Raw genomic sequence first — 1,153,433 nt, forward strand, 5'->3', positions numbered from 1 at the left:
CCAGAACTGTGAGAAATAAATTTGTGTTGTTTTTAAGCCCCTTAGTCTATGGTATCCAATTATGGCAGCTCCAATGGACTAAGACAATGCCCTATGAACACCTCAACTTCATCTTCCACCAAAGCAAATAAATATCTCCTCCCCCTCTGAAACTAAGCAAACATAGAAAGCTAAGATCTTGTCCTACTGATGTCATTATCTATCTGTCATCAAATTCTTACAGTCATTCAGGTTCAAGAATCTTGAAGACACATTTCACTCCTCTCTCTGCCTTGTCCTATTGCACATCTACCCTCACCTTTACAGCTTTACTCCTTTGGAATAACCAATATGCTCCTGACCAAGCTGGCTCCTCTAGACCATCACAGCATTCCTAGATTAACCTGGCTAAAGCACAGCTGTGATCACGTCATTCTCTGCTTGCAGGACATTTGGTCCTGTCCAAAACATCCATAATAGGTTTGGTCCACACCAAAAAGTCCCTGATATTTGGTCATATTTGTTCCTATTCAAAATGTCCATGGAGACATTTGGTCCATTCCAAAAATTCTTTGATAGTCAGTCCTTGATACCAAGTGTACCAAGTATGTTCGTGGACATTTTAGACAAGACCAAATATCAAGAACTTTTGGCATGGACCAAATGTCTTATGGACATTTTGGACAGCATCAAATGTCCGCTAACCCAATTTCCTACTTGAAAATTTCCTAGAACTCTCTATTGTGTCTCAAATTAAGTACAAATTACTTAGCCAGAAATGAAACGCTCCAAACAACTATACACAACCTACTTTTTCAAACCCATCTCCTACTACTCTCCTTAATATGGACCATACTCCAGCCACATTTGATTATTCACTTTTCTAGAATGTGTCTTTCCCTTCCCCTCAATGTCTTTCCCTCCCTTAAGCTATCCTATCCACCTCTTATGATCTTTACTCCAACATGGTTTAAATCTACCTGTACTTTAAATTTTTGATTAAGTGCCATCACTTCAGTGAAATTTCCCTGATTATTTGGAGCCACAAGTAAATCTTTCCTTCCTCTGAAGTCCCATCGTAATGATTGAATCCTCTCATGGCATTTATTATCTTCTTTCTTGGGATATAACCCTGTGTCTGCATGTTTTATGTATAGACGAGGGCAATATATTACAGTAAGTCAGAGTGACTTCAGTCTCATTCCTGCCACTCCACAGTAGTAAGACCCTAGGCAAATTATTTAACATCTCTCGCCTCAGTTTCCCTACCTGTGAAATGGGGATAGTTACACCTAGCACATAAGACATTGAGGGGATTAAATAAGGTAATACATATTAGGCACTTGGCACACAATCTGCTCGGTGGCTATTTTTATAGTCTACCTTTTAAATTCGATTTTTATTCCATCTTTCTTAAAAGATAATGTGTCTTTACTTCACTGACTGGAGATTCAAGCAACTGAGGGCAGGCCTATGTTTTATTCATGGTGAAATCTTCCCTGAAAATGGCCTTAAAGTAGATACTCAAAAAACTGAAAAAATTTGTTCTAAGGAAATGATGTAACAGTGAGATTATAATCAAATACAAAATGGTGATTACATGAACTCTGAAGTATAAGTTGAAAATAAAATTGAATAGCTGTGGATATGGGACATGGAAAATCAGTCAGGAGTACTGTGTGACTAAAGGTAAGGTATTAATTCTTTCTGATTTCATGAGCTCCCTAATTAATAAAGGAAGATACTAGACAGTAAATTAATGAGATACAACATGACCTTGGCAAAAAAAATTGATGATTAAATTGATCAAAACAGTTCTTCCTTGGTAGGACTCAAGTAAATGGTTGAGTTTCAAATGATCGTGTGGCACTTTAAAGATCAATGTGTTTCTCGGGTCCAATGGGGATCTTGACGGATACTGCCGGGTGCAAAGAATTGTATACCTCAGCCCAAAGGGCCTCCTCATACAATGCTGGGGTCACAGCTGGCATGTTTTCTTGGGCTTACTCTCCTCCTTGTCAGAAGACCGTGAGACTGATTGGAGAACTTGACACAGACTTATTAAGAAACATTGTTTTTTAATTAAAAAGACAGAGAATTATTTATTTACTCAGGATTACATAAGAGCCTCACACCCAACATTAGCCTGAGGGGTTGTCTAAATACTGACGCATTGGGTACTCAAAGAGCAAAACATATAATCCAGAGTCCTAAATATACATTCAGTTGTGTGACTGTACCTTTCTCGTGGTTGACCTTGTAAATTAAAATTTCACAGATCCAAGTTAGAATTTTCTGATATTTATATTTACATTGAATATTCCTTTGTCCAAGTTTTTAACTAGTCACCTGCTAATATCCTGCCATTAGCTTACTGTTGATCAGGAAACACAAGGAACCGGAAGAGAATACATCAGTACCCTTAGAAAATCTGAAATGGACAGGAACTCCCAAGGGAATCTGGAATTGCTTAAACTTTTAAGATCTTAGCCTTAAGTGCTCTTTTAATGTCTAACTGGGAAAAGTTAATGTCTCTCAGTTTAGAAAAGAAGCAATGCTGTGTTTTGGACATAATAAGAGCAGGAGTCAGGACAGCTGGGTGAACAGTCAACTCTGAGACTGCAAGGAAGGTCCTGTTATGTCCCTTGGAGACTGCTTAGATTGTGTGGGAGAAAATGTCATTGTTTTCAGGAGGATTTTTTTTTTAATTTTTATTGAAATACAGTTGTTTTACAATGTTGTGTTAGTTTCAGGTGTACAGCAAAGTGATTCAGTTAAATATATATAACTATCCTTTTTAAGATTCTTTTCCATTATAGGTTATTACAAGATATTGAGTAGCGTTCCCTGTGCTATACAGTATGTCCTTGTTGTTTAACTATTTTATAGATAGTAGTGTGTATATGTTAATCCCTAACTCCTAATTTATGCCTCCCCCTCACTTTCCCCTTTGGTAACCGTAAATTTGGTTTCTATGTCTGTGAGTCTATTTCTGTTTTGTAAGTTCATTTCTATCATTTTTTAAGATTCCACATACAAGCAATATCATATGATATATGTTTTTCTCTTTCTGGCTTACCTCACTTAGTATGATAATTTCTAGGTCCAGCCACGTTGCTGCAAATGGCATTTTTTCATTTTCTTTTATGGCTGAGTAATATTCCTTTGTGTATATATGTACCACATTTTCTTTATCCATTCATCTTTCGATGGACACTTAAGTTGCTTCCATGTCTTGGCTATTGTAAATAGTGCTGCAGTGAACATTGGTTTCCATGTATCTTTTCGAATTACAGTTTTCTCCGGATATATACCCAGGAGTGGGATCACTGGATTGTATGGTAACTCTATTTTTAGTTTTTTGGGGTTTTTTTTTTTTTTTTTTTGCGGTACGAGGGCCTCTCACCACTGCGGCCTCTCCCATTGTGGAGCACAGGCTCCGGACGCACAGGCTCAGCGGCCATGGCTCACGGGCCCAGCCGCTCCACGGCATGTGGGATCTTCCCAGACCGGGGCATGAACCCGTATCCCCTGCATCGGCAGGCAGACTCTCAACCACTGTGCCACCTGGGAAGCCCCTATTTTTAGTTTTTAAAGGAACTTCCATATGGTTCTCCATAGTGGCTGCACCAATTTAAGTTCCCACCAACAGTGTAGGAGGGGGTCAGGAGGATTTAAAATCCAAAGTGCACCTGATTAAAAAAAACAACACAAGAATCACTGATTTTTTATATTTTCTAGGAAGTTTCAGTGGTTCATTGTCCCAAGAAGTATGCCAAAAGCTAAGAAATGTACTATAACAATGAAAAGTGAGGTTATTAAGCACTCACTAAGCCTGGCTCCAGGCTAAGTATTTTATATATAATGATCATTTAATCCTCATAGCCTATAATGTAGCTCCATTTTACAGGTGATGCAACAGAGGCTCAGAGGAATTGTTTGCCTAAGGTTGCAGAGCTTCTAAATGGCAAAGCATAGATTCACATCTAGATGTAATGGTCATACAATATCACCTTTCTTGTAAGTGAATACATAACATTTAGTAAACACAAGTTTATATTTGATTATGAAATAGAAAGGAAGCACTCTTTTCTAATTACCAAAGCTGTCCATGACCTAAGATTTTACAGGATGAAAGGTGACTGTGATAAAGGAGAAAATTGTTCATACCTGAAGCTATATTTTCCTGAGAAATAAAATGCCAAAAGTGGGGAATTTTTACCAATTTTAAGCACAAAACAAATTTTGGAGATTCAGCTTGTTTTTTGTATAACAGGATATACGACAACTTATTCAGTTTATAGAAACATAAAATAACAATACTCTTAAAATCACTCTCAACCCAAAGGAGAAAAGAGAAGGCAAGTGAAAGAGTAGTTTAAGTTGGATTTAACCCCAGTATCGTGGTGCTTAACAAACTCTGAAAGTCATCATGTACCGACTTTCATCTTAATCATGCATCCTTGTGTCTAAAAATACTTGAGGATGATTCTTAGGACTGTTAAAGATTCCTCTTGAAAGAATACTAAGGATGCTTATTAAGAATTCACATGTCTTAATCAATGCTTACTCCATTAATAAATGAGACTCCTGTTTATCAGAAATGGCCTTATGAGGATATAGATTCTATCCTTTTTCTTGTTAGAGTCTCTGAAAATATGAACACTTTCTTCTCCAGTATGTAAAAAGCAGACAAGCAAACGTTTTAAAAGCAGCTAAAATGATCTCCCTTTCCACATTCTATGCAGATAACAATACCTTCATAATTAAAGTACTATTATTACTATTTAATTGTCTGTTTCATTGTTTAATGAATAGGAGCTAGTTAATTATGGTGATGGGGAAAGACAAAGGACAGTTTTCTAGTGGGGGGATGCAAAGCTCTAGTTTTTACAATGTGGGCTGCAAATTGCTTTATTTATACTTCTGAACATCAGAACCTACTTTCACACATCCTTGTCAAAATTATGAATATCTTTCAACATGATTCGAAAATGTGTTTAACAATTTTTTCTAATTTTGCGTATTTAAATGATAATCACATTTATCTCTTGATAGATTAAAGTGGTTATTCTGGATTCATTCATCAAACAATGCTGAGAGTCAAAGGGCCACATCTTTTTAACCACTCCTGGTAAGGACAGTTCTTAGGTACATGAGATCAAGGACTCAAAAAATACACTGAAAGAACAGAACAGATCTAGCACTGATAAAACTCACCTTGGCCGGCTGTCTACACTGGGGCGTAAACCTCACTGTTGCTTTGTAACCCCTGAATAAGATCTGGATCTTGATGCAAAATTTGCCTTGTTGACTCCACCCCAAACACTACAGTTGTACTCATGGAATTTCACATTCCAGGTTGAATGACACCTCACATTTGTATAGTGCTTAGCAGTTTTCAAAAGCACTTTTATACCTATCATTTTATTTGATTGTTACAGCCTGTGAAGCACGCAGTTCAGATATTATATACATCTCACAAATTAGGAAACAGAGTCAATGAGATTGAGTGACCTGCCTTGATCTTGTGGCTAATACGTGGTAGAAGTGCCTCTCCAACACCTCTAGAAAGATGGATAATTCCATAAAGGAGTTGTCAGCATGACTTTGTTGACATTAACATTTTGCCAAAGCAACAAAGCCAAGAAAGCGAGTTCTCTGATCTGATGGAGTGCCTACTTCGGGAGCCTAATCTTCATGCAAAGAGGTGTTGAAAATTCTCTGTGTAGTGACAGACAAAACCTTCCTGAAATTTGCAAACATATCTCAATGCAAAATTGTTCTCTGATGGAGGCACAACCCCAAATAAATGGACCTAAACTGAACTTTTTGTTATCTAACTTAATGTTCAGTTACACAAGGCTACTTCTGGATAGGAGATGGGGAGACTAGGTGACATTTCTGAAAGACACTGAAGAAAAAAGTATTAATTCTATTATTCAGGGGAGAAGTAAATCCTGTAGGATAAATAAAATTATGTTTCTTAACTTTTGTTTCCCTCAGTGACACATTAGAAATGTCACCCATAAATATATGCACCCAAGCCTGTCACCCTCCGTACTCTGTCTCTTAAGGCTGCCACCACTGCCAGCTCACGCCTTGTACTGTTCCTACACCCAGGCTGGAAGTAACACAAGTCATTCTCACCAGGTGCGTCTGAACATCCTCCATGAGCAAATGCCAAAAATGGGTGGAGAGAGTTTGGAACAAGCCCAGAATTATAATAGGCACATAAAGCTGGATGTTATTTAATGAAAGAATCTTGCACATTGTCAATGTCACAAATATGAATTTCTTCATTTAGCAACAACCTCACAAAGAAAATATGTGAAATTTTTTGTCCCTATATTGATCTCCACAGGGTTTTCATCTGGCATTTTCTTTGGACCCGTATGTACTTGTGCTTAATATTGATTTTAATATGTTTCTTTACTGCTAAAAAAGTTTGATATTGTGTTTTTCTCTGTAATAGTAGGAAACTGGAGGTTTCATATTGATTGTGCTCCACTCCTGTCAAATACTATCTGTAGAAAGTATATTTCTATCAATTTTTGCTCCCTCTCCACTGACCCTATCCTATTAAACAGTAAGAATTCAGTGATGGTGTTTCCAGAAATCCCTCAAGTCTGAGAAGAGGTAAAAACTAGGTCGTATGGATTTTTTTTAGAGATTTGAGTATTAAAATATGATTTTGATGACTTACTGTACAATCGTGACAACATGAAAATCAATTTTAATGGCATTATTATAACTTTTCTTACATGGTACAGTTTGTTGTATCCTACAAACAACGTAGGCAAATAAAATGAGTTAACATAGTGCAGATATATTAGGCTTAGGGAGATGGTAGGCATTATTTGATTTTTTTGTTTAATGACACTATTATGTGTCTAAAATATATGTTCCCTAAAAATTGATGTTTCTAATTATAACCATACCTTTAACACACCCATTACCAGATGCATTCATATCTAATGCCCAAAGCACTGGAATATTGACTCTGTCAACTCAAGATTTAGAAGCAGAGATAAGAGTTATCTGTTTCCAATTATTGTAACTGCTGCATCTTTATTTCCTTTCCTGACTATTCTAAAAGTTTTAGTAAACAGCTTGGTGATAAGTGGTCTTCGATAAGCAACAGCTCATATGAATACCCTGCAAACCAAAGAAACAAGTAAACTCAGACAACAGATGAATATTGAGATGTGAAATAAGCTTTTGGGAGGTGCAAAGTCTTAGCAAAAGGAAAGGAACGCAGGCAGCATCAGGGGGCAGCAACAACAGGACTCCACGTGGACAAGACCCAACCTAAGGTAAATGAGGGGTAGCAGGCCATCTAGGTATTGAGACAGAGCCAGAGGTATGAGAAGAAATGAAAGAAAGAAAATACTTCAGTTGTTCAAATTAGGATGCAAAGCCACACAGTTAAAGAGACTGAGATAGAGGGTGTTATTGATGGTATGCCGGCGGAACACTGTTTCGAACTCCATGTATGCTGACATTGAAGTTCAGGATTGATCCTTGGGTTTGGCAAAGTGGAACACATGCAGTTGGGAGTGAGGTGATCCTAAAGGCTGCAGGAATAGAAAGGCAGACAAGTCGTTAGTATAGCAGATGGGTACCTGGTATTATGAAGGCTCTTCTTCCTCTTTTCCTTTAACGATTTAGTGTTAGAAGAAAAGCACTGGTTCACCTGTCCGATCCAAGGAACAAAGTCAAGACTAATGAAAGCCAGACATTTGGAATAAAAGACATTTAGTCTGCTTTTAGGTTAAATTTCATGGATATTTATGACTGAGATAATTGCTGCCCCAAATCCCTTGTTGTTCTAAAAGGGGTGAAATTGAAAGCAGAGTAGACGAGGGTTAGAAAAATAGGAATTAGGAAAGGGAAGAAGCAGAGGCAGACTCCAAGAAGAAAGATCAAGTTAGCAAGCCAAACATGAGAACCATGCAGTGTAAGGCACACTCACAGCGTGATCCAAAGTTTGGCAGAGACAAACCAGCAATCAGTTAGCAATTTTTCTCTAAATACTTACTTTATCCAGTATATTGTATAGACGATGAAGGATACACAACTAAAAAGACATTGTCCCTGACTATAGAACCTTACAGTTTAGTTGTAAAGAAAGAATATGTGTATTCAATCCAATAGAGCTGGAGGAAGGGCGTCATAGTGGTAAGAGCAATAAGTAATATTGGCATTGGAAGAGGAGAGAGTGTCCCACAGTCTGGGATGATGAAGGAGATTTCCCATGTATGTATAAGGAAGGTGGCCCTAAATATCTTGCAAGATGCTTTTCTACAATATCCTGATGTGACATTATCTTAGGGTACAGGTTAATGTTGGGAGTGGAAAGAAAGAAAAATAGAAGAAGATAATGATGGAAGATTTTGGAATAAAATTATAACTGTTGCGGTGAAAAAAGAATATTTTAAATCCCAATGCTTTCTGTAAACTATTTAGATAAAACATAACTAGGGTTTTGATAAACACCCAGCAGTCCTCTCTCCCAAATCTCTTCATCTCCAAGTTGGTCCATTGCTCCAGAAGGTATTAACCAACTTGAACTGGTTAATGAGATAAAAACCTGGAGCTTAAAAGTAGCTTAAGATGCCCAGGGCTGATGGCCCAGACACCTTACAAAAACAAACACAAAGCCTGTTGGAAGGAATGCTCCCTCCATCCAAGCCTCAAATAATTCCCACGAATACAGTTCTAATGAAAACAGCATATTATTTTTAAAATTACAACACACATGAAAGACAAAGGCATATAACCAAGAGCCAGGAGAAACAACTCAACAGCAGATTAAAACCTGAAGAGACATCAGATATTGGAATTATCAGACACGGAACATAAAACACATATATAATATGTTTTAAGAAATATAAGACAGAATTTAAAATGTGACAAAAAAAGAAACTATAAACTTAACTAATGAGATCTGAAAAATAACGAAATAACATTTTTAGAAATAAAATATAAATTAAAATAATATAATAAAGTAGAAATATAAATGAAAATACAACATTAAAATAACATAATAAAAAGTACAATTTATGTACACTTTTCAATTTTATAGATATAAAAATTGAAATTAAAACATCCACTAATTTTTAAACTGTTCTAGATCCTGCTGAAAAGATAAATAGTGAGCTGGAAGATAGATCTGAAGGCATTATTCAACATATTGCAGCATAGACAATCCAGATGGAAAATAGGAAAGAAAGAATAAGAGTCATACAGAATGAGGGAGTCTAAAATGTATACTCATATTTATGGATAAAGAAGATGTGGCACATATATACAGTGGAATATTACTCAGCCATAAAAAGAAACAAAATTGAGCTATTTGTAATGAGGTGGATGGACCTAGAGTCTGTCATACAGAGTGAAGTAAGTCAGAAAGAGAAAGATGAATATCGTATGCTAACACATATATATGGAATTTAAGAAAAAAAATGTCATGAAGAACCTAGGGGTAAGACAGGAATAAAGACACAGACTTACTAGAGAATGGACTTGAGGATATGGGGAAGGGGAAGGGGAAGCTGTGACAAAGTGAGAGAGTGGCATGGACATATATACACTACCGAATGTAAAATAGATAGCTAGTGGGAAGCAGCCGCATAGCACAGGGAGATCAGCTCGGTGCTTTGTGACCACCTAGAGGGGTGGGATAGAGAGGGTGGGAGGGAGGGAGACACAAGAGGGAAGAGATATGGGAACATATGTGTATGTATAACTGATTCACTTTGTTATAAAGCAGAAACTAACACACCATTGTAAAGCAGTTATACTCCAATAAAGATGTAAAATAAATAAATAAATAAAATAAATTAAAAAATAATAAAATGTATACTCATATTTAGAGACAAAGGACAGAGAGATAAAGAAAGGCAATATTCAAAGAAAAATAGCTGAGAATTTTCTATAATTGATAAAAGACTAAAATGTATTATTCATTAAGCTCAATAAATATCAAGCAGGATAAATAAAAATAAATCTAGCTATACTAAAATAAAGTGGAAGAAGACAAAAGGCAGAAGTTCTGAAGAGTAGTCAGAAGATTAGATTGCGTATAAAATAATGACAAATGTCCTGTTTCTAAGTAGAAACAATGGAAACCATAAGGCAAAAGAATAATATCATCAAAGTATAACAGAAAAATGACTGTCAACTTAGATGGCAAAACTTCCCTTAAAGATCAAGGTTAAAATAAAAACAAGTTTAGACAACAAAATAAAAGCATTCTCTATAGAAACTTCTAAAGGAAGTAGGAAAAAGATTCCAGAAGGAAGGTGTGATATACAAAAGAATCTACAAGTTCTCATTAGAACTTGGTGAAGTACATTATTACCCCCATTTTGCAGATGAGGAAACTGGGACACAAAAAATGTTCAAAAAAAGTTCAATTTATTGAAGAAATATAATAATTTTGGACTCGCAGAAACCTAATAGAAGAGTTTAAAATTACAGAAAGCAAAAATTAACAAAATTAGGAGAAATTGAAAAGGTCACCATTATTGTGAGATTTTAATATACCTCTCTCATTGTTATTAAACTGAAACAAATATAAAAGATTTGAATGATATAAAAGCCAAACTTGATATAAAGAATACACGTCAAATATCATATTTAAACAAGTTAAGAATAGACATTCTTTTCAAGGATACTTTAGCCATTTATCTAAATTAATCATAGAGCAAATTTACACAAATTCCAAAGAAGTGATATTTTTCAAATTATATTTTCTGTCCACAATACAATTAGTTTTCAAATGAATGACAAAACAGGTAATTAAAAACAAGTGTTTGAAAACGATGTATATATATTCTAATAGACATTTTAAGACACTGATAGCTAAATTTTAATGAAAATGCTACACAGCATGTATAGCAAAACTTGTGGGATGCATAGGTCCGTCAGATGACATGTCTCAGAAGTTCTTACTAGTTTTATTCATGATTGACAAATTCTAGAAAAAAAACAAATGCCCACTAACATTAGAATGTTAAATTAGAATGTTAAATGAAGTATGATACATTCATACCAGTCAAAAATGATGAATCTCTGATACTACAGCAAGGATAAAAGTCACGAGCATTGTTTGGGGCCAAAGAAGCCAGACACAAAAGAGAACACATTGTATCATTCCATAAGACAGTGAAGAAAAAGCAAAACTAATCCATGGGGTTAGATGTCAACATAAGTGGTTATCTCAGTGTGGGATGTTATTGACTGGGTTGAGATATGAGGGGACTTCTGAGTACTTGAAATGTTTCATACCTTGATCTTGGTGTAGTCACAGCTATATAAACATATAAATTCTTCTAAATGTATGCATAAGATCAGTGCATTTTATTCATTTCACTATATGTGTTTTTGTTCTCAATAAAAAGAAAAAATAAAACTTGTTAGCTGTAACTAATGGAGGTCTTAGAAGAATGTATAAATCCTCAGAAACATTACATTTAGAAAAGACAAAAGCTAAAATTTAATGAGCTAAGCATACTACATAAGAGGATGGAAAAAAGCGGGGAACAAAAGGCAAAGTAGAAAGAGGAGCTTTTAAAAAAATCAAAGCAGAAATTAATGAACCAGAAAAAGAATACATAGCGAGAAAATCAAGTTAAAAAAAAAAGATGGTTCTTTTAAAAGACCGATGAAATTAACAAAGCTCTGGAAAGTTTGAACAAGTAAAAGAAAGATGGGACAAGTATTAGAAACAAAGAATGGGATATAACTACAAATAGAGCAGATATATAAAAGATAATAATAACAGTAACGACAAGTAGCTAACATTTATTGAATATCTGTTATGTATTAGGCTTGCTGTAAGTGCTGTGCATATTTATTACTTCATTTAATCCTTGTGGCAATTCCTTGAAGTGGGTATTTTATTACAGCCATCTTTTGAAAGTAGATTTATGCCAATGAATTTTAAAACCAAGAAAAAATTAGTAAATCCCCAGAAAAAGATAATTTAGCAACACTGTCTCAAGAGGAAATGAAAAAAAATCTTAAAATATTATATAACAAGTTGAATAATTAGTTAAAATTCATCTATCATATAATCAAAGAAGCAAGTCATTCCAGTTTTCAATAAACTCTTCTATATAATAAACAAAAATAGAAACTCCCCAATACTTTGTATTAAATAGCAAAATAAAACAATATGAGAAAGAGAAACTAAAAGCTAACTTAATTTATAAATAGAACTGTAAAGATTCTAAACAAAATATAAGCAAAACAAATCTACCAATGTATAAAAAGGTAATTCAGCATACCCAAACTGAATTTATACTAGGAATGAAGGTTTGAGTTACTATGAGCAAATCGATTGATTAGTGTAATCCACCACATTAATAGATGAAAGGTGAAAAAACATAGCATTTAAATAAGTGCAGGAAAAAACATATCACTAATACCACTAATCCTACTAAAACCCATGAAAGATAGATATTATCCTCATATTTTGTCAATAGGTAAATCAATAATAAGTAATCATAAAAACAGGCAACTTTATCAAGTGCTTGTTTTACACTAAGTAATTTGCAACTATTATTTTATTTCTCATAACGATCCTAAAAGCTATGCACTATTATCTGTATTTTATAACCCTGTTATTTTTGCACTCAATTTTCACCAGCTTGAGTTTGAAACAATATTGTTCTTGTACTTTCCCTGCCCAGTTAGAATCACTTAATTAAAATAGTTTGCTTCAGTTATATCTAATACAGAGCGATGAACACCAAGATTTTTTTCATTAGCCATGGGTCTAATTTAAAACTGTTTCTAATTATGAAGAAAGGCTGAACATGTATATTTGTCGTATGTGTGTATACTGTCTTACATTTAAAAGATGGAGGGTTTTTGTTATTCTTTTTATCTTTTAAGTATTTCTGCATAGCAGGTTATTGATTTCCTTTTATTAAAAAAAAAGGAGACACTTTGAATTATGCAAAAACATAAGTATGAATTTCATCTCCCTACACTTGTATCCTATTATAATCTTTCAGTCCATAAAGTGAAGGCTTTCAAATGCAGAATATAAAAGTATTTTACATAGATTATTCCTTCAACAATGATATCTTAATATGAATTACAAAAGATAAGAAATAAAACTAATATCCATAACATTTAGAGAATACAAGACCTTGAGGAATTTATCAGTGTTTGAAATCAAAGATTTTATTTTAAAGCTACACTATAAGGATGTTCCATATTCATAAAAAGTAATGTGAACCAAGAAACAATGACCACACTGTATTTTTAGAAATAAAACTTAAATAGGTATTTCCATATTTGATCATGTGTCCAGGTTACAGAGAAACCTTGGAATTTAAAAAATTTCTTTCAAGTGTTCTAGAGCTCACATTTTTTTTTAATAAAAGCAAACCTGAAACCTTTCTGAAATTGTTTCCTTTGTGTGTGCATGTGTGTGTGCACGCACATATATTTTCCAAAGTGGTGACTAATCTTAATGCATCTACTCTGCCTTCTGTGTTTGGTGAATGCTTTTATGCTTTTCTTGCTCCTGGGATGTTACCAAGCTTTCAAAATCTTAGGTGATGTGAAGAATTAAAAAAAAAAAGTTATATATATATCCTTTCATGGCTGCCCTCGTAATGTGCAACACAGAACATCACTTAGGATTTAAGGGCCCATAAAATAGAAAGCTTGCTTAACCCCTTGACTGCTCGGTGCACATAAGTTGCTGTACCCTGTGAGACTAGAATTTTATGAGTGTTCAAGGCTGAGGTGTTTCAAGCTTCAGTAGCATATATTCATTCTGTTATGGTAACCCAGGTCAAAAGCAGCAGCAGATTTTCTTCCCTCTATTTTCTTTGTCTTTGAAACTGTTCATGGAAATTCCAATTTTGAAAATCAGAATGCCTGCAAACAGATAATAATCCACTAAATCGGTCACAAGAAATAGAAAGTATACATTTTGTTTCATGGATCAAAATAAGAGTGAATTCATTTCCAAAGAAGTCAGAAGTATCAGAAATAGTGGCATATTTTTTTCTTAAAAATGGCATGAACAGAGTGTAACGTTTGGAACTTAAAAAGGAACAGAAATCAATCCTATTGTGTGCTTAGTACTGTACAGTTCTAGCAAGGCAGCATTGGCTAGAATAGGACCCAGATATGGATACGGCAGGAATGTGAGCACATTCAGACAGTGTGAGCTATTCTAAGAGAGAAGGAGAAGCTGAAATTGGCTGACTGTGGAGATGGGAATTGTGAGGGAGGGTGAAGCTGGGAATGAGAGCCGCTTCCGTAGCTGGGGCTCCTGAACTGCCCCTTGGAATGCACTGGCTTCCTCTCTGAAGATACAATTTGATTATACAAAGGCCTACATGACCTGAATTTGTTTTGTTATTTTTAAATATAGTTATTTCCATTTAAAAAATCATTGCTCTGCACAAACCCATAGTGCTAAGTGGTGTGTGTGTGTGTGTGTGTGTGTGTGTGTGTGTGTGTGTGTGTGTGATGAATAAGGAACAGTGATTACCCCCAAGAAATCTGAGCATTCTGACAGTAGGGGTATGAAAAGTATGGAAGCAGTTATAATACAAGACAAAACTCAGACACAAAATGTAACAATAGTTGCATTTGGACAATGCTCATTTATGGTGTATGAAACACTCCAACCTGTATCATTTTATTTGTGCTTCACAACAATCTTGGATAGTAGATTTAACATCAGGGAGAACTGAAGTTCAGAGAGGTTGAGTGACTTTTACGAGATCACACAGTTTGTAAGCTGCAGAGCTGGAACTAAATACCATTCCTCTTATTTCAACTCCAATTTTCATTTAATTACACCTAGTGGCCGACATGTACTTATTACATATTTGACACTTCACTTTCCTCACAACAAAGGCATGCCAGGCTGTGGAATGGCGGGAGAGGGGGAAAGAGAGAGAGAGAAAAGGCAGGGAGGGGATAAAAGAGAAGGGCATGGGGGTGAGAAAGATGAATAAAGAAATCTGCACATAGGACAGGAAATGAGTTTCTCCCCACCCACAAAATTTCCTAGGGCACCTCCAATTCTAAAAGATTTCTTACTCCTTTTAATTTCATGCATATTTCATCCTTGAAAAATTCTCCCCTGCCTAAGATTTCAAAATTTCTAGATGAAGCACTCTTTGTCTAAAGTTGTTGTTTGTCTTGGACTACCTGAGGGCTGGATGAGTCTTCCATCTTGTGTAACTCTGTTCCACACGGAATGCATTTTATCCCCTAGAGTCATGCCTTGCCCTGGAATTCAGTTGCTGATGGAGGCATATAAACCCTTGCAGACTTTCAAGAGTCCATATCCCTGTTTTGAAATTAGAAAGCCTCATATGCTAAGTTCCAGTGTTTTCAAAACAGAAAAAGTTATGGTAGTCATGGCTTGTTTATAAGTTCAGAAGCTTTGATCACATAAAGAAATTGATGGTTATGAGAACTGAGTAATTTACTTTTATAAGCCTTTTATTTAATAAACCCATGACAAAATTAGAAACTGTACAATATTAATGCTTGCAACTTTTAAAGATAATAATAAGTAAAACACTGAAACCTCATTTTAATTCTTAAATCATTTAATGAAGACAATACACATGCCCCAGTTTTATTAAATAGATAACGTGCTGTGAAAATTGGAATCCATATTATAGAAAGTGAATTAAATTCTGAGTGATGAATTCTCTTTATGGAAAGTCTTTGACTTTAGCAGATCACATGGCTCATGGAAGAGGTTGTTTCAGAAGAAGGACTTTGGATTAGGAATGTTCTGCCCTGACCTCAAGTTTAAGAGTCATCTTTATGAATGATGTGTCACTGCTTGGAAGATTTTTACAGCTTCTTTATCTTGGGAAAATTCTTTGGTTCCTGGATTACCTTTTAATAAGAAGTAGCTAACTTCTGATTGGAATCAATATCTCAACCAGAGAGCTCAACAAGAGTTTAATTAGCCTTCATGGTTCCACTTCATGATTTCACAGAACAGGTCTCTGGAAGTCAAGTCAGTGGCTATCAGTTTACTGCTGGGTCAGCATTTTGTGACTTCCAGATCACATTTATCAACAACATTTCGTGTGTCACTCAGCAGTCACTACTCTTGAGAAGGCAACACTGTTGGAATAGCTGTGCAGGACCGTGGTGGAAAGGCACATTCACACAGGAAAAAAAGATATGAAACCAGAAGCCTCTTACAATGGTGGACACTTGAAGATGGTGTTGCTTTGGCTAAGCTTTTCTGTTGCAAATAGTTAGTCAAGGCACATGCTCTGAACTTGGCAGCTGAGCTAGAACACAGGGAAACAAAGCCTTCATTTGTCCTCATGAGCAGAAGAGCAGGAGAATTCTCCCCCTGATATTTTCATGTTGCTTTTGTTCATCTAGTATGCACAGCAAGCCACCACTGAAACACAATGGAACATTGTTCCACTGGATTGAAAATTGAACTTAAATTTATTTGAAATGATAATTTGTTGTCCCTCATGTCCAAGATACGGGAAGCTTTACAACTAAATTTGCATTTTTCAATTTTTTCAGGAAATATGTCTGGACCCAATACAAAATCTAGAGCAAGTCTGAACAATGATGTTACTAGACCAAGAATAGATGTGTCCCTAAACAAGCAAATAAATTACTTAGAGCAAATCAATCAATATTAAGAAAAAAACAAAAAAGGATGATTTAGAAATAAGTTCCCTAACATGATTGTATAAACTGACCTGAAAGTAAAACCCTATAAATTAGAGTTACATTATAAGAGAAAGTTGTTGTAATTATTATTATTTTTAACTTGCGTGTCAAATAAAAAGGGATCAATCACTATTTCTTAAGATTCTGCCAACATAACTAACACCCTAAACCTTTTGGCAACACACCGAAAACAAACACAAAAGAAAACAGTCAAAGCATCTGAGGGTTTATCAGGCAGATTTATTTTAAAAATCTGAACAAATGACTGCACTTTTGAATCTTATGAAATGTTTGACACCCTGTATTTGAAATCTTTGTTTCAGGCTTATTGCACGTGCTTGCAGTACGTTCCTCTTCAACTTGTACCTGTTATTTTCTGAATGGATGACTTGCAGAAGAGAATATACATGTACTTTTACCTTTTAATGTTTGACTTGATTACTAATGTTCTTGGGCTGAGACAATGTTATAAGCCAGAGAAGTTTAAGTGCATCGGGTACTAATGTAGGCTTGTCGAGGTTGTGGCAGAGTAATACAGAACAAAGATCACTGCATCAGTCACATCCTGCATTCTAAGTGATTGTATTATGATGTATCAGAATACGTTTCTGTGTTCTTAGGCTGTTAATAGTCAGCTACCGTTTCAGCGACAAAGAAAAGCATGAAAGAAAAAGAGAGCAGCTAATTAAAATGTCAATACCATTAGGTTATGAATTTGTTACATATAACATAGTAGAATAAAGTAGACATACCAGACTCGACATCCAGATATTTTGTCAATACTTTTTGGAAAGTACATTAAAGAGTAGGGTACTGTTTGGGTGATTCATTTTTCTCTTGATTTATCCAATATGTTCATTGGCTTGACAGTACTCCCAAATCAAAACTGTCCAGAGAGAATAGCAATATATCCATTGCCTCTACAGTCTTAAAATTTGGATTGTCAGATATCAAAAGGGTATAGGCAGTCCCTGCTGTTCTATATGGCTCGTTTTCCCACTTGGCTCATTCAAAGTGTCTAATTAGCAGCCACTCTTATTTCTCATTGCCTTTAGCGCCTCAATCAAGGATTTCTGCTGAAGGAACCCTGCTGCTGGTGCTAGAATTAAAAAAAAAATCATGAAACTCTTATTCATGTAATCAGCCTATAAACACCACCCCTTCATCACCAAGGGAAAGAGTATGATTATCCTTTTTCTTTTCCACATGCACTACTAAGACTAACCTTATATTACTTTCCCCTTTTATGTCTGATCTTGGTAATTCTTGTGTCAGGATGGACATAGGGAAGAAGATAGAAGGAAGAAAAAATGGAAATCTTTAGGGTTAAGTGAAGTTTCTATTAAGTCTGGAAATATATGCAAATATCCATCTGTTCTCAAGGACATTTTCAGTCTGTAATAGTGCAAAATATGTCCAAAACAAATTACCCTAAAGACTTAAAACTTTGAATGAAACAAGCAAAATTATACCTGTTGGATATTTAATTGGTTATTTAAGCTTACACATTAAAAAAAATAGGTCGGATATATTCATTTATTCAACAGTAGTTAGTGGGGGCCATGTACCAGGCACTTTTATAGGCGGTGGTGATAAAGAAGTGAGCAGGACATGATCTTTGAATTTAGAAGCTTATGAAAGAGACAGATGGGAAACAGGCAATTGAGAAATGTTTGCGAAAAGCACAGGTATTCTGGGAGATCTGGGAGAGACACCAATCTTAAGAGCACATAGATATCCTAATAGAATTGACAACTAACTTGTGTCCTAAATGATGAGTAAAGTTTAGTAAGGCAGAAAGAGAAGCACTTCTGGAATTGTAGAGTAACAACATCTGAAAACCCACTCCTCTATTAAAGCAACAGGAACATTTGCAAAAATAGTCAAAACTTACATTTTTAGAACTCTGGAAATTAACTACAGGCTTGCAACCATCTAAGGAGCATTATTCAAGAAAAGTAGCTGAATCTTGGCAAGAACTACAGGTGTCGTGGTGTTTCAACTTGGCCTATCCCCATCCCCATCTCTGCAACTCTGGAGCAGCCTTGAAAACCAACAGACTCAAAATCACTATAGCCGTGAATGCCAGCAGCCTAGCAGCCATTAGGTGGGGCTGAGTGGGTCTGCAGCTTACAGCACACTCCGTGCAAGTACTTGTAGAAAACAATCAGCAACAATTGTTTAACACCAGAGCTGCCCAAGGCAGTGATTCCAGTTGGAGCTAATAAGAAGCTGACCAAAACATTTAAAAGAAACAAACAGGGGAGTAAGATGTTCATAGAGGACATTTAAAACTTCCAACATATTCCTGGAAATCTAGAAGGCCAGGCATACATATAGGACTGTGCATATGCTCAGGAAAGACGTGGGAGCATCCTGATCTCTCACCCCTGACTGACCATGACGCACTGTACAAGCTGAGGTGGAGTTGTCAACTGCCTGCATGAGCACTGAAGGTGTGCCTCAACACACACAAAGGACCAATCTGCAAAGCCTGAGAGACATACTAGATCTCTTCATTAGCTGACCACTAGGCTAACCAAGCAGAGACATCAGTGGCCACAAAAGACAAAGAATACAGATTATATGGAATTAGTCCAGTAAGGTCACAGAACAAAGAAACAGTCACCAAACAATAAACAAACAAAAACACCTTATGGAATTGGGAATAGATACTGGATTTCCAGACTTAACATATTATATTATTAAAAATATTCAGTTTTCAACAAAAAATTACAGGATGTGCAAAGAAACAGGAAAATATGACACATAAACAGAAAAAAAAAGCAGTTAATAAAAAAATGTCCCTGAGGAAGTCCAGATGTTGAACATAGTAAAAAAAGATTTTTAAATCAGCTATATAAAATATGGTTAAAGAATTAAAGGAATCCATGTGCAAAAATTAAAAGAAAATGGGAGAATTCTGTCTTGCCAAATAGAGGATATCATTAAACAGATAGAAATTATAGAAGTAACCAAGTAAAATTCTGTAGTTGAAAATTACAATAGCCGAAAAAAAATCATTAAATGTGTTAACAGCAGATTTGAAATGTCACAAGAAAGAATTAGCCAATTTGACTATATTTCAATTAAGATTATATAATCTGAGAAACATAAAGAAAAATATTAAGAAAAATGAACACAGTCTCAGAGACCTATGAGACAATATCAAACATACCAATACATGAGTAACGAGAGCCCCATAAGGAGAGAGAAAAAAAGACAGAAAAAATATTTGAAGTAATAAAGACCAATAACTTCCTAAATTTTTTTTTCTATTTAAAGTATTTTGTTTTTTTATTTTTTAGCATATTTATTGGAGTATAAATGCTTTACAATGGTGTATTAGTTTTTGCTTTATAACAAAGTGAATCAGCTATACATATACATATATCCCCGCATCTCCTCCCTCTTGCATCTCCCTCCCACCCTCCCTATCCCACTCCTCTAGGTGGTCACATAAGACCTAGCTGATCTCCCTGTGCCAGGCAGCTGCTTCCCACTAGCTATCGATTTTACATTTGGTAGTATATATAAGTCCATGCCACTCTCTCACTTTCTCCCAGCTTACCCTTCCCCCTCCCTGTGTCCTCAAGTCCATTCTCTACGTCTGCGTCTTTATTCCTGTCCTGCTCCTAGTTTCTTCATAACCTTTTTTTTTTTTTAGATTCCATATATATGTGTTAGCATACGGTGTTTGTTTTTCTCTTTCTGACTTACTTCACTCTGTATGGCAAACTCTAGGTCCATCTACCTAACTACAAATAACTCAACGTCATTTCTTTTTATGGCTGAATAATATGCCATTGTATATATGTGCCACATCTTCTTTATCCATTCATCTCTCGATGGACACTTAGGTTGTTTTCATGTCCTTGTTATTGTAAATAGAGCTGCAATGAACATTGTGGTACATGACTCTTTTTGAATTATGGTTTTCTCAGGGTATATGCCCAGTAGTGGGATTGCTGGATCGTGTGGTAGTTCTATTTTTAGTTTTTTAAGGAACCTCTCCATACTGATCTCCATAATGGCTGTACCAATTTACATTCCCACCAACAGTGCAAGAGGGTTCCCTTTCCCCCACACCCTCTCCAGCATTTATTGTTTGTAGATTTTTTGATGATGGCCATTCTGACCAGTGTGAGGTGACACCTCACTGCAGTTTTGATTTGCCTTTCTCTAATGATTAGTGATGTTGAGTATCCTTTCATGTGTTTGTTGGCAATCTGTATATCTTATTTGGAGAAATGTCTATTTAGGTCTTCTGCCCATTTTTGGATTGGATTGTCTTTTTGATATTGAGCTGCTTGTATATTTTGGAGATTATTCCTTTGTCAGTTGCTTCATTTGCAAATATTTTCTCTCATTCTGAGGCTTGTTTTTTCTTCTTATTTATGGTTTCCTTGCTGTGCAAAAGCTTTAAAGTTTCATTAGGTCCCATTTGTTTATTTTTATTTTTACTTCCATTTCTCTAGGAGGTGGGTCAAAAAGGACCTTGCTGTGATTTATGTCATAGAGTGTTCTGCCTATGTTTTCCTCTAAGTGTTTTATAGTGTCTGGCCTTACATTTAGGTCTTTAATCCATTTTGAGTTTATTTTTGTGTATGGTGTTAGGGAGTGTTCTAATTTCATTCTTTTACATGTAGCTGTCCAGTTTTCCCAGCAGCACTTATTGAAGAGGCTGCCTTTTCTCCACTGTATATTCTTGCCTCCTTTATCAAAGATAAGGTGACCATATGTGCGTGGGTTTATCTCTGGGCTTTCTGTCCTGTTCCATTGATCTATATTTCTGTTTTTGTGCCAGTACCATACTGTCTTGATTACTGTAGCTTTGTAGTATAGTCTGAAGTCAGGGAGACTGATTCCTCCAGCTCCGTTTTTCGTTCTCAAGACTGCTTTGGCTATTCGGGGTCTTTTGTGTTTCCATACAAATTGTGAAATTTTTTGTTCTAGTTGTGTGAAAAATGCCATTGGTAGTTTGATAAGGATTACACTGAATCTGTAGATTGCTTTGGTCATTTTCACAATGTTGATTCTTCCAATCCAAGAACATGGAATATCTCTCCATCTGTTTGTATCATCTTTAATTTCTTTCATCAGTGTCTTATAGTTTTCTGCATACAGGTCTTTTGTCTCCTTAGGTAGATTTATTCCTAGGTATTTTATTCTTTTTGTTGCAATGGTAAATGGGAGTGTTTCCTTAATTTCTCCTTCAAATTTTTCATTATTTGTCTATAGTAATGCAAGAGATTTCTGTGCATTAATTTTGTATCCTGCTACTTTACCAAATTCATTCATTATCTCTAGTAGTTTTCTGGTAGCATCTTTAGTATTCTCTATGTATGGTATCATGTCATCTGCAAACAGTGCCAGCTTTACCTCTCCTTATCTGATTTGGATTCCTTTTATTTCATTTTCTTCTCTGATTGCTGTGGCTAAAACTTCCAAAACTATGTTGAACAATAGTGGTGAGAGTGGACAACCTTGTCCTGTTCCTGATCTTAGAAGAAATGGTTTCAGTTTTTCACGATTGAGAACGATGTTGGCTGTGTGTTTGTCATATATATCCTTTATTATGTTGAGGTAAGTTTCCTCTATGTCTACTTTTCTGGAGGGTTTTTATCATACATGGGTGTTGAATTTTGCTGAAAGCTTTTTCTGCATCTATTGAGATGATCATATGGTTTTTCTCCTTCAATTTGTTAATATAGTTTATCACATTGATTGATTTGCATATATTGAAGAATCCTTGCATTCCTGTGATAAACCCCACTTGATCATGGTGTATGATCCTTTTAGCGTGCTTTTGGATTCTGTTTGCTAGTATTTTGTTGAGGATTTTTGCATCTATATTCATCAGTGATATTGGTCTGTAGTTTTCTTTCTTTGTGACATCTTTGTCTGGTTTTGGTATCAGTGTGATGGTGGCCTCATAGAATGAGTTTTGAAGTGTAATTTGAGAAGGGTAGGTCTTAGCTCTTCTCTAAATGTTTGATAGAATTCACCTGTGAAGCCATCTGGTCCAGGGCTTTTGTTTGTTGGAAGATTTTGAACCACAGTCTCAGTTTCAGTGCTTGTGATTGGTCTGTTTGTATTTTCTATTTCTTCCTGATTCAGTCTCAGAATGTTGTGCTTCTCTAAGAATTTGTCCATTTCTTCCAGGTTGTCAATTTTATTGGCACATAGTTGCCCATAGTAATTTCTCATGATCCTTTGTATTTCTGCAGTGTCAGTTGTTACTTCTCCTTTTTCATTTCTAATTCTGTTGGTTTGAGTCTTCTCCCTTTTTTTCTTGATGAGGCTGGCTAATGGTTTATCAATTTTGTTTATGTTCTCAAAGAACGAGCTTTTAGTTTTATTGATCTTTGTAATTGTTTCCTTCATTTCTTTTTCATTTATTTCTGATCTGATCTTTATGATTTCTTTCCTTCTGCTAACTTTGGTGGTTTTTTGTTCTTCTTTCTCTAATTGCTTTAGGTGTAAGGTTAGGTTGTTTATTTGAGATTTTTCTTGTTTCTTGAAGTAAGATTATATTGCTATAAACTTCCCTCTTAGAACTGCTTTTGCTGCATCCCATAGGTTTCGTGTCATCATGTTCAAAAAGTTATTGTTGTATTTGAGTATATCTTTCCACTTTTAATGAATATATCTTCCCTAGAAACATGGGTAATTAGAAAATGATTACTATTTCCCCAATGTATCAGTTTCCTGTGGCTGCTATAACAAATTACCACAAATCTTTTGGCTTAAATCAACAGAAATTTATTCTTATTGTTCTCATTTTTTGGAGATAAAAGTTCCAAATCAGTTTCATTGGGTTGAAATCAAGTTATTGGCAAGACTGCACTCTCTCTGGAGTCTCTAATGAAGAATTCATTCTTACTCCTTCCAACTTTTTTGTGGCTGCTAGCATTCCTTGGATTGTGGCCACATCACCAGACCAGGTCTGTCATCAGTGGGGCTTCACAGAATCCTCCCTGATATTTCAGTTTAAAAGAACCTTCAATTTCTTATTCTATACATGCTTAGTGGTTACCAAGTTTGAATCAGGAAATTACATAACCACACATACCTGGACAATGGAGTTGTCAATGAAATACACAGGATGATTTTTAGCAGTGGATTCCAATAATTAATTAATAATCAAATAAATGATAAGTAATCATTTTTGCATGTAGTATCTTTTGATGTAATATAAAAATTTTAATGATATGATTCCACCTGAAAAGTTCTTTATCTTGTGAATAAAGAACATCACAAAGCTCTCAACATCACAAAAATATCTAATCAGAAAGATATTTTTACACAAGACTACATATCAACATCAGTAGGAACAGTCCATGCAGTGGTTCTCAAATTTTCATGACCATAAAAATCACCTAGGCAACAGAGCTTGTTAAAATACAGATTCCTAGGCTTCCCAACAGATATTCTGGTCCAGTAGGTTATGGACAAGAACCATGAATCTGTATCTTAAAAGGTACCCTGATGCAGGTGGTCTGACCGTGATTTGAAAATCACCAGTTAAGTGAGTACTGATCCTAAGTGAGATTTCTCATTCACTAGAGAGCATCATCAGGGTGTAGGTACTGGGCCACAGTAGTACTGGGATTGCTCACATTAGCATGACTTACAGAACAAGCTCTTTCTTACAGTGCTATAAGACCCTGGCTACAACTCTTCTATATTCCACGTATAGTAGAAGCACAGGAAAATCATTGAGAACCCATTCTTGTATTCATCAACCCTTCATTATCATTTTATATCATCAGTAGTTTGGGCTCTTGAAGCTGTGAAGCAAGGTTAGCTACCCAGAGAACTGTAGCAAAGCTACACTCTGATGGTGAAGCTGGTTAGGTCAGAGTTTTATGCAACTCTGCTTAAGGACACAGCAAGAGACACTACAGCTGGTGAGAGAGCTCTCTTGGACTCCTTTGAGAAAATTCCAACTTCACAGGCTATGAACATCACTAAAAGCCACTCAAGCTACTGACAAGGGCCAGCCACAAGTGAAACAGTGAAGTGTCAGAAGAGAGGTCAGTGTTTCCCTCTCTACGACTATACCATCCTTATCCTGTGTTCTCACAGGACCAGGAATGGGCACAGCTTTAGGGTTGCTTTGAAGTCTCCTTCAAATGACACTAGGGATACAATGCCTTACCACTCCACCTCTGTGCCACATCAGTAACAGGTTTCTCCCCTGCTGAATATCTGTCACTTATTTTTCTACAGCAATGAAGTCTAAATGCCTTTGGCCTTGCTGACAAGACCCCATAGAGTCTGGTTCCTACACTTTACTAATCTTTTTTTTTCCTACTACCACTCCAACACCCCATGTACAGCTCACAGACACAATCTTCCTGGCTCCATATTGGCCCCTCTGGGGGCATGGCAAATACCAACTTCTCCCGCAAACCCAGTTTCCCTTATCCCTCAGCAGACTGAGTAGACTGTGCACTGAACATCCTTGGGAAGTGTCATTCACTCACCCTGCCACTTGACTGGTGCCCCCTGGTGGTGGGCAATGTGGCTCTACACTGTTTTTGCACTGACATAAGAGTTTCTCCTCAGGGGTCTCCAGCTCCCTGTTAGCTATTTTCTGTCTCCATCTGTTACACTGAATGGTAGTCCTCATCTTACTGGTCTGTCTTCCTCCTTCAACTGTGAGCCTCTTGAGTACAAGTACGATGCATGGTTCTATCATACAGTAAGCATTCAATAATCATTTTGGTAGATGGATGGATGAAAAAATGGGTCCATGGATGGATGAAGCAATCACCAGGTTTCTAAATAGGCACTTCCATATGCTAAGAATTGAGCCCCCAAGGCATTTGAAATCAATCAAAATATAGTACAAGAAACTAATAACAATCTCAAAGAAGACATATCATTGCATAACATCATGCCCCAGGGACACTTTATCCTGAGCCAACTATCTTCATTGGCAATGAGAATTGGAAAGCTGTCACAGGACTCTGTTCCTGCTGATAATGAACAGAATTGACTTTCCAGCAACTGGCAAGGTTGAGAATTGGATGAACAAGCCCATCATGTCCTTCAGGAGCCTGGCAGAGAGAGCACAGCTAAAGAGGCCTAGCTCAAGAAAGAGCTGCTATCTGGTGGTGATGTCTTGTCTTCATTGTGGCCTTGACCACATGGCATAGCACGTCACACTTGACTCCGTCATCAGTGTCTTTAAGCTGCTTGACATGAAGCTCTCAGCAGGGTCAGAGCCCTTTGTGCTTGGACTCGCACCATCTAGAAATGTGGGACCAGGTTTCTTTTTTGGGGGGTGGGGAGCAAGTACTTGATTAGATGGCTGTCGAGATGGCAGACAGCAATCCTAAGAACTGCTCTGAGGTTTGTGCTTTTCACAAGAACTGCGCTTTGCTAAAGGCAGGCTGAAAACTTCACCTACAAGAATTCCCTGGTGGCAGCACCACTAGAAAGTGCCCCCTTTTCCAAACAAAGGCTTGTGGGTTGTTCCACATGACTCCACCCTCTGTGCAGTCTTCGAAAATGTAGTAACTTAGACACACGCTCTTCTTCACCTCCAGGAAACTGTTACTGAAAATTTTGTAAGAGAATTTAATTTTTAAAAAATTGTTTCATCTTTCCAACTCTCTCTTTCCTCCATTTGAGTTTAAAGCATGCCAGAATATGCTCTGAAGTATTATATGTGAAAATAGATGGCTTGAAAACAGCATAGAAATGTGCTGTTCAAGGCAAAAGGAGCTAATTAATAAGTTGCCTTCTTTTCTCCTTTTCTGCCTTGTCTTCCCACTGAGCAGCTCTAAATACTTGATGTGGAGTTGGGATTTTATTTTTATTTTTTAAATTATAGCCTATGCATCCTACAGACCTCTCCCTGAGACATACTGGCCTGGTACATAAACATCTGTGTGCTCCAGGGACCGTATATATTTTATTCTGGTTGGAACCCATGATAATAAACTGAATTTAGAAAGTATTTTGTAGGCAACTAAAGTCAGCTGCTGAATAAAATACAAAGAAAGGCCTTTAAAATGTGTTCTTATTCATTAGAATTTAATGCATCAAAAGTTATTTTATGTCTAAAGTGAGAAGGACAAGAGTAAAAGAATAGCCTTCACAAAACTAAAGCCCCTAAAGACATTTATATTTTTCTTCCGGAATAAAGTAAATACTAAGAGAAATAATTTCACATGAAGTCAATGTACTGCGTGTTCAAAGAATAAACACAACGTGTTTCATTCTTGCTCTGTCCAACCCACAGCAGTGTATGTTCAGCCTCCTCTTGGAAATAGAGTCTTACAAAGTTTTAGGTTGTGGGGGAAACTTTAACTTTAACTGATTGGAATTGCTGCTTTATTACACACTTTACCTTGTGTTCCCCTAACAAAGAATACATAGCCACGTAAATGTCTAAGTAAATGTTACCTTTCCCAGACTTTAACTCCAGAGATCACAGCTTTCCACCCTGCCCAGCATCCTGGGTCTAAGCTGAATTAATACGTGAAGGTTAAGAGGAGGTTAATCAATAGAGTATAATCCATTATGAAAATATCTGCATGCTGCTTGTTTGTAAGGGAAAGGTGAGTGAGAAAAGGGGACATTTTCCACCAAGTCTAACACCTTGCTGCTGAAACGAAACCCATGGGACAGCAGTGCCAGCATCACCTAGGAGTTTGTTCAAAATGCAGAATCCCAGATCCCACCAGCTACCAACTCAGAATCTGGATTTAACAAGAGCCCCAGGAGGAGCTTATACACGTTAAATTTAAGAAGCACTGATTGAGGACCCAGTGTCTTCGCTAGAGGAGCTCAGAGACTCATTGGGATTGAGAGGTATACAAGGTTAAAGTCAGAGGATGACACAAGATCTCAAATGAGTGGTGAAGACCTTAAATATTTTTGAGATTCAGAGGAAAGGGAGATCACAGTCAAGGACAAGACATTGCAAATGTCTACAGAGGTGAGGCTTAATGTGGAAGGGAAGGAGATATGACAAACTAGAGGTAAAGGGGAGAGGACATTAAAAGAGAAAATTGAGCTGGCTTTATACATGAAGCAAAGGCACAGGGGGGAACAGGTAAGACCTGACCACGGAGCTGCACATCTTACAGAAGGGAGCGTTCACTCTCTCATTCACATTTTGGAGTCCCTCTAATGTCTTCAATGTGTTGGGATTGTGCAGAGCTTATCTCAATACACTTAGAATCATGTAAATAAAGAGTGGATGTTATGGGCTGAATTGTATCTCCCCAAAACTCATATGTTGGCACCCTAACTCCCAATATGACTGTATTTAGACACCAGGCCTTTAAAGAGGTAATTAAGGTCAAATGAAGACATAAGGGTGGGGCCCTAATCCAATATGACTGGTGTCCTTATAGGACCAGGGAGAGACACCAGGGATGTGTGAATACAGAAAAAAGGCCATGTGAGGACAGGGTGAGAAGGTGGCCATCTGGAAACCATCCCTACTGACACCTTGATCTTGACCTTGGACTTGTAGCCTCTACAGCTGTGACAACATACGTATCTGTGGTTTAAGCCACCCAGTCTGTGTATTTTTTTATGGCAGCCCTAGGAAATTAATACAGTTAAAGTATTAATTAATATGCTTAACAAATATGCTTTGTTGGAAAGCAAAGTTGATGCCTAAGTCAAGTTTGAACTTGAGGCTTTAATTTATGAATAAGTTTTGGAGCTAATAATCTAGGTACGATGGACTGAAGTAGATAAGAAAAAAGTTACCATCAAGTATTTGGGGATTGCTGTACCATCAATGTGAGAAAGGAAGAAAGGCAGGGATCCAGGAGCTATTGCAGACAAAGGCAGCTTAGAATTACTGAATTTTAAAGCAAAATGGGATGTCACCTTCGAGATCATGTAAGTCAACCTCTTCAATTTAGCTGATAGGGATTCTTCCACCCAGGCAGATAAATAACAAGGCTGGCATCATGGGCTTGTGATTTGTGAAGCCACACAGGGCCCCATGCTTAGATGGACCCCACATTTGGTTTAATGTTCTGCTGTTGCCACCTTAAAATTCTTAATGATTTTTGAAAAAGGAGCCCTGCGTCTTCATTTCACACTGGATCCCAGCAATCAAATAGCTGTTCCTGATCAATAGTGTGGTGGCCGTCATACCCAAAGCATTCATTATGAGATCTCTACCCAGCTAGCCTGACCTCTAGACCATGATTGTCTTGCATTCCCATGTGACCTCAGAGGCTGCTTGACCAGAGCCAGGAAAGGGGAAGTGGAGCCAAAAATCACTACCCCCATTAAGCTAAAGGGCCTGAAGGAATTATTGACAACAATATCAAAAATATGTTGGCCCAAAGTGGAGAGGTTCATTTTGAAGGAAGGGTAATAAGTTCTGTAGAGTTTGGGGGGGTTGTTTTGTTTGTTTTTATTTTGCTCTGCCTTGGGTTTTTGTTTGCTTGTTTATTCTGTTTCCTGTTTTTGTTTTTGATTAGTTTTGGGAATAAAGATTGGCCCCTCAGGTAAAACAGTTCAAGAAGAAGAAGCAAATTTGGATTGGGAATCACAAGATATTGTAAATACATAATTGTATTGATACCCAGAATGGTGAGTGAGTCGTAAAACAACGAAGCCCTGGAAAGGGGTGAAACCTCTCAGGAAAGAACTTAAAGATGAGAAAAAGGCAGAGATATTAGTGTTAAGAAATTAGTTGTATAAGGGGCCACATATAGGGGGCCAGAAAAGGAAAAGGGAAAAGAAAATAAGAGACTAAGAATTGAGAAGGAAATCAATGTAAAGTATTATGAAATTCAAGGGTAGAGAGTTTTAGAAGGAATGGTCGATAGGTGCCAATAGTGAAGAAAAAGAGGAATGAGAAAAATATCATAGTTGGCAATTAGGAGGTTATTGGCAAATTCGACTGTGTATTCAATATTATCAGAAAAGTTAGACTAAATTGTGTGGGATTAAGGTCAGAATGTGATGGTTCAAAAAAAGCTAAAATAGCTTGTTTGGATCAACTAGAGTAAAACAGAAGAGTCAAGTAAAAAAAATTCCTAAAGGGAGGTCAGTGTATATTTGAAAGAAGAGAAGAAACAAGCAGTGAAGAAAGAGAGATTAAAATATTAAAAGGAAAATGAAAAAGAAAGAGAGTGAGGGCTCAGAAGAGATAGTGGATGCTGGGACCTGAGTCACAGGTAAGAGTGGTTGGCGTCGGAAAGGAGAAATATTTGTTCTTTCTGACTGAAAAAAGTAGAAAAGCAAAAAAATGTAGATATATAAAAAGAGTCAGTTTAAAGGATAGTGGGGCAGCTCTGAGTAAAAGTCATCATCTGAGTAAAATGGAAATGAAAGTCACCTGCTGAGGTGTTTTGTTATAATCTACAATTTAATAGTTTTCTACAAATATTGGGGGCTGGAGGAGCAGTCTATCAGAGACAGGTTATGAAAATGGAATTTTTAATCATCTCACATAAACTCCTTTCCTAGAAACAATGTTATGCAGCATACTTGCCAAGGGAGAATTAAAAAACTGCTTATTCAGCAGTATGAAATATAGCATCTTTTGAATATTTCATAGCAAGGCTTCAGGTATAAAATTTCAGGAGTTGAAATCTGTAGAGTAATAAGAAACTGAAAAAAAAATTATCAGCAAAAATATTGTAGAGGGAGGCCAAAGCGACTAAACCGACCAAATTATGGAAGGAGAATAGAATCATTTATTATGAGCCTTGGAGTTAGAGGCTCCAAGAACAATCACAACCACAACCACACACACACACACACACACACTCACAACTTGACATTTCTACTTCTACATAAAGTACCTTAAAAAGTGTGTTTATTTTGAGAAACACAGATAATCTAATGTGACTTAAAATCAGTCAATTGCTATTCTTATTGGATACTAATGAATTCAATATATCCTATTAGAGATGGGCTTTAGGTAAAGAAGTTAGAAGTGTTTTCCTAACAATTTCTCATTCATTTATTTATTCATCCATAATGCTTACTCTTTGAAGTGAAAAAAAGTCATCTACCTAGGAACTTTCTCTAACCTGTGTGCTGAAATTTCATGGACTCATAGAGCATCAAGCCCAAAGAAAAACCTATTGCCAGAATCTGGAGGAATTTCCAATGACAGTAAGACCAATGGGGCTGGATCAAGAAAATTGATCAGTGACTTACGTTTCACCACATGAAGAAAGAAAAAATATATTTGCTCCTCTGTGCTGTTGACTCTGATACCCAGGTCCCTGTTTTTGCATTAACCACATGTTGTCCTCTAAGGAGAGCTCTATGCCGCCTCAATTCTCCACCATGCTCCACCCCATCCTTTACAAGTCAGCTCTTCACCTCCAAGAAACGGTAGGTCTGATGTGTGTCACTAGTACTTCAGGAAAACAAAGTGTGAGGACTTAGGACTTTTAATCGAAGAAGTGTAGAGCTTGAAACTGGTTTCCTAAGCAGATCTTCTTTGGGCTCTTTCTCCTCCTGTTAAATTGCTTCAATGTGTTTCCTTCCTTTCTCTCATGCCTCTACCATGTCAAGAAACTTCCTAAAAGATCAATGACACCCTGGGTGGAGCTCAAGAGCGAGAAGACATTTAGTAAGCACAGAAATCTGCTTTTATCTGTAGCCCTTTACACTTCAGCCGTGCACTTTTTATTTCTGAGAAAGCTTGTGGAAGCCTCTCCTCACTTGCCACACAGCCTCTCCAGAATTCCTCTTAACTCCTGTTAGGTTTAATTACTTACATTTAACATATTAGAGATTTGATGATTACTTTCAAAAGCAAATAAACTAGTAGCCTTTAAATGAATAATAATATATGTTCGTAAGATTACAGAAAAACATTTAAGCTAATTTTTAGGAGATATGTAAGTTTTGTCATTTAAAAAGAATGTCACACAAAACTCTACACCTTAACTGCCTTGTTCTCTCCTTTCTGATATCAAAGTCCAACAAATATATTTGGAGTTAGTCAGAAAGGATGGGTAGATACTTTCAGAGTGTAGATGCCTCTATAACACCAAACCAGGGAAAATGTGAGCGGCGGTAGTATGGTTGAGCTGCCAGTTAGCAAGATAGTATAACATATCAATAACACTCTATCAAATTCTTTATGTTCCTCTCTCTTATAGTCTGTCCAATTAAAGAAAAATTAGTTGAGTCGAGTCTAGAGAAGTGAGAATTTGTAAGATAGCTGTCTATAGAAAATATGATGATTTATTATACAAGCAGATATGACATGTTCATAAATATTTTATTTTATTTGACCATGGAAGTTTATCAGTATATATTTGACTATGTCCTCAACCAATATAACTACAAATGAGGTCCAGCAATGCCATTCCAACTGCATGATTTTAATAAATTTATTCTGACATGGTGCCTAGACATTTTCTCCCACAAATTAGCCCCACTCCTAAGGATCAAGCAAGGTTGGAGATGGTCTTTGGGAGAATATGGTCTTGACCATGGGCTCAAATCTCAGGTAGAGTTGGTTTTGAAGCTTACTAGTGCCATTTACTAGTTGTGTCATCTTGGAGAAGTGAACTGTCTGACCTAATCCTTGAATGTGTCAAATGAGGCTAAGATTCATGCCTTTCTCATCATGTGGGTATAAGAATAAGATAGAATAATGAGTGCTTAGCCAGGACCTGTCACAGAGCCACTTCTTGGTAAGTGTTGACCATGACCTGTTGGCTCCTCTTTAGAAGTATTTATGATGCAGACTCATTCACAAACCTCAGGTCAAAGAGTTGCCACACTTGTCATGACATCCACAAATACTAGAGCCCTGGTGAATAAAAGAGAAACTAGACTTCTCAGAGATGACAGGCAAATTCTGGAGGTTACAGAGAAATGGCATGGATTTGAGCTGGCTGAGAATCCATGCCAAGAGAGAAATTTCGATGTCCTTCAAATTGCAAAAGCAATTTTGAGGTCAAATTTCTATAAGAAAAATACCATTGTCCTGCACTGCTGACTACTGAGGTGCTGTGGACAAAGCTACAACCAGGATTTAAAATATTAATTATTGGTGCAACTTATCTTCAAGAAACTATTATTATTCCTATCCAAATACTTTAATTGTAATCAACAAGTATCAGTAAAAGAGTAGCTGTATATCAACTGTATAGTGTGATCTTATAGGCTTTTGTACTTTTGAGGCTTCCTTCCCACTCAGCTACAACCATCTTTCTACACCTTTCAGCTACTCCCAAAAACAACAGAGTAAGAGGGGATGGTGGAGGGGAGTAAATTATGAGTTATTGCAGGTTAGGTTATTTAGGCCCTAAAAGTATATGAATTGGGTAAATGGCAAAAGAATAAAGAGCTATGAGGAACTCTGTGAGAAGAACATGCAGTATGCTGTGGGTTTGCCTAGGTTTCTTCAGTTCGGCTCATAGAGAAATATAGACATGTGAAAGGACATGGCTTTGAGGCACAGGAAGCAGAACACCTAAAGAGAGGGGAGATCATGATGAAAATAAAGAAGGGTGAGCTGAGGAGGGATTCCTTGAAACTAAACGATGAGTAGGAATATAGTAAGATCCCTAAAATTCAATTGCATAAAATGTAGAGTTACATTATGCCAAGGAGATCAAACGGCACAATCCAAATCGATGCTGCTCCTGGCCACTGATTGGCGCCACCTGGTAAAGGCTATCTACTCCACTTGGACAACAATAGGGCCAGTCTGGGTCCTGTAGTTGGCTGTTTTCCAATACAGTGCCAGCAATTCCAGGAGTTTCCTAGGTGGATGATACTTTTTTATCTGCCCAATTCAGCAAAATTGAACTGAAATAATCCTGAGAACAGGATACCATCTCTTCTTCCAAGCTTCCCAAGAAGCCCACTGTGTTTTTGTTCGCCTTGCCTTCCTGTTGTCCCAAGAAGATAAGAACTTTAACTGTTTCTGATTGAGAATTTGGCTATACCGAGGAGGTCAATTGTTATATGAAAATTAGCATTATTATGGAGTAAATTATTGTAGGATTTACAGTGTTTATATTCAAATTAGAGGCATTAAATAAAAAGATCAATCTACAAAAAACTGGATTAATGATGTTGAATAAGTTCCAAACTCTCTCAGATTTGAAACAGAGGAAAGAGACAAAGAAACAAGACCAGGGAGAGAAAAGATGACTGAAAAATTAATGGACAAAATTAGATAGGATCAAAATTAAATTTTAGAATTAGAGCTGTTGCTGAGGAATACAGAATAATCAGAATAGAAGAGAAATTCAAGAAATTCAAAGATATAATTAAAATATTTTTTTCATTAGCCCAGTAAACACATTTGCACATAGATTTTTAAAAATTCACTGTATTAAAGACAGAATCAATGAATCCCAATCCTGAAGGCAAACTGGAAAAAAATTTTTAATTTTTTAAATTAAGTTTTAAAAAATTTTTAATTAAGCAAAATATCCTACTGAATATCCTATTCAGCCATTAGATAAAATTCAGAAAGGTTATACATTATGCACAGATTATCTAAAGTTAAGCATGTTTCAATCACATCTGCAATACTACATTTTAGAAAAAATAGAAGAATAATTACAGAACTTTGAAAGAAAAATATGAAGACTCAAGAATGCTACGGCCAGTCAAGGTTTTGATTTTGTGTGTGTGTTTGTATGTGAAAGCAATAGAAATACATCTCAGGTATGTATGGCTCATAAATATATCATTCACTTATCCCTCTAGGAAAAAAAGGTACTTAAAAATGTTTTCCATCTGACCAAGATTCAACATAGAAAAAGGGGAAATTTGTTGTATACAAAGATTGTCAGAAAGAGGTTGATAACCAGTTAAATACAGATTTATGTTTAGGAAATTGTAGCAAATTAGTTGTAAAACTGAATTACATGACAAGAATTATATTTGAGGAGAAATAATTTAGTAAAAAAATGTAAAACTAGGTTTATAAATAAAGTAAAAAAGTGCAAAAATTTGGGAAGGACCTTATAGGAGCTTTTACACATATATGCAAAATTCCTATACAGAAAAGCAAGTCCAAAGATTCCAATTTATTCTTGAGTTACATACAAAAAAATAGTATGAGGAAAAGTAAGAAGGAAACTCCTAGTAGAATTAAAAGCTGAAAAAGATAACAGCTTAAAAATAAAAGTTTGTACATCAAAACATAGAAAACAAAACTAACATTAAGGGAGTATAAAAAACAGAAAGTAGGAAACAAAATGACAGATGACTTAAGTTTTGAGAAAGTAAATTTTTTAAGCTAAGCTCCCTGTTAAACAGCAAAGACTCAAATTAGACTAAAACAGAATACAACAATATTATCCAAATTTTCCAAAATATTCTAAATTCTAAAATTTTAGAAAATTCTAAAGGCAGGAGAGTAAATTATTAATAATATGATTGTATGACTATTTATAAGCAAAATGTAAACATGAGGTAAGAAGAGTTGACGATATTATTTTCAGACTAGATGAAACTCAAGTTTAAAATATAAGTGTGTAAAAGATAATAAATTCATATTGATAAAGTATAAAATATACAATGAGGATATAATAGTGAACATTATGTACCAAATAGCATTTTATTACTCTATTTGAAAATTCTTTGAAGTATAAGGAGAAACTAACAGAAGCAAAACAGAAAACAAATTTAATAAGACTCTAAAGAAGTTAGTTTTATTAATAAACTTGAATTAAGAGATGGATATTAAAATATACACCTTACAGAGCATATATCTTTTAAAATGTCTAAATATAGATACAGATATATCAATAGATATAGGTATAGGTATAGTATAGATTGTATAATGCACATCAGAGAAAAAAAGGAGAAACCACATTAGCCTCTGACACAATACAATGAATCAAAAGATTATAAATAAACATTAGTGGTTTTTTTTTTTACATTTCCAAAAATGACTTTGTAAATGAAGGGGGGAAAAAACTGTAATTACAGACTATTTAGAAAGTATCTAAAGGATGTATACACATCTCCTTTCCACATATACCTACAGACATACATCTCTTTTATAGATAGATAAATAGAGAGATATGTATATAATCTGTATTTATAGATATATACATAGATACTCATGGCTTATTCATTCATGGCTTACTTCATAGTTGGAACATAGTGTAATTAATTATACCCAATGAATGAAATGACTTTAAAAAAGATCTTAAAAAAAGATCATCTTAAAATGTGTTTAGATTAAATTAGCATCCATTCCTAATTTAAGTCAAAAAAAAGAAGGAAAACAAACTTCTCAGAAAGTCCTTCTTAACATGGTCAAAAACAATTTTAACCAACAGCCAGCATTGCACCTAATGGTAGGAACACTAGATACATTCTCTTAAAACAAGAGGAAAAACAAAGACATCTACTAGCATTGTGATTATTTTTTATCTGTCTCACCAATGCAATTGGACATAAGATAAAAATAGGAGATACCCCATCAGAAAAAGATTAAAGGGAGGAATCATTATTTATACATTATATATATATATATATATGTACATATATATTTACTTAGAAAACACAAAAGAAGCAAATGAAGACTATTAGAACTAACATAGGGACTTCCCTGGTGGTCCAATGGTTAAGACTCCATGCTTCCACTTTCAGCTGCGCAGTGAGAACAAAACAAATATACTTTGTTCAATAATTGTCAGTAACAAGTCAGTAATTGTCCTATATGTTAACATGTTAGAAAATATAATGTTAAAATAGAGCTCATCTACAACAGTAAATACACAGAAAACACACACTATAATGAGGTGTGTCAACATTAATGATGGACATAAGAGAATAATACTTAAATAAATGGAAAAATGATCCATATTCTTTTATTGGATAGCTGAATATTTAAAATCTATTCAAATATATTTATAGAATTTTTGCTTTTCTGATTAGTATCCTAGTGGAATATTGAGGGAGGGGTGATAGTTCTAATGTTCACCTAAAAAACTTGAATGTTAAGAATAACTGAAGAAATGTTTGAAAGAAAAACAGAAAATACGGTAGACTGTGCCTTAAGATATATTATTGGGCTGGCCAAAGGTTTGTTTTTTTCCATAAGATGACTCTAGTAGCACTTAGTTGTCTTTAACTTCATTTGAAACAATTTTGTTAGACTGTGACAGCTGTCATATCAGCGTGCATTTAAAAAAAGGACATCAAAATTGGTGAATTTTTGTGTAGTCATTTTAATGTTGAAGATGGAAGAAAAAGAAAAATTTTTGGCATATTATGCTTTATTATCTCAAGAAAGGTAAAAATGCAACTTAAATGCAAAAGAATGATTTGTGCAGTGTATGGAGAAGGTGTTGTGACAACCGAACATGTCAAAAGTGGTTTGCAATGTTTCGTGCTGGAGATTTTTCGCTGGATTTTTCGATCCACAGTCAGGTAAACCAGTTGAAGTTGATAGCGACCAAATTGAGACATTAATTGAGAACAATCAGCGTTATACTACCCAGGAGATAGTCGACATACTCAAAATATCCAAATTAAGCATTGAAAGTCATTTGCTCAAGCTTGGTTATGTTCAGTGCTTTGATGTCTGGGTTCCACAGAAGTTAAGTGAAAGAAACCTTCTTGACTATATTTACGCATGCAATTCTCTACTTAAACATAATGAAAATGTTCCATTTTTAAAACAAATTCTGACTGCCAATGAAAAGTGGATACTACACAATAATGTGGAACAAAAGAGTTCTGTTGAAATAAACCACCACCAACCACACCAAAGGCTGGTCTTCATCCAAATAAGGTGATGTTGTGTATATGGTGGGATTGGAAGGGAGTCCTCTATTATGAGCTCCTTCCTGAAATCCAAACGATTAATTCCAATAAGTACTGCTCCCAATTAGACCATCTGAAAGCAGCACTCGACAAAAAGCATCCAGAATGAGTCTACAGAAAGTGCATAATCTTCCATCAGGATAATGCAAGACTGCATGTTTCTTTGATGACCATGCAAAAACTGTTACACCTTGGCTGTGAAGTTCTGATTCATCTACTGTATTCACCAGAGACTGCACCTTCAGATTTCCATTTTTTTATGTTTTTACAAAATTCTCTTAGGGGAAAAAAATTCAGTTCCCTGGAAGACTGTAAAAGGCACTTGGAACAGTTCTTTGCTCAAAAAGATAAAAAGTTTAGGGAAGATGGAATTATGAAGTTACCTAAAAAATAGGAGAAGGTAGTGGAACAAAAAGATGAATATGTTGTTCAGTAAGTATCTTGGTGAAAATAAAAGAATTTATTTTATTTTTTTATTTTTACTTAAAAACCAAAGGCAATTTTTGGTCAACCCATTAAAAACTACATAATATAAAGCTGTGATAATCAAAATAGGACAGGAATAGACAGAGTAATATATTGATGCTTGAACAAATAATAAAATGGAAATGATAATACAACCTAGAAATATCATATGAATACACTATTCTGGAACAATCAATTAACTGAAAATCACAAGACATGAACTAAAGCAAAATAAACCTAAGAAAGTTTATTTACAATAAAAAACCTGGACTCTTAGACTCTTATCTAAGCCTCTTAGATAGCCTTATCCACCAGTGGGCAGACAGTGGAAGCAAGAAGAACTACAATCCTGCAGCCTGTGGAACAAAAACCACAGGAACAGAAAGATAGATGAAAAGGCAGTGGGCTATGTACCAGATGAAGAAACAAGATAAAACCCCAGAAAAACAACTAAATGAAGTGGAGATAGTCAACCTTCCATAAGAAGAATTCAAAATAATGATAATGAAGATGATCCAGGACCTCGGAAAAAGAATGGAGGCAAAGATCAAGAAGATAAAAGAAATGTTTAACAAAGAACTAGAAGAATTAATCAACAAACAAACAGAGATGAACAATAAAATAACTGAAATGAAAACTACACTAGAAGGAATAAATAGTAGAATAACTGAGGTAGAAGAACAGATAAGTGACCTGGAAGACAGAATGGTGGAATTCACTGCTGTGGAACTGAATAAAGAAAAAAAAAAGAAAAGAAATAAAGGCAGCCTACAAGACCTCTGGGACAACATTAAATGCAACAACATTCGCATTATAGGGGTCCCATAAGGAGAAGAGAGAGAGAAAGGACCCGAGAAAATATTTGAAGAGATTATAGTCGAAAACTTCCCTAACATGGGAAAGGAAATAGCCACCCAAGTCCAGGAAGCGCAGAGAGTCCTATACAGGATAAACCCAAGGAGAAACACTCCAAGACACATAGTAATCAAACTGGCAAAAGTTAAAGACAAAGAAAAATTATTGAAAGCAGCAAGGGAAAAACAACAAATAACATAAAAGGGAACTCCCATAAGGTTAACAGCTGATTTCTCAGCAGAAACCCTACAACCGGAAGGGAGTGGCATGATATACTTAAAGTGATGTAAGGGAAGAACCTACAACCAAGATTACTCTACCCGGAAAGGATCTCATTCAGATTCGATGGAGAAATTAAAATCTTTACAGGCAAGCAAAAGCTAAGAGAATTCAGCACCACCAAACCAGCTTTACAACAAATGCTAAAGGAACTTCTCTAAGTGGGAAACACAAGACAAGACAAGGAACTACAAAGACAAACCCAAAACAATTAAGAAAATGGTCATAGGAACATACATATCGATAATTACCTTAAACGTGAATGGATTAAATGCTCCAACCAAAAGACACAGGCTTGCTGAATGGATACAAAAACAAGACCCATATATATGCTGTCTACAAAAGACCCACTTCAGACCTAGGGACACATACAAATTGAAAGTGGATGGAAAAAGATATTCCATGCAAATGTAAATCAAAAGAAAGCTCGAGTAGCAATACTCATAGCAGATAAAACAGACTTTAAAATAAAGAATGTTACAAGAGACAAGGAAGGACACTACATAATGATCAAGGGATCAATCCAAGTAGAAGATATAACAATTATAAATATATATGCACTTAACATAGGAGCATCTCAATATACCCAGAGAAAACCATATACCCAGAGAAAACCATAATTCAAAAAGACACATGCACCCCAATGTTCATTGCAGCACTATTTACAATAGCCAGGTCATGGAAGCAACCTAAATATCCATCGACAGATGAATGGATAAAGAAGATGTGGTATATATGTACAATGGAATATTACTCAGCCATATAAAGGAATGAAATTGGGTCATTTGTAGAGACGTGGATGGATCTAGAGATTGTCATACAGAGTGAAGTAAGTCAGAAAGAGAAAAACAAATATCATATATTAATGCATATATGTGGAACCTAGAAAAATGGTACAGATGAATTGGTTCATCCCAGTGTTTGGCAGAAATTGAGACACAGATGTAGAGAACAAACATATGGACATCAAGGGGGGAAAGCGGTGGGGGGTGGGGGTGGGGGTGTGATCAGTTGGGAGATTGGGACTGACATGGATACACTGATGTGTATAAAATGGATAACTAATAAGAACATGCTGTGTAAAAAAATAAATTAAATAAAATGCAGAAATTCAAAAACAAAAACAAAAACCCCAAAACCTAGAAGACCTTATAGAGAAACTGCTATCTGATCTTGCTCAAAAGAAAATAGGATAAATAACATAAGGAGAGAAATTACTAGACTTTGCTATTAAAAATTTAAAGCTTTTGTGTCTCAAATTGTAACACCAGGAGTCGACTTACAGAAGTAACTCTTTTGGCTCATTCTGGTTTTGAGCTTTGCATAAATGAAATGATGCAGTGCACATCTCCTACCTGGGGCCTCTTTTGCACAGCATTATATCTGTGAGATCATCTGTGTGGTTGTGGACCATTGTAGTCACTTCTGCTGTGTCACATCGCAGGGTGACTTGAAGGAGGTAGAAGGGGAGCCTCTGGAGACCAGGGAATGGTCTGTACTGACAATAATATGTTTGCATTGTAAAACTGCATCATGATGTACACTTATAACGTGTACTTTTTTGTATAAATGTTACAATAGCAAGATAAAAAAGTAAACTTCAAAAAGAACTCTTTGAAAGCAAGGTTAAGCTATAATAAAGTAAAATAGATAACCAGAAGCTAGAAATGATGAGTAAGAAAAATTTCTCCAGGATCTGGAGATGCCCTAAGAAATCTGCCAATCCTTGGTGGCCTAGAGGCTGGATTTGAAAAGGTCACATTAGCACAGGGGAAAAGAGACAAAGCCCGGGGCCCGAGTTGAGTGTGAGGTCTGGGTCAGAAACTATAAATCTAGCACCTCTGCAAAGTGACACCTTCAATGGATGAACCAGGGAAAAAAACCAACCCTGGAAGTAGGCTTGCCAATTTCACACTTAGCTCAGGATAAAGGGAAATAAAAGGATGCATGTCCCCAAGAATTCCTGACTATAAGCTGTGTTTGGGGCTAGAATTCACACTACCTTTGTGGCCTGAAAAGTCCAAATCAAAATTTATTTTCAAGCGGTCTCCAGGCACTGGACAGAGCAAATGTCAATCATTTCTAAGGCACCACAAATGACCATGATTTAAAATCAAGAGAAAAAACATCCTACAGAATCAGATCCACACAGAGATGAAACTGGAATTATACGAAACAGAGTATGAGTATATTAACACATTCAAAGAAATAAAAGAGGGGCTTGACAGTACAGTTAAGGAAGAAGAGATCAACAAACTTGACTAGGAAATATAAAGAAAGAAAGAGAATGTCCAGGAATAAAAAATATGATTACTGAAATTAGAAACTCAATGAATGAATTAAATGGCACATTAGATTCAGATGATGAGAGAACTGATGAACTACAAGAAGAATAAATATCTAGAATGCAGCACAGAGTCACAGTGCTAGAAAATAGCTTATGCAATGTGGGTAGAATAAAAGAGTCAAAAACACTTTATTCTTTCCAATAGGAAAAAATAAATAAAATAATGGCAACACAAAATTCAAGGAGATAAAGGTGGTCAAGTATATTCCAGAATTTGGTAAAAGACTACAACTCTCAAATTCAGAAATCTCAATGAAACACAAACAAAATAAATTTTTAAAAATAGTCACACCTAAAAATATTTTCATGAAACAACAAAACTCCAGAGACAAAGAGAAAAATATTAAACTATTACTCAATGCAAATGAACTACAATTACCGTGAGATACCATTTCTCATGTATCAGATTAGCAAAACCCAAATGTTTGACAACCTTCTCTGTTGAAGAGTCTGGCCTCATATTGCTGGTAAGATGCAAAATAAAATAAACCTTGTAGAAGGGATTTGGCCATATCAAACAAAATTATATATGCACATGTTCCTTGATCTAGCAACCCTACTCTAAGGGACAGCTCTCAAAGATACACTTGTAGAAATGTTAGAAGGTTTTACACAGGCTATTCATTTAAAAATCAATTAATAGAAAAAAAGAGACAATTCAAATACCTACTAATAGAAAACTAATTATATAAACTACGGTACATACACACAATGGACTGTGGTAGAGCTGTTTAACAGAATGAGGAATATCTCTATGTGTGACCATAAAGTGTTTCCAGGATATTTTATTAAAAAAAAAAAAAGCAAAGTGTCAAAAATGAGTATAGTTTGTTATCATTTATCTAAGAATGTAAGAAGCATTCTTAAAACTAAAGATAAATTGAAAGCCTTATATATGAACAGAAGAAGGATATTGATTTCTCTAAATATTTCTTGTTTTAGAGATTTGACCTTGGGCCCAGGTATATGTTTTAAACAATTATAAAACAAAAATTAAATTTAAAAGCAGTTCTGAAAAATTGAAAGCATTATTTGTAGATAGTATGATTACCTATGAAAAAGCTCCAAAATAACCCACATAATATAATTAATAAGAAAGTTTGATAAGTTTGCTAGAAGATCAATAGACAGAAGCAACAAACTGTAAAGGACATCTAAAGGTGGTAAAATTTATAGTAGCAACAAAGTAATATAAGCCACCTAGGTATAAATCTAACAAGACCCTTATGCAGAAAATAGGAAATTTCAAGAAAACATAAATAAATGGAGAGAAATACATTGTTCGTGTATAGGAAGAGTTATTATTGTTAAGAGTCAATTTTTCCTAAATTGAGCTAAAGACTCAAGCAATTCTTATTAAAGTTCCTATGGGTTTGGGGCTTTTTTGTTTTTGTTTTTTTGCTTAGTTTTCAAAACTTGACAAGGTGATTTATAAATTTATATGGAATAGTAAAAAAGGCCAAGCCAAGAAAATGCAATTTGTCCTATGACATAGTAGTAAACCATATTGTTTTGGAAGGAAGGACAAATAGACAACAGGAACAGAACACAGCACCTGGAAGTAGAGACATATATATATAGAAACACAAAATGGGGCAGAGGTGGAAACATAGATCAGTGGAGAGGCTATTTAATAATTTGTGTTGGAGAAAATGTTCATCACATAGAAAATTTTTAAATAGATCCCTTCTTCAAACCATACACAAAACTAGTTCTAGGTGGATTAAAGACTTAAATGTGAAGATCAAAACTATAATATTTTTATAAGATGATATGGAAGATATATTTATAAATTTCGTGTAAAGAAAGAATCCTTAAGACAATCACAACCAATACAAACCATAGTAACTATAAGAGCAAAGATGGAAAGTCCCAACTATATTAAAATTAAGATTTTTTCTGGTCAGAGAAGGCACATAAAGACAAAAAAAGACATATAAAATAAAAAGACTAGCCATAAAGTGGAAGATTTTTGCCAAACCTTATCAAAGAAATAATGATCATTCAGAATATATAAAGATCTTATATGAATTAATTCCTACATAGTAGGAAACTATTCAAAGGACATGAACACAGAAGAGGAAACATGAATGACCAAAATACACAAATTGAAATCACAAGAAAATACCAAACACACTACACTGGCAAAAGTTAAACAGTTGGATAATAACTATATAGCAAAGATGTGGAACAGCTGAAATTCTTATGCATTGTTGAAGGGAATATAAATCAGTACAATTAGTTTGAAAAGCAATTTGATATAACCAAATAAAACTGTACCTGAGCACATAAGGAAGCCCCAGCAATTCCATTTTTAGTTATATCCCTAGAAAAATCACTGATTTTTTCATCAGATGAAAAACACTGGGATGGCATGTGTGGACAGCATTGTTTATAAGAACATAACAATGTTAAGTATTCCAAATATGTGTCAATGAAATAATATAAAATAATGGAAGTGAATGAACCATGGCTTCATGCATTAGCATGGATGAATCTCAGAAAAAGAAAAAGGGTTGTGCAAAAATAAATAAATAACAAGCCACAATACAATACATACAGTATTATCTCATGTGTATAAAGCACAAATGCAAAATTAAACAATCAATGGTTAGTATGCAGATATTTCTAAGCTATGAAACAGCAAGGGAACAATTTATACAAATTTCAAGTTAATGGTTACCTTTGCAGTAGGGAGAGGGGCAAGTCATGACAAAGGGACATAAACAGGGCTCTAACGTACTGGTAACTTTCTATTTCTTTAGGCTGAGTTTGGGAATCATGGGTATTCACTGTATTACTTTAAACTGCATATATATATGTATATATTATATATATAATATATACATACATATGCATTTTTAAGTATAATATACATAATAAAAAACATTTGTAATGTATATAACAAATTTTTAATATCTTCACTATATTGAACCATACAAATTACTAAGAAAATCTCTAAATTGCCCCAGAAAAAGGTGAAAATAATTCATCTTTACTACTCTTCTAAAATGAAAATTAAAACAAATAATAAGGTAGCATTTTTCATCTATGAAATTAAAGTTTTATTTTTTTAATGAAACTGACTATGGCTGTTGAGGGAGATTGTGCAATAGTTTTTTGCACTATTCATGGGAAAATAAATTGGTACAAACTTTCCAAAAATAATATATTTCTATGGTTCTATTCATTTACTTCAAAGACTATATTTATATGTACAAGAATGTTTATTACAGCATTATGTATAACACTTATAAGAGTAAAATATTGGAAGCGATGTAAAAGTCCAAAAATATGGGGAGGATTAAAAAAATTATGATATAGCAATGCGATGGAACAATGGGTAACATATAAAAGTCATAAATTTGTAGAATAAAGCAATGGCAAATTCTGATATATTACATCAGAAAAGTCAGGTACCAAACTATTTTGCAACAACATATAATTTAAAAATAATTCTTCAATACTTAAATGTGCTTGTATATATTAGATATACATAGAAAAATGGTGAAAGGAAATATCTATCTTAAATACTAGCAATAATTACCTCTAGGGGATTAGAGCTTAGATAATTTTATTATTGTTCTCCCAAAATTTCTATAATTTTCCTTTTTTTACAAAAGTAGGTATTATTTTTGTAATCAGGAAAAAATTAATTTACTGAGTTTTAAAGTTTTATGAGTGATTCCAATGTTCAAAGGTTTTTTAAAATGTGGTGATGGCTATGAATATGTAGCAGACTATCTCAAGAAGCCCACAAGCTAGATTTAAGGATAAAACTAGTTGAGAACATTCACAGTTTCAGGATAAACATACCACATGCCACAAGAGAGGCACATGTGGAAATCTTGGGAAAAGAGAAAACTCTCATCTGGTTGAGGAGGCTGAAGATGGGGTGGGAAGACTGCGTTGTAGACATTTAAGCATATAGCATATATAGTTGGAAAAACATATGCTTTAACACAGTCTGTGCTGTGTATGTGCACGTCTGTGTTTGTGCATGAGTGTGTCTTTTTACTCAAATAGGGAATGAGATTTCTTGGAAAAACTAAATAATGATACCAAAGAGTGTCCTTTCCATTATTTGTGGGCCTCATTCCATACATCTAGATTACTTCATTTTAAATTAATCCTTCCATCAGAACTCTGCATTTTTAAAAACTTATAGCCAAAACAAAACGTTTTACCTTGAAAACAACTGCCTTCTACTTCGACAGCAATAGAGATTGCTAAATTTAAAAATATAATATGCAATATTTTTGCACGTTAACTATAAAAATCATATAATAATTAAATGTCCTAATCAGTCTTGGTGGCTCTGAGAAATCTAACATATTTTTACTATTTATACTATAAGGGGAAAAAAACCAACACTGAGGTAACAAATACTCTTAGGTTAAGAGTAGACTCACCCTCTTGTAACTGATAAAAGAGGAGTCATGCTTATTTTTATGAATGTGATAGAATGATAGATAAATGGAAGGCAGGCCCATAGTAATGTTTGTTACACAAACGGTAATGTACATCAGTATATTGCTTATCCTCTGTAAGATTGGTCCATGGCCAACACGGTCTACTGTGTTGAACGCGTTATGCTAGACCCTGAGGGTGGGGAAGGAGTTTGGGTCAGATGTTTCAGGTCTGGAGGTGGGGAAGATCAGTTTCTCAGAAGAGGATTCATGTGCAAATGATTTATTAATAAAATACTCCCAGAAAAATAAAACTACAATAGTGAGAGGCTGGGGGAACATGGATCTGAAGGCACAAGCAAACGCACATCTCCAGCAGTCTCAGAGCAGTGGGTGCAGCCTGACTCTTCAAAAGACTCTGGAAGGTAAAAAATCCTTCCAATCTGAGGCAAGAGTGTTGGCAAGTACCCCCAGGAAACTTAAACTCCCCGGCACCTCTTCTCACCTTCTCTCTTTGGAGCAAAGCTGCTGCAGTAGCTTAAGGCTATTGGAAAGAAGAAAGATGAGCATTTCATAGGGGGTTGTTAGAGGCAAATAGGAACTAGTCCAGGGATCTGGGTGGAGGTCCAGGAGGGTCCGGTCCAGGAGGGTCCAGTCCAGAAGGCTCAGAGAAGAGGGTGGAGACAGAGATTCAGACACACCTTCATCCTCAGATTAATTATAGTCAGAGATGGCAGTGAGCGCAAGAAGGCAGCAGCTTAGACTGGAGATGATCCCAACTTGGGCAGAAGACCAAGGTGCTGCTTCTGGGGCCTCAGTTCCAATTGTGAGCCTCCCTGAAATGTTTTTCCTCTTCTGCCCAACAAGGATCACAAGGATATCTCCCTTACTGGTTAGTTTTGACCATCAATGAATATAATGTACCTGTAAGTACTTTATAAGCTGTAAAATTCTATAGAAACAAGTAATTTTAATTATGATACAAGATGGAATAGGAGAATTCCCTGATGGTCCAGTGTTAGGACTCAGCACTTTCACTGCCAGGGACCCTGGGTTCGATCCTTGGTCTGGGAATTAGGATCCTGCAGAAAAAAAAAGAAAGAAAAAAAAAAAAAAGATGGAATAGGAATGTCGCACAATATATGTCATGAAATCCCAGAGGAGGGACAGTGAAGGCAGAATTTGAGTTGATTCTTAAAGGATGAATAAAGTTTTGAGAACAAATTCAGGGCATAAGAGAGAATTCCACAAAGACCTGGGATACAGAAGCCCATTGCTCTGACTTTCCTTCAGATGTCCTCATCTGCTTCATCAGCCCTCTGTCTGTGATGTGACTATTTCTCTGGTCCAACAATTTGTGGTTTTGATGGATACAGTAACGACATCTTCTGTTATGTTCCACCCACATTTCCCTTCTGGCTAAAAGCTGAGAATAGAGACCAGTTTCCAGGTCAATTAAGAGATTACATCTGTCATGCTAACTTTTCTTTGTCCCTTTGTTTACAGTGAACTCTTATTCCTTGTGATTTTGTATCTAATATCATCTAAACACATTAAATGCAAAACTGTGAAACTTGTGTAAAAATATTTGTACCTTTAAATATGAAATGTGATGATGCCTTTCAAATTAAGGTAACTTGCATTTAGTGTAACCAGGTATATTTTAAAATCAATTTTTAAAATATATTGTATACATAACACATATATTATTCAGGCTCAACAGGAATTTATGATCCCAAATGACAGGTATTACAGAAATGTAACAAATATGGTACATAAAATTTTTCAATTACAAAGTTATTTAATTATGGTAATAACTGATACTTGAACATCTGAATGATGAACATTTGAATAGCATCTTACAAAAGGCCTTTCTTATTACGTCTCAATACAGCCCTAAAGGGAGTTATTAACATGAAGAAATTGAACTTTAGGGCATTCAAGTAAGTACATTAAGTACTTGCCTAAATCAGAACATAAACCAAATCATCAGACCCCCAACCTGGGCTTCTTAGATCATGTCATATTGTGCCATTTATAGAAATTACTTTAAAATATATATTCATCTTCCAGCAACTTTATTAATAGTTCATAACCTAAAATGTGGAAGGCAAAGATCAGAGAAAAGTATGGGAAGCAGTAATTCTCCTTGTCCCCTACTATGTTAGAAGAGCGAATACTTTATGACATCCTTCATCTTCGACCATCTGCTTCAACATCCTTCACTAGATCAGTCATCTATTTTAGACCTAGGCCTGCTCAGCTTTTATCATCAACTGCTCAGATATACCTTATCTCAGAGTATGACTTGAGATTGTCATTTATTTGTTCATAGCCTATTTGTCTAGAATTTACAAGAACTGAGGGGGAGGTCTCATAAGTCTTCTTATCAAGCACGATGGCTCCAGCACTGCCAAATATTAGGAACCTGACTCTAGATAAAAGATAAATATCTCCCCTCATTCTGCACCTGCAAATATGTACAAATTCCAGGGCAGGGAAGGGGATGAATGTGCAAATTCAGACAATTTCTGACAATTATTGGTTATTAATCACCTCCTCTATGCCAGTAAGTATTTGTTGTTTTACCTACATTATCTCATTTTAATCTTCAAAATAATTCCATGAAGTTTATTACTTTCATTTTACAGAGGAGGGCACTTGTAACAGGGTTCTGAGACAAGACCTGTCCAACACCCATGTTAATTATCTACCTTCTAGATTCTAGACTTGACTTTAAGTTTAGAGTTGAAATGTTGTTCATCCATCCCTTCCTCTATTCTTTGGTAAATATTAATTATCATTGGTAAATGATGCCAGCACTGAAATCATAAGAGAGAACAATATTCACTCCTGAAGATTAAAAAATACATCAGAAAAAAATAGGTAGAGTCATCTTAAAGAAATAGAATGAATACCAGACCTGTAAAACTTAACATGATTGAATATATTAACATAAAGAAGGTATCAATCAAAAAAGGAGGTGTCTGTAACGTAAGTCTAGAAAAGTGCTCTCAGCATATCTGAGTCCCATTCAAGAAAGGGGGTGCTTGGCCAATATATGCATAATTCCAACCTCTCTGGTGATAATATTCCTATTGTGCAGATAAATATGTCAACCTGTCCTAACCTTGTGCTATTAAACATTCGAATTGTCTAATTCTTTGTCCTGATTCCTTGTTCACTAAGCTAACTTTTGATTACAATTTGGCCTCTTAAGTATATGTGCCTACACAAAGGGAATGTGCTGGTCATTCCAATGCAAGTATTCAATTCCCATGACAGGTGTACGTCAAGTTCACAAACTGGCTTTCCCATTTAACTATCAGTCTTATGAGCTTTTTTACTATGGGTCTTATCTTGAAAGGCAGATACCTCTCAAGGTGTTGACAAAATCAGTTTTCTAAGTCTACTATGTTGAAGATGAGACCATAGCCTGGAGTTGAATTCACCAAGATTGTCTATTGTCTACTGAAATAGTCTTCTGGCAAAACTCTAGAAGCCTACTATGATGGCTAATTTTATCTGTCAATATAGCTAAGCTGTGGTGCCCAGATATTCGGTCAAACACTAGTCTAGATGTTGCTAAGAAGGTAATTTTTTTTTAGATGTGATTAACATTTAAAGCAGTAGACTGAGTAAAGCAGATTACCCTTGATAATGTGAGTGGGCCTCATCCAATCAGCTGAAGGCCTTAAGAGCGAAGATCAGAGTTTTCTGAAGAAGGAGGAATTTGGCTTCTAGACTGCAACATCAATTCTTACCTGAATTTCCAGTCTGCCAGCTGCCCTACATATTTCAGACTTGCCAGCCCTTATAACCATGTGAGCCAATTCCTTAAAATCTCTCTTTCTCCTATTGATCAATTGATATAAAGATATAGATGTAGATATAAAAATTGATTTTGTTTCTCTGGGGAACCCTGACTAATATACTACCACTCTCAGTCTCCCAAGGTGGCCATCTACCTTTGCCATTGAAGATGTCTAAACAAGCTTATTTTTGTTAGCCACTTCATTGAATCATAGAATTTAGGGCAAGAGCACACTTTCCACCCAAGCAGAGTGGCTTTCTTTCAGTCAAACATGAATATAATTCATGTTTCTGGATTCTCAGTCTGGTGCTCTTGTGTTGATTTTCTTATTAATCAGTTATCTTCAGCCATATAATTTTTGTTGTTCTTCAAACTGCTAATTCTTAGTCCTACATTTACAGTGGTTTTAATATTAACTTGCAGCTTGGGGTCTTGCTGTTGGTGGTCTTTGACTTTTGGTTTGAACATGAAATCTTCTAATCTCAGCCTTAGGCAGAAATGTCCTGCTGGGGTATTTTTATTGAATAGTGCATCTTACCTTTAAAAGAAATGTAGGTGGCATTTCAAATTTTTTCTTAGATGCCTTCAGGGATGCTTCAGGAACAAAGGTGCTGCTAAGCCACTCTAATGTTCTTCAATAATTCTACATTACATGTGGAATCTATATAAAAGTCCATTAATTTTTGCATTTTCAGGCAGTGGAGATTGTAGCTAATCTGCTAATTGGATTGAATGAAAAAAAGAAAAATGTTTGAAAGCCTTCTTTGAGTATTAAAGTAGTATTCTGTTAGCTTTTCTTTCTACATTAAACCAAATCAAATAGCTTCATCTTCCTGCACATTTACTGCCTTGGTTATGAAGTTGCCACATCCATGTGGAGTCCAGACTTATAGACCTTTGATTGCAGCTCATGAGTCAAAACTGGACTTTGAAAATTTTAATTGATCAGTGATACCTTTCTTTGAAAAGGAATAGAAAAGAGAAATAATGACTCTTACCTGGAACCATGATCTCACACTTATTTGCCAAGTCCATATCTGAATCTCAAATGTTCATTTCAGAAACTAAAGCATCCTGCAAGCCAAATAAGCCCACTGTGCCCTGAGAAGCACACTGTTTATTTTCAATGGCATTTTGGGGAACTTTTTGGCCTTTCCTTCAACTATCATCAAATGTTCATCTACCAGCAAAAGTAGATTTAGTCTGAAACCTGATAATATTTATAAGAAATTTGAGCATTGGCAATTTATTCATTCATTTACTCATCAGGCCTTTGTCAGTCTACATGCTTCAGATAAAACTAACTTCATGGAGCTAACAGTCTATCTGATGATGTTGCTGACATCCTGTCTGAGAGACATAAAGGATGTCTTGTCAGTCACTAATAGACATTTTCATGTGAATGAAGATAAAATTTCTAAAGCAGCAGAGGAAATTCAGAATAAGTTTGTTGTCAAACATTCATTAATAGTTCGAGATTATAGTCTCCTGGCTATGTTCAGTGATGTCTGGCCTAAACTCAATTCTTAATGAAGAACAGACACTCTCTTGAAAACTACCACTCTGTGCTCAGTGGATTTTTATGAGCTATTAATCATGTATTTGATTATTTTGGTATAAAACTTAAGCATGTATTGATGCATACAAATTATAACATGACTGTATTGTCCCCTCAAGAAAGCTAGCCACCAGAATCTTAGCATAGAACGCATTCATATAAGAAAGGACACAAGACTGATTAAATGCATTCTCAGAAGCTATCTCTGAGTTATCATCTGATACAAGACAGTACAACCACAGAATTACCTAGTCACTTTCCCAGATTTAGCAGCTGGGGCTGCTCTTATAGTTTACAGGAATATTAACCTGAATTCACAATTTCCTGTATGTCTCCTCCACCATGGCAAACTTGAGAGTTTTGGAGCTCAAGGCTTACCAATACAATCGGGGCTCATTAGAGCTGTATGAAAAATGTTGACTTGCACAAGAATCTTCACTCAGGTCTAATTCTAATCTATATGTTTAACAGCTGGTGAATCCAGACCGCTTGAGCCTCTTTTTCCCAATACAGGGAAAATCATCTTCTTGCCATGCAAATATAAGTTGTTGGTAGTGTTACAAGGAAGGCATAGACAGGGGCCTTCACCAGGAAGATTGGAAGTTTCACTCAAAAAAAGAGAAAGAAAAAGAAAAAATCTTCCTGGAGATGTTGCCGTAAGTGAATCTTCTTATCCCTGTAAGGTGTAGAGATCTGGAAGACAGACCTCATCCCCTTAGGTGATCCCAGCTGAATTTTAAGACATGGTAGCCAGCACGGAAGGGTAGGAAATCCCATTCTATATACTAATAAGCCAAATTAAAACGTTATTTGGAAAATAAAAATAATGAATCTCTTCAAAAAATGTCTAGGGAGCACTTAGTAGAAGAATACCACATCTCAATGTCAAATAGCGATGCTGTTGAAATTATTTAATATGTATTGACCCAGCCAGAGTGTTTTCAGTACTACACGGGTAAAAGAGCAGCATCTTACCAAACTTCTGGTAAAAAGTCAATTGCTGCATTAATTGTTATAAGAAGTTCCACTCACACTCCACTTTATTGTGTCTTGGTGTTAGAAGGGGATGAAATACTAATATATATACCTTTTCAAGTCATGTAAAGTTCTCATTTTATCTGGAACAAAGAGGATAAGTACCAACGAGGCATCTTTCTTTTTCATTTGTACCTGATACGGTGTGTAAGAGCCTTATTCTGAGTATAAATGGACAGAATTTTCCCCTATACCTTGCAAAGTCTTTTAATTCTATTTCTAGGAAGATCATATTCTCCTGGATGAAAAGGGAGTTTGTCAATCTTTTATATTATTTATCTGGAAATAATTTAACTGTGGAATTTCTGATGAGACCATCACAATATTTTTGCTTATGACTGTGCAGTGTTATATAAAAAGATAATGACACGATGCAAGTTTTCAATCCAATATCATTGCAAAAACCCTCTCCAAAGGTTCTTGGAAATAACCCTTTTCCAGGATATTCTTTCGTGATATGAGAGTTAATCAAAAAGATAGAGAATTTTAACTCACTAATATTTATCTCAGTGGTACAAATCTTTGTGACAAGTTGAAAACAATGATTCCAACGAAGCAGGGTGCAGAGTTTCTGCACTGCAGGCATATAAATTGCTGTCACTGGGACAATAGGAAAGGTCTCTGGGGCAGGACAATCTTACTATGCCCTTGGAGATCACTAGAATGTTAACAAGATCACTATTGTCCTCTTTTCAATGAATGTTCTGGTCTTTTGTGTGTAAGGGCCAGAAAATCCCATGACATTCTGTGAAGGTTGCAGGGTGTGTGTGTGTGTTTGTGTTCATTCACTGCTGATTTTATTTAGACAGGTGACTAGAGTGATCTGTAGATGCTATTGACATATATTGAAATTGAGCAGAGTCATACTACAAAGAATGAATTTTACTGTGTGTAAATTTAAAAATAAATTAAATTTTAAAATCGGGAGAACCAGTTTGACATTTGAATAACATTTGTCATTCCCTTTCAAAGCATTTTCTGAATCTGATTGCCATTGCTTGTATACACCCAGCTTCTCTCCATTAGTGTCTGTTTATTGAGTTTTTATTAGGTGATAACACTTTTCCCTCCATTCTTTCTTTGGTTCCTTGCTCTCCATAACTGCTTATGCATTTTTTTCTTTCTTTTTTTTTTTTTTTTTTTTGCTTAAAATATCTTCTTCATTCCATTGTCTGCTCTAGACTTTGATGTTCACCTTCTGACTCATTGGGTCTTACTTGCATTATAGAGTTTCCCAGACACTTCTTTGGAGGAAAAAAAAAAATCTATATCACAAACATGACAGTGACATTTGTTAAAGGTACGGAAATTAAAATTATGTAAACATTTCAATGATGGAGGAAACTGCAGTTCTTTGGAATTTTGCTTTTGATTTAACATCTGTGTTTGAATTTTCACAAGCTCAGCAATGAGTTCATTCCAATCCTGTATTTCAGTCTGTCTGTTGCCTAATGCAGAATAAGTAGGAGGCAAGAATGCAATATAAAACTATTGCTATGGGAAGCTTTTATAAAGAGTAGAATTTTTCTACTGATTATGGACTTTGAGCTGCAAGTGGCATTAAGAACCTATTTCATACATTACACTACATTAGGTATGATGTGGATTTCCATACCATAGGAAAGGTAGATTTTTGGCCCTCTGGGAATTGGTAATCTAAAGAAAATACTAGATAAACTGGAAAATATTCCCCATATATATTCATAAAAATGGCTCTCTAAAGGACTCTGTAATGGAATATTAAAATTTCTATATGAGTATTTTTAAAAAAGAAAGACCGATATGAATGGTTTGGGAGGAGGGGTGTGAGTGTGTGTGTGTGTGTGTGTGTGTGTGTGTGTGTGAGTGTGTGTGTGTGTGTGTGAGTGAGCTTGGATTATTCGGTATCAGAATTTCCTTCATTTCATAGTCAATTGTGCTGCAGTTACTTGAACACACTTTCAGTTTTCTAATTTTGTAGGTATGCTACAGTGGAATAATGTTGCGTCAAGAAAAATATTAATAAAGCCTGAGCCAACACTGTAAACTATAGGGATTTTACTTTAAATTGGAAGAAAGGAGTGTGAAAGCAAATTTGTGAAACTCCTTTGAACTACAGAAGTTCAGGTACTTCCTATGCATCTGAGAAGCAATGAAATATGTAATATCAAGACTGTCAAAATTCTGTCTCCTCTTCCCCAAATCTTCCCACTAAGCCTCCTTACTTTCTGTAGGAGCTTAGTACTTTAGTATGGAGATTGGCTTTGAGATTTGATGCCCAAGGCCATATGTATGGTCCACACAAAAGTCAATCTCTAGCCATCTTAGAAAATGAAAGCCATTGCTACTGTATTATACGTGTCAGTGTTACTCCCCTGTCATAGGTTGGCCACTGTATTCCTCATTTTAGTTATTGCTATTGCTCTAAACACTCAGGCCAGCAAGATTCAGATGAGATGATAAATACTGACTGCTCTTCTGGATACTTGCAAGGCATTCCACCTCTCTAATTAGGTACTGGTTGTCTGGAGTCAAATATATGCTGGCAAGTATGTCTCGTCATCCCTCCCCTGATTTACACACAGCAATAGCTCTGTAGTCATCTTACTTGAAAAGGTTTCATCTCGTTTCACTCTGCATTTCCTCCTGTACTGGCTTGCTTTGCTCTCCTCTTTCCCACAGTGGATATTTAAACCCTGTAATTTTCTAACAGATAACATATACAGCAACAATAACATATTTAGGGATAAATGTAACAAAAGACAAACAAGACCTTCATGGTGAAAGTTATGAAACTTTCTAGAAAGTCACAGTAGAAAATATAAATAAAAAGAAAAATGTGGGAAGCATCAAGATTGTAAAATTCTCCCAAGATTAACCTATAAATTAAATTAATTCCAATCAAACCACTAATATTTGTCATAAAAATTGATAAACTGATCTTAAAATTTATATGAAAAAATAAAAGGTGAAGAATATCCAGGACAATTTTCAAGAACAAAAATGGAGGATTTTCTATACTATATGTCAAGACCTACTATAAAGCTACAGTAATTAAAACTGGGAGAAATTAGTACAAAGATAAACAAATATTCAATTGGTAAAAAAAAAACAGCGTAGAAACCAATCTACATATAACTGATATTTTTTATATGTGGCAGAGATGGCATTATAAATCAGTGGAGAAAGCCACATTCAATAAATGTCAATGAGGCAATTAATTGTTCATACAGAAAAGGACAAAATTTGATCTCCACCTCATACCATATACTGAATTCTATCTCAGAAGGATTAAGACCGAAGGATGCATTGTGGTTTTAATAAGTACACACTTTAATAATAAATACTTTTATTAAAAAGTAAAACTATGAACCATTCATCATAGTTTGATGGCATTACAATAGGAAATGATTTCTTAAGAAAGACACAAAAGCATATCCAATGAAGAAAAAATCATTAAATAGGACTTCATTGAAATTAAAACCTTGATTTTGGTAAAAGACACCAGTGGAAGGGAAAGTCATTTATGAGAAAAGATATTTGTAACCAATATAACTAGTAAAGCATCTGAATATAGAGGATAAAAGAATACCTACAAATCAATAAGAAAAATGCAAAGAACCTACAGGAAAATTAACAAAGGATATTAACAAGCAACCCCCAGAGCTAAAAACCTGGATGGAAATTAAAAATACATTAGCAAAGTTTAAAGTGACAACACTAAATGCTGGTGAGAGTATAAGACAGTGGGAGTTGCTGGTGGAAGTGTAAACGGATAAAACTTTTTCGAAGAAAATTTAGCAATATTGAGTATAGCTTAATTTAGAAATATCCTATTATCAAGCAATTTTATTTCTAAATAACTATCTTAGAGAATGTTTATCTGCAAAAGAAAACATACAAAAGGATGGTTATTGTCACACTATTTGTAAAAACAAATTTAGAAACAAATTGTCTTGTAGTAAAACATTCAATGGTTTACTCATACAATTAGGTACCATTTGGAAGTTTAAATGAAAAAACTAGATACATGAATATCAACACATATAATAAACCTAAAATGGTAATATTAGGTGAAAAAACTATGCATAATGAGGTTCACTATATGAGAAAATTTTGGAAATTTAAGACACAAAACAACAGTGCATATTGATTTTTGATACAAAAAATTATTAAAAATACATAGAATGATGCACATCTATCCTATTAGCAAGAGAAAGGTGAGAATAACTGGTAAGCTTTGGCTTTATCTACTGTTTCACTTCTTTAAAAAATTAAAAATGAAATAAAAATATGACAGAATTCTGAGTTCTACTAGTACTTAATCTTTATTGTGAGCATCAGATAATAATACCATTTTCACTATTTCTCCATACACGTAAACATTTCAAAACTTTAAAAATTTACATTATAAAGAGAAGAAAACAAGATTTTTTTATTTAGAAATAAATGACAATGAAAATTTTACCTATCAGAATCCGTGGGATATGGACTAAGCACTATTCAGAGAAAAATGAAGTCTTAATGCATACTAAATTGACAAAATTAAATTTATTGATAATAAATGAAATAAACATTCAACTCAAGATGATAGAAAATGAACAATACTTTAAATTCAAAGGAATTAAATAACCATAAAAGCAGAAAATTATGTGGAAAGGCAAGAATAAACAGCAGACTTACTAACAAAATGAATTATTTTTAAACTTCAAGATAACAATACAAAAGCCAAACTGTGGCAAATTTAATCAGGAAAAAAAGAATAAATATCCGAACTTAAAAAAAGAAAAAGAAACAATGGAAGTGAGAAAGGAGATATAACGAAGGATTTGGGGGAGATTTTTTTAAATTTAAGTTTCATTAAACAACTTTATACAAATCAGTTATACAATAATAAAATTGCATCAAGAGAAAGTTAATTCCCATATTTCCAGAGCATAAAAATGTACAATATCATCTTATGTTCTATAAGGCCTATAGATCATAGATTATAACCCTATTATCACAACTCACACATACACACACAAGCATAAAGCCAATCTCATTTGGCTTTATAAAATACAGAAATCAAAATCCTAAATAAAATGTACACAAAATATATTCAGCAATGTATTAAAAGCAGGACAGTTTATCTCCAGATATGAAGGTACAGATCATCTGCCATTTTACTCTCAGATACATTCCTACCCTTTCCTGTTCTGCTGTTTGAAAGGGTTCTAATCCATGCAAACTCCATTTCCTTGATTTCATGTTGTACTGGTTTCTGATTAGGTTTGGCCCATGGAAGTTATTGGAAGAAAATTGGGGGGGGGCAGAAGTTGCAGAAAACCTATGGTTAGTTCTCCAAACCCACCACTTCTGATGGCATCTCGAGCAGTTGCTGTCCTTCTTCTGCTGGCCTGAGCTCCTGAGGCCTTGGAACAGGACCCCCTCTGCTTGGCTCTCCAGTCCCAGGGATGGGATGGCAGTGCAGCCTCTGCGCACTTTACCAGCCCTAGTTATCCCTTTCAGCTCTCCCAATACCTCTGTAAATAACTAGTTCCCCAAGTTCAATTTGTACTTTTGAACTACCCAGAGTAATATCCATTTTCCTGACTCCATCCTGACTGATAGAAAAAAGAATGGTTTAATCAGGTCATCTCTATTAATTTATTTGCTAACTGAGTATAGAAGTAAATCATCATGATCTTAACAGAGGCTGAAGAAGGATGTGACAAAATTTAATATTTGATAGTGATGAAATAAGAATAAAACCCATACTCAGAAATAAAGTCTAAAGAAGAAAAAAGGATAAAATTGTAAATATTTTAAGGTGGTATGAATGCCCTCTGCAGTATTATGAATCAGTACTTTCATCAGCAATGAATGTCAGATTCCTTAGTCTCAGTAGTAGGTTATCAAACTTAGATATTTTTTCCAATGGGGAAAAAAAGAACATTTTAATGTAGTTTGATTTGCATTTCCTTACTAGGGTTGAGACTGACTTTTTGTCATATGTTGATAAGGTTTTTTTGTAAACTGTCTTCTATATATTTTCCTTTTTTCTGTTGACTAATGAGACGTTTTTATATATGCTCTTTGTCTATTATATAAGTTGAAAAAATATTTTTCCTGTTGGTCATTGGTCTTTTGGCTCTCTTTATATTCCTTTTTAACCATGCACAACATCTTTTATTTTTATGCAACTTTATCAATCTTTTCTGTTATAGCTTCTGAATTATGGTTAGAAAGACTTTTTCACTTGATTTTCAAGGACTTATTCCATGTTTTCTTCTACAACTTTTATGGTTTTATTTCTCACATTTTTTAGTTTATTTAAAATTTATCCTAGTGAAAAATATAAAGTATAGATTCAATTTTATTTTTTTCAGGTGACCACTCAGAGGTCACAACATCTTATGTTGAAGAAACTATTTGTGCCCATTGGTTTGTGATGCCATTTTGTCTTATTTCCTACATTCACTATGTATTTGGTGTCTATTTCTAGACATTCTATTTTATTCCTCTTTCTACTTTTTACTAATTACTGAGACAATATATTTTTATGATTTTGTACTTTTTCTCATGTCTAGCATCAAATGTTACTGTAGACAAATTTGAAACCAGGGTAATACCTTCCCCTATAATCTGGTTGTACAGAGGTTTCTTTCCTCTCTTTTAAAGATCAAAACTTTGTTAGGCTACATCTCAGTATTGATTAGTCTGGTGTTCTTTCCTTTGGCATGCAGTGTGTCTTTAAATATCTATAGAGGGAGACTTGTATTTTTTTAAATCTGTTTTAATTATATCTTTAAATATTTGTTCCACTCCATTGTTCTTGTTTTTCTTTTTCAGACTCCAGTTGTGTATATGTTGTACCTCCTTTGACTTAAACTACATTTTGAGTATTATCCCTAATCTTTTTTTATAATTTTCCGTTTTATTTTGACCACTATTCTTGGGCGAGCCTTTAGGTCTCTGTCTGTACCTACTACCCTGTATGTGCTCTTTTGGGTTTCTCACTATTTCTTGTCTGTATTTCTACCAGTAATTTTTATTCTATTGCATTTTTCCTAAGTTCTGCCAGGTCATGTTTCAACTCTCCCTATTTTCTCACCGTCTTTTCTTTGAGTTATTGTGTTTCTGCTTTACAGTGTTTCTTCATTTTTTAGCCCCCTTTTAAAGGTTTTTTGTTAAATGGCAAAATCTTAGTCCTTTAATCTGACCACAGCAACCTTTTGTAGTGGGTGTTCCTTAGGGGGAAGTTGTGCTGTCCTTTCCCACCTACTTCCCTCAGGTATCTGTGAATCAACGCTATGACATCTTTTTATAAATCTAGACCCAGTTTAATGCAATTTTCTTAGACCTGCCACCTCATTATTCTCTGAGCTTTCTCCCCCATGTACCTTCTGCTCCATTTCCTTGTGATTCTCTGCAGGTTGTGCAGATTTTGTTGTATGCAAGTGATATTGGCTTATCACTTGAGAGTGATGCTTCCTCTCACTTATAGGAAATATATTTTTCCTGATTTTTCTTGAAGTCTGCCATCATTGGATCATCTCAATTTTACTTCTTCGAACATGATTTCAGAAGCACTTCGCTCCTGTAATTTCTGTACTAATTTTGATTACTTTTGGTAAACTTGTTTTGGTAAATTTTAATATTGTCTATTACAGCATAATATAGTAAAATATAACATAATATGATATTCCATCTCCTAGTTATGGTGAAGATGGAGAAGTTTTATTATCTTTATTACTATCTTTTGTTTTTGTGTAATACTCATGACAGAAACTGTTGTGTCACGGTGCCACATCCATACAGGAGGTTATTCAGGACTCTGTATCCGGACTACACGGTTTGAATTCTAGCTCTGTCATTTATTAGCCATGTGACCTTAGGCGAGTTACTGATTCTCTCTCTACCACAGCACATTCCTGTATAAAATAATGGTAATAATACTGTGTACCTCACTGAGGTTGCGATATTACTACTTGTAGATAACAAAATCCACTATAGCTGGTTTAAGCAGAAATAGATCAAGTGCCCACAACTGTCACTCCCTTGTACTAGTATGATATATCCACACATTTGCAATGTTCTCATGAAAGGCAGTATATACTTTTCTACCCCATGACTTTGGGCTTAGCCATTTGACTTGTTTTGGTAAATGAAAAGTTAATGACATGACAGAAACAGAGGCCTGGAATGCGATTATACATATGGGTTTCTCTATTGGGCTTCTGCCATTTCTATGAGAACATACATCAGGTAGCCAACATTCTTTCTGCCTGAGCTTCAAGGTAAAGAATATCCAAATCAGACTTATAGCATGACACTTCCCTAGCCAACTTGTAGACTTGCAAGCCTAAAGCAGAGTCCCCCAGCCAACTGAGGGAAAAAGATAAAATGTAAATTTCTACTATTTTAGATCCTCACCCACAAAAGTCCATACTTGAGATATAGAATATAGCATACCTTCCCCATCGCTAAAATTTATGTATTTTATGATAAAATTTTAAGATCTGTAATCCATGAAAAGAATGTTCATGTTTCAAGAGTCAGGTTCATGATGGATTTGGAGTAATTTAGAAACTACTGTCAATTAGTTCTCATTTATATTTAGAGATAAAATTCATCCACTTTCACTAAAGGCTAAAAAATGAATTATAATGATAAATCAAAGGAAACCCTATAAGATAAATTATGACAGTTGATAAATTCATCCCAAAAGTATCTATTTTTTCATTCACCTATCAGAAAGGGGTGGGGGGAGTAATATTTGTGAAGGAATTGATAATATGAAGCAATGAAAACTTACTTAAACTGCTTGCTGATCCCTGCTTGATTTGCCAACTATTTCCTCATCTCATCCTTTGGGAGATTAGAAAAGTACAGACAGAAAATATTTGTATCCTACAGTGACTTAGTAGAACCAGTCAGCTGAATAAAAATGTGATAGAAAACTATAGATTAAAAAAAAAACTATAGATTTTATTTAATAAATTTTGTGGGCTGCATTGTTTAGAAAACGGCAGCTTTTTCCTAAAGAAACCATAAAGTAGGTCATGTATCTGAAATTTTAGAATGTAACTACACTGATCTTCAATGTACTGTACTATTGTGTCTAAAAAAGGCAAATTTTTATACATATACAGTACAGGAAAGCTCCTTGACACCCACATGGGCATTGTTAATTATTAGTATCATTCGCTTGGAATAAAAAAGCGCAACAATTTGTTTGACAAAGAATCAAAATAGAAATGCATGCTTAAGTATTAGAAAGATTGCTCTAGTATGAACGTAAAATACCTATACTGTATCTTGTTTTAAAAGAACAGTGAGTGACCAGCCATAATTCTTAGTCCCTAAAAAGTAGACCTGCCTTATAGTACTTTTATGTTATGTAGCCAAATGCTTGCAAGTTCGGAGTTAGGATCACATCCCGCCATCACACAGCAGCACAAAACTCATTGGCATCTGATGGAAGTTTCACATGTGGAACAACGGTGGGTTTAAGACAATGCAGAGAGCGTAATGCGCTTCCTATAAAAAGAACACAACCTCTTCCTCCCTGTCAGCATTTAGGGCTACACTAAAGGTTATGTTTGCTGCTGCTCTCTGTTGTCCTTAACAACTGACATTTTAAAACGTCTAAATGCACTGTGTCTTGGGACTCCTTTGTAAAGGGGGCTTTATAAGTGTAAATGGTTGTTGGTACAACCTCTATTTGACTTTTGACTGTCACCTCCAGTTCCAAGTAGAACAAGTTTTGCTGCCTTTGCAGAGTCCTCAGCAGTCCTCACATTTCCTTGGGGAGTCCATATTCCATCTGGCAAAACCATCACTGTAATTTATCAAAGTAAGAATTGTGCCCACAGAAGCACGTGTTCTAAAGAAATAGAGAGTATTGTCTGCCTGCCTTCTCTTGCATAAGCACATTCAAAAGGCTTCAGTAAATGAATGATCAGCTGGACACAGACAATGGCTTGGGGTAAATATGAGCTTATGCTGTTATATTGTAGGAGGATCCATTAGAATGGAAACTGGATGGGGCTTTTGCTAGGCAAGAGGCATGTTCCACGAATTAACATTAGTGCAGGTGCTAGAGGATTGTCTTAACTCGGGATGGAAATCTATGCTGATAAAGAAAGGGTCAAGGAACATGATCTGCATCATTAATTTGAACCTTTTCTTTGTAATAATAACTTAAAAGGAACAGCCAAATAACTAACTCAGTGTGTGGGAGTAAAACACTGCTCTGCGCATTTCCATGCAGCTGATAGAATCCAGCAAGTTGACCTCTTTCCAAAGAGATAGGTTGTTTATCTCTTTTTGAAGTTGAGTATTTTCAATGGATACTTCAGGAGATAATATCTGAGGAAGTTCCAGGTAGCAATCCTCTGCCACTAACAGCACTGCCAACTTCGGTGACAGATGAACCCGGATGTTAGTCCTGGCTCAGCCACTTACAGAAACTCTGACCCTTGGGCAAGCCATGTATCCGTTCTAAGTCTACATCCCCCCAACTGTGAACTATTATCTTCCTCACAGAACTGTAACACACATCAACATTTAACACGTAAACACTTAGTATAATTTTAATAAATGTTAGTGAGTGTTAGATTTATTGACACCCCTTGAAAGAATTGGAGATCATTTGTAATGAAAAACAAATATATAATAAAAGCAAAAGAATACAAAAAAAACTTATAAGACAGAAGAGGAAATAATTATACTAGAAATGTAGTAAAAAGATAGTTCCTGACAGCCAAGGGCAAAGCCAAGTGGGATAAATAATTTGGGACTCCTTACCTTATGATAGGACAGGAGTGTTGTTCAGCCACAGGGCTGCCCAGACATCCCCACCACTCCTCCGTTTTTAGCTGTTGCCCATCCCATTCCAGCAGTATTGCAGCTTCACAGTGTTTTGCCATTAATACTTCTCTAGACATCAAAAGATAAATGAATCAGCAAGACCAAGAAGTTAGCACCAAAATATCATTTTGTTTTTCTTAGAAAGTTTGCAATAAAAACAATTCACCTTGTGTAAATAAAAAGATGTCAATGATTTCCCTTGTACATACAGCCTAAAAAAAAAAGGAAATCAGGAATTCTACCAGGAAAATTTCAATATAATTTTTATAGTTGGGCTGACATTCTGACTATAGAGAATTCTCAGTCTTTTTTTAATATGACTTCTCGAAACTCAAGCTTTAGAGTCTACAGCCTTCATGTAATAATAGCTGATTCTGGCTTGTTCTTGCCTTTTAGCCATTGAATGAAGACCTACAACTCCTGAGCTTAAGATTATGTAACTCTCTACCGGATGACAAATAAGCCTATTATATCTGTGTGGAAAAGTCTTCCCTCCGTATGTGCTGAATAGGTGGGAGGGTTTATAGATATCTGATAGATTCTAGAAGTAATCTTACTGCCAAAATTCTACTCAATGATTACTTTTATATTGCACATACCTCTACCCACAGTGAACAGACTTTTCTGTCATTGAATATTCATTTATATAATTTCATACAAAGATGATAGATTAATTAAATTGTCACAGAAGATAATACATCGAAAGTTTATTTCATAAGATCAGTCATGTTAGACCATGCTCAGGAAGCATAAGATAAATCACAACAAATGATTAAGTTCCAAGTCTAGAAATAATATATTTCTTATCTCTTCTCCCTGTACTGTTAGTCTGCTTTTATAACAAAATGTCATAGGCTGAATGGCTTAAACAACAGATACTTATTTTCTTACAGTTCTGGAGGCTGGGAAGTCTAAGATCAAGGTACCAGCTCTGATTTGCTTCCTAGTGAGAGCCCTCTTCCTGGCTTGCAGACAGCCACCTTCTGGCTATGCCCTCATTTGGTGGGGCTGGGGAAGAAGGAGGTGGGGTGGGGGGGAGGAAGAGGGAGGGGGAGGGAGGGAAAGACAGAGAAAGAAAGGAAAGAGAACTAAGAGTGCAAGTGCTCTGGTGTCTCTTCTTGTAAGTATACTAATCCTTTTGGACCAGGGCCCCATCCTTATGACCTCATTTAAACTTAATTACCTCCTTATAGGCCCTATCTCCAAATATACTCACATAGAAGCTTAAAGGTTCAACACAGGAATTTGTGGGGGGACACAATTCCATCCATCCATAGCACTCCCTAACTCAAAACAGACAATGACCACCTTGGGTTTGATCCCCTTTCATGGTAGGTAAGTAGGCCAGCTAAACTATGAGTTGACCCAGCCAGTCAATCAGTTATAGCAAGCAAAGTCTGGAGAATCCAGAGCTAGGAGTCTCTCACTTGATGTTAAAGTGCTAGCCAGTCAATATTAGATGGTACCCAAAATGAAATGCCTGGCTTAGGTGTCCATTATGCTTGGAGAAATCCAGGGACACTGGATTTCTGAAAATACACATTTTCAGTCAAGTCAGAATGTAGAACAGAAGTCCAAGGATCCTGAAAGAGGTATTGGGGTGGGGGTGACAGCAGGGAATTGTACAAGCCTAATAGATAAAATAGAAAGTGATCTGAATGGATTCCAAAGACCAGGCAATGCCCTCAGGTAGACCTGCACATGTTTTTCTATGTTAGAGCAGCTTAACGGCACCAGGTGCAAGCAGGCAGATAGACAGCCACGTTTCCGTCATTAAACTCTGGTACCAATCATCCTTGAAACACCTTAGGTAAATAAGAAGTTCCTATGCATTTAAAGCCAAAGAGACCTCCTGATGTCTCTGTTTGAGTGGACAGTATATTTATGGGGTAACACACGTTACCTTCCACATAGTTGGTGCAAAATATTTCTGCACTGCATTAAATGTAAATAAAATGATAACTGTTGAAAGCAACAACAAAGCATATTTATTTTGGCAAGATAAAATTTCCACAGCACTAATTACATTCTGATAAGATGGCCCATAACTTTCACCAAATTACAAGAATCCCAAGAGAGGGACTCACTTCTAAGAAAAATAAAAATTAAAAAGAATATCCCATCCTTTCAACTCCCCCTTTGTCATCTTAATGGTTTAATGAATGCATATTTATGGATGCAATAAAATCCATTTCAAAAATTTTGGATAGTACATTTCTTCCCCATTCATTTCTTCCCTCCAGTTTTCTGGATTCATTTTTAATGTTGCTCTCTTTTATACAAATATCAGGGTTAATACTTTTATACTAAGACTCTGACTAAAACTTGTCAGTGCCCTCTCTGAAAGGTAAAACTGCCACCTTTGATGATTAATCAAATTTTCTCTAAATGGGATTAATTCGGGTGGATGTAAGAAAAAGATTGTCAGGGTGCATGTCCCACTTCCTGTCTGTCCTCGGGTCTTCTTTTTTTCCTTGTTGAATTGAAAATGAAGCTGAGCTATAATCTTGTGTGGCAGATACTGGATCCTTCCTTTGATAAACATCTAAAATGCTAATGAACGTGGGCTGCAGCTCTGAAGGAGCAAGCAAACGATTTGACAAGAATCTGGAGGGTAAAAAAACGAAGAAGAACTTTCTGACTTAAAAGAACTCTTTTTGTTCACACTCGGTATTGTTTCCTGGAGAAAAAATTTTGCTCCGCGGAAAAAGAGAACAAGATTCTGCTACATCAAAATGCGGAAGCATGAAAAACTGACGAGCTTTCAGATCGTCCTCTTTTGCATGCAAATCATATCAAAAGTTCTCATTAGCATAAATGCATGAGCAACTCTAAATGCTTTTAATTTCCAATCTCAGCCAGCAGAGGAGTAATTTGTCACTGTCAGGGTGAAAATCTAAAACGAAAAAAGGAGAGAGAGAAGGACTCCATGCTAAATTGGAATCATATAAATTTTTGATTTGCTAATTGACTGATGCTACAGTTCAATCAGCTGCCTTGAAGGTGTAAATAATTCAAAGTACAGTCAGAAATAAAAGCATAATGTGCCTCTACCGAAAGTATATTAGTATTCAGTGCAGCGGGACATACCTGACCACACCTTTTTCACAGATACCCCCTTTAGTCAAATTATAAGTCTTCTGAAAGCAGCTGCACTCATACAAAACAATAAAAACACCTCTCCTATACCCCAAGCTTTACAAGAAGAGACATTAGGACCAAGGAAACAGAACTCAGCAATCTTTTACCTGTAAGCACCCCAGCAGGTTACAACCAAGGCTCCATGAGCCACCGTCAATCAGTAGCTCACTAATGCAATCATAAAGAGAAAAGAGAGAAGATACCAAATACAAATCTTATCTCTGCTCCTGATCACTTTCAATCTTTCTTTTCCTTTAATCAACTGCTTTAAATGTCATATGCAAAATGTATTTATTGCAAAAATCTCTCATTAGTGCTGGCGAGATAGGGATATTTGAAAATCTATTCCCTGTGGTTTATTTTTATCATGTAGTTCTATAATATTGACATCCTTACCTTCAAATGTCATCATTTGCACCATCCAAAAGTTAGCTTATAGGGACTTCCCTGGCGGTCCAATGGTTAAGACTCTGCACTTCCACTGCAGGGGGTGCGGGTTCCATGCCTGGTCAGGGAACTAAGATCCTGCGTGCCGCACGGCGCGGCCAAAAAATAATAATTAAAAACAATTTTTTTAATTGTTTTTATATATAATTTTTATATATAATTGTTTTTGTATATAATTTTTTAAATAACTTTAAGCAAAAGTTAGCTTACAAATATTTTAAGAAATATTGCTTAATTTAAAATCAAATGGGATAAACATGAGTAAAGTTTCAACTTATTGGGACTATCATTTACCTGGTAATCTGTATTTTATTCAGTAATAATCTTAGAACAATCGAGGAAATATGCTATAACCATGCTCTGGCACTTGCATGACAGAAAGTGAACCTGATGATAAAATGAAAATGCCAGTGACCTGTGAGAATTGCAAGTAGAAATTAACTTTAGACTAATCACCCCGATGAGAAATTACAGAGGGCGCATGTGCCAACATTCAAGGGACTCGCTTGACCTGCCTTTCAAGTTTAGGATACAGGCAGTAGCCTTCATCAATGTATGCACTCAAAGATCTATAACAAATACGACAGGCTATAAGAAAACGGACCTCTACATACCAACAAGTATGCCTAGAAAGAAGGTAGAAAACTAAGTTCAATAAACTAAGTCAGCAATTAATGTATAGCATTTTTTGAAAAGTCAGTCTTCTCTAACCCCTCTTACCACCATATTTCATTCTAGACTCTTACCCAATATCCTGGCTCTAAAAGTTTGTTCTTCAACAATCCTTTCAATCATTCTAGGTTTGTTTGGAAGTTCTATGGAGAACAACTTGCTATTACATAATGCAGATATAGTAAGTCTTATGTCATATGTGTTTATTATGGGCTTTTAGTTTTTTAATATCCTTTCACAGGTTTGCCCTTTCCCGATTCCTTGTCATTGTCTCTGGGAAGACAGAATAAGAATCCAAAAGATGCAATTCTTAGCTTTTGAATGTTAAGAGTCAAGTCTCAAGAATCTGAGCATCAAACTCTTTAGCCCTTTATATCATAAAATTTATGTTAGAAACAATAAACCTGAATGAATACATGATCAATTAAAGACAGTTTTGTTTTGTTTTGTTTTTGTTTTTCCTGTCCCCAGACCAGCAAAAACAACTCGAACTTAGAAAGGAAAAGATAATGAGAGGAAAGCAAAGTAAGAGGCTGAATCTGAAGATACAAATGGATGAAGTCTGGACCCTATATAAAAACAGAACTCTGACCCACAACCTGCAGCTACCTGCCCAGGAAACCAACCCCTTATCTACAATACATCACCCAAGAAGCCAGTCGGCTATAAGGCAGACTTGCAGGAAACCATGTAACCATCTTTAGTAACAATCCAGGAAGCCAAACAAAAACACCTGTAACTATTGGCTCCAAATAGCCAGGACTTGACTGATAACTGAGAGCTTCCCTAATTTCTGTCTCCATTTCCAACTTAGGACCAACTACCGAAAGCCACGTGCCCACCACTAACCCATCCCATGGACCTCCTGCCCCTAGCCAGCCGCCTCCAGCATCCTGGTGCCCACAGCCTCCATCAGGGCACATGCCAACCTTCCCACCCCTCTGTCTGTCATTGGGTCTCCGCCAAAATTCAAGTAACGGTGGCTGACTCCCTTGCATAGCAAGCTCTGAATTGATAGCCTTTGCTTTTCTTGTTTAGGTGGTCTTTGTTTATTTCCAGGGATCCAGGGTGCCCAAGGGGAGCCACTTCCTCCTTGGAGGGTTGCAGTCCAACCTCTAGGTCCGTTGTGAATCCCAAGAGCAGGGAGAACTTCTGCCTTGTTTCCCAATGGCTCCCAGAGGTGAGACGCTTTACAGAGAGTCTGCCCAGGATGAGGGGAGATCAGAATAACATGTACAACAGTTTTGAGCACGTTCTACCTGCCAATATAAGAGACCCTAAAGGACTAACTAACTTCCATCCTGCCCTCTGGTGACCTTAGCTCCACAGCTCTCCCTCCCTCTTCCTCTTGATAAAACCCGAATTGCCCAGCCAACAGTGGCTAGTCCAAAAAAGCAACTCCTCTCCACCTGAGGACCCATTTTCAGCACCTAGTCCCCAAACTAGCTGAACTTCTTCTACTGACCTCTCTTTGCTCAGCTCTATAAAAATTCCACCCTTCTCTCCCAAGGCAGAACATTCCTTCAGCGCCTTCTCTGGCCATGGCAATTTGAATAAAGGCTTTTCCCAGTGCTCTGCTAGATTTTCTTCCACACTAGTCTAAATGCTTTACATGTTTTATTTAATCTAATTTTCATAACAACTCTCGAGGTGGGTGCTATTACTATCCCCATTTTATAGAAGGAGAAACTCTGGCAGGAAAAATTTACTTGGTGGTAATTTCCAGGACTCATGGTGTGCAGAGAAATATGCTGAATATGTTAGTATGATGCAGGGATTTCTTAACCTCATCACTGTTGACATTTTGGGTGGATAATCTTTTGTTGCAAGGGCCAAGAACTAGAAAGAAGGAGAGAATTAGCATTTCCTTTTTACAGCCTTTTAGAATTTTATTTTGATTTCACTTTTTAAAACAAGCATTTCTTAGTTTTGTAATTTGCAAAGCATCAAGGAAGGAAACTTTCAAGAGAAAAGAGAGATCACCTTTGTTTTCTCAGCAGCCACATTGCATTCCTGGTTTATATTGAGCTCATGATTAATTAAATTTTACAAGCCTTCTTTTACATAAATCGTTTCGTCTCCTCAAACCTCTACTCATAAAATTGATTTTTCAAACAAAATTCAGAGCCTTATATTTAATCTGTGATAGTTTCACATTCCATGCTCTGGTCTTTCATTGCAAAACCGGCAGTCGTTTAATTTTGACTCTTTGATTCAACTTACAATCTATCTCTCCTGGTTATTTATCATCCGTAATTTTGGTCACCGCATTTCAATGCTAAAATAGTGCTGCTGAGACAGAACCAAAGAGTCCTGCATTCCTTCACTAGAGATTTCCTGCTCGGAAGTGGAAATACATTTATACACATCAATTTAAATTGTTCTACCAGCAGATTGTCTCTGCACCTAATCATTCCACCTGTGGGGCCCCCTGACTGGTACCCTGTGGGGTTGTGCACACCCTGCATGACCATAGATGGTGGCCCTGATTGCCCAGATCACAATCCTCCAAGCATTTCCCACCAGAATCAGTAAGTGCCATAAGGCGATTCTAGCCAGAGAGACAAACTATCTGAACCTAGAAATATCCCACCTAGAGCCAGACGTGGGAGGAGGAAGAGAGGCATCACCGGGACCTCTTCCGTCTTCATGAACAAAACCACGTGTGAAATAGGCCTCTCTTACTTTGTAAGTGTCTTGTACAAAGAGAATTAAATGTATGAGTCAAACCGTTAAGATTTGAACAAGAGGACCAGTTCTTCTATGTGACTCTATTTTTGAAAATCAAGTTTTTAATCATCTCCAGTCTTCCAGAACCACTTACTGTCACCATGGTTTCTTTTCTTAATTTTTTAATTTTTATTTTTTTAACATCTTTTTTGAAGTATAATTGCTTTACAATGGTGTGTTAGTTTCTGCTCTATAACAAAGTGAATCAGCTATATATATATACATATATATATATATATATATATATATATATATGTTCCCCTATCTCCTCCCTTTTGCATCTCCCTCCCTCCCACCCTCCCTATCCCACCCCCCTAGGTGGTCACAAAGCACGGAGCTGATCTCCCTGTGCTGCTGCTTCCCACTAGCTATCTATTTTACGTTTGGTAGTGTATATATGTCCATGCAGCTCTCTCGCTTTGTCACAGCTTACCCTTCCCCCTCCCCATATCCTCAAGTCCATTCTCCAGTAGGTCTGTGTCTTTATTCCCGTCTTGCCCCTAGGTTCTTCATGACCATTTTTTTTTATTCCATATATATGTGTTAGCATACAGTATTTGTTTTTCTCTTTCTGACTTACTTCACTCTGTATGGCAAACTCTAGGTCCATCCACCTCACTACAAATAACTCAACTTCATTTCTTTTTACGGCTGAGTAATATTCCATTCACCATGGTTTCTTAAAACTTGCTGGGAGTGGTTGTGTGGTCACATGGGCAGGTTCCCTCAGGAGCCCATAATATAATTTTTGGCCCATGAGCATACATTATCCATATCAGCAGCATCCTTTTCCATCCCTACCTGTCACTTTTCCACCTTGTTAAATCCTCCTCATTTGCTGGGGCAGGGGGTGGGGGGAAGGACTCTGAGAAGACCATGACCTAACATCCTCCCTTCTTCACACCAGGTTTGGCCCCCATGAATTCTATACGTGCCCTAACATGGTACACGGAACACCAGATGTACAAGGTATCCCAGTGAATTTCATTTGCTTACTTCCACTAAAATTCAGGAACTGAGAATGACCATTTCTCCCTTGCTCAGCCCAGTGTATGAATGTTAGTTAACATTTGATGAATGAATGAACAAAGATGAAACTGAATTTTAATACATTTAAAACAGGTGTTTTATGACTTCTTCAATTTCTCAGGCTTTGATTTCTTTCAAAATATTTGTTCTCAAATATCTTCCCCGTCGGAACACGATTTTCCTTGAACAGGCTGAGCAGAAATAAAGCTGAAGGGCTGTGCTGTCCCTCTGTCATCTGTTAGCATCATACCATTTGCTCCAGGCAGAGGGCCTCCCTGTTTCTCTCTTACTCCAAACATAGCTTTAAAGAGTCTTTTTGTTGTCTTTGGCATTTTTTTTTTGCAAGCCTCAGTTTATTCCCTGGCGGTCCAGTGTGTCAACTAAAAATTGGCACTTGTCACTGGCGCATGCCATCTACCTCTACAAGGATTAAATCATGTGCTGCTGCAGCTGCTGATTTTCAACACCCTCTGAAAGGAGTTCAGGGTGGAGAGAAGAAATGAGACACTCTGTGCTCTGGGAAAAACTGGCAGAACAGGTCTTCAGATAGTTAGATATTTTCAGGAGCCGATTTTATGAGCCAAATGCTTGTATCTCCTCATATCTAGAAAAGCACTAAAATCCTTCATGGTGACGACTGCTCCTCGTGACTAGCAGAAACCTTCTGCAAGAAAATATGTGCTCGATTGCATGTACTCCCCCTTCACCAAAATCACCTATATACTGACCTTCCCCCCTACCTCTTTCGAACAGTTCCTCAGAGCTATCTGAAATGCTGTCTCCTGGGCTGCAGTCCTCATTTTGCCCCAAATAAAACTTAACTCGCAACCCTCACATTGTGCATTTTTTTTAAGTCGACTAGCGGTTAGGACTCCATACTTCCACTGCAGGGGGCACAGGTTCTATCCCTGGTCGGGGAATTAAGATCCGCAAGCCATGTGGCGCGGCCGAAAACAAAATTTTTTTTAATTAAAACAATGTTTAATTTTAATTCTAATACTTAGAAAGTTCTATGACAAAAGGTAACATGTTCTTTTTAAAATGTGTACAAAACACTAATACAAAATTTATTTTAGCATGAGATAAAAGCAAAACAGTATTCTGTGGAATACGCCAATTACTGAGCATCACCTCCAGAAATCCTTTTTATAACTGCGTGTCATTCATCACAATTCAGGATCAACTCCCGTCGTGCCTTGGACATGTCCTCATCCAACGTGAGCTCATCTGGAAGGCCCTAAGGAGTCACATGGGGTTTCAACAATTCCCCCTCACTTTTCAATTTCACCTGTGCAATTACATTTTTAGAATTTTAGTTCTAGAAAAACTGCGCTTTATTTACTCACATATGGTCTCTGACCATAATGTGAATAGTCATATTTTTAATAAATATTTAAAATTCCTTTCCTAAAAGCTATGACCAATGTTGCTATTCTTGGCCATGAACGATTTTTTCTAAGTCTGCATCATTTCTAGCTACCTGGCCAGTTTTTTCCTGTTTGTCCAATTTCAGAATTATTTGTAAAATCAAGAAGACAAGAGTTATAATCCTACTTTGACTACCTAAAAAGGTGTTTTACCCAAGTGACTTCTTACTCTGAGCGCCTCAGTTTGTCCACCTGTAAACCAGAGATGACAGCTGTAAATATCTATTCAAGTGCCAGCTTCTCTCAGAACTAGCTTCTCTTGCATTACAGTTGTTCATCATAGGGGCTCTCAACCAGGGGAATTTTGTGCCACAGGGGACATTTGGCAACATGGAGACATTTTTGATTTTCACAGCTGGGGGGAGTTGCTACTGACATCTAGTGGATAGAGGCCAGGACGCTGCTTAACATCCCACAACGGAGAATCATCCAGTCTAAAATGTCAAGAGTGGCAAGGCTGAGAACCTCTGGAGACGTAAACCCTATGAAGACAAGAGCCATGTCGGTCATCACTATGGTATCCCTGGCACCAAGCACTGCACCTGGCACATGGTGGGTGTGCAGTAAATATGGAATGAATAGTAGTGCAAAACAAAGGTCTGCAGACTGCCTGAATTCAAATCTCAGGATGAGAGTTACAAACAGTTAAATAAAATCATAGACCAAAGCACACATTCATCAACTACCATTCAGTACCCTGTGCATAGAAAGGTCTGTCCAAAACATGAAAGAAGAACAGCAACTAGGTGACTTCATACTTACCCAGTCATGTGCTGGTAAAAGTTTAACAATCAGCTCTCAGGCTGGTAGGGGCGAAAGGTGGAGGAAGCCCTGGTTTGCAGGGTCTTCCAAATTCTATAGTACAGATACTTTCACCGTGGATGTTTCCAAGTTACCAATGTGGTATCACTAAACTGAGATTTGGGAAAAGTTGCCCACGATCAGCTCGTATAAGCAAGTTCAAGCCGGTTCCAATATACCACTAGTTTTATCCTGAGCTTTCCCTCTGTCCTCTGTCAGCACTGTATCATCACCTCTACACTGTGATTTACATCTTACCTTCAGCTGCTTTCGTTACTCCCCCAGGTCCTCTGTAAATCTAATATTAAAGAATCCAAAATAACTATGCCTCATCTATAGATTTCTTGTGGGCACAAGAATCCCACAGTGTTTTTCCAGCCTGAGTTAGAAGAAAACCATGCATTTGCTCTGGGTCCATTGACATCCTGATGGTAAATTCCAAAAAAAAGGTTTTTAAATCAAGAACATCTTTAGACCATCACTTAAAGTCATGTTAAACCTATAAAAATAATTAGAAGTACAGTTATAGTAAAGAATTAGAAAATAAACAAGTACCTACCCTTAAAGGTCCAACATGGTTCATGAAACGCTTCCAGTTACTTTCTGTGGTGACTAGTTCAAGCTCACACAATGAGAGCACCTGATTTTTTGAGGGTGTGTTGAGGGGGGGAATTCGAAGGAAATGTGAAGTTCATGCCTTGACGAACCACACAAATAGACATCCCCTTTCCCTTCACACACACTACACCTAATCAAATAAAACCTCAATTATCCAACACCATGAGAAATTAAATAACTTTCTTTGTTAAAATAAAGATTAATTCAGAGGATTACTTTAAGTCAAGTATCTCTAAACTTCTAAAAGCTTTTAAATTTTAGAGGTAAGAAAAAATCAGGAACTGTCAAATTTCTTCGTCCCCTAGATTTTATGAATGTATGTGTACACTTCCCTTGGCCTTCCCAGAAAATAGAATTTAACTAACAGAACATGGATGTGACGGCTTTGCAGCCTGTGAACTTGGTGGAATGCTAAGAAATCTCTTCTCTTTATTGTTTGGGGTAAGAAGAGAGATTTTTGTGGGATTTGGAAGTCAGAAGACAAGCAGTAGTCACTTTCTTCTGAAGGTTGATACAGGGCACTGGGCATGGTTGCACTGTGTGCACATGGTTGCTGAACTTCTGGCCACATCGTTGGTGGGATCCAGCAGTTGTGCCCACGGCAACCTGTACTGCCGCTTCCTCTCCTCCTTTAGCTTCTCTAGTCTGGAGCCAGACTTGGGTGCTGCTCTTAGGCAAAGAGCACCAGCTTCTTCTGTGAGTCACCTTTGCTGTAGAGATTGCAAGTGGTGACAGGTTCCTGTTTGTCCTCACCCCAACAGTGCCATGTTCCGTATAATGCACAGTGGTTCTGTCTTCCTGATTGAGCCCTAATCTATACAATGGATGTATAGGATTATGACTTCATAGGTATTCTCTCTCCTTGATAGATAGCAATACACACCTGTTGGTGCCCTACCCACATCCCTTCACTCCAAGCCAGCGCTAACCTGCACACAGCTCTTTTATACACCATGGCCCCATGCATCTACTTCCCAGAATGATTTTGCTGGTGACAGGGCACTTGGCTCACACCTGGGGGAGGCCAGAAATAAGATGTTAGCACCACAGAAGTAACCCTCAAACGAAGAGAGGCAGGAATTGGTGGACAAGCCTTCCAGGTTCCTCACCCTGACACAGGGGAGTTCTGAGGTGTGTTCCACAGTTTTTATGAGGGTCCCCATTGCACTTAAGCCCCCATTGCCCATGGCCATGATGTGCTCTTTAAAATATATTTGATTGGCCCCATTCCATCCCTACCTTACTTCTCTACCACAAAACAGCACCTTTGGGATCACCTTCCAAAGTATTTACTCCCGAAGCTTTCTTTCAGGATCTGCGTTTGATGAAACTCAAACTAATACAACCTCTGAAAGTCTTTATATTCTACTTTGAAAAAGGACATTCCCTTGTGAAATGCAAAAATGTAATAGCCATCTTAGAGTATCTCAAGGTCGTCATTTTATTATAGCTCCATGTAGAAAATTTAAGACAAGTTTCCCAACATTTTCCAAAGAAAAGCAAATTTTATTTCTCTCAAGGCTCATAGTGCACGTATTCCCCTCTTAGGCTGACTCTGGAGTTACAGGCAGTGAAAGTACAGACACCTTACCTTCTTCCAGTTGTGACATCACATTCCAACTATCAGCCGTATGCCGGGACCTGCTGACGAGGTAGGCATGGAAGTCACCTGGAAAATGAAACAATAGATGTCCAGATCTGCTACATCATAACCAAATTTGTGAAAAAGTTAAGTAGATAAGATCAGCCTGAATATTTACTTTCCCCATAATAAACCCTATACAATGATTTTACAAATACTTTTATTTGCTTTTCTTACCTTTTTTTCTATTAAAAAAAAAAGTCACCATGGGTCACAGAAATTTATGGTGGGTTTCCAAGTAACTAAGTCCTCATTGTTCCAAATATAGAACAAAAATTGGAATTATTTTAACTAGTTCTTTTGAATATAAACTAGAACCAGGCAAATTATCCACCATGCAGAAGTCTATGGCGAAGGCTAGGTTTGAGAGGAATATTTAGCAAAAAATAAAGATCCATGCTGAAACTAGTCTTTATTCTTTATTTTCTTCCTGATTTCTCTTTTTGAGTCAATGACAATCCTAACAATTTTATTAAGCCAATAAAGGGTGACTGAAAGGGAAGCAGCCACAATGGAAGCTGGGGATCCAGAAATATGTGTGTGACAGTGCTACTGGCCCAGTACCACATAATCATCTGTTTTAAAGATTGCATAACAATGCTGGCCCAGATGAGTCAACACTCCAACTTATAGATGAAAAACTGAAGTCATCATTTAATTGCCCATCACACACGCCAAATAATTTCTTTGTAAATAGAAGTGAAATATTTTTTTGCATTCACATTCCAACAGAGTCAATAGAAAATTTAGATTGGAAAGCAGAAATTGATAATATGAAATGTCAATATGCTTATTTACTCTTTTTTTTAACTGATTGTAAAAGTTTGGTTCTGTTCCCCAAGAGAGAGTTTCTAACACTCCTTAAGCAAATTCCCCTGTGGATGAATAATTCAGCAGAGAACTTCAGAAAAGGTCAGTTTTCATCATTGGAAGAAGGTGTGCCATATTAGTCATCCATGAAAATTAGAATAAATCACCATGGGTTAAAAGTATCGGCCAAGAGGCATCCAAATGTATTTAGATTAAATGAACTTATACTTTCTTCTTTGGAGAGCTAAAACAGCTGTTTCACACCCCTCTGACTTCTTTTTAACAATGGCTATTACATCCTTCCCTTTCATGAAGTACAACCATGCTTTCTAACCACAATAATAGGAATAATATAAATGTTATAATGAGTCTGGGTTTAAGTGCATCTCTGGGAAATCATTTGAATGTAGAGAAAGAGAGCTTTATATGATAAGAGAAATTCAGCTTTATTGTATTAGATTGTGTCGTATTAGGAATATTCAGATTCTCTATTTTGCAGAAGACTTAGAATCTTAATTCAACAGCCCATTATAATCATGTACATCAAAAATATTTTCTTTAATCTGGAGAGTAAAATTTGTTTTGCAAAACAAAAAAGATCTTTTAATACAATTGGAACACACTGTACAAAGAAGAATTATTTGTGGGATGCCTCCTTGTAATTGCACCAGTTTTAATTTATAGTATCCATTTATTATTTCCACTGTTTTGTTTTCTGATGAAAGTGTTATGTCCTGCAGAAATTCAGTGCAATGAGGCAGGTCTAGTATTTTTTGTGGTGCTGTGTTACATCCAATCTTTTTTATTTATGCTAAGCTATTGTTTTAGATGATTCTTAGTTTTTCTTTAATACTATGACTGACTCTTGCAAAAATGTATGCAAATGTTTTTATTTTGTGAAAAATGAAAGGCAAAGTCATGCATTATGCTGGTCTTGCAAAAAGGAATCATTAGCTCTTGCCAAAAGCAAAGCAGTTGATCTCTTGCCATGCTATTGTATATGATTACTAATTTTCTATCAAGCATTGTCCTATGATAAACAAAATGGCCCATCAATGATGCCAAAAGGCAGATGATTCTTTGATAACTCAGCAACACTACCTCTAACTACTTCCCAAAAGGGTCTTTTCAAGAAAACCACATCTATGGCTTTTTCAGGAATGCCAGGGATATAAGTGTTCCTAGCGCAGATTTAACTGTAACACTAATTAAATGATCTTCTCATTCAATAATTAATTATAGAATTATAGAATGGTGGGTTGAAAGGGATCTTGAGAGATTGAGTCAGCACCTACATCCTCTGTAAGGACCACATATAAACTATTCTAAACCCGAGGAAAACTACCTTATTTTTCAAATCTTAGTAAAAAAAATTTTTGTTGTTGTTTACAAGGTCTTTTCATGATCTAATCCAGAGATGAATGTACGTAGCATGAAAAAAATCCTTCCAATACACCATTTAGTTGCCATCTTCAGAGTAGCCTGAGAACACACCTGGAGCCCATCCTCTAGGTCAGCCAGTATTGTTTCATTTCCCTCAGGAACTATTCCCTGTCCAGGCTAAATAGCCCACTGCTTCTAACTTATAAGTAGCACCTTCTTTTTCTTCCTTTTTCAGTTGTCACTTGTTATCCTAAATTCTCTTAAAATTTTCCTTTATTTCCAGAACTTGTACATGGAAAATGTAAAGATCTGACCAATGCGGAATGAAATAATACCCTCTGACAAAACCCACCCTAGGCCAAATTATGCAACAAAAGAAATTTGCTTCATTTGTCTCTTCCATCCACCCCAAACAGCAGAGGAGGGTAGCTCTACGTACCAGTTCCATTTCAGGAGAAAAGAAGAAAGAGAAAACAGGGCAGGAAAAAGTGTTTAAATTTAATATGGCCAAACACTTCCCAGGTTATGTGAATGTTTTAAATTTATATATTCAAGAAGGTCAGAAAATTCCCCGAAAAGGAAAATTCAAAGAAAAACTGCCTATTCATATTAAAATTCAAACTGCAAAACACCAAAGGTAAGGAGAAAAACTTGAAAGTAGTCAGAAGAAGAAAAGATGCAGTACATACAGTGGAATCATAGTGCAAATAATCAGAAATTTCTCAGTAGAAACCAGGGAAAGTAGAGACAGTGGAATAATATATTTAAAGTACTGAAATTTAAAAAAAAAGTTGTCAATGCAAAATTCTATGCCAAGTGAAAAATATCTTTAGAAAGGAAGGTGAAACAAAGAAAATTTTTTTTTTTGGCGGTATGTGGGCCTCTCACTGTTGTGACCTCTCCCGTTGCGGAGCACAGGCTCCAGACGCACAGGCTCAGCGGCCATGGCTCACGGGCCTAGTCGCTCCGCGGCATGTGGGATCTTCCCAGACTGGGGCACGAACCCGTGTCCCCTGCATCGGCAGGCGGACTCTCAACCACGGCGCCACCAGGGAAGCCCAAGAAATTTTAAGATAAAGAAAAGCCAACAAAATATGTCACCAGCAAACCTTCACTATAAGAAATACTTAATACATTTCTTTAGGCTAAAAGAAATGTTTCCAGAGAAAAATTTGGATCTCCAGGAAAAACTGAAAAGCACTGGAAATGGTAAATATCTATTTTTTCTCAATTTCCATAAAATACCTATGACTGTTTAAAATAAAAACTAAAACATTGTTTAGTGATGTTTTCAATGTTTGCAGTTGTAATATTTTATATTTATATACATTGTCATTGTATAAGTATTAAAGAGATCGATATGATTGCAAGTTTTCTAATGTTACATTAAATGATACAAACTAATTTTAAGTAATCTGAGAAAGATTAAGGATATACATTGTTGTCTGCCAAACAACCATTTAAAAAACTGCAATAAGATATAGATAGAATGGCAATGAGATACAGCAATATATAAATTAAAATAGAATGCTAAAAAATATTCTAATAACTTAAAAAACTTAGGAAAGGAAAGGGAGAACATAAAAACAATAAAAGCAAAGGAAACAAGAAGAAAAAAGTTAAATGGATGACAAAATCCAAGCATATAAAAAATTACATTAAGTGGTAATGATATAAACACTTTAATTACAAGTCAGAGGTTGTCACAGTGGATTAAAAAGCAAAACCACCATAAAACACTTCCAATAAGAGACACATTTTAGATATGAAAACACAGTTCAAAAGGAGAGACTCTAATTACTAATATCAGAAATAAAAAAAGGGGTTATCAATTCAGATCTTACAAATACTAAAAAGGGAAATTTTTAATGTCAATAAATTTCACAATTTAGGTAAAAAGGACAAATACCTTGAAAAATACCATTCTAAGAATGACAAAAAACAAAACAGAGAAATTGAATATACCTATATCAATTAAGAAATTGAATTTGTTATTAAAAAAAGTCAACAATGACAAAATACCTAAAATAGTTTTATTGGCGAACTCTATTAAACTTCAGGAAAAAAATAATACCCACCTTATACATTTTAAAAAACAAAAGGAAGAAATACTGACAAACTCACTTTCTGGGGCTATAAACCCAAAATTTTATAGAACATAGGTGTAAAAATCCTTTGCAAAATATTAGCAAATAGAATCTAACAATATATTAAAAAATATATAATACATTATTACTAAATACACCTTATCACAGAGATTCAAGGCTGGTTGAACATTTAAAAAAATGTAATTTACTCTATTCAAATAACAAAAGGGAAACTTCATATAATTCCAGTAGATACAGAAAAAGCAGCTGATAGAATTCAACACATATTCACATTAAAATTTTAAGGAAACTGGAAATAGGAAGGTATTCATCAATCTGACATTAAAAAAAGCATACATAGTTAATATCATAATTAAGGGCCAAAAAAATCTCCCTAAAATCATTAAGGCAAGAATGCTCATATCCACCACTTCTAGTTAACATTATAATTGAAGTCTTAGCCATTGCGGTAAGGCAAGAAACAGAAATACAAGGCATACCAATCAGAAAGGGAAAACTAAAACTGTTCCTATTTACAAAAATCCCAATGAATCTACAAATCACTTGTAGACCTAAGTGAATAAACAGAACATGTTCATGGATTAGAAAACCCAACATCACTAAGATGTTGGTTATAACAAAACTGATTTATGAGTTGAACACAATTTCAATTAATGCTTTATTTTTGTAGAAACTGTCAAGCTAATTTTAAAAATATATATGAAAATAAAAGAACTTAGAATAGCCCAGGAAATTATTTAAAGGAAGAACAATGTTGGAGGACTTACTATGATAAAAAAGCTTTTTACAAAGCTACAATAACCAAGACAGCTTAGAATTAGTAAACATATAAACAGATAATAAAATGCAATAAAGAATGCAAAAGTATATCCACACATAGAGTCAATTAATTTTTGGTAAAGGTGCCAAGGTAATTCAATGGAGAAAGGAGAGTCTTTTCATTAAATGGTACTTGAACAATTGGATAATCCATATCTTGAAAATTAACATTGAACTTTACTTCCCACAATGCATAAAAATCAATTCAACATAGATCACAGACCTAAATGTAAAACCTAATAGTATGAAACTTCTACAATAAACATGGGAGAAGATCTTTGTGACCTTGGGATAGGTAAAAATTTCTTACGTCACAAAATCCACAGTACATAAAAGATTTTTGAAAAATTTGACCTCATCAAGATTGAAAGCTTCTGATCTTTGAATAAATGACACTATTGAACAAACAGTTAAGCCACAGTCTTGGAGAAAATATTTAGAAAACATGTAGAACAAAGGACTTGTATTTAGAACAGTATATATAAAGAACACTTACATTCAATAATAAATTAAACAACCCGGGCTTCCCTGGTGGCGCAGTGGTTGAGAGTCCGCCTGCCGATGCAGGGGACACGGGTTCGTGCCCCGGTCTGGGAAGATCCCACATGCCGCGGAGCGGCTGGGCCCGTGAGCCATGGCCGCTGAGCCTGCGCGTCCGGAGCCTGTGCTCCGCAACGGGAGAGGCCACAACAGTGAGCGGCCCGCGTACCACAAAAAGAAAAAATATATATATATATAATAATAAATTAAACAACCCAGTTTAAAAAAAAGAGCAAAAGATTTGAAAAAGAAGACACGTCCCCAAAGGCAATATAGAAATAGCCAAGAAACACATGAAAAGATATTCAACATTATTAGTCAGCTGGGAAATATAGATTCAAATCAAAATATGATACCACTAAAACTAAAAGGCTGACAACGCAGAGAGAAGGCAGGCAGAGGGAGCAACTAGAACTCACACATTTAAAACATACGTAGTTCATTGCATGTAAATTATCCTTCACTCAAGTTGGAAAACACCTGTACTCTACCTTGTCCTTAACGAAAAAGAATCAAGTATAACCTAGATAACAAAAATATCTATTAAAGAGTCTGATTAAAATAACCAAAACAAATCATCATAAAAGGGAAATATCCTAATTTTGCTCAGTTATGCAAACAAAATAAATCCACATGGCTAAAACGTTCCCATCAGTGGTTTACTGTCTTGGCTCAGCTCTTACTCAGAAGGTCCATTCAGTTTATATCTCCAACAGGATCACTGCAACCATGACTCATTTTGCAATTAGAATCTTCAATGTGAGTGTAGCAAAGCTAAAAACTTGGCATCATTTTCCTGCAGGAAAAAAAGAATCCCTGATAGAAACTGCACTTCTATTTAGTGTCCAGATGTTAACTTTATTAAACTGAAAACATTCTCCTCCCTCTTCACATTTTGTGGGCAGTACTTCGGCTCTAATAAATGACCTATTTTATACTCACACCCACACAATTAAATGTATCAAAACCCTATAATAAAGTAAAATTTTCAATGTTGAATTCCGGCTCGTTTTGGGTTCTTTTAAAGAATTAAAAAATTTTTTTTTCTTTTTGCTTCACAAATATACAGAATTGTTTGTATAAACAAAATACATTTATGCAAATGTTATAACTCGTATTAATAAAGATAATGGGTCTCCCGAGAAAACAGTGGCCAAGGATCAGGCAACTTCAAATTTATTTTAATTTGTATTCTTCTGGAAAAGGCAGAAAAAACATTTTCTCATTTCCATATCAGTTAAGATTTAGTATTCACTGGTCAGACAAACAAATTACCTTATATTGATATGCTAATTAAGTCCTTAGTGCATATTACTCACACTTAGGGTGATATATAAATCTTGTTAATGAAGAGAACAGAAAAAAGCGTAAAGATATTGTGACGGCAAGCATGACGTAGAATGTATCATTGTGGATCTAAGGCTGTGAGCTGCTTTCCTACCTCTAAAAGCCACCGTGGACCTCCCATGTATGGCTTAGATGTTTTAATCTGACTTTGTAATTTGAGTAAACACTGCATTACAGGAATGGAGGAAATGAAGTCCAAGCACCAGACATCCCAGGCAGTGAGGGGAGGTGCGTTTATGCAAGCCTGAGGTGGTGGCACAGGCACGGAGAAGCCAAATAGGAAAGGCCCTTACATCCTCCAAACATGAGAATCTTTGCACTGATGTAAAAATATGTGAAAGTAAAGAGAAAGAAAGAAAAACAATTGGTCCTATTAACTGAACCTAAACCCCAGCCCTAAACAGCCTGAGAAGATGAATCCTAAGGTCCAGCTTTAAGTGTAGCAATGATTCAGAACCAAGAATAAGGCAACTTACAGAAAATGCATTCTTCCAAAGTGATGCCTGGATTTCTTTAGCAGAACAATACGTTTTTATTCCACAGTTAGAATTTTAAGGCATGTGGCAGAGACAGTTATTTATCCCCCAATATCTACTTGATTTTCATTAGTCTGCCATAATGGAATCCCTGGTTTTTAGCTGGGAGCCTCTCTTTAGGTGTGGCCATTTGACGCAGTTCTGGACAATGGGACACACGTGAAGCGGGTAACTACAAGAAGCTCCTAACACAGAGTTTTGTACTTCTCCTTCCCTTTCCTCTTTCCTGCTGGCTGGAATGCATATGTAACAGCTGGACATGGACCAGCTGTCTTGCACAGAACACAGGACATGCCCTTGGAAATGGCCACACACAGCAGAAGAAGGAGAGAAAAGGAACCGGGGTGCCTGAGGCTTTCATGGAGTAGAGGCTTCGAAGCAGACCTACGTGCCTACATCTAGTCTTTATAGCAAAAGAGAAATCAAAGAAACTTAAATAAGACAGGAGCTTATTGGGGGGATTACTCTTATTTGCAGCCAAATCTAATTCTAAATAGCAAAAATCCTAGAAGCACAATTACTCAAAGGGGTTAATAGACTGGTAGGTATGAGTTTCACAAAACAGCACAGTCGATATTTTTACTCTTTCAGGTGGTAGAGGGCAGGAGAAGAAAAGCTTTGGATACTTTAATAAAAAATTGGAAATGACAAGGAGAGAAAAGGAGTGTAAAAGAAAAGGTAAAAACTCTAAAGACCAATTTCTTTAACGTATTTTGAGACAAAGAGTGGCTATGAACAAAGGTCCTTTCTTGTGCCCCTTCCTTCTCTCCTGAGGGTCTTTAAGTGTCGCCTTCCCCATGAAGCTGTATTCAGGCTGTTACTGCCAAGGTTGAATTCATTCAATTTAGTTTGAATGATGACCACAGGCAGGAATGACTGTGGGCCCTTTAAATACTCATAAGGGTATTTGTGTATGTTGTGGAGCCACCATGGTGTAGGAGTTAAAAACAGATTCTGCAGTCAGACTGACAGGGTCTGAATCACGGCTCCGCCATGTACACCTGGGTGAGCTCTCTGATCCCTGGTTTTCACTGTAAATGAGGTTAATAACAGTACCAACTATTTAGAACTAAATGAGACAAATACGCTGTTACATGTAAAGCACTTTAGAAGTATCTGGTATAAAGTGCTTTAAAATATGTCAACATTATTTGATGATAATAATATTGAATTACCAATACATTTCTGAGCTCCTAGGGAAACTCATAGGATCCTATTCTTCTGCCCTTGATCAAATATAACTTTCCTCCTTTCTAGACCCCTCCATCTCCACCACAGCTGTGTGGATAGAGAGGACCCAGCAAAAGACACAAGGCTCTGGGACTGGTGAGGCCATAACATAGGAAGAACCGGGGCCTCTGAATGTCTGTGTGGAAGGCTGCCCTTCAGTCAAAGTCATTAGCATCTGCATGAGCAAAAAACAACTTTTCACTGTGTCTGTGCACTGAGATTTGGAGGCTTGTCTATTATACCATCTGGCATTACCCACCCTAATTGTATGAGATAGCTAGGACTGCTGCAACCAAGTCCCACAACTGAGTGGCTTAACGACAAGTCTATTTTCTTACAGTTCTGGAGGCTAGAAGTCTGAGATCAAGGTGCCGGCAGGGCCACGCTCCCTCTGAAAAACCTATGGAAGGGTCTACTCCAGGCATGTCTCCAAACTTCTAGAAGTTCCTTGGCTTTGGCTTCTGGTCTTCACATGAACTCCTAGCTTCATAATGCCACATGAAGATTGTGTGTTTGTATCCAAAGTTTCTCCTTTTATAAGGACACTAATCATATTGGATTAGGGCCCATCCTCATGATCTCATTTTAACTTGATTACCTCTGTAAAGACTATGTCCAAATAAGGTTCCATTCTGAGGTCCTGGGGCTTAGGACTCTAACCTTTCTTTTCTGGGAGACACAATTCCCCCCATAGCACTAACATAAATTGCTAACTTCACATTCTCACTTACACCTAATTCTTCAAATCTGCAGGATGTGAGATGCCAGAAATTAAACCTATCATATTTTACCCTGGTTATTGTTAAACTAGAGAAAGTTGCATTACGTTAAATTAGCTGCTTTCCTAGCAAAGTCACTATGCGGCTATATTTTGTTCTGCATGTTAATACATAACCATAGATTCCTCTTCACTATCTATATATACATAATCCTATAAGCCTTTAGGTGTGATATAGGCCTGGCATTTACCGGTCGCACCAATATCAAAGAATTATGAATAAGGCTTTGAGAAGTAGTTCAGGAAATATTTTTATAACAATAATTAGGATTGCCTTCTATATCTGTTACAGAAGAAGTCAGACAACTAGCAATTTCTATATACAAATAATAACAAAGGAATACAGTTTTAATAAAATCACTTCAAGTCATAAGTATTAGAATGGATAAAATATGACCAACATAATCGCTCAAAATCAAGGAGACCACAGTTGTAAATGGCACTGAACACACTTGTATCCATGCCGTGTGTCATATCCTACACACATTGTAAGATGAAAAAGAAAGTTTCTGGAGCATAAGGCCCATATGTTTGTTCACTTCATCTCTCTTGCTCCCACCAATAACTTTAGAGCCAACTTTTTTCTCCAGGAGACTGATTTCCTTGCAATCTATTTAGTTTTGAGGTAGTTCATTGTTTAAATGTTCATATTTGAAACATTTAATACTCCCCAAAAAGCTTTATTTTGTCTTTATCTTAACATATAACAAAACTCAGAAGAGCTCAGATAACTGCTGTACCTAGCGGCACACCAAAGAAGAGGCTAACACACAACTTATTCTGAAAATTCACTTTAGAAAAGACCAAGTGAAGAAAATTCAGGCCTTAGGCGGGCTATTGCATGGATCCATTGCATTTTAAGTCTAATAACTTTTTCAGAAGCACAGTAAAAGAACAGCAAACCATTTTTATTTGAATAAAATCGACTCCCACAAAACTCAGAATTACCAAGCTACTTCAAAGGCCATTCACTGAATACCCCAAGGATGGTTTCAAGTTTAAATTTTGCGAAGGACTGGAATCAATGGTTCGGGAAGAAAGGCAAAAAGAGTTTTATTTACAATAAGAAACATGGTGAAGAAAGAAAAGGAAAAAAAACAACCACCTTACTTATTTCTAGAAAGGAGGTCAGAGAACCCAGTGGGTCAGAGAACCCACACAGGTTAGAACTTGCTAAATTTAGACCTTGAGGTTATAAAGGCACAAGTTCCAAAATTATCTCTTTGTTCCACAAATTTCTTAAGAGTAAATTAACTATTAATACATCTCTTGATCAAAGATCTAGGTTGGTTAACACCATGGTCACTCTGAATTGGGTTAGAAGAGTGGAAAGAACAACGTGATGGAGGGACACCACCAGCCTTAGAGCTGGACCCCAGTGGAATGAGAGGGAACATGGGAAGTGGCGAGAGCTCTGAGAAATTCTCCCTTTCTGAGCACAGTAACTTATTTTGCCATCCTTTCTATGATACTTCTTAGTTCCTAGAATTTGCGGAACAAGAAATTAGTTTGAGAATGAACCCAGGATAATCCTACTACAAAAAAACAACATGAGGCGAAAGGAAATATCAACTGAAATTTTATCTCAAGGTCATCAATTCCGGGCAAGAGACACCATTTTACAAGCTGAACCGACAGGGGTTGACTCGTTACAACGAAGGCAGCTGAGATAAAAGTGAGACTTGTTCAGGTATTCTCATTTTCCATAAGGCACAAATAGGGACTGAAAAAGCAAAATTCTGAATACATCAAACTGATTTTATTTATAAGAACTATCGGGGCTTCCCTGGTGGAGCAGTGGTTGAGAGTCCGCCTGCCGATGCAGGGGACGCGGGTTCGTGCCCCGGTCTGGGAGGATCCCACATGCCGCAGAGCGGCTGGGCCCGTGAGCCATCGCCGCGGAGCCTGCGCGTCCGGAGCCTGTGCTCCGCAACGGGAGAGGCCACAATAGTGAGAGGCCTGCGTACCGCAAAAAAAAAAAAAAAAGAACTATCTTTAGTTTCTATGTCCTGCCCCCTCCTGTTCTGTGGACTATGTTCATCTTTTCTATTCTAAAAATTTCTTCCAGAGAATTCCCTGGCGGTCCAGTGGTTAGGACTCCATGCTTTCACTGCCAAGGGCATGCGTTCAATCCCTGGTTGGGAAACTAAGATCCTGCAGGCTGTGTAGCATAGCCAAAAACTACATACATACATATTTCTTCCCTCTTCAAGGAGATTCCCTTGGTTTTCAGTCTCTCACTTCCTGTTTATTACCTTCATTTGCAAATGAAATGGTCACACTTGCAATTTTCACTTGCACCTCACCTAACTCCTCCTTAACCCTTTGCAATCCAACCTTTACTACCACTCTGCTCTCAGGGGCCACAAAGACAGTTGCCATCCCAACAGCCTTTTCTCAAGACACCCTCTCCTTGACTTTTTTTCCAGCATTTTACGCTGTAGCTCTACTCCACTTCATTTGTACCTTCTTCCTCTTTCCTTTCCTGGTTTTAAAATTCCTGGTTCTCTCAATAGGTCTCTGATTATACTTTCTCACCCTCTTCCACTGCTATCGCTTCATCTCCTCATTCTCTGAATATAGACATTTCTTCCTAGGTCCTATACAGATCATCTTCTAGTCTCTTCTAGATGACCACAAGCTTCCCCAAATCCATTCTGTGCCTTCATTACTCAAATTCTTCATTACCGACTGCTGGCTACACACCCATCTCCACCTAAACATTCTACCAACCCTCAAATTTGATACGAAAGCAACATACCTCACTTAACTTCTGCCTTGCTAATACTTCTATTTAATCTAGTAGTTCCCATGGATGACTTTTTTCTCCAACCAGTAGATGCTGGCTTTGCTCACCACTGTTTTCCCAAATAGGCATGACCTTTTCAAGCTCAGCTACTTCAGAAAACTCCTTGCTTTATTCATTTATTTATTTAGTAGATACCTATGCAGTGTTTACCATGCACCAGATATTCCAAGCATTGAGGTTACAATGTTAAACATACCGGGCGCAATCCTTTTCATCATTTCTTTGTGATTATTTGATTAAAAATAGATAAAAGCCTATAACTGTGAGGTATATAATAAAGGATATGTACGTGATGCTGTTAGAATAATTAGGAGATTGACTTAATCCAGAAACTCAAGGAAGGCATTCCTGGAAGACAAAAACTGAAGGAAAAGTAGAGTCTGGTAGGCTGGCTTCCCATACCCCCAGAAACCGCAACCATGACTCAAGGAATAACTGCTCCTCAGACAGTAACATTCAAGGTAAGAAGATTAGAGTATTCCTTCACTTTTTCTTTCAGTTCTCTGAATTCTTACAACCAATAGGTTATTGGGATGGCTATTATTATATGTCAACTTGACTGGGCCATGGAGTACACAGACATCTGATCAAACATTATTATGTGAGAGTAACATTTAAATCAGTAGGACTTCGCTGGCAGTCCAGTGATTAAGCCTCTGCGCTTCCAATGCAGGGGGCGTGGGTTTGATCCCTGGTTGGGGAACTAATATCCCACATGCCGTGGCCAAAAAAATAAAATAATATTCCACTTTAAATCAGTAGACAGAGTAAAGCACATTGCCCACCCTAATGTGGGTCAGCCTTATTTAACTAGTTGAAGAGCTGAATTCAACAAAAACGTTGACAACCCCGCCCCCCCCCCCCAGAAAAGAATTCTTCCTGACATTCCTGACAGCCTTCAAACTGGGACATCAGATTTTTCTTGCCTTCAGACTGGAACTGAAACACGAGCTCTTCCTGTGTCTCAAGGCTGCTGGCCTTGGGACCAGAGCTACATCATCAGCTCTCCTGGTTCTCAGGCCTTTAGACTCAGACTGGACCTTACATCATCAGCTCCCCTGGGCTCCCAACGGGCCAACTCACCCTGTAGATCTTGGAACTTGCCAGCCTCCATAATCATGTGAGCCAATTCCTTATACATGCAGTATATGGTTCTATGTCTATGGAGAATGCTGAATAATACAATTATAAAGATTTCTAATAAATTTTTCTAATGCAGTTTCTCATTCTGTTTTTATGTTAACCCACTGTGAAAAGAATGAGAATAAAATTTTTTCTATTTCTTTAATTTTGTATCTATATGAGATGACGGATGCTCACTGAACTTGTGTAATCATTTCATGATGTATGTGAGTCAAATCATTATGCTGTACACCTTAAACTTATACAGTTTTGTATGTCAATTACATCTTAATAAAGCTGGAAGGAAAAATAGAATTTAAAAAAAAGAATGAGAAAAGTGAATTACTATACCAGCTCATACTGAGTACACTTTTAGGAAACATTCTGTTTTTGTTTGGGAGAACATCTTGATGAATTTCTAAAAGGAGAAAGTGAGAACCTATTGGAAAATACCAAGGCAACAAGGCATTATGGGTAAACTGCTTTACATGAAAACAGAGATTATTTATGCTTCTGGGAGGAGATGGTGGAGAAGGAGCGGAGAGAGGAGGAGGAAGAGAGAGAAGTCCAAGATATGAGGGAAGGGAGTCTGGGCACCTTAAGAAATAGAGGGACTAGGAACTGGAACCAATTTAAGAACCAGACACGCAAGTTCACTACTAAGTATTTATATGCTTCTATGGCAGAATCCCAAGGTATTCCCTTCTCTTTCCAACAGAGCCCCATTCTGTTCATGCATCTGGTAGCCCTGCATTTCATGGGCCACTCCCAAGACTGACACAGGAGATGATGAGTCTCAGCCCATCACTGTAATTGTACTTTTTGTCCCTGACTAGTTTAGACATAGGCATGAGCATGTGCCAGAACCATGGCTCCTGAACAAACGGTTAATAAAGAAACGCTTAACACAGGACTCACCCCCTTCTTGCCTAAACATCGCTTGGACGTTGACAGATCTAAGGAAAAATTCACTGACCCTGGAACCACCCTACCATCAGGATTTCTTATGTGAGAAAAGAATTTCTTTCTGTTTTTCATTTTTACTCAGGTTTCCTGTTATTTGCAGCCAAAGGCAACATAACTGAAAGAGAGTGACTTGTCAGTAACTTGATGAAAGAAGTGCATAAGAACGAGTCAAAATAAACTTACTTAATATATTCTAGACCGAAAATTGTATTACTCATAAAACAATTTTTTTCTAGCAATCCCCCCATGTTATCTATCACACAATTTGTTAATCTATTTAAATATCCATTAGATAATAAAGCTGCAAGATACTTACGTATCATTTTTAATGTTCCTGAAAAGTAAATAATGAATGGTATAAAAATCATTTTACATTGGCAACTTTATAATATCCCGTATATTGGTAGCTAATAAAATCTGTATAACGACATGAAAGTTGTCTTAACCCAAAGTATTCTGATTTAATCATTCTATACCTCTAAGTACTATTTCTCATTTTCTTTATTAGGAGCAGAGTGTTGTTCCCATTCTATAAGCAATGTATATTTCCAAGTTTTATTAGGTCTTAGAAAGTTATAATAATTAGAAAAATAATAACATCACTGGGTTCTAAATTCTGAGCTAAATAATCTACTTACAGTATTTCATTTCAACCTCATACCTTCCAATTTTTCAGATGAGAACCCAAGGTTTAGATTTAGAGTAACTAATTCCAGGTTCTAAAAATATAACCCAGGTCTATCTATGTGAAAAGTTATGAGTTATTAAAACAGCTGATCAATCCATTTTTTAAAAGCCTCATAAACCCAGTGTAACTAGAGTTTTCTCCCAAATTGTTTTATAAGAGAATTATAAATTTTTTATCTTAGGAAAAAAAGGAATTAAAAAAGACACATATAACCTAGTCTCTTTGAAACATTTTACTAACATTGATTCGGTCGTGAAATAAATGTTGGACAAAGATAATTCTAAAGTTTATTTAACATCAGTTAAAACAGAAAAGCACTACAGAACTAAAAGGGAAGTGTGTTATAGTTATAAAACACTATCCAGCTCCTCTGCACATCAGGAAATTCCATGATGTTCAAATTTGATATGGTCTGCAGAAGTTCACTTAGGTATTTGGTCCACTACTCATGCAGAATAGTTTTTCAACATTTTCTTTGAAATCTCTGGGGACTCAACTGTAATTATTGAACAATAAGAGGATACTTATGTGGAAAGAATACAAAAAGAAAACCTCTCAGCCTTTGTGTGAATTCTTACGAAGACATATTACTATGAGCTGTTTTAATGAATGCCAACCCTACTGTCTTACACTGAGATTTTTCTCTAATTATCAAATTGATTATGACAAAACTCAACTTTGTAGGAATATATTTATTGCAAAATCTCTTACATAAATGGGTCCTGAACTATTTGTGTTGATGAGGTATAAATGTCCCATATTCAAGAATGCTCTCTTCTTTCCACAATAGTAAGAACTATTCTGTTCATCTGATTCGAAATAATTTTTGTGCTAAATGCATAGAATTCAAAGTTAAAACTGAGTTCCCAATTTTTATTTTCAACATTTTTAATAAAAGGAGCAGTACAGTTTTATCAGAAAACGAAAATTTTGACATAGGTATAAACCTGTCAAAAGAATAAAGTTAACTTGGTTAGATAGAATTTGTATTTGGTAAGTGCATGCTGGTTGTTAGAGATCATTATTTCCTTGTCCAGATTCTCACAATTAATCCCTTTACTCTGAATGTAAAATCTTGCTCATATATAACCACCAGCCAAAAAGATTACAAGAAACCACAAAATAATACAACGTATAATTCACAAAAATAAATCTGAAAATAGAACACCTGATGCTATCAAAGCAATTGATCATAGGCTAGAGAAACACATACATATTTTGAAATATGTCTGGGACCACATACTTTCATCTCTTCTCCCTCATAGAAACTCAATAAAATGACAGTTAAAGGCATAAAACCCTGTAAAACTATAAGAACCAAGAGAAGAAATGACACAACAGTAAATAAAACTATCATTTGGAAGATAAAAAGTAGATGACTTAGTAAAATCTAGGAATCTATAACCTAAGAGCTTACAGAATAGAATATCAATGAGAAGTGTGCCGATATACCCAACAGGAACCTGAAAAGCTCAGGGTATGGAAGAACCAGGAAATGTGCAGGGTAAAGATGATGCCTCTCTGTTAAAACTGGGGTACTAGTTAAAAGTATGTATATGGTTAGTTAGTTAGACCCCTAAGTATCCCTTCATCCTGCACATTCAGGGACAGCCTTTTTCCCCCAATATGCACAAGGGAACAGAGGAAACTAAAATTCAATTAAACAAAATCAGAGGGAAACAGACTCCTGTATACCAGGCAAGAACAGTATTGAGGAATGGAGAGTAAAATAGAAGGACGAAGTGAAATTCTAAATATGAGACAGTAGAACTTAACCCTTGTCTCCCACACTGCTCTAAGAAATGGAATAAGGCATAAAGAAAGAGCACTTGGAGATTGAAAATATACTGAAAATAAATTTTCAATAGTAGGGAAAAGTCTTGGAAATCTGCCATAAAGGAAAAGAAAAAGACATATGTAGACAATAAGATAGAAAAAGTGAAAATTCGATGATCACACCAAGGAGTCCACAATATGATTGGTAGAAATTCTAGAAATAAATAGAGAAAAATGCAGGGGAAGAAATTGTTAAAGAAAATACAAGAAATTTTCCTGTACAATTGAAATAACTTCCCAATATAAAGAAAAAGGAAGCCCACACTAAAGGTACATAATAAAATTTTATAACACTTTTAGAATATTTGCTTTTTCTTTCAGTTTCTAGAGAGAAACAAAAGATACACAAAGAACCAAGAACTTTAAAAGTCTGCACAATAATCTTCATAGCATCTTTATTCATAAAAGTAAAAAACTGGAAATAATCCAGATTTCCATGATGTCCACCAACAATAGCACTAAATTCAGCAAATAAAAAATTGAGCTACTGCTACATGTCGCAACATAGATGGATATCAGAAACATAATGTTGTGCACAATAAACCAAACACAGAAGATTATGTGCTATATGATTCCATTTATGTGACGTTTAAGAACAGGCAAAGTCAGAACAGCATTTAGGTTCAGGAGTCAAGAATGATTTACTGTGAAGGACACAGGGAGCCTTCTGGGGGGGCTGGAAATGTTCTCTGTAACCTTGATCTCAATAGATGGCTCTTTCCATATTAAAACTCCATCAAGTTCTATATTTAAGATGAGTGTACTTCATATACTACATACCTCCATAAACTTGTTTTTAAAAAAAGAACAAACTTGTTTTTTTTAATTGAACAAAAAATAAGAATGGCATTAAATTTTAACATATCACTGAAAACTAGAAGGTAGACTAGTGTATTCAAAATCCTGAGAGAAAGAAATTTTCCATTTAGAATTCTATACCCATCAAAACTATCGATTAATACAAAACATGGAAATCTTCAAATATTATTGATACTTCCCATGTACTTTCACTTAGGAAAATTCTGGAGGACATGCTTCACAAAAATTTAGTAATTAATCAAAAAAGAGAAAGACTCAAGATCCAAGAAACAATATCAACACAGGACAAAGTTAAGGAGTTTCCCCAAATAATAGAAAAATGAAGTACCAGAATGACAGCTGTGTCACAGGTCTGGGATATGCTGTTGTCCTGATTGGAATGGGAGGCTAGGAGAAGTAGCCAGAGAAAGGATATGGAAGGCAGAATTTTCCTGATTTGTTGATCATGGAGTATTGGAGAATAATTGGCACTAGGTAACTAAGCAAAAAAAAAAAAAAAAAAAGTTTTAATGAGGCAATAATATTCCTCTTTCCTCCTTACAAAAAGAACTTGGAAAGAAAGGAAAAATATAGTATGCAACCTGGATCAAGAGTGAAAAACATTAAATAGTCATAATATAAATATTAAACATTGATTTAAATGAAAAAAGGTAACTATCAATATACTGATAAAGTAAGCAATGAGAAAATGAGGGTAAGTGTAATTAAATCCGCATCTACTCATTGATTATGGACAATCAGTTGGTAGTTATTAAATAAATGAGAAAAAGTGGCAGTTTAAACACACCATTTTGAAATATTAAGATAAAAACAGAAAAATTGAAAGTAGTTGCCTTGGGGAACATGGTTAAAGAAATGTGGAAAAGTATTGTTGTTTTTGCTTATTGGCCTTTAAGCATTATTTGACTCTTAAAATGTTAATATAATACTTAGTTATGTGGACTTCCCCGGTGGTGCAGTGGTTAAGAATCCGCCTGCCAATGCGGTTCAAGCCCTGGTCCAGGAAGATCCCACATGCCACAGAGCAACTAAGCCTGTGTGCCACAACTACTGAGCCTGTGTTCTAGAGCCCACGAGCCACAACTACTGAGCCCATGTGCCACAACTACTGAAGTCTACATGCCTAGAGTCTGTGCTCCGCAACAAGAGAAGCCACCACAATGAGAAGCCCGCGCACCACAACCAAGAGTAGTCCCCACTCGCTGCAACCAGAGAAAGCCTGCACGCAACGGAGACCCAACACAGCCAAAAATAAATAACTAAATTTATTAAAAATAATAATAATAGTTATCAGAAGATAAAAATACAAATGAAAAAGTGAAAACTAATTTTTGAAAGGGGTAAAGAGGGCTTTACCAAATGGTTTTATGGGTGAGTTATATAAATTCAGTTGGAACAAAGCCTTTTGTTATTTGAACTATTTCAGCTACATTATTTGAACTATTTCAAATATGGTAGAAAATTCAGTAAGCTTTCTAATTCATCCTTATAGCAAACCTCCGAAAGAAAATTATAGAAAATTTCACTTATGAATATAGATACAAATTTAAAATAAAGTATTAAAAAACTAAGTCCAGAATTACATAGTAATAATATACTATAACTAAAAAGGATTTATTCCAGATGATTCAACATCAGCATTTGATGTTGTTTATTGCATTTAAAACTTAAAAAGAAAAACTCATGTGATTATAACCCCATGAAGAATATGTGTTAGATAAAACTCAACAGCCCCTTCTTAATAAAAAAAAAAAGTAAAATAAAAGTCAAAGAATAGTTTCTAAACATAATAAGGAATATTTTCCAGAAACTAATAGCAAATGTATTAAAAGAAATACATTGCTGTGATATCAGAAATCAGAACAGGGATACCCATTAAGCGGTATTATTATTTAACACTGTTTAAGGGTCCAGCTAATAAGATGAGAGAAAAAAGTCCTATAAATAGAGTAAAGCTAGAGGAAAGAAATAATCACTATTTGCAGCTAGGACTATATCTAGAAAATCTAACACTCAAAATCTATTACTATTAATGATATGGTTAATAAGGTGACATTGGGAGACAGGCCTTCATGGGTCTCATGTTTTTGCATGTCTTGCAAATAGAGGCTCTGACAGCTCTTGTTCCAGACTATCTTTTCAAGGATGGGTGTATAGCAACCAGCCTTGGAAGATAGAGATGGTATTTCTCTGGCGCAGAGAGCAGGTTTGCTTACTGTCCAATAAAATAAAAATAATATCTCTCTCCAGAGCAAAGGTCAAGTAGGTTTGCTTGCTGTTCATCATAAAAATTTGAGTTCCCTAAGCTCAGCCTTGCTCAGCTGTGATGCGAACCCACTGTGTACAGCATCCACCTGGGCCATTCCAGGTCTCCCCTGTGGGACGTGAGGAGAATGGAGGACTGCTGTGCACAGAAAACCCATGCTGCTTACTGTGCTGTGAATAATAAGTCCTTTGCCTGTGATCCAGGACCTAAAGTTGGAGAGACAGTGTCTGCAATGGTGGCGACATCTGGAAGAAACAGACCACTTATATCCAGGAGACTAGCCATCAAGACACCCAGCAAGGCATATTTTCTCCCTCTTCCTGAAGGTGTTTCAGCAAGCCTCAGTCAAACGGACTGCCCTGCCTACCCAGCAGTGTGTGAAACAGATAAAGCAAGCGTCTGACAGGGAATCTCCAACTAAAAGATGAGCAAGTGGCAAGAATCACCGAACAGTTTATAAAAACCAGCTCCGTTACAGAAGATATCGATTTCAAGAAAATGAAGAAGTACATCTAAGAAAACATTTTGTAAGGCAAACAGTTCTTTAGAACAAGTATACTAAAGAGCCTAGTATCTGTGAGAATATTTATTTAAAAATCAAGTAAAGTGAGTTAAATTTAAAATTTATCATGAAAAGAAAATTCAATTAGGCTAAATAGTTAAATGATCAGTTAAAGAGAAAAATAACTGAGTTGGAAGATGGGGCCAATGAGTTATTTCAGAATGCCAAATAAAAGGATTAAAAGATTAAAATTATAAAGTATGAGGCAAGGGACATGGAATATAGGGTCCAGAAGTTCTGCAACCTATTTCATAGGATTTCTGAAAGGGAGGAATAGACAGATGGAGGATTAAAATTCTAAGAAATAATGGAAAACATTTTCCCAGAACTGAAGAAAAAAATCCTCAGATTAAAGTAGTTCCTCTAGTCTTGAGTAGAATTTAAGAACACACACACATGCACATACCCTAGACATATCATTACTGAATTTCAGGTTATTACAAATGAACAGAAAACCTTAAATACTTTAAGAAAGATAAAAAATTTTTAAATCAGATTAGCAATGTCTTCTCACCAGCAATGTAAGAAAACAGGGAACGATATCTTCAAACTCTTAGGAAAAATAACTTAGAACCCAGGAATCTACACCAGACAAGTCATTAATCGTGTGAATGAATCATTAAAAATAAAACTTTGTGATATAGACAAAAATTGATCAATAAAGCCCAGATCTGGATGGGAGATATGATAGTGGGAGCTGGTTTGGTTTTTTTTGGGTTTTTTTGATCTCCCAAAACCACCATGAAAACAGAGCAAAACCAAAGATGCATAAAGCTGGGTGATAAGTTATCCTATGAATCCCCCAAATTCAAGTGATAGGGACAAAATACTGCCAGCTGAGAGACTACAAATGCATCTGTGCAGGAGGAAGCAGTGGAAACATGACCAGGCTTCCCACAGACCCCCAAAGCCAGGAAACACTCACTGTAAAGGTACACAGGTGGCAACCTGAGAACAGCAGCAGAAACCAGAAGGTGATCTGCAGGGTCCAATTCACAGGTGTGTGCAAAGGACTGGACCATGTCCCAGGTCGCCAAAGGTCTGATGGTGTTGGGACCATTTCGACCTTAAAACTAGTAAATCAAAGCTCCATTCCAAGATGAAGCCTTACACTGAAGAGAAATAGCTGGAAGTAAAATCCAAACTGAGCCGGGCAAGGACATTCAAAACAAAAGAAGGTGAAGGTCTATAAAAAGCTGGGAAGGAAAGCAGTGAAAGCAGATCTTGGAAAACACGAGGCAATTTTTCTCACCATTTTTTAAGAAGACAGAAGACTTCCAGAGCTGTGAATCTTAAAATAATTTATATAATAAATGAGGAACAAAAAAGAATCATTCAAATGCCATAGAAAGTTACCGTAAGCAAAAGGAAGAAAAGGACAGGATAATACCTTAATAAGCAATGCCAACATGTCAGAAGGACAAGCCCTACAGATAAAACTGTAACCTCATATTTTAGCACAAGCTATGTCAGACACTATGAAAGAACAATATAAATCCAAATTAGAAAAAAAAACTCAGCAATGAAGATATTAAGGAAAATACTGTTGTGAAGGGGTGACATAATTCACAAAAGAATTTTTAAAATTTCTTTAAATCATATCCAAAATGAAGAATAAACTAGAAAGAACATAAGAGCTAGTGAACATAACAGATAATGTCTTAAGAGAAATAGATGGAAAAGAAGAAATTCTTTAAACCTAAGAGAATGAAAAAGCTATCTGGGCTTATATAAAAAGACATCAGACTTTTGACAATATCTATTTACCTGTAAAATTAAAGTTAAATAATGATTATAAGGAATACAGTTATATACTGGCTTTATTTCCTTTAATATATATATTTTTTTAGTTTTGATTTTGAAACCAGGTACGTATTTAAATTTTAACTTCAAAGTGTCATTATAAACTCATGATGAATTTATTATAAAAAACATTTTCTAGCTCTTGCCATTAACAAGGCCTGGAAATAACCACCAACTCAGAAGCAAAGAACATCCGTACCACCAAGACTATGATCTCTATGTGTATTTCCCACTAAAAAGAATCAGGGTTCCCTGGACAAGTGGCTGATTCCAGGTAAAGGGCAGAAAGTGTACAAGATGAGGATCCTTGTCATACTAGAAAGTAGAAAGTTATCAAAGGCCACAAAGGTCATGTCAAGAGGATCTAGCATCCAACCTGGATAAGCTCCCTTTGGCTAAAGGTGGGTCAGTTAGAACATCAATAATGATAAAACTACAATCAACTGAAACACAAATATGTGTAAATCTGTAAACTTATAATGATATTTTTAAAAGCTCATTGTTCACAATCATAAATTCATTATTTTGAGAACTGGTAAATAAAGAGAAAGCATCAAATATTTATCCTGCTTTTCCTCTAGGATCTAACCTCAGATCCTATGGGAATTAGATTACATGGGATCACCAATCATGATCACAGCTGATAACATCACATTAAGAGAAGAGCCAGTACTGATGGAAGAGCACATCACTCTGAAGTAGGCTTGCCAAAACTTAATAAATAAATAAAACTGAGTCTGATCAAGCTCTTAGATCTTACTAAAATTTACAGGATTTAAAGGGACAGAGAAATGTGAAATGAGAATGTAGTCAGCAAAATTCAAAGTGTGAGAAACTCTATCGGACAAATTGTGTAGGTTGTTTAATGAACAAACTGCAGAGAAAGAAAAGGTGGAGGGAGAGAATCTGTAGATTAAAGATTTAAGATACAGTCAAACAATTGCAATGATAGATTTATTTGGATCCTAATTCAAACAGTATGTGTGTACACGTGCATTCGAGATCATATAAAAACATGAACATTATTAATATTTGATAGTAATAAATTCTTATTATCAATATTTAGGTGTGATAGTATTGTTGCTATGTATTTTTTAATGTAACTATTGTTTAGAGATATAAACTGAAATATTTACATTAAATATTCATATTTGAAATGATATGATGTTTAGAATTTGCTTAAAATAATCTGGGGAATATGGTGAGGGGACATGGGTAGGTAGAGGTATGAATAAAATAAGACAGCCCATGTTGATAACTGTTGAAGCTGGATGATGGATATGTTGGGTTATTAAACATTTTCTCTGCATTTGTATACGTTTGACATTTTTGTCCAATAAAAATGTATGAAAGGGCTTCCCTGGTTGCACAGTGGTTGAGGGTCCACCTGCCGATGCAGGGAACACGGGTTTGTGCCCCGGTCCGGGAAGATCCCACATGCTGCAGAGCGGCTAGGCCCGTAAGCCATGGCCGCTGAGCCTGCGCGTCCGGAGCCTGTGCTCCACAGCGGGAGAGGCCACAACGGTGAGAGGCCTGCGTACCACCAAAAAAAAAAAAAAAAAAAAGTATGAAAAATGCCTTTAGGGCCTCTCTGGTGGCACAGTGGTTAAGAATCTGCCTGCCAATGCAGGGGACACAGGTTCAAGCCCTGGTCCAGGAAGATCTCACATGCCACGGGGCAACTAAGCCCGTGCGCCACAACTACTGAGCCTGCACTCTAGAGCCTGTGAGCCACAACTACTGAGCCCACGTGCCACAACTGCTAAAGCCCGCACGCCTAGAACCCGTGCTCTGCAACAAAGAGAAGCCACTGCAATGAGAAGCCTGCACACTGCAATAAAAAGTAGCCCCTGCTCGCCGCAACTAGAGAAAGCCCGCACGCAACGAAGACCCAACTCAGCCAAAAATAAATAAATAAAATAAATAAATTTATTTTTTTAAATGCCTTTAAAAAAACTAGTGAGCACAATAAAGACTTTTTTTTTCAAAAGCACAAAGAAAGTAAATTAAGAATGAAAAGGGAAACTGTATGAGGGAGATTTTTTTAAAAGAACAAATGTCCATTAATAAATTTGTAAACAACTTAAAGTAAGAAATTTCTCAAAAATGGCCCAAGAATAAAATCTTGAGTAGACCACCTCTACTGAAGGAATTAAAACCGTAAGTAAAGTTACAACCCCTGGAACTACTAGGCATGGATAGCTTTATGATAGAATTGTGACAAATTTTCAAGCAACAGAAATTTCCCATCTTAAACAATCTTTCCTGAATCAAGGAAAAAATATGGACAACTTCCCAAATTAGTAAATTTCCTATAAATATGCTATATCATAAAACATTAGGACTCCAATTAAATCAAAGAAAAGACTGAAGTGCCCAGTCATTATTACTATTCAGCAGTACATTGAAGTTTCTACAAGTAAAAAAAAAACCAAAAAGCCCTAAAGTCATAAATAGAAGAAACAAAGAACAAATGTCATGATTTGACAATGATATAAAAATCTTATAGGGCTTCCCTGGTGGCGCAGTGGTTGCGAGTCCGCCTGCCGATGCAGGTGACACAGGTTCGTGCCCCGGTCCGGGAAGATCCCACATGCCGTGGAGCGGCTGGGCCCGTGAGCCATGGCCGCTGAGCCTGTGTGTCCGGAGCCTGTGCTCCGCAACGGGAGAGGCCACAACAGTGAGAGGCCTGCGTACCGCAAAAAAAAAAAAAAAAAAAATCCTATAAAGTCAACTGTCAAACAATTAGAATAAAGATTTCAGAAATACAGACAACTGGAAATCTACATAGCCAAATAACCGTCTTCTCACGGAGGGGAAAAGTGGGGGAGAAATAACTACTTTCAACAATTCATACTGATTGAATTGTTTCCTGAGTATGTATTTCTTACTAATACCAAAAACTGAATTTTTTATTCGAAAACAAAGCATTCAGTGATTCAAAAATGAAAACTAAGAAGTCCAACGCAGCAGAAAAGAACACTTCGATGACACTGATGCTAAGATCACTGGCATATATTTATGGCATGTACTTCTACCCCTTTCTGAAAATCGAAACTGTATTTAACCATTTCTTCTTTTCTTCTACTCTTACCCATTCTCCTTCCTTCTTAAACTGGGCAAATAGCCAACTTTGTCTAAGCTGTGCCCACATACATTTGATAATTAACTTTCTCCTTTGTTCTCCATAAAGAGTAATTTTCGAACTCTCCCACCAAGGCGTCCAGTAACAGCCAACAGACTGACGGTAGTGTTCTAAGATTTTGCCACAATAATAAAATATCTTTGAATCTTATATTTTATCTTCAAATACATTCAAAGTTTGTATTATGAAACTTGCATCTATTGTAATATAAAATACTCCAACTACATAGAAACTGTCTCCCCCAAAACTGTTATAAAGGACCCCTGAGGGAACTTGCCACGTTAATCTTGTAGCTTCCTGCACCCATTTTGCAAACCCCAGAGTCAGAAGCCCTGCTTTTGTTTCCAGAGCTGAACCTCTTATCAAACAGCATATCCTGTTTTCTTCCAAAGTCTTTCTCCGTTCCTATCTCCTCTTTCTATATGTTTTTTTAAATGGTATTAAAAAAATGTTTGTTGGGTTTAATTTAGCAGAATCTCTTTGCTTTTAGTGCTCCCAACAGCCTAATTATCCCAGCCTGTAAGAAACTGAGAAGGTATTTTAGTCTAATTTTTAACATTTTGGGTAGTTCTGGGTGTTTTTTTCCCTCTCCAGAAACAGACTCATCTGTAGCTAATTAAACAGTATGTCAGAGCTAGAGTCCGGATCTCCTAACTTCCAGTCTAGCGCTCTTTATAAAACACTGAATGGCTTTCAAAATCATCTTAAAAGGTAGGGGGAAGCATGACATAGAAGAAAAGGGCGGTTTGACCTGCTCTGGGTAAGTTGAGCAAAAGGGAATTATTGAAAGGATATTAAGAGTTCACAGAATTGTAAAAGTCTGAGGACCCAAGCTTGAAAACCAGAAGGGTGAAGGAAGGCCCTGGGGGCTGGAGGTGAGAACCCCAGGGCAGCTCCATCTCTGGGCACCAAGTGGCGGGTCTTTTCCTGGATGAACACCTGTGTCAGCTGCTTTCGGTGAGCACACTCCGGAGAGGGAGCACGGTCACGTGGGGACGGGGAGGCGCGGCACTTCTACTTGGCTAGCAGAGGACCGCGCACCTGATTCAGGGTCCTAACCGATAGCATCCAACAGAGGAGAGGGCAATTCCCCATAAGGAAACAAAAGTGCTGGAAACAAGATGGAGATTAAAAAGTGTTGTGAGGAAAAAAAAAAAAAAAACACCCGAATGGCTCACCCCTTTCGTCTCACAGAATCACAGTGATGAGGGAATTAGGTAATGTATGTAAAAATGCTTTGTAAACTATGACAAGCTCTACAAAGGCATTTTGATTAAGTGTTACCTCTTCTTCAAGGTAACATTTTAACAACTCCATTTAATACCACATCTCCAAAGGTGAAATTTTCAGGCAGGCTAACGAAAGAAATGTTTTTCTCTGGAGAGGAAAATTCCATTTGACTCTTTTCAGATCATACATATTTTAACCCATGGTCGTCTTACTGCTGAGGTAGAATCTGAATGCCACCACCTGAAGGGCAGTTCCACAAATAGTGCCTTACAAATAATGTTCTACGGGTGCAACTTCCATCAAAGCAAGGTCTTGTCAGTTTTAATTTACACAAATCTTTCTAAATGGCATCGAAAATTGACTTGAATTACAAGCCACATTTTGCTCTATAACAAAGCGTATTAAAGCAAAGCTTGAATTAGCTCCCCGTAGAGCACTGTAAGTTTCAGGATGGTGCCTGGAAAGGCCCAGCCAAAAATGAGTTAAAATTTCCCCTACAAAAAGGAAAGAGTACAATAACCCTCGTTTGTCTCTGATATGTGTATTAGTATTCTACTGTTGCTTTAACAAGTTACCACAAATTTAGCAGCTTAAAATAACACCTATTTTCTCACAGTTCTGTAGTCAGACGTCTAGGTTGGCGTGACCGGTTTCTTTACCCCCAGGTTTCACAAGGTCAAAATCAAAGTGTCGCTGGCCAGGATCTTATTGGGAAACTCTGGGAAAAAAACATGCTTCCACAGTGATTCAGAAGGTGGGCAGAATCCAGTTCCTTGTGGTTGTAGGACTGAAGCTCCTGCTTTCTTGCTGGCTGTCAGCTGGGAGTCACTCTGAGCTCCTAGAGGCCCCCCTCCAGCCTTTGCACTTAGCCCCCTTCATTTCAGAAGCAAAAACAGAAGGTAGAATCCTCCGAATGCTTGGAATCTCTCCGCTTTCCTTGTCTGCCTTATCCCTCTAGCTCACTCTCTCTTCTACCTTCCTTTTCTACTTTTAAAGTTTCACGTGATTACATTGGTCCCCCCTTGAGAATACAGGTTCCATTCTCTTAAGGTCAGCCTAATAATAACCTTAATTCCATCAGAAAGTGCCTTCACAATAGCACCTATTTAGTGTTTGATTGAATAGCCAGAGGTTGGAATCTTGAGTGGACATTTTCAGAATTCCACCCACCACTATATGTCTTTAGGGAGTAACCAAAAATTTTTTTAAAACTGGAGTGATAAAAGCCATTAAATTGCTACAAAGCATCACAAGTGAGTATCTCTGGGTGATTGTTTCCTGAATCATTATCAGAACTGGCCCAAAATTGTTTACAGTTTTCAAAGGCTGTCGTGTCACCAATATCATAATTTAAAGTCCCTAGCTGTATCAAAAATTGGTGTGATCAGTGATGAAAAATTTCCAAATATTTCTTTATATTTCTACTACATAAGATACTCCTCAAATTTTTCAAACGGACATATTCAGTCATAACTCACACACTTATTATTTTAGATACTAGTTTATCTCTAAATTCCCTTTCCATCGGATTTTATGAGATGTAGTTTCCAAGGATTTGAATATAGTCAAAAGTTTTGTAACACAAATTCAGTTATATTTTTATTCCAGTCCTAAACAGCAATTAGCACATGGAGAAGAACCTAGGTGCCTCATTTTTCCCACATGGAATCCTTAATACAGTTACAAACACATAGATTAATCACTAAGTCAGCAAATATTTATTGAAGACCCATGGAGCCAACACTACCATCTCTAAGCACTTAGGATTACACAGTATATAGAAATAGAGAAATTGTTCCTGTTGTAAAGGATTTTCTAAGGCAGGAAAACATATGACCAACATGAATAGTGTGTTCAAATAAGTATTTTAAAACGAGTTAAGAAGGGTATTGGGGTATTGGGGAATACTACTGTAGACTGCAAAAGAAAAATGCTTAATAGCAAGAAGTTTCCTTGAGTAGCTAAGTCCACAAATGATAGAATAACCTAGTAACAATTTACCAGTGTTCAGGAGATTCTGCTTGGTGATGGTGGCAAATGATTTGATGGTTCTAAGTAGAAACAGTGAAAGTAGACAGACTTAGAGCGGTAGAGATGGAATTAGACTGCAAGGCTAAAAAGATAGCCTGATTACCTTGTGGTTTCAGGAATGTTTATTTTGTTAGATGTTTAATAACTTTTACTAACTCTAAGTTCCATTTGTTTATTCAACAGATCTGACATATAAATAGGGCTTTAACACATTCTTTTTTATGTAGGATCTATACTTTAATGTCCTAAAAAACTGCTTTCCATGAATAAGTCATATTTTTCATATCTAGTCCACAGGAAATCAGACAAGTCTTTTCAAAGTAAGTGACTTCTATACAGAGACTGAAGGATGGATAGGAGTTACCAGATCTGGGTTTTAGAATAATCCTCCGGTCTGAATAGTGGACAGGAACGAGGAAGCCTGGATTTGTAGTTTGACAACCTATTAAGCATAATCAAGGTAAAGAGTGATGGCAACGTGAACTATGGTAGCAGTAGTGAGAATGGAGAGAGGAGACTGAATTGAGAGGTATTCATGGGAGAGAATAAAATAAATAAAACTTGATGACTGGCTGGAAATGGGGGACAGGTGAGGAACAGGGAACTATTATGAATAAGCCCCAAGATTCTGGATGTTACTACTGAGGCCAGTTTTGTTGGAGAGGAAGTTTGGGGGATAAAATAATGAGCTTGAGAAATGTTGAATTTGAGATGCCTGTGAGACATGCAAAGCGAACTGCCTTAGTTGGATATATGGTGGGCAGTTGGCTGTAGGGAGTGGGAATTCCAGATGGAGGCCCTGAGTCTTGAGCACAGAGGCTGTGATTGACACCGAAGGAGTTGCTGTAACCACACAGGGGAGACCAAGGGGAGAAAGAAGAGATGAGACCCCAGACAGAATCCCAAGGGAATAGTACTTAAAGATGCCATCTCTGTGTTGGACAAGAAAAGCAGCAGGATATGTAATGGGTATCTCAACGTGGGAGTCACTGGCTTCCTCAGATGACGTTTCCTGGGGTTCTCAGTAAATGAAGACAGAATTAGTGCATTCATCCAATGCCTACTTTTGTTCCAGACACCATGCAAAGCCCTAAGATCAGTCTCAGAATCCCCGAACTGAAGATAAACTTCTAGAGTGTTGCCCTCAAGACCCGTTTTATGAAGCTGTAGGTTAATCACACAGACAACCCAAATCAAAAGTTCTGTTTGGGACACGTATTCTCAAAGTACACTCTGAATAATAGGGGACCTCTACTGGGGGCATAACTTCGCAATGTGCTTCAAGGTGTATTTTGTAGTTAATTGATCAGGAGGCAGAATTATTTCAAATTAACCATTCTGTGGAGGGCTCTTTGTGGCTGAGGGAAATGATTGGTAATATTTTTTTCCTAAAAATATCTAGACCACTTTGGCTTTTTCATATTTTGTGGCACTCAGCTCTGGAGTCTCCACCTAGAATTTTCCTTTTGAGAACATTTGACCCCTGAGAATAGGCACCCCTATGGTCTACCTGGGAGCAACTAAATTACCATTATTGTTGAAGGAAAATATGAGTTAATCTCTTTCTAATTCATGCCAATTTTATTACCCACGTATTTAATATGACAAGCATGTGGGTATTGTTTCCCTCATAGTAACATCTCAGGTGTGTAAGTGTCTTTACAAAACATGTACACATACAAAAGCTCTTTTAATCATCATAGTAACATGTCAATACTACCTGTTTTACAGATGAGAAAATTGAGACTCTAGAAAAGCAATTGCCAAGGCCACTGAGCTAGCATATGGCAAAGTGAGAGACTGATTCCGGAGACTTAGATCTCAAATCAATTATTTTTCTAACTAAACAAATATTTCAGGCACCCAACACATGGCACCCTGCAATTTCATTCTCCACGGTAACCGTATTACTCTAATTTTGGTTATAGATTTTTTCCCTTCTTTTATGTGTTTCTAATCCTTCTTCCTGGCCTTTTAATTAATCTTTTATGTGGTTTAATTACGTTTGCTTTAAATCACTTTTTGAAAAAGGTGAGGTATCATAAATAAATTAGTAGACCCTTAGATTAGAGGCTTGCTGATTCCCTTGGCAATAACAAAAGTTAAATCACATTTAGGTGACAAGGAAAAAAAGCAAAAACTATCAATATGAACCAGATTTTTCACACATCTTCAATAAAGCACTTGTTCGTTTCTGCTAATGATGACAATTCCCCAATTAAAATTAATCCTAATCAAGAGAATAATCCCGACTGCTTATAACCCCAAGTGCAGAGGATCCATCCATCTCCTCTCTCTATTTAGAAACACTCAATAAAACTATTTAGAGGGTCTAGTGAAGCTGTAATTTCAAAACAGAAGAAGGGAGGAAGCTATGAAAGCAGAAGCTAGGTAGGGAGTTGATCCAATGCCCACCCTCCAGCTATGAATGAAACAAATTATTTACATACGTGTCCAAAATCACTCTTCTTACCGATGCTGTATGCCCTGCTCTATGTCCTGCTCTATGTCCTTTCTCATTTCACTCATTTTCACTATCTACATGTCTACAACTTACAGATGATCAGTATTCATTAATACCTCTTTTTTTATACATGTAAATCTTTCTAGGATTCATTCATTCAACAAATATTGATTGAAACCTACCAAATGCCAGGTGCTGTGCTAATAACAGGCAACGAAGCAGCAAAAGTAAAACAAAAAAAGAAGACACATTTGGGGATGATGATACATGATCAGTCATTTACAATCAGTAAAAATTATTTATTTGCTTTTCTTAACTGGCATACATGTGAAATTATTTTCACTGAGGAAAAAAACTACTGTGTATATGGGTAAGGAGGAAAATAGATGGTTTGAGAATAAGAATGTCCTCCTCTGATTAGAAATGGGCTCCTTATCCATTTACTGCCTCCTAGGTCCAAATTCACCCTTCACTACCTGAGCTGTGATAATGGGCTAGACTCTAAGGGTTTCTCCTCCATAGTGGGCATGATGTGATGCTTATCAGTAGAGGCACTGAAGGGATATTGAAAGAAGAAGGGGCTCACTGCTGCTGTTTACTATCGTTATTATTGGTGTTGCTTCTACAGTGTTGTGGATCTGTGTGACACATCTGCTGCTGTTCTGCCTCAGAGCTCACAGTCCCTTGGTGACCTCACAGTCCTGTCCTGGGTCCAGTGGCCACCTCCCTCCAGTTGTCCCAATGCAAACGCCACACGCTCTTGGCCGGTGCCCACAACAGCACTCTGACCCCCTACGTGTACCCACCACCGACCGTGGCTCACTGACATCCCAGAGTCACAGAGCCCTTGAATGGCCTATACCCCTGTGAGGTTGCTTCCTCGTTTCCCAGGGACTGGACCAGCTCTGGCTTGGGCAATCCAGTGAACTTCTGCACCACCCAGTGGTGGCTACAGTCACACCTTCCCCAACAAGGTTGGAAATCCAGCCTGGTGTAGGAGACACCCTCTTCCAAGTTTGTCCTTTCTTAGGTATTCTCCTTCTGTCAGTACCAGGGTACTTTATTTTTAGATTCTGTTTACGCCTTTATAATTACTTTCCTATCATAGCTTATTCATACTTTATATTAAACTTCCAGTCTTTAAATTACTGTGTGGTTTCTGTTTCCTAACTCTACCCAGACTGGTACAAAGGGCTTTTGAGACAAGATACCAAAAGAGTAGCCAATGGTGAAAGAAAGAAAAACTGAAAAGATGCCAACAAAAACTTTGCCAATTCCAATAGTCTACACAGAGCTAAGCCCAGTCCCAGGAGATGAAAAGGGAACTCAACTCTTCTCTTCCTTTTCCCCATCTACATTGTCCTATCCCAACTGGCTCCTTGATTTCAGGACCCTAACCTAGAGATCAGGAGGGGTTAGGTCTTGGAATCTAATCCCATTTTTGTATCCCATTTACTTTGCAAAACCTGCTTCAAATTCCATACAATCGACTTATAAATAAACTTTTTAAGGGGGGGAGGCATTAAAATGTGAACATTCCCCATAACCACATATTGAAAATTGGTTTTACATATTCAATTCTAAAAAGTCAAAGCACAATAAAATTGACAACACAGTATGGGCCAGTAGAAGGAACATGGGCTTCTGCATCATGTCAAATGTTTTAAACCCTGATTCTACTGCTTACCAATAACATCCACCTCATAGGTTTGCTACGGGAATTACATGTTACCTTGTATGTGAAGTGTATCACACACAGTAGGTGCTACTCAATAAACATTGTTTGTCTTTCCCTTGTATCTTTTTTTAATGAAATTTATTGTTTTCCATCTGAAAGAGAATAGTTCTTTTCCTGGGATCTACTGAAACACAGGGGCTGCTTGAGGCAGTGTTTCCACCTTTGTAAGTCTGCCCTGTGGCCTTCATTCTTGAAGAGCAGCAGGTTAAAGGGTGTGAGCTCCTCTCTCACGGCCTGAGCCAGCCACCGCTGCCATGCTGGTTCTCTAAGCCTCGAAAAAGCTATACAAGGAGGTCCTCTTCACACACAGGGTTTTAGGTCTGACATTATTTTATTTCAGTGCTCTAATCACAGCATTATACATGTTTCCTTTAAGCATTTTGAGTTTAATAAAATCTCTGTTGCATATAGGATTATGTAATTTATGTGCTAAAGAAGTTCCAGTCTTTCCTGATTGAAACCTGTTTAAGGCAGAACCCATTATTCTTTTAGGGTAGAAAGGAAGTCTGGCAGAAGTTACAATGGAGTGTCAATAAAAAAATATGTCAGAAATATTAGTCAAGAAGTGCTAAGAGACCTGGCTCAGAGCCCAATTAGGATTGAACGAAGATATATATATATATATAACCTAGTTAAGCTAAAGAATCCTTGATTAAGCTACTGGAAAGCCAAGGATTTTAAAGTTCAAAGTATATGCAGACTTCTGTCAAATTCCTTTCAGAGAAGGCGACAAGAGAACTTACTAGGAGCCACAGAGAGTGACAGATATAAATAAAATCCTGAAGGAAACTTTAACATAACTGAAGCAAAAAAGAAAAAAAAGAACAAGGTTTTATATACTGTTCTTTGTCTTTGTACGTTGATTTATCTTTTGTGCTGAAGGAGGTTGCATTGAGTTTTTCTTTTTAAAAGCATACACAGATATCATTTATTAATAATTACCTTTGGGCTTAAGAAGCTATAAATAACTACATTTCTCAATGACAATAGTCCATCATTGATTTGAATTCTTTTAGGAAATCTGCGTCCCTCGGAACAGTCAAGTGCCCAAGCTGCACTGATACGGCTACAGCTGCTCCTGTAGCTGAGTTCCAATTCATATACTCAAATTTGACTTGGCAGGGCTTTGTAGCATTCTTAGGAGTTTTTACCTTTTTACAATCAATATGCAAATAGTCATAACAGTAATAAAAGAACCACCTTCTGCATCTGTTTGGTCACCAAGTTTATAGCTGCTGCCCTCTCTCTATCCTTGAGTCTAATCCCTTTTCATCCACAACCACTGAATTATTTCAGATGCTCATCTTCCAGCTCCTGGATGGACTCAAAGTCTTCCTATAGTATTTCCTTGCCCCCAGTCCCCTCGTAACAAGAGCCATCTTACTAAAATTTGAATCTATTTACATCATCCCCAGCTTATATTCCATCAATGGCTATCCATTGCTGAGGTTAAGTCCAGACTCTTTAGCATGTGTCTGAGGCCCTTCATCCCATGGTCCCATCTGTTTTTCCCATCATCACCTCCTGCCCCACACTGAAGTATTCTACCACACTTGCTTATGCATCCCTGCCATAGGAGAACCATATAATGCTAATTCAAGGCAAGCTAGCAAGAGGCACAGTGTCAAATTAATAGTAATCTAGAGAAAAGACTGAAAGCATTGTGGGGTAAGAGCTCATCCAAATAACCATCTAGCAATTAAGCAGACCCATCTCCCAGGAAGCCACTTAGTGACCATCTGCTGTTACATAAGCATAGTCCTTGGGAGTCCCTCTCCTCTACCCCAACCAGCTTTTCATCACATTCCTTACAACTACAATCAGTGCTCTCCCTGGGAGGAGCTCTAATAAATACAATTGTGCCATCTTTTAATTGTCAAGTGATGTTTTAGCACCCCATATAGAGTGGTACCCCCAAAAGCTGCCCATCTGATCACCCCCTTATCTACAATGACAAATCCCCACCCGTCCTTCGAGATTCAATTAATACATCACCTCTGTGAAGATTTCTCTACCTAACTTCCAACTCTCTAGCAGAATTAATTAAACAGACACTTTCAGAGCACATACTATTATCAGTGCTTTATGATTTCTATTCTAAGTGTTTTTCAAATATTATCTGACCTTTTTCCTTACAATACCACTACATGTTATGTGCTATTATTTGTGCCTCATTTATAGGTAGGAGATCTGTCATGTAGCTAGTAAATGGTAGAATTAAGATTCAGATCCCAGCAGACTGGTTCCAGAGTCCTCGCCCCTAGGCAGTCTTCTTAGCTGTATGCTTACTTTTCCACTCCACTGCCAGTACCTCTTATGATTAACTCTATTACGGCTGGCATATAATCATATATGTTTACATGTTGGTTTTTCCTCTAGATTTTGAGGTCCCTAAAAGTAGGGCTTTTTCCCATATGCATATCTCCAAGAACTTGCTTAGACTTAGTACATAATAGGCATTCTCTAAATATTTGTTGGATCATTAATTAATCAAACAGTTTTCATGAAAGTGAAGGCTGTGTTTGGATCTCTATGTTAAGAATCCGAGAACTAAACGTATGGTGATCATTTTGAAATGTATAGAAATATCAAATCATTGTGGGTACCAGGAACTAACAAAGCATTGTAGGTCAATTATACTTCGAAAGCAAACAGACAAACTCGTAAAAAAAAGAGATCAGATTTGTGGTTACCAAGGGTGGGGACTTCGTGGAGGGGGAATTGGATGAAGGTAGTGAAAGGGTACAAACTTTCAGTTATAAGATAAGTACTAGGGATGTAATGTACAACATAATGAATATAATTAACACCACTGTACACTATATATGAAAGTTGTTAAGACAGTAAATCCTAAGAGTCCTCATCACAAGGAAAAAATGTATTTTTTTCTATTTCTTTAATTTTGTATTTACATAAGTTGATGAATGTTCACTAAATTTTTGCGGTAAGCATTTCATAATGTAAGTCAAATCATTATGCTGTACACCTTAAACATATAGAGTCCTGTATGCCAATTATATCTCAGTAAAACTGGAAGGAAAAAAGGGGAAAAAATGATGTGTCTAACATAGGAAGGAGTGGCACACTCATTGTCTGAAACCCATGCTTCTATGTCCAGGTCATGCTATAGACTACCCGTCATCTTCATATTCTCTGTTGCCCTGAAGTTGACATGTGTGACTAAACTAAATGGTATAATAAAGTGCTAATCTTGACATTCAAAAAAAAAAAAGAATCCAATAAGAGATACCCTACGTATTCCAAAGGAGCTGCATTTCACATGGGAAATACAGAGGAACGGAGTATCTGGTCATTTATGTCTTCAAAATTGAAGCAAATGGCCAAATTATCCTTGCTAAAGTTAAATTCAACTACCAAGTTGTATGTGCAATAATAGGATATTTTCAAAAGCAACTTTAATAATGTAACCTATAAAAGCATAGTAGTGGGCTTCCCTGGTGGCGCAGTGGCTGAGAGTCCGCCTGCCGATGCAGGGGACGCGGGTTCATGCCTGGGTCCGGGAAGATCCCACATGCCGCGGAGCGGCTGGGCCCGTGAGCCATGGCCGCTGAGCCTGCAAGTCTGGAGCCTGTGCTCTGCAACGGGAGAGGCCACAACAGTGAGAGGCCCGCGTACCACAAAAAAAAAAAAAAAGAGCATAGTAGTAAAAAATATTTTCAGAGTCATCAATGTGATGAAAAAAATTAAGATGATTTTCTGATAATCACTTCTAAAAGAATTACTACAACACTAGGATAATTAAGGCCAACCAGGGAGATAAAAACCTTCAGATTCAAGATGTGAAGAAATGTCAGAGGGTATGAAACAATTGTTTTAATTTTTTCTCATTTGTAAATTCATTTTATGCCTCCAAGTGCAATATAAATTATTTACCAAAATTAGCTGTAATCATTTACAGGGACAAGCACAAGCGGTTCACACATAAACCTGTATCGTTGCTTTATTTGCATGTAAACTGTGCATATGTCTAATTAGAGAGGCAACTGTAAAAGTAAACAATGCTTAATGTTGTAAAAAATCCCTGCACCCTTCCTTCTCCTGATTTAAGGAAGAGGTAAGGAGAAAAGAGCCAGTGGCACAAGGGAAAAAAAATTCTTATTTGAAACATCTTCAGAAACCATATTTCAAGATAGAATTCTGTATGACTTTTATCCAGTTTCTAATTCTCTGCCTCAATTATCATTCAGGTTTCTGAAATGTATTGGAAATATTATTTTTGACTTGAAATATACACTCTATGAGAAGTCTGACCACAGGCGTGTGAACTTTATCTTATGAGGTTGAGATCTTGCCTTTGCCTCTGCCTAAGCTATGGTCCCATGTCTCTCTTTGGACATTAGTCATGTTCTCAGTCCTTATGTGATTCTCTTGGACAAGGACAACTTGCTTGCTATCCAGTAAGATACCATGAAAAGTCTCTTAAATTAACCAGCTGAGCACTACAGTTCATTATTTACTAATTTATCTTTCATATTCTGCTTTCAGTGGAACTTTCCCCCTTTTTTCAACCTAGGACCTGAGCCTGCATATCCCCAGCCATTCCTTATTTAATTGTTAGTGCATCTTTTATATAAATGAATATAAATGCAAGGGACTTGGAATGATGGAGAGTTGTCCATACAGTGTTGGGAGGCAGATCTATGATGAGATGATCCTTTCTGAAATCAAACGCATCTAATCACATTGCTTCATGGCCACATCTATAAATGACACTGGACAACCGTGATCAAACCTTGGAAACCAATAACAGCTACTACTTTGCCTGTTTCTCGGGGAGATGCCCTGCCACAAGGGAGTCAGTAAAGATGGCGTTGGAGAGATTGCTAGTGTATCCGGTGCACTTTTGCAGATGAGAAACTGAAGGTGTTCAGTGTGTTCCTGGCAAACCCTAATTTCCATTCTCAGATGTAAATACGAAATTTAACCCTTATTCTGCATTACATGTGCCTCCCACACACTGGAACTTGAAGATTCTGTGTTTAATGAGTCAATAAAAAGAATTATTATTTTTTTGCCTTTGGACATCCATTTTCCATAGCCATTACATCTTTTGTGTATGCATCTGAACACACACAAAAACGCGTACTCAGAATGTGTATAAATGCGTAGTTTAGATCGGTGATTTGGGGGAAGTCTTTCTGGCTGTTAAGCTCTTCTGGGTGAATATCATTCTCAGTATAACCTCAAGTTCAAAAAGACACATACAAGGATGGTGGAAACTCCATGGAACCAGTGGTAATAGCTAACTCAATTTGTAAGCATCGCCATGCCCACGTCTTTAACTTTGCCTGTAGCTGTAGGCTAGACTGCATTTCAATCGGTTCGAGTTCAGCTGTCTGTTTTATTACACCCAGGCCAGTAACACTTTGGGGATTTTTAGTCCCTTCAGTGCCAAATGTATATTCAACCACTGCTGTGAGCAGAAGCCCACATTGCAGGTCACCAAAGGACAACAAACTAAGTAGGGATGTCAGAGAAATGTTCAGAAAAATATCTATATGTGACTGCAATCGACTCTACCTTCAATATTTTCGATCTTTGAGAAGCATATAAAGTTGTTTTTTCAAGTCATATATATATATGTTTTTTAATCTGTGTCTCTTAAAAGAAATAGCTAGATTGCCTAAGACACTTCTAACAAAATTTTATACAAAGTTAACTCATTCAGATGACAATGACAAGATTTTTACACTACCTCATGTGGAGGTTGGTTGGGTGTAATGTTTTTTAATAGAGATCATGTAGTCTATTCACAGATGCCACTCTGAGATTCTTATTGCACAAAGCTGAAATAACTGTCCTTAAAAGGTATGATGCGCCAGCTATGCTTACTGAGACCCTGGGAGAAATTCACCTTCATTGTGTTGTCACTTAGCCAACACAATTGAGAGAAAAAGAAAAATGCCTTCCTACGGGAAAAGTGTCAGCTGTGCTGATTCAGAACAGACACTGAAGTGGCCCTAATATATTTTCACCTTGATGCCTGTGCTCAGGCTACACTGATGGACTCGAATTATCACTGTAAAGTTGTTTTATTCTATAAAGGAGGTAAGAAATTTTCATCCAGTCTCATCAGTCAACTGAAAACTTTCTTTCTGCTGACCCTAGATCTGCCTCCATCTGTTATAAATGTCCAATTCATTTGTGCAACATGCAAATTTTATTTAACTGAAAGAAAGTCTGTGAAATTTTAATTGTTGGCTTTTACTTGTGGCCCTCCTACCACCGAATTCCACAAACAAAAATCTTATGAGAGAGCTGAGAACAATAGTGACCTTATTTGATTTTCTCAGTTCTTAGGCCTACAACACCAGGAGCTAATCACTTGACAATTAATATCAAAACATCAAGAGAAGAAATGTTTTTAATGACTGAAGTCTTTTTTTATTATTATTTTTTGAAGTCTTCTTTTTTTTTTTTTACTAGTTTGTGACATGCATACTTTTTCCTGTCCTATACTATCTCCTGAACCTAAGAAATAAAGCAGGGTATTTTCCACATTGAGGTACACCTATCAGACTACTTGGCAAAAGTATATAACCAGATTTGACTTAACCAAACCCAGGTAAGGATCAGTCTCCTCAGAGAACAATCAAATACACTTTGATTCTCTTATGTAAAAATTGCAAGGAACAGTAAGATCATATTCAAATCAATACTCATTTAATATCACATTTGTTCCCAGAAATAAACATTAAAAGGAGGCATTAAGTATTAATATGTCAGAGTCCAAAATGAGTATATATATTTGGAACTGTTATAAATATGTATACAGTGTGTGTTATTCAGTGTTTCCCTTTCATGTTCTTTTTGCCAGAATCTGGCAACACTTCAAATAATCAGGGAAAGAAAAAACTATCTTCAGGGAATATCCTTCAATAATACTTTGTTTGAAGGTTGCTTGTATTCAGTGGCATGGTTTCCCTTCTTAAAACCTTTGCTGGACACGGTTCACCAAGCACCTATTCCTGCGAAGGAGTCTAACTCCGTGTTCATGTAGAGCTGTATCATTTTAAATGTCTTTCTTTGTTGTGAATCTAGTCAATTAAAAATTAAACTGTGGATCTACTGTCTTAAAAGCATGATTAAACCTCTGAAAACTCCTTAACATTCCATTTTAGGGTGGGATCCCCCCAAAGCCTGGGAATTCTCATGAACCAGGCATGCAGAGGTTGAGTCACATTAAACTTTCAACATCGTTGCCCTATATCCCCCCTTACTCCTATCCTAAGTCTCCCCCAAACCACCACCTTGTTCCTTAGCAAATTTCACTCTCCCCCAGCTGTCCCTTGTCATGAAAAAAAAACAATCTAATAAATTTATTTGTCCATAAATTAGTGGTTAAGATTCACAACTGTCAAGGACATTTGCTTGGTCCATGTAGTTGCTCAACAAATATTATTGCAGTACCCACTCTGCAGGGATTTTTTTCCTAATGGAAAACACAGCCTGGAGCAAGATACACGTGTCTTATCTTCTGAAGCTATGGTTACATGCCCTTCATCATTCCTAATAGTTTTGGGGGTTTTTTGGTTTTGTTTCTTTATTTTCTCTTGATCTTCCTTACCAGGGGGGTTCTTTTTCTTAATTGAAGTATAGTTGATTTACAATGTTATGTTAGTTTCAGGTATACAGCAAAGTGATTCAGTTATATATATGCACATTCTTTTCCATATCCTTTTCCATTATAGGTTATTGCAAGATATTGAATATAGTTCCCTGTGCTATACAATAGGTCCTTGTCATTTATCTATTTTATATATAGTAGTGTGTATCCATCAATCCCAAACACCTAATTTATACCCCCCCTTTTCCCATTTGGTAACCATAAGTTTGCCTTCTTTGTCTGTGACTCAATTTCTGTTTTATAAATAAGTTCATTTATATCATTTTTTTAGATTCTACAAGTAAGTGATATACGATATTTGTCTTTCTCTGTCTGACTTAACTTCACTTAGCATGATAATCTCTAGGTCCAGCCATGTTGTTACAAATGGCATTATTTCATTCTTTTTAATGACTGAATACTATTCCATTATATACATATACCACATCTTCTTTATCCATTTGTCTGTCTATAGGCATTTAGGTTGCTTCCATGTCTTGGCTATTGTAAATAGTGTTGCTATGAACATAGGGGTGCATGTATCTTCTCAAATTAGAGATTTTGCCTTTTCTGGATATATGCCCAGGAGTGGGATTGCTGGATCATATGGTAACTCTATTTTTAGTTTTTAAAGGAATATTCATACTGTTCTCCATAGTGGCTGTACCAATTTACATTCCTACCAACATAGGAGGGTTCCCTTTTCTCCACACCCTCTCCAGCATTTATTATTTGTAGACTTTATGATGATGGCCATTTTGACTGGTGTGAGGTGATACCTCATGGTAGTTTTGATTTGCATTTCTCTAACAATTAGTGATGTTGGGCATCTTTTTATGTGCCTGTTGGCCATTTGTATGTCTTCTTTGGAGAAATGTCTATTTAGGTCTTCTGCCCATTTTTTGTTTGGTTGTTTGGTTTTTTGATATTAAGCTGTGTGAGCTGTTTATATATTTTGGAAATTAATCCCTTGTCAGTTGCATCATTTGCAAATATTTTCTCCCATTCTGTAGGTTGTCTTTTTATGTTTATGGTTTGTTATGTTTATGCTGTGCAAAAGCTTTTAAGTTTAATTAGGTCCCATTTGTTTATTTTTGCTTTTGTTTCCATTACTCAAGGAGATGGATCTAAAAATTATTGCTGTAATTTATGTCAAAGAGTGTTGTACCTATGTTTTCCTCGAGGAGTTTTATATCATCTGGTCTTACATTTAGGTCTTTAATACCAGGGGGTTTTCTATGTTGTTCGTCTTTTAAAAGGAACAGTTTTTACCTCCATCAATGCTATTCATTAAATTTTGTTTTCTATTTACTTAATTTTTTCACTTTATTATTTTTTCCTCTGCTTTCTTTGCACATACCCTGCTGTTTCTTTTCCTAACTTCTTGAGTTGCCTGCTTGGTTCTTTAATTTTCAGTCTTTCTAAGAGACATATTTGGAGGTTGTAACTGTCCTTCTGAGAGCTGATTGGCTTGTATTCCACAGTTCTGATATGTAACATTTTCATTAATTTTTTGGTTTTTTGAATTATTTAGAAAGGCATGTTTTATAATCTTGTCATTTTAATTCTGAGTCCCAACTTTATTGGTCAGAGAATGTGGTCCCTATGATACTGACTCTTTGGTTTTGATGACACTGTCTTGTAGCCCAGTGAGTGATGTTTTCATACATGTTCCATGTATGTTTGGAAGTACATTCTGTAACTGTGGGCTACAAGTTTCCATATATGTCCATTAGATGAAACTTGCCCATTGTTTTTGTTTCAACTTCTATGGCTATATTAAGTTTTTGCCTTAAATGTTAAAACATCCCAGATACTTGCATGCCAGTATGATTGTAGATGTGTAAGTTTGCCCTGGAAATTCTAACAATTTTATATTATGAAATTTGAGGCTATGTAGCTAGATATGTACAATTGCTGAATTGTTATATTTTGTACAAGATTTATTCCTCTTACCATTATGTAACAGTCCTCATTATCCCTAATAAAATTTTTGCCTTAAAGTCTGTGTTGTTATATTAATGCAGCCACTCTGCCTTTTTTTCTGGTTAGTGTTTTCCCTGCATGTATTTTCTGATCTCCTTTACTCTCATCCTTTGTAATGAGTATCATCCTTTGTAATGAGATGAGTATATCTCATCCTTAGATATATTGCTTGTAAACAGCGTACCTGTGACTTTTTGAGACAATCTCTGTATTCTAACTGTCAATTTTTGTCTGTTTACATTTACTGTGATCATTGATATAGTAAAGGATATTGGTGGCTAAAGAATATAACTTTATGTAACAGTGTAGAAATAGCACAACAAAGGAGGGAAAAAAGAGAAAAAGGGGAAAGAAGGTGAGAAGGTAAAATAAGTTTGCTGACTGCCTCATATTGTCCACTCCAATGGCCTAGAAGGATGGTCACCACAGCAGTAATGAATTTTCTTATTGCTTGGATTCTCATCTTTTATATAATGCATGACTAAAAGAAACAAGGGCCCTTGAGGATAGGGCTGAGTACAGGTCTGAGTAAAGAAGGTACAGTGTAAGCCTGGAATATCTTGTCCTGCCAAAAAGCAAGAACATTTTCAAGATTAATGAAGCGTGTCAAAAGGACACAGGAGCCAAACTAATGGAGCTCTTCTACGGCCAGAATTATGTCAATTAGAGTATAAAAAAATAATGATTGTAATTGATTGAACCACATTTATGGAAATCCATCTGTTTATAATGATACTAAAAAAAGAGAAAGCCAAAAAAATCTTTTGTGGTCAATTGAGGCCACTCTTAAAGTAACTCCTTACTTTGAAAAATGTTAAATAAAGGGAAGAAACTCAGTATTTACTCTGCCTTTCAAGCAAGAACTTTATTTTAGGATAACCAAATAGTCTCAATTGATAAAACAAATCAAACTGATGAAAAAAAAGTACTACTTTACAGAAAATGTCAGGTTATATATTTAGGAGAAATGATGGAATTAGAAAATCATCACCTTACAACCTTAATTGATTCAGAAAAAGATTATCCATTGTTGTTAACCTTAAGTAAATGGTTAGTGGAGAGCTGAATGTCTCTTTGATACCAAAGGAGCACTACACCCTCATAAGGAAAAACAACATTGGATTCTACTTAGGAAAAAATACCAGTTCTTAAGGATTTTTTATATAAGTAAGGAAAATAAATATCATGAGATATTAAGAAATTATTACCATATGTGATAATGTTATTTTGGATACATAAGGAAATGTTTCTAGTTTTAAGAAGCAATCTAAAGTAGAAAAAATAAAATAAAATAATAAAATAATGGCTGTATAAACAAATGAAGTATATCCCTCATGTCTCTATTTTTCTGTTATATCAATCTTCTCTATTACAGAAGTAGATCTCAATTTAGGTTAAAAAATTGTTATTTTATGCAAATATATAAATATATAATACATACATATACATTTCTTTTCTCTATCATTAGCCCTTTATATTTTAATATAGACAATAATATGTGTTAAATAAACATAATAAAGTCTGAGGTTGATCAGTTTCCCCACATTCTTCATAAACAATACAAGACCCTGGAGAAATGTTTAACACTAATCCTACTCCTTTTATCTTACATGCTGTCACTCTGCATTTTAAACTTTGTGTTTATATCCAATCACTTGTCATCATTGTGTCATCATTGTAATCATCATCATCATCATCTTTAGATTTCCCACATGTTTGCATTTTGCTGGTTAATCATTGCTTCTTGTATCCTATACAAGTTCACAATTCTTCTTCCTGTAATTCATTCTTTGATAGTTCTTTCAGTGTTATTCCGTGATTGGTAAACTCTTCCAATATTTTTTGTCTGAAAGTCTTTAACTCCCATGTTTAAATCATAGTTGATCTGGGTATAGGAATCTAGCTGGAGATTATTTCTCAAAGCTCTTACAAATCTTATTTGTTCACTGCTTGCTTTTGTTGTAGTTGGGAAGTATAGAGACAATCTAATTGTTATTAATTTGTGGTTATTATTTTTTGGTGTTCTGCTTTTTTCACTAGATATTTTTAGCTCTGAAATTTTCTTTATCCTGCCATGAATTCATTGTGCTCATTGAATCTAAAAATGCATATCTTACAAAAATTCTGGAAAATCTATTACCTGGTACCTTTGAATATCACTTCTCCACCATCCTCACTAGTTTCTCTTTCTACATCTGCTATTTACTCTGTTGAAACTTGTCATTCTGTTCTTCATGTCTCTTAACTTCTTTTCATACTTTCCATCTATTTATGTCTCCATGATGAAAGTTGCACAATTCCTTCAAATACATCTTATAGTTCACTAATTCTATGTTCAGTTGCTTAACCTATCTAATAGATTTTTTATTTTGAAGACTGTATTTTTAATTTCATGAAAATACATTAGTTCCCTTTTCTAACAGGACCAGTCTTTGTACCCATTAAACCTATTTACTTTATATGTCATATTGCAATCCTGTCAAATTTTTTAAGTTTAATATTCTTGTTTATTTTATATGCTGACTTTTACCCATAGTAGACTGTTTGATCTTGGAGTTTTTTGAAATATTGTATTGTGAGCTCGTTACTTGGAAGATGGGGTCTTTATTAGTGAAACCTCTTATGATCTGGATTATAAAAGTATTCCCAGTGATTTTTCTTCTGCTAGGAGCCCCAGGGCTATCACTAGCCTAGGATAACTTGATGTTACTCTCAGTTTAAGGATTTCCAGACAATTCAGAAAACATAAATTTAGTCCTCAAATTATGGTGAGGCTATGCCTGTGTTTCTCAATTCTCAGAGCCCAGGCTGAGACATCCAATTATTTTTGACATCTTCGCCAGCTGATATGCAGAAATTTTCTAAGATTCCTTTTCACTTAGTATGTAGCCCTTTGAGGGTCTTGGCTTTATGAAGCTGTAAGCCACATCAGTTCCTCCTTCCTTGCTAAGCCCCAATTTCTCTTATCTCTATATGAGTGTTTCTATGATAATCAGACACTCCAGAGTTGTAGAGTTTCAGCTCACAAACTCACAACAGTGGCTTTCATTTCCCTCTTCCTTTTTGGCTCCTATATCATGCTCCCTTTGTAGTTCACCTCTATATTTCAGAGAATTTTTGTTATATTTTATCCTGCATTTCTAGATGTTAGTTGCAGGTAAATTTTCAGATTACCTGGTCTGCCATATTGCCAGAAATGGGCATATTAATTTTGTTTTTTTTCTTTTAAACTTATGTGACATAAATTTTTCTCATTGACTTTAACATTTCTACTTAAATTCCAGAAGAAGAAAAAATGAACGTATGCATCCTAATATCTGAGTCTTCTTTCATGAACATCTCCCAGGATAAGGTATGTTCCTCTGAAGTTCCTGGTGTATAAACCTTAAAAATCTGCTACTGTTACTTCGTTGACCTACATTTGGCCAATAAATTTCTTGCTGCAAATGGAAATTAGGTAAGGGAAGTACTGTCTTCTTTCATTTAAAATGCTCCTGGTTTTCATTTGTTCGTCTTTATTATTGTCAGCTTTAATAGCTCTGATAGTGCCGTCTTTTCTATTCCTTGGGAATTATACTTGATTTGTCTCTGATTTCTCAGACAGCTTCTTCTGTACCTGTATGTTCTCCTATTTTTACCTATCCCACTGAAAGACAAGCCTTCTATTCCCTTTTTAAGTCAATGATCTGGGAAGTTCTTTTCCTGTCCTGATTGCACTAGTTCACCTAAATGACCAGGTCTCTTACTACAGCTTTAGCTATTCTTCCTAATCCAGCTGTGCTGGACATGCTGCCTCAGACTCAGTATTTGTGTCTTTTACAGCACACATTGTACTTTTTGTTCATCATGATATATTCAAAATCCGGCTATTTCCTTCTACAGAATAGTATGTTGTCTCCCTATCCCACTTTCTGGCATCAAAAAATTATTTGTTTGGAGACAAAAGATCTTCTGATGCTTGAGGTCCTGATGTCCCCATGCTCCCTACTCTCTTCTCTTCAGTCTCTGCCCTGTGTATGTACCAAGGTGCATGATTACTATTTCCTCGATTAAATTTCCAGAATTCTGAATTCAAGATTTTTTCCATCCATTTTGACTTTTTTCTTTCCCTCCTTTTTCCCTTGCCTTCGAATTCAGGCTTATAAAATACCTTAATGTAATGGTCAGTTTGATATTGCCAAATAAAAAAATGTTTAAGCTAGTTTTTGGTACTTTATTTTAAAAACTGTCTCCAATACCAATCATCAGCACCATTTCAGAGGCAAATGGGAAGGAATAAAATATGTGCAGTCACCTCGTCTTTCCCACATCCTATCGTGATTATATATGCAGGATTATTCCTGCTCATCCCCTTCATGTGTGCAAAATCATTTTTATCTTTTTACTCTATCAGATAAGCACTGTCTAGAATAAAAGCAATATCCATATCTTTAGTTGTACCAAGGGAGTATATGTGAGAGTCTTAAGAGAAGAGGATCCAGAAGATAAATCAGTTATTAAATGTAAATTATAATTAATATTTGACCAGCACCATGTTACCAAGGGCAGAATTCCTGCCTTAAAGGGTCCTACAATTCTTTTAATGAGAGGAATATGGAATGCAAAAAAGGAAAATGAATTACTACAGGGGTGTGTGTGCACGTGTGTGTGTTTGAATAAGCAAATGGACCATGGAGACAATCAAAAACATTCTTAGAACTGTAAAATAGAAACGTACATAGGAAGATACTTTTATTGCGATTCAAAAATCCTGAAAACTTCCAAATACGTGATTGTATCTCCCTTTCTGTAATATTTAAAGAAGTAAAGGAGGACACTGGTTAAATTGTAGATATGAAGCAAAATAAGAGCCAATAATTTTTTTTTCCGAAAGCTCAGTTACCGAATTCATAGTCGCCCGAACTCTATCAGTCATTCAAGACTAAACGATAGTTTTTCTAAAATCGATTTGCGTCATGGGGGTGTTCTTTGAGGCCCTGTGACTATAATTCACACTACGACATTCAAAAGATGCAACTGAAAGGCTCCTGTGAGCACCGTCTCAACCTCATAACTCAGCTCCTCCGTGAGCACACATTCTGACTCTGAACGTGTCCCAGCATCCAGAATCCACAAGATGGCGTTAGTGTTCACTTTTTTTTTTTTCTTTTTAAGCACGTTAATTTTACAAGTCATTTAATTGTCTTTTTTTTTAAGAAAAAGATAAAAAATTTTCCTCTTCTGGGATATATTTAATATGATTAACAGTGATTAGCTTTATAATTTCTGGAAATACTGAAATAAAAGAAAATCACTTGCCTACATCTTCTACTTTGCATTTGTGTTTTGAAAGTTGATCCCCTCATTCCTCGGGCTTCTATGTCTCTTTTCTGTGATAAAATTCTGAGACTGTGCAGTCCAGTCATCAGTAGCCACGTATGCAATTTAAATGTTAATTAATCAAAGTTAAATAAAACTCAAAATTCAGTCCTTCAATAACCACCTGAGGCTAATGGCTGCCATACTGCACCAAGCCATAGAGAGCATTCTTACCAGCACAGGAAGTTCTATTGGACAGCACTGCCTAAACGATAGTGGCTCAAAGACCTGGATGTATTTCCCAGAACTGATATGTAGAAATCGTATCCCCCATCAGTGTCTTTCACTGTGACACATACATTCTGAAGTGGAAATAGAGGTGATAGAAAGTTGAAATGAAAATGTAAACTTTCTCACACTTTTGTGTACAGCGTGTACACAGGAACATTGCTGCATCCTGTAAAATAATCCACAAGTGGACCATGTGTTTAGAGTGTATAATTTTGGACATCTTCAGAGCAGCCACTGTCATAATTATTTTTTTAACTTTACTTACATTATTGAAGCCCAGCATGGTCATGGTTTCAGAAACAGAAAAACAAAATAGTAGAGCTGAGAAGAAACCTGGAGATCATCTGATCCAGCCTCCTGTGTGATGCATTAGGAGACAGGACCAAAAAATGAGGCAAGTCATGTAACACGACAGTCCCCTAGTACAGGAGACCAGAAAAAATTCTATCTTGGGTGATCTTGGTTGAACTTTTCTGTACCTAACTTTTGTTACATAGAAAAGAAAGGATTAAGAAAGGTTATATGGAAGTTTACTTTTAGTTCTAAATTTATCTCTTGTATCACATTTAGTGTTCGGAATTCAAGCGGTTTCAAAGTCACAGGATAAAAGATAGTACATCCACCCTGAGTAGTAATTTTATTCAAAGATGTGAGGAGGGAAGGTTAAGTACTTTGACTAGTAAGTGATTTTAAAATTATTCTTTTATCTTTAAAAAATGCAGACGTGTTATGGAGGAGATAAAACATGAAGCTACAAAGGAATATTATGCCTGTTGTAGGCTATTTGAGATACACTCCCAAATCCCTCCAGGAGTTCTCATTCATTCTTTCTGCCTTTAAGGACAGTTTTTACACACTTGAGAAATGCCTCAATGGGCAGCTGCACAGGAGTGAAAGCCTTCCAATGACAAGTTTGGAGACTTGACCATGGTTTGAATAAGGTCCGCAAGTCCAGAAATTTCATTTGGTTAAATACATGGTAAGGTTATGGTTAGTTCACAATAAAATACAAAATAAAAATGTAATGGTTAATAGTGATGATGGTGCTAATTACACCGGAAATCTGGGCTAAATAATTACTAAATTGTATAAAAGCAGATACTCTGAGCTTACTGGAAGCTAAGTAAAAAGAAAATAGAATAAGTGATGGCATTCTCATTTCATACTAAATGAAGAATAATATTGTAAAGGAGAGTAGACAAATATATCCAAATTCAGAAAAATCAGAGAGGCCAAATGCAGGTGCATTTTTATAAGGAACATTAGGATTATATAATGAACATTGTATATAATAGTAATTTTATAAATTATGGGGAAGTACCCTTTATAAAGTCATTTCTTAACTTGACCTTGGAAAAGGTGAAAAACATGTCGCTGTATTGGAAACTTGTCAAATCACTTCTGCAGAAAGTTGAACACTAATGTGTTCCAGCCTTGTAGCATTTCAGCGACCTAACTTGATACAAGGGTAGATCTTAGAGAACATGGAGAAATGAATGACCACTGCTTTTTAAATGGTAAGTACTTAATTTTTATAATTTTGCACATTAAAATGTCACCAATTCCACAAGAAATCCATGTTTTACTAAAAAGAGTAAGTTCCGTTGTATCCTTAAATATTAGTTGTTTAAAACAGAGACCATACAAGAGACGTTTTGTATCCCTGAAAAGAAACAACCCACAAATGTTTATCCAAGAGCGCATGGTAAATTGGGACTGAGAATACATTGTTAATTCTTGTCTTAGATTTTCAAACTGTAATGGTGATTAAATACTGATCAGTAGATGACTTTTTCCTTGATATTTTTTTATTGTGGTTTAAAAAAACCACACAATGTTAAATTTACCTTCTTAACTATTTAAGTGTACAGTTCAGTGGTGTTAAGTATATTCACATTTTTGTGCAACAGATCTCTAGAATTTTTTAAACTTACAAAACTGAAAAACTCCACTGATTAAACGCTAATCCCCTTTCCTTCCTGCTCTTAACCTTTGGAAACCACCTTTCAACTTTCTGTTTTGACTAGTTTAGATTCTTCATATGAGTGGAATCTTACAGTATTTGTCCTTTTGTGACTGGCTTGTTTAATTTAGCATAACATCCTCAAGGTTCATCCATGTTGTAGCATATGACAAGACTTCCTTCTTTTTCAAAACTGAATAATATTCCGTTACATGTATATACCACATTTTCTTAATGCATTTACCCATCAAAGGACATTTGGGTTGCTTCCACCTCTTGGCTATTATGAATAATGCTGCAATGACCATGAGCATGCAAATCTCTCTCTAAAATCCTCCTCTGAATTCTTTTGAATATATACCCAGAAGTGGGATTGCTGGGTCATTTGGTAATTCTACATTTAATTTTTTAAGAAGCCTCCATATCGTTTTCCATAATGGCTGCAACACTTTACATTCCCACCAATGGTGCACAAGGGTTTCAATTTCTCCATATCCTTGTCAACACCTGCCATTTTCTTTTGTTAGTGGTGGTCCTAACCTGTGTGTTGCCCTATCAAATATCAACTGTGCCAGCCAGTCTCTTGATAGGAATATTGTATAGCAAGCAATTCAGGGTGGAGGTTGTTTGGATGCCCTGAATTGTAAGGGTTGCAACAATCTTAAATGTATACATTTAATTAATCTGAAATGGTTTAATAATGGTGGGCAGTCAAACAGTGGTGCCCATGCTATACAGTAGTGGTCTTTGTTGAGGCAGTAGTCTTCGGTAACGTGGTATAGCGCTGTCAGAGAAGACGGCTTGAGTTTCCCAACCCTGATCCTGCCACTATCAAGTTATAGGATGTGGGAAAATACTTAACCACTCTGAGCTCACTGCCCACATTTGTGAATTGGGAATAATGGTATCTAGTGCACAGCACATTGTTGGCATGAGGATTAAAGGAAAGGATGTACGTAAAGTGTCTGGCACATAATATGCTATCAACAAACGTTAGCTTCTTTTTGCTTAATCCCCAAATCCATTTCTCATGCAAGTTAATATATTGAGAGATCAAGCCTGAATTTTTAATAAAAGTATGATAGGAAGTTTCAGGAGACATTCAACAGTCACTGTAATTTTAAGGAAGATTTTTTTATAGTAGTCTACACCAGACATTCAACCTGAAGCTACCCTACATGAAGAGGAATCTGCCACCCCAGATAAGATTTAAGCAATGCCTTCTGCAGAAGAGTTGCCTTATCTTTATCTTTAATATAAGATGTTAAATCAAAAGGGCTTTCATGAGTGAGTTGTCCTAGCATCTCCAGCAACTGGGGTCTGAGAATCTATACTCATAGGCCCGGAGGAACATGGAGAAGGCCTTAACACTGATGTCTTTGGTAGTTCACCAGTCCATTCTATTTAATAAATGCATTATTAATCTATTTTCAACAGATCAGCCAGAGGGATGTTCTCTAGCTATTATACCTCTTAATCCTGTCACACCTCCAACAGCTTTCTACTAGAAAGTTATTAAGCCACAGATGGCAGGAATCTTTGTCCGTTTTGATCACTGCTTTAAACTTAGTACATAGAATAGTGCCTAAAAGATAAGAGGCCCTTAATAACTACTTATGAATAAATACATATATGAGTAAAGGAATAAACAAAACAGTCAAACTGAAAGGATTTCCATACAGTATCCCAGGTTCTGATTAAATGTCCTACTTCTTCTCAAGGCCTTCCTTGACTTCTAACCAAGGTCTCTGAAATAGAGTCAGGAAACCAGTCAACCCCTGGTGAGGCAAGTGTGTCACTTCCTCTCTGATGTTTGAATCTACAGTCAGTACAGACATCTCTCCCTAAAGATTTCCAGGCTTGAACACTGTAAATTGTTTTCAACTCCTCCCCGCCCCCCACCGCCGGAGGAGAGACCTCACTCCAGTTCAGGCTCCAAGTCGGCATAAAAACTCGGGGCATTATTGTGGAGGGAGAAGCAAGTCTAGGGCACCATTATACTTTGAATTCCAACTAAGATGCTCTTCTCACGGACAAACAAGGATATGCTAAATAGTCAATTATCAATAAATTTTTGCTCCTTCGATGCAAACGAGGTTACCGCAAGATTTATCTTTGAGTTTCACTTAAATATATTGAGTTGTAGTTGTGAGTTTGATCCAAAATTTCTCTTGCTGGATAGGATATCATTGTAAGAACAATGGCCTATTGGGAAACAATATCCTAACATTATCCTAAGCTAGGTAATCTAGCAATAGAATTTTTTTTTTTTTTGCAGTACGTGGGCCTCTCACTGCTGTGGCCTCTACCGTTGCGGAGCACAGGCTCCGGACGCGCAGGCTCAGCGGCCATGGCTCACGGGCCCAGCTGCTCTGCGGCACGTGGGATCTTCCCGGACCGGGGCATGAACCCGTGTCCCCTGCATCGGCAGGCAGACTCTCAACCACTGTGCCACCAGGGAAGCCCTAGCAATAGAATTTTATTAGAACCATTTCTATTCTTGACATTCCGACTCCCAAAATTACTGTGTCAAATAAAGGTGCCTCAGACATATAATGTTTAACCAGCTCTCTACTTGGGACCATAAATCTGTACTTTCATATGCCTACTGGTAGTGTGTGTGTGTGTGTGTGTGTGTGTGTGTGTGCGTGTGTGTGTGTGTGTGTGCGTGTGTGTGTGTGTGTGGTGGAGAAACAGAGATAGGGACAGAGAGAGAGTGAGAAAAAGAGAGAACATACTCAGAGCTGGCTTGCCAATTAGTCAATCAGGAATTAGACATAGATTCTCATTGGTTTACATTCAGATAGTTTAAACATGACCTGATTGATACTGACTTCACTCAGTGTGATCAAGAAGTCCTGAACTCCACTAGACACGTGTGGTTGGGCGATATTCTCTCAAAAACACAGAAAGGAAAAAAACATAAGTAGAGAAGAAAGGTTACTATATTGAAGTATCAATAAGTTAAATTTAGAAAACTGGACTGAAGGCCTTAGAATATTGTTTTCAGAATTGAAAGTGCACACATATCACCCAAGGATCTTGTTAAAAATGCAAGTTTTTGCTCAGTGGACCTGGATTGGGACTGAGATTCTGCATTTCCAACAACTCCCAGGTGATACAGATGCCTACTGGTCCACAGATCACACTTTGACTAACAATGTTTGCAGACATGCTGACAAAGGCCTGGTCCCCCCAAATGAGAAAGAAGCCACCCAAACAAGGCAGGTCAAAGCCCAAAGTGATTTTAGAAAGCCCCTGAATCATTGTCAACTCATTGGAAGACCATGATTACATTATGGGAAGAAATCAGTATTTTATCGTGTGTTATAGTTCAAGCTCCCTTCCTGTCACAAGCACGAATCATTGACGCTTAGTCTGCGGTTGTTGCCATGAGTTTTTATTGCTTGAATTCAAGAGCTACACAATAAGTCTCGCCTTTAGCACATTCCACGTTTATAGGAAAAAGAAATAGAATCCTATGCAGCAGCACTGTATAAAACCAGTGATCAGGGCTTCCCTGGTGGCGCAGTGGTTGAGAGTCCGCCTGCCAATGCAGGGGACACGGGTTCGTGCCCCGGTCCGGGAGGCTCCCACATGCCGCGGAGCGGCTGGGCCCGTGAGCCATGGCCGCTGAGCCTGCACGTCTGGAGCCTTTGCTCCACAACAGGAGAGGCCATGGCGGTGAGAGGCCCGCATACCGCAAAAAAAAAAAAAAGAGTCACATCTATCCAGACAAAATTTTGTAAAGAACGGAAGAGTCAGGATTGAGTTTGGTGAATGGCTACAGTTAGGAAGAATAAAGGCTGTTAGAAGTTCATCTGTAGACATGATTTGTCCACTTAGCCTTGAACTTTAGGAAAAGTCTTTAAAGTGTGACCAGGCGCGTTGGGCAAGAAGGCCTAGAGAAGCTCTGCACCACCTGGATGCCTGCAGCTTGCCGCTGCCTTGCCTCCTGGGGGCGCTCTGGTCCCCTGCCTCCTCCAAGCACCACGCTGGGCCACGGCGAGCATCCCTGCCCCTCCCCAGGACACATTCAGCATCAGAGGCTACACCTGACCAGCACAGAACAAAAGAAAGGAGACAATTATGTGAAAAAGCCTAGGGGGAAATACCAAATAAAAGCACTCAGAAAAGCTCTTCAACTTGCTGAAAATTCATAACTTGAGTAAAAGTCATTTACTTTTGAGCTTTTCCTACAGAATTCTCTGGCGTGTCCTGTTGTGCTGCATTGAGAAACAAAGCAAAGTCAGACAGTTATTTTCCTAACTGACTGAGCAGAAATATACGTTGGAGTAGATGTGAGTATACCGGAAACAGCAAACTCATCCACCTACGGCAAAGAGAAGATGCAGAGACCTTTGAATTTGGAAGTTTCAAGGTTTGACTTCCTTGTTCAAATAACAAAACATAATTTATGGGCCTTATATTACCATAGTTCCAGACAAAATGGTTTTGGCTACGACACATCCAATTGAATACTGAGGAGAAAAAACAACTTATTCTTTAACAGTTGTCAGGGTCAGTGTGACTTGCCTGAATATTGAAGCACATGTTCTGTGGGCGGGTAGGACATTGTTATAGGTTGAACCCTATGAGTATTGGAGTGAAATGGGTAGGAGACATTGAGGGCCTAAGGAATGTGTTATTGAAGAAAATATAACGAAAGACAGAGCCAAGGACTTAACTTCAGGGAAATTTTATACTTAGGGATGGGAAGAGAGAGAAGAGCCATGAAAAGTCACTAAAAGGACTGGTCAGAGTCAAATGTATTAGCACAGAAGCCAAAGACAAGAAATGACTTGGGAAAGGGATAGAGGTGCCCAATTGCATTAAATATTCAAGAAAACTCAAGAGGTATGAGCACTGACGAAAAGTCACTGGATTTCACAAGCAGCATTTTACCTTGAGTTTGTAGCTTAATTAGAGTTAATATAAATGACATTAGGAAGGGTTAAATTTAAAAGATAATGTGTTCGCAGGGAAATGGAGAAGTTTAACCTTGTATGGAAGAAGGTTAAGAGGGAATAACAAAATTAAGAGTTTTGAGAACAGGATGGAGAAAACACATTTATGTCAACCTAACATGGAGAGGATCCATGCCAGACGGGTCAGTTTTCTAGTCATGGTAGGTGATGCCACATCATTTCTGAGAGGGACACACGGAGCAGAGCTAAAGGAATATAATGGGCTTTGCTCTGAAACAGTTGGGAAATTAATATGAGAAGGATACAAAGACTGCTCTGTATTTATATACAAATATAAATACACTTAAAGTGGGTATAATTTAGCACTAAAATGACCTTAAAACTCACTTTATAAAAAAACATCACCCATTTCTTTGATTTCTTGGAGTTATTAGTTTTATCCCTTGGTAATAATACTATCCTTTGATAATAATTTTATAGAAAAATCTTTCTAAACAAATGTATTATATTTAGTTTTTCTGTGCACATCTCTGCTCAGCCAAAGTCAGAGTAGCAAACATGGAAATAAACGTGGCAGAAAGAGGCCTTGGGAATCTTCTGGTCCAGACTGAGCCCATTTTTTGCCTCACTGAATATGCAATACTGTAATTATCACTCATGGTTGTTACCCACTGCCTTCCCTACTCTCCATTCTTCAGAGGAAGAAAAAAACATAAAGATCCTGTCATCCTCTTGACATTACATACCCAACTGGCGATAGATAAAAAATGCCAAACCTCTGTTTAAGACCCAGTCCTCTGTCTGTACCTCAGGCATAGCCCCCTATTTAGCCAGAACTCTTAACCTCTTAACAGAGACCTGAGCTCACTCAACATTTGATCTATTTGGTAATCAGTCATCTTAATAGTAAAATCTAAGAGGGTTCACCAAAGGAATGTGTTGTCATTTAAAAATATTTAGTATATTCAATAATAGTCCTATATAAAATAACTCAAGACATTATTCTATTATTTTATTTATTTTTTTTATAAATTTATTTTATTTATGTTTATTTTTGGCTGCATTGGGTCTTTGTTGCTGCATGCAGAGTGGGGGCTACTCTTCATTGCAGGGCGCGGGCTTCTCATTGTGGTGGCTTCTCTTGTTGCAGAGCACGGGCTCTAGGTGCGCGGGCTTCAGTAGTTGTGGTGCACGGGCTTAGTTGCCATGGATGGCACATGGGATCTTCCCAGACCAGGGCTTGAACCTGTGTCCCCTGCATTGGTAGGAGGATTCTTAACCACTGTGCCACCAGGGAAGCCCTACTGATTATTTTATGATACATAGTTATGCCAAACAGACTCTCCCTGATTGCCAATTCTGCACACACAAATTCTTGGTTTTTCTTCAAAAGTAACTTGCATGTGTTTATATTATCTTCATATAAAGATTCGTCCCTGCCCCCTAGTCACCAAAATGTGTATCTGTATGTGAAACTCAACACTGGTATCATTGGCCCTGGGCTACCCATACTCCTTTGCTTAGAATCCTTTGTGATGGAGTGTATATTCATGCAACTTTTGACCTGCTTAAGTGTATCATCCAAATAAAACAGTCATTCTTTCTTTTGTATAAATATGTGGTCTATATGGAAACTAAGCCTAAGAATTTGGACTCATTAGCATGATGTTCCAACTGGCTTTGTTAACTCCCAGGAGGCATTATTACCCTGAAATATTTTTATTTATAAATCAGAATACAATCTCATGCTAATATATCAGTATTGTTGGAAAGGGCGGTGCTCTAGGAAGATTTCAAAAATAAAGCAAGGAAACAGGATCAGGTACCACAATACAGGGAGAGACACTGGTACACACCAAACGTGTACAGAGGTAAACAACGAGAATCCTGGTCAAAAAAAGAGCTGAGGGTCAGAAGCCAGCAGTTCATGGTGATCTGTGCTGGTTGATCACTCAGAGCGAGGGAATGAGGAAATACACAGGCACGAAGGAAAGACAGTATGAGTTCAGAGAAGCAGACGTGCTCCACAGGAAGCGAGGGGAACACATTGTGAGGTCAAGTTCTACCAGAGCCAGGAATTTCCTCCCACATGGAGTATCATTTTTGTTGCAAACAAACCACCTTAGAAATGAGTGGTTTAAAACAATATCCACGCTTATGTAACACAGGTATAGGGACCCACTGGACGGTTATTTCTGATGATGTGGGCCAGGCTCAGCTGATCTTGGCTGAGCTCCTCATGTGTCTGCGGACAGCTGGGGTGTTGGCTGGGGCTGGCTGGCCTCGGAGGGCCTCGCCTCAGAAGACTCAGCTCTTCTATTTGTAATGAGGTGGATGGACCTAGAGTCTGTCATACAGAGTGAAGTCAGAAAGAGAAAGACAAATACCGTATGCTAACACATATATATGGAATTTAAGAAGAAAAATGTCATGAAGAACCTAGGGGTAAGACGGGAATAAAGACACAGACCTACTGGAGAACGGACTTGAGGATATGGGGAGGGGGAAGGGTAAGCTGTGACAAAGCGAGAGAGTGGCATGGACATATATACACTACCAAACGTAAGGTTGATAGCTGGTGGGAAGCAGCCGCATAGCACAGGGAGATCAGCTCCGTGCTTTGTGACCGCCTGGAGGGGTGGGATAGGGAGGGTGGGAGGGAGGGAGACGCAAGAGGGAAGAGATATGGGAACATATGTATATGTATAACTGATTCACTTTGTTATAAAGCAGAAACTAACACACCACTGTAAAGCAATTATACCCCAATAAAGATGTTAAAAAAAAAAAAAGAAGACTCAGCTCTTTTCCAGGTTAGCCTGGGTATGTTCTCACAGTGAAGTACAAGAAAAGAGATTATACAAGTGCCTTTTCAAGCCTTTGCTCACATCTGGTCTGCTATCGCCCCATTGCCCAAAGAAAGTCATGCAGTTAATCCTGGAACTAATATGGAAGGACACAACCAAAGAAGACGGTGTTAAGTTGGAACCATTCATCCAATCCATATACCATACCAAGGAGCCAGTATCAGGGCATTGGTAGTTTGGAGCTAAATGATAAGGACAGGTAAGTGCACATACCTTCTGATGAAGAAGAGTCTGGGAACTGATGCAGGGAAGGCAAATATTTCACTTGTAAATACTTGCTGAAAAGTAATTAAAGGAAGACAGGCCACTCAAAACCTGGCTGCACATTTCTACCTGCTAAGGTTTCAGGATGCAGCATGGGAGACTTAGGCTAGATGTAAAGAAAATCTCGCTGACAATGAAAGTTTTTAAACACTGCAATGGATTACTAAAGGAAACTGTAATTTTCTTTTAAAGTACTTAAAATCAAACTAGCTACCTTGTTATCTGGTATGTGCCCTTGGACAGAAGCAGAAAGACGAACTAGTTGACCTTTCAGAGTCCCTCCAGACCTATTATTGTCACGCTGAACCTATTCGCACCGTGGAAGAAAGACTCTAACAGCCTGCCTTTGATTCCTACACTAAACGCACATTTATTACAGACCCTCTCTGTGCTTGGCACGCTGCTTGGTGCTAGAGATATAATCTCAGCCTTTAAGGAGATCACAGGCTTTGGTCAAAAGGTGAAGCAAAAATGCTCCATCTACATAAGTGTTAACACATGGGTGATAGAAGATGCTATTTAAAACAGTGAATGTCTTCAAAGGACAAAGGCTACTGTGAAGGGGAAGACCCCTTGCCCTGGGTCTCTGCCTATCTTTTGAGCCGCCCAAGAGACCAGAAGGCTCTTTTGTTCAACTGGGCCCATTGATGGGTTTGAGATAGACAAAGGGACTTAGAGCAGAGTTACAGGTATGGGACTGGAGAGAGCAGAGTTCTCTGCATAATTAAGTGAGAATTTGTGATTTGCTGGAAAACGTAGGTAAGAATGGGAGCAGAATAGGGATGGAATAGGGAAGGCAAGAGTCCAGGCATTACATGGGGTAACATGGCCAGGGAGAAAGCCCTTGGTCTGTGGTGGCTAAAGCATATCTATGAACCTAACAATCTCACTTTTAAAAAGCTAACAAGAGAGGCTTCTGTCCAAACAAGATAACTAGTATAGACTCGTCTCTCCCTACTTTTTCCTACTTAGGATAACGATAAACACTGGAAATAATGCAGGATAAAATCAAAGGAGAACTCTGAGAGGTGGTTGGTGAAAGGCAAACTGCTTTAAGGAGCCCAGGACCGAAGAAACAGCATTATGTCTGGGCATCTTACAACCTCATGCCCAACAGAAGGGCACATGGTTGGCATTTCCCAACCCCCAAAACTAACGACAGAAGGTGTTAACGTAGTCCACAGGGGTTTGACCGAAGCCCCAGTGAAAACAGGTTACCCAGGGAAATATTCTCCTTCCCTGACAGTCCTGGGACTCCCCTCTCCTACTCAGAGACACCCACGAAGCAGATCCCACCACAAGCACCTTCCCAGGAAGCCCTCTCTGTCCCCACAGGTCACAGACTTCATTTTCTCACCTCGAGATTCAGGACATGTGACACACCTGATGCCATTCCTTCCACCCCTTCAAGAAGCACCAGCGAAGATCTGTTGGAGTCCCGTGGCTGACCTTAAAGAATGGCCAGAAGAAGTTCTTCAAACAAAAATGAAATGAAAAAGAAGGTTTCCAAGCCACAAAGAAGGAAGAAAGAAACAGCGAGAAAAGCAATACAATAGACTGTCATTCTTCTCTTGAGTTTTCTAAAATATGTGTTATGATTGAAATTAAAATTATAACACCATCTAATACTTAAGACAATGATATTTAAAGTAGAGAGGGTAAAAGATAAATTGAAGTGGGGTTTCCACATTTAACCGGAAGTGGCCAAATGCTGATACCAGTAGTCAGTGGTAAAGCATGTATATATATTGTAATGCCCAGAGCAGACACCAAGAAAACTATACTAAGCAAAATTCTCAAAAATACAAAAATTACATCAAGGTGGAATCTTTAAAACATGTTCAAGTAACCCGCAGGAAGGCAAGGGGGAAAAAAACAAAGAACAAGAAACAGAGGAAATAAACAGAAAACAAATAACAAAATGTTAGATTTAAGCTCTAACACATCAGTAATTACTTTAAGGGTAAATGGTTTAAATATGCCAACTGGAAGGCAGAAATTGGCAGACTGGATTTTTAAAAAAATGATCCAATTACATGCCCTTAACAAGAAATTTACTTCAAATTCAATGGCATAGGTAGGTTGAAAGAAAAAGGATGAAAAAAGGCATATCATTTTGTTTATGAAAAGGGATTGAGATACATGCATAAGCTTGTATATGTATAAAAATGTTACAGAAGGGCTTCCCTGGTGGCGCAGTGGTTGAGAGTCCGCCTGCCGATGCAGGGGACACGGGTTCGTGCCCCGGTCTGGGAAGATCCCACATGCCGCGGAGCAGCTGGGCCCGTGAGCCATGGCCGCTGAGCCTGCGCGTCTGGAGCCTGTGCTCCGCAACGGGAGAGGCCACAACAGTGAGAGGCCCGCGTACCGCAAAAAAAAAAAAAAAGCACTGAAAAAAATGTTCCAGAAGGCTACAAAAAACCATTAACAGTATTTAGTTCCAATAAGGGTAATTGGGGATCTGGTATGAGAATACTTTTCACTGTCTACCCTTCCATGCACTTTAAAAAATTTAACCCATGCACTGGTAAAGTTTATGCAAGTTTATGTAAAAATAAACTGAAGAAAATAACTTTGGTTAATAAAACGTAAGGACTATCTACTAAACAATGTTATGCTACTATAGTAGTGGAATAATAGACCCCACAAGGCCAACCACAAACCATTAGTAAAAGTCCCACATTATGTGATTTATCTGAATTAATATTGCTCTAGAGTTAAAGGAGAATCATGGAAAAGGACCCATGTTCCCTCTTTGTGTCAACACTGGGACTGAGATATAGGAATAGCCACAAGCTAAAGAATGAAGAATAATAGCTCAGCAGAGGCAAGAGAGAGCCAAAGTTGCTCATAAAAATATAAGTCCCCCTTGCCCTCCCATCCCCACCCACCAGAGAGTCACAGAAATCTTGATGAAGCCATTGAATTTTACAGTCATGTGTGGTTGTTCAAGCTCATCTCCTTTTCAGCTCAAAGAAGAGAGACTTTTAGCTGACCATTAGGTGACAGCAGCATGACCCGTACCTTGGTCTAGGCCACTTGTGTCCACTTGTGGAAAGACAGCCTTAAATGGTTTGACCAGGGCTTCCCTGGTGGCGCAGTGGTTGGGGGTCCGCCTACCGATGCAGGGGACACGGGTTCGTGCCCCGGTCCGGGAGGATCCCACATGCCGCGGAGCGGCTGGGCCCGTGAGCCATGGCTGCTGTGCCTGCGCGTCCGGAGCCTGTGCTCCGCAGCGGGAGAGGCCACAACGATGAGAGGCCCGCGTACCGGAAAAAAAAATGGTTTGACCAAAAACAATTCATCCAGAGTTCTCAAAATTTTTCAGTGGTAATGCCCATTGACAAGATTTATTATTTTAATTACTTAAGTATTATTTCTAAATTATAACAAAAGAATCATGTTCCTTAGATACAAGCTACTTAAAGCATCTATACCATGTTTGCAATATACCTACATCCATTTTCAAATTCAGGAAGAAAATGACCCATGATCAGAACCCTGATGACAAATTCTGTTTCCTCTTTCATGACAGTAGCAGTGGGTGAGATAGATGACTCAGTGCTTTCATACATTATGGTTTCCCCATTAGCTATTTATACGGAAATCTTTTAAAAATGTATATGCTTAAAAGTTTAAAGTGTGTTTCTCAGGACATTACACTGACAAATAGATATTCTGTAGGTTCTTTCACTCCAGACAATTTTATTGCCAAAGGAAACAGAAAATGTAAAACGGTTCAAGTTCCTGATCAAAACCCTTAAGTAGGGACTTCCATGGTGGCACAGTGGTTAAGAATCCACCTGCCAATGCAGGGGACATGGTTTCGAGCCCTGGTCCGGGAAGATCCCACATGCTGCAGAGCAACTAAGCTCGTGCACCACAACTACTGAGCCTGCCCTCTAGAGCCCACGAGCCACAACTACTAAGCCTGCATGCCACAACTACTGAAGCCCATGCGCCTAGAGCCCGTGCTCCGCAACAAAGAGAAGCCCCGCTCACCGCAACTAGACAAAGCCCACGCGTAGCAACGAAGACCCAATGCAGCCAAAAATTAATTAATTAATTAATTTGTTAAAACCTCAAGTAAAAAGAGAATTTCTTCCTAGATAAAAAATAATATTATCCAAAAATCCTTAAATTAAAAGAAAACAGAACAGGATTTTTTTCCCTAGAAAAAATACAACAGTACAAGACAATACACTTGTAAGCGTGATTCAAACCTAGGAAAGAAGTGGTATTTGGAGGTACAGGAAGAATATTTAGATCAAATGGAAGAAATGACAAGAAAAACCACCAAAGAGGAGTTGGTCTTAAGGACCCCATTGCCTATCCTTGTCACCCGTCTCTTCTGTCTAGTGGCCTTAGAAGTGGCACATTTCTAAGTGAGGAGATGAAGAAATTACTGTAGTGGTTGCCATATTAGAATTCTCTCTACCTCACTGTCAAGTGAAGTGCATTTGATTCCTGTGCATAACTAAGGTGCATTAGTCAGCACATTGAGATGGAGCGGTTTTTTATATAATCAAATGACCTATTTAATTGAAAATCATGATTTCATCTTGGACAAACTAGTTTTGGCCTATGCTTGCCTAACAGTAAAAAAAAAAAAAAAAAAAAACAGACCAGATCTTGCACTAGCATTCACCAGTAGGCTTAAGCTTCTTGGATACACTCAGTTTCCTTAAAGCCAAGAACACAATCTTCCACTTGGCTCCCAACCAGAGACGCCAAAACTCATTGCCTAATGCTGCAATTTATTTTGTGACAGCCCTCTTCTTAGCCCATATTTAAATTCCAGTACAAAATAGATACAGAAGGCACTTAGGATTTCAACTCTTATGGATTATATTGTTTAAACCTAGAAGAACAAAATGCCCTAAAATAGTGTATGCAAAACATGTATAAGTATTTTGAAGATCCAAATTTCTTTAAATCAACATAGTATTCCCTTTCTGCTTTCACTATAGTACTAAGTGGCATGTGTGAAGGACATAGGCAAACCTGTGGAACCTGAGTCTGAAAGATTTTAAGACAGCAGCCCATAGAATAATAAAATCACTTTTAATTCAACAGAGTTACTAGGATAACCTAAAGTTATATACCAGCTTTTTAAAAAAACATATACAAAGCTTAATTCAGCTGACTCCCCTAAGTTTTTTCCTTGTATTCAAGGAATTTGTAACTGAATAGTATAACCAGCATACCAAATTGTTCAGTGATGCAAAAGATTATAAGGAGAAGAAGAGCGGTAAAGAAGGAAACAAGAGTCACCATTGGAGAAAGGAAGCAATGATTTACATGGAATATTTGGCATGGAATGCTTTACCTTGTCAAGACTTGCTGTGCACTGTAAAATCCTGTTTAGAAACTATGGCAGCATATTAAGGAGATTTAGTGTTATGAAAACAAATGGGGAACTAAAAGTAATAAAATGAAGTTTCTAATGTCAACTGACACTAAATGTGTGACCTCGAGCAAGTCACTTAACTTCGTAAGTTTTAATTTCTATGAAGGCCTTAAACTAGAATTATTTCTAAGCTCTACACAATAGGAAATATGTTTTTTAAGTATTAGGAGTCAAAATTTTAAAACATATATTTTGGAAGAAGTAATACATTGACTATTGTTTCTTTTAGAAAAAAATTTTTACATTTGATATTTTGCAAAAATAATTTCTATTAAAAAAGACATCTATGATGTTTTTCTCAAGAATTTTGCATTATTAAAGGTTGGAAAGTCAGGTGAGACTTGAAATGTTTCTGAATAACAACTATGTCTAAAATTTTTTAAAATTATTCAGTCTTCAAACAAGTTGATAATTATTTATTTTAAAAATACCTTGCAATATGATATCAGAACACGTGATACCTGTAAAAATCTTTTGTCAACTGAAAGGCAATAAAAAATATAAATATCACTGTTATTATTGTTAGTGCTAGAAAATTCTACATACGCTGCTGAGTTCTTAGGTTTATGGATTATTCCTTTACATTTTTAGTGACGATAAAATCTAGATGTTAAGTTCTAAGCAAGATCCTATAATGAACAGCTCATATGAATGTTCTTTCCCCTTAGCTTTTAGAATATTTGGTAAACCCAGATCCTATCTATGATTCTTCAACAGTTTTATTCAAATACAGTACTAGTACTGATTTTAACTTAAGAAGATATCCATTGTCACTCATGTAGCTCTGGATGAATGAATTTTAATTTGACCCTCAAGAGTCAGTCTAGCCAAATAATAACAATGAAAATGCATGAGAACAGTAATTTCAACCTGGCTATTTCACAGACAAGCTTATTTTATGCATCAATAGCAAATAAATCAAGAAATTGGATGGACTTGCTGAATGTCTTTCACTGCTCTAAGTAAATCCATCTAGCTAGCGTAACAAGCAGTTCTGAAGATTGGAATGTAAGCAGAGAAGAAATATTGATTGATTGCTTTATTTAGAGTAGAACTGTAACACCACCTATGCAAGGCATTTAGCATATCAAGCTAGGCAGTACCATCTTGTTGCTATAAACTTAACTGCAAGATAGATTAGACACTGGTGTGTGGAGTCTGGTCCCATAACTAAGAGCCATCTCTAATAGCAAAGCAGCTCCTACAAAAGGCATTAACTTTAGGGAGATGCAAGTGACTGCTGGCTGGCACATTGGATTTCCATACTGCAACACTACAGGGCAGCTGAGCATCTGTGGGAATGTCAAAATATGCGTGTGGGAGTGAGTTGTTTCCAATCGACCTTGTAGGCACTTTAAAGAGGAAGAACGCCAAATTCGTGCACCATTTTGGATGTTTGGACATTGTTATGGACACGTAACAGCAAAGCACCCTCTAGAACAGTGGTCCCCAACGTTTTTGGCACCAGGGACTGGTCTCGTGGAAGACAATTTTTCAACGGATGGTGGCGGGGAGGGGGATGGGTCAGGCGATGGGGAGCGGCAGATGAAGCTTCGCTCGCTCACCCACCACTCACATCCTGCTGTGTGGCTAGGTTCCTAACAGGCCACAGACTGGTACCCGTCCACGGTCCAGGGGTTGGAGACTCCAGCTCTAGAAAAACCTCTCCTTCCCTCTCAGCAATCTTATCGTTGTTGTAATTATTATTTCACAAATAGAAATAATACAAATAAGCCCTGGCCCATCATCTGAGACCTAGTAGATGCCCTACTGAGCCTGAAAGAACATAAAAGAATTTAAAGAATGGGAAATACCTGCATTAGCAATATAACTGCCTGGTAGAGATACGTTTAAGTGCTTATTCCATGATGAGCAACATTTTAATAACAATGCCAGCCCTGAGAAAAACTGGGAAAAATAGTTACCAATCTCATAAATTTCTAGACTAATCCACAAGATTATCCAGATCACTCAAGTTTTCCAGTTGATGTTTCTCTGGGATTGATACATCTATTTTGATGCCTTGCTTGAACAGCCTCCAGCCGGGGCTACATTCATGGGCATTTGAAATGCTTGCCTATGCCTGGTGCCTGAGATTTCAGGGCACCCCTCATGCTCCACGCTCCATCTCCCACTTGTACAGTGTTGATGCAGACACTCCTTGGGGACCTTAAAATATGGGGGAAACTAACTTTGAAAGGAGACAACTAGAAATTCAAACAATTGGTTACCTTATGCCAAGAAACCAAATTGTCCGAAGTAATATAGTGACTCGACATTCAGGGAGACCTAAATCCCAAGAGCTTTGCGTACTACAAATGAACACCCAACAACATAGCTTATAAATCCTTCTATAAAACAAAGCAAGTTATATCTGAAAAACAGACTCAAATGATGTCTGCAATTGCTCCAAAGAGTTACTTTGACTATCATAACCAGTAGAGGAATCCCAGTGCATGGAATTCCAACTGCTTTTTCAGAAAAATGACAAATTGCTATAGACCCCAAGCCTTGAGGAGGGTCACTTGTAAATGTAACTGCTCAACCTTAATTTATTACCGTGTAAAACCTTATAGGCATTTTTATCAGAAGAAGAATGTTTGTTCTCACAAATAACTTGATATAATCAGTTGTAATGTGATTCAGAAGTAAAATCATTGGTTATATTTGATACAAACGTCAAGGGAAAGTGTTTAAATATATTTTTAGTACAATCAAATGAACATCAGTAGTTTGTTAACTTTAAAAGAAGAACACGATTATAATTCTTTTTAAAGGCTTGGTTTACAAAGATCTCCTCCAATAGCCTTCAGAGACTCTCCTGTGAAACTGACGTTTGTCTAGCTTTTACTCTGCAGTTATAGTACTCCAGCGAATCCACCACGACAAGCCTTCTCTAAACACCACAGTTCCTACACTGGAGGATTACAGAAAGAGGTGATATGTTCTACTGAATGTTACAGCTTTCACTCTGTTGCAGTGATGCCACACAATGTGAGCATCACTTGTGTGAAGGTTCTGGAGCGACCTGACCTGGGTCGCTCTCCTTTTCCCGTGAGACCTCACCTCTCCTTGGTGCTCCTGCAGTTCTCTTTACCTCGATCCTGGCACAGAACCCACCGTGTTGATATTAATCCAAACATCATGTGAATGAATAGACAATAAGCTCTGCGAGAGTAGGAGCTTTCTGTTACTCAGCTTTGTGTCTGCAGCCTCAAGCAATAACTGCACGTCACTCAAAAGTTCATAGAACATGTTCTTACCGGTTGAACTGAACAGTGACCAGGCATTTGACTATGTCAGCTTATTTTTTCTTCTTTTGTTTTTGCGAAATCTAAAAAATAAAAGATACAAATGAAGTTATTTACAAAACAGACACAGATTCACAAACATAGAGAACGAATTTATGGTTATGGGGGTGGGGGGAATAGATTGGGAGTTTGGGATTGACATGTACACACTGCTATATTTAAAATAAAATGCCCTTCCATATGTCAGCTTTCTATGTCTAAAGACCAATACTTTCATCTGAGGCCCCAAGAGGCATAACCAACCAACTTCCTGGCAGCAGCTCACAGGACTTTTTGGTCCTCAGGTTTTAGAAAGGAAGCTACTGTACCTTTACACAGCAATGCTGAAGGGAGATCTAAGTGCCTCTCTGTGAGATGCAGAAATGGGAATAGTTTATCACCTACTATAAATAGAAAAAAATGAGCATGTTTACTCTCTTTTCTTGTAGTACAGTATGAAAAAAAATTGAATAAATATCCTTGATGCCAAACTCATTAGGTTTCATTCTAGAAATGATTGTGTGAAAAGGGAGAGTTTCAGAAAAGCTTTTTCAAAATGAGGACTGTTTAAGTACGTTTTTTTCCTGAATCCAAACTACAAATTTTGATTTATAAACCACAAGCAGTTTCAGAAGCATCTCTGAGAAGGCTACTTATACTCTTCCAGGCAGGAATCTGATAGTGCTGGGTGGTTATTTTTCTAGAGAAAATGCTGTCTTCCAACAGGTTGGGCTTGCATTGTTCCATAGGAAACCACATTTCTCCCATCAGTGAGATCTCCCCGCTGAAAAGAGAATTCCATTTTCTTGAACCTTCCTTCTGCCACATCAGAGAAGAAATACCTAGAAGTTTGCACAAAGCTTGCCGAGGATTGAGCTGCAACAGCATGAGAAGACTGGTAAACTCCCCACCCCTCCCTATGGGCATGGTGGCATCACGCCACATGACTCCTGTGGCAGGTATCACATGCTCTGTCATAGAAGAGGACAGAGCGTCTGTGTCTATTCTAGATTTCTCTAGCAGTGATTTTCCTGTTCCTGTTCCTATTTGAATTGCCCCTTCTCTTTCTTCACAAAACATATCCCAGCTTCATTTTCAAGGCCAAGGAGGAGAGTAAGCTGTTTCCATCCAAGGGTGATTTTCATAATTAGTCAGTTCATCCCATTTCACATTCCCAATTTATTTCATGTATCTTCCAGTCCCAATAAAGGACCATATGAGCATTTTTATTTTTTAAAAGATATTTTGCAAATGGAAAAAAAAGAACAGTTTTAAAGTGTCCTCTAAAGTTGTCAGGAACATAAAATTAAAATCCCTTTAAGATACCAAAATCAACCTAATGAAGAACAGATTAATAAGATTTCAGGAAACCTTTTTTATTTCCTTAAGCAGCTCCAGCTAAGAAAAATATAAATTCAACTCAATAGAAAATTCTTTCATGAGAAATGATTAAGGTTTGGAGAATGAAGTTTAGGAAGGGAAGAGGGAGGCCATTCTTCCACAGTGAGGACTAATTTCTAAGGTTAACATCATTCACTCACATACAAAATGGTTCTGAAAATTTATGTGGACAACTTACTATATCTACAGAGTAAGGAAACCATCATGAACGATTTCACCCATGAAGGATTAACTGCTATGAAAATTTCCACCTGCAATAAACAACTAGAAAACGAGACAATATATATGAAACAAATATTTTCAAACAGTGGACACCAGGCAATGTGTAGGTCAGTGGTTCCTAAGAGAAGGAGAAAATGAAGTAAGTCCTACAATTGCCCTTGTTTACTGCCTGGGGTCAGTTTCTAGGTCCAAAACAGTGAAGCAGGAAATAAAGAGAGGCTGAAGTTCTCACTGAGTTGAAGAGATCAGGTTTGGAGTTTGAGTGTCTAAGCCAGATTGTCTAAAATTTACAGAACAGAATAGGGGAGAGGAGGGAGCTACACAGAGGTAGCTCCAGAGATCTGCAGAAGTGTCCACTGAAATCGTTGCCTAAATACTAAACTATGCATGTGTATGGTAGAACTCCAGAATGCTGGGGGAAGAACCAGAAAGCAGTAGGATGAAAAATTAATCTAAGAGAAGGCAGGAAAAACAGGAGAAAACAACGACCAAAAAACCCCAGATGGGACAAATAGGTAACAACTAGCAATACGGTAGATTTAACCCAAAACTTGTCAATAATTACATTTAATATAAATGGTCTAAAAACTAATTAAGAGACAGAAATTGTTAGATTTAATAAAAAACCAAAACCAGCTATACGCTAGCTTCAAGAAACCAATTTTAAATATAAATACTCAGATAAATTAAATATAAAGGAATGGAAAAAGATATACCAAGAAAAATAATCTAAAGAAAGCCAGAGTGGCTATATTAACATCAGACAAACTAGACTTCAGAACAATAATATTATCAGTAATTAAGAGGGATACTTCATCACAATAAAACAGTCAGTCCAACACAATCTTAAAGGTGTACATACCTAATAACAGAGCCCCAAAATATATGAAGTGAATATTGATGGAACGAAAGGGAGATATAGATGAATCCAAAATTATTGTTAGATATGTCAATAATGTTTTTTTCAGTACCTGAAGTGACAAGTAGAGAGAAAAATCATTAAAATATTGAAGACTTGAGGAATAACACTATCAATCAACTTTGACCTAACTGATATTTATAGAAAACTCCACTCAAAAACAGAAGAATAGGGCTTCCCTGGTGGCACAGTGGTTGAGAGTCCATCTGCTGATGCAGGGGACATGGGTTCGTGCCCCAGTCCAGGAAGATCCCACATGCTGCGGAGCGGCTAGGCCTGTGAGCCATGGCTGCTGAGCCTGCACCTCCGGAGCCTGTGCTCTGCAGAGGGAGAGGCCACAACAGTGAGAGGCCCGCGTACCGCAAAAAAAAAAAACAGAAGAATAAATATTCTTTTCAACTGTAGATGAAACACATTTACCAAGATAGACCATGTTCTGAGTTATAAGACAATAAATTTATTTATCTCAATAAATTTAGACAGACCAAAATCATATAAAGTATATTCTTTGATCACAGCAGGATTAAACTAAAAATTTAAAAAGATATCTGGAAAAATCACCAACTATTTGGAAATTAAATAACACACTTCTAAATAATCCAGGGGTCAAGAAAAATTATAAGGAAAATGAGAAAATATTTTCAACAAATGATAATGAAAATACAACATTTGATATCTGTGGAATGTAGCAAAAGCAGTGCTTAGAGGGAAACTCAAAGCTTTAAATACTTATATTAAGAAAGAAAAATAGTCTAAAAATTATTATCTAAGAAATTAAACCCAAAGTAAGCAGAAGAAAGGCAATAATAAGAAAAGGGACTATGAAATAGAAACAGGACACACAATAGAGAAAAAATCAGTGTAACCAAAAGCTGGTTATCTTAAAAAAAGAGAAAGAATATAAATTACCAATATCAAGACTAAATGAAGTGACATCACTTCTGAGTCTATAAAAATTAAAAGAATAATAAGAAAATACTATAAACATATTTATACTAATAAATTTGACAGCTTAGATAAAACAGAAAAATTCCTTGAAAGACAAAAAAAATTCACTCAAGAAGAAATAATGTTAAAGACCTATATCCTATTCAAGAAGTTGAATTTATAGTTTAAACACCATCCCACAAAGAAAATTCCAGGCTTAAGTGACCTTATTGGTAAATTGAACCAAACATGAAAGGAAAGAATAACACCAAAGCTTCCAGAAAACAGAAGAGAAAGGAATATTTCCCTAAGACCAACACTATCCCGATTCCAAAACAAGACAATAAAATATTACAAGAAAAGAAAACTACAGTTGAAGATCTTTCATAAACATAGAGGTAAAAATTTTTAATGAAATATTAGGAAATCAAATCCAGCCATATATAAAGACAATGCACCATGACCAAGTGGGATCTATTTCAGGAATGCAACATTCAAAAATCAATGTAATTCACCATGTTAAGATGTTAAAAAAAAAAAAGCAAAACTACATGATCATTTCAATAGATACAGAAAGAACATGTGAAAAAATTCAACACATACTCATATCAAAAACTGTCAATAAACTACAAAAAGAAAAAAACTTCCTCAACTTGATAAAGAACATCTACAAAAAAAAATCTTCAAATCACACTGTAAAGAAGTAAGTCACTCTTGGAGGAGATATTTTCAAAACATATAGCTGATAAAGGACTTTTACCCAGAATATCAAAATAAGTCATAATTTGTTAAGAGGAGAATCCAATGAAGACTGGGCAAAACATGTGAACATTTCTTAAAAGAAGATATACAAGCGGCAAATAAGCACATCAATAGGTGCTCAATATCATCAGTCATTAAAGAAATTCAATTGCTACTAATGCCCACTAAATTGGCTAAAATTAAAGACTAACGCTACCAAACGTTATTGAAGATATGGAGTAACTGAACTTTCTTACATTGCTTCAATGTATAAATAAAATGAAACTTGCTATAGCTACTACGCGAAATAGTTTGGCAGCTTCTTAGAAATGCTGCAAGTACATTTACCATACTACACAGAAATCCCACTCTTATATATTTACTTAAGAAAAATGAAAATATATGCCATGCAAAGATATACCTGAAGGTTCATAGCAGTTTTATTCATAATAGCTCCAAACTGGAAACAAGCCAGATATGCCTCAAGTAATGAGTGAATAAACAAATGGTATAATTATACAGGTGACTACTACTCAGTCACAAAAAGAAATACTGAAAGACTTGAAGCATAGATGATTCTCAAATGAACAACGCAAGTGAAAGAAGCCAGACACAGAGAACCTACAGGCCAAATGACAAAGACAAAACTAATGTCATGCAAAGATCAAGAGTTTCCAGCGTCCAGAGCAAAGGAGAGACTGAATGCAAAGGGTCATAAGAGGATTTTAGGGATGATAAAAATACTCTATATTTTTATTGTGGTGATGCTTACTTAGCAGTATACATTTGTCAAAATTATACATTTAAGTTGATTAATTTTATCGTTTAATTGTTCATCAATAAAGCTTATTCTTTAAAAATATCAGAAGGAAACATAATAAAAAGCCATCATCATTTATTTAAAATTCTATGCAAAAAGATATTGCTCTTTTTTCCCTATTATTGTGTGTCCTGAGGTGTGTTTTATCTTTTATCGAATAGGGGAAAAATCAAGTTATTTTAAACTGAGATTATGTGGAAAGAGCTTCAAGTGGTATAAATACATTTATATTAAAATTAGAGTACTTTACAATAACTAATTGATGGGGTTTTTTAAACATATATTTTAGAAGTGCAGAGAATACACATGGATGCTTATCTTTTTAAAATTAATTTTTATTGGAGTGTAGTTGATTTACAATGTGTTAGTTTCTGCTGCACAACAAAGTGAATCATCCATACATATACATATCAGATGCTTATCTTTATTGTGATTTATTAAGTAGTTGGATGGCTCTACTCAAATCTCAATATTTACTACTTTCAGTACTTCATTTGAATTACAGTTTCATTTAGAGAATTCTAATTTTTATAATCAATAAGTCATTACTTTTCACATACAATTATAATGAACATAACGTTGGGATAACATTATGTTTACTGTTTTGCAGTTTCACTTCTAGACTATTTCGTAAAAAGTTGAAAAACAAATTCACTGATGGGAATAGATTTCCTCTGCTTGGCTTTCAAATTCATTGTAATCAATCCTGTAACATTAAGCACATTTCCTCATCAATACAAAAATTAAACTTCAGGGACTGACCTTATAAATAGATCAGAGAAAGCAGAAGGACACTGAGAATAAGTTAACATTTCCAGATAATCAAGCCCAATAAAAATGTAGTGTTTGAATGTGAATTTGCAAAATAAATCAAATTGAAAGGTATGTTCCCAGACTTTAAATAGCCTATGCTGGGGCTTCCCTGGTGGCGCAGCGGTTGAGAGTCCGTCTACAGATGCAGGGGACGCGGGTTCGTGCCACTGTCCGGGAAGATCCCACATGCCGTGGAGCAGCTGGGCCCGTGAGCCATGGCCGCTGAGCCTGTGCGTCCGGAGCCTGTGCTCCGCAACGGGAGAGGCCACAACAGTGAGAGACCCGCGTACCGAAAAAAAAAAAAAATAGCCTATGCTGAAAGAGAATAAGAGTAACCTAGTAAATCTTGATCACTTTAAATTGGCAACACCGGAGGCTTCCGGGAAGATGGCGGAAGAGTAAGACGCGGTGATCACCTTCCTCCCCACAGATACACCAGAAATACATCTACACGTGGAACAACTCCTACAGAACACCTACTGAACGCTGGCAGAAGACCTCAGACCTCCCAAAAGGCAAGAAACCCCCCACGTACCTGCACCAGCGGGAGGGAGCTGTGAAGGAGGAAAGGTCTCCACACACTAGGAAGCCCCTTCGCGGGCGGAGGCTGCGGGTGGCGGAGGGGAAAAGCTTTGGAGCCGCGGAGGAGACCACAGCAACAGGGGTGCGGAGGGCAAAGCGGGGAGATTCCCGCACAGAGGATCAGGGCCGACCGGCACTCACCAGGCTGAGAGGCTTGTCTGCTCACCCGCCGGGCGGGCGGGGCCTGGAGTTGAGGCTCGGGCTTCGGTCGCAGCGCCGGGAGAGGACTGGGGTTGGCGGCGTGAACACAGCCTGCAGAGGGTTGGTGCACCACGGCCAGCCGGGAGGGAGTCCGGGGAAAAGTCTGAACCTGCCGAAGAGGCAAGAGACTTTTTCTTCCCTCTTTGTTTCCTGGTGCGTGAGGAGAAGGGATTAACAGCTCTGCTTAAAGGAGCTCCAGAGACGGGCGCGAGCCGCGGCTAAAAGCACGAACCCCAGAGACGGGCGGGAGACGCTAAGGCTGCTGCTGCGGCCACCCAGAAGCCTGTGTGCGAGCACAGGTCACTCTCCACACCCCCCTTCCAGGGAGCCTGTGCAGCCCGCCACTGCCAGGGTCCCGGGATTCAGGGACAACTTCCCCGGGAGAACGCACGACGCGCCTCAGGCTGGTGCAACGTCACGCAGGCCTCTGCCGCCGCAGGCCCGCCCCGCACGCCGTGCCCCTCCCTCCCCCCCCCCCCGCACGCCGTGCCCCTCCCTCCCCCCCCCCCCCCCCCGCCTGAGTGAGCCAGAGCCCCGGAATCAGCGGCTCCTTTAACCCCATCCTGTCTGAGCGAAGAACAGACGGCCACCGGCGACCTACACGGAGAGGCGGGGCCAAATCCAAAGCTGAGCTCTGGGAGCTGTGAGAACAAAGAAGAGAAAGGGAAATCTCTCCCAGCAGCCTCAGAAGCAGCGAATTAAAGCTCCACAATCAACTTGATGTACCTGCATCTGTGGAATACATGAATAGACAACGAATCATCCCAAATTGAGGAGGTGGACTTTGACAGCAAGATTTATGATTTTTTCCCCTTTTCCTCTTTTTGTGAGTATGTGTATGCTTCTGTGTGAGATTTTGTCTGTATAGCTTTGCTTCCACCATTTGTCCTAGGGTTCTATCTGTCCGTTTTTTTTGTTTGTTTTGTTTTCTTAATAATTATTTTTTTATTTTAATAATTTTATTATATTTTATCTTTATTTTATTTCACTTTATCTTCATTCTTTCTCTTTTTTCCTTCCTTCCTTCCTTCCTTCCTTCCTTCCTTCCTGCCTCCCTCCCTCCCTTCTTTCTTTCTTTCTTTCTTTCTTTCTACTTCTACTAATTCTTTTTTTCTCCCTTTTATTCTAAGCCGTGTGGATGAAAGGCTCTTGGTGCTGCAGCCAGGAGTCAGTGCTGTGCCTCTGAGGTGGGAGAGCCAACTTCAGGACACTAGTCCACAAGAGCCCTCCCAGCTCCACATAATATCAAATGGCAAAAATCTCCCAGAGATTTCCATCTCAACACCAGCCCCCAGCTTCACTCAACGACCAGCAAGCTACAGTGCTGGACATCCTATGCCACACAACTAGCAAGACAGGAACACAACCCCACCCATTAGCAGAGAGGCTGCCTAAAATCATAATAAGTCCACAGACACCCCAAAACACACCACCAGAAGTGGACCTGCCCACCAGAAAGACAAGATCCAGCCTCATCCACCAGAACATAGGCACTAGTCCCCTCCACCAGGAAGCCTACACAACCAACTGAACCAACCTTAGCCACTGGGGACAGACACCAAACACAACGGGAACTACGAACCTGCAGCCTGCAGAAAGGAGACCCCAAACACAGTAAGATAAGCAAAATGAGAAGACAGAAAAACACACAGCAGATGAAGGAGCAAGATAAAAACCCACCAGACCTAACAAATGAAGAGGAAATAGGCAGTCTACCTGAAAAAGAATTCAGAATAATGAGAGTAAAGATGATCCAAAATCTTGGAAATAGAATAGACAAAATGCAAGAACATTTAACAAGGACCTAGAAGAACTAAAGATGAAACAAACAACGATAAACAACACAATAAATGAAATTAAAAATACTCTAGATGGGATCAATAGCAGAATAACTGAGGCAGAAGAACGGATAAGTGACCTGGAAGATAAAATAGTGGAAATAACTACTGCAGAGCAGAATAAAGAGAAAAGAATGAAAAGAACTGAGGACAGTCTCAGAGACCTCTGGGACAACATTGAACGCACCAACATTCAAATTATAGGGGTTCCAGAAGAAGAGAAAAAGAAAGGGACTGAGAAAATATTTGAAGAGATTATAGTTGAAAACTTCCCTAATATGGGGAAGGAAATAGTTAATCAAGTCCAGGAAGCACAGAGAGTCCCATACAGGATAGATCCAAGGAGAAATATACCAAGACACATATTAATCAAACTCTCAAAAGTTATATACAAAGAAAACATATTAAAAGCAGCAAGGGAAAAACAACAAATAACACACAAGGGAATCCCCATAAGGTTAACAGCTGATCTTTCAGCAGAATCTCTGCAAGCCAGAAGGGAGTGGCAGGACATATTTAAAGTGATGAAGGAGAAAAACCTGCAACCAAGATTACTCTACCCAGCAAGGATCTCATTCAGATTTGATGGAGAAATTGAAACTTTACAGACAAGCAAAAGCTGAGAGAGTTCAGCACCACCAAAACAGCTTTACAACAACTTGTAAAGGAACCTCTCTAGGCAAGAAACACAAGAGAAGGAAAAGACCTACAATAACAAACCCAAAACAATTAAGAAAATGGGAATAGGAACATACATATTGATAATTACCTTAAATGTAAATGGATTAATGCTCACACCAAAAGACACAGATTGGCTGAATGGATACAAAAACAAGACCCATATATTTTCTGTCTACAAGAGACCCACTTCAGACCTAGAGACACATACAGACTGAAAGGGGATTGAAAAAGATATTTCATGCAAATGGAAATCAAAAGAAAGCTGGAGTAGCAATTCTCATATCAGACAAAATAGACTTTAAAATAAAGACTATTAGAAAAGACAAAGAAGGACACTACATAATGATCAAGGGATCGATCCAAGAAGAAGATATAACAATTGTAAATATTTATGCACCCAATATAGGAGCACCTCAATACGTAAGGCAAATGCTAACAGCCATAAAAGGGGAAATCAACAGTAACACATTCATAGTAGGGGACTTTAACACCCCACTTTCACCAATGGACAGATCATCCAAAATGAAAATAAATAAGGAAACACAAGCTTTAAATGATACATTAAACAAGATGGACTTAATTGATATTTATAGGACATTCCATCCCAAAGCAACAGAATACACATTTTTCTCAAGTGCTCATGGAACATTCTTCAGGATAGATCACATCTTGGGTAACAAGTCAAGCCTCGATAAATTTAAGAAAATTGAAATTGTTTCAAGTATCTTTTCCGACCACAACATAGTTTTGGAAGTTTTAGCCACAGCAATCAGAGAAGAAAAGGAAATAAAAGGAACCCAAATCAGAAAAGAAGAAGTAAAGCTGTTACTGTTTGCAGATGACATGATACTATACATAGAGAATCCTAAAGATGCTACCAGAAAACTACTAGAGCTAATCAATGAATCTGGTAAAGTAGCAGGATACAAAATTAAGGCACAGAAATCTCTGGCATTCCTATACACTAATGATGAAAAATCTGAAAGTGAAATCAAGAAAACACTCCCATTTACCATTGCAACAAAAAGAATAAAATATCTAGGAATAAACCTACCTAAGGAGACAAAAGACCTGTATGCAGAAAATTATAAGACACTGATGAAAGAAATTAAAATGATACAAATAGATGGAGAGATATACCATGTTCTTGGATTGGAAAAATCAACATTGTGAAAATGACTCTACTACCCAAAGCAATCTACAGATTCAATGCAATCCCTATCAAACTACCACTGGTATTTTTCACAGAACTAGAATAAAAAATTTCACAATTTGTATGGAAACACAAAAGACCCCGAATAGCCAAAGCAGTCTTGAGAACGAAAAACGGAGCTGGAGGAATCAGTCTCCCTGACTTCAGACTATACTACAAAGCTACAGTAATCAAGACAGTATGGTACTGGCACAAAAACAGAAATATAAATCAATGGAACAGTATAAAAAGCCCAGAGATCAACCCACGCACATATGGTCACCTTATCTGTGATAAGGGAGGCAGGAATGTACAGTGGAGAAAGGACAGCCTCTTCAATAAGTGGTGCTGGGAAAACTGGACAGGTACATGTAAAAGTATGAGATTAGATCACTCCCTAACACCATACACAAAAATAAGCTCAAAATGGATTAAAGTTCTAAATGTAAGGCCAGAAACTATCAAACTCTTAGAGGAAAACATAGGCAGAACACTCTATGACATAAATCACAGCAAGATCCTTTTTGACCCACCTCCTAGAGAAATGGAAAGAAAAACAAAAATAAACAAATGGGACCTAATGAAACTTCAAAGCTTTTGCACAGCAAAGGAAACCATAAACAAGACCAAAAGACAACCCTCAGAATGGGAGAAAATATTTGCAAATGAAGCAACTGACAAAGGATTAATCTCCCAAGTTTATAAGCAGATCATGCATCTCAGTAACAAAAAAACAAACAACCCAATCCAAAAATGGGCAGAAGACCTAAATAGACATTTCTCCAAAGAAGATATACAGACTGCCAACAAACACATGAAAAAATGCTCAACTTCATTAATCATTAGAGAAATGCAAATCAAAACTACAATGAGATATCATCTCACACCAGTCAGAATGGCCATCATCAAAAAATGTAGAAACAATAAATGCTGGAGAGGATGTGGAGAAAAAGGAACACTCATGCACTGCTGGTGGGAATGTGAATTGGTACAGCCACTATGGAGAACAGTATGGAGGTTCCTTAAAATCTACAAATAGAACTACCATATGACCCAGCAATCCCACTACTGGGCATATACCCTGAGAAAACCATAATTCAAAAAGAGTCATGTACCAAAATGTTCATTGCAGCTCTATTTACAATAGCCCGGAGATGGAAACAACCTAAGTGCCCATCATCGGATGAATGGATAAAGAAGATGTGGCACATATATATAATGGAATATTACTCAGCCATAAAAAGAAACGAAATTGAGCTATTTGTAATTAGGTGGATAGACCTAGAGTCTGTCATACAGAGTGAAGTAAGTCAGAAAGAGAAAGACAAATACCGTATGCTAACACATATATATGGAATTTAAGGAAAAAAAAGTCATGAAGAACCTAGGGGTAAGACAGGAATAAAGACACAGACCTACTGGAGAACGGACTTGAGGATATGGGGGGGAAGGGTAAGCTGTGACAGGGCGAGAGAGAGGCATGGACATATATACACTACCAAACGTAAGGTAGATAGCTAGTGGGAAGCAGCCGCATAGCACAGGGAGATCAGCTCGGTGCTTTGTGACCGCCTGGAGGGGTGGGATAGGGAGGGTGGGAGGGAGGGAGACGCAAGAGGGAAGAGATGTGGGAACATATGTATATGTATAACTGATTCACTGTGTTACAAAACAGAAACTAACACACCAATGTAAAGCAATTATACTCCAATAAAGATGTTAAATAAATAAATAAATAAATAAAATTGGCAACGCCTGGAGTGTGCTCTGCAGAAGGTTTGTGTCAGATACACACACACACACACACACACACACCATGGGTTCATTATCAAACCAATCACAATAATGTAGATGTAAACAAAATAAAACCAATTTTCTCATATCAGGACGTCTCAGAACCTTTAATATGCTAATCTACATTGGGATTCTTACTGGAGAAAGTTGCATGTACCACAAATTATTTAACTATGAAATCTTTTATCCAGGATCAGCTACTGGAGTTTGTATTTTAAAAACGAACTTTGGGAAAGCTGGCCTAAATTGGTGTTTATTTTCCCAGAGAAACTCTTACATATATGAGCACAGTTCTCTAAACCACATCTTACTTAATCTTTTAACATAATAGTATGTTGTTTTATTTGTTCTGTTTGGTAAATGCCCGAAATAATTATTTTGTTGCTTGTTTTTTAATAATCTCTTGGAAAGTGTTTATTTGTACACATTTTCAATAAGTAAATAATTATAAAATGTATGTATATAATTTAGCTAATGATGAATGGCTCTATAACATTTTCTAAACCTAGGCAAAGCTAGTCTGCTTTATAGTAGATAGACATACCCTCTTATCTACAAAGGGACACTTTTTAAACAAGAGCAGTTGTTAGAAGACAATTCTCCATGGGTCTCATGCATTTCTGCATGTCGTATGACCAGAGGCATTGAGAGTTTTTTCAGTACTATCTTTTGAAAGACATTTGTCTAGCAAACAGCCTTGGAAGATATAGAGTCTTCCTCTGGGGCACAGTACTCCAGACAAAGGTTGGGCAGGTTTGCTAGCAGTCCCCTTCAAAAGAATAATTCCTTTAAAGTTTGGTCCCTGAACTCCCTTTAAACACTCAGGGCTTCTCAGCCATGAGACAGATGCACTGCATTGGAGTGTCCACCTGGGCTACTCCGTATCACACCCACGGGCCTCACGGTGCAAGAGGAACATTGTGAACATGAAGTTCAAGCTTCCTGCTGTGCCATGAGTAATAAGATCCTTTGTCTCTGACCCAGGAGTCTCGTATCTGCAAGCATCCATGAAACTGTGACAGGCTATCATTAGCTTGCAAATAGGATAAAAGCTCAGACTTTTCATAGTTCTTGGCAGCTGTAACATTTACACTGAGGTGACACTTTCAGGTGAATAACTTCCTGTATAACAGCAAGAAAAGTTTGAAGATGTCAGTGGAGGATTGAACAGCACAAGACAGGGAAGGAGTAAGGAGGCTTAGTCTTTTATTTTATTTTATTTTTATTTTTATTTTTTGGCTGTGTTGGGTCTTCGTTGCTGCGCACAGGATTTCTCTAGTTGCAGTGCACGGGCTTCTTACTGCGGTGGCTTCTCTTGTTGCGGAGCATGGGCTCTAGGTGCACGGGCTTCAGTAGTTGTGGCATGCAGGCTCAGTAGTTGTGCCACATGGGCATAGCTGCTCCGTGGCATGTGGGATCTTCCCGGACCATGGATCGAACCTATGTCCCCTTCATTGGGGGACAGATTCTTAACAGCTGTGCCACTAGGGAAGTCTCAAAGGAGGCTTAGTCTTATTGAAAGAACCAAATACATACCATTGGTTCCCAGGAATGGCCAATGTAAGACACAATGACAAAGTCAGAAAGAAATAACAGAGGCAGAATTTCAGAACACAGTGATTTTGTTTTCATGGTCCAGCTGTACCTTCTACACAGTTTATGGGACTTACAAGCAGAAAAGAGTGACAGGAAGCTAGAATCTGGGAGAGTCAGGACAAGTCTATTCTATAGGTCTGCAAGAAAAAATCTAAAAAGCTAAAATAGTTCTGTGTAAACTGTAGTACGTCTTATTTTGGTTGCTCAGGCATGATCAGAATACGTACTTCATGCTTGCAATTCTAGAATGGAAGAAAGGACTTGAAAGGTAACTTGGAATAAGGACAAACTGCAAAGGAGAACATTCCAGAAAAATAAATGCTCTAGAATTAGAGAAATAAGATCCTACTGTCTACACTCATGGTTAGCACCTAACAAGTTATTCCTATACCATTTTGTTCATTTTATTCTTTTAGGACCCAAAAACCAAAAATCCCAAAGTTTTGGATGATGAAACTCTGGGTCTTATTATTTAATACTGTGGTAAGCAGAATAACAACCCCATAAATATTCATGCCTTAATCCTCTGAACCTGTAAGTAAGTTGCAGTACATGGCAAAAGAGACCTTTCAGATATAATCAAGGTTACAAAGTTGCAAATGCGGAGATTATTCTGCCTTGTTTGGGTGGACCAATCTAGTCAGGCAAATTCCTGAAAGCAGAGAACTTTTTTCCAGCTAGAGCCAGTAAAGATGCAGCAGTGGGAAAGTCGGGGAGATTTGAAACATGAGAGGGACTCGACTAGTTGTTGCTGGAGGGGCACCACATGGAATACATGAGAAGGAATGTGGGCAGCCTCTAGGAGCAAAGACCAGCTAGGGGCAAGACCTTTGCTGACCATCAGCAAGGAAAGGGAGACCTCAGTCCTACAACTTCATGGAACTGAATTCAGCCAATGACCAGAATGAACTTAGAAGTGGATTCATCCCAGAGCTTCAGAAAGGAGTGTAACGCTGCCGTCACATTGAATTCTGCCTTACAATCCTTTAAGCAGAAGACCCAGCTAAGCTAAGCTATACCCGGAAATTCTGACCTATAGAACTGTGTGATAATAAATGGGTGTTGTTTTAAGTGCTAAATTTGTGGTAATTTGTTATGGCAGAAATAGAAACTAATACAACACTAAACTCCCTCTGTAACCGCTGATGGACAATTTGTCTGAAGATTTTATATTTGAGGATTCAAGAAGTGATGTCCCGATAAGCAAACCTATGGAGATGGTACCAGTTTTTAATTCCAGTGTCATTTATTTGCCTACAGACATTTGTCTAGTAAATGAAATAACTTGGTGAATAATTGAAACTTTGCTATTTGATACCTTTTCAATTATTCAGTAACAAAAGAGGATAACAGTATCATTCCCAGAGAGTTTAAATAAATATTTCTCTCCTGAATTTATTTAAGTCTTACACTGTGACCACAATGTCAAGGCTACCATGCTGACAGTGAAGATTGGAAAACTTCTTTTGAATTATTCTTTTAGGCATTGCATGTGAGGTCGCTGTAGGTTAGTGAAGCACATATGTTAGTATTTGCATCAAGATGCAGTCCTTCTAAAAGGATCTTTCTCGTTCCTTTGGACTAAGGAAGCTAACTTTGAGAATAAAATTCCTTGACAATCTAAACAGTAGAATTGGAGTGTTGTAACTTTGGGGAGATGGTTATATAGCTGATCATTAGTTAACTCACAGCAAGATTATTTTTATTAACAGCACAAGAATAGTAGTAAAGAACAGAAAAGAGAGGAGTGGTCTCTTTAGGATACAGTGAGTAGTTTGGAAAGATCACGATTATTTATGTGGTAACTCTGAGTCAGTACTCCAAAGGAGGGAATGCTTTTCATTATCACTAACGAGGTCTTAACTCTTCACGTGGTTTCTCCCCATCCTTTCATTTAATATTAAGATACGTTAGCTAATAATACCAGATTACCAATTACCTCCTTCCAAACATAAATCTCAGAAGCAGAAGATTCTATTTTCTGTCTTCTGACATCAACAACAAAACTAGAATAGAAAAAGATGCTGGTACCTCCCTAGAAAATGTTCTGCATTGCAGAACGTGGTAGAGAGCATTAAACCCCTGCCAGGAGAACTTCCACTTTGATAATAAGAATACACCATATCTCACTTACAATGTATGGTCTCCAGTAAAGGAGTATAAGAAAAATTGAGCGGAAATTCTCCTTATTGAGTCAACATTTATTTTTTAAATTGTACCCGGACATCTGTAAAGGGCAAACTCAAAGTGGAGCTTACTATGTAATATGTCCTCTTCTTAAGAAGGACAATACCATCTCAATGGATAAAATTTCCTGGTTTGAAAAAGTCCTCTAGAAAGGGGAATTTCCCAGTGTCCTATGGCAACTCATATTGATATAGCATTTTTGGAACATTTATTGTCATATATAACTCAGCTGTTGAAGTCTGCTTCTTCTTGAAAAATCTTTCAGTCAATATTTATTAAGTACCTACCATGGTCTGATTCTTCCTATCTCCTATTTAACAAAGTTATTGAGCTATAATTCACATACCAAAAATTCACCCATTTAAAGAGTTTTTAAAGTGGTTTTAGTGTATTTAGAGTTGTACAGCCATCATCCCAGTCTGGTTAGAACATTTCCATCACTCCAGAAGGAATCCCATTAAAAGTCTTCCCAGCATTCTTTCTTCCCCCAGCCACTGGCAACCACTAATCTGCTTTGTGTATCTGTAGATGTGCTTGTTTTGGATATTCAATAAATATATGGAATCATATCTTTAAGACTGTTTTTTTTCACTTAGCCCAATGTTTCAAGGTTTATCCACACTGTGGTATGTATCCGTTCATCATTCCTTTTTATGGCTAGATAATATTCCACTCTATGAATATATAGCATTTTATTTACCCATTTATCAGTTGATGGACATTTGGGTTATTTCCACTTTTTGGTTATTATGAATAATACTGCTTTAATCATTCATTTGTCACACAAGTTTTTGTGCAGATGTATGTTTTCATTTCTCTTAGATACGTACTAAGAGTGGAATGATGGATCATATGATGTGGTTAACATTTTGAGGGACCACCAAATTTTTTCGCAAAGTGGCTGCACAGTGTTACATTCCTACCAGCAATGTCCTACACATCCTCTCCACACTTGTGATTTGTCTTGTGTCTTTTTTCTTACTGCCGTTCTAGTTGATCCACAATCAACTTTTCATGTGCTAATTAACCACTTATATATCTTATTTGGATAACTGTCTATTCAAATAGTTTGCCCATATGTTAGTTGGGTTATTTAACTTTTCTATTATTGAGTTGTAACAGTTCTTAATATATTCTGGATACAAATATTTTATCAGATACATGATTTTCAAATATTTTCTCCCATTCTGTGGGTTGTCTTTTCATTTTCTTGATGGTATTTGCTGAAAAAACTATTTGTTTCTCTATTGAATTGTCTTGACACCCTTGTCAAAAACCATAAATGTATGGGTTTATTTCTTAACCGTGAATTCTATTTCATTGATCTACATATTTATTTTTTTGCAAGTACCACACTACCTTGATTACTGTAGCTTTGCAGTAAGTTTCAAAATTGGGAAACATGAGTCCTTTAGCTTTTTCTTTTTCAAGATAGTTTTTGCTATTCTGGGCCCCTTCAGATTCCATATGGATTTTAGAATCACTTTATCAATTCCTACCACAACCAAAGAAAAAGCAGCTAGGATTTTGACAGAGATTGTGTTGAATCAGAAGATCAGTTGGGGAAGTATTGTGTTTTAACAATACTAAGTCTTCTGTTTTGTGGTTTGCACTCCTTTTGTTAATTTGTTTCTTTTGTTAATGTGTTTTACAATCAGTCCCATGAATTAACTGTCACTGTGCCTACTGACCAGGCAGTTTGACTTGTTATGTATAAAAGTTCTTTAAAGCTGCAAATTCTCTTTTCTGTTGACTTTGAATCTCCCACAGCACCCGGTTAGAGTATAAGATACTCCACAGAAAGTTAATTTGTAAGCATTGAATAAATAACTTTTACTGAAAGTTAATTTATTACCTATTGTGGGAGCTGAATGATCCAATGATCACGAACGAGGAAATGAAGATAATATGCCAAAAGATATTGGAGAAAGTCACCCCAGGAGTGGTTGCTGAAGACAAAAGATGCAGTCCTTGACTTACAAATGATCTTTGGCTGTATAGCAAATGCTGTGGCTTTTACATTTTTTTTCCACCTCCAGAAACCCAGACATCCATAAAGGCGGGGTGGGGGGGGGGGCATAGGCACAAGAAGCCTCTTCAGTCAATAGCAGTGTCAACATTTTTATTCTAAAAAGGATCAGATAGTAAATACGTTTCGGGCTATCTGTCCTCTGTTACAGCTACTCAGTTCCACCATTGTAGCACAAAAGCAGACACAGACAAAACGTAAACAAATGAGTGTGCCTGTGTTCCAATAAAACTTTGTTTATAAAAATAGGTAACAGATCAGATTTGGGCAGCAAGCAGTACGTAGTCAACTCCTGGTCTATCATGATGTACCTAGAACACAGTGCTGTCATTACAGACCTGTTTAACTAAACAGCATGGGCAGAGGGTGCTAGTTCAAAGAGAAATCTTTTTCATTATTACAACCTAAAGTATCAGAATCACATCTGCATCAGGCATTCAGCTGACCAAGAGGAAGATAGACTGCCGATTCTATACCTTCAGTGATGACTGACTCCTGAGGAGGGAGCTGGGTTCATGCAGCCAGAGAATGGGGAGCTACAACTGCCCAAGCCTTCTGGATTAGTTTGCTAGGGCTGTTGCCACAGACTGGGAGGCTTAAACAACAGAAATTTATTTTCTCACAATCCTGGAGGCTGGATGTCCAAGATCAAGCACGTCAACAGGCACCAGTCATATTACATTAGAGCCCATCTTAATGACCTCAGTCTAATTTAATCATTTAAAGACCCTGTCTACAAATAGTCACATTCTGAGGCACTGGGGGTTAGGACTTCAATGTATGAATTTGAATACAATTCAGCCTGTAATACCTTCTCTCAGAGAAAACCCAGAAACACTTAAGTGTAAAACCAGCCCCTATATTTTCCTTTTCTTTGTTTCACCTGTCTCTGTACCTGTACTTCCCACTTCCCTTTCCATGGCCACCACCAGCTGTGTAGGATCTGGATTTCTTCCCATCCTAGTCTACCAAAGAACAGATAAAATCTCCCAGCTTCTTCCGTATTTCTCCAGCCTATAGAGCATGCTCATAGTCATCTGAAGATTTCCATATGTTTAAAGTAGTGTGTAATAAATATTCTTTCCCTCTTTCAGAACTTAAACCTTGTTAGGACAGACATAGTTATACTAGAAGAGACCGTTGTATATACAATGGACAGAAGGAAGATTTGTCTAGTTTACTGTTAATAACACTAACTCACATTAACATTGAACTTTGCCGGCCACCATAATATACATATACATATATCATCACTTTTCATCCTTATGGTAGCCTGTGAGGAAAATAGGTCACCCCCAATTTACAAATGAAGGATCTGAGCTTTAAAGAGTTTCAGTGATTTTGCCTAAGATTATACAACTAGGTTATACAACCAGAAAAATCCCATGGCTCTGACAAAGACTTGGGGCTATTTGTACCTGATATTATTCAGATATTCAAAGCTAGAACCTTCCTATTTTAAATGTAAATGAAAGTGTGTCATTTCTGTCCATCAGCAGATGAATGGATAAAGATGTGGCACATATATGCAATGGAATATTACTCAGCCATAAAAAAAATGAAACTGAGTTATTTGTAGTGAGGTGGGTAGACCTAGAGTCTGTCATACAGAGTGAAGTAAGTCAGAAAGAGAAAAACAAATACCATATGCTAACGCATACATGTGGAATCTTAAAAAAAAAAAAAGGTACTGATGAACCTAGTTGCAAGGCAGGAATAAAGAGGTAGACATAGAGAATGAACTTGATGACATGGGGTGGGAGGGCAAAGCTGGGGCAAAGTGAGAGTGGTATCGACATATATACACTACTGAATATAACATAGTTGGCTGGTGGGAAGAAGCAGCATAGCACAGGGAGATCAGTTTGGTGCTTTGCAATGCCCTAGAGGGGTAAGATAGGGAGGGTGGGAGGGAGGCTCAAGAGGGAGGGGATATGGGGACATGTGTATGCATATGGCTGATTCACCTTGCTGTACAACAGAACTAACACAGTATTGTGAAGCAAGTATACTCCAATAAAGATCTATTTTTTTAAAAATGTGTGTTATTTCTGATTGAGAAAAAGGAGGTAAGGATGGAGGGTAGATTTGTCCAAGGAGTAATGAGCAGATTCAGTCCTAGGAGAAACGGAAGAAAATAAGTAAGGTAAGTAGGCTGCAATATTCAGAAAGTACAATACAAACCCCAACCAGGAGGGGAAATAGTGTGCTTCCCCTCCCCACACCTCTGCTAGGCTGAGGGTCCCCAGACAAAAGTCTGAAGTGCTAGCTTAGGGGAAACACGAGGGAAGAGCTAGGCAGAGCTGCCTGGGCTTCCCAAAACCATTTTCTAAAAGGAAAGATGGCAGAAGGCTATCCCAAGAGGTAGCTGCTCCCACGACCACAGGGGAACAGGTTTGCAGACCAGTATCAGGTGTTCCAGGCCAACGTTCCTTAATATGCAGCCTATGTATGTCAGACACAAGTAAGCCTGGATCTGCCTGCAGCCTGTTGACAGAAGAAATGGTCTGTCTTAGGTTTATCTTAGGGATAGTTTATCTTAGGGATAAACCTAAGAAGAAATCCTCACGTTGGAATACTCGGTGTTGAAAAGAAATTGTACAATCCTTCCCTCCCTGTCCTCCAGAAAAGGCTTTTTATTTTCTAAAGGGCATGATGCTTAAATTGTTCCAACCAAGGCTGTGCAGAGCTCTTCAAAGGGGCTTCTGTGGCTGCCCTTGGGAGACAGCGCCAAAATACATTAGATTTTGAAGCTCTAATTTGAAAAAATGATTCTAATTCAGATCCTCCAGTTTCCTTTAGTAAATTTCACAGTATTATTTCTTGTTATACTTCCTCTTGGCACTGTATATAATCCTACCCTTCTTCTTACCCTTTAGCTAGCAGTCAAGAGTTATTGCATCTCTCCAATTCATCACTTAGTTAAGACGTATAAAGCATAGTGAGTTATTTTAGCCACCTTTCTCAGGCTTAAATCCTTGACATGGTCTCTTTATCGTCCCTAGCACTTTTCTGGCAGAAGATCTCAAAGCTGGGAGAAATTTTAAAGATCACCTTAGTCCAGCCACCTAATTGATATCTAAATCCCATTCACCCAGAAGACCAATAAAAAGAACCCCAAATGGCTACTCAGCCCTCAGGTAACTTGGTACCTTGTGAAGCAACTCTTTCTTTGGACAGTGGATATGGTTTTTCTGTGTGTTTTTTTGTTCTAGTGGGGAAAAAAAAAATCTGTGGCTTCCAACTATTGTTCCATGCTCTTAGCACTAAACAAGAGTCTATTCTTTACACATGCAGCTGATCAAGTATTGAAAACAAGTTTCGAGCTCATTGACTATCCCCAAGACTCTAGCTAAGGTCAGATAGTAAGGGCGTACATTAAATTTAACTATAAAGTAAGCAAATTGTCTACCTACTTACTCATTAGCTTGACTGGAAAAAACACAAAGAAAGCATCCAAGTGCTGTTTACGGAATTTCCACCCTCCCCATGTCTTTTTTTGGTCAGTGTCCTGCTTGTTCTCCCTGGAGAGCCTTTACTTTTACCTTTTCCCCCATCATTTACCTATATTTTCCTTAAGTCCCTACTACGTAATTGGTTAAAAATCTAACATGTGAATTTGAACGACTAAGTGAGCAGGACAGAATGACTTAGCCTTCTCTGACAACATCATTTTATGAGAGACTGTGGGACTCGAGAGACATTGTTCCAGCTAATGATTAAGAACTCTCCAGACAATAGGGGCTTCTTAGACAATGGGTGAATTTCCAGGATGTCCGGCCCCCTTCCGAGAAGGAGGGAGATAACAAAATGTAAAAAAGGTGTCTGTCAAAGACCAATCAGGCAGCTGGGGAGAAGGAGGGAGATAACAAAATGTAAAAAAGGTGTCTGTCAAAGACCAATCAGGCAGCTGGGGACAAGTTCCCTCTCTGGTCCGAGCCTAAGCCGGGACCAATCAGCAGGAGAACACAACCAAATCTATAATTTACATACGGGGAAGTGGGAAAACCTATAAAACTGACATATTCGCGCCCAAAAGGGTTCCTTCTTCGACCTCCTGCGTGAGGACCAAGGAACCCCGGTGCACCGGCCTTCAATAAACCTCTTGCGTTTTGCATCGACTTCCGACTCTTGTTGTTTCCTGGGCGAGTCGAAACTCCTAGGAGACCGCGCAGGTCTAACATTTGGGGGCTCGTCCGGGATTCCACTCGCCCCGGACCACAAGAACATCGGGAGTTGGAGGTACCAGGTAAGCTCGAGCTTGATTGTCTGTTTGTCCCTTGTTCTTTGTGGGCCATTATCGGAGGAAAGCCGTAAGAATCGGCTTATTATGGAATCTGTATCGGACCTCTGGCTAGGCAGACGTGCTAATAGCCGGCGTCCATGAGCCCTAGGGGACGCCCTGGTGGCTAATCTGGAAGGAGAGGCAAACTCTGTCTCCCCTTCACTCGGTTTCGGCAGTTCCCTTGGTGATAACTGCCATCTGAAGAAGTTTCGGTTTTGAAGCGAGCTCGCGGTGGCCCATGCGTATATGTGTTTCATGGAGTTTTAACTGTTTCTGTATTGTGGTCTATTCTTTTTCTCTGACGGACGACAATGGGACAAACTGTGACGACTCCTCTTTCCCTTACCCTAAGCCATTGGACCGAAGTTCGGGCCAGAGCCCATAATTTTTCGGTAGAGGTGAAGAAAGGAAAGTGGCAGACTTTGTGTGCCTCTGAATGGCCAACATTTCAGATAGGATGGCCCCCCGAAGGATCCTTTTTATTAGACAAGATTAAGCTGCTGAAGTCTAAGATATTTAATATAGATCCCCACGGACATCCAGACCAAGTACCATATGTCTTGGTCTGGGAAGATTTAATTCTCTCCCCACCTCCGTGGGTCCGGCCCTTTGTTTCCTCAACAGGTACGTCCGCGCACACATCAGCAGCGTCGGAGATATTAGCCTTAAAGAAAAACCCCAACACGGAAAAGCTACCTGACGCCCCGGATCCACCGAAGGCGATTTATCCTGACCCGCAGTCCGATTTGCTCCTTTTGGATTCCCCACCCCCTTATCCTCCGGCCCCAAATCCCCTACCACCTAGAGGACCCCCAGCTCCACTGCCCTCGGCACCAAGGGAACCATCCATGATGGAAGAAGAAAGGGGTCCCTCAGCGGGCACTAGGAGCCGGAGGGCTATCTCCCCGGACTCCACTGCCCTACCTCTTAGAGAGTATGGCCCCCCCGACGGCCAAGGGAGTAGACCTCTCCAATACTGGCCCTTTTCCTCTGCAGATCTTTATAATTGGAAAATGCATAACCCAACTTTTTCCGAAAATCCACAGGCCCTTACCGCTTTAATAGAATCTCTTGTTTTCTCCCACCAGCCCACATGGGATGATTGTCAGCAGCTGCTTCAGACTCTCCTAACGACTGAGGAGAGGCAACGGGTTCTTTTAGAAGCCAGAAAAAATGTATTAGGCGCCAATGGGCAACCTACCCAGCTGCCTAACGAGATTGATGTTGGTTTCCCACTCGTCAGGCCAAACTGGGATTTCAATGCCCCGGAAGGTAGGGAGCGCCTGAAAATGTATCGCCAGGCTCTGGTGGCGGGTCTCCATGGAGCGGCCAGACGGCCCACTAATTTGGCTAAGGTAAGGGAAGTAACTCAGGGGCCCCAGGAATCGCCAACTGTGTTCCTGGAACGTTTAATGGAAGCCTTTAGACGCTTTACCCCTTATGATCCAACTTCGGAGGAACATAGGGCTACTATAGCAATGGCTTTCATTGATCAAGCGGCCCCTGATATTAGGAAGAAATTACAGAGGCTAGATGGCTTGCAGGGATTTTCGCTTCAGGAGTTAGTAAAAGAGGCAGATAAAGTATATAACAAAAGAGAAACAGAGGAAGAGAAGGAAGAAAGAAAGCAGAAAGAGCAGGCAGCCCGTGAAAGAAGACGAGATAAGAGACAAGAGAGGAATTTAAGTAAGATACTGGCCACTGTGGTTGGAGAAAGAAATATAGGGGATAGAAATGGGCAGGAAGGGCGAACGGCAGACAGAAGGCGACCATTAGACAAGGACCAATGTGCCTACTGTAAAGAAAAAGGACATTGGGCGAGAGAATGCCCTAAGAAAAAGAATGGAGGAAGGCCAACCAGAAACAAAATCTTAACATTGGAAGAAGAAGACTAGGAAAGTCAGGGCTCGAACCCTCTCCCCGAGCCCCGGGTAACTCTTAAAGTGGAGGGGGAACCTGTTCAATTTTTGGTAGATACCGGAGTCCAGCACTCCGTCCTTCTCCACTCAAAAGGTCCTATCTCAGCTAAAAGGTCATGGGTACAAGGAGCCACTGGGAATAAACAATATTCATGGACCACACGAAGGACAGTAGATCTTGGGATTGGACGAGTAACCCATTCATTTTTGATTATTCCGGAATGCCCCTATCCTTTGCTGGGAAGAGATTTACTCTCCAAAGTAGGGGCTTAAATCCACTTTCAGCCAGAAGGTCCCACCATAACTGATAATAAAGGAAGGTTACTTCAAATATTGACTATGAAATTAGAAGATGAATATAAATTATACGAGCAGCCTTCATCCTCACGAGTTAATGTTACAGATTGGGTAACTCGGTTCCCTCAAGCCTGGGCAGAAACTGCCGGAATGGGGATGGCCAAAAATCGGCCCCCGGTGCTAGTGGAACTCAAGGCAACTGCCACCCCAATAACGGTCCGTCAATACCCCATGAGTAGAGAAGCCAAAGACGGTATCCGTCCCCATATACAGAGGCTACTAGACTTGGGCATCTTAATAAGATGTCAATCAGCATGGAACACCCCTCTCCTGCCGGTAAAGAAACCAGGAACAAATGATTATCGGCCGGTGCAGGATCTACGAGAGGTAAACAAACGGGTGGCAGACCTCCACCCCACAGTTCCAAACCCTTACAACCTCCTGAGCACTCTTCCACCTCAACATACGTGGTATACTGTTTTGGACCTTAAAGATGCTTTTTTCTGTTTAAGACTCTCTCCCCTGAGCCAACCCTACTTTGCCTTCGAATGGAAAGATCCAACATCGGGAATGTCTGGTCAGCTGACATGGACACGGCTACCTCAGGGATTTAAGAACTCCCCGACCATCTTTGATGAAGCCCTCCATCAGGATTTGGCATTATATAGAGAATCAAATCCCCAGGTAACATTACTCCAATACGTTGATGATATTTTATTAGCTGCTGAGACCCAAGAAGATTGTATCAAGGGTACTGAAAAACTGTTAACGGAACTTGGAACCCTGGGATATAGAGCCTCAGCCAAGAAAGCACAAATATGCCAACAACAGGTCAGTTACCTGGGGTATCTATTAAAAGGGGGGCAAAGATGGCTCACGGAGAGCAGAAAGGATACGGTGGCCCAAATTCCGGCTCCCAAAAACGCCAGGCAGGTTAGAGAATTTTTGGGGACGGCCGGATTCTGTAGACTATGGATTCCAGGGTTTGCTGAGCTGGCAGCCCCATTGTACCCCCTAACCAAAAACAGCACTCCTTTCGTTTGGGGCGATAAGGAACAACGGGCTTTTGACCAAATCAAACGAGCTTTACTTTCAGCTCCAGCCCTAGGACTGCCAGATGTAACCAAACCTTTTCATTTATATGTGGCCGAAAATAAGGGCATTGCAAAAGGAGTATTGACTCAGAAATTGGGTCCCTGGAATCGCCCAGTTGCTTATTTGTCAAAAAAATTGGACCCTGTGGCATCAGGATGGCCCACCTGTTTAAAGATAATCGCTGCAGTGGCCCTTCTAGTCAAAGATGCTGACAAACTAACTTTAGGACAAAATCTAACGATAACAGCTCCTCATGCCCTGGAAAATGTAGTCCGTCAACCACCGGATAGGTGGCTAACTAATGCCAGGATGACCCATTACCAAACCCTGTTGCTAAACTCAGATCGCATCAAGTTTGCTCCAGCCACAGGACTCAATCCAGCCACCTTGCTACCTGATCCTGACTTGGAAGGCTCCACCATCATACATGATTGTCAGGAAGTACTGGCCGCAGCACACGGCAGTAGGCCAGATCCGATGGACCTGCCCCTCCCTGATGCTGATTTCACCTGGTTCACGGATGGGAACAGTTTCCTGGAGGAAGGTAAGCGTCAAACTGGGGCAGCCGTGGTAGACGGAAAACAAGTCATATGGGCAGCGGCGCTACCACAAGGGACCTCAGCCCAACGAGCTGAATTAATTGCCCTGACGAGGGCATTAGAGATGGCAGAGAATAAAAAAGTAAACATCTACACAGACAGTAGATATGCGTTTGCTACCGCTCATATCCACGGTGCCATTTACCAACAGAGAGGGCTACTAACTTCAGGTGGCAAAGAAATTAAAAACAAAGACGAAATCATGGCTTTGTTGACTGCACTCATGCTTCCTACTAAAGTCAGTATCATCCACTGCCCTGGACATCAAAAAGGAAATACCCCAATAATTAGGGGAAATAATATGGCTGACCAAGTGGCCCGAGAAATAGCATCGGGAGAAGTCATTCTAGGACTGTCAGATAAAGTTCCTGAAAAACCAGGCCGCGACGAAGAAATCATCCCGGCCACAACAAAAGGAACTTTGTCACCTCAGCAAGCAGAATCCATGTTACAACAGATGCACAGATGGACACATTTGGGGACTAAAAAGATGGTAGCCTTGTTACAAAAAGCCGGGTACGAAACCCCTGGAATGACAAAATTAGCTGAACAAATTGTGCAGGAATGCGTCCCATGTCAACAGGTAAATGCTCAAAAAGGGAAACTTGAAACTGGAAAGAGACTCAGGGGGGACCGCCCAGGAACTTACTGGGAGGTGGACTTTACTGAAGTGCGTCCTGGAAGGTACGGTAATAAATACCTTTTAGTTTTTGTAGACACTTTTTCAGGATGGATAGAGGCTTTCCCAACAAAGAAAGAAACAGCTGCTGTAGTAGCCAAGAAGATTTTAGAAGAAATTTTTCCTCGATTTGGAGCACCAAAGGTAATAGGGTCTGATAATGGTCCAGCCTTCGTCGCCCAGGTAAGTCAGGATGTGGCCAGATATTTGGGAACTGATTGGAAATTACATTGTGCATATAGACCCCAGAGTTCAGGTCAGGTAGAAAGAATGAATAGAACTCTAAAAGAGACCCTAACCAAATTGTCCTTGGAGACTGGCGGTACAGATTGGACGGTGCTCCTTCCTTTAGCCCTGTTCCGGGTTAGGAATACACCTTCCCGGTACCATCTTACTCCTTTTGAGGTGCTATACGGGGCCCCACCTCCCCTTCTCACCTTAGGAGAAGAAATAAAACCAGACTGTCAAAATAACACTGACTTGTATGCTAGGCTATTGGGACTCCAACTGGTCCAAAAGGAGATATGGTCCCAACTCGCCGAGGCCTACCAACCGGGAACACCGGGAGAAACTCATCCTTTCCAAGTCGGGGACTCCGTATACGTCCGTCGGCATCGAACCCAGACGTTGGAACCTCGATGGAAAGGACCATACACCGTCCTCCTAACCACCCCAATGGCCATAAAAGTGGACGGCATCGCTGCCTGGATCCATGCTTCACACGTGAAAGCTGCACCAGCGGCGGCATCATCAGGATGGCAGGCCCAAAGAACGGACAACCCGCTCAAACTCAAGCTTCTACGAACCTAAGACTTATAATTTTGGTTTTACTGCCTTTACTGACTGTAAGTGATTTTAGCCCTCACCTGCCCCAACGTCTAACTTGGCAGGTAATTTCTCAAACTGGAGATATAACCTGGTCCATTAGCCATACTGCCCCTCCCTGGACCTGGTGGCCAGACCTTTTTCCTGATGTCTGTAAACTGGCCATAGGAGCTCCCTATTGGGATCTAGAGAGTTATTATGATCAGCATAATGCTCCGTCCCAACTTCTAACTAAAGCTGATTACTCCGGAGAGGGTTGTAAAAACCAGGTCCGAAGAAGTTGGCTCAGAACCCTCTCCTTCTATGTATGCCCCGGGTTCCATCGCCCCCGATCCCTGAATTATAAATGTGGGGGAACTGAAAATTTATATTGCCAAAACTGGGGATGTGAAACCACAGGAGATACTTATTGGAGACCCACCTCAACTTGGGATTTTATTACAGTAACAGCCAACTACACTCATACTTCTTATAGGGGTCCCTGACCCATTGCCCCCGAATGTTCAGGATGGTGCCACCCCCTCAAAATTTCCTTTAGTAATCCTGGAAAAAGAGATAAAAAATGGGTAAATGGCCACTCATGGGGCATTAGATTTTATAAGAATGGATATGATTTGGGAATATTAATGACCCTTAAGCTAAAGATTGAGACTCCTGCTCCTATATCAATAGGCCCAAATCCCGTACTTGGCCCCCCTTTGCTTCCCCCGGCCCCTTCAGCTACGTCAACAAAGAATGAGACTAATGAAACCTCTGGATCCAAAGAACCCACAGTTAAGCCTGGGACTCCACAGGATAGGATGCTTTCTTTGGTGCAGGCAGCCTTTACGGTCCTTAATGCTACAAACCCGGAGGCTACAAAATCATGTTGGCTCTGTTATGCTGCCCCTCCCCCTTATTATGATGCTATAGGATATAGTTCTAATTATACTAATGTCAGCTCCCCGGACCATTGTCGATGGAAACAGAAAGGGAACAGTAAATTAACTCTGTCTTCGGTTTCTGGAAATGGTACTTGTATAGGAACACCTCCCCAGTCCCATCGACACCTTTGTCATGATTTCAGCCTCCCTTCAGGCTCGGGATATCTTGTACCTCCCCAAGATGGATGGTGGGCATGTAACACGGGGCTCACCCCTTGTGTCTCTCTAGAGGTTCTCAACAATTCAGCTGATTTTTGTGTGCTAGTGCAATTAGTTCCTAGACTTATCTATCATTCAGATTCGTCCTTCTTAGATGAATACGAGGGAAAAACAAGAAGGAAGAGAGAACCTGTAACCCTCACATTGGCTGTCCTTCTAGGACTAGGAATATCTGCCGGGATAGGAACAGGAACCACAGCCCTCATACAACAACCCCAGTATTATGCAAGTTTAAGACAGGCTGTAGACATCGACCATCGAGCATTAGAAAGTTCCATAACTCAACTAAAGGAATCACTCACCTCACTTTCAGAAATGGTGTTGCAGAATAGAAGAGGCCTAGATTTGCTGTTTCTTAAAGAAGGGGGATTATGCGCCGCTCTAAAAGAAGAATGTTGCTTTTATATTGATCATTCAGGAACCATTACCAAAACCATGGATAAACTAAGGGAACGCTTAGATAAAAGGCAAAGGGAGAGAGAAAACGAAAAAGGATGGTTTCAATCATGGTTTGATAAGTCCCCCTGGTTTACCACCTTAATCTCTACTCTGTTGGGACCTCTTATTGTTTTATTGTTGATTTTAACTTTTGGACCATGTGTTCTAAATCGCTTGATAGCATTTATTAGAGAACGTATCAGTACTGTACAAGTTCTAATGTTAAGACAACAGTACCAAAGTTTACGAACAGAAGGTTGAGATTCCATGATTGGAATCAATAGTCACAAGAAAAAGGGGGGAATGTGGGACTCGAGAGACATTGTTCCAGCTAATGATTAAGAACTCTCCAGACAATAGGGGCTTCTTAGACAATGGGTGAATTTCCAGGATGTCCGGCCCCCTTCCGAGAAGGAGGGAGATAACAAAATGTAAAAAAGGTGTCTGTCAAAGACCAATCAGGCAGCTGGGGAGAAGGAGGGAGATAACAAAATGTAAAAAAGGTGTCTGTCAAAGACCAATCAGGCAGCTGGGGACAAGTTCCCTCTCTGGTCCGAGCCTAAGCCGGGACCAATCAGCAGGAGAACACAACCAAATCTATAATTTACATACGGGGAAGTGGGAAAACCTATAAAACTGACATATTCGCGCCCAAAAGGGTTCCTTCTTCGACCTCCTGCGTGAGGACCAAGGAACCCCGGTGCACCGGCCTTCAATAAACCTCTTGCGTTTTGCATCGACTTCCGACTCTTGTTGTTTCCTGGGCGAGTCGAAACTCCTAGGAGACCGCGCAGGTCTAACAAGACCATCAATATTTAACACTAATAAATACAGGATAGTGCAAACACCAGATGACCTAATAGTTTGAAAGGGGTGAGACCCTAGCTCTGGAAAGTAATTTTGACCCTTTTAAAAGTACATTGTTTGTCTAGCCTAGGGCTCAGTGCTGGAGAATAACGGTAATGTGTTTCAGATTCTTGAATAAACCTCCATGTCAACGTTAAAGAATTGCTTATGTTTTTTTGTTTGGGGAGATGACTCAACACTTCCAGCATAAGCTGCAAATCAGCTCAGCTGAATTGCATTTGCATCTGGGAAGTAAGAAGCTTACCATAAGCATTCTCCCTTGATTAGTCATATATTCAAGGGAAGAAAGGTCTTGACTATATCTTTACCCTCATTTCTAGAAATCCCTTCATTCTATGGACAGAGAGACCCATTAGCTTAGCTGTTTCTCTACCAAGGCAGCACTCCTGCACCTTCTCTGACTGATGAGAAGTTAAAGGTTTCCCAGGAAGCAAATGCCACTGACTCCTGTGGTTACCTTTGTCAGTGTGGCACGTAAATATGCCTGTATGTCGCCCTGCCCCCCCCACCCTGATTCCAAACCCTCTGAGCCTCCCTGCCTTTTTCTACTCTCCCCATGAAGGCATTTTTCACCCTTCTGGTCCTGACAGATTAATCTTTGCTGGGCCAGCTCTGACCTCAAAGAACTCCATACGTTCCATTTGCTTCCAGAGTAAAAGCCAAAGTCTGACCAGGCATTCCAGATTCTTCATGAGTGAGCCTCTTCCCACTGACCTGACCTTCAGTGGGGCTGTGACTGACCTTCCCACTGGGGCTGACCTCCCATATTCCCTTCACAAATCCTCTTAGGCAGAGCTAACCATTGGGCTCACCTCCTATAAACACAGACCCTTTCACACCAGCCCTTGATGTCCTTTCTGCCTGGAACTTCCTTTGCTACTTGTTCCCAAAGGGATACGTTCTGCTGCCCTTCAGAATCTAACACTAATGCTTCCATCAAGGGTTCTTTGATATTGCTCATAACATTTCCTTCTAAACTCTCAGGAGATTGACTTTATTACTTTTTTGTGGTACTTACAAATAGCCTAACCTGCACTGTTTTATCATCTTCCTACCTGTCTATAATAATGTCTTACACCAGCACCTAGCACTGTGTTTGAATCCATTGGCGCTCAGTAAGTGCTTACCAGATGGCATCAAGCTAAAGCGATTAACCTGAGTTTATTCATAAACTCAAATTCCAATGAAAAAGATATAAGAAAGAAGAGATATATAAATGACACATACACATGTTCATTTTAGGCCCAAGACCAGCTTTTTAGAATATTGACCTTGGGCACTTGATCCAAGGCGTTTTTGTGGTTGTATCACTGAGTCCTATGTTATTTATATAGTTTGCTATTAGAAGACAATGAAAAAAGCTCATCACTCACTCCCACCAAGTTTTAGTACTGATAAACCACCCTGGAAACTCTTTTGTGTTTCATTCATTGCTGGCTCCGTCACAATGTTGCATTCCATTGGTGCTCTTGCTTTCCTTTTAGCATTTCTGCGTTGCTCTCTTAAAGTCCTTGGAATTGTTGCAGAATAACATTGTGTCTTGTAATCACTGAGAAAAATGGAACAATTCAATTTCCCACTAACATAACTCTGGGTAATCCTCCTTTGCTGCTAATTCTGGAAAGGACCAGAAAACACAAAGAAAACATCAAAGTGCTATTTCCTGAAGTAATTCCATTCTCCTCGATGCCTTCTCAAAAGTGACAGCAGAAGCAGAAGAAACAAGGTGCAGCTTGCAGAAGCTAATGACAGTGCCGCAATCCAGGACTGCAGTAACTGAGTTTTAATGTCCTGAGCTGTTGCTTGTCATAAATCCTCTATATGTAAAACTCTAGCCTCCGCTAAGCGAGATGAATGGTTAGCAGTGTATATATTATTTATTAAACCTCTTTTTATGTTGCTTGGCAATCTGTGCTACCTTCAAACAAGTTGAAATAATTGACATTTAGCACATCAACCTGCTTTTGACTGAGAAGCATGACATTCATGTAGATAGTAAACATTTAGCAATTGCTGTAAATGTCTCCAAATTTAACGTCATGACCTTTTCTCAGGTAAATGTTTTTGGATAAAATGTAAATAATGATTCACTGTATGTCAAATACCACAGTATGTCAAATACTGTGCAGTGTCAAGTTTACTGTCTTGTTACCCTCCAGAGGTTCATAGATTGGTTGACCTGTTGCATCTTTCAGTGAGTTTTATATTAAAACTCACCATTATTTATTATAATTTATTGGCTTTCCAAACTTTTTTCCCCACAATACTTCTGATTAAGAAGAAGTGTGGTTTGGTTTCATTGTTTAATTAAATGAAACTTGGCATTTTAAAAATCCATACTGCGGCATGGAAAAATTAATTCTATTTCAGAGGCTTCTAAGCACAGGGATACACACATGCCTCGGAGTCTCTGGAAGTAGTAACGCAGATCATCAAATAGAAAGTAAGACTAACGGATTCAAGGGGCCCACTTTTTACCCTCCAACATCTTTGGGCTCTTCTCCAATCACATAACAAATGCTAATGTTATGAAAGTATAATGTAACTGCATCTAATCGTGCTGCTTTATAAAAATTCATCCTCATTCATCACCATGAAAAGGGGCACTCTAATTAATAATCCATAGAGCCTTTGTTACTGCATTTAAATCCTTTCCCTAAGAAGAGTTCTACTTTTCAGATGGCATTCTCTTTGTACATGCTAAGTGCACGTGGCATTTTTTTCATGCGTCTTCCATTCCTTTAGTTTAACAAAGTATTCTAGACAGAGTATTTTGCAACTGTTGAAGTGGTTCAATTAGACTATTTTAATGTAGCAATAGAAATAGATATGCATTGACATGCTAAGAATAAAATGAAATCTATTTAAATTTTTTTTCTGATGTTGAAAAATAAGATAAGCGATTTGGTCAAATTTCTAGAGAGGTTCCTACAGAGGAACTCAGATAATCAGTTAAAGAAGAAATAGGTATGAATTCTGTTTTTAAATTGAAGTTTAGTTGATTTACAGTGTTTCAGGTATATAGCAAAGTGATTCAGTTTTATACATATATATAATACATATATATGTAAGTATGTATGTATATATATATATATATATATATACATTCTCAAATATATATACATATTCCAAAACAAGAATTTTAAAAAAAGAAAAGGCTATGAAGACCCATTGTGTGCCTGACATTCATTTTGCATTTTGATCACCCTTTAGTAAACAGTTTTTTCAACAGAATTTTATTAAGCGCCTACTCTGGGCAAAAAGTCACTCTAGACCTTGTGACTTTCACACTGGATGAGGCATTGGGGTGCCTTCCTCACAGAGCTTACACTCTGGGGGAAACTTTACATTACGCAGACTCACCCTCTCTTTGTTTTCACAACACCAAGGCACAGTTAAAACTGTTGAAACCTAAGAGATCACTTCTTCCAACACCTTCATTTTCTACATGGAAAACTTTAGTCCCAGGATTTCTCTCTGACTTGTCCGAGGTCACACGCTCTCAGCAGCAGAAGGAAACGAGAATGGAGTTCTCCCACCTCCTGCAGGGTTTGTGATCCTCCCACTGTCCACCTAATTCATCTTCTAGTCCATTTAAAATTCAATTCAAAATGCACCTCATACAAAAGTTTGGGGAAAATTATCCTATCCTTATGCAATTGCCATTATGGGAAAACACAACAAACTGCATAGATATTTAAATATCTCTTGGGAATACTGTCTGTCAAATTGTGGTTAAAAATAATAGTGATGATGATAATAATATTAAACTCCTTTATCGTGCCTCTTAGTTTCCAAATATACTTCTAAGCCCTTTACGTATATTAGCGCATTTAATCCTCAAAACACTATGGGGCAGGTCCTATTATCCCCACTTTACACAAAGACACAAAAAAGGCACAAAGAAGCAAAGAAACTAGCTCTTAAAATATTCTTCAATTTAATGAGACAGTGCAGCCATTAAAAATAATAAGCTGACAATGTGTACATACTGTACACATTATTGATACTGTAAGATTTCCATAGTTTATTGTTAAGTGAGAAAAATATGCATTTATGTATGTGTGTAAATACATATATGTATATATATGTACATATGTACCTATATATGTGTGTGTGTTGCTATTGTTTGTTTTCTTTTAATCACCAGGGAACTTTGTCAAAAATATACTTTCCACGCTAGTCAGGCATAAAAAAGAATGAAATAGTGCCATTTGCAGCAATATGGATGAACCTAGAGATTATCATACCAAGTGAAGTAAATCAGAAAAAGAAAGCAAGTATCATATGATATCACTTATATGTGGAATCTAAAATATGACACAAATGAACTTATCTACAAAACAGAAACAGACTCACAGATAGAGAGAACAGACTTGTAACTGCCAATGAGAGTGAGGGGATGATTTGAGAGTTTGGGATTGGCAGATGCAAATTGTTATACGTCGGATGTAGAAACAACAAGGTCCTACTGTCTAGCACAGGGAACGATATCCAATATCCTGTGATAAATCATAATGGAAAAGAATATGAAAAGAATGTATATACATGTATAACTGAATTACTTTGCTGTACAGCAGAAATTAACACAACACTGTAAATCAGCTATACTTCAATAAAATAAAGTTAAAATAAAAAAATATATACATACATGTGTACATACATATACTTTCCAGTGTCTTAACTCTAACCTATCAAATTAGAGTATCTCTGGATGGGGTCTCCACCAACTGATTCATAAATAGATGATGCATCTAAGCGCTCTTGGTTAAGATTGCCTGCCCTAGTGGAGTCGAACTCAGCAGGGAAACAGCATTCTAATTAACTGATTACTATAAGTTATATTAAGTTATGAAATCCAATAACCGTAAAATTCTCAAGACTTATTTACATATATATAAATATATCCCACATCGTGTACAAGGAAAGGACACATGAACAGGAGCAAGAGCTTTCAGCCCATTGCTAACAACGGGCATCCAAGAAATCTTTCCTGTCGCTAATACACCAGAAAAGCAGGCTTCAGAATTTTAATTGTTAATCCCTGATTTAGACCATTGAACTGCAATGCCCTTTAAGGCTAAACTAAATTTTCAATTCAATTCACTTGAAGGAGTTCATTGGTGACCTTTGAGAAATCAATTGTGTAGTATTCCAGGCAAAAAGATGATCTAACTTCCCTGTAAATTGATGACCTTAAAAGTCATGTACCATCCTTACCAAATATATTGGGAGCCCACTTTCACGGTTCAAGTTCGATGACAGACTCTTATGTTCTAATGGGAAACTTTGAGTCTCCACAAAACGAGGGATGAACACTGAGAGCCAGCTCTGAGTTTGGTTCTCTGGAGAAACATTTAGCAATTTTTATAAACACTATTTTGGTCTCACCCACTCGTTGTTTTGATTACTTACATAAAAATTAAAGTCAGTCCTTGATTAAAATCTTTATTTTAAAAGTAATAAATGTTCTGTTTTGGAAAAATAAAAGGTGAAGTGGTTTGTCTCTAGACAAACTTTAGAGGTAGTCATGGAGACACAATTTTCAGTATATAGATGCAGGAAACAGTAGCCGTCACCATGAATTGTCATAACGCTCGAATGAGTCCACCTCCCACAAGTGGCCATGGCCTCACCACGTGCTTTCTGTCTGTCAGGGGCTCAGGATCCCTGAACATCCAGATTCAGGAGTTCCTTTCCTATGGCTGAACCTTGTTTCTATTAAATTTCATATCAAGATCAGTGAACCTCCCCACATGACGTACGACCTGTTGCAGAGAAGCTCCCTCTCCGGAGACCCCTGACATCGAAGCAGCCCTTGTTCCATGGAAGTGCAAACCAAGCTCCAGTATGTTAGCCGGGGTGGTGGCCATCCCTTGAGATAACTCCGTGATTGACTACAACCACCAGTTCCTAATTTTACTGGCACTTATTAGTTTAATAAATCCACTAATGAGGTAAACAACCGAGTGCAACGTTTAGACAAAACAAGGAGATGACCCCTGTTTTGTGAGATCAGCAGAAGCTTAGAGGAAAACAGAACTGGTCCAGAATAACGAAAGAAGTGTTAAGATGCCCCACGTTTCATTTGTTTTCAAGGAGTGTTTGTCAGCTCCCCTCTGACTCTCAGTTAATAGCGGTCCAGGTCCCCGTTCTATCGGCCCAGCCAGCAGAGTTAAACACTGCTTCTCAGGACAGCCTTATATAAATAAGTTATGGACAATATATTGCCAGCTTCCACCACCTAATAACATCATGTATTTTTCATGTATTGTTGGGATTCGTAAGTTGGAGGCATATCCATTGAGATGGATAATGGCTGTGCTCTTTTATTTTATGCACTTAACCTTCTTATTGAGAACTGCATTAATCTTGTGTTTTATAATGGTGAATGCCAAAGATGTGTCTCTCCTTCTCCGATTACAAAAAGAAAATCCTGTTTTGACTTCTAATATACTTGCTACTTCCGTTCATCCCCTGCTTAGACATTTTTTATTAGTATAATTGTTTTTAGAGTCATAAACCAAAAGCTGAAATCTAAGGAGATCAAATTCCTATGGAGTAGATTTATGATCCAATATGAAAAACTTTTGTACTTTCAGACGCAGTCCCCAAAGTCAAGAAGGATTTGATGTCAGAATGTTTTTAAATCATTTCCTAGAGGAGATCTAATACAAGTGCCTGGAAACACTAGGGCTCCAACAAATGGAGTTAAATTTCAGATTAATTTGCATTGATATCAAGGAATATTAGGTGATTTAACCATCATTAGTTTCAAATTGTTATACAGATTAAGCAGCTATTTTATCCTAAATGCAAACACAATGGCAAAACACAGAACTACTATTTAATTGTTTTAAATAGGCTGTAATTTTGAATATTTCTAGTGTGACAGATTTTCTCAACCCCTCTGAAATAAGCAATGCTGCAAATACGTGAACAAAAACCAGTTAGTGCAAACACACCATTACACCGTAGAAAAGAAAGCTTCCGCAGATACAGGCTTTCTGCAACTACAGATCTACGTGGACTTTCTAACAAATTTCTTAGCTTACAAGACATCAGAGACCAAAGGAACTGTGAAAGATAATCTAGTCTTGCACCTTTATTTTACACCAGACATATCTGAGTGGATAAGTGGATTTTCACACAGCTGTTTGAAGGAAGAGATTATGTAAGAATATAGGACTCTGTCTTCTATGACAATATTGTTTCCACCAGACCATCTCATGTCTACATGACCGTAGAAAAGCAAAGTGGTAGAGTGTATGTGAAATTTTTTGCCATCCTTGAATGACAATTTGAAGGACTCCATGATTACTATAATATTTTAAAAAATAAAACTAGGTAAAAACCAAATTGTTCTTGGGTGTTACATACAATATCAGCCACTTTTTTTTTCTATTTTTGTTGTTTTATTTTTACTGATGGTTCATGGAACTTATTTTTACTGTTTCTCTAACCTTGAAATTATCTTTTAGAAAGCGTTGTTTTCTGATCTTTGTTGTTTTCACTTAGGGTTCAGTAATTGTGAATACTTTGTTAAGATTTGAAAAGGAATATCTGAGGCATTGTGACAAAGCTATTAAGAGCTATTACATCTATACCATCAAATTACTCTATTAGACATACACATTTTCATACTAAGCCTAAAAATGTGATTAAGACCACCAGAATGAGAACCAAGAGGACAAATCTAATTGTTGTACTTATATCAGTATTTAAGATTGCACTGTTACACTGTTGACATGTTGCACGTTAGTAGAAATGTAAATTGGTGCAGCCACTATGAAAAAGAGTATGGAGGTTCCTCCAAATTTTAAAAATAGAACTACCATATGATCCAGTAATTCTACTTCTGGATATTTATCTGAAGGAAATAAAATCATTATCTCAAAGAGACATCTGCACTCCCATGTTAAATGCTGCATTATGTACAATAGCCAAGACATGGAAACAAACTAAGAGGCCACTGACAGATAAATGGACAAAGAAAATGCATATATATATATATTCAGCCATAAAAAGAAGGAAATTCTGCCATTTGTGACAATATGGATGGAACTTGAAACATTATGCTATGTGAAATAAGTGAGTCAGAGAAAGACAAATCCTTGTATGACTTCACTGATATGTGGAATCTTAAGAAAACTGAATTCAGAGATACAGAGAACAGATTAGTGATTGCCAGAGGCAGTAGTTCAGGGTTGGACAAAATGGGTGAAGGCGGTCAAAGGTACAAACTCCCAGTTACATGACAAGTCCTGAGGACGTAGGATACAGCATGGTAAGTATAGTTAACAATACTGTATTGCATATTTGAAAGTTGCTAAGAGAGATCTTAAAAGTTCTTATCACAAGAAAGAAAAAATTTGTAACTATGTCTCATGATGAATGTTAACTAAAAATTATTGTGGTAATCATTTCCCGATATATACATATATAAAATCGTTAGGTTGTACACCTAAAACTAATCCAATATTATATGTCAATTATATCTCAATTTTTAAAAATTAAAATATATATGTGTAGCAATGGTTAAAATTTATTGAGTACATATTGTGTGCCAAGCCCTTGTGAAGGGCCATACATATATGTATATATATGTATATATATATATGTATATATATATGTATATATATATATGTATATATTTTTTTTTTTCATTTAATTCTCAGCACAAAACTACAAGGTGGATAGCACTACTGCTCCAGTATGCAGTTGAACAAAGAGAAGGTCAAAGAGAACTTGATCGATCATATTACTCGGGAGTTCGGGGTTTTTGAGTATGAGCCACCAATTCCTTTTTTTGTTTGTTTGTTTTTTGCGGTACGCGGGCCTCTCACTGTTGTGGCCTCTCCCATTGTGGAGCACAGGCTCCGGACGCACAGGCTCAGTGGCCATGGCTCACGGGCCCAGCCGCTCCGCGGCATGTGGGATCTTCCCGGACCGGGGCACGAACCCGTGTCCCCTGCATCGGCAGGCGGATCCTCAACCACTGCGCCACCAGGGAAGCCCCCGAACCACCACTTCTTGCTTGGCCCTGCAATAAATCTTTCTCTGCTAAAAAAAAAAAAAAAAAAATTAAAGAAAAGAAAGATCATATTGCTAACCAAAGATACGTCAACGTTCAGATCCTGGCAATCTGGTTCCAGAGCCTTTGCACTGAAGGAATCCAATGGAAACTTATTAAGAACTTCACTTGGAGCAGATTTAGGACCAGTCTATCTTCTACTACGCAGATAACAACTTCATGAGATTTGAAAGCTCTTTTTCCAATAGCCTCATCAATTGCTTTCAATTTCTTATGCAATGAATTTACAGATATGTAAATGCAAGCTCAAAGCAGAAATGCAAACCTAATAAATCTGTAATGAATGCAACCTTTATTAACAGTTTATGGTTCCAATGAGAACTCTTCCTATAATTTACAGCAGTGGTGTAATTATTCTATTTCCCATAAATGGCTACCATAGTGATACCAAGTTTGTAGCTTGTCACATGGATGACAGCACAAGTCATATATAGCTGTTCATTTTTAACAAGTCAGATACATTGTGGGTATTCCCTAGCAATAACATTATGAAATATATTTATGAATGTATGGGGACATTTACTTAATGGCACAAATTAAAACATTAAATAAGAAGTAAATATGATAAACAATGAACTGCAGCATACAAATAAAATGTTGTTATACATTTTATCATTTTTGCCTTGCTACCTCTATACTTATCCATTTGTGCCCTGTTTTTAGTTAATGTCTGAGTGACAAATGTCACCACAATTAATCCTCCTGTGAAGAGAACTATTTCTATCAATGTAGTTATGAAGGGAAAAATGATATCTGGAAATACTTTGGAGTCCTATTTCTGAAATATTGGTATTAAATACCAAAGAATGGCTTAATTATCTTATGTCATTATTTTACTTCAAAGTCTAAAATATTGATAATGAAGTGATTCACAGGGAGTGATGACAGTAACCTTTTACCTTTGTTATGTCTTGAAAGGTCACTTGGTTTTATGGACTTCTATGGGCACTTGTTTCGAGTAATTGTGTACTATATATCAGTGAAATCAGATGTATAATGCCAGAAGAGAAAAAATGCTCCAGCCTAATTTTACCCTATGTCTTCTAGACTGAAGGTCACAATGATGTGTTTCACATTCACTTAGTTTGCTCAAACAATTACATCTTGGATACCTTCAAGATGACAGAAAATGGTGTAATGAATCTTAAGTTTGTGATCCTCATGTTTGCCCCATAACTCTGTGTTTTCTTCTGTCTCATTGCTCTGTAATTGTCTATTTACTAATTTACGGGGCCTATCTCCCCCTAAATTATAAGTTCCTTGAGATGATGACCGTGTCTTCTTCCTCTTTGAATCTGCATGTTCCTCTTTGGATTTTCAATACAGGCACATTACCTTGAACACAGTAGGCATGTGACATCCATTTGTGGAGTGAAGAAAGGAAAAAAAGAGGGAGAGAGGGAAAGAGTGATGGAAGGGAGGGAGAGAGGGAGGGGAGGAAGGAAAGAAGGAAGGGAGGAAGGAAGGAAGGAGGAATAAATTCTGCTGCAACCTCTTCTTAAACTAACAGACTCCATCCTTGTAGTCCTAGCAATGACATACATATGAAGGAAATGTGAATTCTAGATGAAGATATCACACAGATACAATTGATACCAACAAAAGACAGCACAATGTTCTGCTGCTATGAAACTTAGAGAAAATTCCTCTGGTTACAGTGTGCTTGGAGTTCTATTTAATTAGGTTAATCAAGCATGAGATCATACTGATCATTGTTTTTTTTTTCTTTTTATACATCTTTATTGGAGTATAATTGCTTCACAATGCTGTGTTAGTTACTGTCGTACAGCAAAGTGAATCGGCCATATGAATACATATATCCCCACATCCCCTCCCTCTTGAGCCTCCCTCCCACCCTCCCTACCCCACCCCTCTAGGTGGTCACAAAGCACCAAGCTGATCTCCCTGTGCTATGCTGCTGCTTCCCACTAGCCGTCTATTTTTCATTTGGTAGTGTATATACGTTGATGCTTCTCTCACTTCCCCCTCCCCCACCCCGCATCCTCAAGTCCATTCTCTATGTCTGCATAATTTTAAAATACTCAAGTAGTGTTTATTAAGTGTCTAGCACAAGTCTGATATTATGCTATCCACTGAAAGAAAAGCAAAAGAAGTTGTGCAATCATCCATTCATTCAGCATTTATTATTTAGTAATTTGCCAGATGTGTTGAACACTTTCCCTGCCCTTGAGATAATTACATTGTTCCTGGGAAACCAAGGCCTGCAAGTGTAAAATAGGACACTGAGAACACTGGCATAAATATAAGCACTTAATGATAAAGGTAGTATTAGCCAACATTTAGAAAGTGCTTACTATGTGTCAGTCAAGGTGTCAAGCATTATACATGCATTACTTTATTTAATGTTCACAGTACTTTATACTCATGTCATTGAAATACCCATTTTATAGCTGAGAAGTCTCAGCCCAAAGCATTTAAATAATTTGCCAATTAATTTGAACCAATGGTCTTTCTGGCTCTGAAATTCATGCACTTAACCATTATGCTCTACCATCTCTGGTCACCTGCCTAAATTTTTGGAAGTAGACAATATACTCTAAGGAATAGAGATTCTGTTTTGGCTAAAATTAATTTTTTTTAAGTTTCATGGAATAGACAAAACTTGATACAGGTCCTGAAGTGTGGGCATGATTTATATTATTTGAATAAATAGAAGAAAGAACTGGTAATATCAAAGTGAAAGTGTGGAATAGTAAATCCAAAAATGTCAATGCAAATTTATGTGAAATGATGAGATCTGTCTAGGAGCAGATAATTTAATGGGATGGATGCTTTTTGACCATGAGTCTACCAAGACCAATGGATATGCTCAAGATGGCAACCTAAAACTAATGAACCACCAACCTCCCCTCCTCCATCAGCCCTTTCTTAATGATACCAAGACTGTTCACTTAGCTTTTGAATCAGATTTCTCCTTTCCACGTCCACCAACAAAACCTTAGTTCCCAACTACACAATTTCTTCCTCAGATTTGTGCTCCAACATAACTTACTTTCATGCAAAGTATTAAATCTCTCTCTAATCCTAAGTTTTCCTATTAGAGAAGTGAATAGGAGAATAAAACCTGTTTCAAGGCTAGTATGTGCATTGAATAAAACAATACATGTAAAGTACATAGCTCAGTACTATTTACCTGGCACATATTATGAATTCAATAAATATTAGTTTTGCCATCTTCTTATCTCATCTTTTTATAATGTCTCCTCTGTTACCTATCTCCTAAAATACTGCTAGAGTTAATGTTTCCCTAAATGCACATCTCATCATTTCAGTTTGCTGCTTTAAAATTTTCCAGTGAGAAGACCTTCAAAATGGTGGAGAAGTAAGACATGGAGATCACCTTCCTCCCCACAAATATATCAAAAATACCTCTACATGTGGAACAACTCCTACAGAACACCTACTGAACACTGGCAGAAGACCTCAGACTTCCCAAAAGGCAAGGCACTACCCACGTATTTGCCATGTGGCTGACAGTGTCTTGGTGCTCTGGCCAGGTGTCAAGCCTATGTCTCTGAGGTGGGAGAGCCAAGCTTAGGACATTGGACCACCAGAGACCTAATGGCCCCATGTAATATCACTCGACGAGAGCTCTCCCAGAGATCTCCGTCTCAACACTAAGACCCAGCTCCAATCAATGACCAGCAAGCTCCAGTGCTGGACCCCACATGCCAAACAACTAGCAAGGAACACAACCCCAGCCATTAGCAGAGAGGCTGCCTAAAATCATACTAAGTTCACAGACACCCCAAAACACACCACCAGACGTGGTCCTGCCTACCAGAAAGACAAGATCCAGCCTCATCCACCAGAACACAGGCACCAGTCCCCTCCACCAGGAAGCCTACACAACCCACTGAACCAACCTTAGCCACTGGGGGCAGACACTGAAAAGAAAGGAAACTACAAACCTGTAGCCTGAGAAAAGGAGACCCCAAACACAGTAAGTTAAGCAAACTGGAAGACAGAGAAATACACAGCAGATGAAGAAGCAAGGTAAAAACCTACCAGACCAAACAAATGAAGAAGAAATAGGCAGTCTACCTGAAAAAGAATTCAGAGTAATGATAGTAAAGATATCCAAAAAATTGGAAATAGAATGGAGAAAATACAAGAAACGTTTAACAAGGACCTAGAAGAACTAAAGAGCAAACAAACAATGATGAACAACACAATAAATGAAATTAAAAATACTCTAGATGGGATCAATAGCAGAATAACTGAGGCAGAAGAATGGATAAGTGACCTGGAAGATAAAATAGTGGGAATAACTATCACAGAGCAGAATAAAGAAAAAAGAATGGAAAGGAATCGAGGACAGCCTCAGAGACCTCTGGGACAACATTCGAATTGTACCAACATTGTACATGTTGGTACAACATGGTAAATGTACCAACATTCGAATTATAGGGTTCCCAGAAGAAGAAGAGAAAAAGAAAGGAACTGAGAAAATATTTGAAGAGATTATAGTTGAGAACTTCCCTAATATGGGGAAGGAAATAGTTAATCAGGTCCAGGAAGCGGAGAGAGCCCCATAGAAGATAAATCCAAGGAGAAACATGCCAAGACACATATTAATCAAGCTATCAAAAATTAAATACAAAGAAAAAATATTAAAAGCAGCAAGGGAAAAACAACAAATAACATACAACAGAATCCCCATAAGGTTAACAGCTGACCTTTCAGCAGAAACTCTGCAAGCCAGAAGGGAGTGGCAGAAAATATTTGAAGTGATGAAAGGGAAAAACCTACAACCAAGATTACTCTACCCAGCAAGGATCTCATCCAGATTCGATGGAGAAATTAAAAACTTTACAGACAAGCAAAAGCTAAGAGAATTCAGCACCACCAAACCAGCTTTACAACAAATGCTAAAGGAACTTAGCAAGAGAAGGAAAAGACTGACAATAACAAACACCCCAAAATTAAGAAAATGGTAATAAGAACATACATATCGATACTTACCTTAAATGTAAATGGATTAAATGCTCCAACCAAAAGACATAGACTGGCTGAAGGGATACAAAAACAAGACCCTTATATATGCTGTCTACAAGAGACCCGCTTCAGACCTAAGGACATATACAGACTGAAAGTGAGGGAATGGAAAAAGATATTCCATGCAAATGGAAATCAAAAGAAAGCTGGAGTAGCAATTCTCATATCAGACAAAATAGACTTTAAAATACAGACAGTTAGAAGAGACAAAGAAGGACACTATATAATGATCAAGGGATCGATCCAAGAAGAAGATATAACAATTGTAAATATTTATGCATCCAACATAGGAGCACCTCAATATGTAAGGCAAATGCTAACAGCCATAAAAGGGGAAATCGACAGTAACACAATCATAGCAGGGGACTTTAACACCCCACTTTCACCAATGGACAGATCATTCAAAATGAAAATAAATAAGAAAACACAAGCTTTAAATGATACATTAAACAAGATGGACTTAACTGAAATCTATAGGACATTCCATCCAAAAACAAAAGAAAACATTTTCTTCTCAGGTGCTCATGGAACATTCTCTAGGATAGATCATATCTTGGGTCACAAATCAAGCCTTGGTAAATTTAAGAAAACTGAAATCATATCAAGTATCTTTTCTGACCACAACACTATGAGACTAGATATCAATTACAGGAAAAAAACTGTAAAGAATACAAACACATGGAGGCTAAACAATACACTACTTAATAATGAAGTGATCACTGAAAAAATCAAAGAGGAAATCAAAAAATACCTAGAAACAAATGACAATGAAAACACGACGTCCCAAAACCTATGGGATGCAACAAAAACAGTCCTAAGAGGAAAGTTTATAGCAATACAATCCTACCTCAAGAAAAAAGAAAAATCTCAAATAAACAACCTAACCTTACACCTAAAGCAATTAGAGAAAGAAGAACAAAAGAACCCCAAAGTTAGCAGAAGGAAAGAAATCATAAAGCTCAGATCAGAAATAAATGAAAAAGAAATGAAGGAAACAATAGCAAAGATCCATAAAACTAAAAGCTGGTTTTCTGAGAAGATAAACAAAATTGATAAACTATTAGCCAGACTCATCAGAAAAAAAGGGAGAAGACTCAAGTCAACAGTATTAGAAATGAAAAAGGAGAAGTAACAACTGACACTGCAGAAATACAAAGGATCATGAGGGATTACTTCAAGCAACTATTTGCCAATAAAATTGACAACCTGGAAAAATGGACAAATTCTTAGAAAAGCACAACCTTCTGAGACTGAACCAGGAAGAAATAGAAAATATAAACAGACCAATCACAAGCACTGAAATTTAAACTGTGACTAAAAATCTTCCAACAAACAAAAGCCCAGGACCAGATGGCTTCACAGGCAAATTCTATCAAACATTTAGAGAAGAGCTAACACTTATCCTTCTCAAACCCTTCCAAAAGATAGCAGAGGGAGGAACAATCCCAAACTCATTCTACGAGGCCACCATCACCCTGATACCAAAACCAGACAAAAATGTCACAAAAAAAGAAAACTACAGGCCAATATCACTGATGAACATAGATGCAAAAATCCTCAACAAAACACTAGCAAACAGAATCCAACAGCACATTAAAAGGATCATACACCATGATCAAGTGGGGTTTATAACAGGAATGCAAGGATTTTTCAATATACGCAAATCAATCAATGTGATACACCATATTAACAAATTGAAGGAGAAAAACCATATGATCATCTCAATAGATGCAGAAAAAGCTTTCGACAAAATTCAGCACCCATTTATCATAAAAACTCTCCAGAAAAGCAGGCATAGAGGAAACTTACCTCAACATAATGAAGGACACATATGACAAACCCGCAGCCAACATCGTTCTCAATGGTGAAAAACTGAAACCGTTTCCACTAAGATCAGAAACAAGTCAAGGTTGCCTACTCTCACCACTATTAGTCAACATAGTTTTGGAAGTTTTAGCCACAGCAATCAGAGATGTAAAAGAAACAAGAGGAATCCAAATTGGAAAAAAAGAAGTAAAACTGTCACTGTTTGCAGATGACATGATACTATACATAGAGAATCCTAAAGATGTTACCAGAAAACTACTAGAGCTAATCAATGAACTTGGTAAGGTAGCAGGATACAAAATGTGTACACAGAAATCTCTTGCATTCCTATACACTAATGATGAAAAATCTGAAAGAGAAATTAAGGAAACACTCCCATTTACCACTGCAACAAAAAGAAAAATATACCTAGGAATAAACCTACCTAAGGAAACAAAAGACCTGTATGCAGAAAACTATAAGACACTGATGAAAGAAATTAAAGATGACACAAACCAATGGAGATATACCATGTTCTTGGATTGGAAGAATCAACGTTGTGAAAATGACTATACTACCCAAAGCAATCTACAAATTCAATGCAATCCCTATCAAAGTACCACTAGCATTTTTCACAGAACTAGAACAAAAAATTTCACAATTTGTATGGAAACACAAAAGACCCCAAATAGACAAAGCAATCCTGAGAAACAAAAATGGAGCTGGAGGAATCAGCCTCCCTCATTTCAGACTATACTACAAAGCTACAGTAATCAAGACAGTATGGTACTGGCACAAAAACAGAAAGATAGATCAATGGAACAGGACAGAAAGCCCAGAGATAAATCCACGCACATATGGTCACCTTATCTTTGATAAAGGAGGCAAGAATATACAATGGAGAAAAGACAGCCTCTTCAATAAGTGGTGCTGGGAAAACTGGACAGCCACATGTAGAAGAATGAAATCAGAACACTCCCTAACACCATACACAAAAATAAACTCAAAATGGATTAAAGACCTAACTTTAAGGCCAGACACTATAAAACTCTTAGAGGAAAGCATAGAAAGAACACACTCTGACATAAATCACAGCAATATCCTTTGTGACCCACCTCCTAGAGAAATGGAAATAAAAACAAAAATAAACAAATGGGACCTAATGAAACTGAAAAGCTTTTGTACAGCAAAGGAAACCACAAACAAGACAAAAAGACAACCCTCAGAATGGGAGAAAATATTTGCAAATGAAGCAACTGACAAACGATTACTCTCCAAAATATACAAGCAGCTCATGCAGCTCAGTATCAAAAAAACAAACAACCCAATCCAAAAATGGGCAGAAGACCTAAATAGACATTTCTCCAAGAAAGGTATACAGATTGCCAACAAACACATGAAGGGATGATCAACATCACTAATCATTAGAGAAATGCAAATCAAAACTACAGTGAGCTATCACCTCACACCAGTCAGAATGGCCATCAACAAAAATCTACAAACAATAAATGCTGGAGAGGGTGTGGAGAAAAGGGAGCCCTCTTGCACTGTTGGTGGGAGTGTAAATTGACACAGCCACTATGGAGAACAGTATGGAGGTTCCTTAAAAACTAAAAATAGAACTACCGTATGACCCAGCAATCCCACTCCTGGGCATATATCCAGAGAAAACCATAATTCAAAAAGAGTTATGTACCACAATATTCATTGCAGCACTATTTACAATAGCCAGGACATGGAAGCAACCTAAGTGTCCATCGACAGATGAATGGATAAAGAAGACGTGGCACATATATACAATGAAATATCACTCAGTCATAAAAAGAAATGAAACTGAGTTATTTGTAGTGAAGTGGATGGACCTAGAGTCTGTCATACAGAGTGAAGTAAGTGAGAAAGAGAAAAACAAATACCGTATGCTAACACATATATATGGAATCTAAAAAAAAAAAAAAAGGTTCTGAAGAACCTATGGGCAGGACAGTAATAAAGACCCAGACATAGAGAATGGACTTGAGGACACAGGGAAGGGGAAGGGGAAGCTGGGACAAAGTGAGAGATTGGCATTGACATATATACCCGACCAAATTAAAATAGATAGGTAGTGGGAAGCAGCCCCATAGCACAGGGAGATCAGTTCGGTGCTTTGTGACCTCCTGGAGGGGTGGGATAGGGAGGGTGGGAGGGAGGGAGACGCAAGAGGGAGGTGATATGGGGGACATATGTATACGTATAGCTGATTCACTTTGTTATACAGCAACAACTAATACAACAAAGTAAAGCAATTATGCTCCAATAAAGATGTTAAAAACATAAATCAATAAGAATAAAAAAATGTTTTAATTAAAAAAGAAATAAAAACTTCCAGTGATTTCTCTTTGCATCCAGGATGAAATTCAAACCGCTTAGTCTGGTACTAGCCTTGTAAGCCATTCATTCATTGGTAGATTAGTTTCATTTTAAAAATAAGTAAGCACCTCTTATGTGCCAGGAACTATTCTAGATGTGCAAACAAAAACAGCTACAAACCTGGTAATTCAAAGTCTAGAGCTCAAGATGAAGTTCTGGACTAGAAATAGTTTGGGGTTCATCATCATTAGGGTGAAACTATGGGGCTGGTTGAAATTGCTGATGGAGAACATGAAGCTTGAGAAGAAAAAAGGGTCAAGAATAAAACCTTTGAGATAACCAACATTTGTTGTGATGTTGATCAGGATAGACAAAGAAGAGTTCATGAAGGAAATTAGAAGGAACAATTGGGAGAAATACAATGGGGACATATGAGGCTGACAAGAGTCAAGGAGGAGGAAGAAAGGAAGGAGAGAGGAGTCAACGACATAGGTAAGTAGACCCTGCAATGAGAAAGCCATCAGTAACGTGTGCCCTGGCAAGGGTAGAAACCTACCTGCAACAGCTAGAAAAGAGAATGGCAGGTGAAACAATGAAAGCAAGGTTATGGGCTATATTCTTAGGTGCTTCTTGATGAAATGAAAGAGATACATCCCTCTATGCCCAGCCCTGCATCTCCACACAGCCAAGAGCAGAATATTCTTTAAAGAAAGATTTCATTTGCCAGGAGCTTTCAACCCTGCCTGCTAATTAGAATCACTTCAAGATAGTTTAAGAAATAATGACACTGTGCCTAAATTCTTATCCAGTTGATTTTGAAATAGATCTGACATTAATATTGTTTTAAAGCTTCAAAAGTGATTCGAATTTGCAGCCAGGTTTAAGGACCATTGTCATAGACAACAAGGAAGAAACGAATCACAAGCCTTCTGGCTATCTCATGAAAGAAATGGGTAGAATCCTGTTGCGTGGCAGGGACTTTGAGTAATAATAACTAATATGTTTTATGTGTTTATGCTGCACTGTGCCCAGGAGTTGATGTACACCATCTTAATGTATCCTTACCATCACCATGTGAGTATGAGTATGATAATCATCCCCATTATATGGCTGTGGAAACTGAGGCTCAGGAAGGTTAGGACTTTAGCCAACGTTAGCCAGCTGGTAAGAGCAGAGCCAGGTTTCACAGGAACCCAGTCTGTTGATTCCAGTTTCCTGTATGCCTAACCTGCTCAATCCCACCACAAAAGCACTGTGGTTGACAACACAGAATAACTGTGACTATACAGACAAAAGCAAAAAACCAGAAGTGAAAATTTAAGACTAACAACACAAACCAACTCTATTGTAGGTTCTACTAGAACATTCAGAAGTACTATGTTGTTAATTTCCAAAGTTATCCCTACATCATTGACTTGGCTAACTCTAGACTGCAGAAATTTAATTAGCAGGTCCAACACAATCCAGATAAACCACTAGACAGATAATTAATTTTGCTTAAACTAACACTGAACCTGAACGGCACTTCTATTCTACCTTCCTAAGTGACCCCAAACCGAATGGATGTGATGACATAAACTTAAATAATGATTTAGTAGAGCAATTACCAGAAGTTAAAAATGTTCTCCTAAATGATCTGCATGATAGAGAGTCCTAAATTTGCACGTAAGTGAAAGTTTATAAATTATTCAAGACAGGTGAGTGGAAGGGTGTCACCAGCCGCCCTAAATTGTAACTCATTGTAACTAAAATTCATTTCGTGGCACACACACATACAAATCACGCCTGTCCTCAAGGAGTAGACATAAATATGTTAGCACGTGTGTGCAGTATTCACATGTTCCCTAACATGGAAGAGCTTAGGTCAATCACAGCATCTACGGTCGCACTGACAGCCACAGCATTTTAGGGGCTAAGTAAACAATGGATACTTTTTTAATTTGCAAGTGACAGGATGAAGAATATTGTGGATTTTCCCCACCAGACTATAACAATGTTAAGGTAAATCAAATTTTGCACCTCATTTATTTAACAATGTCATTTTTCAGTTGCTATAGGGTTTTTTAGCCTCTCAGAACACAAGGCTGCACAAATTGCCCAGAACTTATTTTTGCAAAGAAAAAAAAATTGTCACCTCTTGAACACTTAATTATAATTGGTTATGCTTCTTTTCTTTTATTAAAAGATAATTTATGAAAGACTATTTCAAGATTGTCTAAAATGCTGCCTTTGGAAAGACTGAAGCAAGGGAATGTAATCACTATGTAATGTAATCAGAATATGTAATTAACATATAATCATAAAAGAAGAAAATAGTCTCATAGCATCTGTGCCCGAAAGTCAACAACAGGACTGTATTTAAAAGGCTATATATGTTTTTTAAAAATATTTTTAATGAAGATAATACGGTATTTTATAAAATATTTTCTCAATCTTTTTTTTAAATTTAAAAATTTGACCTGGAACTTAGTACCGGAAGGATGCTGCCTCTGGTTTTCAAATCAGTTCACACATCCCTCCATATTCCCCAGCTCCCACTGAGCTCCCAATCATTCTCCATCCCAAACGTTTCTCCAGTCAAATCCTCCTCCATCCACCCCATACATTTCTTCTTTCTCTTGAGTCTTTGTTTGCTACTGAGGGCCATCCTCCAAAACCAATACTTTGTTATTTTTAATTTCTGGTCAATTTTTTTTCCTAGTTAAGGATCCATAAGAACATAGAGAAATGCAATCACGGAAAATCACTGAGGATGGGGAGGTCACATAATTTTGTACCCCAAATCCACGACAAAACACAGGGCAAGGGACAAATTTGATTGAGTGATAAAGGTAATACTAAGAATCATAATAGCAAACAAAATTCAGAATCGAGTGCCTTTTATACGTTCTCCTAGTTGTAGACATGAGGTGGTTTCAAATTTATTTCTTTATAAAAATGCAACAAGGGCTCCCCTAGTGGCGCAGTGGTTGAGAGTCCGCCTGCCGATGCAGGGCACACGGGTTCATGCCCCGGTCCGGGAAGATCCCACATGCCGCGGAGCGGCTGGGCCCGTGAGCCATGGCCGCTGAGCCTGCGCGTCCGGAGCCTGTGCTCCGCAACGGGAGAGGGCACAACAGTGAGAGGCCCACGTACCGCAAAAAACAAACAAAAACAAACAAACAAACAAAAAAGCAACAAACTTCTTGTACATATCTCCCTGGATACATGTGTGAAGCTTCTTTAAGGCAGGTACCTAGCAGAGTTGCTAGGTGGTAGGGTGTACAAATATTCCAGACAGCTACGTACTACTCAAAGCCTTTCCAGAGTGGTTTTAACAGTTAAATGGTTGGGGGAATTCCTTTTCCTTAATCCTTGCCAACTCAGTATACTCTGGCATTTTAATTTTTGCCAATCGAATGTGTCAGAAAGGGTTCTTTGTTTCTTCAGTTTGTATTTCTCAAATTATTAATAAAGTTAAATTTCCTTTTATAGGTGTGTTGACCAATTTGATTTCCTCTTCTCATTGCTGTCCAGATTCATGTGTTTAGTTTTCTAGAGAGTTTTCTGTCTCTTTCTTATGGATTTCTAGGATTTCCTTCTATCTTTATATTAAAGGTATTAATTATATAGCATTAATATATGTTAACATTTTCTCTCAGTTTTCACACTCCTTTAACTACATATTATGTTTGTTATTGTATAAATTAAAGCTTTAATTTTGGTTTGGTCAAATTTATAAATCTCGTTTTTTGTACCTTGTTTAAGATATCCTTTTTTATTCCCAGGTGATAAATCTATCTCCTGTATTTTCTTCTAATAGTTTCAAATTTTTGGTTTTCATCTTTATGCATTTAATCCACACAGAATTCATTTGTATAGATAGAGTGAGAAAGGGAACCAATTCTATTTTTTCCATATTGAAAGCCATTTATCTCCTTATCACGTATTAAGCAGTCCATCTTCTGCCCACTGAGTTGTAACAGCACCTCTCATATAAGTTCCCACATAAGATAAATCCTCTACTAGACGTTATATTCTGTTCCATTCAGTAATTTGTTCTTATTCCAAAACCACATCATTTTATATTGTATCATATTTTTAATTAAGCTTTATATTATCTTGGTACTTAGAATAATTGTCCTTTCTTTGTGCCTATTACCTTTGCTTAATTTTGCTTTTAGAATTATCTTATTTTTCAAGTTTTTATTTTTCCATTTTAATTTTTGAATCTCTTTCTCAAATTCCAAAAACTTAGTTATGAGATTTTAATGTAATTGCATTGAATTTAAAAATTGATTTGGTGGGGAAATGGCATCTTCATTATTGTGAGTCTTCTCATTCATGATAATGATACATTGTTTATTACTTTAAGCTGATTTCAATGTTTACATTTCAAAGTTTTATAATTTTTTCCATAAAAATATATGTTTTGCTAAATTTGTTCCTGGCTACCACATAAATTTTATTGCCATTGTGAATAGAATTTTATCGATTGTATTTTAGAAATAGAAAATCTATTAACTGTGTATGTTAATCTTTTATATACCAACTTTCCTAAAGTCTTTTAGTTACTATAATTTCTGATTCTCTTGGACCACATATGTGGATAATCATTTGCAGTCTGCCTTTTTCTTTATAATTGCATAAATTGTAGTTCTATTTCTTGTATTATCCTCTTGGTTAGGTCCTCGAGAACAAGGTTGGATGACTATAACGAGCATCTTTGTTTTATAAAGTACACTAATGGAAAATGCTTTTAAGTTTTATCATTAAGTCTGAGGTTCATTATAACTTTTTGTTAGATGCCCTTCTTTAGTTTAAGAACTCTATCTCATATTCATAGTCTAATAAGAGCTTTCATCATAAATGAATATTGACTTTTATAGAATAATTTTTCTCCAACCGTTGAGACAGTTCTATTGATTTTGATCTGAATTTGTTAATACAGTGAATAATATTTAGAGATGTCTAATTTTTTTAAGAAACATTCTTGAATTCCTTAAATAAACAGTAGTTTGTCCTAACAATTTTTTCTCTATACACTTATAGTCAATTTGCTAATATCTTACTTAGGAATTTTACATCAAAATTTGTCTATAATTTTCTTTTCTTGTACTTTATCTAGTTTGGCTATCAAGATTATACTAGCATAGAATTGTTTTTACAAGAGAGACATCTCTTGTAAAGGTTCCATAAAACTTTCTTCTAAAACTTCCCGGGCCCTTTGTCCTGTCACTGCTTTGGGAAAGGACAGGGTAGGATTTTGACTATTAATTAATTTCTTTAATAATTACTTTTCTACTCAGGTCTTCTATTTCTCCTTGAGTACATTGCACTAATGTATATTTTTCTTGAAAGTCATATGTTTTATCTATTTTTTCAAAATTTTAGAGAGTTATTCATAGTATACTCTGATGCTTTAAAAAAAATCTGTGTTGTTGGGTTCATTGTTTCAGTTTTGTCTTTACTATTTTGTTTTACTTATCTTTCATTATTTCATGCTATTATTTAATGATCATCTTCCTCTCTTAACTCTCTATTTTAAACATTTATTTTAAAGCCTCTTTCACATTTTTCTATTATTTCTTCTTCTAGAACTCTTTATTTTGTTAAATATTAGAGGGGGTAATATTATGAACCCACATGTACTTGTCCTAGATTCAAAAATAATAAACTCTCGGCCAGTCTTTATTCATTTGTTACCCCCCATCCACTTTCTCCTACCCCTTGATTATTTTTAAACAAATCTCAGACATTATATCTTTGCATCCACACATGTTTTAATATATATCTCTAAATGATAAAGACTCTTTTTTAAATGTAATCACCATAACATTGTCATACCTAAAGATTAAATATATATATATATATATATTTGATATCACCAGATCCACTCAGTGTTCAATTTTCTTTACAGTCTCATAATTTTTTATAGTTTTATTTTCAGTTGTTTATTAAGGTCCATGCACTGTAACTGGCTAATGTGTCTTAAATCTATTTTGATATATAGATTTCCTCTAACTTTCATGTTGTTGTCTGAAGAAACTGAATAGGTTGTCCTACAGAGCACCTCTTAGTCTGGAATTCGCTAAATGCCTCCAGGTATTATTTTAAATAATAGAGTATTTTATACTCTTCTATACCCACTATTCCCTGAAAACTGGTGGTTAGATCTAGAAACTTGATCATATTCAATGTTTTGCTTGGCAAAAATACTTTATAATGTTATGGACCATGAAGAGATTCATAATGCCTGGTTGAATTTCTTTTTTTGATGTTATCGACTAGTGATAAAAGTTGCCTAAGTCCATTCAAGTTGCATTTCCAAATGGTAATTCTAAAATTTTATTATTCCTTTTGCAGTCATAAGCTTGAAATCTAGAAAGAGAATTTTTAGATTCTAGAAAGAGAATTTTTCTTCATCAATTATTTGGTTACCCTAGGGACAGTTCAAGCAGAAAGGATAAAAATGTAAAAATGGTTGACTCTTTCCTTTTAACAGGTTTCAAATGAGCTGGTGTCCCAACAGCTTTGAAAGGTGATGAAGGAGGTGCTTCCTTTTAATATCTTTATGAACTCATGCCTTTAACTATATTTGATATGTGCTGTCTTTCTTGGTCCTCAAATTGTTCCACCTCTGGCCTGTGGGAACTTTCTCAGTTTGGCTCTGAAGTCTCATTGACATGTTACTTGGAGTCTTTGATAGTTCCCTTGTTTTCTGGCATGACAAGGTAGTCCAGGCTCTTGTAAATTTCCTGCCCCAGAACTCAGACACTTCTCCATGGATTTGTGGTTGCTTTTATTGGCAAATGGTATTTAGAAACCACAACCTGAGCCAAGAGATGTTCATTGCCCCTTTGCCATTTGGTCCCCTCCCTGTTCCCACCACTGGCCTTTTTTATTAGCATAACTAGAAAATAATCTTTTAGATAAATATATCATGATGTTATACTGATATTTCTAGTTCAAATCCGTAATTATAGAGTTTCCATTTATCCTCATTAAGCTCACATATGTATCATTTTTCCCCACATTGAAAACCTTGGTTCTCAATGACACAAAAATAAATATTCATTTTCTTTATCCTTCAATACACACAACAGTCTTACAGTAATATTACCAATAAAAGTATACTTTAGTTCTTTTAGTCCTTACAGTTTATACCTCAAATGTAGTTCAATTACTTTTAAAAATCAGTTGGAATAATTATTTTTTATGTAGTTATTGCTCCTTTATTCCTAATAATTTAGATGATAATTATCTAATTTACTGTCTATGGACTGTCTTGCTGTGTACTGAACCTTAAATGTACTAAAAATTTCCCTATGTAAGGTTATCTCTCAATCTTAAAGGAAACCCAGTAGGTGAGTGCTACCTTCCATGGGACATTTTCCAGTGTCTCTGCCAAGACCTTAAAAGTTTTGCTGGTTATGAACCATTTTTACATTAATTCATGGCTCTATGTTTATTGCCTTTTAGCACAAATTCAGAGTTCCAACTCTCAAGGCAATTGTCTCCTCCCACAGTATGGTATGAACTCCTGTCTTCCAGGATTATAAGCAAAGATCTTTCAGTTCTTATTGACAGACGGGACAGTGATGTCACAGCTTCTTCCATTGGGTAGGTATCCTGTATCACCTCTTGGGTATGCGTGGGGCATCTTTCCTGACCTGTAAGTCCTGAGGTGAGTTTCCACACTGGAACCCACCTCTCACCACTGCTTCTCTGCATACTGTGCCCTCTTCATTTTGCTACCTGGAGTTTTCTCATAAACTTGGTTTCTTAATATTTAAAAATAATTTAGGTGGCAATTTCTGTGTACTTTAAGTGGTAGTGGAGTTCCCTGCATCTATGAACACCACAGCCTTGATCAGAAGTGTCAGAAATTAAACTTGTACAGATATGTGCACACAGTCCAGAAAATCCAGGTGAAATCTGGAAGCTTTCTTCATCCAGATATTTTGATATTTGTAAACATCTGAATAATTGAATTTTTCACCTGGACACTTGAGTTCATGTAGATATATATCCAGTTTAATTTCTGGTACTCATTTTAGACAGTTTTTAACCTTTTAATCTACGTCCTGCAATAACTTGACCTTGAACTTGATACTTACACTCTCAGTGATTCAATGGGGACTCTGCCTTCTAGATCGTGTGACTATAACTGATACACTGATGCACTACAGGCTAATAGATCCTACAAGTTTGAAAGCTTTATCTCTGCGTGTGCACCCGGCACAGTTTAGGGGTATTATCTTTTCCAGTTCCTTATTTAGTCAGTTGTTGTTCTGAAGGAGACTTCAGGGCTCCCCAAGTGTCTCATTTGCCTTTATTATTAGGTTCCTCAAACTTAGCCCCCATCTCTTCTTAAAAGTTTAATTTTTCAGAAGAGAAAGAACCACATGTTTTCAGCACTTTCTTCTTTTATGTCTTAAACCTATCTTAACACGATTTTTTAAAGATATTTTAAAATTAAATTTATCCCTCGGCAATTTGATTTGTAGGGTAAGGAGAGCAAAGTTTTACAAATGGAATACTTTTAAATAAATCATAATTAATTAACTATGCAAATATATCAAATAAGTGTGGATACATAGTTAGATGACTAATTACCATTCAGAAAGGTTAGAAATTGTAATACTATTTTTTAGCTTGCTTAATATAATATTATAATTGGGGTTGCTTTGATCATAGGGAATGTCACAGACAATAATTTTTCAAGCTTGGCTGATTTTGAAATCATATGGTTATGAGTATTAGCAGCTTAATATAAAATGTGGTGCTGTCCACAAAGTTAAAAGAAAATTATTTTTGTCATAATAAGCTATATTAATTTAATTAGTTGTGCATATGGTTACATTTTTCATTTGAAAATGAAAGCAGAATGTTCGTTGATCCAGTTTTTTAAAAAGAGAAAAAAGAATTCTTTGATATTTTAATTCTACAGGAAAAAATGTTTGTCTCCTTAGGTTTTATTATTTCATATGTCCTAGTTTTTTAAATGCCTGTTAATTCCTGTATCATTCAGTAAGTGTTCACAGGGGCTCGGTGATGCGTTAGGGCTGCCACTCCTTGAATTAACTGAATGTGCTCTCTCCCAGCCTAATGCAATGACCTTCTACTTTGCCTTCTGGCTTCTAGGCTCACTCCCTCCGATCCATCCTCCACCCTGACACCAAGATCATCTTCTGATGCTGCAATCTGGGGCTGGTACCCTGTGTTTCACATTTTTACAGGGCTGATCACCCCTTGGTTCTCAACCAAGGGTCCATGAGCCATTCCCAATCAACAGATTCATTTCTTGGGCTCATACTGTAATATGAGCCTTGGTTTAATTTTCATTTAAATTTGTTCCCAAATTTTAAAATAAGGAGATTTTATGTAAAATTCTAGAAATCTGACTTTTCTTCAAAACTTGAAAAGATGTAATAATGCTGGCCCACGTTCCTTCAGGAGCTGAGTAAGGCTGCTCCTCTCAGATGACGTCGGTCACAGCAGGCGACTTGGGCCCCAGCTCACAGACATTAACCACCTGGAATCTGAATCTGTGGTCCCTGAAAGCAGGCTCAGATCCAAATCTGTTATTTTTTTCCTACAAGGCTGTAGTGGATTAAATTGTTGCCCCCAAAAGATAGGTCCACCTGGAATGTCAGAATATGACTTCATATAGAATAAGGGTCTTTGCAGATATAATAAAGGTAAGGATTATCTTGGATCAGGACAGGCCTTAAATATGATGATGGGCTGTCGTCATAGGAGACAGAAAAGGAGAAGACAGAGACACACAGAGAGCAGAAGGCCAAGTGAAGACGGAGGCAGAGATTGAAATTACACAGTCCCAAGCCAAGGAGAGCCAAGGGTGTTGGCAGCCACCAGCAGTGTAGGACAACAACTTTCTGTTGTTTTAAGCTTCCAGCTGGTGGTAATTTGTTACCGCAGCCCTAGGAAACTAACAAAGTCCCTCCGTGATCTGGCCCTGGTCTACCTCTCCAGTCTCTGCCCCTGTACCTGCTTGCCGTTCCCTCACAGCCATGTGGTTTTGTGATTCTGTTTTTGCACCTGCTGCTCCCCCTGCCTGGAAAACTCTTACATCTCTTTCTTCCTGGTTGAATTTCACTTCACTTTAAGGCTCTTATCAGAGGGCAAACTCCTTGGAGAACCCCTCTTCCTTAGCTGGGAAAATGAGCAGACTGCTGCCCCCTAGTGGTAACAATGTTCCTTGACCTACAACACCTTTTCGTCCTCACCACACTAGGCTGAAAGCATGCCAGGGTAAGAAAGCTTCCAGAGGTGTTCATGTTTGAACTAATCCTTGATGGCGGTGAAGATTATGAGGCATGTGATGGTTAATTTTATGTGTCAACTTGACTAAGCTATGACTAAGCTGTGACAATGTTGTTTGGTCAAACACCAATCTACATGCTACTGTGAAGGTATTTTTTTAGATGTATTTAACATTTAAATCAGTAGACTTTGGGACTTCGCTGGTGTCACAGTGGTTAAGAATCCGCCTGCCAATGCAGGGGACACAGGTTCGAGCCCTGGTCCAGGAAGATCCCACATGCCACAGAGCAACTAAGCCCATGCGCCACAACTACTGAGCCTGCGCTCTAGAGCCTGCGAGCCACAACTACTGAGCCCATGCGCTGCAACTACTGAGGCCTGCATGCTCTAGGGCCTGTGTTCTGCAATAAGAGAAGCCATCACAATGAGGAGCCCATGCACCACAACAAAAAGTAGCCCCGCTCACTGCAACTAGAGAAAGCCTACACGCAGCAACAAAGACCCAATGCAGAAAAAAAAAAGAAAAAAGAAAAAAATCCATCTATTAAAAAAATATATAAATAAACCTCAAAAAAAAATCAGTAGACTGTGAGTAAAGCAGATTATCCTCCACAATACAGGTGGGCCTCATCCAATCAGCTGATTTGTTCTGTGCTTTAGAAAGGTAGCTACTTTGATTGCAATATCAAGCTGGAAGCAGAATAACTACAGAGAGATATCAATTATGGACTGTTGCAAAAATGCAAGTAAAATGTAATAAAGGCATGTAGTGAGGGACCTGGAATGAATGGGATGGCTGGCGTGCTGCACTGTAACTTCTTGAAGTCAGGCTCATGTCTTATTCCTCTTGGCCCCCCAGGGCCCACCCAGCACTCATGGGACACAGCATGCAATAACTTGTTATATGAGGGATAAATGGAAGAATATACAGGAGAAGAATGAAGAAAGGTTTAAAGACAGCCTTGATGCTTCTATTGATACCTCAGCATATCCATTCTTTTCCCTTTCAGTGCCTTTTTAAAGTTCTACTTCTTGCCCATCCTCAAAATCTATATCATCTAAAAATAATCAGGAACAGCGTGGATTTAACTTTGCACAAAACTTCTTCCCCCTTGAGCCTTACCTCTAATCTCTTCCCTTTTTCCATCTTCCAGTTTTCCTTTGTATCATTTGGGGCCATGAATGTATGAGATGTGACTGATGAGTATGAGGATATGGTGATCAGCGAGGAGATCTAGTTTAGGGAAGTGGAGTCAAGGTTTGTTAGAAAAAATATTGTGTTAGCAAACTTACGGGAAAATGTATAGGTAGTCAAGGCCTACCTGTACAATGTGGACAGGAAGAAAATTAGGACGATGTCAAGATACCATTGGGTATTTTGCAGTCATCTGACAAAATCACCTGAACAGAGTCAGAGTGTGACCAATCAGTTTTGAGAAAACCCAAATTGTACTTTGTACCATATTGGTCACCTTGACAACAAATCCTCTTTCTTAGGACAATAATATCATACCAAGAAAAGTGCTTGCAAATTAAGAAAGTATTAATTATAGGTGGAATATATATGGCTAAGCTAGCTCCACCTGGAGAAATAAGTGGGAAGGTATCTGAAGAGATTGTACCACTAACACAAGATGGGGTAAGGAGGGAATATTGAAGTTATATTACAAAAAGGATAAAGTACAAAGAACAGATGGGTTTATTCACAACCAGCGTCAATCAGTCAAATGATGTGCAGCCAGGATTTTGGATCCATTGGTCTCACCTCCTGGAAGTGACTTTAAACTGAAAAAGGAACAGTTAATAGTAGGAGACTGTAGCATTGTAGCACCTGCAGCTTCAGTTGACACAAATCAGCTGGGATGATTGAGGCCACACAGAGAGGAGGAGAACCAGATATCAAAAGTGACAATAGACCAAAATACTGATTTTCAACATACTTATAGGAGCTCATTGTTCTTAATGAATATCCATCTTCTAAAAAGCACTCTAACATGGATTCTGAGCAATTTTGTTTTCCCCCCCACGCTCGGCCAAAAGAACTGCTAAAAATATGGCAATGGGAAAAGTAAATTTTATTTTTAAATTATCTACAAGTAACAAAGCACTTCTTCAGGACTATTGTCCTATTAAGCTGTACTTTTCCCAGGAAAATTTAGGTTTTAAGTATCAACTTTTAAACTTTGACATAAAATCCGCAAGAGCTATGTTGTCGGTGAGGCCAGAGGAGTGCTAGATGACTGATCCCATCTTTACATGCGCCAAAAACACAGCTTGATGGCTCTAGTCATTCTGAATAATACTTTTTCTTTATTGGTTCAAGTTAATTAGCCAGACCATTGTAAAATGCATCTAGCTCTGGACACCAGTCAAACAGAAGCCTCCATGCGCATAGGGGAAGTTGTCATTGGTAGTTTGGGAAGTGCATAAGTGCATCTGTGCATCTGTCTTTAGAGTAACAGGCAGACCACAGGACCAGGGGTCAGGCACGTGCAGCTCAGCTATATTTACTAACTAGGAGATCTTAGGATGACTTCTGAGCCTCTTTGCATCGCTATATCCTCTTCATCTGTAAAAAATGCCTTATACCACCCTCATAGATCTGCAGGATTAAGTTTCATAATATATGAAATGCCTGGCACCTGGGAGGCTCTCTGGAAATGTCCACACTCCAGGCTTCTGGAGAGTAAATACATTCTCCCTATTAGCACTTTCAGGCCCCATTGTGTAGGACCCAGGCTCCTGGAATGAGCCCTTTGATGCTTTTTGCTAATTATTTCACCTCTGTATACTGTAGACTGCAAAGATATGAAAACAGAGGTGTAGTGAGTGATACAATGGAATAACCGGTAGACTTGAACAGCTGGACTCTTGTCCTTTTTTACTATTAACCTGCAATATTACTTTAAACTAGTCCCTTAAGCTCCCTGTCTCTGTTTTCTCCTTTGTAAAGTGAGAATGTTGATCTACATGATCCCTAGGTTTCCCTCAGTTCTTGAGTATTATGATTCTAGGCAATTTTTTTATTGTATAAGTTTTGGGTGTACAGCATTATAATATGACACCTGTATGCACTACAAAGTTATCATCACCACAAGTCTAGTAACCACCCATCACCACACAGCTGACTCCCATCACCCATTACCCTGCCCCCAACACACTTCCACTCTGGTAACCACTAGTCAGTTCTCTGTATATATGAGTTGGTTTATGTTTTATCTTGTTTGCTCATTCATTTTTTTTTTTAGATTCCATGTATGAATGAAATCACAGTATTTGTCTTTATCTCTCACTTACTTGACTTAGTCAAATACCTTTAAGGTCCATCTGTGTTGTCACAAATGGCAGGATTTCATTCTTTTTTATAGCTGAGTAGTATTCCATTATATATATGTGCCATATCTTCCTTATCTATTCACCTATCAGTGAACACTTAGGTTGTTTCCACATTGTAGCTATTGTAAATAATGCTTCTATGAACATAGGGGTGCATATATTTTTTCTAATTAGTGTTCTCCTGTTCTTCAGATAAATACCCAGAAGTGGTATTACTGGGTCATATGGTAGTTCTATTCTTAATTTTTTGAGGAATCTGCATACTGTTTTCCAGTTTACAGTTCTACCAACAGTAGAGGATTTCCTTTTCTCTACATCCTCTCCAACATCTGTTATTTTTGTCTTTTCAATAAGACTCACTCCTGTCAGCATGAGGTGGTATCTCACTGTGGTTTTGATCTAGTTTCCCTAATAATTAGAAATGTTGAACATCTTTTCATGTACCCGTAAGCCATCTGTATGTCTTCTTTGGAAAAATGTCTATTCAGATCCTCTGCCCATTTTTTAATCTGGTTGTTTTTTTTATTTTTGTTCACTTGTATGCCTTCTTTATATATTTGTATATTAACCCTTTATTGGTTATATGATTTGTAAATATTTCTTCAATTCCATAAGTAGCCTCTTCATTTTGATATGTTGCAGAGATTTTAGTTTGATATAGTTCCATTCGTTTACTTTTGCTTTTGTTTCCTTGCCTTTGGATTCAGATCCATAATAATACCTCTAAGACAGACATCAATGAGGTTACTGCCTATGTTTTCTTCTAGGAATTTTATGGTTTCAGGTCTTACATACAAGTTTTAAATCCATGTTAAGTTAATTTTTGTGTAAAGTGTAAGATAGGGGTCTAGTTTCATTCTTTTGCATGTGTGGCTATCCAGTTTTCTCAACACCATTTATTGATGAGACTATCCTCTTTCCTTTGTATGTTCTTTGCTACTTAGTTGTAAATTAACTGTTCATATATATGGGGATTTACTTCTGGGCTCTCAATTCTGTTCCATTGATCTGTGTCTGTTTTTATGCCAGTAAAATATGGTTTTGATTACTATAGCTTTGTAACATATTTTGAAATCAGGGAGCATGATATCTCCATCTGTTCTTTAGAATCTCTGCAGATTCTTTTGACTATTTGGGATCTTTCATGTCTCCATACAAATTTTAGAATTATTGTTCTTGTTCTGTGAAATATGCCATTGACATTTTGATAACAACTGCATTGACTCTAGATTAGTTTGGGCATTATGGACATTTTAATATCAATTCTTCCAATCCATGAACATGGAATATCTTTCCCTTTATTTGTGTCTTCTTCAATTTCTTTCATGAGTGTCATAGTTTTCCATATACAGGTCTTTCCCATCCTTGGTTAAATTTATTCCTAGGTATTTTATTCCTTTTTGATACAATTGTAAATGGAAATATTTTCTTAATTTCTCTTTCTGATATTTCCTTATTAGTGCATAGAAATGCCACAGATTTCTGTATATTGATTTTGTATTCTGCAACATTACTGAATTTGTTTATTAGTTCTAAGTTTTTCGATGGAGTCTTTAGGTTTTCTATATATAGTATCCTGCCATCTGCAAATAGTGACAGTTTTACTTCTTCCTATCTGATTTGGATGCTTTTCATTTTTTTCTTGCCTAATTGCTGTGGCTAGGAGTTCCAATACTATGTTGAATAAAAGTGGTAAGAATTGGCCTCCTTTTCTTTTTTCTGATCTTAGAGGAAAAGCTTTGAGCTTTTCACCCTTGAGTAGCTGTGGGTTTGTCATATATGACTTTTATTATGAGTTTTCTCTCTTTTCATTTAAGTCCTCTTTCTTTTTCATTGAGAAGCTTTATCAAAATTGATGTTGGATTTTGTCAAATGCTTTTTCTGCATCTATTGAGATGTTCATATAATTTTTATTCTTCATTTTGTAATATGAGTATCACACTGATTGATTTGCAGATGTTGAACCACGCTTGTAAACCTGGAATACATCCCACCTGATCATGGTATATGATCCCTTTATTGTTGGATCTGGTTTGCTAACATTTTGTTGAAGATTTTTGCATCTATGTTTATCAAGGATATTGGACTGTAATTTCTTCTTTTGTGGTATCCTTGTCTGGTTTTGGTATCAGAGTAATGCTAGTTTTGTAAAATGTGTTTGGAAGGTTTCTTTCCTCTGCTATATTTTGGAAGAGTTTGATAAGGATGGGTATTAAATCTTCTTTGATTATTTTGTAGAATTTGCCAATGAAGCTGTCTGGTCCTGGGCTTTTCTTTCTTGGGAGATCTTTGATTACTGTTTCAATCTCCATAGTAATAATTTGTCTATCCAAATTTTGTTTCTTCATCATACAGTCTTGGAAGATTGTATGTCTCTAGGAACTTATCCATTTCTTTTCTTATTGTTGTCCAACTTGTTGGTATATAATAGTTCTTATAGTCTCTTATGATCCTTTGTATTTCTGTGTTATCTGTCATAACGTCTCTTCTTTCATCTCTGGTTTTATTTATTTGAGTCCTCTCTCTCTCTTTTTTTGTTAATTAGTCTAGCTAAAGGCTTATCAATTTCATTTATCTTTTCAAAGAACCAGCTCTTAGTTTCACCGATCTTTCTATTGTTTTATCTGTCTCTATTTCAGTTATTTCTGCTCTGATCTATATTATTTCCTCCCTTCTCCTAATTTTGGGCTTCATTTGTTCTTCCTTTTCTACTTCCTTCTGGTATAAAGTTAAACTGCTTATTTGAGATTTTTCTTGTTTCTTGAGGTAGGCTGATATTGTTATGAGCTGCCTTCTTAGAATCATTTTTGCTGCATCCCATAGTTTTTGGTATGCTATATTTCTCTTTTCATTTGTCTCTAGGTATTTTTTAAATTCTTTGATTTCTTTGATTACCCATTGATTTTACAGTAGCATGTTGTTTAATCTCCATATTTTTTGTGGCATTTCCCTTTTTTGTGATTGATTTCTAGTTTCATGCCTTTGTGATCAGAGAAGATGTTTGATATGATTTCAATCTTCTCGATTTATTGAGACTTGTTTTGTGACCTAACATGTTATCTGTCCTGGAGAATATTCCATGTCAATTTGAGAAGAATGTATATTCTGCTCCTTTCGGATGAATGTTCTATGTATATCTATTAAGTTCATCTGCTTTAATGTGGTGTTTAAGTACAATGTTTTCTTATTGATTTTCTGTCTGGATGATCCATTGATGTAAGTGAGGTGTTAAAGGCCCCTACTATTGTTGTATTGCTTTCAATTTTCCCCTTTAAGTCTATTAATATTTGCTTACATATCTTGGTGCTCATCTGTTGGATACATATACTTTTATAAATGTTATATCTTCTTGCTGGATTGACCCCTTTGTCATTACGTAATGCCCTTCTATGTCTTTTATTACAGTCTTTGTTTCAAAGTCTATTTTGTCTGATATGAATAGCTACTCCATGTCTCTTTTCATTACCATTTGCTTGAAATAGCTCTTTCCATCCCCTCACTTTCAGTCTGTGTATGTCCTTTCTACTGAAGTGAGTCTCTTGTAGAAAGAATATAGATAGCTTTTTTTTTTAAATCCATTCAGCCATTCTGTTTTTTGATTGGCAAATTTAGTTCATTTACTTTCAAAGTAATTATTGATATGTATGTATTTATTGCCATTTTTATAAACTTTAAAAAAATTAAATGCCAAAGCTTCATCTTTTAATTCCCCCTCCCTCACATTTTATATTTTCGATGATGCATAGGCAAGGTTGCCCCTAGACCAGCTGCAGAGCCTGGCCATGGCTGCTATGGCATGCTGGTGGGCAAGGATGGCCCCTGGAATGGCTACAGAACCTGACCACAGCTGCTGTGAGGTGCTGGTAGTAGGGCTAGCCCCCAGATGAGTCTAGGCAATTTTGATTCTAAGTATGAAGTTCTGAAGACCATCTTTTAAAAACTTTTACTTGGGGGCTTCCCTGGTGGTGCAGTGGTTGACAGTCCGCCTGCCGATGCAGGGGACGCGGGTTCGTGCCCCGGTCCAGGAAGATCCCGCATGCCGCAGAGCGGCTGGGCCCATGAGCCATGGCTGCTGAGCCTGCGCGTCCGGAGCCTGTGCTCCACAACGGGAGAGGCCACAACACTGAGAGGCTCACGTACCTCAAAAAAAAAAAAAAAAAAAATTTTACTTGGGACTTCTCTGGCAGTCCAATGGTTAAGACTCTTCACTTCCACTGTAGGGGGCATGGGTTCGATCCCTGGTGGGGATCTTGCATGCTGCACAGCATGGCCAAAAAAAAAAATTTATTACTGAGTCTTTTGTGTGTGCATGTCCTGTGTTGTTGGATGGTTGTTGTGGTGATGACTGTGGACAGGTTTGTCCCTTTTTGCCAGTTTCTAGTTTAGTGTTTATTGAATATTCATAGAAATTTTGTTAAGCTACCAAGCAAACATACCTCTTTTCTGTGCTTACAATTCTTTCTTCTATTTTCCATTTTTTTAATTTTTGTATTATTATGGTTCAGCTTCCTAACTGAGTCCTTTGTCAACAAAATGAATCTTTAATGTTGTAATAATACAAATATTGATAGCTGAGCAGAATAATAACAAATTGCACATGAGATGACGAATGAGCAGCAAATCATTTCATCCTAGAAGAGAGATACCGTTGAGCTTGTTGAGTGACATTGGCATCCTTCAGAACAAACGTACAATGCTTTCTCCAGCTAATACTTTCTTATCTGATGGCTTTATTTAAAAAAAAAATACAAAACCTTTGTTTCATCTTTCTGTTCTTTTCTGAACTCTGATCAAACAGTCCCACAGTTTGGCTTAAAAGTAAACTCTCTAGCTTGTCTAAATGGATCATGAAAACAGAATATTTCAATAGGTGTTCATTTGCTTTTTTATTTGCTACCAGAAAATTCATGGCTGTTACAAAAAAATATTTATTTTTAGGAAGCTTGTTTTATGTTGCTTCACCTCTCCCTTGTCTATTAAATCAAATGGATGTAATCCACTGCTTGATGCCTCAGAAACTTTCCCTGCAGCACACAGGGGATTAGGAAGCATGCAATGTGAAAGAGCAGCAGGAGAGATGGTTTGGAAGTGCTCTCCTCATCACAAATATGTGTCTTCAATATTTAGTTGTTGTGGCAGGAAAACAGCAACAAATACATGAACTGTAAACCATCTGGCTTGAAATATGTTCAAATATGAATGTTCATCTTGAAAAATGAAATCTATGGAATTCTGGCATCCACTTTGACTTTTGAGAGATGAACAGCTTGGATATGCAAAGAAGGGATTTCTAGACTAGCCTTCTTAAACTTTAAATTTTCCTGAACTAGAAGTTAAATAATTCACTACCTAGACAGGAGAACTTTCCTCTCACTTTTAAACTTTAAGGAAAAACGTTGCTCGAAAATCCTGCAATTGTATCTGTGTAGGGATTTGTACAGAATTGTCTTACGTTTTAGGAAGAAGAGAAATGAATGTGATTCTGTGTTTATTATTTAACATTTATTAAGTTGCAGTGTATGCTAGGTACTATATAAAACACATAAAAAGCATGATAATTCTGACGTTCACCGGATTCCTAAACCAAAAAGTTAAAACTGGCAAAACAGGAGGCTTTGAACTGTTCCACTTAGTTTGGGGGTAAGAAATGATGAGTTAGTCACTCTGCTTGCTTTTGAACTATGATCCTGAGGCTACCCAGCATCCGTGCCCTATAAGAAGTAGCTCTCCAAATGACTCTCAGAAATATTTTAGGTGACTCAGTAAATGTAAAGATGAAACGTGCTGCAAACATATGTGAGCGATAGGGAAGATGAAGGCAAACAAAGCACAAAGCCCTCTGGGCTTAGCAACCGGATCAGAGGTAACCACAGAAAGGACTAGAAGCAGGAGTAATTTTTGCTTTTGCTGTTTGATGTTTTGGGAGCTTTTCAAATTGACCCTTTGAGAGACATAGAAATTCAAACTTATTTGCCTCCTTCTCTTCTTCACGTTATATAATTTTTTTTTTTTTTCTTTTTGCGGTACGCGGGCCTCTCACTGTTGTGGCCTCTCCCGTTGCGGAGCACAGGCTCCGGACGCGCAGGCCCAGCGGCCATGGCTCACGGGCCCAGCTGCTCCGCGGCATGTGGGATCCTCCCGGACCAGGGCACGAACCCGCGTCCCCTGCATCAGCAGGCGGACTCCCAACCACTGCGCCACCAGGGAAGCCCCTATAATTTTTGGCAAAACCCGGATTGATCCCCACCTAGAGAGAATTCTCCCTACAGTAAATCCTTCAGCTAGATCTCTTTGTGCTTCAGTGACCCTCAGGTGGACAATCTCTACCACTCCAGGATGTACTCACTTTTAAATGATTCTTTAGTTGCTGCACATGTTCCCTGCTACACTAAGCTTCTAAATAGGGGACTATTCACTATTCACCAGACTCTAAGACCCTCTGTGCCTAGCATCATGAGATGCGCGCAGCGGTCTCAGTAAGTATTCATTTGAAATTATGAAACTTGGATAAATGAAAGAATTATGCCTAGGTGGGAAAAAAAAGGCTTGAACTGGATAATGTTAACAAAGTTTGTGAAACAAGCCATTTTTACATGACATTAAGAGAGCACAATGTTTCCTAAAACAAAAATACAAGAAAAGGTAGGGTATTGGTGATATATTTAATTAAATTTTGTTTTAAAATCAGATATATTTCAATGCATGGCCTTTCTTTTTTCTTTTATTCTACTTTCTCTTTAAAAAGTTGAATTTATTCAACATATGATTTATCTAACAGAACTTCATAATTTTCACAACAAATGTTCTTCAAAATAACTATGTAAAGACCTGAGATATATGTGTTTGTATTTTTAAATTTTTTTTCACCTCTTTTCACTTTAATACTTAGTTGTTTATAAATGCTTTTAGGAAAAGGGGCAAAAACATGTTCAACACTTAGAAGAGGAAATTTGGCAATGCTATTTTTATGCTCTGTGAACTCTGCTATATCTACAGGAAACTTAGATTTTAGTATGCAGCAGCAAAAGCTACTAGATGATCAATCTTGCCCTTGAGGATCAAAGTTTTTCTTTGGTCAACTGTTCAACTAAGAAACTAAAAAGAACTAAAAATATAATGCAGCAAATCCAGTCCAGGAATGTATTGTGGGCAGCATGGAGTTTGTGTCATACATACAAGCAATTAACCTGCCTTTGTAAACGTATTTGTTTGGTTTCCCTCCTACTTGTTCCATTATAGAAAGTTTGTTGTTGGTGATCTTTACAAGGGAAAAAACCCACATCTTTTGTGTAGTGAGCTGGAAGAACCAAAGAGTATATCCATTTAATTAGAAAGACTGTATCTGCCTTAGAAACACACAATGCAGATTTCACTTCATTTGTTCTGAGAAAAGTCTGAAAATGAAATGGACACAATGTATTAGCAACGAAAAACAATTAGATGAGACTAGATCAAATTCTGAGCATTTATATCATTTTAGTAGATTTCGTACAATTTCCTCTGCTTAGGTGCAACTCCATTCACTTGGCCCCAATTCTTGGGAGATGATTCAGATAGTTCTGATTTAAATTCTGATCTGTACAGATTTCTTCACTGAAGTAAAAACTGCGGCAGACATTTTGGGGCATGATAGGCATCCTCGAACTTCACCAGGTAAATTAAAAATAAAGAGCGCAGCCACAATATCTTAGTTATCAAAACTGAGAGCTTCTGAGGAGCCCAGAGGCTGAACTGAGTTGTATGTGGGTGTGTGATATAAGGTATGATATCTTGTGTTTTATAAAATCTGATTCCAACATTGTAAACCAACCAGTGATGTCAACAGATTATTCTTATGTGTGAATATAGAGAAGATGAGAAGAAAAGGTATGTCCATCAATTGAACAAGTGTTGAGTTCTGAGTGAATTGAATATAATTTGAAAGTCACATATGTTTTAACATGAGTAAACTAAATATCATGCAAGTTCTACAAAAATAAAATCTATAAAGTGCTGAAGTTAAATCATGATTTATACTTTCATAATACAACTATGAGCCATTTTTTTATGCTATAAATGAATAATAGCTTCACTTTAACACAAAGTATCTTTACATATTCAAAATGAGGAACAAACACATCACATTTTAGAAATAAGAATGGAGCATGCAAAGATGTGTTTTTAAACCTAAACCTTTATATTTTTATTGTAGCACTAGAAATAGTCTAAGCAATTAACAACAAAAATGTGACCACAATTATTATTCAGCAATATATGCCTCTCATTTGTAACACTGTGTGAAGAATACAGAAGGCTAGAAAAGCCCAACTCTTCCTGACACTCACTGAATCTAAAATAGACAAGATAGTATAAAATTCTGGAGGTAGTCTCTCTGAATTAATTTTTATAACCCAACTGAATAATGCCTCTAAGACATGTAAATCCTAAACACTTCAGAAATAACAAATCATCTCATCATGGAAGATTATTGGCTTAAAGAAATGAATATGAAGACTTTACACCTTTGTTATTTCTCACTGTTAAAAAAGCTACTGAGGATATTTCACTAGCTGCACGCTTACCTCAGGTTAATGCTGCCAAAATACATGTATTTTTATCTGTTTCTAGAGGGGAAGGTTCCTTACAAAAATGATATCTTTTTCTAAAGAGAAGCAAATTTGCTAATTTTTGTGGCTACTCTAAAACTTCTCCCAAAGAAGCATTATCTCACATAAGTGTGAGTGTTTTATAACTGTGTGGGTGTATGTGCCTTGGTTAGGGGGACTGGAAGTGGAGGAGGAATGAGGTTGAATTCACGAGGTAGATATTACAATTAGCCTCTCTAAGCAAATGTATAAACGGAGGCTCAAAAGAGGTAACACAGCCAGGTCTGGGTGACAAGGAGAAAGCTCACCCATCCATCAAAATGCTTAACTTCTGATACCGAAGTTCAAAATGGTTAGAAATATGGGTGTTTTAAAAGGTACCTGGGATTTGTTCCAGCCAAGTATGGTAAGATGACAGACATGGAGACGTCTGCCTTGAAAGAAGAGTTTCTTACCTAGAGTTCCCAAGAGGAGGGGACACACACACCACACAGGGCCACATAGGGAAGCACCAGGGTCAGTCAGGAGGCAGGAGAAAGGGGATGAGCATGAGCCAGAGCCTTTATTGAGGTTTTTGTGGGAATGAATGGGTGAGACAGGGAGGGCAAACTGAGCAAGTTTAGGATTGGGTAGATTGAATAATTCCAATAGGCTCTGGGATGGAAAAGTGGTGCCTAGTTGTCCAGTATCTGGCCCTCAGGTGACTTAGGGAAAAAAGAACATTAGATTGGTGTGTGAGAGTTTGATCCAGGAGACGTTTGGGGAATGGGCTCTAGATTGATTGGTTTGCATATCAAAGGTTGTTCTCTGCAGGTTGCTTTCTATCGCTAGGAATTAGCCAACCCTGGAAGGTACAGTTCCTCCCCTGAGTCTGCAAGTCTCCAACATGTCAAAGACATCTTCCTATATAGAAAATTAAAAAGAAAATGGTTAATAAAATAGGATAACATATATTCGTTTCTCTATAACCTATCGGCATTATGTAGAAATAGATGGCATACTTAATCACATATAACAGCATACAGTTAGTGCTCTGTACCTGCAGGCTCCACATGCACGGATTCAACAACCACGGACTGAAAAAAAAAATTTTTTTTTCCATTTCAGAAAGTTCCAAAAGGCAAACTTGAAGTTGATGCACTCTGGCAACTATTTACTAGCATTTTCATTGTATTAGGTATTATAAGTACTCTAGAGATGATTTAAAGTATACAGGGTGATGAGTATAGGTTATATGCAAATACTACACCATTTTATATAAGGGACTTGAGCATTCGCAGATTTTGGTATGCGAGGGCGTCTTCGAACCAATCCCCTGCATTTACTGAGGGAGGACTGTGTTTATTCACAATTAATTATTAACTAAATTAAATTAATTCCTATGACATAAATGTGTCCGATTACAATAATGCAATTTATACTGTATGTTAAGTGTGTTTGATGCACAAATCCATTTATTAGTACTTCATAAAAGGAGATGTTTAGGGACATGTGCTGGGGTTTGCCGCCATCTTGGAGGAGAATCGCTGCGAGCTCCTGGGGTTGGGGGTTGGCCTCGGGGCGGGGTTGGGGGTTGGCCTCGGGGCGGGGTTGGGGGTTGGCCTCGGGGCGGGGTTGGGGGCGGGCAGGGGCGGGGCTGGGGTGGCCTCGGGGAGGGGCTCTGCGCCTCAGCGCGGCACCGACGCGGAGCGTGTCCTGCTCAACGGCCGAGGCGCCGCTCCTGAGGCCTTGTGACGGGGATCCGAAATCCTTCCTGCGCCGTCTGTGCAAGGCCCACCTGGACCCGGAATCGGACAAGCATGAAACAGGTGTCTCTTTCATGGTCAGAGACCGCACCTAGTTCGGCCCGTGGTGCACTCCCCGAGACACTGGTCATTCACAAAGACCTTGCAGAGGGAGCGGAATTTTACAATATCACCTCACTAGTAAAACTTGCAAAGGACAGAATTAGAGAAGGAGACAGCAAAACATCACAGCTGCGGGTGACGCATGTGCACCGAGGGCTCCAGGTTCCAGGGGCGGAGCTCCCGCAGACCGGGCCCACCAGGCCGATGGCGGGAGGTCCGAGCAGCAGCATCGGCTCTTCCTGCAACGACAGGGGTGCAGAACAGGTGGGTTCCTCTGCGGGGTTTCCCAGGAGCTGCACGACTCCCCCGACGGCCCAAGCAGGGAGCCCTGCGAGAAGGCCACCATTTTGTAAGCACGGGGTTCAAGGAAGGATGTGAGGAAGACAGTATCCACAGCTTTAGAAATGTTTTACCTTTTCCCAAGATGCAATGATCCGCCATGTCGAGGAAGACTGGCTGTGAGAAGAAACCTGCTTTGTACAATTTCTCGAGAGAGGTCTGAGTGTGACTCCTGGGCCCTCGAGGTGGGCGGTGAGGGACGGGGCCAGCTGTCCGAGGCCGGGCGTCCCCACCCAGGAGGCCCGGGTGGGCGTCCCCATAGGGACTTCCGCTTGGTTTCGCCAAGGACCGCTCAGGCCTGAGGCAGGGCGCTCCTGACTGGCCCTTTTAATCACCGAAGATGGCTGAAAGGACAGCGTTCTTGGTGCTACATAAACAGACTGTAACGGAGCCTGGGCCTCACTGGTGGGCAGTGCCCGCTGCTCACCCTGGCAGCACCAGGCCCTGGTCCTCGGGGCAGGGGGTCTGCGCTGCCTCCTCGATGAGATGGGTTGGTGGTTTCTCCTGGCCTCCGCGTGTTCCGTGCTTCCCGGGCCTCCTTACTGACCCGGCCCGGAACAATCGAGGCTTCTCCATTTGTCATTTCCAGGCGAGAGCCCTGCGCATCCTTTCTTTCCCTGTGTGGACGCTTTTACTTCTTTTACTTCTTAGAAATGCCTGAAAGTGCTGCTGCCTTTGGGGCTGATCTGTTAAGTCAGTTAAAAGGAGGTACAAGTTTTGCCTCGTCGGACCCACCCGGGGCCTCGGGGGACCTGGCGCCCATTCCTGCCTTGGTCTGGCCTGGGATGGAGGTCAGGGCGGGGTGTCTGTGCAGTTTCTGGAGCCGAAACTCCGGGTCACGTTGCAAAGCGGAGTTTACAGCACATCGCAAACATCTCTTTCCCACAGGCCCTCTAGTCCTCTTGTGTAACTATGCACGTCTCCCTGATATATCTGGGGCGTTGGTGACACAGCCTGCACGGGCCCTGCTCCCCGACATGACGTTGGCGCTGCTAGGATTCCTTTGAAACCTTCCTCGGCTGGTCGTGCGGCCTGTCAGTCTGGGGGGGCCTGGGTCGGAGGGCAGCTCTGCTCCCTGACCTTGGGCTTCTAGGCAGGTCTGGCTCCAAACGCTTCCAGAGGCTTCTCGCCTGTGCCCTCTTCTCATTTGCCAATATTACCTGATGAACCAACTTCTGCAGCACCTAGGACTTGCCTCCTCGTTTTTGTAAGGTCTGTTGTATGTTGCTAAATGTTTGGCTTCATTGGTTTATAGCAACCTTTCTATAGGGCACACTTAACCCTGCTGACGCGCCCTCCCCGGAGCCCGCAGGCGTGGGCGGCCCCTTCTTGGCCCGTGGGGCGCTGCTGTGATCTTGACATAATACATAGGCTTGTGGCTTTTTTTTTTTAATTTAAAGATATCAAGACTTAATTCACTAAAATTTATTCTAAGTTGATATTTTTACTTTTGTACTTCTTTAAGTATCCATATTTTATCGGCTTACAGTTCATGCCTAAGTTTCCCCTGAAAATAGCAAATAAAATTGTGTATTTGTGGGGAAAAAAGAAATGTTTAGGGTAATGGTTAAAAATGAAGATGCTAAAATCAGAGAGAACTGGATTGAGGTCCCAGCTGCCCCTACTGCAAGTTACTTCATTGGGCCTGTTTCCACTTTTGTGTAAGGGGGCTTATCATAACCTACCTCATAGAGTGAGTCAGTGTATGATTTAATTGGACAATACTGGAAAAGTCCTTAACCTGGTGCCTGGATATTGATTTAGGATTTAGAATTACTCTTATTGTTTAGGTCAATGAATACTCATCATTATAATTCTCGACAGGTTTTTTCAAAGTTTTAATTTTTTTAGGATAACTAAATAGATTCACCGTATGAAGATGCAGGAAGCTTAAGCAATTATTCAAATGATTCAAATCTCCTCCTGTTTTCATCTTAATTGTCTGAAAATTTTAAATGAAATATTTGAGTCAAAACTAGCCAAAAATTTGCTTCAGGTGGGCCAAGTTTGCCTACCAGAGCAACCATAGTCACTGTTTAATAACTATAACTTAAACAAAATCAGAGAATGGACCAGGCCTACGCAGAGCCACTCCTGGGATCACTAAGGTATGAAAGAATATTCTCACTGACCTCATGGGTGCACCAAGTGGGATTAGGAAGAAAATAGGGTTTATTCCATCAATCCCACAAAAATGTCTCCTTTATTCTTCATAGCCACATGTTAAATTTATGAAAATTCTTCCATCTGTGTTTTTTTAAGATCCTTTTCTTTTTTCTTCACCATCTTCTGAAAGATTGTTTAACTTATATTTATTTACCCGCTCTTCTATGTCTTCTATAAAAAGCTTTTTTTCAAAGAGGGAGAAAGGAAGTAAAGAAGCTAAATAGAGAAAACTCTATAAAAATGTTTTGCTGTATCCAGCCATCAGCAGCTAGGTTATTCTTCAAATTTACATAAGGATTTATTATCATCTTGACTGCAATCATGTAGAAAACGAATGGGGTACAAAGTACATGAGGCTAATTTAATAAAACGAGCTTTCTTTGCTTGTGAAATCTTTGAAGAAAGGAATCATTAGACAGACTTGCCTTGTTTTCACCAAGGTCACAGGAGGCATGTCAACTTGGAGATGTGCCCTTGGCGAGAAGTCCTTAATTAGAAATTCCTCGGAAGCTGCTCCCAGTAGGTGCTTCCTAAGACAAAAAGACAAAATAACTTAGCAGGGAAGCCCTTACTAAGGGTAAGGTTACAACGTCCAGGTTCAGGTGAATGAAAGAAACAATTTGCGGACAGCAAAAGAGCAAAGCTGTCATGATGGGTTGCTGGATTTTGAATGAAAGTCTCTCCATCATATTAGTAGTAAGTATCATTTTTGTTATTTAACTTTAAATATATACGTTGAATGTCTTGATTCTTAGGATAACTTGTAGAGCGATATGAAATAACTTCAAGTATTGCTCTGGTTAAAGGACTAAAACTTGTTAGAAAACATTCAATAGATATATTTAATTTACCCTTGCAGAATCATGTAAGTCATGACTTTTAAAGTCAAGTAGTTTGCTTTTGCATCATGTATGAATGTTTCTCTAAATCGAATGAAGTCTTTGAATTAGACTATGAAATTGGAATTTTTCCAGAGTACTTTCTGAGTTGTTTTTAAAGATTTCCTCCTTCTTGACATTATTGACTTAAAATGTTATAGCAATGTTGATTAGGATGGTTTTGTACTTTTCATTAATTTCCTTAAAATACACCCATATATGTTTAAAGTCTTTTTTTATAAAGTTAACAATTTCTTACCAGTACGATCACTGTTAAAAAACTGATCTATGAGAAATAAGTACTGTATATTGTGGTTGATATTGAGAAGCTCTTCATTTCACTTTAAAAGAAGAACCCCAAGAACCCCAAGTGATTTTGAATAGAAGAAAAGGTTGAAGACAGTATTGATTGGTTCTTTTTTCATTCTACTCTAGCTCTCATGGCTGGGAGTAAATTTATATCTGTTTATTGACACATTCTGTTGGTACGAAGAGGAAGAGTCTTTCCTTTATACACGAGTTATTCTGGGTGTAAGTAGATTTGGGGACTACACATTAATTATCATTTCAGAAAGAAAATGCATTGTATTTTCCCCGGCTTCCTTGTTTTCACTGTATCTCTTTCTTGTGTGTTTATGTGTGGACAGTCAACACTGGCTTGGGCTCGAGCATCTGCAGTGTGCCTGAATTTTAACTGCATGCTAATTCTGTTACCAATCAGTCGAAACCTCCTTTCACTCATGAGAGGGACAAGTAGTGTAAGTACTAAATTATCTGAAATAATTTCAGTTGTTATGATCTAATGTGTGTCATTGAAAACAAAGATGTACTTCACTATGAAATTCCCAATAATCCTGGTTAGATTGAGGTTTGTTTCTCTGTAGTGAGAACACAAGGACTAAAACTGAACGTCTGAAATTGGAACATCTGATTTGTCTTTTGCTTTTGCCATTGACTCCCTACATGACATTGGACTCATTGCTCAACCTTCCCCTGATGCATTTGCTTCATTGGAAAAGAAGAGCTAATAAGATTGACCTGACTCGTGAAGATGGAAGTATTATAACAGCTTGAATTACTACAATTTCTGATTAAAAGGAGCTAAATAAGTAGATGAGCCAAATGCACTCAAGAAGCATCTCTCTGAGTTTTCAGCCCAGGAAAACACAGTCACTGTACATAGATTTTAGTATGTAAATTTTAGCCCCTACCAGACATATTGGGGTATTTCCTAATTATGTAGATTTCACCGTGTTGGGTGCTTACCTGTGTTTCCTGCCAAACAGAATAATGCACTGTACAGAAAAATAAGACCTTCAATAACCCTTCTAGACTACATAATTTATTATATAATCATTTTCATAATTTTATGAATATCTAGTTGTAGATGCATATAGAGCCTTTCTTGGTGTAGTAAGGAGTAATTTATAGACTACTTAAACCATGTCACTGAGGATGATGGTTATAATCTTCATTTCCTAAATTAGCTGAGGCATGATTATTAGCAGGTTTATTCTAGAGTTTTGGCTTATAGCCAGGCAACTACTAACTCAGTCACTTTCATTGAATTGAAATTTCAGCAAAGCCAGTAATAACCATTTGATTTTGCTTGTTTAATTAATGGCCACTAATTTTTGTGTCATGTCGCCTCACCTTCAGTAATTTAGAGACAGGGCCTGAGTCTTGCTTTCTTAACTCTTATGACACTGTTATTGCTATGATTTTCCCTGAATAAGACTTTTAATTTTTGTTATTCTAGTGCTTCAGAGGACCATGGAGGAGGCAATTAGACAAAAATCTCAAATTCCACAAACTGGTTGCCTATGGGATAGCCATGAATGCAAGTAAGTGCTAGTTATTAATTGCCTGATTAATTTTATAATACCTCCCATTCACTTTATAGTTTTATTTCCTCCCTGCCAAAGACTCACCCTTAGGTAAAAGAAATCTTTGCCTTCCATCTGACCATACAAACCTTATATAAATGGATTTTTTAATTTCTGATTTATACTCATGCAGTCTTCCCTACCAAGCTTTCAATTTGTCAAGGAAAAGTTTATGAAACTTCATTTTCATTTGTGAATAACTAAGCTTGTTGATAATACCATGGTAAAAACCCACTTGAAAAATGAACACTTTGTTAGTCAATATAATTCACATCAGAAATAAAATTGACCTATACTCAAAATCCCATTCAGTCATAGGAAAACGACTATCAAATGGTATCATGGGCAATAAAAAGAAAAAAGAAAAGCAAGATCATGTGAACAAGGTTCTGAACAGTATTGAGCTAGTGGATATAAAAGGATCTTGAAAAGATATGAAGCTTTATAGGTATATAAAGTGTTATCACTATTTCTTGAATAGAAAACAAGAGAATTCAAGATACAGGCACTAGAAATTAGCATCAAAGGTTAAGGTTAAACTCTGGTGAGGAAGAAAGGAACAGGGGCAATAACCAACTGGCTTGTGGTTTTGTTGGGCAACAAAGACATTGAAATAAAAGGCTATCTGAACAATAAAGAGTTATGATTCAGGACTGTTTCCCTAAAACTAATTTAACAATAAACTGTTTTTCTCATTTGTTTTTATCCTCTCATGCATAAAAAATAGCAGAGTAAAAAGAACACTCAAAACAAATGCGGGTTTAATTAAGCAACAAGACATGACAGACGGTGCCCCAGTGCCAATTAGCACAACTTCGGGTGTGCGCTGAGATGTGTGGGGAGAGTTCCCTACCGGCTGTCTTCAATACCAGATTAAACCAACCCCGGAAACGTTTGCAAAAGGTCTTTGGAGTTTGTTAAGACTTAAGCGTAAAAATACATCATGTCTTAGAGAACACTAGCGAAGGGATGGAGGACAAGGAACAGGGCTAATTCATGTTTGTGTTCCAAGGCCTGCAATAGCGCTGAGTATATGTAGGTGCCAATAATCTTTGTGAATGCGGGAAGGGATGAAGACTCAGGGAAGCAGATTTCAGCTCAGAAATGCAAGTCTTTGCCAGACCTTGAAAATTATCTAAAATTAGAACGAGGGTCCCCTGAGAGTGCTGAGTTCCCTGTTGGGGGAGGTGCCTAGTGGAATCCAAATTGCTCCTTGAAAAGCACTTCAGAGAAGGAATTCAAGGAATCTCTAGGCTTCCTTTAAAATCTTAAGAATCTTTAATTCTGTATTAAAAGAGGAGATAAAACACAGTACAATGGCAGGAAGAATATGATCACTCTGCAATAGCTTTAAGGCAGAATTGGACTCTAAGAGAAAGTTACAAAGATATTACAGAGAGAAGGAACAAAAAAACCCACAGCATCAAAACAATCAAAAAAGAAATCAAAGAATAAAGGAAAATATGTATTATACAATAGGTTTCTCCTTAAACCTTTGCGTATGTATAGTTCTTCATCTGGAATCATATATCAATAGTATACCTGCATCAGTGATGTGTACTGAATATCTCCCTCCCATGTGCAAGATACCCTGATAGGAGCTGTAACCATCTGAAACTGGTACAGTCAGTAATGTTTTCAGGATGGAGTATAATTCATAGGGACAGCAGTTGACTAGAATCAGATAACCAAGTTATTTTATACCCCTGCTAGTGATGGGTTGTGTGATCTCGGATAAGTTCCTTATGTCCTCCTCTGTGGAATTAAAAGAACAATAATCCAATCTATCCATCCTTATAAGATGCGCAGACCAGTTGTCAGGAGTGGACCTCTAGGAAACCGACAGACTTCAAGGTCATTCACTGTGGCTATTGCAAAGAGAATCAGGTCCAGGTTTAACAGGGCCAGCAGGCTCCGCTCGTCAAGCCCCGCCACTGGTGCTTCCCCTCACCTCTCACCGCACCCCTTTGCTTTTCCCTAGCTCCCGGTGGTCCCTGAGCAGTCTGTGCCTTTGCTCTTGGTATTCCCTTTGACCAAAATGCTTATCCTCTCCTTCTTCGTTGGGTAAGTGGTTGCTGTACCCAGGACTCGTTGCCTGGCCAGCTTTCCTCTGAGCCTCCAGGCCTGGGCTGTTGGCCCTCCTCACCTGCGGGTCCAGCCGCACCTCCTGCCCTACAGTACTATTTCTCAGACTCTCATCGCCTTAAAATTTGCGACTGTGCCTTATACCTCTTGGCTTTCCTGGTCCTGGCACACAATAGGTCCTGAACAAATTCGGTCAAACCTGAGGATGAGTAGAGAAGTCAGCTAGCAGGCAAAAGAGATCAAGAGAATTCCTGGAAAAAGAGACAAGATATGAGAGTGCAGGAGTTCCCAGGGAACCGGGAGCAGTTTGGGGTGGACGAAAGATAGAGTGGGCAGTGAAGAGGTTCAGAATGACGTCAGTCATCCAAGGTCATCAGTTCGCATTCTGCTATGACAAGACGAAGCAGGCCGCTCTTTCTCCTCCGTCTTTCCCTCACAGATCCCTGGAGAGAGTCAGGTATTCCCTCTGGCCCTCTTCTGCTTGAGTCCCCACTGCTTGCCAAGCTCCCAAACGTCTCCCGGGGCTGTGCCGGCAGGGTCTGACTGCGTTTGAGAGCAGAACGCCCCTCTTCTCCCACCTCCATGGCAACCAGCGGCGCTGCGGGTGTTTCCATTCCAGGCAAAGGCGGGAAGGTGGGGAGATCGCTCTCTGCTTCTCCCAGACCCTGACAAAGCAATTACTACATTTCACATTAACTACAAAACGTGGCTGGCAACGGTGCTTTTAGAAGGAAAAAAAAAACAATGCTAAGCCCTGGTTTCATAGATATACCTTTGCTTTTCACATTTTGTCCTTCCGGTGTATTCACTTGGGAGCAGCTGAAAATGTCCCCGTGCTTATTTTATTAGCATCGCCCATGATGCTGCTTTTCAAATAGCCGACTGGCTTAATAGAGGTGTGTAACCTTGGAGGAAGTGCGCCCACATGGAGGTTTGCGTACCAGCCTCTAATTTCTCATCCATTCCCCTGTAAGTTGAACTGCAGGCTTTAATTGGTCAAATCATTAAAGGATGTAATTAGAGCCTTGTGAAAGTAGGCTGGGGTGGAGGAGGGAAGAGGCAGACAATGGTATCCATAATCAAGGGCATCACCGAAAATGCAGTGACAGGAACTCTTCTTCCTTTGGCTTCCTGCCTTCCTGCATGCCTGCCTATGATAAGAGCTGCTGGACCCTTCTTCAGCCACTAATAAATCATTTTCAGAGCCCTCTAACCTCACTGGTATAAAAATCATAGTTTCGCAGCTTCTCCGTTCTTATTAATGCAGGTCTTTCTGGGCTCTCTGGTCCACAGTAGACCTTGAAGACGCTTCCAATGGAATAGTAGTACTTTGAGCCCGAGCTTCCTTCAAGAGGTCTGTGAATAGAGACCAAGGCAGCTCTCTCTGGCAAATTCTGCAGCTTGCATCCGCTAGGTTCCAGGGCGGACAGTGACCCACGTGTAGCTCCTGATGAGTTGCTGATTAAACCTCAAGAAACACAACACAGACAGGTTGAGAGAAACGACCTCAGAATCGGGGTGCTAAGAAAAAGTGATTTGGAGGACTCACCACAGAGAACAGTCCCAGAGGCCCAAACTCTTCAGGACTTGATCCCAAAGGAATGGCTACTAGTTCTGCTTGAGGCACGGGGAGGTCCAAGGAGGCTCTCTACCCTGTCCTGCCTATGACATGATTTAATGGGATTTACAAACGAGTGGCATGCACAGGATGCCAGAGAATATGTGTGTTCTTGCAGAAATCAGACCACACACTTGAAAGTTTGGGGCCAGATTCTGAAATGCAGAATCAGGAAACGCAGCCAGGATTTGTCCCAGCATCCTTCTTTCTAAAAGCTGCTTAATTAGGAGGTGACTAACTTCAGAATGACTGTTATCACTGACAGGCAGGCAGAAAGATAGCAAGAACTGACCACACTTCCAAGATTCTCCCTCAATCACACTCCCTTTGATCTCCTGCAAAAGAAAAAGAAGGAAAGAAAGAAGGGAGAGGAACTTTCTCAGGGCAACTGGCTCTAATTGTAGCCTTTATGGTTTTTTTGTTCACTCTTCAATAAAATCTCCTTATGTGAGCTCAGAAGTTCACACACCAATTAAATGTGCGTTTGTAGTGTGTCTAAGATTGTGGCTCTCTTTTAACTGTAAAAGTACTTTGGTAAGAAAATAAAATTGTGGGAAGACCCAGTCACAGCATCTTTTCGTCTGGCATTAAGGTGGGATCTGGAAATGCGTACCTAGGGCTCTTCCAAGGGCTTTGGCAGAAAGTCCCCAGAGGCACCAGGAAGAAGGAACCTGTGTAGTTGGTGACACTGGATTTGCCGTAACACTTAAGAAACCCTTTGAGACAGTGTTGACTTTGAAAACGTATTGAAACGTAAGTTTCATGTTTGCATTGCTCTCCTATTGGACTCCAGCTCCCTTTTAGATTGACAGATACTCCCAATTAGCTTCAGACGGAGACACAGGAGCCAGACAGCTGGAAGGGAGCCTAGACATCAAGGTTTAGTCCAGTCCACACATTTTACAGATGAGAAAACAGGGACTGAAAGAAGTTAGGTAACTGAGAAGTATCCTCTTCAGTATTGTTTCTCCTACATGCTCATATCAAATCTAGTAACATGATATGATTTTGATGACTAAGAAAGAGGAAAATAAAACCATATCTCTATTTTATCACATACTTGAAGCAACCGTCACTGTAAATATAGCATGGCTATTCATATTAAAATAACTAAAATGTATAAAGGGAAGAATAGGAAATATAATGTCTGAAAAAGAACAAAATCAGTATCTCTCCTGGTATCTATCAAGTCCCAACAGTCCTGGATTTGGTAGCTGGGATACCTTTGGTTCCAAGCCAAGATCACAGTAAAATTAGGGTCTGATCTAAGAGGAAAGAAAACATTTAGACAAACAACATGGGCACAAGCAGTATCCTCTCTGAGAATTCCTGAGATAAGTAAAATAAGATATTCTACTTTTTATTTTCTACCTGTGAAAAGAAAACAAAATAGAGGTAGCTGGAGCAAAGGAACATTTAAGACATGAATTTTAAAGTACATAAAAAAACTGGAAAGAATAATTTTCAATATATTCCCTCAGGAGCTACCTTTCGCAAAGCATCTTGGGTTTTCTTATACTACTTCATTAGTTTCTTCAGCTCTGTTATGGGAAACCTGGCAAGAAGAATAAATAAAGAGTTCAATATCTTTGCTCATTCAATAAATGTACTTAAATTTAGTTTATCAGTGTCAAATTCTCATGTGGAAATCAACCTAACAGAAAATAGATTGTGATCAACAACTCATTACATGGGAGAAAGGTGTTACAGAACGTAGACTCTAAAAGACCTAGAATTTATCCTGTGTTCCGTTTCTGACCATCACATGTGGATTATGTAATGGTAAATACATCACTTAATTTTTTGCTTGAAGCTCAGTATCTATTTCTGTAAAATGGGAACAGCTCCTCTCTGTCTGGTGTGCTTTAGTCCACAAAGGGAGAATTGAAGAAAGCTAGGAGCAGAGGAGTGAGGGTAAAGAGATATATGTAAAAGGAGTATTTACACCCACCTACAAAGAGGACTCCAAAGGTCATAAGTCTTAGGAGCTATTTGACTCTAGATTAAAGACACCAACTGAGCCATTTAAGCCCTTAGGAGAAATTCATTTTCAGTAAACTGTAAGGGTATAACAATTATTGATTAGTGAAAAGAAGCAGTATAACTTAAAGGTCAAAAGATGGGGCCCTGGAACCAAGCAAACAGGGTTTTATCCTACCTTTGCCATTAATGGACTACAGGTCTCTTAACTTGTTATATACTGGTCTGCAAAGTGGGAATAAGATTAATACTTGAGGATTACATGAGATCATATGCCTAAAGAATTTATAACAGTGTTTGCGGTATAATAAGTATTCAATATCTGTTAGCTATGAAAAATATTACCTGTTTTTTTCAAAACTTTAAGATACTTACCAGAAAACAGCAATTAAAAATACTGGACAGGGGCTTCCCTGGTGGCGCAGTGGTTGAGAGTCCGCCTGCCGATGCAGGGGACACGGGTTCGTGCCCCGGTCTGGGAAAATCCCACATGCCGCGGCGCGGCTGGACCCGTGAGCCACGGCCGCTGAGCCTGCGCGTCCGGAGCCTGTGCTCCGCAACGGGAGAGGCACAGCAGCGAGAGGCTCGTGTAATGCAAAAAAAAAAAACAAAACAAAAAAACTGGACAATGTTTATGTTCAATTTAGCAAATAGTTCCTATTTTATATACAGCATATTGCAAGAGACTGCTGCCGGGTAAGCTTTTCTAGCTCTGTGGACACTAAGACCAAACAAGGCAGTCCCTTCGTAGACATGGCCGCATATAGTAACAAATGGAACTTAACGAGGAAAGACACCGCCCCTTTGGTGCTAACCTCACCAAACCCGTAAGGAGACAGTCAACAGCACAGACTCAGAAACACTATAATGTGCTTTGCCTTCTTAAGTGAGCTTCAACCAAAAGTATATTTGAACTGATTTCTAACTAAAAGGCTGTAGAAAAATGTGTTAAAACACGTATGAGCAGGGAAAACACTACTCCAACAATGTTGCACACAGATTGACTCCCTGGACCTTTCTCCCTTTCTGTAATCTTATGGTCACTCTGCAGATCATTACTAAGGACAGGCTGGTGCTAAGCATGTGCCAGGTGTTGAAGTTCAAGATGAACGAGTCTTGAGGCGTCAAAGTCCATCAAGAAACGCAGGTATAAAAAAAAAAGAAAAGAAAAGAAACGCAGGTATAAATAAATACTCAGAACCATAGTATCTGGGAAATGTCATCAAGGTATGACATCCGTGCTTGTGGAATCGAAGAATGCTTGAGAAGACAGCTTTTGAATTGGGTCTTAAAGCGTGAGGACTGCTTTGCAGCGCAGAAGAGGGAATGGCTCTGTTAAAAGAAACTCAGGTAGCAGAGAGAAGAGGCTAAATAGAAGATGTCATTTCTAGATGTATCTGATACTGGGACCACAGGAATCAAATGCCACTGATACTCACAGAACTTTCTGCTGTTCCTTTTTCCCTCATTCCCCATACCTCCAGCCAGAACTTAGAGCCGTAGAGGACCCCAGAATTCACCCACAACTGTAGAGATTTATAATAGTAGTAGCCTCTGCTGCTTTTCACTGTGGGTGCAGGAAAAAAAGAAAAACATATCAACTGGGAAATTATCTGTACTCTGGGTAATAAATTCTCATTTCACACTTGAATCTGATCCCAATGGCAAGTATCAACTGGCCACCCAGCAGGGCTTCCATTGGTAGGAAAAGACTCAGGATGTCTTTGTCTGGACGTTGTGACTGCTGGCTTCCCCACAGATTTCAGAAGGCCGGGAAGAGTAGCATCGGGCACAGACTTCGTAGGCTGGATGATGCTGTGTTCTGAGCTTATTCTCTTCATTTGGAATTTAGACATCACCAATTCCCAGAATTAGAAAGCTGAATTTTCTTCTTAAGAATATACAAAGAGGCTTAGTTCCATAAATACTGGCTTATTTCAGTCCACTAGGAATAACACATGCAAGTATATGTGTGTATGTGTACATGTAGGTATATATATACATGTACACTAAAATGTATAAAGTAAGAATAAAAAATATAAAGTCTGAAAGAGAACAAAAACACTGTCTCCTCTGGTATCCATAACGTATGTCGTGTGCATATATATTAGTGTGCTTGATGTACAGTATTCTAGACAATGCTTTCTTATTTCTCGGGAAAGAAGGTGTGTGTGTGTGTGTGTGTGTGTGTGTGTGTGTGTGTGTGTGTGTGTATCTTCTTATATATATGTATAGGATGGAATACATATATATATATATATATATATATATATATATAATTAGCTTGTATATCATAATATCTATTCCAGGTCCAGAATGATTATATGTTTATAATTAAATTACGGTGAATTGAAATTTAATTTATGTGAATATAATTAAAATGAATGCTGTGAATCATACAATATCTTCAAAAGTATTTGATTCATTCCATTCAAGACACTTGGGAGAGATGCACAAATTACTCCTCCTTAGATATTACAAAAACCAGAACAGAGAAACTTGACCAGATAGGCACTGAGTTTCTGAGTAACTACCAAGGAAGAAATCCACATGGTACATGTCCCATATCATCCCTGGCCCGTAGCCATCCACATCTTGGCGCATTTGTGTAACCTGGAGTACTACCACTGGAGCCAGTCGCCGGAAGCAGAGGGACTTGTAGCTGCACTTTCCAAACTTGGCAACGCCCCAGATGAGACCTACCTCAACCCCATCCGGACCTTCCACACAGTGAGTTCTCCTCGCATGCCACCTGGCTGCTCATCCCCCAGATTCTTCCTTTTCTGATCCCTTTATCAGGAATACTGTATTTCAAAAGCTTTTACTGAAACAAAAAGCTAGAGAGGTTTTTATGCCAAATGCTAACATCAATTTCACCTTTTAAAAAAGTTATTTTCTTCTGCCATCAATGTTGCTGAGAAGTTATGAACAAGAAGAAAAACCGATGCCACTTAATTAGTTTATAGCAAAAAATAGTAAATACACCTAAACAAGAAATGCAATAACCTGTTAAAACCCTAACATTTAAATTTTTTTAAGTAGCTCATGATTAGATATTTTTTTGCCTATGTTAGAATCATAAAGAATGTGGAGTACCATCTAAATTCAGGGAGGAGGAATTGGATGTCTTCATTTTCAGTTTGCAGATGGTTTTCTGGATCCCTTCTCCTGTGTCATTTTTGGCACACAGGTGACTAGCTAGTTTGGCAAATCTGATGCTGGGCAAAGCAGCTAATTCCAGAATAAGACCCGCATGGCCAGTGACATCATTAATGCTAATTAGCTGTGTGCCCATGTGGGAAACAAAAAAGAATACCCAAAGTGTAGCCACAGAAAGCCATCTGTAAAGACTACGACATTTCTCTCCTTTAATCCACCCTCTACCTCTCTTTTCCTGATGGATTTAAACTTTTGCCATGTACTACCTACTATATTGGAACATGTATCCAGCAAGTTGACGAAGCTCAAAAATCTGTACTGCCCAAGAAGAGCCCTAAGACAATACTCTCCAGAATGGAAATTTCTCCACTACCATCTGGGCCATCCCTTTAAGTGACCCTTTTGCCCACGCAGCCCGAATTGAAGAAGCAAAATTCAAAGTCTCTTTTTGGGGAAATTCTTCCATGTCATGTCCTCTAATTATCCTAAGATGATTTTGAAAAGCAGGCCACTGATCAAGTAGAGCTACATTTTCTTAGCTGACAACAATTAGAAGCTACAGATGCCCTAAGCTTGTGGGAATGGAATGCCTTTGGTGTACTCATCTGAGCTGCAGGATTTGTCTGGGCACCTACTGGGGTTAACTCTTTTCCCCACTAAGGCTCTGGAAAACTCATTGCAATACACACCCGAGAATAAATCTCAACATTTTGAAGAGACTATGTAATAAATAGCACTTATTATAAATATTTTTAAAGCAATTTAACAAGATGATTAAGCTACTCCCTATATGGTTATTTTGTAATTTTAGAAGCAATATACTATTTAAGTACTAATTAAGTTCAGGAAACCCTCTAATTTGGGATATTTAGAGAAAGATGGGTATCAGTAACACAGTGTGTACATTACAGAGTATTTCTAAAGAGACAGGGTGGAATTGTTTAAGACAAATCATTGCAACTGAAACCAGTCTATAAATATGTGGTGACAAAAGGGAAGTGGGGATTTGCTTTAATAAGCAAAGAAGAATGATTTGTAATTAGCACATCATATGATGTAAATGGATTTCTAAAATGCCTGGGTACACTTGAAAAAAGTCTTTTAAATGTTTTACACATACCCTTTTCCATTTTATTTCCACTGTTTGCTCTATGAAGAAGAAATAAACAACAGAGAAGTCCCTGTCCAAATTACCTTAAGATCTCAAAGCAGCCCAAATTAATGAGATTTTACTGACAAAAGATATAGTGCGAGTTCACTGAGCTCATTGTTGTCTCAAAGATACTAACACAATGTGTGAATACTAATGACTTGGCCAGAATATGGGAAACTCACAATAAAAACAAAATGCTTTGTGATTCACATTCTAAAAAGCTATTTAATCAACCTCTACATTCACAGGGCAGAATTCTGGCCTTTTGGCAGGGTCTATCTGATAAGGAGAGCTGTATCTTTATTGATCACCTGGGATTTACAAAGCCTTATTCCAAGCCTCCTGAGGTAACATGAAAGAAATGCAAGTCATGGTCCTTCCAATTAAAAAGCGAGAGCAAGGAATAACCGCCAGGGGAACAGAGTGTGCAGCTGCTTTGTTAGGAATGCCCCTGAGGGACCTCTCCAAAACAGTGTTTATTAATGTTAAGATGCAATTAAGCATGGACATTCATATTTTAAAAATTAAAAACTTGAAACTCGGCTTTATTTTGCAGTATTGTAGCTTAAAATGCATTTTCATATATTGTCCTAATTTCAATTCAACATAATAACTTTGACATGACAATTGATTTATACAGATGGAAAAATAAATGTAGTTAACAGAATGGCATTGGGCAAAATTTGAGCAGAGTGAATTTCTACCCTCAGGTGGAGTAGAGGAGAGGGCAAGGAAGTTCCCTCTTGAAGTGTATGGGGATGCTTTTCGAGGCTAATATGCTTCTGATGAGAACATTGTGAATTGCTACCTGCTTGGACTCTCAAATATTGATCCTAAAATGGAAAAACAGGACTGAGACATTAATGTCATGGTGCTTGTTTCTTTTAGAACACAATCACTGAGTTGCTAAGGACAATCGCGGGTATTACTGGCCTGTTGATCTCTCTGGCTTTGATCTTGATCATGACCTCTTCCACCGAGTTCATCCGGCAGGCGTCCTATGAGTTGTTCTGGTACACACACCACGTTTTTATCATCTTCTTTATCGGTCTGGCTATCCACGGGGCAGGGTGAGTCCTTACGGCGTCTTAGAAAGTCTTTTAGATGGAAAAACATGACATTCAAGACTAATGGACACATAGAATGTATGAAAAAAGCACATTCTCTGTGCCAAACACCTTTTTAATAATACTGAAAATAAGCAACGTAGATGGTGAAGGATTATACTTTTCCTAGCTAACTCTGTTGGAGAGTCTTGACATGTATATAAGAATTTTAATGAATGCTGAGTAACAATAGATCTCTGTTTCATTCAGAACATATTTTCACGATCCAATTTATATGGGATTCGTTGGGATATATATTTTTGACACCCAGAGTTTACTTCTGCTTGACCAAAATCATCCCAGTGTCGGGGAGGGGACAGTGTGTGAGATGGCCAATCTGACCTAGGCTCTGCCACTGGTCTTCAGAGTGACCATGTGCAAGGCTTTCAATTCCCTGAACCTCAGTTTCCCCGTCTGACCTCTAGTAATCCTTTTTCCTCAAACATCCAATAAAATGCTGTGCTGGCATTCAACACCCACCTGATAACTCTTAATTCCTTCATCAGGAAGCTAGAGCAGCAGCATCTGAAGTATAGCACCTTCAAAGGTAATGTTTTCAATGCTTTAAATATTACCAAAATGGCTCTAGACCAATTAACCAATTGATGTCTGTAAACTAGGTTGTCCCATATTAATTATTTCATAAATTGATGCCCTTTATTCCCATGTTAAATTTTCGAGTACATTTATGTATATGCATGATCAATTTGACCTTGAAAACCGTCCTGCCCAATAGAGACGGTGCTGTTATTCCCCATTTCATAAGGAGGAAACAGATGTTCAAAGGGTTAAGTGATTCGCTCAAGATCCCAGGACAAATAAATGGCAGAGTCAGACCCAAGACACCTGTCTTCAGGCAACCAAACCTTTACTCGTAACAAGCCCTGAAGATTGGGTCTCTACTTTCGTGAATAAACCATTCGTCGACACTTGCAAGACCGTGCCTGGTGATATTGCAAAGCCCTGTATGGCTTGCCAGAAGTTCTTCATCTGCTACCCACACTCACATGATACCATGTCCTGCACCTTGTTCTCCCACCACGGCAGCTGCTGAGTGCAGGGGGGCCGAGTCTCAGAGGTGGGCTCTGTTTCTGCCCAGACCTGGAAGGGCAAACACACGGCCCAAGAGGCTGGATGGCCAAGCAAGTCACACACCACGCGGTGACTGTGGATCCCATGCGGGGCCCTCTGGGAGCTCTTCTCAATCAGCACCTCCCAGCAAGTCAACTGCGTCCTCCAGTCTCCCTCCCACACTAGAAGCACCCCTCATCTCAGCCCTCCACTTCTTGAAGGGGCTCCGAGCGGCTGCCACTGCCTCTGCCCAGTTAAGAGCTCCCCCATCATCTGTCAACTTGTCTGACACAGACATTGTAGGAGGAAGAATTGCCCCAGGGGTGTATTTTACCCTAAAAAATTGGCCATCCCTCTGCTAATCTTTAGAAACCTAGTCAGTCAATGTTCATATTGATGCTGCTGCCTGGCTAAGGGCTTTCTAGCCTCTTTTAACTTTAAAATACCTGCAGTTGACTCTTCTGAATGTGCCATCCCTCACCCTGACTTTTTGTATTTGGAGGGTGGGGTGGATGGTCCCTAAGCCTTCCACCCCAAAGACTGTCAGGCCTTCCTTTCTCTGTGGCCTCTTCTGCCAGTGCCAGGGTGTTAACCCCTGTAGTTCACTTGAGAGGCTCTTCGTAATTCACATGTGTCTAGAGGAACTCTTCACAAAAATGACACGTGTATCGCCCTGATCCTTCCTCCCCGGCATTCACACCCTGGTCCATTGTAGAAGCGCAAGAGGATTTCAATGGGCAGTGTTTCATTGGAGGTATTTTTTAATATCCAAATACCATTTCATAAGATGAAATTTTTTTTAGTCATTTTAACTTAGTTGGAAGGCTTATTTTGGGATAAGGGCCTCATTTAATCTTCTCAGCGTGAAGTATTCTACAGCTACTGTTTACAGCAAAAAGTAATTTGCAAATTCTGTACAAAAATGCCAAGTAGGATTATTGGAATGTGTTAAAGCCCACTAATCTTCTTATTTTGGGATGGCATAGATGAAGACATAAAAAGTTTAAAAATTTTTAAAAAGATACCTACTGCATTTGAGAAGTGTTCTGAGGTTCCTTTAGGTAAAATAAGAAATGTTGTCCAAGGCCTGAGAACGAAGGTGTTAAAATTGACAGATTCTTTTCCTCTGGCTCCTATTTTTTATTCACCCTTCCTCTGTCTGGGCATCATTTGCTCATGGGAGATTCACAGATAGTTTTGCTCATCTAACTCAGTGGGATGTTATCAAGTTGGATGACTTCCATAAAACAGACTGGGACAAAGGCCAGGATGGCAGTTCTCCAGGCTGTTTCCAAGGGCATTGCCGTGCCCTCCTCCCAGGCCCTACGATGCAAAAGGAGACATGTTACTCCACAGGCTACCCAGGACCTGAGCTGTGTCATGCTAAATTTTCTCTGTGAGGATCATGTTCCTCAAAAGTTAATCCATGTATTTTACTCATAAACTGCTAGGAATTGAGCAACACCTGGATTACATGACCTCAGCATCACATGCTTCACAGCCTGTGCACCAGTGGGTAAAGGGAGGAATTTGTACCTAAGCAAATTGTCCAGGGTCAATGGGTACTGCATCTGTAGCAAATATAATATAGCAGGATCAGAACTTCCCCGGCAGTCCAGTGGTTAAGACTCCATGCTTCCACTATAGGGGGCATGGGTTCGATCCCTGGTCACGGAACTAAGATCCCACATGCTGCATGGCACGGCCAAAAAATGAAAAAAAAAAAAAAAAAAAATATATATATATATATATATATATATAGCAGTACCACAGGACTCTTGAGCCAGTGCTCCATTCACGAAGGCCAGCTTCCTTTTTCACTCTCCAATTCAACAATATCGTCTCGAAGGCACATTTCACACTGACCTGTTTTTACCCTGTCAAATACTAAGCCTGCTATCGGTCACTGGCGGGAAAAATACCACTATTCAGGGCACTTCTTTTGACTTCTTCACTTGGTAACTTCTAGGTGCTTCAGAAACTTCAGAAACAAACCAGGAAGGGTAGAAGTTTAATAAATTTGCAAAATTTCCAAATAGTACAAAGGTAGCCAATTAGCCCAAATCAGCACTCAGGACAAGACGTAACCTAATTAAAGTCAACAGTCTACAAAAGGATGTGTTCCCACAGTTTCCCTTCATTATGAATTCTCTAATACAGACGCTTTTAGTTTAACACAGGATACCACCGAGGGGTACTTCTTTTCTGGTATCTTCAGAGTTACTCGAAGCTTCTTAAATTCCTATTTTTAAAGATGCTCAGGGAAATACACCCCAGCCCAGATTTCAAGACAGTGGAAATGTTATTGCAGAGTCCATCGTAGACTATGTATCTGTGGCATCCCAACACTGCACAAAATCAGTTTCAAATTTGGCGGTTTTGTTTTGTTTTGTTTTTAATGGCAAGTCGGATTGTTCGAGGGCAAACCGCTGAGAGTCTTCTGCTACACAACGTCACCTTCTGTAGAGAACACCTCGCTGAGTGGCAGACAGCTGCCCGGTGCCCCGTGCCTCAATTTTCTGGCAAGGAACCTTCGGTAAGAATGAGCCCAGGAGCTTTTAAAAATAGCTGTCGCCACAGTCGAAATAGCTAGAGCTTTTATATGCTTGAAAAAAGAACAGCGCATGTCACCATGAGACAAAGCCAACTCTTTATTAAGTGTGCTAATGGGGAACTCGAGTTATGGATCATTTTACGAGAGGTTGCCTGCCAAAAGCACTTTGTTCATTTTGAAATGTGTTCTTGCACTTACATTTAAATATGGATGGCTGAGAGGGTGGGAATTCAGAGCCCCCCCACCCCCGAAAGCACAGTCCTGTCTCCAGAGGAGTCAGAAAGCTGTTTGGCTCACCTCCCTCTGCACTCAGCTCCCTACCCCCTGAACAACTGCCCTCTCCACTCTGAGAATTAATAGCATCCCTTCCCAAATGAACATTAGGCGACGACCAAATGAGAATCATGCCCTCTTTATAAGCTTGCCTTCTTTCTTTCCACAACTTTCGAGATGGAAAAAATTGAGTTTACGCGCATTTACTTCCTGTTCTAATTAAGCTTTTACTACTGAAATAATGAGACTATTAGCCCCAAATAGACTTAACTAGAGTAGACGATAATGTCCACAAGATCTCAAAAGTAAGATTTCCAGGGTATGCTGTAAGCATGACACTTGGTGGCATAGATAAATAGAAATAGTTATTCTCTTTGGTATCCTCACAGGTCTTAGAACAATGCAAACCTTGGGGCAGCTGGGTAATTGCATGAAGGAAAGTAAATAAAGCCAGCAGATTAAAACAAGGAGGAAACAAGTACCAAAAAATATGTATCATTAAACAATGGGAAGATAGTTTTCAGTATATAAATGGTGAGGATTCGGGAAATTATGTCATCAGCATATGAAGAATATAATGATTGACTTTTTCGAAAATCCCTAACTCTATTAAATTAAGCGCTGGATTTTAAGAGTGGAAACAGCTAGGAAGAATGTTTAAAACCGAGAGAAGTGGAATGGATGTTTCCATTAGACTGTGGTTCTTTTAATGGCCGGTATAGATTGTCTCTGTCTTAAACCCAACCATCGGGAGCCACTACCCAGCCTGCATATTAATGAGGAACATGAATGCCTCACTAAAATGTTCAGCTACAGTGTCTCCATAAAGAAATCAATACTCTCCCACACCTCATGAATACAGACTAGAGCCTGCTCCCAGAAGCGTGTGCTGACGTTAACTATCATGAAAAGGGGGGAACGTACCCACCTCTCTGTTCCCTCTCCCCTGCTATACTTCCTTGCACACCCAAACTCAGGTTGTCACTCTTTCCCATTATTTTTAATGGATCCTGATTCAAAGCGTGTGTGGGCTCTGCAGTTACCGCTTGGCTGAGCTGTACGATATTCTCTCTGATGTCTTAGAGACACTGAATCCAAAAGGCATCCCAAGGACAAGTGCCCTCGCTTCACTGCACCGCACCTACCCCGTCTTTGCAGGAATCCATCTCTTCCTCTTTGCCTCTCTTAACTCGGTGCATTTTCACGGTGCTTTTCTCAATAGAATATTTATCAGTTCACCTTTAGGGGTGTACTACTCCCACGGTAGAGCTAAGGATGCTTTGTACATCACTTCATATAAACTGAACTGATCAAAGGAAACAGTTATACTTTGCAATCCCCTTTTCCCCCACTTGTCTCACTCCCCCTCTCTACCCAAACTCACAGACACATGCAAGACTCCAGACTCTATAGAATTCCTCATGCAAAATCCATCCCAAAAGATGCCTCGGTCTTCCTTAGCCAAAGAAGCACCTTAGTTCATTTAACTGCAACATTAACAAATAATAATAGTAATAAGACGGGCACTTTTTAAATTACTAGGGAATGATGTCAGTGGTATAGGAAAAAGCTTTAACTGAGGTAGAGTCAATTCAGCAAACTTTTGCCGAGTGGTTATTATATTCTTGGCATCGCAGTAGACGCAGGATTCAGGGATGTGGTTTCCGCTCCTGGAAATCTTATTGTCTAGAAAAAGAGGCCATTCATAAACACATACATAAAATAAAATCAAAGCCAGCATGTTCTTATTTCTGGTAGGAATGAAAAACCAGGAGTGAAAGTGGAGGAAACAAGTTTCATTACTGCAGCTTTTAAATCAACATGGTTTTATTTCTATCATAAAATACTCACTGTACCATGACTTTTTGAGTATTTTTAGAGAAGAAAAAATAAAGCTAAAAATCCACAGTTCTTTTAACATTAAAGAAACTTAGATACTAAATAGACCTGACCCTTTATTTAATAGATGGAGAAATCGAGGTCCAAGGAGCTTTTATTTCTTACCTATGGTCACAAAGGGCATTCCTAGCAAAATCACATCAAGGAGCCAGAGCTCCTAACTCTGTGGCCATGAACTTTCACCTCTCTACTCTTCGACATTCATTCTGAATCTCTGGCCTCCTTCCACTCCTCATTTTGTCATCTCTCTGCTGCTATCTACAGCTCTATGACCCCGACATTGTGTTTATCTCTGTGAGTAGAACTAAAACATATAAGAGCTTGGAGGGAACCCAAATAATAATTTCCTTCAATTCTCCCATTTTATAAAGCAGAAAATTTGAACATAAAAATACCCAAGATTTTCCTAAAGGCATAGGGTGAGGGATGGTTACCCCAAGACCAGAAGCCAGGTCTTCTGGGACCCAGTCCAAGTTCTACCTTGCCCCTCCCGCTCTGGGCCGTGTCTCCTTGTTTTTACTTGCTCTTGCCTATCCTGGTCATCACTGCCGGGATATTTATCTTTGAACATTCATCTCTGGTCATCCTCTCCCCCCATTCCTACCTTCCAGGGGCCCCAGGAGTATCACAGTGTAACTAAACTGGGCTTTCTCCTCCTGGAGCAATTTATATACTAGATAGAGATAGAGCCAAGGATTAATAGCTTACATTCTCCTCCCTGACTAACCGTACAAAGAAAAATAATCCGTTCCATTTTGTCAACATGGAAAAAGCAGAGAGCATGACTGACTTGACACCAACAAAATGAAGTGTATGATGTCGCAAACTTCCTAAAATGGGTGTGGAAGATTACTTGTAAAATTACATAGAAACCATGGGAGTGTTTTTGCAAATCTCTCTCTAAGCTCATATAGAAAGAATTGCATCCTTGTTATCATTTCTGTAAATATCCAAGCCAACTCTCAAAATATTTTTTGGTTCATTCGAGCATAAGAGACCTAAGGATTCACTGCTTTGGTCCAACCGCATCCTTCATGTCTACCCCTTCCTGCCTCATCCCTTACTCTGATCATCATCCTTACCTCACCCACAGCACAGGTGGACAGAAGGTTTTATTCTCTCTGCTATTCTGCACACATTGCTGAACCCCACTGAGGCAGAAAAGAATAAGTGGGTCAAATTGCTTTGTGTTGCCTACATAAATCGAGCCTTTGTCAGGCAAACAAGAGACTCCCAGGGAAAAAGCACAGAAGGTTGATGTAGGTGAGAAAAAGTGCAGTGCAAACAGACCTAGAAATAAACAAAAGAGATTTAGAAGAAACAGGAAAGACAACAAAAGCAAAAATGATGCTGAAGGGCTTGTGTCGTCATGTCAACAGAAAAGACAGAGAAGGATAATAGATAGGGGAGTAGTGAACAAGGAAGGTGATGAGTCAGTCGGTGAGGTTTTTAGTGAATATCTGAGTTCAAGAGAAGGGGACACCCTTTCTGTTCCTGAGATAGGATTCTAAGAGTAAGGTCGGTGGATTTAGAATTCCAAGGAGGGAATTCGGGGAAGTTAGGAGAAGGCTTGGGTTCTAGTCCTGGCTCTCTTGGGACCGCCTCTGTGTCCCTAGGCAACTCATACTCATTCCCAGAACGTTATGTTATTTCTTCTTTAAAAGAAGGACTAGACTAGATATCCAAGAACGCTTATCCTCCTAAAATTCAATGAATTAATGAGTCTCTAATAGTTTGTAAAATACGTACCCTTTCTAATGTCAGCATTGGACAGAAAGAAGCATGATGACATGGGAAGAGCACAGGCTGGGTGGTCAAGACCAGTTCATGTCTTCACTGTGCACCTTGTTTATCACCTTTGTGACCCTGGACAATTTGTTTCATCTTGCTGAGCCTTAGTTTCCTTTTCTGAAAAATAAAGAGAATATCATATGCCTCAGAAGGTTGTTTGATATCAAACCTAGATATCAAATCTTCAAAATTTTTAAGTTGCCATTCCTTGCCTTTTAGGGGAAGCACACACCTAATGCTGTAACCCAACCCATGGTACAAGAGTGGCCTGCTGGTAAACTGACCCTCAGTAAGGCAGATTATACTCATAAAAGGTTAACACAGAATGGGGAAGTTCCCTGTCAAAATTCTCCAGACAAGTGTTGAGGCTTTTGCTCTGATTCTGTAAACCTAGATTTAAAGTGTTGAAAACTGGGGACTTCCCTGGCATTCCAGTGGTTAAGACTTCACTTTCCAATGCAGGGGGTGTGGGTTCGATCCTTGGTCGGGGAGCTGTGATCCCACATGCCCCGTGGCCAAAAAAACCAAAACATAAAACAGAAGCAATATTGTAACAAATTCAATAAAGAAAGACTTTTAAAAAAATAAAGTGCTGAGAAACTAAGTTTGTTTTATTCCATATAACATTGGCTGCATGCATGTGTGTGAGTGGGAGTGGGAGGGTGGGTGTGTGAGTTGCTCTAGGCAGATCCCCCAAGTTGTGATGCATTGTTGGCCCCCAAAATTACTGTTCGAAACATTTTTTATTGAATTTTCATGTCCTATTAACTCAGTAATGTAGTTTGTAAGCCTTTGACTTTGGCTGAGTTTGGGAGCATTTATGACCCTATCATATATGACATAAACATCAATCTGCTTTCTATTTCTTTGCAAATGCAATTATTTCTAATTACATAAAAGCATCATTGATCAAGTAAGCCTAAAAACCAATACAGAAGAGTTTAGTCTCTTAAATAAGCTTGTAGACTTCAAGGAATAATTGAATGTTATAGCATTTAATACAAGGAGATATCTTTGTTGTTGATAACTGGCCCAAACGTAAAGGAAAATGTCTGAACTCCGTCATGTTACATATTGATTGGTTCAAACTGGAAATATTTGGATTCTATTTTCATTTCCTTTTCCTCTCTCTCTGCAGGCTTGGAAATGGGTTTTAGGCCCTGTGGTCCTGTATGCGTGTGAAAGAATACTTAGGTTCTGGCGATTTCAACAAGAAGTTGTCATTACCAAGGTATGCGTGCAGGTTTATGTCTGGATAAAAACCTGAGTGTAGATGAAAATTTTTTATTAGCCCAAGTTTTTAATTTGCCATTTTTATTGCAGAACCATCTGTAATTTAGAGGCTCATCTTCTGTTCTAATAATTTCTTGTATCCTGTGCATCTTTTAGTGAGACTAATTTTACTGAAGACAGGGAGCAGGGCTCTGACTGGTACACAGAATTCTGATAAGGGTTATGGTACAGCCCTGGAGTCATCTGTATTTCTCTTTATTTCGGTGTCTCTCTAGGGGGAAAACGCAGGAGGGCTGAGTATGTTTACATGGGTCATAGTGACTTAGAGTATAATCACTTCCTCCACAGCATAAAAATACGAACGTTGCAAACATGCAAATAATGTTCACATCTTTTCAAATACACACACTCTCACTTGGAACCCCTCAACAGAAGATGCGGGAACAGTCACCCTCAGGTTCAAAGGGAGAAAGGGCACTGGGGGGCTTCAAAATGGAGAGGAAGGGCCCTGCCCTAAGGAATGAAGGCACGGTGGTAATATTTTCCAATCTTGCCCTCCCTCCTCACCGCTCTCCAATTTTTACCTCGTGCTGGAGGAAGACCTCAGCAGATAGATCAAGAATACGTGCCTAGGAGGACTTCCCTGGCGGTCCAGTGGTTAAGACTCCATGCTTCCACTGCAGGGGTTCAATCCCTGGTTGGGGACCAGGATCAGGCATGCTGCACAGTGCAGCCAAAAAATTTTTTTACAAAGAATAAATGCCAAGGAGACCGAAAGCCTACCCCAGACTCTCCCCCTAGTTGTTTCAATCTCTTAAAAGAAACTCTCTGCTAACCAAACCCATGCAGCTTTGCGAATACAATATTAACGAATACTCTGTCTCTTTAACTGTCTTCATGAAAGCAGATGCACAGAAATTGCTTCATATTTCTGTTTTAAACTGCTTCCCTGTTGCTGTTTTTAAGTTAAGCACCAAAGGATATCAAGCTGTATCAAGAGCCAGACAGTAAAACTTCTGGAAATCTACTCGAGCTGTTACTAGGGAGACCATTTAACAGCAGAATCAGACGAGTATCAGTAGGGAGAGGAGAAACTAATGATTAAAATGCTGTGAAATTCTCTTCTGAATGGAAAAATACTGTCACAGTATCTAGACACTAGATTCTGCCCCCTTATACCTCCTGCCACAAAAGAAGACCTGGGGGCCTGGAAACAAGAGGGAAGTCTAAGAAGGGAAATTAGTTCATTGTCTCTGATAAGTAGCAAGTTATAGAGCTCTTTAAAAAGCAATAGCCTTTGCATCACGCTTTCTTACATCTAAGACTCAGAGCCTAGGTAGGAGATTGGACGGGACTTGACTAAAACCAAACCAAATGAATAAAACATTTCAGAGTATGAAGGCTGTTTTTTACTCAGAATGGAGAAATACCAGGGTTAGTTCACAAAGAAGCAGGAAAAGATGCACATCATTGAAAATAGTAACAAACTGGACCTATATTTTAAAACACGGAGTTGATTCTGTGGCTATTTTGATAACTTTAAGCATGATTAAGTGCTGTGGATGATATGCTAGTTTATATTCTCTTGGGCCTGCAATTAACTGTGCTATCGAAATAGTGGCCACTTGGGACAAACAGTCACGTGCTGGACACCACTTTGCGCCTGGATGCAGCTACCCAAATTTCCTACCTAGCACGCTGAAGGAGGTCAATGCCGTTCGTGCTGGAGTCGCCATCACTTTCATGTCCGGGCTGGAACGATTCTTGAAAACTCATAATGAATGGTCTATGTCAATCCTACCTCAGAAAAGTTGATATAAAAATTTTAAAACCTTTGATGGAATGAAGGCCATTGTCTTCGTATTTAACCTGAGTGAAAGAACCAGCACCTCTCTTGCTGTGATTTAGGTGGTAAGCCATCCATCTGGAGTGCTGGAACTTCACATGAAAAAGCGTGACTTTAAAATGGCACCGGGGCAGTACATCTTGATCCAGTGCCCGTCCATATCCTCGCTAGAGTGGCACCCCTTCACACTCACCTCCGCTCCCCAGGAGGACTTCTTCAGTGTGCACATCCGGGCAGCAGGAGACTGGACAGAAGCTTTATGCAAGGCCTTTGGGGCAGACGGACAGGCCCTGAAGGAGCCCTGGAGCCTGCCAAGGTGGGAGCCCATTTCTTTTTTATGTGTAAGTTAGAATATTATAAAAAATAAGGTCCTTTAGTGCATCAACATGCTAACAACTTCTGCAATATCTTATTCTGTATGGTAAATTCGAATCCATTTATAAAATTTGAGACTCTCTATTAAAAAAATATAACTCAGCAGATTTCCATTTGGAGCAAGTACATTTCTTTAAAAAACAAATGTTCAAGACAGGTGATGATCCAGGGAGAGGAAACATTTTGCTTTCCCAGGTCCAAAACATCACTTTGGCAAATTATAAGCAGCTTGTGATGAGTAAGGCAGCCCGGTGAACTTTTTGCTGTCATGGTCCGAGGTTTTTCAATTGTATTTGTAAAGTTTGGTCTTCGTAAAAAGGATGCTTTACAGTCCGAATTAACCTGGCAGCCTCCATACACTGGAGAAAGAGCTAAACGATTAGACTAAAGCTCAGAAAATGACAAAATAATCTGAGAATCAAGAAAGTTAGCGGTGGTGTGCATTGTCAGTCCCACACGTGTGATTGCAAAAAGTATTAATTAACCTCCACTGTGTGCCAGGAATACAAAGATGGCAAAACATTGCCTCCATTCTCTAGGACTTCTGAAATCAACACTGGTGTGCAAACAAATGATTTAATTTTGCTACAAGGACGATGGGTAGACCTGAGAAAGTGGAATAACACTGATACCATATGTAGTTTCCTGGAGTTGTCGTAACAAAGTACCATGAACCAAGGGCCTTAAAACAACAGAAGTGTCTTCTCTCACAGTTCTGGAGACTGCAGGTCTGAAATCTCGGTGTCAGCAGGGCCGTGCTCCCTCTGAAAGCTGTAGGAAGGATTCTTCCTTAGCTCCTCCCAGCTCCTGGTGGTTTGCCAGCCATCCTCGGCGTTCCGAGGCTGCGGCTGTGACAGTCCAGTCTGTGCATCTGTCATTACATGTTGTCCTCCCCTTTTGTGTCTGTGTCTCTGTGTTTCTGTGGTCCCTTCTTGCAAAGACACCAGTCACACTGGATTAAGGGCCCATCTTCCCGGATGACCTCATCTTAACTTGATTACATCTGCAACAATCCTATTTCCAAATAAGGTCACATCGGAAGATAGGATTTCAGCATATCAACTGGACTAAACAATTGAATCCAAAACAACATCCTATTCAGAAAAGCCTGGGCATGCGACAGAAGTCCCAGTGTCCTTGGCTCCTTTTAGTAAACAATGGCTTAGAATTGATTCCCACTCTTGCTGCAGGATCACACAATAAGCACTCAAAGCCCATGTTTCGGGACCCAGAAAAACAGGGACACACACACAAAAATGTTGAGAAAAACTTTGTGAAGGAATTGGATATTTCAAAAGAAGCCTCAGGACATCCCCTCTTCTGCCATCCTTGGAGGGTATCAGGAACTGCCAAGCAGGTGACCACAGCTACAAGACTTCAGGTGGTGAACCCAGTAAGGACACACTTAGAATGGAACTTCCTAAGGGCAAGAGGTTGTCCTCCTCTATACGTCCCATGCCTAGAACAGTGTCTGACACGTAGTGGATACAGAGTAAATATTTGATGAGGAATGAATACCTGGACCCAAGATGGACGCTTCAACTCATTTAATTTAACAAATATTTACCGGTGGTAAACTAGGCACCAGAATAAATTTAAGGCACAGGATCTACTCAGCTTATTGTCCCTCCTCTGTCTTCCCATGGGACACTGAACTGTGACTACGTAGCACTGGGCTTGCTTGTGTTGAGTGGGTGGGAAGAGCCACAGTCTTCATTTCAAACACTGGTACTAAAGAGCAGTGTGATGATAAACCAAGTACAAACATCATCTATTCAGACTAGAGCCCCAAGTCACAAGACAACATCTGACTATTCCATGAAGACCTTATCCTTTTTATCATGGAAAGGAAGCCATGTAACCGAATTCTGAGGTTCAGAGTGTAGTGTGAATGCTTAAAATCAGGAATGAAAGTAAACACACATACGCACACGCACATGCGTGCACACACACAGGTCCCAGCCCTCCCTTGGCATTGCCAAGGTGGATACCTTCATCCTATTTGCTAGCCTGGTTTCTGCTCTGAGTGTATACAGTTGTCCGGCCTATCGACCAACCTTCCTCTTCACAAACCAGCTCTCATTTCAGCCAGTCCCCCAACAAGAGCTCGGGAAGTGTTTCTCCGTAGTCGGTATGCTTTCTTTCTTTTTGTTTTATTGAAGTAGAGTTGATTTACAACGTTGTGTTAGTTTCAGGTGTACAGCAAAGTGATTCCATTTTACTTATATACATATATCTATTTCTTTTAGATTCTTTCCCCTTAGAGATTATTACAAAATACTGTGTATAGTTCCCTGTGCTATACAGTAGGTCCTTGTTGGTTATCTATTTTATATACAGTAGTGTGTACATGTCAATCCCAACCTCCTAATTTATCCCTCCCCCACTTTCCCCTTTGGTAACCATATGTATGTTTTCTATGCCTGTGGGTCTATTTGTGTTTTGTATATAAGTTCATTTGTATCTTTTTCTTAGGGTTCCACATAATATCGTATGATACTTAGCATGCTTTTATCTCCAGAGTGCATCTTCAGCGCAAGGCCTGACATGATCTGGCCCCCAGACCTCCCTGGGCACCCCTGCTGCACCACCTGCTCCCTCGCTCACTCAGCCACTCTTCCAGCCTCTTGCTTCCCTCCCACACCAAGCACACTCGCCTCAGGGCCTTTGCCGCTGCAGCTCCCTCTCCCTGGCACACTCTTCCCCCGGTCTCTGCTTGGCCGCCCCCTCACTGCCCCCAGGTCTCTGCTCTAATGTCTCCTAATGAGGCCTTCCCTTCCCGTTTCCTGTGATCCAGCAACCCCGACAGACACTCCACACTCGTCGTGGTCACTGTGCCCCGCGCCTTACTTTCTTCCTCTCCGCCTGACACAGTAAATACCTGGTTGTTTATTTGTTTACCATTTATCTCCCCACACGAGAATGGGGACTTTATCTCTTTGATTCACTTTGTCCCCAGTGACCAGAACGGGCCCTAACTCTCAGCTGGCACTCAATAAATATTTACCAAGTGAATAAAAATGAGTCGTTGTACACAGTGCAGCGTCCCTTCATTTGTTAACTTCGTTCGACCTCTGCCTCTATATATGTGTAGGCACAAGAAACCCCCCAAAACCTAGAATTTGTTTAAATCTTCAACACATGACAAATCAGAATCTTATTGAACTTCCTTCGATGATTTTACCTCTCAACATTGTTTTAATTTTGGATTAAACGGAACAGTTTAGGGAGAGTACCATAATTTTTCACTGCTTTGCACCCAGAAAGGATTTAATCCAGTCCCAGGAACCTGTGAGACAAGCAGTGACTGAGGACCCCAAGAGGACATGCAAAGCTTAGTGAAGAGCAGGGAAGCTCTTCCTCTGAACTCAGGAAAAAGGACAATGAAGCTCTTTTAAAAGACTTCGCATTAACAGATACATACTACTGTATATAAAAGAGACAAACAACAAGGACCCGCTGTATAGCACAGGGAACTGTATTCAATACCTTACAATAACCTATAACGGAAAAGAATCTGAAAAAGAATAGATATATATGTATGTATCACTGAATCACTTTGCTGTACACCTGAAACAATGTAAATCAACTATACTTCAATAAAAATAAATAAATAAAATAAAAGACCTCACCTTCTGAAGTAAAATGGAGGAATTTCTCAGAGTCTGTGTTAGAGTTTTTAGCCATTTAATCTACTGCCCAGAGCCAAGGGTTCCAGCGTCCGACAGCCTGGGTTCAAAGCCCAATTTTGCATGGGATCTTGGAGGATGTATGTAACACCTGTCTCAGTTTCCTCGTCTGTAAAATGAAGATGACAATAATAGTACATAGGTTCTGTTTAGGATTAAATATGACAGTCCATATGAAGCCCTTAGCATAATGCATAGTAAAAAAAAAAAAGTTAGCTACTATTGTCATTGGCAAAATAAGAAAGGTCATCTACCACAGAGTCGACAGTGAAAGTGCTGATGACACAGGAGGGACAACGTGGATGAATAAAGTTCATGGGTTCAGAGAGACAAGACGGGAGGTTGATGATGTGGTGGGTGGTGCTGCTGACAGGAGCAGCAAGGGCCAGGTGATGTGGCTGCTGGAAAGGGGACTCACTTCTAAGCTGCTTTATTAGAAACTGTACCCACATCAGACAGGAAGTAACTGAGTGAACTTGACAAATGAGAATTTGTGCAAAGGAAGCCAATTCAACATTGTGAGAGATGGAGATATTTTGGTCCAAAAAAGAACAATTGGGGTGTCATGATAGCTAGATCAACTAGTTTAAGGGTTGAGAGGCAGGAAAGGGAAAACACCTGGTTTGTTTCTCAGGCAGGCAAAAGGCATGAGTTGTCAGAAGACAGATCCCAGTGAGACATGAGGAAAACCTGTCTAATACTTAGCCCTCCCTGCCCCTCTATGGAACAAGGGGCCCTACAATTTCCCGTGGGAAAGTGATTAGTGATCAGGGATGTGAAAGGAGGGAATCTCTGTATGAACTAGGAGGTAGGACTCAATATTTCCTCCTGCTGCTTCCAGCTTAGGTTCTCAATTTTAATTATGTAGAAATTTGTTTATTATGCACTTCTATGAATTATATGACACAATTCTTCTTTGGGTTTAATTGTTACCGTTTAAAATCAGTGTCAAATAAATCCCAAATACAACTAATTATAAAAACAATTAACAATAAGACACTTTAATCGTGGACCGTTTCATATTTATTCTCTTTCTCTCAATTCCCCTTATCTAATTATTTATAAAAGAATCTACCGTGGGCTGAGATACTAACCCTTTCTGATTAATGACCTTTTATTTCTATTCTTCTATTTCCATATATCAATATGTAATAAAGCCTTATTAATTAAGATAACTTGAGGAGAGTTAATTTGAATTGTTAGGAGGTCTGGCATATGGAATATTTTAAAATAAACCCAATTGAACTTTCATGAACACATAGTAAGCCCAAAAGGGGCAACCTCGGGTGCCTTCAACAGACACTCCTTAGGGAATGGTTATGAATAACTTAGAAGCTTCTTAATTAGCATATCTTTGTTCATATGTAAATGTGTGCTTTTGGAATAGTTGAGGTTATTTAATACATTCCATTGACTGAAATATTTTAAACATTCCCTTTACAATTTATTCAATAAATTGTTATTGAACAGCTCCATGTAAGGTTCTGGGATACAGTGGTGGGCAAAGACAGATATGGTCCCTACCTCTGCAGACCTGAGAGTCTAGTGACCAAACAGACACAAATTAAGTCATGCACACACACACACACACACACACACCACCCAAAACAACTATAAAATTACAACTGTGATAAGGACTACAGAGGAGAGATGCATGGTGTTATAAATTATCTAAGAGGGGATTTAACCTAGTCTAAGAAATCCATGAAGACTTCCCCAGAGAAATGATAATTGGGATGAGACCTAATGGAAGGGTAACTATGAACCAAATAAGAAGATAGGAGAGAACTTGGGGCAGAGCATTCCAAGTGACTAGTTGGATTATCATGTGCAAAGGCCCCTTAGCCAAAGAGGGTCCTGTGTACGTTAAGAAACAAAAGAAAAGCCAGTGTGGAGAACTGGCCATGAGAGATGGAGCAGAATCCGGGGTCAGTCCATTTAGGACCAAGTTAAAGACAGTTGCACTTATTCAATGAATATGCATTATCCTTATAAAGAAAAATTTGCTAAGCAAAGACGAAACATCAGTGCAACCCCTGGCCTAATTATCACAGATTTTTGAGTTCGCATAATCTAAAATAATGAGTTTTAGAAATTCCACACAACTGACAAATTATTCCAAAATTATGTTTATTCCAAATGAATGGCTTCCATTAGACTAAAATTATATAAACATACGAAGAGGTGGGAACGGGGAGAATCATATTAGCAAAAGGACACGTAAGCCTTCTAAGCCACCTTGATGATTCTGTTTTTTCCCTCTGAGGGCAGATGGGGAAAAAAAGGAAAAGAAAAGGCATCTTCTACCAATCTTCATGATGCTTGAAGGCAAAACAAACTCTTAAGAACTGTAAAAAAGAGCTGTGCCATAAGGCCGGCCACCACAGCCCTACACTATGTGTGTCCAAATAGGGCATTCTCAAGCACAGAGCCAACTTCCCTGCACACATTTGCTAACACATCCTATACAAAGCACTCGTTTAGGATGGCTTTGTTTTCAAGAGCGGAGTGTTCTGAATGTCAAACGGCACACTTTGTGATTGCAGGCTGGCGGTGGACGGGCCGTTCGGAGCTGCACTGACAGATGTGTTTCACTATCCAGTGAGCATGTGCATTGCCACGGGAATAGGGGTCACTCCCTTTGCCGCTCTTCTGAAATCTATCTGGTACCAATGCTGTGAGTCACAAACCCAGTGGAAGCTGAGCAAGGTATGGAAAATATCATCAGCTTACCCTTCCATGAATTCAAAGGTTCAACATCCTTCTATCTATCATCTGCCGATTCCTGGGGAGGGTTTTAATTAACTATGAGGGATAAACTCAAGGATCCTTAACTATACTTATGTTCTTAAAAATCTCCATTCAGTATTACATTTATGAGAAGGGTTATGTCTAATCTTGTTAAAGATGACAAGACATAAATTTTATTGCTTCATTGCCATTACAGGACATGTAATTGCTCATGTCAGTAAAATATGGACAGGCTGCAAATGGCTATGTGACTGCGCTGCAGTGAGTACTATTAACAGGCAGCCTTAGACTCGAGCTTGATACTGTGGTTGCAAGTGTACTATTCAATATCTTCATCTCATGGACTCGGGGTCTTAACTGAGAAGCAAAAATGCCACAGTTGGGATTCATTTGTCTGCTTGCCTGGTGTTGCCATCCAGCTCCAAATCTCCTTTTTGTCATTTCTTGTATGTTCTCTGACTAGCTGCCTCCATGGTTCCCTTGCTCCCTTTGTGTATCCCATGTTTTAACCCTCTTAGGATCAGCAACAGACACTAGAGCAGCAGGAGAAAGGGAGCCATGCTAACACTAAATGGTGTCAACTCAGGAGGGCCAAGGACATCGGGCAAACTTGGTTCTGGTCCTGGTTCTGCCGCTTCTCTGACTGACACTTTGGCTGCAGTTTCCTCGTCTATCCCAGGAAGATGCTTGATTAAGTCAGCATGTCTATGGGACGTTAGTCATATGAGAAGGTCCACTAAAGAGAATTGTGTAGTGAAATGATTTCAGAAATGCTGTCACAGATCCCCCTTTAGAAGATTCACATCTTCTATTGGCCTATTAAATAAATTCTGCAGAAAAGAAACTCATTCAGTTTCATTTCACCCACCCTTCCCAAGCATATTTAGCCATGGAAACGTTCTTCATCTATCATTCTTTAAGAAATGGCACTTTGCGAAGCACTGGGGCAGGGCCAGAAGGGAAGATCTCTACAGGTGGGGCTTTCTCAACCAAGAAATTAGAGTAAAATTAGCTATCATTTCATGAGTTTCCAAGTGACAGGCGCTATGTTTTTTCATTTTATTTTTATCATCTTCCCAACAACCTTAGAAAGTAGATAGCACAAGCTCTGTTCTCCAAATAAGGACTCTGAAGCTTTAGAGACACTAAAGTCACTTTCTTGGAAATACACTGTTAATGAAGGGCAAAATCAGGGTTCGAACTCAGGTGCATTTGGCTCTCTGGTTTGACATAACCAACACATGGTAGACGTGGCTTCCACCTACTGTATTGTAGGAAGATTGTGGGATTCCTGGTCAGAGAATCTACCTCAGCCTGATTCCACCCTCACTAGAAGCATCACCATGAGTGCATCAGTTCACCTCTCGGAGCTAGGTTTCCTGATATACACGATGGAGAAATAAGAGTCCATATCCATCAGGGAGTTTTAATACCAAATAAGACAAATAAATAATGTAGAAACATTACTGTATAAATGTGTATAAGATTATATTAAATGTGTATAAGATTATAATTAAATTAATTATATCTGCCAAAGATATAAATTACTAGTACTAATACTAATAGCCTAGATTAATCAATCATTGACTACCTAGAAGGCAGGGAGTTAGGCATTTTACACATACTATCTCACATCCTCTTACACGTACTATCTCACATCATCTTTACTTACCACTTTCCCATTTTACAGATGAGAAAACTGAAGCTGGACCACAAAGCTAATAGGAATGATAGAATCATATCATTGAATTGGTATAATACCTCTTTCAGATAAGTAGTATCCTCAGATTACCAGTGAGGAAACAGAAGCACAGAGAGCTAATAAATATCAGAATGAGAGTTTGAACCCGGGTTCTTCTTAAGCTAAATCCCATCTTCTTTCCTTTATACCACAATAAGATTAACCAAGTGTTTTAGTCTGTTCGGGCTGCTATAGCAAAATACCATAGATGGGGTGGTATACCATACATACAACAGAAATGTATTTCTCCTACAGTTCTGGAGGCTGGGAAGTCCAAGATCAATGCACCAGCATCAGGCTTGGTGTCTGATGAGAGCCCACTTCCTGGTTTATGGATGGTCATCTTCTAGCTCTAACTTTCCACTGAAAAAGAGGGCAAGTTTTTTGGACACTGATGGGCACTAATCCAATTCAAGAGGGCTCCACCCTTATGACCTAATCACCTCCCAAACTCCCCACCTCCAAATACCATCACACTGGGGATTAGATTTCAACATATGAATTTGGGGCGGGGGCACAAAGCAAGCAAAACAGACACTGTTTCATACATTTGGACTCCACTGCAAAGCTTTGTTATGGTTTATGTTGATTTCCCCATCTCTGTAAGCTCTTTCCTCTTGCTGTCTACCAAGTGAGACCCACTTATAGCAGCAGCTCATTGCTTCATGGTTCTCACTGTACAAAAGGTCACATTATGCTTCACATGGAGATGGTGATGGAATTGTGTGTCTCACTTTCATTCACTTATTCACTCAATGAGTATTTATGCAGCACCTACTATGTGCCAAGCCCCACTCGTACTGGCTGAAAAGCCTATCACTCTCCTCTCACCAGACTCACACTACCTGACCCTTCTCTCAACATCCATTACCCCTGTGCTGTTCTCCTTTTATATCATTTATCCTTCTTTTTTATTTTAACGTTCACAAAGTACTTTATTTCCCTTAACAGATTCTGAGCTCCTTAAGCGTGGCTTTTCTCGATATCTCCATTATTGGAGAGATGTATATTTATATATGCACACACACTATAAATTTTGAATAAATCAATGAGTGAATAAATGTCCACTTGGCCAAAAGAATTAACAAATGGCTTCTGCACAATTTTCTGTAAAATTCTAGGTTACTAAGATTAATTTTTTTTAATTTAAACAAAAGGCTATTAGTTCAGCAACTTTATAATTAAAATAATACATTCCAATTATTTTATCACAAATAGGAAAATTCTTCTAAGAATCCACAAAATCTTAAAGTCCATATTGGAACCCACAGAATATTAATATCACCTTCTCTCTCACCATTTCAGTGTTATTCCCGGGCTGTTTATGGGCTTTCTCAAAGCTGTTTCAGTGGGAGGGCTAAGGATTTACCACAAAAGTATAAAACAGGGGCTTTGATCTCTAGTCCAAAAAACAGAGATCATAGAATTGGAAATAAAACACACTGTTTTAATGACTTATAAAAATTGGGGGTAATATTGAGACAACCCTCAACTGAAAATAAAGGCAGGAGTTATAGTATATGGGAGAAAAGAAGCTAAAAGCATGAAATCACAAAATTGAAGGGGCTTGACCTTCCAGTTTTGCATAGGACAATACTTACAGTGGGAAGTGATTGGTCCAAAGTCCCTATCTGGCTAGCCACTGATTCAGGACAGGAGCCTGTGTTTCTGGTTTCAAAGCTCTTTTATGAAAGAAGTGAGGTTTCACGCTACAGAAAGTTCAGGCTGAAAATCACACTTGACATCCACTTCCTCAGAATCTGCATGCTTGAGAAAAAGCTTAGGAAATTTCTGTTTTAAAGCAATTCTGTGTTTATTTGAGTACAGCTAACATTAGGCTTATGTAACTAATATTTGTCAGGGCCGCCCACATGCTTTTGAGATATAAATACTACTCCTTCCACTAAACTGTCAGCATCTTTATAATTTTTTAAGTGCGGGAGAGCAAAGCAGTACATTCTTATCTAACAGCATCTTCACAATTATAGATCTGGGCTATAGTTTTCAGAGTGTTCTTTTCTGCAACAAGGAAAGGGGAAAAAACAGCATAGAGGTTCAGAGCTGGAATTTTAAGTTTAAATAGTTAACTGCAATTGGTTCAGATTTTCTCCCTCCTGTGTAAAAGTTGACGTAAAGGCAGTCGTTTTTACGAACAAGGCTTACACTGCAAGTCTAGAGTAAAAAATTTGCACCAAAGTTTTCTTAGTTGTGACCATTGCAAACTACATCTCTTCCTCCTTCTCCTCTGCCACATTATTCTAGAACACTTCTAAGTAAAATGCAAAAGGATATCCAATAGGACTCCTGCATCTTCTTTGGGGTCATATGTAGCACTTTCTGTTTGACGCTAGCGTTTTTCAAATTTTTTCTAGCTATGTGTTATTACTAAAGATAGTGGTGAGGAGCGGCAGAGGAAGAGAGAGAAGTGGTTAGGAGGACACTTCCCAAGAAGGCAAAATAACAATAAAGATAATGATGCCCTGCTGTGAAGAAAATGGGAAAAAGTTGTAATATATTAGAGGGATATTTCCAACCCAAGAGTAAGAGCCACACTTCACTTAGTTGGAGGCAAATGAGAACACAGTGCTCTTTTGGGATGAAGGAAGGGGGTGTGAGCGGCTGGGACATCCCTGTGATACAGTATGGAGGAAGCCGAGGGTTAAAATGCCCCTTGGGGATGAATGTCCCCCCAGCTCCTGCCTAACGGAGATGATTAATTCTACATCACACTCAATTTGTGAAAAGAGCTCTTGAAAAAAGTTAGGACAGTTTGCTTGTGCAAACTGTCAAAATGATGAATGGAAATAGGTGTGTACAAACCAGGGGTGGGGAGGGGGCAGATTGCTGACATAAATGCATTGGCCTCCACATTTTAGTTCCCTAATATCACAGCCGTGCAGTCAGAACCGAGAGGACGGCCAACTGGATGATTTGGTTCATTTTCTTAACTGCATATGTAATCTTCAGATGATAATAAAATAGATTCTAGAAAAACTGAGCTAACCTAATTTCTTCATAAATGGTCTTCCTTCATCAGCTCAATAATACATAACCGTGATAATGAGTATTTATAGTGTGTCCCGCGCAAAATGGCCTTTGGGTTCTTAACCTAATATAATAAACAGATAATTCAAATAAAAAGACAGCATGGGCCAGTGGGAACAAGGCAAAGAGGCCAAGAAAGGCAAAAATCCATACTCTCCTTAAATATATTAATAAAACAAAGGAGGGCCTGCTCTCTTTTCTAATGAATGAAAAATGCATTTAATTTAATCTGTTTTGAGGAATTATTTACTTTCACTTTCCCTCACCCTGCTGCTCTGGCTACTCCTGGAACTGATCATCTCTGGTAGCCGCTGAGAGTGTCCTGATAAATTGAACCAGGGAACATGAGGCCAGCTTGCATCTCCAGGAGACACACGTGCTTCTCACCTTTCACTAGGAAGCCTCAAAAGACTCCAGTCCCCCAGGAGGTCTCCCCATTGCCCTGTGGGGAAGTGACCAGTATTAATATTTTTAATATCTTGGTTTATTAACCACACAAGCCGTACATGACTACAGGGTCCTTGTAAAAGAGTCAAATAAAATACTCAGTCAAAAATCTCAATCAGAACAGACTTGTGGTTGCTGGGGGTGGGGTGGGGTGCGGTGACGAGGGATGGACTGGGAGTTTGGGGTTGGTAGATGCAAACTATTACATTTGGAATGGATAAACAAGGTCCTACTGTAGAGCACAGGGAACTATATTCAATATCCTGAGATAAACCATAATGGAAAAGAATCTGAAAAAGAATGTATATATATGTATGTACAACTGAGTGACTTTGCTGTACAGCAGAAATGAGCACAACTTTGTAAATCAACTATACTTCAATTAAAAAAAGAAAAAAGAATGTGTAAGCATGGCATTACAGAGAGCAAAGTGCACTGTTCTGGGGACCCTTGCAATGAAAGACATCAAGACTTCATTTAGCTGTGTTTTTTTTTAAACCTCATTTCTGTTTAGAAATAAATTGATTTAGCAGCTTGAAAAAAAAACTCCCTTTATTCACCTCCCTTCCCAAATTAACCACTGCCACCACTTGGCCCTCCAGGGTTCTCACCTGAAACGGTTGAGCACATCTTATTCCATTCCTTTCCTGCACTTTTGTGTACACATACGCACCTACACACATATGCAAGGTGTTATTTTATTTTTACATAAATAGGGATGTGGGGATGGGGAAGGAGGGAGAGAAAGAAAGGTGTGCAATTTATGTTTTTGTTTTTCATTCTAACATGGCCTGGCGCTCCTTCAAGTGTCACTGCCTATTTATTGACTTTATTTTATTTAGCGCCTTCAGTGAGTTCTGTAGTATGACTATCTCACAATTGATTTTATCATTCTATTATTAATGAACATTCCAGTTGTCCAACAACTATAATTTGAGCAAACTGAGGCACAATAAACTTTAGGCCCCAGTCAAAGGGCAAAGCAGCAGCATAGCCATGAAATAGTTAACATTAAGGATAATGGCTTTAAACAATAGTCTTAAGGACTCAAAGTGATTGACAAAGGCTGGTCTTAGTATTACAATGGATAATGGGAAAAATAGTTTTATAATTTTATTTCTTTAAAACCAGATGTGGAAGCCATGTTAGGGAAGCTTCTCAAAACTAGTTGCTTCAAAAACTGTTTGCTATTGTCTTCACCCACGATGACCTTGGTAACAGCAACCACAAAATAAAAACCAGGACAATAATAGTTACCATTTATTGAGGAGGTATTATGTTTTCTAAATATCAGTCTCTATCTTTTCAAAGAGAAAAGTTCTCTTTTTAGAAAATATTCATGATTCCCTCCATGGAAAGTCACCATCACCCTCCCTGATTGAAGCTTCTATCAGTTCTGTTACATTGTATAGGGAGCGTGGAATCTTAGCTCAGGCTACTATAACAAAATACCAAGCCTGAGTGGCTTAAAACAACAAACATTTCTCATAGGTCTGGAGGCTGGAAGTCTGAAATCAGGGTGCCAGGATGATTGTGTTCTGGAGAGGACTCTTCCTGACTTGCAGATGGCTACCTTCTTGCTGTGTCTTCACATGACGAGAGAGGGAGCTCTGGTCTCTTCCTCTTCCTATAAGGGCACTAATCCCATCATGGGGGCCCACCCTCATGACCTCATCTAAATCTAACCATCTCTTAAAGGCCCCATTTCCAAATCATCACATTGGCGGTTAAGATTTCAACACACAAATTTAGGGGGGATGCATTCATACCATAACAGTGGGGAACATAGGATGCTGCCCAGGAGGAGGCAAGGTCACAGTGCAATCCCACCGGCCTCCTAGAGGGAGCTGTTGTTCAAGGTCAAGGTCAACCCTGGCACCCAACATGGATCTTAGGGTACCTTTCACTAGTGAATGGGTTCCTCTTTCAGAACTACATCTTTATGACCAATGCTGAGGTTTCGAGACTGGTGCTAGAGATTTTGGTTTCACCTCCTGTCAATAACCACCATCTCTATAGTTCAGGAGTGACGGTGGACACAGACCCCCAAGTAAGGCAAGTGTCCCTCTTTGCTCTCTAATATAAACATGTGGCATTCATTCTGTAAGCTCCTCCAGATGACAGTGAGGTAGTAGCAATATCTCAGCTAACATCTCAGAGCACTTACTGCATCTTTAGACTTTGAGCTAAATGCTTCCATGAAACCTATCCTTTCATCTTCAAAATAATCTCATGGATTATTGTTCTGTGTTTTTGTTTTTGTTCTGGGTTTTTTTTGCCATTTCAATGTGTGATAATCTAGACTCAAATTACATAACTTGCTCCCAGTTACACAGCTTGAAGGTGATGAAGCCAGGAGACTAGGACAGGTTGCAGGACTCCATGCTCACAATGGTTAACTACTATGTTATATTACACCTTCAACCTGCACCCTCATGTGCAATTTCCTTCCTTAGAAAGGAAAAATCCCCTTGGGTGCTCTCAGCGATAGATAGATAGATAGATAGGTAATTTTTGTCCCCATTCCACCCTCAGGAAATTGATTTTGGGTCTAAAGAAATGCAGGTTGTATTTGAGGATGTGTCCCCTGCTGTGTTTGTGGGTACCTATCCAGGCCATGGCACGGGAATGTCTGATGGAAGAGTCTGGTGCTCTGGTAGTAAAATAGATAAGTAGCTTTTCTTATTTCATTTCCTGGAATTGTTTATCCAAAAATAGCATGGGGACATTTCCTACTGGGCCCAGATGACCTGGTCCACACTCTCTTAAAGAGAAGCCCAGGCTGTGGGAAAGGTGGGGATGAGCTGGAGCTGAGACCCAGGCCCCCCCCGAGATTGGCTCTGGCTGAGTTTATCTCGTGGTTCGTGCTAGGAACGATGTGGCAGCGAAGGCCTGTGATAGGCCACATGCATACAGAACTCCCTAACCCCATAACAACGTCCTGGAGCGGTGCCCTGCAACATCTGGGGATCCATCAGATCTACAAAAATGTGTGGGCTGAGTCCTGTAAAAGAAAACTTCATTACTACAGAAGTTCAGAACTTTCATCATTTTACTGAGGATGACTTTCTGTGTAACAAAACCTTTTAAAGTTACCTGAGGTATTTTAGGCCTCTGTTATCTACTATAGATTTCTGAAGGCCATGCTTTATACAGGTAACCGATTTTAGGTTGGTTTTATTTTTGGAGACTGAGGCGGGGCAAGAGTTGGGAAGCACAGATCACAGACGTGTAGCCTATTGTTTGGGACGTTTGTTCTACCATTGACCAGACCCTTCCTACTGGAGGAAACACAGAGGTGGGGAGCCTCTGTCCCTTCACAGTGAGCGTCCCTCACTATTAGAAAGATGAAAGGGAGTCAAAGTAAATGTGCTTTTTCCTCTCTTCAAAGTCCATTTTCTTTTCTTTCTGCCCGAGGCACTTCACCGGAGCCCATTCAGTGCCCCTCCATTGCCTCTTGCACCAAAGCTGCCCAGTGTCACCTGTGAGTCAGTTACAGAGGGAAAAACACACAAAGCCATTACAAGGAAGCAGAACGTATAAAAGGCTTGGCGAACCCTCAGAACACTGACACACAGCTAAGCCACAGGAAAGTAAGGACAGGAATGATTTCTGTTTGAAAGAATAAGGGTCAGTAAGTGGAGGAAAGCTAAGATGTGACTGTTTTTCAAGTAAGGGTGATTGGGACTGGATTTGAAATTGACAGGTTTAAAAAAAACAACGATTTTTTGGTTTGTTGTTTCAGATGAATGTATTTTTAGCATGTTTCTTAAAGAGTGAAAATAATAGAAAATAAGTCAGTGTTGTTTGTTCTATACCAAATGCACCGTTAATATTCTTAGATCAAACAAGCTACTAGGGGCAGGAACGAGGGGAGGAGCATAGGTGAGAAGGGCATTAAATTCAGTTAGTTGGTTTTGATTTCCACAGGGAGCAAAGCGAGTTAAAGGCAGGGCTGAGGTTTTGAAAGAGTAATTTAAATGAGGCACTATACAAGGTGGAAAGAAAGAGGATAGCAGTACTCATCACCTACATAGCATATAAAATCAGCCTCTGGCCTCCATTCTTCCTTCCTTCCCCTACCCCTCCCCGAGTCACCGCCCAGTCTATAAAAATGCTGCCAGAATGGTCGGGCCCAGGATCCTTCCTCAGATGACGTCATTCCCCTGCTGGGCACCCTGCAGTGTCTCCCCACCTCACTCAGAGTAAAAGTCAGGACGGCCTCACAGCCCCCGTCTGCACCTCTCCGCCTTCCCCTCAGACCTCACCTCTCGCTGCCCACCCCCCACCCCACACTCCACTCCACCAGCTCCTGGCTCCCCTCTGACAGCTCCCACCCCGGGCCTCTCCCCTAACCATTCAATTCTCTCCATGTCTTGGCTTCAATGTCCTCTTTCCTTGTCCATTTGACTTAATATTGCAGGACTTTCCAGCCTGCCTTTTTTTTTTTTTCAGAGTACCAATCACCCTCTGACATAGTCTATATTTTAGTTGTTAATTTATCATCTTTCTTCTCCCTCTAAAATGCAGACGCCATGAAGACAGGGAATTTTTGTCTCCTTTGTTTGCTCTTCGAGCTCCAGAGCTGAAAACAGTCTTGACATGGAGTGAGGATTCAGAATGTTCAGTACATTCAATTCAATTCTTTGAATCAACAAGGATGAACACGATTGTCAGGAGGGCCCCACTGACTCAGTTTTACAGCTGAGAAGAAGCTCCTTTTGGGGTAGGGGAGCTAAAATACCTGGGGATTATTAGTAGTCCTGAGATTAATATTCCAAGAACCCTTCCACGCAGCAACTGTCCAACAAATATGTAGGCTCTAAGCTTTTGTTCTTCTTGAGTATTAATTTCATAAATTCCTGCACAAACCTGGAGAGAATAGGCAAGATACTTAGCCTGGAAACACGTTCTGTGATTTCTTTTTCCTCATGAATATGATCTGTTAATTAAATCTCGCCTGTAAATTTCATTATATGATGATGGTGAGCTTGCAGCCTCGCGGGGGAGGGGAGGGTGAGAACACTGGCTATTGGAGACGATATTTCCTGGTGGAGATCAAGGCCAGCCCCCTCCTCTATCCTGTTAATCAGCATCTCTTTTGGGAGGGGGTGCAGGAAAGAGCAGTGGGCAGTAGGGGGTAGGAGTGTGAGAAAAAGAGGAGAATTAATAGACCTATCTCCCGTGGTTTCTTCTAGATACAATTATCTGAAACTCAAAGCACAAAATCTAAGCCTTTATTTTAGCAAAGCCAAACTACTTCTCATCACATGCCATTTGCTAAACACAGAGAGTTTAAAAAAAAAAAAAAAAGAAAAGAAAAAAAGAAATGTTCCTCAGTGTAATTTCATTATAGCAGTTGACACACAACCTCTGCCACCACCCACCAGCTTCCTTGGACACTGATATGTCTGGCTGATGGGAAACTTCTGGCCTGTGTGGCTTGATTCTGCAATTACCATAATCTCCACCCTCCGGAGGGCATGGCTGGTGAAGTGGATTAGTGAACAAGCCTTTGGGTCTCTGGAGACGGTTCAAATCCAGAGCTTAGGTCATAAGTGAAGATGAAGGGCGTTGGTCTAACAGTTTATCCCCCTTTGGGAAGAGTGAAAGGCACAGCTAGTTATGATTATTAACCTCATTCAGAAGAAGCACAGCCAGGAATGGGGTAAATTGATCCTCATCCAGTGAAACTGGCAACAGCCCACAGGCTCCTGACTCTGAATTCATTCTGGGCCTTTTCAAACACAATGTGAATTTTTTCAAAAGAAATCACAGTGTGACTATTTGTTCGCTGGCAGAGGGAAGCGTGTTATTTTGCAGAAGTGCCCATTTGGGCTCAAATAATTTAGTGGAGATAAAGTAGTCTGCGATTATCAGCACATTATGAAAAGAGGGACAGATCTGTTTTCTTGCCTTCTCTCTTAACAGGTGTACTTCTACTGGATCTGCCGAGATCCAGGAGCCTTTGAGTGGTTTGCTGATCTCTTACTCTCGCTGGAAACAAGGATGAGTGAGCAAGGGAAAACTCACTTCCTGAGTTATCATATATTTCTTACTGGCTGGGATGAAAATCAGGTATAGATAAGACTTTGAGAATGAGCAATACTATCTAACTTGTGTCATGATAGAGCAAAGAGAAGAGGAATAATTTCAATAATGAGCTACACGGTTATCTAGCAGCATGAAAGTATTGTTTTTATGTTCTTTAAAAGAAAAAGAATAAAATAAAACCAGATTAGAAAGAGCTATTCAATTGTAGCAATAAAAGCTACAGTTGGGCTTCCCTGGTGGCGCAGTGGTTGAGAGTCCGCCTGCCGATGCAGGGGACACGGGGTCGTGCCCCGGTCCGGGAAGATCCCACATGCCGCGGAGCGGCTGGGCCCGTGAGCCATGGCCGCTGAGCCTGCGCGTCTGGAGCCTGTGCTCCGCAACGGGACAGGCCACAGCAGTGAGAGGCCTGCGTACCGCAAAAAAAAAAAAAAAAAAAAAAAAAAGCTACAGTTAATTTGCTGAGGAATAGAAAAGAAGATTGGAAAAAGAGGTTGGTTAAAGGGAGAAAACCCCAAGTTTGGAAATCCAAGAGAAATTATGTCATTAAAAGTTGCATTTGGGGCTTCCCTGGTGGCGCAGTGGTTGAGAATCCGCCTGCCAATGCAGCGGACACGTGTTTGAGCCCTGGTCCAGGAAGATCCCACATGCCACGGAGCAATTAAGCCCGTGTGCCACAGCTACTGAGCCTGTGCTCTAGAGCCTGTGAGCCACAACTACTGAGCTTGTGTGCCACAGCTACTGAGTCCGCATGCCTAGAGCCCGTGCTCTGCAACAAGAGAAGCCACCACAATGAGAAGCCCGCACACTGCAATGAAGAGTAGCCCCCGCTCACTGCAACTGAGAAAGCCCACACCCTGCAACGAAAACCCAATGCAGCCAAAAATAAAAAATAAATAAAATAAATAAATTTTTTTTAAAAGCTGCATTTGAAATTTAGTAACATCAAGCAAACATTATGGATTGGCTATATTGTCTCGTTGAGCTCCGAATTGGTTCTAATTCTATGTTTTGAGCTGTTCAGAGTTAAACAGAAAAAGCTGACAGGTGTTGACGTTCAGCATTTTGTATTGTAAACCATGTGAGTTCCTACAGAAAATAATTATTATGAATACATGATTTATCTAGAGATTTATTTTTCTTAAGGCATTCTTAGAAAGTGTGTGCACGTATGTTTATTCACCTAAGATCAAAATGATCTGTTGGGACAGGTGTTCTGCTGTGTCCATTAATATGTATTAATGACATATTAAGGTTGAGTTTACCAAAAATAATGCATATCAAAATATTGCACTATGGTACTATTTCAGTGTTGATAGTATTGAATGATAACTATTACATTTCCAATCTTTTTTAACTCCTCAAATATGGAAGTTAACAATGAAGTGATTACTAGGTTATGACATTTATGTCCTAATCAGCACTTCTGTGACAGCTACTATAGATATTTAAGGAAAGTGTGTTTGAACCAGAGATTTGCATTAGTTACTAAATTTACAAATGAATGCACTCCTGAGAGCCTCTCTCTCTCTCTCTCTCTCTCACACACACACACACACACACACACACACACACACACAAATTGGCCCTATAGAACATCACTGTAATTTGACTCTGTGCTTCTGCAAATGAATAAGACTTGCTTGAAATTCAGTAGCTAAACAATTTTTTAGGGTCTTATTTGCAGTCAGCCTTACATATTTATTCCTCTGGGATACTCTGAAATAGAGGTTTCCTGGGAATTAGGCTTGAAACATCTTCATGAATTAAATAGTATTAATTATATTTTCCAAACAAATACTTTTCTCATATTCAATGGGATTTTTGACTAATGATCCACTTGGTGAAGTACAAACAAGCCTTTGTCTTCTGCTTTCTGGTCCTGTGCTGGCTCTTCTGCTTCTAAAGTGAATCGATCCTGAGTGTTCACTTAAGCAACCCCAGTCACTTGGAAGTTGCAAGACCGAGGCTCTGTTTGATTTTGTGACAACACAGCTCTACCCCATCCCATCCCTGCCACTTCCAAAAGTACGCTGTTAAGAGATAGTTTTCTTCTGAATACGAGCAAATTAAAATAGACATGTTCTTAAATTTTTGCCATGACATGTTGGAAATTCTTGAGATGCTTAAATTTCAGGACAAAATAATTGGTACATGCTGTCAGTCAGGAATCAAGAGGCTGTTTTAGAAACAGCCAATTGCTAAACTGAATTCAACAACCTCAAAGTGGCAGAATGACAAGAACAGAAGGGACAGATGGAAAAGGGCAAATTATTATTATTATGAAGGGCAAATCAACAGGGTTTGGAGAATTAATTGAACACTGGACTGAGAAATATGGAGCAAACATAATTCCAAATGTTTGAACATCAGTGATTGGTAGCTGGAAGGTACCATGGGCGGAAGTGGGAAAAACTCTTTTTTCTACTGAATAATGCCCAAACTTCTTAGCAGATATTTCCAGGCCCCTCCTGACCTGACGGCAAAACCCACTTGTTCTATAGAATTCCCATCATTTTCCCCTGGCACCAGAGCCACCAAACAATACATGTTCTCCAATCACACCAAGGACTTTCTTAATTCCATCTCCCCTCATCCTGTTTCCTTTCCCTGACATGTCACTCAGTGCCCTCTGTCCCACCTGCTGCACTACTGCATGGAATCATCCTTTCAAGACCAGTCCCCACTAAGGCCTTGCCCAGTTCTCTTAGTCAAAATTACTTGGGGCTTCACCAGAGTAACATGCTTCCTTCTCCAGAGCACTTCGCTTCTGTCTCTGGTAAAGAAGGGTGGTGGTCTGAATCAGGGCATAGAAATTGTGCACATGGTCTGCCTCTCCCTCCAATGACCAGTGCCTCACAGAGCAGAGACCTTCTGTCTGTCTTCTTTGTACCATTCGATTCATAGCACTCTGCCTGCCTATGGAAATCACTTAACAGTTGTACGTGGAAGTAACTTGAAGTCACAAATTATTTGGAAAGTGAGATGATTCATTTTTAGCTATGATGGTCAATTTGAAGGAACAGAAAGAATTCTACATAAAAATATGTTTGGGGAGTTTGAGATGCAGAATTCTACTCAAGCAGGAAGAGGAAGGCTTGGGAGAGAAAGTTTGAATTCATCTTTGTAGATTATGCTAATTGGATCGTGAAAATGGAAGCTCTTTGGGGAGTAGTGGTCCGAAAGAGATGCAGAGAGCTGAGCTAGAGACTGAGAAGGCAGCTACATATCAAGACAGGAGAATATGATAAGAAAATAACAACTACTGTTTCTTTCTTGAATCAGAGAGAAATAGAAGAACTAGGATTTTGTAATGCAAATAGAATCAAGAAGAAGCAATGTTCAACCACATGGTGGAGAAGCCAAGGAAAATAAGGCCTGAGTTGGTCATTAGATTTGGCACTTAGTCAAAAGGGAGTCAACTGTCTCTGCCTTCTTATTCTGCCCACTGCTGGAACCAGCTTCCTCTAGAGCACCAATCCATCCTACTGTTAAGCAAAAGCCTGTGGAGATGCAACACTGCCATTCTAATCCGGAGGCCGATACAACTCTGACCCTGAGTTCCAGTTCTGATAATGCGGCTTCCGCCAGTTTTCAAGGCTCTGTCCTCAACTACCACCTCCGTTCTTATCCCTGAACTCTTGTCTCATATTTCGTGCTTTGAAAAACTTGCCTAAGAAGGGGGTCCTGCCCCACTCTTGCCAGTTTTCCCTCTCTTGCCTGGGGTCCTCTTCCCAAATTCAGTTCCTGTAGTTGCCCTGCTACCTAGGCTCAGACTTGCCTGGTGCCAACTTCCTGCAGCCTGGATATCTGAGACTCCACCAAAGTCTGCCACCGTCTACTGCCTGTTAGGGTGCAGCCTCCCTACCCCTGGCTGCTTTCCTAGACTGATGTGAAGGCCAGCCGGGGAAGCCAGTCTTGCAGCAGGATCGTGGGGTAAGAGTTGGGCCAGCAGGGTTGTTACCCATACTGCTCAGAGGATGTAAGCAAATGAAGCACCAAAGGGTAAAAACCCATGAGCTCAAGAGCTGTGGCGGGATCTGAGCAGAGCAGACACATATCCCAGGAGGTAAGAAGCAAGAATCCTTCTTACCTACCAGAGTTCAGCGTGGGCTGAACCAAATCATAGCAACTTAAAAAATCATCACTAGGCATGGCTATTCCCCAGACTCTTATTTATCGACCACTTGATGCCTGGGTGCTTTCGTGTAATTTGAAGGCAAGCCGTTGGCCACAGAGCTCCAGCCATGCCCCTTGCTAGTTCTGGCCACCTCTCTGCCTGCCAGACTCAGCATCCTCCCAGCACTTGAACCTGGACACAGACCGTTTCACTCCAGTAGGCAGATCTCACCGTAAAATCCAGCTTCACCCTGGGCTTTTTCTATCACTTTAATCTGTCAGGGCCCTTCTCACATCCCCAGGATTTACTGTGAAGTGAATGGGGACAGAGCTAGAGATTACTTTTTGAGAAATTTGGCAGAAAAAAAAAAAAAGGAAGTAGCTTAGTGCTTGCTTTCCTTTACCCCTTTTTACCGTATTACTCTCATCCTTTCAAGAAAAATCTTCTTTCCAGGCTCACGTTTCTGCACATCAACCACATAGAAAGCACTTTGTTTCAATAGTGCCCAAGGTAGACTACAAAGAATTTCCTATAAAAAGTTGTGTATTAAATCTACAAATGAGCACAATTACTTCATCCTTCATTTATTAGAGGTTCCTTTTCTTTTCCCTCTAAATGTCATCTGATACCACAATTTTTACTTTAGGCCTTTCACATAGCTTTACACTGGGATGAAAATACTGACGTGATTACGGGATTAAGGCAGAAAACCTTCTATGGAAGACCGAACTGGAATCATGAGTTCCGGCAGGTAGCCTACAGTCACCCCAGGTAAGGCAGCTCTCTCTCCTCTGCCTGTTGCGAGCCTCCGTGGAGAGACAATGCCTCCATTGCTGCTGGAATGGAAAGCTCTCGGGCACAAACTGGTTAATCTGCAGCAGTGGGCATCTTGTTTAGAGATAAAACATCCACCTTAGAAAAGGTGGTCATGGGATGTTTCAGGAACTACAAACCTCTGCTTAAGCAGATTACAACATCTGACAATTATCAATTCCATTGAAATTTTTCACACTTAAACCCAATCGAAGATGGTATTTCTTTTTTCTTAAATTTTATTGAAGTAGAGTTGATTTACAATGTTGTGTTAATTTCTGCTGTACAGCAAAGTGTCTCAGTTATACGTATATATATTCTTTTTTATATTCTTTTCCATTATGGTTTATTACAGGATATTGAACATAGTTCCCTGTGCTGTACAGTAGGACCTTGTTGTTTATCCATCCTACGTATAGGAGTTTGCATCTGCTCATCCCAAACTCCCAGTCCTTCCGTTCCCCACCCTCCCTCCCCCTTGACAACCACACATCTGTTCTCTATGTCTGTGAGTCTGTTTCTGTTTCATAGATACGTTCATCTGTGTTGTATTTTAGATTCCACGTATAAGTGATATCATATGGTATTTGTCTTTCTCTTTCTGACTTACTTCGCTTAGTATGATCAGGTCCAGAAGATGGTATTTCTTTTTCTTTTTGTTTTTTTTAATTAATTTATTTATTTTTGGCTGTGTTGGGTCTTCATTGTTGCACACGGGCTTTCTCTAGTTGCGGGTACTCGGGGCTACTGTTCGTTGCAGTGCGCGGCCTTCTTATTGCAGTGGCTTCTCTTGTTGTGGAGCACAGGCTCTAGGCACGCGGGCTCAGTAGTTGTGGCTTGTGGGCTCTAGAGCACAGGCTCAGTAGTTGTGGCACACAGGCTTAGTTGCTCCATAGCATGTGAGATCTTCCCGGACCAGCAATCAAACCCATGTCCCCTGCACTGGCAGGTGGATTCTTAACCACTCTGCCACCAGGGAAGCCCAAGATGTTATTTCTTAAACTCCCTATGCCTTCAAGAAATCTTGGGTGAGCACAGTTGACCTCTAATTACTCAACTGGAGAACTCACTTATGCCAGACTGTAAACTGTATCTAGCATATCTAGCAAAGCAGACAAAACTACTCTACAACCAAGCAGGGATTTGGGGTGGTAGTAGGGACCCAGGAACTGGAGTCCTAGTGCCTGTATAAATCCTACCTCTGCCGTTACCACCAATTTACCATGAACAGGTTATTTAACCTGGCACTGACTTAGTCCCCGTCTCCGTAAACTGCAAATAATAAAACTGTTTACCTCCTAGGCTTCTGTGAGGATTAAATGTGAGAATACTTATAAAGTGCCTAAAACAGTGCTTTGAGTTCAGTAAATGTTAGCTGCTATCATTAATATTATTATTTTAATTATTACTATTATTATCATTATATGTAGAGGAAGAAGAGCATTTGCTCTGGGACTATAAGGCAGGAGTGAAGGCTGATTCTAGAAGATTCTAGAAGATACTGGCTATGTGACCTTAGACAAGGCCTCATTATAAAACATGAATGATTCTATGCATCCACAGTGTTATTTTCATATTTTAAAGGTGCATAGTATGTTGAAGAGCTTCGTAAAGGGCCAAGCACTAATATAAATAGTTGTTGTTATTATATATCGCCTAAATCAGTCTTTGTTTTGAACCCAATCATCTAAAAATCTTGAAAGTACCCTGTCCTAATATGGTCTTTGTTTAAAGAATAGTTTCCACATTTGAGGAAAGTCCTGGAGGGAGCAAGGGAGTGTGCCACATGAACAACTGGGAAAGAGCAAAAGGGCAGCACGTGCCAAGGCCCTGAGGCAGGATACACTGTTCCTGGCATGATCCAAGAGACCAGTGAGGTTGCGGAACACAGCGGTTGAATGAAAGAGTAGCAGGAGAAGGCATTTAGGAGAGACAACTAGGGTCATTTTATTTGGATTTTACTCTGAGAGGGGAAGCTACTTGAAGGATTGAGCAGAAGAGTGAAATAATCCATCCATTTTATGTTTAATTGGATCCCTCTGGCTGCTATAAGAGACGAGATTGTAAGGGGCCTTGGATGGAAATGGAGAGGCCAGTGAGGAGGTGGCCTGGATGGGGGGGCCACAGTGGAGGTACTGAGAAGCCTTTGGATTCTGGATATTTCTTGAAGGTAGAGCCAGCATGACTTGCTAATGGGTTGGATAGGAAACATGGCCCAAGCTAGAATGGAGTTCCCAACAGCCGAGATGAGGACAGCTGTAAGGAGCGGTTGGCAGGCATGGGATGTCAGGAGTCCAGTTTCTCAACATGTTTAGCTTTAAGTTGCCTGTTATACATCCAGGCAGGGATGTTGAGTAGGCAGATGAATATGAGTCAGGAGTTCACGGGAGAAGTTCAGATTGGAGATACATGCTTGGAAGGTGTGAGCATATAAATTGTGTTTGGGGCCATGAAACTAGATGAGATGGAGAAAGAAGCAAATATAGATTGATGAGAGTTCCAAAAACCACAGTATTTGGAGGATAGGGAATTATATTGTCTATTTGCAGGTTATGGAGTTCAATATATATTATTCATCACTATTTTATTTAATCATGTTGTTTAGGTCTTCTGTAGAACCTATTTTCTATCCATTTAATCGGTATTGAACCAGTAACAGTAAAACAAAAATCTAAGGTATTTCTGACTAATTTCTCATTCCCTGTGATTTCCCTGTTGTCTTCACATCTTTCCCCCCAGTTCTGGCATTGATGCTTTGTGGCCTTCCTTCACAGAGGTTATTGCTTCATTAAACTTTTTGTAGTTCCCTAGCATTTTTCTGCTCTCTGGAATACTTTTCTGGTGAATATTATTCCTCTTTTGGTCAATTTGGATGCTGTTTTATACTTTTTCTTATATTCTCTTTGTGCGAGAACTATTCTACTTTTTAAAAAAAAAATTAATTGTCACTGAATCTGTTAGACTTCCCTGGACCAGCTATTTGAAGGAGGTTTGGTGAGGAGGGAGGTGTGCAGGAGGGACCAGATGGCTGCCCAAGGTTCATAACCTATCCAATTCCAATGGCTTCCTTTGTGTGAATTCACTCTGACCTAAACTGTCGTGCGCTGTGAGGCCCCCAGCCAACCCTTCTGCACCCTGTGCCCAGGCAGCCATTGGGAGAAACCCTGGACCCCACACAGTGTTCACTGCGGACACTCTGAACCCCTGACCACACCATGCCAGTGTCAGCCCGGGGAAGAGACAGAAGGAGTGCTTGTGGGGACTTACTCCTGGTCTTGAATTGTCCTGAGAATAAAAGACTTCCAAAGGGAAAAGCCAAGAAAAGCTTAATCTTTGGCTTCAGGATTAAGGGAAGGAACGAGTGGACCAGCTGCACTACCTCTTCCTCACCTCGGGCTCAGCTTCAGATGCCCTGTAAGGCTGGCCAAGCCCCGTGAAGGTGGCCTTGGGACTCTGCAGGCACCACTCCTGAAACCCAGCTGCTTCATTTCACCTCTTGCCTTGACTCTTGCTGACATTTGGTCTAGAATCCAATTCTCGCCCTCCATCCGTCCAGATGTGGTGCTTTGAACCCATCCCGGCTTCTGGAGCCTCAGAATCCAGTTCCTCTGTGCTCCTTACTCAACACCCAGTCCTGGCTCCTAGACTCCCAGCCTCCTCTGAGCCCTGAAAGTCACCCTTCATCTCACACCCATCCAGTACTTCTCGTCCAGAGGCAGAGACTGGATTATTATATCTGCAGTTTCCTTTAAAAATTATAGGTCGAAAACTAACAAAATGTTACAAGCTTCTATGTTACAATCACATTGGTATTTTCTCCTTTTGGAAAAAAAAATCTATTCATCTGATAAATGTTTTACACTCAGTTTTCAATTATCATGGGGTGAATGTTCCCACGTTGCAGGCTTTTGACACGGACACATAGATCTTGGTTTTTAAGTTTTTATAGATGAGACTGCTCTTTGCGATGATTGTCCCTCATTGACTCCTCACATTTGTATTTGTGTTACACATGAAGTTTGCAGCCCAGTGGGAAGGCCTTTCAGATCAAACCATTTAACTACCTCCCTCCCCTCAGAAAGGTGTGAACCAGAAACACAGCATCAAGAGACCAAGAGTGGAACTGAGTTTGCACACACACTGTCTCCAAAATTATATTGCATCATGCTGAAAAGTGAGTCTGCCTGATTTTGCAGGGAGTGATGAGTACAGAAGAGTTTGAAGGTGGGAAAACTATATAGCTCTCACTTTTCTCGTTGCCCTTGTGGGGAGTGTGTTCATTCCTTTTCAAAAGCCATAATCAAAGTGTAGTACATACGTGTACCTAAAGCCCAGCTGAATCTTTCAGCACAGCTGAAAACTTGTGGAATCTCTCTCTTCCTAATGGATGACTTCATCTCTTCCAGAGTAGAAGGAGGCCCCAGGATTTGGATGTCACTGAATTAAGCCTCTATATCATACCCCCTAGCCCCAAATTCTAAAAATAGTGTATTTGTAATAGATTTAGACTCTAGAACACTGCAACTTGTTATATAGCTTCAACTTTCAATGTAACTAATATCAGACATGTGTAGGCAAAGATCAATTATCATTTTATCCATGGAATGCCAGATCCCTGGGAAGAGACAAGTCACCAGTAAAACACGTAGCACTACTCTTCCAAAAGACCTTTTAAATGTCCTCCTTAAAATTTTGTTTTCTGCTGTGTAAAGAAGATTTATGTTTAATGAAGCTTTTAATGAAGAAATCTCAGAAAGAGAATGCCAATAGAATCTAATTTTTTAAAAAGAAAATCTAATATTGAGAAGTATTTCAATATCCTGGCCTTTGTCCAGATATAAATAAAACACACAATTCAATTATTGTTCTGCACAAAGGACAAGGTCACATTAATTTTCCTCAAGATGGTTATTAAAGAGATAAACGGTATGTTTTCCCCTGATTATGTCAAGGAGATGTTTGTTCCCTCCCAAGCCTTCTTGGCTACTCTTATAAGACAGGTCTGTCCTGTCATTAGCTCAGATCTTTTGGCAAAGATGGGCCATAAAGAATTGGTGTATTTGTTCGTGGCCTCAGAAAAGGTTCTTTGTTCTTGAGGGTCTTTGAAATAGGCTCTCAACCATTTCTACTCATCAGCATGAAGCCAAGGATTCTTAGGGCTTACTCTTTTAAAAACATTTACCTGTTCACTTAAAGCTGGACTCTGTTCTTGTTATAAGAAGAAGGAGTTGAATCAAAAGAATAAAGGGAAGAGGGGCAAAAATGTTTTTTTTACAGAACATGAAAAACAGTACCAAAAATAAAGCTTGAAGGGAAGCAGATCAAAGAGAACAGTGCACGCTATAAAGGAAGCAGAAAATTGCAATAATAACAGTAATAGAGAAACAAATTGATGGGCATCAAAATGAAAACAAATAAGGAAAGGGAAAGAAAAAATTAAAAAGAGATCAAAGACCAAGAGTAAAAAATAGGAAAGTATATTCTGTTGTTTTTATGTGCAATTAATTTTCGTAATTGTATCAGCTGTATTACAAAAACACAAGTATATTTTTAAAAGAAGATCAATAAATAGCAAGTGGCTATGTAAAAAGTAAGTCTTTTACTGATACGGCCAAACTCACACACATGTGACAATCGTTGTATATTGCTTAAGTTAGACAAGCACAGAAAATTACTCTAAACACAAAAACAATGGAAATTATTGTCTTAATTAAAATAAATAGGTTAATTAAATACATACAATACATACCCTGATACCTATGTCTTATTAGTCTTTAGAAATGTGCATCTTATACAAAAATAGAAGTTATATTTCATTTTTTGTAGATGTTCTCAATGTGTTCCCAAGCTTTTGGCAAATGTTCAGAAAATCAGGAAATCGTTTCCAAGAAGGTAGACAGAATGCAAATAAATACATCTTGATCACATCTAGCTACTTTTTTGATAAACACACATTATGCGTGTACCCAACCTTCTGGATTTGTAGATCAGTTGTTTTTAATTAATTGAATAAAATGATTCCATAAGACTTCAATCTTCGACCTTACATTTCACATAATATTTATAGTTTGCCGCTTTTGACTTATCTACTAATAACTTCACCATGCCTTTTAGGCATAAAACTTTATGCAACTAATTACCATAAAAACTTTGAAGGTTTGGCCATTTTTCTTCATAACTTCAGTAGAAGCGTTTCTTTTCTCTTGAAGGAAAAAATAAAGAAGAATACTACCATTTGTTAGAACAGCACAACCCAGCCCAACTGTGAAGGAAGGTGCCAATTTACCATAAGATTGGGAGCTTCTAATCCATGCTGCATGAATGTATTTTAGACCACCCATTGTTTTCAGAAATGTAAAAATACCTTTATACTAAATCGAGTAAATGTGTCCATCTGGAACCACATTTGCTTGTGTGCACACCCTCCAATTCTCATTTGTACGTGCATATGTGCAAAATGTTTTCAAATGATATTTTTAAGAAATTAACATTCTGATTATAGCACACAAGTCTGCCTATCTAAAAGGATATCCTAAACATTCCTTACATGACTAAATTGTTCAGAATATTCAAAGAAATAGACTTAAGTGGAAATCCCACACAAAATAAATTATAGCTTCATAAGAAAAAGAAAGCCACCATAAACTTATGACTGGATATTATTAGCATACGTAAATATACCTTTGCACCAGAGGGCATCCAGCCCTCCAGTTATAATCAAGTGAAGATTCAACGAAAATTACTGGCACTATTCCATTTGTGGCAGGTGGGATTAGGGAGATGGGTGAGCACAGGGTGGATTTATCACTATTCTGCCAATTTTCTTTGGTGATATTATCTGTCAAATCATTAGATATGGCAAAAATATTTGGATATTTCTGGGTGAAGTATATCAGTGTGAAGGTGTATATTTTTTAGTGTTTTATCAGAAGGGGAGGGGACAAGATTGTCAGAAACATGGCTCTACCATTCCCAGGGATCCAATACTACGAGTCAACTGCTTTCATTTCTCTCCCCTCTTTAACTGTGACATCCTCAAGGGCAGCAACTTTATCTGTGCTCCTCAGAGCCAAGCACAGTAACCAGCTTCAGCAAGTGAAGGGACCCCAAGAGGGATGAGGAAGCTAGGACAAGAGTGCTGACTCGCCAAAGAAGATGGAGTTGGTGGGAAGAGCTAGAGAAGTGCCTCAGCCGTGAACAAAGCACCATTAGGGACGCCCGTAGCCCCTAATCAACAACTGAATAATTAGGATGCAGAGAAAAGTAGTAGAGCAGGCTGCTGCAAATCAGTTGGGAGACGGGTTTAAAAAAAAAAAAAAAGGCCAACACAATTATCATCTGTGGTTATGAAAAAGAAGGTGTTGTACAAAATATAATTATGTGTTGAATCTTCTGGAGGCATTTCTAATGAAAAACATTCTCTAGGAAAGATTAACCAGAAGTTGTGTCCATTGTCTGATACCGAGCTTGTAGCTCTTGTTGTCTCCTTTCTAAGCCTCCATAAATCCATGGGAAGCTTCTGTTTATCGATTTTATTTGCAGAATGCACTCAGGGCATAAAGTAATTTGATTTTTTTTAAATGGGGTTTAGGGTCTGCCCCTACAGGGTTATAACTTACCAAGCATAAAAGCCAACACAGAAAAACAAACATACAATTTAAAGAGAGCAGGGCTCAAGGCAGCAGAACCTGGGAAGCCAGCAAGATGGTGGGATTATTCCCAAGCACACCCCCCCTCCCGTATATCTGCTGGGCGGAAATCTCCTGGGAGGTGACATTTTGGCTGCCTTTCAGGCATGGCATAGCTGAACTGTTTTGAAAAATGCATCAAGCCCACAAAAAAAGAGCACAATAGTTATTTAGCAAATAAGAGGGGGACAGGAGGATTTTCCTTACTGTTTATCAGAGCTAAAAATAATGCTGTTAATGTTAACCAGCTTTGCAGCTTGTGTAAAATTTGTCTTTTTCCCATGAAAGTCAGCAGCCCAGACTGATCGATGCCGCTAATGTTGTCCCTAATCCAGTGCCTCCCGGGTGTGCAAACTCTGCAGCTTGCAGGCTGTAAACTGAAGAATAATGCCTTGTGTTTTTATACTTCTTTTAGAGAGAATCTTTTTTTTTTCATTCTGAGCAATCGTGGATAATTAAAGTTTATAGAAGAATTTTTTCTTTACCAACCCCATTAGGGTTCTGTTGCAGTTGTCCGTTGCCTCATAAAAGAAAAAAATGCTGCCGCATCTGTGCCTTAACCACTTTGTGGGGCTTCTCAGCTCCATGCTTCACAGTAAGCCTTCGTGATGAGAAAGCTCCGTACTTGAAACCACAAACGCCGAGGAGGGGAAGCAAGACAAGCAAAAGAATGCCATGTGTGGGGACAGTGATGCAGGGGAGCTAGTGAACCACTGGCCTTTCTGCCTTAGTGGAAGGTAGATAATGAATGGCCTTTGTGAGACTTTTTGGTCATTGCGTAACCATGACAGTTACATAAATACAGAAACGTGTGTACTCAGCTGTGTAATGTCGTAGCCACAACTTCACAAGAGGCAGGGTGACTGTGAACTGCTGCAGACGCCAGTGGTACACCTGGCAGCCAGCAATCAGAATCCTTTGAAATGGAGTCTTAAAGGCAGAGCATCAAAGAGCATCTTCACGATCTGCAAACAGTCACCATGGCTGCAAACGAAAGGGCAATCTTAGCCTGTTGGGAATGGGCCAGTGGGCAATCTCTTTGGTAACACCTACACTAATGGAAAAATATCACCACCCATAACAATGTCTTTGAATATAGATGCAAGGATGCCTCGGGGCAGCAGACTGCCCACTGGGAAGCGTTTTGCCTGACCCATGTATCATTCAAAAGTCCAGAGCTCAAAAAACCTAGTGCAAGAGTGCTGATTCCAGGAAATCTGTAACCACTGCGGGGTTAACAGCCCACATCGCACCTTGTGATCAGCCTCGCGGAGCAGGCAGACATCGTGTGGGTCATAACGTAAGACAGCGGTTCCCAAGAGCTCACCGTGTGCTAAGTCTGGTCTAACCCTCACGGAGGCACTAGGAGTTTGGCATAGAACTGTCCCCATGGAGAGATAAAGAAAGGGGGGCTTTTAAGAGATGAATTAATATGCCCTAAGTTTCCCAGCAGCGAAGTGGTGGAACCAGTAGCACTCTTAACTGTTGGGTGATATTTCCATAAACACCTTGAAAGTGCTTCACTAAGTCATAAACATAATTTTTCCAGTGGGCAATACTTTCTGAAAAAGTATTTTCTCGAATTTAGCCATGGGAATGATGTCTTTAAAAATAATACTTATACATTTTAAACATACTGTCATTTACAAATGAATCCACTTGATAAGTTCCTTTGAAGCTAGAGTTTGAAATGTAATTGAACCATCAATTTCTACCGTGGATATTATGGTCCTGGAACACATAATTAAATGTGGATTCAATACATGGCACGGAACGATATTAATATACAAGCTAAGAAGAATGAGCCTATAGAGGCATTTCCCAACCAAAACGGTCTGAGGAGGTAAAGGTGGTGCAGTGAGCTGGTCCCGGAGTCCGAGGAATTTCTCTAAGACAGTGTTTCTCAAAGTGTAGCTCATAGTGCCATGTGCTTTAATGTCACCTGGGGGCCTTGCTAAAAATGCATTCCTTGGATTCAAGCCCGGGACTCTATGTTTTAATAATCTGCCTAGATAACTTTTTGCACAGCAAAGTATGAGAACTTTTGATCCAGACTAGAGCAACTAATTAAGCTTGTGCCAGAGATTGCAAAAATACTACAAGGAATAGTTCAATGCAAGATAAGGGGAAAACATGGTCTCTACAAGTCCCTCTAGAGACCGGCCCCTCCCGATTCCCAGAGACAACTTGAATCCTGGTGCTGACTCATTGTTTATATATAACGAGAGCTGTCAGTTGTGTTTACAAGGGAGTTGAGCAGCCCTGGGATAGTCACTATATGCAGAAACACCTCTTCAACACTGTTTTCTGAAATGCCATAATTAGAGATGACAACTTTGGGGTGACTCCATTTTCAGGAATGTGATTTTTCCTTTCCACCTCTTCTTTTTGACCTTCCTTGAAAAGTAAAGTCATTCCAAAGGGAGAAATAAACTAAGTTGCTAGAACTTTTGTGTAAATGTTATCAACTATGAAAAGGCAGGGTTGAACAATAGTAATAACTAACACTTTTAAAACCTTTTGGAATGCATCATCTCATTTTGCTTTGGATAAAACATACCACGTAGTCGTTATTATCTTGGCTTTAATCATGCGGAGATTGAGGTTTCGAGTCTTACTCAAGACCACGCAGATAATAATGAGCAGAGCCCTTCATTCATACCTTCAACAAACATGTATTGAGTGTCTACTGTATGCTGGATACTATTCTGAGTGCTAGGATTACAGTGATGAGTAAAACAGACCAGATGCCTGCTCTCAGGGAGCTTACATTCTAATCACCAATCCAAGAGTTGGACCAGAACTCCAGGCGTTATCACCTCTATATTGAAACGCGCTCACCTGCCCTCATGGCCCCTGCCAGCCTCAGTCTTCTTGGTCTCACCTACCTGTGTGATGCAGGGCATAACAGGACTCTGGGAACCTGTGGGAGAACGTAGTACTGAAAGTAGGAGAAAAAAGTCTAAGAAAAAAGGAAGTGGGTGGAGAAAAACAAATATATAAAGTCACAACCGCAGCTACTCACTGACTGTATCATTCTGTCTTGGCTCCTGGCTGGCCGTGCCCTGTGTAACACGTTCTACCCTTGTCTTACCTCTATTGCAGCAGTAACATTGGAGTGTTCTTCTGTGGACCCAAAGCTCTCTCAAAGATAATTCAAAGAATGTGCCGCTTATATTCATCAGCTGACCCCAGGGGCATTCATTTTCATTATAACAGAGAAAGCTTCTAGACTTTGGAGGAAAAAAATCCACCTGTTGTGTAAGTGGCTGCAATCATATAGGTCAAGAGTCGGGAAACTTTCCCCATAAAGGGCCAAGTAATAATTATTTCAGATTCCGTGGACTACATGGTCTCAGTGGCAACTACTCAACTCTGCCATTACAAGCACCAAAGTAGCCCCAGGACCTCAACAAATGAGCATGGCTGTGTTCCAGCAAAATTTTATTTATGGACACCGAAATCAAATTTCACAGTAGTTTCTTCTGTCATGAAATATTCTTCTTTTGATTCGTTTTCAACAATTTAAAAATGTGAAAGTCATTCTTGGTTCATGGGCTGTCCAAAAAACGGTGGGCCAGATTTGGCCTGTAGGAGGTAGTTTGCTGAGCCCTGATATAGGTCATCTTTCCCAAGCTTGTTTTCATGCTTAACAATATGTCCAAGTGGAGACCAGCATGGCTGCTTGGCTCGAAGCCTCCTTTAGAAGTCATTTCAAATTTCATCTCCCTGATGGCAGAGACATCTGTCTTGTATCCAAACCTGATCTTTTCTGCTTTAAACTTAAGCTCCTTTGTGCTTTTTTTCATCCTCTATAGATCTGAGAAATCACCAATGGAGGTTATCTTTCACAAAAATCCTTTCTATACTTGAAAATGATAATAAAATCATCCCTTACCTATCCCTTTTCTAGTCCAAACAATACTGAACTCTTAACTTTTCAGCCTAAGATATATACCCTAGCACTTCAATCATTCTTGTTGCCCTTCTTCAAATCCATTTTCATTTCTTCACATCCTTTGAAAATGTGTTGACTAAAATGAGACAACGTTCTAATCTAAGCATGACTAGTAGTGGCTAGAAGTGTGATTCTTTTTAGAGCTTGTGTGACGTATGCTTTTCAATATGACTAAATTCTGTTTGCCTCTCCTTTTTTCCTTCCTTCTTTCCTTGATTCCACATTCTTTCTCACTCTCTTTTAACAAATACTTTTCATTACTATCACATTTTGATCTATGATCATCTTGACACTTACACCCCAACTCAACTTCTGCCCCACAAACATACTGGGATTTTTTTTTTTTTTATATACTCACACTGAGCCAGTCTTTCCATGCCATGCAGCTCTTTTACCCCCAAAGTGTTCACAAAATAATCCTCATATCGTATAGTTTTCTCTACTATTATCAATTATTTTTTTAGAACTTTTCTTTCTAATATTTCGAGATTGTTTTCAAGTCTAGCACCAGTGACTAATACTGGTATTTAGCTCAGTAATAGCTATAGATTTAATTAGTGATATCTCAAACCTTTTGTGTAGATGTTCAAGTTTAGATTCAAGTGATCAAATCCAAAGAACTCCATCATGAATTCTTGTAACTGCCTGTTAATGTGAGCACCCACTTGGGAATATGTTAGTAATAACTAGCCATTGAGAATGGCACGTCACCCTATACTTTCTTAGCTTAACAATAACATGTCATATACAATGAAACAAAAGCATTTACTGAAATGAAAATAGACTGTTTTACAAATGCTTCTTATCTTTGTAGACTGCCATTTTTCCATAGAACAGAATTAAATTGGTAAGACATGATTTGTTTTTACAAAGTTAGGCAACCACGTAAGCTCTTTCAGGTATTTCTAAATTATAAATTGATCATTTCTTTTACTTTATCCTCAGATATTAATGTTGATTCTATAATTTCTAAGGTATATACTTAACTATATTCTAGGAAAAAAGTTGGGTATATTCCCTGATGTCTCAAAAATTATTTCTACTAATTTTGCACTGGAATTTATTAGTCTCTTTAAGTATTCCTTGGTGAATATTATTCAAACTCCACTGATTTTAATATACCTAATCTTTCTATTTATTTCTCCATTTAAACTTGATTCAGGCTTTATAACTAGGAATTTCTGCAGTCAAATGTATATATCTAAAATCTTTAGCAGGAAAATTAAATATATTAAAAGATTTTCTCTTGATCATATTCAGTTATTACTTTTCTTTCCCTGTCTATTTGTAAATAAAATGCTCTCTCTGGTCAACTAATTTTGTCTAATAAGTATACTTGTCATTAAAAATAGATTTCAATCTCTGTACATGTCTCTTAATTTTGTTATAAACCTAAAACTGTTCAAAAAATAAACTTTAAAAAAACAAGATTTTTCTGCATTTTTTAAAATCTTTGCTGTTTGCATCGCTTTTTAGTTTTGAGCTTTAGGTTACTTCTCTACATATTATGTAGAATCTGACCTATCTAGATAGAAAAATTACCAAAAAAGTCAGTAGATTTCTTTAATGCAGCAATAATCAAATAGGAAATGTGGATTTTTTTTTTTTGCTTTACAATGGTGTGTTAGTTTCTGCTTTATAACAAAGTGAATCAGTTATACATATACATATGTTCCCATATCTCTTCCCTCTTGCGTCTCCCTCCCTCCCACCCTCCCTATCCCACCCCTCCAGGCAGTCACAAAGCACCGAGCTGATCTCCCTGTGCTATGCGGCTGCTTCCCACTAGCTATCAACCTTACGTTTGGTAGTGGATATATGTCCCTACCACTCTCTCGCTTTGTCACAGCTTACCCTTCCCCCTCCCCATATCCTCAAGTCCATTCTCTAGTAGGTCTGTGTCTTTATTCCTGTCTTACCCCTAGGTTCTTCATGACATTTTTTTTCTTAGATTCCATATATATGTGTTAGCATACAGTATTTGTCTTTCTCTTTCTGACTTACTTCACTCTGTATGACATTCGAAGTAGAAACAAAAATGTAGCAAACATAAATTTATTTAACAAGAATTATGCAAGATGACTTGATAATGAGCAAATATTTACAGAGAGAGATTTTTAAATGGGTAGAAATAGCATGTTCCTAAATAGGAATATTAAACATACCAAAAATATTGATTTGTTCCAAATTAATTAATAGGTTAAATAAAATTACAATCGAAATTTAAATTCTCTTTAAAACTTTTTGAAATGGTAGATATGCTAAAGTTTACCTAGGAAAATATATAAGCAACAAAGAAGCAAAACCATGTGAGAAAGAAAAGAGCAAGCAAAGGGAAGAAAAGAAAAGAGTAGAGGAGAGAAAAAAAAGAACAGAACAGAAAGGAAGGGAAGAGAAGGAAGAGAAAGGAAAAGAAAATTCAACATCCAGAGCATCACTGTAAAACAGAAGACTGTAAAGTAACCAGAGAGAAAACGCTGTTACTTACAAATAAACAACAATAAATTGGACAGCTGCCTTTCAGAAGCATCAGTAGAGACCAGATGATACTGAAGTAATATCTTCAAAGTGCTGAAGAAAACAATTGAGAATTTTGTGTTCAGTGAAATTATTGGTCAAAAGTGAAGGCAAGGGCTTCCCTGGTGGCACAGTGGTTAAGAATCCGCCTGCCAATGCAGGGGACACGGGTTTGAGCCCTGGTCCGGGAAGATCCCACATGTTGTGGAGCAACTGAGCCCATACACCACAACTACTGAGCCTGCCCTCTAGAGCCCGCGAGCCACAACTACCGAAGCCTGCATGCCACAACTACTGAAACCTGTGCGCCTAGAGCCCGTGCTCCGCGACAAGGGAAGCCACCGCAATGAGAAGCCCGTGCACTGCAACGAAGAGCAGCCCCCACTCGCCGCAACTAGAGAAAGCCCACATGCAGCAACAAAGACCCAACGCAGCCAAAAATTAATTAATTAATTTTTTAAAAAAGTGAAGTCAAAATACAGATATTTTCAAACAAAAGAAAATCCTGTAATTTATCTCCCTCACTGAAACAACTACAAAAGGATAGATTTAAGGAAGGAGGAAATTCAGTTAATGAGATACAAAAAGCAGTGATGAGCAAAGACAGTGAGAAATATTTTGTCAAAAATCTCTAAGCATTGGCTGTAAAAGAAATAAATGATTATTTCAGAAGGAATGCTTTTAAAAAGCAAAACTAAAATACTGGATGACGATAATATGGAAAATGGGAAGATGACACTAGAATTGAGGGATTCTAAGGTCCATATAGAATTGTTCAGGAGTATCCAAGAAATATTGACTAAATGTAGCCTTTTATTAAGTTCTATAAATAACTTTAAAAGGGATAACCTAATGGATTCCCTGCTCACCACCATTCCTTGTAATATAATTTCTCTATTCTTGAGTTTTTATTCAGCGTAAATGACTAATTTGTTGAATTAATTGTCAAGCAATATGTTTTAAGAAGGACTCATGAGTGTTATATTCCCTTAGTTCATATTTGAGAATGTCAGTCTGTTGCTTTTTCACTCAGCTGACAGTTGGTTGCATCTAGTGCTCTTAGACCATATTCTTTTCCCCTCAGAAGTTTGCAGTATTACTCTGGTGTTTTCTGTCATCTAATATTGCTGTGGTGAAGTATGAGGCCAATTACATTCTTTTCCCTTTGAAAATAAATTCCCTTTTTTGCCTAGATGTCTAAATAATTCTTCTTTATCTTTGAAGTTCATAACTTTTTGGTATTGAATACTTCATACTGATTTTTCCTGTATTACAGTGTGCTTTTCTGAATATTTTTTCTTCATTTTAGGAGAATTTTCTTGCATTAGGTCTTTGGATACACTTCTATTTCCTTTGTCTTCTTATTTCAGAGGCTTCAGTTATCCCTGTACTGGATCTTTTTTCTTGTACGTGAATTTTTCTAATTAATCTCATTGTCTCTTTAATTTACTTGTGGCTTCTCCTATCTTCTTACTGGTCCACAATCTCTTTCTGAAATGCTTAGAGCCATATATGTTTTGGAATTCAAAATTATTTTGTATTGTAGAAAATAAATGTATATTTCATATATTGCATAAACTCCCAGTAGAATCAGGGGCAGCACCCAGCACTCAAAAGCTTTAATGTTTTTCAATGAAAAGTATAAATATGAATATTCAAATTAAGTGGGATAAATAAAGATCATAAGTAACTTCATATCTGTTCAGGATAGGTTATGCTGCCAAGTAGGTGACCGAGAAAAACCCTCTAAAATTCTTCATTTTTAAAATTTTGAAAGTTCAGCTTAGGGAGAGATTATGGGCTTGGAATATGCTTTCAGCAATAAATCTTACTGTTGACAATTTTTTAATTAGTTCTGTAAAGAAGCTGTTTGGAGCCCTTTGTTACTTTAGACCTGCAGTATCTCTGTTGATTTCATTTTGTTGTTTTATAATTCTGTCTTTTTTCTCTTCTCATTAAATTAATGTGCTCATTAAGTTCTCCATTACATGAAGGAATATTGAGGAATTACCTGAGTTATCATTTCTACTAGATTTGGTTAATTCATTCTTATGGTTGTTTTCTCTTTTTTCCTGTAGTATGTCTGCAAAGTTGCTATGCTCCTTGTATTTTTTTTTTACCTTGTTCATGTTAGTTGACTCTGTCCAGTTATTTTATTGATTCTTCCATATTATGAATACTTTCTTGGGTTTTCTTTTTCCATGCCATCTCTAAAACCACCTTTCTCTCCCTCTCTCTCTCTCTCTCTCTCTCTACTGTAACACCTTTATTGAGGTGTAATTCACAACCATAAAATTAACCCACTTAAAGTGTACTATTCAGTTGTTTTGTATATTAACAGAGTTGGGCAAGCATCACCACAATCAATTTTACAGCAGTTTTACCATTACAAAAGAAAACCCATATCAATTAGCAGTCACTGTTCAGAATGTACACTATATTCACGTACAGATTTTTGTGTGAATCATGTTTTCTCCTCCAGAGTTTGGTTTAGCCTGAGTATTTCATGTTTTATCCACTTTTCTGTCATCTGAGAGAACAGCAGCTGGATTGGAGCACAGTGTAAGAGAGGAGGGAAGCTCAGCTTGAGTGATGTACAGACTATCTTAGATTTCCTGGGCTCCATTTTATCTTCTAAGCGTATACTGTCTGTCTTGTATCTTGGTTTACTCCAACTAACTGGGCGAGGGAGGGTGTAGTGTATTTCCATGGGGAGATACTCCCAGGCTTCAGACCATTTTGGGGGAGTTAAGTGTGAAGCTTGGATCTGTCTCTTCCAACAGGGAAAGTCAGCTCTATTGATTTCTTTCCCTCTCCATTCATAGCTTCCTAGTGAAAGAGGAAAAAGATAAGAATACCCTTTCTCTTCACTTCTTTCCAGAAATAAGAGTATTAGTGACTCAGGAGTGAAGCTTCAGAGGAGTAGAGTGAGGTAGAAGCCAAGTCATACTGTTGGTCTCCTTTCTGCTCCGGAATCCTCTGTGTCTTGTCTTGTGCACAAGTTTTTAAAATTTATTAGATTAGATTTGCCCTTTATTTTGTCTATGGGTGAATGTGTGTGTGACTGTGGCAATATCAATCTACTCTCTGTGGTTGAACGTCTACAATGGTCTCTCTTAACGCACTCCAATTGGATTGTTTATCTCCACAGCTATAACTATTTTCAAGAGACATACCTGCAGAATGTGAAATTCATCTCTTTTTTGTTGTTAGCAGCAACTGAAACAGTTGACTACTTCTCCCTTCTTCTGACTCTGGTGATATAGTAGCCCCTTAGTTTTCTTCTCAGGGTCCTCTGTCCAACTTTAAAATGTTGGAGTCTCCTAGGTCTTGATCATAGTTCTTGCCTTCTTCTGTCTCCCCTCTACCGCTGACTGATCGCATGCATTGCCATGGCTTTGAACACTGTTTGCTGATGAGTTCCCAATTTAAAACTCCATTATAGACTTCTCCTTTGGATTCCAGTCTGATATATCCAACTGCCTGTTCCACCATTGGAAGTATAACAAGCCTCTCAAATTTTACATATCCAAAACCAAACTCTTTATTTTTCTCCTCATAATCCTGCTCTTCCATGTTTTTAAGTTTCAGTTAATGCCACCGTCCTCTACCAGAATGCCTATGCTAAAAATGCTAAATACATCTGAGTCATCTTTAATTCTTCTCTTTTTATCATCATGCTCTCAAATCCCTATCCCAAACCACTGTTTCATCATCTTATTTCTCCATCTTTTCCTAAAAACATTTCAGGAAAGCATATGTAGTGCTTTCGTGACCTCAAATATGTACAATAGAAACTTCCAGGTTAATGCTTATGGATAGTCCAACTTCAGGCAATCTGTCCATACTTATAGGCAAAGCTGATCCACATATAGGCACAAAGAAAGGCCTGATCATCAGGTTAACTAGTCTTTCCCTTCACTAAGAGGTGGATAACATCCTAGCTGTGCATTTCATCTACACAGGTCACCTTATTACCAAATAATCTAAAGTGTTTTCTTGTACATCTATCAGCAATTATCATGCTGGATTTTTTTTCTCTCCTCTTTTTCTTTTTTCTTTTCTTGAATTCTTAAATTGTTCTCCCTATCAATTTTCATACGAATTCTGAATCTGTCTAAGTTGCTTTTTCTCAGTTCTCTCCCTCAGACTGAACAGAAGAAAAGCTGCTTTAACAATTCTTTATCAATTCCAAACACCTTCAGTTTATTACAAAACTTCCTGATTGATCTTAAAGAAAACAGCTCAATAACGATCCAGTCTTGACTTACTGTTCAATTAAATAATCCACTAACTAAGGAAAGGACAATCACCATTACATTTTTTATGTGACAACCACATCCTCCAAATCTCTAGCCAACTTAACTCAAAATTCAATTTTATTTTTTTAATGTTTGGAGTGTATAGAAACAGCATCAACAATATATGGTGCCAATAAATAATTCTGGCAAAATACATGAAAACTTTACAAAGAAAATGATAAAACTCTATCAACCATATCCTCATCACACTAACATGAACAGAGGTGTTACCCCTTTGCTGCCTCACCTCCACCTTGAGACTGTGTGGTGGGGACCTGTCAAGTGTTCTTGCCCTACACTAAACAAATATCTAGAAAATGTTGAGAAGAAGGGCCTGGGGAGAGGGCGGAGAGGGGGGTATCCCAGAACTAAGATTGCTGAAGGAAAGGATTCTTAAATCTACATCTAAAGTCCTGGGCAAATTCCCAAAAGGCCAGTGTGTAAAACCAACCAGAATCAACAGCAAATGACTTGAGACTTGTACTCTGGTGAGGAATATTATCCAGTTTTCAGATTGGCCTCTGGGCTGCACACAAGTGAAGCATACCAGAATAGCATTGCAAAGGCTTTAAAAACTAAATTGATATTGGAACCACAAACCACAAAAGTGGGCCAGGATGTGTGTTCTGAACCCAAACCTGTTAACTGCCAGCTAAAATAGAAGATCTAAATAAGAACCAGAGTGTCATAACATTATACTCAAAATGTGCAGGACACAATCCAAAATTTTTGTCATACGAAGAACTAGGAAAATCTCAACTCAAATGAGAAAAGAAAATCAACAGATGCCAACACCAAGATGACACAAATGTTGGAATTATCTAACAAGAATTTTAAAGCAGCTATCATCAAGAGGTTCCAACAGGCAACTGCAATCACTGTGAAACAAATGCAAAAATAAATAGTCTCGGCAAAGACATAGAAGATACAAAAAGAACTCAATGCAAGTTTTAGAACTTAAAAATATAATAACCAAAAAAAAAACCTCACTAGATGGCTTGTGGTAGGTAGGATAAGGCCCTGAAGATGCATACATCCTAATCCCTAGAACTTGTGAGGTTCTTTGGCAAAGGGGAATTAAAATTCTAGATGAAATGATGGTTGCTTTGAGATGATCCCCTTGAGATGGGAAGGTCATCCTAGATTACCTGGGTGGGCCCAATGTTATCAAAAGGGACTTTAGAAATGGAAGAGGGAGGTAGAAAAGTCAGAGTCAAGAAACAGAAGTTGGAATGATGTGATGGATGACTTTGAAGGTGAAAGGGGCTGCAAGCCAAAGGATGTAGGCAGCCGCTGGAAGCTGAGAGAGGCAAGGATGCAGATTCTCCCCATGACCCTTCAGAAGGAAGCACAGCCCTACCAACATCCTGATTTTAATCCAGTGAGATTCATGTTGGAGTTTGACCTAAAAAAATTTAAGATAGCAAGATAGGGTTATGGAATTAAGAGATACAAACTGCTATGTATTGATATAAAATAGATAAGCAACAAGGATATATTGTATAGAACAGGGAAATATATCCATTATTTTGTAATAACTTTAAATGGAGTATAATCTATAAAAATAATGAATCACTGGGACTTCCCCACCGGTCCAGTGGTTAAGACTCTGTGCTTCCACCACAGGGGGCGTGGGTTCGATACCTAGTTGGGGAATTAAAATCCCACATGCCTTGCAGCACAGCCAAAAACAAACAAACAAACAAATTGAATCACTATGTTGTACACCTGAAACTAATATAATATTGTAAATCAACTATACTTCAATTTTTTAAACTAATTAATTTAAATATATATATATGTAAGATAATAAATTTGCATTATGTTGTTGCAAGGTGCTAAATTTGGGGTAATTTGTTACAGCAGCAATGGATAACGGATACAGATAGAAAGGTGCAATGTTATCAATGTGTCAATTCTCCTCAAAACAATCCACAGATTCTAAGTAACTTCAATCAGAATTCTGAAAAGGTTTTTTATGAATCTTGATAAGCTTATTGAAAAAAAAATATTTAGAAGAATACAGGAATAAGAATAACCCAGATGAAATTAAAGAACAAGAATCGTCAAACATTTTCCCACAAAGGGCAAGAAAATAAATATTTTAGGCTTTGTCCACCTCTGTCATGTCTACTGTTTTGATTTATTATTCAATCCTTTACAGATGTAAAAACCATTCTGAGCTCAAGGGGTGTATAAAAACAAACCACCAGCTAGATTTGGCCCATGGGCCGTAGTTTGCCGATGCCAGAATTAGAAGGACATGAATAAGCCTCAAGATCGTATTGAGAAAAGAAAAGGTGTAGAAGAATAGATATTGTGTGGAACTACTCAAATAAGATTATAAAACATGCGAAACAATATTATTTACTCATACACACACATAATCACATGCACGTAAGTGTACAGAAATTAAATTATGCACCCCAAATTCAGAACGCTGTTTGTTTCTAATAAGAGGAAAAAGATGAAGGACCTCAATAGTTTCTGTAATATTTACTTCTTAAGTTGGATTTTTTAATAGGTATTACTTAAGCTGTAATTTTGTATGCACCTGATATATTTCATAATATTAAGACATTCTTGGTAGATTCTTTGCTCTGCTAGGCAAGGGATGACTCCTCAAGTTATCAAGGGACATGTGGATTGTCCTCAGTAGATGGAGGTTCCCAAGTTCCTCCTTCTTGAGGGTCTATGCACTTATCCCATATATTAAAGATAAGGGTTTGAAAACACTTGGTTTTCTGGAACCCAGGAAGGCATGTTCAATTCATTATTGTGTCTGTGTCAAGGAAGCCTGGCTTGTCTCTCAACAACAGATGTCTAGAAATTTTCCAGAAGTCTGTGGTGAAAGAGACCCAGGCTGTCTTAGCCTCTCCCACCACTGCCATCTCCCAACCCACATGATCACTTGCCCAGTCACTGTGGGATTTGGATTTTTAGGACAACACACCAAGATCCTCCAGTCCACAAAGATGTCCTTTTCTAACACTCCCTGTCTTGGCCACCATCACACAGTATTGAGTTCGAGGGCCCTCCACTCTGCTTCTATTCATTTACTTTCTTCAAACCCTGGAGTAAGTGTCAGAATATGGTAAAAACACAATATGGAAAGAAAATATGAGAAGGGATCTGGCACAAACCCCCCCCCACTACAGCAGTTTGGGGGCCGGGAGACAGACCCAACCTATGTGCAAGAGCAGCTGGGCAGGAAGACAAAGTGTAGTGCCCAAAGAAGGGCTGTGGATTGGGCAACGGTGGACATTAAGACTTCCAAGAGACAGGCATGTCCCAGGAAGGAAAGTAGACCAGGATAGTAGAAATCCCAGATGGGTAGCACATTGGATTGAGGATGGCAAGTGTCATCAACAGGAAGCTTCACACCCAGGAATCAGAGTACTGGCTGCAGGACTGGGTATCAGAGGCAGAGGTGCCTGGACTTGACTGAGGATGGCAGGGTAGCGAGAACTGAAACAGAGCTCAGTTCTCAGCAGTGGAGCACACAGGAGCCCAGGAACATCACAGGGCTCTCTGGGGTCTGGGAAGCTGGAATATTCAGTTCCATGGGATGCAGCGATGGAGCTGTTTAAATTCTGCCCATCTGTTGTTTGAATTGGTCCTGGAACCAGGGCAGAGCTCAGCCTTGCGGTGAATGGCAAGACCCAGCCTAGCTCCTGTGACCTGGGGAAAGTCACAGGAAGAGAAAGGGGAGGGCAGCTGCCTGTTCCTCTTCTTCGTACGCTTGTCAGTTTCCTCCCACCTCTCCCTCCTGTCCCCACCCAGGTATTAATTATTTGTACTAACATCTGCAGCACATTGTTCAGATTCACTGCTGGTACAAAGAAAGCGTTACAAAATAAAGTCGTGTTATTGTATTGTTTGAAATGGTGCATCTTGGTTTGAAAATTGCTTACGTTTTGGAAATGTCGCTCCATCCAGCATGATTAATGTGATACATACAGGAGAGCAGCAGAGTGACTGGAGAATTAGAGTTGGCGCCAGCTCACCTCGAAGCATTTATCTTTGCTTTTTTCCCCCTGGCGCCTGCACTGAGCCTGAGGGTAAGCTGACACTTTTTTTTTCTTTTTTAACAAATTAAGCTTCATTTTCCTTTTCACGCGTGCGTTAAGAACCTTGAAAGGAATGAGCAATGTCTGCAGCCTCCAATACCAGCTGCTGTGGCAGGGAAGAAAGAGGTGACAATGTCCCACAGATTCGGAAAGATTGTTTAATGGGGCTGTGGCAGAGGTAACAAGCACAAAGATACTGTGCTGCCAGGACAAAGCAGGTTCTCTCTTCCCCCAGCCTCGCGCTACATGATGTAACATTTAGCTTCTGGCCTAACGTGGCATCTCTTCCTGGCTTTGATTTATTCCCACTTTGGCAAATCACGGAGGTATGTTATAGGAGATGCATTTAGAGCCGTTGTTATAGTTCATTGAGGAGCCAGGTTTTATCCCTACCAGAGGAGAATCTCCTGCATAGCAGGGTGAGTGACCTAGAATAAAAGGAAAAAAGGGGGGGGGAAAAGAGAGACAGAGAGAGCAGGAATGTAGATGTTATGCTGGGAGGAAATTGTATTTACCTTGATTGAAAACTCTTTTATTATGAACATAATTTAGATCAGAATGGAAAATAGAACAACTGGGCTCCTTGCCTGGACGGGAGTGTTGCTGAGTACACAGCCGCTACAATAATGTAAGTGCATATGTGATGACTGTGTTATTGTGTTTATATACGAAAGCACTATGCTCCATCAGAGGAAATGAAAAATATCTCCATGGGTTTGCTCAGTCAGCTTCTGTAGCAGAAAATGCTTGGAGGTGTGGAATAGTAACAGTGGCCAAAATGCAGAGTCTCAAAGAACTATGCAGGTTTACATGAAAGTCACATGTCCACTGGAAACAGTGCAATGCTGACCAGACCCTGGCATCCTCAGAATAGTTGATCCTGTATTGTGACTTGGGCGTAAGTGCTCCTTGAGCACGAATTATACCCACAGCTGATGAGTTGGGCAAAATAATGTGCAAGGCAGCAGTACTGTCTGCAAGGAGCTTACAGTCCAGTTGAGCAGGCAAAACAAATACAGACAGAGAGAGAATTAGAATTGCGGGGTGGGGGGTGGATTTCAAATGAATTGCTGAAATGATCCAAATTCTAAGGGGAATATTCTAGGAATTTAGCCGCTCTCTCCAGAATGTCTGTGAGTATGTGTATATATCTATACATATACACCTATATATTAACATTTTCTTTACATAGATGATACATGTTTTTACCTTTTTATCCTAACACACTCAATTAGGAAGTCTCTGTTTCCTTATTTCTAAGACTTTCTCCATGTCAGAGGTACACTCCGGACCACAGAACTGAGAGTGGAAGACTTTGTCTTCACATCCCACTCTCAGCAGCATAAAGGAGTCTCTAGATGTTTTCCCTGTCAATTCAAGTTGTAATTGATGCCCCCACCACCGGCTGTGCCCACCCCCACCCCCACCCACACCCACACCCACACCCCGCATGGTGTGGACTACTGCTAGTGCTGGAGGCGAAGTAAGGCTAAGAGGAGGGCAAAGAAAACAATCAGCTCCGAGCTTCACTCGGTGCTAGAACCATGGAATGATGCTAAAGGTTTCACCTGTTATCACATCTGATTCATGGAATTTCAGCAAGAGCAGGGGCCTTGTCTTATAATCAACACTGTATCCCCTCTACCTAGAGCTGGTCTTGGCAGATAGAACATGCTCAGTAAATACCTGTTGAATGAATGAATCTTTATAGCAAACTCTGTGACGTGTATCATTACCTCATCTTACTGATGATGAAACTTCAACTCAAAGATTGAACCATCTGCACCTGGTCACACAACCCGTGGATACAATTACCCATATTTAAGACTAATTAGGTCTGACTCCAAAGGCCAGCTTCTTTCCACATAAGCATTGTTGCTGAAAAACAGAAGGTCTAATAAGCCTGACCTCAAAGGGCTTACCATCAAATAGGGAAACAACACTTAGCATGTACAAGCTGAGAACAAATGGCCCAAGGTAGGATGTGATTAAGAGAACAGAATGCTTGTGCAAATGATTTCCCTGAGCACGCCTCATGCTCACACAGCCCCAGCACCCTTTCTCTGGCAGCAGCTACTAACCCACTCACTCCCACATCTGTACCATGAGGGGGAAGGAAACTGATTACTAACACACTTGGTTTTGTCTACCCATGTTTTTTCAGGCCAAAATAACTTACGAGTAAGAAAGTAAACAAAAATTTTAAACTTATGATACCAGTTTACACAAACTTTTTTTCTGATTTTGCTCTCATAAATTTCTATCAGATGGTCTGGAATACTCAGAAGAGTTCCCTGCCATTTTCCTCTCTTGCATCAGCTCACTGTGGTGACATGTATTACTCACAAAAGGTCGGCCAGGCCTCGGACCTGAGTTAAAGACACCGTTGACAGGAGACAGGAGAGGGGTTAAGCACATAGAATCTGGGGTCAGATGCCAGTCACATGTGTAAAATAACCACAGTTGTGAGACTCAGATGATAAATGCCACCATAGGAAGATCAGACGGTTACCACTTTAACCCGGTGATAAATTTTAGTGTCACTAATGGTGCGACAGCCAGAAATTAGGTACCTCCCAATGTAACGTAAAATGAAATACACAGCAACGCCTGTGAAGCATTCTTGCCGGAATGTTCAACCTAAATCTAATTGGGCTTTTCAATACAGGGGACAGAGGAATGGGTTAGATGACACCACAGAAAACAATCAGACAAATACAGAAGGAGGGACATTTTAAAGATAAAATACCTGCTCTCTTCAAGCCTAAGTCATGATTTTTTAAAAAAAGAGACAGCAATGTTGTACTGTAAAAAAAAATGAAAGGGAGGATTTTCTAGATCAAGAGATATTTAAAGAGACATAATAGATGTGACAATTTAATTCTGGTTCAAACAAAAGAGCTATAAAGACATATGTGGAGAAGAATTGGGGAAATTTGAATATACACTGAGTTTTAGATATTGGAGAATTGTCAAGGATGATAATAATGTTATGGTTATGTAGAAAATGTCCTTACATTTTGGAGGTGCATACTGAAATACTTAAGAGTGTAACGTCGTGATATCTGTAACTTAAAGTACTTCCACCAAAATAAAAAAAGACACCAGTGCAGAAAAGTATGAATAACTATTAAATATAGGTGATGAGGACTTCCCTGGTGGCACAGTGGTTAAGACCCCGTGCTCCCAATGCAGGGGGCCGGGGTTCAATCCCTGGTCAGAGAACTGGATCCCACATGCCACAACTAAGGAGCTTGCGTGCCACAACTAAGGAGCCGCAATTAAGACCTAGCGCAACCAAATAAATAAATTTTAAAAATAAATGTAGATGATGGGTTTATGGATAATTTTAATTTTGACTTTCTACTTTTTAGCATGTAAGTTTTTGTAAAAAAGAAAATTTTAAAGGATGATATGATGCATGTGAATTGTTCAGCAGAATTCCTGGCACTCCGTAAATGCTTACTAATATTGGCTTTTACTACGATTATTGTTTTTATTATTTCCAGTTGTCAGTGCTGCTACCAATGCCTGCCAACATTACCATGAAGGCCGCTGCCCCCCAAAGCCCAGAGCACTGGTGTCAGTGTGGACTGCTGTCTCCAGTCCCTGCCTAAGCATGAAAGCCAGTGTTGCTGAGGCCTGTGCTCTCAATAACACGCATGTTGTTGTTGTTTTTTAGATTTCGGTCATTCTTAATGCATCCTGTTCCCTGGAAACTGGACCAGAGAAGAGTCTGTGTGGTGGGTCCTGGGCTCCATTCAGACAATAGCTATGAAGATACTGATGAGCCAGCTGTGTTGGAGGTGGTGCGGGTTGGAGGAAGGAAGGGTCCCGGCCCAGGCTTCATCTTCACCATGAAGGGACACCAGTGAATTTTGATATACTCCTCTTACTCGCTCACTCTTCTCCAACAAGGAGGATTGTTTGATCTTACTGGCAAATTCAGGAGCAAGCACTTAGGCATGGACAGCTCAGCCTCTGCCTGTGCAGGACACATTATGTGTTAGGCTTTCCACATGCCAAGGCTTGCTGGCAAAGGCTCTGTGCCTCCAGGAGGAGCCTGCAGTGTCACCTGTGATTGGGAGGGTATTTGTCCAATCCTGAGATTCAAGATGGAAGTCCACGTCGCCACTCTAAAGCCATGTTCTTCAGTATTATAAAAAAACAAGCAAAAACAAAACACCCAAAAAACTGCTATTTCCTCCTCCAGCTCCTTATTCCACTTTATTGTTTAGTTTCAAAGCACATGGAAGAGAAAAGGAGCATTATATGTCCATTTTCTCAAACCCAACATCCTGCGCTGAACACTTGAGCTCCTAATTTTCCTACTGAGGTAAGTTCTTTCCCAGATCCTAGATGCACATTCTACACTCTAAGGCATGCAGATATGCCCGGTAATGCCTGCATATTAAGAAAACACGGTTGATCTGGGATTTCTGTTCTATGCGTTTTAACTAAGCTCAATATACTAGGGATTACTAGTTATCAAACTTAAAGGGCTGGGCAAATGGGTTTTATATGAATTATAAGAAATTTTCAAGGTGGAGAACATTCTGAGTGAAGCTGAGTGAAATATGAGATTGCTATTAGTTCTCCTAGATATTCTAATGTTTCAAATTAGAAAGAGGAAGAGAACAAAGATCCATATGCTACAAGTATAGAATTAGTAAGTCCTTTAGTGATTACTTTTTCTATGGTCTGAGGAAAATGCTAAAGTTAATCTTTTTTTTATTTATTAATTTTTTGGCTGCATTGGGTCTTCATTGCTGCACGCGGGTTTTCTCCAGTTGTGGTGAGCAGGGGCTGCTCTTCGTTGCGTTGCGTGGGCTTCTCATTGTGGTGGCTTCTCATTGCGGAGCACAGGCTCTAGGCGCGTGGGCTTCAGTAGTTGTGGCTTGCGGGTTCTAGAGCGCAGGCTCAGTAGTTGTGGCGCATGGGCTTAGTTGCTCCGCGGCATGTGGAATCTTCCCTGACCAGGGCTCAAACCCGTGTCCCCTGCATTGGCAGGTGGATTCTTAACCACTGCGCCACCCGGGAAGTCCAACTAAAGTTAATCTTGAAGTTGAAATACTGGATGCCCTTCCAGGAACCATCTCAACTTGCTCTTCCTTGCCTAATAATTTCAACTATCAGGAGATATATTTCCTAGGAGGATACATCACCAAATTCTTAAGGTAAAACAACTGATACAATGGATTTTGATACGAGCAGAACACACCTACACGTAAGCCAAATAAACTAAAGACAATGATTTTTAATACAATTTTAAATGTGGTAAAATATACATAAGACGTATCAACTTAGCTATTTTTTAAGGGTAGATCAGGGTTATTAAGTACATTCACATTATTGTGCAACCGTCACCACCATCCGTCTCCAGAGCTCTTTCATCCTGCAAAACTGAAACTCTGTACCAAGTAAATGACTTCTCGTTCCCTCCCATCCCCCCAACCCCTGGCAACCACCATTCTACTTTCTGTCTTTATGAATTTGACCATTCTCGGCACCTCCTATAGGTGGAATCATACAGTATTTGTCTTTTTGTGACTAAAGACAATTATTTTTACGTGGCTTCCTTCCTGTGTTCTGCCCATCACTTATGTACACTTGGCCATGGGTATTTGCCCAGTAACCCACCCAGCAATTGTACCAACACATAAGCCAGGCAATTTTACATTCAGAAGACCACCTCTTTCCACTTGACTTTTGCATTTAGCCATCACCGTGTCAAATAAGGCCTCTGTGCCATAGCCTGTTTTCTTTGTTCATAGTTAAATTTGTAAGATCAAAACACTCTCCAATTTGTCTGTACCAATCTCTGGAAGCCTCCTCAACGTGGTATCAGCCTGGGTCATGCGCAGCAGACACCAAAAAGAGGGGCGACCAAAGCCAGACTCAGAGAGTAAAAATAAGCAGTCAGGAGTCTGGAGACAAAGCCGTCAACAAAAGATGTCAACAGGCAACATCACAGACAAAGAAGTCTCAACTGAAGGAAGATCCACTGTGCATTTTCAGTAGCTCCGCTGGAGCACAGCAAGGCATCACGTGCGTCAGAGGGTGCCCTTTACCAGCAAAATGTGTCCAGTGGATAAGACATATTAAGAAAATATTCTATATTCTCTACTTTTATTGTTTAATATTAAATTAAACTAAATCATATTTCTTAATCATCTCATTTCTACCAACAGAAGATACCAAATCCAAAAGCTGAATGGAATCTCACTTAATTCAAGTGTTATTTCTTCTATTTAAACACCTTGCTTTATATTAAGAAACAAAAACCCAGGTCTTAGGACCGAGAGGAAAGAGGGATCTTTTGTCTTGGATAGTTGTTTCTCTTATGGAAAGTGATTCTGGGAATAAGAAGTCAAAACCAATTTGACCTTTGGCCCTGAAATAGCACACACTGAATATCATGAAGCCATAATTAGAAACAGTGTTCAGGAACTAATAATAATGTATTTTTCAAACTGATATTACTGTATATAAAACTTTGTAATTAATTCTGGGTCCCAGAAGAATTAATTGTTTCTCATTTTGGGAAGAGTCTGCCTTTCTGTGCCTCAGATTCTTCATATTCTCAGTCAAGGCAGTAATTTTCAAGTTTCAGAGTTCAGAGTTGAAGTCCTGACAGACATAATCATTTTCATAATCACTGAAAAAAATCTTCCATTAAAGAATTAAGCAGTTAAATCTTGACTTTACTTCATATGAAAGTGTCATGGTCCTGAAAATCGCATCTCTAGATGTCAATTCTTATATACCACTTGGGCACATCATTATTCTTAATACACAGTTTGTTACAGAACCTCAGAATGTTGGAGACAGAATTGGAAGCCAACTACAACAAATTCTTCATTTTTCAGTTGAGGAAACTTTGGTCCAGACTAGTTTAACTCAGTTAAGTTCATGTAACTAGAATAAAAATTCCCATCTCTTGAATCTTATTTCAAGCTATTTCCCTCACACCAAATAAAAATACCTAAATAGTGAGGAAAGAAATTGGTCTTTAGTTAGAATCCAACTCCTAAGACATTTCCAGAGTCCTCTTGCCTGACCAAACTTCTCCAAGATGAAGGATGCTAGTTTTGGATAGGAGCTAGTTTCATTAGTTGATTGGACAACTGGCTCGAAAATAGACTGTGTTGGCCATGATCCATGTACTGAAATGCCCATCATAACACCTATGGTGCCCTTCGTAAAACAAGCTGCAATCCCTGGGGACAATAAACAATGAACAATTATAGGGACTTAATTTGAATCATGCCTGGGTCAAATTTAAGTTACAAGGCAAACAGCTTCAGTCCAACCTCCTGAAGTAAGGTAGATTCTATGATAAATTTTTAAGAGAGCAGATTCCCAGTGTCTGAATATATAGAGAAGATCATGGTAAAAGGAAGAGATTTATAGATTTCACCAAGAACCAGGATATCTTTTGGAAAATTAGAGTCCATACAGAAAAGAAAAAAAAAAGTAGGCTATCATCTGAGATAAAAGCACCAGACTGTTAAGGTTACTTTTCAAACTTCAGAAAGTTTAAGATTAAGAAATGGGGAGAAAAATGGCTGGAAACATAATATCTGAATTACCCAAGATTCAAATAAAGCAATCAAGGAGGAAGTGCAGAACATATCTGAGCAAAATAAGGATAATAAAATAAGGATGCTGCAACCTAAGAACTAATAGATGGGAGAAGTGGTGAAAGACCAATGTAGTGTGCATAACTGCTTCAAATAAACATTAAAGACTTATCAGACCAAATGGCCAGATGGAAATACATGGTAACAAATGAGGGCTGTGATATACTTAGCAAGTAAGGAACCAGATAACCTCTTGCTGCCAAACAAAAACTCCGTATAGGAAGAATATGGTGTAAGCACACGGGAGGGGATATGGCTTTGTATTTTAGGGCCTCTTAAACAAAAACAAGTTGCAGAACTTTATGAGCAAAGAAAATATGATAGAATCACTGGGGATAGAAAGTGCCATACTTAAATATCTAGATCAGAGCTTGGCAGATAACAGCCTGCAGGCCAAATCCAGCCTACAGCTTATTTCCGCATAACCTGCAATCTAAGTGAAGTTTAAAAAGGAAATGTAGGGCTTCCCTGGCGGCGCAGTGGTTGAGAGTCCGCCTGCCTATGCAGGGGACACGGGTTCGTGCCCCGGTCCGGGAAGATCCCACATGCCGCGGAGCGGCTGGGCCCGTGAGCCATGGCCGCTGAGCCTGCGCGTCCGGAGCCTGTGCTCCGCAACAGGAGAGGCCACAACAGTGAGAGGCCCGCGTACCGCAAAAATAAATAAATAAATAAATAAAAATAAATAAATAAAAAGGAAATGCCTTGTTTTAAAGGCATCATGTTAAAAATAAATGTGCCTGAGTAGAAAAATATCAGTGATGTCATACATAGCAGAAAAGATGCAAATAAAAAAAATTTTAAGCTAAAAAAAGAATCAGGACACATGTCTGAGGAACCAACCCCAGTATTAAAATACTTGTTAGAAACAGGGGAGCCAGAAAGATAGCAAGAGAATCAATGAGACCAACTGAGTGATGATCACAAAATTAGAAGTCCATGCAGGTCTGAAAAGGAGATAGCAGAATGAATCATCTTATAAAGGAAAGCATTAGTGACAGTCTCACTCCTAAATTAACTTTTTTTTTTTTTTCGGTACGCAGGCCTCTCACTGCCGTGGCCTCTCCCGTTGCGGAGCACAGGCTCCGGACGTGCAGGCCCAGCGGCCATGGCTCACGGGCCCAGCCGCTCCGCGGCATGTGGGATCTTCCCGGACCGGGGCATGAACCCGCGTCCCCTGCATGGGCAGGCGGACTCCCAACCACTGCGCCACCAGGGAAGCCCCTAAATTAACTTTTGAAGCAGATCAGTGACAGATACAAAATCAAATAGCAATAAATAAACTAGATGTCTTGGCTGAATCAATAATGCATTTTGTCACAATTTTCTTTCCCAAACCTGAGTAATCACTGGAAATAAATGGGCTCTACCCAAGAGTTTAGAAGACATTTCAAGGGTGAAATTTGGGATCCACCGAAACTTGTGTAGACAGATCAATTTAATGGAGCTGCTAATGTGACAAGCATTCACGAGTAAGGACCAAAGGGTATGATTCCCTGTGCATTTAAGAATAAGATAGTCTGCAGAGTAAGGCAAGATAGCTTCTGAAAGGGATATTACACCTCCCTAATATTCTGACGGAAGCATGCAATAAATGTCCTCCATTTAAATACTCAGTAGGCCTGGGTGGGATACGAGTCCATGAGAAATTATGCATATTTGATAGTTTTAATTACAAAAGCAATATTTATTCTTTGTAGAAAATGTGGAAAACACAGAGAAGCAAAATGAGTTCAATTAAAATCATCCATAATCTAGCTAACCAGAGATATCCACTGTTGATATTTTGCCATATATTATTTGGGACCAAACACAGAATTTAATTAACTGTTTTATCTTAGAAGAGAACTGACACTGGCTCCCAAAAAGGAGAGAAGGGAAAGGAAAAATATTTTTTAACTTGTGCCAACTCACAAATGGATGCTAAGATCTTAACAAGAGACTGTTTACAATAAAATCCTCAGGTCTGCACATGACACTAAGTTCTTTTTAATAATGAAATATTATGCCACTTATGCAGAGGAAGCTGTGAAATTTTCACAAGACTGCATATGGGAGCAGAAAACTGGCAGATGAAATTCCTTATAGGCAAGTATAAGAGAATACATTTAGGGAAGTGTAAGACCAATTATCCTAGAAAAGTGATGGATTCCAAGGTTTTAATCACCGTCTAGAACATGGAGCATGCCATCATTACAGACTGTACCTTAAAGACAATGTACTGATTCAACTAAAAGATTAAAAATTATGCAGAAACCAATATTATACTCTCAGAAAGAACTGTATATCCACAGCTAGAGTGCTCTGTGCATTTTCAGTCCCGCCTTAAGAAGGGCCAAAATAATTCAAAGAAATGATCAAAGCAAGATAGGGGTAGGGAATTAAGAGGTATATTTTATGAAGAATAAAAAAAATAAGCTAAAATGATGTACAGCACAGGAATATAGCCACTATTTTATAATAACTATAAATGAAGTATAATCTATAAAATTTTTGAATCACTATGTTGTACACCTGAAACTAGTATAGTACTATAAATCAACTATACCTCAATTTTTTAAAACGCTCAAAAAGGTCAAAGAAGTGAAGACACTTGCCTATGAGAGTCGGTGATTTTAACTGGTATTCTCCAGTCTCCAAAGTCTAATTGTGATAGCTGAAATCTAAATGAAATGAAGTCTTTAAAATAGTGATATTTCTAGATTAGGTGATGCTTCTTAACCTGGGGTGCATGGCCCTTAGAATGGCATGCACATTTTTCTATACATATGTATTTACATATATCTGTATATAAATATATATAAATAAAAATTGTATATATTTATGATACGTATATATTTCTTCTGTTGATTAGATGCCTAGTTATCATCAGATTCTTAACAGTGGTCAAAACCCCAAAATCTCAAGAACTAGTGGTCTAGATGGTAAGGGTATGGATTCAGTCACTAATTCCTGGGAGCAGACCTTGAGGCTTGCAAGAGAAAGTTTTAGAATAAATCAAGTTGTGTTTATCCCATGAAAAATAAATGTGAGGAGCTCATTTCCCTGAAAAAGGCTGTAGAAGAGGGAGACGTAAACTTATGAGACTGTTTAAGGGAGATGTTTTAGGTAGATCTCTGAGTTTCTGATGTTGGGGCTCCATGAGGGCAAAGACTGAGGTCTCTTTTCTTTGCTGCTCTATGCCTAGTGCTTAGAACAGGGGCCTGGCACGTAGTAAGCACTCACTAAATACTTGCTGATCACTCAGGAGCTAGTGGGATCTTGTTGGCGCCATCAGAGGTAGCGCTGTCTGAATGCGGAGTCTTTCGCTGGGTGGCATTTCTGACATTCACAAGGGTGAGGCTCTTTCCCTCCTTCTCTCTTCCCCATATCCTCATCTCATTTTCTCACTTGATCATCTACCACCAGGAGGGCATCTAGATTGTGGAAGAGAACAGGCACCACATCAGCAAAGAACCTCATTATTTTGGCCTTCGAAGAAGACAGGAAAAAAGACCTAGAAATGAAATATCAAAGAATTTATGAACATAAAACAGGTAGGTACCACTGTTAAATAGAACACTATCAAGCAGATTAATTAGTTAACATTTGGAAAGTGCATTGAAGATGAAAATTGCCAAATAAGGGCTTTGCATGTTGAATCAGTTTCTCATTTGTTATAACTGGGTGGCATAAGAAACAATTCCACTAATAGTTGAGACAACTATTATGCCCAAAATGGGCTATAGAAGGTCTTTGGCCCTCAGAAGACTGAGCCCAGCGTAGCCCCGCTTTAGGATTTAGGGAGAGCATCTTCCCCCAGTATCTGCGAGGTTACAGCTATGGAGCTACCATCCCTGCTGTTCTCTGCTTTTGTTTGCCAATCCCTCTGCTACAGGCCTCTTGCAGGAGACCTCTTAAGGCCAGGTGAAGGCTTTATAAATAGCTTTGTTAGACGCTTCCAACCCAACTTTCGATTCTGTTAAAATGGGATTTCAGCCAACCTCCACTGGATGGATGGAATTCCATTCTTCTACAATATTGTGATATTGAGCTATCCAGGTATTCTTGAAACCCAATAGGACAAGAGCCAGAGCTCAGTACCAAGAGCTAGCTCGGCCTGTGCAGTCAGAACAGATACTCTCCCTGGAAGCAGGTGTCATTGAAGAGAGAATCCCGGATCAGAAATCATCTGGACTGGGTGGCTGATAGCACGTGAAACCAAATTCTTACAGTATAATTTGTCTCTGAAAAAAAAAGGGTTCTACATGTTTGATGTAGTTTTGTCTATTTATACAGGATTTTTATTTTGACCAACATTTGTTTTGATTTACTTAAGTTTTAGGATCCCTCCTACTTCCAAAAAGAACTGAGACAGCTTATAGATTAAAACAAAGTACAAACACACTAAAGCAGCCGGGGAGAAACTAGGACAGATAATGCATTCCTATGCTGGAATTCTTAGGACACAGTGAATATATGTTAGTTAAAAAAAAAAAAAAGTATCGGAACTGAGGTTAAAAAATCCTGGGCTCTAGTCATAACTGTCCCTAATGAACTGTGTGGTCTTATGCAATCATTATTCCACTGGCAAAATAAAGTCTCTCGAAGTCTTTTAACGTGATCTTTTTAAGTGTTTAAAGAATAACGTTCTGGCATTAGTAAGTCAGGCAAAATGGAGTGGGTGAGGTTGTAGGGGGAACCGTTAAGAGATTGAAGTGTGATCCAGGTCCAGCAGGGATTAACAGTAGAGATGGACACAAAAGGAAGCAAAAAAGCTGTTTAAGGAAAACTTGACAAAACTTGGAAATTGACTGGAACAAGATGATTCAAAGATACTGTGAGTGTTTGTGGCTGGGAGCGTGATAGCGCTGTGAGTAGAAAGAGGAAAATGTTTCTAGAAAAGGAAGTGCAGCCAGGACAGAGCAGTGAGCTTGTCACGTGGAGTTTGTGATGACCGGAAACCATCCAAGGGAAAGATCTATCATGGAGTCATGTCTGGTACCAGCTGCACCCAAGGCAGGAGACACTCTCTCTGAAGTCACTAGTGCTTCAGTGAAGGAGCAGATGAGCACAAACGGGAAGTGTGCAGGGGAGTGGAGTGCTGAGCGCTGAGTCCTGCGTTAACCTGGTTACTCAGTACCAACCGAGCCTTTGTTTCTGTCATTAAAGGGTTTTAATCTTTGCTCTTCTCAGGTATGTTCAATCCCATTCAAAGAGAGTGCCTGCTGGAGAAGACAAGCAGAGAGGTGAGAAACTGAGTTTCTGGTGGGTGTTCACCTGGCCTGATTGGCTGAGTTGTACTTTTCTCGCTTTCTTGCGCCTTTTATTGGATGGTGCCACTTAGGCGAAGGTCCTCTTCTGGATGCACGTTGACACCGGGCAACCTGGGATTTCCTGAACTATGTAGGTAGACTCAGTGTGTTTCATCCAACTGTGTTTTATTTTCATTTTTCCAAGTCTGCCCCTGTCCATTCCAAGCTCCCGGGCTTCTAAGAGTCATCTTTTGTGCTGTGCTCACTGCCAAGCTTCTCCAGAAACCTTGGGCAAGTTAAGTCAGGAGTTTGTTAAGGTCTCTTTCCTCCCATTTATCAAGAGCAATTGCACAGATCCTGTATTCAACCCCATGATCTCTTCCCCTAGAATAGTACCCAACTTTGTTAATCCTCAGAGGCAGGTAGATAGTACTGGGATTTTCCATTGCAGGATATATACTACCACCCACATAATAAATTATAGAACAATGTACTAAACTACCAAAATACTCATCATCAAAAAAGAAAAGCATTTTTTATTTTCCTTTTAGTCTTTCCCCTTCTAATCTCAGCATCAAACATACCATAGTAAAAAAGAGGTAAATGTGTTTTATGTTAGAATAATAAGCTTCTCTGAATATAAACTGGATATCTTTTTGGTATGACACACATTTATATAACATATATACTAATATATAATTATCAATATATAATAATGGAGTATTTTCCTGCGGGGTAGGCTGTAATGTATATGTCTTAGTAATTGTAAAACTTGATGGCATGCAAATCTAAAACATTTTTTCAATAACAGAGTATAAATGATATTTTTGAAAATTTATTTATTTATTTACTTTTGGCTACAGTGGGTTTTTGTTGCTGTGCGCGGGCTTTCTCTAGCTGCGGCGACAGGGGGCTACTCTTCGTTGTGGTGCACGGGCTTCTCATTGCTGTGGCTTCTCTTGTTGCGGAGCTCGGGCTCTAGGTGCGTGGGCTCAGTAGTTGTGGCTTGCGGACTTAGTTGCTCCACGGCATGTGGGATCTTCCCAGACCAGGGCCCGTACACGTGTCCCCTGCAATGGCAGGCGGATTCTTAACCACCGCGCCACCAGGGAAGCCCCTATAAATGATATTATCAATGTAGTTGATGCTAACATTTGCTAAACCAGCTTTTCTAATGATATTCATTTATGACACAAATACAACAATAAGACCAGACGTGGGAAGAAATAATGTGTGTAATAGAAAAGAAAGGAACACCTAAGGATATAAATTCGACATGATTTGGGCTTTCTTGGAGAGTTGTCAGTGGTAGAACATCATTCCTGGTAGCTCTGGTGATCCAGGAAGAAGATTCTCCCGTCCGTGGTTCTCAGCTACTCGTGAACTGAATTCAGTCAGAAACAAGTGAATGCTCGGGGCGGTTGGAGAGCAGAGCAGCCACAGAAAAATGGTTCTTCTCTCTGCACACTCAGAGGGCAAACTCAGATGAAACAGTCTAAGGGCAGAAGACGGTGGAACTCCACCCACGAGGTAAAAGTAAAAGAGAGCACGTGTGTGTTTGAGACAAAAAAAGAACAGAGCTGTAGGAGCCTCCAGCAGAGAAGCATTAGCCTTCGGAAGAACGAGATCCCTGTATTTCTCACTTCTAAGAATTATTTGCACCATCTCTGCCCTGACATATCATCAAATATTTATTTTGAATGTAAGTGGAAAGTTCTGAAAGTATAAGAGGAAAATTGCTAGAATTAGAACCAGTCGGTTACGTTGTCTCTATGCTACTTCCTAGCCCTGTGGCATGAAGTAAGTTATTTAACCTCTCTGCCTGTTTTTTTATTTGTTTTTTTTTCTTTTTCATTTTTTTTGTCTTTCTGAGCCTGTTTTTTTTTAATCAGTAAAATGGGAATAGTAATTATAATGTGTCCCTTACAACGTTGTCATCGAGATTCATGAGATAGTGTAGCTGGAAAGAATTTTGTAAATTTTGAGTGCTAGGCCAATGGCAGTTCTTAGCAATTCTCTAAGACCAGTGGCATGTATTTATCTATTTATGATTGATATTGAGCTCAGTTCACTTGGGGATGAGCAAGGTCACTCAGGCAGTTGTGGGGGTGATTTGTGAAGAGTTCCACCAGCGTTTGGGGAGACAGGGTCTGTGGAAGGTGGCAATGAGACTACAGGAGGCTGCACGAAGGGGATCGGCTCTGTAGAGGCTGTCTCTGTCTGACCCTGGATTCCAATGGCCTTCCAGAAGTTACAGTGGTAGGGGTTTGGTGCCTATAACAAACGTACCTCTGGGTGGCTTCCTTGCTGGAGAAAAGGGGGTGAGAACCTCACTGATCGAGCGCTAATTCCCACCTCAGCCTGACCCCAGCTGCCACTGGGTGTCATTGTGAAGAATGACTGCTGGAGTCGTCCCACCCAGACCCTCTGGTGTCCCTGAAGGTCTGTGCACAGGGGTCCTTGGTCATCGCTAGTTCAAAGGGATGTAGACAAGAAAAATGGGAACAGTGACCAACAGGGTCTTATGTTTAGTTAGCTTATTTCATTCTGCTGACTCAGCCCACCTCTTTTTTTTTTTAATCTTTCTTTCCTTGCTCCAGGCCTTTCTTCTCCATGTTTCTCCTTTTTGCAAACTCTCTTCCTTCCTTTGGACTTCCCTCCTTTTCTCATGCTTTTAAATCATTCTTCTCCCTTTCCCTTTAAATGGTCATTGTATTAAATCAAAACATTTCAATATCTCTTATGCAAAATAAATAGGGTTTTAGACTCTCTGCTCTTAAAATATATAAACAAAAATAATTTACAAAAAAAATGAAATTAGGTTCATTTATTTAATGTAATGATCTTTTTTTTTTATGTCAGAGGCCCTTGATAGGAATTTGAACTTTAAGCAGTTTTAAGTGTTAAAAAGTCCACAACTGTCACCATAAAAAATTCCTGAAAAACTCCATCATGAAACATATCACTGTAAAGCAGATTGTATCGTCCCATAGAAACCAGTTTGTAATTAGGGGTTGTGTTCTTGATCAAGGACTTAAATTCAATAAATCATAGATATGACCAACAATAAGTCATAAAGGAAAAGACACAACAATAAAATTTTATAGGCATTTGAAATAGTAAAATTAGGCCCCAGGTCTTATAAAATGAGCAAAAATAGAGCATGCACCATGACTACGACCGGACCCTAACCTGCTATTAACTACACTGATCACATAAAAATACAACTCTACCTTGTCATAAATTTGACTAAAAATTAATATATATAATGGATATTAAACATTTAATTAGCAATAACTTTGTGTGCTGTCCTTGACTTTAGAAAAACTTTCTAGGGAGCCTTTGGGTGAGTTGAGCCTCCTTACAACGCCAGCTGGTGAGCAGGGACTAGGTCAGAGCGTGGTGTTGGCCTTGGATGGGGTTCTGTTTTACACTCAGTCACTGAGACAAGTGAACATTCTAATTAAATTTGTAGGGGAGGGACTTCCCTGGTGGTGCAGTGGTTAAGAATCCACCTGCCAGGGCTTCCCTGGTGGCACAGTGGTTGGGAGTCCGCCTGCCCATGCAGGGGACACGGGTTCGTGCCCCGGTCCGGGAAGATCCCACATGCCGTGGAGCGGCTGGGCCCATGAGCCATGGCCGCTAAGCCTGCGCGTCCGGTGCCTGTGCTCCGCAACGGGAGAGGCCGCAACAGTGAGAGGCCCGCGTACCGCAAAAAAAAAAAAAAAAAAAAGAATCCACCTGCCAATGCAGAGGACATGGATTCGACCTCTGGTCTGGGAAGATCCCACATGCCACGGAGCAACTAATCCTGTGCGTCACAACTATTGAGGCTGTGTTCTAGAGCCCGTGAGCCACAACTACGGAGCCCGCGTGCCACAATTACTGAAGCCTGCGTGCCTTGAGCCCGTGCTCCGCAACAAGAGAAGCCACCGCAATGAGAAGCCCGTGCACCACAATGAAGAGTAGGCCCCTCTCGCTGCAACTAGAGAACGCCCACGTGCAGCAACAAAGACCCAACACAGCCAAAAATTAATTAATTTATTTATTTATTAAAAGAAAAATTTGTAGGGGATGTTCCACAACTTTAAGATCTTGTTTAAAGTTAATAAGGATCAGAAGCTGGAAAAGTGGACGGACCTCAAAAGAATGAGATTCAATAGGGATTTATGATGAGATTGTCATCTCAGTAGAAGAACAAACCATGTATCATTATTATCAAAGAAACATTTCCTGAGGTCTCATCAAGCTAGGGGAAATACAACTGTTGTGTAAGAGGTTTAAAAGTAGTAAAAGGGCTGATCATAGATAAAGTTAATACCCTAAGTTAAAAGACATAAGTAAACATAAAATAGGCACATTTTGTAAGTATAACACATAGACATTAAATAGTCAATAAAAGCAGTAACTTAAGATTTGGGGGTTCCCCTAGCCCCTCTGCCTACTGTAGCAGAGCACACAGCACCTGTGATGTCACCCAGTGTGACAATAGAGAGTGACATGGCTGTCTTCCTGCTCAGCTGTGTGTTCCCTGTGTCTTCCCGTCTTCTACCAAGCTGACCAATAACAAGCCCTCAGTCAATGTTTGTTGAATGAAAGGACAAATTAACACTCTTTTTCAGTGAGAAGCACTTGTGTAGGAGTCAAAAGCCCTGAGTTCTAAACCCCCCTCAACCACTCACTGCAACTGGATCTGGAATAAGTTCCAGTGAGGGGGTCCCTCACCTTTTGAATGCAAAGGACCACATTTATTACTCCTTCCGATGTTGGGCTCATGCCACAAAAATATTGGACTGCCAAATCCCTTTTATTAGGCGATCCTTTATAGCTTTCCCTTGAGACAACCAGCGTTAGCACACTAGGTCTATATGATTATGGCCAAGGGCTGAAAAATTACATTTTTATAGTCTATACAGTTTATCATTGGTAAATATTCCCCCTTTTAAAGGTGAAAACAGATGATTGCTACCCTTACATAACCATATTCAGAGTCTCCAAGGTGAAAGCAGTCTTGATGGTATCTGTGGGGCCTTCTCATCCTAACTTTGAAATCTGAATAATTTGGGGTTAGGGGCTAGAGAGGAAAAGCTAGGATGTGATAACAGTCTACATCCAAACATATGTAATCATGGATAAGTATTCGTGAAATATAGGAAAAGTGAAAACAGGGAAAGAAAATATGAAAGGAATTATCTATTTAAATAGAAGAAATAGGGATGTACATTTTTAAAAAACTCTCAACAGCAAGCATTTCCACGCACAACACAGAATTACCCAAAGAGACATCAGTGAATCCCGTGGTCCTCTAGACGGGACTTGAAAAACACATGGTCCTCCCTCAGCAGCCAAAGGGCCAGGAATCCATTCCATGGCGTTTCTGACTGGACGATGCCAGCCTGGGATTTGATGAGTGAGACCCCAGGGCAATGCCTCCCAATCCAAGTGTAGATGGAAAACTACCTTAATCATTAGCTATATTCTCAGAGGATGAAGAGTAGAGGGGAAGAGGAGCATAAGAGAAGGGGGAGAAGCCAAGCCACAGACACTGCCTTGCTGGGAGACGCAGGAGGAAGTATTGAAAATGCCCCCCTGGAATCCAGAGGGAAAGGCCTAGGACCACAGCATGCTCTAGGTCGTCCCCAGGTGCGACGCAGCTGCTTCAGGACTGGGAGAGCTCAGGAAACACGCTCTTCCTTGCTCTGCCCGAGCTGCCCCATCCATCCAATGGAGACAGCCATTTTGCCTCATTCAACTGGGGTAAAAGGAGGCATAGGTACTTTGAAAAGTTGAAAAAGTTGCTGAACTATGGCTTTTAAGAAAGGCATAAACAGCTCTGTATATCTGGGGTGAAAGAGCACTTTTGCATAAAGGCTGAGGTGTGGGCTGCTGGCTGCCTCTTCAGCCCTACGATGCTCTGATCCTGGGGCCGGGGACACCGGGTTCGCAAACCCATCACCTCCGGTGTTGTTGCTGTGCTTAGGAAAGCAGGCCCAGAAAGGGTAGCCTTTTCTGACAAGAGCTTTAAAAAAAAGAAAAAGAAGAAGAAAAAAAAAAGTTTCCAAATTGTTCTTCCCTTTAAAGTACTAAGAAAGAATAAAAGAACTGAAAAAAAAGGAAGACAGAAATCACAGAAGAAAATAAAAAGATGAGGGTAGATTGGAAAATTTGAAAAATGAGGGAAGAGAATAAGAAGGGGAGAGAGGAAAAGATCAGAGAGATAAAAGAGATTTGTGGAGAAGAAAAAAAAAAGAGAAACTGAGAGCAGATACAGGCCAACTTGAAAAGAAATAGAAGAATGTGTAAAAAAACCCGACTTCACTGAGCACAGGGATAAAAAGCAATGCCAAATAAAAGGCAAAAGAAAAAAGCACTAAAATGAAAGAGCTATCAGAAAGGGAAAATGTCACATAGAGATAAAAGAGATTTTTTAAAATGGGGGTAAAAAAATCCTCCAAACATTTTTATTTAGTTAGCCAAGGAAGAATATGAATTCAAGAGGATAGGGAGATAAGAAAAGGAATGACAGTCATACAAGAAATTAAATAATATTAAAGAAAAGAACAAGGAAGAAAGGAGACAAATGATTTTGGCAAAAGAGAAACTCTTATATAAGAAATTTCAGCAGCTAAATTAGGTTAAAAGCCCTTTGTAAACATCATCCTCAATCAAAAGCATGTATTGAACTCACTTTGAACCTGGCAAACACAGGTAGGGAGAACACAGAGGCCCTTTAAGGAGGAGAGAAGACAAATCAGAAAACAAAAGTAGTTAACCTGGCATAAAAGCTCCAGGGCACACAAATCAGTCTTTTATCCTGTCACCTGACACAGAGAAGGCATCCTAAAAGTATCTGTGGAATGAATAAATGAATGAGTGGATGGATGGGTGGATGGGTGGATGGATGGATGGATGATGGATGAATGGACTGGTAACTCTATGGAGTTTCAGGAGCCTCCTGTGTGTCTATAACTCCTGATGACACAGAAACATTCTCTGCTCCCCAATGTGGAAACTCCTCTTCCTCCTTTGTTCTGCCAGCAAAAGCAACAAAATCTCTGTGATCCATGGGCTACTCACCAGGGAGTCATCCCAGCCCCATTTCCCATTAGCAGGGGAGAAGGGAAATGTAAAAGTTTTTAACTTTTCAAAGCATTTCTAGACTACCTCATTTTATCCCTGGCAAGTTGAGTGAGGCAACATAATTATCTTTCATTAAAATCAACTTTGAGGGCTTCCCTGGTGGCGCAGTGGGTGAGAGTCCGCCTGCCGATGCAGGGGACACAGGTTCGTGCCCCGGTCCGGGAAGATCCCACATGCCACGGAGTGGCTGGGCCTGTGAGCCATGGCCACTGAGCCTGCGCGTCCGGAGCCTGTGGCCCGCAATGAGAGAGGCCACAACAGTGAGAGAAAGGCCCGCATACCAAAAAAAAAAAAAAAAAAAAAAATCAACTTTGAGAAGTCTAGTGGTCATTTTAATGACCCCAGAAAAAGAAAACAATACCAGTCATGGGATAAGACGGGCTAAATTGTAAGATTCCCCCAACACCTGAATAAGAGAGATTTCAGCACTACTGTGATTGAAGACAATTTAGCTTCACTCAGGATTCTTTGAAAAAGTGAGAGGTTAGCTGGGTTTTAAAATTTGAAAAAAAACAGGGCTTGAGGATATTAGACTAGGAAATGGAAAACACACACGCGTGAGCACCCACCATTATCATACACGTAAAGCAGTCAAAATCAACACTGAGAATTCTAGTGCCATTTAAGTGGCCTTGAAGGAGGACCCAAAAACTCTCTCCACTCACTTCAACTGTTTTCGTAATAGAATCTACTTCCTACCTACCAAAGCCTAACGCTAAATTTAGAACATTTTTTTTTCCTTTAAGGGATACCCTTTATAAGGCAAATACTGTGATAAACCTAGGGAGACACTAAGCAATAATTAAAAATGATTAAATGTGTATCAATCTCAAACTTGAAGTTATACAACTGCAAAGGTTAGTTACAAAATAGAGTTTGTATTGCAGGGAGTGGTCCTAAGACCTGCAAGGGAATTTTTCATCATTTCCTTGAGAGCCAGAAAAGCAATACCAACAACTATGGCCAAGCTTCAGAAGAGCAACTCAGAGCTAGACAAATATGTTTTTATGTCATCCCAGAAACTTTCAAGTTGCGTATTAAGTATGGCATATTTAAATAAATGCATTTAAATTTATGGCATGGTAAGCCATGTTCATTTCAAATTGTCAAGAAATCCATTAGATAAATAGCATAGACTTGTCCTTCTAAAAAATATAATATTAAATTGGGAAATATTTTAAATAGGATTTTAAAGAATTGCTCATATTAATGGAAATAATTACTGAAGGTTGTCATGTATACTATCAAGTTTCTTCTCTGTTTGAGAATAAATGGATTTCCTTTCATGTCTGCTTTCTTCAGATCAGAAATAATCCAGGTGTTGAGAGAGCCAGTGGTATGTTGTTACTACCCTAACTTAAAAAAAATCAAAATATTAATATCAGTTTCTAAAGTGAGTACAATTATTTAATTTATGTAATATGACTCATTTTCTAAGCTTGTGCTACTGGAAATGGATATTATTATTCTCTTCAATTGAGCAGAGTTTAAACTCAGACTCACATATAAATGAGCATCACAGAATCGAAATTAAGATGGGTTATACAAGAAGAGAATAATAGAATGTTCTTGGAATTGGAAGGAACCTTGGCAATCATCATAGGTGCTTAATAAACATGTCAATTGGAAAATGTTACCAATAATGAAAAAAAAACTGGATTTTGGAAAACAGTGCCAGTTATATGTGAATCCATCCTAATCACCGGCTATTTTCAGCAATTCCGGTTTAAGTGGTCAAACTTTTTTTTGCAGTGTAAGGCAAAGAGGAACTGCACAGTAACATACCCATGAGTCTGAATGAGTTTTTGCTGTTGAATTTGTTGCTGGAAATCACTTTTAGTGGCCACAGTCTCCTTCAGGAGCCTCTTAATGAGACCTAGGAGGAAAAAAAGATCGGAAGATGATGATAAAAAATGATACTGCAGGGCTTCCCTGGTGGCACAGTGGTTTAGAATCTGCCTGCCAATGCAGGGAACACAGGTTCGAGCCCTGGTCTGGGAAGATTCCACATGCCGTGGAGCAACTGGGCCCGTGAGCCACAACTACTGAGCCTGCGCGTCTGGAGCCTGTGCTCCACAACAGAGAGGCCGCGATAGTGAGAGGCCCGCGCACCACGATGAAGAGTGGTCCCCGCTCGCCACAACTAGAGAAAGCCCTCGCACAGAAACGAGGACCCAACACAGCCAAAAATAAATAAATAAATTTATTTTAAAAAAAAATGATACTGCAAAAGGTATGCAGTTAGGCTGAAATGGACCAGAAACATTGATCCACTGACCTACCTGAAAGGTAAAACATTCCCTGCTACAAAGTGGACCTTTTCTCATCAACTTTTTAAGAGCTCCTTAGGGCACTCTTTAACGCCACATAAAAAGTGTTTGCCAAAGGAACCCTGGGGTACTAGAAGGTTGTAAGTGACGAGCTAATTCTCAGAAGAGCTTTGGCTATATTGGATCACCATAGTATCAAGTGAAGAGTGCCACAGGACCTCAGAGCCCTTTTCCTGCTGAAATTTACTCAGTCATGATCATCCTATCATTTTTTTTAAAATGAAACAGAAATAAGTAAGTTGGAACATTCATCCCATACTGGGAAGCCAAACTATATTCATGTATATTATTTTATTATTTTTTGCCTAGTTGGCCATGTCTGGTTCCTGTTTGGGTAGTGATTGGAACATACTGACAGATGTGGAAGCATGATTCAAAACTCAACCAGGGGGCATCCCTGGTGGTGTGGTGGTTGAGAGTCTGCCTGCCGATGCAGGGGATGTGGGTTCGTTCCCTGATCTGGGAGGATCCCGCATGCCGCGGAGAGGCTGGGCCCGTGAGCCGTGGCTGCTGAGCCTGCACGTCCGGAGCCTGTGCTCCGCAACGGGAGAGGCCACAACAGTGAGAGGCCCGCGTACCGAAAAAAAAAAAAAACTCAACCAGGGCAATTTTTCCAAAAAATAATTGAAGACTGCATTCAAGCCTGGCATATACATAGACACCTGCTGTATTTGCATAGCCCAAGCTTACAGGAAGTTTTCATCAATCATTTTCTGTGTGTAGAATTATCCAACCAGAAAACCATTACTTATTTTGCTAGAAAAAATAGTTTTGTTTTTCTTTGCTGCTGGATTAGTTGCATCCCATCTCCCACTCACCTCCCTCGCTCCACCAGCAAAAAAAAAAAAAAAAAGTTCATATCAAGATATAAGGATCAATGTCCCAGTTTATAAACAATCTTGGCTTATTTTTAAATCTCCAAAAAATGTAGATTCTGTCACTTCTTTTCCCAATGTGCATAAAAATTCTATCTTCTGTCACGTACCTCTTCATTTATATTTATTGAGTGTTCCTCACTATGCCAGGTGCTAGGAAACTAGTAAACAAAAGAGAGAGACAAGTGTTGATTAAATAATCATAAAAAGTATGAATTACAAAAGTATGACTGAAGAAGGTGCTATATAAAAGGATAAACCAGGGGAACCTGATATAACTGTAGGTCTGGAGTGGTGATGGGTCAAGAAAGAAGCAATATTTGAGCAGAGATTTTAATAAATAGACATTAATCCAACAGAATTTGGGAGGGAGAGACAAGAGAGGGAGAAGAAAGTTGCAGGCAAGACAAAAACAACACGTGCAAAGGCCCTGGGGCAAGAGGGAGAATGCACATTGAAGAACAGAAAGGCTTAAGAGAATGTAATACAGAAAAAGAGTGAGAGGGTTGAATTAGCTGAGGCTGGAGTATGTGAGTTTTTGTAGGCTTCCTAAGGAGTTTGATCTTCAAAAGCAACTGGAAGTTATTCAAAGGTTTCCAGATTTACTTTTTTTGTTTTGTTTTTGTTTCGTTTGTTTCGTTTTTGTTTTGCAGTACGCGGGCCTCTCACTGTTGTGGCCTCTCCCGTTGCGGGGCACAGGCTCTGGATACGCAGGCTCAGCGGCCATGGCTCACGGGCCCAGCCGCTCCGCGGCATGTGGGATCTTCCCGGACCGGGGCACGAACCTGTGTCCCCTGCATCGGCAGGGGTACTCTCAACCACTGCGCCACCAGGGAAGCCCCAGATTCACATTTTTAATAGCTCATTCTGGGTACAGTATATTAGAGTGAGGAGGTCTTTCAATTGACTTGAAACAGGTGACAGTAGTACCTGCTGTAAGGATACCAGTGAGTTAGAGGGGAGTGTATGCATTCCGGAGATATTTAGGCAGTAAAACCCACAGGACTTGGCCTTGTTAAATGAATACATGAATGTATTAGTGAATCAGTCCTCAAAACGGTTCACATTCATTTACTCTTCCCACTTCCCACACTGACTGAATTTTAGAAAAATTCTCTATACAAATGGTAATTTTTAAAAAGAGAAAGTATAAAGTACATCCAGTGTTTTATGAAAAAAAAGGCATGAGTCCTTATATCTTATGGACCTTATTTCAGGTTATAGACAAACCATCTTTAATTCAGTTATTTTTCCCCTTTGAATATTTTTGCAAGAAACTTTCCCAGGTTTCTAATTCATTCCCTACATTTATTAACATGTAAATGTTAACAGCCTTCAATTTAGAGCCAAGCTACAGATCACTCTTAAAGTGTGTTCACCAGAGCCAGCCTTTGTGGAAGTAATAGCTATTACTTTAAAAATATATTTTTTAGAAAGGAAACAATGGTTAAGCAATATTCAACAAGTTTCCTTACTGAAAGGCTTTTCAGAGCCTTTAATGTGCTAATATGCATTATGAATTTCCAAGAGAGAAACAGGTAGCACATCCCAACTCATGTGTCCATGGAATGCCTTCCACTGAGTATCTCAGGGATTCCATAAGAGCCTTTGGGTAAAGAGCTATATACATATTGACTCAGTTCCTTGAACAGAGTTTTGCATGAAACAGGTCTTTATAATTTGTTAAATGAATGAAGATATAGATTACGACTTGCAAACTCTTAAGTCTCAGACGAGAGGGGGTTGGCAAATGTCCCAGGTCTCCACTGGGGGCAGCATTAGAAGGACAGCCTCTTATTACTCAGTTTCCAGCCAACTTGTTGACATGAAATGTTCCTTTTTTTTTTTTTTTTGAGAAGCCAGAATTCTATATTTCTGTATGAAATTTCATATTTAAAAAAAGTTTTAATGCTATAGGTCAAACAGAACATATAGGTGACCAGTTTTCAACTTCAGAGGGCGATATTTCTCCACTTTAAAACAAAATTACAATGAAGAGTCAGGACAAGCAACTCTAATGGAGCCACCAAGAATCCGTCTGTGAAATCCACAAATGCTTTCCACCCTTTTAAGGAACCCACAGTGTCCATTTGAGGAACATTAACTCCTTCATTGCCTGGAGGTATCATCAGAAGCCCGAAAATAGATAACTCACCAAATGACACTGTCAGACCCTGAAAGAAAGAATTATTTCATTTAAGTAAGTACATTTTCTCCCTATTGAGGAAAGATCAGGTCATTCAGGAATAAAGAGCAATGGAAGAGCAATCCCATTTGAGAAAGAGCATTATTATACCCGAGACCACACTTAGAGCAGCATAATCAGACCAGAGTTTAATTACAGGTGGGATTGTCAGATTGTTTGTCTGTTTTGCCTAAAAGAAGTAATGTCACTGTTTAAAAGACAGTCAGTCAACTCTCAGGTATTTAGGATCTGATTCATCATTTTATTGGTGACCTAACCCCAAATTTTGTCCTTTCTTGCTTAGAATACTTGTCCATTTCAGTGTTAATAGGTGCAGACAAATGCAGACTTATCAAGTTTATACGCCTTAAATTGAACCAAAGATACACACACATACACCATACACCCAGCATTAAGTATTCTGTCGGGGTTTTTTTCCTTACTTGTGTTATTGCAGTAATGGTGCTTTATGGCTTATCCTTTGCTTGAAATTCTATTTGTATACCTTTTTTATCAGTTAGAAGTCCAACATGAATAGTGGGGGGAAAAAATTATAGCACTGGCATGTTTCTATTTTGTAAAAATCAATTGTATTTTTAAATGAAGTGTAAACTTGAAAAAGTGAGGGTTTTTTTTTTTTACTGCTAATGGAACCATATATATAACAAAACCTCTCTAACTAGAGATAACTTGTTTCATGACCTCAACAATCTAAAACATATCCAAGAAAATGAAATTGAACTAATAAGTCTGTGAGAGCCAAAACAGATGATAACAAAAAATAATACCACGACCTCACGTTGCCACAGCAGGTTTTCTTTAAATCATTTTGAAACACCTTCATAAATATAATCTCATTTGGTTATTCTTAACAACATTGTAAGAAGGAAAGGGTTGTCAATATTGTCCCCATTTTTCAGATGAGAAATAGAGGGTTACCATACAAGATTTCATCCAAATCAGGACATTGATTGAGGCCCTATTAATAATGACACCAGAACAACAAACATAAACTGGGACGATCCCAGGCAAACTGGAACATACAGTCACCCTAGAAATATGGTGGCTCAAAGCCATGTCCTTTTCTCAGAGCTTATTTGCTCCTGTAGTAGCTGACATGCCTCCCCTGTGAGGCAAGATGCTACCTGTAGCTGACAGGTGAGGGGTACAGAGTCAGCCTAGAAGGGCAGGTTTGGACCGGGAGTCTAACACAGACGAATTAGGCCAATGGTCCAAATCAGGTCACCAGCACTTAATGAACTTGTGGCTAATGTCCGATTCAAATGTCAGATCAGTCCCCAGATCAAACACAGTGCCCAGACTCTGAGTCAGGCAATGGAAGAGTCTTCATGTCAGGGCTTTGTTCCCCAGTATTTCCAGTGAGTAACTACTCTGTGTTTGGGCTATGGAGATTGGTCAGGAGAGATAAGAAATGATGGAGAAAAAGACAGCAAAAGTCAAGAAGGTAAGTCTGAGACAATAGAGGTAAAATTCAAAAGCAGTCCCCAATCCCAACACAGGGGAACAGAGCTTAACATTTAGGGACATGGACCGGGCGTGTAAGCCGGAGCTTATCGGGAAGCAGCAGCTCCTGGGGCATTCACCAGGGCTAGGGACCTGAGGACCAAATATCAGATTTAGAGCACTAATACTAAACCCAGGAATGAGGCTTCTAATTTCTGCTAGGCTGGCAGTTAGGGGAAATCTTCAGAAAAAAGAAAGGAAGAACAGAGAGTCTCATAGGAGCCCCAGTTCTGACCAGTTCATCATCTGATCATCTTGGTTATCGACAGCAAGTGGCGAACGGGATGCTGCTGGACCCAGGCATTCTCATAGTCAGAGACCTGTTGACCAACTGACATCTGGGAAGAGGCAGATGCCCTTGAATGAGTGAACAGAGACCTGCATGGGTTAAGCAGGATTCTGAGTCCCAGTAGTTCCTGAGGGCCCTTGGTTAGATGGTACCTAATGGGCTTCTTGGCTCTAAAATTGGTTTTAAATGGTGAACCTTAACCTTCTTTTTCACAAAGGTTAAATTATATGCTGTTTAAAAAGGTGTGGCCATATGTAATAGATCTTAGAAAGATGATCTGTCCAAAATAATTAACATGGAAAGACTTTTTGCTTTAAGAGTAAGCCCCCTGGGCTACTCAGAAGCTTCAGTTATCCAGACTGAAGCATTCAAACATGTCTGAGAGCCTGAATTCCAGTGCAACCACGTACTGTTTTGCTTAAAAAGATTAGGAGCCCTCCAAAATTAGCATATATCTAAACACTTCTTAGTCTCCATTTGAACTTCCCACTACTGAGTTGTGACGCTTGGGGTAGCTTCCTGAAATGCTCTGGGTCTCCTATTTTCATCTGGAAATGAGGGGATTAGACTCCTGAGATCAGGGCTCAACACACTATAACCCACCAGCTAAATCCAGTCTGATATCTGTTTTTGTTAATAAAGTTTTATTGGAACAGAGACACCCTCAGCCATTGACATATTGTCCTTGGCTGCTTTAAATCTACAATGGCGGAGTTGAATAGTTAAAACGCACACTGTATGGCTCACAAAGCCTAAAATATTTATTACATGACAGAATATTTACTACTTTGCAGGAAAATGTTTGCCCTTACCTGACCTAATTATTCTTGATTTTATAAATATAGACAGACAGATATACAAGTATGGAAATCCATATATATATAATTTTTAAAATGTTCCTATTATTGGTGATTTCACTTCCTCAGAGGTTAGGCTTCTCATTTATTCCCCATCTCTCTCTGCTTCTCTCTAGCATTTTCTTACTTATCACAGCAATCACCTCTCACCTTGCTAGAAAGATTCTTCCTATCGCTTCATTTTGTGTCTGCTGTTCTCTCCCTCTCTCTCTCTCCCCTTCTCATTAAAGACAGGGATAACCCCATATAACTAACAATTAACCCCATATAACTAACAATGCTTAAAATTATTTTAAAAAGACAAAGTGGGGGCTTCCCTGGTGGCGCAGTGGTTGAGAATCCGCCTGCCGATGCAGGGGACGCGGGTTCGTGCCGCGGTCCGGGAAGATCCCACATGCCGCGGAGCGGCTGGGCCCGTGAACCATGGCCGCTGAGCCTGCGCATCCGGAGCCTGTGCTCCGCAACTGGAGAGGCCACAACAGTGAGAGGCCCTCGTACCGCAAAAAAAAAAAAGAAAGAAAGAAAGACAAAGCCCTTTGAAAATACTGTGACATGGTCATTAAAACAAAGTAACTTTCTAAAAATAAAGCAAACAATACCAAAGTGGAGGAACTCTCTCCCTTCAACTAGCTCTCTTTCCTTTCAACGTCTTGCAGAAGGTCCCGAATGCACGCCCACCCGCCGCGGCGTGTGGAAATGTCATGCTTGGTTTCGGCCACTTGTTTCTCTGCTTTCACCTCATTCTTAACACCTTCAACTTTAAATTTCAGCTTTCCGTTTTCACGTTTATCTGCTGCACTGCTTCCCAAACCAGTGTGCCTGACCTTTCCCACATCACTTCCTGCTGGTTATTTTTCATGTTTTCATAGTCTCCTGATCATAATGGAAGTATTTTGGCTAAATCTTCTCTATCTGAAAATGTCTCCTATACCTTTGACTCCTTTTTTCTCCTAAATCATTTTAAATCACATCACAAAGTTCTATTTTTACCTTTTCTTTAAATATAGTTACCTCTGAGCATTAAAGGACTCCCACTTCTTTCCCTTGACTATCCCTGTATAGCATACCCACTTGGGCTACTAGTTATTTATACTTTAGCAGTCAGCACTGGGGCTCCTTTCCCAGTCTGCTGCCATTAGGAGAACTAAAGCAGAACATTGAAACAAACCACAATGTGAATTTTTCTCTGTAGTGAATCTGAGAATGAGCAATCAACTTCCACTGATAACAAAGCACCATACATCCCATAATTATAGTCATGCCTGCTGTAATGCGGTGCTGGTGAGGGGAGGAGATGGAGTCAGCTGAGAAAGTCTTTGTGCAGTTTAGTTGAGCATCACTCTTTAAACTGCATTATCCACACCGACGATGTATATTCAGTACTAATCAAAAAGGGAGCTAAGATTTGGGCAAGAGCATTTTAATCCTGCAGCACCTCAAATCCTATGTAGGTTAAATAACTAAAGATAAAAAACTAACCTTGACCACTCAGTGTATGATAGTTCCCATGAATGCTAAGTACTTTCTAGAATTATCTCTTGTAATCCTGCCCCAAACCACTGCCTATGTGCTTTAGGTTGTACACTGCACAAAAGTAGCAAATCTAAGGAGACTGTCACATCATAGCCATCTTATGATTCTGTAATTTTTTTGTATTTTTATCATAACTTTGTTAACTTCAGAGATGAGTGAGCTATATATTTATTAAGGCAGTTTTGTGGCAGATGACTATAAAATGTCTTTTTTCAATAGGATTGGAATATTATCACTGTCTGATTGGACTTACGAAAGAAGAATATGTTTGATTATTAAAATATCTTGATGATCTAACAAAATTCAAAGTAACCTATGTTTCTAAATAAGAAATTGCTTTTCTCACTGAATTACTGCTTAGTATCTTAACATTTTATAAAAATCTCTATCAGTGTCAATACACTGCAGTTCACATACTCTGCCATGCGTTTTTTGTGCCAAGTGGGATTGTAGAGTTCCTATTTTAAACATATAGGCACTTTCATTATGATACAAATAACTAGGTAGTAACTAATATTAATTTAGCATTAATAATATACAAAGTGAGTATTAAATTGATATAAATTAGAGATTACTATGTAATGATCTGCTAATTACATTAGAGCACTTGTTTATTTGTTGCTATGGAAATTTCATAATTAACTGCTATTAAACTTTTGGGATTGTTACATATCTTGTATTTTTAAATTTAATTTTTTAATTATTGTGATTAAAAATTCAAATCATGTATTATATTGTTGAATAATTTGATTTCTATTATTTATTCAGAATTATTTTATGTTTGTATCATTGTAATTAATGAGAAATATATACTATACTAACTTCAAAAAGATGTTTTACTTGAGAGTGGGAACCTTTCTCTAATTTAGGCCAAGATGTCCTGTGAGCTAGCAGCAGCCCTGATTCCTCCACCAACCCTATGATGGAGAAGATATTATTATTTTTCTCTCCTTACACATGAGGAAAGAGGCTTAGAAATGTTAAATAATTTGCTCAGTGTCAGAGATAGCAAGTTATGAGCACAAGAATAAGCTAAAATAGGGAGTGACCATGTCTGTTTTGCTCACCACTTGGATCTCTATGCTTAGCACAAAGCATAGGTCATTAAATTCCTTTCAAATGGCTGAAAGAACCATGTGGCTTTGAGCAAATTACTTAAGCTTTCTTAGTCTCTCTTTCCTCAACTGTTAACAAAAAAAAAGGGTAATAACAATACCTGCCTCAAAGGTCATGGTGAGGCTTACCTAACAGCAGCATTGTAGAGAACTAAGCACTCAATACACAGTAGCTATTCGTGCCATTATATCCTGCAATGGCTACAGGCTACAAGAATTAGTCTCTATTTTCAAATTGGTTGGAGTCCTATTAAGAAAAAGAAGACATTCACACAAATAATTAAAACGCTGCAGAATTTGAGTTTATCAGATTAGCCAATAGAAGGCCAAGCCTAAGGCAAAAAGTGTGAAATAACCAACATTCACGACACCTTATCTACATTCTCTCTCCCCTGGGGTCCCTCAGGAGCCCTACTGCTTGAATAGCTGGCAACGTGGAGTTGGTTGCCTACTACTACTGAGGAGAATCACCTGAGTGTTGCCCTTCCTCCCTCCACAAGGGGGACTCTACTCCCTCCTCCAGTGTCCTCCAGGATGGGGATGTGTGTGTGTGTCCCTGCAGGACATTTGGTCCTGTGCAAGATGTCTGTAAGACATTTGGTCCATAAGACATTTAGTCCATACCAAAGGTCCTTGAAATTTTTTCCTATCCAAAACATCCTTGAACATGTTCGGTCCATGCCCAAAGGTTTTAGACAGGATCAAATTTCAAGGACCTTTTGTCTCCATGGCCATTTGAGGCAGAACCAAATGTCTGCTAACTGTGTGTGCAGGAAGGTAGGGACCGTTTGAAGAGTCAGATGTTCATTTCCATTCTTCCTGCCCATCTCAACTACATTAAGTACCCAATTAAGGTTCATAAATGAATGAAAGAAAGGGGAATGAAACTACATACAAAACAGCAGAGATGTAGAAAAGACAAGTACGCAAGAGGAACCATGGGGAGGCAGTCCACAAGTCCAGAACATAAATCTGTTCAGAGGGTTTTCAGAAGATAGATCAAAGGAAGTGAAACCTGCACCAGGGGCAGCTCTGGTCTGTTTAGCCTTCAGCCACTTCATAACTTACTTGCAGCCCCTACCCTTGGATCTGCTTTGACAGGAGATCTTTAAATGTTGGGGGGAAATCACTTAACTGCTATCTGATTCTTCGTCTGTAAAATAGAGCTAATGACACTGACCTTCCTCCTAGAGCTATTGTGTGGGATAATTAATTAATAATTGCAGACTCCTTTGAGAGTATAAAGTGCGACATAAATGCTAAGCATTATTTCCATACAGTCTCTGCTGGCTCTTCGAAAGTGCATTCTGGTCCCGTGCCTTTGATCTGCTGTTATCACCTGAAACAGAGCAAACAAAGCCTTTGTATCATTAAGCAAATGCATAATGAATGCTATTCATTGTTAAAGGTTACTTAGCGCTCTAACTTTCTTTTTCTTTTGAATAGGGACATCCTCCTGTGAGAGGATTATGTAAGCTAATAGCTAATGTATCAAAGGAAAGGGGAGAAAAGAAGCAGCCATGGCAACCAGAGCCACAAGGCCCACGCTTCGGCCTTCAGAGGAAACCTGTGTCCACCTCAGAGGGAGGATAAGAAAGAAAACCAGAGGGGAAGATGAGCAGAGGAGTCAGTGGTGGCAAAGGGCAGGCCAGGGCCTGTGTCTCCTCCCACCGTCTCTCAGCTTATCGCGTTGAATACGAGATGCCATGTGCAATATTTGGGAGGGTGAAGGATTCATGCAAGAGTCAAGTTTCTCCATCGTTGCCCTTTTCCACAAGCCCCTCCATCTTCACTGGTGCTTTACTGGGGAGATTGTTTTTCTTTTGAATATAACCTTTTCTAGAGATAGAGGTGGGCAGTGCTGCAATCAGAAAGCCTTTATCCACCCCTGCGTTCCTACTGATGCTCGTTTATCTCCACAGAAACGGACCTCGACTCGAAGCCCTGCAGACACCAGTGCAGTTCATTTACTCCAGAAGCAATCGTCCCAAGGTTTTAAAGGTAAGTTAGGTGGCCTGATAGAGACACACTCTCCTATAAAATGGGGAAAAGCTCAAAACTTGTAGATTGGTTCCTTTTATTTAATATTAAAATATTGGCACAAAATTACAATTCCCTTATGTGTTTCCTTTAGATTCAGACCGAAGAAATATCGCGTTCATTGATTTGGTTTAGATTTTGTGGTTTAGACTTTTATGCTGCAACGCAGTTTTAAGGTATTCGGTTATTTTACAAGTTAAATCTTGAAATGTTAGAGTTAATTTTTAAACCATGTTTTTCAAAAACTATATAAATGTACAGTGTACTCCTCTCCCTCTATTCCTTTAAATAATACCCAAAACACAACTCTCACGTCCCCCTCTATGTTTTACTGCCTTGACTATAGAGATTTTATGTCTCTTATTTGGCATTGCTGTTTATTGTCATTCCTCCATAATTCTGGGAGGTTTTGCCGACCTGATTTTATTTCAGTATCCTTTGGAAAATCTATCTTCACTATGCTTAGTTAACTCAAACTTCAGCACTATTGGAAAAAGCTAGAAAATCTTTCTTACTGTAGAACAAGATCACCACCAAGTGGCCAGGCTGGGCTTCCCTCTGTGCATCCTTCCAGATTTCCCCACACACACGCACATTTTTATTTCATTGGATTATATAGAACAGAAATGTCCCTAAAGATAGCTAACCCAGCCCCTTCATTCTTCAGATGAGAAAATTGAAGGTCAGAAAGGTGAATTTCTTTGATCAAGCCCACGATGCCTCATGACATGCTACACTCTTCATTTTTTCAACAACAGTGCCTCACACCTGGGATTGAACTTCAGGGTCAACCAATCCAACCCTCTATCCTACAGATGGGGAAACTGAGGCACAGAGTAGGGAAATGGCTTCTCAAGGATCACAGAGCTGCTCAAATTTGGACAAGAACCCAGCTTTATTAACTTAGCCTGGCATTCATTCTCCTACAAGACCAGCCCCATGTAAAAATGTTTTCTTTTGATGCCTTGATTTATCATAACTCTAGTCTTAATAGGTGACAACAGTATCTGAGAATGAAGTGGTCAATTTTTCCCTTCTTCAAAACAAGTCCACATCAGAGGAGCCCTTTGAAAGGCAAACTTCATTCTCATGAACGAACTGTTCCTTGTGGACAGGTATAAAAATATTTCACCACTTTTGTTTATATGATATTTAGGAGGGGATAAATTTCAGTGAAGGGAATTAGAAATTCCAAGTGTATTCTTTTTTTTTTTTTCCAGTACGCGGGCCTCTCACTGTTGTGGCCTCTCCCGTTGCGGAGCACAGGCTCCGGACGCGCAGGCTCAGCGGCCACGGCCCACGGGCCCAGCCGCTCCGCGGCATGTGGGATCCTCCCGGACCGGGGCACGAACCCGTGTCCCCTGCATCGGCAGGCGGACTCTCAACCACTGCGCCACCAGGGAAGCCCTCCAAGTGTATTCTTTTGGCTTAAGGAAAATAAATACTTATCTCTAGCTCAGAACGTCTTGATTCTACGGTTTGATTGCAGGCATTAGAGAACTTTCTTTGGCAAGTTGGGATGAGTCCTCATTGTCTTTGGACTCCCTTCCCTCTAACTTCAAAGTCGTTGTAATAAAATAAGAAAGGTCCACAACACTGAAGATTCCTTATCACTCTGAAAAACTCTGAGTTCCTAAGTTCTCAGGGGGAATAGGGTTTGCACAGGGCAGCAGGTGCTGTGAGTTCCTGCCCCACCCCGTGTCCCTGTATCCTCCTAAGTTTACCTGCAGCTGTGATTCCAGGCGGACTGACAGCTTCCCGCCTCCACTGCTGTCCTCCATTTTGAGGGTTTGGGGCAGCTTCCCCAGCTTCTAGTGGGAAAACTATGAGCTAGGCTTCACAAAGTTTTTCAACGTGTCCTCAGCGAGATTGAGGCTTAGTTGTCCTAGAGCCCTAGCATTAAACTACTCTTTAACCACATTTAATTAACTTTTCTCCCTTTCCCATCACAGGTTTCCCATTTCCTCCTCTGTCCTTCCTGGAATTACCTCCCATATAAACTGCCTGCATCCACATCTTTGCCTCAGGATCTGATTTTGAGGTGCTACAAGCTACGATGTTCATACTGTAAAGAAGCCCTGGTTCTGCCTTGGTGGCAGGACTGGTCCTCCAATAACAGTGTCTCCCAGAGGTCCTTCAGCCTGGCCCTTGTTCCTGCACATGGCAGATGAGCCGTGAAGCTCGGGGAAGTTGAAGCGACAGGTCTCGACTTGAAAAACTTCTTGCAAGGCCCTGGGAGGGTCCCTGGAAATATACTCACATGGTTGTGCGTTTTTGTAACATTTGCAAACGTAAGGCATTTTAACCACAGTTAAGACCATTGTCTCTGTCCAGGTGATATTCTGGTGGCCAAGACCACTTTGGGAGTCTGGCGAAAGTGGAAGGTGAGTTAGGAATACATATTTTAATTGAACTTTGGAAAGATGTTTTAGAACATTTCAGTAAAACAAATGCAAAATTATAGACTCCTGATTTGTGTGAATATGGAGTATGCTTTCTGTTATCTTTAAATTTGTGTATTTAAAGAGCTGAAAGAAAATTTAGATTAAAAAATAGTGAGTAAGAAACAAAAGCAATAGAGTGATAAATAGAGCAATAACGTCAATAGAAATTATTCTTATATCAAGAAGTGAATTGCAACCAAAAAATTCATATCAAATGCAGTAATTTATTAAGAGGAATAAATAAATTGAGTAGAAGTAAGGAATAGGTTTATGGACTATTTGATAACCCAATTAATAAAGAGAAGTGAATCATATGAATACATTGGAAAAAATTAAATATCTTGATTATTTGACACCAAATACGGACATCAGTGACTCTAATACAAACTCATAATGCGTCATTACAATGAGGATGCCTATGACAAATTTGTTAACGAGTGTCATCAATTCAAAGTATTTAAAATTAGACACAGCACAAAAAAACTTGAAATGCCCTATATACAGATCATATACGCAAAAAGCTTAAAAGAGATTTTCCAAATTTGACAACAATCCTATTTACATGACATTGCCAATAATGAGTTTGAAGCTGCAATAAATGTCTCTAAACTATCAAAAATAAAAACCAAGTTTTAATCAATCAGAGTGGAGGAAACACTAAATTATCTTTCTATTCTCTCTATGGAAGATATTCTCAAAACCTCCTCATATGAAAAAACCACCAAAGAATTTGCTTCCAAAAATGTCAGGGAAAAATTAGGAAAGCAATTTGAAAGGAGTTAATTCGTAAAAACATTACATTACTTTTCAGATGTTGTGATGTTTGTGCTATTTGTCATGCTTGTAATTTCTTTCATTATTCCAAATAAATAATGACTCTCATATCTAATTTTATATTCATCATTTTTTATTCTTTTTCTTAAAGAAAGCCTCCCAAGTTGTATAAGCTTCCATGTCTTCCCAAGGCTCCTTCTAACAGTGAACATGATATACGAGACCTTAATCCTGCAACAGAAAAGAAGCAAAATGCTCTGTCTTCCACTTAATATACAAGAATGGAAATGTATCATGAGACGTCCCAAAATCAATTCGTTTAAGAGAGTGAGAAAACAGTATATGATCTTTCTGTTATGACATGAATCATTATATTTTACAATAAATTAAGTTGGGACTATATACATTTATTCAAGAAAAGAATTACCCACCTACTGTATGTGATAGTGACCTACGCTGCTGGCATTTCCAAAACTTAGAAAGAAAGAAAAATGTCACATGAGTTAGTCATCACAGGGGAATGAAGGAAAACTGACAGAGACCTTGGAAGAGTAGACCCTGATACACTTCTTAGGCTTAGGGGACAATAAGAAAATAAGACAGTGTGTTACAAACTGCAGGTCAGAATCCATCATTGAGCAGTAGAAACTAATATATTGTAACAATCATTTTTTTAGAAAAAAAAGATAAATGATTAAAAAAGAATAGACTAGGAAATAGATTGGATCACACATAGGTAAAATGTTCTATGAAACGTCTGCGTGTGACAGTATGTGTGTACAGGGTTACAATGTAAAAGGCATTTTTTTACTGTGGGTCACAGTCTAAAAAGTTTGAAAAGTATATAAAAGGGATATGGAGTGGCTGCAGATTTCAGCATAAGAGAATAAGAATGACAGAAACGGTTACCAGAGTTCAGGTTGATTATTTGTGGCAGATTATGTGTAAATTCACTGGAATTTGGGAGGCATTTTTAATAGAAATAATAGTTTAAGTCATGATTGGATTCCTGAGTGAAACCACAAAAGCTTATTAACTCAAAATATAATATATAAATTATAGTATGATATGGTGCAATGTGATAAAATATGATATGGTTAATATAATGACACTGTGTAATATAATGAACACAATACAATATAAATTAATGATTACATTTATTACAGCCCTAAGCCAGCACTCTCATTTCCCTCCCCACTGTCTCTCCCATGTGCAAGTCTCATGAGCAAACTGTTTTTTATATAGTCTACAATTACAGGATTTCAGTCACAATACTATGTGTATACATTTCAAAACATGATTTAACATTTTGTACTGATAATTTAATACTTTGTTTTGCACTGCCACTTGATTTGGTTTAATATAACTGTTACCTAAACCTCTCTGCCTAATTAGAACCACTCACCCTTCCTTGCCCTCACAAAAGAACAACAGAAGTATTGAATAGGCTAAATTAAAGGCCCTTGGGGTTACATCCACGATTGGTCAGTTTAGGAGAGGGGAAGTATAGTATGACAGAGGAATATGGTAAATTCAACGGCAGTCTGAAGGCACTGGGCTCCAGGTGGGCCACAAGGGAAAGGACAGGGTTCCAACAGAGCTGCTCTGGCCCTCCTCCTCTGCCCAAGCCCCTCCATCCTTCTTCCTTCTGTTTTCACCAATCCCTTCTCAGCTGGAGGAATAGGCAGCCCGCTGCTGTGAATTACAACTCACTAACTTGTACCGACAAGAATGAGGATCCCAGGCCAGGTATGTGCCCGCCGGCACTGCCATGCTCCTATGGCCTCGGCCTACACTCTTTGGTCTTTGGGGCTTGAGCTAGAGATGGGCAAGGAGAGGGAACCTAGAACAGAGAAAGAAGGAACAGATGTGGCCTGACTGAGGGTCTAGTCCACCCCGTAGTCCCTTTGCTGGGCAGGGACAGGGAGTTGTCACCAAGATGCCCAGGGAGACCCATTTACTGGCTGTTCACAGGGTCTCCTCATTCACAGAGCAGTTTGTTCCCACGTAAATTTTTTAATGCATGGAAAAGCCTTAAATGCAAATGTATTCATATTCACAGTTTTATTTATTCTTAACCTTTTTTTCTCCCAATTAAATGTTGAGGCTTAAACTAATAAACAATTGATATAATACAAGCTAATTATTTTTGCAATGCCTTTAGCATATGTTGACTTCTTCTTCATTCACAAAAAGATCTGCTTTATTCCGTAGGAAAAATCCCTACCCCCAGCTCTGAGTCATCCTGAGTGGTAAGGGTTGCCTGCTCTCACCACCTCATTAGGATACTTGACAACAGTTCACAGATCTTTGGGGATAATCAGCGGGCTTTCAAATACTGCCTGTAACAGTGATAAACACTATATTTTTTAAAAATAGTGTAACTCTTACATGGTTCCCTCAGGCAATTAGCCTGTGTTGCTTGCCATCATTGCCCTGCTTCCATCTGCAAAGAATAAGCATTTGGTCTGTCTGCTCAGAATTACCATGTATTCCCTTCTTCCCTCTAGGTAGGTCACTAGATTCCTTTGTGAACAGTGGGCATCAAACAGTCAATGTTTAATGACTGTTAAATGACAAACAGTCATTAAAAAAAAAAACTAAATAGTGCAACATGTATCTCAACATTTCTCTAGAGCATGGAGTCATATTACATGGAATTATAAAATACTATCAGAAAAGGGCACTCTACATACCATAATAGTCATTTTAAAAAATTCAGTTTGGCAATTCCTGGCCACATTTAATTTTCTCTGAAAATTCCCACATGGCAGAAACATACTGCTTTTTGTGGCTTTCAAGTCTCTTTCAGGGAACTGTAAAATGACAACCTTTTAGAATTAGCACTTTTTCTGTGAATAGACACTAAGTTACTTATACCAAACAAAGTCACCGATGCATTTTCATTAAAATAATACTAAAATGATAAGTAATTTTCCCATATAACCATTCTGGGATTTATGAGGATTAGAATTCTGTACTATGGTTTAGTAGAAATCACTTGCAGTTCTTCATCTGCACTGATAGGTGGGGCTAGGAATTTCTGTATTAATTATAATATCTTAGAATATTAAAATTTGTGATGAAGCAGATACTTCAAAGCTTCAAAACTCATGAAACTGCATACGTCTCTTTTAAGGGATAAAACTGTTTGCAATAATATGTGAAATACACTACTAAAACACCCCCTGCTGATTTCATAGGCTTTGCAGGGAGTTATGCAAAATTTTCTGAAAACTAAAAGACTGAGGATGAGATATTTATGATGATAAAAATTAGATCTCAAGAACTATTAGAAACTTGGAAGATTCTCGTAAGGTGGAATTTTAAAATTCAGTTCAGCAACTATTTAATACACACCAACTATTTAATAAAAGAGCCTAGCCGAGTCAGAAGATTGTAGTTTGAGCTGTGCCCTTGCTGGCAGCATAGCAGGGCACACTGAATATCTTTATAAACCTCCCCCACGGAATTGAAATGAGAATTAACTGAAGTAACTGTTTTGGGAATAAAAGGTCATCACCTCTCAAATATTGATTATTAAGACAGCATGGCATAAGACAATAATTCTCATATTTAGATGTGGAAACGAATTCTTCGGAATCCACCAATTCTCCATGTAAATTTGTTTTTGCCGTTTAAATTTTTGTTTTGTTTTTATGCTAATGTTAATCTTTTAAAAAGTTCACGTGGGCACATTCTGGATCATCTGAATACCCTCCTTCTAACTGCCATGCAACATGTGTACTCATGATAGCATTAGTGCCAAGTAATTGGACATCATTCGTTTCGAAGCTAATGAAAACAGACACAAGCTGACTTAACATGTAGCTTTCATATTCCTCCAAGATAAAGGCAAGCGACAATGGCAAAACTTCTGAACGAAGATTTGGTGGTAGTTTGGATCCAGAAAACTGATGAGAAAATTCCATCATTACATGGTACACTATAGCATTTGGCAAAGCTGAACTTAAAAAAACAGAATCCTGCCAGTCTGCATCAAGAGCAGTGATTTAACATCATGCATCATCTGTACCGCTTTTGTAGCTTTAAATATGTATTCACTGTAATTGTGTTTTAGTTAGTCATATGAAAACTATAAACTTAAGTTTATATTCATATTCAGATTCTATATATTTAAAATAAGATTATTTTAAAATTAACATACATTAATTAAATAATTAACTTTAAAATAATTTAATACTTGAGGGGTGTGGACAAGATCAGAACTCAGAAAAGAAAGAACTCAGGTTAAGTCTTCTAAGTCAAATGACCTCATCTCCCTCTATTTCTTCACAGAAATAAGGATAATAATCTCATCCACATAGGACTGTTGTGAGGAATAAATGAAACTGAATATAACTGTGAATGAATACCTTCCCAGCCCTTACTGTGGAAAGTAAGGGCTCTGAATCAAGGGTCTAGACTTTCAGCCTACATTTCTATGCCACCTTGGGCAAATCACCTCACCTTTATGGGAGTCACTTCCCAATTTTCTAAAGCTAGGAGGTAGATCAGATCAGATTATCTTACAGTTCCTTTTAATATAGCTATAACAGCAGGTGGCTGGGTTTTCCGTTGGGATTTCAATGGACTCCTCATTTCCAAATCATACCCACAGTTACTTGGCTTTCCATTAGATTTATTTTAAATTTACTATTCTGAGAAATATAAAATTTTATCATTCACTTGTGACCAATGAGCAATTCACAAAAAAACAGGGTTAGAAAAGCTAAATTCTCCCATCTATCAGAGAGATTTTTAATATCTTTCTTGGCTTTGTTGTTTTCCATCCTAGGCAAGTCATATGACCTCTCCACTGCACTGCTTAAAAAGCAGGCTCTGGACACAGAATTGTGAATTTAAATCCTGACTCTACCACTTTTTATCTGGGCAGCCTAGGGCAAATTGCTGAACCTCTCTAAGACTTAATCTTTTGTAACAATTAAGGAGATGATGGTCCTAAAGCACTCGGCTGTGAAGCCTGATACTTTGGAAAAGCTCAGTGAATGTTAGCTATTATCAGTATTATCATGTTTAATTTTCCTTCCCTTTCATCCTTCGTTTTCCAGTTGCTACAAAGAGAGGCTTGCAGGATGAAGGGGCAATAAGAAAAGTCTGGGGAGCTATGCAAGAGGCGACAAACAATACTCAATTCGTAGGCAGATTAGCAGAAAGAGCAGCCACCACACGCGTCAGGAAACTTAGATTGGATCTGGGTGCTACAGTTTTCTAGCTTTGTGAGTTTCATTAGGCTATCTCACCTCTCTAAAGTTTTTGTTTCCTCCGCTCTAAACGGAGGCTAGTAATATTTACCCTATTTATTTCACAACACTGTTAGTGAAAGGTTCAAAAACAAGTATTTTATATATACACGAAAACACTTCCTAAAGCCTAAAGTACTAAACAAAGCGGTTTTTCTAATTGATGACATTTTGAAGGGACAGGAGTTGGGTTCTACTCTGGCTTTCTCACGAACAAGCTGTGCTGACGTTGTTTAACTCCTCTGGGCCGCATTCACCTGCCAGATAATTATAGCAGTAACTGCCATCTTTGACTGCGGCTTTACCACACAGCATGCACTGCTCTACGTTCTGGATCTACACGCCAGGTGACCTCTCTCAGCGCCACAATTTTAAAGCTGATATTATGTTCACTTAACAGATTAAAAGAAAAATAGTAACAATAAGGCCAAGAGAAGTTAGAAACCTGCTACCCCGCACCTGCAGTGCTGAGGTTCTAAAAACACCTAACCATAAGAGACTTATTAGCAATCAACAGTCTTGCCTCTAATCACCCGCGACCCCCCGCCCCGAGAGGCTGTAGGTACGCCCATCCACCTGGAGAACTTCATCCACCAATCCCTGGATCCGACCCTCCCCGTTCCTGCCCAGGCCCCGCCTCGCCCCGCCCCCGCCCCGGGCCGCTCCGGCCACCGCCCAACCACTAGAGGCCCGGCGCCGTAGACGCCTCCCCCGCCCTCACGTGCGGAAACCAGCGTGTACCCAGACCTCACCGCGCTTAACCGGACGGGGAGCATGCGCCATGTGTGCGCCTGGACTTCCTGTTCGCGTCCCATCGCTTCCGGCGGGGTACGTCTGACCAATAAGGCAGGCTCGGAGGCGGGCCATAGTTCTACCCGGCTCTTCGCCCACCTTCACTTAAGGAACCACGGGGAAGGACCTGCGTGAGAGCTGTGCGGCGGGGTCGGGGCTCATGGCCGCGTCCAGGACGCTCGGCACTTTCCGTCTCCCGCCGTTACCCACGATTCGAGAAATCATTAAGTTGTTTAGACTGCAAGCCGTGAAGCAGCTATCCCAGAATTTTCTCTTGGACTTGAGGCTGACAGGTGGATGGCTTATCGGTGCTCCCCGGATGTCTTCCCCCCGCGTCCCTGGGGCGTGGGTCGGGGGCGGGTCGCGCGGACCCTGCGGGCGGGTGACGGGGGTGAGGCACAGGCGTGTAATGGACTTAAGTCAGGCCCTTCTGCCGCTTTGAACTGAAAGAACTCCGGAGTCCCGCCGCCCAGGGGAGGTGGAACGCGTTGTTTGCTCAGGGGTGTTTGCCGTGGGCTCTTGAAGGCAGGTTGTGCGGACGCCGAGCAAACACTAGGCGTAGAAGGGTTCGCGTTTCCTGAAAGGCGATTTTGGAATTCGAGTCTCGGTGTGTTAACAATACGAAATACACTGCACGTGTTGACTAGGTTGGCTTTTTATGCAGTTAAATTAGAGCAGAGATTTTATCAGTAACAGTGTCGGAAGAGTGTCAGTTTCATGGGATTCGTTAAACTTTTACCTGTTGAGTCTAATCCTCGAGGATTTAAATTAAACCAGCCCCTATGTGCTAGAGCTGAAGATGGGATATGGGAGTGAGCAAGGCGAAGCCTGTCCCCAAGGAGCTTACATTTTAGTCAGTTTACATTCCCACTCCTGAAGTAACATTTAAGGTACAATAAAATTCACCTGTTTGAAGCGCACAGTGTGATACATTTTGACAAACGTGTATATTCGTTTAACCTCTACCACCGTTTCTGAGTGTGGGTCGTTCTAAAAGCTGAGACTTCAATAATACGATGTATATCAAATGTGTCCACTAGTTCACGGTTGGAGTACTTAACGTTTCTGAGGTTTTGATATTTCATTCTGTTTGGCCCCTCTTCAGAAACTGAAAGGATCAGTAGATCACACCCCGAAAGTTCATCTTCTGTTAAATGTACAGTCCACAAAGCATGGATAGGATGTTTTATCTTTTGGACATAGAATAGCAGTGTGGACAGGCCAGTAGCAGTATAACTGGGTAAAAATAGCTTAACGTGGTTTCAGTTTTCTCGTCTTAATTCGAGGAGAGCTCTACTACGAGCTTTAAAAGGTTACCCACCTCTCAGATTCTTTGCTTCTGGTAGTAAACCAGGACCAACCTTTTCTACTCGTCATTAGCCACATTCTAGGTATAGAGCACCGTTTTCAGGACTGAAAATACAGGTCTTTAAATTTCCAAAAGAATCCTTCATGTACATTTTTTCATGTGAGTCTTTATTCACCTTTAGGAATGAATTCTGGAATCTAGGTTCTATTATTCCCTCTTCTATAGGAACCAAAGTGAAGGGAAATTAAGGTACTTGTGTGAGGTGAGAAGCTCAGGTGTGAGCAGAGCAAGATGGAAACCCAAGTGTAGTGAATTGACAGTGCCTCTTTGATAGTCATTTGTATTTGAATGTTTCTGAAAAGTTGAAGGTGGAACGACTGTCCTACCTACTGTGATAGCTCTCCATTAAAAAAGAATGAGAATATTAAATTCACGATACCTGTGCTTAATGCAGACTCTGTTCCCTCCGAGAGGCGTTGGTCTTTAGTGGAGGAAGGATTGGCTTTAGGATTTACACCTGAGCTGGAGTCCCTTCTCTTGCATTTGCTTTCTAGGTGACCTCACCCAAATAAAATAATAAACAAGGAAACCAGGAAGTGTAGAGAAGTTAAACTGGGATAGTAGTTCTTAGTTAATGTGCTGTAAGGATTTGCTGTGAGAAAGCATGTAAAGCACCTGTAATAAATAGGTGGTCAGTGGGTGCAAGTTTTCTCCTGGCACCCATTAAAGAGAAAACTATTTTTGGATGGTTGAGAGCCTGTTTTTGCCTCTAAGCCTACAAGGGTTGGTTATCAATAATAGAAGCAAAAATGAGACTGTGCGGTATCAGTGAACAATGCAATGGAGTGCTGGTATGTTTTCAGTGGCTAAATTTCCACTATCCCAGGAAGCCCAATTGCTTGGATTTTAATATCTCAGTCAATAAAACCAGTCTGTTGTTTGTTTTCCCAGAAGTGATGGTTGATGGCAGTGAATCCTCAGTAATCTGCTTTTCCATGATTTCTTAAGGCCTGCTTACTTAGATCGATTAATTAAAAAATGAATTTTCTCATATCAACTTGCACGTTTGCAAAGCTTAAAAAACCTCCACTGCTAAATGTCACTTTTTCCTGAAAATAACCGAGAACCCAAGTTTCTGCAAGTCCTCTCAGCTAGGAACTTGCTGCCATTGCCATACTGACCACCAGCTAGATGCCTGCTAGTAAAAGTAGAGACTGCCAGCACTTTCCGCTTCTGGAGTTTTAACTTGCAGCACTGGAAATTCTGAGTGTGAAACTCATCTTGCTTATTCAGATATTCAGCGTTCAACAACTGTAGAGAAGTGGTGCGTGCTTTTCCAGGCAGTTCTTCTTAGGAATTGATGGGTTTGGCAGAGGAATGGGTAGAAAAGACCATGTCGGCTAAATTTACGTTAAGGAAATTTGTTATGGTAATCTTATTTTTATTAAGGGTTTGGTACAATTCACCAGTTATATGGTAGAATATTGAATGGCCACTATATGTTGGTTTAGGTTGAGCGTTAAATAATGGGATAAATATTCTATATATTATATATAAAAGATTAGTTGATTGAGTAATTGCTGATAAGAATTTGTGTAGATTATTTTTCTTTTTAAATTCCATATGTTGAAATTTGCCAAGCTAATCGACTGAAACTTTCTTTTCTCTAGATAAAATTGTAAGGAAAGCTGGCAGTCTGACAAATGCTTATGTTTATGAAGTGGGCCCTGGGCCTGGGGGAATCACAAGATCCATTCTCAATGCCGGTGTTGCTGAACTTCTGGTGGTTGAAAAGGATGGTCGATTTATTCCTGGATTACAGGTGAGATACTTGGTGTCTTTTTTAGGAGGCAAAAACTCAACATAAATCTTCAAACAACGCTTCTTAAACCCCAGGGTATCCAAGGATTCTGTAGTTTGCTCCTCAAAGTGCAGCTCTCCAGGCTTCGTTCCAGAGATTGATTCCATAGTCTGCAGTGCTATAGGAATCTGCATTTCTAGCCAGCATGCCCACATGAACTGTTGGCCACAGCTTGAATAAACCTGCTTTATGCATTGATACTAAACAAACTAATTGCCTTGTGTGACCTTTTTTTAATCTACGAATAGCTGTGCATGTCATGGCCCATTCTTTCAAAAATAAGTAAAACTAAGTAATGCCAATACTGACTTCTGAGAACCTCATTTAAATTCAGAAAATCATGTCTACAAGCAAAAGCTGAAGACATATGCCTCATTGAGAGAGACTAATTGTTAAGCTTAGGCATTTGTGTAAGGATTTTTTTTTTTTTTTTTGCGGTACGCGGGCCTCTCACCGTTGTGGCCTCTCCCATTGTGGAGCACAGGCTCCGGATGCGCAGGCTCAGCGGCCATGGCTCGCCTGCCCAGCCGCTCCACGGCATGTGCGATCTTCCCGGACCGGGGCACGAACCCGTGTCCCCTGCATCGGCAGGCGGACTCTCAACCACTGCACCACCAGGGAAGCCCTGTGTAAGGATTTTTTAAGTGAAGAAATTAAGTTGTACCATTGTACATGTAGAGTTACGATGAGGTTTAAATGAAATGATACATGCATCTAAAACAGTAGGTGATGTCATATGGGAAATATTTGAAGGAATTGGGTGTGTTTCAACAGGAGAAGAGAAGCTTTGAGTGAGGGGATTGACAGCTGCCTATGAGAGGTTGTGGTGGGGGAGGATCAGCTTGTTTTTGTTTTCTCTAGAAGGGAACTAAAACAGGTAACTGAGGAAGGCAGATGTGAACTTAAAATGAGGAGGGACTTATATTTTTGAAACAGTGGCAAACAGTGAAACAGATTATATCAGGGATCTTGTAAAGGGAATTCTTCATGGGGAGCACTTAATGCATTTAAAAGAGTCTTTGTTTGATTCCTCTGCAATTCTGAAACTTTAAAAGAGCCCTTAGCCTTTAGTTCATATGAGTAGCAATTTATTAGGCGAGTCCAGCAGAATAATAAAATTATCTACATTGTTACTTTCGTACAAGAGGACATACTGGTTTAAAATTAGGACGTTCTGATACTTTTGTATGTATTGATGGATAAATGTTTAATTTCCACCGGAACAGTTAGAAAAGATTTGTTTGAAAATCTAGGGCTTTGTGTTCATGCCTCTGAATTTTTTTAAAAACCTAGTGATTTTTTTCTCATTATTTTGCTATTTCTAGTTTTTATGCTTTAAACAATTATGTATTTAGTTTCATCTAATTTTGCCAGCCTTTATTGATAGAGTTGGTTTCAGATTTATAACTTTATTTGAGGAAAGAGCAGTGTATCAGTGGGAGGTGGAAGTGATGATATTGTTATTTTTGGTGAGAGCATAAGGTGATAAAAAGCAACTGAATAACACTATGTAATTCCCTTTATTTATCGAACCCTTTCGTGGGCATAGAGAAGAAGACTCATGTGACCTTTTTCCCCTTAAAGGGACATCTTAACCCTAAATCTCACCCTCTCTTATGTGTAATTCTTTCTCCTTAGGCAGGGAGGTGAATCACATTTCTCATCGCCAGCTTAATTTATATATTCTCCTCTCTGATCTCAACTAAATATCTTTGAAGACAGACTAAAACACGACTGTACTCTTCTCCCCTGCCCACCCCCACCACTTACGCAAGTCCCTGCATTCCTAACCTCTGCCTTGTCTTGTTTGTCTCATGAGATTTATTTTCGTCTGACACACTATGTTCTTCTTTGTTGTCAGTCTCACCCCGTGGAATGTAAGCGCCATGAGGGTAGAGATTTTTGTTTGGTTTGTTCCCTGACATGTAAGAGTGCCTGGCACATAGCAGGTGTTCAGTGGTGTCTCACGTGGGAGAGAAATAAATGTCTCTCTGTCTTTGTAGGGCTCTATCTAATTAGCTGATTAAATGTGTGTTTTAATGGTGAAAGTGAATAATTGTGTAGCATTGATTATCAAAAGCGTTTTGTGCTTTTTTTCCTAACCATGAAGGTTGATTTCAAGGTAAATTACTGTGCAAGAAATGTGTATTTGACTTCTTTTTTGTTTCTGTAGAAGAGGCAAAATTAATTTTTAGTGTCTTATGTGCAGGAAAGGAATTTACGTTAAAAAGAAATGTTGGGTACTAAAATATCAAATAGACTTCTTTTTCCTGTAAAGAATGTTTCAATATGTAAAACCACTTTCTTTTAGAGGTACTAAATTAATCATAAAACTCAGTGAAGGCAGAAGGAGAGTGATCTATTTTAAGGATTCCATTTTAGTGATATCTAAGCTAATAGAATTACTTTTTAAAGAAATTGTAATAATTTATAAGATGTCTGCTAGCTGAAAGTATGTCATTTGTAGCTTAATTCAATTCTTAAAATATTATCACGAGGCAGCCTAAGGGAAAGAACATAGTGATAACATAGGTTTCACCATCAGCATGTTGTAATGTAAGAAAACATGTCTAATACGTGGAAGCATTATAGTCTGAGTTTGTAGCAAAGAACAGACTGTTAGCATCAAATGGCTTGTGTTCACTTCAGGCTCTACCGTTTACTATTTATATGACTTTGGGCAGGTAACTATCTCTCTGTGCCTTGGTTTGCTCATAGGATTGCTATGGATTAAATGAATGCCTTATCTTAGTGGGCACTCAATACAATTTTTTTTTTTAAAGAAGATGTTGGGGGTATGAGTTTATTAATTTATTTTTGCTGTGTTGGGTCTTCGTTTCTGTGCGAGGGCTTTCTCTAGTTGTGGCAAGCGGGGGCCACTCTTCATCGCGGTGCGCGGGCCTCTCACTATCATGGCCTCTCTTGTTGCGGAGCACAGGCTCCAGACGCGCAGGCTCAGTAGTTGTGGCTCACGGGCCTACTTGCTCTGCGGCATGTGGCATCCTCCCACACCAAGGCTCGAACCCGTGTCCCCTGCATTAGCAGGCAGATTCTCAACCACTGCGCCACCAGGGAAGCCCTCAATACAATTTTTGATATAAGTAATCAATTAAATTATCATCCCCATGCCTTGGGCACTTTTGGTAATTAAGGATTGTTCATGAGACTGCTAATCTGGAAAGAGGTATAAGAGAAAAGTAATGTTATTCCTTTGGAGGACTAGAAAATCCCCAGTGCTGTGGAAACATTGGGACTACTCATCAAACTAGTATTGGACATGTGGAGTTTCTTCCTCTCTTACTGTGGTTGCATTTTCTTGTGATTGTGCATAAAACTTAGTTTTTATCATGTAAAGTTTATCAATGTTTTTTTTTTTTTTTTTTTTTTTTTTGCGGTACGCGGGCTTCTCACCGCTGTGGCCTCTCCCATTGTGGAGCACAGGCTCCGGACGCGCAGGCCCAGCGGCCATGGCTCACGGGCCCAGCCGCTCTGCGGCATGTGGGATCCTCCCGGATCGGGGCACGAACCCGTGTCCCCTGCATCGGCAGGCAGACTCTCAACCACTGCGCCACCAGGGAAGCCCCTCAATGTTTTTTTTAATTTGATGCTTTTTACACCTTAGTTTTAAAATAATTGGCCAAAACTAAGAATTTCTCCTACATTTTCTTTTGGATGTTTTATCTGGATGTGGAATCTTAAAACAACAACAACAACAAAACAAAAGTGAACTCATAGATACAGAGAACAGATTGGTGACTGCCAGAGGCTGAGGGTTGGGCTTGGGTGAACTGGGTGAAGTTAGTCGAAAGGTACAAACTTCCAGTTATAAGTCCTGGGGATGTAATGTGGAGCATGCTGACTACAGTTAATACTGTACTGTATATGTTAAAGTTGCTAAGAGAATGAATCTTAAAAGTGCTCATCAAAAAAAAAAAAAAAAGTGCTCATCACAAGAAGAAAAGTTTGTGTGTGGTGATAGTTTCACAGTGTACACATATATCTAATCATTATGTTGTGCCCCGGAAACTAACATAATGTTATATGTTAATTGTATCTCAGTTTTTTAAAAGTTGAATGCTAATTGAGTTGAAAGCTTATTTCCTGAATAATGTACAAATTCTTAGAATCATAAGCAACATAAGATCCAGAGGTTTTCAAAGTTCAGTTGACCCTAGAACAACACGGATTTGAACTGCAGTGGTCCACTTATACACAATTTTTTTTTCAGTAAATACATGCAGTACTACACGATCCGAGGTTAGTTGAATCTGAGGTTGAACAGGTACAGAGGGCTGATTATGGGACTTGAGTATCCGTGAATTTAGGTATTCTCAGCAGGTCCTAGAACCAATCCCCTGCAGATACCAAGGGATGATTGTAAATGGGAAGGAGAAAAATAAAATCCCTCTCCAATTTTCCAAGTGTTGATTAAGTAGAGACCTTAATTTGGTAGTTAGAGTGCCTCCTCGTTGGTTTGCTCCAGGTGAGCCAAATTATAACCTCTGCCAGAACTTGCTCTCCTCTTGTTCTAAACATTCCACGACAAAACAAAAATAACAGTGAAAGGCAGAAGTCTCGCTTTGATCTTCTTTTTGCGCAATGAGAGGAACATGAACCTTGAAAATCTACAAATCTACAGTTTGGAGTAAAATATTACAGTAAATCCCTATGAATCACTAGGTAATATTAGTTCCTTACAATGAGCAGAAAAATTATGAAGGTATCTCTAAAATATTTTCAGTAAGGAAACTTTAGACACTAATCTTAGCGAGATCATTCTAACTCTAAATTCTCAAAATGGAGTCAATATAATTTGCTTCCCCCTTACCCCATACAAGTGCATGAAATTTTAGCACTTAAATTTAATGCATGTTTCAGAGTCACAGTTACTTTGAGAAATTAAAAAAAAAAGCCAAAACCCAAACTAAGAATTTCTCCTGTCTTCTAGAAGTTTCATAGTTTTAACTTTTACATGTAGGCCTGTGACACATTTTGAGTTAACTTTTGTATATATTGTGATGTAAGGGTAAAGATTTTTTTTTTTGCACCATTTGTTGAGAATATTATCTTTTCCTCATCGAGTTGCCTTGTTACTGTTGTCAAAAATCAATTAGCTTTATGTGTGTTGGTCCATATCTGGACTTCCAATTCTGTTTTATTGATCTATAGGTCTGTCTTTTTCACCAATACCAATCTGTGTTGATTACCGTAGCTTTATAGAAAGACTTGAGAGCAGGTCATGTAAGTCTTCCAACCTTGTTCTTCTTTTTCAAAATTGTTTTTGCTATTCTAGATCCTTTGCATTTCCAAATAGTTTTAAAATCATATTAGCAATTTCCACTTTGAAAAAAAAAGCCTCATGTGATTGCGATTGGATTAAAACTGTAGATCACTTTAGGGACAACTGGCATCTTAATAGTATCGTCTTCTGATGCATGAACGTGACATATTGCCCCATTTATTAGGTTTTCTCTAATTTCTCTTGGCCATGTTTTATAGTTCTTAGTAGACAAGTCTTGCACACCTTTTGTCAGATTTACCCTTAACTATTTCATATTCTTTGATACTGTTGTACATGGTATTGGTTTTTAATTTTAACTCAAAGTTGTTTGTTGTTACTATGTAGAAATACCATTTTTTTTAGATATTGACTTTGTATTCCTACAACCTTGCTATACTCACTTATTAGTAGCTGTTTTCTAGATTTCCTTAGTATTGTCTGCATATATTAATATTTCATCTGCAAATAAAGACAGTTTCACCTCCTCCATTCCAATCTATTTGTCACTGTTTTTCTTCGTCTTGCACTAAGACCTACAGTACAGTGTTTAACAGAAGTGGTAGGAGTGAACATCCTTGTCTTTCTCGGGTCTTAGGGGAAAAGCATTCAGACTCTTAACCATTGAGTATGATGTTAGTTGTAGGTTTTTCCTGGATCTCCTTTTTCCGGCTGAAGAAGGTCCCTTCTGTTCCTAGTTTGCTGAGAAGTTTTTTGTTTGTTTTAAATAATGAATGGATATTGGATTTGCAAGAATACTTTTTCTGAGTTTTTGAGATAATCGTATGGTTTTCTTTTTTAATTAACATAGCAAATTATATTGATTTTTCTAATGGTAAATAAACCATCTGTAGAATCTGTAATGATGTCACCTCTCTCATTCCTGATGTTGGTAATTAGCATATCTCTCTTTACTGATCAGTCTGGCTACAGAGTAGTCAACTTTATTGATCTTAAACAAAAACAGCTCTGGAATCACTGATTTTTCTCTATTTTCTTATTTCATAGATTTCTGCTCTGAAATTTTTGTTCCTCTTGCTTTGGGTTTAATTTGTTCTTTCTATAGTTTAAGGTGGAAACAAGTCATTGATTTGAAGCCTTTCTTATTTTCTTATAGGTGTTAGTACAATAAATTTCCCTCTCAGTACACCTTTAGGAGAATCCCACAAATTTTGATATGTTGTTTTCATTTTCATTGCATTCAGAATACTTTCTAATTTCCTTTTTCTTTTTAATATTTTTTGAGATATTAAAGACTTTAGCTCAAATTGCCCTTATAGTTTCTTATTTGACTTGTGGATTATTTAGAAGTGTATCATTTAGTTTGCAAATTTGGGGGCTTTTCAGACCTCTTTCTATTATTCTAGTTTAATTCCATTGTAATCAGAGAACATACTTTGCATGAGTTGAATCATTTTTTATTAATTCAGACTTGTTCATGGCATGTGGAATATGATCTGTCTTGGTAAACGTTTCTTGAAAAGAATATGCATTCTGCTGTTGTTGGATGCAGCATAAATTTCAATTAGGTCAATTGGCATTACTCAAGTCTTCTATCTCCTTAGTGATTTTCTGTCTACTTGTTCAATCATTTATTGAGAGAAAGGTATTGAAATCTTGTACTCTAATTGCAGATTTGTCTGTCTCTCCTTGCAGCCCTATCAGTTTTTGTTTCACCTAGTTTTAAACACCGTTTTTAGGTGCATAAACATTTAGGATTGTTATATCTTTGTTATGGATTGGCTTCTTTATCATTTTGAAATGAACTTCCTGATCCCTGGTGATATTCTTGCCTCTGAAATCTACATTGTCTGATATTAATATAGCCATTCCGTCTTTCTTTTGATTAGTGTTAGAATGGTATATCTTTTCCACCCTTTTTACCTATTTCTGTTTTTATATTTTAAGTGTGTTTCTCAGAGGCAAGTGTGTAGTGGATCTTGCATTTTTCCCACCACTCTGGCCATCTCTGCCTTATGTATTAGTTTTCTATTGCTGCTGTAACAAATTACCACAAATTCAGTAGCTTAAAATGACAAATTTTTATCTTACAGTTCTGGGTGTCAGAAGTCTAAAAGCAGGGTCAGCAGGGCTGTATTCTGCTGGAGGCTTCAGGGGAGAATGTTTCCTTGCCTTTTTCAGCTTCTAGAGGCCACCTGCCATCATTAGCTCATGTACCTCTCGCTTCTACATCTCTACTATTGCCTCTAATCCTCCTGCCTCTCATCACCTTTGTGATTACATTGGGCCCACTTGGATAATTTAGGCTTATTTCCCCATCTCAAGATATTTTTTTTTTTTTGTGGTACGCGGGCCTCTCACTGTTGTGGCCTCTCCCGTTGTGGAGCACAGGCTCCGGACCCGCAGGCTCAGCGGCCATGGCTCACGGGCCCAACCGCTCCGTGGCATGTGGGATCCTCCCGGGCCGGGACATGAACCCGTGTCCCCTGCATCGGCAGGCGGACTCTCAACCACTGCGCCACCAGGGAAGCCCTGCTGTCATTCTTATCTTTGCTTCTGTCTTTTTTCTCTGGCTGTTTTTAAGATTTTTTTCTTTATCACTGGTTTTGAGCATTTTCATCATGATGTGCCTTGGTGTCATTTTCTTCATGTTTCTTGCACGTTGGGCAGTGAGAGCTTCTTGGATCTGCAGGTTTTCCTGCACTTCCTGTTGTCCAGTGTCTGAATATTATTGCCTCAACTATTTTGTCCGTTTCTCATTTAAGACAAAAGAATGTATCTGGTCTCCTATATTTCATCTCGACCAGAGTAAGAAGCTCTAGGAGTCTTCCTAACCGTTAAGTTATGTGTTTATTTCATGGAATTTTGGAGATAGTAAGGCATTGATTATTGTTAGTATTACCTCTGGGATTTTATAGTAGGTAAATAGAGTGATTATTTCTTGATAGGCAAAGTAGAGAGTTCATGGCATTGAGAATCAAATAGGCTGATGTTCAAATATCATATATGTCACTCACTAGCTTTGTGACCCTGAGCTTGCCTTTGAACCTTTTGTAGCTTCAGCTTTCTCATCTGCAGCATGGGAATGATAGTTATCTTTTGTGGTTATTACAAGGATAGATAGAAATTTATGTAAAGAGCCAGGCCTATTGCCAGTAGTCAATAAACGGTTGCTATTATAATTATTCTCCTTCCCTGTCGTCTTGTAAAGGGACATATAAAGTAATCTAGTCATCCTGACAAAAGGAGCTGTTTTTAATCAGAGGTAGTAGAATTTTGAAATTCTTTCATTGCTAGCAAATTTTAAATAAGGAGGACTTTCTGTTGTGATAATTACATACTTTACACATGTAAGTTATTTGATATAGCTATAACCATAGTTAATCATAACATAGACAGCACTCAACCAATTAGCAAAAGGTGACTTACAGCCAAAGTGATTTCCTAGTCCACTGTAAGTCGTAAGTACAGAGATCAATGCTAGAAGCAGACCCACTGACAAGAGCAAGAAGTAACAATTATTACTGTGGCAGAAAAGCTATAAAAAGCAAGTATAAAACTGAAAAAAAGCACAGCACTAAGGGATCATAACCATTGAGGCCTTTGCTCTCCAGGCAACAGTGACCCAAGTCATCAAGAAAAGGGTGAAATTGGGTGCATTGTTCGTGGGTTAGGAAGAGAATTGTGCAATACAGTTTAGAAAGATTTCCACCTGTATGTTTCTGTTTAAGAAATGTTAACACCTAAAGGAGTTACATTGGTTGAATAGAAAATTTATTAAATCAAACATCTAGTTCCTTGATGAGTCTGAGTAAGTGAGTTTCTACTGTACATGTTCTGGTCCTGTTTAAAAAGCAAAGCAGGCTGACTTTTTGAAATCATGCTGTAATCTTCACCCTTAGAAAAGTCATTTGTAACATTATCTTAAATTCCTTTTGAATAATAGCATTAGTCTTTTCTCTGTGTTCTATATAATAAAACAAACTTTTTTTCACCTATTGTGTTTCATACTATAGATTCATTATCATATAGTTTGCCTAACAGTTTTGTCCAGCCCTTATTTCAACAGTGTTTGGTTCCTACTTTGTGGCAAGTTAGAAGGAAGGTAATATCACTGGGCTGGGTAATTAATCTTTAGCCCACTGTACAGTGTTGGCTGCCATGAGCCCCTCACCATGAGAAGGTGGCATAAAACATACCAAATGGCTATTTAATACAGGTTTTCTCAAGGAATTGGTAATTGGGCATAAGTACCTTATTATAATTGGGTATAAGTTCTTTCCTCATCAAATTAGATCACCAGCAAACTATCTAGTTAGACCATAGCTGCTTGCCCCCCACAGAAAGCATTCACTAAGACCTTGACTTGTTAGAGGAGAGAGATTTTTCGGTGACCATGTGAAGAATACTTTTGCATTTGTTTTCTCACTTTTATTAAAGGCATTCTCTGTTTGTTCCCTGTACCCTTTACAGAACTTAATACCAGAAAAACACATGATCTCTTGGAAACTGGGTATAATTACTTCCAACACTGAGTGAAAATGATATAATTCAGTATGTCAGCTGTGAGATCTAACATCTCCAGGATTGTCACGATGTAAAGCTCTCACGATTTACATGCATGTTTCTCCTGTCGTGGTTTGGGTTTCTTTCTTCTTTTACAGCCTTATTTAATGAATATTTTTTACTCAAAGCTTACTCATGCCTCATTTTGGAAGAATATAGGATTGGAAACTAAAATAAAAATGATAGAATAATTTGAGTGTCTGTATAAATACCCATTTGGCTGTAATCAAGTGTGTGCATTCATAGTCAGCTGTGCCTTTGAGCACATCATGAGGCAACACGTCCAATGTTTGAAGTGTTATTCTTGAAGGGTCGTAATAGTGATCTTTCCCACCCCTTCGTCATTCCCCAAACATCATTATGATGATGAAAACATTTTCCTCTATTAGTGGTTAGTTAGAAGGTCTTTCTGTGTCGTTGCTGAATATCATCAGGTGTTGAAATGGCTGCTGTCTGTAATCATACTGTCGTTTCAGTTTGTATAGCATTTTCTTTTTTTTGGCCTCCATAATTGCTTCAGGGCCTTGCCATAAAACTGAACACCAGCATTCATTCCTTCTGCAGTGGGGAGTGGGAAAGGGGAAGATTAAGCTACAGAGTGGTCCTGGAAAAGGTGGACCTTTTAAAGAACAGGACGACTTGCTGTTTCACTGACTGACACTTAAGCCTGAATGGGAGTACAAAAAAAAAAAGCAACTTTAAACTTAGAAAAGGAAGGTGAATGTGTATTATATCAGGTTTCTGGTATGCAGCTGTGTGTGTCAAGGTGGAAAAAATTAACATTTCAAACTTGGTTGAGTTATCAGAGCATGTAAATTAATGCCAAAAAGCCAGATTTACATTGTTTTAATCTTAATTACTGATTACTTCATTACTTTCTGTATATTGACATGTGAAACATAAGCTTTTAGTTCTGCCTCTTCGTTTTTGGTATGCTTATTTGTTTTAATTATGTGAAGCATAATTATAGAAAAAAATTTTAAGTTCTTCATTGACGGCAAATGCTATCATTAAATACACAGTTTTTATACAGTAAGAACCTGTCCCATAGAGAGCTATCTCCTTTTTTATTTTTATGGTATATTGAGGTTATTATATTTTCTAAGATTAATTGTCTGGAACTCATCAGATTAAGTTTTAGCAAATCATGGTAACTTAAAATAATCTGTAAGTACCTTAATATCAGAGGTGTGCAATTATTTTTGCTGAACTACCATGGCTAAATGTATCAAAGCAGATGATTCCCAGACTTAAAATGTTTAGCCCCTAATTAGTATATGCATTTCAGCTATGCATTTCTCAACTTCTAATTGATTTATCAGTGAAATAAATCTTTGCAAGTTTCTGGACCCTACAAATTTTGGGAGCCCCAAATCTCACAGGCTAGGAGAGGAGTATTCCAGCTTCACAGAAAACTGAATGCCATTTGAGCATTCACTTATTCATTCACTTATCAAATATAATGAAGCACTACTATGTACTGTTGCAGCTGCAGGGGATATTAAGGTAGATAAGAAACAGGTGCCCTTAAGGGACCTATGTTGTTGCAGGGAAAAGAAACTTAAATATACATAATTGTAATACACAGTGCTCTAAAGAAGCATGTGCAAGGCACGTTGTTGCCCCAAAGGTGTAAGTGATCTACAACTGGGTGCCCTGGTCCATGTCTCCTCTCTGGCTTCTGTGGTGGTGCTCTCGTCCTTCCTCAGTTGCCTCAGTTAGTGAAGAGGAGAGTTAGGAAAATTAGTTAGCTTTAATTGAGCTAGAGAAGAAGGTCCAAGGGATGCTCAGGGCAAAAGTTCCTTGAATTAGAGCCAAGATTCTCTGAGCTCCCTGAGCTGAGATTTAATGTGGGTAGAGGGTTACCTCTTCCTTTGTGACCTACTTTAGATGTGTTTGTTTTCATCGATTTTAGTCACTCCTGCATGTTGAGCTTTATAAGCTCAGGGATTGCATCTGTTTTTTTTGTTGTTGTTTGTTTTTTAACTAAGGACTTAAAGAATCAAGTTTTGTGTTGGGTCCAGGGCACTTAACACAATGCAAATTTATAGATGGCTTAGCTGTAAGGCTCTTTTTAGTTAGGTGCCAGCACTTCAGTATTGTAAGGGCATTTCTTAAGATGTGATGTGAAGATGGATGAGATGGAGGAAAAAAAAAAGATTAAGGAAAGAGTACGTTTTTCCTTTATTTATTTTTCTTTTTTACTCAGAAAAACTGAAGGAAGAGGAAGGAAAACAAATAGTGGAAGGTAGAAATAGGCTGGGAGGTAGCTTTTGTTAAAACATGCAGGGTGGGCTTCCCTGGTGGCGCAGTGGTTGAGAGTCCGCCTGCCGATGCAGGGGACACGGGTTCGTGCCCCGGTCCGGGAAGATCCCACATGCTGTGGAGCAGCTGGGCCCGTGAGCCATGGCTGCTGAGCCTGCGCGTCCGGAGCCTGTGCTCCGCAGTGGGAGAGGCCACAACGGTGAGAGGCCCGCGTACCACCAAAAAAAAAAAAAAAAAAAAACCCATACAGGGTAATTCATTAGGTTGCAAGTGCCTGTGGATCAGAAGTACTTTAGGGGTACTCTGGTCAAGGAAGTGATTCAGACTCTGCCACGGACAGCTTGGTGACAACACATGACTTTCTGCTTGTTTGCCTCTAGTCGTCGATTAAGTTAAAGATCTTGGTAATATGTAGAATCCTTTGTATATATTTAGGCTACAAAGATTTAGTTGAATTAAGTCCATCTCTCCTATGATTTGCTCCTAATTAATTCTCAGTATTTCATTATAATGTCCTTAGTCTCTAATTTATTTTTTTATCAATAATTTTTAATTGAAATATAGTTGGCTTACAATGTTGTGTTAATTTCTGTTGTACGGCAAACTGATTCGGTTATACATATATATACATTCTTTTTTTATATTATTTTCCATTATGGTTTATCATAGGATATTGAATATAGTTCCCTGCTACACAGTAGGACCTTGGTGTTTATCCATCCTACATATAATAGTTTGAATCTGCTAACCCCAAACTCCCAATCCTTCCATTCCCCACTCCCCCTTCCTCCCTTGGCAACCACCAGTCTGTTCTCTATGTCCGTGATTCTGTTTGTTTCAAGATAGGTTCATTTGTGTCATATTTTAGATTCTACATGTGTTATCATATGCTGTTTGTCTTTTTCTTTCTGACTTCACTTAGTATGATAATCTCTAGTTGCATCAGTGTTGCTGCAAATGGCATTATTTCGTTCTTTTTTGTGGCTGAGTAATATTCCATTGTATATATGTACCACATCTTCTTTATCCATTCATCTGTCAATGGACATTTAGGTTGTTTCCATGTCTTGGCTATTGTGAATAGTGCCACTATGAACATTAGGGTGCATGTATCTTTTTGAATTATAGTTTTGTCTGACTATATGCTCAGGAGTGGGATTGCTGGGTCATATGGTAATTCTATTTTTAGTTTTCTAAGGAACCTCCATACTGTTTTCCACAGTGACTACACCAACTTACATTCCCACCAACAGTGTAGGAGGGTTCCCTTTTCTCTACACCCTCTCCAGCGTTTGTTATTTGTAGACTTTTTAATGATGGCCATTCTGACCGGTGTGAGGTGGTACCTCATTGCAGTTTTGATTTGCATTTCTCTGATGAGCAGTGTTGAACACCTCTTCATGTGCCTATTGGCCATCTGTATGTGTTCTTTGGAGAAATGTCTGTTTAGGTCTTCTGCCCATTTTTTGATTGGGTTTTTTTGTTGTTGTTGAGTTGTATGAGCTGTTTGTATATTTTGGAAATTAAGCCCTTATGGGTCACATCGTTTGCAAATATTTTCTCCCATTCTGTAGGTTGTATTGTTTATGGTTTCCTCTGCTGTGCAAAAGCTTGTAAGTTTGATTAGGTCCCATTTGTTTATTTTTGGTTTTATTTCTGTTGCCTTGGGAGACTGCTTAGTCTGTAATTTGAAAAGACAGGTAAGAGTTGAGTTTTTGCTAAATCTGTACAGAAATACAAGTCATTCTGCGGGTCAGAATTAAGATAATGTATTATTTGTGATGTTATAAGCTATTGTTATACTAGTATCTGCCACTATCCCCAGTCATTCTTATGTGTTGAAAGTCAAACACCACAGTTGCCTGTTGCAGTGGACACAGCATGCTATTAGTTCATTAATGATCATTCTTAGTCTGGCTTTTCAGATTTATTTAACGATGCACAGACTTGAAGAAAAAAATTAGTTCTACTCTTCTCCAAAGTGTATGAGCTCATTTTATTGACCTTTTTGTAAACTAGATGCTTTCTGATGCAGCACCTGGAAAACTGAGAATTGTCCATGGAGATGTCTTGACATTTAAGATAGAAAATGCTTTTCCAGAAAGTCTCAAAAGACAGTGGGAGGACGGTAAGTGACTTTGGGTTGGTTTTCTTATTTTCTTTGGTAATTATTTAGATCACAAATATTTATGTTATTTATTATACATTATAAATGTTTATTATATATTTATATTAAAAATTAAATGACTAGAATTAAATAGGTAATGCGCATTGCAGTTTTTTTCTGCTTTTCCACTTTGTTCCAAAGTAAGATAAAGTAATTTGATTTTATAATTCTAATTTATTTACCCGATATTTTTCAAATATTTTGGGTCCTGTTCAAATAAACTTTCTATTTTTATGATACCATGTAAGGATGGAATGAACTATAAAGTGTTTGTTACTTTTTCCAAGTGGTGAAAAAAGAAGTGTTTTAGTGAACCAAGCTGTACCCACACCTTTCTAACTTTATTTCCATTGTCTTTCACATTCAGTGACTAACCAAGGTGCTCTTCATTCACAGACAGTGTTTACTGGGTACCTGCTACGTGCCAGCTCCTTGGAATACATAGATAAATGGGGTGTGTTTCTTGCCCATAAAACCCCTCAGAACACCTGGAGGAGCGGTTCTGGCATGCCCCCACGGCTGCCCCCCTTGTCTCTGGCCGCTGCACGCCAGGCTCCCACTGTCCTCTTCTCGGCACCAGCCTTCCGGTTTCTGCCTGCCCAGCCCGTCACAGACACAGTGACAACCGACCTAACTGCCTGCTTCAATCCATCTCAAGTTCCCTGGCATTAATCTGACTGTTACTCTCTTCTAGACTATTTCTCTGCTCCTGTCATCCTGATACCAGGCGCTCCTATTCCTCCTTTTACATTGTTGGGAGCTTTCTCTAAGTATTCTTTGCTGGTGGTTATTTTTCCAGCCACATCTTACATGTTGTTTCTGAGCTGGGGGGGGAGGGGTGGAATCTGCTGTTCTCATGCAGCAGGTTTGCCTGGATTACTCCTCCCCTGTGGTTTCACTTACCATGTATATACTGCACACACTTAATCTTCACGTCCAGCCTGTATCCCCTGCCTAGGTATCTGACAGCTTCATCTGGGTGCCCCATAGGAACTTTGACCTCATCATGTCCAAAGCAAATGATCTTTTCCCTCAAACCAGTTCTTTTTCATATTTTTCCTAAGCCAAAACCTGAAGACTTTGACTGAATAGTAATTAGGTAGGATTTTTTTTCCTTGATAATTCAAAGCGGATTGTGAGAAAACATTGCTTCTGAAGAATAAATGGACTGGAAAATACTCAGCCATATCTTTTTGTATATTTTTGTTTGATGCTGTTAATATCCAGTTTGATTTTACTCTTAGCTGAAATTGTATTCAGAATATATTGATGAAATAATCATTCCAAGTTTTTTTTCTTATGCCAACCAGATCCTCCAAATGTACATATTATTGGAAATCTGCCTTTTAGTGTATCAACTCCACTGATTATCAAATGGCTTGAAAACGTTTCTCATAGAAATGGACCTTTTGCTTATGGCAGAACCCAGATGACTTTGACTTTTCAAAAGGAAGTGGCAGAGGTAAGTTTTAACTTTTTCTGGCTATTTTATTATGTGATCAAATTACCAAATAAAACAAAAAGAATGTGATAATTTGGAGTTGAGAAAGGGAAGGGGGCTGCATGTCTTATTATTCAATAGATAGACTTAGATTCAGCTAATAAGCCTGCTAGGCATTCCCATGGCTGGAGTGTTCCAAGTTTCTCTCTCTAGAAGATAAACCCTCAGGGCAGATGAGAGCAGTTTTTGAAGTGCAGAGGTTTAAGGAGTGAATCTGCAGACTATAAGCATTTTTTTTAAAATTTCATTATGACATATAAATACAAAAGAGTATATAACGTATATGCATGGCTTTGTGTATGTATGGCTTAATAAAAAGAACATATGAATCTCTGCCACCCAAGTCAAGTCAATAATTAAATTATAAACATCTTTGACACCCTCTTGTATACCTCATTCTGATTACATCTCCTGTCCCCCACCTGCTACCAAGATAATCTATACCATGAGTTTGTGAATTATTATTCCCTGCATAGTTTATCGCGTAGATTCTTATCTGTAGAATTAATATACTTTAGTTTTGTCCATTTTTTAACTTTATACAGGTGGGTTCATACAACCTGTATTCTTTTTATCCTGATCTGCTCATGTTCATTGCTGTAGTTTATTTGTACAGCTATTTACTACCCACTGTTTGACTATTTATCTGTCATTTATCTGTCCATATTCCTGTTTTGGGACCCTGCATTAGTTTCAGTGTTTCATTATCACAAACAGCTGTCATGAACGTTCCTATTTTGATGTCAACTGGTGCACATAGGCAAGATTTATTTAGGGTATAAACCTGAAAGTGGCAATGCTGGATCATTCTGCAGCTTTAAATTTACCACTCTTTTCTGCAGTGTCTAATCCGTTGTTAATTTTACTCAGTTTATTTTTCATTTCAGATATTGTATTTTTATCTCTAAAAGTTTCATTTGAGTCTTATTATATCTTCCCTTTCTCTCATTATGTTCATGCTTTCCTCGGCATCCTTATGCATATGTATAATATCTGTAATAGCTATTTTAAGATCTTTGCCTACTAATTTCATTACCTCTGTCATTTCTGTACTGTTTTACCAGCTGACTTTGCCCACCCTCTTTGCTATGGGTCCCATTTTTCCGCTTCTTTGCAAGCCTGATAATTTTTGACAAGATACTGGATATTCTGAGGTTTTTGGTTTTTTAATGTTGGGGATGCTTCTGGCATCTAGTGGATAGAGGTTAGGGATGATGATAAACATCCTTCAGTACACAGGACAGTCCCCCACAGCAAAGAATTACTCAGCACTAACCAGCCCAAAATGTCAATAACGCCACAGTTGGAAAAACTTTGTTTTAGATTATTTGGCTATAAAATCCATCACAAAAATTAGGACCCTTTTGTGTTTGTTAGAAACTCTAAGATGACATCCTCTTTTTCCTAAGGTCCTAGTCGTCTCCTCCTCGTGACTCTGTTAATTCTCTTCTGTTGGTTTGAATTGAGGCCATGCTAATAGTTCTTCTTATTTTCTCAACTTTTGGATTTGTCCTTGGTTTTTCTTTCTCAGCTGACATGATTATTACGGTATTTCTGTTCTTCAGTAACACAATAGAAATGCAAAATACTATGTACTCTGATTCTTTGGGGGGAAAGAGCAAAGGAACAGAGGCTGAAGAGGTGGGATAACATTTTCAATGACTCAGTGTCAGTTGTGCTTATTAATAATAGTGTTGCTTCCACTTAACCGTATGCAATTATTTTTCTTTAACAAAAAGTTGATTTTAGTATTAATATTGAGAAGAGTTTATATTGAGTCTGTAATTAACGGAGTGCTTTAGAAGTGTAGATAACACTGCTCCTCTGATTTTTGCAAGTGAAAGTTTCAATGGGAGACTAAGCAGCGTTCTCTTATGTAACCTCTGTTTGTTCTTGACACTGTCATGTTTGTAATTTTGTATTTAGCCACAGAAAGCACTTTTAAACATTTGCTTGCTTGGCTTTGTGAGTTACAGAACAGAAACGAGCGTGTTCCTCTTAAGACTACAGGGTGTAAATTTAAGAATTCAGCTCACACATTACGAGGCGTGTAGACAGTTTAAAGTTAACAGCTCATAAAGTAGAATCAGACTGTGTAGCAATAAATGAGACCTTAACAAATCTCATAGATGATGAAACTGAGGTTCCGAGTAGTTTAACGTCTTCCACAGGTTGTGGAGCTAGTTACAGGGAAAGCTGAACTTGAACACAGGTCATATGTTTTCTGCTGAAGTCACGATGTTCACGTTCTTTCTGTGGCCAGACGTGTGGTCTCTTCTTTCTGGGTCCAGCATCAGCCTCTTCATCTCCTGCCATCTCCAGGGCACCCTGGCTGGTGAATGGTCACATCCCTGGCGGGGAGGAAATCATCTCTCCATTAATTATCTAGTTCTCATCGTCCCTGGTGTTTGGCGGTGCAGCTTCTCAAGTATAAGCCTAATTTTTCTATTTGTACTTACAATTACTTTAGATGAATAGGAAAATAAATAACACTGTCCTTGTGAATTCTTGGACCCGTTGTTTTTCTTATATTCAATCAGAATTTTTTAAAAGCTTAAGGGTTAAGAGTTTTTCTTTTTACTGAAAAATTACCTGGTTTGATTCCCTGGGCTGTTGCTTTTCAAATCTATCCTGTGATGGAGTTTGAATTTTCATAGCTTTACCTGTAATACATCTATCAAAGAAACATCAATTCATGTTTGAATGGTTGATTGACCGTTTAACTCTTTTGCTAGCGTTTAATGCAATCTTTTTGCAGAGCTTTCTGGTTTGTGGCTTGAATTTTTCCTTAATAAATTAGGGACAGGTATGTGTGCTGCTTTCTTCTAAGTTATAAGATACGATTCACATATTTTCATCTCCACAGCCTGTGTGTGTATTTGCTACAAAGATTGGATGGATTACGTTGGATAGGTGTCTATCAGGACACCCCTTCCCCTGGCATAACTGGATACATAGCACTCTAGGTGAAATATATTGTACTTAAATGTGTCTTTATAGCAAATTAGCTTACCGTCCATGCCTCCCTGGTTTGCTTTTTGGTTAAAGTGATTTTTAAATTCTCTTCAGTGGGAACACACCTTTCAGATGTAAAGTAAAATACTGGAAGAAAATCCAGGATGAGATCATTTAAGTCTGGGCATTTCTTTTGGTTTATTTTCTAATTTGGTGATTATGTTCATGCTGCATTTTAGTTTTACACAACTGCTTTGAATGGTGCCAGTTTGCACAATGCATTTTAAAAATTTTGAATCTTATGCCAGTGGTAAAGTTCCTTTTTCCTTTATAAAGAGCTAGAAATATTTTTGACCATTTGATCCATAAGCTTATTCTTTAACTTAAATCTGTACTTCCATTATTTGTCTTTGTTTTTGATATTTGCATGAGAATATGTACAGTTCTCGGCTTTACATTTTAGAAGGGAAGAATTTATTTTGTTATATACACTGTAGCAACTCATCACTTGTCTTAACTTGACTTCCCGGTAATTTTAACTGTCCAAATACAGACAAGAGCCAGGTAATCTAAAGTAAAAAGGGTTGAGATGAGGGATGGCTTCTAAGTAACAAAATATGCTACAAAATCTACGGTTAACTTTGCCCATAGGAAATTTTCTCAGCATCTCAGATGAAAGCCTATTTTTAAATCTTACCTAAGGCAAAGCTTTTACAAGCCAAATTATGTGGTGTTCATGCCCACAGCTGGTTAGAAGCAGCAAAGTAAAAGGGACTATTAGAGTTTGACACGTGACAGTGAAGCAGGAAAGAGAAACACCCAGCACAGTAAATATATTGGGTTGGCCAAAAGATTCCTTCGGTTTTTAAGTAAAAATAAAAGACACATTTTTCGTTTTTACCAAGAACTTTATTGAACAATGTACTCCACTACCTTCTGCCATTTTTCAGGCAACTTCACAATTCCATCTTCCCAAAACTTTTTATCTTTTTGAGCAAAGAACTGTTCCAGGTGCCTTTTACAGTCTTCCAAGGAATTGAAATTTTTTCCATTAAGAGAATTTTGTAAAGACTGAAGTAATCGGAAATCCAAAGGTGCAATGCCTGGTGAATATGGCGGAGGAATCAGAACTTCCCAGCCAAGCTGTAACGGTTTTTGCCTGGTCATCAGAGAAACATGTGGTCTTGCATTGTCCTGATGGAAGATTATGCATTTTCTGTTGACTAGTTCCAGACGCTTTTCATTGAGCGCTGCTTTCAGTTGGTCTAACTGGGAGCAGTACATGTTGGAATTAATCGTCTAGTTTTCTGGAAGGAGCTCACAGTAGAGGACTCCCTTCCATTCCCACCATGTACACGACATCACCTTCGTTGGATGAAGATCAGCCTTTGGAGTGGTGATGGTTCATTTCGTTTGCCCCACAATCTCTTCCTTTCCACATTATTGTGCAGTATCTACGTTTCATCACCCACCACAATTTGTTTTAAAAACGGAGCATTTTCATTACATTTAAATAGAGAACCGCATGCGGAAATACAGTCAAGGTTTTTTTCACTTAACTTATGTGGTACCCAAACAACAAAGCGTTGAATATAACCAAGTTGATGCAAATGATTTTCAGCACTTCATTTGTATATGTTGAGTTTGTTGGCTAGCTCCTGGGTGGTATAATGTTGAGTTCTCAATTAATTTCTCGATTTGATCGCTATCAGCTTCAGCTGGTCTACCTGACCGTGGAGCATCGTTCAGCGAGAAATCTCCAGCACGAAACTTCACAGACCACTTTTGACACATTCGATCAGTCACAGCACCTTCTCCATACACTGGCACAAATCTTTTTTTTGCGTTTCAGTTCCGTTTTTACCTTTCTTGAAATAATAAAGCATAATATTTAGAAAATGTCGCTTTTTTTTCTTGAATCTCCAATATTAAAATGGCTACACAAAAATTTACCAATTTTGATAAGGTTTTTTCAGTGCACACTGATATGACAGCTCTCACAATCTAACAAATCTGTTTCGAATGTAGTTAAAGACAGCTGAGTGCTACTAGAGCCGTCTTGCGGGGGGGCGGTGGGGGGGGACAAATGAACTTTTTGGCCAACCCAGTGACTCAAAAAGCGCTCCGTCTTTGACTGTTTAGTAGTACGGCACAGCACAGGCATACCTGGCCCCAGGATTATTCCAGTAATTGTTGGTATTTGTAATGTTGACTCTATCATTCAAAAGAGATTTAGAATGTCCAGGGAGTTCTAAGAACGTAGAGAAGCAGGCTACATTTTAGAAGAATAAGTATGCCTAATTGTTTTATCCACCACTCAGCTTTGTCCAATCTTAATATACTGCCATATTTTTCATATATTTTTAAGAAATAAAATAGATATGTTTGGAGCCCTCTTCTATCCCCCTTTTCCCTCCTATGAATTGAACTGTCTTAAAATTGATATCATGCCCATGAACATGTTTTGCTTGCTCTACAGATATAGATAGATAGATATACACATGCACATAGAGAGTAAACAATAAGAAATAATCTTTTGAAGTTATTGTGTGAGTGGAGTCATACTGTACATATTTTCTGTCAGTTATTGTTTACTCTGTTTGGGACTTACGTTGGTGTCTCTTGTTATTCGCTGTAACTATTGTTTAGCATTCCATTGTCAGAATTACCACAGTTTATTCACCTGTGATGGGCCTTTATGTTTTTCCACTTTTTTTTGCATACTACATATAATGTTGCAGTGAGTATCCCTGTACATATCTCCCTGTGAAGCAGGTCTCTAGGATATATTCATAGAGGTAGACCTAGAGGATCATAAGGGTTTACCCAACTTTAGCTTTGCCATATATATTGCCAGATCATAGGCCACAGTGCTTGTGCCAATTTCGCATCTCACTAGCGGCACATGGGAATTCCTGCTGCTCCGTATTGTTGCCAGTATTAGGTTCTGTCAGGTTCTTTTTCTGTTGTTTAAATTTTGTTCATTTCATGAATATGAAACTATCTCATATGGTTTTAATGTGCAGGTCCCTAATCTGTAATTTACTTACGCATAGTTTATGGTTATGGTTCATTGGGGTTGCTCTTACTGTATTTCTCATCATATTTTCTGTTAATTGTTTATCTTTTGATTATGGAGCTATAGGAGTTTCTTCTGAGCACTAATCCTTTGTCAGATATCAGTTTCAAATACCTTGTCTCAGTCTGTGCCTTACCTTTATAGTGTTTTTATTACACAGAAGTTTTTAATTTAAATAGAACAAAATGCATCAGTCTTTTCTTGCTTCTGCTTTTTCATTAAGAAATTCTTCCTTACCATGGGGGTCATAGATATTTACTTATAAAAATTAAAAATTTTTCACTTCCTGTTAATTCACTTGGAATTTATTTTTGGTTGTGATGTGAGATATGGACCTCCATTGTCCTCCTTGTAGATTCCTGTTTACACCAGTATTGCTGAAGGATCCTTCCTTTTCCCACTGGCAGCTGCTACCTCACATCTGTCACAGTTCACATGTCCACATGTGCTTGGGTCTCTTTCTAAGGTTTTTGTTCCATTGGTCTGTCTGTACCTCTAGCAATACCGTACTGCCTTAATTTTGATATCTGGCAAGGCGAGTCCCCCCCACCTCATCTCCACACAGCAGCCCCTGCCCCCTGTTCCCCCAGTTCCTGATGTTCTTCAGGAGTATCCTGGCTGTCTTGGCTTTTTGCTTTTTTATATGAAATTTATATGGAATTTAAAGTTCTTTCTAAAAATCCTTTTGGGTTATTGGTTGAAATTGTATTTATGAGTTAATTTGAATATACGTAATGTTAAAATAAAAATGTTTGGGGCTTCCCTGGTGGCGCAGTGGTTGAGAGTCCGCCTGCCGTTGCAGGGTACACGGGTTCGTGCCCTGGTCCGGGAAGATCCCACATGCCGCAGAGCGGCTGGGTCCGTGAGCCATGGCCGCCGAGCCTGCGCGTCCGGAGCCTGTGCTCCGCAACGGGAGAGGCCACAACAGTGAGAAGCCCGCGTACCGCAAAAAAAAAAAAAAAAAATGTTTGGGTGCTTAAGAGAATAAATTCCTAGTTTTTTGTAAAAATTAGTTGCAAAAACAGCCAATTATTCTTCAATAGTTCTGAATAGTCAAGGTTTTATTACATTTAAGTAAAGAAAAGCACACCACTGAAAATGTTCATGCAGATATTGGGGTAGTTCATAAAATTAAAGCATCTTTAGTTCTTCATTATTCTTGCTAACTTTTTCATTTATCAGTACTTATTGATTACTTGTTTCATACAGTGTCTTCTACATAATATAACAGTGGTTTGAAAATCCCAGCAGCCAGTGGTAGGGAAGTTTTCTTATATGACTTTTTTGAGTGCACTGTATATGATATAATTCACGCTTCTTAGATGTACCTCAGTTAGTACTGGAGGAAAATATTCTCCATGTTGGCTTTGTATCATGTCAGATAGCCTATGCTTTTAAAATTTATCTCAGAAAATCTACCTAGTGTTCATAGATAATGAATGAATTACTTGCTAAAATTCCTTTGTGTCCTTGTGCAGAGACTTACAGCCAGTACAGGAAGCAAGCAGCGTAGTCGCCTCTCCATCATGGCCCAGTACCTCTGCGACGTTCAGCACATCTTGACAATCCCAGGTCAGGCTTTCATCCCCAAACCGGAGGTGAGTTTCTTTTTGTTTGTTTTAGCATACCAGAATTAGGATTTTAATTGTAATCTTTGCTCCTGTGAGGATATGTCATAGGAAATTATCTCTAGAATCTGACCTTATATGCACACCGTACCACACCTTTTTCTTTACCTCTCCTAAATGAGAACCATAAACATCACAGTATGAATAGTTCTTATTCTAATTTTTCTTCTCCTTCTATAGTGTGACCAAATGTCTAGGTTTATCCATGTTGCCCTGGTGGTGCTATTATCATTATTATTATTATCCCCTTTTACCCATAAAAGTATCCCAGTATTTAAGATGAGTTATATGGTCACCCAATACTCAAAAAAAGAAATCAGTATTTCTTTGTGATTTCTGATGGAGACTTCTAACTAAAGTTACATCAAACATTATCTGTTTATTTTTACTGAAATATATTTAACATTGTATAAATTTAAGGTATACAACATGTTAACTTGGTACATTTATATATTGTAATGTAGTTGCCATTGTAGCAATAATTGGCACCTCTATCTTATTACATAATTATCCTTTCTTTTTGATAGTTGAAATAATTAAGTTCTAGTCTCTTAGCAAGTTTTATTATAATACAATATTGTTTATATTTACTGTGCATTATATCTCTAGGGTTTATTTACGACTCATTGTAAGTTTGTACCTTTAAACAGCTTCCTGTCCCCCCCTCCCCTGATAACCACCATTTCACAAGTCTGGCTTTTTAAAATTCCACATGTAAGTGATAACATACAGTACTTGTCTTTCTGTCTGACTTATCTCACTTAGCATAATGTGCTCAAGGTCCAGCTGTGTTGTCACAGATTGTTGTGTTGTCAGGGTGTCCTCCTTTCTTATGACTGAATAATATTCCATAATATATGTATATAAAATATACACCACATTTTCTTTATCCATTCTTCTATCGATGGACATTTAGGTTAGCTTCCCTGTCTGGCTATTGTACATAATGCTGCAATGAATACAGAGGTGCATGTATCTTTTTGAGTTAGTGGTTTCATTTTCTTCAGATAAATACCCAGAAGTTGAATTGCTGGATCATATGGTAGATCTGTTTTTAATTTTGCCAGGATACTCCATACCATTTTCCGTAGTGGCTGCACCAACTTACATTCCCACCAGCAGTGCACAAGGGTTCCCTTTTCTCCACATCCTCACCAGCACTTACCTCTTACCTTCTTGATGGCCATTCTAACAGGTGTGAGGTGATATCTCATTGTGGTTTTCATTAGTATTGCCCTGATGATTAGTGATGTCGAGCATTTTTTCATGTACCTGTTGGCCATTATGTTATCTTCTTTGGAAAAAAGTCTATTTAGTTTTTCTGCCCATCTTTTAATCAGATTATTTGGGGTTTTGTTGTTATTGAGTAGTAGGAGTTCTTTTTATATTTTGGGTGTTAACTCCTTATCCAGTATATGATTTGTAAAAATTTTTTCTCATTCTGTAGTTTGTCTTTTCATTTTGTGAAGTGTTACTTTTGCTATGCAGAAGCTCTTAAGTTTGTGGTCCCTTCTGTTGATTTTTGCTTTTGTTCTATGTGTTTTTGTTGTTATATCCAAAAAAAATCATTGCCAGGACCAAGTGGAGGAGTTTACTTCCTACTGTTTTTTTCTGGGAGTTGTGTAGTGTCAGGTCTTGTGTTTAAGTGTTTGATCCTAGAAAGGAGTCCAGTTTCACTGCGTGTGTTTATCCGGTTTTCCCAACACCATTCATTGAAGAAACTATGTTTTCCCTATTGGGTGCTCTTGGCTCCCTTGTCAAATATTAGTTGATTATATAAGCAAGGGTTTAATTCTGGGCTCCCTATCCTGTTCATTGGTCTATGTGTCTGTTTTTGTGCCAGTAACATTACTGTTTTTTGTTTTGTTCTGTTTTGTTTTTACTGTAGCTTTGTAGTATAGTTTGTAATCGGGAAGTATGATATCTCAGAAAGTGTGATACCTCCAGCTTTGTTTTCTTCCTCAGTATTAGCTTTGGCTATTCAGGGACATCTGTGGTTCCATACAAATTTTAGAATTCTTTTTTCTATTTCTGTAAAGAATGACATTGGTATTTTCATGGGGATTGCATTGAATCTATAGATGGCTTTGGGTAGGATGGACATTGTAATAATATTCATTTTTCAAATCCATGAATATAAGATGTCTTTCCATTTGTGTTTTCTTTGATATCTTTCAGCAAAGTCTTGTAGTTTTCACTGTACAGATCTTTCACTTCTTGATTAAATTTATTCCTAAGTATTTTATTGTTTTTGATGCTATTGTGAATGAATAGTTTTATTTCTTTTCAGATGTTTCATCCTTAGTATATAGAAATGCAGTTGATTTCTGTATGTTGATTTTTGTGTCTTGCAACTTTACTTAAATTGTTGATTACTTCCAGGAATTTTTTGGTTGAGTCTTTGGGATTTTCTATGTACAAAATCATATCATCTGCAAATAGTGACAGTTTTACTTCTTCTTTCCCGATTTGGATGCCTTTTCTTTGTCTTGTCTAATCAGTCTAGCTAGGACTTTCAATATTCTTAAATAAATAAGAGTGGTGATAGTGGGCATCCTTGTCTTGTTCCTAATCTTAGAGGAAGAGCTTTCAGGTTTTCTCCACTGAGTATAATGTTAGTTGTGCATTTGTTGTTTGTGGTCTTTATTCTGTGGAACTATGTTCCTTCTATATCCAATCTACTGAAAGTTTTCATCAGGAAAGGTTGTTGTAATTGTCAAATGCTTTTTCTGCATCTAGTAAGGTGATCATGTGACTTTTATCTTTCATTTTATTAGTGTGATGTATTACATGTTTTGATTTGTGTATGTTGAACCATCCTTACATCTCAGGGATAAATCCCACTTGGTCATGGTGCATGATTCTTTTTATGTGTTCTTGAATTTGGCTTACTAATATTTTGTTGAGAATTTTTGCATATGTATTCATTAGGGGTATTGGTCTATAGTTTCCTTGTGGTATCCTTATCTGGCTTTGGTTTCAAAGTAATGCTGGCCTCAGAATGAATTTGGAAGTATTCCCTCCTCCTCTGTTTTTGGAAGAGTTTGAGAGGATTGGTGTTAATTCTTCTTTGAATGGTAGAATTTTCAAGTGAAGACATCTGGTCCTGGGGTTTTCTGTTTTGGGAGGTTTTTGATTACTGATTTAACCTCTTTGCTCACTATTGGTCTGTTCAGATTTTGTTTCTTCGTGATTCAGTCTTGATAGGTTGTGTGTTTCTAAGAACTTATCCATTTCCTCTAGGTTGTCTAATTTGTTGGCATACAGTTTTTCATAATAGTCTTGTATGGTTCTGTGTATTTCTGTAGTCTCAGTTGTAATGTCTCCTTTTTCGTTTCTAATTTTATTTGAGTCTTCTCTCTTTATCTTAGTCTGGCTAAAGGTTTGTCAATTTTTTTAATCTTTTCAAAGAACCAGCTTTTGGGTTTGTTGATTCTTTCTATTGTTTTTCTGGGCTTCATTTCATTTATTTCCAGTCTGATCTTTATTATTTCCTTTCTTCTGCTAGCTTTGTTCTTTTTCTAATTCCTCGAGGTATAAAGTTAGGTTATTTGAGATCTTTCTGATTTCTTAATATATGCATTTATTGCTGTAAACTTCTCAGAACTGCTTTTGCTGCATTCCATAGGTTTTAATATGTTGTATTTTCATTTGTTATTTGAGATAATTTTTTATTTCTCTTTTGATTTCTTCTCTGACCCATTGGTTGTTCAGAAGTGTGTTTAGTTTCCACGTATTTTTAGATCTTCCAGCTTTCCTCTTGCTGATTTCTAGTTTTATACCATTGTGGTCAGAAAAGATAGTTGGTGTGATTTTCATCTTCTTTAATTTTCTGAGATTTGTCTCATGCCCTGTCATATGATCTATACTTGAAAACGTTCCATGTGCCCTCGAGAAGGATGTGTATTTTGCTCCTGTTGAGTGGAATGTTCTTTATATGTTTACGTCCATTTGCTCTAGAGTATGGTTTCCAACATTTCCTTGTTGATTTTCTGTCTGGATGATCTGTCCATTGCTGACAGTGGCATATTATTGCATTGTTGTCTATTTCTCCCTTTGGATATGTTAGTACAGTAAGTCCCCTACATACGAATGAGTTCCATTCCGAGAGTGTGTCCTTAAGTCCAATTTTTCCTAAGTCCAACAAAGCCTAGGTACCCAACTAACACAATCGGCTCTATAGTACTGTACTGTAATAGGTTTATAATACTTTTCACACAAATAATACATTAAAAAACCCACAAAAATTTTAAAAAACACTTTTAATCTTACAGTACAGTACCTTGAAAAGTACAGTAGTACAGCACAACAGCTGGCATACAGGGGCACGTTCACATCTTTGAAAGTTCACAACTTGAAGGTTTGTATGTAGGGGACTTACTGTATTTGCTTAATATATTTCAGTGCTCCAATGTTGAGTGTATATGTATTTACCATTATTATATCAATATCTTCAAGATGTATTGACCCTTTTATCATTACATAACAACCTTGTTTGTCACTTGTTATTTTTTGGCTTGAAGTCTATTTTGTCTGATACAAGTGTGGCTCTACCCAGTTTCTTTTGGTTTCCACTTCCATTCCTTCACTTTGAGCCTATGTGTGTCTTTAGAGCCGAAGTGAGCTTCCTGTAGGCAGCATACAGTTGGGTTTTGGTTTTTTAATCCATGCAGTCATTGTGTACCTTTTGATTGGTGAATGCAGTCCACTTATATTTAGAGTGGTTATTGACATACAAGGGTTTACTGCTGCCATCTTACCATTTGCCTTCTGGTTGTTTTGTATCACCATTGTTTCTTTTGCCTCTCTGTTTCTGTCTGCCTTTCTAATGTGGTGGGTTTCCATGGTCACTTGCTCAGTCTTCCCTTTTTTATCTTTCATGACTCTACTATCGAGTTTGGCTTTGTGGTTGCCATGTGGCTTACGTAAAACATCTCAGAAACAAAACACTTCTTTTTATGCTGATAGCACCTTATCTTTGTCTATAAAGTTTCCACCCTTTCACTCTTCCTCTTTTATATCTTCGATATCTCACTTTTTATGCTGTGGATTCACAGAGAAATTGTAATAGCTGTAGTTATCCTTAATATTCTTTTCCTTAAGCCTTTATGCTATAATTGTGGTTAACACACCATTCTAATATAAAGTTTTCTAATTCTGACTGTTTTTCACCTTTGCAAGAGTATTGTGCACTTTCTTTTGTTGCTTTAATGTCATTATTAGTGTCTTTTTATTTTAGCTTGAAGAATTCCTTTTCAGCATTTCTTGCAAGGCAGGTCTAGTGGTGAACTCCCTCACTTTGTGTTTGTCTGGGAAAGCCTTTACTTGTTCATTATACTTGAAGGATAACTTTGCTGGATAAAGTATTCTTGGCTGGCAGTTTTTATCTTTCAACACTTTGAATATGTCATTCCATTCTCTCCTGGCCTGTAGTGTTTCTGCTGAGAAATCTGCTGATAGCCTAGTGGGGGTTCCTTTGTAGGTTACTTTCCTCCCCTCCCCCCCTCCCCCCCCCACCGCCCCCTGCTGCCTTTAAGATTCTTTCTCTATCATTGATTTTTGACAGTTTCATTATAATGTATCTTGGGTAAGGTCTTTTTACATTGAGGTGATAGGATATTCTATTAGCTTCTTGGACATGTATGCTTAATTCTTTCCCCAGGTTTGAGAAGTTCTCAGCAATTAATTCTCTAAATACATTCTCTGCTCTCTTCTCCTTTAGGAAGACCGATTATTCTTATATTTGTTTTTCTCATCATATCTGATAGCTTTCCTAGGATTTCTTCACTTTTTAAAAACCTTAGTTCTCACCCCTGAGTCATTTCTAAATTCCTGTCTTCCAAGTTGCTAATTCTTTCTTTGGTCTGATCTGCCCTATTTCTTAAGCTCTCCAATGTATTTTTCATATCATTCATTGAATTCTTCAGCTCCAGAATTTGGTTCTTTTTTAAAATTTCAATCTCTCTGGTAAAGAACTCCTTTTTACTCATTTTATTCCTGAGTTCATCGAATTGCCTTTCTGAATTTATTTGTAGCTCACTGAATTTCATCGTAACAGCTATTCTGAATTCTTTGTAAGTTAGATTACAATATTCTGTGCCTTTGAGTTTAGTTACTGGAGAATTATCATTTTCTTTTTGTGAATACCATATTACCAGTTTTTCATCGTGTTTGATGAATTGTGCCTCTGCCATCTCATTTGAAGTAGCACACAGTTTTACTTTTGTTAAAATAAGACTGGCAAATAGAAACCCTTCTTTTGTTTTCCAGAAGGTGGCGCTATAGCTCAAGTTTTTGGTTTCTCTTGACCTGATCTGGCTTTGGGGCTGCACTCTGAAGGGGGTGTTAAAAAAAAAAAAAAAGTTCGGCAGAAAAAGTCGGTGGCAGAGCGGCGGAAGGTTTTGGCTTAGCACCTGAGGCTCTGAGTGCTCACAGCCCAGTAGGGACGGTCCTCAAGTGGGGGTCCGCCCAGAGGTCCATGGCAGACCCCTTGCTGAAATCCCAAGGCAGACAGCAGAGAACAGCACCTTCCATGCACTCTGTTATTCCTGTCTGCCTCTTTCCCTTTCCTCTCCCTCGTCCCAGTCATGGAGGTCCCTCCTCAGAAATCCAGATGCTGCTGGAGAGAAGCAGGTCCATCTAGTTGCGATCTGTGCAGCCAGGAGGTCGGTTACTCGCCCCTTTCTCTTTCCACCTCTGTGAAGCGAGGTCACCACTGTCCTGGTGAAAGCCCAGCACGTTGCTGTGTCGCTCTAGGGAAGGAGGGGGGCTCACTCCTCAGTTCCTCCTTCTCAGCTCCACGCTTGTCTTTATCACGCTCCGGTGGCGTGCCTGGTTCTCCCTCTGTTTGTCTGGACGTCTGCAAGTTCTCTGTCTCCCTGAGCGTCTGCTGCGGTTTTCAGTCGCCAGTTTCACTTCCCCCCACCCCACCCCCATCAAGGTGCTGGGTGTGGGGCAGGCTTACTGCCTTCCTGGGGTCCACAGTCCCCTTCCCGGTCCTGTCTGTCTACTTCCTGAAGCACAGGTGGGTGGAAATCTCCTGGTTGGTCCGGTGTAACGTGCAGAGGCACTTTTTTCTGTTCGGTTATGAATGATGAATTGTATATAAAAGGGGAGAGAAAGAGAGACAAGTCATGCTGCCAGGATGCTGATGTCGCTGTAAAGATCCGAACATATTATATTTATCATGATTTTTCCCCCATTTTTTTGAGAGACTTTGTTTTGACAGTATTACTTGTGATCAGTCATCTGTGGAAAACTAGTTGGATATTAAACTAGACTCTGACTATTATATGCTAATCACAGAAGAGTAAGTGCTAATTACAGAAACCAGGCTTCTCTGACAAAAGTACAAATCAGTAAGCCAGTGTCTAGTTTAGCAAAAGCACTGCTGGATGAGTTACTACAGGACGTGTGCTCTAAAAACTTATTTATTTCTTCATTGAAGATATCCTGAGCCCCAGCCGCATGAAAAGCCCTAGCTGGGCAGAGAGGGGGTGGTGACAGGAGCGGTAGCCCAGTCAGACATCTGCCTTCAGGGAGCGCACAGCTAGCGAGGGACAGCTTTCTTCTTGCTGAAACTCTCAAGTCTTGCAAAGTTTCCCTTACGTTGTTTGACATTCACTAATATAAGTAGATATCGTGAAAAAATCATGTGGTTTTTAGATTTAGGTATAGACGTAAGTTATAGATTTAGAATGGAGCCCCTGACCAATAGCGTTTGACCTGTTTGTACAAATTGAACCGTGATCTGAGGCATCTCCATGGCCTTTGCTGCCACCTTCCACGTCCTCTGCCATGTTGTCAACCACAGTTAGCCACGCTTTCGGGTGACTTTAGGAATTCAGTCCATCTTCCACTTTTATAACAGACTTAATTGTCAGCTTTTTCTAAATCAAGGTCAGTATTACCTCCCTTCAGCATCTCAAGCTTTCAGATATTGTAAATGACTTCTTCCAAAATAATAGATCCTTATTAGATCCTAGACAGAACTTAATGATTGGAGATATAGATCATGATCAGATTTAACCCAGTGGTGCTCTCAGGGATATTTTTATCCTAGAATAGGTGGCCATTGTAATAAAGAAAACCAAGTCACCATATAGCCTTCTCTCTTCTCGTAGTGCGTATATATATGTGTATATAGCTTTTTCAGTAGTATAAGAGCCAGTTATATCAGAAACCACTGTCTTCACTTTTAGGCTTTTAAAGTTATGGTGATTGCTGTAATCCAGAATCTTTAGACATCTACATTTTACCAGGGGTTTCTCAGGGTAGATATTAGAATATTTTTAGTGGAAAGTTTCTAACTCTTTGTTTTAGTTACCTAGTTGAGAGTAATTGATGGTGTTTAGAGGTTATTGTCAACTTTATCTTTGATTTAGGGACAAGATCCACATATTATTTATCCACAAAAGTTAAAGTACTTTTCCTCCAGGATTAAGGTCTTATGAAACTATTATTCGTTAAAAAGCTAACTATGTCTTTGATTCTCTTTTTATTGAGGATGTTTGCTTTTTGGCAAATTAAACATACTCATAGCAGTTTTCTGTATGTGCTTTTCATCATGTTGTAAATACTACATGCAGAGGATTTATTTTTAATCCAGGAAAGCAGTTTTCAAAGAGGAGAGAGAATGTATTATGATAAAGGAAAACAATAAATCAAATGATTAAATTTTAGTTGTAAAAGAATATGCTGCTGCTCTGAAGTAGTTTTACCATATTAGGGCAAATCAGGAATGCTCTGAGGAAAGCCAGAAAATATTTGACTGATAGTTACATTGAGCAAATCTTTAAAAATTCATTTTCTTAAGTAAGAATGGGGAAGAGTTCGTACAGAGATGATAAAAATAACAGTACAAGGGTGTCCCTCTGGCTAATCCCTTTTAAACGCAAGAAGAGAAAGTCATAAGCATAACACAGGTAAAATATGCCCAGAAGAAATTTACTAAACTTCAGTGCTTGTTCTCAACCAAAACTCTAAGAATAGATACGGAGAACTTCCTGTGTGATATAACAAGAAGGGCTTATTTATAACCATCTTAGGAGTTTTCCTGTGAGAATCGGTTAACCCTTCTAATTATCAGTCTTTAAATTAACTTAATCAAGCTTTAATGGCAGAACTCTCACAGCTGTGGAGCTGTTACAACTACACCCTGCTCCTAAGTAGTTGAGCTCAATTCTTGCCAGATTCTTCCCTCTCATTAACTTCTCTAGGCCAGTCCCCAAAGTTTGAACCCCAAATTCTTTTCTATTTACAGAAAACACAGCCTCTTAGGTTCTTAAAATTAGACTAACTGGTCTACTCTGATGTTTCGTAAACTACTAGAGTTTGTAATATATGGATTTTTAAGTTAGAATTTTTAAAATTTTGTATTTTAATTTCACTGTTGAGTTCATAAAATTATTTTACCAATTAGAAAACAAAATGTCTCTTTTGCAGTGCAGATTCACAGTTGAAAAATGCTTCCATGAGAACGTAAGACTTGTTTCTGAAGTTTCTCAAGCTGGCATCTGAAGACCCCTGAGAATTCATATATTTCTGGGGTTTCACAGTAATTTTTATTTCAACTAGTCTGCACATTACAGTCGGCCCTCCGTATCCACGGGTTCCACGTTGGTGGATTCAGCCAACACCCAGATTAAAAATAGTCAAGAAAAACAAATTCCAGGATGTTCCAAAAAGCAAAACTTGAATTTGCCAAATATAGGACAACTATTTATTTACATACCATTTACATTGTATTAGGTATTATAAGTAATCTAGAGATGATTGAAAGTATACGGGAGGATGTGTGTGGGTTCTGTGCAAATGCTATGCCACCTTATATAAGGGTTCTGTGCAAATGCTATGTGTGTGGGTTCTGTGCAAATGCTATGCCACCTTATATAAGGGTTCTGTGCAAATGCTATGCCACCTTATATAAGTGTCCTCTGATTTTGGTATGTGTAGGGTTCCTGGAACCAATCCCCCACAGATACTGAGGGACAACCATACTCAAGTGTGAGAAGTCCTGAGCCATTAGCTAGTCCCTCAAAATTCTATGTCATCTTTTTTCTTTTATAAATTGTGGTCATGGGTCTGGTGATTTAACATCCTTCCCACACCACTGTCCTGTACCCCAACCTCGTAGAAAAGTCACTTAGATACAATCTGAGAATTGCAACCGGCTCTTCTGATTGATACAACAGAGGCAGTACACAGCAGTGGAAGAACTAGAAGTACTTTGAAGTCAGCTGGGCCTCCTGGAATTCCAGCGCTCCTAGTTAGGAGAACTTGGTCATGTTAATAAGCTGATAAGTTAATAATACATCAGATTGGGGCAATAATGCCACCCTTGAAGGATTGTTGGTGAGGAATAGAAATAATCAATATACGGTGCTAACAGGAGTACCTCACACAGGGAGGCAGTCAGTGAAAGGTAGAGCTTACTGTTATGATTATAAACAAATATTTATGGACTAAGTTGTTATATCCTGATACAATAATGTGGATTATAACTTTTAAGACATACATATAACTTATATATAGTTTTGCCTGTTTAGAAGTATGGCACATGGAGCAAGCAACTCCCAAACATGGTACAGATTTAAAGCATAAGTTGTGTCAATTCAATCTTAGATGAATTAATGATGCTACACCTGTGACATAAAGAAAAGGTCAGCACTTTGGGGCATCCACGCATGACCTTTGAGAACAGCATCTTAGAAGCTTTCAGCTACGAGCCCCCAGCTATTGAGGCCTCGACCTCTGGTCAAATAAGCTTAGTAAGTGGATGGGTCCACATAAGAAACAGCCATTTTTCATGCTTTTGTGTTTTTTGAATCTGATACTGAGGCTGTTACTTCTGTCTGTTACCCTGTATTTGAAAATCCTTTGGACCTAAGGTCAGAAGACTAATATTTTTCTGCTTAACTAATACTCTTTTGTATTTGGTCTGGCTTCCTAGAAGCAGAGATTGGGGTAAGGATTTTCGGGAAACTGATGTATTGAGGAGACTCTGAAGAGGAGGAGTGAGGGAAGCAGGCCAAGGCAGGGCAAAAGCTAAGCAAGGGTGTTGTTGCGCTTGGAGACGCAGCTTCAGCCTGGTCCCACGGGGGTCCCAGGGTAAGGTCTGAAGCGGGGCGCTGGGGCACAAACGGCCCCACAGGTTTTGTCCTCCCTCGAGGCAAGGGGTGGCTGTTGTACCATTGTCAGTCGATCTGGCTCCTGGCCACCTCCTAGGAACAGTTGGTGCCCTCACCTTGTAGTAGAGGCGGCTCCACATCTATGAGCCATTAGCACCCAGCGCTCAGAACAGCTGGGGAATGGGGGGGCGGGGCAGTATGGCAGCAGCAACGGCCTCTGTTGGTTTCCTCCAGGAGACAAAACTATCAGGTTCCTTATGTGGCCTTCTCCGACTTGGTTGTGTGGGAAGTTCTAAACTACATTTCATATTTAATTGCTTCAGCAACCTTCAACCAGGATTATTTAATAGCATCCTTTCTCTCTTCCTTTTGTCATTTTAACCTTTCTTCTTTATCTTTTGGTTTTTCTGTTTATCGGACCAGCAGTTTTATTGTAAGTTGACTCAAATGCTTTTTGAAAGTGGATGAGTGTAAAAGAAATAAATATGTAAACTAAAAACCAGTTTTATAATTAGAAAAAAATACCTGAGTTGTCCTCCTTAAAAATCAGATAAAATAAGTGTTGAATAGAAATAAGAGTATTTACTGTTACAATCTAATTTAACGTTAGTTATGCTTCCATATGTACTCAAGAATAAAATAAGCAATAAGTATTATAAATCCAAGGAAGGAAGAAACAAAATTGCATTTTTGCAGATGACACATTTTTTATATGTAGGAAGCACAATGAAATGAACAAAATTATTGGAGGTAAGAGATATGCAACAGGATTCTGCAAAATTATAGGCTATGATGGAAATCCGCAGACGTCAGTATATTCTCAAGTCATATAGCTGAAAATATAGATGGCATTTGTTTAGAAAGTATCTTGACCGCTCAAAAGGAATATATACTTTCTTTTTTTTTTTAATTTTTTAAAATTTTTGGCTGCGTTGGGTCTTCGTTGCTGCACGCGGGCTTTCTCTAGTTGAGGCAAGCAGGGTCTGCTCTTCATTGCGGTGCGCGGGCTTCTCATTGCTGTGTCTTCTTGTTGCAGAGCACGGGCTCTAGGGCTTCAGTAGTTGTGGTGCATGGGCTCAGTAGTTGTAGCACACGGGCTCAGTAGTTGTGGCTTGCAGGCTCTAGAGCTCAGGCTCAGTAGTTGTGGCACACAGGCTTAGTTGCTCCGCGGCATGTGGGATCTTCCCGGACCAGAGCTCAAGCCCGTGTCCCCTGCATTGGCAGGTGGATTCTTAACCACTGCGCCACCAGGGAAGTCCAGGAGTATATACTTTCAATGCCTTCCTAATTCCCATGTGAAATCGTACCTTTATTTTAGCTATTCTGTTAATATGTAATGATGATACAGAAGAGGATGATCTACCAAATAAAACAGGTATAAAACATTTTAGTCTGGGGACTTCCCTGGTGGCGCAGTGCAGAAGACTCCGTGCTCCCAATGCGGGAGGCCTGGGTTTGATCCCCGGTCGGGGAACTAGATCCCACATGCATGCCGCAACTAAGAGTTCACATGCCGCAACTAAGAGTTCACATTCCACAACTAAGGAGCCAGCATGCCACAACTAAGACCCAGTGCAACCAATAAATTAAAAAAAAAAAAAAAAAAATTTTAGTCTGTATGTCTGTATGCACAATCCAAAATTATTTACTCACATAAAAGATAACTTCCCACTTCATGAGTTATTAATGTACAATGAAGTAGCCTTTTTCCCCTTTACCACTGTATTATGAACAATACCTAAGCGTAAATGAACAAATAAATTGTTAGAAACAACAGTGTACAATGTTACCTTTGCACATTAGAAAATTCAATTTTTATTTTCTTATAGTGTTTGAATTACATATCATAATTTAACATCTTTTAAAGCATCTTTTATTCTTTAAGAATTCTTTTCACATCCATTAACCAATTGAAACAGCTCATTTATAAAAACATTTTTGTTAACATGAGTCAAACCTAAAAGAAAAAAAATGACAACTTGAAAGTAACCTTTATCATCCAGATACTAATCAGTGCGATATTAAATGATAGGGGTAAATCAAAAATGATAGAGGAAAATGAACTTAATCTGGAGAATCCTCTTATTAGCAGCCAGAACAGGGCAGTTCTTAAGCCATTTTAAAACAAACTCTTCATGTTCTCACTTAGCTTGTACTTGATGCTTTACAAGTCCTAGAGATTTCAGTTTGGGTTTGGTTTGGTTTTGCTTTGCTGTGGTAGCATTTACCAATTTCTTTATTTCTGCCTAATCTTTGAATGCCATATTATATGGAGATATTTTTCCTAAAATGTCAACAGAGCCAGGGAGATGACAGTAGGTGGGGACTTGGGGTGGCCTGTTTGGGCATCCTGTGAAGGAGGCGGGCAGCTCCTCCCTGCGTCGTAAGGCGCAGGCCTATAGAGGGGCTCGAAAACAGAAGCAGGTGACTGTGGGGTTGCCAAGGAGAGGGAGCAGAAGCAGAGGGTATCCTGGGTTAACACCAGGACAAGGTGCTTTTTATACTTGGCAGTGGAGCTCTTTTATAAAATCCAGTGAAGTACCAGTTAGGAAGATGTATCAACAATTTATCTTAAAAAGGAAAAAAAAGCCATCAATTCCATTGCCTTATTAATATAATCAGAACCTCTTTCCATTATAAACCTTTAGATAAAACATGACAACAATAATGGAAAAATCATCTAAAACAGATATAATTGTACATGAAGTTTGTTGGCATTTCGAACAACTTCATTTTTTAAGTATTTTACATTCTTTGTAGAGAAAGGCAAGCACAATTCTTGTATTTAATCTAAAATAAAGACAGAAATCACAGCAGGCACTTAAGTCATGTGCATCCCACAGTTATTCACACATAATCCTTCAGGCTGTTTGCTGAACGGTCCTCTGGCTGTGTGGTGGGGACGTGCTCCTGCTTGGATGGGTGGAGCCAAGCCTCCGAATCCTTTTTTATACAGAAAATCATGCCAGAGATAAACAGCAGCATGGCCGAAATGAATCCAATGTAGACAGCTCCTCCGGGTTCATGTTTGTTGCTTTCTGGAACTGTCACATCCACAAAGTTTGCTATGATCTCCTTCGTGTACCACACTGTCGGTATTAAACCAGAGATCCCCGCAGACATGAGGCAGACTCCCCCAGCAAAACAAGCGTAACTCTTGGTTTCCCTGTCCCCTCCTAAGCGAATGCATTTCATCCCGATTGTGGCAGTGCACATCCCCACAGCAGACAGGACACAGGCCAGGACCATGGCGGCCCGAGCGGCCTGCACGTGGGTGGGGAGGGCCAGGACGGAGTACTTCAAGGTGCAGCTGAACATCCCGGTGCTATACCACGTGCAGTCCATCCACAGCCCTTGCATCTGCACGATGGCTGTGATGATGTTGGAGCCCGGGTCCACATTCACCTTCCAGTTGGGCAGCAGGGTGGCCATGAGCACTCCAGAGACCCCAGTTAAGGCCAGGGCAAAAGCAAGGAGCTGGAGACCCGCCGAGATCATAACGTCACCGTTACCTTTGTCCTCCTAGAAAATCCTGATGGCTCTCGCTCAGAATTGTAGCTATTTCTGTACAGTAGAGAACCAGGTAACAAAAGGCTGGGGAAAGAAGACAAAATCAGGGTTGAAAGAAAGAAAAAACAAAAAGACTTCTGTGTACAGTGGGAGCTGAGAACCCATCTGAATAGGCCCAGCAGTGGATGAGGACACTGCTTCCCAGGAGAAAAGCTCACACCAGGCCCACAGAGGCTGCCATTGTCCTGAGTGATTTTGGTTGGGTGGTGCTTGATACATGGCATAAAGGAGAGGGCTGTCCACTTCGTTCTTTTATTTAAAATTTAAGCTCTGCTGAAGTTGTCTGTGTGCCTTATTAGGAGATTTTAGACATGGAACGCCAGCTGTAGGATATCTGATATAGAATTTTTTTTTTTTTTTTTTTTGCGGTACGCGGGCCTCTCACTGTTGTGGCCTCTCCCGTTGCGGAGCACAGGCTCCGGACGCGCAGGCTCAGCGGCCATGGCTCAGGGGACGAGCCGCTCCGCGGCATGTGGGATCTTCGCGGATCGGGGCACGAACCCGCGTCCCCTGCATCGGCAGGTGGACTTCCAACCACTGCGCCACCAGGGAAGCCCTGATATAGAATTTTAATAGTATTACAGGTTTTAAAAACTTATTTCTAGTTAAAATACTCTATAGGTAATAAGGAAGAATAGTTTAAACCCACCTGTTAAAAAGGATTTATAAATATATATTAGAAAAGTTTGAAGCATTCAAAAAATGATTTTATTTTTTAAAATGTATCAGACACTCTCCATGTGTCATTCACGTGGCCCAGGTGAATTGTTTAAGAAGGAGAAGAAAGTAGTAAAAGAAATCAAAGTCACTGGCATGATTATCTCTAATTTCCAGCTTGCAAAATCCTTACCTAAGTGAGCAGTTGTTTCCCTTCAGGTACAGCTTACTCAAAACTGAAACAATTAAGCCACTGTCTTTTGCTTAGGAGAATGTGAGATCCTTTCTAGTTGGGACCAGAATCGTTCCCTGACCCAAATGAAGTAGTCTGCTGCAAAACCGGTTATTCAAAACGATTCAGAAGTAGTGACATTGAATCGTGCAAATACATACCAGAAGTAACCACATCATTATTTGTATGAGAGAGATTCAAAAATAATTTACACTTTTTTCCTCCCTCCCTTCCTTCCTTCCGTTTAGTAAGAGGGAATAGATAGTACTTCCTTTGTGACGTGCTGTGTTTTAATCAGGCAGTACTTACTGCCTTCTTTGAGGAAAATATAATGGTTTCTGAAATACAGCAATATTGACCTTTTTGTGTTTCTGAATTTTTGAGTGATGTATTAGAATGGCTCTATCATGATTCATATATTTGTCACAAAAGGCAGTATGAGCTCTGAATCTAAAGCACTTGGGTCAAATCTTGGCTTTCCAGAACCTCTCTGTGCCTCAGTATTCTCTTCTGGAAAGCAGGGAGGATTATAGTATCTATATCATGGAGTTTCATATACATGAAAGAATTTTAAATGGTATAGAACAATATCTAACCCATAGAAGGTACTCAGTAAATTACAATTGACATTGTTATTAGTATTTCTAAAATTTATATTATGTCACGTGACATTTGATATTTAATGACATCTGGATTTTTTTTTTCTGTTCCTTCCTTAGGCCGATTTCATTTGTTTTCATAGGAACTTAGAGATGAAGGAAACCATAGATGTAATCTTGGCCATCAGTGTTGTTTCAGATTAGGACACTTAGGTAGTAGATCGCCGCACGCCACACAGACCTCAGTGGCAAGATCGGCAGTGCCCACTTCCCCACCTCTTCCCACCTCACTGCACCTTGCACCCTTGTCCCCCTTTACCACAGCAATTCCGGGTGAAATCCTCCTGTGTACTTCCTGTTGGAAGCAGGGAGAATGCTACATCTAGAGACAAAGCACCGTTAACCATCCCCTCACTCACTCCCTTTCTCACACAGAAAAAAAGACTGCGGAGGGAATTAATAGAGCAAATGAGCAAGTGGCGTAGCTTCAGAGACTCACCAGGGAGGTTGATGCCTGGCTTTTGTGAAATATCTGCAGTGATGTGAATCCATGCCTGTGTTACTTTTAATACAGTTGTATAGTTTAATATAGTTCTAACATTGATTCCCTAAGAGGTTAAATCCTGGGCTATCTGAACTCCATTGTTCTATTTTTGTTCATAATCTTAAAACGTAAATTCTATAGTTTCAGGAGATTTCCCTGAGGTTTTGAATTCTTAGAGTCAGTTTCACTCTAAGCATCAAAGTGCCTTGGCTTTGCCTGTCATCCTACAGTTCATTCTTTTTCTGTTTTCCAAATTTCTTTTCATATCTGAGACCAAAATAGAACGAAAGTTAAAGTTTCTAGAAAAAAAAATGAAGCACATGTTTATAGTTTCATAATAGCTGTTTTCAGGTTTGGGTTTTAACATTTCAGACTCCAGCCAGCTCACTCAATTACTGCCTTCCCGGACCATTTTCGGCTTAAGGGCTTCTTCAAGAGCGAGACTGCTGTTAGCATTCCCTGCGAGCATCTCCTTTCTTTCTTTTTACTTTGGTTGAGTAACCTTTATGTGTTGATCAGTCTCTGCTCAGCTTCCCAATTATAACTCTTTTCTTCCCATTAACCAATACATTTTATAAATTCCAGTGTAATTCAGACTTGGAGACAGCTTGTTCATCTTAATTAACAAGTGCTGGCAGTGATAAATTACAGATGGCCAAACTCGGCGTAAACAATAAGACATTGCGTTCAGTTAGCATGGTGCCCACTTACTATTGAATAGTGGACTTTAAGTGCTTTCTTCTGCATGGAGAACTTATGCAGAAAGAATTTGTTCTCCAAAATGAAGGTCACTCTTTTCCCTTTATAAAAATATACTGGCATCTTAGCTATATTGCTGTGAAATCTTTTTTTTTTTTCCCCCTCCAGCCACAAGCATGGTACAGTTTGTGGCCTGTTCTCTCAGATTTCTGTCTCGTAGAGAATAAAGGCATACTTTGTTTCAGCGGTGGTGGTGATGGTGGTGACATGCTGTGAAAGTAAGCATGGAAAACAGTTCTAAATGAGAACTCTCTCGTGGTTCTAAAATCTGTTGCATATAGAACAGAACCTGTAATGTTAAATTTATGAGCTATTTCCCAAAGAAAATCTGAACTGGATTTCATTAAAATGTAAAGTCAGTTTTCCAGACAAGATTTATTTATATCAAATCTAGTATTTAAAAACAGAGTTACAATGTACGGTTCAAACCGAGTTATACTTGAAGATCTATACTTAGGTCCCGAAGCATTGTGGAAGCTTCTCGTTTTCCATACCTTTTGTCAGTAGCCTTCAGTGACTTAACTCTCTTCTGTCAGTTGTCTTCAATTGAACCCCAGTAAGACATGATGAAGAGGAGCCACATACCTGAGGCTCAGTTCACAGCTTCTGAATGTTAGTGATGAAGCTCCAGTAGGTTAACTTGCAAGTAGCAAATGAAGAGCAACGTAGAAATCCGAGCAGGGAAAACTGCTGGTGGTGCCAGGAGATAAATACCAGATTCCCCATCTCGTTTTTTGAGCTGGGGGAAAACTCAGAAAAGAGGGGCGGGGGAGGGAGGGAGCTGTTGTTACAACAGGATGTGTCGAAACCTGAAAGCTGAAAATGCTTCTGTGCCACTATATACAGAGGGGGAGTTATCTGGGTGCTCCCAAAAAGACTTTCTTTTCTTTTAATATTATGTTTTAGTCCATAGTTATAATTTATTTCTGAATTTTTATCTATGTTGGAGGATACCGTTTATTATTTTATGTCCCCGATTAAAGAATATGGTCTGAAATATTTTTCACTAGACTGTGCTTCGCAAGTGACAGTTAATTGAGACTATCTGTTTATTCTGGTGCTTCTGACTTGTCTGAAATCAAGAGTCACAAAATTGGTAACTTTCAAACTAAACATTCAAAAGACAGTTTTTTATGTATCTTGATAAAAGTAAAAAGAAAACCCAGCAACAGCTGTTGACTAGAATCTGAGCAGTAAACCTACAAGTCTTTTTTTTTTTTTTTTGGCGGGGGCAGGGGGGCGGTATCCTGAATTTTCTTCTATTAATCTTTCCACTGAGAAAGATTTCTAAAGTATAATAGATAGCTAGTGGGAAGCAGCCACATAGCACAGGGAGATCAGCTCGGTGCTTTGTGACCACCTAGAGGGGTGGGATAGGGAGGGTGGGAGGGAGACGCAAGAGGGAGGGGATATGGGGATATACGTAAGCATATAGCTGATTCACTCTGTTATACAGCAGCAACTAACACACCATTGTAAAGCAATTATACTCCAATAAAGATGTTAAAAACAAATAAATTATAACTTAGTAAATTAGAGATTTTAGAAAGCATTGTAAAGAAATTACACCAAAATAATGTGATGAAAAATATTAGATGAACCAAAATCAAACACTGAGGTTCTAGACCATGAATAATGGTACAGACATATTTCATCTTCATCTACTTTGGGTTCTTATTTTTTTTCTACCTCAGTAATGTTAATTCTACAAGCTGTACATTCATAGCCACTATAGAGAGAAAAAGATAATTTTATGATTGGATGTTTAAAATTTTACAACTGCTAATAGCCATGTTAGATGTTAGCCATTTCTTTAAAAGCAGTGAATAATAAAAATGCATGTTTCATATAGAATCTAAAAAAAAAAATGGTTCTGATGAACCTAGGGGCAAGACAGGAATAAAGACACAGACGTAGAGAATGGACTTAAGGACAAGGGGAGGGGGAAGGGTAAGCTGGGATGAAGGGAGAGAGTAGCACTGATATATATACACTACCAAATGTGAAATAGCTAGTGGGAAGCAGCCGCATAGCACAGGGAGATCCGCTTGGTGCTTTGCGACCACCTGGAGGGAGGGGATATGGGGATATACGTATACATATAGCCGATTCACTTTGTTATACACCAGAAACAAACACAACACTGTAAAGCAATTATACTCCAATAAAGATGTTAAAAAATATGCATGTTTCTGTTATCTGGATTTTTCTGGATTTTTTGTTGTTTTTAGTTGGTTTTCATCTTTTCTAAGTCTGGCATTTAGCAAGATACATATTGTTTTCTCCTCTTAGAAATCTAATGCCTGTGGATTTGTGTTTTTAGCCATAGTGTTGTAATTTTGCTTTATAAACTTACTTAATTTCATCGAGATACATAAACAGTTCTTTGTCTAAGTACTGAGTGAAGTAGAGTTGAATTTCAGGCACTAACAGCACTGTTACTACTGCTGTAGCAAGAAATCCACCAGGTCCCTTCAGTGCCTTGGCTTGTTTTGCTCCTTGCTGTGGCTGTCGTGCAGACTCACCTGTGCTGAGGCTGACTGGTGGCCGGTGGAGGGTCCAGTCTGCTCCCAGCTCTGACCTCTAGCGTAATGCAGCTTGCCGAGGGTAAATGGGTTAAGCATGCTTTAATGTGCATTGCTGTTTTCGAAACCTTTTTGATTATTTTTCTGCCTTGATGAGAACACTTATATTCTAATACATTAGCTGCCTGTTTTAAAAAGGCAAACTTCTGAAACGCAAAGAACTTTTATCAACTACAGGCCTTTAACCCAAGGCAGAATTTCTTGTATAAGAAAGGAGCTAGAAAGTAGAGGTGTATAGAGAAATATAATTCATTGACATTATTATCTACTTCCAATGTGGATATTAAAGAGAATTAAATCTTTTAAGTTCAGAGGCTTCCCTAGATAACTCTTTGTTTATCTTTACCTTAGTTTATGTCTCTTCTCCAGCCCTCCCCGCTAAACACCCAAAGTTTGTATTGGGTTGGCCAAAAAGTTCGTTCGGGCTTTTCCGTAGCATCTTACAGTTGTAAAATTTTAAACATCCAACCGAATATGTCCAAGCTGCCAGTGTGACGTCACTGATAGACATCTCAGACCTATCAGGGACAGAACTGAGCTCTCAACTTTCCCCACACCAGTTCTCCCCAGTTTCCCAGTGTCATCCTGCCATTTGGTAGACCCTGGATCTTAAGAACATCCTTGATTCCATACCCAAGAGCCATTCAATCAACAAATCCTTTTGTTTCTAAACTTCAGAATAAGTCAAGTATCCTACCGTCTGAGCCCCTCTACTGCTTGCTCTGGGTGAAGACCTCTAGAATGTGAACGCACAAGGGCAGGGATTTCTGTCTTGTTAATCGCCAGGTTCTCCTGGGCCAGGAGTGGTGCCTGCCTTATTGTCGAGTATGATAAATATTTGTTGAATGAATTCAGAAGCTGATTTTGAGTATATAAAATAACAATAATACATTACCTTTACATGATTAAAAGTATAATTTTGTCCTGTTTTAAGAGACTGTCATTTTAAGTAATTTTGCAACTCTTTAGTTTTATAATCTTGATGTAATAATAATATCTACCATTTATAAACTGCTTCCTATATGCTAAGTACTGTTGAGGTATTTAATTCTTAAAACAAGCCTATGAGATAACAGAAGTCCTAATTTTACAAGTGAGAAAACTAAGCTCCAGAGAAGTTAAATAACTTGACTAAGGTCCATAATATAAGTAGCAGGAATGTGGGATTCAGGCCCAGAATACTGTGATTTTTGAAACCCTCATACACTCATAGCCCTGCCCCCATTTAGAACAGAATGTGTTTTTAAGTCTCATTATAATGAGTCGTTCCTTTCAGTGGTAGTCTGGATTAAGCTGTGGAAACAAATGAACTCTGACATCTCTGTAGCTTTACATATAAACATTTGCTTCTCACTCGTGCCAAGTCCATGAGTGATTGCAGAGTAGCTGGCCGGTGACTCAGCAGTCCCATCTGTTTTCTTTAAAATGTTTTTATTTATCTGTTTTTAAGAAAAAATTACATGTGATTCCCTTAGTGTGTTTTTCTTAGTGATGATACTCTGGATAGTCAAGACAAGCTTTTCTTTTTCTTCTCAAAGAATCGGTAGTTTGACTGAACATTTGAGAAGTAATAACAATACCAGACCTTTGTGGGAAGTAGTTCTCCAGACCTGCGTCTCTCACCCCTGCCAGCACGTGAGCATCATGTAGCTTTAGAAAAGCCTTGAGGCCCAGGCCCCTCCCAGTGGCTCTTAATTCTGTTGTCAGGGATGATGCCCAGTCATTGTGTATTTAAAATGCTGCCCACGTAATTCCAATGAAAAGTTAAGGTTCTGATTTTAAAAAAACAGCAGCGTCTTTTCTCATTTGCTTTCTCTTCAACCTTGAAAATAATTAAAGTTCAGAGTAAGATTAAGTAAGATAGTTACCTGTTCCAGTCCCACAAATTTAAAGTGATTGATTTAATCTTAATGTTTTTCTTCCTACTCAGTCGTGGGAAATTAACAGTATCGGCTATGAGCACAATCAGTGCGTTACTTCCTCCATCTTTATGGTTACTTTAGTTCTAAAATAATGCTTTAGGCTGCCCGAAGGCTTTATCTTTTAGAATTGGTAGTTTGTAGACTAGTTGATTATAATGAGGACCGTGTTAAAAATGATGGCTATTCTCTGGTTGCTGTGTGTCCCCAAATGTCTAAAGAGGCCATCCTGGCTCCGATGGCTCTGTGCAAGTCGTGTATGTTTCTGCTTGTAGGTTGCACTGCCATTTGCTCTATTGTTTGTTTTGACAACATTTTGTTGCTCCTTTCTATGTCTTCATGTGAAAGGATCTTGAGGATTTGTTTTCTATGTCTTTATCACATTCTTTTAGAATATTAAGACTGTCTTGGAGTTTGTGGTGACACTTGGCAGGTCAGCCTAGTTTTTTCAACCTCGTAAATAATGTAAGTATGTATCTAGTGTGGCCTCACCACTGCATTCTCTTTGCACATTATTTTGAAGAGCAGGACTTTTTTTAAAAAACGTCCTCACTTATTGGTAGTATCTCAGATAGTGGGCTGAACACCCCTCGTCTGGGCCTGGCTCTCAGCTCACCCCTCTCTCCTCCTCTTCCCATCTTCCTCTTTGTCTTCCTTCCCTGTGACTCTCTCTCTCTGCCCACTGGGTCTCCTACATTTCAGCCCCTGCCCACACTCTAGGGTCCTGGGTGGGTTCATGTGGACTTTGTGATGTTGCCAAATTAGAGAGCTTGCATCAGTTTTAATCATTTCTCTTATTTATTTTTATACCTCCAGTTACATACATAGGAGGTCCCCCAAACCTCCATGAGTTAAACTAGTAAAATCAGCATGTAAAGGAGGAGATCCAGTAGCTATGGCATTCATCTTTAAAAAGACACAATGTCTTTCAAGTCAGAAACAGGAAGAGCTGGACAACATGAACACATTTAAAGAATAGCTCTGCAAATGGAGAGCTGGCCTGGGTACTGAGAGCACACGGCCTAGGAGCATCTGGTACCCTGTACCTTGTGCCAGTGAGTGGCCAGTGACCACTGCAGCATCGTCTGTATGAGTTTGTTCCCATTCCGTGCCTCTGCAGAACCCTCTCAGCATAACAGAGCTTGTTAGGTGGTTTTTATAGGAAGGGGATGTACTGACTAGTCAACTTGAGTGTCTCTTTGGTAGTTATGACTCATTACGAATGAATGTATTTGCATCCATATTTGTTTATCAATCTTTTCATAATAGTAATATTTATAGCGGCAGCAATTGAGAACCTTGTGAGTTTGCTTAGATTGAAACCGTCCCCGAGGAGTTTCCCTGTACTGTGGATGAGAAACCGGAGGTCGGGCCCTCGCTCTCGCCCCCTGGGCCGCTACAGCGCGCTCCTCCCCTGGCAGGGACCTCCCCCACCTACACAGAGGGGGGCACGGTCCTGGCACAGTTAACACAGGCGCCTCCAGGTGCCGCCCTTTCACAGACACCGAAGTCATGCTTTGTGGGAAAGGTCCTGGTTTCAGAAAGGTGTTTTCCCTGTGCTCATTGGGGAACTACAGGCTAAGATAACAGAAAATCCTAATCCAGCGTTTGTGAGTTCTCGTCCCTCTTGTACTTTGTTTAGAATTAAGTGTTCACATCCCTGAAATTGTTTCCTTTCTTGGGACCAAGAGATGCTCATTCATCTTGTTGTTGTTGCTAGTAGGCATAATTTACATACATACCTATATTTACATATACAATATACACAGTAAAAAGCTTTCTCCATCCCCTCCCCTCACCCTGGGCACCTCTTAGGCTTATTTCTCATCGTGCTGTCAGCTCACCCTGTCATTCTCTTACATGCTTGTGCTCTGAGAGGAAACACTGACAGTTTAAGATCTGTTCTTTCTGTATGATTCCAAGGAGGAAAAGAGAAAAACCGTTCAGACATCTGTGGGAGACAAAAGGTGTGGTGGAACATCTGCAGAAATTAATATTGTTTCAATAACAAACACAAATTGTAAACTTTAAAGAAAGAACTATAGGTCCTAACAGTCAGTCTTCATGGAATACCTTGGTTTGGAATACCTGGAATGTTGTTGGAGTGTTTGAGTTGTAAGGTTTTACGGCGGAAATTCTGTCCTTAAATTGGGCTTGGGACGAGACTTATGGGCAGAATAAAACCGTTCTAGGAAATGTGATCTGCATGTTTGTAAATGTTTTTCTACAAGATGCATAATTGTAATAGCATAGGAAGCAGTGACTTGCGACTGCTCCCCTTGTTGGGGGGAAGTTGTAACTGCAGGGCCCATGACATTCTAGTGGAGACCGTCCTTAGCTCGGTGTAGGACCCTGAGGAGTAATCTAGACACTGGTGGGTGGAGGAACCAGGCATCCCCCAGCGTGCTCACCTTACTCTCATCTCACCTGACACTGAATGTGACTCTCCCAAACTCCTGACCCCATGTTCCATCAGGTGGTGCTGGCCACCTCAGAATCGCTGGACCCTTCCCACTCCCGTCTGCACAAGTCTGTCTGAGACAGTACCACCTTGAACTGTGAATCCCTCTTGTGTTGTTCTTGGAGTCCTTCTGATTATTCCCTGTAGTCATTCTTTGTTCTCATCATTCCTTCTATGGTCTCCCAGTTATGGTTATATCTTGGCTAAGTAAACTGTAACTTCCTAATCGTTTTTCCTCTCCACTGGCTTATCCTTTAATGGTCTCGAACACCGTGGGAGCTGTTGAAGACCCTTTCTTCGACAATGGCCAGTATTGTTTCTGTACCTTTTCATACGGTAGTTACTGAGCTCTTTGGCATATTATGATCATCTCAAAGTCAGAAACTGGGCTGCGCAGTCTTTGGTGTTCCCTGTACCATGTTGATTCAAGGTCTGAGTTAGCAGTATCTAATATTTAAGATTGAATAGCTTCTTACCCCAGTTCTCCTGTGAGCCCACAGTGCTGCTCTGAGCTCATAACCAGTCATGTCCTAGACATCCTGGCCTGGGACATGGGACACCCGCCCCCAGCCTGCCTGCAGCCAGGGCTGCTCATGCTGAGAAGCATTAACCGTAGCTTTGTGCAGCACTGACCTCATAGTGGATTGGAGAGGCAAATACTTACAGTCGCTATAAACCCTCTAATTTGACATCGTAGTAGGTCATTTTGGTATACTGATAGGCTGAGTTTGGAGAGGGGCTGGCAACATTTAAACTAGAATTTTTAAGTGCATCTAGTGCCTATGTACTGATCTCTTTTTTGTAATCAAACCGTTTAATGGACTTAAAACTCAAGGAAAAATAATGGTTGTAATTTTAAATAAGCATTCATTTATGAGTAAAAAGCATTTTTGTATGTTACCGTAGTTACCGAGCAGCTTTCCTGTGGTTCTAGAGAAAATGGGCTCTGTCATACAGAGTAACTCTGAGAAGTGCGTTTGGAGGCAGGAGTAGAAGACAGGGTGGTACAGGTTTCCCAGAGAAGCAGGACTTGTTACAGGAAGAGCCTTTTTGACGCCGAGTTTTATGTGGTCCTCCACTAAATAGTAACTATTTGATTGTGAGTGGAAATTTTCTTTTATCCAAAAGACACTAGTAGCCAACTTAACTGGGTATCAAAATTATAATCAAACTTTAGAAGTCTACTGCTACAGTGTACACGGGGTGCTGCTGTATTTATACGGGGTTTTAAAACTTTATTTAAATAAAAACATTAGACATTGCCTGTATTTGCAAACATCAACTGTATCTCAAAGGAATAAAATCAGGCAAATAAAGATGAGGCCAAAATGTTAAATTCAAAGAATCCGGAAGTGGCAGTTTCTGTACTGGAAGGAGAATGCATCTATCCCTGCTTTTGTGCCTTTGGTCTTAATAGTATTTGAACATTAGCGTTTTGATAATATTTCATGGGTTTAGGGTTGGGTAGGGTTTAATTTTATCTCATAATTTACTAAAAGATTATTTTCTCTGGAGACTGGCAGGCTGCTCACTGTGGAAGAATCCTGTCAGAACTGACTAACTTGGAAGGATTGGATTGAAAGGGTTGGAGGACCTGAGTCATAGAGGGCTGGTGGAACACGAGAGGTGGGACAGGAATGCCAGTGAACGCAGATGGTGGAAAGGGGTGGGGCGAAGTCAAGAGAATGGTCTAGAACAGTTGAGTTCACTTCTGTCTGTTTTCCCTTCCACAGAAGTGCTCTCACGTGAAGCATCTTTCATCCCTCCCTAGAGTGGTTCCCCAGCCCCATGTGCTCTCCAGGGGCTCTCCTCTCTGTACTGACCACAAACCTCTCTGGGACCCCTGGACCCTGTTCCATGGTGTTTTTGTGATGGTCCAAGGAAAGTCCTGGCCTTTTAACCAAAACACTTACTTTCCCACAGGAATTATTTGTTAGTGAACTTGGAGGAACACATAGAACACAATTTGAAAAACTATTAAAGTTTAATAAGAACATTGAGATGGTCACTCTCTGCAGTGGAATAACAGCTCTTCCACCAAAGGTGTATAATTGTCGCTAAAATAGTCTGAAGGCTGAGGGACATTTCGGGGAGCATTTTCAGGCGGAAAGTCCTCTCCATTGGCGGTTTTCACTCGACTGCTTAGAACATTCCCAGCATTTGCCAGCCTCAGTGACTGACGATGGGGCAGAGGTCTGGTGGGGCAGCTCGTGGTGAGGCAGCTCAGACCCCGCAGGAGAAACGCCACTCACACCTCTGGAAGCCCGTCCCGGTTGGCCATCTTTGGTCCGTCTCGTCCACTCGGTCTCACGTCACATGCCAGTATTTTCCCTCCAACCTAAAAACAAAAACAAAACAAAAACTTCCCCATCCTCATATATTACAGGCCCATTTTAAGGAATTTTGTAGCCACAAGGAGCTTTAGGAGTGAGTCCTCCCAAGAGAACATGATAACCCCTATGGAATTTGAAAATACAGAATTCCTTCTGAAAAGCAGTGGTACAACCCACACTTCATAAATTGCTGTACTTGCTTAGCCTTTGTAGAGTCTGTGTGATGTTCTGAGTAGCAGGTTTAGCAGTAATCCCTTAGCGACCAAAGCTTTTGTAAATTATGAATACACTTCCCATTTCCTAGACCGTGGTCTCTGTCAGGCTTTTGTGTGGGCGATAACTGCTTTGACTCCATTTCTCCGTTAGTCTTTACTTTCAGTATTTTTCTGTTGTTATTTTGAATAGATCCTTGTGAATCACCATGAGTCCATTTTTAGAATAGGGCAGGGTATAAATCTCTTATCAGATATGCCTGAAAAGTTTTATCTTCTGATAAAGAATTTCAGCCACCGGCTAGCAGCTTGACACTTAAACAGTAATATTTGTGGTGGTTTCCATTCTATTTGGATCCTGCCTGTGCCTCCTGGGGAATTTAAAGTCGCTACCAGAAAGTTATGTGGCCGTGCAGACGAGTATGAATTCAGTCCAGCTGATTAATCAGTGCCTCTGACACTCTGGGGAGTTTAGCGCTGAGTGGTCCCTGGGGGCCCATCTGCCGTGTCTCTCTGGTTTGAAGTCCAGCCTTATAGTCAGAACTGCAGCTGCAGCTTATCTTCTGCTCATTCAAAAGCTAAATAACATATTCTAATGCTATCTGTTATCTGCCTACTGACTTTAATGATTATTCGGATTGACCTTAAAAGGCCACTGTAAAGCTGCATTCTAAAATTAAGTGACTGTCAAGCACAGGCCTAGTGGATGTCATTATAGAACAGATGCAGCCAACCGTGAGCTCTCCGCGGCAGCTCAGATGCGAGCGTAGCATCTGACGTGCCTGGAGAGCATGAAACGGAAGTCCACGTAAAGGGCTGTTGGTGAAAACCATTGCTCTCGATGACCTGTTCTCCTGTGTTCTACGAAGCTAGATCGTTTAATATATTATGCCAGGCAGTAAGATGTTTGTTTTCTGACCATGAAGGTGGACTCGGGGGTGGTGCATTTCACCCCCCTGACCCGGCCGAGGATAGAGCAGCCATTCAAGCTGGTGGAGAGAGTCGTTCAGAATGCCTTTCAGTTCCGAAGGAAATACTGCCATCGAGGGCTTGGGTAAGAACGCTTTCTCTTCCTTTTCAGTAGCACTCTTTACCAACGCCTCAGTCACCTTCAAAGAGTAAGAACTTTGTTTTTATGATTGTTCAACGTGCCTGTAAACATTACTCTTAGTTCAGATCCTGTGATGAACAAACCTTGATGGCCACTGAGGAGCAAGCAAAATGTTGATTTAACCTGAGATGCCACCGAGAGGTTCTGTTTGGTTTGATCATTACAAACTAAAACTGACATCTCACAGTTTATAGTGAGCCTGTACTGGGGAGGTCATGACCCCTCACACTCAGGACTCAGGCCATCTGAACTGTTTTCAGTCTCGACACTTCTGGCACTAAATGTGTGGTGTTTTCCCCAACACCGACGAACTCCCTAACGCTCCAGACAGCACCTGGGCGTCCTACGACTTAATCTAGTCTGGTCATTCACTACCTGGCGTTAGCGCAGCGCCTCAGCTTATGGGCCCGGTGCCGCAAGGCTGTCCCCACTTCAGTCGCCAGTCGCGGGTTCCAGGTTGCCACTTGCATTTATAGCCATAAATTGGCAATTTCCACGATCCCGTTCATCTTCAGGTTGAGTAATTTGCTAGAATGGGTCACAGAACTCACTGTCATGTATCAATTTTAAAGGCTATAACTCAGGAACTACCAAATGGAAGGGAGGCACAGGGCATCACATGGGGAGCAGGGTGCACAGGGCATCACATGGGGAGCAGGGTGCACAGAGCTCCCGCGCCCTCTCAAGGTTTCTCACCCTCCCAGCACCTCAGCGCGTTCACCAACCCCGAAGCCCTCCGAACCCCATCATTTGGGGGTTTTATGGAAGCGCCATTCCCTAAGCAGGATTGATTAAATCATTGGCCTTTGGCAATGGAGCTCAGTTTTCCAGGAGTGGAGCTGAGAGAGGTCCATCCTTCAGTCACGTGTTGGTTCCTCTTGCCACTGCTCCCCGTCCTGAAGCTTTCCAGGGGCCACCAGGAGTCGCCGCATTAGCACAGAGCCCAGATGTGGTTGAAAGGGGCTTGTTACGAGTGACAAAACATGCTCCTGTCACCCCTGTCACTCAGGAAATTCCAAAGATTTTAGAAGCTCTGTCTCAAGAACCTGGGACAAAGACCAAATATATATTTCCTACCATCGCACGAGCTAGTGGGTTTTAATTGCTTTCTTTCCATCCAGTTGTTATACCTCTTGAAGCTTTTAAAGACGTACTTAGAAGAAGGAAGCAAATATAACTTCTGAGTCGCCAAGACAGTGGCTCGAAGTATCCACATGAGCGCATTTCCATTCGGCGGCGGCTCCTGTGTTCAGCCGTGGGCGCCGCTCTGGCCAGGCCCTGAGGCACGTCCGGAAGCCCAGACAGAGAGGGCGGCCTAAGAGTCTGCGGCCTGATGGCCCTGAAGTCACCGCAGCAACGTGTTACGTCCGGTGACAGCCTAGAAAGTGGGTAATTAGGCCCAACTGCAGTCTGTGTACGAAGGCAGGAAAGTGTATGTGTATTTTTAACAGACTTTCATCTAATATAGTCAACTTTAGCTGTTTAAGGGGGTTCAGCTTCAGCGGCCTGTACTTATTTTCTAAGAATAGCTCCATTTCAGTTCTCCCATTTGTGAAGGGGCCCTACAGCACATGAAACTACTTCAGGCACAGCTAGACAGCTGCATCCCGAGTCCACTGGAATCCACAAAGCACGCTCTTGAGGATGTGAGGCGGCTGATGGAAGAAACCTCACCCTGCCGTTTGCTGGCTCTAGTTAGTCCAGCGTTCATAGGTCAGCAGCGTTCCTGCTTCTCTAGCTGGGGACAGGGGTGCCACCGGCGATCCTCGTGCTAATTAGGATGAAGGCCCCCCCTGCTACGCTGCAGCACCCCACCCGGCCCCCGCCAGGATGCACGACTTGAAGTAAAACAAGCTGGATTCCACACAGGGTGTGACCCGTACAGTTGTACATGATAGCCCTGATTCGTGGAGGGAAAAAATTACAGAAAGTACATCCTACTTGTAGAAATCCTGGAATTGGCCTGAGCCCGGACTTGGCCCTAGTGTTTCCAAGACAACCCCCCAGCTAAGTGATGGGCCCCGTTTACTTCACATGCACAGACCCCTATGCAGATACGGACCAAATCTTGTGACCCACTTTGACCTTTTGGTGTCCTTCAGTCACACCACACCACAAATCAGTCCCAGATCATAGTTAGAAACTATGATCAGACCCCTGCTTGCCATGAAAGTGAACTCAGCGATCTCAGTCAGCTCACCCTGAGAATGTAGGGACACGCAGCTCCTGGTTGCGGGGACCATCAGCCTGTAAGAAAAAGTCAGTGTCCTCTCGCCACGATGTCTTCCGAGCCCTCTGAGACTTGAGAGAAGAAAATAAAATCCAGGTGTAGCTTTGCAATATTTCAGTCAGTCAGTCACTTGTACTATTCATTTTAAAACAATGATCTGATTTAGACGAAATTTAAAAGGTATACTTTGAATCAATTTTAAGATGCTTCAAACATCTTAAAGAGGAAAATAACTTTCTAGTTTCACATGAACTGTTTTCTAACTTTGCAAAGAAAGGTCATTCTTTTGGGATGAAGAGGTCCAAAGGCTGGTAAGTCCAAGTTACAGAGAATCAAAAGTGCACCAGAAATAATATGCAATTTTTATATTAAAATGTGAGGCACAGCAAACTTATGTTTCTTTAAGAATGCAACTGAGCATATGATAAAATTTACCTTCAAGATACACGTATTGATTGAGCTTTAGAAACTCCTTTCTCATGTGGACACACCGTGCAGGTCCGATTAGCTGTGCCTTCAGTGGTGGTTCGTACCTGTTGCCTGGTGGCGTAAGCAGAGTCCTCCACTGGCTCGGGGTCCTGCAGGGCTCTAGGGGGTGGAAGAAAAGCCTCTGCAAAGTTGTCAGTTGTCAGAACCATGCCGGTTTCAAATGAGGGTAGAAGGAAGCATGATGATGGGCAGAATTTTAAGTAGAATTCTCACATTTTTCTCTTCCTTTCAGAATGTTATTCCCTGAAGCCCAGCGATTAGAAAGCACTGGGAAACTGTTACAGTTGGCCGATGTGGACCCTACTCTTCGACCCACCCAGCTCTCTGTCTTACATTTTAAGAGCCTCTGTGATGCATACCGAAAAATGTGTGATGAAGACCCACACCTCTTTGCTTACAATTTCAGAGAAGAACTCAAGCAAAAGGGGATGGCAAGGAGAGTTACAGACTGTAGCTGCTACGTCAGGGGCTGGCAGCCGACTGGATGTTGATGTTCACAGAGTTGAACTTCTCCTATGTGTGCTCCCCAGGTGTGACTTATTCCCCTTTTACAGCTTGGTAAAGAGAATAAATATCGTCAAGTAAGGTACAGTACAAGCTTTCTTTTAATATATATACTGCATAGATATGACATGTTTAGTATAAACAGCATCTATTACAACCTTACAAAAATGAAATACCTGCACATTGTACCCCTAACCCACATGAGAATAATTTAAATACGCTTTAAATAAAGCAGAACCTAAGAGCTCAAAGAAAATGCCCAGAGGATTGGAAAAAATGATCTTTCAAAAGCTATTCATCACAACTTCCCCACCCTTTTCCACATAAATTAATTAGAACGCAGTTTCATTTTAAGGTTTCTAAGTCATTTTGATACCTGCTCAAAAGGGATACAAACTAAGTAATTTACAGATTCTGACCAGTTTAATCTAGTTTTCTGATCCACAATAAATTAAAATAACTTAAATCTTTACAACTATTTTGTGGGAAAAATGTATACTGCACAAAACCCAATAATGAATAGTTTTTCTGCAATTTCCATTTTACCCCCAGTTTAAAAGTGAAACCAGCAACTTAACCCATATCTGGATTGACCTGTATTATGCCTTTCCATGGCTCTCTGTTTCATAAAAACACTCCTCGTTGACAACCGACGTTAAGCTCTGGACGCTGAATTCTCGCTCGAGAACGGAGCTGAGATCAAGGTTGGCATTTTCCGATTGACTGTCCAGGGACTGGTGACGCATCTGCGCCTTCAGCAGAGTTCCCCTGTCCCTCTTGGTGCTGTTGGCTTTGCGTTTGATGGCGCAGAAGTGCCCCCGGACCAGCTTGGGCTGCCCGTCCTTGCCGGGCGGCTGCTGAGCCGGCCGGGCGTCCGGGTCCTCCGAGATCCTCAGTCTCTGGAACTGGATCTCGATGTCTGTGGTAGGGCTGCCCTGCTTCCCAGCCTGGTGGTCGTCCTCGTCGTCGTCGCTCAGAATGTCACTCTCTTTGATGAGACTGTCGGAGAAGTCGGCCAGGCCCTCGTGGGGGTGTTTCTGGGCGTCCTGTCTGCTCCCGGCCGGGGGGCAGCCGCTGCTCTGGGTGCCACTGCTCAGGCTGCCCTCATCCGAGTCCAGCGAGCTGCCCTTGCCCGGCTCCCCGGGCCACTCGCTGCTGGAGGAATTCTTAAGGACTTTTAAGGACCTGGATGAAGCTGCAGTGAGAAAAGCACATTTTCCCTTATGGTAGAGGAACCGATTCCACAGTGTGTTTGTTCATTTGTTCATTTCTGCCTTGTGGGTTATCAGATTTAACATCTTAATTAGAATTCCATCACCTCACTTCAATCCTGGGACTAAAAAAAATGTAGATACTGCAAATACGGACATTTTTTATTTATGTTTATTTGAAATTTTAAGTTGGAATTTGGCATTTTTTAGAGGACCAATTACCAGAGCTTATTACTGAGAACAATAAGCTATAAACTATCATAAGGGCTAGGCTTCTTATTACCAATGAATAAATTTAAAAGTTAGTTTTACAGCTAATGAATAAATTAGCTCTTGCTAATGAATAAATTTAAAACTCAGTTGCTAATAAAATCTAGGTTCCTTTCTTTCACTAAAGTACTTTGTAGTTTGAGAACTAAGATTACACCACCATATTTCTCTGCCCACCTTCTCACCGGTTCATTTCCCTTGCTCAATTAAAAGTACAAAAATGCTTTTTCTCTCTCATGAGAACTGTCTCTGCCGGAATTTTTAGCCAACTTTGAGATTTAACATGAATATTGAATCGTGTGTGTGTGTGTGTGCGTATAATTCCTTTCTCTTGGGTAGAAGGGAAAGGGGGAGCTCAGTTGTGTTTCTGCAGACAACAGTGTATTTTTAATGGCTGTAGCTTATTTTGCCAGTAGAGGAAAAAATATATGGTAAATTTGAGGAGGTCAAACTGTGACCAAAAAGAAGAGATACACTTTGTAAGACTAAAAACTAGATCAGTGATATTAACAAAATAGTTAACATAGAAAGAAGGTTCTAAAAATTTAAGCTGACATTTTGAAAACGGGCAGAAAGTTGAAGAACAGCATGATTTGGAATGTTTACCTGTGGGCTTATTAAGAATGAGTATTAGCGAGCATTAGGTTTCTTGACCTTAATTCACTGAGTGTTGACCTTCTAGAGGCCTTGCACTGTTGTGAGCACCGGGAATGCGGCAATGAGCACAACAAAGTCCCTTGACTCCTGTACATCTCAGTGGAAGAAAGACAGAAGACGGTAAGTGCAGACTGTGTCAGCAGGTGAAAGACGAAGGATTTGGATTGGGGGTGCTTATGTTTTATAAAAGGAGGTCTGGGACCGAGCATGTTTAGGCTTCTTAAAAGGAAATAAAATTGCTGCTACATTCTCATGTCACCCTGTATATCGGGTGTGTGGTGTAGAGCTTACGAAGCTACTGCTGATGAGTTACAAAGCGATGACCTGCTGCTCTCTCCTGAAAGCATACATCCTTGCAGAGGAGCTCGTCATGTTTTCCTGAATAAACCCAAGGCTAGCAGAGTTCTTACCTAATTTGGCTGAGACAGGAACGCGGTTCTTGAGGGGTACCAGGCGATCTTTACATGTTTTCTCCAGAGGTAATTCACACTTTATGTGACGCCTGAAGTTCTCCCTCAGAATAGATCGAATCACCTTGACAATGTTGGTTTTGCTTTCGTTGTCACTGGCGGGGAAAGAGAAGACATGTTGTAGTGTCTGCTGTCTCGTCCTGCTTCCGTTCCACGCCTCCTGGCCCTCCCGTGGCACGTGACTGCTCTCAGCACAGACTGACAGCGAGTCACCCAGCCTCTGTGTGCCTCGGTCTCTCGTCATTTACAAAAGGAGCGAGAATTGATCGCTTTTGAACTTCCTTCAAGCACTAAGATTTGGATGTATATTTAATCAATGTGTATTCTCCTAGAGCCGCAGTTGCCAGTTTGGAGAGGGTGGGTGTGATCCTGAAGTCATCAACATTTAGGAGGGCACTAAAAATAAACCCACTTTTAAGAGAACATAATTCTGTCTTATGCCCGTTGGCTTTAATTTCTGGAAGTCAGTAATACCTGCAGCACAACTGAAAGATGGTTTCTGGCCGTCCTTCTATTTCTGACTTGGTGTGGATCAGCTCCCATAAGGAATTATTTTCTGTCCCTGTGTAAAAAGAAACAAGGGGCCGCAAATTTGCCAAAGATGCTGTGGTAAAGGACACTTGTGAAGCTTAAAAACCACAATTTTAGTAACTTTTTAAAATATTCCCCATCCTGACTCTCATCATTTTCTGGTGTGGCTCCTCCTATGTATGACTTTCACAAATAGTTACAAGAAGTTAAATACGTTGTAGTTACTTTGTACACTTCCTGCTAAGGTTTCCCATCCGTCTCGGTGCTTTCGCCCTACCCTGGATTCCATCTCTGGGAAAGAGGTTAAATGGATCCCATTTTTCAACCCCGTTCCTTAGAAGGAACGGTAGGATGTGCTCAGGCTCTTGAGGTAAAGGAGGCCAGCCCCAAACTCAGTCATGGTCCAGGAAACATGAGCCCTTCCAACGAAAACTGAACAGGGGCCCAGCCGTCACTGCGGGCCTCAGCCTGTTGGTCCTTTGCTTAACCAGAGGTACTGTCACCAGGACAGGGTTATTCTGAAAGGATCTCTGAACATTTTCCACAGTGGAAATTTTTTTTTATATCACCTGTAATAAAGCTTAATCTTAAGAAATTTTCTGGTGTATCAAAATTTGTAAAAATTTAAATTTGTGGACCTTTGTTTCTTTAACAAATTTTAGAGATAGATATTATCCCTAAAGTTATTAAAATAGAAATATTAGGATATTAGAAAAATGTTGAAAACCATCGACAGTGAAAATAAGGAAGCAATAGAGAGAGGTATTTGGCAAAGAAAAGCCATCCACTGGCATTTACTTTCTCCAATCTCTCTTGTCCTCATTTTCCTTGCCTATAAGATAAAATACCAAAAATTATTCCCAGGTTCTTTGCTACTTTTTCATTCCACAGTTTAAAAATTCCCTTAAAATGTTTTTTCTGGCACTTGTACGACACACAACAATTACCTGCTGTATTCCCCAGTCTGACTTGAAGCGCGGATATGGGGATCAACCAGCGAAACTTAAACGGATCCAGGTCAGCAGAGTTGTGTGCCGGCCGGGAGTTCGACGGCTGCAGCGTGAGAGCCCACCAAGAACAGTGTTAAAGCAAGCTCGCTCCTGCGGGCATGTGCGCGCACGACAGAAGCTGTGAGCTCACCCTGGTGCAGACCTGCCACCGTGTGGGGCTCAGGATGCAAAAGGGAATCAGGTCAGGTGTGCTCTCAGGGATTGGGGACAGGGCAGAGTCATGTTTTGGGAAGCAGAAAGTTCTAGATCTTTAAGCAAAAATGACAAGCAAGCTTTCCATGACCCCATGTTACCTCTAAAAAAAAAAAAACCCAAAATTACACAGACTCAGGTGTATGGAGAAAACGTGGACCATTTTTAGGGATAGAAAAGCTGGTTTTCTCTGTAGGGCCCAGCATGGGTATTTGTCTACATCTTCTTTTAAAACAGACGTCTTTGGTGGGGAGGATAAGAAACACCTTGAGTATCTGATTTAGTTAGTTACCTCCGGAATAAGTCGCATCACTCAGTGAGGCCTTAATCCTTAGCAGGCTTCCCAGTTCAACAATAGGAAGGTAACAGGCATGAAAAGATAGCTTTAATTAAAATTAATTCATGTCTTACCAATTTCTTTTTCAGTTTGCAGTTTTCTTTATAAACCAATATGACGGCTCTCTTAAAAACTAAAGAAAGGAAAAAAGAAACGACTTTCATTATTTAATACACACTTTCCCAAGGTTGAACTGTAGCTGAATATTTTAATAGAACAAAGCTCTACAAGATCCCATGATGCTGACATGAGTGAATAAGTGGTACTTCCTTCTGTTCATATTTGAATTATGCAGAGGTACCTGCTAATTTAAGAGCCATTATCTGAAGGAGATCCTGGCATTTTGTTTTCTGAATTCCTGTTTTGTTTTATTGAACGCTGAGGACATGTGTGTTCGTCTCAGTGAGCATGCACGGTCTATACCCACTCTCCCAGCTGTCCGGGAGAATTAAGACATTCTGAAGTGCAGCAAACTACTAAGATAGCAGGTTTCAAAATAGCCTCGGGGAGATGTGTTCCCGTAACACGTGGTGAGATCCACTAAGCCAAGCAGAAGGGAGGAGATGAGTATGTAGGGCAAGAGTTCTAAAGAGTTGGAAGCTGTCCATGTTAAGTCAAAGCCATTAGAGCAATGATTCTAAGTCCTTCTGGAAATCACGAGTTAGCTGGGTTTAGCAGGTTCTTCATTCTTGACAGCCTCTTTTAAGTTTACATTCTTTTGAATGGAGTACTGACCGAATACTGTGAGCTCGAGGTCCTTTCTGGCTTTTCCTAGAGACAGAAATGGATTCAACCAGGACACTGTAGAGTGCATCAGAAGTTCCCCCATTGAAAGTTCTGTGACCTAAATGGCAAAAACAGGAGATCAAGAAGACGTGGAAACCCTGGGGGGAGGCTGTCTCATATGAGAGAGGGATCACACATATATGGTCACAGAAGTACGTTCACTTTGATTTTTATGGTTCCTGTAAACATGGGGCCTTAAATAGTGGCGATTTTGAAAATATGAGCTAAGCATCAAACTGTTTGAAAAATAACATAAACGTGAAGGCATTTTGCTCCAATGCACACATTGTTTGTGGGTGAGACACGCCTCCTGCCCTGTGGGATGGCATTCCTTCCACCCCAGTGTCAAGGTTCATCCCAAGTGCCTTTGTTAACATTTCATCCAAGACCTAGTACACTCACCACCTCTAATCCCAAAAGCACACTAGGCCTGCAGAGGTACCAACGTTGAAACTGATTGTAATAAAAAAAAAAAACTACAGCTGTTTTCTGTTCTTGTCTTTTTCTATTTAAATTATATTACTTCTTATATGTAGGCTTTTTAAAACTCAAAATTCTAAATTTAGTAATCCAGTCAGAGAAGAAAAATAGAGAAATTGTGACGTTCCACTTAAACTACTTTTGTAAGTAAGGAGGTAGCACCGATATTTGAGGTTAGAAAAGAAAAAAACAAAGAAAAGCTCTTTTTTTTTTTTTTTTGCGGTTTGCAGGCCTCTCCCGTTGCGGAGCACAGGCTCCGGACGTGCAGGCTCAGCGGCCACGGCTCACGTGCCCAGCCACTCCACGGCATATGGGATCTTCCCGGACTGGGGCACGAACCCGTGTCCCCTGCATCAGCAGGCGGGATCTTCCCGGACCGGGGCACGAACCTGTGTCCCCTGCATAAGCAGGCCGACTCTCAACCACTGCGCCACCAGGGAAGCCCAAGAGAAAAGCTCTTAATTCTCTCCGCATGCTGACTGCCACTGCCTTTATCCATCCTACCCCCACCAGCCCCAGCGCTCCATTTATGTTCTAGCCTCTGGGATCTGTCTTAACCTCACACTCCACAGGAAAGGAGGAAGAGGTACAGATACGAGCTCAGTGATATTTCTTCTTTTTTTTAATATGATATTAACAGGACATAAGGTTATATTTTTAAACCCATGTAATCAATTTTATGTTACATTTATACCTAAGTGGTGAGGCCTGTTATAAGCATTAAGATCAAAAAGAAAATTTTAGGCATTTTCTCCTGCACGAAATCCCTAACAGGTGACCTCCAGACCCGGGGGTCACAGGCATTCAGCCTCTCAGAATCCGGAAGTCCGACTGACCTCCTTCTCTGTTCCGCTCTGCTCTGCCACCAGCTGGTCGAACACCGTCCCGTAATCCTCGTGTATCTTCTGCATCTCGTTGATGTGGCTTGCTACTGTCTCCATTGCCTTCAGGGCTTCTGCAAAATACGCAATCATATTTACAATTTTGGTTTGTTTGAAATCCTGCCCAACAGCAGTAATGAAAAGGTTCAAGATTCAAGCCAGAATCTGAGACCCGTTCTCACTAAGAGCAGCAGCATTTGAGTATGATGCAGGCAGCCCACGGTAACCTAGTTACAATAATGAAGAGCAGCAGAGTTCTCTTCCACCTCAAATTCTTTTTGAAATGAGGCAGAGTACGAGTAAAAAGTATCACTAATAATAAGCTGTTTATTGAGCACTTCCTATTTGGCATGTTCTATGAGGCGATTTATGTGAAGCATCTCATTTAATCCCCACAATAACTCGATGACTGTAGGACCTGTTATCAATCCCATTTTACAGATGAGAAAACTCAGGTGCAGCGGGGTTCCGTTTTTTGCCAGACTTCCAAAGACAGACGTAAGGAGTGGAGCCAGAATTAAAATCCGAGGCTGACTGGCCACAGGATACCTGCTTTTGAACTTTGCCTCTCCTCCTGGACCACTTACTGGAATAGTGATCAATGACAATTTTTCTTAACAAGAAGTTGCAAGAGCCTCTGTAAATGCCCAGTTGCCAGAGCAATTGTTTGCATTCATGCGTGGGCATGTGAGGGACAAAATGATTTCATCCAAGGCAAAAAGAAAATTTCAAGTCACCTCCAAATTCACTATTTTTCATACTTTGTTCTTCTGATTTGGTATTTTAATTCAGTCTGGAGGGACGTTGGGAAGAAAACTTTTTAACAGACCCCTTTTAAAGATCATCTTAATGCAAAGTGAACTATTCCCACAGTATTTGAATGCTAATCATAATTTGTATCATTTATGTATAAGCTTTAATTTTCATACAAAAAAAATATCCTCATTACTTACGATACAGAAGTATGCTTGTCACAGAAAAGCAGCTAGTTTCATTTACACTCTTCTTGGTGTTTGCTATTCAGTAATACTAATATTTATTAATAAGTTTGTTTCCCTCTCCACATGCTTTATTACAGGTACCGTAACTGGACCTCCTAGCTTTGACACGTGGAGAACACATCACTCTTTCTCTGCGATCCAAACAGCAGCTCTTTAACGGATACTCTGTTTACTATCAAAGTGAGGGGCTTTGTGTACCTGACAAATTTGTATCTTAGGCCAATAATTTCTGAGGTTACAAAAGAAGACACCTCCGCGTCAGCCGTAAAAAGCTTCCCGGGTCCTCGGGTGTTGGTTTCAGAGTCAGGCTCTGCTCAGAGCCGTCCACAGGGTGGAGCCTCACACAACATATCTGATCAGCCGCACTTGGGCAGCAAACCACACACAACTTCAAAGTTGTAGGAAAACAGGCCGGGGTTTTGGTCCTGGCAGCACTGTTTGTTTGTGAACCACGTAACCTGAAGTAGTTTATTTCAACTCACTGAGCTTAAATTATCTTCTCTGAAAAATGGAAACACCCTTCCAGAGGCTATTCCAGTGAGATAATTTTTGCCAAAATACTTTGCCCACCTTACAGGGATGGCCATATTACCTAGCTATTTTCACATACTAAAATGGTACCTAAGGCTAACAATCACAGTACTGACAAATGCCAGAATGTGAAAGCAAGCAGGGAAGAGGGGAGCTCGTGGGCCTGGGGGGCGGCAGCCGTCACATCGCGGCCTGGGCCCCTCGCTTCTTACCTGTCAGGTGGTAATGCTCTTCGCTCTCGTGGTCTGTCAGGGACACGAGCTCCTTGAGCAGCAGTGGGTACTTGAGCACCCTCTGAACGGGCTTGATGAGGTAAGACTCCAGAGTGGAGGAGTGCTGCTTGGTGGGGTTCCGGGCGTCCAGAAAAGCCTTGAAGGCTTTATCAGTTTTAGCTACAAGCAGATGCATTAAAAGACCCTTAGAAGAGCACAGGAGGATGAATTAAATTCTGCTTCATTTAGGTTTTAATGGAACTACAGATGATCCACTTCTACAGTCCTCCTAATGACATCCTTCAAGAAAAACCCAGATGCACCCGTGGGTCACTGCCCGGCTGTCAGGGTGGATTCAGCACCGCCGCTCTGTGATGAATCCCATGAGAGCTTAAGGGGGCTTACCAGGCTGCCAGAAGAGTCCCAGCCACACACCAAAGAGGAACATGGAGTCAAGATGCAGGAGTGTCTGACTTTAAAGGCACGTTCACATGCATACCCATGAGAGAGACTGGTACAGGTGCCGGAAAAGTGAGTTTCAAACGATTCATAAAGCCACAAGGCAGTGTATCCAAACCCTATGCCATACCCCCCAAAAGATTCACAGAACAAAACCAGTATTTTTTTCCACGGACCTATAGCACAAATTGCTGCTTATTCTATACACTTGAGGGCTATCTGCAAAGCAAGCTTTTTTTTCCTTTAAAAATAAGTTGATAAGCACTGCAGCCTCCATCTCTACAGTTCCAAGCAATCTAAACCTTCCACCAGATTCAGACCCCTCTGGGCAGTGAAAACCACCTCTCTGTTCCGTGTCACGAAGGCACGCGCACGAAGCCGAGTGCTTTCAGTTACGAGGGTGCCAGTGGGCACCCAGCTGCTGCTCTGGATCCCACCTGCTGGCGCTGGTTGACCAGCTGTTGGAATTCAGCCCATTTGGATGAAAACAAATCTTTATTTGGGGTTTTGTACAAAGGTAAAATGGAACTTGTAGGAGATGCAGTACCATTCTGAATGTGGCTACTACACAAAGTGGATGGGGAGATGATCCTTCATCTTCGTGGCAAAGAAGGAACTGAGCAAACCACTGGTATGCTTTTAATTTACTACACTGTCGATAAGAAGGTGTTCATGGGAGGAAACTAGTTCTTTCTGGTTTAAAGAACTAGAGGAGACAGATTGGGCTCTGTCTTGTTGGCCTGAAGCACTCCAAGACTTCCCTTTTTCAACTTAAGCCTGTTCTAGGATTTAAACCAAATGGCAGAACTGCATCAGTGGACCTGGCTAAACACTGTCGGTGTCTGGACGAAGCCTACGCTCCCTCCACGACAGTACAGAGAGGCCATTCCCCACTTCTGAAAAAGAAACACGGAAGAGCAAACTCCGGATTCTTTATGGCAATGCCATCAAGGAGCGTTTGATGACAGACAGAAAGGGCTTGGAACGTAGCTTGGCTCCTACTTCCCTGCTGACACAACTAAAAAAGTTCCAATGCAGAATCCCCTCCAGCACTCGCCGTCGTCACGCAAGACAGCCCTGATTCACGGGGCAAATCATAACGGGAGTGAACTACACGAGGCCAACCCTAACTGTGAAGAAGGCATTCAAGTCCTGGGGAAGTCACTTTTTATCCTGGGAATTTGTAACAGTTTAAGCTTCAGTAGGTTCAGATCCTACTTCCAGGTACACTGGAGAAAACGCAGGTAGCCTGGCGAGCTTCCCTGGAGACGGTTCAGGTGACCTTAAATAGGATTGCATATATTTTCATAAGACGCCTTCCACTGTAGGACCCATGCAGAACAGGAGCAACCCCTGGGGACCTGTATTTGTTTGATGTTCTCCGTGCAGGTTGAATTACTGCTGCTCATGACCTTGAGCTTAAAGGCCGCCTCTCATCTCTGCCCCAGAAATGAGAATTCCAAAGAATGGGATAGAAAAATATCTTCTGAAAGAGACAAATCCGAGAATTCTAATCTCATACCTAAAGAGGTGTGTGATGACTGAAAGAAGCCTTTGGTAATAACAAAACCTCAGTTGAGCATTGCTAGTTTAGGGTGTGGTAAAGGAAATGTTCACATATTGAGGTCTGGGGAAGTCATTCTGGCCTATACACGAGTTAACTTTAATGTAAAAAACAGCCTGTTCGTGGCCTTTCAAACATACACTGTACATCTGCTTTAATTATTAAAGAAAAGGGTGCATTGACCAGAAGTAAAGAATGTCCATGTTAAAATTAAAGATGAAATGCCTCCCTTCCTGGGACGCCAATGCTGGTCCTCATTCCATGATAAGACTTCCTTCCCAGGTGCCAAGGCCATACTGACTGGCTGTGTACGTGCTGATCTGGTTTTCCTGAAATCTGGAAGGAATGTATCCCTGACTTGTTTGATGTTCTTTCTTCTGACAAGACATGAAACTGTGCTGACAGCCCTGCTTCTCCAGAGCAGATCCTCAGAGGAATCAGAGAAGCTGTCTTCTGGGCAGTACTCCTCAGTCTGGCTCAAATAAAACTCTTTTCTATTCCTATTATAGACTGTTTATTGATTATTTCTGTCAACAGGTTATTATAGGAGTAGCTTAAACACTGGGTTGATGACAACAGTGACGGTGACTGTGGCACAAAAACTCCCTCCAACACTCCTACACCTGGAGAAGGTCACTGCTAACATCAAATCTCTGACTGCGCTTCCCAGGACGGGCTGACTGGCCGGCCCGTCACTGAAAGCCCAGGCAGATCAACGTGTTGGCCACCTGCACCCAAGCTGACCCGCTGCAAGTCGGCGGCCAAAGCTCAGGCATCTCGCCAGCTCCACAGAGTAATGTTTGCTGTTGACATGAAGGGGACGAGCAATGCAGGTGGGTCACCCAGGTCCACTTGGATTTCAGAAAAATAAAAATGTTCAATTAAAGTCAATAAAATAAAATAAGACGATAACAATGTGGAGAGACGGAAGGTACTTCAGTGACAGAACGTGGCCTGCGACAAGCGCCCAGTTCACCAAAGGGGCTTTAATTTTAGTTAACACACTTCTTGTGAGTTTGGTGGTTGCTGTTTGGTGGTGGTTTTCTGCAGTGGATCCTCGGGCTTAAGAAGAAGGTTAACAGGAAGGAAAGAAGGGAACTCCCTGGTGGCGCAGTGGTTAAGAATCCGCGTGCCAATACAGAGCACACGGGTTCGAGCCCTGGTCCGGGAAGATCCCACATGCCGCGGAGCAACTAAGCCTGTGCGCCACAACCACTGAGTCTGCACGTCTGGAGCCCGCAAGCCACACCTACTGAAGCCCATCCTCCGCAACAAGAGAAGCCCCCGCTCGCCACAACTAGACAGCCCGCGTGCAGCAATGAAGACCCAACACAGCCAAAAATAAAAATAAATTAATTTTAAAAAGAAAGAAAGAAAGAAAATGGCATACATTGCTTTCTACCCCCTCCAGCGGCTTATACGGTTGGTTAAAAGTTTTCAGAGCAAGGCATTTGGTGAAAAAAGAAATCCAGATGCAATTTAACAGCAAAGTGACACGTGGCAGAGCAACATCTCTGCTGTTTGGTACACACGTTCACTGTCACCAGTACACTGAAATAAACTGAAAACTTCATGTTTGTCAACTTCAAGGCCAACAATGGAGCATAATCCATTAAAATTACACTTATCCCTACTTGACGAATACAAATTTACTCTTTTTAAAATATATATATTTACTTATTTGGCTGCACTGGGTCTTTAGTTGCAGCACGCGGGAACTTCGTTGCTGCGTGTGGTATTTTATTAACAATTACAATTTCAAAAGTACAGCTATAAAAGGTATGAGCAACTTACCCCTCTCTAGAACCTTCTGCACTTTAATATGATTAGCACAGAATCCGCTATAGAGTTTAAAGTGGTCCGCGTAATAAAGGAAAGAGCCTCCGAGGGAAAACAGTAGTTTCTAGAAGGAAAGAGGAAAAGTTACATCAGGCGTGGTTTAATCAGTGTCTGTCTGCTGGCTCTGGCATGGTGTCTGACCGCTTTGCTGTCTCCATGGCATTTGTCTTTCGGACACCAGAGCACTAATGCCTCGGGGAAGGCACTGACTAAAAGCAGCCCCGGGCGGCCCCCTTTGCCCAGTAGCTGGAGAACAGCCCGGGCGTCCCTCTAGCACAGCTTCAGTTTGATTGAAAAGTTTCTGGCAGCAGAGCCTATTGACACAGTGCGCAATCAGGGACAAGAAAGAAAGTTCTATAAAAAATACGTCTGACACAGTGGGATATAAATAATCTGAGAGGCTAGTTAATAAAGCTGACTCTGCATTACTTGGGACGAATGATGCTTGCTGTGTACGTTCTTGGTCCCTTTCTACTGCCTTCCGCCTGTCCTTCCCTGGAGGGACCTCTTGCCAGTCACCAATGGCCACACTGGAGACAGGGCTCCATAGAAGAGGAGGCTCTCTCAGAGCCAGTGAAAACCTAGGTCCCATGACCACAGAGATGCAGAATCAGAGGCAGTAGGTGCTCTTGCCTCAGAAGCAATCGCCCTACAGATCCTTCTGCAGAGCTGAGTAAGGAGCGTGCGTGTCAACAGCAGGCAGACTCCATAAAAGCTGTGCTGCCCAGACGTCTGAGTCGCAGAGCATTTACTCTAGGGAGACACGGAGCCGCCTTTTACCACCCGCCAGAGGAAAGCCATGCAATGAGAGCGCTAAACTTACCTTTTCAATAGTCAAGGGACAACACTCTCTCTTCAAAGGGAGAATTTTGCACCGTTCCCACCTATGTTTGCTTTAAACCTAAGTCTAAAATACTTACTCTGAACTGCGAGGGGGTTTCAAGTATGTTAAAGTCAGCCGATGCTGAAATCCCATCCTCCAGAGTCTCCAGAAATACCTTTTGAAAGTCAAGCATCTCTGGCAAACTTCCAAAAAGTGACTCCATCTGTGTACGTGAGGATCAGAATTCGAAGAGAGGGTGTTAGCGACGGCGACCCAGACACCACTCTACGTCCCAGACGCACACATGAACCACAAGTCATTCACCAAGAAGGAGACAGAAGTGAAGCCTTTAAAGAAGACGGCATATTCAGTAGGGGACATAGCTCACACACAGAGACTTTGACTGCCCCGGTCCCTGTAATACTAAAATAATTGGAAGTGGGTGTCAAGTTTTCAGAATTCAAACTGGGGGGAAAATGGAAAGAACTAATTACTGTGATTTAACATTAAAAAGCCACGTATTAAAAAGTAATGTGGGGGACACCTTCTACTACACAAGGGGCACGGTCATTTATAACTCCTGCCACTGTGTTTCACGGGATGGAGGCCACATAAATGGCTTTGAAGGAGGTGACGCTTGGGTCTCTCTGAAGATCCGAAGTCTCAAATGTTCTTTGCGGATCAGTAGATAAAATCTAGGTCTGCTAAAAGGCAAACTGAGACTAACCTATGGGTCAGCGGACGAAGGGAAGGTATTTACCTCATCCTGGGTAAGAAAGGTCTCACTTTGAAGCGGCTCCAAGTATAAGTCAAAGAGGCAGCTCAGATCCTGAAAGACAGAAGAGAGTCTTTAACCCGGAAGTCTCCAAAATACCCAAGCGTTTCCAGCAGCCCGGGCTGCAGCTCAGACTCGCGTTAGGAACAATGAAGTTTGTGTCCGGTTGAAACGCTTGGCCCTGCAAGTGGTGGTTCCTGCTCAGCTAATTCAGAGACGTTCACAACACAGTACGGCCAGCATCTGGACTCCACATTTTTCTTTATAGCTCGATCACCTACTCTGCGTATCTGAATATCTCAGTGGCAGAACCAGGACCTTTCTTTCGGCTGCTGCAGCAGGAACACTCATTTCCCTTCAGAGAAGGGAGTTCTGGCCAGGTACCTCTGTCAGGTGTGGCCACATCCGCTGGCCGACCTGGCTTCCTTCTCTGCCTCAAAGAGCAAGGCGGCAGCTCCAGCGTGGACAGCTGAGCTGACACGGACAGGACAAGATCCGGAGAGCTCTTCGGCTTTGGGGCTGACGCAGGAGCAGAATTTCAAACTCCCATGCTCAAATGCAAGAAAACATTTCTGAAGATGAGCAGTCATCACGTTTACAGTCTAGGCCATCTTTGAATCTCCAGTAAACTGGGCTCCAACAGTACAGAATAGTGGGAGTTGACTGTATTTACAAAACTCTTTAAAGGTTTTTTTAAAATAATTTGAAGCCAAGATCAGGATATAGTTTAGTGATAGAAAAGAGTTCTTTTTCTTGTTTCATTTATTCCAAAGAATTTTGAGTCCCAAACTATGAGAAGTAGGTAACTACGTCTGCCTCCTTTTACAATGGAGAAATCCAGCTCTGGAGAGCCTGGTCAAGCCAGAAGCCTCCACAGCCTTGTGGTGTAGGTCCTGAGAGCAAGTGGACAGGCCTGTGACACTGAGTGTTTCACAGTCAAATCCGCCCTGGCCTTCCCGACCTCCCCAGACCCCACGGCGGCCGCTGCAGAGCAGGGAGAGGTGAGAAGTCACCGAGTCATCTCAGGGAACACATGAATGCTGAAAACGCCAAGTCACGTGCAGAGGGTCCAGGTTACAAAACAAGTCAAAGTCCATGTTGAATGTCAGCAACAAAAAGAAATTAAAAAATGAAAAAGGGGTGTGTGTGTGTGTGTGTGTGTGTGTGAGAGAGAGAGAGAGAGAGAGAGAGAGAGAGAGAGAGAGAGAAAATCACCCTAGGCACCAGGCACTGGTTATTTTGTCAGAGGCAGAGGTGGGCTGTGGTCACTCCCTGAGCCGGTCACTGCCATCCAGGAGCAGTGACACACTGAGGGAGGCCTCGCTGAGCCGCGGAGCCAGAGCCGCAACACGGGGGCCCCAAGGAGACAAAGGGCAGGGCTCTCGCAGAGAGAAGGGAGAGCCATCCTTTGTATGCACTTCGCCCAGAGCATCCGTCTGTCCTAGACCAGCGTCACGATGCAGTGACCCTCCCGTTCAAAGTGGTCTAACAGTAAAATATAACGACAGCAGTGACAAAAATAAAAAGGGACTTGGATTCCGCTCTCAACTATGCCCTCAACCCTGCAGGTGAGAACACCATGGCCATCACCAAGCTGCCACGGCACACAGAGCTGCTGGGCAAGGTCACTGTCGGAAGCCCCTGGATGTTCACTCCATCTCCCCACGTCCGATACAGGAAAAGACACAGTGGGAAATGAAATGGAACTGCCGTCTCTGCAGTTTTCCTTTCTCCCCTGCGGGACCAAAAGAAGAGGCTATGGGTAATTCTCCTGGGCTGCCTGTGAATGAGGCTTTCGGGAAAGTTCAGATAAAATGACAGTGATGTTAATTAAAGGGGAAGCTCAGATAAGTCTTGTGGAGAAAGAAGGTGAGAGCCGTGTGTGTGTGTGTGTGTGTGTGTGTGTGTGTGTGTGTGTGTGTGTGTGTGTGTGTGTGTGTGTGTGTGTGTGTGTGTGTGTGTGTGTGTGTGTGTGTGTGTGTGTGTGTACGCGAGCGTGCGTGCATGCGCGCGCACACACCAAGGCTTAATTCACGGACACCGTGTTTTAGAGCTAGAACAAGAACACCCCTGGTCTCAGACCCCAGTTGAGGGGCTTGGAGGGAGCCGCCCAAGGCCACTGCAGCAGGTGAAGGCAAGGCCAGGCCTGGATTCTCAGCTCCCACACTGCTGCCAGCAATTGGCTGATGAGATGAGTTTGAAACCATTCCAAACCGTCAGCAAATACTTAAAGCAAAAGAACTCTGTCTTCCCAGGCACCTGCATTTTTTGTAAAATGCTTCTCAAACTACTAACTGAAGCCTCTGAGATGAATAAATGAACTCCCCGGGTAGTGAAAGGTTCGGCCGCTGCCCTGTGTGATGGCTGGGGACGCCTGCGAGATGCCTGGCACCCCCGCCGCGGGGCTCTGTCCCGCGCGGTGACCGCCTGCACTCTGGAGCCCGTCCCAGCAGCTGCTTGCAGACAAGCTGTTCCCTGGTTCCTCAACACCTAAAGTGATCTCCATTCCCCCTTTCCCTAAACCCGTACGGGCTCCCTTCCCACAGATTGCAAATGGCAAACCAGAACATCTGTTTCCATAGTGAACGCTACCTCGGTAACAAAACGACCGGGGAATCTAATTTTTGCAAGCCCTCTCAGCCCTTCCATCCTCTCGCCCTCCCCTTCAGCAACTCGCCACTTCAGGGAGCAGGCCTCTCCCTCGTGAGTGGCAGGGTCCCCGGCAGATACCTGGAGACCCCTGCCAACATACATACAACTGGCTGTCACAGGAGGGGAGCAGGAAATTGTGACAGCATCTTCTGTTACCTTCACATAGGACTTCTCTGTGTCCATGAGCTCCTGGATGACTTTTCGGAGGCGATCTGCATCCGAGAGGTGGCGAGCCAGCGGCCTCGGAGGCGGGTCCTGACTCTCCCTTGGTCCTTCCATGCCGTTGGTCTGGGTGTCGTTATAACTCCTACAGAGCGCGGCGATCTGCTCAGCACTCTGGGAGGGAACAAGAGGCACAGGACGTTCTCCATCATTATCAACAGCCCACCAAAGACACAGGGGCTCCCTCTTTGCCCAGCGCCCTCTCAGGAGTCTCACGGGGCATTCATCTAGGGCATCCGGCTTCATTCATCTCAAGCGACGCTGGCTACCATTCAAGGTTCTGGTCGTGAAGATATGAACTTCCACTTGTTCAGTACTTACCCATGATGCTTTTTCGCTTTCACAGTAGCTGTCTGACAGATGCTTCTTTAGTGCTGAGACTAGAGAATAAGGCAGAGCTAACCCTCTGCAATACGGCCGAGGTTGCTCTAAAATCAAGGTCATGGCTCTGTGAAAGCACAATGAGAGACAGACTCATCCGGTCCACTCTGTCCCCTCAATGGCTGGCCTAACAGAGTTCAGTTCTCACACTAAACGGCCCGGAGAGACTCAGGAACGGGGCAGCAGGGCAGCAGTTTTAGGATGGCCTGACCACAAGGGCCTTAGATCTGCCCCTAAACCCAGCCCTGGAGCTCTGCAGCCTCAGGCCAAGGAGCAGCATTAGGGGTGAGAGTTTGAGCCGCTGCATCAGCTAGGAATGGCAGTAGAGGGCAGGATGTGTAGGAAAGATAAGGTCCCCACGCCGAAGGGGTGCAGAGCCCGGGGAGCAGATGACACGGGAAGCCTGGTGAGGCTCCGTGGGAACCTTCACGGAGGAGGGAGACTTGAGCAGCTTCTGAGCGGGAAGCAGACGTGTCAGACCCAGGACGTGGGGGCACGGAGGGTTCTCATTCCAGGTAGTGGGAACAGAATCACACACGTTAAATGGCAAGAAGGAGCGGGAACGTCTGCGGGGGTGAACAGCCTTCTGTGCAAGTTCCTGCTCAGACTTAAGCACGGCATGAAAAGCCTTCTCCAGGGGAAGCCATGTGTACACTCCTGCCTCAGGCTGATGCTTTGAGGTCTCAAATGTGCCTCCTCCTATGTGCCTCTACCTGCCTGGAGCACCATCAGATTACACTCAAAGTATCTTTTCTATTCCTCTTTCTTTGCATTCCTCCCACACACAAGCTCCAGCCCATCTTACCACCCAGCAGCCCGTAAGCCAGCCAAGGGCAGGCTCCTGCCTTTCTCTGCCGTCGCCCCCAAGTGCTCAGTGCTGAGTCCACCTCTGGTGCACCGACGTTATGACTGAATAACAGAGCAGCTTAGTCCCGACACGAATGACCAGTATCCGTCCATCTTTGGCAACTTTCTGTCCCTCAACTAAAACTCTCCTTTCTTCAGCTAGATGTCTCCATGCCTGATGTCCCTCACGCTGTCTCGGGTCAAAAGCTGCCCCAGTCAGAAGCACCTCTTCATTCTCACTGAATTCATTTTCTTTACTTGGCTGTTTCAGGACGCTAACAAGCCACACAGCACATGGGTCAACCTCAGCGGCCAACTTGTTACAAAAGCTGCCACCTGACACACCGAAGTGCCTCCCTTCTCCTCTCCTCCTCTGTTCTACGCCCCACCCGCCTTTCCTCAACACGGTGTCTTCATATGATGGGAGCAGACGACACTGACACTTGGCATTGATGTTCTGGCTAGACTTTCAATTCAATCTGGTGGGAACCAACTGCTCTGCCTCCAAAGAAATAGAAACCAGCCCCTGCACAAGGAGATAAGACTTGCCAAGAAACACCAAAGCGCAGCCTATGGCAGACTGGAAACCAACACGAGCCTGTGTGGAACAAACGAGAAATGTGACACACGTTAGACGAATGGGAGCATCATGTTGGAACAGGCTGTCTGGAAGGCTTCAGTGAAGAGTGGATTGTAACTGGTCCTGGAAGGAGCGTGTACCAAGGGAGAACCACGGAATGAGCCAAAGGCGGCGGGTGGAGGGAGGTGGTGGTGGCGGAGGGATAAGCCCAGTAACATAAAGAGCCCAACTCAAGGCGGGGGGTGAGAGCGGGGCCCCCGCAGATGTCTACGATGAGAACTCCCAGACTGCTGGCCTATTTCATATAATTGCTTCTCCTGTATTTTGGCATTAATCTTGGTGCAAAAGTTAAATCAACCATGTAACAGATACTAAACCTCCAACTAGACACACAGACACATCTGAAGTGATTTACTTCTAAAACAGTTAAAGCATGTGTAAGCACTAATGATCCTCCTTAAGTACACATGTTATCCCCTTGTTTTTATCCTTAACTATAACACTAGCATATTGCTGGTAATGCCTATCAGAAGATGTTCACTCCAAGTAAACTTTCAAAGAACAAGAAAACAGACATGGGGCTTCCCTGGTGGTGCAGTGGTTAAGAATCTGCCTGCCAATGCAGGGGACACGGGTTCGAGCTCTGGTCCGGGGAGATCCCACACGCCGCGGAGCAACTAAGCCCGTGCGCCACAACTACTGAGCCTGTGAGCTAGAGCCCGTGAGCCACAACTACTGAGCCTGCGCTCTACAGCCCGTGCTCCGCAACGAGGGAAGCCACTGCAGTGAGAAGCCTGCAATGAAGAGTAGCCCCCGCTTGCCTCAACTAGAGAAAGCCCGCGTGCAGCAACGAAGACCCAATGCAGCCAAAAATAAATATTAAATAAATTAATTTTAAAAAAGAAAACAGACGTGGATCTTAAAGCACCAATTAGAATGCAACTTGACCTATCAAAATGTCTCATAACATGTTTGAAACAACCAAATCTCATGATTCATTATTGAAGAAACTCCAAACTGTTCGGTCTTACCCTAGAAGCCTGATGACACAGCAAAAGCCAAACAGAGCAGTGCAGCCAAAAGGTGGCTTTCCTTCTCTTCCAGGACATGAGCCTCACGATGGAGCACAAGGGAACATCACCAAACCAGCCCCAATTCTGTCCTCCTCTTCCTGCTTCCCACGAAGCAGGTGTCTTCAAGCCAGGTCACACGTTTGCTCTCTGGGAGGGGCTATTAAAAAACACCCACCGCTGGACCACCTGAATCAGAATCTTTGGGGCCCCAGGTATGCTGCTGTGTGACTCACATGAGAACTACTGGTCTACCCATCAGTAGAGCGAGCATTCTGCCTGCGGTTTCTGGGAGGATCATGTTGTCCCCAGGGTCTGCACCACAGGATGGCCACGTAAAAGGTGTGTGGACTGAGCTCACGAGATAAAGAGGAAATAGGCAGAATCACACCTGTGCGCCTGGTGTGCTGGGTTTGGCTTCACTCACGGTCCAACAGCCCAAGATAATAATACTGAGACTCTCAAACTTACTTATTTGAAATCTCTATACTGGTATTTGCACCACAAGCTCAGACAATACAACTTTGCAATCCTGAAAAACAACGGTTTCCAGGGCTGTAGAATCCAAATTAATAGCTCACATATACTGTATAAAATAAGATCTCACAAAATGCACCATAAGTGAAATGGCAGCTGGTGAGATGCAGCTTTGCCTTGCTGGGATGTCAAAAATCACACCTAACAATGCAGTGTTAAAATAACGAGATTTTAAAAATAAAGTATCTTGCCATTTTAGAAAATCAGAATTCATGTTGAGAACGCTTCTGGTAAGATTAAGTTGGAAAAGTAAATGTTAGCTGAGAGTTTCACGGCAAATGCACTTTTGAAGGTAGGGCTCATAATGACGTGCTCAAGTGCTACGAAGTCACTGTAGCTGCTGTCTAGGGAAGGTTGTGAGGATTACCTGGGATCCAACAGGGCAGAGCCACTAGAAGGAGAAGAGTAATTGTACCTATGTCTTTAGATCGTATCTGAAAGAGTCACTTGGTTGGTTATATTTCATTTCCTCCGTTCTTAGCAATGGTTATAAAATTGAACTGCTAAAGGTAGAATTCTGGGTGTATCTGATAAGCAGTTTCTAGGAACAGCGACTATTTCGGTTGGGCTATTTTCACACGTACGCGTGGTGATGGAGGTGAAAAGCACAGACAAGATTGAGAGGAACCGAGTTCCAGCCCTGGCCCTGCCCACGGTCCTCCATGCGTGCTGGGCAAGACTCATTGCTGCACCTTCAATTTCCTTATTGATGAGACAGAGGAAGCATTACCTAGCCCATCAGGTAACCCCTCAAATTGCCATTTGGACCACGGAGAAAGGGGAACTTGGATTTGTTGAGCACTTGCTGTATACGAGACAAACTCGGGGGCGGTGTTCTCCTAGAACTATCAGGCATTCGGTCCTGACGATGCGACCGGCTGAGACTACAGGTGCCGAGTGCGAAGGCAGCACCTGATGGAACAGGATCCTCCTACTCTCGAGCTGTCTGCACGGTGCCGACCACTTCCTTGGTATCTGGCAGAGCACGGGCGAAACAGGCTTGCTTCTCTGTGCCTCTGCTCACAGTGCCGTCGGGGCTCTCCCGGCCCCAGGAGAATCCAGACACACCCCAGGCGTGCCCGGGATGCAGCCACCGGCCTCTGGAGGCCATCTCTGCTCAGGGAAGCAAAGGCGGCTCCCCACATCTGCACACAACTGTGACTTCTGTTAGGCTAATCCCCGCTCCCCTCCATCCCCAGGGATGCTGCTTGTAAAGCAAGAGACAGATGTTGACAAATCAGGGCTGGGCGTGCGTGTGGATTCAGCAGCCAGTGTGTGCCTGTGCAGAACAAAAACCACACTGGAACCTGAAACTCAGACTGGTATTTCCCAGTTCGTAGTGATCAATGCTCAGAACCTTGGGTTCATTGGGGGCCTTGCCTTTTATAAGAAAGCATCAAACAGATCTTTTCCTCATGAATTCATTTTTAAAATTTAATGAAAACAGGGCTTCCCTGGTTGAGAGTCCGCCTGCCGATGCAGGGGACGCGGGTTCGTGCCCCGGTCCGGGAGGATCCCACATGCCGCGGAGCGGCTGGGCCCGTGAGCCATGGCCGCTGAGCCTGCGCGTCCGGAGCCTGTGCTCCGCAACGGGAGAGGCCACAGCAGTGAGAGGCCCGTGTACCGCAAAAAAAAAAAAAAAAAAAAAAAAATTAATGAAAACAGATTTCCCTAAAACTATGCTATATGAAAAAGTAGTGATATTGACCCACAAAATTTTTTTTCAGGCTTTTCAGTTTCCACTAAGGCTGATCCCTGCTTGAAAGTGATTTGATCTCATTTATAGATGAGGACATCTCACTCAAGACCTCTGAATTCAAAGTCACACTTCCGTGTTCTCACCAAAAACAAACAAACAAAACGTAACTATGTGAGGTGATGGGTGTGTTAATTAACCTGACCGTGATAAACATCACAACGTATACATATGTCAAATCAAGTTGTACACCTTAAATATATATAATTTTTAATTGTCAACTATACCTTGATAAAGTTGGCAGGGAAAGACATCTAAAACAGAGTTATCTTTGTTTCTGTGTCTTAAACGTGTGAATACGGACACCTGCTTCCCTGTATTAGGGCTGCAATGTGTCTCTTTTTCAGGAGCCCCATTTCTTGGGGGTGGCAATGAAACTGCTCAGGATGACCAAGCGCCCTGCCCCGGATTCTCTTTGAAGGCGGGGGCTGAGCCTTTTTCTGAAACAAGCTTGGAATCCCGTAGGTGACCCTTTTAACCTCCATTTGGCTCAATACTTCTCATCCGAAGCATCAGGCAGCTCCTCCTGGCCTGGGTTAGTTAAGATCTGCTCCCCTGAGCAAAACTACTCTGATGTTTGCTTTGCTCTTCTCTGAAGACACTGCTACCTGAGGCTTTTCAATTTCCCTGTGGGTTTTGAAACCTAAGCTGGGGTAAGTACATCACATTTTCCAGAACTATTCCCGGACGACGACTGAGGTTTCGTAGCTACTCCGTGAAATATCAGTGCCCACCAGGAGTCCTGCGCCTCGTCAGCGGCTCAGCTCTGCCCCACCTTTCCGGGCTCAGTTTGCAATCCTGTCCTCACTTAGGGGCCTCGGGTACTGCAGACTCTTTTGTCAAAGGCATCTGTTGTCTGACTTGGACTCCAAACACACTTTCAGCTGAAGAAAAACGGTTTAAAAGTGCTGCGTAATTTGCGGGTAATAGTTTGCAGGGAAATGCTGAAAGGTAAATGACAGCATTTGCAGTGTGCTCGACTTTTGAATCCCTGGCTTAGAGGAAAAGGAGGTTAACTTAGAGGGGAGGTCAGTCATGGACTCGGCCAAGACACGGACCTAGAAGGGAGGGTACCCCACACTGCTTGGTTAACTGGTCCTACACAGTATGTGACCCCCAGCTGCCACCCATGTCCTCCTCTCCCTCCGTCACACAGACCAGCTCTTCCCGCTGGGCCACTGACGGGGATGGAAGCCCGGGCTGGGTCACGTCTGCAGAGGCTCATCCTACCAGGATACCAATCAGAAGAACCAGATTCTACTATTTCTACCATCCCTAGAAAGAATGCTGGAAAAAAAAATAAAAAGCTGTAGGCCCTGGGCAAAGAGTCAGTTGTCCTCGGGGACAGCCTAGGCCTGGAAAGGTGTGGTTGCATGGTGTGTGCTCAGCTGTGCTCATACAGATCCCCCAGTTCACTGTCCAGGGCATGAGAAGTCACGTCAGTAAATCACCGCAGAGTGCAGCTACGGAGTCAGGGGTCACATCCTAGCAAATTAAGTCAGAAACGCTCCCTTTGGTGGGGGGAAAAAAAAAAACTAAAAATTGTACAAAGGACTTTTTCTCCATTGACTCTGTAATCCATTAAAGTCTCTAACTTACAGAAAGATCTGACATTATCCCCAAATGTTCCCAGCAGAGGGAATCCAGAAGGATCACCAAGGGTGAATGGCTTCCCCAGAAAGGCTAATGGGCAGAGAGACAGACGATGGGCTGGATTCCAGGTAAGCTGGATCGCCCACGTACAGGTCCAGCCACAGACACCCCGTGCTGCCCCACCTCTGCCAGGTCAGGATTCCTAGCCTACACTCTGCTCCGCGCTCAGAGGCGGCTGGCAGGGCCCACGGGCTAGGTGAGAGGGTCTGGTCTATCCTAGGGGGTCTCAGCAGAGGGGGAGGGAAGAGGCGGGGAAGAGGGTCGTATTCACCACCTTGGCAGGGTGAAGGGGAGGCTACAGACAGACCCAAGATGATGATTTTTCTATCTGGGGATAGTCATTCACTTTATAGTGATACAATCCTTGGATTAAAAACTCTAGAGAAATGGCCTGAGATTTTCTTATTCTTAACAAAATGGTACACGAAGAATGAGAAAATGCTCATAATCTTTGTTTTCTAGACCAGACAGTTCTACTTCCAAAGGCAGAATGGAAATTAAAAGATGTAAAATTAAATGTAAACGTATCAGATGAGAGTTCTTATTTTATGTTGAAAGGCAAAGATTAACCTAAATTATGGTACAAAAATGCAATGAAATCTATGCAGCAATTACCAATGATGGGAGAAATCGGCATCTGTTGACCAAAAAAGGACATGATTTATTGGAAAGGGAAGAAGGTAGGTCTGAATTTTGGAAAGTAACTTTTATGTATATCTACTGCATGTAAACATATGTGCATAGATTTTTTCTAACGGGATAATATATACCATAAATGCGGTGGTTAACACTGCATTTCAAGTTATTTTCATTTTAATCTTTGGCTTATCTATATCTTCTCATTTTTTATAGTGGTTTAATTTTTAAAAGAAATTTCTTAACGCAATCCTTTCCTGATGCTTTACAAAAACGATTTGAGGCAGAGGCAGCCTATTTCTAGGAGGACACAGTGATGGACGAGACTGACAGTCCTTGGGCTCACAGCTCCCAGAGTTCAGCTGGGAAGACAAACTGGCAGCGAGTCAGTCAAGGTCGATCGGTGCCCAAAGCAGCGCGGGGGCCTGGGAACAGAACAGGGTGACTTTCTGTGGTCGGAGCACGGTCAGGGAAAGCAAGGTGGAAGCTAGGATGGACTCAAGGGAAACAAAGTCACCCACCCTAAGCAAAGTTTGGGGCTGGGGAGGGGGCCAAGAACTGAAGGCCAGCCCAGCCGTGGCCCATGGCCAAGTCAGGTCACATGGGGAGACGGGGCAGGAGACAGAGGTGGAGGCCTTGCTCTCAGGGGAGGGGAGCGGCAGACGAAACCCACTTGGAGTGTGTGCCGGGCTCGCGGGCCACCCTTAGGTACACACCTTATAGCAGGTGGCAGGGTGAGTAGCTGGGATAGCATCAGAGAGGGTGGGGTGTGCACCTGTCACGTGAGCTCTGTCCTGTCATTACCCCCCAATGAGTGTGCAGCTCACCTTCACTAAGGGCCTCCGCGCATGCTCTGGGCGAAGCTTTCCGAGACAGTTACTTTTTCCAAGACAGGAGACTTGAACACACAGGTTCTAGAGTGACCACCCTGGCCACGGCGATCACCAGTCCTGACGCACTCCTCCCTGACCCAGTTTGCTCACCTATAAAGCAGGGACCGTGTTTCAAAGGGTCGTTGAGAGGATTTAATGAGGTGAAACATGTAAAACTACTTAGCACAGTGCAAGGGATCGACAGAGGCCAGGGGCTCCATAGAAGTTATAATATGCACAGGGAGTTTAATTTTCCAAGTTCTGTTGTTTTTACAAGTGTAGAAGGAGACATTTCCTCTGAGTTCCCTGAAGGAAGGGCCAGAGAAATCAAATTCCATTTATTTACTAACTTTTCGTTGAGCACCTCCTCCATGCCAGGCTCTGTTCTAGGTGCTGGAGATGAAGCTTGAATACAAAAGAGGAAAACTCTGACCTTCATGTAAGACTATCAGGTGGAGTGAGAGGAAGGGCAGAGAGAGGCAACAAGGACACGGACGGATGACAGAAAGTGGAGCCCACAGTATCTGGACAGAGGCATAGGGCTCTGGGGAAAGTCGCAACGAGAGGAGGCTATGGGGGGCCGGTGGGACGGGCTGCAGCCTCACCAGGTGGGCAGAGAAGGAGACGAACTTCACCTTTGGAGAGCGGCCATCCAGAGAGGACGCAGCGTTTGAGAAGGCAGGGGGCACCTGTGTGTACCAAGCAGGAAGCGCCCGTCCTCAGGAGACACACCCCCGGGAAGGCAGGTCCGAGCTGTGTGCCCGGAGGTGGGGAAGCACCACGTGTGTGGCTGCGTGGCTCCCAGGCCAGAGTCACGCCCTCGGGGAGGGAGCCATCGATCCAGAGCCCGCGTGAAACAGGCCTGCTGCCTGCCTTCTGCTCAGTTTCCTTATTTAACTGGAGTTTGGTCTGAATTCAGGGATGAATAAGATACGCTCTCTCAGCCAAGGATGTTTCAAGGGCTAGGGCAGCGTTTCTACACGAGCAGGCTCTTCTTTCACATAAAGTATCGGGTGTTTCAATATCACTCGTATGTAATTCACAAGAATCGGCTCACCCTATCTACCAGGTCCTATGCCAGGTACCGTGTTCTCTCTTTCCCATTTTTCACCCAGAAAGAAAGATACGGCTTCCTTCTGACGTGCAGTCAAACCTGCGCATCAGGGAAGTTGCGTGTGGGCCAGAATTTTTCCTTGACTTCTGAGCGCAAAAATGGTATAAAAGAGACTCTTATGACCCCACTCTGAAACAAGCAGGTGAGCTAAGGGCGGACCATCAGAGCAGGAGTTAGCCAACTATAGCTTTCAGGCCAAACCCAGCCTGCCTGTTGTCCTTGTGGATAAAGTTTTATTAGAACTCAGCCACGCTCACGCATCTGCCTATGGTCTACGGCTGCTTCCGCACTGACACGCAGAGGTAAGTGGTTGCCAGAGCCTATAATATTTACTACCTGGCCCTTCACAGGAGACGTCTGCCAGTCCCTGATAAAGAGCTGAGCCCAACCAAAAAAGACGTCTCTTTTGAAATTCAGTCTGAATTAAAACTTGAAATAATCTATAAAACTTTATTCTAAAGTTTTCAGTGAGTAAAATGTATATTTAAAAAATGACTTCTGGGCTTCCCTGGTGGCGCAGTGGTTGGGAGTCCGCCTGCCGATGCAGGGGACGCGGGTTCGTGCCCCGGTCCGGGAGGATCCCGCATGCCGCGAGGCCCGCATACCACAAAAAAAAAAAAAAAAAAAAAAAAAAAAATGACTTCTACATGTCAATTGTCTACAGACTCCGGATGACATCTTAATTCCCATAAGATATAAACCATTTTATGTCATATGCTTTCAACTGTGTCAAAAGCCAAACAAAACACCACCTGTGGGCTCACCTCGCTCAGATCCACGGCTCAGAGAAATGACTCAAATTCTCTTTAACAGTTTTTGCTTTCTTTTGTGTTGCTTTTTGATGCGTGGGAGAATTCAGTTTGCTTTTCCTGTGACTTGGCGCATTAAGGTCTATTGTGATTATACCATTTAACATTCATTCTAAATATGTTTATCTAGGTCAAGAAGTCTCTAAACCAGTATCTTTCAACTCACGGTTTGGAAAACATATACTTGCCTATCTACGACTTCTCTGTCTTATCCTCGTTCACTTTCCTATCCATAGGTATTTATCTCAGGTCTTAGCTCCCTCTTAATTCTCTTCCTTTGGTTTTCTCTCACAGCCTACTTTTGTTCTGATAATCACATAAATTAGTTTAAACTTGTGTATTTACAGTAACTCTCCCTTCAGTGGTTTATGTTTTCATTGAACCCTATTATTCTAGTTGGTTTTGTTTACTGCCGATTTTTCCAAACACACCATTTCTATTCAAGAGTTGTGCCTCTAACTTTATTCTTGGCGATTGATAATATATTATTGAGCAGTTTTTGCAGCAAAAGTCTTTAAGTGCTACATATTCTGAGAATTTACTGAGCTGAGAATTTTTTCTATCTTCGTCACTGTATTTGAAGAGAAAATGTGTCAATAACACCACCAATTGTAATCAAATTCTGGAGAGACTAGAGCTTTGAAAAATCTTTGTTAGCCTCCAATTTCCTGGGCAGGTAGAGTCTCTACTATAAACAGAAGACTGAGGACGACACAGTTGAATCCTGGATGGGGGGCCCCGCACGCTGAGGTTCAAAGCTCAGGCTGTGTATGACTCTGCCTAGGACAGCTCTGCCCACCTACCTAAGCCCGGACTGTCCCCCAGCTGAGTCTTCTCTCTTTGCCCTGGTACCTTGAGAACTATATTTTCTTTCTCGTTGTAATCTACAAGGGTTCCTGGTTGCCTTACCTAGAAAACCAAAAAGCAGGGCAACACCTGCTTCCCAGCTGCAGACCAAGCCCTCAGCCCTGGGAGCAGTTCTAAGATTCTCAGAAAACTACAATTCAGTTTCCCCTACCCCAGTTCTCTGATGATACTCCTTGGGCACCTTAGATCAGCTTCCAGCTTCAGTCGTAGCGTTACATCTCAGCTGGCTCTAAACAGTTGGCCTGGTCTACCTTCTTGTGGAACATAAGCCAGGGGCCTCCACACCCTCACAGACTTCCCTGACCTGTAGGGAAGTGAGGATGGTGGGGGGCTTCACGGCACCACACCCTCACAGACTTCCCTGACCCGTAGGGAAGTGAGGATGGTGGGGGGCTTCACGGCACCACAGGCTAATACCATCATCTTGTTATCTGCCCTTCGTTGCTCTTAACGCATGTAACCCCACCAGTGTCCCAAGTCTTCTTATTAAATATCATTATTGTTGCTATATAATAATTTTATCTTAAGAAATATTTTTGTAGGAATCCACAAGATAGACACTACTAGGACACGTTTACTGTTGTTAAAAGGTGCCCTTTCTTTCCTGCAATGTTTCTCCCAATACCAAAGAAAAAGAGCAGGAATAAAAGGAATCCAAATCGGAAAAGAAGAAGTAAAGCTGTCACTGTTTGCAGATGACATGATACTATACATACAGAATCCCAAAGATGCTACCAGAAAACTACTAGAGCTAATCAATGAATCTGGTAAAGTAGCAGGATACAAAATTAATGCACAGAAATCTCTGGCATTCCTATACACTAATGATGAAAAATGTGAAAATGAAATTAAGAAAACACTCCCATTTACCATTGCAACAAAAAGAATAAAATATCTAGGAATAAACCTACCTAAGGAGACAAAAGACCTGTATGCAGAAAATTATAAGACACTGATGAAAGAAATTAAAGATGATACAAATAGACGGAGAGATATACCATGTTCTTGGATTGGAAGTATCAACATTGTGAAAATGACTCTACTACCCAAAGCAATCTACAGATTCAATGCAATCCCTATCAAACTACCACTGGCATTTTTCACAGAACTAGAACAAAAAATTTCACAATTTGTATGGAAATAAAAAAGACCCCGAATAGCCAAAGCAATCTTGAGAATGAAAAATGGAGCTGGAGGAATCAGGCTCCCTGACTTCAGGCTATACTACAAAGCTACAGTAATCAAGACAGTATGGTACTGGCACAAAAACAGGAAGATAGATCAATGGAACAGGACAGAAAGCCCAGAGATAAACCCACGCATATATGGTCATCTTATCTTTGATAAAGGATGCAAGAATATACAGTGGAGAAAAGACAGCCTCTTCAATAAGTGGTGCTGGGAAAACTGGACAGGTACATGTAAAAGTATGAGATTAGAACACTCCCTAACACCAAACACAAAAATAAGCTCAAAATGGATTAAAGATCTAAATGTAAGGCCAGAAACTATCAAACTCTAGAGGAAAACATAGGCAGAACACTCTATGACATAAATCACAGCAAGATCCTTTTTGACCCACCTCCTAGAGTAATGGAAAGAAAAACAAAAATAAACAACTGGGACCTAATGAAACTTCAAAGCTTTTGCACAGCAAAGGGAACCATAAACAAGACCAAAAGACAACCCTCAGAATGGGAGAAAATATTTGCAAATGAAGCAACTGACAAAGGATTACTCTCCCAAATTTACAAGCAGCTCATGCAGCTCAATAACATAAAAACAACAACCCAATCCAAAAATGGGCAGAAGACCTAAATAGACATTTCTCCAAAGAAGATATACAGACTGCCAACAAACACATGAAAGAATGCTCAACATCATTAATCATTAGAGAAATGCAAATCAAAACTACAATGAGATATCATCTCACACCGGTCAGAATGGCCATCATCAAAAAATCTAGAAACAATAAATGCTGGAGAGGGTGTGGAGAAAAGGGAACCCTCTTGCACTGCTGGTGGGAATGTAAATTGATGCAGCCACTATGGAGAACAGTATGGAGGTTCCTTAAAAAACTACAAATAGAACTACCATACGACCCAGCAATCCTACTACTGGGCATATACCCTGAGAAAACCATAATTCAAAAAGAGTCATGTACCAAAATGTTCATTACAGCTCTATTTACAATAGAGATGGAAGCAACCTAAGTGTCCATCATCGGATGAATGGATAAAGAAGATGTGGCACATATATACAATGGAATATTACTCAGCCATAAAACGAAACGAAATTGAGTTATTTGTAGTGAGGTGGATGGACCTAGAGTCTGTCATACAGAGCGAAGTAAGTCAGAAAGAGAAAAACAAATACCGTATGCTAACACATATATATATGGAATCTAAGAAAAAAAAAAAAAGGTCATGAAGAACCTAGGGATAAGATGGGAATAAAGACACAGACCCACTGGAGAATGGACTTGAGGATGTGGGGAGGGGCAAGGATAAGCTGTGACAAAGTGAGAGAGTGGCATGGACATATATACACTACCAAACGTAAAACAGATAGCTAGTGGGAAGCAGCCACATAGCACAGGGAGATCAGCTCGGTGCTTTGTGACCACCTAGAGGGGTGGGATAGGGATGGTGGGAGGGAGGGAGATGCAAGAGGGAAGAGATATGGGAACATATGTATAACTGACTCACTTTGTTATAAAGCAGAAACTAACACACCATTGTAAAGCAATTATACTCCAATAAAGATGTTAAAACAAATACAAATCAAGTGTTTTCTTTAACCCTTTGGGAATGGGATTTTTTGGGGGGAGGTCTACATAAATCCTACAAGGAGTGAGCTCCCACGGAAAACCTAACATTAAAAGGTATGTTCACATCAGGAAAGTTATAAATTTATGAAGAAATGTTCTCTAGGCATTACTGACAAAAATTATAATTCAATATTACTAGACCCTCTGCTCTATGCAGATATACCCAGGGTGGGACTCTCAGCTACCAATGCACTGAAGATCCAGGAAGAAGACACCCAACCAGCTCCGGGAGAGAAGAGCAATTCTGTTCAGATATAAGTGGTCTTCTCCAGTATCGCTGTACTTTTGTGTACCCCCAACATACAGTTTTAAATGTTCTTTTTTAAAAGACCAGTATCTACTAGTTATACTGTATTATTTTAATGTTAAGGTTATTATATAGTGACAGATTTTAAAACATGAATTTTATCTATTGAAAAACAAGTTGGAGGTGAAAATATTCACATATGGCCTGCACCTAGTACAAAACTACACTCCAAATTATCAAACTAATCACTAGTCAGATGCAACTATCAGATATTAGTACTTGGTAGTCTGGGACTTGAGAACTTTTCTGCAACAGATTTCAAATTTGTTGACAATAGCAACTCCACAAATTTCATTATAGCTCTATGAAACAGATTCTTTAAAGGCCAAAACAAACAAAAACAACAACAAAATAACACATGTACGTTGCTTAACCACGTCTGTAAATTAAGCTAAAGAATCAAAAAGCTGTGTCCGGATTTCTAACATCATACCCGCAACTGAACAAACAGAGTTGCTCTGCCTTTAAGTCAAGTACATGTCTCTGGTATTTAAATGCACCGTTGTGCATGTGGTTTCCCCCTTTCCTCTATAATCAGCACCACATTCTCCTTACTGGTCAGATGGGTGGAGGGGAAAGAATGGACTTTAGCATCCAGCAGAGCTGGCTGTGAACGCTGCCCCACCACTGACCGGACCATCAGTTAGCTTCTCCCATCTCAGTTCTCTCACACTGAAAGGGGCTCGTGATATCTACTCAATAGGGCTGCTGGGGAGAAAATGGGGTTTTCATGAGATGCTGTATATAAAATTCACAGTGCACGCTAAGGGCTGAGCACCACATGCTAAGGGCAGCTTGCAAAGTCCTTTCACTTCCATGGAACTGTCATGGCAATATAATCCCATTCTTTTTTAGTGAGTAAGGATATAAGGGCCTCAGAAGGTGAGGTGACTTTCCTAAAGTCCACTAACCAGTGAGAGTGAGCGAGGCTCCCGGCACCCAGGGCCACCTCCTGCCTGGTCCAGCAAGTTAAGCGGTAAACCTCTACTCTTCAAATTAGTACAGCAGGGGATGAAACCCTTCTAGTGAATCCTCTTATTTTTCTTACGTATCTCACCCTCCTAATGTGAACTGCAAATGTGCGGTTTGGGATAGCCTTGGCCGTGGGGATGATCAGTCAACTGAAGGTGACAGCAATGCTCAACCCCTAAGGAAGGAGGCACAAAACACGCAGCACGCTTGCCTCTACCCCGTAACCACTGTCCAGAAGAAACCAAGCCATGGCTGCCCTCACTGGGACAGGTAGACGGGCACCTGCTCTGACCTGGAGTAATGCAGGGAGCCTTTTTCCCCGCCTGAACTTACAAATTCTTAAAGAACTTCCCTGAGCATTTCGACTTTACCATTTACCATCTCCAGCTGCCACTGAGAAGCAGAGCTATCATGGATGCCCAGCAAACCGAGGTGGCCACCTAGACAGATCGGCACATGGGACCCCCGCTGCAGCTTCAGGAAGACGGCAGCCCACCCTCCTCCCCATGCCCTCTTGAGGCTGGTACCTTTGGGACAGCTTAACAGTTACACTGACTTCCAGTGAGTTCTGCTCCACGAGGTTTCATGGACCAGGACGCCCCACAGTCACTTATGAAGACTGTCACGGGGTTAGGGACAAAGGGTCCAGGTGCTACGATTTGTCTGAAACACACCACACCCACTTCGTGCATATAAAGGCCTGGATTTTCAGTTCTAATATTCAGCTGAAAGTAACGTTTGGAATTTGGTTTCAAAAAAAATTGCAGGGCTTCCCTGGTGGCGCAGTGGTTGAGAGTCCGCCTGCCGATGCAGGGGACACGGGTTCGTGCCCCGGTCTGGGAAGATCCCACATGCCGCGGAGCGGCTAGGCCCGTGAGCCATGGCCGCTGAGCCTGCGCGTCCGGAGCCTGTGCTCCGCAACGGGAGAGGCCACAGCAGTGAGAGGCCCGCGTACCTCAAAAAAAAAAAAAAAAAAAAAAATTGCAGCTTTGGGGAGAAAAAAAATCATAACAATATGAAAAAAATCAAATTATTTGTTAAAATCCCGACAGCCTTAATTGGGTGTGGGTATTGCCAAGCACTACCTATCTGCCTTGAGTGAGCACAAGTACAACCTGCGTGGCCCCTGACTTGTGGTTTTAGTTAAATGTTTTTGCTGGATTTCAGCAATGTGATAGTCCCGTCTGTTACATTACTCTGCATTGCTTCTTACTGACGGGGGGTGGGGGGGTCTCAAAATAATCACCTCATACGAAAAGTGCCCACAGCATACACATTTATCTGAGACTTTACCACCAACCCATCTCTAAAATTTAACATTACCTAAATAACAGAAAGGAAGTAATAACAGTTAAACTAGGACAACAACCACGTTCAATAAATGGTTTGGCAATTCTGATCAAGCTTCTAGAAAACAGCAAACCAATAAATACAAAGTAACCAAAGCCATGCTTCCCTGGGGTTAGGAGAACAGGTGATGACCTAGGGAAGGGGTGCACAGACAGACATACCCTCAAGTAAAACTGAAATACATCAGAGACAATGTGACCATGACACAATGTAAATTTACAACTTTTCTGCCTAAGAATCCCTTTGCTATACACCTGAAACTAACACGGCATTGTAAGTCAACTATACTTCAATAAAAAAACAAACAAAAACATCTTTTTTTTTTAAGGCTCAGACATAGAAGACTGTTTTTAAATCTCACCTGAAGTTACTGGTTGGATAATCAGCCTTTCCATCTTGGAAACTCATCTATAAAAGCACGACATACAAGATCTCGCAAGGCTACCGAGGGGAGAGCAGAGCATGCCTGGGCCCATCCTGATGTCCATCCTGATGCCTGGAGCCCCCAGGCCATGGGGCCGGGCCAGGCTTCTCATCTGACTATCCTTTACCTTGTGACTGTATGAACCGAGAAGGGAATGGATTCTAGAACATTCCAAAGCCAGCTCAGAGCAGCTTGAGAGGTGGAAGATAGCAGGACTCCTCAAGCTATGTGACACTTGTGGCTTCTAAGCACTTAGAACGAAACCCCCAGCCTGCGCCAGTGCCAGGCGGGGACTTCCTAAGCAGTTGCACATGGAAGGGCTTCCTCATCTGACATCCATTTTCTGAAAACACAGGAGAACTTAGGTGGCAGCCAAGGATCTGAGAGCGTGAGGGAAGGTGAGCCACGGGGATGAGGGGGGCACTGGGGGCTGAACCAACAAAATAAGAGAGAAGGAGGTGGCGACGAGCAAAAGAGTGAAGTGGAGAAAAGAATTGCGGGGCGTCTGTAAAAACACACCTCCCATTTTCTCCAGTCTCCCATGTTAGTGACAAATACATTTTTCTTGGCCATTTAAAAACATTTTTTATTTTGAAATAATATGAGACTTACAGAAGAGTCGTAAAGGACAGAGAGTTCCTGTATTATCTTTCCGTCAGTTTCCCCTAATGCTAACATCTTATGCGGCAAATACAGTTTCTGTTGTCCTGTTCTTCATGCTATTATCAAGAACCACAGGAGACTGATTTACAAAACTAATAATCCCTTCCTCACTCTCAGCAGTTGGAAGCCGGGATCTGGGTGAAACCACTAACGCCTGCTGTGTGAAGGGCTCCCGGGCAGAGTCCCCCGTCTCCCCAGCTCCCCTCGGCCAGCCGCCCAGCCCCAAGGAGCGTGGCACAGAAATCTACTCAAAGAGGAGAGCGCGGGGGAAACGCCAAATGACTCGGAACAACTTCTCAGAATTTTTTTTTCTTTTTAAAAGTGAAAGCGGCTACCCCGTGGGGCTGGGACATTATCAAAAGGTGAGAATCTGCTATGAGTCATGAAAATCACAAAGAAGCCCTCAGGCTCAAGTACACCTTCACTGACCCAGCACAATCAGAGGGTTCGTTCAACTGCCGTCTCTACGTACACAGAACACTGAAAGGACTATCTCAGAGCTCTCAGCGACGGCTAACAGCTGACAGCACCTTTGTGAAGGAGATGTTAGTAAAGGAATGAACAAGCAGTGTGATGCTACCCCTATTCTTGGCAGATACTACAGAGAAGATGGATAAAGATTCCTGGTGCCCAAGCAGTGGCCGCCAGAATTAGACCGTAACCATGGCTGTAAATCCTTCCAAAGAAAGGGACGGAGTGAGCAGCAGCTAAGACTCAGCTCACCTGCTGATGTGGAAGCGGCCGGGGTGATGCTCTCAGAAGAGAAACACAGGGGCTGCCTGATCAGCCCCAGACTGAGCATGTAGACCACCCCTCCTGGTCCTCAGACGGCGGCTCATTTTACAAAAATGAGTTTTCCACAATTTTGCTTTGGAATCAAAATTTAAACTCGTGTCCCCCCCCCAAAATCACTTCTTTTTCACTAATTACAGAAAATAAAACTTTCTGAAATGCTCTGACAGCAGCACACAGTGTTACAGTTGGTGTTAACCATCTAGGGATGTCTGCCCACCACCACCAATATGGCCTCCTTGTCTCAGCTTAGCAGTGTTTTGCCATCTAGGGAGGGGCTGTTATGTATCTGATGGTCCTGGATCTCCTAGCACGTTAAAAGAATCAAGCACTGATAGCCAACCCCACCCAACCAAGTAGACTTGAAGATGAAAACAAAGTTCAAATGTCATGCAGTGCTTTTCTTATTGTGGGTACTTGATAACTGATTCTGTCATGTCCATAATATTAAGTCAAGACAGAAGCTAGATGATTCAGATGTTCACTCCAAGTCAGAATTCTGAACTCAGAGTTCATCGATTCCTAAGGGGGAATCCACGGATAAACATCATAAGATCAATGAGCTCCCTGGAATTGTGGGTGACTTTTTTTTTTTTTTTTTTGCGGTATGCGGGCCTCTCACTGTCATGGCCTCTCCCGTTGTGGAGCACAGGCTCCGGACACGCAGGCTCAGCGGCCATGGCTCACGGGCCCAGCCGCTCCGCGGCATGTGGGATCTTCCCGGACCGGGGCACGAACCCGTGTCCCCTGCATCGGCAGGCGGACTCTCAACCACTGCGCCACCAGGGAAGCCCGTGGGTGACTTTTTACGTAGGCATCTGAGCAATTTTCTGAGCATCCACAGACGCTCGGAGCCAGGATGGGCCGCCAAGATGGACAGACCCAGCCCCCAGCTGCACAGACACAGATGTGTGATGACTTATCCAAGGACAAAAGGACTTCCTTGTGAGACCTGGAGCAAAATCCCATGTGCCCTTCCTCTGAGCCCACCTGCCGTCCAGGAGGCTTCCCCTGAGCATACACAAGAGCCTGCAAACGGCGTTTACTGAGGTTAGGGTTCGGCCTGAGAAACTCAGACTCCCTGCTTTCTTCTCCAAAAAAGCAAAGCTATACTCAAGTCTCTATAACTCTCTATGTCCAACCCAGGAGGCCCAGAAAGGAAGATGGAGAAATAGAAGGCTGAACGCCGAAGAGGATGAGGATGGGGGATAGATGGAGGCCACGACCTCTCCCCCACGACCGTATCCAAGAGCACGCGGCCCACTCCTCAGCCAGCAGAGCACAGGGAGCTCACAGCCCAGCCCCCTCCTGGACTAGTCCAGGCGCCGGCACCGAAGGCGAGGTCTCAAGGAGCAGGCCGAGGCCCCTGTCCAGCCCCGAGGTGTGGGTGGCCGGCACCTTGCAAAGGACCAGCACATCCCTCTGCGGTTGCATCCCAGAGAGGACAGGAGCGAAACCACAGCTCCCGCTGTTCCAAAGGGGAGGAAGAGGAGGGAGGGGCCGGCATCAGAAGTAAGTGTGGTGGGTCGGTCATCCGGTTAAGACCCGGACTGGCCCTGCGGCATCTCTGCGGTCAGGGTCCACCCTGGGTGGCCTTGGCTCTGGGCCCCGCTTGGCCTCAGCGCCCCGCGGCGTGAGGAGGGGGCTGCGCTCACCACGTCAGCAAGCGGAGCCAGAGCGCGTCCGTCCAGCTGCCGGGCCCGACGGCACAGCCGCCCGCGGTGACTCCCGCCACTGCCACTCTGCCACTCGGTGGGGGGGGGGCTCTTCTCCACTGTGTGACTCTGCAGACGCCTCGCCATGACAACGTTTTCTTTTGCCCAGAAAAACAGGATGGAAAGGAAAAGCCTGGAGGAGAGCGAGAGAGCAGGGGACGGAGGCTGGGGAAGCAGAGGGCTGGGGACAACAGAGGGCAGAGTGAAGGAAGAGGCCAGAGGGACACGGAGCCAGCGAGTTCATAGGAAAGCCCCCGCCACCGGGGCACAAAGGGAAGGTGGCTGGGGTCCCCACCTCACAGGTGCAGCCGGAGAGCAGGGGGCACGGCGGCCCCAGGCCTCCCCGAGCCGAGACCTGTGCCGTCGGGCTCCCCGCCCCTGCTGCCTGCCCACAGGCACATCCCACGTGTGCACAGGGCCCCGCCCCCTGGGCGAGCCAGCCCCGCGCCGGAGCTCTAGGAGCCCCCAAGGCAGAGGCTCAGGCCTTTGGGCCCTCGTCAGGCATCACCCAGCTGGGGGCAGCTACTGGGTATCCGGCCCCAGGTGGCCCACAGCTCTCAGCCAGCAGTGACAGCCCCCTTCCACTGGCCGGTGTGCCCTATCCAGGGACACACCGGGCCTAACACAGACCCCTTTAGGACCACAGTCACGTCGATGGGGGCAGGGGCTGTGAGAGGAAGTGGAGAGAGAGGCCAGCACCGGTGAGATTTCTTCCCCCTGCCACCGTGTCCCCTCCTCCACTGGGCACGCCCTCCTGTCCCAGGCTGCGGCCAGGAAGCCACCCACTTGAAGTCTTCCCGCTGCAGGGCGTGAGGCACCCCACACCTCCACTCGCAACGGGCCCGCCCACGCCCGGCGCTGAGATTTGGTTTTCCTCCTTTCTTTCCTTCCCTCATCTGACACTGTGAGTGGCATCGAAGCCTGTGGGACAGAGTGTATAAATAATCCTTGGCCACAAAGAGGGCAGTGATGTCCCTTCCTTTCACTCCAGCAAAGACTTGGCATCTCCCCGGCACATCAGCCCTAACGATCAAGGACGGACCAAGAACAGGGGGCTAACACCCTGAAGCTAGGAAAACGGGAAATTTTTTTAAAAATCCAGCAAACTACAAAGAGACCAAATGGCCTTTCAGACACCAATGAAAATGAATCCCAGACATTTCAAACAAGTTCACCAACTTGCCCCCAAGTCCCTTCCGAAAGGAAGCAGGGTGCTAGAAATGTAGAACAGTGCGTTGGAGAGCTAATGCGGAACTCAGCTCTACTTTGATCCCTCCCAGCCTGTGTCCTTCTGTGCCCTTGGTGACTCTCTCTGCCCTGAAGTGATGCCTCTCTTCCAAAAGGCGAAGAGTCTGCAAGACCTCCTAAGCATCTCTCATTCACAGCTCACTCCTGCTAAGGATAAAGGCAAACCTAACATACACTGCTTTTATTCAGTCATTTGAACAGCCCTTTAGAAAAGGTCATCAACTCACAACAGTCTACCTAAGAAAAATAAGCTAAAAGATGGGCAGGCTTTGTCTCCATGCAGATGACAAAGAGCTAAGAGGACTCCATGGCCAAGGCCCTCGGCTTCCAATTCTTTTTTATCTCAGGGGACAGCTCAGCAGGATTTGACCACAGACACTAACTTCAAGAAGACTGGGTAGGCAGCCTTGTGGCTAAGTCGTGCATTAGGTGAGCAGAGTGGGAAAGCATTCAAAACGTGCAAATGTATGAGCCACGTCGGGAAGCGGGGTTGCTGCTCGCCTAATAATCAATCTCTCATGTCTGGGCTTCTAGTCATCCACGATCCTCTCCACTACACAGGCTTGGAGCTATTGTTATTTTTACTTACAGATGAGGACACAGAGGCTTAGTAAGACCGAGTACCTTGCCCCAGGGCACGCAGTGGTAAAGCCTGGTAGCCCAGGATACAGATCCAGGTTTCCAACTACTGAGATCAAGAGTTCTTTCTATTATACCACCACCTACAAGAAAAGGCTACCCGGAATTGAATCACTGTGAAAGATGATTGTCTCACTACTGGGGAACATCAGGCTCCGGATCATTTTTCAGGGACAAATGGGTTTGCTGTAAGGATGCAACCTCTCTGTTCACTCCTACAGGAATTATGTCAGATAGCATGCATTCAGAAATAGGCATGTTTAGTTTCTGAAAAAGGATCATGATTAATCTATTCAACGGCAGCCATGTAGAAAGACTGCTATTTACAAATACATTCTATTTTCGCTGGACTTTTTAACAAGAGCATCTTACAACCAAGAGATCCTGAAATAATGCAGGACACTCAAAGAAAGGCAAGAAAGATATATAGTTAAAAATGCTGAAAAATAAATCACATGATCCATGAATCTTTTTCTTTTCCTGTAGCTTCTTAGAGACGCAAGCTCTTCAAAGCAATTCATGCAAAAAACTCAAAAGGTTAAGCTAAGGGGGTGAGCAGGCATTAAATATTCAACGCAAGTTATGTTCATGCCGGACACCAAAACCTAACCATCAGTGCATGTCCCTTTTTTCTACCTTGAAAAAATAAACAGGACAAAATATATTCTCAACAGGATTAAATTGCAAACAGCACAACACACAGTTGTCAAGGCTATCTGTCTCCAGATCCTCAGTGCTCTCTGTTCCATCAACACCACGCCTACAAACTGCGAGAATAATCACTGCCAAAGCTACACCCTAGGTGATTACATAACATTTTTCTAAAAAGCTGAAAAAAAATATTTAAACAGGAGTAACAGAAGTAAAACACTGCTTACCTTACAGAAAACGGGTTTCACGCTTGTGGATTTTCTTTTACAGCAATACGCCCAATACAAGTATGGACAACACTCCAAGAAAATTTGACAAAGCATAAAATGGTTTACTGTCTTCAAATTATCCTTCTCTCTTTTCAAACATATTTGACAGAGTAAATCTTTGAAATTTCCCTAGGACTTTCTGATACCTTTCTATTTCAAAAGGACAAACTATTTCAGAGATCCATTTAGAGACCTATGCATCCTTGGAATGAGGAAGGAAAAGTTGACAGTGCCACCGAACAACTAGTATCCGAAAGAAATTCTCTTAATCCTGAGCTGTAAAGAGTGCTTGAAGATTACTGCCCGGATCCCTTCCGGAAAGAAAGGCTTATCTTGTCTGCATAACAGTCTTTAGACATTTTAGAGTGAAATCAACTTTCAAGACAGAGAAAAGAAAACCACGCAAGCATGTCTACATTTGGATCAGAAGGCACATCCCTGAGAATCAAAGCCCTTGTTTACTTACATGCTGTACATAGAAAGGAAAAGTTCAAAGAAACCTGCACCCTCTGGGAGAAATGATTCCATCTAAGTCGGCTGCTGGGAAATGAGTAAGACACGCGTTCTCTCTCACTCTCATCCCAGGCAGTGAAAAAAAATCCCAAACTGTTCTTTCAAGTCACATTCACAAGGGCTTCCTAGCGCCACCAAGCTCTTCCTTCAAGGCAGCCTGGGGGTTGGGGAAGGCTCACCCCCTTGCTCTGGATTTCCACCCCATGCCCTGAACCTGCCTGCTCTGGGAAGGTGCCGGGTTAGGGCACACAGGGAGACGGCAGGACCACCGAGTGCCACATCTGCAGAGCCAGCTCAGAGGGCGGCAAACAAAGCAAGCGGCACTTCTGTGGGGACTGCTTTACACACCTCAAGTTCCCAGAACAAACCAGAAACTCCTTCAACCCCCTCACTTCCAGAAGAACTGTTTATTCCTTTCAGGCTCCAAACTATTGCAGTAGCGCGAGCTGACTGCTAACAATATTGAAAAAAAATAAATTCCCCAAACCGGAGAGGTTGACAGGGGCACACAAAGAGCTGTGACAGTAATAGGCACCCTTGAGGAGAATGGCGGCAATCAATTATGAACCATTTGCAGAAATTGCGGGGCTGTCAAAAGCCCTACTTACAGCTGTGCTTCTTCAAGCCAGGCTGCATTTGATTTTCAAGGGACATTATTCCTGATTCTCAGGTGTAGAATATTGTTAGTAAAAATACCCCAAACAGCCCAGGTTCAACCAGGGTCTTATCTGAAAAGAAGTTAATGACTCCTGAGAAGGTTGACAGGCCAGCATGAGAAGCCCAGGAACCAGAGACAGGTCTCCCCTCTGGGGAGTGACCACCTCCTGTGGGCACCATGGGACAGCGCCAGGGCCATCCCGAAAGACCCAGGACCAGCACCCGCTGGACAGGCACCCTAAAACTCCCAAATCACCGTTTGGAAAATAGGAAAGCATTGCTTTTAGATATAACCTGCTGTTTCTAGGAGGCTAAACATAATGAGAGAAGAGGAATTTTATTTTTTAATTCTTCAATTCAAAACTTCCTTTTCACTACTATCCATCACAGTGATCACTTCTGATGATCACAGATTCTTTTTTCCCCAAGGAACAAAGAATATGTAAACCGAGTAGCTGCTAGGCATTTGCTAGGATTCTTTTTAAATATACTGAAATCCATTATTATAGGTAGATATCTTCAAATTTGAAAAAGGTGAGCTGATAACTACTCTAGACTTGAGAAGAATCTGACAGCAAATGCTTAACATGCTAATATTCTTTAATATTTTTTTCTTCCGTGTTCCTTGATATCTTTTGCTTTTTCCTTTAATCATCTTAGCAATGAAAATTAGGGCTCAGAGAGCTCCAATTTCAAGCTGAACTGCAGTTTTCACTCCTCTTCTAAATTTCTAACTGATGCTCCAATGTTCATCTTAAAAACCTTTGTTTAGTTACGATAGGCATTAAGTAATAGAGATGGAAATAGCCTCAACATGGTAACTTCCTGCAGATTCATTTGATTGAATCTTCACATAAAATAAAACCTGGAAAAGAATTTAATTTCCTCCTTAAGAATTTTAATGGGGAACTCAAACATCGTAACAGAGAGGAAACCATTATCCCTAATGGCGTTAATGATCTCCCCAAAGCTGCCACCTGCGACGGTGCCGCACAGTCACACTGACCTTAAATAGAGCGCCTAGCTTCTTGAGTGTTGCCTTAGCGTTCTCCTTTTTTAAAAAGGTCAAGACAAAGCAATCCAAACGCATCTATTTGATGCTCTAGGATCCACTGCTTCCAAAAAAACGATGAATTTGAGCTACAATATTGGGTTCCCACAAGTAAATAACCACCAGAGAGAGAACAGAGCAGAAAGACTAAAAATGCTGATGACTGCAGTTTAGTAAAAGAAATTGCTTCCTGGGGGCATAACCAGGCCAGTGAAAGTAGCTGAGTATTTGGTTTGTATGAGGAACTGAGAAGAAAGGAAAGGGAGATTTTGGAGAAGGTGGCTAGGGAATGGGGGGAGGAATTCAGGGGGTAAGAAAGGGAAACAGAGAAGAGAGGTGAGGCCAGGTGCCAGTGGCCGCTTGAACCTGCTCTGCAGCTGGCAGGCTCTATCCCAGCCCATCCGCCCATCCCACACTGAGCACCACCGCCAGTCACCTGGGGCTGGGCCAATGGCCAGTCACCTAAGGACCGGCTCCTACGAGTATTAGTTTAAACCCAACTGGGGTGTGGTCCTGCTATAAATTTTTTTAAATACCCATCATAGTTTACATTGCCTCCACTCTTGTTTTGTATTTAAGACAAAAGGAAGAAATATAAAACAGAGTTATAATCTCAAAGTCAGTTAAAACTGGACTGTGTACTTACAAAGATCATGTCAGACAGACAATTTCTGAAAAGAGAGCTAATTAAGAACAGTTAAAAATGTAGGAAAGGGGGCTTCCCTGGTGGCGCAGTGGTTGGAAGTCCGCCTGCCGATGCAGGGGACACGGGTTCGTGCCCCGGTCCGGGAGGATCCCACATGCCGCGGAACGGCTGGGCCCGTGAGCCATGGCCGCTGAGCCTGCGCGTCCGGAGCCTGTGCTCCGCAACGGGAGAGGCCACAACAGCATACCGCAAAAAAAAAAAAAACAAAAAAAACTGGAACCCTTGTGCACTTCTGGTGGGAACGTAAAACGGCGCAGCGCTGGCTGTGCAAGCCAGTTGGGCTGTTCCTCAAAAAAGCTAAACATAGAGAATTACCACATGACTCAGCAATTCCACTCTGAGTGGCACACCCAGAAGAAGTGAAAACAAGGTTTTAAACAGATATTTGTATGCCAATGTCACTGCAGCGTTACTCACAACAGCCAAACGGTGGAAAGAACCCATGTGTCCATCAATAGATGAATGGATAAACAAAATGTAGTGTGTGTGTGTGTGTGTGTGTGTATACACAATGGAATATCATTCAGCCATAAAAGGAGTAAAGTTTTGATACATGCTACCACATCGATGAACCTTGAAAACATTATGCAGAAACAAAAGGACAAATATTATACGATCACACTCACATGACATAACCAGAACAGGCAAATGAGACAGAAAGTATAACAGAGGCTTCCCGGGGACTAGGGGGTGGGATGCATGGGTGGTTATTGTCTAACGGGTACTGAGTTTCTATTTGGCAGGATGAAAACGTTCTGGAAATGGATAGTGGTAATGGTTTGCACAATACTGTGAATGTTAATGCCATGAAGCGCACACTTAAAAGTGGTGAAAATGGCAAAGTTTACGTTTTATGTATTTTATAACAAAATGACAACATTCCAAAAATAGTTTCTCTTCAGCCAAAAATAAATGTAGTAAATGAATACAATAGTAATTTTACGTGGCCCTCAGAACACCTGAGCTTAGATTTTCCTTGTCAAACCATCCTAGTGTACAAAGGGCCACGTTTGCAGTACTCTTTGGTGGCATGCCACAGGTCAGGCAAGAGGTTGGGCCAGGGTCAAGGATTCCTACTAGTACTTCACTTCAAATAAAGAAGGAAACTATTTTCTTTAAAGAAAAAGAAAAAAATGTTTGTATTGACTGTTGTACCTAGTGATAGGAGAGCTCCATCTTTTTCTCCCCACCTCAGGTGCAGGTGGGAATCAACACTTGCCTGCCAGGCCCTTGTTTGGGATCTGGGGCAGCATCTTACCCTGAAGGTCTGCTCCTTCTTCTCCCTGTGGGAAACCTGGTCCAGCGTGCCATCAGTCTGACTCCTTTTCAGGCCAGTTGTGATGTCAGGGACATTGCTGAAATCTGCATGAAAAGTGACAAAAACATAGGCGAGTTTGGCCATCTGCAAAGAATAGTAGTGAATGACTTAGAGGCTCAGAGAAAGAGAGGAAAGAAAAAAGTTAACTAACACCCTAGAAGGCAGGACACCATTGTCCGTAGTGATACTGACGCTACCATATGCATAGCTGGTCTTCTAAAACAGATCCGGGCTCTGGCTAAGTGAAGAAGCACTGCATCTGCCTGTTTTGCATCTGTTTTGCCTGTTTAGCATTTGCCTGTTTTGGTCAAAGGAGGCCAATGACCAATCAAAACACTGACTTAAATGCCTGGCCACTCTTGTCACTGCTGTGCAAACTTCACTAAGGACACTATTATACAGTGTTGGTACTTTCCTTCCTTTATTTTTGGCTAAGTGAGGGCAAAATCACCAGGGATATCTGGGTAAACCAATGATGCAACCCCATAGATTCTTACTACAGTCCACAAATTGCTCATTTGCGAGCATAATTCTTCTTTTTCTGGCATCGACCACATCCTAAATTGAAAGTCCCAAGAAGAACAGTAAACCTTTGTTAACTTCCAGAGTAAGGGTTAAGAAACAATATAAAAGGTGAGCAGAGCACGTGCCTTTCCAACCTACACTTATACACATATGCCATCCTCAACGGTTCTTTCCAGTGGTTCTCAAATTAACAAATTCAAGAAAGATGGAAAGACCAGCCTCTATCAAAATATTACACAGGGCTTCCCTGGTGGCGCAGTGGTTGAGGGTCCGCCTGCCGATGCAGGGGACGTAGGTTTGTGCCCCGGTCCGGGAGGATCCCACATGCCGCGGAGCGGCTGGGCCTGTGAGCCATGGCCGCCGGGCCTGCGCATCCGGGGCCTGTGCTCCGCAATGGAAGAGGCCACAGCAGTGAGGGGCCCGCTTACCGCAAATATATATATATATATATATATATATATATATATAAAACACAGATTTTCATTCTAATTTTTGTATTTGGTAGACTATCCTCTCAACTAGGTGAAACCAGATGGTTTCTGATCTCTGTCAGCCACAAAAAGAAGTCATCAATCTCATACCTGTCTGAGTTGATCTAGGCGGAAAAGGCATGGATAGACATTGGCAAACCATCCAGCATGATGGAGGCAAGGACAGTGGTCTCCAGGAGACCCTTAGAAGCTATGGGAGCCCTAGGAGGTTGTTGGAACTCATGGACAGAAATGCTGGTCCATGATCCAGGCTGATACCACCAATCACTACACAAGAGGAGACCTCAAGAAAATGTCATAATGGTCTACAGAATTCTGGAGTTCCAATTTCTTCTTCCTTTTACTTCTTCTAACACCCTAACCCTGCCCAGAAAAGGACCACGCCGCCTATTTCACATAAGGAGATACAGACAAGGGAGGTGGGAAGGCTTTTATGTCTTAGGTGACTGGGTAGATGGGGAGAGTACGGGCTGGGAGTGGAAGTCACAAGCTCAGCTTTGGCAAAGCTGATCTTGAGATGCATGTGGGCCACCCAGTGCAACACACCCCCAAGTCCAGTAGTGCAAGAAAGGTCTGCACAGGGATGTGGCTTTGGAGCCCTCATCATACACTTGGCAATGAAGCCACAGGGATGGATGGTGCCTCCAGGGAGCATGTGCAGAATGGGACAAGAGGCCCAGGGAGAGAGCCCTGGAGCTGCTAAGGCACAGTGTGCAGGACAGGAGGTAGCTGTCTCTTTAGAGAGAAGCAACAGCCAGAGAAGCACAAAGAAATCAAGAAAGAGCGATGCCACCGACGCCACGCAATGTAAAAATACATTACCTAGGCAACAGAGTCAGATCTGCATTACTGCTGCCTTTACCTTATAAATAAAAAGCTCCAATATTTCCAAAGAGCTGTATTAAGTACAGGAAAATACAACACACAGTCCATGCATTTAGTCGTGATGATGATTTCTACAGCACCTGCTCTGTGTCAGGTATGTACTACGTTCTGGGGATACAAAGATGAAAGCGACCTCAAGTCCCCTGAAGATCTCAGAGCCGGCACGGCCACAAGGAGCCTTGGAGCCCGGAGGCGCCAGATGGATATGCTGGAGAAAATAACATGGCTGATGTCAAAAGCGGAAGTGAATTCTGAGTCATCGCTTCAATATATTCACACAACTTTGGAACTTCCTTAAACGCTGGAAATTCCCAGAACCACCTTTCACCTCTTACAAAGGCAAAGTGTTTTCCCGCTAGCAGAACATGCCATGCCCTTCCTCTCAAAATCCTGCTCACCCCAGGACCAAAGGCTTTACTATGAATCGGTGAGGCTCTGCAGCCCCTTAACTTCAGGGAGGCCCTTGGTGTGGCGTGGGTCCTCTCTGAGGCAGGGCTTGGACAGGAAGGATCACAGGACCCAGCTCCCACCGAGGCTGGCCCCGGGGACCCCTGAGAAGGCAGGGCTGCAGATAGGACGTCTCGAGCTGTTCCGCCACCCAAATTTCAAGAGGTTGACAGGCAGCTGGGCATCGACAGAGCCTTGGGGGTGACTGATTCCCCTTCCAACCCCACCAGCAGGGCGCCCGCGCTGTCCTGGAGACGGCAAAGCACGAGGAAGCCTAGCTTGACAGCATCCACCACTGCGGACCTGGGTCCAGGAGCCTCACGTTTCAACTGGACCTGCATCCCTGTCTGTAAAAAGCAGTGTGCCCTTCACGTTCTTTCTAGAGGAGAAATGAGAACAAAGGAGGTTCTGGAAGAATAGAAGAAAAGTGGAGGCCGGTAAAATTCGAATCCTTATTTACAAAGCTCTTTTAAACAGGCACCGCGCTGACATCCTGTCCTGGATGCCAAATGCCTAGGCACAGCCCCACTTACACTCTGCCCACATCCTGAGCGCCAGCTGCTAGAGTGAGTAAATACATCCTTCCCCTCCCAGCCCCAAACTGCCTTCCCACCTTGGGAGAGCCTCCGTGTGGCCCTGTTCACTGGACACATGTTGGGGCACGGGATCCCTACCAGGGAACACGGGGCATGTGTTACCAGGGCCGTAACACCGCCCACCCTGGGCTCAGCTGCTGCAGGACAGATGGTCAGACGCACTCCGGAAGAGTCTTTAGCCAATGTGATTGTAAATAATGAAAACTAACAAAATGACAAAGCCAAGTCATCTATTTATAACTGGTAAATACACTCTTTTGTCTTTCTCCTCTCATTCCTTGTGGAAATTAACGCTTTGGGGGGAGGACTAGCAATCTGAAACATGTAGCATCTAACTCTGCTGACATGAGCTGCTACTCAGCCGTGAGTGAGCAGAGCCGTGACTTTCCACGTCACAGGCTCTGTTCCTCCGTGTGGACCACTCGGTCCATTTATTTATCCCCTGGTCGGATGGGGGCTGAGCACTGCACACCCACAGGGTACCAGGTCCTGTGTCAGATGCCGTACATGAGACCAGCCTCAGACATCTTTCTCCTTTAAAACAAACACTTTTGGAGAGCGACGACACACTGGGCAGGCTATCCCAGAAGGTGACTGCCCCCCACTCTCCTGCACACCCTACAGTTCCCCACAGACAACAAGGGAAACACGGGGCTTCAGGTGAGACACGCCCTGGTCACTCAGTGTCTTCCTGTTCTGGGCATCAGTACAGACCCCACAGGTATCACAGTCGGCCAAGTAACTGGCAACCCCAAACCCTTCATAATTAAAGGTCAAAACGTGTTCAAGTAACATCCTGGGTATCAACGTAAAAATGGAAACGTTAGGATAAATGCTAAAGTTAAGGTTGCTTCGCCCATACAGCTCACAACGTGAATTCAAAGTTTGCATTTACGTCACTTCCAAATCCAGTTTAGCACAGTTAATATGCAGGAGTGTGGGCTTTGCCATTTATCTCCCCCAGGCCTGTAAGCAGCAGCAGGCTATCTGGGTGCTAAGTCTGATGTGTGCAAAGGGGACTTTCAGGAAACAGGTGTCACTGGGGGTCGGGAAGAGGGTTTGGTGGCGTCCCTGCCAATCTCCCACCTGCTGCTACTCTTCAGGAGCCTCTCTGCTCAGCAGGCAGCTAGGATGTTGGGCTCATCTGGCTGATGCCATCCCATCACCCCGTCTTGCTGGCTGCTTCCTCCTTACTCAACCAGGCAGCAAGGGCAGAAGCAACAAGTCCTTCCCAGGCCCCGACACCCACCCAGGTGGCCGCCAGCAGCGCCCAGAGACACCAGGCAGCCTCTAGCTGCAGGAGGGCGGGCAACGTGCTCTTCCCCGGGCGGCAGCCAGACAGCTGGTTCCCAGAAAGGCGAGAAGTCTGAGCATGCCACTGTGTTCTCAGGAACAGCAACTGTAAGAGGAACTGAGTTAAAATCTCGAGAAGATATAAATCCCGAGGCCAAAAACAAGAAACTAACATGAGAGGAGAGCGTTTGTTTCCCCCTATTTAATACAGTAAGACTTTTTCGAGAAATAAATGATGGTAGTCACAGCGTCAGGAAAAGCTCTGCTTCAGTTTGTGGGTTGAGGACTCATTTGAAGGAGACTGAAAGGACAGGCAATGAGAACAGGAATTATTTTGAAACTACACTTTTTGTGCTTCAAAGCATATTGTACACTGATTCTCAATACTATAAGCTCCAAAGCCCCCCTTTTGATAATATATACTTTTACTATCCTGAAATAAAATTCTTTCTTAACGTAATCTATCTCCACACGTAATTTCACAAAAAAATAATATATGCCTTAATAGTAACACAAGGAGAAAAATAAATGGAAAGTAACAATTTTTAAAAAAATATGTATTTCAGTATGTAAATGCTAGGGTACAAACACTCTAGAAACCGTGACTGTAAGGAACGGCACCCAGGAACGGAGGAGAGCTTAAACAAGCTTTATTTGGGGACGCTCCCGGGCGAGGTTCACTGGTCCGAGAGAAAGGGGCCAGAGAAGTCGCGCCCGGGCGAGGGTTTGGGCAGAATTTATAGGGGAAGAAGGGAAAGGGGTGTGGTGAATCCAGGAGGGCGCAGGGTATTCCTTATTTGGCGGTCTTTTCGGGTATCGTAGCAATATCTGGTGCCGGTTGCATCAGTCTTGGGACTGTTAGTCCCGCCCCTCGAAAGGCGGGAAGGCTGGGCTGGGTGGAAAGTCCCCAGGTCAGTTCCTAGAACTGGGTGGTCCAGAAAGTTTCGGTCTGATGCAACGTGTGAGTCTGACTGCGTTCCCCTGTCTCGGGCCAGTTGGCCTTAAAGTGATGAAGCTGTGCAAAGCCTGTCCCACAGAGAATCACGGGGAATATCTCAGCTTCATCACAGACCCAGGCCGGGGTGTCTTGGTGGAGATATAAATGCCTACTGGGTGCTGCCATCACACCTACGGGGCGACATGATTTTCCAAACGGGCAAAGACATTTGACAAAGTTCTGAACAAAACAAAGGTCAAACTGCCATTGATTTATTGGGTTGATGCAGTCCTATAAAATTCAAAGTACCCTACAGCTGAGGGGAAAAAATAATTTGTGTTCACTTGTAAAACAGAGCTGGTTCGTGGCTCAAGTAATTACACCACGGTTTTCACTTACATGAATGTCCAGGAGAACAGGTCTGCAGTGTGAGGGACTGACTTAAACACGCAGGACAGCCAGCACCAGGGCCCCAAACACTAAGTGCCGCCTTCCCCCAATTCGTTATGAAAACCAAAATCCAGACCCATAAACCTCCAAAACGTCACTGGTGGGCAGTGCCTCGGCTGCTGAGAACTGTCTCTGCCCCTCTCCACGGCGAGGACTTCAACTTCGCCTCTGGGAGGGTCAGTGACATCAGAGGACACCGAATGCACCAAAAAGCACACAGCCCAGAGCAGGGGCAAACGGAATATCAGCGCCCTCACTTCCTGAGAAAAGGAAATACACTCACCAGAGCAATTTAAAAGACAGCATTTCAATAAATAATGTAGCATATTTAACTGGGACTCTCATCTTGGGATCAAAAATGTTTTATCTGATGAATCATCAGCCCTCAGACCCCCTCTGAGGTGACAACTACAGAACGATAATCTTCTATGAAGACGACTGAAAAAAAAAATGTAAAAAATAATATCAAAGGAGTTACAAGTAAATAATAAATGATTTAAGTTTTCAACCACATAACGCCCTGTGGCATCAAAGGTGTATATCCTTGACACTTTTTTTACATCTGCAGTCAGTTTTACATCTGCAGTCATCCCTCAGTATCCGAGGAGGACTGGTTCTAGGACCCGCAGGGAAACCACATCTGAGGATGCTCGAGTCCTTTACAGCACAGACTAGTGTTTTCCATCCACTGTTGATTAACTCCGAGGATGCAGAACCTGCACATACAGAGCAACAGCTGTACTTATAGTCACGGTTTGATCTACAGCCGTACCACCCAGAATGGGCCCAATCTCATCACATACACAGTTTGTGTGAATTATGTTCTTAATCTACTTGATTTGTTCAATTTCTCTATTCAATTTCTCAGAATCTCTACTATGTAATTCCATAAATGAACAGCTTGTAAAGAATCAATGAATTTTACATCTGAAAAGAATCTTAGAAAGTATCCAATTCAATTCCTTCATCTGATGTATCTGTGTTACTTAAAAAAGTGTGAGTGTAATTTTAAGAAAAGGTAAAGATTTTGGTAAATCAGGGCTGCCAGTAGAAGGATATAGCATTTTGTAAATACAAAATTACAATTGTTTTTCAGTTCTCCAAGCTTCACACACTATATAAGTTCTGTATTAATGCTTTTGACATAGTTTGTCTTGGTGTCAAGAGCACATTGAGCATTGAGTTCATTTGCACAGAAAAGCTCAAAAATCTCTCAACTTTTAAATATCAATTTGCAAACTTTGTATAGCATTGGTTATTCTTAATTAACTCAGATGTCCCTAAATTTTACTCATGCTTTTACTTAAAGATGCAATGGTGTGTGACGTCTTTCATTAGTGACATTTGCTGTGCTCTGTCATCCAAGCAAATATCAATCATCATCGGTCAGGGAAAGAGAATGAAAATCAAACCATTTAAACGAAATAACAGAAGGACTACTCAACGAGAGAAAAAGATAACCGTATTTGTTGACCACACTCAAAGGCTAGTCAAGTCTAACCTGTACCATTAACGAACAGATCACCATTACTTTATGTTCTTCTGATGTAGAGAGAAATTGATCTACTTTTCAGAAGGTATCTGGGACTCTACAATTCTTTATTGTTATTATTCTTTTGTCAAGGAAATTCAAGGCAGCAGTATGCTTGCAAAGAAATAAATTCTATCATAACATAAATGTCATGCCAGAAAAAAATGTAATTTCATAAATCTTCCAAGTGCACTTGACCTGAGGTCACATTCCAATTGGTACTGTTCTTGACAACGCAAGGTCTCTGGCGATAAAAGAGAGAAGTAAATACTGGTGGTAAATGTTTCTTAATAGCAGGCTGCCATGATTTGATTCAATTATCTTGCAGTAAATATCCTCGGCATCTGAAAGAACACTTAGAGGAACAGGAACATGGCGGGTGTTTCCATGGTGGGAACGTGCTGCAGGCCACCTCCACGCTCATTGTAACATGGGGGAGGGAAAGGCCTTCCTCTTCCTGGAAGAGGAGGGCGGAATGTAGGTGCACCCATGCTCTCGGGCTCCAGGAGGCTATGGCTGTGCAGGGGTCCTCCCGTGGTAACTTATCCGGGTCCCTGATGGAAAGTACAAAGTCGAAGGCAACAGGATCTTCAGCCAGAGTTTCGTTTCCACCAGAAACTGGTCCCTGCAGAGCTGGGAGGACCACGCAGCTGTTACAGTTGTACTCAGGGGCATGTAACAGACACCACTGTAGTTCTGACACTTAAAGAACTTTGATAAAGAAGAATTTAAGTTCAAAACCCTTACAAACTACCTAGTTGGAATTCTATTTAAAGACCCTGAAGGACTTCCCTGGTGGTTGAGCGGTTAAGACTCCGCGCTTCCATTGCAGGGGGCACGGCTGGCTTCGATCCCTGGTTGGGGAACTAAGATCCCACATGCTGCGCGGTGTGGCAAAAAAGGAAAAAAAAAATAATAATAAAATTAAAACATTAAAATCAAAATAGAGACCCTGAGAAGAACCTTAAAAACTCATTACTCGCAAGTTTCTATTGGGGGATGTGCTGTAAGGAAAAGGGAAACCTGAGCACCACCTCCTTTCAGGAAGTGCTACTGTTCTGTGGGATTAAAGTAAAAAAAAGAACAGTATTCAGCCATAAAAAGGATGAATGAATGAAGTACTGAGTCACGCAGCAACATGGATAAAGCTAGAAAACACGCTAAACAAAAGAAGGCAGACACACAGGCTACATATTGTACGATTCCACTTCTATGAAAGAGCAGAAAAGGCAAATCCACAGAAACCGAAAGCAGAGGCATGGCTGTCGGGGGCTGAGGCAGGGAGTGGAGAAGGAGTGACGGACGGCTGAGGGCACCAGGGCTTCTTTTCTTCTCTTTTTTTTGCAGTGATGAAAATGTTCTGGAATTAGTGGTCATGGTTGTACAACTTTGTGAATATACTAAACACCACTGATGTGTACAGTCTTAGAGGTGACTCTTATGGTGTGTGAATTAAACTTAACTTTTTAAAAAGAAAGTCAAGATATCAGTGCAGATTTTACAGGAGAGAAATTAGAGTTACAACAGAACTCCATCGTAAGTGGGCTCCAAAGAACCAAATCACACGAAATATACAGCTGCGTTACTACAGGGTTAATGAAAATCAGTGTGAATTATCTAAATAAATAAAGGTGCAGGAATAAAGACAGCAAAACTATCACTAAACAATCGACCTCTCCCTGCACTTAGCAAGCCCCAAATGACCACAAGGCAGTTAGCTCCTAATCGCCACCCCCAGTCCCCAGGTAAGGACCCAGATAAGAAGACAAGGGCCCTTATCAATGCAGTTACATCTAAATTTGCTGTACTGCAGGACACATTATTATTGGGTTTTACTCTATGTATGTTAATAGAGGAATATTTAAAAGGAAAAAAAAGGGGTTAAAATCCAGTTCCCCTACATGGAGGGAAAAACAAGAAAATACAGTTCTCGCCCTATCTACGATTGACCATGACCTTGTCCAAGTTACTAGCAACTTAATGTGTCTCTGTGCCTTGATTTACCCAGCTGTGAAAGTAAAATGATAATAACACGTCTCTGCTCCATAGGGTGATGTAACAGATGATTAATGCTTTTAAAGGTTCCTGGTGATCTTTATATTTGAGACAGCCTGTTATTATGACGAAGCCTTAACAAACACCTTCTCTCCAGCAGTCAAGACCTGATTCTATTTAAAGAGGTAATGAGATATGTTGCAAAACCAAATGGAATGCTTGATCCATTACTTTGCTTTTTTCACTTCATAAACTTGTGTAAAATAAATGCACATTCCTATAGTTGTTTAACTTGGTGCTTTAATCATATTGAATAACTGAATTTTCGAAAAAGAAAAAATGTTAAACTCTTTTATCCGATCCTTCATTTTAAGAGGATTTAGAAAAGGAGGAGTTAGAATAACCTGCCCAAGGTCAAGCATGAGGCCTGGAGCTAGAAGCCAGGTCCCAGACCCACTGTCTTTTATAAACATTAGTACCCCCAAATTAAACTTAAAACACATCTATCAGCATTGACTTTTACCGGGGATACAGATGTTACTATTCTTTTTTAGCCGCGGTTTTGGTTTATCTGTCAAAACAAACCCATGGGCACCAAGCAACGCATTAAAGGCGCAGAGCAGTCAGGCTCTTTGGAGCGGGGTGTATGTCAGGGGCCATCCCAGAGCCCCTCAGGCACGTGGGCAAGTGAGCAGAGCCTTCAGCTCTGAGGAAGTCTCAGCACAATTCCCTTGCGACCAGATTTATAAAAAGAAATCTGGGAAGCTTCAAGGCACACTCCAAGGTTGCTTTTTATCCCCCAGGACCCACACTTGGGAGGCCGCCTTTCCCTGCTAAACACTCCTATCACCTGCCTTTCACTTAACAGACAGCTGAGTGAAACACCTGCTATTCACCAAGAAGCGTCCTGGCTGCTGCATTCAAAACACCTTTGTGTGTTCCTCAAAGGCCCTGTTTTTCAAGGGATTTTCAGTCTCTTGAAAACAGTACGTAAATTACGACAAGCACACAGAGTGACACTGCAAGGCGATAAATCTTAACTTCCACATCAGGTATACAGACAAAATGCTTTCAGAGCTCAGATGAGGAAGGGGCCATGATCCCTCCAAGGTGACATGCAGGCAGCCCCCCTACTGCTTACAGAATACAATCCTAAAAGTAGGAAAACGGAGTTTATACGTTCTGTGAAGACTTCTATTCCCAGGGATCTAAACAAATTATAATATTCCTATTTATACCTCGGCTTTTAAACACACCTGACACATATCTTAATCTCCTCCTTCCCCCAGGGAAAGCACATGACCCGCTGAAGAGCAAAGAACATCCCCAAGGGGGCTACAGGCTCACCAGCCCAAACACACCTGACGACTGGCATTTTGGGGTCATAGGTATTAAGCTATGAAACCAAGGCTTCTTATCAACATTTTTCAGGTCCCTTTTCCCCTCATTTTTATAAAAGAATAATGACAAAATTCAGTAAACATTCAAATAATTTTGCAGATACTACTAAACAAAGATGCCTAAACCTCACAGAAAGGTGAGGTGGTCCTTCATCAACTGAAACATGAAAGTCAGAATTAGAGTCACAAATAGCAATTTAGGAGTAAATAATTAGTGTTGGAAAAGGTAAAGGCAGAAAAGTTGACAATAGCATGTTCTGTTTAGAAGCTTCAAAGTGCTTCACTGGAAATTCCGGATTCCCTCAGAAGCCCGTTGGGAAACTCTGGGGAGGAAGGGACATTCTAGAAACTGTTCCACGTGGCACGGCATCTGCCCCCGTCCTGGGGCAGCTGGTCAGGGCTCCTCACAGAAGACAAAATAATTTTGCTGACAACTGCATATGTCTCTTAGCAAATAAATTTTCCCAGAGTTACTAACAAGTAACAAACTTGGATAATTTGAACTTTGTCACATTGTCCCGTAACATGTTAAGGTGGTTAGTGGCCAAAAAGCAAAAAAAAAAAAAAAAAAAAAAAGGATAAAAGATAAAGGGATTTGCATGGGATTGGACAATTAATAAAAAGAGAATCAGACCGGAGCCCTGTAGGATCAGAAATAAATTTATAAGCTGCAAAAATCATAACTGAATTGTTTGAAATGAAGGGAATTAACTTGCAGCTCTTGAATTTCAAACTTGATTGTTTTCTCCTATAAACAAACATGTGTTTGCCTTACGCTATGAGTGGAAATCTTTAAGGTCGGCAAGCTGTCATTCAAATCTCCTCCTTTTCCCTTTATGTGGTTACCTTTGATGAGTTGTGGGATTTTATGGATGGCTTTCAGTATAAGCCATTAAAACCATTTGGAAACGGGTGGGATATTCACTATCGATATAGAGGCTTAACACAAGGTGTTCCAAAATGAACTCCTGGTCATCTGCCAAAACCGCTCCACAGACAGCTTCCCCATCTTCACTGCTGACAAGATGTGAGCATCCTTTCCACTGCTCAGGCAAAACCCGGGAGTCCCCCTTGGCCTCCATTCCTTCCCTCACACCACACAGCCATCTCTGAGCAAGTTCTGCTGGCTCCCCCTCCCCCGTGACCACTGAGAACAAAGCCACCATCACCTCTCGCCTGGTCACTGCAAAAGCCTCCGTCCCACCCTGGCCTCCTACAGTCCATTCATTCTCAACAGTCACTGATGCTTTTGAAACACTAGTCAGATCATGTCACTTCTCTGCTCAGATACACGGGATGATCCCGCGTGTTCCCCAGAGTCAACGTCAGACCTTGGGAACACATCTAGGAAGTAGCCAAACAGCTCTTCTGCAATGGTTATTTCAAGAAAAAGCACTTATACGGTGGTGCAAGCTGAACCAGCTGCTTTTTTTCACAAAACACAATTTTTACTCAAGAAAACAACGACAGAAAATATATATTTTTTTAATGAGCAAAACGAACCTCTCATTTCCAAGGGGGAGAAAATGACAATATTTGTAGATATAATTCAAACTTCCCAGCAAAAATTGGAATTCTGGAAAACTTGTGTTCACCACCATGAGTCTGACAGCTTCCCAATACTTGGAGACTTTTCCAGTGAGATTGGAGGTGATATTAATGAATGTGATTTTTAAATGCTATATAATAAAATGTCCATATTTGAAAGGTCTGCATAACCAAGTGATCTAGTATTTTGGAAATAACCATTGCATGTTATAAAATAATACATGAGTAAAAGACCCATTCGAAGTGCAAGACAGGCCAATGGACTTAATGTGACAAAGTAAGGAAAGTCCACCAAGAAGGTTGCAGATTCCACATTGCAACTAACATGGAAGGAACTACCTCTTGTTGAGCTTTGGTGTAATATTAAATGAGAATATCCGCAACTATCTGAAAGGATTAGTAAAATACTCCTCCCTTTTCCGACTACAAATCTATGCGAGGTTGAGTTTTCTTCAAATCACTTCCACCAAAACAACGCAGTGCAACAGACTGAACGCAGAAGCTGATGTAAAAATCCAGCTGTCTTCTATTAAGACACACATTAAAGAAATTTGCACAGAAGTAAAACAATACCACTCTTCTCACTGATATACATGATTTGGGTTTGGAGAACTAGTTCATTTTTAGAAATACGCTTATTGTGTGAACATGAAGTGTATTCACTGTTGTTACGTTAAAATAAACTTTAATAGACTTTTTAAAATTTCTCAGTTTACATTTCTAATATACTAAATACGGATAGATAGTAATACAACTAAGCTCTCTAGAGTCCCACACAGCTAAGCTCTTTGGGGTCCCTGATAACTTTTTACAGTAAAGGATCTGGAGACCAGCAAGTTTAGCAACTGCAGAATCAGAGCCATTATCATGGTGGACTGATTACTGTCTATTCACATGTCTACCCCTCAGAGCCTGCCCACCCCGAAAGTGGGGACTGTGGTTCTTTATTTTTGTATCTTTGCCATCAAACACAGCGCTTGACACATAAACACAAATTTGTTATCTTACTGGTTCTGGAAGTCAGAAGACTAAACTCGGTCAGCAGGGCTGCACTTCATGTGGAGTCTCCAGGAGATAATGTTTCCAGGCCTTTTCCAGCTTCCAGAAGCTGCCTGCATTCCTTGGTTCACAGGCCTGCATCAATCTCTGCTTATGTCATCACATCTTCTCTGATTCTGACTCTCCAGCCTCTCTCTTATAAAGACCCTGTGATTAGGCCCATCCAGGTAATCCAAGATAATCTCCCCATCTCAAGGTTCTTAATTTAATCACATCTTTGAAGTCCCTTTTGCCATGTAAGTTCCTTCTGCCATATTCACAGGCTCCAGGGATTAGGATGTAGACATTCCTGGGAGAGCCATTATTCTGCCTACCACAAGCCATGGATGAAGGTAATGCAGTTAAAGCCAAGAAAAAATCACCCCACCATTTCCCCCAACATTTAAGAGTCTCCAGGCCAGGATGAGAAAGAAACTAAGCACAAAGATTCCCTCTGGGAGAGAAACTGGGTGGCCAAGGACAGGATGGGAGAAATTTATCTCTTTTATTTGTTTAACTAGCACTTACACGGCCTTTACTATGTGCCAGGCGCAGTCTAGTTCTTTCCAGGTATTAGTTCATTGATCCCATGATCCAAAATCCTAAACTACTTTACAGTTGCAAAAACTCAGCACAGAGAGTGTACATGACTTGCCCAACCAAGGCCGCCCAGCTAGTAAGTGGGCGAGACTGAAGCCAAGACTCGCACCCAGGATGTCTGGCTGGCGTCCGTGCTCTTAACCACTTGACTACATAGCTTAGGGGGACTTATCTATCACAGTTTAACCTTGTATACTGCTGGAATTTCATATCATGCCCATGTATTACCAATCCAAAAAAATTAAAGATACAGCCACATATAGCTGTCTCTAGAAGTGAGCGCTAAAAGGGAGATGTCTATACCTGGTCCTTCCTGAGTCTCAATTCCTTCATAGGAAGGAATAAAGTCAGGAACATAATTCATTTACAAAAGAAGGGGAACGAAAAATGGAAATGCAGACAAGCATCATTTGGCAATCAGTACTTGTAACATCCACAGGAAGTCAGACCTTTTTCTTTTTCCTTCTATGTAGCAGGCTATGTAACATTTCCTCCTTCCAACAAACGAGCATCATTTGTCAATCAGTACTTGTAACATCCACAGGAAGAGTCAGACCTTTTTTTCCTCTTATGTAACAGGCTGTGTAACGTTTCCTCTTTCCAACAATAGGTAACAGTTTTACAGAGCTACTACCTCATAGAGCTCTGGCTCACTTTGCATGAACAGGAGACTATATTTGATCCAAGCACCCCAACTTTCAAATGGCTATTAAAAGTGATATATCCAACAGAAATCGCACGTTCTGTTCTTCAGAGAATTCTGTAGATTTTAACCTGAAAGATGAATTTGCATGTTACGTTAGGACAGAGAATACAGGACTGGTTTTACTCAAAATGCCAGCAAATTTTATTCACCAGCTTCTCCCTCAGTTCCAACACTGCCTCATCCTCAGTGCTACGGGCCTCTGCTCACCACCAGCCGGCCTGGCCTGAGGCCAGCCATGTCCTAAAGGGGACCTGCAAGGACCATGCCGCTAGTGGACACAGCATCACAATGCTGAGGAGCACGTTGTTTTTATAGGGCACGGACAGTAATTCATATATTCATTCTTTCCCCAAAAAACAGTTATTTGAGTCTTTATTTTACAAGGGACTTTTGATCATTAAAAATAACAATACTGTGAGAGCCAAAGGAATGAATCTCTAACAGTGGAATAATAAAGCCAATATGCGGAAGGTGGAGTGCCTACCCTGCAAGGATTTCGAGCCACACTTTAGTGCTCCTTAAATGACCAGACAAATTCTCTGTTGTTGTTTTTTTTAAGGCAGGGGAAAGTAAGGCAATACTCGCTAGTTTCTTCAGCTACCTGCCATGATATACTTGTTAAAAACCCCAGGAATTCAGGGTTTTGATACAATCTGACCCCAACAGACTTTCCAATGTTATTTCCCACTCACACAAAGCCAGGTGACCTCTGCTTTGGGCCTGTGTCACAGGTTACATGCTCTCTCGCTTCCACCACACACCTTCCAATCTACAACCTGCCCATCTAACACGCTCAGATCAAATGCTAACCTTTCTCCAATTCTCACACCTCTCTTTGGGGACCCCTCTGCTCCCAGCGGAAACAAACAGAAAAATCAGTGGGAATTCTACCTCTGAGGTGGACCTCTAATTCTCTTCATTGAAAAGCTTTTTTTTCAAACGTGAATTATTATTTACCAGTGTTTTTCACTTTTCCTACTCAACTATAAGCTCCTTGAAGGCAAAAAATAACATCTAGCTCATTTTTATATACCTGCAACATTTAGCAAAAAGTTGTTTATTTGTTAAATAAACAAGTGAATAAATGAATGAATATGGGAAAGAGGAAAACAAACTCCCCAATAGCAACACTGAGTTTTATAAGGGAATTAGCACCCAAGGAGCGTAGTTACTGCTAACAGAAAACCACATTGCTCACTTCTGCTGATGAAACTGAAAACTACCTTAGGAACCATCGTAAGAAACTACGAACTCTGAGACCAAAGTTCTCTGTGTCCTGGTAAAATCAGTATTTCCCGCCCAGATTTTTAAAACAATTTTTACATGCGCCAACCATCTTTAAGAACTTGAATATGTTTTGGCATCTGGGGATCCGGGGTGTCAGCCAGAGAGACTCAGTAACAGCAGTTTCACATACAAACAGGGCATTTTCTGAGCTCATTGCTCTTAGCTATCCTAACCCAGGCTGTGGAAGCCGAAATGCCCTCACGCTCATGAACAGGAGATAAGTGGGTTCGCCACATCAGAGCTGGCTCTATAACTCTTCCCCTGGTGAAAGCTGTATAGCGGACACATACATTCCCAGGAGCAATTCATTCCAAAGAGCAAATCTGCATCTAAGTGGCTTCTGGGAGACTAAGACTCTACACTACTCACACAGCAATTTAAGAAGAGTGATTCAAAGTCGGGTGGGGAATTAAAAAAAGAACCTCAGGCTGCAATTACCTTCATCATCCAGTAAGAAGCATTTGCTGGGCTGACATTATCTAAATGGAAGCAGGAACATAGGTCTTTTCTATTTTTGTCTCCTGTTAAGTATACCCCAATCCTAACAAGGCCATATGAACAGCTGTTTATAGATGGAGAAGCCATTAATGCCACATCAAGTTCAATGTTTACATAAAGGCTTTGTTCGGGAAGTCTATGCCCGATGAGACTCTCTTAACAGCCATTGGAATTTTTCAAGAGATGGTATACACTGGAAAAGGGATTTTCCGTGTAAATCAAAAACAGCATTAACAGGAACCCAATATCAACAGGGCTGGCATGTCTGATGCCTTCAATAGTGGCCTTGTTGGCTCAAAAATAACATTGGCTTCTCTGGGGAATTCCAGTGGTAAAAGTAATTCTCTGTATAAAAAGTCTTTACAGACGATATTTCTGCTCAAGTCAAATACAGCCTCTAGACATTTCTTCTCTCTCTCTCCTACAGAGAACTAGAACAGAAATTCAAACCCTTACAGGCTGGAATCAAATGGTCATTCATTTCTAAGGATACAAAGGAACTTGGTACTGAGCACCCATCACTTCTCGGTGCACCCCTGCCCGTTCCACTCCTCACAGCGTCAGGGGAATATCACAGCAAAGCCGCTGACTGGTGCAAGTTCTTTGCTTCTCAGTGTATTAATCCGCTGAATGGGACTATCTCCTGAGGGTGGGCTGAGAACCAATGAGGGGGACTGCTCATTTGAGAATACTGTGTGCTGCCTCCTGATTGCACTGAGGACGGTAGTGGGGCTGGGGCCATGGGATCCCCTGATTGAGAGATTAACAACACACGGGCATAATCGCTGTCACTTGCTGAGAACTTTACACACATTATCTTGTTTAATTCTCAAGAGCTGGGCACAGAAGCGTTCAGGGAAGGGTAGGTCCTACTGCTGAGGATCAGACCACCTCCTTCAGACTGCTGGCCTTGACAGTGTGAGCAAGCCCTGGTCCACGACAGAGCTGGCACTACCCCAGACCACCTGAAGGGGGCTTTCTGATTGCAGGACCCAGGAATTTGCATTTCCACAAGCTCATCGGGTGAGTCTTAAGCACTATGAAGTCCGACAACCATTTCCTTAAACACTATACACATCCATGAGCCTCAAACACCACTAGGATGCTTCTTTTCCAGAAAAGCATGGAACCTGAACAGCAACTCAATCCCTGCCGGAGTTCCATGGGACTTGTCACCATTCCCACCGTTTCTTTCACTCACTTATATATAATAAGAGGGGTTTTGGTTTTGTTTTCCCCAGCTCAAACCTGATCAAGACACTAAGGCTAACAAACATGAATTTCTGGATACCTGACTAAAACCAAAAGTAGACCAAACGTCCTAAACTCACATCGTTTACCCTCCGGTCTTGCATATTTTAAACACCCAATAGGGCTCAGTGAATATTCAGTCCAGACAGTTAAGATATACCCAGAACAGCTGCTGAGGGCTTCTTCTTCCTCCACCTTCTGAGGTTCTTACAGTTTCTATTCAAAACAAACAAACAAACAAAAATACCAGGTCTTCCCTTCCAGAGAGCCAGCTGTGTGGTTTTTATTAACAGGCAAAGGATTAGCTTCTCGGGAAAATAAAACAGGGAAAGCTTCCTTCTTTTCAAGTACCAGGCTGCCTTTGGTAACGCTGAGAGCACATGAAATTTAGGGAAAGGCAGACTCTGAAATGACCACTCCTAAGGATCATTCAAAGTTGTACGAAAAATTGTCTTCCAAAAATCACTTAAACTCTTTTATCTGTGTAATTTTAAAACCTTTTTTTAGCATGAAAGTGGGACTACTGTTTCCTAATTCATCACCAAAGCAAGTCAAGGTAAACTTTAATGAGACAGTGAGCTCACAGGACGGGGGGAGGGGAGAGGAGACTCCCGTGTTCAGGTTTCCTGCACCACAGGAGCCGGGCTGGACCCGAGCAGACACCGACTAGCTCAAGCTCACGGCGGCCCGTGGGGCAGGGACGGAAGCCTCATCTTCCAGGTGAGGAATCAAGCCTCTGTGTCCTCATTCGGGCTCCCCCAGATGCAGAGTCTGAGCCAAGGTCGTGGGTACAGAAGTTTCTAGAAGGTGATCCCAAGAAGCCCAAGCGAGGGAGTGAGGCCAGTGAGACTAGAGGGCAGAAAGCCCATAAAAGGTGTGAAATGAGGTTCCACGTGCCAGAGGAGTCAACGCCACACGGGCCTCTGAAGACCTGTGGGGTGCACCCCAGAACTGCCTTGGCAGGGGACAGCGCAGCTGAGGTGTCATCCGGCGATGCCCACTCCTCCCTGGCTGAGCGCTGCCCCCAAGGTCACACAAACTGGGAGGGCAGGCCCGGACTCAAGCCCAGGTGGGACTCAAAGCCTGCCTGCCTGTCACCACACCATCCACCTTCCCCACTTCCCCAAACATGGGCTTCTCGTGCCATCGTGACGTTAGGCTCAGCTGAGAGCTTCCCTCTTTGCTCTCTCCTCTCCCTTGTCTTCTTCCCTCCATCCCCCCAACACGCCCCCGACCTTAAAAACAGACAGGCTTCCTTCTGAGATGTTCACTCACAGGCGTTTAACTTCCTTCACAAGCTACACAACTACTTCAAAAAAGAAAATAAACAAAGGGGGCAGGGGGGTGGGGGAGGGACGGACTGGGAGTTTGGGGTTAGCAGAGGCAAACTATTCTACATAGAACGGATAAGCAACAAGGTCCTGCTGTAGAGCACAGGGAACTGAATTCAATATCCTGTAATAAACCATAATGGAAAAGAACATGAAAAAGAATGTATATATATGTATAACTGAATCATTTCGTTGTACGGCAGAACTTAACACGACATCATAAATCAACTATACTTCAGGGTTGTTTTTGTTTTTTTTTGTTTGTTTGTTTTTGGTTTGTTTGCGGTACGCGGGCCTCTCACTGTTGTGGCCTCTCCCGTTGCGGAGCACAGGCTCCGGACGCGCAGGCTCAGCGGCCGTGGCTCACGGGCCCAGCCGCTCCGCGGCATGTGGGATCTTCCCGGACCGGGGCACGAACCCACGTCCCCTGCATCGGCAGGCAGATTCTTAACCACTGCGCCACCAGGGAAGCCCCTATACTTCAGTTTTCTTTAAAAAAACAACAAATTGATAGAGAAAAAAAGAAAGAAAAGAAATCAATTCCAATTTGCCAAGCATTTGGGAAAGCAGTCCATCGTGGCTGCTTTGTTTCCAACACAAGCACATTACTCTGGAGCAGTGGAGGGCATAGACAGTAAATGCCTGAGGAGAAGATGCTTCATGCCCACAGAGCACGTCTCACCAGGAAGACAGGGTGGTGATAAACCATCCAGGGAAGGATGGGCAGAGGTATGCACTGCATCCGTGCGGGTACCTGTTGGCATACACAGTTCAGACCAGGGTGGAAAAGCCCTGCCACAGGCTAAGCTAAGCCACCTGTACACACTGACATGGGTATTCCTAGGTAAGTTACAAAACTGTAACCCGTAAGAATGGGTCCCTAGGACAAGAACTCTAGCAGTCATCTAATATATCCAGGCCCTCCTCTTACGCTGTTTCCCTGACAAAAATAAAAGTGAAAAACAAGATTAACTGACCTGCTTGATCCTTAACTGTTTGGGAAAAAGAAAAAAAAAAAGGTAAATTTGCCTCTTCTGCTACTTTCTATAGAAATTCATTCCTGCAAGTACCAGAAGTGTTATTGATTCTGCAGTGATTGCTTATTATGATAGAATACATAGAGGTATAACAGGCAGTGAATGTATCCCTCAAGAATAATGAATCCAGCAAATGGTCACACGATGTCTTACGTAGAATACTCAGACCTGTAAGAGCAGCCCAGGTGGCTGAATGATGACCCTAATATAACCAAGTAATTCATTAGTTCCATCATAATTTTGGTTTTATGACACTCGCTTTTATATGTCAATAGTCAATGTAATGGCATTTTAAATTAGAGGGAAACCTCAAGACAGGAGGAGAAGGCAGTATATACCTTACTGAATCACAAATCTGACAATCTGATTTTTTTATTTTTATTTTTTTTTTGCGGTACGCGGGCCTCTCACTGTTGTGGCCTCTCCCGCTGCGGCGCACAGGCTCCGGACGCGCAGGCTCAGCGGCCATGGCTCACGGGCCCAGCCGCTCGGCGGCATGTGGGATCTTCCCGGACCGGGGCACGAACCCGTGTCCCCTGCATCGGCAGGTGGACTCTCAACCACCGCGCCACCAGGGAAGCCCACAATCTGATTTTTTAATTCCAAAAATGACCTAATAAACTTGTTTTATAATTAAATTGATCCTAACTGCTTCTCTTTTTGTTTTCCATCCATTTCTGGTAATCATGCAGAGATGTCTATTGGACATCTATTATCATTATAATTAAGTATAAAAATTACTTTGTGTGCTTGTAACATAAGACCTCATGCTTGGTCTACTACGGGGGCTTGGCCAGCTCCCTCCAGGGATATAGAAGGAAACCACAGGTTTTCAGTGTGAGCTGGAGCCCCTAATTCACCTGACTACAAAATATGGAATATGCACGAATAATTAGCTCAGCAGTTCAAACCTTCAAATGACTGCCTTCCATGGAAATCTCACCTTCAGAAACATAAGCTGGCATACAATTTTTAGGCCTTTACAAAATTTTAGAATTCATGACCTACGTGAAAAGTTCGTAGTTTACTGAGGAAGCAGTACTCAACAAAAGAGTTGAAGAACTGAACTGCATCAACCCTTCTTCGAACCCAGTAAATGACTGCACGATGCCTTTGCCTTACACTCAACTGAACAGAAAAATCAACTTTGGCATTTATGCTGGCTTTCATCTCCTTCAGTAACAAAGTAATTACAATACTAAGTATCATGGGTGATTTCTTTTTTAAGACTGCAGTTTTCAAGAAAGTTATTTTGTGCAAAAAACATTATTTTCTATTTTCACTAAAAGAGATAATTACTAAAATGCATAGAATTTTATATCAAATCTACTTGCTTGGCATCTGTGTTCTTCTAAGAAAGGAGAAAACATTCTTTGAATAGCTTGAATAATCTCAGTTTGCAAGCAAAATCACAGCCTACAAATATTAGCTGTGATACCAGCAGTGAAGAAGGAAGAAAAAACAAAACCTTACCATTTGCCGTATCCTTTTTAAAGTTATCCAGGAATTCCTCCAGGAGTTGGGACTGGTTAGGAGGGGGCAGCAGACCCTTCTGGTCCCTTGAGAACAGGTCACTGTCTGACCAGGAAGAACACAGAGTTGCTTTTGTGTCCGGCAGCCTGGCGATCAGAGTGAGCTCGACACTCTTCTCAGAAAACAGGGCCTCCATCTGCTTGAGGTCAAGATCAGACACAGCTTCCCCATTTAAGGTCATGATTTCATTGCCCTTTCTCAGCCCTGAGGAGAAAGGGGACATAGAAGAAGAAGAAAGAGAGATATTACTGAGAGAAATAGTTTAAGATGAAAGACGGCTGCAAACTCAAACCGTCTAGTGTTCTCAGGGACTGCTCTGTCGCCACTTTAAAAGAAAGCGCCAAAATGTGTAGTATTCGGATTCCACTGGTAACAAATTTCAGCTCTCTCAGACTAGTGTTAGAAGAAATAGTTTGAGAGTCACTCAAATTGATTATTCCTCTATGCGATATTCAGTGCCCTGGGAAATAACATTAGCCTGTGTCTGCCTGCCTGCCTGGCTCCATCTGTCTGTACGTATGCATGTGTACTGTGTGTGTGTATACTCTCTCTCTTTCAAAACCACACACACAAATTCTCTCTCTAGATATACATATAGGTGTGCATGGAGATGGAGATGCGTTTTCAATTCAACTATTAAGTTTACTTTCTTTAAAATTCTAGGAGAAATTGTTTTCTGACAAAATCATAAGAAAATTTCACTAGCCAGACTGCACTGCACCGCACAGAATTAAGAGAGAACAGAGACACCGTGAGCCTCACGGACCTTCCCCATATGCCGGGCCACCCGGGAGAACATCGCTTATAAAAATGCGGCTGAGGTGCTGATGCCCGTCCACCTGCGCAGTCACTGCGAAGCCTAGGAACGAAAATAAAAGGAGAAAACGAGTCTAAATTCATCACACTAAATCAATGGGCAGTACTTCCTTGACCATCTATTCTCATAAGTAATGGTATGTTTAGAAAGTCTAAATTACAACTATTTTGATATCTAGCAGGGGCAGAAAAAGGGGAATGTGTCAGATCTAAAGGTATAAGAAAAATGAGTGCACAGCCTCGTTCAAAAGTTGAGACAATCTATCCATGTTCAGAGCAGCATTATTCGCAACAGCCAGAAGGTGGAAGCAACCCAACTGTCCACGGACAGAGGAATGGAAAAACAGAACGTGGTAGAGACATACAAGGGAATATCTTCACTCAGAAAAAGGAAGAAAATTCTGACACACGCTACAACACAAACCTTGAGGACATTATGCTACATGAAATAAGCCAGCCACAAAAGAACAAATACTCATATGAGGGACTAGAGCAGTCAAATTTATAGAGACAAAAAACAGAAGGTTGGTTGCCAGGTGCTGAGGGAAGAAGGGACGGGAAGTTATTGTTTAACAGAGTCCCGGTTTTGCAAGACAAAAACAGTTCTGCAAATAGGTGCTGTTAATGGTGACACAACAATATGAATGTATTTAATGTCACTGAATTGTCATTTTAACCATTCTTAACAATCGTTATGAAGGTAAACTTTATGTTATGGGTAGTTTACCACAATTTAAATGTTTTTTAATTTTTTAAAAAAGTTGAGACAAAATATAGTCTTATTAAAATAAATTAAGTTCGCTTCAATACAAAATATTTGTTCAGAAACAACTCTATATGGGGTTAGGCAACCAGGAGAGACGGCCCTTCTCTGAATGCATCGCCCTCTGTACTCCATGCCCTTGACTGTGATTCCATGGTGGGAACACACATTTCCAGGTCTTGGTCCCATAACACTGGGAGTTCCTTGACAATAGGAAGAAAGGCATGTTCCCTGTTTCTTCTGTGCTCCGGCAGAGCCCAGAAGATTGTGGTCACCAAAAAGTATCTTTTCAAGTATCTTCCTTCAGTCATTCAAATGCAAAGAAGATTCACCAATGGGGACTGTGGAGAGTAGAGTAAAGGCCAACAGAAACATAGACAACATGCTCAGTGGGCTTCAGAGGAAAAACCAACATAACACTTGGGGCCAAACAGATGACGTAAAATTAAGAAACAAAGAACATGTCGATTTTATCAAGTACAAAAAGAACAAATCATAAAACGGAAATCTTAACATATTACAATGACTAGGATTTAATCAGCTTGAGTCATTTTAAGCAAAATAATTATGTCAATACATCTAACACGAAATAATCTTTCTACGGAGATATTTACTGACCATTATATAATTATCAAGTTCCTATGGTAAAAGGCAAAAGATAGGAAGGAACTTTAAGACACGAACACAGTCTATAAAGAGCTCAAAGCCAAGTTTAAACACAGACAGACAGAAATGCAAGAATTAAATGCTACCAAGTGAATGGCTGCTTCCTTGAAGGCGCTGTCACGTGGAACCTCTTAGCCTCAGCATCCTGAACTGATAGAGTTAAACAAATAGCACTTTCTTTGAAACCTTCAGCCTTCAAGAACCAGTCACCTCAAGATCTCAACATCATGATCTCTGCCTGTTGCAGCACCAAAAGTAGAAGCCCGAGATGCAATCGCTCTCTTGTTAGGTGTGGTTCTCAGCATTACAGGCATTTGTGCTTGTCCGGGGGTGTATGCACGAAAGAGAAATGGACAGATGTGACTCTGAAGGGCCTCCTGAATCAAACCTTGCCCTGAAAACGTTTGTGCTATTGAGGTTCAGAACTGAGCTTTGGTGTCTGAAAGTCCCCAAGAAACAGTAAATAGGGTAGTTTCATGGTCTTGGTTATTTCCCTATAAATAGGAACAAATTGATATACTATGTTAAATGGAAAACAAAACGTTTTCTTCACAACAAATAATGCACTGAAAAATGCCGTCTGTAATTTGCATTTGCTAGTTAGAAAGAAGGTCAAAGAAGTGAGATGGCTGAACTTTGCAGAAGTAATATTTCATAGTTTCAGAATTCTCAATAGGAAGAAGAAAACTTGCCCAGAATCCTAGGAAACTGCCACTGTTCAGTTATAATCACAGCCTCCTGCATCACTGAGGAGTCTTTTCTCCATATTTTTAATGGATTTTTGTTTTGTTATCTCCCAAGTTAATACTGCACCTAGATATTAAATACAGTTGGTCAAAAAATAAAACTTATCTCTTTGTGGGGGAAAATGTTTAGAAAAACGTATGCGATGTATCTAACGTTGAAATGGAGAAAAGGTTTAATGTAAAAAAAATACTTTATATTGACATTGAAATGGAGAAGAGGGGCTTCCCTGGTGGCGTAGTGGTTAAGAATCCACCTGCCAATGCAGGGGACACGGGTTCGAGCCCTGGTCCGGGAAGATCCCATATGCCACGGAACAACTAAGCCCGTGCACCACAACTACTGAGCCTGCGCTCTACAGCCTGCGAGCCACAACTACTGAGCCCACGTGCCACAACTACTGAAGCCTGTGTGCCACAACTACTGAGCTTGCGCTCTGGAGCCCACGAGCCAGAACTACTGAAGCCCATACACCTAGAGCCCATGCTCCACAACAAGAGAAGCCACTGCGATGAGAAGCCCCTGCACACCACAATGCAGAGCAGCCCCCGCTCACTGCAACTAGAGAAAGCCCGGGTGCAGCAACAAAGACCTAACGCAGCCAAAAATAAATAAATAAGTAAAGTTATTAAAAAAAAAAAATTGAAATGGAGAAGAGATTTAATGTTTAACAAAAACAATCTTTATATTAACTGAGTAACATCTCCATGGTGAGAAGTACTATATTAAATATAAACCCATTATGTAAGTTAAATAAATAAATGCTATGAAGTGATCTGGGTAACACTGACCCTTAATTGTTAAACTGAAGGCAAAGCAATCAGAGATAAGGCTTCTTCAAGAAAGTCAGACTTTCAGTTAGTTCTTGAAGGACAGGTCAGATTTACATACTCAGAGAGGAGGGACTGGGAAAGGGAGAAATGAGGGGAGCTGTCCAGGTGAGTGAAAAGCTAAGAGCAAAGACACTGAGACAAAAAGAACTGTTACATGAATCAGAAGTTAATCAGCTTAGAACCGCCCCCAGCACACTATAAATCCATTGTCTTGTTATTATCACCATCATTTCAAATTTCTCTTCAATTTTTACATTCATCCCTTTTAATTACTTTGGCATTTTTAACTAATAGTAATACATACCTTTTAGCCTACTAATATAAACAAACAGAAATGAAGAAAGAGAAAGGAAGCTCAGAAACTATTGTCATAGTTTCTGAAAATGTAAAGAAAAAATATTAGGGGCAAAGATACTGGGGCAAGCTAGGCAAGGATGGACCAGACAGTTCTCTGATGAGGGTGTTCCTTAACCTTACCGAAGTCAGACACACCCCCGGTCTTTGTGAGCTGCACGTCATAAACATTTAGTGGAAAGACTTCTATTTCATCATAAACCTACAAAAGGTAAAAACCAAAATCAGAGGATTTGATGTCATAATATCTGGAAATTTATCTTGATTGTTTCCAAACCAGATGCCAATTTAAACAGAACTTTCCCCCCAGATTACATATTTTTAAAATTAAGGGGCCACAGGTGGGGTTCAGATGTCCCTTTCTGAAGCCAAAGCCCACTCACCTGCTCTTGCATGTATTCATACGGTGCAGGAATACTGTACTCAACGTTCTCATCCACTGATTTTCGAAGTTGTAGGCCATGGTGGCTAGGTTCCAACTGCCTCATCTACAAAGAAAAAGACAATTATTCAGATGTTGAATGTTCTTTCTAAATGCATCACTGTTCATTAAAAATCAAAGTGGCAATTTCTAAAAGAAATATATAATTTGCTGAGTTTAAATTACATAAGAGCTCAAATTTAAGTACGCAAAAAAGAAAAAAGGGACAAATAATTATTTTTAAGGTTTTCTCTAAATGATACTGCTTATCACTAAAAGCAAGAGAGGTAATTTGAAGAAGTATGGTCATAGATATCTGATAGTAGAATATGTCTCATCATCAGCAAGGGCTCTCTTTTTATAGACAGACTGTACCTAACTTTAAGTTGTTTCCTGTTACTGAAGTAGGGAAATTTGTGAAATGTCAACCATCGCATATTCTACAGACTTCAGAATTAGGAATTTCCTATTCCAACCACTTTTCACAAGAAAAGGTGTATACACGCACACATTCTCTCTCAGACACATTTTCAACAATGACAAATTATCTCAGGCCTCTGTTCTAATTGGGTCTAATTCACCCACTACTTCTGACCTCCTCTATCAGAATGCTTACCGACTTAATAAGTAATATCATTGCTATCGAACAATACTGTTTGCTGTCTGAATAAACACCTGACATAATGGAGTGAAAGGAAATTAAATTCATGATTATAACCTGTGTGTATAAATGTCTGGAATCCTAAGGCGTAAGTCAGTGACAAAGGAGGACTGAAATGAACGATGATCTAGTAAGTCAGTGTTCGTGGTAAAGAGTTACCAAACTCTACATGACTTTTTTACCATTTCACGACTTTGCATTTTCTCTGCAAAGTTAAAAATATTTCAGCTCTACTGCGCCATCTGGTGGTCTGAAAGCATCTGATCTGATACTGCTGAGTCGGCTTCATGGATCTCAGAGGGCTCTCTTGAAAATGTCTCATAAACTTCCTTTTCAAAATAAAACCCAGTTTGAATAATGAATAAAACACCATCTCATAACAATCTCCATGAAGCAACTGTGGATGGGACCAAGTAACTCATTTAATCTGGAGAAACTTGATAAAACTATTTAGGATCAAATCAAAATAATTCAAAGTTTACACCACTTTCTCATAGAGCACCATCTCTAAGTACCCTAAATAACAACAGCCTTCATAATTATCCCAGATATAGAGGTATATATAGAATTCCAGTAAGATAGCTCAGGTTCTTCATGAAGGCAAGGGGTCATGACCTATCCTTCTAAGACATGAAGGAAGAGAATGCTAATAATTAATGTGTTAATTAACAAATACGTTCATTGGTTCCTTCATGTAGAAAGTGAGGTCTTAAACACCACTCAAACTTAGAAGGCACGGGAGGGCGATGTGAACGATTATTTCCATTCAGAAGTACATTTCTACCGCAAAATCCACTACCTTGCACGCCAAGGTCAGAATATCTTCTACTCTGTGTTCCGGCTTGATCATCACGGTCACAGCTTGATGGTCCTGAAACTGAACGTCAGTCTGGCTCTCCCACGAGCCATCTCGGGGAACACGATCTACTGCTGACCCGTATATGTGCAGCAGGTCATCCACCTGTTTTTAGATCCCAAAGGAAAAGGTGGACAGACTTGATAAGCAAATGATGGAAGCTATTGGGAAAATGCCCCCTTAATGTATAGTTAGCCATTTCACACTCCTCGCATCCTGGCTTCTCATGACCCTCTGGGGCAGACAAGCCTGGGATTTCCTCATTTGTTTAACCCACGTGCAACTGAAGCCCTGGGAGGCTGAGCAAAGTCAATCAACTCCTCCTCCTCCCGAGTTCTAGCCACTATGCCTTAGCCCAAGTTAGGACACTGCAGCCACTGACGGGCTGCTCTAGTATCTCCTCTTACTGCTCTAGAAATTGCCGGCTGACTGGGGCACAGTGAAGTCTGCATCTAAGCCATGATCCCAGTGAATTTCAGATACCCTCTCATCCACGGCCTCTGACACCCGCCTGCATTCTAACCATGAGCTGTGTTTAACTTAATCCAAGCACGTTTCTCTTCTCTCTTATTTCTACTTGTTTTTTAAATTAACCCCTAATCCTGGGCTAAATGGTTTTCCATCCTTCAGCTATTTCACATCTAGACACACTTTTAGAAATCATCCCCAAACATACTACCTCTCACAAACTTTTCCCAGGGAAGTTTTGTTTCCTAAACATCACCATCACAGTAACTCCATGACCTCATGCTAATATGTACTTCTATAATTTATAAACAAAAATAAATAACATTCATTAAGCAACTCAGAAATGTTTCCCTCTGCTTAGGTTCTCACATTAGTCTGATGATAAAGACAAGACTTGGGGATTTAAATCAAAAGACTGATGTTCAAGTCACAAACTCTACCACTTCCCTAGCAGCAACAGGACATTTCCCTTGCTGAGCCTTGACTTCTATTTTGTAAGAGGGGATACTGTTAATATAATACAATTGCTTAAGTTGACTAATTAATAATACAAATTTTGTGAGCAAAGGAGATCACAGAAGCCAAAACACCTTACACACCAGAAAACGTTACATTCAGATCCAACATTATCACATTATTATGTCCCACGTTATCATACACTAAAGTTGTCACTGATGCCTGACTTTACTTTGAATTCTATGCATTTTTTAAAAACCACAAAGCAAAAGATCCTCCTGTATAGGATCAAAATACTAGAATACATAAAGAAATTTAAAAAAGAAAAAAAAACAGGTTTAGGCAAAGAAAGGGAAGAATCAATCTTCCTGTGTTGTCTTTTTAAATGTGGTGCTCGCTCATCTTTAAAGTAGCATTTCTGGATCTGTCACTTTCTGTACATTTTCCTGGAAAGATGATCACAGCCTAGAATGAAAATGAACCTCATGTGCCAAAGCAAAAGGGGGAGAGAGAGAGAGAGAGAGAGAGAGAGAGAGAGAGAGAGAGAGAGAGAGAGAGAGAGAACCAGATGCCCGGAGAACGCAGGGAACCAGCATGGACACCAGTTTCCCCTGGTGCACGGCATTTCCCCTGTAGGGTCCCATCTCACATGGGTCACATTTTCTTCTCTGGTTAAATAAACCTCCAGGCACTTCTGCTCATTTGAGCAGGGACTTCACGTGCGTCGGCAACAAGCAGACACTGCCTTAAAGGCGCAGAACCCGCCTCTCAAACTACGCTTGCTCAAACGAAAACCCCAGCAGAGGTCACTGTGGAGTAAGAAACCACAAAGAGTCCGTCCAAGAGGAAGTCAAATCGCCCTGACTGCCACTGCAAAGCAATTCAGGTCTGCACTTTCAGAGCAGAATAGGAAAGGCGTGATCTAGGATGGCCCGCTGGGGGAGGGACGGGGAAATACAAATTCACAACTACCCTCCCCTGCCCTCCTGTCCACCCCAGAGAGACCATACTACACACTGCCCGTTCACTCACCATTCACAACCCTCTGCGGTCGGCACTGTCCCAACCCTCCATTTAACAAGTGAGAATCATGAGGCTCGGAAAATTCTAGAAACTTGCCCACGCTCCCACAGGAAGCTGTGACTGTCGTACTGTGGGGATCTGAACCCTGAAAGCCGGGCTGGAGCCTCTGCTCCCTGCCGCTGCACTACAGAAATACCAGCCCGGCAGTCAGTTACCTCTCGCAAAATGGACACAAGCCAACTTGCTGGACTCTCTGGCGTTACTCTGGACGCACGGCATGCTCTGGCTCCCCTGACACCTCCACAAAGCAGCAGCGCTCTCCTGCCTCCAGACCCCTGGTCACCTCCACCTCCTTCACCTGCTTTACCCTCCTCACAGCTTCTGTGCTGAAACTACATAGACCTTTCAACCTTATTTCAAACACTGCCCCCCCCTTGTGAAGTGTCTCCTGCTCTCTTCGCCCCCTAACCCCAATTCCACTCAGACGCATCTACACCCCAACGTCCCGGTACAGCACTTAGCGAAGCCCAGCCCACTTGACAGTCATTTCTAGGCTGCTCCCACGCCCCCAGGTGCTGAGATGAATGACAACAGAGGCTCCGTCTTGCTCATTCTCAGTCTCTTTCAGCCCTCCACACAGTGTGTCCTGCGCCCAGAACACACCCAAGCCATGGATGTTGAATTGGATGCAACGAGAAATTCACAGTCACACACAGAGGCTTGGAAAATAAAGGCTGTCCATTTTCAGTATCCTATTCGAATCTATTTACACAGTGTCAAGTTCTTAATCCTCCCTGAAGTTTCAAGAAAAAGAACTAAGAGCGGATTACTGAAGGGGAAGAAGTTCTAGGCTAGGGAAAAGCGTGCAGGCAAACTAAGAGATGCAAAGGACAAGAGATGTTCACACTCTATTCGATGAAACAAGGTTTTGTGCCTACAAGTGCTCTGAGGAATCATTTTGAGTCTACACTGTTGACCTAAGATCAACTGAATGACAAATGAGACGATGCCTATCAAAGCCAAGGCCATGGAAGGTTCAGATCCTCTCAAGAGATCCTACAGTGAACATTTACGTGTAATTTTTTCCTGTGCATCTCACACACTCTCACAACACACACCCCCTAGAAATGTACGCAATTAAAGAAAGGTAAAATCTGGCCATTCAAAGGAAGCCATGAGGATGTAGCATTGATTCGTCAATTAGAACCAGAAAAAGAAAGGCTACTTGGTGCTTACAGAACTCCTAGGCTGTTGGAAGATGTACCCACTTGGAGAAAACAACTGGACTGATTCCCTCAAGGGTCAATGTTATCCATGCTGAAATCACATGCTTTATTTTCAATAAGCCAGATAAGATATTCTCCTACATTGTTTTTCATAAAAGGAACAGGGAATCGTGAAAATAAGCCCAGCAAGTTGATGTATCTGGAAAACTCCTTTCTCTGCTTAGCCTTAAAGGTGCTACATTAATCTAACCACCCACCCAGAAGTCCCCGGTTGGCCACCTCTGTTGAGACCCCTGTATACTCCTCCCACCCACTCCATCCCCCCTCCCCACAGAATTAAGTTTCCCATCAGCCTGTTCAAGGTTTCCAGTTCCTGGAGAAGACAAATGAAACAGCAAAAAATATAACAAACAGACAATGTGGGTCAAATCCCAGCCTTGTCAGGGCTGGTTATCTCACGTCTCTGGGCTTCTTTCTATTTCTTCACCTTTACAAGGGGCTAAAGCACGCCAGCCTCATGGAGAAATCAGGAGACTGGTGTGAGGAATGGCGTTTGAAGGTACTACATAAACTGTAAAGAGCCATGAACAATGTCAAAGATCTTTTTTGAAGTTCAGTGTGGACTGTGGAATTACACTGTAGTAGGCTTGACCACCGTAATTCAACAATGGCCACTATAAAGAAGCGCATGAGAATCACCCCTTGTTTCAAAACCCTGGGGAATCATGGTGACTACGGGTGCCCAGACCACCGCGTGGTCCAGCGCTGAGCGGCCACGCACAAAACGCAACATCACTGAACTGCAGCCGAGGCCACTGCGGCCACTACAGTTAAGGTTTGCAAATCACTTCCGCCCTCAGGGCAGGGCAACTTCCACAGAAGCATTTCTTATTACTATCATATTAATGGTCCTGAAAGCACATGTCAAATTACTTCTGCCCCGTGTGCCTCAAGGAGAGAACACTGAAACTCCGCGGGTTCTCACAGCAGATGCGTTTGGAGCAAATGGCTCATAATTACTGCCGGATCGGTGAAGGGGAGTGGGGAGCAAAACCACGACCTGGCTGTGGCCAAGGGGCCCCCACCGCAGTCGCTGATAAAAAGGGAGGCCTGTTAGCAAGTGAAATGAGAAGAGAACACGAAAGGAGTTACGCGCTCTTGGCTGTCTTAACAACAGCAAAATGTCACAGAGGAGGTGGTGTTTATTTCCTTCTTGGGCCGAGGCCCAAACATCAGTTGATACGAAAGGGAAACAAAGACCTATCTATGTACTATACATCTGTGCACGTACGGATGTTATGTACGGTTCCAGACTAAATGTTCTATTTAAACAGACCCGAGTTATGGTCAAGAGTAAGCGGTTTCATTCATAGCTTCCATTTAAAAAAAAAAAAAACATTAGCGGGTTTTTTTTTCCAGTTTGGAGCTAACGACTGATGTGACAATACTTCATTCACTCACTGCCGCAGAAAGTTGGGACACCCCAAGCCAATTTTCCAGGAGAGAGAGCCAAGGCCCAGGGTTCCACGGCAACTGCAATGAAACTTCTGGGGTAGCTGCCATCCAGAGCCTCCTCAGGGATTTGTTGCCACAATCTCCATAACAAACATCTCCCTTCACACGTTGACGGAGACTCATTATTACTCACCAAGAAGCACCCTAGGAAAAGCTTTCGTTTTTGGCTGGCCAAAGTGTCCTTTAAAAAATGCTCAAATAAGGGCTTCCCTGGTGGCGCAGTGGTTGAGAGTCCGCCTGCCGATGCAGGGGACACGGGTTTGTGCTCCGGTCCGGGAAGATCCCACATGCCGCGGAGCGGCTGGGCCCGTGAGCCATGGCCGCTGGGCCTGCGCGTCCGGAGCCTGTGCTCCCCAATGGGAGAGGCCACAACAGTGACAGGCCCGCGTATCGCCAAAAAAAAAAAAAAAAAAAAAACTCAAATAAGACTGGCCTTATTCCAACCTTAACAGATTTCAAATTAGGGTGACTCACTGTTGGACGGTTATATGACGCACCGATTAGAATAGAATATTCTTAAATACCCGTGACCTCCTCCCTCCCCACACTCAGCAACGACTGCCTTTCTGTGTGACGCTAATGGACACAATACACTGTTTACAAACAGACGTTTTGTGCAAGTTATAAATATTCCCCAAGAACGATTAGCAAAGGAAAACTAGTGGAATGAAATATTAATTATTCAACCAGCTACAGGCAGAATTTTAAGTCCCAGAGACATAAAAAACCAAATACCCTTCATTCTAGCTGCAACTCACTTAAACGTAGTTATCTGAGTACTACAGTACAGAAACGATAAACACACCATTAAAATAGCCCTATATGTTAAAGGAATTTCTTCACTGTTGCTACAGCAGAAGCAATGTTTAGTTAAAACAAATAGGGATAAATGTTTAAATACATATGCCTAAAAAAAAGGATGCAATAATTTTCTCCTCTCACTCGTTCCAGCGCCAGTGGGACTTGTCAATTAAATCACAAGAAGATCATTTGTTAATTAAAGCCCAATTTAAATAAACACTAAGCTTAATTCTGACCATTAATGGCTATTTTAGCAAAAATTTATTTTCAAAGTCCAACATAAGTTCTGTTAATAGAAAGTGCTTTGATGATACAATTTCTAAACTCTCAAAGTAGGAATTTTAAATTGTTATTTAATGCTGGAAGACATACGAAAATTATGGGTTTTCATTACAGATCAAACAGCTCTTCTCAACCATTAAAGGGCTACATCTAATATAGACAATTAAGAGGCAAATTTATTAAGCTATATTATATCCTTAGCAGTGAGCCATGGATTAAGAACACACACACAATCAAAGGTCCTAGTTACAAGTTTGCTTGGGAGACATGACATATATACACTTGGTGGGATGACTGCCCATAAAAGATTGTAAAGAACCAAGTAAATAATAGTGAAATAATTGTTTTTAATCAAGCAAAATCCCTGGTGGACAGTGTATTTGGATCTGATTTTGAAATAAGCTCTGCATGTATATAGAAATAAAGGGGCAGGGAATGGAAATTATTCATTATGAAAAGTCCACCATTTTGATGGTGTGTTTTATAAAAAAGGAAGGTATGGGTCTGGCTTCCTCGGGGCCCCATTTGGTCAAAGCTGGCCAAAGGAGGGCACAGAGACCAGCCAGAAGCAGTGCCCATGACACAGTCTCCGGGCACAGGCACCCCATCTCATGACCTGCCCTCTGGCAACCCCTGACCTCTGTGAGTGGGAGGTCAGGGTAGGGTTCTGAGCAGAGGTTCTCTACCCCATTTCAGGACACCTCGGGCAGAGGTGCCCCCCGGAGTGGTCTCTATAATAACCATGGAACTGAGCCCACGCTCAGCACCCACGGTTGGGCCAACCTCCCATGGAGGCAGAATAGGTAGTTGTCTATGGTGTATATTTTAGGATCACCAGAAAGTTCCTCACTCACCTCCCCCCAGACCCATCACTGGGTCTAACACTCTACCATTCCTCAGATTTTTCAAACTATGGCCAAGTCACTGAATTATCTCAATTAATTTGTTAAGTAATACTGCCTACTTCTGCAACAGCACATTGTTTGTCCAAGCCGTTAAAATCATGTTTCAACCTCAACAAAGGGTTTAGAGGTTTATTGGACATAAAACCTAAGAGAAAATAATTTGGTGAAGCAGATGATAAGAGAAATAGATCGTAACATGAAACACAGCTTTAAGGGGAGACACAGCTTTGTGTCTTTGAAAAAGACACAAAGAAGAGGCATGAGCTCACCCAGACCACCTTCACCCTACTCCAGAATTCCATTCAGAAATGGTTCTGAGGATTTACTCGGTCAGAAGCTGTCCTGGGGACTAGACGGGACCCCTGTATTCAGCTCCACTGAGGGCACCAAAGGCTACTGATTTGCAGCATGATGTAATATGTGTGTGAAGCCCCCTGACACCCTAAGAGGAAAATGCAAGTTTGGAGTCACCGAACTCTCAAATGACGGTAAGAACTGCTGAGGAATAGGGACGAATAAATGAAAGTTGCTATTTTGAACTAAAGTTGCTTTAGTCTAGCTATACCACTTTGAAGACGGAGTTATCATGAGTTTAGATACCTTCAAAAACACTTGGAATTCTGCAAACATCTTTTACCTACTCGGGACCATTTGAGTTCTAACCTTACAGTATTTTCAACAGATTCAGGTAAAGATTCAGAACTAGCATCCCCTCATTAACTTAGCATTTGTGTCATCCAAGTAAAAATAAGATGGCTACCATCTACAGCAACGTTTACCTCACTGGAGTTATTGGAGCTTTGAGGTAGCTGAGTTCCAGAAAATCCATGGCTGCCACTTGAATCAAATATCTGATAGGCAGGAGGGAAAAAAAGACTAATGAAACGGCTCTGCAATATTCGTTTGGCGGCTACCCTTTCTCAATATTAAAAAATTTAAGGGCTATGACATTTGATAAGATCTTCATATTGCAATGTGTACTATTTACTACTCTACTACGTGTAAAGTTTTAACTTTAAAGTTGCTTTTTTTCTTCCCATATGGTTACATATTTTACTTTTCTATGATACATATTATTCAAGTCACCCTGGATATTCCTGATGCTGCTTTTACCAAGAAGTACACGTTTCTGAAGATGTAGAAATCAAAGTTAGCAAAGCCACCAAAATCAAGCTTATAACTGTTTTATAAATGTGCAGAGAAGAAATATTGGGAAGAAATAAAGCTAAATATTAAAAGTGGCTGTGTTTGGGTAGAGGGACTAGGAAAAATTTCCTTTACTTTTTCCAATTTTTCTCTTCTAGATTTTGTAGTAGAATACTAAACATTAACAAACAGGCCATTTACACATTTACGGATACCTACTACCTCGACTGCATTCAGTTACATAAATACCAGTGTCATATCTTTTTAAAACAAAAATGTTCAACCAAATGCTTTTGTTTCTCAAGAAATCTTACATTAAGGGCATTTACTACATATGATGGGGTAAAAACCATATTAGGGTCATACCTAATTGCTAAATGTCAACATTTTATAAGCAAATTATCAAGATATTTATCGTTGTCATTTAATTAAACAGAATTGGCTACCTTGATTAAAATCAGAATTTGCCTCAAAGACATTATTTAAACTTCATAGAAGTTGAATTCAAAAACATAAACCCAGCATTAGCCAATGGTTTATAGTTAACTATAGTCTATAACGAGGAAATACATTTCCATTTATAACCCACAAATGATTACTTTCACAACTAAAGTATAAATAGAACCACAATTTTTTTTTAATAAATGTATTTATTTAATTTATTTTTTTGGCTGCGCTGGGTCTTTGTTACTGCGCACGGGCTTTCTCTAGTTGCGGCGAGTGGGGGCTACTCTTTGTTGCGGTGCGCGGGCTTCTCATTGCAGCGGTTTCTCTTGTTGTGGAGCACGGGCTCTAGGCGCGTGGGTTTCAGTAGTTGTGGCACATGGGCTCAGCAGTCGTGGTTCGTGGGCTTAGTTGCTCCACGGCATGTGGGATCTTCCTGGACCAGGGCTCGAACCCGCATCCCCTGAATTGGCAGGCAGATTCCTAACCACTGCGCCACCAGGGAAGTCCAGAACCACAATTTTTAAACGTGATATTCTTTGCAATTGTGAGTATACAAAAACAGTGGCCAAGTAAAAGGGATTCCATGTGTGTTTGCCCTGGTCAATCAATCCATGTCCCACCACCTCCAGCTTTATTGTTTTAGGATTACAGACGGGTCAAAGAAGTTGATTCTATCCCTGCTACTCACCTATTTCACAAAACTGTTATTATGCACAATCAAATGTGTATATCCATATAAAATTAGAAAATAAAGTTCATAAAATGTGACCCTCTCTGCCAGCATATTCAGAATAACAGCAACCCGTCAGAAGTAAAAACAAGAACTTCCTTAAACTTCATCACAACTCACTTCCCAACTCACTTAAATGATCAGATCATTTTGTGATAGCTCACCTTTTCAACAGTCTTTCAAAAAATAATAATCCTAAAACATATCACTCAGCAACATAAAAATCATTATCATATACTGTATTAACAGCATTAGGAAATACTTCAGATATGAGTGTTCAAAATGTTCTGAAAACAATTCACTGTCCTTGGGCCACATTTCAACAATAAGCACTCAGGCTTTTTTTTTTTTTTTTTTTTTGCGGTACGCGGGCCTCTCACTGTTGTGGCCTCTCCCGCTGCGGAGCACAGGCTCCGGACGCACAGGCTCAGCGGCCATGGCTCACGGGCCCAGCCGCTCCGCGGCATGTGGGATCTTCCCGGACCGGGGCACGAACCCGTGTCCCCTGCATCGGCAGGCGGATTCTCAACCACTGCGCCACCAGGGAAGCCCACTCGGGCTATTTTTAACTTGACAAAATGTTGAAAGAGCCGCCTTTCCTCCAGAAAACTAAGCAGCAGCAATGGCCCAGTGTTGCAGCATCCAGGTAGACCAAGTCCCAGCCCTGCCTCTCGGCTGCTGCGTGAACATCCGGGGAAAGGAAGTGACTCAACCTCTCCGGGTCTCAGGCTCCTCATATGTAAAATGTGATGACAAAACGCCTACTTTGTGTCATAAAGATGAAGTCCGCAAAGCCTCTGGCACCATCCATAGAATTTAGTTGCTGCTACTCTATTATTAATTTTACATGTTGGTTTTGGGGCTTTTTTTTTTTAGTACATTTACAAAGTTCTACAATCATCACTACCGTCTAATTCCAGAATATTTTTTATCACTCCCCAAAGAAACCCCATATCCATTGGCAGTCATTCCCTACGCGCCCCTCCCCCCAGCCCTTGGCCATCACTAGTTACTTTCTGTCTCTATGGATGTGCCTATCCTGGACTTTTAACGTAAATGGAGTTATAAAACCTGTGGCCTTTTGTGTTTAGCTTCTTTCACTTAGCATCATGTTTTCAAGGTTCATCCACGTGGGAGCATGTATCAGCACTTTCTTCCTTTTTTTTCTTTAATATAAAATCTATGACAATTACTTCTAAAGGTTTCTTTTCTGATGATTCTTATTTTTGGGTTACCATGCGCTGCAGATGTGAGCAAGGTGTGAATGCCTCTTTGGGAGTGCCAAAAAGAGACTGAGCAACTTGTGTGTTTCCATTTGAGAAAAAATCCATGCTAAGACTGCATCCCTTTGAAGGAACTTTTATCTCATTCTGAAGGGGGATGAACATTTATGATTTATGGCATATCAAGGATTTCCCGCTAGGTCTGCTGTCCCTCCCATGCTGGCAAACTCACCTGAGTTACAGACGGTCTTTTCTCCTTTCCTTTTCTTGCGAGCGTGTCCAGCCCTTTTAATGAAGAAAATAAGCCCTTCTTGTGTCTTCCTCGCTGGGTCAGTGAGAGTGTCCTTTTCCGGAGAGCAGAGTCATCTCTAGAACATACCTAATTCAAAACAATTTAGAAAAATCTTAAGACGCCATTATTTAGATGACAGAGAGAATTAACCATTGCCCTAGAACAGGAGTAAAGCCCTGCCTGCTATAAATGTGTTCTGAGCAGCCCCCAAAACTGCTGCAGGTCTGACATACCAGGACCGCATCCACCACAGAGATGTCCCTTATCTGGATAAACACGTCTAGTTACAACATTCACATCTCTTCGGGGTGGACGGCAGGGTCAGCACAACAGCCCTCGGACCACCCGCCACCCCCCCACACCCCACCCACGCTGAGCTAGTACTATCCACAGAAGCCACCTGCACAGGAGCGATTTCAGAAAACCCAGTGGGGCTCTCGGGAGAACAGATCAAACAACCTTCCGTCAGCCCTTTAACTCTTCACACCATTGTTGCTACTCCTCGGGGATTCCACCTTCCTGACTGTACGAGGTGGGACAGACAGAAGGGCAGACGCAGATGTGAATATTTAATAACTGTGTATTAGGAGTTGGATTCCGAGAATGGGCAGCAAAGAAGCTGGGATGCTGGGACTTGGTAGCAGGACGCCAATCATCCCTCCCCCGGCGCCTGGCCCCTGGGTGGCCCTGGTCAGTTATTGGCTTAAGTCACAGCAGTGCAGAATGTCAACAAGCTGGAGAAAGGTGAGCATCCGCAGCGCTCCCCCTTCACGCCGCTGAACAGCCTTCCTGGAAACTCACCAGAGCGTGGAAAGAGGAAACTGACAAGACGCCCAACCGGCCCAGGGCCAGCTTGGAGGGGCGGCTGGCAGCAGCAAGGAGGCTCTTGGGGTTCGGCAACTCCCCGCCTTGCAGGCTGGCCAGATAGCAGCGCATCCTGAACAGATCCATGTGAAATTTCTCCAGGTTCTGCTCCCACTGCTGGATCTGTTTAAGCAAGAATAGGACTAATTTAAATAAAAATGAGAAGTGCTCGTGGGTCAAATTGAAAACGTGACCCCTTTCACAAACTTTAAGGAAAAAGTCATTTCAGCTGGTGCTGCACGGTTGAAATGAGCCTTCCCTGCTCACCCCATCTCAAGCCCTCCTGCCCAAACACATGGGGTCGGACCGCACTGTACTTCATCAGGATGGCCAAAGACAAAACAAAGCCGGCGGTCCCAATACGGTGCCGTGCCATGGCCTCTGGAGAGCTCTAGCGCTGAAAACCGGGCTGACTTAGGGCAGGATGCACCACTGAAAGTCAGTTATTTCACTTTGTCTCATTTACATTCACAGCCTCTAATCTTAATCAGATTAACCGGTCTGCACACAAACAGATGCTGGCTGAATGGAGGCAAGTAGCTGCACATTTCTGTACATTCTGAGAATCACTTAAAATAACAAGCAGATGAACTGCAGGCAGAAGGACAAACAGAGCTTTTACTCCTATTTTAAGTGTATTAGAGAAGAATCACCATCTATACATCTTTATTAAGACACATAAAATTATTTACACGACAGAAATTTCTACGTATTCTTCAAAACTTAAGTCATGAGTTGGTAAAGAAGTATAAACTCTGGGGGCCACTCTCTCCCTTCTTCCAAGAATGTCAAAGTATGTTCTGTGTTAAGTATTACCTTCACTTAAACATAAACGAATAGGTGAAGAAAGGCCCTAGTAAGTTGCCAACGTAGGGATTCAGAACAGAACAGAAAGCAGGGCTTCAAATGGTATTCAGAGCAATCTCGAAATTCAAGAGAAGGTCTGTAGTGAAGGCTTACAACGATTCAGTACAAGAATTGTGTCATTTCATTTGCAACAACTGCATCTCTAGCTTTGCCAAGTTTAGCACCCAAACAGATCCTAACCTTTCACGGTACACTTTCCAGGTCAACCCGTAATCCTGGACAAATGATATTTTGAAGGCTCTCTGACATTTAACACTATGGTCCCCTCAGCCTCTGCCCAGGGAAAAGCAGGACAAATTCTGGGTGCTCCCTAGACCCCCTCCAAGTTCTCTGTATCCATTTCTTAGGAAGGTCACTGCACAACTTTTCCACATAAAAGAAATATGATGGGGCTTCCCTGGTGGCGCCGTGGTTAAGAGTCTGCCTGCCAATGCAGGGGACACGGGTTCGTGCCCTGGTCTGGGAAGATCCCACATGCCGTGGAGCGGCTGGGCCCCTGAGCCATGGCCGCTGGGCCTGCGCGTCCAGAGCCTGTGCTCCACAACGGGAGAGGCCACAACAGTGAGAGGCCTGCGTACCGCCAAAAAAAAAAAAAAATGATGGCTACAAGGTCTAAACAAATAATTTGTTGATCTGTCATAGTCTGTCTGCAAAACAAAAGTCCCAGAGTGCACTGAAAAATCCCAATTTCCAGTTTAACTTCATTTAAGACGCCGTGTGACCTTGTTAGTGATGTAACAGCCCACTCACGTCAGCCTTGAATCAATACCAGAATGAGCTGCTGGCTTTTCCAAGTGAAAAATGCCCAGCTCCACTGCCTGAGGAGTCCACTCATTAGGCATGAGGCCCAGAAAAGCTGACACTTCAAAAGCACCTCCAACAACTCTGGTGCCAGCCTGAGAGAGGATGGCTGTTCTAGACTACCACGGCAGTTCCAATTGAACTGCAAATCTCTCCGTGGTCTTGCCACGTTACAGTGTTCTAGATTCCAGAAGTAATGGATGGCGATTCTGTAACCATAAACTACACATAGCAGGAGCGCTAAGTCCCGGCAACACTATACTCCCAGTTCTGTCTCACAAATATCTTCGGTAGCTGACACCTGAACATCCACAACTTAGACGCATTCTTCTGTCTTCTAATAATATGCAGGTATTTCTAGGTTGGGTAGTGTATTCAAGCTTATCCCTCATCTATAACTCCACGTGAAACAGCTTATGAGATGCTTTCTAGGGGTTCTGGGGAGGGGTAGGTGGGATATGAAAGGAAAGAAAAACAGTGAGGCATTGGATACCAGACAATAAAGGAGCCCATGCCATCCACAGAGGAATAAAAAGACAAAATACCAAATAAAATAAAACCCAGGTCCATGCCAATCACTACAGATCAGGGAAGATGACAATCTCTCATATTTTCACTGACTTCTGCGGTTTACAAAGATTTTTAAAGGCATCATTGAATGTATTTAAATGACTACACAGCAAAGCACCACTGGAAGGAAAAGACAGTTCCATCCTAAACCATACACAGGGAATCTTCAAATTTTGCCAGAAACACTTTATCATCTTCAGCACACCTAGACCTCTACCCAAAACCCGGGACAAAATGCAGGTAAGTTCATAGGAAGAAAATGAATTCAGATGCTTAGGTTTGTTGAAAGAAAGAAGGGACCGGGAGACCCCAAAAGCCCAAAGCAGACCTTACAAAGATCAAGAAGTTTGTTAATATATGTGATTATGTTTCAAGAGAACTGGTATCTCAATCAGTACTGCACACTGGAGAGGAATTTTTTAATCTGAACTTAGTAGAAAATGCAAATGAGAATGGACTTTATGACTTCTCCGTTTCAATGATGCGTCCTGTCCTTATCTTGACTGAGCCACGGGGTGCCCAGATGTGTGGCCCAACACTAATCCGACTGTTTCTATGAGTGTTTGGGATGGGATTAACATTTAAATGGGTATATAGAATAAAGCAGACTGCCGTCCCTCAGGTGGGTGGGCCTCATCCAGTAAGTTGAAGGCCTGGCTAGAACAAAGAGTCTGACCCTCCCCAAGCAAGGAAGAATTCCTCTTGCCCAATGGTCCTTCAAACTGGGATATCGGCCTTTTTCCTGCCTTTTGACTGGAACTGAAATACTGGCCCATCCTGGGTCTCCAGCCTGCCAGTGTTCAGGTGCAAACCACACCACCCGCTGTCCTGGGTCTGTAGCTGGCCGACTCACTGCAGATCTTGGGGCCTGCCCATCTCTGTAATCACAGGAGCCAACTCCTTATAATAAATCTCTTTACAAATATATTTTTCACAGGTCCTGTTGGTTCTGTTTCTCTGGAGAACCCTGACTAATACATCCTTCATCCCACAGAGCTCTGTGGCAGAGTAAGCCATCCTTAGTCACACAGCTAGTCCATATTTAAAGACAATATTTATCTTACTTTTAAGGTCATGGTCCTTTACGGAGAGAATCGGAGAGCGTGTTCAAATGAGGATCTGTGGTTGGATAAGAAACAATGAAATATTTGATTTTTCTATCCACGGACTCACCAAAGTTGTAGAGAAGGATGCGGGAGAATATGCAGGTAAAAAGTCCAGTGGATGCAGGTGCTTGGGTTACTTAGAGGGAAGAGAGAAGTACAAAGGCCAGACCCACGAGCTCAGTACAGACCTTGTAATACTGGGGAAGTCTGTGGACACAGGCAATGAGCTTGCAAGGGAGTTAGGGTCACCACACCCTCATTTCTCAGCAGAGAATACTGAGGCCCAGGGAGGAAAGTGACTTCACCAGGGCCACACAATAAGCCGGCCCCTCCAGGTTGGCCAAGGCCCAAAGCTGATCCTGATGGGAGCAACATGCAGAAACAAGCTTCTATCGAGCACTTAGAACGCAGCCCCTGAGCCCCTGGTCCTCTTGCTCACAAGGTGGGTATCATGCACTATCCAGTAATTACTTAGCAACTTGCAGTTAAATCTTCATCTGATTGTCAACTGCATTTCTACCCACAAATCCCCAGGTGTTCTACAGAGAAGATGTAAGACTACCCACACTCTCATTTGGGTGAACAATCTTGCCTCTCAATTTCCTACCAGCTTTGATCTTCAAGTTCAGCCCCAAATTAATGTTAACTAAAAGGAAAGACATTTTATTTTTATCCCTTTATCCCTCAAAAGATGAGATACGGATACATTTTCCTTAAATGAAAGGGACAAATAGAAGACAGTTTTGTATCTATGACACATACCACCGCAGTAAATTTCAACCATCGTCACCAAAATAGCAATATTATCCAACCTCACACTTATCAGGGAATTTCTGGAGATTTTTTCCTAATATGATCAAAAATGAAAATGCCCCAGATCAATTCCTTTAACCCAAGACTGTTTTTCCCCCCTTTTTCCTACATCCCACAAGTACTGATAATTGCCCCAGACATTTATTTCATCAGGACATGAAAATCAAAATTCAACTTCTATGGGACTTGAGCTTTCATTTCTTTAATACCTGTGCACAAAACACAAAAATAACATGAATGAAGACAAGTCACGCAAAGGAAGTTTTCATTATCTTTCATTTGTAAAAGAAAAATTATCAACAAAAAATTGAGGAAAACTCCCATTTTTAAGCACTGACACAAATGCAATGCAAAAGTTTCCTCTTTATTGCTAATATAGCTATATTTATTTAATGAGCTCAGAAAGGCTACGGTCTGCTCTGGAAAGTGGGAGAGGAAGGAGATGAAGGCTCATGCTAAAAATAACAGTTGAATAAGTGATACATAAAAAAGATGACAAGTACATTCCTACCACACCCAAAACTCCTAGAAAAATATTTTCTGCCGTTTAGTCATTCGATCACAGTATTTGGCCATTTGTCCATTTCTAGGTTGGTCCTAAAAGATAATTCATTTTTCCTTTCTGGCAGAGTAAGTTGGAAAACTCCCATGCAATATTTTCCAAGCACTAACACCCACCTCCGCAGAAGAACCCAGCTAGTGACACAGAAGACACTGAAGTTCGCCCGTAGTTAGAATAACCAGCCACAGGTTTAGAAAATCAGTTTTGTTTTGTTCTTCCCTTTGAGATATAATTCACATGCTAGGAAATCCACTCACCGAGTGCATTCATAATAAATACATTTCCCATCAAATCAAGCTGAAAAACCCAAGTTATGAAAATACGTAAATTAAGGATTAATTTCTACTTTACACAAAACCATTCATCCATGGTTCCTTAGCAAGTGAAGCACAGTCTGACTCACTAAAGTCTCACTGAGAGGCCTGATTTGGTTAGGAGCACAGATCCGTGTTTATGCTCTGCCACCTGACAGCTGTGTGACATTGGACCATTTCCCTCACCTCTCCCAGCATCTAACCACTCATCCATCAGGTGGGTGACACAGACAAGTGGTCCGCACGGAGTTACTGTAGAATCATACAGGATCCTGGCCTGAGATAGGAGCCTTGAGAAGTAGACTCAGAAACCATGAGGACGGAGAGAAGAAGAGAGGATGTTCCTTGGGAAATGAAGGAGTGAAGCCTGAAGGAAAGTAGCCAGGAGCTGGTGAGGGGCTGGGGTGGGGACCAGCCCAGGGAAGAGGAAAGGAGACAGAACCTGGAACCAAGTACCAGAGAAACAGATGGGGAGAAAGTCACCCACCCTTTGGGAGCTCTTATTTCATACTAGGAGCGACCTTATACGCAAAGGGATAACTACACAACAATGCGTGAGATAAAGAGAGACCCTGAGAATTATGGGAATATAGAAAGGTGCCTGATGGCGAGGTGGGAAAGGGGGTCATGGGCAGCTCCTTGGAGGAGCTAAATCCTTCATCACAGACAAGCAGGGGTGAGCCTGATGACAGAGGCAGGTGGGATAGGGAAGTTTGCATGTGTGGTCTACATGGGTCCTCTCTGCCTGAGGGAAAACCCAAAGAGAGAAGTGGAACCCACAGGAAGTTTGGTGTTGTAGCTAAAGGTCGAGGTGGGGTGAGGTTGTCAGGGACTTTATCTTGTAAGCAATGGGGTCCACTGGGGGATTTTTAATCCTGGCAATCCCATGGTCAGATTTGCTTTTTAGATGCAAACCTCTCTGACCTTGTGCAGAAGAGGCATCTGAGGAAGGGCAAAACCGGCAGCCTCTGCAGCCTTACAGGGAAGAGAGAAGACAGTCCTGCTTACACCCCTCATCTCTCAGCACCTGCATACCGTGTGCTGAAAATTCAAACTGCCAGGGTGACCACAGCATTTCAGAGTGCTCTGCCTTGGCTCGTGCTGACCCCCTGCCTGGAATTTCCTTCTCCATTCTTCTCCTGATTAACTCCTCATTCTTTAAGAAGCAATGCAGGCATCCCTCCTCCAGGAAGTCCTCCATGACTACACAGGAGGCTAAACTTCACGTGTGTCTTCCACAACACTCTGGAATATCATCTGCTCTGAATTCATTCTATTATGTTGAAATTATATGCTCAGCTGTCTGTCACTCTGCTAGACTGCGAGCACCCTGAGGGCAAAGACAGCATCTTTGAATTCCCAGTCTGCACCCTCACCTGGCCCAGAGCCTGCACTTAGTAAACGTTCGCTGAACTAGACTGAATGTTAATCTCCTGCCCCCAGCCCGTCCACCAGGTCCCTGCGGCCTGCGGAAGGAAGGCTTGTCCTGGCCCAGCTCCTCCGTAATCTGGCCTTGTCTCCCTCAAACCCGCTTCTCGAAAACCCTCCGATGCTTTATTGCCCAAATGGCTTCCCCCACGCCTCTCAATCACATCTTCCTCGAGGCTTTGTTCATTTTCTTTCCCTTCACCGCAGTCTCCGATGGTCTAAGTTCAATCCCTCCTCGTTATGATTTTCAAACTTGAATATTGAAACTGAAGCCTGCGGTGGTTCACAGAACCCAGCCAGTCCCAAACCCACCCGCTGCCAGTTTGCTCCTCCCAAGATACCACCTCCCTGCCTCCCTCTCAGCCTCACTAACCCCGGGAAGTGAGAAAGGCCCAGAGAATCGGGATGGGGAGGGCAGACGGCTGGCCGGAGGCCAAGACCCGCCCAAGGGCGGGGAGGTTTTGTCCTTGTTCACTTGTTTAAAATAACAAACGGGAAGGAAAGGAAAGTACTAACTGGACTTAATTTACAGCTCTTTCTCCCTCAGGACTTCAAAAGGAATCCAACATGTGGACGGTCTGCTCCACGTTGGATATGCCCAAATGCAAGTTGCATCATCCTGTCCCAGAGTCGCCGCCCAGGGACAAGCCCGTACGATGGCCGCTTTTAGGCAAAGCATGTCTACACACAGCGGTATGAAACTCAGCCGTTACTACTGTGATAGTGTCTTTTTATCTGGAAAGGGCGTTGACAAGGAACTCCTCTGCCTGGGCACTTCCAAGAAAACCTGTTCCAGAGACTTTCCTCTCACGTGAGGTAACATGCACTCTCAGTTCAGCTGTTACAAGGCTGTAAGTGACTATATCTGAGTTTCTGGGGATCTCTGGGGCAAAGCGCTATGTAAATAAATATTTTCTATTATGTAAAATAAAATACAGTGAAGTTGAGATTTTTAAATGGTAACTGGATAAAGCACAGCTCAGTACTTTGGAGAAAACTATATACTTATGGGATATGTAGGAGATCAGGTTCTTACTGATCTTGATTGGTAAATACCTTTGCCTTTGTAGCATCACAGAGTCCTAGTCCAAAACCATCTCATAAAAGCAATTCTAAGCATGTGCTTGTTTCCCCCCTTAATGCTTCATACTCTCTGTGTCTGCAAGTAAAGAGCAAACAGCTCTCTTCACAACCATCTGGCAAAAGTTAAAGACAGTGGGTATAGCAAATATAACTCATGTTACCCACCGCAAGTCTTCTGGGAAAACATAGATAAATTACAACCTTAACAACTGCCAATATGGTAAGGAGAATATTTTCAGGTGGAATGTCTAAAGATCAACCCAAATTGTTTCTTACCAGACATTCAGAAGTGTAATATGAGAAGGTGAATGTGTGCAGGGGCGGGGAGTAGGGGAAGGGGTGAGATCAAGGGGGAGGGGGGAGGGGAGAAGTGAAATGAAAAAAACAGCAGTATTAGGACAGTGTGCTTAAAATAACTGATGTAATGATTCTGTCAAAGAATGCATAATGGGCCACTAGTAATAATTACCCTTTCTTTAAAAAAGCTTCTCTTGGTACTTCCCTGGTGGCACAGTGCTTGAGAATCTTCCTGCCAGTGCAGGGGGCACGGGTTTGAGCCCTGGTCCGGGAAGATCCCACGTGCTGAGAAGCAACTAAGCCTGTGCACCACGACTACTGAGCCTGCGCTCTAGAGCCTGTGAGCCACAACTACTGAGCCCACATGCCACAACAACTGAAGCCTGCATGCCTACAGCCCGTGTTCCAAAACAAGAGAAGCCACCGCAATGAGAAGCCCACGCACCGCAACAAAGAGTAGCCTCCGCTCGCTGCAACTAGAGAAAGCCTGCGCGAAGCAGCAAAATCCCAACGCAGTCAAAAAATTAAAATAATTAATTAAATTTAATTTAGAAAAGCTTCTCTTCAGGCCAACCGACCACCATAGACCCTTGGATTTGTGTAGGGATTTATGTGAAAGTAATTCCCCCCTCCCAAGAGAGAACATCATAAATTAAGCATTTACCAACTATGAAAAAAGAAATAAAGTTACATTTAATGAAAATTTAAATTTTTAAAAAATGTTTGCTTGGACTTCTTGTGGCCATAAAGAGAGAAAGAAAAAGGAGGGGGTGGAAAAAAAGGCCAGGAGCATCTCAGTTTTGCCCAATTTCCCTTTTCTCTCCCTGGACCTAAACATTTGACAACACACAAGGACCTGAAAACTCCAAGCTGGGCATCCCCTCCACTGGACTAAAGTATGACTTTGAATTTAAATTTTAGAGCGCCAGTAAAAGTTAAAACCATACCTTTTCCCACTACAATCAACATGAAATTTTTAATTGGGGCACCTGAATCCATGCGTTGCATCTCTGATGACAGACTTTCGGATCCTGGAAATTCAGGACCCCAGAGGAGACGCAGTACAGAGAAAATGCAGGAAAAGCTATTTCTCCTTCTCCTCAAGCTTTTTGATTTGTCGTGTAAAGGTGACACAGCATCACATCACTACATGCCCCAGACAGGAAGCTGCGCGGTCGGGACCTGTCTCAAGACTGGCCCCCTTCCCAGACATGAACAGGGTGAGGCTTCTGGGCAGAAGCAGGCCAAGGGCGGAGACGTGTCTGTCCCCAGAAGCTGTGTCCTTGTCAAAACCCCCTAAACCCTTCCACTTCCTCTATTCTCCCTGGCAGTTTCAACTTCCCTTTCAGTTCCTTGGAAACACTATTTTGTAGTTTGTTAGCCGGCACTCCTGAAATAAATAGCATATTCTGTTTAAATTCAGGAGCATAGGAAACTATCCTTAATATTCTATAAAATTAGAGAAAATGATGTACTCTTGAAAAACATTTTCCATATAAACTGTTAAACTTCTGCTGTGTTACTCTGGGCCAGGCCTTCATAACTGCACATCCAGATCAGGGCCATTCCACCACCCAACACTTTTCCCTACTTCAATTTGTCCCTCACCAGCATCACCACCGCCAAGCCACTGCCAGATTAATCTTCCAAAGATAACGCATTCATCACGATTTTCGTCCCAACTTAAAAACCTATATTCCTCCCTTAGATCTAGAGCCTATAATAAACCTTATATCCCAGGGTTATTTTTTTTTATTTTTTTGCAGTACGCGGGCCTCTCACTGTGGTGGCCTCTCCCGTTGCGGAGCACAGGCTCCAGACGCGCAGGCTCAGCGGCCATGGCTCACGGGCCCAGCCGCTCCGCGGCATGTGGGATCTTCCCGGACCGGGGCACGAACCCGTGTCCCCTGCATCGGCAGGCGGACTCTCAACCACCGCGCCACCAGGGAAGCCCTATCCCAGGGTTACTTTTAAGACCCTGAGAAAGCGGCACCAGTACCTGTCCCACCAAACCACCAGCTATTCGTCACTTCTTAGCCCACACCTCTGCTCCCAAGTGCTCAGGAGCCTCAAGCAACCACTGCTACTCCAACAGTTGACCCTTGAACAGTAAGGATTTGAACTGCATGGGTCCGCTTACATGCAGATTTTTTTAAGTAAATACTACATACTACAGTACCACACGATCGTGGCTGGCTGAATACAGAGGGCCAACTATAAGATACACTGGAGGGTTGGAGCACCTAATCCTTGTGTTATTCAAAGGTCAACTATACCTCCAAGCTGTCCTACCATGCACCCCACTCTCCTCCCAGCCTCGATCAGCCTTCATACCAGCACACCTCTTACCAATTTTTTAAGGCCATATGCTTCCAGGAAGTCTCCTCCATCTCCTCTAGATCACAGCACAGCTCAACCCCTGATGCCTCATAGCATCTGATGACTATGCTAGTTGGTACTAACTTATACCATTCTAGAATATTCTTTAGTTTCATGTTTATGAGGCCTGCTTTCTAACTAAATAATGTATTTTTTAGAAACAGGGTCCATATTTTATAATTATTTTTATATTTTGAAGCTATAGGCATCTGTTAGGTATGTCGATATCTGAAGATGGACAAATAAGCGAGAGGGAAAAATTGGGAAGGGAGAAAGACGACACAGGAGATCAGAAAAGGAGAAGGCAATGATGGATCCAGGTGTCAGCAGAAGATCTGTCTCAACTGTGCATCATGTAGAAATACTTGATGAAGGGGCAAGAGGTGGGAATTGCTTGGTTATTTTGCTATTGCCAATTGGTAAATCCCAAATTCTTAGTGTAACACAAATATAAAACTTGAATGCATGCCTTTCATCAATTTCTTATTTACAGCCAGACATTTCTTTCTATACATTCTAAGTTCTTCATATATATGCAGGCAGAAAAAAAAATTCTAAGCAAGGTTAAATATTCAAACACAAATAGAAGATTGATAATGTACTGTTTGATTTGTGATTTAAGTCAAACGCTACAGGGAAAATTCTTTTCTGATGGGGTGTCCAAATCGTTGTATTGCCATGGAACTTTTTTTAAAGAACCTGGTCTCTCTATAATAATTTACAAAGTAAAAAGTATGAAAAATTCAGGAACACGCCAACCCATCTTCGCCCTATCCCTCTTTAAGTTCCCAAATCATCTGACACTGATTTTGAAGGGACTGTAGTGGATACTGTTGTGCACCACCAGACCTCCCTTTCAAGACAGAGGCATTCTTTCCCTTAGCTGCTCACGGCGCAAGAATGGGGACCCACCTCCTCTGAAGGCAGCTGCTTTGACCAGTAGACATGGCATGACACGACAGGCCTCGCTGGAAGCAAGCAATTCTGAATGGCCACCCCAGCTCCCAAGCCCCCTGTGGGCTCAGCTCAACACAATTCAACGAGTCCCTCCTTAATCACGCTCCCTCACTCCCTGACTCCTGAGAACGGTCCTAATAAAACTCCTCACATGCAAATCTCTACCTCAGTGTGTTTCCCAGGGAAACTGAATGAAGAGAGGGGTGCTAGAAATTTCACCGACACTTGTGTAAGTGCTCAGGCTGTCTGAGTAAAGGAAAACAGAAACTAAGCTTCTCCCTCTCCTCTAAAATGCAAACAGCATAGAAAGTAGCTGTTTAATTATGATGTGAATGTGGAGACAGGCCAAAGAAAGCATCTTCCTTAGCACCTTATCTGTTATAAACAGAAAAAACAAACCAAAAAATTAGTCGTTTTTTTCTAATCCACAGACACAGGAATAGCTGTATTATACCCAACTACTCTTTCACAGCCATCTTCTGTATTAGAATCGTATGTGTCTAATCTTCCAACAGGTTTATCATATACATTTTGTTCCGAAAGTGCCAATATATGAGAGGATCATCCAGGCAAGGAGCTACTCAACACGAGGGAACAAGATTTGGTCACAAAATGTCCCAGTGCACATATACAGCCACCAAAGGCTGCAAAGCACATCACATCCCTCACATGACAAAAGTGCCGCCATTAACCAAAAAGCCACAGAAACTACTCCCCGCAGAGGTGTAGGAACCGGTTCCCCCATCTGAGTGTGCCCTGAGTGACATAAGCAATGGGAGGAAACACGTGTAAGTAACCTGTACCTGGTTTTCTATGGCTTTCCGGTTCTTTGGGTCGCTCACCACGGACAGCTGTAACTCCGCCATCTTCTTCATCTTGCTGTCCATATCTATCTTCTGAACGAGGTTTCTGGTCTGGTTCTTCAGCAGCCGAACTGTGTCCTCTTTGCCGTGCTTCTTTGCGAAAAGGGATGCGCAGGCCGAGTGGATGGCAGTGACCCAGTTCTCCAGATCTGTCTGGCTGGTGGCCTAAACACGGGGAAAAAAGCAATTTGGAATTGTTTCACCACAAAAGTGTTCTCCAAAGTGGCAGGCTGGGCTTGAATATGTAAAACCCCAAAGTACCTTCGCTTCATAAAAACTGTTTAATTTTAAAAACACACCCTCAGGGCTTCCCTGGTGGCGCAGTGGTTGAGAGTCCGCCTGCCAATGCAGGGGACATGGGTTCGTGCCCCGGTCCGCGGAGCGGCTGGGCCCGTGAGCCATGGCCACTGAGCCTGCGCGTCCGGAGCCTGGGCTCCGCAACGGGAGAGGCCACAACAGTGAGAGCCCGCATACCGCAAAAAAAAAAAAAAAAACACACACACTCAACACAGGTCCACAGGCTTCCTTTACTCCAGAGGGCCTGTGAGAACATCGAGGGTGACACATGGCCCCAGATAGAACGGGAAGACAAGCTACTGACAGAATCAAGGTGTACACCAGCAAGAGGGGAGGAATAAGAAAACCAGGGTATATCCATGCGGCGTGCGTCACGCGGCTCTCTAAAAAGCGGTTTATCGCCATAATTTTAATACGATGAGAAAATATTAGGACTAAATGGTTACACTGTGAAGCCTGGATATGAAATTTCATCTATGGTATGGACTCAATTATGGAAAATAACGATAAAAGAACATTTCGGGGAGGACACAATAATATTAAAATAGTCGTCTGTGAATACTGGGAATATGGATAGCGGTTTTCTTTTTCTACTCTTCGGTACCTTCAGACACAATGACCATATAGTATTTTCATATAAGAATATTTTATTTTAAAAACAGTAGAGAAGGTCTGAACAAAGCAGAATGGGCAAAGATGTATGATTCTAAGCAGGCTGAAACGCACGTTCAGTTTCCCCTGATGCCCAGAAGTAACCACACACGTTCACACCACGAGGTTAATCCTCCAGTGACCTGGGGGATTGTACAATGGGAATTACTGGGAAAATTTCTTAAAAACTAAGGACATTTATCCTGAATCACAAAATAAAATATTCATTTCATACCTCCCCCTAAGTCCATGCAGATTTAATCCAATGTATTTACCTTTCCTACAATTCATATGAACACCAGTTTGTTACTTTGCTTTAAAGCACCACAGAAAGTTCAAGCAAACCTTTCTGTTAAAAGAAGGAAAATCAAACTCTTTTCAGTCAGGTCAGGTGGAGGACAGCAGTAAGGCTAGGGGCCCAGGGCCTTTACCAGGTTAGTGCTGGGAAATCCTATTGCCCAAAACACTTCACACAATTCTAGATTCCAAAGAATCTAGAATCAAAGGGGCCCAAAACAACTAATATTGTTCTACAGGGGCCCTGGGGGCAGCCAGGACCAAGTGTATCAGAGACCTGAATCGAGGACCTAGGAGGGTTTCCATGAAGCTTCCAGCCACATAGAATCTGCAGCTCACGTCGTGTCTACACCCAGTACTGGGTTTGGATTCGGAGGCATTTCAGAAGCACCCTTCACTTCCTGGCTCTCACCCCCATTTCTCTGGAGTTAATTCATAATAACAACAGTCATAATAGTTAGAATTTCTTTAGCACTTAACACACGCCTAATCATACTGTTTACCCTTAAAACAATCCTAGAAGCTATTATTATCCTACGGGTTGAAGGGTCTGAAGCTCAGAGAAGTTCAGTTAAGTGTTGCAAGATGACTGCAGACTCAACGAGAGCACCAGGACCCACAGCGCAGCCTGACCCCGCCTTTGCTAGAAAGATTCTAAGAATCACAGCAGTAGATAACCTGAATCTTAACGTCCTAAGACCACCTCCACAGGGTAATGAGACCCTATAGTATTTGTCAATGAGGGTTTTCCTAAAAAGCTTCTTCACTTCCACTGGGATTCCTGGGAAGAACTTAAGCCTCTACTGTCCATTTTCTCTGGGTTTTCACTTAAAAACTTCCACTCTGGGAACTTCGGATCTTGTACTCACTAGATCACGGACTAGTCCAGAACAGGACGGTAATTTTTCTCTCTTTGTATCCTGAAGGGCAGCCCAGGGGCTACAGCCTGGCATTTCAGGGGCAGGCATCCAAGAAGCGTTCGCTGGATGAATGGCTGCATTTCCAGCGACCCTGTGGCACCTGGCAGTCAGCAGAGGCCAATTTTCTTGCTTAAACCTTAATCCAAAGTCTGACAGCTTTTAGTCTATTTCAAATTGCTAAGTTGTGCCTCTTAATTCTGGTCCTTCTCATCCTAGCAGGACACAAGCCATCGCCTCCACCCTCCATTTAGAAAGCTCAGCAGATGGGCATCATCAGAAAATCTACAAACAACAAATGCTGGAGAGGGTGTGGAGAAAAGGGAACCCTCCTGCACTGTTGGTGGGAATGTAAATTGATACAGCCACTATGGAGAACAGTATGGAGGTTCCTTAAGAAAACTAAAAACAGAATTACCATATGACCCAGCAATCCCACTATTGGGCATATACCCAGAGAAAACCATAATTCAAAAAGACACATGCACCCCAATGTTCACTGCAGCTCTATTTACAATAGCCAGGTTATGGAAGCAACCTAAATGCCCATCGACAGATGAATGGATAAAGAAGGTGTGGTACATATATACAGTGGAATATTATTCAGCCATAAAAAGGAACGAAATTGGGTCATTTGTAGAGACATGGTTGGATCTACAGACTGTCATGCAGAGTGAAGTAAGTCAGAAAGAGAAAAACAGGGCTTCCCTGGTGGCGCAGTGGTTAAGCATCCACCCACCAATGCAGGGGACACGGGTTCGAGCCCTGGTCCGAGAAGATCCCACATGCCGCAGAGCAACTAAGCCCATGCACCACAACTACTGAGCCTGTGCTCTAGAGCCTGTGAGCCACAACTACCAAAGCCCGCGCACCTAGAGCCCGTGCTCTGCAACAAGAGAAGCCACCGCAATGAGAAGCCCATGCACCACAATGAAGAGTAGCCCACGTTCGCCACAACTAGAGAAAGCCCACGTGCAGCAACGAAGACCCAATGCAGCCAAAAATAAATAAATTTATTTTTTTTAAAAAAAGAGAGAAACAAATATCGTATATTAACGTATGTATGTGGAATCTAGGGAAATGGTACAGATGAACCGGTTTGCAAGGCAGAAATAGAGACACAGATGTAGAGAACAAACGTATGGACACCAAGGGGGGAAAGTGGTGGGAGGGGTGGTGGTGGGGAATGAACTGGGAGATTGGGATTGACATGGATACACTGATACGTATAAAATAGATAACTAATAAAAAGTAAAAAAAAGAAAGTTCGGCAGTACCTGGAAAAGGTAGACATCTCCAAAGGAGTTGCTGAGGCAGAAGACGTTTTCCTTCTTAGGATGTTCTGGGACGGCCTGCACTATGCTGTCTTCTGCAAACAGGGCACACCGAGGGGCACTACTCTGATCCATGGAATTCTTCCCGTAGGTCTCATAAAACAGCAGGGTGCATCCTGTGAAAGAGAGAAGCACTGTCCTCATCACATGTCCCGAGGATCTATCCAGGAAAGGAATGAGAAGCAAAGGATACAGACAGACGGAAGGAAGGAAGGGGAAGGGAAGGAGGGAGGAAAACAAAGAGAGAGAGAGAGACAGAAAGAACAGAAGAGAAAGGAAAAGAAAAAGGAAAGGAAAGGAAAGGAAAGGAAAGAGAAAAGAAAAGAAAAGAAAAAAGAAAATGACTGAATGAGACTATCACAAAAGGAATTTTGGTATCTAATTATGCCTAGTTGTGTTAGCATCAACCCAGATGAAAATGAGATGTTTCTTGTAAAGGTAATAATGGTGATAACAATACCAAGCATTTATTGTTGCTTACTCTGTGTCAGGAATTCTTCTAAGTATTTCACATGCTCTGGCTTATTTGGTGCCCAAAGCAGCCTTAGAAGGCAGGCGCAGTTATTAGTCCCATTTTACAGATGGAAAGCCTGAGAGTTTACACCACTTTGCAGGTCCCATAGCTGGACTGCAGTGGAGCAGGATCCAAACCCAGGCACCCTGGCTGCAGAGCGCCTCCTTCATAACCACAGCACCACACTTCTTAGGAGATCTAAACGCAGGAGACAGAAGAAAACCCCGTATTCATTAACTAAGCGAACTTCTACACTTAAAATGTGGGGTCACAAGAAACCGAGTTCTCCTGGGGCACTTTGCCATTTGTGAGAAAGTACCCAGTTTATTCTCCAAATGCCACATAGAATAACTTAACTTTAATATATTCTCTTATCTCACAGTGATAGGAAATATTACTACCATCTTGCTAATTTAGACTGAGAGGAAAATGAAGCTACATGTCTCTGTATTTTAAAACATTACCCTAAAGTGCCACTACATATACTTGCAGGCACATAGCTTTCCCCTAATAAGCTAATAAGATGTTCTAGGCAGAAGTTACTAGGAATCTGTTTTGATAATTCGATAGGAATGCTTTCTAATGAGACGTAATTTCCCGGACCGGGGCACGAACCCGTGTCCCCTGCATCGGCAGGTGGACTCTCAACCACTGAGCCACCAGGGAAGCCCATGAGACGTAATTTTTAAGCAAATTCTAAAATACAAGTATGTTTACTTGTTGAATATCCCTTAAAACCTTCAACCAATCAACATTTCTGAGCACTTCTCATGTGCTGGTAAGTGATATGGTACCATCATGATATGGGCACCATCCCTTGCTTTGAAAATATTGGGCTGGCCGAAAAGTTCATTCCGGTTTTCCCATAAGATGTTACGGAAAAACCCAAATGAACCTTTTGGCCAACGCAATACGTTTCACGCTGACAGTTAATGAAGCAGTAGCCTGCTTTCCCCTGCACTGTAAATGGATGGGGTCCACTTCATGGCTGCTTTACCCTACTACATTATGAGCCTTCATTCATAAAGGTTTACATGTTTTGAAAACTATCTCACTCTTACCAGTTTCACTTCTTCCCTTGAAAACAGATCTTAATTTGGACGAACAAGTTTATATAATGGAACCCAGCATAGCACAGAAGCCAGGATCCAAAAACGCAGGACCCCGGCTCACGACAGCACTTTCTCCCTCCATGGTACCTTCTGATCTCAAGAAGCACTGAGCGATCTCTCCTCCCACAATCAAAACTCACCCAAACACAGAAGCTGTGAGAGCCTCTTAGAACAAGGGAAAGGAGCAAGAGGTTTATGGCCAGAGCTACTGCGGCAGGTCTGAGCCTGTCTTTTCTTCCAGACACGAATGGACTTAGAAACAGTCCCCAAGTCTTTCCATCGGGAAAAGCCTGTGCGACATCCCATGACCATGGGACCCAAGGACAACAGAGCAGCACCAGCTCCACCCAACTCCCAATTCTTTCCAAAGGGTTAATGTTCACTTCCCAGCGCCCCTAACACTGAGCTCCCAGGGGCGGTGGTTTGAATAGCGGCATCTAGAGGAAATGAACGCAATCTTGGGCAGATGCCAGAACACTGCCAACCCTAACATCCCCCTACGCCCCACCGTGACAGCATGCAGCTCTCCCGTGGAAGCGTGAAACCAAAACAGGCCATTTCGCTTTAGAACCAGACCAGTATGTCAAACAATTTGCAGAATTCTGTTGCTATCGAATTTAAGGAACAGGAAATCAGTCGTAAGTCTGTTACATCGAGTTTAACTTAATCTGCATCTCTGACGCGGGGGCAATGAGGCTGATGGAAAGGGGCTGCGCGCCCACGTCAGCAGAGCCTCCTGTGCCCACCCCACCCCCCAATGCTGTGGCCATCAGCCCTGCCCTGTCCACCCCCGCCTCCCCAGGAGCTGGTGTCAGCCTGGGCAGTTGTCAGTGGAAGCAAAAAGAGGAAACAGATCAGGACAGCACTGGAAGCAGGAGAGGCTGTATTACTAGAAATATCACCAGTGAAAGGAGAGAAATTAGTCTCGGTCTCCCTTCAAATCCACCTTCTCAACCCACGCTCATCCGTCCTTCCCTGTCACAGGCAGAATGACCAGCTTCTTAAACTTCCTTTATGAACACCCCTCCTGACCTCGGTTATGTATTGTCTGTTTTGAGGGACAGCTTTCACCCCCTTGCCAACTATTCTGCCCAGGAAGTCCCCTGTGAACCGCACGAAAATCCACTCATTGGAAAAGACAGATGGAAAGCAGAATTACCCTTGTTAAAAATTTATTACATCCTCCGAACCCTAAAAATCATTTGCGCCCTTAGCATACCTATACATTCGATGTAGGTGGGCAACCAGATGGTTGGCTGATAGCCGCTGTCTCTGAAAAACACTGTTTCTACTTTAGTTACATAGAAACTCCAAGGATAATTTTAAAATTCTGCTTAAATGTACATGTGTGTGTGTGTACATATACACATATATGTTTTTAACTATGATTAAATGAAACAGTTAAGTCCAAATATTACAACTTGGATTCTAAGCCAAGAAAGTTGAATTCAACATATTGAATTCCCAGAGGAAAGAGGTGTAGAAAACCACATGGAAAAGGTTATGCTGGGAAAAAAACATCTCTATCCCATGCCTTCCCTTGGCTGCAAAGGAAACAAAGGGATGTGTGCTTTATAACATTTACCCCTACAAAGCACCCTTTATCCACAGGTCTTCAAGTGTTTAACCAGCAAGGGCCCAGGAAGGACTGTGGGTCTTGCAATCATCAGAAACAAGTCAGGACCATCCCTGCCCCGAAGTCGGCAACCAGAAGTTCCCTGGGGAAGCTGCCAGGATGGAGGACAGGGTCCTGGAGACACCCTCTTCCAAACTTCAGTGATCCCTGCCCGAACTTCCCCCAGGAAGCCTCCAACACTCTGGCGTTGCACAAATGTCTCCAGTAGCAGGGAACTCAGGAAGAGGCAGTGGGTTTGTTTGTTGTTTTACTGTTGTATTTTTTACATTAATTCACAATCAGCTTGTCTTCCATTTATTAGTCCTATCCCAACCTCAGATGAACCAGAATAAATTCAGTGTCTCTTTTACAAGACTGACACATCCTATGCATGACACATTCTAGAATACAGTGCACCCATTCTAAATACCGCACGAATGGGATGCAGCTTCAGGCTTTGAGTCACAAACAATTCCAGACGCTCATTCCCCTGAGGGGACATTTTTCACTCCCCTCTTCAGCTGGAACTTTTACAAGACCCACTGGCTCGTTTATGAACAAGTCTCCTGCAATATCCTGCCCCTAAGGAGAGAAACGGCCAACTCTGACCAGGGCAGAGGCAGGGGGGAATGATGGAGCTGCAGACGACATGACACCTCTAATGATGTAGCCAACAACCATGTGTGCTCTTTAAATCATATTTACTTTCATTTTAGCCTCATCACAGTGGAAACCCACTGTGAATGGCCTGCAAATCAAACCCTCAAATCTTTTTCACTTGGAATACTTTGCGGCTATACCTCCCTATCCTGTACTTGGGTAGCTCTTTGGTTATTAAACCTTAAAGCATCACTTATCCCTTCAAAATGTTATCTTGCTGGATGTGACCCATAATTCCAACCTTCCAAATCTCTTCCGTCATCCAGTAGAAAACCCCGCCTCTCCAGTACACCCAAGCTGGGTAAGCTCTTTGCCCTCCTCAGCCACAAGGTATCGCAAGGATCCAAATGCAGAAGTTGGAAAAGAGGACTGCATCCGTGTGGGATGCTGGGTCCTGGGTTTTATAAACCCTCCAGTTTGCTAGGGAAAGGAGATGAGATGCCTTCGCGGGTGCACCTTGCCCAGAGAGGGGCTTCTGGGTAATTATGAATTGACGCCAGCTCCCCAAGGCTCACAATTTCTAAATACGGGGAGCGCCGCAGACAGCTCCGGGCCTTCCACACTCGCTGCGTGCAGACGTGATTTCTGTTTCTGCCTTCTCCCGTGACAAGGAAGGGTGGTGGCCGCTAATGAGGTTTGACTTTGCGTACCACACCAGGTTCCGCTGACAAAGAGTCACAGGACAGCTGTGAAGAAATGCCGGAGGCTGTGGGGCTGCTCTGTGTTCACATCTGTATAAATCAACATGATGCTGACTCAGAGCCTTAGATCACTTCAAATAATCTATCCATCCACCATGAGCGAGGCGATTATAATTTTTTAAATGGCAAATGCTTGTGAGAAAACTTTATCATCTTAACAAAGCAAATGCTTTCTCCTATTTCCTCTGCATCAAAAAAAGAAGAAACAAAAGCATTTGTTGGTGACGACAATTAGACTCTCAGTTCATAGAGGCGAGGTGACACAAATCAAATAATGCAGACGAAATTCTTAGTTGTACAAGCTGGGAAGGATACCTCTTTGGAGTTTTGAACACGCACAGAAATTCATGATCTGTATTCCAAATAACTAAACTATGTTTGGTAACTTATTTGGGGCTCCCCTCCCACCCCCAGATGCAGGAAAAGTATTAAAAGAATGGTACAGAAATACCTATAAAATAATGAGCAATAGTTATTAAATTCAATCATTACTTATGAGAATGAATAATGTATACGAATGTTAAGTGAGGCATATTATACAGGTTTGAGAAGGTATTTGTAGGAAAACAGGCTGGTAGATTCTGGATCAGATGCCTTCATGTGAACTCAGGTCAACACCGCACTCCCTGACACTTCCTAGGAAAGAGGACAGCGGAGGAAAGGACCCCAGGGGCTCTCTGGGTGGTGACGATCACTTACCTTTAAGTGTCACCCAGTACTGTTTCCACTTCCTCCGAGCCACCAGCTCCAGCTTCCTTTCCTTCTGCAGAGTGACGAGGGGTTTGAAGAAGAGCCACCCGGCTTTGCGCACCACCCCCTGTTCCTTCTCAAAGAGCAGGTCCAGTTGCTCCAAAGAGCTGAGCGAATCGCTGCTGGATTCGGCGGTCTCTGTGGACGTTTCGAGGTTCTCCGTGTTGGTCCTGCTCATTTCCAGCTCTCGCATGAAATTCTCGTAAATGTTCTGTTGGAGGGGATCGCTGCCGATCGCGTGAGCGGATTCGCTTCTGTGGGACAGGATCTGAGCCGAGCCCCCTGACCACAGGGATGCAGATGCCTGGGAGGGCCCCTGCACGTCCACGTTCAGCCCATCCGAGCGACTGTCAAAGTAGTCACTGCCCTCCTTGGATCTCGGCTCCTGTGAGCAACACAGATGACCACCCATCAGAGGTTACATATGAGCAAAGCACCCCTTCCCCAATACGGCATACGGGTTAATAGTGTGGTTTGCTAAGACTGCTGCTGCAAAGCAAGATTCTTTTTTTTTTTCCTAATGCATCTTTAACCATCAAGTCTGCAAATCAGAAAGAATTATAGAAACAGTATTGCTCAACCCAACGTATAGCCTGTGGAATCAATGCTTAAAAAATGTAAACCAAATAACCCTGACTGTCCTAAATCTAACCCACAGTTAGCATCAAACAATGAACTAGTATATTCAAAACACACTAGCGAAGATTTCTGGACCGATCCTTCTTTGCCAATTGAGAATCAGTATCTTCCGGGAAAGAATTCGTGTTCTTGCAGTCTTGTTTTTCTTCTGGATCATTTTTAAGCTAAATTAGACAAGCACTAGTTCCAGACTCAAGGAGGGCGTGGTTTATACAAACTTTTCTTCCCCTCCCCACAGTGAACAGTCTCAGCTTCTCACCCCCTTCCAAGGTCTAGACACTGAGATCTCTAGCATCGTATTTTCCCTCTTTGGACAGTGAAAACCACGCACGTGGGGTTCCTTATCCACAAAGGGTAGTGGTTACCAACTGTAGCTTTTACTTCGTAACAAATATTTCTTACTTTGGAATTCTTTCATGAAAGGAATGTACTATTAATTCATTCACATTGTTTTATTTGAACATCTATTTTAAGCACTGGCAATACCAAAGCATGATTCTTTAATATTTATTCTGCCACAAAATCAGACACAGGCAGGTCTAAATAAAATTAATATTTATTCTAATAACCGCTGCCCCCCTTAGGACAACATGCACTGAACAGTGAATTGGCCATGTACAGAGATGAAAACACAAAGGTTTCCTCTAACGTCTAGATTAGAAGTCTAGACATTCAAGAAGAATAACTTGCATAGAGGCCATTCATTGGTCAACAGCAGTAAGGAAATTTTTCAGCAGAAAGTGAGCTAATTTATGACTTAAAAGACACTGACATTCCACACTTACAGCTTAAATTAAGGTAACTCTGCAGAGAGACTCTAATACTCATCTACTCAGAGGCTAGTGGGTTTTCCTCTCCATTAAAATAAAAAGGAGGGAAAACAGGTCCTTTAGTCAAGGACCATTGACTAAAGACCTTATTTTGAATATTCCCCTGTGTGGAGGGGTTTTCTTTTCAGAAACTTCATCCAGAAATCAAGTCGCAATTAGTTGCTTCTTTTGCAGGAAAATCATCAATAGAAAAGTGCTTCTAAACACCCAAGGGCTACAAGCAACTGAGCCCCAAACATAGCTGTTACTAATGAAAATATTATCTTCCGCTCTGTTTATATACTATGTCCCATAATCAGATTTATTTATACACTGATGCTTATGCAAGAACAGAGCAAATAAGCCAGCTGTGGTGAGTCACTTGGACAGGAAACTTTCAACATAGTTTAAGGGTTTTTTTTTTTCAATTGTCACTTTGTTGCTCTTCAAAAGTTCTTAGGAGATGAAGGAATACTTCTAATTTAGCTAGTATTGACATTATTTCAGCTATAAATAGGAGTCTCTGACTCACAGCCCCAAAACACTGGGATTGCCTCTGGTACCCAGCTAGAGCTATAATGGGGTGTTTCAAACCAAGCAGAGCCCTGACAGAGAAAGGCATCAGGTGGCAAACTTAAATGTAACCTGTTAGTACTCCTGACACTGTTCCTCATAAGAGGGAGACTTAAAGTCACAGCGCTAACTTCTAAATGTTCAACTGGAGCAACGCAAGACAAATTTTCCTCCTTGACAAATGGAGAAAGATCGCATTTCAGCATCCATAACTGATTCTTATACACAGACATGAACTTTCCTGGTCTCTAATAAATCTGTAAAGCTTCCCATCTAGAATCCTAATAGCTAGTGACTCATTTTCAGGCTAATAGGAAGGAAGGAAGGAAGGAAGGAAGGAAGGAAGGAAGGAAGGAAGGAAGGAAGGAAGGAAGGGGAGGGAGGGAGGGAGGGAGGGAGGGAGGGAGGACAGTTCCTAAATAGTCGGAGCTGGATTTCCTGATCACTGTGTTATGGGTGTGAAACTAAGGTGCTATGTTAGACATGTACATACAGAAGTCTGATTTCCATTTCCACCCCCACTGGATAATCGTAAACAGTGGATAACATAACGATGACAAGAGCACTACAGCAAAGAGCAGAGAGGAATTCAAGAGATGTCACTAATTCCTTTGGAGCTAAAGGAAAACTCTTATCACCATTCCTCACTCTCTAGGAAAAAGTACCAAATTTACTATGTCATTCTTCGTATGCTATTGTCCTTTTCACAGGAATGGCCACTGGTCCTCTGCAGAAATTCCCTGTGACTATGTAGCCCTCAAAGGGCAGTGAGAGCCTAAAATTAAGATGGTCAGAAAGCCGGAGTCTCTGTGTCCTGAATCTCCTCTGTAAGAAACTCTGCAGCAGTAGTCACTGCTACCCCTCAAATGTATCTGGTCCTCCCCTAGGGTACACGGCAGGACCATTGCCTACTCCCCACCCTCCTCCCTTGGAGTTAGGCAAGCCCACGTGACTTGCTTTGGCCAATAAATGCAAACAGAAGTGAAACGTGTCACCCCTGAGTGGGAGCTTCAAAAGCCAACACACGGTTCTTTCTCCCTCTGCCACAGAGGCTTGTGGTGTGTCAGATGGTAACTGCTCTGTGGACCTGGGGTCCCAGAGAGGAACAATGCCGACCAGAGTTGCAGCCTGAATGAGACAAAGACTCGCTTGTGCTAAACCTCAGAGAACTGCGGGCTTTTTGTTACCTCCGCATAACCTAGCCCACCCTGACTGACAGAATGGAAAGTTTACCCAGGACAGGAGCAAGGCCTCACAGGTCTCAGCAAGGCTGCATTAATGTGAATAGTTTACCAGCATCAAACACATGCCCTTCTACAGCACATGTGTGTTCCCTCCCCCTCCCTCTAGCTTTGAATAGTGTGATATTCTTTCTCAGCTATGTAAGTTTTTCCACTGATTCATCTGCTTTCAGGCTCTAACTCCCCAGAGTGGTTGAAAACCCTATAAAAAAAAGGACTGCTCTTTTTACGTCACTTTTTTCTACAAAGTCAAAACAAATATGTCTACCCATCATAGGAAGATTTTCCAAGCCTAAGCCCTGCTGGCATACAGAAGTCTGCGTGTGTAAGAGGATAAGCATTTGGTCCTTACTATAGTAGACTGTCACAAACTTTGCTCCTATGCACTGACTACATTTTTTAAGGATCCAAACTTTGTCTTCACGTTCAACTGTAAAAGAAAAACAAAGGCCAGGGCTTCCCTGGTGGCACAGTGGTTGAGAGTCCGACTGTCGATGCAGGGGACACGGGTTCATGCCCCGGTCTGGGAAGATCCCACATGCCGCGGAGCGGCTGGGCCCGTGAGCCATGGCCGCTGAGCCTGCACGTCCGGAGCCTGTGCTCCGCAACGGGAGAGGCCACAACAGTGAGAGGGCCGCGTACCGCAAAAAAAAAAAAAACAAACAAACAAAGGCCAGAGTTCCCTGGTGGCCTGGTGACTCGGGTTCAATCCCTCGTCAGGGAACTGAGATCCCAGAAGCTGCACGGTGCAGCCAAACAAAAAAAAAGAACAAAAAAGCAAAGGCGTGGCCAACGGAAGTGGCACACTTACCAAAGAAGTACATTTTGCTCACCTTTATAAATTATCAAAGCTTGACACAAGCAAAACTCAAAAGCTGCCTTCCTAGGCCACTTTTCAAAAATACAAGATAGTTTATTATCTTAATATTCAGTAACCCCAAAGTAATTACTAGTGGCTATCAACAGTACCTTGGCCATGTGGCTAGGTGGAAAACGCACACCCTTGAGCTTTAGCAGAAGTGGCTTTGGCCCTGGCTTCTCCCCTAATGAGCCATGTGTCTTCAAACTCCTTGAATATTAGTTTCTTCATTTTAAAATGAGAGGGAGTCCTTTCTAGCTTTCACATCCAGATTCTTTGATTGTAACCCGTCTGTTCTTAACTTCACAGGCTTACAGATCATCCAGTTAAATCTTTGGATGATACAGACTTGAAGGAGGTTCACTTCCCAGGGTGGCTGGGCAGCGAGGTCCTGCATGGGGCAGAACGTGGTCAATTCACAGTGGCAAAGGGTCTGCTTTGGACCTGAATGGAAACGGAATGAGACACAGCAGAGCCGGGTGTAAGCCAGGCCACAAGCACAGATGAGAAACATGCAAATAAGAGATGTGGAGGAACAGGCTTAAGGGCCACAGCAGACGAGAGCTGAACACTAGTCGACAACACAACACTTGCATCAAAAAGACGGGAAAGCTGTCTGTGTGGGACTGCAGCTCCCCAGAAAGTAGGAGTTCTCTCTCCAATTACGCTTGGCTGCTGTCAGTTGTTTGGGAAATGGCAGCTGAGAAAAAAAGGTCAAAGAAATCTCTACTACAGCACTTAGCAGTTTAGCATGAAGAAGTAACAAGTAAGGAGGGAGCAAATGACTATATTCAGGGGTATGAAGAGTTCTGTAATAGGACAACAGTCATCTATTCTTCGTCTCTGTGTAGAGGAGGAGAAAAGGGCACAAAGTACAATCTGGGGGCAGGGGGCATGCACCTCATACATAAGAAGGAAATAACTAATGGTAAATTTCATAGATCTGAAACAATCTGCTCAGGGAAGTTATTTTCTATCCCTAAAGCTCTATGCAATTTTATAAGTATATATCTATCTAGGATGGTTTAAATGCAATTCTACTAGAGACAAACTGGTCACTCAAATTTCCTTTAACAATCTGACTTATATTGAGTTAAAAAAACAAAACACTTTCTCCCTTCTATAAATGATTAAAAGTAAAAACAAACAAAGAGCAAGCAACTGAAAACCTAGAAATCCCGTTACCTAAGAAGGCAAACTATTACTTTCCTTCCTGATGTCGAAGTCATTTTGTTTCCCCCATTCAAACTTTCTATGCCCATTAAAAGGGTTACTGGCATCATCATGATTCTTATTTTCTCAACATCATCATACTTTTGCTATTCCACGTACTTAGGTCAAGATGTTTTTAAAACTGTTAGCTGCCCCATGAGGAGGTGGTGAGATTATACATATAGATAGATCACCCACATTTTTTTTCCTGATGTACCAACTGAACAACAGGAATTTTAATTTCTCCAAAGTAATATCGAGCTCAGCAAGGCTACTCATCCAAAAATGACAACGATCTCTCTCTCTTCCTTTCTGTTTAGGCTTTAACAATGAGCTCTAGCAAAATACTCAAATAACCAATTCACTGGGGAAGTCTCTCCAACACTGTCTTTTCTAAGAACCGTTTGGCCAGGTCTTGGGATGCGGCCTGTGGGATTCATACCAGAGTCCAGGAGATGAGACTGGACAGAATCCGGGAGACTGAAGTCGAGGGTTAAGAATGAAAATGCACATCTGAATCAAAAGGAAAGAAAGAAAACACACACGCACATACACCTGCAAACAAGATGGGCCGTGGCTTAGGCTAAACTCTTCGCTCTCACGAGTTCATTCAAGCCTCAGGACACGCTCTGCAGTAGCTTCTGCTAACTTCCCCATTTTGCAGATAGAAAACAGAAGAGCATCTTTCCTGGCGCTCCAAGCCTGACTCACCTGGAGTCTTCTTTTCTTTCTGGAGAGGCTTCCCGTCCAGTCGCTGATGCGGCGCATCCTGGCTTTCAGGGTGTCCTTCTTGGAGGGCTCCTCGCTCAGGGCCCTGGACTTGCGGCAGGGAAGGGTGAAGGAGGCGAACTGCCCGGGCTCCCCGCGCTCCACGCGGGCCGGCACGTCTATGTCGGAGGCGAAGGAGACGCGGGCGCTGAGGCTGGCGCGCGTGCCCATGTAGTCGTCGGAGAGCCGCAGGGCCGCGGGTGCCAGGCTCCCCAGGGTGGGGTCCGGGTAGGGTTCCCGGAGGGACGACAGGGAGGCGCTTTGGCTGAAAGGCTTTGGAGCATCCCTGGGCGGGAAGCCGGCGTGGAGGCCGGGCTCGGGCTCGGGCTCCGGTGTGCCGGGCGCCGCAAAGGAGCCCTCGGCCTCGCTGACCTCGCCAGCCGGGCCCCAGGGCGAGTCGTACCAGGAGGACTCGGAGCTGAGCGAGCTGCCCTTGCTGGAGCGCGGGCGCGCGACGGTGGTGGTGGTGGCGACGGCGGCGGCGGGGGAGGCGCGCGGGCTGGGCGGGGCGCCGGCCGAGTAGCGCAGGAGCTGCACGGGGCCGCCCGAGGCCCCCGGGGACGCGGCGCTGTGCTGGCCGCCGCTGTGGAATTCCACCCGGAGGCACCCGTCCAGCTTGCCCAGTGTCTTGATAAGCACCCTGGGGCTCTTGCGGTCCTCGCCGGGAGGGGTGGACGCGACGCTCTGGTCCCTGCCGTAGCAGTTGAGAAGGTGCCCATTGCAGTCCCTCGAGGCCGCGTGGTTATCCGCCGGTGGGTGCCCGACGTAGTGGAAGCCGTTCTCGGGGGAGAAAGCAGCATCGTTGCCCTGGAAATCCGATGCCGAGGCATTTGTCCTGTGCTTGGAGTAGGCACTGCCTTTGGAGACTTTACACGAAGGGCCACCCGGTCGGGATGCATAAGGCTGATTGCTCTTGAAGTGAGAAAGGCAGCTTCGGGCCAGCGACCTGGACTTGTACCCGGCTCCGCTGCTTCCGTGACCCCATCCGTGCAAAGACTTGTCATCCTTTGCATGAAGGCCACGGATTTTCAGGGAGCAAGGCTTTTGCTTAGCACCAGTAATAGTATTGCTATGATTTTTAGATCCTTGAAGGGTGTACTGACTCTCGGAGTTCCCCATTTTAACCTAAATTAAGAACAGTAGCATTGGTAAGACTCACGACCTAAATTACCTTCCACTATGACAGAACTTTCTAAAACTACGTTCTTCACATGACAAAGGAACCAAGCAACTTCTTTCTGAACCTGACACAACTCAGAGACGTAGGGACAAGAGTGACGTACGGAATTGGTTCTCCTCCTAAAATGCAGGTCATCAGCCAGATAAACAGTACTGCCCGCTCCTGTGCTGGTGATTTTAAGCGCACAATCTGTTGTCTGATGTTAATTCAGAAACTGAACAGGCATAGGAATCAGCTTAAGACAAGAGACCTCCTATAGGCGTGGTATTGGGAGGTTTTGAACCAATGATTCTTGAAGAGAAAAATGAGGGAAAAATATCTTTACTCTGTCACTCCAATATAATGATTTTTCAGTGACCACACAGATATATTTTCATTATACATAAGCTACTGGAAGAGTTCATACCATACCCCAATATAAGTGATTACTGCTGAAAAATGACCACATTTGTAATAACATGACTCTGGGTACCATACTATGTTGGAACTTTCATGTACCACACAGAGTAGGATATCAAAAAGGATAAGGCCTAGAAGTTCTCAAAAACTAAACTGAGATGGAAAAAAGGGGAGGAAAATACAAGCTCTCATTTGGGACAGAAAAACATTTTAATGAACCATCTCTAGAGCTTTTCTAAAGACTTTCAGGGTTCTCACTTTAGGACCTGATGACAGAAAAAAGTCTGAAGCTGACTTGTTAGAATGTGGGTATTAAAAAAAAAAACGGTTAGATTCTTTCAATTCCCTTTAACACCCCGATTTGCTTAAGGAGTCTATTAGTTAAGCCAAATTCAAGGTGAAACTTGATCCAAACCTCCCCCCCCCACCCTCAGTTTTTTATTTTAACCAGTATCACTGTTTGAGGCAAGTTGGAGGCGATGCTTCCACTCATGTCTCCAAATATATATAGCAGGCTTTTCATTTTAATTCTTTTGTACCTAAGAACGTACAGCCACAAAATTCAAAAGGGCTGACGTTTCTTTGGTGACAATTATCAAACACAGTTTAAAACGCAAATAATGGGAACAAATAATTAAACCTTTACTAATCCCCTAAATCACAGTCACGCAACTAGACATGAACCGCAGCTCCCATGAGCAGGATTTACCTGCAGTCTGGTCTGTGCGCTGAGGGAGATTAATGGTCAGTCGACTTGACAGGGTCCTGGGAGCAAGGCAGCATGGTTAGCAAGTGAGAGGAGTGAGTCCATGAAATGATCCTGAAAAGCAGAAATAGGAGTAAACTCTGTCAAGCTTTAACACCCATTAAAAGAAGGTTTCATGTCAGTTACCTGAAGAAACAACAGGTGCCCAGAATCCCTGTCAAAATAATAAATGGAATGTCTGTGAGCAGCCTGATCCATCGGGGTTGTTCGGAAGATGTGAAGGAAGCCAGGACCAACCCCTCCCCCCACCCCTCCCCCACCCCTCCCCCACCCCTCCCCCACCCCTCCCCCACCCCTCCCCCACCCCCCAACCTTGCAACGGCCTTTCACTCCACACAGTCTGCATTCAAATGTACGCCTTTGTTTCAGGGGAGAGCAGGTGAAAGTGCTGCCCTGAGTCATGGCTCATCTGTCACCACCGCTAGGAAAACAACTCACAGAAGCACCGTCCTGGTATGGCGAGAACGGGTCCCTGTTCCCCATTTGACGAAGCAGCAAAAACAAAACCCAAAATGTAGAGTCGCAGGGAAACAGCCCTTGGCTAAAATAATGCGGGTCAGAGAGGCAGACCCGGTGGATGAGATGAAAAGGTTTTCTCCAGCACCTGCTTGGGTCTCACTGCACAAGGCTGGAGGCAGGAAGCCCACCTTTGAGGGAAAGAGGAGGGGGGCTTGGGGTGCCGCCATCTGGCTGTGCTCATTGCCGGACACAAAGCCTTTATTTCCGCCACAGACAGAGCGAGCAGAGCAGTGAGGAGCCACTAGTGACTTTTTTCCTCTTAAAATTTTTATTTGTAATTGTGGTACAACACATGTAACATTTACCATCTGAACCAATTTCAAGTGTACAGACAGTAACGTGAAGCACGTTCACATCGTTACACAGTCCGTCTCCAGAATGCTTTTCATCTTGCAAAACTAAACCTCCTACATTAAACAACTCCCCACCTCCCCCTCTCCCCCCTCCCCCAGCCCCTTGTAACAACCATTCTATTTTCTGTCTATGAATCTGATAGCTCCAGGCACATTATGGAAGTGGAATCATACAGGATTTGTTGTTTGTGACTGGCATATTTCACTTAGCATAATGTCTTCGAGGCTCACCCGTGTTGCAGCATGCATCAGAATTTCCTCCCTTTTTAAGGCTGAATAATATTCCATTGTATGTGTACACAATTCGTTTATCCACTCATCTGTAAATGGATACCTGGAGACTGCTTTCTACCTCTTGGCCACTGTGAATAATGCTGCTGTGAACACAGGTATACAAATATCTCTTCAATACTCTGCTTTTACTTCCTTTGGGTATATACCCAGAAATGGAATTGCTGGATCATATGGTAATTCTAGTTTTCATTTTTCAAGGAGCCACCATACTGTTTCCCATAGCAGTGGCACCATTTTACATTCCCACCAACAGTTCACAGACTTCTAATTTCTTTACATCTTCACCAATACTTGTGATTTTCTATTTGTTTTATATAGTGGCCATCCTACAGTAATGAGATGATATCTTACTGTGGTTTTGATTTGCATTTCCCTAATGATTAGTGATGTTGAGCATTTTTTCATGGTTTATTAGCCACTTGTATAGCTTCTTTGGAGGGTTCGATGGTGACTTTTAAAGTTCATAAAGCACTAGCACGGGAACTAAGTATGTCCAGTGAGGCCAAAGACACAAGTCTATCTGGGACGATCCACACACACACATTTTAAATTGAAAAAAACATTTTTTAATGTCAAAGATTTCCCACTTAGGCATCAGCAGGAGATATAACAGCCTTTATAAAGACTGAGGCCAGCATCTAACTAACAAGGTCTGAAATGGTACCTACTACGTTACTGACCACACCTTCCCGTGGGCAGCTCTCCCATACATCTAAAAGGCAGAAGAGCCACTGGATGAGCTGCCACTAAAAAGTGGCCCCCGTGATACCTCTGACACGGGAGCTAGAACACAAGAACCCCACCTTTTGAAACTTCAAAACCTGAATTGTCTGTCTTTTCTCAGCTACACTCTTTTAACACAGGAACTAAAAGTGGCCAGAGAAGCTCCCAGCTGCCGGGTCTGAGACCTCACACAATAAGCTGATGGGCGTGAGCCTTTGTGTTTGTGTACTTTCATCAAGACCAAGGTCTAGGGATGACCCACAGGTGAAAGTCTCCTGGGCGGCTCTTTGTCAGGCCCTTCTGATCCCAGATCACGTGCCCAAAGACGAGCGCACACAGCACTGGCTTAAGGCCCCCAACCCAGCGGCATAACGCTGCCGCTGAGAGAGGGTCCCGCTGGGCCAGCCGCTCAAGGACACACAAAGACAGGGGTTCAAAGGTGCAGCATGGCTCAGGGTTGTAAGTTTATGCCCCAGCAGCAGATTGTAACCTCAACTTGTCTTACTCCTTGTGAAGTTAAATAGCTTAATTTAAAATTTCATGTCCTATTTTAAAACACATAGCCCTGAACCCTGTCCTTTCTGAGGTGCTATCCATTAAGACCTGCAACTTTGGGGCTCACAAAAGCATTTAATAAACACCTGTTGAATTGAATGAAAGCAATTTCACCTGTTAGAAGGTTGATCTGGGCACAAACTAAGAGCAGGAATCATCCCAACAGGATCTGGCTGAAAGACTGATGTATTAATCCATGGGGCGATGTCTCAATAATTAACACAGTACTGCCTAGAGAAAAGCCGAAAGGCAGACACAACATGCAATGTGACACGTGGACGATGCTGACCAGCTGTTCAACACCCCTAGTCAATCAATCCCACAAAAGGAAAACAGCCTTAAACTGTAGCAAGAAGAATGTATCTAATATTTATGAGGAATTTATTGACAGAGAAGGGTAATCTCTGAGGGAAACTTTAGATCTGTCCCTGAGGAGTTTGGCAAATTGAACTGCTATTTATCTGTCATACTTCAGCTGTGATTTTTTTGTCTGAAAGCAAGAGAATAAACAGGCCAGGTTTTCTGCAAGCCCGACTCTCTGAACTTTTACTAAGGGAATTTTATGGTATTCAAGTTAAAAAAAAATTTTTATTGATAGAAAGCAGGCTGACAATATCAAAATAACAGATTTCCTGTGAAATTTTTTTAAAAGAAAAGAAATAGCTAAAAGCCCCCAAGAGAAAAAAGCATGCACACTGGTACACTAACCTGCAGTAATACATCAGGTACGCTAACGTACAAGGCCCACAGCTGACCCAGAGAAAATTTACGTGCGTTACTCAGGAATAAATGAGAGGGTGCTAAGACTGTGTGGACTTCACAAATATTCTATGCTGTGTATATATTTTTTTTACAATTATTTTTTATTTATTGAATAATTATAATAAAATATTGGCATTTTAAAAAATTGATCACCATCTCCTGAACCTAAAAACAACCCTTGTCTTTTGTTTTCTACATTCCCTTCCAATCCCCAATCTGATGAATGTGCTATGTAGCTTTTTAAGCTAAAATCACAAACAAGAATGGAAGTTTTTTTCTTTTTTTTTTAAATTCAAGTATAGTTGATTTACAATGTTGTGTTAGTTTCAGGTGTACAGCAAAGTGGTTCACATACATATGATTCAGTTATATATATGTATTTATATGTATATATGTATATATCTCACATACACATTCTTTTTTAGATTCTTTTCCCTTATTCTTTATTACAAAATATTGAGTATAGTTCCCTGTGCTATACAGTAGGTCCTTGTTATCTATTTTATATATAGTACTGTGTACATGTTAATCCCAAACTCCTAATTTAAACTTTTTAAAATTGCAATCAATTACTACCCCAGAAATGTCCGGCAATGTGGAGGAATTCCACAAATACGTCATCAGAATCCCAGCAGCCACTGTGACCTACTGAACCTCACAGCAGGAAACTTCTAGGAGGAAATTCAAGATTTACCTTTTCTTCACTTGCCTTGAGCTTGGCCTTGAACTCATGTGTCAGACTGGCAAATTCTCTGCTTCCACATAATATAGAGTTCAGAGCAAAGGAAACTAAAATCCTCCAACTCTGCTTGGTCTCCGCCTGTACCGGCTGCCCAGATGGAGCAACTACAGGGAAATCAGAGACAACCCGAGCAGGCCAGATGGGGCTGTGCGGAGGGCTGGGGGCTGACTGGTGATGGCAAGCAGAACGGAGGCGTGGGGACACGGAACAAAAGCCAGACTTACGCCTTGGCGAGACAGTTAAGGGGAGCTCAACAAGATACCAACAAGGCTTCTCACGTAATTTTAGAAAGATTTTTATACTGAAAGAGGAGCCTCATCACTGGACAAGACAAACATTTCAGATAGTGATAAGAGCTGGAAAAAAGATAAGAAAAGGACTAACCATTAATCATAACAATATCTACTTGGTTCCCTTTACTGAGGGGTGGGAGGCTGAGGGGAGCTTCACTCATTAAGGAGACAAATCTCAGAATCCTTGTCTGGTTTGTGTCACAGAACTTGGCTTTAAGACCTGCTTCCAGCTCTTAAATAACATGTGAGTTTTAGGTCGAACTACTTATGCTTTCTGAATCTCTTTTTCCCCATTTGCAACTTGAGGATAAAAATATCTGTCCTACCTACTTCATGGATAGAGAATCAAGTGTGGAAATATATGTGAAACCACCTAAAAAACTGTGGAACACAAATATACAGTACTATTATTAATTTTTAGTGATAAATTTAACTTGGTGTACTACGATATCAGATCTTATAACAGTCTGCTGTTTCATTTTATTAACTATTAATCAGTACATTAATTATTACATGTTTATTATATAAATTTGGAACTTTCCAAGTTCCATTGTTAGCACTGATTTTGATCAATTCCCCAATAGTTACAGCATATAAAACTATCTAACTTGCCACACATGTGTCAAATGTCAACAGAAACAATGACACAAATCATGTACTTGTATTATTACATGCTAGAAAGTGTAGAAATGTAACCTAAGTGTTCACTGAACAGCTGGCGAATCTCAGCCACGGCGATGTTGGTCCCCAGGGGACATTTGGCAATATCTAGAAACATTTTTGGTTGTCACGCTGGGGCGCTGGCATCGAGCAGGTAGAGTTCAGAGATGCTAAAGATCTTACAACGCACAGGACAGTCCCCACAATAAATAATTACTTGACTCCATACGTCATTAGTGTTGAGGCTGAGAAACCCTGCCTTAAAATGTTACTGCCTGTCTCAGTAAAAACACTAAAATACAAGAACAAATATGCCGGAAAATCTAAAACCAAAGCATTCAAACTCTGTCAAGGACCCAAACTTACTAACAAACTCTGTAAATACAGCCTGAAGCTGCTTCTCCCATCTTGCCTCAAGGAAGCGCACTCCAAATGCACGGATACCCGGACTCGAAGGAGCTCATTTCTAATCATAAGAAAACTTGAACCCAATTTGTATGAAGAGGCAGGAGAAAGGAACATCTGGTCTCCATAGGAATAGTGCTGAGGGAGCGTAACCCTTATAAATAAAGTGGGCAGAAAGCGGGCTGCTGCTAAGGGCGTCAAAAGCTAAGTAGCCATTGTGGAGCCCCATTGGGTCTATTTCAATTCAGCAGGATTCCTTCCAAATGCATATTAACAGATGAAAAGACAAACCAATCTGCAGAAGGGATGCCTAACAGGACCTCAGTCGACAAACACGGCTGGTATTCAGCAGGGGAAAAGCAATAAATTCCACAGAGACAATAGCCCAGCTTTCTGCAGAGCACATCACCTCAGTAAGCCAATTTCTCACAAGCAGGGTCTCAGCACTCACACCTGTTTTCATAAAAAAAAAAACTTGAACATCTGCAGCACTGCTTACAGAAGTGTTTGTCCAAGGGTTCATGATGCATTGTTGGCTCATGAAATTCATTGAATGATTTAATACCAGTATTTTCAAAGGAACAGAATAGAATAGGAATGGAGCAGAGACTATAATAAAATAGAAAATAGAGAATTGTATCCCAATAATGGTAAAAATTGTTCTATGACATTAGAATTTTTTGTGTGCTTGTATGTTTGCCTGTATACTGGGTGGTGAAGTAAAATTATATCTCCTTGAGTAACGGTCTGAAAAAAGAACTTGAAAACAATGACTTATAAAACCGCAAGTAGCAGTTTCATCAGAATGGCACATCCATTCGAATAAGACCCAAGGACAACCCAAGTCTAGAGAGTCTTGAAACATCCAAAGGATCATCACCCAAGGCAAACACTTCAGCTAGAAAGAAGAAGAGCGAGAGAGAAAAGGACTCTCCGTTATTGATGTGCAGTTCTGGGCACCACATGTGACGTCCCCACCCTTCTGCAGGCTACAGATTAAGAGGAACTTTCCTTGGACATTCAGACCCTTCCTATGAAAGTTAAAAATGACCCCATAAAGAAGTCAGCCAAAGAACTGTGTCTTGAGGATGTGTGAGATTCTGCGAGATGGAGACAGAAAAGGACATTCCAAGGAATAGAAAATGGCAATCCAAAGACACGGGCGGCTCCAGGACCACTTGCTGAATCCGTATGTGACTGAATCAACAAGTGAACTAAGCAGAGAAAGCCCCCAGCTTGCTCAGGAGAGGTGACAAGGGCAGCAGGGGCTGAGCACAAGTGTCAGGGGTAACGTTGAGAGAGACGAGGAGGAAGAGGTAAGAGGGGAAGGAGGGATGAGGGAGAGGAGGCTGGGGGAGACCTTGCCTGTCCCTGCCCATCACCTTCGCGCCCTCCCCACTGTCCCCAGGAGCACCACACATGAGCCGTCTCCTAAGGACACTCTGGGACACCATCTGGGAAGGAGTCCACAGTAATCAGTAGCTCGAAGCCCAGCGTGGGAGGCAGCGTTGGCAAAAGAAGAAAATGTCCTTAGTGTTCGCAGAAACTTGGGAACTGATGTGAAATAAGAGTTCCACTCACCAACTCAACTTGAATTTCCGCAGACCCGCCTATACATCCACCCGTGTGCTGGGCACTGGAGAGAAACAAGAGTGATATATGATCTGATCCCTTCCCCAGAGGGGCTTATCAGCTTGTGTAGGAAGGGGGAGCAATGATTAACAGGAAACATTTGCAGAATCAATAAGCGAGTTTACAACAACTTTAACAGCACTGAGTTTATGAGAGACGTGGTGAGACCAACAGTCCCACAAATATTACTGGTATGTTTCTGGAATGTCAGTGAGTTGAGAGGCCCAGCTACCTCTGAGCCATCACAGAAACTGAAAATATTTCAGGGGTTTTTTAAAAATCAACTTTTCAATAAAAATTACAGAACTAACATAGTCTAAAATAAAACCATCCATGTAAAGATAAAACTTTTTTATTTTTCTTTCAAAAATTATCAAAATGCATCTCATACATTTTCATCCCTGCTCTTTCTAACACAGTAGCACGGAATTTTTTTTTTTTTTAAAGTATCAAATGTTGGGACTTCCCTGGTGGCACAGTGGTTAAGAATCCGCCTGCCAATGCAGGGAACACAGGTTCGAGCCCTGGTCCGGGAAGACCCACAAGCTGCAGAGCAACTAAGCCCATGCTGAACTGAACTACTGAACCTGCACTCAAGAGCCACAGCTACAGAGCCCACGCACCACAACTACTGAAGCTCGTGTGCTTAGAGCCCATGCTCCGCAACAAGAGAAGCCACCGCAATGAGAAGCCTGCACACCGCAATGAAGAGTAGCCCCGGCTCGCCGCAACTAGAGAAAGCACGCGCACAGCAACAAAGACCCAACACAGGCAAAAATAAATTAATTAATTAAATAAAAATAAATTTATTTTAAAAAATCGCTGACATTAAAAAAATATATATATCAAATGTTGAGTCCCACTCTGCATTTTCTCCCAAGTGTACTTCGAGTCTTATCCACAATTTGGCCAACAGCGGGGTCTCTACAGACCTTATACTGCTTTGGTGACGGCTGGAACCAAAGATGCACAAGATTCAAAATGCTCAGCATGACTTTTAAATAACCCTCTTTTGTAACTTGGGATTCAAAATGGTTTGCATGACTTTTAAATAACCTCTCTTTTTTAACTTTTAGGAACATGAGCCATTCCACAACAAGCGAGTTCAGACATGGGTAGGCACCTCCCAAGCTTCACACCAAGATGAAAACAGAAGACCGTGCATCGGAATCCCAGGCTATAACCACATGGCTTCTCACGGGCTCGGAGACCTGTCTGTAAGGCACGTGCTTCAGTAAATCAGAAGCAGGCATCGCACCCCTAAACCTCAGTCGTGTTCTGTGAACAAAATACACCGCGGTCGTTGTACCAGGTTATTCTTAGCAAAGTATTTCTTCACTGTATACTGTTCCATTTAAGTTAAAAAATGAACAGGCTTAAAGCACACATTTTTCCCCTCATTTAAACAGGGGCTTTCCTCACCCTCATAAATGTGTAACTATTTTCCTTCCATTCGGCTTGTAGCCTGATTGAAGCCTTCATTTCTATAGGTCTACGTCTTAAAGCCACAATGTAAGTTGTTCTTGGGCCTGAAGGTAAAATTAAACCAATCACTGCTGAACTTTTCCATAAATCATACATTATTCAAAATAAACCTGATTAGATTTTAGCTAGTAACTTTACAGAAACTTTCAGGGGAAAAAAGAAAAGAATAGCATTAGTACGTATAGTTTAAATTTCATAATTTACAGGAATTGAAAAGTTTTGATACCTCAAGTAGATGGGCATGCAGAGAGACAGGGAAGGATTTAATATGTCCTGAGATGCTGTGTGCCAGGGCTACCCAGGGCACAAGAACCCCAAGAGCTTAGCTAATCATCCCTGTTTTATAGGAAAGGAAATGTTAGCCTCCAGGGATTAAATAATTTGACCAAGATCCCGAAGGGGCAAAGGCAGAAATCCAACCTGGATTTCTTTAATTTTTAACAATTTTAAATGTTTCTGTGCTTTTTAAACCTGAAAACATCCCGTATCTTTTTTTAAAAAGTACAATCTAACTTTCAGTGTCCTCCTTCAGAAGAATGATTGGGAGCCATGCCCCTTTCATAAATACCTTTCCCCAGCGGTATCCGTTCTCCAAGCAGCAAAGGCTTCCATAGCTGGGGACGGGAACATGATAAAATGAAAAACTGCAATTTTAAGTTAACTAAGGAGCCGGAAGTTTAAAATGTAGTTATTCTGTTCTGCTGCTTTGCAACAACATTGCACAAATGAGAGCTTTTTTTTCTTGATAGTTTAAGCTACATGGTCATTATTCTAAGTATCAAGACCATAGAATAACCAAGGAGAATCTTCCTGAAGTTTCCATTTCATCTAATGCTAAGTAATTTAAACATTGTTGCCATAATAAAGAAACACAGATCACAAAGTAAAATATAAAATTTACATTTTGAGATAAAACACAGGCAGTCAATGATATGTAGCATTTACATTAGGTTGCTTTAGCTACCTCATCGGGTATCCTAAGCAGGATATACTTCCATTGAATAATGTGACAAATGTTTCCTGAGCAACTAGTCTGTGCTAGAACTGTTCTGGGCCCTGGGATACAGCAATAAATACACCTTCCCCCCCAAAAAAAAAATTCCTTTCATGGAGCTTATATTATAGTGGGGAGACTGAACGATAAACCAAGAAGGTAAGTCAATTATATATTAGAAGGCGATTAAGTACTTTAGCAAAAAAATAAAGGGGGAAGGGGGAAACAGGCAATGTCGGGAGAGGGGAGCTATAGGTCTAGAAAGCGGAGCAGAGAAGTCCTCATGACTGGTGACATTTAAGCAAGGACTTGCTGGAGGGGAGAACATGCGGATTCTGGGGAAAGAAAGAGCCTCTGAAGCAGAGGACAGAAGGTACAAATGCCCAGATTGGTGGACAGGCAGGAAGTCAGCTCGGCTAGACCAGGAGCCGTCGGAGGGGACAAGGAACCAGAGGGGAGGGGACAAGGAACCAGAGGGCGCAGCCCGAAGGGACACTGTATGGGCTCTGGCTTTCACACTGAGATGGCAAGTCATGATTAGAGGGCTGTGAATAGAGACGTCTCATCATGGGCCATATTTCAAGAGGACCCCTGCAGCTGCCCTGAGGATCTGGACTGCTGGCAGCAAGGGGGAAGCCAGGGCCTGTTGGGCTGGGAGGATAATTCACATGAGAGGTGATGTGGGTGGGGCTCAGGTGGGAGGGTTAGGAGTCTGGAGACAGGTGAAGGGAGAGCCAACAGGAGTCTCAGGTGGTTGGGAGTGAGTGGTGACAGGTCAAGGACGACACCGCGATCCTCAGACCAAGCCACTGGGAGAATGGGAAGGGCAGAGCAGAGCGGGCTTGGGAGGAAGAGAAGGGGGTGGGGTCTGCTTTTGCCACGTGGGAGATGCCCACTGGACATCACGGTGGCAACGCTGAGTAGACACTGGGATTTAGGAGCCTAGAGTTCCAGGGAGAGATGGGCCTGAGGTACAAATTTTCTATCACCCACGTGAAGATGGTATTTAAAACATACACTGGATGAGCCCCCTGAGGGAATAAGTAAACAAAGGGAAGAGAAGAGGCCCAAAGAGGCCCGGTAGTGCTCCAACACCAAGAGGCCAAGAAACAAGGAGAAACAGGAAGAGCGGTCGGTCAGTGGATCCAATTAAGAGGAAACCAAGAAAATACGTTGCTGACAAAGCCCACTGAAAAAAGGCTTTTCAGGGAGGAGATCATGAGCAAGGACCAAGTGCTTCTGGGAGTTCATGGAACAAGGACTGAGAACAGAGCCCTGGACTCAGCACCGTGCAGGCTACCGGTGAACTTGACCGGAGCAGACTCCAGGTGGAGGAGGCTGGGCTGGAGTGAGTCTGAGGTCCATGAAATTGAAGATGGTGAATAGAGATAACTCGTCAAGGAGTTTTACTCTAAAGAAGGGAGAATCAGGCGGTAGGAATGTAAAAGAAGTGTGTGTGTGTGTGTGTGTGTGTGTGTGTGTGTGTGTGTGTGTGTGTGTGTGTGTGTGTGTGTGTGTGTGTGTGTGTGTGTGTGTGTGTGTGTGTGTGTGTGTGTGTGTGTGTGTGTGTGTGTGTGTGTGTGTGTGTGTGTGTGTGTATCTGAGAATTTGATGTGGCAGGAGAGAGAGGGGAAATCCTGGTGTTGTCCTTTATTAGCCAAAGGGGAAGGAGGCTTCTCCCCAAGCCTGTTCATGCACCAGAGGGGGAACTGGCCCTAGAGCCACGACGCTGTATTAGAGAAACTTCAGAAAAACATCTGAGAACTAATAATAAACACATGAGGTAAGGCACCAGGACAAAAGGGTATCAACTCTAGTAAGGAACTTTTGGGCAAATTATTTCTCACTGTGCCTTCTTATAATTTCCAGTTTTTTTCCTCTCTAGGTCACATGTAGGGTAGAAAAAGTAAGTCAAGGTTTTTGCTATGTTCCGGTTACTTCTGGGTTTGGGAGTTGTTTTGTATTTAACTTTTGATTAATTTGTGATCAATTGTCAATGGAATCTATATGTATATACATATATGTGACTCTGTGTGTGTGTCTGTGTTCCATGAATGGGGGTACGCTTTTCATGAAGCTCTTTACTCTATTACCTTTTGATATCTTGGTTTTTCTTGGCTTACGTCTGTCTGTGAACAATGCTGCCTTTCACTTGTCACTCTACCTTCCAGGAGTGGCTACAGATGACTTGAAAACAAATCTATTTTCATTCTCTCCACTCAGAGTTTCTTTTCATTGGCTTTAAATGGTATGGACGTTTAGCTTTTGTCTTTCCCAGCCCATACACTCCGCATCTCTTTAGCCCTTCACATCTCAGCAATCCTACTCAATTCTGCAACTAGAGATGTGTCAAGGTCAAGTACAAAAACAGGATGGGGATTATAATTTCTTTCCAGTGTTGTCCTAAAGATACCCAGGATTTCTAAACCTTTATTTAAGTTTTAGGAACACCCTGGACCAACTTCATCCCAACACTACCTGCAGCACTTATCACATCCCTTTCCTAGAACAAAATGATTACTTAGTCTATCACTTTATATGTAAAGTTTATTTTTCCAAAAGGGCCTTACATTACCTTGGCACCAAAGCTAAAGTCCATCTGCTGTCTTCTGTTCCCTTCCAGAGCCTCTCGTCAGGCACAGAACTAATGAAAACGTCAGTCTTCTATTAGAGTGGGATCATGGGGAAAAAAACCTCTCAATATAAGGCCACAAAGAGGGACAGATTGACAGATGAAGTCTAGCCAAAGCTGCCTTATCATACAGGTTAACACATGGGCACCTAACTCTCTCTCTGGCAATAGTCAATGGGAATGATGACCATCGACTGAGTGTACAGCTTTGAACTTCATTAGGATCCAAGAAAAACAAAAGTCTTTGTCTTGTCTCTGACTAGAGCTTTAGGCCTGTCTGGTTTGGTAAGTAAGTAAGTATGTAAGTCAATGAAAGAAAGGAAGGAAGGAAGGAAGGGAGGGAGAGAGAGAGGGAGGGAGGGACAGAGGAAAACGGGTACGTATGTGTCAATTTATATCAGAGGGGCTTCCCTGGTGGCGCAGTGGTTGAGAGTCCGCCTGCCGATGCAGGGGACACGGGTTCGTGCCCCGGTCCGGGAAGATCCCACATGCCGCGGAGCGGCTGGGACCGTGGGCCATGGCCGCTGAGCCTGCGCGTCCAGAGCCTGTGCTCCACAACGGGAGAGGCCACAACAGTGAGAGGTCCGCGTATCACAAAAAAAAAAAAAAAAAAAAGATAAACCAGAATGAGCCAAAGTATTCCCAATTAAAGAGACAGGTAGTGTAGGGAAAGACCAACAAGATAACTGGTATCACATCCCAGCCCAGCAGCCAACCATCTTGGTAACTTTGGACATGCCATTTCATTTCTGTAGGTTTTCAGTTTTCCCATTTGAAAGATTGCCTAAGGTCCCTTTTCAACTCTACAACACTACAGACTATAAATAGCTGACAATAGAGTGTACCATGTATTCCTGGGATACTGACATTAACACCTCCTAGCATTTGGGAGTCCATCTGAGATAGAACTGAATAATCAAAAGACACTCAACCCACCATTACTAAAATTCAAACTGTTATAAACACAATGTTTAGAACCTTTCTGTGTCAACAGCCAGAAATTCAGGTTTATCAACTACTATTATTTCTTTTCCCTGTCTCTAATATTATTGCTATTTATTTTGAGTCCATACCTTTATCTAATTTTTTTTTTTTAGTTTCTCCAGTAAAACCATTTTATCTTGTTCCTTATTTAAGGAACACAATTTCAAATGACAAATGCAAATTATTATTTATTTATTTATACTTATTATTACTCCCCTTTTAAGGGATCTCACTAATGGGGTTTATTATCTTTATGTAAGTGAGTCTTACAAAGTGGGCTAAACCTGAAGGCACAGACAGACACAGAAAGGGGCCCCGTTAGGTATTTAAGGAGTGTTAGCTTTTCCCTCTAGGCTTCTCTCTGTGTTGTTTCCACATTCATTCGATAGCTGTTGAATAGGAAGAGGTTGCAGGGACCCTACGCTAACTTTATACTTCTGGAAAAGGGAATATGGCTCTTCTCGAACACAGTCTTGGACCACCAAGACAGAGTCATCTGCTCTACTTAGTGGTTAAGTGAAGGACCACTTCAGAAGGATAATCTCTTGGCAAGGAGCCCAGCCCTTATCTCGCACTTCTAGGCCTCCTAGATCAGGCCTGGGGTAAGCAGAAGGCTTTGCAAGTCACTCCCTCTGCACTGAAGTATTGAAAGAAAGGTGTTATCTACTTGCATTCAAAACACCATGTCAGTATGGAGTGGAGTCAGAAGGTTCTTCAACAGACTTCAGTTTCTGTCTACAAGCTCTGGTGAAAATCAAAGTGGCTGACATGTGTTAATGCGACTACACAAGAAGACAGGTGGGGCTTGCTCTGTCCCTGCTCTACGTGGCTGCCGGCTCTGTCACAGCAGCAATTTCTACTTTCAAAGGAAGAGCAAGAAATAAAACACTACCAGCATTTCTATTAATTCTAACCTACCTGGACAGCACTCACATTCCTCCATCCCTAAAAGACATTTCTGTAAAGGAAGACACACACTGAAGAGGCACACACATCACCCACCTTAAAATAACTCATAACCTCATTCAGCTGAAAGTAAGTACAAAACTTAGAATCCCTAAGTATGACGGAGGGCCACAGTGAAACGCTGAGACGTGTTAGGGAAAACTCTAGCAGCTGTTCTTCAGTACACTTACTTTCCAGAAATTCTATAAATAATCTTCCAAGTTACAATGACTGCAAGAAAGCTTCCTATTTCTGTCTCTCCACCTACCAATTTTCCGAGAATTACATGCTTGGCCAAATTAACATAAAGCTGAGGGAAGCGCTCTGCTGAGCCGGGTCCCTCAGTCCTTGCTGATAAACTCAGCGCTCAGACAGACGCCTAATGAATGAGCCGCCCCTGAGGGGTTATAACATGAATCAATCATCCCACTTAAATAAAGTGCTCCCCGCTGCCGCCGCCGCTGCCGCCCGCCACACACACACGACGAAGGATTCCCTTTCTTTCTCAGAAAGTTGGAGACAAAAGTTAAGGATAAACGTGAATAAAGAGTGAACATCAAATTACAAGCCGAAACTCTTAAACCAAGGAGCTCACTCAGCTCAAAAGTAAGGCCTGAGCAAGTTACATAATGAGCAGGAAACTATAAAATATAATCTCTGCGCACATTTTCATTTCCCTTCGTGCCCTGAAAGAATTAACTGGGAAAGATAAGGTCATAGTCATCAGTGCTTTCACATGGTCAGACTGAGAAATAGCACTTTCCTGAGATAGCAGGAAAAATAAATCCGTACAACATATACCATCAGCTTTGGGAGAGAGTTAATTAGTTAAAACGGGATGGGCAGCTGTGATAAAGCACTAATAGGTGTGTGAAAGCATACAGACACTCAACGTGAAAGGGACTGTTCCCTCATGCACACCAACGTGGGCAGCCCAAGTACAAAATAACATAAAACAAAATTCAGCACATGGTGACGTTACCAAAAGGAACATTTCAAGAAACACAGATTTCTCACATATAACATGAAGTCTCAACTGCAAAAGGGGGAAAATAAACTTTTATACCCTTACCTTTGCCAGAACTTTGGATGTAGCCAGTTCTTCTCAGGCTCTTTTAATTAGTCCACCAAGTTTCCCAGAGTCAAGGTCTATATACACATCCGTGGACTCCCTCTTCTTCCTGCCCATGGTAAGGCAGGAAACAACGTCTAACACTTCAAATGCTCGGCCGTTAAGAGCTAAAAACAGATCCTGTGCAATGCTGGATATATTTTTGTCTGCTAGCTACACACCCTCATCATGTTCAATTTTTTCCATTGGTGGAGGAGTATGATGCAGACTTAACCAGAAAGTGGTTTTCCATGGGCTGCCGGCAGCGATTAGGCAGGACAGCCTGCCGTCAGGGCCTCGGCTCGCCCATGACTGCGCTGCTGTTGGCCTCACATTCCAGAATTACCACCAAAGTTCCATAGGAACGCGGCTCCAGGGTTTGCTGAATAAAGGTTTACTCACTTGAAGGGAACCTCAGCTGTTTTTTTAAGCCTTTTCAGCAGGAAGAATACACACCTACCATCCTTGTGTTTCCAGCGGTAGTAAACATTCTATCTCCAAAACCACAGCTGGAATGTGATGGTCATAAAAACCCTGCCTCAAGAGCAGCCCTTCAGAATAATTTTGTGATTTGCAAAATAGCGGGTGTATACTTAACTCTGTGTGCCTTGCTGGAGTTACTTTGTTTTTCAGTGAAGTAGCAGTGCCCTACAGTGCCCTACGCTGGAAGTCCCTGTTATCTCAAAGGGTCACTATTTTCTCAAAAATTAACATTGAATTGTTAAAAAAAAAAAAAAAAAAGGGGGATAGACCAGAGGTTTAAGGGTTAAGTCTTGCTGTACCTTTTGATGAAAGACCTTCCATTTAAAGTATGCCCAAAAGATAAAGCAACATTTTCAGATCATTTTATATTAGTTACTGGGGATGGAGGGGTTGCCAAATGGGAAAACAAGGTTACATCTGTGGAGCAGATTTTCAATTTTAATTTGTTTCAATTTTTGAAATCATAGTCCATAGAAGAAAACAGTTTAAGCAGAAGTTTCCAAGTTATGCTGGACAAACACATGGCAAGAGTTTTTTAAGAAAATAACTTTTCATTAAAAAATGTGAATGGCTCTATACATGCAACAGAGAAGATTCTTACATAATATTAAAGACAAGATTCTAGTTTAGACATATAAGCTTTTAATTCCTTATCTTGCATGAAAAATGAATACATATGTACACATGCATAATCTATACATACAGGCACACACATGTGCAAACAGAATGTTGTTTCCATCTAGTTTCCATGTAGTTAATACATGCTTGAAAATACACTTTCTAATCTTAGTTGACAAATAATAAGGGCCATTACATAAGATCATCAGCCCAATAGTTATAAAAAGTATTCTAACCTCCACAAAAACTTAAATTAGTGAACAGAGAACCAAGGAATTTTTAGTGCTGGTGGAGAAAAACTGAAAAATTCCTTGCTCCAAGCCCCTCAGTTAGCAAATCAGAAACGAGCCTTTAAGTGACATGCCCAAGGTCAGCAGCAGGCAGCAGAGTCAGGACCTGCCACCCAAGTAGCCACAACCCCTGGGACTGAAGTCAGAAGGTTGCCAGGGAAGCCAAGTCACATAACAGAAAACATGGGAATTCCCAAAATGTTAATTTGACGTGTGTCTGTATTTAAAAATTCTCTGGGTAAATACAGAAGAAGCAAGGATGCTGTTTAAGTCACTTAGCTCCTATTCTTTTAGATCCAGCACCATCATTTCTGTTACCAAAAAAATTAAGTAAAAGAAAATATCAGCCAGCATAAAACAAGCATATGTCTTCCAAACAACCTCAAGACAGAAGAACAGCTCCTTGATGTGAAGGAGAAGAGGGGAATTATGTCAGAAAGAAGAAGGAAGTTTTAAAGAGATATGTTTCTGCGGGTGGAAAAAGTATCAGAAGAACAATTAATTGCGTGGAAACACTTGCACATCCCTATTATTCTTAAGACAATTCTGACCTTTTGATACATTTTACACGTAGATTGCGCTAAGCCAGAACTACCCAGAAGACTGACTTATCTCTGACATTCCTCAGACACTTCCAATGGGTTTGCATTGCCTGGCTCCATTTTTTATCACTGAGGTCACCCAAATAACTTTAGTTCTACAAATTTATAGAGTCACTTGGGGTTTCAAACTATGTCAGATTTTTCAAGTTCTTTAGACTTTGTCCAACTACAGCAAAATACTCTCAATTTAGTACTCCATCCTAAAATTACAAAACCCAGCATATTTCCACATCATAAAACCTAGACTTTATCTCTCTAATGCCTCACTCTGACATAATAATATAACTGGACATATGCATTAACAGGCATCTAAAACTGAATTCCTTGGCAAAGATCTCTGAGCATTATGTAAATTACTACTTAAGAAGTATTCTGTCCTCAAACACACCATGCAAAATGACACATGTAAAAGCAAATACAGCAAAATGTTAACAATTACAGAATTCACGTGGTGGGTTTATTGTTCACTATACAATTCTTTGGACTTTTCTGTATTTTTGCAAATTTTCTTAATAAAAGATTGGGGGGGAGATTGGGATTGACATATATACACTAACATGTATAATATAGATAACTAATAAGAACCTGCTGTATAAAAAAAGTTTTGCAGGGCGGAAACTGAGACACAGATGTAGAGAACAAACGTATGGACACCAAGGGGGGAAAGCGGCGGCAGGTGGGGATGGTGGTGTGATGAATTGGGAGATTGGGATTGACATGGATACACTGGTGTGGATAAAATGGATGACTAATAAGAACCTGCTGTATAAAACAGTAAATAAAAGAAAAAAAAGATACATGCACCCCAATGTTCATTGCAGCACTATTTACAGTAGCTAAGTCATGGAAACAACCTAAATGTCCATCAACAGATGAATGGATGAAGAAGATGTGGTCCATTTATACAAGGGAATATTACTCAGCCGTAAAAAAGAATGAAATAACACCATCTGCAGCAACATGGATGGATCTAGAGATTACCAGACTAGGTGAAGTAAGTCAGACAGACAAAGACAAATATCCTATGATATCCCTCATATGTGGAATCTGATTTTTTAAAATGATACAAATGAACTTATTTACAAAACAGAAACAGACTTGCAGATATCGAAAACAAACTTATGGTTACCAAAGGGGAAACATGGGGCAGGGGGAGGGATAAATCAGGAGCTTGGAATGAACATACACACACTACTATATATAAGACAGATAACCGACAAGGACCTACATAGCACAGGGAACTCTACTCAATATTCTGTGATAACCTATATGACAAAAGAATCTAAAAAAGACTGAATATATGTATATGTATAACTGAACAACTATACTCCAATAAAATTTAAAAGAAAAACAGTGAAGCCATATATAGCTGAGACCACTCCTTTTTTGTTTATTTATGTGTTTGTTTGTTTATTTATTTTTTTTGGCTGCATTGGGTCTTCTTTGCTGCGCGCAGGCTTTCTCTAGTTGTGGAGAGCAGGGGCTACTCTTCATGGTGGTGTGCAGGCTTCTCACTGCAGTGTCTTCTCTTGTTGTGGAGCATGGGCTCTAGGCACGCGGGCTCAGTAGTTGTGGTGCACGGGCTTAGTTGCTCCACAGCATGTGGGATCTTCCCGGACCAGGGCTCTAACCCATGTCCCCTGCATTGGCAGGTGGATTCTTAACCACTGCACCACCAGTGAAGTCCCAAGCATCATTCTTTTTTTTTTTTTTTTTTTTTCTGTACGCGGGCCTCTCACTGCTGTGGCCTCTCCCGTCATGGAGCACAGGCTCCGGACACGCAGGCTCAGCAGCCATGGCTCACGGGCCCAGCCGCTCCGCAGCATGTGGGATCCTCCCAGACCGGGGAACGAACCCGTGTCCCCTGCATTGGCAGGCGGACTCTCAACCACTGCGCCACCAGGGAAGCCCCCAAGCGTCATTCTTTACTGACAATCTACAGTCAATTCTAAGGGCTTCATCTGGATATATATATAGATACACACACACATATATGTAAAATATAATAGTAATAATAAATAAAGGCTAAAAACATAAATTACTTTTACCCAAACAGCATTCCAAAAGATCAAATAATCTCTCACAAATATAAACATCCACCTTTGAGGAAGTTACACAAATGAGTGAAAAACTCCACAACACGCTCATGTGCTGAAAGAGCTTTTAGTTTGCTGCTGATGGAAAAGCAATACTTCAAATAACGTGGGCTGAAAAAAACACGGAACTTGAGTAATGTCATTGCAAAAATGTCCTAGATGAAGGCAATACCAGAAGAAAATGAAACCTGCAAAATATTCATGTGAAAACCCTAAAATCCGAAGAAATATTACTTGGGGAGGTGACTTTTCTCCCCACTTCATCAAAAGGCACAAATCTAGTTGTGTCTAGGCACAAGTCTGTTTCTAAAACCAAATGCTTCTGAATTAGACCAGAGACAAGTGAAAGCATGCATGGTTGGCCTTCATATCCAAACTGCCGTGAAGGTTTCACCTCCCATGTGTGACACTGAAAACCCACACAAATGTACAACTGACACGTGCAATTCATTTGCTACCCAGTCATTGTTCCCTGGGAGCCAGCAAAACAGCTCAGGGCCCAGCCATTAGAGTCCCTCTGCCCTGACCTCAGACCCCACTGTGTGATACTGGACACATCACTTAACTTAGCTTCTCAATCTACAAAATGGGGATAATATTACCTACCTCACAGAGCTGCTGTAAGGATTAGGTAAAATAATACACATTGATGGTTTAACACAGTGCCTGTCTGAGAATGCGAACTCCATAAAGCAGAGATCTTGTTAAAAGTGTCTACTGTTACGTCTAGTCCTTTAAAATGTGACTAGCACGTGATGAATACCCAATACGTATCCACTGAGTCAGTGAATGAATGAGTGGGAGATGACAGTGATGATGGTAGTGGGGCTGAACATGCAAAGAAAAGAGCATCTGGGAATTCCCTGGTGGCCCAGTGATTAGGACACTGTGCTTTCACCGCCGAGGGCCCAGGTGCAATCCCTGGTCGGGGAACTAAGATCCTGCAAGCCGCACAAAGCAGCCAAATAAATAAATAATTTAAATAAAATTATTAAAAAGAAAAGAGAATGTGGTGCAGTCTATGTCTTTGTGTTGGAAGCCTCTAAAACCCCTTTATTTAAAATAAGCCACCCACAAGTTCTCAATGCCCACTGAGCACAACTTTCAGAGTTTCCACTCGAAATTCCCCAGTGGTTCTCCTGTAGCGTTTCCCGTTCCAGGATGCTTCGGCCTCAAGAAGATGCCTGAGCGGCCCACGGCCGTGCATCTTTAAAATCAGTCGACTTTAAGATCATTCAAAATGTAATGCTAGCATGGTACACACTGCTTTAAAACCACAGCTTCACAAATGTTGATTAAGAGGAAAATAGAGGGCTTCCCTGGTGGCACAGTGGTTGAGAATCTGCCTGCTAATGCAGGGGACACGGGTTCGAGCCCTGGTCCGGGAGGATCCCACATGCGGTGCAGCAACGAGGCCTGTGAGCCACAACTACTGAGCCTGCGCGTCTGGAGCCTGTGCTCCGCAACAAGAGAGGCCGCGATAGTGAGAGGCCCGCACACCACGATGAAGAGTGGCCCCTGCTCGCCACAACTAGAGAAAGCCCTCGCACAGAAACGAAGACCCAACACGGCAAAAATTAATTAATTAATTAATAAACTCCTACCCCCAACATCTTCTAAATAAATAAATAAATAAAAAGAAGAAAACAGAGCGCCCCCGTAGAATCAATGGAACACTTAGTATTTATTAAGTGAGAACAAAATAAAGACCAAAATGAATTTTTAACTTTTTAAAAGCAAACTGGAGGTGCCTACAAAATTAATAGTCAATTTTGAGATGCTTCAAAATGCAATACTGGGGGGTGGGAGGGAGGTCCAAGAGGGAGGGGATATAGGGATAGAAAAATATATATCCAATACTAGCATGGTATGTATTGCTTTAAAACCACAACGAATCTAAATTTCATAATACAATCTTTTTCTAAGCATTTTAAAGGCATCAAATGTGCAAAAGAAATTTTTTAATGGAGACAATTATCATGAAAATGAGAGATTTTATGGTGTAAATGTTTATAAAGTCCAAGTGGTACCTTACATTCCATAACAAGCTAGCTCTGATAATTTAACCAAATGGCCAGTTAATTACTTTTGTAAGAATGAGCAAATATTAAGTGATGTAAAAATTAAGATTTAAAACAAATTCTTAAAAAAAGTTTTCCTTTAAAAGGCCTTTTTCTGTAATTCCTTGTATCAAATGCTAAATTTCGAAATTAAATAGAATGCTTTATAACAAGGAACAGGTAAAATTTTTATATAAATGACAAAATCTGTATTAATAATCATGCTACCAAAAATAAAACTACAAAATGAGTTTCAGCTAAGGTAAAATAAAAAAATTTAGCAGAAAAAAATCATTTAGGAATGATGCTTGCAAAATCCTGGCTTATAAATATTAACCATCTGTTTACATTTTTGAAGGGTTATATCAGAATGTTTAAGAAAGTACAAGTAATCTGCCCAGAACTAAATGTAATTAAGGAGCGTTATATTCTGCCTCTCACTCCACTCACAATATTTTCTTTTTAGGGACTGAAGTGAAACTGTTTTAGCTGAAAGGTTCCTAATCAGTTTAATTCAGAGAATAACTGAATCTGAGTTTTTGAAGAGACTGTGCAGGTCATCTATCGAGCCTGGTCTTCCTTCTAATTTGAGGACCGCCTCCAGTATCCTGACAGATGGGCCCATCTCTTCTCCCTAAATACATGGAGTGATGGGAAGTTCACAGCTCTCTCCATTAGGGAGCACATTCCACTGTGAAGTAACCAACTGATAGACGAGACCTCCTTCCCCGGCCTTTAGATCAGCCATCCTAAAAATTCCACTAATTAAGTTCAGTCTTTCTGTCATTATCCACACACACCCTACATCCCTCTTCCACCCAATCACCCTACAAAACAACGGAAGTTAATGTTCACGGTTCTTCCCTGCTCTCTCCATCCCTTTTAGTTTATCTTCACCATGAAGCCAGAACCACCTTGTAAAACAGAACAAACAGACAACACCAGATTATGTTTTTCACTAAAAATTAAATGCACATGGTAGAGAGTCCTAAGGCTTCAGTCTTGTGCCTTCGGGAGCCCAGAGCACAGCTCTCTTGGTCACCCCACTCAGGATAAACGAGGCCACAGGCCCTCTTTGGTGCCACAAAGTCTAGGGAACATTGGTGCTCCAGTGGAGAAGGCAGAAAGGAACCTACTTCCGGAGTCCCCATGAGTGTGCAAATTACAGACTGTTGCCAGCCCACCGAGCAGGAGACCCAACAATTGATCTTAAGGAAGGCAAGGGAGTTTGCTGCTGAAAGAGAAGAAATGGCCTAAAATAAAAGCAAAAGAATGGTGTCTGAACACAGAAGGAAAATTTTACTGTCCAGAGGAGGGATCAGTCTCATAGCTCCTGGGCTGTTTAAAATGTATGAATCAAGCAGGCCTGGGTGCTGCGTGCTTAAGAAACAGAAACCATTTGTTTGCAAATGAAACGCGTACACGTATTCTTCAGCACACACCAAAATGCTCTGTTCTGTTTTTTTTTTTTTAAATATGAAACTCTACAGAAATACCTTTCGTTTTTCCACTACTGATACAGAAGTAGACTGAACCTTTTCACTTTTCTCCTAATTCTACCAGAAGTAAAACAGCTTAAGTAAATGAAAAAATCATTTCATTTCCAGTGTCAATCATGGCGACTGACACTCAGCGTCGGGGAGACTGCGTGCGCGGTGCGAACGGTGGCAAAGTGGCCCACGATGACCTGGCCCAAAGGGCTGCCCGCCCCCGGGAATGCAGGACCCTGGGGATGCTGCCAGCTGAACCACCTTCTTAAGAAACACTGAAACTGCTACTTTTAGGTAAACTTTTCCATTTTTAAAGGTAGGCAACTAACTTAAATATCCTGAAAACACTTGTCAGGGACATATTTTGCAAACCCATCAAAGCTTATCCACAGCCCAGAACCAGCCAGAAGCCATCCAGTTTGCAGCCTCGGCTGTAAATGATACACCACAAACGGGAAAATTTCAAATCCTGAAAAACATTTTCAAAGAAAACCATCAGCAGTCCCAGCTCCCTGTCTGGGGGAGGCCAAATCCTGGGTCTCCATCCATCTCTGCACAACCAACTTGGCCAAGACACCCAGACGGGCAGGCCTGATTTTGCAGAGGGGCCACATATACAGAGGGGGCCTCATAAACGACCATACAGGCCACGGCACCCACCTTCCTGGTGAGTGGAGGAATCCTCTCTACGGAACTCTTGATCTGCAGCCAACGAGCCTCGGGACACCACATCTGTCCGGAAGTTCATTACCACACAGGGTCACCCCTCTCACTTTCCCACAGCTGCTAAGAAAGCCCTTCCTTACATGAAACCCAAAGTGGCTTCCTCCTGCTGCTACTCACCGGTCCTAGTGGTTCCTCAGAAGCTGATCAAGTGCGCCCCATTGGCCCTGCTTACGAGTGACCCTTGACCCATTGGCCCTTACGAGTGAAGGGTGGGTAGCACGTTCCCTACTAAGCGTACTACCTTCGACACTAAGTATTCTATCCTCTTCCTCACGAGCAGTAGGACGCTATTTCCAAACATTTCTAACCATGATCACTCTCCTCTGGTTATCAATAGCCTTGGCAAGGAAGAGCATTACCTATATTTTAATATTTTATATTTGATTCTCAGAGCAATCCTCTTTGATTTGTATTATCATCACTACTTGGCAGGTGAAGAAACTAAGTCAAGTAATTTGCTGAAGGCCACAAAACTACTGGGTTGGCCAAAAAGTTCATTCATAACATCCTTTCCATACGATGTTACAGAAAAACCTGAACGGGCTGTTTGGCCAACCCAATAGTACAACTGAAAAACTCAGAGTCTGTCTGGTACCAAAGAGACAACAGCATTGCTATACTTATGGAAAATGGCATATCTATAATGCTTTCTCGTTATAACTTATTAAAATGATAAATAATTATAAGCTAGTCTATCCTTTCCGGTGATCTCAGGAATCGACTGCTGTTTTCATCCACATTAATGCAAAAACAAATTCTCCAAGTGGGTCACCACTTGATAAACAGCATCTAAATACATTATCTTAAAAACCTAGTTAATGTTTTCATATATAAAAATCCAAGTATATACTAAATAAAATAGAAATTCACATAACATGTGTATGAACATACTTAATCACACTCAATGAGAAAAATGCTTTTCTTACTCCTGTTTTACAGAAGAAGAAACTGAGCCAGGAAATGTCAGAGACAGGAGTCAAAGAACACAGGCAGTCCGACTCTCCAAAAACCTAGACTTCAGATGTTTCAAACAGGTGTCTTCCAGTCATGGTTTTTGAACTTCATGGAAACATAAATGAAACATCTCTCCAAGGCTAACTGGATATCCCTTCTGAATATTCTAATGTAGATGACATAAAGGGCAGTCAACACATAGGTTACCAATGACCATCAAGATGTGTAACTTTAATGTGTGTTATATTTACAAATAAACCCAGAAATGTTAGAAAACATCCTGTTTACGGGGAACGTAATGTTAAACATGATAATTCTATGAGGGAACAATTCACATTTTTAAAACAGTAACTAGGCAAATCGAGTCTTCAAAATCGCCTCCAGAGCGAACAAATTTCTCACCACATGACACTGACAACTTACACAGTGAGCTTCACTTAGCTGCCGAACTCATTACATGTTTGGTCAAACAATATCTGTGGTGCACCAGACACTGTTCTGGCTGTGGAGCCACGTGAGGAACAAGACGGACATGGGCCCTGAGCTCTCGGAACTTCTGCTCCAGTGACAGTGGTCTGGACAACAAGCCAATAAATAAGTACAGGAAGGAGAAAACTGTCAGGTAGGGACAAGCACTTTTCAGAGAACTAAGATAGAGTGATGTCTGTGGGTGGGAATGTAAACTGGTGCAGCCACTGTGGAGCACAGTATGGAGGCTCATTAAAAAACTGAAAACAGAGCTATCATATGATCCAGCAACCCCATCCCGGGCATGTATCCAAAAAAGATGCAAACTCTAATTTGAATAGATACATGCACCCTAATGTTCATAGCAGTACTATTTATTTACAATAGCCATGACATGGAAATAACCTAAGTACCCATCGACAGATGAATGGATAAAGAAGACATGGGGGGTGTGTGTGTGTGTACATACACACACACAGACACAGACACACACACAAAGTGGACTATTACTCAGCCATAAAAAAGAATAAAATAATGCCATCTGCAGCAACATGAATGGACCTAGAGATGATATTAAGTGATGTCAGAGAAAGATAAATCTCATATGACATCACTTATTTGTAGAATCTATAAAACGATATAAATGAACTTACTTACAAAACAGAAACAGACTCACAGACATAGAGGACAATCTTATGGTTTCCAAAGGGCAAAGGGGCTGGTGGGCGGGGGCGGGTGGTAAACTAGGAGTTTGGGAGTGAGAGGTACACACTCTACTACATATAAAATAGGTAACCGACAAGGGCCTACTGCACAGCACAAGGAACGTATTCAGCATCTTAGAATAACCCATAATGAAAAACAGTCTTAAAAAGTATATATATGTACATAAAAAACTGAATCACTGCTGTACACCTGAAACTAACACAACATTGTCAATGAACTCTACTTCAATTTTTAAAAAATTTTTTTAATAAAAATAAAAGTAAAATAAAATAGAGTGATAGTGTAGCAGGTGGCTGGGTGCCCACCTCAGATTGGGTGCTCGAGACGCAGCACCCTGAGTTGAGATCCAAAGGGCACAAAGCGGCCCAGGAAAGATGAGATGCATTGCAGCCTGGAGAGCTTCTGCCTGTGTCTGTGTGCTTCACCAAAGCAAGAACGGACTGCAGACACGGCAAACGCTTCCAGGGAATTACCTGCAACCATTCCAAACACTGCTCTGGGGACTGCTCAGCTTTCCTGCTGTAGCACTTACCCTGCAATGACCAACACATCTACTAGTAAGACGCCCCAGTCAGAACGAAACAGCCTTCACATCGGAGTTGGAGCCTTACCTTTCCTCAGTGGTTTCCTAGTGGCTGAGTCTCCTGAGCTGTCCTGATCTTCCCACTGCAACTAGAAATGACATACTCTAGTCTGTTCTTCAGCAGGAGGTCCTAGTTGGCTTGGAGTTCAAGTACATGCTTGTCAGTATTGGACATCTACAGAAAAGGAAATGAACACTTCCCAGGCTGCAATTTCTCCACCTAAGCTCCCAGAGAAGATGGACATATGCTCTCCCACATAGAGAGGGTTAGCCGGCATATCAAAATTACAGGGCATCTGTAATAAGCCCCTCAGATTGGGCACCCGCTGCCTGCAAGACCCTCAGACCAGCACCTGAGGAACCTCGCCACCTTTCCCCACCCAGGTCCGCATGCAAAGAGCAGTTAACAGAGCTACGTGGGAAACAGACACATAGATACAAGCTGCCAGACATTATCGGCTTTGAGATGTACAAGTGCCTGGAACTTACCCCCAGAGGAAGTGTGGACCACACCTGGTGTAATCATTCATTCATTCATCCGGAACGAGCAGGCTGAAGAGGTGTCCGTAATTCAAGCACAAAGCCCTGCAAGAGAAGACAAAAACACAGAGGTGCTGAGAAACAATTTTTCAAACATCAGAATTTTATAACTAAAGCTCAGTTTCTCAGCATTCTGCCCTATCTCGGGCTTGATACAAAAAGGGAGCATCTAAGAGAAATATCCAGTGCTGAGTGATGAACTATAAAGGAAATGTGAGGGTCCTCCCACATCCTAATTGGAGAAGCAGATGTACTGCTTCACGCTATAACTTTATACGGCCAAGCCATTTTATCGATAGATATATGGAGGGAGGGAAGGAAAAAGGGAGGGGAGGGAGGGAGGGAAAGACAAACGATGGAGGGGGGAAGAAGAAGGGAAGTGGGGGAGATAGATGGATGGTTAAACAGACAGAACGAGCCTACTGTTATCAAGCCACTATTCCACCCTCTGAGGATACAGCAGTAAATAAGAGCGAAAGTCTCTGCTCTCACTGAGCTTTACTCAAATGGGACGAAGCAGTCAAACCAACAGGTAAATAAACAAATAAGAAAAATATCCTAGAGTGATACTTGCAATGCAGAGACATAAAACAGGATGATGAGCTAGTGAGTGACAAGCATCTAATTTAAACTGGAAGGTCAAGAAATAGCCCCCTGAGATGGCAAGTAGGCTGAGATCTGAATGCTATTTCGAACTTACGGAAATGATCCCCCAGCCAGAGGGACCAGCCAAGACCCTTATAAGAAGCAGCGAGTCAAGAGCAATGATCACGGCGTGTGGGGCAGAACCCACATGCAAGGGAGCAGAGTCAAAGGACCAGAGTTTCGTTACTAATGAAGCAGGTGGCTTCTGGGTCCTCTCATGTTATGGAGAATAATACTTTCCTCCTATGTCTGAAATGCTGCCCAGGGACATATTACAACTCATGGCCCTGTTGGTCAACATACCAAAAAGCACCTCTCTTTTCTTTCACTGTTTAAAATGTTACAGGGCTTGGGACTTCCCTGGTGGCGCAGTGGTTAAGAATCTGTCTGCCAACACAGGGGACACGGGTTCGAGCCCCGGTCCAGGAAGATCCCACGTGCCGCGGAGCAACTAAGCCCGCAGCTACTGAAGCCCACGCGCCTAGAGCCCGTGCTCCGCAACAAGGAAAGCCACCGCAGTGAGAAGCCCGTGCACCACAACGAAGAGTAGCTCCCGCTCGCCGCAACTAGAGAAAAGTCCATGCGCAGCAATTAAGACCCAATGCAGCCAAAAATAAATTTTTAAAAAATTGAAGAAAAAATGTTACAGGGATTCCTTTCAGAGAATGAGACTTGTCTCTCTCTCTTTTTTTAATTGAACTATAGTTGATTTACAACATTGTGTTAGTTTCAGGTGGAGAGCTGTCTTCTTACAAAACATTATCTCGCCTCTGCTATGTACACAAGATGCTACGTTGTGGGAATAATTGCGTATGTGGCTCACAGTTCACAATCCTTGATAAAGAACGCAGGCTTTGGAGCCAAAGGAACAGAGTTCAACCCCCAGCTCCCCCACTACCACCTGAGTGACATTATTTAAATTGTCTGAGCCTCTGGTTTCTTCAACTATAAAATGGAAATGATACCTATTTTGCGGAGTTATTCTACCTACTTAATAGGATAGTGCACATAAAATACTTAATAAAGTCGTTGAAAAATGTGAAATACTCAAAGTGGAATATAGTACTTTCATTGTAAACCATAGCTATTGGGAAAGGTGTGGTTATCAATGATTCATGCTACAGAAATACACCTATATAACCAGGAACAATGGCGATAACGATTTTCATTGAGAGATCATAGGATGGCCTATGGGTGGACCTTTAAAAACCAGCCCAACTCCCTCTCTCTAAAAGGGAGAATTTAAAGCTTAAAGAGGTAGACTGATTTGCCCAAGGTGACATAACTGGTTCAGAGAAAATTTTTAGAAACCTAAATAATAGATATGTTTGGTCTAGAATGCCTGCCTTATAAGATAAATCCTAAAGTGACATAAATTTTGAATTCTCTTTGTAATTAACCCAGTATGGACAAGAAACTATTTCTGAACAGAATGGAAAATTAAACAAGCTTTGATGAACTCTATCTAAATACATTATACTGACAATTTTTAAAGGCCAAAAATTACCATATCTTACTGATGGCCTGATAGATGGTTATTTCCGAACCAAGAAACTATAAAATATAACACCTGCCACACTTTAATTTTTTCAATGATAACAGCAGCTATTGAGTCTCAAGCATCTACTATGTGACAGAAGTTTCCATACATTCATTCTGAATACTTTGCCATTACATGCGTGTAACAGTCTTTTATTCTCCACACCCTTTGTACAATATTACTGTGTCCTGCTGGAGAACTCCTAATTACCCCTCCAGATCAAGCTTACCTCCTCTTCCATGAAGCCTTCCCTGATCTCTTACTTTCCTCCCGCCAAGACAATGAAGTGTTATACTCCCCTCCTTCACCTCACGACGCTAATAAAGGCAGCCGTGTTGCAATCGTTTCTTTTTCACTTGTCTACTTCTAGAGTAGACGTTGATTACTTTGAATGTAAAGGGCTTATCTTTGTTCTCCTGATGTCAAGCACAGTGCCTTACACATGGGTGCTTAATAATTGTATGCCAAAAGGATCGATGGAAGAATCGATGCCTTAAACTGCTAAGACAGCATGATTTAATTTTAGACCAGCCTTCTTTTCCATCCCATCACCATGACTTAAATTCCAAATAAAGAGTTTACAGTTTAACTACTGTGAGAGTTAACGTTATGTGTCAACTCAACTAGGCTATGGTGCCCAGATGTTTGGTCAAACACCAGTCTAGATGTTGCTGTAAAGGCCCTTTTTAGGTGGAATTAACATTGAAATCAGTAGACTTTGGGTGAAGCAGATTATCCTCCATAATGTAGGTGGGCCTCAGCCAGTCGGCTGAAGACATTAAAGCAAAGACGGAAGCTTTCCGAAGAAGGAATTCTGCCTCCAGATGGCAATGTAAAAACTCTGCCTGGGTTCCCAGCTGCCTGTCATGCAGAACTTGGACTCAAGGCTGCAACATCAACTTTTCCCTGAACTTCCAGACTGCTGGCCTGCCCTGTGGATTTCGGACTTGCTAGCCGCCCCACACCCCAATCATGTGAAACAGTTCCTCAAAATCTCTTGATAGATAGATAGAGGGAGGGAGGGAGGAAGGAAGGGAGGGAGGGAGGGAGGGAGGAAAGAAGGGAGGAAGGGAGGAAGGAAGGACGGAAGAAAGGACGGAAGGAAGGGAGGAAGGAAGGAAGGACAGAAGGAAGGGAGGAAGGATGGAAGGAAGGGAGGGAGGGAGGGAGGGAGGGAGGAAGGAAAGGAAGGACGGAAGGAAGGCAGGCAGGGAGGGAGGGAGGGAGGAAGGAAGGAAAGGAAGGACGGAAGGAAGGCAGGGAGGGAGGGAGGGAGGGAGGGAGGAAGGGAGGGAGGGAGGAAGGAAGGGAGGGAGGAAGGGAGGAAGGGAGGAAGGGAGGAAGGAAGGAAGGAAGGAAGGAAGGAAGGAAGGAAGGAAGGAAGGAAGAGGCAGTTGGTTCTGATTCTCTGGATGTCCTGATTAATATAATTACTAATCATTTTGGACTCAAATGATTTTAGGCAGGATCACGGAAGTTTATAGTACATCAGCTTAAGCCCTGTTCATTTTGCAGATGAAGAAAGGGAAGCCTAGAAAGGATAAATCAGACCTGCCACACAGAGAGGGGGAAAGACCTCGGGCAGGAACTCAGATCACCAAACGACGACCTTGGCTCTGGTCCCAGAACAGGTGACAATGGTTCTGTGAGCGACAAAGGAGCGGCTGCCGAAGTGCTCTTCCTGGCCCAGTGCTCCCTCCTGACCTCCTCCACCTTCTCGGGGCCCAGTGCTCCCTCCTGACCTCCTCCACCTTCTCGGGGCCCAGTGCTCCCTCCTGACCTCCTCCACCTTCTCGGGGCCCAGTGCTCCCTCCCGACCTCCTCCACCTTCTGTACGTATTCCGGAGCCACGTGAACAATCAGCTTTCACCTGGTTGGAAGGACTCAAGCCCACCTTCAATAAGCAGATATTCTCTCAACAGCGTAGACTGGATCTAGCTGCCACCTAGAGCCATGTCTTAAGGTAATTCAACAATGCGACAGGTACTGCAATTCCAGAAAGGTCTAAGAGGCCCTATGTGTACAGTCTACGCGATTCAAGGCGGTGCTGGGTGAACTACACCTACCGTAAGACTCCAGTGATTCTACATTATTAGTCACGCAAAGCGTATGCTTCTATCTGTGACAGCACGTAGGTAGCCTGTGTGGACAAAATCATCCACCAACAGATTTCACTCACGCTCTTTCCAGCAGGGAAACCTGCCATCCTAGAGCCCCTGAGCTGCCTGCTTGTCACCATGATAGCATTTTAATTCATGAACATAGCTCACATTGTTCTCTTGAGTTTTGCGATGCAAAGCTGCCCCCATGCCTTCCCTAAACGTTGAAGGTACTCGAACCTTCAGCTACATAACAGTTAAAAAAAGGGCCCCACCTAAAGAAAGGCTACAACATTCATCAATCCAGAAGCCTGTGGTCAAGCCCTGGTCTAAGTTCCCAGCACCCAGTGTTTATAAAACTTTCACTCCTGGGCCAACCAGGTCAAGGAGAAAGTGCTGGGGAAGAGAAAGATAAATTACTACTTCACCATGCCTTGAAAGTAGGCTGCTCGCTACCCAACTAGGTAAGAAGAATGCATTTCCCGCTGAGAAATCTCTCTTTAAAATCCACGCCTTCTTCAGATTAAATCCCCTTCCTAACTACTATCTCTCTGACTAAAAACATGTCTTCAAGTTTCTGGGTTTCCTTTAGCCTTGCTCTATCAGCAAGGCAGCTTATCAATTCAGAGACTCAACCCAGTGTTTGCAGTAAAAGAATACTGCAAGTGGGAGGTGTTCCAGGAGCCAGAAAGGGGCGAGGAGTAAACGGGACTCCCGTCTCCATGAACCCCTCGTGTGACCCACGTCTGCGCCACCTGACGGAGCCCGCCAGCATCGCCACCCACAGGTGGATTATTTCTTACCTCTGTCTCTCAGGCCCGTAGTGATTTCAGAGACATAATGAACAAACCCCTCTGAGACTCGTACTCCAAGGTGGGAGGAGGGACGTGCTGGATGCCTTCATTAAATGACAATTTTCACCAGCTTCTCACACTGACACTAACACACTGTTCCTGCACAAAGAACTCATGGAATCAGATGCCGCCCTTAACAAAAGACGACCGTACAGCCGCCCAGGAGACTATAGCATGTTAGAGAATCTGCCCTCCTGACAAAGGGGTGATTGATTATAATGAAAACAGGCAGTTTCGGTCTGTCCTCCCCAAATAGCAGAATTCTGGGACCCACGGAGCACAGCATTTACTGCTTACTACGAACCAAGTCACAGCAAGTCCCTTGTTATTTATAAAACAGCTCATTTGAAACACCAAAACAGAAACAAAAACAGAACGACAGCAGGACGCAGGACAGGGCGTAACCATTTGGGCCACTGTATTCCCTGGGCTGGTGACCCTGTCAGCCAATCTGGCCTCTGTTTAGAGTAAGTGTTCCCTGGGATTCCCACAAAGTTCATGTATCCAGAGAGAAAACTCGAGGATGCCAAAGTAGGCGCATTATACCTTGAATGCCTACGTGCAGGTCATGTATTCAGTTAATTCAATTCAATTCAAGAAGTATCTGTTGAGGGACTTCCCTGGTGGTCCAGTGGTAAAGAATCTGCCTTCCAATGCAGGGGATGAGGGTTCGATCCCTGGTGGAGGAAGTAAGATCCCACATGCCGCGGGGCAACTAAGCCCTCGCACCACAACTACTGAGCTCACGCACCCCAACGAGACGTAAGCCCACGCGCTGCAGCGAAAAGATCCTGTGCGCTGCAACGAAGACCTGACGCAGCCAAAAAATTAAATAAAATAAAGTAAATAAATATTTTTAAAAAAAAGAAGTATCTGTTGAACGTCTATTGTGTTCAAGGTACGACGCTAAGTGTTGGGAATACGATGGTGATCAGAAGCCTGCGGACAGTCTCGCCAGCCTGTAAATAAATAAGCCATCAGTCACAACACAGTGTGGAGATGATTACAGTCCAGAGGGGCAGATGCTATGGAAGCCCACAGGGGTGGCAGCATGAGACGACACTGCTGAGCATCCTAGCCCACCCCTGGCCAAGACAAAAGAAACGGATTTAGCATTGATGTCTTAAAGCCACCGCTGAATTTTGGCTTCTAGACGAAGAGATGAGCCTCATCCAGTTGACGGACACTCAGGGAGTGACTTTCTTCATGAGATAACTGCAGTGTAACAGTTCCTAATCACCTCCCAAACCACGGCATCCATGCACCACGAATTACACACACTCAGCAGCAGGGCGGGCTCGCAAACCAATTGTGACGCAGCCTTGGGCCTGCGGAAAACAGAAATGAGTCAGGCCACCACCTCGGCCATGAGAAACTCAAAACTATGTGGGGCAGAGACCACCTGGATGACCGTGGCAGGAGATATCTGCTTCCTTCTTGCTGTCTCCTGAGAAATAACGGTCCCGCCCACCTCTACTTCTTCCAGCCCTATCAACACTCAGGACCACCCTATCATCACTCCTAGCACCTCCTGAAGAAGAGAGGAGAGAGAAGAAAGGCAAAGGATGACTCATAAACAAACAAAACAGAATGTTTGTATGTGGAGGTTGGGGCGTGGGGCGTGTGTTTAAAAAAAAAAGCAGCAGGGCCTCAGTTAACCGTCTTTTTACATCCCTGTCCATCCATCATGTTCTCCCTCCTACTTGGTTACCAACACAAGCTCTAAGCATAACAAGGCCCCACCTTTATATGGATAACAGGCAAACTATCCCATTTAATAGCTAAAGGAATGATGGAAGGAAATGATATCCATGCGTTCCTTACAAGAATATCATTTCCTTTATCCCATCCTTAGAATGAGTTCCTTTACAGTAACTGAAGAATCACAGGGATGAAAGAAGGAAATAAATGAGACCAAATGAGGTACTGTTGAATAACTATTAAATTAACAAATCAGCACAACACAACAGCTTATAAAAGGTGGCATGATCACAGATATAGGGAACAAACTAGTGGCTACCACTGTGGGGAGGCAATAGAGGGAAGGAGAAATGGGACGTACAAGCTATTGGGTATAAGACGTGCTACAAGGACGTACTGTACAACGTGGGGAATAGAGCCAATATTTTGTAATAACTAAATGGAGTGCAACCTCTAAAAATTGTATTTAAAAAACAGGTAGGGGCTTCCCTGGTGGCCCAGTGGTTGGGAGTCCGCCTGCCGATGCAGGGGACACGGGTTCGTGCCCCGGTCCGGGAGGATCCCACATGCCGCGGAGCAGCTGGGCCCGTGAGCCATGGCCGCTGAGCCTGCACGTCCGGAGCCTCTGCTCCGCAACGGGAGAGGCCACAGCAGTGAGAGGCCCACGTACCGCAAAAAAAAAAAAAAAAAAAAAAACAGGTGGCATGAGCAACAGAACAAAACACATGGAGAAGTTACCCTACAACATGGATTTAATGCTCCTTTAGTGAAACGGTCTACTGACCTCAAAAACAGGAAATAAACGCGAAAGGGCGTGCACCTGAAAATGGCACAGAGTGGCAAGGTGATTCAAGAATCCCTGAATTTAAGTAGACTACGGAAAGATCTGTCCTTGAATGCTTTAATACCACAGGCTGCCACCAAACGATGGTGGTGATAAAAGAGTTTGGCCTCCTGAACTTTTCAAATCTGCCACACTTTTCCTTCCTGGAAACAGAGCACAAGCTAATGCTTCAATGGACAAAGGAATATTTTCTGACTGGCCCCGTCCCTGTGGACCTCCAGGAAACAATGATCTCAGAGTCATGAGCTTAGCTGAGAAAGTTCATGCCGTGGAACCTGCCAGAAAAGCACCAAATTCATCCCGAGCAAGACTCGTTTCAAGACTGCTTTAGCTCTTCTCCTGCCCTCAGGTGACATCTCACAGGTTCATCCTCAAGGCTGTGGAGGTTGTTCGGGGCGTAAAACGTTATCTCAGATGATACTTGATAGTAACACACTACATAGCATGTTAATGTCACTATAATCTAAAAGATGCCACACTTGACACTTGAAGAAGTCATGTTGTTTTTACCTAAACTTCTGTTTCAACTCAAATTTTTTTAATGGTTTTTTTTCATGTTATTGAGCGTGAGAGGTCTTTTTTAAATATTTAAATATTTAAATATTTATTTATTTTTATTATTTTATTATTTTATTATTATTTTTGGCTGCATCGGGTCTTAGTTGCGGCATGTGGAATCTTTCATTGCGGTGTGTGGGTTCTTTGTTGCGGTGCACAGGCTTCTCTCTAGTTGTGGCACACGTGCTCCAGAGCACAGGGTCTCTGTAGTTGCGGCACTCGGACTCTCTAGTTGTGGCACGCGGGCTTAGTGGCCCTGCAGCAAGTGGGATCTTAGTTCCCTGACCAGGGATCGAAACTGGCATCCCCTGCATTGCTAGACGGATTTTTAACCACTGGCCCACCAGGGAAAGTCCCTAAAGTCAAATATTTAGGAAAAAGAAAACGCGGGCTGTATACATCTTGCCCACAAAGATGTATGCTTTTACTTCCAGAAATAAAGAATGCGTAGGTTTTACAGTAAATTCTCTTTTGAACACCTTTCATAAATGTTTTAATGTCCTCCCACTGACAAACAGTACACGTGAAATAAAGAGGTACCAGCTCACAGAGAAGGCTCTAGTGATTCTGTGTCACTGGGATGGAAATCGGAGATAAGGTTTCGCACAACGCAAACAAAGACGAAGAAATGACAGCCACGGTATAGGTGATGAAGCCTTTCTGAAAGGTGAGAGAAACACTTGGCAGAAGGCTGCTTTAGTTTTTGATTCATCAATTCCTTTTGCAAAAAGAAGCACATGTGAGAGTCCCCAGTGGTCAAACAGCTGTGGCTGTTTCATTCCATTATTACAGGAATGAAATGTAATGACCCAAGAAGTAAACCAACATCAGAAACTTTGATCAAAGCGAACAGTAGGACCCATAAAATGCAGCCTGTGGTTTCACACGATGTATATCTGAATCTCCGGCTGTACTGACTGTAGCTAACAAATAACTCATTTTAATTTAGTAACATTTAAGTCCCAGTTAACAGCAAAGTGTGATGTTGGGCACCATGAGTGAACCAAAGATGAATCAGACCCCGTGTCACTTATCCAAGGGCCTAGAGTTAGCAAGGGAGAAAAGACAGCAAAGACATTATACGTTATATAAAGAGGCAGGAAAAACTGGGCATGTGGGATGGGAGCAAGGTGACACTATGAAGAATGCCAGAAACTTCCCTCGGTTAAAAAAAAAAAAAGAAAAAAAGAAAAACCACCAAAGCAAAACAAAATGCATTAAATCTATCCAAAACAGGCATTCTCAGCAGCAACACCACTCAGATCATCAAGCCAAACTAGAGCAAGAGGATTTGAGTCCAGCCTAAAAGGAGAAGAAAACAAAACACACCTAACAAAACAAAACAAAACAAATAACCTCTACAACGAAACAAACTACAGAACTTTTCAAAAAAAGTTTGGAGGTTGCAGGGCACCTATTTCCAAAGATAAAGGCAGACCCTGCATCCACAGATGACACAGGCTGGGATCAAGAAAGACGGCCCAGCCGTCATGCCCACCAGAGCATCGCTGGGCGCAGCTGGGGAGCAGCTCGGACAGGAAGGATGTGACGCTGGGCTGGGCAGAGCAGGACAGGCTTGCCTGTGGACCTGGCCTTGAAGAACTGTCCAACTTGGACGTGGAACCAGGGAGGTCCTGCATTATCATAAGGGGGAAAGCAGGCATGAAGGACAGAGAGACCAGGAAGCCCAAGACCCACATAAGACGCAGAGCAGCATCAAGTGCGATGAAGCACAGCACGGAGTGAAGGCAGAGAGAGAAGCAGATGAGGATGGAGCCCCTCCAGCCCAGGCTGCCACCTGCGCTTAGTCATGAGACGGTGACCGCAAAAGCAGACGTGCATGCCAGCAATCCATGAGCCCCTCCCACTGGCACTAGCCCGGCACCATTCATCGACATGGAATGAAAATTAACTGTAGTTCATAATGATGAAAATTAACAAGAAAATCCTAAAGTGTTTGCAAAACAGGAGTGAGTTCATTCATAAGAAGGCTGGAGCATGTGGTAAGGAGTTAGGAGAAAACCCCTTGACGATCCCTGACTTTGGATCATTTATCTACCTCTCTAAACCTTATTTCCATCCACGCAAAATGGAAATGACGACACCCACCTCCCGGGCCTGTTATGAAAGCAAAATGAGAAAATATCTTTAAATTACCTGACATGGGGCTTAGTCCAAGTCAATAAATGTTAAATAATAGATGTTAATTCTCTCTTCTTGTCCTGGCTTCTGGGATGTAGAAAGAAATGCAGGCTTTCTTCCACAGGGAGCAGCACGAATAAAAACTTTGCATTATTCTTAATAAGCACAAGGCTAGCAAGATGACTCAGTAATACCAAGTAATACTTCAAAGTCCGTTACTAACAAATACTGTAAAACATTTTTAAAAAAATATTTCTCTAGGAACAGAGAAAGTGGGTAAATTAAATATTAAAACGAAAATGTCAATTGGCAAACTGGAACAATTTGACTTGGAGATTATTGTGTTTCAATATCTATAGTAATATTCGGAAACTATTTTCATAATATTCCAAAATCAAGAGCTATTAAATTAATTGGGGCACTGAAGCCTCCTCCAACCCCAGACCAGCAAGGGAGGCTTCTGAACGGGCAGGTAATTGTACATCTGTTTCTGAGTTTAGCATCAGGCTGGGCCCTATAGCACTGCTGTTCTTTAGAAAAAATTACCCATCACTACGAAAGATGCTCAACACACATTAGGAGGTTGTAGAATAAACAGCTTCCGGTCCTTTGGGCCCAAAGTAAAATAAACTAGGGGAATTGTTGAGGAATGAGCATAAATTATGGCAAATTTATTAAATGTGAACTCTGTGTATGCAAGATAAAAAGGATTTGGGGGAAAGGATATGAATTTCAAATTCTCAGTAGGTTGATGTGACTGAGGGCTTTGTTATATGCTATTTTCCTAATTTTGCTCTTCCTATGGCCAGCCATTCAGCAATCAATCTCTACCTTCTCTCCTGAGACCAAACCAGAGAGTCCAATTAGCATCAAATTACAGTTACTGTACCTAAACGATTTGTACATCTCTAAACAACTATAATCACAGAATTTCCTTAGACTGAAAGTACTCCAGACATTTAATTTTAATTACTTCAGCATAGAATCAGCAACATATTTCCCACAGGTATTTTATTACCTGTTTTTCATGAGGATGACTAACTAAGATGTCAATTACAAAATAGCTGTAAATGGAGAGGGGGTGGGGGCAGGACAGTGACCTATGCATTTATCGATTCTTACAATGTGAAATACATTTACAGGGACAGTCTAGGAATATAATTTGAGTCAAAATTTCAGGGCCCATAATGAATGTTCCATTCCCTTTCTACCTCTTAGACCACCCACAGGAACGCTACCACCCATGCCTCAGACCTCAACCAAACTGCTATTAATAACTCCTTCCGGCTCAAACCTAAACTGCTGGATGCCTCCCAGAATTGTCTACCACCTCACTCCTAATGCCTAAGGCATCCTGTCTGCCCTGTCCCTGCTAACTCTATCTCTATCACCCAGCTTCTCTCCTTTGCCATTATTTTTTTTTCCTACGGTTATCATGGTTTCTTTTATTTTATTTATTTATTTTGGCTGCATTGGGTCTTCACTGCTGCGCACGGGCTTTCTCTAGTTGCAGCGAGCAGGGGCTACTCTTCCTTGTGGTGCGTGGGCTTCTCTTGTTGTGAAGCACGGGCTCTAGGCATGCGGGCTCCAGTAGTTATGGCACATGGGCTCAGTAGTTGTGGCTCGTGGGCTCCAGAGTGCAGGTTCAGTAGTTGTGGCACACGGGCTTAGTTGCTCCGTGGCATGTGGGATCTTCCCGGACCAGGGCCTGAACCCATGTCCCCTACATTGGCAGGTGGATTCTTAACCACTGCACCACCAGGGAAGCCCCATTTTGCCATTATTTTACACTGATTCCTTTGTCAAGTCTTGTTCTCACTTCATTCGAAAACTTAGGGACTCCCAAGTGATATTAGGCAAGGAAAGAAGAGGTAGAGTCATTATACCCTCAACTCCCAAGGAAACGAAAATAAAAAGACAAAGATGAAGTTTTCTTCAACAGTTGGTTGCTGGATTTTTTTTTTTTTTTTAGTTCCAATGTAGTGACGCAAAAAAAGCCAATATTCTATTTAGCTTACTTTTCATCTTTTTGCTGTAACAGAACTTGACTTCATTAAAAAATATTTCTATGGGAGCTTCCCTGGTGGCGCAGTGGTTGGGAGTCCGCCTGCCAATGCAGGGGACACGGGTTCGTGCCCCGGTCCGGGAAGATCCCACATGCCGCGGAGCGGCTGGGCCTGTGAGCCATGGCCGCTGAGCCTGCGTGTCCGGAGCCTGTGCTCCGCAACGGGAGAGGCCACAACAGTGAGAGGCCCGCGTACCGCAAAAAATATATATATATATATTTCTATGGCATTAAGCATGCTCGTGAAAATCTTCTGTATGAATTAGCCAGAGGGTTTTTTAACTTTATACACAAGCTGAATATTTAATCCAACCCAGTCTCCCCTTACTACCTTACACTCACTCTCATCCCACAGTGGGAGCAGAGAGTAATCTGGAGGAGAGAGAATCACATTCCCAATGCGGTGTGCTCTGGCCCCGTACCCCCCGACACCCCACTATCCTTGCCCAGAACCGCACCTGCTCCAGCATCCTTATCTAGAGCTGCTCTAAGAGCCAGTCCTTCTCTACCATTTTACCAGCCACCCACTCCGTCCTCGAAGTCCCCCAGGCCCTGGTCGTGAGATCAACATTGGTGGTCCATCTCCAGCTCTACTGACAATTCTCTGAGATTCTAATAACATTTTAAATAGCACTGGGATCAGTTCTCAAGACAGAAAGTACCTCAATGACAGTTTAAGAGTTAACAGTCTCTTAGTCCCTTAGGAAGAACTTAATAAGCATACAAGAAAAGGCGTATTGGTACCAACAAGGATCTACTGTATAGCACAGGGAACTATATTCAATATCTTGTAATAACCTATAATGGATAAAAATCTAAGTAAGAATAGATACGTATATGTGTACAATGGAATCACTTTGCTGTACACCTGAAACTAACACAACATTGTAAGTCACTATACTTCAATAAAAGTTAAAAAAACTGTTAAAGGCGTATTGATAATAATAATTTGAAAAATATGTTAAAGAAACTTATCAATACACTCAACTTATTACATAAGATTAATATGCTTAAACCTTATCCAGATATTTTAAAGTCACGGTACATTAACTATTTTACAAAAGACTAACTTTGGAAGTAAATTAACTCTGATGCAGAGAGGAGCTCATGACTAAGTTTATCATCAGGCAACGTGCTTTGGTTAGAACCCTTGTAGCCACATCGGCAAATCAGTAACATCAGCTGTTGATCAGGCGTGAATTAATACGATCTGTGTAGGAGCTGGTATCATGATGGCATTGTCAATACAGGACTGCACCTGCCCTGGGTCTTCTTTCAGATGATAAAATCAGTATTTTGGTTCTAGGTGGATCTAACTAACAAGTCACTTTGGGAAAAGCACCCTTAAGGTCTCTTACTCTGTCCAGAATCACTTGGCATTTTCCACCTACCAGCCTCAAAGGATTTTGCAGGGATTACGATGTCTGAAAATCTTTCATCTCTGGGCATGAAAGGTGCTAATGAGTATTTGTTGGGAAGCACTCCCACACTGCCCTGTAGGAAGATTCAGAATTCTTCCAGGGTGTTTACTGCAGGTAGGAAAATGTTACCTTTGAGGTGGAAATTACAATGGACTTTTAATCACGGGGAGGTGGGGCTGCTCGCTGCTGAGCAGAGACCGGGCACCCTTCAATTCTCATTTTTCCTCAGCTGCTACACTGGGTGCAACCTTGAGCCTCACCCTCTTGCTCTGGGAATCCAGGTTAAGTACACAGAGTCCCAGTAGAAGCCAAACTGAAGTGGAAACATTTGTATAATATCACAATTACACAAAGTGGGACTTGGCTATAGTCTCAGGCCCTTCTATAAAAGGTCTTAGTCAATCTGAAACACGAAAAGTACCAGGTACAACTAAAAATGGATAATAATACAGTCTAATACAGGGTCTTTCTAAAGTCTTTTAATTTCTAAACTTTAATACCAGATTTTAAGCATAACAAACATCGACTTATGAGTGGCATCTAAAAGACTTAGATCCTAATAGGAAATATGGATTTGAATTTTGCTAACTATAGACTATTTTCCCTCAGTGAACACTGTTCATTTATCACGGAATCTATAAGAAATACTCTGTACGCAGCTTCTTGGCCCTCCGTCCTCCGCTGGAGTCCTTGACTCCCCTCCCCGCCCCAAGTCTCTGCCTCCTTCTTGAGCTCCTTCACCTCCACCCCCCTCCTTGGATGTTCCGCAGTCCCAGTCTTGGTCCTCATCTTGCCACTTCGATATTCTCTTTCTGGTGACTTCATGGCTTCCACTCTGATGGACGGCAAGTGAGTCTCCTTCTCCAGCTTTAAATGGAGATGGCTCTTCTCAGCTCCAGATGCATTTAGAGAGCTACCTCGAAATCAGGATGACCCAAACTGAACTTACACATTATTCCAACCCTACCCTGCACCCAAGTAACCCGGTTCTGGGTACCCAAGGCAGGACAACGGTCCCTCCAAGTGGGCTACTCTCACAAGATGCAACCCCCTCAGTTTGCACCTCCAGGTGTCAGCAGACCTCCTGCACCCTCAGTGTCTCTTTCACATGCCTCCCTCTCCTCTGCTGCACTGCGTTCATGCATACCCCAGACGACCCTCTTGTTTCCTACAGGAATACCCCCAGGCCTTCCTCCATCCACAAATCTCTTCTCCAGTAGGCAGAAGAAAATTCACAAATCGGATGCTATGACGCTCCCTCCCTCACAACTAAAAATCCCAAACATCTTTTCAGGGCACACAAAACTCAACTGACCCTTCCAGCTCCTGTCTGGCCAGCCTCCAATGCAAACTCCTTACGGCCCACGGCATCCTGTGTTCTCCAGTGCCTACATGGCTTTTGTGCGGTGAGAATGCTCCCCTCTGCTTTGACTGCTCAGCAAATTTCTCCTCATTCTCAAAACCAACTTATGTGGTTCTTTTGAGATGTCCTCGCTAACAAATCTCTGTTCAAACACTTATTACACTACACAAATTCTTTGCTCATACGCCCGTCTGTTTTACTAGGGCACAAACTCTGCTGTCTGTTCTTACTTCAGCATTGCCCAACACAGGGCATGATAAAGACTATATGAGCAGAGAGTGTTTGCTGAATGAACAAACTAATAAACACAGACAAGTTCCAGAAGACAGTTGTCCTAATGTAATAAATCCATGCTGAAATGCTGCTTCCACTTTCTTCCTACCATCCATAAATCCAGTTATTTCTGGCTCAAGCGTCTCCTTATCTTGATGAAGATTCCATACAGACGTGCCCCAAAGTTGTCTGGAAAGCCAGAGCATCCCTATTCATTTCTATAATACGTAAGCACACGTTCAGAAAATATTTCTTATACGTTCAAAGCCCAAGCTGAACCACAAGGCTCCGTAGTGAAGACACATAAATAAAGGCGCTTTCTTGGGAACTAAGTCTCCACCCACACCTCAGGGCATCATCATCCCAACATATACTGCCCTTTAAAAGAGTAGGACGATCAACGTGCCCTAATATTTTCAAGGCCTTTTGCCCTTAGTTACTTATCATTTCCCGGTTTAACTCATCATAAAGAAATTCCTGAGGAACTGCCTTCGAGTCGGGAAGGATATGCTTACCAGATACATATTTCAATGAATACTGACTGCATGAAACAGGATTTTTTTTAAAAGAACCAAAGTAAGCCAAATTTCATTTTGCAAAGGAAGTAACTGTCCAGATAGCAAACTGCAGACAACACATACGATGGCAAAACTCACAATACAGGTAAAAAACAGCAAGACAATTTATTTCTTCAATATCTCTATTGTTTCAATTTTCTGCAGAGAACAGGTACAAGGTGGTCACCACAAAGGGTATCTCAGACACACTGACCACCCCTCAAAGCTGTGTCTGAAAATGAAGGTGGGTCATGAGGCTGTGGCTCAGAGAGCTGGTGTCCCCATGCCCAGCACAGAGCCTGGTTCCCCAGAATCTCATCAACGGTGGTGGTGGTGGTGGTGGTGGTGGTGGTGGTGGTGGTGGTGGTGGTGGTGGTGGTGGTGGTGGTGGTGGTGGTGGTGGTGGTGGTGGGTCTCCAGATCATCATCTTTTTTCAGATAAATATAACTTCTTCCCAACAGCACTGGCAGAGTATAAACACAAGTTTGGGGGCTTCCCTGGTGGCGCAGTGGTTGAGAGTCCGCCTGCCAATGAGGGGACGCGGGTTCGTGCCCTGGTCCGGGAAGATCCCACATGCCGCGGAGCGGCTGGGCCCGTGAGCCATGGCCGCTGAGCCTGCGCGTCCGGAGCCTGTGCTCCGCAATGGGAGAGGCCACAACAGTGAGGGGCCCGTGTACCGCAAAAAAATAAATTAATTAAATAAATTAAAAAAAAAAAAAGTTTGGGAAAGAAGGGAAAGTTAATTCTGCTATGATGTCTTAGAAGGTCTCTCCACAAGGGGGTACTCAGGATTGGGGGAGAGGGGTTCCTATCATAACAAAAAGAGTGTGAAGTTTTATACTGTTGCAATGAGAAGGTGATTATGTGTTTCATAGTGTATGTAGCTACATTTCATAACTTGGGCATACTTCCCAAACATTATGCTTGTCTCTAGGACATTTAAGAAATTATGTTTGACAGCGGACTTCTTTGTTTTGCCATAATTTAAAAAAATCATTTTTTAAAATTTATTTTTAACATCTTTATTGGGGTATAATTGCTTTACAACGGTGTGTTAGTTTCTGCTTTATAACAAAGTGAACCAGCTATACATATACATATATCCCCATATCTCCTCCCTCTTGCGTCTCCCTCCCACCCTCCATATCCCACCGAGCTGATCTCCCTGTGCTATGTGGCTGCTTCCCACTAGCTCTATTTACATTTGGTAGTGTATGTATGTCCATGCCACTCTCACTTTGTCACAGCGTACCCTTCCCCCTCCCCATGTCTTCAAGTCCATTCTCTGCATCTGCGTCTTTATTCCTGTCCTGCCCCTAGGTTCTTCAGTACCATTTTTTTTTAATTCCATATATATGTGTTAGCATATGGTATCTGTTTTTCTCTTTCTGACTTACTTCACTCTGTATGACAGACTCTAGATCCATCAACCTCACTACAAATAACTCAATTTCGTTTCTTTTTATGGCTGAGTAATATTCCATTGTATATATGTGCCACATCTTCTTTATCCATTCATCTCTTGATGGACACTTAGGTTGCTTCCATGTCCTGGCTACCGTAAATAGTGCTGCAATGAACATTGTGGTACATGACACTTTTGGAATTACGGTTTTCTCAGGGTATATGCCCAGTAGTGGGATTGCTGGGTCATATGGTAGTTCTATTTTTAGTTTTTTGAGGAACCTTCATACTGTTCTCCATAGTGGCTGTATCAATTTACATTCCCACCAACAGTGCAAGAGAGTTCCCTTTTCTCCACACCCTCTCCAGCATTTATTGTTTCTAGATTTTTTGATGATGGCCATTCTAACTGGTGTGAGGTGATACCTTTATTCAATATCTTATAATAACCTATAATGGAAAATAATCTGAAAAAATATATATATATGTACATATGTAACTGAATCACTTTGCTGTACACCTGAAACTAACACGATACTATAAATCAACTATACTTCAATTTTAAAAAAAAGAAGCTATGTTCCGACAGTAGAAAGCAAATATTATATTTATGTGTAACATAATGGGAGACTCTGAGGTGAAAATGGCCTTAAGACGTTGACTAGGCGATACAGCTGTATAATGCTCTTCCCAATCCTAAAGCTTCTGTAAATTCCTTAAGATTCCTTAATATCTTCATGGATGACTGTTAGCAACTAGTAAAATGTGCAAAATGGGGCACTTACACATACAGATCATTTCGGTCAAATCCTTTAAACTTAAGGACTTTACCTGCTTAAGATTCACAGATTAAACTAAGATTCAGAGAGTGTTTATTACACACATGGACCTCACTGAGGTTGTGTGGAGACGAAAGAAGAACAGATTCAGTTCCTGGCATAAAAGGATGATCCAGCACCACCTAGGCCAGGAAGTGGACCTCGATTCAAATGGCAGGGTGAAAAGCAGAATGTTATTTAAAGCCAAAACTAACTGCCGCCACTTCTGTCTCCTGAAGAAGAAGCACAGTTCATACCTGTGGAGACATCAGTCTTTCAATATCTCCTTTCCATTGAGAAGATTCATGAGGGAAGGAGAAAGAAAAAGCAGAAATTTCAAATCCTTTCTCAGGTCTTCCATGCATATGAAAGGTGAGTAGAGAGCCCTTTGTCTTTTTTTTTTTAATTGAAGTATAGTTGATTTACAAAGTTGTATTAGTTTCAGATTCTTTTCCATTATAGGTTTTTACGAGATACTGAATACAGTTCCCTGTGCTATATAATAGGTCCTTGTTGATTATCTACTTTAGAGAGTCTTTGTCTTTAGCAGTTAATGGGAAGGGGCTCCAGAAATGGAGAAAGCCAGGAGATCCACGCCAACAGTTAAGGAAGAGAGAGACCAAGCAAAATGCCAAGAGCCTGGGAGCTTCAGGCAACTGTCGTTGTGAGATCCCAGTGGTGGGATGGCCAGAGGTCTCCTCGAAGAACTGACAGTGTGACCTTCGACTTCAAGACGTTACACTGCTGCCTGTGAACGAGGAAGAAACTAACGTCCTCTGTGCCAAGTCTAGAGTGAGTTCCCAGAGCCCAAATGGATCTTCCATTGGCCCTGCTAACTGAGGTAGTATGATATGGTGGCTGCACCGTAAGACACCGTGGGGGTCCTTTTCCGAGAACCCTGCAGCTCCGTCAGGTTGGGAAGATCGTAATGGAAATGCTGGTAAAGAATTCATCAAACAATTTTTACTTCACCGTCACCGTTTGACCTCAGGAAGGTATGCAAAGAAGAGTTTCACCAAATATTGTTTTTAAAGTTTATTGTTAAAATCCAGGCTCGCGGGACTTCCCTGGTGGCGAAGTGGTTAAGAAGCTGCCTGCCAATGCAGGGGACATGGGTTTGAGCCCTGGTCCGGGAAGATCCCACATGCCACAGAGCATCTAAGCCCCCATGCGACAGAACTACTGAGCCTGCGCTCTAGAGCCCGCGAGCCACAGCTACTGAAGCCCACGTGCCACAACTAATGAAGCCCGCACGCCTAGAGCCCATGCTCTGCAACAAGAAAAGCCATCGCAATGAGAAGCCCGCGCAGCGCAACGAAGAATAGTTCCCGCTCGCTCCAACTAGAGAAAGGCTGCGCGCAGCAACAAAAATCCAACACAGCCAAAAAAATCCGGGCTTGCTTCCCATTTCATTTCTGAAATCAAAGTCTATTACAAAGGATAAAAACTAAAGGAAAACCAGGGCCAAACAGGAAAGACACACTAGAAATACGATGCAGAAGTCCCATAAAATATTGAAGGCTATCCACTGAAAGCATCCCTAGTGGGTCCCCCCTGAAAGTCTGCACACGCACACCTACCACCTCCTCACCTGGGAGGAAACTCTTCCGGGCCATGGCAGGGCACCAGCAGAACCGCACAGATTTAATTTCTGTGCATGCTCTGGGCCTTCGCAGTCTCATGCGTGATGTGATGTTATCAATGAATAACAAATATCAACAAAACATAATGCAAATGAGAATCTGAGACGCTCAAAATTAGAAACAGTGAGACATCTTCATGGTAAGGCTAAAAGTGGTGGCGGGGGTGGAGGTTAGGAAGAGGGGGCGGGGGGAAGGGCACGGTCCCGAGTGGGCCCAGAAGTCCTATGGATGGTGCGAGAGACAGCATTATTCTGGAACTGCTTCGGAGAGCAGCTGGACTTTCCAAAGTTCAATGCTATCCAGTCTAAAGGACGGGAGCAGGTCTTTCAGACACATATCCGATACCTTGTCTCCGAATTACCAATACTGGGTTGGCCTTAGGGGCCAGGTCATGAACACAAATTAGCAGCATGACCGGTCGCCAAATCCACTTAGCACCTGTTCCTGCCCAGATTTCCAGCCAGTCACCACGCCAAAAAATAAGCTGTCCCTCCTTTTCACTAGGTCATTGTTAGAATTCAAATAGAAATTTGCACTTACGGAAGTTATCCTTTTGTACGACCAAAAAAAAAGGTTATTTTCACTTGAAAATAAGAAGGTCATATAAGGGCAAGAGAAAGGAAATGCACAATTATTTGTGCGTAGTAGAATGTGCATTGTTAGAATATAAGAAAAACTAGAAGGAAATGGTTTAATAGTGTGCACATATGAACAAAATTAATTTTGCCGGTATCCTACTCTGGAGACAGGAGGGGAGGAGGAAGGGGGGAGAAAAGGGGGAAAGGAATGAGGGGGAGAGGAGAAAAATGAAATGAGATGCTTATCTTCACCACAGTAGGAACTAGAACTGGGGACAAATATGTAACCTAAGAGAAACATGCCTTGTTTACTTTCAGTATGCTTGCACACAAGTTATTAATTACACTGGCCTGAAGTATAATTATGTAACCCAGTTTTAATGTTCAAACCCAGTTTTTTTTAATAAATCTTTATTGGAATAAAATCGATTCACAATACTGTGTTAGTGTCTGTTGTACAACAAAGTGAATCAGTCATATGCATACATACATCCCCATATCCCCTCCCTCTTAAGCCTCCCTCCAACCCTCCCTATCCCACCCCTCCAGGTCATCGCAAAGCACCGAGCTGATCTCCCTGTGCTATGCTGCTGCTTCCCACAAGCTAACTATTTTACATTCGATAGCGTATACATGTCGATGCTACTCTCCCTTGGCCCCAGCTTCTCCCTCCCCCCCAACCCCGTGGCCTCAAGTACATTCTCTATGTCTACGTCTTTCCTTCCCTGCCACTAGGTTCATCAGTACCACTTCTATTTTTTTATATTCCATACATATGTGTTAGCATATGGCATTTGTTTTTCTCTTTCTGACTTACTTCACTCTGTATGACAGACTCTAGGTCCCTCCACCTCACTATAAATAACTCAATTTCGTTTCGTTTTATGGCTAATACTCCATTGTATATATGTGCCACATCTTTATCTATTCATCTGTCGATGGACATTTAGGTTGCTTCCATGTCCTGGCGATTGTAAATAGTGCTGCAATGAACACTGTGGTACATGTCTCTTTTTGAATTATGGTTTTCTCAGGGTATATGCCCAGTAGTGGGATTGCTGTGTCATATGGTATTTCTATTTTTAGTTTTTGCAAGGAACCTCCGTACTGTTCTCCATAGTAGTTGGATCAATTTACATTCCCACCAACACTGCAGCAGGGTTCCTTTTTCACCACAACATTCCCAGCATTTACTGTTTCTAGATTTTTTGATAATGGCTATTCTGACTGCTGTGAGGTGATACCTCATAGCAGTTTTGATTTGCATTTCTCTACTGATTAGTGATGTTGAGCATCCTTTCATGTGTTTGTTGGCAATCTGTATATCTTCTTTGGAGAAATGTCTGTTTAGGTCTTCTTCCCATTTTTGGATTGGGTTGTTTGTTTTTTTTGATATTGAGCTGCATGAGCTGCTTGTATATTTTGAAGATTAATCCTTTGTCAGTTGCTTCGTTTGTAAATATTTTCTCCCATTCTGAGGGGTGTCTTTTCGTCTTGTTTATGGTTTCCTTTGCTGTGCAAAAGCTCTTAAGTTTCATTAGGTCCCATGTGTTTATTTTTGTTTTTATTTCCATTTCTCTAGGAAGTGGGTCAAAAAGGATCTTGCTGTGATTTATGTCAAAGAGTGTTCTGTCTATGTTTTCCTCTAAGAGTTTTATAGTGTCTGGCCTTAAATTCAGGTCTTTAACCCATTTTGAGTTTATTTTTCTGTATGGTGTTAGGGAGTGTTCTAATTTCATTCTTTTCCATGTGGCTGTCCAGTTTTCCCAGCACCACTTATTGAAGAGGCTGTCCTTTCTCCACTGTATATCCTTGCCTCCTTTATCACAGATAAGGTGACCACACGTGCATGGCTTTATCTCTGGGCTTTCTGTCCTGTCCCGTTGATCTACGTTTCTGTTTTTGTGCCGGTACCATACTGACACTGTGCCAGTGTCCTGATGACTGTAGCTTTACAGTATAGTCTGAAGTCGGGGAGCCTGATTCCTCCAGCTCCATTTTTCTTTCTCAAGATTTGTAGTATAGTCTGAAGTCGGGGAGCCTGATTCCTCCAGCTCCATTTTTCTTTCTCAAGATTTGTAGTATAGTCTGAAGTCGGGGAGCCTGATTCCTCCAGCTCCATTTTTCTTTCTCAAGATTTGTAGTATAGTCTGAAGTCGGGGAGCCTGATTCCTCCAGCTCCATTTTTCTTTCTCAAGATTTGTAGTATAGTCTGAAGTCGGGGAGCCTGATTCCTCCAGCTCCATTTTTCTTTCTCGAGATTGCTTTGGCTACTCGGGGTCTTTTGTGTTTCCATACAAACTGTAAAATTTTTTGTTCTAATTCTGTGAAGAATGCCACTGGTAGTTCGATAGGGATTGCACTGAATCTGTAGGTTGCTTTCAGTAGTATAGTCATACTCACAATACTGATTCTTCCAATCTAAGAACATGGTATATTTCTTCATCTTTTTATGTCATCTTTGATTTCTTTCATCAGTGTTTTATAGTTTTCTGAGTACAAGTCTTTTGCCTCCTGAGGTAGCTTTATTCCTAGGTATTTCATTCTTTTTGTTGCGATGGTAAATGGGATTGTTCCCTTAATTTGTCTTTCTGATTTTTCATTGTTAGTGTATAGGAATGCCAGAGATTTCTGTCCATTAATCTTGTATCCTGCAACTTTACCAAATTCATTGATTAGTTCTAGTCGTTTTCTGGTGGCATCTTTAGGATTTTCTGTGTACAGTATCATGTCATCTGCAAACAGTTTTACTTCTTCTTTTCCAATTTGTATTCCTTTTATTTCTTTTTCTTCTCTGATTGCCATGGCTAGGATTTCCAAAACTATGTTGAATAAGAGTGGCGAGAGTGGACATCCTTGTCTTGTTCCTGATCTTAGGGGAAATGCTTTCAGTTTTTCACCACTGAGTATGATGCCTGCTGTGGGTTTGTCATATATGGCCTTTATTATGTTGACGTAGGTTCCCTCTATGCCCATTTTCTGGAGAATTTTTATCATAAATGGGTGTTGAATTCTGTCAAAAGCTTTTTCTGCCTCTACTGAGATCATCATATGGTTATTATTCCTTAATTTGTTGATATGTTATATCACATTGATTGGCTTGTGTATACTGAAGAATCCTTGCATCCCTGGAATAAACCCCACTTGATCATGGTGTATGATCCTTTTAATGTGTTGTTGGATTCTGTTTGCTAGTATTTTGTCAAGGATTTTTGCATCTATGCTCATCAGTGATATTGGTCTATAATTTTCCTTTTTTGTGATATCTTTTTCTGGTTTTGGTATCAGGGTGATGATGGCTTCATAGAATTAATTTGGGAGTGTTCCTCCTCCCTTATTTTGCAAGAGTTTGAGAAGGATAGGTGTTAGCTCTTCTCTAAATGTTTGATAGAATTCACCTGTGAAGCCATCTGGTCCTGGACTTTTGTTTGTTGGAAGTTTTTTTTTTTTTTTTTTTTTGCGGTACGCGGGCCTCTCACTGTTGTGGCCTCTCCCGTTGTGGAGCACAGGCTCTGGACGCACAGGCTCAGCGGCCATGGCCCACGGGTCCAGCCGCTCCGCCGCATGTGGGATCCTCCCGGACCAGGGCACGAACCCGTGTCCCCTGCATCGGCAGGCGGACTCTCAACCACTGCGCCACCGGGGAAGCCCTGTTGGAAGATTTTTGATTACAGTTTCAATTCCACTACTTGTGATAGGTCTGTTTATATTTTCTAATTCTTCCTGGTTCAGTCTTGGAAAATTGTACCTTTCCAAGAATTTGTCCATTTCTTCGTGGTTGTCCATTTTATTGGCATATAGGTGTTTGTAGTAGTCTCTTATAATGTTTGTATTTCTGTGGTGTCAGTTATGATTTCTTTTTCATTTCTAATTTTATTGATTTGTGCCCTTTCTCTTTTTTCTTGATGAGTCTGGCCAAAGGTTTATCAATTTCGTTTATCTTCTCAAAGAACCAGCTTTTAGTTTTACTGATCTTTGCTATTGTTTTGTTCATTTCTATTTCCTTTATTTCTGCTCTGATCTTTATGATTTCTTTCCTTCTACCGACTTTGAGTTTTCTTTGTTCTTCTTTTAGACTTTAAAATAAAGACTATTACAAGAGATAAGGACACTACACAATGATCAAGGGATCAATCCAAGAAGAAGAGAATAACAATCATAAATGTTTACGCACCCAACATAGGAGCACCTCAATACATGAGGCACATGCTAATAACCAGGAAAGGGGAAATCGACAGTAACACAATAGTAGGGGACTCGAACCCAGTTTTAATGTTCAAACCCTGTCAAGCCTCCACCTGGAGTTATTCAAAAGAATTTTTCCCCCATTGAGAAAGAAACAAAGTCTCCGGACACAGTAATGAAATTCCAGAACCAGAGCTTCCTTACGGTGTCTGCCAGCTCTTATACTACATTTGATTCCGGGCCAAACCGAAAGTTCTGAGGAGGTCAACTCTTCCAATCCCAGCCCAAAATATAGTCACAATTCACAATTAAAGCACAGGCAAGCCAGATACATAAACTTATCAGGGTGTTATGTTTTAGCAATGTTCACGAGACAATATACATTTCTATGAGTTATGCGATTTTCATGTCCTAAGGCTGTAGACTAGACGACAAGTTTCAGGTTTAGTTCTTAAAATAAGGCACTTGTATCTCACATTATTTGATTCTACTCACCAACAACATTGACATTCCACACTGGCAGAGGAAGTCTTTTGGGAAGTACCAAATCAGCACAGCGTCAAAGAAGCTTTTAAAAATGCACAGGTAAATGTGTAGATTGTTATTAAAACCCTACAACCAAGACACTAGGCTACTTACTTATTCATAGCTATCAAGAGAAAATGATCTATTTTCCAAGCTGTAGGATATCTAGCCTTTATGCATGAGGGGTACACGGGTCTATTATTTTCCTTCTAAGCTTCTCTGTATCTTCCACAGGACAATCGTGTGGAATTGCAGATAAATATTTTTTCCATATGTATTCATCCATCATTTCTACATGATTTCGACTTTCTTCTATTTATTACTTTTATCCAAGGCTTCACCACCTTATAGCCACATATACATTGTTTATTTTTTATACAGTTATAACATGCATGCAATAAAAAGCACAAATCTTAACTGCACCTTTCCATAACTTTTACATATGTATATACTCAAGTAACTATCACCCAGATCAAGATATACTGCAGGAAATGTACAAACAAGTGTTCATGTCCATACACACATGCACACACCCACCTACACACACACAAACACACACTCCATCCCTAGGATCACATTAAAGCTGTGGTATAAACAAACAGGAAAGAGGTCAACCACAATATGATCAACTGTTAAAACAATTCTTTTTAGTCGACTGTGGAAAAATAAAGTATTTAAAGTATCATTCACAATTTGATACAGAGATCTTGTTACTGCATTTCTAAGTCTTGAATCATTACCCCTTTTATTAAATTATGTTGCCTTGCCACTAAATCTGAACCAGTTATTTTCTTAAAATAAAAAAAGTTACAAGTCTCAGAATGAGAGGAAATATTTGCAAATCACATAGCCAATAAAGGACCTGTCTCCAAAATATGTATAAAAAATTGGCAAAACCCAACAATGAGAAAACAAACAACTCAGTTTTTTAAATAAGCAAAAGATCTGAACAGACACTTCACCAAAGAAGATATATATGGATGGCAAACAAGCACATGAAAAGAAGCTCAACATTATTAGTTATTCAGGAAACGCATATTAAAACCACAAGGAGGGCTTTCCTGGTGGCGCAGTGGTTGAGAGTCCGCCTGCCGATGCAGGGGACACAGGTTCGTGCCCCGGTCCGGGAAGATCCCACATGCCGCGGAGCGGCTGGGCCCATGAGCCATGGCCGCTGAGCCTGCGCATCCGGAGCCTGTGCTCCGTAACAAGAGAGGCCGCGGCGGAGAGAGGCCCGCGTACTGCAAAAACAAAACAAAACAACAACAAAAACACAAGGAGATGTCACTATACACTATGAGAATGGCTAAAATTTTTAAAAAGTAAAACAAACTGATAACAACAAAAGCTGGTGAGGATATGGAGCCACAGGAGGCAGGGATGCAGAACGACAGCCACTTTGGAAAACAGTTTCACAGCTTCTTATAAAGCTAAACACACATCCACCCTATAACCCAGCAATCCCACTCCAAGGAATTTACCAACTGAATTAAAAACTTATACGTGCACAAAAATCTGTATACAAATGCTTATTCATAATCTCCAAAAATTACAAACAACCAAAATGTCCTTCAACAATCAAATGATTAACAGTGGTACATCCATACAATGGAATACTACGCAACAATAAAAAAGAACAATTTACTGATTCACCCAATAAACTGGGTGAATCTCACATGCGTTTTCCTAACTTAAAGAAGCCAGACACCACCCCCCCTTCAGAAAAAAAGGCTGCATGTTTTATAACCCTATTTATATGACATTCAGGAAAAAACAAAATTCTAGGGAGAGAATCAGTGGTTGCCAGGGAGCAGGGGACCACACAGAGAATTTTAGGATGATGGAAATGTTCATTATGACACTGGATGGTGGATACATGACCCTATGCCTTTGTCAAAACCCATATAACTATACAGCACAAAGAGCAAGTTAAACTCTTATGCAATATTTTTAAAAAATCAATCAGGGTGTCAGAGGATCTCAGGATGGGATGCAGGCTATAGGAAAGGAATGTAACAAATGGATGACATAACTTCACTACAGTGGGTGGGGAAAAGGAGCTGATCTAAATATCTTTGGAGCCCAGTATTTTAGCTGACACTATAAGCTAATGACAAGACCAAAAAAAAAAGTGTAAACACTGAACATTGTACTGTGATTGGTAAATCTGTTGCTCTCAAGAGTACCAGCAATTCTGAAACTACTTTACATATAAACCAGGATTAAACAAATTCGCAAATAAACTGTAGATAACGGAAGCCAAGATTTTCACTGTCAGAAAAAGAAGCTATGAAGAAGAAAAAGGGGAAGAATAAAATGAGCCTTGGGCTTCCCTGGTGGCGCAGTGGTTGAGAGTCCGCCTGCCGATGCAGGGGACACGGGTTCGTGCCCCGGTCCGGGAAGATCCCACATGCCGCGGAGCGGCTGGGCCCGTGAGCCATGGCCGCTGAGCCTGCGCGTCTGGAGCCTGTGCTCCGCAATGGGAGAGGCCACAACAGTGAGAGGCCCGCGTACCGCAAAAAAAAAAAAAAAAAAAAAAAAAACCACCACATTTGGAACAATTTGAGCAACATAATAATGATAGTATTGGGTTATAACCCAAAGGATAAAATAAATTACAACAAACTCATACTGATACACAATAAATAAATAACTGAATAAAGAAATAAATAGAGAAGGAACAAATCTTCATGACAAAAGACTTGCAAGAATGAGGGATATAGAAAATCATCATTAGAACAGCATAGTCATGGGACTTCCGTGGTTGTCCTGTGGTTAAGACTCCACACTTCCACTGCAGGGGGCACAGGTCTGCTCCCTGATCGGGGAATTATAATCCTGCATGCCACGCTTGGCCATGAAAAAAAAAAAAGAACAGTACAGTCATATTGCTCAGGCTGGATAAACACTAAAGGCAGTGGGCAGTGGGTGAAGCTCTAGAGAAAAAGGATTTTTGCAATGCCTCAAAGTACATCACCCCAAATTTATTAAACACTGTGCTAGTCTTCAGATTTGACCACAAATTATTTGATACTCCTCCCTCTAGAAGGTGGAGCTAAATCCCCTCCCCTTGATAGGGGCTGGCCTTGGTGACTTCCTTCTAACAGAATACAGAAAGTAAAAAATAGTTACTACACTATGGAGAAAGCTGGCTGACAACACTTTAACCAAGTGACCAAAGTATAAATCATGTTGACATCACGTGTCCCTAATATCATGCAAAGGAAAGGGCACATTGCCTTTATGATATTCTGCCCAAAATCCATAACCTCAGTCTAATAGGAAAAAAATAAGAGGTCAACACAAATAGACGGACATTCCATGAGATTCCTGACTCACCAAAAATGTCAAGGTCATAAAACACAAGGAAAAACTAAGACATAGTCACAGACTGGGGAATACCAAGAGATATGACAACTAAATGGAATGTACAATCATGAACCGGATCTTGGAACAGAAAACATGTGTTAGTGGAAAAACTGGGCAAGATCTGTAATGTAGTTAACAGTACTGTATCAATGTTGATCTCCTACCACGGCTGCCTGAAATATCTTCTTCCTCTCCACATTGCATAGTCAGCTCCTAATACTCTTTCAAAACACAGGTCAGATGCCCTCTCTTCCAAAAAGTCTTCCATGATCACATACGCTTTCTCTCTGGGTTGTTAGATACCATTTCTCTGTGCTTCTATCATAACCCTTTCTCTCTCAGTATTGTACTGTTTTTTCCTGATTAACGCCCTCTACAGGGACTTATAGTATAAAATGTATCCCATTCTAATATAATTATCTATTTGTTCCGCCACTCAAACCTGGAATCCCTGAGGAAGACAGGATAGTGGGTGGCTGTGATGAGCTTTGGAGACCAGCCAGATCTCAGTTCAAACCCCAGCTCCACAGCTTTCCATGTGATCTTAGGTAAGTCATTTAAACCTTTCAGAGCCTCAATTTGGCACATTGAGACCTAAGACAAAGAGCTGTGTGAAGACTTAATGAAATAATGTACATAAGGTGATTAGCTTAGTGCTTGTATATAGTATATTTTCAATATCAACTGTTTCCAATCATTTTTATCAGTGTCAAGGACCAAGGCTTTTATTCCAGTGATTTGTATAGTGCCTGGCAGGTGTTATGGACTCAGTAATTTTTTTCTAAGTAAATAATTAATTATTAACATTAACACTGGGAAACATTTATCCAGTATCTACTTCACATATTAGCAGTCTTTATCTTCAAGGGTTTTACAGGCTAGAATTGCTTCTCTAGCTGCACATTAAAATCACCTGGGGAATTTTTTTTCAAATTTTATTTTATTTTTTATACAGCAGGTTCTTATTCGTTATCTATTTTATACATATTAGTGTATATATGTCAATCCCAATCTCCCAATTCATCACATCACCACCACCACCACCCCGCCACTTTCCTCACCTGGGGAATTTTAACAATATACTAATACCCAAGCCCCATGCTCAGAAATTGTCTTAACTGGTCTGAAATGGGTCAGGTTGAGAAACTAATCTAGTTGGAGGAACAGGAAATATACATTAAAATACATGTAAAGAAGTAACAGCACCCCAGTAGGTACACCTAGCACCCAGATCTTGGTTCCTAATACCAAGAAACAAGGGCTCCTTGGAGAAATGACTGATTCTAGGACTGGGGCAGGAAAAACCCACCATGATGAGTGTATGTCAAAGGGACACAAAAACCAACTAAAAGAGTTTCCAATGGCCAGAGCTGGAACAATTTAAGCAACAAAATAAAGTAGTACTGGATTATAATCTAAAGTATAAAATAAATATCCATGAATCCATACTGATATAAATAAATGATTGAATAAATAAGTAAATGTGGGAAAACAGACAACTCTCCTGTGCAGAATTAAAAGAATTTATGTAGATCCTTTGACCTCAAGTGTTGGAGCATAACTCCCACTCTTTCAGGGAGGGCTGTGTAAAACGACTTTCTTCCAAAGAGTATACTGCGGAAAGAGAGAGAAGAAAGAGTAACTTTACAGTCGAGAAACCTGCCAAATACTACTTCAAGCCAGATGGTCAAGGTTAACATAAACTGTGAAAAGTCATACTGATAATATGTACCCTTGATATCATGTGATGATTATGGCTTTTATATCTGTAATCTTCTTCCCCCAAACACATTAGCCTGGCCTAATCAGAAAATTAAGAAACACATCACAGGGACTTCCCTGGTGGTCCAGTAGTAAAGAATCTGCCTTCCAATGCAGGGGATGCAGGTTCGATCCCTGGTAGGGGAACTAAGAACCCAGATGCCATGGGGTAACTAAGCCCGTGAGCCACAACTACTGAGCCCACACGTCTCAACTATAGAGCTCGTGCACCAAAACTACTGAGCCCACACGCCCCAGAGCTTGCACGCCACAACTAGAGAGAAGCCCATGTGCCACAACTAAGACCTGACACAACCCCAAAAAAGAAAGGAAGAAACATTGTACAAAACATCTGACCAGTACGCCTCAACTCCTCAAACTGTCAAGGCCAGCCAAAACCAGAGAAGTCAGAAAAACTGTCACAGCTCAGAGGAGGTTAATGAAACGCGATGACAAAACATATAACAGGGTATCCTGGATGGGATCCTGAAATAGAAAAAGGACGTTAGGGCAAAACAGAAACTCTGAATAGAGTAAGGAGGGGTTTTAGTTAATAACAATGTATCAATATTGTTTCATTAGTTATTAAAAAATGCACCACAGTAATGAAAGACGTTAAATATAGGGGAAACTGGGTGCTGGGAACTCGCTATACTATCTTTGTGATAATTCTGTAAAACTAAAACTGTTCTACAACAAAAAGTTTATTAAAAGAAAAAGAAAGTTGACCAAGAGATAAATGGATGGTGTCTTTACACTGTGGTTGGTCACAGTGCAAAGAAACTGCTGAAGAGTCATGAAAACTGTCAGAAAAGAGGTAGACTGAGATTTGGGGAAAAGGCAGGTGTTAATAAAATCTCTGAAGTCCCAGGACCCAAGAAACCAATAGCAAGGAGACATCAGAACCAGTCTGGCAGGAGCACAGAGCATACAGGAAAAAAACTAAAAGATTGTCTGAACAAACAACTTGTGAAATAAAAAGACACTGGAAGAACGTAGTTAATTTTGACTGATTTTTAAGGCCATAGAGGCTCAATTCTCTACCATTCTCTCTCTAACATGTTCATTCATTACCAACCCCAAATTTTCTCTCTCCTTATACAATAAAAGATTTTTTTCAAATTAAATGTGTATTAAGAGAGTGGGCAAGAATATCTCGTGTATGGAATCTAAAGCTGTTTTCAGATTCCAGAAGATGGACCCCCAAACTTGAATTGAAAAGTATTTTACTGATTTTGTTTTCATCACTGAAGATATAACATGGTACTAAAACATATTAATTCCATCTTATTTAACCTTGCTTCCTACAGCTGATCCCTTGGGGATTTCGCAGATAATCAGCATGTCCTTATTAGTTTTCTTTGGAAAACTTTTGCACAGAAATATGACAGTACTTCTGACACATGAGAGGAATTTGGACTCTTTATGCTGCTGTTAAACTCCAGGACTTTGTCACAAAAGGAGTCAAAGCTTCGAAAATATACACAGACCAGAAAGGTACACTTTCTTATTCTAATGAAATACGTTCTGGAATGGTCAGCGAGCCAGACAAACCTCTTCTAACACAAAACACACCCAAACAATGGCTCCCTGGGTGGAGGGAATGGCTTCACAGGGTAATTCCACAGCCAACAATACGTTCCACTGCTTCCTGCAACCGCAGAATGTTCTCGTCCACCTCACACACAAACTACAAAAAGTAACATTCTAAATTATTTCCTCCATGTGTACACAGACCACAGCCATTAAACCAATGTCTCTAACTAAATTCTAGGCTTGAAGATGTACCTCCCTGCCTTCTCTTCCACAAATGTCATGAATGCTAACATGAAGCGGCACTTTACAACAGATATACACAATCTTAACACCACAGCAGATCTTTTGTATCACAATTCCAATAGTATATTTTTTAAACATTTTTCTTATATAGAATAGAAATCACTTTTATGCCTATGAATACTCATGGTATCCCACTACCAAATGATTTCTCAAGTTCCTTTTTGCCCTTCACCTAACTTCTATTTCTGAGACTGTCTCTAGGCACTATTTAGCATCAAGTGACAATAATAGCTTTTTTTAAAATGCAAAACATAGGGACTTCCCTGGGTAGCTCAGCAGTTAAGAATCCACCTGCCAATGCAGGGGACATGGCTTCGAACCCTGGTCCAGGAAGATCCCACATGCCGCGGAGCAACTAAGCCTGTGCCCCACAACCACTGAGCATGCACTCTAGAGCCTGCAAGCCACAACTACTGAGCCCGTGCACCTAGAGTCCGTGCTCTGCAACAAGAGAAGCCACCGCAATGAGAAGCCCGTGCACTGCAACGAAGAGTAGCCCCCGCTCGCCGCAACTAGAGAAAGCCCGTGTGCAGCAACGAAGACCCAACACAGCCAAAAATAAAGAAAGAAAAATAAATAAATTTATTTTTTAAAAAATGCAAAACATAAAAACGATTTGTAGACTGTTAGAGCTGAAAGGGGCTCTTGAGACCTTCCAGTCCAGGATTGGCAGGTAAGAAGTATCCCATCTTATGCCCAGGTAGACATCAATAATCAGTTATGATTCTTTCCCACTTTATAGTATTCTAAACTACTAATTGCCAATGTACGTAAATCTGATGTAAAAATCCACACCCAAACATAAGCTAAATTAGGGTGATTATTCACATTACAGCTGAATGTATACAGTACTTTAAAACAACAAATTTTCATTGGGTGATATATTTTAAATGATACTTGCTTTTAATACTGATTTACAAAAACTACCTTAAGGCCATATACAACAAATTCACTTAGTATAACTGTTATACTTACTATTCAGCAAAAAAAGAACTTAGAAAGGCAGTATTTTCAAAGTTTTCACACATTTATTTAATGTCTGAAAACAATCAGTAGGTTTATCCTCCTCTAAACCATACACAGATTTTAAAACACTTTAGCTCCAATACCTTCATTCCCATCTTCCATGTTGTTGTCTGGTATTTTACATCAAACGGTTTTAATTCCCCCAAGATTAGTAAATTTTTTTTTTTTTTTTACAATCTGATGCTTATAAAAATGTATTCATGTTTCCCGAAGTCTTTGTTCATCATGGCTTCTGACATTCCATTTCTTCCTTTCTTTCAATTTCAATTTTTTCCTTTAGGTCTGTGGGTGGTAATCTCCTCCTCTGTGAGTCTGTAAATGTTTTGCCCTCAACTCTTAAGTGACAATTTAAATGGGTACAGATATCCACGTGATCTTCTGCCCTCTCTTATTGCTAATGAGGAATCTGTAGTCAGTAGAACGGCCTTGTCTTTGTAGATAATCCATCTTTTCTACCTGATTCTCTTAAGATGTTTCTCTTCAACTCTGGAGTTCTAAAGTTTCATATAACTTACACATAAATTCGATTTTGTATTTCCTGCCCATGATTCAGTGTGATTCTCCCAATATAACAATGTCTCTTTTGTTGGTTCTGAAAAGTTTATCTGCTATTATCTTTTTGAATACTGGCTCTTTCCAATTTTACTCTCTTCTTCTAGACTCCTGTTAGCTGCATTAGACCTTATTCTATCCTGCATGTTTTCAATCTCTTTATTGCTCTGTGCTACATTTGGGGTAATGAGCTCCAATCTCTCTTTGCATTTCCTAGTTCTCTCTTCAGCTTTGCCTACTCTGCTACTGTCTACTGAGTTTTTAATTGCAATAATAAGTTCATTGTATTTCTACGAGTTCCATCTGGTTGCTTTTCAAATAAATCCATGCTCATTTCATGGTGTACTATTCCTTTTATTCTCAACCTTAACTTTCATGTACTTATTTCATAATTCCTTTCAGAGTTTTTTAGTATCCTAAGTTCTTCCCATACAAATACTATTAATGGTTGTTTCTTCTGCCTCTTCAGAGTGGATTCTTTCTTCACATTGTTTGTAATTTATGACCATGAGCTACTCTTCAGAGAAAATTGTTTTTCTGTGAATCTCATGTTGTCTGTCCCTGTGACTTCACCTGTCAAAGGCCAGTTTTTAAGTTAATTTATTAGCTTCCTACTCTCTACAGACAGCACGGCAGCTGATGAAAAGAGAGAAACAAACCGGTGTATCTGAATATTATCTCCCTTCATTACTCAGCTTCTCATTCTTTTTTTTTCCCCTTGAACGTTAGGTCTTGGTTGTGTAAGTCAAACGGAATAGACATGCAATAATATCAGAATATCATCAGGAAAGGTCAACTGGCTTTCACCCAGAGGCCTCCCTGGACCCCATCATCTTAGTGAATTCCCCATAGACCAGAGGATGGCTGTAGCTTAGAAGGAGAGAAGGAGCAGAGGACAAATGGCCGCAGTCATGGAGAGTGGGAGTGCAGCCCAGGGGAGGACCCTCATAACCAAGCTCACGGAGAGAGTCAGCCTTCTAACTCAGGGATCCCCAACCGCTGGGCCACGGACCGGTAGCAGTCCGCAGCCTGTTAGGAACCGGGCCGCACAGCAGGAGGTGAGCCGCGGGCTAGCGAGCAAAGCTTCATCTGCCGCTCCCCATTGCTCACTTTATGACCTGAACCATCCATCCCCCTGCCCCATCCGTGAAAAAATTGTCTTCCACAAAACCGGTCCCGGGTGCCAAAAAGGCTGGGGACCGCTCTTCTGATGATGGAAAACGTAACTCTCCAGCACTCAGGGCATCTACACCAGCGGGACTCACCCAGCAGATAAACACAGGATGGCAAATCACCATCAGGAGGGTTTGTTGAACTTGGACACAAGAGAAGTGGGGTTAGCCGGAGAAAATGAAAATATAATGCCATCAGGCTAAAGGAGTTGATATATTCAACCTCTCCAATAATTCCTGGCCAAGCAAACAGAAATGTTCAAAGTTCATTAGATATATGAACAGTGTTAGGTTATATACCCAGATCTTGCAGGCCTCTCTATCAGGTGACTCTGCACGTCTCTGCTCTGATCTGTTTCCTAGTTAACTCTCAAAGAGAAAGGAATTCCCCTTGTTTCTAAATCACTGAGAAAAAGGATAATCATTTTTTGTCTGTAAACACTGTCAAACTTGTGTTTCACTAATGACAAAATATATAATAATATGTTTTTGTAGTATTTGTTTTGAAATAGTTTCAAGCCTACATAAAAGTTGTAAAAAGAGTTTAAAGAACTCCCACATGCCCCTCATCTGGATATCCACTTTCTCCAAGTATCACCATTTTACCATATTTGTGCTCTCTCTCTCTCTTTGTGTGCAAGCTTCAGAGTAATATCTTGATAAATATATTGTATTCTTATCACCTGAACTAAATATTTCCTTCCTAAACGTAAATATTTCCTTAATGTTTCAATGCTTTGGATGCCCAACGTCATGGTAACAACACATTTTTATTCTATTATACCATAAAAGGTACAGAAGATTGAGATGAATTTGCAGTAATATCAGGATATACTCTGCTATATTCTGTTAGATGCTAAATTTACAGCAGTCAACAAAACAAACGTAATCCCGCATTCATGGAATTAACAGAATATTTCCTAAGACTTACTTTTATCAGAGAATTTATGGTTAGTCAGATTGTGGAGAATGAAGATATTCCTGTGTTGTGTATCACACCATCGATTCCATTATCCTTCAAAAATTTAGTGTTTCTTAAGCAGAGTCAGGAGATAGAGTATTTAGGGCTTCCCTGGTGGCGCCGTAGTTAAGAATCTGCCTGCCAACGCAAGGGACACGGGTTCAAGCCCTGGTCCGGGAAGATCCCACATGCCACGGAGCAACTAAGCCTGTGCGCCACAACTACTGAGCCTGAGCTCTAGAGCCCGCTAGTCACAACTACTGAGCCCATGTGCCACAACTACTGAAGCCCGCATGCCTAGAGCCCGTGCTCTACAACAAGAGAAGCCACCGCAATGAGAAGCCCGCGTACCAAAAGGAAGAGTAGCCCCCACTCGTCGCAACTAGAGAAAGCCTGCGCGCAGCCAACAAAAACCCAATGCAGCCAAAAATAAATAAATAAATATTGCTTTAAAAAAAAAAAGACCCATAGGTGAAAAGAGGGCATTTAAGGACAACAATACCTTGCCAGTAGACATCTAGGAAACAGTGGTTTAGTAGAAAGAACACGTGCTTTGGAACCAGGTAGACTAAGGTCTCCGTCCTGGCTTGGGTATTTTTTTGGTTTTTGTTTTTTGGGGTGGGTTTTCTGGCTTACTTGTTATTAATAGTGCATTTTTACCCTTGGGCAAGTTACTAAGATTCTTTCCTTCTCTAAGTAAAATAAATGTGGAGAATAAAACCAAACTTGAATTGGTAAGAGGATTAAAAATAACAAACCAGCAACGTAACATGTGCTCCATCACCAGCACCAGTGGAGAAGTCCAAATGGGATCTTACTCCCCGGGTTGCCGGGCCTCTGGAAAGCTCTCCCTTTCCACTGTGGACCTGTACCCTCGTTGGGGTCTTTCCTCCAGACTCTGTCTTTGGCATCCAGAAACTCCAGTCTTCTTCTTCTCCACTGGAGACCACTTGCTTCAGTTACAGACAGTGAGGCAGTGCGTTGAGAAAGTGTGATTGCGAAAACGACCAAAAACTACTCAGCTTTTACCTAAATAAAACACTCAGCATAGTGCTCTTTCTCTTATCATGATATATATTTACAACATGTATTTTCCTACAACTACCACATAATTTTCTGACAAACCAGATTTTTTTGGTAATTTAAAAATACAATTTGAAACGAAAGTATCTTGTTTGCCCTTAAGTCAATCATTCAAATTTCCTTTCCAAACAAATGTTTATACCAAATTTTTTTCAATTCTTGCTCTCTTTTTAAGGACTGCTATTACTTCAAATTAGAACTATTCTGATCAGTGAACCAGTTGTAAAACTGGGGGTTGCAATAGGTGGTTAAAACATACACTCAGAACAAGGTTAGCTGCTGCTAATGCAACGGACATGCCAAGACTTAGCTGCAAGTAAAGTCAGACGAACTTTCCAGACACAGCCAAATCTAACAGTAATTACGGCACTAATGACGCATCGCTAATGAGCACGCTTGGCAACTAAGTGGGCATAAATTAGGAAAACACGGAGACTAAACAAAGTGATATCCCATTGTCTAAATTTTTTTTTAAGATTTCAACAAAGTCTAGGTATGAAATGTACTATTTGTAGAAGCAGCCTTTTGTGAAAACACACTGCCTCCCAGGCTCTACCCTGGAAACCATCTCCGGGTCCCCTCGCCCAGGACAGTGATGTCAGGAATGCACTCCTGGACTCCACGGCCGGAATCTGCAAGCTCAAGGTGATGGAAGACCTTGCTCCGAGTTTCGCAGGTGAATTCGGCACCATGTCAGCATAATCATGCAGCCTCTGGTTCTGAGCTCAAACAAGGTGCCACAGGCTCTTTCAACGAGTGGATGGAGGACTTCAAGGGCGGTTTCTGCTCAAGCACACACTGAGCTTGTTTGTTTGTTGCGCCATTTACCACGCTATAAAAGTTTTCTAGAGCAATTCAGCCAAAACTCTCCCACAGTCCTTACGCTACCTTCCCAGAGACATCAGGGCCTTCCAAGCCTGCCTTGCCAGTGCCAACCCCTGCATCCTCCAGCCTCCAGCCCTGCCATGCTGGGCTGTTTTCTGAGTCCGTTTATCCCAAACACACCTGCCCTCGCATCCTCCCTTCTCTTACTTCTTCCTCTTCCTTTCCGGGGCGCGCTTTTCTCCTTGCAGCCTTGTTCATTCCTTTGCTCTCTTCTTCTCTGTGTATGGTCTGCTCTAAGTATTCTCTCTCATTACAGAGGACAGCAGCAGACCACCAAATCAGAATTTTTGAATCATCCCGGCTTCACCAGCCTAATGCCAGTGTTTGCCATTCAGTTCTACGTGACTCAGTCATTAGCACTGAGATTGTATTGACTTGCAATGTTCACCTGTGTGTCGCTTTTATTTTCCTTGCTGACCGAATGGAGAGAAAGCACCGGGGGAGAATCTGTGTCCTTACACAGCTCTCCTCCTCTGCCTTGGAAGGGAAAGCACTTTCCTTCACTAACCACTCTCTTTATACCATGTGCTCCCCCATCTCATGGGCTTCTCCAGGGGTTGTGAAAAGAGAGAAGAAAAGGAGGAGCATGAGGTGATGTGGCGTTAGGATTTTTTTTTTCCTCATTAAGCTCAGGTTGGGGGGTGGGGCAGAAAGATCTTTGGGGGCTGGACAACCAGCTCCTGCTGCCTCCGGGGCGAATCTGGGACAAGGAATTGCTGAGAGGGACAAACAGCATGGGAAAGAGGCGGATGGATTAAAAAAGAGAGAAGAGGGGCTTCCCCGGTGGCGCAGTGGTTGGGAGTCCGCCTGCCGATGCAGGGGACGCGGGTTCGTGCCCCGGTCCAGGAAGATCCCACATGCCGCGGAGCGGCTGGGCCCGTGAGCCATGGCCGCTGAGCCTGCGCGTCCGGAGCCTGTGCTCCGCAACAGGAGAGGCCACAGCAGTCAGAGACCGCGTACCACAATAAATAAAAAAAAGGAGAGAAAATACTGTGTACCCCAACCCCAGACCAAATCGGAACTCAGCATCACTGCCACTCTTTCCATCTCCCTTCCTTACCCCAAACTCACATCTTCACAGATTTGACTAAAAAATCTCTTTCGAGATGCATTTCACAGACCCCTACAAGTCTACTGCCACCGCTAGCTCACCTCGAGTTTCCAACAAGAATAAGCCACAGTAACAAATCCAAACGCTGGTGGCAGTGGCAATGGGGGCGGGGGCAGGGGGGAGTGACTGCCACACAGAAGAGGGGACTGTCCTGCGGAGAGCCACAGGCCACGCATCCCCGCCCCCCCAGAGGCGCAGGGGTATCCAGGGGAAGCTCCCAGAGAAGCAGAAACACTTGAGAACAATGTGTGAGCAGATCCCGTGCACTCACATCCTGCGGGTCTGTCCACCTGGCAGCTCTAAACTGCAGACAGGGCACAGAGGCTGCCACCCTCCCAGGCTAGCGCTAGAACCACAGCGGGGAAAATTCGTTTAAAGACTAGAAAGAGCAAAGCTGGAAACAGGAAAAGGAGCCAGCTGTGCTTCTGGAGGTGAGAGCTTTCCTTCGCGGGAGTCAGTGGGGTGGGGAGGGAGGGGGCACGGGGCGGAGGAGTCAAAGATAAGGGACAGAAGTGGGGTGGGCATGGGGCGCCCCAGGGGAGCTGAGTAAAGAACAAAGTGCAGAAGCCCTGAGCCCTCCAGGCCCTTCCCCAGCCATCTCCCTCCCCTCTTCTCTCCCACAAAAACAGAACCTTTAAGGCTGGGAGTCACAGCAGAGGGTTGGACGCATTGGCTAAAACCAAGAAACTGGGCCCTAAACCTGGGAAAAATCCCAGTGTGCATGTTGAAGAGGAGTTCAGGGTGGTTTGGCATCTCCACACCTGAAAAGGCAGCTCCCCAAAGGGGTCAGATGCACTTAGAGGCACCACCCTCCCTTCTCTGACAGTTATGTAGAGAAGGAGGGGGTCGCAGGCTACTTACACGGAAGGCTTATTTTGAAAGCTGTCTCTACAACTGCAGAGAAGATCAAAGCCAACCCTCCCAGCTTATCAATGGAGGTCTTCATTCCTTAAAGCAAACCAACAAGTGAGGGCCACAAGGAATTTGAAGAAAACTCTGCATATGAAAGAAAAGGGTCCTAATGAACACACAGAACGACTGGCCCCAGAGAAAACATAATTTGTGGAAAGAAAGCTTAAAAAAAAATTCTAATTAGTATCTTAGGACAGGTTTGAAATAATATTGTGTCCTAAAGCAAGACCAGCTGCTATGAAGAAGCAGCCATCTGAGAAAAAGAACTCTGCAGAAGAGAAAGAGAGAAAAATAAATGTAAAATGATTGGTATAAAGAAACTTCAATGGATTTGAGAAATAAAACCAATCACAGTAATACCAAAGCTGTGAGCTGGAAGATAATATCAAAAAACATCACAGAGCAAAACGAAAAGTTAAGAGACACGGATAATACATCCTGAGGTCCGACACCCATTCGAGATGAGTTTCAGAAGCAGCTAAACAAGACGATAAGGCGGGGGTGGGGGGGGAGGGGGGATGAGAGTGTGAAGAAAGTCTCCCCCAGCTGATCAAAGACATGAGCCACCACGCCGAAAGGGCCCCCGAGCATTCCCAGTGGATGAATGAAAAACAGGCCATACCTGTGAATGCAACATCACCCACGAGCCTCTTCCCACCCAAGGGGCTCGGCAACGTGGCCGTACCACGCACTTTAGAAATCAAAGATGGCCGTGTGGTTCAACTGCAAGAGAACCAAACCATGCATGAGAACACCTCGCTTCCCGTTTTGGCTCTAGGAACGATTTGTGTGATTGTACAGGACTTGTAACTCTTATATGGCTTCTCCAGAAAACGGAGATAGTCACAGACCCACCTTCTCGTAACTCTCCCTGGTTATGTGGCTGATACTATAAATGCAAACAATTTAGCAAGCAGGAAGTCATACAAACCTAAACTGTTCCTGGCAACATCATACGTATGCGCATGTATAGGGACTGCTATAGACTGAATGTTTGTGCCCCCCTCCCCCCAAAACTCATGTTGAACCCCTACTCCCCCTCCAATGTGACGGTATTATAAGGTGGAGCCTCTGGGAGATGATTAGGTTTAGATAAGGTCATGAGAGTGGAACCCCTATGACGGGTACAGTGACCTTATAAGAAGAGACCAGAGACCTTGTTCTCCCTCTTTTCTACCAAGTGAAGACACAGAAAGAAGGCAGCCATCTGTGAACCAGGAAGTGGGCTCTCACCAGACACCAGATCTGCCGGCACCTTGTTCTTGGACTTTCAGCCTTCAGAGCTGTGCGAAATAAATGTCATTAAACCACCCAGTCTATGGTATTCTGTTATAGCAGGTGGAACTAAGAGATAAAATTTAAGGCCTGCTTCCCATTTATTGTTACATATTAGCATTTCAGCTGATATTCACAAGATGCTATTACAGCCATCTGATTTCCTGTAATCCTTCAAAACCAAGACATGCCCCTCAAGTACACAGTGGCATGCACCCTCTAGGCCAAGAAGCCTCTCATATGACGTTTCCTGTATGCAGACTCTATTCAGGATTTGGAATGAGAACAGGAAGAAGAGACCAAGGAGGTCAGAAGATCTAGGCTCAAGTCCCGGCTTGGAACTACCTAGCTGACTGGCCTGGAAGAAATTGCTGGGCTTCAGATACCTCTGAAAGCTGAGGGAGTCGGATTAGACCAGCGAGAGCCTGCTGGCTGCACAGGGAATCACCCCGAGAGCTCCTGAGACCCACTCCCGAGACTCCAACTAGCGGGCCAGGGATGAGACCAGTGGTGTCTTCGTTTTAAATTCTCCAGGTGACTCTGATGTGCGGCCAGTGCTGAGATCACTAGACAAGAAGGTCTCTAAGAGCCCCTCTAGCTCTACGGGAGGCAGCAGAGGGCGCGGGGAGAGCAGTCAGCAAAACCTGGTTTTAAAGCCACTTTCTGCCCCTTCCCATCCACGTGACTCTGATTAGGTCTCTCTCTCCTCCTGGAGTCGGGCCTTCCTCACTTGTATAATGTGGCTAACAATGCTTCCCCCGCAACATTATGAGGCGGAAATAAAATCATGCAAGGGAAGAACCCTGATACAGCCACTGGCACTTAGCAGGGAATCACAAAATGTAATTATTACTAGGACAACTCTCTAATTAAAGAAACCACGGGATGAGTGAACTAGAAAGGTCACTGACATCCTGAGGTTCCCTGCTAACACAGAATGACCGATGGGATCCTGCCTGCAGGTTAACCCTGCTAAGGAGGCAGCTGCTAAGGGAGGAGCTGGGGAGTCCCACCTGCCAAGTGGACCAAGCCCTGGACAGGCAGGAGGCGGGGGCAGGGCAGCTGCCTGCAACAGGGTGGGTGCAGGGAGCCCACACCCACTGGGAAGCCGCAGGAAAAGACTTTCCTCTCCCTAAAGGAACAAACACTGTAGATAAAACGTCTATGAAAAAGTAGAATAAGGCTGCAACACTGGCTTCTGGCCAATCTGCCAGGGTGAGGGAACAAATTCCCATACAAAACTGTTTTAACTGAGACTATCTGTTAATTTATTTGAAAGCAAGCTGGTACCAGCACACCACTTATTTTCCTCTCATGCTAAAAATAAACGTCTCTAAGCTGCCCTAATTGGGACTACCATCACACAGGCAATACGGATATCTCAGATGAAGAAGGGAAAATTGTGAAGAAAATTTTAAAACAAACCTTGTTGTTCATATTTTCACCCAAGTGTTATAAGCATTTAGACGACAGAATGTCTATATACCAAGTATTTGCTGGTAATGAAGTTTATACATTTTAGACACTCATATGAAAACAGTCATGACCAAACCAAAGCTGTGAAATGAATATGCAAACTATTTTTTAGCCAGCATTATTTCTTTTTAAAATCCTTCCTTCTTCCACGGATCACACTAAAACTCAGAACAATACAAAATCCTCCCTGCTTTACAAATTCTCAACATCATTTTTTCAACCACACCCTTTTCTTTGGAATACAGGATCAAGCCCAAAATCGTCTGGCTACATACAGACCCACGGAAAGGACTGCCACTCTTCACAGATTCTGAACTCCTTTTCATTTCATTTTTCCAGAGACTAAAATAAGCAAAGCAGCCTTCCATTCACCACAAACATGAACAAGTTTTATAAAGTTTCCCCCGAGTCTGGGGATGGGCAGAGGGACAATTTTTTGGAACCATTTTCTATTATTCAAATGGCCAGAAACAGTATAAAAGACCCACTTGAATGATAATGGGGTTTAACTGGCTTAGACCCATTTGGTTTTCACCTTTAATTTTGGATTCAAATTCCAGCTTTGTCCAAGAAGTGAAAATGAATTTGGCAAACATATCCCAGTGCCCAATTGGCATCTGAACAATGGGCAATCTGGACACTGAAATCTACATCTTAAAAAGGAGGGATCTGGCGGAGTTGAGAAGCCTGAATGGCGGCTGGCCTCACCCTGTCCCGCATTACAAGGCCTGTGCTCCCTCAGGATAATGAATTCTGCCACAGAAAAAGAGCGTGGAGCATGCTTTGATATTTTGCCTTCATTTTCATTTTCATGGTATGAAATAAACACATTGTTTTACTTCTGAAAGTTCCATTTCTCTTTTTTTTTCCATTTCTCTTATTTAAAAAAAGAAGAAATTATGCTATTACTGAAGGTAATACAATGCAACAAGCAGAAACCCAGGACCCCACTCTCGCTTCCTCCGCACGTGTTAAGCCTCATTAAATGTCTTCTTGCCTGACATTTGCGCAAGTTGCCTCCAGTGAGTCCATCTGGTCACTAAGACAAGTTTTCAATGACAAAGGCTCCCTAACAGCTCCATTAAAGGCCTGAGTGGCAGTGAGGAATTCCCATAGGTAATGAGATTATTCTAATCTCTGATTGATGAAGTATTTATCTAAGTACAGAACAGATATGAAGACTAATCAGAGGGGGTGGGGGAAAGATGGGAAAGTAATTACCAGACAGAGAAGAGTATGCATCTTCTTTGACACAAGAATACCTCAAGGTCATAATTATCGTGGAAATTTTATACAATTCCTCAGAAAGTGCCTCTAAAATTTTATCAGGCAACAGTCTAGGCAAGAAATTCAAAGTTAATTGGTTTTGGTCAAAGGTTACTTTGTGATACTAAATTACAGTACAAATGGTCGTCAAATTGAAGTTTGGGAAAATGGTTACATTAAACGTGGACCGCAGTGAGTTTAAACGGCGTAAAATGTTTTCCATCCCTAGGGGCTTCCTAGTTACTCGTCCATCTTCTGGATGTAACACATCTTTCCAAATCTTTTTGCTTCCGAGAATAAAGCTCAGAGGAGGTAAACCGTTTTCTCGGGGCACTCCCTACTGTATCCTGGAACAAAGACCAGTTACGTTAGACTAATGAAGCTTAAGCTTCAGGGCTCCTTCTGAAACCCTGGGAAGAGCCCCAGATATGCTCACAAGTATTCTCGCAGAAGTTACAGAAGAAAGATCTCTTTTGTATGCTTTTTCTTAAGGAGAACCTCAAATTGTATGAGCTTGAGGTCCAACAAAACCTGGATTTCCCCGGACCTCAAAGTCTTTACTCGTTATCCAGCAGCTTCTGCAAATGAGACGCGGGAGGGACACTATTACAACCCTCTAATTAAAGAAACTTCGGGATGAGTCGATTAAAAAGGTCCCTGACATCCTGAGGTGCCCTGCTAACACAGGATGACCAGTGCGATCCTGCCTGCAGTTTAACCCTGCTAAGGAGGCAACTGCTCCCTTGTCTCAAGGGAGACAGAAAAAGTAGCACACGCCCCAGGACACCACCATGGCCATCAGGATTTGTCTTCCAGACGTGGCCCAGGTAAGACTTCAAGGACTATCTTACTTCTCAGGTTGGGAGGGAGGGCAGAGAAAAGAGAGGAGCTTGATTATAGCCAAAGAGGATGAAAACACAATTCTGGTGATTGCAACTTTCTCACAGGGCCGACCAGAACATTATTCTTAAATTGAAACCTCAGTATATGTCAACTGAACTCCCCACGGTAAACAGTGCACAGGGGGACATGGCTTCTTTTTTATGATTTTTTTAAACTGTGGGAAATTATACATAAAACTTGCCATTTTAACCATGATTAAGCACACAGCTCAGCGGCATTAAGCACACAGCTCAGCGGCATTAAGCACACGCACCCTGCCGTGCAATCATCACCAGCAACCGTCTCCAGAACTCATTTCATCTAAACGCTCTGCCTGTTAGACAGTAACTTCCACTCCTCCCAGCACCAATCAACCATCCTCCTACTTTCCGTCCCTACCAACCTGACTGTTCTAGGTACCTCATGTGAGTGAACTCATACAGTATTCGTCTTCTTGTGACTGGTTTATTTCACCGAGCATAATGTCTTCAAGGTTCATCCATGTTGTAGCAAATGTCAGAATTTCCTTCTTTTTTAAGGCTGCATGAAATTCCATTGTATGTATAGAGCACATTTTGTTTATCCATTTATCTGTCCATGGACAGTTGGTTTGCTTCTACCTTTTGGCTGTTGTGAACAGCACTGCTGTGAATGTGGATACACAGATACCTGTTTGACTCCCTGCTTTCAATTCTTTGGGGTATATACCCAGAAGTGGAGTTGCTGGATTATACAGTAATGCTACTCCACAGTAATGCTACTCCACAGTAGTAATGCTACTCCACAGTAGTAATGCTACTCCACAGTAGTAATGCTACTCCACAGCAACTGCACCATTTTACATTCCCAACAACAGTGTACAAGGTTTCCAAATTCTCCACATCTTTGCCAACACTTGCTATTTTCTGGTGTTCTGTTTTGGGTTTGGGGGGAATGTTTTGGTAACAGCCATCCTGATGAGTGTGAACTGGTATCTCACTGTGTTTTGATCTGCATTTCCCTAACGACTAGTGATGTTGAGCATCTTTTTATGCGCTTGTTGGCCATTTGCACATCTTCAAGTCCTTTGTCCAGGGGGACAGTTTTTTGCTCAATATTTTGGACGTCCCTCTCCCACCCTCCCACTGCCACCCCCCAAGACCAAGACAGAAAGCTTCCGTCTTCTGACAGACTACTTAAATCTTCACAAACAGAATGCTGGTAGAAATATGAACAGTAAAAGTCATTCTGATGTGGTCTCAGATGGAAGTGAGCAAAAGACAACCCTTATTATAAAATGACAAAGAAAATGGCTGAATTATGTTTGTGTTCCAGTGTTTTGTGGAAGGTTGAACTTGCAAGCAACAAAATTGGACACTTAGCTGAAGCAATTTCTAAGCAAAGTGTTGAAGACGCATCTTGGCTCCTTCGACAGCTTACAGTAGAAGGCAAGAAGAGAGAAATGACTTAAATATGGAATCATGAAGCAGAAAGGAAGCAGAACTTAGAGATATGGGAAATTCTCAGCCTATCCACATTGTAAAAAGTGAGAGTATTGACGGAGTGGCCAAGTTACCCTCTGATAAAGAGGTTCTAGGATCAACCCTTTCAAGATAGCGGGAGAACTTTCTCAAAGGCAATTCAGAGGTCATCAGGGCTGCCACTCCCAGCACAGGTCCTAAGAGCAGAGGCCCAGGGTCAAAGAGGAAAACATGGCCTCCTGCACCTACATACCAAAGGACAGGGCTGGCTGGAGCCGGGGGCCACTATCTCAGCCCAGGAGAGCTGTGGGCATGAGACCCCAGCCTGGAGAGCCTTAGGGCCCCAACAGAGAGCCACTGCAAAGCCATCTTGCCAAGCCATCGTGGTGACGTTACCACCCCAGTGACCTGGAAGGCAGAGCATCAAGGATTATTCTCCAGCCTTAAGGTTGAATGTTGTTTGCCCTGTTGGATGACATGGGACTTGTTACCCTTTCACCTTTCCTATTTCTCCCTTTGGAATGGGAATGTCTACCTTTGCCTGTCCCACCATTATGTTTGGGAAGCAGAAAAGTTATTTGGTTTCACAGGCTCACAGCTGAAGAGGAATTTGCCTCAGCATGAATGGTACCTTGAGTCTCGCTCATATCTGATTTACACGCTATTTAGATGAGATTTGGACTTAGATTTTAAAGTTGATGCTGGAATGAGATAAAACTTTGGGAACTATTGAGATGAATGAATGTATTATGCAGGTGAGAAGGACATGAATTTTGGGGAGCCAGTGCAAATTTATGAATGAATAAACATCTGTGGGCCCCCCCAATTCATATGTTGAAATCCCAGCCCCCAATGTGATGGAATTAGGAGGCTGGGCCTTTGGCAGGTGGATAGGTCATGAGGATGGAGCCCTCACGAATGGAATTAGCACTCTTATAACAGAGGTTCCAGAGAACTCTCACCCTCGTGTGAGGACACAGGGAGAAGATGGCTGTCTAGGGACCAGGAAGCAGGCTCTCACCAGACTCAGAATCTGCTGGTGCTTTGACCCTGGACTGCCCAGCCTTCAGAACTGTGTAAAATACATGTTGTTTAAGCCACCCAGTTATGGTATTTTGGTTACAGCCCAAACTAAGACATCACTTACTATGGTTCCCTATAGCTGTTCGCCTCATTCTTTCCAGATGTTTCTCTAATGAACTGGACTGTCCTGAGTTCCACGCCCAGCCTGGACGATTTCCTCCTGGGCTCAGAGACCACCGAAGAGCCCAAGAATCACCATCAGACCCATTTAGGAGCAGCATCATGAAGGGTTTTCCAGAAAATGGAAGGGAAACTTCAAAATAATAAAGCAAGACAGCTCAGTCACCCAAACCAAGGCTTTTTCATAAAGGGACAAAACTACACAAACAACAGAAACACCAGGAACGCTGCTCCGTTCCAATCTCATTACAGTCCGGGAAAGAGGCACCTCTAGGTGAAGTGAAGGGCACCGTACAGAGCCCAGCAGGAGGTCCTCACCTCCAGAACCAGCCCCCAGGAGGGAACTGCAGCTGAAGGTGACAACACGGAAAAGAACGTTCCTGTCACCCTATGTAGCATGCCCGCTTTACGCACTCTAACCCTTCTGTTTGGGGGCGGGGGGGGTGCAGGAGGAGCCAATGCGAGCAGCGCCCCCAGAGGCGCCATGTGTGGGGGCCCTGAATCTGCAGATGTGGGAACTCACGGTGCATGGTGGCCTGACTGCCCCTGAGCATCTCTAAGCCCAGGAGAGCCTGCATCCAATTTCCCCCAGTTACCTACAGCTGAGAAATACAATGTTCATCCCCCCAGATCAACTACAATCAAATTTCCAAGTGTTTGCTGAGAAATAACCACGAACCTTAACTTACTGTTCAGGGTGGTACAGGGTATGAAAGTGATTTATGACATCTGCTTCTCATGAGCTTATATTTCAGATTGGAAGATTATACATATGTTATATATAATAGAAGATTATAAACGTCATACATAAATAGAAGATTATATACAATAGATTTTATATTCTATATAATAGATTACATATATATAGGAGAAATAGACAATATGATACATTATATATTATATAATGGAAGATTATATATTATATATAATTGAAGAAAGTAATATACGTAATATATAGTAGAGGGTTATGTATAGGCAATACATAGTTAAGATTGTATAGATTATAGATATTACATATATAATAGAAGATTTTATATATATCTTTGTAAATGAAACCTGTAAATGTGTAATATGATAGTATGTGAAACTGGGTCTTGTATAGTGAGTGCATGAGAAAAGGGGGGAGAAACAGCCTTATCTGCATGACCGACACCATCTTTCCAGAGAAGAGCAGTTTGAGAATCCACACTCTAAATTCTGTCTTCCAAAATGAGTCAACTTTGGGGGACTTCCCTGGCAGTCCAGTGGTTAAGACTCCGCATGCCTAATGCAGGGGACACAGGTTCGATCTCTGGTTGGGGAACTAAGATCCCACACGCTGCACTGTGCAGCCAAAAAAATAAAAAAGGTCAATTTTTTCAAATATTTAACATGACAGATATAAAATGCTGAGGGGGGAATTCCCTGGCGGTCCAGTGGTTAGGACTCTGCACTTTCACTGCCGAGGGCCCGGGTTCAAGCCCTGTTTGGGAACTAGGATCCCACAAGCTGGGAGGTTCAGCAAAAAAAAAAAGTTAGGAATCAAGATATCTTAATTTATTCAGTTTACAAATGCTATGGTACAATGAAGGCTATAATTACATGAGAGTAAGTAGTCGGGAACATAGTTCTTCCTTCTCATTGGCTTCAATAAGATCAGAATTAAAATCATGTCTTTTTTTAAGTATACCTATATACCTCAATAAAGGTTCTTTTAAGTATAGCTATCTTTGAGCAAATCCCAACATCAAACTGCAGACTTATATAAAATTATAAACGAGTGCTCACTTTACATCAGAATTTCTAAATAGAGACAAATTTCCTACATCACTTAAAATATGATTCTAATTGCCAGCAACCATGTGAGTGAACCTGGAAGCGGGTCCTACCCCAATTGAGCTCTGAGATGACAGCATCTCTAGACAACAGACTTGAACCAGAGGCTCCCAGCAATGCTGGCCACGATTCCAGACCCACAGAAACTGTGAGAGAATAACTGGTAATTGGTTGCACAGCAACAGATAACTAATATAGTTACCCTTTTACAAATTATCTTATCAAGATACAAATGCTTATATTTCTTTCCGTTTCTAAATTTCCATTTCAGACTCCGAAGTACTCTATTACGCAGAAATGAATAGCTAATTGTGTTGTATGACTGTTGTAGACAATGAACTGAATTTAGTAAAATGTGATTCAAAGAAAAGAAAGAAGAGCTCAGGACACACAGAGAGACACCAGGCTGCGCCTGTACAGAGGGGTGACCATGTGAGGAGGGGGCAAGAGGGAGGCCGTCTGCAAGCCAAGGAGAGAGCCTCAGATGAAACCAGCCCCACCAGCACCTTGATCTTGGACTTCCAGCCTCCAGAACAGAGAGAAAATACACTTACGTTGTTAAGGCCAACAACCAAAACAAAATATGACTCTATTATAGGCCATACTTTAAGATTCAAAACGAGATAAGATCACTAAAAACAAATCTGATAATCTCTCCAAGGCAGAAGCAACTTGTTTTGGCATCAAGACAAAGATTACAACCTATGCCGCCCAGGGACAAACTGCTGAAGGAGGCCCCACAGCACCAGGGTCAGGCCTCCTGAAGATGGGGCCAAGGTGGCAATGGAGACCCACACCACCGCTCCTGACTCACAGCAGGAAGTGAGCCAGGGTCACAGGAGCTGGAGTTGGCCATCCCATTCCTGAAGTCATTACCCTCACAGCGGAGACAAGGATGCTGCTGGCTGGTCCTAAGACAGGGCCCCGGCCATGCACACACCGAGAGGCTAGCAGCCTTTCTTACCTGTGGTAAGGGAATCAGGGTGTTGTTCGCTGTAGAACTGTCACATGCTCAGTCTGACCCACTGCCCTGCCCCAGGGCAGTTGGAGAATCCACGATTTTTTTTTTTTTAAAGCAACACACAAACTTTATTTAACAAAAGTGACAGGTCAAGTCAAACAAGCACTTATATTAAGAGAAAAACTAACCAGAGGAAATTTTATCTTAAACACCTTTCAGCAACCTACTGGCAGCTGCATTTCCCCGCGCTCTGCTGCTGTGAAGGATACAGCTCACACCCAGGTACGGATGAAGCATCTGTACATTTTTTAAGTAGAAACACAACGGAACACAACTTTATAAACACATATCCATTAAATCTGAAAAAGATTTATTGAGGCACTCCACACCTACATGATCCTGCAGCCTGTTTATGTTTCCCAGATTTGTTTTTCACCTCTAGCCTCCTTTTCTAAATCTACAGTTTCTCAAAAACTTCCTTACTCTCCAATAATGTAAAACCTGCCTACCTCTCAGAGCTCCCCCTTCATCTCAACCAGCATTACCTTCCAGGGCACAGCACTGAAAACTCGAACAAAGAGCAGGACACTACTAAGACCTTTCTACCCCAGTGCCCCAAGCAACACTAGAGACGAGGAGGTCTGGAAGCCAAAGAGAAGGTAGAAAAGATGTGAGGTCAACACACAAGTGTACAATCTACTGGAAGTCTAACAGCTCACTCTAGTTCCAACACTATGCAATTTATAAAGTCCTTCATCTACATTATCTCCTAAGTCTTCCCAACAATCCTTTTTCACGGTCGGTCCTGCAACTACTAAGTAGTGAAGCTGGGATGTAAACTCATGCCTGTAGTCTGACAGTACTTAGCACATCACTTCTGCAAAATCTCCAGTTCATACCAGAATGCCTGAATACTCCATTTCTCCTCATTAAATGAATGGCAGTAGAAAGTACTGGTACCGTTGATCGTATCCAGGAAACTACATAGTAATGAAAGAATGAGAACGAGAGGAAGGTCAACTGCAACCCTTGACGGCGGCTGCTGTAAACACAGCCCCCATCTACCCAGGAGACAACGAAACACACACCTCACAGAGCCCCCTCCCCCAGGAAGTTCTCCATCATGTAACCGAAATCCCTCTGCCTTGATTTAAGTCCATTTCCTTCTGCTCTACAGACCATATAACCCTCCTCTAACCATTCATCGCGCTCCCATTTACTCTTCATTTTCCAAAGCCTAAGTCTAGGTTTTTTAATCTATTACGATTATTTATGATTGTTTCACACTAGCGTCTTACTTTAGCACTGCTGTGTCATTCATTATCTGCAATACTACGCTGAATAGAGAAGAAAGCAGAGGGAAAACGCAGTCAGCCTGGGTTTCACTGAGCATTGTCTCTGCCTTTGCATCCCAGCCCCAGCTGGCCACAGGGGACGACTGTTGAAGGGAAAGTGGACGTCTCTCCCTTTCTGCCATCTACTCAAAGGCAGGCGGCATGAAGAACAAAGAGCCTGCCCCTTTAACCCCAAACTTCCCATCTCAGGGATGAGAGAGGGAGGGCAGGGCAGGCCAAACCCGGTCCACACAGAACCAGCTGGCAGCTGGTGGGTCAGAGGGCACCAGGGGCTGAAATGCTTCTCACAACAGGTGGGTAATCGGTAATCTGAAGGATGACGAGGGGAAGAAGGCTTAACAAAGCTTGGAGCAGTTAGACTTTTCTTAAGTTTACTGTGATCCATATTGCATGGGCATGTTCACTTCGGAAAAATTCACCAGGCTCCCCACTATGATTTGTGCCCGCTATATTTTAAGGAACAGGTTTTTTAAGTGCTCTTCACTTCGTAATTCAGCACGAGAGAAAATTCTCCAGATCAAGCTCTTTTCTCCTATGACTGGAGAAAAAGATTGCCTCTTTTTTCCTAAAAGTAAAAATGAAGAAACAAAGAATTCCTTAGGACCAGTTAGGTATTGCAAAAACAGGATAGAGAACAAAGACCCAGCCAACCATAGCTTCAGATAAAGATGCAGAACAGTAATGGATACAGAAGAAGTAAGGACTCAGAAACAAACGCTGAAGAACACAGAAAAAACTATTCATGGTGACCTACAACATTAGGGGAAAAGAATATTTAGTTGTGGGTAACAGAAGTGGGCTGGAATTTTTTTTTTTTTTCAGGACAATAGAAACCCAGAGAAATGTTAAAGTCTTACTCATTGGAAAAAGATAATTGCTGAGTTTTATGACCACGGGAAAAGGAAAGACAGCAATATTCAGTTTACTTAGGACCCAATACATGCCAGGTATGGTGTCAAGCTCTTCATATCATTTAAGGCTCATGATTAAATTTGAATTATGTATTTTATTGTTCCCATTCTACAGAAAATTGAGACTCTCATATGCTCTGAAGCAGAAGCTCCATGAAAAAAGAACTCTGAGGCAAAGCAGCTCTTTTCATTTTTCTGATGCACTGAGTTGTAGGAGGGTAGCAAACAGCCAAATGAAGGTATCCAGCTGGAAGCTAAAACCACTGGACCCCGAAGAGAGGTCCCAACTACAGGTGTATTAACTGGGCAGTAATGGACATGTATAAACGGTAGCTGAAGTTGGGCAAAAAGATGGTTATCCACTGAAGGGGATCCGGGATGGCTCCCTAGGGAGCACATCAATTTGACAGTGAGAAGAGGAAGGAGAATCTGAAGGAAGCAAGAAAGGAATGATGAGCAAAGAAGAAAGCCAAGAGAAAGGGGCTGGCCCAGAAGTCAACTGCAGAAGATGCTTCAAGAAGGGGCAAGAGACAAGGGTGTTCAAGGAAGCAGACGGAGCTGCTCTGAGAAAGATGCACAAGAACATCTCCTGTACAGAACTTCTGAGTATAACTCATACCCGGCACAGTTCTTTTTTTTAAATAAGAAGCTAAGGCTTTCTACTCTTTTTTTATTTTTATTTATTTATTTATTTTTAAATTTTTAAATTTTATTTGATTTTTTTTGGTTATGCTGGGTCTTCATTGTGGTGCGTGGGCTTCTCACTGCAGTGGCTTCTCTTGTTGCGGAGCACGGGCTCTAGGCGCACAGGCTTCAGTAGCTGCAGCACACAGGCCCTAGAGCATGCAGGATCCAGTAGTTGTGGCACGCAGGTCCCAGAGCACGCGGGCTTCAGCAGTTGTGGCACACAGACCCTAGAGCGTGCAGGATCCAGTAGTTGTGGCACGCGGGTGCTAGAGTATGTGGGCTTCAGTAGTTGTGGCACACAGGCTCAGTAGTTGTGGCTCGTGGGCTCTAGAGCGCAGGCTCAGTAGTTGTGGCGCACAGGCTTAGCTGCTCTGAGGCATGTGGGATCTTCCCAGACCAGGGATAGAACCCGTGTCCCCTGTGTTGACAGGCGGATTCTTAACCACTGCACCACCAGGGAAGTCTAGTCTGTAACTTCTTTGTTATCTTTAAACTTGAAACACTTGCTGGGCTTCTATTCTGGATTTCAGAACCAAGGGGCTACACCAATTACAAGATTAGGGAATATCATAAGATAAAATGGGTATTGTAAGCCACATATAATGTTGCTCAAAAGCATAAGGCTATATTTTATCTTTTTAACTATTGCCTTGGAGGGAGAAGGCTATATTTTATCTTTTTAACTATTGCCTTGGAGGGAGAAGCCAGTTGCCCTGAGGGAATTAGGTAGTATAAAACTTAGCCACAGCTCCTGAAAGACCAAGGAAGTGGTACGGGGTAACAACACGATACTTGGTCTTTTGGGGCTGCATTCAAGTAGGGCTTAGGCAGTGCCGCAGAGATCCTGAGGTCACCGTTGCGGCAGTGAATACACGTGTACTCAAAAATGGGACCCAGCCGTATTATCCTATTCCCAATGTCCAATAAGGGAACTGAAAGACCTGGGAACAAGGAAAATCAAAACCGGTTTAAACAAATGTGTGTTTAAGATACAATGTAACACTCACACATTGGCAAGAGTGCCAACACCGCCAACACAAAGAGGAAATGCAAATGAACTATGGTCCTGGAATTTCAAACTACAATAACTTAACATATAGCTTTCTTTAAATGTAAAGACAGAAAATATTAGGGAAAATGATTCCTTTATGTGCCAAAAATTCCTTTAGTCTATATACAACACAAATATTAAAAATAAAATCTCCTGCGTCCCAAGGAGGTGAAGAAATGCAGAGATGAAGAAAAAAATCCTCATTCTCGAAGGATTCTCCCTAAATTATTTCGGCAGATGCCTCAATTCTCCACTTAATCTCGTTTGTGTGTAAACAGAGATTTAAAGATTAATGCCACACGTGACATGGATTACCGTCAGCATCTGCATTTTTCAAATGGAAACTCACTGAGTGGTCCGTTTCATGGACCACATGGTGAGTGGGTCGTGGAGAAAGGATCACAACGTAATCTTTCCAAGCTTTAATTCCTGTCCACAGAAAAGCAGGTTCCCACAGGCTTAAGACACATTGTGTACAAGGAGAAAACACACAGAGGCAGTTAGGAAAACATGTTGGCAAAATGGCTTAAATTGTTCTACCTAAACATAATTTCCTTTCTCACATTAGTGAAACCTCACTGAATCACAGGTATTTTCCCCACAGATCTTCTATTCTATAGGCTATAAAGTATATTCTATATTCTGTATTTTTAGAGACTCTTCTGTCCTCTGCAGTATTTACAAAAGCAGTGAATTTTCTACCTCGATTAATATAGCCCCTGGTCTCCACCTACACACCTTCAAAATACAAGTTAAAATAACTTTTCATAGATCCTTCAAATTAAATATATGATATTTGTTCCTAGAAATTTTCTTTCTCTCAAATCCACCCAAAAGTAAGAAAAGTGAATAAGATAATTCAAATTAACAAAACTGTGTTTTAATTTCTAAGTCTGTGACACAGAAATCTGATATTTAGTTCTTTTTATTTAAATATATGCTCTGCAGTTTCTTAATTTTAAGAGGCCAGAAAACTACGATAATATCCAGATGAACGATCGCTTCATTTTTTTTTTGTTGCTGTTGTTGTTGTTGTTTTTTGCAGTACACGGGCCTCTCACTGTTGTGGCCTCTCCCGTTGCAGAGCACAGGCTCCGGACGCACAGGCTCAGCGGCCATGGCTCACGGGCCCAGCCGCCCCGCGGCATGTGGGATCTTCCCAGACCGGGGCACGAACCCATGTCCCCTACATTGCATCGGCAGGCGGACTGTCAACCACTGCGCCACCAGGGAAGCCCTCGCTTCATTTTTGAAAACAAAAACTCTTCTGTAATTTGAGACAGCTAATTAAAAAAAAAAAAAAAAAACTGGAGACAAACTATAAGATAGAAAAAATTATTTAAAATATCAGCAACAGTGACTGAATTATTTACAAAGATACAGTAGGATCTGACTTGACTAATTCTAATATGTACCTAACACATGCAGATGCACATATGTATTTAGTCTTTTTAAAATGACGAAATCAAACAAAACAATTAAGTAACAACTTTAATCAGCTAATTTAGTTAACAACGGGAAGAATTTATAAATGTGCAGGTTCACACTGGAATTTCCAGCACACTGTCAAAGGGTTAAATATGTTAGAAGGTGTCCTGTGAATACCAACTGTTTGGCATTTCATGAAAACTCTTAGCCATGTATGACAAAGGGAAATAACAATAGTCGGGGAGGAAAAAGACCCTCAGGGGAACTCACTTTCCCAAAACCATGAATGCATCCTCAAATTTTAAAACTTATGGCAGTCTATTAGACATCATTACCATGCCAGAGACGTCTTTACTTATTATTTCCCAGGTCTTCTAACAAGAGGCAGCACAGATCTTGATCTAAACACAGTAAACTCACTGAAATGAGAGGTCTGATGTCATTACTAGGAACCATGGAATCTCTCTGGTTGAGACATAAGCCCAGGGCTGCACTTATCCAAAACATTCATAGTAAACAGCGGAATCCAAGATCTAATGTCCACCCTTATAGAAAAATAGCTTTCTTCCAAGACTTAGAAATGAGTATTATTCCACAGAAGGGAGGGCAAATTAGCTAAAACACTCATCCACAATCACGTGATGAATCTGATGAAATCATGGCTTGGCGAGCATTCACAGTAGTACCCACTGCGTCCACCTGAGCAGTGGATGGACAGTACAGGAGACCTGGGACTCGGACGCAGGATAAAAGCAGAGATCATCAACTAAATCCTTCTTACAGCTGGCCGCCTTAATCTCTTCAGGGAATCAAAATGTGATTAGTAACACAATGTGAGCAGCCATCACAACAGTTGTGAAGATCAAGTTCTTACCAACAAAAGGAGTTTCCACTTTAACACCCTAATCTGCTTCCTTGTTTTCTAGGAGAAGGACCCTAAGACTCATCGCAAGTTGGCTGTGAAGTAGCTGAGGGATAAAGTGGATGTTGTGGACTTTCTCCTCTACATGAAATAATGACATTCAAAGAAGTTCTAGCACCAGATGGGGTGCGGGGGTGGGGGGAGGAGGGGGAGATGGGAGGGGAGAGGTAAGAGGGGGTCCTCTTACCCCTGGACCATCTCTCTGCTTGTGTATCACAGCCAATCTCCCAAAGGCTCCTTAGAAACATGATTTTATCAGCTAATCTCTTTCCAAGTTGCTCAGCTTCTCCCTCTTGATCAGGACCTGCCTCATGTCCCGTCCCCGATCTTTCATTATCCCTCTCCAGCTGCACCCCCATCGCTCTCCCTCCTTTCTCAAGCTGTGTAACTTTTAGAAAGTTATTGTAGAGTAATACAAAAATCACTTCACCCCCACTTGCTTGTATGGGTGGTAACTATGAGACTTCCACAGAGCAGCAAATCCATATGTTACATACAGTTCCTGAGTATAGAAAAAGATGGAAAGGCTGTCAATTCCTTTCATGAACCCTAATGCAATAACTGAGAAATGAGGAACAATTATTATTCCTACTTTAATGGATGATATGATGTCAGCCTAGAAAATCAAAGATAGTCAGCTGAAAATATGTTGGAATTATTAAGCAAGTTCAGTAAGGGGACCATACAATGAATAGACAAGTTGAGTAGGCTTCTAATATATATGAGTAATAACCACTTAAAAAGTGAGGGAAGGGCTTCCCTGGTGGCGCAGTGGTTGAGAGTCCGCCTGCCGATGCAGGGGACGCGGGTTCATGCCCCAGTCCAGGAAGATCCCACATGCCGCGGAGCGGCTGGGCCCGTGAGCCATGGCCGCTGAGCCTGCGCGTCTGGAGCCTGTGCTCCGCAACGGGAGAGACCACAACAGTGAGAGGCCCGCGTACCGCAAAAAAAAAAAAAACAAAAAACCTTTTTCCGTCACCAGCAAAAATTATTAAATAACTAGAAATTAGTGAGAATGCATAATATCTATAATAAAAACCTATTAAAATTTTACTAAAGGACATAAAGAAGATTTTAAAAATTCTGAGACAATCTATGTTCCTTGGTAGGAAGATTCAAATCATAGGAGGTCAATTCTCTTAAATCACTATATATTCAGTGCAGTCGCAAATAGATTTTTAAAATGATGTGACTGATTCTAAAGTTCATCTGGGTGGCTAACTTTGTAGAAAATACCAAGAAAAGTATTTTGAAGGGAAAAAAAACAAGAGTAACATGAGAGCATCTGCCCTATCAGATAGCAAATTATTCCACAAATTTATAATAATTTTAATAGCTTACTACCAAACAGAAATAGTCAAAGTCCAGAAATAGACACAAAGTGATATGGAGATTTAGAAAATGACAGAGGTGGCATTTCAAGTACATAAAGGAAAGATGGGGACCTCCCTGGCGGTCCAGCAGTTAAGACTCTGTGTTTCCAATGCAGGGGGCATGGATTCGATCCCTGGATCCCACATGGTGTGGCCAAAAAAAAAAAAAAAAAGAAAAAGAGAAAAGAAAAGATGGATGCTAAAACAACTAAAGTTAGAACAACTAAGTTTTTTCTTCCCAATCCTTTGCTCTGTCGTACAGTTTCACCCGTGTGTAAAACCAGCAGCATACCTGTCTCTCCCAAATCACATATGGTACCAAAGCCCAAAGGTGTGTGGGAGCTTATTATAGCCTCTCACCAAGCCCCTAACCAGGGGTGAGTCCACGCTTGAACCAAGCCAGAATCAAAGCCGTACATGTCAACCTTTAAGTTCTCGTGGGAGCAACCAAGGTACCACCTCTCCACTTTCAGGGACTGGCACCCGGGCCAAGGGGCCACACACAGGCTGCCCTCTGAGTCATGGCTGAGTCTGTCCCACCAAGCCTGCCAGCCCCTGCTTGGAGGTCTCCACCTCCAACGTGCAACCTCCGTGGTACAAAAACACTTCCAGTCCTCCTTCAGCAGGGGTCTGTTCCCTTCAGAATGTGACAGTTAACCACAGTGAATTCTGCGAAGAAAAGTAACATTCTACTCCTGAAGTGAGAAAAAAAAAAAAAAAGAGAAACAATTCCCATTGCAAAAGGATGATTCTTAATGGGAAACTTGGGAAGAACCTGGGCAAAGCAGGTCAGAAATGATTCCAAGATCATCTGTATTTGCTGAGGAATAAATAAAAGTTTTTATCATCTGAAATTCTGAACATGTCCCTGAAGGGAAGACTGTTTAGCATTTTGAGATGTGACAGCTTACCCAGGTCTTAAATATTCCTCTCAATAGAGGCTCTTTTTTATCCAGTACCTAGCCAAATCCATGCAGCACTGTCAGAGGACAAAGTAAAACGCCTGCTTTTGAGCTATTTTATGTTTCCACATGGAAATCCAAGCTATCGTTATCAGAGCTCCAGCAGGGCTGCAAGGCGCCTCTGAGCAGGAAAGTACTATAAAAGAAGCCGATTATATTTCCGAGATGGGATCACTGAGAATGTATAGACCAGTTAGTGCTCAATGTTCTTCGTCCTCAGAACTGCCAAAGAGGCTTCCTTCCAGACACTCAATAGTAAAAGTTCCAAGTACTTTTCAGAAGGCTCCTGAGGTTTTTCTTCTTCCTTTTTTTTCTTTGGGGGTGGGAAAGGGGGAGTGGAGGGGGTCACATGCATTTGTGTACGTGCAATGAAAATAGATTTTTAAATGTGCTTGGCAAAACTGGCAGGTACTAATCTAGCTTCAGTGGTCAAGATGCATATACTTTCGAGGAAATTAATTTTAACTTTGATGAAAAAAATGTACAATGTGTATGAGCACACATTAAATAAAAAATGACCTTAAAAAAAAAAGGTTCTATGGGATGCTCAATAACTAAAATAACATTCAACAAAGTACAGTGCTTGAGTCTATGAGCACTTCACCGTTCCAGATCCATCTCTTAATCTATAGGGCAAGTGCCAACAAGGAAGCTCTCCAAACTCCAGTCACCTATAAATGTCTAAGATCCTAATTTTCAAATATTCGTATTGCCCACTCTGCCCCTGCAGGACCCAAAAGGGAAAAGGAAGTCAGGGCCATTGGCTTAGTAAAATGAAATCCTGTCTTGGCTCTCCTATGATTTCACTTACTTTTTATAGCTTGGCTTTCAAACGTAGTAATTGCTTTCTTTTTTTAAAGACATGGATTTATACCACATTTAATTTGAGTGTCGCTATATATAGATTTTGGTCTACTATAATAGCAAATACATAAGATCCCACCCCTGAAGACGTAACTATAACAGCAATTTAGGGATAGGATTATCTTTTCCTATAAAGCAAAATTATTAAAGTGATCAAACATAATGTGTCCATCTGCTACCTAAAGACAATTCCTAAACCCAGCTTTTATGACACTCTCAAAATAAAAAATGCACAATCTCTTCCAGGAAATTTGTGGTCTGAAAATTCTACGAGATTAAAAAAATTATATCATGTTGTCTCATGTCTGTGAGCTCTTATATTCTCTGGTTCAGATACTGGTACTTAAATCTTACAGTTAGAAAAGCTGTAGACTTTTCTAGACTGCTCTCAATTCTCGGAAAACAGATATAGAATCCACTTTTGTTCTTCAATTACTTATCTCTTACCAGAGAAAAGTGGTAATAATTCTTTTTCCCAGAATCATGAAGCTGTAGGTAACAAGAGCATGGCACAGTCCAAAGAACACGTGCTCTGCAATCAGCCTGGGTCAAAACCCAGCCCCACTGCTGAATCCCTCACCCTCTCCAAGCCCAGGTCCTCCTCCGCGGGCTGGGAGGGAATGCGCTCTGGGGAACTGCGGAGTTAAATGAGACGATGGCATCGTGGACTCCTACAAAGTCAGCGAGATGAGGACGTTGCTGATGATGAAGCAGAGTCTTGGGAATACTTCCTCCAATCCCTTCACTTTTCAGATGAAGATAAGTGAGGACCAGAGAAATTACCGCACAAACCAACAATCTACATCTCAGTAAGTGGCTTATGAAGCAGGAGAGTCTAAGTCTTCAGTTAGGACTTCTAGATGTGATGAACGAAAGCACAACACTACTCATGCTCACGAGGGGCTCTGCCTCCAAGGAAGGCTGGCCAAAAACTCACTAGAGCTGAGCGTGTAAGGAAATGAGAACTTTCCCCACAAGAGAAGGCCCCCAAAGCGTGATGGGTAACATCTGCCTTTATTCGACTTCAAATATCTCTGCATCTTTGCTTGGCCACTAAAGACCATTCACTTCCAGCTGGTTTCGGGCCAGTAAGCTGCCCAACACGTCACGGCTGCACAAGCAGCAGAGGACACACAGACGTGGTACGATTCCCACCTGCACTTGATCCCATGCACAGACCCGGCAGACCTGCATGGAAGCAGCTGAAAAGGACAGAGGTTCATTATGGAGAGGCAAACTCCCGGCTGCTCAACTGAAAATTTTCAGAAGAACTCTTAAACTTCCAATCATAAAGGCCCCTCACACCGACACCTCAACAATCTGTATCTTGGCCAAATGTGGCACCTCCGATCTCACTCCAGGCTGAGACCTGGCTTAAAGAGAGCCAGGTGCCAGGTACAGATAGCATCTATAGCTGAGATCCCCCAACCCCCAGCTCAGATTGTCCTCCTAAGTCCATTTCCTGAAGTAGCTGCTAGTAAATCCAAGTCAAATTCAGACATCTTGAACAAAGAGGAAAAGAATGCAGATCATAAAATAAAATCATATGCCAGGAAAAAATAGAGCAAAAACTGGGCTCCTCCTTCTCTTTCAATGCCCTTGTTTGAAAAACCACTTCTTCAAAACAGAAGCCAGAAATGAGGAAATCTAAGATGGATATGAAAATGAATTCACTTTATACATATCCACAGAGGCAAAGCCAAAGCCAAACCCAGAACATGACACAAGTAAGCCCAGTAATGCCTTACTAAAAACCATCATCAGTTCCAACGGTCACTAAGGGAGCTTATACTTAAGCAGTACTCTACCGTCAGAGTAAGCTTTAACTTCTCAAAACTCCAGAAATTTGACAACAAAAGACACTGTATTGCTTCTGCAAGACAGCCCCCAGTGGTTTTCCCTGCGAGGTGAGAGCTGCACTAACCCAGCTCAGGCTTCGTGGTCGTTTATATCTCTCCTCAGCATTAAACATATCAGAGATGAGGTCAATGAGCTCTTCAAGAACCGGCCAGGCACACGCGTCCACACAGCACACCCAATGCTGTTTGGTTACCTTTAAACACGGTAAGCTTTCTACAACTCTTAGTAGACAGCTCACCACATCGCACCTTTCCCTTTTATCTCATGTATATTTCCTTCTCAAATGATTTTGTGGCAAATTATCCAGTTTTGAGAGCTACACCGAGACTAGCGAGTTCCTTTTCATAAGCTCCTTTGGACCGATAATACAATAGGGGAGGGAAGTAAAAGCAAGAGTTCTCACTCGTGATTCTGCAGATTCTATTAGCTGGTCCTTAAATGACAGCGAGGCCACGCTGAGCAGCTCTGGGGGCTGCAGCAGCGGCAGCAGCCAGGGATGGGAGGTCAGGAACTAGTCTTTATCTGAACCACCCTTGTCAACTCCTGCACCTCACACAGTACTGATATGTGTCCTGTGTGCTGTGTGTTCAATAAGGGAATAAGTGAATGACCAGACTGCACTGTACAAGCAACAACGAGAGTGGGGAGACTTGAATTTCAGTCTTATCTTTGACTGTGAAAAGATGTACGACAAGAGATGTGGTCAACTCATTTAACCTCTCAGGAACTGTTTCCTTATCTATTTCAATGAAGCAATTGGACAGATGATATCAAGAGATCCTCATAGTTCTTAGATCCTATAAACTTTTATTATTTAAAGTCTGGTTACATAACCACCTCACATCTATTAGGATAGCTACTATTAAAAAAAAAAGAAAGAAAATAATAAGTGCTGTGAAGAAGTTGGAACCCTTGTGCACTGTTGGTGGGAATGTCAAATGGTGCAGCCATTGTGGAAAACAATATGGTGACTTTAAAAAATTAAAAATAGAATCACCATATGATCCAGCAATTCTAGTTCTGACAGCAGTGTCTCAAAGAGATATGTACACCCATGTTCACAGCAACATTATTCACAATAGCCAAAGGATGGATAAATAGACATTTCTCCAAAGAAGACATACAGATGGCCAACGAACACATGAAAAGATACTCAACGTCACCAATTATTAGAGAAATGCAAATCAAAACTACAATGAGGTATCACCTCACACTGGTCAGAATGGCAATCATCAAAAAATCTACAAACAATAAATGTGGAGAAAAGGGAACCCTCATGCACTGTTGGTGGGAATGTAAATGGATACAGCCACTATGGAAAACAGTATGGAGGTTCCTTAAAAAACTCACAGTAGAACTACCATATGACACAGCAATCCCACTACTGGGCATATACCCAGAGAAAACTGTAATTCAAAAAGACACATGCACCCCAATGTTCACAGCAGCTCTATTTACAGAGCCAGGACATGGAAGCAACCTAAATGTCCATCGACAGAGGAATAGATAAAGAAGATGTGGTACATATATACAATGGAATATTACTCAGCCATAAAAAGGAATGAAATTGGGTCATGTGTAGAGGTGTGGATGGACCTAGAGAGTGTCATACAGAGTAAAGTAAGTCAGAAAGAGAAAAACAAATATTGTATATTAACGCATATATGTGGAATCTAGAAAAATGGTATAGATGATCTTATTTGCAAAGCAGAAATAGACACACAGACGTAGAGAACAAATGTATGGATACCAAGGGGGAAGGGAAGGGGGAGGCGGAAGGAATTGGGAGATTGGGATTAACACATATACACTGTTGACACTATGTATAAAATAGATAACTAATGAGAACATACTGTATAGCACAAGGAACTCTACTTAATGCACTGTGTTGACCTAAATGGGAAGGAAATCCAAAAAAGGGGATATATGTATATGTACAGCTGATTCATTTTGCTGTATAGTAGAAACACAACATTGTAAAGCAACTACATTCCAATAAAAATTAATTTTAAAAAATATACATTGGGGGCTTCCCTGGTGGCGCAGTGGTTGAGAGTCCACCTGCCGATGCAGGGGACACGGGTTCGTGCGCCGGTCTGGGAAGATCCCACATGCCATGGAGCGGCTGGGCCCGTGAGCCATGGCCACTGAGCTTGCGCATCTGGAGCCTGTCCTCCGCAACGGGAGAGGCCACAGTGGTGAGAGGCCTGCGTACCGCAAAAAAAAATATATATATATATATATACACGTGTATATATATATATACACGTGTATATATATATATATATATACACGTGTATATATATATATATACACGTGTATATATATATATATATACACGTGTATATATATATACACATTGGGACTTCCCTGGTGGCGCAGTGATTAAGAGTCCATCTGTCAATGCAGGGAACATGGATTCGATCCCTGGTCCAGGAAGATCCCACATACCGCGGAGCAACTAAGCCCATGTGCCACAGCTGCTGAGCCTGTGCTCTAGAGCCCGTGAGCCACAACTGCTGAGCCCGCATGCCACAACTGCTGAGGCCTGCGTGCCTAAAGCTTGTGCTCTGTAACAGGAGAAGCCACCGCAGTGAGAAGGCCACGCACCACAATGAAGAGTGGCCCCCACTCACCGCAACTAGAGGAAGCCTGCGTGCAGCAACGAAGACCCAATGCAGCCAAACATAATTAATTTTAAATATATATATATAGCTATAGATACAGATATAGATAGACAGATAGATACCGTATATTTGTAGGGCCCAAGTGGCCCAGGTATTTGAAGTGGGCATGAAGAGATTCCAACTTCTGCTGTAAACAAATTGTGAGGGTGGAATATGTTATCTGAATATGTATTCCAGTCTTTTATGAATGAAAAGTTTCAAAGTTTTATCTAGCAGATAATCACCTAATTATTCTGAAATGAAACAGGAAATACAGTAGAATGTATACATCTTCATCTGATGATATTAAAATTATTTTTTAACATAAAAACACAAAGGATGGAAAAATCCAAGTGTCCACGAATGGATGAAGGATGAACAAGATGTGGTATATACATACAATGGAATACTATCCAGCCTTAAAAAGGAAGGAAATTCTGACACACGGTACAGCAGGGATGAACCTTGAGGACATTACGCTGAGTGAAATGAGCCAGTCACAAAAGGCCAAATACTGTGTGACTCCACTTCTAAGAGGGACCTAGAGGAGTCAAATTCATTGAGACAGAAAACAGATCGACGGTTGCCAAAGTTGGAGGGGAGGAGGAACAGGAGTTACTGTCTGATGGGTACATAGTTTCAATTTTGTAAAATGAAATGAGTTCTGGAGATGGTTGGTGCGGACGGTCACACAACAATGTGCTTAAGGCCACTAAGCTGCGCACCTAATAATGGTTAACATGGGAAATTTTATGTGATAGAGACTTTATCAAAATTAAATTTTTTAAGTTAAAAAAAGGATGACATGGGGCTTCCCTGCTGGCGCGGTGGTTGAGAATCCGCCTGCCAATGCAGGGGACGTGGGTTTGATCCCTGGTCCGGGAAGATCCCAAATGCCGCGGAGCAACTAAGACCGTGCGCCACAACTACTGAGCCCGCGCTCTAGAGCCTGTGAGACACAACTACTAAGCCTACGAGCCACAACGACTGAATCCCACACACCACAACTACTGAAGCCCACACACCACAACTACTAAGCCCGCGAGCCACAACTACTGAAACCCACACACCACAACTACTGAGCCTAGAGCCCATGCTCTGCAACAAGAGAAGCCACCACAATGAGAAGCCCGCACACCACAACGAAGAGTAGCCCCTGCTCGCCTCAACTAGAGAAAGCCCACGTGCAGCAACAAAGACCCAACGCAGCCAAAAATAAATAAATAAAATAAATAAATTTATTTAAAAGGATGACGTTTATGGCACATAAATTATACGTAAATAAGCCTGATTTTAAAATAAAAATACGTTTTAAAGTTCCCCTGACAGTTACCCTTTCATTCTTCAAGTCAACAAATGTTTACCAATCACCCACTGACCTGCAGCCAATACGCATGGGCTTCTTCAGAGGCTCTTCTGGCAGGAACAGGGAACACCCTTTCACTCCCACTCCGTGAAAAGTGTGGAAGGAGTTAAGGAACTGGGGCAAGGCTGCTCAGCTGGGAACTAGTACAGCCAGCACGGAAGACCCAGGCTGACTCCCAGCCACATCCTACCCTCACCTTGCTACCTTTTCTAATATGCCTGCCCTGCTCTGCAAACGAGGAAGCAGAGGCTCAGAAAGGTTAAGTCACTTCCCCAAGTTCCACACCAAGCCAGGAGGCTCAAGGAAGGAAGTCAGGTCAACCAGTTACCAGTCTACTGTTCTTTCCAACATACCAGAGAAAACCACATTTGGGGAGAAAAAGTACCTCTGGGGTCCCATGGCCATTTCCAAGGCAGTCCACCTCCACCATTTTCAACCTTCTCCCCATGAAGGACTTTCATTTAATCATTTGCCATTTAATTCTGTTTACTTAATTTTTAATTTCATTTAAGTCACTTCCTTTCTTGTTCTCTCATTCATTCAACAAATCATTTATAAGAACTTAGTTTTTCTTTAAAAAAATATCATCTGGGGCTGCCCTGGTGGCGCAGTGGTTGAGAGTCCGCCTGCCGATGCAGGGGACACGGGTTCGTGCCCCGGTCCGGGAAGATCCCACATGCCGCTGAGCGGCTGGGCCCGTGAGCCATGGCCGCTGAGCCTGCGCGTCCAGAGCCTGTGTTCCGCAACGGGAGAGGCCACAGCAGTGAGAGGCCCGCGTACAGCAAAAAAAAAAAAAAAAAAAAAAAAATCATCTGGACACACATTCTCCCTTATAGCTACCCATTCATTACTCAATCAGTAGATATTTATTTAGTCACCTACTAATTTGGATGCTATCAACGTGTGTTTCTTCAAGGACTTTTCCGGCAGAGACAGAGGGATCCTCAACATTGCCACTATTCAGAACTGTCACAAAGCAGTCAAACAAAAATACTATCAGAACACAGCCAAGAGCCAAAATGCATGGCACCAACGATAAAGCTTCCCAGCTCAGGAGGAGAAGGTCCATGTCAATTCAGCAGCAGCTTTCACTCACAATCTAAACATTCCAGACAAACTTTCCCAGTAACTGGGACCCCGGAACCACTGGACATTTACACAGCATGCGGGCTTTTCTCAAAGCAAGCCTGTGAGGTAAGTGTGTCAGTGTCTTAATTAAAAAGGATACGAAGGTGCGAAGAATTCAATAACTTGCCGAGGTCACAGAGCAAATGATCATTCTAGACTCAATCTCAGGTCTACAGGTCACATACAGGTGACTCATCTGGATTTAAAAAGTGCATTTTGTTAAGACTGGAAACACAAATATATCATCTATTTACTCATCCAAACAAACTACGGGGACAAAGCCCACAACAGAGACATAGCAGAAGCCAAGAAAAAAACTACTACGCATATGTTATCATGCAAGGATATTACCATCTAGGAAAGGCAATGCCAGTCTTATCTTCTAGGAAGCGAGACAAGAAATGCTTGCAAGCAGATTTCAAATAAAGGTACAACAAGAAACCTGGGCATTCCCAACCTGAGCTAGGAGTAAGTGATAAGAGGCCGGACAGAAAGAGTCACAGACTGGAGAAGAAAGAATGAAGTTGCGCTTGAGACACGGAAATACGGAGAAGTGGGCTGTAACTGGGAAGGCACCCAGCAGAGGAAAAACGCACCGCCCAGGCCTAGAGCTGGGCGACCCAACAGAGGTAAAATGTTAACTGAGCATGTAACTGCATTTTCTAGTAACTATTTTGAAAAAAGCAAAAAGACGCAGGTGAGATTGATTTAAATAATCCCTTTGAATCCAATGTATCCAAATTATTATCATGTTAACATGAAAACAACATAAAAATTATTAATGAGGGCTTCCCTGGTGGCGCAGTGGTTAAGAATCCGCCTGCCAATGCAGGGGACATGGGTTCGAGCCCTGGTCTGGGAAGATCCCACATGCCGTGGAGCAACAAAGCCCGTGCACCACAACTACTAAGCCTGCACTCTAGAGCCCGTGGGCCACAACTACTGAAGCCCACATGCCTAGAGCCCGTGCTCCACAACAAGAGAAGCCACCGCAATGAGAAGCCCACGCACCGCAACGAAGAGTAGCCCCTGCTCGCCGCAACCAGAGAAAAGACCGTGTGCAGCAATGAAGACCCAACGCAGCCAAAAATAAAATAAATAAAATAAAAATAAATAAAATAAATTAAAAAAAATTATTAATGAGGTAGTCCATTTTTTTTCCCCCACAAAGTTCTCAAAACCCAGCGGGTGTGGACTTTGCACTTAAGAGCACACCTGAGTTGCGCTGGCCACACGTGACTAGTGGCTACCGATGAAGACACGGCAAGTCTAGAGGCAAATCAGCCAGGAGCGGGTTTGGGGTTTTTCTGTTCTGGGAGGGTAGTGACTAAACCAATTAGGTCAAAGCAAAGACTTCGAGAAATCCTAAAGAGAGGGCTTAAAAAGTCAGGCTGGGTTTGGACTTTATCTGTTCAGGAATGAAAGGAAGTCGGTGATGTTCTAGAACAGATGACATAAAGTAAGGTCTTTGTACCAAACACTGAAGCTACTGCCCCAGCCCCGAGATCTCAGGCTCTCAGGGGCTGCCGCTCCCTGGATTCCCCTCCAAATGCCCCTTCACCTCCCTCACTGGGTCCCTCCTCCTTCAGCCACTTTCTGAGGGGCCCGGCTGACCCACCTCGTCTCCCTCTATCACTTGGGCACTATTCATTCCCAGCCATTTCCATGATGACATCATCACCAACTGGAAGCCCGTTGGCCCCTTAATTTCCCTGGATACGCTTTATTTCTCCCCTCCACGGAAGTAAATTCCAAAGCCCATCTCCCACCCCTGCTCCTGGCCTGGCCGGTGGCCCTGCAGACTGCCTTTAAGTGTTACTGCCTTTGGGGTGGAGCTGTCTAGGAAGTCTAGTTCTCTAACTTTCCTACAGCCCCTCTGCCGCTTCCCACTGTGATTACTGACGTGATATGAATTTTCTAGCATCTCCTACAGAGGCCATCCCAAACTTCTGCATCTACCAAAGTATCCAAAGCAACCCTAAAAGCCCCTGATGCTCAACCATAACTCTGCCTCCTGTATTATTTTAAAAACACCTTTCCTCAACTTTCTTTCTCCAAAGCTCTGTCTGTTCACCTGGCCTGCCTGCTGCCAGCCCCAAAAGCCGTACCCGCACTGCCCAGGCCACGCTCCTGTGCTCCTGACCCAGATGCACCACTGCCCGCTCCCCGTGGCCACCTGCACTTCAGCCCCTCCATTTCCAATGCGGCTGCTTCCAAACTCGCCCGCATTTCCCCTGCACTGGACAAGCCTCTCTCAGCCCTGTCACCCTCTCAAGCCACCATTTTTCTTTTTTGTCACCAAAGATCTTTCCCTCAAAATTTCTTTGTAAAAAAAGCACCCCTTCACTATCTCCACTTTGTCACTACTCCTCACAGCAAGAAATGGGGCTTCCATTCCCAACTGCTCTTGGAAAAGTTTCCAGTGATTTCTAAACTCTAAATTCAATGACCTTTTCTCATTGATTTGCAACCAACGCAGAGAACTCATAAGGAAGAAAGTAAAGAACAACATCTCCACACTCTGAGATACTCACCTGTAACATCCTGGTGACCATCCTTCTCCCATCTATACGTATATAGACGTATAGACATCTCCCTGTCTATACGTACACACACAAGTGATTTTTCACAATGTTTTTTCTTAGACATTTTGTAAGCAGTCTTGTTTTTTATTTACCTCCCACCCACCTCCACCCATAGTACCAACTTCTCTCTTTCCAAGCGGCATTAACATATATACAAGATTATTTTAAATCATTTTATATCCTCCACAATCAGGATCCTATTAGACGTGGTTCCTTGCCTCTCCTTTTCTCATGGGAATCCTTCCAAGTCAAGTGGTACAGAAACCCAAGGCATGGATGTGCCACATTTTATCCAACCATTCCCGTTGAAAGCATCCACTTACTTTCCAGTTCTTTGCCACTACAAACAATGCTGTAATAAATATTCTTGTACAAACAAATTACATACAGCTGCTTTTATTTCTATGGGATAGAGTCCCGGGGTGGTGGGGCATTGGTGGGTCAAAGGCTATGTGCGTTTTAAATTTTAATAGACTCCGCCAGAACTCTTTCCACAGTGGCTATTCCCACCAGCGACGCTGGAAGACTGCCTTTCCCCAGCATTCCTGCCAGCAGGAGATAGTGCCACTGTAAAACCGTTTGCCAGTCTGATGATCTGCTATACACAAAGCTGAAAAGCTCTCCCTCACCGCCCACCCTGCTCCATGTCACTCAGGAAATTAACTCCCTTCTCTGGCAGCCCCTTCTGAGCCACCTCCTCTGACTCCTGTCTTACTTTACCTCCAAAAATTAAACACAAAACAAGGCTGCCTCTCTGTCCTTTCCTCTCCTCTTCACATGCTGTTCTCTGACAATCTCATTCTTGCACAGGGTTTAGCCATCATTCCTAGGAGCTGAATCCAGATCTACAAAGCCAGCCAAGACGTCTCTCTCGAGCTTCAGATTTCTAACTCTTCAGGGGACATTGCTAACTGTTCATGACACAGTGCCTACTGATACCTCAAAAATCAGGAGGACCATCTCCAAACTCTCCTTGACTCGCTCCAAACCTATCCCTCCCCCTGTGCTCTCAGCAGCACCATCTTTACCACAGGTACCCAGATCTGAACATCATGCTTTACTCTTCCCAACACTTTGCCCCCATATCCAGCCAGTTGCCCAGTCTTGGCAGTTCTCTGTTCTCTTATCCAGTGGGTGCAGACTCTCCTCACAGATCACCAGGATGCCTGCAACAGCCTGGCTCACACCCCCCAGCTCCAGCACACACCCCCGACCCTGTCAATCCAACCCTCCGACGCCTCCCAGGCTGCTCGCCAAGTTCAGCCCAACCTAACCACACTGTCACGACCTTCTAAGCTCTCTTCCGATCTACTGCCCGGCCTTTCCACTGACAACCTCTTATGCTCCAAACTCAACAGGAGCAGGTCCGGTAGCCTTGAGGGAGATCCTTTTCAGATAGGAGAAGAATGCGTGGAGAAGGAACAGAAAAAGTAAACAGATGCAGACTGGAATTCCCTCTGCCTCCCTGGCACTGCCAAGGAAATGTCTTTCTCCCTCTTAACATTAAATAGAAAAAATATTAGGTAAAAGAAATTGGATAAGTAAATGAAACATATTATATAAACTGACAGAAACTACAATAAGACGTATGTGTACACTCCAAAATGCCCCAAAACTAAAGACAGTAAAACAGGAAAATCATCCGCCACAGTCAAGAGCATCCTACATTTACACAGATACCAGAGAGTCAGTTTACAATCACATCTGTCTCATGATAGAGTTTCACGAATCAGATATTCACAAATGACTGTCAATAAAACTCAGCAAGAGAGCGGGAGTTCTATTATATTACACTACAGTAGGAAAAAAAAAGTCCACTAGTGTGAACTAAACAAAACTCACTAAATGAAACCTGAAGGGACAAAACTCAAAAACTATTTGTAATAATAATTTATGTTTCAATCAGTCATTTGAAAAGGAAACAATGAAAATCACTACTTAATAAACCTTCACTTGATGCCTATGAGTTAAACTTTGTCCTGAGTAATTGAGGAAATATAATAAAAAATAAAGAGACAAGCTCAGTGACCTCAGAGAGTACAAATACTAACCAGGGAGATGAAACTTACACCTAAGAAATGAAATAAAGGATGAAGACATGTATTGTCAAGGGCAGAAAATGGATAGAAATGCAAGATGAAGAGCATGAGATTAGTTCCAACAGGTTTTCTGAACTCTGGTACGTGGAAAAGGTCCCCACATTATTTGTGTCAAAGCAAACAGAATAATGATCTGCTCCACCTAAGTTGTTTTTTAAAAAAAAAAAAAAAAAAAAAAGCCTGCCTAACAGTGTCTTCCATGTTTTCCAGCCTAGCAAGAACGATTAGATTCCAAGTTTCAGTCATACTTAGCACTTTGGAAAAACTGTGAGCACTGCTCCAGCGACCAGGACTCCAGCCTCTTCTGATGGGAACTGTCAACAATCAATCATACATGCTAATGTTGGATGCAGTGTCGCAGATAATTGAAACAGCTGTCAGAGCCAAGCGGCGCTTCAGAATTCCATATGGCCTGTAAAATGCACGTGTGCTTTCCACCCTGCCCCCTCTCAAGAAAGAACCAGGAGAAAAGGTATGAAGTCAGCCGGACTGCGACCCAATCTCAGCTCTGTGCCTCTGTATCCTCATCTACAATATGGATTTCCAATATCCTTTTCACATAACTTGTGGGCAGCATGAATTTTAAAAGCCCTAGCACAGTGCCTGACACAAGAGACGTAGCACATGTTAGTAACCAGGCCTTTCTTCTCTTCCCTTAGTGCCTCGGCCTCTCACAGCATGCCATTTGCAAAATGCAGAGCTCTTAGGAGTTCCCTGGCAGTCCAGTGGTTAGGACTCCATGCTTCCACTGCAGGGGGCACAGGTTCTAACCCTGGCCAGGGAACTAAGAACCTGCAAGCCCTTCAGCATGGCAAAAACAAACAAAAAAAACCTAAAAAATAAAACCAACAACAACAGAGCTCTCTCAGGTAAACATTTTAAAGCAAAAGAGATAAAACTCTTTGCCAAACTCTGAACAGGGGGAGTCTGTAGGCATCTGATGACCTGCTTTGTGGATTACCTATAGCACACACCCCCTTAGTGGCACAGACCAACTCAACTGGCTGCGGACCCCAAACCCCAGCTGCACTCAGGGGATGTGAGGGGTGTCTTATGCACAGAGAAAGCCTGGGGCCTCGAGCCCGAGGCAGGGCCAGCACCAAGGCGTGCAGAGCGAGAGAAGAGATGAGCAGAAACTCAGATGCCCTCGCAGCTGTCCACGCTCCCCAGGTGGGAGAAGCTGGGCAAGCAGCTGAACCTCTCTCCCCTCTGTCCTGTTAAGTGAGTCAGGGCTCACTCGAAGGTCTCTCCTGGGATTTTCAGATTCAAACAGATCAGGGACTCCAAAGCCGTGTGAGATTTTAATGTGGGGATGTGTGTACTATTCTGTGGCAGCATCACAAGCGGTCCTGCGGTGACTTCTGTGAAAGATCATTATGGATATTACAGAATCGTGACTTAGAGGGCTTCGGTTGTGACTCTGCTTTTGTTTTTAACATCCCACCCACCCAACACAGAGGCAGAAAAAATTATTTTTTTTAAGTCTATATTCAATCTAAAGCTCAAAGGGAGGGAAAAAATCAAAATATGTAAGGATTCTCTTCCTCTTCCTCAGTGAAATCTCACACCAAAGAACAGGATGAGAACTGTGGCCCTCACGTGAAGATCTGTACAGTAGAAAGTGAACAGGATGATACAGGGGGTGGGTTGGTGGGGAGCAGGGGAAAGGACGAACATAAAACATTTGTTAAACTGGCCAGAAGAAAAGATGATCTCCTTGAATTTGCAGGCTCTACTCAAACACTATATGTTATTTATTAACCACTCCTTTTTTTTCTTTCTATAAAGAAATTCAGTACAGTATCAGCTTTGATATATTTACAATACTCCACTTGGAGCAAGTCCAGAGTCTACATTTGGTTTTAAAAGAAGTTTCTTCCTGCATAGAAGCTATCTCAAAAAGCCAAAACACACATTCAGAAAAGCTGAGCCTCTTGTTAACATTTTCCAAGCACACAGTAGCTATGCACCATTTGCTACCCACCAGAACCCCTCCAAAAGTATCACAAGGCTGCCAATTTCCCCATGCATATATAAGAATAATCCTGAAAAAGTGTCTGTTTGCAGAAGAATTCCATTTTTACTGGTATGCCAATCAAAAATTTACTGTCTCCCCAGGGAGAGTTCACTGGTTTTAGTGACTTGGCCGAATATCAAAACAGTTGTAATTAAATGGATTTCAGAGAGACAGATAAGGTATAAAAACTGAGGGTGATCCCAAAGGAACTAAAATTATGCTTAGCACATGTTTAAATTATGTACTACTCATAAGGCAGACCACTGTCAGACACACCTCTGAGGAGAAAGATGGATCAACTGACCCAAGGAAGTATACTCTGAAGATAGGCCATTTCAGTCCAGCTCTGGGAGTGACTGATGACTACCTACATTTTTCAAAATAAATATTTCACACCCAATCATTTTAATATAAGAAAATCTGAAAAGCCACACCGTCTCAATTCAGTTCATTTGAATCTTAAGTTGAGACACTCAGAATGCAGCAGGTCTATGGTCAGGGCCGAGAGAGACCTTTTAATTCAACAGATGAGGCATAGACTAAATGATCACCTGTCCAAAGGTTTTCTAACTAATGTCAGTTCCACAGTGACACTCCCACCCCTTTATGACAACTACATCTTACAAACTGAGCGGCTACCTGCAATACCTAAGGAGGTCATGAAGTGCTCACCCAACATAAATATGGCCTGAAAATAACTGCTTCCAAATTTAATTAATTTTTTTAATCTCCTTCCCAGGCTTAGAAAAATGAAAAACGTGTTGATTTGTATATATAACAGTATCTCCCAGATCCTCCAGGCCCCATCTCTAGGGAAACTCCACCCAGACCAAAGCTGGTCACCTGTGATTCAAAGGGTATGTTTTAACATTTCAAAAGATTTTATTTATTTATTTATTTATTTATTTATTTATTTATCTATTTATTTAGGGCTGTGTTGGGTCTTTGTTGCTGTGCGTGGGCTTTCTCTAGTTGCGGCGAGCAGGGGCTACTCTTCGTTGCAGTGCGCAGGCTTCTCTTGTGGCGGAGCACGGGCTCTAGGCGCGCGGGCTTCAGTAGTTGCGGCTCGTAGGCTTAGCTGCTCTGCGGCATGTGGGATCTTCCCGGACCAGAGATCGAACCTGTGTCCCCTGCACTGGCGGGCAGATTCTTTACCACTGCACCACCAGGGAAGTCCACAAAAGATTATAACAACACAACTGTAAAATTTTAAAGATGGTCATGGGTATCCCAGGAGTAGAGGGCACAGGCTGAGAGAAACCATAGGTATGATCGTCACATACACATTTGACCCTTGAACAACCCAAGGGGTAGGGGCGCCAACCCCACGCAGTCAAAACTCCCTGTATAACTTTACAATCAGCCCTCCATCTGTGGTCCCACATCCACGGATTCAACCAACCGCGGAGAGTGCAGTACTGCAGTGCACATTGATTGAAAAAAAATCTGCATAGAAATGGACCTGCGCAGTTCAAACCCAGGTTATTCAAGGGTCAACTGTATTTTCAGTCACTTGGCAGGAACACTAACATCTAGGTAACGTGTGGAGGGCTGGTAAAGTGGCACTTGTTTCTATATGGTTAAGAGCGAAGCAAATATCAGAGTGTCTGTCAACTTCCAGAAGCACCAGGTACCATGTCTGGCTATCCAAGCTCCTGAGATCTCAGGGACCTCAGCCCAGAGCCCCCGAGAGCACATGACTTCCCACCTGCGGGCTGATGCCTAAAAGTCCGCTCTCAGAGCGCCAGTCTTGTCTTCACTTCAGTCCATCAAACTTTTTCAAAAAACAGTTTGCTACTTCCTATCTCCCCTCCCCCTCACCCCTTTTTAAGATTCATTCTTCAAGGAGAAACAAGAAAGGGCTGCAGCACATACATACACATTTTAGAAACGCTCCCCAGGTGATTAAGAAGACCCCTCTCCCCAGACTGAAAACCTCTGCTTTAGCTAAATGTTTCTGCTTCAGAGATATTCTAGAGGTATCTAGCTAATTAGCCATCCATCCATCCACATCTATCCATCTAATCTACCTACCAACCTTTCTAGAGATATCGAGAGAGACAGAAAGAGAGAGACACAGACAGAGAGATCCCTAGAATGGATACACATGCCTGTGCGAGTGTGTGGAGAGATCCCTACATACTGAGGGATATTTATCCCTGTATATATAGATGGACGTGTGTATTTAACTTTGACAGGTAAGACATGTTTTGCCTTGTGGCTTAGTATACCTATATGTGATGATGCATTTTATTCCTTAACTTGGACAGTGTTTGCGAATGAGATTAACATTTAAATCGGTGAACTGTCAATAAAACAAACTGTTCTCCATAATGTGGGTGGGCTGCATCCCATCAGCTGAAGGCCTGACTAAGAACAAAAAGACCAGCCCGAGCAAGAGGGAGTTCTCCAGCAGACTGCCTGCAAACTTCATCTGAACCAGGCTGAGTCTCCAGGCTGTCTGCCCACACTGAGATTTTGGACTTGCTGGCCTCCATAATCACATGCAGCCAATTCCTTATTACAAAATTCTTTCTGTATATAGACACATCCTATTGATTCTGTTTTTCTGAAGAACTTCAACTAATACTATATATATATCTCCCCTATCTACCTACCTATCTATATCATATATATACATCCCTATATACATCCATATGTTTCTGTATGTATATATATATATACACACACAAATATATATTAAACTAAAACAAAAGTTTCAAGAAACAATATCCTTGCTACATGTAATATATTTAGATACTTTCTTTTTTTTAAAACTTTTCTTTCTTTTATTTACAAGATATACTATAAAATCCATGTTTGGTACATTGTCAAGGATTACCCCAGGCCTTCTGATCACGTTAACTATAACACTTAACATTTAACGAAGAAATTTTAATAGTGCATCCTCCATAAATTCACAGTAAGCACATATTATGTTGAAGGCACAGAAATAATCCAGAAAGCACGTGATGTATTTCTGAAGCTAAATCCCACAGTTAGCAGGGTGGTAATTACATTCCTAAAATATATTTAGATACTTTCTATTCAATATTATGCTATGTCATTCCATCTCATGTGTGTCTTAATATGGGTCTTAGTCAAAAAAAAAAGTCAGAAAGTTATTGGAATTTTTTAAAAAGTCTAGCACTAGAATTAAAAACAGAACTAACTACTAAACTGATGTCACTACCTGTGACTTGTCTGAAAAACACTGTCTTATTCAAAAGGCTGGGCACTTCTGCAGTGTCTGCTCCTGGGTTTCCCACTTAATCGACGGCAGAGACTGTTCCATTCTTACGGATATTTAGTTTCTTTCTATTTAGATCTTTTCTTCTAAGGAGAATGAGCCAAGGAAGAAGAGTAAAAGTAAAGGTTTCAGGAAACCCAGAACAGAGACTTACTGAGTACCAAAGTCAAGTTAAAATTAATCCACAGTTTCCCTTAAAGCTGGTTTTAGGGTTTCCATAAAGTGGTTGACAAAAGGAATGAAGAGCAATAGGCATCTCTGGACAGTTGTGACGTCTGGGATCTTTCATTCTTTTCATTAAGACGTTCATTAAGACGTCTCCTTCTTATCTATTTTCCAGTAAAGATTCTGAAATCCAATTTTAGGCATGACCATCAGACTTACACGAACACCTTCAATTCAATTACACACACCTGCTGAACCCAAAGGCAGTAAGGCACATCCCTGTTACCCAAGTCGTCCCCCTACCCTCCACCCATTTCCTTTCTTACTAGAATTTCCCCATTTCTCACCAGAAATGAGCTGTAAATCTTTTATATTACCATGGAAGTCTCAGACTCACTTCCTGCCTATCTATATAGCCTAAACACAGTTTCCTATATTAAAAAAAAGCGCAACCTTACAGTTAAGTCTCTTGGTTAGACTTGTCCAACTCTTTAAGTAATAGTGTACAGTTTCAAGAGTATGCAGAAGCAAAGGGAAAATGACAAACGCCAGGAGCCTTAGAAATCATCTCTTCCATTGGACTTGTCACTGTTTTAGGTTCTTCAGAGAGACCCCAGGGATGTCTTCCATCTCCACTCCAGGGGAACAAGACAAAAAGATACACAAGAGGGACCTCCCTGGTGACGCAGTGGTAAAGAACTGCCTGCCAATGCAGGGGACAAGGCTTCGAGCCCTGGTCCAGGAAGATCCCACATGCTGTGGAGCAACTAAGCCCGTGCACCACAACCACTGGAGCCCATGCGCTCTAGGGCCTGCATGCCACAACTACTGAGACTGCATGCTGCGTGCCTAGAGCCCGTGCTCCACAACAAGAGAAGACACCACAAAGAGAAGCCTGCACACTGCAAGGAAGAGTAGCCCCAGCTCGCCGCAACTAACGAAAGCCCGCACGCAGCAACAAAGACCCAACGAAGCCAAAAGTAAATAAATAAATAAATAAATTTTTTAAAAGAAGATACACAAGAGACACAAATCCTTTCATCCTCTACCTCTGCTGCCGTGAACATAATTCCAGTTTCTCTCTTTTGTATTTTGGAGTTTCACACAATATGTAGTTTGGAACAAAAGATTCCTGTGATTTCAAACATTTGAAAACCACTAGTATCGTACCATTTCACAGACAGAAAAACAGAGCCCCTGGGAAGCGGACTGGTATACACGGAGCTATATCCCAATTCACTGAACCTCCAGGGCAGCAGTTCTACAAGTGTGGTCCAGGATCAACAAAAGCACCATCCCCTGGAAACTTCTCAGAAATGAAAATTCTCAAGCCGATCCCAGACCTACTGAACCAGAACCTGTGAGAGGGGTACCCAGCAATTTGTGTTTTAACAAGCCCTCCAGGTGAATTTGATGCCCTAAAGTTTGAGAACCTCTGCTCTGGAGCAATCCCAATGTTTTCCATTATTCTCTTCCTCTTCTTATTCTAGTTAGTCCCATGTCTCTACTGCAGTACACATTCAGCAACTGCCCCAGAAATACTGAACCTAACTGGAAAGTCACCCATTGAAAAAGCCAAGATATCATGAGAAGGTATTTAGTCTGCTAGTGCAGTCGATATATTTCTTTCTTTTCTCACCATAAGAAGACTCACATCCAAAGAGTCAAAGTATCAATCAGTGTTTTCTAGAAAATCCTAAAGATGCCACCAGAAATCCACTAAAACTAATCAATGAATTTGGTTAGGTTGCAGGATACAAAATTAATGCACAGGAATCTCTGGCATTATCATACACTAACAATCAAAGATCAGAAAGAGAAACTGAGGAAACAATCTCATTTACCAACACAACAAAAAGAATGAAATACCTAGGAATAAACCTACCTAAGGAGGCAAAAGACCTGTACTCAGAAAACTATAAAACACTAGAAAACAACTATAAAACAACTATAAAAAAGAGATCAAAGATAAGAGCTTCCCTGGTGGCACAGTGGATAAGAATCCGCCTGCCAATGCAGGGGATAAGGGTTCGAGCCCTGGTCCGGGAAGATCCCACATGCCACAAGCAACTAAGCCCGTGCACCACAACTAGTGAGCCTGCACTCTAGAGCCCGTGCACCACACCTACTGAAGCCCACGTGCCTCGACCCCATGCTGTGCAACAAGAGAAGCCACCGCAAGGAGAAGCCTGTGCACCGCAATGAAGAGTAGCCCCCGGTCACCACAACTAGAGAAAGCCTGCGCTCAGCAACAAAGACCCAATGCAGCCCAAAATAAATAAATTAATTAAATAAATAAATTAAATTAATAAATTTTTTTAAAGAAAGAAATCAAAGATAATATAAACAGATGGAGAGATATACCATGCTCCTGGATCAGAAGAATCAATACTGTGAAAATGACTATACCACCCAAAGCAATCTACAGGTTCAATGCAATCCCTATCAAATTACCAATGGCATTTTTCACAGAATTAGAACAAGAAATTTTACAATTTGTATGGAAACACAAAAGACCCCTAATAGCCAAAGTAATCTTAAGAAAGAAAACACAGCTGGAGGAATCAGGCTCCCTGACTTCAGACTATACAAAGCTACAGAAATCAAGATAGTATTGTACTGGCAAAAAGACAGAAATATAGATCAATTGAACAGAATAGAAAGCCCAGAGATAAACCCACGCACATATGGTCACCTATCTTTGACAAAGCAGGCAAGAATATACAATGGAGAAAAGACAGCCTCTTCAATAAGTGGTGCTGGGAAAACTGGACGGCTACATGTAAAAGAATGAAATTAGAACACACCCTAACACCATACATAAAAATAAACTCAAAATGGATTAAAGACCTAAATTGAAGGCCAGACACTATAAAACTCTTAAGAGGAAAACATAGGCAGAACACTCTATGACATAAATCACAGCAAGATCCTTTTTGACCCACCTCCTAGAGTAACGGAAATAAAAACAAAACTAAACAAATGGTACCTAATGAAACTTAAAAGCTTTTGCACAGCAAGGGAAACCATAAACAAGAGGAAAAGACAACCCTCAGTATGGGAGAAAATATTTGCAAACGAAGCAACTGACAAAGGATTAATCTCCAAAATATACAAGTAGCTCATGCAGCTCAATATCACACACACACACAAAAAAAACCGAATCCAAAAATGGGAGGAAGACCTAAATGGACATTTCTCCAAAGAAGACATACAGACGGCCAACAAATACATGAAAAGATACTCAACATCATTAATTATTAGAGAAATGCAAATCAAAACCACAATGAGGTATCACCTCACACCAGTCAGAATGGCCATCATCAAAAAATCTAGAAACAATAAACACTGGAGAGGGTGTGGAGAAAAGGGAACCCTCCAGAATTGTTGGTGGGAATGTAGACTGACACAGCCACTATGGAGAGAACAGTATGGAGGTTCCTTGAAAAAACTAAAAATAGAACTACCACACGACCCAGCAATCCCACTACTGGGCATATACCCTGAGAAGACCATAATTCAAAGAGAGACATGTACCACAATGTTCATTGCAGCTCTATTTACAATAGCCAGGACATGAAAGCAACCTAAGTGTCTATCAACAGATGAATGGATAAAGAAGATGTGGCACATATATACAAGGCACTATTACTCAGCTATAAAAAGGAACAAAACTGAGTTATTTGTAGTGAGGTAGATGGACCCAGAGTCTCATGCAGAGTGAAGTAAGTCAGAAAGAGAAAAACAAAGACTGTATGTAATGCATATATATGGCATTTTAAAAAGTGGTACTGATGAACCTAGTGGCAGGGCAGGAATAAAGACGCAGACATAGAGAATGGACTTGAGGGCACGGGGCGGGGGTAAGGGCAAGCTGGGATGAAGTGATAGAGTAGCACTGACTCTACTACCAAATGTAAAATAGCTAGTGGGAAGCTGCTGCATAGAAGAGGGAGATCAGCTCGGTGCTTTGTGACCACCTAGAGGGGTGGGATAGGGAGAGTGGGAGGGAGGCTCAAGAGGGAAGGGATATGGGGATATATATACATACAGCTGATTCACTTTGTTGTACAGTAGAAACTAACACAACATTGTAAAGCATTTATACTCCAATAAAGATGTGAAAAAAAAAGTTTCCATGTTTTCAAAGAATAATTCAAGAGAGCAGAATTTACTAGTATTTTAGAGGTTAAACCTCAAAAGGGCTGAGCAATGCTAAGAAACTTGTTTCCAGAAAACCAGGATCGTGGTACCCTGGACTGTCAGTGACCAATACCCACTGAAAAGAGGACCAAAGAGACAAAGTGATGAAACACGGGAGGATTATTAAACTATGAGACAGCTCTTTCCAGGAAAACCTGGTTCGGATACCTCAGAATAAGTAGGAACATGACTACTGCTCGCCCCAGCCTTTGATAATTGATTTCGCTGTACCTCGAACTCTGTGCAGTTCGCGGCATACGTCAGCCATCTACACAGGTGAACTTGCTGACCTTCTGCAAAATAACCATGGAAGAGGCACCATGCAGACTAGCTATCAGTCATAAGCCACATCTCAATTTCATGCGATTTTAACAATTTTTGAGAACGCCAAATGAGAAATTACATGAAGCTTCAACATCACAAACTATGAGGCATTACTGTAGAATCAACCTATTTGAAACCGTTACTCACTTTTCCTTCATGAAGTAAAATCTTTTCAACTAGTCTTTATTAAGCACTCGCGAGATGAACCTTCATCCTGAAAAGTAAGGATACACTAAAGTGGAGAGGCTGGCAGAATGGGGGAAGGGGAAGGTGTACATGAGGAAGAAGCAGCGTTTTCGCTAACTTCCTGAATTGAGTAACGTGAGTAGTGTGATTGGCTAACAAAGAACATAAACATTGCCACGGGCTTTGCTCATTTACTTGGGATGACGGAATACCTTGCAATAATAATGCTTTGATGGGTGGAGCTTTCTTCATCTCTTAGCAGCATCTCCCTATGCCCACACCACCCAAGCTCCTACCTGTTTGCATGTACTTGCAGAAACCCACACACTAATTCAGCGAAGACACAGACTTGAGAACCAGACTTCAGACCACAATTTAAGCATGATTTCTATTTGACTAAACAGTAAGTTTTCTTCTCCTGGTTGCTGTCATTGCAAGGCTGCAGGTACCTGCCCTTATAATCGAGGGTGCATTTGGAAGCATGGCCCACTGTCTTGCAATAGAAAGTCAATCGTAGGCCCCAAACTACCATCTTTGTAGACACATTACTAACTTCTTCCATTGTTTGGATATAATCAAGCCCAAAATTTTGAATTTCATGGACATCTGTTTTATAATTATTTTGTTTATAATACAAGTTGATACACTTTAAAGATGTCAGTTTTTTTGTTTTAAAACAATTACTGTCAAAAACATCATAGTTATTTATAACAGCAAGGCAGGACAAAGCTATGTTTCCTCTTACACAAAATAAAGGTGTGAACTAGATTGCTTCTAAGATTCCTTTCAGCTCAAATAATGTATACAGTACCCTCAAATCTCCCACTCACACCTAATTAGGAAAAGGTCTATTTATCTTTGTACAGATGACACCATCTGTTGTAAACCACATAATAAGCTCCAGTTGTAGGCCATTCTCTCCATGTAAAGTTGTACATTCCTTTGGGCAGGCTCTAAAGTACACAAGCTAATAAGTTGTTATTGCCTTTGCTAACTCCAGAATTTCATAGGTTTAGCTTCCTTTCCCATAGAAAATCTAAAACATTTCATGGTTTTTTGATGCAGTCCTCCTAACATGTCCTCCTAATTTTTAAGCACAGAGAAAAATTCTAGAGTAAAGAATTCTGGGATGTAGGCCTCGCTCAGCTTACCATTAACTTCTTCCAATGGGGAATTAAAACAGGTCATTTAACTTTCCCAAAACATCAAGCTTCTCTTCTGAAAAATGGGTTGAATTAGGTGATTTCTAAAGTTTATTCTGTTCTAGAATGCTTATTGATATATAACTATTAAAGGAATATAGCACAGTTTGTGATTTGGGACCACAACATTTTGAATATGCATATGACTATGACTATAAACCCTCATGTCTGTATCACCACTATTTACAATTTTTTTTAAAGTTTGTCGTCTCTTCTACTGCACACAAATATAAATGTACTTTTACATTTTGAAATTATTCAAGAATTTTTAATGCACTCTACAAATGTTTAAAGGTTCTCCTTGAGACAACAGGACAATTATGTGAGGTGTTATTTAATGTTAACAAAATGTGGATGTGCCCATCCATTTTCAGAACTACCCACTGACTGATTTGCTGAAAATTCCAAATGCTGGCTGCCAACTCTGTATATACCATTCAAGTTTTAGTGAATTTTCTAACTAATGAGATTTATCAAGCCATCAAAATTTAGCTTCTGTGACAGATAGGTTTTCAGAAAATGCCATACTACAATGACATTCTCCTCTCAACACACACCAAGACTTCAGCAATGTCAACCACCCTTCTGGACTCAATTTCCTCACACATTTACACGAATGACTGAGGTGGAACTTATTACAGTTGAATTTAGTGACATCTCTAAATTTCTAAAGACAAGTCATTTTAAAATTCCTATTACATGGCAAGCTGAAACACAACTAAGCAAAACACTGCCTGTGAGTATTTCTTAGGAAATGACTTACCAAAGAGATGGAAATGCTTCCTCATTCATAGTCATTACAAAGTAGATGTTTCTATGTAGATGGAAATTTTCCCTGCTGCTTTTCACTATTAATACGCTTATAATTAATATACTTAACAATTTTTTTCTTTAGGGACCTGATGTTTCTTTTTAAAAACAGTGCCTGTCAAACCACAAATCATGGATCAGTCTGAAATAAGGGAAACTGCATTGCATTTCTCTGTGGCTAACCTCCAAATCTCTTGCCCATCCCCGGCAAAAATTAACATGGTTAGGTTCTCACAGTCCTATAGGAGCCATTTCAGACGGGGATCCTGCGGCAGAAAGACGTGGGAAAGAAGATCTGGGTTCAGCTCTGCACGCTTCCTCTCCAAGCTGAGTGTCCTAAGAGGGCCGGTCTCACCTGAAGGGCAGAGTTTTTCAATGTACAATCCAAGAGCCACCAGCCACACCTGGTGTGCCTGACTGACTGCACCCTAGACCTCCAGAATCATCATCTCAGGGTGACTTTCAGAAACCTGCATTTTAACAGGCTCCCAAAGTGATATTTATACAAATTCAAGGTTGAGAACTCCCATCACTGGCTTCATTTTCTCCATCTATAAGTGAAGGTAACAAGACTTGACCATTAACTCTAAATTCTCTTCCGGATCCTCTTCACAGTCTGTCATATTAAGACTCAGCAGTGCCATCATTTTACCAACATTCTCATACAGCTTTACCTTGGACCCAGTGTGGCCACCTTCTTCTATACAGTCTACACGGCTACTTTGTTCCACATATATTCTATGCGGCTACTGTTTATATCTATTCTATGGAGCTACTCTGCTCTACATATAGTCTATTACGTGGCTACTCTGTTTATATATATTCTACGTGGCTACTTTGTTCCACATATATTCTACAGAGCTACTTTGTTCTATATTCCACATGGCTACTCTGTTTACCTATACTCTACATGGCTACTTTGTTCTCCATCTAGTCTACACGGCTACTCTGTTTATATATATACTACATGGCTACTTTGTGCTTCATATATTCTCTGCCTGCCCTGCTCTCCCTTCACCACCTCCAATAAAGCACTGATCTCTCAGTTTCTTCCCCAGGCATTCTTCTATTTCAACACTGAATTCCCCTCCACCCAGTTCCAGAGGCCTTGAAATCCATATTACCCACAGCCCCCAAGATCACAGATAATTACCTCCCAGCAATGTCTCATCACACATTCTGGATTTACCAAGACCCTACGTGTTCACCAGCACTGCCCTCCTTACTAGTGTTGGGCGACGGTTATCTGTCATCCAGTAAGGCTCAAATGCCAGTGAGCTAATAGCATATTGTAAATACACCACTTTTAAATTTTTATAAATTTTTCTTCTGCTTTCTTATATCCTACTGCTGCACAGAATCATTGACTTTTGTAACTGAAAGGATCCCTAAAAGTCATTGAGTCCAATATGACTCCCCTGACCACCAAAGTTCAAATTAAGCAATGGAAACCCAGAGAGAATGTCATGTTTTGTTCAAGATCACACAGCTATTTTTGGCAAAACTACCCAAAAGGCAGAGCTCTTAAATCTACCCAAAACCCAGAATTCTAGTTTTGTTTTGTTTTCTTCCAAAACAGTATCTTGACTACTTGGATTATTACCTCTGACTAGACAAATACCAAGAACAATTCAATCAAACACATACAAACACCTTTCAAATAGTTAACTCCTTGCTGCCTATCAGAATGGAAAAAAAGTGGAGGCACTGATAAAAGTCATACGTGTCCCAAAACACCACAAACAGCAAACCTTATGGAATGATCACTTTTATATAGTTAATAAGGAATCCAACTGGGGGCAGGGAGAGGATGCAAACACATATACAGCCATTGTGTGGGCAATGCAGCCATTCAGAAGATGAACCCCAAGAATGGTGAGGACAGAGCGTTACATTTCAAGAAAAAATGAGGGGTTAGGAGAAGATCAGGGAGAGTTTCAGAAGGATGACATTTAACATGAGCCTAGCAGGCTGAGGAAACCAGTGCTCTCCAGTTATAATAATAAAATTCTGATTTTTTTAAAAAGTAACCTGCTAGCAGGGGTTGGTGTATACATAATGAATGGATCCAGTCCATGGTATTTCTCATTTTCTTTTACATCTTATGTAAAAGGAAGTTATTTGCCCACATGATATGCAGTGCACTTCCCAATGAGAAGTTCAACAGACAGTTGTGAAGGGAGAGTTACTACAGATGACTATGGTTTCATAGAACGACTAGGATCTTCCAGAGGGCAAGTTCAAAATGGACCCGTTCAATGGGTAAATATTCTGGTTTCTGATCTGGCTAACATTCGTCAAGGCTCCATGTCTTCATACGGGAGGTGCCGAGGCCACAAGCTTCAAATGCCATTGGCACACGGGAGAACTTAATCCATTTCAGTGTATTCCGGATGTCTTCTTCCTTGGTTTCCGTTCATAGGTATAAATGCTCTCTTATGAAAGTATAAAATCCATTTTAAACAAGCCTCATGGGGCTTCCCTGGTGGCGCAGTGGATGAGAGTCCGCCTGCCGATGCAGGGGACACGGGTTCGAGCCCCGGTCCGGGAAGATCCCACGTGCCGCGGAGCGGCTGCGGCCGTGAGCCGTATGAGCCATGGCCACTGGGCCTGCGCGTCCGGAGCCTGTGCTCCGCGGTGGGAGGGGCCCCAACAGTGAGAGGCCCGCGTACCGCAAAAAAAAAAAAAAAAAAAAACAAGCCTCATGGTTATCCAGAGTGGTAAGGGTAAATGTGACTGTTACTCTATCAACCAAGCCCTGGCATGAGGCCTGAAGAGGAAGGTTAATGAGAAGAATTTGATGCCTCAGCTGCCAGAAGACACTGGGACTCATTAGAGAATAATTTTATTTTCTCCCTGAAGAATCTAAGGCCCTCAAAGGTTTAGCCAAGTTGCCAAATGAGTAAAAGGTGTATTCTATACCAGAGTCTAGATTAATACTCAGTATAATGATATTGCTACTACTCCACACTTCAGATGGAGAAACCTTTATTTTTTAGCACTTTATTATTGATAAAGAGTCAAATATTTGGCAAAGGGTCACTCAACTTCATAATCACCAAACAATTTCAAACACGTAGAAATTTAAAAACAATTTCAATGAGCACTTCCTGCATTCTATCGACCACCATTTAAGAACAGCCACGAAGGCACCATGCTGGCCCTGGAAGAGGTACAAAAAGAAAATAAGCAAAGCACTCCCTGTGTGATGGAGAAACTGCCCACAACTAAATATCCCACGATGAATGCCACAACTGATACAGACCACACAGGACCAAGTGCCTGGAAGCACAAGAAAGAGTGCTTCACACTCAGAGGAAAGGCTTTGCTGAGTCTCAATAAAAAATGATGAACAGCTGACCAAACGGGGAAGAACCATCAAAGGGAAGGACAGAGAGAACAGTGCAAAGCAACGGAAAAGGAACGGAGTATGGCCTCTACTTTGCCAGCCCAACTCCCAGCTCCATCCTGCTCACCATCCTTATTTTACATAATTTGATACAGCCAGATCCGATCTACAGGGAGGGAAGAACAACTAACACTTCCTGAACTCTCATCCTGGCAGGTAGGGTTCTAAGCACGTTATGTTAATTAGTTCATTAATTTCTCAATTCTCCAAATAATCTTCTATGAGGAAAGCACTGCTGTCACCCTCCTTTCAGATGTAAATCCTGAGGCACAGAACACTCTTTACAAGACAAAGCTATTTTGAATTTTAAAAATGATAACAGGGGCTTCCCTGGTGGCACACTGGTTAAGAATCCGCCTGCCAATGCAGGGGACACAGGTGGAGCCCTGGTCCAGGAAGATCCCACATACCGCGGAGCAACTAAGCCCGCGAGCCACAACTACTGAAGCCGCGTGCCTTGTGCTCCGCAACAAGACAAGCCACTGCAAGGAGAAGCCTGAGCACCGCAACGAAGAGTAGCCCCCGCTCGCTGCAACCAGAGAAAGCCCGCGTGCAGCAACAAACACCCAATGTAGCAAAAACTAAATAATAAAATTTTTAAAAAATGATAACAAAATACTGCACAAAAATTCATCACTATATTTTAAAGGCTAAAAGATTTGGGGAATCCTTAACTTTTACCAGTTTGAGAAGATTTCCAAGCTTATTTTCTATATGCCATTTCCCAAACTACTGATGACAAACTTCTAGTTTTCCATCCTATTCCCAATGCAAAGGAATCACTTAGTAATGGGAACTCTTAAAGAACCATGTCCAAGAGACACATTCAGAAATCTAACCGTGAATTTAAAAGAAACCTTGTAATCCAACACCACAAAAACACAATGAAAGCTGCAGTCCAGATTCTGTTACTCAATCTGCAAACCTCCTAAATGGAAACGAAGCAGACCCATTTCCAGCTGGATGGAATGCCTGGAGAGGAGTGGGCCGGATCCCAGGCCAGACGGAATCCAAGATAGGAAATACATTACACGCTCCTGGCAGGGAAACTTCTCGAGCACCAGCCTTTGTCTCCTGACCTCAGTCTGTGGGAGGGCTTCGGAAGGGGCACTTTTTGTTCTTTCTTAAAATTCTGAACTAACTCATAAAAGCTTTCAAATTCTACAGTTTTTTTAATTAAAATCCTCGATGCATTTACGATTGGAGACATGCTAACCGTTGAGACAGAATGGGAGAGAGGAAGGACCACGCAGTCAGACAGACTGGGTGAATCTCAGCTGTGCCACTTCCTAACTGTGTGAGCTTGGGTGAGGGGCCCCCGCAGGTCCCCAGGCTTCTCCTTCTGCACTGCTGAGGTCTGTGAACATCCTTAACTGGATCCACTGCCCCTTGCCCACCACACTCTTCCTCGCCAAGTCCATCCCACCTCCTTCAGATCCCAGGACTCCATCCCCTTGTGTTTTCCCACTGCCCAGTCCAGCTGCCTTTGACCATCTGCACGATTACAACTGACCATCTTTCTGGCGGTCTTGTTTTCTTGAATCCACTCACCACACTCTAAAGAGGGACTGGTCGAAAGTGCAAATCATTCCTCTGCCTAAAGCCAAAGTGACTTGCTTTTATGTCACTTGTCTTTCTTCTCCACTTGAAGAAAGTCCTTTACTCAAGTCCAGAGACTCAAGATACTTAATACACTTTAGGGGTCACCAAATGCCTGTTCCATGTGGAGGGACAGTTGTTTAGGCTTCGGTTTCCTCCTCATTCCACGAGAGCCTTGCTGCTCTACTCAGAGGAATAAATGGGTGATGCATACAGAAAGCCAGCACAGTGCCTGGAGAGCACTTCCCGCCAGTCTAACCCTTCAGTGTTCTAAAGTTTGCAAAGTGCTTTCACACGTGTGAGCTCGTTCGATCCTTCTAACAACTCTGCGACTCAGGAGGTTACAGGAAGAAACTGAGGCTGGTGATATCCAAGGCTTGCAGAATCAAGGCTGGTCTGTGGACAAACCTACTGATTCCATATCCTGAGTTCTTCTACTGATGCCTCTCTGTCAGGAGTTCTGGCTTCTTTTACAGAAAACATTTCTTACCCTTTTTTTTTTTTTTTTTTTTGCGGTATGCGGGCCTCTCACTGCTGTGGCCTCTCCCGTTGCGGAGCACAGGCTCAGGACGCGCAGGCTCGGCGGCCATGGCTCACGGGCCCAGCCGCTCCGCGGCATGTGGGATCTTCCCGGACCGGGGCACGAACCCGCGTCCCCTGCATCAGCAGGAGGACTCTCAACCACTGCGCCACCAGGGAAGCCCTCTTACCCATCTCTTGCATCAAGTTTATCTAACATTTTTATTGCATTTAAGGAATACAAACACATAGGCCAAATTCCACTATAATGGACTCCAAAGGACTTTGGTTTGTGCTATATCAAATAATTACTTTAAATAAGTAAGCTTTCAACTGGCTCGTTCATTCATTCCTTCACTCAGCAAATATTTATCACCTGGCTACTTCACACAAGGCATTGTGTTTGGTGCTGGGAATCTTCCCTTTCCCTGAGATATAATTAGTCTATACCTTCAAGATTTCCCAACTGAAGCCAACAATGGAACATACAGAAGCTTGAATACATAAAAGCACTTGAATAAACAAAGCAATGAACTAAGAGCCAGGGAATCTGAGTGCTCACCTTGGCTGAGCTCCTACCTAAGCTCTGTGACCTTGGACAGGTCCCTGGTACTACTTTTCCTTACCTATAAAATGGGAAAATTGGTCTATATTATCTTTAAAGTTATTCTATGCTATCAATTCTAGAGAGTCCAGGATTCCATACAACTGTCAAATTCTTTTGATGTTTAATGGTATACGATTTTTTTTTTTTTTTTTTGCGGCACGTGGGCCTCTCACTGCTGTGGCCTCTCCTGTTGCAGAGCACAGGCTCCGGACGCGCAGGCTCAGCGGCCGTGGCTCACGGGCCCAGCCGCTCTGCGGCATGTGGGATCTTCCCGGACCGGGGCACAAACCCGTGTCCCCTGCATCGGCAGGCGGACTCTCAACCACTGCGCCACCAGGGAAGCCCATGGTATACGATTTTATACTACCATGTTATAAATTTTGGTGAGATGATCCACATATAGACTTTAGCTTGACAAATATCTCTAGATTGCCCACAAATTGTTAGAAGTTTGAAACTACATACAAATTTGGAGCATTTTTAAGCACCTTACAGCCAACTGAGCTTGCAAACTGCCTCACATAAAAACTGCATTTTCTGTAATGTGTAAACTGCAATCTTAAATGCCGCTCTCATTTGAAGAATCTAAATAAATTAGCTTCAACGCCTTCTTTTCTGATTCTTCTTTTAATTCTGTGATGTCACTTTAGGATGACTGGGGCTTGTGTACAAAATGGCACCTCCACCAATGTAGTAACACATGTTCATGGAAGCCAAGCTCTTTATGGCCTTACGTTTAAGAGTCTTATACCCTTATCTCTCGCATCAAATCATGATTAGAGGCATAAACCTTAGAGCCTTGAAAGGCAGTCAGCTGAGGCGGCCACCACGTGCCGGCACACATCTCGGATGCCCACCTGTGAATCTACAGCCCCAGATTCTTCCCTGTAATCAACGGTAAGACACCTCTTATGTCTGGCTGCTTCAAGAATCACTTGAACAAGCCCGACATAAGAGCAAACCAAAGCACATTCCTATATCCTGACTTACGTGAGGAATCTGCCCCTAAACTTCAGCTTCTTTCTAGACGTCTGTAGAGACGGTGCTTTCTTTTCTCTCATTCAAGGAATCTTAACTGAGCTCCTGCTCCGTCAGTCTCTGTGATGGGTGCCGAGTTGGGTAAATTAGAAAAGGCGGCCCCTTCCAACAGAGAGGAGGGCACCAGGGGCTTGGTGAGTGGAGTGTAAATTGGATTTCAGCCTCCACTTGCCCACGGGACAGGATAACCCTGTGCAGTGAACAACTCACAATTTTACAAGGTGGCTTGGCCAGAGGTGTTTAAAAAAAAATCACGTTGTAGTGGAGATGATGACTACTAGAGAAGAAAGAGCTTAACTGCCGAGCGATAATGAGGAAGGAGAGCTTACTAGAGAATGCATCTGACTGACACATGAAGGACGTGTGAGTAACCAACAGATGGACAAGTGGAGCGAGAAGAGTATAAACAGAATGCTCATTCATTCCAGACAGTGGTCTGGAAATGACAACTTGGAAGGAGTCTGATGAGGCTGGGGGTGTGTGTGTGTGTGTGCGCGTGTGTGTGTGTGTAAGGGGGGGGAGGCGAGACCTGGAAGGGGTCTGATGAGGCTGGCTGTGTGTGTGTGTGCGTGTGTGTGTGTGTGTAAGGGGGAGGGGGGAGGCGAGACCTGGAAGGAGTCTGATGAGGCTGTGTGTGTGTGTGTGTGCGTGTGTGTAAGGGGGAGGGGGGAGGCGAGACCTGGAAGGAGTCTGATGAGGCTGGCTGTGTGTGTGTGCGTGTTTGTGTGTGTGTAAGGAGGAGGGGGGAGGCGAGACCTGGGGAAGAGTCAGGAGAGGAGGCTGTAAAGGCAGGCAGGGGCCAGATGATGAAGCATTTTATATGGCAAATTAAGGTGTCAAAACCGGATTCGGAGATCATTAGGGGCTCGTTTTGCCGCTGTAAATAATAAACTCTTCTTGGATTATACCTTGCCCTGTTTTTTCACATTTACCAATCACAAGGTAATTAGGGGCTCTGATTCCCTAAAGCAACAAGTCTTACCCTGTAAGCTGAGCAGGTAAGATCCAATGGAGAAGAATTTTGCTTTCAGCACAGCACCAATCTTGATACTACATTTTTAGAATATAAAAACCTTAAAGAATACCAGAAGATGTTCTGAAGTGTGTACATACACAGGTTCTATTGGTTATGCTCAAATGATAAAACCAGAAATTGACGCTTTTCATTGAGCTTAGGTCTGAAATATTTATAGCATATGGTCTGCACCTGTAAGAAACTTGGAAGACTTTAAAAACTTTTATTAGAGACCCTCCAGGTTAAATCTACTGGAGAGGGACTGGAGATTACCAGGTGCCGTCCGTTACAATAATTATGTCAGCGGTATTTGAGGGACGGGTGGTAGAACGGGTGAATAAGCATGAGAAGAGAACCCCAAGACCTTGGCCACACAGTGAATAAAGGTCTTACCGCGACGCAAGGCTGCCTAGATTACAACTGTCACCAGGCAGCCTCTCACAGGGCCTCTCGCAGAGGCAACGCGAAGGGAAATATCTTCAGGACCAAGCAGCCTCCCCTCCCCCCAATTAAGTAAAGTTACCCTATTTTACTATTTTAAAAAGTATGAAGACGCATGGAAGCTCATCATGGTAAGTTTCACCGTTTCTTAAAGAGAAACGACGCCGTGCAATCGTACCCCCCGCCCCGCGCCCGGACCTTTACAGCGGCTGCCGGCCGTCAATTGTTGGAAGAATGGCCTCTTTTCTTTCTAAACTGTTTTCGGTAAATATGATCCGTTTGCGACACGACGTGTCGGCTTTCCCAGAAACTTGGCACCTGGGCCCCTCGGAGCAGAGCCGGGCGGGGGCAGCGGCGGGACTCCTGCCCCTCCCGCCCGGTGGCCCCGGGCTTGGGGGACCCCTGGGCTCGGCGACCTGAGCCGCGGGCGCAGGGTCCGCTCCCCCAGGACCTTCCAGGGCGCTGGGCCACCGCACCCACGAGACCGGGCTCGGGGCGCGGAAGCCCGAACGCGGGGGTCGGGCGGGCCCAGGGGCACCGCGAGGGCCGGTGATCTGGAAAGCATTTCCTCCGCACGGCCAGGCTGCGCGGGGTTCCGGGACGCGCCAGGGAGCTGCCACCATGCGCCGGGTTGTGGCGGCTCGGCGACCGCAGCCGCAACCCTCGGCTCACCGCCCGGGGCAGGCGCCGGAGGGCGCGGCGAACAAAGCAGAGGAGGTGGGCCGCCCGCCCCGAGCCGGGGTCCGGCCTCGGCCCCCGCCTCTCCCCTTACCTGGGTGGAGCGCCCGGCACCCGCCCGGGCCCGAACCGGCGACACGGCCGTTCCCGCGGGGTCCTGGGGTCAAGCGGGGCGGCGCCGGCCGACTTGGAGAAGTTGCCAGGGTCACTCCGTCCCGCGCGGGCGCTGAGCCTCCAGCCGCCGCCGCTACCCCTCGCCTCGCACGCAGCGCCTGTGGCGGCGAGAGCGGCCGCACCTTCCTCCCCGGCCGCTGGGCCCGCCTCCTCCCCGCCCCCGCCGCCCAGCCCCGCCATCCCCCGTCCTCCCATCCCCCCACCAGAAGTCCCCCCGCCCCCCCGGCCCGCGCCGGCCCGCGCCCATCCCCCGCGGCGCCCACCGCGCCAGGCCCCGGACCCCGCAGCCGGCTCCCGGGGCGGCCCGCGCTCCCGCCCGCGTCCCCCGCCCGCGTCCCCCGCCGTAGCCTCCTGCGCTTTCTTTCTAGGACTTCCCAACTAACCAACACCGAGAACTCCACGAGCTTCGAGTAAGCGCCTACCATGAGCTCGGCGCTCTGCCTGCCATCGTGGATGCGGTGCGTAAGGTCCAGTGCCTTCCCCAAAGAGCTGAGAGTGGGAAGACGCTTACTCGGGTACCACTAAGGACAGAAGCAGGCGGAATCTGAAGCCTCGTGCAGGCAGGAGAGACTGTTCGCCCCCTAACCTTCCTGAGAAGGGAGAGGGGGAGGAGCCGGAGGGTCCGGGAGAATTCGGACTTCCCAGGTGGAGCTGCAGGGTTTATTAGAGAAACCTGGGGAATCCAGAGGGCCCGGATGATGGGGAGGGGAGGACGCTCGGGAGAAGCGGGAGTGAGGGCTGTGTTCCCACCCTCGCTGTCCCTGCCTTTACAAAGGCTCTCGCGTAGAGAGGAGCGGGAAGGGGGAAGAGTTCGTGTGCTGGTGTGGGTCCCGCAAGGAGGAGGCGCCAAGACAGGACTAGATACGGAAGAATTTTCTCAGGGGAAATGGCTGTGGGATTAAACGCCAGGGGCTTCCAGAGAGCCAGGCTTCGCGCGAGTCTGATCCCAGTGAAGGAGAGAGGGAAGCAACATCCCAACCTCCCTGCAGCCTCAGGAAGATCATGGGTGAGTCCTACACCCAGTGTTACCCATCACAGGGGCCCAGTTCTCCTCGGTACCCACCTGCCTGAGCATCCGTGTCTCTACCAGCCCTTAGCTGGGAGCAGCCAGATGAGAAGTGTGGCCTTGGGCACAAACCCAGAGGTGAATTTCAGAGCACAACAGCCAGGGCCCTTCCTCAGTTAAACTCCCAGAAAGCTGGAGATGGTTGGAGATCTTCCAGGAAGATTCCCACAGCTGGCGATTCCCCAGTCTACAAGACACATGGAATCAACTTTCCCACACACACCTAACAATTTTTAAATGAAGCCCCAAGGGTTTGCTGTGTTCGGACAGACCTGGCTCTCCACTTTCTACTGCCACAGGCTCTGGCCACACTGACCCCTCTCCACTACATAGGCTCTCCCTGGTCCTGTCTCCACTCGGGCACACGTGGCGGTGCCTCGGGGAATGCCTCCCACTCCACTCACCCTCCAGTTCCCAATTCAAGTATCACCTCCTCTAAGGAGCTTTTTCCCCTTAGCACAGAGCTACCACCCTAGGATCTTCTTTATATGTTTTTCACCCTTGCTTCTTGTATCATGTTTTTTCATGCTGTTTCACAACGTTATGTTTTTGTTTTTGTTTTTTCTGATTATACAAGTAACACATTCATTGCACAACTTGGGACATATAATCCGAATGTCTCCAATTCCTCCAGTCTTCAAGGGACACCTTCCCTTGATAGATAAGTAATCAGAGTCTGAGCCCCACCCCATGTGTATCAGTCTGGATCCAATCAGAAGAGAGAAACCACACAGCAATTAAGTGGTAAAAGTTTAATAGAAAGAATTATTAACTACGACAGGATTTTGGAGCAATGAGGAATTGACTGGTTAGAAGTAAAGAGAATGCAAAAGAAAATAGGAACAGCAGATACAAAGACTTTTAAAGCAGCCACTACCCCTGGGGCCGAGACAGAACACCCAAGGATAAGGGTGCTCCCTTATCCCTCCCCTACCCCAGGCTCAGACCCAGACCTTGTTGGGGAGAGCACGGCTATGGTTCACTAAGTGCCAGGGAAGTCACTGTGGTATCACACCAGTGGAACTTGCTGGAAATCTACCCTCTAGGGCGTGGCGAAAGTGGTATAGAGGGAGATGCCTCATGGAAGCAGTTCGCTGCAAAACCACCCAGAAAGAGAGGCGCCAGAAGAAGCCGGTGGCCGCGGGGCGCTGCCCTGCACTGCGGGATCCTGGTGCTGGGGAAACCCCTCAACATGCAGGAGCCGCAGGCAAGCGAGGCAACTGGCGGGCAGAGGTCTGCCCTCCTGCAAGTTCTCCCCACACCCTGTACTGACAAAGCTAACGACGAGGCAGCTGGCAAGGGAAATTACATAAAAGGCCGAGATCCCTTTTTACAGAGATGGCAAAAAGGATGAATTTGGAGCTGACAGGCAGTGAGTCCGTGACAGGCATGCTGTGCAACCTCAGAAGAGTCCAGGCGTTGTCCAGTTTCCCCTCCCCAAATATGCCTGCCCGGTACTTACGGTCTTCTCTCCAAATCTCGCCCTGCTGGCCCTTCTTCCCTCCGCTGGCCTTTCTGTTCCCGACTCCCACTCCCTCGGCTGCAAGTTGCCTCTTAGCATTTTCTCCTCCAGTTTTGCCCCAAGGGGAGGCGTGGCCTCTTCCTTGCCTCGCTTCTCACAGCACGCTAAGACCAAGTTGTGAGGTCACAGTTCACATCGGATTGAACAGACGTCTTGGGGAAACGGAAGGGAATTACAGAAGGGGAAAAGAAAAAAGCAAAAACCAAGTAATGGTCCCAAAGAGACGAAACCATCCGGAGCCTCTCTCTCCTTAGTCCAAGCCCCATCCAGGGCGCCAGTGTGTGCCCCCGAGCAGAGTCCAGGCCGCAGTGCCATCCGGGCCTAGCGAGGGAGAGAAAAAGTGTCTCCCCACTTTTAGTGCCGCTAAATAATAAAATAAAAAATAAATATGGAGTGTCTCCATAATCTTAGTGCCGCTCCATTAAATAAAAATAACCTGCGGAGATGAAGCTCTGTCTACAGTCAAGATGAACATTCGCATGATTAGGAAGTGAAATTAGCCCCCAATACTGAAACTCGTTCAGTTATTAATCCATTTACGGAGCCTTTACTCAGCTCCTGGCACTGTACCAGGCAGTAGGGATATAAGCTGTGTCACCGTTACAATCTGAGGGCGACAGATAGGAAACAAATCATTTTACAAATAGTTCTGTTTGTGTCTCTGCTAAAGATGCAGCGCATATAATGACAGTTAAGCTAGCTCTCAGGGATTAGAGGGGGCCCAGCTGAGCTCTGAAGGATGATTGAGTTGGATCGATCATTCCAAGTAAAGGGAATGGTGAATTTGAAGCTCTGAGGTGCGACAGAGCTGGGCCCATTGGAAAGGAAGGGAGTAAGGATAGAGCAGCCAGAGATGAGGCCAAAGAAGCAGAGAAGAGTCAGTCACGCATGCTTTTGTTGGCATGTTAAGAATTTTGGATATTATCCTTTGAACAATAAGAACCTTCTGAAAGGTTTTAAGCACCAGTGTAGCTGGGGGGCTGGGGGCTGGAGAAGAGACTGGAGGGTGTATTGGGGAGGGGTATGCAGAGAATATACAAGACTAGTGTTCAGAACAGAGTTTGAACCTGGAGATGAAGACAGAGAAATAACCAGCCCGGAGCAATCCAGTCTAACCCAGGGCCTGGCTGAAATGCCTGCGGGAAAGACTGGGAAAGAGACAGAACTCTCGCGAGATGGGGTCGAATCAGCAAAGAAAGCTGAGGGGGAAGAGCCAGGGAGCTGGGGGACCATCAGGAAGTTATGCTGGGTCATCTTCATTATGAAGCAGGATCGCTTCCCTGTAGAATAACCAAAGGCCCAATTAAAGCAAACCTACTCTCAAAGATAAACTCAAATCTCCACCCCTGGCAAAGACCGGAACAGCCTGTTTTTAAAAGAGGCGGCCCCAGGGTCCTCCCCATCCACTCACTTCATAGCCACCAAAACTCTTAAGCTACAGTATCCTACTATTCACCAAAAAGTTAAATATTAGCTGTAACCCCACTCCCTAGAAATAACCATTCTGTCATATTCCCTTGCAGACTCTTCATACTTAAATTACTCAGATCTAAATTCCCTGCAGTAAGGGATCAGCCCAATCCATCCGTTTATCCCCAGTAACTTCGTACATTTTCTGGCACCTAGAGGGTATCTAGCAATGTTAGCAGAATTGAAATTCATTTCCAAAATCCTTCCAGTACTGGGCAGGATTTCGTTGGACTTTCTGGTAGTAGGACACTTCAAAAAACAAGCCATCCTTCCTCTGTACTATGTCAGAAAGAGTTTTCTTAAAACACCTTTCTAGTTTTTGGAAGTTTTTTGTTTGTTTTGGAAGTTGTGGGGGGTTTTGTTCTCTTTTCTCTTTCCCAAAACCTAAGGAAAGAGAATCTTCTTCTTACCAAGTAAACTCTCTGCCTCAGCCCGGGCCCCGCCAGAAATGACATTAGAACACACACACACACACACACACACACACACACACACACACACAATGACATTAGAACACACACACACACACACACACACACACACACACACAGTGGAATACCAGTCAAGAATGACTGTATTTAAAAGGAAACGAAATTGAGTTATTTGTAGTAAGGTGGATGGACCTAGAGTCTGTCATACAGAGTGAAGTAAGTCAGAAAGAGAAAGACAAATACCGTATGCTAACACATATATATGGAATTTAAGAAAAAAAAATGTCATGAAGAACCTAGGGGTAAGACGGGAATAAAGACACAGACCCACTAGAGAATGGACTTGAGGATACGGGGAGGGGGAAGGGTAAGCTGTGACAAGTGAGAGAGAGGCATGGACATATATACACTACCAAACATAAAATAGATAGCTAGTGGGAAGCAGCTGCATAGCACAGGGAGATCAGCTCGGTGCTTTGTGACCGCCTGGAGGGGTGGGATAGGAGGGTGGGAGGGAGACGCAAGAGGGAAGAGATATGGGAACATAGGTATATGTATAACTGATTCACTTTGTTATAAAGCAGAAACTAACACGCCATTGTAAAGCAATTATACTCCAATAAAGATGTTAAAAAAAAAAATGACTGCGTTTAATACCTGTCTCCACGGAGCTCAAATTCACTTTTACAGCTTGTTTGGGGGCAAGAAGGAGGATCCCAGCGCTGGTTACTTCCACTAAGTGCTTTCCTATTACTTCAGGCCCCGAACTAACAGGCTCCATGCAGCCTCCCTCCCAGTGCCCCAGGATCCAGTAAACAGACAAAGACCACACTGACTCCAGCCCAGCGTCTCCCCAGTGTAGGCAGGCATCTCTGCCAGTGGGTCAGGCTAACTTTGGAGAAGTCAGAGGATAGCCTTTTCAAGGGAGGCTGCATCTCTCCTTTCTGAAGATCATTGGCGGAAAACAAACGGTTCTTTTAGCGGCTGTTTCAGGAGCTTGCTCCATCTACTTCACGGCACTTTTCAAACTCCTGAAAGAAAGAAGGCAGTGGGCCTGATTACAATTCCAAAAAGCTGCGTTTAACCCAACAGTCTGGACGCACCCTGCACTGCCTGCAAACCATTTGCACGTGTGTATGATGTATAGCGGGAGGCCAGGCGGTACACCTGCTCGCAGGGGTGATGGGTCTTTCTTTCTCTTGGATTCCTTTGACCCATTTTTCCTTTCTGCTGACAAGTTACTAGAAGCTAACTGATATATTCTTGAAAGAAAAATGAAAAACAAAAGGTCGCCTGGGCTTCCCTGGTGGCGCAGCGGTTGAGAGTCTGCCTGCCGATGCAGGGGACACGGGTTCGTGCCCCGGTCTGGGAAGATCCCACATGCCGCAGAGCGGCTGGGCCCGTGAGCCATGGCCGCTGAGCCTGCGTGTCCGGAGCCTGTGCTCCACAACGGGAGAGGCCAAAACAGTGAGAGGCCCGCCCGTACCGGAAAAAAAAAAAAAAGGTCGCCTGATAGGATTACTACCCCATGATAAAAGGTCTATGTTTGTTTAGAAGATTGCTCAAGATTCCAGGTCTAAAAATCTCATTTAATCCCACAGAGACTCTCTCTTGGCCAGGGCTGATCCTGTCTCTACTCCATCCCTGAGCTGGAAAGCATCTCCCCACATCTCCCAAGAGGAAACAGAGGTCCTCAGTGCTCCCTGGGAAGTATGCTACGCATATTTGTGAGTGAACTTTGAGTGCATCAGCCCAAGTTACCAATGCACTGGTCTGGCTCCTGCGTAACCCATACGCAGACACCCTCCAACACCCAGTGAAAGACTTTTAACCTTGGGCTTCACTCTCAAAAGGCATATCCTTGAAAAAAAAATGCCCGTGACATTGATTGTTCTAAGTTGCTAAAACTCATGTGATTTTGTTTCATTTTTCATAATTTATAAATAAACTAAGTCTGATAAACATATCTGAACATGTAAAAGTTAATATTTTCTGAATCAAAATAAAGTACCAATTATAATGCTTATAATACTTTAAAGATGTCCAGTCAGTTCTTGCTAGCCAGCTGGTTACACAGCCAGCCTTACGTTTCACTGGAGCCCTCAGCCTAGGAAATGTGTTTACTGAACCCATAAACTTTCCATGAAATGCAAAACGTACACAATAGGAGCAAGTCTTTTCTCTCAAGTTTCCCTTTATGGCCCTGAGTTCCACTGTTTCAATTCCCTTGTGCCATTAAACTTGTTCTTGGACTTTGTTGCAGGTTCTCTGGTTGGACTCTTCCTGAATTCCTTGTACTTCCTCCCAGCCCTGTTCATTCTGTTGGGCCATTTCCCCTCCCCCCTCAACGTCACAGTCTTCCTCACTGTTCTATCACTGCTGCTGCTTATTATTATTGAAAGTATTGGGGTTTGGGATTTGCATGTGACAGTTCTAAGTGGGTCGGAAAGGAGGAAAAACAGATCAACTTCTGCTCGTGGGCAAAGATAATTTAAACCACATCTGAAGCTCAGGGTGGTTGGCGTGGAGCCATCTGATGTATGGACAAGATCCTTCACAAGGGAAGTGAGTTTTGAACTTAAATGACCCAGAGAATGGACTTCCGCCAGGATATTAGAACTAGCAGCTTTCTCCTCGTAAGTAGAGCTATGAAATCCATTTAGGCATACCAGTGTGGAGTGAGAATGAATCACATTAACTGTTATGTACATCCTCTAAAAGTTATAATTTGGTGATGATATGTAATGTGTGGGTTTCAGTTTCAAAGCTGGGGGATTAAATGAGCTGAAACCTGACCTTGAGCTCAGATATCTCCTTGGTCCGACACATCTCAAAAGAAAGGAAAAGAAAGTCTTAGGATGACCTATAACAATTATAGTAAATATTCATCAAATACATACTATACATCACAAACTTACATATATATGAAATAAACATATTTGCATGTCAGTACCTATAGACTTACTTGATTCTTTTAACAGCTTCATTCTATTGCATTTTTAAAAAGAAATTTACAAACTTTGGTGATAGAATGGGGAAACCGTGTCATGCAGAAAAAAAACCCTGCTTTTTAAACTCGGTATCTTGCACATTATATAAATACTTATTGAATTAACAGATATGTAAATTAATAAATCTTTATTGTCTTAAGTTAGAGTAATAATACCTTGACCTCATGGCTACTGTTTGCTTTTTCACCCTCACTTTCTCATTAGAAGCTTTAAATAAGCCACAAGCTTTAAAATCCACACTCCAGGCTTTTAAATTGATACAGTTTTCAATAGGACTATATATAACCTTTCTATAAGAGGTTAGGTTTGTATCTTTACACTGTAAAGAGCAAGTTTCCATAAAAAAATTTTTAAAAATCACTTTGGCTTTGAAATGTTCTCTTCTAGATTTTAAAACTACCATCAACATCTGTAGTCGTTCCCCAAAGTTACAGGATTAATGAAATCTTTCTGCCCACAACTTTTCCCTGCTATTGTGTCAAGAGTTTTGAAAATATTTCTATTTTACCATTTTTTAAAGGAAAAGAAAGAAAGAAAAGAAACATAATTGTTGTCTACTCTTTATGCCTCTGGAATAATCTGCGTTCTTCCTCACCTCCACCTTCCATCCCCTTCTCCCAACGAGGGATGGGGAACTCTGTTTGCATATTTTCTTCTTATTCCAGTCATTGTAATGAGAGTCTCAGCGAGCATACTTTCCCTTGTGGAATTCACTAATAAAAACAGACAGCCAGTTTTAAACAAGCAGCCCCGAGAATAGGAGACAAGCAGAAGCTGGGTGCAGGGAGCTGCTTTGCTTTTTACCTCTAGCCTCACAGATTGCCTTTTTCATCATATGCTCTTAGCCCGCAGGGCCGTAAGAGAATTTATAAAGCAATTTTGGATCCTTTGAAATAAAGGGACCCAATTTGTCACAAGCTTTTGACAATTTCTTTGTTCAAGTATTGATACGATTTCCTACAGCAAGAGGATATTATCAATTTGTGCAGAGTCCTACCTGGACCTGAAATTCAACTGAGAAAGGGACCCTCCCCTGATGACTCTCATTAACCAGCAGTGCTCCCGTTGCTACCTGCTTGCACAGAAACCCGAAGGCACTCCAGGTTTACCTACTGCAGGAGGAAGTGGTTGAGAAATCCATCTTCTTTTCACTGTGATGAGGTCATGAGAAACAAGCCATCCCGAGGAAGTGCTCGAGGTACTTCTGTGTCTCCCCAGCATCATTCCAGGGGCAAGCTGAACAGAGGGGTGATTGACAGGCAGCGGTGGAGACCTGCTGTTAGCGCCTCCGTCTACCAGCTCCTGTGAAAATGAGCCCAGGGACAAGCAATAAGTCTAAGAGTCACCCAAGTGCTTCACAGCCTCACGGCCCCCCACCCTCGGCCCCTTCCCTGCCTGCTACCCCCAAAGAAAGTTACATTTTGTCCCTATTTCATTTCCAATCCAACATGATTCCATTAAAAAAAACTTACTAGGGGGGCAACACCCCTCCCGCCCCCCCAAAAAAAATTCAGAGGATGATGCCACGCTACCCTGACTCCCAGCCCTGGAGGTGTGGCCTTTATCCACCCACCTTGCCACTGTGATGCCTCCCCAGATGAACTCCTCTATCCCGCCTCCTGCCTCAGTCAGTAGCATCCCTATTTCCCAAGCTGCTGGGAGCCGCCTTTGACCTCTCCTGACCTTCACTCCCACAACCATCTGGTCTCCAGTCTTCACCTTGTTACCTCCTAGACAGTTTCCAATCCTCTCTTCCTGTCCACCACCACACCCAGCAGTGCTGCCCAAAGAGTTGCAGCCAACTCCCAGTAATGCTCTCACGCTTCAGGACCCGGCAGAAATGGCATCTGTCTGAGCATCATCTAGCAGCCGTCTGGGTGGAACCAGCTCTATGCTTCCCAAGCATTAGACCTCTTGTTCCCTCACCCTTGCCCCCTCCCCAATGGGACAGTGGACCTTGGTTGGGGAGGGCCGGTCGGAGGTGTCCTGGTCAGTGGCCAAGGACTTGGAACATCCCAGGCACTACGGGCCCTCGCTCCATAGGGGGATATCTGTTTCCTCCGCGGAGCTGTGTTCAACTCTCGCTGCGTACACACCTTTTGCAAAGCCCAGTTCAGTGATGTGGCAACTAAATGCTTTGCCCTCGGGGGCAAGAATCTCCTCTTTTTTTTCCTTCTGTCACGTTAGATTCCTCTGTTAATATGTCTAACATAACCGGGTTCTGAAAATCTCCTTTCTCCTCTCCTCCGTCATCCGGGAGCTGGGGACTGATAACCGCCTCACTGTCTCAGGCTGCTCGGCTTCTTCCCCTGCGGTTGGAGATAAAGAAGGCTGTCAGAACTCTTCAGGGATGCCAACTCTTGCCCTCACCCTCTGCCTGCCAGAAGACGGTACATGGTCCACAGAGGCTCCCCTTCCCTAAAAATTCAATCCACTTCCTTTTTTGGCCAGATCGCCCTCCATCATCCCAGATGTGGTCACACTGAAAACGTCCACCAAGCTCTGACTGGCAGACATTTTCAAGGAAAGTGGATAGAGACATAATGGGAGGAGAAGCGTCCCCTGCTTACACTAGCCTGGCGACCCCAGGAAATGACTTACCCCTCCGCGTCGCCGTCGCCTCCTGTGTAAAATGAGGATAATAATAGGTTTTACCTGACGGAATCGTAGGGGGATCAAACGAGTCTGTATTTGTAAAGCACACAGTAAGCTCTATCTAAGTGTTTTACAAGCTAAAAACAGCTGCGGGATTTCTCTTATCCTGATGCTTTCTTTTACTTCAGTATATTTTCAAACAGGAAAAATACACAATAAGTGGCCACAGTGTGGGCGCTGCCCAGCGCTGGGGGTCTTGACTGCTCTTTGACGCACCAATGTCTGAATTCATATTAATACAGCCCTGGCCACTCTGTGGAACAACACAGATGATTTTAGCACAAAACCAGCACTGCATGAAGAAACCCAACCACGCACTAACCTGACGGGAGAGAAGTCACAGATTGATGATGTACTAACGTTTCTTGAGCACTTGCTCTGCGCCAAGCAATAGCATCAGGGCTTTAGCTAATTTACTTCACTTGCATCTTGTAACCACCTAATGAGGTAGGTAACGCTATTAGCCCATTTCACAGATGAGCCATAACTTGGGGTTTAAAAAGGAGAAGCAGCCTGCCATGGTCACAGAGCTAGTGGTCAGCTGACCCGGAGTAGATGGGCCTCACCACCAATCATATGGGGGAAAACAGGACTCTTTGTTTTATTAGTGAACTCCTTTCTATTTTGAAAATATAGTTCATGCTTTCTAAGTTAATTGTCATCATAGCAACATGGACGCTCATCGAATATTGCCTGTTGATGATTATGATGACCTCGCGCTCAGCCACACTGGGAAGCTGGCCACGGCCTTCCTTGTTCCTTCCTCACCTCTCCCCTAGGCCCAGGACAGAAATCACACAACAAAAATCTGCCAGCTGTTGCTAAGAGCTTAAGCTGTGAGCTGAACTTTCTTGGGAGATATTTGTGCTTTAATTGTAAAACGGATGACGCCTTCAAGAAGCAAAGGAGTGATGCCACACGATGGATCTCAGACACCTGTACAAGCAATCTGACCGAGGAGGCCTCCCCGGAGCCCTTCAGTCACCCCAACAGATTGACCCTGATGGTACACGTTTGTATGAGAAAACACTGTAACTGTCACTAATTCCCTTCCTGGTGAGCCCTTGACCTGTTTGTTGTGGTTGTTGCTTTTGTTGGTTTGTTTTACTGCAAAGTATACTTGGTTGTAAACTGTATCTGTTTCCTCAGTTGGTGCGAATTCTGACTTGAGCCAGTTCTGGCTAGCTTCATGACACAAGAACCAGGAGAGCAGATAAACTCGGGGAACTGCTACATGGAGAGAAGCACATCAGGGTCGCCCAGATGCAAAGGTGACATGAAAGGTTACCCTTGTAAGGAATATAATACGAGCTCAATGCCTGAGTTAGCATAAAATGTGGGGACAGGTACAGAAATCTAATTGTCTTTCCTTTTCCATAATTGGTCTCAACTTAAGTTCATCAGCCCCCATTTCCAGTTTGTAGTTGTACTCGTTTGCTAAGGCTGCCCTAAAAAATGTCCACAAACTGGGTGGCTTTAAACAACAGAAACTTATTGTCTCGTAGTCCTGGAGGCCAGAAGTCTGAAATCAGAGCGTCTGCAGGACCATGGTCTCTGCGAAGGCTCGAGGGGAGAATCTGTTCCATGCCTCTCTCGTAGCTTCTGGTGGTTGCCTGTAATCCTTGGACTTCCTGGGCTTGTAGGAACATCACTCCCATCTCTGCCTCTGTCGTCACGTGGAATCTCCCATTGGGTCTCTCTCTTCTTTTTCTTCTTGTTTTTAATGATTTGGTTTTTTTGTTTGTTTTTCGGTTTTCTTTTCTTTTTTTTTTTTTTTTTGCCCGCACAACACAGCTTGTGGGACCTTAGTTCCCGGATCAGGGATTGAACCTGGGCCCTTGGCAATGAGAGCACAGAGTGCTAACAACTGCACCACCAGGGAATTCCCTCTTCTCCTCTTCTTTTTTTTTTTTTTTTTAATTTATTTCTTTATGCGTTGGGTCTTTGTTGCTACGCACGGGCTTTCTCTAGTTGCAACGAGAGGGGACTACTCTTTGTTGCAGTGCACGGGCTTCTCGTTGCGGTGGCTTCTCTTATTGCAGAGCACAGGCTCTAGGTGCGTGGACTTCAGTAGTTGTGGCACGCGGGTTCAGAAGTTGTGGCTCGCGGGCTCTAGAGCGCAGGCTCAGTAGTTGTGGCGCACAGGCTTAGTTGCTCCGTGGCATGTGGGCTCTTCCTGGACCGGGGCTCAAACCCGTGTCCTCTGCATTGGCAGGCGGATTCTTAACCACTGTGCCACCAGGGAAGCCCTCTTCTCCTCTTCTTAAAGGGACACCAGGGCTTCCCTGGTGGTGCAGTGGTTAAGAGTCCACCTGCCAAGGCAGGGGACACGGGTTCATGCCCCGGTCCGGGAAGATCCCACGTACCGCAGAGCGGCTGGGCCCGTGAGCCATGGCCGCTGAGCCTGCGCGTCCGGAGCCTGTGCTCCGCGACGGGAGAGGCCACAGCAGTGAGAGGCCCGCGTACCGCAAAAAAAAAAAAAAAAAGGGACACCAGTCATATTGGATTAGGGCCTACCCTGATGACTTCATCTCAGCCTGATTACCTCTGCAAAGACCATCTTTCCAATAAGGTCACATTTACAGGTACCAGGCCTTCAACATATCTTTTGAGGAGACATGATTCAATCCAGAATAGTTGTGGAAAAAGAAATCTCACCCCCAAAGAAATTCAGTCCCTTCCGGCTTAAAAATCTAATCTCTTTCTGATATTTAGTTTTCCTCAGTTGCTGACCTCTTTTCTTCTTCTCTCTAGACGTAAGTAAGTTCCAGGAGGAGGCTGGGTGTGGGTCAGGCCAGTGCTCTCGAGAAGCAGGGCCAAGCCGGCCTGGGTGAGGGATGCGCTTGGCAGACTTGCCCCAGTCCTCTCCGAGTCTGTCTTGCCTGGACCTGGGCATCGACCTTGGTCTTCGTAGCAAACACTGCCATCACCCGTCCCACCATGGACTTCCATCAATAGGACTCCACAGACTGTGTCCTCCTTCTCTCAACTGGGAGGCCTCCCCGCGTCTGCCGGGCTATTTTCAGCCCAGCTCTGTGCTTTGCTTTGAGGAATAGACAGGTTTTGGAAGTCCCCTTCCACCGCACTTGGGGCCCTTGGGCACACAGGACTTGAGAGCTGTCCTCTGGCTATCAGTCTAGCTTTTTCTTTTTCTTTTTCAGTTCACTGCTCCACTAGATGGGGGCTTCCCAAAGTTTCTGTGGGCTAAACCGGAGGGACACGCTTGGGGATCCCCAAGCTTTTCTCTGGTTTATTTTTTGCCCATCCCCAGGGACAAGGCCCAAGGGTCAGAGGGCAGAACCCCACACAGCATTTCTCATCCTGCCTTTATCCCAGCTCCACACCAGCTCAGCCCCAGCCCAGGAAAGGTGTTTCTCTGCTCTGTGTGTGCAGATGGCCCTTAAGATATCAGACATGCTTCTCTATTCTACAGTTTTCCTTGGAAATGCCCCAAACCAACAGTCCCTTTTTTTTTTTTAATTTCTTGGCCACACCCTGCAGTGTGTGGGATCTTACTTCCCTGACCAGGGATTGAACCCATGCCCCCTACAGCGGAAGCTTGGAGTCTTAACCACTGGACCGCCAGGGAGGTCCCCCCCAACTTTTTTTTTTTTTTTTTTTTTTTTTTAAAACCAACAGTCTCATTCTTGACGTTTTGCTTATGGAGATAAAGGAACAGCTTATATTAGACTAACCCTTCTGATGCAAACAGCTAGCAGGAAATCCAGATGAGCACACACTCACGTGCTTGGGAGTCATCAAAGAGCTGCCCAAACACTGAAGTCTTAGACCAAAATCCCTGAGAAAAGGGAATTTTGGAGGGAGGAGCACAATGTCTGGATTCCTTTTCCCCTTGAGGCATTTTCCACTCACTTAGCTGCCAGGACAGCCAGAGAGAAGGTATCTGTTGTGATAAGGATACCATAAAGGTCTGCTATCCAGAATATATATAAACGTTGATGAATCAATTAATTAAAAAAAAAAGTAAAAGTCGGACTTCCCTGGTGGCGCAGTAGTTAAAAATCTGCCTGCCAATGTAGGGAACAGGGGTTCGATTCCTGGTCTGGGAAGATCCCACGTGCCGCGGAGCAACTAAGCCCGTGCGCCACAACTACTGAGCCTGCGCTCTAGAGCCCACAAGCCACCACTACTGAGCCTGCGCTCTAGAGCCCGTGCTACGCAACAAGAGAAGCCACCGCAATGAGAAGCCCGCGCCCCACAACGAAAAGTAGCCCCTGCTCGCTGCAACTAGAGAAAGCCCACGGGCAGCAACGAAGACCCAACATAGCCAAAAATAAATAAATAAATTTATATTAAAAATTCACTGCAATTAAAAAATGCGCAAAAGATTGGACATTTACTACACAATAGAAGATATTTAAATAGCTAATAAACACTCGAAAAGATGCTCCACCTCACGCATAAGGCCACAAAGAGACCCCATTACGTACCCTCCAAATGGCTAAAATTAAAAAGACGATAATATCGGGCTTCCCTGGTGGCGCAGTGGTTGAGAGTCTGCCTGCCGATGCAGGGGACACAGGTTTGTGCCCCAGTCCAGGAAGATCCCACATGCCGCGGAGCGGCTGGGCCCATGAGCCATGGCCGCTGAGCCTGCGCGTCCGGAGCCTGTGCTCCGCAACGGGAGAGGCCACAGCAGTGAGAGCCCCGCGTACCGCAAAAAAAAAAAAACAAACAAACAAAACGATAATATCAAGTGTCAGCAAGGACATGCGTGAGTCTCATAAATTGCCTGTGGGAGTGTAAATTCATACAAACACTTTGGAAAAACTTTTTGACAATAACCACAAAAACAATAGCTGCAATGACCCAGCAATTTTCTCCCAGTCTATACACCTAACAGAAATGCACTTAGAGTGTGCACAGTGTGGGTGTAAGAATGTAGCATCATTACTTGTATGAAATAGACCAAATGAGAAACAATTCAAATGTCCCTCAACAGTAGAATGGATAAATCAAGTGTGGTATATTTATATTATGGAATACTGTACAGCATAGTAAATTAATCAACTCATGTATGAATCTTACAAACGTGATGTTGAGAGAAAGAAGGCAGACATAAATTAATAGGTACTAGGTGGTTCCAATTATATAAAGTTCAAAAATAGGTGAAACTAATTTACCGTGTAGGAGTCAGGAGAGTGGTTACCTTGGTGACTGTGAAGGGCAGGGAGAAGGGAGGAGTTCTGGGAATGTTCTATTTCTTGAACTGGACTGTGGTTCCACAGGTGTGTTTATTTGAGTAAACCCACAAAACTGTAACTTATGTCCAGTGCATTTTCTGTATTTATGAAACTGTAATAAAAATATTGTTTAAACAAACATTTCTCACATAGACTCTTAAGATTGAAATTTAGAGCTATCGCTCCTAGTACATCTCATCTTTGTGTAAAACAGGATATAAGCATCATTAAGACTGAAATTGTGGGACTTCCCTGGTAGCGCAGTGGTTAAGAATCCACCTGCCAATGCAGGAGACATGGGTTTGAGCCCTAGTCTGGGAAGATCCCACATGCTGCGGAGCAACTAAGCCCGTGCATCACAACGACTGAGCCTGTGCTCTAGAGCCCATGAGCCACAACTACTGAGCCCGTGCGCCACAACTACTGAAGTTTGTGTGCCTAGAGCCCACGCACCGCAACAAAGAGTAGCCCCCGCTCACCGCAACTAGAGGAAGCCGTGCACAGCAACAAAGACCCAACGCAGCCAAAAATAAATAAATAATTTTTAAAAAGATGGACATTGCTTTTTAGGTCTAATAATTAGACCGGGTAATATTTGCCTTCAGGCAAGTCCTGCTCAGGTTGACCACCTTCAAGTTGAAAGTCTTGAAGTGGGATTCATAAATCAACCCACCTTCTTGAGCTCACCTCCAGACTTTACTTGTTTTAATTAGGTACGAATGTTCTTTAATTCCTCCTAGAGTCAATCAACAAAGGACAAAGGAATTATTCTTCCGTGAAAAACAGACTTGCCCTCGCAGTGTTTTTTGTTTTTGTTTTTCAGTTTGGAGAATACAAAGACAGCACTTTTTTTTTTTTTTTTTTTTTTTTGCGGTACGCGGGCCTCTCACTGCTGTGGCCTCTCCCGTCGCGGAGCACAGGCTCCGGACGCGCAGGCTCAGTGGCCATGGCTCACGGGCCCAGCCGCTCTGCGGCATGTGGGATCTTCCCAGACTGGGGCACGAACCCGTGTCCCCTGCATCGGCAGGCGGACTCTCACCCACTGTGCCACCAGGGAAGCCCCCGACAGCACATTTTTATTCAGGGTCTTGCTCGAGGCCGAGGATCATCACTTCTCCTCCAGACACCCAGATCTTTCTTGTCTCATAAACTTACTTTCCTTTGTACCACTCACTCCTTTGCCACTTAGAACCCTCCCGGCATTGTCAGTTGCCTTTTAATACTGTATCCCATCTTGGCCACAGGGACTGTAGCATCCTGAAAGGCAGAGCGCACCTCACACCACTTTTTTTTATATATATAAATTTATTTATCTTTTTATTTTTGGCTGCAGTGGGTCTTCATTGCCGTGCACGGGCTTTCTCTAGTTGCGGCGATCAGGGGCTACTCTTCGTTGCGGTGCGCGGGCTTCTTATTGTAGTGGCTTCTCTTGTTGTGGAGCACGGGCTCTAGGCGCGTGGGCTCAGTAGTTGTGGCGCACAGGCTTAGTTGCTCTGCAGCAGGTGGGATCTTCCCAGACCAGGGCTTGAACCCATGTCCCGTGCATTGGCAGGTGGATTCTTAACCACTGCGCCACCAGGGAAGTCCACGTCACACTACTTTTTAAATGCCACCGGCCTTGGTGGTATCTTGTGCAGTCACTGCCTAGAATTATTAGCTGTCAGATGGATAACAAGCCATTTTTCCTCCCTGAGCTCTGGAGGGGTGAGGAAGGAAGCACAGGAACAGCCTTAGGTTAGCTGAATATTTTTAATATAAGAACTTGTCACACTGCATGGAAGTGACCTAAGTGCCCATCAACAGATGAATGGATAAAGAAGATGTGGTTCATATATATACACACACACACTAAAATATTACTCAGCTATAAAAAAGAATGAAATAATGCCATTTGCAACAACACGGATGGACCTAGAGATGATCACACTAAGTGAAGTAAATCAGACAAAGACAAATACCATATGATATCACTTATATGTGGAATCTAACTAAAAAATGATAGAAATGAACTTATTTACAAAACAGAAACAGACTCACAGATTTTGAAAACAAACTTATGGATATCAAAGGGGAAATGAAGGGGAGGGATAAATTCGGAGCTTGGGATTAACATACACATACTATATGTAAAATAGAGAACCAGGGCTTGCCTGGTGGCACAGTGGTTGACAGTCCGCCTGCCGATGCAGGGGACACGGGTTCGTGCCCCGGTCCGGGAAGATCCCATATGCTGCGGAGCGGCTGGGCCCGTGAGCCATGGCTGCTGAGCCTGAGTGTCCGGAGCCTGTGCTCCGCAACGGGAGAGGCCACAACAGTGAGAGGCCCGCGTACTGCAAAAAAAAAAAAAAAAAATAGAACCAACAAGGACCTACTGTGTAGCACAAGGAGCTCTACTTAATATTCTGCAATAACCTATATGAGAAAAGAATCTAAGAAAGAATGAATAGATGTACCTGTATAACTGAATCACTTTGCTGGACACCTGAAACTAACAGAATATAGTAAATCAACTATACTTCAATTAAATAAACAAATAAATAAATAGGGACTTCCCTGGCAGTCCAGTGGTTAAGACTCCATGCTTCCACTGCAGGGGGTACAGGTTCAATCCCTGGTCGGGGAACTAAGATCCTACACGCCATGCCGAGCAGAGCACAGCCAAAATAAATAAATAAAAGTTAAAACAAACAAAAAAAAGAACTTGTCATACTCAAGTGACTCCAGGTTTCATGACACAAACCTGATGCACCGACTCCCTGACAAGGAAAAGTGGCAGAGCGGGGTGACCCTGCTGTGGGGTGACACTGCTGCAGGGCAGCACTCCCAAAGCAGGTGCGGCGCCGGGAGGAGGATACCAGGCACCAGCGGCACCGGCAGAGATGGGCTGAGCACAGACACTCAGAGTTCCTCCCTGATGAGCAAAGCTCCCAGACCAAGTCCTGGTTCTACTCCAGAATATCATTACGAATGACAGATGACAGTTACTGGTTGTTCCAATGTGCCAGGCATCTACAGAAGCATTTCACATATGCTATCTAATCTTCAGAGCAACTCACAGAGGTACAAACGTCATTCTTCCTATTTTGCAGAAGAGACAACTAAAGCTAAGGGAGGGAAAGCAGCTTGTCCAAGTTTTCATGGCAGTAGAAATAATAAAGCCAGCATTCAAATCCAAGTCTCCTGACCTCCGAAGCAGGGTCTAAGGAAAACAGGTACATAAAGAACTGATAGGTAGTTAAAGGAGTCGAAGAGGTAATAAGACGTGCACACAAATATCTATCTTACCAGACAGACTGTGGTAAGTGCCAGGGGAAGAGAACGAGCAAAGGGTAATGATCGTTTCTGGCTACAGGAGATTCCACCAGTAGTTAAGGTGAGCGGGGAAATTTCACCTCCACGTTGCAATATTATGAAAGTCAGATTGAAGCTTCTTCCGTAATGACATGGTAGAGCTAGGCTGAGAGCAGACACTTTCAGAATTCCTCCTTGGAGAGGAAAGATCTTGGATCTAGATATCAATGGGATAAAATCTAAAAGTCAGAGCTGGCTCTAGGAAGCCCCCACATGGACACGCCTCGGCCTGACCCCTCCGGGCACCGTGGGCAAGATCTGGAAAAGACCACCAGGGCCCCTGGTAGGCACAGCGCTGTTGGTGCTCTGAAAATACCCCACGGACCATGGTGTTTTCATGAGTGTTTATCACAATGTAGACAGTGTCCAATGTGAAAAGATCCATCGCACCACTTACCTGTTTGAAAGAAAAGCAACATGGGAAAAACTACTTTGATAAATGATTATGGGGTGTGTTATCATCTATAGAAAACAGTCATTTTATTTCTAAACAAAAAATGGTTTCAATGTTATTACCATATGTTTACTGTCACACACCCTTGGTTGAAGCTGCTACAGGTTGTCCTAATAAACTTTGACATTTGCATTCAGGCATTTATATTTATATTTAGGCACAGTGGCTTACTTAATTTGGCATATACCCCAGCATGGCTTTTGTTTGGGGCTCTAAATTCTAGAGCAAGGGCTATAGACTTAGGGCCAGCTTAAAGTACCAAGAATCTGGTAATGGGGGAAACACGAGGAAGACTCTTATTCAAGCAACATTGTCAATTTGTGCAGAGAAATCTTTCCTGGGAATCTTCTTAACTTCCAATCCTTTTATTGAATTCTTTCATTGTTTGAAAGTCTGGCCCATGAGTTTCCAACATACAAACTGAAACCTTCTTCTATGGAAACATCTTCACAAAAATAGGGTGATGTTGAGAGCCAGAAGCCACCGAATCTTCCATCTGCTCAAACAGCCCCACTCATTTAGCTACGCCTTCATCCATCAGCTGCTCCAGGCACAGTGTAAGTCCTTGGGAATGTAACGACGTGGCTCCTGCCTTAGAGGAAGTTCCAGTCCAGAGTATGATGGGTGTGAGGCTAATCCTGTTCCAGACCATTCTGGGGGCCGGGGGAGAGGGGCAGCTAAACCCAATACTTAGCATCCTATTATCCTCCAGGAGGAAAGCAAACAAGCCCAGCCTGGGGGTTCGGAGTCATTCCTTCTCCATCATGCTGGTGGCTTTCAGACAGCTAAGCCTCTGCTTGATGCCCAAGTGGCATGTCTCTATCTGAAGGTGTGTCTGAGTTGCCACTAAAAAGGACTTTGTAAAACATCCCCTTAGGGCTTCCCTGGTGGTGCAGTGGTTGGGAATCCGCCTGCCAATGCAGAGGACACAGGTTCGAGCCCTGGTCCGGGAAGATCCCACATGCCGCAGAGCAACTAAGCCCGTGCGCCACAACTACTGAGCCTGCGTGCCACGACTACTGGAGCCCGTGCGCCTAGATCCCGTGCTCCGCAACAAGAGAAGCCACCGCAGTGAGAAGCCTGAGCACCACAACGAAAGAGTGGCCCCCGCTCACTGCAACTAGAGAAAGCCCGTGCACAGCAACGAAGACCTAACGCGGCCAAAAATAAACAAATTAAGTAAAAAAAAAAAAAAAAATCCCCTTACATCAGAGCCTCAATCAATGGGGAAACTGGAAATTATGTCACATTTCCAAGCTTGATTCTGCAATACAATCTCCACCAGAAAACATTCTTCGTGTTTTCTTTATGTAGCTTTGTTTTCTGATTACTCCAAAACACACACACTATTTAAAGGACAGGGACAAACGTGGCTGTTGATTCAGTGGTCATGAAAAGACAGGGACAAGAAAATTAGATATTTGGAGTAGAGGATATTCCAGATAAGAAGAGGACAAGCAAACCGTCTGCACTTAGCTTCTCTGCTCCCATCCTTGCTAAGGAAATGCAGACGCATTTGGATATGGTACCATAAACGTTCATCAGAATAAGTACACGCAAGCTGTCCTCACTTGCCTAAGTCAATCATTAACTAGAGCAGCTGTTCGTATCACTTACACCGAGGCAATACAGCAGAAACTCACTGAGATCATGAGCTCTGGAGTCAAATGGAGCTGATCTCAATCCTGCTTCCGTTGCTTCTTAGCTGTTTGGCTTTGGGTTAATTACTTCCTCTTCCTCTGGCCTCAGTTTCCTCCCGGGTAAAGTGGGGCTATTCCTACTTCGTGAGGTTGTTGTGAAGAGTCGTGTGGGTGGTGTTTGGCACGTTCCCTGCCTGTGACATGTACACATTTTTTAAAAAATATTAACATCATTAGTGTTTAAATATCAAATTTTCCAAAAGGAGAACTGGTGTTGTATGTAATTCATGATGTAGATATGGAAGCTTGAGAATTCCCAAGGGTTTTGAAGGAGGTGATTCTTCAACGCAGAAAGAAACTGGCCTGCTGCAGCTTTTGAAAGTTGCCCTGCACAGGGCTGAGTACTGGGGCTCCCGAGTTCCTTTGTGGAGTGTGAAGCGTTCACTGTCATCCAGTGCAACTGGGCCTGAAACGCTAACCTGTCTCCTGCATGTGTGTTTTTATACTTTCTCCAGTAGCCCAGTTTTAGTCCCTTTGGGAAAAGCTTCCTCAATGATATGAAATTAGCTCTCTACTATGTAGTAAGAATGCACCAGAAAAGACCAGTCAGGATTTCCATTTCACAGGAAATTTTCTGAAAGGCCTGAAATCAGAAACAGGAAGTCTGTGTAATAGTGGGCGCCATGAGCACCGTGGGCCCGTGTGCTGCCCGCCCAGTGTCTCGAGGCCCAGGGAGGCTGAATGCTGCACTCTTCCTTCCCCACAGACACAGCAGTTTGTCTTCTGAAGTAATTCCTGGTTCACATTTCTGCCGACCTTCCGGGGAAAATGCTACAGGAGACTTCCCGTCCCTCTCACGGTCACGTGTGTGGTTTGCCCACCCTTAAACTCGCCCTGCAAGTTCTTGGGGTGTTAGTTTATGCAGACAATAAAGTAAAAACAATTCTTCGAGTTGCTTTAATTTAGTCATCATGATAGATGAGTGTCTTGGTGATGGGGAAGTCCAGAAGGATCTTTTTAAACTGAGAAGGAGAAACGGCAGGCAATGCCCCTCTCAGACGTGGGGTTACAGGAGGGGACCTTCCAACACTCACTCACGGCCCCTTCACACAAAACAAGGGCAGGGTCCTTCGACGGCTTCACGGGGTGGGGGCGGGGGGAGAAGAGTTGGCATCATTTTTATGGTGACTCACCTGTAAACCTTAATTAAAAACCTGTTCATAATGCAACATGGTCAATCAACTCTACTTGAATAAAATAGTTTAAAAAAATCTGTTCGTGGGAATTCCCTAGCGGTCCAGTGGTTAGTGCAACGCGCTTCAACTGCAGGGGGCACAGTTTAGATCCCTGGTTGGGGAACAAAGGTCCTGCATGCCACGCGGCTCGGCCAAAAATTTTTTGTAATTTAAATTTTAAACAAATTTAAAAATCTGTTCAAATTGTGTGAAATGAACAATAGTTGACGAAAGCAACCTCATGACAGAGTTCTTTCCTGAATATAAAATCGGTCATGAAGGTAAATCCAAACACCTATTTTTCCCCTTAAATCCAAGACGTAGGTGGAAGCTCATAAATCCAGATACCCTCTTAGTTTAAAACATTTAAGTCACATCGACAGAGCAAGGAGAATTTTTGAAATCCAATGACCCTTTCATGAACTTTGTCATTAAAAACCTTCCAATATAATTAGGGGAAAATTAGTTTGAAATATTTTTAAAGGGAGGTCCTTCATCTATCATCCTCTGAAGATATACTGCCATTCTCTGAAAGTTATTTACCAAAATAGAAAATGAATCAGTATACACTTATTATCTGGTATACAGTAGGTGTTATAAAATGAGCATAAGCTTCTCTGTCACTAGAGATTCAAAAAACTTTAAAAATTCCACCTGTCTTACTTCTTCCCAGGGAACATTATTACGGACGACAGGAAAGGCACATATGATGACGCAACTATGAGTTTTATTTGTTTATGCGTGTGGACAAGAGTAATGGACGATTGTGTAGGGTCTGTCTTTCAAACATTTAGGTTTGAAATTTAAGCAATTAGATATAGCCCAAAGGAAAAAAAAAGACTAGTCTTTTTTTTGGTCATTATGTTTGCAAAATATTTTCCACACTAGCCTTTCAGGAGGGGGAGCCTAGAATTGAAAAGGGTGTCAACGGACTATTTTGGGTAAAATGTACTGATCTTAGTAGAGGGAAAACCATATGAGGTCAAACTGTTCATGTCCACATCCTCAATGCACAGCCCTGTCCTGGAATATTCTGGACACCCTGAAGTGTTCCACAAATGAATGCACGACTTAAAGACGATGAACTCAATCACTACATAACAGAAGAAAGAAGACATGATTTAGTAGAAGAAGGAAGACAAGAGGAAATAATTAGATTTCGAGTCTGAAGGCATAATTTACTTGACGTGTTTCTTCTGTGCTTATCCTATTTCTTCCTTCTCTCTGCCTTTAATCTCCTGATGGCCAATGTTTGTGTCGTATGTGGGAGGGCGGCGTGGACAGGAAAGTGTAAAAGCCTGGCCACCGCTGCAGGTACCTGCTTAGTGTGTTGATAGTAATAAAAAAGGTGCTTAAAGATCATTAAGCCCAAACGCTCACTTCACAGATAAGGAAAGTAAGAAATCAAATGACTCGATTAAGGTCACTGACACAGCCAGCCGAGCGCAAGGAGTACTGTATCATTATTTATTGCTCTGGGGAGGAGGGGCTATGATGACGAATAAAGCTTCTCATAGACCTGCCTGATATTAGCCCCTAACCCCCAACACGGTATCGAGTTTGTTTGGTTTGACCAATTGATTGATTGTTTGTACGTTGATTTTGACAAGAATGCCCAGAAAATAATGTTCTTAAAATCTTACTTTGCGGGCTTCCCTGGTGGCGCAGTGGTTAAGAATCCGCCTGCCAATTCAGAGGACATGGGTTCGAGCCCTGGTCCGGGAAGATCCCACATGCGGCGGAGCAACTAAGCCCATATGCCACAACTACTGAGCCTGTGCTCTAGAGCCCGCGAGACACAACTACTGAGCCCACATGCCACAACTGCTGAAGCCTGCATGCCTAGAGCCCGTGCTCCACAAGAGAAGCCACCGCAATGAGAAGCCCGTGCACCACAACGAAGAGTAGCCCCCGCTCACTGCAACTAGAGAAAGCAGTTTTGCTCACAATTGTACCCCTTGCACCCTTCATTTGCTTTGCACATGGGAGGTGTATGATAAATATATGTTTATAAATTAACCTAATAGAAGGGAATATGAAATAGCATGAACATTTGGATAATGCCTCTGTATAAGTAAATACCAAATACTTGCGATTATAAAATTGATTAATCCTTTATTAGAAAAATAATTCACATGTTTAAGAAGGTGTCAACTACAAATCTGGGAGGAAATGGAAGGCAAGAAATCCAGAGGCTTGAGGAGAAAATCAGACCTTTCTTCCTCAGATCCATCTCTGTTTCTGATTCCCTAAATTTTCCATTACTCTAAACCACAAGCTTCTGCAAGGCTCAGTGTGTTTTAATTAAACCCCAACGATGAACGCAGACTTTCCGAACTCCGTCCCGGTTTGCGCCCTTCTGCTTCCAAGCAGGCTTTAAAGACGACAGCGAGGAGGCCTGATACTCAACAAGGCCTTAGGAGTTTGCGTTACCCTCGCGCAGAAGGGAACGGTGCAGGGAATTACCCCGAGGGCCTGTAGGGGCACTTAACGATCATTCCCTCGCCTCCTGGGATGGGCATTTTGTTCTTTATTTGCCTGGTTTGTGTTCACAGAGTTAAAGCTCTGTCTGTGTGACTCAGGCCATGAAAATGCTTGACTTGGCAACCCACGTGGCTATTCCCCACACGGGCCTCAGCCGAGGGCCCGGAGAAGCAAGGAGGCTGGCCCCGCAGCCCTCGCTGGTGGCGTCTGTAATGTCCCTGCGGCCCCTGCCAACAGCCACGGTGGAGGGAGGCTGCGAGGGGAAGCTGTGTCCTGAGTTAAACTCTCCTCCAAGAGGTGGCCTCACAAAACCGCATGGGATCCATGGGGAGACTTTCTTTCTTTCTTTCTTTCTTTCTTTCTTTCTTTCTTTCTTTCTTTCTTTCTTTCTTTCTTTCTTTCTTTCTTTCTCTTCTTCCTCCCTTCCTTTCTTTTCATTCTTTTTCTTTCATTTCTCCTTTTCTTGATCCTTCCCTCCCTCTCTCCTCTCCCCCGCCCTTCTTCTTTCCTTCTTTCTCTGTAGGTCTCTCTCTCTCTCTCTCTCTTTTTTTTTTTTAATTTTTTTTTTGGCCTCACTGTGTGGCTTGCGGGATCTTAGTTCCCCAACCAGGGATCAAACCTGGGCCCTCAGCCGTGGAAGGGTGGAGTCCTAACCACTGGACCACCAGGGAATTCCCTCTCTGTGGGTCTCTTGTGAAAATGAAAAGAACAAAAATCTCAAAGAAAAAAAAAAATCTCAAAGAACTATTCAACTAGCAGACATTTCTATGTGTCCCCTGGCCTTTCCCAGGTCCGTCCCTCTCTCCAACTCAGCCCTTTGCTTTCCACGTAAGAGATACAGGTAGCTCTTATGCAAAAGTATGAAGAAACCAAGACAAAATCAACAACTAACCATTACAGGATTGTTGCAATTATACTTTAATCTGACAAACATGGCCTGAGGGTTACCTGCACGGTCTCTGCAGATTACGTGGGTGTCACCCACAGGGCCAGTTAGTATCCTTGGCCACTGTGTAACGCTCAAAGAGGTTGGTGAGATAATCTTGGTTCAGGACACTGAACCACATTATACTTGAAACATATACTATGAAATGACTTTTGGACTCAGCACAACTATAACCTTCGCTGAGTCTGCCAAGTTTACCACGTAGACAAGGAAAAAATACATAGTTTAAATATTAAACAATTCAATTGGAGGGGCAATCCCCTCCTAAAGGTGCACCAGGAAACTAATTTGCAGCTGCACACATTCATTTCACAGAGAAGAGCGGGTTTCAGCTAACAGGTCTCCAAGGCCTTCGTCCCAGGAACGGCATGGTCCCCATGCACGCCTCTGGGAACTGCATGGCTGGATTGCAGCCACAGGGCCATAAAGATTCAATAATTCAGGAAGTGAGCTGGTACCTTCATTTTGAAATTCTCAGGCCAGCATTAGCTGGTGAGTTTTAAGGGAGAATTCATGGTTTGGAAACAGCTCCAGGCTTGCTGCCTTTTCAGTGTGCAAAGTCATTCTTTTCCTGAGTGTTCATCATCTCAAATCACCCTCAGCATCCCAGCTCTGCTATCTGGGAATAGGTGCACCTTGTGGTCGGTGAATGCCAAGTGCTCAATCCAGGAAATGGCTATCGGAATGATTTACACGCATGTCCTGAGCCCCACTGGGCACTAAAGAGATGGCTGCTTTGCTAATAAATCTTGCATTCGTCAACATTAATTAAGGTGATCTGAGTCTGCGGTCAAGCGTACACTTTTCAATGAGCAGCCAACTTTCCTTCTATTAAATTTTTAGGAGAATATATTAGCAAATTCTGGGAAATAGCATCGGCAAGAAGCTGAGCTGGAGTAGGTTTAGGAACTCAGCCGTGTTAAGCTGCCTTCTCTGAACACACCCAGGCCGTGCGTGCACAGCAAGTCAGATGGTGTCACTGCTTCCAGCGCCCCCATGGTGGTCTCGATCCAGCCACAACCACCAGAAGGAGGACAGAGGACAGGCTCGGAGTCTGTGCTCAGGGGAGGATGTAAAAGGAAGAAGAAACCTGGACCATGAGCTTTTGGAGACCGTAACCCAGTTGAGGGGGAAAGACGGCACCCATGAAAGTGGAAGTAACACTGCTGAACGGCAGGTGAGCCTGAACCAAAGGACGGGACAGAGCTTCAAGGAGGGAGAGACAAACGTGTGGGAGTGAAGAGGGAAGGTGGTGAGGATGTGAATTACAAGCTAGGGACCTGCAGAGGAGGAAGGGGGCACTGAGGGAGGCGGCGGGAGGGACAACAGCTTGAAGCAGCGGTCGTGTTGGGACATGGAGGGCCCTGAAGGTCAAGCTGGCAGGTGCCCTGGCCTCTCCTGGGCAACCCAGAGCACCAATGTCTTCTGAGGAAGGGGTAAGAAGAAACCACCATTTTACAAAGGCTAATACACAGGTTGAGCTGGATGGGAAGATGACATGAAAGCCCAGCGGTGGACAGATCTGTTAGGACACTGCAGTCATTGCTTAGGTCCGTGGTTTTGAATGCTGGGTGTGTATCCCGGGTACGCCGAGGTGACGCCCTGGGATGTGGGGAGAAAATATCAGAATTCTTACTTGTACTTACTTTTAAAATTTGCATCTTTTTTGAGTCTATTTTATGTATTTTAAATGAACATACCCGCTTAATAGAAAATATGTATATTATAGACTGACTTGTGCCCAAATTCACATGTTGAAGCCCTAACCCCCAATGAGACAGTATTTGGAGATGGGGCCTTAAGGAGGTATTAAAGGTTAAATAGGGTCATAAGTGTGCAGCCTTATTTTTTTTATTATTATTATTTTTTTGCGGTACACGGGCCTCTCACCGCTGTGGCCTCTCCCGTTGCGGAGCACAGGCTCCAGACGCGCAGGCTCAGGGGCCATGGCTCACGGGCCCAGCCGCTCCGCGGCATGTGGGATCCTCCCAGACCAGGGCACAAACCCGCGTCCCCTGCATCAGCAGGCAGACTCTCAACCACTGCACCACCAGGGAAGCCCCTGCAGCCTTATTTTGACAGGACCCTTATGAAAAGAGGAAGAGACACCAGGACTCTCTCTCTCTCTCTCTTTCTGCACACACACAGAGAAGAGGCCATGTGAGGATACAAGGAGGTGGCCGTCTACAAGCAAGAAGAGTCTCATCAGAAACCGACCCTGATGGCAACTTGATCTTGGACTTCTGGCCTCCAGAACTGTGAGAAAATAAAATTCTGTTCTTTAAGCCGCCCAGTCCGTGGCAGCCCTAGCAGACTAATACAGCACGTAATACGTAAACAGTCAAGAACTGGAAGCGTGAATTGTACAGATTTTGTTAATGCGCATGATCGAAACAGTTTTGGGGACGGTGCTCTGGGCGCTAGGGTTCTGAGTCGAGAAGGCAGTGAGTGCTAAGAGCTTCTTCAGGGGAAAAATAGGAACTCCGTGAGCCACTGGATATAGGAAATGAGAGGAAGAGAAGTATGAACATGATCTCTGGGATTTTCAGTCTGGAAGCGGGGGACAGCTATCTCTAGCCCGTGGGAGATAAGGATGGCAAGAGTTGATCCCGCGGGAGGATCAGAGAAGCTCAAGGACCACAGCACTGGATGTCCTCCGAATGAGAAAGAGATACGGCCAGAGAGGGAAAAGGAAAACAGGGATTTCAGGGCCACAGAGGTCAAGGGAAAAGAGAGTTTGGAGGAGGGCAGGGTGGGCAACAGTATCAAGGAGGTCAAGTGGAACGACCCCAAGAAATGTCTTGTGGAATTCCACAAGGAGGTCATTGAAGACGTTTAAAAAGTGACTCCGGTAGAGGGGAGAGGATGCAAGCTGGACTGTAGGGGGTTAAGAAGGGACAGATGGGGAGGAAATGAAGGCATCAGGTTATGTTTAGATTTTAACTATTAAAATGTGTCAAAGTCAGAACTGCAGGGGGTGGGAGGTGAGCGTTCCCTTCATCTCCGACCCCTGAGGAATTCCCTGTTACTAGTTAAACAGTGTTAAGTGGTAACGGGGGCTGGAAAGGTGGGACATGGGGTGAGGGGGGGATGGTAAGGCAACAATAAAGTGCTCAGTCCTGTCCCAGAGCCTTCCAGACAGCTCTGGCTTTGTGTGTGGGACAGAATACACGACAAAGCCAGACGGGATACATAATTCTCAAACCCATATGCTGATTAGAAGTCTGGAAATTTCTCCCAAATTTCATACCTTATTTGATAGTTGAATGTCAGAAGACCTGATATAAAGGGCGGGAATAAATGGCAGGAAGAGGCTGGAGTTCATTTGGGCATCTCGGCCACCAGCAATCGGACACCCAGAAGACACCATCTCAGTATTCTGCCTTTGCCTGGGTGTAAAACTGTTTACTAGCCATTTCACAAGTGTGCAGACAAATTGAAAGTCACACGTGAGAACTAATGAATCCTTATAAAATTCTTTGAGATCCACAGATGAAAGGGACTGTTTAAGTACAGGGTATTATCAGCTAACGGTGGAGCACACTGAATGAATAGGATTCTCCCAGAGAATAAACTATGTCCTAGGAATAAATTCAGTAACTGTGGAAAATGCGTTAAACATTTTAGGTGAAAAGCCATAACTACTGATAACTCTTCAGCAGGCAATCTTTCCAATTCTAGAAGTATCTTACTACTTCACATCCTGGGATGTGTGTGGACCTCATACAGAATTTCAACATCTGTTTCATAGAATCATTGACTCTCAGGTCTGGAGGGGTCAGCTGATCCTGACACCCCTTTGCTCATTAAACGCCCTCTGTGATATCTATAAAAAAAAATGGCAGCCCACCCCATGCTCGATTTCTCCAGCTGGGCACTGCTGAGCCCCCATTCTCACTTTCTTCTGTCTAAAGACAGTTTTAAACGTCCTTTTTACCATCTTCGCAAGCCGAGGTTCATCTAAGGCTTCTGCTGCCCCAAATTCCTTCTCATGTTCATCCTCGGTTATTCACTCTTCTCTATGTTTTTGCACATCTTTCAAAATTCTGATCCCACTGGTGAGGCCCCAAATTTTCTGCAATAATGACTTAAAATTTTTTGTGCAAATGTGCACACACTCCCCCAGTAGTTTTTTGTGCACAGTGACTTGCCTAAACTCAAAAAATAACCTGACGTGACTGCAGGGTCAATATGATTCATATCAATTCTCAGAGAGTGGTTTAGCAGGTCACTTCGCGTTAGGCTGAAGAGGTCTTCTTGAGATCAGTGGAACTGATGTTACAGTCTCAGTCCCTGGCCCCAGCCAACAATGAACTCTTTGTACCAGAGAGCATAACTGGTTTGCATAAAGGAATGATGGGACTCGGGACTGGCTTCCCATCCAGACCCAGGGCCTCCTGCCAGCGCCCTCCGTCATGACAGGGTGAGGCAGAGCGTGAGTGGCTCAGAACAATCACTGCACGGGCCTCTAGAAAAACAGATCACAGTAGCGTCCACACAGGGAGACCGCAGGCTGGCGCTCTGCCAGGAAGAAAAGACAATGACAGAAAGAATGACAGGAGCCAGGAGAAATATGGCCGCATGGAAATACGTCTTAGCTAAGGGAGGGGAAGAGGGGTGATATACAAAGAAAAATGGGAGGAATATTCAGAAATTACTCCAGGTGTGCCTTTGCACAGTCTCATCCCATATTTGGACCCCCAGGTGGACATCCAGGGTGTGCTTTTTTTTTTTGTATTTATTCATTTATTTGGTTGCTCTGGGTCTTAGTTGTAGCATGTAGGACCGTCGTTGCCACGTGCGGGATCTTCATTGTGGCACGTGGGATTTTTAGTTGTGGCATGCGGACTCTTAGTTGCACCATGTGGGATCTAGTTCCCTGACCAGGGATCGAATCTGGGCCCCCTGCATTAGGAGCGTGAAGTCTTAACCACTGGACCACCAGGGAAGTCCCCATCCAGTGCATGTTTAAGGACAGCCTTAAACCTTTAGGTATGTGTATTATGCCTGCGGGGCGGGGAGATTGCAGGCAAGAATGTGCACGTGTGCACATGCGTATCTGTCTGGAAGGGAGGGCTGTCTGTAGGCCATGGTGGGGCTGGCATGTGCTGGTTTATTGCCCCTTGGCTCAGAGGTTCAGGTAGGGGGAAAAGTACAGGTAGGGTGGAGTAGGGTATGTACCCATTGCAAAGGTAGGGATCTACCCCTGAGGTGCACACTCCTGAAATCTCATTCAGAGTTCAAAGAGGTAACAAAAGGGGTGTGTGTGCCCACAGTGTGAGTCTGCCACACATGAAAATAGATGCCCAAGTGTTTACACTCTAGAATTTTACGGTGCAAACCAGGAGGCAGCTCCTAATAATGTGGCAACAAAACAGTAAATGTTGAAGCTGCGGTCTCTCAGCAGGCACGAAGAAATGGTTGACCCTGGATCCGCGGGCAGCCATGAATACAATGAGGAAGTTATAGAGGAGGAATTATCCAAAACGGAAGTTCCAAGGTCACAGAGAATTTTTCTTCTTATCCAAATGCAACAGTCTCAGGAATGCCATTCGGTGAGCACAGGCTGTGAAATTCCACAGAAATGGAATTCTCTCCACATGGGATCCTCAGTTCACTGAGGTTTTCACCCCACGTTTATTTGTGGAGGGAGCGGCTGAGGGGAGCTCTTGAAATTCAAGCTCTTCCCAGAAAGAGTGCAGAACTGACCAGGCATCTCAGCTCATCTGAACCCAGGCCTTTTTCATGTATTTGACAAAAAGAGCTAACTCTCTAAGAAGACCATTTTCACATTAGCCACGTATTTAACGTTAATGTTCATATAACAGTTCAATGGGATATTTACCAATAACAAATTTTAAGAGCGCTTTCAAAGATAGGAATTCAGGCAAAATACTACTCCCCACATGGGTGGAAAAGGAGGCACACTCTTCTCAGTCAGCCTCAAAGATCATCCTGTTTAGGGGGAAGGAGTTATATTTTTTCTACTCAAAAAAATTATTTGAAATAATCTGATGTGGTTTCACAAAATTGGTTGGATCCATTGTTAACAAATGGCTAATGTCATGTTTCAAGAGAAAAGTAAAACTGTCATATGGACATGATGTCGTGGGTGTAGGAACGAAGGTGTGTGTGCAGGGACAATGGAGAAGGCTGCTGCCCAGTGCCGGGGGCCCCAGAAAGGCTGCCCAGAGGGGCTGACACGTGAGTGAGTCTTGCAATGCAGGCAGGGGAGGAGGGGCTAGAGATCGCGCCAGACAGAGAACAGCGAGAGCAAAGGCACAGAGGGACCCAACAGACGATGGGCCCAGAAGCGAGGAAGGGACATCACGAGAATGTGGCTGAGGATGCGGGCAGGGATGGGCCACAAAGCCCTTGGAAGCCAGGCTGGGAGGCTGGATTTAATCCTGGGGGAGACAGGGGCCTTCCCGGGGAGTGACGTGGTTGGACATGCATCTAATTTTAGGCGGAAGGTGGCAAAACTACAGCAGGGCAGGGAGATTGACCAGAAGGTTAACATAGTCAGCAAAACACGAGCAACAGACAGCAAATGAGTCAGCAGAAGACCTTTTTTTTTTTTTTTTTTTTTTTTTTTTTGCGGTACGCGGGCCTCTCACTGCTGCGGCCTCTCCCATCGCGGAGCACAGGCTCCGGACGCGCAGGCTCAGCGGCCATGGCTCACGGGCCCAGCTGCTCCACGGCATGTGGGATCTTCCCGGACCGGGGCACGAACCCGCGTCCCCTGCATCGGCAGGCGGACTCTCAACCACTGCGCCACCAGGGAAGCCCAGAAGACCATTTCTGACACCAACTTCTTTGTCTCTCTATACAAGAAGCCATGTGACACCACCCTCTGTGCCCCGTGGAAGCTGACTCTATGTTCATTTTGAAAACAACAAAGGGAAGGGAGTCCTGCTTGACATTTTTGGCGGGGAACTTAACCTTTCAAGCGGAACCACTTATTATCCGATTTTCTTTTCCAATCAGAATCTTTGGGGGGGGAGGGGCAGTGCCGAGAAGGAGCGACTGAGAAGCTTCTGTATGAGGGAGCTGGGGCCACAGAACTGCGCTGCTAACCTCCCCACACCAAGCATTTTACTTCTCCTAGACATCTGAAAAAATCTTGACTTTCATACCAATGCAGGCGAGGCATTTCTAACCGCTCTGCTAATTTCAGGACAGCCTGCTCGTTAGGAGCCTGGGAAGAGGACAGGTACCAGCTGGTAGCAAATGGAATTCACTACTGACCTTAAATTTAAACGAGATCCATGCAGAGGAAGGACTTCATATTCTGCTAGGCTTCGAAGCTCCATTATCTTCCGAGTCATTCTGTCCTGGAAGAAAACAGCAAGTGGGCTCGTTAAATTACTCGTATGTGAATGATCGATTCACACTGCATTAAACGAAGAGCTGACATTTCATGGACAAGATGAAGTACAGTTCAGAACGAATTACTACTGTGACGATGCATGCAAAAGCCTGATTTTTTTTTTAAAGCCTGATTTTTGAAGTTTCATTTATGCAGATGACAGATAACCTGACTCTTCATTTTGGTGATCAGGTCAGCTAAAGCGTCATTTAGTATTGCTGCACGACAGTAGCAAGAAATGGTTATAAAGAGAAAAGGTTGCAGGTCCTGTATTTGATTCAGACTCTGCAGCTGAGATAACGTTTTCAGTGAAATGTTATCTCCTTGCCGGTTAATACGATCCAGCAAATGTAAAATGAAGGGCTTTAAAGTTCATATTTGTGATCACAAAGTCTTGGGAACGGGTAGGATTCTCCTTCAAAGATGAAGAAATAAGATCCAGAGAAGCTGTCCTACCCACAGTCTAGTGACCGGTTACTGATCGAACCACAAGTTCTTCGACCACTGCTCTTTCTGCTACATCAGACTTCATTTAGGTGTTGGCGTTCTGAAACAATACCTCTTATCATGAAGACTTCGGAGTCACGAAACACTTTAAATTTCACGCTGATTTTAAACTTATTTTGTAGTCTTTTAAAATGCGCAAGTCATTTTCATTTTTGCAAAGAAATTCTAATAATGAGCTCGTCTCCACTTTTCATGGAGAAATGAGTCCTACTAGGGTATGACAAAACCAACTCGCCCCATGACCTTCCCCTATTTACAGCCAGAGGCTGGCCTGGGCTAAACCCTAGAAGAAATTGCTCTCCCTGAAGGGCTATCTGTCCCTGGCTCCATGGCACTTGGAAAACCTCAGAGTGCTGAGTGTCTGGAGGCCTCAGGCTGATGGACTTCAAACCTCTCATTAGTTAAAGGAAGTGCAGCGCAGTTCAGCTCATCAATTAAAGGGTGAGCCAGTTGGAAAAAACCAGAAAGAAACATGTGTTAATTGAACATCTGTTGGCGCTAGGCCCTGTGTTCTCTGCTTTAAATACATGATCTCATTCTGTTCTTACAACTGTCCCACAGGTATGCCTGGGCACCTCTCCATTTCACACATTTTACAAAAGAGGCTGGGTTCCTTGGTTCAACTAGTATTTACCTGAGCATCTGCTACCTGCCAGGCACCAAGGCGGGTGGTCAGTCTACAAAGGAGAAATGGATAAGCCCCGCCTCCTGCCCACAGTGAGGTCACAGTCTAGCAGGGATGGGGCAGCGGGGAGTCAAGCAAGTTAATCAGAGCTATGTTGTTCCAACAGCGGCTTGTAGCCCAGTTAGATAGAAGATCACGAAGCCAGTTTAGTGGGTCTTGAACAGCACTCGAAATAAATAAATGAACAAAGTAGAACAGAATAGCACAGAATGGAAAATATCAGAGAGCATGGCGTACAGGTGAGGCAACTCACATGGATATATGTCTATATCTCTGCATCAATCATATATATACGTCTGTGTGTATTGATTTGCAATGGAAAATATATTTCCTTTTGTAGGTGATGGTGGAAAAAATTGTGAAAGCCGTCAAGTTATAGAGCAAAGTGACAAGCGCTGTGTTAGGAGGTCATGCGTAATGGTAAGCGCGCACAGGAGGGAGCGTCCGCCTGCAGATGAATTTGCACTTAGCTCCAGAGGAAGCTGGGGACAATTTTGGTTCCTCACCGAAGACAAACCTCTTAAGGATGGGATGCCCACATCTAATGCTCAAAGCTAGGAAGAGCTTGAGAAGGGCTGGGGTGAAATTTCCAGGACTAGAGAGGAAAACAGAGTAGGGGCCCTTCTCCCCCAGTCTGGGAAAGGTGGCAGCCATGAAGCCACAAAAGGCACAATGACACCAATGGAGTCAGACTCAAGAAGAGGGGATTAAACCTCAAGGAGATGGAACCCCAATCTAGCCCAAATTGCTAGAACTGTGGAAGCTGCTGGAAGGTCTCTCAATTCCCAGCATCCCACTGTGAAGAGAGTGTAGGAGAGCCTCCGGAGTGCAGAAGGTGGAAGCCAGGGAGCCAGATGTGGGCTCCTTTAAATGATCTTAATCTCAAGAACAGCGCCTCTTTTGGGATGACAGGTTACTGCGACCTTCCTTAGCAGGATAAAACAGCTAACTCAGTTTTCTTTTCTTTTAACACAACTTCCTTTGGACATATTCTAGATACCATGCTTACAGGTTGAGGATTTGTGGCAGTCCACTGGATGGCCACGCGGAGATACTTTCTCAGGTGTCTGAGTATGGACTCAAGGTGAGAGAAAAAAGATCTTCCCGTAGAGTAGCCTGAGTTACTCATGCTGTAAGCCTCTCTGATGTGGGTTTAAGAGACTATGCAGTAAGACCTAGCTCAGGGCGGCAGCTAAATCCACTGTGTCATTTTGGTGACTTGGTTATTGCATAGTTATTTTTTAACAAGCAATGACATGAGATAATGTCAAAGTAATTATCTTATCCGTTATTTAACCCATATTTTTTTGTGGTACAGACTTATGTGATGATGACAAGCACTGGGTACTATACAAAATAAACAGCCCCAGAAATGTATAGAAGAGTAATGAATAGATGTTTATGTTTTATGTTTCTTCACCCATCACCTGCGTCTTTAATAAGTTCCTCTTCACTACCGGCTGAGGAGAGAATACTAGCACATGTTGAAAGCAGGAGAAATAATTAGGGTAGGATTTTTTTCTTCTATTAAAACAGAGATAGTTCATATGAAAGCATTTCATGAACTAAATGTTATTCTGCAAGTATTCGCCATTTTAGTTATTATTATCATTTTTATTATCAATGCTAATAAGCTATTATCAGGTAAAAAATATAAAGTATTAGTACCCACAAGTAAATGAAATCATATCTGATGGATCCTGAGTATGCTGTTTTTCACACCTTTTTATTTTTACACCAAGGACTCAGGTTTAACATTTTCAAGAATCAAGATTAATAATAAGGCAGAGGGCTTCCCTGGTGGCGCAGTGGTTGAGAGTCCGCCTGCCGATGCAGGGGACACGGGTTCGTGCCCCGGTCCAGGGAGATCCCACATGCCGTGGAGCGGCTGGGCCCGTGAGCCATGGCCACTGAGCCTGCGCGTCCGGAGCCTGTGCTCTGCAATGGGAGAGGCCACAGCAGTGAGAGGCCCACATACCGCAAAAAAAAAAAAAAAAAAAATAATAATAATAATAAGGCAGAGAGTTTAGTAAGTAATCATTCTTCATAACAGAAGTATGGATGGACATTTTAAGTTTTATTTATTTATTTTTCTTTATTTTTTTGGCTGCGTCTGGTCTTAGTTGTGGCGTGTGGGCTTCTCTCTAGTTGTGGCATGCATTTTTGGTGTTTTTTTCCCTCTCTCTAGTTGTGGCGTGTGGGCTCCAGGGCGCCTGGGCTCTGTAATTTGTGGCATGCGGTCTCTCTAGTTGAGGCGCGCAAGCTCAGTAGTTGTGGCACGCAGGCTTAGTTGCCCCACGGCATGTGGGATCTTAGTTTCCTGACCAGGGATCGAACCCACGCCCCCTGCACTGGAAGGCGGATTCTTTACTACTGGACCACCAGGGAAGGCCCTGGATGGACTGTGATTAATAAAGATGATCTTCACCGTACAGACGGAGAAGCGGATGCCTTGCCAGCATCACGTGATGGCAGAACCAGAATAGAAAGGCAGGTCCCTGGCACACCAGAGCCCTTGCACTTCAACTTCTCAGCTTGCTCGTGATTTTGGTTTTGGGTTTGCTTTTTCTTACAGAGCCATAGCTGATTTCCGTTCTTTGTCCAGAAGAGAGATGATCATATGTAATGTAATGATTATATATAAGCACACACATCACAAAATGGTATCAGAGAATGAAAAGCTCTCCTTGAACATCAGCCAGACAGCTTCAACCTTTCCATTGCTCGTCTAGATTCAAAAGAAGTTTTTTGGCTTCTTAGCCTTTTAACTTATTTCTAGCTTTAGGTTTTACCATGTTTCAATTCAAATTAGGTGTTATCACTATGTTTGCAAAAAAAAAAAGTCTCAAAATCATAGCTAACACAAGGTAACTTGTGAGCAAGTGTGTGGCTGGTAGAATTTAACTTAAATACTTTAAGTCCTACTTAAAGGTCATGCAGTAGGTAAATTATAAGGAGTTAGAGGAAGTATCTGCAGTTTTTAGGAGTATTAAAAGGTATGTTAAGTATTTTTAAACAGGCAAATTAAACTTTTGAATCTAGAGATGAAGCACAACTGAGTGATAAAACTATTAAAAGTTAAACACAGGGACGTGGTCACCACAGGAGGGCTGGGGGGATGCAGCAGTACAGCTCTGTTTCTGGGCTTTGGTGATTCATTAAGACATACACTCGATTTGTGTGGTTTCCTGTATCTGTGGAGGGTTTTTCGGGGGGTGGGGGCGGGAAGAGGACTCTGATGGTACCAGCCCCATCCATGGGGAGAAAGTCCTTTTTTGGGGGGGGGCACGGCTTATGGGATCTTAGTTCCCCGCCCAGGGATTGAACCCAGGCCCCTGGAATGAAAGCATGAAGTCCTAATCACTGGAGCACCAGAGAATTCCCTTTTTTCTCTTTTAAACTAAAGGGGGATTTACATAACGAAATCATTTGCTTGAAATAGGGAACTAACAATATAATAATCAACTGTTATTTCCAGGCCTGGTAAGACGAAAAGAATGACAATTTAAGCCTACTTCCCTTCATTTGTTATACAAATGCCGCGTTTTGAGGGGCTCTGGTGCAGAGTACCTGTGTCAGTCACTGAGTGGTCTTAGGTAGTATCGGGCTCCTTCTAAGAGTGTGTTCAAAATGATTTCGATGGCAAGTAAGTCTAATCGATTGTACCAACAGCTGGAGGTTTTATTAGCTTTGGAACGAAATTTTTAAATAGATGGTATCCAAAAGTATCTTCAGCTTTATTTCTTGCTTTCAGGTTTTAATCAAGCTCGGAGCAGCGCCCGATCTCCTCCCCCACCAGGAATAGTCAAGATAATCCCCAGGTAAATTCTAGCAAACACCAATCCGGGGCCGGCAGTCCCGTTCACTGCCGAACACCTGGGTCCGGGCTCCCAGCCAGCGCTGGCGAAGGCCTGTTCTGTGCCTCTTGTCCTGGCTGTGCGGGCGGGGGGGAAAGCACAAGCAGAGGACACAAGCCATGCTGAACCCTCCCAGCTCTCCAGGCTCTCACTTCGCTCCTTTTTCTGTAGCTGAATAAAACAGTTCTCCCTTTTCTGTTTATTTGCACAGAGGGCTGTTTAACCTAGGAGCACAAAGAGTGGGGTGAGAGCTACAACCACGTGGCCGAGAATGATTTCCAATCACAATAAACACGCCCAAAGAGGGAGGAAGATGGTAAGCGATCTATTTCCTTTCTAACATTCTTTAAAATAAATGCAGGGCCCTGGAGGAGCCAGCCTGACATGTTTCCACGACATGAATAAGTGTGAGGAAGCACAGATCCTTGTACACTACCTGCGCTGTGCCCAGGCCCCAGGCCAGGCCACAGTTCGGCAACTGGGTCCCCAGTGCCTGAGTATCTGGAGATTGTCTACAATGCAGTCGTCTGGGCTGCTTTCCCTTCCGTGAGCCCTTGGCAGTCTGACATGTAAGAAGATGCTCTTCTCTGACACGTTCTGCAGAGCCTCCTGCATCCCCCGGACTGAGTCTCTGTCTGCTGAGAAGCTCTGTGACGGTTTACCCCAGCCATGGCAGGCCATGCCACAGCGGAGAGCAAGCCTAAGCTACACTGTGGTCTGTTGCCTTTGGAAGCTATTTCCCCTGAAGCATGTGAGCAAAATCCACACCAATTTTAAAGCAACATGTGATTGTTGTGAAAGAATATATGGAACTATATTCTCTTCATCTGCTTCCGTGAGTCCGTTCCTTCTAAAGGCTGAATCTACGTGGCTTTCTGCATTACTCACTCTGAACAAGATGCAGAAACGCCCAGCACCACGGCAAGGGACACATTACACACTAGGAGGCCTTAAAACATCACCACTAACGAAACGCTGGATTCTCCCATTGCTGTCAGGAGGCAGGATAAGAGCATAATCTAAGTCCTTTAAAGGGAGAAAAACTTCTCTCATTTTTAACATGAAAAGACACCCCCTACCCAACATACATCTAACACTAATGACCTGGCTATAGGAGGGCTCCCGTCAGATGATTTAACCTTGCAAGTCTATCAAGTTCCCATCCTAAACACCTTCCTTTGTGGCTAAAAGCAACAGTCTGTGAATGCATCGAGCTGAAGGCCAAGAGGGACATACAGTAGCTTTACAGGGTGACCTGTTGCTATTACAAGTGCTGCTTCTTAGATTTGTGCAGTGCACAACCTGTGAGGCCACGCGTGGCAGCCCTGATTATACTTGTGATGTCAGAACACACTCTTTCCTTGTGTATTTGCGTATTATTTATATTACAAAATGAATATGTACATTACATATTCTATATAAATCAGTTGCTTCTATCCTATGTCCACATAAATCTTATTGGTTAGTCAACTCTTAGTTTCATTGTTCTAAACCAACATCAATAAGTTAATTATGCTTAGTGCCCAAGTGTTAGGAACTCCTTTCCTTTTCATCTCTGAATATAAATCCACTTGAAAGTCAGACTTAGTTTCACTTGAATCAAAAGTGATCTTTGATTTCCCCCTCCCATTCCATTGGTCACCAAAAATTGGGCTAGATGTTAACGCGGCTTTATAAATATTTCTCAAGTCTCCACACTCTCAGGCCTTCTAACATTTCCTCCAGATCAATACAGTAGTCTTCTAACTGGCCTTCCAACTTCCAGTCTCTCTCAATGAATCTGTCACATTATAGCCAGATTTACCTCCTCAAACACAGATAGCTTTAGAACATTCTTGTTTAATGGCTCTATACTCCCCAAGAGGTAAAGTCCAAACAAATTGCTGTGATGTAGGACCAGTTTATAGTCCAATCAGCTCATCAGCCTGGGCTAAAATAACTTCCAATACCACCCAACGTCCACTCAGGCATCCATTCAATGAAAATTCATTGGGCCCTCTTAAAAACACAGTGGGATTCAGGAAGACTGAAGAATGTCAGTAAAACCCATTCCCTGACCTCGGGGTGCAGACACCTGGGCAGGAGATACAGACGTATAAAGAAATAATTATAATCAACCATCATAACTGTAATGTGGCCCCACTCCGGTGCGCCAGTCTCATATTCGGTGAATTCCCACTCACCCATTTTTCCTGTTTTCCAACTATGTTGAATTTTTTGCTATTTAGAAATGTGCCAGGCTCTTTCATACCTGCATATCTTTACTTCATCTCCAGTGTTTGGAATGCCCTCCCTGAGCCTCTGCCCAGTGAATCGCTATTCATCCTTCAAGACTTTGCCCAATATCCCCACCTCTGTAAGGCCTTCCCTGATACTCCCAGGCATAACTATTAGCTTCTTTTTTAGGGCTGCCTCTTCTCGGTTTATACCTCTACTCTAGCAAATTCTTACATTGTGCTGCAATCGTTGTTTAAATGTCTGTGCTTTCTACTACTTTGAGGGCAGCCCCTATGTTTTAAGGACCTGTGGCTTTTCTAGCTCCTCACCTACCACTTGGCACACAAGTGGATTAGGAACTAAATGCAGAGCGGCAAAGGTCAGCCAGGGAAAACTGGCCCTCACCTCAGAGCGAAGGGCCTGAGGCAAACCCCACTTAAATCAGTCACCCCTCGTGTGCTGTCCAAGCCCCTGCCTCACTCCTGTCTGCTTCCTAGTGTGGGGGAGGATGGTTTCTTTGTGTCTGAGCTCATCCTAGGCCACAAAGGGCTGCAGTCTCAACAGGGGACGGAGTGGGGTAGCAATGGGGAAAGGACTGCATCACTCTGGACCAGGTTGATTCTTGGGGCTGCAGTGGATCTTTGCTGTGTACAGCAGCCAACTCCAGTATCTTTTGCCTCTTTTGATTTCGGTAACCAAGAATCTGGGCTCCATGGAAGTGGCTTCTAGAAGTGGTAAAGTTTGCCTAGAACCAATATATTAAGGCTACTGAAGTAAATATGCAAGAAGAAATGAGGAATCCACATTTGAAATTAAGTACAAATGACCTTCCTTCTTCCCTCCCTCCATCCCTCCCTCTCTCCCTCCTTTTGTTCCTTCCTAAACGTGGAAAAACTAACTCATATTACTGGTAGATGTCATTTTTATATACCTGAACACATTATTAAAGAGTCCATTAAAAAATCCATTTCCACCAAGTAAAATTAATTAATTGTAGAGTCTTTCATTTGGTCTTCATTTATCCCACAAAAGAGGGTAAGATGTGAAAGTTGCCCTCAAGAAATTCACAGTCTGGAGGCCACATTTAGTTCACTGATAGCCCTGCCTTTTCCCCCAGAGTGAGACATTTCACTCCATAGATAGTTCTTATGGAGGAACTTTAATTAATTGATTAATTAATTAGCCCACAACTAGGCTAATTGGTAACTGTTCCAAGAAAAGTTACTGAACTGAAGCTCAAACAATAGAAAACTAGACTAGAGTGTGTATGTCTGCAGATTAGCGTCTGTATACAAATATTCATAAATACAAAGCCAGGGGGCTGAACATGACACAGACATTGCCCACTGCCATGGCCGCCATTCAGATCAGCAGGGGGCCGGGGGGCAGGTGGGAGTCGTGGCTGCTCACCCGGCCAGAGGCAGTGGTTTCCTCCCCAGCAACTGGGGTCCTGCAGCTCATCCTCCCCGTGACCCTTCACTCTGCCTCCTTCTCCATGGATACTGGGGGAGAAGAACCTGCCATGCCTGATCCAGACCTCAACCTGCTCCTTTAATAGGTTCGTTAGGGAACCGCTGACCGAAACCACCCTCCTTGGCCAGGCACCATGATAACCACTTGCATGAGCTGTCTCACAACAGCAGAGCCCGATAAGGAACACGGTGCTGCAGCCGAATACCAACCGGGAGAAATCGGGAGGGGTCCAGAAGAGGGAGGAGACGCCAGCCCATAATACTGTCCTGCCAGCAGCCCAGGATCCTTCACGCTGGACTCCATCTTGGCTGAGAATTGCACGTGCCACCAGGAAGTACCCTGATTCAGACCAAATATGGGCCAAGCAAGATGATTGGCCAGAGACAACCCGGAAACTAACACCATTACCATACAACCTGCGACTGCGAGCCACGTGGCAGAGCGGTTCCCCTGGGTTCCCTACCCTGCTGCCCTCCACACGGGCGCCCCTTCCCAATAAAGTCTTTTGCTTGGTCAGTACTTGTGTCTTCTTGGACAATTCATTTCTGAGTGTTAGACAGGAGCCCACTCTCGGGCCCTTCCTGCAACAGGTTCAATTCCTGGTCCTCCCATCTCACCAGCAAAGGCACAGAATACAGGCTTGCCGCCTCCTTGAGATGGTTTGACGTGATCCTAAGAGGCTCCAAACATCCGGGTGTTATTTTTACTCCTTATTATACTAACTCCGTCTTTTCTCCTCTGGAGGTCACAGCAGCCCTGTGTGTGCAGGGTCTGTGATGGGCCAGCTTTCGGGTCCTGAAGCCTCAGTAAATTGGCTTTGTGGGGTGTATCTTCATTTCACAGAAGAGAAGCTGGAATTCAGAGTGGCTGACCCAAAAGATACGCAGTAAGTCAAAGCCATTCTGGTAAGTTATGAGGAAAACCAAAGCTATGTTGTTAAAGTTTGAGAAACGCACATTCCAGAGCCGTGGTTGTCTCCTCGGGCACGGCCAAGGGCCAGATAAAGCACAATTTGCTTCCATTTCTTTTCTTGAATGAAGTAAACAACACCACCTTTGAATTCATTATGTCAAATTAACTTCAGAGAAACGAGGAACACAGCCCAAGAAAGCACCATTAGGGAAAAAAAGTTTCAAAACTACCGATCTGCCGTATGCAACCCCACGGTCTTCCAAACTGAAGGCGGCCTTTGCCCAGAGAGCAATTTCATCTTGCAGAGACAACCCTGTCTTGGGGCAGGAAGAATTTGAGTAAAAAAGCGCAAGCATCAGCATAAGTCCCAACTTCAAAAGAAGTATAATCACCATTTCCGGAAACTCTCTCCTTCCAGATCAACAGGGTCCCCAGGTTGAGGATGAGTCACCTCCCACCCCCAGAGTTTCCCCCAAACCACACATTCCTCTCCCTGTCCTCGGCAGTCATTTGCATACGTTCTAACCTAAACTGGGGCCATTTATAAAAGGGCTTGTGTTTAACTTTATTCAATTCCAGTGCTTTCTTCCAGCTACCCAATCTGTACGTAATTAAAATCATATTGAGGCAAACGTTGAATGGTATGAAAAGTTTTACCATATGTATACAACTGACTAGCTGTAGAATTTGGCATGTCTGCAGTTATCCCATTAAGAGGGGCGAGCCTGGCTTATTTTGGAGTATACGTTATATGTTTTGGATCGGTCCTGTTTTTTTACTTCTATTAAGGCTGTCTGTGATGCTTAACCCTTTGTCAACGGTTGCCACAATGTGCTCCTGCATTGCAACAATGAGGACCACTGAACGCTGACTCAAAAATTATTTGGCTCCTTTGAATATTTTCCACTTTCTGAACCCAAATTAGCTTTCTCAGTCTTGACAACAAAGGCTGAGCAGATACCATCAAAGCCTCTGGGATAGGGTGGAACTGAAGGGAGAAAACGCAGATGGAATCATCGCTCCCAAATCCTAAAGGCAGAGGGCACTCCTTAAAGCTTGAAAGAGGTAATTTTAGGACAAAAAGAGGAAGTACTGTGCTACTGTAGATAATAAAAATATGAAACTTATGTCCCGTGAGGGAGCAGATAAAAAATAAAGGGATTCAAGAAGGAGTTAGCAAAGGTCATGCTGACAGATCCACCTTTGAAGAACATTCCAGACATTCTGAGACTGAGACCAGAGAAGGAAAACCTATCTTTCCACCTTATCACATGCCCCATTCTACCCACCCTCCTGCACAACCATAAAAAAACTGGAGGCCTTTGTGGAGGAAGAATTCTAGCTGGATGGGCCTCTGGTCTGATTCTCCAGGTCACTGTACTCCTACTCGATCTAATTTGTAGTTAGTATAGCTGCAAAGTTGCAATTTTGCTTTAAGATATTCTTCAGTATAGATTTCAGAATGAATTAAAGTCTCTCTTAACATGTGACGTGAAGAAACACATGTTCTTAATCTGTGGGTTTAAAATTGTTTTCGAATTACATCAATGAGACATAGCCTCAAAAGAAGAATCAGGCCACCAACCCTCAAACACTAGAGTATAAGAGCAGTGTAGATAATACTACTTTCCACAATGTCTTACAACAAATCAAGCGTTAACATTCTTTGCAAAGGGACCTTCATCTGAAGCTAAGAACAAAACAAAACAAAAAGCAACAGAAGAAGTTGCATTTGGGGCTTCCCTGGTGGCGCAGTGGTTGAGAATCCGCCTGCCAATGAAGGGGACACGGGCTTGAGTCCTGGTCCGGGAAGATCCCACATGCTGTGGAGCAACTAAGCCTGTGCGCCACAACAACTGAGCCTGTGCTCTGCAGCCCGTGAGCCACAACTACTGAAGCCCACGTGCCACAACTACTGACGCCCGCACGCCTAGATCCCGTGCTCCGCAACAAGAGAAGCCACCGCAATGAGAAGCCTGTACACCACAACAAAGAGTAGCCCCTGCTCACCGCAACTAGAGAAAGCCCGCGCACAGCAATGAAGACCCAATGCAGCCAAAAATAAATAAATAAAATAAATTTATTTTTTAAAAAAGGAGCTTTGGAACCCAGTGGGTGCTAGTTGCTTGCTGAAGACAGAAGTCTTGCTAAGCAGCTCTGAGGATGGAGTGAGGCCAGAGGTAGCCAACGCCCCCAGGAAAGGGAGCAGGGAAAGAAACGTTCTCAAGTCATGAGTCAGTCAAGTCCCCAACCAGAGAGCAAATCCTGGGTACTCAGTACCAGATGCAAACCTACAGAATGTTAAGATTACAAAACTGTAGAATAAATGTGGAGAATTCATCCTTTTCTTTTTTCCTTTGGCCACACTGTGAGGCTTGCAGGATCTTAGTTCCCCCACCAGGGATTGAACACAGGTCCCCTGCAGTGGAAGCATGGAGTCCTAACCACTGGACCATCAGGGAATTCCCAAAAACTCATCTCTTAAAACAGGAAGCCGATAGGAAGGTTATTGTGAAATGTTTAAAGATGGTTTTGGAGACAAAAATTTTATTTAAAGCTTAGTTACACTAAAACACTAATTTAAATCATATATGCATCCCAATGTTCATAGCAACATTATTTACAATGGCCAAGATACGGAAGCAACCTAAGTGTCCATCAATAGACGGATGAATAAAGAATATGCGAGACACACACACACACACACACACAAGCGAATACTACTCAGCCTTAAAAAGAGAATGACATTTTGCCATTTGCAACAACGTGGATGGATTTGGGGGCATTATGCTAAGTGAAATAAGTCAGACAGAGAAAGACAAATATGGTATGATATCACTTATATGTGGGATGTAAAAAGCAAAACAAACTAGTGAATATAACAAAAAAGAAACGGACTAACAGATGTAAAGAACAATCTAGTGGTTACCAGTGGGGATAGGGAAAGGGGAGGGGTGGGAAAGGGGAGGGGTAGGATAGGGGTAAGGGATTATGAGGTACAAACTACAAGAGAGAGGACGCAAATCAATAAAATTAGAAATGAAAAAGGAGAAATCACAACTGACACTGCAGAAATACAAAGGATAAGAGACTACTACAAACAACTATATGCCAATAAAATGGACAACCACGAAGAAATGGACAAATTCTTGGAAAGGTACAATTTTCCAAGACTGAACAAGGAAGAATTAGAAAATATAAACACACCTATCACAAGTAATGAAATTGAAACCATAATTAAAAATCTTCCAACAAACAAAAGTCCAGGATGACATGGCTTCACAGGTAAATTCTACCAAACATTTAGACAAGAGCTAACACCAATCCTTCGCAAACTCTTCCAAAAAAATTGCAGAGGGAGAAACACTCCCAAATTCATTCTACGAAGCCACCATCACCCTGATACCAAAACCAGAAAAAAATATCACAAAAAAAGAAAATTATAGACCAATATCACTGATGAACATAGATACAAAAATCCTGAACAAAATTCTAGCAAACAGAATCCAAGAGCACATTAAAAGGATCATACACCATGATCAAGTGGGATTTATCCCACGGATGCAACAATTCTTCAATATAGGCAAACCAATAAGTGTGATACACAACATTAACAAATTAAGGAATAAAAACCACATGATTGTCTCAATAGATGTAGAAAAAGCTTTTGACATAATTCAATACCCATTTATCATAAAAACTCTCCAGAAAATGGGCGGAGAGGGAACCTCTGACAACGTAAAACAGACCATATATGACAAACCCACAGCAAGCATAATATTCAATGGTGAAAAACTGAAAGCATTTCTGCTAAGATCAGGAATAAGACAAGGATGTCCACTCTTGCCACTCTTATTCAACATAGTTTTGGAAGTTCTAGCCACAGCAATCAGAGAAGAAAAAGAAATAAAAAGAATACAAATTGGAAAAGAAGGAGTAAAACAGTCACTCTTTGCAGATGACATGATACTATACATGGAAAATCCTAAAGATGCCACCAGAACACTATTAGAACTAATCAATGAATTTGGTAAGGTTGCAGGATACAAAATGAAGGCACAGAAATCTCTGGCATTCCTATACACCACCAACAAAAAATCAGAAAGAGAAATTAAGGAAACACTCCTATTTACCATTGCAACAAAAAGGATAAAATACCTAGGAATAAACCTGCCTCAGGAGGTGAAAGACTTGTACTCAGAAAACTATAAAACACTGAAGAAAGAAATCAAAGATGATATAAACAGATGGAGAAATATACCATGTTCTTGGATTGGAAGAATCAATATTGTGAAAATGACTATACTACCCAAAGCAATCTACAGATTCAATAAAATCCCTATCAAATTACCAATGGCATTTTTCACAAAATTAGAGCAAAAATTTTTACAATTCATATGGAAACACAAAAGACCCCGAATAGCCAAAGCAATCTTGAGAAAGAAAAACAGAGTTGGAGGAATCGGGCTCCCTGACTTCAAACTATACCACAAAGCTACAGTAATCAAGACAGTATGGTACTGGTACAAAAACAGAAATATAGATCAACAGTACAAGATAGAATGTCCAGAGATAAACCCACACATGTATGGTCACCTTATCTTTGATAAAGGAGGCAAGAATATACAATGGAGAAAAGACAGCCTCTTCAATAAGTGGTGCTGGGAAAACTGGACAGCTACATGTAAAAGAATGAAATTAGAACACTACCTAACACCATACACAAAAATAAACTCAAAATGGATTAAAGACTTAAGACCAGACACTATAAAATTCTTAGAGGAAAACATAGGAAAAATACTCTTTGACATAAACCACAGCAAGATCCTTTATGACCTACCTCCTAGAGTAAAGGAAATAAAACCAAAAATAAACAAATGGGATCTAATGAAACTTAAAAGCTTTTGCACAGCAAAGGAAACCATCAAAAAGACAACCCTCAGAATGGGAGAAAATATTTGCAAATGAAACAACAGACAAAGGATTAATCTCCAAAATTGTATATTTTGGAGCTCAATATCAAAAAAACAAACAATCCAATTAAAAAATGGGTGGCAGACCTAAATAGACATTTCACCAAGGAAGACATACCTATGGCCACGAGGCACATGAAAAGATGCTCAACATCACTAATTATTAGAGAAATACAAATCAAAGCTACTATGAGGTATCAACTTATACCGGTCAGAATGGCCATTATCAAAAAATCTAGAAACAATAAATGCTGGAAAGGGTGTGGTGAAAAGGGAACCCTCCTGCACTGTTGGTGGGAATGTAAATTGATACTACCACTATGGAAAACAGTATGGAGGTTCCTTAAAAAACTAAAAATAGAACTACCATACGACCCAGCAATCCCACTACTGGTCATATACCCTGAGAACACCATAATTCAAAAAGAGACATGTACCAAAATGTTCACTGCAGCACTGTTTACAATCGCCAGGACATGGAAGCAACCTAAATGTCCATCGACAGATGAATGGATAAAGATGTGGCATATATATACAGTGGAATACTACTCAGCCATAGAAAGAAACAAAATTGAGTTATTTGTAGTGAGGTGGATGGACCTAGAGTCTGTCATACAGTGTGAAGTAAGTCAGAAAGAGAAAAACAAATACCGTATGCTAACGCATATATATGGACTCTAAAAAAAAGGGTACTGATGAACCTAGTTGCAGGGCGGGAATAAAGAGGTAGACAAAGAAAATGGACTTGAGGACATGGGGTGGGAGGGCAAAGCTAGGGCAAAGTGAGAGTAGCATCGACATATATACACTACCAAATGTAACATAGTTGGCTGGTGGGAAGCAGCAGCATAGCACAGGGAGATCAGCTCGGTGCTTTGCGATGACCTAGAGGGGTGGGATAGGGAGGGTGGGAGGGAGGCTCAAGAGGGAGGGGATATGGGGACATGTGTATGCATATGGCTGATTCACTTTGTTGTGCAACAGAAACTAACACAGTATTGTGAAGCAATTATACTCCAATAAATATCTAGTAAAAAATAAAACAAATAAGCTACAAGGATATATTGTACAGCACAGGGAATATGGCCAATATTTTATAATAACTATAACTGGAGTATGACCTTTAAAAATTGTGAATCACCATGCTTTACACCTGAAACTTATATAATATTGTAAATCCACTATACTTCCATTTAAAAAAATAATAATAAAAAAGGAAGCTGGGTTACATGGTAAATGAGGAAAACGCGATAGCTGATCTGCCAAGTGGATGAGCAAATAGAAAAAAGGGAAGTAGGAAGATGTCACAGTAAGAATAACAGCCTGAGATTAGGGTACAGATAAACTAGCAATGAGAAGGGATAATTGAGTGAAAAGAAAAGTTCCAAATTATAATGAAAACTTGTAAATAAGGATTGTCCATGAGGCCTCTCACTGTTTTAGCCTCTCCCCTGCAGTGTGTTCTCCTCACACTGCTTCATGAGGCAAACAGGAAAGAACAGAGCCCCCCAGTCTATAGACAAGGGGACAGGCTCAGAAGAGACTTGCATGCCCAAGCGCACAAAATTAATAACTGGTGACCTACTTGACTTGAGTCCTATGCTCTTTTTTGATTAAAGTGCTCAAAGGAAAAAGGAGAAAGAGTGTGTCACCTTTTCCCCCTTTCCTACATCGATTACATGAAAATAAATGGGCTCCAAATGTCTTTCTCCCCTTTGGAAGATGTCATTAAACCATTAGAAGAAAAGTAACTAATTTAGATGATTTATCAGAATATTTCTGAAACAATACCATGAACACCCCCTTCCCCCTTATTATCTAAATAGTAATAAAAGTTAGGGTAAAATGGTAGGGCCTTTTAGGAGGCTGGAGCAAAAAGTCTTTCATGTTCTGTTACTTTCACTAAAGACAAAATGGAAAAATGCCATGTTCCATTTGGGGACCCACCAATGGGACCAGCAAGGATTGAAGGGGCACACAAAGGCTTTCTTTGGCATCAGGCAGAGTTACTCACCTATCTGAGGAAACCAGATAGAAAGAACAATAGATGCAAAATGTACTGTACAAAAGAAACAAATATCGCATTTATCACAATCTTGATTCTAAAAATAAAAGAAGTGACTTGGGAACCTGAGTGTCTCAGGGCAGAGGGGATTGAATGATTCATAGAGTAGCCCGCATACTCAGTCCCATCTCTTTTCCATGGATTAGTCCCTAATGTTTTTCTGATTTTCTCCTGCTCTGGGTAGGATTTTACGTAATGTATGTTATTGGTCTAAAGATAAAAACCCATTGGAAACCAGCTCCCTATTTAGTAAATACACTTTAGGACTATTTCCCTTTGCCTGACAAAATTTTGATCTAGGATATTCTCTCCCTACCACCAAACATGTGCAATTTCTTTAATTTGGCTTCTTGGTTCAACTTGAGATTGAATGCACTTATTGCCACCACAGAGTTGGATAAGAGCAGATCTTCTACTTTCTAACTGCCCTTAATTTAGAAAATAAAGCTTAAACTGAACTAAAAAAAAATTCAATTCAAAATAAGAATTACTTTCAGGCCAGGCCAGGGAGTCGAGGCTCTACAACCACACGTATCTGAAGTGATCCAGGAGCATAAGGTGTTTTAACCTAAATAATGGCTCTGTATTATCCTAATTGCACGTCCACAATTTTCAATCCATTCTTTCTGCAGGCTGGGAAAACTGTTAGTTCCGATCACTGCAGGAAATTGAAAAATTCTCTTCTTAGGAGACGGTTAGGCTGAGAATTGGTAAGTGGCAGGATGAGAGGGGGATCTGACTGGAGCCCAGAGAGTGAGATTGCTCCTCGTCCTGCAATAATCCCGTTAAGTGGTTCCCGGCACAACACAGTCTGGGCTTGAAGTGGCTGTAAGATAATGAATGAGTCTTTAAGTGTCACTTAGCTGTAGAGGTAAAACTCCAGTCCCAAACTCCAGGGCTCATCAGCAAACATTGAACATGAGGACCCTTGAAGGAGCCCCACTTCCCTGAGAGTCTTGTGTTGTAGCAGTTACAAAATGCTCCTTGGAGAAAGGGGCCTCACCTTATTTGGGCAGAAGCAGTTTACTCTGTGCGCTAGAAACTCATCCTGTCTAGACTACAGGGTTGATCTCAAGTGTACCTACAAGTGATGAGGAAACCTCTCCAGTTCACTTGCCAAGGTAAAGACCTCAGGTTCACTCTCACAGCAATTATAATCAATCTCGAGACATCCTTTGGGCAACAGAGGATACAGAGACAGCTGCTCCTTCATTAGCCAAGGAAATTAAATAAAAGCCCATCGTGAGCAGAGCACGCATTGGCTGATACCAGCTCAGTCCCTGGTGGATGGCCAATCTAGATGAAAGGAAATGCTTTTTTCTCTAGTTGTTCTATCAATTACTGACAGAGGGATGTTAAAACCTCTACCTGTGATTGTAGATTTGTCTGTTACTCCCTTAAATTCTGTCGATATTTGCTTCGCATATTTTAAGCTCTGTTACCAGATATTTACAGATTTATGGTTGTTATGTGTTCCTGGAGAATTGACCCTTTTATCTCAGATAATATTCATCATCCTGAAATCTATTCTATCTTGCATTCATTTGGCTATTCCAGCTTTCTAAAGCATACTGTTTGTAAGACATATTTACTCCATCTTTTTACTTTTGATCTACCTGTATTTATATTTAAAGGCAGCATGTCATTGGGTCTTTCTTTTTCTCCAGTTTAATAATAATCTCTGCCTTTAAATTAGAGCGTTTACTCCGTTTATGTCCATTTACTGTTAGTTACTGATGTGGTTGGATTTAAGTCTGCTACTCTGATTTGTTTTCTGTCGATCCCACCTGGATTTTTAAAAATTCCGATGCGCCTCCTTTCTTATTTCTTTCTGGGTTAAATAGACTTCCATTCTCATTTCCTTTCTGTCTTTTAACTGTGCCTCACTGTATTTTCTTCAGAAGAGCTAATACTTCATAGAGAACAAAAACAAATGCCCTGGTGCCCTTTGCTTCACGATACTGTATCAGTACAGAAAACTACGCAACCAGTTACTGAGCAGAGTTGAGAATCCTGCACCTCCACCCCCCACCCCCGCCCCAAAGTCCTTATCAATAGGGAAAGACAATTCTTCTTCTTCTTCTTCTTCTTTTTTTTGGCCGCACAGCACGTGGGATCTTAGCTTCCTGACCAGGGATCGAACCCACACCTCCTGCAGTGCAAGCACAGAGTCTTAACCACTGGACCGCCAGGGAAGTCCCGACAATTCTCCCTGTCTTCTTAAGAGCCCCTCTAGTGCTACGATTCCACACACTAAAAGACTGTAGAAGTTCTTCTTTAAGTTCTCTTGATAGTAATTTTTATAAAATTTAAATCCCTGGATCTTCATGGCCACCCACCTAAGGATTCAAATTCCTAAACTTCTGTTTTGTTCCCTTGAGCCTCTTCTGCGAACTTCCTCTCCACTCATACAGGATTGCAATCCATTCTCTGAAAATACGTTTTATAATCAAGCTTCAGGACTGAGAGAACTGAATAAATCTAAGGCTTGCAAGGAGCTCCCTCTTGAGGTAGCCTTTATAAAGATGCTGAAAACTTTGTGTTTGTATGAATTGGTTGTTGCAGTTCCAGCTTCAGGAGCTAATAAAATTAATCCAAAAGCTATGTTGGCTAAATTATGGAAGTAAATATCTTCTTATTATAAGTAATTCTAATTCCCAGAAGACCATATAACCTCCGGCAGAAAAATAAACACAGTGCCTCACTAAATGCATGCCCTAAATATAAAATACACTAACAACCAGAAAGATAAATGTGGTCCTAGAGTTCTGGTTTTAGATATTGTTCGTTATCTTGCAGAAAGGCAAGTTTTCTCCAGAGAGAGAGATGGCGGGTGTGGGTTTAGGTGCGTCTCCTGAGTCAGAGGGACCAGGGTATGGAGACTGGCTCTGCCACTCTGCAGCTGTGTGAGTCCGGGGGAGTCTTTAAATCCCCTTAAGCCATCTGCGAATGGGGGTGAGAAGAGAGTCCACCTCAGGGGGTGTGAAGGGAATGAAGTGTCAGGCTGCAGGGGGACCGTTAGCAAGGCACGGGAAGTGCTTGGGTGCTAAGTGGCCCATTACTTCCATTATTATAAAACTCTTAGATGAAGGGCAGGACACCATTTAAAAAAGAAATCACCAGGATGCTTCTTGCATTCCTGATTACTGCACACTTCCTACTCTAGCTAAGAAAACTAATGTTTTCCCTAGGTTTTTCATCTTCCTTTGGGGCATCATCTGCTAAATTCACACAGCAATGAATGAACTTCTTTAAGGTAGTGTACAGAGGATACTTGGACAAGCACAGTCAGTTCAGTGGAAGAGTCAGTTAAGTCACCTGCCTGATTTTCACGGTTCAACTAAACTTACTGACAAGGGTATTACACTGGGTCTCCTCCCGAAGCTCTTACGAGCTTTCTGACGTGATCCTTGAGAAGTAGAAGGAACAGACTCTGTCTGGAATTTCTGCTGTAGTTCCTTTAACTCCCTCCACCTCCCAGCCTGGTATTAGAACAGAGGTGACACACACTCTTCTGCAGATGCAACTTGCCAATGGGACACTGTTGGGAACTTCTTCGTCAGTCTCCTATTTATTTTCGTTTGTCTGTCTGTTTTTGGTCTCCACCTCTGCGCATATACTCAAACAGCAAACAAAGCTGGGAAACTAGCAGGGAAGTCTGCAAGATTTGAACCGTCTGGGGAAAACAAGAAGGAACAAGAGGCAGGAAGATAATGATCTCGGTTTCCAACAGATTAAAGTGAAAGACCAAGGGGAGGTGTAGTCGGAGAGTTAGGTAGTTTGACATAGTGCAACCCATGACTTGTGTACTGAATCAAACCTACTTGCTGGAATAAAGTGCAAAGTTTGCACATGTTTTCACGATCACAGGAGTTTGAGGATAAAACAAGCTATTTCAACGTGTGTGATGACCACAGCTGTGCCCTTGGCCTCCAGAGGATGGGGATTTACTTTTTCCCCTTTGCCATTAAGTAGATGGGAAAAAAGTGTGATGTGCTGCCCTAAGAACATCAGGAAAATGCCCCCATCCCGGGTACGGTTTTGTAAAACCTCTTTTCAGTTTCACCCTGCTGGCCTTTCAAAGCGCCTTCAACATGGAAGTCTTCACTTGGGGAGCGGGCGTGCAAGAAGGAAGCTCAGAACCTTCCAGGGGCACAAGATGTTGCCCATATGGGGCACCCTGACTCCCCCGATGTCCCTCCCTTCAGAGCAGGTACCAAAAACCCCTGGGCCCACCTGGTTCCCCAGGCTTTAAAGGTGAGAGACTTCCAGTTGTGTCAGGGAAGCAGGGACCCAGGGGCAGGCTGGGCTTCCTGTCCCGTGAAGGATGGGCTGTGACAGGGGCAGGCTGTGTCCTTTCCCACCCGCCTCTTGGGACCCAGGAAGGCCTGGGAAGGTCCTCACAGTGAAAACAGAAGCCACGCATCGCATTTCCCAACTGCCCCACCATGACATCTTTTCAAATCTTGACTTGTCCTCGATGGAAAACTTAGAAAGGAAGGTCATAAGCAGGCAGCTTTTAAAATCAGGAACACACTACTTAAAGCTTGCGGCTCTGGCCTTTGTTTCTGCAAGGTCACGGCCACCGTGAGCTGTTTTTGTTAGGATGGTCAGTGAACCTTGCGGAGATGTGCGTGGTCTGAAATGAAGGAATGAGAGTGTGTGTGTGTGTGTGGACATGTGGGTCTGCGTTAAAACAGCCTGAGTTTAAAAGCATCCCCTGGGAAATTCCAAGTTCCAGTTTTTAAAAACATTAGCTCTCAATAATTACAGCTCAGATCCTATGAAATAGCTAAACAGAATTCCCCCCATTTTCTGATAAGAAGACGGGCGCTATGGATTCCTAATATCAGTGTTCTTCCCTACGAGGTCTGAGTCCACAGAGCTATTCAGGTCAGACACCTGCTTCAAGGCAGTGGAGACTTAGTTTGAGAGTGCAGACTTGAGATCGAGGTCCCCTTTCCATTTATAAGTTTGAAACAGGGAACAATTAAAAATTGAGTGTATTTATTTTGGCACAGAAAGAATCGGGATGGCGGGAAAACATTTGGTCCCGGGCTCTCATCTGCTCATCACGTCACCGAGTTGTGTTCTCAGCACGTCGTGACTGAGTGGATGGGCCAGACCAGACCCCGTGGGGAGGTGAAGGGGGGACCAGATGGAAAGGGGAACAGCAGAAACAATGGGGGCTGGAGGGGACCTTCTCCACGGGAAGGAGGATAAGCACGAGGGAGGGGATTTGCTGCTGCCAGGGCCACGTACCCAAGGGCATCAGGAGCCGGCCAGGCTCGGCCAGGCTCTGCGGTCAGAAGTCTGACAGCAGAGGCTTCGCCCACCCCTTGACCTTGAGGACCCACGACCCTCCCAGGGCTGACTGATGGCTGTGCCGGTCCCGCCCGCAGGTTATCAGGGCGGAAACCCACTCCCTTCTGACACCGCTCTCTGGGTTTCCCTTGGTGACCCCAAGAGGACATACGGCATTTATAGGGTGTCTCCAGCCTTGCCCTGCAGGTCTCACTCCTGTCCTTTCCCATCCTGCCCAGCCTGTCCCGGCTCCTACAAGGGATCTGGACGGTTCCTAGTGAAATGACAGCTCCGTTTACTGACTCATCACGACGCTCCCAGCGCTGTGCGGATGGCTTTACCGCACGTTCCGCATTTGATTAATCCTCACACCAATTTCCATCTCTGCTGCTCACCGACGTCACCCCTGACCAGCGGACCCACAATGCTCCCTGCCCTCTCATCCCCCCGGCTCTCCAAGACCCCATACGGCCACCCCAGGGCCCCTCTGCTTAGACAGCTACTTTCTCCACCTAGAAAAACGGCTCCATGTCTATGCAGCCGGAAATCTTTTGACCACGCGCCCCCCCCCCCCACACACACCCTTATTCCCAGCCCACCGGGAAGTCCTACTGAGGCTGTCTCCAAAAACATGCACCCTCTTCTCTCACTTCTCCTTCTCTCATCTTTGTGTAGCCCCCTTGACCTCAGGAGAGCCCTGGGGCTGCTCTCCCACTGGGCCCTCTTCCATCTTTTCCTGGCAGGGCAGCAGAAGTGATGTGATTAGAATGATAACATTCTCCCACTTAATCTCCTCGGGGCCTGCCCGGCACACCTGGAAACAATCTGAACTATAGTCACAGCCGAAATGTCACCTCTTAAGAGTTTTCCTTGGCAGTACTTTTTATCTCCTCTCCTCCCCTGCCCCCAATTCTCTCCCTCAGACTCTGACTTTCATCATTGCACTTATTACAACTGAAATTATTTTAGCCACATCTTTGTGGCTTTCTGTCTTAGAACATACAGACCATGCACGTAGCTCATACGTCAGAACCTACGTCCTATGTAGGAAGGGTGCTTGTTTATTCACGACTGTATCCCAGGGCCCTGATAAATATTTGTTAAAGGTTGAATAAACGACCCATCAGGTACTTGGATTTTGTCCTTCCCCTTCCTTCCACCCCATCTACCTCATTCAACTCTCCACTTTTCAGCTCTCTTGGTTTTAGTGAAATGCTCTCCCCAATAGCCTGCCTTCCCGCCAGAGGAAGGAGATCAGACGTCGCACTGGAGACCTCTGGTTCTTGGTTCCCACCTCCCTGAACATCTCCCTCAAGAACTGCTGCGCCTAAAGTCACAGGTGGAATTCCTGGGCTACATCCCTGTCTGGCCAAGGCAGCTTCAAGATGCAAGACACGTTACAAGCAATCCTGAAATAGGAGGCCCCAGAGTGATAAGGGGCTTCCTACGATTCACTGGGTTTGGACATTGTTTTCTTTTACCAGCAACACATTCTTCATTTTCTTTACCAGTCTGCTGAAATATAAGGCCAAAATATCTCAGGAGAGGAAGCAGGTTAATCCTGGCTGGGAACCCGCCCGAGTGCATGAAAGCCCTGCTCGGGCTCTGCGCGGGGAACCAAACACCTCCACGGGTTTACCGTCCTTCTCTCAGTCTCTGTCTGGGTGACCCTGGTGCTTGGCTGGGTAGGTCGATAGCTAGGGAGACAGAAACGGGGTTCAGCTGCAGCCCCACCAGCTGTGACATTAAGCGAGTTACCCTACCTTTCTAAATGCCATCATACACAGAATACATGCTAGATGTGCTATGAGAATTAAGGAAGAAAACGTGTCTAAAGGGCCTGGTGTGGAGCCTGGTACATAGGAAGTATTCCACAAACGAGCTGTTCCTTGTGTGTGTGTCACTAGCTGGGTGTGTGTGAGGGGCAGAGGGGTGTGGGCGCATCCTTTCACAGGACGGCCCCCAACACTGGTGCGCTCCATCCCCGAGCCCATGTCGGTAGGAGGCTAGTCTCTATCGGGGGTCAGTCACCCCAGGGGGTGCCACAACCCCCTCTGGCCGGCCACTTGCCTGTCCTCTTCCTTTGGGGGGAGGGGAAGGGGAATGGTTTCAGCGGGACCAACCACCTGGCATTAATCCCAAGGAATTTCATGCTGGTGTTATGGGGACATTTTATAAACTAGTTGAGGTCATTTGGATTTTCACTGAGGTCTTCTGAAGGATCTCACTGAGTCAGGGTCCCCGTGAATTTGATCAGTGTGCCTTACGCGCTGTCCCCAGACCATTGGGAAAGATATGGACGAGGACGGGGTGGGGGGGCTTGGAACAGGTTTTGCTTGCGTGACCTCTCGAGCAGTCTGGCTCCGTAACAACACTACCATTGAACTGCCAAGGGTCTTTATTTACATTCTGTTACTGGAAACTGCACCCATCTTCCCCACACCAGCATGCTGATTCTGTAAAGATGGCGGGACTTCTTAAAGTTGCCAGGAGGTAAATGCATGGCAGCCCAGTGCATGTGAAAAGAAGATGCCACGCAGCCTGGCTGCTGCTTACACGGCCAGCTCTGATTATTCCGAGACTGTGAGTAAGGGCCGCGTACATCCACATGAAAGTGGCACTTATAGTCCGTCCGGTGCTAGAAAGAAATCCTGAAGGGCAGGTCACACAGATGGTCCTGAAGTGAAAGTCAGAGGATGTGCTCTGCAGGAAAGTGACTCAGTGCTGTGAGATGACGTGACAGGAGGCGCTGACCCAGAAGGAGGGTCAGGAAGGCTCCCCAGGGGGAGTTTACACTGAGGCAAGATCTGAGGATGAAGCAGAAGTTGGCCAGACAAGGTGGGGAGAGGTGGGGGGACGTTGGAGAAAGGTGTGAGGCCTGAAAAAAGACATTGTCCCCCGAATATGAAAGGAAAACTACAAAGTTGACATTACTGCTTAATAAAATGCAAATAAAACAAAACACGCTCTCAGCTGTCTTAGGGCCTAGCAGTCATAAATCTTGCACTGTGTTTGGGGAAAAGGTGCAGCCTTAGACACTCTCACTTGATCAGATCCTCAAGCGTGTGCAAGATGGCTGAGAGATCACAGGCATTCAAATGAAAGGAGGCACTCATAGTTCAATCATCTCAAAATTATTTGAAATACGGAAACCTTTAAAACATTATTTGCACCGAAAACTATCTAATGTGGCATGTGGGTGCATTTGAGTGTTGAGCTGGGAGCCTTCAAAAGAAAGCCTTGACACAGCCCTCAGGGCACGGCATCTTGGCAGGATGGAGGACACCAGCGCAGCTCGAGATCAGGGCGGGGGGAGGCTGGGAGGTAGGCAGGGTAGGGGCAGGTCACTGCAGGCCAGTGCAGGGCACATTAGGGATCCGGGTTTTATTCTTAAGAGCAATGGGAACAGGTGTGTGTCGGGGGTGTCTCCGTGTGTGATGTGTGTGTGTTTGTACAACAGCTATGGCCGTTCGCAGCCAAGGTCACAATCCTAGGGGCCAGGCAAGGGAGGGAGGGGCCTTAGAATGAGGAGGGGAACAGAGCCTGGCTGCGGGAAGAATGTGAGAGGGCAGCCGGTAGGCAGGGGACAGAGGCTGCGAATGTCCACAAAGCCATGGAGAAGCTTGAAGGAGATGCTCTCCAGATTCTGAAAAGGAAGATCCTTAACCTCTCCATCTCCCCAGGACGGTCTCCACCATCCACATCCCTCCAAAACCTGGGTCTAAGTGAGCAGGGTCCTGCTCTTCAGTACTACCTTTGTTCTTCCTGGCTGGTGGGGGATGACTGAACTCCTGCATCTGTCACCGAGCCGCTGAGCACAGTCGCACACGTTGCATACTGCACAAGAGCATCTGTGAAGCGGTGCACGAGGGCTGAAATCCAGCTCTGTTCCTCTCTCTGTGCTGTGTACCCTCGGGGCAAAGGGGGCCCCTTCTGCAATCTGCACAAGGCACAGGCCATGCTGGCAGCAGCCCTGCCCTCCCTGGGGTCAGCCTGGTCTTAGTCCCCAGCACCATAGCATCAGTGGGCACCTACTGGTCTCCAGCAACACAGTACCAAATTCTCTGCCTCCATGAGGACTCTCTGTCCCCCAGAAGAGTCTGCATCTCTCCTCTCCTTCCTTCCACATCCCCACACAGGACGTGGGTCTTCCTTTCCCACCAAACTCCGCCTCCTGTGCTCAACACCACTAGAGCAGCTATGAAACTTAATAAAGCAGGAAATAATCCTGTCAAAATACTACTTCCTGGAGTGCAAAACTCCTCAAACGTTTGTCACAAGAAAACCAGGATGAGGCTAGGTCAGTAGGCGTGTGTAAAAATAATGCACATCAAAGACATTTTCTAGGCTTTTCCACATGGAGGGCTCAACCAGACCAATCTACCTAGAAAGTTTATTAGCAGCTGTTTTAGAAAAATATGGACTAGTCATCTTTGACTCTATAAATTTCTACGCTTGTGAGAATCATTTATAACAAGAATGTAACCTTTTCTGACTTGGAAATATAAAAAACAAATCAGGAAAAGTTTGAGGTCGGTCATATGACACAGCAGCCGAAATAAAAGGTAAACAGGAGGTGGTCATTCAAGAGTCCCTTATTTTCATCATCAACTTAAAACTTGAACGATCAGGACTGAGTCCTTCCCAATGTTAAAACATTCATTTTTAAAATAATATGAAAGTGACAATATAATTTCACAATGCAGAATACATTCAACAGAGTAAACAGATGGGATCTGTCAGACCCAGAATCCACTTTCAATCATTTTCCCATTTGTCCTCGAAACAGTCCCGTTAAGTAGGCACAGTTGTCTCCATGTGACAGACGGGAAGTGAAGGCTTAGAGGGAGATGAGGTTAAACACTTAGCGCGTGTTGGAGCTGGGGTTTTCCAATCCGGGCCAAATCGACTCCAGAGCCTGAATTGCTAACCACCAGATTGCACTCTCTCCTGGGGGGCGAGCCCTCGTGAAAACGAAACTATGCTAAAGAAAGAAAAAGGAAATACAAAGCATCCTTTTTCTTAGAGGCCTTTGCCTACTGCTATTTACCATGTGTTTGTGTTACCCCAAAATTCAGAAAATTAAAAACCTAATCCCAGTGTGATGGAGGCCTTTGGGAGGTGATTAGGTTGTGAGAGCGGAGTCCTTACGAATGAGATTATACGAGAGACCCCAGGGAGCTGCCCCCACCTTCCTCCACATGAGGGCTCAGAGAGATGGCCCTCACCAGACACCAAATCTGCCAGCGCCTTGATCTTGGGCTTCCCAGCCCCCCGGACGGCGAGAAATAAGTGCCCTTCTTAGAAGCTTAGAACAGCTTCTCCTGTTCTATTTACAGCAGCCTGACGGACTAAGACACCTACTTTCCCCAATTTACGGCCCGATTCCTGCTAAAACTCTGAGCCAGACTGAATCTTCACTGCAGGTTAAAATAAGGAGGATTTTCGGCAGCTACAACAGCCCTGCCTTCTTCCTAGTGCCTTTGGGATGAAACGTCCCTGGTTAGAGGAAAAGTGGAAACCTCATTCTGTATCACATTAGCGCTGACTCAGGCTGTGATAAATGGGGAATTAGCAGAACCTGCGGCTTAAGCGCCCCCCACCCACCGATGATGCTTCAAACTTGCTGTGAAACCTGGGGAGTGGAGCTGGGAGAAAAACGTGGCCACCTGAGTTCTGCCCCACTGTGACTGCCTATGTGCTTATGAACAGGTTCCTTTGTTTCAGTTCCCTTATTAGTAAAATCGGTTCGTACTGGAGGGTTACCAAGCTCTTTGCAAATCTGCTGAAAAGGCCATGGCCTCCACCAAAGAAACATTTCCATCTGCCTAAGATGTTGCATACACTCTCAGAGTGTTCCCAGTTAGGAACCCCTGGGGTTCAAGTGATTGTTCAGGTTCCTTTGGGCTCTGACACTCGATCTTCCTCTGATTCTATCAGGAGGGAATGTACACCACTCACCTCCCCTCTTCACTCCACAAAAGACCACCTCCCCAGAGCTACATGGGGCAAAATGAGATAGAAAGTCTATCCCCACCCCACCCTGGTCCCTGAGTCTGCACACAGGAACCACACTCATCCCTATAGACATTGTGTTTATAGTTCTTCCTTTCTTTCTTAATGAAGTTATTTTTTGTTTATTTGAGATGAACACAAAACAAGAAATAAAGATTGGGGAGTGGAAGAGAGATTTCTTAGATTAAAAAATACAATCAGGTGTCAGATTCTAATGTGACCAGGACCTAAGAGGTGACAGGCATGGTGTGGGGAGACAATGACAGCCCCACCCCGTTACTTCCTGTCACATCTGTCCCCAGGGATGTCCCTGGCCGGGGTCAGCTGTGACCAGCCAACGTGCCCACCAAACCCATGGAGTCAAACTGGCCTTTTCGAAAGCATCCACTTCCCAGTTTTTCAGATTGACCTGCCAACCAGATCCTGTTCACAAAGAACTGGGTAGATTCACCCCACCCTGGGAAAACAGATGAACACAATAGCCTTATCTCTGAGTGTAACATTGTATCATTCTCTCCAACAAGCTAGCAACAGATGAACAATTCAATTGTCAGGGGGTAAAAAAGGCATCCCAGGCGGCAGCAAGTCTGGTTGTCACTCTACCTATTTTCACTTTCATTAAGCCCATCACGTAATCATCCACAGTGCATTTCCTTGTCTTTGGAACGGATTAAACGTTATTTTACCCTCGGGATGAATCACGGCAGCCACCACTTCCTGTGCCAAACACATCACCCGCGCTGTCACCGATCATGTAACGTACATGATATTTTCACTACACAGTTGAGAAAATTGCCTGCATGATTATCTCCGCTCTACAGACAGGAAATCAGGGCTCCTCGAGGTAAAGTAACTTACCCCAAATCACACAACAAACAGGAGGCAGGGCTAGGATTCAGGCTCAGGCTCACCAAACCTTTCCCTTCTTCCCTCTAGCCCAGCAGTTCCCAACCTTCTGCATAGTAGGATCCCCTGGAGAGCTTTTAAAACTCCCAACACCCAGGGCACACCCTAGAAATCACAATCTCTTGGGAAAGATGCAGGCATAGGTATTTTTTGAAGCTGCCCAGGTGATTGTCATGTGCAGACAAGGTTGGCAACGACCGTGTTAGCGCCTGGAAGCATCTTCAGCTGCAAGTATTTGCCAAACAAGCCAAGTACAACTCAAGCAAAGAATAAAATGGAGCAAACTGAAGGCTGAGCTGAGCGTCGCTGAGGAGACACACCAGAATAAGGGAATCTGTCTTCTCTAAAGGCAATGGAAGAAATTTGATAAGAGAAGAAACTTACTTAATGCAAGCACCAAGGATTGCAATAGGATGCTGGTTTTTAGTGACTCCATGGTTAAGGGCTGAACAAAAATGCACTACGTAAATCTCTTCTTTTAATTGGGGTTCCTTTTTGCTTCGTTCTCGGGAGGAAAGTGACTCTTTAGTTCATGTTTATTCATGATAGAAGCTAGCCTTTAGTACAGCGGGCTCTGTGGCTGGCACTGCCATGGCCTCCAGAGTGGTAAGGAGCCTTCTGACGGCCTTTTGCAACAGCAAAGACAGTAGGATTACAGCCAGTAGGGCATTTGTGTTAGTGCCTATAAGAAATATATTCAAATTCCTTAAAAATAGGAGTTCACTGGAAAAGCCTCAACCCCCTACTATGCTAGGAAATAAGAGTTTATTTTGATGCCATCTTGCAGAACCTGTTTGAAAAATTTGATGGTCCAGTTAAGCATCCTGAGGAATTACTGCTTTTAGTTTGACTGTAAAAAGAATTTTAGTTGAATGAAACGTTACTGCTTATGTCTTGGCTGAAGTCCAAGAAAGGATAATTAGCAAATGATTTGATGGTGGTCATGCTTATACTTATTAGAGTTAATACTTTGTTTTAAGTAACACATATTGCCTGCATGGGTCTATAGTGTTCGTCACTGAATGGATATCCTTGGATTTCCAAAGCAAACCTACACATCACACATCTTATAATCCAGTTAGGTAAATTCTTGTACTTAGATCTGATGCACCCTTCTACCTCAGATAAAGACAGGAGCTACTGATAATGAAATCCACAATTCACTGGTTTTCTGTTGTTTTTATTTTCCTCTTTTGTATTTAATAGTAGTATCTTCCTGAGCATGCTCTAACTAGACTGAAAACATTGAGTCAACCTACTTCTATGCCTCTGTTTACTGTGACAAGGATCTGGGAAAACCAGCCTTGTTGTTCGTGTACTGCTGAGATGGCTCCAGGAAAATCAGACTCACTCCAGGAAAAATGAGGGCGAAGAATAACTTTCCACGTATTCCATCCACCCTCTCATTTTAGTCTGTCCTTCTTCCATTAAATACACATATATTTTGGAAATGAGAGATCTCTTAAGAAACTCTGAATTCGAATGGTTTAATAGTAGAAATAGCTTCTCCTGTTTTATTTATGGTTTTCCAAAGTCATTTTGTAAAGCCAGAGTCACCGTGCCTGAGAGTCGTTTGAGTTTTTCCCTCCATCCACTTACAGCTGAAACCTGTCACTTCTTGTGTCAAATTTAACGACCATATTCATGGACGGTGGGTGGTACTTGTTTCTTTGCTAAAGTTTAGGGATTTCAAAAAAGAGGGGTCCTGTTTAGGATCTGTTGCGAGGAATGTCCAATCAGAGGACCTATTTGCAAAAATCTCTCTCCAGGGAACTTTGCTGCCAGGCCACGGAAATTAGATAAGTCCTTAGAAATATTATACTTTTGACTATAGGGATGGTTCGCTGTTGTAAGTAAACACAATGCCAAGATTCTTAAAACCAAATAAACAATAAACTGATCACTGGCTAGAAAACAGCAAAAAGATAAACTGTAAGAACTGTTTTCTTTTTCCTACAGTGGAAACTTGAGCTAATAAAAAGCTAGTCATTTTTAGGGAAACTTGGTTGATACCTGCCCACGTGAGCCTCTTTTGCATTCAGCTACTGTTTAATACACAATGCACACCTTCTTCCTTTCTAACATGCAGCTCTGAGTGATGTGCACAAGCATCATTTTCATTCACTGCTTTACCTCTGATCTCAAACCAGTCCTGCGCATTTAGTAAGCACTAAATACATATGCGTTGGATGCACAAAGGAGTATTGGTATTTGGAGACAAATGTATAACATTCTAGTAAAAAGCCAAACTTTGGGGTTGGAGTCAGATAGTGTGAAGGAGTCAGGGCCTCACTGGGGTCCGGCCTAGGCACACAGGTGAGGGCCTCCATCTCTAGTGCTGGTGGTCACGTTCTGGGGAGGCATCTCCCCACCAGCTCTAGCGGCAGGACCCCAGCATGTCCTCTCCTTGCCCGGGGTCTCCTGGGAGTCCCCGGCCAGGCCTCGTCTTGGGAAGTTTTGCTTCTCTGTGACCTCGGTGGATCCGGGTCGCTCTGCCATGGCCTCCAGGCCCGCAAAGTGTATACATGTGCTTACGTCTACACAGGCAAAGTAAAACTCTTGATGACATGGACATTTCTGGCAAAACTGACTTTCTTTCCTCCTTAGCTTTTTTCTTTTTCCTGTCAGTGGTGAAAGGACAGGAATGATGCAGTGAGAAGGAGGGAGGTGCCCACTGAGTGTGTTTGTTGTGGCCCTTTGTTTGCTGGACGTTGTGCAGGGGACTTTTAAATACTAATGCAACGCTTTCAGGGGGATCCTTTAAGATGATATAAAATGAGAACTTGGCTTGGTCTTCATCTAGTTTTTTTTTAAATCTTTGGAATAGCCATTGCTTCTACTCGAGAATAGTCTTCTCACCCATGATAATCCAGGCAAAATTAGAAAAGGTGTATTAGGTTCTTTCCCAGCCATGCAAGCTGTTAGTCTCAGCCAGCTGAAAGCCACATTTATTTCTAGGCTGCAGATCCCTTGGTGGATATTAAAATTTGTATTAATATTATGAATGTTATGGCAGTGAAAATCCTTGCCTTCTTAGTGAGAACTACTCTAGTGTTTCCTTACTTTTAATCAAATACGTTTAATAGGTTTTTTATTTTATCATTAAAATAAAATTTTAATGGTCATGTTATAATTTAGTCATGTTATAATTTAGTCTTTATTGTAAAATAATTTTTTATTCAATTTCTTTTGAGTTCACTTGTCTTATTACATATATTTTACTATAAAAATTTATTCTTATAAAAAATACTATGAGTGTTACATCTTTTTAGAAAAATATAACTGAGTATTGTACTTGGGCCTGTATATAGAGTTTAGATAATAACATATATATATATTTTTTTCTAGTTTACAATTTTCTTTGCTAAACTGTCTGTATTTGATTTGTTTGTATATTTTTGGATTAAAAAATAATTTATTTTTGCAATAACACAAGAATGTGAAAATGAGCTTCATTTTATTTCCTTTTTTTTTTTTTTTTTTTTGGCTGCACTGCACGGCTTGTGGGATCTTAGTTCCCCCACCAGGGATCGAACCTGAGCCCTCAGCAGTGAGAGCCCAGAGTCCTAACCATTGGACTGCCAGGGAATTCCATCTCATTTCCTGATAGCCCATGGGTAGAGTCTTTTTCTATGATATTTAAAAACATGTTTTGAAAGAGACGTATAACTCAGAAGAAATAAGAGAAGTAAACATAACATTTCTCACAGATGCTAAAGGGTGAAGTAAGTATCTATAAAACAGTAAATATGCCCCAGTCTAAATACTGTGCCAGGTTCCTTTCCTGGTAATCTTGAAGCAGTCCCCTGAATGAAAGCCCAGCCGTAAAAAGGATGGGATTTGATGCCATCCACGGAAGTGTGGAATATTCCCCAATTTTAACAAATGGACGCAGAAATAGCAAATTTAGGAAAATTACTAAAATGAATGGAGAGAGACTTTCTTCTAAACAATCAAACTCAACCATTTTAACTACTTATGTTCTTCAATCATTTCAAACACAAATTGCTTTGAATATAAGTAATCATCTATGTGTAATTCCTACGCGGGGACCATTCTGAAACAGATGTTTAGGTTGTTTTCTTTTTCCTCTCTGAAGAATTTATCAACCACAAAGACATTGCTTAAGACCACCCATCTCATTTAAATGACATCTCAGTATTAGAATTCAAGTATAAAACCAAACAACCCACATCAAGGATTCTTTCTAATTGTGTAAACACCAAATAGCTTCAGTTTGTCAAAGTCACCTAATACTGTCTTTAAAACCAGCTCAAAATGTTTTAAGTCCCTAGAGAATGGTGACTTTTGAAAGCTTTCCTTTGCCACAGACTGAAGGCAGGGATGGAGTGAGCACTGTTAAATATTCATGCTGATTCACAAAGAGAGCTTGTCCAGATGCTCAGGCAGAGAGAAGGGAGCAGAGGCTTCGGAAAAGGGAATTCGTCCAGGAGACAGAAGCATCAACCTCTGCCCTTATTATGGTGCCTTGGGACTTTAAAAAGACTACTCTTCTAACAGATGGGCCCTGGATGTACACCTGATCACAGAAATGCACCTCCGGCTAAGTGCTAACACTGTACACAGCTCAGTCTAAAGGGGTGATCCTATTGTTAAGTTTGTTCACTATTCTATTCTTTCTCCTGCCACCCGCCCACTGAAAAGAACCCAGAACCTCCTGTTAGGTTTTCTTTCCCCTAATTGAAGAGTTCCAAAGCCATTTGCTCATAGATGTACTAGGATGTCTATTTTGATCCCCAAATCCATGCTGTTCCTTTTTTGGGGGGATGCCAGTGGGGTGGGAGCTGGGAGCTGGATGAGTGGTGTATCTGCCAATTGCAGGTTTAGTTACAAAAGAATAGAGGGAAAGGGCTCTTTTCTTATTTCCATATCAAATGCAGTAAAAGTGTCAAGCAAGGTCTACGTTTTCTACACAGGCCCACGTGTTGGGTTTCTTTGGAGTTTTTTAATTTCTTAGGACAATGCTGTGGAATACATAAAAATATACTCCAACACACAACACACGGGGCGGAATCAAACAAGAAAGATGTGATTGAAAGGCCCAGAGCTGGAACCAGATTGCCCATAGCCTTCTTCAATTTTCTACTTATTTAATAGAAAATATCAAAATATATTATAATGATATTATAATGAATCTAATAGAAAATACGGTATGATCAGAAACTGAAGAAAGCCAAGGCAGAATCCTCAAGAACGATTTTTAATCCATGTTGTAGAATGCATAATCGAAATGCATTCAACAAATAAAGCGTAGCTGTTAAAATCTAGAAAACGACAGTGATTCGATGAGAGACTGTGAAAGGCCTTAACTATGTATATATCTCTATGTCTAGACATATGGCCATACAAATCGCTTGGCTGATAGGCAAAGGTGAACCACAAAAGATGCGCTAAGCTACAAAGCAAAATAAATGACTATCAACCAAAATTCGTTTCAATTTTTATTATGAATGTCCCAAGTGGCAGCATACTGTGACAGTGTTAGGTTCTCATTGATTAAATGTCAAGAGACCACAGACTACAGCATTCCAAGCACTTTAATTAGTGACAGAGCCAAAACAAATAAAAGAATGATAAAAATATTCTTTTAAGTGTAAAGAGTGCTCATATTTGAGTTTGGTTTCTTTTCCCTGCAGGTATTGTGAACACTGATAATTTCTGAAACACAAATCCTGGTCTGGATACTTGCAACAAACTTTTCTAATCTCTGCCTGAATAAGAAGGAATAAGAAACGTACTTATAAAGTATGTTGACGATACAATGTGATATACCCACTTATTGTCCCTTCCTTCCTCTCCCACTAGGCTTCTCATCTGCCACCAGGTACCCGCTGTTTGTACGACCAGGACACGAAGGCTGAAGTGAGATACTTGGAAGACTACATTGAACCTGGATTTTCTCAAAGCTGCATTTTTTTTTTTAATGAAAGGTGAAGGCTTTCAACGTTTGAGATTGTCCAGGGAGATGACTAATAATGATGGATTGAAGCCACCAGTCAAGAACTACAGTTTATGCATGTCACGTTCAAGGAAAAAAGCCTCGATTTGCTAAAGCTATGGTTCTAGTAATCTGTAGTTCCAACACAACATGACATTTCCCCCCGAACGGTTTCCTTGCAATCTGTCCTTTTCATCACTGGTACAGGATGATGCTACAGCTGGAGTCTGTTGCCATTTATATTCCAAAAAAAATTCTGGTCCTGTGGAAGTGTGTATCTCTTACAGATGCAATACTGTTCGTCTGAGTGGATCCTCAAAAAGAACAATTATGGACTAGAAACTCATAGAGTTTGTGTTTAAAATTTATAAAATTAAACCTGCTCCAACAGGTAATACAGGGAGGCATGCTTGCAACCTCTGGATTCAATCAGAAACAATGTCTGAGAGCACAGAGCCTTCAATAGGTAACGGCGGGTTCCTTTTAACGCTTCCTTAAACAAGATCCGATGTGATGCACATTGGAACTTTGAAGCACGTCTCATCTATGTCTACAAGGCCTGGGACACAGGAAGCTGCCAGAACTTCATTCATCATCTTGCCTGTTGACAAAAGGAACAATAACTGGTCATCACTGGTCAATGGAATAACTTTTCCTAGTTTTTTTTCCAAGATAATTCCTAAAGAAGAGACGGTGTGAATACAACAGCAAATGTTTCAATGTTTGATGAATTTCTGTGCTCTAAAATGCCATGTCTGGGCTTCCCTGGTGGCGCAGTGGTTGAGAGCCCGCCTGCCGGTTCAGGGGACGTGGGTTCGTGCCCCGGTCTGGGAAGATCCCACATGCCGCGGAGCGGTTGGGCCCGTGAGCCATGGCCGCTGGGCCTGCGTGTCCGGAGCCTGTGCTCTGCAACGGGAGAGGCCACAGCAGTGAGAGGCCCGCGTACCGCAAAAAAAAAAAAAAAAAAAAAAAAAAAAAATGCCATGTCTTCCTCCAGTGGAACAGGAAGAACCGGAGTGTTCATCGCTCTCCTCATGGGGGAGTGGGTCAGGAGAGACCCCTGTCTTGGAGGTCAGCATGCCTAGGCTCCAGGCGAGATTCCGCCAGTAACTCACACGTCACCTAAGCTTGCTGGGCCTTGGTTCCTCCACGTATACACTGAGGACTTCAGTGGATGAGGTCTAAAACGAAAGCCACCGACTAACTTTTAATGGGTCCATGTAGCCTTCGTAGCTCCTTAGAGAACGCAACCAGGTAGAACCATTTCTGACTGTGGCAATGGTTAGTTTAGGCTTACAAAATCCCTGCGCCTGGGGTGCCTTCCATCCTAGTTTAGATTGGTGATGAGAACCAGCTGAACTACCAGAGAAGTCGCAACATATCTATTAGCATCTGAAGTCAATAAAAATCTTCTTAAATAATGATGTGATTAAGCTCTATGGGTGTAAAATTCTGAAAATACACATTTCCACATCTTTCGGTGTCTTAAGATCTAAGAATTGTCTCTTTATTTGGGGTAGCTACTGGTTTCCTTAAATTAAGAAATAATTATGTAAAAGTTGAAAGATCCATTAGTAAGTATAACAGCATGGATGCAATCTGTAAGAGCACAGTACCCAGCCCCAAGATCCAACTAGCTGGACTACTTTAAGTAATTACTTCAAATAACTTTACAAAGACACACAAACTGGTAAGCAGAGACGGAACCTAGACACAGGAAGTGTGACCCTGAAACTGAGGCGTTTAACCACTATGCAAACTACCTCACCATGCCTTGCTAAAATGATAAAGAATTGGGACTGTAAAGTTCACAGCTGCCACAGGTACAACCAGGAATTTGGTTCAATATTTGGAAATTTCGGGCCATCGGTTCCCATCAGTCACAAAATGATAAGCTTCAACAATTGAAAAACTTTAGCGATTCTGATTTGATCTTTATGCTTCGGAGGCTGGTAAAACTTTGATGATGCTGAAACAACCGTTTATTCTTTATATCATATCACACTACTATATTGTGCCATTATTATATTATATATGTATACAAATATATTAAGGCATCATGGCTGTCATGTGTGGCAAAAAAAAGCTTATTTTTTTTTCATCTTTCTACTGTGGCTTTGGCATAAGGGGAGACACAACTTGGTGAAATGTGTGAATAATTCACACTAAACGAAGCTGGCACCAAGATATCATCTATTACTTGGATGATCCTAAGTGCTTTGCTAATGAGTTTATCCTTCACATGCTGACACAAAAGCTACTCAAGAAAGAAAACGACAATGAAAATAAGCTACAACGCTAAAGGGACGGAGCCATTTTCTTAAATCTGGATAAGATTTGCTGTAACACAGGAGGGTTGCTGTCCAGAGTAAACCAGCATTCATGGGATAAAAGGCACAGAGACCACAACGGGGGACAAAAGGGAAAAGACACAAGTTTACTCAAATCGTGTGGTGGGGGTCCATGAGAATGATCTAGTAACACATGCACGTTTATCAACACAGACTAAATTTCTGGGTTTCTTCGTTGCCAAGTAAGAGAAATAAAGATTGCTGTCTTGACAAATGAACTCGAAATAAACAAACAGTAAGTAAAATTTATTATGGAATTCTGGCAAGTATTTTTACGACTGTGGCTTTCTGGGCTGTGATAGCGTATATCCTAAGTGCCTGATGGAATCACTACAGGAGCACGTACGGTAAACCGCCCCGTCACTGGAGAAGGGGACGTTAAGACGAAAACATCAAGTTCTCGTGCAAGTAACAGTACAGAGGGCTGGAGATGACAGTCACACAGCTCACGTTTGGACAGCGCTTTAGTTTTCAAAGCCCCTTCACACGTATGAACTCTCTAGCATGAACTTACAATGGGGACCCTGCTGACATGAGAGGCGGCTAAGGTTTGAGGGTTAGGGGACCTACCTGGCGTTACATGGGTATGCGGGTCACCGAGTCACTGGGCAGGAGAAAGACCAGCCCCTTCTCCGCTATGTACCACCCCTGGCTGGTAACACTGAATATCGATGAATTCACTACTTACTATAATGCATCTCTTCTGCATTGTTTTGTTCTTACTCTTACCCCTCATAGATTGAATGTCTTATAAAGAACACCCTGCAAACTAGACCTAACCTCCTCCACAAAGAAGCTGGGTTGGGGGAAACGCCTTGCCCCGTGTTACAAGGCACCCAGCAAAGAGCAGAGCCAGGACTCAAAGCCGCGGCAGCTGCGGTTCCCCAGCTCCAGCTCATCGCGCTACGCGCTGGGCCACAGGGCAGAAGCGTCTACGCGTGCTGTGGAGTCCCATCTTTACATGGCGAATCCAAAACGAGCTTCTGCGTCTACAGCCTGGTCACAAAGACAGACACCGCCGCTCCCCCCGCCCCCCCCCCCCCCGAGACTTGCCACCGAGTGGCGCTGTGGGCAGGACGGCTTGTTCCAAACTCCTTAAATAGAGAGGTTTTGTGAAGAGCATCCTCGCTTCTTCAGGGATCACTCTGTTAGCAGTGATCCGCGCGCTGCACGGCTGCCCATAATATGGGCTATAATTTCATAGTAAATGAAGAGTAGGCGGCCAAACGTGGCATTTGTCAACGAGAACATGGTACGAAAAAAATTTTTTTAAGTAAACTGAGAGGTAGCAGTGCCCGGAGGTAGAAGTAACACCTGCAACTCTCCTTAATTTTGAAATGCAGTTATTCTTTTATAAAATGGGCACAATGAAGGCGAATTGACTTGGGGGGGCCCCGCATCCAACTGTAACTCACTGGGGGGGTCCCACTGGTTCCAGGTCACTGACGTACACGTCTCACTTAACCTACGCAAACAGCCCTGCCAAGTAGACAGATTCATTAACTCCACGTTGCACATGAGAAAACGAGGTTCAAAGAGGTTAAATAACCTGGGAAAGACAACACAGCTAGAAGGTGGCTGAGACTGGCTTTCCGGTTAAGTGTGCCTCACACCCAAGTTATCTGCCTTTCCTCGTACATCCCTGGGCTACGCACACAAGAATGGTCACCCCGTACCGGGCCCCGTGGGCCCCACGGCTGCCGAGGGGCCGGCAGGGGACAGCACCGCAGGGGAGGTCCAGCTGCTTCCAAAGCAGCCACACCCTTCTTACCCGTGGAAACCTGGCTCCAGAACCAGCGGCCAGGCTTCCACGAACGCAGGGCCGCAGAAGGAGGAGGGAATAAGGACAGGCAGGAATGACCACAGGTGAACCAACAGCAGGGAGAAACAGGTATTAGGTTAACGTCAGTCACAGCGTAGAGGCTTCTGTGGTCTCTTTCCCGTTCTTCCTCCTTAAGTAAATGTGATCTGATTTCCAAATAACCTATTAGCAGACTGAAAATTACCTACAGCCTAAAGAATCACTCCTAAATTACAGTTGAGAAAGAGACAAAGTCTACAGAGAGGCTCTGACCCCTTGATAACTGATCTTCATTTCTTGCCCCAGTAAAAGTCTCACCAGAGTAGCCAGTGATCGTCCATGCTGACCGACTGGAATTCACCATCCTGTCTCCTGTCCTCCACAAAAGGAGGAGGCGTGTGATCGCGAAGCCAGGGGAAAGGAAACCTACCCTGGGTATGGTCTGTCCTGGCACTGATGCTATTGGATTAACCACCAGGTCCTTTCAAAAGACTTTCAGATCCAAGCCTCAGCCAGCCTGCCTTGCCACGCTGAAGGGAAGATGCCAGAGTTATTCCTGGATGCCAGACCCCCATCTGCCTCGCCCAGCTGACCCACTCGGTCAGCCCACATGGGAGTAGTATGGCTGGCACAGATCTAAAAGTAGCAGCGTGTGCAGACGCGTTCTAACATAATTTGCTAAATGTGTTATTGTTCTACAAAAACCTACTTAAAATGTGTGCAGCCATGTCCCATTAGATTAGAACAGTATGAAGTCAGGTCTTCCCAAGAATCAGGTGTAAGAGTAATTAAAATAAAAGAAAGGGAACGATTTCCTATTACGGAAGTTCCTTTCTACGATGGGGGATACCCAGGGCTCCTCTATTAAACGGAGATCACGTTTTGTTTCCTGCGTCACGCCTACACGTGTACGGTGCATACCCTTTTTTGGATTCTCCAAAGAAGCTACGTAATTCCAACATAATAGAAAGCAGGGTCATATACATTAGTGCTAAAACAGACCTTGGGGATTGCAGGGCACAAAATTCTCCTCTTAAACATTAGAAGTCTGAAGCTCAGAGGTTTCAGGCTTGCCCACGGGTGCACAAAGACTGGGAACCCAGCTAATGCTCAGATTTCTTGTCCTACCACGCACCGTATGCCCTACAGTGTCCTTTATTCATTTAATTCAAATCTCTCAGATACTAAATCCTGGAAAATTATGCCGCTTGGCATGAATGATCCAAATATAATATAGACTTTTGAACGATCCAAATGTAACAGAGATTTCTGGTCCATGGTGGACTGAGCTGTCGCCAGAGGTGCTGAGATCCAACCTCATGGGCGCTGGTGGGCGGGAGGCACAGGGTCTCAGGGTCCGGCAGAGCCCTCCAGCGAGCTCATTTAGGGCAAGGCATTCTGGGTAAAAGTGTGCCCTTTGGAACCGGACCCATCGGTGGCCTTGCGGCTCTGGAGTTGCTCTTTACTGGATATGCAATCCCTGGCCAAGTTCCTTAGCTACTGTGAGTTTCCTCAACTGTAAAATGGAGATTACTACCCACCACCAAGGCTACCCGTGGGGAGTGTGGGAGGGGCTGCGTGGGAAGTGGCCATTACAGAGGAGGCAGGAGGTCTGGAGGCTCCCCTTTGCCAGCCGTGTTCTCAGGGGCCCTGGCGACGCAAGGGGAGAGCAGAGATGCTGGCTGATACTTAGGCTTTAGGAGCGAGGCTGACGTTTGCCGTTCCCTCTGCGTGGAACGCTCCCTTCTCTACCTGACGGTGCTCAGTCAGCCACTGAAAACGCTCTACTTGATGGCGGCCTCCTTGCAAGGCCTCCTGCATTAGTTGAGGCCCCGTCCCCAGGCCCCCCTTGGTCCACACCCCCGGGAGGGCCTTCTTTTCATCCTCATCTTCTCCCTCCTTTCCTGGAATATGAGCCTCCATGACGGATTGAAAAAGCGAATGAAATATGCCCACAACCCCTCGCCTCGCTCATGGAGGCATCAGTGACTCTATGGACTACACGCTCCACGCCACTCTGGCCGTTACAGAGTCAGGACCCTTCCTTTCTCCACTCTGCTCCCAAAAGCCCAACGAGCCTCCCCGTTCTTGTTCCACCTGCCAACACTTCTCTCTCTCTCTCTCTCTCTGGGCCACTCCTATTCGGACGAGAGAATCGCCACGAGCAACAAGGAATCGGTGCTTTATATTTTTTAAAGTCGAAGCTTATGCCCCTGTTGAGGTACAAGAAAAACAAAACCAGTTTCTGTTAACAACTCACAGTGGCCTGACAAGTCTGGACGTTGACACCCTGACACCCTGAACTTTGGGGCAGGCGGGTAGGAGAGGTGACAAGTAGCAGAAAGAGGAAAAGAACGGGTTATCAAAGGGGCCGTTCTGGGACCTTAAAGCGGGCTGCAGCTGTGAGGGCCGGAAGACCAGCCTGCGCTCCAGGAGAGCGAGGCCAAGGCCTGTCTTTGCTGCTTGGCACGGGGCTTCTCAACGGACATTCAACGCTGAATGAAGGTCTGCATGAACGGAAGAGGAATAACCCCACACGGCCATCCTGGAAGTATAAAGTCTACCCAGCTAAACCCTCAATCCTCCCAGACAACTTGTATAAAAGCCTATGACATTCATTCTGCGGGCAGTGGAATCACCTCGACTCTTGGAGGTCCTTAGGCTGGGGGCTGAGGCTAAGAGCTCATGAATTTTACATGAGAGCTTGCTCGAGACAGCTCTCCTTCTAGCTTAAAGGTTAAAAGGTTTGACTTTGGGTTTCCAAGAACAGATACTGGAAGATTAATGAGTGGCAGGTCACATGACGCACTGCCCTCAGTTTTAAAATTGTTATGTTCAAACTGTCCAGAGTAGGATGCATTCTTCCCCTCCCCCCATCTGGAGCACAAACTATTAACATGTATGTATTCAGTAAAATGGAGCCCATCAGATAAAAATTTTTAGTAATTTAAAAAGTTAATTTGAAAAGACTTTCAGTATTTTTTACTGGCACTCCACCTTTATGCATCAAGCATGCTCTAGAAACAAAGGGCCTTAATTACATCTTATTTTTAGAGTACTGGAAGAACTTGCTCTTTAAAGAAGTCCTCCTGTTCCTCTCTTTTGTACGGTAAAGGAACTTTTGAAAAGTGAACAATCATCCCCTTTTTCAATTTTCAATTTTCATATACCCAGTTTGCTTAAAGCAAATTCAATCTGGTGTCCTCAGCTGTCTTCCCAATTGGACAGACTGGATGGCCACCCAGTTGAGCAGATGCTTTTCTTTTCTTTTTTTTTTTTTTTCCAATTTGCAAACTGGATTAGTGGCAGAGAATTGACGGGACTTAGTCAAGGAGATGACGAGGCACTCACTTTTCTTAGATGCCAGAATACACGACCCCCAGGAAAGATGACCATGGGAATTCTCAGGACAGGGACACCCACGCCCAGCTCCGAGGGACAGCAAGCCCTGGGCGGAGCAAGGCCCTGGGGCTGCAGGGGCCAGGCAGCCAGGAAGAACACACCCGGGCCCACGCCTGGCCTTCGGCACACGCTGCCCCTCTGAGCGGGCTCAGCAGTGCCTCCACACTTACTTGGTATGCATACACTTTGTCTCCTTACCCAGAATAAGCATTTCAAATCGGGAATTGGCTGTTTCAAAGAATCACCAGGAAGGTAGGTGAACGAAATGAAAGAAAGAAAGAAGAAAAAAAAAAAGACAGACTATTACTCCTCAAGGGCATTTGACGGGGCATAGCTGGAAAATGCTTTCATGCCTGTTTGGAGAAGTTGTCTGAGTTATGTCCCTCTGTCTTCATTTTAGTCTCTCTCTCATGAGCTCTTAAAATGACTAAGACAGGAAGTGCAACTCCACATCCATCAGGGAGGCAGGCTCAGCAAACGCAACAACTGGGGTCATATTTACACTAAAAACCACAGAGCAGAGAGGACACGCTAAGACTCCTGCCAGCTATTCCATACCTCATCGACATCAGCTTGTGCTTGAGGTCCCCTCAGCGCCTCAAGCAGTAACTCTGGTATGAGGGAGAAACACTACACTTGAATTGCATTTTTTTTTTTTTAACAGAATAGCAGCTTTCAGGAAGGCACAATGTCTTCTTTTAACAAGCTCACAGAGATTTCCAAACATGATCCTAGTTAATGAACCACTAATAGACATTCTTCTACAAACACAACACAGTCTCAGGAACATCTGTCTTGGCTTGGGCAGATCTGAAGGCACTGAATAGAAAGGGAGGTGAGTTTTTGTAATGGGTGGCTTTCCACAGTCATGCTCCTCGGAAGTCCAGGATGTGGGATAAGAAAGTCCCTTCCTGTGCAGTGTCTGAGAGCTGACGTGCACTGCATCTGCACCCCACACGCGCTCAGGAGGGGGTGTGACATGGACCCTCCCAGGACCCGTCTCGTAATCCCTGGCCCATGGCACCCCCATTCATCCAGCTGTCCAGCGTCCTAGGCCTTTACACAGAAGACCTTAGACATTTGTGAGGGCACCTCTCAGCTATCCGCAAGCCCCCAAAGTACAAACCCCATTATAGTCTGTAATTTCCCCCTAAAGCAGGTATGCAGCGATGAGTAGAAAAAGGCCGAGTGGAGACACAGATGACCGCAGTGCCCAGGGTCCACTCACCACGTGAGACACACTGCCCCGCATGCGTCCTGCAGGCAAGGCTGTTCACATCTGTGCCTTAGTAAAACTACAGATTATTACACGCTCTGAGTCGGCTTGGAACAGCTAAAAGCAGACACGTTAGAGCCACAAATGCCAAGGAACCCCGGTATTAGCTCGTAACCCGCCTCCTGTTTCTCAAGCTGTGCGAGTCCATCGTGTGAGACACGGGAATGCCGAGTAGAAGCCGGCTTTTCCCCATCCCTGAGGGGACCCTGCAGGCCCCTGCCCCACAGACAGAGTCTGAAAGGCCACAGACCTAACGTTTACAACTTTGGTTTGGAAAGCTTTGTTCTGAAACGATTTTAGGCACTACCCACGAATCAGGTCCAAATTAGGGGCGCTCCAAATACCACCTGCCCCTGATCCACACGAGAACGCCTGAGGACTCCCTAGGAGGGATCTCTCTTCCTGTCAACTCAGGGGCCATCATCTTGACTGACATCTTCTAAGGCCCTGCGAGATTTCTTTAGGCCTTTTAGGAGCCAGATCCTCGTCAAAGTCAAGCATCACATTTCGGAAAATTGAAATGTTTCCCTGGGAATGAATCCCTCCCTACAATTACAATGGGTATTGAAGGAAAGCTCGATCCACTTTACAAATAATAATTCAAGACGAAATAACCTTTTCCATTTAGTTAGTCGTTATACAAACATCAGAAATACAAGCTGATCCTAAATAATCTCTTTTTCTTTAAGTCTCTCCCTCCTTTCCCCCAATCACATATACACTGAAAAACAGGCCACAGAAAACTTCCAAGTTGTAGGTACTTTTATCATTTGTATACAATTGGTAAGGAAACTATTAAAGTAAATGAACTCCCTGAGGCCCCCAAAGAACGGCCCTTACCCAGCACCGTTTACAATGACGGGTACAAAGCAGGGTAAATCTGATCGAAAGTTAGGACAGAGCTAGGTGTTCTTGGCATAAGTGGCTTGGCTGGGAGACAGGAGAACTAAAAACAAACTTCTAACAGGCCCCAGGACAGCCTGAGCAGAGCCCCGACTATCAACTATTTACAGGAAAGTATTACACAACAAGAAAATGATGTCCATTTTGAGACAGCCAATTTTACGAGTTTGCAACTCAGTTGTCTCTTTACATCTTCCAAAGAAACTGCTACTTACTTTTCAAGCCACCTGCCACTAAACACATCCAAAAGCCTGTGTCCTCCCTGGCAATTTCTGGGAAAATACTCCGGCCTCTTTGGACAACCTTGCGCTGAACTAGTTATCCTTTTCCTTCAATGACTGCTTGAACTCAGCGAACCTTTGTAAACCCTGGCAAGGGAGCCCAAACGGGCTTGTCAACCCGTCTCATTGCAGCGGGGAGAAGGGGAAATGAGGGTTTGTGTCACCTGTGCTAGGTGCCAGGTGTGAGGCGGGCCTGGACCTTGGTCCTTCTCCCCTCCTTCAAGCAGCTGTCGCGACCCTGACGGGCAGCTGAGGCTGTCACCTCCTCAGCTTGTGCTGCTACTGCAGGGCGGAGCCCCCACCTGAAACCAAAGTCCATCCTCTTCCCCGGGATGTTGCCTCCACAGAGGACTGCATTTCAACCCAACAGGGGGCTCCAGTTGTGTGGCGATTGATGCTTTAGGTGCAGGTCAAACGCCAGGAAACTTCTGCCTGTAAGCTGAACCCAGCCCGACAAAGTGCTTCTCTGCATCGATGACCCACAGCTGAGTTTGCGATGCCAGCGAAGCACATGTGAGCAAATCATCTTGAGACGATCTATTCGCCAAAAATTTCGTTAAAATTTCTGGCTTTCTTTCTCTCTGGAATTATGACAAACTATAATTTTTTTTTTTTTAACTTTCTATAGCTCACTCTTTGGAACATCTCCCAGGATGCTTAATAGAGTGTCACTCTAGAGAAGTGGTCCAAGGTTTACACAGTAGTAGCTGGACTTACACTAACACATCGCAACAGGGCACAGAGTCACGACACTGGGGAGAAGGCAGCCCATGACTAGTGGTTTTAATAACAGAAAACTAGAAGGTCCCAGGCAACAGGAAGATGGGCATTCACATGCCAATCTTTTGTTTGCATTATACTCAAAATAACCATGCTTCAGGGATCTCAAAAGTGCTAACCACAGATAAATAGATACTTGACTGCAACCAAAAGACCCAAATAAATATGTCTATTCACTTATTTCTTATTTAAGAAAAAGAAATGAAACTCAAGTTATAATTTGGTAGTTTTTGGTAGTGTATTAGGGTTTGTCTTTAAAAAAATTTCTACCAATACTCAATTACATTTCAAAGTCATAATTTAAACATTATCTCGGTGGGTACTATGGTATATTATTTATTTTTGGTTTATTCCAACTGTGCCTCAGGCCTCTGATAGGATGTTTCTTAAACTGCCTAAGCAAATTTTACAGTTAAGTAACAAGTAAACATTTGGTGGTGACTAGAAACTGAAAAAGATATTCTCATTTCTCATTTATGTGATCCTCTGTGTTGTCAAAAAGCGTTTCATTCATCTATTTCAATGGTCCTGCCAGTGGAGTTAGATGGATTCCCATTTTGTCTTGTCACATGTAAAAATGACACTGTCAACTCACTATCAACGACACCCGTCCTGGCAGTTAGGTGAGGTTTTACTGAGCCATCCCTAGCTCCTCAGAAAGGTCCTCTTTGAGTCCAAGGTATTTTTTTCTCTTTCAAAGAAGTAAAATAAAGTCCACAATCCTCCTTTTTTAACACTAAATCTAGCCCACCCATCCTCAACCTCAAAGTAAATCTGCACTCAGCTAAGAGAGGCGTCTCAAGTCATTTCTTAGGTTTAGTTACAGTAATGAAGTCCAGATCTGCAAATGACCTGTTTTAAATAATCAGTCAGAAAGGATTCAAGGTTATCCCTCTAACAGTCCTTATCACTCACATTCAATATGTCTTGTTGAGTGGGAGAAAAAGAGCAGAGGTTGGTGGGGGTAGGTTGCATACGTAAGTGTCACTCTTCATACGTATTTCACTCAAAGGAAGGTTCTGAATGAACCATGGCTCCATCAGTGGTGCTATACACTGGGGGCAAGGCTGACTTAGAGCTGATTTCTTTTAGGAAAACTGTAAAGAACACGTAAACATCCTAACTTATGGCAAATCAATATATATCAGGGACCTAGGGGGTAGGGTTGTCAAACTTAGCAGATGAAAATACCCAAGAAGTAATTTTTAGTATGAGTACGTCCCAAATACCGCGTGGGACATACTCATACTAAAATTTCTTGTGTACCTGAAGTTCAGTTTAACTGGGCATCCTGTACCTTACCTAGCACCCTACCAGGGAGTGGAGTGGGTGGGTGCCTCAGAGACACTGAGCTGGCATAAGAGCTCTGAGCCTGTTCATGTCCACAGCAAGGTGGGCAGTCTAGAACTGAAGATGTCTGTCGGGCTGTGAGAATACTCCCGTTACAAGTTCTCTCCTTTGTCTCCCTCAGATAATTACTACGAGCTTCCCAACATGCTGTTCCAGGAGTGGGAGACAAGGCGTTGAATAAAGCACCATCTCTGTCTTCAGGCTGCCTGCATGCCCGGAGACAGAGAATTAAACAGACAAGTGAAAGGAAGTGTGCTGTTAAAGAAAACCGGGTGGGAAAAAACAGAGTCACAGGGACTGGGGGGAGTTGGGCACTGTTTCCTACTGCGTGCTCTTTAGGCTTTCTCTAAAGTAGGACAGACACAGTGTGAGAGACAGAGGGTGAGCAGTGTGGAGAAGTGAGAGGGTGTGTGGCGGGCAGAGAAGGGGAGGAAGACAGAGGAGTGGTCACCTGACATTCCCAGAGCAAAGCACTCTGCAGCGGCTTAGTGTAGAAAAGCAAGAGCCTTCAGGCCAATCCTACAGCACCTGAAACCAGCATCCTAAGTGTTGGAGAAAGCACCTGCATTTAAGAACACCCGACCATCTACTAGGGGGGAAGTCGACAGCTAACACTGTTTACAAACTGCAATAAGAAGGTACATCCGTGACCAGGAAAACAACTCCCTCATTTCCTAAGGGCATGTTGTCCATTTTGGGTCAGGAGGAATGTGTGACCAGGAAGCAAGTGTGGATGCTAAGGGGACCATCACTCCCCAGCAGAGCAACTGGTGGATCGTTGTCTCCACCTGGGAACATGCTGGAAACAACGTTCCCATGGCTTCTGAATCCCTTCCCCCGTTCAAAAGGACAAGGACAAACATCTGATCTTAGGTCACTGCAGCACCGACCAGAACCAGGAACCTAGCCATCATTTATCAGTTACAGTTAATGACACTGGGCTTTTGGCTTGCACCCAAAGTTCTAAGGAAGGACTTTCCTTTTACATTGATAATAAATAAACTAATTTTTTTAAAAATTCAAAATATATTAAAATGTCTCTCCTTAACAACTTGCCTATATGATTTTTTTTTTCCAAGAGTTAAGGAGACACCGCAGCTCACTTTAACCTGTAAGAATTGCTCCGCTCTTTGGCACAGAGAAGCGTAGATGTGCAGATTAGGACCTGCAGTTTCATTGCGTCTCCCTCTACCTTTCAGTCAAATTCCTCCCTGAAGGATAATAATGGGTCTCATGAAATGAACCAGGTTGAAATTGATGCCCTTTTCAAACAAGATTACCCCAACTTTTCAGTGTTGAGTCATACAACTCACAAGAAGGAGACCATCTCCAAGAGCACATATTTCACAGAAACAATGCGGAACTGGCACGTGAGGCACTGGGTAACCACAGCTACAGGAAAGTAGAAAAGAACTAGAAGCACAGAATCTCAAGCCCATAGGGGCGTACATGTCATCAGACGGATGCCTACTTGGATCTCTGAGTTGTCTGACTTCCCTGAAAGTGGCCTGTGTCCAGCAGCCTCTCCAGTGGCTGGGCCTGTCTCCTGAGGTTTCCACTTCTACTTGGACATCTCCAAGGGTAGCAAGCCCAGATCTGTGCCCTCTGGTGTTACAAGGGATACTCAATCTTTCAACTGTGCTTCACTTAAGCCAGTGGCCAGAAAACCGCTCAAATGTTCTCCAAGATGATCACATTAGCCCTCACTCAAAATGTGTCCCTCAATGTATGGAAACTGGAACTGAATTGAAAACTTCTGATGTGATGAGATTTGTCTGGGACAGGATGACACTGCCCAGGGTGATCACGCGTCTCAGCCTGAACAGCCTTCTTCTGCTGCAGAGGCCGGAGCTTCCCTCCACCACTGCTGGTCCAGCAGGTCTATGCGGATGCTCCCACTTTGAGCTGACTGGCAGATGTGCCCAGAAGTGGAGTCTAACTCCCAAAGACCCTCTGTTTACTTTCCCCACCCTCTTCAACTTCTACATGGGAGCAAACATGACTAACGTAAATGGGCACAGAGTGGACCTGAGCCCCAGTGCGCTAGTAACCTCATTAACTAACTAATGCGAATACTTGGGGAGTTTTCCTAAGTATAGTCTAACAACATATATTGATTGTATGTGCATCATACTAACCTTAAGTGCACAAACTGGAAACATGGACTTAAAGGAATCTGGAAATTTCTTAGGCACCCTAAGAAACCTATCCAAGGTTACACAGTTACTGACAGAGTCAAGGACTACAACCTAAATTCTGATTTGTAAAAACTGAATTTAATCTAAGTTATTTTTAGATAAACTCTTGAGTTAATTTAAATAGCTTAATTCTAGTGAGGCAAGGCTGTTTGGAAATCAGATGTTTACAGTATATGGTATAAAAAGGAACACTTTTTCTCAGTTGAACAGTTACGGAGATTTATATGCATATTTCAGAGTTTAAGAAAGTTATATAGATCAATGGTTTGGCAGCTGGCTGAAATAATTCCATATTTTAAAAATCTGTAGGGTGCATCTGTTAGCAGTTTTGCGTTTCTACCGCAGACTAACAATTTGGTGATAGCAAGCTGTCTTCCAATTAATGTTCCAGAAAACATTTTATTTCAAGATTTTTGGAACCAGAGCCAAGATTTTCTGGGACGTGGTTATATGAAGCATCATTGTAGTTTTTGCCTTTTATAAATCTTTCACATCTAAGCTTAATAGGCAGAATGTCTTGAAAAATGTTTTGTTTGCCTTTCTAAAAAAGCTTAACCGACATTCTTTAATAGGTGACCTGCCTTTAATCTTTCCCAACCTATTGGATTAAGTCATAAAAACACTTAAAACCACATCCCATTATATTTACATCACTCCCTTTCTCAGCATTATGCAATTTCCCTTGTGTTCTGCCCTTAGCAAACTTGGAATCAGACTTTACAAACATTCACCCTCCCAAAGAGGTTCGTTTGGTTCTCTTAGGCTGGCTTCCCTGCCCCCCAGCCATCCATCTGTCTGTAAGATCACAGCCGCTCCCACCTTCAGAACTCACGAGACGAACTGTCCTTTCAGGTAAGTCCCTCTTAGCCACCAGACCTGGGTCCCGTGGAGTCACATGCTACACTCTGCGTACATATTTGGTTTCTATCCTTTCCTGCCTTCTGCTGCTACTATACTCAGAGCTTCTAAAGAGACGGCAGTGCCTGAAGTGAACAAAGCCTAAAGCCAAACTAATGACCCCTATGTACTCATTCTTTATAGTTAACAACGTTTCCTTTTTCTACACTATCTCGAACAATGACATAGAACATCTGAAAATCTATACTGATACTTTTTTTTCATTTGAAAACTGAAAATATGGGAGAAGAAGCCTCGCACTCTGGCACTGACACTCTACCTTGTCCCATAGCTTTCGGTTTAGAAGCCATTAGCTCTACGAGACGGTGAGTTTTGCGGATATGGCGCTAAAGTCTCATTCAACCTCGTATCAACTATAAAGCCAGTACAGTGTCATGCACCAGGTCCCAATAATTATTTGGGGGAATGCCTAGAAGGCTGGGCAGGACGTTCTTTGCTTTCCTTGGATGGGAAAGAGAGAACAAAGAAGCAGATAAAGAGAGTATGTGTATACACGAGAGACTATTACTTAGAATCAGCACAAGTACAAGCAGTGAAATACAGAGGAAATGGGGAGCGTGGTGTGTGTATTAACCTCTTGGAAAGGAAAAGCAGGAAGTGAAGTGTCTTTTCTACATGCTGATCCAGGCCCACATAGGCCACCATGGACAGCACAGTAGCTTTAGAGAGCAGTGGGCAGCGGGGACGTTTTAAGTAACTGGTCATCTGGTCTTTGGGACAATCGACAGTCAGATACCTACAGCTCTCAGAGTATCTAACTGCCAAATATACGCAAGCAGTCAAAAACTATAATCATTTTTGTCAATTTTGCTGCTGAAGTTGTTTTCTAACACCATCCACAGCAGCACAGAACAGGCATGAGGTCACATTCACTTTTTTTGAACTCCAAGTTGGGATGTGCATTTTTACCATTAGAGGAGACCAGAACCTGTGTCCACTGAAATGCCTGCAACACGCGACGGGGACTGAGTATCTATGTGCTCAGTGAATGGTTTCGTAATAAGTCCTTAACGCTGAGGAGGCTCTAGGGCTACTGCAGGTGGCCATGGTGGAAGTTTGCTTACACTCTGCGGCCACAGATGCTCTGTCCCTGTAACACTGATTATACAAAGCACGGGTTTAATGCTGACACGCTGGCTCCATGGAAAAACCTGGGTGATGATGGTCTCATCACAGGTGACGTCACTGACAGAACGTCTGCAGAGCATGTGCTAGGCCTGTCTCCAGAGCAGGGCCTCCTGTTAGCCTCACATTTTTACAAGACAGGTGTTAAGGCTGCCTCGTGGATGGGCACCGTCTCAGGTGTGGTGATTGCGTAAGGAAGGTGTCAGAGCCAGGATTCGAGCCCCAGCTTCCAACGCTCTTTTCACTCTATCCCAGCTACCTGTGAAAGCACACGTCCCCACCTTTGATCGGTAGGAAACTATTGATTAAAATTACACACGATCTCCTTGCTCCAAACCCACGAGGGATCGTGGCTAAAGCACTATCATCGGAAAAGCAGGCAGAGGAATAAGACCCCGCCGCTGAGTGGCTCCTTCCCTCTACAAGAACAGGAAGATAACACTGCTACACATAAATCTGTTGGCTGACATTAAACAAATCTACAGCTTGTGCCCCCTCATTCTTCAAGCCCTTTCTCTCAAGGCTTACTGTACTGTGTGCTCCCAATGACCTCCTGATGGACACAGCTGCCCACTGGCGGTCGGCCCTCACACCGCCTTTCCCGAGGGGGGCTGGGAGCCACTGGGCTGTGTCTTCCAGCAGCAGCTCTCCCTGGACACTCTCCCGGCGCCGCCTACATCACCTGCCCGGGTTCCCTCGCTCTCATCACCTCCAGCTGCACCTTGCTTCCCCACTCCTCCGGGCCTTACGTTCGCATTCCACAAGGGAGGCGCAACACCACGTAGGAGAGAGAGCATTCCCACCCCAAACACAAACGTGCACAGTCTGACCAGTGTTGCTTTTCCACAGTCGAGTGGAAGGGAGGAGTATGTTTACTTAGTGCCCCTTACACTTCATAACTACGGTCAAGGCTAAGTTTTAATGTGTATAAATAGTCAACCCGGTTGAGCACTTATGACGATACACGAGGAACAGTTTCAGCTGAGTATAATGAAGAGTGGTCATTTTAAATAGAACTTCCTTGGAGAACGCAAGGAATGTTGTTCAGGGCTTTCCAAAATAGTGTCTTTTATACACTGCTTTCTGCCAAGAGTTTTCCCCACTAAAGGGGAAGCGGCTCAGCTGCACGGCAGGGCGGTGCTGATCACCAAGAGCCTGCTGGCGGACCAGAGATATCTGGACTTTGGAAACAAGTCAGCGTGCAACCCACACCCGTTTCCCGTTTAGATTCTTGAAGAACCATCAAATCCAATAAATGCAAGATACCTTCTGTTCACTCCTCAGACAGAAATACATACAACGTACGCATACACACTGTAAGGCTGACAGAAAATGAAATACTCACCCAAGTCATTGTTCGTCAATAGCTATGTAAGACCTAAGGCGGCGGCGGGGGGGGGGGGGGGCGCGCGACGACTGCTTCCAGACAGGGTTACCGAAGGTCCAAAGGGATTCTTTACGGAAAATGAAAGTCCGCTGTGGTGTTTATTATCCTTCAGAGTAAACACCAAGCTCTTTTCCTTTAGTAGGGAATGTCAAACGTACATTTTCCCCATCACCCACTGATCTCTCCCTAATATTCCTTTCCCTGTGGGCCAGATCCCCCATGTCCCAGGGCATCACAGTGATTCTCTGCCTCCTGTCCTCCCTCAAGTCAGGGCCAGCTCGTGGCTCAGCAACACACACTGCCTGCTATTTAAAGGGATTTTTAAGTCTACGTAAGTGTACAGGAGCCTTCGAAAGAAACATGTAAATGGAATAATAACAGTCATGAGTACTCAAGTACGTACCAGGCACTTGACCTATGTTATCTCCTGCAGTCCCCAAAGAGCTCTCTGAAGAACGCACCGTTACTAGCACGCCTGTTCACTAGCACACGAGATAACTGAGGCTTGGACGATTAAAGTGTCTTCCCCACCATCTCCGCGCTGTTCCCTATGGGAGATACTGGATTTGAATCAGGTCCACCTCAAAGGCCCATGCTTTCAACATGACACAACACTGCAAGTTTTACATGGAACAATCTTTGCACTTAGTTTACTGAGCAAGTAAAACAGACTTGCTACTGTTTTTATTCAACAAAATTAAACTTTCTTCATTACACTGGAAGAACTTCAAAGTGTTTTCAAATGAAAAAGACAACTAAGCAGCGTACATTCAAGAAAGCCATTTGGTGTTGAGAGGAAAAAGAATGGTCCTCAATATTCCACATATGCAAGAAAAAGTCAAAGCCTAAAATTAAAAAGCAAAAGTTGGTCCCTTGAAAATCAACCAGAAAAAATAAAACAATCGACAACAACAACAACAAAACAAACCCCAAACCCCCCCAGACTTCAGAGTTAAATGTGAATTTCTGGTCGTGTTTAGACATAAGAACTAACTGGGAGAGAAAACAGATGACTTGTCTACAATAAACGCTTAATCTCAGCTATCTATAATGTTGAAAAATGAGATATTCCACACGAGATATTTTTCCAGAACTATAACTGCACGTGGAACGTAAATTCAACTCCGTCTGCAGTGGCGTATTTGGACACAGTGCATGGCCTTTGGCTGGTGTCTGCTCTTTATTAAGCGTTTTCCGTCTTATCTCACAGTGTAAAGCTGCTAGCTGTCACTGCCTGCTGCTGTCAGCTCCACGCTAGAGGCTAATCTCGTTGCTAGACTATGATGGAATTTCTTGATCTATCAGGACACCTGTCAGCCCCATCTCTGTAATTATTGTGGCGCAGAAAACCAGATGATCAAAAGATTCTTAGAGCCATTTATGAGATATGAACCTGAATTCATTCTCTGATGCCACACGTGGGCCTCACAGGAAACCTGTCTGCACTCAAGCAGGCCAGGGGTGGTCTGGACACACAGGCCCCGCCCTTCAACCTGCCTACAAACACATACACACCCCACCAGCTTGCGGGTGGCCTGATGCCCCGACAGTAAGACTTGCTTGACCACACCCACCTTGACCACCTGCCCTGGCCACGCCTCCTGGCCTTCCCAAGCCACGGGTAGTCGCCTAGCCCTTCCAGTTCTACATAATCCTCCAAAACAGACCTCATCACAATGGCCTGGGCTGCTGCTCAGGAGCCCCTGGTCCTCACTTCCTGGTTTTTAAGCAGCTGTGTTTAGGAACAGTGGAAGGTCCTGCATAAGTAACTTTAAGTAAGTCAGAAGTTTTTTAGAAGTACTTGATTTGAATGGTTTTGGAAGAAAATCATCAGTTTGTTTTGTTCTCAAGCGTTTATCACAATGGACATTCTGACAGTCTCTCTGAAGGAATTGCTATGATGCTAGTACAATGGGTATCAGGCACTGCAGGCGCATAACTGATGCAGAGAATCCCACGTTCTTACAGGGGTTTCTTCACACAGAAACACCACATTGAATCTGTGATCCAATAAGGCCATGAGGTTGGAATATCACTTAGTCTGCAGACTATAAACATACAGCCTACGTCTTTGGTTTACAAAATGAAAGACCTGTTTATGTCACTGGGCTGGACAGGGCCTAATGGGGCAATTCGGGGCAGCATCTTGAGGATAAGGCCAGGTCAGTCGTTCCCCGTGCCTCCCTGTGGCACCGGGCACACAGCAGGGATGCAACAAATGTTTGTTGAGATAAATGTCTAACTCAAGATGAGAAGTCATTCTGAGGCATCAGCTGTCTAGCCTCTGTCCTCCTCAAATATATCAGAAAGTTGCTATTTCTTCCACTTCAGAGTCAGTAGTTTAACCTGCCAAATTCTGACAAGTCCCACTCGCCTTTCTAAATCACTCAGATTTCACGTGTGGCTGTGTGACCTGTGACGACCGTTTTGTATTCATCTGAAATCACAGTTAAAAGTATGATGAACTTATAATTTATTGTCCATGGAAAAGTGAAAAGAAGCACTATTAATAATTACACGGGGACAACAGGCATAAACTGAGGTCCTCTGGAGCAAACCTGGACATACGGTCACACTAATTTTAAGTAAGGTGACAAAGAATCTCAACCTGGCCAAAATGAATCCCAACTACATATCTTGGACCTAAAACAAATAAGACTGGAGCAATTTTGAGGAAAAGTTAAATGTGACAAGGGCACAGTGGTGGCCCTGTTCTATCTCAGGTTACACCATCAGAGGCAAAAATGCTACAAGGTAGGAAGACTAGCAAATTCTAAGGCAACTAACTACAAGATTGCTTAAAATAAAACAATTTGCATTGACTGGAAGTATAAAATATTTTTTAGAGAATTAAATTACAAAATGTTTTTCCCCCCTATAACTTTATACTTTTCTCAGTAACCAGGCAATATTCCTGGGCCAGAACCTTTTAGCCCCAAATTTCCCTATACTGTCCGTCGTTGAAGTTAAATTATTAGGAAGATAAAAAAATCAGGCGAACTGGACTCAACACTGTTAGTTTCTATATAAACGTTTTGAGTAGAAACACATTTTCTGAAATGCTTTTCTATTTATACTCAGTGGGCCTCTTCTTTTAGTCAGTTACTTTGCTTTATAGGCATAACTCTTACTTGGGAGAATAAATTCTAGCAAAAACCATTAGGCCTCAAATTTTTACTTATTTTTTTACTCACTTATTTCAATTATAAAAGTGGGATTTCTCCTATTGGAAAAATATAGTGAAACAACTGGAATATAGCGGACAACTCTGCAAGATGACTTTTATCTAATATTTGGATGAACAAAGTTATACTGTTACTGTCACGAAGTTTTACTGTTATGTCACTGGGCACAGGGTGCAACTTATGTGCCCCAGAATAGAGATGTTAACTGTCACGGTATCCAAAAATAACACCTGAAGGAAAGTTTGAATACAAAGCCAATGCTATTCTATGATTCTTGCTTTTAAGAGCAAACTTTTTAAAACTGAGATACAGTTGATACACAAGAGCAAACTTTTTTTTTTTTTTTTTTTGCAGTACGCGGGCCTCTCACTGTTGTGGCCTCTCCCGTTGCGGGGCACAGGCTCCGGACGCGCAGGCTCAGCGGCCATGGCTCACCGGCCCAGCCGCTCCGCGGCATGTGGGATCTTCCCGGACCGGGGCACGAACCCGTGTCCCCTGCATCGGCAGGCGGACTCTCAACCACTGTGCCACCAGGGGAGCCCAAGAGCAAACTTTTAATGACAGGAAGTTTTGGCTTCTGGGCAGAATGTTTATCATTATACCATATAAAACTACCTGGAGAATTCTATCATACTTGTTTTGGGAAACCAGAAAAAATGGGTAAACAATGCAAAAGATGCTGATAAAAATAAACGTGTATAAATACATACGACATCTTCATAAACGTCTATTTTATCAGTGTCCCTTGTATCATTTTCTCACTTTTATAGGTGTATATGTATGAAGAGGTGAGTATATTTCTATGCTTTTTGAGAAAAAACCTCTTTACTTACAAATAATTTTATTAATATGTCTAAAAATGTTACCTGTCTTGGTTGTTCACTGAAATATTTCAGAACCGCAAATTTTCTGTTCCCATATTCCTGAACAATAAGGGGAACACGTAAAGTGAAATGAACAAAGGACAAAGGATCTTTTTATTTCCCCGTTAAAAATAATAAATATCGGGACTTCCCTGGCAGTCTGGTCGTTGAGACTTCGCCTTCCAATGTGCGTGTCGGGGGGTGTGGGTTCGATCCCTGGTCGGGGAGCTAAGATCCCACGTCTCATGGCCCAAAAACCAAAACATAGAATAGAAGCAATACTGTAACAAATTCAATAAAGACTGAAAAAAAAAAAGAATAGTCCACATCAAAAAAAAAAAAAAACTTAAAAATAAATAAATATGAATACCCCAACCAGGCCATTTGATTTTAATTCAACAAATATTTACTGAGAGCTAGGCATGGTCTGGCATTTTGCTAAGCAGTAGAGATAAAAAGCTGCATACCAGTAATATCTTATGTTTAAATAAAATTAGCTCATGGATATCAATAACCAAACTGGAAAAAAAGTTGGCTCCATAGTTTCCCAGACTGGTAATACAGTAAGCAGTGGAAATTACCGATCAAATAATCAGTGGATAGAATTACCTAGCAAAGTAATTACAAGCAAATACCTCTGACTATGACAAACACTATGACTAAAAATTATCAACATATTCATGTGGTGGAATTTCTACACTTGCCCTACTGGCAGTTTTTGCAAAATCTCTCTCTTGATCGTTTCTGTCGTGAATGATTACTACTTAACATAATTCTGCTTAAGAACCCACACATAAATGGGTTCTGCAAAACTGACATCAGATATATATTTTGACTTTAATTTCTTAACTAGATTTCAATATTGAGCAAATTCAAATCTACAGCTACTAATGGTTATAATTTGAAGTTTCTTTCTTTTTTTTTTGGTCGTGCCACTTGTCTTGCGGGATCTTAGTTCCCTGACCAGGAATCGAACCCGGGCCCCCCAGCAGTAGAAGCACGGAGTCCTAACTACTGGACAGACAGGGAATTCCCTATAGTTTGAGTTTATGCTGGAGTGCTGTACTGAATTGCATTTGAGTATTTTCCATGCCCCTTAGCCCAAAATGCTATCGAAAGACACTTAACAAAATTGGACCCTTTTTTATCGTTGTTCGTTCACTTAATTCCTTATTTAAAAGATACTGAATGTAAATGCCTTCAACTCAAAAATTTTTAAAGATGTGGTTTTCTTATACATTTCAATAAGCTAATAACACCCAAATGCAATTAGGAAAGCAATTTCCCAAATGTCACATGCAGCTGTTAAAAACAGCTTAAAAAAAATAAGATGACAAAGACAAGGCCTTACAGGACACAGCACACACATAAGCCCTCAGGAGCTTTTAACTGGGCCAAAGAGAAAAAATATCCAGCAGAAAGTGGGCCCACATGGTGAAAGCTGGTCAGGGCGCATGTGAGTTTTATTTTTAACTAAAATCTCCTTACAGATTCACTTAAGCCAAAACTTAATCTTTAATCACTAGAAAAATGGGAACATATTCTAGACCAGAAGAACTCACTGGGCAGGTACTAATCGTATAAATGAATAGAACATGACGTTCCTTTAGTCTGTCAAACTTAAATCAGTGATCTTGAATAAGAACAGATTCTACATTTCATAGCCAACTGTCATCTTTCTAAAATCTCTGTAGCTAAGAACATGGCAGAAGTGAAATCAGATGGAGAAGAGAGCTGTGTGTAAGAGCTGAAAGAAAATAAAAATAACTTTAAACATAATTTGATTGATAAAATATTTTTCGACAGTGGATTTCCATTCTTTAACTGGATGTAACTCATTTAAAAGCTGTGTACAGTGAATAGATAAATGCTGACCACAGACCCACATGATTCTACAGACCCCTGCATGCCTTTCTCCAGGCTGTCACATGCAATGCCTGCCATGAATTCATTTATCTCATGCCGATCTCTACAAATGTAAGGAGAGAACCTAAATATTTCTGCAGGGATCAAAGTGTGCTATTTTAATTAACAAGATAAAATATTATTTTAAGCAAAGTGAACAAAGTCAAAATCTGAAAAGAAAAATGACAGAGCATGAAATTTGAACACACAGGACACGCTTCTGAAGAGAAATTCACCTAACAGACAGTGAAGGAAAAGAGGAAAAGCTCTCAGTAATTTTCTGTCATAGATTTGGCTACAAATCGTCCTGTCCCAAAACACGCAGAGTGGATATTAAGAACACAGGGTTTATCATCAGACGCCCCTGGGTTAGAACCCACCTTTTGCCCAAATTAGCTGTATAATTTGGGCTAAACTGCTTGTTTGATCTGTGAAGTGAAATAATATTCTCACAGAAAAAATAACTTGTTAAAGGTCTAGAATAGCAGGTTTTCACTATAGAATAATCACTACTATTATTCTACAATAACACCGACAACCACACATGGCTCAATAATGAGGTCAAAGTGTTGATTCCAACACTCTCCAGTTCTGGGGATGAGGAGGAATGAGGAAGAAGAAAGGGAGTGAGACATTGTTTCTAGGTATCTAGAAAAGTCCAAGGAGACCAAGGCCACCGGTGAAATCCCTACACATTCCAGGACATCAATCCTTCAGCCAATGTCTTGGCTCTACTGTGATTCTAGGTTTCTAATTAATTAGGGGTGCAAGATAAAATACAGGATGCCCAGTTAAGTTTGAGTTTCAGACATCCTGTACCTATACTTAAAAAATCATTCATTGGGGGTTTCCCTGGTGGTGCTGTGGTTGAGAGTCCACCTGCCAATGCAGGGGACACGGGTTCGTGCCCCGGTCCGGGAAGACACCACATGCCGCGGGGCGGCTGGGCCCGTGAGCCATGGCCACTGAGCCTGCGCATCCGGAGCCTGTGCTCCGCAACGGGAGAGGCAGCAGCAGTGAAAGGCCTGCATACCGAAAAAAAAAAAAAAAAAAGATTCATTGTTTATCTGAAATTCAAATTCAACTGGGTTTCCTGTATTTTTATTTGTGAAACCTGGCAACTCTATTTCTACTGCCTCTTTTCTCTTAATTCACTTAAAGGGAGCCTCAGGGAATTCCACTTTATCTTCAATTCTGAGACTGATAACGTGGTATCTACCAGTGCAACAAACAGCATCATTCATTTATACAAGGTTTTCTAACTTTCCCGAAACTTCCAAGGAATTTTTACTGTGACGTCATTTGATGCTCATTTTAAACAGCCGGTACCTGCACTCCTGCTTTACAGATGAGGAAACCACGGCAGAGCGATGGCTGCACAGCTGCTGCTAACTCAAGCCCACTGCCATCCTTTGCACGTGACCAGATTCCACACATCTTCCTTCAACCCAGGGGACTTGAAAACGTTTTATTTCACATTATGAAACAAAGCGTGTTAAACATGCTTTTCAAACTCCCTCCTATCCTCCCCAATTTGACATATCCAAATTCTTATTCACGGACTAGATAATCTCTCAAGTGCTTTCGGGCTCTAATTTTCTCTGACCTATGACCCATGATGTTGCTAAGTCCCAAGGCCCATTTGTTCAACAATCTCAAACAGAACTTGTACCTCCAGACGCTGCAGCCTTGCAGCCTGCTCTTTCTAGCACTTCACCCTGCAAGACCAACTCTGCTCTACACGAAAGGAACGTGGGTCCTATGGAGTTTGTCAAAGCCTGTTACTACAACTACACAGCTTGTCACCTGTGATACCTCACTGCAGTCAGCGTCAGACTCCAGGTTACCCATGTGGGCAGGTGGAGCGCTGGCCCATCACTTCCTTCCCCGTCACCTGCCACACCAGAGCCAGTTCTTTGAAGGCCATTTGGCTTTTCCTCTGCACAAAGCACCCTTCCTTTCCTCTGCAGACACTTGTCTCTACCTCTGCCTTTTCAGGTGGAGTAAAAAGAGTGTACAAACTGTGAGGGTAATAGGCTCTGTCCCTCTAGTTCTGGTTGCTATTTCTTGAATGGCTGCCTTTCATCTTTCTACTCTCCTACATGTTTATGAACAATAATGCTATCTATTTTTGAATAAATAAGACAAGATGGCAGAGGCTGTAGCTTTTATTGGCTTTATCCCACATCCAGCACATTATCACACACATGTCTTGTAAAATGTATGCTTTCTGAAAGCCAAGCATTGCTAAAAAGAGAGGGAGACTTTGAAGACAACCCCATTCCATTTCCATACATTTTACAGGAAACTTTCTCTTAAGAATGAATATTAACAGAGGGCCTGGTACTCCTAATGTCTGCAGTCTTAAAATCTTTTTCTCTAGAATCTAGATTACAATGAAAATAATAATAACTACCATGAATTAAGTGCTCACCATGTACCAGTCCTATTCTAAATGCCATATGCACTATTAAGTGCCATGATAAACCCTCTGACACAGATGAAGAAACAGAGCAACAAACTAACTTGCCCAATGTCTTATGACTCTGCAGAGACAGAGAAGTTTGCTCCCAAGTTATGTTCGTTACCCATACATTGTCCTGATGCCCTAATTTAAAATTCTTTAGCTAAAATTTTACTTGGAGAATAGATCTGGGTAGAAGGAAGAGGGTATGGTGAGAAAAAAAATACTGAAAAGTGACCTAAATAGTATTCTTGGCTATTTCCTGAGTTTCCACAAAAGAATTACAGCGTATTCACAAAACATATCTTGACACATTGTCATTCTGGAAAACTAAGTTAGGAAACCAAAATTTTAACTATAATAATTAAACTTATAATAAATAAGTTTAACTTATTTATTAAACTTCATAAAATGCATGGAAAACATTGAAAAGTAACGATTACTTTTACTTAAAAAAAAAAAAAGGCTTGTAACTTAGACTTATGAAATAGATCAAAGAATCTTCCAGTAAAAGTTCCCTCTGTCTCCTAGCCATTACGCTTTCTGGATAAATTAAATTAATTCAACATGCTGAATTCAACACATAACAGATGCTAATATCACTGGGAGAAATGTAGAGAAAGAAGGCTGCCTCCTTCTCTGATGGCTGACTTACAGAACAGTTAAAATACAGTTGCATGTAAGAAATAGCTGGTACCATACTGTCTTATGTAATGTTCTATACCAGGATGTTTCACATGTGGGGGGGTGTCTGCACAGGGGAGGGGTATCCACATACGTGACTAATTTAAAATTCTGAGCGCAGATATCTGAGTGTTAATGAGGTGTGTTCTTTCAGGGAATATCTCAGTCAACATGATTTTTAACACCCTTTACCTAAGAAATGCATGGCTCTTAGGTTAATGGAGAGGACAGTCTAGTTATGGCCTTCCATTTATTCTGGGGAATTCCTTCCATTCCTCCCCTACAGAAATAACAGATGTTTATTTAAAAATTGAAAGTATTTACTGGTTTCACCTTTCAAGACCAAAAATCCACACCTATAAAAATGTGTCTAGGGGCTTCCCTGGTGTCACAGTGGTTGAGAGTCCGCCTGCCAATGCAGGGGACACGGGTTCGTGCCCCAGTCCGGGAAGATCCCACATGCCGTGGAGTGGCTGGGCCCGTGAGCCATGGCTGCTGGGCCTGCGCGTCCAGAGCCTGTGCTCCACAACGGGAAGAGGCCACAGCAGTGAGAGGCCCGCGTACCGCAAAAAAAAAAAAAAAAAAAAAAGTGTCTATATATTTATGTGCCAGGTATTGCTTTCCTCACTTGGAACTGATTATGTGGGTGTTACATTTTTATTGTATAGAATTTGAAAGTTAATAGAGACCTTTTAGATAAATGGTCAGGTCACTGTTCTAAATTTTTGAATGAGCTGACTGAATAAAATACTTTATAAATGACATAATGGATTTCGATTAAAAAAACATTCTGTAAAAATTTGAATGTTACAGAGAAATCCTGTTAAAAAAACTTGTGTCATGTGATTTTCAGGAACCTAGGACATTTAAACATTAAAAAAGTGTCGATATGAATCATTAAAACAGCAACTGAAATGTGATTATATACTCCACAAGAAAAATTCCAGAGCAAAATATTGGATCAAAAGAAGGAAACTCATTGGATTAATGTGAGAACAACTTTAAAGAAAAGAAAGGAGAAACCTTAAATCATTAAAAATTATATACACATCTGGTTCCTTGATACACATGTCATTAATTGAGGGTTAATTAAACACAGAATAAATTCTACTTTGATCCTTAGGGAGCAGTCAAGAACAGAATAAGGTCTAAGAATTCAGCTATCATATCACAGCATGGGTTCTACTAGGAAAAAATGAGGGTCTGTAATAATAGCATTTCAATGTTTACTATGTTCTGGGAACATACTATTCTAAGTACTTTACATCTATTAACTTAATACTACCGCAGGTGTTATTATCAACCCCACTTTACAGATGAGGAAACTGAGGTGCAGGGAGGGTAACCACAAGATAACCTGAGAACCAGCAAGTGGCAGGGCCAGGATTCAAATCCAGGTAAGGTAATCGCCTTCCAGGATCCGTGCTGTTAGCCCCTGCAGTATACACTGACCACGGACAACCAGAATGTTAGCACTAAAGGGACCTGTAAAAGCATCTAGAACAATGTTCTCACATCCTATAAACTGAGGCCCCATCACACTGGCCTACAGAAGTCGTCCTTGATTCCCAACTGCCTCTTTTCACAGCATTCCTTATCACCTTTCACAACCACCTTAAAAGGGGCTTGGATCACTATACAGGCTACAGATTTTGACTATCTGGTAACCAGCATTTGTTTAATTCTTGAATACTCCTCTGTTATTAAGAGGAGACACATCTGTGGAGATTACTTTAAAAACAATATTATCCTATGAAATAATCTGTTTATATACTCAGAGAATGAAACACTATGTAATACGAACACACCATAATGGTATAAAAACACAAGCAGTTTTAATAAGTAAAATTCTATACTACTAACTAGCAGATGACTGTACTGAAAATAATTACTTTGAGACTATTTTCAGCTAGCAAATTAAATGTTAAAATAGATGCTGAGTCTGATGAATATTAAAGTTCCTTCAAATTCAGAGATTCTATGATTTTGTGAAATCATAATTTCTGGTGCTTTAGTGGATGCACCTAAGCATCGGATGGGAAGGTGTGTCATGACTCCACTAAACATCATCAGGATATGCTCCCTTTATGTGGAAAAACGAGTGACTATCTCTTAAATAAAAGGCAAGTGACTTTAAGGGGAGAGGAGGAGTGTGCTTATTAGGTTCCCGGAAACACCAATGATGAATCTTAGTTCTAGGATAACCAGCTCATCACCAGAAGATACCACTGGGTTTCCTTTCCTAGGTGCAGTGCACAGTGACCTCTACTGGTGTAAATATGGAATCCTGAAATGCAACTTTCTCCGTAAGTGAATTTTCAGAGGCACAATTAAGAATATTTATTCAGGGGCTTCCCCGGTGGCGCAGTGGTTAAGAATCCGCCTGCCAATTCAGGGGACACGGCTTCGAGCCCTGGTCCAGGAACATCCCACATGCCGCGGAGCAACTAAGCCCGTGCGCCACAACTACTGAGCCTGCATTCTAGAACCAGTGAGCCACAACTACTGAGCCCACGTGCCACAACTACTGAAGCTCACGCGCCTAGAGCCCGTGCTCTGCAACAAGAGAAGCCACCGCAATGAGAAGCCTGCGCATCACAACGAAGGGTAGCCCCTGCTCACCACAACTAGAGAAAGCCCGCGCGCAGCAATGAAGACCCGACGCAGCCAAAAAAAAAAAAAAGAATATTTATTCTTTGGGAACCTTTTAAAGTTTTTGATTAAAAAATAAATTTCCTCCTCTACTAGTATTAAACATTCCAATTAAAACAGACCACATAAATAATATCACAGAATGGAAAGAACTAAACAGCATTTTCATTAAAAAATTAATCCTGCCAGTGATAGCAATAATAAAGTGTCATGGTATCAAAGCTGTTATTAAAAAAATAACCTTTTGGAAATACCTCTAATACACCCCAAAAGTTATCAAAGGCACCAACTACAGAACAAGAATTCAAAACTTTCAGCTGTCAAATATTATGTGGCCCACGTTCTCATGAATATTTTGCTTTCTTGTTTCCAAAATAATACTTAGAGCTTTGGTTTTTTTCTTTCAAATCTCAAAGGTTATCAGAAATAAAATAATTATAGATAGGTTTATTAAGTTTCTAAAACTTACAATGAACAAATTTTACTATTCAATACATGTGAAAAAAATGTCAAATAATACAGTTGACCCTTGAACAACACAGGTTTGAACTGAGCAGGTCCACTTATTCACAGAATTTTCACAGATTATTTACAGGAGTGAATACTACAGTAGTACTACACGATCTAAGGTAGGTCGAGTCCCTGGATATGGAACCGCAGCTACCAAGGAACCTAGTATATGGAGGCCAACTAGAAACAGCTGTACGTTACATGTGGGGAGGGTAGGCACTCCTGACCCCAACGCTGTTCAAGGGTCAATTGTACTTGACCTTAAAGACAGCCTTAATGTGCTTTGTTACATGATAGCCACACACATGCAACTATGATGGAAATACTGTACACAATTTCACAGGAAAGTATGAGTTTTAAAAAACCGACAGGACTATTTTTAATTCTTGCAGGCTGAAATAATTTCCTTGAAACTTCATTTCCATAAATTTCCATTGCAGAAAACGAGTACGAAAAACTTCAAAATGATACTTTTCAGTGATGAATACTCAAACCAGATTTTGTTCCAACGGTGGGGAAATATAGCTTCTCTAATCTTGCTCTATTTTTTTTAACCAAGCATAATAAAAATAGTTGCGGATTGGTGAGTTAGTTGGGTTTTGCACAGAATATATACTCAGATTAAATGCAGTTATTTTTCCAGAAATGTTATTTATTGCTTAAATAAGAGTAATGGGTTAGGAAAAATGAAGACATTTCTATTTAACTTTGATAACTAGGATTTAACTATTTCTATACTATATTTCCTTTTCATTATTTCCACTTATTAATTTATCAGTCAGTATTTGTTGTACTACATGTAAGGCACAATCAGGAAAAAAAGGGTGAATAAGGCATTATTCTTGCTCCTGAGGAAGTAGCAGCCAGTAGGGAAAACAGGATTGCTGTACAAATAACTACAAGGACATATTTTAAATAACTTAGCCTTAAAATACGAAGTTTTCCCTAAAAAGCTATCTAAGAGTTTGTGCAACTCCTTACCCCACCACATACATATCTGTAGCCGCGTGAAAGGCCTGCTTCTGCAGACCAGACAGTATCTTCTCTCTCCTCTCTTTTATCGGGGATGGGGTGGGGAAATTATGCTTCCGGCACAAGATCCATCCATATACACAGCTGTTAAAGCAATTACCACCACATAAACCTCCTCCTTTTCAACCAATCATATCCATAAAATATGCCCTGGAATCAACTACTGAATGGACGCCTGGAATCACAGACCGAATGGACACGTAGTTTTTAGGAGAGAAAGCCTAAATGAGAAGTGAAAACCCATCGTGAGCCCATCAGTCTCTACCGTCAGCCTAGGATAACATAAGACATGACAACAGCAATTTCCTAAAAGTTATCTCTAATTCACTGAAAGAATTAATGTTTTTCAAAATTATAAACAGTAAGTCACAAAATTCTATGTTAACACTGAAGTCTTGACAGTACTCTAAAATAGCATGTCCAAAAAAGCAATAACATCATTTAAAACTCTACCAAGACTGGGTGTAACAGAGAAAAACAGGAAACAACTGAAATATTCCTCAGTAGAGGACTGAAACATCATTTAAAACTCTGCGGAGACTAAGTATAAATAGAAAAACAGGAGACGGCTGCAACGTCCCTCAGAAGACTGGTTAACTAAATTACGGGTAACTAAACTGGAATATTATGGATGTATTATAAAAAATGATATGCTTTTATGCACTGAAGTGTCTGGAAGGATAAATACATGGACAACTGATGACAGTGGTTGCCTCTGCAGGACCACTGGCGGGCTGCTTAATTTTGAATTTTTTATTTCATATTCTTTAGTACTTGTTGAATTTTTCATGATAAACGTAGTGTTTAAAAAATAAAACAGAAAAATAATCATAAGATAAATACTATTTTGAATGACAAAAACCCAACCACTGCTCTGTGGAGAGTGGAATGAAAGCAGGAGTGTGAGAGATTTTCAGAAGAAAAAAATAAACGACATACATCAATTTTTTTTGTCAAATGAATACTCTGATAAATTCATTTGTCAAAATAAACTACTGTCAATTTGCAAAAAAATAAATGACCGAATTGGGTAAAAGGCCAGTATTCTTAAAAGGAAATAAACCTTTACATGAGGGTTACTCAATGTGGGAGTATTATCATCTTTTATAAAATATTTTCTATTTCCACTGTTATCCCCACAAGTTTTCTTATTTGTTTGCTTCATTCAATGCTTTGCTCCAAATGTTAATACTCCAAGAATTAGCTGTGAGCAACCCTCCATTCTCCTTCCAGTGGAAGCTTTTGCTGCACACACCTCAAAAGCATATGCAATGCAGTACACAGCGTGCAGGATGCGTACAAATCCTCACGATAGTCGGATGACAAGTTCTGTGCCTAGGACAGAATTCTCTGTGGGGGCTACAGGCAGTAAAATTTGTTTTGAAAATAACAATTCAGAAACACGTAACACTGCTTTTAAATGTAGATCAGATTTTAAGGCACTGAAATGATGTAATTGAGAGATCCTTTTCTCCTTCATTTTTTGAAAATAATGTAGGGAAAAAACCCCAAACAACAACAAAAGCAACTATGTTATCTAGTATGAAATTCCACATTATAAATTTTCAATTTACTAACTAGTATAGGTAGAGATTAACTGGAAAAAGCAATCAGGAGGAAGAAAACAAAACCAGGGTGGAATTGGGGCCTGAGTGGGGAGGGAGAAACGAAGCAGGTCTGTCACGGAACATCAGGAATGCAGTTTGCACTTGTGAACTGCCGATCATTTATTGGCTTTTCATTTCCGTTAAGGGGAGACTTGCTCTATAGAAAAATGTGTGTTGTGACAGGGACAGTTCACTGGGGGTTGGGGTGGGGTGTGAAGAATAACTTTTTTTTTAATTCCTGAAAGGTTCAGGGCTAGATTAAAGCTCAACAGAGGAAAGCAAAAAAAGAAAGCTAGGAAAAGGCAAGCTTCACTTATTTTACAATATCACCTGAGGCTAACTATGTATTTTACAGATTAAATTCCCAAAGTGTCTGTGTGTGTACGTGTGTGTATGCACCTTACAAGTTGTATGAAAATAATGCGTGTAAAGAAAGCAAAAGCAAACCTCTCACTGAGTCCCGACTGACTTTAAAAAAAATAATCAATTTTATCAGCCATGAGAATAATTTGATAAGGCAGGTGTTTTTGTGGCTATAATTTTTAGAGTCAATTCACTTGTCCACTTTCAGATTTATTATCTTGGGAGCCTAAAACAGTAACGTTCTTCATCTTCTGGCAAAGCTGATTGTCAAATGATTTTAAAAATCTGCCCCTAAAAAAAAAAAAAAAAAAAAAAATCTGCCCCTCATGAGTATTTATTAGAGTCAAAATCCTATACCAGTTAAGCCATCTGGCAATGGCAAAATTCTGTTGGAGCTTACAAAATGAGAGGAATGTTAATAACTCTCCAAACTAAGTCCTTTAAAATTAAAAAAAAAAAAAACACAGACTTTAAAAACTATAGTATACTCCAAAGGGAGTACACCCAGCACCACATGAATGGTAAAATGAAGTGACAATCTTGAAGAAATGAAGATTTATCCTTTAAAATAATACAAAATATTTTATATTCAGCTAAAAGCTTTCATGCTTCTAAGACCAAATTGAACTAGAAACACCTTCATTTCTGAGTTTCATAGCAGAGACTCCAGGTCCTCTATTTTAATAACTAACAGCACAATGTAACCTTACAGCAGATATAAAAATCAAAAGATCTTTGGAAAAACTAAAAATTAATTTGTTATGGCTAAATGACTTTTTTTTTTACTGTATAGTAATGCTGTGTCATGAGCACTTTATTTTTTTGACAACTAATTGGAATTTCAAAATCCTACTTTTCTGGTTGGAAACCGTCGATCAGGCCTTTAATGGAGAGGCTCTCACACTCACCTTGATGAACCTAGTTAGCTACTTATTCCTCATTTAAATACGCAACGAAGCTGCAAACCAAAATGCTGTACAGTCTACATCAAACTAACTATACTATACAGTTTGATTTACAGTGAATCTACACTATGATGGACTCCTGAAATACTGTTACCTACAAAAATCCTTTTTCTTGCCTTTAAAGAAACATTTTTAGCCTAGTAGAAAACACTCTAAATTAAAAATTAACACAGGAGATACATAGAAAAAAAAGGGGTGGGGGGAGGTCAGGGACAAATCTGCCTTGTTAAAATCTTTTCCTTAGGAAAAAAAGATAGAATGCACACTTGCATCTTAGATGATGACTTATTCACCCAAAATGCAAAGTGCATTATTGCTGTTTATATGTATCTTCTTAAATACTGCTCTTCCGCTTTACAGGCTAATTAGAATAGAGATCAATACATTGCTTCCTTCTTGCTGTTGCTCTTCTCACACTACAAATAAGAGGTCCTAGTAGTATAAGGATGACTATCAGCCTGGACACATTAGAAAGAAATATTTTAGTTTCAATGTTACCAGGAAACAACTAGATTAAAAAGTAGCATGCTGGGCTTCCCCGGTGGTGCAGTGGTTGAGAGTCCGCCTGCTGATGCAGGGGACACGGGTTCGTGCCCCGGTCCGGGAAGATCCCACATGCCGTGGAGCGGCTGGGCCCGTGAGCCATGGCCGCTGAGCCTGCGCGTCCGGAGCCTGTGCTCCGCAACGGGAGAAGCCGTAACAGTGAGGGGCCCGCGTACCACAAAAATAAATAAATAAATAAATAAATAAATAAATAAATAAATAAATAAAAATAAAAAGTAGCATGCTATATATGGTACAGTCATGGGGAACAAACATTTCCGGTTCCATACCTAAACTCACCTAAAAATGAATATAAAGAAATCCATTTATCTTAGTAGTATTTCTTAAGTATTTAATTTGCTTCTCAGTCAAGTAACAAAATGGTAACAGTTTAAATTTACTCATGTTTATCCAGAACAAAGGTCGATAAAGGTAAAGGGGAGCCAGGTGCAACAAAAAGGCAGCTATAAGGTCAACTATTTGAATTTTTACCCAGCAAACTCCCTCTGTCCACCTCCCCCAACGGGCGAACTTCAGTTACTTCTCTAACTTCTGAGACAGTGTTTTGGAACTCCTGTTTTAACGTTGTTGTTGTTGTTGTTTTTTAAACTCTGGCAAGTTAAATTACTAAAATTTAAAAATACATGTTCAATGATTAATATGACACTCTAAGTCAGAGCCTAATAATTACAGGGGATTTGAAGTAAACAGTCCAACAGGTAGAACAGGAATCATTCAACTCCAGACACTGGTAACATTGACATTATTATAGAAAAGGAATTTGATTTAATGAGATTTGACAAACCAAACCAAACCAAACACTGGATGGGCTACTTATGCTGCTAGTAGTCAACCCGTCCAAGGGGGAACTGTTTGCTTTACTACATGCAACAAGAAATTGCCTGCACTTTAGGAAAAACTGCAAAACTAGGCCCCAAACACCAGTAGATTATTTAATGTTCTTTTAGCTTCCACCTGAGAATAAGATGCTACATATAACTTGGTCTACTGAGAAATGTTCCACTAAGAAAGAAACTAATATGAAGGAAATGAAATCTAAGACTACCTGCTAGAATAATTTCATAGAAAATTACAGTTCCTTAATCAGTGGTTCTCAAAATTTAGTTATACCTTTAGTATACTTGGATTGCTGGTTGAAGAGGCAGGTTTCCCCCACTTACTCCCAAAGCTTTTGGCTCCACTAGGTCTTGGGAGGGGCTCAGTCTGCATTTTAAACAAACCCTTTGAGTATTCTAATTCAGGTTACCCTTGGTCCACACTTTGAGAAACACTGATCTTAAAAAGTGAGATATCCTTATAGGTGGTCCCTTCTATACTGTGATTCTACTGGGCACTGTGCCCTGTCCAAAAGTATGAATTCTCTACCATTTTTATCATCAACCTCCAATGAAAATTTGACAAGGAAAGTTCTGTTTACAAAATTCACTTATTAAAGTGAGGTTTTTAAAAAAAATCACTGACTTAATGAATAACATCTAACTGCCATGAAAGGAAAAAGTGAAAAAAAGAAAGGTTAACAACCTACTTAAAATTCTGCCTAGGACTGGACTTATATGTCACATAAAAGTGTACACTACCCCAATGGTCTCTCCACAACCATTCACCTATGATACATAAAACTACCAAATTAACCTCTCCTAAAACACCAATTCACCAAACCATTTTTCAGTTTGAGAACCTGTTCTAAGTGGTTCCTCACAACTTAAATGATGAAATATGAACCTCTCAGCTCCTGATGCTTAAGATTCTGTGTAACCCAGTCTCACTTAACCAACCAAACCATATGTCACCTTATTCCTAGAGTGATCTTGCCAGCTCTGGTCAGATGGGTTTTACATCTTATCAACCCCTCTAAAGGGTCGACCTCCGTTAACTGCAGTCTCCACTGCATTCCTTTTCTGATTAGCTGCAGCATCTCACACCTTCACCAAATACAGAAGCACTTGAGTATATTCAGCCTCGTGTTTTATCACAACTGTTCTGTAGTATTCCACACCCTTCCCTCCCCTGTTAACCTTCCAAGACCCTTGAAGGCAGTAACACTGAAAGAATTTCTCGCTATCTCCATACCAACCCCATCCACTCCCACTCAAAACACGTCATATAGAATCAGCTTGATAACAGCCGCCACAATTTCTGTATTTATCAAATTATATCGAATACCTGCAAATTAATTTATTAGACAAACATCTGGGTAATCATTATACATCAAGCAGTATTCCTAGGCACCAGGGCTTCACTTAGTAAACTGTCTTTGTCTTCAATTCTCTCTCATGTGAGTCCTTAAAACAAAAACAACAGATTTTTTCTTCCCCCCTTGCTACCAGCATTATAGCATGTACATGAAGCCCTAAAACCTCTTTATTATAGACTCTGAAAGTTAGAGTTCTCTACTTTTATAAGTTACCGACATTGGTATTACAACTAAGATGAGAAGCTGAGGCATCATTTTCCCTCCTCCCCCACCCAAGACCAAAATCACTGAATTTTTTATTTGATCATAGTAACATCTTGAGATAAATTTAAGGTATGGAATCTATTTCCTGTATGCCCTATTCAGTACCTAGTATATATGACCATGAGATGTTAGCTGCTAATAATTTTGATTTTAAAAGTTCCAAACTGAGGATACATATCATCTGTCATCATTAAAGATTTCTATCTCTATGATTATCTTTTTCTGAATTAATAAAAAAAGAATAGGTCTAGGGCTTCCCTGGTGGCGCAGTGGTTGGGAGTCCACATGCCAATGCAGGGGACGCGGGTTCGTGCCCCGGTCCGGGAGGATCCCATATGCCGCGGAGCGGCGGGGCCCTTGACCCATGGCCGCTGAGCCTGTGCGTCCAAAGCCTGTGCTCCGCAACGGGAGAGGCCACAGCAGTGAAAGGCCCGCGTACAGCAAAAAAAAAAAAAGAATAGGTCTATAAACACGGCAAGTAGAGACTACCTATGGATGAACAACTCTCATTAGACTTGTCTGTCAAATGGGGTAAAATATACACAACATAAAATTTTACCACTTTAATGGTATTTATTTTTATACTAAGAAAATTGTTTAAATGATACTGTAATATTGACTAAAACATGGGATTCTTTCCTGCAAAAGAAAACTGCTATAGTTAACATCTGAATTTGGAAACTAATGTTACCAAATACCTTTTGCACATTATACGTACTGCTACTGCTGACAAAAAAATTAAAATAGGGCTTCCCTGGTGGTGCAGTGGTTGAGAGTCCGCCTGCCGATGCAGGGGACGCGGGTTCGTGCCCCGGTCCGGGAAGATCCCACATGCCGCGGAGTGGCTGGGCCCGTGCCACGGCCGCTGAGCCTGCGCATCCGGAGCCTGTGCTCCGCAACGGGAAAGGCCACAACAGTGAGAGGGCCGCGTACCGCAAAAAAAAAAAAAAAAAAAAAAAAAATTAAAATATGCTATTAATGGTTAAGTCACCTATATTTCAGGTAGTAAAATAAGATACTAAATATTATACTTCATAGATTTCCTGCATTTTCTTCAAGTTCACAAATGGTTTCTGATAACGGTAGCAGATAACCTTTATTGAGAGTTTATTATGTTTCAGGTACCTGCTAATAAGTGCTTTATATGCATCACAGGTTTTTGTTTTCTTACTGAGGTATAATTCACATACCATAAAATTCACCCTCTTCAAGTGTACAGTTCAGTAATCAAGCGTATTCACAAAGTTGTGCAACCATCACTGCTATCTAATTTGAGAACATTTTCATAATCCCAAAAAGAAACTGTGTACCTGTTAGCACCCTCCATTCCCCCTTCCCTCTCAGCCACTGGCAACCATTAATCCACTTTGTTTCCATTGATTTGCCTATTCTGGTCACTTCATATAAATAAATCATATAATATGTGGTCTTTTGTGTCTGGCTTCTTTTACTTAAGCATATTTTCCAGGTTCAACAGCGTTGTAGCCTGTATTGGTACCATGCATTACTTTTTAAGACGTCAAAGTAAACACGTGAGCTAGACACGATAATTGGCTCTACATAAAAATCCTAAGATTGAGAGATGAAGTAACTTGCCCTCTTTGAGTCTCTCTGAACTCAAATTAGTTCACTGTACTTCCACGGAGATGTATAAAGTATAAACACTATATAAATTACATACAAACTTATTATATAGAATAAACAAGAGTTGACCCTTGCACTGCACGGGTCTACTTATACTCGAATTTTTTTTTACAATAGTAGACACTACAGTACTAAGTGATCCGACGTTCGCTGAATCCACGGATGTGGGACTTTGGATACGGAGGGCCGACTATAAGTTACACGCAAATTTTTTACTCTATGGAACCCCCCTGTTGTTCAAGGGTCAACCGCACATATTTTTTTAAAAACTGCCACCTACGTCGGTTACCATGAGTAAAAGTCATAATCTCTCTAAATTGTCTGTTTAATACAATGATCTCTGTGATGCTTTCAAACTCTAAATTCAAGTTGTTCTCAAAAACATTAAGGGTTTAGTTACTTTCTCTTCAACTCTTTATCTGATTCATACTCTTTCAAAATAATTCCTACAATTACACTTACTATAACAGACATCTCTCTATATTGTAGAGAATACTGCTTCATGTAATAAAGTATACAGTAAAAGGAACAGGGCAACAATATTAATATTTCATATTATAAAAATAAACTCAGCATTTACTTACATATCTGTTAATCCAATCTGTTTTTATTGCAACAAGTCAGAAAATAAGGAACATCAGTTTTGGGGACTATAGAATTTTTTTTAAAAAGGTCACTGGAAAAATCCTGATAGGCACACATGTTGACTTTTATGGGATGAATTATAGGTGGGTTCTTGGCAAACCAGTATGGAATGTTTGTACAACTGAACACTTCCACTCACTGTAAATTTGTCAGGAGCAGTCAGTAGAGAAACTTTTTAGTCTTTTTTGTGTTTTTGATTTATTCAAAATTATCTGTCAGCATATTTGCTGGTGTGTCTGCCACAGTAATAATGTAGATGTAAATGGCAGTTGCAGTATGAAAACCCTAAATGAACACTGTCTGTATATGGAAGATACATGCTGAGTTGCTCAGAAAAAACAAATGGCAAATACAAGTTATAAAAGATTGAAGAACGGGATTAAAGCAGTGTTGAATATATTTAATCTAATCAAATAACCAATAACCAAAGGTGATAGGTTTTTTTGCTTTAACATAGTGGTGGAGAAAGGATTTTGAATCATAAAATTGCTCATGTAAACAGCCCACTTTCTGGGTCCTATAAGACCAGCAATCGCTATTCTAGAATAGCGCTACAAAACAGAGCTTTTAGGAAGTGTTCTGCATCTGCACTGTCCACCTGGGGAGCCACAAGCACACGTGGCTACTGAGCATTTTTAAGTGTGGGTGGTGTGACTGACGAACAGACTTTTGAATTTTTAACAATTTAAATAGCCACATGTGACTAAGCAGTTCCTTACTGAACAGCGCAGATGTTGAATGAGAGGCAACATGCCGTACAAGAGCCACACCACTCATGTTCTGGAAACTTTAAAAAGTGAGAGACACTGGGGTTATTCATACTGAAGGAGGAGAATGACAATGAGGGAAAATAAACTTCCAAAGAAATCTAAATTTGACTTCCAAGATTTTAGAGAGCCTCCTTCAAATCCATGCACGAGGGCTCTGAATATAAAAAGAAAGGAAGAAGGAGGGAAGCAGAACCCACAAAGCCAGAAGGAAAGATTCTCTGTGGTTACACAGTAACTGCCACTTCGTCATAATAGCTAACATTTATTAAGCCATCAGTCCATTTTAGATATTGTACTACGCACCATACATGTATTTTCACTTAATCCTCAAAGCAAGTCTTCCAGATAGATTTATTTTCTTCATTTTATGGATAAGGATACTGAGACTTAGGGAGTTAAGTTGCTGAAATAAAAATGCATCTTCTAACTGAAATCTAGCAACAAGTGCCCTTCCTCTATGATTCAGCTGCATCCTGTATATACTTGTTACTGCAATTCACACATCATACTGAAATGTAGTTTACCGGCTGTTTCCCACTTAAAAGGTAAACTCCTTGAAGGCAGGGACTGTGTTCTGTCAACTCCTTACCATCATTCTCAGCCACCTGCTACCACCAACTTTTATGTATCAAAGCACTTGAAATATATATACTCTTCAATAAGTATTTGCTGAATTTACTATGAATTTGTCTATTCCAATGATAAACCCATGTGGTAACATGCTTTTTCCAACTCTTACACCTCAAGCATTTTTATTTGAGTTTTAGAATCAAATTTAAATCTTAGCATTAAAAATAAAGGTTTGTAAATAGTTTCAAAGAATCTGGCAAGGAACTTGGAAGTTTAAATGTCTGATCAAAACATGTAACTTTGAGCTGTCTTGTTTTTTCAGACTCAATCAAAAAATCAGATTTCCCATGCTTCTGGAAATTATGTTATAAAAATTTTAGTACTACAACTGAAATCCTACCTTACACAAAAGTTGTGTCATATAATACCATTCACCCTTACATGTTCATCTTAAAGCAGAGCTGAGTCATACTGCTTAAAGTAACTTTAAATAATAAAGCCTTGAGAGTTCCCAATCTTTTCATCTCATTTATCAATGACTTGTTTTTAGCCTTTCATACTTTATTAAATTATATTCACTCTTTATGGGCACACTGCTAGTATCTACGGGGTAAAGTGAGGCCAAGATAACCTTTGGGACCTCCCCCTCCCCAATCAGAAATGGCCAAAAGAAATCTAGGAACTCCTGCCCTCAATCCAAATCCATAGCCCCACCCCCATCCCAAGAATTAATGAAATTCAACTTATAGACAAAACAGGAATAGTCACATGAGAAATGTACTCAAGGCTCTTGTTTAGAAACATTATCAGAGATGGTATCAAATAAAACTCTTAAATACACCAAGCCCTTCTAGTTAAAAAATGATCTCTTTCTTTTCAGAAACGAGTATCACACAGGGCCTCTGCTGTTGTCTTATGAGAAATATAATTTTAAAGAATATGTAACACATCATCAAATTTACCCTTGCCTTAAATTTCCATTTTACTTTTTTTTCTTACCATTAAGCCTATTTATAAAAGTAGCTATCCTAGTCCTTAAAAACATCAAAAGTGTGTGTGTGTATATATGTGTGTGTGTGTATATATGTGTGTGTGTATATATATACACGTGTATATGTGTGTGTATATATGTGTGTATATATATGTGTATATATGTGTGTGTGTATATATATGTGTGTGGATATATGGATATGTGTATAAACATATACATATATATTCCATTTGAACATACGAAAACCCACATTTGTTGGGGCAGAAATGAAGTAGAATCCTATTTCTCAAGTTTTATCATTCCTACAAATCACCTGAGGATCTTTTTAAAATGCAGATACTGACTCAGCAGGTCTGGGATGGAGCCTGGGATTCTGAGTTTCTATCAAGCTGCCAGGTGTGATGCTGAAATTGCTGGTCTAAGGCTTTGTGTAGCTAAGAACTAATTTCTCCAAATCTGTGACTTTTTTTTGACTCTTCTAATTTCTTTTTAATGTTCACTTATTCTTTCCACAAGTTTTTACTGAAGGTATATTATGAGGCAGGCATTTCACTAGGAGCCTAAAGAAGGTCTGATCTCAGCCCTCAAGGAAGAGAATGGCCACTTTCCTAGGGGGAGCAGAAAAGGCTAAAGGTGTGGCTCTCGCACTGAGTCCTGGAGATAAAGAGGAGTCCACAGAGTGAAGCAGAGGAGGATCCCATCTCAGGCAGAAGAAATAGCAAGACAGGCAGTAAAGCACTGGAGGAACTGCAGATTACATCAAAACGCCGGACACATGGTGTTTGTGGTAGAGAACAGATAGGTAACTGGGGAAAGGTAAACAGAGTTATTAGATCATGGAGTCCAACATGCCACTGGTGACTTTAGGAAAAGCAACTTTAGTGGACTGGTGAGGTCAAAAGCAGACGACAGTGCTCTGAGAATAAAAGGAAGAAGAAATTGAGACAAATGAAAACTCTTTCCAAAGATCTTGCTCTAAAGCAAATAAAGAGACCAGTAACTGGAAAAGGACAAAAAGTCAAGGGCAAGTTTTCATTTTTTTAATAAATGTGAGACACCTGAGCACATTAAACAGGAAAACTTGGGGTCAATGAAGAGAGAAAGTTTAAAAACACAGGAAAGAGATGATACTTGACGAAGTGGTGTCCTAAGTAAAACAGGATGAAGAGAATACCAAGAAATTCGCTTTGGACCTAAGGAGTGACACTTCGTCCTAAGACTAGAGAGTAAGGTTTCTAGTCCCAGCACTTCTGAATTTGGAGGGAGAATTCTTTGTCGCCAGAGGGGTCGGGGTGCTGCCCTATGCACTGTGGGACTTTCAGCAGCACCCCTGCCCCTCATACTCACTGAATACCAGTAGTAATACCAACCGCAGCCCTGCTGTGACAACCAAAAATGTCTCCAGACATCGCCAAATGTCCCCTGGGGGAAGGAGGGAGCAAAACCTTCCTGATTCAGAACTACTGGCCTAGAGGCACCGACTAGATCATTTTGACAAAGCTTAGAGGGAGACTGAAACAAAGTGGTTCCCATCTACCAGTTGTACCCTGAGAAAGGAGGAGGGTCCTTTGCTCAAAGTGGGGGAAAAGTATGTATTGCTGTGGGTGAGAAAAAATTTGCAATGATTTTGTGGGGAATGGGAGAGGCACATAAGCAGGGAAACAAAATCACCTGGGTATTAGAAATATTTTCTATTCTCCTAGGCCTAAAAAGCAAGTACACCTCGCTTTATGGGCTCTCCAGAAAACAGTACACAAAAGGACATGAGCTTGAATAATGCACTGAAAGATCTTTCTCAAAATATTCTTAAAAATTTAAGGAAGTGAATCATTCTGAGAAGTGTTTTGACTCTTAGAAGAACCATCTTCTTGTTTACCAGAATAGAGATTTAGGGGTAAAAAGTGAATTGATCTTTTTTTCAGAATATACAATCTTATCAAAATTTTGTAAAGTCTTCATTAGGAAGTCTTCTGTTTTATTTTCGCACTCCTATCCATTACAACCAATACTTTGATTTTTATTTTAAGACACAAAAGTAATACAATCTAATATTTTAAATGATGCATCACCTTTGAAAAACTGTCATGTTAACTTCCATATGCTGGGTATACTCCACATTAATATTTGTGCTCAGTGTAGAGAAAAATTTAATATTTATATCTAGGTCCCCAAATCTTAATTACTGTATACTTACAAAGTGACTGGTCAGAAGATGTTGTAACTAGCTACCTCACTTAAACTTATCTTCTAAAAACAGTCTTTATGACTTGAAAATCTGGTTTATGTTTTAACAACCTAATTTTCTGAAAATGTTGAAAGTATACTTTTCACAGTACACATTAGGCAATTGCCCTTATACAAGTGAAAACAGGCCAGATGTATGATAATACCTCCAGTGTTTGTCAACATCATTTCCAAGGAAAGTAATCTGCAAAGAAATTTATCTCACTTAAAAATCTCCCCAAAATATGTATTTAAAAGATATGGAACTTTGTCCCAGAAATTCTTCTTCTCCTTTTCCTGGATCCATAAACTTATTGTAGCACTTTCATGCGCAGCTAAGAGAACTGCAAATCTCCCTCAAGAGACTTCAGCTCAACACAAATATCTAGCACATTAAAATATGCTCAAACAATAATTCCAGATATAATAGGCAAAGATTCTCATCTGCTAAAATAAACCTCAGCATAAGCATATGTTCAGAAGTATGACTTTTTTCAGCTAGAGAGAAGCCACGGTGGTGGTTATAATCTCACTATGGTTATTAGTCTCACTGCCTAAACAGAACTCCTCTGGGCTCCACAACCATCTGAAGTTGGTCTCAATACTGAATGCTAAGCACTTTGGATATGTTACCACTTCTCTTTCAAAGAAAGAAAATTCAAGTTGGGTTCGTTTTCTGATCTGCTACATGTACTGATCAAAGGACAAAAAATTAAGCTGAAATTCCATATTCTAAAGACCAATGTGAACAACATCTTTCAACTGCATTTCTAATTTGCAACATGATCTGCACACTTGAGGCCTCTATAAGATGAGCTCTGATAACGGGCATTATATCATCAGGAAAAGCCCATGCACTTCACCCAAAACTGACTACAAAATGGTGCGTAGGCCATTTTTCTCTCTTACCAAGTGAGAAAGAATTTACTGAAGGCAAACATATTCGTACAGCGATCAGGGTTATTTCTAAAGCTGTTAGGTTATGTCTTTATTCCTCCCAAAGGAAATGAAAAGTGCACATGATTTGGAAACATGTTAAAAGGTATAAGAAAGAAAGAAAAAAAAAGGTGTAAGAATTGAGAAAGAGAATGTTAAGTGTAGTTAAAGAACAACCTAGATATAAATAATTCAATTATGCTTAAAAAAATCTAAGGATTTCAATACCTGGCCCACATTTTAAGCTACTGATTAAAAAAAAAACTCTTGTTGTCTATTTACTGTTGCAAGTTACTACTAAAATCAAATTCCTTCAAAACCAACATTAAGCAAATAAAATTTCACTAGACACTTCAATCAACAAAGTACTGAGTTCAGTCAAGTTCCAAAGTGGACAAACTTCTGAGACTTATTTTTCTTAATATAAATTGGATCCAATCTCTGAGGGTGCTCAATACTAAAAAGTCAAAAAGGCCATAAGCACTGATTTCCATGATGACTCATAATCTTAAAATATTTTATTGTAACATATTTGGATTACATAAACATGAAACCTTGAAATAAAGGTTAACTTTCTCATTTCAAAAAGAAATCTGGGTATATTTAGGTGCTGAACAATGCTCGTCCTTTTCTTAAACAACCTGTGTTGGCCTCTCACTGGCCTTATTTTCTGTGGGAAATAAGGCAAGTATGCTAGTCCTAATTTTATTCTCTTTTTCTGAGTTCTTTTCAACTTTCCTCCTCCAATGTAATTAAAAAAAACTGTCCCCTTAATATTTAAAAAACAGGTTTTAATATCAGAAACAAAAATTAACTGGGTTCAAAGGTCATGCCTTAGCATGTTTCTAATAATTACTTATAACAATTTTATTGACAAGGTTAAAGTAAACCTGAAACAAATGGCAAAGGATGTAATTATTCCATTTAACATCTTCATTAAGGATTCTTTTCCCTAAAAAGTTGAAAATAAGGCCAAAACACAATTGGGGCATTGTGACATCTATAAAATTAAGAGTCAATAAATCATCTTAACTATATTACTATTTTTGTTTTACAATACTTAAAAGAATTCAGGAACAGAACACTTAATTAACTAAATTATGCAAGATGTGACTGCATCTCAAGTGAGGTACAGACAAAACAATATTAACTGTGAATGGTGTTAATCAACGGAAAGTAACATCATGTAATGTCACCTTAAGAACTAAAAAACTATACACTGCAAACTGAGAAGATGCTGGGATAACTGTTTAAGAAAAGCATACAATTTTAAATGGTAAAATGCTTCAGGGCCAGAATGAAGAGGTTTCAGTTCTAATGCTAATAACTGTGACTAGCACTGGCCACCTAGAGAAATGTGGAAAATTCGTGGCTTAGCAAGAGTCCCTGGATAGATTAATGGTACCTGACACAGCTGGACCTGTAAAGTATATACATCTTTTGAGGGGAGAAGGAAAATGCTGGTACACCTTCCATATTTTTGAACCTTGCTCTAGGTAAATATTAGAGTGCTAGCACAAGGCAACAAATTCCGTTACTGATGGGTATCACAAAGCTAACTTCCCCCAGACTCAGGGTTCTTTCTACTGTGCAAGTTATAGGAGAAACGGCACCCTAAAATATGTGAGTCACTCTCCTGGGGCTTCAAAGATTTTTAATTAAAGATGAAAGCTATAAGCTCAGAAGAATATCAGAAAGCCAGAAGCAAGAACGGTGCTAGGGCCTCAACACTCCTGTTAACAGAAGTGAAATTCCAGATCATAAAATGCTTAGAGAGCAGAAGGGTGTAGGAACAATCATGTTGGCGCAAAGGCATTGAGAACGTTATTAATTCTCATTTACTACGATAGGGGGCCCAAGGGTGTACATCAGACTCTCTGTGCAGGACCACCCATGAAGTGTTCTTTCCTGGGTTAAATTCCAAAACCATATAAACGTCTGGGTTTTTTGCTTGTTTATCATCATCCCAAGAGGTCTACTGCTTGGGTTTCAAATATGTACTCTAAATACATGATGAGCCAAACGTACTGTTTTTGTTTTTATCAATCCATTCTAGGCAGAATGGCTCAATGAAATCATGTACTTCACTTTGTTTTTGTTTTTCTTGCGGTACACGGGCCTCTCACTGTTGTGGCCTCTCCCATTGCGGAGCACAGGCTCCGGACGCGCAGGCTCACGGGCCCCGCCGCTCCGCGGCATGCGGGATCCTCCCGGACCGGGGCACGAACCTGTGTCCCCTGCATCGGCAGGCGGACTCTCAACCACTGCGCCACCAGGGAAGCCCTGTACTTCACTTTGAATTAATCAGTTTGATAAAAAGGAGTTTAGAATGGTGGTTCATAAATTAGAACATCCAAGAGGTCGCCCATAAGACAGCCTTCAAAAAATTTACGAAAAAGTAAAAGAAGAAAGTTTTCTTTTTGGTAGAATACTGAATATGAAACAAGTCAAAAGGCCAAAAAGGGGCACATGCCTGCCCGCTGCTGTATCCCTCTCACTCATCTCACATCTCTGTCTTCTCTCTGAAGTCTTTCTTATTCAGTCTCAATTAACTTTTGGTGTCTTTGAAACCAGCTGGTGCAAAGAAAGAAGCTGAAGAAAATCCACCAAGTGAACCATACGACTGATGCTATTGAGAGCACTGGACAGTAATTTTAGAGAGTACTATTAGGCTATAATAAATCAGAAGATGAATCATAACTCAAAAATCATTTAAAGCTACTTTTTTTGTTAGCCAGCTATCAGAAATATTACTGCTTTAAAAATTAAAGGCAGCTCTCTTGCTCGCTCTCATTCTCTGAGAATACATTTAGTAGCGAGTACAAATTAATTTCCAGTTGTTGGGGCATTTAAACGAGTCATTTTTCTAATAAAGACTGAGTTGGCCCTGATGAGACTATATCAGCCTTTAAAGATATAATTCCTAGGAACTACAAGTTTGCTAAGCATGTGTGAGACTCAAAGCAGAGAAAGATATTGCTTTTAAGTTGTCTGATTCCTGAGAGAATATTCAAGTACTATCATAAAAAGATCAAAAGAAAATCTACAAAGCTTGCTAAAGGTTGAGAAGGTGCCTGATATATACACATATGCATGTACATATATACATGTATGTGTATAAATTGTATTATAAATTGTATTAGATTATCAGAAACCATTTTGAAATGTTAAATTAAAAATGTAAAGTCAAGAAACAAAAGCAAAGACTACTCACTAACAGAAGAAATATATACCATTAAAAATCAACCTGGCTCAAACACTTCCAGGCAGAAGAGATGCTTTAAGATGCCAAAGTAGATATCTGACAACAAAACACAACAAAAGGCATTAAGTAGTCAAGAGCAACTTTCTTTTTCCACCAGACCATCAACCACTGGAGTTAATGACAATGGACAGAGAGCTGTCTAAACTGCTAAGAACAAAGGGAAAAAGTAGCAAAGTATTCCTCTGGAGAAACTGAGAAAATCACACCTTGAAAGGACTCAATGACAAATCACAAAATGTCAGCCTTACTCAACTCTCTGGACTTAGACGTCATCCTGATTTCAAGACCTGGTTATACTATTCCTATATGCTCTGAAAATCATTTCCATCTGATGTTTAGTGCTTTCGAAAAGAATCAAGGCCATACCCTCATCTACAACCCTTGGATAGTTAGAATAATCGCATAGCTGGAGGCTCATAAGATCCAAAGGCTAGTCAGTGCCTTTATTCTCACAGTTTCTCAGGTGAATCCTCCATTCCAATTTTTCCTTCATCCATAAACATTCCCACATTCCCTACTTTTACTAACAGTTAAATGAAAATGCTGCTGGGGTAAGGGAAATCCTTTTTTGGCCCTTTGAAAATGGATACTAATTTAAGAAGTCACTCTTTGTCTGCCATTAATTAAAATGTACACTACTGAGTTTATCTGCTCAGAGTATAGAAGTCATGTTAGGAAGAAAACTTTCAACACAGAGCTCAAATTAAAACAAAGGCTCTGAACCGTGGATCTGGAGACAGGTACAGTTTGTACTTACACCTCCCTATTTACAGTACTCCATCTACAGCATGTGGCAAAGAAAAAGTACAGCTGTAACACAGCTGAAGGGACTGCCAAACCCCACTTAGCTCTCTACATCAAGGTAACAATTAAATTTTACATTATCCCCTCAAGAGTCTAGCTATGATTTTTTTTAAAGCTCTGATGAGAAATTAAATTACTGCTTTACATTTGGAAGCACAGGTGACTACAGTTATTGTGGCATTTCATGATTTCCAATGGAACCAAGATCCCTACTGTGTCTTCCTAACCTGGTTGCTATGAATGACTAGATAGTCCAGAATGGACAGTAACTTCACTTCTCTCTCCCAAGTAGATAATGTCTTTTGAGACCTCAAATTTTATTTGACAGACTTAATTTGGGATAAAATAACTCTAAATATGCTTTTCAAATTCTCAGTGTCATATAGGGAGGTCTAATAAAAATTTTTTAAAGCATTTTTCTAAATGATTTGAGTAAGACAATTTTTCCCATACAATGGATTGAGTCGGACACAATTTTTAAAAAGTAATTTGTTTATTTCAGTGATTAACAACTTTTCTTTTCTCCCCCACATGGCTGCATGGTGCAGCTTGTGGGATCCTAGCTCCCCGACCAGGGATCGAGCCCTCACCCTCAACAGTGAAAGCGTGGAGTCCTAACTACTGGACCGCCAGGGAAGTCCCAACAACTTTCTTTTTAGTATGAGTGTATTTATGAGAAAAGTATAAATCTTTTTTTTTCATTTTAATCGAATCATCCTTTTTCAAGTCCCATGGAAAAATCTCTACTCTTAAAACTTGAGTTCCTACTTTGCTGAATAAGAAAATGAGGAATACTATGTTTTCACCATTAAATTGTTACTATCTGGACATATTTGGACAATTAACAAAAGGAAGGAAGCCATCTAACTGTTCTTCCTGAAATTAGAGCACAGCCATCTCTTTATTACCAGCAAGCCAGGTACGCCAGCAGGCTTGCCACTAGCCTAACAAATCAAACTCCCGTTTAAAGACTGGTACTGAGGACCAGAAACACAAATACAGCTCGAATAACGAAGTAAGCTGTAGAGGTAGAAAAAAACACTTCAGAGCTTTAAAGTTCCAAGAACATATAACTCCATCCCATCCCCTCTCCCTACCCCCTGATGTGAGGTTGTTAATATTCAAATCTGCATAAATTATCCCTTAATTATTTACAATTAATATACAACAGTGATTTGCATGCCCCCAAAGTCTCTATTAGCCACTTTGGACAATTATAACAATAGTGAACACCCAGGTATACTACATGTCAGGCAGTGTTCTAAGTGCTTTGGTGCTCTTCAAATGAAAATCAGGAGAATTCTCCATTCAAATTTCTACAAAAGTTATAGGGGACCTTGTTAAAACACCTATTTAGTAAAGACCTATATTTTTATACAACTTAGATTCAGTCAGCTACAAAGCCATTTTTCACTCAAAGATTTTGCTGGATAATTGTATGAAAAAATAGAGAGATATATTAAGGTTATGCTACTAGATAAATAAAAATAGTGAACAAATTGTTAATTTATTTGGTAAATGAAAAACCTATTTCTAACAAACCACTAAAACAGCAAAATGATAGTTATATCACTTGCTTAACAGGAAATTTTAATGAGCAGACAAAACAAATGCTAGTATACTATAAAAAAGAAACAACAGAAATGAAATGGAAAGACACATTGCATATTTTCAGTGTAGCTGTATTTAATGAAGTCCAAAAAACCTTCACTTTTAAGTCAGCATGAATTTTTTTAAGTGCAAGAATAATTTTCAGTAAATAGATTCTTTGCTACATAATGCCAATACTTTTGGATTTTCTTTGCCGATTTGTTAGTTGAAGTATTACTAAAAAAACATAAAAGTACGGGCATTACAAATTCATCTTAAAAGCTAGGCAGTGGCTATCGTATTTAACAATTTGCAATACTTGTATGAAGGTTGTAAATTTGTTTATAACACCCAAAGTAATTTACAAATGGAATTCTATAAAGATGTGTTTCATCACTCTAAAATGTGACTATCTTTCCCCCCTGTATGTGTGTTTTAAACTGTTCCAAGTGTATTTACTTAGATCTTAAATAGTTACAGAATCCAGTCATAGGTTGTTATGAAATGTGTCCTCCAAAAACAAATGTTTAAGTCCCAACTTCCAGTACCACAGAATGTGACCTTATTTGGAAACAGGGTCATTATAAATATAATTAGTCAAGATGAGGTCATGCTGGAGTAGGGTGGGCCCCTAATCCAATAAAACTGGTGTGCTTTTAAGAAGAAAATTTAGATACAGACAAGCATAGAAGGAAGATGATGTGAAGACACATGATGGAAAACAGCCATGTGATGACACAGGCAGAGACTGAAGTGACATATCTACAAGCCAAGAACAAGGATTGCTGAGAACTTCCAGAAGTTGGGAAGAGGCAAGGAAGGATTCTCCTCTAGAGCCTTCAGAGAGAGAATGGCCCTGCCAACACCTTGATTTCAGACTTCTAGCCTCTAGAACTATGAGAAATTAAGTTTCTGTTGTTCTAAGCCACCCACTTTTTGGTATGTTGTTACAGCAGCTCTATGAAATTAATTATACAGACCATATATTATAATTAGAATCTACCTGTCCAAAAGAGCATTTTTTTAAACTAAGGCATAGCTTTGAAGTCAGCAAACCCAGGGTTCAAACACCTATGCAAATCAAAGGCTGCGTGACCATGGATTTGAGTTTGCTTATTTGTAAAGAAGGGAAAATGAATCCTACCAAACAGTGTATTTCTGAAGATAAATTATATAGAATGTCAATGACACAGAGGTTAAAAATTTTCTCTGTCCACTCTCAAACCCCTCTCCCTGTAATGAGAATGTATTTTAACATATGGTCAGACACTATTTGGCTAACAATTCAGAAAGTAATATGATAAAAAGAGGACTAATTCAAATATTATTAAATAAATTTTATAAAAAACACTGTCCTAAATGAAGCCCTGATAGTTACTACTTAGAAATCTCTAAATCTTTACCCTGGGTATGACCACAGTGCTATGTGGTGTGCTGTTTTTCAGAACCTTCTAAGAAGGTAAATGCTACCCTATCTAAAAAGGCTCAACGTAGTTTCAATAACCAGAGAAGGTCAATTCTTAAACAAGTTATCTTTTATACTTTCAAAGGTTATTTATTTAATACAAGTCTTCTGATTTTACTAATATTCTTACTAATGTGTAAACTGACCCAACTTCAGTAATAAACACAAGACTCATGTCATTAAAAAGCGACTGTTCAAATGCAAGAATTTTTTATTTCATGTAATAATAACATAAGCAAATAATAATTAACTTTGGCAAGATTAGTAGAAATAGAAGTATAACTCACAAATACGATAAGCATGTTCCCCTGATGTGTGGATTAGGCAGTAATATGGCCACAATGTTTAGAATCATCTGTCCAAGGACTTTGGAAAAGGTGATCAAAGGCCAGCACCATGACATGCTGTGGATTAAACCTCATATGAACCTAAGTTTAGTGACTTGAAGAAAGCCTAGAATCAGGTTATATATTCTAATAAAGTAAAATAACTGTAAATTATTCACTACTACCAAAGACAACAGCTAACCTCCAGACTGCTTGAATTCAAGTGGTGAATAACGACTAACATTGAATGCTTACTATGTGTAAAGATAACTTTACATATTTCATTTATTTCAAGCCACGGCATATTCCTAATATATGAGTTTTATACACAAGAAAACTGAGTACTAAATTATGGCTAAATATACAGTGTATAACCGCCACATTTTAGAAAGGAGCTGCCAAAGCCACAAAAGTATAAATTTGGAAGCTACCACTGGCTCTGCTTTACAAGTATTAAAACATTTTAAAGAATAAAAAAGTTTTGAAATTTTATTTAATTCGTGGGAAAAGGTGTTTTCAAAAAGAAATCTTATTTAATATCAATGCAACACAAACCTGCCTCCAAAGTAGCAAGTTATTTAGAAAGTTAACAATATTATGCTATGGTATCACTTTAAGAAAAAAAACATATCCTGAAAGTAGGATCTAAGAAAATGAAGCTGAAGTGAATGTTCAGACACTGGAAAAGAAGACAGCCCCAAGTACACCTGTACCAGTGAAAACATAAGTTCAGTGTTGCACTGCACCCTTACCCTATAAGGATAAGCCTGGTATGCATGTTACGTTTTTCCGCACAAATTTATTTGCCTTTTCTAAAGAGAAGAGGAACTAATCGTTGGTGAACCTCTGCCACATGTGCCTGGCACTTTATTAAGTGGTACATGTTAATTTTTTAATCTGACAGGCCTGGGTTTCAATCTTTGCTCAAATATTTACAAGTGGTGAGATCTTAGGATATTAAATCCGTGACTCAGGTTTCTCTTAGTAAGAGATATTAAAGCAACAACTACCTCACAGGACTGTCAATGAGAATTATATTATGCAGGTAATAAAATCATCCCAGTTCTTGTCACACAGTATATGCCTATTAAATATTAGCTAATATTATCATCAATTAAAAAAAAAAAAAAAGCAGCCCTTCAGGCCAGCTTTTAAGAAATGATGCTTCAAGGTGCAGTCTGAAGACATATATTTAGAAATGTTAGTTTTGAAAACCCAAAGGCAATAAAACCTATGCTCTCTTAAAAAGTGTTCCAATATTGTTAGCCTTTCCCTCTGTTCCTCCTGCTTCCTCAGCTGGTCTTTTACAGAAGAGAAAAAACTTATTTCATTGACTCCAGGTACTTAAATGCTGGAAACGACCTCAGAAATCACTACGCAAAGGAGTAGCAAATTGCTTTCACCAGACAAATCCAACTGATAGCCTCTTCCTGGAATGATAGGTCAAAAAGGAGGCTGGGAGGTGCTGTGCTGAGAATTCTGAGAAAGGCAGAAAAATAAGATAAAACAGTGACAGCCACCCACAGGCTGAGTGATAGTGGTGGGAGGTGGGAGGACAAACAACACAGGTCAACCAAGTGCTACATTCTGAAGCTGCTGTGCGAGCTTAATACGCTCATTAAACTAACTCATTTAATTCTCACTAAACTCGGGGCTCAAGGTTACAAGTTCCAGGCGCACTCTCTACCACCTACTGGGCTCTGCATAAGCATGCCCTCAGCTTCCTTCACTGCAGGTCAGCCTACTATCCAAAGCACCTCACATTGCTCATACAATATAAAGTTAGCCCATTAGCACCATTCTACCCCTTGATATACTACACATATTTTACAGATTACTTAGAATATTTGTTCTATATCTTGACTAGAACAAGGCAGAGTAATTCTAAGTACATATGAGGTGAACAGCCCCCTGGGGGGGGGAAAAAGATCTAAGTAGAGGGGAAGAAAAATGTCTGAGCAAAGCTCATGCCAAAATAAACCACTGACTTGCATTAGTCTTTGATGTGCAACCCACATCTAAGTAGTCCTACTAGTAACATTACTCCTAATCCCTGATAAGCTTAATGCTTGCAGTTTTGGTCCCAAAGGGACCCTTTTTATAATCAAAGCATTTAATTACATGATACATCTAGTAAATTTTTCTTTGAGGTATCCAATAACAAAGTTTCACCTGGGTCAAAAATACTTCCAACAAAACCATCTCATATGCGTCATCCTTCCATCCCTTTCTTGCTATAATAATTCATTTTTAGATTAACACTTGAATTTAAAACATCCGTGATGGACTTCTCTACTTTTTATTCACCCTCCAATACCAATTACCACAATTAACTGTATACTTTATTGAAACACTAAAAATAATTTTGTATCACTATTTTAAAAAAAACGTAAAAAAATCTCAAGTGTATGGTACATTAAATATTTGCATATTTTAACATATCTAAAGTGGTGATATGTGGAAGGGGTGTGTGTGTGTGTTGGTGTATGAACATGAATACTCCCCAGGAGATTCTGTATTAGTAGGTCTGTGGTGACCATCCCCACCCCGTATGTTCAAAAAGCTCCACAGGTGATTCTTCTGTCACACATTTCCTGGCTGAGAACCACAGAGAAAGTGTATTTCATATAGCTTTCAATACACATGCCCTCATTTAAAGTATGCCCCCAAAGAAAACAATTTCTGCCATTAATTTTAAATTCTAGTTCTAGAAAGTTTTGCTGGATCAAGGTATCTTGTTTTTAATTTCCCATTAAAAAGTGTAGCAACCTGACTTTTTTTTTCAGAAGTAGAAAATAAAATTTTTAAAGCCTACAACTTAAGTTAGTTTAAAAGATGGTTCCTATAAAATCACAGCATCATCGATTAAGCAAACATTTATAATTCTCTGCCACACTAATATTTATGATTTCTTACATAATTTTATTTTGCCTATCTTAAAAATGAATATACACTTGCTCTCCTCTTCTTATGTAAAATATTTAAAGAGTAAAATGTTGATGCTTTTTTTCTTTGAAAGAGTTAAAAGCCCTTAAAACATCTTATTAATATAGCACCCAATAATAACGATGAAGGCACATAAGGTACAACAAAATTATTTTTAATCAAATGTTAAATTTTTTTCATTAAATGTTGTGCCCATCTAAAGTATATACAATGACAAAAAAAAATCAGAATTTTTCTAAATCACTTACTAAGGGAATATATATATATGGAGTGTATATATATATATATATATATATATACCAAAGAAATACCATATTTCTTTGATCCTAAGACACATTTTACCTTTTGACATTTCTGAATTACAAATGTGTCTTATAAATCGCTGGCATATCATATTGGAAGCATTTAAAAATTTCTGAACGGTGCTTCTTACAATCAATGATACCTTAGATCTGATGAACTAGTGTTTATAAAAAAATACTTTTTCAAATTAAAAGAGGTAACTTTCTTTTTAAATGTAACGAACTGTCCCATTCTCAAAACAACCCCAAATTTGTGAAGAATGGCCAATAAATTTGGTGAAGCAACTAAATTACCAGAACAAAAGCAACTGCTCTGGTAAGAATGTAATCGTTTAAATAATAAACAAATTGTATTAATTAAATATTATATGAAGTCATTTCCAGAGTTTTAAACAAATAATTTTATACTATTCCATCTTCCAATGCTTTCTAAGTATTCTGCACAGCCTACACATTGAAATAAAATTAAAATAAAGGAACATTCCACCTATGATATGCTGTAGATAAAGACTACCTTGCTTTAAAATAAGTTTCTATCTACAATATAAAATGATCAAAGTACAGTATATGCATTCATGCTAAGAACAGAAGCCAATGTTTAATGAAATGTTTAAACACAAAAAAAATTTAGAAATTAATGTCTATTAACGCTGCAATCTACTAATACCACACTAAGTCCTATCACTCTCTCTCTCTAAAATATCACAAATCAAAACACTATGTGACCTCCTGTCTAATGTAATTACTGCCTGCAGCACTTCAACTGTTTTATTAAAGTATTTAGGTACTCCTTGCATATTTCTAACTGCTAGCATTCTAGCGACAGCAGTACTGTGATCAAAAGCGTCAAAAATGTGATAGGTCTTATGTCAAACTTAGCAAAGTAAGACAATTAACTTTTCTCTCCACCGTTTAAAAAAAAAATAGTGAACGTAAATATCAATTTTGGAAATTCAGTATGAGGATGAATAACATCCTTTCACTCAAACATTACACAATACAAGGATAAAGTGAGCCTAACTACACATAATTATTTTTTAGCTGTTTTAATTAAGCATGTCACACATTTCCAAGATGGGTTTCTAGGAGACAGTACTGACAACTGATTAGGTAACTTCTACCATCAGAATCATCAAACAAGTGCAATACTTGTACACATTTTATTTTCAAGTTTGCACCTGAAGGTCCAAGGGTGATAAAAAAACTTGGGATCAAAAGTCACTGAAAAGTCTCACTTTCTTTTTTATTGCTACTTAATCCAAGTGAATGTCACTTAATTTTGATAATGATAAATGTAACTAAAGTAGTTTGAGAGAAATCTCAGTTAATGTAATTTCCTTAAGGACAAGGCTAAATCTTTCCAGAATATTAAAACTTTGTACCAATGTCACAGTTTTTCCCATTACCCCAAGGAAATGATCTGAAACCAACTCGAAATTATTGGACTGAATTCAATTACCCTAGAAATAAACACCAAACTCCCCCTCTCATCCACTTTTCCAAAAAAACAAAATAAGTAACGTACTATTTCTATTTCAGAACCTACAAGAAGAAAAGACTTTATTTTTGGCGAGAATCCTTAAAGATCTATAGATCATCAGAGGGAAGCAAAAACCACCCAACGTTCAATGGCTGGCGTACTCCATCATTTCTTCTGGTGTGGGGTGGGGTGGGGGGGCTTGACAAATGTAACTTAAGAATTTTAGGTAAATAGAACCAATGAGGAATTACTGGAATAGGAGACAAAGCAACTGTTCATGGGACCAAATGAAAGCCATCATTAGAAACGGAAAAACACCAATGGTTTTATATATATGTGTATATATGTAAAACCCAAAGGAGAAACAAACAGCAAATAAATGAAAAGCAAAAGCAAAAACATAATAATAATAAATAAAACAGGAAACTTATCCCCAACTTTTCTGCTACTCCGTTTACCTTGGAGGCTAATCTGAACAGCATTATGCAGAGCCTACAAAACACATGACGGACACATTGTTTCTGGTATACAAGTTAATGTTTTAAAATCCACCAACACTACTCTACATTTTGTGCAACTGAGAAATTCACTTCAGGCAAGTGACCAGTAAGTACTTCAGTATAAGCACTATCTATGCAGAATAGCAAATAGTGTGAAACAAAGCAATGCAAGCATTTACGTGGAATTCAGCTTGATGCTAAATCTGGCTTCATGCTTAACTGTATTAAAAGAGAACGGCCAAACTGCCAATGTATTTCTTTACAGTATTTCTTATTTTACCATCATAAAGGCTAAGAGCTGTAACTATGAGCAATGTCAATTAGCCAAATTGCTCTTATTTTCTATCCAGTTTTAAAGAATATTTTATTATCTAAACTACCAACTTCCTATTTTTCTCTGTATGTGCATGAAAATAGACGTACAGAGAAAGAAAACTCTACGTATGACTTATGCAATAAATATACACAGATATTACACACATACTAATGAGACTGCATGATTTTTATATCAAAGTACACGCTTTTTTCAACCACATGGTTCTTTGTTGTTGTTATTACGAGTTAATAGAAAAATTCTGCAACAACTAAGCACATGCTGCTAATGATCCATGGTTTTAAGAATCTGTAGGTTAAAAAAATACAATTCCTAGAACACTGTTATCAAACAAATAAGTTTTATTGGCATCTAAAAACAAAATTCACCCAACATTGAAACGTACTTTAATATTTATGTTGTTTTCTTTTTTTCTTTTTTCTTTTTTACTCACTGCAGTATGAGGAACAAATCACAAACACTTACTTTGGAGAAACAGAGACCATAGTGTAGATTTTACAAAATCACTTTTTAAAATCTCTGTATTGTGCTCCTCAAATATCTAGAGCCAGTCTTTGCATAAAATATCACAGCTTTGTCTATTACCTTAAAATTCTGCAGCAGCCTAAAGATATGGATAAGATATACCACCGTTTGCTATTTTGAAATATATCTATTACCATATCCAACCTAATGGTAGTATCTAAAAAATTCTTTCTTCCATAGGAAGTCTCTGACAAGCTGTTATTCATTTCCTTGAAGTTAAAAGAATCTGGGGCAACATTTATATTTTATCAGAAAAATAAAAAAATGTTTACCTACCATGTTCATATTAAGAACAATGTCTATACAAGTCAGTTGTACAATTATTTTAAGAGAAAGGTGAACATGAACATCAGATTAACTTAATTCTGGCAGACAAAAGTGAACAACTATGGTCCAGTCAGCCATTAATCTATTACAGAGAGATGACAACTTTACAAAATGTATCTTTTACCTACTGAGTGATGATTATGTCCCCTCAGTTTCTGTGCTTTCTACCACTGGTTCACTCTCTATATCAGCAACTGTGTCACTCTTCTCCTTGTTTATTTCACTTGAAGATGTCAGTTTTTCATAAAGTTCAGGATCACTCTGCGCTGGTAAAGGTGGTGGCTGAGCATGTCTCTCGGTATTTTCACCATTAACCTGAGGCACATTATCACCTTTTCGCTGAGAAGTGGCCCCTTCAAAAAAATCAAAAACCCGAGCATGAGGAGGGGGGACCCAGGTGTTTTGAATTCTATCTCGTCCAAAACGACTTCCATTAATTTCTCTGCAGAAATCAAAATCTCTGTCATCCCTATCCCTTTGCCTCTCCCAGGGTCTTCTGCGGTCATCAAAATCTCTGTGAACTTCTTGTCCAAATCCTCTGTTCCAAGGACCACTTCTAGGATCAAACCGATAGTTTCCAGACCGAAATCTACCTCTTTCTTCATGTAAGCCTTTTGGACCACCATAGACAGGCAGAACCCGATGCTCTCTCTCGTCAAAATCTCTATGCCCCCAGGCCTTCTCTTGAGTAAAGCCAAAGTGGTCTCTTCGACCAAGATGATCTATGCCTGGCCTCACAAGGTTCTCTCTAATATCTACAGGAGGTCGTCCAAAGTGATCTCTACCGTCTAATGGAGGCCTTCCAGGACCTTCTCTTGGATCTACAGGCCGTCCAACCACATCCCTAACATCCACCGGGGGAGGTCTACTAATGGTTTCCCTGGTTTCTATGGGAGGAAACCGGTAATCTCTATCTCCTTCCTGTTGAATGTTATCATTCCCAAGTGGTATCCTTTTTTCTGGATTAGCAACGTTGTCTACACTTTGTCTTCCAGGAACTAGAAAAGGTCTTTCAGGTGGACTAAAAATATCTCCTGGAGCAAAAGGACCACGGGGTGGTGGATGAAGAGCTGAATCAAGCACCGCTGGGGGAGGGAGTCCCCGCTGAGGTGGAATTCCAGGCTGCATTAAAGGGAATCTTGGTCCAGGTGTCTGTGGTATTAGTCCTGGACGAATGTCTAACATTGGCATTGCAGGCATCCTTTGATTAGAAAGATTTAAAGGGGGTAAATTTTGAGGCCCAGCTGGTGGCTGTGTTCCCAAAAGTCCAGAAGTATTTGGAACACTGGGTGGCTGTACTCCCATAAGTCCAGAATTGTTAGGTATATTTGGGGGTAGCATGCCCAGAAGTCCAGAACTACTTGACACACTTGGTGGCTGTATTCCCAAAATTCCAGAGTTATTTAGAATATTTGGTGGCTGGGCTCCAATAATCCCAGAACTATTGGAAACATTAGATGGCCGGACTCCAAGAATTTCATTATTACTTGATACATTTGGTCTTTGGACTCCCAGAATTCCAGAATTGTTCGTCACATTTGGCGGCTGTCCTCCTAAAATTGCAGAGCCACCTGAAACATCATTTGGAATCACTAAAATGGAAAGAAGAAAAATAACACAAACAATCATTCTGGTGTGAAAAGGAAACTATGTTTATAATTATTAATGCTATAATTTCCAGCAGTTAGTTTAATCAGCTACTTGTATCCCCCCAAGAATCCACAGGTACACTAGATATTAAAAAATTAAAGCTAAAATTAATACCATACGTAGTGAAATTTAATATTAAAACATAAGTGGGGCTGCTACCTAAAATCTTTACATGAATCTTTTTAAGTTAAATAAAAATATCAGGTTTTATACTGATTCTCCACCTTTAACAAAAGTCTTTCTAAAGTACAAACAATTCTTAATATACTAACAGTGGTGCCATAAAAGAAGGACTTTGGTCCTGAAGATCCAGGGGCAGTACAGGAATAAAGACACAGACGTAGAGAAAGGACTTGAGGACACCGGGAGGGGGAAGGGTTAGCTGGGACGAAGGGAGAGAGTGGCATGGACATACACTACCGAATGTAAAACAGATAGCTAGTGGGAAGCAGCCACATAGCCCAGGGAGATCAGCTCGGTGCTTTGTGACCACCTAGAGGGGTGGGATAGGGAGTGTGGGAGGGAGACGCAAGAGGGAGGAGATATGGGGATATATGTATACGTATAGCTGATTCACTTTGTTATAAAGCAGAAACTAACACACCATTGTAAAGCAATTATACTCCAAGATGTCAAAGAAAAAAAAAAAAAAAGATGTATAGTGTAGCCAAAAGAACACTGAGCTTGCAGGTTTAAAAAATCTAAAAAAGAGAGTTTAATTCCTGGCTCTGCTACTTAAAGCCTGTGTGTGGCATCATGCAAGTAAATAAACTGCTTTACGGTTGCAGGAAGGAAAAAAAAAAAAAAAAGGACTCGCTGCTTTCAAAACTATATTTATCTTCTAGACCTAGCTGGATATCTGGTAGTAGTTACTTATAACTAATACTTGTTTGTTTTAATCTTTCTGTAAGTATACATATTTTGTGCAATCTTATTTTGATAACACATTAAAACAGTTCCAATAGGCCAAAAACAGGAGGAGAAGGAGTCTTAATGGAAAGGTGTCAAAATCTATACTATCCTGAAGAGAATGCCAAATTTGTTTTTAACAGGAATTTTAGGAGATAAATGTTTTACACATTCATGGCACCTAAGAATTAAACACCAATATAGAGAAGTAGTGATTATGATTTAGCTATGTATCTCTGGGGATTTCTTTTTTCTTTTTACCTGATCTGGTGTTTTCACCAGAAGAAATCTGGTGGTCTATAAGATGAGGTACTTTTTCTTCAGGCTCTGCTTGTTTAGTTGGAGGATTAAAAACACTTCCAGCTGGCAGAGTGGAAGTAGCAAGACTGCTGGCAACAGAACCACCTGGCAAAACAAGGCTACCAAATCCAACATCTTTCACAGTTTCTGGAGTCATAGATAATGGCGGCTGCACTAAAGCTGTTTAAAGAAGGAGAATATATATTTCAGATTTAATTAGCTAATCAATTCATGTGCTAGGTAAAAATATTAAGTATGACCAACACTGGTCTTGCCAAAGTTTTAAATGACTTCCTATCCTCTTTCCCCAATTATTTGGTAAGACTGCTCAGTTAATATGACATATGTGAATTCTCTTCTGGTCCCCTTATTTTGTTTATAATGAAAACTAACTTCTGGCAGCTTGAGTGTTTCACTTAATGGCATCTCTGTATCACCTAGCACATTATATAATAACTGATGCTCAAAGTGACAAATGAGTCATCCTGAAGAAGCTAAATTATATTTAGAAAGCTTCATTTTTTAAAAATAGGGAAAAACAACAATTTTTAGAAATATTTTCAAGAGAAATGTTTAGTAAAATAAGGATCCATACTTAAGAACAAAATCCCAGCAATTAAAAAAAAATCATAATTTTTCAAGGATGCCAGTACGGGAATATCTAAATATAGAGAAATGATTGACGAAAACCAACAAATATGAGAGTGAAAATCTGCCCAATCCCGTTGAATCTGTAAGTACGAGGGTCTTTACATTCACTACCATTTGTCAAATGAGGCAGGAAACTCATCAGGTGAGAACTACACATAAAAAGGTAAAACCATTTCCTTTTTATAAAGATATAAAAAAGGCATACAGAACGGGTAGAAAAACTCTTCTGTATATGTCACCTGTATGTTAAAAAACTAAGCTAGAGGAGTATAAAAATCACACACAGAATTTCTAGTCAAATTTATTTCACAACACTACTAAATCATGTACTTTGGGATTTTAGAAACTGTTATCCTCACATTTAACTCTGGACTACCTAGACAAACTGTTAGCACAGAACAGAGCTGTAAAACGGATAAAAACCAACCGGGATGATGTATGGGAAGTATGAGAATTAGATGAGACAGTGTGAACAACCGGGGGGCAGCTGGTACACAGCGGTGTTTCTCCTTCTCCTTTAATTGACCCTCGGTTTTCCAAAATGAACAGTGTAAGGAGAAACGACTGGGAGGGAGGCTCTAAGTAAGGTGAGTCTGTGAATGGTGAATTCAGAAACGGCTTCTGAACACTTTTCTAATTTTCAGAAAGAATAAACAATTCTTCCTAATTAACCAACAGTAACACAAAAAGGATTCTAATGTTGTCTAAACACTGAAGGAGAGAAAAGAGTTTAAAAATGTAAGAAAAGTGGGTTATAACACCAAAACGTAAAACTGTATCATATACACTCTCTTTACAATAAAGTCCTTTGGTCTAGTATTAGGCCAAAAAGCTCTCAAAAACTGATGCAGTCATCTCAAAAGAATAGAGAAGTAACATGAAAGGCTCTTACTGTCCAAAAATGAACAAACTGAACTTCAAAAAGAAAGGTGAATGCAACCACTTGGAAGTAAAAATGCATTAATCCATAAACACTACTAAAAGTGAAGGAGAAAAAAGTAGAGGGAAGGGAGTGGAGAAGGAGAAATAAGAGAAATCCTCCCCCACCTTCAGTCACTGGATATCACAGGTAATATCCACAGAACTCATTACTCTGAAAAATTGCACTTACAGGCAAGAATTTAGCTTCCCCTGTACAACTGTACTTCAAGGTAACTAAATACTACTAGTTGATAAGAGAAAGTTTTTCTTTACAGAAAAAATCCCTGCTAAGAAATGTGGAAGGAATTACAAAATTCGGAAGGTCACCACTTTGCAACTAATGAAAAGTAGATTTAGCAATAATAATCAAAAGATGAAACCATCTGATGAAAATTTGAAGGGCAACTTTTTTAAATGACCAGGTCCCACTATCTGAATGCTCTGATCCATTATGACATCATTAAAAGTGGGACAGGCTTCCCTGGTGGCGCAGTGGTTGAGAGTCCGCCTGCCGATGCAGGGGACACAGGTTCGTGCCCTGGTCCGGGAAGATCCCACATGCCGCGGAGCAGCTGGGCCCGTGAGCCATGGCCACTGGGCCTGCGCGTCTGCAACCTGTGCTCCGCAATGGGAGAGGCCACAACAGTGAGAGGCCTGCGTACCGCAAAAAAAAAAAGTGGGACATGAAGGCACTGCACAGGCTCCTGATGTGATATAATATCAAGTCCACAGCACCCCACTTGTTAAGTATTCTTATCAAAAAAGTTGAAGCATATTCTAAACAATCCTATGGTGCTAAAAACTTTCTATTTGCAGGAGATTCAAGGAAGATACCACAAAGAAGCAAAAAAACCAAACCCATTATTTGGGATCTTGCATACAGAAGTGAACTGCTTTTCAACAAGTCAAAGACATGAAGCATTTTTAAAAAGGGGGGTGTGGGTGGGGCTGCTCTAGATTAAGACATTTTATACATAAAACAAAAAACACAAATTTGATACAACAGAGCAAATCTGAACTGTCATATGATACTGTTAATTTGTTAGAAATCATTTAACCCAAAAAATGCATTTGTCTGAAAACTTCCATGATAAAAAAATTAACAATAATTCACAAAAATGAGAACCAACACATTATCACTATCATAAAGAAAGAAAATTCTTAAAGTAGAAAACTCACATGTTGGTACTACTGGTGGAATAGTAGGTGGTGGTACAACAGGTGGTGGAACTGGAGGTGGCATGAAACCTACATGGAAAAAAAAAAGACCAAAAATAAAATAACAAAAAGTGTTACTTTCTTTTAAATCAAACATTCCAACAGCTATAAATGAAATCCTACATTCTTAAAACAGTCATTACTACCTCATATTTATGAATATATTTTCCATTTAAAAAATTACTTTTATATACACTACCTTATTTGATCCTCCGTAAGCTAAGTAAAGCACAGAGAGCCCCATCATGAGCATATACTACTTATTTACTTGGCATGCTCTATGCTGCTGTAAAATCAACGATTAAGTCAAGCTAGGCAACCTGTTTATATGTTAGCATGGTGACTGTACGGGAAGTTAAACATTGTATTTCAAGCGGCTGATAACATATGCAATAATGTCATCTGTAAAATGTGTTATTGTACTTCTCTGATGTATATGCTGTTTACCCACTATATCAGAATACTTTTATTAACCTTGGATGTTACATTTTATTTTGAGCACTGAAACAAATCTTAATAAAAAATAAGGAATAAATAAAATAAATTTAATATTGGCTGTTTTATGATTTTAAATATCATATGATCAAACTATAAACCTGCTTCCCTGCATTTTTAAAATATAGAGCTACCATTAAATTCCAATAGAAAATAGTGGCTAAGAATAACGGGAAAAAAAGATATGTGGTTTTCAACAAATGAATGCTAGATAAAGACTCTATAAAATCCATGTGGTATGGTTTTTGAAAAAATCATTTAAAAATACCTTCTGAGAAAAAATTTTAATTTTCAATCACAAATACAGATTTGTGATTGAAGATATCTGATGAGTAGTTTTCCAATATTTAAAATATTAAAAGATAAAGTTCTTATTAAAGTCTGCATCAATTTCAAATTATGTATTAAACTGTAATTTAAAAAATTTACATTACATGACAAATTACAACCGTTTTCAGACAATGAATTTACTTTTTGGCCTTGTTGACAGTTTTTAGGAACTCTATTCAATGACTAAGAACTTAAATTACAGAAGTCAATTCAGTACTTCTTTTCTATAGTACACAAATAATTCATGAAGTTCAAAAAAAATAGTTCTGAAAAACAACATATATCGTTTGATCCCTTGTATTATCTCTCTCCTTTATTTGTCTAAGCCTTCCACGATCTAATACGAAAAGCTCTATCTCTAACCTATGTAAGCAATTATTTATATTTAATTGATAAATGTTAAGTAACCTATAGTTTTTACCTAGAAACGCTTCAAGGAACTTGTTTATCTATAATTTATTAGGTCAAAAAAAGTATTATGAATTCAATTAGCATTTTAAGATATACTATAATTTCTAATGTCAAAATGGAAATCTAATGATTTTTAGGAGGACTAATCTATATAATTTAATGCATACTTTCTGATGAATGGGTGATAACTATAGAGAACTTTTATATAAAAACTTCAACATGAATTTTAAATCATCTTAAGGCATTTCAATGATTTTAAAGGATTCCATTTCTTTTCTGTCAGTGCTTCTTAAAGTGTGGTCCAGCAACAATACGCATCAGCTGGGAACTTGTTCGCAATGCAACTGTCCTGCCCCACCTCAGTTCCACTGACTCAAAAGGAGGCTGGGCCAGCAACCTGTGCTTTAACACGCCCTCCAAGTGATTCGCATGTAAGCTATGGTTTGAGAATCACTGCTCTACAGCGTTTAAACCTGGAAAAAGAACATTTTAAATGATATTCTAAATAGAGTTGAAACGATAAGATGAAAATTTCTTACCAGGAGGTGGTTGTGAAGGGTTAAAACTTGCGCGGAGAAAAGGCGGTGGAGGAATTGGACTGAATCCAGGAGGAGGAACTGGCATTGACACAGGAAATGCTGGTGGGACTAAACTAACTGTAGGCACTGCTGGAGCTACTGGAATCTTTTGTGGATAGAAAATAAAAAGTCCATGTATCATTTTATCCATCTGCAACGATTACATCTTAGGACAACCAAAGATAAATTATTTCTGTTTCTTTTATAGGAAAGTAACAAATATCATTATATTAAGTTGTTTTGGTTTTTTTTCCCTTCCTTTTTGTATTCTTATAAGTGAACTTACTTGAGGTAAAAGCAAGACAGTATTTTTCAACAAACAGTATGTGTAGAGATTGTGAAATCTACCTTACATTCGAGTGATGTAAAGATGTGGGCACCTACTTCAACAGTGAATAGCATGCTCAATTTTACACTGCCATCTCCTACTACGTTTATAATACCTAGCTATATTATGCGATCTAATCACCATTAGGAAGCATGTCACTAACAGCTTTAAAATGGCTGAATTTCTCATTAATTTGTTTTCTACTCTTAATCATAAATTCTTTTACTCATCCTAGGTACAACAATTCCCAAATATTTATCTGTATTATGGCATGGCTGTACCCCTCTCCTAAAGTTCACACTGTATCAATGGTCTATTCAACATCTCAACTTTGCTGTGTAGTAAGACACTTCAAACTTCACATGCATAAAACTGAACTCCCAACTGTCCTTCCCAAACCACACTTCCACAGTCTTTTTCATTCTCAGATAATGGTAACTCCATCTTTCCAATTTCTCAGACCAAAAACCTTGCCTCTGCTCTTCCTCACAACTCAAATCTAACCACGCGCACTGGCCACACCATGACAATACACCTAGGATCTGACGACTTCTCGTTGCCTTCACTGCCATCAGTCCAGTCTGAGCCACCATCATCTCTCACCTGGATTGCTGCAACTTTTAACTGGTCTCTTTGCTTTAATCAATGCCCACTATTCTATTCTCAAAATAGTTGCCAGTGTAATCCTTTAAAACTCTAAGCCAGACTGAGTCACTCCTTTCTTCAAAGTCCTCTAATGGCTCCCCATCTCAGAGTGAAAACCAAAGTCCCCCTAGAGGTCTCACTTACACTAAGTTGCCTCTCACTCACTTTATTCTTGTCCGCTTGTTATTCCAGGAACACACGAAGCATGCTCCTGGCTGCAGGCCTTTGCACTGGTTGTTCCCTCTGCCTTTAACGCTTGCTTCAGATAGCCACATGACTAACTGCCTCAGCAACTTTAAGTTGTGGCTCAAATGTCTTGTTCTCAATTAAGTCTACCTCACCATTTTATTTAAAATTTTAAACACCTACCTAGGCACTCTTGATGACCCTTGTACTACCTTCTCCCCTCCACAGTATCTTATAAACTTATTAATTTTATATTTTCTGTCTCCCCTATTGAGAACAAACTCTCCGTAAGGGAAGGGATTTGTGTTTTTTTTTCCCACTGATGTATCCCTATTCCAAGTGCCTAGAACAGTGAATGTCACAGAGCAGGCAATCAATAAATATTTGTTCAATAAATAAACATTTAAATATGAATTACACTTTTTCTAAAAGGAAAATTTCAAAAATGCTTATATTTAGTATTAATATATTTTGGACAATTTCTTCTAAGTTTTATGAAGTAAAGATGTGAGTAAAAACAAAACTGTAAAACACCACATTAAACAATAAAAAAACACCCAGCACTAACCTGTAACATAGCAACAGGTGGAGGGAAAACCTCTGCCTGGGTTGTGACCACTGTCTCCTTTTCAACTGGAGGTGGGCTCTGAGTTGTCTGGACCGTCTCTTTAACGGGTTCTGAGCTTTTCACACTTTCCCACTCTAAACAAAATATTTGAAATTGATTTCCTCTGGATAGGTGCAATTTTTCATTTTATATGTACACATTTATTTCACATCTGAATAGTCCTTCATACCTTGGCACATCTTTTAAGATGTGTCCACAGCTGTCGGTGCCAACCTATTTGGTTCTGCTGAGATAAATCTGATTAGGGTACTAAGGAGTTCAAAGCAGCATGACATGAGGCACAAATCAAAGACACTAAAATATTCAGTCTAGAGAAAACACTTAAAAGGGATATAACAGATACGTATCTCAAAGGCTGTCTGATTTAAGACAAACCAACCTTATTCTATATTTAGTCATAAGGCATAAGGGGAAACAACAAGTACTAACCCAGTACAGAAAGATCTTTCTGAAAATACAAAAAAATGCAAAAATAGAACAAAGAGGTTCCTCCACAGGTTCGCCTCCCTTAAAGCTCAAAGTCATGAGAATGACTAGTAAGACCACATGACTTCGCCCCTCTGCACCTCTCTGACTTCATCTCCTACTACTCACTCCTCACTATGCTCAAGCCATACTGGTCTCACGACTTTCTAACAGACTTGGCGCTTGCTGTTCTCTCTGTATGAAACACTCTTACCCAGATAGCTGCATGTCTCACACCTCTGAATACCACCTTCTCCATTAGACCCTCTTCAACCACTTAAAACTCCAATAGCTCCACACCCATACTGCCTATCCCCTTTCCCTGTTTTTTCTTCTTAGAACTTAACCAACACTGAAATACTACCTAGTTTATCTATCTTATTTATTATCCATTTTTTTCCCACTAGAACATGGGTTGGCAAACTCTTCCTATTTGTAAGTATTTTAGATTGTGCGGGCCATGTGTTCTCTGTTACAATGACTCAACTGTTGTTGAATTTTAAAAAGTCATATACAATAGGTAAACACAACTGAGCATGGCTGTGTTTCAATAAAACTTTATTTACTGAACAGGCTGCCAGTAAGATCTGGCCCATGGGCTGTTGTCAACCCCTGTACTACAATGTGCACTCCAAGAGAGGAAGGATTTTTGTCTGTCTCACTGCTATAATCCCAGCTCCTAAAGTTATGCCTGGCACACAGTAGGAACTGAAATATTTTTTGAATGAATAAATGTTCTGGAGGAACATCCATCCAAAAAGGAGAGAGAAAGACAGCGAGAGAGAATGACAAGAAGAAAACAACTGAAAAAGTGTTTGAAAATATGTACATTGGCCTGAGAACAAACATACTATTCTGAAAATTAGCTAATTTTGGTAGAAGAGCTAAGATATCAAGAAATAAGTATAACATATTTCAATTCTTTCCCAAGCATCCATTATTCTGTGAATTTATAACTGAAAAATTTTAAAACAAAAAGACAAATTTTTCAAAAGAACGGGCCAGATTATCACTTGGTTATAAGCTTTCTAAAGCAGCATGAATCTGAACTACAGCTCTCCGAGATTCTATTCCTGGCATCCTCAACATAGATACTAATCAAAATAGTCTAGGAAGCTTTTTAAAGGAATTTCCTAAATCCCCGGTTCTCATTGAAACTCAAGTGACTGAAAAACTTAGTCTTTACAAGCCTCCATACATACAATGCTCTCCAAGACTGAAACTTTTTAAAAGACATATATAAAAATGCTACATTTAGAGTTTTAGAACACTATCTATATACTCTGACATTTATGGAATAGATCCCATTAAGTATACACATTGAACAGGGTGATGTTTCACTTTTTCCCCTCTTCTGCAGGATGGGGAAGAACCAGGAAATAAACACAATTCATCCCAACATGTAAAACTCTTATCAATTACAACCCCTCAAGCATATTTTTAAACAATAAAACTACCCACAGGGCTCTTACCAGTATTTACAGTTTCCTGATCAATCATGCCTCCTTCTGCAAAACCTTCCAAGTCATCCACTTTAACTTTTTCCCATGGTATATATGTTACTCCAAGATCCACATCCCAGAATTGTTTGTATTCTGTTTTTACACCTTTGTTTAAAGCCCAAGCAATCTATCAGGAATGAGGAGAGGAAAAAAGAAAGCTCATGTTTACTGTAAAAACAAGGTAAAACATACAAAATCATATGCTAACAATGCAAATATGAATAAAATTAGTTTTAAAAATCAGCTGGACAGGCAAAGCATCACTGCTGGAATAACAGTAGCCAATGAAATTTTTTCCATGTATTTTCTGATTTTGTTTGTAAAATAAAACCTGCATTAGATAGCGGTGGTGTTTATAATATGGGATTTATTTCCACTTCTTACTATGGCCTTAAAACAACACATTTCCAGAAATAAACCAAATCTACTTTTCACCATAAAAATGTCAACCTACATTAGCGATAATTAGAATAGTTAAACAAAATCTTGGTACTCCAAGAGACCAGTGACACTTTAGCTTACATAAACTCTCTGCCATAAAATGAGAAAGCACGGGCATATTAACTCCCTTGAAAGTCATTTAAAAATTTTTAATTCAGTTGCTAAAACTATGGAATAAATTAACTCCAAATAGCAGAAATAAAATGTAAATTAGTTATAAGAAGTAAAAATGGAAAAATACACAATAAATACTCAAAGACTAAGAGGAAACAAATATACATAAATAAACCCTTCACAAGGGCCTGAGTTGTATAAGACAAGATGTTAAAAAGGAGACATTAATAATATAATTAAGGGGTAGGATTAGGAAGCATTGGGAAGGAGTGAATGAAAGACAAACTTGTAAAAATAAAAAAGTTCTGCTCATAAAATGGTGCCCGGGTTGACTAAGAATACTGTGCATGTGTGATTTTCAAGAACTGCTTGAATAAAATTTTGGTTATTGCTTTACCTATAGCCAAATTCTATAATTTAACAATACTAAAATAATAAATTTGTCAAGGTTTGCCTATAACATTAAAGAAGACGACGAATTAAATACAGGAAACATTCTAACAATACAATAAAATAAGAGCACGTGCCCCCCAATCTCACCTTAATGACCTTGGACCCAATTTTATATGACCCGGAACTAAGTTTCTGAAGAGCCCGAAATGCATCTTGTCGATGAACCATGCAGACATAAGCACAGCCCCTGGGAGGAATCATCTATTAAAAAAATTATTTTCTTTAGAAAGGGTGTTATGAGGAGGGCAAGTCATTTCTGGCATTTTATAGTTTTAATGGAACAGAATATTGATTATTAATACTGAATTGTTTCCCCTTTTCTTCCTCCAGCTATCTGTTTATTGGTAAAATTCAAGCACAATCAGTTGAAAAAAAAATTCAGAAGCTAGTTGGGTCTCATTCTAAGCCATTATATATGTGAAATCTTGAATATCACGTGTCAACTAAAGTTTTAACACACAATGAAGAGCTATTAAAACAAAGCAATGTATAGACGTGTATATAATACCACCAGATAAAAGGAAAACAATACTGTACGGCCAACATATTTGAAGGCATACAATTTATTTACAGTAGCATTTAAATTTTGCCAAATGTTATGTTGAGTAATGTGAGAAGGATTTTGTTTGGGGGAAGTATCTTACCCTTAATATAAAGTCCAAAATCTACAACAAATAATAAAACTAAAGCTTTTCAATTTTATAAAACTTAACTTTGTCCAAGTACTTCTGGACAAAGATTTTAATATGAATAAGAAGATAGCCTCAGTGTAAGGATCTCAAGAGGTTTATTTACAAAGCATTTAACTACTCTATTAACTACCAGATCATAAAATTATCTTTAATGTATTAACTCAGAAAAATACACAGAGCATTTCAGTTTCTTTATGAAGAACTCAAAAGGTATTCATCACTTTGTTAGTACTTAATACCTAATAAGCTCTCGCTGTCAAAGTAACGCTTCCCTCAGCCTTGCTAACAGCTGTCACTTTAATACCAAATTTCTCGAAAGAGAAGTCTATCCAACCCCTTATACAATTCATCTCTTGCAATGTAGATCCAACCCCTTACCAACCCACCGAAAATATTTTCTTCGAGCTAATGACCTACAAAATGCTAAATCTAATGGACTTTTCTCAGTCTTCAAACTCCCCCAAAACGAAGTGAAAGGTTTATAAATCTTCCATTAATTTTTCAAATCCTGGATTTTATCACTAGCCATTCAGTACACTTCAGTTCACAAAATAACTTAGTGCCTATTACTTTTAAGTACTACACTCTTAAAAGGTAATACAGAAGAAGAGAGAGACAAGGCAAACTAATGTCCAAATGACTGTGGTATAAGAAAGACTACAAACGTCATAAGCAACGTGAAAATACAAAATGCTACTTGGATTCGGGATCTGTTCAGAGCAGTGATTCCTGGCTTTGCATCAAAATCACCTGCGTAATTATGGCACTTTGATAAGAATCTAAAGGTACTGATAATGGGCATCCCTATATGGGCATCCCTATTTTTTCAAATGTCAACCCGTTTCTGATATGCAGCTAGAGCTGAGAACCACTAGTTTAAAGGCAGCGGAAAATCAGAAAAAATTTCAGAGGTTATATGATCACAGACTCAGAGATTACTTATGTTCTGACAGGTGAAATTTAAAAAGACAAAAAGAGAAGCCTACAACACTTTCATGGTGTAAAAAGAGGAATCTGAAATACCTAAGTTGAAACACTCAGCCAATTACCTATTAATTAACCAATCAATCAGCTATTTATTATCTGTGTAACTTAGACAAATCATTTAGATTCCTCACTGGTAAAATAACAATATTTGAATTACTTAACCAGCTTCTTGTGAGGCTCCAAAGAGATCATACATAGTTGAAAGTAAAATACAAAATGGTCAAATTCAATTTAAATAAAGAGTGCTGTTATTAACACCAAAAAGTCAAGTTTGGCCATATAAGGAATGTTGAGAATATAAGGAATCTAAGACTAGAAAGGAAAACCAGCCAATTTCCTGGTAAATAATGATAAAAAGGTCCAATAGACATAAAAATATAATAACAGTGAATAAAATCAGAGAGTTAAGGAACAAGACTCCTCAAATGACTATTCCATTATCTTTAGCCTCAAGGAAAAACAACAGCCCTGCAGGAGGAAGAAAATACTCAAAGGTGGAGGCTGGGTTCACTGAAAGGATCAAGCTGAGGAGTGACTGAGCTATGCTGTGGCCACACAGGTTTTCTTGCCTCAGGTTTGCTCTGAGAGGAAGAGAAGGGGAAGGGGTGGGAAGTGCCTGGCAAAAGACTGGGACCTCAAGTCCAGTTGTGTCTCCACCATTACCTACGTGCTCATGTGCAGGTGATTACAATTCTAACTCAGTTTCTTCACTTTCATTAAAAAAGAAATTAAACAATATCACACATAACGGTTCCTGCTAACTCAAACATTCGATGTTTTTAGGAATCAACTGCTATTACATTGCTATAAAACTCCTAAGAATATTTTGTTAGACTTCCATTTAAAAAAGGAAAATTAATTAAGCAGAGAGATAAGCAACAGCAGAGTAAACATAAAAACGATTAGAGTCGAACAATCCTTTTAAAATTTGATTAAAGGCAGATATTGCTGGGCTAATTAGGAACCAAAGTGACTCTGAAAACTCCCTATTTTTTTTTAACTTTAAATTATTTAAGAACTGATACTTACATTAATGGATTCAATCTGTCCAAACTCTTCAAACAGGTTGGTTAAATCTTGCTGTGTTGCCTTCTTGTCTACCTGGCCAACCCACAGAGTAGTACTACATACTGTCAAGATATAAGAGACAAATAACCCAAATCACATAGACAGTTACTTCTTTCAAGTAGCTGAGGAAAAAACACTAGTAACAATAATAAATTAAAATTTCAGATAGTATATTTTAAATACTTGTTAACAGACATTTTTATGTTATGTTTAAAATCAACTAAAATACCAGGTACCCATTCACATCTATGCCAAGTCAACTTCTTGCATTATCACCTGTTCTCAAGCGTGGCAGCACACATCAGTCACCTGTGGATATCTGGAACCCACTCTAAAAGATGATGGAAGGTATGGGGTATGACAGATCAGGAACTGGGAGTTTTAAAATTCTGTAGGTGATTCTAATGTGCAACAAAGTTTCAAAACCACTTCTCATTGCAATCCTATCTGTGTACCTTTTAAGTATCTTTCTGTACTGGAATGATTAAATGGATGTTTCTCCTAAATCAACAGTTAAATCTTATCCTTAAGGAAAGAATAATTATACACAAAAAATATATATACAAAAAGGAAAAGGCTAATTTAGAACTCATTATCATGAAAGACTTAGGGATACTTAAGGGCTGGAAGCCACTTCCCTTTAAGAAATAAATGCTACATGTGAGACATCTTGCCTACTTTGAGCTGCACTGTTCATGTCTCCATGAACATCTCCTTTTCCTGAAAACACTGACTTTAAAAATATTTACAGCTGATATATTTGCAGAGTTTTAATATATTTGGATTTATGTCAATGTCATTTAAAAAAAAAGAAGTTTCCAGCTTTTGGGTTATCTTTCATCTACAACACAGCCTAGAGCAGGTTTTACTCTAGAGCTAAGATGTCACCATTGCAATGTGGGTTTCACATTACATTCTACTGAATGTGGGTTTCAATCACGTCTCCATCTCTCTACTCTGGCTGGTCAGAACTTGAACGTCTTCCAGGCCTGTGTGAGCTTTAGGAACCTGTTCAGCTAACAGATGCCTGGAAATTGCTCTTTCCCTGCTCTTTGTTCTTTGCCTCATGCAGTCTTACCCTGTGCATAAATGACTTAATATTCAACCAAAGTCTCAAAGGGCAACATATTAGTTTTCTTTTGCTGCTGTAACAAAACACCACAAACTTAGTACCTTAAAACACAAAAAGGTATTCTCTTACAGCTCTGGGGGTCTAAAATGAGTCAACAAGGCTGCATTCCTTCTGGAGGCCCTAAGAGAGAATTTGTTTCTTTGCCTTTGCTAGCTTCTACAAGCTATCTGCACTCCTCAGCTCATGGTCCCAACCCTCCATCTTCAAAGCCAACAGTGTAGCATTTACCAATCTCTTTCTCCTTTCCACATTCACATCACCTTTTCTCTCTGACCCTCTCCTCTTGTTTCCCTCTTATTAGGACCCTTGGATTACACTGGGCCCTTCCGGATAATCCAAGTTAATCTCCCCATCTCAAGATCCTTATTAATCAGATATACAAATGTAAGGTAACATATTTAGAAGCTCCAGTGATTTGGACATGGACATCTCTGGGTGACCACTATTCAACCTACCACCAACCCTTAGCAAATTTCTGGACCTCTTTCACTGAACAGTTCCCACCTCTTCATTACTCTGTTCTACATATTATAGCTGCCTTAATCTCCCCAAAATCTGTTCCATGTTTCCCCTACTCTTTTGATATTGTCTCTCTACAAATTTTTCCCATGGACAACTCCATTTCCCCCCCCAGAAAGTAATGAGTCTCCTCCATCCCATGAGAAGGGGACACTTGATTCTTAGAATGTTACTCTTTGTTGATGTTTCACAGCCCCTGGACTATTCATGAAAACTCATGTTCTAAGAACCAATGGGCAGAGAAACACTACCACATGTGTTTAAAATGTGTTGGGACCACATCAAATTGTTATTGCTTCTCAGTAGAGTTTTGAGGTAAAAGACAAGATATACTTCTCACTGTATTTTCTTATGTCCTTTCTAAACTTTTTAATTGTGTGTTTTACCCATGAAAATAAAACAGCAACAGAAAATAAATTCCACGGTCAATAACTATGTAAACGGTGGCAACGACACATGACAAGTTAGGTAGGGAACTAAATGAGAGACTCCACGTAAAAGCCCATCATAAAAATCGTTATTCTGAACGTCCTAATAGCAATCATGGGAGGAGGCACAGTTGAGATTTTACGATCAGACTTCTGACATTATTTATCAGACAGCACGAAAATGTTTGAATTTTGTCCCTCACCCTAAGGGATAAATAGAAACTTTCAGAGTTAGGAATGTCAACATTACTAAATTAACAATGGCTCTCATAATCAGGTAAGATTCTGGAAAGATAGCCAAGGCTTGTTCAAATGGCTAGAATTCAGTAAGATGGCATCGCCTTTAATCCTAAGCCTCGATTTCTAGGATGCTTCAGCATTATAAATTATACCAGTTATTCATCTATCTCCATGGCAGAAGGAGTTTATTTGGATACATTCAGAAATTAGATAACCTGATCAGTGTTTCGCTCTTGGCGAAGAATGACAATTTACTTCCTTTTATGTACTTTATCCATCTGCAGTCTGTTGATTCACCTTAAAAGTCATAACCCGCTAAGAATCGTTTAGGCAGAATTTGGCACTAATTACAAATTATTTTCCTAGACCTCACATGCCTACCAAGTCAACTCTCCTGCAGCACTCTCCCAAAACAAACTCCCACTACTACCAAATGTGTTCTAATCATACATTATAGATTAACATATAAAGGAGGGAAAGTTTTTACGAGAGAAATCTCTCCTTCAGTACTGATCCAGTAAGTTTATAATTAGCTTTAAAATTTGCATTCTTCCTATAATAATTACTCCTACAGACCTAGTGTTCATAATTGGTTAGGACACTGTGCATAGAAGTCACGGTGTCCATGAAACAGACACGAGGCCTAGGACACTTTATAAATCATTAATCAAGTCATATTTTCTAACTAGCATTAAAAAAAAAAACTCTCAATGACTTTAGTACTTGAGTAGAAACTGCTATTCCTTTTCCTTTTCTCCTCTATCACATTATAAAACCCCAAAATATAATTACTCATATACCAAAACAGGTATTTAACCTCTTAGTCTGAAAATAAGGTTGGGAGACATTGTAACAGATACTATTTTCTCAATGTTATTGAAACCAAAGCTTGTACGTCACTTACCACTTAATGTTTTAGATCTAATTGGAGGCAATCCCTTCTTCTGTCGTTCTTTCTCCCTTTCTCTAGCTCTTCTTTCACTTGAGTATGAACGTGATGATTTCCTTTTTCTTTCTCTAGAGCGAGAGCGTGATCGCTTTCTGTGTTTACGCTTTCGAGAACCAGACCGTGACCTAGACCTTCGTTTTCTTGGTGACCTACAAAAAAAATCTTATTTTACTTCTAATGACAAAGTTATTCTTCTATCGAATTTCTCACTTGTAGGTGGGGCGGGGGCGAGACTGTCTGGTATTTAGCTACCTTTTAAAAAACATTCAAGCATAATCAAGTATCAAATATGTATTTTCTCAAATCTCTATACTGCTTAGGTCCACACTAGTCACAGATGTTTGTTTGCAATGATTCTTACTGAACCACAACCACAAGGAAGAGTAAGAGAAAGAGATTCTAGTAAGGCCTCACTTTCTCTTAGGGTCTTCCAACTCTTTTTTCAAACAAGAGTCAAGAACAGGGATGAAAGATGGAAGAAAACAAAAAGATGCTTTAGGTGACAAAGATGTTACATTCTTAAAATTAAGAAACAAAGAATGTTTTCAACAGAACATTAGGCCACTATACAATTCTGTTTACAAGTTTTCAATTTCTAAAATCTCCTGTGCTTGACTTTACAATATAATGTGATACTGAAATACTGTTTCTTTTTTCCTGCCAGTCATATGCCATTGAACTCTCTTCAAAATACTTAGTAGGGAGGTGTTGCTAAGACAAATAAAGAAGTTGCTAAGACAAAGAAGTTTCAGCACTAACACTGTAATTCACTGCAGAGAGGTCAGCTTAGAGAAAGATGAACTGACAGGCTCTCATTTGCAAGAGGCAAATACAAGTAAGTTCTTGAAACACGTAAGAAATGACTGAAAAAGTCATCACGGATACTGCCTCTCTTCCAGCATTCGCTGTTCAGATTTTCTGGGTATTTGTGTGTAGAAAATAGGGCATTAAAATGTTAAAGATTAATGACTTTAAGTTTTAAGACAGTTTATAGCAAAAACAATATACACATGCTACAAGAAAATTTACCAGGTTAAGAATAAGGCGCCTCCAACTCAATCTGAATGAGCATGCACATTAGTGAGCCTCAGCCGTGCTGAACAGCCCACAAAGAAACCATTTCTAGAATATGTTTTGTAATAGTCTGATATGCTTAATGTTTATAAAAATAATTTTTGTAGTTTTATTTTTATAATCATTTTTGGTATTATGAGATGAAATGGAATGTGAGAAATACAATGGAGTTTCTAATACTGGTCCTCTACAGCTTGATTTAAGTGTTGTTCAGGGGCAATAATACCCTAAGCTGACTATCATGATGTTATTAACTAAAACCAGATATAACCCCAAATCCAAGTCTCGTGATACTGCCGTGACTCATGCAAATCATTCAAATAAATGGCCACAGCCACACCCAATTAAAAACAGAACACGTTTTCTGTTTTTTGAAGTTCTGAATTACTTCTTCCTGAGAGAATGTCACTCTCAGAAAACATTTTCTTTAATCTTGATGCAAAGAAATAAAGGATGCAAAAAAGTAAAGCCAACAATTTAAATGTTCGCACACAGCTATTCTTAAATAGTATTGTAGAACCTTGAACGAGATCGTGAATGCGTTCTTGATCTTGAGCGAACAGCCACTTTCTTTGCTTCCTGTTCAAAGATCTCCTCTTCTACTCCATCTTGCCCTTCATCTATATCCATATCCTTGAAAGTCAAAAGAACAGCAGACAAAATGCCTGGTTGAGATTCAGTGTGTATTGGTAATTCTGCCTTACAAAATATTCACCATAGTAGCATTAATGACTAATAGTAAAATGGTAAGAATGTGGAGCTTAATGAGTAGGAAAAAACCATTCAGGTTTACATTATTTACATACAATAAAAATTATTACTATATTTTAAGATTTTTTTTCTGTAATTAATTTTATAAATTTATGCCCCAGAAAAACATTTACTTTTTACCTGTTGCTGAATATCTATGGAATCATCCAAATTTGCTTCAGGTTCAAGGAAATGCTGTTGACTGCTCCCTTGTGATGGTGACACAGAATGCTCTGACCCAAATGTTCCTTCTTGACTATCCTGAGGAGTTGCCTATTGAGAATGTACACAAACACACAAACATTGGGAAATAATGAATATTATGAATATTGTTACAAATGAAACATCACAATTACAATTTTAAAAAGGAGCCCAATACCTAAAGAAATCCCATTACATCTTTTATGATCAATCTAAAATGGCACTTTTGTATAAATCCAAGTTTACTTAAAAGCACAGAATACCTCCATAAAAGGGAGATATTATAACACTAGAAAGAATGGTAAGATAAAGTAGGTCTCCAAACAAATTTTATATTGTGGAAAATATAAACTACCAAGAATAAAGGGACTGTATCATGAATGATATATAAAGAACTAAGTCACCCAACTGCACGTGTAGAAGCAAAACGAAGCTCAAACCCCAATATCAAAATCACTGATCTTGCAAAATCAGTTCTCAACTTGGGTCTTTTTCAACCTCCACCTCTAGGAATTGACAAAAGAGTATAAGGAAGTACTCAAATATGTAAAATATTTCAGAAAGACTAATAAAAGTTAGGCAATGCAGCCTAATTATAGGAAAAACTAAAATTTAAACCTTTTTGCCCCCCTAGGAATAGAATTACAGCAACTTGCTATAGGGATACTGCTTACATGGTACTAATCAGTATGAACTTGACTAGCAATTACATACACTATGGTGTTAACTAAAATTGAGAAACTGATTATTATGAAGAAATGACTCCCTAGTTAAACATTCCTAAAACATGATCCCACAGGTGTTGAGGATTAGTAAGAAGAGTTGGTACACAAGTTGGGGACTATTATAATAATTAACAGAAAAGAGCAACTCAAAACTACTGTTCCCTTGCTACAAACTCTGTGATTGTGAACCAAGTTACTCCAACTCTGAATTTGTCTCCCTACATGTAAAAGGAATACAACCACAGTGATTATAAAAAACAATATTGTATTATAAATTTCAAAGTTGCTAAGAAACTAAATCTTAATTGTTCCCACCACAAAAAAGAAATGATAATTATTTGACATGATAGAGGTGTTAGCTAACACTACAGAGGTAATCATATCCCAATATATAATCATATCAAATCAATATGTTGTACACCTTAAACAATGCTATATGTCAATTATATCTCAATAAAATTATTTTTTAAAACTTACTCTAATGACATTTAAACTGAAAGAAAAGAAAGAAGAATAAAAATTAAGAGCCAAAAAGAGCATTAAAGAACTGTTCCAAAAAAAAAAAAAAAGGAACTGTTCCAAGTGTCTTAATTTATGAAGGAACAGGCTCCCCAAAGACAAGTAACATTTTCAAGTTTAGAAATAAATTAAAACTAAAATCAGAATTAAAGTTCTATTAGTCTTTATTCCACAAAATTGACCAAAGAGTTGGTAAATAAGTATATGTTTGAGAACAAATCAAAATGTTTTTAAAGCACAGTCCTGGCTTATGCCTTTAAAATGGTACAATAAAACTAAAATTCTTAACAACACAGCAAGATAATTTTCAACTTTATCCTGAGCTGTATTGTTTGCTCCTAATTCAGTACTCATACATCCTTCACATTATTTACTTCTTACCTCACCATTCACCTTGAGCATCCTACCTACCATCCACCCACTTGTTTTTCATCTTTGATTTTCTATTAATGGTCAACCCTTGGTATAACCAGCAGAATCCACTGCAACCAATGCTAGTTCTTGAGCTTCTTTTTTGAGCAGTTTTACCTATTTGAAAAGGTTGTGATTCATGACTTTTATTCTTTCTTAACAATCTTATGAAGAACAAAGAGAAAATCTACTTTTAATATTCTACCAAATTTTATCTTATGATCTTGCAGTTAGCATTAATTAGGTCCACTGGACCCTTAGCTATATCTAAGATATGGTACGGGATCTTAGAGGTTTTATTTTCCTATATACTGAAACATTTTGCCATTTCATCATCCTAAGAATTATTCCATTATTACTCATCAATTACTCCCAACTGTAGCCAAAAAGACTAAAATAATAACAAAAAAAAAATGGAATTGTTGAGAAGCGTGATTCAACAGTGAAACCATCATCATTCAGTTTTACTGCATCACCAAAACCACTGCATTATATTTCAAGAAGGTATAAATAAGACTGGAGACATATCTGTAGTCTGCTTTTAGCTTTCCTTGGACAATGGATATTTAGATGTTTCATTTTCTGTCCATAATGGCAAAGAGAAGAAAAGTGACAAAGAAACGTATTTCACAAAATTTTTTTTTTTTTTTTTTTGGGCACAAAGCCTGCGGGATCTTAGCTCCCTGACCAGGGATTGAACCCGCGCCCTTGCCAGTGTAAGCGCAGAGTCCAAACCACTGGACCACCAGGAATTCCCAATATTTCACAACACTTAGACAAAGCAGATGATGAATGCAAAAAAAAGACCGCAGCATTCTAGACTCTAATGGTAACGGTGAAATTTAATGTTTAAGTGAAATATCAGACGGTGAGTTTTCAAATGACTGCATCCCAAACGTATTTCTCAAACTCAAGAACTGATGAGCGAAAAATGTATCTCTAAGGACAAAAATCTCTAAGGGTATTTTCATTCAATTAGTCATTCAACAGGAAGGACTTCATCTTATAGTATTTTGGAACAAGAAGCTGGACTGTCTGTTTTGTTAAAAGAACATGTGACATTTGAACTTAGTTGACATAAAAAGGTTTGCTATATTTCAACTATATTAAAATTCCTAATTATGTTTATTTTCCCCTATCCCTTTAGCTTCGCTTTTAAATTATTTGTAAGATGACTAAAAAATATTTTTAAAAAACCAGAAAGACTCCATAGAACCCAGGTGGCAAATGACTTTTTACCCTGATATACTGATATACGTCCTTAGAATACATCCTGGTATATTCATCTTTAGTTTCTTCAGCAATGTCTTCAGGCAAAGCATCAGTGATAATACTGAGGGACTTCCCTGGTGGTCCAGTGGTTAAGAATCTGCCTTCCAATGCAGGGGGCCCGGGTTCAATCCCTGGTCAGGGAACTAAGATCCCACATGCTGCGGGGCAACTAAGCCCACACCGCAACTACTGAGCCCATGTGCCACAACGAAAGATCCTGCATGTCGCAACGAAGATCTCACGTGCCACAACTGAGACCCGACGCAGCCAAATAAATAAATAAAGATAATATCGAAAAAAATAGAAGACAAGGATAACAACAGTTAGCAGAGACTTTTTTCAAAATTGGATTAACATTCACTCAGTATCACATTTTGATCCCTTATAAATCTACTTTCCTCTATTTTTTTCTGTATAAGTGGCAGGAAAGCCTGTCAAAAAACCTTACTGAAATCCACACATGCTATGCTACACCTACAGCATTTTCCTAATTTATGAGTCTAATAACCTTACAACATCAACCTCAGTACCCTGAAATGCAACTCAAGTCTCTTAATTATCACCCATCTTAGTTATCATGTTCAATTCTCCTCTTTCCATTATATTCTCCTCTATAAAAAACTACTGAAGCAAAGTAAGTTACATATTTCTGATATCCCACTGACAGCTCTTTATTAAGTAGCTGAATCTTCTATAATCTTTTTATTCCTAACATTCTTTTTAAAGCCCTTTTATTAGTCTTATCATTTTCATCATCAGCATTTCATTCTATGACTCTGACACCTTCTGGATATCCTGATAAAACAATTATCAAAATCACAACTCCAACTTACTCAAGACAATAGAAATCATTCCTCTTATGATATGATTGTTAGTCCCTTCACAATTCAACCATTCTCAGAAAGTGCTCCCATTTTCCACTGGTTTTCCATCATTAGATAAAAGACCTCAACCCACACCCAAGTGTGGTCAAAGCTGCAAGGAACAGAGTGGCACTAGCAAACCTATTCTTTTCTCTGAGGCACTCTAATAAATTTTAGGCAGCAATACGGAGCTTACTGGTAAACAAAAATGCTTAATTTTTCTGCATGTTTCACCCCATCTTAAATACACTAAAGGCAACTGGTTTGATAGAGCCAATTACACAACTTATTAAATTTGTTACTCTGTTGATATTTACTTTTCAATTTTAAATTTGTGATAGGCTTTAAACACTATTCACCTTATGCATTAGAAAAGTTGTTTTCTTCACTACTCCCTTTTCTTCACTGCTTATTTTTGAATAAGGAAGCTTTTAAGAACATCTACTCCTTTCAAAGAGATCTTATTACTATATCTTCTAAAATTTTGGAGATGGTATAGAGTAATCAACTAAGACCAGAGTTCTTTTTTCTGTTTTTGGTTGGTAAGATTCTTAAAACAAAATCACTCTCAAGTTTTTAGTAACTTTCACTTCAGTAACTTGGTGTTAATTACAAGCTCAAGCTCAAGATCCAGGTCAAGAGTACTACACCTTTACTGTCTCTGCTAAACCTTCATTCTACTGCTTCTGCTAAAACTTCTGAAATCAAATTGGAACTAAGGCAATTCAAAAGTGTCACATCTATAGCTGAACAAATCTGTTTAGATAAACTGTTCCATTACTACTACCTCTTGCCTCTGTAACAGCTCTGACAACCTGTTTCTCTTCCTTGAGTCACAACTTATGTTTTTCTTTAAATAACATCCAGGTTATTTTTTTTTTTTGGCCACACTGTGTGGCATGGGGGATCTTAGTTCCCTGACCAGGGATCGAACCCGATCCCCTGCATTGGGAGTGTGGAGTCTTAACCACTGGACTGCCAGGGGAGTCCCGAAATGTTCTTTATTGTGCTTTGTCTTCAAGTTTCTGAATTCTTAGGCAGATATATTTTATTTTCTTGACATAAAATAATGCACCTACCCAACTATTTCTATCAGAATTATTTCTACAAAACAAGGTATGGAATTCCATTCTCATAATTCCAGGTACAAGTTCCAACATACAAATATCATCAAAATCCATTTTACAAGGACTTCCCTGGTGGCGCAGTGGCTGAGAGTCCGCCTGCCACTGCAGAGATCGAACACGGTTTCGATCCCCGGTCCCGGAGGATCCCACATGCCGCGGAGCGGCTGGGCCCGCGTGTCACAACTGTTGAGGCCCACACCCCTGGAGCCCAGGCCCCGCAACAAGCGTGGCCCCTGCTCACTGCAGCTAGAGGGAGCCCACGTGCAGCAGTGAAGACCCAACACCGCCAAAAATAAATAAATAAATTTATATTTTTTTAAAAAATCCATTTTACATTTACTCTTTGCATTAAAAGGACAAGTTCGGGGACTATCCCTTCTTAAGTAATCCTCCCTCTTCCATATTTCCATAGTCCTTCATATATACCTCTATTTCAGAAACCAGGATTCTGCCTTGTGTTCATATAGATATATGCACTCCATTAGAGAAGAGCTTACTTGAGGCCAGACACTTCTCTGTTCATCTCTGTATGTATTACCTAACAATGCTCATACTTTAAAAATATTTGTGGTATTGTATTAAATTCATTAGAGTCAAAAAGGTTTGATTAGGAAGAAGTGTGAGTGGGGGGAATTCCCAGAAACTCATATCCAAACAGTTTTAACATCCGTTAAGTATTTCTCATATAGAGCAAAAAGAGGCTTTGTAATGGATTTAACCCTAGCTTCACAACAATTTGACATATTTTATCAATTCTAAGGTATGATTTTTCTTTACATTTTATCACCCTGAAATTTAGAAGATTCTTAAAACTCCAGGGGATGTTATATATACAAGTATCTAAAAATTCTTAGCTATACGTAAAATAATGGTGGGTCTTAAGACTGATGATATATGATACTGTGTACTTTAACAGTAGATGTTTCGATTTCACTAAGCTTCAATTTCCTACAATGTAAATGAGATTCAAAATACCTATCGCATAAGCATTAACTGTAATCATGCCTAATAAAGCTCCTGCCACATACTAATAACAGTCTAATTAAAGACAGCAATCTATTTTGTCATCATCACCACCAACAACAGTAAAATCATCACTATCTTGGCTTGACAGGGAATTGAGAGGAAAGGAAAGTTTTCAGCTGTAATACTGAAACACCGTCTCTGTCTTCTGTTCTCTAATTCCAGTATACTGAAATTAATGTTCTCAATGGATACATAAGGTGCCAGTAAACATTTTGATTACCAAAACACAAAATGAAACAAAAAAACAAACAAAAACTGTAAAGGTCCTGAAAAGACTGATCTCCCTAGTAATAAACAGCTGAAGAAAAAAAATCACCAAATGACAGACTGTACAAAGCAGTAACTCTAAAGACCACAAGATGGGGATATAAACCTTTTGAGGCTGTTGCTGTTCCAGGAGTTGCTGTCTGAGATGTTCAAGATTTTGCTGCTGTAGCTGTTCTGCTATCTGATGAAAGATGGAATTGTTCACAGATTCTGAAACATGAGAACTAAAAGGAAAAACAAGTGGAAATGTATATTAAAATCCAATAAAGATAATATGATAATAACTGAATATTCGAAAAGAACACCCCAAAATGCAATTAAATGGAACATACTCTACTATTATACTCTATGTTTACTTTTGAAATATTCACACAGAAAATAGAATACCTCAGAACATTAATACGTTAAAATAGAAATATACTCTTCAATAGTGTTTCAAAAGATGGATCACATGTTAGAGATACTCTGATGAAGATCTGATATTACTGCCTCACAGTATTAAAATACATATAAATTAGTACTTTTTACATTACAGCATTTTAAGAAAATCTCAATAAAACACTTATAAAAAGTTAAAAGTACTTAAGCATTGTCACTCTAACTCCTTCTTTAAACTATGAGACAGTGGGAAAAATGTTCCATCAATCACTATATGTGAAATCTACCATCATAATTGATTATACACTTCATAAAACTAATCTGCTTTCTTTAGAAAAGCATTCACATTATTAGGTATGTTAACGGAAACAGTGTTTAGATAAGAGGAATTAATAATTTAACTATACTCTGGGAAATTCACACCTGGAATACACCTGGAATTCTGGGTGCCACAAGGCAAGACATGAACAAAAAAGAGGGCATCCCAAAAGGGGCAATCAGGATGGTGAGAAGTCTTGAAACAGTTGGAAAAAAGTGTACTTCATCTGGAGCAAATAAACCTAAGGGGAAGAATGATACCTATCTTCAAATACTGGAATGGCTATTTCTTTCTCAAAAGAAAATGGAGCAAATTTGTTTCCTTGCTTCAGAAAGCAAAATGGATCAGTGTATAGAAAGCAAATCAAATAAGATTCAGTAACAAAAGATCATACAGTATTAAAAATTACCTTCTTGTCATAGAAGGCATTAAAACAATGGATAAATAACCTATACAGATGGTTAAAGGAGATTACTACATTGCTCAGGACACTAAGCTACATGATCTCAAATGCTTCTTACAACTTTAGAATTCATAATCTAAAACATTAGTTTTTAATTTTTTCAAGTAGAATCTCTATCATAAGCATATAATTGCAATTTTACATATAAGTATATTTTTAATATATTATCACAATATAGAAAACTAAATAACTATTGAAATAAGATTTCTAGAGGCTTTCCCCACTCATCATCCCTTTCTAATCGTCCCACCTTCCACCCCTGCTCTCCAACATCCTCCTTCCCTCTGGTCCTCTCATGAACCCTCACCGAACCTAAGGCTCTGCAGAACTGTATCACTGATTTAAAGAAAAACATACAATCCATTTCTTTAACAAACAAAATCCCTACAACCCTATTCCTTACTTCTGATTAGTCTGATCTACTCCCAGAATTTAGTATACTTCCTAGTAGTGCCCACTGGCACTAGAAGCAAACGTCTTTCCTATAAATATTCTTACAACAGAGTTAAATAACTTAAAGCCTAACATAGACAACAGAAAATAACACAACTAGATTTATCAACACATCAATTTTCCAGTAAAGAATATTGACATATCCCAATTATTTACAAAGTTCTTAGGAAGAGTCAAAATAACACAGGGAAGCAACAAGCAGCAATTCTACCATCTTTCTGTAATGTGAGAGCTCAAGAGCCTGAAATAATAACTCAACTCACTCAAAGTACACTCAGTAGCTCAATGGCAACGTCCCATACAATGTTTATAAAGATAACAGAAAAAATTTATGGTTTATAAAGAAAAACATAATGACTCTTACAGTTGAGAAGCTGGAATTTCCTTTTTGGGCTCTTCACTATGCTCAGAATCTTCCCCAAAATCAAACCTATCCATCAACTTCTAAGTGGGGGAAAAAAAAAAAGAGAAAGAGACAAATTTAAAAGTGCTTTGCACAAATAAAAGTTGCAAATGCTATTTTGAAGGTCACTGACATCCCATTAATTTATCTCTATCATTTAAAATGTAAATGTTTCATATCATTTTATTGTTATACTCCAATAAAACATTTTATTTGAGCGGATCTTTACTTTTCTTCAGGGCATTTTGACAGACATTGCCTTATGAAGCAAAACAATCATGACACGCAGGATAAATACCAATACTCTTAACTTTATAAAAGAGAGGATTAGGATTAAAATAATTAAGTGGCTTGTCAATAATAACAGAGCTTGATTAAAAAAAAAATCTAGAACTATAATCAACAGATCTGTTACTAGCGCAGTTCTCTCAGAATGCTCCATTGTCTTCTAAATGGTCAATTTAAAGACTTTTTGGAAGCTGCAGGCTAAAAAAGTCTAAGTAATAATCTCATAAATCAATATTTATACTTCTATGAAAATTACAGTAGCAGAAATAAAAATAATACAGATAACACTTCCAAAGTATTATAATATTCCCATAAATAGCAAGAATATTAAGCATATCACACAAGTTAAACATAAAAGATTTTCAACTTTAAAAACACTATTCTTGGGGCTTCCCTGGTAGCACAGTGGTTGAGAGTCCGCCTGCCAATGCAGGGGACACAGGTTCGTGCCCCCGTCTGGGAAGATCCCACATGCCGCGGAGCGGCTGGGCCTGTGAGCCATGGCCGCTGAGCCTGCATGCCCGGAGCCTGTGCTCCACAACGGGAGAGGCCACAACAGCGAGAGGCCCGCGTACAGCAAAAAAAAAAACCCAAAAAACCCACTATTCTTTAGTTAGACCTCGATTTATCACAGCATAGTAACAACTTGTAAAGAAGCTTTCCTTTGAACTTTCACATACTTTACAATTTTAATTCTAGCAGATTAAAATTATAGGACGGACACCATAATTAATATATTTGTAACATCCATAAAATAAATTAGGAAGTATAAAAAATAATTATCTGCCTCAACAGTGAATACAGGGGGCTTCCCTGGTGACGCAGTGGTTGAGAATCCACCTGCCAATGCAGGGGACACGGGTTCGAGCCCTGGTCCAGGAAGATCCCACATGCCACGGAGCAACTAAGCCTGTGCGCCACAACTACTGAGCCTGCCGCTCTAGAGCCCGCGAGCCACAACTACTGAAGCCCGTGGGCCTAGAGCCTGTGCTCCACAACAAGAGAAGCCACCGCAGTGAGAAGCCCGTGCACCGCAACTAGAGAAAGCTCACACGCAGCAACGAAGACCCAACGCACCCAAAAATAAAATAAACAAATTTATTTTTAAAAAAAGTGAATACACAATTTTACTGACCAGTTATTATTAGTCAAAAGAAAATATTCTAAATGTTGCCAGTGGAATTATAAAATTACTTAATTTCTTTCAGAAATTTGAACTTTTTCTAAAATTTGTATCTTATAGAGTATGATGGATGTTAAAATATAAAATAGTGCTACGGTAAAATGTAATTTACAGAATTGGAATATACATGATAGTACAGAAAATTCAGTTCTTCATACAGAACAGATCTCTTATCTTAGTTTTTACCTTGTTAAAAGACACTCCCTGTTCTAGGGGATTAAGGGTGCTGGCTGCTGCAGCCGCTGCTGTGAGCTGTGCTGTAAGAGCCTGCAGCTGGACCACAAGGCCGGCATCCAGGGCTTGCAAGATGGAAGGCTGGGGCTTCTGCTGCTGTATCTGTAAAGTCTGTATTAACTGCTGAAGCTAAAGGGTGGGGAAAGAAAAAAAGAAGAAAATTACTACAAACAGGTGTTGGGTTTGTAATAAGAATACTCATCTAAAACTTTTGGTCAATAAAATTTACCATTCTACAGTCTAGAGACCAAGAAAAAATATATACTAATTTAAAACAGTTTTTTTTTTAAAAAAAAAAAGACTTTTTGTGTGTGCCATATATAACACAGTCCTTAATAAGTTTGTCTTGCTTCTGGAAAGTCAGGGAAGTTTAAACAAAATAAAATGATCACACCATGACCAATGGATAAAAAAACTCATCACAAGCAGACTTTTTTCCACTAAGCTTTTTCATCCCTTCTTCAATTAACTCAATCTCTGTAAAAGGACGAGCACTTACAACTGCTTTTACTATCATTCAGATTTACCATCTGATAACACATTCCTGAAAGCAGCTAAGAAAATAAGAAATCTGTCCCTTGGAGCAGTCTGAAACTAAGGAAATTAAAGGTGAATAGTGTCAACAAGAGTTGAAAGCAATCCCTGTCCCCCCATTCACCCTCCCTCTTAAAAAATAGAAACAGTAGTAAGATGCTGAAGATAGTTCAGTTCAGTAAACCCTATATATAACCTAGTAGTAATTAATACTTTCCTACTCAAGATGTAAACCCAAGTTAAATCTGAAAATCATCAGTTTAGAATAGAAAAAGAAAAATAGAAAAGCTATTGCTAAATAAGACATTTGCACTCTTCAAGTTCAGTTTACAGTGGGAGAAGGTAAAAACATGCACGATGACAGTAAGTAAAATAATTTCATCTGAAATAGCAACATTAAGAAACAAACTAGTGTCTTTACCTATCATACCAACATTTACTACAAACTACTAATGTGATAGGAAAGAAACTACAAAAACATATGATAGTTGAGCTACTGCACTGAGGAAGCTCCAAAACAGGATGGATGAATAAGAGGGAGGGAGAGAGGGAGGAAAGAAGAAAGTAAGGCAATTATCACATTTCTCCTTTACACATTTTAAATGTTCCTTTTGACATCTCCATTTCCCCCCACAGCACTGTTATTCTTTCAGGCACCCAGGCTCAAACACTGCAGCACCCTACTTTCTTTCCTCTGCTCTGACTTCATATCTTATAGATCACTGTGTCTTCCTGACTCCTTGTTCTATTCTTCCAGAAAATCCACACTCTGGCCAAAAGTATTTTTTTAATAGATGTCTTTTAAAATGACATTTGCTTTACGAATTACTTTCAAAATATCATTATCACAAAAGGTTATTAATTCTATAATTTAATCTAATATCCAATTCAGTTTCCCAACTGTCCCAAAAATGTAGAAACTGGATCCAATCTAAGACGATAATTGAACTGTTTTTTTACATTTGTAAATCACTAATGGTTCCATATTTTTTTTGAGATTGTCTTTTAAAGAGTCCACAACTGCACCGTTTTTTACTTATTCATATCACAATTAACCTGCTTTTTAGAGGATAAGTTAAAAAAAAAAAACAAACAGATGCTAGACTATCCTCATATCTTTCCATGACTAGTTCCATTTAAAGTCTCAATTCAAATGTCACTTTGTCAAAGATGCCTTCTCCTGGCTACCCTAATTCTGACCCCTTCCCCCAAACTTAGTCACTGTAAAGACTTACCCTGTTTTAAGTCATATATCACTATCTAAATAATGTTTTATACTTCTTTACTGTTTGTCTCCCCTAAGATAGATAGGTATCTTCTTCAAGGTAGAAGACTTCCCTGCCTTGTTACTGGAATAACAATAGCACCTAATAACGTCTGGCACAAACTGTGCACTTAATTATTTTGGTGTGGAATGAATTATTTGTAAAATAATCTTTAATGGCATAAAAGTGTTCATGATGCATTACTAAATGAAAAGAAAACCAAGTTACACAGTACTATATGTAGTGTAGTCATTTTTAAAAAATAAAACACATACTCCTTAGGTGGTACATAATGAAACAATGTGTTAGGAAAATAATGAGTCCTAAATCATTGACATAATAAAAAAGCTGCTCACCTGTTGGCCTTGAGGACTTTGTAAGATCTGAGCTACAGCTGCAAGTGTATCTGTATTTGTTATCTGAGACACCCACGGATCAGGTAAACCTTGGACCACATTGGCTGGAGTAACAGGTGTCACAGGAGTTCCTTTTAGAAAAGACATCAAACCCAACCCCAATAAATATGTAGGTACATAAATAAGACTTGGAAAAGTAGAGAGATTTGTTCTGTCACTTTTATAAAATATGTACAGATTTATATAAATGTAATTTTACTGTCTCCATTTTGAAAAACCATTACAGAATCAGGTATGTTAAAACAACAACAATTAAAAAAAAACGACCTAAAAGAGCTATCCATACTTGTTCTCAATTAACTAAGTTACTACTTTAAAGGAACCTACAGGGATTTCCCTGGTGGTGCAGTGGCTAAGACTCCACGCTCCTAATGCAGGGGGCACAGGTTCAACCCCTGGTCAGGGAACTAAGATCCCACATGCCCCATGGCATGGCCAAAAATAAAAAATAACTTAAAAAAATAAACAAAATAAAGGAGGCTTTAATACTTGCAAGTCATTAAAAATCTTATTAAAGAAGAAAATTCAATGACATAAGGAAATATTCAAAATGCAATCTTTCATGAAAAAAATTATTATAAAATAGTGTGCATAACATAAAACTATTTTTGTTCCAAAATATGTGTGTCTGTGTATGTATACACACACACATCAAAAACGAAATATATACCAAAATGCTAACAAATGTAATTCTTGGACTATGATAAAAAATTTCAAATGTTATTTAAATACCTTAAAAAAAAACAAAACATGATTTTGAGATTATTACTAAACATTCTCCTCTCCATTAAATAAATTTTTCAGGGTTCTCTTTATATTAGTAGTCTTAGTTCACTGTGAATATCAAGATGATATATATGCAAGTTTAAAAGATTACAGTCTAAATCAGGAAAAACTTAACTGACACACCAATTTCCAAAGCTCATTATGTTTCTAGGGATTTTAAAAACTAAGCTTTTTAATTTTTAGAAAAGAATTACACACAAATATAACTTCTGATTTTATTTTTCACTTAAACTGCATTTCCTTTCATTTACCTAATGCTAGACAAATTCTCCTGCACTGTCAAATTATTATTTCATCTATGAATAATCACCTGAAAAGCATGAATAGAATACTCAGAAAATCTATCAAAGCAACATACCTGGGGTATTGCTCATAGCAGCAGTAGTACTGGCCAAAACAGGTGTGACAACTGGAGGAGGAATCCCTGCTGCCATATCCAAAAGAGGTTGAATAATCTCACTTTTAAATACATTATTCTTCTGCCATAAGTTTAATACTCTCACTATTTTACTCTACAGGAAAAAAGAAAAATGATATTTTGTTTTTTTTGCTTTCAAAACCTTAGCACAGTCATATCTTAGAGGCTACTCGGACAATAGATAGGAAGGATGGATTAAAATACTGCTATGATACTTTCCAGCCCTGATATTATGTTTCTATAATTTTGCATTTATTAACTTTAACTCACTTGCACAAATATTCATTCTGATGAATATACAAGTTAATGAAAGCAATATTTAGCAGAAAGAAGGAAGGAATGGTAACTAGGTTTCACCTTCTACATGAACACTAATGAGATGGTTACAGTTAGCTGGAGAACTGTGTTAAGGATTCTGAGGCTTAGCACTAAAGTTATATTTACTGTTGATTTTAATTTTATCTTTTAAAAAAGTAACTTCAAGAGAAAATCCCTATCTTATGTGACTTTAAAAAAAATTTTTCATTTTAAAACTATCTAAGAACAAGAAAGGGTATTTCCTCACATAAGAATTTAACCAAATTTACTTTCTGCCACCACTGTTCAGCATATAAAAGTTCTGTAAACAGCAGTATTAGTTACTGACTACTGTAATGCTACTTAACTCCAGTAGAATAAGTTAAATGACAGAGGCTGAAATTAGTACTAAAAAGAGCCTTTTGTTAAATAATCTATTTTGTAATAGGTTGTTTTTGTTTTTTTTTTTTGGCGGTACGCGGGCCTCTCACTGTTGTGGCCTCTCCTGTTGCAGAGCACAGGCTCTGGACGCTCAGGCTCAGCGGCCATGGCTCACGGGCCCAGCCGCTCCGCGGTATGTGGGATCTTCCCAGACCGGAGCACGAACCCGTGTCCCCTGCATCGGCAGGCAGACTCTCAACCACTGCGCCACCAGGGAAGCCCCAGGAATTTTTAAGAATATCTGGTTCACCTTTAAATCACTCATAATATTATATCGACATATTTTCAAACTATGTCCAAGCTAAATTAACATGCAAATTTTTGTATTTCAAATGAAGCATAAGAAAGTTACACAAAGAATGCTTCATATCTTCTGATTTAACTATTTTTCCTAAGATGTAGGCACTAAGAAAGTGTCTTATATTTTTTTTGCTTTACATAAAAAAAAAAAATCTTCCAGTTCCCAAGATACTCACCAAGCACTAAAAGTAGTCCCCGTCTGGTAAGTATCATTCTGTGTATATACCTACACACAAATAATGCCTCTCCGTTATGGAGTTTATGCACTGAGATTACAGCAGCAATGTAATCTTTCCTACTATGGTTATTAAAAAAAAAAAATCCCTATATACTAAACTTTATTATAAATGAGAAACATTATTATTATGAAATCTACGAATTCAAGACTGACTTGTTCATTGTAACTGATAGAAATCCAAGTCCAAACCAGTGAAATTCCTAAATCAAAGTGTTTAAGTTACTTCAAAAATGTTTATATAAAATTTCAAATGAGTTATTTTAGGTGGGATTCTAAGGCATCTACTTTAAGTCTCAACTGTGATGGGTTACTTAAAAACTAGAAGCATTCTTTCTGCCTGCATAGAATTATCAACGTACCAAAGTTAATTAAAAGAAAAAAATCTGCTTCAAGAAGCATATCCAAGAACAGTTTACAAAGAATGATACAATGATAAATTTATCTCCATGTCTATTATAACAAGACTTCTTTTGTTTCAAAACTGTACAATAGTTAAAATAAAATAAAACTGAAAAACAATGATAAATTTATCTCCATATCTATCTATTATAACAAGACTTCTTTTGTTTCAAAACTGTACAATAGTTAAAATTAAATTAAATTAAAAATAAAAACTACCTAGGGCTTCCCTGGTGGCTAGGTGGTTGAGAGTCCACCTGCCGATGCAGGGGACACAGGTTCGTGCCCAGTCCGGGAAGATCCCACATGCCGCAGAGCGGCTAGGCCCGTGAGCCATGGCCGCTGAGCCTGCGCGTCCGGAGCCTGTGCTCCACAATGGGAGAGGCCACAACAGTGAGAGGCCCATGTACCGCAAATAAATAAATAAATAAATAAATAAATAAATAGTAAAATAAAAAAATAAAGACTACCTAATCTTGTACTTGAGGGAAGGTAAAAGATTTGTGGTGAGCTTTTAAGTTTTGTGGCTCTTCCTCAGAGTAACAGTTAGTCTTCACTTGTTCGTTCCTTTTCCTACAAAATCAATACTGCAATCAACTCTGTCAGAAAAAGGACACTAAATTTCCAAATCAGCATCCAAGATACGTAACCTTCTACTATCTTTGAGCACCTATGAGGATAAACAGCGCCTTTTTATTCTCCCTCAGGTCCCAAAGCTTTTGTTTAATGTGGGAAAGAATATTTATTCATTCAGATCCAGCAGACCCAGTAGTGTGGTTTCTAGCACTAAGAAAACTCTACCATGACAAAGGAATTTTGATATGCAGTTATTTTCTATTAATTATTTGGTAAATCCACTTTTCACAGACACTAAATAGGTAAATATCAGCTCAAGTCAAATAATCAAAATTCTGAATTGGTTGTGCGTGTAAATAAGTAAGATTTTAGGATAATTCCAAATGCTTATTAGAGCCAGTCTCTTTAACACCAACTGCTTCAATAAATTAAAAAGTAGCAAAATCAACTATATCTTTCCACTCTGTTTAAGAAAAGTCTAATAACAAAGAGGAACATGGAGAGTGCGATAACTAAATATTCAAATTCGGAATAACAAAGAGTAAACAATAACATAAAATGATAAAATTGAGATAATGTTAAGAGTCTCATTAAGACAAAAAAGGTAACTACTGTAGTGACTTAAAAAAAAAGAAAAAAGGCAGCATACCTTGTCGTCTCCAGGGCAACGATATAAATTCTGGAAAGTGCTAATGATGTTATTACTAAATCTGGGTGCGAACACATCCTTTTCTTGACCAAACTGATGTCGAGATTGTCGTACAATAGAGTCAATAACATAAAGTCCAGGTACCTTGTATTCTGGTTTACACTGAAGAAAAAAAGAAGAGTGGGAAGGGAAGCAAATGAGAAGGTTAAAATTCTTGATATACAAATGTCACCACAAATCCTGTACAAACACAAAAACACTGCTCATACTGAGGTGATGAACATTCGAGGTTGACTATTCCACACCGTCTGTCTCTGGAATGGTATTTGAAAGAATCTACTTTGGCTACTCTACATATTCAGTTCAACTGCCAATCACCTAAGTTCTGAAATAGCGCTGAGTAACTGGCTTGAACAATAAAAAACAAAAGATAAGGTACTGTTATAATAAAAAAAAATGTTTAATGATTTTGAAAAGCCAAATAAAAGGAAGCAGCAAATTCAGGAAAGAAAAGCACTGGTAAAAGCATTGCCAACATGCCTTAGACTTCGTCTGAAACATACAGGGAAAGGATTTCTGTACTAATGAAGGTACAAATCAAATGACAAATTGTAACACTCCAAACACAATGAACCCAAAGTTTCAAAACTTTTCTCAAATACCACACCTATACAAAAGACAAGACACTACCATTATGATTCTAGGAATCTATCCTATGAAAACATTTTTTAGCTACTCCACTGATCAATGTTTCTCAACCTTACCCATTACCCAATCTGAAGAATATGAAAGTCTCCTACTTTCCAGAGCACAAGGAAGAATCCTTTCACTATCAAGCTCACTGCTTCGATTTCTTCCATATCCAGAAGCATAAGAACACCTGCCTCCCAAACATATACTGATAAAAATGAAATTATGGCTGCAAAAAGCAGGGTCAAATTCTGGGTGTAATTCGGTATTTCACCCAAAGTAATTTCATAGAAATCATATATGGACTAAATCAAAATTGCATTCTTGAAAAACTTCCTGGAAACCCAAGGACCAGTGGGTAAAGGATCCTCAATCTACCTCCAACACAGACATACATGCTTCTAAACAGGATTTTCAGTCAAGACAATGAGTGATTTCATTCTGCAAAAAGACTAGATGATTCTTCATTTGTTCCTTCAAATCCCTTTTAAGAACCTTCTCTTTAAGGTCATTATTAAGAAAATGAAGAGACCTTTAGCACCAATTCACAAGTGTCTACTGCAAGGTTCTGGCTGTTTAGTACTTGAAACATTTAATAAAAGGGCAGTAATGCTGGTGACTGGACATTAAAGTTTTAGGTTTAACCTACCAAAAAGTTTCAAAACTGTCTGCTCGGGCTTCCCTGGTGGCGCAGTGGTTGACAGTCCGCCTGCCGATGCAGGGGACACGGGTTCGTGCCCCGGTCCGGGAAGATCCCACATGCCGCGGAGCGGCTGGGCCCGTGGGCCATGGCCGCTGAGCCTGCGCGTCCGGAGCCTGTGCTCCGCAATGGGAGAGGCCACAGCAGTGAGAGGCCCGCGTACCGCAAAAAAAAAAAAAACAAAAAAACCTGTCTGCTCTATTGAAAGTTACTGTTTTAAAAGTCTGAAATAGTTTTTTCCCTCACGTTCCTCCCCAAATCTAGCATATCTGTCCCTCAGTTCATATAACTGGCCAAGGCTATTTTCCTTTGACTACCATACATTCAAAGAAATATTCACCTAGCCAGGCAAATAATACATCCAGTAAAGAAAAGAAATTTTTTTTAATTTAATGAAAAGCAAGACAACTCTGTTAAAAATCATCTATTTCCCAATGCCGAAAACACAGATAAAATAATCTGATATATAATCTATTACTTTACAGAAATGATTATCTTGAGACTAAGGCTAAATAAAATTTATAAGTTGCTGGTAAGAGTTATTAAAATTAATACTGAATGGTAAGTAATAAAAGTGATTAATGCAGTGAGTTTTGTTTAAACAAATACACCTTTTTCTCTGATTTATAATAAAAACTCGATTATAAACTCACAATACATAAGAATCATGAGTACATAACACAATAAATGGGCCTTCCTCGCCTACCGTGAAGATTCCAAAGCTTCAAAAATGTTAGCAGTTTTATTATTAAGCTATAAAGATAATTCTTCTTCCACAATATCTTTAGAAACACTATATTAACGTGTTATGGTACAGAATTTCCTTCACTGACAGACTAGGCATTTTTATGTGTCTGCCACATAAAATGGCAAAAAAAAATTATGTACGATTTAAATGTTGTAGAAGTTTTAAGATTACAATATTTGGTAAACTTGGCTAAGTCACCAACTAGAAACTTGAGAGGCGAATTAAGATCAAAAAAACTGAAATGTTTTCAATCTCTTTTTCAAGTTCTGGCAGTACTGAAAACACAAGAATTCCTAAGACTCCAATGTCACGAGGTATTTTTTACACTTTGAATAACAATTGTGGCTGTACTTACAAAGCACTAAATGATGCTGACAGGAGCATGTAAGAAAAGAGGGCTGGTCTCAGGAAACAGTTATACCTAATACCAAATGAATTCTCACAGTGAATAGAGCATGCTTCCAAAGGAAGGAGAGGAAAAGGAACCATTCTGAGACAGCCACAGCATTCAGTTCTTCACAAGGTCTTCTCTCAGGAGAAACTTTTTAACCAGAGCCTAACTTGCCGAGGTTGTATCAGAGCCTAACTAACCCACACTTAGGGAAACAGAACCTGCATTTCAACAAGATCTCTAGGTAATTCCTGTGCACAAAAGTAGTTTAAGAAGCACTGTTTATAGACACTGAACCTTTTGAAAAAGATTTTTAAAAGCTTTAGAACAATGAAATTTTCCAATCACCAACATTTGTATTTTCTAGTTGGATTTACCTAAAACACAGCATACGTGGTATTTTAGCCCATGCCTTAAGCTTCAACTCACGAGTTGTTCACCTCAAAATATGTTTTACCAATACTTTAAGTTTTGAGAGAACAAGACTTTAAGAGAAAAAAAGCTGAATCACATAAAGGTTAACTGATTTATTCAAGATTATCTAGCTAGTTTAGTGACACAGTAATATCACTTTGATTCATGCTCCAGTCTACTATTTTCGTTCAAGAAACACACTGCAACCTTGCCAAGTCCTTAATGCCATTTACCTCTGATCCTCAAACTGGTTCTGCTTACATCTAGGCATGAACAATGGGCAGAATACAAAACCTAAATTCAATTACAGATATCCTACAGTACAATATTACAAGTTATAAAAGTTATGTACTCCTCCCAAAAAAATGTGGCACCAATAGGGCACTGATCACAAAGGGGCAAAGAAATATAATCTAGTCACCTCGGGCCCTGGTTACAAAAAAAATTACTAAGTGTATGCCAAACAGCTGTTTTCCACTTCATCTCCCTCTGCTTACCCCGGAAAATGAAACTTCAGGTCTATATAATAAGATGTGGGATGTGTAATGCCCTAATGGATGAGACAAAATGAATCAGCAGAAGGAAAGTGGCTGGTATTTTTACTACATTTTACCACATCTTATCTAAAAGGAAGACTGCTCTCTAAGCATTCAGCTTCAAATAACAAGGGAGAATTTCTTCAAAGGCTATAAAAAATAATGAATCTATAATTTCATTAAAAATCAATCATATTGGAGGGCTTCCCTGGTGGCACAGTGATTAAGAGTCCGCCTGCCAATGCAGGGGACACGGGTTCAAGCCCTGGCCCAGGAAGATCCCATATGCCGCGAAGCAACGAAGCCCGTGCGCCACAACTACTGAGCCTGCGCTCTACAGCCCACAAACCACAATTACTGAGCCCGCGTGCCTAGAGCCCTGCTCTGCAACAAGAGAAGCTACCGCAACAAAAAGCCTGCTCACCGCAACGAAGAGTAGCCCCCGCTCGCCGCAACTAGAGAAAGCCCGTGCACAGCAACAAAGACCCAACGCAGCCAAAAAATAAATTAATTAATTAATTAATTTTTTAAAAAATCAATCATATTGAAACATTTTCTTCAAGGGACGGATGCTCACTACGGCAACGCAAATTAACAAAAACATCTATCTAAAAGCTTTTGTTTTTAGAATTATCCAAAAAGCACTTTCATTTTAACTCTTAATCAGATATTAAAACAAATGGAATCACTTCTGAACAGTCCATCAAAACAATTTAAACTTGGGTATTTGATTTAAAAGAGAAGAGTGCAGGCCATTAATCTATAGTTACAGAACATTTAGCGTATATATAGAAAATTATATACTTACTTTCTGAATGAATTTCTCAACACTCTGTACCACATGTTTATAAAACTAAAAGAAAAAAAAGAAATGTGGTTTTAAATGTTTGATTAGAACTTTCCTGCTAAACATACGGTTTAACATAGCTTCAAAGGTCTATCAAAGCAATGAATTTTAATCATGAATTTTGATTAAATTCATGATTAAACTAGCTATGATTAGTAAAGGGATTCTTCAAGTAGGTGTATGATCAGTATATCCAAAGTGTGTTACGTTAACACAGATACAAAAGAATTCTATTACAGTCTTTAAGAAAGCAAACTTTCACAAATAGTTAGGTTGACAGCAAAATACTGGTGGTAAGACACTGGTAGATGTACATTCTTCCTTCCTGGAAAAAAAGCAAAGCTCTCCTTTAGTATCGTTTTATTGGCTAAATTAGGTTAGTACTAGAAAAATCAAGTAACTGAAAATAAAGAGCATTAATAAATGTGTGCAAGGGAGATGTTTTCAACTTCATTATCTTCCTCTGCTTCTCCTGGAAAATGGAACTGCACGTATATATAATAAAACACAGAGATGTATAATGTTCTAAAGGATCAGCCAAAACGAATCAGCAGGAAGAGAAGTGAGCACACACATTAAAAATTAGAAATGGGCTTCTATCGATTATGTGAAAACTTAGATTTAAGTTTTATGAAACAACACTATGAATAAACGTGAAAAAAATTAGATGAAAATTACAGGTTAAACAAAAATTATCTGGAATTTGTACCTAATTTAATTTTAATAGCTCAATGGCAACTGCACAATCAGCATATTTCTGTTTAAAAAAAACTGTCCTGAATTGTACTTCTATTTATATTTCTGATCCCATGAATTATGCTCTTTAGGGACATCCCCTTAGACTGAAGAGACACAAGAACTTTCAACTGAACTGCAGCAAGAAATCCAACATTTATAAGTCAAAAACAAAGGAAAACTGGGACTTCCTTGGTGGTGCAGTGGTTAACACTCCACGCTCCCAATGCAGGGGGTCCAGGTTTGATGCCTGGTCAGGGAACTAGATCCCACGTGCATGCTGCAACTAAGAGTTCGCATGCCGCAACTAAGACCTGGCCCAACCAACCAACCAACTAACTAACTAACTAAATGTATATAAAAAGGCGTATTTTAAAAAAATGAAGGAAAATCTCATTATTCATATTCACCAAATCAAAATCTACAATAAAAGTTTCCTTACTACAAAGTAACAGTTTATGCTACAGTTTAAGTTACTCAAGCAAAAAAAAGCCAAACTACTTAAAAGTTATTAGGCACTTTATAAGTAACTAAACATTTAAAATCAATATATAAAATAGTAATTACACACTGAGTGGTTTTTATTAAATATTAATTTTTCTGGAAGACATCTCGGCAGTGCTTCTTGCTTCTAGTTACTTCATGTACTATATGTAATTCAGAGTAAAACAACTTACGGTTAATTCAAAGATACTCAACTCACATAGGCCTTCTTCCACAATAGGTTATCAGAAGTTTTGTTGACAGTGTGCAATGTTAACAAGCACCCAGAAAAATAATCATGTCTCTAAACATTGATAGAAAGCCAATGACTTACCTTAATATGAAACACAATATCATCTAAATCTGATTTAAAAGGCAGTTCAAATATCAACTTACATATGTATCAAATGCAGTTTAAATTAATACAGTACTGCAAAAAAGTTGGTCTGAACTCTTCAAAAATGTCAATGTAATGAAAAAGAAAACAAAAACAAAACAAAGCAAAAAGGCTGGGTGACAGGATAAATAAATGACAGGATCTCGACTGGATCCTGAAAATGCACAGGTGCAGGTGCTAAAGTTAATACTGAGACAACTGGTAAATGAAAGTGTAGATTATATATTAGATAATAATATTATATCAAAGTGAAATTTCTTGCATGTGATGTGTATTTGGTTACCTAGGAAATCTCTTTGCTTTAGGACATTCAAATTCAAGTATTTAGGGACTATGTGCTAGTCTGAATGAACACTGAAACGAACTCTCAAATGATTCAGCCAAAAAAACGTGAAAGTGTGTATGTACGTGCTTCTGTGTGTGTGTGTGTGTGTGTGTGTGTGTGTGTACACGCCCGCGCGTGTGTAGAAATAAACCAAATGTAGCAAGATATTAACACCTGGTGAATCTAAGAGGCTATGTGTTGCTCATTATATTATGCAACATGTTTGTGTTTTTTCAAAATTAAAAACATTAAGACAGTACCAATAAATCAAAATAGTACAGTATAACATGTTTAGACTAATTGAGAGAAGATCAAAATCTAGCTGATTTTATTCTGACTGTTGCAAATTACTTCTCTTAGACCCTTCCAACAAGTGAAAAATGGAAATAATGTTAATACCTATTCCTTAGAGTCTTCTAATTAAAAAGTATTCTGTTCAACAAAAGGTTATATTAAATGCATCAATTATTAATTTTCAGAATAAAAATAATAATATACACGTTCACATACTCTCAGGATCATGACCATAAAAATCAGATCACAATGAAGAAGGGTATAAAGCAAGCAGAAGAGACTAACGTTCTATATTGAGTCTATCAGATAAACTGAAAAATCACTTCTTTGAAGAATTCTCTATCTTAAGGCGTTTACTGGTCACTGTCCTTATCCCCTCTTTGATATTGCGCATATAAATACAGGGATTTGAACTATAATACTATCAGATATTAATTATAAGTTTGAAAACTAAGTTTGGGGCATTAGAACACTGCAAAATCAACTACCTAAATTTTCTCCTAGTAGTGATTCTCTGTAAAGAATTTGTTAAATCTAACAGATAAATGTTATTAGTCAAAGACAATTTATTCAGGGAATTCCCTGGCGGTCCAGTGGTTAGGACTCCGGCGCTTTCACTGCCGGGGCCTGGGTTTGATCCCTGATCAAGGAACTAAAATCCCGTAAGCAGCGAAGTGTGGCCAAAAACAAACAAAAAAACAAAAAAGACAATTTATTTAAATAATGGTGCTTCTGGTTATGAGCTAATGCTCAGAGCAGAAAAACGTATCACCAAATATCTATAGGTTAATACCTACTTAATTAAAAATAAGCACTCACTCATTCTCAGTTTTAACAACCCTACTAGAGCAGGGAGTCTTAGCTTTGGGGACAAGAACATTTTGGAGAGATGTCTATGGTCGAGCTTCATAACGTCCCTAAAACCAAGAAATTTTATGCAAAATTCTGTACATATGTGTATTTCTCTAGAGATGACCCAACCTTTTCCTGAGATTTTCAGAAGTATCCATAAATCAAAACCACCATTATCAGAACAATGGCTAAATACCTGTGGCCTCTTCCCACAGTTTAAATGTCCTATGTACAATGAAGCCCAATTATTTTCCATAATGGCCCATTTTTAAATCTATAATACAATCAATAAGAAAAAGAATACATTAATTTTTTTAAAGAAACCTTTTCTTAACTTGTATTTCAAGATTCTGTAAAGTCAGTGTAACAAATAACAATGTTAAACACGTTCTCCACAATGTGGCTACATCTAAAATCTTACCTAAGAAAAATAAGGGAAAATGATTGCTTCCAAGTTTATGGAACAATATTTATCAAGATATTAAGTGTTTATCTCTAGGTGAGAGAGTTTGCAGGTGACAGATTTTCATTTTTGCGTTTTTTCTCTTGAACATGTACTGACTCTGAAAAGAGGAAGACAACATATAATCTATAAAAATCATCCCTCCTGCAAAATATTAGTGTAGTATTTCCTTTGAAAAACACAAGAATAAAAGGTGTTACTCACCTTAATAGCTTTGATGGCTGCTTTAGTAATTTGGGTCATTTTCGCTTTAGAAATGGGTGGCTTGTAGTCATTCAGGGAATACAACTGATGAAAAAGAAGAACAAATTTTAAACACAGCAAAACTGGTCTCTAAGAAATTACATGAAATTACCAACCATTTCTATTTTTATATCCTCAGTGAAATTAAACTGCTGCTTTTCTTTTAAAAATCAAGTTCAACATTATTAGCCATCAAGCAAATACACATCAAAACCACAATGAGATTATCACTTTACACTTACTTGCTTATAATCAAAAAGACAAGCGTTAGCAAGGATGTAGAGAAACGAACCCTTATCCACATTACTAATGGGAATGTAAAATGGTGCAGCAGCTTTGGAAGACATTTCGGCAGTTTTTCAAAAAAAAAATAATATGTAATATGACCCAGCAATTCCACTCCCAGGTATATACCCAACAGAGGTGAAAATATACGTTCCCATAAAAACTTGTACACAAACGGTCACTGCAGCATTATTCATAAAAAATTCATTTAAAAAGTGGAAACCACCTAAATGTCCATCAACTGAGGAATGGATAAACAAAATTTCTTCTACCCATTCAGTGAAATATTAGCCATGAAAATGGAATGAAGTACTGATACATGCTACAACATGGATGAACCTTGAAAACATGCTCAGTTTAAAAAGCCATATTTAAAACATGTTACAGAATTGCATTTATATGAAATGTCCAGAAAAGGCAAATCTATTGGTGATTGTCTAGAGCTGGGGGAGCTGGGGAGAAATGAGGAGTGATAACTAATGAGTAAAGCATGTTTTTTAAGTGACAAAAATATTCTAAAATTGACTGTGGTGATGACTGCACAACCATACTAAACACCACTGAATTATACACTTTCAATTGGTTAATTGCGTGGTATGTGAATTACATCTCAATATAATTGTTTTTAGAAGTCAAGAGATCTAATATTTAGCAATAATCCCACCCCCCCGCCCCAAATGTTTGTTTTAAGATTTCTCATATACGCAAAGGATAATAATACTGCTTAGAGAGAAAACGGATGAAGACAAGGTGGGGGAATTAGGCAAAAGACAAATAACTAAGCTTAAATAAATACTGATGAAAACTGGTATTAAATGATGCTGGGAATTTAACTACAATGCTATAAGATATTAACTAGAAGCCTGGAAACTAAGCTTTGGCCCTCAGATCATCGCAAAAACAACCTGAACAGACTTGCAAAGCAACTCAAAACAACACTGGTTGGTTAACAACTAGGGAGTCCTCTAGAGCGGGGCTCCCCAACCCCCAGGGCGGGACAGCAGTGGTCCATGGCCTGTTATGAACCGGGCCGCACAGCAGGAGGCAAGCGGGGGGCGAGTGAGCGAAGCTCCATCTGCTGCTCCGCATCACTCCTGTTCCCGCCTGAACCATCCATCCCGGCCCCCCAACCCCGTCCATGGAAAAACTGTCTTCCACGAAAATGGTCCCTGGTGCCAAAAAGGTTGGGGACCGCTGCTCTATAGCCTTTGCTCCAGCAGCCCTTATAACCTATTCATCACTGAATTCTATTGATTTTTACCCAGTTTCCTCCATGTGTGCCTCTTCTTCCTCCAACCACTACCATGACCACAGTCCAAATTACCTTCATCTCGCACATTGTGATAGCATGTCTATCTTTTCAAAAACGAATCTGACCAGGTGACTGATACTCACCCACTTCCTCTACCACCTTAAAAGGTTCAATGACTTCCCACTCTTTGGAGGTACACAAAAATCTACACATACAAGGCCCTTGCCTGATCTAATTCCTGTCTACCTTTCCAGTCTCATCTCATACCATGCTCCTCTCCCCAGCTCTCTGCCCTAGGCACAACGGTCTTTTTTCAGTTCCCTGCCACAGAGCCTTTAAAAATGGGCTTGTTTCCTCTATTTGGAATAGAACTAGGACCTCCCTACTAGTTTATGCATACTCATTCATCTTAGTTAAAGCATCACCTAATGCGGAAAGCCTTCCCTACAACTCCCCAACCAGAGCAATACCACCTTTTTTTTTTTTTTTTTTTTTTTTTTGCGGTACGTGGGCCTCTCACTGTTGTGGCCTCTCCCGTTGCGGAGCACAGGCTCCGGGCGCGCAGGCTCAGCGGCCATGGCCCACGGGCCCAGCCGCTCCATGGCATGTGGGATCTTCCCGGACCGGGGCACGCACCCATGTCCCCTGCGTTGGCAGGCGGACTCTCAACCACTGCGCCACAAGGGAAGCCCCTATACCACCTTTTATACCCTCATTGTACTGTCACTCACCTTTGAAGCATTCATCACAGAATTTGACACTTACTTGCATGATTATTTAACTAATATTTGACTTTTAAAAGGACTGTCCCAAAGGGTGACAAAGACTGACATCCTTGAGACAAAGGATATAAGTTCCTTTAATGCAGTTTAAGCAATAAGACACTAACTGAACACCAAGAGCTGTCCAAACTGAAATCAACCTTGGGAGAAGTATAAACGTCTTTCCCTTTAAGTTTGCACAGAGGTGTCCACTTGTTGATGATACTGCCCAACCGGGGTTAGGATCCCATCAGATCATTTAAGAAGCTACCTCTGTCAAACTCACAGGGAATTTTAATATACTCATGGCCTCAATTCCTACCTGTCTGTTTTAGAAAATCTAACTGTATGCCAATCACCTCACTAGGTGCAAAACAACATCAACATGGTGTTTTCAGCAAGCTGTGTAAAGCAAAGGTCAATTTCCCAGAAGTTCTTAGCAGGCCCAAACTGCAGCCCATCTGAGATCCAGACCTGCCCTCTCCTACTAAAGAATAAGCTCTAAGAAGAGAAACTCTGCCTTTTATGCTTAGATTTTTTTCCCCCTTTGTCCAAACTGTATCCTCGGTGTCTGGCAGAGAATAAGAATTTGTTGAGAATAAGAATTTGTTAAGAATAAATTAAAATGAACAAGTACATATAAGACACAGCATTGTACAAGCTTTGCACAGAAAGACCTGGATTTTAATTCCAACTATGTTACCTTAATACAAAGTTGCTAAACCTCTGAACCTTAGTTTTCTCGTTTAGAAAACAGAAGCAATACTCATTTTACAGAAACATTGCATATAAAGCTTTTAGAACATACTTAAGTCACTCAACAGGGTTAGCCATTATTAAATTAAAATCCTTCTCTTTGGAGGCATTCTCCATTTAAATGAATAATATTAAAGTATGCATCAAACATTTATTCACTCAGGTACCCGAAGGTACATTCCATAGTAATTTATATGACTGGGGCAATGAAGAGGCACCAGGGTCTTCCTATAGTTGACAATACATTACTTCTTTCATTTTGTGTGGTAAAGCCCTAAAGTTTCAATCAAGCACTGGTCCATATTCTAGCAGATCAAAAACTTTGCTCTCTTTCTTCCTTCCTTTTTTTATTGGGCGGGGGGGAGGTTGGGAGAATGATGTAGGGAAAATATAGCTTAGACTTGTAAAACATTTCAACAGCATGAAAAGTCAGCTCTTATCAGAGACCCTCTTTATTTTTTTAAATTTATTTATTTACTTTTATTTATTTGGCTGTGTCAGGTCTTAGTTGCGGCACTCGGGGTCTTCGCTGCAGCATGCAGGATCTTTCGTTATGGCGTGCAGGCTCCAGATCGCGGGGGCTCAGCCGCTGCAGTGCACAGATTTAGCTGCCCCTCGGCATGTGGAATCTTAGTTCCCTGATCAGGGCTTGAACCCGTGTCCCCTGCATCGGAAGGTGGATTCTTATACACTGCACCACCAGGGATGTCTGAGAGACCCTCTTTTTAATACTGCAGAAACTTAAGGTATTACTTAGAAAAATACTAAGCAATTAAGTACTTTTCAAAGGCCCACTGAATACATGTGCTTCCAACTAACCATTTATTTAGATTCTCTAAAATCTCATTTCTTTATTAAATCTGACAGCCAGAAAAGAGGCATAGATCACTTCATCTAATTCTTCACAGAATGCCTTTACTAAAATTTAATGAAGTCCCAGTCCTGACGTGTCCTTCCTTTGGCTACTCAAGACTTACGGATTCAAAGGAAAGATACTAAACAACAGCCTGGGCTTTCAGTCTAACTCATTCATTCTTTTGTTTTTCAACTCCTTTCAGTTACATTGCAGAGTGCTCTTTCAATCAGTAACATTTAAATTTTCTATTCTATCACTTGTATGTACCACATGAAATGCACATTTTTAGATCTGAAAACAACTTCTTCAAATCAAATCAGTTTCTAATGACTTCAATCAAGGTTTGAGAAATCTTTAACCTAAACGGAGATTTCTCAGTGGCTGCTGGCTACTCCCCCAAAAAACTCATTTCTAATGAAGAGTTTTTAAGTTGTCCATTATTGATTAGGCCAGGGGTCAGCACAGTAAATATTTTAGGTTTTGGAGGCTACACACTTGCTATCGCACAACAGGCATATTTCATTTCACCGTGCTTTGCAACCCTGTGTCAGTGAAGGAGGCAGGGTGATAGACCTCTTGCACCAAACAGTCAAGTTGTGAATACAAAGGAAAAGGTCTTGAAGGAAATTAAAAGTGCTATTCCAGTGAATACGTGAATGATGAGCCAGCAAAGCAGCCTTACTGCTGATACGGAGAAAGTTTCAGTGGTCTGGATAGAAGATTAAACCAGACACCACATTCCCTTAAGCCAAAGCCAAATCCAGAGCCAGTCCCTAACTCTCTTCAATTCTCTGAAGGCCGAGAGAGGAGAGGAAGCTGCAGAAGAAAAGTGTGAAGCTAGCAGAGGTGATTCATGAGATTTAAGGAAAGATGCCATCTCCATAACATCAAAGTGCAAGGAGAAGCAGCAAGTGCTGATGGAGAAGCTGCAGCAAGTTATCCAGAAGATCTAGCTCAGACCATTAATGAAAGTGGCTAAACTAAACAACAGATTTTCAATGTAGACAAAATAACCTTATGCTGGAAGAAGATGCCATGTAGGACTTTCTAGCTAGAGAGGAGAAGTCAATGCCTGGTTTCAAAGTTTCAAAGGACAGGCTGACTCTCCTGTTAGGGGCTAATGCAGCTGGTGACTAGCTGAAGCCAATGCTCATTTACCATTGTGGAAATCCTACACGCCTTGAAGAATTATGCTCAATCTACTATGCCTGTGCTCTCTAAATGGAATAACAAAACCTGGAGGACAGCACATCTATTTACAAGATGGCATACTGAATATTTTAAGCTCACTGTTGAGACCTACTGCTCAGAAAAAAAAAAATTCCTTTCAAAATATTACTGCTCACTGACAATGCACCTGGTCACCCCAGAGCTCTGATGATGTACAATGAGATTAATGTTCTCATCTGCTAACACAACATCCATTCTGCAGCCCATGGATTGAGGTGTCATTTCAACTTTCAAGTCTTATTAAGAAATATATTTCGTAAGGTTATAGCTGCAATAGAGAGTGATTCTTCTCATGAATCTAGGCAAAGTAAATTGAAAACCTTCTGGAAAGGTTTCACCATTCTTGATGCCATTGAGAATATTCATGATTCATGGGAAAGGGTCAAAACATCAACGTTAACAGGAGTTTGGAAGCAGCTGATTCCAACCCTCATGGTTGACTTCGAGGGGTTCAAGACTTCACTGAGGAAGTAACTGCAGATGTGGTAGAAATAGCAAGAGAAGTAGAATTAGAAGTGGAGCCTGAAGATGTGACTGAATTGCTGCAATCTCATGATAAAATTTTAAAGAATGAGGAGTTGCTTCTTATGGATGAGCAAAGAAAGTGGTTTCTTGAGACAGAATTCTATCCTGGTGAATATGCTGTGAAGACTGCTGAAATGACCACAAAGGATACAGAATATTACATAAACGTGGTTGATTGGGCAGGATTTCGGAGGACTGACTCCAATTTGAAAGTTCTACTATGGAAAACTGCTTTAAAAAAGCACTGCATTCTACAGAAAAATTGTTTGTAAAAGGAAGAGTCAATCCATGCAGCAAAAACTTCACTGTTGTTTTAAGGAATTACCATGGCCATCCCAAGCCTCAGCACCACCACCCTGATCAGTCAGCAGCCATCAACAGTGAGGCAAGACCCTCCACCAGCAAAAAGATTACAAGTCGCCAAAGGCTGCGATGATGGTATTTTTTAGCAGTAAGTTTTAAAAACAAAGTATGTACATTTTTTAGACTGAATGCTACTGCACACTAGTATAGTGTAAACATAACTTTAATATGTACTGGGAAAGCAAAAATTCATGTGACTTGCTTTATTGCAAAATTTGCTTTATTGTGGTGGTCCGGAACCAAACCCGAAACATCTGAGGTCTGCCTGTACTCAGCACTACCCCTGGGTAAAGAAAGCAGCCACAAACAACTCACATGAATGGGCAGGGTGTGTTCCAACATAACCTTTTTACAAAACCAGGTCAACCCGATATTGGGCAATTTTATTTCTCAATCCTACAAACACTCCACTTTGTTTGTTTTTGGATAAACACGACACTCTCACGTCCTGCCAAGTGTATTGAGGCCTTTCCTCATCTATGCACTGAGTAAGGCTCATTACCCAAAATTTAACAAAATGTTGTACTTCATGCTCTTTATTTCGAGCAAACTCTCCACTTCAAAAATTTTAGTGCCTTTCCCAATTTGAGCAATATTAAATGAATTCTACCATGACCCTGGAAGAGTGCAACAAAAAAACATGTGACCTGACAAACCCAAGAGAACCATTAAATTGGGGTAAAATCTTGCTCATTTACAGATTAATCTTATGCCTTCAAGGTTGATTCTATGTCCAATATGAATTAACCTTAAGTGTGAACCTAAAATATTAATCAATCCAATTCATTTTTCTCTACAATGGTCCTTCAGGGCCTTGAGAGTACTAGAGTTAGGATCCTTCAAATCTCCTAAGAAATCAGACAATCACAAAAGTTCCTGGATCCAACACAATCTTGGTACTTTCAATTCAAGATAGCATGCTGACCACCTTTTCCTTTTCTTCTTCTTACTGGCAGGATAAAAAAGGAATAATTTTTTAAAGGTATTTAAAACTCACAATAAAAAGTAGAATGGGAATGGGAACAGAATAAGCAGACAATAAAATTTCCAGAAAATGGAAATGTCATAAAAGGACTGGTTAACTGATGAAACAAAGAGAAAACCGCAAGCCCCAAAACACACAGATACAGCCAAAGAGGGAAATAATTTGCCCTGCAAAAATCCAGTCTCACCATTCAAAATCAAGGTATTCAGGGCTTCCCTGGTGGCGCAGTGGTTGAGAGTCCACCTGCTGATGCAGGGGACGCGGGTTCGTGCCCTGGTCTGGGAAGATCCCACATGCCGCGGAGCGGCTGGGCCCGTGAGCCATGGCCGCTGAGCCTGCGCGTCCGGACCCTGTGCTCCGCAGTGGGAGAGGCCACAGCAGTGAGAGGCCCGCGTACCGCAAAAAAAAAAAAAAAAACAAAAAAACAAGGTATTCAGAGGGCAAGACCAGCACAAGTGAACTAATGCCTCACCTACCGTTGCAAAATGTCACTGTCTAAAATTGACCATTAAAGAAACACATATAAAATTATTGCTTAGTGATATGAAGGTTATCATCAGAAGTGTTATGAATTAAAACACTGTTCTTTTTGGAGATCCAGCACAGGGTGAGAAGAAAGAGCTTCCAATAAAATCTCTTTTGTACTTAAAAAGAAACTACATGCATACGTTATTCTGAAAAATGTAACAATTACATTTTAATACAATCTTGTTTTAACTCCACTTGCCAACCCTGGCCTTCTACAGTATCTCTCCCCCAAATTTCATATGTTGAAGTCCCAATGCCTAACGTGACTATGCAGTGACCACTGAACAATGCAAGAGTTAGGGGTGATGACCCTCCACATAGTCAAAAACCCACATATAACTTATAGCCAGCCCTCCATATCTATGGTTCTGTATCCGTGGATTCAACCAACCACGGGTTGTTTAGTACTGTAGCATTTACCACTGAAAAAATTCCACATATAAGTGAACCCTCACAGTTCAAACCCGTGCTGTTCAAGGGTCAACTGTATTTGAAAATAGGACCTTTATGGAGGTATTGTATTTAAGGTTAAATGAGGTCGTAAGAGTGAAGGCCTTATCCAATAAAATTACTGTCCTTCTAAGAAGAGACACCAGAGAACTAGCTCCCTCTCACAGCCATGTGAAGACACACATAAGAAGGCTACAAGGCAACTAGGACCTGAAGGTGGCTGCTAGGAACTCCGAAAGACACCCAGCCCATAGCCAGCAAATAAAATGGTGACATCAGTCCTACAATGGCAAGGAACTGTATTAAGCCAACAATCTGGATGAGCTGGGCAGAGGACCACACATTTCAAATGAGAGCACAGCCTGCCTGGCTGACGCCCTGACTTTGACCTAGTGAGCCCATCAGCAGAGGACCCAGCTAACCAGTGCCTGATCCTGACCCACAGAAACTGTGAAATAAGTACATGGTGCTTAAGCCGCAAGCTAAGTTTGTGGCAATGTGTTACACAGCAAAAGAAAATAAAGTAGAAGAAAGCTGTGAACGATTTATCTTAATTTTCTAACTTGACTGTATAGATTTTTTTACTTTTCATAAATATTTTTGCAAAAACCATTTTTATAATTCAAAGTATTCAACAGAAATTAAAATTTCAAAATAAAACAGTTCTCTATCTTTTCCTAACTTTAAAAATAGAAATTCAGTATTTTGCATATAGGAATAAAAAGTAAGTAAGAGGGCTTCCCTGGTGGTGCAGTGGTTAACAATCCACCTGCCAATGCAGGGGACACAGGTTTGAGCCCTGGTCCAGAAAGATCCCACATGCCGCAGAGCAACTAAGCCCGTGAGCCACAACTGCTGAGCCTGTGCTCTAGAGCCTGTGAGCCACAGCAGCTGAGCCCGCGTGCCACAACAAGAGAAGCCACTGCAATGAGAAGCCTGCGCACCGCAACAAAGAGTAGCCCTCGCTGGCCACAACTAGAGAAAGCCCTCGCACAACAACGAAAACCCAACACAGCCAAAAATAAAAATAAATAAATTTATATATATATAAAAAAAGTAAATAAGAGACTTGTTTCACTGATAGTCATTTTAAAGAGCATAATATTCACCAATTTTAATACCTGAGAACCAATACACCTCATTACAAATTTTACCTCAACAAGTCAAAAACTAGGTATGCTCCATATCCAAAACTTCTCACTCCCTAACATATGAGTTCTCCTTTCTTTACATAGCACAATCTTCCATATTATTTTTGGTTTGGAATACAATATAAACTATCTGATAATACAAGCATGTAACAAAGTGACGTATAAAATCAGACTCACAGGACATGACAAAATGTGACCAGAGAACATTAGCATTAGACTAACAGTAGTAGATCCAACATTAAGAAAAGCACATTCTAAAACAATAATGTGACCAATATCGACATGTTCCTAAGGTTTTTTAAAGTAAATTTCTTTGTAAAAAGTATTTGAAACAAAGCTCTTTATAAACTTAGGCTAACTTCTACTGAAGTAGCAATATTCTTGAGCAATCACAATGTTTAAAGAACAAAGGCTAAATAAAAGATACATCACAGATATTCTGTGAGGACCACCAGATCAGGCTTTTAACAAAGGCAGAACTCCCAATTTCACACTAAACATTGTGCCAGCATGGACACTGCAGAGCCAAGTTGCAAATGCATCTTTGGGGGAGGGGGGCACAAGTAACTGCAAACACCAAAGCACAAAACCTGAAATGTTACGTAATACCTAAAAACCAGTGAGAGAACATTAAAAAAAAATCTCCTTAAAAAAAAATCTTATAACTTTTTTCTGATTATAAAAATATTTTACTATGGAAAAACTGGAAATGCAAAAAAAGCATGAAGACAGCAGAAAATGCAAATCATCTATAATCCAAGAATTCATCACTCATTCCAGATATACTCAATTAGTACCAGGCACTATGGATCCAATAGAACAGGTAGACAGTCTCTGTTCTCATGAAACTAATGGGCTGCTTTTGGCGATGGACAACATTCTAATAAACAAATAGAAACACTTTGCAGAGTACAGTTAAGCACATAATGAAGGTAACAATGATACGGTGAAGAGTATGCAAAATTGTACATTTTTTTCAGAATCTCAAATCTAGAATCCCTTTTTTTGTTTTTTTAAAAGGATGGCAGCTTCTCTAATTTTTCTGTTTTTAATTTATTCATTTTATTTTTGGCTGTGTTGGGTCTTCGCTGCTGCCCATGGGATTTCGCTAGTTGAGGGCAAGCGGGGTCTACTGTCCTTGTGGTGCATGGGCTTCTCATTGCGGTGGCTTCTCCTGTTGCAGAGCACGGGCTCTAGGCGTGCGGGCTTCAGTAGTTGTGGCACGTGGGCTCAGTAGTTGTGGCTCCTGGGCTTAGTTACTGCACAGCATGTGGGATCTTCCCAGGCCAAGGCTCAAACCCGTGTCCCCTGCATTGGCAGGCAGATTCTTAACCACTGTGCCACCAGAGAAGCCCCAGAATCCCTTCTTTAAAAATGTAAGATATTATAAAAGGAAATGATGCCTATTTTTTTATTATAAATCTGAATTATGCAAACATCTGTCCAGTAAGATCAAATCTATATACCAAACTTTGGCGGGGGGTGGGTTAGAGATCCTCTAATTAAAAAAAAAAAGAAAATGAAAAACAAAAAGCGAGAATTTGATATGTAAAGGTGCTAACCAGATTATTATGACAAATACAAATGTTTATATCCTTCATAAATTATCTTTTGCTATTGGCTATAAGCAGTTTCACATAAATAATTAACCTTTTATATTATTAAGCAGAATATCCCATTTCTCAAGCATGGCAGACATCTAAGGTTAATATTACAGTTTTAAATACTATCAAAAAGGAAGCTATTTTAGAATCTAAGTTATAGCTTAAAACTGTGTTAGTAGCAAAGAAAAACTATCATCTCTCCCCCCCAAAATATTACCATTTAAAGAATTAAATTTAGGCCACAAGAACTTATTTTCATGGTCCTTTAATCCAACATCCAAATTTTTACAACCCTCCCAAGTCCCTGGAAAAGGGGGGTTAAAAACTACTCTTAAAAAAGGTACATAGGGCTTCCCTGGTGGCGCAGTGGTTGAGAGTCTGCCTGCCAATGCAGGGGACACAGGTTCGAGCCCTGGTCTGGGAGGATCCCACATGCCGCGGAGCAACTGGGCCTGTGAGCCACAACTACTGAGACTGCGCGTCTGGAGCCTGTGCTCCGCAACAAGAGGCCGCGATAGTGAGAGGCCCGCGCACCACGATGAAGAGTGGCCCCTGCTTGCCGCAACTAGAGAAAGCCCTCGCACAGAAACAAAGACCTAACAGCCAAAAATAAATAAATTAATAAACTCCTACCCCCAACATCTTCTAAAAAAAAAAAAAAAGGTACATAGAAGTTACAGTCAGCCAAGATGGAGTAAGCAACTGTAGCCTCTCTCTCTCTCACTGATTACAAGTAAACCCTACTGACTACATATAAAAAACAACTACCTGAGGATGCTGTAAAAGGGAACACCAAGCCACTGGAGTCAAACTTGAATAATGACCAGTTACAGCGGGGCGGGGAGCTGTGTGTGGATGTTAAGGTAAAAAATTTCGCAGTGTTTTGTGTTCCTCCGTTATTTCCAGACTTTTATCCCAGAGCCGGCATTATTAAATGGTGCAGCCAATACCAGAATTAAAAACACAATACTAGGGGAAACCCCCTTCATCTAGCCAGAAGACTAGGTAAAAGGAATCGTCCACACTACTGGGGAAGCAGGGGTGAGGGAAAAAACAACTCCTCCCCCTTTTCTTCCCAGGCCCTGCTAAAGGTTAAAGGACAGCCACTGTTGCCACCCCAGCACCAAAAACGCCAAGAGAAAAGCCATCTCCAGACAGGAAAAGGGCCCCTACTATCCAAAAATACCATTTTCTTCTCTCTCTTGCCACTTCACTCTGAAGGCTAAACCTGGAGAGAAACCTGACATTTTGGCCAGAGAACAAGGAAAAGGATGCCCTGGGATCTGGAGAGAGTATGGGAACCCCAGAGAGAGATAGAGAGGAGCCCAACGTAAGTCCTGGGCTTGTCCTAAAATTGTGCCTGTGTGAAACAGACCCAAAGAAGCCCAGCAGAGGCTTTGAGAACTAATATCTATGTAAACCATTACCCAATACCTAGACAGGTGAGTGGAACATATGCTGGGCACACCTAAACAGCAAAAGAAATGCTTTGAAAACTGAACTGACACTGGAACCACCCAAAAAGGCAAGACAGAACTTGCATCCTGAACCAAACGGAGTTGAATACCTGCGAAACAAAAATCAACATTATTCAGAGGATTTTAATAAAATACTACAATACAATATTGAAAATGTCTAGCATACAAGCCAAACTTACTTGACATACCAAAACACACACACACACACACACACACACACACACACACACACACACACACACACACACACACACTCTTACTCTCTCTCTCTCTCACTGTCCTGGAAAATCTGTCCACACTGATCAAGGGAAAAAATAATCAACAGATGCCAACCCCAAAATGACACTGATGTTGGAATTACCAGTCAAGGACTTTGAAGAAGTTATAATCTTTCTAAATAAGGTAAAGGAGAAAACTCCCAAAATAAATGCAAAGATAGAAGTTTTCAGCACAGAATGAGAAACTACAAAAAAGAACCAAATGGAAATTTTAGAACTGAAAACTACAGTATCTGGAAGAAAAAGACAGTATGGCACTATATATAAGAGCTATAAAATTTCACCAGTGACTTTACACATTTTAAGAAGCAAAAGGCCATAATCATGATTATTTTTACATCAACATTTTACATGGCAGTTAAAAAAAAAATGTCCAGGAAGAGAGATTTAGTAAGGTATACTAAGAGATAGAAACCTGATATACACATTATTAATGCAGAAATATGGAAATGTCTAATGCTACATGACAAATAGAAAATATTTGCAATAACTGCAACTTCATAACTATAAGAATTAAATGCAAAAACTTCCTTGCACATATTAGTTATTCAAATATAAGCTGATTTAACTTTGATAAATTAGCTTACTAGGTTCCAAAGATAATCAGGTAACCAAATACAGCTAGAAAAATAATCTATCCAGCTTCTTCATATCTAAATTCACCTGAATGCAACAGATCTATTGTGCTCAAAGGAGCAGAATGCCAAAGCCAGATTTATGACATACATTTCTTTACTCCCATCCCCCCCAAACTTTACTTTTAACAATCTCTGCAACCCTGTATCTATAATCCTATGCCAATATTCATGGAAATAAAGAACTATTTCAAAGGAGTGGAATGTCTCACTCTGAAATAATCTCAATATAACTTGTAACTGACGTACAACAATCACCCTTGTGTACTTACTTTCAAATTTACTTTGAGAGTTAATCATAAGCACTCACGCAATAATCTTACTGAGATCAATCAAGTTTTATTTTCAAGGTAAAACCAACTAAAAACAAAACAAAATCAACTAAAAACAAATAGAACAAAAAGAACTGGGAAATACAAAGCCAAACTGAACTGATTAACAGGTCAAAGCTAGTGGGTGACTTAAATCAAACCAACATCCACTGATAAGCTACTGTAGATATGCACAATATATTAAGCCCTTCAGGGGATAAAAGATAACATAAAGCCTTTCACCTCAACTATCTAACAATCTACTGAAGTGGAAAGGAAGGGTCATAGACACATCATTACTCTAACATAGCAGATTCTTCATATTCTGAGATTTACCACTGTCAGCTTTGACAATTCACTAACGATCCCAAAGTTCTCCAAAATGTAATCACAGGTAATTTTTTGGAGATACTAATCCAAAGTGTGTATATTAAAAAGCTGGTGTATGGGGAAACAATTTACTTAACCATTAGTGACTGAGCATCTTTTTCTTCCCACACGTTCCCATACGCATTTAACAAAGGAATAACATACCAAACTAGTATTTAAAAATGGGGGATCCATGAGGACCTTAAGACTTTGCCTCATGAAAACAAGAACACGGGGCATAATTTAGTGCCAAAATAAAAAATGCTACTGGGGAAGGTATTCAGACAAATGAAATGTAATTAGAAACAACAAATAAAAGGTTTAATAAAGAAAGTGGAAGTGAAATGGACTGATTGGAAAAAGAGAGCATTCCTGTCACAGCTGTGATTCTGCTTCTACACTATTTACACATATAGCATACTCATCAATAAATCTCTTGACAAGCAGTAATTTTCACAAATGATTGGAGAAGTGGCTATTTCCTAATGGGAATGCATTAATATCTCAACAGACTGCTGTGCTTTCCTACTGGAGTATCACTAAGTACCAAAAACAAGACACAAAGATGGGAATACATAGTGTATAGCTTTGCATATAGTAAATCGTCCTATTTCATAGCATTTTCAAATATGCAATGCTTATGACAAACATATTGATAATATTTATTTATAAATATTTATAAATAACTTATTTATAAAATAGTCTTATAAAAAGTATTAAATCCACAGTTAAGAAATCTGCACAGGGCTTCCCTGGTGGCGCAGTGGTTGAGAGTCCGCCTGCCAATGCAGGGGACGCAGGTTCATGCCCTGGTCTGGGAAGATCCCACATACTGCGGAGCGGCTGGGCCCGTGAGCCATGGCCGCTGAGCCTGCGGGTCCGAAGCCTGTGCTCCGCAGCAGGAGAGGCCACAACAGTGAGAGGCCCGCGTACAGCAAAAAAAAAAAAAAAAAAAAAAAAAGAGATCTGCACAGTTGAAGGTAAAGGATTCTTAATGGTTTTTCAAAATACAAAGTGATTCAAACAGAACAGTTGTTCAGAGATTAACCTAGTAAAAATTAATCTAGCAATCTTAAAAAATGTCGTTCTACTGTACGAACAAGAGAGAACAGAGAATAATAAAAGTCAATTAAAAACTGACCATAACGGGCTTCCCTGGTGGCGTAGTGGTTGGGAGTCTGCCTCCCGATGCAGGGGACGTGGGTTCGTGCCCCGGTCCGGGAGGATCCCACATGCCACGGAGCGGCTGGCCCTGTGGGCCGTGGCCGCTGAGCCTGCGCGTTCGGAGCCTGTGCTCCGCGTACCGCAAAAAAAAAAAAAAAAAACTGACTATAACAAACCAAGTGGGGAGTTATGAAAATATGGACCAAAGTATTCGTACTAAGAATAAAAGGGGAGGGAGATGCAAGAGGGAAGAGATATGGGAACATATGTATATGTATAACTGATTCACTTTGTTATACAGCAGAAACGAACACACCATTGTAAAGCAATTATACTCCAATAAAGATGTTTTAAAAAAAATATATTTTAGAAGTGAAATGCAAAAAAAAAAAAAAAGAATAAAAGGGAAGGGAAGGACGAAAAGCGTATTTTTAAAAATAATTCATTGGATTTCATGACTGAAAAGATACAAATAAAAGAGAGACACTTATGAAAATTCCAAGTTTTCAGGTCTGAGTGTTTGGGAACACACTTTTACTACCGACATAAAGAGGAAGTCTAAAAGTAAGTTTGTAGAAGAAAGACAAATTTAGACTGGGATGATAACAATGCCATTTTATGTACACATAATACCTAGAAGATATGGGACTGCATCCCGGAAGAGAAAAGCAAAATTACAGTCTTTCCTGAAGAGCTAAGAGTTGAAGAGATGAAGAATAAAATACTGAAGACTAAATATCAGAGAGAGAATAAGTAGACCAAAAGACTAGCAGGCCTTACAGTAAAATCATTTCAGAAATACAAGCAACAAATGCAAAAACTAAAAAAAGAGATACGCAGTAGCATAATAAAGAAGAAAGATAAAAATAAATATTACGGGCTTCCCTGGTGGCGCAGTGGTTAAGAATCCACCTGCCAATGCAGGGGACATGGATTTGAGCCCTCGTCCACGAAGATCCCACACACCACAGAGCAACTAAGCCTGTGCACCACAACTACTGAGCCTGCACTCTAGAGCCTGCTCACCACAACTACTGAGCCCGTGTGCCACACCTACTGAAGCCTGTGTGCCTAGAGCCCATGCTCTGCAGCAAGAGAAGCCACTGCAATGAGAAGCCCGTGCACTGCAACGAAGAGTAGCCCCCGCTCGCCTCAACTAGAGAAAGCCCGCGCGCAGCAATGAAGACCCAATGAAGCCAAAAATAAATAAATAAATTTATATATATATAAAAAAAAATCTTTAAAAATAAATATTACTTTTCATCTCTATGGCACTGTCAACTATTAAGCACTATCATATTATACATGCTATATCACTTTTACCTTCAGAATGGCCCAGTAAGATTAGTATTTATTATTCTCATTTTACAGATATATAAACTTAGGGTAAATGACCTAACTAAATTCAAACTGGTGTTAAGCTACAGAGCCATGTCTCAAACCCAGTTCTTCTGGCTACCCCAACACTCAGTTTGCAAAAACAAAGCAAAGTCCTCCAAGTAGCATCCAACTAAACATATACAACTGAGTCACTGAGTAAGATGGTAGATGACCGTGGAGACAACCATGTAATAGCATCAACCTAACCAATAATAATAACCAAGAAGATTTAAAGACAACAGATTATGAAGCTTATATGCCTACTGATCAAGTTTTAAGAGTCTTCCAACCCTTAACAAGGAAGTTCACTTCTTCTAAAGGATTTAATTCAAATAACATTAAAACAGACCAACTCCATCTTCCTCCCCAAAGCTAAGACACATAGTATTTTGGGTTTGAGGAAAATATTACAAAACTGGTATGGTAATAGATGCTGAATGAAAAATTCCAAACACTGAAAACTCTCATTCGCTACACCCTATAGACCTACTTCTCTCTTAAGAAACAACCACGGCTAAAAGGCTGGTAGGCTACTTTGCAGAATTTTCTATATGCATCTATATGTGTGTCTGTGTGTGTATATATAAACATAAATGTGTACACATATTTATATATGATGACATATATACTTTAAATACAATCTGGTGCAAAATTATACTCGTAGTAACTATTTAAAATTGATTATCTTAAAAGTCTTGCTGGATTTAGTAGAACATTGAAATTCTTATAAATGATGACCAAAAATAATACTGGTCCAAAATACATCATGGTCCGTATTTTGTTACTGTCTGATATTCAAAAGTTTTGTTCAACTTATAAATATTTCTCCAACTTGGAAAATATGTTGAATATAATACAGCACTTTCTTTATAGCTCATACTCTCCAAAACTTTTATCCATTATTAAAATGTTACAATATGAAAATACTTTCCAGGGCAAAAGAGACATCCACAATGACAGTAAATGTTCCCAGTAGCAGCTTTAAAAAAAAACTACTTTTCTTAGTACTTTTTAGTTTTCTCTAGAAACTAAGAATATTAGAACTAGTATTCTTTAGCTTTCTAAGTACTTTATAAAATTATTTTACAATTTTATATATTAAACCACCTTCTCTGAATATTTAAAATTTTATATACACCAACTTTTTTGAATATTTCAAACCAGCCAATATTTTAAATATTTAAACCAATTCTGAGAGGTAGTCAGGGAAGGTATCACTATCCCTATTTTTAAAATGAGTAAACTGAAGCTAAGAAAAATTAATTAGAAAACTTATTCATTAGGGCTAATATTTAAGAGATCCTAAAATTTATCTTGTCTAATCACATTTTATAAATGGTAAAACAACTACCTCCTTCCTTGCCAACTGTAATCTATCACATCTTACTTTGAAAGCAACCACATTAATTTTGTAGCATTGTTGTGCCTTAAAATACCTGTACCAGGAGCTTTCTAAACAGCTGTCTATGAAAATTTAAAGAAAGCAGTTACAGAGCAGCCACCATTATTAAAATGAAAATTAGAAACATGCTAATGATACAGGCTTACAGAGTAACTGTATCCCTCTTCTACGAAGAAGGTACAAGTAAAAAAGGCTTTTTTTACTCTTCTGCAGAGGGCTGGGTTGCTAGGGAACTGCTGGCTAAGTGGGTGTTACTGTACAACGCCTCTCTGCCAAGGAGTGCGTGTTCTCCTATGGCACCTATTTTATGAGCAGGGAAGCAGCAGCCTAGTAGTTTGTTCCTCATTCTGGTCCAGGGTTAGCATAAAGTGACATTAATTTACTAAGAATCACCAATTCCCACTCCTCTTCCACCTACAACACACATGAACACTACCAAAATCTCACTCAAAAAATTATACTGAAAAAGTGAAAACAATGAACTGAGACGCAGAGAACAGAAATTTCTTCTAATTTGGCTGCTAACTATATGCCTCTCATAAACTGTGATTCTTAACAAGTTTCAGCACCTTTGGGTCTTGATTCTTCATCTATTAAATGATATACTATCACAAGTGTTTCAGGTCTAAAATTTGCAATTTCTGGAAATCAAGTTTAAGCATTAACAAGGAAGTAAACAAGAAACCCAATCATAGAACCTATAACTACAAATGCTTACCATGAGTGTAATGGTCTTTAGCTACCCCATTCTAAAATCAAAGAGAACAGAAATGATTCTCTATGAGAGAAAACAAAATGTATAAACAAACACGTACATATATAAAAATAAGTCTTCAGTTTAAATTTTCCCAGGAATCCAAACAACCACCTTTCTTTGATTTCAGTTCTTTCCTATGTTTTTTGTAACATTAAAATAAAAAGATGTGAATTTTACCTCCTCTTAATTTTAGAGTTACTAAATAACTGATAAGCAATCTATTAACAGTGAAATGGCCAAAATGAGAACAAGAGAAAGAATAATTAATTTGTCAATCCTCTTCATTACAAACCATATTAGCTGGAATTTCTCAAATAAATATGGATTCTATTTCTAAAAATACAGTATTTAAATTCACCACAATTCCATGTTCACAATAAATTGGTTATTGCAGACAGAGTTATGATAAAAAACTACGTGACCAAGAGGAGCTAAGAAAACACTCAATGATACAAGTCGGCTCAATGTTATGGAATTCTAATAAAGTTTCATTAAACAAAATTTAAATCTTTAATTTTATTCATAGACCATGCAATTTACTACTTAACTTTTAATTGCATATAAGAACATCTGGTTGTATAAACAGAATTTAAAATCAGGCAAATTCCAAGCAGAGTTGCTTTAAAATGTCCTTACATTCACAAATACAATATGACAGAAAGGGTCAATCCTTATCTAAAACAACAAAGAAAAAAAAAAAACTGAGTAAGATAAAAGATTCTAAAAGATTTTGCCCCAAGCCTTTTTCTCTTCTTTTTCTACATCATCTCCCCCTAATCTCCATCTCTAGCCTATTCTCTAAGTGCTTGACCTATATCCAGCTGGTCATCTCCACCTTGATGTCCCATAGACACCAAATCTTCAAGATGCTCAAAACTACAACTGTATTCAACAAACTAGTTACACTGTCTTTGGGTGGTTGAGATATGGGTGATTTCAATCCTCCTTCCATACTCTTTTATTCTAGGTGGGAAAAATGATCCCTCATCCAACCCACCAAATTATCTTCCTCCTCTAGTGCTTTGCTCCTCCTGATCTGCCCTATTAATGGTTGGTACCATATCATTTTATCTACACCGTCACTCAGCCAAAGCCCTGTGGCACCACCCTCTTCCTTATATCCAGCTCCCTATTATTACTAAATTTATTTTGCATTCATCTAGTCATCTCTTCCCCATTATTACTGTAGTTGAGCTCATCTTCTCTATAGTAATTTAACCTTCCTTCCCTCAATCTCACCCCTCATTGACCTGCCCTGTTCTGCAAAGATATTAATCATCATTCTAAAATACAAATTTAAAACTTGTGCTTTTATTAAAAACCCTTCAGAATCTCCATTCCCTTCTGATTAAAAATGCGGTCTTGTGCATAGTACACAAAGACCCTTCATCAGAAGACCCTTGCCTAACCCTCCAGCAGTCCTCCCAACCACCTCCCCTACCCAAAGCTGCCATTTCCTTGAAAATGATCTCTAGCCTTTGCCTTACACAATGTCTCCTCCATCATACTGTGTACAACATGATATACACAGAAGAGTATACACATACTGTTTATAAACTGTCTACACCACTACTCTGTATCATAGTATTCATGTCACGTTACGTTCTTACCCTTTGTGGTAGTCCATTCCCAACCCCACCCCTATTAAAATATGAGCTGTCTGAGAAAAAGGACACAGGTATCTGATTAACCTGGTAACCACTCTGCAGAATACAATGCCTGCTAGATGGCAAATACACATAAATAACAAGGCTCAAAGGACCAGCCACTACTTTCCAGCATTCCTTCCAACCACTAGTTGCTATTACATTAGAACCTTTGCGGGTTATTATTGCATTCTAGCAATTTGAAAACTGTAATATAGTTAAAATAGAATGAAAAAATTGTCTGACAAGCTTGAGGGACTAGCAAAATAAAGGAAGCACTCAGAATTATTTGGAACGACTCTCTGTTAACAGCTCTAAGATGCCTGAGATATCTAATCCTTTGATTTTGCAAATGAATCAAAGTAGTGACTGGGAAATTTTGTACTAGGAATGATGTGGCAGCCTCTGGCCTATTCCTTTGGGATATCAATCCTCTTCAGCTAAGTTGGTCACAACCCTTGTTCTTGTAATTGCCACCAAAGCAGAGAGAGGCCTCTAAAAGAGGTTCTGAGTTCTCTGACAAAATGGGAACAAGAATTTGGAAAATTCTGCCCAATAAGAGGAACTGCTATAAAAATAAAAACCACTTTTCTTGGTGTAGAAAAAACAAAGCCAAACATGTTAATAATCCTTACAAAAGCAGTCACTCGTATTTCAATAAAGCATTGGGGGGGGGGCACTAACTGGTTTATTAAATGCTTACAGAAAAACTACCCAAAGCTATAAGTCATTTCAGCAACTAACATACAACATGGTAAAAACTCATTTTGATGATTTTTATTCAAAGCCAGGCAAAAGATAGATAACCTGCACATAGTTTTTAAGCTTTTATTAGGTAAATGCATATTAGCATTATCAGGAGACTTTCTCCCTATTTCAAGAAAACTACACAAGCAACTACTTTCACAGTGGTCCTTAACTTTGGGCAATACTTTAAAAAACATTCTTGGACTTCCCTGGTGGCGCAGTGGTTAAGAATCTGCCTGCCGATGCAGGGAACACAGGTTCGATTCCTGGTCCAGGAAGATCCCACATGCCACAGAGCAACTAAGCCCGTGCAACAGAACTACTGAAGCCCACACGCCTAGAGCACATGCTCCGCAACGAGAAGCCACCGCAAATGAGAAGCCTGCGCATCACAATCAACAAAGAGTAGCCCCTGCTCGCCACAACTAGAGAAAGCCCAAGCACAGCAACAAAGAACCAACGCAGCCAAAAATAATTAATAAACAAATAAATTAAAAAATTTTTTCATTCATTCATTAAAGCAGTAAAGGAAGATTAGCTGATTTACTGTTATGTACACTGTTGAACAGCTTTTTAAGGATCTGTAATACATGTGTACTCATCACTAAATTAGGTCTGGGTTCTGTGCCCAATAAATGAGGTTTCTCTTCTCTTCCTTTAGTGAGTTAGTGTAGCTACACAATGAAAGCATCATGACTGGGAGACAGGAAGAAATGAACAAAGCTTTTAAAAGTTTGCTCCCTTTGCTGCATTTTTTATCAAGTTTTCAAGAAAGAATGCTCGCTCTGCAATTAATACGAAAAAAACTTTTAGTCCATCAGAAGTCACTAAATGTGGAAAAACAAGAAACGTTCATTTCCAGTACACACCCACACAAAAAAACTGAATGTAAACTCCAAGAGGACAGAGGTTTTATGTGTGGGTGTGTTTTGTACACTTAAATCTCTAGAGCCTAGAACAGTGTCTGCACATCTGCACATGGTGGTAGGTGCTCAAAAAACATGTTGAATAAATATTTTCACTAAGGCAGCTTTTAAAGTTATTTTGTTTCTGTTTTTGATGTTAAAAAGGCTTATAAAGCCTATAAAAGAATATATCTTCCTGCTCAATTATAATTCTGATTTGCAAGTAGCATGCTATTAACCAAGTTCTTAGGTTTCAGAGTGCAGTAAGGCCATAAGTGTATGGCCCATGGCCTATTTTTGTAGGCCCTCAAGCCAAGAATGGTCTTGCATTTTAAAAGAACTGTGAGAAACCAACAAGATTATGCAAAAGAGACATAAGCGGCCCACAAAACCTAATATTTACCATCTGGCCCTCTACAGAAACCGTGAATGGAGTTTCCATTCAAAAGAGAATGAAAGTTTTTTGAATATGTACTTTCACCTATGAACTGAATCTCTGCTACTAGAAACATATTTTTCACCTAAGACCTTCTCCATATCTAAACCTCTAAATTTTGGTTTATTTGATTTGAAGAATACTAAGGAAATGGTTTTTTGTTTCATTTCTCTTTTTTTTCACCAGAGCATAAGTGGTTATAATGCTGAGACTAATAAGAAGTAAAGGAGGATTAAAGTTAATTTATGTTTAATATTTTACATACTAAAACATTACAAAAACGGATGGAGGAAAAAACAAAGGAATACAAACAGAGAAAAAAAAGCCAAATTATATTTCAAAAGAATAGCAAGTACATTAAGGGAGAAAAAACTAACAAAGCAATCTTTGAACACTGCATTTTGACTATATATCCTCAGGCTAAAAAAGATGAACTATAAACAAATACTAAATTCTAGTTAATAGGTTTGTTTTCAGACCTATGGTTTAGAATTCTGCAACTACTTTCTGCATATTTTAGGACTGATAAAACAATAAGTAATTTTAGGATTGATAAAACAGTAAGTAAATATATTGTGGATAATGGGAACTAGTTTTCTCACTGTCAGAGAAAGGAACTACAGATTTGCAAAAGGGAAAGGCCAGAATGAACCCTACAGTGCTAGACTGTTATTGGAGATAGGATGAACTCATGGCTTTTTAGATAGGCAGATGGATAAACAACAAAAATGTGTGTGTGTGTGTGTGTGTGTGTGTGTATATATATATATACACACACACACACACACACACACACACACACACACACACACACACACACACACACACACACACACACATAAGCATGTTCAGACATATACCCAATTTCTAGCTCAATCTGTTAACAGATAACCACCAGAAGAAACTAGGGTTCCTCAGAGAAATGGCTGATTCCAGAGCTGGGGTGGGAATATCTTATACAAGAAAGTAAGTACTCAAAAACTGATAAGCACATGTCACAATGACACAGGTGCCAGCCTGAAGGAGCCCTGACATCAAAACACCCCAATGAATAAGAAAAGAATCCTTGAGTTCATACCGATATGCATAAATACATAAATGGGGAGAAGGAAAAGCTCTTATGCACTGCCAATAATAAACGAACAACAGACTTAGAAAATCTGACAACCATCTTAGTCCTGATTCAGGCAAGAACTAACTGGATGCTAAAAAAAGAAGAGTGAAGTTTGATGTTAGGACTCCGTGCTTCCACTGCAGGGGGCACAGGTTCGATCCCTGGTTGGGGAATTAAGACTCTGCAAGCCGCATGGAGTGGCCAAAAATAAATTAATTAATTTTTAGAAAAGATATCTGTCACAAGGGAAAAACAGTAATTTTACAATGGAGAAACCTTGCAGAAAAAAGTTAACCTCCCTACTAATGGGATAAATAGACATCATGTGCTTCCTGAGGACAAAATATTACTTCTGGATTATTCCTGCTAAAGAAGCATAACCTTAAACTAATCATAAAGCAACAGCAGACAAATCCATATTGAGGGAATTCTAAAAATAACTGGCCTATTCTCATCAATCATCAAAGGTCACAAAAGACAAAGTAATAACCAACTGCTCCAGATTAAAGGACACTAGACAGACATGACAAGTGAATGCAAGGTGTGATGTAGGATTTAGATTTACTCCTTTTATTCAGGACGTTACTGGTACAGACAGTGAAATCTGAAGGTCTGCAGACAACTGCATTATATCAATATTAATTTCCTGATTTTGGTAACTGTACTATGGTTACATAAGAGAATGTCCTTGTTTTCAGAAAAGACAGTTATATTTAGAAGTAAAAGGCATTAATTGCAGTTTACTCTCCAAACGTTCAGAAAAAAAGTTTACATGTGTCGTTCATGTGTATGTCAAGAGAGAAAGAGAATAGGAAAGCAAATATGATTAAATTAACTAGATAGAGGAATCAGGATGAAATGTACATAAAAATTATCACTCTTTCAACTTTTCTGTAAACCTGAAGTCGTAAAAATAAAGTATAAAAAGGGGAAAAATAGTTAATTTATATTTGGACATTATACCAGCAAAAAGAATTGTGAAAAATCGAGTGATGGTTCTCCTTTACATCTCAACCAGGAGTTGAGAGCCGGCCCTTCCAGTCTCAGCTCTAACACAAAGCTGCTTTTCCTCGGTAAAATCACAATGGCAGGCCTCAGTTCCCTTGTTTGTAAAATGAAGACAGCACCTATCCTACTTTTCTCACAAATTAACCCTAAAGATCCACAGAAACATAATAATGGTTGCGGAAAAGAGGTGCATAAAACACCATATATTATAAAGTGGCTCACTTTTAACAATGTTTGGTAAACAAAAAATACTTCAAAATTACACAAGCCAGACGTTTTTTTCACCATAGCAAGCAGCTGTTTTAGAAACTAGACATTTGCTATGTGTTTTGGTTTGCAAAAAATTTAACTTATTCAACATTCTTCTTACCATTTCAATAAATTCAAATACCTGTATCATTTTTTTTAACCATAAAACTTTACAGTATCAAAAACATTACTAAAGAAAATCATTAACCAGGACTCTGTCAACCTTTTTTAAAAAATTAAGATATAGCTGACATACAGCTTGTATTAGTTTCAGGGCTACTGGTCAATCTTTCAGATACTGTGACCCAGATTAAAAAGATTATATCATTTCCCAAGTTCCCAAGATCATAAAATACATGATCCAAACTTTTCATCCTTCACTCACAAGCCCCAAGGAATTAAATCAAATTCAGAAAATTAGTGTTTATAGAAGAGAGAAAAAGAGAGACACCAAATTTTTTTCATGCACTCAAATCAAGGGAAAGTTTGTTTCAAAAATAAAAATATTCCTTAATTTATCCTGCCAAACTCATAAGGGTTTGGTCACCACTTAAAAGTATTTTTTAATTGTTTACACATGGAGACTAATTAATATCTCACTCACAAAAGAAAACATCCTTAAAACTGTGTTCTCTAAAAACAGTTATGATTCCAAAATGCCAAATGGAGATTTAATACGACAATTTAGTTTAAAATAAAATAGCGTAGCTTGTCTTATTTCCCCGTTGTTGAAAATATAAGATCACATTCTTGTTTAAGAAGTCTACTTGCTCAATCCCACGCAGTTCCTGGCAAAGAAGCAAGCCCAGAGTCAGTAACGCCTGCCCAGCCTCACTAGCTCTGCAGCAAGGTCATTGCACACAAAGCTGATGAGGTGAAAGAAAAAGGATTACAAGAACATAAGCTCAAAGAGGGTATGCTTTTCGCTTGTCTTGTTTACAACTGTATCCCAGCAGACAGAAAAACGGCTGGTGTATGGTAAGCATTCATTAAGTACTGGTTAAATGAATAAACGAATGAAATCCTAAGTCTTTATAAAGTATACTAGTCAGTCTTTATAAAGTATACTAAGTTGCAGAATTATTTTAAAAACAAATTTGGCATACATTAAATTAATAGCCACAAATGTCTTTTAAAAACATGAACAATAATCTATATTCCCCATTCTGACTAAATAGAGTAGTGTCAAAGTTCCTAACGTATTTCCTGACCTACAGTAGATACCGTAACATATTTACATACCCTTCCTTGACTTTAAAATATGGTGTATCAGAAACTGGCAAAGCAGAATTACAAAGACGAAATAAATGCATAAAATCAGAATCAGAAAGATCAAATGCATCATGTTTACCATCAAACTTAAGATAGAACTAACTCAGACAAGGAATCAGAAGCTACAGAAACATTTCTCACCAGCATTTATTTCTCATAATAGTACCGCTAACAAAATCTGCTCCTCTATAATTAGAAAATCAAAAATTTGATTGTCTTGTTTTTCCATTACTACACAACATCTGTCAATGATCTGTTGTCATCTTATAGTTTGAAGAACTTCCTCAAAATATAAGATGTATTTTACTTCCTACCACCAAATTCAGAGATTTGCAATTTACTCACATTATATACATAAGTAATATTTCTTATACAAAAAACTATACGGAGCAGAATGCAAGTAAATGCACAAGAGTTTAGATATGATTTATACTCACTACTAAGCACAGTAACTTTTTTTTCACTTAACCTATTTTTTGTGAAAAATTCAACTTATTCCCTACATGTTCTCTTTCAGATTACCAACATACTCTAAGTGACAAACTTTATTCTGCTTCCCAAGTACTTCCCATATAATCAAGACATCATTTCACTACCAATTTAACCCTAAGTATTTTCCAAAGGGCCTGCCTTATGTGGGTCATAATCATCTTACTATGCTTCTTGTGTCCATGCTGCTGGAAAAGCAGTCTGTACAAGCAGGAGTAGAGAGGCACAATCCTGAGAGAGAGGAGTAGAGAAAGATGTTGAGAAAACAAAACCAGATAAAATGAGCTCACTTTAAGAGCTCAGGAGCTCAGCCACTGTTCAAGGTCAAGATTGATTACATTCTCTCAAACCATTTTGAGTTAGTTGTTGTCCAATAACAGGAAAACTGGCCCAGAAGAAATACCTAAAATTCCATGTACAAGCAGCAATACCAGCACTAATTCTAAGCCAACTATACTTCTAAAAAAATGGAGCAAGTGATCATAAAATATGACTATTTAGAAGACTGGGGAATACAGATGTCCCCTAAATGCCAATCAAAATTACTGTAACAAACTCAATGCTAGCCTAAAGTAGAACGGCTGAACTATATATATCTTATGAATTTCAATGTTGCCAAAAAATTTTTATATTTAATCCTGAATGACTGAAACACTCTCAGAGTCCCCAAAATCATTATTATCAGTCTCAATTATCCTTGTATTCTAAATTTTTTAAATTAGATAAAAACACAACTTTTACCATATGTTGTTTTAAAATGAAAAACAAAGCAAAAAGGATTTGAAAATAGCATAATTACACAATACAAAATTTAGGATGGATTAAATCTAACTGGAACTTTCAATGGAATAGTCCCCTTCCCACTATCCCCTCTTAGTAAGAAGTGAAAATCATAAACAAATCAGAGTTTTGATTTTAAATTTCCCATCTAAACTCCTATACGCCTACAATGCCATAAAATGACCTTCAAAATAATGCTTATACATACTAAGTCCTCCAAAACATTAATTTCATATTTAGTGAAAGAATCTCCCAACTAATAGGGAACCTAAAAATCTCAAATCAATCATTTATTTCACAGAGGAGAAAACCAAATGTCCAGAAATGTTAACTGCCTTGGTCCAGGCCATTCAGCTACCTACTATACCATCAAGCTATCCATTCAAGAAATCTTTATTTAGCATATACTATGTACTAAGGCACTATGCTATGTACCAAGGATATGAAGCAATAAAGATACGTGGTCACTGTCCTCATGTAATTTATAATATGGTGGGAAAGATTACTGCTAACTACTTAAAATTGTAGTTATCACTAGAAGGAAAAGCACAGTGTTTTAAGACAGTTTAACAGGGGACCTAAATCAGTGATTCTCAACCATGGTCGATTTTGCCCCCCAAGGGGCATTTGGTAGTATCTGGAGACATTCCTGGTTGTCACAATGGGGGAGCTAGTGGGTAGAGGCCAGGGTTGCTGCTAAACATCCTGTAATGCACAGGACAGCTCCTCACAACATATAATTATCCAGCCCAAAACATCAATAGGGCCCAGGCTGAGAAAACTTGACCTAAACCACTGGGGGCACGGAGGGGTTAGTGAAGGCTTCCTTCCTTTATAACACCAAGACTGCTACGTCTTTAAGGGATTTTCACAAGGTAGAAACAAAAAAGATAGACTAATTGTTATAATTAAAACTCCCACTGGGGCTTCCCTGGTGGCCCAGTGGTTGAGAGTCCGCCTGCCAATGCAGGGGACACGGGTTCGTGCCCCGGTCCGGGAAGATCCCACATGCCGCAGGGCGGCTAGGCCTGTGAGCCATGGCCGTTGAGCCTGCGCGTCTGGAGCCTGTGCTCCGCAAGGGGAGAGGCCACAACAGTGAAAGGCCCGTGTACCGCAAAAAAAAAAAAAAAAAGACTAATTAAAACTCCCACTGGAAAATCAAAACAGGAGAGAAAAAGGAGAGAGAGACTTCCCCCATACATGAAAAAGAAAAGAAAAAGGCAACGTTTTATAGCTACTTCACATAAATTCCCTTTCCTGAACCACAAGGGGAAAATATAAAAACAAATTTCACATGCTTTTATTATTCCCGTTACCTTTCCCACTGTTCTCTACCAAACCATGCCTACTACTAGATATCGGTGGAAAGACTGTATTAAAAGTCCTGTAGTTAACCAAATGAACACTCTGGATACAAACTTGGAAATGGAATAAAATGAAGATGGGATTTCACTATTGATGTGAAAGACAAGGCACAGAAGAGGAAAATGTACTGGGTGTTAAAGTGACTCTGGAAAGGGCTACATCCTGAAACAAAGAGTAAGCTATCGGACTAACCAAAGGATCCTAAGAACAAAAGACACTAAGAATTTAGATATCCTAAAGATGAGTAAAGAATTTAAGAACCAAGGTAAATTCAAAAATTAAACTGCAATAGTTCTCCTGATACATGCATAACAGATTCTTATAATGCATAAGAGATTCTTATATTTTCCACATATTATTTTAAGAGTTCCTGTATTACTAAAATGCCCTCTCCAATTAAGTTATAATTTTCTAAGGAAAGGGTCCTGTATTGCTATTCTCTTTTCCCTCTTTTCAAAAACAAAAACCCTACCACAATAACCTCCATACAGGAGGAGTCTTACGGACAGAGTACAAATATGTAGCTCACATAAAATTGCTGCATTCCAGTAATCAACTGTGGTCCTAACGTAATCCACAGATTTAAACAGATAAAGATGAGACCCTTTCCACTGAGGTGAGAACTCTAAACCATCATAACAAATAAATGCCACCATCTTTGAGCAGCAGTAACTACAATACCTTGTAATGATGATAATTCTTCTGGAATTAACCGCTCAGGTCAAGCACTGACCGTTAGGGAATCTTATATTCCATCCTGGACAAATTTTCTTTCATCATTTCAGAACTGACATTAGTTCTGAAAACTTTTATCACAAGGATGATGCTTAACTGGAAATTAAAGTTTTCCCACAAAACTAGCACAATGAGCACTTAAATATCAGTTCTTGAGCCTCAATCTCATTTAACTCATGATACGTACGAGGGATTTACCACGTAAAGGATCTTCTGACAGTGCATTTGAAAACGGGGTAGGGAGGCACAAAGCCCCTTTGAGAAAAGGGTTGGGGGGGTGGAGGGAGGCAGGGAAGCAGACACGCCATCATGACTCGGACATATCCTGCAGAAGACCCCACACGTTCAGACTGAGACTTAGCCACTATCTGCAGATTAAAAGCCTACATTCTGAACTTTAAAATCTCTGGCACATTCCTGTTTTCAAGCCAAGATCTGCTTGCTTGTCTTTTTTTTTAATCTTGAAAAACCTGATAATTAGCAAGTTATAAAAGCTAAGCATTTCTTATTTTAAACATTATACATATAGAGCTAAATTGTGGTGCCTTATCAAGCAAATGGCACTTCTTGACAATTCAGTGCTTCAAAGATACCTTTAAACTTGCCAGAGAAAGTTCTGTTGGGTTCAGCCCAAGGATAGATGCCTTTAAAAGCCAAATTCACTGCAAGTAAACATTCTAAAACATCCTTTTCTCCTAATCCTGTAACTCAGATTCCTTTTTCATTTTTGCACTTTGCAACGTGATTTAATGGAAAAACGTCATTACTGAACTATTTCCCACTATATACTTCCTTGCAACAACAAACTTTTACTACATCAGCAAGTGTTATAGATATTCACAGAAACTATATTCAGAAATCAGAAAAAAACAGGATGATGTACTTTCAGTTTAAAGCAAAAAAAAAGTATATTCTTCTGAATCTCCTTCAAAATCTATTGCCCTTCCTCAATTCTATGACTGTTAACTGCTACAATTTTTAAGTCAACCCCATTTTCAAATATGGTGAAGTGCGAACGTATTAGTAAATAGGAAGTTAAAAGATGTTTTAAGGTCTCTGAAATACGTAAGGGGAAAAGAGAGAGTGCTACATAAACTAAAATGAGAATACTACCACAAATCTCAAGTTCTTATGAAGATTAGCTGAGAGAAGAGTTGAAGCATCAAGCCAGCCATTTAAATGTTAGACTCCTTACCCTTAACATCAATGCTAAAATGAAAAACCAATTGTTAACACCTGTAATCCACCACCCTTTACAGTGACCAACCACAGTGTACTAACCACTTGTTTGTATCTACCACATGGCAGGGAGGGCTGGGAATGGAGGACGATACATATTAGGAACCCCCAAGATAAACAGGAGAGGCACCCAACAAAAAGGCGTAGGGTAAACAAATAATGGCAAGGAAATAAGAGAAAGGATATTTTTTATAATTAAAAAAAAACACTTTAACATTCTCTTAGTGCTATAGCACCACATGTAGCAAATAAAAAGGCTACAGACCTGTTGTTTTTCCCCCCTGCAGAGCCATGAAACTATTAGCAATAAACTGGAACATATAGTATTCTTACTTTTTATTCCAGATTTTAAGGACAAGAGTATTGTGGGGTGGAACCAAATTTTATAATCTGACCCAAATTATCAGCTATAAATCCATAAAAAAATGGAAAAGATTCCCAAGTCTACTGCTCTAATTTGTATCAAGAAGCGGTTAAAAAAAAAAAGAAAATCCAGTATTGAAAAAGAAAATCCTTTCCAAAAAAAATGCTTGCTTTCATGTAACTGTGTCACTGCTATCTAGTCTAATATGGAGAGTTTAATTCACATATTATCTAACTTTTAGCCTCTTTGCTAAGTTTCCAAAACGTCAATTCTAGGGAGGGAGGGAGAAAAGAGGGACGGTGGGAGGGAGGAGGAAACGAGTTTTCTCCTTTTGGAAAACAAAATTGTAAAACAGCTTTTTAAAGTATTGCCCTGTTCAGAATATCACTATTATACTACTGAATGGAGTATTAGCACTTCCACATGAAAAGTTCATAAAATTTATATAAATTTAGTTAACATCACATTAAAATATTGTTAAATAAGTCATACAGGTAAGGATAACTCTGGTTGTGTAGATATGTACTTGTTAAATGCTTGTTTAATGTTAGCATTAAGGTCTAGTCCTACCGGAGTTTTAAAAGATTTTAAAATATTTTATCAAAACTTGTCTCCCTTCAGACTAGTGAACTCAACTAAACAGTGAAAACTGGACACCTGCTTGTTAAAAATCTAGCCCGATATACGACACGTGAAGGAGCCCGTGGGAAATGCTTCTCCAGCATCTTCCCTCTGCATGCACAACTCACCCTGCCTGTCTTTATGTCGGATGATGAGAACGGGGGGGGGAGTAAGAATAGGAGAAATTGCAGAATAATCTCGCCTCCCGATCAACCATGCCCTTAGCTTAAGTCCCTAGTTGGCAGGTTACCTAGCCAACAATATCTCAATTATAAACAAACACTACTTGCAAGGTGACCACAGGTTATCACCCCTGTAGGTGCTCTGCCTGCACTACCCCCGATCACGGCCTGCCCGGGAAAGGTCTGGGCGGTGATGCCCGGCCTCCAGTTAAAATCCCGCAGGCCCAGGAAAGAGATGGGCGGGCCAGGCATCGGCGGAACTGACCCGGAGAGACCTGCCGTAAGCCTCCGGGGGAGGGCCCAAGCGGGCCTTCCCTCCAGCCCCGCAGCCACTCAGTACTCTGCTGGAGACACCGGAACCTCCCTCCGCCCCGGGGCGGCCCTCTTCCAGCCCTCCGCCCACGGAATCGGGGGAGGGGCGCCGGGGCAGAGAAACACCCCTCCCCCACGGCCACAGCTAGGCCGCCACTCGCCCCACCCTGAAAAGCACTGCGGGCCAGTGCCCACCCTCCCGCAGTGGCCTCGTTCCGGGTTGGGGGGAGCGTGGGTAGGAGGGGAGGCTAAAGTACAATACCAACCTCGCTATTGAAGGTTTTCACAGCCTCCATGTTGTCGGTGCGGAGGCTCGGAGCCCGGCGGCGGAAGAGGCGGCGGCCACTGCACTGGGTGGGGAGAGCGAGACGGGGGCGGCAACGCGGCTGCGAGGAGGGGGCGCCGGCGGGAGGCCGGGCCGCTGCGACCCCGGGCAGGAGGGGAAGGGCAAGCACCGGCAGGGAAAGGTTCCCTTAGGGGCAGCGAGGCCCCGGCATGGCCGCTAGGGCGGGCGGAGCGCTGGTCCGGGAAACAGAGGCGCTGCCGGGGCTGGTTGGCAGCGGGCGGGGGAGGGGCTGGGCGCCTTCTCTTCTCCGCCCCGCTCGGTCTCGGGCTTCCACCCCCTAGCCCGGTCCCCTACACTCTCCACCCCCTTCTTCCTCTTCCTCCGACAGGCTCCTGTTTCACCTCCCCGCCGCTCGGGCCGTAGGAACCAGCAGCGCACGGCGAAGACGGAGGAGGAAGCGCTGGCAGCAGCGGCTGCGGCATCCAATATGGCGGACACGAGTCGGGCCGCGCAGCTCGGAGATCCGCGGCGCCTGCCAGCGCTCCCCCTGGCGACGGGACCGCGCAGGCCCGGGCCGCCGCGCGGAACCATCGAGCACGCGCGGGCCAGAGCGTCGCCGCCAGGAGGCCCCGCTCATCTCGGCTCCCGGGGTCCCTGCCCCTCACCCGCACCCCACCTCCTCGCCGCTGCGGGAGCGAGTGCTGCTGCCTCTTGGAGCGCCCTTGGGGCCACTGCAAAGCATTGCTCTAAGAAAATGCCAAATGTCCCTCCAGCAAGTTTAGGCAATATACACGTTTCCGTTGTTTCCATGTGGCTTGGCCCCTTTACATGAGGTTTAGTTGCTTTTCAGAACTTTACTGGACGTTGGCCTAAAGGTTAACAGCCGGAAAAGCTCCTAGTCATCCACTTATTTGGTAACGATGTGCCCAAGCATTTTAATAGCGTCGGGAGAAAACGTTAGAAACAAAAGCTTTGGATCCGGGCGGGGGCAGGGGGACGAGGGAAGCACGCCTGCAGCGAGCAAGCAGCTCAGTGCAGGAAATGCACGCTGCATAAAATCCGGGGGGGACCGGCGTGGTCTAGACAATGAGTGCATTTGTCTGTACAGCGGGAAGCCGTGCCCAGAACGCACAAGATTTCCATAGGCGAAAGAACCCATCTTTTATGAAAGATGAATTATTCTAAAGGAATTTTGCCCTAGGTTTAGAGGCAGAGGGTGAATACCGTTTTCCTAGATGAAATAGATGCTGCTAGCAAAACGCCTTCTCTCTCACGTCGTGCAATGTAAGATAACCGATACCAAATTCAAAGCGAGCATTTAAATTAAAAGTTAGGGGTGTATCACTGAACCCCAAACACCACTGTCGTCTTACTGGGAGTCATTTTTCAGCAATCACTTCTCCGAAGTTCACTCAAAGGAAAGGGGGGAAAGATGACGGCAGAATTTTTCTCTAGAGGATTGTTGGAATCAAGGTACTAATGTAAGAGCTGAGCCCAGAACCGTGTGAAACTGGGGAAGGCAGGCGCCTCTTGACATTTTAGGGTCTGCTTTTTAGAGCCTACTTCATTGACAGCTTTAATACGGTGGCTGGCTACTTAGAAGGTAAAACGGATAACTTTTTCGTAAGAGCTTATATGTCCACTTTGAAAATCTCGAATGTGTCACAAAGTTCATAGGCCAAGCCATTGTGATCTCTTGCCAACAATTGCAGTAGCCTCCTAACTAACTGGTCCCTGTCATTCATCCTCCAGACTCTAGCCAGAGGGGAATTTTTTAATACACAAATCAGATCAGGTCACTCACTTGTTTAAATCTTTTTAAGACTTTCCCACTGCACTTCAGATATTATCTTAACCTCTTATTATGGCCCGAAGGTCCTACCTATCTCAGCTCACACTACTTCCCCTGTCCTCTTTACTCTGGTCACAGTGGTCTCCTTTGTTCCTTGACAACACTGAGTGCTTTCCTACCTAGGACACTTGTGTGCCTCTGCCTTCTGGGGTGCTGTTGGTCTCGTTCTTTCCTCCTGCCAGAGGTTTCTCCTAATCAGTTCATCTACAGTAGCATGCTGTGACTTGCGGAAGTACCCACTCAGTTCTGCTCATGCCAGATTTTTACCACTCAACATTTGCCGCTCTGGCCTATGAGGGATTATTTATTCAGTCATTCATGAATGAATGTAGACCGAATTACTTAGGCCTGAGAGATTAAGATGCAATACAAGCTAAAGAATTATATTTTAAAAAAAAAGAATTAAATCCATTGTTAACATATTACAGGACTTGATTTCATATAGCTTCCATAGCCAGAAGGATTGCAGAAGGCGTATTTTGACCAAGGGACGGAAAAGAAAAATAAAATAGGCAGAGGACAACCTAAGCACACTCTTTTAGTGAGAAGGAAGTAAAGCAAGAGGAAAAGTAGAGAAACGTTAGAGGAGGGTAAAGGGGAGTCTGGAGGCCCAGTGCAAAGAGTAAATGCAAAGTTTGTGCACAACTACACACACCTCTACGATGTGAACATGTCAATGCCCATGTGTGTAGTTTATGTATGTATGTATATTAGGATTCTGATTCCCAGGTAACAAACCAATTCGAGCTAGCTTAAGCATTAAAGAATTCACCATTAGGATGCAGATTTTTCTCCAAAGTCAGGAATGCAGATGGGCCTAAGGAAGGCACCCAAACCAGAATTTAGAAAGCCTAAAGCAGCCTTATCTGCTTACCAGCTTGAGTTTTCCTTCTGTTGCTTTATCCACTCTCTGTTTTACTTAGTGGGATATGACTGTCACTCCTGGTTTTATAGTTCTAAACATCTAGAGGACCTGACTGATAGCCTCTCCTTCCCAGTTCCAAAGTCCTTAAGAGGAAAGTAAGGAACTGGATTGACCCAGCTTGGATTAGGTGATCATCACCGAGAAACTTAAGACCAATAATTCATTTTCTGAAGAAGATTAATGTGGGAAACAGCGGGCAGGAGTAGCCCAGCCACTGGAAGCAATATTCCCAATTGTGAATTATGAAACTCACATTCCAGAGTTTATGGCATTCTCTTCCAAGTGCAGTTATCATTGGCCTTTCCCCTAGGACTTAATCATTTTGGGAAGTAACTCATAGGCTCTAATTCAGCCGTAACCAAGTGGTCAGAGTCAAAAACAGTCTGAAGCAGCACTCGCCATAGAGCTTTCTGAGATGGTGGACATGTTCTATATCCGTGACGCCCAATTCAGTGGCGCTAGCTCCGTGCGACTATCATGCATGTGAACTATGGCATGCGCAACTGAGAAAATAAGTTTTTAATTTTATTTCACTCTAATTGGCTCAAGTTTAAATATATGCTAGTGGCCACCACATTGGAAAGCAGAAGTCTAGCTAGAGAGGACTTAGTCCCATCGATAGGGCACGTCCTGGATAAGGGGAGTCATTGTGAGGTGGCAGTAAGCAAAAAACAATTATCAACCATCAGAAGTAGCTATATATGTATATGAGTTATTTTTAAACAAGGGCAAAAAACCTGGAGCACTATCTAAACCAGAACTAATTTCCATCCAATGAAAAAAATGAAAACTTGAGATTCCTCAGGAAACACTTCGGGAATGGTTTAGTAAATTAGGACACAGAAACAAAATGGAATATTATATAGACAATTAAAATGATTAGACTGTGGGAAACAATACAATGGTTCTTCAAAAATCAAATAGAATTAGCATATGATTCAGCTATTCCACCTCTGGATTCACCCAAAAGAAAGGAAAACAGGGACTTGAGCAGATATCTGTGTACCCATGTTCATAGTGGTGCTTTCACAATAACTAAAAAGTGGCAGCAGGGCTTCCCTGGTGGCGCAGTGGTTGAGAGTCCGCCTGCCAATGCAGGGGACACGGGTTCGTGCCCCGGTCCGGGAGGATCCCACATGCTGTGGAGCGGCTGGGCCCGTGAGCCATGGCCACTGAGCCTGCGTGTCTGGAGCCTGTGCTCCGCAACGGGAGAGGCCACGACAGTGAGAGGCCCGAGTATCGCAAAAAAAAAAAAGAAAAGTGGCAGCAACCCAAGTGTCCATTGACAGATAAATGGACAAACAAAACAGAATGGGCTATACGCATACAATGGAATATTATTCGGCCTTAAAATGGAAGGAAATTCTGACATCTGCTACAACATGGATGAAACTTGAAGATATTATACTACGTGAAATAAGCCAGTCACAAAAAGACAAATATTGTATGATTCCACTTATATGGGGGACCTAGAATAGTCAAGTTCATAAAGACAGAAAGTAGAATGGGGGTTGCCAGGGGAGAGTGGAAATGGAGAGTTAGTGTTTAATGGGCATAGAGTTCATTTTGGGAAGATGAAAAAGTTCTGGAAATGAATGGGGATGATGGTTGCACAAGAGTATGAAAGTACTTAGTGTCACAGAACTGTACACTTAAAAATAGTTAAATGGTAAATATTATGTTTGCTTAATCACAATTTTTAAAATATTTTTAATGGTTAGAATAAGACTAGAAATACAGGAAAGGGAAAATGCATATGTTAGCCTATTAAATACAAAAAAATACAAATGTATTTGTATTTTAAATACAAATAAAATACAAATAAAATACAAATGTATTGATATTTTAGTTTTAAGAGTATATATGTAAAGATTGAAAAATGATATAAAAAATAAAGATAATTCTATTAGGGTGCTGGGATTGCGAGGGTTTTTTAAAAAATATTTTTGCCCCATTTCAATAATTTGGTAATTTTGTATCTTATTATTTTATTTTATTTTATTCTTTTTGACCCCACCATGTGGCTTGTGGGATCTTAGTTCCCCAACCAGGGATTGAACCCAAGCCCATGGCAGTGAAAGCACCAAGTCATAACCACTGGAACGCCAGGGAATTCCCAATCTTATTATTTTAAATGAGCACAGTATAACTCACCAAACTTGATAGTGAAACCAGGTATATTTCCTGAGAGAATCATAAGATGTTAAAGGTACAAAGTAAATATTTTACTTCCACCAACTTCACTTAAATTAAGTAGGAATTTTGAGTTTGGCAGATGTGTTTTGTTTTCTGTTAAAGAAGTGGTTCTTCAAATAGCTAAAGGTAAAACAGCACATGTTATCAGTAGTAGTGGTCAAAGATTTGAAAAAAAAAATTTCTAAATTTCCAGGCTTTGTAGTTTGAATATTGATTTAAGCTTAACCTTTGCCCCTCAATGAGTAAACCAACAGATTCGTGTCTTTTTCCTTCACAATGAATCTTTCCTTACTACTTACACACACACACACACACACACACACACACACACACACACTTCTGACCCAAAGTATATGCCCAACCCACAGACACAACCTTCAGTTGTTCCCCAGACTTTCCAAATGGACATGACTTCAAGTTGCTGGTGAGAAGGAGCTGTTTCGCCTGCCTTAAAGTTTTATGCAGCTATTGTGAAATGACAGAAGAACTTTCTGACTATAGGAATTTTCATGCATTTCAGATCATTGAAAAGGAGACCAAATTATTTTGTTGCAGTACAATGAGAGAAGACTCAGGGTATGATGAAAGAGGTCATATCACCCAAAAGGCATTTTCTTATATCCCTAAACTCTGTCTACCTTTCTGCTACAAACAGCTGTTATAAATTGAGGGCACTGTGCTAAGTGGCATCAACGAGGCTGTCCAAATAAGGCCTCACATTTTGACAATACATTGTGACCACTGTATTCCTCATATGTTGATGGATTAGTAACTCAATTTAATTCATCCAGAGTAGATCAGAGCCTCATGGACAAACCAATAATAACCAAACACAAGATACTGACATATGCCCCCCAGAATCCAAGTTTATTAATTTACTATATAATATATCTCATTCAAGTGACTGGAATTCTCATGTCTACTATTCAAGGCAGTCTTCTACACCAAGGTAGCTGGGAAACTAATAATCTGACAGTTGCTTTGAATTATTAAATTGTAAAAAGAAACTTATAGTGACTAGAACTTTTATATCCTTCCCCCTGACGTATACCCAAGCTTCAGTGCTCCTTTTTCCCACACCATATTGAATAAACACTGCAAATATCTCTCTGATACCTATTTTGTTTTTATGCTAATATCTTTTGGCTCAATCTGAAGCCTATAATAAGACTAGCAAAATCATAGCTTTCTGAAGATTTGAGTTTATTCCTTATATGTTAATTTGTATAGATTTTAATCTAAGTCAGAAGGTTTCAAGGCACTTTTTAAAAATCAGTTTTGGGTGTTTTTATAGTCTGAATTGTGTCTCCCAAAATTCATATGTGGAAGTCCTAACCCTCAGTACTTCAGAATGTGACTGTATTTGGAGATAGGGTCTTCCCTGCATCCCAGCTTGAGATATGATTGAAAAATAAAAATTATATACATTTAAGGTGTACAAGGTGATGTTTAGATGTATATTGTGAAATGCATACCACAATCAAGCTAATTAATATATCCATCGCTTTCCATAGTTACCACCTTTTTTGGGGAAATGAAAACACTTGAGATGTACTCTCTTAGCAAATTTCAAGTATATATTACACTATTATTAACCATAGTCATCATGCTGTCTCTAGAACTTATTCATCTTATAACTAAAAGTTCGTACCCTTTGATCAATATCTCCCCTCTCACCTGACCCCCAGCTTCTGGTAACAAAGATTCTACTCTCTGTTACTATGAGTTTAACCTTTTTCAGAAAAAAATTCCACAGATAAGTAAGATTATGCAATATTTGTCTTTCTGTGTCTGGCTTATTTAACTTATAATAGTGTCCCCCAAGTTCATCCATGTTGTTGCAAATGGCAGGATTTCCCTCTTTTTATTTTATTTTTTGAGCATTCTTTTTTTATATATTTTTAAAATTGAGGTATAGTTGATGTACAATATTATATAAGTTTTAGGCATACAACATAGTGACCCATTGGTTGTTCAGTAGCATGTTGTTTAATCTCCACATACTTGTGAATTTTCTGGTTTTCTTTGTATAATTAATTTCTGGTTTCACACCACTGTGGTTGGAAAAGATGCCTGAGATGATTTCAATCCTCTTAAATTTATTAAGACTTGTCTTGTGGCCTAACACAAGATCTATCCTGGAAAATGTCCCACGTGCACTCCAGAAGAACGTGTATTCTTTTGCTTTTGGAGGGGATATTCTGCATGTATCTGTTAAGTCCATCTGGTACAACATGTCATTTAAGGCTGACGTTTCCTTATTGATTTTCTGTCTGGATGATCTATCCACTGATATAAGTATTAAAATGCCCTACTATTATTGTACTACTGCCTATTTCTCCCTTAAGTCTGTTAATTTTTGCCTTATATATTTAGCTGCTCCTATGTTGGGTGCATAAATATTTACAAATGTTGTATTCTCTTGTTGGATTGACCCTTTTGTTACTATGTAATGCCCATCTTTGTCTGAGAAGATTTTGTTTTATTGTTTTGTTCTGCTTCTAATAAGAAGAGATAAGAGAGCTATGTAAAGTTCAAAAAGTTCTTAACGATCATATGCCTGTCATGTTATTTTGACTTACTTCACATAAACTGCTTGTAGAGAGGAATGGGTTAGTAATCAAGAAGAGTTATAAAAGAGAATTGAGTATGAAGGCAGAAAGAATTCGCATTCAAGGCATAAAATGGTGGTGAAATGGAATCTAATCTTATCCTCTGGGTCACGGAGGACTTCTGGAGGTCAGGACACCATGGTGCCTACTTTAGGAACTATAGCCTTAGTCCCTTAAATTCCAGCAGACTGTTGACACTTTAAAATGATGAATTTCTGACAGAATGACAGAGCAGATTCCTAAACACCTCCATTGCACAGCAACTACCAATACTCATTAAAATATTTAAATTTTCTTTTTAAATGTATTGCTAGGTTGATAAAGAGTAAAAGCAGTCTTAGAAGCCAAAAAAAGTAGAGGCAGAAATCTAGAGAAATAAGGAAGCACTGTAATGGCAGAACACTGCCAATCCCTGGTGTCACTAAGCTTTGATTTTGATATGTACGTAGGACATGAGATGGCCAAGTTATGGAGTCTTTTTAATTTAAATAATGAAACAAATAACACTATATTAGTTTTAGGTGTACAAGATGATGATTCCATATTTGTATATATTGCAAAATGAGCACCACCGTAAGTCTAGTTAACACCTATCACCATACATAGTTACAAAATTTTGTTTTTTCTTGTGATGGGAACTTTTAAGATCTACTCTCTTAGTCTTATAAAAGAACCTTGTACAAAGCTAAGTGTCAAAAGGGAACCATCAGCAAAGTGGTTAAAGTGTAAAGGGAAGAATAAAACAAAAACAAAAGGTGTTGGCGGATGAGGGAGGAGGGAGCGGCACAGAAATTCCTGTATCAACATCAGAACTGAGTAAAGAGAGGGCAGAAATTCCCGCAGGAATGTGTAACCACAAGTCAGACCTCATGCATGTTTGTGGTCCACTTCATAATACCTGGGTGATGTAGAAAACCTCAAGCAAAGGAATTATTTTTAATTGGTACTGGGTTGGCATGCCTCCAGGCAACTGAAGATACAACTGCAATTTTTTTCTGGGGGTAAGTGACTTCAACCTAACCTTCAAAGAAGTTTGACATATAAAGGTCTATTGAAAATGAGATTATAATTAAACAAACAAATGAACAGGAAAACAAAGCATCGTGAGTGGGAGCCAGCAGAAACACAAGACAGCAAAATCAGATCATCCAAAAGTTTAGATGGTAGAACTGACAGATTCAGAGGACAAAGTTTTTAATAGGTGCCTGGGAATATGTTGGGCTAGGTTATTCAGATCAGTCCCATTACTGAAAACCACAACAAATGCTGGCTAAAAGAAAGAAAAATATGAAAAACGTCAAAAGCACTGAAAACAGGGCAAAACTTAAAGAAAGTGAGAACCAGAGAGACTCCGAAATTGCTTCTTCCTTGGGTGCATTTTCCATCCCAGACAAACTTGAACTTTGGGTTTTGACAGCCTGGGGCAGAAATCAAAGCCTGGGAGCCCCCAAGTTGGAGTCTAACAGGAGGGTCTCTTTACACTGGGCTAGACCTGCAAAGGGTTACAACCCAGGATTAGGGTGAAACAGAAGTAAACTCACATCTCTCTCCACCCAGGAGCTCTGAGAAAATTTTCCTTGTCTAACAGAACACGAAGAGAGGGGAATAGCGAAAAGTATAACACAGCCTAGCCTTTACACGGATTTGCAGCTCAAAATCATGTTACCTCTAGCCCTTAATGTAGTTCAAAGAGTTCCCGGGCTAGTAGTGCCCCTAGATCAGCGGTCCCCAACCTTTTTGGCATCAGGGACTGGTTTTGTGAGAGACAATTTTCCACAGATGGAGCAGGGGTGGGGTGCTGAGAGGGTGCAGGGCTCACTCAGGCAGTGATGCGAGCGAGGGGGAGCGCCAGATGAAGCTTCGCTGGCCTGCCCACCGCTGCTCCCCTCCTGCTGTGAGGCCCTGGGACAGCTACTGGTCCATTGCCCCGGGGTTAGGGACCTCTGCCCTAGACAACTAGGAGAAGGAAATACACGTCCTCTCTGAAATATTGGTCCTTCCTTTAAGGCCTTAAGGAAATCCTGCAAATGAATTCTTAAGGGAAATGAGTGTATTTGTTTCCCATTGCTGCTGTGACAAGTTACCACAAAGTTGATGGCTTAAAACAACACAAATTTATTGTCTTACAGTTCTGGAGGTCAGGAGTTCACAGTGGGTCTCACTGTGCTAAAATCAAGGTGTCAGCAGGGCTGCATTTCTTCTAGCTGGAGGCTCTAGAGACAACATTTGAAGATTATATACCATAAATGAGAATCAGCAGAAAAGACAGATGAAACATACATTCATACATATATACATCATAAAGCAGTTAGATTTATCACAGGAATATAGGGTTGGTTTAACATTAGAAAAATTCATTAATGTAATTCACATTTTAAGAGATTAAAAGAGGGACTTCCCTGGCGGCACAGTAGTTAAGAATCCGCCTGCCAATGCAGGGGACACGGGTTCCATCCCTGGTCCAGGAAGATCCCACATGCCACAAAGCAACTAAGCCCATGCAGCACAACTACTGAGCCCACACGCTGCAACTACTGAAGCTCGCGCTCCTAGAGCCTGTGCTCCGCAACAAGAGAAGCCACCGCAATGAGAAGCCCGTGCACTGCAACGAAGAGTAAAAAAAAAGAGAGAGATTAAAAGAGAAAAACTATATGACTGTTTCAGTGGATGCAAAACAAATGCATTTGATGTGATTCAATATCACAACTAAATAAAAACAATATTAGATTCCAATGGCTGCCATAACAAATTACCATGAATGTGGTGGCTTAAAGCAATAATTCTCTCACAGTTCTGAAGGCTAGAAATAAGAAATCTAAATGTGAGCAGGGTCAGGCTCCCCTCAGAGGCTCTAGGGGAGAGTCAGTTCTTGCCTCTCACAGCTTCTCCTAATGTTTTTTTGTGTTTTTTTTTAACATCTTTATTGGAGTATAATTGCTTTACAATGGTGTGTTAGTTTCTGCTTTATAACAAGTGAATCAGTTATACATATACATATGTCCCCATATCTCTTCCCTCTTGCGCCTCCCTCCCTCCCACCCTCCCTATCCCACCCCTCTAGGTGGTCACAAAGCACTGAGCTGATCTCCCTGTGCTCTGCAGCTGCTTCCCACTAGCTATCAGTTTTACATTTGGTAGTGTATATATGTCAATGCTACTCTCTCACTTTGTCCCAGCTTACCCTTCTCCCTCCCCGTGTCCTCAAGTCCATTCTCTAGTAGGTCTACATCTTTATTCCCATCCTGCCCCTAAGTACTTCATGACCATTTTTTCTTTTTTAAGATTCCCTATATATGCATTAGCATATGGTATTTGTTTTTCTCTCTCTGACTTACTTCACTCTGTATGATGTTTTCTGACCGATGGTGACATCACTCTGATCTCTGCCTCTATCCACACCTGGACCTCTCCTCTGTGTCTGTCTGTATAAAATCTCTCTCTGCCTCTCTCTTCTAAGGGTACATATGATTGCATTTAGGGCCAACCCTGATAATTCAAGATAAAGTCCTCTCAAGATCCTTAACTTAATCACATCATTTGCCATATAAATTAATTTTCACTCTTGCTGTGTAATGTGATATTCACAGGGTCCAGAGATTAGGAAGTAAATATAACTTGGGGGGAGGGGACATTCTTCCAGCATACCGCAAAACAAACCACAAAGGAATTGTAAAAGACAGCTTCCTTAACTTGTATTTGAATCAGGATCTTAAAAAAATAGCTACAGCTAATATCAAACATTCCTTTTAAAACCAGGAATAAGAATGGATGTCCATTATTACCAGTTGTATTCTACATTATCCCAGAAACCCAAACCAATGCAGCAAGACAAAGAAATAAAAATTCTAAGAACTGAAAAGAAAAACACACAAAATATTATTTTAACACAACTACCTGAATATAAAGCTTTAAAAACATCTACAGACAAGTTATAGAATTATTAATAGTTTAAGAAAATTGCATTTCTTTTTTTTATTTTGGCCTCCCCGCACAGCTGGTGGGATTTTTGTTCCCCGATCAGGGACTGAATCCAGGCCTTCAGCAGTGAGAGTGCAGAGTCCTAACCACTGGGCCGCCAGGGAATCCCTGACAATTGCATTTCTATATGCCCATACATGGAAGTTATATTAGTAACTGTAATCGATTACAGAAATATTTACCAAGTAAAATAGCAACCAAAATATTGGGCTGGCCAAAAATTTCGTTTGGGTTTTCTGTACGACCTTATGGACAAACCTGAGCAAACATTTTGGCCAACCCTAGTAGAGGGCGTTGTGCTTCCTCCTATGATGGAATACTGGTACTGCACTTGGCCTTTTATAGTAACAACTAGAGAATGTACAAAACATAAGCAACAATTGTTTTCAGACATTGGGCACTAGACAGAGAAGGATAATAAAAACGGTATCCCAGCAACACGTCTACTTTCTTCCTGGTGGCTCTTTCTGGACCACAGGTGGAGAGGAGGAACCCAAACAGAGCATGAGAGTCTTACTGAGTTGAGGAGACAGAGATCAGATTTTGGACAGGTGGCTGGAATTTGGAGGACAGGATGCTAGAGCGGAGAGAGCTATGTGGAGAAAGGGCTCCAGGGACTTCCCTGGTGGTCCAGTGACTAAGACTCCAAGCTCCCAGTGCAGGGCGTCTGGGTTCGATTCCTGGTCAGGTAACTAGATCCTGCATGCTGCAATGAAGATCCTGCACGTGGCAACTAAGACCCGGCGCAGCTAAATAAATAATTTTTAAATATATCTATCCTAAAGAAAGGGCTCCAGAAATCATCATAGAGGTCACCTTGAGTTTTGGCTGACTACAAAGCAGCACATGCCTAGAGAAAATTCTACGAGGTCAGGCAAAGAAAAGCACTTGGGAGCCCAAAGCTGAACAATTCCCAGAACTAGGAGATACTGAGTTCTCATCAGCCGGAGTGGAGAAATCCTCACTGAACACCTGGGAAGAAATACAGGCACACACACACAATGATGGTGTGTATCAAAGCAACACAGGAACCAACTGAAAGAGCTCCCAGTGCCAAAGCAGAAACAATTTGAACAAAATAAAATATTGCTGAATTATAATCCAAGCAAGAATGATAACCTCATTCATGGCGTGAAGGCAATATTGTTAAGATGTCAGTTTTTCTCAAAATGTTTTAAATGTTCAGTGCAATTTTTTAAAAAGCAGCGTTTTCCCCCCCTTAGAAATAGACAAGCTGATTCCAAATATATGAGGATGAAAAGGAGTTAGAATACCTAAGACAATTTTAAGGAAAATTGGAAGGACTTCTATGTGATCTAAAATACTATTATAAAGCTACAGCTTCAAGATAATGTCGTGTGGTGGTGGAGTGTGAATCAACCTACGTATCAACAGAGAAGACTAGAAAATCCAGAAATATACACATATGTGTATACATTCCCACACATATATAGTTTATTCATTTTCAAAAACGTACCAAGGTAATTCATAGTCTTTCTAATAAACGGCAATGGAAAAAAGGGGATGCTAATGGGAAAAAAAGGTGTCTCAACGTTTGCATCACACCATAGATGAAAATTAGGAGGAGAAGGGGCAGTACATGGAGGGAAGATAGGGTCGGCAGGAACTGGGAAGACTTTCATGGAGATCACAACCACGGCTACTTCTGATTACTTCTCCAGTTTTACCATTTCCTCTGATTCCTCTGTTCATAATTTCAGTTCCTTGAATGAGATATTCTGTGGTTTGATTCTAGACATTGTCATGCTATTTCATTTTACTGGAACGCTTTCTACACAATTACATCTCATCTTTACTTGGGTAACTCCTATTCATTTCACCTTTTATTTTCCTTTTGATTAATCGGTAAATACATGCAATATTTATAATATATGAGAGATATAAAAATTTTTGAAAGAACACCTGTATAGCCCTCACTGAAAGGGATTTCTAAAACCAACACTAGCTTTGATATTAGCTAGGAGGACTCATAGTCTCAGAATCAGGTCATATTCACAGTATGATTTATTACAGTGAATGGATACAAAACAAAATCAGCATAGGGAAAAGGCACAAGGAAATCAGGTGCAAGCTTCTAAGAGTCCTCTCCCAGGGGAGTCAAGTAGGATGGGTTTAACTCTTCCAGCAATGAGTCGTGGCAACATGTGTAAAGTGTTGCCTATTAGAGAAGCTCATTAGGGACTCAGTGCCAAGGGTTTTCGCTGGGAACTGCACATGCAGCTCCCTCTGCCTGGCATGTACCAAAATTCAAGACTTCCGGATGGAAAGCAGGTGTTTGGCATAAACCATACTGTGAGCCACTCTTATCAGGCAATGGTGGGAACCCTCCCAAGATGAAATCTAAGCTCCCAGATGCTAGCCAAGGTCTAAACTTACAAGCAGGTCTTTCTAAGGATAGCATCTCAGGCCTGCTACTTATTCTGGTACCCACTTCCTGTTTATGCCCATCCCAAATCCCAAACACTTCCCCTCCACCCATCAAGTAACCACCATATTAATGAATATTTACTGTGACCTTGCTTTTCTTCCTACAGATTTATTTTATATGTATGTATACCTATACAATTTATTTTTGGTTTTGCAATGTTTTGAACTTCATCTAAGTAGGATAATGTACCTTTCAATTTTTCATTTATATAATGCTCGTGATGTTCATCCATGTTAATATCTGCATTTCCTAGTGTGTGTGTGTGTGTATGTGTATGTATACACACATACTTTATTGTTTAAACTTAATTATATGTATGTATGTGTTGTGTGTGTACATATACACATACACATTTGTTGGAGACAAAATATAATCTTCAACTCAATAAAGCATTATCTTTAAATTTGCTCATTGATACATTATTTATTTTAATTACTGGTTTCTTTTTCTAAAATTTTAATTAATTAATTAGTTTATTTTTGGCTACGTTGGGTCTTTGTTGCTGCACGCAGCATTTCTCTGGTTCTGGTGAGCGGGGCTACTCTTCGATGCAGTGTGTGGGCTTCTCATTGCAGCGGCTCATCTTTGTTTTGGAGCACGGGCTCTAGCACGTGGGCTTCAGTAGTTGTGGCTCGCAGGCTCTAGAGGGCAGGCTCAGTAGTTGTGGCGCACGGGTTTAGTTGCTCCATGGCATGTGGGATCTTCCCGGACCAGGACTCGAATCTGTGTCCCCTGTATTGGCAGGCGGATTCTTAACCACTGCGCCATCAGGGAAGTCCTGATACATTATTTATATTAGTGAAAACAACTCAAATTTCAATAGAATAATGAATAATTAAGTTATACGGCAGGAGATAATTTAAAGATAATACCGTACTGAGTTGAAGATTATATTCTATCTTCAACAAACTTGTGTAGAGAATCCATTATGTTCTAGGAAGGCATGAGCACAGATGTAGATGTCTGTTCATGTGTCAAGTCCATAGTTTTTTATTACCATAGGTTTATGTTATTTTAATATCTGATAATATCAGTTTTCTTAATTGTCTTATTTTTCCAAATTTCTTGACAATTCCAATTCATCTAATTTCTTATTTGGAATTTAGAAGCATAGTACATAGTACAAAAACCAACAAAATTATCTTCTGGGATTCTCATTAAATTTACATTTTGCTCTGGATTTGACTCATTTTTTTCCAAATGGTTACTGAATTTTCTCCAACTCATTTATTGAAAAGTTTATATTTTTCTCAAAGGTTTGCGATACAACCTTTCTTTTATGTTAAATTCCCACATGTTGTTCTACTCTATCGGTTTTGTCTATTAATATTTCTCTATAACACTATTCTGATATTCTAGGCTTTTATGATATATTTTATTATATGGTATGGTTGGTTCCATCTTATTGCTCTTCTGTTTAAAAGATTTCTTATCTTATTTCTTTTTTTTTATTTTTTTTTATTTTTTTAATTTTTTTAATTTTTTTTATCTTTTTTTATTTTTTTATTTTTTTTAATTTTTTAAATTTTTTTTATCTTTTTTTATTTTTTTTATCTTTTTTTATTATTTTTTTTATTTTTTATTTTTTTATTTTTTTTTATTTTTTATTTTTTTTATCTTATTTCTTGATTCTTTTTATATATGAAACTAAAATCCATTCGCCTATTCTCATACATAGCCTTAGATACTTTTACTGGAATCCTACTAAATTTACGAATAAATTAGAAAGAACTGACATCTTTTTGAAATTGAGTCTTCTGTGGAGAGATAGACAATAATCAAAATAAGCAAGCTAAATATATGAAATATTTTTTGATGATAAGTGCTAAATAAAGCAGGGAAGGAGACTGGAAGGTGGGGCTGGAGGTTGCTATTTTAAATAGGAGAGACTCACTAATATTTTAGTATAGACTCTAATGAAGGGAGGGAGACTGTTCATGTTCTAGACCTAGGGAATGGCAAGTTCAAAGGCCCTCAAGAATTGGCTTTGGCTAAGAGCACAAACAGCTCACCCATAGTAACGGGAGGCCAGGCAGAGGGTCCCACCGAGATGCAGTTCAGTGGGTAGATGCGGTGGTAGGCTGGGGTAGACAGTCTCCTGTTTTCTTAGTGAAATAGGAAGTTGCACAGAGTGAGGATCTGGAAGGCAGTGTTAGGAGGAGAAGGGGACGGTGGTGTTAATAGCAGGCAGCACTAAGGGCCTATTCAAGAATAGTGACTGTGGATTCACAGTGAGGACTGTCAACATGGCTGTGCATGGTTCTCTAGCCACAGTCAGCCACGTGGGTAAAGGCTCGGAGGACGCAAGAGCTGGACTTACTCAGGGTTGTGATTTAACCAAGCAGGAATCACAAGGCAAGAGAAGGGCAAGGAAGCCGAGGATGAAGTGTTTGAGGATAAAAACAGTGGCTGTGGAATTGCCGCTGGATAAGGGGAGAAGTGAGGGCAGGAGGGGGCAAGGGACTGTGACCTTTCTTGGGTCTTTTAAACTAGCACCTCAAAATTACTTTGTAAAATTTATTGTAAAACTAGCTTTTTAGAGATTATTCTTCAAACTATAAATCTGTGAAGAGATCACCTCATTATTTTAATTAATTAATGTAATTATTAGTATTCTTACAAAGCTGAACATTTTTCTATCCCCAAAAGTTATCATATAACCAAGAATGTAACAATAGTTAAAGACTCTGTTATTAAACTTCAACATCAATCATAAAAGAAATTTTACCCTTGTAGCATTCAAATAATTATCCATAATCTATGGTATCAAATACAGGCATGGAATGAATAATTAAAATTCATAGAAAATGGGAAAGATTTCGATAACAGTTAAGTGTTCCATTGGATGCTTAAGCTTTTCCAATTTTTGATACAACAGAATAGCAAATCTGATTAACCATCATTTTATATTTTCTTTCTTCCCTGGCAAGGGATCTGAGAAGTAAAATGGTAGGCTATAGGACAAATCCTAGGCCTTGCTAAAAACAAGGCCATGATTTGTAAAGTACTGATTAATTGTCCAGAAACAGCTAAGTTGACTTTTTTCATTTCTAACTCAATAAAGCATCAAACCTATATTTCCTTCCCCCTCACTCGTTTTTCATAAAATCTCAGCGTGGAAAAGAATGCAAGCATACACCAGTGCTTAGCTCCTATGTGGATTTTTGACAAGGGGTCATACAGTTTCTGCTGTTGTGGTGCCAGTGATGGGCAAGTCCAATTTATTATCCAATTGACTTCAGCTCTGTTTGTTATAAAGTTCTATCTCAAACTGAGCCCAAATATGTTGCCATAGTACTTTCACCCACTTGTCTCGGGCCTGTCCCAAAGTCACACTATGTAGATTTGATTCCTGTCCCACAATATAATCTTTCAAAGAACATTTTAAAAAACTGTAATTTTTTTTTTTTTTTTTTTTTGCGGTACGCGGGCCTCTCACTGTTGTGGCCTCTCCCGTTGCGGAGCACAGGCTCCGGACGCGCAGGCTCAGCGGCCATGGCTCACGGGCCCAGCTGCTCCGCGGCGTGTGGGATCCTCCCGGACCAGGGCACGAACCCGTGTCCCCTGCATCGGCAGGCGGACTCTTAACCACTGCGCCACCAGGGAAGCCCAAAAAAACTGTCATGTTTTTTACTCAACATAAACAGCTATACTTTCTTCCCACTTCTTTTAGTCATTCTTCATATGATCTTCTACCAGCCAAACCCATGTCTTCAGATCAGCTCCAGAGTACTGTTTTACAATTCAAATACTATAAATAAGGACAGCCCAACTCAGAGAGGATCTGATCTATGAAGGCCTCTATTATACTTGTCTTTGGATAACTTAAAATTCCATTTGCTATTTTTAGAATCTATATCACATCGCATTTCTTGCTCTTAAGCTGTACTCCTGTGTGGTTGGTTTCCTGGGCCAAGTTCCAGCCATTACATTTGTCTATATTAAACTTTATTCTCCTAGATTAAGCCCATCAACCTACTACCTTTTCAACCTACTACCTTTTTGATGGTGATTCTGTCAAATCCAGTAGCCTTCTAGTTTTAACTCATCTAAAGACTTAATCAGTATACTCTCAATGTCATTATATCTATAGCCATAAAAAAAAGTCTGATTACTAAGGAGTCTGTTCTTCAGTTTTTTGTTTGTTTGTGTTTTTACATCTTTATTGGAGTATAATTGCTTTACAATGGTGTGTTAGTTTCTGCTTTATAACAAAGTGAATCAGTTATACATATATATATGTTCCCATATCTCTTCCCTCTTGCGTCTCCCTCCCACCCTCCCTATCCCACTCCTCCAGGCGGTCACAAAGCACCGAGCTGGTCTCCCTGTGCTATGTGGCTGCTTCCCACTAGCTAACTACCTTACGTTTGGTAGTGTGTATATGTCCATGCCTCTCTTGCTTTGTCACAGCTTACTTTCCCCCCTCCCCATATCCTCAAGTCCATTCTCTAGTAGGTCTGTGTCTTTATTCCTGTCTTACCCCTAGGTTCTTCATGACATTTTTCCCCCTTAAATTCAATATATATATGTGTTAGCATATGGTATTTGTCTTTCTCTTTCTGACTTACTTCACTCTGTATGACAGACTCTAGGTCTATCCACCTCATTACAAATAGCTCAATTTTGTTTCTTTTTATGGCTGAGTAATATTCCATTGCATACATGTGCCACATCTTCTTTATTCATTCATCTGATGATGGACACTTAGGTTGTTTCCATCTTCGGGCTATTGTAAATAGAGCTGCAATGAACATTTTGGTACATGACTCTTTTTGAATTACGGTTTTCTCAGGGTATATGCCCAGTAGTGGGATTGCTGGGTCATATGGTAGTTCTATTTGTAGTTTTTTAAGGAACCTCCATACTGTTCTCCACAGTGGCTGTATCAATTTACATTCCCACCAACACTGCAAGAGGGTACCCTTTTCTCCACATCCTCTCCAGCATTTAGTGTTTGTAGATTTTTTGATGATGGCCATTCTGACTGCTGTGAGATGATATCTCATTGTAGTTTTGATTTGCATTTCTCTAATGATTAATGAAGTTGAGCATTCTTTCATGTGTTTGTTGGCAGTCTGTATATCTTCTTTGGAGAAATGTCTATTTAGGTCTTCTGCCCATTTTTGGATTGGGTTGTTTGTTTTTATGTTATTGAGCTGCATGAGCTGCTTATAAATTTTGGAGATTAATCTTTTGTCGGTTCCTTCATTTGCAAATATTTTCTCCCATTCTGAGTGTTGTCTTTTGGTCTTGTTTATGGTTTCCTTTGCTGTGCAAAAGCTTTGAAGTTTCATTAGGTCCCATTTGTTTATTTTTATTTCCATTTCTCTGGGAGGTGGGTCAAAAAGGATCTTGCTGTGATTTATGTCATAGAGTGTTCTGCCTATGTTTTCTTCTAAGAGTTTGATAGTTTCTGGCCTTACATTTAGGTCTTTAAGCCACTTTGAGCTTATTTTTGTGAATGGTGTTAGGGAGTGATCTAATCTCATACTTTTACATGTACCTCTCCAGTTTTCCCAGCACCACTTATTGAAGAGGCTGTCCTTTCTCCACTGTACATTCCTGACTCCCTTATCAAAGATAAGGTGACCATATGTACGTGGGTTTATCTCTGGGCTTTCTATCCTGTTCCATTGATCTATCTTTCTGTTTTGGTGCCAGTACCATACTGTCTTGATTACTGTAGTTTTGTAGTATAGTCTGAAGTCAGGGAGCCTGATTCCTCCAGCTCCGTTTTTCGTTCTCAAGATTGCTTTGGCTATTTGGGGTCTTTTGTGTTTCCATACAAATTGTGAAATTTTTTGTTCTAGTTCTGTGAAAAATACCAGTGGTAGTTTGATAGGGATTGCATTGAATCTGTAGATTGCTTTGGGTAGTAGAGTCATTTTCACAATGTTGATTCTTCCAATCCAAGAACATGGTATATCTCTCCATCTATTTGTATCATCTTTAATTTCTTTCATCAATGTCTTATAATTTTCTGCATACAGGTCTTTTGTCTCATTAGGTAGGTTTATTCCTAGATATTTTATTCTTTTTGTTGCAATGGTAAATGGGAGTGTTTTCTTGATTTCACTTTCAGATTTTTCATCATTAGCGTATAGGAATGCCAGAGATTTCTGTGCATTAATTTTGTACCCTGCTACTTTACCAGATTCATTGATTAGCTCTAGTAGTTTTCTGGTAGCATCTTTAGGATTCTCTATGTATAGTATCATGTCATCTGCAAACAGTAACAGCTTTACTTCTTCTTTTCCGATTTGGATTCCTTTTATTTCCTTTTCTTCTCTGATTGCTGTGGCTAAAACTTCCAAAACTATGTTGAATAAGAGTGGTGAAAGTGGGCAACCTTGTCTTGTTCCTGATCTTAGTGGAAATGCTTTCAGTTTTTCACCATTGAGGACGATGTTGGCTGTGGGTTTGTCATATATGGCCTTTATTATGTTGAGGAAAGTTCCCTCTATGCCTACTTTCTGCAGGGTATTTATCATAAATGGGTGTTGAATTTTGTCGAAAGCTTTCTCTGTATCTATTGAGACGATCATACGGTTTTTCTCCTTCAATTTGTTAATATGGTTTATCACATTGATTGTTTTGCATATATTGAAGAATCCTTGCATTCCTGGAATAAACCCCATTCCTGGAATAAACCCCACTTGATCATGATGTATGATCCTTTTAATGTGCTGTTGGATTCTGTTTGCTAGTATTTTGTTGAGGATTTTTGCATCTATGTTCATCAGTGATATTGGCCTGTAGTTTTCTTTCTTTGTGACATCCTTGTCTGGTTTTGGTATCAAGGTGATGGTGGCCTCGTAGAATGAGTTTGGGAGTGCTCCTCCCTCTCCTATATTTTGGAAGAGTTTGAGAAAGACAGGTGTTAGCTCTTCTCTAAATGTTTGATAGAATTTGCCTATGAAGACATCTGGTCCTGGGCTTTTCTTTGTTGGAAGATTTTTAACCACAGTTTCAATTTCAGTGCTTGTGATTGGTCTGTTCATATTTTCTATTTCTTCCTGATTCAGTCTTGGCAGGTTGTGCATTTCTAAGAATTTGTCCATTTCTTCCAGGTTGTCCATTTTATTGGCATAGAGTTGCTTGCAGTAATCACTCATGAGCTTTTGTATTTCTGCAGTGTCAGTTGTTACTTCTCCTTTTTCATTTCTAATTCTATTGATTTGAGTCTTCTCCCTCTTTTTCTTGATGAGTCTGGCTAATGGTTTATCAATTTTGTTTATGTTCTCAAAGAACCAGCTTTTAGTTTTATTGATCTTTCCTATCATTTCCTTCATTTCTTTTTCATTTATTTCTGATCTGATTTTTATGATTTCTTTCCTTCTGCTAACTTTGGGGGTTTTTTGTTCTTCTTTCTCTAATTGCTTTAGGTGCAACGTTAGGTTGTTTATTCGAGATGCTTCCTGTTTCTTAAGGTAGGATTGTATTGCTATAAACTTCCCTCTTAGAACTGCTTTTGCTGCATCCCATAGATTTTGGGTCGTCGTGTCTCCATTGTCATTTGTTTCTAGGTATTAATTTTCCTCTTTGATTTCTTCAGTGATCACTTCGTTATTAAGTAGTGTATTGTTTAGCCTCCATGTGTTTCTATTTTTTACAGATCTTTTCCTGTAATTGATATCTAGTCTCATAGCATTGTGGTCGGAAAATATACTTAATACAATTTCAATTTCCTTAAATTTACCAAGGCTTGACTTGTGACCTAAGATATGATCTATCCTGGAGAATGGTCCATGAGCACTTGAGAAAATGTGTATTCTGTTGTTTTTGGATGGAGTGTCCTATAAATATCAATTCAGTTCATCTTGTTTAATGTATCATTTAAAGCTTGTGTTTCCTTATTGATTTTCATTTTGGATGCTCTGTCCATGGGTGAAAGTGGGGTGTTAAAGTTCCCTACTATGAATGTGTTACTGTCCATTTCCCCTTTTATGGCTGTTAGTATTTGCCTTATGTATTGACGTACTCCTATGTTGGGTGCATAAATATTTACAATTGTTAGATCTTCTTCTTGGATCGAACCCTTGATCATTATGTAGTGTCCTTCTTTGTCTCTTCTTATAGTCTTTATTTTAAAGTCTATTTTGTCCGACATGAGAATTGCTACTCCAGTTTTCTTTTGGTTTCCATTTGCATGAAATATCTTTTTCCATCCCCTTACTTTCAGTCTGTATGTGTCCCTAGGTCTGAAGTGGGTCTCTTGTAGACAGCAAATATATGGGTCTTGTTTTTGTATCCATTCAGCCAATGTGTCTTTTGGTGGGAGTATTTAGTCCATTTACGTTTAAGGTAATTATCGATATGTATGTTCCTATTCCCATTTTCTTAATTGTTTTGGGTTTGTTGTTGTAGGTCTTTTCCTTCTCTTGTGTTTCTTGCCTAGAGAAGTTCCTTTAGCAGTTGCTGTAAAGCTGGTTTGGTGGTGCTGAACTCTCTCAGCTTTTGCTTGTCTGTAAAGGCTTTAATTTCTCCACCAAATCTGAATGAGATCCTTGCTGGGTAGAGTAATCTTGGTTGCAGGTTTTTCTCCTTCATCACTTTAAATATCTCCTGCCAGTCTCTTCTGGCTTGTAGAGTTTCTGCTGAAAGATCAGCTGTTAACCTTATGGGGATTCCCTTGTGTGTTATTTATTGTTTTTCTCTTGCTGCTTTTAATATGTTTTCTTTGTATTTAATTTTTGACAGTTTGATTAATATGTGTCTTGGCGTATTTCTCCTTGGATTTATCCTGTATGGGACTTTCTGTGCTTCCTGGACTTGGTAAACTATTTCCTTTCCCATATTAGGGAAGTTTTCAACTATAATCTCTTCAAATATTTTCTCAGTCCCTTTCTTTTTCTCTTCTTCTTCTGGAACCCCTATAATTCGAATGTTGGTGCGTTTAATGTTGTCCTAGAGGTCTCTGAGACTGTCTTCAGTTCTTTTCATTCTTTTTTCTTTATTCTGCTCTGCAGTAGTTATTTCCACTATTTTATCTTCCAGGTCACTTATCTGTTCTTCTGCCTCAGTTATTCTGCTATTGATCCCTTCTAGAGTATTTTTAATTTCATTTATTGTGTTGTTCATCGTTGTTTGTTTCATCTTTAGTTCTTCTAGGTCCTTGTTAAATGTTTCTTGCATTTTGTCCATTCTATTTCCAAGATTTTGGATCATCTTTACTATCATTATTCTGAGTTCTTTTTCAGGTAGACTGCCTATTTCCTCTTCATTTGTTAGGTCTGGTGGGTTTTTATCTTGCTCCTTCATCTGCTGTGGGGTTTTTTGTCTTCTCATTTTGCTTATCTTACTGTGTTTGGGGTCTCCTTTTTGCAGGCTGCAGGTACGTAGTTCCCGTTGTTCTTGGTGTCTGTCCCCAGTGGCTAAGGTTGGTTCAGTGGGTTGTGCAGGCTTCCTGGTGGAGGGGACTAGTGCCTGTGTTCTGGTGGATGAGGTTGGATCTTGTATTTCTGGTGGGAAGGTCCACGTGTGGTGGTGTGTTTTGGGGTGTCTGTGGCCTTATAATGATTTTAGGCAGCCTCTCTGCTAATGTGTGGGGTTGTGTTCCTGTCTTGCTAGTTGTTTGGCATAGAATGTCCAGCACTGTAGCTTGCTGGTCGTTGAGTGAAGCTGGGTTCTGGTTTTGAGATGGAGGTCTGTGGGAGATTTTTGCCGTTTGATATTATGTGGAGCTGGGAGGTCTCTTGTGGACCAGTGTCCTGAACTTGGCTCTCCCACCTCAGAGGCACAGCACTGACTCCTGACTGCCGCACCAAGAGCCTTTCATCCACACGGCTCAGAATAAAAGGCAGAAAAAGTAGAAAGAATTAGTAGAAGTAGAAAGAAAGAAAGGAGGGAGGGAGGGCGGGAGGGAGGGAGGAAGGTAGGAAGGAGGGAAGGAAGAAAAAAAGAAAGAAAGAAAGAAGATAAAGTAAAATAAAGATAAAATATAATAAAGTTATTAAAATTAAAAAACAATTATTAAAACAAAACAAAACAAAAAAAAAGGACGGATAGAACCCTAGGACAAATGGTGGAAGCAAAGCTATACAGACAAAATCTCACACAGAAGCATACACATACACACTCACAAAAAGAGGAAAAGGGGAAAAAATCATAAATCTTGCTGTCAAAGTCCACCTCCTCAATTTGGGATGATTCGTTGTCTATTCATGTATTCCACAGATGCAGGTACATCAAGTTGATTGTGGAGCTTTAATCTGCTGCTTCTGAGGCTGCTGGGAGAGATTTCCTTTTCTCTTCTTTGTTCTCACAGCTCCCAGGGGCTCAGCTTTGGATTGGGCCCCGCCTCTGCGTGTAGGTCGCAGGAGGGCGTCTGTTCTTCACTCAGACAGGACAGGGTTAAAGGAGCCGCTGATTCGGGGGCTCTGGCTCACTCAGGCCGGGGGGAGGGAGGGGCACGGCGTGCGGGGCGGGCCTGCGGCGGCAGAGGCCTGCGTGACGTTGCACCAGCCTGAGGCGCGCCGTGCGTTCTCCCGGGGGAGTTGTCCCTGGATCCCGGGACCCTGGCAGTGGCGGGCCGCACAGGCTCCCCGGAAGTGGGGTGTGGAGAGTGACCTGTGCTCGCACACAGGCTTCTTGGTGGCGGCGGCAGCAGCCTTAGTGTCTCCCGCCCGTCTCTGGGATCCACGCTTTAAGCCGCGGCTGGCGCCCGTCTCTGGAGCTCCTTCAAGCAGCGCCCTTAATCCCCTCTCCTCGCGCACCAGGAAACAAAGAGGGAAGAAAAAGTCTCTTGCCTCTTCGGCAGGTCCGGACTCCCTCCCGGCCAGCCGTGGTGCACTAACCCCCTGCAGGCTGTGTTCACGCCGCCAACCCCAGTCCTCTCCCGGCGCTCCGACCGAAGCCCGAGCCTCAGCTCGCAGCCCCGCCCGCCCCGGCGGGTCAGCAGACAAGCGTCTCGAGCAGGTGAGTGCCGGTCGGCCCTGATCCTCTGTGCGGGAACCTCCCCGCTTTGCCCTCCGCACCCCTGTTGCTGTGGTCTCCTCCGCAGCTCTGAAGCTTCCCCCTCCGCCACCCGCAGTCTCCGCCCGCGAAGGGGCTTCCTAGTGTGTGGAGACCTTTCCTCCTTCACAGCGCCCTCCCACTGGTGCAGGTCCCGTCCCTATCATTTTGTCTCTGTTTATTCCTTTTTCTTTTGCCCTACCCAGGTACGTGGGGGGTTTCTTGCCTTTTGGGAGGTCTGAGGTCTTCTGCCAGCATTCAGTAGGTGTTCTGTAGGCATTGTTCCACGTGTAGATGTATTTCTGGTGTATCTGTGGGGGAGGAAGGTGATCTCCGCGTCTTTCTGTTCCGCCATCTTCCCGGAAGCTCTGTTTTTCAGTTTTAAAGCACTTTCCCAGCTTGACATCAAAGGGCACTGTTTCAGTCTTCTCTGATTACTTCATTGAGTACAAATCCACCCATATTATGTCATCTTGTCTACAAAAGCATCGTGCAATTCTTGACATTCCCTCTAAATTCTGTAATATTTATTTCATAAATCATCTATAAGTACAACTCCATAGTGGGTATCATAGCTTTAAGCCTACAGTTAAAGACCACACTTTTATGATTTAAATACAGCATCACAAAAATGTTTTAGAGGTCTCTGGCTCAAGATAATGGACTGAACACAAATATTTGTCTTGTGTTCCTTCTGAAACTCCACTAATATTATGCTCTGGAATTATAGAAAGTTATGTGAACACCGGAAGAGGGAAGTTAATGAGGGGATTTATCCACAGATAAGAAATTTCAAACAAATTTGGAAGACAAAGTGGGACAGAAGTGTGTTAATAGGTGAGATGGAGCTCCAACTGCAGTTCAGTGAGATAGCAGCCTAGTTAAGAGACCAGCCAGAATCTGGAGATCAGAGAGTCGGAATGCAGACTCGGGCTGAGTATATGGAGGAGCTGTGCTAATCTAATCCCAACTTTCCTGCCTCACCCACCAGAGGCTGCATCAGAGAAGAGAAAAAGTTCTGATTTCTAAGGATATTAAACAGTTTGAAGGCCTATGTTTTCCAAGGCGAGTACTGGGTTTGACTCCCTAATGATGAAACACTGCATCTGCACTAAATGTCCCTCCAACATATAACAACTTCCCATCTGGGGAAAGAGATTTATCAGGAGGCAGTAAAAGTAGAAACTCATACCAACTACATGAAATAATCCATCACATCTTTTATTCTTAAATATAAAGGAACTAACAAGGTTCAACAGATATATCAGGGAAGAAGAACAATGTGAAAGAGCTAGACCAGGATACACAAGAAAAAAAAAATCCCAGAAGAAATAGATAATTCAAGAAACAAAAGAGGGCTTGAAATAAAATAATTAGCCTCAAGAAAATATTATATACATAAAACAAAATCCTTTGAAAAAGTAACAGTATAAAAAAACGGCTACAATAATAATGCAAATGTGACAATAAAAATATTTCAATAGAACTAGAAGATAAAGTTGAAAAATATCCCATGTTACCTTTCAAGGTTTAATGTGCATAAGAATCACCTGGGGATCTTATTAGTAGAGTCTTGTTCAGTAGTTTTGAGGTGAGGCCTGAAGTTCTATATTTCTAACAAGCTCCCAGGTGAGGCCAGCGCTGCTGGGCCATGGACACACTATGAGTAGAAAGCCCATAGATATAGAAGTTAAAAACAAGAGAGTTCAAAATTACAAAACAAGAAAGAGGAGTGAAAGACAATCTAGGAGAGCCAACATATGCAACTAATTAGAGTCGCAAGAAGAGAAAATGGATAAAATATGTCAAAGAAACCACAGAAGAAAACTTCTGGAATTGGAAAGTGATTCAAGTCTTCAGATTAAAGGGGCTCATTGAGTAGGGTTGAGTAGGATGAATTTTAAAAAGACCCACTTCTAGACACATTCATATGCAATTTCAGAACACATGAAAATAAATATAAATATCCTAAGAACTTCCAGAGAGTAAAAAGTTAGGACAACTACAGAGGAGTTTGGAAGAGACAGATATAGAACTTAGATGGGTTGGATGCTGGCAGGCAGAGCCTTCGAAATTCTGAGTGTAAAACTGGGGACGTGAATTTTTAGATCCTGTTGCTCTTGATCACTCAAGTTAGGGCAAAACATTAACGTAACCAAGATGTGATAGACACCAAAGGTTGACTGACCCGTTTCCATTCCCAACATCCTTCTCCCCTGCCTGCCTCTCCAACAGAGGCTGGTAAATCCCAGTGCTTGTTTATAAACTTTGTGCAGCTACAAGTGGCCATTAGACACCAGTCTGGTCAGTGAGATGTAGGCAAAAGTATGCTGAAGGTATTTCTGGGGAATTTTGGTCCAAGTTTCACATATGCTCCAAAAGAACTTTGGTTGGTTGGTTGCTTATACAGCTATTTATGTGAATTTATTAATAATGTTACTTAAAGAATCTATATTTTCAATTACTGTTAGTATGCTTTATCATTAAATTTCTGAGAGGGTCTGTTAAAATCTCCAGCTACATTTATCAATTTATCCATCTCCCCCTGTAATTCTAACAGTTATTGCTATAAATCTTTTAAGGCATTAGAAATTGTTTCTTGAGCCCTTTTGGCTCTCTGAGTAGCACCATAGCAGTCGGCAAGAACAAGCACCTTATGAAAGGTGACAAAAGGAAGCAAAGAAGAAAGTGGTTGACTTATAGTCTAAGAAAGATTGGTATGATGTGAAAGCACCAGCTATGTTCAATGTAAGAAATACTGGGAAAACACTAGTCATGAGAACTCAAGGAACCAAAATCGCATCTGATGGCCTCAAGGTCGCGTTTTTGAAGTGAGCCTTGCTGATCTGCAAATGATAAAGGTGCATTTAGAAAATTCAAGCTAATTACTGAGGCTGTTCAGGGAAAAAACTGCCTAACTAATTTCCATGGCAAGTTTGAATGGGAAAACTCATGGATCTACATGGTGAAGGTAGTAGTTCTGGAAAAGCTACTGGGGATGAGACAGGTGCTAAAGTTGAACAGGCTGATGGATATGAGCCACCAGTCCAAGGATCTGTTTAAAATTCAGGCTTTTAATGGTGACAGATAAAAGATATTACTTGTGATTAAAAAAAAAAAGAAATTGTTTCTTGGAATTTCCCTTAGGAGTTCCCAGAGGTTAGGACTCAGCACTTTCACTGCTTGGGGGCCAGGTTTGATCCTTGGTGGGGGAACTAAGATCCCTCAACCTGTGGGGTGCTGCCAAAAAGAAAAGAAATATATCTTGATTATATGGTTAGTCTTAATGCTCCATTTTCCTTTAGAGCTGAGCTTGCAGCCTGAGTTGTTTGCTGTCACTTCCGGAACTGGGAGGTTGGCCTATACCATGAGAGTCTCTTTATGGCCTAAGAGAGAACATTTTATAAATATTCCAAAGATACTTAGAATTTGCTGATGTAGGGTACTTGCTCTTTTAAATTCATCTGTAGTACTTTTTTCAGGTCTCTGACCATTGATCACTAATTTTTTTCAAAAGCAGTTGTTAATCAATACTTCTGTAATGGTCAAGGTCAATAGTGAGACAGAATCTTTTGAAATCTTTTTATTTTTGGCAAGCAGTTTTAGAGTAAGTTGTTCAATCTTCACCCTCCTCTTCCTCCTTTTCTTCTTGTCTAATATAATCTTAAATTAATTCATATACATTTAATAATAAAATAATTAATAACAATAATAAAATAAAAAAGTACTTTTAATATCCGCTAATCTCATTTTGAGAGTAATCTTTAATATTTGTTTTGTTTTATAATAAACTTAAGGTCTATATTTTTGCATATTTTAACTTGTTTCAGTTCTCACCACTCATTATTGCACCCTGAGGTCTGCCTTGTCTGGGCACGAAGCAAAAAAGAACTTTAAATCTTACTAAAATATGAGGAAAAGTAGTGACTGCAGGCTAAGATCAAAGGGATTTGGCATAGCTTTGTGTGTTTCATATGTATTCTGCTTTGACCCCAATTAACGAAGAACAAAATTAGGAGCTTCCGGGCTTCCCTGGTGGCGCAGTGGTTGAGAGTCCGCCTGCCAATGCAGGGGACACGGGTTCGTGCCCCGGTCCGGGAGGATCCCACGTGCCGCGGAGCGGCTGGGCCCGTGAGCCATGGCCACTGAGCCTGCGCGTCCGGAGCCTGTGCTCCGCAACGGGAGAGGCCACAGCAGTGAGAGGCCCGCGTACCGCAAAAAAAAAAAAAAAAAAAAAAAAATTAGGAGCTTCCCCTCACCAACCCTTGGGTATTTTTATACCCTCACCACTGAAGATGAGATGAGAGTTCACTGGCTACAGTGCTAATTTTATTTGTGATCTCTGGCAAAGTATTCCAAGTGATTTGGACTGTAGAGGCTATAATTTCTGATTCAACATAGCTGAAAATCTTGGGGGGAGGAAAGTTCTTGAATCCCAGATTAGGGTCCATGTCATGATTTTTATTGTCTTGGTGCTGAAGAACCATTGACGTGCCCCCTTTCCATTTAATTAAAAATTTAAAAATCCTAAACTGTAAAATAGATATTGGAAAACCCAGTACAATCCTGGCATTTCTCATGCTGACTTCAGTGTTTTAACAACATAAAGATTTCAAAAACAATTCTCATGTAATGGGATCCTGTTTTCAGAGCACCTTAACCACAAACATAGTAGGCTTATTGGGTTAATGAACTCAGGTTACATTTCCCCCAAAAAACTCACTGGGCCAGAGTGGCAAAAATCAAATGCCTGTAGGGGCCAAGTGGTAGAACAAAATGACTGAAGCGTTGTGCATAAACTCATAAAGAAGATTGTGTTTATGGCAAGTACGAGAAAATACCCCTTCTAAGAGGGACGGGGCTTTCCAACTCCAGGCAGTTGTGGCCAAGAACTGTTGCCAAATATTGCCAGATCTTCCCAAATACAAATTTTACAGCAATACTTCCTGTATGAATTCTGGTGACTACTTAGAAACTTTTTAGTAGTTACACATTTTATTTATTTATAATATATATACTTTGTAGGCCAATAGAACACACCAACGAGCTAAATCCAGGGCAGTTTGTGGGCACCAGTTTGTGACCTCAGTTACATGACTTTAATACCTTCTGACACTGACCAGCGAAGATAATTCAGATTAAATTTCCCATCATTTGGTGGGATGAGGTTTTCAGGAAGAGATTTAAGTTGATTGAAAGAAAATGGAGAAATTTGCTATTTCTGACAGTTTGGAATGTGTGATACTCACAGTAACTTATAACACAAATAATACTTTGGTATCTGATGGTGTCTCTTCTTACTAAGCGTTCAAAAGTTCTGCAGTAAGATTTATGACATTTACCAAGCTGCATCCCAGAGACAAGGCCTCCAGTCAGAATGTGATTAACCAAACTTCTAAACTGAAATCTTTTTCAGTAATCATTATTATGTGTACTGATTTATTCCTCTCTGTTCTGATAGGTGCAATAACATTAAGCCAGTTTCCTTAACTGTTCTCTGTATTTCAAGATCTGGCTACCCATCAATAGGGCTTTAATTTTTTTTTTCCTCAGAGTCTTTTAAGTATATTTTGGATGGAACAAAATTGTTTTTCATCTCACTTACAGAGTAGTTTTCTAACAACCACATAGAACATTTTAATTGCAAATGCAGCCACTCCAAATAGCTAGGCAAATTAGCATAAATACAGAACTGAAAGCTGTTAGGATGGTCCTAAATTAAGTTGGGCTATAAGAAGAAATTTTAGTGAACAAAAAAGATTAAACATAGAGAACTCACTGAATTGGTGTTGTAGTTCTGGCCGTTGGTGCTTACAACTGTGCATTCTTCCCACTTAGCACAGGGCATTTCACATGATTTGGTTGTTCAATATATACTTGCTACATGAATGAATGAGTAGGCTAGGTCTCCTGGCTTTCACCATGCATTTATCCTCAATGCCTCTGTTGCATTAATATTGCTAAAAAGCTGATTGCATCATGTCATTCCTCAGCTCAAATACCCTTGCATTATCTACAAAGTAAAAATGTTCTTGGCCTGAATAAAATCCTTTTCTACTTTTAATGCTTGCTACTTCTAAAATGAGCCCTCTTGCACCAGCCAACCACATCATTTAGCACACTTCTTCTTAAAATACACACACACACACACACACACACACCCCCTTGTTCCACCTCTCAAAACTAATTAAATCCTCTCCATCCTGTTAGCTTTGTTTGGGTGCTTATTTTCTTAATGAAATACTCCTTGGGCACACCAGCTTACTTTGCTTTTGTTTTTATCTTAATAATAATCAACATCTGGCTCTTATAAATTCAGATTCCCTGGCTCTTCCCCAGACCTAATCAATAAGTTCTCTAGAGGAGGAGTCTGGAAATTTCCTCCAGGAGATAATACTTTTGATAGGAAAGTATAGGAAACTAACATATCATGCTTTCTTTTGTCATAGAATGACTGATAGCCTTTTATTGTTACCTGTTTCCTCTGTCTTTCTCCTCAGTAAGATAATGTGCTCTTGATGTATAGAGATTATATTTATATTTATTCTGTTTGCTTCTCCATGCCTAACAGTATGCTGATAATAGATACTTTACCAATTCCTGCTACATGAATGGATCATCTAGTAAAAATTTTGCCTAGGCAAACCTTTTCAAAAAATGTGATTTGCAACATTGGTCCCTAATAGAAGTATTTGTGAAGAACAAACACTTTCTAGCTTAAAATGTTCCTTTTTATTTGGTTAGGAAAGGAATAGAAAAATATATTACCCAGCTTCAATGTTAAAAATGAATAAGGGCATATGGGATTGTTTAGGAGTAAACTGTGGTGAAATGCTTACTCATCAGAGATTCTATATTTAAGCACTGATGTTGGAACAAATTCAAGAATAAAAAAATATCCTCCATGAATATTTAAGTAAGACAGAAATGTGAAATGAAAAGGTGAGGCCTTTGAAACTGGAGCCGAACATCTTAAATTCCACTGCGGCAGGGAGTGTCCCCCACTCGCCGCAACTAGGGGGAGCCTGCCTACAGCAGCAAAGGCCCAGTGTAGCCAAAAATAAATAAACAAAATAAATAAATAAATTTAAAAAAAAAAGTTTAGTGGATGGGACATTGGTTTAATACTAAAGTGTCTTCTTCAGTTTGAGTTGTACCAGTATGTCACTTTATTTTGAAAATCTTTACTATTGGGTGTCTTTTCGTGAATTTGTTAATCTTCAGAATCCATATGTGTAAGATGAGAAAATAGAAGGTACCTCTGGTTTCTTAAGGTGTGAAAGGTGCGAATAACTCCTATTTTCCACTTGAAATAGAATAAATGAAGTGTTCTGTTCAACTGTTCTATATGCCATCGATCTGATTGAAATGATACAGTAAATGGCTGTTTATAGAGTTTTATAGGAACACATCCATGACTGTCTGATAAAGGATGGGTGTATGAGAAGTTAGTTTTAGCTTTAACATATTTCTTAAGGGAAGGAGAAAACTCCATTTCTAGAGGAAAATAAAATCTGACCAAAATGATTTGTTAGAAGAAGCTAAGAGATACTCTAACGAGATTTTAAGGAAGCTGCCACATGACTTTGGCTCAGAAGGAAATGCCAGAGTTTCTGTGGTATTTTCAAAGTATTTTTACACATTTGATAACAATCTTCTTTATAAATATTTTTGTGACAGTAGTGGTCTGTATCACACTGCTTTGCATTTGCTATATGTGATGCCAAATAGAATTCTTCTCTTGTTACACTTCATGCTCCAGAAATACCAAACCACTTGTAGGTCTCCAAGTGTATCATGCTGGCTGAACATTTCGTGTTTCTCCTCTGCTGTTTGGAATGTCCTTCCCAGCTTACACGTAAGACTTACGGACTCCTGCTCTTCTAAGTCTAGGTTGAAACATCATTGCTTCTACAATTATTTCCTTGTATCAAGCTATACTTAAGAGCTCATCATCCATGGTCCCATGGTGCCTCTTGAGGTAAATGTATCTATTTATTTCTCCATTTCATCAAGAGACTATAAACAATTTCAGGTCCAGAATGTGAGGGGTTTTTCTTGTTTTTTGTTGGTCTTGCTCTTTTCAGGACCTAGAGCAGTTGTACTTGCCATACAGTAAGAAGTCATCAATATATAGATTATGAATGACGGGAAATTAGACAACCAACAGTGATCAGTAAATCCTCTAGTAATGGAGAGCCTCTATAATATTTTCCATATTAAAAAAGGAAACTTCCCAAATCATGTAAAACTATTTTTCCTAGGTGTGGCATCATTTTAGGATTGAAAATCAGTGAGGCCAAATCTAAACGAGGTTATTTGACAGTTTATCTGTCTTCTTTCCAACCTTGATTTTCTGAGCAGTTCCCCTCCTTAAGGCACTACTCTCCTTTCATTTTCTAATATTCTTCTCCACATAAAATCAGAAAAAGTTTAGATGCTATTTGTTTGTGCTCATTTCACGATGGATCATAAATTAGGAAGTTCCAATATGTTACCTTAGTTATATGTAAATAATGTAGTCTAGTTCACTAGTTTGGAGTACAAAGTTCCTTTTAATATTCAAATTAACTTTGAGATTTCTGGTTCAAATGGCTCAACTGAGCTCATGCTTTTTTTTACTTTTCCTTCTTGCACCCTTATGAAAACTTATAATAATGAAAAATATAAAATCTTCACAACAAAGGGAAGGAAAGATGGACAAGGATCTTAACTTGTTGGGTAAGATGGAAAATAGATGAAACAGTAACTAATATTGCAGCATAGGTGACCTATAACCTAGAAACAATGTACAGAGGGGTGCTGCCGAAAGAGAGCCAATCTGCTGTGCATCACCTTGCAGACACTCAAAATTTGCAGGTACGACGCACAGTGCGTGATGCTAAAGGCAGAAAAAGCAATGTGAGGAATAATGTATGGCTTTTTTTCCCTGAAGACATTAAGTAAAGTGGACACAATGTGGAGAGTTAAGATGAAGCGTCTGGGCAAAATGCGGGCTGCTTCGGCATTCTGGAATATGGGGATTCCACCCTGTCCATGCTTTCTAAAGCAACACCTGCCTGTTGACAAACTCACCCATAGATTCAGAACTTCCCATAAGCGTTTCCAATTCTCCAGTCTTCAATAGGATGACCAAAGATCATGGAAATGAATGAGGAAGAACAAGACAGCAAGCAGGAAAGTTGACCTGAGAGGAAACAGATGACTTAGGAAACATAAGAGAACATTTTGTTTTTCTCTAATGAAAATCTCCTTTAATATTCTAGATTTGTAACACAAGGGAAGTTTACCCTGAAAAAGGCACAATCAGATAAGAAGAAGATTTTCTTAACAAAAATGTTACGGAATACCTGGGGGTGGTGGGGGAAAGCTGAAGAGAAATCTCAGGAATTTGAGTAAAAACACATGGAAAAAATAACGTAAGGACCAGAGAGGATCATTGCAGTGGCTCCAACAAGAGGTGAGTTGTTTGTCATTGTGCAGGTTGTGCAGTCCACAAAATGAAAGCAAAAGCCAGCACTTAAACTGAGCATTGTAAACGTTCAGACTATTGAAGCTAAAAAGAGTATTTTTATTTATATTATTCAGCAAATGTATTTTGTATCCCAAATATCAAAGTCTAAAGATACAAGTGAGGGTGTGGAATGAGAACTGTGATGCACTGTTGCTGGAAGTGTTAACTGGAACAGTTACTTTGAGGAGCATTTGGTCAATATCTAGTGAAGCTGAAGATGCACACATGTAATAAGCAGGACCCTATGGGACCCTCCTGGAACAGACCCCCCCCCCAGACCCCCGCCATGTCCTCTGCCCATCTCTTGTTTGTAGAAAAACTTTGGCCAAAGAATAAATTTAATCAGAGAAGTGAGAATGCAGAAGCAAAGAAAAGCAGTCAAACAGAACAAAATAATAATAGTTTAGTCATTTAAGTCAAGGACCTTAATTCCTCCTCGAGGGCTATAGATAATATTCTGAACCATACCCTTTGAGCCGTTTTACAGATACTGAAACCCCTCCAGGTGGAAGAAGTTAACTACATGATGACCAGACTGTAGCCATGACACAGCTGTTCCATCTCACACAATTCCAAGAACTGGCCTCAAGGAAATGGGAACAAACCAACCGTGGGACTGAAGATTAACTGTACTTAAAACAATCAAGATGATGCTGATCAGACCATCACGTGACCACTTTCTTTTTTTAAAAAAATAAATTTATTTGTTTATTTACTTATTTTTGGCTGCATTGAGTCTTTGTTGCTGTGCAGGGGCTCCCTCTAGTTGTGGCGAGCGGGGGCTACTCTTCGTTGCGGTGCGCGGGCTTCTCATTGCAGTGGCTTCTCTTGTTGCAGAGCATGGGCTCTAGGCACGCAGGCTCAGTAGTTGTGGCATGCAGGCTCAGTAGTTGTGACTCACAGGTTCTAGAGCACAGGCTCAGTAGTTGCGACGCATGGGCTTAGTTGCGTTCCACATCCTGCAGCATGTGGGATCTTCCTGGACCAGGGCTCGAACCCGTGTCCCCTGCTTTGGCAGGCGGATTCTAACTACTGCGCCACCAGGGAAGCCCCCACGTGACCAATTTCAAGATGACTGTCAGAGCTAACTGTATTGTTCTGCATGTAGTCCAACCCCCCACCCAGCTCCCACCTGTGTACCCCTTTAAAAACTCTTGCTCCCGATTGGCAATGAGAAGTCAGTTCTTTGGGACATGAGTCAACCTTCTCCCCAGGATTGCTGGCTCCCTCAATAAAGCTATCTTTCCTTTTACCCAACTTTGTGTCTCAGTATTGGATTCTTGAGTGACAAGCAGCAGAACCTGAGTTAGGTAACACACAGACTGTGACTCAATACTTCCACTTAAAGATATATTCCCTGGAGAAAATGCTACCTTTCCTTAAGGAAACATAAACAAAAATGTTCTTTGCAACATTGTTTATAATAGAAAAACAGCTTGTGTAATAGTTAAAATTACTATGTATCGGGCTTCCCTGGTGGCGCAGTGGTTGGGAGTCCGCCTGCTGATGCAGGGGACATGGGTTCGTGCCCTGGTCTGAGAGGATCCCACATGCCGCAGAGCGGCTGGGCCTGTGAGCCATGGCTGCTGGGCCTACGCGTCCGGAGCCTGTGCTCCGCAACGGGAGAGGCCACAACAGTGAGAGGCTCGCGTACCGCAAAAAAAAAAAAAAATTGCTAAGTATCAACATAGATAACTCTCAAAAACATAATGTTGAGGAAAAAGGCAAGTATGCAAAGTGGTATTCTGATGTATATTTACAATCATATATTGTATTTAAAATTAAAAATATAGTTCTATACATTTCAAAAAATGTTTTTAAATTATGTGTTGGCTGTGTTGGGTCTTCATTGCCGTGTGCGGGCTTTCTCTAGTTGTGGCGAGTGGGGACTACTCTTGGTACACGGGCTTCTCTTGTTGTGGAGCATGGGCTCTAGGCACGCAGGCTTCAGTAGTTGTGGCACATGGGCTCAGTAGTTATGGCTCGTGGGCTCTAGAGTGCAGGCTCAGTAGTTGTGGCACATGGGCCTAGTTGCTCTGCGGCACATGGGATCTTCCCAGACCAGGGCTGAAACCCGTGTCCCCTGTATTGGCAGGCAGATTCTTAACCGCTGTGCCACCAGGGCAGTCCCCTATACATTTTTTAATAGTGAAAGTAGATTAAAACATTTCCAGAGAGTAAAAAAGCATAAAAACAATCCGGGTCATCTAGAAAGAACATGAATCAGACTGGCATAGGCTTCTCATAGCAATACTGAATATTATAAAATATGACCTGATACATTAAAAATCCTGAAGCTAGGACTTAAGCCCTCATTTTGCCACAGTGGTAACTATTGAACTTCCTCCACAAGTTCATATCACTACCTTTAGGACCAATCCTGTCTTTAAGTAGGATACGTTAAAGCATATTCGGCAATCTGTCTAGAATTCAGTAGAACCTTCCTCACTAATGCTAATGATCCAGCTTTGACCCTATCTTCACTTCTAATATTTAGAAATTATCTTTTCTCTGAAAACTTTTTTTTCCTATAACACACACAGTATGACATGCATAAAGGAAAGTGCACAAATCATAAGTGCTCAATTGATTATCTTGACGTGCACACACTCATTACCAACACCTGGTTAAAAAATAGAACATTATCAGGACCCCGGAAGTCTGTGTTCCCTGCCAATCACTATCTGCTCCTTTCTGCCCAAAGTTTACACTAGTCTGTCTCCGAGGGCCTGCTGCTGCACTTTATGTACAGAAAGTTGTACAGTGTATATTCTCTCATGACTGGCCTCTTACACTCCACGTTGTGTTTGTGATATCCAACCAGGTTGTTACATATAGAAGTGGTTCATCCTTCTTCACTGTTGTGTAGAATTCCATTGTACAAATAAACTGTAATTTATTTACCTAATCTACCCCCAGATTTTGGCTCTTGTGAGTAACGCTGTTCTGGACATTCTTGTGCATTTCTTTTGGGGTACGTGAGCATTCATTTCTGTTGGGTATATCTGAATATATATATGTATTCAACTTTAGTAGATGATGCCAATGTTTTCCAGCATAGTTGTACCAGTTGATGCTTAACTTACAGTGTAAGAGATTTCTCATTTGTTCTTAGCCTCACCAAAAATATGTCTTTTAAATTTTATTTCTTGGGGCAGCTTATGTTATCTCATTGCCATTATAATTTGCACTGCCCTGGTGACTAATGAATTTAGGCCCCTTTTCAAATGTTCATTGGTCATTAAATTATCCTCTTATGTGGTATCTGTTCAAGACTCTTGTCCACTTTTCTATTAGGTTGTCTGTTTTCACTAATTTGTAAGAGCTTATATATTATGGACACAAGTCTTTAGTCAATTATATCAATTGCAAATATCCTCTTCTACTCTGATTTGCATTTTCATGATTTTAATGGCGTTTTGTTGAAAAGCAGAAGCTTAATAAAGCATAATTTTTCTATCACTTTTTTTTCAGTTGAAAGTGCTTTCTGTATCCTGTTTAAGAAAGATTTTCCTATCCCAAGGTAATGAATCTTTTCCTCTGCTATCTTCTAGTAACTTTACTGTTTTATATTTCATAGTTAGAGCTATAATCCACCTGGAATTAATTTTTGTGAATGACGTGCGGTATGGAAAAAGTATTATTGTTCTGCATAGTTGCCTAACTGACCTGGCACCACCATTTATTAAAAAGACTGAGGTTTCCCCACTGCTGCCTCTATGTGTGTGTGTGTGTGTGTGTGTGTGTGTGTGTGTGTGTGTGTGTGTGTGTGTGTGGGTGTGTGTGGTTAAAGACTACTATTGTAAGTAAACATGTTTTCTTTTGAGACATTCTGTGACTTGATTATTATAAGTAGTCACAAGTAGATGCAAATGTATTTAAAGTTTTGCTTGGAAATTACAACTGAGTCATATAAGAAAATCAGAGGAAAAAGGAGAGGCAAATAGGGTTAAGGAAGTTAGAAATGCGAGAAGGCAGAAACACATCTATAAGGGATTCCAACAAATGAGGAGGTGGGTCAGAGACCGCTAGATATGCTCTCAGATAATTAAAATGAGACTGTATGGTCTACATTAAAGCCTAGGTCATGGCCATAGGAAGGATCGGCTGCATTGGAATGCACCCAGATCTCAAGATTGACGAGGTGGGTGGCAGTGATTTGTTACAATTTAAACCTGAGACTGAGTGAAGAACCCATAGGTCACTAAAAGAGACTAGGTGGAGGCTTCCCACAAGCTGTAAGTTACTGAAAGAAGTGAGGACAGCAATGCCTAATGAAGATGCTTTAGGTTTGAACAAAATGACTCATTGCCGAGTAACTGTATCGTGCACTCTCTATTCCTTACTCTGAAATTCTTCTCCATAATAACGTGCCTGTCAGAGATTCCCAGATTCCAGTAGCTAACACTTAGGAGAAAAACAGAAAGCCGCTAAAGTGTGAGAGTATCAGGAATTTCACTTGATACTTCTCACTTTCAAAAGGGGAAGTCTCGGTTTCCACCTCTGGCTGGTGATCGTGTAGAGAGAATGAAGAAGTTTGGAAGAAGGCACACCTCGGAGGGGACAGTGGGGTGGTACAGGGCTCAGGGTTAAGAGTGAAAGAGCTTGGACCTTTATTTCATTGCAGACAATAATGTGACAGCTCTACGTCAGTTTATTAGGAATAATCTTTCACTCAGTCCATCAATAGTCATCTGATTTACTCACAAAGATCACTTGGTCGGCATATACGTGTCTAGCTATTAACAGAGCCTTCAGGCGAGGGGAAAAAACCTTTCGGCCTTTGGTGTTCCTACTGAAATGTGTTTCTAGGCTTGTAATAAATGGTATTTGTTTTGAGACACTCTTAAATTCCCTCAGTGGTAAGCCAAAAAATTGCAATGTAAGCACAAAGTACTAAATATATTATCTCAGTCTGTTTAAGTTCTGAGTTACTAGTTGAACCATTTTGTTGTTGAGTTACTGGAATTAGGAACCACCTGAGAGCTTGTATCATGTACGTAACCCAATCTCTGAAGTATCTAGTACACTGCTCTGAGTATATGGGTACTTAATAAATGCTTTTTGATTGATTACAAGAAAATCTTTAGCAAAATTCTATAACACTCACTAAAACTGAGCTCAGTTGAATTGGGGATAGGTGAAAGAACACTCAAAAATAACAAAGGGCTTCAAAATACTGTCTTCATTGCGGTTACAATAATCATTGCAAAGCAGATACACAAAAAGAAGAGGACCTAATGAAAGCTTCTAATTTCAGCAATCAAAACCCTTATATTTTCAGTTTGCACAATTCCCAACACCTAGCCTTTCTGAAGTAGTATAAAAATACCCCTATGATTCCCTCATAATTCTAACAGCCTCTAAATTGTTGAGGGAAATCTCTGGGCTGTTTTGTTTTCAACTTCTAAAATCCATGTCCTTTATCTTTCCTTAATCTTTGGGGGTTCAGCATTTTCCCGTCGAACTAGTTAGTTTTATTAGCCATTGTGCTTCTTGGTGTAGTACATTCTGCTTGTTCAGAGCACGGCCAATTCTGTTGGAAGAACCAGGAAATGACTAGAAAATAGTTTGGAGACTGGACAGTAGTCTAATATGCTGAAGCCCTCCAAATGAGGGTTTAACTTAACCTTACAATTGTTGACATTCTATCAGTATGAATTCTGGGTTCAGTATGAATTTTTGGTATGGAAGACATTGCACCTGATCAATGTTTTTCCTCCACTCCTTATTCCCCAAATGTTAATATACTCTGGTAAGCCTTCCACTCCTGGGTAAGTGGGTGGAATCTTGGGAAATAATTACACCTAAAATCATCTCTAGGTCTTAGGAGGTGCTTTGAGGATGTACTTTAATTTGATGTCGTTCCGGATCTTTCACATAAGTTCAATTCAACAAACATTATTGAATTCTCCCATGTGTGCAACATTAACGCAAGTGATGGGGATACAAAGATGAGTAGTTCCTGTTGTCAGTGGTAACAATCTAATGCAATGATACCCAGCCCTGGAGCATGCAGCTCACTTGGGGAGCCTGAAACATACCAACACCTGAGCAGCCACAACCAGAATCTTTTTTTTTGTTTTTGCGGTACGCGGGGCTCTCACTGCTGTGGCCTCTCCCGTTGCGGAGCACAGGCTCCGGACGCGCAGGCTCAGCGGCCATGGCTCACTGGCCCAGCCGCTCCGCGGCATGTGGGATCCTCCTGGACTGGGGCACGAACCCGTGTCCCCTGCATCGGCAGGCGGACTCTCAACCACTGCGCCACCAGGGAAGCCCTCAAGACAGCTTTATCAGCTAACTTTCCACCCTTTCTCACTTCCTTATTCCCTTTCCAAGTATTTCTGGTTTGTAAAATATACTGAGGGAAGAGAGGTCAGAGCTGTTGATTTTGACCATAGATAGAGGAGGTTGGAGAATATTTTACAATGGAAGAACTATTTGAACTTAAACTTAAATGATGAATAGGATTTATAGGTAGAGAGGAGAGTTCAAACAGAAGAGACATCCTCTGAAAAGGCACTCAGAAGATGGGCATGGAATATTCCAGAAACGTGTTCTGTATTTTGGGTAAATTCTCCAGTCTCTTTAAACCCTTTACCTGTGAACGATCTATTCTCAGTATCCCAGCCTGCCTATAAAGTACACTTTGCCTCAGTGCTTTTCCTCTCTCACTTTATATTTTAAGATATATAGATATATATTTTAATATACTTAACATTTTAAAAATTATAAAATGAGTAAAAGTACAAGTGGAAGCCCTTGTTGGTGTCTTGGTCAGGTCTTTCTCAGCACTGGGTTCTTCTAAGCAACAGTGTTGATAAAGTGGGGTAGGTTTTACCTCAAGTAAAATAGTGTTCATAAATGGAACCATTAGTTTTAACTACTTCAGCTGTCATAATAACAACAAAAAGATGTTAATGATTATCTCCATACCCATCCTCACTAGATAGCCTTTTGCTCTTGGGATGTCATCTTTATGAAATAGGCAGTAAGTAGAATTGGATGAGATACACCAGACTCTGAGGGTTGTTGACAAGAGACCTCCATGAATGTCTCATATAGGCTGCATCTGCAAATGAAATGATAAATTGAGATAGCTTTCTAGATAAATCAAGTAAAGTCCAAGAGGTAAGGTGTGGGTAGGGCTGCTTTAGGTGGGCTGATGGCATAAGAATGAGAACTCTGAAGTAAGCAATTGGTGCAGCAATACATTCCTTATAAGGCCATAGGGTTCATCCTTCCAGGCTGACACGGCCTCCTTTATACATGGTATAAAAGATCAGGAACCTGTGTTCTGGGTTCCTCTGGCACAGCCAAGTCCTCACTTAATCTGCACTTCATTGACCACCTCTGTTGACCACTAAACTTGGTGCTATGGACTGAATTGTGTCCCCTCCAAACTGATATATTGGAGCCCTAACCTCCAACGTGATGTTATTTGTGGACGGGGCCTTTGGGAGATAATTAGGTTTAGTTGAGGTCATAAGGTTGGGGCCCTCAGGATGGGATTAGTGCCCTAGTAAGAGGAGATACCAGAAAGTTTGCTTCCTCTCTGTCTCCTGTGTGAGAACACATCAAGAAGGCGGCTGTCTGCAAGCCAGGAAGATTCCTCACCAGGGAGCTAAATTGGCCAGCACCTTGATCTTGGACTTCCTAGATTCCAGAACTGTGAGAAATAAACTCCTGTTGTTTAAGGCCCCCAGTCTATGGTATTTGGTTACGGCAGCCCAAGCTGACACTTGGGAGCACACTGATGAGGGGACAATAGAAACACTGGAAACACTCATTTGTATCCGTGATCTTGGGTGTAGTATGATTTTTGGTGAAAGCCGTCGAGAAAACAACCTTGAACCCAGTCTGAGCTGTCATTCCTGTCAATTAACCCTCTTATCTTTCCCTCTGTTACCTTGTCATTTCAAGCAAGATATTTTATTTTGCGTTCTCAGAAGATAAGTGAGTTGTGTTTGAGTTTTGGGTAGACTATCTTGACAACCAAGTAGTGTTATAAATACTTTAAGTTTTATGAAAAGAATAAACTTAGCATAACCTGCCTTGACAGAAGTGAGATGCTTATGTCTGCGAAGTGTAGTTGTTGGTGAAAAAAAATCAACCTCAGAATCTGTGGGATTCTAGTGACACCTGCTGGACTCATCAAATGGTAGCCATCGTTGGCTGGTTAACCCTGTCTCTTCCACTGTGACAAAAGACAACCAGACCTCACAGTTAGGAGAGTGACCTCTAGCGAAAGATCCTTGGAAATTTTCTTTTTAATTGAATTTATAAAGGCTTAGAATACCATTTAGACAATATATAATTAGGGATAAGAAAGGTAAGAGTGTAAGCACTGAGCATATTCAAACTCATCAGTGATGTTCAGTTCTTTGCCCTGTGAAGAGAAATCTCCTAGATGTACCAGAATAAAATTTGATGATTATAGCCTGTTTTATTGATTTATCATTTTGCATTGACATGTTGTTTTATATCAAAAGGCTATGTAATTTAGTCATTTAGAGCAAAGGCTCTGGAGTCAGAGCCAGAGTTAAAACACAGGATTTGTCACTTAGTAAATTTTTGCCCTGAGCAGGTTATTTAACTTTCCTGTGCCTCAGTTTCCTTGGCTTAAAATGGGGACAATTGTACCTACATCATAGAGATGAGAACATTGTCTGACACAAAGTAAAACACTCAACAACTGTTAGCTATTTTTATTACAAGAAAATTAACGAAATCCCTGCAGTTTCTCTCATTCTGTGATAAAATTACTCTCTTAGCTATCTCTTTGTTGGGAGTAAGCTGAGGACAAAAGACTCATCCCGAGGATGGGGGAGAGATTTGATAAAAGGGAGGGTTCACATTTGTGCTTGTCGCCTCATATAATCTAGATGGAGAATCCACGGAGACCACATCACAGACGTCAGAAAGAGAAAAACAAATACTGTATGTTAACACATACATATGGAATCTAAAAAAAAAAAAAAAGGGTTCTGAAGAAACTAGGGACAGGACAGGAATAAAGATGCAGACGTAGAGAATGGATTTGAGGACACGGGGAGGGGGAAGGGTAAGCTGGGACGAAGTGAGAGAGTGGCATGGACATATATACGCTACCAAATGTAAAATAGATAGCTAGTGGGAAGCAGCCGCAGAGCCCAGGGAGATCAGCTCGGTGCTTTGTGACCACCTAGAGGGGTGGGATTGGGAGGGTGGGAGGGAGAGGCAAGAGGGAGGAGATAAGGGGATATATGCATACGTATAGCTGATTCACTCTGTTATACAGCAGAAACTAACACATCATTGTAAAGCAACTATACTCCAATAAAGATGTTACAAAAGGAAAAAGATCACTCAGAGTTTCTGCAGTTTTTCATATACGATGTCCAGCATTCAATAAAAAGTTACTACTTATTTCAGCACAATATTTAGAGAAAGAAAAGATCTGCAAGTGACTCAAATGTTAGAGTTATCAGACACAGACTTTAAACTGATTATTCAGATTTTCTGATATTCATAAACTAATTTTGGTAAGGTTTATTTTGCTGGAATTTTGTCCATTTTACCTAAATTTTCAACTTCATTGGCACAAAGTTGTCTTATGTTTTTAATGTTGGTAGAACATATAGTTATAGCTTCCTTTCATTCTTTGCATTGGTCATTTATGCCTTCTTTCTTTTTCCCTTAATCAGTTTCACCAACTGTTTTATTAATTTTCTTAATCTTTTCACAAAACAACGTTTTGATACTCTTGATTCTTTTCATTATATATTATTTATTTGGCTTTTGTTTTTATTGTTAACTTTTCTTTATGTTTATTTCCTGTTCTTTTCCACCTTCGTGAGATGGTTACTCAGCTCGTTGCTTTTTAACTTAATTCCTTTCTCATACAAAAGGATCATAAGTGTGCTTTAAATGCTACAAGATTTTGATATACATTTTGATATGTTTTTATCATTACACAGTTACAAATATTTTCTAATTTCCTTATAATTTTTTCTCTGAGTCATTGGTTTTTTGAAGCATATTTCCTAATTTTTAAATAGACAGTAATCTACATATGGCTTGTTATTAATTTTCATCTGAATTGCCTTTTGGTCAGAGAATATAGTCTGCATGATTTCAGTCCTTTGAAATATGTTGAGACTTGCTTTAGGGCCAGAAATATAACCTTTCTTTTGTTGATAAATATTTTATATATGCTGGATGCTTTGTTGATTAGATCCACATATGAATACAGCACTACCACTTGTAAGTTTCACTGATGTAGTGAGTTTCATTGCTCGGCTTTGCTATAAAGAACCTGGAAGTTCTTCAAGTCTTGGAAGTATTGCGTAATTCCTCTGTGACTGCTTCCTTGTTGGCACAGTGTGGCAGCCTGACTCCATTATCTCCAAGCACATTTTCAGACTCTATAATCTGTGGACTATGTGGTTCTAATTTTTCATAACCCTATATGTACCCAGCAGGCAAAAGTGAATAAATCCACCAAGGTTCATAGCAGCACTATTCGCAACAGCCAAAAGGCGGAAATGATACAACTGTGCATTGATGAATGAATGGGTAAATGAAGTGTGGCTCATGCATGCAATGAAATAATTATTCACCCTCAGAGAGGAAGGGAATTCTGACACATGGTACAGCATGGATGAACCTAGAGGACATTATTAAGTGAAATAAGCCAGTCTCAAGAGGACAAATACAGTGTAATTCCACTTATATGAGGTACTGAGAGTAGCCAAATTCATAGTGACAGAAAGTAGAAGGGTGGTTGCCAGGGGCTATAGGAGGGGGAATGGGGAGTTAGTGGTTAATGGGTGTGGAGTTTCAGTTGGGGAAGGTGAAAAAGGTCTGGAGACGGATGGTGGTAGTGGTTGGACAACAGTGTGAATGTCCTTAATACTACCGAACTGCACTAAAAGTAATTAAAATGGTAAATTTTATGTTATGTGTATTTTACCACAATAAAATAGAGAAGGAGTATTTGAGTGAAGGACTGCATAATAATCAGGAGTGGAAAAAAATAAAAAATGAGTAGTAAGACTTCTAATAGAGAGTCAATGAATATGATAAGATCTTACCATATTATAATATTCATATTTTCAACATACTTCCATGATCTAGGCATTGGTCACAGAGAAAGTTTTGGGGGCAGGAAAGTTTCCTCAAATCACCCCGCTACGTTGGGGAGGAAGGGTAACATTGAAGGGAACCCTATCCCCTTCCCCAGGAACTCCACCTTTGAGAGGAGGTTATTAACAATCCCCATTCATGGATGAGGCCAGCAGAGGTTTGGTATTGCTCCAGGGCACATGGCATGTAATTAAGCTCTCAAAGGGAAAGACATGCTCTACTTTATTTTTTACTTTTAGTGTTTGGAATGTGGCAGGTGCTTGTTGAATAATTATTAAGTGAATAAATAAGATAGGATATGAACCCAGATTAATCTAACTTCAAAGTCCACTCTCCTCCAAGAACCTACACAGTTACTGTTAGGTCCCGTATAACTGAATTTGGGGCTGGACCGCCTTGACACTGGGTAGGAATTCTTTATGCCGACTCCTGGTTAAAGCTTCACAGAGGTGGACTCTGGGAGGACCAGAGTACCATCAAGGCACCGGGACTTCTAATTTGCTGTGTCTCCCACTCCATTCTCTCTTATTTTATCCCTTCCTTCTTTGAGGAGAATTTTGTTATAATCCCAGACTCTTGGGAGCAAAAATCATTTAATCTGGGAAATGTCACCTCTTTTGGGAATAGCTGATAGATTTATGCTGCCTTGCCTCTCCATCTCCTACCCCCATGTAGGAAATGACTGAAGGTGTAGGAGTTTGGGAGCAAGTTTAGGCCACAAATACGTGGTTTTAGAAATTTAGGGTTGGTGCGTCTGTTATTTTGGATTATTTACACAAGTCATATGAAGGGCACACTGTTTCTTCAAGTCTTCAATCCTATTGAAGTATAATAAAATGATCACTTTCATATTCTTGTCAACAATGCCCTTATTTTAAAAAAACCTTGGATGTTATACCACACGCAGCATTTTTCCAAAATTTCATTTTCTTTTTTTGGCAAGTTTATTGCACGTTCTCACTCTCACTTTTTCTATTAACCTTTGCCAAATCTCTACTTTCACTCCCACCTCTTACAAAAGTTCATTTGAATGTAATCTGAATGAACTACAAATATATCTGTGAAGGAGAAAAACTAATTTTCAGAGAAGTTTAAATCATAATACAACAATTACATTGTATTCAAGTATTCAATTCATATATATTTTATGTATGTACATAGGTATGTCCCATAAATAATTATTAACATTAGTTACAGGTCAGAAGCCTGAGTGATGTGAACAAAACCATTCATATATTATACTGTGTCTGTTCAGGGTCATCCTTTTCTTTTCTTTTTTTAAAAATTTATTTATGTTATTTATTTATTTATGGCTGTGTTGGGTCTTCGTTGCTGCACATGTGCTCCCTCTAGTTATGGTGAGCGGGGGCTACTCCTCGTTGCGGTGCACAGGCTTCTCATTGCGGTGGCTTTTCTTGTCGCGGAGCATGGGCTCTAGGTGTGTGGGCTTCAGTAGTTGTGGCATACAGGCACAGAAGTTGTGGTGCACGGGCTTAGTTGCTCCGCGGCATGTGGGATCTTCCTGGACCAGGGCTTGAACCCGTGTCCCCTGCATTGGCAGGCAGATTCTTAACCACTGTGCCACCAGGGAAGCCCATCCTTTTCTTTTAAACAAGAACCCCAGCTCCTTTTCTTCAAATTACTACCAGTGCGACACTTCCCTGGTGGTCCAGTGGTTAAGACTCCACGCTCCCAATGCAGGGGGCCCAGGTTCGATCCCTGGTCAGGGAACTAGATCCCACATGCCGCAACTAAGAGCCTGCGTGTTGCAACTAAAGATCCTGCATGCCGCAGCAAAGATCCTGCGTGCTGCAACTAAGATCTGGCGCAGCCAAATCAATGAATAAATAAATATTAAAAAAATTACTACCAATGCTGGAACATGTACAGTATCATTCCCAGGACCACCTCACTCGGCTGCCCAGGTTGGCTGCCCAGGTTGTGCACTGAACAACCCTGGAAGACATCTTTTACATAAAATATAAGTGAATGGTTCCCTCTTGCAATTGAGCAGGTACAATGTGTATAAGTGTGTGTCGTAGTCCTATTTTTCTGTTCACTTCTCCTTCTTTCCTAAAATGTACCTTTTCCATGCTCCATCCTTTTGGTTTTCCTCCAGACTCTGGAATCCTTTTTCCATTCAATTTCTTCATTAAATTCCATTTAGTTTCTTCAGAATTCTCAGTCAGTGGATTTCATATAACTTCTCTCCACCATTGTATCTCGTGGGACACTTAAGAGACTGTAGTTACAGCCAAGTGGAGCAGTCAGGAGGCAGCACATAACTTAGGGGGAGAGAATGGGCTTGGGAATCAGATAGACCAGCTCTGTCTCTTATCAGCAGGATGGAATCGAGCAAGTTAGTTAACCTTTCTATCTGATGTATGGAGATAATACTAGTAACTACCTCACATTCCACTGAAAATGTTAAAGGAAATAATGCTTAGGATAGTGACTGACAGAAATTTCTCAATAAATGGTAGTTTATAAAAAGATGGAAGTGTTGGGGATGTACAGAAAGAGCTGTATGGATAATTATGGATAATTAAGCCATCTGGTATACCAACAAAAAAGAACCACAAGGAAACTAAGGCCATATGCATCCCCCTATTTCTCCTCACCTATCCTCCTCCAAGACACCCATTAAGCTAAAGCTAAGGAGGTGAGATTGAATTGTTCTCTATTGGCTTCAAGTCTGCTCCTAATTTTTATTTTGACCTGGCTTCATCTCTGTGAATTCAGATGGGGATGGGGATATGAGGGTGTGAGGGAAAAGCATCCTTTATAGTGAGATTTTTTTTTTCTGGACCCCAACACTCTTAGGAACATCTGGACTCCAGAGCTTCATTCTTGTAGCATCCAGGGCAGAAGAGTTCCTTGGGAAATTTGAGGCAACATTCATACCCAGGCCATTCCTTCAATGACACATGGAAAGAAGCCCAAAGATGAGAGTCTGAAGACCCTTATCAAGATGTTTGAAGCCGGAGTTGTGTAGTTGTGTAGTGGCTACAAATTGGGCCCCAGGGCAGTGTCTGGACATCTGGGTGGTGAGTCAAGTTGCTACTGAGCATCACCACTGGACGTCTTCACTTGGTGGACGTGTCTTCACTTGGTGGACGTGTCTTCACTTGGTCTCTCTCAAATGTTCAACACAGTAAAAAGGAACTCAAAAGAGGGTTGCCCCAACATTTGACAACCCCCCACCCAACAAAGAAGGTGTAGGCTTACTGGGGAGCTGAGAGACATTGTTACACCAATGTCACCAAAATTTTAAGTTTTCTCAGGTGCAGTTAGAGACTTTAGGACACAGGACTCATGGTGATTGTAGAAAACTGTTAAATACTGTGCAAAGAGCCTTTCTTACACGATATTTTAGACAAAGTTTTGTTTTTTTTTTTTTACTAGTTACAGCAAAATTAATACATACTTCCTACTAAATATTTGAGAAGTATAGGAATCTATAAAAACACGTGAACTTTTGTGTTCTTATTTTTACTTATGTTGGGGGCTGGCTGTGGGGTGGTGGGAGTCATCTAGATTATTTGGAATCATAGCCCCAAGGCCATGGAGGCAAAACATGCCTGGAAAGGAAGCTGTGCTGGGAACTGGCCTGCAAGGTGTTCCTTTCAGAGGTACGTGAGTTCTGGAGGGTCTGGGGCAGAAAGAGGCCTCATTCTGCTCTGTTTGCTGTTCCATCTGCTGCAACATCTCTTTCTGCACTTACAGTGACTATATTTGTTTCTTAGGGTTGCTGTAACAAAGTACCGTACATACTTGACTTGAAACAACAGAAGTTTGATGTCTCACAGTTCTGGAGGCTAAAAGTCTGAAATCAAGGGGTCAGCAGGGCTGTGTGAACTGTGAAATCAGTAGGCGAGGATCCTTCCTTGCCTCTTCCTAGTTTCTGGTGACTCCCAGCAATCCTTGGTGTCCTTGGCTTGTAGCGGCATCACTCCAACCTCTGCCTTCCTCTTCACACAGTCTTCTCCCTGTGTGTGTCTCTGTCTCTGAATTTCCCTCTTCTTCTAAGACACCAGTTATACTGGGCTAAGGCTCACCCAAATCCAGCATGACCTCATCTTAACTTGGTTAGATCTTCCAAGACCCTATTTCTAAGTAAGGTCAAGTTCATGGGTTCTGGGGGTTGAGACTTCAACATATCTTTTTTGGGGACACAGTTCAATCCATAAGAGACGTTGTATTCTGAGTCCACACAGGGGAGTCCAAACAAATAGGCAAAATTCTCTCCAAAATGCAGAGCAAGCAGCAGTTGCCACCACAGCCACTCAAACACATGACCTTGTGGTTTTTAAAAATTAATTAATTAATTAATTAAGAATTTTTGGCTGTGTTGGGTCTTCATTGCTGCACGTGGGCTTTCTCTAGTTGCAGTGAGCGGCGGCTACTCTTCATTGCGGTGTGTGGGCTTCTCATTGCAGTGGCTTCTCTTGTGGAGAACAAGCTCTAGGCATGTGGGCTGCAGTAGTTGTGGCACACGGACTCAGTAGTTGTGGCTCGCGGGCTCTAGAGCACAAGCTCAGTAGTTGTGGCGCACGGGCTTAGTTGCTCCGTGGCACGTGGGATCTTCCCAGACTAGGGCTCGAACCTGTGTCCCCTGCATTGGCAGGTGGATTCTTAACCACTGCGCCACCAGGAAAGTCCCTGACCTTGTGTTTTGTCCATCTTTTTTTTTTGGTACTTTTTTTCAGTACGTGGGTCTCTCACTGTTGTGGCCTCTCCCGTTGCGGAGCACAGGCTCCGGACGCGCAGGCTCAGCGGCCATGGCTCACAGGCCTAGCCGCTCTGTGGCATGTGGGATCTTCCCAGACCGGGGAACGAACCCATGTTCCCTGCATCGGCAGGTGGACTCTCAACCACTGCGCCACCAGGGAAGTCCGACCTTGTGTTTTAAAGTCCATCCTTGAACTCTCATCCGGACCTAACAATGATCGAGTTATTTTTATTTAACCTTTTCTTCTTAATACATATTTTGGACCTCTTCTGTCTCCCTTCCTGCCTCCAGATTGCCTTTCAGTTTTCACATAGCCATCTCTTTCATTCTCTCTTCAGCATCTTTGTTAATTTGGCTTTTCACATGGCTCACAGAAGGCCATCAGTAAAAAAATAAATTAAAATTGTTACTTAAGCCCTAACATTTTTCTTTCAAATGTTATAAGCAAAAATAATCCTCGGTGGGTGGTATCGTTTTTGTAGTACTGAGGAGACACCTTTCTGTCCATGATTATTTCCTCTATTTTCTCCCATTTCCTTGATATCTAAAATTGATTTGAGGTCGTAAATCTTATTTTGCAATTAAAGGAAAAGCAAATACCCCTGGCAGGGGTTGTACACTGGTTTAAGTTTATTCTGAGTATAAATGACGAGGGTGAAGTGCTCTCCCAAGAACAGGGTTGATGATGTGAGGAGTGAACACCACAGCACCGGAATTCTGAAGTAAGACAAAAGGTCATGGAAAGGACAGAACTGTAAGATGGAATATAAACTCTCCCTATTGGAAAACTTGCTCTGCAGCGTTCTTATTTATTCACTTACTTAACATTATCCACAGAGTGAAAGGAATTGAAGTCTGCATATAAAGATGCACACAATTTAGCAAGATCAACTAAAAATAAGTAAGAAAAAATAGGCATATAGAAAACGTGAGGAGGAAAGAAGGTGGGCCCAGGAGTGACGCTGGCGGACGATGCACACGAGATGCTGGTACGTGACGCGGAGGAACCCCAGACCGGGCCCAAGTGTTCTGATAGCCCCTGTGGCAAAAAAAGTGTGCCCACTCATAATATTTGTAGTGAACCGGAAGCTCAGAGGGTGACCCCAGACATACATTTTAAATAGCTCTTCCTGTTATTCTGACCTGCCAAGTCCCCAAAGGCTTACACTTTCCCTTACTCTCATCTGGTCCCTCTTGTCAATGTCTTGCCTGCCTGTCATTCCCATATTGGTGCTGAGGCAACATCACGATATATTTTCCAGATAAAGTACAGGAAAATCATTTCGCAGTAAAATAAAACGTTACAGGAAATTGCTTTCTTTGATAGCAATCAGTTGACCAAAGTAACATAAAGGAAGAAAAAAAGCTTTGAGAGTGCAGGATAGACTAATATTATCTCCCCTTATTTCTAATAGTTCAAAAATTTTAACTTAAAAAGTTTCGAATACATATAAAGGAGAAGTCCATGAATTTTAAAAGTCAATTAATGAAATGATTCTTTAATGTTGCAAAGTTCTTGGCTCTTAAGGAAAAAGTGTTTGACTTGTTAATTATTTAGGACACATCTCGGTGAAGTCATTCCCATACGATTTAAGAATGCTGACTTGTTGACTTGCATTTCCTAATTGCTTAGTGAAGTCTGCTGTTTTCTTCCCTAGGCTATGTGTACTTGCTGGGGCTCCCTGAGTGTAACATTTTTAAAGAAAATGAGATCAGGGCATAGACGTTCTTTTTCCCTGTGTATGTGCCTGTGCATAGCATTTCTGAGCATGTCTGAGTATGAAATATGCGTTGATTTTCATACATTGATTCACATTAATAGGAAAGCATTTTTTTTTTTTTTGGGCTGCGTTGGGTTTTCATTGCTGCACACAGACTTTAGTTGCAGCGAGCGGGTGCTACTCTTCGTTGTGGTGCGCAGGCTTCTCATTGCGGTGGCTTCTCTTGTTGCGGAGCTCGGGCTCTAGGTGCGCGGGCTTCAGTAGTTGTGGCACATGGGCTTGATTGCTCCACAGCATGTGGGATCTTCCAGGACTAGGGCTCGAACTCGTGTCTCCTGCATTGGAAGGCGGATTCTTAACCACTGCGCCACCAGGGAAGTCCCAAAGCATTTGAATTTATAGTAAATGCTTTGGCCACTGTCTCTGATGTTACTGTAACTGAAGTAGCTCAGAAGCACAAAAGGTCATGTCAGGCATTTGTGTAAAATTTATTAGAGCTCTTTGTAAAGGCACCTTGTGTATTATTGCTTTGTTCGTGCACTTTACAGGAAATCCTGTCATTCTATCATTTCCTTCCATATTTCAACTGTTTCTCATTATAAATAAAAGCCTTTATTGCTAATGGTCACTGAACCACACGAGTTGGGGCATGGACCTCTGTGAAGTCTCACTCACTCTCAGAATCACAGACTCACTCAAACTTGAGTATGGAAAGTGGGGTCTGAATTTCACATTCACTGTATTGCTGGGTCCAAACTGCAAGGTGTCATCAATAGACAACCTTCCAAAGGACAGACTTTACACACTAAGTCACAAACGTATTACCTCACCCATTGTTAGTTTGCCTTCTCCCTGGTTACCAAATCTAATTCTACCCCTGAGACGACGGCCATTTTTACAGGAATTTTCTACATAGACTATTAATAAAGGTCACTTATAAATATTACCCTGATATATCTGGTTTCCATACTCTTCTTCCTCCCTGTTGCCCCCTTCCCCTCCTGGAAAATGCAGAATTGTTTGTAGAAGCATCAACAGGAGACACGTTGAAACAACCCATTTGTATAGAATACATATGTTCTTGACTCACCCCTTGGAAGAGAGCCATGTGACTGGCATCAGAGTATGTCGTGAGTGAGAAATAAACTTCTGGTGTTCTAAAGTGCCCAGACTTCAGGGTTTATCTGACTCCACTGCATAGTCTACTCAATCCTGCCTCCCAGCTCTTGAGTTTGAAAGTGAAGTGGTGAGGGGAGAGAGGGGGGTCAGAGAGGGGAGTCAGAGTTCCAGTACCTGCATGTAGAGCACATCCATGAGATGGCCATGTTTAAAATACGACATCTACCTGTTTCTGCATGCAGAGCATATCCGTGAGATGGCCATGTTTAAAATATGACATCTACCTGTTACTGATATGAAGCAGAGATAAAGATCATTCTGATGACAGGTGGGAAGCTTTTGTTTCGTTTTGTTTTGGGATGTGATGTCTGACTGTGGGAGTTACCCTTACAAACAAAATGAGGCTTTGGCACTCAGCGTAGGGCACAACTCAGCCTGCATTGATGCACTGGTACCTGCGGGTACCCCAGGGGTAGCGGGAAAGCTCCTGAAGCCTGAGAAATAAATACCCTGCATGCCCCCTTCGGGCACTCATCCCATCCCCAGTGAGGCCAGATTTGTATTAAAATAAGTCATACCTGTTCTGTACTTAGTGTGGTCAAGATATTGAAAACAGCTGTGGCTTAGAAAGCAGATGTGGCTTGAAATCCTTCAGAAAATCAGCAGCAGGGACTTCCTTGGTGGTGCAGTGGTTAGGAATCCGCCTGCCAAAACAGCGGACATGGGTTCAGATCCCTAGTCCGGGAAGATCCCACATGCCGCGGAGCAACTAAACCTGCCAGCCACAACTACTGAGAGGCCACGTGCCACCACTACTGAAGCCCGAGTGCCTAGAGCCCGTGCTCCACAACCAGAGAAGCCACTGTGATGAGAAGCCCGCGCACCGCAACGAAGAGTAGCCCCAGCTCGCTGCAACTAGAGAAAGCCCGCGCGCAGCAATGAAGACCCAAGGTAGCCAAAAATAAATTAATACATTAGTTAATCAAAAAAAAAATTTTTAGGGCTTCCCTGGTGGCGCAGTGGTTGAGAGTCCGTCTGCTGATGCAGGGGACACGGGTTCGTGCCCCGGTCCGGGAAGATCCCACATGCCGCGGAGCGGCTAGGCCCGTGAGCCGTGGCCGCTGAGCCTGGGCGTCCGGAGCCTGTCCTCCGCAGCCGGAGAGGCCACGGCAGTGAGAGGTCCGCGTACCGCAAAAAAAAAAAAAAAAAAAAAAAATTAAAAAATCAGCAAAATAGTTGCAAAAATTGCCAAGGTCATTTTAAGAAAAGGTGGTTTCCTAATCCTGTTGCACAGTATCATCATCATCACCATTCGCAGCAGCGGAAGCAGCACCTGTAACCCTGCAGGTGGCTGTAGCAGGGAGGGGAGTTGGAGGGGTGCTGTACTCTCTAAAGCAGCAGCCGCAGTTCTGATTCTGGGTAAAATGATAAATTAGGCAAAAAATTGTTTTGCCTTCTCATCTTCCTCTTCTTAGTCCTGGGGTACTTTCTCCTTTAACTAATGTTGTCTCTCTTTTACTCTTTTCCCTAGAAATTATTTTCATACATTTATTTATTCATCCAGCAGACATTTATTGAGTACCTTCTATGCCATGTGCCAGGAATACAAAAACGAATAAGATATAGTCCTTCGTCTCCAGGATGGTCTAGTGAAGTGAAAGATTATGAGAATAAGGGGGAAAAAAAATCACAAGAGAGAAATCTTTGCCAAAGGTATTACATCCTTGAGTGGTTAGAGTACCAATATTCCGGCTAACAGCTGAAGGTGGTAATTAACTTCCCTACAGAGACATCCAGTTTGCCAAAACATAAGAGCTTAGGATGTTCCTCAGCTCTGGAGTATTTATGCCACTAGACTCGGAAAAGAAAGGAAGGAAAATAGTCCTTGCCAAGTTCCTATGTCTCACCATTTTCACATACATTATCCCCAGGTAACAGATGTGGAAATAAGTGTTCACAGAAGAAGCGACCTGCTAAAAGTCCATAGTGTGCAGGAGAGCTGAGATTTGAGCTCAGGTCTGCCTGAAATTGAAGTCCAAGCTCCCTCTACTTTATCACACTGCCTATACAGGAAGAACTCTCTAATTATACAACCTCAGGTGCTGTAATAGATTAGGGACCAATATTTTAGAGGCACGGAGCCCTCCTAGCTTCCATTTTGTCCTCCAGGCAGGCAAATGCACGTGAGACTGGCCCTTCATGGTGACAGCTGAACTCTCCTGCCCTTCTCTACTGAGAAAGCAAACCAGAGGACCAGCAGGCAGAGTGGATGTGCTCAGAGGGTCTGGCTCTGGATAGGCTGCTCATTCAATGGGAGCTACAGAAAGCAAGTCGGGTCCAGTGCCTTTCACTGTGGTTCTCTGCCCCATCCTCACATTGCAGTTCTCAGATCCCACACCTCCCAGAAGGGCCTCCAAAAGCTCTTTCAGGGCAGGGGACGTGCCTTGAATTAATTCTGTACCCCCTTCTGTGCCCAGCAATAAGATTCAAAACTTCTTCAGAAATCTTTTTGGCAAACTCTGGACACGATATTCTTACAGAATATTGCTTGGCTCTATTAAAGAGTTGAAAATTGGCATTTCATGACTAAGGTTTTCTCATGAACTCCACCTTGAAAGCACTGTTGACTCAGACAGGAAGCGTTGTTGTGATCACAAAGAAATACACGGTTCACGGGAAAGCCTGCCTTGATTCCTCAGCTGCCGCTGCCTCTGCGGTCATGTGGTTTGAGATGCTTGAGCGTTCCGGGAGTTCCCAGTCTTGTTTTGATTCCTTTTCCATGAACCTCCCTCCTATCCAGGCCCTCCTCCCTGAAAGTGGCACGTTTTCCACGTCGTTAAAAACAAAACACAACAGGACAACACATCACAAACCCAGAAATTCTTAAGCAGCACACAGTGATCATTTAAAAATCAAACACACACGCACACACCCCTCACAACATTCCCTTCATTTCCTTCGACACTTTGCAGCTCAAGGCCAGCAACACAAACTCCAGAGGTTTTCTTTGGCAGGCAGACACCAAACATATGTTTTCCATCCCTTACAGAAAACAGACAAGAAACACTCTTTTCCTTTGCTTTCTCAGCGTCGCTGGGATTATTCTTTTTGTTTCCACTGGTGACCGGTGCAGAGCTTGACCCCTGCCCGGTTCCTGGTTCTGGCCCAAGCTTCCAGCTCATGTCTCACACTGGCTTGGCCAGTGTCCCCTGTTTATGGGCTGTGAACATGGTGGTTTGCAGAAGGTGATTCAAGTTCCCCTTTCTCAAAATACCGTTCTCCCTTTCTATCTTTTCCCAAGGCTGAACCACATAGTTTCTTTTCTGCTTAGCGAGGCAGGTGGGGCGAGGGCAGAAGGCCACCCCAGAGGCAGCAGAGGCTTCACTAGCGCACATGATTCTGTCCGGTCAGCTGGCTGGCGAGTGGGTACATACGGGAAGCCACGTCCTGAAGTGTAAAGACAATGGACAAGTAGAAGAAACGACAAACTTCAGGGGACTGTACACACCTGACATTGAATCAGAGCAAAGGCAGGCACCCAGAGGAAGAAGGATACGGCACGGGTTGAGAGCTTAAGCTTCCCATTTTGCCTGGAACTGGCCTCTACCCAGTTCAGGGGATAAACTAGCGTGTCTTGTTCTGTAAATGGAGGTGAGAAAAATAAGAAAGGAGAAATAAAAAATTAAAAATCGTAGAAAAGTGTCAGGCAATTTGATTAAGAATGTTATAAGAGAGTAAATCTGTGTTGATACATCGTAAATACCCACAAACAGATGGTCCTTCCAATAATGTAATTCAACTGTTTGTTTTCAGACATAAAGTCTCTTTAGAAACGGACAAGCCTCAAAGTGAGGCAAGGACACTCTTAGGAGTTGCCTTTTCGGGTGACGAAATGGGCTGACAGAAGTTAAGAGGCCTGCGAGATCACACAGCTGCTTAGTGACAGAGCTGTGACCCGAGTCACACATGTCCTGAGTTGAGTCCTCACCCACTGAGCCAGGCTGCCTCCTGTGTTTAAGTGAGGCTCTGGGGAAAAGCCTAGCACAGATCTCTTCCTTCCTATTCTACTGGGGTGAAAAAAATATAGTGACTTAGGATGAAAGTAAAACGGTATGAGAATATATTTGGACACTAATCCCCTGTGAAATATAGATGGACTTTGGGGGCAGGAACTGATTACATCAGATTCTCTTTTCACTTAAAGTGACATTAAGGAAAAATGGAAAGAATAAGCGGTTCTGCAAATCTTACCAGCTCCTACCTCGAGATACAGGTCTTGAGGTTGAAAATTCCAAGTCGGGATCAAACAGGACAGTTTCCTGCTTTTTGGCTCTCAGAGCAGACCAGCCTGGCACCTGATACCAAGACTTCTCTTTGAAATTTCAAAGGGAGAAATTCCCCTTTCAAAACTATAGGAATATGTAGGACCAACTTGTCCCTTTGGGGATTTATTAATAGAGAACTTCCTGTGGTTTTAAATTAAGGCTGGATCTCTTGCAATATACAATAGCTTATTAACCAAAACTTTGCGTTATGACCTGTTGGGTTTTGAGTGGAATTTCAGGTATCTCTCAAGCTGTCATGGGGGCAGACCAGATCATGCTCTGGTAACAGTCAACCCCCAGATCTCAGTGGCTGAAAACAACAAAGGTTCCTTTCTCACTCGTGCTACACTTTCTAGTGGGTTGACAGAGGGGCTTTGCTTACAGTGGTCCTTCAGATCTTCAGGCTGATGGAGAAGGTCGCCATGATAGAGGGAGCAAAGAGAGAACCCAGGAAATCTCACGCTGAAAATCAAATCCTCCAGAATAGGGGCTTCCCTGGTGGCGCAGCGGTTGAGAGTCCGCCTGCCGATGCAGGGGACACGGGTTCGTGCCCCAGTCCGGGAAGATCCCACATGCCGCGGAGCGGCTGGGCCCGTGAGCCATGGCCGCTGAGCCTGCGCGTCCGGAGCCTGTGCTCCGCAGCGGGAGAGGCCACAGCCGTGAGAGGCCCGCATACCGCAAAAAAAAAAAAAAAAAAATCCTCCAGAATAGAAGCGACATTGTTCATAGTCCACTGGCCAGATCAGTCATATGGCTCCGCCCCTAATGGGACCAGGAAATCCAGTCCTACTGTGTGCCCAGAAGGCAGAAAACTGGAAATACTGGAAACTAGCACCAGTGGCTCTCACGCTCCATACATAAATAGATGAGACCGTGGTAAATAAAATCCTGTAAATCAAATATTTTTTCCTAATGATGTTGATGATACAATTATCTAAAAAATGGACTATTCTAAGATGCTCGTTCATAGCTATGGTCACTAAATGAGAAGTGTGGTTCAAGGTTAGGAGGAAAATGGGATTTTAATGTAGTCATTATTACACATTGTTCATGAGCTTAGGGGGAAGGAAGCTCTTCTTTGATCAGGAAGTAAAGTAGTAAGTCAAGTTTTTTGTTTGTTTTCCGGGCAGAAGATGCTGCAGTATGTTAGAGAGGTTCTAGAGCAGTTCGATTTTATCTTCTATAAAAATTCCAACCGATTGGTTATGGCACCTTAAAATAACAAACTCCAAACTTCTTTGATATTTCTCATTCCTGTTGGTAAAGCACGCAACTTATTTACTTTCACCTCCCCTCATATATATATTTATTTAATTATAAATTACTACTACTTATTGCACATACTGAAAAACATTGGCAAAAATAGAGGTTAAAACTAGAAATAGGCAGTTTCTTCCTACCTCACAAAGAACTGTCTTATCTGTCCACTTTGGAAACAACAGTTCTTTAGCACTTGTTGAACTGGATTTTCAGGCTAGATTAAGGCTCAGTTCTTCTCCTTTTTTTTTTTAATTGATTTTTATTGGAGCATAGATGATTTACAATGTTGTGTTAGTTTCTGCTGTACAGCGAAGTGAATCAGTTATACATATACATATATCCACTCTTTTTTAGATTATTTTCCCATAGAGATCATTACAGAGTATTGAGTAGCGTTCCCTGTGCTATACAGTAGGTTCTTGTTAGTTATCTATTTTATATATAGTAGACTTTATATGTCTACTCTGTCATATGTCAATCCCAATCTCCCGATTTATCCCTCCCCCGCTTTCCCCCTTGGTAATCATAAGTTTGTGCTCTACATTTGTGACTCTATTTTGTAAATAAATTCATTTGTACCATTTTTTTAGATTCCACTTATAAGAGATATCATAAGATATTTGTCATACTCCGTCTGACTTACTTCACTCCATATGACAATCTCTAGGTCCATCCATGTCACTACAAATGGCATTATTTCATTCTCTTTTATGGCTGAGTAATATTCCTTTGTATATATGTACCACATCTTCTTTATCCATTCCTCTGTTTATGGACATTTAGGTTGCCTCCATGCCCTGGCTATTGTAAATAGTGCTGCAATGAACACTGGGGTGCATGCATCTTTTCAAATTATCTTTGTCTCTGGATATATGCTCAGGAGTGGGATTGCTGGATCATATGGTAGCTCTATTTTAAGGAACGTCCATACTCTTCTCCATAGTGGCTGTACCAACTTACATTCCCATCAACAGTGTAGGAGGTTTCCATTTTCCCCACACCCTCTTCAGCATTTATAGATTTTTTGATGATGGCCATTCTGACTGGTGTGACGTGATACCTCATTGTAGTTTTGATTTGCGTTTCTCTAATAATTAGTGATGTTGAGCATTTTTTTTTTTTTTTTTTTTTTTTGCGGTACGCAGGCCTCTCACTGTTGTGGCCTCTCCCGTTGCGGAGCACAGGCTCCGGACGCGCAGGCTCAGCGGCCATGGCTCACGGGCCCAGCCGCTCCGCGGCATGTGGGATCTTCCCAGACCAGGGCACGAACCCGTGTCCCCTGCATCGGCAGGCGGACTCTCAACCACTGCGCCACCAGGGAAGCCCAAGCATATTTTTGTATGCTTTTTGGCCATCTGTATGTCTTCTTTGGAGAAATGTCTATTTAGATCTTCTGCCCATTTTTGGATTGGGTTGTTTGGTTTTTTGATATAGAGCTGCATGAGCTGTTTGTATATTTTGGAGATTAATCCCTTGTCGGTTGCTCAGGAAACCATAAACAACCCACAGAATGGGAGAAGGCTCAGTTCTTACTGAGTAGCAATGCCTGTCAAGCAAAGGGAGAAGGATGCTGTATGTTCCAGGTGGCTGACATCTCTGATCGGAGTTAGGATTCTCTCACATGGGTTGGCTACTCTACATTCATTTTTGCGTCTTTCCTATTGTCACAAGACATCCCACCCCAGGTCTCCATTTTTAGATCATGGTAAGTTACACTCCTTGACAACTCTTCCCTGACTCTTTCAAGTGGGTTCTTCCTAAGCTGGATCAAGTGGAAATTGTACAGAGGAATCAACAAGCATCTGAAAGTTTACAACTGCAAGCAATTAAACAACGGTTAGCAAGTTGGATCCAGAAACTGTAAATTGCATGTATAAGATTTCATGTGATATGTTTCTATAATATGAAAGATGCCTGAACTTTTTTGTAGTAAATATACTTTGACTCATCTATAACATTTTATATCAAAACTAATAACAAATTTAGGAATCATAAATTTGAAGCACAGGAACTACTATGTGCTAGACATATTTTTTGCATAATGGCTGATATCTTCCAGAAAAGGATTAAAGAACTTTCTGTGCTCATGGCTGGAACTACCCATGTTTTATTTGTTTTTATCACAGAAAGTGATTTTATTTTATTTATTTATTTATTTAAAATAAATTTATTTATTTTTGGCTGCGTCAGGTCTTCGTTGCTGCAGGCGGGCTTTCTCTAGTTGCGGCGAGCAGGGGCTACTCTTCGTTGAGGTGCGTGGGCTTCTCTTTGTGGTGGCTTCTCTTGTTGCGGAGTACGGGCTCTAGGTACGCGGGCTTCAGTGGTTTTGGCACGTGGGCTCAGTAGTTATGGCTCACGGGATGTAGAGCACAGGCTTAGTAGTTGTGGTGCACGGGCTTAGTTGCTCTGCGGCATGTGGGATCTTCCCAGACCAGGGCTCGAACCCATGTCCCCTGCATTGGCAGGTGCGTCACCAGGGAAGCCCACAGAAAGTGATTTTAGAAGCATTGAGTTTTTAGGAAGCTTGAAAGGTTGAGAAAAGAATTTGGATCTAAAAGATTGACTTCTAGGTCATTGTGATTAGTGATAATACATTTTCTGCCCTTCTTGTACTTACTGAACTCAAGTAGGAAGACCAGGTACTCTGGTGTTTAGATGTTTATGCATTGTACTAGGCCAGAAATTTTGTTCAAAATACGAAATAAACATATCACCTTTCCCAAAGATTGGTATTGCAATGAGAATGTCTATTTATTTAAGTTTTAATTTATTTGTTTTGGAAAGAGGGTTTTAATGTACTGTGCAAAATTTATTGACAATCACTTCAAATCTGGCAGTGGTTTATAGGAGTATAATATGTAACTATCAAAATCAGAAACTTCCACAAATTCAGAGGAACAGGTTCTGTGTGACAAGTGTAGTTGTTTCAGAGTTTAAAGAAGTGGAAGAAGTAAAGGTGGTGACATTTCAAAGATATCTACAGGCTTCAAAAATTAATAAAGATTTTTATATTTATATATAAATAATATATAAATAATATATTATATATAAAATAATTTAGACTTTGTGTGTGTTTAACAGCCCAACCTACACAAACGGACTACTACACAAATGGGAGATGTGATATATAAACACAATTTGGTACTTGTTCCACTGAACTGTGGCTTCTAATCCTAATATGGTTCTTTATCAAGCACTTTAGAAAGACAAACATTTTTTTCATATATCAGAAATGTTTAACTGGTGATTGACATTGCTTCTTTCCAACAGATGGTGCTATCTTACTGTCAACTATTCCAGGGCAAACACTCCAGACAAATAAAATAAATCCCTCTCTCCACTTACCAACCACTGGTTCAGGTACATCTGCCCCATGAGCCAATCGAGTATCATAATAGCTTAAGAACAAAGTCTCTTAAAAACTTTCTAGGGCTTCCCTGGTGGCGCAGTGGTTGAGAGTCCGCCTGCCGATGCAGGGGACGCGGGTTCGTGCCCCGGTCCGGGAGGATCCCACATGCCGCGGAGCGGCTGGGCCCGTGAGCCATGGCCGCTGAGCCTGCGCGTCCGGAGCCTGTGCTCCGCAACGGGAGAGGCCACAGCAGTGAGAGGCCTGTATACCGCAAAAAAAAAAAAAAAATAAATAAAGTGGACAAAAGACTTAACCAGACAGTCACTTAACAAAAAAGCGTATCCATACAGCCAATACACATATGAAAAGGTTACTATATGAGTTTCTAACTGCTGCTATAACAAGTTACCACAAGCTTAGTGATCTATGAATGACTCCTTGGATTAAACCCAACAGAAATGTGTACCAAAACTTATCAAGATACATATGCTATGAATCCACACAGTAGTACTAGTCATAATAGCTTCCAACTGGAAACTATCCAAATCTCCAGCAACAGTAAAATGAATAAATAAATTGAGGCGTATTTGAGGCATATTCATGTAATGGAATACTAGACAGCAATGAGAATGAAGGAACTACTACTATTACTACGTGTAAGTACATGGATGACTCTCCCAAATGTAGCAGAGAGCAAAAGCATCCAGACACACAGAGTACATACTGTCTGATTCCACTTACATAAAGCTCAAAATTAGGCAAAATTATTGTACGGCATTAGAAGCCAGCATAGCGGTCCCTTTGGGGATGGAAATGTAGAGGAAGAGGCAGTGGGAAGTTTTGGCAGTGCTGGTGATGCTCTAGATCTTGATTTGGGGCTGGTTACACAGATGTGTTCATTCTCAAACATTCAACAAGCTCTCATGGCTTGTGCGCTTTCCTACGTGTATGTTATATTTCAATAAAATGAACTTAACTTACAAAATAAGTAAATAAACATGCATGGAGTCTTTCTGAGAATTCTTTGAAGGGGAAGTAAATCATCATCTTGTAAACTTTTCCCTTTCCCATCCCACCTTGAAGTTTTTTACTTGAAGAAAAATTTTGTTTCCTTTTCAGCATCCTCACAGTCTCCAGCTGAAGGCTGGGCCCAATTTTAAGTCAGCAGAGTAGCTGGAAAGTTGAGAATATCCTTTCAGGAAATGGGTCTTGAGTAGTTTGGATGTGTTTCACAGGTTACAAAAACCAGCTTGGTGGGAATTTCAGTTTCAGTATTTAATCTACTGCCAGCTGCCCTTGACACAGATACTCCAGTGACTCATCATCTCAGGTTGTGACAATGAGATTAAGATGAGTTTGGAAATTCAGGCACAGAGAGGATCAGTTACTAGCAAGCCAGTTTTACTTTGTTTTGTCTTTTCAATAATGTAGATATTCTCGGGGACTTTCAACCCTTTGTATGACTGAAGGTGTCCTTTAAGTATAAGACTCCATACAGTTCTTTACAGTTTCTTTTTATTTCACTGAAATTGTTTGCTTGTTTACTTATTGACAAACTTGCTTTAAGAAACCCTGTAGTGAAAGATAGAAAAGGAAGACTGCATTTCTTTCCTTTGGAATCACAGAATCTCGATTTATGGAGCCCTTAAGGATCATTCAGTCAACCACATATCCAGAGACTTGAGGGGACCATATTTCTGAATCTTCATGTTTTCATAAAAGAGAATGTCCGCTCTAGTTCCTTAGAGGGAACCTTAGGAGGATAACTTCTGCTTTTCTGTCATCTACCTCCACTTGGTGACTTACCTGCTTGATGAGATTGGAGAGAACCCTGAGCCCTCAGGGGCTTGGTTCCCTGTCTCTCAGAGTGGTGTGTCCTGAAGCTGTTGGCTTTATCTCTCATCCATTGGAGCATTTCCTGGAGAGGGTGATGTCTCTGCAGTGGATGGGCTTGTGGGTATTTAAGCAGAACTCATGAAAGAAAAAAAAAAAAGAATGCCAAAAATGAAGGAAATGTTTAGTTAGAGTAAGGCTAAGCAGAGATCTAAAAACACGGAGAGGCATTTGGAGGTTGGTAAAAAAGTGAAGCAGGTCAGTAGAAGATAAGCAGGCCAGGTTTCAAAGCCAGAAATTTGAGACAGGGGCAACAAAAAGAAGTGAATCCACAGTAGAAGGGAATGGGGAAATTAACGTCCTAAAAGAGAGTGAAGAAGGGTAAAATGAAGCACAGGTAACTGCTGGCGCTGGAGGTTTGATATTAAGGTTAAGTACATTGAGCTAGGTGGCCAGGGGAACAAAAGAAAACAGATGAAAAAATATATGTGCAGGAAATGTGATATAACTCTGGAACTCACAAGAACCTGTGGTTAGGTCTGCTTTGTCTTAACTGCAAACCTAGATAAATTGCACTTGATTCCGTTTTAAGTATCATCTTTATTAAAAAGAAGATAAAAGTTTTAATTGCCTGGTGAAGGATGCATAAACATTGTTGGTCATACTCTCCCCCCACAAGAACATATTACATCTTCTGGTATTTTCTTAGATTCCTACTCCTGTCCACTTAGGTTACATGTTGAATAGAAACAACAACAGGAAACTTGAGTCTTTTCATTAACGGAGTATAAATTCTGCTGAAGATGGATTAAAAACACAACATAAAATACAACAAGATATTACCAGTTGGCAGTTGGTGGGTGGTCTGGCTTGTTAATTGTTCTAGAATAAGCCTCTTACTGTCAAACTGGAAAAATGTAAGAACCAAACAAAAATTATGACCCAAGATAGGATACTTAATTCTGATCATTAAGAATGAGAAGGGGCATTTGAAGAAGTAAAACACAGGTTAATTGAATGTGAATAAATGTCCAAGTTTAATATAATGGCTAATGGACTCACCTCTACTAACCCCTAACCTGACATCTAAGCCAAATACTTAGCATGAAAGAAATGCTAATCAGCTCTGTGGAGTTTGATCCCAGTGGAAATTTCATATCCATTGTTTCTCAGAATAAGTAGATTTATCTTGGCTTCCATTGTTTAAGGAAATGCTTTGATTCCTGCGTTCTTTCCACCCAAGGGCACAGGGAAGACTTCCAGAGTAGGAAGCAAGCTGTGTGTGTGTGTCTCTGTTGCAGACTTGGACAGTTATTAGGAATTTTCAATTCAGAATTGATGTGGGAAGATGGAAAGAATCTTATGATGAAAAAAGCAACTACAACCCAGAGGTTTGGTCCCTCTAACCTGCTGAATCAGGGTCAGTGACACTGAAGTTTTAACTTTGTTGCTTTCACTCTTTCATATACAAAATACATGCATTTTAATTAAATTTCTCATTTACAATAGCTTATCAGAGGGAGAGAGAGATACAGAGAGCTAGAGCGGGAGAGAGAGAAGCTTCTATTGTACTTCTATTGCTGTGGATGTAAATTTGGTATTACTAAATATGGACACTTCCTAGTGTTTGCTTTCTAATCAATTTGTTTTTTTTGCTTTTTTTTTTTTGGTACGCGGGCCTCTCACTGTTGTGGGCTCTCCTGCTGCGGAGCACACGCTCCGGACGCGCAGGTTCAGTGGCCATGGCGCACGGGCCCAGCCGCTCCGCGGCATGTGGGATCTTCCCGGACTGGGGCACGAACCCATGTCCCCTGCATCGGCAGGCGGACTCTCAACCACTGCGCCACCAGGGAAGCCCCTCAATTTGTTTTTTATATATCTATATCAATTGGCCATATCCAATGCTTTAGGTACCTAAGAATGATCTCATGACCGTTGGATTAGTATGTACTTACCCAAAACACAGGAAACATAGAGACCTCATTCTATACCCAGGAAAGTACTGGCAAGATCACTGGAGGTTGGCGTGTACTTGCTTATCATTAAAGTGCTTGAAAGACCTGTAGTCATGAAATATGAATGCTAAGGACCCCACTTGCAGGAAGAAAGAAGAAAAAGGAGGTGGAGGAAGACGAAGAAGAAGAAGAGGAGGAGGAGAAAGCAGCAGGAGCAGACCAGGAAAGGAAGGAAGGAAAGGAAGGTAGGAAGGAAGGAAGGAAGGAAATGAAGGAAGGAAGGAAAGGAAGAAAGGAAGGAAGGAAGGAAGGAAAGGAAGGAAGGAAGGAAGGAAGGAAAGGAAGGAAGGAAGGAAAGGAAGGAAAGGAAGGAAGGAAGGAAGGAAGGAAGGAAAAAGATACCATTAGCTCCCACTAGTTTAAGTATTCGTAGTTATTACCAAATTCTAGACACAGGCAGGCTGGCCACACATTTTTGTGCTAGTGCCGTGGCCTGGAATATTGACTCTTCCATGTCAGCACAGATGTTTTCCACGAGTCTTTCTGTCTCTAGCTCCTCTGCATGTCAGTTGCATTTACAAGAGGGAATTCCGTGGCCGTCCAGTGGTTAGGACTCCACACTCTCACTGCTGAGGGCCTGGGTTCAATCCCTGGTCCGGTAACTAAGATCCCACAAGCCGCGCGGCGTGGCAAAAAAAAAAAAAAAAAAAAGACAAGTAAGGCCAAGTAGTTTAATAAATAATGGTTTTCTAATATATCTTATTTGCTAGCTTTCTCTTTCTAATACGCTGTATCTTCATAAGAAATCCTCCGTGTGTGTCACAGTGCGTGGTGGTACTGAAACAGGAGAGAAGCGGGCAGGGTACAACCTTTAAAAGAATGACATAGCCCTTGAGGACATAACCTGGTTAGAGCCATCTAGGTCCAAGATGATGGAAGATTCAACTTCCAGTGAAGTTGAGCCTCATTGTATACTCATTGCAATGCATTAGCTAAATGACCCACCAGCACCATGACAGTCCCAAAGTCAACCATAAAAGGCCAAAAAGTGGGCGGTGGCTGAATTCTTGGAAATCTCCGCCCTTTCCTCAAATAGTTGGAATAATCCTCCCACTCATTAGCCTATGAAATTACCCAGCCCATAAAAACTAACCACCCCATCTCTCAGGCCTCTCGCCTTCTGAGATGGCCCACATGCTACAGTGGGTGTGTCTCCCTTGGCCGCTCTTACTTCCTGAGATGACCCCATGCCCCGGGGCTGCTCTCGCCTTTTGAGACAAATTGTATTCTTTCTATGAATGTGCATCTCTCTAAATAAATCCACTTCTTACCTATCACTTTTTCTCTCACTGAATTCTTTCTGTGATGAGACATCAAGAACCTGAACTTCATTAAGTCCTGAGACCAGGTGTGTGATCTCAATTAGAAGACAGTGGGCTCAAGTCCCTGCCCATGAGTTCAAGTCCCATCTGAGTTGTGCGGTTTCAGTACTACATAAGTAATAAGTACTCACTGATCCATGACTTTTGAAAAGTTACACTTTGCGTTGTTCCCCATCCACCCAGTTACCCTCTTCAGAGGGGAACATTCCCAGTTTCTTGGATGGCCTTCCAGTGACAATCTCTGCATATTCCTATAGTTACATGTATGGTTCCCCAAGCCCCATTTTTACCCAAATGATATTCTGCATTTTTTCATCCGAAGATATATCTTGATTTTTGTTGCACATCAGAATATAAGGAGCGGACTTCCCTGGTGGCGCAGTGGTTAAGAATCCGCCCGCCAATACAGGGAACACGGGTTCGCTCCCTGGTCCGGGAAGAGCCCACATGCCGCAGAGCAACTGAGCCTGTGCTCCACAACTACTGAGCCCACGCTCTAGAGCCCGCGCTCCACAACAAGAGAAGCCACTGCAATGAGAAGCCCACGCACCACAATGAAGAGTAGCCCCCACTCGCTGCAACTAGAGAAAGCCCGCGCGCAGCAACGAAGACCCAATGCAGCCAAAAATAAATAAATAAATAAACAAATTTATATAAAAAAAAAGAATGTAAGGAGCTTCCTCATCCTGTCTTTAAACAGCTCTTTAGCATTCTGTGCCAACGTAGGAAGTGTCATGATTTTTCAAATCAGCCAACTCTTGATTGACTTTTATGGTACTTCTGCTATTTTGCTACTTAATATTCTACTATAATTAATGAATAGCCTTAAAATATATCATCTTATAGAGGTGTGAGTATATATGTAGTGTGTGTGTGTGTGTGTGTGTGTGTGTGTGTAATTGGCTAGGTTAAACCGTATGCATATTTAATTTAATTTATTTTTTTTAAATTAGTTTTTATTGGAGTATAGTTGATTTACAACATTGTGTTAGTTTCTGCTGTATGGCAAAGTGAATCTGCTGTATGGCAAAGTTATACATATACATATATCCGCTCTTTTTTAGATTCTGTTCCCATATAGGTCATTATAAAGTATTGAGTAGAGTTTCCTGTGCTATACTGTAGGTATGCATATTTTAAATATTAGTTGTTATTACCAAATTCCCTCCATGGAGGCATCAAGTACAACCCAGTCAGTAATGTCCAAGCACTAACACACTGCATCACTAAATTTTTCATCTTTATAAATCTGATCATTGGAAAAAAATACCTCAGTAAAATTTGAATTAGCATTTCCTTGATTTCAAGTGAGGTAGACTATCTTTTCATACGTTAAAAAGCTATTTGTATTTCCCTTTCTGTGATCTGTCTGGTAATACCTTTTACCTATTTTTCTACTGGTTTGTTGTTGTTGTTGTTTTTTAATATTTATTTATTTTGGCTGCGCCGGCTTAGTTGTGGCATCCAGACTCTTAGTTGCGGCATGCAGACTTCTTAGTTGTGGCATGCATATGGGATCTAGTTAAACGACCAGGGATTGAACCTGGGCCCCCTGCATTGGGAGCACGGAGTCTTTAACTGCTGGACCACCAGGGAAGTCCCTGATTTTTTCCTTAATTCTGGGATATCTGTACATATTAGGGAAATGAGCTCTTTGTCAGTGATAGGAATTGCAAGTATTTTCCAGTTTAATATTACTTTTATGTAGCCAAGATTAGCAACTCTTTATTTAATGGTTTCTATATTTTGAGTCATATTTAAAAAGGCCTTCACCATGAGTTCTGTAAGGCTTTCTCTCTTTTTTTCTCTCCATTTACATTTAATTCTTTGATCCACCTGAAATTTATGTTGGTATAATTTGTGAGATCCTTTAATTTAAATTTGTTACAGTATCAGATGATTGCTTTGTCATTGATATGCCCACTCTCATAAAGTTAGTTACCATGTCAGTGTGGTTTATAGAACCAACAATGGCTCTTAGAAGGAATGAAACTTGAATCTAATAAGAAATAAATCAGTGTGCCCATGAAGGTTATGAAACATTTAAAGCACTACCGAGTAGATTGTTAACTGTATAAACGTTTTCTGTAGTACAAGATCTCCATTGTATCATTAAAAAATATCTTAATATTACAGATTGAAAAATGTATTTTGCGTAATTCGAGGCTGAACTTAATTGCACCTCTCAAAAATAAACACTTCCTGCAAAAGAATCAGTGTTTAACATATTGGGTAAAGTCTTATTGATGTATTTTAGGATGTTTTTCCATGTGAAAGAGGTCATTTTGTAAGCCCAGACCATACAGAAGCTTTTTGTAACTTTTGACTTCTCCAGCATGGGGGCATTGAAAGGATACCACAGCGGAAAGATAGGAAATGTCAATAAACAGATTTCAGGGCCAAAGGCAGAAGAAAAATTGTTAACTTTCTCTATCATTTTGCTAACTTTTACTGAACCTAATTAAGGAATTTAAAGTAAAAACAGATAATTCAACTAAGTAAAACATTTTGGATTTATGTCTACTTAAGAGTGACCTTGGTTGTTATTTACTCTGTTTTTGTTAAAGTGCAGTGCCTGCTAAAGAAGGCCACTTGCTGCCACCCAGTTCTACAAGAATAATTAAGTCATTAGCCATAGCAGTCGCTGACCTTCAACACACCCTGAAAGGAATTCAGGGTAGAGATCAGGAATGAGGCACTCTATGCTCTGGGAAAACTGGCAGAACAGGCCTTCAGATAATTAGATATTTTCAGGAGAAATTTTTTATGAACCTGGATTCTTGCATCTTCCCATACTTAGAAAAGCACTAAAACCATTAACTAAGATGTCTGTTCCTTGGCACTAGCAGAACCTTCTACCAAGGTGTGTGCTTGGTTGCAAGTACCCTTTGCCCAAATCATGTATATCCTGACCTCCCCCATTACCTCTTCATAACAGTTTCTCAGAGCTCTCTGAGAGGCAGTCTCCTGGGCAATAGTCCTCCTTAAAACACTGAATAAACTCAACTCACAGCTCTTACCTTGTGCGTTTTTTTTTCCAAGTCAACAGTAGTGTAGGGCTGAAATAGAATGCATATTGTGAGTAAGTTTGAGCTTTCGTTGAAAGTTCAGTTGAACCATAGAAAGTTACTTTGGAGATAATCTTTAACTAATCTTCTCATTTTGCTGATTAAGAAATAAAGGATCAAAAAAAAAAAAGAAATAAAGGATCAGTAAGATCAGATAACATGTCTACAGACTTCATATTACTAGCAAATAGGTTTAAAACAAAGTATTTATGGATTTATAGAAATGCATCAAAATACAGAAAGTAGGGAGAGAAAATAAAAAATCTTTTAATTCATCAGTCTTCCTAAGAGAAAGTAAAACGTGTTGCCTTATAAAGAAAATATTTGAAATAAGTTTTCAAATATCAGAAAGAGATTTAGGGGCAGCTTGGAAAGCTCAACTAAATCATTTTAGGACAAACAAGAATGATTTTTCTACGTGAAGAGTAAGTTCATGGAACTTATTTCCTCAGAAAATGCTCCCTGTTAAACTACAAAGAGGTTAAGTTTATGGATGATTATATTATGAAGAAAAACTAGAGTTTTTCTGAGTACATTTTTTACCTTTTGAGTTTAACTTCATGGAAGGCAACCATGGCTTTTCAGAATCCATCCCTGTCAGGAATAGGATAGTAGGCTGGTTTAGCTCAGTAGGAAGTTTTCTTAATGAATGTCAGTTTAAATAGAAATAACATTATGTCTCTTCCAGTCACCAAAAACTTCCTTTCAGAATATTTATCCTTACAAATGAAAAACAAATATTAGGAACAGTATTTGTTCCTAATATTTGTTCCTAACAAATGAATGAGATTCCTTTTCCCTAACTGCCCATGTTATTAGAAAAACAATAAAGTCAATTGCCCATTCTGGCTGTTGGAAAGCTGTCAAGAGGCACATTCAGGGAAATTCATATTTGTGGAATTATAAAAGAAATGAAGTTTTAAAAGCCAGAGTCCTGTGGCGAGAATTAAAATCTGTACAAATATTTAAATGCAAAAGGCTTTATGTTTAGAATTTGCCACAAATTCTTATCTTTCATGCTGGCTGTTTTTCTTCTAAAAAGAAAACAGGAAACGTCTCAAAAAGTCATTGGCTCTAGGCTTAAAATCAAAATGACCTTTAGAACTAACTGTAGGGTTTTAAAAAAATTAAATGAAGACTATTGTGTCACTGATTTCAAGACTTGATCTTTCTTTATCAGTTGTTTATTAAGCGGAGAGTGATGACATTTCAGGAAATTGAGGATAGATTGTCTGCAAAATATGAAAAAGGAAATATGAGAGCAGAATTCTTTTCTGAGATGTGTTCCTAGTTTTTTTTCTCTTTGTTCCTAACTTAGCTAAGCCAGGTCCTGTGGCATGTGTCCTTTGAAGTTCACATTTTGGATTTTACCAAGCCAGAATTTCTTCTGTAAGAAAATACTGAGTACTTATATACTTTAGATATTTATGTATATACTTTTATCAAAGAAGACATTGAGCATTTTCTTCAAAAATTTGTACTTATAATTTATTCTTTTTTAAAAAAAATTTATTTATTTATGGCTGTGTTGGGTCTTCATTGCTGCATGCGGGCTTTCTCTAGTTGCGGCGAGCGGGGGCTACTCTTCGTTGCGGTGCGTGGGCTTCTCATGGCAGTGGCTTCTCTTGTTGCGGAGCACGGGCTCTGGGCCCGCAGGCTTCAGTAGTTGTGGCATGTGGGCTCAGTAGTTGTGGCTCGCGGGCTTAGTTGCTCCGCGGCATGTGGGATCTTCCTGGACCAGAACTCGAACCCGTGTCCCTTGCACTGGCAGATGGATTTTTAACCACTGTGCCACCAGGGAAGTCCCTTATAATTTATTCTTATGATTTGGAATAAGGCTTCGTTTCTAAACAGTTTAAAATTTCCCTTGATCTCTCTTATATTCCCTATCTCTGCTATGAAAATACATCAATATTATATATGTTGTAACGTATATTGGATACATAAATCCAATAAGTAATTTGGGAATAACACTGTTTCTTTTCCTCTATATTTGGGAACAAATAGGGTTGATCTATGTGAACATGGGCAATTTGTGTTTTTTCTGTGCTACTATTAGAATATAAATTGAAATAGTCTGTAGATTCAGGGCAAAATGCTAAGGGGAGAGACAAAGGCAAGTTCTGATCACAATTATTTAACTATATCCCTTAGAAAGAAAAGATGGCCTCAAGCTGGCTGGCTTAACTTGGCATCCATAAAATGGTCATTCTTTCCTTCTACTCCATAGCCAGAGATATAGGGGAGAATAGAAATATAAGGTTCTTTTGTCTTGGTTGGTTTTCCTTCTTTTGCGTTCAATAAAACCATCTCCAATTTCATGCTTGAGTATGTGATTTCTTGAAAATCATTTAGATATTTGAGAAGTAGGATGGCATAAGGACATTTTTATCTTCATTGATTTGAACACTCAAACTAGATAGCTATCTTTTGCCAGAGTTGTCTTTGCACGATTTAAAGGGAGAGAAAAGGGAAAATGTATTTCATGACTTTAATTTGTCTTCCCATAGACAACAACAAAATACTGAGGTATTCCTAAGCTGAAACAAACATTCAGAATATAGCTGAATGTAGAAAATTACACTCTGAGAATAATTAGGATATTTCTTCCCAAGTTTGGCTCTCTCACATATTTTACTTCTTACACATCTCTCTCTGTAGTCTTTGGAGTCATATTTGTAAATTTTTCCTTGCCAGCATTTGACCTCCCTTCCTGTGTTGGAGAATCAGCCATGTGTAAGTTTTGGAAGCCAAAGAGTCACTTATGTGCTTCTCCTGACTCCTGGCAGTTAGGATACCAGCCATTGGCTCAGGAATTCAGAGGCTGCTCCTTAGACGCTGAGAGGCAGATAAAGCGGTGGAGCTGGCCTGCCTGGGTTTGAGGGCCTTAGGCAAGCTGCTCAGTTTTTGTGAGCCTCAGTAGCCTCACCTGTAAAATGGGACCATCACTTCCCTCTGGGTGTCAGTGAGAATTAAATGAGACGGTGTTAACTTGCTTAGAACAGACTCCACAGAGTATAAACTCACAGTAGATGTGAATTCTTACTGTGAAGGGGCCAACAAGGCAACCAAACAGAGACAATTTAGAATCCATCTGGCAGTGGCCGTGTCTTATACCTGGAGTCTGGTGGTGGCTTAGCAACTAAGCCGTTCCTTTTACATGACTCCGGTTGTGGATTCCTTTGGTTTTGCCCTGTTTTCCAAATGTAGTCCTCCAGCCTACCAATCAATTTTGTGAGCCACTCAATAACTTTCCAGAAAATTCTTTTTCGGCTTTAAGTTTGCCAGAACCCATATCCAGATGGATATTGTCTGTGACAATCAAATGAATGTCTGACTACTGTGTCAGACTGTTTTACTTTAGTTTCGTTTATATGCGCCTTTTCCTGATAAAGAGGGAGTTCACTTCTGAACTACAAAACCCTACCTTGCTTTTTGTTTGTATCAGCCTCAGAGTCCTGCATGGTACTGGGTCCAGGACCAGCAGGTGCCACCTTCTCCTAGCACAGAGGAGGCCAAGGGAATATGTAAAGGGGCACGTTGGATGAAAGAATGAATGAACTCAATAGATGTTGTCGACTCAGGGCTCTGACATGGTCGAGCTGTGCTATCAATCCTTTAAGAAGCTTCTGGTTAAATGAAACAGAAATTCTTATATTGTTTGTTATTTTTGAAATTCTTATATTGTTTGTTATTTTGGGTGTTCTGTAATTGTAGTCAAATAGATCCTGACATTAAGATTAAAAGTGTTTTGGGACTTCCCTGGTGGTCCAGTCGTTAAGAATCTGTCTTGCAATGCAGAGGACGCCGGTTCAATCCCTAGTCAGGGAACTAAGACCCCACGTGCCACGGGGCAACTGAGCCCATGTGCCACAACTAGACAGCCGGTGTGCCACAACTACTGAGCCCACTCACCTGGAACCCACGCGCCCGCTGCAATTAACAAGCCCTCGCTACCACTAGAGAGAAGCCCACACACTGCAACAAAGAGCCCGCGTGCTGCAACTAAGAACTGATGCAGCCAAAAAAAAAATAAATAAATATTAAAAAAGAGATTAAAAGTCTTTTTTCCCTTAGACTCTAACCACCCCCCCTTTTTGTTATCTGTCTACTGCCAAAGAAGTACTTCTTGCCATTTTTCTGAGAAGTAATTTACAAATGTGCTCTACAAAATTCTGTTGGAAACAGATATTACTTTGGACCGATTTTGTATGGTTCATTGAAACCAGCACCGTTTCACTGTTTAACTAAGGAGAATCTCTTTCTGTGTGGTTGGTAGAACATCAGAACGGATGGAATAAGAGTAGATGCAATAAAAGATTGAGGCAAATGCTTTTACTTCAGAATGAGCTTTTTGTAAAGTTTTTGCATGGTTTGGCAAATTTTGCATTAATTTGTCGTTAAGGGATAATCAAGTTATTTGGATTATACATGTTCCAAACACTTTTAAAAGATGAAAAAAATGTTCTATTTCATTCTGAACTGCCTCCATGACCTGTTTTTACAAAGGTATTTTAGAAAACAGCTAGAGTCAACATAGAACAAGGAATCTGAGTGGGCACAACACATCCTTGGAAAGAATTCTAACAGAACTTTCATCTGACCACCAACCTGAAATGCTGATCACAAACCAGAAAGTCTCTCCACGTCATCTCTCCTCAAGGGGTGTTAAATTGCAGTTCAGTCAGGAAGAAAAAACAAGTCAGACTTTAATAATATCCAGTCGTAGAGGCCATCAGTAAGATGACATCTCCTGGAAAGAACTATGGGATTACAGTATTATTATTTGTGATGATTTGCTTGACATGATCAACAAAGGAAAAGTAAATGATCCAAATGGGACTTCTGGCAGGGAGCTGCATTCTCATTAAAAGAGGTGTTAGTGGGCCCAGCACATTTGAGTAAACACAGAATATGAACTTAATGTTAGAGGAGAGGTGTTCGTGGAGCCCACAGGAATCCATAAGGCCAAGGAATTCTGGTTTCACCCACGTCGAGTAAAACCAGGCTGACCTTTGTCCGACCTCTTGGCAGCCTGAGCCAGGATTTATGTTTAAGGAAAACTTAAAAGTCAAAATTACATCGTTTACATGATGTCATGTGCTTTATCATTTCCATCTTTCAGATACACAGACATAATGGCATAAACCCTAGCGCTCAGGCATGTCAGAAAAATACCAGGAAGAATGGGGGTAGTGGAAAAGACTTCAAGTTCTTTGCTGTGAGGTCAGTAAGCTTGAAAGATAATCAAAAAATTAGAGCTGCCAGGCTGTGAATACGTTACTGACTCAGTTTGCCAATGAGAAAAACGTGATACAAAAACTTTAACAATGACATCTATGGGTTAGTTATACAAAGACTAGAGACAATTTAACCAAACCTTTTTATTTCTATGTTGTGCACAGTTGTCTTTTAAAAATACATAAGATGAAAAAAAAAAAAAACCAAGGAAAATTTGAGTTAGGTAAATGATGATCTGAGACAGTCTCCTGATAGATGCCTGCCAGTTCCTGCTGTAATAAATGCCAATCTTATTTTCTAAAAATCCCTGTATAAATATAAGATCTCCAAGTCCCAGATGTTCAGTGGTCTAATTCAAGTAACGTTAGATCCAAATCATAAGTGGAAGACATTAAACGATTTAGAATTACTTGTAATAGAGTAAGAGCAATACTATTATTAAATAACTATGAAAGTACAGAAACATAGCTGTTAATTGTTCTATAAAGAAGATATTTTTCAATGGATAAAAATAAGATACACTTTTTCTACCCTGATTTTAAAAAGGATGATAAATTATGCTGCTGATCATCTTCCAGGTTTTATACTAAGAAATGAATCAGTCTTTTTTTTTTTTTGGCTGCGTGGCATGTGGGATCCCATCTCCCCAACCAGGGGTCGACCCTGCCTCTCGTCCCCTGCATTGGAAACAGAGTCTTAACCACTGGACCACCAGGGAAGTTCCAATATGAATCAGTCTTGAATGATACTCCATTCGTCTGCAAAACAGCAGTAGGTTCATTCAGAGGTTTGCTCAAAAGATTAAACTTTATGCAAAGATGCCTCCAAACCGGCTGGGGAGATGGATCCAAAAGTCACATTCTTATATAGGGAATGTGCTACGCATTTACAAATGAGACAGTCATAGGCTGGTGAGGGTAGGGGGAGAGTGAGATGCAAAGAAACTTGGGACCACTTTGTCAGGCTCTTATAAATTTGTGATTGATGGATTACAAAGGATTACCAGAGGCAGGCTTTCCTACACTTCCGTGTAAAGTTCTTTTTAGGGCCATCTAAGACACTAGGAAAATTGGACTGTTTACAGATGTAAACCTCCCTCTCCTTGCCCCTCCTCTTCCCCCTCTCCCTAGCCCCCCTCTCCATTAATATTCCCTTCATTGCCAGCACGGAATGAAGTTCCAGGTGGATGCCAAATTTGAGTCAGTTTCTCATCCCTTAGGACCAAATATTCTGCACCTGGTCCCATTTTTAAAACAATACTCTGCATGTAGTCCAGATTCTTTGATTAACATTTGTTGAATCGGAATATAGAATTGGTTTCAAAGGGGATCTGGCTTTGGGGCCTCCTGATCCATTTGCATTCATTAATGCTATTTGCAAGGTCTCTGGGCTCTGGTACCATTAGATGAAGACCAGCCGGCCCAGGTGATGGTAATTATGGTTGAGGGCCAAACCTGGAGCTACCGGAAACCCAAAGGGCAACTTGGAAAGAGAAGCTTGAGAGTTCTTCCCTCTTCGGTGGCTATTTTGCTTTTAACTGGAACAATGTACTCTTTACATAGATAGAAAAATAGTTCTGAATTTCAGAATTTACTTGAGGAGTTTTGAACACCCGCAGTAGGAACCGTTTATGCTCACTCAAAATTTTCCACATTCCTCTGCATTTTCTTCACCTCATGTAAAACATAGTCTTCCCTTGGGGGCTTTCCCCTCCTCACTGCTGAAGTCAAAGCTCAGCTGTTACCTTTGCAACTGCACCTTGGGAAGGTTTCCCTTTCTGGGGTTGGGGCTCTACTTAGAATGTATCAATAAGAGAATCTAGATGCGCTTTTCTAAACCTCTGTTAGTACTTCATTGATTCTGAGGCACACAGTTCTTCACATTAGTATTTCTGGAACAGAGATGCTTGTTTCAATCTGTGGCATCTCAAAAACATTTTTTGTTTGTTTGTTTGTTTGTTTTGGCGGTACGCGGGCCTCTCACTGTTGCGGCCTCTCCCGTTGCGGAGCACAGGCTCCGGACGCATAGGCTCAGCGGCCATGGTTCATGGGCCCAGCCGCTCCGTGGCATGTGGAATCTTCCCGGACCGGGGCACGAACCCGTGTCCCCTGCATCGGCAGGCGGACTGTCAGCCACTGCGCCACCAGGGAAGCCCTCAAAAACATTTTTATAAACACTCATTTGTCAGTTACTTTCATTCTTGAATTGGGCATAATTTCCAATTTCTCCAGTTGTTAAATGTATATGAAACAGCCACCATGTATGCCAGACATCAGAATTGCATTTTGTCTTGATTTCTCTGCTTTGGAGCATTGGCTCTTGCTGTTAATCTAAAAAACATTTTGGATTTTGTCATACCTGCATATTTGGGTTAGTGAATTGACTATTTCTTTGTGATAGTTTATAAATTAAAAAAACACTTAGGTTTCAATCAACTATAAATTATATAAAATTTATATGAAATTGTATAACTATATGAATTATATAAATTTATATATCAACTATAAGTGCATGCAAAATTATATAAATGCCTCTCATTAGGCACTCCAAAGGCACAGTCTTGGGCCTGAAGGGAGAGTGATTTTCTTATCTAGTGCAAGTGATTTATTTATTTATTTATTTATTTTTTAGGCCATACAGCATGTGGGATCTCAGTTCCCCGTCCAGGGATCGAACCCGTGTCACCAGTATTGGGAGCGTGGAGTCTTAACCACTGAATAGCCAGGGAATTTCCAAGTGCAATTAAGTGATTTAGTATTGAGGGAAAAACCTATAGGTACGTGAGAAAATAACAAGAAAATAAGCAAAGACTTGGCTTTAGATGAATCCCAAGGGTAGCTCTGGAGCGTGGAGAGAAGGGACTGTGCTTTTTAGCTCAGCCAGTGGCGTGCCCTGCCCGGCGGGGAGGGGTAGGAGGCCCATAAACTTGTGGGTGGTTCTTGGTGAGGACAGTTCTCCTGGGAAGGGGTAACTGTGAGCCACCAGCAGCGGGCACTTATCGAAGCTGGCCAGGGGTTTCGGGGTGGGCCGCTCTCCTGGTAAAGGGACAGGGCAAGGCACCAACAGTGTCCACCACACACCCCAGGGAAGCGGGATAGGGAGAAATTAACAGTAATCTCACAGAAATGGGAAACTTGGATTTGGCTGCCCTTTGACATTTGGAATTATTTTCCATCTTAATCAGTTATTAAGTGACTTCTGATCAGGGGAAGTGAACCTGCACATAGTTATGTCTATAACTCAGAAGAAAAGGGAGAACTGAATCATCTTACCTTCAGACCTTTGAGAACTTAAAGTTTATTGCTAATTTAATAAACCTGAGATCAAATTGTTCACTTTCTCTTAAACTCCTTTTGTAGCTCTTTAAGAAAGTGAAGCCCAGTTGGGGATAAAAAACAAAAACACCAACACCTATTTGATTAAAAACTGAAAGGAGTGCCTTTAAAAAAAAGTAATTATTTTATTTATTTTATTAAATGCCAGAACTACTAATCGCTCATTGGTACAATTTGGAGTATGCGAGGTATTTAAAGAAAGAGACAGTCATTTTGTCTCTTCCCGTTTCTGAACACATAAAACGTGAAGCACTTAAAGCTTCCTTTTCTATCTTTTAACAAAAGGGATTACCTTTTTAAAAAAGTAGCCCTATGATGACATACTGTGGCCCTGGGTTCAGTGAGCACCATTTGTGCTAAGCTCTGCTTTATTAAAATGATAACAAGTGGAAATTCCACGCATAGGGACCCAGAGGTGAGGGTTACAGGATGTCATATCTGCTCAAGAAGGAAACGTGGCCCTTGGTCAGGGTAAGAGAACCAGAATAGCTGCACTGGGAGGTTGATGCCCTTGACCGTAAAGTCAGGCTTTAGAGTTTTGAACTCTTTAAGAACATTTTGGGGTCACTTTGGCAGAGAGCTAAAGTTTTCAATGTTTATGTTCTAGACTATCTCTTTGGAAGGTTACCTGTTGCTTTTTCCTTATGACTGTATGCAGAGACAGCATAAACATTTCCCTTCTTGATAACAAGCTGCTAGGCATTGCCCCGGGTCCCAGAGTTAAGGAACTGTTTAGCACTGAAAGGGAGCCACACAGTTATGGCCTATACCTTCTAGGACATTCAGCATAAGGGACTTACCCTCATCTACACTGTAGGCTCTGGTAGGTGTCTATCTTCTAATGGCTGGTCCCGTCTCCTGGCACACACTAGGCCCCACTCATGTTTAGTCCTATTTTACTGATGGGGAAACTGAGACTCAGAGAGTTACATCAGTTGCTCAGGGTCACACGGCCCAAGGTCACATACGTAGAGTCTGATAGAGCCTCCCTTTGAGTCTAGGTTTGTTTGACGCCAAATGCCATGTATTCTCCATTGCATTGTGCTGACATGCACAATCCTTTGCCAGAATTGTACCAGTTGGTGGGCATTGCAAGTGTTTCTGCCACATGAGAAAAACTGTACCAGATATAGCAGCCGAGAGCAGAACAAGGTGCAAAAAGATTGAGATGGGAATGGTGAAGAGGATTACAAATCCAGAGACTTGGACTCCAGGGCAGCTGGTTAGTTTTAGGTGAGTCACTTAACCTAACTGGGCTCAGTCTCCCATTTGTCAATCAAGAGTGTGAGCAATAGAATTAGAAGTTCCAGTGCTAACATTTTCTGGTTCTGATCAAGGAAGTTTGGAAGGAACAACTATACGAACTTTGTCTTGAAGGGAGAAATGAAGGAATGATGGAAGGACAGTTCAGATTAGGAGAGTAATTTAAGCTCTGAGATGAGTTCAGACAAGCTGTATTCTTGGGGTCAGTAACAGACCTCATAAGTTCATTCACAAAGCAAAGTACAGTACAGTTTAGACAGAGGGTGAGAGCAATGCCAATGTAGAAAGGATTTGGAGGTCCATGCTTAACCCACTCGTTGTGAATCTCATCTCATCTATTTTCCCTCTAGTTAAAAGTTTCTTACTCTTCACTCTGAGATGGTGAATTGGAAATTTAATAATTCTTAAAATATAATGACATGGGAATTTGCTGGTGGTCCAGTGGTTAAGACTCCACGCTTCAACTGCGGGGCGCAAGGATTTGATCCCTGGTCGGGGAACTAAGATCCTGCATGCCACACAGCCAAAAAACAAAACAAAACAAAACAAACAAAAATATATATGGGACTACCTGCTAAATGCTACAGAGAAGCTTTTTCTTACTGACAAGGAAAGAGATCAAGTGGGGACTAGGGATTTGAGGCAACTCCCATATATGTATTGAGTAATGAGGTTGCATTCATCTCCTCTTATCCTTGCTGGGTGTTCAATGCCATCCAAGCAACAACTATGAAGAGCTGATTATACACATGGCGTTATGGATAAAAGCAGCTCACAGTCAAATGAGTCATGGGGTAAAGGATAGTGAAACTGCTAGAGAAGAACTATGGGGCTATGGGAATTGAGCGATTAAACCAGGCCAGAGGGACTGGAAAAGGCTTCCTAGAGAAAGGGAAAATTGAACTGTAGAAGAAGGAAAGGAAGAAGAGGGAGGAAAAACCAAACCAGATGAAGGGAACAGCATGAGGAAAGGCACAGAAGCATGCCATGCCCAAGCTGATCAGAGAATGACAAGACCCCCAGGACATGGCAGGGGTGGTCCATGGAGAGTTGGAGAAGGACATAGATGAACGTGAGGTAAGGTCTCATAATGGCTCTGCACGTGCTGAGCAAAAATTTTCTGAATTTTAAAAACATGTTAATTACCATACCACATCACAAGACATAGTATGGGATTCTGGGAGTGTATCTGGGTTTGTTGGAACATTACTGTTGCAGGACAGAAAAAATGGAATAAAGTGGCTGATTGAAATCAAATGTCAAACCAAATACACTTACTGAGGTTAATAGGCTAAAAAACAGAGGGGTGGGGAACTGAATATGGGGAAGATTAACTGAATATGGGCTGAATAAAGACTCTAGTATAAAATTATATTTTAAATTTACTGTAGAGCATGGGGAACTGTATTCATTATCTTCTTATAAACGATAATGGAAAAGAATAGAAAAAAAGAATATAGATATATACATATATGTGTATAACCAAATCACTTTGCTGTACCCTTGAAACTAACACAATATTGTAAATCAACTCTACTTCAATTTAAAAAATTATATTTAAAAAAATGAGTTCAGGTTCAGTCAGAATCATCAGAGATTGATTCAGTAGTTCAGGAAATAAAAAGTTGACTTTTACCTTGTGCTATGTTGAAACTTTGTTAATTGGACTTTACCTTAAAACTAATTAAATGAACATGCCCTACTTAAAGAAAAGCACAGTTAAGTGATGGGTGTTTCTTAGAGTAAGGTTGGTTTATTACTGTTGTTCTTGGACCAGCACTGTTGAAGGCTGTCCCCCTATGAAAATAATTTCAATAAATATTTAAAAGGTGATTCATTGCTCAAGATTGGACATTTGCACTTTTATTGTTTTCATCTGAGGGCTTAGAAAATTATTTAATAGACTCAATTAGTTTAGTCAATGCCCATGCATTCATCAAACATTTATACTTTTTAGTTTTTACTGTACTTGGTACTAAGTCAGTAGGAGGAAGAGATTCATAGACTCTCCATAGGTAGAATATCATGAGTTTGCTTAAGAATCTCAATAGGAAAATGAAAAACAAATTAAGGGACAAGTTTGAAGTATTTTATAAGCATATACACATTTTTAAAGTTAATTTTATTTATTGCATTTTATCTATCAATTATTGAATGTGAAGGGGATGGGGAGACTCACCCTCGAAGCAGTATGCCAAGGTAAAAATCTGAGTTATCCTTAGCTATTTTTCCTCTCCTTAATTTGCTCCCAGCCACCCCACTCAACCCCACCACTAATTCAGTCTATCATCAAGTCCCACTGAGTCTACCTCTGAAGTGTAATCTTTCTGTGCTTTTTTCTTCCCTGCTCTCTGTACCTTGGGCCTATTACCTATTCAGTGGCTCTCAAAGTATATTCTCAAGATCCCTGGGATCCCTGAAACTCTTGCAGGAGAGCTGTGAGACCAAAATATTTTCATAACAATAGTGAAACATTAATTTCTTCTTTCACTCTCATGCTTTAGGGAGTAGAAAGTGGAGCTTTTCAGAAGCTGCAGAAACTATGATGCTATCACGTCTCTGATGGCTAACAGAATGTGTGCTTGCATTCTTGTATTTCAGAATTCTCTTAAGTTAAATTTATAACACAGTAGTATATAGATAGATATAACTCACGTAAATGAAAGTTTTTTGGGGTCCCCAGGAATTTTTAAGAGGGTAAAGAGGACTTGAGACCACTAGTGTGAGAATTGCTGACCTCGATGAATGTCTTTACTTCTCATGCTTCTGCAAACTTGTCCCTACCCCGATCACCATACACACACACAACAGAGTCTTCTTTCTGAGACGTAGCTCTGGTAGTTGCCTTGAGCTTAGATGTTTACAATTGTTTCACATTTTTGTACAGAATGACACCCTAGACGAGCATTGAAAGGTTGTCACAGTCTGGCCTAAATCTTCCTTTCTAGTTCCATCTCCTACCATATACCACATCACCTAAACCCTAGGCATCCAGAGCTAAAGATGGCTGGAGACAACAATTCACTGAGTACGTTTTCTTCATAACCTCCCAATCAAAATGACCTACTCTCATGTTCACTGCAGCACTGTTCACAATAGCCAAGATGTGGAAACAACCTAAATGTCCATTGATAGATGAATGGATAAAGAAAATGTGGTATAAATACAGTGGAATCTTACTCAGCCTTAAAAAAATAAGGAAATTCTGTAATATGTGACAATGTGAATAAATCTTGAGAACGTTTGTTAAATGAAATAAGCCAATCACAGAAAGACAAACACTGTATGATTCCAATTATATGAGTTATCTAAAATTGTTAGATTTATAGAATCAAACAATGGGATGGTGGTTGCCAGGGGCGGGTGAGAGAGGAGGAAATGGGGAGTTACTAATCAACAGGCAGAACTTTTCAGTTAAGCAAGATGAGCAACTTCTAGAGAACATTGTACCTCTAGTCAACAGTACTGTATTGTACACATAAAAGTTTGTTAAGAGGGTAGATTGTATGTTAAATGTTCTCCTCAATAAAAAAATCACATCAAATCAAATCTTAAATTATTGCCAAATTAAAAAAAAAACCTATTCCAGAATCTGTGTTCCCAAAGTATAGTGTTTACACCGTTATTTGTTATTGCTCACAGTCTGACTTGTGTGATAACCAGGTAGATGTCTTGATTCACCTACCCTTGAATGTGAGTTCCTTAGGCACAGAGACCAGGTATCACCCATTCTTCCTGTACCTAAGACCTAGGCAGTGCTATGCTTATTGAATTTTTAAAAAAGTACTTTGTTGAATGAATGAATGAATAAATCCTTGCAATAACTAGATTCTATTATCTACATATGTAAGCATTTTGTAGTAGGTACAGATTTAGTTATAAAATATTAAGACTGATTTTTGCACCAAGTTACCTTATGACACATATGAAGACATTAATCTCATTATTTGTAGACATTTCTGGGTTTGTATAAGATAGCATTGCTCAACCCAATTACCCACTTTGTTCATCAAAGTAGGTACTAATCTGCTTTGATCTTTTTCTCATCATATATCTATCCTCAGAGCATTAAGATTTGCCACCACTGGGGTTGTTAAAAAGAATATGTCATCTGATGCTGGGCTTAATTACAGCTCAGTTCAATTCCAGTCCATTCCATTCAGCAGGCACTTAGTGGGTTAGCAGCTTTGCAGGAGGCTGCAGAGATAGAGATGGAGATGGAGGTGGAGGTGGAGATGGAGATGGAACACTCCCAAACTCATTCTAGGAGGCCACCATCACTCTGATACCAAAACCAGACAAAGATGTTACAAAAAAGAAAATTACAGGCCAATAACCCTGATGAACATAGATGCAAAAATCCTCAACAAAATACTAGCAAACAGAATCCAACAGCACATTAAAAGGATCATACACCATGATCAAGTGGGGTTTATCCCAGGAATGCAAGGATTCTTCAATATACACAAATCAATCAATGTGATACACCATATTAACAAACTGAAGGAGAAAAACCATACGATCATCTCAATAGATACAGAAAAAGCTTTCAACAAAATTCAACGCCCATTTATGATAAAAAATGAGAAAAACTTTTTTCTCTGGAAAGTAGGCATAGAGGGAACTTATCTCAAGATAATCAAGGTCATATACAACAACCCCACACCCAACATCATTCTCAATGGCGAAAAACTGAAATCATTTCCTCTAAGATCAGGAACAAGAAAAGGGTGCCCACTCTCACCACTATTATGCAACATAGTTTTGGAAGATTTAGCCACAGCAGTCAGAGAAGGAAAAGAAACAAAAAGAATCCAAATCGGAAAAGAAGAAGTAAAACTGTCACTGTTTGCAGATGACATGATACTATACATAGAGAATCCTAAACATGCCACCAGAAAACTACTAGAGCTAATCAATGAATTTGGTAAAGTAGCAGGATACAAAATTAATGCACAGAAATCTCTTGCATTCCTATACACTAATGATGAAAAATCTGAAAGAGAAATTAAGGAAACACTCCCATTTACCATTACAACAAAAAGAATAAAATACCTAGGAATAAACATACCTAAGGTGACAAAAGACCTGTATGCAGAAAACTGTAAGACACTGATGAAAGAAATTAAAGATGATACAAGCAGATAGAGAGATATACCATGTTCTTGTATTGGAAGAATCAACATTGTGAAAATGACTATACCACCCAAAGCAATCTACAGATTCATTGCAATTCCTATCAAACTACCAATGGCATTTTTCATAGAACTAGAACAAAAAATTTCACAATTTGTATGGAAACACAAAAGACCCTGAATAGCCAAAGCAATCTTGAGAAAGAAAAACGGAGCTGGAGGAATCGGACTTCCTGACTTCGGACTATACTACAAAGCTACAGTAATCAAGACAGTATGGTACTGGCACAAAAACAGAAATATAGATCAATGGAACAGGATAGAAAGCCCAGAGATAAACCCATACCCATACGGTCACCTTGTCTTTGACAAAGGAAGCAAGAATATAAAATGGAGAAAAGACAGCCTCTTCAATAAGTGGTGCTGGGAAAACTGGACAGCTACATATAAAAGAATGAAATTAGAACACTTCCAGGAACTTCCCTGTTGGTGCAGTGGTTAAGAATCTGCCTGCCAATACAGGGGACACGGGTACGAACCTTGGTCCGGGAAGATCCCACATGTCGCGAAGCAACTAAGTCTGTGCGCCACAACTACTGAGGCTGCGTGCCACAGCTACTGAAGTCTGCGTGCCTAGAGACTGCCTAGAGACGGTGCTCTGCAGCAAGAGAAGCCACCGCAATGAGAAGCCCACACACCGCAACAAAGAGTAGCCCCTGGTCGCTGCAACTAGAGAAAGACTGCACGCAGCAGCAAAGACACAAAGCAGCCCCCGCCCCCCCAAAAATAACTAAATAAAAGAAAATTAAAAAAAAAAAAAGAACACTTCCTAACACCATACACAAAAATAATCTCAAAATGGGTTAAAGACCTAAGTGTAAGGCCAGACAATATAAAACTCTTTTTAATTTTTAAATTTTATTTTATTCATTTTTTTATACAGCAGTTTCTTATTGGTTATCCATTTTATACATATTAGTGTAAACATGTCAATCCCAATATCCCAATTCATCACCCCCACTCCCCCCGCTGCCGCTTTCCCCCCTTGGTGTCCATAAGTTTGTTCTCTACATCTGTGTCTCTACTTCTGCCCTGCAAACCGGTTCATCTGTACCATTTTTCTAGGTTCCACATATATACGTTAATATATGATATTTGTTGTTCTCTTTCTGAGTTACTTCACTCTGTATGACAGTCTCTAGATTCATCCATGTCTCTACAAATGACTCAATTTCGTTCCTTTTTATGGCTGAGTAATATTCCATTGTATATATGTACCATACCTTTTTTATCCATTTGTCTGTTGATGGGCATTTAGGTTGCTTCCATGACCTGGCTATTGTAAATAGTGCTGCGGTGAACATTGGGGTGCATGTGTCTTTTTGAATTATGGTTTTCTCTGGGTATATGCCCAGTAGTGGGATTGCTGGGTCATATGGCAATTCTATTTTTAGTTTTTTAAGGAACCTCCATACTGTTCTCCATAGTGGCTGTATCAGTTTACATTCCCACCAACAGTGCAAGAGGGTTCCCTTTTCTCCACACTCTCTCCAGCATTTATTGTTTCTAGATTTTTTGATGATGGTCATTCTGACTGGTGTGAGGCGATACCTCATTGTAGTCTTGATTTGCGTTTCTCTAATATTTATTAGTGATGTTGAGCAGCTTTTCATGTGCTTGTTGGCCACCTGTATGTCTTCTTTGGAGAAATGTCTGTTTATATCTTCTGCCCATTTTTGAATTGGGTTGTTTGTTTTTTCAATATTGAGCTGCATGAGCTGTTTATATATTTTGGAGATTAATCCTTTGTCTGTTGATTCGTTTGCAAATATTTTCTCCCATTCTGAGGGTTTTCTTTTTGTCTTGTCTGTAGTTTCTTTTGCTTTGCAAATGTTTTTAAGTTTCATTAGGTCCCATTTGTTTATTTTTGTTTTTATTTCTGTTACTCTAGGAGGTGGATCAAAAAAGATATTGCTGTGATTTATGTCAAAGAGTGTTCTTCCTATGTTTTCCTCTAGAGTTTTATAGTGTCTGGTCTTACATTTAGGTCTTTAATCCATTTTGAATTTATTTTTGTGAATGGTGTTAGGGAATGTTCTAATTTCATTCTTTTACATGTAGCTGTCCAGTTTTCCCAGCACCACTTATTGAAGAGACTATCTTTTCTCCATTGTATATCCTTGCCTCCTTTGTCATAGATTAGTTGACCATAGGTGCGTGAGTTTACCTCTGGGCTTTCTATCCTGTTCCACTGATCTATATTTCTGTTTTTGTACCAGTACCATATTGTCTTGATTACTGTAGCTTTGTAGTATAGTCTGAAGTCAGGGAGACCGATTCCTCCAGCTCTGTTTTTTTCCCTCAAGACTGCTTTGGCTATTCGGGGTCTTAATGTCTCCATGCAAATTTTAAGATTTTTTGTTCTAGTTCTGTAAAAAATGCCATTGGTAATTTGATAGGGATTGCATTGAATCTGTAGATTGCTTTGGGTGATATAGTCATTTTCACAATGTTGATTCTTCCAATACAAGAACATGGTATATCTCTCTATCTGCTTGTATCATCTTTAATTTCTTTCATCAGTGTCTTACAGTTTTCTGCATACAGGTCTTTTGTCTCCCTAGGTAAGTTTATTCCTAGGTATTTTATTCTTTTTGTTGCAATGGTAAATGGGAGTGTTTCCTTAATTTCTCTTTCAGATTTTTCATCATTAGTGTATAGGAATGCAAGAGATTTCTGTGCATTATTTTTGTATCCTTCTAGTTTACCAGATTCATTGATTAGCTCTAGTAGTTTTCTGGTGGCATCTTTAGGATTCTCTATGTATAGTATCACGTCATCTGCAAACAGTGACAGTTTTACTTCTTCTTTTCCAATTTGTATTCCTTTTATTCCTTTTTCTTCTCTGACTGCCGTGGTTAGGACTTCCAAAACTATGTTGAATAATAATGGTGAGAGTGGGCACCCTTTTCTTGTTCCTGATCTTAGAGGCAATGCTTTCAGTTTTTCACCATTGAGAATGATGTTTGCTGTGGGTTTTTCGTATATGGCCTTTATTATGTTGAGGTAGGTTCCCACTATGCCCACTTTCTGGAGAGTTTTGATCATAAATGGGTGTTGAACTTTCTCAAAAGCTTTTTCTGCATCTATTGAGATGATCATATGGTCTTTATTCTTCAATTTGTTAATATGGTGTATCACATTGATTGATTTGCCTATATTGAAGAATCCTTGCATCCCTGGGATAAATCCCACTTGTTCATGATGTATGATTCTTTTAATGTGTTGTTGGATTCTGTTTGCTAGTATTTTGTTGAGGATTTTTGCATCTATATTCATCAGTGATATTGGTCTGTAATTTTCTTTTTTTGTAGTATCTTTGTGTAGTTTTGGTATCAGGGTGATGGTGGCCTTATAGAATGAGTTTGGGAGTATTCCTTCCTCTGAAATTTTTTGGAAGAGTTTGAGAAGGATGGGTGTTAGCTCTTCTCTAAATGTTTGGTAGAATTGACTTGTGAGGCCATCTGGTCCTGGACTTTTGTTTGTTGGAAGATTTTTTTTTTTTTTTTTTTTTTTTGGCGGTATGCGGACCTCTCACTGTTGTGGCCTCTCCCGTTGCGGAGCACAGGCTCTGGACGCGCAGGCTCAACGGCCATGGCTCACGGGCCTACTGCTCCGCGGCATGTGGGATATTCCCGGACCGGGGCAAGAACCCATGTCCCCTGCATGGGCGGGAGGACTCTCAATCACTGCACCACCAGAGAAGCCCTGTTGCAAGATTTTTAATCACAGTTTCAATTTCATTACTTGTGATTGGTCTGTTCATATTTTCTATTTCTTCTTGGTTCAGTCTTGGAAGGTTATACCTTTCTAAGAATTTGTCCATTTTTTCCAGGTTGTCCATTTTATTGGCATAGAGTTGCTTGTAGTAGTCTCAGGATGCTTTGTATTGCTGCAGCAGACACTATAAAACTCTTAGAGGAAAACATAGGAAGAACTCTCTTTGACATAAGTCATAGCAAGAATCTTTTTTTTTTTTTTTTTTTTTTGCGGTACGCGGGCCTCTCACTGTTGTTGTGGTCTCTCCCGTTGCGGAGCACAGGCTCCGGACGCGCAGGCTCAGCGGCCACGGCTCACGGGCCCAGCTGCTCCGCGGCATGTGGGATCTTCCCGGACCGGGGCACGAACCCGTGTCCCCTGCATCGGCAGGCGGACTCTCAACCACTGCGCCACCAGGGAAGCCTGCAAGAATCTTTTTGACCCACCTCCTAGAGAAATGGAAATAAAAAGAAAAATAAACAAATGGGACCTAATAAAACTTAAAAGCTTTTGCACAGCAAAGGAAACCATAAAGAAGACGAAAAGACAGCTCTCAGAATGGGAGAAAGTATTTGCAAATGAAGCAACTGGCAACGGATTTATCTCCAAAATACGCAAGCAGCTCATGCAGCTCAATATCAAAAAAACAAACAAACAACCCAATCCAAAAATGGACAGAAGACCTAAATAGACATTTCTCCAAAGAAGATATACAGATGGCCAACAAACACATGAAAGTATGCTCAGCATCACTAATCATTAGAGAAATGCAAATCAAAACTACAGTGAGCTATCACCTCACACCAGTCAGAATGGCCATCAACAAAATCTACAAACAATAAATGCTGGAGAGGGTGTGGAGAAAAGGGAACCCTCTTGCACTGTTTTTGGGAATGTAAATTGATACAGCTACTATGGAGAACAGTATGGAGGTTCCTTAAAAAACTAAAAATAGAACTACCATTTGACCTAGCAATCCTGCTATTGGGTATATAATCTGAGAAAACCATAATTCAAAAAGAGTCATGTACCCCAGTGTTCACTGCAGCAGTATTTATAATAGCCAGGACATAGAAGCACCCTAAGTGTCCATTGACAGATGAATGGATAAAGAAGATGTGGCACATATATAAAATGGAATATTACTCAACCATAAAAAGAAACGAAATTGAGTTATTTGTAGTGAGGTGGATGGACCTAGAGTCTGTCATACAGAGTGAAGTAAGTCAGAAAGAGAAAAAGAAATACCGTATGCTAACACATATATATGGAATCTAAGGGGAAAAAAAAGGTTCTTAAGAACATAGGGGCAGGACAGGAATAACGATGCACACGTAGAGAATGGACTTGAGGACACGAGGAGGGGGACGGGTAAGCTGGGACGAAGTGAGAGAGTGGCATTGACATATATACGCTACCAAATGTAAAATAGATAGCTAGTAGGAAGCAGCCACATAGCACAGGGAGATCAGCTCAGTGCTTTGTGACCACCTAGAGGGGTGGGATAGCAAGGGTGGGAGCGAGACGCAAGAGGGGGTGGTATGGGGATATATGTACACATGTGGCTGATTCGCTTCGTTGTACAGTGGAAACTAGCACAACATTGTAGGCAATTATACTCCAATAAAGATGTTAAAAGAATAGAAAAGTAAAATATAGATCGTTATAATAAAATTTGTTAGAGTCATTATTATTTATCTTCTTACTCAGGAAGTCCAGGAAGTCAAAGGAAATGTTTACTGTTTGAAAAAACAGGGTGGTATCTGTAACCTCAGCCCAAATGAGAAGCAATTTTAGAAATTCTGTGCTCATGAAATAAAAACATTCCACAACGACATTGTTTCCTCCTCCACGCTGAGAAATTAAGTTTGAAAACCGACGTAAATATTGGTAATGCTGCTTTGATGAGCCTGAATTCCTCACAGTGAGGTTAATGAGTTAGAGGCAGTGATGAAAAATAAACATATCTAAGCTGACAGCGAAGGGAGGGTGACAGAATTCCTTTGGCTGGCTATGCACATGGGTTCAAAAACTCAGATTCGTCATGGCGGGTGCGATGGTGTATCTGGTCCAGAATAACTTCCACAAGGAACCAGGAAGTGTAGGGAAGTGATCCAGATGAAATGCCATCTTTTACCTTATCCCTTGTTCAGCTACACTGGTCTATCAGTACTTGCTGTCCCTTAACTAATACTCCTTGGAGCCCCCAAATATGCAGCTCCTACCCCCCCCCCCAAGAGTGTCCTCTTACCCAATCACAAGTCCTTCCTGGTATAAGACTTTCATCTTTCAATATTTGATTAAAGTTTTATCTCCTCAGGGAAGCCATGCCCTAATGTTCCAGGCATCAGATTTACGAGTCAAATACAACTAGATTAAAATCCTGGTTCTACTACTTGCTGGCTGTATGACTTTGAACAAATACTCCTCAGTTTCCTTTTTGAAACTTGGAAAACGAGTATAATAATACCTATCAATATTTCATTAGGCTGTTATAAGAACGAATGAAATACCCTTGGAAAACCCCTTGCACAGGGCAGGCCCTCAGTGAAAGTGGGTTCCTGTCTTCTGTGTAATCACAGTAGTTTCTTGGAATCTCTGTTTTAGCATAGATCCCACTCTACAGTGATTTTTTTTTTCTTTTTTGCAGTACGCGGGCCTTTCACTATTGTGGCCTCTCCCGTTGCGGAGCACAGGCTCCGGACGCGCAGGCTCAGCGGCCATGGCTCACGTGCCCAGCCGCTCCGCGGCATGTGGGATCTTCCTGGACCAGGGCACGAACCCGTGTCCCCTGCATTGGCAGGCGGACTCTCAACCACTGTGCCACCAGGGAAGCCCTACAGTGATTTTTTGACTGTCTCTTTCCCCCAATTGATTGCAGTCTCCTTGAAGAGAAGAAATGTTTCTTAATTTTATCTTAGAATCTTCCACACTATCTAGAAATATACTTGGCAGGAGAATGGACTTGATAATTGTTTAATGAATGAAGAAAGAATACATGAATAAATTAATAAATGAGTAATTAACTGATATCCCCTAATTCAGTAGTCTTTAAGCTCTTGGTTTTTTCAGAGAAGTATTAAATGATTACCTTCAGGAAGTACGTTTGTGTGTGTGTGTGTGTGGTGTGTGTGTATGTGTGTGTGCGCGCATGTGTGTATGTGTGCTGAAGACTGAACCTGTAGAACATGAGGTCATTGGCTATTTTCTACGTCAAGTTATAAATTGGGTTGAAATTTAATTTTCACCAATGATACAGATTTAAGGAGAGGTGCATGTGTTTTTATGGCTGGGCTGGGGGCCCTTGGGGACGGTGTTTATCAATCTGATTTTTATGGCATGTGTTTGTTATAGAGAGGTGTTTGGTTCTCACAAATACTGTGGGAGTGAGTTACTATGATTAGCCCAGCCTTTCAATGACTAAATTTTGATAGCCTTATATATTAAGTAGTAATGCCTTTGACTGTTAATGTCTGCCATGAGTTAATGACTGGATAGTTTTTTATTTAATTGTTTATAGCACTAGACCTAGATCATCTGGGGGCATTTGGTCTTAGATGACTCAATGGTTATTTCACATTCACCTCTATTTAATGATGTACCCATCTCTCCCATACTCATTGCCTGGAGAACTTGATAGTGAATAAAATATATAACAATAATTTAATTCCTTTAACCTGCTAGAGAGAAAGCTCATGTTTCCCCACCCTAGAGAGGGTCTGACACATGGGCAAGCGTTCATTCACCAATTCATTCATTCCCATTCATTCAAGGAATATTTATTGAGTCTACTATGTGTCAGGCACCGTTTTAGGTACTGAGCATACAACAGTGAACAAGGCAGCTAAGTTTAGAGTTTAGAGTTAAAAATATTGTTACTGAGGACCTCCTAGGTTCCAGGCACTATGGCGCACTCTGGAGATACACCAAGAAAAAATGAGTTCTGGCTGCACAGGAAATATACCAATGATGGAACATATTCACAGATGGGGAGAACGTGAGTACCTGTAAAGATGGTTTTCTGCCTCCTTGAGTGTTAACACTTAAGAATAGATGCCCAGCCTTGTACGGTTACTCCAAGTCTCCACTTTTGTCCCTAAATCACGCCCCAGGCACCACAGTAAAGAGTTTCAGCAGAATTTTACAGCTGTTGAACAGCTTTATTTTTTAAATATTTATTTATTTCTGGCTGCATTGGGTGTTCACTGCTGCGCGAGGGCTTTTCTCTAGTTGCGGCGAGCGGGGGCTACTCTTTGCTGCAGTGCGTGGGCTTCTCATTGTGGTGGCTTCTCTTGTTGTGGAGCACAGGCTCTGGGAGTGCGGGCTTCGGTAGTTGTGGCACGCAGGCTCACTAGTTGTGGCTCACGGGCTCTAGAGCGCAGGCTCAGTAGTTGTGGCGCACGGGCTTAGCTGCTCTGCGGCCTGTGGGATCTTCCCGGACCAGGGCTTGAACCCGTGTCCCCTGCATTGGCAGGCGGATTCTTAACCACAGCTCTAATTTTGAAACAGTTGCCCTATTCCATACATGACGTTTTTTCCTCCTTTTGGTTTTCCATTTTCTAGATTAACCTTGAATCTTGAACTTGGTGCTCATACCCTGGGTTCTCCTGGACCACAGTCAGAGCTTTCCCTCCATCTACACTTGCTCAGACTGCCTTGGCCTAACTCCTGTCCCAGTTCAGCCAGACCCAGGATTGCGGATGTTCCAGCTGACCGACACTTTATGAGGCCATCCCAAATCCAAGAGTAGAATTTGAACAAACCCAATTTATTTCAAATCTTGTTTCTCAAAATCTTTCTCAAATGTCTGTATCCATTTCCGCCTTATGTCTCTACAATACATGGACTTGAATCTTTCTTTGATACTTGAGGCTCTTGTATTGCTTTGCAGTTGATCAGCTTAAACCCTTATCCTTAAACATTAAGTAACCCTTATAAAAAGATTGTTATATTTAGAAACCAGCCTATACTTCATTAATATTCTTAGCCAATAAATCAAAATGAATTTAAAAAAGTTGAAGTATAGTTGTTTACAATGTTGTATTAATTTCTGCTGTACAGCAAAGTGATTCAGTTATACATATATATATTCTTTTTCATATTCTTTTCCATTATGGTTTATTACAGGATATTGAATATAGTTCCTTATGCTATACAGTAGGACCTTGTTCTTTATCCATCCTATACATAACAGTTTGCATCTGCTAATCCCAAACTCCCAATCCATCCCTTCCACATCCGCCCTCCCCCTTGGCAACCACAAGTCTGTTCTCTACGTCTGTGAGTCTGTTTCTGTTTCATAGATAAGTTCATTTGTGGCATATTTTAAATTCCACTTATAAGTGATATCATATGGTAAAATGAATTTATTAAGTACTAATTATGTTTACGTCACTGAACTAAGAGGGCTAAATGCTAAGAGACATCAGAGTTCTAAAGGAATGAGATAGAGTGAGAAAGCTGACTTCATTGAAAGTCAGCAACATAATACAATCCATGATAGATACCAAATTGGCGGCATGGGTAGCGAGCGCTATCAGAATTCAGAGCTGTGAGAAAATCACTTCCGAATGGGGTGGAATCTGAGCTTGGCCTTGAAGAAGAGCTGGGATTTCAATGGGAGGAGAGGAGGGGTGAAACCACAGGCAGGGTTGGTGGCGTGAACAAAGACAGAGGGGTGAGGAGGTACCAGCCTCTGCATAACATCAAAGAACTTCAGTTTTATTGACTGGCCAGAGCCTCCACGGCTTTCAGGTGGTCATTGTGTTACGGGAAAATTTGAGTTCCCAGATAAGAATGACTGGCAGCTTTCTGAAGACTTCAGTTGAAAAGCAGAAAGAGAAATGATGGTCCTGCGAGGCAGTTTGTTTAATTCTATAAACCTTGAATCTCTTTTGATACTGCTCAGGAGAGCCATTCCCTTCATCAGTGATTGGACTTTTAAGGTTTAGCTTCTCTACTAGGAAAAAAAAATCTCTTTGGTTGCTTAACTCAGGTCATTAGAGGCCTTCTCTGGAGAATTACTCTTTGTGGATAATTTCACTCACCGCCCGGTCAGATTAAGACCTTCAGGTGCAGATAATGACATTTTCCCTGGACTGTTGTTTCTGTGAACTCCGTTGTGACAGCTTATATTTAAAAGGTGAATTTGTGTAAACAATGTGTCTGATGGGATTTTTAAGTCTGGTATGAAAAGTGTTCAGTACAGCTGTGACTCAGAGAGTTTTGATTCCCTACAATTTTGCAGGAATGAATTTTCTGTATTAGCCAAATGATTTCTGGTTTTGTGCCTAGGGAAGAGTGAAGTCTGGTGGTTGGTACCTGCCAGCCAGTCTGGGTCACATTGGAGGAATACACTTCCTTTGGAGAGGGATGGGAAAGGATTGCTATTGATCGGGGGTCTGTAGAGGGTGTTCAGAGGAGAGCAGTTGGTGTGAACCCCAACTGTAGATATTGAGGTGCCAAGGGTGCATCCAGAAAGATAGCGCTTGGCGTTAAATCTAAGGGTGGAAATAAGATACGTTTGCAAAGTAAGAAGTTTGAGGATTGTGGGAATTCCTTAGCGGTCCAGTGGTTAAGACTCCGGGCTCTAACTGCCGAGGGTCCAGGTTCAATCCCCGGTTGGGGAGCTAAGATCCCACAAGCCGCTCAGTGCGGCCAGAAAGGAAAAAAAACAACAAAGAAGTTTGAGGACTGAAAGCAGGACACAGTGCAATGTGAGGAACGGTTGTTATAGGCAGTTCTTCGAGAAGGGGCTGATGCCACGATGCCTGGTGTGTGATGCAACCGGGCCCAGAGGAACCATACGGAGACTGGACTCCATTCTTTCCTGGGTGGGGGGCAGGGGGGTGTTGGTGTCCTGTATGGGTGAGAGAGGGAGCTCTGTGTCAGGACCTCAGTGTAGAGGAACAGATGGTGTTTCAGGGAAAGTCAGAGTTGGAAGGTGGGTGACCCAGTCATCCTAAGATCAAAGGTCATGGGGCCGGGCTTCCCTGGTGGCGCAGTGGTTGAGAGTCCGCCTGCCGATGCCGGGGCCACGGGTTTGTGCCCCAGTCCGGGAAGATCCCACATGCCGTGGAGCGGCTGGGCCTGTGAGCCATGGCCGCTGAGCCTGCGCGTCAGGAGCCTGTGCTCCGCAACGGGAGAGGCCACAACAGTGAGAGGCCCACGTACCGCAAAAAAAAAAAAAAAAAAATGGTCATGGGGCCAAGTGTCATTAGAGCAACGTGGTTCATGCATTCCACATAGAATGGACGTGGAACCCAAGTGGCAGACACTGGGCACGTTGCTTTGTATGAATGGGATCTTGAAGGCAACTTTGAACCGCAGAGACTTCCAGTTAAGTTTCTTTGGGCTTCAAGCTGGACATATTCAAGTGTGCTCAGGTGAAATCACGTTTTTGTTTATTTCACCCTGTGTGTGAGTGTGTGAGTGTGAGTGTGTGTGTGTGTGTGTGTGAGCATGTGTGCGCACATGCGCGTGTACACGTGTAATGTTATAGAAATCCCACTGACTCCAAGCACAGGAAGGAAATTTTAATTTCAGTGAAACTGCAGTTATTTCACTCAGACTGAAAGCTGAAAAGCCTGCTGGAAGCTGAAACCGCTCCCCCAGTTTCTCATGGGCAATGTGGTTTCTTGCCTCTGTTTCTCTCTGTGCATTGACTGCGGTGTCCCCAACAGCAGACTTTCTCTGCTTTTTCATCTCACACATGGGCCAGCTTGGTTGCCAGCCCTGATGCTGCATCAGACCATCACTGGCTGGGGCTATCTATTAGTTCACGTTTTTTCCAAGGGGGAAATCGCTTGGATGCTGGGAAGTCCATGGATTGGCTGGCCTGGGATCACGTGTGCAGCTCCAATCCAGTCACCTATGGCTGTAGTGACAAAGACGTAGCACTGTCCCTTCAAAGGCTGGAGTGAACTGTGGCTGGAAGAAGAGTGTAGTCCTGAATCCCTCCATCTGCCGTGCTGCAGTGGGTTGGGCTGTAGTCTGACCATCCCTCTCGGAAGCAGAGTGACAGAGGCTGGTGCCAGCATGGCTGGTCCGACGAAGACTGTGGTGGCCGTGGGATAAGGAAGGGGCTCGCGCCAAAGTCTGTGGTTGTAGGATCCCAGGCAGGAGCAACCCGCTGCCCTGACAGTGTCCCAGGGTGTCTTTGGTCCCGGCTGTGGCCTTCCCATTTTTTGCACATCTAGGTACAGTACAACATTGGGGACAGCCCTTCCACAGCAGTGCTCTCGGGTCTGCCGGGAGATTCAGCTGGTGTCAGTGACATGGGGACGCTTGAACCCTATCCCCGTTAACTGAGGCATGGAGGTGGCTCAGTCTCCGTACGGGTTTTCCGTTCTGAATGGGGCTAACGAACTCCAGGCTCTGGGGGAAGGTAGTGCTGAAAGGCCATGCTTTGAGGGCTTGGCAATGGCCTGGCAGACTTGACTTTTGAGTAGGTGTGGTAGATGCAATGTCTGGGACAAGAACACAGAGGCCCTCCACCTGCCGTGCAGTGCCCTTCACTCTCAGTGCTCCCCCGCCCCCAGCTTTGTCTTTCACTTCAAGGACCTCACTCAAGAGTACAGCCCCTCCAGCCCATGTGTCCCAGTGACGCGTACTCTCCCCACCCACAGTCACCCACGGGCCATCCTTCAGTCCTGAGGGCGTGCATCCCAGCTGTGCAACGTTGGCTCCCTTAGGAAAAGGCCTGTGTTGGCCCTACATGAAGTGAGCTCAGGATCACGTGGGCAGGAAATTCTGGGTCTTGGATGACCAGAGCAGATTCTAGATGTGGTGAGTGATGTGCACTCAGAGTGGGGACATCAGGTGAAGCTCAGAGTTGTCCCCTGGTCACTTCATCTGAATACAGGGGTGTGGCCAGAGAAGGGCCAGAACAGGACCCTCTAAAACAGGGGCTCCAGAACCGGGGGGCCATTCCGTTTATAGTTTTCAGCTTGGAATTATAACTTTGAAAGAAAGGGCTCACAGAATCCAGTGTGGCTATTTTGATTAGCTCCAGAGAGGCAGACAGATCTCATGATCATGGGGTATTAGGCCTCTTGAAATCAAGTCTCTAAGCCCAAGTAGGATGCCTCCTGTCATACGGTACCATTGGTCTTGGCAAAGTCTGTTGAAATAGTTATGTGTACACGACAGGTCTTTGGCAACACTTTTCAGCCCCTCTTTTCCCCTCCACTGCCTGCATTTGTTTGAGGAATTCTTCAGTTTGTGGGAAGCTGCCCCTTGTTATAGAAATAAAAGATGAAAATTGATACTTGCTTTCCCATCCTCCTTTGCAGCTAGGGAATATGACCTGGGCTCAACCAAGTAGACACACCTACCTAGGGCAGAGCTTCTCAACCAGTGTGCTGTGGCAAAGCGGTAGACCATGAATAGATCATAGGAAGGCTGAGATAGGGAATTCTTCAGTCCTTGGAAATGTCTGGTAGGGCCTGGGGTGGTCAAAGCTCCTGGACATGTCACCTCTGACTGCAGCACCCTCATGTACCCCAGTGTATTGTAAAAATACAATTTTCTGTAGTGCTGTGGCATGAAAAAGCTGGGAGGCACTGGACTAGGAAACTGAACTGGGAGCTTGGAAGGTTCTCTCCATTGTTGCTGCAAGATGTCGCATAGTGGGCTGCCCTGGGCTAAGTGTTCTCTCCTGGGACCACTTCTGTGACATCGTTCTCGATTCCTTCAGTTAATATTTAAAAATTTTAATAGATCCATTTTCTGTCTCAATCAGTCAACGTTCTGTAATAGCTATACAATAACAGCTACTGCAACAGTTACAACACAGAAACCCTAAGGGAGGGGAAACTGGTTAGGAGAGCAAATACTTTTCTTCTCATTCCAGGGTGAATCTGAGCAACCTGAGCCTTTTGTTGGACAAAGATGTTCCTGAAAAGTCACACATTATAAAATCTAGAGCTTGAAGGAGCTTTGAAGGTTCTTCTAGTTCAATCCTCTCATTATAGCAATACTACTACGAAGCCAAAGTGAAAGGGCTTGCAGGCTCACATAGTTAACGGAAGAATCTCTAGAAATTCAGAACCATGCGTTCCCCAAAGTTTTCCATCATTAAAAAGGGTTTTGTTGCTGTTGCTTAGTTTCCCCCCCGCTCCCCAGAGCAAATGCAATCCAAACCAAGAATAAACTTTGAGCACTTTGTTTTTCAAAGTTAAAGTTTCCAGTTAGTTTGTTCCCTAAAGTATTGATGAAGAAGTTGCTCAGTAATCGACACTTCCATGGAAACAGAAGGCATTCCACTCAGGTGAAATCTGGTTTATTTCTATTATCTGAGTGGGTATTTCCTTTAGCAATGCCCTCTCTCGATTTTTAATAAAAACTTGGACCATTTCAGTGTCTAGCTGTTCCTGGCATTCCCTTTTCCATAGGAAAGAATGCTTTTAATGGCCTTAAGCTAAAGCAAATACTTCTTTTCCTGATGCTTGCTAAACAAGCCAAATACGTTCTTTGCTCCCTTGGAATTTTCTTGTATTTTACTTATTTTTTAACGTGAAAAGTGTGCCAGGCGACTAGGCAGATTGCCATGTAAATTTCACATGGATTAGCAAGAAGCCTTAGAGCTTCAGAGGTTTAAATTAAGCAATTAAAAGAGTATTTGCAAAGAATCACTTTTTTAAAAGTGATTTGTTTGTTTCTTTTGTTTTGTTTTTAAGCCAAATGAAAGATGCCTGGGGATGGGAGTTGGGCAGTGGGAGGGGCTGATGGGAGGAATTACCCAGGAGTGGGAGGAAACTTTTGAGGAGATGAGGATGTTCATCATCTTGATAACAGCAAACATACCTCAAAACTAATTAAATTGTACACTTTAAGCATGTGCAGTCTGTTCTATGTCAATTATAGCTCAACAAGGTTGTTTATAAAAAATGAAACAGTTCCAAAAAAGACTGTGTAAAAAGTTAGGGAAGGAGAGAGAGCCAAAGGATCAGGAAGTCTGCTGACCTGCTGTTCCAAATGGCCAAGGGGGATGTGGAAAGCATTATTTTGAAAAAGCTGCCAACTCAGCTCACAGGTGATGGCCAGATCGGAAGACCCACACCACGACCAAAAGCCATTTCTTTATGAACGGCACTTCCAGTGGCCTCCTTCCAGGTCTGCTTTCTCTAGATGCTTTACCTAGGTTTTGTGAGTCCCTTGATCATCTCTGCTTAACGTGGGAGATGGGCCATCTTTGTGTTTTAAAAAATTACCCATTTATTTTTCAGGAGAGTGCAGTAAGGATTTATGTTTATTAAATGTAATTCTATAATTGATTTGAAGGTTCCTGGAATGTGTAAATTATAGATCAAACTCTTAGCCGTAAGCCATAAGGCACTGCTCAAATTATTATGTTTCATAGGAATTCACTGGAATTTCATCCTATCAGCTGCTGTGTGGAATAAATGGGAGAGAGGCTCAGAAGCAGAGGCTGAGCTCCTACTAAAATTGGTTAGAAACAGCGTGACCATATAGTTTATTATCCAAACAGAGACACTTTTGAGAGTGAAAAAAATCTACCATTGATTTGTATTTATGTTGGCAACACAGACGTAAACTAGGACTGTACCTGATAAAGGAGGACATCTGGTCACCCTCCGTAGAAGACTCATTTTATAAAAGTAGAAATTGATGAGCCCAGGTCACCCTTCCTGTGTGCTGGGGAGCAAAGCAATGATCACACAGACAAAGGGAGCTAGATCTGAGTATCCAGTGGACCTGCTTTACTTGGAGTTGGAGAGAGAACGAGGTGGGGAGGGAAAGAAGGCAGGGATTACTCACAGGGGTTTCAAGGACCCAAGTCAGCCACTGGTGACAAGGACTGATTGTTCCTTACGAGAGCTTTGGGTGAATCTGTCTTTATTTCTTTGACTTGAGGAACATCAGAGCTATATATAAGGAAACCTTTGCATGATGGCAACATTTTCAGCCTCTCGTATTTGAAGAAAATGTTGGTTAAGACAAATATGACTTTTCTTCAATTCAGTTTCCTGAATCTGTCAGGATTTTTGAAGCTCAGAAAGCAGAATTTAAGCAGACCCTTTTGGTTATTTGTTTTGTTTTTTAAAAAAAATTATAATTTTTTTTTATAGTTTGTACTTCCTTTTCCTACAGTCTTAAAGAATTACCATTAGGCCTAAGTAGCTAGAATTTGAAAATGGAAGAGTAGATGGCAACATCACAGAGATGAGAATTACAAAGGTTTTCAAAGATATGAAACTATCTTTAATATCCTGCCTGGGGATTAAAGGGACAGGATGTATCTTGGATAAGCTTTCATGAGTCCACAGTAATTAGTTTTTATTACATTGTGTTGAACAGCTTTTCCTAACATGTACCTTTTGCCAAACACAGTGGTGTGCAAGGCTCTATATGATTTTATTCTTGCTTATCTTGCTAGCCTCATCTCTCAATCCTTGCTTGACTCACACTTTAAATTCTAGCAATATTAAACTTCTTGTAATACCCCTGTGCCCCACACAGAAGACTTTAGAGACTTTGAATAGCTCTTTATCTCTCAGTCCTGTTCATTGCTATGTTCTTTGTAGAGAATGTATTTCCTTCTACTTCACTCCTCCTCTTCTTTAAACATTCAGTGGTCACTGCTTCCAGGAAGCCCTCCCTAACTCCTTTCCTCACTTCTCCCCTAGCTGCTTTAGGATTCTTGTTTTCACCGCCTTAATATGTATGCAACTCTCTATTACTATGTGTTATATTTATGTAATAGGGAAGAATAAATCTGACTCCATATGGGATCTGTTTCTTTTACTCTAACCTTTGTATTCTACTGCTTTTCCAACAAGTTAAGAATGTTGCCTATAGCCTGAAATATACAGGATAGCCCATTCTCAAGGTTCTGACCTTTAAAGGTATAACATTTTCCCATTCATACAAGATTAAAAAGTTGTAGAACAGAGAATAACCTCTGACTTGTTGGAGGTTTATAGGAACATTTTTTTTTTTTTTTTTTTTTTTTTTGCGGTACGCGGACCTCTCACTGTTGTGGCCTCTCCCGTTGCGGAGCACAGGCTCCGGACGCGCAGGCCCAGTGGCCATGGCTCACAGGCCCAGCCGCTCCACGGCATGTGGGATCTTCCCGGACTGGGGCACGAACCTGCGTCCCCTGCATCGGCAGGCAGACTCTCAACCACCGCGCCACCAGGGAAGCCCTATAGGAACATTTTGACCAGACCAACATGGGCAGCTGTAAGAACAAAGGATTCTAGCACCAAGAGGTTTGCAGCAACCAAATACACCCCCTCCCCTTTTAGTAAAAAAGAAGCCTTCTAACTCAGGGAAGATGGTTCTTTGGGACACTAGTCCACCATCTTCTCTGTCTTTTGAATAAAGTCGCTTTTCTTTGCCACAGCAACTCATCTCTTGATTTATTGGCCTGTTGGTCGTGTGGGGGGCAGTATGAGCTTGGACTCAGTAACAGTTATAAGTTTTTTTTTTTTTTTGGCAGTACGCGGGCCTCTTCCGTTGCGGAGCACGGGCTCCAGACATGCAGGCTCAGCGGCCATGGCTCACAGGCCCAGCTGCTCCACGGCATGTGGGATCTTCCTGGACGGGGGCACGAACCCGTGTCCCCTGCATCGGCAGGCGGACTCTCAACCACTGCGCCACCAGGGAAGCCCCCAGTTATAAGTTTTTATATTTGTGTCTGACGTACTTTGAACAAGCATCTAGAAAACTAAATCTAGTATAGAATGTTCTCTCTCTCTCTGTGTCTCTCTAATGGCCAGCACAGTTGACCCAGAGTAGGTGTTTCCAAAGCCTATGAAAATGTACATGAACCTGAGAAAACAACCAGTTGAAACATTTCCAAGAAAGACAGGTGTGCAAACGATTCCAGCTGAGAGTAGGTGCAGTGCTGTTTACTTTACTGCTCTTGAGCCAGCTTTGCTTTCTCATTTCCTCAGAGTACATATGTGTACATATTAGATAGAAGCAGATGTATAGAATTTAAGTGTAGTGGTGCTATCGTCAGATCAGAATAACACAGGCTTTGTTGATCCCACAATACTGGATTCATTTTTTGTTATTAGTTTATTTCATGTCAGTTTCCATTTTTTCTTGGAACTGAGACACAGCACGTATTTAACTGCACATTTTTAAGGAAAATGATGATAATATAACAACTAGGAAGTATTACTTCCAAACTACTATTAATGTGCTTGCAAGGTTTCTTTTTCCAATGTCCTTTTTGACTGAGCAAACACTGAATATTCTTGGAAAGCATCTTTATTTTTGAAGAAGTATGTTACCCCAATTAGCAGGGCTATGAAAAGACTGGGGGAGAAAATGATTAGAAAAGTTCAAATATATTTAGTTTTTAACTTTCTGAAATCTTAGTGATTATTATATGTTTAAATGGTAAACTTAACAAAAATTATTAGTCCAAAAGCTGGGAATCAGGACTTGAAGTCTGTATAATATGTTCCCTAAATCAATGTCACTAGAAAGATAGCAAAAAGCAGGGTAATCTAAGCTTTGATTTCTGAATGAAGAAGAGAAGGTTAAGCAGTCTGATTGTTACCAAACCCAAGTTCATGTGCCTGACACACAGTGAGGCCACACAAACTGAAACATCGGAATTTGGAGCAGAGAAAAGTTTATTGCAGGGCCAAGCAAGGAGAATGGGTGGCTCATGCTCAAAAAACCCTGAACTCCCTGATGGTTTCTGGGGAGAAGTTTTTAATAGGCAAAATTTGGGGTGAGGGCTGCAGGGTGTGTGACTTTCTTCTGATTGGTTGATAGTGTGGTAACAGGGTGGTGCTCCAGGAATCTTGTGCTCAGCCTGAAGTTACCATCCTCCACTTGGGTGGGGGCCTTAGTTCTTGCAGAAGAACTCAGAGACATTGTTAGGTATATTCCTTGAGGAGGAACCAGGACCTTGGCCCAAGGCTGCACTATAGTTTCTTGACTGCTCCACCTTTGTTTCTGCCTTTCCTCCCTTCCCTGATTAGCAACTGTTTGAATCTGCCCTTGGAACTCAGTGAAGGTCAAGGAAGCTGAATGAAGCCTATTTTCTACAAACAAGAAACAGGGGACGCAGAAAGGCTTTTGTGCCCAGGAGGGCCTCACAGGGTCCTGCTTGGTTTCATGATCTATTTATTAAGTGCATATGAGTATAATTATTTTTAACTGTACAGATAAACCAGTGGAATTGGGGATGGCTATTCAGACCAAAATTCCCGGTCAATTATTCAAAACACAAATGGGTAACTGGACAAAGGAAGGTGGCTCTGGATACATCACTCACAGTGCAACAGGGCTGAGTTTTGTTAAAGCTTTCCTCTGCAGAAGCCCAAAGCTTAGGAATTACCAGTTCAATGTGCAACGGGAGGAGGCACTGGGCTTCTGCAAGGTCCTTTCTTAATTAACCAAGTCTGAGGCACCTGTGCCTTCTGATTTTACATGTACTAGGCAGGTTAATTACAATGTCTACTGCCACGAGTTTTTTGTTTTTGTTTGGTTGTTGTTGTTGTTTTTAAATAGCAGAACCCTCCTGGCCACAACCTCTTGCTTAGCGATGCGCTATCTGATGATAGTTGTGCAGGGGTCGCCTCTGATATGGGATCAGCATTGAGCACCCAAACCAAGGATAGATGTGAAAGGCTTTGTTCTATGGGAGAGTAGTAATTAGCTAAGCCACCCAGACTGGTTCCCTCCAAAACTGTTTTTGGGGAATGCAGAGTAGATTCACAGAAATGTGGAGGAGATACATAGATCAGAGCAATGGTACTTTGAAGGAAAGAATACATGGGCAGTTGTTAGGGGAACCACTGACCGAAACTGCCTACCCTGGCCAGGCACTGTAGTAACCACTTGCATGAGTTATCTTGCAACAGGAGGTCCTGATAAGGAACACAGAACTAACAAGCCACCACCAGCTAGAAGAATTCAGGAAAGGTCAAAAGGAGAGAGGAGACGTCAGTCCATGTGTCCTATCAACCTCCCAGAATCCTTCTCGCTGGAATCCATCTTGGCTGAGTGATGTGTGCACCACCAGGAAGGACCCTGAGTCAGAGTGATTGGCTAGAGACAACCTGGAAACTAACCCCGTCACCATAAGCCCTGAGACTGCGAGCCACGTGGCAGGCAGAGCAGTTCTCCTGGGTTCCCTTACTCCACTGCTCTCCACCTGAATGCCCCTTCCCAATAAAGTCTCTTGCTTTGACAGCACTTGTGTCTCCTTGGACAATTCAGTTCCGAGCATTAGATAAGAGCCCACTCTTGGGCCCTGGAAGGGGTCCCCCTTCCTGCAACACTATGGGAGAGGTGAAGCAGAGAGTTGTCTCAAGACCTGCCTAATATTCTCATAGCTAAGTTCTGACACTCACATACCTTTATATGTCCTCACTTTTCTTAAGGTGGCCTGAGAGAATCTCTGTTCCTGATAATCAAGGGTCTAATGACCACACCCAAGGGACAAAAGATGACTGCATAAAACCCTGCAGCCAACAAAGAGAGAGTTACTAATCAGAGACTCTTCACAGAAGAATTGAAGAAAAAAAAGACACAAGGTGCAAAGTGCCAACTCCTTTAAAGCTCCAAACAAATGCCAGAGAGTCCTCCCTATGCCAATCCTAGATGGCCCCAGGCAAAAATGACCACACTAAGATCAACTGAAATCATTGAAGAGGGTGTGGCTCAGATAAAAAGAATAGAAGTTCTAGTAATTATGTAATCCTCTTACATTGTTAGGAAGTCAACTTTTGGCCAGAAGACAGGAAGTCCCTTCCCCATGATATACAGATGGTCAGAAAGCTTTTGGTTTCCTGGAACTGCTATTTAAAATTCCAAGTATCTGAGTATAAATTAGAGGCATTAAAGGTTTGGCTAGGGGACTTCCCTGGTGGCGCAGTGGTTAAGAATCCGCCTGCCAATGCAGGGGACAAGGGTTTGGGCCCTGGTACAGGAAGATCCCACATGCTGGGGAGCAACTAAGCCCGTGTGCCACAACTACTGAGCCTGCGCTCTAGAGCCCACGAGCCACAACTACCGAGCCTGCGCGCCACAACTGCTGAAGCCCGTGCGTCTAGAGCCCATGCTCCGCAACAAGAGAAGCCATCGCAATGAGAAGCGCACACACTGCAACGAAGAGTGGCCTCCCACTCGGTGCAACTAGAGAAAGCCCGCATGCATCAACGAAGATCCAACACAGCCAAAAATAAATAAAAATTTTAAAGAAAGGATGCAATACGAGCTTAGTTTTTCAAAACTCACTTCCTACAAACCTCTTTGCTTAACATATTTTTTATTAGCTCTTCTAATTTATGAATATGGCAAAAACATACAAATGAGTGTAAGTATCCAGACATGGCATATAATATACAAAATCTCTTATAGTTTTAATTAAAAAAATTTTTGTTTTCTTATATATAACTTGGGTTCCTTTTGGCCAGGTTTGAAGTTAGAATCTCTTTAGATCTGGGACCTGCTACATCTGTGATCCCATGAACCTCCATCATCACAGACTCTATTCTAGGTGGGTTCACTACGCACCAGCTTTTTGGCCTTGGACAGCTGTATCTCTTGGCCTCTGTATCTCTTTAGTTCTTATTTCCTTACCTGTAAATTGAGGGTTTGAGTAGATCAATGGTTTTCTACCTGTGTTTTATAAAGCCTTGATGTGACTGTGGATACTCTTAGGGACCTCTGGGTGGGATGGGAGCAGTGGGCACAAGCTGCTGGGGCTCTGGGATCCCATAGTACCTGCTCAAATGGAGCAGTTTTACTTACGTCTACTGGATTTATTGGAGTTCTATGTGAGCTTTCACTTGATGAAAGAGTTGTAAGGCCAAAAAAAAAAAAAAAGAAAGAAAGAAAAGAATTGCAAACCACTAGACTAGATAAAACTTGTTACTGTTTTGTTCTAGAATTAAATTATTCTACTCTAAGCACCTTAATTGGTTCTGGCATGAAATGGCTCTCAAGAAATATCTGTTAATGGGACTTCCCTGGCAGTCCAGTGGTTAAGACTTTGCCTGTCCTTCCCCTGTAAGGGGCACGGGTTCAATCCCTGGTTGGGGAACTAAGGTCCCACATGCCGTGTGGCATGGCCAAAAAAAAAAAAAAAAATCTGTTGGATGAATGGCGTCCCTGCCCTTAGGGAATTTATAACCAGATGAAAAATCTTCTTCATCTTAGAAAATACTATAGTTAAAATAATGCTTCTTTTACCCTATTGCCATCATACTTTCAATTGTTTAATTTTTGAATTCTGTAAGAAGCAGAAGAGAATGTCTATTCTTCATCTTCAAATGGCCCCCACTAAAATCATCCCTTTCAGATGAATATCAGGTGACAAATTGTAGGCTATGATTGTTAGAAGTTTCATCATTAATTTGTGTAGTACCTATAGGCTAGAAACGTTGATCTTACTGTACAAACATGGGACTTTTTGGTAGGATTAATGGAAATCTTCCTTTATAGAGAGAAAGCTCTTCCAATGGTATGTGCATGAGTACAAATGAATATATCTAAGTATGTTTTCTGAAGAATTTATCCAGAAATCTTTCAGTGAGTCCACATCAAAACAAGTGTAGAAAACCATGGAGTTGAAACAGTGTTGCAGTCCATGAAAATCCAGAGATCTTTAATATGTGATTGTCTTTTTTTTTAAAATTTACTTATTTTATTTATTTATTTTTGGCTGCATTGGGTCTTCGTTGCGGTGAGTGGGCTTCTCATTGTGGTGGCTTCTCTTGTTGCAGAGCACGGGCTCTAGGCATGTGGGCTTCAGTAGTTATGTCATGCGGGCTCAGTAGTTGTGGCTCACAGGCTCAGTAGTTGTCGCTTGCTGGCTCTAGAGCACAGGCTCAGTAATTGTGGCACACGGGTTTAGTTGCTCTGTGGCATGTGGGATCTTCCCGGACCAGGGATCGAACCTGTGTCCCCTGCATTGGCAGGCGGATTCTCAACCACTGCACCACCAGTAAAGCCCTGTGATTGCCTTTTTGTTAAGTCTTTGTACATCTGTGAACTGTAGCCTTTCAGAATGTAACATTCTCAAAGTTATCCTCGTATTTCACATCTACATCTATTGCAACTACTTAGAATGTCCTTCTCACTTTTTCCACCTATGTCTGTCTTATTTAACCTTCAAAATGTCATACAAGCATCGCCTACTCCAGGTTCACTTCTGGAGTGAATTATTTTTGCTGAGATAGTCCTCCTCCATACCCCAAATCCTACCCATATGTCTAATTTAACCTATATCCAATGACTGTAACCATGTGTTTACCTTTCTTTCTCCCTGGCCATAATGAAATCTCTTTTAGGATAGGGATCATATCTTATTTATTTAACTTTGTGTTTCCAGTGCCTAAAAAAGTGCCTGGCATTTTGTAATTGCCCAATGAATTATTATGATTTTTTAATGAAAAACTGGTGGCTTTGAGAATGTTGTTCTACAGTCACTATATTAATCAGAGTCCAAACAGAAAAGTAGAGATCACTCTGAGTATTTCCGATAGAGACGACTTACTATGGGGAGTTGGTTTCAAATGCATCAGAAGAGCTGGAGGAGCGAAAGAATGAAGAGAGGGGAGCCTGAAGGGCAACAAAGAATAAGGGTGATTCCCAAAGACCGGAAGCCGCAGATGCCCCTGAGCTGAAAGAAGCCCAGGATCCTGAGCCTGCACCTGCTGTTGCACTGTTGCTTCTCGATCTACTGAAGAAGTAGGTACCGTTAAGGAAGTGGACACTTCCTGGACTGATGAGGTAGCTTCCCATCCTACCTCCATGTTACCAACTGCTGAAAACTGCCAGCAGCCACCACTAAACCAAAGGCTTCTCTCTGCCTCAGATTACTGCTTCTTCCTGACAGAACCTAACAGTTAGAGAGCTGACAAGGATGTAGAGAATGTGGCATGCAGACCCGCAGCCTTGGTGGGTCAGAGAGCTGGGAGACAACAGTCACTAAGAGACTTCTGCTTCCAGGAAGCCCCCAGTTTAGAATCCATGGTGCTAAGTATCAATATATCGGAGTTCTTCAGCAGAGCAATTACTGATTGATTAAAAAGCATGAATGTGAATATGTCAGACATTTCATCTCCTGCCTAAAGACATGCTAATCAAACTTATCTATGACACAGAAACGGGGGATAGGAGGTACCTCTATGAAATCCATCAGGATTAATATTCAAGTTTATCACAGTAGACTAGAACTATGACTCTTAAGTCAGTGAAAGAAAACCTAACAGAAAAGAAGGAAGTTCTGACATATGCTACAGCATGGATGAACCTGGAGAACATTATGCTAAGTGAAATAAGCCAGTCACAAATACTGAATAATTCCACCTCTATGAGGTACCTAGAATAGTCCAATTCATAAAGAAATACCAATTTCTCCATCCTTTTGCTTTTAATTCATCTTTTTCTTTACATTTAAAGTTCTTTTCTCATAGACAGCACTGTAGTTAGGTCTTGCTATTTTTTATCTGACAACCTCTGTCTTTTAATTGGAGTGTTTAATGTAAATATTGATATGGTTGGGATTAAATCTACCATCTCGCTATTTGTTTTCTAGTTATCCAATTTAGATATTTTTCCTCTTTTTTCTTGCTTCCTGCTTCCTTTTGGATTAATCATGTGTTTTTGTTTGTTTGTTTGTTTTCCAAATGATTTCATTCTTTCCTCACTATTGGCTGATACATTTTGTTTTATTTCTTAGTGGCTGCTCCAAGGTTTACAATATACATCTTTAAATGACCACAGTCCATCTCCAAATAATATTATATGACTACACATATAATGTAAGACCCTTACAACAGGGTACCTTTGTTTTTTTCTTTCTAGCCCTTTGCACTGTTGCTTCCTACATGTGTTATCATACATTGGCACAGTTTTTGTCATACATGCCCCACAATACTTGCTATTATTGTGGCTTTAAATAATCACTTTTCTTTTAAAGAGATTTAAAATGAGAGTCTTTTTATGTTTCCACACGTCTATCATTTCCATGCTCTTCATTCCTTTGTGCAGATACAGAATTTCATTTGGCGTTATTTTCCTTCTGCCTGAAAGAATTCTGTTCATGTTGCTGTGTTGCATCTCTCTGGTGAAGAGTTCTTTCAGCTTTTGTATATAGAATTCTAGATAGAAAACTTTTTCTTCAATACTTTAGAGATGTCACTCCATTGCCTTCCAGCCTGCAAAGTTTCTGATGAGAAATCTGCTGTCATTTTTAATCTTTGTTCTTCTGTATGTAACGTGTCCCTACAACTCTCCCTCCAGAGCTTTTAAGATTTTCTCTTTATCATTGATCTTATGATGTTTCTTAGCTTTATTCTTTACGTTTGTTCTTCTTTGAGTTCCTTGAGAATCCTAAATCTGAGAGTTTATAACTTTCATCAAATTTGACAATTCCAGCTATCATTCTTTAATTTTTCTGTTCCTCCCACCTATTCTAGCTGGTACTCCATTTATACATGTTTTAGACCACTTGATGTTTTTCGATGTGTCACTGATCCTCTATTTTTTTTTTCTTCTATCTTCTCTTTGTGCTTCATTTTGGAGAGATACTCTTGTTTCAAGTTTACTGATCATTTTTACTGCAGTGTTTAATCTGCTATTAATCCCATCTAGTGTTTTTTCCTATCAGGTATCACATATATATTATATATATATATAAATATATATTTATATAATATATATATTTTTCATTTACATAAATATATATATTTTTGGCTGCACTGTATGGCTTGCAGGATCTCAGTTCTGGGACCAGGTATTGAACCCAGGCCATGACAGTAAAAGCCTGAATCCTAACCACTAGGCCACCAGGGAACTCCTTCAGGTATCATATTTATCATCAGTATTTAGTAAAAAATTTGAGGGCTTCCCTGGTGGCGCAGCGGTTGAGAGTCCGCCTGCCGATGCAGGGGACTCGGGTTCGTGCCCCGGTCCGGGAAGATCCCACATGCTGCGGAGCGGCTGGGCCCGTGAGCCATGGCCGCTGAGCCTGCGCGTCCGGAGCCTGTGCTCCGCAACGGGAGAGGCCACAGCGGTGAGAGGCCCGCGTACTGCCAAAAAAAAAAAATTTGAGAGAAACTTTTTGCAGATCTCAGGCGTTCTCTCTCTGTGTGCAGCTCCCTTCTTGCCAATACTCTGTCACACAAATTCTAGCCACTCTGGCCTTTTTAACTCTAATCTCTGTCTCCTCATCTCAGTGAGATTCCTGGGCTGTGTGCCGTGGTTTGGAAACTGCTGCTAGGCAGAAAGCTGGAGCAACGATAGCACTCGCTTCATTAGATCTCCTTCCAGGGATCACAGTGTGGCTGGTGCTGCCCGTTGTCCAACATCTGAAAACAGATGTTTCGTGTAGTTGGTTCAGTTTTCAATTTGTGCACGGCAGGAAGATAATTACTATAGCCATGCATACTTTATGAGCAGTCGGTGCAAGTCTAAGTAAGTACATTTGAATGTTACTTTAGTATCACTGTGACTGCAACAGTTACAAAACAAACTGACATAGGTGCTCTCTTTTTGGTGCCTCCCATATCAGGAGCAATTTTTGATGGTGATTTTCTTCAATGGTGAATTACTTTTGGTAAATTTCCAAACAAAATAGGTCTCAATTTTCCCTCGTGACATGATAGTTGCATTCTTAGAGAATTTCGTAAATATTAAAATGAAAATACTTTGTGTTTAGATGTAAAATGGAGTTAGGTTCTGGGCTCAGATAATATACCTATAAATGGGTTTTCCTTTTACAGAAAAGTCACGTAGGAAATGGGACCACAATCCCTTGTGTAGGACTGTGGTGTGGCATCCTTGGCCCTTGTTGGAAACCACTGTCTGCATAATGAGTGCCTTTCATACTTCATGTATTTTATCTGCTGAATGCATAACCATGTGGTAATTTTGAAGCCTACATGTGGTGGGAAAGGCAATAAATAAGTTATATCTTAGCTGTGGTTCCTGTTAAGGGAAAAGAAGAGATACTTAACATTGTTTTACCAAGATAATCATGGTAAATGATCATTCCTTTATAATGAAGGAATCTATTTTTAGTTCACCTTCCAAACAAGGGACTCTTTCTGCAGAAAGTCATTGTAAAATGTTCCCGCATGATCATAATTCACTCATTCAACAAATTTTTATTGAGCTTCCATATGTGCCAGGTATTGAGGATATATGAGTGATTCAAACAGACAAGAGTCTCTGTCCTCACGGAGCTTCCATGTTTGTTAAGGTTCAGGGCAGAGAAACTGGCCACCAAAGGAAACATTCACACATCCCTCAAATTTAAAGACAGAGTTTCCACATCACACATTTCCGTTAAGTAATAAAACAGGTTACGAGAATTTTATTTATTTATTAAGATTTTTTTGATGTGGACCATTTTTAAAGTCTTTATTGAATTTGTTACAATATCGCTTCTGGGGACTTCCCTGGTAGCCCAGCAGGTAAGACTCCATGCTCCCAATGCAGGGGGCTGGGGTTCAATCCCTGGGTGGGGAACTAGATCCCACATGCATGCCACAACTAAGAGTTCACATGCTGCAGTTAAGACCTGGTGCAGTCGAAATAAACAAACAAACAAATAAATAAATAATAAATATTAAAAACAAAACAAAAAAAAACATTGCTCTGAAGAAGTGCATAACCAAAGTTGAAGACCAGGGCATCCAATCAAATGGATGATTTGCTTCAATTATATCGATAGGTTCAAAGGGATCATCAAATAATCCTGCTCAACCCACACTTCATGCTTTCCTGAAAGAGCAGAAGAAGCCTCCTTTCTCACAGAACTCAGTTGCCCTAGCTCACCTTGGCTGTTGAAGAATTATTAGTTTGGCTGGGATCCCACTTTCAGAACATACTTCCTTAGATCCGGCAACTTGAATTCTGGATTGATAACCACTTGGCTTGTTTGAACGGATTCTCTGGTTCACTCTCTGATGTGGCCTCAAGTAAAATGCACATTGTCCCCCTCCCCCCAGACAGCTGCAATACCACCATGGGGCTGCAAGGGGAAATTTGGGATCTGCAACTCTATGGAATGTGTAGTCACAAAAATAAAACTTGGTGTTAGGAGTCCTAGGTTCAAATCCCTGACACAAGATCTACTTCATGTGGATCCTGGGGGGAACCAATGAATTTTTTTCTGAGGCTCAGTGACTCCAACTCTAAAACAAGGACAATGGTAACTTTGTTCAAGAGTTGTTATAAGGATTACAATGAAGCCATGTATGTCAGAATGAGTTGCAAGTCACACAGTACCATATACATACAGGTATACGTACACCATACATGTACGCATTGCCGTAGTGGTCAGTGATGATGAGTAGGGTAGGGGGCCTGTTGAAAGATTCCAAGGTCTGAAAACTCTGTAGCCCTCTGGCCTGTACTTCTGAATGTACTGTATTATTTTGCTGCTTTTCCTGATGAGACAACAGTAAGCTTTTGCTCCCAGTACTCTTTCCGGTTTTCACTTCCCTGTTGGATTTGTAGTCATTGCTTGTGGTCCAGTCTAAATGTGATTAAGTTTGATGCCCAAGAGACAGTGAAGTAGGTGCACGTGGTACCCAGCTTCCCTTCCCTTAGTGTGGGAGATTCTGCCCGGGGCTGACCGCCTTCTCTGGGTTGGGGGAGGTCCCAGTGTAGCTGCCTCAAACTGGCTGACCTGAAGTGGATCCAGACACACCTGTGAATTCCTTACCTTGCTGGGTGGTGCCAGTCCTGGGGCAGGCTTACTCCTGTGATCTCTGTGGCCCAGTAAAAGATGCTTATGCTCCACTTGCTGAGTGGGAGCCAGTGAGGTGATGACAGCCTCCCTTTACAGATGGCAGGCATGTATTCTTGTACTAACAAGAATTTCTTGCTGGATCATCAAGACATTTACCTTGTGGGGACTGGACCTTGTAGAATCTTACTCCTAGGTGTGACGCTTCAGCATCTGTGTTTTATCGTCAGTCTGACCTGTCCTCAAACAAAAGATCTGGAAAGAAACACTTTTCCAGAAATCATCCACGTGCTGTTGACTTTTACTTTCTACTGTATCCCTTTCTCCCTACCCCCAGCAATTTCCCATGAATACTAAATAAGTGTCTTGGGCTAATTGAACCGAACTGTTTTGTCAGATCTATTTACAAGCTCCTTTTAGTTTGTTTACTTAGCTTCCATTCTGGGTGCGCTATTTCACTGTTTTTTTGGTTTAGATAAAAAAACATACAAACCGTAGTGTTTCCATCGTGTGATCGATATAATAATAATAATAATCCATTTCCATACTCTATTATGAATCAGATGTTTTATACACCTGATCTGATTTAATCCTCATAATGTTCCAGAGTAGACATTATCTCGCTTTTACCCATGAAGCTTAGAGGGTACAAAAATTTGTTTAAAACTACAAAGTTAGTAATTATTAGACCAGGAATTGAAATCTAGGTAGGTTTAAATCCAATCAATCTTGTCTGCAGCAGATACCACTGGTGCCCTCTGCCTGCAGCTGTGCCGGGACAGTGGGGCAGAGGTGGCCAGGAGGTGGACTTTCTGTGCACGTCAAATGCTGGTTCACCTCACCTGCAGGCTGAGTCCCCTGCTTCTCTGCATCAGGCTTTCTCAGAAGTTGTCTGGGAAGTCGCCTCATAGCCTGGAAGTGCTGGGGAGTTATATCCCCAGGGGCAGCCCTCTACCAGTAGAGGAAGGGAGTCAGGGGCATGTGCCAAGATGCCCTCCTTCAGAGGGACAGTTGGGTACCTTCTACAGCAGTGGTCCCTAATCTTTTTGGCACCAGGGACCAGTTTCATGGAAGACAATTTTTCCATGGACTGGGGGGTTGGGGGGATGGTTTTGGGACGATTCAAGTGCATTACATTTATTGTGCACTTTATTTCTATTATTATTACATTGTAATATATAATGAAATAATTATACAACTCACCATAATGCAGAATCAGTGGGAAAAATGGAGCTGGAGTACCTGGCTCCCTGACTTCAGACTATACTACAAAGCTACAGTAAGCAAGACAGTATGGTACTGGCACAAAAACAGAAATATAGATCAAAGGAACAGGATAGAAAGCCCAGAGATAAACCCACACACATATGGTCACCTTATTTTTGATAAAGGAGGTGAGAAAATACAATGGAAAAAAGACAGCCTCTTCAATAAGTGGTGCTGCAAAAACTGGAAAGCTACATGTAGAAGAATGAAATTAGAACACTCCCTAACACCATACACAAAAATAAACTCAAAATGGATTAAAGACCTAAATGTAAGGCCTGACGCTATAAAACTCTTAGAGGAAGACATAGGCAGAACCCTCTATGACATAAATCACAGCAAGGTCCTTTTCGACCCACCTCCTAGACAAATGGAAATAAAAACAAAAATAAACAAAGTGGACTTAATGAAATTTAAAAGCTTTTGTACAGCAAAGGAAACCATAAACAAGACGAAAAGACAACCCTCAGAATGGGAGAAAATATTTACAAATGAAGCAAATGACAAGGATTAATCTCCAAAATTTACAAGCAGCTCATGCAGCTCAATATCAAAAAAACAAACAGCCCAATCCAAAAATGGGCAAAAGACCTAAACAGACATTTCTCCAAAGAAGATATACAGATTGCCAACAAACACATGAAAGGATGCTCAACATCACTAACCATTAGAGAAATGCAAATCAAAACTACAATGAGGTATCACTTCACACCAGTCAGAATGGGCATCATCAAAAAATCTAGAAACAATAAATGCTGGAGAGGGTGTGGAGAAAAGGGAACCCTCTTGCACTGTTGGTGTGGATGTAAATTGATACAGCCACTATGGAGAACAGTATGGAGGTTCCTTAAAAAATTAAAAATACAACTACCATGCGACCCAGTAATCCCACTACTGGGCATATACCCTGAGAAAACCATAATTTAAAAAGAGTCATTCATGTACCACAATGTTCATTGCAGCTCTATTTACAATAGACAGGACATGGAAGCAACCTAAGTGTCCATCGACAGATGAATGGATAAAGATGTGGCACATATATACAATGGAATATTACTCAGCCGTATAAAGAAACGTAATCGAGTTCTTTGTAGTGAGGTGGATGGACCTAGAGTCTATCATACAGAGTGAAGTAAGTCAGAAAGAGAAAAACAAATACTGTATCCTAACACATATATATGGAATCTAAAACAAAACAAAACAAAAGGTTCTGAAGAACCTAGGGGCAGGACAGGAAAAAAGACACAGACATAGAGAATGGACTTGAGGACACAGGGAGGGGGAAGGATAAGCTGGGACGAAGTGAGAGAGTGGCATGGTCATATATACACTACCAAATGTAAAATAGATAGCTAGTGGTCAGCAGCCGCATAGCACAGGGAGATCAGCTTGGTGCTTTGTGACCACCTAGAGGCATGGGAGGGAGAAGCAAGAGGGAGGAGATATGGGGATATATGTATATGTATAGCTGATTCACTTTGTTATAAGGCAGAAACTAACACACCATTGTAAAGCAATTATACTCCAATAAAGATGTAAAAAAATAAAATAGCGAATTTCACTTGTCAGTCCAAAATATAAAGCCCAGGTCTAGGCAAACAAAACCCAGAACAAGAAAAGACCATCGTCATACTTGTCACCTAGGAGTTCCACAGAAATGAGGCATCTCAATGGAAAGTTATACTCTGATTAGTTAAAATTTTCTGAAATGCACATCCCTCAAAGGACCTGAGCTTGTTTTAAGAAGAGCGTCCAGCGTCACAGCATCGCTAAAGCACTGAGGACTCTCTTCTAACAACGGGCCAGCCTCTTATCACTAACATACGCTTTTTTGGGAAACTCTGGGGGCATTTTCCCTTGGACCACACCACGGTGTGTTCTCTGCTCATTCGCATGAGTGTTCCCCTGAGGATATGGTTGTGGCTGTCCGTGGACACGTGTGTGCCGGCCAATCCCTGCTGGGGAGTTATCTGCTTGCACCCAGGCCTGCCATGCCCTGTGGTAAACTGTCTCTCAGTGATGAAAACCCCAAAGACAGATGTTTCCTACCAAACACAGCATGCTGCAGCAAGTCCCACGAGAAATGTGAATAAGCAGATTTTGAAACAATGTTCAGTTTCTGAAAGGTTTCTCCAGATGAATACCCTCTCATTATGAAAACCAGAGCAGGAAAGAAGAACAAGTGTTGTAGCAAATGTTCTGATTGAGAAATTTCCCCCGCTTATTCCAGATTGAGAACGAGAGATGACATAAAACAACAAAAGCAGCCAGTTGAAAGACGACTCAAATATTGAGGCAGTGATTGCAAGGCGCTTTAGGAAGAAGCCTGTGAATATCCTTAATTATTATTGGGTCTCTAAGACCTTGTGTACTTTTATTGAACTTGACAGTGAACAAGAAGCTGATTGCTTGAGATATAGAACACTCTTGATGAAGTTAACTTTTTTTTCCCTCTTAAATAGGATACTTTTCTCCAAATTTGAAAACCATAACTCTCCCTCCCTCAACCCCCTGTTTGATTTTTTTTCCTGAAAGAATAATCCCCTAATACAAAGCCCATTAGTAAAGGCAAGAACAATAATAACTCTTTTAACACGTACTGAGTACCTGCCCTATGGGTTATTATGTCATTTAAGGTACACACACCACTCTAAGACGAATATTATTATGTGCGGACTCCGGTTTGTACACGAGGAAAGTGAAGCTTGGAGGGGTTCAGTGAGTTGCTCATGATCATGTGAATAATAAGTGGAAATGAGGAAAGTGGGATTCGAATCCTTGCAGACTTTTTCTAAACGACTCTACAATGTCTTCTGAAGGAGGAACCCCCAAATAACACTGCATAAGAAATCGCTTGTCCCTGTTTCTGAGTTTTTTATCCTGTTGAAGTCTTGTTCAGATCAAAGGTAGCAATAGTGGGGAAGGTGGCAGGGAGAAGGCAATGGGAGACTGAGTTGGGACCGTGGAGCAGCTAGAGTTAGTATTCAGACAGCTCTATTTGTTATTAATATTTTGTGATAGTTATTTTGTCACCTTCTTCAGATCTCCTTCCCCCGCCCCGCCCCTCCGCCACCCAAGTTGAACTTGGGCTGCTGGATTCTCCCAGGAAGGCATGGGTCCTTTAAATCGAGGGGCCTCTGGGGTCTGCCTGGCTGCCTGTATCCCACTAACCATCTATAGTTTGCTTGACTATGATTGTAATCGACAGATCAGATCTTTTCTGTGTGTCTGCAAAATTCAGGATCAGTTATCTAGTTCCTAATCCCAAACTGGGTAGCTATGTGTCTTAGGTCTGGGCAGCCCCTCCCTTGATATCCTGCCCACCGCGCCCGCTGTTGACTTAGCCACTCTTTCCTCACGTGGCTGAGGTACCTAAGCTCTCAGCAAACGGGAATCCCCTCAGTTCCTCAGCGGGTACACGGTGTAGGTAATGCCAGGCCATTCAGAACTGGGTAAATAAAATTACATTCTACAGCATTTCCTGTAAGTTGACTTGCTTGTTGCAGCCGTGGTTGAAATGTCTCTAAAGATTAGTGCTTTTTGGTGTGGACGGTGAGGTAACCTACACTCGGGGTTTAGTGTGTGTGTGAAACAGTGTGAGAGAATCAGTACCAGCAGACATTTAATAGGAAGCAGGCATCAATACTGTCCAAGTATCCCTTTTACCTTAAAACTGTTAGAATTAGAGGTGAGAAATTTCTTATTGAGCAGGTCCCACTTATTTCTTCCCCCCTTTTTTTCCTCTTACATATCATATCCCGGTCCACTCAAAATGATAACGCACACTTCTAACGCCGGGTCCTTGATAGATCACATTCACAGACGTTATCTTATGGCTCCTTGACCTCACCCTGTGAGCCAGGCTGGCTGGATTATACCCATTTAACAAGGGAGGAAACTCGAGGTCAGAGATCTTATGATCTCATTAAGCTCACATCTGTGGCGAATTGCCTCTGGCAGGAAGCCAGGTCATGTGAGTCTCTCTCAGTTCGTTTCCACTAGACTCGGGGGCCAGCTGGCCTGTTTCGTGCTGGGTTTGGGGGAGTCTGTTTTGTTTCTTGGGGCATGAGGTTTTGGCCCGCAAAGTAAGAACGTAGTATCAGCCGGTCATAAAAACACAAACCAAAAAATAAATATCGCTTTCCAGGATGTTAGGAGAGCAAATGTCCCATATGCCACACAGAATAATACTCTGTCCAACCCCATCTGGCACTTTGACGGAAACGTATTTTACAATGATACCATCATCCGTCTTGTGACATTCAAACTGACCAGTAATGCATTCAGAGCACTCCAGATGTTATTCTTCTAGCGGGCCGTTTCCCCTCATTGTATGCACGAAGTGGTTACTAAAACACAAAGCTATCCCTGTAGATTTCTGGTACCTGATGGAAATCTTCCTGGATGCTCTTCTACTTCCTGGCAGCAATTTAATCGATGCAGAAATAGGAACTGAACTTGCCTTCTGGTTTTGACGTGTCCTCAAATTACAAGACGTTTCCCCCCAAAACCTAACAGCTGGCATACACAGAAAGATCTGAAAAAAATCATTCAATAAAGTTTATTGGAAAAACTGTCCACCCCAAAATGCTATTTTGACGGCTGTTTAAAACACAGGCAGCTGAAGTGAACCCACTCAAGCTCCCTCGATTTTATATCTTTAAATTGATATATCGAATTGCCTCGCCTGATTTCACTTATTGTTTGAGTTCATACTTTGGAACCTAAGTATTTGTCTTGTATTACAAACACAAAAGTCTATAGAAATGCTAGCTTGTGCTTTTCTTAGGAGTTAACAATAGATTTTATAAAAGATTTTGAATTATAATTTCTTTTCTCGAACATTCATTAATCCACCCACTCATCCATGATCCATGTTTGAACTTGGTGTATACAGCTTTGTTTCTTGGTATTGCTCAGGACTTCAGGTGCATGGGAAGTCTTTTATTTTTTGTTTCGGCCGCACCATGCAGCACGTGGGATCTTAGTTCCCTGACCAGGGATTGGACCTATGTCCCCTGCAGTGGAAACGTGGAGTCTTAACCACTGGACCACCATGGAATTCCCTATTTTTGTTTCTTTAAATATAACAGCTTTATAGATATATAATTTAAATGCCATACAATTCACTTGTTTACAGTATAAAATTCAATGGTTTTTAGTATGTTTACAGAGTTGTGCAACCACAGCCGTAATAAATTTTAGAATATTTCATCACCCCCAAGAGAAACCTCATGCTCTTTAGTAGTGCATGGACAATCTTTTGTATATGATTGCAGCCCTGCAAATTCTGCTTAAACCCAGAAGATTAATACATGTGTTTATCTCTGCTTTTTCTCAAAGCCCCACTAAAATAATAATCAAGAAAAAATTTATTTTAAAAGCTTAAAACCACAGACAGAAAGAAGAGAGGAGGTAACAGCAAGTGATTCTAAGTGATTTTGGAAACTGAACTGTGAATGGACAAGTTGTAACTGACTCAGACTGAAAGAGAGGACACTGAAAGCTAAGTACCTGCCAGGGGTGGCAGGTGGCGGCCAACCAGCAACAAGCGAATTCTCACTGCAGGACCCCAGAAAGGCTCAGAAATGTGAGGCATCTGCAACCTGAAAGCAGAGGTGCTGAATGGGGCTGCAGTTAGACTCTGATTATTGGGAAGCTGGTTGAAACTCTTTTAAAGGAAGAGGTAATGTTTCAGTTTGAGGCTGAAGACACCATGGAGGAAAAAAAAAACAGTGTCCCCCCTTGAAAGCAGTCAGGCAGGAGAAATGCCCTCTTAGTCGAGGGAAGGTCAGCTTTTTTGTTCTATGCAGGCCTTCAACTGATTGGGTGATACCCACCCACATTAGGGAGGGCAATCTGCTTTACTCAGTCTACCCATTTAAATGTTAATCACATCCCAAAACACCCTCAAGAAATACCCAGAATAATGTTTGACCAAATATCTGGGCACCCCATGGCCCAGCCAATTTGACATATAAAATTAACCATCACAGTCACCCTATCTGGAAGTCCAGCAACACTCAGAACTTTCGAGCAGCATTTGACTGTTTTATGCCTAAATATGAACAGAGAGCCCGGGATGGCCAGGCATCTGAGGACAGCCTCTAAGATGCAGGAGCGATCCCAAATAAAGGCAACTTGGAAGAAAACAGAAGGAAACATCAAAAACAAACAAACCACTCACTATTAGTTAATATACTCGGAGAGGATGAGAGACAAAGTTCTTATAAAAAAAAATGAGAAAGCTTAAAAAAGTAACAGTCAGAGAACAAGAAAGAGCCTAATGGATATTAAAATGAAGATGGCAAAAGTAAAAAATTAAATAGAAGGTAAGAAAAATGAAGTTGAGCAAACTGTTCCCAAAAATAGAGGGAAAAAAAGACACTGGAGAAAAAAATAAAAAGAAAGAAAGAAAAGTAAATTAGAGGATCAATCAGTAGTTGTACTGACTATTGAGAGAACAGCAAACACAAGGGATGGGTTGGGAATGGAAGGAGGAGTGGGAATTATTTAGAAAACCAAGAGGCCTGTCAAGGGCTCAGAAGTAAATGCAGGGAAACATGTGACCCAAGCCAGAAGAGAGTATCTGCAGGATACAAATTAGGACCAAGAGAAGAAGACGGCTTTCCCTGCGAAGTTAGCAGGATGTAAGTTCAGTGTTTCTGGTGGTTGTTTCTGTTTCTCTTAACATTTGGAGAAAGCCACCTGCTTCATCCAGGGCAGAGATAAGAGATGGGGGGCTTCCCTGGTGGCGCAGTGGTTGAGAATCTGCCTGCTAATGCAGGGGACACGGGTTCGAGCCCTGGTCTGGGAAGATCCCACATGCCGTGGAGCAACTAGGCCCGTGAGCCACAACTACTGAGCCTGCGCGTCTGGAGCCTGTGCTCCGCAACAAGAGAGGCCGCGACAGTGAGAGGCCCGCGCACCGCGATGAAGAGTGGCCCCCTCTTGCCACAACTAGAGAAAGCCCTCGCACAGAGACGAAGGCCCAACACAGCAAAAATAAATAAATTAATAAACTCCTACCCCCAACATCTAAAAAAAAAAAAAAAAAAAGATGGGGAGAGAGACAGAGAGAGAGAGAGGGAGGGAGGGAGGGGGCAGAGAGGGAGGGAGGGGGAGAGAGGGAGGGAGGGGGGAGGGAGGGAAGGAGGGGGGAGGGAGGGAGGGAGGGGGGAGAGAGAGAGAGAGAATCCAGTGTTAGAACCTCTTGTTTTAGCCATTTGTGAGACCAGACTCAGCCTCCAGTCTTTCTCCTCGAGGATGATGGGAAACAATCAATTCTTTTCCCAATAAGGTTTTGAGAATTTTGTTTCCACCACTTTCAACACGGCGGGCACAGGGGGTCTTGACCCGCAGGCTCGCGATGCTCATCACCGTTCTAGTCACCCTCACACCCACTCACGCATGCACGCGCGTGTGCCGTACACACGTCATCTGCAAACTGCAGTTCACAAGAAAGAGCTTCATCTGATCACTCATGAAAGCAAATATTCTTATATGCTTATCACATTGCAGGCTCTGTGCTGAGCACCACAGATACAGCGAATGAGAGTCAGTCCCTGTTACTTAAGGAGCTTTCTGCCAAAAGTCAGAAAGACGTGCAATTGCATGTGGTTGATCCCTGAGGCAAAGAGCACTAAAGGAAGACGTAGGAGGAACGTCCATCCCGGCTTGGTGGCAGAGACCGTTCTCAGGAGGATGCTATATCAGAGTTGAGTCTTACTGAATAAATAAGGATGCCTGGGGGGCAGGGTCTTTGGGAATTTGCAAGCAGTTCAGCGTGCCCAGAGCAAGAGATGAACTTGGGGCGGTCAGCAGGACCTAGGTCACGACGGAATAGACAACTACAAACATCAATGCAGTGACGCTAGTGAATAAGGGAATCGGAAAAGGACAAAACCACTCTCCTTACATGTTTCCCTAGTACTTGGCTGCAGTTTGTTGTGGTGAATATGTGAACTGGATATGACTTTTGGCTTTAAACTTGTCCCAATATTTCAAAATGCCTCTTCTCTACATCTGACAATTTGAGTTCTTGGGTCAGTTCCACGATTGCTGCTTGCGGGGTTGCAGCTAGACCCTGAGCGCAGGAGAATGCAGGGAGTTTGGGTGAATTGAGGGGGACTCCTGCCCCTGATTCCCTATGAAGGATCCGGATGGTGGTGCCACTTTTCAGGATACCCTATTTGGCTATGCCAGGTGTGGTCAAGGTGCTGTCTTCAAAGGAGCAATAGAGTGATGGGGGCAAGCTCGGGAAACCCGGTCAGCCCCTGGAACACGCTCACTGCCGGCCGCCCGTGGGCCTGTCCATTGGTAACCTACCAGACTCTAGACACTTTCTTCCACAGGCTCCTGGAAGTTCTCATGGGGCACGAAGATGTAAATGTCCAGTTATTTAGATGGATGAACATCTGCTTTACATATTGGTAATTGTTTTCTCCCTCACATTAAAACCTGCTTTTAAGTGTGGGGAGTGTGTTTCATTTTACCCGTCCTCTATAGAATCATTACATGGTAGTAAAACAGAAAACACTTCAATCAGAGCAATACACCCAAGTTTTTACTCTGATTTGCTAACCCTATACGTGGTCAGAATATTTGTAGAGCTTTCCTTTGCCCACATGAGAGAAAGACAAATAGAAAAAAACCTTTCTCTTCACCGGAAAATAAGTAGTGAGAGTTATAAGAACAGTTGCCAGTTTACACCCTAGAAGAAATTTCATAAGGATACTTGTCCCCTCTCTTCTGTCAGAAAAAGCCTTTTGGGGTTGTGCCTGGCCTAGGATGGAATGGGTTTCCCAAGGCATTCCAACTGTAGCTGAAGAATTCAGGAGTGTTAGATGTCGTGTTACCAAAACACTCACTCCTCATTTCAGCCTGTTCAGATGGGCGACCTCTGACCCCTCTGACTTCTCAGCCTCACGGCAACAAAACGGAGTTCATGCTTGCTTGCCGTGGGTGTTACTGTGCTCCAGGATTACACATTAATCCAGACTGTGTAATTACCTTGAAACTTAGTTCTCTTAATTGTGCTGAGCTATCTAAGGAATTCGACAGTGCTGGTGCTAAGGTTGGCATTTGTTTATACCAGCAACATACATCATTAAGCAGCTTAAGGTGGCATAAATTTAAGGCATTAGAAATGTCATAGTTTAAAAGTGAAACCATATCACCGAGCCTATCTTAACACAGGTGCAAAACTGTGACTTTTTATAATGAGTAAAAGGAGTCATTGCCTTGGGCTAGGTCATGGTTAAGTTGAACACAGAAACGACCTCATCCTGACTTGGGGCGTTTGGCCTCATGTGTACTGTATGTTGCATCCTTAATAAAGGGGGGGAGTTTATCTTGTGTCTTTCACTACGGGAAGAAAAGACATCAGGTTTAAAGCAAATGAAGTGCAAATCATGTTCAAAGTCTTAAAACTGAGCTTCCTACAATTGGACTCAAAGAAGCAGTATGTGAACTGGTTCAGGGAAAATCTAAAGTTGCCCACCTTTCCCCATTCTTTACCTGCCAATGATACTCTAGACACCACTAAATGGGAGACGCTATGACCAAGAGGCGTGCTGAGCCTAGGACCCTAACATCTCTGCAGAGAGAGTCGGCATGGTAATACGATACCAGTGGGGAGGCTCTAGAGATACGTGTATGGCTGTACGTTAAACACTGAGCCTCCGTGGATCACAAACAGAACAGTCTCATTTTTTCCAATGTGCGTTCTGCTCAGGAAGGAAAAGGCATGGGGCCGGGACAGAAACTTGAAGGGCAGGTGGAACCCTGGACCTTATCCTGGTTCACTTTTAACTGTCTCTATGACTTTACACATAAAATGGAAGCATTTTGGAAGTGGTAAAATGTACATAGAATTGCAACTTTTAAAAATAAATTGTGTGGGATAGGGGAACAATGACTTGTTTGGGCAGCAGAGAGGTCAGGTCTGAATCTTGGCTCTGGGACTGAATTTCTGAATTGTCCAGGCAAGTTACCCTTGGAATCTCTCAGGGATTCCACTCCCTCCCTCTTAAGTAAAAATAGCTACCTCATAGAGTTTCCTGTGAATTAATGCCATCATATCTGTTGTGCAACCAGGTCATTGCCTAAAAAAGAGGAGGTACTCAGTGAAGAGTAAGAATTCTTATTCTCTGTAAAATGGGCAGGTTGGGTAACATGATCTCTAGGGTCTTTGTTATCAGCAACTTCTTTGCCCCATAGTAATACCTTCCTTACTTCAGACTTTGCAAGAACAACATCTTCCCCACTGCTTTGGAAACTCCTTTCAATCTCCATGAATTGGTACCACTTTTTATTCAGCTGTTCAGTCAAACACAAGGTCCCTCTTCCATCTAATTAGTATCCCTCAGATCCATTCATTTTTCCCCATATCCACTGCCACAGAGAACTACTGTTTAGATAATGATCTCTCTCTCTCCCCCCCTTTTTTTTTTTTTTTGCTTTCCTCACCATCTCCATTAATCCTGTCACTTGCTACCTAATATCCTAGCATCACATACTGTTAGAAACCATCTTGGTGTATGAGCTGTGAAATTTCATTTAGAAATCTAAGTTTCTCTTCTGACTTTTCATCCACTTATGAGAGTATTAAATTTCCTGTTTGTTTTACTTTGAGAACTGTCCTAACACTTAGACAATTATCTCTTGCATGAATTGTTGCAATTGCCTTTTTTTAAAAAATTGAAGTATGTATATATAATATGTACGTATATTCTTTTTCAGATTCTTTTGCATTAGAGTTTATTACAAGATATTGAATGTAACTCTCTGTAATTTACAGTAGCACCTTGTTGTTTATCTAATATTTTATATATAGTAGTTTGTATCTGCTAATCCCAAACTCCTAATTTATCGCTCCCCGCCTTTCCCTTTCGGTAACCATAAGTTTGTTTTCCATGTCTGTGAGTCTGTTTCTGTTTTATTAATGAGTTCATTTGTATCACTTTTGTAGATTCCACATATTTGATGTCACATGGTATTTGTCTTTCTGTCTGACTTCCTTCACTTACTATGATCATCTCTAGGTCCATCCATGTTGCTGCAAATGGCATTATTTCATTCTTTTTTATGGCTGAGTAATATTCCCTTGTATATGTGTACCACATCTTCTTTAGCCATTCATCTGTCTCGATGGACACTTAGGTTGCTTCCATGTCTTGGCTATTGTACACAGTGCTGCTATGAACATAGAGGTGCACGTATCTTTGCGAACTAGAGTTTTCTCAGGATATGTGCCCAGGAGTGGGATTGCTGGATCATGTGGCAATCGCCTTTTAACTGGCTTCCTGACTTCCAGACTTGTACTACCTACTTTATCAATGCGTAACCATGAATGCACTCCAGGTGTGTTCATCCCCTCAGCCCTCGTGGAAGGGCCTGGGGCCACCTCTTTCTGTTCCCTCATGGTGTGTTACAATATTACCATTTTCCATGAGTGTCATGGGTGCAAAATCAGGGAAGACCTAGCATCTAATCCACTCTACACTGCAGCCAAAGGGACCTTTGAAAGAAAATACCATCATGTTCATAAGTCAGTGGCTCTTCACGTTACCTTTAGGATCAATCAAAATTCCTTTAGCCTGCTTGATAAAGTTCACTTCATCAGCCTTAATTTATATCAGGCTTGCCAGGCTAGCTTGAGAAAATAGTTTCCAAATCCTTTTAATTCCTTTCTTAGCATACCAACAACTAAGCTTGGAGAGGAGAGCTTACAGAATTTTCCCGCAGTGTAGAGGAGAGACTCCTGCCCTCAACCGTAGATGAAGTCAGAAAGAGAAGGACAGGATGGTGGCAAAGTGCAAGAAAAGTCCACCTGTTCGTTTTCTGGCCCTGGGGAGGGTGGGGAGGTGCAGGGAGACCCAGAGCGTCTGTATGAAGGCTCAGGTGTGGGAGGAGAGCCAGACATCAGTCCTGAGTCTCTGAGAGGGTGGGGACCCGTTAAATCAGCGGGTTACATCGAGGGCAAGTTGGGGAGGTATCGCCACAGCCACCCAAGGGTGCGGCCTTGGAAAAATACAGCAGCATGGATACTTTCTGAGGTTCAGCCTGTTGAACCCGTGTGTGACCATGAAGCTAAGTCAGCCTGGGGCCTGTTGAGGCATGGCAAGGCGACCTGCGGCAGGGCTCGGAGCTCAGGGCACCTGGGCCAGGGAAGAGAGCCGGCTGGAGCCCAGGTGAGGTGGGGGGCAGCCACAGGGCCCTTCTGGTCCTGACCAAGCCCAGAGGAGCCGATTATACGTCCCACAAACACCTAGGATGCCGAGGAACGCTGGACGATGCTGTGTGGATCTGAGAACCGTAGCATCTCCCCCAAACCTCAGAGACACATCCCTCCCATACTTCTGTTCCTGTACACCCATAAACACTTCAAGAGAGACACAGAAGATGAGCAGGCTTCTTAAGCATTTTTTCCAGAGAGACTTGGCATTCCCTACCTGTGCTATTTCAACTACTGGACTGAGCTACGCTTTTAACAGATGTGAACTTACCTTAATTTGTTTTTCTATTAAGTAGACTTATGAAAAAGACCAACCTAAAGACATCACATGGTTCTGCACGTCTCCGTTGGAATGTGTGAAACATTCTGCTCGCTGTTGTTATTTGTAAACTCGAAGAAGAGTATGGTATAAAGTAGAATATAAAATGCTCACTTCCCCTTTCCCATTTTCCCCCTTTCTCCTGCTTCAAGTGTTTTGCAAAGTCGGTAGAGAACAGAGGGCAATGTTTTGAGGCTCCAGTTTTGGGCGACTCATTGCATGAGGCTACTGCAAACACACGTGAGACTGGAGTGGATTGGGAACTGGGAATGTGATTATGACTGCATTTCGGACAAGTTTAACTCGATGTAATTATGCGTGATCAACATCAAGATATATTTTGGAAGTTGGGGGTGTCTACTTGGAGCTTAAGCAAGAGATTGGGGCAGGAGGTACAGACTGGAGAGTCTTCAATAGATGAGTGATATGTGAAGCTATGGGGCTGGATAAGGTCTCCTTTGGTGAATATTAAGAAGGACATGTATGGATGGCAGAGGAAAAGGCCAGTAAAAAAGACTGAGAAAGAAGAATATTGTTCGTAAAGTGGCCAACTGGGAAAAAGCACGACAATGTCGTGGAAGGCAAAGGAGAGAGAGTTTCAGGAAAGCGTCTGTGACAATCTGGGTCAAATTAGTGAATTAATTATTAATCCATTTGACAGCAATTAAGCACTCATCCTGGGCCCGGAATTAGGCTCTGGAGATACAAAGATGAAAAGACAAGAGCTGCAGAGTCATTGGTAGCAAGTGAATTTGGAAGAGGCCACTGGATTTTGCCACCAGGAAGGCACAGTGTATGTAGTTTCAATAAAGTGATGGGATTAGAGGTAAAGCTGCGGCAGCTGAGGCGGGGCTGAAGAGGAGGAGACTCTTTCAAGGCAGTTTGGGGTGAAATGCAGGAAACCAGTGGGGCTCCCTGGGATGCATATTGGGAAGAAGGGTGTTTTAGGGAGGGTAACAAGACAATGTGTGTAAACTGAGAGGAATAAGCCAAATGGATTCAATATGTTCTTTCAGCAAATATTTATGGAACAGCTCGACTGTGTCAGACACTGTTATTGCAGGGGGGCGTGTGAAACAGTGACTAAAACGCTGTCCTCAGGGGCCCCAATCTAGTCGGGGAGACAGACATAAATCTGAACGTATATAAACATTTTCAGGCGGTGGCAAATGTTATAAACAACATACAAGACGGCTGAAGTGAGGGAGGGGCCCTTGTGCAGAGGCTGGAACCCCTCGGGGGGGACGCTGAGACCTGAGTGAGGGGAGGGGCAGCGCCCAGTCACCCAGATGAGCCGTCGGGGGGCGGGCAGGGGTGGGGATGGGGGGGGAGGGAACGCCAGGCAGGAGCAGGGCTGCAGGAGGGGAGGCTGGAAACCCAGGCCGCGTCAGGTGGCGCAGGGCTTCGCTGGGCAGGGCAAAGCGATCGGCTTTTGTGTTTTAAGGCGCTGGGAAACGACTGGAGGTTTTAAACGGGGGCTTGATGTTTTCTCTTGAGGCACCTTGGCTATTAATGGAGAGAGTCTGTTGGGACAAGAGACATGGCAGGGAGGCCTGGGTGGTGGGTGAGGCCGGAGTGCTGGGCCTGGACCAGGCCTAGGCGTTTGGCACCGAGGATGTTGCCAAGCGGTGGCACTTAGGGCATCTTTGGAATATAATGCCATCAGGAGACCCAGGAAAGTCGGTGGTGTGGTTCAGTCCCAACCCACAGGCCTGAGAACCAGGGGCCTGCTGGTTTAAGGCCGGGAGTCCGAAGGCTGGAGAACCAGCAGTGCCGATGTGCCAGGGCAGCAGGGGATGGGCGTCCCGCTCCAGAAGAAAAGAGTGAGGATTGGCCCTTCCTTCCGCTCTCCCGTTCCAGGCGGGCCTCCAAGAGACTGACGGTGCCGCCCTCGCGGGGCATGTGGAGCTCTTGACTCTTCACTCAGGTTCAAACGCTGATGGAGAAACAGCCTCACAGACAGGCCCAGAAATACCAGCTATCTGGGCATCCCTCAGTCCAGTCAAGCTGGTGCATAAAGTTTATCATCACAGGGGTTAAAGGAAAGACTGGATTAGAAAAAAGGGACGTCACATGAGGATGGAGCAATTGATAAAATCCCCCGAAGAGGTGAGAGGCACGGGTGTGTGTTCACAGGTGTGTGTGTGTAAGATTTGATAGGGATGCTTCATTTTATCTTTTTTTTTTTAATATTTAGTTATTTGGCTGCATCGGGTCTTAATTGCGGCACATGGGATCTTTGTTGCGGCATGCGGGGTCCTTCATTATGGCGCACGGCTCTTTGTTGAGGCACTCAGGCTCCAGAGCACGCAGGCTCAGTACTTGCGGTGCAAGGGCTCTCTAGTTGTGGCTCACAGGCTCTAGAGTGCTCGGGCTCCGTAGTTGCGGTGCACGGGCTTAGCTTCCCCACGGCATGTGGGATCTTAGTTCCCTGACCAGGGATTGAGCCTGCGTCTGGAGAATTCTTAACCACTGGACGACCAGGGAAGTCCCCGTTGTATTTTGTCTTATTTTTTTAATTTTTTCCCAGTTTTTTGAGGCATAATTGACAAATACAATTGTAAGGTATGTAAAGTGTACAACGTGCTGATTTGATATATGTATATATCGTGAAAGATTCTCCCCCATCCCCTCCAGGGACTTACATCCGTCACCTCACATATTTACTTTTTTTTTTTTTTCTGGTGAGAACATTTAGCTCTACTCTCAGCAGATTTCAATTATGCAACACAGTGTTATCAACTCTGGGATGCTTCTTTTTAGACGCAGAAGAGGAACACATAAGTGAAGAAACTCTGGTGAATTCCTGAACCTCTCTGAGCCTTTTTTATAAAGCAGAGAATTATCCTTGGGATTAAATTGGGTCACACGTGCTAAGGGCCTGGCGTAATGCCTGGCACCATAGCAGGTAGGTAGCCAGTAGGCTGTACACATGGGGAGAGAGAAAGACTTTGAAACAGAAGCAGAGGGAGCTGAAGGGATTCTTACGTTATGAACTGTATTGTCTTGGAGAACTACTTGAGGAGCTTCTCTGAGAGCAAGGGCCTGGAGGGAGGATCTGGATGGGGCCAGAGGAGAGTGATAACATTTAGAAAGCTGCCTGCGGGGAGGTGGAGGGGGGCTGGGAACTCCTAAGACTTCTAAGGTTTCTGTTACTCTGTAGTTCAGTGATATTTTTTCCCCCCTGAAGTATTTTTTTAAGCAGACGGTTTTATCCAAAACTGAAGTCTCTTTGTACTGTGCCCAAGAACAACAGAAGTCCTATTACAATGATAAGGCTTGACAGGAAAACAGTACCCAAGAGAGCTGTCCTGGTATATGCTTGGGAGGGGGCCTTCCTACCCATCGCCCACCTTGACCTGAGTCTGGTCCAGCCTGAAGACTCTTACCTTGCAAAGGGACCTTACCTTGGAAAGGATGGCATTGGTGATGGTGATGGTGGCTATGTCAGTTTACTTCTAGGTCCAACCTGTTTGTGGAGTTTCTTTACTCAGAGCTATGGGATTAGGTTACATCCAGTAAGAGGCTGAGGAATAGGCGTTGATGTACAATGTTTTGATACACAATTTATATGGCACATATATTTTGATGGATTTAGATACCCAGCTCATTCTCTTTTTTCCATTTAAAAACATGTACACGTATATATTAGTTCTGGCTGCACCGCGCGGCTTGCGGGATCCTAGTTACCTGACCAGGGATCGAACCTGGGCCCTTGGCAGTGAAAGCGCCAAGTCCTAACCACTGGACCGCCAGAAAATTCCCTAAAAACATATTCTGAAAGCATATAATATGCATATAATACTCCTATCCTAAAAAATTACTTAAAATTTGTGCTATTTTTCTTTGTAAGTAGTTTTCCTTGCTCAACAAATACAGGTAATATTGCCATTAAAATATTGTGCTCTTATTTTTTTAACATCCACTATCTTTGAAGTCATTAGATGAATTAAACTCCTTTTGTATGTCTTGTTTTCTTTATATAATAAATGTACAAGTATTTTCATGTAGCTATTAATCAAAGAAGTTAATTTAATCCTTTGTGATACTGATTTAACAATGTTTTTTTTTCTATAAATTGCCGTTGCTTGTTTTAATGAAACAACCTGTGAAATTTCCTGAAGTACTGTTATTTTTCCTTCTCTTCCTTTTTCTCACATACTTTCAAATTTAATTTGGAAGTTTGCAACCTCTTTATTTCGGTATCTAACTGTTAAGGTTCTTATCCTTAGAAAAGCTTTCTTACACGGAAATTAAAAATCCAGAATAAATTTATGCCTTTAGACTTGTGTTTAAGTTAGGACGCAGTATCTGTTGCTGATGGGTAAGAAAAAGGTCTTCACCCATGCAGCTCTCTTTGACTTTTCTTGGAAAGTGACCTTTTCCTGTTAAATGGCAATTATCAGGAGAGTCGTGAGAAGAGATGGAAAGACACTGCATGGGGTTTATTAATGATGTTATCTCCTTGATATTAAGTCTATGAAATACATCAACACTTCAGTTGTGGATATCCTGTACAGATGCTTGGCTTGAAAATATGACCAGAGGTCAATGTAAGTGCAGTCCTCGGACCATCTAGCCCCCTCCACTGGTCAGAGGTCAATGTAAGTGCAGTCCTCGGACCATCTAGCCCCCTCCACTGGTGCTGTGACTCTTTTTGGCAGTCCAGGTGGTTCCACTTTCTGGACTATTCCCCTTTAGTTTAACTGAAGTTGTAAGTTCTTTTGCGTAGCTGTGTAGTGGCATCTGTGTACTGAATATGATGTCTGTAAACAGACGTCACCACGTGAGCAAACTGAAAAGCTGTTGACTTTGCTAATTACCAATGATTTAACCTATATTATAACACTATTTGCTTTAAGTATTTTTAAAATTTTCTTGCTGTTTTGGACTGCGATCAAATCCACGAAGGAAATGATGCAAATGTTAATTCAGACTGAACTTCTATGCGTGTTAAATTTCCACTCTTGGAAAAGTTAAAACGTCCAGTGCTTTTGGTCAGTCTTTTTTTCTTGATTGTTTTATGATTCATGCTTTAAATCCGGCTCTAACGACCACAGCATGATATAGTTTGACATTTGAACAACGACAGCACGTTAGCTTTTGGCTGCACAGCACAGCTTGTGGGAGTTCCCCGACCAGGGATTGAACCCGGGCCCCTGGCAGTGAAAGCGCGGAGTCCTAACTGCTGGACCGCCAGGGAATTCCCTAGCTCACTAGCTATTTTTTAAAGAACGTAGGCTTAGGATGGAGGGAAAGTGTGAAATAAAAGCAGTGGGAATATAGATTTTCTGGTCACCAGGGAATGGATTTTTTTCCACCTGGCAAGATGAAAATGAGAAAATTTGTTTGGAAGTCAGGGTCAGAGAATCATGAAATTTCTGAGGTCTGGAGAATCTTTAATTCTATTATAATCGAATACCACTCTCTTTTTTTATATAGATAAAGGCAGAAGAGAAAGGAGGTGATTTGTCTGAAGGTATTTAGCTGTTAGTGGTAGAGACGGAGCTGGGGCTGAACTCTAGTGTCCAGATTCAATGCTCTGCTTACTTTCCAACAAATCATGTAAGTGGAGGTAGGGGGAATAAGGGGGATTGGGACAGGATTTTGAAAATAATTATCACCGAGTTCTCTTTGCTGAGTCCAGCCTTTTTTGGAACCCACAACTCTGAACCAAATGGAACTAACCAAGCAGGGTCAAGGGGCAAAAGCAGGTGAAATTTGCCTTGATGTGTTTCACACCTTGAAGCCTGCAAGAGATTTTGAATCGAACCCCAATTTTGACATTTACGATTTTAGGCTTAGATGCCTCAATGGTTAAAAAAAAAAAAATGTGTTGGCCGAAACGAGTGATTCTCCAACTTTACCATGCATCACCTGGAGGGCTTGTTCAAAACTAGTCATCTAGGCCCAGCCCCCAAGTTTCAGGTTCAGTGCCTCCAGGTGGGGCCTGAGAATTTGCATTTCTAACAAGTTTGTAGGTTGTCTGAGGACCATATTTCGAGAACTAGTGGCTTAGAGATCATTTTAAAGGTCTTTTCCTGCACAAAAGAATTCTTTAAAACAAAAACAACTTTATTGAGGTGTAATTTACATGCAATGACATGCATGAATCTTAAGGCGATAGTGAGGTGGGACAAATGTGTTCATGTGTGTAACCACCACCACAGGCAAGACAGGAAGACTTTTTCCATCAAGGCAAAGAGCTCCCCAGTGCCCTGCTGAAGTCAGCATCATTTTCTTTTTTCTCTTTTTTTAACCATTTTTTGAATTGAAGTGTAGTTAATTTACAATGTTGTGTTAGTTTCAAGTGTACAGCAAAGTGATTGTTACACATATACATATATATATATGTTGTTTTTCAGATACTTTTCCATTATAGGTCCTGCACGAAAAATTCTTAACCTTCTCAACATGGAAGCTTATACATTCATGGCACCTGGAAAGCATGGGCAGGGAGATGTTTTATTTTATGAGAAACCAAGTTTTGTGAGATCTTCAAATGAAAGATACAAGTTACTTTAAGTATGATTTTAATATAGTATTCTGTCAAAAGTCACAAATGTTGTTGGAAAAGGAATGAGGTAATTGTCAAGGTAATTGGCAAAGTAAAATTGTGGAAGGAGTGTGCTATATATACTAAGTACAGCAAAGACTTCTCATTAGTGCCTTCCCATGGAAGTGGATCTCAAAACAAACCTTATTTATTTAAATTGGAGTCCGTGGGAGTTCCCGACAAGAAAAATAGTTATAAGATCAAAGCACTAAGTGAAAAACCAGGAAACAAGAATTTTATGTAACTACCATCTAAAGAATTCTTAAGGTAAGAATTTTCAGTTACATTTTATTGATGTTCTTTCATAGTTGAAAGAGCGTGAAGCCGTGGTTTGAAACCCACTTCACTCCTTTCTTAACCTTTAGTACAAATATGCTTGGTTATTTTATTGAGTTTGGCAGTTCTTTAATCATAACAAAGAGAAATGGGAAAGTCCAAATGTATAGTCACTTCTTGTTCTTATTACAAATCCAGTTTTATGTAACATTTTCTTGCAGGAATATACGTTGGCTGAGGTTGCTATGCTGGGGTTTTAGATATTACGGTTACATTTCGTACAATGTGTAATGTAATTGCTAAATGGACGCACTGTTTACACACTGTTTTAGGCCAGGTTTTAAAATATTCCCAAGAGTTGGAACATATCTTTTAAAAGGTAAAAATTACACTGTAGATGTAAAAATATACCCCCAGTATATAAGAATTTATTTTGTATTTCTTTAATTTAAAAATAACCCCAATTCTGATATAAGCCACTTATAAAGAGGTGACTTTCTTTTTTCTGGTAAAGATCTAATCCACTGGTGATCTGCTTTTGTCTTAATGAGATATGACCCTTGTAAAATGCAAATGTATAGGAAAGAAAGATGAACCCATACTTCTCAGTTGGCTTTCTGTTGCCTGTATAACAGTTAGCGGTTCACCTGTTTTTTCACCGACACAGCAGGGAGGAAGATGTGTGAGAAAGGGTCTTGTGATGAAAAGTAGCCTGATTGATCATTTAAAGACCATCTGGGAAACTTGCCTCCAAATAGCCGGTGGGCGTCCCAGACACTGAGTGCTGGGCACCATTGTCCCACACAGCCTGGAGAAGCTCTGCGGCCGGTGTTTGGGCTTAATTAGGGCTCGGAAATTGAAGACTTTATTTTTTCCTTAATCTGAGTGATTTGTGACATTATCTGTGGTTTTATTTTAGAAGTAATTACATCAGATTAAAAATGAAGTTCATTATGGCTGTTTTTTTTAAAAGTCGGGTAATAACAAATGTTGGCAAAGATGTAGAGAAAGTGGAACCCACGTATTTCATTGATGGGATGCAAAATGGTGCAGCTGATTTGGAAAACAGTCTGGCGCTTCCTTAAATGGTTAAACATACAGTTCCTGTTTGATTGGGCAATTCCACTCCTCTTTCTCTCTCTCCCTACCCCTTCTCCCTACATTCTTTCCAACTCTCCACCCTAGAGTGTAAGCTCTGGGAGAGTGCAGGCCTGGTCTGTCTGGTTGCTGCTCTGTCTCTGACATTTGGAACAGCGTTTGTCACATGGCAGGTACTCAATGGATTTTTAATTGAGCAAACCAGTAGGAAATAGGCATACAGTAAAGTTATTAAGGGCAAAGCCTCTGGAGTTACCCTGCCTCACTGTGAATGCTGGCCTAACTCTTCCTTTGGGACCTTGATTTTATTACTCAGTCTCTTTGAGCCTCAGTTTCCTCATCTGTGAAATGGGATAGTAGCAGCACATAAAATTTTTGAGTGACAAGTCCTCAAAAAAGTTGATTAAGAACAAATAAAATTCATTTAAAAAACTTATTAGGTATAAAGAAAATTCATTTAATAAAAAGTTATTAAGAATTGATTGCATAACACTTTGTACCATGTAATATGGGCATCATCTCTGTAGATGAATAAGATGTGGTCCCTGGCCTCAAGATAATAAGGAAGTGTCACCCTGGTAGGAAAGAGATCCCTAAAAGCCAAGAAAGAGGCCTAGGTCTGTGGAGAATACACTAAAGTTAAGGCACCACCTTAGCCAAATGCATTAGGAATCATGCAACAGCCAAACTTTGTTCCCAGTTTTTAGCATTAAGGAGACAGTCATTTTGAAGTGAATTTATTTCTCCAGTATATTATATATGAAAATATTAATTCCTAGGTATTTCAAGTGGATACAATTTAGCCATCATGAGAAAATTTAATTTTATGCCTGGCCAATTTACTTCATTTAAAAACAACGAAGGGAATTCCCTGGCAGTCCAGTGGTTGGGACTTCATGCGTTCACTGCCAAGGTCCTGGGTTCTATCCCTGGTCAGGGAACTAAGATCCCACAAACTTCGTGGTGTGGCCAAAAATAAAAACAACAAAAATAAGTACATTGAGCACAGGATATATTCCAAAATATAGCTTTGTTTTGTCTTCTTTAAAGTGTATTCAGTGGGAGTATTTTTCCCCTGCCCCTGATCATAACTTGGGCAGGTGCCTCAACTCTGGGGCTCACTTGTAGTTCAATTTATTTCTGTTAGTTGTGATCATAGTAGCAGGTTGTGCCTTTCTTGACTTAAAGTTCCCCCTAGACCTGAGTTCCAGAAAATATGAAAGAATTCACAGTTCAGAAACATAATGCCTTATGGGAAAACAAAACAGAGATGGGAGACTGGGCCACGATTCAATGGATTCTATCCTCAGATTTACCAACTCTAGCTAATGACAATCAAATTTGGAACATTAATCAGCACAAAAGCAGCCCAAACTTCTGCAGGTGTTGTCAGATCACTTACAGTTGGAGAACGATAGTTAGGACATTTTACAAAGTTTCTCAGAACATGCTATACAGATGTTTTCGAACATGGTGGCAAATGGGATCATTGCACGGTGTGCCGGTGTGGGTGCTCCCGAGCTGGCTGTTTAACCCCAGAAGACGTGTCTTGCTGACGTCCTTAAAAGAGAGGAGACTCCCTGGGAGGAAAGGGTGGCTGGCGGCTGGGAGGTGGCACATTCTAATTCTTAGCAGACTGACATTAGGAACTTTTGTAAGGAAATCTTGGCTGGGTTTTTACCGACATATATTTTTTTAAAATGCATTGTAGGAAATAGCTGAAGTAAAAGTTGTTTATTGTTAAGAAAATTACTATAACCATAGGATGTCAATTAATGGTTTACTGTTGTCACTATCATACCTAAAAAAATATTATCTATGTATGGGATGTGAGTATCTTTTTTATAGTCCTAATACGTGGCGACGAGCCAAGTATCAACATTCTGCTTTCAACTTAAATAGTGGAGGCATTTTCACCACTATTCTCTTAATACTGGAATGTCCGTGCTTGCCACCTCTATAGGAGAGGCCCAGAGTGGCTTTTCTGTATAAAGCAAAACTAATTCTGTACAGAGCAGATGAAGGTCCAATTAAGACACAGTCTTTGTGTGATGACAATTTACGTAGTCTTTACCAAGTCCCTTGTTCGTAGTTTTTTTTTTTTTTTTTTTTTTTTGCGGTACGCGGGCCTCTCACTGTTGTGGCCTCTCACGTTGCGGAGCACAGGCTCCGGACGCGCAGGCTCAGAGGCCATGGCTCACGGGCCCAGCCGCTCCGCGGCATGTGGGATCTTCCCGGACCGGGGCACGAACCCGTGTCCCCTGCATCGGCAGGCGGACTCTCAACCACTGCGCCACCAGGGAAACCCCCCTTTGTTCGTAGTTTTACATTTAATAAAAGAAAAGAGTACACTAAATTAAAATGCTTTTGGTGGCATCTTATACACGTTACACTAATAGTAAGGGACCATTTCTTGTCATATACTCTAGCTAGAAGCTTTCTTTCTCTCCTCCTTTTCTAGCATCTTAAATAAATTAATTTTACTCTGTAACAAAATAGATCCTAAGAGTAGTTTTTCCCCTTTCTGGTCCTCCATCCACACGTTCAGAGCCTCTTCTGGCTTCACCCTCCAGAGCTGTTAATGTTGGTCTCTGGGGTCCCAGTATGATCCCAGGAGGTGCAGACCTGAATAGTTGGGATGGGAGAAGTTTGGAGAAAACTTTACTTAAGCTATCTGATATAGTTAAACATTTCTCAATTTCCCAAGCCCCCATCCTCACTTTTCCCGGGACACAGGTTATCGTCTTAGCCCTGCCCGTGATCACTTCTCGCCCATGTGCCTGAATCTCTCTAGCCCGTCTAACTCTTCTGAGTCTCAGGTTTGCATTTCCATAAACTCCCACGTTACGTTCCTGGTCTGTACTGGACTTGATCACAAAAACCTTAGCTTCTGCTTTACCTAATTTTTTCTGTTCTTAACTCAGAGTATCTGCTTTTCTAATTATTTCCAAAAAAGTTTTATGATTCATGTGTACTGCATCAATCTTTGCTGTGATCTAAATACCACATAAAAGTGAATCCACTGTACCTGAAAATGGCATCAGGGATTGTGTGGCTGGGGAAGGAATTTAGTATTTAAAAACTAAAAGCCGGACTTCCCGGGTGGCGCAGTGGTTAAGAATCCGCCTGCCAATGCAGGGGACGTGGGTTCGAGCCCTGGTCCAGGAAGATTCCACATGCCACGGAGCAACTAAGCCCATAAGCCACAACTACTGAGCCTGTGCTCCAAAGCCTCTGAGCCACAACTACTGAGCCCGCGCACTGCAATGAAGAGTAGCCCCCACTCACCGCAACTAGAGAAAGCCCGTGCAGCAACGAAGACCCAACACAGCCAAAAATAAAATAAATAAATTAAAAAAAACTAAAAGCAAATTGACAAATAGACACAACAAAACAAAAAAATTTCATTTCACTAACATCTTAATACAGGTTGTGCTACTTAAAAAATTATCATTGATTATTGCTAAATCTGTTCAGAAGATTTTGATAATGTACTGTAATATAGGCATTTTTTGCCCTCCTTTTCTTTTCTTTAACCTTAAACTTTAATGAAAATATAAAACCTTTTGTTCTGCAGTTTCCTAGTGCATTGCTAAATGGGAAACCATAACATCTCCTTATATCACAGTTATAGTATCCACGACTGTCTGACCCTTGTACTGTGTTGTAATGCCTCTGAAATCAGGGCTGGATTTTATTTATTTTTGCATTTCCCCCTGGCTCTTAACTTGTCAAATAAATTATTAGGGGAAAAATCTTTCTCATCGCTGCTTTTTCTCTTCCTGGAAGATGATTTGCAAAAAGTAATAAGGTCACTTGTCCGCGTATACCCTCCAAAAAGAAATAAAATTTAATTTGTGCCAATTAGTCATTTATTTCAATGGGAAAGAATAGAGGATGAAAAATCAGGACAGTGTCTCCAGATCCTTTTCTAGCTAAAAAAATCACACAGGGATCTTTTTTGTTTGAATGTTTTAGTTTGCTGCTGCTATTAAAAGAACTCTTAAATCACTACTCCAGACGCAGTTATTGTGGGCAAGTCTTCAAGATGGAAGACACAGAGAAGGAGGCACACACACACACACACACACACACACGCACACACACGTGCACACTAACAAATGGCTGCCTCTGTGACGGCCCTGCGGGCTCATGTGGTGTTTTATGGCCTTTAACTGATGACCATACCACATGGTGACCTGTGAACACCCAGATGCAGCTGTGTGCTATTGTTGTCAAAGAAAACAATACAGGTACGCTCACACATGCCTAGTAGTAAACATAATTGTCACAGAGATGCATGGTAATTAAGCAGAAATGTTCAGCATTTTATATAAATTGCTATAATAATTATTCTATTTTTACAAAACACACAGGTTTTTAATTTTTTGCTTGGGTGTATTTGTAACCAGCCCAGAATATTCCCTGTAAAACCTACCATTCCTTTCTGTCATCCTCATCACCAAATCCAACTGCACTTGCTCACAGAGTACCTGGGACCCCTTGCCTTCTGTGGCATCCCTCCTGTATCCCCAAGCCAATGTCCTGTCTGTGCACTCGGACCCTGGCCCAGCCTCCTCCGTCTCCCCCCACTACTCACACCAACGGGGTCCTTACACCATGCTCCCTGCGCCCAGAGCCAAGGGGGTGAGCGCGAGGTCAGAGGGCTGTGGACTCCACAGTGGCTGAGCAAGAAGGTAATAATCCAGTGTAAAAGGGTGAGTAAGAAGGTAACAGTCCGATGTAAAAGGGATGGGAGGCTGAAGTTCAGGGACAGTCATATAAGAATAAAAGGATCCATTGAGATTAAGGGCTGACTCCCCAGAATCCTTGAATTGTGATCACATGCGCTGAAGGAGACGTGGCAGGAAGGAAGAGGAAGGAAGACGAGGGCCTGTCGCAAGCACCGTGTCAACCCTCCTCTCAGCATCACCTCCCACCCTGACCCGAAGCCACAGACTTGTAGCCTGGCTCCCCTTCAGTACTCACATGGGGCACGCCTAGTGTGAGTATTCTACCTGGATGTGAATTTTAGTAGGTTAATAATTATACCATGCCTATTGTGTTTGGAGCTATATAATTTTAAAAGAGTGTTCTCATTTTACTCCAGTAACCCTGTGTGGTAGGCATTATTATCATTCCCATTTAAAAAATAATTTTTAAATTTCAGCTTCATTGAGTTATAATTGACGTATAAAATTGTAAGATACTTAAACTGTATATCACGGTAATCTGATACGTGCATATATTGTGAAAGGATTCCCCCTATTTGGTTAATGAACATGTCCATCACCTCACATGTTTATCTTTTTTCTCCCCCCTTGGTGAGAACACTTAAGTTCTACTCTCTTAGCAAATTTCAATTATACCCTTTTTTTTTTTTTTTTTTTTTTTTGATACACGGGCCTCTCACTGTTGTGGCCTCTCCTGTCACGGAGCACAGGCTCCGGACGCGCAGGCTCAGCGGCCATGGCCCACGGGCCCAGCCGCTCCGCGGCACGTGGGATCTTCCCGGACCGGGGCACGAACCCGTGTCCCCTGCATCGGCAGGCGGACTCTCAACCACTGCGCCACCAGGGAATCCCCAATTATACCCATTTTTAAACAAGTCAGTTGAGGCTCGGAGATGAGCCATCCCATAGTTAGACGGTGGTCAAGCCAGAACCCTGACTCATGAAGCAGGGAACTCAGAGGAGATGCTGTGAAGGTGAAGGGAAAGAAAACGGAAGATGGGGGCCCAAGAAGAGTGATTTGTCTCTCCCACTCCCCATTTTGTTGGGCTGGCCTCAATTTACCTTCATCTTTGTGCAGTCAGTTAAGAACTGTCACAAGGGACTTCCCTGGTGGTGCAGTGGCTAAGACTCTGCGCTCCCAATGCAGGGGGCCCGGGTTTGATCCCTAGTCGGGGAGCTAGATCCCACACGCATGCCGCAACTAAGAGTTCTCATGCCACAACTAAGGATCCAGTGAGCCACAACTAAGGAGCCAGAGAACTGCAACTAAGACCTGGTGCAACCAAATAAATAAATAAATTAATTAATTTTTAAAAAAGAGAGAGAACTGTCACAAAAGGGAACTGGGCCCTTGGAGGGTCTACTTTTTCATCTCAGCAAGAAGTATTAGCTGCAATTTTGAAAAACTGAAAATAAAACTGTCCTATTTTTGGAAATTGCGTCCTACAGTCTTCATTCTAGTCGTATTATCACATTCTGTTTATAATGAATTTGAAGGGACCATAAAAATCCTTCAACTTGCTGACATCTGTCATCAAATATTGCTTCTATGAGACATCTTAGGAAGCTTTCTTTCTCTTGGAATAGCTGAGTTCTGTTGTTTTAATGTCACCTATAAAATATTCTACCACAGAGTATTAAATATTGAACTGCTTCCCTGCTAATCCTACTCTTTTCTAATTTTAAAATAAGAAAAGAGGTTCATTTAATTTTTAAATGAGATTAAAAAATCTGTTGTTTTTATATGGCAAGATATTCTCAGCCCACTCTTAGCAGCTGGGGAACAGTTGCTCTTATGGACTTTTGCTTTTTACTCTTGCCTTTTGAATTCCATGTTCAGATCATTTTTCTATGAGTAGAGACAGGTTTATGTTACTTATAATGTACCAGCAGATCTGTAAATGACCAAATCAGTGGTTCTCAAACTTTTTAGTCTCAGGATCTTTCATACTCTTAAAAATTATCAAACCACCCCAGAGAATTCTTATGTGGGTTTTTCTGGGGTATATCTACCAATGTTTACCCATAATAGAAATTAAAACTAAGAAAGTTGCAAAATATTTATCTATAATTCATTTAAAATAGCAATAATAATCTTAACAGAAGTAACATTTTTTTAATAAAAAAATACCAAACCAAAAGAATTTTATGAGAATGGCATTGTTTTACATTTTTGCAAATGTCTTCAATATCTGCTTTAATAGAAGACAGCTGAATTCTCATATCTGTTTCTGCTTCAGTCTGTTGCAATATCACACATCATGTAGTTTCTGGAAAACTCTACTGCAAAAAAGGCAAATAACTTCGTTTTATCATGAAAATAATTTTTTTTAGAATAACATCTTTTTTTAAAATTAAGTTATTTTTGGCTGCGTTGGGTCTTCGTTGCTGCAGGTGGGCTTTCTCTAGTTGAGGTGAGTGGGGGCTACTCTTCATTGTGGTGCGTGGGCTTCTCATTACAGTGGCTTCTCTTGCTGTGGAGCACGGGCTCTAGGTATGTAGGCTTCAGTAGTTGTGGCACACAGGCTTAGCTGCTCCGTGCCATGTGGGATCTTCCCGGACCAGGGCTCTAACCCGTGTCCCCTGCATTGGCAGGCGGATTCTTAACCACTGCACCACCAGGGAAGTCCCTTGACCTCTTTCTTACCCATTTTTTTTAACCTGTAAATTGAAGTTATTGCTAGTATCTACCTCATAAGATTACTGTATTAGATGAGAAAGTAAAATAATATCTTGTTCTTGGCCCATAGAAGCGTGTGTTTTACTTATTATTGCTAATCATAATTATCATCACTTTAGGAATCAAAGGCTTATTTTGAAAGTCACTAATCATTCTTTAATTTTCCTGTTATTGGGTGATTTGAAGTTTCATTAGACAACTATGGCAATGAACTTGCAATCATGATCTGCTCTTTGAGGGGTTGTTAAAAAGTCCAGATTAGTCTATCAGTTTTTGACTGCATCTTCTCATCTTTCTGCCGAGTATTGTTTGTGCATAATCATACATCTTATGCTTCACACATGTCCTTGGTCAAACTTAACCTGGGCCTGGCTCATACGTCCATGTTTCCTTTACGGCAGAATCCCTAGCTCTAGGCCAGCCAGTCTGAACTGGCTTTTTGCCCTTTTTATGCTTGAACGTGCTTCATTCTGCCCTGTCATTCATATATTGGATTTGGAATCATCTATTTTTTTTTTTTCCCCGGTACGCGGGCCTCTCACTGATGCGGCCCCTTCCGCCGCGGAGCACAGGCTCCGGACGCGCAGGCCCAGCGGCCATGGCTCACGGGCCCAGCCACTCCGCGGCATGTGGGATCCTCCCGGACCGGGGCACGAACCTGCGTCCCCTGAATCGGCAGGCGGACTCTCAACCACTGCGCCACCAGGGGGGCCCTGTATTTTTTTAATTGATTCTCTTCTCGTACTTATTTGTTTGTTAACACTACGTGGAGAGATTATAAAATTTATCTCCAGTTGAGCCTGTTCCTTTTGCCAACAAATTTCACAGGTATTATATCTATCTAATGAAAATTATCTTAACATTAGAAAGGTTATTCCACCTTCACTATAAATATTATTACCACTTAGCCCCCTTGCTGAACTTTATTTCGTTTACTACTGATGGAACAGTAGTTGAAAACTTTTTTTTAACCTGAACCCTTCATCTGATAGAGATTACGACAAATTCATCAAGTGAGTCATACACTTAAGAAATATTTATTGAGCACCCACTCTGTGCCATGCACTGTTTTTCACTGTAAATGCACAGCACAAAACAGGAATTTCCTGCTTTCAGGCAGCTTACATTCTATTGAAATGGGTTTGACAATGGCAAAATTAATAATGTTTGAGATAGTGACATATTGTATATTTATGTGAAAGAAATCTTAATGTAAAAGTGGTTCAAATATTCTCTTTAGTTACCTAGTGCTGCAGAGCTAAACCCCCAATTTAGCTACTAAATAAATGCCTATTATCTCACCTACTTTCCATGAGTCAGGGATCCAGGATCGGCCTAGCTAATGGTTCAGCTCAGGGTCTCTCATGAGGTTGGAATCAAGGTGCTGGCCAGGGCTGGAGTTTTCTGAGGGTGGACTGGGTTTGAAGGATTCCTTTCAAGGAAGCTGACTCCCAGGGTTGGCAAGTTGGTGCTGGTCTTTGGCAGGAGGCCTCAGTTACTCCCCACCTGGACCTCTCTGCAGGGCTGCTTGGGGTGCCCACAACATGGGGCTGGCTCCCCCCCCCCCCCAGAGAATGATCCAAGAGCAAGAGGCAGAAGCCACATGTCCTGTAAGCCTTGGTCTCAAAATCACTTATCTTCACCTCTGCCATATTCTGTTAGAAGAGAGTCACTCACTCTAGGAGAGGAGAATTTAGAGTCTGCCTTTTGAAGGTGTGGTATCAAAGAATTTGCACATTGTAAAAAAACCCACCATAATTACTTAGATACATTTAAGAGCAAATTAAGCAAATTAAATGGTATGTTTCAGAGATATTTCACAATGAATTATACCTTGTTTTATACTCACTGTTTGTTAGTATATAATGCCTTGTTATGCCTTATTTTGCAGCTGTTTTTTAAAAATTGCTTTTTAGTGTTACTTTTGGACACAGAATCATCGAAAATTTAGGTTTCTTCTTACTCTTTTCTTCCTGCTTTGGTTGCTTTGCTACAATGCTGTCAACATTGTTTAGGGTTCCATAGATGAAAATATTTGAGATTTTTTTTTTCATTTCTGGGATTAGTTGATGAATTCAAGATTATTTATATTACTTCATGTTTGTATTGAACATGAATTGTCTAAGTGACTGGGAGAATGGAATTTCATGGCCCAGGGGTAAAATAAAATCCCCTTTGGTTCTCAAATAAGTTACTTTTGGTGGGGCATCTAAAGTCTACAGAAACGTAGCTCCTGTGTGGAATCCACTTAAGCCTGTCTGCACATAAATGCTGTACAATGGGATGACCATTTAAAATTGCGGTCAGCTCCACCTTAGCTTAGAAAGCTGGTGAGAGATCGTGTACGGCTGTTCAGAAGATAGAAATAACATATAGAGAAATGTGGGTGAAGGATAATTCTTTGGCTACTTGGCTATAATATTTGTACATTTGACTAGAATAGATGAGAGGCTCCCCTTTGTGGCTCATGTATGATGACAGTTCCAGGGCTTATCTCTTAATGACTGAAATGATAAATGTGGAATTCCTCAAACTTAACTTTTCTCCACGACTGGACTTCTCCTTTGGACAGTCTTCCATGGGAAGCCTTTAGTGAATCTTTAAAAGTACGGCAGCTCTACTGGAGATTGACAATGATTTAACCTTTGGACCTTTAAAGATAAAGGACTCTTGTCAACTGTATAAGGCCTCCTTTCTCAGAAGGGAAGAATGCTTTTAAGTTTCTTAGTGGATTAATTAGTAACTGAAAATAGCACCATTCTTTGAATTGTTCCCACTTTTACAACAAATAACAATGGAAACAAGTGCTGTCAGAAGGAGAAATAAGAAAAAAACATATAAAAGATGATCAAATTTCAGACCTTGTCATTTATGTGGAGATTTTATTCCTACTCCTAGATCCTACCCTAAATAGAAGAAGCTGTGGATGGAGTCAGGTGTTAAAGAGGAAAGGGGGAGCAGGAGAGGTATTTTTCTCCCCCTGCCTTCGTGGGAGTTTAGCGTCTTGAATATCTGAGACATTTCTAGTTGTACAGACAAGGATGGAAGCTTGTTGTCTCGGAAAGGCATACTATTTTACACAGTGAGAGTGAAATGAAGACTAAAAAAGAAATCAAGTTCTGATTAAAGCCATGCTTGGATCTGGGAATTCTTTTGGGTAGGAGGAGGCACTCCTCAAATGTATTTATGCTGATTTTTAACCAATGTTAGGCAGCGTTGCAATGGTTAAATTTATGATGACGCAGAGCTGGGAGAGACTTTGTAGATGGTTTGGTTCTGACCCCAGAGAGATGAAATGATTTGGTGAATCATTACTTGGTGAAGGACTGTGGTCAGAGCTAGTTATAGAAACTTCCAGTACATTTTTTTCTGGAAAAACCGAACCACTGATTTTGGATTTTTACATTTGGTAAAACAGTAATTTAATTAGAGGTTGTTTTGTGGATATGTTTTCATCTGAGGGGTAGGAAAAAAAAAAAAAGACCAAGAGCCACAGAATTAAATAGAATAGGAATTGTAGAAAAAAAAAAACAACATTGAAATTATAATTCAAACAGTGTTTGCCTATGAGACCTCTTGGGCTGAGAAGAAGGCAGGGTGAAGGGGACAGGAAGTGAGACAGTGGTTTGGGTCCTAAATGAAATTGGGGCAGCTCCCTTCACACCAGGTGACATTTCTTTCTTGGGGAGCCAGACCCTCCAGAGGAGTCAGAGGTGGCATCTGATGACTAGCAATAGTAATAAGTACTTCTCTGTGCATTTAATATTTTTGTTTATTTTGTTTTGATACTGACAGAAGTGAGACCCTTGGTTTGACAACCAAAGTGTGATTTGCTATCATTACATTATTGATAGCTTCTCACAAATGGCAAAACTTCATTCTGACAAATTGCATATCTCCACTCTGTGTTAAAATCTATAAACAATACACAGAATACTGAATCTCTGTTTTCTCCTCTTATCATTATTCCATGTCCTGCTTTCAAAGCCAATGTCAGCAAGTCAGTTTACACAACCATGGTGAGTCCTGCAGATTTACAGTAGTCAGAAAGGAAGGGCTCAGGTCCCTCATGCAAAACAGCCTTCCCCCGGGTCTGCCCTCAACAACTGATACTGCAGCATTAGAAAAGAGAATTTTTTTAAAAATAAATTTATTTATTTTATTTATTTATTTTTGGCTGCGTTGGGTCTTCATTGCTGCACGTGGGCTTCCTCTAGTTGGACAAGCGGGGGCTACTCTTCGTTGCGGTGCGCAGGCTTCTCATTGCAGTGGCTTCTGTTGTTGGCGGAGCACAGGCTCTAGGCACGTGGGCTCAGTAGTTGTGGTGTGCAGTAGTTGTGGTGTGCAGTAGTTGTGGTGTGCAGCCTATGCTCTAAAGCATAGGCTCAGTAGTTGTGGCTTGCAGGCTCTAGAGCGCAGGCTCAGTAGTTGTGTCTCGCAGGCTCTAGAGCGCAGGCTCAGTAGTTGTGGCTCACAGGCTCTAGAGTGCAGGCTCAGTAGTTGTGGCACACGGGCTTAGTTGCTCTGTGGCATGTGGAATCTTCCCGGACCAGGGATTGAACCCATGTCCCCTGCATTGGCAGGCGGATTCTTAACCGTTGTGCCACTAGGGAAGTCCCAGAAAAGGGAATTTTGAAGCTAGATGGATCCTCAGAGCTCCTTTAGACCTAAATCCTCAATATATAGCCCCAAAGAAGCTGGTTTTCTCAAGGTTACAGGGCTGGTTGTAGACTGCTTCAGGATTGGGATCATAAAGTCAGCTGGGATCTCAGAGAGTTTTCCTTCAAGGTGAATTCTCTGAGAAAGGAACCATCTTAGGCCAGAATCTTAGTAGAGATGAAGTTGTCTAACCACAAGACATGGACACAAAGGGGAAGGAGGTGGCCCTGGGAGCAGAGGTGATACAGGAGGCAGACTTGGCCTCCTTGACCATGTTGCCTGGGTCCTCTCAGGTGAGGCCAGCATCGTATTTCTCCTATTCTTATCTCCTGCTCCACCTGGCTGCTGACTGTGTGGCATCCACAGGGACATTATTTGGAGCAGGACAGAGGTGAGGCCTGCTGGTTTGCCTCCCTGGTGTTATGCAGGTCCCCCTTTGTTCCATTCCTCCCAGCACCAAGGATTTCCTAGGACCCAGGTAGCACGAGCTCAACCACCGAAGAGCTTTCTGTTGGCCCCTGAACTGAGGTTCCTCCAGCTCCTGGAATCCCCCACACCCTCACCCCACAGTTGTTTTACTGGGACTAAGCCCAGGAGAAGGAAAACAATGCGGAAAAGGAACGAATACAGCCCCATTTCTCTGTAACTCAAAGCAAAACTTATATGGAACGCAAATGGAAAAAGAGATTTGATCTGGGAGGTTTTTTTCCAGAGTGGAATGCATACTGTAAAATGATTACTGTAAAACAATTACTGTGGCTAGCATTTGTGAGTTAGTTGGTTGTGGGTTTTAACAACCATTTTGCTGACTTTTAGGCAGCAAGTGTGAGTTTTCCTGTTCACTTAGACCTTTGGGAGTGCTCTTAAAATCCTGTGGAATCATCTGACTTCCTCTGGGAAAACACGGATTGGTGTTAACTTTCATCCTTTCCCTTTTGATGCCGAAGTAGACTGAAATACTTCCTGCTTTTCTAATATGTTCTTTTTCTTTCCACCGTTCCCCCATCCCCAATGATTACAGTATTTCCAAGTACAAGGGACTGTTGTGGAAAATTAGGGAATAGGCTCCTGTTACAGGCTCACATTTCTAAGGATCCCAAATGGGAGGCGTAAACGTGCTTTTAGTGAAAATGTGGGTGTGTTGAATAGCAGGGGCTGCAGGATTTAAATACCCTTGATAGGTTACAACTAGAAGAAAGTTTCCTCTTCTGTGTGCAAGTGTAACTATGTAATGAAAGAGCCAAGCATCCTTTAGACTGAACTCAAAGTTCATTAAAGCTGCTTAATTACAGTCTGGAGCACTTGAATTTATATTTCTTTTTCTTTTTAAAATATTTGTTTATTTATTTGGCTGTGCCAGGTCTTTAGTTGTGGCATGTGGGATCTTTGTTGCGACGTGCAGAATCTTTAGTTGTGGCATGTGAACTCTTAGTTGCAGCATGTGGGATCTAGTTCTCTGATCAGGAATTGAACCTGGGCTCCCCTGAATTGGGAGCATGGAGTCTTAGCCACTGGACCACAAATATTTCTATTTGATCTGAAGTGGCATTATAAAATATCTCTGTTATGCCAATGTCAAATTAGGAAAATACAAAATAGTAAACAAATTATTTTTACAATCTTCTTGCTAACACTTTAGAGAATTTTGTAAAATTGTGGCCTAGTGTGTTTATGACCCTCAAATCTGTTTTTTATTTCTAATGTTAAAAGTGTACTTGGTTTACTATGGAGAACAATATGGAGGTTCCTTAAAAAAGTAAGAATAGTGTCACCATATGATCCAGCCATCCCATTCCTGGGCATATAACCAGAAAAGACCAAAGCTCTAATTAGAAAAGATACATACACCCCAAAGTTCTAAGCAGCACTATTTACAATAGCCAAGACATGGAAACAACATAAATGTCCATCGACAGATGAATGGATGAGGAAGATGTGGTACATATATACAATGGAATATTGCACAGCCATAAAAAAGAATGAAATAATGCCATTTGTAGCAACATGGATGGACCTAGTGAAGTAAATCAGACACAGAAAGAAAAATACCATGTGATATCACTTATATGTGGAATCTAAAAAATGATACAAATGAACTTATTTACAAAACAGAAAGAGACTCAGAGACATAGAAAACAAACTTACGGTTACCAAAGGGGAAGGCAGGGTTGGGGGGAGGCATAAATTAGGAATTTGGGATTAATAGATACACACTGCTATATATAAAATGGATAAAAAATAAGGACCTACTGTATAGCACAGGGAACTATATTCAAAATCTTGTAATAACCTAGAATGGAAAAAATCTGAAAAAGAAAAAAATATATATACATACATATATATACATATATATATATACACACACACATATATACATATATATGTGTGTGTGTGTGTATAACTAAATCACTTTGCTGTACACCTGAAACATTATAAATCAACTATACTTCAATTAAAAAATGTAAAAAATATTTTTACTTGGCCTAATTTATAGTTTTACTTTTAGGTTTAGCGTGACAAACATTAATCTTTTTTCACCCTGAGCTTTTGTGTGTCATTATCAACATGGAACTTATGTTTGAAACAGAAGTCTTTGGGTCTGAAACTCTTGGCATTAGATTTACTTGTTCAGAGATGCTGAGCTCCACAATGTTAAACTGAAACTGTAAGAGCCACTGGTGCAAATGGAATTTGGTTCTTTCTGGACGCTCCGCAACTTGATAGCTAGAAGGAAAGGTAGCATAAATCTGTGGGGGAATGAGTAGGATTGCTTGTTTCTTTTTGGTCTATAGCACGCTCCCCTGTTAGCTCCTTTAACAGTTGCACATAAAGAAGCTCAACTTCTTTTCCGGGTATGGCCTCATATAACAACTCTTCAAAAATACAGCTATAAATCCTGGAAAAGAGGATTTAACGGTGTCAAATGCTTCTCTTTTGTGCTAGAAAAGCGTCATCAACTTCTCCAAGTCTGATTTAAAATAGGTGAGGTTTTTGAACATTTATCCAATCAACATCGATCTCTGAGTTACAAATAGGGCTCAGTAAAAGAAAGCCAAATATCAGCTTTCCTACTGTTAGGAGGACAATTAATATAACTGATCAGAAGAATTTGAATACATACAGCAGCCCCTGTGAGACTTAAAAAAAAAACAAAAAAAAGTTGGAGGACTTTCCCACCTGAATTATCTGATAGAGGACCTGGCATATTTAGGAAGATAATGACATGACTATGGTGTGAAGAATTCAGACCAAATGGAATTGAATGAAAGACAAGATCATCAACAGCCTGGATAATTTACTTACCTGATGACTTTGCAGTGAGGTAATGTCACAGATAAGAATGCTTAATGCAAACCAAGTAGGATATTTCCCAGGCAGCATTTTGAAGAATTGTTTGGGATCTTTCAAGATAAAAGATGGCATAAGAGACATACACAAGACAATATGTGCACAGAATGTTAAGTAATTTTGAATGTTCTGAAAAGAGTTAAAAAGCAATGTGATGGGAAAAAAGTGATAAGAGAAAGATTGGAATTCCCTGGTGGTGCAGTGGTTGAGAGTCCGCCTGCTAATGCAGGGGACGCGGGTTCGTGCCCCGGTCCGGGAAGATCCCACATGCCGCGGAGCGGCTGGGCCCGTGAGCCATGGCCTCTGAGCCTGCGCGTCCGGAGCCTGTGCTCTGCAACGGGAGAGGCCACAATGGTGAGAGGCCCGTGTACCGCAAAAAAAAAAAAAAAAAAAAAAAAAAAAAAAGAGAAAAATCATAGGTTGTGAGATAAAGTAGATTATTTGGAGCAGCTCCGTTTTTTCATTTTTTCTCTCATTCTGGAAAACATTGTTTTGAACTGGGGAAGGAGCCTGGGTCTTTACAGATTAATTTGTTTAAAAGTTTGCTTATTTTGCTCCTTTTGTGTTTATCAAACAAAGTATGGTAATAACTACTAATTCAAAATGCTCCATTCCTAGTTCTCAAAAAATTAATAAAATATGGACTGGCTCAAAATGTTGATATCACATTGATCCTTAGACCTCTCCATCTGGGTCTAGCAGGGTACTTTCCTCTGATTAAAGACCAAAGAAGAAAATCCACCCTCTGAAAATCACATGATATCTTTGATCTGCAAAGGCTACTTGGCATTTGTTTCTGAACCCTCCCCGTGCCTAGTTTAGTGCCTTACAAGTACAGAATAGATAAATGACCTAAATGTGCGACCCCAAGTCAGAAAAATAAAGGTGCTGAAAAGGGAAATCTAGGGAACCTGGGCTCTAGTATCAGTTCTACAAATTCAATTCAATTAAAAAAAAAAAAGGATTTCTTCAGCTCTTTGTTCTGTGTCAGGGATTGTGGTAAAACATCAAGCTGCCCAGGAGGAATTCTGCTTCTCGGAAAGATGGCCTGGCTGTCATTTGGTAATGTGCATGCATATACAATGTAATAGGATGGCAAAGATTATAGCTAGCAGAGAAGAAAAATAAGCACATTCATCAATGATCATTTTGTATCCACTTTCATTTCCAAAGCTATTTACCTAAGATTCTGCCTTTATTATCTGCCATTAGTGACATTGGATGTCTTCAAGTTTGCATTTCAGACCAGAAGGCCTCCCTCAAACTTTCACGCGCTAACAGCTGTAATTAAGGTAGAAGGCCTTATTTAGGTAGTAATTAGCCTTCAAGACAACGTGTAAACAGAATGCTAATTCATTTAGATAGTTAATTGGTCTTCTGGGTTGGAGATCTTAGCATGGCCTTCCCCTTCAGCAATGATGTATTTGTCATCAACATACAGATAGTGTGTTGACTTAGTGCAGTTAACTTTTGCAAACTCTTGTTTGACTCTCAGAATTTTAGCTTTTAACTCTCTGGTAATGATGAATGCAAATGAATTTGAAAACATCATGAAAATATCAAGTAAAATTCTGTGGAAAATCATTAACAGTTGACTTTTTCTTCATAGTTACAGGGACCATATGGCTCAATCTATTCATGTTATTCCAGTGTATGTATTGATAAATCCCCTTTCAGATTCAGGAATATCTTGGTTTGGAGATAAATTATGTGGTCACACTAATCATCATTAAAGATGATACAAAATACAGTGATTGCTGTAACTAACGGTGTGGGTAAGATGGGTTACATTTTCCAGTGAATCCAATGACAGATGTTAAGATGCTCCCTACTTGCTGCCATAAAGAAAAGATGGTTAACAATCGATGTTATTAAGTTTTAAAAGTCATTTCTTTTTTGAAGGACAACTACGCCATCTGGAATTTTGTCACTGCCTTTACCAAGTTTCCTGGTCAACCAGCAACTCTTGCTCAAAAAACGACAGCAAAAAAATTATTGGATTTGATAACTGCATGTCTTTGTGTTGTTGTGGCTCCTCTGCTGTAGATGAGTTGCATGGAAGGTGAGTCCGATGTTTCACTTTTTAAAGTAGGTTTCTTCTTCTTGGGTACTCCAGATCATCACACTATGCAACAGAGGCTTAGGCCTTCTGCTAGCCATGCTTCCAACAGGTGCATCCAAGTTGACCTGTATAAATAGTCCATATCATACTAATTCAACAGATATTTCATGAATGAAGTGGCTGGCACACAGGAGGCATCCAGATATATGTTAAATGAAAGAATAAATACCAACCGCACCTTTGACTCCCTGCTAGGTGGCACCAGCTAGGTGGTAGGAAGAGGGAGAGGAGAAAAAGCTCTACATAATATCAGGTAAGTTCTGCCTCCCAGGGGTTAACAGTCTCCAAGGGGAAGATGTAAATAAATAACGCAATGGAAGGTGAGAATCACTAAGTCCCAGAGCATCTGTGAGTGGGAGGTAGAGCTCACTGGGGCTGAAGAGGAGGGGGTGAAGTGAGGCTTGAAGGAGGAGAGGTAGGTTTTCAAATTTAGGATTTTCCCTCAGTTCGGGGTTAACTCTGGCCCCAGATTGAGCCCCTGAAAGTAAAAGGGCCCTTCTGTCAGTCGCTGAAACTGCACACAGTATCTTTTATTTTTGGAGCTGGCTAACAACTTTCCCTTCACGATTGATGACTAATTCAAATGAGCATTAGCTCACTTTGCAAATATGAATATTACAGTATGGCAATATAGAACGCTAAAAGCTACCAGTTTATTATGATTCATCTTAGTTGCGAAGTTGAAATATCGCAGTAGCATTAAAAGAGAAATGAGTTACAGACATAGAGAACGGGTCGCCAAGGGGGAGGGGAGGTGGGAGAGGGATGGATTGGGAGTTTGGGATTAGCAGATGCAAACTGTTGTATAGAGAATGGATAAACAAGGTCCTACTGTATAGCACAGGGAATTGTATTCAGTGTCCTGTGATAAACCGTAATAGGAAAGGATATGAAAACGAATGTATATGTATAACTGAATCACTTTGCTATACAGCAGAAGTTAACACATGGTAAATCAACTATACTTCAGTAAAATAAATTTAAAAAGAAGTGAATTAGATTGTCACAATGTCATCCAAAATATAAATAAAATAAAATAATTTTCCCTTAAGCAATTTAAAAGCAGGAGGGCTTAATCGCATAGCAGTATTGACCCACAGCACTTAAAACGAACAGAACGTGCAGGTCTCACTTTAGTTTTGATTTTATTATTACTCTCTTTAGTGCACTGTTGCACACAGCCAGCCTGTACAGCTACCAATAGGACCCGGGCCTCACCAAAGCCGACGGGCTCTGCAGGATGCACGCGTATCTACAACCCGCCCCCTGAGAAAGAAAGTCCGGCCCGGGCCACTCCGAGTGTGCGGAGACCCGCTGAGAGAGGGAAAGTAACCGGAGTCGGCTGGCTGGGCGGCCCCGCCCCCTCCCACGAGTTTCGCTGGGTGTCCGGCCCCGCCCCTTCTTTTATTCCGAGCGCGCAGCCTGGAGCTGGAACTTTGTAACCCGAGCGCGCTCGCCCTGCGTTCCTCCCCGCCCCGGTGCAGCCGGCTAGGGAGGCGCAGGAGGTGGGACCTGCGGGCGGGAAGACTCCGGACGCCGGAGCGCGAGGAGCGGGGACCCGGGAGAGCTCGCAGCCCAGAGGAGGAGCTGGAGGGGGAGCGGAGCGCGCGGCCCGAGAACCGGAGGCAGCGGGCCCGGCCGGAGGCGCAGAGGGGCGGCGGGGAGCAGCAGGGCCGGGAGAGTCCCGCTCGGAGCCGAGGCCGGGGGATCTGGGTTCACGGCCCCGAGGCTCGGCAGCTGCCGTCGCCCAGGAGCAGCAGCTGTGCCCGGGGTCCCGGCCGCGGCGGCCGCGGGAGGAGGAGCTGCAGCTGGACGGTGGCAGCTGGAGGAGGGGCCGCGCCGCCCGGGCTGAGCCGCGCTGGGATGTCCCGCTGACCGCGGCAGTCATGCAGCTTTGACGGGGCGCTCGGGCGCGGAGACCAGCCGCGGGGCGCGCCCTCCCGGGAAGGGGCAACGGGCGCGGGCAGCAGGACTTTACCGCCGACTCCAGCCCCGCTGGGTGCCCAGTCATCCACCATGGAGCCCGTGACCAAGTGGAGCCCCAAACAAGTGGTGGACTGGACTAGAGGTGAGCGAGCCTGGGGGGGCCCGGCGTCTCCGACCCCGGGCATCGGCTGGCGGGGAGCTGGGGTAGGGGGTGCTCAGCCCTTCCTGCAGGCGAGAAGCGTTGAGAGCGCAGCGCGGTGACAATGCAAACTTCATCCCAGTGGCTTGTGCGCCCCTAGCTCTTGTGCCTGCTTTCGGGGGTGCGAGTGGTGGTGGCAAGACGAGGAGAGGCCCGTCTTTAAACCTGAGGCGGAGTAGGGGTGGCATCTGATGGAGGATGGGGGCCGGGGGTGCGGATCTCGGACGCGGGGCGCCCTCCCTGCCCTTCCCGGCGCCCCGGCTGCCTGTCCCGGAGCGCAGAGGCACAAGGCGCCTTTGTGTGGGTGACTCCCCTCGGACGTCGTCAACGCCGCCTGCCCAGAGCAGTTCGCAGGCGTGACGAGGCGGTTGGACAGGTAAAGGGAGACCCCGGCGGCTCGGCGAGCCTGTTTTTGTCGGAGAGGGAGAGAGGGCAGCGCAAGAACCAACACTGAGGCATTCGCGCCGGCGACGAGCCTTGAGCCAGACTCCCCGGGACTCGGCGACTTTCGCTCCGGGAAGGCGCCAGTACCCCCGGTGGCGCCGCATTTTTAGGCCATATTTAAACCCGGGAAAGAAGAAGTCTAACTGTTTGGAACCTTTCCCCTGAGTTATGCCGTCATTTGGAATGAGGAAAAGCAGGGGGTTGGTTGGACAGGCAGCGGGTGCTGGAGCAGGGGTGGGTGGAAGCTTGGACCCTGAGCTGTCACGGTTACTTTTAAGTACCTGCCAAGATTTCGAGGGAGAAGTGACGGAGGTTCCTCAAGCCTCTTTGAACCCTTCCAAGAGCACAAGCCCTCCAAGAACAGCTAGTGTTTTAAGGGGTTCCTCACCCCCCTCCCAGCTCAGCATCTCTCTGTTTCAAGTTACTATTTTTTTTTTTTTTTTACTTTCTTCTATCTGCTCTTCCAGGTGAGAGGAATGGTGTCCTTTCTCAATAATAATAACTAGAATTGTATAGCGCTTTACGGTTTGCTAAGAGCTCTCTCTCTGTTATTGCCCTTGGTCTTCAGTAAGCCTGAGAGGTAGGTAACACTGGTAAGATCAGGTTGTCTTTCTAACTGTCTTACCCATGGCTGCGGCATCACAAACACTGGTCATCTCTGCATCTCATTTCTCATGCCTGCGTAGTACACACAGACCACGTGGAATGGGATGTCCCAGATGTATGGGAGGCATGGCACCTGTCAGCGGGGCATGTCTGACCATTTCCTGCTCCTTTGGGAGAAGGGACAGGGTACATCGCTCCTGAGAAGAGGTTTGCCCAGGGACCAAAATTTCCTGGGCTCTTATTTAAAACAAACATGAAAACACCAAGTACTTGTACACTGAGTAATGTGTAAACAGCAATGTCACAGCTTGATACGAAACATAAACTTAAAAAAGCTATGAAGACCCAGATCCTATTTTGAAATGGGGTGTGTTCCCCCATTCAAGATACTACTAGGTCCCCTGTCTAGCGACTTGCCCAGTCTGAGTTGGTTGATCTGTTTTACCAGTGTATCCATCATAGAAGCAAACTAAGAAACTGATGACTTCAGCGGTTTTTGACCTCAAGAGCTGCTTTGTCCAAAATGGTAACCAGACCACAAGTGGCTCTTGGGCCCTTGAAATATGGCTGGTCCAAATTGCCATGTGCTGTAAGTGTAAAATACACACTCATGTGAAAAACAGCATATAAACTATCTCATTGCTAGATTTTTATACTTATTACATGTTGAAATGATAATATTTTAATATATTGGGTTAAATAAAGTTTATTACTAAAATTAACTTCACCTATTTATTTTTACCTTCTGAAAGGTGGCTCCAAAAAATTTTAAAATTACACAGGCGGCTGACTTTTGCAGCTCACATTATATTTGTACTGGACAGTACTGCTCCTGAGTAAAAGAAAGGGTTACAATTTATCACTCTTTGGCTTTTCTGAGCTGCTGCCAGCCTAGTTGATAAGGTACAACCAGAAAGCCGGTAACAGGCAAACAGGGAGATTATGGAGTGAGATCTTCACACCCTCAAGATTTGTGTATTTTTTTTTTGGTCCCTCTTGGGATTGGGAGAAGAGAAGCATAAATTCACATCCTGTTATGTTTGTTTAGCATTTAAGTCAGAGCAGATTAAACTGTTTTTGGTATCCCGTGCCTTGACATTGTGACTTAGTTGAGATTACTTTCACCCAGGGAAAGTTTTCTACTGACCTGAAAGAGGAATTATGGGTGGTTCAGTATCTTGGTGTCTGGAGCATTGGATACTGATTAGGTTAAATACATGTGGGTAGTACGTGGCAACTTTATACAAAATTCATGTGCCCTTTTGGACCCTTAAGTACAGCCTCATAGAATGACCTGGATACTTTTTGTGTTAGAATCTAGAGAAGATAAAAGGAGGAAGTGTGTGGTGAACTCTTAGACGAGAGGCTACATTCTCCCAAATTGGGTAACACATTACTTGAATATTTCTCATAGTCATGCTGTGAAAATATTGACTTTTTCATGAACTATTGGCTTATGCAAACTTGTTTGCTGATAGAACTATTTTTAGCTGTCTTTGCTAACCTCCCTGCCCAACCCCCATTTTATAAATACATCCTACTGATAAGTAGCTCTTCTTGTAGATTGCCACTCTTGGCATCGCGTGAGTGTGGCAGTGGTGATCGTGACCACTGTAGGAAGCCTTAGACTTAAAACTGTCTAAATCCGGCCACAATTTCCAACTTGCTCTCATGTTGATGTTGTTAGGCAGAGGCATATATTAGGAAAAAGGTTGCTGTCTACAGAATGAAGTAATTCATCTGGCTTTTATTAGTAGTAGTATTTTATTATTATTATAATTTTTATTTGTATTAATCACTAGCTCTGTCAACACCAGTGTTATAATATTAGTAGATCCTCAGTGCGTGTTAGCGCAGGTCTAAGCATTGTACATTTCAATGAGCTAAGCATTAGCTCATTTCAAGGCGTAAACACGCTTTGAGGTAGGAGCTATCATTCCCACTTTGCACTTGAGCACCCCGAGGCACAGGAAGGTTAAGTACTCTGACCAGCGTCACACAGCCACGAAGTGACAGAGCACCGTTTGACCCCAGACAGTTTGGCTTCATTTCCTTCCGTCTTCTTGGGAGGTTCTTCCCAGGGTCACCCCCAGAGGACGCTCAGCACCTTCACCACATTGATGAATAGACCATCAGGATCACTGTGATGACTTATAGATCATGTGTTAGTGGAGGAGAGTCCTTCGCTATATGTGTGTCTTATTCTCCCTATTCCGTATATGTCAGGAAAGTTATTTGTTAATCAAATTAATTCATAGTTTGATGACACCTTGCCTTCCAAATGATTTGGTGAAGGCTTTTGCAAAGCAGATGAACTTGTATCAGGCAAGAATAGGGTCAGCTGCATAAAACAGAAAACCCAGTTTTTGGTGGACTCTCCAAATGAGAGTTTTGATTTTTCCTTGGAAAAGAAACCTGGAAATAGGGAATTCAGGATCGTGTGGGGTTTCCGTGGCGCCATCAGGACTCCAGGCTCCTTCTGTCATCGTGTTCAGTCATTCTGAGCAGGGGACTGAACCCGTTATACCAAACGCCTCAGTGCAGGATGGGTGCTCCACCAGCAGGATCATATTCTTGTTCCAGGCTGGAGAAAGGAGACCCAGAGGAGACAAAACACTGGTGGTAGCCAAGTCATCCCCTTCAAAGAGCTCTCCTAGAGGTTCCATCAAATGCCTTGGCTTATATCGTAGTTGCTACAACTGTCATGTGATTACCTCATGCTACAAGGGAAGCTGGTCACTGTAGTTTTTTTTTTAAAGTTTCGTACACTGTGGCCTTGAAAAAAATTTCGAGTTTATTCAGTAAGGAAGAGGGGGAGAATAGATATTGGTAGGCAGCCAGTAGTGTCTGACATACGGTAATTTACGTGTCCTGATACTCATAGATCAGCTCTCAAAGTAGGACACATGTCACAATTTCCCACTTCCCTCAAGCCCATGGGTCTGCCTTATTTTAGAAATAGTGTTGTATTTTCATCCCTGTTACTTTTTCTTAGGTCAGAACCTTAAGCTGATTATGAGGTCTTCGTCTCTAGGCCTGATTTTTTTTTCTTGTTATATTTAATATGCTCATTTCATTTACAAAGATGTTTCATTGACAACAGTTAATTGCAACTTTATGGTAAAGAATTAAATTAAAAAATTCACATCTCGAGTTCCTTGTAATAATGGGAAAAGTTGGAAAGAGTCTGGCTTAAAGCCAAATCATTCTAAGCTTGATTTAAATATTAGAAGTTGCATCGTAAAATGCCGCGTCCCAAGTTGTGTTTCTGCTTTCAGGCCATTGGGGGAGTGTCTTCAGCAAGGAGGAACGGTTACTGGTTTGTCCCTGCAGCCCCATCCGTCCAGCCCTTGGTCATTGATCGGTCTGTGACGGACAGTCTCGAAATAAGTGTGTTTGTTTTTGGGGGAGCACATCTATAACACCAGCTTTAGTCCCAGAACAGAAGTATCTCTGGCCACCTTCTGGTGCTGCCAGTGTGGTTAATGTTTCCCCATCACCAACCAAGAGGAAAGGGAGCTTTCTTGTTTGAGGTCTGAGCGTGTGCTCGGGACATCTACTCATTCTCTATATCTGGCCTTGGGCACTGCTTTTCTCCTGATGTGTCTGTAACATGTGGCAGGTCAGCAGTTTTAAAGTGTCTCACTATCTGGTCACAGAGGAGCTGGAGTTCTCACGTTAACTGTAGACATCTTGTTCGTGGCTGGTCAAAGGCCAGTTCTTTTTGTCATTCTGATTCCAGTTAGGTTGTCCTTCTTCCTTTAGCCACTAGGGTTGCTGAAAAAGGGAGGTCGTTTCTTTTGGCAGTTGTAGGTCCACCATTTGGCTATAGGTCAAGAACTCTTTTCTTCATTCCAATTTCTTGCCAGTTCTATCTCCTGGACTCCAGCCACAGAGTTTTCTTAATCATAATAATAGAAGAACATTCACTGAGGTATTTATTATGTATCAGATACTGGGCTAAGCGCTTTATTTAGACTCCCTCATTTACTCCTCAGAAAACCCGGGTGAGGTGTGCGAATGATTATTAGCCCTTGTTAAAGGCGAAGAAACTAAAGCAGAGACAGGGAGTCTCTGGTCTCGCGCTGATAGGCGGTGGTGCTCTTAAATGCTCTCCTCTCCTCCATCACTTCATTGCTCCCGTGGCTTGTACCAGGCATTGGAACTTAAAGGTGAGAGTGTGGGCTCTGGAATCAGTCTCTGGCTTTGTATCCCGGTACCACCTCTGCCTGTGTGATCTTATGTAAGCTCTCAATAAATTACTACTTGTTTTTATTGCTTCTTCTCCTCTTTTATCCTATAGCTCCAGGACATAAATTATTCTCTCTGAGCCGCGTGGTCTGTCATAAGGTTGATTCTTACCATTCAGGGACACCAGTCAGTGCCGTGGAGATTTCCCTGCCATTCGCCAACCACTCAGAGGACCCGGGGTGGGACTTGCAGCTGGTCAGGAAGGTTCTTGTTTTTGGTTTTGGTTTTTTGCTTTTTCTATGTTGATATTTTATTAAATTCTTTACATATTATACTCACAACAATACTATTGCATCCTCTGTGCAAAGTAAATTCTAGGTGTATCTAAAGCTTAATTATGAAGAGCAAACTTAAAAATATTAGAACAAGTATATGAAGGACTCTGTTAATTCCTCTTAGGCAAATTTCTTTTAAAAATACTAAGAAGCAGGGCTTCCCTGGTGGTGCAGTGGTTGAGAGTCCGCCTGCTGATGCAGGGGACACGGGTTCGTGCCCTGATCCGGGAAGATCCCACATGCCATGGAGTGGCTGGGCCCGTGAGCCATGGCCGCTGAGTCTGTGCGTCCGGAGCCTGTGCTCCGCAACGTGAGAGGCCACAACAGTGAGAGGCCTGCGTACCACAAAAAAAAAAAAAAAAAAAAAAAAATACTAAGAAGCAGAAATAATAAAAAGTGACGAGACATACCGATGCCCAACAAGTATATGAAAGGATGCTCAACATCACTAATCAGGGGAAGGTTCTTGGTGAGCTGCGTGGTAGATGCCTCTTGCCAATATCATGAGCCCTCTTGGGGTAAGTGAGATCAAACCGTATTTTCTCAACTTTTTTCTTATAGTCACTGGACTTCCAGTGAGCATGGCGTTAGGACTGGCTCTTGCTTTGGACTGTTGACTGCTCTGTGGCACCTGGTCCGTGGCTAGTGGTACCTGCATCTCCCGGGAGCTTGTTGGAGATGCAGAAGCACAAGCCTGCTAACTCTGCATTCGAACAAGATCCCCTGGTGATCCATGTGCACATTGCAGCTTGAGAAGCTCTGCCCTAGCCGCCACTGCAAATGTGTTTTCGCACTTCACTGGTAGGTCCTGCTGTCTGATCTGACATGGGCTCCACCTATTTCATTTAAGTTCCCTGGTGACGACACTTGACTTGGCCACTAATTAAAACAGAAAAGCAATCTTAGGGTGTGTGCTTATATTTATATATTTATAAGCACCACCTAGCGACAACATCAGGGGATTCTCTGTAAACTAAATGAGACATTTCCCTTGAGCTGTCTTCCATATTTCTTGGGATTTGAAGAGTTCTCATAACAATCCTTTTTTTTTTTTTTTTTAAGCCAAGTAGGAAGAAGGGAGTCATGGGGTGGTCAGTGGGCTTGTGTGGTTGAAGTGTGTTCTCAGGATCCTGAGGTGGACTTTGGAGGATGAGCTGGGCTTTTGGCCAGCCACATGGTCCTGTAGTCTGTGATTGCACCGGGTTTATCAAACTTAGATGATTTTGGGGGGAGATTTCATTGTTGCTGGAAAGTGACGCTGAACGTCATTCAGGGCAGTTCTCAAAATTTGGAAGTACATGCTGTGCCGAGGCCGGGTGTCTGAGTTCTGTGTCGGTGGAGATTGGGAGGTGACCTGTCCTTGTTCAGGCCTCACCTGCACGCTTCCCTTTTGCGTCCACATCATTGTGGAGAGCTGCGGGCACCTCAGTTCTCTGTCCTGCTGTTTCTGTGTCACTGCCTCGATGTTTGTTCATTCCTAGCCTGTTGTGTTCTAGCTCTGGGACATCCATGTTCTCACCTCCTTTTCCCTCTTTGCTCTCATTTTGTGAGGTTTCTGGTGTTTTCACCACTGGTATAGCCATTAGCTAGGCTTTAAAGCAAGTTTTATTTACGCAGGCTCTTCCATATTTGTTCTCATTTGATATTTTCACAAGCCCGAGAGGAGCACAGTGAAGGCCCAGTGAGGATAGAGGCTTTCGGACATGAAGTGAGTTGTCCAAGGTCAGAAGGCCAGGAGTTGGGACCTGACTCCACAGGCTTCTGTCCTCTTGTTCTGTGCAGCCCCTGGTTCCTCCTCTGGTCAAGGTGGTGCTTTTCGTTCTCTCTTCATCAAGTGTTGGGAGGGGCAACTTCAAAGAACTTTTGACTTTTGTGTTTCCTGATTATCCCTTCAGGGCTTACACTCATGGGCTGCATTCCTTTTCTTTCTCTTTCTTTTTCTTTTCTTTTCTTTCTTTTTTTTAAATTACATAGCTTAAGCAGGGCCCTACGTATTCTGAAGCTGACCTTTTAGCATTTGAGACACTTCTTGCCAGTTATTTATTTTTATTGTAGTTTGTTGACTCTGTTGTATTGTTTCAGAATGCTACTCAGTAATGAATCATTTCTCTTTTTGACTCTCTTAATCTAATTTTTATTTTATCTTGAGTGTCATATGGCAGATTTTTCGTCTGGTACAATTAACATTTCTATTTGGTGGAATCACACCCATCCATCCATCCATTTAACTTTCTTAAATGATCTTTATGGCTTCATTTCCTGCTTGCCTTTGATTCTTCACAGCATTTTCATTTTAACTGCTGAGGGAGAGATTGGGCATGGCGAATAACACACAGGCTTTGGAATAAAATAGAGCTGGATTCATATTCTGTATTTTTTAAAAAAATTTTTATTGAGGTGTAGTTGCTTTACAACAGATTTTGTATTTGATACTAACCGATTTGAAAACTTAGTAAAGTATCTTAACTTCCCCAAGCCCGCCTTAGGTTTCTCATTTGTGAAATGTGACTGATAACTGTTACTAACTGTTACTAACTGATAACTGTTACTAACTGTTACTGTTACTAACTGATAACTGTTACTAACTGATACTAACTGATAACTGTTACTAACTGTTACTAACTGTTACTAACTGATAACTGTTACTAACTGATAACTGTTCTGTTTTTGTTAGAATTAAAAGAGGTAACGTAGGGAAAGCATTTTGCATAATGTACGACATATAAATGTTGACAAACTCATTATTGATTAATTCATAATAACTCCAAGTTAATATGTAGTATAATTGGATTATTGTTGCTTAAATATTTAATGCTGCTGTGTCTGATAGTCACCTTTCACGTGTTTACTAATAATTTACGACAATTCCATCCTTCTCTGTATTGGTGGATAGGTGGTGAGTTAAATTAACTCTACTTTTTGTCTTCTCCTCGTTGTTTCCTTGGACACTTTTCCCTCACTTCCTTTGAGGACCTCGGATGTCCTGGAGGAAGGTGACGCCATGGAAAGGTTTAGTAGTAGTTCTCTTGCAGACAGCTTCAGAGGAGCACTTTCCTTGATGACAAATTCCACCCTGTAGTAATGAGAGAGTTTCATTCATTCAACAAGTGATTACTGAGGACCTACTAAGTTCCAGGTGTTGTTCCAGGTGCTGGAAATCCAGCTGTGTTCTAGGTGCAGGGTTTCAGCTGGGTCCCTCCTTTAATATGGTAGATGTGGGGATGACAAACAACAATACCAAAACCACCACCACAACGAAGCAGATGAACAAGAAAATATTCGCTAGTGATAAGTGCTAAGAAGAAAGTAAAGCAGAGAGGTGAAGGAGAGTGGCCAGGTGGGAGACTTCTTTGGATGGGGTCATTGGGGAAGCCTCTCTGAGAAGATGACACTGGGTATGAATGACAAGAAGGAACCAGCCATTGGAAAATTAGGGGGAAGAGCACTGTAGGCAGAAGGCACAGCTAGTGCAAAGGCCCTGAGGTGCAGATGAGCTTGGAGTGTTTGAGGAAAGGAAGCGCAGTGGAGTCATGAGCAAGGACAGTGGGGCTGTGGTGGGTGGGGTGAGAGACACAGCTGTCAGATCATGGAGGGTCTTACAAGTCTTGGACAGGCATTTGCAACATTTTCTAATCATGAAAAGCAGGGGAGTGACATGATCTGATTTGGGTTATTGGGGCACAAATGAGTTTAGGGAGCCCAGATGGAATGCATTGCAGTATTCTGGAGATGATGGTGTCTTGAACGAAGGTATTGGTGGTTCTAGCATTTGTGAAGCCAAGTTCTAGGTAGAGTTGGTTCACTGATAGCTTCACATCCAGATAATTTAAAAACTGTATTTGTGGGCTTCCCTGGTGGCGCAGTGGTTGAGAGTCCGCCTGCCGATGCAGGGGACACGGGTTCGTGCCCCGGTCCGGGAAGATCCCACATGCCGCGGAGCGGCTGGGCCCGTGAGCCATGGCCGCTGAGTCTGCGCGTCCGGAGCCTGTGCTCCGCAACGGGAGAGGCCACAACAGTGAGAGGCCCGCATACCACAAAAAAAAAAAAAACTATATTTGAACTTGGGGTGTAGATTCATTTTTGTCTTTCTCTGCCAGGGTTAAGAGCTCTCCCTGCCCTTCCCTCATCCCGATTACTCTCTTGTCGTTCGAAAGGCGAGCACAGCCTCCCGCGTTCACATGCTTTGTTTGCGCCACTGTTCTCTTCTGGCAGAGTTTGCAGGGAGCTACGGTTTCTGAAGCTGTTTGTTCATCTATGAATAGGGTTTTTGTGAAAGTGGACTTAGCCTAGTTTGTTTTCTTTGACATCAGATGGCTGATGGAACAGTTTTTAACCTGGGATCAGAAGGGCAGATGCAGTGTGTTTACTAGAGCAAAGCAGTTCCTTAGAATGCAGATCAGTAGTTGTCAAAATTAGAAAATTTTTTTATGAAAGTGAAAACTAGTTGAGTCAAAGGAACTGGTCAATAGATCTAATTTAAAATATTTTGCTCCGCTGATAGACTGTCCTAATTTTACTTTGGAAAATAGAGTCACCATTTTTTGATTGAATAGATGGTATTTTGAGAAATTTCAACAGGTAGGAGTTGAACACATTCTTTTTTGTTTTTAAACACTCAGTGCATCACTTATCAACAGGGTAGGAGTGAGTGGGAGAGAATCGAAGGTTGGTAGGTTTATGTTAGAATAACCTAGAAACTTTACAACACACACCTCATGTCGCCCCCTATAGGGAGAGTATCTTTCAGACTTTTAGAGGAGAAACCCCTACGTGTCATCAATCAGAAAAGGCAGTGACTATGGTCATGTGAATCATGCTTTCCTGAGGAAAACCTTTTAGTGAAAAGAAACACTCTATTTCCTATTTTCAGAGATTTGCAGCAGAAGGGAAATTCAGTGCTTTTGGGTTTAGGAGTGGATGTGTGTGTACATGAGTGTGTGTGTGTGTGTGTGTGTGTGTGTGTGTGTGTGTGTGTGTTTATGTGTTTCTAACTTTAACCTGTGTTAACTGAACAGATTTTCATGTTCTCAGGGTAATTTTATATTACCGTGTCTTAGGGAGAATCAAGTCAAAAGTCTACCTGGAATATGACCTTTGAAACAGGAAAACTAGCTTAATGTGTAGAGTGGAACAGATTTCACGAGGCACCATCTTAACATGGATTCCAACTGGAGTCTTAAACTAGCCATGAGCAGATGACAGAGCTGTGAGTAGCGTTTATGAAGATGGCTGTCTACACTAAAGCCTAAAATTGTTGGTAATAAGTGTTAAATAAAAAACACAAATACTGCTTGTGAGTAAGACATCTAAAGACAGATGGTATGAAGTGGTTTGGTTACAAGCACCCCTAGGCCAAGTTGAAGAATCTCATCTAAAACTGGTGTGTAAAGAAAGACTCTTTTTGGAGGTGGAGAAACTCTTTGTTCTTCTTATTTGGCGCCATGTAATCGGGATACTTAATGAGCACCTGTAAACCTATGACAATTGTCCCTGAGTCCTGATGTTTTTAAATGGAGATTTTCAAGAAACCCTTTCCCAGCCACATATATATGGCTCAACATCTTGTCACCGTTGTTCTTGAATTTCCTCTTTTTTTTTAGTGTTTGCAAAGCGTAATCTACTTTGTTTTAAACAAATATACACATTTAAAACCTAGATCCTGTTTTAATTTGTCAGTTTTGTAAAAACTTTTATTGAAGTATAGTTGATTTACAATGTCGTGTTTAATTTCTGCTGTACAGCAGAGGGACTCAGTTATACATATATGTTGATATATTCTTTTTCATATTCTTTTCCATTATGGTTTATCGCAGGATATTGAATAGAGTTCCTTGTGCTATACGGTAGGACCTTGTTGTTTATCCATGGACCTTCCTTTTTCAACATTAGAGCTTCGACATGTACATTCTCAGGCCCCATCCCAGACTCACAGAATCAGAAACTCTGGGGGTGGGAGGCAGGAAGCTGTGGTCCCTCAGTGATTCTAGCGCTGGCTGAAATTTGAGGACCACCAGTCTATACCACTCGTGTGGAGCCTAGAAAAATAAATAATGTATGTCAGACCATCCCCCATAATTCTTGTCTGCAGTTGGTTTTCAGCTAATACATAGTGATTGGGTAGGAAGGAGAACTTTTCTAGTAGGGACAGTTGTTGCATATTTGAAGTTGGTGCATTAATGCACTGAGGTCTGTAAGTGTCCTTCCCACAGAGTGGGCAGGGAAGAGTTAAAAACCTTTGTCCCCATGGGCTCCTAGACAGCTGTGCCACTCCAGGCCCAGGGGACCCTTTTGTTGTGTATCTCTATGAGTGTTCAGCCCCAGGAAAACAGAATGAGGGGAATGTTTCACCGCCTGAAGGGACCCGTTTAGGTTTTGTGTGGAATTTCCAGGCCTCACTCTCGTAGAAGAGTAGAATGTGACACCCCGTCCCCCCGTTCCATTTTGAGGGAGAGTGGATAGTTGTTCTCTTTCACGTAGCACTCAGGTTTTGGCTTTGAACAATGCATGCAGATGCAAAGGGAAATGAGAGGAAGAAAAAGCAGAGAAGAGAAATACTCAGTGGCAAATATGCTGCAGTCCAAGGTGAAAAGCTCTTTGGTTTTAGTTCATGGACATCGAATCAGTGCAGATGGAGTTTGAGAGTTCCCCATTCCCCCTCCACCCCACCCCGCCCTCTGCACAGTCAACAAAGGCCAAGAGAGTCCAAAATAAAAAAAGCTGCTACAGAGGTGAACATTGAGGACTGGGAATGGCCCTGAGACTTGCAACAAGAGTTGCAAACTTAGACGCCTACAGGGGCCAGGAGGCAATGTCAGAAATTGAAATGTAGGGGCAACTGAGACAGTAGGAAGTGGTGGAGACTGTGGCGAACCCAAAGATACATGGACTGCTCAGTTTCTGCTGACTATGGACCTACAGTTTCTAGAATCTTATGCTTCTTTGTTGTTGTTCTTGTTGTTTTCAGATGAAGTTGGGTGTCTGTATTTCTCTGTGACATTTTCCAGTTTTTAGAAATCTGTCAGGTTTTTTTTGGTATAGGCCAAGCATAACATATCTGTGGACTAGCGTGTTGATTCCCACTGTGGACAGCTGTGGTCAGGTTTGTCTTAGTGAGAAACAGACATATGATATGTGAATACAAGTAGCCAGAGAGCAACTCATTAATTATTTAGTAAATCTGTTTCTTAACCTATAATTTCATTTTGCTGCTCAACTAATTACCTTATTTCTAAAATTGTAACATGTAACTCCCTGCAGGTATTGTTAAGCCAGAAATACCAATACCTTGTTGAACCCAGCAGGCCATGGAGTAGTTACTCTTCAGTGTAAAAGCAAGAATTTGGCTTTTTCTGAGTGAGTTTACTTTGCCACTCACTGGCTGTGTGGTATTGGTCCCTGACAGGAACTGTTTCTGTTTGTACAGAAGGATTCTATGTATAAAATAAAGCATATACCTTGGAAATAAGGTATGTGCTGCTAACTTCCGTGCTGGCTTGTGCGGTCCTGTTTGAAATAGTAAGTTATCAGTTTACTCAAGGTCTTTCTATCTTCCTGGTGCTCTGAATTGGGAGACAAAACAAACAGGAAAAGCACTACTAGTTTTAATACTTAAACTGGAGTGGTACTGACCCCAGGATACAATCTGCAAAACTTCTCAATAAAAATCTCAGAACGTTGGGCTTCCCTGGTGGTGCAGTGGTTAAGCATCCGCCTGCCAATGCAGGAGACGCAGGTTCGAACCCTGGCCCTGGAAGATCCCACATGCCGCAGAGCAACTAAGCCCGCGAGCCACAACTACTGAGCCCACATGCCACAACTACTGAGCCCACATGCCACAACTACTGAAGCCCACGAGCCACACCTACTGAAGCCTGTGTGCCTAGAGCCCATGCTCCGCAACAAGAGAAACCATCGCAGCGAAGAGTAGCCCCTGCTCATTGCAACTAGAGAAAAGCCCACGCTCAGCAATGAAGACCCAACGCAGCCAAAAATAAATAAATAAATAGATAAATAAAGAAATAAATTAAAAAAAAATTTCGGAATGTTTTAACTTTTCAGCTTGTTTTGTAAGTGAACAGTCCATATATGTGTCTGTATTCACATACACACATATAAGTGCACAGACTATATTTACATATATATATACATGCGTATATTCATTATGGATGATATTTTGTTAAACCTTCATGAGGTGTTTCTTTCAACCATTTATTCCCTTTAGAAACTTAAAATGAAAAAATATATAGATTTCCTTTTTAGTACCAGTTCCTCTGCTTCACGCTAGGAGCAAAAAGATGAATTAGATGTAAACAAAGCCTGTCATGAAGAAGCACACTCCGTGGTCGGGGAGGCAGCCGTTAGCAGGTGACATTCACTGAGATTTCTTACGTGCTCGGCCCTTGCTATGGCTTTTCGTGAATTATCTCGTTTGGTCCTCACAATACTTGTTTGATGGCAGCACTTTTATCGTCTTCATTTCAGAGTGAAGGAGGCCAGGCCCCGATCCTTCTGAGGTTGTGTACACAGTAGATGGGGTTTGAGTCAAGAAACGTTTGATTCTAGAAGCTGACCTTACCTGGCTGCTCTTGGGTAGGCACCGACGTAAGTTCGTCCTGATAATAAGTTTTGAGGGCAAGAGGAGAACACTGATGTTACTAACAGTATGGTCTGAATTGCTCTACTTAAATTTAACCTGTAATTTTACCACTCGATAAAAATAATTGTAGGGAATACTGTATCTGTATTTTTCTCTTTTTAATATTTGATAGGGTGACTGGAAAGGGAAGAAGAGGGATTTAAAAATATACTTAATAGGGATTATGCACTTTTGGATGGTCACTTAATGTTTTCAAGTTCTAGTTTTGCCTAAGTTAAATTTCCGAGGTTGTATGAATATATATGTACAAAGACTAGAAGGAAATATATTACAATGGCAGCACTGGTTCTCTATGGATGGTGGGATTAGAGATGGCTTTTGTTCTCTTGTTTGTACATTCTAGGGTAATCAGATGATTTTTCTACTGTGTTCAGAGCCAGGGCTCCTTTCTGCTTGGCCTCATCGTTAGGCTGCTGGGGACTCAGAAAGGCCATAAAGGGCCACATGGGAGAGAATGTGGGACTTACTTTCCTGTCTTTCTCTCCAGGATCTTGAACCCTTAAGTTTGGCAGCCTTAGCGGCTCTCTCTTACCTTCAACCTCTAGCCCATCTTTAAAAAAATTTCCTTTTTACTCTTACGGGTTGGTTTGATATGCGTTAAGCCAGCACAGCCAGATGTGTCCAGCCATGTTGCTTTAATGCAAGATGTAGGGTGTTGGCACTTAGATTTTAGTGGGCCTGAGAGTCACTCACTAATAAGGATCAAATGATTCCCGGCCCTAACTCCCCAGAGCCTGCTGCCGTAGGTGTGGGTGTAGGTGAGGCCCTGGGTGCTGGGTGCTTAGCAGGCCAACCGTGAATCTGTTTCAGGTGTTCTGTGGACCACAGTTTGAGAGCCACTGACTTTTAGGAAGTTTGTACTTAATTCAGTGGATCATGGAGAAATGATAGAGGGGTTTGAAAGGAGGTGTGTTGCTGGCAGAACTGTGGGATGCAGGGAGGGCTTTGCAGGCAGGAGTGATTGGAATCTGAGAGACCAGCTCTGGGAGGCATTCGGGGTGGTCTCTTGGAGAGAGTTGAAGAGCCCTGAGTAAGAGCAGGGGCCTTGAGAGAGAGACAGAGACAGGAGAAGGGCTGCTGAGAGAGGCACCACCCATGAGTGTTCCAGAAGCCTGGCAGGGTCTGCATGTGAGCGTGGAGAGAAGGGGACGTTCATGTCCACGGTTTGTGCCTCAGGGCCTTAGCACGGCAGTACCATTGCAGTGTGCTGAAGTCCAGGAGGAGCTGCTTTGCAGGTTCGAGAGTGATCACACCTTGCGGGTAGCAACCTCAAAAGCCGTTCTAGTTTGTAGAGGAGACATGTTGCATGGTACCAGCATCTTGCATGATTCAAATGCTTCAGAAAACGCAGTGCCCTCTCTCACTGCAGCACTCTGATTGTCTCATGTTTTAATGAGGTGTAAATATCATGCAGCTTGGCACATGGAATGTGTTAAAATAGGAGAGTGTTAGCTGAAATTCAGGTCCTCCAACTTGAGTGTGAAATGATGCAATATACATGAATATGGCACGCTGAATTATTTCTGTACCTCGCAGTCTAAGACATAGAACACGTAGTGAAGTAGAGAAGATTAGGGTCCTACAGGAAGCTTGTCAATGGAGATACAAAATCAGTGCTGATAAATGCTAAAGGCATCGTAGAGTAGTCCCTGCAGTCTTGCCCAGTGCTTAGTGAGATCAGCAGTTCTGGCTGCAGTTGCTTTGTGGGATGGGGAGCCGTTTCCCTGAGATTAGTGCCTCCTTTGGGTCGTACCGGCTGGGAGAGAGCCAAGGGTGTGGAGGGCTCTTCCAGGGCGCGGCGCTCAAGGGGGTGGCAGGTCCGTCCTTCACAGGCATGATGGGGCCCGTTTTCTTGTTCGTCATTGGCCCATCCAACCCTTAGAAGTAGCTGTGATTTCGTCTGTGAGTTTCAGGTAAAGTGAACAGATTCTTAATAGGATCAGCTATAAAACAATAGGTGATTTTTCTTATAACATCTCCCCGGTATTCTGCACAGCTGACGTTTCCATTAGAATTTGCTCATTTCTGGGACTTCCCTGGCGGTCCAGTGGTTAAGACTCCTCGCTTCCACTGCAGGTTGGCACGGGTTGAGTCCCTGGTTGGGGAACTAAAATCTTGCATGCCGCACGGCGCGGCCAAAAGAAAAAGGTTTTTTTGCTCATTTCTCGTCTATGATTTTTAAAGTAATCCTAACTGCACAACCTGGTATTCTGAAATGATGCGCTTGTCTTTCACGTTAATTCGGGAAACGAAGTTTTGGATGAAGTAGTGCACCAGGTCACATTAGGAGAAATAGAACTAACTCTTTGCATTTAACTTGTCGCCTGTTAACTAGAGTGCCCTCTTAACTGACACTTCCACTAAGTCTGATGAAAGTAGCTAGTCACCATGCATTCATTCAGCAGTGCTTATTGAGTGCTGACCCCGTACCAGGAGCTGTTCCGAGAGAGCTGAGGATACAGCAGTGAATAGAAGAGACGGTAAGTAGTTCCTGTCTTCCCGGATCTGACATTCTAGTGGGGGTTGACACACAGTAAGTAAAACTCGTAGCACGTGGATTGTAGTACATGTTGCAGGCAAGGGCCGTAGGTGGATGCAGGAGGGAAGCGGGGATGCAGTGTTAACCGGGATGGCTGGGGGAAAGCTCTCAGTGAGCACTCGGCTAACAGACGGAGGGATGTTCTTGGCAGAGGGAACAGTCAGTGCAAATGCCCTGAGACGGGCCAGAGCCTGACACGTGGAGGGAGCAGGGAGGCCAGCGTGGCTGGGACAGCGGGAGCCAAGGGCAGAGCGGCAGGAGATGAGATCACGGGACGGGTTGAGGCCAGATGGTGCAGAGCCTTAGAGACCGTTATGTATGTTTTGGCTGTAATTTGATGTTTGGGGAGCCATTGGAGGCTTTGGAGCCAAGGAGTGATACCAGATTTACATTTTAAGATGACAGTGGTTGCTGTGTTGAGTAGACAGAAGTTAGCAAGGGTGGAATCAGGAAGCCAGTTAAGATACTGGGGCAATAACCATCTGAAAGATGACGCTTGGACCAGGTGGCAGCTGTGGTCACCATCACGAGAGGTGACCATGTTCTGGGTGGTCCGAAAGGCCAGTGGGATTTACCAAGAGATCGGGTGGTGGTGTGAGAGGATACCCATGGCGTCTTTGGTCTGGGGAATTGGAAGGTTAGAGTTGCCGTCTGCAAAGAGCTGGAAGAGCGTGGGAGGAGACGGTGAAGGGGATATTTGGGTTCGAAACATCCGTGCTTGTTAGTTCGCCAAGTGAAGTAGAGATGTGTGTCTGCATTAATGGGGGAGTTTGGGACTAGATAGAAATTTGGTGGCCATTGGGGTATATACATGGTATTAAATGTCTGAGACTGGATGATATCACCCAATGAGTGGGCAGAGGGAGACAAGGAGAGAGAAGAAATCTAGGGCGTTCCCACCCTTACAAGTCTGGGGGTTGAGCAACCAGCAAGTTGCTGCCTGTAAGTACAGGAAATCTCGGGAAGGGTGGTGTCCTGGGGCCAGTGAGGAAAGTGCTCCCAGAAGGAAAGAATGGTCATCTGGGCCCAGTACTGCTGGTGGGCTAATAAGGGGAGACTGAGAATTGACCAGTGTATTTAGTGTGTGGAGGACATTGAACTTGAAAGTTAGTTTTGGTGGATTGATGGGTGCAAACGTCTGAGTAGATCCAAGAGCAAATGGGAGACGAGGCATCGATGTCCCGAGAGATCACGCTGTGTTAAAGCATCTTCCTGAATGAGCACAGCACAGTCTCAGCATGACTTAAGCACGGAATGCATTTTATTTGAATTCTTGAAAATCTGTAACCATCTTTTGGAATAGATGACTGTTTGGTAAAGTAGATGTTTGATGAATTGGGACATGTTCCGCCCTCCCTGAACTGGGTAACAGAACATAGATTATGCATTCTCTTACTTTAATACTAACAGAGCTATTCATTCATTGAATGACTATGTACTAGTGGCTTCTATAGAGAAGAGTTATTCCACAGAAACTCTCTCTCTACTCCAAGTTTTCCCACATTTTTTTTTTTGAAATGAGAGTAAATGCGTCTCTACCTGGGTTCTGTATTATTCCATAGTTTAACCATTTAGGCAGAAAAGATTTGTTATGGACGGCCCCAAAACCTTGGAAGAATACGTTTTGCTTTTGATTTACCTTCATATATTGTAGGATTTATCTGAAATATTCTGAATGCCGTGAAATTTTGTACAAATAATGTCTATTACAGCCCAGAGGTGGAAGCCATTTGTTAGCAGGAAAATTGGTGCAAATAGAGATTAACTAACTTTAAATATAAGTCATCAAACATATATAGAGCACCTATCATGTGTAATGTCTCTACTAGGTGCGGTGAAGTGGACAGGGTCCCTGTCTTTGGCACCTTCCATTGAGTGGAGAACACAGACAAGCCCACAGGTATGTCAGCAGAAGAGTAATTCACTCAGAGTTTGAACAGGCACAGCACGGAGGGCTTCCTGGAGGAAGCCACATCCGAATCCAGACCTGCAGGATGAGCAGGGGGTGGCCAGGCCTAGAGGAGGGGAAAGAAAAGATTTGGGAGAAAACTGGGAGGCAAGAGAGATAAGGCATTTGCTCACAACTGAAAGAACTTGATTGTGCTGGGTCTGTCCTGAGGTCGGGTGGAGAGAGGTGAACCTGGAGGGGTGCTGTGTGGGGAGGTGGGCTACATCACCAAGGCCCTGTTTATGCCTCTTAGTAGGTAGAGGCCAATGGAGGACTTTATGTTTTTTGTTTGTTTGTTGTTTTTTGCGGTACGCGGGCCTCTCACTGTTGTGGCCTCTCCTGTTGCGGAGCACAGGCTCCGGACGCGCAGGCTCAGCGGCCATGGCTCACGGGCCCAGCCACTCCGCGGCATGTGGGATCTTCCCGGACCGGGGCACGAACCCGTGTCCCCTGCATCGGCAGGCGGACTCTCAACCACTGCGCCACCAGGGAAGCCCGGACTTTATGTTTTTGAGTGGCCTTTCTTTGTGGAGGAAGTGCGTGTGTGTGTGTGTGTGTGTGTGTGTGTGTGTATACATATGTAATACATATATAAATATCTATATCTATTTACCTATCTATCCTCACACACACATATAGAACTATACACATATGTATATGAATTTTTTCAGGCTCCTGAATGTTACTTGATTCAGGATTCTATTAGGGTGGCACCTGCCTTTCTGTTAAGGAACATGGCAGTCTACTGGGTTTTAGACCTGGAGTGAACTGGGCCTTCTACTGTAGGGGAAGCCCCTGAATCTCAAGGAGAAAAACCAGTCAAAGGCTCTGTGCAAAACTTAACTTGACTTCCTGAGTATTTATTTCCTTTGATCTGTGAAATGTGAAATTGACTGGACTTTTATAGCATAAGGAAACATAAAACCTCTTCATTGAAAAAAGGAGGAACTACTAAAACATTGACTAGAGTGAAAAAAAGAGAGAGGAGTTTGGGCTGCCAGGCAGTGCAGGTGGGAGAGGGAGAAGGCGGTGAGGACCGGAGAGGAAAGGTGTCTGCAGAGGAGGCTGCTGCGGGAAGTGAGGGCTGAGGGGGTGTGGCCTGGAGGTCACGCCTGGAGCTGTGGGTGTCCTGTGTGTTAGCGCCTGCCGTCTGCTGCCCGTGACTGATCAATGATTAACCATCGCTCCTAGCTCCGCATATAATGTAGTCTTTATATGTTCAGAGTCTTCACTCTAGTGGTTGAGCCAAAGCAATAGCAGAGCATTTGTAGGAATGTATGCTCTAGAAGTGGTCAGAAATAACATGCAAGCGTTTGTTTGTTTGTTTTTTTCTGACCACACCTGCATGTGGGATCTTAGCTCCCCGATCAGGGATCGAGCCCTGCAGTGGATGCCCAGAGTTTTAATCACTGGACCACCAGGGAAGTCCCAATCCAAGTGTTTGGAAGTCTCCCCACTCTTGCCACCCCAGAAGGATGCTGGAGCATGTAAGAAACACTGCCCCCTACTCCCATTTCCACTTCTAGCTTGGTACATGGTGTACCAAAATCTTAAAAATATATACTCTGAGCATTTCAGACCCAGGCCCAGATGAATCATACTGGCTCTACCAGATCCAGAAGCAGCTGCATGGGTATTCATTTCTGAGGTCCTGGACTCTGGAAGAACACACAGATTATACTTAAAACTAATGGGGCTAGATTATGATAGGATGAAAAAAACCTGAGGACCCACCTCTGCAGGGCGTGGCTGCCCTTTCTCTTGCTCTGCGTTGTTTCCCAGATTGTTGTGGGTGGTTGCCATTGCCACACCATTCCCAGGGTTAAACATATACTCAGTTCTGGGAAAGCTTCCACCTTCAACCGTACACAGTGACAGTTCAGGGGAATGTGGTTTTAAAAATAATTTAACAAGGTAAATTTTTACTTTTTAGTAGTTACCACTTAAAAAAACCAGACAGTTTTTCTGCTTCTGTGTCCGCCTCGCTCCTTCCCCATGATTTCTGAGCGTGTGGTCCCTTGGAGGATATTTATAGCTATTACTTTAATCAGTTTAACACCTTTCTCTGTATATTTTAGCAATTTGAAATTCTGTTTGATAACTTCTTCTTGCATCACTGAGGGTGTTTCTGTTTCTCCCTCATCTTTTTTAAAAAAAGCCCTAGAATGGATATCGCAAAAGTATTTGATTGACTACTGTATAGCATAGGAACTCTGCTCAATATTCTGTAATAACCTAAATGGGAAAAGAATTTGAAAAAGAATAGATACTTGTATATGTATAATTGAATCCACTTTGCTGTACACCTAAAACTAACACAACATTGTCAATCAACTCTACTCCAATATAAAATAATTACAAAAATATCTTATTAAGGTAGCATGCATATTGGTACCTTTTTCCTATTTTCTGATTTTAAAACTACCTTAATGTTAGATAATATGTAATGTTCCAGCTCAGCTGTAGAAATTCCATCTCCTAAAATCATGTTCTAATGAATCAGGGAGAAAAGAAACATTTAAGACTAACTAATAACAGCAAAAAAAGAAAAGTATAAATGCCTAGAAGCAACCTTAGGAATTCAGGGAGAATGCTGAGGACCTAAGAGAAAGCTATCTTATTAAATGTAGTTGTGGTAGACTTTCTGCAAGTGATGAGCGTAGTGAAATCAATCTCTTATAATGACTTAATTGTCACCAGAAGATCTAAAAACAGTTTTGTGGGTTAAGGTACGTAATTATCATCCTTGGTGGTAACTATAATGACTATAATGTTCTAAAAACATTACAAGATTTTTTCTTATAAAAGCAGACTTCATATTATAGATCTTTTTATTATAATTGTTGGTTTTGTTTGCTTTTTATAGATCCAAAGATACAATATAATGAAAGTAACATATTGTTGCAGTGAGATGTAAGGAATAGAGTTGTTTTGTTTTGGTTTTTTGTTCCATGCAGTTAACATTCTTTTTCTCTTTAAAAAAAACCCAAACAAACATTTTCATTCCAAAGCCCAGTGACAGGATTAACATTTGCACTTGAGGTGGTCAGGGATGGTGTCTGTTTATCTGCACAAATCAGGGCTCGTGCAATAAAGGCCTTTGGTCAGCACTTGGTGGGGGAGAAGGTAAAACCTGGGAGTCTCCCTAACAAAGTCGGAATTAGTGTTTAAAAATCATGGGTCTCAATGGAATGTGTCTACATTGGATGCCTGTAGTTAATTGCCTGCAACAGAGGAATAACTGTTTTAAGGATTTTGCCTGGAGAGAAAAGGTATTCACGTATGCATTCATAGTCTCTCTCTTTTCTGTCTGTTACGGTTGTCTAAATTTGTGTGTTTGTGTTTGGGCCATTCCTCATTCTAAAAACATTTGTGGCCGCTACGGTAGTACATGGTGGTTAAGACCAGGGCTGGCTGCTTACGTTTGGATCCTTTACCAATCGCTTACTAGATGTGTGATGTTGGCCAATTTCTATGCATTGCTTAGTCAACTAGCTTATTTTTAAATTTGGGGTCATGCCGTTACTAAACTTTGAGGGTTTATGTTGAGGATTCAGTGAGGTAATGCAGGTGAAGCATTTACCACAATAAATGGTAAAATAAACTGTATAGCATATAGTAAGTGCTGAAAAAAACTCTAGCCGTTGTTTTGTTGCATCCATTACAGGGATATCCTGGGGAAAATTTTTCACATTTCTGACAGAATAGTTTCAAAGTGAACACATACGCTGCCTTTTACAGATGGTAAATTACAGCTCAGTGAGAAGAATGGTGAAGAGAAAGATTGGCTCACATACCCTTTGGGGAGTGTGTCGACATCACATGGCATTAAAAAGGGGAGGTGCCAATTATACCTCTTAAATTGTAAGATATGGATGACTTCTTAAATCTCTCTCCCTGGTTATTCCACTAACATAGTGTTCTGAGGCTTGACCGCTGCTAATAGTAATCTGTAGAATACAGTCACTGAAAGTCAGAGGGAAGGCTGTCGCCAAAGTCAGGCCCTTCAAGTTTGTATTTCCTGTTTTATCACAATTAATGTCCACGGCGGCTTATTCCATTTCCTGCTTTGCTGTGGCATTCGATAACCGGTGGGTGTGACAGTAATCCCTGGGTGTGTCCCTGGTGTAGTGTGTGTTCCTCTGAGTAATCATCTTCTGTGATCAACTGGCCCATTAGCCCCCGATGAAAGGCAGTCTGTCTCACCAAGTCCAATTAAGGAAACCAGCCCGATTTCTTCTTGGGAGCCAAGAAGTTATTTCGTAAGGTGTGCTCCTGTAAGCACTGTGGGAATAGCTGTCAGAATGGCGATTACTTCTGTTCTTTAGTCACCAGAGTTGATTCCCTCAGTTTCAAAACCTCAGAAAGTTGCAGACTTCTCAAAGGACTTTTATTTAGGGTTATACCTGCAAAGGGAGAAAAAATGGTCCCCACAGGTCTCAAAGAGGCACCTTTGCAGGTAGGCACCTGGAGTGATGTGGAGTCTGCTGTTAGTGCTAGAGCAGACCCGGGTTTATGGGCAAGACTCATCCCTGATGTTTCTTTGGGAGGCATAGGGAGTGAAAGAAAGAGCTTCAGAGTTTACCTGACTTGCTTATCTATAGATGGAGTACTTTTTGTAAGACGTCCTTGAGCTGAGGGAATAAGTGTTTTTATATTTTAGTCCATGTGTACCTGCTTCCGGAACAGGATTTCAGCAGTGTTGAATGTAGACAAATTGTCTTAAAACTAGATTAATCTCTATTAGCCCGAGAAGGCCCTTTCCCCCTTGAGAAACTGTCACATGATTTCTTCTAGATCAGTTTCCAACTTAATATACTTGCTTAATTAGTTTCTATTTATTATTGCTTTAAAAATATGTGTTTGTAAGCTACCTATACTACTCCCCCCCTCCCTCCCGCATTACAGCTTCAGAACTCTGTGTAGAGAGATGCAATCCATTGTTAATGAATGAATGCACAGCATATTATAGATGCTATCCATTTTTAGCTTATACATTGAATTTTTAAAAAAGATTGTTTTTAAAATTGAAGTATAGTTGATTTACAATGTTGTGTTAGTTTCAGGTGTACAGCAAAGAGATTCAGTTTTATATACATATATATACACATATATATATATTCTTTTTCAGATTCTTTTCCCTTATAGGTTATTACAAAATAATGAGTATAGTTTCCTGTGCTATACAGTGTACACTGAATTTAAAAGTTGAAAAAAAATCCACCGAAAATCCCATAAAGAGAGAGTTAAAAATCTGTGTTAATCGGCTGCACTGTCTTCAGGGGAACTGCAGTTTTGCTCTCGAAGAAAGCAGGGGTGATGACTCAAGCTAAAAATCCCCCATCCAGGGGCCTGAAGCAGTCAGGCTGGGAGCAGCCAGCAGGCCTGGGTGCCTACATTACCATCTGTTTACAAGCCTTAAAGACCCAGGGATCACTGTCAGTGTCCTTTGCTGCTTAAAATTGCAACAGAGGACTTTGCCGCAATGAAGATATTAGCGATTTATTTTCATATTTTTTCTTCATTTTGTTTGGAGGAAGGTGTAGGGGAAAATCATATTAGGTTTAAGATAAGGGAGACCAGGAGGACCTTTCTAGTGAAGAACTATTACGTGTTTGGAAATGCTAAGATGTTCATCTTGTTTCGGTTTGTGAACTGGAAGACGGCCTGTGTATTGGGAAAATTGGGGTGTTTCTTGACTTCTATTGGGAAAGGCAAGGGCATTTTTCCTCGGGCTGTGGTTCCAACACTCTGATTTCCATGTTTTTTTCCCATCGCTAACTATCTAATCTTGAGTGTTGGTGATAACCGTAGGTCACGCAGCCCAAATACGTGTTCTTTTGAGTGAATAAATTGTTTCAGTTTAACGCTAAAGAAACTGTGGCCCAGAGAGTTCCACGGCTAAGATGGAATGGCAGGACCCAGACTGGAATGGAATTCTCCAGACTCGCGGTCTGGATGTTTCTGATTATACTATTTTCCCAGCCTTACCCGAATTGCCCTCTACCCCCAAATCCTATAAAACTTATTGGCCTTTAGGTCCCACCCACCAGCGTTAGTGTGGAGCATCACTTGCCCGTCTGTACTGCCATCCAGGGCACGCAGTGAGCCTGGTTAACCATCTGTGATGCAGACGCAGTGTTGGCTTATGGAGGTCCAGTGGGGAGGTGCTTTCCATCTAGCAGGGAGGTAGGTGGCAACGCTGATTAGGATACCGTACTGTGTGGTGCATTCGATGATGGACATGTTTACAGGTCTAGGAGCCGTTCAGAGGAGCATAGAATGCATTGTGTGTGTGTGTGTGTGCGTGCGCATGTAGTTTAGGGGGCAGTTTGCAGAGGGTTTTAAAGGATAAAGGGGACTTTGCCAGGCAGATTGGGGTTGAAGATGGATTCCTCTAGGTGAAGAGATTTGGGAAGCTAAAAACCAGTCCATTGGCAGTGCTGGAGGGTGAACTTGGTGGTAGGATCATGGCCCCCTGCTGACGTCTATAGGTTGTACTCACATCGTTCACCTGCTCCAACCTGTTTCAGAATGGAGAGAGGTGTTGAAAGTTCATCAGTGATCCTCTGTTTTCTTTCGGGCTAAAGAATATGAAATGTCTTTGAGTAGGTATGATGTGGAGAGGCGGTGACGAGTGTGGACTGCCAGGTGCCTGGAGGCTCTGTGACTCAGGTGTGATCAGGGAAGAAAGTTCAGGAATAGTGCTTTGCTTTGGACTCAGAAATGTAAAGGCAACAGGTTCTGTCCGGAGCCTTCCTGCCCTTCCTCCGTGGTGCCATTGGGGTGAAGGGGTGGAGGCAGGTTTACATGGTCAGCTTCTGGAACCAGACACAACTGCCTTTCAGTTTTCACGGCCTTGGAGGAAACAGATAATGAATGATAGGAAACAGCTGCTCCTAACGTGGCAGCCAGAAATGCAGCCTCATGGAGCAACGTGGTAATCACGAGAATATTAATGGAAAGTCCTCTCTGATTAAACACTGGGAGCTGTGGAATGTGGTTTGTTTTCATATATGTACCCCTCCCCCCATTGTCTTTCTGTTGTCTGCAGATTTTATTTTTATTTGTCCAATCATACAGAAATACTTTCTTGTAAAGTATTACAAGAAAGTTATCTAGAGTAATTAAAAAAAATAGATAATTTTTAAAAATCTAATTTCCTGCTAGACCCTTCACTTTTTAATTTAATTTAATTTTTTTAATTTTTTAACATCTTTATTGGGGTATAATTGCTTAAAATGGTGTGTTAGTTTCTGCTTTATAACGAAGTGAATCAGTTATACATATACATATGTTCCCATATCTCTTTCCTCTTGCATCTCCCTCCCTCCCCCCCTCCCTATCCCACCCCTCTAGGTGGTCACAAAGCACCGAGCTGATCTCCCTGTGCTACGCGGCTGCTTCCCACTAGCTATCTGTTTTACGTTTGGTAGTGTATATATGTCCATGCCACTCTCTCATTTTGTCACAGCTTACCCTTCCCCCTCCCCATATCCTCAAGTCCATTCTCCAGTGGGTCTGTGTCTTTATTCCCGTCTTACCCCTAGGTTCTTCATGACCTTTTTTTTTTTCTTAGGTTCCATATGTATGTATTAGCATATGGTATTTATTTTTCTCTTTCTGACTTACTTCACTCTGTATGACAGACTCTAGGTCCATCCACCTCACTACAAATATCTCAATTTCATTTCTTTTTATGGCTGAGTAATATTCTATTGTATATATGTGCCACATCTTCTTTATCCATTCATCCGATGATGGACACTTAGGTTGCTTCCATGTCCTGGCTATTGTAAATAGGGCTGCAGTGAACATTTTGGTACATGACTCTTTATGAATTATCGTTTTCTCAGGGTATATGCCCAGTAGTGGGATTGCTGGGTCCTATGGTAGTTCTATTTTTAGTTTCTTAAGGAACCTCCCTACTGTTCTCCACAGTGGCTGTATCAATTTACATTCCCACCAACAGTACAAGAGGGTTCCCTTTTCTCCACACCCTCTCCAGCATTTATTGTTTGTAGATTTTTTGATGATGGCCATTCTGACTGGTGTGAGATGATAATCTCATTTAAACTCTTCACTTTTTTCAGAGTTGGGTGTGAGCACCTTCCAGAATCCTTCCTAGACATTTGCATACATGTTTATACAGATTAATGTATAATTATTTTCATTTACATAAATGGATTCACATGTAGCTTGAATCTGATCCAAAGTTTCTTTTTAAGTTTCATACTGTCTTAAAGGTCTTTCCACATCACTCTATTTAGATAATCCTCAACCATTGCAGAAGTAATTTTTTATACAATCAAACTTAATTACCTTTGTCAGTAATTCAGGAATGGCTGTATGGAAATATGGGTGCCTCTGTGGAACAGGAGGGTGTGATGGTTTACGCACATGGGTACCGAACAAGGATTCAGGATGTTTTACGGCAGACTGGCTGGCACCTGGCAAGACATCTTGGATCAGCCTGACAAGAGAGAACTGATCTCTTGCTCTGAGAGTTTATTACTGTGACACCAGCTCTGCTTCAAGCACACCTTTAGTCTTTTCTTGCCAGAATCATATTAAAGTGAGAGGTGGCCTGATATATAATCTTTGAGATCTCCGACTGAGGCATCAGGAGAATGTGGGACTTGAATCTTTCTCCAAAGCTTGCTTTATAAACTTGTAAAGCTTGTTTAAGAGAAGTTGACCCAAAAGACAAGCGGACTTTGAATTTTAACCCAGAGAAGTGGGACCCAGAATTGATGAGGGGGAACCCTTTGGAAGGAGAAATGGGACAGGTCATTGTTTTGATATATTCATGGGCTGCTGACATGGGAAGCAGTCGGTGACATCTTGCTAAAATTGTACATTTGAGCTTGCCAAACCCAAACAGACCACGGGCATTTGTGTCTGCTCCCCAAAGTGCAACAGCAGTTGTCCCAGGAGCTGTTGGAATGCCGTCGTTGTAACCTCGGTACACGTTGTTTAGACAAAAGGGGAAGACGCTTTCTTGGCTTGACAATTTGCCAACCACCTGCTATCATTCTTTTTCTTCAGTGCTTTGAAAGTGGCCAGAATCTGGTCATCAGGTCTCTTTTAAAAATAACAACGCAGGCACGTATAAAATCACAAAATCCAAAAAGCTGATGTAACTATAGAGGACACATGGCAATGGGTGCCTATTTTCCTCATCTCTTCTCTTGAAGGCATCGGGTCTCTTATATTTCACGTGGCCAGTTGCTGCCTTAAGGAGGGAAATTCTAGAGGAGAGATAGACTTTCAGGGAAAGTTCCTCAGATCTTTTACCGAACGAACTGTTATCAAATAAGCATCAAAATGACCTTCAAATTTCTCGACGATGTGTGGCCATGTTGTGGCTTTATAAAGAAATCGTAATCTCTAGATAAAATGGCACGCGCGCAGTGAACTGTTTTAATCCGGCTTTCAGGGAAGTTGGGGTTTGTGGGAGATTAAGAGGCTGGGAACGTGGTATTTCTTCTGTTGGCTGTGAAATTGCTCTTTCCAGCTCCGTGGTGTCATGTCACTGTGGCTAATAGGGACAGGCTCACACATTTGTTTTTTTTTTTTTTTTTTTCACCCACTGCCTTTCTTCACTTAAGCATCACTTAAACATCAGCCAGTTTGATCACATGGAGGACCAGTCAGGTCCTCAGCTCTGTTTCCCTGGATCCATCCTGCTCTTGAGACCCTCCCACACTCGAGGGCATTACTTGCCTGGGGAGGTCACACTGCAGGAAGGGAGCTTCCCATGCTGTCACCTGCTGCCGGGAGAAGGTGGAGCCAGCCTGGGGCGGAGCAGAGAAGCCTGTGCAGAGTTCTCACTCCAGTGCTTTCTCTGGTGGGATAACCTTGCACACTTAGCCCTTCAGAGCTTCCTTCCTCATCTGCAAAACGGGGATCATAATCCGTCATGTAGTCCTTCTGAGAATTAATCAGACTCTGGGAGTGAGTGCCCAGCCCATGCTGGGGACTACAGAAAGGCCTAGGCAATGGTACTTGGGTGATTTCTTTCTTCCTTTCTTTTTCTTTCGTATTCCCTGTCCCGAAATGAGATGGTCCCAGCCCCAGCCATTCTGGTGCTTGGTTCTCATTCACCAGGGATAACTTTCTTTTGTTGACAGTCAACAGAAAGAAAGTTGACTTCTCCAAAAATTACCCTTCTGGAGTTGCAGCCATTCTGCCATCTGTTTGCCTCCGTCCCTCCCACACCCTGACCTCCGCAGTGCAGTAAACCCCAGATCTGTGCAAGGGCAGAACTAGTTTTAACCACAGAGTGAAGGAGTCTGGGGGCTGGGAGAACCAACAATATAGAGTTACAGTGAGTTGCATGTACAGAATCTCAGATTACTTTGGCACAGGTTTTACATTTGAAAGTCTCTTCCAGGTGCTTCCTCTAGACTGAGGAAGTTAGAATTCCACAGAAAAGGACACTTCAGTTTTTAAAAAGCCATTTTGAAATACGTGAACACAAGCTTTTCGCAATAGGGATGGTCGTTGCTGTAGTTGTGGGTTGTACATCTCCGTATTAATCTTCAGCAGGGGGCTCAATTTGTGTGGTGATCTCTGTCAGCCCCGGCTTGACTCATGCATTCCTCACCGCCACAGTAAGATCTGTGTTTATGTGAAATATGGAAACGATTTCTTCCCCCTCTTTCTTTTGTGCTTGAGTTGGGATGGAGCCGCTGAGTTGTTTTCCTTTGTTACTTTTAAAGGGTCTTCAGTTTCAGAGCTCCACTCGGGGCTTGAGCAGAACAGCAGAATAGCTGGCAGTGTGGCTTAGGCTGGTCCTCGTGAGATCTGGCTCTGAACCCAGCATCCTTACGTTGAAGCAGGAGGCTCTCCTTTCGAAAACTTTGGTTTGCCCAACCCTAAAAACCAAATGGAAACTAAAATAGGGTAGAGGAATTTTCACTGAACGAAGAGTTTTTTACCCTGAATTTGTCTTCTTTATCAAGACCTATATGTCTTGTGTCCTGCTCTCTGCCTTTTTTTGTTTTTCCTTCTCCTCAACTGCTTGGGTACCATGAGGATGGAGAAGGTGTAGGCCTAGTCGTTAAAGGTCCAGAGTTTAATTGTACAAAAAGAAGAACCAAAAAAAAAAAGTGTGTGTTCCTCCGCATTTCTGAACAATTTATCCTCCTAAAAAAGAAAGTCTGGTGAAAAGGATCCCAGGCTATAAAAGAGAGGATTAGCTGCTTTCATTGGGTCCAACACTGCATTCTCACTGCATCGTTGGCAATCCTTGTAAAGTGTCTTGGCAGATAGCGGCTCTTCCTTCACAGTGTAATGTTTTTCCAACTGCAGAGTTAGAGCTGCTTCATTGCCATGACGCATGGCTAGGTGTCAAGATCATTTTATGGGACGAAAAACCCAAAAAGACTTTTAAAACGTGCAGCTTTCGGGGAAAAAAAAAGTCCGTTTTACCAAGAGAGTTTTCAATAAAAGGGCATTCATGGGTTTATGCTTTCCTCACGGGCAGATCTTTTCAAAGATGGAAATTGTAGAAAGAGGACATACATTTCTTTCATGCATTACCTGAGTCCTTAAGGTACAGCTGTCTGGAAGGACCAGGTGCTGGGGATACAGGGATGAGTGTCACCCTCTGGCCTTTAAGTAGCTCCCTTTTACTCAGGAGCCAGAGACGTGAGTCAAAATACCTGGTCCAGATGGCAGGAAGGAGTGGGTGATGAACTTGGCTGGGGTGGGAGGTGCTGGATGACCGGTGTCCAGAGACGGCCTCCTAAAGGAAGAGAAGCTTCAAGTGAATCTCGAAAGATCAGGAGGAATTTGCCGGATCAGAGAGGAGTGTGGTCGGCATTGCGGGCAGAAGAAGAGCAAATGCAGAGGCTCAGATCTGTGAAGCAGCAGGGTGTTGGGAGAAGGAATCCCAGCCCAGGGAGGCCGGAGTAGTCGCACGCAGGAGGGAGAAAGCAGGGGAGGGGCGCGCCCAGGAAGCCCAGGGCCAACTTCCGGAGGCCTCTGCAGGTCGTAGGGTCGTGCTGTCGCCTTCAGGACTTTGCTCCCCTCATGTGAGAGGCCTTCTCTGACTAGGATCATTCTTATTTCCTTTCCCTGCTTTAGCCTTCTTCCTAGCACTTACCCCTGACCTGTTTTAGGCTTGTGAGTTTATTGTCTGGGCCCCGTTGTTAGAATGAAGACCCCAGGAGAGCAGGGACTTTCTTCTGGGTGGATGGCTGTGTCCCCAGTGCCTGGCATCAGTGATGTTATAGAGTTTGGCTTCATCCTCTGAGGGCTGGAGAACCACTGCAGATGCTAAATAGGGGTGGGAGTGGAGGTGGGGTCCCATGAGTCCATTGGGGTGTTAGGAAGCTCAATGTGAATGTCGCTATAGCCAATGACAGGTCTTTAGGAAGCGAGCTCCTTGGTGCATACGGGGGGCAGGAGAAGGAAGGAGGTACTGATCTTACTCCTTGGCTACCTTGGATGGTGCCCAGCTTTGCCGACCTGGTTAATTATCAGTAGCCAGTGTCAATCTCATTTTATGGCACATGTTTGGAAACTTTGCTAAACATTACAGAGACGCTCCAAGAATCTTTTTTCCCTATTCTACAAACCCAGTAGCTGCCCAGGCATTCCAGCAGATGTCACGATGTCATACGTGATAATCATTTTCTTCATTTATTGCTACTTCCATGATAGATTTGAGAAATCTTAATGAATGATCTTTCTTTGCAATGCATTGAATGCTTTGATATAAAATGGATTCTTTATGTAAAAATAGGTTTAATAGTTTCAAGATGGCTGACCTCATAGCTGTTTGGGTCACACTAGTTAGGTTGCCTGGAAGGTTAAAAATGAGATAAGAAAGTGGACATTCTGCAGTTCTTCTGAGAGAATTGATATGATGTATCATCCTGTTGGCTGGGCTTGAGGAGGGAATGAACGGTTCCCCATATATAACTTTTCCTGGTAACTGAACTTCATCACTTTAAGACCTGGATATTTAAAATTTTTCTTTTCAGTTTTGGATGGAAATCTTTCTAAAATTATTTACTTTCTTGTGCTCATAAGCAGAGTGAACTCAACATTCCTTTCTTGGGAAAGAAAGAATTTTGCACAATGATTGAAGTATGTGATAATGTATTGGCACTTGTGAGTGTCTTGCCAAGTAACCCCAGAATGCCATGTTTTCAACATTACTGCCCTTAGTTTTTAGGTAGTGGGTGCTTCTAGCAGCATACCCACGTGTGCCTTTCTTGAATTCACTCAACTTGTCTCTTGAAGCCTGGGAAACAAGATAGCTTACTCGCTTTGTAAAATGAGAGTAAGTATGCCTTGGGGGAGGCTGAGAAGGCCTGTGTAAGTCAAGTGAACCGATTTTATTGCACAGGCTTTATTATATCTTTAACATTTCAAAGAAAGAGGACTCACTTTGTATTTTTCAAGTCTTCCTAACATTAAACTATTTGTATCTGAAAAAAAAAAAAGATTAGAATATCTCCCCTTCTACTGTCAATGATGCTGGCTTTGCGAAGTGAAAGAAAAATCCCCAAGCCTCTTATAGTGTCTGTCCAGAGGCCTCCTCTCTTCCCTTTGGGTCCAGGGTGTATGAGGTGAGGTCACTGGAGGTGTTCCTATACTAAAGTTTGTTTGTCATCATCTTTGATTACTTACTGGGCATCTGTCGTATGTAAGGCACTGCGAACAACACAGGGAGTGCCTTCTTCCTAGAAATTTAAATCCTAGTTTGGAAGAGGAAGTAGTGGAAGAGAAACAACTACAGTACTTGGATTTTGTCAGGGGATGCAGCAGCGTAGTACACCCCTAGAAAGTCCAGGGCTGAACAAGAGTCCTTTCTCCAGAGGGTTGACCTTTGACTGAGAATACAGACAACCCAGATGGAACCGAGGGGAATGAAGCAGCCCCAGGGAAGGCCCAGTAGCAGAATCAGCCATGTCCATCTGTGGGGTGGCACATCGTGGCCAGATCAGCTTATTGTCTGCACGTGCCAGGAGAGCGGGGTGGACAGCAAGGGCCACGGGAGTTGGGGTAGGTGATCACGTCCACGTGGGGAGGAGGGTGATTCGTGAAAACCACATGGAATGGGAGGGTGACTGTTGGATCTCGATGAATGAGTACAATTGCTGAATTGCAGAAGGGGAGAGAAGGCTGGCCAAGAGGAGAAGACTGCCTGGGATGGGGGGTGGGGGGTGCCGAAAGGCCAGGTGTGTGTTATAACTCTGTTCTGCTCTCTTCCTGAGAAGAAGACTTCTCTCTCTGAGCCTCCCAGTGGGAAGACAATGGGTTCTGGAGTTGGAGGAACTGGTCTCCAGACCAGTTCTACCACTTTCTAGTTGTGTCATCCTCAGCAGCTTTCTTACTCCCTGTAACATCAGCTTCCTCCTAAAAGGAAGGGAGATAATAAGACCGATCTGTGGACTCCTCGGAAGAATACATGAGAGTTATATTTGACCATGCGCTATATAAACATAGCGTGTGCTCAGTCATTGGTAATTTCCTCGGGCCAGCCCTTCCTCAGGGCCTTGAGCGCCTGATGCCCACAGGCTGTGTCCGCTTACTAACACAATTAGAGGTACAGTTCAACTCAGATACAGATCTGAGTTGAGGTACAGATCTCAATTGTTTGCCCTTCCCTGTTGCTGTTTCTATCTGGTTAGCGTTTGAATTCTTACAGTTAACCCAGCTCAAACCCTTGGTGTCGTCTTTGGTTAACTTTTGCCTTTCATGTGACATTTCTAGTCCGTCATCTGATCCTGTCCATTTCTTTCTCTTGTGATGTTATCGTCTCCGTCTCCGGGGGGCTCACACCATGTCATGAATGGATTGCTCAGAAGCTTTCTGACTTTGGTCAGCCCTATCCAGCTTGCACATTCTTTAGATACCACTGAACACCTCTGTCCTTCCATAATCCTTTGATTTGGCCGTACCTTTTCCATCTAACCTTGTTTTTCATTAGTTCTTAGAGTAATAACAGACACATTTATTTATGCTGTGTGTGTGCCAGGTATGTGTTAAGGACTTTATTTATATTAGACCATTTTCTTTATTTCAGCCCCCACAGTTAATCAGTGTTTGAACCCAGGCAATCTGGGTTCACTCTTTTTTTTTTTGTTTTTTGCTGCAGCAGGTGGCATGCGGGATCTTAGTTCCCCGATTGGGGATCAAACCTGCGCCCCCTGCAGTGGAAGCTTGGAGTCCTAACCCCTGGTCCACCAGGGAAGTCCTCAGAGGCTGTACTCTTCAGACCTGTGTATCTTCATTGGCTTCCATCCGTATAAACTCCTAGAGAGCAGGGGCCACATGATTTATCACTGCTCCCCACACTCCGTGCCTTGTCCAGACATACAGTAGACACCACTGAATGCGTTCTCTGCATAATTTCCTCATTCCTTCTCTGGGCCCTAGTTCACGCCGTTCTCTCCCAGCATCATGGCGGGAGGTTCAGGAAGGGGTCAGTGGTCTGATATGAACTCATACAACCTGGGTTCATATCTCAGATATTTACCCACTATTTCACCTTGGTTGGGTCACTTCTCTGAAGCCACAGTTTTCCTCTACAAAATGGAGATAACAGTAACGCCACCGCATAAAGTTTACACGAAGAATCAATGAAGTAACGTGTGTCAAATGCTTTAGTCCTGTACCTGCACGTGGAAAAGGGTCCATAAACATCAGCTCTTGTAAGCAGTAGAATTATGCCCTCCCCTGCCTCTTTCAACTCACTTTTGTCTTTCTTTTAGGCCTATCTCAACTCGCATCATCTATCTGACACTTGTGTAACTTCTTCAGCTCACAAAGAACCAGACACTTGCTTCTTTTTGACCATTTATTAGCTGCGTGACTTTGAGCATGTTACTACATTGTACAAGTCTCAGTTGTATTATGGTGATAAAAAAGGGTTTTCTTTGTGTGGAGTAAAGAAGGAGTATGTGACACATTGTAAGCATTCAGTTAATTTTAGTTTTCTTGCCTTTTTTTCCCTCCCTCGTCACCAACTCCTCCTCTACGGACAGACCAGCACGCCCCCATAAAGGCTCATTGACAGACTCAAGTCCTAACTTCGTTGTTTGGAAGTTACATGGAAGAAAGGGAGGCTTCTACTGTATGGAAAGGACTGGATTGAGGTCCAGTAGCAGGAAACTCTAAGTTGAAGAACCCTTGCCCTGTGCCCTTTGGTCTTGTTGAAATGTACTCTTGGCGGTCCCTTATAAACATAACCAAGTTTTACACTGTGTAACAAAATTTTGACATCCTTTGGACTCATTAATTCAACAAATGATTCTTTTTTTTTTTTTGTGGTATGCGGGCCTCTCACTGTTGTGGCCTCTCCCGTTGCGGAGCACAGGCTCCGGACGTGCAGGCTCAGTGGCCATGGCTCACGGGCCCAGCCGCTCCGCGGCATGTGGGATCTTCCCGGACCAGGGCACGACCCCGTGTCCCCTGCATCGGCAGGCGGACTCTCAACCACTGCGCCACCAGGGAAACCCAACAAATGATTCTTGAATACCTACTTTGTGCCAAGAACCGTCCTAGCTGTCGAGGGTATGATGATGGACAAAACCAGCCTGGTTTTCGTCTTCACAGAGCTTGTCCTGCTGGGGAGACAGACACCAGCCATGCAAATATTACATTATAAAGCTGGATGTGTTATGAGGGGAAAGCAAAGGTGCTAGGAGATACATGCTAAGGGGATTTAGTGTTGAAGGCCAGGGAAATGTTCCCAGTGAAAGGGATGTTTGAGCTGAGATCTGAGGGCTGAGTACGAGAGCCCAAGGAAGGAGGCAAGGGAAACCTTCAGATTTAATACTCACTCTTATTCTGTTAATGTAAGATGCTATTTAGTGTTCTGTGAAGCTTGGATGATGACAGATGATAATTAGTTTGCAAACCTGGGGGTGCCTAAATATGCTGTCACTGACTGTTTTTATCTCACTTGTGCGTAAATAGTGTGTGTGTCGGGCTGGGAGAGGGAGGCTGAATGTACTTGAGCACAGTCAGGCGTCGTGTTTTCATTACACTCGGGGCCAATGCTGTCAGTCAGGCTCACCCAGGCACTTTGTCACATTGCGGGTCGCGCTGTCTGGGCTTGTCTGCTCAAGGGCAGGCGCTCTTTATTTTAATTTGTATTACGTATATTTGCTCTGTAAGTTGTTGTTTGTTGGAACTTGGAGAGCCAGGTGCTTGCAGCTAGAGTATGGGCCAACTTTTTGGAAATTTGAATGAAGTTTGTTAACACAAAGAAGGGACACCCTTCAGCCGAGTGTAACGGGCTACTAAAATATGATAGCTGTTAAGGAACAGTCCTTTAAACCCCTCCCCGCTGCTTCCCCTAGTATAATCGTCTCAATGGAACCCATTTTCTGACCTCTTTCAGGAAAGGTATTTCCTGAAACATTACAGCAGAGTTTTCCAAAGTGATGAGCCCATGATAGTATTAGAGATGATTTTAGACTGCCTGACTAGGTCAAGGGAAGACTGTGTTTGTAGCTAGCCTTTCTTCAACACCTGTCACTTGTGATTTCCCTTTTGACATCAAGAAGCAGGCCCTAGGACATTAATAACTTTGCTTTGTTTTCATTATACTTATGTTTATGATACTTTCTGTTTATGGCAAGTGATACTAATTTATAGCAGTGATTTACAGACTTTTTCAAAAATGATGTTAAAAATGAATTGATTTTTAAAAAAATAAAGTACATAATAGTAGAAATGGCACTCAGAGTTGACAAAATCTTTAAGGTGGTTCTTGAATGACTGAAGTTTGGGAACACTGCCTTGGTGTAATCTGGACTTTTTTCCTGCTATCTGGCATTTGTATTCTGGTTCTGAGGGCCTATAAAAATTGGGTGTTAAAATCTGATGACACGATAAAATATTATGTTACTCTCACTGTGGCTCTAATCAAAAGGATGGATAATAGTAAGTGTTGGTGAGGATATGGAGAGGTTGGAACCCTCATAAATTGAGAGTAGGAATGAAAAACGGTGCAATTTTTTTGGGAAACAGTTTGACAGTTCCTCACAAAGTTAAAACATAGAGTTACCTTATGATCCAACAATTTCACTCCTAGGTATATACGCAAGAGAATTGAAAACCTATGTTCAGGTAAACACCTGTACCCGAATGCCTATTGCAGCGTTCTTCATAATGGCCAAAAAGTAGAAACAACCCATACGTCCATCAGCTGATGAATGGATTAAAATGTAGAGTGTATCCATCCATACAGATACTATTCAGCCATAAAAAGGAATGAAGTATTGACACATGCTGCAACACGGATAAACCTTGGAAACGTTATGCTAAGTGAAATAAGCCAGACACAAAAGGTTACATCTTGTAGCGTTCCATTTACAGGAAATGTCCAGAACAGGCATATCAATAGAGGTAGAATGTAGATTAGTGACTGCAAGGGTTGGGTGGAGAGGGAATGGAGAGTGGTTGCCAGTGGGTATGGGGTTTCTTTTTTGGGTGATGGAAATGTTCTCAAATTAGATGGTGGTCACACAACCTTTTTTTTTTTTTTTTAATAGCTGAAATTTATTTCTCACGGTTCTGGAGGCCATACGTCCAAGTTCAAGGTGCCAGCATGGTTGGGTGAAGGTCCTCTTCTGAGTTGCAGACTTTTCTTTGTATCCTCACAAGGTTGAGGGACAAGCTATTAAATATACTAAAAATCACTGAATCGTACACTTTTAAAATTAGGATATAATTCCTAATACCATAGAATTTATGGTACGTGAATTGTATCTTAATAATAAAATTGGGCAGCATAAAAAAGGGTAGCTGTCCATATGAAGGCTTTACGTGGCGGTGTTGAGTACTACTGCTGCCGGTAGAATGACATTGCCCCTCTGTTATTAGGATCATGCTTTTCCCAGTGGTGCCCACGTGGCCTTTGGAGCCAGAATCCTAACACAGACCAACGTGGGTAAGTTCTAACATGCTGTGCAAAGTGTAACATTACATCTCCATCTTCACAGTAGTACTCTGAGATCTGTGGGCTATTCACATGTATGTGTATGTACATATATATACCTAACTGAATATATATATATGGATGTATGAATACATATATTAGTCATATGTAATGGGGGAGATGAGACTAAAGAAGTTGGGTGGCAGAGTAGGTAGGGCCTTGAACCAGTTCTTTGTGCTATACTTTCTGCTGTAATCTGTAAACAACTTGTCACACACTTGAGAGGTAGCAGGCCAAGGTCACAGTTGCAAAATGGGGTTGAAGATGAGAAAGTTCACTCTTGCCAGATTAACTCACTTATGTAAGGATGTATTCTCATGAACCTTTTCATTGATGCCACTGTAAATATTGACTCAAGATGTCTTAAACAGCAATAATAGAATACTTCATAATTTACAAAGCACTCTCAAACACAATACTTCATGTTATCTTAGTTTAAATCTAGGGAAACCGAAGTCTGAAAGTTGAGTAACTGGCCCTAGACACATAGGCAAGTCAGAAATCAAGCTGGATTTTAAGCCGGGTTGTCTGACTCCATGCCTGCTGTGTTTTCGTTCTTTCCTCACGCCCTCCCGTTGTTTTGTTTGGAACGTGTGGATCCATTCATTCTCCATTCATTTGACAGTTACTTACTGAGTGCCTCGTAGGGGTAAGAATCTGTTCTCGGAGCTGGAGCCAGGCTAGACGAGGACCCTAAATCTTATGGTGCAGATGGTTTAGAGGGAGGGGCCCAGCTGGAGACCATTGGCCTAATAAAGCAAGGTACTTTCAAAGAGTGATGCCTTAAGAAGAAAATAAGAAGGTGGTATGACAGAAGGGACTGAGACATGTCCAAGGACTTTTTTAGATTGGAGTGTCAGGGAGCACCTCTCTGAAAGGTGACATTTGAGTTGAGACCAGAAGGACCTGAGAAAAGTCAGCCAGGCAAAGATCCGGCAGAAGATTTTTCTAGAAAGATGAACATCTAGTGTTCTGCATAGCCCCAGCGTTTCTAATGCTCCTTCTAGGAATCGACTTCTGAGTCCTGAATTTAAACCATTGTTCTGGTCTTCTTCTGTACACACATCTGTCATTTTCTACTTTTTGTCAGTGTGTATGTATGTGTGTGTGTGTATATACCTATATATATATATGTATAATATAGCATGTGTGTGTATGTACCTATAGATATAACACACATTGTATTATACATAGTATAAATAAACAATTATAAAAATAAATTTCAAATTAAGTACTTCTTTTCCAGTAGAAAAATATCATTCTAAAGGTGTGATTTTCCTATCAGGCATAAGCCTTTTGCGACATCACTTTGAGTGATTCCCTCTTAGGAATCTGACCTGGGGTTTTTGCTTGGGTGACTAAACAGTTGTTGTGATGACCATGAGAAGAAGGTGGCATCTCCAGTTGTTGGCCCTCCTCAGGACCACCTGTTGACCATATATTTCATGAGACTCCCTGAAGGCATTTGCAAACCCTACACACACAAGTGCTGTCGGGCAGTGTCTATTTGATGCTAAATAAATAGATCTGAGTTGGCTCAGATGGAATGAATACTTTGTTCCAGGGAAGATGTCATTCTTTCAGAACTTCCAAGCAGAAAGCTTTTGTTTTTTAGGTAGTGCCATGCATTCTAAAATAAGAAACAGGCCGATGAAAGGATAGAGGTGATTTGGGTCAAATGCTGTGAGTTTCGGGGTGGGAGGTGGCTGGTGGCGACTGCAGTGGCATTTGGGGAGGATGAGGTAGGAGGTTCCGTGAAAAGGATTTCGGTAGCTGCCGTCTCCCTTAAGAACCGGTCTCGGTGCTGATGGTCAAGGCTCTCTGGGGCTCTCAGTGGAAACAGAGCCGCTGTCGAACCTCAATTCCTCTTCCTCAAAGCTTCACCTGCCTCCTTGCTTTTCCGTACCTCCCTACACTGTATGTTCTCTTTGCAGTTAACTTTTTTTTAAAAAATTATTTATTTATTTATGGCTGTATTGGGTCTTTTTGTTGCTGCGCATGGGCTTTCTCTAGTTGCAGTGAGCGGGGGCCACTCCTCGTTGCGGTGCGCGGGCCTCTCACTGTCGTGGCCTCTCTTCTTGCAGAGCACGGGCTCTAGGCGTGCAGGCTTCAGTAGTTGTGGCTCGCGGGCTCTAGAGCGCAGGCTCAGGAGCTGTTGCTTGCGGGCCCAGTTGCTCAGTGGCATGTGGGATCCTCCCGGGCCAGGGCCCGAACCCGTGTCCCCTGCACTGGCAGGCAGACTCTCAACCACTGCACCACCAGGGAAGCCCTGCAGTTAACTCTTTTCATAGAGCAACCCTTCCACATTTTCTTCCCCTTGTAAAAAAATACAAGTGGAGGACAACAGCTCAGGACATCTCTGCCCCCCTCCCCCAGTCCCATCGCTCCCCAACAAAGGCTTCTCCCAGGGAGTTCTCCATTCTGCCCTGAGAGCAGAGCCTGGGTCCCAGACTGTGGTAGAACCTTCCAGTTTTACGGTATTTCCCAGTTTTTGCAGCATCCTTGCTCATGCTTGCGTGTGCTTCTGGAGGGCAGGTGCTTCTTTTTGTGTGCATCGTAGATGCAAATCAGTACAGGAGCCCAGTGAACTGAGCTGTTCGCTGCCTAGAAAGCGTACCACACACGGGTTTTTTTCTTTTCTTTCTTTCTTTTTTTCTCCTGTGGTTTACTTGGCTGATTTTTTTTTTAATTTAAGTATAGTTGATTTACAACGTTGTGTTAGTTTCAGGTGTGCAGCAAAGTGATTCAGTTATACATATATATATCTCCCTCTGTTCTTTTTCAGATTCTTTTCCATTGTAGGTTATTACAAGATATTGAATAAAGTTCCCTGTGCTATACAGTAGGTCCTTATTATCTGTTTTATATATGGTAGTGTTTATCTGCCACACTCCTAATTTATCCTGCCCGCCCGCCTCTCCCCTCTGGTAACCACAGGTTTGTTTTCTGTGTCTGTGAGTCTATTTCTGTTTGGTAAATAAGTTCATTGTATCACTTTTTTAGATTCCACATGTAGGTGATATCATATGATACTTGTCTTCCTCTGTCTGACTGACTTCACTTAGTATGATAATCTCTTGGTCCATCCGTGTTGCTGCAGATGGCATTTTTCATTCTTTTTTATGGCTGAGTAATATTCCACTGTATCTATGCACCACATCTTCTCTATCCAGTCATCTGTTGATGGATGCCTAGGTTGCTTCCATGTCCTGGCGATTGTAAATGGTGCTGCTATGAATGCTGGGATGCATGCCTTTTTTTTTTTTTTCTGTAGCCCTCAGGATATACAGGTTGGTGTTGACCTGCACTGACAGCTGCTTCTTGTTTTCTCTCTCTCTCTTTTTTTTTTTTTTTGTATTCTCTCTCTCTGCCTTTGTCTTTTCCTGGGATGCTTATGGCATGCGGAAATCTTGAAGTACACCCCCTAATCTTCCCTATTTTTATTTGATCCTGGAAAGAGATAGCTTACCTTTTTCTAAATTCAAGTTTTTGAAAACTTACTCTGGGAAATACAGGCATGTAGAGAATTTTATGAATCCTGCAGATATTTAATCCTTTAAAGGCAGTCATTTTTATTGGTGTATCACCACCCTCTTATAGTCACTGCTGGCCTAAAAGGCCAGTTTCGAGAGTCACCTTCAAAAGTGAAAGAACTAGAAAAGAATTCAATTCAGATTTCCTAGAAAAAAAATAGAATCCATCTCACCTGTATTTTAGAGTGCTGTTAAGAAACTTGGGACAGCAACTCAAGATGTTATCAACAACAAGCCTGTAGGCATTGGTGTCCCAAGTTCCTTAATTTTCTCATCGACCCATCTAGGTGGGAGAGCCATTTATATTTACATTACCATCAAAATTTCTGATGGTAGTCATAGACGGTAAACTAAGTCAGCTTAAATGACGTGAATAATTTCCTGGTATATAACACTGTACTTTCTTTAGATCATTTAAAGGGATGTCTGTGAATCTGCATTGGAGGATAGAGAGGCACTATATGGTGGTGAAGAGCAGAGACCCTGGTGCCAGCTCCCTGGCTCTCAGCCTGGCTCTGTGTGGCCTTGGGCAAGTCCCCTCCCCTCTCTGTGCCTCAGCTCTTCAGCTCCGAAGTGGGACACTTATAGTACCCAATCTTGGGGACACTGGGAGGATTAAATGGTTTATATATATTAAATTTTGGCAAGGTGCCTGCCATGTGGTAAGTGACATTTAACTGTTTGTAATTTTATATATTTATTTTTCCCAATTTTAAGAAGTTTCTTCTTCTTAATTTTATATCACAGAAAACTTGATATCTTCTCAGCCATAGTATTTGGTGAGAGAAATCAACCCTATTTTATTTTGTATTAAAGGCTTTGGAATTTGTTGGAAGCCATCAATTTTGCAGGTCTTAAGACTGAAACTCCTCTGTTTGTTCACCAAATACAGACCTCTTGGAGGGTGTTCACCTGCATTTCCTCCCGTATCCTGATGCCACACCTGAGAGGATCCTGGGAGCTTAGGCTTTGTGGCTCAGTCTGGCCCTTGACTTTCTTTCTTTCTTTTTTTTTTTTTAATAAATTTATTTATTTTGGCTGTGTTGGGTCTTTGTTGCTGCGCACGGGCTTTCTCTGTTTGAGGCGAGCGGGGGCTACTCGTCGTGGCGGTGCGCAGGCTTCTCATTGCAGTGGCTTTGCCTGTTGCGGAGCACGGGCTTAGTTGCTCCACGGCATGTGGGATCTTCCTGGACCAGGGCTCGAACCCGTGTCCCCTGCATTGGCAGGTGGATTCTTAACCACTGCACCACCAGGGGAGCCCTGGCCCTTGACTTTCTTTAATGTTCTCTTAAAATCTATAATTTGTACTGTATGTCAGTGTGAATGTTCCCATGTGTAGATTTTTTTCTTTTGTGTATCTCAGAAAGCTCTGTAGCCATCGTCTGGTCCCTCGTTGAGGGAGGCAGAGCGGGCGCTGCCGGCCCTGCTTCATGAGAAGGGAGCGGATCCAGGGAGGCTAGTTGCACCGCATCCTGAGTCAGTGCTTGCTGAGCCAGCAGAGGGCCAGTCTTTAAATTATGTATAATTCAAAAACAAGAAGTATACTTTTGAATTCTGCCCTCATTCTGGGCCTATATGATCGTATAAGGTATTAACCTCAAAAGTACTATTTTTTCCTCGTGTCCGTTACTGTGTACAAATAGTGCCAACTACCTGCCCTGTGGATGGGAGCCGGCTTTGGTATTTGGGCCCTTGCCCTTTCTGTTAATAGGAGGTTGGATGATGGTGGTGTCCTATTAATTGGAAGATGGGAAGAAGGCAGTGATGGAAGATTATAGATCCGTATGGGAATTCCCTGGTGGTCCAATGGTTAGGGCTTGGCACTTTTACTGCCGTGGGCCTGGGTTTGATCCCTGGTTGGGGAACTAAGATCCTGTAAGCTGCGTGGCATGGCCAAAGAGAAAAGCAAAAAAGATTACAGAGTGGTAGAAATTCAGTGCTGGTTGGCCATGGGGTCAACTTTCCAGCCCCTGCCTTTACACACTGGAGAACAGGGGACAAGGTCTGCTCGAGGTCACATAGCTCCTAAGGTTAGAGCCACAGGCCTACCTGGTGTTCCCCCTGCACAACATAAAGGCGACTTTGCAAGATGAGGACCTATGAGATCAATGTCACTCAGTAGCATAGGACATGAGGCATTTCATGTTTCCCCAGAGTGCAGTAACAATGGGATTTTCCGGAGGACGAGGAGAAAGCTTCACTTTAATCACTCAGGAAACCAGAGTGGACGTTCTCTCAAGCCACAATTATGGTAAACTTGTGGGGAATTTGTGTTGAACAATCTAGAAGATTCTTCCCCCGCCACACCATAAGCTGCAAGGGCTAGGACCTTCTCTGTCGATTTTCCCATCAGGACTATCTGTAGCTCTGGTCTCAGGGGGTTCATGAAAGAAAGATAAGAAGGTGAGAACCGGACAGGGTCACTAAGAGGAATGTGACAGGTGAGGGGGTCCTACAACCTCAACAATTCACCCCTGTCAGAGTTGGGATCTTCAACCTCAACCAGGATTTCTTTTCTTTTCTCTCTTTTATCCAGCCAATATTTGAGCGTCGCATTGCGCCAGGCAATGCATGAGGTGGAAGGCTGAGTCATCAACACAGGCGTGGCCCCAGCCCCATATCTTAGAGAGGGAGAGAGGCAAATGCAGGATAATGAACAAATAAATACTTCCAGGCTTGCTAAGTCCTGTGAAGGAAGCAACCGGGACACACAGGGAAGAACAGCGATCTGGGGGCTCTTTGGCGTACCGGGCTCCACCGGAGGCATCCCTGCGATGTGATATTTGAGTTGAGACTGAGAGGTGAGAAGGCATGAACGTTCCAGGTTAAAGGAGCGTCACAGTGACAGGCCTTGAGGCAGAAAGGGCCAGATATCCTCAGTGTCCAACGCGGTGGTCTGGGGAGAATGTGGCAGGAGACGAAGTTGGAGAGGCGGGCAGGACCCAGACAGACTAGCCTGGACTTTGCTGGCTGTGGATTTTGATCCCACAGGGCTTGGAGCAAGGGAGTAACATTTAAACTGTGTGTTGAGAAGGTTTTAATGAGTCTTCAGAACGTTAATCTACATGAAAGACGCCCATCACCCAAGACCGTATATTGTATGACCCGATTTATGTGCAATGTGCGGAATCCACCATGTGAAATCGCCAGGCGAACCCAAAGAGACAGAAAATAGGTTCGTGATGGCCCCGTGGTAGGCGGTGGGCTGTGTGACATGGGCAGTGACTGATGATGGGCCCAGGGAGGTTTTTTTTGGGGGGGGGTGTTGAAAATAAAATTGGTTATGGTTATGGTGGCATGAATATACCAGAACTCATTGAATTGTACACTCTATATAGGTGACTTGTAGGGTATGTACATTATATTTCAATAAAGCTGTTATTAAAAAATAAAAAAAGTCTACTGCTGCCTGACAAACCTGCTTCATTGTCCGAGGCAGCTGTCCCCAATATAGCAGCTGTGAGGGCCTTTCTCCACCCTCCTGCTATGTGAGCATCTCCTTCGGCCCCTTCTCCTGCGACCTCACCAAGTAAAAGGCATCAGCTGCTGATAATGTCAGCTTCTTGCATCAGACCTCCATGTCTTCCGATCCCGTACAGGCTTCTGCGCTGTCCTTTCACAATGCTCAGAAATGGTTTTCTATCCTGACTCTGCGTCTTGTTGGTTGTGTGACTTAGGCCAGTTACTCGACAGGTCCGTGAGCCCCAGTTTCATTTCTTTTTTTTTAAAATTTAACACTTTGTGGGCTTCCCTGGTGGCGCGGTGGTTGGGAGTCCGCCTGCCGATGCAGGGGACGCGGTTCGTGCCCCGGTCTGGGAAGATCCCACATGCCGCGGAGCGGCTGGGCCCGTGAGCCGTGGCCGCTGAGCCTGCGCGTCCGGAGCCTGTTCTCCGCAATGGGAGAGGCCACAACGGTGAGAGGCCACAACAGTGAGAGGCCCACGTACCGCAAAAAAAAAAAACCCAAAAAAAACAAACCAAAACTTTGTATTTTCACAAACACTTAACTAGCACTTACTATGTACCTATCACTAATATCTGTAAGTGCTTTAAGAATATTAACTTATTTACAAATTTTAACACATTTACTCATCCAGATAACCCCACGAGGTGTAGGTACTCTTAGCTTCTCCATTTTGTGGGTGAAAAAACTGAGGCACAGAGAGGTTAAGTTACTTGTATGAGGTCACACAGCTGGGAAGTAGCGGAACTGAATCCAGGCAGTCGGGCTCCAGAGGCCTTGCTCCCAAACGCTCTACCTCCATGGTCACAGGGACTCTCCTGGCCTGTAAAATGGGCATAATCTAAGCTCCTTCCCTTGTTTCGTTTATGATCCTTTGATCTTCAATTACTATATCTTATACCATTTCTGCTGTGCTCAGCATGGTGCCTGAAGCATAGTCTGTACTTAATTAATGTACTTAATTAAGTCACTTTCATCCATTTCTTTATTGATGACCTCAGACCGCACAAGGATTTGGGTGCCCCATTGATGTTTGGGCTCTGCCTTAGCTCTGCCTTTTAGGGCCATGATGTCACGGGGAAGGCACGCTCTGCATTTACGTTTCCTCAGTCAGTAAAGTAGAGATAGTAATGACCTGGCCAGCATCCTCCCCCGGCTCCTCGCAGGGATCAGTGAGACATCATCGCATGGGCAGGCGCCCTGTAAACCCTGCAGCCCCCTAGCAATGCAGGAGTTCAGTTTCCTATGCAGCCCAGCTGTTTGGCCTGTGCAGTGTTGGTAGATGGTTGAACAGACTGCAGTTTTCCCATGGAAATGTTGATGGACCCAGGTGAATTGGAGGTGATTGATGCATTGTACGTTCATCTCAAGATGGGACTTGCCCCTGGGCAGTAATGACACCCAAGCAGTGGGCGAAGCTTCCAGGTTTGTTGCCGTGGCCACCGCATGGTCCACACTCTGAGTTGATCGTCTGCAGTTCTATGAACTTAAACTTGCTGCGTGTCCAGGGAACTAGTTAATTCTTCCTTCGGTTCAGGGTAGGCATGCCAGTGACAATACCTGTAGCCAATGTTTGGTTCTTAGACCAAATCTAATTTATAGTTTTGGAAAAATAAACTGTGCTGGGGGTGGTGGAGAGTACAATTTACGGGGTGAAGGACATTCTTTCCTCCTCTTTCACATGTTGCCCCCCTCCCCCCTTGGTCCAGGTGTTCCAGAATTGGATACAATGGTTTGGTTACTGAATTACAACAACCAGCCTTGGAAAGTACACATTTCTTTTACCAGAGTATTGTGGCATGCTTTGTGTTCATCTTCACAATTTTGTTTTTGTTTTGAGAATCTGAAAACTTGGTTTGCAGTTTTTGTTGAATAACAACGATGATATGTACGTATATGGACGTCTACGCAAACACACGCATACACACACACACAACCTCAGACGTCTACGTCACTGTTCAATTTCTTCCCTGCCCTTGGTGTTATCTTTCAAGTTCATGATACCTTTTGGGGGTGGGGGTAAGGGAAGAGGAACTCAACGCTGAGCATTCAGGGCTGTCATTACAGTCTGAATTCTCGTCTTTAGACCCTCAGTTCTTTGGTTGATTGTGATTTGCATGTCAGTTTTTTTTCCCCAGTGATTTAGAGCAGTGTCTAAAGATCATCCAGAAGACGATTTCAGATAACACTAACTTCTGTCCTGTCCCCTGCCCCCTCTCTGGGCACTTCTCCCCTTCGTGGCTGGACTCGGGATGCTGGGGGCATGGCAGGCGGGGTCCTTTTCACAGCATCAGAAGTTGTGCAGAGTCTGGGTGGGTGGAGGGCTGGGGGGCGGCGGGTGGGTTTGCCAGACCTTCAACTTGGAACCCAGGCTTTCCTGGTTAAAATCTTCAGCTGGGATGCATTCCTTCTCAGTTCAGAAACCTCAAACGAGAGCAGTCCATCTGACTTGTTTTCTGGGTAGCTTGAATCCTTGAACTCCTATTTTCACTTCCTTAAATTATCCTGGCATGGACATATTTGCCACTTCCAAGTTTTGTTTTAGTAATAAATCCTCTACTTATGTAGTAAAACCCAAAGAGTAGCTAGCTGTTTTTCGGTTCCATCTTCTGATGTCTTCTGAGTGAGGTAAGTCTTAGAAGACACTGGTAACTAGTAAGAAAGTTGAGTTTGCTTTAGAAAGAAAGTACTGTTTTTTTGTTGCTTCTTGTAAGAACTTGAAGCCATGGATTTGTTGCTGCATTCTCTTGCAGCTCTTCCATGATGTGCAGACCAGCTTTGCCCAGATGGTTAAGAGCACAGACTTTTATTTTGTCTTCAGCATTTCTGTTCTTTCAGCTTGATGCCTTCCTCCCCACCCCAAATGGACAGCCGCACGTTCCTCCTCCTTCAAAACGGTTGCTTCTTCCATAAACATAGTGAAGAGGCTTTGTTGGTTCTTAATTGAGCTTCCAGGGTCCTCGCGGCTGGATCTGTGGTTGTGTTTGGATTTCACGCAGCTTCTGCTTTGAAGGCAGCTGGGAGGCCTCAGCAACGACTTCACATGCTCACAGCTCTCATCAGGGCAGAAGACCTGACAGAGTTTTTCTCAGGACCAAGTTCATTCATTTGCTAATTGTTTTTGGCTCTGAGGAGGTTTGGGATTTAAGTTTCTGGGCAGTTTATTTCCTTCTTCATACTCTGCAATTGTAAGTACAGGTAACATACTAAGTGGAGAAGTGTAGACTTTTAGATCTGAAAGGTACTGAGAGTTCTTTTAACCTGCTTTTCAGACAATGAATTTAGTTGTTGTCCCCTTTCTTCAAATTATATTTAACCAGAAGCCTGGCAGGATGACTGAGAAAATCAGAGCAGCGAGCAGTAGTGTATGTGGGTGTCAGTTTTAAAGGAAGCCTCTTAGTTCACTCGAGGAGCCCAGGAACCGGAAGTAAGTGGTTTAGCCAGTGTTGTGCATGGCAGGACGTGGACTAAAGCCAGACTAAGAAATCAGGTTCCCTTCATTAGAAAGCAGGTTATTGGCTGCAGGGGCCGTAGGGAAAGAACTGACACAGCAAGAGGGCACAAGGGAACTGTCTGGGGTGACAGAAATGTTCACATCATGATTGTGGTGTGGTTACATGGCTGTATGTATTAGTCAAAACTCATTGACTGTTACACTGAAAATTGGTGAGTTTTATTATATACAAAGTGGATAAAAAGTTGTAAGAGGTCTCCTAAAACATGTTCAGGATTTTTTTGGGGAGGGAGGGAAGGAGATAACATTTTCTCTGCTTTTTAATTCAGTGTAATTATATTAAATGATTCTTTCAAAAATATCAAAAGAAAAGAAACAATCAGATTCACTTCATTCCCAGTCTAGTCTGTTTTTCCAGTTGGCAGATTTACCATCACTCTGTACTCCTTGCTGCTGTTACTTATACCAAGGCTTTGCACACCTTTTCTCTAGAAGGCCAGATAGTAAGTATTTTAGGCCTTGTGGGCATTTGGTCTCTGTCTCAGTTACTCAGTTCTGTTATTGTATCTCGAAGACAGCCAGAGACAGTATGTAAACAAAAGAGCATGGCTGTGTTCCCATAAAACTTCACCTCCAAAACCGGGCGGTGGGCCAGATTTGGCCCATGCGCTGTATTTGCCGATCTGTGAGTTACACCTTTGTTCCTTTTGGAGAAACTCAGCGAAATGGGTGTTTTTCTACATCCTCACCAGAAAGATGAATGTTATAGAAAAGTGGGATTGTAGAGGCGTTTGGCAGACAACAGGTCCTCAAGCGCTTGGAATGCCCAGCTAAGCTCACAGATTTCGCTCTGTCAAGGAGGGGATGGTTTTGCTCAGGTGAGATTGTGGAGGACGAACCAAGAGGAAGGAGGGACTGAGCATGGGAACCAGTTTCTGGATGATTGTAGAAACCTGGGCAGCTGTGACAGTAAGACAAGACAGAGAAGATCTAGTGGAGGGGTACTCAGCATTAAGATGGCGAGAACTCAAAAACCTGAAGACTTGAAGTCCTGGGGATGAAGAATCTGGAGGAGGAGGCGGATGGCTTCCACTTTCTGGCTGGACAGCTCTGTACGCCTTGGGGTCATTGACCAAAATAAGGAAAATGGGGGAGAGGCAGGCTTGATGAGAAGGATGAGTTTAGGTTTGAACTGTGTTGAGTTTTAGATTAGAAAGCAGAATTTGGAATGCATCACTGTATAGCTCTGTAGCCTTCAGATTTTTAAAAAAAAAAATTTTTTTTTTGGCGGTACACGGGCCTCTCACTGCTGTGGCCTCTCCCGTTGCGGAGCACAGGCTCCGGACGCGCAGGCTCAGCGGCCATGGCTCACGGGCCCCGCCACTCCGCGGCACGTGGGATCTTCCCGGACCGGGGCACGAACCCGCGTCCCCTACGTCGGCAGGCGGACTCTCAACCACTGCGCCACCAGGGAAGCCCCGCCTTCAGATTTTTGATCGTGCTTTTCCATAAGTAAATAATTTGCGGGCACACACTGACAGTACGTAGACATTTATCTCTAAGTAATACACACATTCTACTGGACTATAGTGCATATTATAAAACCTAACGTAAGAATTAGGCATATCCAAAGGGTAAGAAATATTTTTTAAAAATCACAAGGCAAATGTATGTTTAATGTGCGATTCTTCATTAACATTAGGATGTTACATCGTGAGATGTGACACCATATTTCTAGTAGTTCTCTTAGATCTGGTCATCCTTTGATTAGCAACATCAATTCACCGTTTTTGATAGTTGGCTTGGGCTTGTGTTACCTTCAGTGTGCAGTTCATTTTGCTTTTCTTGCTACTCCTTGTCCTTTTGAGATCGGTGGCGGATCCTGAGCTGAAGAAGGGAGGTCATGGCTGCAGTTTTCTCCCCTCAGAGTGCACACAGGATATTCTGACACGGGAGAAAGAGGATGGCTTGTGAGGAAATTGGGTCCTTCCATATCCAGAGGGAGGAACTGTGCTTCCATCAGGGGTCTCAGCAGCTGCAAAGGCAGCGGCACAGCTGGCTGTGTCCTTTTGTCTCAGGCTGCCGCTGGGGCTGAGACAGACTGGGACCTGGGACCCTTTGCTTCAGCGCCTGCACCTGGACACACGTCTCCTCGGGCAACAGAATACAAAGAAGCTACAAGGGACTAAAAAGAACTGCGTGCATGCACAGCTGGGGCAGATTCTGGACAAGATACAAAAAGAGCAAAAACCCAACAGCTGCTTCTGAAGAGCCGGGAACAAAAGCAGGGCACTGCGCATGCCCCCTGCACTCAACCCCTCCAAAGGGGCGGGCAAAACACCTAAGCCCCCACTCCAGCCCATCCCTCTGGACCCGCCCCCACCCTCACCCTATATAAGGAACCAGCTCGCCCCACCTCCGGGAGTGAGCAAGGGAACCTGTTACTTGTTTTTGCTCCCCCTGCTGCAGCAGGGGCCCCAATAAAGCCTTGCCTGAAGTTTTTGTCTGGCCTCTGATTAATTTCTGTTGATTAAGGAGGCCAAGAACCCTGGTCGGTAACAGACGCCCCCCTTCACCGTTCTTCCTGGAGACACTGATTGTAGTTTTGACTCATTAGGAAAGGCCAGTGGGGTCAGGGGCCCGTCTGACCAGGCAAAAAGAATTCCTCAATCCTTCAACGTTATGGAGCTAAAACTCAGTACACCCTGTGTTTCAAACATGGTGTTACTGCCTGAATTCATACTGCTATACGTAAACCGGTTTTATCAGGTAGTTTTTTGTTTTTGTTTTGTTTTTTAATATTTATTTATTTATTTGGCTGCGCCGGGTCTTAGTTGCAGTACACGGGATCTTCGTTTCTGCATGCAGGATCTTTTCATTGCGGCATGTGAACCCTTAGATGTGGCATGTGGGATCTAGTTCCCTGATCAGGGATTGAACCTGGGTCCCCTACATTGGGAAGGCAGAGTCTTAGCCACTGGATCACCAGGGAAGTCCCCTATCAGCTAGTTTTAAAATTAAGGCCTACAGACTTCTACAAAACGGGGTGACAAAGAAAGTCATTCTAGGATAGAGTTGCGTGTCTCACTTCACGAAGAGATACTTGGAGGTCCGAACAGTAGACCACCCTTCTGAATTTTGGGGAGATGTTATAATACATTGAATCAGGAGTGTCAGTAAGTTGAGAAGGCGGAGGAGTTTTGATGTCAGATCCTTAACCATTTAATGTTTTTAGAAGTGTTGGGAATTCCGAGAATATTGTAATGAGATGTAAATGTTCCACCCAAGCCTTGCTTCCTTCCCTTTGGTTCAGATCATCAAGAACTGACCTCCTGCTAAATGTTCATCTCCTTTGCATTGGAGGTTCCTCCCCGGTACAGTGCCTTGTATGTGGTCATCGCTCCATACTGTTGTGGAATTAAATTGAATTGTGTGATCTGTGATTGATTCTCCTAGTCAAAGAATACAGTATACCCAAACCCTGTTTGCATCATCTGGCACTTGGTGGCCCTTTTAGGGGACCTACATGAGATGCAAATCTACAAGCGTTAGTTAGATCGATTTCCGAATCAACACATTTACTTTATTTATTTATTTTTGAATTTTATTTTACTTATTTTTTTTTATACAGCAGGTACTTATTAGTCATCCATTTTATACACATCAGTGTATACATGTCAATCCCAATCGTCCAATTCATCACACCCCCACCCCCACCCCCTGCCGCTTTCCCCCCTTGGTGTCCATATGTTTGTTCTCTACATTTGTGTCTCTATTTCTACCCTGCAAACTGGATGATCTGTACCATTTTTCTAGGTTCCACATATATGCGTTAATATACGGTATTTGTTTTTCTTTTTCTGACTTATTTCACTCTGTATGACAGTCTCTAGATTCATACACGTCTCTACAAATGACTCAGTTTCGTTCCTTTTTATGGCTGAGTAATATTCCATTGTATATATGTACCACATCTTCTTTATCCATTCATCTGTCGATGGGCATTTAGGTGGCTTCCATGACCTGGCTATTGTAAATAGTGCTGCAATGAACATTGGGGTGCATGTGTCTTTTTGAATTATAGTTTTCTCTGGATATATGCCCAGTAGTGGGATTGCTGGGCCATATGGTAGTTCTGTTTTCAGTTTTTTAAGGAACCTCCCTACTGTTCTCCATAGTGGCTGTATCAATTTACATTCCCACCAACAGTTCAAGAGGTTTCCCTTTTCTCCACACCCTCTCCAGCATTTGTTGCTTGTAGATTTTCTGATGATGCCCATTCTAATTGGTGTGAGATGATACCTCACTGTAGTTTTGATTTGCATTTCTCTAATAATTAGTGATGTTGAGCAGCTTTTCATGTGCTTCTTGGTCATCTGTATGTCTTCTTTGGAGAAATGTCTACTTAGGTCTTCTGCCCATTTTTGGACTGGATTGTTGTTTTTTTAATATTGAGCTGCATGAGCTGTTTATATATTTTGGAGATTAATTCTTTGTCCGTTGATTTGTTTGCAAATATTTTCTCCCATTTTGAGGGTTGTCTTTTTGTCTTGTCTGTGGTTTCTTTTGCTTTGCAAAAGCGTTTAAGTTTCGTTAGGTCCGATTTGTTTATTTTTGTTTTTATTTCCATTCCTCTAGGAGGTGTATCAAAAAAGATACTGCTGTGATTTATGTCAAAGAGTGTTCTTCCTATGCTTTCCTCTAAGAGTTTCATAGTGTCTGGCCTTACATTTAGGTCTTTAATCCATTTTGAGTTTATTTTTGTGTATGGTGTTAGGGAGTGTTCTAATTTCATTCTTTTACATGTAGCTGTCCAGTTTTCCCAGCACCACTTATTGAAGAGACTATCTTTTCTCCATTGTATATCCTTGCCTCCTTTGTCATAGATTAGTTACCCATAGGTGCGTGGGTTTATCTCTGGGCTTTCTATCCTGTTCCATTGATCTATATTTCTGTTTTTGTGCCAGTACCATATTGTCTTGATTACTGTAGCTTTGTAGTATAGTCTGAAGTCAGGGAGTCTGATTTCTCCAACTCCGTTTTTCTCCCTCAAGACTGCTTTGGCTATTCGGGGTCTTTTTTGTCTCCATACAAATTTTAAGATTTTTTGTTCTAGTTCTGTAAAAATTCCATTGGTAATTTGATAGGGATTGCATTGAATCTGTAGATTGCTTTGGGTAGTATAGTCATTTTCACAATATTTATTCTTCCAATCCAAGAACATATATCTTGGATAGTATATCTTCCATCTGTTGGTATCATCTTTAATTTCTTTCATCAGTGTCTTATAGTTTTCTGCATACAGGTCTTTTGTCTCCCTAGGTAGGTTTATTCCTAGGTATTTTATTCTTTTTGTTGCAATGGTAAATGGGAGTGTTTCCTTAATTTCTCTTTCAGATTTTTCATCATTAGTATATAGGAATGCAAGAGATTTCTGTGCATTAATTTTATATCCTGAAACTTTACCAAATTCATTGATTAGCTCTAGTAGTTTTCTGGTGGCATCTTTAGGATTCTCTATGTATAGTATCATGTCATCTGCAAACAGTGACAGTTTTACTTCTTCTTTTCCAATTTGTGTTCCTTTTATTCCTTTTTCTTCTCTGATTGCTGTGACCAGGACTTCCAAAACTATGTTGATAATAGTGGTGAGAGTGGACATCCTTGTCTTGTTCCTATCTTAGAGGAAATGGTTTCAGTTTTTCACCATTGAGAATGATGTTTGCTGTGCGTTTGTTGTATATGGCCTTTATTATGTTGAGGTAGATTCCCTCTATGCCCATTTTCTGGAGAGTTTTGATCATAAATGGGTGTTGAATTTTGTCAAAAGCTTTTTCTGCATCTATTGAGATGATCATATGGTTTTTATTCTTCAATTTCTTAATATGGTGTATCACACTGATTTGCTTATATTGAAGAATCCTTGCATCCCTGGGATAAATCCCACTTGATCATGGTGTATGATCCTTTTAATGTGTTGTTGGATTCCATTTGCTAGTATTTTGTTGAGGATTTTTGCATCTATGTTCATCAGGGTTATTGGCCTGTAATTTTCTTTTTTGTAACATCTTTGTCTGGTTTTGGTATCATGATGATGGTGGCCTCATAGAATGAGTTTGGGAGTGTTCCTTCCTCTGCAATTTTTTGGAAGAGTTTGAGAAGGATAGGTGTTAGCTCTTCTCTAAATGTTTGATAAAATTCACCTGTGAAGCCCTCTGGTCCTGGACTTCTGTTGGTTGGAAGATTTTTAATCACAGTTTCAATTTCATTACTTGTGCTTGGTCTGTTCATATTTTCTATTTCTTCCTGGTTCAGTCTTGGAAGGTTATACCTTTCTAAGAATTTGTCCATTTCTTCCAGGTTATCCATTTTATTGGCATAGAGTTGCTTGTAGTAGTCTCTAAGGATGCTTTGTATTTCTGCAGTGTCTGTTGTAACTTCTTTTTCAATCCTAACTTTATTGATTTGAGTCCTCTCCCTCTTTTTCTTGAGTCTGATTAATGGTTTATCCATTTTGTTTCTTTTTCTTGATGAGTCTGATTAATGGTTTATCAATTTTGTTTATCTTCTCAAAGAACCAGCTTTTACTTTTATCTTAGCTATTGTTTTCTTTGTTTCTATTTCATTTATTTTTGCTGTGATCTTTATGATTTCTTTCCTCCTGCTGACTTTGGGTTTTGTTTGTTCTTCTTTCTCTAGTTCCTTTAGGTGTAAGGTTAGATTGTTTATTTGAGATTTTTCTTGTTTCTTGAGGTAGGCTTTTATAGCTATAAACTTATCGCTTAGAACTGCTTTTGCTGCACCCATAGGTTTTGGATCGTTGTGTTTTCATTGTCATTTGTCTCTAGGTATTTTTTGATTTCGTCTTTGATTTCTTCAGTGATCTCTGGTTATTTAGTAACGTATTGTTTAACCTCCATGTGTATGTGTTCTTTACGTTTTTTTCCCTGTGATTCATTTCTAATCTCATAGTGTTGTGGTTAGAAAAGATGCTTGATATGATTTCAATTTTCTTAAATTTACTGAGGCTTGATTTGTGACCCAAGATGTGATCTATCCTGGAGAATGTTCCGTGTGACAAGAAAGTGTAATCTGTGTTTGGATGGAATGTCCTATAAATATCAATTAAATCTATCTGGTCTATTGTGTCATTTAAAGCTTGTGTTTCCTTATTAACTTTCTGTTTGGATGATCTGTCCATTGGTGTAAATGAGGTGTTAAAGTACCCCACTATTATTGTGTTACTGTCGATTTCCTCTTTTATAACTGTTAGCACTTGCCTTATGTGTTGAGGTGCTCCTATGTTGGGTGCATAAATATTTATATTGTTATATCTTCTTGGATTGATCCCTTGATCATTATGTAGTGTCCTTGTCTGTCTCTTGTAATAGTTTTATTTTAAAGTCTATTTTGTCTGATATGAGAATTGCTACTCCAGCTTTCTTTTGATTTCCATTTGCATGGAATATCTTTTTCCATCCCCTCACTTTCAGTCTGTATGTGCCCCTAGGTCTGAAGTGGGTCTCTTGTACACAGCATATATATGTGTCTTGTTTTTGTATCCATTCAGCAAGCCTGTGTCTTTTGGTTGGAGCATTTAATCCATTCACGTTTAAGGTAATTATCTATATATATGTTCCTATGACCATTTCCTTAATTGTTTTGGGTTTGTTTTTGTGGGTCCTTTTCTTCTCTTGTGTTTCCCACTTAGAGAAGTTCCTGTAGCATTTGTTGTAGAGCTCGTTTGGTGGTGCTGAATTCTCTTGGCTTTTGCTTGTCTGTAAAGCTCTTGACTTCTCCATCGAGTCTGAATGAGATCCTTGCCAGTAGAGTAATCTTGGTTGTAGGTTCTTCCCCTTCATCACTTTAAATATATCGTGCCACTCCCTCTGGCTTTTTAATTTCTGCTGAGCAATCAGCTGTTAATCTTATGGGAGTTCCCTTGTATATTATTTGTCATTTTTCCCTTGTTGCTTTTAATAATTTTTCTTTGTCTTTGATTTTGTCAGTTTGATTACTATGTGTCTCAGCGTGTTTCTCGTTGTGTTTATCCTGCCTGGGACTCTCTGCACTTCCTGGACTTGGGTGGTTATTTCCCTTCCCATGTTAGGGAAGTTTTCGACTATAATCTCTTCAAATATTTTCTTGGGTCCTTTCTCTCTCTCTTCTCCTTCTGGGACTGCTGTAATGTGAATGTTGGTGCATTTAATGTTGTCCCAGAGTTCTCTTAGGCTGTCTTCATTTCTTGTCATTCTTTTTTCTTTATTCTGTTCCATGGCAGTGAATTCCACCATTCTGTCTTCCAGGTCACTTATCTGTTCTTCTGCCTCAGTTATTCTGCTATTGATTCCTTTTAGTGTATTTTTCATTTCAGTTACTGTGTTGTTCATCTCTGTTTGTTTGTTCTTTAATTCTTCTAGGTGTTTGTTCTTTAATTCTTCTAGGCCTTTGTGAAACATTTCTTGCATCTTCTTGATCTTTGCCTCCATTTTTTATCTGAGGTCCTGGATCATCTTCACTATCATTATTCTGAATTATTTTTCTGGAAGGTTGCCTATCTCCACTTCCTTTAATTGTTTTTCTGGGGTTTTATCTTGTTCCTTCTTCTGGTCCATAGCCCTCTGCCTTTTCATTTTGTCTATCTTTCTGTGAATGTGGTTTTCGTTCCACAGGCTGCAGGATTGTAGTTCTTCTTGCTTCTGCTGTCTGCCCTCTAGTGGATGAGGCTATCTAAGAGTCTTATGCAAGCTTCCTGATGGGAGGGATTGGTGGTGGGTAGAGCTGGGTTTTGCTCTGGTGGACAGAGCTCAGTATAGCTTGAATCCACTTGTCTGCTGATGGGTGGGGCTGGGTTCCCTCCCTGTTGGTTGTTTGGCCTGAGGCGACCCAGCACTGGAGTCTACCCGGCTCTTTGGTGGGGCTAATGGCGGACTCTGGGAGGGCTCATGCCAAGGAGTACTTCCCAGAAATTCTGCTGCCAGTGTCCTTGTCCCCATGGTGAGCCACAGCCACCCCCAGCCTCTGCAGGAGACCCTCCAACACTAGCAGGTAGGTCTGGTTCAGTCTCCTCTGGGGTCACTGCTCTTTCCCCCCAGTCCTGATGAGCACACTACTTTGTGTGTGCCCTCCAAGAGTGGAGTCTGTTTTTCCCCAAGTCCCGTCGAAGTCCTGCAATCAAATTCCGCTAGCCTCCAAATTCTGATTCTCTGGGAATTTCTCCTCCTGTTGCCAGACCCCCAGGTTGGGAAGCCTGCTGTGGGGCTCAGAACCACTCTAGTGGCTGGATTTCTGTGGTATAAGTGATCTCCAGTTTGTGATTCACACGCCCAGTGGTAATGGGATTTGATTTTATTGTGATTGCGCCCTTCCTACCGTTTCATTGCAGCTTCTCCTTTGTCTTTGGATGTGGGGTGTCTTTTTTGGTGAGTTCCAGTGTCTTCCTGTCAATGATTGTTCAGCAGTTAGTTGTGATTCTGGTGCTCTTGCAAGAGGGAGTGAGCGCATGTCCTTCTACTCCGCCATCTTGAACCGGGACACCAACACATTTCCTTTAAAACATAGCAAAATAAAGCAAAATCCTGTGGTTAAAAATACTTTAATGATCAAAGTACTTGATGTGAAGGGCTGTCAGAACAACTCTGGGCTCACTGTCTTTGTGGAATTAGAGGTTTTGCTGACTTGAGCCTATAGGCTGAAAGCATAGCTTTGGGATGTCTTTCTCATGGGCCACACCTGCCAGGACAGAGGCTGATCTAGTCAACAATCTGATTTCAGTCTCGTACAGAAAATTAGAAGGGAATAGCTCTAGAGTTTTTGCACTGGGGCATTTACTCTCATGTCTTAATCTTCATGTACACAATCCTTTCCACATTTTGGAGAGATTAATTAGTTAATAAAAACTAATCCTTAGTACAGAGCAAGTATCTTGTCAAAGATTGGAGTTCTGTTTTGGGGTTTCATTTTGTTTATAATATTTCCCAGTATAGAAATGACCTCCTTTAATCTTGAAACATTGAAACTTGCAACAAATACCCTGATATCACAATCAGTAGTTCTGTTAATTTTAGTTACTCACTTGTGTGGGAAAATAAAATCAGGTGACTTGTGCATTGGTAAGAACATGAAGTTCTTTGTCTTTCTTATGCATTCAGTTATTTATTTCACGAACATTGTGCACCAGCAATGTTCTAGATGCTGGGGAATAGCAATGAATAAAAATGAAGACTCTACTTTCATGGTGCTTGTATTCCAATATAAATCCTAAAACATTTTTAGGTAGGATCAATGATAACGGTAAACGACCAAATTTGGGAATATATTCTGGGGAAGCTAATAAGAAAGGCTGTTGAGGTTTTATTTTATCTCCAATTTATGCTGTTCCAGAGGGGGCTACCTAAGCTTTTGCGAGTTTGTGTGTCTCTCTAGCAACTTTTGTTTTGAACACCGAGGGGACTGACGACCTGAATAAATCACTTTTTAATCGAACGAAATATGTAATTATTTGCTTCATAGTGTTCTAAGCTCTTTATAACTATTAACACTTAATTTTCATCACAGATCTGTGTAGTAGGTAGTGTTATTATCTCTGTTTTACAAATGGGCCAACTGGGTAACTTGCCCCAGGTACCCAGTTAGCAAGAAGTAGGATTGAGATTGGAACTCAGGCTCTTAACCACTGCCCTGTTGCTTTCTGATATAATTATAAAATAGTATTTTTAAAAATCGTAAGATATTTCTTTTTTTTTTCCTTTTTGCCTTTGGAATTTCTCTGAAATTTTAGGAGGTCTGGCTGTCTCTCCCTGTTGCTTCCATTCTGTGGGAACTCCCTGTCCTTTGCCTTCCTGGTTCTTTTCACATTGAATTATGTGTTTAATTTGTGTAAATGGAATGTGTTTAATCTAATTTTATTTAATTCTGTGTTTCTCTCAGCGCTGCTAGACTTTCAGTAAGTTCTTTGAAGCAAAGAACTGGTAAATAGATACATTTGACAAATAGGTTAAAGTGTACTGTGTATTACAAATTCTAAAACCAGTTTATTTGAAATTGGGGATTTTCCCCTCCTTCGTGGGACTGCGTAATAGTTTGATCTGGCTGTTTATAAATGTGTAATTGTATTCTAAACAATAGGATAACTGAACAATAGGCCGTCTTGTATTGGAATAATAAAACTGGAGACAATACTATTTAAAACTTAGCATATTCAATAGACATGTCCCTTGAGGGGAAATTCTTTTTACTTTTTAAATTTTTTATTGAAGTATAGTTGATTTACAGTGTTGTGTTAGTTTCAGGTGTTTAGCAAAGTAATTCAGTTATATATACATATATATATGTATATATATATATACACACACACACATATATATATATATGTATTTCTATTCCTCTCCAGAGTCTTTTCCATTATAGGTTATTACAAGATATTGAGTATAGTTCCCTGTACTATACAGTAGGCCCTTGTTGCTTATCTATTTTATATATAGTAGTGTTTATCTGCTAATCCCAAGCTCCTAATTTATCTCTCCCCACCCCTTCCCCTTCGGTAACCATAAATTTGTTTTCTTTGTCTGTGAGTTTGTTTCAAAATTCATTTGTATCATTTTTTTAGATTCCATATATAAGTGATATCATATGATATTTGTCTGACTTACTTTGCGTCGTATGATAATCTCAAGGTCCATCCATGTTGCCGCAAATGGCATTAGTTCATTCTTTTTTATGACTGAGTAATATGCATATCACATCTTCTTTATCCATTCATCTGTTGACGGGCATTTAGGCTGCTTCCATAGGGGAAAGTCTTTAAGCCACTCTAGATTCTGTATTTGGGTAGGTAGCAACATGGTGTTTCTACTTGGTAATTCTCCTACATCTCAGGGATCTTCTGATTAGTTGAGATCAGACCATTTATATTCCTCAGAATCTTCAAGGAGATTCTTGCCTTTTCTCAGGCAAATGTTCTGCTGTTTTGTTCAGTTCCCTCTTGTCCTATCCAGAAACTTCATCACACCTTTCATCTCAACCTTCTTCTCTGTGTCCGAAATATTTCCTTACTGCACTGAAGCTATTTCTGAAATCCTGTTTCTTCAGTGAAACTTTTCATAGTTAAAAGAGAAATCTGGGGCTTCCCTGGTGGCGCAGTGGTTGAGAGTCTGCCTGCCGATGCAGGGCACACGGGTTCGTGCCCTGGTCCGGGAGGATCCCACATGCCGCGGAGCGGCTGGGCCCGTGAGCCATGGCCGCTGAGCCTGCGCGTCCGGAGCCTGTGCTCCGCAACGGGAGAGGCCACAGCAGTGGGAGGCCTGCGTACCGCCAAAAAAAAAAAAAAAAAAAAAAGAGAGAAATCTGGCCTCATCTTTATTTCTACTTATTATTCAAGGGTGAAATTTTATGAACATCCATAGTGCATGGTTCCTTCGCTTTACACTTAATGGACTGGTTTATCCTGCACATGACAACTAATATGAGTTGGTTTTGTTCTCGTATTTTGAGCAAAGAACTTGCTTGGCACAGTAAACAGGAATTGCAATTCTTTTGGTCATTGGGCCTTGTTTATTTTAGGAAAGAGTTTATCGCATGTGGATGAACATGAAATAAAGTGTTATTAGGTTTGTGTTGGTTTGTTAGGGCTGTCATAACAAAGTATCACAGACTGCGTGGCTGAAACAACAGGAATGTATTCTCTTGAAATTCTGGAGGCCAAAAGTCTGAGATCACAGTGTTAGCAGAGATGGTTTCTTCTGAGGCCTCTCTCCTTGGCTTGTAGATACCTTCTTCTCCCTGTGTCTTTACATGTTCTTGTCTGTGTATGTGTGTCTCCTCTTCTTATAAGGACTCAGTCATACTGGGTTTGGGCTCATCCATATGACCTCATTTAACTTAATCACCTCTTTAAAGACACTACCTCCAAATACAGTGGTGTTCTGAGGTATTGTATTGCTGATTAGAACTTCAACATATGAATCTTAGGAAGATCAATTCAACCATGACAGGGTTGAAATGTACAATATAGTTGTCTTAAATTTTTATGACAAGTTAAAACAAAAATTCCTTTTAAAGCTTAAAAGTAGGCAAAGGAAGAGAACCTTCTGAAGGAGGGGAGATTGTAAGATATTGGTTTGATCTGGCTCAAAATTGGCTAAGTCATTTAGGGCAAAATTCATAGTAATGAGTCTTTTGTCCATACTTTCCCAATTTTTTGCATTCAGTAAAATGTGAAGCATCTTTTAAGTACCTCTAGGTTTCCATGATTCTATTTTAATAATAACTGTTTTGTAATTAGACCTTACTGCTGATTTAGGAAGGTGTTTGGAGAGGAATTTTTATCATCTCATGTTTGCAGGGTAGAATGCAAAAGGATCAGGGCTTGGGGCAACAAACCTTGATTCGAATTTGAGCTCTTCTGTATTGAGCTGAAGAAAATGGCTGACAAAATCCTTCTCTGGGCATCTTACCAGCTATGTGACTGTGGACAAGTTATGCAACTTGAGCCCTAATTTAGTCATCTATGAAATGGGAATAAAGTTGTAAGGAGGCTCTCCTCGGCTTTTGGCCCTTGTCACTGTTGACTGCTGCAGCTGGCTTCTACGCAGCTGCCCCTGGCTGCCCCAGTGGCATGATACTCCATGCCTGCTGACTTGTGTGGCCTCCACTGTCTGCCCCACTCACATGCCATGGAGGCCACGTGTGGCTCGAGGCGATCAAAGTAGAGCTGAGTTTATATCGGTGTCCCCAACCTTGCTGCTGTGTGACAGATCCCCTCTGATAGACAGATGTCACTCCAGGGAGGATGGGTTGGTTCTGACTAGTTATCATAAAATTAATTTTTTCTTAATCTCTTCCTGTATTTATTTGATCGTCCCACACAGTTATCAGGACATTGCTCCTCTTTCTACATCTTATCAGGAGGTGAAAGCTTTTGCCACTTTCAAAACTTTCAAAAAAGTGGGGCAGAGATATCGTTTAGCCTAGGATATCAGATTTTGAGATGCATGGACCTTAGTATTGCCAGAAGTAAGTGCCGGACCTACGTCTACTTTTCCTGGTTCAGAGTACCCGCATAGAGAGCTTTCGTGAGAGTTAAATGAAGTGTGTGTGTGCTTGTGTGTTTGGGTGGGAAGGGGACAGCAGCATGCCTTCCACATACTTTATTCTAGTTAAATTGAGTTTTCATCCTTTGTGTTGGGATTGAATTTATATAAATCTACCTTTTAAAACACTAAGGTGGCTTTTATTTTTGGGCTTAAATAGATCAACTAATTTAGTATAAGATTTTCCAGTAAAACCATTAACGTGTTGACCAGAGAGTTCTCTATACAGGAGTAAAGAATCCCAAGTTCTTTTAGGGTTACCTATTTTAATCATTATATAAGAACATTAAAATACAACACTGTTGGCAGTAGTATTTGACCTGGAAAAATTCCCATAAACTAACCCATTTAACATTGTCTTTCTCTGGTACCACTGCTGGTACCTACTCCTCTAGATCTTGTATTCATCAGAACTTTTTCAGTTGCAAGGGGCAGGAACTCAACACAGATAAGCTTAAGCTAACAAGGGAATTTATTTTGATTTAAGTAAAAAATGCTGGGGTTAGAAGTATCTTCAAGTAGGGTTAGATCCAGGGACATGTTGGATATTACTGGGACATCTTCTTTGTCTCGAATAGATTTATTTTGTAAAACTGATCAGAAAAATGACTGCCAGCATCCCCAAGTTTGTATCTTTATGACTTCTAATTGGAAAGGAAGAAGGGGACTTTGTCTTCCTATGTTCATATATCAAATATCAGGGAAGATTTTGATTGGTTCTGCTTGAGTCACATGGTCATCCCTGAACCTATAACTGGCTGATGGATAGAATAGTGTGGCCAATCACTGTGGCAAAGCATCTTGATTGGCAAGTCCACTGGGATCACATGGGCTGGGAGAGGGATGGTGTTCCAGAGGAAGACTGCTTAGCAAACAGACAAACATATGTCTAGCACAGATAACTAGCATTTCAAGTCAGCAGGGGTTAGTGCTTATTCTTTTAGCTGAAAGGGAATGGGATGGTAACTGTCAAAATTGTGTAGGATAGGGCTTCCCTGGTGGCGCAGTGGTTGAGAGTCCGCCTGCCCATGCGGGGGCCACGGATTCGTGCCCCGGTCCGGGAAGATCCCACATGCCGCGGAGCGGCTGGGCCCGTGAGCTATGGCCGCTGAGCCTGCGCGTCCGGAGCCTGTGCTCCGCAACGGGAGAGGCCACGACAGTGAGAGGCCCGCATACCGCAAAAAAAAAAAAAAAAAAAAAAATTGTGTAGGATCCATTTGAAATTTCTCTTTTTGCATTTTAAAAAATAAAACATTTTTAATTATTTATTTTTTAAAGGTGGTAAAAGATACAGCACATAAAATTGACCATTTTAACCTTTTTTTATCGCAGTATAATTGCTTTACAATGTTGTGTTACTTTCTGCTGTACAAATAAGCTGTGCATTAGATTTAAAATCTACTTAAAAAGATGAGGACACACTTGAAAGATGTCCTTCAGGTGGAATATACATTGTATAGACAATCAAATAGTGGAGCATAATTGGCAGTTCCTGAGGTTGATTTAAATGTGGGCATCTTTTTGAGTAAAGGAACAAAAATGACAATAATGGACCCTTTTGCTTTTTTTTTTGGTAGGGTTAGATGATTGCCTGCAGCAGTATGTCTACAAGTTTGAACGGGAGAAGATAAATGGAGAGCAGCTGCTGCAGATTTCCCATCAGGATCTTGAGGAGCTGGGTGTCACACGAATTGGACACCAGGAACTTGTGTTGGAGGCTGTCGACCTTCTCTGTGCACTGGTTAGTTCAGGAAAAGGTGATCTGTACCACCATATGTTTTTAAGAATCTCATCTTCTAAATCTCCACAGTTTTGCACTTTAGCTTATCATCATTTTCTTAATGATCCGTGGAAGTAGAGCATGAGCTGAAGATAATATCAGAAGGGAAGAAAAGAAATCATTTGCTAGGTAGAGTTGGCAAGCGATGGCCTACAAGTTCAATCTGGCCCACTATTTTTGTAAATAAAGTTTTATTGGAACGCAACCATGCCCATTCATTTAAGTGTTATCTGTGGCTGCTTTTGTGCTACCGTGGCAGAGATGGGTAGTGGTAACAGGGACCGTGTGGCCCCTCAAATCCTAAAATATTTACTCTCTTGGCCTTTACAGAAAAAGTTGGCCTTTTATGGAAAAAATTTCTGTATTCATCTTATTTTCTTTTCAAAAAGAATAAGAAGATGAAGATGGTCCTGAATGAACATGTCATCTTCTATATTGAAAGGACAAATGGGTTCTGATTTTCGTGTCTGTTTTTGTTACTATAAAAAGAATTTTTATGTTTCACAGATATCTGTGATATTTCAATAACTGATACTGGTGCTTGGAATAATCAACCTGTGAAATGGCAGCTAGATGGGAAAAAATGTGAACTTAGTTACATTTCACAGCTGACTGAGTTTTGGCTTGAACGTGAGTGAGTTAAATCCTGCCAGGTTCCGACTCGTCATTACATCTGTGGCCGTGTGGGTAGTAGCTCTTTTAGGTATGGTTTAAAACCACCTCCAAGGGTACTGTGTTTATAAATTGGTTGGCGTAGGGTGGGATCCTTGTCAGTCTGCTGTGATGCCATGCGAAGGTTGCTGTTTCCTTAACTGTCAGGATTTGGGCAAAGTCGGCAGCATTCAGGCTGGTTTAGTTACGCTGTGAACCTGAGCAAGGGGTGTATACAATTGTATCACCGAGAATGGTGGGAAAAAATGTGCTCCCGATTATTTTGCCATTGCTGGTCCGCGTTCCATTGATTCTTTAACACTTGCTGCATTGCGCGTGTTCTTCTTCTTAAAGTGGATAGAGCCTTGTCTTCTGCTCTGAGATGTGCTACTCTTGTTTAGGAGAGTAATGGGGAAATTATTTGTGGTTGATAAATGAGCTGCCACCAGGAAGACGCTGTGGCCAAGTGATGTGAGAGCTGGTCTGGGAAGCAGGCTTTTGCATTTTAATCCAGGCTTTGCTGCACACTCCTGGCTCTGTGACCTCCAGGGAGATGGTGGTGTGTGTTTTCCCCGTTTGTACAGTGATGCTCCCCCAGATGTGGCTGTGTACTAACCTGTAAGTGTTTTGCACTGCCCAGAAGATATCTGAGTCCTGTTTATTATTAAAACTGTTTGTTTTTCATACAGTAAGACATGTTTGAGTTTAGTCTTGTCCTTTCTGGGAACATTACTTTTTGGACTTTTCTGCTATTTCAGATCGTCTCTTTCACTTTGTGGTAAGACTTGGAGGGCAGGTCAATGACTTTGACACCCACAGGGTGGGAGGAGAGCAGGCAGGATGGACTGGAGGCACGTTGTGGACCTCAAGTGGGATAATTAACATAACAGCTGCCTCCCCGCTTTCCTCCCTTCCCTACCTCTTAAAATATTAGACTAAAGTGAACAGAGCTGGACAAATGCCAGAACCTAAAGCTGTGTTTTATCTCTTACAATTTCCTCCTAATTTCCTTTGTAGACAAAGTGTTGACCTCAGACTCATTCTGGACATGTTCCGTGTAGCAGAGTGCCAGTGAATGCATTTGACACGAGGGTCACAGAGAGTTCTTAAATGAATGTGCCTTTTCTGGGTCGGGGAGGATTTTAGATCATTTCACTAAAATATCTTTAGCCTTGCTGTAATCTCCTTTTAAAATATTCTTATGGTAATGCATCTATTGATTATACTGTGTTTAACCCATTCACACCATATAGATCTTTGTGTATATGCATAGGTGGTAAGTTTTTGCCTTGAACTGTCCATCCCCTGGACGGTTAATATGTGTTTGCTGTTGTCCCTGGTATTATGGAAGACATTTTTATGTAAACAGTTTAGTGGCTGTTGATTTTATGATGGACAGGAAATGAGTAGAATTAGAAGTAAGAGATGGGGAGGAAAAAACAAAAACCACTGGAAAGTTTTGGAAAGAAAAGTGCCGATAGGATCTTTAGGAATCTAAAATAGGGAATAGCTATTGATTAAGGTTCCAAAACCGATGAGCAGATGGGCCACAAAGAGCTGCTTCTGGATACGGAGCAAGGAGAAAAACTCCCTTTCGTGAACACTGACCTTGGCTGGCTGGAGTGGCTTGGGAGAGTGACTTGTTTTCTGAGGCAAACCAGGACCACTTCCCAGGATTGAGTTCAGAGTCGGAGCCCAATTTTTCTCCCTCTGTCTGGGGCAGAGGGTGACTGGGACCGGCTGTAGAGCTGCTTTTTCCAGTAGCTATTAGCCACATGTGACTATTTACATTAAAATTAATTAAAGTGAAATAATAAAATTCAGTTCCTTAGTCACAGAGCTACATTTCAAGTGCTCAGTAGCTACTTGTGGCCAGTGTCTACCATATTTGGATAGTACAGATAGAGAACATATTCATCATTGCAGAAAGTTCTGCTGGGGACAGCATTTGTCTCTAGGGTGGGATTGAGAGTCAAAATGTGTAATTGTGAGACCCATTTTCGTTGCCAGATCAACAAACCCTAGTTTCCTAAAGACCAAGGCAGGGGCAGATTCGTTTTTAAGGTTGAAGTAGGCTGAGAAAGTGAACGAAGTTGGAATCCATACACGTATGAAGTGATGCCACCTACCTGTGTGCTTAAGTGAAATACCTGTAATGTATCTACCTGCCCTGGGTGCTTCTGTGCACTCGTGTACCCCTGAGTGTACCCCTGAGATGACTCACTGTTTATCGTTTACCCAGCCATGGCAACAGTTAAAAACTGGTATCCTTTTTGTTATGGGGAGAAATAGTGAAGGAAGAGGAATCTATTCTAGCAATTTGTATTTAACTTGATCTTGCTTATGAACTTATTAAACTGTGAAGTATACTTCTTAGGCTGAAACTTAATTGACCCAAGTCAGTAAAATGGATTTGATTGTGTGACTGTGAAACTCCTTAATCACCATGTATGTTAGACCACAGACAGAGCTAGTAGGAATGGGGAAAGAAAGTGGCGGAGAAGTTGTGTAAGGTTTGTCCTTAGCTAAAATGTGTACAATTTATGACACCAGAAGAGTGAGCATCTGCCTCTTTCCTTTTCTCCTGTCTCATGTGTTGTTTCTCTAGCCAGACCAGGAAATGACCCCTGATGGCTAACTTCTAATGACGTGAGATCTCAGTGGAAGGTTTGTAGTACGTGTCTAGATTTTTGGAGATTCATTTCATTTCTTAGTTTGTACTGTCTTGATACCTTAAGTTAAGCAATTTCTGAAGGAGACAGATATTAGGGAAAAGATTAGTGAAAATAATCAGATCTGGTCTGAGAAATTATTCATTTACTGTCTTTCATTGTGGGACACTTAAGTCAATAATCCTTTCCTGATTATGTTTCTATAGTAGAGGTTCTCTGGAGCTAATATAATCAGTTTCTTGTTCTCTTCTTATTGTGGAATGGGGTGGAAGGGGATGGAATTTTCCTTCCTTTCTTTGTTCCTTCTTTACTGCTTTTTAAAATTATAATCTATATAGAAAAAGCAAAACTGCAGTGACAGAAAGAAGATCAGAGGTTGCCAGGGCCTGGGGGTTGGGGAAAGTGACTATGCAGGGGTATGAGGGATGTTTTGGGGGCGATGCAAATGTTCTGTATTGTGATTGTGATGGTGCTTATATGACTATATACATTTGTTCAAATTGATTATGTCGTACACTTAAAATTAGTGAGTTTTATGCATCATAAAGTATACCTTAATAAAGCTGATTAAAATCTCTGAAGTACCTTAAAACATAAAATAAAATTATAATCTATTATAGCTACATCTGTCTATCCTTCTAGTCCTGTGATTTGTTTTTTGGGAAAAAAAAAAAAGAATCAGAGAAACTGAATGGAAATGAAAAGAACCAGTTAACAAGCTACATTCTCCTTTATTTTAATATTAAAAGTCGTAGGTTTGTAGAAGATTGAGGTTTAAAATTTCCTGTAACACTAAGATGAATTTAATCCTCTTTGAGAAATAAATGTTGTCTACAGTAATAAAAGTTCCGAGTAATTCATGGTGTCATTGGCTATAGAAAGCTGAGTTTCCTGCTTTTAGTTCAGAGCTCTTGTTATAAGTCGGCAGGCTGACTGAATAAGGGGACACTTCCCTTTAATCATAGTCACAAATGCTTCAAAACAGGCTGTGTCATGTGGCTCTTTATCCACTCAGTTTTGAGTCTTTGATTCTCTGATTTAAAAAGCCATGGTGGGGCTTCCCTGGTGGCACAGTGGTTGAGAGTCCGCCTGCTGATGCAGGGGACACGGGTTTGTGCCCCGGTCCAGGAAGATCCCACATGCTGCAGAGCGGCTGGGCCCGTGAGCCATGGCCAAAGAGCCTGCGCATCCGGATCCTGTGCTCCGCAATGGGAGAGGCCACGGCGGTGAGAGGCCCGTGTACCGCAAAAAAAAAAAAAAAAAAAAAAAAAGCCATGGTGACAATGCATCTTTTTATTTTTGTCTTCTCTACTGAAGGACAATGCCATATTTTGGTGTCCAGAAAATGACAGTGAAAAAAAAAAGAATGAATATCAAGTTTAGACGGAACATCACTGTTAATACAGAAGACTCATTTTTGTTCTGAAATTTACATTTTTTTTAAAGCTCACAAAGACAATTTCAGTTAATGCATCTGAAGAGTTTTTTTTCTTTATAATTGTTCTTAACTCTTTTCTATATAAATTTTTTAAAAATATTTTTTTATTTTCTAAGAAGCAACATGCCACATAAATTTAAACTTCACATAAAATCTAATGAAAGTTTGCAATGTTTTCATTCAGGGTATTGTCTTTTGTTGTTACTGTTGCTACTTACCATTGTTCATCTTGCCAAAAGAAGAAAGTTCTCACAGACTCCCTGGTTTATTTATGCTTTATGTCTCTTGATTTGGGGACATGGCTCACCCCTCCCTGAGGCATTAGAGATGGGGCTATAACAGAGGAGGGACCAAGGGACAGGCTAGATGCAGTGGGGACAAAAGCAGTGATCAGATCCAAAGAGGGCCCACCGGCCTCTCAGAAGAGTGAGGTCCAGGTTGGCCGAAGCTGGCTGAAAGAAGCTTCTAACACATCATAGGGGATGGAGCAGGTCAGGATAGAACTTAGGGGGGTTAAACAGTTTGCTGGTTTGTGCTAGATCCAGGATGACTGGCCATTCTCTTTTTGCTTGTCCAGTGCCCATCCTGGTTTCTGTCTCATCGCTTTGCCCGTTCTTGGACAGGGCGTGTGGAAGGGGGCATGTACAGCATCGTGATCCAAAGCTTGTACCCTCGGTGCAGATTGCCTTGGTTAGAATCCCTCCCGACTCCCACCGATTAGCTGTGTGACTCCGGAGAATTGATGGAATGTCTCTGTGCCTCAGTTTTCTTACCTGCAAAATAGAGATAATATCACTTCCACCCTCATACGCTGTTCTACCTGAGATAATATTTGCCGAGCACTAAGCCCGGTTTCTGGCATAAAGTGTTCAATAGTGTTGGCCATATATTATAACCAATTTTTAAATGATACCACATTCTTGCTTTGGGATGCTATTGACACAATTTAATATACCCCAGAAATATTTTCACTTTTTTCTTAAAAAAAGGATGAAACGCCAATTTAGGATGTGTACATGCAATTGAATACTGAAATTCATCCTCCCCCCAGAGTCATGTCAGATTTACATGTCATTTCTTGTTGTTACTTGGGATTTGTTCTTTATCTGGAAGAGAGTAGTCTAGGGCAATATTGTCACGTGAAACGGAATTTTTAAAAGCATCCAGGTAAGTCAAACACTGTTCAGAAAGAACGGAGGTTAGAAGCTCACAAGATGGAAATGACCTTCCAGGTGAATTGATGTTTAGTCAGTGCTGTTCTGTTTCTGTGTGACTTTTATCTGATGGAAATTCCTCCATTCAATGACTGCTTTACGTCTGCTGTCCTGGAAATGCAGTCATGAGTAATACACACAGAGCCCAGCTCTCACAGACCTTGCATCCGACTTAGAAAGACAGCAGTGAACAAGGTGGTTCAGAGATGACAGAGGTGATGGCTAGAGAGTGACCTCAGGAGGTACTTGGCAGTGTCTGGAGACATTTTTGTTTGTCACACCTGGGGACCGGATGCTACTGATGCCTAACGAGTAGAGGCCAGCTAAACATTCTACCATCTACAGGAATCCCACCTCCCAACCCAAACAAACAATTATTAGGCTTTCAGTGTCACTAGGGCCCAGGATGAGGAACTGCTCCAGATGGTCCTGGAAGCCTTGAAGAGGAGGGGACATTTGGGCTAATTAGGATGTGATAGGAAAGAGCTGTCCATGCCAACCTTTGTGGGAGGAGAATTTCGGGAAGAGAAACTAGCAAGACAAAGTCCCTGAGGCAAGAGGAACAGAGGCAAGGCTGGTGTGGCCCATGTGGGTGAGATCAACACTGTGAGCAAATCATGTAGGGTTTTGTGGCTGACATAGGAGTTATTCAGGTAACTCAGTGGGTTTTTGGTTATTATGAGAGTTTGGACGTTGTTGATTGTTTTGAATGTTTCCCTTTGATTCTGTTTTCCAGAATTATGGCCTCGAAACTGACAATATGAAAAACTTGGTTCTGAAGCTGCGAGCATCTTCCCACAATTTACAGAATTACATAAGCAGCCGGAGAAAAAGTCCAGCCTATGATGGGAACACCTCCCACAAGCCCCCCAATGAGTTCCTGACTTCTGTGGTGGAGCTCATAGGTGCTGCCAAGGCCTTGTTAGCTTGGCTGGACCGGTAAGTGATGGGTGTGCCTTACTGTCCTGTAAAAGGAGCGTCTGAGATGCATAGAAGTCAGTGTTTTGCCTGAGGAAGAGGAAACTTTATCCCTTTCTTGCCCTTGCCATTGGACCTGTCCAGGAGTTTGGAGCCAGTGGTCCATTTTAGGGTCCCTTTGGAAGTTCCTGAGGTGAATAGCAGGAACAAATTAACCTCAGCTTAGAGAAGAGTTTAAGTTGAGTTTTACTGAGGTTAAACGTTACTGGTTATTGGTTTGTATGAAGGCTGTTAGTTGACTTTTGAAGGGATGTTCATTCTCTTGCCTCATTTTTGGATGTGTTTTTATCTAGAACTTCTCTGTCTCTGTTCTATTGAGATTCCTATTTTGTGTGTTACTTGAGAGGAAACAGTTACATAACAATTTAAACCAGCCTGTTGTGTAGCTGTGCTTGTTAACACACAGTGTGGGATCCCAGTGGGTTCATCCTCTCCACTTTTTTTTTTTAAAGAGCATTTTCGTTGCTTCCTAGGGCTCCATTTACAGGGATCACTGATTTCTCAATAACGAAGAACAAAATCATTCAGCTTTGCTTGGACCTGACCACTACAGTCCAGAAGGTCAGTACGTCACTGGTGTTTTCTAAAAGTTTTTTTTCCCTTTTCCTTTTCTTCAAAGGGTTTACATGCAGGTATGAAGTACCATTCTTTCTCCCCCCATCAGAGCTGGGGAGAGATGAAGGGCTTTAAGTTAGATGAATTTACCGATAGTTTCTGTGAAAAATGACCAGTGACCTTTACATCAAAGATTACCTTCTTTTGCTTTAAAATAGTTGAGCTAATAGCCCTTTACTTCCTCTAAAATGTTAGCGCACTTAATTTTTTTTAAATAGAAATTCTGGAGTAACTACATTTCACCATAATCTTTGTTCTGAATATGTTACTGTATCTGCTTGTTAATTTTCTTTTCATTTTGACCTCTGGTGGTTAGGTTTACCAGTCAGGAGGAGCTTGGTGGTGATTCAGTAACAAACAGCCCCCAAACCTCAGCAGTTTATTCCTGGATTATCTACATCCAAATGGGTCAGCTGAGGGATCTGCTTCAGCTCGCCTCACTTCAGGTTGTAGGCTAACAGAACAACCAGTATCTTATGTTGTTTGTCTCTGGGGCAGAGGTGCAGAGAACCTGGGTGATTCTCACACCGACAAATGTTCTGGTTTGGAAGTGACACGTCAGATTCACACACAGCTCATTTGCCAGACCTTCACATCTTAGTGAAGGCCAGGAAGATATTAACTGGCATGTAGCAGACTGTTGTAAAATTATTTTTGAATTGAGTTGAGGCCATAAAATGTAAGGAAGAACTTGTTCTTTTTTCACATCTCACTAGGTTTGAAAATTCTGTGATTGCACATTTGTTTCCACTGGTGATTTGGCAAAAAGTAAAGAACATCCTTTCCTCAGTTCTAACCATGCCATAAAATAGATGCAGTTCTGAAAAGCTATGTGCTTTCTGCCTGTTCCCGGAACATGAAGAGTGAAGTTTGGCTGTTGTTCAAGGTCCAGTCCTGAGCAGCCCTTGAACTTGAGGCACGTGGGACTTCATCGTTATGCTTTTGAGGCCATGTTCTTAGGAAAACGCTCAGAGCAGTAAAGTGGCTCTGAGATTCAGCTCTTTTCTATGGTGCATAAAATAATCTTGACAGAAAGAGTCTGATACCAATCACGGTGCATTCATCATGTAGCCACCAAGTCCTGGCATTTGCGGTAGGGGCTGCCCAGGGGTACAGATCCCACTCAGAAGGGTGCCCACTGGGCATTCTCATCACTTACTCCTGTTTACTGGGGCCGCATGATGCCTGGCCCATGATTCATGGTACTTTTTAAATGTGTGTTTCAACGAATGAGATAATGCTTTTGACAAATATGCTGTTGAGAATTTGTCGCTTATCAGGAAAAACTTAACCCAAACTTAAGGGACACAACAGGTATTGTTTCTATTTGTGTTTATTTTTTGTTTTTGTTTTCCTTTTGGTGCTCATTGAGCGTATGCTTCAGAGACAGACAGCTATGGGTTCAAATCCTACCACTACCATTACTTAGCCCTGGGACATTGGACAAGTCACTTCAAACTTATGAGTCTCAATTTTCTTACCTGTAAAACGGGAATACTAACAGTTACCTTACCAGATGATTTGCTGGAATTTCTACAAGTTATTGTGGAGTAAGAAAAAAGGGAAAAAAAGTGTAAGAGGAAGACAAATGGTGACCAAAATTTTTTAAAATGTATGTATATATGTATTTGTAATATGCAGTACCTCTGAAAACTCATATACAAAGGAATATATAAATACAGTGGGCAATTTGGAACAAAAGTTGGGTTTACTTTGGCTGGAAGAAAAGTTGGGTTTACTTTGGCTGGGAGAAAAGTGGGGAGAGAATGTAGGAGGCAAGCCAAAGAACAGAAAACACTTATTCTTTTACAAAAAGCATGTATGTGACCACATTTACTCATGCAAAATTATACCTAGAGAATTAGTATAGAATATTTAAAAAATAGTAATACCTACCTCAAAAGATTATGAAGATTAAATAAGATATATGTATAGCACAGTGCCTACTTAAGAAATAGTAGCCTATAGTAGGAAATATAAAAATCTTTTCTGGTACTGCTTTTCTGGAGCCGAACTTGATGGCTTAAGAAGACGACAAAGTTAACAAACGTGTTGGGATTTCTGGTACTTTTTAGTTTATTTAAATTTGAGCAATTTTTAAGGATTAAGACTGGCCATGTGTAAATATATATGGGAATGTCATTTTATGAACTTAGTTTGAAAAACATGTTTAGCTCTTGACGGACGTGTGTTTTCTGTAGTAATTGGAGAACGTAGTCGCTTTGGGAAGTAGTAAAATTTGTGTGCACAGTTGAAGGATGAGTGGAATGTCTTTTTCCACGTGCGGTGTCGTGGCAGCAGCAAGTCTGAATTTGCCAGGGGTTTCACACCCTCTCACAACTGCGAGAAGTGCAGTTTTTCTCCAAACTTCTTGGCAAAAGATCTTTTGACTGTTTAGGAAGAAACCTGCCTTTTCCATTTATTGCTTTTTTTTTTCCCGGAGAATTGAAGGAATAAAAGCTGTGTCTCTTTATTTCTGGTGACAAGGAACATGTTCTCCTAGAGTCTTTATTCTCTGTGTCCATGTGTGTGAAGACAGGCGTTTGTTTGTCCCTTTCTTCTTTCTCTGTTCCACATACTGCCACTCTCCCCCCCTCTTTCTTGTTACTTTCTCTGCATCCTTCTCTCTGATGAGTGTGTACCTCTCCAGACTGGAAGGATAAACAGTTGTTGTTTTCTTCCTCCGTAAGAAAAGAGCACTCTTCTTCTTCCTCGTGCTAATTAACTTTTTTTCTTTCCTTTTTTTAGTTGAAGTATAGTCAGTTCACCATGTTGTATTAGTTTCAGGTGTATAGCAAAGCGATTCATTTACGTCCCACGCCGAGTCCGTGGATAGACCTTCCGTCCAGTTTTCAGGCTGTCATTTCAGGTGAAGTCTCCTGGTGGGAAGGGATTCTGATCTCTTTCTTTAATCGGTCCTCCTGAAGTTGCGAGGGCGTGAAAACTGGCAGGAGACAACAAGGCAGTGGCAGATACCGGGTTCCAGTGTAGGAAGAAATGCTGAGCAGCAGAGAGCCCAGAAAAACTGCGTGGAAAGAAAGCATACCATCCAACAGAGGAGGGAAAGTCAGGAGACCATTTCTGGGAGCTGGTTGGGTCTCAGGTGTGGACTGTCTGCCTGACGTGTGTTGTCACGTTTAATTCTCAACAGTTCTCTGAGACGGGTTTTATCATCCTCACTTTACAGAGAAGGAAACTGAGCTCTGGAGAGGTTAAACCCATCTCCCAAGGCTCCTCAGTTAGTAAGAGAGTAGAATAAGGAAGAGTGGCAGAGAAGGGGCAGCTGCTAGCTGCCCTGGCTGGGTCTCTGCCAGGTTGATTGGCCTGAGTCTGCTGATTCAGGTGACCAAGGAATGTGACAAAGCTCAGGCCTGCTGTCGGGGTCATAAGGGCTGACTTGCTTCCAGTTCTTCTTTTTTCCATTCTGTTGCCTTCATGCCAAATAGCATGAAGTCAGGCCTGCAGCTGCTTCCTCCCGGTAGGAATGGGTGTGGGAACCCACGTTCACGGGGGCGGAAGGTAAAAAGCGGCGCTTTCACACGCTGCCTTGGACAGTTCGTGGAGACCCACTGGCTCCATCACCACAGGAGCCCATTTTCTTGGTGGCTTCTCAGATCCGTCAAGGAATCGACCATGAGGTCACACATGCACCTTGGTGCGTGGGCCCCGGTGTATGGACAGGAGCTCTCTGCCGGTGGGTGATTACCTCCTGAGGACGACAGCCCTCGTGTCGTTTGGGATGTGTAGTGAAAAATCATAAACACAAATCATTAGTTTTATTTCTAGCACGAGACTGTGTAAGTATTCTGTTTTGCTACAGTTGACATTTATTTGAGAATTCTGTCCTTCAGATGGTGTGAGTAGGGGAGGGGCCGTCACAGCAGTTGACGGTTTAGTTCCATGCACAAGTTGGAGGACGAAAAGCACAATTTTGAACTGTAATCATTCATATTTTACAGCAGTTGTTCCTGGAGTTTGAATTTATATCTGATTCACACATGCAAAAATACATTCCTAAGTTTCCTTTTTTTAAGTGTTTTCTCACTAGGCTGCTCTTTTCCTGAGAGTCTGTGTAAATTTTGGGAGCAGTAGAGTGACTATTATTTCCCACATTTTTACCTAGTAGAGAAAATTTAAAAACCTTTTAAGAAGAAGGCACCTAACGTCTGATTATAAAATGACATAGGATAGAATATCATACATTTTCACCCCCACCCCCAGTGGCAGTAAAATGTGACCTAAAATGACACTTTGATTGAAGTGAACATCTTTGTCTGATGAATCCAACAGACTTGATCAGTATCCTTCCTGTACATATCATAGTTCGCATTTTCCTTCGGGTGCCCCAGTTTGGGATTTACTGAATGGTGCCAAATACACTGTCAAGAATCTCCTTGATCTCCCTCTTCGTCTGCATGCACTCTGCCGTGTTGATTGAAATCTGCTGTAGGTACGCTTTAGAAGGTTAACTGAGAGTTTCACGTTCCACCGGACAATGGTTATTCCTATCATCAGCTAACTGGGTTCATACGGTTCCGAGTCTTTTGTTCTTAAGCTGAGTAAACAATGCTTTGCATTCCAGCCCATTCTTTAATGTCATCAATAGCATACCTCAAGACCACTTTTCTGGCAGTGTGTTAATGAACGTTTTGTTGAACGCTTTTCATCTATTAAGGACTGAAATATCTGATTTAATCTCAGTGGTGCTTAAAATAAACTCTGTGGCTAAGTTTACTCAAGCCCTTATTTGAAAGCTATTCTTATGGGCAGGCCCGGAGCGAAAGACTCCAGGCTTGTTGGCCCAGTGCTGGCTCAGCCTGGGGTCACATTGGAGAGTCATTGTCAACTTTCTTGGACTCTTTCTGGCTTCCTGCTCTCTGTACGGTCTGGATAATAGGTGGACTTTCAGTTCTGGTGATTTTTATAGGCTTTCTGATTAAATAATTGGTCAGATGGGTTCCTAGGGTGATTAGCCTCCGGGGTCAGGAGAGATGGAAATCTTAGGAGGAGTCAAGTGTCAGCTCCTTTCCTGTCTGCCCTCTTCTCCCATCCAGGTCTCTCCTCCAGATGGTCCAGGACCGCTCGGGCTGCAGGGTGGGAGGTGTGTCAGGGACCTCCTTGGACCCCAGGAAATATCTAGTGAGCTAAGCTGACGGTTTCTGAAAGTTTTTAGCTCTTATAGTTTTCATTTTCTTCTTTCTTCCTTTAGGATTGCCTTGTAGCAGAAATGGAGGATAAAGTTTTGGCTGTAGTAAGTATACCTTCTAAAAGTTACAGTAAAATTCCTTTTCCCAAAACAGTGGGAATCACATGAATTAACGTAAATGTACGGTGGCTAATTATTTCAGGATATGCTTCGAAATATTGGCTTTTGGGATATGAGTCTATTAATTTAGGTGGAAAAGGAAGAATAAAAACTATTTAACAATAAGACCAACTCCTGTGGAAATTCCTGTGCTTAACTTGGGTATATTGGGGTCTCTGCTTTACTCTTTTTTTTCCCTGCTCTGAACCCTTCATCAGGGTACAATTATACTTAAATTACTAACTAGCCTGTTAATCAGGGTGAAACTGATGTGCAAATTTCACTTTAGGACCATTTTGTTTAAAAAAAAAATCTTGGCCAAAACCTTATGATAGAGGGGAGATGTACTGTGACTGTTTAAAGAGCATTCTGTAACTATTCATCATCGCTTCCTCCTTTTGACATAAGCCAGCCTGTGCTCTTTTGATAAGGCCTTCCTCCTACTGGTGTTGAGGAATTTAGCAATGAAACTTCTATAAATATATTTTCCATAAATAGGGAGGCTAAACACATTGGAGGAATGTAAAAAGTGTCACTTCTTGGATTCTCCCCCTTGGGAAAAAAAAAATCACTCTTTGGAATCTCCTGATTTCCTTAGTTGTGTAATTTTCAAAGGTTAGATGAATCTGATCGGGAGAAATAACCACACGTAGCCACTGTGATTTCTACACGGGGACCACTTAATAGGGATCCTCACGTCTCTACAGTTGCACCTGCTCAGTGTTTGGCGTTCAGAGAGAATGTGAGCCGTCACTAAAAAATCATAGACCTACATGTAAAACGCAAAACTATAAAATGCCGCGAAATAACAGGAGAAAATCTTGGTGACCTCGGGTTTGGCGATGAGGTTTTAGATACAACACGAAAAGCGTGATCCGTGAGAGAAACACGGACGAGGTAGACGGCATTAAAATGAAAAACACTGCTCCATCAGTGCACCGAGAATGAAAAGACAAGCCACGGACTGGGAGAAACTGTTTTCTGAAACACATATCAGATACAGGACTTGTAGCCAAAATACACAGAGAATTCGTAAAACTCAAAAAGAAAACAAACAACCTAATTAAAAAGTGGACAAAAGGTCCGAACAGACACCTCATGGAAAATGATATGCAGCTGGCAGATAAGTATATGAAAAGATGTTCCACAGCATGTTTCATTAAGGAATTGCAAATTAAAGTAACAAGGTACCACTCTGCGCCTATTAGGATAACTATAATCCAACACATGACGGCGTCAGATGTGGGGCAGTAGGAACCCTTGTTCGTTGCTGATAGGAATGCAAAGTGGTACAGCCACACTGGAAGACCCTGTGGCAGCTTTTTACAAAACTAAACATACTCTCACCCTACGATCCAGCAGTTGTACACCTAGGTATTTACCCAAAGGAAAGAAGCTTATATCACAAGAACCTTCACAGAATGTCATAGCAGCTTTAATCCTAGCTGCCAAAACTTAGAAGGAGCCAAGATGGCCTGTAGGGGACTGGTAAACAAACTGGTACATCCAGACAATGGAATGTTATTCAGCAATAAAAAGAAATGAGCTATCAAGCCTTGAAAAGATATGGAGGAATCTTAAATGCATATGACTAAGGGAAAGAAGCCAATCTGAACAGGCTACATACTGTATGATTCCAACTATATAGGATTCTGGAAAAGACAAAACTATAGAGACAGTGAGAAGATGAGTGATTGCCAGGGGTTCATAGTAGGGGACTGGGGACAGACAAGTAGGTGGGGCAGAGGGAACTTTTACGGTAGTGAAGCTCTTCTCTATGATACTGTGATGGTGAATATATGACATTATGCATTTGTGAAAACGCGTAGAACTGTACACCACAGAGGGTGAACCCTGATGTAAACTACAGACCTTAGTTAACAATAATGTAACACTATTGGTTGATCAATTGTAACGCATGTACCACACTAATGCAAGATGTTAATAAAATCTTGTTATTATTAACTGTTATAATAATATAACTGTGTTGGGAACTGTATTGGGGTAGGGAAGGAAGTATATAGAACTCTAATTTCTGCTCAGTTTTTCCCTAAAAACTGTTTAAAATATAAAATCTATTTTAAAGAAAATGGTGCAGGGCTTCCCTGGTGGCGCAGTGGTTGAGAGTCCGCCTGCCGATGCAGGGGACGTGGGTTCGCGCCCCGGTCCGGGAAGATCCCACATGCCGCGGAGCGGCTGGGCCCGTGAGCCATGGCCACTGAGCCTGTGCGTCCGGAGCCTGTGCTCCGCAACGGGAGAGGCCACAACAGTGAGAGGCCCGCGTACTGCAAAAAAAAAAAAAAAAAAAAAAAGGTGCAGGCAAAAGTATATATCTTTTTACGTTCTCTGCATTTGGTATGCAGAGAATGTGAGCAATCCTAAAAAACCACACAGATGGCTGGGGAATACAAGATTGTTTAACTGCTGAAAGGGGGTTTCTGCCCAGCCTGTGCGCTTCAGTGGTTGTAAACGAGTTAATATAAAAGGTGCACTTTTTAAGCAAAGCTGAAATAGTGGCACTATTCCCACACATTGCAAACGTGGAACCCAAGTGCCATGTGTTCACTGAGCAGTATTATCACAACCAGAGCTAAAGATGATAGGTGAAGTGCATTAAAAAAAAATTCAGCCGGAGATAAACTTGGTTAATGATTGAACCTTCCCTGTTTGCCTCTCCAACTCTAGGTCAAGGTTTTAAATGGCATCTGTGATAAAACAATCCGATCTACCACGGATCCTGTTATGAGCCAGTGTGCATGTCTGGAAGAAGTTCACTTACCAAACATTAAACCTGGGGAAGGCTTGGTAAGAATTCTGACAACACTTGTTTATTTTCAAATAACATCATCATTTATTAAAGTTGGTGTGTATGTGTGTGTGTTTTTTAAAATTCCTTATTGCTTTCACTAGAATTCTGCAGAGTAGAATTCAGTTAGACTGTCTTCCATTATGTAGTTAGGAATTTGCCATCTTGAACTGTTGGTAAGTTTTATGTCTTCAAAGTATAAAAATAAATACTGTTTTAAAACTATATACTCATATCTCGAAGGAATTGTCTTAACAGTTTTATTTTTAGGTCTTAGCAATTTAAGGAGATAGAAAACATTTCCACAAAGGAAAGGTGGTCTCTGGGTAGGAAACAACATCTGCTTTGAAGTCTCTGTTACCACTTAGGCTGAGAAGAGACTGGCTGAAAGAAATGATTCTTAAGAAGAAGTTCAGAAATGCTTTAGAAGTAATGTATGAGCTCTGTAATAACAGGCCCTGAGAATACATACAGGTAGATTCCTAGATCAGCACCTAGGTACCTACATCTCCAAATACCTAGCATGCAGCCGATACGGTTAATCTGCTGAAATTTAAGTGAGGAAACTGTGAGGCCCATTGATGAGCTTAGAGGCTTTGAGTCAGAGAGTGTGGTTCAAATCCCAGCAGTCAAGTGACTTTACCTCTTTATGTGTCAATTTCCTCGTCTGCCAAAAGTGAATAATAATAATGATAATAACCCTCACAAGGTTGTTGAATGTATTAAATTAGATGATGCATGCTGAGTGCAGATGCTGGACGAATAGTACGTGTGCAGTCATTGGTGGCTGCAGCTACTGTGACTGGTATTGATGAGGGGGGAAGGGGAAGGGGGACGGGGAGTGCCTAGTGTGTAGGTAGCTGTGGGAAGGTATCAGGGCAGTCTCTGCTCTCAGATAGGAAAACAAAAATCAACCAAATGTTGACAAGCCCACATTCTTGGTAAGGAGAAATGTACATACCGAGACTGCTTGGCTTCAAAGCAAATGATGGCTTATAATGGAGTACACACAGAAGACTTCCTGGGGATGGGTTTATTCACATATTGAAGCGGAGAACTGCCTGGCGTGGGCAGAAATGGAGTTGCCGTTTCAGAAGGTAAAGTTATACATGCAAAGCTCTGGGAAGAGGAGTACTGTGTGGAGGGGGAAGCCAGTTACTCTGCCGATGAAAGTGATGGGAAAGGAGAGGACAGGCAGAACCGTGCAGGTGTTAGTATCGGATGAGGTGCTCGTTGCAGAGTGCGGTATGTTGCTGAGCAGGGCAAGTTCACGGTCAAAATGACTTCTGAGGAGAATCTATGTTATTATCAATACAGTATTGGTACCAGGGTGAGCAACTACTCTTTGCTCTGTTTACCTTTGCTCTTTCCCCATCTTATCAAAGTTTAATAAACCTTCTCTTTTATACATGCTGTGTCAAACTACAGAGATGTTTCCTCCACGCTAGGCATTCACCTCTGAGTTTGACTGTCGGGCCTTTGAGGAAGGAGAGTATTAATCGATACGCCCCCCCTTAAAATGCAGGAGTGCCTGCTTCTAATTTATTTCCTATGTTGTGTTACTTAACAGTGTTTGCTCATACATCCTGGTCTGGTTGTTAGTGGCTTGAATAAGTTACCGTGCAGGGACTGCTGAGACCAAATTAACTGAATATATTGTCTCACTACACAGAGAAGTGGTCGGGAGAGGACCGGCCTTGTTTGAACTGCCTCATTCATTCAACAGGTCTGAGAACATTCTTTCTGAGTCCCCAGAGTTAGACCAAAATTCTGTGCGCCTGGTACACAAATTATAATATCAAAGAGATCTTGTTTCTGATTTCTTTCCCCAGTATTTCGCCTTGGTTAGTTCCCCTTCCTGCTCTGTAGATCTTGCTTTGCAGTGTTTCAGGAGACTGAAAAATGAGTGGTGTTCTGAAGGGACTGCCTTTAATGTTTTATAAGTTTACGTCTCACTTGCGGCTCTATTTCTAATGAGTTAATGTGTCTGGCTCACTCTAGGGCATGTACATCAAATCAACCTATGATGGATTGCACGTGATTACTGGAACCACAGAAAATGTAAGTGCTTATCCATTAAATGTAAAACCATTGTATGTTCCAGCAGATTTGACAGAGTCCCTATACTTTTCATTTAAACGTGTGTGTGCTGTTCTGTTGTCTCATCTGTAGTGGGAGCAACCGTGCCTATTTTGTTTATGTCTGTGGCTAGCATGCAGCTCATCCAGCTGTCGTCAATGTATTATTTAAGTTGTCCTTTATTGCTCTCGTTCACACACCTTGCCCAGTTTTTACCGCCACCCTTGCGTTTATTGTTATTATTTTTGCACCCTGAAAATGTTAACCCATAAATACGAAAAACAATGATCTCTTTGTTGTTGAGAATCCCTCTTGTAAGAGCTGGAATTGGTGACCATATGTGTAAAATATAGTTTTTTAAAAATGGAATTTATGTATGTCACCAGAGTGACTATTTTGGGATTTTTGCATGACAAAGATTCTTTTTATAGAGCTGTATTTCATAATATTTGCATGATATTGAAATTTAGTTTTTCTCTCCCCAATCCTTTGAATAGAAAAAGCAGGGCTGCTTCTACTGAAAGGGACTTTGTACCCTGTTATCTTCCTTTTGAAAATTCTGCTACATGAAAGGTTTTTCTTTAGCCCCTCAAACATTTTGAATTCGTGAAAAGTAGAGCTAATTGAATACTTTCTTTATGCAACCTACAGTATGGCTAGCTTTTGAATGACACTGATATGAAGCTAGAAATGTCTGAAAAGCTTCCCTGCATCTGTGGAAAAGAAGCATGTGTCTATGGAATTAGTTACTATTTAATCAATTAAGACAAGAGGAAGTAATTCAAGAAACAAGAGACTTAGCAACTACTTTTCTAATCTGGTGGAAATATGTATCGGAGTTTGAGCTTCAGCTGCTAGGTCTGTTGATAAAATAAAATAGCATGATCTTTGATGAGGGTTTGTGACACACACTTGATTTTTGTAATAAGAAAAAAGTGGCGTCGCTTAAGGCAGTCAATGAGTTATAAATTAATTGTGCAGTTCTGGGAGATGAATGAATAGAAGATGGTAGTGTCTTTAAGCATTCTTTGTTGAGCTCTACTGAGAATACACTGAGACCACTGGGAATTTTTATACCGCATCACCTAATAGGCAATAATGGCACAGAACGTTCTCCTTATAGGCTGGGGATGGTGCAAAAGAAAAAAAAATCACAACAAATGATCCTCCCTTATCCTTATCAGAGACTATATATATTTTAGCTGAACCACAATGAGAACAGAGTCATGTACCACTCAGTACATTTTGCGGGGGCGGGGGCTGGATAGATTCAGAAGAATAGTGAATGTCGTTTCAGTTTTTAAGAGAGTTAAAGTTTTGTGTCTAGCAATTTGGTGATTGCATTAACAACCAGACCTGTGCAGTCCCAGACTCAATCGGGTCTTGGAATCAATTTCAATCTCGGAAGAACATGTAGAACACTATAATAGTATTAGCAGAAGGTGCACAGATTTCTTCCTTTCACTGTCTACCGCTCTCCCTCACCTCCCCCCTCTGCCCCCTGCCGCCACTTTTAAGGATGCAATAACTAAACAAAACTGCCTTTGAATCAAATGAAACGTCAAGTGATACATTCTGTAGAATCCCTACCAGATCATATAGGACTGGGTGAGAGATTCAGGGTTCACCTGGATGTGGTCGATCCTACCGCTTCCTTACAGGATGGTAAACAAGTCATCCTAGAGAGAGGTGGTTTCCATCTTGTTAAAGATCAAAAAAGGGAAAACTTGTCTTTTTCCATCCGGTAATCCACTTTAAAATGTCCCTCATTCTTTCAGTCAATCACCTTGTGTTCATTGTGTGTCTGGAATATGCCAGATACTTTCTAATTCTTGTCGATGAAAGTGGGAAGTTAGGTAAGAGTCCACTTCTTGAGGGCTTGGGCTGGATAGGTTACACTTAATGCTGGACATTTTACACTTAAATGACAGTAGAAAAATGCCAGCTCCAGGACAGCTTTCTGGCTATCACTTAAGGTCGCTCTGACTTAAGCGACCCTAAGTCAGAATGTTTTAATGCAAGTCTAGTGTTGGGGGGTGGTCGTGGACAGAATTCCCAAACTGCATTCCCTCTATCTTGGACTCCAGGCTGAAGCAATGCCAGCAGGTCATCTCAGGCCTCCTGTCCACTTTTTCTGGGTTTTTTTGGAGGTTACCTGAGCAGCCAGGATCATTCCAAGGTGAGACTAACAAGATTTAGTGATTCTCTATCTTCTTTTTTGATGTTGTTCAAGACCTTGGCAGACGTCTTGATAGGACCTCATCCGTACTCCTATCCCCCACCCCCAAAATGAGTTGGGAAGTAGGTGAGCCTCTGAAGAATGGATGCACTCTTCTCCAGGTCATCACTCTTCTGCAGCAAACCAGAACAAGCATCATTTTTCAGTAGTCCGGCACATGGTGAAGATAGCAAGAGCTACTGCCCCAGGGAGAATTTTGGTTATCAGGCTCTCTTTACCAGTGTTCTGCCAAGCACAACTCTTAATCACTTGGTAGGATATTTGAGAAATGAATGGGAGAGGATCTTTAGGAAGGGAAGTCAGTTCAGGACACCGGGGCTTGTTTTTTAGATTGCATATCTATAAACAGGGACTTCCTGGCCTCAGGGCCATCTTTTAGAAAGTGAAGCTACCTTAGAAGAATCTCCAGCCCAGGAAGATGAACTGGACTGGACTGATTACGATCCGACTTACTAAAGTTGATCTGTAACCATGGGTTAGGCATCTGACACCAGGGGCAAAAAGGAGCTTTGATACATTCGTTTGTTTAAGAAGTGCTTCAGTAGAAGAGATTTGAGACAAGCCATCTCCCTGTGGTACCCACGATGCTAGTCTCTCAGGTGAGGCACTGCTGGTTGTTATGGTAGCAGGTTAAATGCTTTCAAAAATAACTGTTATAGTTACCTATGCCTTACGTTGGCCCTAGGTAAATCAAAGAGACTGTTTCTACAGTTTAACAGTACTTGCTCATTTCCTTTCTTTTTTTTCGTCTCTTTTTTTTTTTTTTTTTTTAACTTGCTCATTTCTTTGTTGAGCCTACCACAACAGCTGAGTGAGAAAATTCAGCAAGGGTGTCTTGAGTTTAGTTGCTGTCCCCATCACTGTGTTCAAAGATGCTATTTTTAAAGGATGGTTGTAAATTGAAGATTCAGTCAGCTATGTAAATCACAAAATAAAACACTCTGACTTAGACAACATTTGATTATAATTTGAAATTAAAGTTTAATCCTTTCTATCTCTTTTGATCATAGGAAATATCTTTTTTTTACATAGTTCTGTTTTATTTTATTCCATGCATTTGTTGTTTTTGCAATTAAATAATAATAAACTTATACTTCTAGGAAGGATTAGACATTACTCTTATTCTAAAATATTTTTCAAATTTCACGTACAACTAAATGCCAGAATGTTTAAGTCTGAAAAATATATTAGTGAGAGAAAAAAATTTGAGATGAAATTGTGGCACAGATTCCTTTTAAGATGAAATAATCACTTCAACATATAATTTGTCAGGGGAAAAGTTTTAAGGTACTATTTTAATTTTAAAAACCACATAATAAGCATAAAATTACATTCTGCATCTTTCACTTACTATGTGTCCATAACACTGGACACATAGTAAGTTATTTAACACTGAATCTCAGTGTTCCCAAAACTCCATAAAATAAACCTAATGATATCTTAGGCTTAGGTAAAGGTTGTTGGCAGAATTTTTTCTAACCATTTTTTAAAATCATCTGAAATACCTTAAACATAAAGAGTTTAGTTTGATTCAGTGAACCAGAAACTATGGGAAAATATTTGACAGACAGGTTACATCTATTTATCTGTCTGTACACACATATGTGGATTATATATATTTGTATCAATATTTGCAAATTTGTAGCAAACTATTATTTGAGAGAAACAAAGCCTGGACTTTGTTTTGGTACTGTGACAACACATGCACTTAGAATTCCACCTGAAAATGCAAAATTTTAAATTTTCTCTAAAGAAATATTTTCTGTTGTCACTATCTTTCTATGTTAATAGCATTATGATAACATGCAAAACAAGTTTAAGTAAAAGTAAGATTTAGTTTTAATAATTGCTTAAAAGGAAACGGTAGGACAGAGGTACATGATGATCTTTACACATTAAGCAGTTGGTCCACGTTAAGCAGTTGGTTGGCTTTTACAAGATTAATTTTGATAGAGATGTAGGTAAGTCTCATTTTAGATGAACCAATGGCTTTGATCAGCCCATTATGTGGACAGTGCGTCCCACTCTTCACGATAGGTTAGATGAACCTTGGCTGTTCCAACTGACAGATTATCTGTTATAACAAACTGCTAGTAGAAGAGAGAACACCAGTACCCAATGCCAAGTTCTACAGGCTGTGTACTTTGAGGGAACTCAAGTACACTGTGTAACGTTTCCTGAGAAGATTATATTTCCATTGCTCGTTTTCTGTAGAAAAAAGAAGGGAGAAGAAATAGAAGCAGAAAGAAGTAGGTTTAAAAAATATGACAGGTCTCTCTCTGTTTTTTTCTAACAGTCTCCTGCAGACAGATCTCAGAAGATTCACGCCGGTGATGAAGTGATTCAGGTCAATCAGCAAACTGTGGTGAGTTTGTTCATTGAGACTTCCGACTTCATATTCCCCTCTAGAACTTTTAAACCATTTTGCATGCATTTAAAAATTTTTCAATTTATATCCAATTTTCCATAATTTTAAGCAGTGCCAGGATGAACAGATTTGTGTCTACCTATTTGCTCATAGCTGATTTCCTTGAGATAAATTCATAGGGATTTGAGTTTTCGTTATTCATGAGCAAGTGCGCTCTCCTCATTTTCTTTCCTTGAAGGTGGGATGGCAGCTAAAAAATCTGGTGAGAAAGTTGAGAGAGAATCCTACAGGAGTTGTGTTACTGCTTAAGAAGCGGCCCACGAGTTCCTTCAACTTCACTCCCGCCCCCCTGAAAAACCTACGATGGAAGCCGCCTCTGGTCCAGGTACTGTCACTGGTTGAAATCTTTCCTCTGACATCGGCGCAAGAACAATGTCCAATATCCGATTTGTCTCCAAAAAGAAAGACGACACTTTGATTGGTTTCAGGAGCTTGTGCATGGATAATTATCCTATAATCTTACTTATATGAAAATAGCCATGCTGGATTTGCATTGAACAGTATGGCCGCCCCTAGCCACCAGTGTCTATTTCAACAATTAAAATGAAAGCTTCAGTTCCTCGGTCTCAGCGGCCACATTTCAGTGCTTGGTAGCCACTTGGTGGCGAGTGGCTGCCAGCACTACAGAAAGTTCCTTCTGGTCCTTTTCCTCTCTCGTTGCAAACACGTGCTCACATAAAGGAATCCAGTTTGACCGCTGATCTTAGAGAGACCGCATGGGGTTGAGTCCTCAGCATGGTTTGAAAAGGCAGGGGTGTGGACTGTGAGAACAGCCCACCCAGCGGGGAGCTGCATCGCTCCGTTGTTTAGATTTGGCAGTCTTGGGTGATAATAAAAAGCACACTGGTCTTTAGTGAGTTTTATTATTTAAATTCTCTACACACAGTGCACTCCTTACTGCCTGCACCTGGCTGGACCATGCACCCTGAGCAACCTCTTCCTTATGTCATCGGTTCTTAGTGTTTAATTCCTAAATCATGAGTGAAAAGCAATCACATTTCAGTGCCCTTTCATAAGATTGAGATTTGCCATTTATATGTAACTTTCTGTGATTTTATTGTACATCTTCAAATGGAAGGAATGGCAGTGGTCTCAAGCCATCGATTTGGACACTTCGTGATGCATACAGCACTGGAAGTATGCCTATGTGTGTACCTTAGGGGTGTGGAGGCACATAAAAATAAAGACCAGGATGTGGAGGGCGGAGCCAGGAAGGGGCACATAATTAAGTTCACTTTTTAAATAATAACGGAACATATCAGTCATACCCCAGCTGCTTCTGTTTGCATCGCTCAGTATAAGGGGCACCATCTTTCAATAGTTTTGGGATTCTCAGAGTGTGTTAAGTAACATCGAAGAGGTCTTCACTGATGGTTGATGGAGTGCTTGCCACACAGCAACTCTGTCAGCTCCTTGGTGCAGGGGTGTAAATGTTAGGTTCTGAAGAAGGGGCGGTGGGTATGGACAGGTAGGTGACGGAGCCTCCTCCTGAGGAGGTGGGAGCCCTTTGGAGCCTGGAAAACTAGGTGGGAATTGGGAGGCAGATGGGAGGCTGTTTGGTGGAGGAGAGGAACGCTGTTCTTCAGACACACGCCCACCAACCGAGGATGTGCTGCCATCGGGGAAGGGCGGTGCCCAGACAAGGTTTCCTAGAAGCAGAGTGTGTGACAGACATTCTTGTGAAAGCGATTTAGTGCCTGTGCTTTAGGTAAAACTTGTCCGGGAGGGAGGGAGGCAGAATAAGGAGGCTAAGCCAGCAGATGCTGTCTCAGGTAAAGTCTAGTCTTGGCCTGTTACCCAGGTGTAACCACACAGCACGGGCACTGGCAGCTGTACTCAGGGGTAGCAGCTGTCCGCTGAGGGCAGTTTTCCAGAGAAGGGGGCAGCCGTGAGCTTTTAGCAACAGACACTCACAGCAGCCGGGTTCACTGACTGACCAAGGGCTCTGGGTAGACACCACAGCGCTCCTGTAAGAATAAGTAGACCAGACCCTTCGGGGCAGAGGGTGGGAGAGAAAGCTGGACCAGTGGACTGAGCTGGATGGGTGGGTATAGAGTCCCAGGCTAAGGAGTGTGGACTTCATCTCACAGGTAATTTTTGTCAACAGGTTGACAGTTGATTTTTACACTAATATTTGCATCAGTTTGCTAGGGCCACTGTAACAAAGTACCAACGACTGGGTAACCGAAACAAAAGTTTATTCCTTCAAAAGTCTGGAGGCTAGAAGTCTCAGATCAAGGTTAGCTTCTTCTAAGGTCTCTCTCCTTGGCTTGCAGGTGACCGTCTTCTCCCTGTCTTCACGTTGTCTTTCCTCTGTGTGTCTGTGTCCTCTCCTCTTCTTATAGGGACACCAGTCATACTGGATTAAGGCCCACCCATATGACCTCGTATTATTTTTTTAATTTTTATTTATTTAATTTTTTTGTGGGGGGATGCGTGCTATGTGGCATGTGGGATCTTAGTTGCCTGACCCAGGGATCAAACCTGCGCCCCCTGCAGTGAAAGTGCAGAGTCTTAACCATTGGACCACCAGGGAATTCCCACATGACCTCATTTTATTTATTTATTTATTTGTTTATTTATTTATTTATTTTGCGGTAAGCGGGCCTCTCACTGTTGTGGCCTCTCCCATTGTGGAGCACAGGCTCCGGACGCCCAGGCTCAGCGGCCATGGCTCACGGGCCTAGCCGCTCCGCGGCATGTGGGATCTTCCCGGACCGGGGCACGAACCCGTGTCCCCCGCATCGGCAGGCGGACTCTCAACCACTGCGCCACCAGGGAAGCCCCCTCATTTTAAATTAAACATGTCTTTAAAAATCCTATCTCCAAAGTACAGTCACATTCTGAGCTACTGGTGGTTTGGGGGACACAGTTTAGCCCATGATACTACCTACACACAAGAAACACCAGTTGGGAGCTGTTACACGTGTAGGTGATGGGTAATGTTGTTCCGGGCGAGGCTAGGACGGGGCAGTTCTAGTGAAAGACTAATGCAAGAGGCCATTTGGAAGAAGCATCAAGAGGACCCACAAAGCAGCACAACATAGTGGACAGGGAGGGGCCCCGGAGCTGAACTCCTTGAGTTCAAATCCCACCTCTGCCACATCTTAGCTGTGGGACCTCAGCTAAGTATTTGGTATTTCTGAATCTCACTGCTAATTACTCATGTGGACAGCAGAGGTTTTGGGGTAGGGGTGAGGAAGGTAGGCAAGGCAAGGAAGAAGCAGATGTGAAACGTGGCAGTGAACCTGGGTGGCAATACCAGTGACAAAAATTAGAATGTCAGGAAAGAGCCATCTGGGAGGCAGAGATGACAGGTCTTCTGGGCATCACTGAGCTTGAAGTGACAGGAAAATTCAGGTGGATGTGTTCAGAAGGGAAGTAAAAATGATATCTAAGTATAGGCTAGAGTTAGTTCCTTGACCTGTGGAAACTCACTTAAGAAGGGGCATGCTTCCTTTTTCTTTGGTTTTGTCTACCTTCCTGCCCGGTTCCACTAACTGTGCAATTTGGGGGAAGAGGTGAAGGTGAGGCGTGAGACACCTAGCTTTGCTTCTGACCCAGGGAGGGAAAACCGTCAAAATGCAGAGCCCGTTTTACAGCTTAGCTATTAGGCATCTGGTGATGTGTCCAGGATATTTTCAGAACATGAACTCTGGTAGACCAGTACTGCGTACAGGTTCTTAGCCCCCGCCCTGGCTGTTGCCCTGTGTGTCATTCTTCAGGGGTCTGTATGCCTGGGTGCCCACCTCTGCTGGGAGGGAGCATCTTTAGTTCTCGTCAACATCATTCATGTTGTCACTGAAAAGCTGTTCATCGCTCTGTTTTTAGGCCACAGTCATGGTAAACAAGGGTTATTTATTTAGAAGTAGCCATCAGTGTTGGAGTTTTCGGAAAATGCCTGTTCTATGGAAATGCTCCAGTTTTCTTCTGTTTCTATTTGTTGAGGGCCTGGGTCCTGGCCCCATGTTTTCAGACATTGTCCAGGATTGTCAGAATGAGATGTGGATCAATTATATAGTTCGGAGAGTTAACAGACTGTGGTGTATGCTCTGGGAGACTGTTTCTCTGTGCCTCGGCATCTCTCCCCCAAATGGGGCTGTCTTTCTGTGAGCACTGGCTACTCCCGTCCTCTCAACCCTTAGACTCCCATTCCCACTCTCACTTCCAGGAGATGGGGGGTCTTCCATCCATCACCACCTGGGCTAGATGGGGCGTAGGTGTCCTTTTATTACTCCCCGGGGTCTAGCACTGTCCTCACTTGCTGCCTCCCACTGGCCTTCACCCAGCATCTTCGTGCCCTGACTCATTTTCTTGCTGTTCCTTTACCAACTAGAAAAGGCCAGTCATTGCTGTTAGATTGTAGAAGAGATAGGATTGAAGGTCTCACACAGGATTTTAAAATATTTTTTAAAAGCTGTGTGGATTGGGCTTCCCTGGTGGCGCAGTGGTTGAGAATCCACCTGCCGATGCAGAGGACGCGGGTTCGTGCCCCGGTCCGGGAAGATCCCACATGCCGCAAAGCGGCTGGGCCCATGAGCCATGGCCACTGAGCCTGCACGTCCGGAGCCTGTGCTCTGCAACGGGAGAGGCCACAACAGTGAGAGGCCCGCACCGCAAAAAAAAAAATAAAATAAAATGCAGCATTGTTTCTCATCATCAAAAAAAAAAAAAAAAATTTAAAAAAAAAAAGCTGTGTGGATTTTAAATTTGAAAAATTAACTTGTGTGTATGTGTATAATACTAAATTAGACAGCATAAGGTTGGGTACTTACTGTGCGACGAGCCCTGTGCTAAGCCCGTTACATGTATTACGTTACCTAATTCTCACAGCTACCCTGTGTTGCTACTATCTTTGTCCCTGTTTATTCCCATTCTATAGAAGAGGCACAGAGAAGTTGAGTGATTTGCCTGGAAGATACACACCTAATCAGAGGTATAACCCAGATTGCACCCAGGCAGTCCGAATTCCGAGCCCATACTCCTAGTGAGTGGTAGCATTGTTAGTAATTAGTGTGAACTAACTCATTCTGTCCTCACTGCAGCCCTACGTGAGAGGCACTGTCCGTATGGCTGTTTTTCAGAGGAGAAAACTAAGACTTGGGAGTTTAAGTGATTTGCTCAGAGCTGGAATTTTAACCTGCCTGACACCTGGCTCCTGGGCCTCTGCCTTTCTTGCACTATGCACCTAGGCTTTCAGAGCTCTTGGTAAATGGCATACAATGGAATACCACTCGGCCATAAAAAAGAATGAAATAATGCCATTTGTAACAACATGGAAGTACCTAGAGATTATCATACTAAGTGAAGTAAGTCAGAGACAAATACCATATGGTACCACTCATTCGTGGAATCTAAAAAATGATACAAATGAACTTATTTACAAAACAGAAACAATCTCACAGACAGAAAACAAACTTATGGTTACCAAAGTGGGGAGGGAGGGAGGGATAAATTAGGAGTTTGGGATTAACAGATACACACTACTATATATAAAATAAAAAGGTCCTGTTGTATAGCACAGGGAACTATATTCAATACCTTATAATAACCTTTAATAGAAAAGCATCTGAAAAAGAATATGTGTGTGTATATATATATATATACACACACACACACACACACACACACACACAACTGTATCACTTTGCTGTACACCTGAAACTAACACAACATTGTAAATCAACCATACTTTAAAAAAAACAAAACAAAAAACCTCTCGGTACATTTTGAGTGTCTCAAAGCAGAATACACGTTGGATGTTTCCAGTAGCTGCAGACACACAAATGACCTGGGCCCCTGTTTACCCAGGGGCTGGTGTTGGTTTTGGGGAGAACGATCTCCGAGGTAACGTTCATGCTTTTACACTTACTCCCTTTCAGACCTCGCCTCCGCCCACAACCACTCAGTCCCCGGACAGCACGATGGATGCCTCCCTGAAGAAGGAGAAGCCAGCCATCCTGGATCTTTATATCCCTCCTCCACCGACCGTTCCCTACTCCCCCCGGTATGTCGGTGCCCATTTCTGTGGTGTGCACGTCTCCTTGCGTGGAGGTGCTAGTGGTGGTGTGAAGACCACAAGTATCTCGAGAGGAGACGCTGCTGACACTCCAGTGTGTTGGGGATGAGTCTTGAATCCACCGTCAAAAAGTATCGCCCTGGGCGTGGGCGTTGGGGAATGGGTGAAGGGGGTCAAAAAGGACAGACTTCCAGTTACAGGCGAAGTCCTGGGGGTGTAATGTACAGCGTGGTGACTGTCGTTAACAATGTTGTGTATCTTTCAAAGTTGCGGAGGGAGTAGATCTTAAAAGTGCTCCTCACAGGAAAGCAAGAATTGGTAACCACATGCGATGATTGTTTTGCCGTACATACGTAAATCATTACGTTGTACCTCTGAAATGAATACAGTGTTATATGTCGATTATATCTCCATGAAACCAGGGGTAGGGGAAGTGTGATCCTTTAGGGGGAAGTGTAGGAACAGATCTAGTTTTATGGGCCTTGAAGCCAGCCAGTATGATGGGGAGGGGGCTGATTAAAGCATGTGCTCTCGGGGACTGCATTGTTTTAATTCTTCACTGGCCATCGAAGTTTCATTAACTACACGGTACATTTATCTCTGGGGCAGAAGATAATAAATATTTCTGTGAGATTGATTAAAGTTACAGTTTTATTTTGCTGAGAGGGATGTGTTCTTCGTAGGACTTAAAAAATGTGAAAATAGGTGTGGATGGGCTGTATTTTCAGGGCCATGTGTGTTATGTGTGTGTGTCTATTAGAAATTCTTCAGGATCGTTACTTTCTTAATGGCTATCTTAAATGTTTATGGAAAAATGAGGACAGTTATGCTAGATGTTACATAGGGGATGATTAGGGTATGAAAATATAGGCTTATTTATATCATCTTACGTATTTACATATGCTGGTAAAAGGAGAGAATCTGCCTCATTTATGAAACATACATTTACTGAGAGTTGGGCCTGATTTACCATCTTATGCAAAACAGATGTAGTTCTTGCCCCCAGAGAACTGCCAATATCTTAGTCAACTGTTCAAGAATAAATTGAGAAATACTTAATCATGCTGTAATATTTCATAAGACACAGTTTGGACTGAACTTACAGTGATTTTTCACTTCAGGGTGGACTTTTTCATTTGTTTGTTTTTGTTTTAAGCTGTGCTCTTCGCTTCTGCTGTGTTTCTTTCCTGGGCACAAAGAAAACTTAATGTCATTTTCCTCTTCCTTGAGTCTTGGTTTGCCCAGAAGTTATTATAGCATGTAGAGCAGTGGCTGCAGTGATCAGGGGCTTTCTGGTTGGTAGACCAGGCTCTTCCCTGTATTCACAGACCAGAGTCCTGTGGTCACGAGATCTAAATTGTGTTTAAAATTACAAGGAGTTGTTGCTTTTGCACATAGAGAGCAGAGGGTTTCACTGATAGAACAAACCAGTGTGTGGACTGTTCTATCAGAAACTGTAGGCTGTAGGGAGGATGGCCCCGACTCCCCTAATCCTGAATATTCTTGTCTGGGTCTCAGTGAGGGGTCACAGGAGCTGTGGTAAGAAGAAGGGTATGTACGTAGTAAAAGTGAAAGGGATCTGGTGCTTTGATTCTACTGGGGGAAACACGTGGGCACACGCACACCATTAATGAAGGATATTTTATTTTATTTTTTAAAAATTTATTATTTACTTATTTAGTTTTGGCTGTGTCGGGTCTTAGTGGATCTGTGGCACGCGGGATCTTCGTTGAAGCATGCGGGATCTTTCGTTGCAACGCGGGCTTCTCTCTAGTTGTGGCGTGTGGGTTTTCTCTCACTAGTTGTGGCGCACAGGCTCCAGAGCATGTGGGCTCTGTAGTTTGCAGCACGCAGCCTCTCTAGTCGAGGCGCGCGAGCTCAGTAGTTGCGGCGCGAGGGCTTAGTTGCCCCGCGGCATGTGAGATCTTAGTTCCCTGACCAGGGGTCGAACCCGCATCCCCTGCATCGGAAGGTGGGTTCTTTACCACTGGACCACCAGGGAAGTCACTGAAGCATATTTTATTAGGAATGAAATGTGCAAATGGTCACAGAGAACAAGTGGTGAGTCGTGAAAGCTTTGTGAATGGGGAAGTTATATGCCAGGTTTAAAAGTATAGAAGGAGATAGATTCGTGGTGGGGAAAGGGTATGCAGGCAGCAGGCTCACTGGGAACACCAATAGGCAAGGCTGATCCTTAGACTGTTTTTGAACTCAGTGGATTCTGGGTTTATCGAGTAGTTTTGCAATGAGCCCCTAATGGAATTTACTCAGTGCCAAAAATTTAACCAGCTGGTAATCTGGACTCAACTAAAATTAATTTTAAGTTTTATTATAAGCTGACATTTAGAAAGAACGAAGTTGCAAGCAGCGGTCCAATTTTTGCTGGTTTCTGTACTTTGTTTAGAAAATAGACACTTTCCATTGGCCGCTCTAAAGGCCCCTTTGGAATCTTTGACATCATTTCCAAACCTGACAACTGCCATTGCACATCAAGTGTCTTCTTTGCTGGATCTTGGCAAAGAGACTACTCCTGGCATGAGAAAAAAGGTTCAATAGATCATACCTTCACTTGTGGTGTCTGTAGTAAGGAGGAGATTCAACTCTAGGACAGATGTACAGGAAAACCAGAGCTAGCTCTTCGAGATATATGTGTATCCCTTAAACAACTATGGAAAAAAAATCTCATTTTCTCTTATTTAGTAGGATCATGGTATTTACTCTTATTCAATAGGATCTCTGTGTATTTGAGAAGCAACTGTGATTGAAAAAGTGTTGCTTTTTCCTCCACAGGGAGAGGAGGATTTGTTTTCTTCCGTGCGCTAGAAGCAGAATGTATCCTATAATTCTTCAGTGTGAGAGGATCTTCGTAAGCAACGTAATTATTGCCCTCTATCTTGCAGGGAAGAGAATGGGAGTTCCGTTTACGGATTCAGTAAATGTAAACAGCCACAGCCTGGCCCTAAGGGTTCTGAGTCCCCCAATTCCTTCCTGGACCAGGAAAGCCGGAGACGGAGATTTACCATCGCTGATTCCGATCAGTTGCCAGGGTATTCCGTGGAAACCAATGTTCTGCCCACAAAAATGAGAGAGAAAACGCCATCCTATGGTACGTTGCTGAGTGTTTGTTTTGTTTCTCTTCCCCTCCCCCTTCCTTATTTGGAACTGTTGGATGAATTCGGCAGACTTGAAGGGTAATCCAAGGAAAACATAAACCTCAATGAAATTCTAAGTATGAGACCTTTGTTCATCTTTCTAAAGCTAAGGCTTGTTGAGTCATTACACTGCCTGGCATGCAAGCCCAGCGGGGTGAGATCATGTTACAGTTCCAACTTCCAGTGCCTGCATTTTAACTTGGAGCCGCTTTGCTCCGTGGACCCGCAGACGCAAGTTCAGCATGCCTCTGTCCTAATGGTTTGCTGTGGAAATACAGTGCCTTAAAATACTTTTCTTATTTTTAAACTGTGTTATTTTGCTTATGCTGAAGTGAGTGTGATGTCAGGGTGGGGGAGGGTCTAGTTCTAAATAAAGGGAAGGATTCTCTAAAGTCCAAAAACTCTGTCGGCTTTTCCTTTTCCTTCCCCTCCCTCTGAAGGCAAGCCCCGGCCTTTGTCCATGCCTGCGGATGCGAGCTGGATGGGGATTGTGGACCCTTTTGCTAGACCTCGAAGTCATGGGAGGAAAAGTAAGTGTAATTTAAGCAAACTGAAAAGCACCAAACCTGGAGTCCAAAACCCAGACCCTTGTTTCAGCCCTTTTGTGCTCTAATGACCATAAAATCATCTTCTCATCTGCAAAATCAGGGGTTGCTGAAGGCCTCTAAGGTCCTATCTATGTGTAGAATGGCAGAAATATATATTCCTAGGTAGTGATTGTAAATCTCCTAAACAGTATTGTGTGCTTTAAAAAGGCTGTAGACACTGATGGTCCAATTTCTAAACACATAGAAATACACTATTCGTTAAACAATCTCATCGTCAATTTTATGACTATTATTATTGGAACCTGTTTGATTTTTGACCAACAGACATGGGTGTTTTTCTCCCCAGTCCTTCTTGTGTTAGTCCAATTTTATGACTATTATTATTGGAATTTGTTTGATTTTTGACCAACAGACATGGGTGTTTTTCTCCCCCAATCCTTCTTGAGTTAGAGAGTAACTACTATTGGAAAAGAAACTTGTGTTTAATTTACCCTGTAATCAAAGTTACAGGTGATAGCACTGGTCTTTTGAGGAAAATGTTTATAGTCTTATTTTTGGCCAGATTACATTCGATTGTCAGGACATCGTAAGATTGCTTTTGTGGCACTGAAACAAAGAGCTGGTGAAAAGTTAGAGAACAGTAGGCCTTAGATTGTAAAAGGAAGAAGAGAAAAGTTCTGGAGGCCTAACTTCCAAAGTGATCAACCCCTGACTTCTCCCTGCGACTTGGTAAAGTTTGTCACCTAAGTACCCAAATCACCTGGATTACACTAAATTGGAAAAGGGAGAAGTTGCCTTCTAAGGTCCAAGATACCCTTAGTTGACAAGAAAATCTGTGGAGCAGACAGCAGGGGGCAGGGCAGTTCTTTGTTTAGGTTGAGAAATGTCCACATCTTCTCTGCCATTCTTTTTAGCATTTGAAGTCCCCGATTTAGACTTTTATTTCGTTTAAGGTTGAGATATGGGGTGTAGGGGTGGGGAGTGTGAGGTCAGGAAAATGGAAAGATACTTGACCTCCATCCCACCTTCTACATTTTTTCTGGTGTTATCATTTTAGAAAGAAAGGTACCTGCATAATGGGCAATTAAAAAAAATAACAGCTTTTTTGAGAGACAACTCGCATACCATAAAGCTCACCCTGTTAAAATGTACGATTCAGTGGTTTCTAGTATATTCATAGAGTTGTGCTAATTCCAGAATATTCTATCACTTCAACAAAAAAACGCCTGTAAGCAGTCATTCCTCATTCCCTCCTCCTTCAGCTCCTGGCAACCAAAAATCTACTTTCTTTTTTTTTTTTTTAACTTTCATAGTCGTCTTTTTTTTTTTTTTTAAATAAATGTATTTATTTTTGGCTGCGTTGGGTCTTCGTTGCAGTGCGCGGGCTTCTCGTTTTGGTGGCTTCTCTTGTTGCGGAGCGCGGGCTCTAGGCACGTGGGCTTCAGGAGTTGTGGCACGTGGGTTCAGTCGTTGTGGCGCACAGGCTTAGTTGCTTTGCGGCATGTGGGATGTGGGATCTTCCTGGACCAGGGCTCAAACCCACGTCCCCTGCATTGGCAGGCGGATTCTTAACTACTGAGCCACCAGGGAAGCCCTGAAAATCTACTTTCTGTCTCTGGATTTACTTTTTCAAGGCATTTCATATAAATAGACTCCTACAAAATGTGGCTTTTTGACAGTGGGCACTTTTTAACGTAACTTTTCCCCTTTGATTACAGAAACAAAACAAATTGTTGGAAAACCTCTAGAAGGTACGAGAAAACTAATCTGTAATCTGCTTCCCCAACCTAGAAATAATCACTCTGAATGTTTTGTGTATCTTCTAGTTGTTCCTATATTTACGTATTATACGCTTAGAAAAATGTGCAAAATGGAATAGATAGATATTCAGTAATACTATGAAAGGGGGACGTTAACAGGTGTATTTTTGGTAATAGCTGCATTAGTAATCCATCTTATGGCAATATCACTTCTTCATTCAGTCTGCTGTGGTTGAGCATTTAGGTTATCTGTGTTTTCCCCCCCAATTGTTAATATTGCTTCAATAAGCATCTTGTACGTAGTTCTTCATCCGTTTTTAAAAGTGGAATTTCTGAGTCAAAAGAATGCTACGTGTTGCCAGGGTGCCCTGCATTTTATGTTTCTATTCAGTTTCTTACCCCCCTGCCCCCATCCCAGGGGGTCTACTGGCTTTTAGGGTGGGGTCATTCTTCCTTCTCCAGAAATGTCCCAAGCCTTGCAGAGCATTAAAATCTTTGAACCCCATCCATTAAAGGTGAAGAGTGCCTGCCCTGCATTCAGAGTGATACCCAAAGGCATCCCACCTCCTGAATGCTCCTTAGGGATGCTCGGAATAAGAACCACCGTTCCAGGGGCACGTGCTCTGGGCTGCAGGCATTGAGCAGGGACAGATGTGGAAGGACTGATAGAATTATAAGATTTTCTCTTTGGTTTTTTGATTTCACGTGAAATCATGAAAATTCTACACTGATTAAGAAGTGCGGGGGAAAAAAAAGGGCTTCCCTGGTGGCGCAGTGGTTGAGAGTCCGCCTGCCGATGCAGGGGACGCGGGTTCGTGCCCCGGTCTGGGAAGATCCCACATGCCGCAGAGCGGCTGGGCCCGTGAGCCATGGCCGCTGAGCCTGCGCGTCCGGAGCCTGTGCTCCGCAGTGGGAGAGGCCACAACAGTGAGAGGCCCGCGTACCGCAAAAAAAAAAAAAAAAAAAAAAGAAGTGCGGGCCCTCTGATTCTGCTCTGCCCCTGTGTTACCTCTCAGATGGAAAAGCAGCCTGAAGTGTGCACCTACCTCTTCCGTTTCTGCTTTCTCAGCACCCAGTGGTGTGAGCCTGGCCGCCTGGGGGGCCTGGTAGCCCATCCCTGGGAGGAGGGCAGGGTGTGCCGCCACCTTCAGAGGCAGCGCCATGCAGAGGACGGGTATTTTAACGGACTGCTTGTGGGCTTTGTCTGAAAACAGGTGAGGACGGCCTTTGCCGGTATTTCAGTAATGAGCGGATCTCTCCGATCATCGAAGAAAGGTCATCACCCCCATACCGTTTCTCAAGGCCCACGACCGAGAGGCAGCTGGTCCGGGGTGCAGACTATATCCGAGGCAGCAGGTGCTACATCAGCTCAGATCTCCACAGCAGCGCCACGATTCCATTCTCGGAGGAAGGGACCAAAAAGAAAGCCAGCTCCTCGGCAGCCAAGTCCTCTTCTCCAGAACCGTCCCTGCTGGTCAGCTGGTTTACTCGCCTGAAACTGTTGACTCACTGAGCCCTGCGTTCCCGGGACCCTCCCCGTCTCCTGCTACCAAGTGCCTTGCGTCCTCAATCAGCAACTTGTTTTGATTTTCATCCACAGTATTATGCAGCGACCTTATGCGATTTCGTGGGTTTTCTTTTTTCTTCTTCTTTTTTTTTTTTTTTTTAAGTTGTATACTGCACTTGGAATTTTGAAATCATTGGATGGGAACAGATCCAGAGAATCTTAGATGCTGGCTTATGGAGGCCAAAGGAGGGAAATGGGGAGAGTCCACTTTTTCTTTTTGCTTCCTTGAGAGTCAGAACACGGAGACACACTCCCTAAACCACAGCCTTGGCCAGGAATGTTATCGTCGTTATGAGTATCTGGGCCATTGTTCTTTTTAGGGGGGTGGGACTACAGTTGGTGGCCAGTGTCACACAGATGTGTTGGTTTTTGGTCCAACCTCTTCACCTGAAAAAGCCAGTGGAGAAAACAGTTTTGTTTTGATCTTTCAAGCTCCATGCCACATGTGTAAGTGTAGCAGCTTTGACTTTGAAATAACACGTGGGAAGCATCTGATGCTCTTTCAGAGCAGAGGTTTGAGTGTAGGCCAGTTACACTTAGTTAATGCCCTTTTCATAACAGTCTCAGTGTAAGTCAGTTAATACAGAAGCACGTGAAAAGGTTTAGATAGGGCTTACTACACACAAAGACGTTTATGGTTATTTGTGAAGGGTGTTGTATATTATTGTCTTTAAGGGAAAAGAAGCTATAAGATTTGCTGACAGCCAAAGTATCATTGAGAAAAATGAAACAACCATACTTAGGTTTATGAGAGAGACATCAGTTTGCATTTTGACCTGTTCAATGACTATCTTCTAGAAAAGAATGGACAGTTCTTCAAAACTGTACACATTTTGCTAATTAGAAATCTCTTGGAAAATCTCACGGTCACTCATTTTCAACTAGCATCAGGTATTTTGGAAAAGTGTGTCTGGATATTAACTCTTGTTTAAACTGAATGTATGATATTTTGCTAGAATGGAAAAGTACTATCTTGTTAATTTAAGTGTTTTAAATATAGTTGTATATTTTTCTTACTCTTAGTCACATGTAATTGATATATTTCTGTTTTGTGTCCTACATGAAGCTAACGAAAAAAGTGTTCAAAATGTTTTCAGGTTTACCAGTGACCACCTTGGCTGTTGCCACTGCGGGCACTATTGTTAAAAAAACAAAATAAACCCTCCCAACCATTTTAGGATTTTATGGATTAGAAATGGGGGCATTGAGGGACCGTGTGTAAAGTAAAATTACATTTGGAAAATTTTCTGAGCTATATCTCTGGGCAAAGCTGGTATCTCCTATTCAAAAATATCTTCCCCTCACCCCTTGAAATGTCTACTTTGCTGAACTGCCTGAAATTGGAGATTGCTTGGAGTTAACATCTTCCTTTTAAAATGCCTCTGGTGAGACTTCCCAGGCGGTCCGGTGGTTAAGACTCCATGCTTCCAATGTAGGGGGTGCAGGTTCAATCTCTGGTCGGGGAACAAAGATCCCACGTGCTGCGCGTTGCGGGCAAAATATTAAAAAAAAAAGCCTCTGGTGGGGTTAAGGGAGCTGGCAACCGCTCGTATATTAGTGTGAATGAATTCAGTCAGGCTGTTTTCCTGTCAACCAACCCCCAAGGGAACTGCAGTGAAGATATAGTTGTTTCATGGGGAATGAAAAGGGGTTTGGCCAGTGGAGGAGAGAAGAGGCTTGGAATGCGTGATTCATTGGGTGCTTGACAATACAGTATAAGGGCAGAGCAGGGGCGGGGAAGTCTGGTAACAGGGCACTGATGACTAGAAGGGACTATGGAAAGTTGGGGAGAGCCAGCCCTCGCCCTTTGACTGTTAGCGTGGCCCAGAAAATGGGGTGGCAACTCTTCCTCTCACTCTCAGATCCCCTGAGTAATGAGTTTAGTGGTTTTGGAGGTCTTAGCTGGAGGTCAGCCCCTTTTCTGTGGAGTAAATGTCCTTTGTGATCAAATGACCGTCCTCAGATGAATTTTCAGTGCCCAACTCAAGTACAGTAACTGTGCCCAAGCAGTGTTTCTCAGACTGTTCCCTGAAGTCCTAAGGGGAGGCCACAGAAGTTTCTGGGTTCTCTACCTTCAGTCAGCCTCCACCACTTCATTTTTATTTTTATTTGGGATTTTCTCCTGAAATGGGTTTGAGAAATAGATTGCTGCTTAAAGAAGTTTCTATGTATCTTTACTGTTGACATATATAATTAATAGTTTAATACTAATTGCTTAGAAATTAATGGAAACTGCTGGCCTCAGTATTAATCCAGGTTTAATGGTAGACATGTGTGAACATATGAAGATGTAGAATGACACTTTTTGACATGATCCTTTAAAACAGTGATTTTTGATTACTACCAGACCCAACTCAACACTAACCCTTTTGTATAGTAAATATTTTATAATATCACTACAGTCATCAAATGAAATTCATGGATGATAAAACCTTCTTTCATACATAAGAACATCATCCCTATTTGCTGTTCCAAAATGAAATAGGTACTATAACTGACCTCTATACATCCCCATCAATATAATGTCCTAACTGAATATAAACAAATATACATATATAAATGTTTTGTAATGAAATCATTATTTTAATATGTAAATGCTCTAGCATGATTACATTACAAGATGTATGAAATCATGTAACAAAGCACACACTTGTATCTGTACATGAAATCACCAGGCCTGTGGCAGCTACACAGGCCTGCTGTGCTGGCAACTCAACATCAGAAATGGGATTGATGTCAGCAATGCAATTTCCTAAAATGGGGCCAATTCTTTTTTTTTTAATTGAACGAACAATTCTTTAAATTCTATAGCGCTTTACAATTTTTAAAAGTTTCACACACGTGATTTCATATAATCCCATAATAATCCTTTTTTTCCCCTACCCCTATCCTGCCCCTTCTCCTTTCCCTCTCCCCACTGATAACTACTAGTTTCTTCTCTATATCTGTGAGTCTGCTTCTTTTTTGCTTTATTCACTGGTTGTATTTTTTTAGATTCAACATATACATGATATCATACAGTATTTGTCTTTCTCTGTCTGACTTATTTCACTTAGCATAAAGCCCTCCAGGTCCATCCATGTGGGCACAAATAACAAAATGTCATTCTTTTTTATGGCTGAATAGTATTCCATATATATATATATATATATATATATATATATATATATGTATTGCACATCTTCTTTGTCCATTCATCTGTTGATGGACGCCTAGGTTGCTTCTATACCTTGACAATTGTAAATAATGTTATGAACATTGGGGTGCTTGTATCTTTTTCAATTAGTGTTTATGGTTTTTTTGGATGTATACACAGGAGTGGAATTGCTGGGCCATATGGTAGCTCTAATTCTTAGTTTTTTGAGAAACCTCCATACTGTTTTCCACAGTGGCTGCACCAATCTATATTCCCACCAACATTGTACGAGAGTTCCCTTTTCTTAACATGTGGCCAATTCTTGATAAGGTTCTAGACAAAACAGAATTCTGTAACAGTTACATCCATATAGTGTTTACTGGGTGCCTGGATTGTTCTAAATACTTACCTGACAACTTTATGAGGCGGGTGCCACTGTGATTCCCATTTTACATCTGAGGGCACAGGGCTGGTAGGGCAGAGCTGGGATTAAAATCAAAGCAGTCTAGCTCTGGCAACCTTGTTCATCATCACTTTGCTGTACACTTTCCCTCAGTTTATAGAATAATTGCATTCCTGAAAAATCCAATGCATATTAAAACTGGGCTAGAGGTTCCCTGTATGTTTATATATAAAACAAAGTTAGATTCTAATTTTCAACTAAACTCAGATAATTCTAGACTGGCTTTCCATCTACATGAATATTTCGTCGGGCAATTGATAGTTGTGCTGATGGGGGACGGTTTCTTGCTGGGAGGGGTCTAACCTGTAGAACTTGTGTAGCATCCATGTTCCATCTGTTGAATGTAGATAGTGGCCGTCCTATCATTAGCACCTCAAAAGCCCTTACAGTTCCAAAACCACATCTAAGGGGCAGTACCATCCCTTTGAGAACAAGTGATTTAAAAGAAATGCTGTTTCATCTTTGAGTAGAGTTCCAGTCTTCACGTTATATATTTGTCAATTTTCTATCTTTACTTCTGTCTCCTCAGTTCTCTCCCCACCACACCGGAAGTTTTAGAATCTGTTTTGTGAGGGTTGTTTTTGTTTTTCCACCTGAAAGTCAAGCAGTTGTTTGTTGCCTCCTCTGGCCCAAAGACCATCAGTATTCCCAAGTTTCAGTTTATTAGCCCTGAGAAAACTCTAAGAGGTATTTACTCTTAACTTTTCATCCGCCAAAGAGCTGGTGTAAGTAAATGTCTTTGACACAAGTATGTTGCTTTTTTGCCACCAGAGGCATAAATGGGATGGCCATGCAGGCCTAATTTGGATGTTTCCACCTATTGAATCTGTGGTTAGTCCTTACAGAGAAGTGGGTCACATTTTGTTCCCACTCTTTTTTTTTTTTTTTAACTTTTTGTCCTTTATGTACCAATTTTTTTTTTAACATCTTTCTTGGAGTATAATTGCTTTACAATGGTGTGTTAGTTTCTGCTGTATAACAAAGTGAATCAGCTATACATATACATATATCCCCATATCTCCTCCCTTTTGTGTCTCCCTCCCACCCTCCCTATCCCACCCCTCTAGGTGGTCACAAAGCACAGAGCTGATCTCCCTGCGCTATGTGGCTGCTTTATGGACCAGTTTATCTCTTTCAAGGTAGAATGGATTCATCAAATCTGTCTTAAAAGATTAAACTATTTGATTCCTTTACATTACAAGGGGTGACACGTGGCTTCTCATGACAGTGGCACCCAGTCACGTAGCACCTTCCAAGTGTGTCTGCTCCCCCAACACCCCGCCGCCACCCCCGGTACCATCCATGTGATTGAACCTTGTAGCGCTGTTGACAAACGCAGAGTCGAGTTAATTTAGAAAACACATGCACAACCTGCCCATTCTTTTCCTAACCCCAAACATCCAAGGCTCACATAAGCCATGTGAGCTTATTTCAGCTGTTATTGTTATTTCAGCTGTCAGAGTAATGAAACCATTAGCCAGGAGGTGCAGGTAATTCAAGATTATTGAAGACACAGCATCTTAGCAGGGCATTTGAGTAGGTGTGTGTGTGTTTTTTCAAGCTCATATTTTAAAACTGAACATCATTCAAATGAATTGTTTAGAATGACTTCTTGTAATATATTATGAATATACTGGAAAGTCAAAATAGAATGCCCGGTGAGAGCATAATTGTCAATGCAATAGACAAGGTTATAGAAAGTGTACCTGTCATGTCCTCCTTAGGGTCTATATCTGTACTCATGTTATTTCCCCAGTGACTGGCTTTAATCAGATTCTCCCATCTCCTGACCTCAGTGCAACTGTCTTCATAACTGTCTTTGCTCCCACTCTTATGGAGAGAATCACTGCATCATTTCCTTTGGGATGCGACTTCTGCCTGCAACTTCCTTGGAGGTTATATGGAAGGTGGGCACCTTGAAAATGAAAAAACTCCATTTGGTAGGGCCACTTTTGGGGTTGGCCAATGACATTTGATTTTATTCACCTTTGGAGTTACCCTCCTTGTGTATTTTTTTGATATATTCTTGCTAATCACCTGGAAGGTGAGTATTTAAAAATCTGTCGATTAAAAACTGGATTAAAGAGAACACAAAGCTGACCTTTCCAATGTTTCTCCTGGATCTGACAGCCCTGGAGTCACTGCGCAGAGGAAGACAGTTCCCAGCCCGGGCCTACCTGTCATGCTTGCAGCTGAAGATTACACATGCTCTCCTTTCCCAAGCTTCGTGTTTCTCTGAAAAGTTTTGAAACTGAAGCTGTAGGAGAAAATTAAGAAATAAACCTCAAAGGTATTTTAAAAAGAAGAAGGGCTACATCACCCCTCAAGTCCAGGGATGTTGATATTCTCATCATTTTCTCTCTCCTCGCCTGGAGCATTGTAAACACTCAAATGTTTGTGAAGGAATGATTTAAAAGGAGAGAACATTAGGAAAAAACCCGTTGTTTTCCTTGTGCTTCCATTGACTAGACCCATAAAAAAAGATTTCCCATTTAACTTTGTTTTTTGGGTGACAAAGACTGGATTTTAAGATAATCCTTCAGCATTTTGACATATCTCAGTCTGAACATTTTGATTTCTCCTAAAGAGAAAAGACTGTAAAAATGCAGTTCAATATGAAGTAATACTGTGCCTGAAGTAAGAAATTGTCCTTTGAATTTCGTGGGTGTGGGGTTCTCTTTTCTTACTCATATATACCTTCTCTGTCATTCCAGCTGAGGCCCTGTCGGGATAAGAATGGAGGGATTTCAGGGATTCGTACTCCTTCAGAAGTCTTTGCCTTTGGGAAACGCATCCAGTAGTTAGAAGCAGTTGAGGGCTCAGCTTTTGAAGTTCGATAATCCAGCTGTCTCACAAGCTCTGTGACTTGAAACAAGTTACTTATCACTTTGCTCCCCGGTTATCTATGAAATGGGGATAATAATAGAATCTCATTCATAGGCTTCTGGGGATTAAATGAGACAGATTAAATGCTGGCCTGTAGGGTAGTCCAGCGGCCAGCACTTAGGAGATGTTGACTCTTGCTGGAACACTCTAGTAGCAGTGTTTGCTCCGTCTTAACCTTTAGTAAATAAAGCATTCAGAGGTGGCCAGTAGGCTTTCGTCCATAAGCAGCAAAATAATGCCACGGCCACACTGTCAGAAGGCGGCTGTGTAGTCCATAACCTGGAAATGTGGCTTTTACTGGTACAAATCTCAGTTACTCAGAAGTTTTGGCTGAATCAGAACCCAAAAATGATAAAAGTCTATGATTGGACACACTCAGAATAATAGAGCATTATTTTAATGTTGGCTTGATTCATCAGTAGCATATTTTCCCTCTTTAATCCCCCAACTTTCAACAGAATAATGTATGAAAACAAAAGAAATCTGAGCACTTCCCCATCGCCTACTTGGCTGAATGACTTTTGCCTCCCATCCCTGGTTCGAAGTGGTACCCCCAAATTTATTTCTGTGTTTCATATTGAAACCGTGCGCCTCAGATTGGAACTTGAACCCACGTGGCCGGGACCCGAACCCGGCCAAAACCCATGATCTTCCAACTGAGATCACACACTTGGTTTCAGGACTTAATGAAGCTCAGGTTCTTGATGTCTCATCACAGAAAGAATTCAGTGAGAGACAAAGCGATAGGTAAGAAGTGGATTTGTTTAGAGAGAGACACACTCCACTGAGTGTGGGCCATCCCAGAAGGTGAGAAAGGCACCAGGGTATGGGGTTGTCAGTTTTTATAGGGGCGGGTAATTTCATAGGCTAAAGAGTGGAAGGAGTATTCCAGCTATTTCCAGAAGGGGCGGGGATTTCCAGGAAGTGGGCCACCGCCCACTTTTTGATCCTTCTGGTGGGTCTTCAACTGTCATGGCGCCTGTGGATGTGTCATTTAGCTTGCTGAAGTGTTACAGTGAGCCGATACTGAGGCTCAAGATCTAGTGGAAGTTGACTTGTCCGCCATCTTGGACCCATTTGGTTCTAATCCGTTTATGTCATGTCCTCGGGCTATGTCATTCTTTCAGAGGTTGTGCCCTGCCCCCTTCACTCCTGTTTCAATAGGACTAGAAAAAAAAGGAATCGTGTAAAATGGTTTCTGTGTTGGAAATTCTCCTGAAAAGGAACTCTTTCATACATATAAAACTAATAGATTGTGTTGCCTTTGCAGAAGCTGGAAAGGATTGTCCTCTGATGCTGCTCCCAACTAATGCTTTGGTAGGTCCAGGGAGAAAAAGGGAAAGAGGTTCTATGAGAGGGACAAAGGGAACTAGAAAATGGTGGTTAGGCTCAGCTTTCATTTGGTTTACTGAGTTTTGCCTGACTTTCAACCATCTACACATGCCGTGTAGACTGCGAGCACACAGACCAAGGATGCTTAGCTAATACACACACAGCAGCGCCCTTCCCTGCTTGAACTTTTGTGTTTGTCTTTCTCATCTGTTAAGCAGAATCGTATGAATTTGTGAATATTTGGACATATTGAAATAAAAAACCTGCATAGTCAGCAGTCAGTGTGATTCAACCTAGTAGATTACAAATGCCCCAAGGACAGAGATCATATTTGTTTCTTCTTTTTACTTTCTAGCAAAACTCAATTCTGTTCTGTGCCGCGTGTCACAGTTATATTTTGTAATAACTGTTTGCCTCTGTGGACCTCTCCCCCACTCCACTGAACACCCAAAGAAGACCCTCAAATTGGATCCTACTTATGTTTATTTCCTAGGAAATAATCTGTTTAATTCCTAGGAAAAAGGGAAGACAATCATGGGTGAATGACTAGAGTGGCAGTTTTACATTATAATGCTCATGGCAATGCCAAGGATAAATAAGGGTTGGCCGTGGGTATTTAGCTCAGATGAGCAATTAAAAAAACAAAAGAAAAAAGCCCACAAAACAAACAAACAAAAAAACAGAACAAAAACCCTAGAACCTGATTTTTAGAGAAGAAAAGAAATTAACCTAGACCTTTCAATATTTGCTTCTCTTTTTAGCTCTTATGATAGTTTAATAAATGGAAAAATATTTAAGCCAATCTTGTTTAGAATACTGTATTTTACTTGGAAGTGCTACTGCTTTTTTTCAGATTTCTCCTCAAGGAAGGAATGTCATTGAACCCCCCCCTTAGAGGGTATTCAAGGAAGTTAATTGAATTATACTCTTTAGACAACATAAAATACAAATTATCAAGGCGTAAGGTTTGGTTTGTGTGTTAGTTTTAATTAACTAAATTAACAACTAGTTAATTTTAGCTAATGCTCTTCCTTAGGCCCCTGATTTAGCCCTGAGTTCTGGCTTCTTAACCAGAGGATGGACTCATCCTTCTAGATCCAGGCACCAACGGGACTTCCAAGGTCGTCCCTATGAGACCCTCCTTGACCTTCCTCTGGACAGAATTCATTAGTCTCTGCAGTTTTTCTATAGCACTGACGCATCTTGTTAGATGTTTGGCTCTCCAGCTTGGATTATGAACCTTTCTAAAGCAGGGTCTGTATAACTCACATGGTAGGGAGAGTCAATATTATTGAAGTAACTAGATGGTAAAATTAATGACCTTGCAGTCAGGAAAAAAATTGCAAAAAATTATTAAAGTTTTTATGTGAGAAAAAAAGATTTTATATTAAGGTTTTTTTTGCAGACAACTACATATAGAATTTCATTACATTGGCTCACATGCTAAAGAAAAACATTATACCAGGTGTCAGAACTCAATCATATTTATAGGAAGAATAAACCTTGGCTGTCAACCATAGCTTCTTTGGTTACAGGGTTACAGTAACTGCTGAGAATGTAAGCACTTTCCAAAGTCTACAAAGGACTCATTTAAGAATCATACAGGCAGTTTTAAATTAGCCATAGGAAAATTAATAGTGGGGAGTACTGGCAAAAGGACGTTCCTATAAGGTTAAGCAAGATGGAGGATAATTCCAGTTGTATGACGTTTTGCTGAAGGAGAAGTAGTTTGGACCTGAGAAAACCAAGTGTATAAATACTAAAGCTGTTGACCAGACAGTGAAATATTATTAAGAACCTTCATCCAAGTGAAGGAACTACCGAGAATATTGTTGCTGTGTTTTAGAGACAACAAACAATGCTGCTGATACTGTGTGAGATATAAGTCTAGTTTTAAAATAATGTCCTTTGCTTGAGGCTACATTGGGCTCACATGAGTCTGTGGAATTCTGCTTTGTTGATGTATGAAAACAAGCAGAAACTCTGCTCCCCCAGGAATCCGACTCTCCAAAAAGATGACAAGTAGCAGGAGACATTCAACTAGGATGTAGTTCAACAAGAAATAAAAAGATTAAAAGGAAGAAATATCAGATGATTAAGTAAACTGCAAATTGAAGTTAATGATGATGATTACTGGGTCTCTGTGGGGCTGCATTTTGCAATAAATACAGCCATGTATTGTACTTTTATCAAAAGAGCTCTTGTAGAATTAGCTGAAAATGTGGGAAATAGGATTGGATCCTCTTCTTGGTGGTGGAAAATACTTGATGCACTCAAATGACAATACCTATTGTGTTTGTGTCTTTTCTCATCGCAGGGGAGCCTTTGCCCTGAGAGCTCCAGGAAACCCTGCTTCCGGCTCTGCTTGTTTTTCTTCCTCTTGCCCTTTTTCACCTTCAGTCTCTGACTTTTGGCCTCTTGCTCTGCTCTTTTGCCTTTGTGTTTTCCTGATGCCACTCAAACCCCAGTCACCCCTGTTCCCCAGATTTGCCATCTATGCTCAGTCCATCTCCAACCTTTTTGCTTCCTGCCTTGAGAAAATACAGCACATTTATTTGGCAATCAGAAGAATAAGAAACAAATAATCCAGCCTATTCAGATTTATATATGTGGGCTCTCAATGTGTTCTTTGGAACAGTGTGGAGAGATGAAAACACATTTGACAAGGAGACCAAGACCAGAGTTGGGCAGTTACCTGATGGCTTTTCTAAGGCTCAGGAAAGGACAGCTCTCCCTCTGTTGAGTCTGCTTCTTTGTTTTCCATTTCATTGATCTCTCCTCTTTCGTTTTCTCCTTTATTTCCTTTGGGGTTATTCTTTTTTTTTTTTTTTTTTGAACTTCTTATTTTAGGCTCATGCTGTAACCCCAGTATCTCAGTGACTTAACGCACTAAGAGTTTACATTTTCCACATGCAAAGTCCACTGTGGGTGTTCCAGGATGGACAACACTCTACAATGGCCCTGCTCCAACCAGTGACTCAGGGACACAGGCCACACTCCTATTTCTGGTTTCTCCAACTTGGGGCTTCAAGCTTACCCTGGCATTATCCATCTGGTAGATTGGGGTGTGAGAGATGAGAAAGTGAAACTGAGTAGTTAACCAACTTGGCCTAGAAATGACGATCATGGCCACCTTAACTGCAAGGGAGGTTGGGAAAGGGATATTGGTGAGGGCTAATGATCTCTGCCATGTTCTCTAAGTTGGATACTTAGTTCATTAATATATAATTTTTCTTGTCTAATATTAACAATTAAGGCTATAAATTTCCCCCAAAACATTACTTTTGCTATATTTCACAAGGTTTGGTATGTAGTGTTTTCATTATTGTTCAATTCCAACTAATTTTTAATTTCCATTATGACTTATTCTTGGTTCATGCTTCATTTTGAGGTTTATATATTTTTATGATATTGGAATAGGGAAGAATTTCTTATACAAGACAATAAAAAGGCCAACTAAAAAGATGATTGATAAATTCAATTACATTAAACTAAGAACTGTTCATCAAAACACACTGTAAAGAAAATAAAAGGAAGGCTACAAATTGAGGAAGAATAACAAATCTTAAAGATAATCATCAAGAATATATAAATAATTCTTACAGGTTGGTTAGAGAAAGATAAACCAGTACAAAAATGAGCAAAAAGCATTTCACACAAAAACCCCACAAATGGTCCATATACACATGAAAAGCTACTCATTAGTCATCAGAGAAATCGAAATCAAAACCACAGGGAGGTATTCTTCCATACCTAATTGATCACCAGAAATGAAGTAACTGAAAAATACTAGGAGGATGTACTCAGATGATCAGTGGGACCTCACATGCATTGGCTGGTGTGAGATTAAATTAGCCCTGAATATTCATACCATGTGACCCAGCAGTTTCACTCCTGGGAATATATTCTGGAGAATAAAATGGTAACTACCTGAGATGTAAATGCTAACATGTCAAAGACTGATACCCTATCAGCTGTTATCCCAGTAAAGGAGTTGGGCTCCTGCAGAGCTCCATGGAAACTGGCTATGACCCATCATTTAGGGCAATAAAATCTGATCAAATGCAAGGCTTATAACCTACTTTCTTGGTGCTACCAGGGGAGGAAAGGGCTGGTTGTTCCCGACCATGGATGCTAAAGAAGCAACTCCTGCTGCTGGTTGGCAGTGTCACTCAGCTGCAATCGCGACCCCTGATCATGCCAGGGGAGGGCCTGCTGCTTCCTTAAAGATGCAGCTTGAAATCCCCACAGGTCTAGTGACTCTGTCCCAGAGTCTGCGATTGGCCTCTGTTGACCTTCCATCTACTGCCCTCGATGAAACTGACAACAGGAGCTGCACTCCTGCTGCTGCTTTTTCTGAGGGTCCCCAGCCCATAGTCTCTAAAAGGCCTGCTTGTGCTCCTTGGCCATCTGCCTTTGTTTGCACAACACAACCTAATGTCCATCAGCAAAATAATGTTTATACTATGGTTTATTCTTAAAATGGAATAATCTGCAGCCAGTGAAAAATGAATGAATTATAGCTGTTCACATCAAAGAGATGGGTTTTATTAATGTAATGTTGAGCAGGAAAAGTAAGTACCACAAGGCAGCATATAGTGTAACACTCTTTAAACATCTAAAACAGGCGAAACTGAAGGAAATATTATTTAGACTCAACACGTAAGTGAAAAGAGCAAAGAAAGGGGATGAAAACACCCAGTTCAGGATGTTGATTACCGGTGGGGTGACAAGAGCATAAGAAAGGGAGGAATCCACAGGTGGATGTGTGTAATGGATTCTTGTATTAGTCCAGTTCTCACCAGAGTCAAGGATAAAAGTATTGATGCTTTATCTGCAAGTTAAAACTCAGGGCAACTAGAATGAGAAAAAAAGAGACGTAAAGCAAAAGAAGATGTGAAGTGGCACATGGTGTTATGGGCTGAATTGTGTCCCCCACAAATTCATGTGTTGAAGTCCTAACCCCAGTATCTCAGAATGTAACCATATTTGGAGATAAGATCTTCAAAGAAATAATGAGGTCTTTAGGATGGGCCTTAATTCAATATGGTGTCTTTATAAGAGGGAATTTGGACACAGACGTGTGTGTGCACAGAGGAAGGACCATGTGAAGACACAGGGAGAAGAAGGCCATCTACAAGCCAAGGAGACAGACCTCAGTAAAAACCAACCATGCTGACACCCTGATCTCAGACTTCTAGTTTCCAGAACTGTGAGACAATAAATTTCTGCTTTTTAAGCAACACAGTCTGTGGGACTTGGTTACAGCATCCTGAGAAGACTAAGACCCAGAGAGATGCATGGCCTCATCCACCGTCACTTCTGAGAGGAGCCAGGAGGACACAGAGTGGGTCTCTGGGCAATGGTGTTCCACTCAGTGGGGCTCCTCTGGACTCTCTAAGGAGGGAGCTGAAGGGGAGATTTATCTTCCAGGTCAGGGCAGCCCATGACAAGTTAAAGTCACTATACATTTTCATGTCACCTAGCCTCTTTGATGGCTGCTCAGAATGCCAGCGCCCGTGCTGTGCAGTGTAGCTTTTCACCTGAGTCCGCAAAAGGCAGGAGGAGCTGGATATGCAGGAGGTTGGTCCGGCTGCATGCTCGGTGGTCAAGGCGATGCCCTGCGCTGATCTGCCCTGGACCGTGGACCCGGGAAGCCAGGTGAGTTGGATTTTTGACTAATCGGGAATATTCCAGTCCTTGGTTAGGATAGTGGGTCTGTAGGTATTCATTTATTATTTTTTAAATGAAATTTAAAAAGTAAAAGAAGGACAAGCATGGACCAATGATGGTAACGATGATGTATAAAGAATCAAAGACTAAATTATGATTAATTCAATTCTGTGTTCCTGAGTGTTTGTTTTTCTGTACAAAAGAGAATAGAGGCTGCTTTTCAATTCTGAGAACCCCTTACTCTTCCTTACATCCAGGAAATTAGCTGGCTATTTTGAAAAGCTAATTTAAACCTATTTTGAAGACAGAAGGAATCAAATCTCCAGTAAAAATTCAACTATTAAGTCTTTGACCAGTTTTATTCATAAGCTATTATTTCAAATGTTAAAAAATAATGTACAATACATTTGATTATAGAAAACCTTTCTTATTAAATAAAGCCTAACAAAATAATTAAATACATACGTTTCTAACTTCTAAGGCTTGCCAGTTTCTTATGTTTCATTAAAAGTGGAAAAATTGTTGCATGTGCCTGTTCACGTCCATTGTGAATTACTCATGTGGCTGCAACAGGCAGCAATCTATGGTATCAGGGACCCTGAACTTGACAAACATTCCAGCTTTTCTTAACATTCCTTTCCTATTGCCTTGATTAAATAATGCGCACAGTGAAACAGCTTTCTTTAATTTTCTTTGCAGCAGTGCCTAAATTATTTTCTTAGTTATGTAAAGTTGTGCACCCTGTGGTTGGCTTATTCTTCTCTAATTTACTTTCATTTGGAAAAGAGTGGAATACTTGATATATTGATATGAAGGCTAAAAAAGCCAGTCGCGCACAGTACTGGTCATGGTCATTGAAGGAAACACATGGCATCCTCACAGGGGACCCTAATGAGAGTCTTATGAACGGGCTGTTTACAAAAGTGTCAGGAGATGTAGAGATTCCACAAGGGGTGGTGTAGCATCCCAGGATCAGCAAGAAGGATGGCTGGTTAGGGGAGGGAAAGGTCCAGGGAACCCAGGGAGAATGTGGCAGTTGGAGAGGGGAGGGAATGCCCTTCAGTAGCCATGATCTTTGGTAGAAGATCACTGGTAATGCAGAGGAGGTGGTGGGAAGGGAGAGGGAGGAAGGGAGGGAGGAAGAGAGAGAAAGAGAGAGAGAGAAAGAGGGAGAGAGAAAGAGAGAGAGAGAAAGAGAGAGAGAGAGAGGAGGGAATATGTGTTCTGACCTTTCTCTCCTTCTGTGAGTACCCGCCACTTGGCAGGACCCAACCAGAAGCCAGGGGCTGAAGAGCCCCGTTGATGGGGTGTCCATGGAGGGCAGTATCCTTGGCCCAAAACAAGGGTGGGGGGAGGGGGGATGTTCGAGGGTGTGAAGGGTAACTCTGATGGGACAAACAGAAAGCATTTGGTACACTCACAGGGCAATTCTACAGGGGTAAATACATTTTTAATAATTCAATCGGACTTAGTCCGATTTCAAAAGTGAAGCACTCTACAGGGGAAACTTGCCTTTGGATTTCGGGGGATGGCTGTTACCGTTTTTGATCCTGGGGATGGACAGGTGGAAGGATGGTGTCAGAAACACATGCTCTTTGTTAGGGAGGAGGGACACAGGAGGGCAGAATGCTAATAATTTCGTATGAATCTTTGCATTTATGTAATCCATACGTGCCTTAAAATTACTTTTAAATGGAAGGTTTGGGGATTGCTAATCTGTAATGTAGAAAGATGTCTTTGGCCAATACTGCATGATCTCACTTATATGTGGAATCTGCAAAAAACAAAAACAAAAACAAAACCCAAGCTCATAAATGCAAAGAACTGATTGGTGGTTGCTAGAGTTGGAAGGTGGGGGGTGAGCAAAAGGGGTGAAGGGGGTCAAAAGGCACACATTTCCAATTACAAGATAAGTAAATCCTGGGATGCAATATACATCATGGCGGCTACAGTTAATAATACCATGTTGCATATTTAAAAGTTGCTAAGAAAGTAGATCTTAAAAGTCCTCGAGACAAAAAAACGTTCTTGAGAAAAAAAAATGTATCTATGTGTGGTGATGAGTGTTAACTAGACTTACTGTGGTGATGATTTCAAAATGCATATAAATACCGACTCATCACGTTGTACGCCTGAAACTAATATAAGGGTATATGTCGATTATATCTCAAAAAAGGAAGATGTTGTCTTTAAGAAATTTAGATATTTCAAGATGGAATAGACTCAGGGCTCTACTCCATAAACCTAGCTGCCTTTGCATTGTGCCGTTTTCTTTTCAAAGGATTCTGATAGATAAGAAAAAGGAAGTTCATGCATATAAATAGGATTATGCGTTTGAGTGAGTCTTTAGTTTGGATGGGGTAGGATTACTTTTTCTTCCTCTAGAAAAGAATTAAGTTCCTACGATGTATGTAACCTCTAGAGTCTAGTTGAAAAAGCCGTTGCTCTTGGCACTCCTACTCTCCTTTCCTTGGAAGGTTGTCATTCTCTGTCACTTGGGCAGTTTTCCTTGCAGTCAAGGCTTTGGGGGAGCCCTGGACCCACCCGTCCTGTGTAAATCACCAGGGGCTGAGCTTTGCTTCCGGATGCTATTATATCACAAAACCACGACGCTGACACGATGAAAAGTCTAAAATCTGAAAGTGATGCCTGGGCAGGCTCACAGTCCATGTTGAGCAGATTTGGGGAAGATTTAAACAGAAGGAGATTCCAAACATCTAAAATTTGGAGGGAAGATCATTCCTAGAGCTAGGTGGCTGCCCTCTCCAGGTGTGCTGTTCCCAGGAAAACTGAGGGGAGTGGGGGGGATGAAGAAGGAAAAGAGTAAGGCAGAGGCTTCCTCCTTGAATTCCTGTATCACCAGCTTCTGTGTCTTCCTGCAAGTTGATAATGGGGAGAGGACATGATGAAAACCCACCGCGAGGTCAGAGAAGTTTCCGGCACTGAGCAGGGATGCACTAGTTGCCGAAGGGCAGGATCTTAGCTTTCTTATTGTCTCCTGGAAGTCTAGAAAAATGTCAGGCACATTCTGGTAGTTGATTCTCTTATAAACATCTCTTGAATTTGATTATTCAGGAGGAAGAGGGCGCTTAGAAGAGATGACTTTGTGATGTTGACGCGCCTTGTGGAAAGATCCACCTGTTCTTCAGAGGTTTGGCAATTAAAGTTATATATAAATATTTTATAACCACCGCTTTGTTGAACTTCGTCAGCTTTCTGGCTTGCTAACCTAGTAGTGACAAGGCTACCATGGTTTTACAATTAGGCTTATGACTTCCCGCCTCCTTAGAAGATTGTAAGGAGATTCCAGAAACTCTGCAGGTGCTATCATATCAAGCATTCCCGAAAGCAAAGCAAAGCAAAAAAATGGAGTCTGCCATTATTCATTAAGATGACACTTACTGTCCGGAGTAGAAGGGCAAGATGTTTTTCCATTAAATGGAGCTTATTATTATGTGGAAAAATAACTAACCCAAAAGACTCTCGAGAGGCATACTTAGGAACCTTCCAGTAAAAACTTTCTGCCGTACCCCATTGTTTCTATCAGCCTGGCTGCTTCTTGATCTTTAGTCATGAAATGTCATTTCATTTTTGGAATCTCAAGAAAGATGTAGGTGATAAGCCCCAAAGATAGGAGATTTCTTGCAAAAATGTGAAATCATCATCGTCTGCACAGGAAATGTAGAAGTTCACTTTCTGCTCTTTATTCAGCATGTTGGAGTAGCTTACAAACTATCGATCTTCAGGCTTTGGGAATCTTTGGCTTTATATCCCTTTCAAAGGAAAACGATTTGCCAGGCTTAGTAGGCAGCCTAAGGAAGACCTCCAATGATCTCCATTTCCAAGTGTTCAACCCCCTGTGTCATTCCCTCCCACACTGAATAGAGAGGACTTGTGATACCAATGGTGATACTGTGGAAAGGACAGCATGTGACTTTTGAGGTAGGTCATGGGAGGTGTGGAGGCTTCCACCTTGTTCTCTCTTGGATCACTCATCCTGAGGGAAGCCAGCTGCCATGTTGTGAGGACACTCAAGCAGTCCTTTTACGGAGAGGACCACGTGCTGAGAAAGTGAGTTTCCCTGCAGCACTTAGCACTGAGTCACCCGCCATGTGAGTGAGCCAACTTGGAGGTGGATCCTGTGATCAGTCAAGTCTTCAGATGACGGCAGCCCCAGCCGACACCCTGACAGTAAAACCCCATATGAAATCTGCGGTCCCTCAGCTGATCATCCCGCAATTTCTGACTAACATAAACGGGGTCAGAAAATAAATGTTTATTGCTTTTCCAAACTGTTCAATTTTACAGGATTTGTTACACAGCAATAGATAACAGGTACCAAGCGATGATTATTAACTAGGAATTAGAATTAGTCATTAAGAATGATCAGAATAGGACCCGAGATGAGGCACAAGCTCAGGTAAAAGTGTTTTTTGGTTGCGTACTTTTTACCAGGATTTTAAAAATCAAGGCAATGCGAGGCCTTTTAGTTTGAGGAGTCCACTTTGTAAGCAGTACATGAGTTACAGCACTCACTTGAATGAGTGAAGGATGAGATAAGAAATGGGGTAGGGAGAGAAGATGTTTGTTTTTCAAATTCCTACAATCTTATTAACGAGCAGGGCTCTGAAGGTAGATCTAGGTAATCAAGGACTAATCCCTGAAGAGTGAAATACCAAGAAACATACATTCATCTGAAAAATGCAGAGGTTGGAACTTGGGCTGTCCAGGCTAAATTCTTGTTAGGCTGTCACTCATCGCACGCCTACTCACAGTAGAAGTTGAGCATGCATTCCTGAAGAGTTTAGGAAAAGAATCTCAAGGCCTTCAAGACAGAATGTCAGGTAACCACTATCAACTATTTGAAACTGTTGTAGATAATAAAACTCTTAAGGGGTAGTAACATTTGAAATAGGATTTGTTGTAATCCTTCCTTATAGTATAGCAAGGAAGAGTGATACTATCGCAAGACCAGAGGCTAGAATTATGAAACCACAGACTTCTACTCATAGTAGTTTGGCCTACTAGCTACTATGAGGAACCCTCCTGCTACACTACAAATAAATCTTGCATTCATCACCGTGAAGATATTTTATAAGGCATTGCTGGATTTGTAAATGCACGGGACCTCTACCAGTGAGCTCAGAATGACGGGGAGGGACACGAAAGTGTTCCTGAGGGCAAACTCTTACATCAGTCCTGAGAGGTGGAGCCTAAGCCTTGTCCAAATAATACAAAGTCTCACCAGTAGGACTCATAGGAGGCAAAGGTGGCCCAGTAGTCACCCAACTCTCAGCAAATGCAAACACACATCCTCTTTGGCAGAGGCAAGAAGGAAAGAAAGGAGACAGATAGGATCAAGCAAGAACACACAGGTAGCTTCAAGGATATCCTGATAGTCTAGTTCTTAAATTGCGGCATGCATTGTGTTTGTATTTGCATCATTAGTTACGTAGAATTTGCATATATATATGTAGCATTTTTTATTTAAACCAAATATAGGAAAATGAATAAATAAGACAACACAATCTCCCTTCCTTACCTGTCCCCACAAACCAAGAACCCAGAAGATAGATTTAGGAGCTCAGCAGAGTGAGATCAGGGATAGGAGTCCAGCCATGCAGTTCAAATTGCCAAGCTTTAAAGTGCTGCTGCCCTGACTAGGTCCCTCCCAAGGAAAATGAGGACTCCAGGGTCTCGGAGGAGAAGGGACGAGGATGACAGTGGTCCCTCATCGAGGGTGAAGACCTTGAAAACTTCTAGGACAGAAAACGTTTGTAGTTGTTAGATTCACTTGATAGAAAAATGGAGTTGGGGAACAGAGGAAGGTTGGATTAATAATAATGGGAATGTCTATTAATTCCTTCCACTAGCCCTCGCTTGATAGATAGGTTATCACTTCCCCATGGTTTTCAGGGCAGGTTGGTTATTTGTTTTGTTCTTTTGCAGGACAAAGGGTAGTCAGAAGCCTTGTTTATTCTTCTGCATCTTGTTTCCATTTAAATAAACCTCCTGATTTTATGATTCAGCCTCCACAGCTCTGACTTCCCAGTGTTTTTCAGTTTTTAACTCTGCCCTTTCCCGTGGAGGCTGCTAGAGTACAGTTCTGAGACCAGGATTTTTACATCACCTTTAAAAATATCTTTCTATGAATCGCCTTTTGGTCTCATACATTGCTAATGAGAATGCAACATGACACAACCCCCATGCGTTTATTTGGCAATATTGAGCATAATTACACCTGCATTCACCCTTTGGTCCAGCATCGCACTTCTTTTTTTTTTTTGAAATTTATTTATTTATTTATGGCTGCGTTGGGTCTTCGTTGCTGCGCACGGACTTCCTCTAGTTGCGGCGAGCGGGGGCTACTCTTTGAGGTGGTGCGCGGGCTTCTCCTTGCGGTGGCTTCTCGTTGCGGAGCACGGGCTCCAGGCGCGCGGGCTTCAGTAGTTGTGGCTCCCGGGCTCTAGAGTGCAGGCTCAGTAGTTGTGGCGCACGAGCTTAGCTGCTCTGCGGCATGTGGGATCTTCCGGGACCAGGGCTCGAACCCGTGTCTCCTGCATTGACAGGAGGATTCGTAACCAGTGCGCCACCAGGGAAGCCCAGCAATCACACTTCTAAGAATTGATTCCAAAATTACAACGGGTAAAAACACAAAAAGCAGCAAATAGATACCACGCCGTTCATTGCAGCATTATTTATGATAGCAGATAACAGAAGTAGAAATGTCATTAATGCCCATCAGCAGAGGGCTGGTTGAACAAGCTACAGTGCATCCACATAATGGAGTGCTCCCAAGCTGTAAGAAGTGGTGAGGTTCTCTCTCCGCTGCTCGGGTGTCATCTCCTGGTGTATTAAGTATCCTGATATATTAAGTTTATGAAAACAGAGTATGCCTCGCCCCCTTCCCTCTTCACCTTTCTTTGGTGGGTGGATTCTCATGCATCCTTAAGAGAGTACAAGCAATTGCCTTCTCAGGAAAAAACCTTTCTTTCCCATTCATTCTCAAGATGGATTAGGTGCCCCTCCCCTCTGCTTTTAAAATACCCTGTACACATCTCTGCCACGGCACTCCCTGCATTGTGCCATAATGATCTGTTTGTGTATCTGTCAGTGCAAACAGCTGACTCTGAGAAGAGCGCCCTTAACCTGTTCGTAACACACCCAACGATTAATATATCCTCGTTGAGTGAAAGAATGGAATAAACGAACGTCAGCGAAGGAGTTTGAACTTTATCTGAGATACTGAGGACACAGGAGAGGTTTGTTTTCTTTAAAGAAGGGCGATGATTGCAACTTACTTTTGAAAGATAACAAAGCGTTGTTGAGAACAAAGATAGAGAAGTATGAGCTGCAGAGGTGAGGGGCCTGGTCCGAGGTCCACACGGTAGAGGAGGGGAAGGCTTCTTAAAGGTGTTGTCTGAGGTGAGACTTGAGGATTCAGTCATTCATTCATTTATTCAAAACTGATTTTACTGAGCACCTACTATTTGATAGGCTGTGGCAGAGACTAAGGCTATAAACATAAACAGACAGGTCACTGAGTTAGGCAGTCAGACACTGGGGGGGCGGGGCAGGCATTCTAGAGGGGAAATGACTCTGTGAATATCAGGGCTGCCAGAGAAGGAGGCTTTCTAGTGAGTAGCTGGTAATTCAGGATAGAAGTAGAATATGTGCAAAATGTAATATGTGAGACTAGACTGAGGGGAGACACTCCTGCATATCCCTTGTTTTGAGGCTGAAAACTGGCCTGAAGATGGCAACTACGCTCCAGGTACACTCAGCTTTTTATGGGGAAAGATGCTTGGTGTGGGGAGAACCCAAGGTTTCAGAAATCTGTCTTTGAATTGCCGAGAATCACCAAGGGGGTGGTTACTGAAATAGTTTTCTTTATATGTGAAATAAGAATGATGATCCCTGAAAAACAGCACTGATTTTCAGTTTAATAGTGTGTATGTTAATCTGGAGGAAGGGTGATGACCATTTATTTTCTCTTTTTGGGGGGGACGCATGGCAGTGCATGGTAGGCAGGAGGTGATGTCGCCTTGGGAATTCTCATCAAGAGCATACGTATCAGTGTCTTGAGCAAAAAGCGGAATTTACGTTCCCATTTAAAATAGAGTAGACAGTTCTTGCTTTGCACAGTAGTGCAGGACCATGAGTACGATCATGCAGACCGACACCTTGCAAAGTGATCTTAATAATCAATGGGCAAAGGTACAATTCTTCTGTGACTTTTAAACTTTTTTGTCAAAACCTCAAATGCTCCCTTTCTGTCAGTTATAAATGTATAGGGAAATGAAACACTAGTAAAACTGATATATATATTTAGTACCTGGTAATTTCAAATGTTAGAAAGATTGAGACTGAAAGCATTTTATTTCTTTGTAAAAGACTTTATCAGAAATAGTTGCTTGCCTTCTTTGGCCCTAACCCATTTACATTTGGTTGGAAATTGACTTCCAGCGTTATTACTTTTTATTTCTTTGCTGCACTTTTTGCTATTACACGTTTGTCCATCTTTGGACACTGATCTTGATGTGCGCCTGCTATTTACATAGTGATTAGGGGACTGAAAGGCTAGCAGCGAAGTTTATTCTTTATGCAGTTGCTCACAGTTAATACACTTCGGTAACTGCCGTTTGCACCACGTTGTTGCATGTCTGGTGTTGTTTAAACCATAGTAACTGAAATGCATGCATACTGGAACTATGCAAAGTGTGGACTATCTGTATATAAGGTTGCAATATTTGGATGTGTTTTATTTCTTAATTTTTGATAAGGACAATCATACAATAAAGCTACCTATATTATCCTAATATAAAATTTTAAGTTTATTTGCAAAATGCTATCACTGCTAATAAGTTAATTAATCTCTGACACCATTTCTCCCCAGTCTTCTTCTTTCTCTTTCTCTGGGTCAAAAATGATCCCAATAGCATTTCCCGCCCCCCATGATCTTAATTTCAAAAACTGAGGTGAAGCTTACTGATGTGATCTCGAATTCCACATTCAACTTCGTGTTAACTTATCCCTAAATGCATTTTGCTTCCAGTCACGGCCTTTTAGTTGTAATCTTAGTTTGGACTCAGTCTTTCAAACAGAGCCAGGGTTTTCAGGCTTTGTTTTCCTTCTCCCAGTGCCTGCAAGGGCTCTCTGTAAACTCCCGTCAGAAGCAAGACATGAGGATTCCAGTGAGAGATGCTTGGACCACCCTGCAGGCGGGCCGTTTGCTGTTGGCCTCACAGATCTGGGGAGCTCGCACAGCCTTTGGTGGGAACAGTTCAGTCTCTTGCTCAGTGGTGATGCTTGGGGTGTGTTTTATGAGCTTAACCATGCATCTGGTTCCTCCTCCCTCCCTTTTTGCTCTCTGGAAGGATGTCAGAGCAGCATAGCCCAGGGGTCGTGTAAGGCTAAGAGCAGTGAGCCTTCAGGAAGGTGCTCTGGAATTCTTTTCTCCTTGAAATGCAGAGCTTAGAGCCACAGGCCACTCTGTAGGAAAACAGGGTTAGATCCGTCCCATAGCAAGGCTGTTGATGATAAACGGAGGAACTTTTCTACGGGGGATTTCATTATAGAAATTGCTGACAATTAACTTGAGAGTTGAATGACGTTAGGTCCTGGGTGTTCTTCTGCCCCACTTGTAGGGGAAAATAGTCTTTCCAGAGTCCAGCCTCTTTGGGATTTCTCCTGCTTCTCTGCTCTCTGGCTGGTGCAGCCTTGGCCCTAAATCTTCCTGGTTTGGCTCTGATGTTCATTTTTTTCCCCCGATTATTATCAACATGTGAAAATCTTCTCCACTTTACTTGGGTCTGCAAAAATTTAAATCCGAAATGCCACATCAAAAAAAAAACAAAAACAAAAACAAAAAACAAACTCAGCTATATTTTAGTTCGTTTCAAGTTTTGCGGCTACCTAGATTTCCTTGCTGCTTGCGCACCCATTTAGAACATATTTGAGGCCGTAACAGCATAATCATTGAGAGGTCATTGGTGAATAATTTGGGCTTCAGATATGTCCTGAGTTACCAGCTCTGTCTCAAACAAAACTGAGGGCTGGCATTTTACCAAGAATTATAATCTAAATACACCACAATATTATTATAAATATTTAAAAAATCTCTAAATAGACCCAAATAAGAGAAAGGCAAAAGGCAAAAGATAATGGACAGTGCCTGCATAAAAGGGAAAATGAACCATGTTGTGATTCCGATACTAGGGCCCTTTAGTACACCATTAGCAGCCCTTTGCATCAGATCCTTCCAAGTAGCTTCGAGAGGCTATTCCAGAACTATTTTTTTCAAGAATCACATTTTCCATCCTGTAATTTTAAATGTCAGAAGTATTTGATGTAAACTAGGAGTTAGAATATGGACTCAGAATTATTTAAAGTTTTCTCAGCAGGATCCCTAACCACATCCTAAGAAACATTTGGCATACCAATTTTAGGGGTGAAAACATAATAAGACCAATTAGTTTATATTCATCATAATTAGAGATAATTTAGCCCCACAGACTGTTGTTTAGATTTGGTGCCAGTGACTACAACCAATGGAAAACGGAAAAGAGATGGTCAGAAATCCACACATCAAATACAGATCTTATTTTTTAGTTCCTCATTACTGCCTCGTTAATTAATGACTGCAAGTCTCAGCTCATATATGCAGAGCACAGGAATAGATTCTAGGAGACCTGGCTACTGTTTGACTCTGCCACCAATTCTGTGAATTTAGTTGAGATGCTTCTTCTTCTTTCTTTGGCCACACAGCTTGTGGAATCTCTGTTCCCAGACCAGGGATTGAAACACAGCCATGGCAGTGGAAGCCCAGAACCCTAACCACTAGGCCACCAGGGAACTCCCCGAGATGCTTCTTCTTTATTTGCACTTTCCCATCTGTTAATAATGCACCGTCTCTATCAACTCCTTGGTTGCACGAGTCACATTTCAACAGTCATGGTGTATCTAGTGGCTGCCATATTGGACAGTGCAAATCATGAAACATTTCTATCTTTGCAGGAAATTCTGTTGGACAGTGCTGGGCCTAGAGATATACTTTTCAAGTATAGCTGAATTTGGGTGTTTGAACAAAGCCTTCGGGACTCTTGCTTCTTTCTATCTTTCAACTATTTTTTCTATTGTGTTGGCTCCATTCTCAGTCCAGCAAGATGGCCATAGCAGCTGTAATCTCACCTCTTAACAAGTTTAAGTTCAACATGAAAGAGATTCTCTGCCCAAGAGATCCTGTACAAATGCTGGAATCGGGCTGATTGGACCAGCTCAGATCACAAGGAAGTCTCTGATTGGCTCAGGCTTAGCCATGTGCTCTAGTCCTGGACCCTGAAGCATCAATGAAACACAAATGAGCGGAAAGCATAAAACAAGCTGACAGAGGAGCGGATATAGCAGCTTTGAGAAACACAAGCAAATACAAAGTCTTAAAATATGTTTCTACAAAGTACCAAACAATATACTACAAACAACAGAAAACACCAAAAATGAAATTACTTAAAGGTGTAAGAAAAAAAAGATGGGCAAAGATTAGTCATGCGGACAAAAGAAAACAGGGAGTGGCAATATTAATTTCAGATAAGATAAATTTCAAGGCAAAAGCATTAGATAAGACAGAGTGTCATTTTAGATAAAAGATACAATCTACAAGGAAGATGTAGCAGTCAAAAACCTGGGTAAGCCCAAGTACATGAATGTAAAACATATAAAACAACTCCCACTGGAAACATAAGGAGAAATTGACAAATACCCAGATGTCATAGAGGTTAACAAACCTCCGTCAGTCTTTGACAGATCAAGTAGACAAAGTAAATAAGGATTTAAAGAGCAGGGATATAATTTGAAAGTTGAATTAATAGATATAAATTATTTACGATACAGACAATTGACTTTTTTTTTTAAAAGGTGTTCATAGAGCAAATACAGTAATCAATCATATACTTGGATAATAAGAATATGCAAATCTATTTTACAAAGCATAAATTATACACCTTACATTCTCTTATATTTTGTAACAGAAATAGAAACGAATAGCAAAACTTTAAACAATGATAAAGAACAATCAAATGCTCCAAACTCAAAAACAAACAAAAAAGCAAATCAAAACATTATCCTTAATGACTTTCAGGTTTAATAGTATTTTTAGCTCATTCTTTTGTTCTCAAGGAACAGAGAGTCATGTAATTTATCTCAGGAAAAGGGGAGCATGTTGCTAAGCTACAGGAACTAGAATAGGAGCAGAAATGCCATCAGAACCCAGCTCCCTGCTTCTCTCTCTTAGGGGACATCTATGTCTCCCCCACCTCTTTCCTCCTGCCCTTGACTCCAACTCCTGTTATAGGTACTGAAGAGAGTAAAAAGAGGTTAATGTCAAAATATAATGTGCTGCATTTCTTATCTCAAATGCATACATAAATCTGCTTTCAGGTTTTTGTGTGTGACTAGGTTAGGGTAAATCAGCGTCCTTGTGTCCAGGAAACCCCAAGGCAGGGACAAAGTGGAGTTTCTGTGCCCTCAGGAATGAGCCCGACCCTGGACAGCAGGAGCCAACCCTCTAGGCAACTACTGGCCTTTCATGGCTGCACCGAGAGAAACAGGCACACCATGCAGTTCTAACTTCTATCACAGGGAAGTTTAATTATAGATGGTTAAATTGTAAAAATAAGTTTTAATCTTTAAAGACATAAGCTTGAGTTACCTTGAAAATAACCTTCCAGGTTGTCGTATTCCCTTTAATGTCAAGTAAACGATGTATTATTGTGTTTTGCAAGGTTGAATGTGGAAAGTAGAAGGAAAAACTAACTGATTTCTATGGTGACGCTCACAAGAATTTTTACCTCTTCTTTCCTGTTGTGATATAAAAATCCTGCAACTTGCTATTCTAATTCTCAGCTCATCCCTGGGCCAATGAAGGTCCGAGATATATTTCATCGCCTTCCTTACACGTCTAAGGCTTAATGGGAAGAGTGAGAGGGTGCTGTCTGGGTTCCCTCATTCCAATGACAGCATTTGCCACTGGGTGGCAGTGATCAGTGTAGACCTGCCGAAGGAATCAATCACAAACTCCTGTGATTTACCTTCTGAATCGTGGAAATCTAATGTTATAAATATGCGGTATCCACTCGTGTGAGTTACAGATGGACGAATGGACCAGTAATGGGCCTCCTTACAAAACTGAAATATGTGAAATCTAATGAAAATAATCAGGAAGCAGCAGATCCTAGATTATAGGATCTGCTTTTCAAATAATTTGTTTTTTTCAAATCAATATCCATTATCACCAGTTATGTTTCAGCAAATATTTCTTGAGGGGTTATGTGCAGCTCCTGAGGAGTGACAGATCTGTGTGTTTGAGGGATTACTCGGAATCACGGAGGATGACTTGGTGAGATCTATTGGAGGTGAGGGGATTGGCCGGAAAAGTATTGCAGTTCTGCTGAGGATGAGACCTGCAGGTGGAGTAAGGTTGCAGGTAGGGTTGGAAGAAAGTTAAAGTGATAAAATTTGGTGATTTACTCATAAGGGTAGATAGGGGTCTGGAAAAAACCTAATGTCTCTCTTGCTTTGGCTTAGTTAGTTTCATTAACCGAGCTAGGGCTTGGAAGGAAATTATAATAGCTCACGTTCTAAGTGAGATCTAGCCACTTACGGAATACACAAGCAGTGTGTATTATAAACTATTAGAATTAAGTGAAGGAAAAAGTCTACCCCAGTAGACTGTTGGTAGGCTGAATAATGGCCCCCCAATTATGTCCCTGTGCTAATCCCCAGAATCTGTCATTTCACATGGCAAAGGGACATTGCAGATGTGATTAAAGATCTTGAGACTGAGAGAGTATTTTGGATTATCCTAGTGGGTCCGGTGCAATCACAGGGTCCTTATAAGAGGGAGGTAGGAAGGTCAGAGTAAGAGAAGGTGATGTGACAACAGAAGCTGAGATTGGAATGATGTGGGGCAATGGGCCAAGCAATTCAGGTAACCTTTAGAGGTTGGAAAAGCAAAGAAGTCCTTCTCCCTTAGATTCTCTGAAGGAATACAGCCCTGACAGCCCATTTTGAAATTTTGACCTTCAAAACCATAAGATAATAGGTCTGTGATGCTTTAAGTCACCAGATTTGTGGTGATTTGTTACAAGAGCAGTGGGAAACTGGCGCATCCACTTACGTTGTTCCTCTACTTCTTCCATCTTTCCTTCACTTTCTCAACAAATATTCATGGAGTGCCTACTATGGGCTGACCTGTGTGAGGTTCATCAATGAACAAGATACTGGCCCTGGCTTATAGGGATTTATAGTGTAGAGGGAATTATGATCATAGACGTACTTCAATTTATAGTACCATGAATTTCTGGACCTGTAGATGTTGAAGAAACTATCAGTCCTTACTTATAGATGAATCCTTGTTCTACAACACTTCTGTCTTCATTCTTTACTGACTCTAGTTGCTAGTAACATCTTGAAAATTCAACAAATATAGTAAGTCCCCTACACACAAATGAGTTCTGTTCTAAGATCGCCTTTGGAAGTCCAATTAAGTTAGCCTAGGTACCCAAGTAACACAAGCGGCTATATAGTACTATATGTAATAGGTTTATAATATTTTTCACACAAATAATACATAAAAAACAAACAAAAAATAAAGAAAACATTTTAAATCGTACAGTGCAGTGCCTTGAAAAGTACAGTACAATGGCTGGCACACGGGGGCTGGCATCGAGGGAACAGGCAAGAAGAGTTACTGACTGGACGAGGGAGGGGAGGCGGTAGATGGTAGAGCTGAAGGATCGCCGGCAACAGGAGACGGAGGGCAAGATGCAGTTTCACGCACGCCTGATGTTGATGGAACGCATGTTCGCATCTTTGAAAGTTTGCAACTTGAAGGTTTGTATGTAGGGGACTTACTGGAATGTATACTAGAAATCTTATGGCAGGTATACATTTAAAAATATTTCCAGCAACTACCCCATTACTTGTGTGTCCAATTCTTTGATCATCTATTTTGTGAGAGTCTCTTATTTTGCCTCCACCACGATCCATCGTTTCAGGCTGCATAGTGTCTGCTGATGGACGAGGCTCATAGATGGCAGGCATGGAAGATCCAGGGGAGCTGAGCCTCTGGCTGGGCCAGGGCCGTGGATACAGTCATGGCTGGAAATGTAGGAGATGGGGAAAGAGTGCTCAAGAGTGCTAGAAGGAGTACTTTGTGGCTGAGAGATGAGACCTTCACTTGCCAAAGGCCTGCTTCGTGAAACCAGCTACAGTCTGGCTGGGGGCTCACCTGCCTTGGGTGGGCCCTGGCCTTACCTACAGAATGTTGGTTTAGTCCTGTCCTCAAGACCGAGTGAAGTAAGTAAGGCTGAGATGCTGTGTCCCACCTGGGTGTGGTCTTCCTATTATTATTGATTAAGGCTTGATTCAGAGATGGTAAAACAAGGTTCTCAACCCACAGCTTGCAGACTCCATGGGATTTGTCAGCAGGTTGCTATTAAGAAACAATCCAGGCTAAAATTGCCCCAGTTACTAACTCATTTACTGAAACAGGGAATGATTATTTTAAACTTTACAATTCTTAGGCATAGGGGTTTCTTAAAGTGATAAAATAACCCATTGGTGAGACTAATACGGGGATCTTTGCTTGTTAAGAGGAAGACCCAAAGGTATCAGGTTGGAGCTATTGATTTTCCTAATTAAGCAAGTGACTGAAGGGTGGAGAGGAAAGAGAGAGAGAGAGAAAGAGAGACAGAGAGAAGCCAAGCACCAAGCTTTTACATTCTAGTCTTTAATACTGGAAAATTTAATTAATTCAACAAACATTACTTGACCATCATGTGCCAGACACTGTACCTTGGGGTTTACAGTTTAAAAAAAATCCCTGTCTTTGGAAATCTTGCTTCTTTTAACAAGGAGAAGATTTCTGCAAAGAAAAATGATAGAATGTTAGGAAACTACATTATATCCAGGATGCTTTTTGTTTTTGTTTCTTTTTCTGCGGTATGCGGGCCTCTCACTGTTGTGGCCTCTCCCGTTGCGGAGCACAGGCTCCGGACGCGCAGGCTCGGTGGCTATGGCTCACGGGCCCAGCCGCTCCGCGGCATGCGGGATCCTCCCGGACCGGGGCACGAACCCGTGTCCCCTGCACTGGCAGGCGGACTCTCAACCACTGCGCCACCAGGGAAGCCCCAAGATGCTTTTTATTCAAGGGGGCTGGGGTCCTTCTATACAACTCATTCCACACTCCTTGGCTTGGCAGGTGAGATGTGCCTTAGTCCCAGCCTCAGACATCCTTTCATTTTTATTTCTTGCTACATTTCTCAGCTACACCAATGATTCTCATCCTTATCCAACTCCATGCTTCCCTTTTCTTGATAAAATATATATTGAAATGCCCTCTTTACTATCTCGAAATGAGATTCACAAATAATATAACCTACTTATAAACTTAAAAAACCCTACTTACATTTAAACTTAAAGAAAAAACCCCAATATAATGCAGTACAGTAATTTGGCTGAGGGCGTGAGGCCTGGAGCCAGCTTGCCCAGGTTTGAAACCGGGCTCTGCCATGGTACCTTGGGCAAGTTACTTGACCTCTCTGTGCCTTAGTTTCTCAGCTCTGAGATGGGGGTAAGAATACCTGTCTCAAGGGGTTATTGTGAGGATAGAGAGGGTCGCCTGCACAGCTCATAGAATATGTCTGGCACACAATAAGCTCTCTATTAATTCTTCATGTCCTAAATGAGATATGAGGAAGAAATAAAAGTGGTTTACAATAAAATAATATGTATTTTAATCTATAAATGCTCAGACATGATCATACTAGGAAAACAAAAGAAATAGTCAGATCCTTGCTCCAATTTATAAGGGATCAGTTTTTTTTTTTACATCTTTATTGGGGTATAATTGCTTTACAATGGTGTGTTAGTTTCTGCTTTATAACAAAGTGAATCAGTTATACATATACATATGTTCCCATATCTCTTCCCTCTTGCGTCTCCCAAGGAATAAGTTTTGATTTAGTTTAGTAAGATGGTACTCAACTAAATACTGTTGATACTTTAAAAGGATATTTAGCTTTTGAAGAATACCTAGCTAACCATATTCACATACATATGTCAAAACACTGTGAATGTCACAGCTACCAATACAGGTGGATATAAGACTGATTCCATAAGCAGGGCTTCCAGTGCTATTTTGGTTTTTTGAAATGGTGAATGGTTCTTCATAAAGTTCCAAACAAAACAAATTTACAAGATAAATTTGGAAGTAATGACATTTTAATGTTAAATATTAATATACAAATATTAATATTAAATATTAATATAATGTTAAATATTTAATATTTTAATATTAAAGCCATGCAAAAAATTCTTTGCTTCTAGACTCAGGAAGGTAAAACTTGTATACTACTCATATTTACGAATATCTGGCAGGACACGAAGTTGGGTGGGACATAGGATAATTCGTTGTTATGAGGCTTCGCTTTGGTTTTGAGCAGCATCAAACTCTTGCCATGAAACCCACCCCCAGCCCAACTCAATGCCAGAAACAACTCTCAATCCCTGTAACAAACAAAAGCCCTTATAAATCTCCAAAATGTCCCTTAGGCAGCTGTACGAGCTCAGTGAGAACCACCAAGCTGGTCGTCAACGTGCCAACCTCCTGAACCTTCTCTCTCGGCATAGATGGTCATCCCCTGCCCCATCTCCCCTGTTGATACTTCATCTGTGCCTCAAGGAGCAGAGACTATGCTGTGTCCTGTGCGAATGTGGCTCAGGGAGATCCAACCAGATTGTTTTCCTCCGTCTCTGACCTTTCATAGTCCTTCTATTTGGCCCCAGTCCTATGCTGTCTCCTGTCCTCCTTTTCCTCCTAAGTCTCTGAGTTCTCCTCCTGACCAGGCTTCAGAACCCTCAGATTCTAGCACTCAAGAAACATATTCCAGGGCTTCCCTGGTGGCACAGTGGTTGAGAGTCCGCCTGCTGATGCAGGGGACACGGGTTCGTGCCCCGGTCCGGGAAGATCCCACACGTCGCGGAGCGGCTGGGCCCGTGAGCCATGGCCGCTGAGCCTGCGCGTCCGGAGCCTGTGCTCCGCAGCGGGAGAGGCCACAACAGTGAGAGGCCCACGTACCGCAAAAAAAAAAAAGAAACATATTCCATAAATACATTGAATAGTATTTAATATTAATAATAGTAATAAATAGTAAATAAGGTGAAGGTTATTATATTGATTAGTGGAAAATATTGAAAAGATGCTTCAGGTCAGGCAAAAATTAGAGAGGATGTCGTATGTTTTGGACATATGTATATTCTTTTTTAAAAAAAATCTTGAGTATTGATGTACTTTCATGTATAACTAACGTTTTCACTTCACTGATTTGCAATGGGTGAGGCTCAGGAAGCTGAGTTATTTGTATGTATGTTTTACCAATACCGTCCCAAATCAGGAACACAGCTGTGTGCTGTGTTCAAAGTGTGAGCTTGAAACGATTCGCCCGCTTTTGGGATAGGGTTGATTCTGTCTGAACTGAAGGGATCTGACAAGCTCATATTGGTGATGGTTCACTAGTGAAACTTAAAGGCTGCCTCTCCCAGAGGGATTGACAGCACAAGAGAAGGAGACGGCTTAAAAAGAAAGGAATAAAACTGTAATTATGTCATTTCGAATCAGAGAAAGAGTCAGAGATGCTTTATGGATGGTGTTAGGGTGACTCCTGGCATAGCACAAATCGTAGTTTTCCTGAAAGATGGATTATGTGTTTGGATCTTAGAGTGTAAAATTATAGCCCTCACAAGTAAAATATATGTAAGTATCAGTTAGGCAAATGGTAATTTACCGAGGGGCCTATGGGGATACAAATTTAAAAAACAATCTGTCCCTGCTTTCAAAGAGCTGACCGTCCAGTTAGCAGCGAAACTTCCAAGCAGGACAGCTGCATAATTTGCAGGTCCCAGTTAAAAATGAAAATAGGGGAACCCTTGTCCATGGATTATTAGGAATTTTGAAAGGGTGATATTAGAGCATTAAACAAAGTTCAGGGCCTTTTTTTTTTTTTTTTTTTTTGCGGTATGCGGGCCTCTTACTGTTGTGGCCTCTCCCGTTGCGGAGCACAGGCTCCTGACGCGCAGGCTCAGCGGCCACGGCTCACGGGCCCAGCCGCTCCGCGGCATGTGGGATCTTCCCGGACCGGGGCACGAACCCGTGTCCCCTGCATCGGCAGGCGGGCTCTCAACCACTGTGCCACCAGGGAAGCCCAGTTCAGGGCCTTTCTAAGGACAGGGACTTGAGAAGACACATGTCACATAACATAATCATAATAAAACAGAATTTGAGATTTTGTAGATAATACTTTGAGAGCAAAGAGGAGGAAATAGCATAGTCTGAAGGATGGGGAATGCTTTCCCGAGGAAGTGACTCATGGGCTGCACCTTGAAGGACAGACAGCTGGGGTAGCTGGGGTGATCCCGGCAAGGGGAGCTAAGGGAAAAGCATCTTCCCGCTGCTGCAACCTTCTTCCCTCCAACCTGCTCACAGGCTTTCCACTTAGCTCTTCTGTTTTGAATCCTTCTTGTGATTTCTTTACACTGTATTCATGGTCTTCTTGTTTTGTCAATTTCAGACATTATCTACTGACCTCAGAGAACAAGCAATGAGAGTTTGGCTCACTTGAGAACAAACACCCTCATCATCTCTTTCCTCCTCCCATTATAATTAAATTTCTATTTTTAGTGCTTCTGTTAGTTACTTGGGTGACTTTCTGAACAATATGCTTACACTTTGTTTCTTGCCTATACAGCATCTCCTGACTTTTCACATTGTCAGTTAGCACCTCAAACTGTGTCCCCCCGCCAGCACCATCCACTTTCCCACTTCTCCAGTGCTCTCCAATGGAAATTTCTGCATTAGTAGAGATGTTCCATGTCCAATATGGTAGCCACTGGACACAAGTGGTCTTGAGCACTTGAAATGCAGCTAGTGTGACCTAGGAACTGGAGTTTTAAATTTCATTTCACCTTAATTAACTAACATTTAAATTTCAATGGTTAGTGGCTATCGTGTTTTACAGCCCAGCATATATATTTTTTAAATTAATTAATTAATTATACAGCAGGTTCTTATTAGTTGTCTATTTTACACATATTAGTGTATATATGTCAATCCCAATCTCCCAATTCACCACACCACCACCACCCCACCCCCGCTTTCCTCCCTTGGTGTCCATACGTTTGTTCTCTACACCTGTGTCTCTATTACTGCCTTGCAAACCGGTTCATCTGTACCATTTTTCTAGATTCCACATATATGCGTTAATATAGGATATTTGTTTTTCTCTTTGACTTACTTCACTCTGTATGACAGTCTCTAGGTCCATCCACGTCTCAATTTCATTCCTTTTTATGGCTGAGTAATATTCCATTGTATATATGTACCACATCTTCTTCATCCATTCATCTGTCAATGGATAGCGCAGCACATTTTAACTTTTATATTGTCAAGGCTTATTTACAGTCTTTTCTAATTTTATATTTTCTTTATACCTTGATTCTTAAAGTTGGAAATCAGTTGTGAGTATTGCATTGTCGTGCCTATATAAGTATTACTTACTTTACCTCCAAGTAATATAGAATAATTGAGTTTTAGTTCTTTTACTGTTTTTATTTTGGGGTATTCTAACTACTTTTTCAATTTGTTTTTTTTTTAAGATTTTTTTTTGATGTGGACCATTTTCAAAGTCTTTATTGAATTTGTTACAATATTGCTTCTGTTTTATGTTTCGGTTTTTTTGGCCACAAGGCATGTGGGATCTTAGCTCCTTCACCAGGGATTGAACCCACACCCCCTGCAGTGGAAGGCGAAGTCTTAACCACTGGACTGCCAGGAAGTCCCTCAATTTACTTTTTTAATTCTCTACCGACCCTTAGCTTACTCCATATTTTCAAGGATAGTACCACACTCTGTGATCCCATGTTTCTCCCCCAAACTTTGCTTTTGGAGCCATTTCCCCTCATGCTTCAGTCTGCTGCATTGCTGTCTCTGCCAGCAGCTTTACTGCACCTTTTCACTCCATTCCTAAGCTGGGTCTTCTATTTCCTGGATTCTACCTCCTCCGTTATCTGGTTTACTCCCTTTTTTGCAAGTAAATTTCTAAGACAGGGTGTGTGGGAGGTCATCTTTCTGCATCAGCTCTTTTGTGTCTGAAAATAGGCATGTTCTGCCTTCATACTTCATTGATAGCTTAGTTCAGGATCAACGAGCTACTGCCCATGGGCCAAATCTAGCTGCTGACTGTTTTCTGTACAGTTCATAAGTTAAGATAGTTTTGACATTTTTAAATGGATGAAAAAAAGTCAGAAGAAGAAGAATATTTTGTGATGCACAAAAATCATACACAATTCAAATTCTGGTGACCATAAATAAAGTTTTAATGGAACACAGTCTTGTTCATTCACTGACATATTGTCTATGGCTGTTTTCAGATTGCAACAGCAGAGGTGAATAGCTGATCTGTGACTACTTATTATTTAAATATTTACTATCTAACCCTTTACAGAAAAAGCTTGGCAACTCCTGGTTTAGGTGATCAGAGCCAAAAGCCAGGTTTCATGACCCCATGTAACCCAACCGTAACTCTGTATGGCTTCCCTTTACCTTCCTGAATACTTCTCTCCTCTGGCCAGACCAGCCTCCTTGCTGTTCTTCTGCCCTACCAGTCAGGCTCTGGAGCCTCCGGACTTTTGCATTTGCTCATCCCTCTTCTGATCACACTCTTTCCTCTGATGTCCGCTGGCTCACTCCACTTCTTTCAGATATTTTCTCTGGGATCACCTTCTTTATGAGTCCTTCCCTGGATACCCCATCTAATTTTTAGCCTAATTTTCTCCCTATACTCTGTGCATTTCTTACACTGCTTTATTTTTTTCCTCCTTAGCACTTATTACTACCTAACACATTAGCTGTGGCTTGTTTTGTGTAGAGAGCACACCATCCTGATTGGGGCAAGAACAGAAGGCTCCTGAGGGCAGGGTTTGCCTTATTGTTCATCCTCTGCTGTATCCCCAGGGCCTGAAATGGTGCTCCAAGATGTTTGCTGAATGAATGAATGTTGTACTCTAGTGTGAAATCAAGGTCCTGCAGAACTCGGGAGGTTTTGCTCACTTGCCTTCTAACCCTCAATTCTACTTCCAGAGAAATCTGGAAACTTTCAGTTTCTTGTTTCTGTGGAAGTGACTTGTTTTCTCTATTTGGGAGATTTTAGGATTTTCTCTTTGTCTTTGGTGTTTGGGAATTTGACCATAACTTGAAATTCTTTTTCCTGGGTACTCAGTGAGAATTTTTTTTTTTTTTTGCGGTACGCGGGCCTCTCACTGTTGCGGCCCCTCCTGTTGCGGAGCACAGGCTCCGGACGCGCAGGCTCACCAGCCATGGCTCATGGGCCCAGCCGCTCCGCGGCATGTGGGATCTTCCCGGACTGGGGCACGAACCCATGTCCCCTGCATCGGCAGGTGGACTCTCAACCACTGTGCCACCTGGGAAGCCCCACAGTGAGACTTTTTAATCCAAATACTCTTGAACCTCGCTTAACGGAAACCTGTCATGTTATTTCTTTGATGAGATCATTGAGTAACATTTCCTGAAAGATTTACTTGAATTTATCATCCAAGCTTCCATTAGAATCTTTAATTGGCAATCATATTTATAATATCCAAGGGTTCTTTCTTGTTCTCAGATTATTTATCTTTCTTAGCACCCTGTTCTTTTTTTATGGATACAATATATTCATAAATATCTGTAAGGACACTGATTAGAAGGTTGTTTTCCCGCTTTTCTACATTTCGTGGTTACCCAAAAAGGAGATGATGTCATGCCCCAGCATGTGCTGAGTGACACTCTCATACCAGAATTCGGAGTTCTCACTCTGAAGTACCCATATGCACATACATTGCCTGTATTCTCTGTATAATTTCAAATTTTTAGAGGAGAATCCCCCGTAATATTGCCCAGGGTGGGGTGAAATGGCTGCCTGCAGGATTGTGGGTGTTTGCTGTGTAAAGGCTGGGCTGATAGAGATGTTTGACAGAGGGCTATGGGAGGAGGGCTAGGTTCTTACAGACTTTCAGTGAATCTTCCAATTTTCAGCCCCCTCACTTATTTAGGTTTTCAAGCTTCTCTTGGCTTTCTGAGTCCTGATTTGCTCAGGGATTCCTCATCACAGGCAGTCCATTTCTCCCATAGTGTCCTTCTTATGGGTGGGATGCTGTGATTCCCCTGCCCTCCTTCATCTCTTACCCCTCCTCTGTCATCCCATCTGCCAGAAATCTGTTGAGATCTCTCAAGCTCTAATGCGCTTCCTCCATTTTTACTTTTGCTATTGTCGGTTTATATATTTTTTATACTTTTCCTATCATTTTAATGAAGTCTTGGGAGGGAGGGAAAGGGGAAAAAAAAATCTGTGATCAGCCCGTCTTGAACTGGAGGGACTTGAAGGGGATTCCACTTCTATAAATCAGGTGATTATGCTCAGAGAATTTAAGTGGCTCCAATTCTAGCCCTACAATTGTAAATTATGTGCCCTTTGAGGATGTCTTTGAAGATGACATCTAAAAGCCTGATGAGAAACGAGGCCCTGCTACTGATGTCACTAAATACTTTTCATATCATCTATTACTAGAGGACACTAGAGGACATCTATTACTAGAGGACCACTAGAGGACAACTCAACACAGGGATAAGAGGAGGCAGAACTGCCCAGAAAGAGAAGTTTCTACAAACAAGAAGCCACTGGGAGAACTTTCATTTTATCCCTGGTCAAAATGTATAGCATTTTGGGCTTCCCTGGTGGCGCAGTGGTTGAGAGTCCGCCTGCCGATGCAGGGGATGCAGGTTCGTGCCCCGGTCCAGGAGGATCCCACATGCCGCGGAGCGGCTGGGCCCATGAGCCATAGCCGCTGAGCCTGCGCGTCTGGAGCCTGTGCTCCGCAACAGGAGAGGCCACAACAACAGTGAGAGGCCCACGTACCGAAAAAAAAAAAAAAGTATAGTATTTTATAATCCTGTCACTCCTCCACAGATTTGATTTAATTTTTATCTTCTCATGAAACTAACATAAAGAAATCAAAGATGTCTGAGACCAGAGACTGAACTAGTTTTCAAACTATTATTTAATCCCCAAAGGCAAAGCTTTGACAAGATAGCAACTTTGTTATACATTCTCTTTCTTTGCTCCCTCAACAGTTATTTATTTTTAACACAGTTTTTATTGACATTTGGATTGTGAGGTATGGGGGATGTCATGTTTAATCTATAAATTCAAAAACTTCTGAAAAAGCAGAAACGTAAACCATGCCTTACAGAGGGTTTCCACTTTGCTTCTGAAAATGTTGCCCTTAATCTATTGCCAGTTAAACTGCAAGTCAAGTGACACTGGTTTCTGTCACCTGTTATCAGTACCTCTTCAAATTAGGAAGATCTAAAGTCAATTTAGATCTTAGAATTATTTACTCCTCCACCCAGAATGACCCTTTTCTCCTTATCTCCAGTGGTTGTGGGCCAGGAAACAGACCCTCTATTTGCCCTGATCTAAGCAGCTCCTGCTTAGAAAGGAAGACGGAAGGAGTGATCTGCTTTTGTACTTGGTAGGGTTGGGGGAGCCCCATGCAGTGAAGCTCTGCCTTTTCATTCTTAGGAAGGAGCAGATTCATTGACCATTAAGAGGAGAAAGGCCAGGTCTCAGGGATTTCTGATCCTCATGGGGTAAGTGATTAAGGTGACTGTATAAACCTATATAAGCTTATAGAAGAGTCCAACTCTGGGCTTGCTTTGAGGTTTTTCTCATTCCTGTGGTTAGGTGAAAAGGTATTCTCTTTACTGAAATTGCTTCAGCCACCTTCCAGATTCTAGGCTAGTTTTATAGTGTCATTTAGGTTTTTGCTTGTGTGTCACTTTGTTTCTTAGAGATAGAATGATGAGGGTCGTTAGGTTTTCAGGTCTGAGCGGTGTGATCTTGGTAATGACTAGAGTGGGCTGCAGGCTAGTTTACCGCTTGGATGAAAGGCTCAGATTTCCCCTTAGTGCTATGACTATATTGATGATTTTATCCTTAGATGAGTCTTCCCTCTTGTTAATATTTGAATGGACAGGGACAGCTTCCGTTTGGATAAAATTTTATAGACTTTATTTAAATAAACCTGTAGGGTAACCCCCTGTGATCCCCACCTCCTAGAATGCACACTTTCTAGAGTCCTCTCCTCCGGAGCGTGGAGTGGACCAAGTAACTCGCTTCTAACAAACAGAATGACCCAAAAGTGTTAGGATATCACTTCTGAGAGTAGGTTACAAAAGACTGTGACTTCTCTCTTTTTTTTATGCGGGCGCCTCGCTGCTATGGCCCCTCCCGTCGCGGAGCACAGGCTCCGGACGCGCAGGCTCGGCCGCTGTGGCCCCGCCCCTCGCGGAGCACAGGCTCCGGACGCGCAGGCTCAGCGGCCATGGCTCACGGGCCCCGCCACTCCGCGGCACGTGGGATCTTCCCGGACCGGGGCACGAACCCGCGTCCCCTGTATCGGCAGGCGGACTCTCAACCACTGCGCCACCAGGGAAGCCCTGTGAGTTCTCTCTTGCTCACACTCGCTTTCTGTCAGGAGGTCAGCTGAGCTGGGCAGGAGAGCTGAGCTGTCGGTGGCGGAGCAGCCGATTAAAGCCATAAGGCGACAGTGAGAGATCACTGCCCGTGAGCGCACAGGCAAGTCTATAGCTGGAGGAAGGGCCCGCTCCCCCGTCCCATTTTCCCCAGGGCAAGGTGCATTGTCGGGGGTCAGGACCAAGGTGGGGATCTTCTCACTGGGCAGGGAACCCCAAATAAAAGGCTCCAGCGGTGTGAGGGCCCCCGAGGTGTGTGTACGTGTGTGTGAGAGGGGGCCGGGAATGGACTAGTCCTGGCTGAGTAACGGGCGTTCTCACACCTCCCTTTATAAGGGGGTCTCAGCAGAGACACCAGAAGAGGACCTTGTCCAAGGTCTCAGATAAAATGACTCTGGGATATAAATATGCAAAAGAGCAAGACTGACCCGGGAGGGCCAAGAGCTTGACCACAGCTCCGCTCAGACGCCGCCGTGCCCTGCTGTCACCAAGTCTGCTGCGGGGAGGGCAGCGTCCCTGTGCGACCTGCCAGGGAAAGCCGTCGCAATTACCTATGGTCAGGCCTGAAAGATGACACGTGGGAGTGTAACCAGGAGCTGGACTCCTTGCTCCCGTTCTCTTTCACTCTCGCTTATTTGCTCTGATGAGGCCAGACGCCATGTTGTGAGCTGCCCGAGGGGAGACCCATGGGTGAGGAACAGGGAGTGGCTTCCAGGCAACAGCCAGCATTGAACTGAGGCCCTCGGTCCCGTAGCCCTTGAGAAACTGAATCCTGCCAAGGACTACGTGGGTGAGCTCGGAGGAATTTCCTTTCCCAGCCGAGCCTTGAGATGATTAAAGTCTCCACTGGCACCTTGGCAGTAACCTTGGGGGAGACCTTAGCTGGAGAACCCAGCTAAGCTGGGCCCGGATTCCTGACACTCAGAGACTAAGAGGCAATAGGTGTTTGTTGTTTTCAGCCTCTAAGTCCTGGGGTCTTCTGTTACGTAGTGATAGATAACTAAATACACGTGCTAGCGATCTAGTGACCACATCTTGGGAAACTGCATGGTCGTGAGCCTGTTTCTAATGATTTGATTCCTTTTCTTTGAAAGTGGAGTATAAATATAGTGAGATTGTGTTCTTTCCCCAGCAAGGTATAAAGGAAACTGGTATTGAAAAGGAGAAGTGGGAGGACTGGAATTTTATATACTTTATTTAAATAAACCTGTAGGGTAACCCCCTGTGAACCCCCTGGGTGATGCATTCAAATCTGACTTTTCCCTGTCATTTTCCTTTTCTAGTGTGTGAAGGAAAGGTTTTGAAGTTAGTCCGTTCAGTATGCTACAAAAGGTATGCTATGCCTTGTTCTTATCCTAAGATACTTTTTTATGAATTTATCTGTGCCCTCTATTTATAAGTAATATGTACCGTTAAGAGAGGAGAAAGAAGGGAAATGTGAAAGAACATTCAGCCAAAAAAGACTGATGATAAAAAAGCGGCATTTCAACTAAACACACCCGGAACAGTTCTGCAGATGACCTCGCCCTCCCTGCCTGCAGATGACCTCGCCCTCCACGCCTGCAGATAAACATCTTTGCCTCCAAATCAGCACAGCCAAACCATGCAATGTTTCACACACGTGTCCTGGAAATGAACACACCGAGTAGTGTTTAATGATCAGTGGAGCCAGACAGATGAGACACGACTGATTTGCATGAACCGTGTCCTGGGTTTCAGAATTGAGGAAGGGTTCATTAAATGACAAGAAGGAAGAACAATGACATTGGGGAAGTAGAGATGACACTTCCTCTTCTTTCGAAAGAGCCTTACCCTCTGGTCAGCCTCTAATGATCATCCTGTGTAGCCAGAGCCGCCTGAGCTGTGGCCGCTTACAGTGGAATCCTCAACCTTGGCCTCAGAGTATTATGAATTTTCTGAATTCAGGGATAAAGAGCCAGTGCTTGGATTTACTCTCTTTTCATTGCATGTAAGTAAAACCACTCCTTGGCTGATATATGAAGTCGTTGCTTGGCATCGCAAGATGGTAAAGCAGTGGATACCCTAGTGCTCTCTTTAACATAGTGAGTTGTAACTAAGATGTGACTCTTGGGATGTACCCTTTGCTCAGCTCTTCATAAACTTGCTGCTGTCAAGTCCAGTGCTAAAGACACTCTTTAGCTTTGAAGGAGAGAGCTGTGTATTCACTCTGCTTTCCTCTGTTTCTTAAATGGATGTTGTATTGATAGCTGCTGGGACCTCAGACCGTGGCTTTGATTTAGAAAAGCACAATTCAGCATGTGTGTGGGTCCTGAGGAGTTCATCTGGGGAGACACTCTGTGGTCACCCTCTTTTGAGAAGGTGTGTTCTTTGTGGAGAATCCCCCTTTGTATGCAGGCAGCTGGAGGGGATCTTACTTTTAGATAAAATCACAGGCTTGACAAGATATCGCTGTGTGAAAACGAGAACTTAGGTGATGTTGGTTCAGAGGTTTTTACCCAGGGCATCTGAAGCATTTGGTTTTCTTTGCTTGTGTATGTGTGAAGGAAATTTAACTGTAAGAGACAGGGTTATAACCCACCAAGGCATCTTTGACTATGGTAGTGGAATTTATTAGTCTGCAGGCGCCTGTGTGTTCTTAGTACTGTCCTAGGCATTGTATAGTCATACACAGAGTCTGATTCCTCTCCAGCTAATTAAAATTTTATGTGGAAATGGAAACAGAAAGAACACAGGTTTCTTTCTGATCACATCATGCAAGTGAGAAGAAAAAGGACTTCAGTTTGTGTATTTCATGGTGTTCTCATTCTTTATTTTTTAAACGTCCCTTTCCTCTCTTTATATATCAAGTGTCTTTTCTGGAGAGGGTCCATGTGTGAACTCTTGCAGGTAAGCTGCATTAAGCAAATACACATCATCTGAGTACGGAAATAGGAAGTTCTTTCCCGCGGTAGCTTGCTGTGGCAATAAGAGATAAGAAATTACTTCATGACTGTTGCCTGAGACTTTCCTTTTTACTCTCATATCCTTCTTAAGCAGCTCACTTCTGCTTTCCATCCGGCATGGAGGCCAGGCGATGTGAGCTGGGAACCCAAGCACAGGCTGATAACTTTGCAAGCAGGTTTAATAGGGTAAATGGTGTGTGAGAGTGCAGAAAAATCCTTGAAAATAAGCTCTTTGGTATTGAAGAAAATCCTACAAATGGGACAATTACTGGACTCTTCAGTGCTCCGGACAGTGCCTGACCCATAAAATTCTCTCAGTCAATGTTTGTTGAATGACTGAATGACTGATTGGGATTGTTCATAAAATGAGTGTGGTAGGGTAGCCTTTGCCCTGTTTCCATTACCCAGGCACATAAGGAACTGCAGGTTGGAAAAGGTCAGAGTGAAGCAGGAGAGGAGGAGAATATGAAGGTGGGAAGAGAAGAAAGCGTATGTAGAAAGGAGATGATAAGAAGCCTTAAAGGTGGCAATATGGTGGTGAAGTTGGAGGTGGAGGAGCGGTAGAGTGGTGGTGATGGAGGTGGTGGTGGAGATACTGGGGGCGGGGGTGGAGGTGATGATGGAGATACTGGAGGTGGTGATAGAGGTGATGGCGGAGGTGGAGGTGGAGTTGGTGGTGGAGGGGACTGTGGAGGTGATAGTGGTAGTGATGGAGGTGATGGAGATAGTAGTGATGGAGGTGATGGAGATACTGCAGGTGGTGATAGAGGTGGTGGCGGAGGTGGAGGCGGAGTTGGTGGTGGACGGGGGGACTGTGGAGGTGATGGTGGTGATGGAGGTGATGATGGAGATACTGGAGGTGGTGATTGAGGTGATGGTGGAGGTGGAGGTGGAGTTGGTGGTGGAGGGGACTATGGAGGTGATAGTGGTGGTGATGGAGATGGTGGTGGAGATACTGGGGGTGGGGGTGGAGGTGATGGCAGAGGAGGTGGGAGAGGTAGTGATAGAATGGGATTGGAAGTGGTGGTGATACAAGTGGTGGTGGAGGTGGCGGTAGTGGTGGTTGAAGTGGTGAAGTGGAGGTGATGATGGGCGGGCAGTGTGACATAGTCGGGAAAAATAGTTTTGGGATTAGACACAGCTGTTCAAAATCCGTATGCACCACTTACTAGCTCTATGACCTCTGAACCTGCAAAATGGTGACTATAATAAACTGACCTTTTTGTGTTTTTCGATAAGGATTAGAAATACGGTTGCACGGTGCCTGCCACCTCGTGGATCTTCACCAAATGGCAGTTACCAATATATTTTCTTCAGTTTTTAAATCGCTATAGCCACACTTACAGATTTAACCACCAATTTATCTTTTCTTCATGTTTTTTGCTGTTTTCTAAATTTCATAAATTGAGCATGATTCTTTTAAAGAATTATTTATTAAAAATAAATGTTATATACCTAGTTATCAAGATGGTTAAGCACATGGTGGTATATCTATATAAAAATACTATCAATAAAATGATGTTTATTTCATATATTAAGGCTAAGTTAAAAAAAAGGAGAAACATAACTCAGCTATGTAAAAACACTGCAGAGAAGCAAGATTGAGGTAAATATGTTAAAACGTGAACATACAATTAAGTTGGTTTATAGCTGATAGTTATATTTGTCTTTGTGCTTTTCTATTTTTTTTCAAAAGTTTCGTTAGTGGAGCATATCGAGACTACCTTAAAAATCTGAAAACAAAATAAATGTTGAATTAAAATAAATCAGCAAAATTTTAACTCTTAACCTTCCACCAAAAGTGAAACAAAAGTAGTTTTTTAGTTACAGTGTGCTGAAGTTTGTGGTTCATTGCAATGGATGAAATAACACAATGTATGTTATTTAATTTTCATAGGGGGGTCTCCTTTGAGATTAAGACTGGTGCAGAATCGTGTGACAGTTCTAAAGTGAGAACAGTGAAAAAGGTCCTCTCTGGGACTGACTGGTCTACTTAGTTCCTAGAATGGCATGAAAAAGGGCAATTTTGTCTATATGATTTACAACTGCCTCTAAACCTGTATTGGGTGCTTTTCTAGCCAGTTCAACGTCAATTTGGTAGTTCTAAATTAAGTTTAGATTTGCCACCATAAGAGTAATTAGTTTTTAAGGGAATGTTGACTTGTGTTTTTCATCTTGGTGTACCTGGGGAGAGATCAGAAAAATGTTTTTGTGCACTAAGAAATATTTCTTGTTAGGATCTCGGCCATCCCACCTCCCAGTGCTGGCCTGTCACTGTGGAGGAGGCCCTTATCAGAGACTTAACCGAAATCCAGTATTTTGGCTTATAGGTATTGGAATAAATCTCCTGTCCTTGACTTAGAAATGATCGAGTGAGAGATAATCGGCAGACAGAGAGGCAAAAAAGTGAACAAAGGTGAGCAAAAGACAGATTTCCTAAACTGACACGGGTGTTGAAATAGAAGGACTTGAAAGGTGAACAGTTAGCCAGTTTAAACTCACCCCAAAATGACTAGAGTGTGGATGAACTCTTAAAAAAATTCTGACTAAAAAATGACCAGCTCTTCAGTGAGAACTGAAATTTAGATTAGAGATGAAAGAATTAATCAAACAGACAATGGACCTTATGACCAGCTGTAAAAGCCAGAAAGCCCAGTATGGAATATGAATTGAACTAGAGGCAGCAGCATGGTAGACTTTGGAACAGTTGGTCCATAGCATTTGCTCATGTGTGGAGCATTGAATACAAACCAATGATATTATTGACCACTTGCCATATTCAGGGCACTGTAATCAACACTTTCATTTTTACACGAACACTTGTCAAAGCAATCACTTTTCAAAACAATCCTGGGAAATAGCACTACTGTTATCTCCACAAAGCTGAAGTTTCGAGAGGTAAAGTACCCTAACACCACTCCGCTAGGCAGGGGCAGAGATAGGATTCAAACCCAGATCTTTGTGTGTCTCTGAGCCTGTGGCCTAACTACCATCGTACATGACACTACATTGATTTCATTTGCATTAAAGATTTTCTTATACAGGATAGTTATCTGAGGCCAAGAATTGGGAGACCAAGGGGGAGTATGAACAGATTCATGCTCTACTTTGAAATCTCCTTAAGGGACATTCCTTTCCATTTCTTGGTTGAAGAGTTTGGAAAGGAATTTTTCTTTTCTTTTCAGGGAGCTACCTGTGCCCTGACATGACTGCACATATGTGGTTGTCAATGTAGCTGCTTCTTAGGCAGCCCTAAAGTATTATGTAAGGAACCAGCAGGAACCAAAGGGGTCTGGAGAGCCAGGGGGGTTCCATGACTTTCAGAGCCATCCCTGGTTAGTCCACAACCTTAGTCAAGATATATAACATTCTCCCTTCACAAGGGTCCCTCCTGTTGCCCTTTTATAACAACATCCTGTTTAATTTGAAAACATCCAGTGCCTTTCTTGAGTGTCACTGCACCCTTAGTGATGATGCTACACATTAGGCTCTGTTTATTAGTGGGAGCAGCACAGATGGAGAGGTTAGGAGGCCTAAGTGCCCTGCCTGTGGCATATAAAGGTTGTGTGCTAGCAAGCAAGGCCTTTAACTTCTCCATGCTTCAGTTTTCTCATCCATAAAAGCTGAGATAAAAATACCTAACCAGTCTGTTTTGTTGTGTGGACCAAATGCAATTAAGTGGAAATGCTTTGAAGAAAGTAAAAACGTTATAAACCAATGGGGCCTTCTGTCTTGGCTCGGATTTTATTTTCTTACCATGTACAGACTCAGTTGACATACAAGAGCTTTACTGGCATAAGAGGATTAGGTGAAAGGTAGTAGGGGGTGTTATGGGTTAAACTGTGCCTCCTCCCCCAAGAAAAAGTATGCTGAAGTCCTAACCACCAGTACTTCAGAGTGCGACCATATTTGGAAATGGAGGTGTTGTGGATGTGATTAAATTAAGGTTAATGATCCAATGAGACTGATGTCCTTATAAGAAGAAAGCCCTGTGAAGACAGAGATACCCAGGGAGAAGACCACGTGACGTGGAGAACAGAGACTGGAGTGATGCAGCTGTAGGTCAATGGACACCAAGGAATCGCCGGCCCTCCAGACACCTAGGAAAAGTCAAGGAGGGATTCTCCCCTATGGGTTTCAGAGGGGGCATGGCCCTGACAACACCTTGATTTCAGATTTCCGGTCTCCAGAGCTATGAGAGAGTACATTTCTGTTGTTTTAAGCCACTCAACTTGAGGTCTTTTGTTACTATAGCCCTAGGAAACGAATACAGGGACTAAAGAATAAAAGCCATTGTAAATGCTAGTAATAAACTCATCTAATTGCTGGCAAGCACTTCTAGGGACCAAATCCAATATGACTCATTTCTCTGACTTTAACCTGTGGCATTGGGCCTCTTAGACAGTAGATTTACTACATCATTGAATGGGAATGAACACAGACACTAAACAATGGAACACATTTACAAAATGGAAATCAGGCTATGGTGAAATCTATAAAAGGGCATTCTTTCATAAATTGAGTCTAGCTGGGGATTTCAGACTATTATACTGATGTGGTCATTTACTAGATATGGAACAGTAGTGTCTGTTTGGGAGGATATTTACTTCTCCAAGTTGTATAGTGAAAGAAAAGTTCAAATATTTGGAATTGGAAAATGATGTAATGTGATAGCACTTTGGTCCAAACATAAAACCTAAGGCTCCAATCTAAACCTATAGCAAATGGAAACTCCCCAATTAATGGATGTTGGGTCATTTTAGTGGTTTCATCTGTAACTGTTGATCCCTTTGTTACATAAAGTTAGTTTGGTACCTGCATGGCTATTTTAATGACAGCGTAAATAGCCAGGATTTCAAGCATATTCTGTGTTTCTCTGCAACATAAGAATCCCTTACTTTCTCTTTTCAGTCGAGTTTAAATTACTCTAATTCCTGTTACCATAATTATCCCTAGCAGAGCAACATTCTTTTAGCAGGAAAACATCATTGTAAGCGGCTAATTCATTTAATCTACTCAAAACTAAAAATATCTTTTTGCTTCTCCCCTTACTTGATTTATATTCAATTTTCTTTAGACTTGTTATTAATTTTATATAATTTCTTTCAAAATGCTCAATGGAAAGTTGTGACTGGTTAGATTCTTTCACATTTGAACAAGGTAGAATTTCTTTATTTTCCTGACTTTCACGAAAGGAAATACTTCCTTAGGAGTCTTGTGTACTAACCTCTAATATCACATAAGACGAGAACATTTAACCATTTATAGGCAAATTTATATATTGATACCAAACACTGGTCTAAAATGGGAAAATACAAGACGTCTCAGAAAAAAGGAAAGAAATGGAGCTGACTCAAAATTCTTTCCAGGAGTCTCAATTTAACATTATCTACTCCTACAGGATATAATTCGTTATGAGGTGTCAGGACTCAGCCAGAAGACACTTGGCTGCACTTATACTAAGTCACATTTTAAGGAAGAAACGTTTAATTCTTTTCAAAAACTGAGAAAATGGCTGCAGACGTGAAAACCATACTTTTCAGGCTACTTGTTTATGATTATTCTGTTTGGATAGCTCAGAGTATAACACAATATGGGGGAAGTTTGCACTCTTTTTCTGGTCTGATGACCACATGTTGTCTCATTAATTTCTTGAACGTGTTGAAGATTCTGCTAGTTTAGCAAACTAATGGTCGCAACAGGAACATTTTATTAATTCACTTGAAGTACAGGTCAGTTATAACATCTTTGTTCTTTCCACCTGTTAAAAGCCTGAAGCAAATTATGCTAAAGGCCTTATTCGCTGGTTCCTTGTTGAACCATAAATCCCAACCTCTCTTACGATCCTGACAAATAGGCAAAGAATTGTTCTCACTCGTGAGAGTGAATATTAATCATACAGTAGGATGAATACCCATTATTGAACATTTAATAGTCACCAAATGCCTATTGGATACCTCATGTTTTCCATGTATTTTATTGTAAGAGAACAGGCAAGATCACCTTTTAAGTTCCCTTATAATCGTGTGAATTAACACTACCTTTTCTTGGTTAGATTCAGTTACAGCCATTCTGTCAAAGAGAGGGTTCTGAACTTGAACTCTCTTGGTGAAATATGTCCAGGGTTTTCCAGCTAGAGCTGGATTTCACCCTGGAAGCTACCAAGCTCTCCTGCACTTGAATTTTCAACTTGATTAATCAGCTGGAGCCGTTTTGCGTAGGTAACAGGGACTTAGAGGGAATGGTCGAGCAAGGTTTGAGGTAGGCACTAGAGCGCAATTGTTTTATTTTGTAGACGCTCATCAACATTCCAAAGTGATGTACAAATCAGTTGCCTTGAGAGGAACGCCAGACCCCTAGCTCTCCTGGGCCGAGAAGCCAGCGCGAGATGAGAGACCCCAGAGCATTCATCAAAGCAGAGTAAGTGACCAGAGCGTGATAGGTTTGGCTATTTCTTCCGAAGTGACTTTGCTTTTCACTTTGGTGTTCCCGGTAACAGCAGAGTCCTAGACTCAGGGTCATTTCCACTTTGCATTAAATACTTTGTGAGCTCTGCACTGGGAGCAAATTAGCAAGATTCTCCTCTCAATCCTGAACTGAGTTCAGACACTGAGCATTGCTGCCTGCCCCCCACAGCCTCATGTTTCTTACCAAGGACGTGCACCTTTTGCCAGTGGATGGAGGCCCCTGGCTAGTGAGGTGTTCTCTGTATTGCTTGGAACTTTCTGGGCAGTGAGCACCACTGAGGCAAGTCTTTGAATGAAGGCAGAAAACAGCATTCAAGAGGGCTCCTTGTTTACGATTGTAGTTTCTCAAACAGGCTGCATTTGTTTCCATGTGCCCAGCGGCTGTATGTCTTGTGTAGTCGGTGCTACTGTTATTGCTAAGAGTTAACGTGTACTGTCCACTTGCTGTCTGCCAGGGAAGGGGTTAAAGGCTGTATATTCATTGTCTAATTTTCTTAACCAGATGACTCTAGGAAGCGCTGTTATTAACTAGCTTCCCTTTTCCTGATGAAGAAACAGGCTCAGAGAGGTTAAGAACCTGGCTCAAGGTCACACAGTAAGTGGTATAGTCAGGATCCCAACCTCAACAATTTGCTTCTGGAGTCAGAAGTTGAACTGGGTCTGCTGGACCTGAGAGTCCAGTAACATATGGCCGCTTTGAGGGCAGAGGGAAAAGGATGCCACGTGATTTCTTATTTTTAGATAAGGCTGCTTTGTGCTTGTTCACCTTTCCATTCATTCCCCAGGCTGGGAATGTATGTAATCTGACCCCATTTGGGCCAGAGGAAATGCGTTTGGGTGAAGAATATAATGCTAAGAGCGCTTGTCACAGATTTGCCTGAGCCGTAAGGAAAATCTCCTTCCTAAAGACATTTCCAGATCACAGCTGAGGACGCTTGGGACACAGAGACAGGACATTTGTTTCTAAGAATTCAGAATGAAAAGGGGAAGAAAAATGGATATTAAAAGTTAGGAAGGCAGGATTTTGAGAAGATGTGTTTGAATAGTTTCCATTCATGATTTCTATTTATTATAAGACCAGGAAAATTTCTTCAGAAAAAGAAAAGATTAGTAAATAGCAAATTAGATAAAAGGAGAGGAAAGAAGGAGCTCTTCAGGCAAGTACTTTGCATTCAACCTCGTACTAAATTTATGTTATCAACTATCTTGCTATTTACTTCTTAAGTTTTTAAAATAATTTTTTTTCTGTAGCACGCATGTAATGTATGTTTATTGCCAAAAATGCACACAAACAAGATAAATATTTCCCATGATCCTACCATATTGAACTAATCATAGCTAATATTTTGGTGCAAAACCTTCAATATTTTGTCTTTTTTTCTTTATATATGAGTGTATTTGACAAAAATGAGATATAACTGTACTCTGACATATTAAAATCATATTCCTATCACATTACATATTTTAGATATAATAATTTACCAAATAGGAGTGCAGTTACCAAACTTTTTGAATGGGTCATGATGGGTAAGTGAAGAGGTTTTTCTTCATGATAACTGACCATAGAAAAGTTCAGATATTGAGAATTTGCAAATACTGCAAAGAAGTGGCAAGTTTAACACGTTTTAATCCAAAAAGTGGCTAATTGTCATATAAAACAAAACAGAAAATAACAGAAGAGCAAAATGCAGTAGAGGGAAGACCCCAGCATGAATCTGAATAGGCAAGTTTTGGGGTGTCATAGCAGGTAGCAGCGGCTGTCTTTTGGAAAGAGGGTTTTCCTCAGCTGACTTGTCTTTTTGCAATCTTGTTGTGGTGTCTGGTGGTCCTGAAGACTGGTGTAGTACCCTAGTCTCCATGTGTTTTTAAGTCTGTGAGCATCATCAATCATGTGAATTTTTGAGTTGCTTGGCCACAAATGTTATTGAAAAATTATTTCTTAAACATAGAAATTCTCTTATGGTCCCTGAGAAATTCACCAAAAATTTGTTGAGAATTTTCTCTGTATCAGGCATTGTGGAAAATATAAACAAAATATTTTTTAAAAGTTAGTCCCTAGAATATCTTACTAATTTACTGGGGCAACAAAGCTAACACATGAGACATTAAAGGAAAAGACGAAAGTGATACATGAGTGTCATAATGAACAGTGTAGAGAGTTAGTACTGTAAAAGGTGAATGAACCAGGAGAATTTAATGGTGGAGGAAGAAGTTGAGCAGGATATGAAAGGAAGGGTAAGTTTCAGGCGGATGGAAAGAAGAGAGATGACCACGGAATCGGGGAAAAAATACAAACAGAGCTTTCCCCCTGGAGCCAAGACAAGATGGCGCTCATGCCGCTGTATATCAGGCAGCTACACAATGGGAAGAATCTTGGACCACAAGTCACATGCTTTGTTCTGCCAGTTGCTATGTCGGTGAACTTTGGGTTGTTACTTTTTCATGTCTCAGTTTCTCCATTTGTGAAATGGGTAGCATCATAGGGCTACATGCCTCAAAGAGTTTTTGGGGTCTTGCACGAGATGATGTGTATACACATGCTGTAGGTGTCACTTGTGATGGGGACTGACTACAAATACAGACAGAAGAAGAACACAAAAGGACAACAAAGTAGTTATAACATACCCCAAGCCAAAGTTGAGTGTTTTGAAGACAGAGGGAGTATATCGTTGGGTCAAACGTAGCAAGAGCAAAGGGGAAGTCAGAGGGTTGATAGGTTGATGGCATTGATAATTCCCCGCTGGAGACGTGGAGAAATGAGGGGAAATGAGAAGATGAGGAGGAAAGTGGTTGATGGGGAAATGGAGTGCTTTGGAGAAAGTTTGATAAGGATGGGTTTTCATACATTTGTATTTTTTCTAATAAAACGGCACTTTCTTGAGTATTGTGGGCAATGCATCATGTCAAGTCTTTTAATATGCTCTTCCCACTAATTGAATGAGAGGAAAAGGAAATTTCTTCTTTTCTCCTTATTTCACTTATTTTCCCTTTGTATCCCTAGAAGCATATGACACACTTCTCAACAAATAGCTGAAATAGTTATGAAAAAATATTATCATCAATCCAACTGGGTAGTAGTTAGATCTTGGGCAGCAGTTCTAGGCTTATGCATCACATTTTTAAATCAAGTCATAGAGCTATTATAAATTATTAAGGATAAATATTGTATAATTAACTCATAATGAGTTATAACCATGAGAATCAGATAAAGCATGAATGAATCCATACAGTCCATAAAGGTACATTTCAACGTTTGTGCTTGTGTCATTCCTTTATTAAATATTTAATAGAGTTTAACAATTAATGTCATCTTCCTTGTGCATTGAACCTTCTGGTGGACACAAAGCAAAAACCAAAAGATGTGTAGCAAGTCAGAGAAGAAAAAACAGAGAGGTTGGAGAATTCACACACTCTAGAAGAGGCTCCTGAACTGACCTAATCTGGCAAATTGCCTGCCTAGTTTTGTTCATTATACTCTATTCACACTGTTATTATGGTCGAATCTAGGGCCTTTCTCAGCTCTCATCCTCCTGGATTCAGCATCTGTAGACTTCAAGACTCACGTAGACCTTGTCTGCCTTAAGGACATATACTCCATCTCTCAAATTTCTCCTTAAGCCATTCAACTATAGCATCTTATTTGATTTACGTCTTGGTTCCCTGTCTTGTTATCTGTGGAGGTTCTCGGGAAGTTCTCTGATCTCAATTCTCTTCAACTATTATTCCACAATATTATTTGAAACCCCCATCTTTCCATTCTTGATCCAACTCTGGTTCCCCACTCAGTTTCCTCTTACTAGCAGGGTTTTTTTGCTCATATGCACTGGCGTTGTTGCAACTCACATATGTTTAGAATTGAACTATTGCCCAATATTCTCTGGTTGTTCTCCTTATACTCTCCTGAGTATAGAGAGAGTTCTTGGAGCGTTTCTTGGCGAGTCGAGCAAAACAAAGGAACTTGGGTATAATTTTAGAAAATCATAAGCTCTCTTACTCCCTCATTTAAGGGTTAATTTTGCTTTATCCAATCACACTTGCATTGATATTGCCTACTTGTTCCAGGGTCAAGGTAGCTTTGCTGTCTAATACTTCTCTTCCTAGATGACCTAGTCATTCGGGGAAGAAAAGTTGTCTTCTTTTTCCCTACCTGTTCACCCCAATCAATAGCCCCCAGGGAATCTTGGTTGTGGCCAAATCTCTTTTCTCTACCTCTGCCCCCAGGTTTCTGTACCTCTTCTTCACGATTACCTGGGCATGTTGGACTAATCCGTCCGCTGAGCCCTATCCTTGGCCTTCCCTCTCAGCATGTGTCCCGTTCCCTGGTGTAAAGCAGAGATTCTCCGATTCTTTTTCTTTCTTGAATGTCTTACATGGTCCGGGGCTTTGAGTAAGTATGACAAAGACTTGGGTTTAGCAGTCTTTCCATTATGCAGTCATTTCCATTGAAAGCCTGCTTTCTGTTCTCCTGGAGAGCCTAGAGAAGTTTCATGTATTGACATTTCAGTGTCTATATTTTCGGAGTGGGCAAATAGAAAGCTGTTTACTCAGAAGTTTTCTTTTCTCCAGCCTTTGTCTGTTTTCGTCTTATTCTTTGGGAAGGAGACCTCCCTCTAAATCCTGAATGCCTGTTGTGTGGCGCCTCTGAGCTATGACTACTTTACAGTCCCCCGAAAATGTGCGTTTGTGCACGTTTCCTTAGACTGACTTTTGCTGTCTGTGTGCAGGGCAGATAGTAACGCCCCCATGGAAGAAACCGAGGCTCAGAATGGTGAAGTGACTTGTCCGAGGTTGTAGTACTAATGAATGGCTGATCTGAGGCTCGACTCTAGTTTGCTGTTTCCTACAGGAGGTTTCCCGCTCTGGAGCATTCTATTGCCTGACCTTTATCAGTGAGCTGTCTCTACTGATTTATCATCTAGGTAAAGTTTGAGTTCAAGCCTAATCACCTTCTCCTCCTCAGGGTGTCCCAGCCTGGATCATCCCGTCGGGCATGTATTCTTAGCCTTATACTTGGGTGGGTAGACGCCTCTACCCACCTGTGTTGGATGCCTGATGTCGGTGCTTACCGCATAGAATCAGGCACCAAACTTATTTTAGCTCAGAGGCACTATGGACTCCATTTACTCTCCATTTACCAGTTTATGGATAAGGAACTGAGGTCCAAAGAGATTTTGTGATTTCCCAAACGTGAACCGCTTTTTAGAGGTAATGCTCACTTCACTGCCCAGATTTCCTAGACTCTTAGACTCTCCACTGTTAAGTCTGGGTTAAAATGAACACGTTCTTGGAAAGGAAAGGTCTTTCAGTTGTTATGAGTCACTATCACCACTGCTTGAATTAGCTAATCAGATCCTTCTGACTGGGAGCTAATTTGGGTTGCCAGACCACCTGGCTCACCTGTCCCACAACTCTGAGCTGATAAATGCCTAGTCTAAATGTCAACTACCCAACAACAAAGACTGCACCATTTATTTTTGAAGATTCTTTCAGCTTTTCTCATTTAAAATGTCTTTCAATATAATGCAGTATTGTCCTTTGTGTGTGAAGATGGTAGATTTCCTTCATTTCATCCTTCCTCTCTCCTAATAATCATTTCTGTCAAGGCTTTGCATGTATAAGGCACTAGGGTTGAGTCTGTGACTGAGGAAGCATCTAAACAAGTTGGCTTATTTGAGGATCCAACCTATGACTTCAGTTTCAATAACACTCCAAAGACCATCAGAAAATGAAGTGGACATAGCTTTGGGGGCTTTGGATAAGAGACAAGCCTGTATTTCCACAAGGCAGGAGCTGATGCTGGCTTTTCCATTAGATGAAATTTCTTTCAAGTCTCTCCAACCACGATCCCCTCCAGGGTCCCCACCAGACCTGCTTTAAGATCACCTGAGCATCGAGATACTTGTAAGGTCTTTGGGGAACCTCCTGATTACACGTATCTTTACTGATAATTTTTCTTTACCTTGTGATGTGCTTATTTTAAACAGAGCCCCTACCCAGTCTCCCTTTCCCTCCTGAGCCTCTCTCATTAAATGAAAACTTCCTTGGGCTTGGAAGGCATTTGTGCTGACTTTCTGCCTGGTGGTTTCTCCAGTGATTTAGAAATCTGCACAGATGGGGCTGGGGGAGGGAGGGTACCCAGTTGGCATAGAGGACGTGGAAATTCAAGCAGAACTGGACACAAAATACTTGAGTCTCCAGTTCCATTTGCCGAAGGAAAGAAGCTCTTCAAAGTTTGCAAGATTTTTTTTTTAATCAAAACGTTTTTAAACGCACAGTAAAACAAACTGACGAGTTTTAGCTTCTTGGTATATTAAGCTTAGATTGTCAGATAAGTATTTGTCACTCACAGGCTTTCACCAGAAGGTGAATTTTCCTCATAAAAAGTTATCAATAGGTCAAATGTCTCATGGGGTATAAAGATGAAAATGTCATGGTCCCTGATTTCTCAGTTGTGTTTGTCCTACATGTGAATTAATGAAATTGTAGCAGGGTTTTCTTGGTGGGAACTGCACCTTTAAAAAATGGAAACAAATGATTCCTTTATTAAGGTTCACCTTTAACTCATAGACTATTTTGGCCCAGGAAGCTTTGGAAGCAAGGTGTACTGATAAAAGTCAAGAGCTAATCAGAACTTAGGAAGGCCCGGTTTCATGTCTGAACATACTTGGGAGAGACACTGTAAGAGAAAATTCTTGGATTGGTTTTAACATTTCATCCAATAAAACTTTCTTGGGCAGAGTGTTAGTTGAAAGAGAGGCTATAATTTTAGAAGTCCTGGGACTTCCCTGGTGGTCCAGTGGTTAAGAATCTGCTTTCCAGTGCAGGGGATGCGGGTTTGAACCCTAGTCGGGGAACTAAGATCCCACATGCCATGGGGCAACTACTCCCATGTGCTACAACTAGAGAGTCCACGCAACCAAAAAAAAAAAGAAGTTCTGTTGGTATTCTGTTAACAAGAAGGTTGTTTCCCATCACATTTTGTTTCGGGGGAGTGGCTTAAACTGGATCTCTTTTGTTCTATACTTAAAAAAAATGGATTTTGCACTTGTTGTTATTGGTTATTGCTGTGTTCTCTCAGAGAGGATTATCCTCATGAGGAAGCCATTTGGTAGGTAATATTGAATTTCATTTGTTCTAAGCCCACACATATTTAGTCTTTTCACTTTCTTCTTGCCAGGGAACCAAGAGTGCGCTGCTTGTGACAGAGGTGTGCTGTGCTGTATTTCTTACAGATGGAAGATTCAGGTTAGCTGTGAGCTAATAAGAAATTTGACAGCATGGATTTCAGAGTAGGACCAGGAAGTACTCTGGTGGAGTTTCCTGAGAGAAAAGCAAAGATTCAAAACTGAGACTAGTCCTGATTTGAGGTTAGATGAAAATTTCCTCTGATGTCAGGAGATCTCTTAATTAGCACAGAGAAGGGAGAAAGAAACAGAGGCTCAAAGTTAAGCAAACTTCTTCATTGAAGGATTCTTTTAGGGGGCTAATATGCTAACATAGTTGTCAGTCTGCAGTATGGGGAAAATTTTTAATTGTGGGGAAACTTAATAAGCATCTTTTTCCAATTTATTGGCCAAGAAATCCCTTTATGACGGAGCACTGAGAAAGTCTTGTGTTCATCCACTATACTTTAGAATATTGTTTTTTAGCTTACCCCATCCTTTAACCAAAATATAAATTTTTTTAATAGATGAAACAAAGTCTTAACAGCTGTAATTTTACATTTGTTGGCATAGTTGTTCTATATCCAGAGAAAAAGATGTAGAGATGCAATGGAAATGAGAACTTAGGACACGGATGGGACTTTTATGTGTATGGGTGACAGTAAAAGTCTTTGGGATTGTTTTTGTCCTGAATCTTCAGGACATAACTGAGATTTGAATTCTAAAATCATGAATTAAGTAGTAAGGGAGTGAGAGGCTTCTAAACTCTCCATAGATAAACCATAAAATGAAGGCAGAGATTAGAAATGCTGTGTTGCAAGGACAATGAGGTTTTTAAGTGGTATGGATACACATGGAGTCAATGAACGATAAATCTCTTCTTGCTTCTTCTAACTTGACAAAGCCTATCCAAATTATGATGAAGACAATTGTGTCAGTTCCAAAGAATGCGTTTCTATAGTTACTATTGTAGGTAAGACTCAATGTATTCACTTACATTAAAAAGGACACATATCCAAAGAAAACATTTGTACAGTTGCAGTCAAAAAATTACTATACTGAACACAATTCTTTAGAGACTTTTATTATTCTTCCCCCAGGAGCAATGTAGAGCTGGAGACAGAAAATTATGTTGGTTTTCCATCACCTGTATTCTCAGTACTTCAACAGTGATTTGCACAAAGAAATGCTTGTTGAACACATTAACTTAGTTTTTTTAATCAACTAGTTATTTTTCATTGAAAAGGTAAGGCAGACATACATTTAAAAATTTAAATGTTATAAGAAGCACACAGGATGGAGAGTGGTGTTTACCACTCAAGACTTCCAGGCTCCCACTATAGAAGCAACCACTGTAACCAGCTTATACAGTGTTCTTCTAGGATGTTCTATGTGTATTGAAGCATAATGCATATATGCGTATATATAGATATGCATGTAGATATGTACACAGTTATTTTTACACAGGTAGAGGCGTACCATATAGATTGTTCTACATCTTGATTTTTTTCATTTAAATATTCTTAATGACATATATTTTAAGAAATGTATTCCCATAAATGAATAGTCATATAACATTGACATTTTACTTTTCATTTCTTTATGATTGAGGTTGACTGTCTTTTCATATGTTACAAACCATTAGTGTTTGTTTTCTATGAACTGCCTCTAAGTTCTTTGTCAATTTTTCTATTGGTTTAATGGTCTTTTATAACTGATTTATAAGAGGTCTTTTTATATTAAGAAAATGAGCTCATTGTCATATGTGTTGAAATATTTTTCCCAGTTGATCATTTGTCTTTTGACTTTGTTGGTATTTTTTTCTGTGCAGAAAAAAACTTTTATGTCATCACATTCACTAATCTTTTTGGAATCTGGGTTTTGAGTATTGTTTAGAAAAGCTTTCTTATCTCCAAAAAGAAATAAATTCTCCTATATATACTTCTAACAGATTGGTTATTTTATTTTATATATTCAAACTTTTAAGTTACCTTCAAGTTAATTTAGTGAAACATATCTTTTTAGATGTTTTCTACACGGCTAGTTAGTTGACAATGCCACATTGCTAAATTTCAGGGTATGTAACATTCATTAAAAAAAAATTAACTTTTTTATTATGGAAAATTCCCAACATATAAAAGTATAGGACCTTGAAGATGGCAGAGGAGTAAGACGTGGAGATCACCTTCCTCCTCATAAATACATCAAAGATACATCTACATGTGGAACAACTCCTACAGAACACCTACTGAACATTGGTAGAAGATCTCAGACTTCCCAAAAGGCAAGAAACTCCCCACGTACCTGGGTAGGGCAAAAGAAAAAAGAAAAAGCAAGGACAAAAGAATAGGGATGAGACCCGTACTTCTGGGAGGGAGCTGCGAAGGAGGAAAAGTTTCCACACACTGGGAAGCCCCTTCACTGGTGGAGACGGGGTTGGTGGGTGGAGGGGAAGCTTCGGAGCCACGGAGGAGAGCACAGCAACAGGTGTGCAGAGGGCAAAGCGGAGAGATTCCCACACAGAGGACTGGTGCCGACCAGCACTCACCAGCCCGAGAGGCTTGTCTGCTCACCCGCCGGGGCGGGCGGGGCTGGGAGCTGAGGCTCGGGCTTCGGAGGTCAGACCCCAGGGAGAGGACAGGGGTTGGCTGCATGAAGACAGACTGAAGGGGGCTAGTGCGCCACAGCTAGCTGGGACAGAGTCCAGGAAAATGTCTGGACCTGCCGGAGAGGCAAGATACCTTTTCTTCGGGGTGCGCAAGGAGAGAGTATTCCTTCCATGTGTGCCCACAGAAGGCAGAACACCACCTAAGTGAGCTCCAGAGATGGGTGCAAACCACGGCTATCATCTTGGACCCCAGAGATGGGCATGAAACGCTAAGGCTGCTGCTGTTGCCACCAAGAAGCCTGTGTGCAAGCACAGGTCACTCTCCACACCTCCCCTCCCTGAGCCTGTGCAGCCCGCCACTGCCAGGGTTCTGAGATCCAGGGACAGCTTCCCTGGGAGAACACATGGCACGCCTCAGGCGTGCTGGCCTGTCATGTTGGCCTCTGCTGCCGCAGGCGCACCTCGCATTCCAATTATGATAACTGTACCCCTCCCTCCTCTGGCCTGAGTGAGCAAGAGAGCCCTAATCAGCCGCTGCTTTAACCCCCTCCTGTCTGGGCAGGGAACAGACACCTGAGGGCAACCTACAGGCGGAGACGGGGCCAAAACTAAAGCTGAACCCCAGGGGCTGTGCGAACAAAGAAGAGAAAGGGAAATTTCTCTGTGCAGCCTCAAGAGCAGCAGATTAAATCCCCACAATCAACTTGATAAACCCTGCATCTGAAGGATACCCGAATAGATAACGAATGTTCCCAAAATTGAGGTGGTGGACTTTGGGAGCAACAGTAGACTTGGGGTTTGCCTTCTGTGTCTAATATGTTTCTGGTTTCGTTTTTATCTTAGTGTAGTATTTAGTGCATATTGTCATTGGTGGATTTGCTTATTGGCTTGGTTGCTATCTTCCTTTTATATATATATATATATATATATATATATATTTATTTTCTTTTTCTCTTTTTGTGAGTGTGTATATATATGCTTCTTTGTGAGATTTTGTCTGTATAGGTTTGCTTTTACCATTTGTCCTAGGGTTCTGTCTGTTTGTTTTTTCTCTCTTCCTTTTCTTCTCAGCTGTGTGGCGGGCAGGGTCTTTGTGCTCTGACCAGGTGTTGGGCCTGAGCCTTTGAGGTGGGAGGGCTGAGTCCAGGAAATTGGACCACCAGAAACCTGGCCCCACATAATATCAATCAGCAAGAGATCTCCCAGAGATCTTCATCTCAACACCAAGACCCAGCTCCACCCAACGGCCAGCAAGCTCCAGTGCTGGACTCCCCATGCCAAGCAACTAGCAAGACAGGAACACAAACCCACCCATTAGCAGAGAGGCTGCCTAACATCATACTAAGTTCACTGACACTCCAAAACATACCACCGGATGCGGCACTGCCCACCAAAAGGACAAGATCCAGCCCCACCCACCAGAACACAGGCACCAGTCCCCTCCACCAGGAAGCTGACACAAGCCACTGAACCAACCTCACCCACTGTGGGCAGATACCAAAAATAATGGGAACTATGAATCTGCAGCCAGTGAAAAGGAGACCCCCCAAAACAGTAAGATAAACAAAATGAGAAAACAGAGAAAGAAAAATACACAGCATATGAAGGAGCAAGGTAAAAATCCACCAGAACAAACAAATGAAGAGGAAATAGGCAGTCTACCTGAAAAAGAATTCAGATTAATGATAGTAAAGATGATCCAAAATCTTGGAAATAGAATGGAGAAGATACAAAAAACATTTAACAAGGACCTAGAAGAACTAAAGAGCAAAGAAACCACGGTGAACAACATAAAAAATGAAATTAAAAATACTCTGGAAGGAATCAATAGCAGAATAACTGAGGCAGAGGTATTGATAAGTGACCTGGAAGATAAAATAGTGGAAATAACTGCTGCAGAACAGAATAAGAAGAAAGAATGAAAAGAATTAAGGACAGTCTCAGAGAACTCTGGGACAATATTAAATGCACCAACATTTGAATTATAGGAGTCCAAGAAAGGAAGAGAAAAAGAAAGGGTCTGAGAAAATATTTGAAGAGATTATAGTTGAAAACTTCACTAAAATGGGAAAGGAAACAGTCAATCAAGTCCAAGAAGCACAGAGAGTAGCATACAGGGTAAATCCAAGGAGAAACACGCCAAGACACATATTAATCAAGCTATCAAAGAGTAAATTCAAATAAAAAATATTAAAAGCAGCAAGGGAAAAGCAACAAATAACATACAAGGGAAACCCCATATGGTTAACAGCTGATCTTTCAGCAGAAACTCTGCAAGCCAGAAGGGACTGGCAGGACATATTTAAAGTGATGAAAGGGAAAAACCTACAACCAAGATTACTCTAAGCAGTAAGGATCTCATTCAGATTTGACAGAGAAATTTAAACCTTTACAGACAAGCAAAAGTTAAGAGAATTCAGCACCACCAAACCAGCTCTGCAACAAATGCTAAAGGAACTTCTCTAGGCAGGAAACACAGGAGAAGGAAAAGACCTACAATAACAAACCCAAAACAATTAAGAAATAGTAATCGGAACATACATAGCGACACTTACCTTAAATGTAAATGGATTAAATGCTCCAACCAAAAGATATAGACTGGCTGGATGGATACAAAAACAAGACCCATATATATGCTGTCTACAAGAGACCCACTTCAGACCTAGAGACACATACAGACTGAAACTGAGGGAATGGAAAAAGATATTCCATGCAAATGGAAATCAAAATAAAGCTGGAGTAGCAATTCTCATATCACACAAAATAGACTTAAAAAAAAAACTATTACAAGAGACAAAGAAGGACACTACCTAATGATCAAGGGGGATCAATCCAAGAAGAAGCTATAACAATTGTAAATATTTATGCACCCAACATACGAGTACCTCAATACGTAAGGCAAATGCTAACAGCCATAAAATGGGAAATTGACAGTAACACAATAATAGTAGGGGGCTTTAACACCCCACTTTCACCAGTGGACAGATCATCCAAAATGAAAATAAATAAGCAAACACAAGCTTTAAAAGGCACATTAGACCGGATGGACTTAATTGATATTTATAGGACATTCCATCCAAAAATAACAGAATACACTTTCTTCTCAAGAGCTCATGGAACATTCTCCAGGATAGATCATATCTTGGGTCACAAATCAAGCCTTGGTAAATTTAAGAAAGTTGAAATCGTATCAAGTATCCTTTCTGACCACAATACTATGAGGCTAGATAGCAATTACAGGAAAAAAAATTGTAAAAAATACAAACACATGGAGGCTAAACAATACACTACTAAATAACCAAGAGATCACTGAAGAAATCAAAGAGAAAATGAAAAAATACCTAGAAACAAATGACAATGAAAACATGACGGCCCAAAACCTATCTGATGCAGCAAAAGCAGTTCTAAGAGGGAAGTTTATAGCAATACAGTCCTACCTCAAGAAACAAGAAACATCTCAAATAAACAGCCTAACCTTACACCTAAAACAATTAGAGAAAGAAGAAGAAGAACAACAAAAAAAACCCCAAAGTTAGCAGAAGGAAAGAAATCATAAAGATCAGATCAGAAATAAATGAAAAAGAAATGAAGGAAAAAATAGCAATGATCAATAAACCTAAAAGCATGTTCTTTGAGAAGATAAACAAAATTGATAAACCATTAGACTCATTGAGAAAAAAAGGGAGAAGACTCAAATCAACAGAATTATAATTAAAAAAGAAGTAACAACTGACACTGCAGAAATACAAAGGATCATGGGAGACTAATACAAGCAACTATATGCCAATAAAATGGACAACATGGAAGAAATGGACGAATTCTTGGAAAAGTACAAACTTCCAAGACTGAGTCAGGAAGAAATAGAAAATATAAACAGACCAATCACAAGCACTGAAATTGAAGCTGTGATTAAAAATCTTCCAACAATAAAAAACCCAGGACCAGATGGTTTCACAGTGAATTCTATCAAACATTTAGAGAAGAGCTAACAGCTGTCCTTCTCAAACTCGTCCAAAATATAGCAGAGGGTGTTACACTCCCAAATTCATTCTAAGAGGTCACCATCACCCTGATACTAAAACCAGACAAAGATGTCACAGAAAAAGAAAACTATAGGCCAACATCACTGATGAACATAGATGCAAAAATCCTCAACAAAATATTAGCAAACAGAATCCAGCAACACATTAAAAAGATCATACACCGTGATAAGTAGGGTTTATCCCAGGAATGCATGGATTCTTCAATGTATGCAAATCAATCAATGTGATACACCATATTAACAAACTGAAGGATAAAAACCATATGATCATTTCAATAGATGCAGAAAAAGCTTTCAGCAAAATTCAACACCCATTTATGATAAAAACTCTCCAGAAAATAGGCATAGAGGGAACTTATCTCAACATAATAAAAGCCATGTATGACAAACCCACAGCCAACATCATTCTCAATGGTGAAAACCTGAAACCATTTTCTCTAAAATCAGGTACAAGACAAGGATGCCCACTCTCACCACTATTATTCAACATAGTTTTGGAAGTTTTAGCCACAGATATCAGAGAAGTAATAAATAAAAGGAATCCAAATAGGAAAAGAAGAAGTAAAGCTGTCACTGTTTGCAGATGACATGATACTATACATAGAGAATCCTAAGGATGCTACCAGAAAACTACTAGAGCTAATCAATGAATTTAGTGGAGTAGCAGGATACAAAATTAATGCATGGAAATCTCTTGCATTCCTATACACTAATGATGAGAAACCTGAAAGTGAAATTAAGAAAACACTCCCATTTACCATTGCAACAACAACAAAAAAATACCTAGGAATAAACCTACCTCAGGAGACAAAAGACCTGTATGCAGAAAACTGTAAGAAACTGATGAAAGAAATTAAAGATGATACAAACAGATGGAGAGATATACCATGTTCTTGGATTGGAAGAATCAACATTGTGAAAATGACTATACTACCCAAAGCAATGTACAGATTCAATGCAATCCCTATCAAACAACCAATGGCATTCTTCACAGAACTAGAACAAAAAAGTTTACAATTTGTATGGAAACACAAAAGACTCCGAATAACCAAAGCAATCTTGAGGAAGAAAAACGGAGCTGGAGGAATCAGGCTCCCAGACTTCAGACTATACTACAAAGCTACAGTAATCAAGACAGTATGGTACTGGCACAAAAACAGAAATATAGATCAATGGAACAGGATAGAAAGCCCAGAGATAAACCCACACACATATGGTCACCTTATATTTGACAAAGGATGTGAGAATATACAATGGAGAAAAGACAGCCTCTTCAATAAGTGGTGCTTGGAAAACTGTACCGCTATATGTAAAGAATGAAATTAGAACACTTCTTAACACCACAGACAAAAATAAACTCAAAATGGATTAAAGCCCTAAATGTAAGGCCAGACATTATGAAACTCTTAGAGGAAAACTTAGGCAGAACACTCTGACATAAATCACAGCAGGATCCTTTTTGACCCACCTCCTAGAGAAATGAAAATAAAAACAAAAATAAACAAATGGGACCTAATGAAAATTAAAAGCTTTTGCACAAAAAAGGAAACCATAAACAAGACGAAAAGACAACCCTCAGAATGGGAGAAAATATTTGCAAACTAAGCAACTAACAAGGGATTAATCTCCCAAATATACAAGCAGCTCAGTATCAAAAAAATAAACAACCCAATCCAAAAATGGGTGGAAGACCTAAATAGACATTTCTCCAAAGAGGACATACAGATGGCCAACAAACACATGAAAGGATGCTCAACATCACTAATCATTAGAGAAATGCAAATCAAAACTACAGTGAGGTATCACCTCACACCTGTCAGAATGGCCATCATCAAAAAATCTACAAACAATAAATGCTGGAGAGGGTATGGAGAGAAGGGTACCCTCTTGCACTGTTGGTGGGAATGTAAATTGATACAGCCACTATGGAGAACAGTATGGAGGTTTCTTAAAAAACTAAAAATAGAACTACCATATGACCCAGAAATCCCACTACTGGTCATATACCCTGAGAAAACCATAATTCAGAAAGGGACATGTAGCACAATATTCATCGCAGCACTATTTACAATAGCCAGGACATGGAAGCAACCTAAGTGTCCATCGACAGATGAATGGATAAAGAAGATGTGGCACATAGATACAATGGAATATTGCTCGGTCATAAAAAGAAACGAAATTGAGTTATTTGTAGTGAGGTGGATGGACCTAGAGTCTCTCATATAGAGTGAAGTTAGTCAGAAAGAGAAAAACATACACTGTACACTAACACATATATATGGAATCTAAAAAAAAAAAAGGTGGTTCTAATGAACCTAGGGGCAGGGCAGCCATAAAGACACAGAGGTAGAGAATGGACTTGAGGACATGGGGAGGGGGAAGGGTAAGCTGGGACGAAGTGAGAGAGTAGCATTGACATATATACACTACTAAATGTAAAATAGATAGCTAGTGGGAAGCAGCTGCAAAGCACAGGGAGATCAGCTTGGTGCTTTGTGACCACCTAGAGGGGTGGGATAAGGAGTTTGGGAGGGAGACGCAAGAGGGAGGAGATATGGGCATACATGTATACATATAGCTAATTCACTTTGTTATAAAGCAGAAAGTAACACAACATTGTAGAGCAGTTATACTCCAATAAAGATGTTAAAAAAAAGAAAAAGCATATAGTGAATAGTAAAGATGATGACTTGATAGGCAAGATTTTGACACTTTTGGCCATATCTAAGACTGGAAATGTTTCTTTCTTTCCTCTAACCACTTCAGCTGTATACATTGGAAGTAACAAAGATGTTTTATTTAAACTGATTCCCCACATTTTTGACAAGAAAATAAAACAAAAAACAACCATCTCCATTAGGAAGAAATTAGGAAAATTTTTCATAATTTTAAAATGCTGAAACAGGATGGTTGCAGGGAACAAAATCTCAAACCATACTGTATTATTTTATTTCCATGCTCACTATCTTTCTGTTACTCTGTGCTACATGATTTTGGGGATGCCTACAATCACCTGGAAAAATCTGACTTACTAATGAATAGCACCAGTTTTCTAAGAGTTTAAATGGATTTCTAATCTTTCTTCAGTATATTTATGAATAGAAGCTATTACTTGGGAGACAGTACACATTAGCATATTTTGCTATTTTGTGTTTCTGGCAATATTTTGATTTTTATCTCATCCATTTTTCTGTATACACCTAGCTAGATTTGATGGACTGAAGGCATAGCCAGTATCAAATGTGTTGCATTGAAATATAATCATTGTCAGAGAATGAGAAGATAAGCCACAGACTTGGGGAAAATATTCGCAAAAGGCATATCTGATAAAGTACTGCAACCCAAAATATACAAGGAACTCTTAAAACTCAACAAAAAGAAAACAAACAACATGATCAAAAAAATGGGCAAAAGATCTGAACATTTACCTTACCAAAGGTATAGATGACACATAAGTGTATGAAGAGTCTCGACATTTTATGTTGTTAGGGAAATGCAAATTAAAACAAGGAGATACGGCTACATACCCATCAGAATTGTCAAAATCCAGAAACACTGCCGATACCAAATGCCAGTGAGTACGTGGAGCAAGAGGAATACATCGCTAGTGGGAGTGCAAAATAACACAGCCATTTTTGGAAGTCCGTTTGTCAGTTTCTTACAAAACTAAACACATTCTTACCATACTATCCTTCAATTGCACTCCTTGGTTTTTACCCAAAGGAGTTGAAAACTTACATCCACATAAAAACCTGCACAACAGATGTTTATAGCAACTTTATTGCCAACTGCCAAAACTTGGAATTGACCAAGATGTCTTTAGCAGGGGAATGGATACATAAACTGTGGTTCAACCAGACAATGGAATAGTATTGCGCACTAAGAAGAAATGAGCTATCAAGCTGTGAAAAGACATGGAGGATTCTTAAGTGAATATTACTAAGTGAAAGAAGTCAACCGGAGAAGGTTACATGCCATACGGTTCCAGCTACATGACGTTCTGGAAAAGCCTCAAGGAGCATTTCACATAAATGAGATCATGTTACTGCTCTGTTTATAATCCTCCACTTGAATACATTTCACACACCTGACTGAGCCTATAAAGACACATGTGGTCTGGCTCCGCTTACCTCTGACTTGGCCTTTTAACTCCTTCTCACTCATCTTGTTCTAGCCACACTGGCCTTCTTTCTTAAATTTATGGACACTAATTCCATACTAGGATGTTAGGAAAAACCCCAGCTCTATTGGGGTATAATTGATGTTTAATAAATGGCACAATTTAAAGTGTACAGTTTGATAAGTTTTGACGTTTATCTATATCCATGAAACTGTCATGACAATCAAGAAAATGTAATCCCTCTTGCCAACACTTCCCTGTTTTCCATATCCTCAGGTAACCACTGAACTGCTTTATACTACTATAGATTATTTCACATTTTCTAGGATTTTATACACCTTTTTTTGTCTGACTTATTTCACTCATAATTATTTTGAGATTCATCCCTGTTGTTACCATGTATTGATATTCTATTTTATTTATTTTTACAATGGCATAATATTTCATTGTATGGGTATACCACAATTTGTTTATCCATTCGCTTATTGATAGATACTTAGGTTGTTTCCAGTTTTTGGCTATTTCAAATAAAGCTGCTATATACATTTGTGTACAAATCTTTGACCATACGTATGCTTTCATTTCTCTTGGATAAATATCCAGGAATAGAATAATAGCTGGATTCTAACAGGTGTATGTTTAACTTTTTAAGAAACTACCAAATTGTTTTCCAAAGTGATTGGACCATTTTATATTCCCACCAGTAACACATGAGCATTCCATTTGCTCCATATCTACATCAAGGCTTGGTGAGATCAATATTTTTAACTTAAGCCATTTTAATAGGTATGTAGGGGTAACACTGTGGTTTTAATTTTCATTTCCCTAATGACTAATAGCACTGAACACCTTTTCAAATGCTTAGTTGGCATCTGTTTTCTTTCATGAAGTTTCTATTCACATCTTTTGCCCATATTTTATTGGGTTGTTTGTTTCCTTATTATTGAGTATTGAGAGGTCTTTAGATATTCTGGATATGAGCACTTTATCATCTATATATATGATTCCCAGAATGTAGCTTGCCATTTCATTCTTTTAAAAATGTCTTTCAAGGAATAGAAGTTCTTAATTTTAATAAATCTCCTATATTTTCTTCTAGAACTTGTATAGTTTCAGCTTTTACATTTAGGTCTATGATACATTTTGAGTTAATTTTGTATCAAAGTATGGATCAATTGCGGGTTTTTTCTTTCTTTCTTTTTTTTTGTGCATAGATATTCAATTGTTCCATCACCATTTGTTGAAAAGATTATCTTTTCTCTACTGAGAGAAACTGCTTTTGCAGTTTTGTCAAAAATCAATTGACCATATATTTGTGGGTTTATTTTTGGACACTCTTCATGTCAAACCATATCGTCTTGATTACTTTAGCTTTATGATGAGTGCAGAATTCGGTGTGTAATTCCATTGCTTTTTATTGCTTTTAAGTTGTTTTGTCTATACTAGCTCCTTTGTATTTAATAAAAATATTAGAGTCAGTTTGTCAATTTAAAAAATCCTGCTGGAATTTTGATTGAGAGTGATTTGAATTGATAGATCAATTTGGAGAGAATTAACATCTTAACAGTATTGAGTCTTCTGACTCGTGGAAAAGGTATATCTTTCCATTTCTTTAGGTCTTTAATTCTGTCAGCAATGTTTTTCACATTTTACTGTGTAGGGTCTTTCACATCTTTTGTTAGATTTATCCCTGTTTTGTATTTTTGATGCTATTATAAATAACTTTATTTTATAATTTATTTCAATTTCCAGTTGTTCATTGTTAGAACATAGATATAAAATTTATATGTTGTACTTATCTTGTATCTCACCCTTTGATAACTCACTAATTCTAGAAGTTTTTGTTTGTTTTAGTTTCCCCAGGATTTTCTTTTAAACTGACCATGTCATCTGCAAATGACGAGTTTTTCTTCTTCCTTTACATTCTGTAGGACTTCTTTAAAATTTTTTCTTGCCCCATTGCACTGGCTAGATGAGGAGAAGTGGTGAGAGTGTATTTACTCTCACCTTGTCCCTGATCTTTCCACGATGTGAGCTGGAGGTCCTGGCACATACACTTTCTGCATCTATTGAAATGATCATGTGATTTTCTCCCTTTATTCTGTTAATATGGTGATTTATATTGATTGTTTTTCAAATGTTAAGCCTGGGATAAACTTCCCATAGTCATAATATAGTATCCTTTCTATATATAAATGAATTCAACTCTCTAGTATTTTGTTAAGAATTTTTACTCCTATGTTCATGATGGATACTGGTCTACAATTTTCTTTTCCTATAATGTCTTTGTCAGGTTTTGGTATCAGGGTTCTGTTGTCATAAAAAAGAGTTGGGAAATAGTCCCTCTCTACCTCCTGAAAGATTTTATAAGGTTCCTTGGGTCTTTTTGATGCTTATTATGTTTCAATTCTCCAAAAGTTAAGAAAAAAAAATTTAAATGTCCGTGGTATCCTTTTTCCTGAAACGTTTATCTACTATGTAATGAAAGTTCATAGATAAAAAAATTTGGATCATCTGTAGGTCTTATTTATCCACATATTGTAATTATTTACCTTCTTCTAAAATTAGCATAGACATTTGAAGTGTCAGAACAGCAAACCAAAGCTAAGACTTACATATATATTTGTTTATATGTATTATTTTATTAATATATATTCTGTAAATATATATGTTTGTTTGAGAAAATACATAGTATCCTAGGAGGTGCTTCTCTGAGTATATAGTGTGATTTCTGGATTTGAGCAATTTTTCATATTATTTCATAACAGAATGTCTAAAAATAGTATGTCTAAAAATCTACTGTTACGCTTTTTAATCAGTGTGACAGGAATTAAGAATATTAAGGATTATTTAAATTCTCAGATGCACCAAAAGCTTTATTAGAGCCGGATGTTCCAGGCTTCTTGAAAGTAAAGCTTTTCCTCAGGGCTGTTGAAGTCAATTACACTCATTTTAGTCTCATCTCCTTTTTTTAATCCAATCACTTTCTCTCCAGAGTGAAATGAGCTATGAAATGGCCAAAAGATAATCAGGGAAAGGAAAAGAAAAAAATCAAGATCTTGAGTTAGACACAAATTAGAAAAATAGGTCTCAAAAAAATAATAGAAGATATTAATTGAAAATAATCATTCCTTTTATTTTTGCTTCGTGACTACGTATGAGCTATGGTCCGCTTCCAGGATTTATAATGCACCCAGGAGTTTTTGTTTTCATTCTTTTTTATTGCTTATGATAACATATGAATAAAAACGAGCAAACAGATTTCTGGATTAAAACCCAAAACAATAGAATGAAAGTCAGATAGGATCGATTTATTCTAAATTAGTGTTCTGAGGAATATACTCTCGTAATTTAACTCTGCTTTATATTTCTGGAAAAGCATATGAACTTAAAATAGGATTGATTTTGTTAAGCAAACAGGGGAAGAATTAGAACAGATTTTTTTTTGCGATTTGAAATTTTGGGGACCTAGGAATGATTACCTCCTGAAGGCCAAGAATTTTCTTTCTTTCTTTTTTTTTTTTTCTGAATTTGGAGAACTCATGCTTGAAGTTGTGCACTGTGAGCAAGAAACAGACTTCAGACATGTTTGTATCATCAGGGACTTTATTCAGGTGAAGTCTTGCTAACCTTGGAGTTAGCAATGAAGCCAGTTGTTCTGGGGGGCCTTTTTATTTAAATAAGATATTTTTGCCGTCACATCTCAACTTAATTTTGTGCTTCTCACCCACTGATTAAAAAAAAGACATGATACGTTGTTTGATTAGGCTTGGGAAGTAATGACTGGTAGCAAGAGAGGACCCCAAAGCCAGAGGAAGAAAATTAAGGAAACAGAGAGAGGCCATCTTATCTTCTATTTTCTTTACAAAGAAATGTCTCAAGATGAGAGTAGAAACAATGTTTTGGGCAAATATATTTAAAAAATGTTTAGTAGGCACATTTTCCAGTTATGTTATGATGAGAAACAGATGTAGTGCTGTTAAATCATGTCAAATATGAACTGCCTGTGTACCCTGTGTATATGTGTAAATATTTAACTAGAAAAACAGTCACATGAGAACGACTCTGGAGAAATCTTGGAAGCAGGAAGCCACAAATTATAGGTCTGAAATTTACCATGCATGGCTTAGGAGTCCAGATAAGTAAAACCAAATGAAGAGACAGAAAGTTTTATAAATAGTTCGTGTTTTTTGGTAGGGGAAGGGAAGAGAAAGGATTAGGGAGAATTTTAATATACTTCAAGTACAATCAGTACATTTAATTATAACCAGAGCACTAAGAATCATATGATAGGAATTCAGCTATGTATCTGAATCTAGGGTATATTACTTACCAACTTACATAGGAAAAATGACAGTGGACTCAGCTTATCCTCTGTTAGTTTCTAAAGTCAGCGTGTAAGGCAAAAATCATATATGTTCAGACTTATCCTTTGTCGACAGTCTCCCTGGAAGGCATCCTGTTGGAAACAGATAGTTCTACTAACACAGCTAGTAGATCTTTTGGAACAGATCCCCATATTTCTGTAGGTTCTAGGTGATGAGGTTGGCTTTAGTTTATGGGCCAAATTGTAGGGGTAGGGTTGGAGGGAAGGTAATTACTGACTTCAGAAGCATGTTGTATGGAAAAGCAGAAATGAAAACAGATTTGCAGTTTCCATGCCACCCATAATCTGGGACTTATACTCCTTGAGTGGAAGAGTGAAATGAATTTGCCCTATTTTATTACTTTGTTTTCAGATTTAATTTTCATCTCATCAAAATAATATTGTCTAATTAAGTTATTTGATGGAAGTATGGTCTCCACGTAGTGAAATGCACAGGTCATAAGTGTTAGAGTTCTGTGAATTTTAACAGATGCATGTTTTCATGTAACTCACACTGTTACCAAGACACGGAATATTTCCATTGTACCCCATTACAGTCAATCCCGCCACCCTCTCCTCTCCCCAGAGGCAGCCATTGCTCTGATTTATTTCTCCATCGATTAGTTTTGTCTGGTCCAGAACTTTTTATCAATGGCATCATGACATGTTCTCTTAGGAATCTGGCTTCTTTTGTTCAGCGTGAAGTGTGTGAGATTAATTTTTGCCATTGTATGTACAAGAGTTCATTTCCGTTTACTGCTGTCTATTCTATCATATGAATATATCACAATTTGTTTACCTCTTTTTCTGTTTTTGGACATTTGGGTTGTTTCTAGGTTGAAGCTATTACAAATAAAGTCACTATAAATATTCATGTACGAGTCTTTGTGTGGATATATGTTTTCCTTTCTCTTGGGGAAATACAAAAGAGTTAAACTGGTGATCATAGGTCATGTTTTGTTTAACTTCATAAGAAACTGCCGAACATTTATATAAAATGGCTGTAGCTTTTGACACTCCCATCAGTAATGTCTGAGAGTTCTAGTGGTTCCCATTACACCAACTTGTTTTTATTTTCTGCCATTATAGGAGTATCTCATTGTGGTTTTGTTGCACTTCCCTTATGATTCATTATGTTGAGCGCTGTTTCACATGCTTGTTGGCCATTTGTAGATCTTTTGTGAAGTGTCTGTTCAGGTCATTTGCCAATTAAAAAAAATTAGAGTTGATTTACAATGTTCTGTTAGTTTCAGGTGTGTAGCAATGTGATTCATATATATATATATATAATCTTTTACACATTTTTTCCATTATAGGTTATTACAAGCTATTGAATATAGTTCCCTGTGCTATACAATAGGTCCTTGTTGTTTACCCCTTTTATATATAGCAGTGTGTATCTGTTAGTCCCAACATTTGCCCATTTTTAATTGGTCTATTTTTCATTTTATTATTGAGTTGGAAGAATTTTTTATACATTCTGAATATAGGTCCTTTGACTGATTAATGTTTTGTGAATTTTTTTCTTCCAGTGTGACTTGCTTATTTTATTAATGTCATTTTTAAGGAGCAGAAAATTTTAATTTTTTTTATAATTAGTGCTTTCGGTATCATGGGTAAGAAATCTTTGCCTAACTCAAGATTTTGAATATATTCCATTATATTTTCTTCTGGAAGCTTTATAATTTTAACTTTTTTGTTTAGGCTTATGAGGTAGGAACTGAAGGTTTTTTGGGGTTTTTTCTTCACACAGATATCCACTTGTTCCAGCAGTATTATTGAAAAGTCTTTTTTTTTCCTGCATTGCTTTGGTGCTTTTCTTGAAAATCAATTGACCATAAAAATGTGCATCTGTTTCTTAACTTTCATTTTTGTTCTACTGTCAATTTGTATATACTTTTACCAGAGTCATGCTGTCTTGATTGCTGTAGCTTCATCATAGATCTCTTTTAATTCTTATTAACTATGTTTTGTAGTTTTTAGTGCAGAGACTTTAGATATCTCTTGCTAGATTCATCTATAAATATTTTTTGCTTTTTGATGCTTTTGTAATGGGTAGTATTTTAAAATATAATGTCCATTTGTTCATTACTATTATATAGAAATACTATTACTTTGTATATTGACTTTGTTTCCTAAGGCCTTGCTAAATTCACTTATCAGTTGAATAGTTTTTTTTTTATAGATTTCTTTGGATTTTTCTGTGTACATAATCACACCATTTGTGAATAAAGATAGTTTTATTTCTTCTTTTTTAAGTTCTATAATTTCTGTTTAATCTTCTTGCATTACAACACTGGCTAAACCTACCAGAATGATTTTGAATAGAAATATTGAGTGAATATTCCAGTGTTATTTCTGATCTTAATTGGTGAGTGGTGAGTCTTTCACCATTAATTATGATATTAGCTGTAGCTTTTTGTACATGTCATTTTGCAGATTGAAAAAATTTTCTATTAATAATTTGCTGATAGTCTTTTTAAAAATTTTATTATGAATGGGTGTTGAGTTTCATCAAATGGTATTTCTGAGTCTACTAATGTGATCATGCAATTATTCGCTTTTATTTTGTCAGTATGAATAATTATATTGACGAGTTTTCAAAAGTGAAAAAAAACCTTGTATTCCCAGGATATGCTATACTTTCTATATATTGCTGGATATTATGTGCTAATGTTTTAAACAGACTTTTGTGTCTGCGTTCATTAGAAATATTTGTGTATAATATTCTTTTCTCAATTTCCTTCTCTGTTTTGGTAACAGAGTTATTCTAACCTCATAAAATTAGTTTAAAAGTGTTTCCTCTACTCTTCTCTGGAAAGTAGAGTTAGTAACCCTCTCTACATCACAGGGTTATTTTGAGAATTGATTGCATAAATGTATATTAAAAATTTAAAAACTTATATGTGATATATTGTACACACAAACATTTTATCATTTTTGTTAATATTATACTAATATACCATGTAAGCATTCTAGTAAACAAAATTATATATTCTGACATTTCTAAGCTAGTGGCAACATCATTTATTTAGTTATTTGGTATGCTTAATTGGAAGACAGTATATTTGGTTCCATGGGAATAAAAAAATAAATCAGATATGGTCTACTTTTTATAGAGCTTCTTCATAATAATGAGTAGACTCATTATGAAATCCAAAGTTCATTCTTAAATATCAAATATATCTCCAATATGGATTTTTATTAATATTTACATGTATTCTAATTCTTCAAATTGGTGGTCCATGTATGGGGGAATTTATGGTAATTATCCACCAACATATTATTATACTGCCTTATACTCCTCCCCTCCTTCAATCTTGTTGTAAATTTGAGTTTATTGTAGTTGTATGGCTAGAATATATATATTTGATTATATACATATCTTCTGAAAATATTCTGGGATCATACTTATTATTTCAAACAGTGATGCTTAAAATCAAACTTACTCGAAAGTCAATATATCTATCCATTTTGACATGCAATACACCCTAGTTTCAATGGAGTAAAAATTATTTTGTTAGCGATTGTGGAGTAGCTTTCACAGAGGGTGAGTAGGTGGGGGGAGGAGAGGATTGTGTTTTTACATAGGCATCTGAAATGCAAATATATATTTATTAATCTGAAATCATTTCCTTCTATATGTAGAGACACTTTTGAATCAGTTAACAGTGTTTGCTCACCTGACTAAGCCTACAGCTGTCCAAAAGCGGAAAAGGAGGAGGAAGTGACCTGCCCAAGAGCAAATGGGTGATGCTTCCCTCCAAGCACAGGAGAGGGCAACCCAATCAGTATTTTACTGAGTGTTACCTAAAGCAAATGTTAAGAATTTACACACTTTTATCTTGATTCTATTTCTGTATTTTGATTTTCGTTAATTTCCCAATAAGTATTTATTTTAGACTTTATATTGACTTTGTCTTCACTATCTGAAGACAGATAAGAGAATCATGGGCTTCCCTGGTGGCGCAGTGGTTGAGAGTCCGCCTGCCGATGCAGGAGACACGGGTTCGTGCCCCAGTCCGGGAAGATCCCACATGCCACGGAGCAGCTGGGCCCGTGAGCCATGGCCACTGAGCCTGCGCGTCCGGAGCCTGTGCTCTGCAACGGGAGAGGCCACGCAGTGAGAGGCCCGCGTACAGCAAAAAAAAAAAAAAAAAAGAGAATCAGTATCCCATGGCCAAATACAGGGGCACTAGTGGGCCTAGACTATCATCTCCCATGCTTGTTTTGGATCTGTAAGACTGAGACAGATAAAATAGGGGACTTAGGACACTATCATAACCAGTGGTGGATACTGGCAATTCCCTTCTGTGATCCTTGCCACAAAGGAAATTGACTTAAGCTCTGACCCTCATTCTTCACTTTGCCTTGTACCTTTTTTTTTAATATGATAAATCTATGTTTAATTTTTTTAAACATCTTTATTGGGGTATAATTGCTTTACAATGGTGTGTTAGTTTCTGCTTTATAACAAAGTGAATCAGTTATACATATACATATGTTCCCATATCTCTTCCCTCTTGCGTCTCCCTCCCTCCCACCTTATACCTTATATTATGACTATGTATGAAGCAAGGATCTTATTGATCTTCACACTGGGGATCTGGGCTACTTGTAACTCCGTTTATTCATGTTAATAAAAAGCTGTTATTAGAGAAAATCTTGGCTTTACAGTGTTTAGAAGATCTTCAGATTTTTAAATACTCCCACTCTTCCTACTTTATCTCTGTGCTTTTCATGGGCCCTCTCTTTCCCTATAGAAATGTCATATGCACAAAATGCTTGGTCCTGTGTCCCACAGAAGTGACTTATAAATATTGACTGAACACCAAAACTAGGGTGCAAGGGTAAACAAAAACATTCACTGCTCCTTTTCTCCTGAGGCTTTCCGTCTGATGTGGAGACAGATATTAATCAAATAATCACTCTAATAAATGCATAATTAC

At 40.9% G+C, this 1,153,433-nt stretch overlaps 7 protein-coding genes, 1 long non-coding RNA gene and 2 other non-coding genes across 20 annotated transcripts; 6 read left to right on the forward strand and 4 right to left on the reverse strand.

The window, feature by feature from the left end:
- The first annotated feature begins 218,067 nt into the window (after positions 1–218,067).
- On the forward strand, positions 218,068–275,903 carry NOX3 (NADPH oxidase 3). Its single transcript, XM_060167712.1, has 13 exons — positions 218,068–218,115; positions 218,733–218,828; positions 218,945–219,055; positions 220,057–220,141; positions 228,451–228,596; positions 231,067–231,248; positions 234,762–234,891; positions 240,011–240,103; positions 242,014–242,267; positions 248,562–248,724; positions 259,931–260,077; positions 264,817–264,941; positions 275,777–275,903. The coding sequence occupies exons 1-13, from the start codon at positions 218,068–218,070 to the stop codon at positions 275,901–275,903; spliced, it is 1,707 nt and encodes a 568-aa protein (XP_060023695.1).
- Positions 275,904–329,653: 53,750 nt separating this feature from the next.
- Positions 329,654–389,695, forward strand: TFB1M (transcription factor B1, mitochondrial). Of its 2 annotated transcripts, none has more exons than XM_060167265.1 (8): positions 329,654–329,846; positions 332,533–332,684; positions 346,813–346,921; positions 348,271–348,422; positions 355,974–356,093; positions 384,050–384,177; positions 387,186–387,539; positions 389,621–389,695. In XM_060167265.1, exons 1-7 carry the CDS (start codon positions 329,714–329,716, stop codon positions 387,442–387,444), a joined length of 1,053 nt encoding a protein of 350 aa, XP_060023248.1. In that variant the 5' UTR covers positions 329,654–329,713; the 3' UTR covers positions 387,445–387,539; positions 389,621–389,695. The 2 variants fall into 2 exon arrangements, with proteins under 2 accessions (XP_060023248.1, XP_060023247.1); XM_060167264.1 differs by lacking the exon at positions 389,621–389,695 and adding an exon at positions 388,010–389,450.
- Positions 370,100–374,136, reverse strand: CLDN20 (claudin 20). Its single transcript, XM_060168378.1, has 2 exons — positions 374,108–374,136; positions 370,100–370,846 (listed from the first exon to the last, which is right to left on the reverse strand). Exon 2 carries the CDS (start codon positions 370,748–370,750, stop codon positions 370,100–370,102), a length of 651 nt encoding a protein of 216 aa, XP_060024361.1. The 5' UTR covers positions 370,751–370,846; positions 374,108–374,136.
- On the reverse strand, positions 382,544–386,634 carry LOC132530236 (uncharacterized). Its single transcript, XR_009543741.1, has 2 exons — positions 386,435–386,634; positions 382,544–382,916 (listed from the first exon to the last, which is right to left on the reverse strand). It is a non-coding gene; the product is annotated as an uncharacterized LOC132530236 (long non-coding RNA).
- Positions 387,541–619,692, reverse strand: TIAM2 (TIAM Rac1 associated GEF 2). Its single transcript, XM_060167248.1, has 28 exons — positions 619,556–619,692; positions 526,466–526,561; positions 499,735–499,845; positions 497,390–498,571; positions 491,295–491,730; positions 485,937–486,109; positions 482,438–482,662; positions 470,395–470,580; positions 469,534–469,680; positions 466,535–466,606; positions 459,023–459,184; positions 457,525–457,629; positions 457,265–457,343; positions 453,732–453,824; positions 452,906–453,169; positions 431,527–431,630; positions 404,295–404,474; positions 401,472–401,540; positions 400,809–400,934; positions 399,844–399,952; positions 396,027–396,206; positions 394,238–394,356; positions 392,871–392,979; positions 392,210–392,268; positions 391,544–391,649; positions 390,540–390,627; positions 390,006–390,160; positions 387,541–388,652 (listed from the first exon to the last, which is right to left on the reverse strand). The coding sequence occupies exons 4-28, from the start codon at positions 498,563–498,565 to the stop codon at positions 388,057–388,059; spliced, it is 5,118 nt and encodes a 1,705-aa protein (XP_060023231.1). The 5' UTR covers positions 498,566–498,571; positions 499,735–499,845; positions 526,466–526,561; positions 619,556–619,692; the 3' UTR covers positions 387,541–388,056.
- LOC132530879 (small integral membrane protein 30-like) lies at positions 454,879–455,573 on the forward strand. The gene is made up of 2 exons (XM_060168380.1): positions 454,879–454,933; positions 455,458–455,573. The coding sequence occupies exons 1-2, from the start codon at positions 454,879–454,881 to the stop codon at positions 455,571–455,573; spliced, it is 171 nt and encodes a 56-aa protein (XP_060024363.1).
- A 5,060-nt stretch (positions 619,693–624,752) lies between the features above and the next one.
- Positions 624,753–823,432, reverse strand: SCAF8 (SR-related CTD associated factor 8). Of its 6 annotated transcripts, XM_060167255.1 has the most exons (28): positions 823,318–823,398; positions 822,893–822,980; positions 817,199–817,263; positions 790,608–790,691; positions 786,816–786,860; positions 782,529–782,690; positions 779,569–779,722; positions 778,365–778,495; positions 776,162–776,338; positions 774,466–774,545; positions 772,595–772,712; positions 766,219–766,350; positions 765,848–765,960; positions 764,209–764,402; positions 760,947–761,047; positions 758,326–758,439; positions 757,201–757,357; positions 755,204–755,337; positions 753,438–753,582; positions 751,624–751,692; positions 748,834–749,052; positions 746,138–747,605; positions 652,353–652,438; positions 638,280–638,502; positions 638,051–638,193; positions 629,232–630,043; positions 628,245–628,437; positions 624,753–625,155 (listed from the first exon to the last, which is right to left on the reverse strand). In XM_060167255.1, exons 1-22 carry the CDS (start codon positions 823,396–823,398, stop codon positions 746,152–746,154), a joined length of 4,017 nt encoding a protein of 1,338 aa, XP_060023238.1. In that variant the 3' UTR covers positions 624,753–625,155; positions 628,245–628,437; positions 629,232–630,043; positions 638,051–638,193; positions 638,280–638,502; positions 652,353–652,438; positions 746,138–746,151. The 6 variants fall into 6 exon arrangements, with proteins under 6 accessions (XP_060023238.1, XP_060023234.1, XP_060023233.1 ...); XM_060167251.1 differs by lacking the exons at positions 638,051–638,193; positions 817,199–817,263 and having other exon boundaries at positions 629,232–629,444; positions 629,737–629,758; positions 822,897–823,432; XM_060167250.1 differs by lacking the exons at positions 638,051–638,193; positions 638,280–638,502; positions 817,199–817,263 and having other exon boundaries at positions 629,232–629,444; positions 629,737–629,758; positions 822,897–823,432.
- Positions 823,433–870,183: 46,751 nt separating this feature from the next.
- Positions 870,184–870,256, forward strand: TRNAW-CCA (transfer RNA tryptophan (anticodon CCA)). The gene has a single exon. It is a non-coding gene; the product is annotated as a tRNA-Trp (tRNA).
- Positions 870,257–977,521: 107,265 nt separating this feature from the next.
- Positions 977,522–1,078,836, forward strand: CNKSR3 (CNKSR family member 3). 5 transcript variants are annotated; one of them, XM_060167260.1, is made up of 16 exons: positions 977,523–978,125; positions 994,750–994,894; positions 996,783–996,853; positions 1,041,989–1,042,168; positions 1,048,903–1,049,105; positions 1,049,618–1,049,705; positions 1,054,969–1,055,010; positions 1,057,750–1,057,869; positions 1,059,872–1,059,931; positions 1,064,485–1,064,553; positions 1,064,795–1,064,941; positions 1,070,499–1,070,623; positions 1,073,536–1,073,741; positions 1,074,228–1,074,317; positions 1,076,054–1,076,086; positions 1,077,310–1,078,836. In XM_060167260.1, exons 4-16 carry the CDS (start codon positions 1,042,043–1,042,045, stop codon positions 1,077,606–1,077,608), a joined length of 1,608 nt encoding a protein of 535 aa, XP_060023243.1. In that variant the 5' UTR covers positions 977,523–978,125; positions 994,750–994,894; positions 996,783–996,853; positions 1,041,989–1,042,042; the 3' UTR covers positions 1,077,609–1,078,836. The 5 variants fall into 5 exon arrangements, with proteins under 5 accessions (XP_060023239.1, XP_060023243.1, XP_060023244.1 ...); XM_060167261.1 differs by lacking the exon at positions 996,783–996,853; XM_060167256.1 differs by lacking the exons at positions 994,750–994,894; positions 996,783–996,853 and having other exon boundaries at positions 977,522–978,125; positions 1,041,989–1,042,152.
- TRNAK-UUU (transfer RNA lysine (anticodon UUU)) lies at positions 1,021,197–1,021,269 on the forward strand. The gene has a single exon. It is a non-coding gene; the product is annotated as a tRNA-Lys (tRNA).
- Positions 1,078,837–1,153,433: the final 74,597 nt, after the last annotated feature.

The sequence above is a fragment of the Lagenorhynchus albirostris genome, chromosome 12, assembly GCF_949774975.1.
Source record: "Lagenorhynchus albirostris chromosome 12, mLagAlb1.1, whole genome shotgun sequence".
Classification (NCBI taxonomy): Eukaryota; Metazoa; Chordata; class Mammalia; order Artiodactyla; family Delphinidae; genus Lagenorhynchus; species Lagenorhynchus albirostris.

What these genes read in the sequence shown, in the direction of transcription:
- NOX3 (XM_060167712.1), top strand. Translation starts at nt 218,068, where the DNA reads ATGATGGGTTGCTGGATTTTGAATGAAAGTCTCTCCATCATATTAGTA. An exon ending in GTCTCTCCATCATATTAGTA is followed by an intron (nt 218,116 to 218,732) that starts GTAAGTATCATT and finishes ATTCTACTCTAG; the next exon opens with CTCTCATGGCTGGGAGTAAA. An exon ending in CCATCCGGACCTTCCACACA is followed by an intron (nt 228,597 to 231,066) that starts GTGAGTTCTCCT and finishes TGTTTCTTTTAG; the next exon opens with AACACAATCACTGAGTTGCT.
- TFB1M (XM_060167265.1), top strand. Translation starts at nt 329,714, where the DNA reads ATGGCCGCGTCCAGGACGCTCGGCACTTTCCGTCTCCCGCCGTTACCC. An exon ending in GATTTATTCCTGGATTACAG is followed by an intron (nt 332,685 to 346,812) that starts GTGAGATACTTG and finishes TTTGTAAACTAG; the next exon opens with ATGCTTTCTGATGCAGCACC. An exon ending in TACTGCCATCGAGGGCTTGG is followed by an intron (nt 384,178 to 387,185) that starts GTAAGAACGCTT and finishes TCTTCCTTTCAG; the next exon opens with AATGTTATTCCCTGAAGCCC.
- CLDN20 (XM_060168378.1), bottom strand. Translation starts at nt 370,750, where the DNA reads ATGATCTCGGCGGGTCTCCAGCTCCTTGCTTTTGCCCTGGCCTTAACT.
- LOC132530879 (XM_060168380.1), top strand. Translation starts at nt 454,879, where the DNA reads ATGGGGACTGTGGAGAGTAGAGTAAAGGCCAACAGAAACATAGACAAC. An exon ending in AAACATAGACAACATGCTCA is followed by an intron (nt 454,934 to 455,457) that starts GTGGGCTTCAGA and finishes TGCCTGTTGCAG; the next exon opens with CACCAAAAGTAGAAGCCCGA.
- TIAM2 (XM_060167248.1), bottom strand. Translation starts at nt 498,565, where the DNA reads ATGGGGAACTCCGAGAGTCAGTACACCCTTCAAGGATCTAAAAATCAT. An exon ending in GGAAAGCCATAGAAAACCAG is followed by an intron (nt 470,581 to 482,437) that starts GTACAGGTTACT and finishes TTGCTTAAACAG; the next exon opens with ATCCAGCAGTGGGAGCAGAA. An exon ending in TAAAAAGGATACGGCAAATG is followed by an intron (nt 431,631 to 452,905) that starts GTAAGGTTTTGT and finishes CTTTTCATGCAG; the next exon opens with ATTTCAGCAATGTCCCTGAC.
- SCAF8 (XM_060167255.1), bottom strand. Translation starts at nt 823,398, where the DNA reads ATGCCGCAGCCGCTGCTGCCAGCGCTTCCTCCTCCGTCTTCGCCGTGC. An exon ending in CCCTTCACAACCACCTCCTG is followed by an intron (nt 751,693 to 753,437) that starts GTAAGAAATTTT and finishes TTTTCCATGTAG; the next exon opens with GTTTCATGCCACCTCCAGTT. An exon ending in TGGTGAAAACACCAGATCAG is followed by an intron (nt 747,606 to 748,833) that starts GTAAAAAGAAAA and finishes TTTCCATTTTAG; the next exon opens with TGATTCCAAATGATGTTTCA.
- CNKSR3 (XM_060167256.1), top strand. Translation starts at nt 978,074, where the DNA reads ATGGAGCCCGTGACCAAGTGGAGCCCCAAACAAGTGGTGGACTGGACT. An exon ending in TTACTGGAACCACAGAAAAT is followed by an intron (nt 1,059,932 to 1,064,484) that starts GTAAGTGCTTAT and finishes TTTTTCTAACAG; the next exon opens with TCTCCTGCAGACAGATCTCA. An exon ending in TGTTGGAAAACCTCTAGAAG is followed by an intron (nt 1,076,087 to 1,077,309) that starts GTACGAGAAAAC and finishes GTCTGAAAACAG; the next exon opens with GTGAGGACGGCCTTTGCCGG.